Source organism: Lutra lutra, chromosome 7 (genome assembly GCF_902655055.1).
Source record: "Lutra lutra chromosome 7, mLutLut1.2, whole genome shotgun sequence".
Classification (NCBI taxonomy): Eukaryota; Metazoa; Chordata; class Mammalia; order Carnivora; family Mustelidae; genus Lutra; species Lutra lutra.
In genome coordinates this window covers 74738285-75891717 of record NC_062284.1, presented here as the reverse complement: position 1 = coordinate 75891717, position 1153433 = coordinate 74738285, and the positions used below count along the sequence as shown (strand labels likewise).

The 1153433-nt window shown below is 41.4% G+C and overlaps 11 protein-coding genes, 2 long non-coding RNA genes, 2 other non-coding genes and 2 pseudogenes across 41 annotated transcripts; 10 read left to right on the top strand and 7 right to left on the bottom strand.

Moving 5' to 3' along the window:
• Positions 1-84911: 84911 nt before the first annotated feature.
• LOC125104719 (uncharacterized) lies at positions 84912-87272 on the bottom strand. The gene is made up of 3 exons (XR_007128715.1): positions 87217-87272; positions 85216-85303; positions 84912-85127 (listed from the first exon to the last, which is right to left on the bottom strand). It is a non-coding gene; the product is annotated as an uncharacterized LOC125104719 (long non-coding RNA).
• A 216043-nt stretch (positions 87273-303315) lies between these two features.
• LOC125104717 (uncharacterized) lies at positions 303316-586190 on the bottom strand. 5 transcript variants are annotated; one of them, XR_007128713.1, is made up of 7 exons: positions 585940-586190; positions 584122-584194; positions 529262-529360; positions 527322-527499; positions 476286-476947; positions 373977-374053; positions 348367-348471 (listed from the first exon to the last, which is right to left on the bottom strand). It is a non-coding gene; the product is annotated as an uncharacterized LOC125104717 (long non-coding RNA). The 5 variants fall into 5 exon arrangements; XR_007128714.1 differs by lacking the exons at positions 527322-527499; positions 529262-529360 and adding an exon at positions 558288-558395 and having other exon boundaries at positions 585940-586156; XR_007128712.1 differs by lacking the exon at positions 527322-527499 and having other exon boundaries at positions 585940-586154.
• Positions 577536-577654, bottom strand: LOC125105690 (5S ribosomal RNA). The gene has a single exon (XR_007128989.1). It is a non-coding gene; the product is annotated as a 5S ribosomal RNA (ribosomal RNA).
• STXBP6 (syntaxin binding protein 6) lies at positions 586160-835126 on the top strand. The gene is made up of 6 exons (XM_047737498.1): positions 586160-586491; positions 666482-666670; positions 785260-785390; positions 786325-786490; positions 828478-828635; positions 834317-835126. The coding sequence occupies exons 2-6, from the start codon at positions 666517-666519 to the stop codon at positions 834338-834340; spliced, it is 633 nt and encodes a 210-aa protein (XP_047593454.1). The 5' UTR covers positions 586160-586491; positions 666482-666516; the 3' UTR covers positions 834341-835126.
• A 70494-nt stretch (positions 835127-905620) lies between these two features.
• LOC125105768 (U6 spliceosomal RNA) lies at positions 905621-905722 on the bottom strand. The gene has a single exon (XR_007129034.1). It is a non-coding gene; the product is annotated as a U6 spliceosomal RNA (small nuclear RNA).
• Positions 905723-940571: 34849 nt separating this feature from the next.
• LOC125105536 (60S ribosomal protein L31-like) lies at positions 940572-940943 on the top strand (annotated as a pseudogene).
• Positions 940944-981028: 40085 nt separating this feature from the next.
• Positions 981029-984304, top strand: LOC125104667 (granzyme B-like). The gene is made up of 5 exons (XM_047737348.1): positions 981029-981232; positions 982240-982387; positions 982836-982971; positions 983182-983442; positions 984022-984304. The coding sequence occupies exons 1-5, from the start codon at positions 981172-981174 to the stop codon at positions 984190-984192; spliced, it is 777 nt and encodes a 258-aa protein (XP_047593304.1). The 5' UTR covers positions 981029-981171; the 3' UTR covers positions 984193-984304.
• A 15600-nt stretch (positions 984305-999904) lies between these two features.
• LOC125104493 (mast cell protease 1A-like) lies at positions 999905-1003883 on the top strand. The gene is made up of 5 exons (XM_047737080.1): positions 999905-999928; positions 1000511-1000690; positions 1002095-1002174; positions 1002419-1002554; positions 1003381-1003883. Exons 1-5 carry the CDS (start codon positions 999905-999907, stop codon positions 1003537-1003539), a joined length of 579 nt encoding a protein of 192 aa, XP_047593036.1. The 3' UTR covers positions 1003540-1003883.
• On the top strand, positions 1000556-1008398 carry LOC125105522 (granzyme H-like). 9 transcript variants are annotated; one of them, XM_047739085.1, is made up of 7 exons: positions 1000675-1000690; positions 1002095-1002174; positions 1005002-1005117; positions 1006441-1006588; positions 1007109-1007241; positions 1007443-1007700; positions 1008131-1008398. In XM_047739085.1, exons 3-7 carry the CDS (start codon positions 1005063-1005065, stop codon positions 1008272-1008274), a joined length of 738 nt encoding a protein of 245 aa, XP_047595041.1. In that variant the 5' UTR covers positions 1000675-1000690; positions 1002095-1002174; positions 1005002-1005062; the 3' UTR covers positions 1008275-1008398. The 9 variants fall into 9 exon arrangements, with proteins under 9 accessions (XP_047595035.1, XP_047595037.1, XP_047595039.1 ...); XM_047739078.1 differs by lacking the exon at positions 1000675-1000690 and adding an exon at positions 1002782-1003009 and having other exon boundaries at positions 1002098-1002174; positions 1004849-1005117; XM_047739079.1 differs by lacking the exon at positions 1002095-1002174 and having other exon boundaries at positions 1000556-1000690; positions 1004852-1005117.
• A 9844-nt stretch (positions 1008399-1018242) lies between these two features.
• On the top strand, positions 1018243-1021015 carry LOC125104802 (cathepsin G-like). The gene is made up of 5 exons (XM_047737618.1): positions 1018243-1018325; positions 1019206-1019344; positions 1019830-1019965; positions 1020138-1020392; positions 1020791-1021015. Exons 1-5 carry the CDS (start codon positions 1018271-1018273, stop codon positions 1020977-1020979), a joined length of 774 nt encoding a protein of 257 aa, XP_047593574.1. The 5' UTR covers positions 1018243-1018270; the 3' UTR covers positions 1020980-1021015.
• A 20911-nt stretch (positions 1021016-1041926) lies between these two features.
• LOC125104492 (U1 small nuclear ribonucleoprotein C-like) lies at positions 1041927-1044735 on the bottom strand (annotated as a pseudogene).
• A 5362-nt stretch (positions 1044736-1050097) lies between these two features.
• Positions 1050098-1052799, top strand: LOC125105063 (mast cell protease 1-like). The gene is given in 7 exon segments (XM_047738100.1): positions 1050098-1050152; positions 1050907-1050987; positions 1050990-1051056; positions 1051489-1051624; positions 1051847-1051984; positions 1051986-1052102; positions 1052545-1052799. Coding segments are annotated over 7 exon segments (738 nt in total). The 3' UTR covers positions 1052689-1052799.
• Positions 1052800-1070677: 17878 nt separating this feature from the next.
• On the top strand, positions 1070678-1073626 carry LOC125104843 (chymase). 3 transcript variants are annotated; one of them, XM_047737696.1, is made up of 5 exons: positions 1070678-1070768; positions 1071415-1071565; positions 1072294-1072429; positions 1072657-1072911; positions 1073307-1073626. In XM_047737696.1, exons 1-5 carry the CDS (start codon positions 1070714-1070716, stop codon positions 1073448-1073450), a joined length of 741 nt encoding a protein of 246 aa, XP_047593652.1. In that variant the 5' UTR covers positions 1070678-1070713; the 3' UTR covers positions 1073451-1073626. The 3 variants fall into 3 exon arrangements, with proteins under 3 accessions (XP_047593652.1, XP_047593653.1, XP_047593654.1); XM_047737697.1 differs by having other exon boundaries at positions 1070697-1070768; positions 1071392-1071565; XM_047737698.1 differs by lacking the exons at positions 1070678-1070768; positions 1071415-1071565 and adding an exon at positions 1071622-1071735.
• A 26293-nt stretch (positions 1073627-1099919) lies between these two features.
• Positions 1099920-1103048, top strand: SDR39U1 (short chain dehydrogenase/reductase family 39U member 1). Of its 5 annotated transcripts, none has more exons than XM_047737313.1 (6): positions 1099920-1100028; positions 1100364-1100470; positions 1100568-1100650; positions 1101026-1101147; positions 1101901-1102044; positions 1102297-1103048. In XM_047737313.1, exons 1-6 carry the CDS (start codon positions 1099935-1099937, stop codon positions 1102707-1102709), a joined length of 963 nt encoding a protein of 320 aa, XP_047593269.1. In that variant the 5' UTR covers positions 1099920-1099934; the 3' UTR covers positions 1102710-1103048. The 5 variants fall into 5 exon arrangements, with proteins under 5 accessions (XP_047593269.1, XP_047593268.1, XP_047593271.1 ...); XM_047737312.1 differs by having other exon boundaries at positions 1099920-1100040; XM_047737315.1 differs by having other exon boundaries at positions 1099945-1100050.
• A 1378-nt stretch (positions 1103049-1104426) lies between these two features.
• Positions 1104427-1113228, bottom strand: KHNYN (KH and NYN domain containing). 6 transcript variants are annotated; one of them, XM_047737309.1, is made up of 9 exons: positions 1113023-1113228; positions 1112477-1112629; positions 1112166-1112386; positions 1109972-1111098; positions 1109706-1109836; positions 1109524-1109620; positions 1106606-1106713; positions 1106297-1106398; positions 1104427-1105772 (listed from the first exon to the last, which is right to left on the bottom strand). In XM_047737309.1, exons 3-9 carry the CDS (start codon positions 1112364-1112366, stop codon positions 1105523-1105525), a joined length of 2016 nt encoding a protein of 671 aa, XP_047593265.1. In that variant the 5' UTR covers positions 1112367-1112386; positions 1112477-1112629; positions 1113023-1113228; the 3' UTR covers positions 1104427-1105522. The 6 variants fall into 6 exon arrangements, with proteins under 6 accessions (XP_047593265.1, XP_047593266.1, XP_047593263.1 ...); XM_047737310.1 differs by having other exon boundaries at positions 1112477-1112510; XM_047737307.1 differs by lacking the exon at positions 1112477-1112629.
• Positions 1113229-1113404: 176 nt separating this feature from the next.
• Positions 1113405-1116565, top strand: CBLN3 (cerebellin 3 precursor). The gene is made up of 3 exons (XM_047737318.1): positions 1113405-1114481; positions 1114782-1114901; positions 1115248-1116565. Exons 1-3 carry the CDS (start codon positions 1114182-1114184, stop codon positions 1115443-1115445), a joined length of 618 nt encoding a protein of 205 aa, XP_047593274.1. The 5' UTR covers positions 1113405-1114181; the 3' UTR covers positions 1115446-1116565.
• Positions 1116566-1126546: 9981 nt separating this feature from the next.
• On the bottom strand, positions 1126547-1149313 carry NYNRIN (NYN domain and retroviral integrase containing). Of its 4 annotated transcripts, XM_047738150.1 has the most exons (9): positions 1148824-1149313; positions 1148468-1148682; positions 1137662-1138329; positions 1136007-1137539; positions 1135012-1135142; positions 1134824-1134920; positions 1132995-1133096; positions 1132667-1132768; positions 1126547-1131130 (listed from the first exon to the last, which is right to left on the bottom strand). In XM_047738150.1, the coding sequence occupies exons 2-9, from the start codon at positions 1148663-1148665 to the stop codon at positions 1128280-1128282; spliced, it is 5682 nt and encodes a 1893-aa protein (XP_047594106.1). In that variant the 5' UTR covers positions 1148666-1148682; positions 1148824-1149313; the 3' UTR covers positions 1126547-1128279. The 4 variants fall into 4 exon arrangements, with proteins under 4 accessions (XP_047594106.1, XP_047594105.1, XP_047594107.1 ...); XM_047738149.1 differs by having other exon boundaries at positions 1148468-1149313; XM_047738151.1 differs by having other exon boundaries at positions 1137662-1137846; positions 1148468-1149313.
• Positions 1149314-1153433: the final 4120 nt, after the last annotated feature.

Below are 1153433 nucleotides of genomic sequence, written 5' to 3'. Positions count from 1 at the left end.
AAGGTTCTCCAGATCATCCATTGCAATCCTTTTATAGGAGAGAGGGAATTGACATAGTGGGAGACCTCCTATGGCTCACTCAAGGTCACACAGTCAGCCAGGGAGAGTCAGGCTTTAACCTACGGCTTTTGACATCCACCCACAGGTCAGTGATCTTCCTGCCCATGCCCTGAAGCAGTGCCAGAGAGCCTACTCTGGACACCAATAGTTTCACCCATTTTCTCAAAATCGATTTATTACATTTGGAAATTCAGAAAAACACTTGATAGTGTTGTACTGTATCTACATGGACAGCCCTGGGTACTGAAAAAGTAGTTTTACAAGTGAAAGTCTGTTTGTGGGAGGGGAATCCAGAGTGGTTGCTGTATCTAACCTGGCAACTGGACTTTAAAATGTTTTGAGGAAAAGAGATCTGTTTTTATGAAGAGAAAAGTCATCCCAGCAAAAAGTCCTACATTCAGTCCTACATTCAGTCCTACATATACTACAAGATGAATGTAGTTGAAAAATATTATCTGTTGAAGATGTTATAAGTTGAAGATGTTACAAAGAAAGCTACATTAGCCCAGAGTTACCTTGCTGTTTTTCTATTTCTCCCAAGAGTCTTTGCAAGGAGACCTGTTCTATCTTAAACATGTGCCAGTAATGTTAATGAAGAAAAACTAGAGAAAGGGAAAGAAAACTGCAGTGGTGTGTTTTAAGTTGCAACAGGTTCTGTAATACTGTAAGTGCTTTGTTAGAAGCAAAGGGGAGGGATGCCTGAGTGGCTCAGTTGGTTAAGGGGCTGCCTTCGGCTCAGGTCATGATCCCAGCATCCTGTTATCGAGTCCCACATCGGGCTCCTTGCTCAGCAGGAAGCCTGCTTCTCCCTCTGCCTCTGCCTGCCACTGTGTCTTCTGCCTGTGCTCACTCTCTCTGACCAAAAAAAAAAAAAAAAAATTAAAAGGAAAGGGGACTTCTCAGACACACTTGGAGGGAGTTTTACAGTCTGGTAACAGATGAGGACTGCTAATATAAGAAAATACAATTGTACTTCAAAAATTACTTGTAAAATCTCAAACTGTTAGGTGTAACATTTGGCTAAAGTTTTGACCACATAGATCATGAACTATCATTCAGTTGCTGCTGTACGGTCCTCTGCGTAATCCAGTAAACCACTGAGTGTGGACACATTTGTGCAACAATATGGGTAGAAATCAAAGTTTCCTAACAACTTCACACAGCAAAATGCCATTTCAAAGTAATTTAATAACTATCAGTTACCTTTATAGCTAGGAAATGTGGTTCATTAACTGTTATCAATGATTAATTGAAAGATGAATCATATTTAAGGAAAAAATGGGCATGAAAACAATGTTAATAGAAGTCACACTTCACTAAAATGATAGAATGCGATAAAATATATGATATACCAACCTCTAGTTACACTGTGTCAGTCTAATTGGTGATGAAATCCTATCTTTAAATTCCAGGATCTGGTATTATTTAGGTTGTTTAACCATTTGTTGAAAAATATTATCTGTTATGTGCCTAGCGATGTGCCTGGCTCTGGGGGACAAATGATGCATCAGGGTGGTCCCTACACCCAGGAGCATCATTCATTCTCTTTCTACAGTTCGTCCTCATGATCCTTTTGCGACTGACTCTAGCTGGCCAAGGCCCAATGATAAAGGCTTAGGATGACAGGCAAAGGGACTGGGCAAGAAGTGTGTGGCACCCATCTGCTGCTCAGGTGGCTAACCGTCACTCTACAGAAGAGATGCTCTCAATTCAAGTGAGCCAGCCAAAAGTTCTATTCTCTATAAAGTAGATTATTTACATAATTTTATATTTCCCTATGAATTACAGCTTATCTGTCTTATTTTATAGTGAATGCTTAGCGATGGATTTCCTTACTTAAAAAACTAGATTAAAATTTTGGTGCCAAATAGATTAGTATGCACTGCACAGTATAGCAGGAAAATCACTAGTCAGGGAAAAGGGGGACTTGGCCGCTGCTCAAGGTGATTCTATAATGAGCAGTCCATCCCAGGACACCAGTGAGGGCGAAGGGGGTGCAATGAGTAAATATGCCAGGACATTATGTGCAAACCAGGACTAGGCAGACATTCATGTGAGTTCTCCCAACTCTGCCATTTAAAAACCGTATCTACAGATGAGTAGTCCCATCAAGACACTCCCCTTCCTAAAATGCTCTGGTGACTTTCCACCATCCTTAGAATGAAATCTCAAGTCCTTACCAAGCCTGCATGACCCTAGAGGATGAGACCCTGGCTACCACTCTTCCTTTCACTCCCTATCTGCCTTTGTGTTTTTCAACCCCTGAATATGTTCAGGCTCAGTGGTGCTGAATGTGGTCCTTAGCCTTGAACATGCTTCCCAGAGAGCTTCACGGTTCCATCCTTTTTCAAATCTCCCTTCACAGATGAGCTCTCAGAAGCACATTCCTGGACATCCTGTCTAAAACAGCACCTCTTCTCACATATTTGTCTTACTTCTATTACTTCATTTCATTTTTCCTTGTGACAATTTCACTACTTATACTATGTATCTATTTGTGTTATTGTTTGTTTCTACCCTAGAAGGTTAGACATGTGGGGTCAAGGACCACCGCTTCTTCAATATTATATGATATCTCCAGGGCCTACAAGAACACCTGACATGTTAGTGGCACTTGATAAATATTTGTTAAATTTTTAATGCATCGAAGTACCTACCAAGCTCTGATCCTAATTCCTTATGTTATATACACATGTTATATATATGTGTGTATATATAAAGGAGGTTGAAATACACATTATTTAATTTATAGTCTGTGAATCTTTACATTAAAATGTTGGCACTAAATTAGGCATATTATTTACAACATTCCTAAGAGCCTGCCAAGAATTACCTATCTTTTCTCAGCTTCTCCACGTAGTCATTCAGCAACTTCTCTGTACTCATATCCTGATATGTACCTCCTTAGAGCCCCTATCACACTGACCATCACCAATCAGAGAAGTATGTATCAGGCCAAGAGAGCAAGGTGTACTTTGGGAATGAAATAGAAAGTCTGATATGGGCAGAATGTGGTAAACTGACAGTGGAAATGCAGGCAGAAGTCAGATCTTGGAGACCAAGTTTTGTAAGACCTATTAAGCAATTTATATTTTATCCTAAGGTGATAGATGGTCATTCAAGAATTTTAAATGGAGGAATAACATGATCAGAGTTGCATTTCTAAAGGTTAAATCTTACTGGTTTGTAAGGTGCAGGGTAACAAGACTTCAGGGAGGTCCTAAAGCATTCATTACAGTGTCTTACCCAGAAATGATGATGGCCTGACTAAGGGTGGTGGCCATGGAGGTGGGGTGAGGAGAGAGAGAAAAAGAAAAAAACAAAACAAAACAAAACTGGATGGATCAACCTCTCTGTGTCTCTTAGACTTTTAATTGAATGATTTCATTTCCTCTCTAGGTTGAGATTCAGCTATATTTCTATGAAAGGGAACAAAAAATACATTGCAGCTCTCTGTGGTAGATAAACCATACCATGTGACTGTTTGAATTGGTTTCTCTAAGTTCTTTCTTCTCTGATTGTTCCAAGTTACCTTTAAAAAAAAAAAAAAGATAAAATAAAATTCTTAGTGAAGAAGATTGACATATTTAAGGTAGGAGATAAAACAATGCTGGTACATCCCAAACTTATTAGTTAACCTTTAATTTTAGTAGTTGGAATATTTTGATGCCTTATGGACCTTTTAAGGGGATCCAGAGAATCCTGTTTAAGAACCTCTGCTCCTAGACAAAATAGAAATGACTAAATGCCTGATTCCTAGAAAGGTATGTTTAACTTAACAGGTTGTCATGATAGGAATCATATAAGATTTGTGCTTCAGTGTTTATGTGAGCAGTACTGCTTTCTGATACCCTCTAGTTCCTAGTTTGCAACCCAGTGGGCCCCATCTGCACACATTTTGAGAGAGAATGAGTGTGTGCGTGTGTGTGTGTGTATCTCCAAACAGAGAGATGGTACAAGAAAATAGGGAATGAGTCAGGAGGTCTATTCTATTTCCTAAAAGCTCCTGGTATGTCTACCATTTCCATAGTTTGTTCTTTTGTCAAGACAGTAAAGGTACTGGTAAAAATGCAAAAGATGTTGTAGGGCTAAGCCACAAGAATAGTTGATTATAGTCTACAGGTCAAGGGCTTTTAAGGATAAGTGATGTACCAGAGAAAATTTCTTAATATAATAATACATATTTGCCTAGAGAATACTTAGTGAACTTGGGTAAGTAATAAGAAGAAAACTTAAATCATTCATAGTTATATTACCAAGATAAAAACACTTAATATTTTAATATATTCTATATTTTATATGTGGTCTTTAAAAACTATCTTAAATGACTGAAGAATATTCTACTTTCTGGAATAAATAGTAGGTGATAAATAAGTAGGTAATAAATCCCCAAGTGTTAAAACTCGAAGTTGCTTTCAGTTTTTAATTATCATAAATAAAACAACAGTAGATATTTTTGTGGTTAAATGTAATGTAGGGAGAATTTATGAAAGAATTTATGGGCTACAAGATTTTTTATACATATTTCAAAATAGACGGTACCTCCCTAGACCTCACTAGCACTCTTGAAAAAAAAAATCTATTTTATCAAACCTTTGTTAAATTTGGGAACCTTTATTTTAAAATACTGCTTGCCAGTGTGGTAGATGAAAATGGCACTTTGTTATTTATTTATTTATTTTTTTACTGCCAGTGAAGCCAAACATGTTTTTATAATATGCCAAGATGGCGAAGTAGCCTTTCTCCTTTAAGATCAAGTTAAGGGGGACACCTGGGTGGCTCAGTTAAGTGTCTGACTTTAGCTCAGGTTATGTCTCAGAGTCCTGGGATCCAGCCTTGCATTGGGCTCCAAACTCAGCAGAGTCTGCTTATCCCTCTCCCTCTGCCCTGCTCCCCCCCACCGCCACAACTTGTGCTCTCTGTGTCTTTCTCTCAAATAAATAAAATCTTAAAAAAAAAAAATTAAAATGAGGAACATACCACTGCGGGAAATCCATAGGGTGGAAAAGGGGCTGTTATGAATTGGTATGGAAGGGATACAGCTCTGACCTGAGGCAAGAGGCAAATGTGTGGGGGGATAATAAGAATTGTTGGGATTCATCTACTGCTTCTTCTTTATCCTTAAGACAAAGAAGTACTTGTGTAAGTAAGTACTTGTGTGAGTTCAGACCTCTAGTCTAGATCCCTGAAGATTAAAATCAGGGTAGAGTGTGAGGGCATAAGAAAATAAGTAGGGGTTAGCCAACTCAGGCATCCAAACAAAAAGGTTGATTGTTATGTAAATTACAATAAATATCAGTGAGTTAAATTTACCTGATACAGCTGTTTACATGAGCGTATTTAAAGTCTAAGGACACACAAAAACCACGAAGAAAAGAATAAAAAATAACACGTAATGGCAGATAAATGCTTAAATTATTCTGATTTATTTATAATTAATATCAGATGCAGTGAGTTTAGAATAAAAAATTATGCTTACATGGTTATGGCTTCATGATAAAATTTCAGTTTACCAAAAAGATATTATAAATGTGTTTATGGCCAAAAAAATAGCCTTAAATACATTTGAAGAAATGGATAAATTTGCACCATCCTAGTGATAGCAACATACTTCTCCAAAAAGTACTAAGAATATAGACCAAAAAGTACTAAGAATATAGATGATCACAGCAGCACATTCAAAAATTGATATAAATGATGTATACAGAGTTCTGGCAGAGTGTGGGGAGAGGGGGATAATCTTACGATTCTATATATGGTCAGCAATTAACTTGTAACTTAATATGAAAATTATAAGCAGAAACAAAAAAAGATGCTGTTACTTTTTCCATGTGTTAATCTGTGGAATGCAATAAGAGGTATTTTGGGACACCTAGGTGGCCCATTGGTTAAGCATCTGCCTTTAGTTCAGGTCATGATCTCACTTGGGGCCCTCTAATCAAGTCCCAAGTCAGGCCCCCATTCTGCAATCAGTTTATCCAGGTTTTTCCAATTTTCTTAAAACTTTTTTTTTCCCCAAATTATGATCTAAATTGTACCCATACCTTACATTTAGGGAGCTCTTAAATCTTTTTCAATCTAGATCTATTACCACCTCACTTTTGTTTATCACACCAATTTTACAGAAATTGAGTCAGTGCCCTGTAGAATTTCTCACATTTGGAATTAATTTCCCTTTTTTATGGTGTCCTTTAAATTGATACTCTGTCTCTTCCTTCCCTTGAGTAGAGGCTAACTCTAAAGACCTGCTTAGATTCTAGTTAAAAATTTGGGGGGAAGAATAGAAAAAAAATGGTATATTTTATCTTATAACTAGGCATATGATCTCAGGTTCATGTGGTGACAGCCTAATCCCTACATTTTAAACATTTGTCTTGAATTTTAAAGGTTTCATCCACCACTGAAGTTCTCTTAAAACAGTTATGTCATGAGGGACAACCAGTATATTGTATCTGTTTACTACTCTATTATTCCTTCCACATATAGCAAATGAAAATCTGTGGTAAAAATGTTCTCTCAAAAAAAAAAAATGTTCTCTCATCATGTAGGGTCATCTGTTTCTACTGAAATATAGTTCTTATATAAAGTTAAAACTAAGATGAAATAGATTTCCAGAAAAATATAATTTACTGAAACTAAAGAAGAAATAACATCCTCACAAGCATCTCATGACTATCAGACACTTGAAACAAGGGTTTAACCACTTTCTAGACAGAAAAAATATCAAGCTTAGATGATGTTGGAGAAGAGTTTCCAAGCTTTCTGTGAAAAGATTACCCCAATTTTTTTATAATCTTGCCAATAACAAATGAAAGGCTTCCTAATTATTTCTATAAGGACAGTATAACTTTGGTATTAAAACCAAAAAAAACCCATACCAGATGAGAAAATCATAGATCAGTTTTATTAATGAATACAGGTATCAAAATCCCTAACAAAATTTTAGCCAATAAAATGAAGCAGTAAATTTATTATTCTTCAACCAAGTTGGATACATCCAGGATATGCAAGGCTAGTTTGATATTAGAAACAAATGCAAGATCATCTCAAACGATGCGAGAGAGACATTTTGCATACTTAACACAATTCAAAATAAATAGACCTCTTACTAAATTATAAAGATCAAGGAAATTCCTTTAACTTGATTATTTAAAGAAAAGAAGAACAAACCTTTTCAAGTATCATCTTAAATGATGAAATATTAGAAGAGTTGCCTTTATAACAGGAATGAGGCAAAGAGGTCCATTTTCATTCAAGACCATAATAAAATTCCATTTAACCCTATGTAATTAGAAAACATTTTTATTTGGTCATTGAACCTGTAAATTGGTCAAACCACTTTGGAAAATAGAATAATCCTATATCCCAAAGGTATGTGTTCTATCATACACCTTACATGTTATTTACTTCATATACCTTAGAATCTAGCAACCATACCCCTACATATAAAGCTAATGCCCTTCCCACTTGCCACAAGAGGTACAAGAATACTCATAGCAGCACTGTTCACACTAGCAAGAACCTGGAAACAACACAGATGTCTATCAGTAGAAGCTGCCAGAGAATGAACTACCATAACAAAAGACAATACCTTTTATATAAAGTTAAAAATAACTAAAATAATCTGCTTTTATTTTTTTTTAAAGATTTTATTTATTTATTTGACAGAGAGAGATCACAAGTAGACGGAGAGGCAGGCAGAGAGAGAGAGGGAAGCAGGCTTCTTGCTGAGCAGAGAGCCTGTGTGGGACTCGATCCCAGGACCCTGAGATCATGACCTGAGCCGAAGGCAGCGACTTAACCCACTGAGCCACCCAGGCGCCCTAAAATAATCTGCTTTTAGAGCTACATCTAAATGCCATGAAATAAAATATTATGTAAAAGGGAAATCAGGGAAATAAGGCCAAGATTCAAAATGACCATTCCTTCAGGTGGGGGTGAAGTGTTAGGGGAATAGGACTGGAGGGAACTAACCCGGTGACATATAGGTTATTGTCCGCTCCTGCTTTTGTTTTATGCTGTGGGTACATGGATGTTTATTACATTATTAAAAAAAAAAAATCCTATCTAAATAACTGAAAACATATATGGGTCCATGATGAGAGTATGTCATAACCCTGTGATTAGCCCAATTCTACATACCTGAAATTCAAGGAAAGAAATGGAAATTTTTCAGCTAATTGAGTGCCAGAAAATGGTAAGGTAGCAAAAGGACACAGAGAACTGGAGGGATACTAAAAATAAACTTTATCTTTTCGTGTGTTTGCCTAGTACTTGTCCTACCTAGAGCAGCCAGGACATTAATGAACACAGCAGGCAAAATACGTACCACTGACTATCAATGTGGTAAGAAAAGAACTAGGTCAGTCTCTCCAACCCTTAGTCCTCATCTCAAGTGGTACCTAAAGAAATACATGTGAAACATTTTGGAAGAATATCAGAGACTTAAAAGGTGCAATAAATAATTATACACACATCTATTCACCAAAGTATCCAACAAACCTACTAAACCAGATCTCTGTATACTGATATTTCTGAGGCACCTGGTAATACAAAGATGGAGGGAAATAGTCCATGTTCTCTAGGAGCTCCATTAGGAGCTCGAAGGAGACAAAATGATGACCAGAGTTGTGGAACCAAAAACAATGACTCCTGGGTTAGAGTGTTAAAAATTAGAATTTCCAGAAAATCCAGATACACACATCCTCACTGTAGTTACACCAGAGGTAAACTATGTCAGAGCATAAAAGAAGGAATGACTGGGGCGCCTGGGTGGCTCAGTGGGTTAAGCCTCTGCCTTCAGCTCAGGTCATGATCCCAGGGTCCTGGGATCGAGCCCCGCATCGGGCTCTCCGCTCCATGGGGAGCCTGCCTCCCCCTCTCTCTCTCTGCCTGCCTCTCTGCCTACTTGTGATCTCTCTCTATCAAATAAATAAATAAAATTAAAAAAAAAAAAGAAGGAATGACTACCTGGATTAACCAGGAATTACTTTGTGAAGTGGTCATAGTGGTCATGGTTCTTTGGAATTACATTTTAGTTCATATTTTAGGTCATTACATTGAATTTAGTAAGATACATTCTAAAGAGTAAGTAGAGCTGGTCGATCAAATAAGAGAAGAAAGAATATGTATCAAATCATGGAGGTTCAGTATCAGGTGGCATATCCTGGGAATCTTAACTCTCTGCTAAAGCCTAGGTTTTGTGGGGAAGGTGAGTAGTGCAAGTAAGTTAGTTACGTTGGCCCTCTGACAATCTGGCCCACCCTGTCATGTTATTTCAAAATAGTTTTACTCTTGGGGCACCTGGGTGGCTCAGTGGGTTAAGCCTCCACCTTTGGCTCAGGTCATGATCCCAGGGTCCTGGGATTGAGCCCCGCATCGGTCTCTCTGCTCGGCGGGGAGCCTGCTTCTCCCAGATCTATCTGCCTGCCTCTTTGCCTACTTCTGCCTACTTGTGATTTCTCTCTCTGTCAAATAAATAAATAAATAAAATAGTTTTAGTAACATGAAGATGGACAGTATAATACACAATCTTACTCTCAGCTTGGCCTTTGCTATTAAAATATTTTTCACCAATTAAACTATTACTGAGCATCCAACTCTTAGTTTGCCTTAGGAATGCCATGGATGGAGTTGCTTAACCTTTTTCATGCTCACTTCCCAATCTTTTCTTTTTTAAAAAAATACATCTTATTATTTGATAAATGAAAAATCATTTCTCACTATTGCTTTAAATTCAGCACTCAACTTTAGTTTCATCCAACGAAAGACTTTGTGTAAAAGCAACTTTTGATGTTCTCAAAGTCAGCTCATATCTGAAAGCGTGGGTGAGTGTAATCAAATGGGGACCTTTAACGAACCTATTCTCCTCACCTCTGCAATAACAAAACAGGAGCTGCTGGAATACACTCCATAGGTCATGGGGGAGCTGCACATCGTTCATTGCCATTACCATGTGACTGGAGGCTGCTCATTCACTCCCAGAGCTGACCTGAACTTGCCTAGCAACAGGATGTTGTTGCTAATGGTAACCATTCCATGGGGAAATATTTCTTCTGGGTGTTTGGGGTCTTTGTCTTTATAGTTTGATAGACTTTATGAGTATGAGCAGCAAGGTCTCAATCCATTCCATTCTTTTGCCTCCTATTCATTTACAAATTTAGAAATTTCCTCAGTAGGAGTGCAGTTTACTTTTTTTTTTTTTTTAAGATTTTAGTTATTTATTTGACAGAGATCACAAGTAGGCAGAGAGGCAGGCAGAGAGAGAGAGGAGGAAGCAGGCTCCCCGCCAAGCAGAGAGCCCAATGCGGGGCTCGATCCCAGGACTTTGGGATCATGACCTGAGCCGAAGGCAGAGGCTTTAACCCACTGAGCCACCAAGGTGCCCCGCACAGTTTACTTTTGAGGACTGGCCTCACTCTTGGTTCAATATCTACACTTTTTTTTTTAACTTAAGCTGAAAAATGGATATGAGTTCTGCCACATCTTACTGAGACTGGCTATAGTTTCCTGCTTTCCCTCATGGGTCCCACCTGTGAGTTCTCCAGTGTGGGCAGCTTATGTTATATGGAACCTGAACTCTAAACAATTTTTTAAAAATAATTCCAGAAGTAGTAAAATTACCTGTAAAGTTATTTAACTTACCAATATGTTGAAGTGACATTGGAAGATCTTCAGCTTGAACCAGTTTGCTTTAACTTGTTGTAAATCTTAATTCCAGTATAGTTAACATATAGTGTTTCCAGGGGTACAGTACCATGATTCAACAGCTCTATACATTATTCAGTTTTTCTCATACTAAGTGTCTCTTCAACCCCTTTACCTCTTGTACTCATCCTTCTACCCACCTCTCCTCCAGTAACCATCAGTTCTTCATAGTTAAGAGTCTTTTTCAGGGCACCTGGGTGGCTCAGTGGGTTAAAGCCTCCGCTTTCGGCTCAGGTCATGATCTCAGGGTCCTGGAATGGAGCCCAACATAGGGCTCTCTGCTCAGCGGGGAGCCTGCTTCCCCCTCTGCCTGCTGCTCTGCCTACTCGTATTCTCTTCTCTCTCTTTCTGTTAAATAAATAAATAAGTAAAATCTTTAAAAAAGGTCTGTTTTTCGACTTGTCTCTTTTTTTTTTCTTTGTTCCTTTGTTTTGGTTTTTAAATTCCACCTAGGAGTGAGATCACATGGTATTTGACTTTCTTTGACAGACTTATTTCACGTAGCATTTCATTCTCTAGATCCAATCATGTTGTTGTAAAAGGTAAAATTTCGGTCTTTTTTATGGCTGAGTAATATTCTGCATATATATGCATATATATATATATGTATATATATATATATATAAAATATTCTGCTGCTGCATATATATATGCAGCAGCGGAATATTACTGACAAATATTACTGACAAATGGCTAAAGATGTGGTATGTATATACCACATCTTTAGCCATTTGTCTATCAGCAGATGCTTGGACCGCTTCCATAAGCTTGGCTATTGTAAATAATGCTGCAGTAAACATAGAGGTACATTTGTCTTTTCAAATTAGTGTTTCCATTTTCTTTGGGTAAATACCTAGTAGTGGAATTACTGGATCATATGGTAATTCAGTTTTTTTATTTTTTGAGTAACATCCATACTGTTTTCTGCAGTGGCTGCACCAATTTGCAATCCTACCAGTAGTGCAAGAGGATTTCTTTTTCTCCACATCCTCGCCAATATTTGTAGTTTCTTGGGGTTTTTTTTGTTTTGTTTTTTTGTTTTTTTAAATTTGTTAGCCATTCTGACAGGTGTGAGGTGATACACCATGGTACTGTTGATTTTCATTTCCTTGATGATTAATTTTAAGCATCTTTTCATGTCTCTGTTGCCCATCCCTATGTCATCTTTGGAGAAATTTCTGTTCATATCTTCTTCCCATTTTATTTGGCTTATGGGGGGTGCTTAGTGTTGAACTTTATAAATTGTTTATATATTTTGGATGTATATGAGTATCAAATATGCCATTTCCAAAATCTTTTTTCCATTCAGTAGGTTTTTAGGTTTTTTGTTTCCTTTGCTGTGAACACTTTTTATTTTGCTGTAGTCCCAATAGTTTATTTTTGCTTTTATTTCCCTTGCCTCAGGAGACCTATCTAGAAAAGTGTTGCTACAGCTGATGTCAGAGAAATTACTGCCTTTGCTCTCTTCTAGGATTTTTATAGTTCTGGTCTCACATTTATGTCTTTAATCCATATTGAATATGTTTTGTGCATGTTGTGAGGAAGTGGTCCAATTTCATTCTTCTGCATATAGCTGTCCAGTTTTGCCAAAACCATTGCTGAAGAAACTGTCTTTTTCCTGTTGTATATTCTTAACTACTTTATCATAGGTTAATTAGCCATATAATCATGGGTTTAATTCTGGGCACTCTATTTTGTTCCATTGATCTATGTGTCTGGTTTTTATGCCAGTACCATATGGTTTTGATTACTATAGTTTTGTACTTTATCTTAAAATCTGGGATTGTGATACCTCCAGTTTTCTTTTTCAAGGTTGCTCTGGCTATTCTTAGTCTTTCCTGGTTCCATACAAATTTTGAGATTACTTGTTCAAGTTCTGTGAAAAATGTTGTTGATATTTTGATAGGGATGGCGTTAAATCTGTAGACTGCTTTGAGTAGTATAGAGATTTTAACAATATTGGTTCTTCCAATCATAAGCATGGAATATCTTGCCATTTGTTTTTATTCCCTTCAAATTCTTTGTTTTATTTTTAGATGGTGGGGAGAGTAGTCTGAATTGGGTTATGAGGATCCCAGGCAGTGTACCTCACCTCAACCACTGAATTCACTTCACTCATTCAAGCTCCAGCTAAGTAAGCATCTGCCAGGCCACTCCCCTGGGGTGGGGCTTATGACATCTCCTGCCCAGTCTGCCCTCCTACAGAACCCTGCTTTCTGGGAACTCGCCTCGGGGACCCTGTGAGGGCTGCTTTTAGCCCTAGTCTCAGACCTCATTTTCACTTTCTTTCATCAGTGCTTTCTAGTTTTCAGAGTACAGGTCTTTCACCTCCTTGGTTAAGTTTTTTCCTACATATTTCATTATTTGGGGGGTACAATTATAAACATAACTGTTTTCTTAATTTCTCTTTTTGCTACTTCATTATTAGAGTATAGATATGCAGTGGGTGTCTTTATATTGATTTTGTATCCTGTGACCTTTCTAAATTCATTGACCACTTCTAGTAATTTTTTGGTGGAGTTGTTATGGTTTTCTATATATAGTATCTGCAGATAGTGAAAGTTTTACTACTTTCTTTCCAACTTGGATGCTCTTTATTTCTTTTTGTTGTCTGATTCCTATGGCCAGGTCTTCCAGTATTATGCTAAATAAGAGTGGTGAAAAGAGGACACCCTTACCTGGTTTCTGATCTTAGGGGGAAAGCTCTCCGTTTTTCACTGTTGAGTATGATGTTAGCTGTGGGTCTTCCATGTGCAGCCTTTATTATGTTGAGGCATGTTCCCTCTAAACCTACTTGGTTGAGGGATTTTTATCATGAATAGATATTGTACTTTGTCAAAGACTTTTTTTGCATTTATGGAAATGATCATAGGGTTTTTATCCTTTCTCTTGTTTATATGATGTATCACATTGATTTGCAAATATTAAGCCACCCTTGCATCTCTGAAATAAAATCCACTTAATTGTGTTGAATGATTTTTTTTTAATGTATTATTGAATTTGAACCACTTTGCTTTAGAGCAAGGTTTCTCAAACTTCGCAGTGGACATTGTAGGCTGGATAACTCTGTTGTAGAGAACTTTTCTGAGCATGAAAGATGTCTAGCAGCATCCCTGGTCTCTACCTACTAGAAGCAAGTAACAACTCTCTTCCCAGTTATGACAACCAAAAATGTCTTCGGACAATGCCAAATGTCTGGAAACCCTTGGGAAGAAAATAATCCTCAGTTTAGAACTATTAATTTAAAGAACTTGATTTAAAGACAAAATTTTTAAATGCAGGGTCAATGAGAATCTTAAATTCTTTAAAGTCTAAGAAAATGACCGAAAACCCAACTAAAACTTCTATAGTGCTTACAAAGTACTAAGAAATGACTTATCTATGGGAGGCCAATGCCTAGAACCATGTTGACATTTTTCTTTTATATTTAGACCAATTTATTTTTCACTAGATACCGTGGAATCATTTTTCATCCCTTGCCTAAATCTTGTTTGTGGTTCCACCTATGATGAATTCTGATGATTCTTATTACTGACTGGTCAGTAGGTTTCTGTATCTTGCTCCAATTTAGGTTTCTGGGCAGGAATTATAGATAATTGACCATATGAGGAAACTGATAACTTCAGAGACAAAGCGATGCTGCTACCATAATTTCCTAATATTGAGTCCATATTATAATTACATAGGAGAATGCCTTGTTTTGTAGGAAACACACATAAGCATTAGCATGACAGGATGACATGTGGGCAACTTACTCTAAATCAGAAAAAAAAAAAATCTTTGTACCATGTTTGCAACTCCTCTATAAGTATGAGATTGTGTGGGAGTTTTTTGTTAGAACACACATGCACCTGTGTGAGCTGGGGTGGGGTGCAGAGGAAGAAAGAATCTTAAGCAGGCTCCATGCTCAGTGTAGAGCCTGACAAAATGAAGAGACAGACACTTAAGTGACTGAACCACCCAGGTGCCCTGAGATAGTTTTAAATATTATAAAAAATTTTTTAAATTCCACTTTGTACATAGTCCCCCCCCCCCAGAAAAGAGGAAGAACAATAATGTAAATAATATATGTGATTACATGAAATAGACAGTCTTGACCAACCATGAGCTGAAAGACACGGTTATTCTCTCAGGAGGTTTCAATTCCTACATGTGTCTCAGAGTGTGAACATCTTGACACATTTACATTTCATTGACAATTTCAGTACTTATCAGCAATAACTCTTTATGCAAGTTTTTTTTTTATGTGTTACTTTTAGAAGTCAACCCATAATGAGATACAAATGGGGAAGAATGAAGAAAACCAAACTAAAAGACGTCAATGAAAGCTAAGGGAGGAGAGCGTTTTGAGAAGGACAAATGTGTATTAAATGCTCCAGTGGTTAAAATGAAGACTGACCTACGCAGAGTCAGCATAGTATTAGGGCAGAGCTGATCTAAAACTAGGGCTGATTTGCACAATGAGCTGTTTAGAGAAGTCCATCTGTCCAGAGACCCTAGTGTATCTTGTCAGGTCTCCTTTTGTTAGGGGCTGCTGACCACCCTCAGGAGTGGTGAGGAGGCTCATAAATGCACCAGCAGTGGCATCAATGTAAGGTTGCTGAAAAGGTGTTGGTGACTCTGGCCAGAACAATTCCAGTGGAGGATGGCAGTGAGCTCAAGAGACAAGAATGTAGAGACCTGGCATGTAGCTGAGTCTTCTATGACACCAGGTCAGAGAGGGGAGAAACATATAGACAGTACTTGTGGAGGGACATATGATTGACAGAGGAATTTTTTTTTTTTTTTTTTGCTGTGTTTGTTGAGATGAGAGAAGCTTTAACAGGTTTGAACATGGTGGATGAAAAAATCCACAGAGAGTGAGTTACTTTGCAAGGCAAGTGGTTTGGAACAAAAGCAAGAGTCAAAGGAATCGAGTCTGTGATAAAGGAAGTAAGGACTAAATGAAATGGGCATTATGGTTTCAGGGGTGAAGCACTTCTGGGTGAAGAAATGGCTTTGTGGAAATCGATTTCAAGTTAGAAGAAAGGAGCCATGGTATGGCCAAGGAAGTGAATGACTGAAGAGGGGCATGGAACTGAAAATATGAGAGTTGGGGTGGGTCACCTGCAAGGCCATTGATTGTAACTCCTAGTGTGACTTACCTGTCTGAGGTATGATAAAGGGAAACCTGTGCTAATTTAATTTTCCCGTAGGAATTTTGTATATAGAGAGAGTCTCTACCACATCCTACTCCCTTTTTATAAATTATGACCACTTCTGGAATCTACAGACCACTCGCAGGAAGCCACTTAGTTCTACATGTAACAGTGTGGAGAGCTATACATCAAGACATAACCCAGCTACCACATTTCTGGAAACTACTAAATATTCATGTTCAAACAACACTCCTTATTTTACACCTTACATTTTCATACTTGTGGAAGTCCCTTTCCATTTTGGTTGGGGGAGCCTTAATCAGGCTGACCTGCAAAGCTGGGGAAATAACTTTCCAAACTAGTGATCCTTGAGAGGGGGCTATTTTGAGGGAATTGTTTTTAAAATAGAGTTTTTGTGATACTGCTGACTCCAGTGTTTTAAAATTTGTTCTTGTGCCCTTCAGCAAAAAGTGCACAGGGGGTCCTTTTATTGATCTAAATAATAAATATGAAAAGTCCATTTGCTTTGGATTAAATAAATGTGCCATTTCTGCTTGAACATAGATCTCAAATTCAAGTGAACAAATCAAATATGAAGGGAGATCAACTGAAGACAAACAGCAGTAAAAATGTCCAAAGTGGCTAACGATGAGCAATGAGTAGACGGTCTTTGAATCTTTTCAAGACTATTAAACACCCTCATTCTTATGATTAGACTCTATCCATACACTGTTTAGTGAAGTTGGATGTTGTGCCATTATCTGGGGCAGTCAAATTTGGACTTGCCTGGAATTAAATTTGTTCTTCAGGTCCCTGACATTTATCAATACAGAACGTGTTCCTTAGAAAGCCGATGTCAGCAATTCAAGACCCAGCAGCTCTGAATAGTTCTACTTTCCTCTGAAGCACTTGTTCATTATGGCTGATGGACGAGGCATGATGTTGGTGTGCACCCACACACCACAGAGGTGACTGATGGCAGGTCAGAAAAATATAGTTTGAAAAACCCAAGGACTGTTGGAGTAAAGAAGGAACCTTTACTGCTACCTTCTATAGGTGTGAGCCAGTCCCCTCTTCCTAGCGCTTATTGTGTTGTTTGTCTTATTTAAATTGCTAGCCCACTGGGTAGAGATTGTAGCTTCTTAATATTCCATTCAGAGACTACTTCACAGTGGGTATTCAATAAATGTTAAATAACAATAATAACACCATATAGAGACGCTAATTTCAAAAGGTGAGGTAGAAATTGGTGTTTTGAATCTCCATCTGAATGGCATTGGCTCTTGATGCCTTTTTTCCCCTCCCAACATTTTCTGGCTCCCGCCAGCCTTTAGGCATCGTACACCCCACAAAGCAGCATCAACCAGCTACCCATCCTAAGCAGTTGCCGCAAGGGTCAGGAGCTGTCCAGCTCTGGGAGAGGAGAGACTGCACACATGCGTACTAGCATGCCAACACAAAGGGCAACAGCAGAAAGCCATAGCCCTCAGAGGTCAGGCTCTCATCCAGCTGCCTGCCACACATGATTGCCTCTGCCATGTGTGCCACCCACTTGAGCACAAAAGTATGCCCAGAGAGTGCTGGAAAGGAAAGACCGTGGTGTCTTTTATAGCCCCTTCTGGTCACTAACAATGACCAGGGAGCTAGCCATGGTTCAGCCTAGTGACCAGCGTTTGAAGTGGAAATGGATATTTAATGCCTTCCCCCGCCCCCACCTAAAGCGGGTAACTTTGTTTCCTAAGAGACTTCTTTTATTCAAAGTGCCACTTGGCAACTGAGAGAGAGCAGTTTAGCTTCAAATTAAAATAGTTGCTGTCAATTGCAAGAAACTGACTACAGGTCCATTGGGCATTTTTTTTTAATTGAAGATATTAATAGATTTTCTTTAACTAGGTATAAGAAAGGGAGAGGAAATGAAGGAGTCTTGGGGACAGGGCAGAGGAGGAATGAAGGGGGAAGGGTGGGATGTGACCTGGGTTGTGGGGGACATATGCAGAAGGCAGGGTAAGAGAAAGAAAACCAAGACTTCTTTTTGACTACTTCTTTGTCTATTATATGAGCCGTGCTTAAACTGACTTTGTGTTTGGAAGAATAGAATTCATCCCAGAAGGTTCTCTAAAGGGCAAAACAATATCTTTGTTTATGTTAAATGTGGTGGAGATAGATAAATGTTCTAATTTATATTTATAATGGACTCTTCACAATGGCAAATTTTAATTCCATTAGCACGGGGTGACCATGTTAGTGGTGTGGGTACTGTAGCTGTTCTTGCCTTAACTTAGAGGAGGGCTAGGGAGGTGGGTACAGCACAGAGTCTCACAAAGCAAAAGTAGGACTGTCTAATAAAAATCAAAATACTGAATATTTACCACATGCCAAGTGCTATTCTATCTAAATGCTTCCCATAAAATGATTTCCTCAAATTCTCGCAACAAATCACTGAGAAGAGGAACTATAATTCCCATCTCACAGAGAAGGAAATTAAGACACAGAGAGATTAAGTAACTTACCCAAGGTCACACTGAGAAAGTCATGGTACCAGAATTTTAACTCCTTCATTTTGGTTCCAGGAGCCGTGGTCTCAACAGAACACTCAGTGTTTTTTAAAGGAGGATCAGACACTTAACATACTTAGATATAATTCTATTAGTTATACTGATGCTAGTGACATAACTAGAACTTAGAACCTCATGTGGCTTTTTGTTAATCTGCAAGATAAATTCTTCTCTTTAGCAGGTACATGACATATTTAAAGTCCTTGGCAATCTGGCCACACCTTCCATTTTCTGCCCTAGCTTCAGCTCCTCTTCACAGCTGAGCCTCTAGCTAAGCCATCTTAATTTTCTTATAGTTGTCTTTTCCCCTTACAGCTCGTCATCTTCTGCCAATATTTGTTCCCTTCTTATAATTCCCACATCCTTCACTGTCTCTCTTCCCTATTCATCTGATAGATTTGCCTTCCAATACTTGGCTCAGACTTTGCCTGCCCTAGGAAGACCTCTCTGAACTCTCCAAGCACCTTTAATAATTTCTTTCTAGGTAATCCCACAGCACCTATATACTCATGCTTTGGAGCACTTACCACATTGCCTTCTTGTTTTTCTTTTATATATTCCCTCTGTTATTTGAATACAAACATTCGAAGACAAATACAACACCTTATTCATGCTTATGTATCTCTTGTCTTTAAAAGTGCCTCTTGAATGAGAGGTATACAATAATCATGGATGAATGAATGTTAAATGAGCCTTATCCTTAGGGTCCTTTTAATCCATCAGGTCTCAACCTAAATGCCAACTCCTCAAAGAGTTCTTTTCTGACCATTCCCTCCAGTTACCCTCTGAGAAGATTAAAGATTAAATTACTTTCCATTCCTCCCATGAAGAAGTGGGTCTAAAACCGTGCCCTTGGGCCTGAGCAGACTAGTGACTATATAACCTAAGGAACACAGCACAAATGACGCTTTTCTAGGTTTCAGGTTCAGGCCATCAGTGACTGGAAACTTCCTCATCCTGCCTCTTGAGACATATGCTCATAGATTCCCAGATGCCATTCTGTGAGGAAGCCAAAGCAATGCTATGAAGAGACCCACATGGAGCAAAACAGTCAACAGTTATTACCAAATCGCCATCCATGAGAGTAAAAGCTTGTTAACTGACATCATTTAGAATAGCTATGAGGTGTCCCAACTAAGTCCTGGGACCAAAGTGCAATTTGTCAGTAAAATAAATGATTATTGTTATTTTAACCCAGTAAGTGTTGGGCAGTAATAGAAAACTAAAGCATCCTCTAATACATCCTCCTGTTTATTTCGCTTTATATAACATATCTTTACCTGCAAGATGCTTTTCATCACTCTCCTCCAAGTCACCACCCTCGGTTAAATGTGAGCTCCATGTCTGTCTTATCTACTTCCATGAATGGAATCTGGTATAGACTAAATGCTAAGTAAGTACTTATGGGATAATTGAATGTTTTTAGACCTATGTTAAGGAGTTGCCTCATAGATGCAATCAAGGACTTTTGGACATTTTGATGCAGTAACCTGTCTTATGTGGAAAGTTTCAGTGTATTTCCTAAGATAACTGCACTTCAGGTTTCATGTTATAGGCCATTAGTTACTACGTTGGATTGATTTATTAGCATAGAGTCGAATTTCTTGTGTTAATACATATTTCTTAAACTAGATATGTTCTAATACGGAAAGAATGGGAGGAGAGGAAGGTGGTGATGCCATGGAAGAAGAGAATGGGTGTGTCTCTAGGGAAGTAATTTACAAGAAAACCTGGAAGCTTTAGATTTCAAGTTTTTCTTAGTCGTTCTAGAGATTCAGTGCATAGAAGTTCTCTGAAATACAATTTCTAAACTAAATGATCTTACTGTGTTCTTTTAAAATTCCAGTACTGTCTTAATTTGAAGTCCTTCAAAGTACACATCAGAAAACTTAAGAAAAACTCACTTTCTTAGATGTCATTGAAATAAAAAAGCAAAAAGTATAAAAATTATAATGGTATTTTTCCCCATAACTGGACACTTTCGTATATACTAAAAGGAGAATTTTGGTCTCTGTATGCTCGTTCCCAGCTCTGTAAGCAAATGGGGCACTTTAAGTCCATGTGGGAAATAAAGTATCAAATAATCAGCAAGAAGCTGAACTTTAAATTTACAAGTGCACTTTCAATTCCCATGGAAATTGCACATTTTGTGGAAATGTGCTTAGATTGTCATTGTCTAGTCAAATACAGTGAAAATGCAAGTTGAAGGAGCAAAATTAAGGTTAAAAAAAATGATACAAGGAGAATGGCTGTCTTTCATGAAGCCTAATCAGCACCTTGGATGTATCTCTGGGCACGGAATGGTCAGACATATGCTACTGAACCACTGGGCCTCAATTATCATTATCTGTGGCTTGTTATGTAAGTGTATGCACCATTTCCGTGTCCCTGCTTAGGTAATCTGGGTGCTTGTTTGAATAGAAATTTTCTTTGAGTGTGCTTCTTCAAACCCCATTGCCTCATTCTATTTCTTTGATTTCATGCATCTTGTCAAGTTATCAATAAAGTAGGAATACTTATTTTTTTTTTGAGAGTCAGAACTTTTTTGGCAATACAGTCAGTGAATTTTAATGTTAAGTTGAAAGGGAAATTATAAAAATAACCAAATACGTAGTTATATTTTCTGTGAATCCACCAAGATAGGAATGAGAGGCACTGATAGAAGAATGAGCTTCACACTCAGCTAAAACTCCAAATATCAAATCTTTCCTACAGAACATGAAATACAATTAAACTTGAACCATAAGGATTTATTATTTATTGAACATCTATACTGAAGACCTTGTCCTGTGTTCTGTAAAGGACATACTGAAAATGAACCTATAGTCCTGAGCAGCAAGTACATTTCAAAGTATTTTTAATATTATGCCACTTAAGAAAATAAACATAATTTCATAAAAATGGATTCAATGATTATAAAAATGTGCCCAGAAACCGAGGAGTGCACTTGGATCCTCAAATTCAAATCCCCTGTGGCCTTACTGTATTTGGATTAGCAGAAGTGGTTAAACAACAGTCTATTAAGAAGTATTAGGTCCAGGCTCATAAAAATAAAGATTTAAAAATGAATTTTTGTCTTATATCTTTTATTGAAGTATTGCTAATGTTCTCTAATGGTCAAAATTTTTGGTGTAATTTTAATAGTGTAAAATGATTATAAACTTCCAAATGCAGTCACCCTGTCTTGTCTATAGGACATGCTACTGGCTCACTTTTTTATTTGAAGGCTTTTCATGAATTTGAGTCAGAACACATCCTAGAGGAGGAAGTAGTATTCAAAAGAAGGTATTTGGAGTTTCAAAATTCACCTATGCCATAAAGAGGACTGGGAGGATACCTCAATTGTATCTTCCCGCTCCTCCCCACTGTCTGGTTTTTACTACAGAAGTATGTAGCTATCTATTTTCTTTTATAAAAATGATTTGAAAGGTTTTTTTCTTTCTTATCTATAGAATCAAGTTCACAAAATTAAATTCCAAGAGATTGGTAAGTTTGCATTCATTGTGCTATGTTTCATCTCCTGTTCCTAGAATATAGTTTTGATTATTTCAGAAACTCATTGACTGTAGGATATAAATGGTCTGTGTACTTTTCACGTTTATTTCAAGGGCAAGTTTTCTTGCAGACAAATGAAGACAATTAATTATCTTTAAAAACTCCCAACAGAACTCAGACCTCAGTAGAAACCTGTTTCAAATCATTGCATTCAAATCCAAGTACACAAGAGTATTATTGGAGTTGAGTGTAAGATTGTCAGGGATGAGATGATAAAGCATTGTGCAGGAGGTGGCAGAAAGTTCTTGTGTTTTGTTTAGGTAATGGGAACCTGTTGAAGAATTTTAAGCAGGGGAATGGCATGATAATATTTTCAGTCCAAAAGATCACTGGAAACAATATAAAGAATGATTGGAAGGAAACAAGATTAGAGACCAAGAAATGGTATCAAAGTATAATCAATAGGATTTGGTGAGCAACTTGGTATGAGAACAAGGGAGAGGCCATAGATATGATTTTCATGGCTTCTGGCTTTGGAAGTTGGGCAGGAATGGCTGCCATCTGACAGAAGAAAAGGGAAAAAAAAATCAAGAAGTAGCAGTTTGGAGGTGACAAGGATGAATTGGAGAATTTGGGAAGCATCCTTCCAACAAGAGGCTTAAAATAGTTGAGCTATTTAGGTCTGGAAGTCAGGAGGCAATGGTCTGTAATTTTTTTTTATTAACTTAATTGCCACATCGTTGCAAACTGGTGCCAGGGTACTGTTCACTGGTATATGCAAAACTTGAAGATCATTGGTATAAAGGTGGGAGTTGATAAGATCACTCAGGGAGGGGTAGGTAAAGTGAGAAAAATAGGAGGTTGAGAGTGAAATCATTATTTAAGGGTGGACAAAGTGGAAATCTGCAAAGTATATGAAGGAAGTAAAAAAGACTCAAGGGGGAAACTTGTCCTAAAAGCCAAGGAAAGAAAACGTTTCAAGTATGACAGTTATCAGTAGTATCAAATGTGATATGAAAGTGAAATATAAATAATGTATTCACATACAGACACTTTGTGTATTTGACAACCAACAAAACCTTTTTCCATGGAGGAAGGACACTCTTCACCCAGTTTTGTCTTCACCCACCCCCATGCTTGAGTGCTCTCGTCATCCTGTTTGGGTTCTAACTTACCATGATAAGTCATCACCCCTCCAGCCCTGCCCCTGTGTCAGGCTCTTGGGACTCTGACACTGCACATTGTGCTGCCTTCCTGTGACAACATCCTCCTCTCTTTGATCAGGCACCATTACCACACTCTGGTCTACCAGGACTCCTCCCTATCCCAGCAAGGAAAACCACATGCTTTGCCGCACTTAATGCAGTGAATTATCCATGTAAGGAAATTATCCATGTAGGGAAAGAAAAAGGAAGAGAAAGAACAAGTTTGTATACATAATTAAAATCTGTCTATGATATGAATCTGTTGGCCTCACACTTCAATGTGCAGCACCTGCTTCTCTTTTATAGGGAGCTCTGAATTCATCCAGATGTGGCAAGTGTGATAGACCAGTTTGACCAGCCAAGAACTTGAAAACATTTGTTAAATCTGTCTATAGGATGGTGTCAATGATCTTGGCTAGAACAATTTTACTGTCATTTCCCTGGTTACCCTATTTCATAATTTTCTAAACATCTGGTAATCCCCATTAAATTCTCCATAGACAACTAAGAAGGTCCAAAATTTAACTGCTATCTTTCCCCTCAAAAACCAACTGATCCTGATTTATTTGTTTTATCATAAATGATTTCTCAATTCTACCAGTCACCCACAGAAAATTTCTAGTGCCATTCCATACTCTTTTTTTTTCCCCTGCTTCTTCAAAGCTCATGTCTAACCCCTGTTGCTTCTACTTCCTAAATAAATCTAAAATACATCATCCGTTTTTATTTCCACTGTTACTACCTTAGTTGGATGATGTGGTTCACGGCTCTGATCGCTCAGAATCAAGGAAACCATTCCCTCTAACTACTAGGATGTTGCCTGCTGGTGGCTCATAGTGGAATTCCCTCCAACCAGGAATTTCCTTCAGTCAAAGGGAGCTGCCTTGTCTGAGGTTATATTCTCTTTCCAGAGGCAATTCATATCCAGTGAGTACTGGTTGGTGCAGGGGTGCAAAGGCCTGGTCCTCTTTCCGCAGGCTGAGAGGACTATGAATAGCCATCACAGTGCCTAAGATCCCCCATGGGACAAGCTGAGGATTTGTATAATTCCACTGTAGTTCAGCTTCTCCTAATCCTGACTTTCCTCACAGGTGTTGCCAAAAGCACACTCAAATAAACTTGCCGTATGTAACTCTCCATCTCACAGTTTGTTTTCTGGAAAACCACACTGAAGATGTAAAGACCGTTAATTCCAAGAGTATAGACCAAGGAAACAGAACTTTGAAACTGATCACCTACCAATCAACTGGCAAGTCTAGCAAAAAGTCTTAATCATCTCTGACATGCTGTACCGAATCAATTACTAAAACTTTTCCCAGTGGTAAATTCAAAGCGTGTAGTTAATGGAAGGGAATGCACTAGAAAGTGTAATGGCTCAGGTACTTGAAAGATTGAGAATAAATAATCATAATAAGAATAATGGAATTGTGTGCCTATTTCTGGTGCCATTTATTCACTGGAGAAAAAGCCTGCAAGTGATTAATCACTAAGACAAATGTTAAAATCAGAGGGTCTCCTTGGCAGCCAATAAAGGGACTCTTACCTTTATAACTTAAGGGCAAATAATCTTTGGACAGGTTAGAATCAATTATAGAGACAGTGATGCTCCAGGGAAAATTGAATTCCTAGCCATGGCAAGTCTGCTATACCAATATCAAAACAGTGGTTGGAAACTAATGGAGCCATGAGACTAAACATCTAATCAATGCACTCATGAATCTTGAATCTTCAGATCCTCCTTAATCCCCTGACTTTGCAAAGTAGCTCACTCCTCTGTAAAGACTAGAATTCTCCTTCTCTGCCTTGAAAATGATGCAGAGACCTCTGTTTCTAATGAAAACATGAACACACATACACTCCAGTCCAAGATCTATTTCCATCTGCCTCATCACTCCTCAAACCAATAACCAGGTTTAAGTCACAATACTTCACCAGAGAAGCCACTAGTCTGGCTAAAGCAAGAGAAGGATTATAATCGGAATAAATTGCAGGACCTAAGCAAAAAGTATCAACAATAGGTAAGGAAGCATACAATGGAATTGAATTCTGAGAGTGCTAGGTCAAAAAAGGGCACAACATAAAATTGGATAAGATAGAGTTCATCAAGACTCTTCCACCGTGTAGGATTTAATACCACCATGGAAGAGGCATGAAACAGTCAAACTGTCAGAAGAATACCTTGACCAGTTGATGTGCACCAGCATCTGCTGTCTGCTACTCCAGCGCTGACAAACTGGATGTGTGATGAATGTTCTATGGGTCAGAAGCATGGACTCCCACTCACCAAAGATGGTTTCGCTATTGCAACTGCCAAATGTCCAAAATGCCAACCACAGAATCTGATACTGCTCTTCCAATAGGGCACCAATCTTTGAGGAGACCAGCCACTTCTTAGAAGTTGATTATATTATACCTCTTCTATGGTACATCTTGAATTGGTACACATTCCGGGTATGAGTTTGCTCATCCTGGCCACAGGCCTAAGCTAATACCACATCAGTAACAAAGGAGATAAAGACCTCTACCCTCAAAAAGCTCACATGACAACAGGGTGGGAAGATTAGTTGCCGATCCTTACCCTGGGACCAACATGAGGAGGGAGAAAATTACAGAAAGTAGGAGATGGCAGAAGAGGGAGGGGTGGAGAATGGAGAAGAAGTAACATGGTCAATATTTTTGTACATATTCTAATCACATTTCCTAGTTTATAATTACTAATGGAGAATTCTTATCTGTGGTATGCTATAAGTTAGCATGTACCTGGCATGTCTCGCTTTGCTAATGAGAAATCTAGGGATTTATTAGGCATGTCCCTCTATGAAGTATTGGTGCCAGCTGTGTAATTTTTACAACATCAAATGGAAAACTTGAATAACCAAGACAGTCCTCTTGTGTATATCAGAGGTCAGCAAACTATAGGCTATGGACCAAATTCTTCATGCCCCTTCTCTTGCATATTGTGCATGGCTGATTTCACTCTACCTCTGTAGAATTGGATACTTGTTACAGAGACCATCTAGCCTGCAAAGCTAAAATACTTTCTATCTTGACTTGTAGGAGGAAAACATTGCTGATTCCTGCTGTAAAAGATGCTCCACAAGCCTCCCTTAGAAAATCCCCATCTTAAACCAGTGTCATGGCTCATCCTAATGTAGTAAAGAGGGATAAAAGCCAACATGGAATAGTTCTTGTAAATCAAAGAAAGAAAACGTTTCCAGATGGAGGGAGCTTTGTTCTCTCAAGTTTCTCTGTGTTAACAGAGCTAAAATCAAGCCCTTTTATGATTTAATTTGGGTAAATGCCCCCCATCGATCCCTCAGTCAGAAAGTTATGGAGATCTGGCCAATCAGGATCCTTCTCTCTCACCTCTTTATTGTTCCCTGACTTAAGTGGACAAGTGGTTCTCTCTTGCCTGAAGCAGAGTAATATTTGCAATGTTTTAATATTGAATAATGTTTGGCATGTTCCACAAAGTCCCTCAAGGTCTTCTACAGCTCCTTGTGTACGATTCGTCCTCTAGTTTCTTGGTAGTTAAGCTGGTCATTCTCCAATGAAGATCTTCTGAATTTCTTTTAAAAAATACTTCAATGTTTCAAATAGATGTTATAATTTAAGTTTGAACATGTCTGTTGAAGCACAGTGTTGTTAGGAGCCTAGAACCCCATCCATTCCTTCCCCACGGTCCCTCCCACAGTGGCCGTGGAGTAAATTTCTTAGAACCCCTTGAGCTCAGTGGATCAAATTGAAAAGTCACTGAACAGATGATATTAAGGTCTCTTTCAAGATTGATTTACAATGACTTTTAAGTCTCCTCTCTTGGGCTCATAGATTCTTTTCTCTGCTTTATCAGTTCCTCTATGTTCTTTGATAGAAATACTTATTACATGTTCAAGTGTTCCAGCCGTTTCATTACATTTCAAAATGGATGCCCTGGCTTTCCACAATAGTGAGCCAGAAAATTCTTCTTTCTTCTACTTTTCATCCTAGCCCATAGAGGAGAAAGACTGCTAACATATCGACCCTTACAGGCTTCCCATAGGAAGAGTGACTGGTCAGACTGACTGAAATCCAAGATTGTCTCAAAAATCATTTTCCTGCCAGTGCTAACGTTTTCTGCTCTAAAGGCCAGTGGGAGCACTTTCCTTCTTTCACCTCCTATACCCAAGTACATACAACCACCTCTGTCCCCCTGAATTTGCATGCCCAGACAGGGCCCAGTGTTGGCCTTCTAGAGGTCTGTAGTGTATATTATTATACATTGCAATGTTAAGTGGACACTTAGAGTTTTAATATTAAAGTCAAGACCCTGTGATAACCTTGGGTCTAAGCATCTCGGTACAAAAATATTTAATACTAGCATAGCATTTAGGGAGTTATTAGGCATTCACCAGATTATGAATAAAACCTTTGATACCCTAATGGTCAGGACTCTGAAAGGGAGATGAAAAGTATCCTCATTTCTTATATTCTTATCAGCCTTTATGAGCCAAGTGTCTCAGGGGAAGCAAAGCCCCTGGGACCATTATGGTGGTTGGTGTCAGTAGGTTCTGAAATGGATTTGTAGGCATGATTTGACAGGGCTGGTTTTCAAGCCATCTGTGGCTGGGTCATCTACAGATGAGCTTGGCCAAAACACAAAGTTATTTTAAGAGTTAGAAGTCCAAGCTTATTTGCCAGAATCACAAGCAAAGTTCAAGGGTGAAGGGGCTCGGGCTTGGGGCAGAGAGAGATTTCTTTCCTGGAAACAGGATATCAGAATAAAGGCAAAGAAGTTCTTCTTGGGAATACTCTGCAAACAGATACTTTAATCAACGTTGCCGTAAGACACAAGACCTAAAGCAGTTTTCTCAACTCTGGGGCACATTGGAATCACAGAGGGAGTTTTAGAAAAAATATATGTCTGATTCCTAAGCTTTACAACAGACCAATTAATAACAAAATCTCCCGCGGAAGGGTCCAAGCATCTGCAGTTTTAAAAGTTCCCCGGGTGACTCTCATATTCGTATAGCCAGGTTCGGGACGGGATAGGCAGCATAAGTTACTATAGAAATGTGCAAGGAAAGATTTTTGCTGCACTGAATTTTGTAAGGCAGAAATCTAACCGGTTTTGCTATTTTTATTCTCACTCCTGTATTTCCGCCAGCGCTGAGGGACTAGTAGGAGGAAAGGTCTGCTTTGGTTGCACCAGAAAGACAGGTAGAGGAAAATCATTTTTGTGCCGACAGAGAGGTGAAGGTTTCAATTTAAAAAGCCAAGGAGAGGCAAGGTTTTGGAGAAGGGGGAGTAGGTCTCATTTGGGTTTTAAAGAACTGGAAGTAGTTTTGAAGGTTAAATTACACAGGAGAAGCTAACAAGAATTATAGTAACCTTCCTATTTATTTAGATTACCCTTATGACTAGCATTACTGTAGGTGGGCTAATGAGCTAAAGACTGTTTTGAAACTCTCCCACTTTTTTTTTTTTTCCTTTGTTCAGACAGTTCAGAGTACCACCAGGAAATCTCCATTTTTAAATTTCAGGTCCAGCCAAATCATTAAAATAGCGAGGATGGCTTAGTGGCTTCATAAAAATTAAATCAGGCACACATTCTGAGTAAGCTCATTATGGAAATAAGAATCCACAGAGCCGTTTTAAGGTTGATGCCCAATCCAAGATCTTACCATTATCTTCCGTGCGTATGTCTATGTGTGCTGGGATGTCCAGTATGTGCCTATATAAAAATGCCTGATGGCAGCCCCTCTGCTTTCCCCAATGGATATTTTGATTTATACTGCTTCCAGCTTTATTCTACTTCCACTGATTAGTCTACATTTACATTTTCATAGCATCCAGCTGCTCGGCATTCGTGATTTACATTCATCCAATGTAATTAAAGTATTTGTTGTGGGTTTATAAGCTTTTTAATGGTCTATATTTCTGCATTTTGTGTCTCTCCTTTTCCAAATTTATTTTATTCATCAAGCTGTGTCCTAAAAAGCAGTAGAAACAATTACCTCTAAAGTATGTTAGTATACAGCATGAATAACACTCACGCTGGATTTAAAACTACCCTCGCTCGAATTACCAATTCAGTGCTGAAAATAAATGTCTCTCTCTCCAGAAATTAGAATCTAATTATGTACAATAAACCATGTTAAATAATATCAAGGGTCTAGCCTAAACCAACAAAGACTCAAACATCCCAAAGAAAGCTGAAATGTTCCGGCTCACATTTCCTCTTCAGGGCCAAGGTTATTTTCAGATGCCTCTGGCACTGTTGAGAGCCTATCCAGGTTTCAACACCATAGAGTTCAAGTGCCCATGAAGGAAGAAGGAGCCCATTTTTCTTGCCTGGTGCTCAGCACAATCCGATTTGGTAACTACTTTGATGTCAGTCCTCTGTAATTAATAGTAAGCGGTGACTGGGAAGTAACAACAAAATGACAAACTATTTACACTTTTACTACAGATGGAAATTGTCTGATGTAGTCAATATTTCAGCGTAGTTTCAGAAACTGAAATAATCTCTAGGATTTAAACTCCCCTTGACCGCTAAGTCCTGACTTCTCACTTTGAAGTCTCATTTGTCATTAACCTCACTCCGTATCTGATTTCATCTTTGGATGTATGTCTATAAAATCCTAGAATCAGCAAACTTTGTCTTCTAAACTCAATTCTTTGAGATGTTTTTGTTTTGTTTTTAAGACCAATATAAATATCACCAGTTTATATTAGATGCTAGGGCACACTTTTCATCTGTTTTAAGCCACAGGTTAAGGCTCACATTTTAAAGAAAACCCTGCTCAATTCATACCAAGAATTCACTCTCCACATCAGTCATTACACATTGTTCACACATTGCCACAATTATTTTACCCTTGAGTCTATTTATCTTTTTAGTATTTGTGCTGCTTTGACTATCAGCTCTTCCCTGTGTTGTTGAAAATGAAGGGTAAGAGATTACCCTTTGTTTTAATTGGTTCTGAAGAGGACAACTTTAAATAATTGTCAAAAAAAAAAAAAGAGTTGCGAGGAGAGAGGAGAAATTTGGTAAGAACAAAATGGAACTTCATGCCAACTGACTTCCATTTTTAGAGAAATAGGAAATGTGTAATGGGACCGTTATAAATACCTCTGCTATGCTAATTAGAATGATAACCTGTGGTGCACAGTCCTTGGCATGCTAGCTTTTATTAAAATAATTAAATAGTTATAGAATATGCTCCGTGGCACATGGCAATGCAGACTTTCACTGAGTAGCCTACTGAGATTCTGGTGTAATTATTTTTATATTTTTATGGCTGTTTCATGATTTTTAACTGAAATCCCACCTCTGATCATTTAAACTACAGCTTCTAAGAGATGACTCTCCCTTTGGAAGAAATAGCTACCAGAAACTTTTTTTAAAAGACTTTATTTTTTAAATAATTCCAGACTTACAGGAAAGTCCTAAGACTAGGATGGTAGGGGCGCCTGGGTGGCATAGTCATTTAGGTATCTGACTCTCGGTTTCCGCTCAGGTCATGATCTCAGGGACATGAAGTTGAGCCCAGTGTCACTGGGTGTTCAATGTGGAGTTTGCTTGAGATTCTCTCTCCCTCTCCCCTTCCCCCTCCCACTCATGCCCTCTTTCTAAATAAATAAATAAGTCTTTAAAAAAAAATAGGATCATGGTTTCCTAATGTTGTTGTGAAAAAGAACCACAAATTTAGTCTGACTGGACTAAAATCAAGACACCAGCAGGGCTGTGTGTTCCTCCTGGAGGCTCTGAAAGAGACTTTTTCCTTACCTTTCCCAGCTTTGAGAAGTTCCCTGCATTGGCTCATGGTTCTCTGCTTACATCTTCAAAACCAGCAGTGGAGCACCCTCAAATCTCTCAGACTCTCCTGCCTTCCTCTGTCATTTTCAAGGATGTTTGTGATTATATTGGGCCTACCTGAATAATTCAGCATAATCTTCCCATCTCAAGATCCTTAATTTATTCACATTTGCAAAGTCCCTTTTGCCATGTCAGTTAACATACTTATAGGTTAGGGCTAGGACAGGGATATCTTCTGGGAGGAGGGGGCACTATTCTATTATCACAAAGAGTTTAAAGAATTTTTGTATGTTCTTCATCTGTAGTCTCTAAATGTTAACATTTTACCACATTTGCCCTATAGAGTTTTCTTCCTTTCTCTTTCTGCTTATACACATTATTTCTTTCTTAGCCTTTTGAGAGTATGTTGCAGACATTATGTCCTTTTATCCTGAAATACTCAGTGTATATTTCCTAAAAACTCATTCTCTTACATAATTACCATAAGATTTATCCAAATCAGAAAATTAACACTGGTAAAATACAATTATCTAATCTACAGACCTGTTTCAGATTTTGCCAGTTGCACAATAATGTCCTTTAGAGCAAAAGAAAATCCCAGAACATATGCTGCCTTTTCTTGCTATCATGTCTCCTTAGGCTCCTTAATCTGAAGCTGTTTCTCATTCTCTCTTTAACGACAGGCATAATTTTTAAGAGGACAGGTCAGTTATTTTGGAAAATCACCTCAATTTGGGTTTGGTATTTTCTTGGGATTAGATTCGGGTTATACATCTTAGGCAGAAATATCTCAGAGATGAACTTGTGTTCTTTTCAGTGTATCATGTCAGGAGACACCAGAAATCTTTGCTGGACCTGAATTCCAGTCTCACTAATAGGAAGGCGCAACATGAACTGAATTCTCACTCTGTCTGAATCTGTGCTAAACACTGTTATGTATATTATCTCATTTAATTGACCATATTTGTTTTCCCTACAACTGAATGAGAGACCACACCACTGATCCAGTAAAGATCCAGACTTTAAACCCTTGGTCTTTTTACTCCAAATGTCATGCTCTTTCCACTTTATTTATAATAGCATTACTAAATTTTCATATCTAAGACTGACCAAGACAGCATTAATATGCCATCGGTTTAACTAAATTTCAGATGGGTTCTTCCCAAATGTGGGCCCCTGACCTTTCTTTTCTTAGACCATCTGTTTTAAAAAGCTTGCAGTTGTGAATTCTTTCTCTGATCCTTTGAGATGTAAATCTTGTCCCAGCCTCTTGGCAGTTACACAATCCAAATATGTTTTTCTCAAGGACCTGGAAGCCATCTCTTTGAAATGTCATCATCAGGAAAGAATGCTCTAGTCTCTGGGCCTCTGTAGGAAGGTAGGAGCCTAACTTTCTAAGTGCCAGTTAGCAAACACACTGACTAACCTCCCTCATTCATATCTTTTAGTACTTTCTCAGTAATTCACCCAAGCCCATACGTGATCTACCTGCCTTCTGTTTTAGTGGAGGTAAATCCAATCTCTTCTCCCCACCGCAAGAATCTTAATAAAGTCTTCTTGTCTGGTGTAATATTTCTTTTAAAGGTTTATATGAAAAAAAAAATTTTAATGTATAAAAGCCATGTTTCCGCCATCAAATATAAATAATGACAGGTATAGCAGTTTTAGTAATTTTTCAATGACTCTTGAATCACATACTATTTTAAAGCTCTCAAGTTAACATAGCCATGGTCTTATTATACCTTCCTGTTTTGTCATTGAAACAAACACCTAACATTGTCTACTACCCACTTCCAAGAAGGGCTATGCACGTGAGCTGATGGGAGCTGTCAGGTTAGCACCATGCCATCTCTCCTTGCTTAATCCCTAAAACATTCCTTTCTTTGCTTAAGGAGTTGGGTTTCTGTCTTTTGCGAAGGAAGGAGTTCTGTTAATATTCTCATCACTTAAGATGTACTTCTATCACTGCCTTGGTATCCGAGCCCTTTGTCTGGAGGTATGTGTAAGAGCAGTTTTGACTCTCCAGAAACTTTAGGGCAGATGGCAGGACTTAGATTTCTGCATCCTCACTTTTCTGGCTCTGTGCACGAGGGTTAAGGAGAAGGAAAGGGTGTACCTTTTCCTGTGTGAAAGACAGTGACTTTTTTTTTTTTTAAGTCCCAAGAGGAGGTACCAGCTGAAAATATTTACTACCAATCCTCAGATTCCAACTTCAAAATTGCCTTATTTCACATATGATTTTTTGTTTTCTCTTTGAGGTACCCAGCTCCCACTGTGACTTTTTCACAAATACTTTTTCTCCTTATCCTGAGAATATTTATACTTTCTTTAAGATTTGCTCTCCCTTTTGCATTGGCCCTATGATATCTAAGTTTTTATATTCTGGCTGTCTCAGATATTGTAGAGATTTTCTTCAACCCAACTGGTGAAACCTGGCCCCCTACTTGTATTTAAACGTAAAGTACTGAAAAGTTAATGGAAGCTCTCTGTCTGCGTCCCTTCCCACCTACTGGACTTGCCAATTTCCTTGAAGTACTTCTCTGAACAGCATTACCTTCCATTCCATCTTATCAGTCAGGAATCCTACAGCTTCCTGCCTGTGGGTAGAAGCAAAGCAGCAGGATGGCAGATGCTAAGGGTAAGATGAAGTGTAGGGAGCTAGGAAGTTCATGATTCAATAGGAAGATTGATAGAGCCATGTTCCTGGTTTTCATTTCACTGCTTGATAACTTATTTCATGCTGTGAAGTCCACAGCCTCTCTGCCTCCATTTTGCCTTTTCAGCATGTGTGTGTGTCCTAAGAGCAAGTAGAAGGGGGGAAATGCTAGCCACCTGTTTGCAAGAATTGGCGAGGAGGGAAGGGGAGTTCCTATGCTTTTTATGCACACTTTTTAGGGGGTAGGGGTCTGGAACTTCAAAGGGAAGACATGTAATTCACAGGAATATGAAAAAGTAAATGTTTGGTAAATGAGTGTTTGCTGAGCTACTTAGAAACAGTGGGACATAAAGGACTTTGATCCCATGGGTCTTGCTAGGTTCCTCCCTATCTACCATACCTAGTTCAGATGGTGATGTAATTATCTACAGACATAGTTCTCTTCTTGGAGCAGGTCCTCTGAACTCTTCTGGGGAAGTTGTATGTGGGTGGGGGAGGGGGTAAAGAGCTTTTCCTGAATCTGCTGGCTTTCGATTGCTTTGCAGTTATTTTTTCAAAATAATCTTCATACTAAAGTGGTCCATCTTGGGGCAGCCTGCCCGGGACCCCTATAGCGCCTATATGGATACCTTGTCTCTTCCTTTGTCCTGGTTCCTTTCTTCCTTATTCCATTCTTTGTCTTTGTCGGTTCATAATTTTAATGGATTTGAGGAAGGTACAGAAGTAGTTGCAAGAGTCCAGTCCACCGTGTTTAACTGTGGGTGCTATCCATTTTTTAATTTAGATTTCCCTTCTTTAGTGCCTATCTCTTTACAGCATGTCTTTTCTAACTAGATTTAACCGCCTGGAAAATAGACACGTCTTCATACATGCTTTTGTGTATGGCATGCGTGCGTGTCATCTTTGTGTACGTGTATGGTATTTGTTTTGGGCCTTAGGACTCCCGTATCAGCTGCTTCTCATGGAGCACTCACAATTGCCAGACGCTTCCAGTGGATTCATTCCTTTATGCCTTATATCACTCTTGGATCCTAAATATTACTATTATTAGATGATTTATAGAGGAGAAAACTGAGATTTTCAAAGGTTAAGTAACTTGCCCAAGATCCGCTATGAAACGGTAGAGCTGGGATTCAAACACAGGCAGTTTGGCTCAGGTCTGTGCCCTGAACCACAGTGGCCCATTGCCTGTCCGCTATATAGATTTTTTTTCCTTTTATTGGTAGGATTATTACAGTAACTGGGAACAATGTTTGCCTAAGAATAGAGATTTGTATCCTTAGGGGAACAGATGGCCAGGGACACTGCGCTGCACCCTCTTATCCCAGCCTAGTGGCGTGCCTCGTCCATAGAAAAATCTCAACGAATGTTTATTCTCTCGCTTTATTTTGATACCCAAACGCAGGAAATTTTATCCGTAATTTGGGCTTTGTACAACTTCTTTAATCTGAAAATATTCTTGCATCTAAAATGTAAGTTGTTTTAAGCGGGGAGGGGAAGGGAGTAGAGGGACCCGTTCTTACGGAGCATTTACGGAGGAATTGTTTACTTCTGGCTTGAAATGGAGAATCTATTATACAAGTCGATTGTTGTATTCCTGTAACCACTTTGCATTTAGATGTACTCTCTTTAGAGTCCACTGTACATGATTTAAGCCATTTAAGTTTAGCTGAGTCCTGGACTGCATCTGATTAAGACAAAACCGCCTCTTTTGAAAAGACTGCCTTAAACTTCTGGATGCGTTTCAGGAATGAAAATTGTTGTGGCTTTTTTTTCTTTCTTTTTTTTTTTTTTCCCTCACAAAAGATAGAACCCTAAGTCCTTGACTCAAAAAGGGCTAAATGTATATCCCCTTTCCTCCCTTGCAAACACACAGCACACACACCTTGTTATCAGGTTTAAAGTCATAGTCAAGGCTATTTTTTCTGCGTGTAGAATGATAACAAAGGGGAATGAATGCCTTTTCATTGTTGGATCAGGCCATATCTTCCTGCTATCTTTCTCCTTCACTCTGCTAGAAAAGAGCCACATTTTTTATTTATTTATTTATTTATTTATTTATTTATTATTTTTTTTAATTGAAGTACAGTTGACACACAATGTTACCTTAGTTTCAGGTATACAGCGTGGGGATCTGACAATTTATATGTGATACTAGGCTCACCAGGAGTGTAGCTCCCATCTGTCCCCACACAACACCACTACAACACCACTACAATACCCTCCATCATATTCCCTGCTTGGTACCTTTCTTCCTGTGACTTCTTCATTCCACCACCAAAGGCCTGTACCTCCCATTCCCCTTCAAGCATTTTGCCCAGTCCCTCCCACCACTCCCCTCTGGCAACTGTTTTTTAAATAAGAAAGCAGTGAGATTCTTAACATACATTTTGACAAGAGACTCAATTAGTATCAGATTTTATAATGACTGATGATTTGCATTCACTTCAAAATAGCCTCAAGCCAGGAACTTCTTTCACAAAGCTCACCTGAGGGCTCCCAGTAGGCAGTGACTTTGCCATCATTACTGATCTTTCTGATTCAAAATAGAAATGATATTTTATATCTTATTTCCCAGCTCCTCAACAAAAATTTCCTGTATATGATTTCGAGCTATCTATGTGTACTCCTCTCAGAGAGGATTAGAGAAATTAGAACCGGTGACCTTTCAGGGTAAAACATGCAAACATAGACGTGATTTACTCTTTATCTGGACTTTGAGGGTATATTTGTGCCTATGTAGTATGTCTGTGGTTTTTTCCACAGATAGGGCGTTAGAACTAGATAATAGGGCAAACTGTAAGGGCCTATTTAGCCAGAGTAGCTCCACTTCCGTTGAACAGCCATTTTGTTGTTTATGCAGTAAAACTTAAACTGACCCTGCCCCCCTCTCCCCCACTTACTTAAAAGCAAGTCCGGGGAAAGCAGGGAAATATGGTCGACCAGTCCCTGATAGCAGAGCCCAAATACAAGGGCGGGTTAGGTCAGATGGAGATAATAGCCCAAATGCAGGGATGAGTCGGGCCAGGTGGAGACATCCAATCAGTGGGGGCGCATACTGTCTCCCTAGCTACCAAGGAGTGTGGGCCCTGCCTTTTGGGCGCCCATTCTGACCAAGGAGATAGGCTAGTTCAAATAGCTACTATGGGGTGAATTGTAATTCAATTGGCACCCGTGTGTGACCTAGCATGACTGTGCAGCTTTCTCTGTGTGTTGCAATCTCATTGGCCACCTGTGTGTGGCCAGGCTCAACCACATGGCCTTTGCTCTATAAAAGTTAGTCCGTGAGGCTGGAAGGGGTCGCGCCTCTCTGTAAGAGGCAGCCCAGAACGGTCAGTTTGATTCTCGATGCTTGGCACGAAATAAAGCTTTGCTTGACCTTTGCTTTGTATCAGTCTCGCTCCTTTGACCACGGACCTAACAAAACCTATTTTCCAGTTCTAATAAAATGAAAATGAATAAGACAGACCTTCCTTAAATTTAGCAGGTGATGTCTCATATTTCATAGCAGTATTCAAAACGAGTGGTCATAGGCATATTTAAATTTAGCTTCTGTTTTCGCTTTCTTGCTGTCTCTCAGCGATCTATGAAACTGTTCTCCTTTTATTATTTTCTCAGAGCATTGGTATTATCTCCTTTATGTCCCTCTTGGTTCTTTTTTTTTTTTTTCTTCTGGTATATAATTAAATTTCATGAAATAAATATGGATTCATTCTGTTGAATGTTAATATGTTGAACTCTGCTATTAGTTCTGGCCATTTGGGGAATGTTGTAAAAGTCTTTTGGAATTTTCCCAGAACTAATAGGATTCTAAAAAGAAAAATCCATCAATTTACTTCCCAAGTTTGATCGTTGTTGGTTTCTTAATGAAAGAATGTGACCTTTTCTTGATGAACTTGGCATTGATCAGACTCGGACTTGAGAGGTTTGCCCAGAAATTCTGGGGCCACAGGACAAGTGGACGTGCAGCAAGAATCTGGTTTTCCTTCTCGGAATCCATTGCACTGTTCTAACTCTACAAAGTTCTTCTTCACCTTCTTGTCCTCCCCTGTCATTAGCAGGGGAACTACCTCAACACCTGTGTGATTATTTGTGGCACTAGAAAGTACTGTACTTTTAATACAGCCATGCCATTTACATAATGTTCTTTCACACTCAGGAAGTTTTCTCTTCCTCTCAGCGAAATTTGCATCTCAATCTTTCTTCGTGGTAAGAGCCTCCAAAAACCCTTAAATCACAGCTTTTCTGAAAACATGAAAGTTATGATTTGACTTTCCCATTGCCTGTTTATCCATTGGATTAGTGATTTTCATTAACCTCAGGAATTTAAGGAGGCAGAGCTCCTGACTGAGAATAGATCTTTATCATGAAATCAAATTATCAGATGAAACCTTAATTAGGATTTGCACTGCTGATCAAAGGAACAGCCAAGGGATTATGTGGCAAAAAAGGAAACACAGAGTCTGCCCAGTGCCAATGGACGAATTTTCTCTGTGATGCTTTATACATGCTGAAGCAAGTTTTTGGATACATGGCCCACTAGTAAACTAGAAATATGAATCTGTTCTGTTGAAGTGAACTTACTAATTCATTATTTGAGAGTCCTTTCAAAGAGAAATATGAAAGGTGTTGAACTAAAATAAATCTTGGATCTGTAAACTTACTTAATTTGATCACATACCACCATCTCTGCCTTTATTTCAGCCTATGAAATCATTCATTACAAATGGGGCTTATAAAGGATGAGACCGCCAAGGGAAGGTAGTCCAAGCAAGCTCATAAGATTTAGCATGGACCAGGGCCCAAAGAAGGAGCAAGTCTTTGTGTTAGTCTTTTTAGGGATAAGTACAAAGGAATAAAAGTCTGAAGCTAGGTCAGAGGAACCAGCTTGCAGTCTAAAATCAGCTTACGTGCCTGTGCAGCTTTGGCCAGCTACTGGTACAGGACATCTTCTAGCTACAAATTCAGTCTCTAAGGTCCTGAGCCAGTGGGAGCCACGCCTTATCATTAGACTCCTCATCCCCCTACCCTCAGTGAGTTTAGACTTGACCTGTGTTCTTCAAGCTAGTGTGATCCCCCTGGAATTCCTCTCATGCACTCAGCTGATGTTAGCTGATCACCTTTATGCACCAACCGAACAACAGTGAAAAACACACCATTCCCCCCCTTTTTTTTTAATTGAAGTGTAAGTGACAAACAATATTAGTATCAGGCATATAGCATAGTGAGTTGGTATTTATATACATTACAAAATGATCACTATGGTAAGTCCAGTTACCATTTGTCACTATACACAGTTTTTAGGTATACAGTTCACTGAACAGATAAAAAATTTAAACAATTTTAATAAAAATGGCAGGTGCTATGTTAGAGTAAATATGACAAAGGATACAAGAGAAATATAGAAGACACTTATCAGATCTACCTGAGGGAGAGGGGGTCATGGATGACTTTAAGGGACTTTAAAATGTCTCACGGGAACATAAAGGGTATGGATAGCTTTGTGGTGGGGAAGTAAGCCGTGAGGTTAGAAAGGTTAGAAGAGGCCAAGTCAGGAAGATTCTTGTATTTCACACCAAAGAGGTCAGAGTTCATTCTTTGGGCAACAAGGGATAAACGGAAGGTTTCTGAGCACAGGGAAGATATGACCCATTGGGCAAATTAGAAATAACCCTGAGGCCACTGGGGAGCACAGTGTGGAGATGAGTAAGGCTGGAGGCAATCATGTAGTCTAGGCATAGCAAAACCTGAGCTCTGAGAGTTGCAGAGGAGATGAGGCAGCTTCAGGAGCTGTTAAGGAGATAGGATCATAAAATTTGGGGATTGACTGGGTAAGGGTGGGGGTGGGGGATAGTTAATGAGGTGGAGAAGTAAAGGATACCACTCAAGTTTCTTGCCTGGGCAGATGGATAAATGGTGTTCTGGTTGACTGATACAGGGACTACACGAAAAACAGATTTTCCAGAAGGCAGTATATGGTAAATTCAACTCTGTATACATTTGGTGAGGGGCGGCTGCTGGCAACCACATGGAAATGTCCATCGGGCAGTGCACTGTTACGGAACTCAGGAGACAGATCTGAACTGTAGACATTTGGGGTTATCGTTCTAGAGATGATGAGTGAAGTCATGAGGACTGAGAGTAAGGAGAAGAAAACTTACAAGATGTGTGGAGAAAGAGGAGCCCATCTCAGGAAGATGAGCAGAGTCTTCCTCCACTCTGCTGCCTGAGGTGACTTTGCTGTGGGATTCGTTTTCTGTCTTGGTTTCTGCTTCCCATCCCAGCTTCCTCCCTGCTGGGATGGTATCTCTGCTTGAAACCCTTGGATCACTGTGTGGGCATCCAGAAAGCCCTTACTTACCAAGCCCGTTTTTAGAGTCGATGAGGCATTGTTCCTGTACCACCAGCTGGGGACTGAAATCCAGCTCCAATCCAGTCATATTCTCTTGGGACAAAACTACTTTCCAGCTCTTTCAAAAACTCCTTGTGTTTAATGCCTTCCACACATACCAGACCAGACTCGTTGGATATCAATACCATTCCAGATTAGACTCAAGACTGTCATGCGTCCTTGGCCTGCTGGGCCCCTCCTTTTTGTATTACGTATATTTGAACTTTGGAGTTAGACAAACCTCAGTCTAAAATCCGACTCTACCATTAATAACTTTGCCACCTTTGACAACTTACCCTTTCTGAACTTGATTTTCTGTATTTACAAAATGGATTAATAATTCCTACCTGCCAGCACTGTTTTGAGGATTGAATGCTTTGAAGAACCTACACATAAAGTTCCTGGCACTTCTCTGTAAATTAATACATTTTACTTCTTTCTATATTTTTTCCCAACTTGATTGTAAGTAATGTGAGAGCAGTATGATACAGTGGAAATAACAACTGCATATAGTCAGTGCTAGAATGTTTATATTTTTAGAGTCCTAAAATGGGTTTCAAATTACCTTACTTCTGTGTGAGTGATTTTATGTCTGCCAGTTCTTTCTGAGCTTCAGTTTTCTCATTTGTAAAATGAGGATAATAATACCTGTGTTATTTACTTCACAGTTGTCATGAGCCTCAAAGATAATGCAGGTGACAGCACTTAGAAAACTAGAAACTTCTTTAAAAATATCAAATATTATCTCAAGCACCCTGCTTTTCTCACAGAAGATGGGAACAAACTTCTATTTTGGATATTCAAATGTGGACACAGTCGACACTCCAGACTTGGCCAGAAAATATTTATTTATTGCTATTTAATTATTTGAATTGCTTACAAGAGAAGTCTCAACTGCAAAGAGACTCAAGAAGATTTTTATTGCTAGGAGTCTCAATTAGTCTACAAACATTTAGTGGAACACTCAGTGAAAGGTAGTTGGGCTTGGCCCTAGGAATACAGAGAAGCAATCTCCAAGACCTGCCTTTCAGGAGCTTGTGTCCTAGAATGAAGAGAATCAAATAAGTAATTATTCTCAGTCTGATAAGCTTGTTAGACTTCATAGACAGGGAGGTGCCTAGTCAAGGCTGATGCGGATCAGGGAAATCTTCGAGGAGGTGATAACATTGTGGGTTCTGGAAGATGACCAGGAAGAGTTAGCCAGGTGACACTTAGGAGTAGAAGTGGAGGCCGTTGGAGAGATTTCAGGCAGGAGAAGCAGCAACAACAAAGCAAAGTCATCCATACATTTGAGGAACCCGGATTCTAAATGCACTGCATCCATTTGGGGAATAGAGAATGGTTGAGGAGAAGGGAGAAAGAAGCAAACGTGTCCCTACAGGGATCTGGTAAGGATTCAGTGAGAGCACGTACCTGGCATATTCAGCACGCATTTGCACCACGCTTACTACGTGCTGTCAAGGTTCTCAGCACTCGTCATATAGGAGCTCATTTCATCCTCCCAACAAGCTCATGAGGTAGGTGCTGTTTTTATCATCATCCCCATTTTACAGTTAAGGAAACTGAGGCACTGAGGAAATGAAATAACCTGTCCAAAGGCACGCAGGTAGTAAACAGGGCAGCTTTGGCCAGTCTGACTCCGAAGCCTCTGTTCTCCAGGGCCGCGTTTGCTGCCACACTGTGTGGAGCCCACAGACAGGTGTCTCAAGACTATTTCTCTTCCTGCCTAAGAGGGTGTTGTGCTTTTTATGTGCAAAGTGATTTCATTTTCCTCTTCTGATAGGATAGGAATAGCCCCTGGAACTCTATAGATAACAGCTTAATAAGAAAAAATAATCTGTGAAAAGGAAAGAATAACAGATGTTAAAGGGAAGCTATGAATGGAAGGGTCTCCCCTCCTCAATAATTAACTGAAAGCCATCCGTCTCCATTTTGTCTTCCTGATTAAAGTGGCAGCGGTGACCCAATCCACTGATCTTAGGCCGTTATTATTTCAAAGAGTCATTTACCCAAAATAAACCTGTTTTTCTTTTTTTCCCCATCTATATGTTAGTATCTAGCTCATGTAATAAAACTCTGTATAAGAAAAAGGTCACACTCAGTTTTCTTTAGGTGCTAGGTTGGATAGCCTACTGATATAAAATCACCCAGGAATGAGGTCTGACCTCCTCTTTCTGACTATGTGATTTTGGCCCACCAGTCAGTTTACCTCCATTGTGTCCACCCCCAGGGCTGCTGTATGGAGTGGCGATAATATTCTGAAATCCCCAAAACCAGGTCTGTCCCAGAATGAGCTCTCAGTAAATGGTGGTGGTTGTCATTATTCAAAAAGTCACTCAACTTTCTTAGAAAAATTGAATCCGTAAGACTTCTTTGCCTGTCCATATTTATCATTGATCTTTCTATTTTAAAGCCAATGATCATATTCTATTTTGAAGTCTAACAAATTCTAATCTCTCGGAAAGGTTCAAACAATATTATCATTCACTATGAATTTGAGCAGTCCTTCTTTCTACTTTGCTGACATTTGAGTTTGAATTAATTTCATTACAGCTGCACATCTCTCCTCTCATGGCGGTTATCTACACAATTGAGAATTATGGGCCACGCAAATCAGGTCGATAGTTCTAATAGTGCTCAGCTATCTTTCCCACACACCTTTCTTTATGCTGCCATTGCTCCAGATGTGACTTTAGTCACCATGTCAGGACCGCTGGGTGACTCCAGCTTCTCTTTCACTGTTCACATGGCTCAAGGGTGAATCTTCTCAGGATGTTCCTTTGTCTCTAAAACTAAGTTGTTTAAGAGCTTTCCTAAGTAAAAGCCCATAGTACATTATGTACTGTGTATTTCAGGCAAATAAAATGTTTAAATCCACAGACTGAAAATGATCTTCACACATAAAATGAAATCTGATCAGTTTACAGCCCGACATGAACAGAACTCCCAAATTAGGCACTTCCAAATTCAGCACGGCAAACACTGCCAGCCGCCAAAGGAATTGGAGAAATCAAAGCCCTTCTAAATCTTCCTTCCATGACATATAAAAGATTCAGCAGAGTAGAGGTCAGAGAATATGAGGGGGAAAAATGTATAAAAGAAAAGAAAGATAGCTGATTTTTTTTTCCAATATGAAGGGATAGAACCTAATTATTCTTTTATGCAGAAAATCCCTTTGGCTGTACACATGAATAAGAACACTTAAGGCAGCAACATTTTTCTTATAATTAGAAGAAATTATGATGTCTCTCTTGAAAGGCAGAATTTTCCTTATCATGAAAAACAGTGTTCTTTATCATCCTTACTTTTTATTAGAACCTTCAAAATGAGGTTTTCTTGAGCCTCTTGAAATAAATCCATTCCACTTTGAACTGCCGGAACTAACTATTAAAATGGGGCCTGATTCATCCTGAGAAATGGCCACATGCTCACTTGCCTGAGATAATAGTGACTTCTAGGTAAATGATAAAGAACACTGAATTCCTTCATCCCACCACCTGAACTGTCCAAGATGGGGAATGTATTGATCACCCTTTTTAATAGGCTGCCATGTCTCATTTTCACACGCATTTATTTATTTTTTTTTCCCAAGTATTTATTAAGTGACTCTGTGAACAAGGTACTGGGGCAAGGGGCTCCGTTGGCTGTGGCTGCTATGGAAATTAAATTAAACAAAACATGACACCTAAAAGATGATACTCCTCAAAGAAATGAAAAGAACGGTTTTTACACAGAACTTGAAAACATTGGAATGTAACAGTGTTTTAATTTCACGTCAGCTCTTCATGGTGCACAGACTCTGTGACCCGACTCAGAATTGTTATTGGCATCTGATGAAGTATTCACTTCAGGGGGAGGACATCACAGTGTGGTAGCTGCTCTGCTCACCTGTCCTTGCTGGGTTCGGAGACAAGAGCTTCCTCCTAGGGCACTTCCCACAGAATGTGGCTGAGCCATTCACCTCTCATTACTTGGGGTTCGCCTGCCCATGTACACACTCCACATGTATGCAAGTCTCTCCCGGGTCATTTTAGCTCACTCATTCTCTTTTAATGTTCCCCATATTTTCTTTGACTTTTTGTATAGTTCTTTTCCACTTCTGTTTCTCACACGCCTAAGGCACCTTTAGAAGGTCTGGAAAGAAGAGGGAAGTAAATGAAAAACCCTTCCCTTAGATGTAGCTCTAATAGTTTCCATGAAAGACCTTGTTGATTCCTAGTATCTTAATATTGACACTGAATTGGTATTGCCTACAATTATCAGCCTGCCTTTCTATTAGATAGGAAGTTACTGGAGGGGAGAAGCTATGTTCTATGTGCTTCTGAACCTAATCACCACTGTGGATGCTTGGCAGGTAATTTGTAAATGAAGAACTGGATGTATTCTTTGTGTTACCTTAATGTTCCATATAGACTGTATTCAATTTATTTAAATTCAAATCTTTTAGCACCTGGCCATGTACAAGGCTTTGTCTGTGCTACATGGTCCAGAAGGAGCAAAGCTGAGAAAACCGGAGTGTCTGTCCTCAGAAAGGCTTAAAGGGAAAAATAAAATGAATGTAAACTAACCATAATAAAGGCAAAAATTTAACTTTTGGGGTATTTGTAAACCCAGAGTTAGAATTCACCCATCAATAGGCATAAAAAGATCACAATGCACCCTTCTCTTCCCTATCTGTATAAGTACAGACAAATATTTAAAAGACAACATTGACAATCATCATCGAAAGGAATGAACACCTCCCATGACTACCACAGGCCCATGCACATAAGCTGTAAGCATGGGATGCAATCTTTTTTAGAGCACAAAGTAAGGGATAGAACACATTGGGTGGGGTGGCAGGAATGGCATTCTTAGAGATTACTTGAAATGGGCCTACAAGGGTGGTAGAATGTCATCAAGAAAAGAGAGGAGCGTGATAGTACATGTGGAAAAGAACAAATAGCACCATGGAAGCATAGAGAAGAATGAGGGAGTGGGGAAGGCTCAGTTCTCTGAAATGTTAGTTTGGCCAGGAAATTGGGTTGGAAGATCGACAGGGCTCTCTTAGAGTCTCAGAGGCTGAGCCACCACTCAACCTCAAGAAATAAACATTTCTACCTAGATTTCTATGGAAGCATCTATGGGACACCACTGGAATTCTTGAGACCCAGATGGTTCTCTTTACAAGGAAAGTGCTTGAAGTCCATTATCTCATGTCTCCTGCATTCTTCATTAATTGGGAAACTTAGGTTGTAGACTAAATGCTCAATAATTATACATTGACAGACTATTGAGGCTTATAAAACATCCAAAACTGGAGCTGTGAACTAAAAATAACAAGTACATAGCTTTTTCCGATATTTGAGCATTAGTCCACAGTAACTGAGCTTTTTAACTCCTAGCAACCATATCAGGTGGGAGTCTGATCAAAGTGTATGCAAATGATTTTGGAAAAGAGTAATGTTTTTTTTTTTTTTTTCTCCCAAATTGCTTTTGGTGTAAAGAGATCTAGAAATGCGTTACTCTGTAAGTAAAAGAACTGGCGTATTTTAGGAATACATCCTATATTATCTCAGCTATTCATTATATGTTCTTGTATTTATGTGTGCCTTTATTCAAAAACATATCAATTGCCAGATCTGAGGCTCTAAATAAGGTTGAGGTGATTGTGAAGATAATGGAGGTAGGATTTGTGATCATAAGGGTTCACAATTTAGGATGCAAAAAGGATAAAGAACAGTGGAAAAGGTTTCTGTCACTCAGGAGATCTCAATTCCTTCCTCAAATACTGCCACTGATAGCACTGACAATAGGTAATCACTTATTTTTAACAATCATTATTTCTGACAGATCAAATTTTTTTGGATAAATTACATATTTAGCCTTTTAGCATTTTATTAAAACATCTATTGCTTTCTGTGATAAGAAAAACAGCAGCAATATTTAAAAATTATAATCATTGGCTCTAAAAGATAAAAATAATTAAAACTATCCAAAGAAATATTTTAATAAGATAGTCCTTAGAAATATGTGGAGAGACAAATAATTTAGAAACCCAGTGCCTTGTCTCTCAATGTTATGATTGAACATAATGTATTATTGTTAGTGGGAATAATTATGAGAAAAGGCACACTTATGTTGTATTTATTTTACAGTAATTCGAAATGAACACAGCCCATAACTTACTTTTAGATCTAGATCAGAAGATTTAAGGAAGATCACTCTGATTAACTGTATCCTCGTGACTGCCAAGAACACAGATGTCTTTAGAATCACTAAATTACTGTCTCATATAGTCTCGTCTCACCTTTAATGGTTCAAGTTCTTCATGTAGCTATCCCTTATAAGCTACCTATGTGCCTAGTTTCTTTAATACTGTTTTTCAAAATGCCTGTCCGGTCCGATGCAGAATAAATGCTGTTGACTTTTTCCAGGGTAAGCTTTTTCCATCCTAATTTTGGTTCCTCGTGAGAAGAGGGTTTGAGAATGTGGTTGTTTCTTGTGATCGATCCTCACACATTCACGACTTAGATTTCTCAACAAAGGGTCTTTCTGGTCCGCCCTTTCGGACAAATGGCTGGATCCTAAGGAGTTAACATAGTTTAAGACTTGAAAGAGAAAAATGTTCCTAGCAAAAAAAGGCTTACAGCAAAATAATGAGTGCCAAGGTTGAAGCTGCTCTTTCTTTGCTTTAGTGCTAGAGCTGCATTATTCACAACTGCCAATCAGCTAATCTGAAAAGAATTTGTTCTTTACTGCATTTCTCCTTTATTGCTCCCACCCCACTGGTCTGGTGTACATTGCCTCCAGCTAGGAGGGTTTAGAAATAGCTCCTAAACAGACAACAAATGCTAGTCTGTGAATCGAAGGGCAGTGGACACTGTGGAGAGAAAGGGCTTTTGCTCACCCCCATTTCCTTTTCACATTTAGCCTTTGCTACTGCCGTCCTGAAAAGCTTGGGCTACTGCAAAAAGGAGAAATTGCCTGTCAATTTCTGAAAATTCAACTCTGAGCTTTTACTGAAGTTTCCGAGTATGGGACTGGTTGCAGCTCCCTGAGAAACTGGTGATTTAAAAAAAGAGAGAGAGAGAGGGAGAAAAGAGAAAGAAAAAGAGAAAATGAGAAAGAAAGAGAAAAGAAAACCCTTTTAAGTCTATAGGAAATGAATTTTGACAAATTCTGTGGCTACTGCCTAACCTAACACCATTAGGTGTAAAACGAGGGAATGAGACCTCATGATTTACAGTTGAAAACAAGAGCCCTACAGATGAGGGTGAGACCCGCATTCTGCAATTACCCCTACATTGACATTTAGTGTCCTTACAAAGGCTTGCTGTGTTACTATGCCAAATGTGTGTGTGCATGCGTGAGTGAGCAGTGTTAGTAGACGTATAAAAATAGATCTATGTATAAATAATTGGAGGGGTAGCTTTTAACCAAGCAAGGAGTAGTATCTTGGCCAATTTGATTAAGGCCCCAGGGTACTTTTTTCCCCTTTGGTGTATATTCATGAAGCACCAGTTAAGAATGTTGGAATTTATGTAGGTCTACTGGGGAGTAATTATCACAGTGAGTTAGCAGTGAAAAATCAGGCATCATTGCCAGCTTTCCTCACTTCCAAAGCAAAGCTAAACATTCTCCAGGATGAAGTTAACTGGCTTTAGTTAATTTCTTGCACCAGCTCACCAAGTGTCAGTACAAGAGTGACACTGGTTCCCAGGGCAGGTATTGCCAATCTGAGGAAAACAGGACACTGAGAGGCTCTTGGTTCTAAACCCAGAATTGCTGCGTGCTCCAGATGGGCACACACCCAGGGGGTGTCTCGCTGGCTGGCTCACGGGGTGTGGACTGGGTCTGAGCTGGTGTGGTTTGCTGCTGCTGTTCGTTCCTGAGCTGAAGTACACAGCCCCGGTTGGAGTGTCTGGCAGGCTGAGGCGGATGTGCGGTACACCTGACTCAGATGCAGGTGCTAGTTCTACTCCCAACCTCACCTCCGTCCAAGCAGACGCCAGAGCTTCCTTGTCAGCCCCAGGCTCGCCGTCAGCCCTCCGTGACAGGCCCAGCACCCCATCTCTCACCACAACCCTCTATGCAGCCAACCCAACCCCGTGTTCACCACTGCCCCTCTGGGCCCTGTCCATGTCCCCCCACCCAGCTCCCTCCCGCCTCAAACCCACTGATCTGCCTCTTGCCACTCCACTGATTCCTTGTCAATCCAGAGCCTCTCAGCCTCCTAGGGAGCAGTGGGAGCACGAGGCCATCGGGCAGGCAGCGGCACTGCAGACAGGGACCGTGGGGACCACGTGTCAGATACGACTCGGCTTCAAGTCACCCAAGTCCCAGCGTGTCTCGGAGCCATGGGGCAAGAGTCAACCTGGCTGCGGTATCCAGTTATCCCTACAAGGATATATAATCGAATCACTGAACAGACCCAGTGGCTCCTAAAACAGTGAAGTCATTTTGTTTTTTGGTCAGAGACAGTTCATTTGTTAAGACATACGACTGAGAATCTAATGAATGCATCATTTTATCATCTTGAGAGAACTGGCTTCCGCTGCCGCCATGACCGGCTGTGTATATAATAGCATTTAAATGTGATTTTGTTACGAATGAACTGCATCCACGTGACTTAAGTGCACACGCCTAGGTGTGTGTCAATAAATACTATGCCTAGAGAGGTCGAGGGTGAGAAGGGGCAGGGGCGGGGAGAGAGGGGGTGCGGAGCGTGAGAGCGCAGGCGCGGCAGGGGACTGAAAGGGGGAAAAAAAAATCCAAAGGACTCACTGCAGTGCAGTTTTACATACAGGCCTGTAGGAGCAACCGGAATGTTATTAGACCATAAAAGCACATCAGGCTGATTTATGGTTTCTGATCAAGGTTTCTGTGAAAATTACTCTGCATCACCGGCTCAAGGTGACTGCTACCATTAATGTGTGGAAAATAAATGAGATGGGGAGGCTGATAGCACAGGAAGGAAGGGAAGCGCTGAGGCAGTTTATACAGCACAGGTTCCCCATTTTGTTTTACAGTGCAGAGAAGCCTGTCATCAAAATGATTGCTGTGGGGCAGGAGAGGCAATTCTTGGTAATTAGATCTTATGGCATGTAGCGGATGCTTTCTTAGAGCGAATAGATCAGGATGGTAGGACGAATGCCTGGCTTGCTGCCTGCCTTCTTTTCTGTTTTGTGCTCATATTCAGATAGAGTTTAAATTGAGGAGGAAAAACATTGCAATACTGTTTTCCTAACTCCATTTGTTTTGACTCGTATTCATTCCCACTCTCCTATGTTTCTGTTTCTCATCTCCCCCCAAATAGATAATCTTCTAAATTTGAGACTTTCCAAAAGAAGTGATGGCTGGAAATAGTTTCTGTATTATCTGATCGCCACAGAAGAGTTGCACTGGCCTTTCCATGCCTGCCCTGTTTAGAATTTATCACCAAAGCATTTCATAGATGGAATGCCCAGCTGCTTGTTTAACTGTAAACAAACACCACATATCCCAAGATTTTCATGTGAGATTGTTGCTGAATGCATGAAAGCTGTTTGCTTGAAAAATGCCCTTCCTTCTTTTTTTCTTTGCTCTTGTGGTCACTATAAACCTCTGGTTGAGCATTTGCTTATATCGGGTATCTCCAAATTGACTTAGACTTGGGAAATAGAATCTATTGCAGGAGTTTGATTCTATATGCAGAGAACCCTGCATTTTTGGAATGCTTGAGATGAAACCGAGTAGATTAAAGATTTTTAAATCTTTTTACTGCACCCCTTTCCTCAGCTCTTAAAACTTGCCCTCTGGTGCTTCCGTGTAGCATTCCACATCTGGAATGGCTTGGTGTCTGCTCTCACAGCTGGTTTCTGCTGCGGTGCTGGCCATTAAGAGACACAGCTTCAAGGAAACCCACAGGCCAGAAAAGACTCAGCCAAGCGAGCCAGGAAAGAATGGAGACCTGTATTTCTCTTCCTGTGTAGTTTTGAGTAAAGTTTTCAATGACACATTCCACTCTAAATGCCCACCTTTAGATTACAGCAAGGCTAGACTGAGACTATCATCCCTACACATGCAACACACACACACACACACACACACACACACACACACACCCTGGAATATTAATTGAGACAAATATTCAACATTGGTACTTCTTATACATATTGTCAAGGATTCTGTTTTAAAAGCTCAAATCTAGTGGCCACCTCCCCCCCAAAATAAAAACTACAAAAAGATTTAAATGAGGCAAAGGACTCCAGTATCCATATAGCACTTAAAATTCTTAAAAAGCTTTCACTGACATCATGTCATTTGATCATCATGGCAGTGCCAAGAGATCACTATGATCACTAAGTGATCACTAAAATCACTAAGATTTTCATTATGGTTTTGTTACAGATGGAGATGCAAGCTCAGAGAAACTAGGTGTTTGGCTTGATATCATTTCATTCACAGTAGTATAGCCAGTCCTCATTTTCTTTATCTTTATCTAGCTATTATTGTGTTTTGTGTTTTATTTTGTTTTTGTTTTTTAAGTCATTGTTCTGGGAGAAAACAGACTGCTGTTTCTATGGTGATTCTCCTATGATTGAGAGACAAGATAGTAGGGGAGACTCCTCTTTTGGTTTCTTTGGTTTGCTCAGCTGTAGATGGACTAGAAAGTTTCTATAGAACCTTCTAGAACTATTTTTTTTCCTCAAAATCTTGCTCATGAACCACACTGTTCAGATATGAATAACCAGTTATGACCAACATCTTGGAAACAGAAAGGAACTCCCTTCCCATCTTCCATCTCCAAATCTTACCACCAACAGACATGTGTGTGTGCCTGTTACCACACACACGCAACCATTCTGTTTGAAAGAGAAATTTTCAAGAGAGGAGACAGCAATTTTTAGGACTATATGGACACCCTAAATATAAGATTTAATTAAAATCCAGGAGATCCTACATTTTCAGGCTAACATTTAGCTCTGAAAATACTTGCTAAACACGATAAAGAGGCAAAGGCACAACTAGAGGTTCTAGACAGACATGTGCCAAAATAGAGCAGCATCTGAGATGTTGCCAGATTGCTTTTGCTTGATGGCCTGGCACAAGCTGAATGGATCTAATATATCTCCCTTCATATAGGGTCATCCCCTCATCATTCAGCTTCATTTAATTTGGCAGAAGCTACCTTGTACAGTAAAAGATTCTACAATTTGCTAATTTCTTCAGCTTCAAAAGAATTATTGATCTTTGGAAAGGTCTATTTGTGAACTCAAGGATAATGGTAGGGTATCAGGAATTCAGGCACCTTTGAGGGGATGGAAATGTTAGGGAGAAAAAGGGACGTTCTTCCCTTATAAGAAATAATTCTTTGCTTGAGAGATGGAGAGTTGATTGATCACAGATCTCCTTCTTTCCAAAACACTCTTTTTCCAAAATCTGTCCCCTTCATGATCTTAGTGTAGTTTATTGGATTCGTTTAGTCTGTTCCAGCTATAAAATGTGATCAGTGTTTCGGTAACTGTACTAGGCTTGCTGGAGAATTTTCAGTTCCAGATGTGGCAAAATCTCTTCCTCACTTCTGTCTTCCCTGTCTAAAACCTCAACATCAACTCCTTCTTTCCCTCTCCCTCCTAGAAGATGAAATACTTCAGGATCAAAAAGAAACCAGAACCGCTGAGAAAAAAGACTGACTTTCAGTTGCACAGAAAATATTTAGAAAGGCCTCGGGGTGGGACCATGCTATCAGTCACAACAAGGTGGAAGGAAAAATACAGTGTTGCACTGATGTCTGAGCCCAGTGACCAGTGCTCTGAAGTCAGACACCCACAGGGTGCTCTGTGTGGATTAGAAGTTTTTTTTTTTCTTTTTCCTTTTTTTTTTTGCTAATAATAATAAACACTGTATATCTGACTTCCTACAAAAGGTCACTAAAACCTAATACATGGCCAAGAGAAAGACACAGATGTCCTGGTGGACATATGTGTGTGTTTTAGAGGATCTAGTAAGTCAGAGGGAGAATGGCTGGAGATTGGTACCCGCTTTCCTTTCAACAAGATTTAGCTGTCTACTCTCCTTTGCCCCAAGACAATAAGCAGAGTAGCTAAACTGCTTAAATCTTCATTCTTCATAACGCACAGAGCAGACATCGTCTTCCTTCAGAGAAACCCTGCCTTTTCTTTTCCATAATTGGCTAGAAATAAAGTGCTACACTTTCTCTCCTCTAAGGAAACACACCATAGTAGGTGTGTTTAAATTTAGGGCAATGGATAGAACTGATTTGCCTCTCAGTCCTTAAAGCCCAAAGCCCTAAGCCCATACATTTCCTTGAAGAATCAATGCTTACACAATGGCCTTATGTTTTGTCACTTTTGCTATAAAAATACCCAATTGTTTTAAGTACTGTAATTTGGAAAATTTCCATTTATTCCAGAAGACATCATCTAGTGGCCAATCAGACAGAAGAAGCCAGCAGAATGACAGAGCCCTTCAGTAAGCTGACCAGAATCTTTCCAGACTTTACATGATGAACACAGTTTACCTCAAGGAAGATTTCATTTTCCTTGTGAACCTTACTCAGTAAACTTGTACAGAAGACTTTTCTAGCTATGAAGCTCTTGTGTATGCAAGAGAAACCACCTCAAAACTTACCCTCTTTCATAGAGTGGAAAGACAACCCACTGCTGTTAATCATTTTTAGGACAATCAGTCGTGGCAGGGTATGAATGTGAAAGGCTGTTTTGATATAGAAAGTTAACTTTTCGTTCCTTCCTGTGTTGCAGAAGTTTAAAATTAAGCATCCCTTGTCTTCAAGAGAAGAAAGTCCATTTTTTGGTTAATTACCTTTGGTTATAAAGGCTCAACACAAAGTGTTGCAAAAGAACCTAAAGAATAGTGAGGTGTTGGGGTGCCTGAGTGGCTCAGTGGGTTAAAGCCTCTGCCTTCAGCTTGGGTCATGATCCCAGGGTCCTGAGATCGAGCCCCACGTCGGGCTCTCTACTACACAGAGAGCCTGCTTCCTCCTCTCTCTCCCCGCCTGCTTCTCTGACTACTTGTGATATTTGTCAAATAAAAAAAAAAAAATTTAAAAAAAAGAATAGTGAGGTGTTATGGAGAACACAAAAGAGAAAGGATCCAGGTACTTACTAAATATCTGAGACAAAAGCACAGAGGAAAGTACCTTGGGCCTTTCTTGTCAACCCAGAAAGATATGCTTTCTCTTCTCACCAGAGAGAGGGGAAGGGTGAGAGGTGTGTAGCTAGGCAAATAGGCATCCTTGGTCAATGCCGATTTCACAAGCATGACAATATGATCCACAGGGAGCATGGCATCTTCCTAACAGACATCTTTTGAGCATCCAGAAGCTTGGGAACTGACTCAACACAGCAGATCATAAAACCATCATGTATACCAGGTGTCAAACTGGTGTTCTTTCTACTTTTTCTGGAGAGGACTTCCCTTTACTTCCAAACAACCGCTTGCCTGGCAATGACCCAGCTGGAGTGATGTTTGTTAGTTCATAAATAAGCTGGGCTCCATTAGACTTATCCTTTGCAAATCCTACCATTCTTATACCACTAGGACCCTGACCCTATGGCTCAAGACCAGAAGCCTGGCATCATGACTTAAAGGTAGCAATGAACAGAAAGAGATAGAAACCCACTTGAGCTGAGATAGTACTTTTACTTTTGAAGGAAATGAAATTCTTAGAATTCACAGGTAATGCAGTCCAGTTATCAGGGTGGAAGAACCTGTTGAGAACCAAGAATAGTCACTTGCCTAGAGAGTCCGCTGTGCATATCTCCACTGACAACCCACTGACAGGTTGAACCATAAAAAATGTCCAATTTTCAAATGTTCAACCATTTGGGGTCTATTAAAATGGAAATTTTGTATGATCTAACATAATCACAGACTATCTGGGGACCTGAGATGCCAGCCAGTGATGGCTACAACATTTGTATGGAAGAACTAAACATTATTCTGGTGGAGGAGGGAGGAGACCAAAGAGGAACTTACAGTGCCACTTCACTTGCTTAGCAAACACACTGCTTTTACTTGATCCCTTTCCTCCTGTCTTCACCTCACTATCCTTATTACTGACACTGATCCACACTACTATTCTAGCTATTTCCATCACATACATGACTTAAAGCATATGTGTGGACTTTTATTTTTTAAACTTTGTCTTCAGGCTCTTTATTTTCTTTCTATACACTTCCTCTTGTATCACAAAGGCTTTAACTATCACACCAGGATCTGAGATTCCCAAATCAACATTCAAGCTTCCTCTCTTCCTCAAACATACCCACATTCCTTTAGGCTTTTTTTTTTTTTTTTAATAATTTCATCTTTAAGTTCAGCATGTCCCATTTTAAACTCTCCAGTTTCTTACTTTATTTGAGCAGAGAGTAGTTCAATCCAAGCCCCATTACTTGGCTCTCAAATGTCTTTTTCCTGAGCTAGATATTGCTGATTGAACGGAGCTGTGACCTGATTGCTCACATCACTCCTCTTAGTCACCCACGTGTGGAACTTCAAGTCAGTTGTGATTTCTCCCTATCATCCTTTGTACCTGGTTACCAAGTCCTAAATTACCCTCCATCCACACATCTTGCATGTCTTTTTATTAATTCAGCAGTAGTAAGTGCTTTTTAGGTGCCATTCTTGTTACCAGCTCTTCCTTTCCATCTTTTCTTTCCCCTGGATGCTGCTGCACTTCAGGCCCTTATGGTCTTGGTTTTCTGTATTTCCTTCCCAACTGTTTATCTTATTTTATTTTTCTTTCCCTCCTTCTATGTTCATCAGTTTTGTTTCTTAAATTCCACATAAAAGTGAAATCATATGGGATTTGTCTTTCTCTGACTAACTTACTTCACTTAGCATAATATACTCTAGTATACCCCAGCTGTTCATATCAAACCACTGCTTTATAGCTGCCAAATTAATGGTTTTTATCATTTGACAAATTTTACAATTTTACAAAGATGAATGGTCATTTACTAAATAAAATGGAAAAAAAGGAAAAAGAAGAAGGAAAATAAAAACCGGTATGAGGCTAGTCACCGAAGCAGGACAGAACACCACAGTTATTGGGAAAATCACAATGTCCATAGTGTTCCAAGGGAATGGCAGGCTCCGACAGAATTCAGGCATAAACAGCACAAGAACTTCCAAGAGAACAAATCAGGTTTTCAATCTGATGCATTAGAAATAGAAATGAGAATGATGGGTAACTCCAGAGGTCATGGAGGGGTAGCCAATACAAGCTCCACAGGATATAGGGGTGATGATGCTAAGTCTGATGAAATATTTTATGCTTTTTACTTAGTCTAGTATGAGAACTTGGCAGGGTTCTTTTGAGGGAGGAAGTTAAATAGGTCAAGACTTGTGGAACTAGGGAAATAATGCAGAGGCTGATAATCCTATTATTTCTCTGTTCAAAAACACTGGCTCTTTACTGCCTTTAATTGTCATTGAAATCTTCACCTGTCCCTCAACCCATCTTCCTGGTCTTGCTTTCATCAACTCCCCTACATACTCCTTGTTATCCACCCAACCTTCAAAATGCCCCCCTTTTCCACTTTATGCCTTAATGGTTCCCTCTCCCTTATTTGCTCTTACTTCCTCAGCAATGTGATTCAGAATACTATCTACCATTCAATCTCTGCCTTAGATCCCACCTCCTTCAAAAGTATCCCTGAATCCGATAGATAGGTAAAACTGCTTCCTCCTTGGGACTCTCCATTTCTCAGATGCATGCCACCTGAAACCAAATTCTAAGGATATAACCAAATGCTTCCACATAGTATTCAGAAAAATATATTGATGTCTTTTTGTACTTGATGTTATACAGTACACATTTTGTACTCCTCTAGTCCCTTCTATGAAATTATAAGCATTTTTTCCAAGCAGAGGCCATTCATCAACTAACTAGTCCTTTATGGGATCTATCATAATGCCTCATACAAAATAGTCCTCAATCAAGATTAATTTATTAAATTGTCTAATTGCAGTTGACCCTTAACACGTGCTTGAACTACATAGGTCTGCTTATACATAGATTTTTTTCAATAACTATATTGGAAAATATTCTTGAGATTTTCAGTAATTTGAAAAAACTCAGACTTATGTAGTCTACATATAAAAAAATTAAGAAAGGTATGTCATGAATGTATAAATGTAGGCAGATACTAGTCTATTTTATCATTTACTACCATAAATACAAATCTATCTTAAAAAGCTGAAATTGATTAAGTCTTACACATTTACAGACCATACATGATGCCATTGGCAGTTGAAAGAAATGTAAATAAATGTAAAGATGTGGTATTAAATCATAACTGCATAAAATAGTAATGCATACTGTATTACTAGAATTTGTAGCCATGCCCTGTTGCTATTGAGATAAGTTCAAGTGTTACAGATATAAGCTTAAAATGCCTTAGGACACTAATCATGTCCCCATGAATAGTTCATATCTTAAGTCGCATATCATGGTAAAAAGTCCTCTCTCACAGTTCTCAGGTATTTTTCAACCTATTTAGTACAATTGCCATAAACCTTGAATAACACCATGAGACCCCATCTAGAGAGTACCACTTGTAATGCTGGAAGATCTCCCAAAAAGCAGAGGAACATCAAGACACTGCAAAAAGATTGATCCATATAAAAACATTTTTAGAGAAATAAAAAAGCTAAAGAGTGAGAAATGATGACATATTTCTGTGAAGTTACACTGAAGGTGGTTGCCCCGCCTGCCTCCCCTTCCACCTCTGCCACCCCTGAGACAGCAAGACCAATTCCTCCTCTTTCTTTTCCTCCTGAGTCTACTCAATATGAAGACAAGGATAAAGACCTTTATGACGATCCACTTCCACTTAATGAGTAGGAAATAATCATCGTGCTATACAGTTAACAAACATCTGTTGTTTATGTGTGTGAGTACCTTCATATGAATATCTAATAACTGTATAGCAAAAACTGTGAGATATTTTCGTATCATTATTAGCATTGCCTAAGCAGTCATTATGTACAATACCTATAAGATTTGTATGGAAGTGGATATCCTTACATAAGTATAAGATAACATTTAATATAATATTAATAATGTGTTTGTTTTCTTACATTTTATAACTTTACTTTCAAAGAATTATATTACCACGTAGTATGTCTCTTTCTCATAAATGGAGAAACTAGATATGAGCCTATCATCACGGGTAAATAGTTTTTAAAAAGTGTAGCAATGTTTCTAATTTTATAGTGATTCATTTTATAAATTTTATAGTGATTCTTTTTTATAAATGATTCATTTTTATAAATTTTTATAAAATTTTATAATGATACATTCATTAATGTAACCTAGGCCACTGTGAAGCAATCATATCAATTATACCAGACTACCATAAAGTAATCACGTTGTTACTTCATTATCAATGCATGAATCATTATACCTGTAAGAATTTTTTTCACATTATCTTTTCATTCTTAGATGTATAACATTGGTAATACATATAACATTTACAGTGTTTTATGTCATATAATATTGATGTAGGAACTGAAAGATTATTCCTCTTATAAACAGATGATGTAAACTTAAGAGTATTGATAAATGTATAAAATATGTGTTAATCAACTGTTTATGTTATCGCTCGGGCTTTTGGTCAATAGTAGGCTATTAGTGGTTAAGTTTTGGGGGAGTCAAAATTTATACTCAGATTTTTGACTGTGGCAGGTCAGTGTCCCTAACCCCCACACTGTTCAAGGGTTAACCGTATATATTGTATAGCTCAAGTACTGAGATTTTTCTACCTAGCAAATATGGATGTATCACCATTAGTATTTTCATTCAAATATCAATGCCCCAATCCCCACCTGTTGAAGGAGGTATGGGTCTTTTACAGAGTTCCCTTACACCAGTATTTCTGAGAGTCTCAAAAGCAGTGCCAACATGTGTCCATGAATTTTGATGGTCACTGAGTGCAACTGCTTCCCAATAAGAATCATGCAGCCCAGACATCTCAGTCCTACCAAGGAGCTATTCAAGGCTTAAATTTCACTCCTAACTCTATCACTGCCACTATTGTAACTGGAGATCAGAAATCCTCATCATTGTTTTTTGAAGTGATAAAGAGAAACCTTTTCTGTATTATGCTTAACTGAAGAGAGTGGAGATATGGGGGGTGGGAGTGAGCCCTTTCATAAGGCCATAGAACTATAAAGCTTTATAGCAGCTATCAATAACTTTCACTCACTGTTCACAGCTAGCAATACCACGGCTTCAGCTCAGGCTTTGTTAATCCCATAGACAGGTTACTCATGTCTAGCCATCTGGTCTTGCTGTTGCTTTCAGGTGCCTGATTGCCCTATGCCTTAACACCATTGCTGCTGTCACCATGTCTCGTTTAGTGCTATTGCCCACTACTGCCACCACAATAGTGATTGGACCTGGCAAGACAATGACACCACCAGCATTGCTATAGCTTTGCTGTAGAATGTATGGTCCCAGGGTCCATTTACATGAAAAAGTGTTACTTGACCAAGCTGCCTACTGTACCATTGCAATGTAGCTCTTCACTCTTTCATCTGGACAAAGGCAGTATGGTAAAAAGTCTTTTAACTCTTCTTTTATATTCTCTTAGATTGCATCCCAGCACAGTTGTCTGAGCTCCATTCAGTTCTTTCATTTTGTATGTGCACATAGCTACAGTCTCCCCATTTTCTCTGCCCGCCCCCCACCCCATCCTCCCTCTGGCACAATTGGGATGAGTTCTGGCATCAGCCACCCAGCTAAACTAAAATCAATATTCCATTTCTCCCTTTGGTCTACTTTGGTGGTTCACTATTTCAGTCTTCTTTTATCATTAAATTTCTCTCAGGGGCCCTATTTCCTTTCCTGAAAAGGCCTCCATATGTGAGTATATCCTGGAATCTCATTGGTATCCAGGTCTGAGTCTTTTACTTATTCCCATGAGATCTTCCATCCCAATACAAATCAGTGAATGTAAGTGATGTTAGGTATGGGGAGTGGATTTGAACCCTTCATCCTGACCATCAAAGATACCTGTAATTACTGCCTCTCAGAAACTATTTTAAAAGTCTTCTCAGTTCCCTGAAGAAGAACAAGGAACTTTAAAATTGACCATTGCTATGCTTCGCTATTCATCAGAGTTCTGGTTGGTACATATATAGGAGTTAACTACCTGGGGTAGGCAAAGAACCACCCAAATGTAGAGGAAACAATGCAGGGTACTTTTGCAAAGATGTAAAGACAACAAAGCAAAAACAAAACAAAGGAACACAGCCCCTACAGAAGAGAATACTCAGTCAAAAGAAATAGACACAGAAGTAATATATATGTTAGAATTGAAAGAGAACATTGGAATGGTTATTATAACTACATTTCATATGTTCAAAAGTTAATTATAAATATGAAAGTTATGAAAAAGATTCAAACAAAACTTCTCATAGATGAAAATTGTAATATCAGAGACAAAAATTACACTGAATGGTATTATGGAAGATCAGATTTTGAAAAAGGGAAGATTGAAAGATTAATGACCTTGAACAAATAGCAATAGAACTGACTGATAAAACACAGATAACCAATTCAAAATGAATGATGAGCTATGGGAAAAGTTCAAGTGCCCTAATATATATGTGATTACGATTTCCAAAAGAGAGAGGAAGAAATATTAAAAGAAATAATACTTGATTGTTTCCCATTTTTGAGGGAAATTGTAAACACACATATCCACGAAACTCAATGAATCTCAAGCACAAGAAACACAAACTACACCAAGACACATCATAGTCAAATAGCTCAAGACCAGTACTTAGTAGCAAACTTTAATAACAGCAGGGGGAAAAGACACATTATATGAAGAAAACCCTAGAAATAGATGACAGCAAATTTCTAACTGAAAACAATACAAGTAAAGAGAAAGTGAGTAATAACTTTAAAGAACTAATATTAAGAAATAATAATTGATAATCCTATACCCAGCAAAAATATCTTTCAAACTGAAAGTGAAGTATTTTTTAGGAAATACCGATGTTGAGAAAATTTATCACCAGAGAACTGTTTTTTTTTTTTTAAGATTTAATTTATTTATTTGACAGAGATCACAAGTAGGCAGAGAGGCAGGCAAAGAGAGAGGAAGGGAAGTAGGCTTCCTGCTGGGCAGAGAGCACGATGTGGGGCTCAGTCCCAGGACCCTGAGATCAGGACCCAAGCCGAAGGCAGAGGCTTAACCCACTGAGCCACCCAGGTGCCCCTATCACCAGAGGACTATTTAAAAAAAAAAAATCTTGGGACGCCTGGGTGGCTCAGTTGGTTGGGTGGCTGCCTTTGGCTCAGGTCATGATCCCAGCATCCTGGGATCGAGTCCCACATCGGGCTCCTTGCTCGGCAGGGAGCCTGCTTCTCCCTCTGCCTCTCCCTACCACTCTGTCTGCTTGTGCTCACTCTCGCTCCTCTCTCTCTCTCTGACAAATAAATAAATAAAATCTTTAAAAAAAAAAATCTAAAGGCTTGAGACTAATAGAACATTGCATTATTGTATGTTAACTATACCTCAATTTTAAAAAAAAAGTCTTCAGGCAGAAGTAAACTGATAGCAGAAGGACATATGGGCCTACACAAAGAATGAAAAGACTGGAAATAATAGGACTGGCAAATTTATAAGATTTACTTTTAATTAAGTGTTGTTAAAAGATAATTGACTATTTAGACAACACATGAAAAAATTCATCCTGATGAAAGTACCATAGAGGCTTAAGGGGAGAAATTGAAATATACTACCATTAGGATCTTACACTGAATGAAAAGTTGTGTAACACTACATGAAGGTAATCTGTGATGAGTTAAAATTATCTGCTATAAATTCTAAAAGCTTTTTAGTTTGATGAAATCCCATTTGTTTGTTTTAGCTTCTGTTGCCCTTGTCTGAGGAGTCTGGTCAAAAAAAAAAAAAAAATGTGCTAAAACGGAAGTCAAAGAGATTACTGCTTATATTTTTCTTCTAGGGGTTTTTGGTTTCATGTCTTAAATTCAATTCTTTAACCCATTTTGAATTTTTTTTTTTTTTTTTTTGGTATATGACAGAAGACAGTGGTCCAATTTCTTGGTTTGTGATTGTTATTGTTTTGCATGTACTTGTCCAGTTTTCCCAGCACCATTTATTAGAAGGTCTTTTCCCCATTGTATATTCTTGCCTTCTATGTCATAGATTAATTGACCATGTAAGTGTGGATTTATTTTTGGACTCCCTATTCTATTTCATCCATCTATGTGTCTTTTTTGTGTGTGTGTCAGTACTATACTGTTTTAATTTATAGTATAGTTTAGAATCAGGAAGCATAATGGAGCTGACAATATACTTTCTTCTTAAGATTGCTTTGGCTATTCTTTTGTGGTTTCATGCAAATTTTAGAGTTATTCTAGTTCTGTGAAAAAAAAAACATTGGTGTTTTGATGGAGGTTACATTGAATCTCTAGATTGGTTTGGGTAGTATGGACATCTCATAATATTAATTCTTCTAATCCAGGAGCACAGAATATCTTCCATTTATTTGTGTTGTCTTCAACTTCTTCCCTTGGTGTTTCATAGTTTTTAGAGCACAGGTCTTTAAACTCATTCCTGAGTATTTCATTCTTTTTGATACCATTGTAAGGAGAATGTTTTCTTAATTTCCCTGATAGGTCATTATTATTGAATAGAAATGCAAGTGATTTCTGTATGTTAATTTTGTATCATGTAACTTCACTGAATTCACTTATTCTTTTTTTAAATTCATTTATTCTAATAGACTTTTTTCATGGAGTCTTTAGAGTTTTCTATATATAGTATCATATCATCTGCAAACAATGAAAATTTTATTTTTCCTTTCCAGTTTGAATGCCCTTTTATTTCTTTTTCTTTCCTAATTGCTGCAGCTGGGACTGCCTGTACTATGTTGAATAAAAGTGAAGAGAGGACACAGCCTTGTCTTATTCCTGATATTAGAGGAAAAGTTTTCATCTTTTCAATGTTGAATATGATGTTAGCTGTAATTTTGTTATACATGGCCTTTAATACGCAGAGGTATATTTTTTCCTATACCTACTGTATTGAAAGTTTTTTTATCATAAATAGATGCTGAATATGGTCAAATGATTTTTCTTTATTAATATGATCATATGATTTATATTCTTTGTTAACATGGTGTATAACATTGAATGATTTGCAAATTATTGTTGATTTGTTGAACCATCCTTGCATCCCTGGAATAAATCTCACTTGATTGTAGTGTATGATACCTTTAATATATTGTTGAATTCCATTTACTAACATTTGGTGAGGATTTTGTATATGTGTTCAACAAAGATATTGGCCTCTTAATTCTTTTTTTCTGTCATATTTTTGTCTGGTTTTGGCATCAGGATAATGCTGGCCTTGTAAAATGAGTTTGGAAGTGTTTCTTCCACTTCAGTTTTTTGGAATAACTTTAAAAGGATAGGTATTAACTCTTTTTTAAATGTTTGTTAGAATTCACCAGTGAATCTGTCATATTGGACTTCAGTTTTTTGGAAGTTATTACAGATTCAATTTCATTACTTGTAGTCTATATATTAAGATTTTCTAGTTCTTCATGACACAGTCCTGGAAGGTTGTGCGTTACCAGGAATTTATTCATTTTTTTCTAGGTTTTCCAACTTGTTGATGTATAATTGTGCATTATTTTCTCTTAAGAAACTTTGTATTCCTTATTGTCAGTTGCTGCCTCTTAATTTTATTTAGGCCCTCTTCTTTTTTTCTTGATGTATCCAACTAGAGGTTTATCAATTTTGTTTATCTTTTCAAAGAACAAGACTTTAGTTTCATGGATGATTTGTTCTGTTAGTCTCCATTTCCATTCTCATCTATATTGTTTCCCTCTTTGTACTTTCAGTTTTGTTTTCCTATTTTCCTAGTTCCTTAGTGTATAAAGTTCAATTGTTTACTTGGGATTTTCTTTGTTTATTGAGGTTAGCCAATATCACTATGAACTTCCCCCTGGAACTGCTTTTGCTGCATTCCATAGATTTTGGAACATGAGTTTCTATTTTCACTTGTTTCAGGTATTTTCTTTTATTTCCTCTTTGATTTCTTTCTTGACCATTGGTTGTCTAATAGCATTTGTTTAGTCTCCACATACCTGTGTTTTGTCCAATTCTTGTAACTGATTTAGTTTCATACCATTGTTGTCAGAAAAGACATGCTTGATATAATTTCAATCTTCTTAAATTTATTGACATGTTTAATATATATGTGAAATAATTTGTTGCCTAACCTGTGATTTATCTTGGAAAATGTTGCATGTGTACTTGAAAAGAATGTTTTCTCTACAGTTTTGGGATGAAATCATCTGTATCTGTTAAGTCAATCTGGTCTATGTGTGGTCCAATATTTTCTTATTGATTTTCTGTCCAGGTGATCTATCCATTGAAGTAAGTGTGGCATTAAAATCTTCTGCTATTATTGTATTATTGTCAATTTCTCCCCTTGTATAAGTTAATATTCATGTTATATATGTAAGTGCTCCTAGGTTGGGTGCATAAATATTTACAAATAAATAAATATTTGTAAATAAATGTTTACATGTTAAATTCTTTTTGGATGGACACTTCTATCATTATATAATGTCCTACTTTCTGTTACTGTCTTTCTTTCAAAGTCTATTTCTTCTGATGAGTATTGCTGCTCCAGCTTTCTTTTCATTTCCATTTGCATTTAACTTTTATTTTCATTCTTTCACTTTCATTCTGCATGTTGTTAGGTCTGAAATGAGTCTCTTATAGAAATCATATAGACAGGTGTGACTTTTTTATCCATTCTGTGAACTTATACCTTTTGATTAGAGCATTTATACCACATTTAAAATAATTATTGATAGCTGTGTACTTACTGTTATTTTGTGATTTTCTCATTGTTTTTGTACTTCTCTATTCTTTCTTCTTCTCTTCATCTCATCCCTTGTGGTTTAATGATTTTTTTTAATTGAAGTATAATTGATATGCAGTGTTACTTTTGTTTCAACTACATTACAGTAATTTCAGTAACTACAACATAGTTATTTGGCAACTGTCGCATTTATACCACATTTAAAATAATTATTGATAGCTGTGTACTTACTGTTATTTTGTGATTTTCTCATTGTTTTTGTACTTCTCTATTCTTTCTTCTTCTCTTCATCTCATCCCTTGTGGTTTAATGATTTTTTTTAATTGAAGTATAATTGATATGCAGTGTTACTTTTGTTTCAACTACATTACAGTAATTTCAGTAACTACAACATAGTTATTTGGCAACTGTTATGTTCACCACATGAAAGATACCATCAGTCACCATACAGTGCTATTAAAATACCATTGAAATATACTCCCTTTACTGTGACTTTTCCCCCATGATTTACTGATTTCCTAATAGAAACCTGTATCTTGCACTCTCTTTTAACCCATCTCCCTGCTTCCCTCCCCTCTGGCAACTGCAGTTTGTTCTCTCTGTATCTATGAGTCTATTTCTGTTTTATTTGCTTTTTAGATTCTACATATAAGTGAAATCATATGGTGTTTGTATTTCTCTGACTTACTTTACTTGACATAATACCCTCTAGGTACATCCATGTTGTTCAAAGGACAAGATCTCATCTTCCTTTGTGGTTGAGTAATATTCCAGTGTGTGTGTGTGTGTGTGTGTGTATTCTACTTCTCTAGCCATTCATCTGTCAATGGATATTCCAGCAGCTTTCATATCTTAGTTATTGTAAATAATGCTGTGATAAACATAGGGGTGCTTATATCTGTTCAAATTAATGTTTTCATTTTCTTTGGGTAAATACTCAGTAGTGAAATTACTGGATTGCGTGGTATTTAAATTTTTAATTTTTGGAGGAGCCTCCATATTGTTTTCCACAGTGTCTATACCGATTTACATGCCCACCAACAGTGCACAAGGGCTCCGTTTTCTCCACATCCGTGCCAATATTTGTTATTTCTTATCTTTTTGATTCTAGACATTCTGATTGGTGTTATGTAATACCTCATGGTTTTGATTTGCATTTCCCTGATGATCAGTGGTGCTGAGCATCTTTTCATGTGTGTGTTGGCCATCTGTATGTCTTCTTTGGAAAAATGTCTATCCTCTGTCCAGTTTGTAATTGGATTATTTGGTTTTAGGTGTCCAGTTGTATAAATTCTTTATATATATTGGGTATTAACTCCTTATGTGATATATCTTTTGAAAATAACTTATCTGATTCTGTTGTGTGCCTTTTATTTTGTTGGTGCTTTCCTTTCTTAAGCAAAACTTCACTTTGGTGTAATCCCAATTGTTTATTTTTGCTTTTATTCCCCTTGTCTGAGGAAACTTATCCAGAGAAACATTGTTATAGCCTATGTCAAAGAAATTACTGCCTATGTTTTCTTCTAGGAGTTTTATGGTTTCATGTCTCACATTTAAGTCTTTAAATTATTTTGAATTTATTTTCATGTATAGTTGAGAAAGTTGTCCAGTTTCATTCTTCAGCATGTAGTTGTCACATGTTTCCAGCACCATCTATTGAAGAGGGCATCTTTTCCCCATTGTATATTCTTACCTACATGTTGTAAATTGACCATGTTAAGTGTGCGTTTCTTTCTGAGCTCTCTATCCAGTTCCATTGATCTATAGGTCTATTTTTGTAACAAGATCTGTATGTCTGTGGTTGTGCCAGCACCATACTGTTTTGATTACTATAACTTTCTAGTTATATCTTGAAATCTGGGATTGTGATACCCCCAGCTTTGTTGTTCTTTCTCAAGAGTGTTTTGGCTATTAAGGGTTCTTTGTGTTTCCATAGAAACTTTAGAATTATTTGTTCTAGTTCTGTGAAGAATGCTATTGGTATTTTGATAGGGATGGCAGTCAAATCTATAGATTGCTTTGAGTAATGTGGGCAGTTTAACCATATTAATTTTTCCAATCCATAAGCATAGAGTATGTTTCCATTTGTTTTGTCTTCAATTTATTGCACCATTATTTTAAAGTTTTCAGAGTACATGTCTTTCACCTCCTTGATTATGTTTATTCCTGGGTGTATTATATTTATTTTATTCTTGGTACAATTGATAATGGAATTGTTTCTGACTCTTCTTTCTGCTACTTTGTTATTAACATATAGAAACACAACCATTTCTGTGTATTTTCTATCCTGAGCTTCACCAAAAACTGTTAGAATCAATGAATTTAGTAGAATCTTTAGGGTTTTCTATAGATAGTATGTTATCTGCAAATATATAAATTTGGGTGCCTTTTATTTCTTGATTGATTGCTCTTGCCAGAACTTCTACTACTATGTTAAATAAAAGTGGTGAGAGAGAACATCCTTGTCTTGCTCCTGATCTAGAGGGAAAAGCTCTTAGTTTTTCCCCATTGATGTTAGCTGTAGATTTTTTTTTAATTTTTTTCAAAGATTTTATTTATTTGTCAGAGAGAGAGAGTACACACAAGCAGGCAGAGAGGCAGGCAGAGAGAGAGGAGGAAGCAGGCTCCCTGCCAAGCAATGAGCCTGATGCGGGACTTGATCCCAGGACCCCAGGATCATGACCTGAGCTGAAGGCAGCGGCTTAACCAACTGAGCCACCCAGGCATCCCTAGCTGTAGATTTTTAAATGTATCACCTTTATTATGTTGAGTTATATTCCCTCTAAACCCAATTTTTTGAGAGTTTTTATGAATGGATGTTGAGTTTTGTCAAATGCTTTTTTTGTATCTGTTGGTATCTTTCATGTGGTGAGCATAACAGTTGCCAAATAACTATGTTGTAGTTACTGAAACTACTGTAATGTAGTTGAAACGAAAGTAACACTGCATGTCAATTATACTTCAATTTTAAAAATATCATTAAACCACAGGGGAAGAGACCAAGAGAAGAAGAAAGGAATAGAGAAATACAAAAACAACCAGATGATCATATGATTTTATCTTTTACCTTGTTAATGTATTACATTGATTGATTTACAAATATTCACCCACCCTTGCATTCCCAAAATAACCCCATTTTCTAATGGTGAATGATCCTTTTAATGTATTGTTAAATGTGCTTTTCTAAAATTTTGTTCACGAGTTTTGTATCTGTGTATATAGTTTTCTTTTTTTGTAGTGTCCTTGTGTGGTTTTGGTATCAAGGTAATGCTGATCTTAGAGAAGTCATTTGGAACTTTTCTTTCCTCTACTAATTTTTTTAAATAGTTTGAGGGAAACAAGTATTAACTCTTCCTTAAATTTTGGTCGGATTCACTTCTGAATAATCCATCTGGTCTTGGACTTTTGTTTCTTGGAAGGTTTTTTTGTTTGTTTTTGGTTTATTTGTTTATTTATTTATTTTAGTTACAAATTCAATCTTGTTACCAGTAATTGGTCTGCTCAAATTTTCTATTCTTTATATTTTGGAAGACTGTATGTTCCTTTTGTTCAGGATCATCCTATTTTTTGGCCTATAATTTTTCATTTATTCTAATTCTTTGTATATCTGTGGTATCTGTTGTTACTTCTCTTTCATTTTAGATTTTATTTATCTGTGTCCTATCTCCTTTTTTTCTTGATGAGTCTGGCTAAAGGTTATCAATTTTGTTTCCAAAGACCAGCTCTTGGTTTCATTGATCTTTTCTATTGTTTTTGCTTTGTTTTGTTTTTTAATCTCTGTTTATTTCTGCTCTAATCTTCATTACTGCCACCTTCTACTATCCCTGGATGTTGTTTATTCTTTTTCTAGTTACTTAAGGTGTAAGGTTAGATTATTTACCTGAGGTTTTTCTTATTTCTTGAGGTAGACCTTTATTGCTGTGTAAATTTCCCTCTTAGAACTGCTTCTGCTACATCCCAAAGATTTTTGGACCATTCTGTTTTCAGTTTCTTTTGTCTCCACATATTTTTTTTCCTTTGATCTTTTAATTCACCAGTTAGCTGTTTAGTAGCATGTTACTTAGCCTCCACATGTTTGTGTTTTTTCCAGTTTTTTCTCCCCCCTTGGGATTGATATTAAGTTTAATACTATGTGATTGGAAAAAAATATAAAAATACAAGATTCAATTTATTGAGACATGTTTTGGGGCCTACTGTGTGATGTATCCTGAAAAATATTCCATGGGCACTGCAAAAGAATGTGTGTTTTGTTTTATGATGAAATGTTCTGTATAGATCTGTGAAGTCCATATGGTCTAATGTGTCATTCAAAGAGTATTTCCTTCTGAGCTTTCTGCCTAGATGATCTATCCATTGATGTAAATGGGGTGTTACTATTATTGTATTACTATCAATTTTTCAATTTTTCCCTTTTGTCTGTTAATATTTGCTCTATATACTTAGGTGCTCTAATGTTGGGTGCATAGATATTTACAATTGTTATATCCCCGTGTTGGGTTGACTTATCATTATGTAATTGTCCATTTTTTATTATTATTATTATAGCTTTTGTTTTAAAGTCTATATTGTCTGATATAAGTATTGTCGCCCCAGATTTTTTTTCTTCTATTTGCATGGTATATCTTTTTCACACTTTTGTTTTCAGTCTGTGTCTTCAGGTCTGAAACAAGCCTATCATGGGCATAATATAGATGAATCTTTTTTTTTTTTTAATCCATTCTGCCACTGAAGTCTTTTGATTGGAATACTTAGACCACCTACATTTAAATAATTATTGATAAGTATGTATTTACTGCCGTTTTGTTGTTTTCTAGTGGTTTTTGTAGTTCTTCTTTGTACCTTTCTTTTGTTTTCTTTTCTTGTGACTGCTGACTTTCTATGGTGTTATGCTTGGCTACCATTCTCTTTACATTTTGTGTATCCTAGGTTTTGGGTTTGTGTTTACCATGAAGTTCATATGTAGGATCCAGATTATCTAACACTATATACTAAGTTGATAGTCATTTAAAGTTGAACACTTTCTAAAAACTTTTTACTCTTTTCTCATTTTATGTATATATTGTCATATTTTACATCTTTTTTATTCATAACTTTCTTCTAATTACAGCCTTTTCTTTCCACTTAAAGGATTTCCTTTAACGTTTCTTCTAAGGGTAGTTTAGTAGTAATGAACTCCTTTAACTTTTGTTTGTCTGGAAAACTCTTTACCTCCCTTATTTTAAATGATGACCTTGCTGGGTAGAGTATTCTTAGTTGTAGCGCATTTTTTTATTTTCAGGTCTTTGAATATTTCATGCCAGTCCCTTCTTACCTGCAGTTTCTACTGAGAAATCAAATGATTGGGGCGCCTGGGTGGCTCAGTAGGTTAAAGCCTCTGCCTTCGGCTCAGGTCATGATCCCAGAGTCCTGGGATCGAGCCTCACGTCCGGCTCTCTGCTCAGCGGGGAGCATGCTTCCTCCTCTCTCTCTCTCTCTGCCTGCCTCTCTGCCTACTTGTGATCTTTGTCTGTCAAATAAATAAATAAAATCTTTAAAAAAAAAAAGACTTCTGGGGTTTCCCCCTATATAACATTTTGCTTCTTTCTTGTTGCTTTTAAAATTCCTTATCTTTAAACTTTGACATTGTAATTTTTGTGTGTCTTATTGGTGGGCTTCCTCCGGTTCAACTTGTTTGGAACTCTGTGCTTCCTAAACCTGAATGTCTCTTTCTGTTCTCAGGTTAGGGAAGTTTTAAGCTACTTTTTTTCAAATAAATTTTCTGTGCCTTTCTCTTTTCCTTCTGGGTACCCTATAATGTAAATGTTTATTTGCTTGATCATGTTCAGAGGATCCCTTAGCCTTTCTTCATATTTTTTAAATTCTTTTTTTTTCCTTTCTGTTACAGTGTCTTTCAGATCACTGACCTGTTCTTCTACATTTGCTAATCTATTGTTGATTCCGTCTAGTGTATTTTTCATTTCTACTGTTGTATTCTTTTAAGATTTTGTCAGAGACAGACAGAGTGCACAAGCAGGGGGAGCAGCAAGCTCCCTGATGAGCAAGGAGCCTAATGTGGGACTTGATCCCCAAACCCTGGGATCATGACCTGAGCTGAAGGCAGATGCTTAACTGACTGAGCCACCCAGGCATCCATCTATCATTGTATTTTTCAACTTCGATTGATTGTTTTTTATATGTTCTATCTCTTAAAGTTTTCACTGAGTTCTACTCTTACCTCAAGTTTGGTGAGAATCTTTATGGCCATTATTTTAAATTCTTTATCAGGTTATTGTTTATCTCTGTTTCATTTACTTCTTTTCCTGGGTTTTTGTCTTGTTCTTTCATTTGTATCATGTTCTTCTGTCTCTTCATTCTGCTTGACTTACTGTATTAGTTTCTATGAATTAGGCAGAACAGCTAAACTTGAAGGAGTGCTCTTGGGTATGGTCATTCCCTGTGTAGACTTTGTGTCTGGTGACTTTGGCTGGCTGGTTGGCTCGAGCTGTATGTGGCATGGACTGGGGGTCCTGTCCTGCTCTGTGCTGGGGCTTCTCTGGTTAAATGACCAAAGCTGAAGTGGGTGTGGGCTGGGACAGCCCCAGGTCTCCCTGTGCAGAAGGTACCCTGGGAAGGTACCCAGCTAAAGCTAAAGTAGGGATAAGTAGTGGGGTTCTGGGTCTCTGTATGCAGACAGCATCTTGGTGGGATGGTTGAAGATGAGGTGGATTTGGGCCTGCAAATCCTGGGATGCTTGGCATAGGGGGCACCCTGGCAATATAGCTGTAACTAAAGTGGGTATTTTGGAGTTATTTTTTGAGTTTTGGTTGTTTTGTTTGTTTTGTTTTCCTTTTTTGTTTTTGCCATTGAGGTGTATAAATGCTTTATTTATTTTGGATATTAACCACTTATTGGATATAACATTTGCAAATATCTACTCTCATTCAGTAAGTTGCCTTTTTGTTTTGTTGATGGTTTCCTTTGCTGTGCAAAGGCTTATTTTGATGTAATCCCAATAGCTTATATTTCTTTTATTTCCCTTGCCTGAGAAGACATAACCAGAAATATGTTACTAAGGACAATGTCCAAGAGATTATTGTTATATTTTCTTTTAGGAATTATATGGTTTCATGTCTCACATGTAGGTATTTAATCAGTTTTGAGTTTATTTTTGGTGTAAGAAAGTGGTCCAGTTTTCCCAATACAATTTATTGAAAGACTGTCTTTTCCTTATTGTGTTTTCTTGTCTCTTTTATCATAGATTTGAGGATTTACTTCTGGGCTCTTGATCTTGTTGCATGATCTGTATGTCTGTGGCTGTGCCAGTAGTATACTGTTTTGATTACTATAGGTTTGTAGTATATCTTGAAATCTGAGATTGTGATACCTGTAGCTTTGTTCTTTCTCAAGATTGGTTTGGCTATTCATGTTCTTTTGTGGTTCTACACAAATGTTTGGTTTGTATGTTATATTTCTATGGAATATGTTAGTGATATTTTGATAGGGATTGCATTGAATCTACAAACTGCTTTAGGTAATCAGGACATTTTAATAATTCTTCTGTTTTTTCCATTTGTGTCATTTTAAATTTCTTTCATCAATGTCTTAAATTTTAGAATATAGGTCTTTTAAATTCCTACATTTTTTCCTAGGTCTTTAAATTCTTTTCAGCACAATTATAAATGGGATGGTTTTCTTAATTTCTCTTTCCACTACTTATTAGTGTATAGAAACAAAACAGATTTTGGTACATTAATTTTTGTATCCTACAATTTTATTCAATTCATTTATTCTCATAATTTATTGGTAGAGTCTCTAAAGTTTTCTATATATGCTATCATGTTACTGCAAATAGGGAGAGCTTTACTACTTTTTACCAATTCAGATGCCTTTTATGCCTTGTCTGGCTGCTCTGGCTAAAACTTCCAGTATTGTTTTTGAATAAAAGTGGCAAGAATGGACATCCTGCTTTTTTCCTGATGTTAGAGGAAAAACTCTTGTTTCTCACCGTGGACTATTATGTTAGCTGTGAATTTTTTCATGTATGGCCTTTATCATGTTGAGGTGTGTTCCCCTTAAACCCAATTTGTTGAGTTTTTTTTATCATGAATGGATGATGAATTTAGTCAAATGCTTTTTCTGCATCTGTTGAGATAATCAAATGGTTTTCAATCTTTCCTCTTGTTAATGTGATGTACCACATTGATTTGCAAATATTGAACCATGTTTGTATCCCTGGAAAAAAATCCCACTTAATTGTGATAATTTTTTAAATGTATTGTTGAATTTGGTTTGCTTGTACTTTTTTTTTTTTAGTTTTTTTATTTTTTCAGCATAACAGTATTCATTATTTTTGCACCACACCCAGTGCTCCATGCAATCCGTGCCCTCTACAATACCCACAACCTGGTGCCCCCAACCTCCCACCCCCCACCCCTTCAAAATTCTCAGATCGTTTTTCAGAGTCCATAGTCTCTCATGGTTCACCTCCCCTTCCAATTTCCCTCAACTCCCTTCTCCTCTTCATCTCCCCTTGTCCTCCATGCTATTTGTTATGCTCCACAAATAAGTGAAACCATATGATAATTGACTCTCTCTGCTTGACTTATTTCACTCAGCATAATCTCTTCCAGTCCCGTCCATGTTGCTACAAAACTTGGGTATTCATCCTTTCTTTTTTCTTTTCTTTTTTTTTTTTACAGCTTTATAAACATATCTTTTTATCCCCAGGGGTACAGGTCTGTGAATCGCCAGGTTTACACACTTCACAGCACTCACCATAGCTCATACCCTCCCCAATATCCATAACCCCACCCCCTCTCCCAACCCCCTCCCCCCTTCAACCCTCAGTTTGTTTTGTGAGATTAAGAGTCACTTATGGTTTGTCTTCCTCCCAATCCCATCTTGTTTCATTTACTCTTCTCCTACCCCCTCAACCCCCCATGTTGCATCTCCTCTCCCTCATATCAGGGAGATCATATGATAGTTGTCTTTCTCCGATTGACTTATTTCGCTAAGCATGATACCCTCTAGTTCCATCCACGTCGTCGCAAATGGCAAGATTTCATTTCTTTTGATGGCTGCATAGTATTCCATTGTGTATATATACCACATCTTCTTTATCCATTCGTCTGTAGATGGACATCTAGGTTCTTTCCATAGTTTGGCTATTGTAGACATTGCTGCTATAAACATTTGGGTGCACGTGCCCCTTCGGATCACTACGTTTGTATCTTTAGGGTAAATACCCAGCAGTGCAATTGCAGGGTCATAGGGTAGTTCTATTTTCAACATTTTGAGGAACCTCCATGCTGTTTTCCAGAGTGGTTGCACCAGCTTGCATTCCCACCAACAGTGTAGGAGGGTTCCCCTTTCTCCGCATCCTCGCCAGCATCTGTCATTTCCTGACTTGTTCATTTTAGCCATTCTGACTGCTGTGAGGTGATATCTCATGGTGGTTTTGATTTGTATTTCCCTGATGCCGAGTGATATGGAGCACTTTTTCATGTGTCTGTTGGCCATCTGGATGTCTTCTTTGCAGAAATGTCTGTTCATGTCCTCTGCCCATTTCTTGATTGGATTATTTGTTCTTAGGGTGTTGAGTTTGCTAAGTTCTTTATAGATTTTGGACACTAGCCCTTTATCTGATATGTCATTTGCAAATATCTTCTCCCATTCTGTCAGTTGTCTTTTGGTTTTGTTCACTGTTTCCTTTGCTGTGCAAAAGCTTTTGATCTTGATAAAATCCCAAAAGTTCATTTTTGCCCTTGCTTCCCTTGCCTTTGGTGATGTTCCTAGGAAGATGTTGCTGCGGCTGACGTCGAAGAAGTTGCTGCCTGTGTTCTCCTCGAGGATTTTGATGGATTCCTTTCTCACATTGAGATCCTTCATCCATTTTGAGTCTATTTTCGTGTGTGGTGTAAGGAAATGATCCAATTTCATTTTTCTGCATGTGGCTGTCCAATTTTCCCAACACCATTTATTGAAGAGGCTGTCTTTGTTCCATTGGACATTCTTTCCTGCTTTGTCGAAGATGAGTTGACCATAGAGTTGAGGGTCCATTTCTGGGCTCTCTATTCTGTTCCATTGATCTATGTGTCTGTTTTTATGCCAGTACCATGCTGTCTTGATGATGACAGCTTTGTAATAGAGCTTGAAGTCCGGAATTGTGATGCCACCAACTTTGGCTTTCTTTTTCAATATTCCTTTGGCTATTCGAGGTCTTTTCTGGTTCCATATAAATTTTAGGATTATTTGTTCCATTTCTTTGAAAAAAATGGATGGTACTTTGATAGGAATTGCATTAAATGTGTAGATTGCTTTAGGTAGCATAGACATTTTCACACTATTTATTCTTCCAATCCAGGAGCATGGAACATTTTTCCATTTCTTTGTGTCTTCCTCAATTTCTTTCATGAGTACTTTATAGTTTTCTGAGTATAGATTCTTAGTCTCTTTGGTTAGGTTTGTTCCTAGGTATCTTATAGTTTTGGGTGCAATTGTAAATGGGATGGACTCCTTAATTTCTCTTTCTTCTGTCTTGTTGTTGGTGTAGAGAAATGCAACTGATTTCTGTGCATTGATTTTATATCCTGACACTTTACTGAATTCCTGTACAAGTTCTAGCAGTTTTGGAGTGGAGTCTTTTGGGTTTTCCACATATAGTATCATATCATCTGCAAAGAGTGATAGTTTGACTTCTTCTTTGCCGATTTGGATGCCTTTAATTTCCTTTTGTTGTCTGATTGCTGAGGCTAGGACTTCTAGTACTATGTTGAATAGCAGTGGTGATAACGGACATCCCTGCCGTGTTCCTGACCTTAGCGGAAAAGCTTTCAGTTTTTCTCCATTGAGAATGATATTTGCGGTGGGTTTTTCATAGATGGCTTTGATAATATTGAGGTATGTGCCCTCTATCCCTACACTTTGAAGAGTTTTGATCAGGAAGGGATGCTGTACTTTGTCAAATGCTTTTTCAGCATCTATGGAGAGTATCATATGGTTCTTGTTCTTTCTTTTATTAATGTGTTGTATCACATTGATTGATTTGCGGATGTTGAACCAACCTTGCAGCCCTGGAATAAATCCCACTTGGTCGTGGTGAATAATCCTTTTAATGTACTGTTGAATCCTATTGGCTAGTATTTTGGCGAGAATTTTTGCATCTGTGTTCATCAAGGATATTGGTCTGTAGTTCTCTTTTTTGTTGGGATCCTTGTCTGGTTTTGGGATCAAGGTGATGCTGGCCTCATAAAATGAGTTTGGAAGTTTTCCTTCTATTTCTATTTTTTGGAACAGTTTCAGGAAAATAGGAATTAGTTCTTCTTTAAATGTTTGGTAGAATTCCCGCGGGAAGCCGTCTGGCCCTGGGCTTTTGTTTGTTTGGAGATTTTTGACGACTGTTTCGATCTCCTTACTGGTTATGGGTCTGTTGAGGCTTTCTATTTCTTCCTGGTTCAGTTGTGGTAGTTTATATGTCTCTAGGATTGCATCCATTTCTTCCAGATTGTCAAATTTGTTGGCGTAGAGTTGCTCATAGTATGTTCTTATAATTGTCTGTATTTCTTTGGTGTTCGTTGTGATCTCTCCTCTTTCATTCATGATTTTATTTATTTGGGTCCTCTCTCTTTTCTTTTTGATAAGTCTGGCCAGGGGGTTATCAATCTTATTAATTCTTTCAAAGAACCAGCTCCTAGTTTCATTGATTTGTTCTATTGTTTTTTTTTTTTTTTTTTTTTTGGTTTCTATTTCATTGATTTCTGCTCTGATCTTTATGATTTCTCTTCTCCTGCTGGGTTTAGGGTTTCTTTCTTGTTCTTTCTCCAGCTCCTTTAGGTGTAGGGTTAGGTTGTGTACCTGAGACCTTTCTTGTTTCTTGAGAAAGGCTTGTACCACTATATATTTTCCTCTCAGGACTGCCTTTGTTGTGTCCCACAGATTCTGAACCGTTGTGTTTTCATTATCATTTGTTTCCATGAATTTTTTCAATTCTTCTTTAATTTCCTGGTTGACCCATTCATTCTTTAGAAGGATGCTGTTTAGTCTCCATGTATTTGGGTTCTTTCCAAATTTCCTCTTGTGATTGAGTTCTAGCTTTAGAGCATTGTGGTCTGAAAATATGCAGGGAATGATCCCAATCTTTTGATACCGGTTGAGACTTGATTTAGGACCAAGAATGTGATCTATTCTGGAGAATGTTCCATGTGCACTAGAGAAGAATGTGTATTCTGTTGCTTTGGGATGAAAAGTTCTGAATATATCTGTGATGTCCATCTGATCCAGTGTGTCATTTAAGGCCTTGATTTCCTTGTTGATCTTTTGCTTGGATGATCTGTCCATTTCAGTGAGGGGAGTGTTAAAATCCCCTACTATTATTGTATTCTTGTCGATGTGTTTCTTTGATTTTGTTATTAATTGGTTTATATAGTTGGCTGCTCCCAGGTTAGGGGCATAGATATTTAAAATTGTTAGATCTTCTTGTTGGACAGTTCCTTTGAGTATGATATAGTGTCCTTCCTCATCCCTTATTATAGTCTTTGGCTTAAAATCTAATTGATCTGATATAAGGATTGCCACTCCTGCTTTCTTCTGATGTCCATTAGCATGGTAAATTCTTTTCCACCCCCTCACTTTAAACCTGGAGGTGTCTTCGGGTTTAAGATGAGTTTCTTGTAGGCAACATATAGATGGGTTTTGTTTTTTTATCCATTCTGATACCCTGTGTCTTTTGATTGGGGCATTTAGCCCATTAACATTCAGGGTAAGTATTGAGAGATATGAATTTAGTGTCATTGTATTGCCTGTAAGGTGACTGTTATTGTATATTGTCTCTGTTTCTTTCTGATCTACTACTTTGAGGGTCTCTCTTTGCTTAGAGGACCCTTTTCAATATTTCCTGTAGCACTGGTTTGGTATTTGCAAATTCTTTCAGTTTTTGTTTGTCCTGGAAGCTTTTAATCTCTCCTTCTATTTTCAATGATAGCCTAGCTGGATATAGTATTCTTGGCTACATATTTTTCTCATTTAGTACTCTGAATATATCATGCCAGCTCTTTCTGGCCTGCCAGGTCTCTGTGGCTAAGTCTGCTGCCAATCTAATATTTTTACCATTGTACGTTACAGACTTCTTTTCCAGGGCTGCTTTCAGGATCTTTTCTTTGTCACTAAGACTTGTAAATTTTACTATTAGGTGACGGGGTGTGGACCTATTCTTATTGATTTTGAGGGGGGTTCTCTGAACCTCCTGAATTTTGATGCTTGTTCCCTTTGCCATATTGGGGAAATTCTCTCCAATAATTCTCTCCAATATACCTTCTGCTCCCCTCTCTGTTTCCTCTTCTTCTGGAATCCCAATTATTCTAATGTTGTTTCGTCTTATGGTGTCACTTATCTCTCGAATTCTCCCCTCGTGGTCCAGTAGCTGTTTGTCCCTCTTTTGCTCAGCTTCGTTATTCTCTGTCATTTGGTCTTCTATATCGCTAATTCTTTCTTCTGCCTCATTTATCCTAGCAGTGAGAGCCTCCATTTTTGATTGTACCTCATTAATAGCTTTTTTGATTTCAACTTGGTTCGATTTTAGTTCTTTTATTTCTCCAGAAAGGGCTTTTATATCTCCCGAGAGGGTTGCTTTAATATCTTCCATGCCTTTTTCAAGCCCGGCTAGAACCTTGAGAATCGTCATTCTGAACTCTATATCTGACATATTACCAATGTCTGTATTGATTAGGTCCCTAGCCTTTGGTACTGCCTCTTGTTCTTTTTTTTGTTGTGAATTTTTCCACCTTGTCATTTTGTCCAGATAAGAGTTTATGAAGGAGCAAGTAAAATACTAAAAGGGTGGCAACAACCCCAGGAAAATATGCTTTAGCCAAATCAGAAGAGATCCCGAATTATGAGGGGGGAGAAAGGGGATAAAAAGGGGTTCAGAAAGAAAAAAAAAAAAAAAAGAAACTATTAAAAAAAAAGAAAGCCGATAAAGAAAAAATATAAAAAGAGGAAAAATATATATATATATTAGATAAACTTTTTAAAAAACGTTAAAAAAGAAAACATTAAAAGTTAAAAAAATTTAGCAGGAGAAGAAAAAAAGAAAAAAAATTGAAAAAGAAAAAAAAATTAAATTAACTGCAAGGCTAAAAAATCATGGGGAGAAAGCCATGAGTTCCGTGCTTTGCTTTCTTCTCCTCTGGAATTCCGCCGCTCTCCTTGGTATTGAAACTGCACTCCTTGGTAGGTGAACTTGGTCCTGGCTGGGTTTCCCGTTGATCTTCTGGGGGAGGGGCCTGTTGTAGTGATTCTCAAGCGTCTTTGCCCCAGGCGGAGTTGCATCGCCCTTACCCGGGGCCGCGCTGAGTAATCGGCTCGGGTTTGCTGGGTTTGCTTTCAGGAGCTTTTGTTCCCTGAGCGTTTTCCGTAGAGTTCCGGAGGACGGGAATGAAGATGGCCGCCTCCCGGTCTCCGGCCCGGAGGAGCCGAGAGCCCGGGGCCCCACTCCTCAGTGCGCCCTCAGAGAACAGCGCCCAATGACTCCCGTCACCCTGGCCTCCGGCCGCGCTCCGAGCTGACCGAGCCTGCCACCAGTTCAAGGCAACCCCGAGCTGAGAGTCACTCCTCGGCTCTGTCTCTGTAGCTGGCTTCCCCGTTCTAATACCGGTAAGCTCTGTGACACTCAGACACCCCCGGTCCTTCTGCGACCCTGCAGGACCTGAGGCCGCGCTGACCCCGCCTGGGCTTCACCCCAGTTAAGCCTCTGGAGCGATGTCCCTCAGAGGAACAGACTTTTAAAAGTCCTGATTTTGCTCCGTTGCTCCGCCGCTCGCCGGGAGCCGGCCCCTCCCCCCGCGGTCTATCTTCCCGTCGCTTTGGATTCACTTCTCCGCCAGTCCTACCTTTCAGATAGTGGTTGATTTTCTGTTTCTAGAATTGCTGTTCTTCTTCTCTTCAATCTCCCGTTGGATTTGTAGGTGTTTGCAATCTTTAGATAAGCTATTTAGCTGATCTCCCGCTACCCGAAGTAGTCTCAGCCTGCTACTTCTCCGCCATCTTGACTCCTCCCCCCGGTTTGCTTGTACTTTTATTGAGATTTTTGCATCTATGTTCATCAGTGGTGTCAACCTGTAGTTTTCTTTGCTCTTTCTTTCGTGTGTGTGTGTGTGTGTGTGTGTGTGTGTGTGTGTGTGTGATTTTGGTGTCAGGGTATTTCTGGTCTCATAAAATAAATTTGAAAGCTTTCCTTCCTTTTCTGGTTTGTTTTTTTTTTTTTTAAATAATTTGAGGAGAACAGGCACTAACTCCTCTTTAAATGTTTGCTAGAAATCACCTGTGAAGTCATCTAGCTCTGGACTGTAGTTTGTTAGGAGTTTGATTACTGATTCAATTTCATTACTAGTAATCAGCTTGCTCTAATTTTCTATTCTCCCTCCCTGATTCATTTTTAGAAGATTGTATGTTTCTAGGAATTGATCCATTTCTTGTAGGTTGTCTAATTTGTTCATAATATTTGTTTCATAATATTCTACATTTGTAGAATAATTTGCAGAATAAATATTCTATATTTGTAGAATGTTTCATAATATTCTATTTCTGTCATGTCAGTTATTATTTCTTCTTTGTTTTTTTTTTTATTCATCTCTTTTATCTTGATGAGTTTGGTTGCAAGTTTATCGAATTTTTTATCTTTTTTTTTTTTTTAAGATTTTATTTACTTATTTGACAGAGAGAAAACACAAGCAGGGGGCGTGGAAGGCACAGGCAGAGGGAGAAGGAGGCTTCCCACTGAGCAGGGATTTCCCCATGTGGGGCTCAATCCCAGGACCCTGGGATCATGACCGGAGCCACCTAGACACCATTTGTTTATTTTTTTTTTTTAAGACCAGATTTAGTTTCATTGGTCTTTTGTACTTTTTTTTAATTTCTGTTTTTATTTATTTCCATTTTCATCTGTATTGTTTCTTTCCTTCTTCTAACTTTGAGCTATGTTTTTTCTTTTTCTAGTTCCTTAAGCTGTAAAATTGGATTATTTGGGATTTTTCTTATTAAGTTGACCTGTATTACCATAAACTTATCTCTCCGAACTGTTTTTGCTGCATTTCATAGATTTTTGGATGTGGGTTTCCATTTTAATTTGTCTCAGGGTAATTTTTTATTTCTTTTTTAGTTTTTTTCATTGATCCGTTGGTTGTTCAGTAGCATGTGGTTTAGTCTCCATCTACTTATGTTTTGTCCAATTCTTGTAACTGATATATAATTTCACAGCAGTGTGGTCAGAAAAGATGCTTGGTATGATTTCAGTCTGCTTAAATTTATTAAGACTTGTTTTGTGGCCTAACTCTCCTACCCTAAAGAATGTTCCATGTGCACTTGAACAGAGAGGCTATCTCACTATTCTGTTTATCTGTTCAGTCAATCTGGTCTAATGTGCTATTCAAAGCCACTGTTTAGTTATTGATTTTCTACATTCTTTTGTTGGATTGGATCCTTTAATCAATATATAATGTGCTTCTCTGTTTCTTACTACAGTATTTGTTTTAAAGTATTTTTTGTCTGAAATAAGAATTGCTACCCCAGCTTTTTGTTTTTGCCTCCATTTGAATGGAATATATTTTTCTACCCTTTACTTTCAAACTGTATATTTATTTTGATCTGTAGAGAGTTTCTTGTAAGCTGCATAAAAATGATAGTTTCTTCTTCATCCATTCAGTCACCATACAGTCACCCTACATCACTGGATTAAAGCATTTAGTCCATTTATGCTTAAAGTAATTATTGATAGGTATGTAACTTATTGCCACTCTGTTACTCGTTTTAGTTTTTATAGTTCTGCTCTAGCTCTCTTCCCTTGTGGTTTGCTGGTTTTCTTTAGTGTTATGCTTAGATTCCTTTGTCTTCATTTTCTGTGTATCTGTTACACATTCTGGGTTTTCTTTTTTTTAAGATTTTATTTATTTATTTGATAGAAACTGAGAGACACAGAGAGATCGAGCATGAGCAAGGGGAAGGGGAGGGGCAGAGGGAGATTCAGACTCTCTGTTGAGCAAGGAGTCTGACAGGGGGCCCGGTCCCAGGACCCTGGGATCATGACCTGAGCTAACATCAGTTGCTTAACCAACTGAGCCATCCAGGTGCCCATGTTACACATTTTGATTAATACCCTATGCATATGACAGTTTATTAAATTTTTATTCCCACTTCAATATTTTATGTATACATCATATTTTATATATTTTGTGTATCCCTTGACTTATTTTTTTTAGATATAACTGACTGTACTATTTTTATGTTTAACCTCCATACTGGCTTTATAATTGATTAATCTACTACATTTACTATATGTTTCTCTTTACCATTAAAATTTGTTTTTGTCTTATAATTTCTAATTTTTAGTTATGATGGGTTTATTTCCCCCCACTTAAAGAAGTCCCTTATTTCTGATAAGACTGGCTTAGTGGTGATGTGCTTTAGTTTTTGCTTATCTGGGAAACTCTTTATACCTCCTGTATTCTGAATAGAATACTTGGCAGAGTGTTCTTGGTTGTAGGTTTTTTCCATTCAGAAGTATGAATATATCATGCTATTCCCTTCTGGCCTGCAACGATTCTGCAGAAAAATTACCTGATAGAATTACATGGTTTCCCTCTATGTCACTATAGTCTTTCTCTCACTGCTTTAAAAATTCTTTATCATTACTCTTAATATTTTAATTATTGTGTGTCTTAGTATGGCTCTCCTTGTATTCATCTTGTTAGGAGCTCTCTGCATCCTGGCCCTGTATATCTGTTTTCTTGCCAAGCTTAGGGAAGTTTTCTGCCCCCCCGCCCCCCTCTTTATCTGGGATCCCTATAATGCAAATGTTATGCTTGATGAGGTCATGAGGTCACTGAAGCTATTATTATTATTATTGCTTTTCAACTTGGTTGCTTTCCATTATCCTGTCTTCCAGATGGCTGATTCATTCTTCTACACCCTATAATCTGCTATTGATTCTCTAGTGGATTTTTTATTTTATTTCATTTTTAAAATATTTATTTGACACAGAGAGAGAGAGCCTGAGTTGGGAGAGAGGCAGATGAAGGAGTAGAGGCAGACTCCCCACTGAGCAGGGAGCCTGATCCGAGGACTGTGGGATCGTGACCTGAGACAGAGGCAGATGCTCAACTGACTGAGCCACCCAGGCACCCTGGATTTTTCATTTTAGTTATTGAATTCTTCAGCTCTGACTGGTTCTTTTTTATATTTTGTATCCTTTTGTTAAAGTTCAGACTGAGTTCATCCATTTTTGCTCTCAGGGCTGGTGAATATCTTTATGATGATTACTTTGAATTCTTTATGAGGCATATTGCTCACTTCAATTTCTTTTAGCTTTTGTGTAATTATGTCTTATTCTTTCATTTGAGACATATTCCTCTGTCTACTCATTTCGTCTCTGTTTCTATGTATTATGTAGATCAGCTATATGGCCTATCTGCAAAGAAGTGACCTTGTATAGAAAAGATCTTGTGGTGCCCTATAATGAAATCTCCCTGGTCACATACCAGAAGTGTCCCTTATGCTGTGAGCTGTGTGCACCTTCCTATTGTGTCAGAGCCCCTATTTCATCAAGCCCAGCTGGCTATAATGACCCCTTTCCTTTCTTGGGTACACTGGGCAGGGGTTTGTTCCCCACACTGTTAAGAGGCTGGTGGCAGCCACAAGCTCTTTGGTGCGCTGGCACAGTCTAGCTGTCTGCAATTAGCCTTTCTGCCACAGCTGCAAGCATACAAAAGGGTGGGCTTGCTCCCTGCATAACCAGCTAAGAGGGTAGGCTGCAGGTGCACTGATGTGGGGACTTATTTGCCCCTTTCCCCAGGGCAAGAGTTGCTTTGGAGTGGCACTGGTCCAAGCCTGGGCTGCCTACCAGCTGTGGTGGAGCAGGAGCCACTTTGGAGGGATGCCTGTGGAGGCAGGCAGGTTAGATACCCAGGTCCACAAAGGAAAGTCAGGGTAGCAACTGTGGTGCCTGCAAGGTAGGTGGAAAGTGTTGGCACTGCTTCCCACAAGTATATGGCTATGTAGGCCTGGAGAGAGGAAGGGAAATGGCTCTACCTTGCACTTTTGTTTCCAGAGGAATCTCCTGCAGATCTTTGCCACTCCTGCTTGCATTCTAAGAGTATTCCATAAATCTCTTTCATGTATACCCCGGACACTTTTCAGATCTGCTTTCTGTGCTGGATCTTGGGTTGAATTATTTAGTGCACTGGATATTTAAGTGTAGGAACTGAGTTTCATTTCACCCTCCAGCTTTCCCATTTAACTCTGCTGGTTTCCGAAGCCAAATGTGATAGGAACTGGTCCTCCCAGTGCAGGTCCCCAGTGCCTAGTGTGTGGTCTGATCTTCTTACTCTTCTCAACTTATAATGTCCCTCCTATTTGCAGTCAGTCCCATCCAGAGATTTGGTTCCCAACTATGTCTCTGCCCTTCTTACCCTTTATGATGTGACCTGTTCTCTATAGTTGCCTATGGAAGGTCTGTTCTGCCTGTCTTCAGGTCATTTCAGAGTTAGTCTCATAGATGTAGCTATGATCTTGATGTGGCTGCTAGAGGACCTGAGCTCAGGATTCTCCTATTCCACCATCTTCCTCTGTCTAGTTGCCCTTTAAACCACTATTGTTACTGTTTTTTACTATGCCTTGGGGTGGGCAAGTCTGTGCATAGGCTTCTTGATGATATCCCTCCCTACTGTATGTCATCATGGTTAGGGTGGGTGTTTAGTAGTTGTTCTATATGTAGATATAGATTCATTGCTGTACATGGAAGGAGGTAAGTTTAGGAATCTTTTTAAACCGTCATCTAGGACTGCCCTGCAGAGACTGTCAGATTTAAAAAAAAAAAAAGATATGGCATACAAACTAAAAAGTTCAGAGTGGCCATATTAATAAACTAATTAGAATTCAGAACAAAAAATATTTTAAGAGGAGGAACATTTCTTAATGATGAAAGTGTCAATTCATCAAGCATAATCATCTTTTTATGTAACTAATAACAAGGTTGAAAAGACAAACTCATCTAAAGAGTTTTTGTTTTTTAAGAATTGGCTCCCACAGTATGGGAGCTGGCTGGTGAAAACTGTAGGCAGGTCAGCAAGCTATAAACTCAGGCAGAAGTTGATGCTGCAGTCTTGATTGCAATGGCTCACAGATTTTCTAGGATGGCGGAAAATTTTATATTTTGATTACAGTGAGATTACACAGGTGAAAATATTCATTAAAGAGCATTAATCTATTTACTTAGAGTATATTTTATTGTATGTAAATTATACTCTAGTAAAATAAGAGTGTGTTTTGTAATAATACATACTCATTGTAAAAATTTAAATAGACATGTATAAAAAAAAGTGTGATAATCCATCCCACCCAAAATCCACTTCCCTGAAGTCAACAGTGGCTAAAAGATAGCTTTTTGTTAAATTCCTTGACACAGCTCCTTTCTTGTTATTTGCCAGGCTTCTCCATAGCAATTCTGAATCTTCTGGATCCTAGAGTTTTCCACTATTCTTACTGAAACTATCATTGACAGTCTGTTCCTAAATGCTTAAGAGTCTCTCTTCCTAAACCTCCCACAGGAATCCTAGTGAACATGTTGTCACACCTCAAAAATCTGCTCCTTGCTTATGTTCACTTCCTTGTTGAATGATACCATTATTCACTTAACCTATTTGCCAGAAACTAGGAAGTACACCTAGAATATAATGGGCAAAGAACAATCTTACACTACTTGCTTTACAATCTTCTTCTAGTAAATGTTTCTGTGACCCAAAGGAAAATGATCTAGTTAATTTAGCCTGTAATGACCGACCTCACATGTCACCCGCATAGTCTGTGAAGGGGATAAAAAAAAAAAAAAAAAAAAAAAAAGACAATTGCCATATTCTTTTTTTTTTTTTTTAAGATTTTATTTATTTATTTGACAGAGAGGATCACAAGTAGGCAGAGAGAAACAGAGGGAAGCAGGCTCCCCACTGAGCAGAGAGCCCGATGAGGGACTCGATCCCATGACCCCAGCCGAAGGCAGAGGCTTAACCCACTGAGCCACCCAGGCGCCCCCAATTGTCATATTCTTGAATGGTCATCAGGGAATTCCATTAGCTCACAGTCCAAGACAGGTTCCCTTGAGCCCCATCATTTCTTACCAGTTTGGTAAAATAGTTTCCTAATTGCCTGCTGGCTCTAGTGTCCAAATATTGAATTCAGATATCTCTCCTCACATTGCTTCTAAGTATTTTTCTAGGAAAAAAAAAAAAAACAGTGATTAGAATTTTGTGTGAAGCTCTCCATATAGGATTTTTGATAGGTGCTCATCCCATATTTTTACCTGATAGTATTCTTTAAATTTGATATGTTGGTTTGCACTCCAGATTTTGCTTCATTCACTTCTTGACTACTTATACTTCACTGCATTCCTACATAACAAGAGAAGTTCCCATTTTTCAAGTTTGAAAGTATTATCTTGTCAATAAAAATTTGACATGCCTACCCACTCCAGCCCTAGTATAACTCATTTTATACCCATTGTATCCTAACCAGTCTTGTTTTATGCTATGGCACCTATAAGATGTTTTTACCTTAAATGTCATGCTTTTATACAACTTCTATATTCAGGGCCCCTGTGCAGGAGGATATCTCAAACTGGGCATTTTAGACCAGACAATTCTTTGTTATGGGGAACTCTCCAGTGCAATGTTGGATTTTTTTTTTTAAGATTTTTTTTTAATTTATTTATTTGACAGAGAGATCACAAGTAGGCAGAGAGGCAGGCAGAGAGAGAGGAGGAAGCAGGCTCCCTGCCGAGCAGAGAGCCAGATGTGGGGCTCGATCCCAGGACTCTGAGATCATGACCTGAGCCGAAGGCAGCGGCTTAACCCACTGAGCCACCCAGGCACCCCGCAATGTTGGATATTGAGTAGCATCCCTGTCTTCTGCCATGATGTAGTACTTTCTACCACCTCAGTCATGGCAATCAAAAATGCTTCCAGCCATTGCCAAGTTCCCTTTGTGAGGGAACAAATAAATCTGTCTGAGAACTGGTGGCCTGACATATATCTGGGCTTATAAAATCATGTGAAATAAGAATATATATCACATTTTAGGGGTGACAAGCAATGACAGGAGAGGGTAGAACTTAATATAACATCTAATAATTTTTCTTGAGAATAAAAGGATGAGGTATAGAAAGTGGGCCAAGGCAGAGGCTAGCTACAATGTTGGTGGCTATGGGGGAAAAGAAAAAAGGTCTATATGAAATCCAAGAAAGCACAAAACATGAACTTGTGTTTTTTCCCATTCTCTTTACAAAAGAAGTCCAAGGTAGTAGCTGTAGAGCCCAACTTTGAACTCTAGCCTTTATCCTTAAGAAGACAAATATGTAGAATCTCTCACATAATCATGACTGGAGGTGGCCAAAGTATATATAAAATGTGGCAAGAATGTGTTCTAGCATTCTCACATGAAGTAATAAATAATAAACAGTGGTGCCTTTCATGAACCACAGATAAATATTTCCCCCAAATTGATTATTTTCCTCCTGGAAACCTGAGAAGGAATAAAGAATATTCCATTTCAATGGAATAGAAGTGAGGTGGGAATTCCCTTCTACAATTCTGGATTTGGTCATCAAGATTTAAGACATAGGCAGAAACAACTACAGAAAGATTGGTTTTAAATAAGTTTTTTAGGACAGGTTAAATATATTTTTGTACTGAAATAAAGAACATGTGAGAGTCATAATAAGAATGCAGAATCATAAATAGCAAAGCTAATGCCAACACAGCAGCAATCAAAAGATCAGCAAAGAGGCATGACTGAATGTTAAAATAGGTTCTGAAACAGACACAGTGAATATAAGAATTTTTTGTTTTGTTTTTTAAAGTCACTGTAACAAATGATGGTAATAGTAACTTTGGCAGGCCGCTAAAAAAGCTAGGTATCTCAAGAAATTATTCTCTCTTCTGTAGCAAAAATAAAATAAAACTAGGATATTTATTTTCCCCTTTAACACAGCAGGGATCACTTATAGCAAATAAGCTTAACAATGCTCCCATGTGGGAACCACTATTCCTGTTAAGAACTGACCACTGTCATTATCCACACAGTGCAGTAAATACCTAAACCCTGTCTCACATCAGTCTTCTACCTCTGCCTTCTGCCTTCAGAATGCTGTTTCTTTTTCCCCAAGAAAACCTTAGAAGAGGTTATTAAACAGAAAAGAAGGTCCTCAACTATTCTCTCACCCCCTGCTGACCCCCAATACCAGACACAGAGTAAACAAACCCAAAATGTAGGATAAAGATTAGGCTACAGGTATGGAAGAACTTACCAGTTGGCATTTTTATTCATCACCTCCATTGTATCAAGAATTTTTATTAGATTCTGTGAAAGTAACAAAAAAAAATTCAAATAAACTTTTTTTTTTTGAGCTTGAGGATTTTTAAAAAGAACAGGCTCATGAAATAACTATGTTTACAAAGCAGGCTGCTTAGATCAAAGAGCAGGGGCAAAGGAAGTCCCAGAGTCTTCAAGGGGACTCAATCAATGAAGGCTTTCAAGAAGAATGTTTAATTGTTAAAGGGTGCATGACAGACACTTAAAAGCAGAATGGACCCTTACCAATCTGAGAGAAAATTCGATTTAATAGCACTTGAAATCAGAGGGGTGAATTAAAGGGCATTAATATGGCTGCACTTACAGCCTCGGGAAAATGGCTCAATCTCTGAGCCTCATTTGTAAAATGCTACATTGCTAATGCCTTCTTCACAGGTTGGTTGTGAAGTTTAAATGAGATAATGCATCTAGTATGTGCATAAGCAATTTAGTTGTTATTACTGTTAGTGCAAGGACTTCCAGAACCATCCACTTATATTATGGGACAGGAGAAAATGTACCTAATTGATCAAAAGCAATTATCTGTTGATACTGGGATTGGGTGAACTGTTTTTCTTCTACTTTTCTGCATTTTCTACATTTTCTATCATAAGCATATATTATTTTATAATCAGTAAAACTCAGCATTTAAAACAAATTTTAAATTTAAATTTATTGAATGAGTTATTTGGCAGGATGATAAATGTTAATCCAACTCACATAATCAAGTGGCTTTTGAATGTACAAATTCTTGATTATACTGAATACTTAAGTCGTGCCCAACCTCGTGCTAAGTCACATACAGATATGGGAAAACATGCAGGGAGATTATTGGTCTTGTGAATAAATGCATCCTACAAAAGCAGTCCAAATAAATTGCTACTAAGTACCTAGATCTGCATGATGAGGTAGTACTGCCCAACCGTTGAAGGTTCAGGATAGGAAATCAGAGGCTGTGAGTTCAAAATCTGATTAATATTCAACAAGTAGTAACTGCCTCTTTTGTGCTGGGCATTTTCTACTTATAAGCAGTGAACAACAAGTAAACAAGTATATAGCCAAAGAGAAGTTTAACCTTTTCCTTTTTTTTTTTTTTTTTAAATCCACCAGTATAAAGAAAGCACACAGAATCCCTCCGTACTGAATCATTCCCATCAGTATTTCGACAAAATGGTAAAGCTCTCATTTTCAAAATAGTACAAATAAAATTTTTGATTCCCTATTTCCCTCCAGGTATCAACTCCTTTTTCTTCCAGTTTATTGGCTACTCTGAAGGTATTCGGTGTCTCTAGTTCCTCCCCTTTTCTTCTTTTTTGAATCTGCTCCAAAAAGGAAGTGGCCCAGACACTGATTTTGTCAATAGGGTCTCAGCTAGCAAACACTATGTCTATACAAATTAGAAAATGGTGCCCCTCTGGATCATGAATTGTAAATATCTGTGCCCTCCATGTGGGTAGAGCACAACGCAGGAGTATTTTACAACCACTCAACCTATCAGATGGGCACCTTTGAACAATGCATAAGCAGCACATCCATGATGGCTGTCCTTCTTGTGATGGCCAATGGCATCCAGGTGGTTAAAGCTGATTAATTTTTAGTCCTTATTCTACCTGCATTATCAGCAACCTATGCCAGAGTTAACTACTCCCTTCTATTTGAAGCACTTTCTTCACAACATACTCCCTTTTTAATTCCTTTTCTCTAATCTGCTTCCTCCCTCCCACCCCTCTTTATTGAGATATATAGTGTTCTATTTCAATTATAAGTTTAAGGTACACAATGTGATGATTTCATATATGTATATATTGTAAAAAGATTCCCTCAATAAGTTTAACACCTCACCTAATTGTATGTGTGGTGAGTACACTGAAAATCTACTCTCCCAGCAACTGGGTATATAATACACTACTATTGACTATGAACACCGTGCCATATAAGTTCCCCAGAACTTATAACTTAAGTTTATACCCTTTGATTAACATCTCCTATTTCCTCCAACCCCTGGCAACCACCATTCTATTTCTATGAGTAATATACCTTATGGTCTCACTTATATGTAGAATAAAACAAAACAAAACAAAAAAAGTCAAACTCGTAGAAATAGAGTAGAAAAGTTATTGCCAGGGGTGGGGAGGTAGGAGAAAAAGGGAGATTGGTAAAAGTGTACAAACTTGCAACTATAAAATGAGTAAGGCCTGAGAATCTAATGTAAAACATGGTGAGTATAGTTGGTGAGTATAGTTGATAGTACTGTATTATATACTCCAATGTTTCCAACAACAACAAAAAGGTATGTCTTTCTCTGACTTATTTCATTGAGCATAATGCCCTAAGGTCCATCTATGTTGTTGCAAATAGCACTATTTCCTTCTTTATGGCCAAATGGCTTTCCATTATGTTTATCATATCTATCTGTATGTGTGTCTGTGTCTATATATAATTACATTTTCTTTATCCATTCCTCTGTCAATGGACACTTGCATAAAGGTTCCCTTTCCTCCACATCTTTACCCAACACTTGTTACTTCTTGTCTTTTTGATACTACCCATTCTAACAGATATGAAGTAGTATTTCATTGGGGGTTTGATTTGCATTTTCTTCAAGATTAGTAATGTTCAGCACCTTCTCATGAACCTGCTGGTCATTTGTGTGTCTTCTGTGGGTTTGTTATTTGATTTGCTACTGATGCTCATGAGTTCTTTCTGTATTTTGGATATCAACTCCTTATCAACCATATGATTTGCAGATATTTTCTCCCATTCTATGGGTTACCTTTTCATTTTTCTGATTCTTTTGTTCTACAGAACTTTTTAATTTGATGTAGTCCCAACTGGTTCATTTCACTTCCTTTGCTTGGGCTTTGGTGTCCTATCCAAAAAAATGCTGCTGAGACCATTGTCAAGATATGGTTTTCAGGAATGTCCTGTTTAATTTCTACATATTTGTGAATTTTCTATTTTCTTCCTTCAGATAATAGTGGTCAGAAAAGACACTTGGTAAGATTTTGACTTAGTATATGCTCTGTCCTTGAAAGTGTACCATGTGCACTTGAGAAGAATGTGTATTCTGCTGTTGAATGGAATGTTCTCTATAGAGCTTAGGTCCATTTGGTCTAAAGTATATTTCAAGTCCAATTTTCCTTATTGATTTTCTGTCTGAATGATCTATCCATTATTGTAAGTTTGGTATTAAAGTTCCCTATTATCGTATATTCGTCAATTTCTCCCTTTATATCTATGTGTATTTCCTTAATATATTTAGGTGCTCTGATGTTGGGTGCATATATTTTTATGATTATTATATCCTCTTGTAAGTTAATCCCTTTACCATGATATGGTGACCTTTGTCTCTTGTTACATTTTTTTTTACTTAACATCTATTGGGTCTGATATAAATATATTCACCCTTGGTCTCTTTTGTTTTCCATTTGCATATAATATCTTTTTATGTCTCTTATAGGTATCATATAGTTGGATCCTGTCTTTTAACCATTCAGCCACTTTGCCTTTTGATTGTAGAATTTAATCTATTTACTTTAAAATTAATTATTGATAGGTTAGGCCTTATTAATGCTATCTTATTGTTTTCTGGCCGCTTCCTTGTAATTCTCTTGTTCATTTCTTCCTCTCTTGCATTTTCCTGTGTGAATTGATGATTTTATGTATGGTTTGTGTATCAACTGTAGGGTTTTGCTTTATGGTTACCATGAAGTTTATATAAAACATCTTATAATAATCTATTTGACATTGATAACTTAGTGTCCCTCTCATTAAAAAAAAAAAAAACTAGCCTTTTACTTTCACTAATTGTTTTTTTATTTTTTTTTTTAAGATTTTATTTATTTATTTGACAGAGATCACAAGTAGGCAGAGAGGCAGGCAGAGAGAGAGGGGGAAGCAGGCTCCCAGCTGAGCAGAGAGCCCGATGCGGGGCCTGATCCCAGGACTCTGAGATCATGACCTGAGCCGAAGGCAGAGGCTTTTACCCACTGAGCCACTGAGGCGCCCTTCACTAATTGTTTTTAATGTCACAATTTACTTTTGATATTGTGTCCATTAACAAATTATTATAGATGTAGTTATTTTTAATGTTTTGTCCTTTAACCTTTATATTAGTGGCTTATACTAGTTCAGTAGTTAAATACACCATCATTTTACAATATTCAAGTATTCTGAATTTGATTATAGTTCCCAGTGTATGTTTTCATGTTACTCATTAGCATTCTTTTATGAAACCTGAAGAACTCCTTTCAGCATTTCTTAAAAGCCACCCCCTACCACACACACACCAATTCAAACTCCTGTATCCAACTGCCTCTCTGACACCTGAGAGGTGTCTGTTAACTGGCAGTTTGTTAACTGCCATTTGAGTTGGCAGTTAACAAATCCGAGATTAAGTTTCCAATCTCTTCCTTATTTATCATGGTATTTCCTCATTTTAATTATTCAGCCAAAAACCTTAGAGTTACACAATTCCCTCTTTCTCTCATACCCACACCTATCTCTATAAGCACATTCATTACCACAATCTTCAAATATTGAAGGAAATCAACATTGCCAATGTCCACTATTCCTACTTTGTCCACACCACCACCCTCGTTCATTATTTCAATTGTTTCCTACCTGTTGAATCCACTTCTGTTTTGGTTCCTTTTCAATCTAGTTTCCACATAAGTCAGAGTAATCTTGTTAAAATTTAATTCAGATTATGTCACCTGTATTAAATCTTTTAATGGGTTCCAATATAACCCGGAACAAAAAACCAGTAATTTCAATATCACACCAGCCTCACCAACCCCACCAACCCCACCCCCACCCCAGTGCCTGGCTTGCATTGCCTCTCTGACCTCACCTCCAATACCCCCTCTTTCCCAGCACATCCTGTTCCTTCCCCTACTGTCACATTTGCTGATTTATTCTTTTTTGAGCACATCAAACACACATGTACCTACTGCAGGGATTTTCAACCTGCCATCTCTGCAACCTCAAATTTTTTTTCCTCCTCAAAAAGCTTCCTTGTTTACTCCCTACTATCTTCAGATGTCACCTTCTTAGTGATGTTTCCATGGCTTCCATTTTTAAACCACAACCCTCCATTTTCCCTTCCAGGCTTATTACCCAATAATATATATTTTACTTATTTTTTAAATTGTCTCCCTCCCAAATAACATAAAATTCACAATAACTTTGTCTCTGGAACCTAACCCAGAGCATGACAATTAATAGGTGACAAATAATTGAAATAATATATAGTAATTAGCAACACTGGCATAGCCTTTTACTTCACTATTTCCAAATGGCAGCACCATAGAAAATTCAGAAAGGGGAGAAGGTGAGTCCAAGGATTCTGGCAATGACTGACTGAATACCTCAGTGACCTAGCAGAAGACAAGTGCTTGAAAAGTAAAGGCTACAACAATTCATCTTTTTGAAATTTACCAAATTCATATTTAATTCCTAAACACACAAATCAAATATAGGTGACTATAAAAAAGATTCCAAAAGGGACAGATTCAGTGAGATTAAAACTGTACAGTAAAATGCACGTGGAGGTTCATTGTTGTCACCAATATTTTATCATCCTTTCCTTTCTTAAACACTTGCTTTGATGTGTGTTCATTTGACCAGTTCTGGCTGATGAAGTGTAAACTGCACATCACCTTCCATTACCTGTGCTTAGCAGTTTTCTTTGTATTTGGTGCTCTGTTTTTTGTGATTCTTGAATATGTGGGTTTGTGTCTTGTATCTATTGTAGAAACATCTTAGTTACCTTTCAAAATATTGCTTCTGTGCCATGCTGTAGCTCATCTTTTTTTTTTTGATACTCCAGTTATAAACCTATTAAACCACTTGTCTGTATCCCTGTATTATGTTGCATATGTTTTGTTGTTTAGTTATTTTCTCTTTGTGCTTCAGTTTCTTTTATTGACCTGCCCTTGAGTTCCATAAGCAGGTCTTTTGTCTTATTCAAGCTAATGTTGAAACACATTTAAAATCTTAAATATTTTAGTTATAAAATATTTGCTTTTTTGTCAATCTTTTCTCCTATTTCTTTGTCAATCAAGTATGAGAATATATGTGTATCTGCTTTTATTGATATTTTCCCAAATTATGAAATACACTTTCTTGCCTCTTCACAAGTCTTTTGATTTTTATATTATGTAGTAGACATCATACGTATTAAAAAAAAAAAATGTCTAAAAGTGATCCTGGGAAGCCTAGGTAGCTCAGTCAGTTAAAGGTCTGCCTTCAGCTCATGTCATGATCCCAGAATCCTTGCTCAGTGGGGAGCCTCCTTCTCCCTCTGCCTGAAGCTCCCTGACAAATAAATAAATAAAATATTTTTTAAAAAGGAAAGTGGTTTACTTTTTCCAGGAAAGGTAAACCCTTTTTTGTTCTGAGCAGATGAGTTAAGAGGCTAACCTTAACTATCCTAATAGAAATTGAGCTTAGGCAAAGCTGGGTTTATAGAAAGATCCTGAACTCATCCCCTCCCATAAACACACCAAATCTCCAGCTACAAATGGATTATTTCCCTCTGAAAAAAATCTCCACAACAAAAGATAAAAGGGCCACATCAAATGGATAAAAGAGGCTGAGACATGGTCTTACAAAAACAAAACAAAAAAAAACACCATCCCTGATGTGATAGGGAGGGATCTCACCAGACAGGTGCTTCTCCCAGAGGAGGCCCTACACAGGCACCCCATTCCCTGAGACTATAATAGAGAGCTAAGTCTCCAGAGTATCTGGCTTAGAAAACAAAGGGGCCTGATGTCTAGGGGTTCCAAAGTGCTAAAGGAAACTGAGATTCACCTCTCGGAGGCCTCACAGGCAATGTTGCTAACCCTGAGATCCAGTGAAAAAAATAGCAGTTTGAAAAGTGTCTAGTGGAAACCCACTAGCAGATGGGATATCATAAGAATAAAAAGTCCCCCTGAGGAATGAGGGATTCAAGCTCCACATTGGGAACCTCTGAACTGGGAATCTATACCAGGAAAAAGAGCCCCAATAACAAGTAGCTTTGAAAATCATCAGAGTTTATGGTAATGTAGGAAGACCATGAACTCACCTTCTCCACAGATATAACAAATCTATGCATCTTTATACAATTTCTCCTGAAGAAAGGCTGAGGGCTGACTAAACTGCTTCTGCACAAAAGAGAGAGACCACACAGAGAATAACAAAAAAGAGGAGACCTGGCAACAAAAGGAATTCCCCCCACCCCCATCACCAATGCTGCAAACTGCAGTACAGAAGAATAATACTGAGGAACCATAAGCAGATTCATTTGTGCCGGGGCATAGAAAAGTCATGGTTTAAAAGACGAAGATATAAAATATCCAGCCCTAGTACACCCAATGACAGGAGAGCTGTTTAAACTCTCCCCAGGTCAAAAGGGCTGGAGAGCATATGGTTTAGTCTACCCTCCACCTTCATAGTGCACACAAGGGCAGTGTTCCAGGTGCTTTGTCTGGCGGGTCATCTCAGTGAGCACCAGACCTGTAGCCCACGTCAGCCCTGAATGGGGAGTGGAGGATAGCTGTTATTTAAAAATACAACTACAGTATAAAGGAACTAGCCTTAGAACTTTGCCACAGAGGAGCTGCTGAAACTCACTCCAGGTTGCCAGAGTTCCTCCTCCACTGATAGCCTAAACAGGAAGAGCATCCAGAGCCCTAGCCAGCCTACTGTCTCTATGAACTCATCACCCTTAGCACAGCACACTAGACACCCCTGGTCAGCACTCACCATATCTCTAGCCATCATGCCAAGTTGACACAGACACAGAGTATCTCAAAGCACTCCAGGCTCACCACTCTGGCTTCAGATGGCTTGCTAAGGGACCTCCAGGGCAAAGTGCTCTGGAAGACCCAAGCCCATATTTGTCTTGGCCCCAATTACCCCACTAGTGCATCCCTGTGCTAAGCACCCTGGGATATCTCTGCTCATACCAACTTCAGCTTCAGCTGTTATGCCAGGACACCCTGTTTGGAGAGCCCCAGGGGAGTACTTGTGTGGAAAGCCCTAGGTCCTCCCAGCTTGTACCCACTTCAGCTTTCCTGCAAGAGCACCCTCAGTGCAGAGAGCCCTGGGACAGCTCTGGCCATCCCACCAAGGCAGTCTCAGCAAGGAGTGCCCTGGGACCCTGTCCATACTACACAGATCCAGGTAGCCAGCCTCTTCACCAGGCACAGTCTACACTGGAAATGACCACACACAAGAACATTCAAGTTAAGAAGGAGCAGTTCTGCCCAATTCATAGAAAAACACAGAAAGCCAAGTAAAGTAAATAGAGGAATATGCTCCATATGACAGAAGATAAAAATCTCTGACCAAGAACTAAATAAAATAGAGATAAGCAATACACCTGATAGCATTTAATAATCATAAAATACTTACTAAACTTGAGACAAGAATGGAAAAACTAAATGACAACTTTAACAGATATAAAACAGACAAAAAGGACCAAATTTAAAGAATACAATAACTGAAATTTTAAAATACACTAGATAAGAGGATGCAGAAGAATGGATCAGGGATCTGAAAGAGAGTTATGGAAAGAACCAAGCTGAACAACAAAAAGAAAAAGAATTTTTTAAAATGAAGATAGTTTAAGGCATCTCTTGGACAACATGAAGCAAACAAACATTTGCATTATAGGGGTCACCAAAGTAAAAAAGAAGGGAGTAGAAAACTTATTGGAATAAATAATAGCTGAAAGCTTTCTTAACCTGGAGAAGGAAACAGACATCCAGTTTCAAGAAGCACAGAAAGTTTTAAACAAGATGAACCCAAGAGGTCCACACCAAAGACACATAATAACTAAAATGTCAAAGGTTAAAGATGAAAGAATTTTAAAAGCAACGAGAGAAGCAAAAATTACATACAAGAGAAACCCAATAAGTCCATCTGATTTTTCAGCAGAAATTTTATAGACCAGAAAGGATATATTTAAAATGCTGAAAGAAAAATTCCTACCCCAAGAATACCTCTCCTTCTATTCTGAAAGATAATTTTTCTTTGGGAAACTCTTTACCTGGCAAAGTTAAGAGAGGTCATCACCACTAAAACGACCTTATAAGAAATGTTAAAGGGAGTTGCATAAAGTGAAAAAGGCCATAACTAGGATAAACTATAAATAAAAGATGTAAAATACAACTATAGGGTGGGTAAAAAAGTTATTTTATAATCTGTTCAAACTTCAGCAACTGCCAAGTTAATACAGACTGCTGAATATTTATTCCAGGAAAAAAGGATGGGACAGTATCTGCAAATCAATCAATATGATACATCACATTAAGAAAATGAAGGATAAAAATCACATGATCATCTGAATAGAGGCAGAAAAAGCATTTTAAAAAATTCAACAGCTACTCGTAATAAAAACTCTCAACAAAGTGTGTTCAAAGGGAATACACCTCAATATAATTAAGGCCATATATGAGAAATTCACATTATACTCAGTGGTCAAAAACTAAGAGCTTTTCCTTTAAGGCCAAAAACAAGGATGTCCACTCTTTCCACTTTTATTCAACACAGTACTGGGAGACCTAACCACAACACTAACACAAGAAAGAGAAATAAATTGGTAAGGAAGAAATAAAATTTTCACTATTTGCAGACAACATGATACCATATATAGAAAACCTGAAAACACCCTTGAAAAACTATTTAAAGTAATAAAGAATTCAGTAAATTTACAGAATACAAAATAACATACAGAAATCTGCTGCATTTCTACACAAACAATGAAGTAGCAGAAAGAGGATTAGAAAAACAATTCCATTTTCAATTGCATCAAGAATAAAATGTCCAGAAACAAACTTAACCACAGAGGTGAAAGTCCTGTACTCTGAAATTTTTTATAACATTGGTGAAAGAAATTGAAGACAACACAAATCAAAACTTATTCCATGTTCATGGACAGAAGAATATTGTTAAAATATTCAGACTACCCAAGGCTATCTACAGATTCAATGTAATCTCTATCAAAACACCAATAACATTTTTCATAGAACTAGAACAAATAATCCTGAAGTGTCTATGGAAATACAAAGAACCCTTAATAACCAAAACACTCTGAGAAATAACAGCAAAGCTGGACATATCACAATCCCAGATTTCAGAATCCACTACAAGTTATAATTATCAAAATAGTATGGTATTTGCACAAAAACATATCCACGGATTAATGGAACAGGATAGCCCAGAAATAAACCCATACCTATATGGTCAATTAATCTGTGACAAAAGAGCCAAGAATATACAATGGGGAAAAGACAGTCTTTAATAAATGGTTTTGAGAAAACTGGACAGCTACATGCAAAAGAATGAGACTGAACCACTTATACTATACAGAAAAATAAACTGAAAACAAAGACCTAAATGTGAGACTTGAAACCAGAACACTCCTAAAAGAAAACATAGGCAGTGATCTCTTAGATACCATCTTTAGTAACATTTTTATGGATAGCTCTCCTTAGGTCAGGAAAACAAGAGCGAAAATAAATTATTGGGACTACATCAAAATAAAGAGCTTTTTCACAGCAAAGGAATCCAACAACAAAACAATAAGGCAACCTACTGAGTGGGAGAAGATAGTTGCAAATGATATAACCAATAAAGGGTTAATATCCAAAATGTACAAAGATTGTATCCAATACTTAAAAATTAAAAAGTGAGCAGAAGGCCTGAATAGACATTTTTCCAAAGAAGACATACCAGGTGGTCAGTAGACACATGAAAAGATGCTCAATATCGCTAATTGTCAGAGAAATGCAAATCAATACCACAATGAGATACCACTTCACACAAGTCAGAATGGCTAGTATCAAAAATTAAGAGAAAACAAGTGTTGGCAAAAATATAGAGAAAGAGGAACCCTTACTCACTGTTAGTGAGAATGTAAATTGGTAGAGCCACTGTGGAGAACAGTATAGAAATTACTCAAAAAATTAAAAATGAAAATGCTATACAATCTAGTAATTCCACCACTGGATATTTACCCCTCCCCCCCCAAAAAAACCCACTAATTTGAAAAGATATATCCACCCCTATGTTTACTGTAGCATTATTTACAATAGCCATGATATGGAAGCAACCCTAAGTATCCATCAATAGATGAATGGACAGAGGATGTGGGATATGTGTGTATGTGACAAAATATTGATCAGCCATAAAAAATGAAATCATGCCACTTGTGGTAACATGGATGGACCTAAAGGGTATGATGCTAAGTGAAATAAGTCAGACAATGATAAATGGATATTATTGGAGCTTTATGTAGCATCTTTTAAAAAAGAATGAACAAAGTGGAAACAGATCCATAAATCCAAAGAAGTAACTGGTGGTCACCAGAGAGCAGAGCTGGAGGGGAATTGGGCAAAGTAGGTGAAGGGGAGTAAGAGGTAAAGGCTTCCTGTTATGGAGTAAGTAAGTCACGGGTATGAATTGTACAGCATAGGTAATATAGTCAATCAGGTTGTAATAGTGTTGTATGGTGACAGATGGTAGCAACACTTGTGGTAAACATAGTAATGATGAGTAGATTAGTTGAATCACTATGTTGTACACCTGAAGCCAATGTAACTATGTGTCAACTATGCTTCAATAAAGAAAAAACTAAAAAATCAGCCAGACTTACTTCCAGGAGAGCCTGAGTCCTATAGGAAATAGAGATTCTACTCTTATCTACAATCTTACTTCCTCAGAACCAGCACAGAGGCAGTTTGAAAAGCACCTGGCCCATAGGTTAAGATTTACTGAGTAATTGTAGGTCATATGACAAAGGGTCAGGGATTGGTAGGAAATTTATCAGGGAACAGACTCAGGTGGAAGCCATTTTTCTTTCTGTCCTTCAGCCTAGATGGCTCAATGCTGGCAGGCACCAGTTCTGACACTTCTTATCTACATTGTTAGCACTGCTTACCTCACCCTAGCATTCTCCATTGAACCTGCTTGCCTAGGTAGGTGCCTCCCTCCAACAGGAGGTTCTGCTGGAGAAGGGGCACCTCTGCACACTATCATGCCTCCAACAGTGACAACTGGCACTTATAGCCAGCCACCCTGAATGCTAATGTTACCCACCAGTGTGCTCACATCAACCATAGCCAGATCTCTCAGCCAGCCATGGGGTGGTGGGAAGCCCTGTCCCCCTGTACACCTATAGTAGTTATAGCCAAGTTACAATAGGAGGCACATGAAGCCTACACAGAAGATAGCCTTGGAACACTGGATTCTCATGACCAGAAGGGATGGCACTTTGGGGCCCCACAGGATGCCTTCTACATAAAACCACTATCTTTAAGACCAAGAGTCATAGCTGAACTACCTAATATAGAAACAGACAAATTAAGGAGACTGAAGAATATGTTCAAAACAAAAGAACAAGACAAAACCTAAAAAAAAAGAACAAATCAGTGATAACTTACCTACCTGATAAAGACATCAAGGTAATGATTATAAAGATGCTCACTGAACACGAAAGAAGAGTGGATGAACACAGTGAGAACTTCAAAAAAGAGAATAAAAATAACCAGAGCCAAAGAATAAAATAACTGATGTTTAAAAAAAAAGCCCCTAGATGGAATACACAGCAGGTTAGAGAATGCAGAAAAACATCCGAAATTTGGAAGATAAAATACCAGAAATTTCCCAATTAGAACAGCAAAAAATTATTTTGTTTAATGAAGATAGGTTAAGGGAACTCTGGGATGACATCAACCATATTAACATTCATATTATAGGAGTACCAAAAGGGAAGAGAGTGAGAGAGAAAGGAGCATAGTTGAAATAGAGAAAACACATTAGAAGGAATAATAGCTGAAAATTTGCCTAACCTGGAGAAGGAAATAGGCATCCAGGTCTAGAACACAGATATACACCAAGACACATAATAATTAAAATGTCAAAAATTAACAATAAAGAGAAAATCTTAAAAGCAGCAAAATGAAAGCAAACAGGTTCACACTAGGAAACACCCATAAGACTATTAGCAAATTTTTCAGCAGAAACTTTGGCTAGATGGAAGTGGCAGGATATGTTTAAGGTGCTGAAAGGAGAAAAAAAAAACTAAAATCAAGAATATTTTATCTGGAAGTTATTCAGAATTGAAGAAGAGACAAAGAGCTCATCACCACTAAGTGGACCTCACAAGAAATGTTAAAAAGATTATTTTAAACAGGAAAGAAAAGGACATAAGTAAAGGAAAATTATGGGGAAAAAATTTCACTGGTAAAAGCAAACATATAGTAAAGGTAGTACATCAACCCCTTATAGAGCTAGTATGAAGGTTAAAAGACAAAAGTAGTAAAATCAATTATATCTACAACAATTAGTTAAGGGATACAAAATAAAAGATATAAAATATGACATCAATAATGCAGAAGATAAAAAGATGTGGAGATTTCAAAATGTGTTCAAACTTAAGTAACCATCTACTTAAAATAGACTGCTATACCTTTCTGTGGAGAGCAAGAATAATTATGTACAAAGTAGAGAAGCATCCAAATATGTGACAACCTCTGTGTAATAAAAATCTGTGTAAAGTTAAAAAAAAATAGACTGCTATACACATAGGGTGTTATATGTAAACTTTGGTACCACAAACCAAAAACCTATAATAGGTACAAAAAATTATCTGATCACACGGAAAGAGAACAAGAGAAAAGGGGAACTGAGAACTATAAAAACAACTAGAAAACACTTAACAAAATGCAGTAAGTATACGCCTATCAATATTTACTTCAAATGTAAATAGATTAAATAATCAAAAGACATGGTATGAATGAATGGATAATAAAATAAGACCAATCTGCATATGCCTACAAGAATACATACAGACTGAAGCGATGGGAAAAAAGAGAATAACAGCAAGTAGAAAAGAAAAGAAAGCTAAGGTAGCAATATTCATATCAGAAAAAATACATTTTAAAACAAAGACTGTAATAAGAGACAAGGAAGGGCATTACATAGAGGTGCCTGAGTGGCTCAGTGGGTTAAACCTCTGCCTTCAGCTCAGGTCATGACTCCAGGGTCCTGGGATCGAGCCCCGTATCAGGCTCTCTGATCAGCGGGGAACCTGCTTTCTCCCCCTCTCTCCCTGCCTGCCTCTCTGCCTACTTGTGATCTCTCTCTCTCTGTGTTAAATAAATAAATACATCTTTACCAAAAAAAAGGGCATTACATAATGATAAAGGGTCAATCCAACATGAGAATATAACAGTTGTAAGTATCTATGCACCCAAAATAGGAGCACTACAAAGCAAATATTAACATATTAAGGAAGAGGATGACAACAATACAATAATATTAGGGGAACTTAACACCCTACTTTCACTAATGAATACATCATCCAGACAGAAAATGAATAAGGAAACATTAGATCAGATTTACTTAATAGATATACGGAACATTCCAACCTAAAGCAGCAGAATACACATTCTTTTCAAGTATATATAGAACATTCTTATTTATGGCTGAGAAATATTCTCTAGAATAGATCACATTCTAAACCACAAAAAAGTCTCAATAAATTTATAAGTAAATAAATTTATGTAGATTGAAATCTTATCAAGCATATTTTCCTACTACAATGTTACAAAACTAGAAATAAATCAATTACAAGAAACTTGAAACTAAGCAGCATGCTATTAACAACCAATGAGTCAATAAAGAAATCAAACAAAATCAAAAAATACCTTGAGACAAATGAAGAGGGTAATACAATGTTCCAAGTTCTTTGGGACAGAGCACAAGCAGTTCCAAGAGAGAAGTTTATAGCAATACAGGCTTACCTCAGGAAACAAGAAAAAACATGATAAATAATCTTATCTTACACCTAATAGAACAAGAAAAAGAAAGCCTAAAGTTAGTAGAAGGAAGGAAATAAAAAAGAGTGAAAATAAGTAAAATGAAGACTGAAAAAAATAGAAAAAAATGAATGAAACAAAAAACTTGTTTTGAAAAGATAAAATTGGGGCGCCTGAGTGGCTCAGTGGTAAAAGCCTCTGCCTTCGGCTCAGGTCATGATCCCAGGTCCTGGGTTCAAGCCCCACATCGGGCTTTCTGCTCAGCAGGGAGTCTACTTCCTCCTCTCTCTTTGCCTGCCTCTCTGACTACTTGTGATTTCTCTCTGTCAAATAAATAAATAAAATCTTTAAAAAAAAAAAAGAAAAAAAAGAAAAGATAAAATTGATGAACCTTTAGGTAGACTAATCAAGAAAAAATGACAGAGTACTCAAATAACCTAAGAAATGAAAGTTAAAACTGACATCACAGAAATACCAAGGATTGTAAGAGGACACAATTTATACCAAAAAAAGTAAATAACCTAAAAGAAATGGGTAAATTCCTAGAAAAACTCAATCTTCCAAGACTGAATTAGAAAGTAGAAAACATGAACAGACCTATTACTAGTAATGAAATTAGTAATCAAAAAACTATTAACAAAGTTCCAAGACCAATCGTTTCACAGATAAATTCTACCAAACATTCAAAGTGCCTATTGTCAACTATTACCAAAAAAATAAAATAAGGAAGGAACACTTCCAAATTCACCTTGCCAAGCCAGCATTATCCTGATACTAAGAGCAGACAAAAGCACTACAATAAGAGAATTAAAAGCCAATTTCCCTGATGAACACTGAGGCAAAAATCACAAAACTTAGCAAATCCAGTTTAATACATTAAAAGGATCATTCATCATAATCAAGGGGGATTTATTCTAGGGATGTAAGGAGGATTCAACATCTGCAAATCAACATGATATATCACATTTACAAAATCAGAGATAAAAATCATATAACCATCTCAATAGGCACAGAAAAATAATGTTACAAAATTCAGTCATTCGTGATAAAAACTTTCAATGAAGTGGGTTGAAAGGGAGACATACCTCAACATAATAAAGGCTATGTGTGAAAAACCCACCAGTTAGCTTACTTAGTGGTGAAAGCTTTTCCTCTAGGATCAGGAAAAGTAAAGTTTGGCCACTCTCGTCACTCTTATTCAGCAGAGTCCTGGAAGTCCTAGCCACAGCAATCACGTAAGAACACACAAGAAAAAGAAATAATAGTCATCCAAATTAGTAAGAAAGAAGTAAAACTGTCACTATTTACAGATGACATAATACTATACATAGAAAACCCTAAAGACTCTACCAAAAACCTATTAGAATTAATAAATCCAGTAAAGTTGTAGGATAAAAAAATATGCAGAAATCTATTGCATTTCTACACACTAATAACAAAATATTAGAAAGAGAAATTAAGGAACAATCTCATTTACAATTGCAGCAAAAATAATAAAATACCTAGGAATAAATTAAGCCAAAGAGGTGAAAGTTCTCTACTTTCAAAACTATAAGACATTTGATAAAGGAAATTCATGATGACACAATAAATGGGGGGGGACCACCATGCTTATGGATTGGAAGAATTGATATTGTTAAATGCTCACACTGCCCAAAGTAACCTATGAATTCTGTGTAATCCCTATCAAAATAACATAGCATCATTGACATAACTATAACAATCCTAAAATTTGTATAGCCAAAGCACTCTTGAGAAAAAGGAACAAAGCTGGATGTATCACACTCCCAGATTTCAAACTCTATTACAAAGCTATAGTAATCAAAACAGTACAGTTCTACTAGAAAAGACACACATAGATTAACAGAACAGGATAGAGAACCCAGAAATAAACCCACGCTTGCATGGTGAATTGATCTATGGCAAAGGAGGCAAGAATATAACATGGGGAAAAGTGAGTGGTATTAGGAATACTGGGCAGCTACGAACAAGAGCCTGAAACTCAACCACTTTCTCATACCACATACAAAAACAAACTCAAAATGTATTAAACCTAAATGTAAGACCTGAAATCCTAAAACTCCTAAGCAAAAATATAGGCAATTATACTATTGGATATTGGTCTTAAGAATATTTTTGTGATCTGTCTCCTCAGGCAAGGGCAATAAAAGCAAAACTATGTAATTGGGACTACATCAAACTAAAAAGATTTTTCACAGTAAAAGAAACCACTGGAAAACAAAAAGGAAACCTACTGAATGAGAGAAGATATTTGCAAATGATATATCCACTCAGGAGTTATTATCCAAAATATCTAAAAACTTAGAACTCAATGCACACAAACATATGCACACAAAATCCAACTGATAAATGGGCAGAGGACCTGAATAGACATTTTTCCAAAGAAAAGTTACATATAGCCAACAGACCCATGGGGGAAAAAAAAAAAAAATGCCCGGCGCGCCTGAGTGGCTCAGTGGGTTAAAGCCTCTGCCTTCGGCTCAGGTCATGATCCCAGGTCCTGGGATTGAGCCCCGCCATCAGGCTCTCTGCTCAGCGGGGAGCCTGTTGCCTTCCTCTCTCTCTGTCTGCCTCTCTGCCTACTTGTGATCTCTGTCAAATAAAAAAATCTTAAAAAAAAAAAATGCTCAACCTCATTAATCATCAGAGAGATGCAAATCAAAACCATAATGAAGTATCGCCTGAGTCAGAATAACTGGTATCAAAAGAACAAGAAATAATAAATGTTAGCAAGGATGTGGAGAAAAAGGAATCCTTGTGCGCTCTTCTTGGGAATGTAAGTTGGTGCAGCCAATATGGAAAAAGATAAGGAAGTTCTTCAAAAAATTAAAAATAGAAATACCATACTCCAACAATTCCACTGCTGGGTATTCACCTGAAGAAAACAAAACATTAATTTGAAAAGATATATACACACCTACATTCACTGAAGATTATTAGCAAGATATGGAGGCATCCTAAGTGTTCATTCATGGGTAGATAATATATTGTGAATATATACACATTTTACACACACACACACACACACACACACACACACGAATATTTCTCAGCCATAAATAAGAATAAAATCATTCCATTTGCAGCAACACAGACATACCTAGAGGGTACCATTCTAAGTGTAATGTCAGACAGAGAAAGATAAATGCTGTATAATTTCACTCAGATGTGGAATCTGAAAAAAAGAAATGAACAAACAAAACAGGAAAAGACTCATAAATTCAGAGGACAAACCACTGATTGCCAGAGGGGCTGGAGCTATAGGGATGGGTGATATAGGTGAAAGGGATCAAGAGGTATAAACTTCCAGTTATAAAATAAGTAAGTCATGGGAATGTGAAGTACAGCATAGGAAAAATAGTAAGAAGTATTTGATAACATTGTATGATGATCGATATTAACTACTTTTCTCGCGGTAAGCATTTTGTAATGTATATAAATGTCGAATCACTATGTGGTACACTTGAAATTAATGTAATATTGTATGTCCACTATATTTAAATTAAAATTGAATAAAAAGCTGGAGTTTAGCTTTAATTAAAATCATTCTACCTCTAGTTTCAAGTGTCTCCAGGAGGAGTTTTGTCATCTCTATATTGTTGCAGACCTCTCCCTCTAGATGGAGCTTTTTTTTAAAGTACCATGAGTTTGTGAGGGCTCTTACTCTCTCTAATCCAGCCCCCCAGTGTCCCAGTTATCTAGTCATTCAAATGCCTCATAGAAAAAGCATCATAGGAGTTTGGGTTTCCTCTAGATTTCAGTCTTTCACATCAGCTTGCAACCATCAAAACCTCTGCTGGTTTCTGTTTCCCCTAGTTGAATGTTCCTCCCTATGGTAACCACATCTTCAGCCCATCTCTGGACAAGGTAAATATCCCATGGAAGATAATACCTTGTGAGCTAAATTTGCCAAGGAAATTTTATACATTGGTAGAATTTTAGTTTACTTGTTTTTCTTCTAAAGCTCTCCTATGTCTGTGGAAATATAAATTTTATCAGTACTTGGATAAAGTACAGAGTACTGATAAAATACATTTTATGATTTTCCTTTTCTTAAGTGTTACAACAGGAGTTATAGCTTGCCACTACCTGTTATAGCATAACCAGCAGTGAAATCAAATTCTGTAGTGAGGCTTTTCATTGGTTAAACCTATGATTGTATCACTGTTAAGCTTTATATCCATTGCTCACACTTGAAATATTATGTTATTCAAAACTTTAAAAATTATTGCCAGTTCTGTCTCATCTAGTACTTTGATTAGCATATCATCTATATCTTTGATCAATAAATTAACTGGGAATAAGTTACTCTGACTAGAACAACTATAAATCTTTCTAGTGAAATAGGAAAATTTTGCTTGAATTGATAACTCCATCAATTAACATTCCTTAAGCAATTATTTAACCAGATGTTAGATAATTCCTCATCAATGCTCTGGCCATTTATTTACCAACAAAAGAGATTGTCAATGGGAGTTAAAGAAGGGAATATACTCTAGAGTAATTGTGGGAGGTTTGCTTAATTTTCCTAGAATATCTAAAGTAGTGACAGTCATTTGCTTTAAAGTTGATCATTACAAGTTAAATTTATAATTTTAATGTTGTGACAGTAGCTTAGAAGACATCTTTAGAATATTTATAATCATTGAAAGCTGAACAGATAAGGTTCCACCTTAAATTTAAAAACATAAGTCACCAAAGAAAATAAAAGCTTCAGATTTGAACCATGACAGAAATTCTAAGAAAAAAAAAATAATAAAGAAGTTCCAGAAGCAGTATTTGTGAGAAAATGGTAAGAAAATAGTTTTCTTTTGTACAAATATATTTCCTTTAGTTCCAGTAAATTATACACTATTTTTAAATTCTTGATTTATTTTAAAATAAATACTTTTTAACTGTACTTTTACACTATATATGCAGGGATTTCAACATTCATTTTATACTAGGATCACTAGAGTGCTTTTGTCTTCATAACCATGTGAGGCCTCAGCATTAGTATTTTTTAAAGCACTACTATCAGACCTCTGGAAAGATTACTTTTAAGATCATTTTAGTTTTACAATAAAATAAAGATACAGAGATGTCCCATATATCCACAGCCCCCGTATATCTATATCCTTCCCTATTATCAGAGTCACTCACCAGCATCTTACTTTGGTGACCAGAAGGGATTGCTTTACAGGGTACCACAGGACCTCTTCTAAACAAGGCCACTACATTTAAGACTAGGATACATAGCTGACCTACCTAAAACACAGAAACACACACAGAGAGTTAGATAAAACCCAGAGACAGAGGAATATGACCCAAATGAAAAAACAAAACCAAAACAAAACAAAAATTACAGAAAAGGAGCAAAACAAAATAGAAATGAGCAACATGCCTGATAAAGAATTCAAAATAGTGGTCTTAAGAATACTCACTGCACTTAACAAAAGAGTAGATGAGCCAGTGAGAACTTCAAAGAGATAGAAAATATAAAAAATAATCAGAGTAGAAAAATACAACAACTGAAATGAAATATAAACTAGAGGGTATTAACAGCAAACTAGAAGATGCAAAAGAACGGATCAGCAAACAAGAAGGGTAATGGAAAGTAACCAAGCCTCATAGAAAGAAAACACAATAAAAAATGAGAATAGGTTAAGAAATCTCTGTGGCACCATAGAGTATAATAACATTTCCCTTATAATGATCCCAGAAGGAGAAGACAGAGAAGGGAGCAGATAATTTATTTGAATAAATAACAGCTAAAAAATAAAACATGGAGGCCATCAAAAAAAAAGATAAACATAGGAGGTCCATACCAAGACTCCTAATTAAATGGCAAAAATTAAAGATAAGGAGAATCTTGAAAGCAACAAGAGAAAAGCAAACATTTATATATAAGGGAAACTACATTGGGCTATTAGCTGATTTTTCAGCAGGAACTGATGTGATGTATTCAATATGATGAAAAGGAAAATAATCTACAACCAAAAATACCCTACCTGAAAAGGTTATCATTCAGAATATAAGGAGAAATGAAAAGTTTGCCAAACAAAAAAAGTTAGAGTTCATCACCACTAAACAAACCTTACAAAATGTTAAAGGAAATTCTTTAAGTTGAAAAAATGCTGTAACAAGAAGCAAGGAAATTACAAAAGGAAAAGTATTCACTAGTAAAGGCAAATATATAATGATGGTAGTAGGTTAATCACTTAAAAACCCAGTATGGAGGTTAAGCACAAAAGTAGTAAAATCAATTCTATCTACAAAATTTAGTCAAAGGATATACAAAATAGAAGCATGTAACATATGACTTCATATACATATAATATGGAATATGGAATAAAAATGTCCTCTTGGAATGTGTTCAACCTTTAGCAACCATCAAATTAGTATATACTACTATACACATAGAATGTTATATATAAACCCCATGATAACCACAAATCAGAACTATCATAGACACACAAACAGAAAAAAATCAAAGTGTAACATTAACAGAAGCCAACAAACCACAGACAAAGAGAGCAAGAGAAGGACTAAATGTGCCAACTGAAAAACACAAGGTGACTGAATGGGTAAAAAACAAGAGCTATCTACATGCAGCCTACAGAAGACTCACTTCAAACCTAAAAACACATACAGATTAAAAGTGAAGGGATCAAATAAGCTATTCCATGCAAATAAAGTCGGCGGGGGGGGGGGGGGGGGGGGCTAGGGTAGCAATACTTACATCACAAAAAATTGACTTTTAAAAAAAAGCAGTAACAAGAGCGAAGGGTATTACATTATGATAAAAGGATCTGTCCAACCAGAGGATAGAACAATTATAAATATCAATGCAACAACCATAGAATCACCTAACTATTGAAAGCAAGTATTAACATACAGGAAGGAAGAAGTTGACAATAATATTAAGGGACTTTAACACTCTGCTTACATCAATGGATAGAGCATCCAGACAGAAAATAAGGAAGCAGTGGCTGGGAACATGTTAGACCAAATGGACTTAACAGATATATATATATATATATATATATATATATATATATATATATATAGAACATTCCATCCAAAAGCATCAGAATACACGTTCTTTTCAAGTGCACATGGAACATTCTCTAGGCTAGATCACATTTTAGGCCACAAAACAAGCATCGATTAATTTTTAAAAACTGAAATCTTACCTAGTATCTTTTCCAACCACAATGGTATAAAATTAGAATTATAAGAAAAAAAAAACTGAAAAAACACAAGCACATGGAGGCTAAAAAATATGCTACTGAACAACCAAGGGTCAATGAACAAGTCAAAGAGGAAATCAAAAAAATACATAGAGATGAATGAAAATGGAAACATAATTGTCCAAAATCTTTAGGAAGCAGCAAAAGCAGTTTGAAGAGAGTAGTTTAGAGTGATGTAGGTCTATCTCAAGAAACAAGAAAAATCCCAAATAGTCTAAACTTAAAGGAACTAGAAAAAGAATAAACAAAGCCTAAAGTTAGTAGAAGGAAGATAATAATAAAGACTACAGCAGAAATAAAGACTAAAAAAGTAGAAAGGAAAAATGAGGTCAAAAACTGGTTATTTGAAAACATAAATAAAATTGATAAACCTTTAGCTAGATTCATCAAGAAAAAAAGAGTACTTTTAAAAAATCAGAAATGAAATAGAAAAAATGACACCAGAGAAACACCATGGAAAGGATTAAAAGTGACTACTATGAAAAATTATATGCCAACAATCTGAACAACCTAGAACAAGTGGATAAGCTGCTAGAAACACAATTGTACAAAACTGAAACAGGATGAAATAGAAAACTGAATAGATTAATTATTAGTAGTGAAATTGAATTGGTAGTCAAAAAACTCCCAACAAACAAAAGTTCAGGACCAGAGGGCTTCACAGTTGAATTCTACCAATATTTTAAAAAGAGTAATACCTATTCTCAAACTATACCAAACAATTGAAGGGGAAGGAAAATTTCCTAATTCATTCTATAAGGCATTAACCTAATACCAAAATTAGATAAAAGCACTTCAAAAAAAAAAATGAAAATTAAAGGCCAAAATCCCTGATAAACATCAATGCAAAAATCCAAAATATTAGCAAACTGAATTCAACAATACATTAAAACAATTATTACCATGAGCAAGTTGAATTTATTCCAAAGACACAAGCAGGGTTCAATATTTGCAAATTAATCAATGTGATACATCACTTTAACAAGAGGAAAGATAAAAACCATTATGATTATCTCAATAGGTGCTTAAAAAGCATTTGACAAAATGCAACATTGATAATAAAAACTCTCAACAAAGTAGGTTTGTAGGAAACATACCTCAACATAAGAAAGGTTATATGTGATATAGCACTACTACATCCTTCTCAATGGTAAAAAACTAAAATTTTTTCCTCTCAGATCAGAACAAGATAAAAATGTCCACTTTCATCACTTTTCTTTAATATCGGACTAGAAGTTCTAGGCACAGCAATCACAGAAGAAAAAAAATAAAAATTCTAAATTGGTATAGAAGTAAAACCGTGACTACTTGCAACTGTATATAGAAAATCTTAAATACTCCACCAATTAACCTTTAGAATAAATGAATGCAGTAAAGTTTCAAGATGCACAATTAATATACAGAAATCCATTCCATTTCTATAAATATAATGAAGTAGCAGAAAAAAAAATATAAAAAGCAATCTACTTATAATTGCAACAACAGCAAAAAATACTGGGAATAAATTTAACCAAGGAGGTCAAAGACCTATAGTCTGAAAATTATAAGATATTGATAAAAGAAATTGATGATGACACAAACAAATGAAAGGATATACCATACTTATGGATTAGAAAAATTAGTCTTGTTAAAGTGTCTGTTCTATCCAAAGCAATCTACAGATCCAGTGCAATCCTTATCAAAATACCAATAGTATTTTTCATAGAACTAGATAAAATAATCTTAAAGTTTCTATGGAAACGAAGATCCCCAATAGCCAAAGCAATCCTGAGAAAGAACAGCTGGATATATCACACTCCCAGATTTCAAGATACACTACAAAGCTAATATAATCTAAACAGTATGGTCCCGGCATAAAAACAGACACATAGATCCATGAAACAGGATAAAGAACCAGGAAATAAACCCACACCTATAAGCAGTTGAGGAGGCAAGAATTACAATGGGGAAAAGACAGTCTCTTCAATAAATGGTGTTGGTAAACTAGACAGCTAACGCTCAAAAGAATGAAACTGGACCACTTTCTTACACCATGTACAAAAAATAAACTCAAAATAGATTGGAAGACCTTACCATGAGACCTGGAGCCACAAAATTCCTAAAAGAAAACAGATGGTAATCTCTTAGAAATCAGCGTTAGCTACATGTGTACAGTTATTTCTTCTTAGGTAAGGGAAACAAAAGCAAAAATACACACTAGCACTACACCAAAATACAAAGCTTTTGCATAGCAAAAGGAACCATCAACCATCCAAAAAGGCACCTACTGAATGGAAGAAGATATTTGCAAATGACATATCCAATAAGGAGTTAATATTCAAAATGTGTAAAATATACACACACATAGACTCAACACTGAGGGAAAATAATCCTATTAAAACACTGGATAGAGGACCTGGATAAACATTTTTCCAAAGGAGACATACAGATAGCCAGGAGACATGTGAAAAGATGCTTAAAATCACTAATCATCAGGAAAATGTAAATCAAAATCAAAATGAGTTATCACCTTATACCAGGAGAATGGCTAGTAGCAGAAAGGCAAGAATTAACAAGTATTTCTGAGCATGCCAAAAAAAGGGAACCCTCACACACTGTCAATGGAAATGCAAATTTGTACCCAATGTGGAAAACAGTATTGGGGTCCTCTAAAAATTAATAATTGAAGTATCCTACAATCCAGGATTTCTACCCCTGGGCATTTACCTCAAGAAAAGAAACACTAATATGTAGTCATTGAGACATTATTTCCAATGGTCAAGACATAGAGGCAACTTAAATGTCCACTGACAGATGAATGGATGCAATGGAATATTACTCACCATAAAAAGAATGAAATCTTGGGGTGCCTGGGTGGCTCAGTGGGTTAAAGCCTCTGCCTTCAGCTCAGGTCATGGTCCCAGGGTCCTGGGATTGAGCCCCACGTGGGGCTCTCTGCTCAGCGGGGAGCCTGCTTCCTCCTCTCTCTGCCTGCCTCTCTGCCTATTTGTGATTTCTCTCTGTCAAATAAATAAATAAAATCTTTAAAAAAAAAAAAAAAAAAGAATGAAATCTTGCTATTTGTGACAACCTGAATTGACATAGAGGGTATTGTGCTAAGTGAAATAAATCAGATGGAGAAAGACAAATACCACATGATTTCATCTATATGTGGAATCTAAAAAATTAAACAGAAACGGACTTATATATTTAGAGAACAAACTGATAGTTGTCAGAGGGAAGTGGGTTAGGGGAGTGCGCAAAATAAGTAAAGGTGATTAAGAGGTACAAACTTCCAGTTGAAAAATAAATAAGGAACAGAGATGAAAAGTGCAACATAGGAAATATAGTCAATAACATAATAATGTATGTTGACAGATGGTGACCATACTCAGTGTGCAGTGAGTAATGTATAGAATTGTCAGATCACTATGTTGTACACCTGAAATTAATATAACACTGTATGTCAACTATACTTTAATAATAAAGTAATAAAAAATTTGTCTCAGAGTTATTTTTTAAAAAAGAATGTGCTCTCACATTTTATTAAGACTTTACTTATTTATTTATTTGATGGGGGTGGGGAGAGCACAAGCAAGGGGAGCAGCAGAAAAAGAGGGAGAAGCAGGCTCCCATTAAGCAGAGCCTGAGGTGGGACTCAATCCCAGGACTCTGGGATCATAACCTAAACTGAACCGAATGAGCCATCCAGGCCCCCAGTGCTCTCAAATTTTAAACGTTAGTAGTGAGAGACATTAATCAGCTAGAAATTGGATAGTCTGTATGAGCTACAAGTTGATGAATAAACAAAAAATTTGTAATGACTAAAACAATTTTTCAAAAAAAAATATTCCCCACCAGAATGGTACATTTTTTACCAAGGATATACCTGCACTAACATATCATCCAAAGTCTATAATATGCAGATTAAACCATAAGGTTTGCTCTCAGTATTATACATTCTATGGGTTTGGACAAGTGTATAATAACACATATCCATCATTATAATATCATCAAGAATATTTTTACTATCCTAAAAAATCTTCTGTGATCTGCCTATTCATCTCTCCCCCATCCCACCCTAGCAACCACTGATCTTGTTCTCTCTCTAGTTTTTCCTTTTCCAAAACGTCATAAAGTTGAAATCATACAGTTTGCAGCCTTCTCAAACTGGCTGTTTTTACGTAACAAAATACACTTAAGGTTCTCCCATGTCTTTTCGTGCCTTGATAGCTCATTTCCTTTTAGTACTGAGTAATATTCCATTGTATGGATATACTATTTATTTACCCATTTACCTACAGAAGGACATCATGATTGCTTCCATGTTTTGGCAATTATTTATAAAGCTGCCACCTACCCATTTACCTACAGAAGGACATCGTGATTGCTTCCATGTTTTGGGATTTATAAAGCTGCTAGAAACATCTATCTATAGTTCCCCCACCACCACCTCTGTGGACACAAGTTTTCAACTCCCTTGAGTAAATGCCAAGGAAAGCAATTGCTGGATTGTGTGGTAACAATATGTTTAGATTTTTTTTTTTAATTTTATTTTTTATAAACATATATTTTTATCCCCAGGGGTACAGGTCTGTGAATCGCCAGGTTTACACACTTCACAGCACTCACCAAAGCACATACCCTCCCCAGTGTCCATAACCCCACCCCCCCAACCCCCCTCCCCCCATCAACCCTCAGTTTGTTTTGTGAAATTAAGAGTCACTTATGGTTTGCCTCCCTCCCAATCCCATCTTGTTTCATTTACTCTTCTCCTACCCCCTGAACCCCCCATGTTGCATCTCCTCTCCCTCATATCAGGGAGATCATATGATAGTTGTCTTTCTCCGATTGACTTATTTCGCTAAGCATGATACCCTCTAGTTCCATCCACGTCATCGCAAATGGCAAGATTTCATCTCTTTTGATGGCTGCATAGTATTCCATTCTGTATATATACCACATCTTCTTTATCCATTCGTCTGTTGATGGACATCTAGGTTCTTTCCATAGTTTGGCTATTGTAGACATTGCTGCTATAAACATTCGGGTGCACGTGCCCCTTCGGATCACTACGTTTGTATCTTTAGGGTAAATACCCAGCAGTGCAATTGCTGGGTCATAGGGTAGTTCTATTTTCAACACTTTGAGGAACCTCCATGCTGTTTTCCAGAGTGGTTGCACCAGCTTGCATTCCCACCAACAGTGTAGGAGGGTTCCCCTTTCTCCACAAACTCGCCAGCATCTGTCATTTCCTGACTTGTTAATTTTAGCCATTCTGACTGGTGTGAGGTGATATCTCATTATGGTGTTGATTTGTATTTCCCTGATGCCGAGTGATATGGAGTACTTTTTCATGTGTCTGTTGGCCATCTGGATGTCTACTTTGCAGAAATGTCTGTTCATGTTTTCCGCCCATTTCTTGATTGGATTATTTGTTCTTAGGGTGTTGAGTTTGCTAAGTTCTTTATAGATTTTGGACACTAGCCCCTTATCTGATATGTCGTTTGCAAATATCTTCTCCCATTCTGTCAGTTCCTTCCTAATCTACTACTTTTAGGGTCTCTCTTTGCTTAGAGGACCCCTTTCAATATTTCCTGTAGAGCTGGTTTGGTGTTTGCAAATTCTTTCAGTTTTTGTTTGTCCTGGAAGCTTTTCATCTCTCCTTCTATTTTCAGTGATAGCCTAGCTGGATATAGTATTCTTGGCTGCATGTTTTTCTCTGCATGTTATAGTGCTCTGAATATATCATGCCAGCTCTTTCTGGCCTGCCAGGTCTCTGTGGATAAGTCTGCTGCCAATCTAATATTTTTACCATTGTACATTACAAACTTCTTTTCCCGGGCTGCTTTCAGGATCTTCTCTTTCTCACTAAGACTTGTAAATTTTACTATTAGGTGACGGGGTGTGGACCTATTCTTATTGATTTTGAGGAGGGTTCTCTGAACCTCCTGGATTTTGATGCTTGTTCCCTTTGCCATATTGGGGAAATTCTCTCCAATAATTCTCTCCAATATACCTTCTGCTCCCCTCTCTGTTTCCTCTTCTTCTGGAATCCCAATTATTCTAATGTTGTTTCGTCTTATGGTGTCACTTATCTCTCGAATTCTCCCCTCGTGGTCCAGTAGCTGTTTGTCCCTCTTTTGCTCAGCTTCTTTATTCTCTGTCATTTGGTCTTCTATATCGCTAATTCTTTCTTCTGCCTCATTTATCCTAGCAGTGAGAGCCTCCATTTTTGATTGCACCTCATTAATAGCTTTTTTGATTTCAACTTGGTTAGATTTTAGTTCTCTTATTTCTCCAGAAAGGGCTTTTATATCTCTGGAGAGCGTTTCTCTAATATCTTCCATGCCTTTTTTTAAGCCCGGCTAGAACCTTGAGAATCGTCATTCTGAACTCTAGATCTGACATATTACCAATGTCTGTATTGATTAGGTCCCTAGCCTTTGGTACTGCCTCTTGTTCTTTTTTTTGTTGTGAATTTTTCCGCCTTGTCATTTTGTCCAGATAAGAGTATATGAAGGAGCTAGTAAAATACTAAAAGGGTGGCAGCAACCCCAGGAAAATATGCTTTAACCAAATCAGAAGAGATCCCAAATCGTGAGGGGGGAGAAAGGGGATAAAAAGAGTTCAGGAAAAAAAAAAGAAGAAACAATTAAAAAAAGAAAACGAATAATGAAAAAATATAAAAAGGAACTAGTTAAAAAAACGTTAAAAAAGAAAAGAGTAAAAGTTAAAAAAAATTTAGCAGAAGAAGAGAAAAAAATTGAAAAAGAAAAAAAATTAAATTAACTGCAAGGCTAAAGAATAATGGAGAGAAAGCCATGAGTTCTGTGCTTTGCTTTCTCCTCCTCCGGAATTCTGCTGCTCTCCTTGGTGTTGAAACCGCACTCCTTGGTAGGTGAACTTGGTCCTGGCTGGGTTTCTTGTTGATCTTCTGGGGGAGGGGCCTGTTGTAGTTATTCTCAAGTGTCTTTGCCCCAGGTGTAGTTGCACCGCCCTTACCCGGGGCCTTGCTGAGTAATCTGTCTGGGTTTGCTTTTGGGAGCTTTTGTTCCCTGAGCACTTTCCGTAGAGTTCTGGAGGACGGGAATGAAGATGGCGGCTCCCGGTCTCTGGCCCGGAGGAGCCGAGAGCTCGGGGTCCCTCTCCTCAGTGCGCCATCAGAGAACAGCGCCCAATTACTCCCATCACCCTGCCTCCGGCCACGCTCCGAGCTCACCGAGCCTGCAACCGGTTCAAGGTAACCCCAAGTTTAGAGTTCACTCCTCCGCTCTGTCTCTGTAGCCGGCTTCCCCGTTCTAATACCTGTAAGCTCTGCAACCCTCAGACACCCCCAATCCTTCTGTGACCCTGCGGGACCTGAGGTCACGCTGACCCCGCATGGGCTTCACCCCGGTTAAGCCTCTGGAGCAATGTCCCTCAGCAGAACAGACTTTTAAAAGTCCTGATTTTGTGCTCCGTTGCTCTGCCGCTTGCCGGGAGCCGGCCCCTCCCCCCGTGGTCTATCTTCCCGTTGCTTTGGATTCACTTCTCCACCAGTCCTACCTTTCAGAAAGTGGTTGATTTTCTGTTTCTAGAATTGCTGTTCTTCTCTTCGATCTCCCATTGGATTTGTAGGTGTTTGCAATCTTTAGATAAGCTATCTAGCTGATCTCCCGCTACCTGAAGTAGTCTCAGCCTGCTACTTCTCTGCCATCTTGACTCCTCTTCTATGTTTAGTTTTGTAAGAAACTGCCTAACTGTCTTACAGAGTAGCTGTGCTATTCTACCTTTCCATGAGCCATGTTTGAGAGTTTCTTTTGTTGCATATCTATGTCAGGATTCGATATCAGTATTCTAGATTTTGACCATTTGAGTGGGTGTATAGTGGTATCTCGTTGTTTTGATTTGCATCTCCCTAATGATATAGGATGCAGAGAATCTTTTCATATACTTATTTGCCATCTGCATATGTTCTTGGGTGAGTTTTTGAAGATTTTGGACCATTTTTTTAAATTGGGTTATTTTCTTGTTGAATTTTTTGAGTTCTGCATATATTTTGGGTAAGAGTCCTTTATCTGGTATGTCTTTTGCAAATATTTTCAAAATATTGAAGACTGTGGCTTGTCTTCTAATTCTCTTGATACTATCTTTCACCGAGAAAGTTTTAATTTCAATGAAGTATAGCTTTATTATTTCTTTCACAGATCCTGTCTACAGTAGTGGTTTTTTTTTTTTTTTTTTAAGGATTTTATTTATTTGAGAGAGAGACAGTGAGAGAGAGCATGAGCGAGGAGAAGGTCAGAGGGAGAAGCAGACTCCCCATGGAGCTGGAAGCCTGATGTGGGACTTGATCCCGGGACCCCAGGATCATGACCTGAGCCGAAGGCAGTCGTCCAACCAACTGAGCCACCCAGGCGTCCCTACAGTAGTGTTTTTTAAACTACAGATTGTTTCACACTTGTAGATATTGAAACCGTTTGTTAAATCACCATCAGAATTTCTAAAAAGAAAAACATTAGATATATCAAAGAATTTCTTGTAAAAATGCTAAGTACTATTTTGGAAAACTTGCTTTTATTATATATGGAGATATAGGTATAGATATAGATACACACACACACACACACACAACCACAGAGAGGTGTGATAAGGTATAGATAATATATTGAATATTATGGCATTGAAAACCTACCTCAACATTCACAGGAAAGCATAGCTATTTACTCACAGCAAGGCATACTATGCAATGCATACTGGCATTGAATTCATGCACTAAGTTGGTAGGCAGGTAATGATAGGCAGATAAAACTAGGTAGGAAGACTGGCATTTCCTAGTATATTCTTTATTTATTTATTTATTTTTTTAAAATAAACATATAATGTATTTTTATCCCCAGGGTACAGGTCTGTGAATCACCATGTTTTACACACTTCACAGCACTCACCATAGCATATACCCTCCCCAGTGTCCATAACCCCTAGTATATTCTTAAGTACTATGCATACACATCCATCCATGACCACTGGAGGTCCTTTACTGTCTACTAATTGGGCTCTGAAAAAGTCCTTCTTCCCACATGAGCTTAATCAGTTACAGTCTCCATTCATATACTATCTTGGTTTCCCTTTACATTCTGACTTTATATCTAAATGTCACTTACTTTATTTGACTCCCTTGGATCTGACAACCTGAATTTTTATTGCTGGTTCATACTTGGCTTTATCTCTTCTTGACCCACTCTGGATTTATTAATTATAACATAGTCATTTCCTCAGTTCTGACCCAAGTCTCTTAAGAATTCAATATCCATCAATGTCCTCCCATTGACCCATATGGCCTATAGCTAGGAAAAATTTTACTCTCACCCACTGTTGACAACTGCTGCCCTACAGAGCTGTGCTCTCAATTATGATACATTATGAAGCATAACTTTCTAGGATTATGGCCAATTTCATTCATAGTGTGGGCAAGTAGAATGGAGGTTTAATATAAAATAGCACAACTTTCCTGGTAAGTGAGTGTATGTTAGAACACTAAAAGTCAGCACCTAGAGAAGACTAGAAAAGGCAAAGCAAGGCAAGTAAAGTGTGTGTGTGTTGGGTAGTGAGAAAAGAGGTAAAATATGTCGGCTTCTGGAACTCAGTTAGAAAGGGCCAAAAACAGAATTTTAGTACAGTGAGTTAAACCAGACTGCCATATGATGGTACAGGTGGTAAGGCTGATGGTACCTGGGTTCAGAAGTTCTGGACATGGTGTCTTCTTATATGAATGGATCCCTCTAGGAATATTCTGTGACTCAAAGTCTAAAAATTGTAGATCAATTTAATAAGTCATCACTTGAATTAAAATTATAGATCAGACAAACAGGAAGCATGGCTCCATACCAAAGATTAATGAACACTAGATTAGAACTCCCTACCACTTCCTGCTTCTGCTTAAATGACACCTATTTAAACCAAGAAGAGACACTGATGTAGATCATAGATTATGCAATTAAAAGACCCAATTATGTTAGAACTGAACTGGTCAGAGTGACAATAGTAGGTAGAAAGATAGCATGAACCAGGTGAACAAGTCAGGGACCAGTGACACAGGGAAAAGACACCTCTGAAATGAACTGCCAAGAGGCTAGGTAGGTAGAAGAAAGTTTTAGTGTCGCCTCAAATCTGGGAGGTAAAGAAGAAAGGAGAGTCTGTACTCAGTGTCTAGTTGCTCTAGGACCAAGAAGTGCTTATGAGCAACACACTGGGTCCAATATCACCTTGTTTTAACATCTTGAGTGGGCCACTTATCTTATCAGGCCACTAATCATGCATTGAATGCAAAAGGAAGTTGGTAACTGAACTAATTAATAAGTCAAAGATCAATAAAGATAAGAGCCATCCAGTGCAAAGTGGAGGCTGATAATTTTAGAGAGTAGAAAAAGCAGATGCTGATATATTACAGAGCATAGCCTTCCACTCAGAACTGTGGATTCTCAGGGAGCCCATAAACTGTTGTTAGAAGTATTCAAATCCAGAGATGCCTGGATGGGTCTGTCGGTTGAGCATCCCACTCTTGGTTTGGGCCGAGTCAGGCAGGCTTTGCTCTTAGTGGAGTCTGCTCGTCTCTCTCCCTCCTCCTCTACGCCCCTGCCCTTCTGCCTGTGCATGCTCTCTTTCTAAAATAAATAAAGGGACGCCGGGGTGGCTCAGCCAGTTAAGCCACTGCCTTCGGCTCGGGTCATGATCTCAGGGTCCTGGGATCGAGTCCTGCATTGGGCTCCTTGCTCAGTGGGGAGCCTGCTTCTCCCTCTGCCTGCCTCTCTGCCTACTTATTCTCTCTCTCTCTCTCTCTCTCTCTCTGACAAATAAATAAATAAAATCTTCTAAAAAATTTTAAAATAAATAAAATCTTAAAAACATATATATTCAAATCCATATATAGGCATTTTCAAATGATGAGATAATATGCCTGAATATATTTATGTTCACTACTCTCTTCAAATATCTGTAGGTACTATAAGATTAATCAAATATGAATTAATTTACAAGATACATTGTTTTATTCAATTCATACAAGTTTATTGTCATTAGCTATTTTCTCAGTAATTATAAATACTAGAACACAACTACTATCAGATATTGGTCTGAGAAAATGTTTGCTGTTAGAAATATTCCCCACAGTCACATAGGCTGAGAATTACTGCTTTAAAAGAAAAAACAGGCATCATCACCCCAAAGAGAAAGCAACTAGAACTGGGGGCAGGGAATATGTTGAAGGCAGTGTGCTCAAGTGGAGAGAACAGAAGGCCTTGTCATCAGTTCAGATCCCCTCTGCACCATTTCCTAGCTCTGGGATCCTGAGCAAATTATGCATCTTTCTATGGCTAGTTTCATCAATAAGTTACAATATTATCCACATTTAGAGTGTTGTTGCAAGGATTAATGGCAACATATGGGAAGAATCTGGAACATAACAGCTACTCGATAAATTATAGCCATTTGTAGCTACTTTGAAAGAGAAGGTAATTAATTCTGAGAAACAAATGAAGTTCAAAATAAGGGAAACTAAAAAAAAAAAAAAAAGAAAGAAAGAAATTTGACCAAAGGATCATAAATAGAGTCAAAGCAGAGACAGGATCTGCCACAAAGGAGGTGAACATAAAGGACATGTAGCCTGTGGACTCCAGATGCTTCCTCAGTAAAATAAAGCAGCTGGACTCAGTCTTAAATCCTATAATTTTTCTTAAATTACTTTTAAGGAGAATAAGACGGTCAATCCCAGATACAAACTCTGGTTGAACTACTGAGGAACTGCTGCACACTCTTTGCAGCTCTTTGATCTCTGCTCCTGCTGCACACCCCAGGGCCTCAAAGAGCCTAGAAGGACCAAGCCTATGGCAAGCCTGTTGGCAACTACATAAAGTTCCAAGAGTTGAAAGTCACATAAGTGGATTCAGAATGAATTTCCCAGCTGTTATTGGTGACTAGTTTACCATGTTATAATAAACCCAGGGAAAATTACAAAATACCATGCCTCTTAAATAGTATGTTGTATCCTAAGTACTCTGAGATCACGCTCAAACTCCCACTGATTCCACTGTGTCTGCTTGCTTACTTCCCTTGCATGTCCTCTCTCCTTCTGTACCCACTTCTTGTTACTTCATAGTACATATAATTCTTGCTTACTCATAGGTGTAAAAATAATTCTGTACAATTGTGCTATGACAATACTGTAAAAATATACCATGATTCGTGTAATCTCCTACTTACTGACCTTTATCAGATGTCCAGTTTTTTATCTATGAATAACACTCCCCTAAAAAAAAAAAAATCAATTTACATACACGTTTATGTATGCCTGCTTTTATTTCTATAGAATTGAGTCTCATTGTACAGTATTTCTAGTTGGAAGAGGAGTTTTTAAGTTTAACAACTACTGCCCAATCAATTTCCACAAGAGCCTCCAACAATGCATACTTCTACCACTAAAATCTGAAAATTGTTTTTTTCTATGATCTCTGCCAACAGGTGTTATAATTCATTTGGTAATTTTTGCCCATATGGTGAGCGTAAAGCAAGTTTTCAATTTTACTTTACTGTGATTTTTCTGAAAATTTGGTATGGAGGGGCTGTTTATTTTCATATGTTTATTTATTATTTGAATTTGCTCTTTTCTGAAATGCCTGTTTATGACTTGTGTTTATTTTCCTACTGGATGTTTCATTTACTGTCAATTTTAATAATTTTTTCTATGTATATTGCCATATACTTTGAAAATATTTTCCCAAAATGTTTACTGATTTGGCTTTTGCCACACAGAAAAATATTCAAATTTCATAGAGTTAAATATGGCTACATTTCTCTTAATGGTGCAGTTTACTTTTTATTTTACAAGTTCTACCCCCAATTCCCTAAATTTCTTGAAATATAATCTTTTTTTTAACATTTATATTATAATGTTGCTAAAATTGCTTTGAATATAGTGCAAAATTGGGAATCAAATGTGTTTCTTTCACATTAATTAAATTCATTACCATTAATCAAATGGTTAACCATTTGGGCCAGAGCCATTTATACCCTGGACCATTATCTTCCTACCAAACTGATTGTCTAACTTTGTAGTATATTAAGTTTGCATGATGACTGAAAAGCTAATCTAATACTATATTGTTTTTACTATAGTGACTGGAGGCAGTTTGTTTTATTCAGTTCTCCACTCTCTCTTGCCATGTGATCCCACAGCACACTGGAATGGGTAGAGCATATTTCCTACGTCCCACTGATGTTGGACCTGGTTGTGTGACATGCTTTAATAGAAGATGGACAGAAGTGAAAGTGTGCTAGTTTCAAGCCAAGCCTTTTGTCCTTCTGTGAATCACCATGAGAAGAACATGTCCCACATGGTCTAGGGATGGGAAGACATATGGAGTAGAGATGAAACCAATTTAAAACCTGGATTCCAGTCTCACCACTATAAAGCATGAAGTAAAGCCATCCCAGACAACCCACAGACACATGAGAAGAAATGCTTGTTGTTATAAGGCACTGACTGCTAAGCTGTCATATATCACCAGGGCAATAACATACGATTGGTACAGTATGAGCATAGTAGGACTTAATATCTAGCATACCTATTAATATCATCCATACCTATTCATTTTTATGTATATTTAGCTATAGTCAACTATATATTCTTTCATAGGAACATTCATATAAATGTTCATTTTAAACTTTATCACATACAATCCAAAGATGAGGAAAACAACCCACAAACTTAAGTCACTATAATTACATCCCATGTCTTTTCATTTTATTCAGATCTTTTTTTTTTTAATCATGTTCTGTAATGTAGCTTAATAGTTTTCTTGGAATCCTTTATCACATAGTTTGTCTCTATTAGAAATGGATTATTTCTCCAAGTCTGTTTCTAGCTTATTACTGCCAGTGAAGATGAAGCTAATAATTTCTGCATATTTACCTTATTTCCAACTACACTGTCAAATTCCCATATTAAATCCACTAGTTTTCTTCACTAGATTTTCTAAGGCATACAGCCTTACCAGTAAGATAAACCATAACTGTATCCCTCTTTTTGTAGTATTTAAATTTACTTTCACTTTATTGCCTTATTGTGGTCAATGTAATGCAAAGTCTTGGTGAACAACATTATAGAAGGCAGCCTAACACCAACCCACATAAGGACCTAAGATATAAATAGCAATATAAATATGTTCTTATATTAGAATTGAATGTAACAGGATTTAGCAATGCTAAACTATGTATCATTATAGACAACAACAACAAAAAAAAACTTTAAAAAAAAAAGGTATTTCATGGTTCCTCACTAAGTGTTCAGCCAGGGGAGTTATATCACTTACAAAATATCCATGTGAATCAAGCTCCTTTGTTCCTCTAGCATTTAGATTTCAATCCTGATAATACTTTCATTAGAAGCAACCCCCGCTCTTTGGGGCAGGGAAAAGATCAAGATAGGCCAGGAAAATGTTGCTGCCAGAAAACAAGGATGCTTTATAAATGCACGAACCAGTGCTGAAGACACAAAGGAGTGTCTAAAGGGTTTTGCAGCAGCCAAGTAGAACAATATCAGCATCAAAAGGAAAATGAAGATTCTAATTGGCTGGAATGGGCTGAGTTTGGAAAAAGCCACCCATTCATAATGACACTCAAAAAGAAAAATGGAAAAGTAAAGGTAAAAATAATTGATGAATTTATGTAGTTTAAATGAGAGAAGTGTGTTGATTTATGCAGATATTCTGTTTAAGTATATACTTATTTATTTTTTAAAAGTCTCTATTTATTTGACAGAGAGACAGTGAGCATGAGCAGAGAGCCTGATATGGGGCTTGATCCCAGGACCCTGGGATAATGACCTGAGCCGAAAACAGATGCTTAACTGACTGACCCACTCAGGTGCCCCTGAATATATATTTTTTATAGACACATACCTATACCTAACTATACATTTTCTCTACCAGTTTAAGTGCAGTGGATCACAAAAACTGGAAATAGATTGAATATCAGATAATTTTGCCCCCACAAAGGGCATTATACACACAGGCATACCTCAAAGACATTGTGGGTTTGCTTCTAAACCACAATAAAGTAAGTCAAATGATTTTTTTTTTTTTTTGGTTTCTCGGTGCATATAAAAGTTATGTGTGTACTATACTGAACTCTATTCCGTGTGCAATAGTATGACATCTAAAAAAGTACATATCTTCATTACAAAATATTTTACTGTTAAAAGAATCCTAGTCCTCCACTGAGCTTTCAATGAATTGTAATCATTTTTGTTGGTGGAGGGTCTAGGTTCAGTCTTGATGGCTGCCGACTGATCAGGGTGGTGGCTGCGGCAAGTTCTTAAAATAAGACAAGAGTGAAGTTTGCTGCATCGATTGACTTTTCCTTTCATAAACAATTTCTCTGTAGCATGTGATGCTGTTTGATAGCATTTTACCCACAGAATGTCTTTCAGAATTGGAGTCCATCCTCCCAAACCCTGGTGCTGCCCTATCAACTAAGTTTATGTCCTATTCTAAATTCTTTGTTGTCATTCCAACAATCTTTACAACATCTTCACCAGGAGTAGATTCCATCTCAAGAAACCACTTTCTTTGCTCACCCAGAAAAAGCAACTCTTCATCTGTTCAAGTTCTATCAGGAGATTGCAGCCATCCAGCCACATCTTCAGGCTTCACTTCTAATTATCTTACGATTTCTACCATATCTTTAGTTACTTCCTCCACAGAAGTTGAACCCTTCAAAGTCATCCATGAGGGTTGGAACTGACTTCTTCTAGACTCATGTTAATGTTATTTTGGCCTCTTCCCATAAATAATGTTCTTAATAGCCAAACTATGGAAAGAGCCTAGATGTCCATCAACAGATGAATGGATAAAGAAGGTGAGGATATACATATACAGTGGAATACTATGCAGCCATCAAAAAGATCTTGCCATTTGCAACAACGAGGATAGAACTACAGGGTATTATGCTGAGTGAAATAAGTCAATCAGAGAAAGACAATTATCACATGATCTCTCTGATATGAAGAACTTGAGAAGCAGGGAGGAGGGGTTGTGGGGGGAAGGGAGGGAAGAATGAAACAAGATGGGACCAGGAAGGGAGAAAAGCCATAAGAAACTCAATCTCAGGACACAAACTGAGGGTTCCTGGAGGGGAGGAGGGTGGGAGGGATGGCGTGGCTGGGTGATGGACATGAAGGAAGGTATGTGCTACCATGAGCGCTATGAAATGTGTAAGACTGATGATTCATAGACCTGTACCCCTGAAACAAATAATACATTATATGTTAATAAAAATTTTTTTTAAAAAATTGAATGTAAAAAAAATAAAAATAAATAAATATAATGACTGTTCTTAATGGCATCCAGAATGGTGAATCCTTTCCAGAAGGTTTTCAACGTACTTTGCCCAGATCAAAGAACCAACTGCCTGTGGCAGCTATAGCCTTATAAAATGTATTTCTTAAATAATAAAACTTGAAAGTCAAAATTACCCCCTGATCCATGAACCATGGAATAGATACAGTGTTAACGAGACTGAAAACATTAACCTTGTTTTACATCACCATCAGAGCTCTTTTTTTTTTAAGATTTTATTTATTTATTTGACAGACAGCAATCACAAGTAGGCAGAGAGGCAGGTGGGGGGGGGGGGGGCCTGGGGAAGCAGGATCCCCACTGAGCAGAGAGCCCCATGTGGGGCTTGATCGCAGGACCGTGGGATCATGACCTGAGCTAAATGCAGAGGCTTTAACCCACCGAACCACCCAGGCGCCCCGCCATCAGAGCTCTTGGGTGACCAGGCACACTGTCAATTAGTGATAATATTTGAAAGGAATCTTTTTTTTTTTTTCTGAGAAATTGGTCTCAACTATGAGCTTAAAATATTCAGTAAACCACCTGATATACAGATATGCTGTCATCCAGGCTTTGTTGTTCCATTTATGCAGAAGAGGCAAACAGATTTAGCATAATTCTTAAGGACCTTAGGGATTCTGGGGACAGTAAATGAGCACTGGCTTCAATTTTTAAGTTACCAGCTGCATTAGCCCCCAGCAAGAGAGTCAGTCTGTCTCCTGAAGCTTGAAGCAGGCATTGGCTTTTCTCCTCTAGCTATGAAAGTCCTACATGGTATCTTCTTTGAATAGAAGACTCTTTTGTCTACATTGAAAATCTGTGGTTTAGGGGCACCTGGGAATCTCAGTCATTAAGTGTCTGCCTTTGGCTCAGGTCATGATCCCCGGTCCTGGTATTGAGCCCCGCGTTGGGCTCTCAGCAAGAAGCCTGCTTTTCTCTCTCCCACTCCTCCCCCACTCCACCTGCTTGTGTTCCCTCTCTTGTGTCTATCAAATAAATAAATAGAATCTTTAAAAAAAAAAAAAAGAAACTTTGTGTTTTAGTGAAGCCACCTTCATTCATTATCTTGGTTAAATCTTCTGGATAAATTGCTGCAGTTTCCGTATTAGTACTTGCTGCTTCACTGTGCACATTTATGTTAGGGAGATGGCTTCTTTCCTCTGACCACATGAACCCACCTCTGCTAGCTTCAGACTTTTTTTTCTGGAGCTTCCTCACCTCTTTCAGCCTTCACAGAATTAAGGAGAGTTAGGGCCTTTTCCTGGCTTAGGCTTTGGCTTATGGGATTGTTGTGGCTGGTTTGATCTTCTGTTCAGACCACTAATATTTTCCTCATATCAGCAATAGCTGGTTTTTTGGTTTGTCTTACTTATGTGCTCACCGGAGTAGCACTTTGAATTTCCTTTAAGATCTTTCCCTTTGCATTCACAACTTGGTAACCATTCAGCACAAGAGGCATAGCTTTTAGCTTATCTCAGCTTTTGACATGCCTTCCTCACTAAACTTAATCATTTCGAACGTTTGATTTAAAATGAGAGATGTGAGACTCTCCTTTCACTTGAACACCTAGAGGGCATTGCAGGGTTATTAACTGGCCTAATTTCAATATTGTTGGAGCAATGAGCACACACACATTTATCAAGTTTGCTGTCTTACACGGGCATGGTTTGTGATGCCCCCAAAACAACTACAATAATAACATTAAAAATCACTGATCATAGGTCACCATGATAAATATAATAATAATGAAAAAGTTTAAGATACGGAGAGAATTACCAGACTATGACTCGGGGACAGGAAGTGAGCCAATGCTGTTGGAAAAAAGGGCACCAGTAGACTTGCTCAACACAGGGTTACCACAAATTTCTCCAATTTGTGAAGAAAACAAGTAATAGCTGCTAAGTGCAGTAAAGAATAGTAAAATGAGGCATGCTTGTATGAAGAAAATTTTACATTGCCTCTGAGGAAAAAAAAAAACCAAATAAAGAAGCAGGCCATATTCTTTGATAGGAGGACTCAATGTCATAAAAGTATCAGTTTTTCCTCTTTTAGACCCCAATAACAACAAAGGTGGTTTTATTTTTTTGTTGAACTGGGCAATCTAATTCTAAAGTTTGTAGGGAAATTTCCTTTAAAAAAACGAAGAATTTTAGGGCACCTGGTTGACTCAGAGGGTTAAGCTTTTGCCTTCAGCTCAGGTCATGATCTCAGGGTCCTGCGATCAAGCCCCACATTGGGTTCTCTGCTCAGCGGGGAGCCTGCTTCCCCATTTCTATCTGCCTGACTCTCTGCCTACTTGTGATCTCTCTGTCAAATAAATAAAAAATCTTAAAAAAAAAAAAAATGAAGAATTTTGGAAGTAGATTTCTAAGATACATCCAAACTGTTAACAAACAATAAGTTTGAAGGTTTAGAAAGTGCCAGAGAAATATGCAAATTATAGAGATTTCACAGATGATAAAGAAAGAATTCAAATTAGTGGAGGAAATTATTCATAAAAGCAATTACAGGACAGGGAAATATTCAGAAAAATATAAAACTTTGATCCCAAATGCACCAATTATATTTAAATAAAGTTTTTAGCATTAAGACAAATCATAAAATTATTAGATATCTTACAAATATCCTTTCTCAGGTTAAAGAAATCCTTTTTTTCCCTGGTTTTCTGGGGCTTTCATTTGTTTGGTTTTTGTTGTTGTTTTTTAATAGACACTGAATAATTTTGCTTTTGTTTTGCTTGAGATCGAGCAAGTTGACTTTTGCTTTAATATATATTAATATGGTAAATGATATTTCTAGATTTTATCTAAACCATTCTTTCATTTCTGGGATAAATAAAACTTGTTCATGGTTTACTAACATTTTAATATATTTTGTTGTTTGTACATATTTTCCTTGGAAATATATCTATGATCATGAGAGGCATTTTTCTACAATTTTTGTTTTTCCTTTTTTTCTTTTTAAGATTTTATTTATTTATTTATTTATTTGTCAGAGAGAGAGCGAGCGAGTGAGCACATGCAGGCAGAGTGGCAAGGAAAGGCAGAGAAGCAGGCTCCCTGCTGAGCAAGGAGCCTGATACAGGACACCATCCCAGGATCCTGGGATTATAAACTGAGCAGAAGGCAGCCGCTTAACCCACTGAGTCACCCAGGCGTCCCTATGATTTTTGTTTTTCATAGTGAGTTTGGCTTAGTGTCAAAGTCACGCTGACCTACTAAAATAAGTAACAAAAAATTCTATTCTCTGGGAGAGTTTGTATGAAATAGGAATCATCTGCCCACTATTTGGTGAAGGGCATCAGTGTAACATCAGGATTTTATTTGCTCTTTATGGGAAAATTTTAACTTTTGATTTAATAACATTGGGACTATTCTGTCTTTCTACTTTATCTTGAGTAAATTTTGGAAAATTATATTTTTCTATGTAATTGTCAATTTCATTGAGTTCTTTATGTAGTCTTCCATAACTGCTGTGAAACAAACCATCCCAAACCAAGTGGATTAAAACAACACAGTAATTTATTATGCTTGCTAATCTCCAATTTGGGTAGGGTTTAGTTGGATGGCTTCTTCACATGGCACTATCTGGGGAGGCTAACTGAAGCTAAATGGTTCACTTCCAAGATGGCTCACTCACATGGCTGCTAAGTTCTCTGTTGGGGCCTGAGTTGGGACTGTTGGACTGATGCCTCCCTTATTCTTCATGTGGGTATCTCACAGAATTGCTTGGATTCAATAAAGCAAGATGGATTGGCTCCAAACATGAGCATTCCAAGAGACAGGAAATGGTAGTTGCCAGTCTCCTAAACTCTAAGTCTGATATAAGGAGAATAGCATCGTTCTCCATAATCAGTTGGTCAAATTATCAGAGAACCTATCCAGAATTAAGGACAACAGACATAGATTTTTTGATAGGAATGTCAAGAAATCTTTATTCCCTCACAATTTACTCACATAAGATTACTCTTATAATATTATTATCCTTTAAGTAGTCTATCTGTAGTAACATCATACTTTCATTTTTATTAATGTTTATTTATTCTCCCCCCCACCTTTTTCTCATTCGTTCCAGTTAATTTTTATCTTATACTCTTTTCGTGGAATCAAGTTTTAGTTTGGTTGATTCTATTATAGTTCTGCTATTTTATTAATCTCTATCTTTTTAATTGTTTTATTCCATGTATTTTTCTGAGGTTAATTCTGCCACTATTCTGATTTCCACTTTTGGATGATTTGTAACACAAGCATTTAAAGTGATATATTTTCCCACATTTAAAGTAAATGTAGAAAAAATACACCATAGCAAGCTTGTCTGCTATCTTTTGAAATGCCTCTTAAAAGGCTGGGCCTTGGCTGGTATATAAGAACTTGTATTTTGGGAGGGTTCCCATCTTTAACTGGTAAGAGTGTCTCACTGTGCCTAAACTGTACCAACAATATGGTTTATGCCGAACAGTTTGCTTTCACTATTTGGGAGCCTGCCAGGCAAGGGTTACCTATATAACCAGTTCATAATAAAAACCCTGGTCACTGGGTCTCAAATGAAATTCCCTGATGGGCAACATTTTATATGCATTGTCAAAAGTCTTTGCTGGGTGAATTAAGCATGTCCTATGTGATTCCTCTGAGAAAAGGCACTTGGAAACTTGCTCTTGGTTTCTCCTGCCCCAACTTTGCTGATTATACTTGGTACAACTTTGTTATAATAAATCATAGCTGTAAGTACAACTATATGCTGAGTCCTGTGAATCCTTCTAATTATTGAAACAGAAGGTCATCTTGGTGACCCCAAAATGGTAATGCTTCAACTTCGTCCCACATACTTTGTTTGATATATAGCTTATTCATCACCACTGATTACTTTCTAATTTCTACTATGGTTTTTCTCTTGGACCCATATTTATTTGGAAAGAGATTTTAAATATGTAGCTAAAATCTTTTTTCAAATATCTTTACTATCAATTTCTAACCTAGTTGCATTGTGGTCACAGAGCGGATATAAGATATTATCTCTCTGATATTTTGGAGACTTTCTTTGAGACCTACTATCTGTTCAGTTTTCATAAACAATGCATATGTACTTGAGAAAAAAAGGATATGTTGTCAAATCATTATTCGCAGTTTTATATATATGCAAATCATAAAATGCGAATTTCAGAGAAGGTAAATTACTGAAGGAGTCTCTATTCTGGATCAGTTAGGGGAAAAGGTGCTTCTCTTACTAATTTCTAGAAACACTAAGCAGGAAGTAATCTAATACAGGAAATTAGTTACCTTCAAATCACAATTAGGAGTCCTAAGAGATCAAATGTCAAAGACAATCACTGCAAGTTTTTAAGAAATCTGGGCATTGTAAGGATGACTGAAAACTGTCATGATAGTTTCATCTTCCTGTGTCCTTGAGATGGATGATTCACAGGAGAACCAGGTGCATGTGATGGTATTATAAGAAGAAATATACATTTGGTCTTCATTATACTTTTATATTTCCTGGCACAGAGTTCCTAAAACCCTTGGAATTTTCTAATAAGAGTAATAAAGTTATCTTCTATTAGTAGTAACAAGCCCCTCCCAACCACATCTGAATTTATGTCATAGAGATGAACTTTGGAAAGCCCATAAGCCAGAGGAACAAACCATGTGATTAGAGGGTTGCAAACTTCTGCCCTACTTCTGACCTGTAGGAAAGGGAGAGGGTCTGAAGACTAAGTTTGATCACCAAGGGCCAAATGATTTGATCAATTGAGCCTACATAATAAGAACCTCATATGAGCTACTATTTCCCCATTTACAGTGCTCTGTGCATCTCTTTAATCTGCCTATTCCCAACTTAAATCCTTTATATTAAACCAGTAATCTAGTAGGCAAACAGAGGCATTTTCCCAGATATAAATCTTTTCCCTTTATCACTTCTGTTATCTGCCAAAGCCCACACACCACCCTCATCTCCAGAGTAGTAAAAAGCTTCTGCACCAACTATCCTCAAAGTATCACAAGACACTTACATGGTGGAATCTAAGCTAGAAATCTTACGGCAAAGAATTTTAAAAATAGATTTGCCACACTTTCTGTGCCTGAAAACCAGGATAAAACATAAAAGAGCAGAGTTGACTCCAACGTGGCCCTGGGAAACCCCTGGCCATAGCTCCGACCATCCCACCAGGATGGGCTCAATGTAAAGAACCATAGGACACCCCAGCCCATGCCCATTTCAATGCCAGCTGTCCCACTGAGTGGCCTCAGTGCAGAGTGCTTAGGAAACCCTGCCCATGCTCGCTTTAGCTCCAACTGTCCTACAATGTGGCCCCAATGCAGCACACCCCAGAAACCTGGGATATCACATTCATCAGCTCTTAATGTCCTACTAAGGCATTCCTGATGAAACATACCCCAGAAATTCCTGGCCTACACGTGCTTCAGCTCTAGCTATCCTGTCAAGGTGACCACATTTGATGTACCGCAGAACTCCTGAGACCTTGTCCACTCTAGTCCCAGACAAAGTTTGGCCCCAAAACAATAAAATGTAGCATGCTCCCCCCACATCTGTGCCCTCTCCAGCTGCAGCCAGGCACCTAGCAAAGCTTCCAGGCACACTGTCTACACACGGGACACTTGTACACAAGGCTACCCCATTAAGCCCAGCAGAGGTAATTCATAGAAACATAGAGAGACAGTCAAACAAAATGAGACAGAGGAACGTGTTCCAAAAGAAACATAAGCTAAAACCCCACTAAGAAAAATAAATACAACTAATGAAATTGAGGTAAGAAATTTGCCTAATAAAGAGTTCAAAGTAATGGTCATCAAGATGCTTACTGAATTCAAAAGACTAAAGAAAGACAGTGACAACTTCAGCAAAGAGTTAGAATATATATGAAAGAATACATCAGAGTTAAAGAATACAATAACTAAAATGAAAAATACACTCCAGGGAATACAAGCATTAGATGACAAATAAGAATGGACCAGCAATCTGGAGCACAGAATGGTATAAATCACCCAATTAGAACAATAGAATTTAAAACATGAAGATAGTTTAAAGGACCTCTAGGACATTAAGCATACTAACTTCCCATTACAGGGGCCCCAGGAGAAGAGAGAAAGAGGGGCAGAAAACTTATTTGAAGATGCAATGGCTGAAAACTTTCCCAACCTGGAGAAGAAAACTGATATCCAGGTCTAGGAAGCACAGAGCATCGGGGCTTCATGTTGGCCATGTAACCTGCTTGGGATTCTCTCTGCCCCTTCCTCTCTTCACCCCCCCTTTCTAAAAATATTTTTAATGGAATAAATGAAAAAATATATAAATATTTAAGTACCCAAAATAAGAGTACCTAATGCCAATGAACAATCAATAAGTCAACAAAGAAATGAAAGAGGAAATTAAAAAATAAATTGAGGTAAATGAAATGGAAACACAACACTCCAAAATCTATGGGATGCAGAAGCCATTCTAAGAGAGAAGTTCATAGCAATACAGGCCAACTTCAAGAAACAAGATAAATCCCATATAAGCAATCTAACTTTATACCTCAAAGAACTAGAAAAAGAACAAACAAAGAGCCAGAGTTAGTATAAGGAAGGAAATAATCAGGATGAAAATGGAAAAATAGATAGCATTTGACAAAAGTCAGCATCTATTCATGATTAAAAAAAACTCTCAACAAAGTGAGTACAGAAGGAATGTACCTCAACATAATAAAGGTCATATATGACACATCCACAACTAACTTCATACTCACTGCTAAAAATCTGAAGCTTTCTAAGGTCAGGAACAAGGCAAGGTTGCCCACTCTCACCACTTTTATTCTAAATAGTATTGGAAATCTTAGCTATAGCAAGAAGGTAAGAAAAAGGAGGGAAAAAATATCCAAATTGGAAAGGAAGAAGTAACACTGTCACTATTTGCAGATGACATGATACAACATATAGAAAACACTAGGAGGAAGCAAGATGGCAGAGGAGTGGGAAACTGAAATAGCATTAGGTCCCAGGAGTTCAGCTAGATAGTTATCAAACCATTCTGAACACCTACAAACTCAACAGGTGATAGAAGAGAAGAAGAGAAGCAATTCTAGGGACAGAAAATTGACCACTTTTGGGAAGGTAGGACCTGTGGAGAAGTGAATCTGAAGCGACAGGAAGATAGACCACTCAGCAAGTGAGAAAGCAGCGAAGGACAAAATCAGAACTTTTAGAAGTCTGTTCCACTGAGGGACATTGCTCCAGATGCCAAGCCTGGGGTGGAGCCCTTGTGGGGACAGTGTGGTCTCAGGACCCGTGGTGTCACAGAAAGACCCGGGCTGTCTGAGTGCAGCAGAGCTGCCAGGTATCGGAGTGGGGAGGCCAGCTACAGAGAGGAAGCTGAGCAGTGGGCTCTCAGCTCAGGGTTACCTTAACCATGATCCAAGGCAAAGTCAAGCCACTGCTCTTCGAGCAGGTACCCCACAAGTGGCAGATCTGGGGAGACTTACCTTCCTCCTCTGGGAGGAGTGGTGAGGGAGTACTTGGCAGGAATCTTCTGGGTTTGGAGACTCCAAAAGGGGCCATGACAGAGATAGAAATGCTCAGTCACAAGATGGGTGAGCACAGAGTGCGCCCAAAGACCAGGGAGATGGGAGGGACTGACTGCTTTTCTCTGAGGGCACACTGAGGAGTGGGGCCCTGAGCTCTTAGCTCCTCCTGGCCAGAGACTGGGAGGCCACCATCTTCATTCCCATACTCCAAGACTCTACAGAAAGTGTTCAGGGAATAAGAGCCACCGAGAGCAAACCCAAGCAGATAACTTAGCCTGGCCCCTGGCAAGGGTGGTGCAATTCCACCTTGGGCAAAGACATTTGAGAATCACTGCAACAGGCCCCTCCCCAAGAAGATCAGTAAGAACATCCAGCCAAGACCAAGTTCACTAATCAATGAGAACTGTAAAACTCCAGAGCTAGGGGAAAGCAACACATAGAATTCATGGCCTTTTTCCCATGATCCTTTAGTCTTACAAAAATTAAATATTTTTATATTATTTTTTCTTATTCTACTTTTTTTATTTTCCTCATTCTTATTTTAACACTTTTAACTATTTTGTCTTATCAATACCTTTTTAAAAATCTTTTTTTTTAATTTTTTTATATTTTTTTTAATTTTTAATCTTCATTGTTACAGTCATATTTTATCCCTTCATTATATTTAACCTTATTTTTGTATATATATAGATTTTTTTCTTTAAAATTGGTATATAATTTCTTCTAATAGATAAAAATAGAGTCTAAATCTAGCTCCAGCCTGATCACATTCTCTCCTTTTTTTTTCCTCTTTTTTTTCCAACCATCAATTCCTTTTTCGGAATCTTTTATTTTTTATCTTAACAGTCATATCCAATCACTTCATTGTGTTTACCCTTATTTTTGTACATATATTTTTCTTTCTTTAAAATTTTGGGAGCTTGTTTCTTCTAAGAGACAGAATACACCCAATATCAAGTGGGGACTCTGTTCTATTCACCAGTCTCTCTCTCTCTGTCTCTCTCTCTCTGTCTCTCTCTCTCTATATATATATATATATATGCACACATATATATTCATATAGTCATATATGCATATATAGTTATATAGTCATATATATATATATATATATATATATATATATATGTTATTATACACAAAGTATATATATATATATTTCCCCTTTTCTTCTCCCCCCAGTTTTGGGTCTCTTCTGATTTGGTTAGCACAGATTTTTCTGGGGTCTTTGCCACCCTTTTAATATTTTACTCTCATTCATATATTCTTATCTGAATAAAATGACAACATGGAAGAACTCACCACAAAAGAAAAAACAAGAGGCAGTACCAATGGCTAGGGACCTAATCAATACAGACATTGATAATATGTCAGAACTAGAGTTCAGAATGATGATTATCAAGGTGCTAGTTGGGCTCAAAAAAAGCATGGAAGATACTAGAGAATCCCTTTCTGGAGATATAAAAGAATTAAAATCTAACCAAGTTGAAATCAAAAAAGCTATTAATGAGGTACAATAAGAAATGGAGGCTCTTACTGCTAGAATAAATGAGGCAGAAGAGAGAATTAGTGATATAGAAGACCAAATGACAGAGAATAAAGAAGTCAAGCAAAAGAAAGAAGAAAGATAAACAACTACTAGACCACAAGGGGAGAATTTGAGAGATAAGTGACAGACTAAGATGAAACAATACTAGAATAACTGGGATCCCAGAAGAAAAAGAAAGAGAGAGAGGGGCAGAAGGTATATTGGAGCAAATTATAATAGAGAATTTCCCTAATATGGCAAGGGGAACAAGCATCAAAATCCAGGAGGCACAGAGAAACCCCATCAAAATCAATAAAAATAGTCCCACACCCCATCATCTAATAGTAAAACTTACAAGTCTCAGTAACAAAGAGAAAATCCTGAAAGCAGCTCAGGACAACAGGTTCGTAACATACAATGGTCAAAATATTAGACTGACAGCAGACTTATCTGCAGAGACCTGGCAGGCCAGGAAGGACTGGCATGATATATATATTCAAAGCACTAAATGAGAAAAATATGTAGCCAAGAATACTATATCAAGCTAGGCTGTAATTGAAAATAGAAGGAGAGATGAAACTTCCAGGACAAACAAAAATTAAAAGAATTTGCAAACAACAAACCAACCCTACAGGAAATATTGAAAGGGTCCTCTAAGCAAAGAGAGAGCCTAAAAGTAATAGACCACAAAGGAACAGAGACAATATACAGTAACAGTCACCCTACAGGCAATACAGTGGCACTAAATTCTTATCTTTGAATAGTTATCCTGAATGTAAATGGGCTAAATGTCCCAATCAAAAGACACAGGGTATCAGAATGGACAAAAAACCAAGACCCATTGATATGTTATCTACAGAAACTCATTTTAGACCCAAAGGCACCTCCAGATTTAAAGTGAGGGGGTGGAAAACAATTTATCTTGCTAATGGACATCAAAAGAAAACTGGGGTGGCAATCCTTATATCAGATAAATTAGATTTTAAGCCAAAGACTACAATAAGAGATGAGGAAGGACACTATATCATACTCAAAGGGTCTGTCCAACAAGAAGATCTAATAATTTTAAATATCTATGCCCCTAACATGGGAGCAACCAATTATATCAACCAATTGATAACAAAATCAAAGAAACACATCAACAATAATACAATAATAGTAGAGGACTTTAACACCCCCCTCATTGAAATGGGCAGATCATTTAAGCGAAAGATTAACAAGGAAATAAAGGCTTTAAATGACACACTGGACCATTTATATTCAGAACATTCCATCCCAAAGCAACAGAATATACAGTCTTCTCTAGTGCACATGGAACATTCTCCAGAATAGATCACATCCTGGGTCACAAATCAGGTCTTGACTGGTACCAAAAGATTGGGATTATTCCCTGCATATTTTCAGATCACAATGCTCTCAAACTAGAACTCAATCACAAGAAGAAAGTTGGAAAGAACTCAAATACATGGAGGCTAAAGAGCATCCTTCTAAAGAATGAATGGGTCAACCAGGAAATTAAAGAAGAATTGAAAAATTCATGGAAACAAATGATAATGAAAACACAACGGTTCAAAATCTGTGGGACACAACAAAGGCAGTCCTGAGAGGAAAATATATAGTGGTACGAGCCTTTTTCAAGAAACAAGAAAGGTCTCAACTACACAATCTAACCCTATACCTAAAGGATCTGGAGAAAGAACAACAAAGAAAGCCTAAACCAGCAGCAGGAGAAGAGAAATAATAAAGATCAGAGGAGAAATCAATGAAATAGAAACCAAAAGAACAGTAGAAAAAAATCAACAAAACCAGAAGCTGGTTCTTTGAAAGAATTAATAAGATTGATAAACCCCTGGCCAGACTTATCAAAAAAGAAAAAAGAAAGGACCCAAATTAATAAACTCATGAATGAAAGAGGAGAGATCACAACCAACACCAAAGAAATACAAACAATTATAAGAACATATTATAAGTAACTATATAACCAGCAAATTTGACAATCTGGAAGAAATGGATGCATTCCTAGAGACATATAAATGACCAAAACTGAACCAGGAAGAAATAGAAAACCTGAACAGACCTTTAACCAGTAAGAGATTGAAGCAGTCATCAAAAGTCTCCCAGCAAACAAGAGCCCAGGGCCAGACAGCTTCCCAGGGAATTCTACCAAACACTTAAAGAAGAATTAATACCTATTCTTCTGAAACTGTTCCAAAAAAATAGAAATGGAAGGAAAACTTCCAAACTCATTATCTTGATCCCAAAACCAGACAAAGACCCCATCAAAAAGGAAATTACAGACCAATATCCTTGATGAATATGGATTCAAATTCTCACCAAAATACTAGCTAATAGGATCCAACAGCACATTTAAAGGATTATTCGGCATGACCAAATGGGATTTATTCCTGGGCTGCAGGGTTGGTTCAACATCTAAAAACTAATCAATGTGATATAATACACTAATAAAAGAAAGAACAAGAACATATGATACTCTCAATAGATGCAGAAAAAGCATTTGACAAAGAATAGCATCCTTTCTTGATCAAAACTCTTCACAGTGTAGGCATCAAGGGTACATACCTCAATATCATAAAAGCCATCTATGAAAAACCCAGAGCCAAGTATCATTCTCAATGAGGAAAAACTGAGAACTTTTCCCCCAAGATCAGGAACATGGCAGGGCTGTCCACTATCACCACAGCTATTCAACATAGTACTAGAAGTTCCAGCCTCAGCAATCAGACAACAAAAAGAAATTAAAGGTGTCTGAATCAGCAAAGAAGTCAAACTCTCACTCTTTACAGATGATATGATACTTATTGTGGAAAACCCGAAAGACTCCACTCCAAAACTGCAAGAACTCATATAGGAATTCAGTAAAGGGTCAGGATATAAAATCAATGTATAGAAATCAGTTGCAGGGTGCCTGGGTGGTTCAGTGGGTTAAGCCTTGGCCTTCAGCTCAGGTCATGATCTCAGGGTCCTGGAATTGAGCCCCGCATCAGGCTCTCTGCTCAGCAGGGAGCCTGCTTCCCCCCCTCTCTCTCTGCCTGTCTCTCTGCCTAATTGTGATCTCTGTCTGTCAAATAAATAAAATCTTTTAAAAAGTAAATAGAAAATAAGTGAATTCAGTAAAGTTGCAGGATAAAAAATTAACATACAGAAGTCAATAGCATTTCTGTATACTAATGACTGATCAGAAAGAGAAGAAAACAATCCTATTTACAATTGCACCAAAAACAAATATCCCAAATAAATTTAACTGAGGAGATGAAAGCCTTGTACTTTGAAAAGTGTAAGAAATGAATGAAAAAAATTTGAAAATAATGCAAAAAGAAAAAAAAGAAGAAAAAAGAAAAGAAAGAAAGAAAGCTGTTCCATACTGATGGATTGGAAGAATTATTATCGTTAAAATGTCCAATGTTTATAGCAGCAATGGCCACAGTCACCAAACTGTGGAAAGAACCAAGATGCCCTTCAACAGACAAATGGATAAGGAAGATGTGGTCCATATACACTATGGATTATTATGCCTCCATCAGAAAAGATGAATACCCTACTTTTGTATCAACATTGACAGGACTGGAAGAGATTATGCTGAGTGAAATAAGTCAAGGAGAGATAGTCAATTATCATATGGTTTCACTTATTTGTGGAGCATAACAAATAACATGGAGGACATGGGGAGATGGAGAGGAGAAGGGAGTTGAGGGAAATTGGAAGGAGAGATGAACCATGAGAGTCTATGGACTCTGAAAAACAATCTGAAGGTTTTGAAGGGGTGGGGAGTGGGAGGTTGGGGGAGCCAGGTGGTGGGTATTGCATGGAGCCCTAGGTGTGGTGCATAAACAATGAATTCTGTTACACTGAAAAGAAATAAATAAAAAAAATAAAATAAAAAATGTCCATACTACCCAGAGCAATCTAAAGATTCAGTGCAATCTCCATCAAAATACCAATGGCATTTTTCACAGAATTAGACCAATCCTAAAATTTGTGTGGAACCACAAAAGAGCCTGAATAGTCTAAGCAATTTTGAGAAAGAAGAACAATGCTGGAGGCTTCATGCTCCTTGATTTCAAACTATACTACAAAGTGATAGTAATCAAAATGCTATGGCACTGGCGTATAAAAAAATACATAGCAGGGGCGCCTGGGTGGCTCAGTGGGTTAGGCCGCTGCCTTCAGCTCAGGTCATGATCCCAGGTCCTGGGTTCAAGCCCCACATCAGGCTGTCTGCTCAGTGGGGAGCCTGCTTCCTCCTCTCTCTCTGCCTGCCTCTCTGCCTACTTGTGATTTCTCTCTGTCAAATAAAAAAAAAAAAAAATACATAGCACCTAGATCAATGGAATAGAATAAAGAGCCCAGGATTAAATCCCCACCAATTTGATCAGTTAATCTGTGGCCAAAGGAGGCCTGAATATACAATGGGGGAAAAGACAGTCTCTCTAGTAAATGTTGTTAAGATAAATGGACAGCCAAATGCGAAAGAATGAAACTGGACCCCTATATTGTACCATACACAAAAATAAATTCAAAATGAAATAAAGATTTGAATTTAAGGCCTGAAACTATAAAATAGAAGACAGTGAGTTCTTTGATATTGGTCTTGGCATTATGTTTCACAACAATTCCTCAGCCAAGGACAATAAAAGCTAAAATAAACAAATGGGATCACGTCAAACTAAAAAGCTTTTGCACAGTCAAGGAAATCAATAAAAGGAAAAGGCAACTACAAATGGGAGAAGATATCTGCAAATCATACACTTGATAAGGGGCTAATATCCAAAATACATAAGGAACTTACACACCTGAATATTAAAAAAACAGCCCAATTAAAAAATGGACAGAGGACTTCTCTAGGCATTTTTCCAAAGACCTATAGATGGCCTACCGGTACATGGAAAGATATTCAGTGTTACTAATTATCAGGGAAGTGCCAATCAAAATCACAATGAGCGATCACTTTCCACCTTTCAGATCATCTCTCACCAAAACAAAAAATACTAAGTGTTTGTGAGGATATAGAGAAAAGGGAATCCTCTTGCATTGTTGGTGGGAGTGTAAATTGATGTAGCCAATGCAGAAAACACTATGGAGTTTCCTTGAAAAAATAAAAAGTAGAGCTACAATATGATCTAGCAATTCCACTTCTGAGTATTTATCCAAAGAAAATGAAAACACCAATTTGAAGGGATGGGTGCACTGCTATGGACTGTTCCAACATTACTTACAACAGCCAAGATGTGAAAGCAAACTAAGTGTCCATCTGTAGATGAAGGGATAAAGAGAATGTGGTTAAGGGGTGCCTGGGTGGCTCAGTGGGTTAAGCTGCTGCCTTCAGCTTGGGTCATGATCTAAGGGTCCTGGGATCAAGCCCCGCATCGGGCTCTTTGCTCAGCGGGGAGCCTGCTTCTCTCTCTCTCTCTCTCTCTCTCTCTCTCTATGCCTGCCTCTCTGCCTACTTGTGATCTTTCTCTGTCAAATAAATAAATAAAATCTTAAAAAAAAAAAAGAATGTGGTTAAGTACACACGCACACACACGCACACACACAGGAATATTACTCAGCCATAAAAAAACAATGAAATCTTGCCATTTGCAACAACATGGATGGACCTCTAGGGTACTATGCTAAGTGAAATAAGTCAGAGAAAGACAAATACCATATGATTTTACTTATATGCAGAATGTGAAAAACAAGACAAACATGAACAGAAACAGGCTCACAGATACAGGGAACAAACTGTTGGTTACCACAGTAGGGAGAAGTTGGGGAGAAAGTGTAAAGTGGATGAAGGAGATTAAGAGATATAAACTTCTAGTTATAAAAAAAGGCATGAGGATATGATGCACAGCATGGGGTATATAGTCAATGTTATTGTAATAATTGCACACTACATCAACTAAAAGATAGGAAGCCCCTCCTACAGGCTTCAGAGCCACTGAGGGTATAGAGCTTAGAGAGCTCAGTTTGGGTCCCACTGGAACCTTTTCATCAAGTTTATATAGGATACAACACCAGTAGGTGTCAGTGCCAGTAGGTAAAGCTTTTTAATTCTGTAGTTTAAGTAATCTCCACTTTTACTGATTTGGGGCTGCCTTATACATCAGTTAATGAGAGAGAATAGTTATAATCATTTACTAAGATGGTAGATTTATCATTTTCTTATAATTTTGTTAAATTTATATATTTTAAACTCATCAGTTACATACAATTTTAGATTCACTCTATCTTCCTGGTAAATGAAAATTTCATCAATATGTAGTGATCTTATTTATGTCTCAATATTTTTTTTTTTTTGCCCTTGTGTCTATTTTATCTTATCTAAGACTAATGTGGGTATACTGGCTTTCTTAGAATAGTATTAGTCTGGCATATTTTCATTCCATCTCATAAATTTCAATCTTTCTGTGCTCTTATTTAAGTTGATGCTTTATAAACAGAACATAGCTAGATTTTGCAGGATTTTTATTCAGTCTGAAAATTCTTTTCTTTTACCTAGAAAGTTGCTACATTTGCCAGGATGACCTATTTGCTTAGATTAATTTCTATCATATTATTTGTCTTATTTTTTTCTTTATTTATTTTCTCCCTCATTTCTTGCATACTTTTAAATAGGCTGAATTTCTTTGGTGTTGTTTTCACCTTAAAATATTCCTATACTAATTTGGAAGTTAAACATTTACTTCTATTCTTTTGGTATTTCCCTTGACATATCATCAGGCCATCTTACCTTCCAAATTTAAACAATTTGTTATCCCCTCCCAAATAATGTGATTAGATCATACAATTATAACAGTGACTGCTTTTACAAATTACATGCTATTTTTTTTCTAATATGTTAATTCTATCTTTTCTAAGTAGCAAAATTAGATACTACTACTGCTGGTGTTTGGCACTGTACTCTTGTTTTCTCTAATAAAAAAAAAAACCTGATAAATAGCACATCGCCTACCTGTCCAAGTTTTGAACTAATTAAAAGATAAGCAAGTGTATGGAAAAAAATATGACTGGTATTTGAGAATGTGATTTAAATCTGTGCACCGGAAAACTTCACAATACTGGGCCACAGACGAGACAAAGTTACCCACAGGCAGTGGTGAGTACATGGGCCTCTGTTTGGGGGACCACTTCCAGGTAAGCATGGCAAAGGAGCAGAATGGAACATGGGCTTTGTGCAAATAATTCAGCATCTGATCTCGAACATTATGAAGCCAATAAAGAAATCGATCAGTCTACAGTACCGCTGCTTTTGTTACATGTTGAATCCTTTAATTTCAAGTTTGCGATTAATGTAAAAATCCTCCATTCCATCCACTTTTCAAGGATTTGAAGCACTTCTATGAAGTTGGAATTTCTAGTCTTTAAAATATTTGGGAAAAGTTGATTAGCAAGCTTTTATCGTTTCTAAATTTTGACAGTACACAAGTACTGTGTACACTTTTAGATGCATTTTGTTAAATAAATGTATAATAAATGCAGCATTAAATGAAGTGGTAATAGTAGTATGTGATTTTTCACATACCAAGTCCCTGGGACATTTAAAGATCTTGGCAAAAATTCTGTTTGTCAAACATGCCAAATAGTATTGAGTAACCGTGACAAGAACAGGCATCACTATCATATGCATGTTTTTAATGGAATGACATCAGAGTGTTTTAGAAGGATTTTGCTGTTTATTCGGTGTTTGGTAAGTTACTATTACTACGTTTAATTTATAAAAGGGTTTCAAGACAACTTCACTTAGAGTTTATTTTAGGTCTTTCTGCAGAATTTTACCAAAATGCCCTTTTATCTATTTAAGTTACTATATGATTTCTTCCTTTAATATACTGACATAATGAATTATCTCAGCATATTTCCTAATATTAAACTACCTTTGTGTTACTCAAATTATCCTTATTTGTTCATATTGTATTTTATATTGATATGCTGATGAGTTCTACTTGATCATTTTCATAGAGAATTTTTCGTCTATATTCATAGGTGTACTCTGCCTATAGGTTTGTGGATCTTTACCAGTTTCTGTAGTAAGAGTCTGCTCAGTTTATAAAATAAATTTGAGGAGTTTCAGATTTAGTTAACATCAGAAGTATCTGATCTTTCAAGAACTGGTAGACAGTTACAAAACCATTTTTCCTTGTGTCTGGTGTTTATTTTTAAATTTACTTTTCCAATCTCTTCTAAGATCTCTACCTTTCCAATCTCTTCAGTTTCTACTTCTTGAGTCAATTTGAGTATATATCTTCTGGTTTTTCAAATTCCACACCAGTGAATTGCTTGTAATATTCCTTTAACTCTTGTCATCTCTGATACAATTATTTATTGTTCCTAATTTTTATTTTCTAATATATACTTCATTCTTTTTTGCTAACCAAACTCACAGGGGCTTTTCAAATTTTTCTTTAATTTCGGATACTTTTCTTTTGTTCTAAAGGCATTTAACACTATCCATTTTCCTCTGATCTTTTGCTACATCCCTGATGTTTTGCCATAATGTGTTTTCATTTCATTGCTGTGTAAATGGTTCAGAATTGTAGTTTTGAAACTTCTTTGATCAAAAGCTGGATATGAGACTTGATTTTTTAAACAGCTTTTTGGTAATATTTTTAATTTTATTTTTCTGATTTTTATTTTTATTTGGACTATTATCAAAAATACAGCCTGCTTTGTGTCTCTTTTTTAAATTAAGTTCTTTTATGTGTGTGCCAAATACACTGTACATTCTTTTTATGTACCATAAGGGCATATAACATAATTACATTATCTTTTTAAAGCATGTTAAGATGTATGTGTATCTCTAAAAATAGTTTTGAGGACTATATTACTTAATTCTGTGATTACTTTTTCCTAATGAGTTTTATTATTATCTGAAAGACTTCAGTTAAAATGTCCCACTAAAACAGTTTATTTTTGTATATGTTTTTGTGTTTCTAATCCTTTCTCCTTTATATATGTAGATGCACTGTTTGGCCATGAAAGATTTATGACTGTCATACCTTGCTTATAAATTATAGCTCTAGGGATCACAAAATTTTCTCTTTATCCTGTTTAGTCTTTTTATTCTTAGATTTCACCCTGTTTAATATTCATACTAAACCCCAGTTCCCTTTTTATTTGCATTTCTTAGTATCTCTTAGCCCATTCCATTATTTTTCAGCCTGTCTTTATAGTTCCTGTGAACGATATATAACTGGATTTTGACTTGCAATGCAGTGTTACAGTGATGATTTTTTTTTTTTTTTGGAGAACCATCAATATTTTTTGCATTTTTCCTAGTAAAATTGTAATATAACTGACATATAATATTGCATAAGATTAAAGTGTACATCATGATTTTATATATATACATATTGTGAAACGATTACACATGTATCACCTCCCATATTTACAATTTTTTTCTTGTGAAGAGAATTTTTAAGGTACACTCAGCAACTTTCACATGCACGGTACAGTATTTTTAACTATAGTCACCATGCCTCATCTTATAACCAGAAGTTTCTACTGTTTGACCATCTTCACCCATTTCTCCCATTCCTCACCCTCACTTCTAGCAACCCCCAATTTGTTCCATTTCTGTAAATTCCATCTTTTAGTAGCTAAAATCAGGTCCCTCACATTTAGCATATCCACTGATAGACTTTCCTTACTTCCATCTTCTTTTGTATTTATTTTACTATTTTCTCTTCTTGACCAGCTTTTTTCAAATTTTAACTTTTCCCCATTCTCTTCCACAATTTGTGAGCTCTTATTTTTTCTTTTCACTAGTGTTTACCTTATTTCCAAATTCTAAGGAATTCATATACGTATTTTTTGTTATTAATAATATACCAACTATTCATCTATTTCTTCTCACCAAGGTACTCTGCCTGCCCCCCTCAGTTTTCCACATTTGCACCAATAAAAGAAGACCTTAAACACATCTTATCACCTATTTCCTCCAATATCCTGGGTTATGATAAAATAGTTTCGTATTTGTAGCTCAATTCTATTCCCTTGTAGTGTATGTGACTGAAATATATCTTATCACTTATTAGGAGAGAGATCCTAGATATCGTTCTTTTACTACTTCATCTTTTCCAATCCTGAGGACTCTGATTTGAATCAGGTATTATTTAGAATATTTTCTTCAGTATTTTCATCAGATTGTTTGTGTACCCAGGTGACATATTCTCTGTTCATAACTATTTGTCTTTTGTCATAGTGGATAAATATCTTGGCTGGGTATAGGAGTCTCAGGTTATAATCCATTGATCTATTTTCTTAGTATAACTTAACCGTTTAACTGACTTTCAGTGGTAAAGAAGTCCAAATCAGCTGAATACTATTTTTTTCTTAATTAATCTAAATCTTCCATCTTGAAGCTTATAAAGCTATCTTTGGATTTTACCAAGGTATGTCTATATGTATCTATTTTCTTTTACATCTTGCCTAGAACTTGGTGAGCTATTTCAATATACATATTCAATTTTTTATTTAGCTCAGGGAAATTTTCTTCGATAACTGTTTAATTATTGCATTTCCTTCAACTGTTCCCCCGTTTTGTGTCATTCTGGGACTCCTATTATTGATATATTAATTTTATGGATCTCTTTTCTAAATACCTTATTTTCTCCACAAGATTTATATTTCTTTAATCTTTTCTCCTGGTTTGTTATCACTTGATTTTTCAGACCACTAATTCAAACCACTTTCTTTAACTACAATCCATTTGTAATGTTTTTTAAATAAATTTAAAAAAAAAATCCAGGAAGGACAAGATTTCTTATCAGAGGGTTGGTACAGGAGCACATAACACTGTGGGATTTAAAATACATAGCAAACAGCATTGCAAAGTGTTTTCAGCTAATTCTACAGGTTCAATGTCAGAATTCCAATTTTTTGGAACTGGAATACGAGGGAAAATACTAAGAAATGAGCTTATGTGAGGAGTATATAGTGAGAAAGCGATAGTCAAAGCTGGAGGAAAACAATAGCATATTGAAAATTTGGCTGAGAACCTTCATTAATATGGGGGCCAAAGTTCAAAATTAGGTAACCAGGAAACTTAACTTGTTGCTCTACCTAAACGACATACTAGCGCTCACTCCATAATGCCTGCTCTATTTGGAGAATGAGATGATGACAAGCGCCTGAAGACCCAGGGATACCGGAGTGTGAGAATTAAACCAGCCCCCTCTACTTCTAGGATAAAATTGCTCTCTAAAACCCACAGACTAATGGATTTAGGGTTCGGAGGGCAGATGAGCATAGGCAGCCCTTATTTGCACTATCAAGCACACCGGTTCTTTGCAAGCGAGGGGATGGGATATCACCCATACAGAAGGGGGGATAACTCTTGCCCAACAATTCCAGTCTTCCCTGCACACTCTATTTTACAGCAAGTACAGGCTGAAATATAGTGTACCATCTCTATGAATAGATGGAGTAAGATGATGGGTCAAGATCGGACATAGAAAGTCAAAGATCATGAGGAGAGTATAGTTCACAGAACTTTTCATGCTGCAGCTGCTATTCAATGTAACGAGAGGAAGTAAACCACCTCATGGTGGGAACAGAGAATGCACCTGTCCAGAACAAGAGATAAATTGCCTGTGTGGGGAAAGTTGGTTGGAGAAGCATTTGATAAGTGTCATCAGTATTAGCAGAAAGGTCAAGGAAAATGAGGGTAGAAAGAGAAACCTGAGAAACAATTTGGAAAATAATCAATATCCTAGATATTTAGAAAAATTCTGAAGTCATGAATACCAAGCCAGCAGGCATGTTTTTGCAGAGAATCAGCCGGAGAAAACAGAAGGTCAATGTACTGACAGAGGAAAGATGGATTTTCTCATCCATTTGACAAGTTTATGCTTCATGTGTTGTGATCTGTGGCTGTCTCTGGGGTTTTTATCAGTTATGAATATTATTTCATTATATGCAAGACCTGTGGGGGAAAAAATCCTATATAAATGATTGGGATTACTGCAACGTGCCCCTCACAGCTGCATCCAGTTTGTAAATAATTGAACAAGATTTTTCTTGCCATGGCCTACCTCCCAGGTGAATTTAATATAGGATACATCAAAATAAAATAAAAAGTTAGATCAATGTAGTTCTATCTGAGCTTGTTACCACGTGAATGCCATCTTGCAGTGAAGAATACTCGAGAATGACATCTGAAACAATAGTTCCTCAGGTTGATGAGCTCAGTAATGAATCGCTCTGTTATTTCCTTCCCAGAGTGATTAAAATAGCGCTTGAGTTCTTGAACATACTGAAGTGCTTGTAAATGAAGCAAACAGATGTCTGGTAAAAACAAGGCAGGGCACACTCACTCAGGGGTCAGTGTCTTTATGGTGAAATCAAACCCCCTCAGCAAACTCATGAATGAAAGTATTCCTTTCATACTGAAGAATTCTGAGTTTGTGAGAGAACTTTCTTTCCAGGTAGGTTGATTCTAACTCCCATCTAATGTAACTGGACCAATTTTAAGAATGTCTATTATATGTATATTATTTGCATTCTCATGAATAGAGTCTGTCAGGGCATATATCTTATCTAATCATTTATTCATTCAAGAATTAATTAAACACTGTGTGAAAGTTTTAGTCTCAGTGGATGAAATAAAGCTGAAGGAGATCTAGCCTTGAGGAGCACTAAACAAGATAATTAATATCCATTACTCACCAGAATATTCTATATTGTGATATGGTTTATAACTATAAGGTACTATAAAAGTTCATTTTTTAAATTTGTTTTGTTTTTAAGCCAGAGGGGGATTAGAATAGACTACTTTGAGGATGTGATCATTGAACCGGACTTTTTAAGAAAAGTTAACATCTATTTATGTGAGAATAGGTATTACAGGGAGAAAACCCAGGGATCAAAGGAATGGAGAAATAAGTAATAGTAAAATTATAAAACTTGAAGAAACCACAAGGGAACATTTGATTCAGGTGATATGTAAAATATCTTGACCCCAAATAATCTCTCTTCTCTGAATTTTTGTAGTAATTAATACTGATATATTGCCTAATTTTTAATTTACTCGTGTGTCCTAGTGGGCCCTTGAGGACAGGAATAATGTTTATCTTTCATTCCCACAGAAAGTGCTTAGTAAGTGGTTAGACAGCAAAAACGTTTATCAGGTCAAAATAAATATATGGCAGAGAATGGTCTTAGAATGGCGGGTGGGAAACACTTCCTCTTATTATATTTTGTTCTTTATGCACATTGTAATAAGATCTGATTCTGCATCTCTTCATTCTCCTTCATTTCTTTTATCCATTTTATTATAGTCCTTAAAAATGCACATCTCATTACTTTCTTCCATTTTCATGTGACATGACATCATTTCCTTCATGCCCCTCATTAGATTATTTAACGCGCTCATCTCATTACACCTTTCCCATCTTGCATCTCATTACACCCCTTAAACATGCACATCTCATTACACAGTCCTTACATATCTCATTACACGATTCCATTTTTGTATCTCATTGTCATTTCATTTCTGCATTTTATTACATTAAAACCTAGTTCCCATTATAACTTACATATTTTGAAAATTTATATACTCTCTCTGCCTTCTTTTATGCATCTAATTATACTGCTTCTCCTTTATGTGACCAGCTCATTACACTTTTCCTTTCACCCATCTCATTTCAGCCCCGAAGGATGCCCATCTTACAGGACACTTCCTGAGACAGCTCATTAAACCACCTCACGTATTCACCTCATTACAGCTTTTTAACATATACGTCTTATTACATAGAACTGTTCATGAATCTCATTAAAATCTCGGAAGGTACATATCTCACTATTCTCTTCTAACTTATGCATCCTGTCACCACATCACAACTACACATCTCATTAAAATGTCCTTTTATTATTTTAATATGCCCCTTTATTATAAATGTCCTATTTACTACTATTTCAGTACTTCGTGTTTATATTTTTATGTATAATGAAAATGACACATATCTTTCAAGAAGCGGTTTTCTTAAATAGTACTTCCTATGCCTTTAAATTATTATGTTATTACATTGGTGCTTCTCAAACTGGTGCCTCAGAATGTTAATAGAGATGCAATAAAAATAAATTTAAATAACTTCGGGTTAGTAATAAGTTTATAAGTTTGCACGGGTTAATAGAAAATTAACTAATTAAATTTAAAACTTTCATTCTTAATTCAGGACTTCTTGGAGCTTTTTATGTACTATTGAGAACCATGAATATTCATGAAGGAGCTCTGGCCTGTAGGATTTCTCAAATGAATCAGCCACACAGTCCAGCCACTGGCTGTGTATATTAGCTGCTTCCAGAACTTGTGTCCTGTAGAGCACAAATCAAGAATGTGTTACAGTGTTTCATACACATGCACATTTATATTCTCATCGACATATAGTTTTATATCTACCACTATTTATTTTACTTGCAGCCCTGCATTGCTTTCTAGAACTAATGACACTTGCACAAGTGATTCCTTGATGAATGCTTCATCACAGTGGTTCCTAAACTGGTGGGTAGTAAAGTTACCTGAAGAATTTGGTAAAATTACAAAGACCCTGGACCCATCTTATTTCAGAAAAACCAAGGCTTTTGTGTTTCTTAGTAGCTCTCCAGGTGATTCTGATACACACCAAAGTTTGGGAAGTACAGGCTTTTTGAGTGTGTACTGTGTCATGTTCTATGTGAGAATACATAAGCGGGTTAGAAGACATGAGCCCTCACCAGAGACTTGTAACAGTTCAACTTTGGCGGTTGTTTGCTCTCTCCTGAGTCCCTACGCAGAGCTACACAGGTATTTCCTCCCAGTGAACTGGCCTGCTTATCCATCTAACTGCTAGCAATACACTGAAGCAAGAGGAGGACCCCCTTATCCGCAGGGAAGACATTCAAGACCCCCAGTGGATACCTGAAACCGTGGATAGTAACCAACCCTACATACGCTATGATTTTCTACACATACATATACCTCGGATGAAATTTCATCTATAAATTAGGCATCATTGTAAGAGATTAATCACAACACCTAAGAAAAAAAAAAACAATTTTAACAGGACACTGTGATAAATTACGGGAATGTGCTCTCTCTCACTCACTGCAAACAACTTATTGTGCTCTACTCACCCTACCTGCTGAGATGATGCTAGGCAAAGGACGCAGGTGCCTTGGAGAAGCGTTGGGTTACTATTTACCTTCTGAGGATTCATCAGAAGGAGGATCACCTGCTTCCAGACCACAGTTGACCTTTGGTAACCGAAGCTGCAGAAAGCGAAATTGCAGGTAAGTGGGGGACTGCTGTGTTTACTCAGTCGGAGGACAAGTCTTGGCATAAGATGGACCTGAATCTCCTCCCCACCAATATCTGTTGACCTTGGGTAGAACACACTACCTCTCTGAGCATCCGTTTCCTCAACTGTAAAATGGAGTAATACTTTCTTATATCATTGCTGTTAAGGATAAATGAGTGGGGCACCTGGATGGTTCAGTCTGCTAAAGTGTCTGACTCTTGGTTTGGCTCAGGTCAAGATCTCAGAGTCCTGGGATCCAGCCATGCCAGGCTCTGTACTCATCGGGGAGTCTGCTTAAGGATTCTCTCTCTCTTCCTCTGCCCCCACCCCACCAGGGCACATTGCGCTCTCTCTCGCTCTCTCTCAAATAAATAAATAGATCTTTAAGAAAAAAAGAATAAATGAGCTTAATACATAGAAAATTCTCATCACAATTCCTTGCACAGAATGACTTCTCAAGAAATAATAACTATTATCCATAACTTTATTTGACGCTCATATGTCACCTTAACTTTATTGCCTTTTTTTAAGGTCTTTATTTATTTGGTTAGTTAGTTGACAGAGAGAGCGAGAGAACACAAACGGGGAGCAGGAGAGGGAGAGAGAGAAGCAGCCCTGCAGCCCTCCTCCCCCGCTGAGCGGGGAGCCCCAGGTGGGCTTGATCTGATGGCCACTTGCCTGAGACCATGACCTGAGCCAAAGGCAGACGATTAACCTATTGAGCCACCGAAGCATCCCAACTTTACTGCCTTTTGAAACCACTACAGTGTATCAACTGATCCTCAGGTAACAGAAGAATTAAATAAAGACATAAGTTCCCTATACGATCACTAAGGGAGATCGTACCTGAATACCCCAAGTCTGCCTGCTTGCTAGGCAGACCTTAGCAGATATGATAACTTACCATCCTATCAGATGATAGAAATCCAGAAGTTACACATTCCTACATGCATAAAAATGGGGTGAAAGTGACAAGGATACTTTGGAAAAACAACCTCTCTCCACCCCCAAGTTGATGGGTTAACGCTGATAAAGAACCCTAGCAGAGCGGTTCTCAAACATGCCTGCTCATTGAAATCACCTGAGAACTTAACTGCCGCCTGGGTCCCACTAACAGATTGAAAATTAATTGATTTGTGATGAGGTCTGGGCATTTCTCAATTTGGGTTTGAAATCTGTTTGTAAAGAAAATAAGCCACAGCTTTGCTTTGTTTCTGATTCTTGTAGAATTAGCACGTAGGCTAATTCTGATTTGTATACTTAATTAAAAATCTGATCTTGGCAATATTCGTGGCCAGGATTTAGAGTGTCAGTCAACAATTACTCAGGTCTGTGTGGCAGTAGAGTGCTGGGTGCTGGGTAGGAATAGAGAGGCCAGTGAAACAAAGTTGCTCTTTACTCCAAATTGTAAAATTACCCAATAAAAGGACCAGATAACTTCTGAGAAAGAACAGGGGCTGGTGCCAAAATTGTAAAAGGGCTCTAGAGTAATTAGGAAGAAAGCTACAACATTTGTTCGGGGGGGGGGGGGGGGAATAGAAAAAATGCTGCAACACCCATTTTGGAGAAATGCTGGCAATGTTTTCATTAAAATTGTGAAGAAGGTAAGTATGTTTAGTAGTTGATCTTCATTTAACATAGTTTTGGAAATTCTAGCCAATGTAATAAGCTGAAACAAAAATAGTATACATACCAAAAAGTAGGTTTTTAAAATGATTACCATTTGCAAATAATGTAATTTCCATGGTGAAAACCTAAGACATAAAACTTTGTATCTCATGATTGGACTGCTACAGTATAAATATACAAAAATAAACATGCTCACTGGCTATTGGCACCATTCAATCCAAAGAAATAATACCAAAAAATAAAATTCATTTTCTATGATAGCTTAAAATATAAAGTATTGGAAATAATTTTAACAGGAAATGTGAAGTATCTTTATATTTGCTGGTTATAAAGCTGCTAAGACATTGGGTTTCTGTCTTATCTATTTACTCCTCTCAGACCATAGGAATTCGCTCTTTTTCTTATGGAATTTCCAAGAACAAAAAGAATAACCCAAGAGTCTGGTGCCTAAACAGTAGGAATTACCTTAATTTAATGGAAAATGTGAGATAATTGCCTCTGTATTTTTTTGGACTGAGAATCAGCTCGCTCTTGAAACGGTGTGGCTACTCTGTCTTCCTGGAGCAGCTGGGAGAGATGTTTGTCAGACGTGGAGAGGCAAATAGCAAGGACACGATGGACAGCAGGAGACAAGGGAAGAGGAGAAATAGGAAATGTATGCATACTATAACCTCTTGAATTTTTCCTAGAAGAACAAAGAATGATTTAAATTTAATAAAGAGAGAAAAATAGGGACAAAACAAGAGGCAAAGACAGAATAAATGGGGGTGAGGAAAAACTACAAGATAAAAGGATCATTAAGAAGAAACAAAAAACAAACTAACTGGGAGAAAATTAAAGAAATAGTGGAAAGCTTGCATGGTTTTCTAAGTACCGTAATGATTATTTTTTCTCTAACGAGATGAACACAACTGCTATAATGCCATTCATAAATAACCAGATCACTTTCTGTAGGGCAAATTGCATTTTCAGCTGACTAGTTTATAATAAATAAATATGCACCAAAGTGCATGATTCTTGAGATTGGGTCATTTAGAAACTTCCATTCCATTAAAAGTAAGTTTTATTTCCTTGACAAAGGCTACTAGCTGAAACGTCAATTGCCTGTCCTAAGGGATGGCACCTGTAAGTAAAATAAACATATTTTTAATAGAAGAGATGGTCAAAGTGACCTTATCTCAAGATAGCATGCACTTTGGTGAATATTTATTGTTGAATTAAAGAGATCCTAATACAAAAGGACAGTATTTCCTCTTCATTACCTTTCCTTGCTACATACAGGCGAAAAATTTTTAAATGCTCAAATTGCTTTCAGAATTTACCAATCATTGAGTAAAAGATCACACACATAATAAACACTGTGAATAATTTGAAATAAATCTGCCGGTTCAGATTATAAATATTAATATGATGCTGAAATTAATCATACATCTTTCCAGCCAAAAATTCTTATTCTATTTATCACTGATACCTTTATTTGTTACTCTACAACATTCAATTGGTTTGCAATATATTTTCAAACAGTAACAACTAAAATCGAAGGCCATTACTGATGTGAAACTGAAATGTCAAGCTATATTTTTTAAATTAAAAATAAATTCAGTGATATGTTGTATTTTTAAATCTTAACAAAAATAAATCTACACTTATATTGGATCTAGGTGGAAGGATTCAACTGATGACAGATGAAGAAATGACATAAGATGGGATAGTTCATTCAAGTTAGTGAAAATTATACCAAATCCTCAAGGGGGAAAAATGCCAGAAATATTCCAAGATGCTTTTAGATGTTGAAGTAGATTTACAAAATCTAGTATTTTCAAGTATGAAGGATCTTTTGATATCATGTAACTAATGTCCTTTATTGGGGCACCTGGGTGGCTTAGTCAGTTAAGCGACTGCCTTAGGCTAAGGTCCAGCTTCCTGCTCAGCAAGGAGTCTGCTTTCACCTTCCCCCAACCCCCGGGCTCCTTCTCTCTCACTCATTCTCTCTCTTTCAAGTAAATAAATCAAATCTTTAAAAACAAAAACAAACAAAAAACTAATGTCTTTTATTTTCAAGAGTAATACACTAAGTCCCAGAAAGTTCAAGAGAGTTCACAAGATTCATACTCCTTGATTTTTGTAGAACTGGAACTAGAGCCTTGATTCTTTGCTGAGGAAAAAATAAGATACTCCCTTCAAGTTCTAGGCCACTCTGCCTAAATCACAAACACTGCCATCAATATTCCTACTTCATGTTCAATGTTACACAAAAAAGACTTCCTGTATATCCTATGTATAAATTACCTACTGTTACATTTAAAAGTCATACCAAAACTTAATGTCTTGAAAGAACAATAATTATTATCTTCCAGAAATTTGGGAGCAGCTCAGCTTGGGGAGTGGGGTGTTGTAGTTCTGGCTCCAGTTATCTTGTGAGGTTCAGTCAGATGTTGGCTTAAGCTGGAGGATCCACTTTTCTCTACTACTTTTCCCTCAGGGCTGACAGGTTGCTGTTGGCTATTACCCAGAACCTCAGTTCCTCTGTACATAGGCCTGGTCACAGGGTGGCTGGCTTCACCCAGAATGAGAAATCCTAGAGACCAAAGCTAAAGTGTCAATTCCCCTCATAGCCTAGCCTCAGAAGAAGTACTATCTCTCTCACCATATTCCATTTGTCACACAGGACCAATTCACATTAAATATGAGAAGAGATTACACAAAAGCATGAAGACCAATAGGCAAGGAGTACTGGAAGCAAATTTGGAGTCTACCACTGTCTACCATGTCTTAAATGATCAGTATCATTCCCACATGCAAAATATACAAATTCAACCAAAAGGCCAACAAAAACCTTAATCCATTCTAGCAAAGAGTTCTTAATCTCAAGACCAACGAACTAGAGAAGATATCTGCCTCTTACACACACCATCAGTGGTGTGAGAGAGGGAGAGAAGATGACTGCTATAAATCCATTCAAAAATAAGAAAAGAACAGGAGATATATAGGACTCACTGGTTTAAAAATTCTGAAATCCAGGCTGATTTCAAGCTATACTACAAAGCTGTGATCACCAAGACAGCATGGTACTGGCACAAAAACAGACACATAGACCAGTGGAACAGAGTAGAGAGCCCAGATATGGGTCCTCAACTCTATGGTCAATCTTTGACAAAGCAGGAAAAAATGTACAGGGGGAAAAAAGAGTCTCTTCAATAAATGGTGCTGGGAAAATTGGACAGCTATGTGTAGAAGAATGAAACTCAACCATTCTCTTACATCATACACAAAGATAAACTTGAAATGGATAAAACACCTCAATGTGAAGCAGGAATCTATCAAAATCCTAGAGAAGAACATAGGCAGTAATCTCTTTGACATCAGCCACAGCAACTTCTTTCAAGATATGTCTCCAAAGGCAGAGGAAGCAAAAGCAAAAATGAACTTTTGGGACTTCATCAAGATCAAAAGCTTCTGCAGAGCAAAGGAAATAGTCAACAAAACAAAGAGGCAACCCGTGGAATGGGAGAAGATATTCACAAATGATGCTACAGACAAAGGGCTGATATCCAACATCTATAAAGAACTCCTCAAACTCAACACATACAAAACAGATAATCACGTCAAAAAATGGGCAGAAGACATGAACAGACACTTCTCCAAAGAAAACATACAAATGGCTAGCAGACACAAGAAAAAATGTTCATCATCATAGGCCATCAGGGAGATTCAAATCAAAACCACACTAAGATACCACCTTACACCAGTTAGAATGGCCAAAATTAACAAGACAGTAAACAACATGTGTTGGAGAAGTTGTAGAGAAAGGGGGAACCCTCTTACACTGTTGGTGGGAATGCAAGTTGGTGCAGCCATTTTGGAAAACAGTGTGGAGATTCCTTAAGAAATTAAAAATAGAGCTTCCCTATGACCCTGCAATTGCACTACTGGGTATTTACCCCAAAGATACTTATGTAGTGAAAAGAAGGGCCATCTGTACCCCAATGCTCATAGCAGCAATGGCCACAGTTGCCAAACTGTGGAAAGAACCAAGATGCCCTTCAACAGACGAATGGATAAAGAAGACATGGTCCATATTTACAATGGAATATTATGCCTCCATCGGAAAGAATGAAAACCCAACTTTGTATCAACATGGATGGGACTGGAAGAGATTTCTCTGAGTGAAATAAGTCAAGCAGAGAGAGTCAAGTATCATATGGTTTCACTTACTTGTAGAGCATAAGGAATAACATGGAGGACATTGAGAGATGGAGTGGAGAAGTGAGTTGGGGGAAATTGGAGGGGGAGACAAACCATGAGAGACTATGGACTCTGAGTAACAAACTGAGGGTTTTGGAGGGGAGAAGGGTGGGCGTTTGGGTGAGCCTGGTTGTGGGTATTATGGAGGGTGTGTATTGCATGGGTGTGGTGTATAAACAATGAATGCTGGAACACTGAAAAGAAATAAAATAAAATAAAATGGAAAAAAAAAACCCAGCCAGGTATGTGATGGCACTTTGATTAGGCCTGGGCCCTGTTCTCTGGGAAAGATCTTCACAGCTCTTGGCTCTGTCCTCTGGGCTCTTTCTCCCACCCTCTCTTATCCCTCTTTTTCCATGATAAATGGCTAGTGTTTTCAGATGAATACTTTTCTCAACTTGCTTCCTGACTATAGCAGTTCAGAGGTCTAGAGGACTCTTTTCATTTTGTATTCATTTTGTATTCTAATTCAAGGAGACAGTGTTTACCATAGTAAAATTATCTTAAAAACCTATGGGCTTCAAGAAATGGGCAAAAGACATGAACAGACATTTCTCCAAAGAAGACTTACAAATAGCCAACAGACACATGAAAAAAATGTTCAACATCACTCAGCATCAGGGAACTACAAATCAAAACCACAATTAGATACCACCTCACACCTGTCAGAATGACTAAAATAAACAAATCAGGAAACAACAAAAGTTGGAAAGGATGCAGAAAAAAGGGAACCCTCTTATACTTTTGGTGGGAATGCAAGTGGGCACAGCCACTCTTGAAAACAGTATGGAGGTTCCTCAAAATTTGAAAATAGTGCTACCCTGTGACCCAGCAATTGCACTATTGGGTATTTACCCCAAAGATACAAATGTAGTGATCCGAAGGGGCATCTGTACCCCAATATTAATAGCAGCAATGTCCACAATAGCCAAACTATAGAAAGAGCCCAGATGTCCAACAACAGACGAATGGATAAAGAAGATGTGAGATAGATAGATAGATAGATAGATAGATCTAGATCTAGATAGATCTATCTCACATCTTCTTTATATATATATGTACACACATACATACATATGCACACACATACACACACACACACAGTGGAAAACTACCCAGCCATAAAAAAAAAAAAAAAAAAAAAAGAAATCTTGCCATTTGCAATGACAGGAATGGAACTAGAGGGTATTATGTTAAGCAAAATAAGTTAATCAGAGAAAGACAATTGTCATATGATCTCCCTGATATGTGGAATTTACGAAACAAGGCAGAAGATCATAGGGGAAGAGAGGAAAAAATAAAACAAGATGAAATCAGAGAGGGAGACAAACCGTAAGAGACTCTTAATCATAGGAAACAAACTGAGGGTTGCTGGAAGGGAGAGGAGTAGAGGGAATGGGGTAACTAGGTGATTTATATTAAGGAGGTACGTTATGTAATGAGTACTGAGTATTACACAAGACTGATGAATCACTGACCTCTACCTCTGAAACCAATAATACAGTATATATTAAATAATTGAATTTAAATTTAAAAAACCCTATGGACTTTCTATGAAGCTATTGGCTTCATTCCCCTAGACAAAATCTACACCCACACATTAAGTTCTTCTCTATCTTGAGATTCTTGGGAAGCTCCTGTAGCCCTACATACTTGATACTCATAGGCATCCTATAGTTTAACGAGAGGGTTGGTGAAGTACATTTGTAAGATTCTTAAAGGAATATTTTTCCACTTTAAATCTGCTTGAGGTTTTAATAGAGTTTTTTGGTCTCACTCTTAGTTTCACCTTCAGACCAGGAGTTCTCAAAGTGTGCTCCAAGGACACTTGGGGGGGGGTGGTCCCCAAGACAGAGTCTACAAGGTCAAAATTATTTCCATAATAATATAAGACAAGGGTGCCTGGGTGGCTCAGATGATTAAACATCTGACTTTGGCTCAGGTCATGATCTCGGGGTCCTGGGATGGAACCCGCGTTAGACTCCTAGCTCAGCAGAGAGACTGATTATCTCTCTGCCCCTCCCCCAACTCATGTGTGAGCATTCTCTGTCTTTCAAATAAATAAGATCTTTAAAAAATAATAATATTATAAGGCATAATTTTAGTTTTCTGTTATTTTCTCACTATTCTACATGTAGTAGAATTTTCCAGAGGCTATATGACATATGATATCTTCCAGCTACCTTCTATCAAGTTAGGTGTTAAAGAAATTTATAAACATGTAAAACAATGACACTCTTCCCACTATTTCTTTTGAAAAATACATTTTTAAATAAAACCATATATTATTTTGTTAACATATAATGATTGTTATTGTTTTAAATTCCTCAATTTTGATTTCTAAAATCAATATATATCACACATGTACCAAAAGCATCTCAGGGTCGTCAGTCACTGTAACACTGCAAAAGGCCCTAAGATTGATAAGTCTCAGAAATATCACTTTTTTTATTGTTTTTGTTTAAAAAAGAACATGTTTGTTCAATGTATTGACTATATTAGCTATTACAAAACCTCTCTGCAAATAATACAAACAACAATAAAATTATATTTTTTTCTGTAGAAATGTGTAGCCCACAAAGACCCAGGGATGAATCTCTCACATTGGACCCAGCCAACAATAGGCTATTTCTATCTGATTTTCTCTTCTTCTGGTGTTACCAGTAAGCTAAGTGCAAGCAAGCTCTCACTTGTTTATAGTAAATACTGAAAGATCCTCATACATAAGTCCAACCAACAAATCAGATTAAAAAGAAAGAGCCAATGCAATACAAACTTATTCATCATCTGTTTACTGTAGGAAACATATTCCTGGGGCAGTTGAACAAGTAGTTTAAATCATCTTCATATCTGAATCAGAACAATTCACTGTTCAGTCTTCTCTAACCAGCCAAAAGCCAGCAACAACAACAAAAATAACCAGACTCTTGTTATTAATATGATATCATATTCTATTTTAAAGTTATTTCCAAAGAAAGACTTCCTTTTTGTTCAAGTTTCAAATCAGATTTTAAATAAAGTTGATTCTCAAGTACGATTTCAATACTGTTAGGTGAAACCTTGACTATCTTAGCTTTCAGATCATTTTGTGCATTCAAGAAATGTCTGTCACTTCACTTTAGTCCCATGCTCAATCATTTAGAACAAAACACAACACAACAAAAATCCCAATCCATTCTGCCAGCTCAACAAAAGGCTTTGTGTGGGTGTGTGTTAGAAAGTAATTATGAGGTTTTTATTTCACTAATTATTCTTCAGCCTTTGAAATGTCAGTGTAGGTCAAAGTAGCAGCCAATGTTTTGAACCAGATCTGAATTCAAATAAGGAGGCCACTGCAGGAATAACAAGAAAAAGAATCAACAGTAAAGTAATTTGACATTATGAGTGACGGAAAATGAAAGTCAAGGTCACAGGAATTTAAAGTTTCCATCCAGAGGACCTACCTCAAAAACCCCAAAGTATCATGCGAAATTTATAATTTATATTTTAGATATGACATGATTGACTGGGCCTTCCAATCCACACTGCAATGATGTTTTAACAAGGTCTAAATTGAGACTTATGTAATGAGTTCATTTTTTTTTTTTATTTTTTAAAATTACAAAATCATAGAGGACTTTTTCTTCTAAGTAGCCATTTGGGGAGCTTGTAAACTCATACCAAATATTGTATAACTACTGCAAACATTTTTCCTTTAATTCTCATTTTAGAAATTATTTTTGAGCTGATTTCCTAAATTAATTTGAGACTTGATCTCATTATAACAAAATTTCATTTTTACAAATATTAAATTGTGACACTTTAACTTCAACAGAAAGTAAGCACATCTTCTGAGAAGAGAACATAAGTAAGGCAGGCAAATTGATTGATTGTCCCATATAATAACTAATATGCATGAGTATGCTGATTTTTTGCTAATCAATTATCTCAGGGAGGTTAGTAGACTTAGGTGTAGTGCTGATTTCCCTGACCCCGAGCCCTCAGGAGCAGCTAAGTTTACACAATGAAAGCAGACCAGATTGGAGTAAAGTGATTCCATTCATTTCAGTCATGCTCATGACTGATACCCAGTGTCATGACCAAATTGATCACACAATGGTCTCCATCAATCTTTGCAACAGTAGAATTGAGCAGATTAGTTGTGCTGTGGCCTGTTCATTTCACCTTCTATAGAGACAGCTCAATCTGAGAGGAGAAAGAAAAGTAGTAAGTTAATTGAGGATAGAGGGTTCACTCTGATGGTTTATGACAATCACCCCACTTTTCTCCTTTGTTCCCATATTTTGATGTCTGGTGTATCTACTGTGCTCTAGGCTCTTGCTTCTTCATGTGTGGTCCCAGATCTGCAGCCTTGACATTATCTTAGGTCTCTTCCAAGACCTAGTAACAGACCCTACTCTTAAGAAGACCTCCTCGCACCGCCGTGATTTCCATACACTTTAAATTTAAGAAGCACTGGTCTGCCCATAGCTACTTTGAGAGTTGATAGATCCCTCAATATTAAGCAAGTACATTGTTTATAAGATCTGAGATCATCTGTGCTGGTGAAGACCAGGAGGGATGCTCAAAAAATAGACCAAAAGACTAAAGGAGGATTTCAGAAAAATCTCTTCAAAACTGACTCAAAGAATCACCTTCACTAGAATCTGAACTGTCTCTGGAACAGAAACACTCTCTGTTGGTTGCTCTGGCTTGCTTAATTTCTGACACTCTAGCCCTGCACTGTCTAACAGAAATATAATGTGAACCACAGATGTAATTTTAAAATTTCTACTAGCTACATTTAAGAGATAAAACTAAGCAGGTAAAATTAATAGCGCATTTTACTTAACCCACTATATACAAAATACCAATCAATATTTAGTCAATGCTAATGATAGTTTACATTTTTGTACTAAGTCTTCAAAATCTGGTGTGCATTTAACACTTACAACACATCTCAGAATAAGACATTTCAAGTGCTCAATGGACACACGTAGCAGTGGTTACTTTATTGGATAGGATCGTCTAGTTAAAAACCAGAACTGTAACTACAGCCATCTTTCTTTGATCATTTATGTAGTATTTTGAGACCCATACTTTTTTAACTGCTTGTATTCTGGTACATAATTTAGATATTTCTGTTCTGTCTTAATTTGTTGCTTGTGTGTCTGTGTGTGTGTGTGTGTGTGAGAGAGAGAGAGAGAGGGAGAGAGGGAGAGAGAGAGATTTGTCCAATTTGAAGCATGCCCAAATAATGTACTATGGCTTTACTAATATATTCACTATTCCCAGTGAGTTCTGCTCTTTTCAAGCTTACTAAGTTAAATTGTAATCTAGGTTAATTAATTAAGTTAGTAAGTACTTTCTCTTTACATATTCTCCTTGCTTATCCCCAGATAATTCACAAAAAGGAAAACTCAACTTTCCAGATATCCTATTGTAGATTTGATAGCATGGAAGTTGGACTTCTCTGATTCTCAACCTCTTTATCTATAAAGAGGGAAAATAATGGCGTTTCCAATGCAAAGTTGTTGTGAGGATTAATTGAGGGAACGCATGGATGGCAGGCCAGTGCCTGGCACATAGTAAGAGCTCAATAAATGCTATTTATCATCATTTTAAGTCTCCCTTGAACCTCAATAATAGCTAAGGAATAAAAATAATAATATGACCCAAGAACATAAGAAGAATTATAAACTCTCATGTCAGAGCCACTGACCTTCCAACACAAAATCCATGCCTCATGTTTTAGGTTTTTATTTTAGCCACCACTCTTTTTTGGTACTAATTTCAATATTAGTCAAATACAATAGGTTATGCTGTTGTTAACAAATAAATCATGAAGTAAAACAGCAATCTCAATGGCTTAATACAACAAAGGGTCAATTTTCACCTAAGTCACAGCCTGATGTGTGTCAGGTGGCTTTCTGGTGTGACTGCCCCCCACCCCCTGAAATGGTGACTCAGAGATCTAGTCTATTTCTATATTGTTTGACTGACATCTTAAATACCTGGCCTCCAGGATTTCTGGAAAATGGACACATGCACACCATGGATAGCTCAGCAAGGTTTATGAACAGGCCGAGAAATGGCATGCATTATTTCTGTTCCCATCCTTATTGACCAAAACATAATCAAATAACCACAACCCAACTGCAAGTCTTCCTCTATGCCCAGAAAGGGATCCATGAAACAGAATTTGGAAAACACACACAGGTTGGTATTTTGTGCATTTGGAGTACAGAAAGCAGTATTTTAAAAAAGCATGCCTCCCAAATATCAGGGTGCATACGGTAGGTTAGGCATGGGATGGAAGGAACTGATTCAAAGACATATGGAAGGAGAGAAAAATGACAGCCCTGGCTTGTGTGTGTATAACAGTCAAAATGTGAAATCAAGGGAAAATTACAAATTTATCTTCATTTAATGAAGTCTGATATTTATTTAGCACAGTACACTTTAAAACATCATAACATGCTTTTAAATTTCTGTAAATTATCATTCTCCAGCCACAGAACCTGGTGACACAGTTGGTATTTTTTCCCATTTTACAGATGAGTAGGAGCTGAGTCTGGCTCAATGACTGCCCTCCAAGGAGTCGAATGCCAAGGGCAGCATTCTGCCTGTTTGCCACAGGGTCTAGAATCCAGTCTCTCATCTAGACCCAAACAACTCCTAAAGCAATGGCAGATGTTCCCTCAGACTCTGAGCAAACACCAATGAAAGAAGTTCACTGTGTTACAAGGTTTCTCTTCCCTCCTCAGACAATGCCAGCTACTCCCTTTGACATGGATTATTCTTTATTCTGCTTTGGGGACCATAGAAAAGATGCCTCTTTCTTTGACATCACGATTATTCTCATAGTTGGAGATAATTGCACCCATTCCCCAACCCAAATTCATTACATCCTATCTTTCCAGACATTCCTCAATGAGATGACCAAATTTTACTGTCCCTGTCATGCCCGAGTTTTCACGTCCTAGAGACCACCAAGGAGCCAAGCACCGATGCAATCACACGAGGGTTTATTTGACAAGCTTAAGCTTGGGCCCAAGTATACCTGACACAGCGGAGTAGGGACTTGGATCCTGAGCCAGATTACAGTCAGAGTTTTTAAAGGCAGAGTAGGGGTGGACTTGGGTGAGGACAAAGGGGGTTATGGATGATGTAAGTCTCTAAGGAATTTTGGAAGCGAGGTCTCCAGGATCTTGAGGGGCTAACTGTTGTCTGAGGAAAAGGTTATTCATTACCAATAATAAAATCTTCTTGTGAGACCCTTTAGATGTATATCAGTGGGTCATATACTTTGGAATGATTCTCGACACTATCTTGGAGGTTTAGAGATAAAGTTTCCTAAAGGAATTGTTAAAGTAGACTTACAGGATTCTGGTCGGTAGGGGGTTGGTCAGGCTAGGATTGTCCTTAGCAAAATCTCAAGGTGAGGGCAGTTAAGTCCCCAGGGGAGAGCCACTCTGTCTGTTTCAAGGGCTTGTCAATAGGTGAGGAATTTTAATGATTTTCTTCTCCCTCTGTTTCCCACATCAGCTAAACTTGAGGTGGGATGGCCTTAATTTTCTCGGCCTCCACATTTCCCCCTGAACAATTTTGACCCTTAAATCTTTAAGGTTGTTGAAGGTGGAAGGTCTCCTCTTCTGTAACTTCTTCCTGCTGAGTAGGGGCGTAGAGTTGTCCCTATCTACTTGGGTCAACATTGATTAGTTAAGGAATGTGTAGGGGAGTTACAAAAGATGGAGGCAGCTGAATCCAGGGGTTAAAATCAATCATTAAAGGAGAGAGAGACTGTTTAAAGTGCTAACCTGAGTAGGTCAGAACCCAAGAAATATTTTGTGATAATCTGGAACATCAAGATGGCTGCACTTATGTCAGGGCTAGACTTGGGATGGGTACAGCCTTGTTTTTCTTGGCCTCCACAGTCCCCCAGTCACACTCTAGGTTGTCAACCTCCCTTTTAAAGCTTGACATCCACAGTTAAAAACAGCATGCACATATGATCTGAGACGGCCATCTCTCTTCAGCAAGAGTGACGTGCCTCATGTCACGCCCTAGAGTTCATGCCTCCTCTTCTGAATGACTCTCTCTTCCTCCTGCACTCTGCTTCTTAGAACCAACCCACTGTCCTGAAGGGCTCTATATATTGTGAACTGCCTGAAAATTTGAAATAGAAATCAGTAAATGTTGTTTCTTTTTTTTTTCTTTTTTTTTTTTTTTATAAAGGGAAGGACTAACAGATTTTGACTATTTTTTTTTTAAAGATTTTATTTATTTGTCAGAGAGAGAGGAGAGCGAGCGAGCACAGGCAGACAGAATGGCAGGCAGAGGCAGAGGGAGAAGCAGGCTCCCCGCCAAGCAAGGAGCCCGATGTGGGACTCGATCCCAGGACGCTGGGATCATGACCTGAGCCGAAGGCAGCCGCTTAACCAACTGAGCCACCCAGGCGTCCCAGTAAATGTTGTTTCTTTGTGGGAATCTTCAACCCTGAAAAAGTCTAAAAGACTCAATAGTCACTAATGTTTGTTTGAAAATATTTTACCAGATAGTCTTTACTGCATACTGCCTTGTAAGTTACAGAAAGTTTGAATGGTAATAGAAATATTTATAAATGTCATTTTACCTTTTTTGTTTTCATTTTATTTTATTTTACATTTACTATGTGCCAGAGTCTGTGAGGTTAGAATGGCAAACCAATCATAGTGTTTGCTTTTGTGGTGCCAAGAGTCTACCAGGAAAGAGACATTGCTCAAATAATCATGCAAGTAAATATCAAGTTGCAAATATAAATGCTTTGAAGGAAAATACCAAGTACTTTGAGAAAACAGAAAAGGGACTGATTATAAATTTTGGAGACATCTCTGAAGATGTAGAGATTTACAATCTGGGGGCGCCTGGGTGGCTCAGTGGGTTAAAGCCTCTGCCTTCAGCTCAGGTCATGATCTCAGGGTCCTGGGATCGAGCCCGGCATCAGGCTCTCTGCTCAGTGGGGAGCCTGCCTCCTCCTCTCTCTGCCTGCCTCTCTGCCTACTTGTGAGCTGTCAAATGAATAAATAAATAAAACTAAAAAAAAAAAAAAAAAAGAATCAGGTCGAGTCATTTAGGAAGATGAGTTTCGAGCTGGTTTTTTAAAGAGATTTACAATCTGAATAATGACAAAAAAGTTGAACCTGGATGATTGGAACACAAACCTCATTCTCTATCCATTATGTATTTGTGCCTTGCTAATGGTAAGTAAAGACACATCCTGGAAAAACCTATATATGATGGAATTTCCAGCACAAACATAATGATAAATACATAAGGGACAACACAATGCATGTTTACCCTTTGAGAAAAGAATCCAACAGATAATTAAAAAAAAAAAAACCCACATGCTAAGAAATCAGGGAAATATGAAAGGCTGGAAAGGGGAGGTGACATAATTTGAACCATAGCTTGGAAAGGGTAATTATTAGGACACTGAAAGAACCAAAATAAGGTTTGAGTAAATGGAAGATAGATAATCCAAATGGAGTGATGGCATGCAAGGTGCCTCAAAGGAAGGAGAGAGAAAGGATGTGTCCCGACCCCTAGTTCCCAGAAAGGTTGATCGGCTCATGAGAAACCGACCTGCCTTTTTCATTATAAGAAACCAGGTATAATGGACTTGGGAACGCCAATGGCAATGTGGACTCTGCCTCACTACAGTTCTGTGCTCCCCCGATCAGATCTTTATGTCACATTAGTTTCATCTAAGTCAAGCAAGGTTCTGAAATGTGGCTTTTGCCTGTTAAAGAAATTAAGGGAGATGGTTTTCCAACGTACTTTAAAAATTGGATTAATGCATTGTAAAAAAATACCCTGGTTTGTTGCCTCTGAAAGGTCTTCCCTTGTCAACATATAGCTTGGAGCACGTTAACATTCTAAAAGTCTTTAGAGAGGCGCCTGGGTGGCTCAGTGGGTTAAGCCTCTGCCTTCAGCTCAGGTCATGTTCTCAGGGTCCTGGGATCGAGCCTCGCGTCGGGCTCTCTGCTCAGTAGGGAGCCTGCTTACCCCTCTCTCTCTGCCTGCCTCTCTGCCTACTTGTGATCTCTCTGTGTCTATCATATAAATAAATAAAAATCTTAAATAAAATATACTTTAAAAGTCTTTAGAAAAAAACATAAACTGCTCTCATGAAAGTTTATATCTGATCTCTTTGCTCAGACAGCAACATTCTTTTTTTTTTTTTTTAAACAAAGCAAAGTAATAAAATTCAAATCTCCTGTTGTTTAACCATTCTGGATTTTCGAAGGGCAGTGTTAATAAGTGAGTACCTTAAATGGTACTGATAACAACATACAAGTCTCTTAAAGATGGTAGAAACCTCAGAAAGGTGTCTCACAAGAGTTTAGTGATGAAATCGACTTGTTAAAAAGCAGGCTCTTCTCTACCTTGAAATTCCAGCCATCCTCCATATTATTTTTCAAAGTCTGAGGGCAATTCAGTTTTACATGGCATTTTCAATGGAATTTTAAAATGTACTTCTTGAGTAAAACTATTTCTGTATTATAAAATCATTATGTAGCATTTTCTTTTCTGTCCTTTGGTGTCTGGATTTATTTCTCTTTTTCTCAATTCCATGATTAGGCAGAATTTCTATCTTTTCTATCAAGGACATTTAAACAGGGTATAGATTTCAGGTTTATTTTGTCTATGGTTCTAAAAATGCAAAGAGCTTTGTTTTAATGTATTTGATTTTCTTTAGAGTCAACATTCCTTCTTGCATTTAAATGTGATGATGTAAATCAGAGCTGACACCATGAGCTCTGTCTGCAGCTTTTGCTTGGCCCCAGTATTAGGCACCTCCTCTGCAGATTCCAGCACATTCTATATTGTTTCTCCTAATCACTATTACACTAGGTGAATAAACATGGTTAGAGTTTACATATAAAGCAGCTTCCTCACAGAAAAGATTCATGATGAGTCATGATAATAGAAAAACCACACAACTCTGGATGTGCAGATACATCTCATAACGGACTTGTCTGTTACGTTCAATTCTGAACATAACAAAATTGAAAATTGAACAACCCTTAGAGTGCACACAAATCAGTTCACAAGACCAGCAGTGTCTTTCAAAGTCCAACAGTTTGTCCTCCAGCTCAGGAACACAATCACCGTTTCTTTCATTAAACACCCAATGATGTTGTTAGTTTGCATATTAGATCACGTCGCATGAAAAATAGGTCTCTTTGCGTACCTGACTCACAGTCAGCACTGTGAGATGTTCTCACTTGGGAAGACTTCCGGACACAGCAGGTTCTCCTTTCCTGGCTCATCTGCACTCTGAAGTGCACATTGTCTCCACAGCATATGCTCCTGGAGCGGGAGAGCACTGGAATCCTCTGCCCTCGGTTAATTTCCCTTTTCATTCTCTTGCCCTCCCTTCCACTGACCTCCTGACTCCCCTTTTCCTCCTCTTTACTTCCTCTTCCATCCTTCTACCCAGACCCTCTCCCTCTGTCTTTTACATTAAAAAAGTGTAAAATTGAATGTTTATACAAAGATTATGTAAGGCATTTCCATTGTGCTTCTGAGAGAGGTGTTTTGTCGGGCCAATATTATCATGCAGCTCACAGAACCACAGACATTTTTCTCAGCTCAGAGAGAATTAGAGATAACCACATGAAGTGGTTTCCAAATTATATTTTAGCAGAGGGATCTTGGGTTTAAAGACAATTCTACATGTGATCACAATATACAAAATTGATGAAGGTGGAACTGCTCTTCAAAACAAAGAAGGAAGGCACAGAGTCCCTGGTCCTCAGCCTCCTCCGCCTTCAAGGAGCCCCATCTCCTCAGGAAGCAATAGGAAAACCTTGATATCATGCTCTACCTATCTGAGGAACAGAAAGATCAAATATTCTATCCCAGATAACAAACCCTTTAAGTGACAAGGACACAGCCACAACCCACCTTTCTGCATCTGGGAATTATAGTTGATTCTGCTCTCATTTTAATAAAACAGGAGTTCAGAGCTGATGAAAACACAGAATGACCTCGAGTGAAAGATGAGATCGTTATGTAACTTTAATAAACATTTATTTAACATTTACACCATGCTAGGGAGTGAGCAGGTATTACAAATATAAAAAGATTCATTCCTTCAAGATGCTTAGAGTCCAGTAGCTGGAAGGATGCACAAAACAAAACAGCAAGCTCAGAGTTTTGGAAGAACAGAATACAGAAAGAGCCTTCAGTCTTCTCTGTGGAGTCCTGGAAAGCTTGACAGGTGAGATAGATTCTTATCCAGGACATGGAAGAACAGGAGCTGGCCAAGGAAAGGACATTTAGGCAGAGGATTCAGCGTGTACGGAGGCACGGAGGAACGAAAGGTTATGGCAGCATCTGGGGACTGCTCATAACTTGGGGGAGTACACAGTGTGGGAGGGGGAATGGTGGACAAGGAGGTTGGAAAAGTACAAGGGACCAAAGAGCTTATCTGACAGGAAACCAGGGAGAATACAAGATGTCTGAGCAGGAAACTGGCACGCAAATTAGAAAAATTATCTGACAGTGAGGAGGATGCAAATCAGGGCTTTGACGGTGAAGGTGACAATGAACTACAGAGTCAAGAGGACTCACCCTGGATGATGAGTGAGAATAAAGAGAAAAGATAGGGCCAGATTTGTAGCTTGAGCAATTGGGTAGATGGTTGTCAGACTCTGGCCAGGGAATACAGAAAGGAGATCACATTTTAGACTCAGAGAAAAAGAGGATTGTTTTGGTTTTGAACATAATGGGTTAGAGGAGAAGAACCGGGGTCCTGATGGAAAAAAATCTCATGCTTTTAGACAAAATGCTAAGAAGAGAGTCAAAGATTTTTTTAAGGGAGGGGGGAGGCCAGCGGGTAATGTGTATAACTAAAGGTTATGTATAAAGATGGTATGTGGTAACTAAAACCTAGAATAAGAGACCATCCAAAAGACCATGATGATGAAAAAGATAAGAGACCAGAAGAGAGAGCCCTCAAGAATTCCAACATCTAAGTGATAGATATAGAATGAACATCCCACAAATAAGGTTAAGAAGGGGCCACCAGAAATGTAAGAAAGCCGTCCTAGCAAGAGAGCTGTCATGGAAACCAATCCAAATGAGGAAAGAACATCATGGGACAAGGAGGGACAACCGTGGTCAATTCTATAGAGAAGCCAGGTCAGATGAGAACTGAACATCGCTGCCTGTGTTTGGCTAATGATGCTGTCTGTGGTCTTTGATGGGCAGTTTAGTGGAGTGACGGGGACAGAGACGGTAGTCTAGCCCTATTGTTTGAGAAACAAAGATAAAGTGAGAAGCAGAGAGATTCATCATAGGTTGTTATTTCAAGAAACTTTCCTATGAAGGGAAAGGGAAATAGAGGTTTTTGAATAAGGAAAATGGGAGCTACATTTACTACTCCTTTCAGAGAACCTCCAGAGGTATCAGTGAACCTGGCAAGTTTGAAGATCCAGGAGAGGGAGAAATGGCAAATGGGGCACAGTCCAAAGGAGCTAATAGAAGATTCCCAAACCCTGGAGACAGTAGTAGTCTTGAACAGGTGGAAGATGAATACATGATGAGATGTTTCTAAGCCATGGAGTAGAATCCGAGTGCTTTTTCTAGAAAGTTAAATGCTGGAGATGAGAGAGGATGTAGCCAGGACTGAGTTTGGAGACACAGGGAAATGTAGCAGAGTCCCTGAATACAAAGGCTGAGGGCAGGAAATGCACCAAGAGGGACATGTACAAAAATTGTTCATTGCTATTGAAATACTACTGAGCTCAGAGACATGAGTTTCTGATTCCAGTCTAGGCAGATGTCCATTCTTAATCCTAGCCCTGGGGCTTGGGACATGTGGCCACAGTATTATGAGATAGAATGACATTATACCCACGTGTCAAGGGGACACCAGAGGAGCATGTAGGAAGGAAAATGTGCATTCTGACAACTCTCAAAGTTACCAAGACGCTCAACTTCCCTCACTACAAATTTCCGTTTGTAGATGTAATCATCTTACCTAAATTCCATCCCAACTTCCTATGGCCTTTGGGCAGGGACAAGCTGCCTTTTTTCCTCCTCCTTCCAGCAGCGTACCCCCTACCACTTTGTGTTCACTTTCAACCTCACTTTCCACTACTCGGCATCATTAGGACAAGCAACAGCAACGGGCGACCCTTCTGTCTGCAGGATGATTGTGTCTATAGAAGCCATTCGTAGGCCTTCAGAGGGCAGGTATGTTATCTCCAGCCCTCGAAGTTTATACCCTTATACATAATCACCAGCACTCCCTATCTCGATACGGTTGGTTAATAACAACCTCTCTTTCCAAAGACCTCAACGAATTCAGGAGCAGTTGCCTTGCAGAGTATTTTCACCACTAAAACTGCTCTTAGAGATAGTGGGGGGGGCGGGGAATCAAATTAAGTTGTTTCCCTCCTACCCTTTTGCTACCTACTTGGAAATCATTAGTAGAAATGATAGTTAGCCTAGCAATAGCAAAGGCAATCAAAACAAGCACATCCGTCTCAGCGAACCATGTCGCTGGCTTGGGTATTCCATTGGCTGCTAATTAACAGTGACACACATTAATGGCCCCAGCAGCAGGGTCAGCCCAGCATTAGCAGCGCTGTAACATGGGCAGAAATGATAGATAAAGTCTTTCCTCCAGCTCCAAAGAAGAAGGAGGGAAATGAAAGTCACTTGACAGCAGATCTCCCAGGGAAGCTGGTCTAAAGCAGCTGCCTTCCTAAACAGAAGAAGAAAAGGCTGAAGGAAAACAAGTTCCTGCTTCCGGGTCCCTGAGCAATTTTCTGTTGATTTCAATGGAATGTGACCTTAGTCCTGCACAAGGTAAAGGTCACCACCACGTAGAGTGTGGAGGTGGAATGGTAGGCGCGGGACAGAGCTAAACTTTTATTCTGAAGCCTTTCCTCCAGTCCCTAGGTTGGTTCTTACTGAACAACACAATGAAAATGAAAATTAAAAAAAAAAAAATGAAAAAACAAAACAAAACAAAAAACACCCACCCATGGCTTTCCACCACATCACAGCTGTAGCCTGAGCTGTATGACCTTAGAATCTGCAGCTGTCTGAAAGGGGCTTTAAGACCTCTCTTAAAAGAAATCACCCTTAGACTTCTAGAGAGTCCCAAATGGATTCTTCGGGAGCCTCTAGAGAGGAACAGTTGCATTCCTTGGCCTAGTGCCGTCTGGCTTTGCGGGGTTCTGAGCCAGCAGCAGGGGCTCAGGAAATATTGGCCGACCAAATGAAGACATCTACCCCCCATTTTTATCCACATAGCCCTGACTAGTCTATCAGATTACAGTGTATGCCTATCCTTGAGCCATGTCCAGAGAAGCAAAAACGAATTTGTGATGGGGCTGGCGGTGAGAGGACACGGAGTTCAGGGAACAGCTGGGGAAGGAGGAGAGGACGGTTTAGGGTAACGAAGTGCAGCTTAAGGGCCTCGGGCTCCTGTCAGGAGAGAAAAATGGAATGACAAGGAGGTGATAGCAAAGACAAAGGTGTCTGCCTGGAAACCTCAGAAGGCAACCTGGGGGCCCCCCTCTCTTCTAGGGAGGAACAAGAATCCAGCCCTGGACTCTGATGTCTCTCTTTTCTGTTGCCTCTTCCCCGAATCTCCAAGGGAAGCAGACTGTGTTTGTTTGTTGTGAACAGCACTGCAATATACAGACAGATTGACAGAAATTTATGCCAGCCCTTCTTGTTTAAAAACATGAATTATTCAAGAAATATTACAATATTAATTAGAAATCATTAAAATACGAGTGTTGGGGGAGGAAGGAACGAGATGGTGCATTAGCAAAATCGCATTTAGCCCAAACATAAAGTGTGCCAAAGCCGCTTAATCATTGTTTTGATAGTCAAAATACCATAACACCCGTTTCACAGAACGGGGGAAAGGAAGGCTCTTGGAAGCCTCTGCTTCCCATTATTATTGGTGAGATTAATTATTTATGGAGCTCCGGCAGTGTACGGGGTGCTCCAGAAGACACAAATAAGGAGAGGTTTCTGCCCGAAGGGCATAGGAGAGAAATCAGAGCGGTACCAAGTTCTGACACACACACCCAGCCGGTGATTAATGATCAAGAGGATGAGAGGCTTTTGCTTTGACTTTTCAGTTTGCTCAGTGTTTTGAGCTTTCAGCTTTCAGAGGAATCACAAAGTGAATGTTGTTACTTAAAGAATGCCACGGAAGACGGAAGCTATCGGGAGCCCTGTAAGTGAGAGAGTTAGATAAACCAGGAAGGTCAGTGTCACATTTACAAACTATAGAGGGCGGCACCCAAGAACCAGGATATTGAAAGGCAGTCGCTGTATTGAGTAATCTGGTCCGGAGGATTCCCAGGTGATGATGATGATTTCATACGCAGCATGGGTCCACAACCTACAGATGTGACACCAAACACACTCGCGATGGAACACCCGCAAACTGTAAAGGTTATGACACTGGTGACTGTGTATTTTCCTATATCCGAATACGACACTGACACTGACATATGGCAATCATTTAAAAAGGGACCTCTGTGATGGATACGACAGTGCATGTGAAAGGAAAAGACCAGGGAACACAATGAGTCAGTTCGTCTCCATCTTAAGAGAGGCCATCACGACAGCTGAATTAACTGTTTCCTGATGGTAGGGTATCATTCCGAGGCTGTGGTGGTGGGACACAAATAGAATCCTCATGACCTTAATTGATTACAGTAGCTTCCACTCATCACCAAAAGAGGTTGAATCAATGAGCGAGTGATTATCACACCCTGCAGGAGGCGGGCAGGAAAGACTGAAAGCAGGCTTGCAGAGAGCCAGAATTGGAAACTAGTTCATCCTCTTGCCCCATTTAGCCGAGGTCATGCCTAGCAACGGTTCGCGGTCATGCCCCAGCATCACCAGCACCGACTGTAAGGTGTAGAGAGGGGCATGACCGAAGGAGCCACGGAATCTTCCAGTCACACCCAAATTGACAAGACCATAGAACCTGCCAAGGACATTCAGGCTATGCTGTCTCCCCCTTGTTTAGAATAAGAGCCTGTTCTGTTGCATGATAAAGAGCACCTAGTGTCGGGCTCCTGGATCCCGGGTGGGAACTTGGTCTTATTCCCTCCCCATCCCATTCCAGGTCAATTTCCACATATTAAAACAAGAAGAGTTGGAAGGTAAGTCTTGAGCTCTTATGGCTGGAATACAGAGTCGGGAAATGAAACAGGTCTAAATAGAAACACGCTGTAGCTGAAGGAGGAGGGGTGATCCAGAAACCAGGAAAGGCAAGACAAACCTGGAGAAGCCAGTCACAAATACAAGTTGGGAATCTAGACGCACAGAGGTTCAAAGTCTTGGGAGCGGTAATAATCACAAAGGAAGAGACGAGTGAATTCTCCAGGGCCTGCTCCAACTGGCTTTTTATTTCTTTTCGAAATTCTCGTGGGTGTTTCCTCTCACAGAGTGCCCTTCGTTGCTGAGGGAGCCTTCTGACAGACTGCACAGGCCCCGGGATGCTCAATAAATATTTGTGGGGTGAATGACTCAATGATTTTAATTTCGGTTCAAGTCCATCTAAGCACCAGCAGATGTTCAGGGAATCTAAATTAATGTACTTCCCACTCGACATATATAAATTGACCGATATTACTAACAGGATGTGGAGACAGGGGTTGGAACAAATGTGACTATTTATAAAAATCAAAGCTAAGTGAGGCAGTTATAGAACCTTAGAAGTTGGGTCGTTTTCCAGACTCATTAGGCAGCTTCCAAACAACAATTGGCTTGTAGCATTTGCATCGGTTCCTTGCATATTGGCCACTATTGCCATATGTCCCTTCTGGTACTGACCCTGTTCTTTTTCTTGTGCATCTGAACCCTCTTTCTCTCTATCCATTCTGCTAAGACAAGAGAACATGTCTTCAATCACTCTGGGTTCAGGTACAAATATTATTAACTAACTCTTTTTGTCTCTCTCAAAATACGCACACACACAAACATGTACACCTATACATACCTCGTATTCAAAAGAGGAGGTTAGTATATAAACTTTTTCATTAGATCCGCTTTATTTATTTATTTATTTATTTATTAGGAATGTCGCTTTTAACTTCTGGGAGTGGGAATAGGAGCTATTTTTAAGGCTGCAATAATAACTGTAATAATAGGCCAGAAAAACAACCAGCAGAATAAAATAAAGTTACAAATCCATTTGGAAGGGAATATAAGTATAATGGGATACTTGACCCCACAAACATGACCTCAATAGCTGATCAAAAGCATTGTGCTTTCCAAATAATCAGGATGCAATTTAATATGGTGGTAACTGCCCAGGTTACAAGATCAACTGTCACAGTCTGAATGTCCCTGAGTTCATGTTTACAAGCTCTGAATATCTCCGCAGAATAGAAAGCTCAAAAAAAGCCTACCTCCACTTGAAGAAAAGAACTTGCCAAATGCTTCTCGATTCATTTATTAACTCATCGGGCATCCTGGTTGAATTTAAGTTCACCCTTCTAAAAGCTCTGTTTCTGCTACCAAAGCAAAGTACAGGGGAGAAGCAGTAACAATAATGACAAAACTTGACTCAGACGGTCATGCCCCAGTTAACATTATGGAATAAAACTCTCGTCCCCTACCTATATCCTCTGGGATGTAATGTAGGCCAAAGAGTAGTGCAACAACTCTCAAAAGGGAAAAGTGAAGATGAGTAGAAATATGCTTTTCTGCCACACAGACACACTGTCAGTGCCACGTTCTTCATGAATATAAAACACTCTTAAAAGTTAGGGTTTACTTGAAACTATCTAGGCACGCTCCAGACTGATTCATTAGAATCCTCTGGAATCCAGTGGGATTTTCTGGGGAAAGGAAACACATCCCAAAGCAGCCTGACCATCTGCTAAAGTAGGGGTCAGCCTCCCTGATCTTGAGAATCCTCAGAGCCACCCTCACGGCACACCTCTGAGAAGACAGGTGGGGGCTCTCTTGGGCCCTGCAGATCCCAGAGCAGCAGGGCTGCTGTCTGTGGGCCAGAAGGCCCGTGCTATGCTGTGTACCTCTTATTGTCTTATTAAAAACAAAACAAAACACTCTTCAACAAGTAGGCCAGCTGGTTTGGTGGCAGTGGCCTTCTGACCATCTCAGAGATACAGATCTCTGTGAAGACCCTGATGGGAAATGCACCCTAAGAAGGTGAAATTAGGCTCTTTCTGGCCTGTAGGGTGGCCTCTGGCCTGAGCCCCAAGACCCTGGGGGATCCACTGAGTTTCACCTTTCCTTAAAATCAACCAACCAACCAACCAACCAACCTCAGGAAATCACATGTTGCCTGCTGCAGAGGCTCTCACGAGTAGCACAGAGCTTCAGTCAGCCTGGACTCCATACAAACCCACAGCATCCTATCCAAGTCCAGACAATGACACCAAGAGGATCTCCCATCATTTTCCTCTAGCCATTCTTTTACTCTCCCGCAACATTCTCAATACCTAGACTTCTAAATGTAAAGAGTCTGGATAAGGCTAATTAGAAATAGCGTACCCTATAACATAAACTGACATAGTCAAAAGTCAACAGGATGCCTGTATTTAAATTGTAGCAAGAGGTGGTTCTTTCCACCCTGTCATCCTATGGGAAAAAAAAAAAAAGCTCCAGAGTGACCACCCACAGATGTTTTTAGATGTTTTATCATCCTCAATTCTTCCCTTTGGAAGTCCAGCATGATGGGAACTTCTCCAACCTTCTGGATCAAGATTGGGAGACTTTATAAACTGCCTGGCATCACAAGTCAGGTAGAACCCCTGCAGCAGGAAGAAAATAACCAGGAGTCTCAAAATGAAACCCTCATTCCAGTGTTTCATACTACTTATTTAAAAAAAAAAAAAAAAAAAAAGGCCTCAGGGAATCTGCATCCTGCCCATTGCAAAGGCTCACGGAGAATATGATTGCACGAATATCAGTGCCAGGTTTGAGTGGCCTCTGCAAGCAAAGGAGCAAAGGCCACATAGAGTCCTAATCTTTCCGCACCGAAAAGCTACACCTCTCTAAAATTAAAGCCAAGAAGCCAGAGCAGAGGAGACAAGGAAATATCCCCTTTCCCCGTGGCACCTCCTGCCTAATGGGAATCGTAGTTAATGATCTGAATCGAAAGCGAAGTCTTGTTTTATGGAATGCTCACTCTTTGTTAAGCAAAGCTGTTTGGGAAAAGGACCATTCTATTGATTTAAAAATTGATTTCTTTTTTTCTCCCTTCATATAACTAAAACATGGCTCACAAATCACAGCTCTTTTATTCTCCTGGCTACAACCTAGGCTGAATCTCTCCCAACCTACTCACCGAGGGACGTCTGATGGAGGAAGTGGGAACATTTGGACAGAGATTGTTCAAGATTCTATTAAAGGTTTCAAGTGGCTTCCTTTGAACATTTGGTAATTTATATTTCGAGTCCCTTGGTGTAATTATTGTAATTATCATTAATCATCAACTTCCAGACCCAATCGAAATACAGAACATTGGAAAGGTCAAAGCAATGGAGAATTCTACTATTCTTCACAGAAGATATGAGGCATTAACATTCTGATGCTCCACTTGTGTGACAAAGATTGTAATGAAAACAGAAAATAGCACAAGATTAATGTGTTCTCATGATAAGAATCATCATAAGGAAAAGAAAAAGTGGAACAAACTTAACCCACTCCTGTCACAGAGGCAGGGTGATGAGATGGGTTGAGACTAAGGGACAGGCTGTGGCAGGTTGGCCCAACCCTGATGAAGAGGATCATGGCTTCCTTCTTCTGTGGAGTCACAAGAGATAAGAAACCAACTTCAGAGCATAGCAGGTCACATTTTGGACAATTTGATGGACTCCTGGTTGTCTCTCTGGCGCTCCTTCCCTAGATAGCTAACCCCAGATCAAATCATTCACTTGACCTTCAAAGCTACCATTCTCATGGTAGTTGTTTGCCTCAGGCAAGAAGACACAGAGCCTATCCTCCTCTGGATAGGATCACAACTACCTGTTAGAAATCCACCTACATGTCCAAAACAGGACTCCTCATCTCTTCCCTGAACCAAATCCATCCACTGTGGACAAAATAGGATTGTGTTGGAATGTCAGATTCTGGAGGTGCCCACACCTGTATTCAGATCCCAGTCTGGCCACTTACTACATGATGCTGGGGAAGATGCTGGCCTTTTCCTATTTGTAAAATGTGCTTAATAAGATCTGCTTCATGGTGTTATTTTAAAGATAAAGTGAGGCAATATACCTAAACTACTTAGCACATAGAAAGTGCTCGATAAATGTCAGCTATTTTTTTTTATAGCTCAAGTCCTTTATTATTATGAAGTCCATCTAGTTACTTAAGCAGAAAAAGTAAGTCTGGGAATTATTATCTATTTCTTCATTTCTGTCAGAATTGGACCAAATTCTGTCAATTGCACTCCCTTAATGTCCCTCAAATCATTTCGTTCAATTTTCATTGCTTCTGCCTTGACTCAGACCCTTACAAACTCTTCCCAGTATAAATTTAATTCTCATCTTCCTGCCTCTATACTTGTCCCATTCTAAACCATCAGCCACATTGGAGCCAAAACTCTCTTCAAAAGCACATTACATAATGCCTTTCTCCTGCTTAAATTCACCAGTGGCTCTCCAGCCCTGGAGCCATAGCTCTGATTCCGTAGAAGGGCACCAGAGGTCCCTGAGATCTGGCCCCAAACTCTGTCCTTCCCACTTTTCTCTGACACCTCCACATTCCCCATGTTCCAGATATGCCACATTTCCTACAATCCCAGCACACTCCCCTCAAGCTCTCTTGCCTCCTATGTCAGTGCTGTTCCTGGCATCTGAAATCACTGTGTTCCTATGTCCGGTCAGCCCCTTCAAGTCCTTGTATGACTCAGCACAGGCACAGACCTCTCAGAAGTTCTCCCTGAGCCTCTTCGCCCTCGTGAATGTTAAATGTCGTCACAGTACTTAAAATACTCTTCTGTCAATATTTCTGTTGGACTTTGTTTTATGTAGGTCCCTATCCCCCACTGGGCTCTCAACTCCCAGAAAACGGACACTGTTCTTTCATCTCTGTGAAGCCACTTCTTAGCCTTATGTCTAGCACGTAGGAGAGGCACAATAAATTTTCTTGAATAAATTCACACATCTTTCTGGTTTCTCTTGCTATCCACAATTATGAATGAGAAGGGAAGTAAAATACAATTCAAGTACTTCCTTTTTGTTTCTTGCTAACCATTAAAATGGGAAATGACTTGAAAAAAAAAATCCTGAAGTTAAAGGGAAAAAAAGGATTATGGATTGTCTATGTATTTCCAAGATTATTCAGGTTCTTTGCATTGGGCTGCTGACAGAAGACAGTGTAGGTAGGGCCTGCTGAAATATACCAGCAGGCTAAGGATAATTGTAATAATTTGCTGAAATTTGTCCCCCTAAATTGCCCCTGTATAATAGAGAAAGGAATGAGAGACATTATGAAGAAAAATTTTTTAGAAGCTAACTTTTTTATCTCAGCAGAGATGCAGGGGAACTGTACTATAAAACTAGTTTTCTGGAAGTCCATTAAGGGAGACAGCAGGAAAAACCATACCCAACAACACAAAGGTGTGGAAGCCAAAGGAGGATAGGCTATGTGTCTTCCTGCCGAGGCAAACAACTACCATAAGAATGGAAAAGGCTATAGCTGATGATCCCTCTGTTTTGGGGTTTTTTTTTGGGGGGGGTAGATTTTTTTATTTACTTGTTTGAGAGAGAAAGCATGCACAAGCAGAGAGAGAGAGGCAGGTAGACAGATGAGCAGGGAGCCCGACGTGGGGCTCAATCCCAGGACCCTAGGATCATGACCCGAATCGAAGGCAGACGTTTAACCAACTGAGCCACTTAGGCGCCCCAATCCCTCTGTTTGAAGAGTCCCTCTCTATACTCCTACTAATGAGAGAGGAAGCCGTATTTTGCAGTAAGAGAGAGATGGCACATTCCCCTCAGAGGACTCCTGAGCATCCCCTGGGTCCAGAGACCACTGGAGCTTTGCCCACAGACAACCTCTGGGGCTGGGCTGACCAGCTTGGCTATTGACTACTGGAGGCAGTGACAACCAAGAAAAACTACATCATCGTCAAGGAAAGCAAAAAAGTTCCCAGCTAGAAAGATAGTACTGAGGTCTGAGGGGAGAAACAAGGTCAGAAAATGAAACAGTAGCAATTTCAGAAGGGGAGTGAGTGTGAAATTGACAAGGGCAGGGGATTCAGGGTGAAGGCTGTGGACCAAGCAGGAGAGCCCCCTGCAGGCTGTGTTGAGTGGGGGTGGTTTGGGTACTTAAAGGAGCTGGTCAGGATGAAGCAGCAGGAACTCTTCCACAGAAAAAGAAAAGTTTTTAAGTTACTTCAAGTGAACCATGTTCCATGGCACCAAAACTAGGAAATGGAGGGAAATCCATCATAAGGCTGGAGAGTAGAAGGACATGGCCACACAAAGGGGAAAACTCAGCACCCCAGAAGCTCTATAATGAGTGTCCACACTGGCTCAACAGCTTTAGCAGCCACCATCCTGTCTCTTCTCAAGTGTAGGCTCCTGATAAAAACCCCTGTTGGGCTTGGACAATTCCTCCCACCTTCTGCTTAATCCTATCTCAGCTGTGATCTGGCCTTCCCTCCTCTGACTATCCTATCCCCCTCATTCTGACGTATCTGTCTGATGGTCTCACTTGCCTTTCACTTCATCTCCATAAGAGGCTGCTTCTCAGCTCCCCTTCTCTGAGCTACATGCTCCCCAGCCCTCGTGCTGGGATAGGTCTTCCAGATGCTGCACCCTGACCAAGTCCAGGGAAGAGAGCAGGGTCTCCCCAAGCATGAGCACATGTGTTGGAGAAGATGCTTAATAAAATTCTCAAGTGCAATGAGATAAAACTACTACTCACAGCTCTAGAAGGAAATGATGTATGTCATTGTTAACGAAAACCTAGTTTCGAGGAACTGGATGCTATGCTGAGTGCCTGTACATGCATCCAATATGTAACAAAGAGTTCCCTGAAATACATTCCATTGTGTATTTGGTACCAAATCCTGCCTGGAAACAAAGTACGACTTCCAGGAAATGGAAGAAAGGTGAATTCTGGGACTGTGAAAGTCCTGGACATGAAAATGAAAAGTCTTAGAGGAATGGGATATTCAGCCCTGATTCTCAATGATGAGAGGGGTTTTGGCTAAAGCAAGAACACACACATTAGAAGTAATAGGATTGGGGATTGGGAGGAAAACCTGTCAGATGGAAATTTCCAGTTGAGCTCATCAAGACAATTTAAAAATAAATAGAAGCACACTCCCAGATTTAACTGTGTAGCTACTTACTGTGGAAGGATGTTGCCCCCAAAAGACCAGTGGAGTTAAAAAGTCCAAATATTTTAAATGAAAAGTACTCGAAAAGGAGTCACAACCAATATTGAAAACCTAATTAATGATAAGTAAAACAAAGTTGAAATTATAAAAATGATTAAAAAATAAACAATATCACTAAGAGTTGATGATCTAATAATCATGATTAAAATGTCACTTGAAATGTATACCTTATCAATCAATTATGAATAAACCCCTTAGAAGGAAGTATTAGTAAGTCTCATTCTCTGTAGTCTAAAAGGGGATATCCACCCCAATCCCAATTCCCCCCGAAGCTATAAGAGGAGTCAACAGGGTAAATACTAGTGGCTCCTGGGATGCAGTCTGCTATCCCAGCAAACTCAGTGCTGGCCCCTGAGTTTTAATGGAACCAGAAATATTCAAAAGATACTGTGTGAATACAAAGACTAACAGAGCCAATTTGGAGTGCAAGGACTAAAGCCATAGTCACTCACACAGTAATTAAGAATGTGGACTCTGGAGGTGCCTGGGTGGCTCAATCCTTAAGCGTCTGCCTTGAGCTCAAGTCATGATCCCTGGATCCTGGGATTGAGCATCGGGTTGGGCTCCCTGCTCAGTGGGGAGTCTGATTCTCCCTCCCCCACTCCCCCTGCTTCTGTTCCTTCTCTTGCTATCTCTGTCAAACAAATAAATAAAGTCTTAAAAAAAAAAAAAAAAGAATGTGGACTCTGAAGCTAGGTCCAAATCCCAGCCCCATGAATTACTGGCTGTACTCTTTGGGGCAATTTAGTAACTTCTGTTTGCCTTGCAAATTTCCTTGTAAAGTAGTGATAGTAATAATACATATTCCTTATGCTATTGTGGATTAAGTTCAACCGTGGAAAACACTTTGGAAAATATGGGGCACAAGGCAAGCTAAATCTTTGTTATCACTCTTACCCAGCAAAGATTATACATCCTAGAAATCCAAACATGAAGCAGAAGCTAACATGGAACTCAGGGGCTCCTTAACAGGTCATGACAACGTTAATTGAATCAATAGCCACTTTTAAGTGCACACAATATGGTAGGCACTTTGCTAGGTACTTGAAAGAGTACAGTAAATGATGAGACCATATAAAGGAGCTAGAGAAATTATGTACCCACCAGGCTGGAAGTGAGGTAAGCAGCATTTGAAAATGAAAGGTTTTCTTTCCTTTTTCTTCTTTCCTGGAAAACAGAATTCTGAAGCCACTAGGAGAGACTAATGGAGGATAGTGAGGAGAAAGGCAGGCAGGGTCAAAGGGCCCCATCCTAAGAGGAAACTACCCTTAAAGGGAAAAAGACCCCATCCTCTTATTCTACACCACCCTAGAACCTACAGAACCTAGAATCTACACCACCCTACACCACCCTACACCCTTTCCTGTGTAAACAACTACCTGATATGTAGATGAGTGTGTAGACAAAAATCTGATTGGGTGACAGGTGCATGGAGGGTTAATCAGATTAAAACAGCCTGCCAATATTCTCATAAAAACCCCTAGGCTTAGAAACTCCAATGGCAGCCTTCTTGGGTCCCCTCCCTCTTTGGGAGCTTTGTACGATCACCCAATAAACTTTGCTTTGCTGCCCACCACTCTGTCTGGTCTGCCTCTTCATTCTTCCAAGAGGCGGGACCAATAACCACGGGCATTAAAGGAAAAGACATCCTAAAACAAGACAATCTCAGCTAGCAGCTGGAGAGAGCCAGGATTTCCCAGAGTAAGGTGTTAGAGTCCTTGAGAATAAGAAAGGAAAGGTACAAAGGGCTGGTCGTCATGGGGTGTCAGAGCCTTGCTGTGGTGAGGAAGGCATTGGGGGTGGGGGGATGCGTGGTGTGGACCACAGCAGGATGTCACCTCAGAACAGGAAAGGCAGGGCATTACACAAAGGGACTGATCAAAGCAGGGAGGATATTAAGGCTGACGGGAACCAGGTTTCTCATTGATGAAGAAGAAAGTTAAAAATAGAGAACACTAGAATAAACCCTTTGATGTTGGCTTGGAATTGGGTGCATCCATGTGAACTCAGATTTCCCATGTATATAGATAAATGTAGAAATAAATTACAGGTCAATTGCCAACAAAATACACCACCACTGGGTAATACTTTGGTGCATATTTCCTACAAACAAGGATATTCTACATAATCCAATCAAGAAGGACAGGTTTTTCTTCAGGTTTTAAGTGCTACCAAGCAATGTAGATCTGTACCTGTAGCTGGCCTTGAATCAGAGCAAGGAGTGGAAAAAAAGAGGAAAAAACAGACCTCCCGCACTCTCTCAGTCTCATGGGACAGGAGACCCTTGTTCCCGTTCTTGGGTCAGAAAGACTGGTTTCTCCCAGAGATTGTGCTTCCTGTACCTACAGCAAAGTTGGCTGATTTGGCCTGCTCTTGGGCCCAAGGTGGGTGAGAAAGGGCAACTCTGTGGGGAGGGGCAACTCATTGCTACCTTACCAGTTGTTCTTGGATTAACTTTCCTCCTCATTCCACCTACTACGGTTTCATTTCTGCCCTTACGTAGTTGTGTTTTCTGTATTTTCACCAGTCTTTCCTTGTTACCACTGGAAGACATAGACTTTATAGGTCCTACTCCATCTTGGCAGAAATCCCAGCATCTTTTCTACATCTGTCCTCCAGGAAGTCCGGCTTCATGAGTGTGCAATCTGTGTGGTCCGTGGTGCCTAGTGCTTAGAACAGCCCTATGCTTGCTTTTATGCTCTGTTGTTGCCATCTTGAAATTCTTAACAATTTTATCTTTGAACTTGAGTGGGTGAAGTTCAATGGAATAACAGAGCATGTGTATAGATGACTCAGTATGCAGGCACTACTATTTTTTTTTTTTTTTTTTGGCGCTATCACAAAATGGCGGCATTCGTGAGCTGTCATGAATACAAAATTCCAGTAGACTCTCAACACGTGGGACTTCAGTGGGACTCAAAGCAAGTACAAGATCAGTGTATTAGATCTATAACTGAGTAAACAGGGGCACTGGCATCCCCAAGAAGCCATCCTTTCTGTTAGAAGCAGAACTTCCTTTGAACACAGAAAGATGACAATGGTGTTTTAGGAAACCCAAATGACCAAAGAAACCTGTTCTGTCCTTCTAACCCACATTATTGCCCTATGTTAGCCAACAAAGGACACTGAAAATGACGGCCTTTGAAAGAGAAAGACAATAGTTCTTTTATAAGATAGTGCCTTTTCTTTCAGTCCGTTCTGACTCATCAGTAGGGCAAAGTACAGAGTATGAGGATGTGAACAAAGAAGGAAGTGAAATAAAAACAGTTGTGTTCATTTTGTGCAGAATGCTCACTATTGTGATAAGAACAAATATGTACACATGCACAAATGGTGTCATTTCGGTGACGCTACATAAGAGTTAAATGCTACATAAGAGTTAAATATTTGCATTTAAAACTGGCATTGCCCTGGGGCACCTGGGATCCAACTAGATCTCAGCTTGGATCTTGATCTCAGGGTTGTAAGTTCAAGCCTTGTCTTGGGCTCTCTGCTGGGCATGGAGCTTACTTAAAAACAATAACAACAACAACAAACAAAACAAACAAAAAAGCTGGTATTGCCCAATAAAAAGATAAATGGTAAAATTTATGCTAATAATTTAACATTTTAATTTTTTTAACTTAGAATAATGCTAAATAGCAGATAAAAAATACTATGACAAGCTGAGAGTTCACAGAAGAAAGGAAAAATCTTCATATTTAGGGTTTTTTTTTTAAGATTTTATTTATTTATTTGAGTTAGAGAGGTAGAGCACGAGTAGGCAGAGAGGCAGGCAAAGGCAGAGGGAGAAGCAGACTCCCCACTGAGCAGGAATCAGAACACAGGGCTGGATCCCAGGACCGTGGGATCATGACCTGAGCTGAAGGCAGCCGCTTAACTGACTGAGCTACCCAGGCACCCCCATATTTAGTTTTTTTAATGGTACTTCTTTCCTGACTCTTGAACAATGAAGGGGTCCTGTATTTTCATTTTGCACTGGGCCCTGGAAAGTATGTAACTATCCCTATCTGTCCATTTTGGCCGGAATCCAAATCCAGTTTTGGATTCTCCTAAGGAGCTCTCAGTTTATCTGATGTCTGTTCCTCCTCCTCCTAGCCAATAACCCCTCTCCCCACCTCAAATCCCGGGAGAACGTCAGCCTGCAGGCTGAAATTCAGAACACCCGAGGTGAGAGTAAGCACTGGACCCCGTCAAAATCCTCTGGGGCAGGCGGTTTGACTTGTTAGCCATTTTGTTTGTTTGTTTTAGATCTTTGCAAAAACATGGCCAGTCCTGTTTGCCTATGTAGGAGTAAAATGCCTAAATAATCCTATCGGTGCTAAATTAAATGGACTTTCAATCAATGCCAGAATTTGCCATCATGGATCCTGTGGAATGAGCCTCAGATGCAGAATCAGGAAGAACTAGGCTTGGCATCCTATTTAAGATTGCGTGTTTACGCTGCAGTAGAAGCACCAACTTCCAAGAACTGTACTTGGGGTTAAATGACACGGCACACAGCAGCACACAGAAGTTGCTCAATAACTCATCTATGTATTTGAACTTGGCTATTGGTCAGTTTTAAATCATTGTCCAAATAGCTCATGAGGTATATATTACAGTTCTGTCACTCTTCCCAACCTGGACACCCTTTTAAAACCAATATAGCCCTTGTAAAGTGCCTGGTGAAATAATGCATACTAGGGCCTGAAACTATATAGGTAGTTTATTAGAATCATCAGACTTGAAGAGTTCAAGATGTATCTTGAATTAATAAGTGTCCGTGTCCTTCTCTTCTTAACCTTTACCATTTTTTCTCAAGACTTCAAATCTGAGCATTTCCTTTGTTCTTATAAAACCATGGGAACTGATCAAATTCTGCCACACTCTTTTCAAAATTCTTCCGTCGGTTCACTGTTATGCTTTTTTCCCACCTGACCAAATCAACTTATGGAATGTCTTGACTTGTAAAATTCATAGAAAGAAATGGACTCACCCGCTGCTAAAATGATGAGAACACTACAGATGGCCATGATGAGAAAGAGCACTGTGGTTTTAATCTGAGCAAAGTAATCTTTCAGTGGCATAAAATTAAATGCTAACATTATACTGGTCCCTGGTTTGTTGTAACATAAACTTAAAAAAAAAAAAAAAAACACGGGGGAGTGTTTCGGTTTTAGATTTTGTTGTTGTTGTTGTTGTTCTGTTTTGTTTTTAAGATTTTATTTATTTATTTGACAGTGAGAGAGGGAACACAAGTAGCAAGGGTGGGAGAGGGAGAAGCAGGCTTCCTGCTGAGCAGGGAGCCTGATGTGGGGCTCCATCCTAGGACTCTGGGATCATGACCCATGCTGAAGGCAGATGCTCAATGACTGAGCCACCCAGATGCCCAACTTTTTTTTTTAAAGAAAGATATTTTCTAGCACCTTAGGCTTATCCTTTATCCATATCAATTCTATTTAGTTCTATTAGATGCAATTAGGGTACCAAAAAATAAATACAGATATTTAAAAGTTTGAATCCCTTGCAGTTACAACTTTGATGGGTTTACCTGTCTTAGCTTGTGTTTCCTATAATTTTCTCTAGGACAGAAGAAAGACACACTAAGTGATGTGAACTGAAAAAAAGGAAGGACAATTCTTACCCAAAGAAGTGGATGATTTACATTTGCCATGTAAATGCAGTTTTTGGCAGTTATGTCCCCATTATTTATGGCATTAAGGGACAGGGCTAGCAGAGATGGAAGAATCATAGCATCTCAGGGTTGGAAGTGCTTAAAGGTCCTGTAGCTCCATCACTCATAAGATGGTTAATTTAATTCCATAGCTTCCTTCCTATACCACGTAGACTTCCAGCATGTGCTTGAATATCTTTAGTGATGGCGAAAGGCTAGCTCATTTCATCCTTGAATAATTCCATTAGATTTTGGCTCAATCTAAAGGACATATCTTTCTATCCCTCTGTAACTTCCACACCTATTCTTCGATAATGGAAGGCAAGGACCATATTTTTCAATCTTTGTCTCTCTAGTGCTTATGATAGTGCCCAACTGACATCCAGTAGGATTTCATTCCATGTTTATTTTATAGAACTGAAATACAGATCTAAAAATAGTGTCTCCCAGGACATCTCCTCTCCAGCTCTTTGAGACTTCCTCCTTGTCATGACTTCTAACTCCCTTATCATCCTGGTGCCTTCTCACTAAATGACTTTTATTTGCATTCCCTTTCTAATTATGTTGTCTCCAAAATAAAACAGAATATTGTAAGTTTGTTCTTTCAAACACAGAGCATAATTTACTGTCAACTTCATCAACCTAGAGACTACTTTTCAAATAAGACCGCCCAGTATCCTGTGTCAGCAGCCACCTCCTACAGAAGGACGTCCACATTAAACCAAATCCTTTACCAAAGGCAAGGGCCACTGCTGCAGAACTCTGTTTTCCTGAATTATATTCACAGGTTTTTAATCTGCTTTTATTTTTGTGGACAAAAGCATAAAACTTCAATATAACTTTATTAAAGACTAGAAACATCTGGAGACAGGGGGCATCAGATCAATGTAGGTTTAATCCTGACACCATTTATTACTGGCTGTAGGTTCTAGACAGAGAATGTCCACTTCTCTGAGTCTCATTTTCCTTTGTTAATAGGGGATGGAATGTCTTTTATTTTAAAACTTTTTTTTGAAGGACAACTGAAAGGACAGAGGTGCCATTTAGTGAATTAGGAGGACTACAAAAGGAGAGATTTGTTAAGTGGAGGCTTGGCATCCAGGCTCTGGAATGCCCACCAGGCAATGGAGTAGTGGTATCAAGTACACAATGGAAAACACATGCCAGGATTCAGGAGAAGGGTCTAGACAGGAGACCTAGATTTGGAAGCTTGAAGCTATAGATTTGTATGAGTCATGAGACTTGGTAAGTTTCCTAGAAATGGGAATTTTAAAAAGTGCCCTGGTCCTTCTAATACTGGGAATAAATAGCAATGGAGACCAAAAAAGAGAGATCAATGAGGTGGGAGGGAAACCGGGAGAAAGTGATGTTCTGGGAGAGAAGCTGATTACTACTGCCTTCTCTTGTCCTGCTGAGAGCTTGGATAATTCAAGGAGTCACACATTAGTTCCAACCTCTAGCTCCTAGAACGCTGCCTGATATATTGCAGGCCTAATGAAATGCTAAGTGTTATTCTTTTATTTTTTAAAGATTTATTTATTTACTTGAGAGAGACAGAGAGAGAGCAAGAGGGAAAGACAGAGGGAGAGGATTAGAAAGAGCTCCAAGCAGACTCTGCATTAGGCATGTAGCCTATCACGGAGCTTGATCTCACGACCCTGAGATCATGACCTGAGTGAAACCAAGAGTCTGTCACTTAACTGACTAAGCCACCCAGGTGCCCCAGTGTCATTCTTTTAGATCTTGACTTGATCATCCAAATATTTATCATGTTTTTGGGCTTCAATACTTTCACCCAATCATGGATTTAGAACAGAAATCATGACAGATGCATAAGAAAGAATTTTCTAGGGCTGAAATTGACAGACTAACAAACACTCCTTTGGTACAGTTGCCAAAACAGTTATGATACATTTAATGGTGGTTATATTCACTCCAAATTTCTCCCTTTTGCTAAAAGGAATAACATGGAAGATCTCACCTATTGCCCTGCTACTGAAAAATGTTACTGGTAATCAATTTTCCAATTCTACAGCCTAATAAGTTTATCTAAAAGAAAAAAGAAATTGAGTTTTACCTGATAAGATTTTTCTAGAGTGAATTCATGCTGACTCCTGATGATCCTTTAAATTCTGAACATAACATTTTCATAATAACACATTTTAAAAACTCATAAAGGACTGAAGATGAGGGGCACCTGGATGCAGTCAGCTGAGTCTCCAACTCTTGGTTTCCGCTCAAGTCATAATCTCAGGGTCATGAGATTGACCCCCATTTTGGGCTCTGTGCTCCGTGCAGAGTCTGCTTAAAATTTTCTCTCTCCCACTGTCCCTCCCGCTCATGTGCTCTCTCTCTCTCTCAAATAATTAAAAAAAAAAAATATATATATATATATAGACAAATTCTTTGGCTGGTTCATGTACTTTTATCCTACCCCTACATTTTAGAAATTAAAAACTATACTTTCCCATCTTCATCTGCTTCATCATACTTTCCAATCTTTCATCTGCAGCCATTTTTACAATTTGGTATTGGGAATATACTAGGGCTTTCTCTCTCTGACAGGGAAGCGTATAGTAGTTATAAAAGTAGTGTTACCTAGTGAATTATAGGAGATAAATTGCTGACGGAACTTACGAATTCAAGAAGCTCCATGAATCCCAAGCAGGATAAACACAAAGAAAATCATGCTCAGACATATCATGACCAAACTGAAGAAAACCAAACATAAAGAAAAAAATCCTGAAAGCAGACAGAAAAAAACAACACATTACATACAAGGAAACAACAGAAATTGCCACAAGTTTTTTGACAGAATTCATGGGGCCTAAACGGTGGAAACATCTTCGAACCCTGGGAACAAAAACCAAACAACTGCACAAATAAGCAAACAAACAAAGCAAACTACAAATTCCCAATTCTATATCCAGTGGAAATATTGTTCAGGAATGAAGTTGAAATAAAAACATTGTCAGATAAAGGAAAACTAAGAGAATTTGTCACCATCAGATCTACTCTAAAAGAAATGCTAAAGGGAGTTTTTCAAGTTGAAGAAAAATAGTATCAGAGGGGGAACTTGAAACTTTAGGAATGAAGAAAGAGGGACAGAAATGGCAAACACTTAAGTAAAAAACATAGCCTAGTTTTCTCCCTTTTTTTTTCCTTAAGATTTTATTTATTTATTTGACAGAGAGAGAGAGAGAGCCAGAGAGCACAAGTAGAAGGGGAATGGCAGAGGAAGAGGAAGAAGCAGGCTCCTGCTGAGCAGGGAGCCCCACATGGGGCTCAGTCCCAGGACCCTGGGATCATGACCTGAGCAAAAGGCAGACATTTAACTAAGTGAGCTACCCAAGTGCCTCAAGTTTTCTCCTTTTATGTTCCTCGTAATATGTGTGATTCTTGAAAGGAAAAACTAATAACATTATCTGGGGCCAGGGTGCATTGCATATATACAGATATGTATAAAAACTATTACACAAAGAAGGATAAATAGGACATGTTCATAAGGTTCTTACATTTTACTTGAAGTGGTAAAATAGTCATTATAAATACCAGATTGCTAGGTGTCTACATTAAAATCCCTAGAGCAACAACTAAAACTTAATACCAAAAGATACACTTCTAACATTAATGGATGAATTAAATGTTGTACTAAAAATATTCAAGTAACCTAGAAGAATGCAAAAAAGAGAGAACAGAGAAAGAAACAACAACAAAAAAATTCAAAGGGAACACACAGAAAAATAATAAAAGGGTAGACTCAATATTAACATATCAATAACTACTTTAAATGCAGATGATCAAAATGCCCCAATTAAGACAGATTGTCAGATTGGATTAAAAAATTAGATCAAGCCATAAGCTATCTACAAAAACCCACTTTAATTAGAATGACATAGTGAAACTAAAAGTATATAAAAAGACACGGTACAAACAGCCAAAAAAAGCTGCATTCGCTCTATTAACATGAGAAAACACAGATTTCCAAATGAAGACAACTGAGATAAAGAGGGATGAGGAGGTGTACGATGTAATGATATAAGGGTCAGTTTCCTAAGAAGATATAACAAATGTAAATTTGTATGCACCTACCAGTGGAGAGCTCAGAATATGTGACGCAGAGATTGACAAAACAGAGGAAGAGCAGGCAAGTCTGCATGTACACTTAGAGACCCAAACACTCCTCTTGTGGTAACTGACGGTACAAGTAGATCAATAATCACCAACGGCATGGGAGACTTGAGAAGCACTCTCCAACAAATTACCCTAATGACCTCTCTGGAACCTTCCATCCACAAAAACAAAGTATGCACTCTTTTCAAGTGTGTATGGCACATCAGTAAGATCTGCCATGTTTGGGGCCATATTGGAAGTTAAGCCATTCATTTCCTGTTTCCTTGACCACCTGTTTGGCAGGTTTCAGGCACATGATGTGGGACAGAGGTTGAGCCCAGCTGCATAAAGAAGCTGTTCAGAGTGACTAATTTGTAACTTGAAAGATTCAACCTCGTGTATGCTCTGAACTGTCTAACCTAGGTAACACGTCCTAGCGTATCACTCTTACGGATACCGATTAATATGAAAAATAGATGAGCTAAAGTCAGAGTAAGAAGCAAAACTTTGGAATTAAAGTGTATATCACTTTTAAGCAAGTAGTACTGATAATTATAGATGAGTACTGCTCATTCAGCTTGCCCCTTCTTTTCAGAAATACAATGGACTCTTGAACGGCATAGGTTTGAACTATGCAGGTTCACTTACATAGATTTGTTACAGCATAGTACCAGAAATGTATTTTCTCTTCCTTACGATTTCCTTTTTTTAAAAAGATTTATTTATTTGAGAGAGAGTGAGTGTGTGTGTGTGTGTGTGTGTGTGAGTGTGCATGTGGGGGCAGAAAGAGAGAGGGAGAGAGAATCCTCAAGCAGCCCAATGTGGGGCTCAATCTCACACCCCTGAGATCATGACCTGAGCTGAAATCAAGAGTTAGACGCTCCACTGACTGAGCCACCCAGGTGCCCCCCTTATAATTTTCTTAATACCATTTTATTTCCTCTAGATATGGCAAGAATACGGTATATAATACAGATAACATACACAATATGTGTGGATTGACCATTTAAGTTATCAGTAAGGCTTCCAGTCAAGAGCAGGCTATTAGCGGTTTAGTTTTTAGGGAGTCAAAAGTTATCCATAGATTTTCAATTGCACAGAGAGGCAGGGGGTCGGGGTGGTGCATTCAGCCCCCCAACTGCCATGTTGTTCAAGGGTCAATGTACTGTTGGCTATAACGCAAGTTATGTTTGGTGCTTGGAAGTCATTACAATCTTGGTACTTAGAAACTACCCTTTAATCTAAGTGGCTTCAAATGAGAGAATTTTGTAAGAGCCATCCAGGCCACAGGTACCGTTCACCGGCTCTCACATACCGTCTTGCACGGATTCTTCCCCATGCAATACCTCAGACCGCCATTAACACAGTACCCCCTCTTGATTAATAAGAAAAGGAGCTTAGAATGTGTTTTATCATCTTCAGCTTCCTGGTGTTTGTCAAATACTCTTGTTTTACAAGAAGTAGTTTTCTTATAGGGCTGTGAGTGTGTCTGCATAATTTTTCATCAAGGCAATAATGTAGGATCCTAAATCACAAGCATTCTTTGCAAGTCCCTTAAGTGTAGTGTAATTTGGAACCTGCAATCCATTTCAAATTCGGTAAATTAAAGGGGAAATAGCCAAGCACGAGTTAGAGAAGCAGGCCTGACTCCCACACCTGCAATTTCAACCAAATGACATAAAATGCCAAGCCATTATTCTTCCAATTTAGCTTCCTCAGCTTTCATGTTCAAAACCAAATTCATTCTAAAAGTAATCAAATCAGATAAGGACCCGGGCTGGGGAGGGGTGGAATGCTTAACGACGTAGCCAGAGGAGACGGTCTGAAGGTTCTGGTGTTTTAACATTCAGGTTATTTTATGGAGCATATTTGAAAATGATTTTTTTTCAGGTTCGTTTAATTGGAGTATCAGAAATCCTTTCATCTGTTTTGACAATTGAAATGATGATGTGCAGCCTGCACTGTGTTTATACCGTTAGAGATAGGAATATCCATATGGATGCCCGAGCTTCTGAGAATTTAAAAGGACAGGAGCAGCTAAAGGCCGATTAGCCATGGAGAACATTAGCTTCGATGCCTTCTCATACAGAGCCAGACATTACGTCAAGCATGACAAGCCACTCTAGCATAAAAGTATTAGCGGCCTCCAAGTCTCGGGCTTACCCTGAAGTTATTTCATTAAAATACAAAATCATGTTGACCTAATTTTTTGACAGGTTTCGAAGAGAGCAAAGATCTGCCTGACCGCACCTACCCCTTCTCCCTCTTCATCCTGCCACGACTCTGGGGACTTGGCCAGTTTCAAGGCTTTGCCGGGTGCCAATCCCTTTTATTTTAATCAAGGTGGAAAGCCTGGCTCTAAATGCTTTCTCCCCCTCATCTCCAAACAAGTATGCCGAGACTCTTCCCTGGCAGGAGAACTTCTTTCGATAGCGGGAACTCTTAATGTCCTTGGGGGAAGAAAGCTACTCAGCATTCAGCGGAGAAGCTGGAACCGCCTGGATCGGTCTCATTATGTAGGCCATATGCAATAAGCCCTGGTACCTAACAGCTGCTGGTGGTAGGATTAAGAGGAAAATATTTAATTTGATGCAGAAGCACGTGTGCGTGATTTCAGCTGTAGCTCTTACCTGCTCCCTGGGGTGTGTGTGAGATATATGGTAGAACGCAGAAATCATTTAATTGTATCAACACAATGTTAGGATGTTTGTTTAAAGTAAAAATTAGTTTTTGCAGCATAAATTGATTAGTTGACAGGCTATTCGACTGTCACGGAGGCTACTGGATACAAAGAAAAAAAACTGGCTTGGTTAATCTGAGCAAAGGGGAACAAGTCCTTTGAGATCTGGGGAAATACAAGCAATGTAAATTCGGATTAGTCTTTGTGTTCTGTAAATCAATAAAACAACAGGGAAGTGTGAAGAATAGGCTAGATCATCTATCAAACTGGTTTTTATTGTGTTTCTATTTCTATCCCTAGTAAACATGTGCCTTCAGTTTCCCGTGAATAAAAGCATTTGACAAAGGAATAAAAATGGACTGGAGTTCACTGTAGACGCTGTGCCAATGACAAAAGGGGGGGGGGGTGTTGAGAAAAGATGAGAATCAGAAAGGCTGCTTCCTGCAATCTCAGAGCTAGATCATCTTAAAATTCTCAGGTGACAGGTGGTGAAAGTGAAGATAGATTTTATGTATCTACTGCAATGAAGACTGTACCTTATGCAGAATACTAATCAGTAATTTTTTTTTAAGGCAACGGCATTGTCTTAAGAGGCTTTAAAAGAAATAGAGGTGCACGCATGCACACCCACAAAAGAAATCCGTTTAGAAGGCTTCTGTTGCATCTGAGATTTCTCCCCCATCACCACTTTTAATCACAGAAGATATAACGAATGTGCCAAAATAAGAGAACACTAATTTTGTGGCCCAGTGAAGGGCCCCGTTCTTTCCAAATGGTCCTTGTGTTCTCTTAGGCCCTCCTTCAAGGCGTGTATTTCACCTGATTGAGTTAATTGAGGGGCCTCTTTTATTTATGTTGACAGTTTGCATCGTCATTGTGTTTTACCTTTCGGTGCAGGCAGCCTCTCGCTCTCAGCCCTGAGCCCCACGCCACGCGGTGCACTGAGCTACTGCAGAGAATGCGGAGGGGAGAGGAAATGCAGGCTTCGGAAGTGAGGAGCCGCACGTTTGCTGGCAGTGGTCGAGGCGAGCGAGGCAGAGCGGTACAGATCTTTCCTTCCGAGTGTTTGAAAGATGGGGGCGTCTTTGTGGCATTATCTTCCCAGGTGCCCCAGATGGCACAGTGTACTTCTAATGGAAAACCATTCATCTGGCCCTGGGACTGTACGTGTTGTACATCACGATGGTTCATGGAGGAAACGAGCTCAGACAGCTTAAGCAGAAGGCACGAAGGCATAATGGAAGAGAGGCACAAAAGGGCAGGCGAGTGAGTCAGAGGCTGGGGAAGGGGAGAAGAAGGCTGTTATTTCTGTGTAATTCCCCAGGATCCACTCCTGCTTGGGTTGGCCGTGAGAAAAAAACCAATTCAATTTGAAGGTGGTTCAGGGTAAATGAACCAGGGAATTGAGCTGCTGGAATCTAATTAGGGACCCCCCAAATTACTACTACCTGCCCAGCAGAAAAGTCAAATGGCTATAGCAGCCAGAAGAGTTAAGGGAAGTTGGCAGAATAAGCAGTCCAGAAGGAGAAGGTTTGCAACCCTTCCAGATTCTATCTCTAAAACTCTTAGAAGTGATTTTTTCTTAATGCTAATGCCATAGGCAGAGAAGACTGCAAAGCAGAAACTGTGGCCACAGAAAAGGCAGACGTAGGATCCCCAAAATGTGAAAGGCCGGCACAGTCTCAGTCCCTCTGGGGAAAGGTGAGACCGTATCCCCTAAAGGGAAGCTTTGTGAGAACGGGGACCTGTCCTCTACTGTGTTGGGAAAGCACATTACCCTCCCCATAAGGAGGAATGACAAATGCTACGGGGATTCTGGCAGGAGTGATGGAAAGGTGGGAGCTGTGCCTCAAGGTCAGCCCTGGGAGTTCTTCCCCATGATGCTCATCAACCTGGCATCACAGGTTTTTTTTTAGGTTCCCTTCAGCCTGGGCATATCTGCTTTATCAAAGGCGAGCCACTTTGGGGCCTTGTGTATTTCTCCTGGTGAAGAAACTAACAGGATATCTGAAAGGCTGCGGGAAAGAGTACTGGACTCAGCGTCAAGACCTCCGATGTGGTCCTGACACTCTCACTAGTCTATGTAACTTGGGGAAATGATTTTGAGGGTTATTTAGGCTCATTTGTAGATTAAGGTGTTGGCTTAGACAATCAAGATCTATGATGGCTTCTAAACCTGAGGATCCTCCCCTCAAAAAGTTCACATACTTGTAACGTTATCGCAATTACCTACAAAACCCACTTTGTTACAAAAGACATGAAATTAACCCCCAGAACAATAAAAGAGCCAGCAGCTGCTGTGGCCTTTGAAATTGATTTCCATCCTTACCCTTCAAACCTTCATTCACAAGCAACAAATCAAAATTTACATACAAGAGGCAAATTGTACTTTTATTTACTGTAGGACTATCACCACCACAACTGCTGATTTCTCCCCAAAGCCTTATAATAACTACAGTCCCCTCAATTTCATGTGGACCCCTGAGGGCAGAAAGGAGCCCATCAATCCAAAGGAAATAGTGAAATGGAATATGTTGCCCTTCTCCACTCCAGCCAGGAAAGTAAAATTTATGTTTCAAGATGTCAATTAAATGAGCAGCTAGTCCCCCCCCCCACTGAGAAAAGAAGGTTCTCACGCTGAACATCCTATAGAAACACAACAATAGAACACATTAGCAGAAAAAATATATATATATATAGCTAGCCATGGCATCCTTGTAAAGAAAACACACACATACACAAAAGCAACTTCCTACCTTTTAATAGGGGACTGTCATATTATGTTAACATGGGCTGGTTCCCTGTTGTCTGGCACATGCTCAGAGCCCCTCCATCAGTGGGGGTGAGCTCAGGTAATGCAGTTTGTCACCAGACTTAGCCAAGCATACTTAAGCAGAAACACTCTCATTGGAAAAAGGTATGATTCATCCCCCAAGCAAACAAAAATGTTTGAAATGTATCCATTCTTTGGATGAATAATTGAGTTTGTCATCTAAAATATTTTGTGCTGACACTTTGGGAGATGACAGTGTGACTTCACATTTATAAAGATGGTTTATTTTTCCCCCTAATTTGAAACAACCAATGGGTGGGGGCAGGTGGAGGAGTCACTAATGGTTCAATTAAACTTGAAGGATCTGGAAGATGGTAACTGACGCATACCACTGTTTCTCATCCTATTAACTAATAAGTTAGTCTCTCCCTCTGTGCAACTCCTGCAGTTAATAAAGTGGCTCATTTAGATGTCACCAGAATAATATAAGTGAAAAGACTAAATTTAGAGAGTTAGGGCATGAACAAATACAAGACTCAGGAGCACAACCCCAGTATCCCCACCCAGTCCCAGGGTGGATAGATCAAAGCTGCCCCTTTAGCGTTCCTGCTGATTCATATGTTTACCTTGTTATCGATTCAAATTTCTTTTTTTGGCCAAAATCTTCTCCCGTGCTCCTTCCAGTCACAGGTTAGCAGACATCTAGGACCATGGCAAAGTTTCTAGTTTTTCTGCCCCTATACCTTTCTTTTCCACCCCTTCCCATGCAGTAAGCCCTCTTTAAAAAAAAAAAAAATAATAGGGGGGCGCCTGCGTGGCTCAGTGGGTTAAAGCCTCTGCCTTTGGCTTAGGTCATGATCCCAGGGTCATACGATCGAGCCCCGCATCAGGCTCTCTGCTCAGTGGGGAGCTTGCTTCCTCCTCTCTCTCTCTCTCTGCCTGCCTCTCTGCCTACTTGTGATCTCTGTCTGTCAAATAAATAAAATCTTTAAAAAAATAGGAAATTACAAATAAGTCTAGAACTGTGTCTACACAGATCCAGAAACACAGTTTATCTCAGTTTGAAGTCATGTGATGCCACAGTATTTGTATGTTATGTACACATAACGGATTGCCTCAGCTCTTCCAAGATTGTGAGAAAGGGATTGCTCACTTAAGAAGTGGTCATTCAATCCAATTAGCTTAATCATTTGACCTTAACCAGCATGATTCAGTTATTTGAATCATGAAGCAGCCAAATTGGATTGAGCATTTGCAAATTGATCTTTTTCTCTGTGATTAACTTTAATGATGACAAGAAATAACAAAGGTGATGCAAAAATGCACAAACTGATGACTTTCTGAAGAATTCTTGCTTTTCAGGATGACCAAGGATTACCCCGAGTAATAAATCCAATCGAAATATTTATTGAGCATTTCTCAGCTCAAGATGCCAAGTAAGAGACACTACAGAAGCACTCACAATGACTCAGACCTAGTTCCTGGCCTTAGAGGTTTTTTGTCTCAAGCAGAAAACAAGTATGTAAACAGGTATTCATGCTGCAAAGAAAAATGTAATGTACTAAGTAAAGCCGCAAAATAAGTAATGAGAGCAATTAATTTTGAGAGGAAGAAAGTCAGAAAAAGCTTGCACTGAACCTGGGAGGGTAAGCAAAACAATTAAGGGTAGCAAAAAGGAATGCCTTCAGGACCAGCTGGGTAACATCAATATGAGAAGCACTAGAGAGCTGGAGCCTAAGGCAAGCTGTACCATCAAGGCCCCACTGAAAGGATTTCAAAGCTGATTTTAAAACTTTTTTTTGGCAAACTAGACTACAGCTGTGAATCTGATCAGCCTTCCTCGGTCAAATGCACTTTATTTAGTGAGAAACAGAATGATCAACAAAGCATTCCATGGTAAAGCTGCAGAGCAAGGCATGTGGCAGGGACTTGGTGGTCCCCTGACCACCTTTCTTCTTCTTCTGGCCCACTTTCATGTCAATCCTGTAACCTCTGGGATGGAAGACAAAGGCATTTAGAAGAACAGAGCCTCCCATGCCGGGACCCATCATTCAAATTTCTTTCCAGTTGGTTCTGGTCTTGCTCCTCTAGAGATGATAACAGAACTTTACCCTGAACTTGTCTCCCCTCCAGGTATCCCAGACTTAGAACAGAATTGCTAATGTATTCCTAGTGCTTAGGTTTGTAATCAGCCAGTCATCCATCCCAGACCACCCAGTTCTCCAGACCCTTCACTATTCGTATTTTCTGCCTTCTACTTGCCTCTGCACCCAGAGCGGGAGGGTCTGTGCAAGCCCCAGCCTAAAGAAGGGAATGCTGCCACCTGCCGGCAGACTCCCGGGATGCAGGCTGACGATGCGTCTCTCCAATCTTGTACTGCCTCTGCTCTGCTTCACCAAACTTGGTGAGGCCCCTGTCCTCAGGGCTCCAGGCAGCCACTTGCCAGCACCACCCCATTGTTTCTTGGCATATACTTGGTGACAGAATCCAGTCCATCAGACTCAACCTCCTCAGCACCTACAGCCAGTTTATCCCAGCAGACTAGACCAGCCCTGATGGGGACTTCTGGAGCCAAGACTCAGCCCTTCCCTCTTTAGACCCCTCATTCTTTGGTTCACAGAGCCATGCTGAGGTGTGACTTGTGGTACAAGGAAACCTGATGTATCCAAAACATCAAGCTCGCCGCGTGCCAGGCCCTTTTCTGGGAACACAACCATGAACAAAACAGGCTCAGCACCCTGTCCTTAAGGAGCTGACATTTTTAAGGGAGAGACAGACAGCAAGTCAGATTAATAAGTAAAATGCATCGTGTAACAGTGGTAAAGCACTATGGAGAAAAACACAAACAGAGGAGAACATAGACTGTCAGGGGGGATGGGGTATTGAAATTTTAAATATGGCAGCCAGGGAGATGGTGAAGTTGGGAGTAAAGACCTTCAGGACATGAGGAAGTTCCTTGGGGGCATCTTGGGAAAATCAATGTAGGTGATAAAAGAGTAAGTGAGAAGGCCCGCAAGCCAGGACCGTCCCCTGTACATCTCGTGAGTTCTCTGGAGGTCAGGGTGTTGGAGCAGAGGGAACTAAGGCGTCATGGAGGAGTAGGAGCTGGGAGGTCATAAAAAGTACTGCAGCTTCCCTCTGAGGGAGAGGAGAAACCACTGGAAGTCTCAAATAGAGGAGAAGGGCGGTCTGAGTTAATGTCTCACACAATAGGAGGCCAGTTAGGAGGTAATCGTGATGCAGGTTCAAGGTGAGGGTAGCTTAGACCAGGAGAGCCTGATTCATACAGTTATTGGAAAGGAAGCCTAAAAACGGAGAGCTCCAGATGAAGATGGAAAGATCCAGATGAAGAAGGCCTTGAATGATATGCTACCAGGTTGAGACTTTATTTGCTTAAGAACAGGAAAACAAAACAAAACAAAAACCTCTGATCTCTATTTTTCTGCAGAGTTTTCTGCAGAGTTTAATATTTTTTAAAAAAATAACTGGCAGAAACATTTAAGGTGATGTGAAGAGAAGAAAAGGAAAATGGAGATGTTAGCAGTCTCCTATATTGTATGAGGCAAAAGACAATTCAGAGCTCAACCAGGAGAGAGGCCATGTAAGAGAAAGACTTTGAAGATGTTAGACAGTGAGATCTTTAATGACAAGCAAGTAGGTTTCAATAATCTTCCTACTCTCCACATGCACCACAGTGCCTGGAACACAGAGACATTCGAGAAATGCATTCATTCATTCATTCATTCAACAGATATTTTTGAAGAGCTTTAAAAAGCAAAATAGACTGGTCTGTTCATTTCCTAGGGCTACCGTAACAAGTTATCACAAACTTGGTGACTTAAAATAACTGAAATTTATTCTCTCACAGTTATGGAGGCTAGACAGCTGAAAATCAAGGTGTTGGTGGGGCCGTGCTCCCTCGGAAGCCTCTAGGGGAGAATCTTTGCTTTTCCAGCTTCTGGTACTTCCTGGCATTGCTTGGTTTGTGCTGTCTAACTCTGGTCTCTGTCAGTCTTCACATGGCCTTCTTTCTTCTAGCTCTCAATGTCTTCATTTCTGTCCTTATAGGACATCCATCATTAGGTTTATGGCTTACTGTAATCCAGGATGGTAACGGCAATCCAGGATGGTCTCAGATCCTTAACATTAATTATATCTGCAAAGACCCTATTTCCAAAGAAGGTCACATTCTCAGGAACCAAGGTTAAGAATTGGGCATATCTTTTGGGGCCTAGTTTGCCCACTACACTTAGATTTAATAAAGGTGTGACTCTAAACTGCCCAATTTAAACCTCAGTTCTGCCACTTAATAGCAGTGTTTCCTTGGGTAAATTACTTATTCCCTGTGGGCCTCAGTTTCCCCACTTGTAAAATGGGGTTAATAATAACATGTGTTTTCGTCGTGATGAGCACAGGGTGACATATGGAAGTGCTGAATCACTATAACTGTACACTTGAAACTAATGTAATACCTCATGTTAACTAACTGGAATTAAAACAAACCTTTTAAAAAACAGTATGTGTTTCGTAGCGCTACCGTGAGGCTTACATAAACCAACCTATCTAAAGTGCCTGATCCACGGTAAATAATAAATGCATTATTATTGTTGTAAAATACTAATATATGCAGCCACGTTTCCAGAAGTACAGAGACAAAGCACATGTATGGTTTCCCCAAGGAATCTGCAGTCTAGTGAGGCAGGAACACCGGCAATGGGCGTTATCCTCTCAAGCGTGGCAGGTACCACGATGGAGTCAGAACAAGCAGGTTGGGACACACGTTGAGGAACATGTCAAAGTTAATCAGATAAAGAGACTCGAGGTGTGAGGGAAGAAGGAGTGGCGAGGTACAGAGGTGAGATCCTGGCCAAGTGAGCAACATTCACAAAACTGTGGAGACAGTAGCAATAGGAGAATACCGTTCATCTAAGGAACTACAGTTTAGCATATCTGGAAGAAAGATATAGAGAGAACACAGCCAAAGGAAACAGTGGAAAAATTAAGCAAAAGTCAGACCATGAAAGTCTCCATGTGTCTCATGAAGGAGTTGTCATTGATCATGGAAGTGGTGGAGAGTCGTAAAGGAGTAGAAGGAATAAGAAAGTGACATGGAGAGAATGTGCTTACATTTCAGGGTAGTCTGTCCCGCTAATGAAGAACCTGGGTCTACAAACATTTTCTTAGTATGTACCACGTCCATGAAAATTAAGAACACACCCCAATGTTTGCAGTAAATTTATTTATTAGTATATTTATTTCATCTATGAATGACTGTACTAATAAACACCAAAGCAAAACACATAAAAGAGCTTCCAAAAAATGATATATGGTTAACCTAATCATAATTTCAAATAACTTATTTCATTATCAGTTAAAAAGCCTTTTGCAGCCACTTAAGGATTGCCATTAATAATAATATTTTTGGTAAAAAAAAGTTATTTAATATTTTATGAATTTGAAAATATTAGGTTAACCTTTTGGGAGACAGGGACTCAAAGGTCTGATTCCAAATTCACTCTCTTTGGAAACTTAGTTATAATGGCTCTCTTAGCTGAAAAAGGTGTCTCACAGACACATGGAACCAAGATGGAAGCCACTTTTGGCCGTGAGCCTCTGACACTCACTATTCAATTCCAATCACCAATTTTGTATTTGTGAAATTCAGCTGGTAAACCTTCCTCTACGTAGCTCTCTCAGTTGTAAGTGGAAAACTAGTTGGAAGACACAACATTTGTATATTTTTAACAAAGGTGTTGAGTAGACACACACATTTCTTTGGATGATTTCCAGAATCAATAAGAAAATTCCATTTCTAAAATATTTCAATGAACAGATATGAGAATTATGATATATGGCCTGTGTATTGCTTTTGATAAAATATTATATAACATGAATATAAAATATGAATAAAAACATAAATTTAAATATTCATATTCAGAGTGTTCTTTCCACAGCATCGATTTTTTTCAAACACGGTCATTTCTTACTAATTGTTAACATTTTTCACCTTTAACATGAAAAGACACATTGTCTGTTTATTTTTTCAAAAATATCTGCTGGGTAATAAATTACTGAGATATTTTCATAGACCGTTGCTAACATAGCACACTTGCATTTTTGTAACAAAAAACTGCCAGTATACTTGTTAACACACATTTGCTATAATATAAAGCGTGCTAAATATTAGTACAAAATATTTTTATAGTCATCCTCCCATCCCATTAACAAAGAGTTAACTTATCAAAATAGTATTCATTAATCTAAGAGGGAAAAAGGAAACCATATAGGGAATGTTAAATGCAATGTCTTTTTTGTTGTACTCTTCAGGTCCCAAAGACCAAGAACAATAAAACATATTCCAAATAAACCCCCATCGTAAATTGAGCTCACCTATGAAACATGTGCTGAGAGATTTGAAACTGTAACCATTAGTGCTACATAACAGAAGATATGGAGTTTTAGAGAGCGGCTAAAAGCCCACTAAGAGATTTCTGTGAAAAGAACTGTTTCATGAGGCCCTGTCCCCTACTGTGGGGCAAGATAAAGGGGTGCTCTTAAGCCAAGTGAAGGATATTTCAAGAGAACTACTCAGAGCCCTTTACGTGGTTCCTCTGGGCTTATGGGGAACACAGGAATTGCACTGATGCTTTCAATATGGTCAGAGGTTAGCACAAAGAGAGATGGCTACTTCAGGAAGGTACTCTGTTCCCCAGGGTTGTCAAGGCAAAAGATGGTGAATTTTTCATGGCTCATATTGGGTCAACTTAAGAGAACAGCAGACCTCCCAAACACCCCAACTCAATGGGACCATAGGAAGTAGAAGAGCAGGTGAGAGTGGTGAGACATTTGCATGGGATGAAGGCTTAGAGTTTCAGCATTTGACTGAATTGGGCATTTAATATCCTAGAGTGACCAAGAAGATAAGGATCCACCCACATTTTCTCCCAGAGTAAGGAAAAAAAAAACAAACCAAAGCAGGATTGCTGGGACAGTCCTATCAAGGAAGCCCCCATATGCTCCAGAATGTCAGAACGAGTGCCCTATGACAACAAGGCTGGTAAACGTGTGTTTCTTGAAATTAGAAGTTCTAGGCACATAGCGTCTACTCGACAAATGCTCATTATTTGATTGAGGACTGTAAACACTGCCATGGTCTTTCTTTATTCATTTAGTGTGTTACCAGCAGATCCACACCTCCAACTTTTATTGAATACACTGGATCACATAGCTTCTGTCCTTTATGGCTTATTTTCCATTGGAGAAAACTTGTTTTCCTCAGCACACACCAAATAATGAGGACCATAAAGCTTGCTCTTTTTAAAGCATTTATAGTAAAATAATTTAGTTCTCTGAGTTTGTACATTTCCCCCTACAGAACCAAGTTTTCTTTGGTAGGTTGTTCAACTAAATAATGTAATGAATAATGAATAACAACAATCTACCACATGGAGTAGATTTTCTCAGACAGTTGCATATGGTAGGAAAGTGTTTTCCGAAAGAGGAGGCCTGGGGAATATTCACAGTGTTCAATAATGCAAGAGCAGAAAGATTGAAACTTTCTTTTGATTCAATATTGTTTGGAGCCTGATGTGGCTGGACAGAGAATGCATATGAACTTTTAAAGAACTGCAAATCGTATTTGGATGGAAGAGTCTACAAGGACAAACCCTAACTTCATCTTTTGCCTTAATTAGATCATTCTCATGTAAACCCCACTCTTCTCCAGGACCCAGCAGAAGCCCCTCTTCCTCTGAGAGGCTTTCCCTGGCCTCAGTGCCCCTGGGTAAAAACGCAGTGGCCCTCCTCTGAGCAGAGCCCACCCATACCTCAGCTGTACCACACAGCTGGCATTTTGTAGCTTTATCTCAAATTGCTGCTTTCTGTTCTTCTGCTGACAGGACTGTTTCTCCAACTACTTTTGTTTGTTTGGATATATTTTAGCAGGAAAAGACCACACATACATGCTTCTGTAGTCTCCATGGTATCTAACACCCTACTTTTGAATAAGCCTAGGGTTGGTTTGCCCATTAGATGTTTCCCAAATCTTTTTTGTTAGTTGCTGTCTTTGGATGGGCACTTTGGATTGACATAGAGACAATGAAAAATAGGAGGGAAAAGGCTGTATGTGCCCGTGTCTAAACAATGTGGTTGAAAGCCCGAGGTCTGAATAAACATTGTTCCACTGGTCAATAGCCAAATGGTATCTTATAATGATTTCCTAAATGTGCTATGTACTTAACAAATTGGAAAGCTTACTAATGCCTACCTAAACATCACAGGGTTGCAGATAAAATGGGGTAATTTATAGAAAAATTCCAAGATAAAAATAAAATACACAAAAAAGCCAATATTTAACTTCATCCTCAGTTTATCTGAACTACTTAAATTAAATATTCCCTAATTTACACTCTGTATCAGCCAAAGTTCAGAGAATGACAATTTCTCAACTATGAGATTAATAAAGTTTAAAAACTAAATATGATGATCCAATTGTTATGATATTTTTCCAAAAACTGATTTGTCCTCCATCTGCAGTTATAATAATGTGTCTGCAATGCCCTGAGCAACTCAGTGAAAACAACATATATACATAGAGACACATATATGTGCCTATCTATGTATATGCATATCTAGGCATACCTGTCCTACCTAAATCTGTGAATTTAATTTCCTGTCGAGATGGTTATTTGTTTTACAAACTAAAATTATGGGAGATATTCTGAATTTTTTATATTTCAATTAGTTAACTATCACATAAACAGTGTTAGTCTGTAAACCCTCTATGACAGAGTCCACATTTCTTATGTATATCTATAAAGGCCAAGTTGAGTGCTCGTCATACAAAAGGCCCTTTCTAATTGTTGTAGCCTGAATGGAGAGCAGGACAATAATGGATGGGGGAGGAAACGTGTCCTTATTTTGAATTACTTTATGAAGCCTCTCTGGGTACGCTTCTTCAGTGCCTTACCTTGTGAAATCAACAGGAAAAAAACAAGAGGCTTCTATTCTTAAAGCAAACAAAGAAACAGATGTGTTCAGCCTTCATAATTTTTTTTCGTTTTAATCTTTGCCATCCTGCACTGGGTAACAATTCTTTCTTCAGTGTAGAAAGAAACAGGTTTTCTTAGTAATTAACCATCTTCCGGTTCCTTTTTTTTCCTTAGATATTCTCCAAGTCACATGTGTTGCTATTGTAGGCAAATCACTAGAAACTCAGCTAACAAAAAAGAAAACACCGAAGTGAAAATATTCCTTGACCTCACCTACTGGAAGCATATTGGTTTTTTTTGAAATGATCACGGTAGAAACAGAAAATCACTGCTGGTTGAAAGCTTGAGAGGATGCTGTAGAGGTAAAGGTTACAGACATTTGGAATCATAAAAGCATTTGTATAAAATATTGTGGCGTGACAGCTGGGTCCCTCTCATTTGTATGTGCGACTCTTTTTGAAAGGCAAAGATGCTCCTTAATGAAAGAGGTTCCTAAACAACTCTGGTTGAAGCTGTGATCCTACCATTCCTCTGAGAATTACTTCGTGTTCTATAAAGGCACACACATATGTCTAGGTTGTGATTGTCTAAGTGTTTGTTATTCTTTTTAGAGACAAGGAGTTTGTTCCAATCAAGACAATGAATCAAATCTCTTGACCAGTGACAGTTCACCAAGGGCAGATACAGACTGCTGGGCTCACAGGTTCACTCACATTTGTTGGGTAACACCATGCATGGATAAAGCCCGTGGGTAGAGAAGTGTGGGCTCAGGAGCCCTATCACCTGGGAAGTATTTGTAGTTCTGTTATCAACTACTAGGTTCCCCGGGGCAAGATACTTGCTCCCTTCTGACCTCAGACTTCTCATCTGACAGGGACGAAATAATACTGCCCATGCCATACAGGACTGTCAAGGTCAAATTAGTCAATGAATGAAGTGCTTAGAAAAATACTGGACATGTTAAAAAGTCCTTACAACCTCTTAGTTATTATCACAGACACTGGAGTCACTGCCAACCCAACTTTTGTGACTATATACCAAGCAATATTTGCCTCAGCGGCTCCTAACCCAAACAGAACTTTTTTGAGATTTCTAGAATCCTACTTGTCCTTCTGTCCAGTTGTCTAATTTAAAGAGCAATTTCAGGGTTATTCATGTAAATAAGCATCAGAACAATGATACAGAAGAATAAAGCGTTAGTTGCACACAGAGCTCCAGAGTCAGACTGCCTAAGATCCAATCCCAGTTTTGCTATTTTTCTGCCATATGTCTTTGAGAAAGGCATATGAATTTTCTTCAGCTCAGTTTCCTTATCCATCAAATGGATGTAATCATGCCCACTTCTCAGAGGATTATTGTGAAAAGAACATTGGTTAGTCATGTAAAGCATTTGGCCTCATAGTCAAGTGCCTAGCTCAATGTCAATGGTCAAAAACCTTAGATGGGGGAGGGAAAGCAAATAAAAAATGCAGCAATTGCTGTGAAACCCCATGAATTCCCAGATGAGCCAACTGCCTCGGAGACCCTCTTTCCCAAAACTGGCACAAACCACAGAGATAGAAAATGTCTTGTCACTTCCAGAAGTTCTGTGGTAGTTGCAGGACTGTACGAGGCCAAACAGGAAGAGGACTTCTGGCAACATGAAGTACAGAAAGAAACTACAGAAAGAAAGCCATACAAAACTGTCAGGGATCCCAGACTCTACAGTGGGCCCTTAGAATCCTGTGCCGCAGAAAGTCTAAACTCAGACAAAGCAGGCCCTTGGCCACAAGTTTTCATGAAAATTCTTTCACTCAACCACCCATTTGCTTTCCAGTATGTTGGATGTGATGGATAATGCCCCAAATAAAAACCCCAATCCACGTCCTCAAAAGAAATACCTAGGGGCAAAGTGTGGGAAACTAACAGCAGTTCCAGTAGGAGCACAATGGAAGCTTAGACGGAAACCTCCCACTTCCCTTTGGCAATCATCCACAAAAACAAGGAGAATGGAGAAAACCAAGCATTTTCAGCAGAGTTGGACCAGATAACACCCACAAATGCAACTTGGCATTGCCCTAATTTTATCTCACACCAGAAGTCATGAGTATGCTCTAGGGAAAACACCAGGGAGTTTAGAGGGGTTCTAGGGATGGTTGAGCTCAGCACGTTGCAGCAAATGACCTTCTTCCAAATGGAGAGGGTCTTCCCTGAGAAGGGGCCGCTGTGAGCAAATCTGTGGTGGCACGGAGCATTGTCAATGTGGGAAAGAGAGAAGATTCTGAAGTCTGAAGTTATCTTGGCGGGCATGGAGTAGGGGACATTGGGAACATACCTCTGACAGAATCTTCAAAAATACTTTTTTTTTTTTAAAGATTTTATTTATTCATCTGTCAGAGAGAGAGAGAGTACAAGCAGGGGGAGCAGCAGGATAGGGAGAAGCAGGCTTCCCATTGAGCAAGGAGCCTGATGCGGGGCTCGATCCCAGGACCCTGCATTCCTGACCTGAGCTGAAGGCAGATGCTTAAGTGACTGAGCCACCCAGGCATCCCCAAAAATATCTTTTAAAGCGTGTGCTTCCTGTGATGAACAAGTGCTACATAAGGCGGCAGTGTGAAGAAGGAAGTCCAGGCTTCTCTTGAACCAAACAGAGATGCTGTGGTCAGGGAGAGCAAACGCAGGGCAAATGGAAACCACCAGGCTCATTTGCATTTCCTCATCATGGCAGAGCAAAAGTGAACACTGTATGCTGAGCACTTATATATATTAGCTCATTTCATCTCAACCCTAAGATATAGGTTCTCTATCCCCATTTTACTGATGAGGAGACACAGGCACACATTTGCTCAAGGTCATCAACTAGTAAGGAACAGGGACAGTATTCAACTCAGAAAGTCTGACTCCAGAGTCTGCACACAGATCTCTATCCAATATAATCTGCAAAAAGTGAGGAGGCGGTGGGTAGCACTTATTCATAGATTAAAAGGAGCCCTTCCCTTTACTCTGGAGCAACAGAGGTGGAGTCCTTCAGGGGTCAACCCTCAAGGACCTGAACACTCCCACACAGCAGAATCCTTCTCTTGGTTATCCAGGTAAACAATGAGCATTAGGCAAGGAATATATTCTATATAAATAAAAACATGGAAAAGAACAAGGCAAGATCCCTACAGATGAAAACCAGCTAGGAAAATGTTGCCAAGGAGAAGATGAAAGTTGTGAATATGAATTAAGACAAATCTCCAGGAAGTCACTGGAATTGTGAAGAGATCAGGAAATAAACCTCCTGCTAACAGGAGGAAAGGAAATAAACAAACAGACCTATGATAGAAATAGAAAGAGAAAAAAAAAAGATTAGCTAAGAAATTAAGAATAAATTAGGAGGAGTAAGGACAAGGAAAATATGTTAAATATGTCTCAAAATCCAGAAATCATAAAAGAAAAGATTGATAAAAACCTTTGAACATGGAAATTAGATCCTTCTGCTTGGGAAGACAAATGAATGGAAAATCATTGTAAGCAAAAACAAATGTCAAATGATAAATGTGAAGAATGCTAATAACTCATATCACAGCAAAAAGGGCAATAATCCCAATATTTAAAGGAATCTTAGAAAACAATAAGAAAAGGACCATAACCAGCAATCCAACAGAAAAATGGGCAAAGGCCATGAACAGTCAACAAAAAATGACAATATAAATTCACTTTATGTATATGAAAAGATCCCCAACCTCATTCATAATTAGAAGATACAAATTTAAAATATTCCAGCATAACATTTTACCTACCAATCTTGCAAAACCATATTTGGACAAGATACGCCATTGGCAAAACTATAAGGCGAAGGGTATTTTCATGCATTGCCATTAGGTGTGCCCAGAACAAGGCAATCTTTGGTATATTTAACAAAATAATAAAGGTATTTGACATTAGACCTGGCAATTCTAATCCTAGGAATTTCTCCTATAGATACACCACCACACGTTATCAATAATGCATATACAAACCTGTTCATTGGAAAGTTGATTGTAATCTCCAACATTTGGAAATTGCCCAAGTGTTTTTCAGTATGGAGCTAGTTAAATTAACAATGTTCTATGCACATGAACAAATACAAGCTATTGATTCTCTCTAGGGCATGTGGGGAGAAAAATGAGACAGAGGGGCATAGATGAGAATAAGATTTCCCAGTATATCTCGTTACATTAATTTGTTTGTTTCTTTGGTATTGTGTGCTTGGGTGTTTTTGTTTTTGTTTGAGAGTCTTGAGACCTTTTGCAGATTTTATTTCTTATAATATTGACTTCTGGAGTCTAGGCCAGCTTTTTTTTTTTTAATTCTGCAAATGTAATACTTTTTCAAAACTAAAAACATAAAATGCATAAACTGAAATATCTAAAAACAGATTCTAAACAATAAACAATCTAGTGGTATTTCAGATTATATTTAAAAATCAAGAGATTCTAAAATCAACATGCCATGGTGGAGAGAGTATATACAGGTGACCCCTGAACAATGCAAAGGCTTGGGGTCCTGACCCCCACAAAGCCAGAAACCAGCACATAACTTTTGACTCCCCCAAAACTGAACTACTAATAGTTTATTGTTGACTGGAAGCCTTACTGATAACATAAAGAGAACATTCACACATATTTTGTATCTTGTGTGTATTATATACTGTATTGTGTATATTATATATTGTATTATGTGTATTATATACTCTTTATTTATACTGTATACTGTATTATATACTGTCTTTATTTATTTATACTATACTATTATATTATACTATTTATACTATAATATTGTATATTATATACTGTATTGTGTATATTATATACTGTCCTTTTTTTTTTCTTTTTTGACAGAGAGTGAGAGAGAGAGAGAACACGAGCATGGGAGTAGGTGCAGAGGGAGAGGAAGAAGCTGGCTCCACGCTAAGCAGATAGCCAGATGTGGAGCCCGATGTGGGGCTCAATCCCAGGACCCTGGGATCATGATCTGAGCTGCAGGCAACCCCTCAACCGACTGAGCCACCCAGGAGCCACTATGTACTATATCCTTACAATAAAATAAGCTTAAGAATAGAAAATGTTACTAGGAAAATCATAAGGAAGAGAAAATACATTTATGGAACTGGAGTGTTTATCAAAAAACATCTGCGTATAAGTGGACCCTCACAGATCCAACCCTCCTTTTCAAGACTCTCTGTAGTTTCAAAAATCTCCTCTGGGGGCGCCTGGGTGGCTCAGTGGGTTAAGCCTCTGCCTTTGGCTCAGGTCATGATCTCAGGGTCCTGGAATCAAGACCCGCATGGGGTTTTCTGCTCAGCAGGGAGCCTGCTTCCCCTCTCTCTCTGCCTGCCTCTCTGCCTACTTGTGATCTCTCTCTCTCTGTCAAATGAATAAGTAAAATATTTTAAAATCAATCAATCAATCAATCAATCAATCTCCTGTGGAAACTGGAGAACATTTGGGGCAGTTAGTATAGTACTACATGTTAAAGCGACAGCAAGCTGACAGGCAAACTCAGCTTTGTGAGGGGAAGCAGAGCCCGTAGATGAAATGGCATGGGCTTGCCTCCTACCTGTGATCGTGGACATCGGGCACTCAGGCTTCTTCTGCCTCACCCAAGTGTCCCAGACAGGCTGCTGGGAGCAGAGATCCCCAAACCCGCTCAGTCTCTCACCACGACTCTCCAGTTTGGTCACTCCCATGCCTCCAAGAACTGCTACTCTCGTTTTCTCTGACAACTATGCACAAATATGCAGCACTTCACCCTAGGTTCTCAGAACCAGAGGATTCCCCCTTTCATTTTGAAAAAAGAGTCCCGAGCAGCTCTAGGCTGGGCCTCCATAGACCATCACTTGCAGTGTGAAGAATGTAACCTTTCCTCTGTGAACATCATCTGAAGGATGCAAGGGGAAAGACAATTAATATGAAAATGAATGCATTATGCTCTTAGAAAAGAAAGATTTTGCAATATGAGACTCATTAAATTCTCATTATTTACAGATGAAGCAGTTTGAATTACCTTATAGGTTTTTTTGGTTTTTATTTTTGTTTTTTTTTTTTAGATTTTTTTGTTTCTTGCATTCCATTACATGCAATGGTTTTGTCATTTTTAAGGGCCCAAATTTATAACAAACATTTAATTATTTTGGCAGTATATAGCAGAATATGCATCTCACATAAGGGAGAAGCACTGGTTTTACAAAACCCTTCCTGAACTGTCCAAGACAAATCTTAAAATCTAAGTCTAGTTGGTAAATAATGCCAAGGGCATTAGAAAATAAAAAGGATATGTAGAATTCAGTCATTCTTTTATAGTTCCCATTAACAGTCAATGTGGTAACAAAATATAATACTGTAAATCCTTCTGAGTTAAGCGAATAAAAAGGCCATAATAAAGGTCAATTTTACTACCATCAATTTGCAATGATGGGACATTTGGTTGCCAAAGGAAGCAACAAAAGCAACCCAGAATTATGGCATCTCTGAAAAAAAAAATGTTGCTATTATAGCAAGAAGTGCTTTGAGGAGATTTACACTGAAACCAACACTCAGCTCTGCTCCAAAATAATAATGTGAATTCTTTATAAATTGTTCTAACCCTGTGCAGGGCAGTGCAAAAGACAAACGCATTGTCATATTGTAATGAAACCAGTTCACTATACAGAAGATGGAGAAGTTATAATGGGTATTTGAAATATATGCAAAAATAAAGAGGAGAAATGGTAGTTTTGTGAACAATTAATGCTATCCATAATTACAATGTGCAAACAAAGAAACCACGGGGGGACGATTGCACAATAATGAGATTGGGGGGGTATTAATCCTTCTCTGAAATGGCGAGAATGCAATTTTTAAAAAAACAACAACAGTCCAAACAATAGCACAAAATAGAAACGGGGAGACTCTTGTTATTGTTTTAGGAAAGTTGAAAATTAAAACCTCAAGGAATCACTAAATACCTGAGAGATGCCATGAATCCCTAATCTCCCTCTCCTCCCTGCCTTCCCTTGTTTTCTCTCCCAGTTCTGATTGTGCTCTTCAGCAGGAGAACCATATGCTCTACTCTAATTTATGTTTACATTCAGACCCCCTTGTAAATGAGAGAGACTTCAGAGCAGATCCTCATTTCTACAGCTGGCTTCGGGTACCTACATACCAGCCCACCAAGGAAAGACAAGTCCTACATCGGATTAAAAATGACCACCAAGTCAGAGCATGGAAGGAACCTCCCATCAAGACAGTCGTAGGATGCTATTAAACACCTTGTGTTTCTAATTATTTTTTCCCAGATTAAAAAATGCACATGCATGGAAGAAATTCAGAAAGTACAGATATCACCTGTAGCGCTACTACCAAGAAAGAAATACTGCAATATTTTAATGTAATTATAACTTCCTAGGTTCTTTTTCTGCTCACATGTATGGATACATTAACATGTTGGAGATCATATTGTAAATACCTTTCTTTTTTTTTTTTTAAGATTTTATTTATTTATTTGACAGAGATCACAAGTAGGCAGAGAGGCAGGCAGAGAGAGAGAGGAGGAAGCAGGCTCCCTGCTGAGCAGAGAGCCCGATGTGGGCCTCGATCCCAGGACCCTGGAACCATGACCCGAGCCGAAGGCAGAGGCTTTAACCCACTGAGCCACCCAGGCGCCCCTGTAAATACCTTTCTATAGATACTGCAGTCATCACTTAATATTTTATCAGAAATATTTCCCACATCATTTCTAATACCTGTGGCGTTTTCTGTTGATGGTCAGGCCATAATATATTTAGTGACTCCTTTGTGTAGTCATTCAACCAATACCCACTGAGCATCTACCATGTGATCCACTGTCATAGGTGCTAATGTGGCAAAGATGATTAAGGAGTAGTCCCTGACTTTGAAGAGTAAAGTGATCACTGGGATGCCTTAATAATTTGTATGTGCCACACTATGTAATTGGTTGCTGGTCCCAGAGGAGAGTGGCTGCTACTTTCTGGGGAGTTTGGGAAGGGCCTGTGAACAGAAGAAGTAAGCATTGATACGGGTTTTGCAGAATGAATAGAACAGACAATCAAATGAGAGTGAGAACTTCTGACAGAGGGAAGAGCATATATAAAGGTACAGAGACAGGATGTGATGATGGTGACACCCCATAAGCAATATTAAGTCTTGGGGCACCTGGGTGGCTCAGTGAGTTAAAGCATCTGCCTTCGGCTCAGGTCATGATCTCAGGGTCCTGGGATAGAGCCCCACATCGGGCTCTTTGCTCAGCAGGGAGCCTGCTTCTCTCTCTCTCTGCCTGCCTCTCTCTTGTGATCTCTCTGTCAAATAAATAAATAAAATCTTAAAAAAAAGGAAATATTAAGTCTTCTTCAACTTTTAAAAATGGTTCATTGTACTACTGCTGCAAAAGTGACACGACCAGTCTTTCTCTGATTGACGCACATCTCCCTTCCTCACATCCGACTTTATAAACACAGGTTTTGTTTAGGCTTTTCTTTCCTTCTGGGTATGGCCATACCATCTGGTTAGGGAAGAAAGACTATGATGTCAAAAAGAAGGAAAAAAATCACTGGAAATAAGTGGATTCTGAACATTTTAAACAAATATTGTATATCAATTGAGAAGAGAGATATAATTTAGCAAACTGACTTTTATTCTAAAATATACAGGTTCTGGGGCACCTGGGTGGCTTGGTGGGTTGAATGACCAGCTCTTGATTTCGGCTCAGGTCATGATCTCAGGGTCCTAGGATCAAGCCCCACGTTGGGCTTCGCACTCAGTGGGGAGCCTGCTTGAGATTCTCGCCTTCCTTCTGCCTCTTTCCCTCCCCCACTTGTGTGTGTACACTCTTGCTCTCTCAAATAAATATATAAATAATTTTTTAAAAATGAAATACATGGGTTCTAATTATCAAAAAGAAAGAAAGACAAATTCTAAAAACACAACACTGGTGGAAGTACAAATATTCTAAATACATAGCGTGTCCAGGGTTGTGCAAAGAGCATTATCAACTCTTGAAATTCATAGACTATAGCATAACAGACAATAATGAATCTGGAACGGCTGTGTAGGATGAGTGGGAAGAATTCTTCTGAGTCTCCAAAACCTTCCAATCAAAGCCATAGAGAACATCTCTGTTCTCTGTGTCTCCTTGGAGCTATTTGGATTCATCCTTTGATTACCTGTTTATAGATCATTCCCCTGACTTTGAAGCTATTACCGACATCCAGTAGCTTCAGTCCATTTCAACACGTGATATTTTGACCCCTAGGTTTCCTCTTACCACAATATGGTTCGGTTCCTTCTAGAGCTGGCAACCAGCCTGCTGTTCCATAAACACTTGATCCTTTAACTGGAGCCCTCTGAAGATTTTTCAATGATATATTTAGCATAAAGCAGACCCAAAGACCAGAGCAGAGCATTTCCGCCAACAACACATGACAAATGAACTATCTTCCCAGGAAGGAGGAAATATGAAGCCCCCACAAATGACACATGGTGTTACCACAGTTCCAACGGTAAGTGCACACCTCTGTCCTGAGACCAGCGCCAAGCCATCCTTCGGGCTTACAGGAAAGCGGTACCAGCAACGTGCTACAAGATAAGGACCCGTGCATATGCCTCCCCATGAAGAGTGTGTGGCTCCTGACTGATAAAGAGCTCTATCCCTGTATCCAACGGAATGCACTCATAGAGCAAAGCAGTCCGAGTCTGACAACGAAACGAAAGCAAGATGATGCTCTCCTCTGATAAGAGGCACCCACTACCGCATTTGTCAATTTAATGGGAATCATTTTAAGCTTTTAGTGTCTGATAAGGGAATTAAATTTTACTTAGTTATTTCCATAGAAACTAAAGAGTTTGCGGAGATATTCGACATTTGATTTCTTAATCACATCTTCCTAAATGTTACTTTCACAAAACAGCATTGGTTTTCAAAGACTGGGAATGGGAAGTGGGAAGAGCCTGATAGAAAGAAATGAGTTACTATAACTCCTAGAGTGTATTGATATAGTATATTAATCAACTGGTATTTTTTAAAAATTAAATTAATAAGCTGATTATAAACCAGGTTCAAAAAAGAGAAGTGCCAGTATGTATGTATACATAAATTGCTTCTAGATTCCCACTTGTGGTAAACATGCCTAAATATTTTTCAAGCTATAAAAGGAAACCCAAATAAATACCAGCTGTGCAGGTTTATCTAGGAACAGAAAAAATATGGAAAGAAGAAAAAGAAGGCACTGCTACATCATTAGTTTAAAATGAATCCAAAGACTGCAAAGTGGGGGCAGGGGGTGGTGCGTTCAGAACAACAGAGAGGTAACTCGTTGGTTCTGTCCTGGAATCTTGCCCTGGTCATCACACACAGTTGCCAAACAGAGTCAAATAGGATCTGTATTGGTGAAAAGGTCATTTCTACAGCTTGGCTCTCTCCATTTCTTTCTCTGTGGCTTTTTCTCTCTATCCCTCGCTCCATCTCAACCTCTCTGTGCCTCCGTGTTCATGTGAGTCTCCCTGTGTCTCTCTCTTCCTTTTCTGTGACTTTCCACGTGTGTGAATTTGCGTGTCCATGTCCCTGTCTTTCTCTTTTTGCTTCTGTCTTCACAAGACTCCATCTCTCCCTTTCTTCCCTGTCCCTACCTCAGACTGACTATTCTGCTTCCAAATGCACACAAGCAAACAAGAAAGCCCTAGGCCTTATTTACATTACTTCCCAGAGAACAAAGGATAATTAAATTGAGTCCAGGTTTTAGGCTCCCAAGAGAGAGAATCTAATGGGTCCAGGTTGGATCAGGTAAAACACTTAAACAACTGAGGTCACAGAGAGCGCGTTACAAACATGGTCTCTCACGTTGTGGGGGAGGGGCAGAGGCAGTTCTCAGACCAAGGGGCATGAAAACAAAATGTCTGGATGCCAGCGGCACCTCATTCATCAAGACTTTCCCAATTAAACCAGCTCAGTCAGATGTCCCACTTGGCACTTACTTAAATATACTTACAATATACTTAAATATATGCCACTTACTTCGATATGTGCTAGTTACATGACCTTGAGAAAGTGATTTGTCCCTCTGATCTTTAGTAATACAAACTACCTCACTGAACCAAAGACTGAATATGTGAATATAGGTGACAGTATTTATGATTAAGGTTGACACAGGGTCATTGCTCAATAAGGGCATCACTGCCCTCACCTACAACATTACTGACTGTTGCCTCTTTTAGGGTTCTGATCTTGTCATCTGTGCTTGATCTCCTAAACTTTTTACCAACTCAATGCCCCTCCCTCCCCCATATAGCTAGCACAATGCCTGACACAGAGCAAGGTGCTCAGAAAATTCCTGTTGACTGATCAATGATGTTAATACTCTTAGGGACTTGAAAACTAAAACCCAAAAGAAGATGTTGTATTTCTCATCCTATGCTGAGAAAAGATTCCTGATGAAAGAGAAAAACTATGATCATACATCCAATGTGTAAGTAAGTATAGGTAGATAGGCTCAAAAGACTAGAAATGGTGTGGGATTTTTTTTTTTTTTTTTTTGCTCCTAGGATGACAGATTTCTAGGATGCCTGTAGAGGAATAAGGCTGGAAGAGACAGTATTATTCACATACATAATAACACCATAAATATTTGACCCTGTGTTGCTTCCAACAGTCTCAAGACTTCTAAAATATGATTTGAGAGTGTTTGGAGAAAGACTGTAACCCCATCATCAAATCCTCCCAATATCTACAACCACATACAAGAAACACAAATTCCTAAGAACAGGGCACTTGTCAGTTTTGTTCCTCCCATATCCCCACCACTGATCATAAAGGCATAACACAGTAGATGCTAAATATATGCCAGCAAAATGAGTGAATTAATGAAATGAATGAACAAACCCTAACTCCATCCCTTGTAGGGCCAGCTTTATGGGCATTTGGTCCATGCAGCTGCACAGAGCTCTACACTTAGGACCCCACACTTGGTTTAATGCTCTGTGGTCATTGTCTTCAAATCTTGAATTATTTCTGAATAAGGGGCTCCATTTTCATTTTACACTGGGCCCATCAATTATTTAACCAATCTTGATTCTCAATGGTGGTGAATAATACTGGTGACAGTTAGCCCATCACTCTACTCTATACAGCAGTAAACCCAAGTGCCTTATTCAGTTCAGGCCATTATAATGAAATGTCACAGACTGGGCAGCTGGTAAGTAACAGAAATTTGTTCCTCACAGTTCTGGAGGCTGGGAGTCTGAGAGCAGGATGCCAGCATGGTCAGAGGAGGACCCTCTTCCAGATGGCAGTCTTATTCTTACATGGTGAAAGGGGTGAGAGATCTCTATGGGATCTCTTATATAAAGTCACTAATCCCATTCATAAGGGTTCCACCCCTATGACCTAAGCACCTCCCGAATACTATCACACTGGGCATTAGGATTTCAACATATGAATTTGGTGGGCATAGCAGACCCTCTGAACAAACATTCAGAGCACTGCACCATGGAAATAGCACCAGGAATAGAGATGCTTGTTCTGAAATAGTTGTGAAGCCCCCTTGGATATAGAGGCCCACTGAGTCACAGATATTCCAGTCCAACCACCCAATGCCTCCTGGAGTTTCTCAGAAGCTTCTTTACTCTCCCACTTGGCTCTGGCTCTGCCTCTCAAAGAAGATACCAACATTATGGACAAATGTCTCCTGGGTGCTAGCTATACTATTAATTATTTGTTTACTCAGTTCCAGAGGCCAGTAGTGGTATCTCTTATCCACTCACTTCTCGTACTGTAGCTTAATAGAGTGGTTATTACCTGTGTATTTCAATTAGGGTTCGTAGTTTGGGGTATTTAATTGTTAGAAGGAAATCAATACACTTCTTATCAAAGGCTTCAAATCAAAGCAAGCCAAATTACTTGTAATTCCAAGACAGGTCGCCTAGTAAGCTATGACACACACTTCAGGGGTAAATGTTGACATATTAAATCCCTAGTAGCATGAAGAGTTAACAGAAAAAATGTTTAAAATTAATCTATACTTTATAGCATTCCTCCGCTTGACATGTTTTTCTTTTCAAATATCATTTTCATTATTTTTTATTTTAATAGAGTGGTAATCTTTGATTCAAGTCCCTGTCTCTGATCATAATATATGTTCTCACTGTCGTTGAAAATTTGTTCCTGTCACATACGAATCCACTGCTATTAGATTCTATTGCAATAATTTATTAATATTAAGTCCATTAGATGATGACATCCTAGGCATAGAAAAATATTCTATACTGAAGAAATAATTTGGTTCAGAGTTTTTTAGTTCTCTTAAAATTATCTGGAAGCATTCATGATTATTTTAAAAGATTTGTCACAGAAAAGAATAGTGCAAACATTTAAGAATAACAAAGACCATCAATATGTCTACTTTACCAATTCTGAATTTACATACTAGTTCCAATCTTCCTCTGGCCCATTACATTCCCAATGTCCCTATTAAAATTATATGATGACCCAAAGGTACTAAAAAATCAAGTTAATAAGTAAGAATGGGATTTCTCTTAGTCCATTAAATTATGTGGAACAGTTCCCCTCCAAATTCCATCCCCAGCCCATTCTTAACACTTTTAAGACTTTTTTAGTCTTTCTTGATCCAATGTAACATTTCCAGAGAAAACAAAGGCATTAATCCTTCTGGACATTCACTGACCATATATCCTTGTTCTGCTCGGTTTCTGACATGACTTGCTCTCTTTTCCTTCCCTTTGTTCTTGTAATTCATCTGTCTGGTATAGAAAATGCACAGCCTAACCTGGGCAGTTAGCACCCTGCACAGAGAATGCTCAGCTCAATTTTCTAAAACAATTAAACTAAAAATAGCTTCAATTTACAAATAGAAGGACAAATGCTGAATTGGGAAGAGACTTTCTGTATATACATCAGTGAGTCAGCAGTGGATCTCCCCTCAGTAAAAGCAAATGAAATACTATATCGTCCCTAATAGCTCCAAAACATAAGAATAAGCCACTGTTAGGCCAAGTTTTAGCATCCTAGTGATGACCATTTAAGAACACACAGAACACTTGTTACTACGACCAAATCATTCTGAAGACGGAGTACTAGGTAAGTTTCTACCAGAACTGAGAACATACTATGCTATTAAGCCAGGAACGGTGCTGTATATTAATTCTTCCATCTACCATTGGGTGGTTTCCATGGCCTACAGAATAAAGTCCCGCCCCTCCATGGGTATGAAACTACAAAACCAGCCTAGTTTTCAAAACGTAACTTATACACTAGACATACCGAAGGTGCCAGTTACCACACTTTTACCTCTCAGCTCCAAACTTGCCCTTCTATAAACTTGGCCTTGTGATGCTGAGGCTGGGACTTTACAAATAGCATTTCTGCATTACCAGTGTCTCCCCGAGTTCCAACAATAGAGACGATAGCTGGAGGATGCAAGAGGAGACAAGGAAGAAGAGAATTAGTAGTCCTTCCCGTTTGCTTCCTGTGTGCTTTCTGTTTACTTACTGTTTGCTTTTTTGCTGTGACAATCCAACTAGCAATGCTTCTTTGACCCAGAAGGGGTAGTTTCTTCCTATAAAGGCAGCTAATTCTGTTTGCTATTTTCCTACCATTTACAGAACCAGCCTCAGAGTGGACCCCTCAGAGACACCACTCCAAGCCACCCAGCTCCCCGCCTCAGGCCTGAGGCCCAACCCCACAGAGCCCTTTCTGCAGACTTCTGGGTTTGAATAATTCCAATTTCTTCCCAATGTTCCCCTAGCCTTGACAATGTAATGAGTACCCCTGTAATTAGTTACTATTGTGGTGGTTCTGGTTGTTTTGCCTTTTGTTACCTAGTTAATCTTGTGCCTAGTTAAAATTCTTTACATCAGATGAAGATTGACACCCTGAATCAGTAGCCACATTTAGTCAGCTTTGACACCTTGGTGTTTTTATACACTTTCCTGAAATAACTCTCATTTTTTCCTCTGGAGACAGATGCTTAAATATTCTTTACTATCCTTGTTAAATATCACTTCTTCTGTGACGCTTTTCTTGGCCTCTTGAAGCAGAATCATCACTCCCTTATGATGAGTACAGTTTCCGTTTGTACACCCTGTTATGTGCCAGTTAATGCTATGATTACTTACTTAGATGTCTTTGTGCTCTGCTGGATCATGAGCTCTGTAGAAACAAGACCTAATGCTGATTCATCTCTGTACCCATGCTACCCAGGACATTATCCAGCACATGATAGGAATATCATAAGTTCTCATTTATTTTTTGTGGGGTTAATGAATTATAAGTTTCTCTGGGAAGATGTAGAAACAGGCTGTCTTTGGCTCAGGTTCTATAATGTGAGAGGACTTAAAAACATGCTAATTCAAGGAAAACCTCCAACTAGCCAGTCAACTTTACTTCAAATTCCATCCTTAGATAATATATACCACAGTACCTAATAAGTAATAAGTAGGAAATAAATGTCAGTTTGTTTGTTTTTAATTCTTCTCACTCAGTAACTAACAAACAATGGCTTAGGCACAAATTCTTCACCAGTATTCTCAATACACCTAGCAATATGGCCCAAATTATTTTCTCTCCCACTGACACATATCTTGAGGCTTTATTTTTTATTTATTTATTTTTTTAAAGATTTTATTTATTTATTTGACAGAGATTACAACTAGGCAGAGAGGCAGGCAGGGGAGGGAGGGGGAGGGCAGAAGTAGGCTTCCTGCTGAGCAGAGAGCCTGATGTGGGACTCAATCTCAGGACCCTGGGATCATGACCTGAGCCGAAGGTAGCGCTTAACCGACTGAGCCACCCAGGTGCCCCTATCTTGAGGCTTTAAACTAGACCTTGGCCAACTACAGCCTAGCCTATAGGCCAAATCCAGACTGCCACCATTTCCTGTAAATAGAGTTTTATTGGAACACAGACAAACTCATTTACATATTGTTAGCTCTAAACTCACCCTTCTCTCCTCTTTTCTATACTCTACTATACCATACTTGACAGGCTGAGTAATTATGACAGAGATCATATGCCCCACAAATCCCAAAATATTTACTATCTGACCCATCATTGAAAATGTTCGCTGATGCTTGCTCAAGACTATTGCCAAACCAGAATTATCATTTTTTCCTCACATATGATCCACATCACTTTGACTATTGTTAATGTCATTTAATTTCTGCCTGTCATAGCCTCCTAGTCCCTGAAATTTTTCTGACCTGTCCAACTAAAAGGTATCAGTCATCCCTTCCTTTGAACTCTAGTTTCATATTTTATCATTCTACAGAATTGGCTATTTTTACTTGTAATTATATATATGATGAATGTGTATGTATATATGTGTGTGTATACATAATAACATATATATATATGTTGGGTGTATATATAATATATATGAGTATACACACACACACACACACATATACTCATCACATCCCTTCAAACTGATTATACATTCTTAGATGATATGTTCTAGAATTTATGTATCTTCTTATCTCTTACAGTCCTGGAAACCAGTAGAAACTTATAAGTATTTGCCAGATTGACTCAAATAGAACTGAATTGTCTACCAGCAGGTTGCCTATGCTCTTCTCTCAAAAGCCTGAGCCCCTGGATGGTAACACACCACATCACAAACCATTTAGTGGGTCAACGCCATGGGTTATGACTAGTTTCTTTCTTTGATCTTAATAACACTGCTTAATCAAAAGAAATAATTCTTCATAACTATGGTTAGCAAGTTATCTAAAATAATGAACCAAATCATAGTTAAGACTGTATTTCAGGATTTATGGGAAATTCTGACTGCTTTCATGATTAGTGAGTGTATAAGGTACTGAATGCCTTAGGATCTGAATGTAGGATGGCTTTAGCTAGTGATTTGAGCTAATGAGGCTATTAGGTGATTCACCTTAAATTTCCCCCAAAGTTGTTAGCCACAGAATTATTTTCCAGAATTGTTCTATTGGTGATTATAAAGCAAATGGGAGATTTGAAATCAGGGTAAATTCAGTTTTCTTTTATAATTAAATGCTACCCTGGTCTCTATCTGTAATTAATATACTCTAATTGTTTTTATCTTTGAGATAATAAAATGTGAAATTATAAAGGTATGCAATTTAATAAACGTGTTTGGTAATATAAATACAATGGAATTATATGTACTAGAGACAAGAGTACAGAAGTGACACATTATTTCATTTTAATAAAATGAGAATTAATTGATTCTATTTACCCTGGTTAAGTTATCCTCATTACTTAAGAATCTTTTTTTTTTTTTCAGTTCTAAAATAGTAGACTCCCTAGAAATTCTCCTTAATTTAACAAAAGACCTCCATTTAAGAAAACAAAACTTCTATTCATATTAATTTTACTGGTTCCAGTAACAGTCCCTCCAAAGTTGTGTGTTAATAAGTCATGGTCCAGTCATCTGGTAAAAGATTCCCCTCTCATAAAAGAAGCCCAAGGGTCAAAGTGTAATCCTGTAAAAGGAATATATATGAGAAGTTCGACTCAACTGAGCATGCTTCTTTCTCTTTATTTTATGATGTCCTGATACCTTGGCTGATATTAATCACATCACAACCCCATCAATATTACCTATGCTGTTATTTCAACTTGGCAGATTATCTCATCCAACAGCTATCTATGATCGAGCATCTGCATGAAAAATGGAAATGTTTCAAAAATCCTGGCTTCATTCTATTCCTCAAATATGGAGTGCCGGGACGCCTGGGTGGCTCAGTTGGTTGGACAACTGCCTTCGGCTCAGGTCATGATCCTGGGAGTCCCGGGATCGAGTCCCGCACCGGGCTCCCAGCTCCATGGGGAATCTGCTTCTCTCTCTGACCTTCTCCTCGCTCATGCTCTCTCTCACTGTCTCTCTCTCAAATAAATAAATAAAATCTTTAAAAAAAAATATGGAGTGCCATTTACACATGAAAATGTGTTACTGCTGCTCAGGAGGAGACACACATAGCTGTCAAGTTCATAAGATGTACAATATGGCAACGTGACCACCTATATATGGGATATGACTCTGGGAGCAAAACAATGCTGTTTAGCTGGGAAGTGGAAAATGAGCACTTAGAATAGCAACAATACTTGGTTTGACTCTAATAGTAGCACTCAATGAGTCAATGCACAGATTTTTTTCTTTTTTAAGATAATAGGATGCAAGGGAGGTCACTCAAATGACAGCTTATCAGAATTTTAGTGTTGACTCACTATGATTTGGTACTTTAATGCCTTATAAAAGTACACATGTACTCATAGAGTGAGAACACTGGAAAGTCTTTAAGATACCAGGTAGACTCATGTTTTCCATTTTATAGATGAGGAAAATAAAACACAAAGAGTTTCCATGACTTGTCCAAAAAATTCATAGCTAATTGGCAGTAGTAGGATATGGATTAGAACCCACATCTCCTTATAATCTACTGACTATTCCTCTAAATTAGGTTGTTTATCTAGAGATACAAGCCTCACGTATCTACTGTGCATGTACTTTGTTTATGTTAAAGGAAAACTATCACTCTTAAAGAGCAGCATATAAGGAAATAGAATTTTTTTAAAAAGTCAAAACTGGCTAGAGATGACATAGAGATGACATCAGCAATTCTCTGATCAGTAGCCTCCAAGTTTCTCCATCCCTGAGAAGAGGCTGGAGTCCCCTTTCTAGTTCACTAATCCCTGGAGTATTACAGATTTGCTCATTTGAAACAAGCCAACTCTTGGTCTTTTCCCCAAGAATAAACAAATAGTTCTATGTGTACCTCTCTACGGTGTATCTAGTCTGAGATAAAGCATAAATCTTCAGGATCTCATCATAAAATATTAAGACATTTTCATCAAAACTTGCACAGGGCCATTGTTGGTGGCCAAGGAAAAGACAAAAGGAAGAAGAGCTATAAGAAAATATTTTACCTAAATAAGAGATTTGGGGAGCCATTTGGCTAATTTATCAATGGACATTTCAGAATATTATTTCATGGGGGTTTTTTGTTTTTATTTTGCTGAATATTAATAATACTGTCATTTACCTAGCTGTTTCATTTGTTTATTTTGGCTCTTCTTAATATGCTTCTCATTACTGCACATATCTTTCAAAATATACATATGAGAAATAAAGTCACTGGACTGGAACACTGTCACAAGATAATAGCTTGCTTTTGCTAGATAAATGCCAAGGTAAAGCTAGACATTTATTGAAAGTAAATGTCAAGACAAATTGAGAAACATTGATTATAAGAAAATGTTCTAATACAGTAGCTTCATTTCTGTTGTACCAAATGATGCATGTTGATGTAATCATTTTCTTTAATAGATCTTAGTGTAGTCAAGTAAAGTAGCTTATAGTACAACAGAGCAACTACCCTTGGATTGTTGAAGAGAACCAAACTTGGCATGATATGCAGCCAATCCAACAGCTGTTCATAGATAATACACCCAGTTCCTTCTCCAGCAAGTCATGTGTACCAATGATTTCTCACTAGCAGAGGCTACTCGTATTCCAACTGTAAATAAGATTGGCTATTGTACAATTTGGTTTGATATTTTTCCTTCTAAAGGGTTTATGTACTGTGTTTGAGACATGTCCTGGTATGTATACATAAATATGCATATTTTATATACACAAAAATGTATATTACATATATAAAATGTAAATCACATATATATGCATATATATATACACAAAATTTAACAAGAGATGGCCAAAGTCTTTGCCTATCCTTACAGATAACAAAATATGCCAGAACAAGTGTGTAGAAACAAAAATCTAGTCCAGATTTTGAAAATGCTATGTTTTGACCTTTCAAAAATTGGCTCCCAAAACACACATTTGCTATTTTGAAAACACTTCCAAATTTTCAGAGATGACAGCTCACTGAGCGAATTCTGTTCCAGGAGGTTCAACTTAGGATGGTGGGCCATCCAAGCTGGCCTGAGTGAAATCACAAGGGAGATCCAGAAGCAAGAGGCTTCCTTAGAATTGAAAAAAAGTATGATTCTCTAAAAGGAATTCCTCAGTGTATTGGCACCACAGGGAAAACAGACCAAGGTCATTTCACTGGAGACCAGTTTTGCTTAAAGAGAAAGAAGGTACTAAACCAAATTAATTACCTAAACTTCTTCAACATTTATAAGGCTAGAAATAGACTTTAGTTTTATAGTGTATATGGAAAATAGCTTCTCTCAAACTCCCAAGCTCTGAAAGGCAAAGACAATAAAAGAAACGGAATTTCAACTGAAGAAAAGTACATTTTGTGGATGGAAAGAACAAAGATAATGGGGAAGTTGAAAATGTGTAAAAATACAGTTTCACATACCTCTTCTGGTCATGGGGAGGGAAGCAATAAACCAAAAGACAGAAGTAGTGTAACTATGTGTGTGCAGAGGTGTGTGTGTGTGTGTGTATACGCACACACACGCATGCTATGGATCTAGGCCACCTTAACTACCAAAAAACACAATCAAGAAGTCACAACATCAGCCAAAGTTTTTTTTTTTTCCTGATTTTAAGTAGTCAGATTTCTATTTGCATGCCTGATACTTTGTAGAATGATTTAAAATAACACAGCTTCAGGCACCCAATCTACTCACCGACTGAAAGAGTTGTTTAATAACCTTGGGAAAGTTCTTTGTTCTCCTTAATGATTCACTTCTATATCTCCAAAGGGTGGGTAATAACAGCATCTATTTTGTAGGACTGCTCTAAGAGTTAAAAAGATAATGCATGAAAAAGTGCCCGGAAAAGCCCCAGCCTAGGGCACACACTAATCCCTAGGTTAACTTCCATTTCCATTGATCTGCATCAATATATTGAACCAGTTAGAAATGACCAGTAGTTGGGAAAGAGCAGCAACCCTAAGTACCTGTTAGAAGACAGAAGTGTCTGAAGAGAAAATCTGTTAGACAATGAGGCTGCAAGGCTCTGTCCTGTTCATTCAGTCCCTGAGCAATGGCTGCTGTCCTATCCCCATTTGCTTGGAAGGTAACGGCCACGCATCTTGCAAGCCTGGCCATTGGTCCCCACAACAGGGAGTTTCTGTGTGGGTAAGCACAGTTTTCTCTCTCAAAACTTTATACAATGACAATGAAGTCCCTACTCACCCACTTTTCCTTATTCCCTTCCCATATAAACTGAGATTGAAAGAAGACTCACTTAAAGTAAGCTTTTTAAATAAAAAATAAAACCAAAAAAAAGGGCAAAATTTCCTTTGGGTTTCTGGTCTTTTTTCATCTTGTGTCTTAGGCTGCTGAGAAAGAAGATTTTGTGGTTGGGTTATTTCTTTCTCCTCATGTTTCTTTAGGAAAGTTGAATAATAATGGGAGACAGCTTGCCTACCAGCCAAGGGCTACGTAGCCTACAAATCACAACTTACGAAAACTTGAAAGGGAGGAAATCTTCCTAAATTCTTCCTACAGGAAGAATTCTTCTTTTTAAAAAAAAAAAATTGTATTTATTTATTTGAGAGAGAGTGAGCCAGGGAGAGAGAGAGAGAGAGAGAGAGCAGGAGCAGGGGGGAGGGGCAGCAGGAGAGTGAGAAGCAGACTTTCTACTAATAACCAGGGAGCCCAATGCAAAACTTGATCTCAGGACCGTGAGACCACAGCTCAAGCCAAAAGCAGACACTTAAGTGACTGAGCCACCCATGGGGCCCCTATATGGGAAGAATTAAGTTGCCAGAGACACCAGACATATTTATATATGTCTCCAAGGACCTAAGCATCGGGATAAGAAAATACAACAATCAACTATCTATACATACAGACAATTGATGTCGTTTTTAATTTTTAAACCAGATGTCCAAGCAACATTGTGTATTTACACACTAAAAAATTAGAATAAGGCAATGGATACATAAGTATGTTTGAATCTAGAATCAAATACGGTATCCTTTGACGACCCACATAAAGTGTGGTTCTCAACCTTAACTAAACATTAGAATCTTCAGGGAAATGCTTTAAAATACTGATGCCTGGATCCCTCTTACCAGAGATGCAGATTTAATTCATCTTAGGTAAGACAAAGATATGAGGAGTATTTAAAAGATTCCTGAGTGATTCTAACGTGGTACCAATTTTAAAAAAATAATGACCGAAGGGAACAGAGGGTCTATGTTCATTTTAGACATCCCACAGTTTCAGCAAAAGGCAGAAGTTCACACACGGACCCACTGGCCTCCAGCAGTCTAGGTACGAAGAACTGTAATCTAATAATAAGAACAAAAAAGAGGAGAAGAGAAGGAAAGAGAAGTCATGGCTGTCTGTTTTTCATTTTGCTCCCGGGGTTGGAATTTGGATAGTTTTATGTTGAGAACAGAAGGAAAATGAATATAATAATGAACTCTATTCATTGGCAAACAGGACTAACACCTGCCACACAGGCTAATCCTGTTCTTTATTAAGATCATAGTATACTAGGGTTAGGGTATGAATCTCTGTGTTATATAAAGCTTGATGCAACAGAAATCTAAAAATCTAAAAGACCTCACTGTGAATATTCTAGCTTAATGATTTTCTTGTTTTGGTTTGTGAAAGTCACATAAAATACCCATTATTACGACTGTATAGATTTAACAGATCATGTAGATTCTTATCTTCAATGGACAATACTTTGATTGGTTTCATTGGAGTTTCGAGCCAGTCTGTTGATGTTATGAGATACAATATAAATATGGAAAACAGGGCTCTAGTTCAGTAATTGAGGTGATCGATGTAAGAATAAGTCAAGTCTCACTATATTGTTTTCCTTTAGATTAATCTCTTTATCTCTTAATATCCCACATGCTCTGATAGCAATGGGCAGGGTTTAAATCTCAAACTAAGACCTTTCACAAGATTGATACCAATTATTTTTTGTGTGTGTTTTTTCTTTTTCTGAGGGCACACACGTTACAGTAGATTTGTCACGAAAATGGCCCTTATGCTGCTTCCATCAAGAGGTGAAGTCTATTTCCTCATCCCTTGAATCTGGACTGGCCCGTGACCTGCTCTGGTCACACAGAATGTGTGAGAAGTAACCGTGTGCAAGCTGAGTCTATGTCTTAAGGGGCTCTGCAAACCAGCTCCTGCAGGGAAACAGCCTGCTGGAGGATGTGAGATGTGGATGAGAACTCAGCCATCCCATTCTAGAACAACCTGCAGCCAGCACACTTGCATCCAACTTCAGACACAGGAAAAGAGCCCCGCTGAGGTGAGTCAAAGCTAGCTGAGACCTGAAGACCCACCCAGCAGCCCTGCATATTCCTGAGATCAACAGATACTCCTTGTTTAAACCACTGGGTTTTGTTGGTACATAGCATTCACATGATAATAGACAGCTAATACAGAGACCATCTGATTTGTAAATATCCAAAATATAAGACAAAACCCTTTCCAATTTCCACACATTTTTGAATCACCAAAGGAAATCCAAGAGTGTTTATTCTGGTCATTCCCAATCATACACTTCCACAATTATAAAAGATATTAAACTCCATGTGAATTTCAGCAACCCCTCCCCCCTCCAGCCCCCCAGGGATGCAGCAGTCTTTCTCAAACGGATCAGGAAAAGAAAGACAATTGGCTTTGAACACAGGAGAGTCGCCTACACAATTCAGACTGGCTGCAAAAGCAGGATTGTTTTGTATCCCACGGCCCTTCCCCATGTGTGCTCTCATGTTCCCTGCATCTCGTTGTAAAACCCAAGCAGCTCCAAAGAGTAGAGTAGATTGCTTAGTGTCCCGATGGCACAGGAAGGTACCAGAACACTCTGCCCCTGACATTCTGAACCGTTTTGCAGCCTACCAAGGATAACTGTCAACCAAAACAGCTTGGGATGAGACAAGGAGAATGATTAAAGAAGGAGCCTGAAATCAATACTGTTGAACTCCTTCTGCCTTTTGTCCAGAGCATGTGATTCCTAACCCTAACCACGGAGCTGTGGCATGAATTAATTAAAACCTAATAATAATGATAGTTATGATGGAAAAAGAAATGGTTATTTCAGGTTTATGGATGAGACAAGGCTCTCTCAAATGGCTTTTTCTCCTTTAGTGCTGTTTGTTCAACTCATGATTTCAGAGTGTGTACAAAGGGTCTATCTTGCAAAATGATGAATGCTGGAAGCATATTTTTAAAGGAAAATTATCAGTAGTCCATTTCAGAGAGGATTCTAACTGCAATCAGGCTCACTGCATTTTCATCTAACAACTGCAAAGCTCTTCTGTGTGATTTTGGCAGGTTTAGAGCACCACTATGTGGTTTGTGGGTGAGTATGTGAGTGCATGTATATATTTTTCAAATATATATATGTATGTGTATGTGTATATATACATACATATACATATACACATAAATGACAAAACCAAAAATGACTGTGATATGTCTCTTCCAAAAACAAGAGTATGGAATACAAGTCACCTTTAAAAAGAGTAAATGAGACCTCTGCATTTAATTGTGCAAAAACAAAAATAATTTGGTAGCTAATTTTAACAAATGGAAAAACACCCGGGCCATTTTTTTTTCCAAAGGTTTCTATCTTAATGCATTTTGCTATTGTGTTTCAACTGCATGTGGTACATTACATTTAATGGAAATCACACAGTCCAATTATCTCTCCTAGGGGAAGAGGAGAAAGGAAAGAGGAGGTAGGGGAATCTATTGTCAGCACAGGGAGATGCCTTTGGCAACTTAATAGGAGAAGGAAAAACAGCCCGCGCTTTTCAGAAGAACACATAAATCCCTCACATTTGGTGACTCTCCAGATAGAAACCCCCAGAAGGGGCATTGCTCGGCCTCTCCAGAAGCAGAACCAAGAATTTACTTGCTCCTGGTGTGGATTCTGAAGAGGCTGCAATTTTGTTGTTAGTAAAACTGCTAAACATGTCTTCTTTCCTAGCAGCTGTATTAACTGGGGGACATGGGTGAGCCCATTCTCTCCTGGCACTCAGTCCAGAAAGCCAACTGTCAAGCTCCTTTCCGCTGAAAGATGCTTCTAGTTGCCTGAAAGTATAATTCAGCCTCTAGAAGTTTTCATCTTAAAATGAATGGCAAAGGATGTTACAGTGGCTTCAATGCAAACGAGGAAAATATTCTGGATTCTTCATATAAAACCAGTGCTCTAGGCTGCACTGGCCAATCCTGTAGACACCAGCCACATGTGGCTATTTAAACTTTAATTAAAATCAAACTGAATTAGAGCTAGCTCCTTAGTTGCCCTAGCCACATTTCAAAGTCAGTAGCTACTTATGGCTACTGTTTGGACAGCAGAGCTAGAGAACATTTCCATCATGGCAAAGAGTTCTGTTGGACAGTCCTGGTCTACACGAACACCTGAGTTCCTGCCTGCATTTCATATCTGTGAAATGGAGATACTGGGGGATAGCCTGAGTTCTAGCATTGTCTTAATGCTTTTTCTCTTTTGCCTACTCTTTTTTTTTTTTTCCCCTACGTGGGATCTATGTGATTCTGGTTATTTGTACCCACTGATCCTAAATCTGGGAGCAGTCCCATGTTCCAGGGTAGGTGATAAAAACAGATATCTTCGGTACTTAGGACAGATGGCAGGAAGTCACGAAGATGGAGAGAACTTCCAGAAGAAAAGGGCAGAGATTACAATACTGAGCTAATACATCCCATCTTTACCCATCATGCATCTCATTCCCTTTTAGCCACAAGAATGTGATGTTCAGAGAGGGATGAAATTGCAAGGCAATTGTACATGCTATGCCTAGGACAGAGGTTTCTTGTGCCTACATAAATCTTAAAAATGCATCTTTAAGACACACATTATCTTTTTTTTTTTTTAAGATTTTATTTATTTATTTGACAGAGAGAGATCACAGGTAGGCAGAGGCAGACAGAGAGAGAGAGAGGGAGAAGCAGGCTCCCTGCTGAGCAGAGAGCCCAATGCGGGGCTGGATCCCAGGACCCTGAGATCATGACCTGAGCCGAAGGCAGAGGCCTAACCCACTGAGCCACCCAGGCGCCCCCACACATTATCTTTTGAAAGGGACCCATGAGATTTTAAATTGCAAATTTCCCCAACTTCTCCCTTTGACACGTGGAGTCCAACTCTCCTCCTGTTCAGATGTAAAGTCCAGAATATATAGATTTTTGTCCTTATGGTCCTCTGATCTAACCAAGCACTTAGAAAAGTGGTAAAGAAAGGTGGTAAACTCTTAATAAATATTTACCCAAAGTAAATGCATTGCTCATCTGTCTGCCTTGGATAATAATACCTCCCCAGTCACTTATGCCAGGCTAGAGTTTGCTGGCTTCTAAGTTACCCCAAGTTTCCAAAAGAACACAGCTATTAACCTTGACTCTCTGATTCCTGTATCACACTATGTACTTAGAGAATCTTATGCAACATCTCCTGCTCTCCACCTGTTTATCTCAGTTCTTCTTGATCTTACCTATACTTTGAAACTCCATTTCTTTCTTCCTGGACTTTTGTAGTAGCTCGAGAGGTCTCCCAGTACCCAATGTGTTAACTCACAGACCCAGCCTTCATAATGGGGCAAGGGTTATCAAATCTCCATGTAAGGGTTCTTTAGGTTCTGTCTGTGGGAAGAAAACAAAGACCCCCTTAATTTGTACCACCAAATATCTCTTGAGTCCTATAAGCTTCTCAATAATAGGTGTAATATTAATCAGGATTCTCTTGGTTGCAAAGGACAGGCTACTTTTGGCTAGCAGTCCAAAGGGACTTGACTGGCACAGGGTCTCGAAGAACTGGCTGAACAATCCAGCTCTGTGAGCCTCAGAAGTGCCGCCCAGCCTCAGAAACCATTGAAGTCATGGATCTAGAAATTTCTAAGACTCTGTCTCTCGTCTTTGCCCCTCTCAGTGTGTTGGGGTTAGTTTCTGTCACTGCAGAAGGTCTCTCCCCACATGGTGGAAATCCTACCACTACTAACTCCCAAAGATTCTATCTTGTACCTTCATCCCCAGGAGATGGAAAACACAGGCTCTCCAGAATCCTGAGATTTAAACTCCTCAGTGGCAGACTCATTGTCCTGGCCTGGGACAGGAGCTTCTAGGAGGGCAAGGTAAGCTGTACTAATACTCGGGTTCCTTTATTAAAGACAAGGTTGGGGGAAGGGAGGGATTGCCAAAGACAGGTGCTGGTAAACTCTCTGGTAACCCCTGCAGGAACCAGACTTTCTCAATTATTTAAAATATTTATAGCACAGTGTCTCATATCTTTAGATGCTCAATAAATGTTTGTTTAATTGCAACAAAAAGACATTATTTTGACACCAGAAGTAAATAGAAAACTCAAGGAACTTTAACATATCCATGTCATTATTTGACTAGTAAAGTGTTTTCATCAAGCCTCTAACTAGATATAGGCAAGGCATGGAAATTATTCTTTCTAGAACCCAACTAATAGCCTCTTCATTGGGGATGCCTGGGTGGCTCAGTGGGTTAAGCCTCTGCCTTCAGCTCAGGTCATGATCTCAGGGTCCAGGGATCAAGCTGCTCTCTGCTCAGCAGGGAGCCTGCTTCCTCCTCTCTCCCTCTTTGCCTGCCTCTCTGCCTACTTGTGAGCTCTCTCTGTTAAATAAATAAATAAAATCTTAAAAAAAAAAATAGCCTCTTCATTATCCCAAAATAAAAATAAGAATCTACCTTGGAAATAATAATTGTGGTTGAAAATCTGAATCTTGGCTTTACCATTTTTGGTGGTGTGACTTGTGCAAATTACCTAACCTTTCTATACCTCAGTTACTGCATCTACAAAATGGGAATTAAAATAGGACCTATTATGGGGCGCCTGGGTGGCTCAGTGGGTTAAGCCTCTGCCTTCGGCTCAGGTCATGATCCTAGGGCCCTGAGATCGAGCCCTGCATCGGGCTCCCTGGGGAGCCTGCTTCCTCCTCTCTCTCTGCCTGCCTCTCTGCCTACTTGTGATCTCTCTGTCTAATAAATAAATAAAATCTTTAAAAATAAATAAATAAAATCAAAACAAATAAAATAGGGCCTATTAAATGGATAACATATTATAAGACTCTGGGAATAGTTCCTGGGATATAGTAAAGCAGTGTTCCTCAACCGAGTGTGACCCTGTCCCTCCACAGTACAACTGGCAATGTCAAAGAGATCTTGGGTTGTCACAACAGGATGGGGGTGGGGCACCAGACATGTAATGAGTAGAAGCCAGGGATCCTGCTAAATATCCTGCCATCCACATGACAGCCCCCCACAATAAGGGATTATCCATCCCCAAATGTCAGTAGAGCCAGGCTGAGAAACTCCGTATTAAGGAAGCATTAAATGTTAGTTACTATTATTATTAGAAATAACAGTCACAACACAAACTCTTATACAATACTTACAATGTACCAGGTATTATTCTAATCACTTTACATATATTAACCAACTTTAATCTATACCCAAACAACAACAACTACATAGTAGATACTGTTTATATACCTGTCTCACCAACATGACGGTATGATGTCAAGGATTCCATCTCTGTTTCTCCTGGATGGAATCAGAACTCATTAGTCAGGGTACAGTAAACCTTGGCGAAAAATTGTTCTCATCGGGAGTTACATCTATTTTAAGAAGATTGTATAGATTTTGAACACTCTTCCCTTCCACCTCTACCTACTCGCATGCTCTAATCCACATTTTAAGATTGGTAGAATACTCATACTTGTTTGTTTTTAATCAGATATTCAAATCTAGTGATTTCCCTTCCTCTTCATTTCCCGGCCCCTCCCCTCACTATTAGAGGTTACTTTGCAAAGATTAGAGCAAAAAACTAATATGAAAAGATAGGAGATTTGGGTATTTATTCCAAAGCTTAAGTTGGCTTTCCTGCACTTTGATGTATAAGCCTCTTTCTGAATTTTCTCCAAATACATTGAGCGATACTGTGAAAGTAACTTCCAAGGCAAAGGGCTGCAAGATGGTGACAGAATGTTGAGCATCCTCTGTCCTTTGGGGGCATTAGGGATGAAAAAACTTCTTTCTTGGATTAATGCAGTTGTTTGAAAACTGATTAGTTATTGAGCCTTTAGCTTATATTTTAAAGATCCCATTTTACTTAGAAACAATGCTCTGCCGGCTTTATAATTTTAGGTGTGTGTGTGTGTGTGTGTGTGTGTGTGTGTGTGTGTGTGTGTGTGTGAGTGAATCAGAGCTAACAGAAACTGAATTAAATGTAATTCAGTTTCTGTTAGCTCTGATTCACACACATACACACACACAGTTTACATGTAATCAAATAGTTGTTCTTCAAATATAGTACAGTGAAAAATGGAAGCATTCAGCCAAATCTTTGTTCTTCCATACAAAAATACCTCCTACTTCTCAGGTAATACAAGTAACTTTAAAAATGAAAGGATGTTCATTTATCACCAAGATTCCAAACGCCACACTTTTTCTGTATCTACTGACCTTTATTCACTCTCTATGACCTAGCATTTCCATGATGAAATGTAACACTACAAAAACATCTGAACATTGCTCATCAAGATGGCAAGGGACTCAAATTTTCATCAAATCAAACTAAGTGTATCAATAGGGGTATAGCCTGCTTAGATTGAGGAAACAGAACTTGGGGCTTCCTGAGAGAACATTCTGCAGGTGCCCATAGCCAGCAGATTTTATGAAACATATGTATGATTTGCCTATTTTATAAGTATCTTCTCTGATACTATACACTACAACTGAAAATCACAAAACAAAACAAAACAAAAATAATCAAGCCTCCTTAACTCTGAGGAAAATAAAAAGCAGGAGTTTACCACCATCAGTTGGGCAAACAGGTGCTCAGTAAGAAGGTGCTCTATCCCGGACCCGGGACCCTGCATCCTCAAGGTGACCTCTGGCTTCACGGCTGCAACTTCCCTTAACACAGCACTTCCTCCCCAGGCCCCTCAGCTTTTCTCTCTGTCAAGTCCACTATGAAACTCTCTCTCTCTCTCTCTCTCATCGAGTTTCAGTAAGAAAATTAAATAGGTAATGTGACATTAAGGAAATGATCTTACCAGGGGCGCCTGGGTGGCTCAGTGGGCTAAGTCTCTGCCTTTGGCTCAGGTCATGTTCTCAGGGTCCTGGGATCAAGCCCCACATTGGGCTCTCTGCTCAGCGGGGAGCCTGCTTCCCCCTCTCTCTCTCTGCCTCTCTGCCTACTTGTGATCTCTCTCTCTGTGTGTCAAATAAATAAATAAAATCTTAAAAAAATAATAATCTTATGGGACACCTGGATGCCTCAGTTTGTTAAGTGTCTGTCTTCAACTCAGGTCACCATCCTGGGGTCCTTGGATGGAGCCCACATCAGGCTTCTTACTAACCCTCTCCCTGTGCCCCTCCCCCTTCCCCTGCTCATGTACTCTCTTGCTGGCTCACCCTCTGTCTTTCAAACACATAAAATAAAATCTTTTTAAAAAAAGAAAGAAAGAAAATGATCTTACAACAGTGTTCTGACATACATGCACTGCTTCCTGTGCAAAGGACTGATGTCATTTATGATGGTCACATATAAAAGATCCTCAAGGATGTCATCTGCAGGGCTAGCCTTTGTGTTGAGTTTGGTGGGTGGTTGAAGATAATTAGGATATTGGACATGTCCATGGATGAGCAGAATTGCAGGAGAAATACACATGTCTCTACTTTGGACCAACTGCTCCTGAAAATGAGTTTGTTTTCCAGAATGCTTTCTGATGAGGTTTTTTCATAAACAGTTTAGTTAATAGATACAGAATGATTTTGAATTATTTACATCAGCAGTAAATCTGTCAGGTGTGTCTAAGCACAGAGTTAATGAACGATGAATACTGTATCTTTAGAGATGTCCCTAAAAGTTTCATTCCTACTCTAAAAGGTGGGCCCTTGGATGGAATATTCAGAAGTGTTCTAAGCAGTAATAGGTTTTTTTTTCTACCTTATTCTTGAGTCAAGATTAAGATTGGTCTGTTTAATCACCAGCCTGCAATAATAATATTTGATTAGGGAAACACCAGTTTATTCAAATGTGAGAAGACTAGACCTAGAAGATAAGGTCATGGGAGACAAAGTTGGGCTGTTCCTCCTCTGTTGCCTTCCTTCCAAATCACAAAATGATTTCTGTGGGTATGTGCTTATGTGCACGCATCCATACTTACATTTGTATTATGGGTGCCTATGTGTGTGTATTTCTGTAGATAGGAATTCTTCCTGGCTCAAGGTCACAAAGACACAAGCTCAGGGACAGAGCTCAGGTCTCTCCTCCTAGAACAGTGTTCCTACTACCACACTGAAATATCACTGCTCCTTTTACCCCCCCTAGAACATATCCACCCAGAACAGCCAAGCAAATACACACCACACCATCTTCCCAGAGTCTAAAACAAGATGCGACAAACAGTGACAAGGGGGCAGCAGGACTGAAGGTCAACTAGGCACTACTTTAGCCTCTTTCCCCTGTGTTTTCTCTAACATCTGTCTTGGTCTGACCATTGGTAAATTTGCTGCTATAAAATCTTACGGTCCTCCCCTCCCAAGTTGAAAAAGGTTAAAAAGAGAGGTACATTAGGAAAGTTGGATGAAATAAGGCAGATTTGAGAGCCTATAGAGAAAATTTTAGGCCTACTGGGCTTTGGGGAGTATTTGCAAAACTGAACTAGACATTGGCCTGGTTGTCATGGAAACCAGCAGTGCTGAGAGGCAGGGATGAGCACTCCAGTGAGGAAGGATCTCCCTGAAGTTCTGGGGGATCATACGAACTCCCAAACCACCTTTGGGCTTGAAATCAGCCTGTACTGCTCCATTGCAAATCTACAACATGGTGCTAAGAGCATTTCTGCAGTTAAAAGTGTTCTGTAGCTTCCTTTGTTGTGTTAGCCGGGGTAAAAAAAGGAAAGAAAGGAAAAAAATCCATATATTGTGTTCTGGGCTCCTCCTATCTCTTATCTACTACAGAACAGGAGCAAAGGAGAGAAAGACAGGGCATGAGCAAAGAACTCATTTGGCAACGTCCTATCGATTTCCACTTCTGCTTCATCAAATTACAGCAAAAAAAAAAAAAATGTTTTTCACAGACGGTGCTCATGGGGTGTCAATTGTCAAAATGTGTTTGCTGAAAAACTCCTTTCACAAAAGACCTGATTTTGCCAAGGAAGTAATTTTTGGCATGTGAGTCCTGCTCACTACTTTTCACCTTTTAAATCCTAAAAATTCAGGTTATGGGATTTTTTTTTTTTTTGTACTTGTTCTTCATCTTAATTTAAAATGATTTCTGTGGGTATGTGCTTATGTGCACGCATCCACACTTATATTTGTATTATGGGTGTCTATGTGTATGTATGTCTGTAGATAGGAATTCTTTGTTATTATCTCACGTTTTCATTTTAATGCTTGCTACTGTTTTACAGTCAGTATACATTATTTCTTCTGCTTTGGAAATTTTCATGTAACTATGCTTTTTAAAGGTACTTAATATTTTGTTTTTACTGATAAGGGAATATTTAACATGTGTTATCACTGATCAGGTCCATGTAGAGTCCCATCTCTATATTCTTCTCCCAATACACTGAGAACACAGTTACATTGCTTTTATAATAATCATACAAACCTCACTATATGTCAAAGTATATGTAAGAGTTTGCATCCTAAATAAAGCACTGCAGAAAAGAGGAGGGATAGGTATAGTGACAGGTACCAAGTTCTTCTGGCCAGTAGGGGGAGTGAATGGGGGAGCAGAGAGGTTCTGAGGGTCAGGTGGAACCTGGGACTTGGTGTCCAGATTGCTTTGCTCTCTGCCTTCCCCCCTTCCAGTCCCTCTACCTGCAGGCTCAGACCTGCCCAAATTTAGGTGAGTTAAGGCTCTGGACAAACTAGGCACCAGAAGCCCACAGCTCCACAAACAGCAGGCTTTGGTCAGTTCCCATGTTTATTGTGAGGCCTACACATCTTTTACTCTTCCCCAGGCTTGAATGATGACACCTTTTGGCTGTACTCTTTACCTAGGCTCACAGCCTTCTGCCACCCAGTTTTCCACAGCTGATTTTTTTATCCCTCTTGATGGAGTCCCTCTGGATCCCTGCTGACCACTGTATATATTTAGCTGAGGAACAACTTGAACCCAGTCTGTGGTCTGCCCAAATTTTCCATCTTCCCTTCGGCTGCTAGCTCATTACCTTATGGAGTTACTTCAGTGTGCCTTCCTATACTGCAGAGACAGAAAAGCTCAAATGTGAACTCCCCAGTTTCCCATGCGACCAAGGTGTTGGATGCAAATTAGATTCTACATACCAGGTGCACTTGAATGAGATCTGAAAGACAGAAGCAAGTCGTTTGAGGCAACAAGTCCAGGGAAAGGTCAGGTTTTTGTGCAATATTGTTCCAGTCTCCATTCTCTAGCTTTCTGGCTGTGGGGAGGCATTTGCAGGGGAGACAGTAGCCTGACTCCATTGCTGGTTTATTGAGAGGCCATTCACTGACCGCTATGCTGACAGCAGTAGAAGCTGCTCCCTCCCTAGATTGTGAGCCATCTCACTAATGTCTTCTGAAATTGGTTCATCTAGTCGAAGCCATGGAGTCAACAGAAGCCTTGGAGTCAATACAAGAGTTCTGGGAGTCATCCCTGGAGATCAAGATTAGAATCCCTTCCCCCAGGCCTCCAAAGGTTTGGAATTCTAATTATATTAACTCTCTGATTCCTTAAAATACCTACAGTGGTTTCTGTTTTCCAAATGCAACTCTGACTGATACGTAGCGGGGAGGGGGGTGAACGACTCTGAGAAGATATGGATGCCAAGAGATGACAAAGCTAAAGAATTTAGCAGGTGAGAAGCTAACCCCAGAAAGGACAGACAAATCAGGAGGAAACAAAACATCCCTGGTCTCATCAGGCAAAGTCCAGAGTCTGAGCCCTCAGAGTCACAAACACAAGGTATGAGGCCTCATCTCAGAGAAGCAGCTCCTTTCTGTTTATCTGGTTTTATAGGTGGGTTTAAGCCACGCTGACCCCACAAGTATTGTTAATAGGACAGGAAAACCGATCATTCCTGGGCCTCCCTCAGTAGATTGAGCTAGGTAGATCTGCCTGGGCTTATTTATTGTACCTTTATTAGTCAGGGTCTCCAGAGAAACAGAACCAATAGGATATATAGAGATAGAAAGAAAGAGGTTTATTATGAGGGATTGACTTGCATAATTATGGAGGCTGAAAGGCCTCACAATCTGCCATCAGCAAACTGGAGGCTCAAGAACGCTGGTGGTAGAATTCAAGTCCAAAGCCAAAGGCCAGAGAACCAGGGAATTCAATGGTGTAAGTCCTGGTCTGAGTTTGAAGTGGGACATGAAGGGTCAATGCAGTTAACTGTTGGTCTAAGCCTAAGGGCCCGGAACCAGGAGGACAGAAGTCCCAGAATGTGAGAAGATGGCTGTCCTGACTCAGGCAGAGAGAATGGATTTACCTTTCCTCTGCCTTTCTGTATTATCCAGACCCTCAGTGGAATAGATGGTGTCTACCCTCACTGATCTTCTTTACTCAATCTACTAATTCAAATGTAAATCTCTTCTAGAAACACCCTTACAGACACACCCAGAAATCACTCACCCCCTATCTGGGCATTCCTTAGCCCAGTCAAGTTGACACATAACACTAACAACCATCACATCCCCTAAGAATCCATAGCCCTGAAATATATTCTGGGGTCAACTTCTCATCTGCTATCACCTTAAATCAAAACTCTTGCCTGACTCCCTCAGTATCTGTTTGAGCTTTTAAAGGCTCCTACCTCATGCTAGGAGCTCCTTTGAGCCCCAGAAAATTCTCCATATGATACTATAAGGTAGATACTATTACCATCACCCTTTTAAAGACTGTAACTATGAAACATTAAGAAACATGCCCAAGATCACATGGCTACTAAGAGGCACAATATAGATTTGAACCCACGCCATTGCAAGCCAAATACTGTTTAACCTTCTTTGGAATCTGCCTCCCTAGAGGCTCTCCTATTCTATAGGCCCTGACTATACAGAACAACTCTCAATGATCATGGATTTATTTTTAATTTCTTATTTCCACTGTACTCCCTGAGACAAGCACAAAATAAACTTCCAAACAAAATGTGTTCTATGATATTCCTGATGTTTCCTGGAATGAGGCAGTGACACAAGGATTTCTGACCACCCTCCCTATACCCAGCCAGGGCAAATGCCTTCCCCCTTCTTCAGGGTTCCTGAGCCTTGGGTCAGGGGTGGGGGAAGGACTTCTCAGTAGCCCTCAGTCTTCCTCCCTCCATCTGGCCAGCCATGGAGGTCCTCCTTGCTGCAATTCTCCAATACCTGAAGGGAGAGAGCTATCCTGCCAGGGAAGAGTCTGCCCAGATAGAGTTTAAGGAAGAGAATGGAACACAAAATAACTTAATTGTGTGTGGGAGAGCACATTTGAAGGTAATAGGGAAAATCACAGAATAATGAGAAAAAGTTTTAGATATAATGAAATGTCCCCATTGTCTCTATTTATGTGTATCTCTTGTATGTGTGTTAGGCTTGTTTTGCAGTATCCTGTTATTTTCCTGCTGAGGCCACCCTCTCTTCTCCCACACCAGCAGGGACCTACCTGTTCTCAGAGGGCCAGTCAGTTCTAATTTTTTATTCTCTGGCAAGAGGTGGTTTCTCAGTCAGAAAAAAAATAAAACCAGGAGGCGGAGTCTTAGGGAGAAGGGAGAAGAAAATCCTGCCTTGTACTGGCCCCACACCCTTGGGGCTAGGCCCAGGCTTCTAGATGCTGAGTCCTAGGAGGATAGCCGACTCACAGAGGTACCCCAGGAGTGAGAATGGGTTGAATCCTGGAAGGCCAGGAAGTAAGCCATCTCTTAGAAACCCAATTATCTGGATTTATGTTCGTGTTTTTCTCTTTCTTTTGCTATCTGCCGACCTGTAGTAGCATTTTGTCATAAAAATTTCTAACATCTGGGGCGCCTGAGTGGCTCAATGGGTTAATCCTCTGCCTTCAGCTCTGGTCATGATCTCAGGGTCCTGAGATAGAGCCCCACATCGGGCTCTCTGCACAGTGGGGATCCTGCTTCCCCCTCTCTCTCTGCCTGCCTCTCTGCCTACTTGTGATCTCCCTCTCTGTCAAATAAATAAAAAAATAAAATCTTTAAAAAATTTTTTTTCTAACATCTAATGAGCACTTACTTTGTGCCTGGGACTATGCTAAATTTTCCTACAATTATCTAATTCGATGCTCCCAGTGGCCCCAGGTCATGAGTATTATAGGCATCCCTATTCCACAGATGAAAAAAAGTGAGACTCAGAGGGGTAAAGTGACTAGCCCAGGGTCATACCATCAAAAAATTGGCAGACAGTGACTGAATCTAAGCCTGTCTGATACCAGGAACACTCTTACCACTTGCCTTATTGCACAAGAGAAAACAACCCCTTCCCTATTGGCCTGATCTCAGCTCTCTTATGGAATAGTAAGGAATCAGGTATCAACATTGGCCAGAATGTTACAGAAGTGGAACTATGTAAAAGGTCTATGCGTAGGTGGCAGGCATAAGTAAGGTGAAATCCTTATCAGTCAGGTGAATTCAGGAGACAAAAATTAGACACTCAAAGATCTTTGCCATTTCCCTCTCTTACCAACCATTGAGAATCTGTCTAGGTTTTATTAATAACAAAATGTTATTTTCCTCATATAAAGCACTGTGACCAAGTTTTATGGCGAGACTTCCATAGAAAAGCAGTATTTCATCTGAGGTCAGCAGCATACCTGGACTTTCTTATCCTGTTTGGTACTTTTTATTTGCAAGGTGTGAAATTAATGACAGAGGCCACATGCAAGTCTTCTTGCTTGATGGGGAAAAAAAATAGCATGTATATATCAGAGAGCTTCAAGACAATGGGGAACTTGAATAAACTATAGATATTATTCACAATACCCAGTTATTATGTTCCGCAGGAAGAAACCAGGGTGCTGAATGGGTTATATTTTCTTTTTTTTTTTTTTTTAAAGATTTTATTTATTTGACAGAGAGAGATCACAAGTGGGCAGAGAGGCAGGCAGAGGCAGGGAGAGAGGAGGAAGCAGGCTCCCCGCAGAGCAGAGAGCCCGATGCGGGACTCGATCCCAGGACCCTGAGATGGTGACCCGAGCCGAAGGCAGAGGCTTAAGAACTGAGCCACCCAGGTGCCCCCTGGGTTATATTTTCTAAAAGTCAGCCATAAAGAAAGGTAAAGCAAGCACAATATTATATTCAGGTGGCCTTTCACACTAACCATCCAAGAGTTTTAACAGGGACCCAAGGTGATTCATTAATTCATTTATTGACTCTACAATGATCAAATGAATGTATTCCCTGAGCCAGGCTTTGTGCTACACACTGGGGTAGAACAGTGAAAGTACCTAGCCTCACATCACCAAGACGTGCTCAGAGCTCTCCAATGCAGACATGCCATCTCCTTCCATTAGGAGCTGGCACCCATGCATGGTGCCAACGAAATCAAAACAGCAAATCAGAAAGGCCAAGAATGATTACAAAAGCCGGGCCAATTGCCCACCCAAATGGAGCCCCAACTGCCCATAGGAGCAGTTTGGAGATCCTTACTCATCTACCTCTAACTTTGAAATGAATTTCATTCACCCAGTTGTAGCCACAAGTAGCAGGAAGGTAAGAAAATGACCATGTACTGGTCTTCCAACTGAGAAGCAGTAACAAAAGCAGAAGTTTTTCAAACCTTGAACACCCTGACTGATAAATAACAAGAGAGTGTGCACACACGTGCATGCACACCACGTGCCCCTCCACACACACACCCCCAGGGTATGCACACAACCCTTACTGACACCACACTTCCATCCAGACTTTGTTCCAGACCTTCAATTCCTTCTCATAAATATGTGTTTGACTGATTTGCTTTTTGTCATTATCTTTCCAGGTCTGTGTTTAGAAGCATTTTCTTTCTTTCTTTCTTTCTTTCTTTCTTTCTTTCTTTCTTTCTTTCTTTCTTTCTTTCTTTTTAATGTTAACTTTGTTCTCTCCTGTTAGCTTCCTTTCAATTAGCTTATTTGAAGAGTTCTTTGAAGATGCAAAGTCCGATGTTAAATGTGAAGCATTAACTTTACTTACTCTGTAAACAAATAATGTGAAGGTCATGGAAAGCTAGCATATTAAAACAGAAGCGAACAGGGAAAAGGTAATTTCCAAAAGAAGATCGAATTTAGTAACAACAATACCACCAATACGTGGTGGTTTAGGATCTCCTTTTCATTTGCACTCTTGGAACTCTTGACTCATTTATCATCAGAAAGTCTCACAAAGCTAATGCTCTAAGAAGAAATAGCTACAGTCTGTTTCTGGTAACCAAAAAGAAAGCGAATTTCAGTGCTTGCCCCAGACCCTCCGGAACAGAAGGAACAAGAGAGAAGCTAGGCCTTTTGAAGTGATTTGCATATTTCCTAGATTGCCTTCCCTGAAGATGCAGCCTTAGAGAAAGGCAAATGAGTGGTAAAAGAGCAATTGGCTAGCAAGCAGAGAAGCAGAAGCCGAGAGCTTAGTTTGAAAGCCCTGAGTGCCTCTCTCTGCTCCTTTCTCTGCTTATTCTAATCAGTGGAGGTTTAGAAGTATTTTGGAGGCAATTTCCAGATCATCTCATTTGCCTTCCAGAAGGAGCCTTGATGCAGGGTGCACCTGTCTTAACCATGAGATTTCAAGAACAGGAGTACTAGGGAACAATTCGTAAGCCCTTTTCTGGACATCGATGAAATCTTCTCCCCTAATGAGGGACTCAGAGATACCTCGTCAATGCAGGTGGGGAGCCTGAGGAGGGCTGTGTAATCCATTAAGGAGCTGCTTAAGAGACCAACAACTCACATTGCCTGGCACCAAGGAGCTGCTTCCAGCTCTGCAGCTCTCAGGGAAAGGGCTGTACTCACTTAAGTAGGAAGAAATTCAGAAACGGATAATGAAATGACTCTTCACCCCATGAATTTATACTTCAGACTGGGGAGAATAACAGCTTGAAATATCCTGGAGAAATATCTTTATAGCGCATCCATTTTTAAAATTTTAATTCTGGTACAGTTGACATACAGTGTTGTTATTAGCGGTGGGTGCACCATATACTGATTTAGTAATTCCATACACCACCCAGCGCTCATCACAAGTGCCTCCCTTATTCCGCATCACCTATTTCCCCCATCCCCCACCCACCTCCCATCTGGTAACCTGGTAACCATCAGTTTGTTCTCTAGAGTTAAGTCTGTTTCTTGTCTCCCTTTCTCCCTCTCTCTCTCAATCTCTCTTGCTTTGCTCCAGCCCATCACTTTTTTTTTTTTTTTTGCTTTGGGGCATTTCCCTGTTGGCCCAATCAGTGTTTGGGAGCATGCTGTAGCATAGGGAAAGAGATTCTAAACTGTTTCTGTCCCCTCATCTTCTAAAAATCTCCATTAACAAGAAATTCCTGTTAAACTAAATATACTAACTACTTTGTTCAGGTTAGAAATGTCAAACGTTTTGAAGTTCTCAAATTTGCTCCATATCAGTAAAACTGATCTATTTTCATCATGAATTCTAAATCGTTGACTAAAACAAAAATACCTGATATCTAGTTTTCTCTTGGTAGCTGTAAATAGAAGATGTGCTAGGATTGTGTTTTCTTTTTTCTTTTCTTTTTTTTTTTTTTTAATTTGAACTTGAACCAAATTCACCTGGCTCAAGTTAAGCAAACCTTGGGGGGCTTGCTAAAATGCAGATTTCTAAGCTCCATTCCTAGAGTTTCTGATTCTCTAGATAAGGGGTGGGGCCCTAAACTTTGCATTTCTAATGAGTTCCCAGGTGAGGTTGTTGCTGCTCAAGGACCACACTTTGAGAACTACTGAACTGAAAGACCTTTAAGTTATATTTCAACATTAAGTATTTGGTTTTTATGGTGATAATTTGATGGAGGAATGGCAGAGGCTTCAGTACAATGTTGAAAACCTTTATGAACATACACATTTACAGTCACCTGATTTATGACAAAGGCAACACTATGCTGCCGTGAGGGAAGGGCTTCTCAAAAACTGGCACTGGGTCAATTGAATAGCCACAAAGGCAAAAAATATATGCATCTGTGGATTCATACCACACACACACACACACACACACACACACACACACACACTCCAATTCTGAATGCAAAAGACATCTAAATGTGAAAAGTAAATAAAAAAAACCTTTTAGAGGAAAATTTATGAGAAAAATATTTGTGATCTTGGAGTAGACAAAGGTTTTTTAATAAGACATTTAAAAAAATTAACCACCAAAAATAAAACCTGACTATACTAATATTAATCATTTCTATTTATCCCAAGACACCTTTTGTTTTTTATTTAAGACTTATTTACTTATTTTAAAGAGTGAGTGCACATGCTCATGCAGGTGAGCTGGGGGAGAGGCAGAAGGAAAGGGAGGGAGAAAGAATCTCCAGCAGATTTTTAGCTGAGCATGGATATTTATACAACACATGACAAAACACTCGTAAAATATATAAAGTACTCTTACAATCCTCTATGAAAAAGATAGGAAATCCATTGGAAAAATTACCCAAAGGCTTGAAATAATGCTTCACAAAAGAGAATACCCAAGTGAGCAATAAAACATGAAAATGTGTTCAAATTGATTGGCCACCAAGGAAATGCAAATTAAAACTATGTGGTACCACTTAGACACCAATCAAAATTGTTGAAATGAAAAAGACCAACAAAGCCAAGTGTAGTCAAGGACTTGGAACAACATTAATTTTTATACACTGCTAATACGACCGTAAATTACTCCAACCACTCTGGAAAATGTTTGGCAGGATCTACTAAGGCTGAACGTTGGCACATACTATGAAAGCGCAATTCCACAGTTAGCTATGTATCCAGCAGAAATACGTGTGCATGTTCATCAAACATATAGACTAGAATGGTCAGAATGGCATTACTCATCTTTGTCAAAAAACCAGAAACTGGCCAAATGTCCATCAATAGTAGAATGGATAAATAAACTATATCTTCACATGATGGGGAATATTATTCATCAGAGAGTGCACATGCAACAATAGGAAAAAAATTCACAAACCTGATGGTGAGTAAAAATAGACACAAAACATATACTGTATGATTCCATTCATACAAAGTTTTAAAAGAGGCAGTATTAATCTACACTATCAGAAGTCACATTTCTAATTGTGAGAAGCACAAGTAGGTTTCCGTGATATTGGTGAGGTTGTTTCTTGCTCTGGATGCTGGTTATGTAGATATTTTCATTTTGTGAAAATTAAGTAAGTTATATACACATGACATGTGCATTTAGCTATGTATTCACATGTAGTTTAAAAAAACATGATGAAATTCATTCCAGTTCCCCTCACCTATTCAATTTGATTCATGTGTCTGTTTAGTTTCAATAAATCCCTTCTGCTTTGGGTTAAGTCCATTTTTCCTTTTCTTGCTCTTCTGTACAACAGAAACATTAAGTCACTTCTTGGAATCCTCTTTCTTAAGAAATCACTTTTTTACCCCATCTTTGGATTTTTCTTTGTAATACTTTAATTGAAGAACTATTTGCATCTGTCTGATGAATTTAGACCCTATGTGTAAACTGACAATTACCAAATCTGTCCTTTCCCCTTGGACTCCAAATACAAGGATCCATTTCTTTCAAATTTGCTTCCTCTTTGCTCTTACCCATCAAATTATTCAGTTGCTCAAGATGAAAACTTAGAAGATATCCTTGACCTTACTCTCTCTCTGCCATTCCCTATTTAAATCCATCAAGGCCCATCCATTCCTAGTAGGACTATACCCCTTGTGCACTTTTCCAGCATCCCTTACCTGGAAAATGGTTTTAGCCTTGTAGCTGGTACCTTGGCCCAGCCATAGCCCCAACATAAATTCATACCATCTTCTTGCTTAGAACCCTCCAATGGCTTAGCGTAACTATTATGGACATAATCTGTTCCCCTCACCCTGGCCTTTAAAGAACTTTTTGGAAACCTCTCTACGTCATTTCACTTTACCTCTGCCCATGTACTCTTCTTGGGAATCCTTCTCTCCTTACAACCTTGACACAGTTCATCTATGTAGAATGTTCTTTCTCCCAAATCTTTGTCTGGCTAGTCTTTCTCATTATTCAGGTCTCTATTCCCTTAGAGATGATCATGAGATCATGACCTGAGCCAAAATCAAGAACTGTACCCTTAATTGACTGAGCTACCCAGGCACCCCAGCACCTTGCACATATTAACCACTCAATAAATATGTGTTGAATGAATTAATGAACTGTAGACCTCAACAGAATGTAGAGCACTATTTTATCTAATCCCTGGCTTTGTGGAGAAAGACACTGATTCTGTTCCTTATTACTTCGGTTAAAATGTGTTCCTGAATATCTTCATGCTAAGCAAATATCATCCAAAAACCGAACAACGTTCAGTGGTTGTATCTCTGGGTGTCGCACTGGGACATAAGAGGTAATGAGGTTATGAACTCACAGAAAGGAGGGCAAAGAGAAGAGCGCTGGGTAGGCTTCCCTTGCCAGTATAGGACCAAGGACTGAAATTATGAAGGGAGTCTGTGTAGCTGTGATCCAGGAATGGGAGGGGTCCTAATGTACATGAGAAGGGCCTTGATGTTGGGCCAATATTTGGTAATGCCAGAGACTTTTACTATCTTCTCTGTTGAGGGCAGGAAACGATCTCCAAACATAGGTAGACTGGGGGCTTGGTATGATGTGAGAACAAATGGATAGATTAGGAAGCAATGGGTAAATAGGAGGGTTCTTGCTTACAAAGGCAAAGTCTGATCCTTAGATGATGCCGCCCACATATCATAGAGAAAACACTGGCAAATATGTCTCCCTGACAGCAAGGAAACTTCAAAATAATTAATTAAACTACCCTGTATGTTACAGCTCTGAGTTTTCTGCCCAGCCCATTTACTCTTTTTTTTTTTTTTTTTTAACCTAAACAGCAGGAGGGCTTCTTCTAAAGTAGGGCAAAAAAGGGAGATTTAACTCACCACATCCAATTTTCACTGTCTCATTAGGCCAAATCCTGTGGTCCGGGTTGCCATCCCCTTGCAAAATGCAGCGGAGCTCAGCACTGCAGATCTCTTCTACAACTTCACTCCTTCCCCACCCCACTGCTGCATGTGGGTCTCTGACAGGCTGCACGGAGCAAAGTCACAAAGAGCCATCAGCACCCCAGAGCAATTGATGCAAATACACCCTAGGCCATTGTGATGTTATTGGGACATGAACCAACAAATCTCACATTCATACCCTTCTGGAACCGTAAATGTGGTCTAATTAAGGCAGGCACAACAGCTCTGCAGATGTAGCCAGACAGCAAAGTCCGGGCTGCCTGCCTGACTCCTCACTTCCAGGTTAGGACCATGCTACTTGAATTACATAAACTCATTTGTAACCCAGTGTTCTCTACTCGAAATAATTGGGGTTTTGCGTATTTAGCTTATTTAGCCTCTAAAAGATGTATGGAAAAGGAGTATAGACTCTTAGAGGACATTCCCCCCAAGGAAGGAATTCTACAGAGCATTTCTTGCAGCCTGCTTACCAGGGGTGCTGACCAAAGGCTGAACGTAGCATGAGGTCACAGAAGGTGAATCCAGCAATCCACGAAGAGGTCACAGATTCAGCCTGTCATCCTAGAGAGTCACAGGCCAGCAGCCAAGGTCAATCTTACAACTCCCAGCATAGAAAATTTAAATGGAGTCTGGGGACCGTGTAGCATCCTCTCTTCCCAGCTAAGTTAGAGTTTGTCTTCAAGTAAATGAACATACAGTGAAATTGAGAGTGTATGTATTTGATGAATAACAAATATAAAGATAGTAACTCAGTATAATATTAAAATGAAAAATTCTCCAAATGGCTCTTTTGAAATGCCCTCTAAGCAGGATGAGATCATGTGATCCCCCTTCAACGAACTCCCACTCCCACTCCCAACTATTCTTCCGTCTTTGGAACAAATCAGAGTAGAGTCACACAGGGGAGGAGCCACGAAATACGAACCACAGGGAGAAGAGGAGGCAGGGAAACAGAAAACGTGCGTTGGCAAGTGTGGCAATTTTTTAAAAAATGGTCTCAAATGTTTTTCTACTCCTTGCAATAAGAGACCTGGTGTATATTCCCTCTTCTTGAACCTGGGGGGCCTTGCGACTGCTTTGACCAACAGAGCACGACAGAAGGGATGTTGTGTGACTTGCAAGCCTAAATGAGAAAAGACCATTCAGCTTCCACATGCTTCCCTTGGAATATCTGCTCGGGGGTCACCAGGTGTCATGTAAGAATTCTGGCTTCCCTGAGACCACCGTGCTTGAGAGACCACATGTAGGAGCTTAGGTCAACAGTCCTCCCTGAGCTCCCAGCCAACAGCCAGCATCCACTGACAGCCACGTGAGGGAGCCATCTAGAACATCCAGCCCAGAGGAGGCTTCAGAGGATCCACCCCAGCCAGCCGCTGACTCCAACCTTGGGAGAGATTCCAAGACAAAATTAACCCTAATTCCGGACCCACAAAATCATGAGCAAAATAAAACAGTTGTTTTAAGTGCCTCGTCTGAGGATAATAAATAGTAACTAAAATAACGAGGTTCAAACTGTTTAACTGAAAGACACTGTTCTCACAAGGATACGATACCTGCCCATTAACTCTCATCACAAAGCATGCTAAAACAGGCATCTCTTTGAGCAAAGCCACACACAGCATCTGAGAAAAGACTTAGGCTGGAAGGTCAGAACAATGACTTTCAGGCACCATTGTCCTCCCTACTTTGAGCTGAGTTCTGTCTCTGTGTACCTTTCACCCATCTGTCCTAGTTCTGCCTTCTGATGCCATAATAAGTTTTCTCTTTTCCTCTGTGTGACATCAGAAAAGATTATGCAAATATAATAGGTCAATAAAAAAAGAAAAACCTTCTTTGTTCGCAGGTCCTTTGAAGCATTAAGACATTAAAGAAGTGTTCTCTCTTGAGATCTCCCTGGGGGTCATAACATTTACAAATTCTTTGCATAGGTACTTCTATGCAGAAATGGAGGAAATGACTGTATGTGAAAAACTGTTTTTATTACAGATTTCTTTTCTTTAAATGTGTTTTAAATGCCCAGATGATAAAAACAACAACAACAAAAAAAATCAAGAAGAAAATTGCACACCAAAATATTCTGTCTGGGTTAAGAGTTAAATGCAAACAGCTCAATTCGTTCATTAAAAACAAGAGAAGAAAAATACAGATAAGTATTTATATTTTACAAATAAAGGAAGGTCTTTCTCAGCATAACTTCAAAGCCTAGGAACAAAAATTGATATAATTAATTATATACACACTCAGATCTTTTGCATAATAAATATATTCACAAATAAAATTAAAAAGCTAATGACAAACTAGAAAAAAATTATTCCTGGCATGGAATAAAACAAAAGATTAAGAATCTTAAGATATATATTTTTAATTGCAGTTAATAAGAAAATTAACATTTCAATGGGAAAGAATTTATTCAAGGAAAAAAGAAAAATGACAATTGACTATAGAAAAAGTAGAAAAGATATATAAATACATGACAAATTTTTGACTTTCCTTTCATGACCAGGGAAATTAAAATTAAATAACCTGTGTTATTGGTTTTTTGGTTTGTTTTTTTTTTTTTTTTAAGTTGCCAATAGCCATGGTTGAGAAAGGTATAGGAAAGGTGTCCTTCCATACACTGCTTATCAGCCCTTTACTGGCCTCGTCTTTCTACAGAAAGCTTTAGGAGCACAAATCAATAATCTTTCAAACAAGCTCCCTCTACAATTCAGTAATTCACATCTACCCTTTAAATATGGAAACAGTTGGGATGCCTGGGTGGCCAGTGGCTTAAAGCCTTTGTCTTTGGCTCAGGTCAGGATCCCAGAGTCCTGGGATCAAGCCCTGCATCAGCAGGGAGCCTGCTTCCCCTCTCTCTCTGCCTGCCTCTCTGACTACTTGTGATGTCTGTCTGTCAAATAAATAAATAAAATATTTTTAAAAAAATAAAAATAGGGGCACCTGGGTGGTTCAGTGGGTTAAAGCCTCTGCCTTTGGCTCGGGTCATGATCCCGGGGTCCTGGGATCGAGCCCTGCGTCAGGCTCTCTGCTGGGCGGGGAGCCTGCTTCCCTTCCTCTCTCTCTGCCTCTCTCTCTCTGCCTACTTGTGATCTCTCTCTTTCTCTGTCAAATAAATAAACAAAATCTTAAAATAAATAAATAAATAAATATGGAAACAATTGGTAAACTTGCAAGGTTTTATGTATAATAATGTTTGTCAGAATATCAATTACTACCAGGAGAAAAAATAAAGTCAAGTTATTTCAATAGGAAGTGACTGAATAAAGCCCAGTATATTCATGTAATAAAGCCCTATCCTGTGGTAGAAAATATTAGTAACAAGAAAATACATAGGATACTGTCAATTTACATAAGCAAGTTATAAAATATATAGATAGATTTTTATATATATATCAGAAATATTTAAAGTATAGAATAAGTTATGAATATATAAAATATGTTATGATGTATAAATTAAAATATATCAAAAACTTAATTAAATTAAAATAAATGTAAGTTAAATATAAAATATAATAGGTAATGTATATTTTATATAACCTTAATAAATATAAATATATATAGGTTATAATTATATATACACTTTTACACCTCAATTTTGTTTTGTTTTTGATAGTAAAATAAGGATCCCATCAAAAGGACTATAGTGGCTATCTTTATCTGTGGAAAATTATGGATAATTTTTATTTTCTTCTGTGTATTATTTTAGACTTCCTGATTTTTCTACAATTAGGTATTTTAATCTTGAAAATACTAATATAGATATACGGACCCAAGAAGACACACTTAATATAATGTGACATCTATTAACTACCCAGATTATGTGTCAACAAATATGTCATTTCACGATGAAGACCAATTTGATAGGAAAAATAGAAAGAAGAGGAGGCAAAGGAAACTGAAAAGAATAGTGCTACACTGTTGAGACACAGTTCTGAGATTCACTAGCTCCATGACCCAGAGCAAGACACTTGCCACCCTCATGTAAAAATAAACATGTTGGACTAAGGAATCTCAAATTCCCATCTAACCTTCAAAAACTAGTCTTTCTAATGAATTAAGACATGACCTGTGTTTCAATAGATTGTCTTTAAGCCAATAATACCATAACTAGAGTTGCCAGAAAAAATACAGAACACGCAATTAGATTTGAATTTCACGTAAATACCAAATAATTTGTAGTATATCTCATGCAGTATTTGGGATATATTCATGCTAAAATAATTTTCTTTTTCTTCACCCAGTACAGGACTCTTTTAATAGGCAATCTCTTGTGGCACTCCCATTTGAGAAACACTTATGCTAAGGAAAAGACATACACTAAAAGATTTGTTGTTTATCTGAAAGTCAAATTTAACTGGGTATCCTTGATTTTCATTTGTTAAATCTGGCAACTCTAGCCATATAGCCTCTTTAGCTTATGCAATGGAATATGCCTAATCAAGTAAAATTGTATTTCACTATCCTGAAATTATTTTAGTATCTTTTTTTTTTCCTTTTTTGCTCATCTCCTATGTCCAGTCCAATCCTACATTGTAAGTAAAGCTGCTTATCCCGGGATAACCCATTTGACACGTGTCATGTTCAGACATTGGCTGAGGTTGCTATAGGGGAGGGAAAAAAAACATTCTTCCTCTGCCCATCTTAGGTTCTCCAGCTGAGGCCTGTGAATTAGACTGGCAAAAGACAGGCTAACGAGAGAAAAACAGTTTATTAACAGGGATGTCATACATGTATGCATGGGAGAATCCCATGATGAGTAACCCAAAGAGATGGTTAGAACTTGGGCTTATTTGCCTTCTGAGGCTAAACAAAGGAAAAGGGCAGTTTTGGACTCTGGACAGGAAAGACAAGTTATAGGAAGGTGTCCAGGAAAATATGATAAATGAATGTTGTTTAGTAAGTTTTATTAAACAGATTTAAGTTGACACTTTCCTCATTGAAAGAGTTAAGAGTCCTCCTCTTTCGGGTACAGGTCAGGGAGACACTTTCAACAAATGTAAATTTTCTTAATAAATGGAAGTTTCTTTTACAAAAGGAAAATGTGTGCTCTGATTCTAGAGTTTTTCCTGCATTTGCTGGCCTTCAGTAGCCTTTAGCTCAAAATAATCCATATGCCAGAGACATATTTTGGGGTGGAATTTTCTGGGACCCATTACCGCCCAGGAAGAGCATGGCCTCCACCCCAAAGCTAAGGCAGATCCTGGAGGAGTCACAGAAAGAATTCTCTGGGAGTGATCCCTGAGTGGTGTACCTCGTTGGCTCCCACAGCCCCTTGGCTGGTGGGAAACATGTACCCAGGACTCACATGGCCTTTCTCTCTTCTCCTTAAAAATCTGCCCGTCCCTAAGAAAATTAACCAGTCATTATCATTTAATGCAGAAGTCAACATTTTCAAGGGCAAGATAGTAAATATGAACTGTTACTTTTTTTAAACAATCTTTTAGAAATTAAAAAAAAAAATCCTTAGCTCTTGCAAGCTATACAAAACCAGGTTGGAGTCCAAATTTTGCCCATGGGTCATTATTTGCCAACTCCTGCTTTAAAAGGTTACTGTTCTTGGAGTGCACTTACTGACATAATAGAGTCCACGATTCTTAGGTAAAGGAATGAAACTCCCACAGTGGAACTCAGGGAGTGAGTAATAATAAGGACATATTATTATCAAAGAATATTCTAAACACAAGAAATAGACAAAAAGAATCCCTGACCTAACCCAGCCTTTGTTAACTTCATTGCCAGAAAGCAGTGTTGGTTGGTTACCTACTAATGCAGCTAATGCTTGATTAGCCTGGTTTATGAAAGATACACATTTTTAAAAAATTTATATTTCAGATATTTGAGATCTGAATAATGAAAACTTTAGCATTACCTATGCCTATGAGTATCTTGGAATCATCCAGATGATGTTAGGGCTTCATTGATCTACACTTAGCTGGTTTTCCAAAATCAGGATAGACTCACACTACATCTATTAAAAGGAACATATCCCATCGCTCAGCACCAGACAGGTACATTGCTCAATTTAATCTTTAGTCCAGCCCTTTAGTTGCCTCTCTGGTCCTCCCTGGGGGCTGCTTTCCTCTCTTACTTTGTAACATCCATTAAGTCAGACAGACCAAACTCTGTGACCTAGCTGAGACCTACAAAGTACATGATCCTGGCCAAGTTACGTAAGATTTCTGAGCCCAAGCACCCCTTCAGGAAATGGGTTTAAAATTCCTACCTCATACTGTGGTTGGGAAGCTTAAAAATGATGAGTCATGAAAAGTTCTGACACTGGGCCTAGCACCTAGCATGTGTTCACCAAAGGAGATCTGTTATAATACCACTCTTTGGAGCACATTTCCTTGTGAGGTCTTCTCTTACTAGACTGTTCACTCCCTCGGGTCTAGGGTGGACATTTCCCACCTCTGTATCCCTGAGGTTTGTGCCACAGCAGGCCCCAGTTGAGATCGGTTGAACTAAACAAAATCACCCCCAGGCCTGCATCCTTTAATAATGCTCCTGCTAGCTTTAATGATACATGCTCCGGACCCATACTTTTGAGAGGCAAGACTGCAGACTCGTTGATATTGGAATTGTCCTCAAAAATTCTGCATTGCTCTACTTATATCAAGAATAAGAAAACTTGCAAATAACCATAGGGCACCTGAAATTGGGTCACTGCTTGGAGAATGCTTTATTACTGGTGGATTAAAGAGGAAGCAGACCTCTAATTGCAGCTTTAACTTCCATCTGTCAGTGTCAGCACTACTCAGGGATAAACTTCTAAAATGATAATACTTTGATTTGGTATTAGACTTTTACCATTCAGTGCACTTTGCCACCATTATTTTCCTTTATCCTCACAACAAACCCAAAAGGGAGAGCAATTTTACAGATGAGCATATAGCAGCACCGCAGGTTAAGTGACCGGCAGAGGGTCACTGAATGATTTGAATAGCAGAGCCAGTGCTCCCAGACAGTGGCAGTCTCCCAGCTCCATTCTTACTTCCTGGGACCCCAGGGTATCTCTCCACACTCACAGGATGGGGCTCCTCCAGGAACCCAGGCCCGCACAGTGCTGTTCAAGGCCCACTTGGCCTTCAGTAAGTGTCTGGGGAAGGAAAGAAGAAAGAAAGAAAGGTGGGGAGAAAGGAAATGAGGGAGGGAGGGAGGAAGGGGGGAAAGAGAGAGAAAGGAACAAGAGAGGAAGGAAATTTTCAGTATAGTAAATGTTTGTGTCTCAAGAGCTTACGATAAAAAGCTATTCCGAGGGGCACCTGGGTGGCTCAGTGGGTTAAGCCTCTGCCTTCGGGGAGGAGTCAAGATGGCGGAGAAGTAGCAGGCTGAGACTACTTCAGGTAGCGGGAGATCAGCTAGATAACTTATCTAAAGATTGCAAACACCTACAAATCCAACGGGAGATCTAAGAGAAGTAGAATAGCAATTCTAGAAACAGAAAATCAACCACTTTCTGAAACGATAAATGAGGCAGAAGAAAGAATTAGCGATATAGAAGACCAAATGACAGAGAATAAAGAAGCTGAGCAAAAGAGGGACAAACAGCTACTGGACCACGAGGGGAGAATTCGAGAGATAAGTGACACCATAAGACGAAACAACATTAGAATAATTGGGATTCCAGAAGAAGAAGAAAGAGAGAGGGGAGCAGAAAGTATATTGGAGAGAATTATTGGAGAGAATTTCCCCAATATGGCAAAGGGAACAAGCATCAAAATCCAGGAGGTTCAGAGAACCCCCCTCAAAATCAATAAGAATAGGTCCACACCCCGTCACCTAATAGTAAAATTTACAAGTCTTAGTGACAAAGAGAAGATCCTGAAAGCAGCCCGGGAAAAGAAGTTTGTAACGTACAATGGTAAAAATATTAGATTGGCAGCAGACTTATCCACAGAGACCTGGCAGGCCAGAAAGAGCTGGCATGATATATTCAGAGCACTAAACGAGAAAAACATGCAGCCAAGAATACTATATCCAGCTAGGCTATCACTGAAAATAGAAGGAGAGATGAAAAGCTTCCAGGACAAACAAAAACTGAAAGAATTTGCAAACACCAAACCAGCTCTACAGGAAATATTGAAAGGGGTCCTCTAAGCAAAGAGAGACCCTAAAAGTAGTAGATCAGAAAGGAACAGAGACAATATACAGTAACAGTCACCTTACAGGCAATACAATGGCACTAAATTCATATCTCTCAATAGTTACCCTGAATGTTAATGGGCTAAATGCCCCAATCAAAAGACACAGGGTATCAGAATGGATAAAAAAACAAAACCCATCTATATGTTGCCTACAAGAAACTCATTTTAAACCCGAAGACACCTCCAGATTTAAAGTGAGGGGGTGGAAAAGAATTTACCATGCTAATGGACATCAGAAGAAAGCAGGAGTGGCAATCCTTATATCAGATCAATTAGATTTTAAGCCAAAGACTATAATAAGAGATGAGGAAGGACACTATATCATACTCAAAGGATCTGTCCAACAAGAAGGTCTAACAATTTTAAATATCTATGCCCCTAACGTGGGAGCAGCCAACTATATAAACCAATTAATAACAAAATCAAAGAAACACATCGACAATAATACAATAATAGTAGGGGACTTTAACACTCCCCTCACTGAAATGGACAGATCATCCAAGCAAAAGATCAACAAGGAAATAAAGGCCTTAAATGACACACTGGACCAGACGGACATCACAGATATATTCAGAACATTTCATCCCAAAGCAACAGAATACACATTCTTCTCTAGTGCACATGGAACATTCTCCAGAATTGATCACATCCTCGGTCCTAAATCAGGTCTCAACCGGTATCAAAAGACTGGGATCATTCCCTGCATATTTTCAGACCACAATGCTCTGAAGCTAGAACTCAATCACAAGCCTCTGCCTTCGGCTCAGGTCATGATCCCAAAGTCCTGGGATCGAGCCCTGCATTGGGCTCTCTGCTGAGCAGAGAGCCTGCTTCCCCCTCTCTCTCTGCCTGCCTCTCTGCCTGCTTGTGATCTCTGTCTGTTAAATAAATAAAAAATATTAAAAAAAAAAAGCTATTCCGATATTTTAATAGTAGTTCCCATACCAGCTTCCAAACTTCATTGTCTTCATTGTCATGCTCTAGATTGGAGCAGTAACTTGATTGTTAAAACATATATGCTGGATAATTTTCGGTGAAGCCATGATTCCCGATCTTGGTAATTGCAATTGGTAATTTTGTATGTCCAAATCTTGGACATACAAAGCTATTGATTCACTATTGGTTTTTAAAGGCCAAAGCCACAATTGCGTTGTAAAGAGTCTTTGTCCCCACATACCACAGGGTCATCAAGAATGATTTAAGGAACCCAGTAGATGGTACCTTTATGTGAATAGTATGTTATAGTTTACAAAGTACCACTACCAGCAGCTCTTGATCCCTCTTGGGTCATAAAAACTATGGACTCTTGGACTCTCTTAGCAGAAAAAAGAAAAAGTGCCTTATGCCCATACACAAACACATTTTACATACAATTCAGGAGAGACGGGAGTTTCCCTACATCTTTTCAGGCAATAGCCTTGTGAGGTATGTAGGCAAGTATTATTTTTCCATTTGACACAGAAAGAGATTAAATAACTCAGAAACAGAAATGACTTATCTAAGGGGAAAAGTTATCAGGCAGAACGAATGTCAGCTCTTTCAACTCCTGGCCTGACGCTCTTTCCCTATTTCTATCTTTATATCAACATACCCACGCTAGCAGTGAATATACAAAAATTGGCTTAAGCAATAATTTGACCTCTCGGCGTATGAGCCCATTCGAGAAAGGACCATCTTTTGTGTCGCAGATGTTATTTAACATGTTGCTCTGTAAGCCTGCAGAGCTTTTCAACTATCACCAAAATAATACCTTGCCCCAAAGGCCTAACTGAGATGCTGATGGTGTATACCCATGATGGCCTTGAATTCATAACCACTTAATTCTGTATGAGTGATGGAAGCATTTTCCAAAGGTCAGATAAAAGTGCCAAAACAAGTAAGTGCTGTCACAGGCGTAGGTAGGAGACAGGCGATGGGAGTACAGAGGAGCCAAGTGGCTAAGCATCCAGGCAGAAGGTGTAGTGGTTTGGGCTGCGTGGTGGCAGTGCAGTATGGAGGTCATGGTCAGATTCTGCTTATTCTTTAGATGGAGAACCAATAATTTGTCAATGAATGAGTGTAGGGGTGAGCAAAAGGGACAAGCCAAGGAGGTCTCCAAAGTTTTGGTCTAAGGAATTAGAAGGCTAGAGTTGGCGTTAACTGAGATGAGAAAGAAGGGGATCTGAAGTTCACTCTTGGACGTGTTAAGTTTTATGGGTCTATTAAACACCCAAGTGGAAACATCTAAGAGGTAATGGATGTATGAATAAGTCCAGGGTTTCGAGAAGAGGTCTGGGCTGGATATACACATTTGGGGGTTTCGATCTATCAACAGCCTTTAAAGCCATGAGACCAGATGATGTCTCCAGGTAAGCGAGTACTGATAGAGAAGAGGCCCAAAGATTGAGCTCGAGCACTCCAATATTAAGCAGTTAGCAGCCTCTAATGAAAGCATCTTGGGTCATATGCTCATCACGAGTAAACCTAGCACTGTGACTTAGGAAATGCTGTGTTGTAATGAATGGAGGCCTTACATATCTGAAGCAGTCACTATGGCAAGAATGATGGGATTAATCAGGTTCAGGCCAATCAGGGGTCACCCCTGTGGTTGGGGAAGAGAGCCGAGGCTAAACCCGTCCAAACCACATGATGGACACAGAGAAGTAGATCAGATGTTGAGGAGAGAACCACAGTTCCTGCCCCACTAACCATACAACTTTAAGGTTTTTGTTGTTGCTGTGACAGTTTGGACATTAAATGAACCTGGATTTAAATGTCAGCACCGTCACCAATAGTATGATGTTGGACCAGTCACGGAATGTTTAAACCCATTTCTTTATTTGTAAAATGAGAATAATCATATTGCCTCCCAGCTTCAGAGATATCTGGGAAGAATCTTCTCAGCTATTGCATAAAGAGTGATCAATGCGATGTTTGATACGGAGTAAATACCATTAGTCTCCTCAGCCTGGGTTCTCCTGAAAGCATAGCCGAAAGCAAAGGCCCGCACCCTGTCTAAGAAGCCAGCCCAGCAAGCAGTACTAGAGAAAGGCTGGAAAGCAAAGGCAGAAGTGGTTACCCTTGCAAATAACAGGATGGATTGCACACAACCTCCTAGAGAACCTTATTAACTGTGCCCCCCTAGATGACAGCAGGGGAAGCATTTATCTATGGTTCCTGTTCCTGCCTGATGGAAATCATCCCTCATCCCAAAACCCCACTAAACTCTCCCACATTTCCAGGTTCTGAATGCACAGGTTCGTGGTTTCATGAAGGCGTCCCACCCCGCTGCTGCAGGTAAGACCCAGGGCAGGAAGCAAGGGGCACCGGCCAAGGTGAGGCACAGCCAGGCTGCCCTCGTGCGGAGCCCACTGAACTGGTCCTTGCCAAAGTGGCTGGGAAGAGGGATCGCTGAGGAGATAGCAGATGAGCGCAAAAGGTACGTGTGATAATGACTTCAGTGGCATAATTATTACTAGGCATCTTTGTTAAATCCTTCTATTGGAGACTCTTACCTATAATTCCTGCTCCATGAGTCCACTTCAGAAATGCAGGGCTAATAACTTTTCCTCTTTCTGCACCTGTAACTCAGCATTTTGCAAATAGAACACGGTCAATATTTATTAAATTAAAGTGAATTAATAGGACATAAAAAAATAAAAGAGTACATGCGAAGTTTTATCTTTTGAAATGTATGTATTTGGGGTATGTGTGTGCGGGCTCCTTTGTCTACACTTTATTTCCTCCTCTAGCAGTTTTCAAAGCAGAAATGTGACGGCAAAGTCTTGGACTGCTTTATTTCTTTTGGGTCTGTGATGGAAAAACAACCACAGGAGCAACAAAACCCTGATTTTGTACAAAAGGCAATAAGACTCTGAAAATTTTTTGCTCTTCTCTAATTGCTTCCCCAGCTACCTTTTCTAGATTTGCAGGAATTAATGGTGGGAGAGACACAGCTCAATTGGCTGTGCAGAGCTGAGCTCCTCTGAGCTTCATTACGGCCTGAGTAAGAAGAGGGCTGAGGGCAGAAGCCTGTCTATCTCCCTGGCTTCTGCGGGAGCTTCTCATCTATGCGAAGGTCGGCCTACTTCCTTCCTCCCCTATGTTGACTGAGCAGGTCACACGCTCTCACTTTTCACCCTAGTTAAGCAGAATCCCATTAGCTGGATAAATAAGACTGGGTTACACTCTATCTTTGCTCCATCTGGCCAGTATTTTCCCATGTGCGAACAGGTTTTTTTATTGTTTTGAGTACCCATATGAACCGTACACAAAGATAATGTAAAGATAATGGGCAAGGTCAGCCTTATGCATAAGCAACTAAGCCACTACCCACTCTGCATAATTAGAGGGCAAGTTCTTCCCCCCAGTTATGGCTTGAAAGCCCATTATTAGCACTTGGTTTCTCTCTGCTAACAGTTTCGTTCCCAATCCATCTTCTTGGAGGAAGATCCTATAGTCCTGGGGGAAAGAGATTTCACACACTCAGTCTCTAACAGTACAACAAGCTGGTCTGCTCAGGTGTTGGGACAGGGGGGCTCTCTAACTGAGGAGGCAGAGTCCAGGGAGGGCTGCAGGTCAAAGGGTGTGAGGGTGACCTGGAAAGCCTTAGGCATGAAGACCCTACAAACCTGTATGGGGTGCAGTGTTTTGACTAGCCAGCCCCTCAAATGAGGCGTGGCCAGGCCTTTCTAAGCCCCCCAAACTGTAGTGCAGGCCTTTCCTTTTTCTGTGGTCCCAAATGGCAAGTAGGTATTGTCTTTGGCCACAGAAGGCAGCATGATCCAGGGACCAGCAAGCGACCCAGCCAGAGGAGCATCACAGAAGGGACACCAGTGTCCCCTCTGCATTCAATAACCCTCTCCCAGTTTTGTTCTCCCAACCAAAAATTCCATTAGACTTATCTGTTCTTATCACCTTTTTTCTAAAATGGCACTAACTCCTTGCCAGGTCTATCACCTTTTACAGAAACAAAGCCCTTAGCAATTTTAAGGACAATTTACAAATGAAATGATCCCCCCCTCCACTTCTAAAGGCCTCTCTCAGATCATCCTTCAGAGAAGGGAATTTACTACACAGAGGCCCAGCTCTTCCTGTGCTTGTCCTTAGCCTCCCTTTTCTATGGGATTTCCACTCTGCAGATCCCCTGGCTTCCCTCTGCCTTTCTGGCTCAAGTTTTGAGGGGAGGGACATTTGGCCTTTGCTTTCAGTCTCATCCACCTACCACCACCATAATTATTCCGTCTGGGGGATATACATTCCCAGCATCATTTCTAATTTTGGAATGATGGGCTTCCATGACTGCTAAAAGCATTGCAGATTCTAGCTAGTTAACTGTGCAATCAACAATATTTCCCGATCACCAAGAAAGTGTCCTACTTAAGGGCTACAGAGATAAAAATACAAAATTCTGTCTGGAAGGAGCTCACAGTCCAGGCAAAACTGTAAAATTCTTTAAGCAAAGAGGCCATTGGGCTGAGGTGGCTCTAATGCCAGTGACAGCCTGTGTAAGCAAACCAAAACCTAAGCCCATACATGCCTCAAGGTGACGAACCTGAAACCCAAGGACAACAATCACAAATAGCCAACTAGGCTTTTTGCTACAGCCAATCAATAATTTCCTTACCTTGCTTCTGTCTCTTCTCGAAAAAAATCTCTCGCCAAGTTCCTGCAGGTGGAACACTCCCAACCAGTTTCAGTTTGGTGCTGCCTGATTGGAATCGATTTTTCTCCAACTCAGGACATTTAGTATGCCTCACTTTATCTTTCAACAAAACTGCTAATATGTAATGAATATGCAATATAATAAACATTTCCATACAGTTGTGAGTAGAGTCTCTTTGTCAAGAGTACTGATATAGGCTCAGGGACCCTGCCTGAGAGGTAGTTTTCCAGGGAAGAGGATGGACGAAACACAGAAGAATTTAGAGCCAACCAAGCCTGGTCAGCTTGGGAATGACACGACCATATCTATTGTGAGAGGACTGCCACGGAGGGAAAATGAGGATATGCAGAGCTGGAAAACACTGGTTTCTGGCATACCAGTGTGCAGGGAGCAAGGAGCGAAATCAGGGAGAGAGAGCCTGAATGACCCTTTTGAACAAAAATGGCAGGAGGAAAAACTTCCCTCGTGTGGCTCAGCTGGGGTTCAAGGCGACACCCAAAGCTGCCCCAGAGTGCCTTGCTGACAAAACACTGTGTGAATGTGGTGTGTGTGTGTGTGTGTGTGTGTGCGTGCGCGCGCGCCCAATTGCCTTCAAGTCTGAACCAATATTTGAGATTTGAACTTTGTCCTAATTTGCTTCCCACTTGGGTTTTTGAAGTTTTCTTCTACTTTATCTACTCAGCCAATACTTGCTCCCGGCATCTCAAAAACCAGCTGGCTATATTTTAACCAGAAAATATTTTCCTTACCTAACAGCAACTGATTTTTTTAGGGCTGCCATTACTGATAACAGATGCTGAAACATTTCGACTTTTTTTTTTTTCCTCAAGATTTTAAAATGGGTTTTAAAAACATTTTATATAGTTTTTTAGCCTCAATATGTTTTTCCTAACATTATTACTCCTTTTCTTCCAATGTATAATAAAAAAAATTAACAGCTCCTGTTACTGTTTATTTCCCATCTGTTGGAGATGGTATAAAATTTCAGATGTGCTTATAAAATACCTACCAAACATGCCAAATATAATCTATACTATACTAAACATTATGTTCATTGTAGATATTTTATGCTCCACTTCTGGCTAAACTGTGTATTCTTATAGCATGAGTCATCCTGTTTAACCTATTGTAATTTTACCAGACTCAACAGTGGCTCTGAAATTGAATTAGGATACCTTATGTGCTTACTACGAAGAGTTTGAACTTTTTCTATGCTGATATGGCAGACTATATTCTTTTTTAAGAGCATCAAAACTGTGGTTGCTAAGCGAGTTACGTTCACGTGTAACAGAAGTTCAAAAAACTTTCAGCCTGTGAAACAGCGAAGGCACTGTGGTGAATTTATTGAAAACGTTTTCTTGATAAAGCGCAAGCCCTGATTATTTGAAGTGGTAGGTAGAAGGATAAATGACCATTGCCTTAAATCTGTCTGCAGACTGCCTAGACATAAAGCAAATGCTGGCAAAAGGTGCCTTTGCCCCATCATGTCCTCTGCACTTCACATCATCCCTGGTGACTGAAAATAAGCTTCCAGAAGGTTAAAGGAGCTGTCATTTTCTTGCCCAAAGATTGGCTCCTAAATAAAACTTGTTAGAATAGATCTACTTGACTATTAGTAAGCTTAGAAATTTCTTAGTACACTGTTCAATAAGAGACAGCAATACTAAACTTCTACACATCTCCTGATGCAAGAGGATGTTGTAGACACAATGTATTTTCCAGACATGCTGAAACATTTATGAAAAGTGAGTATATACACACATACCACACACAGAGAATCCTATTTTTTGCCATGGAAACTCACCTATCCTCTTTCTCATTATCTTATTTCTGCTCTATTTCCATTGATGCCGCAAATGGTTTTATTCAGCTGTCAAAGTTAATAATGATAAGCTGAGCACAGTAAAGTTTGCTCCTGTTTTGCAATTGTGCTATATTATTGTGTGTCTTACTCTTTGGGGTTCCTGGCATGGTGCCATGGAAATGATTTCACTCTGGTTAATTCTTAGTTGATAAGCCCAGGGCCCAATCATTGCTAACTAAGAGGAAAGACAAAGGTTTAGAGTGGGAATATTCTGGATCAACTGTGCACTGCCATCCAGCTATTAACTAGCCTGGAGAGTTCTCCAAGTATGACCCCGTGACCCTTGGCAGGCTCAAGATCCTTCCAGGGGAAATGTGAGATCAAAACTACTTGTATAATAATACTCAGAAATTCTAATAACACTCAGAAAACTATTTGCATAGTAATATGAAGTTATTTAAAATAATGCTAAGAAATTATAATAGCAAATTATTTACTAATTTTTATAATACTGACAAATACGAATACTTAATATTAAATATTTCTTATTCTAAGAAGTTAATAATTATTTAATTCATACTAAGAAATAATTCTTATAATCCTAAGAAAAATAAGAAAATACTTAGTATTTTAAATAATGCTAAGAAATTATTTATCTTACAAGTGTACAGGGGAGGGACACCTGGGTGGCTCAGTGGGTTAAGCCTCTGCCTTTGACTCAGGTCATGATCTCAGGGTCCTGGGATCCTGCGAACCCCGCATCGAGCTCTCTGCGCATCAGGGAGCCTGCTTCCCCGCCCCCTCTCTGCCTGCATCTCTGCCTACTTGTGATCTCTCTCTCTCTGTGTCAAATAAATAAGTAAAATCTTTAAAAAAACAAACAGGGGCACCTGGGTGGCTCAGTGGTTAAAGCCTCTGCCTTCGGCTCAGGTCATGATCCCAGGGTCCTGGGATCAAGTCCCGCATTCGGGCTCTCTGCTCAGCAGGGAGCCTGCCTCCTCCTCCTCTCTCTCTGCCTGCCTCTCTGCCTACTTGTGATCTGTCTGTCAAATAAAATAAAATAAAATAAAATAAAAAAACAAACAAACAAACAAGTGTACAGGAGAGTTTTCCAGAGGCTACCTGACATGCGATATTGTAACAGATTGAATGCAAAAGCAGATATGAGAATCTAGTTGTATTCCATTAAACCAGACATTAAAGAGATCTGTAATAATTTAGAAAATACTACTCTTCTCACTATGTTTTTCCTTTGGAAACATGGTTATTTTCCATTACAAGATGTTATTTATGTTAACACATAACAATTATTTTTAAATAAGTTAAATATTTTAACAATTTCTATTTTAATTTCTAAAACATTTATTGATAAAACCCATATAAACAAAACTACTTTGGAGTTTACAATAGTTTGTTAGAATGTAAAGGGGCCCTAGAGCCAACAGTTTTGAAAACCACTGACCCAGTTTCCAGTTAATTCTTCCATGGTAAACCCACAAAGCTGAGAGAAGAAAGAGAGAAAAGGTCAAGATCTCAGAGATTTTCATACTGGTTCCCTCAAATGCTCCAATATTACTCATATTACAAGAATTAATACAAATCTCCACTGATTTTGTCTTCAATTTACATTCAACTGAAGTTAGTTTTTTCCTACTAATATAACCAGACTGAACCAGCACTGAAAGATGTCTCCGTAGCTAATTTTAATGGCATCCCAGGAGGATGAAGTAGGAAAGAGAATTAACATGTATTAGGTCCCTACTATGTGCCAGGTACCTTATAAACAGCAGGTGGTTAAGAGTAGAGGCTCTGGATACTGAGAGACTCAAATCTGTCTCCAGCACTTTCCAGTTATATGAGCTTGAGCAAGTTAGTTAGCCTCTTGCTGCCTTCATTTCCTCATTTGGAAAATGACATGTCTCACCAGGTTGTCATGAGAAGACAATGAGTCATTACAACTAAAGCCCTTTGAACACTACTTGATACACAACTAAGTACTAAATAAATATTAACTTTTCTAGCTGTATAGGAAGGATGCATTATTATCACCTCTCATTGACGAGAAGACAAAGGCTCCAGGAAGTTGTGCAATCTCCACAGGCCATGTAATGTGTGAGCAGTGTGAAGATACCAAGTGATAGAGGCGCTATTTGCACCCAGGTCCACATGATACAGAAGTGCTTGCAGTGGTTCTCAAACTTGAGTTCACATTGGAAATACTCTACCCGCACCCCCCACTGGAGTTTCTGAGTCATGAGGTCTGTGGTGGGAATATTTGTTTTATTTATTTATTTTTAAAGATTTTATTTATTTATTTGACAGAGAGAGATCACAAGCAGGCAGAGAGGCAGGCAGAGAGAGAGGAGGAAGCAGGCTCCCTGCTGAGCAGAGAGCCCAATGCGGGACTCGATCTGAGGACTCCGAGATCACAACCTGAGCCGAAGGCAGAGGCTTAACCCACTGAGCCACCCAGGCGCCCCGGGAATATTTGTTTTAAACAATTTTCCTGGAGTTGCTGATACTGCTGGCCCAGGAGATACACTTGGAGAACCTCTGCCCTCGAGACCAGACTTGGTCTCAAGAATATACCCATCCATAGCATAGTACCACCCCAAAACAGTCCAGGATATCCTCCCCTTGCCATATCATTGTTGTTTTTCTAGAACTCCTTTGCTGGACCTTTCTCATATTCCCATTGTAATATAAGGAAAAGCAATGTTTATGACTACTTCTGTAAGTTTGGAACAAAAGGGTGATCTTACCAAATAATTGTTCAAACTCATGCCTTCTAGACGGGAGGAAACAAGAAGACCCAGTTAACTGATAGCTAAGCAAGAGCTTATTTTCCCCCAAAACCTTATTTTCTTATCATTTCCTTTATGTAATTCCTACCCACTTAGCCAAAACAAAAACAAACAAACAAACAAACAAACAAAAAGCACCTTAAACTAGCCAGTGAAGCATCTTACCCAGGCCCTAACTTCCATTCTTTCAATTGTGATCTAAACATAGCTATCAAGTCTAAGCAAAAGTTTAAAAAAAAAAAAAAAGTTGGCTTTCTCATGGGAACCAGCTTGGACTGAGCAAATTCTATTTCTCAGTTGGCTGAAATTCTGAGATCACCCTGGCAAAAAGGTGGAAGGGAGCAAAAAATTAATTTTCTGAATCAAATCGAAGAAGGGTCACCTTTGTCTACAAGCTTCACTCTCTGATGAGAAGTTGGTAATGTGATTGGAAATTGTCAAGGTAATACATGGAGAGAAGTCAGTGGGTCAAGATGTATATGTGGTATAATGTAGAAGTAACACCTATTGTACTCAGACCTCCTTCAGATCATTTAGCTAAGATGTGCAGAACGCAGCATTGGTCAAGAGGAAAGCAATGACAATGCTGGAATTTAAGGAAGGAATGATACTCTGCTACCTCTGAAACAAAGACCGGGCAGTTAGGACAATCACCACTCTTAACAAGAAACACAGAGCCAAAGAAAGAGAGCAGAGAGGCTCCCTAATATTCATAGGCCAAGTGAGGTACCTGAATCTATGAGTTCCTGTTCATGTCATTCTAGGGAGAAAAAGTCATCTGGAAGCCATGATTTCTCTTCTCTTCTCTTCTCTTCTCTTCTCTTCTCTTCTCTTCTCTTCTCTTCTCTTCTCTTCTCTTCTCTTCTCTTCCTCTTTCCCGACTGCATTTCTAATTATCCCCTCTTCCACTTTTTGATTGTGTTGTTCTCCAAGAAGTGGGGAGACCAGTGAGAAGGCTTTTAGACAGTTTATTTTCTAGCTAAGGAATTTTACAGGTGTTATATTTGAAAGAACTGATTTTCCACGGAGGGAAAGAAAAAACAGGAAAGAATAACTCTCTATTGGCAGATTTGGATTAGTTATTTGGAATAACCATTGAACTATTAGATATATTTACTGCTGCTGAAGGATGCAATACAGATAAGCTTTTTATGACTACAACGGGCAACTTTATTCTGTGTTGATAGAAGAATACTGATACCCAAACAGAGAGGGTCAAGAAATCTTCTAACCATATAATGCTATAAAAATAGAAATGGAACAATGAACCAACATGCCTAGTTTTAACAGTATTTGTCCCAGGCCTTGCTCAGTCCAGTAATAGGTTATGGAGAACCTTCCACATGCCAATCACCATGCTAAGAATTAGCGATACAGAAATGAATAGGACAAGACCCCTGCCCTCAAGTTGCTTTTGGTCAGTCTAGGGATCATTTCCAGATATTCTATTTCCCCTTAGATATATACCACCTGGCTAAGCATATTTTTCTCATAGGAAGCCTCTTGAGGTCTCTGCCCTCCTCAAACACAAGAAAAGGACAACTAGAACACACCCCAGTAGAAATATGCTCCCCTGTTCTTCCCTAACTCTTCTCAGTTCTGGCCAGAACATTTTGAAAAGGGTACCCTGTATCATAAATTCATAAATCCATCTATAGGGGCAGAGCTAGGCAGGAGAGCTGCTGTTCGATTGATATAATAATCCTCCAGGAACAAGCTTGAGTGCCCGACTGTTAGAGTCGTCAGCAAAATCCACAGATTTAATTATATCCAAGTAATTGCAGAAAAGATCATCCATTATTCTAACTACTCTGAGAGAGAAGAGCCCATACCCTGAAATGACTTTGTAGTAGCATAAATGGAGATCTATTCATTAGGACCATGAAATAAAATGGAAATCTGTTTTCTTTTCAGAGCAATGTGATTACCATCACCAGTAATGATATTATGGGGAGAAAAACATACTGTCTGTGAGGACACACATTTTCCTTTCTGCCTTAGCGTTCTTTCTTCCTTTGAAGTGATCATGGTAAGTAAAGACACAGATAACTTGAGCTCATCCCGAACATTCCACCCTGGTGCCCAGATCTGGTACTTTTTAAACAAAAAGATTCAGAATCCTCAATGTACAGTCACTTCTCTCTACCAATTCTAAAAGCTCTTTGACTTTTTTTTTTAATTCCTTTGGTTATAGTTACAGTATGCAGATTAAAAGGCCAGTGCAGCATTATTCTTATAGAAAGACTGATTTAAATTGGAAATGGAACTATGTATTGAGCAGTTACAGAAGCTAAAAAAAAACAAAAAAAAAAACTAGAAATAAGGTCTTAGAAGGAGGAGGCATAGGGTTTTGTTTTTGTTTTTGTAATATAAAAAGCAGGATTTGGAGCAAGGATTAGAGAACGGGAGTAAGCAGTTTGAGAAGAGGAAGAAAGAATAAGGTGATATATGGCAAACCCCAAAGAAGCTTGTATTTTACTTCTTTTTAATTAAGGATTAAATGTATTTGTGAATACTGAAATTATAATGAAGCAGGATGGGACAGAACAGAGTAGGAGCCAAGATTTAGAAATTTTAAAATAGTTTTTTTCTAATAGCAATATGACAGCTGACTGGGGATAAGCAATTAAAAGATGGGCTTCAGATCTCTTGGATGACGCTCAAGGAAAAACCAGGTAAAGGAGACTGGATGAATAGAATGTAGTTAAGACAGAGCAAGGCCAGAGAAAACAACTGAGTTGTTATCAGGCACCAGAAAAGTAGCAGGACAGATAATGCAGACCATTGACCAAGGGCAAAGGTTTTCTTCTGGTTTTTCTCTGAAGTCTTAAGTGTGTGTGATTACAAAATATGTGACTTTAAAGCAGACGCTTAATATTTACTCTCTTAACACATTCCAATAACATTCTTTCGAAGAGAGTAGGAGAAATGCCCTGAGTCTCATTTTACAGATGGTAAAGCTGAGGCACAGGTCAGGCACAAATCACATTTAAAGAAAGAAGTATAAGTAATTTGCAAGCCCGCTGATTTAAGTCCAACTGTCTTACTACTATGTTTCTCCATGGGAGTTGCATGCCCCCGCCCTGGACCTATCTTCTAGACCAGGCAAAGGGAAGAGATCTGTGGTCCATACTGAAATACTCAACTTAAAAAAAAAAAAAAATGGATTTGGATTGTCACTGTTAAGAGCTAAAGAACTATCGTGTAAAAGAAACGCTAAACTTACTCTATCTTCCCCTCAAAGAAAAAACCAAGAGTAGACGTTGAAAGCTACGAAGGGGAGGGGGTAATTTCCATTCAGCATTGAGGAAAGGTTTTTGTTGTTGTTGTTGTTGTTGTTTTTGTTTTGTTTTGTTTTGTTTTTAATTTATTTTTCTTTTTTATTATGTTCAGTTAGTATACAGTACACCAGTAGTTCTTGATGTAGTGTTGAGCGATTCATTAGTTGTGTATAATACCCAGTGCTCATCACAACACCCCTCCTTAATATCCACTCTCTGGTTACCCCATCCCCCCATCCTCACCCTTCAGAAACCCTCAATTTGTTTTTCAGAGTCTAGAGACTCTCATGGTTTGTCTCCCTCTCTGATTTCTTCCCATTTAGTTTCCCTCCCTTTCCCTATGGTCCTCTGTGCTATTCCTTATGTTCCACATATGAGTGAAATCATATGATAATTGCCTTTCTCTGCTTGATTTATTTCCCTTAGCATAATCCCCTCCAGTTCCACCCATGTCGATGCAAACGGTGGGTACTCATCTTTCTGATGGCTGAGTAATATTCCATTGTATATATGTAATCAGTTGATTGATAACTGTTTCTCTCACTACACTGTAATCTCCAAGAAAGAAGGGTCTGAGCTGGCTTTTCTATTTTCTGCCCAGGACCTTGCACAGTGTTGGGCACAGGTTAAGAACTCTGGAAAAGCTGAATATATGACTAAATAAATGCTGTTGAACATTTCATAAACTTCAGATTCTCCAGAATATTTTCCTGAACTTCCATCTGTGCTCTTGCTGAGTTTTCTCTAGTCTCTCACTCAGGTCCAAGTTGTCATCCCAAATACCATCACACTAGCTCATGCCTTGGCCATCTCATGTCTGTCCCATTGTGACAGCCTTTCCACTCCTCCTTCTACAGAAGTGCTGGTTTTCTGGACATGAATACATCCTAGTATGGGCATAGTTTTTCTAACTCACATAATTCCTTTTTAAAAATTTCGGTCTGTGGTGCCTGGGTGGCTCAGTCGGTTAAGTGTCTGCCTTCAGCTCAAGTCATGATCTCAGGTCCTGGGATCGAGCTCCACATCTGGCTCCCCGCTCAGTGGGGAGTCTGCTTCTCCCTCTGCTCCTCCCCACTGCTCATGCTCTCTCTCTCTTGAACCGGTCACAGGCTGGGTGAGCTCGGAGCATGGCCAGAGGCCACGGGAGATGGAAGCGACCGGGCGCTTTTCTCCAAGTGCGACCGATTGAGTGCTTTCCTATAAGCGCGACCAGAGGCCAGGGAGACGGCGGCGGTTGGGTGCTTTTCTCTGAGGGTGCACTGAGGAGCGGACCCCGAGCTCTCGGTTCCTCCCTGCCGGAGATTGGGAGACCGCTATCTTCATTCCCGTCCTCTTGAGGAGAGGTTTTTATACTTAGAACTTCCTAAAAATAGAGTCGTTCCTTTACTATGAGTAAGTTCCCTGTTACCTGTAACATGAGATATTCAGGTAAAGATTGGATGGACATGTGCCAAGGATATCACAGAGAGACTCACAACATTCTTTGAGAAAATTGGACTTAGTGACATCTAAGTATTCTTCTAAAGATTAGATGGCTCTTTGGCTTCTGTTCTCCAGTCTCAGACTCATTCTATCTTCCATCTCCTGTTCACTAGAACAGAGAAATCATCTACTGAGTATGGAGAAAATGAGCAGAGAAAAAAAATTAAATTAACTAAAGATGGGAATCCCCCTACTCCTTTTGAAATGTGAAGACTGATAATAGGAATCTTTCTCTAACTGAAAACACTTCTTCCTATTAATCTTAGAAGTCTTCTGACAAACTTCCCATGGGTCAGAGGGATTTTCAGATTCCATCTGTCTGTTCTCTCTTAATGGATGGGTACTTCCTCAGGACATAGTAGTTCTGATAGAGATGTTTATATCCCTGGTTGTTTGAGACACAGCTTTTCAATATCCAGAGAATAGATGAACACTTCCTTGGAATTATTTAAAAGTAGTTGTAATATCAGCTTCCTATGTGTTTAATTTCCTCTTGAACCAAAGCCTGTAAAGTGCAAAATTTTAGTAGTCAGTTGAACAATCCTTGAAAACCCAAAACTTCAGGCAATATTTAATCCATAATCAATAAATTTTACTGAGTCTTCACTACATTTCACTCTCCATAAAGTTTCTGTAGAGTAACAGCTACTGGACTCAATTTAGGTTTATTATCAACAAGTTATGGCCAATGGATCTAATTTCTTTATTTGAAAGGATTATTAAATTAGAGAGGCTTACCATGCAGGAAGCATAGCAAACATGAACACAGTGTGCCTGGACTTTAGCAGGGGATTTAATGAGGTCAGTCACCATGGTCTTAACAAAAGCCAGGAGCACTGGACTAGAAACAAGAACATTTTAGGTGGAGGATTACAATTTTTAGATATCCAGACCCAAATGGTACTAAGCAGTGGATACAGATAAGTAAGAAGAAGTAAATCTTCTTCTCTTTAGCACTGGTATTAATTCTTAAAATTGTTTCTTAAGTCTGAGGTGGTTAACTCATCGCATTTTCAGATAATACAAAGCTCACGATGGATACTAAGAATGCTAAATATTAGAATCCAGCTCTAAAATATTTGTTAGACTTGACCAAGAAATTAGGCTTTGTAAGATGAAGTTCAACTGAGATAAATGTGTGTGCATTTTACACTAGAAAAGCAACCAAGCCTGAAAAACTGAGGTAATGATATGATACAGCAGTGATGTAGGAATTTTAACTCACAATAGCCTAGGTTTGAGTAAAGAGAGGAATATGACCCTTCAAAAAAAACAAAAAACATGAAACCTTGTGTGTGATACTGTGATTTACAAGAAGAAGTATATATTTGATTTTTGTCCTGGTTCTTGGCATAGAGCTCTGGAAGTCCTCATAATTTCTGAAATTATAAGAGTAGCAGGAGCATCTTTTATTTCAGTGAGGTGACTGGGGGTGGGTTCCTGGATGGGGGCTAGTCTCCAGAAAGACCAAGCCATGAAAAGAAGTTTGGGATTTTCAGTCCCATGTCCCATTCTCCAGAGAGGGGAGAGGGGCTGGAAATGGGGTCACTCATTGGTCATTGACTGAAGGATATCTGAGGAAGCTTCCATAAAATCTCAATAGTGTGGGGTTTGGAGAGCTTGTAGGTCAGTGAACACATGTGCACTAGAAGGGTAGCACACCCCAACTCCACAGGGACAGAGCTCCTGTGCTCATGACCTTGCCAGACCTCTTCATCTGGCTATTCATCTGGCACTTTTCTAAACAGATTTTAGTTAAAAAAGAACTTGCTTTGGAAGGTGAGACAGGGTAAGCATCAAGTGCAAACCGACTGAGGCAACACTGAAGGGCACAGGACACTGTAACCCAAAGAAAATATGATTACCATCTTCCATAATCTGATGACTTGGATGTGACACAGATACCTAATTTGTGGCTCCAAAGAGTAGAACTACTAGAACTACTGAAAGGAGGATAAACAGATTTTAGTTAATCCAAAGGCGAATTTCTCATAAGTAAAAATAGGCAAAGATGCCCCCACTGGAGGTTGTTGGTCATTGACCAGATGTCCCAGGGAGAATGTGATAAAAACCCATGCATTCAAGGACATCGGGACAGTGTAAACACAAACAACAACAAAGCAACAGCAGAACAAAATCTTCCCATGCTGGAAGTTGACTATTCTAGAATAGATAAATGAATGCCAAGAGACTAAAGCTCAATTTCCTCCCTTTCGAATTTGCCAAAATCATTTCTTCCCTCTCTACCTCCATTTTCTTGCCTGTGAAATGAAGGTAATTCTTTTTGCCATCTCAGGCCAGATGGGAAAGTCTGTAATGAGCTTGGAGCCTAGAGTATTCTTCACTATAAATTCTCCATGTGCTTCTGTTACTGGTTTTTTAGAAGGAAATTCAAAGTTTTCTGCTTAAATCAGAATTGAGTTCAAAGTTTGGGAAAGGGTTCTCAAATTATTTCTTTTTCTCTTTTGAAAATAAAAGTGGGATGTGATTTGGGCCAATCAGTTTTCTTGATGGTACAAATAGCAATACAGCTGCTGGCTGTTCCCTGGGCTTTACAGGAATTGTGTTCTGCGAACCCAGGAACTCCCAGGTTTTACTTAAACACATTGGCCTGATACCAGCTCATCCATCATTCCAGCCTCTAAACAAACAAAAGCCAACCTGCCGAGACACTGCCGAATAGGACGCACCAACTGGGGGATTAAGACCAATTCCAAATTGTGTTCTCAATACCTTTCAAATATTAACTCAGTTTTTAACAATATTTTTTTCCTTGGATTTAATATTTCTTGTCTCAGGCCCTTTCATTTCTCAGACCCATTTACACAGAAGAAGAGCAAATCGGTTTTTGGTGGGGAGGAAAGGCTGTGGAAGGGAATGCATGATAACACAGAGAATTCTTCCATGAGTCAAACACAAAAGGGAAGAAGACACAGTGGGAAATATCAAGGCAAATGTGACCTACACAAAATGCTGAAATTTTCCATTTCAAAATATCTAACTTCTAAATTAAACACCCTTCTGTGTTGCCATAATGATTACAAATATCAGAAAGCTTTTATTTTTGACGTCCTACTTACTTTGGTTGACAAGTTAGGGTTTTTTTCCATCCTTTTTCTTTGCTGTTTGTTTAAATTAAAGGGCACTCAATTCTGCCACGATAGACAGAAATGTGAAGAATATAAGGCTACGTGTTTGGGTAGGCCCACTGATAGAAAATGTTCAATTTTTAGTAGGCGGTGATGGAGGATACACTGCATAATTTATAAAGTGTGATAGAAGAAGAATCATAATGCATAATCATATGGGTATGTTGTCAGAATCCAATGGAAATAACTACCATGCTTTCTCAAAGATATACAAATTACACATCTGAGTAAAAGTCTGTAAATAGCTCCCAAAGCTTCTGCCAAGAAAGACAACTCAAAGCAGACATTTGCTGTTTGACTACGGACTTATAATTTTCGTTGAATTGATATCATTGATTGCTGGTATAACGATCAACTATTTTCCCAGCCATCAGATATTCTTATTGTTCCTCTATATTCTTTACACTTATTTTAATGTGGGTAAGAGGCACAATTGATATTCTCATACCTTAATATCTAATAATGAAAGGATCCCCCAGTTTTGGGGGATAGTCCATGCATAATGCTAAAATTACACAGGAGTCAAGAATGTAGTAAGGTAATGACTCTCATGCATGATAGGAGAGATAAGAAGACTTTTAAGTTCACTCTTAATGTTAAGGAACATTATTATTGGATCTTCAAGTTTAACAAAAAAGAAAATAAGCTTTTTTCATGGCTTCCCAAAGCCATTTGCATATCAGTACCCAGATAGAAATATAAAGTCCAATTGAAAGAAAGTTCAATTGTCAAAGATGCTGAGGTATTCAGTATTATGTAGATAAAACATTCAGGTTTTTAAAATTAATTTTATTTTGTATTATTACAGTTAGTTTCAGTTGTGGACTCAAGGGAAAATGTATAAAAAGTGGGTAATTTGGCAACTATCTTAGTCTGTTTGAGGTGTTATAACAAAATACCATAGACTGAGTGGCTTATAAACCAGAGAAATGTACTTCTTACAGTTCCAGAGGTGGGGGAGTCCCAGATCAAGGCACTCAAAATTCTAATAAGGCAGTGTCCGATGGGAGCCTACTTCCTGGGTTCATTGACACCTGTCTTGTAACTTCACAGGGCAAAAAGGGTACAGAAGGGTTCTGAGTCCTCTTATAAGGACACGAATCATTTTGGAAGGACAGGTCCTTCGTGACCTAATAACTTTTAAGGGTCTTACCTTTTAATGCTCTCACATCAGGGACTCAGTTTTAACATGATTTTGATGCAGGTGGTAGAGCACAAACATTCAGTCTCTGGCAGCAACTATTTGCTCCATGCCTTTGATCAGTATAGCTCAGTAAAGATGGGATGTGATCAGAGGTGGGTCAACTTTTTTTGCAAGGAGTCAGAGAGTAAATATTTTAGTCTTTGTGGGCCACACTGTTTCTGGGTCTCTGTGGTAACTACTTAACTTTGCCATTGAAAGCAGCCACAGGCAATATATAAAGGAGAGTGGCTCTGTTCCAATAAAACTAAATTTGTAAAAAAACAAAAAAAAATAAGTTGATGGTCCAAATTTAGCTTTCTGGCTGTACTTGGCTGATCCTTAATGTAAATAATCAAGGTAGCGGAATCAAATATTTAGAACTAAATGGAACCTGAGTGAGTCATTTGGTTCAGGCAGTTATAGAGGCATATATAATCTCCAGGTTTGTACATAATACAAAATAGTTTCAAAGTGATTAAAGGATTTTTCCACAGCCATACAGAATGAACAGCTTTCCTATGTGTTTACACAATGACAGACCTCTCTAAGTTCACCAAATCGAATACCCTGATCACCAACAAACCCGCATATAATAACCTAAAAATAGATCAAGTCGAAGTGGATTTAGTCTCAATAACAGGTGTGAATTGGTCCAACTAAGTCCAGGATTGTCATTAAAATTTTTTGAATTGATCCATCACAATTAAATTCCTTATGAACTAGTCAAATAAATTTTGCATCATGGAAACTCAATTTAGAGATTTCTATCAGTATGGTTTGCAGTTTGGAATAGAAGAAAAAAAGAGAGAAATTGTAAAATCTATCCAAAAGCATTTGCTGAATAATGAAACTATACCTAGTACAGCAAGTGCTAAGAACTAAGTCATGAAGACCATGATCTCTGAAAGTACTTACCTTCTGCTTGGAGTAGACTGTAGTTCATTTCAACACATATTTATTAAGCAGTTATTACTTACCAGGGAAAAATACATAAGGTACTGTTCACCTTTAAGAAGCTCACAAACCATTAGGACTGGGAAGCCTAGCATGCCGATGTTTGCACCACAATTTCCTGCATGTTTCCTTTCCAGTTCATAGCACAAAACATGCTTATTGTCATGCTGACGTTTAGCTCAGGCTTTCTTCCTTTTCTCTGGAGCAGTTTCTCCCACTAACTCTCCATTATACACAGTGCACAGAGAGGGAGACCTGGCAAACTTGAGATAAGATTCATGGAGAACTTGAAGAATGAGTTGTGATTATTCAGGAGAAATGGGAGACCCTGAACTACTTAAAAAGGAAAGCACAGGAGAGAAGCACTCTAGTGTCATGAAACATCCTGATAGGCATGCGGCCATTTATAAACAGTTCAAGTCATGAAGATTGGTGCCCATTTGATATGCAACTTATATCTGCCAGCCACCAATGCCATGCTATACCCAGATGAAGATTCTGATGTGCCCCTCTTCTTGGAGGGTACAGACGACAAGTCTGATAGAAAGGAATAAGAAGGAAAAAACTAAAGGTTTTTAATCAAGTTATTAGTGACTTCATGTTTGATGTAAAGCCCTAGTGCTCTGTCTCCCCCGAAATCTTTAATAAAATTTTTTATTACAGCTAATGCTCTCTGAAGTTAGATTTGTTTTCTGAAGATTTCAAGACTGTCCTCAGAATTTGTCCTCAGAGCTGATGTGAGCTGAAGAGCAGAGGTTCTTCACAGAGACCCAGTCATATCCTGGTTATATCAAGTGTTTCCTGTTTGTCAGGAATGGTCCTTGATGATATAGATAGAAAGATGAATCCACCTAGGAAGCTGAACATGAACAAATAATAATCATAGCACTCTGATAAGTGCAAATAAATAAATAAATAGAGGCATGGGGAGCCTGGGTGGCTGAGTCAGCTGAAGCGTCCAACTCTTGATTTTAGCTTAGGTCATGATCTCAAGGTCCTGGGATCAAGCCCCACATCCAGCTCCATGCTCAATGGGGAATCTGTTTGATATTCTCTGTCTGCTTCTCCCCCCACTCATGCCCTCTCTCTCAATCTCAAATAAATAAATAAGTAAAATCTTCAAAAAAATAAATAAATAAAATCTTCAAAAAAATAGAAGCATATACCAGTGATATGGAAGCACCAATGAGGAAATGATTCATTTGACCTAGGGAGGTCCTAAGAAGGCTTTCCAGATGGGATCACATTTGAACCAACCTTTAAAACATGACTGAAAGTTTACCAAAAAGAGAAGGAAGTTAGGAATGTCATGTAAGAGGAAGAAAAAAAAAATACTTTGAGAAAACATTGTGTTTTAGAAGACTGTATATAGATCTGTAAATCTGAAGCATAGGTTGTGTCTGGTTGATGAGGCAGGAGCCACACCATCAAGTCATTGAGAGGAGGTATGTGAGCAAAAACTGTTGGACCAAAGTCCAGGAAGAAGAAGTAGAATCAGTGGGACCCATGCATATGACTTGAACTAAGCCCTGAAGAATGGGTCACATTAATGTTAATAACCACAAAAAGTTCAACCAAGAGAGTCCTAATCATGTTTTTATCATTTCTAGATCCCCTTCAACACTTAATAACTCCAGAATAAGATGGCTGCATACATGCCACTTGATTTACTGATTGACTAGTTGCCACAAATACCACTAGAAACCTCTTAGATCTTCAGATGTCCTTCCAACTCTCTAACTGCAAGATTTGTAGAAGAAAAGATATTCCAAGTAATTATCAATATGAGGGAATGTTGACGGATGCTTCAAAGATCATATATAGCACACAGGTTAGAATGATATATAACTCATACATATATAGAGAAATCTGTTTCTAAAAGTTCCTAAAAGGATTATATATCAGGGGCTTCTGGGTGGCTCAATCAGTTAAGCGTCTGCCTTTGGCTCAGGTCATGAGGCAAGTGTCCTAGGATCGAGTCCCGCATTGGGCTCCCTGCTCAGTGGAAGCCTGCTTCTCCCTCTACTCTCTGCTTGTGCTCTCTTTCACTATCTTTGTCACTGTCTGTCTGTCTCTCAAATAAATTAATAAAAACTTTTAAAAAATAAGAAATAAAAGGAATATATATATGTACATATATATATGTACATATACATATATATATACATATACATATATATCTAGAAATATATATATATATATATATATATATATATATATATAACATATATATATATATATCTAGAAAGAGAGAAAACAGGTTTCTAGAATATTGGAGGTCACATATTCCACCCCCATCCTTGCTTTTATTTTAAGGTATAATAATGCCTAAACCATGCAGCCCACTGAAATATATATCCTGCCTTTTACAGCCATTAAAAACTTATTTAAGTGGCGCCTGGGTGGCTCAGTGGGTTAAAGCCTCTGCCTTCAGCTCAGGTCATGATCCCAGGACCTGGGATCGAGCCCCGCATCAGGCTCTCTGCTCGGCAGGGAGCCTGCTTCCTCCTCTCTCTGTCTCTGCCTGCCTTTCTGCCTACTTGTGATCTCTATCTGTCAAATAAATAAATTTTAAAAAAACTTATTTAAAAAATATTCATTGAGTATCTGCTATGTAACAGGGAAAATTGATATAGTATTCTATTTACTGATACATGAAGATCGCATAAGATAATAAAATCAGATCCCAAAATACCATGTAAATGTGATTCTATTTTATTAAATTATCTGTTAATGTGTATGATATATGTGTATGTGTTCATACACACACATTAAGCCAAACTTTGGGTCCATACAAATCTTTCATTGTGTCCACCCTGTTTTTCATACTTTGTAGCTCAAAATCATTTCTTAAAATGAAGAGGAAAATCAAAAATGACTAAGCATTAATTACCTTTCTTTATATGCTCCCCAAGTACCAGAAATATAATAGTGCATTAAATCTCAAAACTTCAGCAACATAAGAAACAATAAATGGTTAATGTCGAATGTCCCCACCCTCAAAACACAGGAGACGTTTCTCTTAAAGGGCTATATATGCCACTCACCTCCTCCATGCGGTGAAATTGGCCCACTTCCTCTCAGAGTTTAGGGCCAGACTTCCAGACTCCATGTTGAAATGATAGAAGTTTGTCTTCAAGAGGAAAGAAATCTCTGTCCTGCTGGCTGCTATTATACCAGCTTCAAACCCCATTTCAGTTTATCCATTTTAATCGAAACATTTATGTTGTTTATCTTTGCCAAGAAGGTTTGTAATCCCTCTCATTAAGATTTTTAATAGATATTGCAAGTCTTAGAGCAAGAGCCACTAAGAAGCAATTTAAAATAACAACCATACCAACCGTATGGGTTGTGTTGGACTGGAGGGAAGAGATAAGAACGTAATATCAATAAACAAGAAAATTTCCACTTCTGTTTTGCCACTATTTTAATCCATGTGTTTAACATCCTTTTGTACAAAAACTGTATTAAGGATCTTCAGTATAGTTCAATAAGGTTACATGATTCTGAATAATGTTAAAGAAAAAATATTTTTAAATGTTTATAGTTTTTACGTATGTCGTAGTTCAGATTAACACAATATCTGAACCATTTCTCAATAGTATCAGCATCAAACTTGTCATTTTTGTGTAGCATAGCCTGAAGAGACTTGAATTAGAGGACCAGAAGCAGTAAAGATGATAGAGAAGTATAATCTGCAGGAAAAATCACAAGGTATGTTACATATGGATAAACTCCTTTTAAAAGAGAAAAAGTTGGAAATTTCTTGGAGACTTTTGGAAGACTCTAAAGAATCTTTTGAATCAATTCTAAGCCACTTAATTCAGTGAGGGGCCCTAATGGTAAATTCCATATCAGTATATTATCTCATTTGTAATGAAGGGGCTAATGCTACCTGAAATGGTAGTGATAGTCCAGAGATAGATGGCTACAATTAACAATAATGCATTCACTCTTATTCTTTAAACTTATATTGTTTTGTCTTCTCTTAGAAAGAAAGAAAGAGGGAGGGAGGGAAGGAAGGAAAGAAGGGAAAGAAGGGAGGAAGGAGGAAGGGATAGGAAGAAAGATTTCAATTCCTATTTCCCACTATTTTAACCCAAACTATACCTATCTATGGGTCACTTAAATGATTGATCCAAATGTTTACAGGTAAATGATTGATATATACATACATACAGACAGAAACACACACACACACACACATTTTCTTTTGTTTGGCCCGACAAACACAAGGCCTTTTTCTCAACCCAACTCCTTGGGTAAGAATGCTTGTATGAGTGAATTACACACATTACATAAGACCTGACATAACTATCCCTCCTGTCACATTTCTGTTTATTCCTACCACCATATTCTATCCACAGTCTTGTCATTTATTTATAGTCTTTTATCCAAACTCAGCTGTTCTCAATTTCATAAGATGTACAATCATAAGTCAAGTCAATATCTTTAGCAAAAAGATTCGAGAAGAAACATTGTTGGCTTAGAAGGTGGAACACTGGGAGATTGGGATCATACAGAATCAAGGAAATGAGTGCCCCTTAGAGAATGAGTGCTGTCCCACCTCAGGAAGGAAGCTCCTGAATGAGACACGGTTTCCTCTACTGTCATGATGCCACCACTAGACCAGGGCATGCTGATCCATATACGCTTTCTTACTCGAGTCCTGGCCTCTCATTGCTAGGCAGTTGGCCCAACCTAAAAAAGGCTTTCTGTGTTTTCCACCATGGCACTCCTTTGGATTTGCAGAGCTAGACAGTTTTGCAAGAGCTGACACTTTCTCTGAGTTCTACATGTGCCCCCTAAAGTGTGCTGCCACCAGTGGAGGCATATTTAACAATAACCACAGCAAAAATCATCACAGAAATACAATTGTGGACTTTTGCAAGGAAATTGTAAATGACCTGACCCAAAGGTTTCCAAACATGATTTTTCTGTTTAGCTGTAGTATGCTTTCAATAGAGAAAAGTTTATTCAGAGGATTAATGACATCAGAGAAAGATGGAGCTACTCTAGTGAGCCAAGGGGCCAGTGTCTCTCCCCCAGGTGAGTCCAGCCAGGGGGTGCAACGGAGATCGATGGAAACCTCCCAGGTAGCCCTGCTCCTGCCTCATAGCCGGAGTTCACTGGCTGACATGTCCTCTCATTTGATTTAACAAATGAAGGAACTAATGTCCTTGGAAGTGAAGCAACAAGACCACAGACAGGGTAAAAGAGCTGTGAATCTATTTTTTAATCAATTTTTTCAAAATAAAAACCTTGAATTTTTTATAGTGATTTCTAATTTCCCAAGCACTTCTAAATGAATTTGACTATATTTCGTTTAACTATCACAATAACCTTGCGGTCTAGGCAAGGCAGAATTTTTTCCTGATCCCAGGTTTACACATTAGAAACTGGGGCTCGGAGAGGTGAAAGATCTCCCCCCAGTAACTTTTCTTGTAAGGAGCAGAGGTGAGGTCAGAATGGGGGTTCTCTGGCTCACTGCTGTTTTAACCACTGTGCAACGTCTTCATGATTCATATAAATAATTTGTCCATAAGTATCAAATAACTAAAACTAAACAGGTTATCATATGCTTTGCAACTAACTTAAGCCTTTAAAATAAAAACAGGAGTAATTAATATAACAAGAATTAAGATCAAGGAGTACTAGGGTTAAATAGTATATAACGATGCAAACACGTAAATTGGGTAACTCAGCAAATCTCAATCAATGATGGCTTAGTTCAAAATAAACAGCCTTCGGATTTATGCCGAATCTTTTTTGGCGTGTATGGAACTCATTCAAATATCTAAGCCCTAAAGAACTTTCTCAAGTGTCCAGCTCCCACAGTTTTTCATTGCCCCTGGTTTCCATTGTCCTTAACTATGAGAGAAAACAAGTATTGAGTTAGAATTAATCTTCCCTGTCTTCAAGCAGTACTTCTAGAAACAGCCTGGCCAGGAGGGCTGGTGATGGGAAACCCCCCACTTCCCTGCAGCCCCATTCTCTCTCTTCCCCACCTCTGCAACTCGGCTCTCACCTAATTTCACACAGAACCTTGAACGTGGCTCCCCGTGCTGTCAGGCCAAAATCCAAACAGCTCTCTTCACAATGGTGGATAGAACCCACCTCAGTCTCTCCATCCCTTAGAATCTGAAACCATTCTCTTGAGGGTACAGCTCATCTCTCAGAGATTTAAACTTTTTCTTACACAGCTTGACAGAAACCACAAGAGAGAAAAGATTACAGCCACACCATATGTCTGTTTCTCCACAACTGTGTGTATGTGTATGTGTGTGTGTGTGTGTGTGTGTGTGTGTGTGTGTGTGTGTGTGTATGTGTTTTCCCAATGAGAGGGGAGTATATTTTCTCTTTTCAAGGAGAAAGATTGTCTCCTCCCCTTAGGTTTCTAGCTGCTGGATGCTTGCTGATTAATTTAAATCTACACATAACTGGTTCCCTTATTAATGATTCTGCCAGGTTTCCAGAACATAGCAGGATTAACCTGCTCTGAATACAGACTGTTCTTTTTTAAAGGGGCCATTACCTTTTAATAAGAACATATGAGTATAGCGTGGCAATACTGTCATTTATTCATGGGGAATATCAAGACTTTCTCCAACATCTTCAAAATACAGCTGCCACTGAAAGTTAAAGGTAGCAAAATCCCTGTATCATGGTAACAATCAGCCATCAATGGGAACAGACTTGGAAATTTCCTAAATGTGGGGCAGTGAATTGGGAGTGTCCAAAACTCCAGCTAAGGTGACTGGGGAGAATCTCAAGGAGGTAAAGTGAGTCGGAAATGAGACTATAATTGCGTTAAGTGCAAATCTAAGCAATTCCATTAAACCATGTTTGGAGAAAGATCATGTAAACAGCAGGTGGTTTGTAAGTACAGCAGAAATTAAAAAGAGAGTAACAGGGACAGTGGTAGCTCTCAGCCAAGCACCATCATAGAGAAGGGTTTGGCTAGGCACACAGCATGCTGGATCAGAGCACCCAAAGCCTCCGGAAAATTTTGACATCATCAAGCTCTCTCTGGATCCCATTGCAGACTCACCTGCCTTAGCTTACCACAAAGCTCACTTGGAAGAAGATGATAGGTGGGGCAGGTGGAAACAAAGGATCATTGCATCGGGCATCGTGTGTGCCTGTGCAAGTACGTGCCCCCAAGTCTAGATGATGGGAGTCGGCCTCAGATCTCCTCCTCTCACTGGATTCCCTGTCCTAGATGGTAAGGCCGGCAGATTGGAGGAGCTGGATCCCAGCAGATTCTCTAAGTAATGACACCCTATGAGCACCTGAGGAGCTAGCCGTTCTTCTATATGCTAGAGAGATTTACTCTTTCCTAGCATATGCTTTCCGGGCACCACCACCAAAGCAATACTGTCTTGGCATACTCACCTCGCAGAAGCATGGGGAGAATTCAAGGGAACTGTGTGGGCTCCGAGCCCGCTCTCACCAACTCTCTGTTATGGTCTTACATTGGGTCTTCCCTCTCACCCCTTACGTGGCTGAAGACCCTCAAGAAGCCTTCTATTTCATTGATATGCTAGTTTCTGAAACTTCAAATAAATGACATTTGGTGGACACACGTTATGACAAGAAAAGTGTTCTGGCTTTTCTAACTCATCTGACAGCCACGAATAAAGTCGCATGTCTACAAGACGCCGCCGAGACGCAATCCATGCGACCATCTCTACACTTCATACGAGGTAAGCTAGTTCTCTCGCAAAGATGAAATAAGACTGTTTCCAGCTTCAAGGAGCTTACAATATACAGCAGGGAAATACACACACAAGCGGTGATGACTCTTTGCCCTCTGGGATCTCTATAGGACGAGTTGGATTGCAATTCGATTGTGCTGGGAATTGCAAAAGGGTAGTGGATTCAATTTTTTAAAGGGACAGTACATAAGATCAGTTGTTCTAGCATGCATCTGATGCAGTCTAATGTGATAACTAAACCTTCCAGGTCTTGAAAGAGAGGGAGACAGGAAAGACAAAGCAAGGGAATTTTATATATATTTTTTAAAGATTTTATTTATTTATTTGACAGACAGAGATCACAAGTAGGCAGAAAGGCAGGCAGAGAAGGCGGTGGGCGGGGGGGGGGCAGGCTCCCTGCTGAGCAGAGAGCCTGATGCGGGGCTCGATTCCAGGACCCTGGAATCATGACCTGAGCCGAAGGCAGAAGCTTTAACCCACTGAGCCACCCAGGTGCTCCTATATTTTGTTTTAAGGAAGGGAAAAGATGAGGGATTAAATATTTCCCCTCCGTTGCTAGATATTCTCTCTGTTCCTATTCTGGAGCTAAAAACCCCAACCAAAGAAACTGCAGACGATAAAATGCTACATAGACAGCAGATTTGGGAGCTGTCCAATTCAATCTGTTCCCACCAAATACCATACAGTCCCCAGAGCTGGGATTTCCTCTAAATCCAGGATTTAGCCATGTGTTTCCATGGCAAGCCTGAGGTTCAATTCCAGGAATCAGGATTGGCCTTCCTCCTAGTACATTAACAAGACCTAGTAAGAACCATAGCCTGTCAGCAAGACAAACTCAAAGAAAGACCAGCATGACTATAGTATCTTCTAGCAAAGCAAAACTGCTCAGGAAAAGATATTTTGGACTTCATAAAAAAGCTAAAAATTTAATAAAAAATGAAAAGACTAAAGGGGAAAAATAAGATTAGAAATACAAAATAGTTTTTAAGAGTCTTCATTTTTACTAAGCATATATTTAAATAAAATGGAAAAAAAAAACCCTGGAAAACATGGTTCCAACACATTTCATTGTCCAGTTTTTCTAAATCATGCTTTTATGTGACCTCTGTTCATGCAAATGACAGATTTTGCTTAGTGTTTGTCTAGACAAAGTCACTGACCCTCTCTCAAACTACCTCTCCAAATAAGAAACTTGTTCAACTTTATAGGATTCTGTACATCTTCGAAATACCACTGGATTCTTTGTTCCTGTGAATCTTCGGTATCTCCAGCAAATTAAATTTCTGATGTATTTCCACCAGAGGGCAGTAAACAAACAAACAAACAAATAACCTGGTCACTGAACATAACTGCTTCTAAAACTGGATAGAAACAAATGTTATATTGCCATTAACCTGCATTGCTGGTTCCGAGGTTTTCAGCATGGAAATGTTTATTTGATGACTGCTAGACTTCTTTAACATTCTTATTCTCTCACCAAAAGCATGACCTATGGACACATCCCAGAATGAAACTGGGGAGGCTGCTTTTGTAAAACGAACAACCTGCCTTCCCCTGTTCTGCCATTCACCCGGGGTCTGTCTAGGTCCGACACCCCAGCCCCACAGGCCAAGGAGGGTGGTGGGCATCAGTCACCATCGTGCAGTGTCGGCAGGGGAAGGACAGACACTGGCAAGAGGCCCCCAGGAGCACTCTAAGGAGAGTTGTGAATGCTAAACAGGAATCCTGCAAGAAAAGGAAGAACAGGGATGCCATCCAGTGGTCAGCCTGCGGCCTTGCCGTCTGTATGATCCTCAGCGCTACCTCCATGGAAAGTGCTAGAATGCACTTTGCAGGCTCTGAATCTTAAAGGGAACAGGGCCGAAAGAAATCATTATTCTGGTCTGTGCAAACCTCCATCCCACAGCCTACTTTTCTAACTTGCGAAATGAGAAGAAGGTAGTGTAACTGAGCCAGGGACCTGGAAGCTAACATGGAAAGCCACCTGGCCGAGAAGCTCTCGGCTGCTTCCTAGAAGATTTTTAAATCCTTGACTCCTGGACCCACCAAGACCTTCTGAGTTACAGCCTCCAGGGACAAGGCTTGAGAAATGGTGTTGTCTAAAAAAAGATGAGTCTAGGCAGAGGGTCTCACCTGGTCCAAAGACGGGCATGAACATGTTGATTTCATGCATTCTTCTGTCTTTAGGCAGGGTTGTGCGTCAGCTTTCCCAGCAATATGTGTAAAATCTTTAACACCTATTCTAGTCATGTATTCCAGTGTCCAAAATCCCGAACCGTCAGGGAATTCTCCTTCCCCATCCGAGTCCAAGCTCTGCTGCTTGTTGGCTGCATAATCAAGCCTTCAGATGCCTCAGTTTCGTAGGAAGGAACAGGTTTTGTAAAGGGCTGAGAGCGTAGCTGTCACTTAGCATGCGCTATAGTGGTTGTTATTTGTATCATTTATGTCATTTATTATTACTCTGGTCTGGCTGCTCCTTGGGCTTATATTCATTTGCTTAACCCCAAAAGATCTGGGAATCATGCAGAGCCTAGCTGTCTTACCTGTCTACCCCATCCATCCCCAGGCCCATGCAGCCCTTGTTGAGACTGATGACTCGCCTATAGGCTAAGTCTAACCCTTTTTCTGAGCTAATACTGATCACAGCAGGAGCTTCAGTGTCCCATCAGCAGATACATGGAATGAATAGAAACATTTCTTGGGGACCTACTATGTGCCCGGTGTTAAAGCGTATTATGTACATTATCTCATTTAATGTTTTCAACAATACTCCAAAGCAGGCATTAAGCTCTCTAATTTACAGAGAAGAAAACAGAGTATTAAAGAAGTAACAGCAAGTGTCACACTTCCCTAGGTGCCTCCATGGGCTAGGAAATGAGCAACTCTCTGTGAAGAGCTCTGGGCACATCTCACCAGCTCTGGGCACATCTAACTGTGGCTGATGGCCCTGTTTGTGTATCCAGGGGTTCTGTCCAGCATCCAGGTCCTCATGAGCACAACGGAATGGCCTCCTTATCTGGGCTGTCTTGTCTCACACCTGCAAACCCTTCCCAAGGAAGCTGAATTCTGTTACCTACCTCCCTTACTCCTGGCACGTGCATGGCTCTGATTGTTGGAAAACCTGACTGACCTCAAGAATCACTCACTGCTGCTGCCCCTTCAGCAATGCATCTCCCTCAAATGCATCTGAGCTAGTGGAAGGAAGCCATTTGCCAAGGCTCATTGACACCACATACTCAACTACTGGCAGCCTTTCTCATGAAGAGCAGGCCTACAATCTGCTCTTTCCTGCTCCCATTTTTCTTATTTCCCACCACATGAAGTTGCTGAGGCCCCAGCATCCCTTACACCTGAACCTGCATAGTCATGGCATTACCAGCATGCTGGATGAAGAAAGGCACCCACCAAAATACATGCAAACCCACCAGCATTACAGAATGGAAGATTCTGGAGTCAGGATAACAAATACAAAGTACAATAAAACCAGAGAAATAGTAAATCCTCTTACTACATTTGTACAAAGTACTTGAGCTCACTGATAGTCAGCAAATATTTCTAAATTTGCCTATAAACATAGGAATCAAGCTCCCAGGTTAGATGTCATATCAGCTAGGAAGACAATCAAGAGATAACCCTTGCTCTTAAGGAACTGTATTTTGAGATAAAAGCACACAGTTTAAAGTGTGACTATCAATGCATGGCAATATATGTTAAGGACCATATGAATAACATGTTCAGTGTGTGCTGTAGAATTTGATAAGATTTTGCACAGCCTGTGGAGATTACAGGCAGCTGCTCAGAAAAAAGTAGCCCTCTCCTGGGCAATATATGGTGAATAGAAATGATTTAAGCAGTGAACCTGTGGGATGTCTCAGCAAGGTTTACTAGAGAAAGGATGAGTATATATGCGGTGGAGCTGGAGGCCACTGAGAGCACCTGGGCTACCAGGTTCCATGTGGATTGCATGGAAGGTTGAGGCTGGCCTGTGGACACATTTGAAGGTTGAAGAGTTCAGCATTAATCTTATAGAGGAAAGGATCCCCATGTGACTTTTGAGAAGGGAATGATATGGCAAAAGTGTGTTTGGGAAAATTCATGTGGCAACAGTTAGTAAAGAGGCTTGGAGGATGTCCTGGTGGTGCAGGCGGTCTAGTTCAGCATTTCCTAACATGTGTCTTGGCATGTTCATTGGAATGTAAGCAGGAAATAAATTAACCAAAGGTACTTCAAAGTCAAAGGAAAACCATACTATATCAAACAAAGTAAAATGGGTGTCTTTTTTTTTTTGCAGATCTTCTCAGAGCCTTTATGTTAAGACTCTGAAGGAGATATAAAATATAACATTTCCCAAACTTACTTAGTTGCCTACTGAACCGCTTTCCACAGTGAAGCTTCTAAGAATAGCATTCTGAGATACAAACTCTGGATGGTGGAGGGTAACCTGAAGCAAGTTACAGATGCTGTCATTCTAAAGAAGACATCTTCAGATCTCTGGTGTAAGTGGTGGGGATTAAAGGAGAAGGTAGAAATGGGGAGATTACTATATCCTTCCATTCCTTGACTGCACACATCTTGGTGTCATCCTTGACTCCTGTCTTTCTCTCAAATTATACATCCAACCCATCAGCAACACCTGTTGGATCTACCTTCAAAGTTATATCCAGAACCTCACAACTTTCCACCACCTTCTTGGCAACTTTTCTGCAGAAAACCACTGTCATCTTTCTAACTAGTCTCTTCTTTCTACACCTGTACTCCAGTGGTTTGTTCTTTAACAAAGTCAGACTGATTGTTTTAAACATTAATCAGATCATGTGACTCCTCTGTTTCAAACCCTGTAATGGCTCGCATCTCACTCAGAGTAATAGCTGAAGTCCTGACAATGGCTTTAAAACCCAGCATGTCCTCTTCCCCAACCATGTCACCTCTAGCCTCACTTCTGCTACTCTTTCCCTCTTAATTCCCCTTCAGGTACTCTGGGTCCCTTTCTGTTCCTCAATCACTCCAGAAACACCCCTAAAGCAGAGATGTGTGCTTACTCGTCCCTCCACCTGAATCCTAACCTTTTCCTTTCACTTGTTATTTTTTAACTGTCTGTCCACTGCTAGTAGAAATATATGTCTCAATAGGATAGGGATCTCCCCTATTTTGTTTTATCCTGATTGCCAAGCATATAAGAGAAGCTATATGTGTTGAACTAGTTAATTAAATTCCATCAGCAAGGCTGTGTGTTTGAGAAGGTATTATCTATATTTCGTAGATAAAGAAAAATTGAGAGTCAGTGACGATTTGTAATTTGTGCAAGAGTGCAAGTTAACACGTGGTCAATTTACCATTTTCTAATTTTCAGATTAGGATCTAGGTCTCTTGACTTTTCAACCATACAATAATCTCCTAGAGCTGTGGAAACAGAAATATAGTTTTCAGCACATCAAAAGTGGCTAAATTCACAGATTACAATAGGATTTTGCTTTTTTTGAAAAAAAAATTTTTTTAAAAAGAATGTGGGCTAAATATCATCTACTTCCTTTAGCTCTTTAGGACTGTTCAGTATAGAACCTTCCTTTATATTCTATATAATATGTCAAGCAAAGAAGCAAAATGAGACTAAACACACAGAAAAATATAATCATGTCTTTATGAAACCTCATTTTACAGAAATCTACCACAAGTGTGTGCTCGTCTAGAGCACTGCTACTTACATTATAGACATCTTACGGGGCTTTTTCTGACCCAAAAAAGGGATGGTTTCTACATTGGCAAGACCTCTAAGATGGCAAAAAATGACAATTGTTGGAAACAACAAAGTAACAATTTTTACATTTTTCATCATGTATTTATGAAAAACAACCACCAAGCAGCCCAGCATTCCAGGGCATCCAACTGGTTTAAGGTGTGAGCAAGTTCTGGGAGAGAGGGGAACTGTAGTCTTTTCTACCAAAGGACGCAAAAATTCTTGTCTAAACTGGACTTGTTCCCTCCCCAACCTGTGGGGATCACTGCAGGAATTCTGTACACATTAGGCTAGGAATGACTGGAGTTACTTTTATATTGATCTGAAATGCTTTGCTATACTACTCTGGTCCCAGAGATATTGCAAGAACTGATAAACAGGGGTTGGAGAATGGGAGGAAGAATTGTGGAAACAAAGACATTTAAATCAGAAGAACGAGATGGAGTTTCTGTTTCAGAAAAGATAGTTGTTCCAGATCAGTGGTTCTCAGGAATTCAGTATATATGGGAATCACCTGGAGGGCTTATTAAAAAACAAAAGACACACACACACACACACAATGCCGAGCTCCACCCCAGAGTTTCTGACTTAGTATGTCTAGGAATTAGCATTTCTAATAATCTCCCAAGTGATGCTGACGTTGCTGGCAGGGAATCACATTATGACAATCACTGTTTTAGATGGCAATCACTGTTTTAGATGTACCATTTGCCTAAATTGGACTCCATTTGGGGGAAAAATGTAACAAGAAACCCGTAATTCTCTAGAATGAAATCCCACAGAACCTTAAAATGTTAGAACTTAATAGACCCCTATAGGGCCCTCAAGTTCTGAGGAGGAAATAGAGGTCCAGACAAAGTTACTCAATGCGCCCAAGGTCATGTTTTTCAAACTGAAGATTAATACCCTCTCATAGATTATAAAATCAATATAGAATAGCATGACCAAGAAAACAAAGAGAGAAGATCAAATTACAAAAACGAGGAATGTGTGGATGTCACCTCTGACATTTTGGAAATAAAAATGATCAAAAGCAAATACTATGAATAATTGTATGCCAGTAAATGAGATGACCTCAATGAAACAGACAAATTCCTAAAAAATTACCAACCACTGACCTTGACTCAAGACAAGACAGTAAATCGGAATCTACTATCACAAATGAGATTGAATTAATCAAAAACTTTCTCAAAAAACTAGGTCCAAATGGCTTTACTAGTGAACTCTACCAAATGTTTAAAGAAGAAATAACACCAATACACAAACACTTCCAAAAAATAAGAGAGAACACTTCTCAATGTTTCTCTTCTTTCACTTCTCAAACACTTCTATGAGGCTAGTATTACTCTGATACCGAAATCAAAGATATCGCTAGGGAAAAAAAAAAAAACTGCAGACAAATATCCCTCAAATATAGACTTGTAATCCTCAACAGAATACTAGCAAAACCATACCCAACAACATATAAAAAAGATTATACATCCTGATCAAATGAGATTTATTTCAGGAATACAAGTTTGGTTTAACATATGAAAATCAATAAGTTCAATAAATCACAGTAATAATCGACAAAAAAATGCATGATCATTTCAAAAGACTCAGAAAAAGTTTGACAAAAATCTATATTTTAATTTTACCATTTCATGATTTAAAAAAAAAAAACACTCAACAAAGCAGTAATGGAAAGGAATTTCTTCAACCTGGTAAAAGGTCCCTATGAAAAACCCACAGCTGGCATCATACTTAATGGTGAAAGACTGAATGCTTTCCTCTAAGATCAGGAAGAAGACAAGCCTGTCTTCTCCTGCCATTTATAGTCAACATTATACTGGAGGTTTTAGCCAGGGAAATTAGACGAGAAAAGGAAATAAAAGGCATCCACAGTGGAAAGAAAAAAGTAAAACTATCATTATTAATATATGACATAGTTTTGTATATGGAAAATTCTAAGGAGTACACATGTGCATATCCACACACAATAAAAACAATTAGGACAAATATATATACACAAACATATACACAAAAATCAATTGTATTTCTAGTCAATCTATCAGTTTTACTTCTAATACAAGTATATTTCTTTTTTTAAAGATTCATTTGTTTATTTTAGAGAGAGGGTGCACATGTGGGCAGGAGGAGAGGTGGTGGGAAAAGAGAGAAGGAGAAAAAGAGAGAGAGAGAAGCAGACTGCTGCTGAGTGTGAATCTCAATGTGGGGCTGGATCTTACTACCCTGAAATCATGACCTGAGCTGAAATCAAGATTCAGCTATTCAACCAAATGAGCCACCCAGGTACCCCTACATTTGTATATCCATACACTATACAGTAGCAATGAACAATCCAAAAAATGAAATTAAGAAAGCAACGGCATCTAAAAGAATACTTAGGTATAAAATTAACAAAAGTAAAAGTCTTATACACTGAAAACAGCAAATCTTTGCTGAAAGAAATTAAAGAATGTCTAAATAAATGGGAAGACATTCAGTGTTTGTGGACTGAAAAACTTAGTATTACCAAGAAGATAGTATTTCCCAAGTTGATCTACAGGTTCACTGAAACCCTTGTCAAAATCCAGGGGGATTTTTTTTTTTTTTTTTTTGCAGTAACTGATAAACTGATCCTAAAATGTATGTTCAAAAATGTTGCCATCCAAAACAAAACAAAAACTCTATCACCAAAATTTCTTCTCATCAAACCCATGAATTTATTAAGATAGTGGGTATAGCCTGAAATTCTTAGTGAATCTTCCTAAGATCTGGGCATCAGACAGATATCAGATATATTTTCTTTGACGTTAGAAACATAGAGTTAGGATCACAGTGAAGTATTGGTACCATGATGGCAGAATAAAGCACGAGCAAAAGATGAAGATAAAAACTTTATTCATGGGGCGCCTGGGTGGCTCAGTGGGTTAAGCCGCTGCCTTCGGCTCAGGTCATGATCCCAGGTCCTGGGTTCGAGCCCCACATCGGGCTTTCTGCTCAGCAGGGAGCCTGCTTCCTCCTCTCTCTCTGCCTGCCTCTCTGCTTACTTGTGATTTCTCTCTGTCAAATAAATAAATAAAAATCTTAAAAAAAAAAAAAACTTTATTCATACAATTGTGGAGAAGGAAGCCCTTCCCATTCAAAGGGGGGGAAAAAAGGCCTTTGAAAATGAAGGCTTCTTCAGAGCACATGTGTGACCTAAAGATTTGCAGGAAAGAGAAAAAGACAAAACCCTTTCCATCTACATGTGGCTATAACTACAGAGCAAATCTGCATGGTAGACAAACTTTAAACCACCCAGCTCCAACTGGAAGGTCCCAGACAGATCTGCTCACTATCAGAGGATTCAGGTGTGTGAGTCTACTGGCAAAGCTCAAAGTCAAGTCTTGACTTGATTTTATCTTCCCCAAAAAGAAAGAAAATAAAACTGTTCCAGGTTTACTCCCCCCTGTCATCTCAGTCAGGAATCAAAAGTTTCTGTAGGTGGCTAAGTGGATTCAACTTTTAATTCTGTCACTGAGTAATTTTTTAATCTCTTAAATGAAAATGATAGTATTTGTAGATTGGGGTGATCCAATTAAAATGTAATGTTCTCAGTTGCTCCTCGGAGCATTTTGCATGCTGGGCAACATTATTCTAATTTTTTAAATGAAAAACTAATCAGATGCATGTATCACTTGAAGATTTATATACGTTCTTATTTATAAGAATGCTTTGGGATGTGGGGATAACCCTGTGAGGATTCAGAGCAAATTCTTCTACCATTTTGGGTTTCTCCTTCATTTGTAAAGGAAGGAAGGAACAAAGAGGAAAGCAGTTAATATTAGAAAGTTGCTTTCCTTTATCTTCAGCTGACGGTGCAATTATTCTCTTCTTTGAAAGCTTTACCCAGCTTCCTCGCTAACCTTGAATTTAATAGGAAAGTGAATGGCACAAATGATGGCAGTGCCTATTTCTACTGATTCCACATACTAACCTAACACTCTTTGAGCAAAACTGACACCAAAGGATTTACCCCGGTGTTTCAATCATTTGAAATGCTATATTTCTGAAATTAATGTTTTGCTTCTTGCTTTTCTCTTCCTCCACCCCCATGAATTACGTTATTCTCCTCATTATATTGATCAGTAAGCAAAGAAATTCATTCATTTATTTCTTCAATGAATTGGAAATATCAAGAGCTCAGTTCATAACTCTGTAAAATTCCAAAAGTTTCTACCTTCTCTGTGTAATAGCTAGAATGATAGTAGAATTTTAACTTATATTTGGCTCCTCTCACTGCAGTTTTCCTAATCTTTTCTATATATCATACTTTAAAAAGGAAACCATCATTTGGGAGGGAAGATTTTCCTTTTCAGTGGGGAAAAAAGTAGGGGAAATAAGTCCCAATCAGGCGACTCCACTCATTTTCCTAGATGAAGATAACTAAAAATACATAAAACTTCTTTATTTTCTAATTAACAGCTATGACGCTGATCTTAGGAAGCTATGCATAAGGAGTCCATAAAAAGGCAGAGGTCCAACAACACCATGCAAAGATAGTAATTAAAACAGAAGGAGAAAGGCCTATTATAAATTACACTACACTTGAGGCTATAAAAAAATCTTTTTAATTAACTGAGAGAATGAGGCAAACAACCTCTGAGCTTTTATAACTGGCTACTGAAGTTTGGAGACAAACAGCACAATGATTTTTTTTTTTAAATGTGTCATTGGTAAGTCGAATACCACTAATCACTATCTCAAGGGGTGTGGATTATCCTGTACAAATTACTAAAAATATTATTGCTTAAGATTTTGGAGTTTGCATTGTTTCTCTGTAGCTCACCTATTACAGCAGAATCCAGAAACATCTACTGTAAGAGCCAGACTTTTCCTAAAGAACAAAATAGTTTGTCCAAACTTATGTGAAAGTCACAATAGAAAAATCCAATACTATAGACATTAAACTCAAACATGTATATGCCTATTTTCTCCAAAATAGGAGAAGGAACTTATTCTAGAAATAGTTTCTTAGTCAGAGATTATAGACTCCAAGGTCTGTTGCCATCTTCATTTCTGTTTTGGCGGGGGGCGGGGGGGAATTTCCACCTTGGTCACTCTCTCAGGTGTTCCTACCTATCGCATTATCAAGATGATGATGAAATCGGGCGCCTGGGTGGCTCAGTGGGTTAAGCCGCTGCCTTCGGCTCAGGTCATGATCTCAGGGTCCTGGAATCGAGGCCCGCATCGGGCTCTCTGCTCAGCAGGGAGCCTGCTTCCCTCTCTCTCTCTCTCTCTCTGCCTGCCTCTCTGTCTACTTGTGATCTCTCTCTCTGTCAAATAAATAAATAAAATCTTTTAAAAAAAAAAAAAGATGATGATGAAATCATTACCAATATGTTCTTAGGTTTCCTAAGAAAATTATGCCTGTAGCATGATAATGGTGATGTGTTGAGTTCAGACCTCCTTTCAAAATCTATGGTTCATTGTGGGCTTGATATTAGAGAGTGAACATCAGTGCTAAGTTGGGAAATAATTTGTTTGATGCTACTAAATAGAATGATTCAAGATGGGGGCAAAGAAACTAATCCTCAGGAACATAGCCTTTAAATTAATCCAGTTATGTATGTTGAGCAAATTTAGAGATCGTTATTGACCTCTCTTTTTGCTCTTCATTGTCACTATTTCTCCCCTTAGGGCTTTTTTTTTTTAATGACATGTATCATCTCAACAATTTACTTTTCCTAACACAAAAGGATAAATATGATTTCTAAGCCTTTCATTCTATTAAAGAAAAAGAAACTTAAAAGCCTAAAGCCTAGGAGCAAACCACTGGAGTATGAAAGCTCTCAACGGAAGAGAAGCATCCCTGGAAAGACAAAGGGCATCATTTAGTAATTAATGAGGTCTGGGTCTTCACTCTATGTCAACACAACTCATCCCTCATAATACCTGACTCCATTACCATGTGGCTATGCCCACTGCTCCCTTCCCCTTATTATCAATCATGAGCCCCACAATCACAGAGCAAGACAACTCAAGGTCATATTGAAGGATGATTCTCGAGACTGAAGTGGAGTTCTAAGCAGAGCCTCTAGATGGCACTCTTTCTTATCAGTAGTCATCGAGAACAGCTTTCTTTTTGATCTTCACAACAATCAAAAGGACTAAAATTGATCCTCTTGCCTTATATTTAGATACGATTGCCTTTTGCCAGCTTAGTAGAAAGCTGTATGGTTACATAATACATTAATTTACCAATAGCAATTTGTGTTCTTAAGAAAAAAATTCCTGGGGCGCCTGGGTGGCTCAGTGGGTTGAGCCGCTGCCTTCGGCTCAGGTCATGATCTCAGGGTCCTCGGGTCGAGTCCCACATCGGGTTCTCTGCTCAGCGGAGATCCTGCTTCCCTCTCTCTCTTTCTGCCTGCCTCTCCATCTACTTGTGGTCTCTCTCTGTCAAATAAATAAATAAAATCTTTAAAAAAAAAAAAAAAGAAAAGAAAAAAATTCCTGTATCATCAGAGGATTTCAGTTCCTGCTGCTGTGTCCTCATTGAACCTTGCATAACCAGTATTCCACCTGGTAGGAACTGTTTGTTTCAAATCAATGCAGTCCCTACACTCCACTTCGGACCCGACTTGAAATATTGTGAAGGTAACAAAAGAAGAGGGAAGTCAGCATCTCCAGTCTTCACTAAGGCCAGCCTTTCACAACTCCTTACCACCCAGCGATAGCTATGTGGAGGCAGCGGTCATGGTATCTGTGACGAGAAGCAGAAGAAGCTGTATATGGGCGGGAGGGAGCTGGCTTTCCCATCAACCCAAGACTGTCTCTGTGTTGGCTCAGTCGTCTCCTGTCACCAACAGCATTAGGGATGCTTCTAGAAAGTTCACGACTATCCTTAACGTCGAGGCAGCTCCTCCACCGCACCCAGTATTCCCTGGCTAACCAGGCTATGTACCCCAGTTCTACTCCTCCCTCCACCCCCAACACACACACACAGAGTTCTCAGGAAACCAGGCATTTTGTCCACGATTTACAGGGGAACACATTTCAGCCCTGTTGATCTGGACACAATCAGGATGTGATTATGATAACCAAGAAATATAGAAGATTTGAGGGTAAGCTGTAGGGTAGAAATCTGAAGAGTTTACAGAATGCCTTTCTTTCATGCTTCAGGTGATATTTAGCAAACACGCTTTTTAATGTCTGGGGATTTTCAAGAATTCAGAGTTAGGCATAACTGTAGATATTTCAGAGAGTGACAAAGAATAAAAACCAGTGTTCCATTCAAATTTTTTCCTTTCATTTTATCTTGTTCCAGCTCCAACTCTCTGGTCCTGCCTCTGGGCTTTCCATTTTCCAAAGATGGACCTAGTCATGGGTTTGCAGACTGACCCCTATAAGACCAGGGGGCTCTGGCAAATACAATGTGCACTGACTCTTAAGACTCTTAAGAAAACACAGAAAAATCTCTCATTAACCCTTTGTCCTCAACCAAAGACCTTGTGCTTCTTTACAATTATGAATTATAATGAACATTCAGTTTTCACTGAGTTATTTTTTCTAATAGCTTATCTGACTGAGACATAAAGCAGTGAAGGTCATAGGTGCCATACATAAAAATTTAGTTATGTAAGTTGTAGCAAATAATTTGAACAGGCCATTTAACTAATCCTGGATTTTGTCCACAAAGCCAAAGGTCTTACTTTGATTGTTCAGTTCTTATCTCCTTCCTTTTTTCACTCCGAAAACTCTTCCTTAGGATTCAGGAGTGGGAGGAGAACAACTATAGCTTCAAGTTTACTCAGAAACATTTTAACCCTGCCATTTTCCCAAATACTGCTTAAATGTTTAGAGCTCCATAAAACTCAAGCTGCATTGGATGAATTCTGTAAACATCACCAAATGCAGTTTTTCTAGAAAGAAAGCTGCCAAATTTTTAAGACACAAGATTAAGCCTCCAGATGGCCTTCTCTGAAGTGTGAGTACTAATTGGGTTTCCATGTCCTTGTCTGACACTCTAGTCCATCCGGAGTGTCTCTTTCTAGAGCTGAGTCTAGGAAACCAAAGTTCACACAAGGGCCCAAGAGAAGGCCTGAAAGATAAAATAGACCATGTGGGACTGATTTATGGGAACTTGGCACCCCCTTACTACTAGGCCATTTCTTTCCAAAAAAACTTCTTCCTCTCTGACAAAATGCCTAAAACTCTACTTCTAGGAGATTTCTTCTCTTGGCTCTGAAAGACCAATTTGTCTAGTTCTCCAACCATATCCGAATGTCCTTGGGAAAGGTACAATATCCAGGATTTATTAGCAACACCTTATCTACCTTAGATGAAGTTTCAAAGAAAGAAGCAGCAGTGCAGAGAAGTTATGAGGCTTGTCTAAGATTATACAGGTTGTAAGTGGCTAAATCCATGTAGCGCTGAGGAGTGAGGTTTTGGAAGGAAACCAGCTCTGCTCCCATTCTTCTCTCTTCTCCGGGCTGTGGACAGGCAGAGAGGCACAAAGCTCAAAGAGCTACTGGTAGTTTCTTAGGGCAACAGCTCCAGAAGGGGGAACGGGGAAGAAAGACATCTCACTTCTGTGGTTAGGAAAGTGCTGGGGACCTGGTTTACAGGAGAAAAACCCGGGATGGTGTGTCAGGAATGCCCAATTCCAACTCACGAGAGAGAGAGAGAGAGAGAGAGAGAGAGCGAGCTCAAGGTCAAATCAGTTTGGAAAAGCCTTCTTAAAACATATCTGTTGGAAGATCTTTGATGAATATTAGCCTATTAGTACAGTTCTAAATTCCACGTGTAACTTTTTTTAACCTATTTCCTAAACTACTTGATCGAAGGATGTTCTTTTTCCTCACATGTATCAACATCTCTCTAGAAGAGTTTGGGAAATTCTGCTTTAGTGGAAGTTGTCAGGATTTTGTTTCCTTGTGATGCCCTGCAGCTGTCAGGCAAACCAGAACCGAACTTTCTAAAACCCTTCCTCCTGGCAGAAATTATTTGCATGTGTTTTCTACCAGAAGGCACAACCAAAAAAGGTCCTGAAGCTTTCATCACTTGGAACACCTTTTCATTAAGGCCGTTAACAATTATAGAGAAAAATCTGTTGAGGCGCAAATGGAAATAAAACCCAATACTCTCTCTTTTCCACCTGCAGCTCTTTCCTTATTTAAAGACTCCCCTGAGTTCCCTCTTTGCTAGGGAACTTTTCTTACCACCCCCAGGCAGAGTTAATTCTTCATCCCCTTTTCTCTCACAGCCAAAGTTCCCGTTTGTATGACAGTACTTGATATTCTTGCATTGGAGTATCTGCTCACAAGCCCGATGCTCTCCATGACCTTAAAGGCAGTTCAAGGTCATGGAAGATGAAGTAGGTACCTTCTTAGCTCCACCATCTGCAGCCCCTGGGATTTGGCAATTGTCCTAAGGTTCTGTGATAGGCATAACATTCTGAGGTCACAAATTTGAGAGGCCAAATACAAGCACCATATATAAATTTAAACTAAATTGATTTAAAATTTTAAGGTATGGAAAATCATACCCCATTGAATAAAGAATAATGTGTTGATTATGGCCATTTAATTTTTCAAGTGGAGAAAGACAGGGGGAAAGGAGGAGGAATGAGGTAGAGAATCAGAGGAAAGCTGTAACAACCAACAGTAAGAAAAAAAAAAGTAGGGAGGAAAATTAGAAAAGAGAAAGAAAAACTATACAAATGGCAGGTAAAGTTACAGGTGGAAAGAAATAAAAGAAAAGCTAGAGTGGAAAATTTTGGGGGGAAAAACCACAAATGAAGGAAGGAAATTCAACACTTTTGAGATGTTGGTGCAAGAGTTTATGTCTTCATTTTACTGTTCAATTTACTGTTCAATTTACTGTTATTTCGTAGCATAGACTGGCCATGACTAAGTAAACCATTATTCACGGGTCTACAAATGTTTTTTTACCCTCTGACCTGCTGATTTTTCACTTTGAAGGTCCAGTCAGCCCATAACCGCTGTCATTGGAACTATTATGCCATGGAAGAGAATTTACGTCTGAGTTTTTGTTCCCTTTCATCTACTGGGTAAGACCAGCCTATTCCAACAGAAAGTATCATGCTTTGCCAGTTTTTCAAACCCTTCAAATAGAAATTTACTAATAAGCTTTTTTTTTTTTTTTTTTAAAGGAGGTCAACTCGGCAGAGTTATCCATATTTTCTCGAGGGGGTTTCTTTTTTTTTTTTTTTTTAAAGATTTTATTTATTTATTTATTTGACAGAGAGAAATCACAAGTAAGCAGAGAGGCAGGCAGAGAGAGAGGAGGAGGCAGGCTCCCTGCTGAGCAGAAAGCCCGATGTGGGGCTCGAACCCAGGACCTGGGATCATGACCTGAGCCAAAGGCAGCAGCTTAACCCACTGAGCCACCCAGGCGCCCCACTAATAAGCTTTTTGAATTGAAACAAATGGAACTGAAATAAATGTTTGAATTGCAAACAAATAAAGATTTTACTTGCTTTCACTGTTTCCACTGACTTCTAAGCATAGGCTTTTTAAAAAATATCAGAATTTTTTTTTTTTTTTTTTTTTTTTTTGGCCAGGTTTTCTTTTCTGTGAGATCTTCCCTCCCATCTCATCTTATCTTCCTAAAGTGCCTTCAGGTTCCATGGCAATTACCCAGTTTCCTTTGTGGGCCTTACCTATTTTTGTTACTTAGCAATAGTCAGTTTCCCTCAAGCAGGGCTGTGGTAATTAACTGGAATAACAGGGAATGACTCAGATCCCTGATCCAAAGTTCTCTTCCAGCTCTAAGTTCCAAAAATAGTCCTCTATTAGTCAAAAGGCTCATTTCAATAATATTCATTGTTTAGAGGGTCTGTGAGTACATTCTTTATACTCGGGAGCCTGTAAGAGGCGTTGTGTTTTGGCTTCCCAGCAGGAGATTTCCCTGGGCTAATGTAAAACATCAAGTCTTACAAACCTTTTCAAGCTTTCAAGTCCAAAATATCATCAGGAACCTCTAACTAGCTCCAGGACATCAGGAAAGCAGAGAGTTCTTTGGCCTTCGGTTTTGTGATCCATAAAATGAACCCCTGAACAAGTGAAACACTAAATATTAGCTCTAAAGTATTCTCTTTCTAAGGGACTTGCTCTTCAAGTTCTACCCAAAGTTTTACAAAATAGGATATGAGATAGCAATTCTGCTCAGAATTCGACAGAAAGACTTCTTGCAAGATTTTTTTAAAAGTTACTTCCCTAAATCAGTCAACCAACCACTCTCTACTGAGTCATGATTATAGCCAAATATATATCCAGCTAGAATTCAGAGGAAGAGGTGTCTGGCCCTTGCCTGTCAAATTTCGAGAGGGCATACAATAAGGAAAAAAATGACAATCCTGCAGATACAATGTGAGCCCCAAATGAACAATAAAACAGTTAAAAATTCCTATCAGGAATCTGAAAAAGCTTCAATGGAAAAGTAGAATTTCAGTGAAGTCTATAATAAAACTCAGGTATGCTTCAAATGGGGATGAGGTGGGAATGAGTATCAGGGTGGCATTTGTTTAAAAGAAAAACAATGTTTCACTTGCCACTCCTCTGTGTCCTTCAGGTCTGCCCTGCCTGGCAACATGCCGCAGTCCTTCCATCTGGAATGCTCTTTTTGCGTGAACGCAAATCCCCAGCTCCCCACCCCCCCTCCCAAAAATCTAAGCACAAAAAAACTCTTCCTTCCTGAAGCAGTCTCTGATCCTACCATTGAAAGTTACCTTTCTCTCTCTCTCTCTTTTTTTTTTTTCAAATATTTTATTTATTTATTTGACAGACACAACTTGTTGTGGTTTTTGTTTTAAGATTTTATTTATTTATTTGACAGAGAGAGACATAGCAAGAGAGGGAACACAAGCAGAGGGAGTGGGAGAGGGAAAAGCAGGCTTCCCGCTGAGCAGAGAGCCTGAGATGGGGCTCAATCCCAGGATCATGACCTGAGCTGAAGGCAGATACTTAACAACTGAGCCAACCAGGCACCCCTACCTTTTTCTCACTTAACCTTCCACAGAACCTTCTCTTTCTCACTTTTACAGCATCTGTCACTGATTCCCCTCTCCTGGGTTTTCATAGACTCTCCCTCATCTGTAGCTAGACTTCATGATCCTTAGGGGCAGGAGCTAGTAAAATTTCTTTACTCATGATACTTAGGTCAAGGTCTTATATTAGAAACTCATTCAAGGTTAGTTTTTCTTATTTTTTATCCACTCATTCATTCAACACAAATTTATTGAACAACTGACTATGTTTCAGTTACATTCTAAGAGCTATATAGCCATTTCCCTTACAGATTGAATTCTGGTGGAGGAAAACAATTAATCAATAAGCAAACTAATAAATATACAATGTGTCCAGTGCTTATAAGTCCTATGGTTAGGGGGAAACTAAGAAGTAGCTGGAAATAGTTTAGATTCAGTGGCCAGAATTTATCATATTATATAAGTGATATATCATTCTTTATAAATGAAGAGACTCTTTTGAGGCATTGGATAAAATAAATTATGCAGTGATGAAGTTCTCAAATTATCCCACTGCAAGTAGGAGTAATAAAGATAATTGATACTAAGAATCATTAATTTTGTCATGTGTAATATATTAGCATACATGTATTGCATGTCTACTATTTTCTAGGCAATGTAGTAGATAATCCATTCAACAACTAGAGGGGTATTATTATTGTTCCCATTCTACAGATGAAGAAATTGAGGCTCAGATGGATTAATCTGCTTCAGATCATTAGGTAATAACGGAAGAGGTATGAATGGAATTTGGATCTCTCAAACACAAATGCTAATGCTGTTTGTCCCCAACACCTCTCTTCTAAGATGACATGGATGAAAGAATGATTTTTCCTCTGCCTGCTTCCTGGAGCTTCTCCTCTGGTCTCTCCCCTCTGCTTTGTTTCTGGTTCTATATCTTTTCCAGGAGGAATGGACCAGAGGTTTCTGCATCCAGATCTTGGAGGGGAACAGAGAAGAAAGCACGCACATTCTAGTTTCCCACAAAAGGAATTTGGCCCTGGGTAAAAGGAGGTCTTCTGAGTCACATGGACCACAGAAAAGGTGGAGCCAATCCAGAGAGGAAAAGTGAGGCCCACAGGCTCCCACCCCTGAGCAGCAAGAAGATACAAGGAAGAAGCCCAGCTCAAATAGAATTCCAAGCTTCAGGATCCAAAAGCACAAGTTCTAGGCTGAGTTTTGGTAATAAGGCACTGATTCTCTGCACCTCTGATTTCTGTAATGTGATGGGAATATCACTGCCCTGAAGAAGGAATCAGGTTTCTAGGGTCTACACAAATGCAGTGCAAGAGGAAGGTACGTGCAGAGAGAGGACACTGGCATCTGTTTTCCGCAGGCCATTCCCTCCTCTGCGTAGCGGACTTTCAGGCTCTCTGTCACATGCCCACCTCAAGCTGGCATCCCTGGTAGCCCTAGATGAGCAGTGCCTCAGCCCTCCACCCAATCAGGGCCATGCTAGACTGCTGAGCAGAAATGTACAATTAAAATTTATTTGCATTAGGGTATCAAAATATACTAAATAGGTAAGGCACAAGGGGAAATCTCTTAATTACTTCCACAATCAAACCACTGAAGCTTTGGGAGGAAGGAGTGTTTGTTCCCAGGATGGAGTTAGGACGCTGTGGGGATGAGCAGGAAGTCACTTCACAGCCGCTTCCTGGGAAGCATCCGTAGATGATCTGAGCAGATGCTCAACAAAGAGGGAGGCTCCCCTCCTCAGTGACCATCTCCCTCCAGCATCCAGAAGCCACTCCCGCCAATGTCTAATGGCTAAACCTAAATACAAGGAAATACCACAGTGAGTTCTAGAATGTTCTGAGGACATGCCACAGTCACAACTGCTGCTGAGAACATGACACAGGGCCTGGCACACAGTAATTCTGAGCAGTGAGTACCACTGCTGTGAAGGCCAGGAGGGATGAATGTGTGGTTTCTCCAGCATAGCCCACCCTCTGACTTGGAGGGCAGGACCAGGGATGAATGCCTGACCCAGAGACAGGGGCTTCTAGGCAGCTGTGAGGCTGTGAGGGCCTCTGGCAGGATCGCTTGCCCAGCATTTCATACTAGAGGGTGAAGAAGAGATTCAGCAGAAGGAGCAGAAGAACAAAGACAGGAGGAGAGAAAAGAGACAGTGGAGGCAAATGGTTCATAGGAAACCCTCTGTAAGAGTAGAAATAAACAATCTGTCTTCACTTGATTTAAAAGATAAAGTGACTGCACATTGGCCTTGACAGAGAAGCTGGATGACCATAAGGTAACAGGCAGAAGGAGTTCAGACGTGGGTTTTGAGAGGAGGTATCCCCGGCTCTAGGTGTTTCGTGTCTTGGATGACATACTATCCATGAGGCCTGATGGTGCAGTCACTACTGAGCTCCAAACCATGACCTGATCCCTGTGAGGCAGGTGGGACCAACTTTCCCTCGATTCCTTAAAATAAACCCACAGTAACTGAGATTCTCTGCGATGATCCCAGAAAACATGAGAAACACAGGAAAGGGAACGAAGGCTAGCTGAGATCACCGAGCTGGCTCCTGGGAGTTTCCCAAACCCCATTGGTGACTGCCTGTGGCAGAGCCGCCTGGAGAATCTGATAAACAAGGAAGCTAAGATTCTGTGTGTTTATCAAGCACCCAGGTTATCCCGTATTCATGCCAGCTGGGACTTTTCTTTCAAACTCTCCTTTGAGGTAGGCCTGCTGAGGTGACGCGTTTGTCCTTCTCACTGTGCCTGTATTCCTCTGCTAATGCTCTTGTTAAAACTCTAACGTTTCTGGAGGAAAATAATGCATGCCTGTTGTAAAGATCTTAGAGAAATCAGACAAGAAAACAAAAACCTTTAAAAAGCAACTGCAATTTTATTTCACAATGATACGGCTAAATACTAGTGTATTTTCCCAATGTTTTCTTCAGTACAGGCGCTGCACACATACTATTTTGTACCTGCTCTTCTCACTTTATAATCTATCTGGAACACTTTCTTGTGTCAGTAGGCATTTTGCTGTATCATCTCTAATAGTTGTGCATCATTGTAAAGAGAATTGATAGCAAACTTAATGTAACCAATCCTCTATTGTCAGACTTTTAAATTGTTTCCAGTTCATCTCTGTCATAGAAACACTCTGAAGAACAATCTTGTATAAAATTTTATCCATATACCTGATGGGGTTTTTTGTTTGTCTGTTTTTCCTTTTGTTTTTTTAGCATAGACACCCATGAGTGGAGTTGCCGAGGGGGAAAAAGTATTCACAACCTTAAAATGTTTGAAATAGATTATCAAATGGCCTTCCAGAAAATGCATAGTGACTTAAACTCTCCACAGCAATGTGTGAGAGTATCCATTTCCTATGTCCTTGCCAACACTGGACGTTACCAGTCTTTAAAGTCCCGTTAATGTTTTCTCAGTGGATTTAGAAGCTCTCGATTCTGGCTTCTCATTAAAATCACTCAAGGAGCTTTTGAAAAGCGCCAATGTCTAGTCCCCATACACTGAAATTATTGAGAACCTCAGAAGTAGGGCCTGACCATTTACCTAAAAGAACTATACACTTAAAACAGTCACAGTTAAAAAGTCCTGATTCAGACAGCTGTTACCCTCAGTAGGCAGGATCCACACAGAGAATTCTAGGTAAGATTTTCTTGCGATGGCTGAAGTCCTCAGCCCTGTGAAATCACCATTATCATGGAGAATATCTGAGCATTTTCTCCAAACAACCATAACCAAATCAATTTTATATACCACCTTAATGTATGTAGGAAGCACTTACTCTTCACTCTCTCTCTCTGCCTCATTTCCTGCCATCCTTCCCGCAGACCCCGGCCCTGGCATCTCTTCCTCAGGAAGCCTCTCCTCCTCCCCAACCACATTGCATCCCCCCTCGTGCTTCTAACACATCAAGTGACTCTCTGTGGGGGTACTCACACTGTGAGTGTGTGTGTACCCCACTCTGTGGGGGTGTCTTTTGTGGACATTCTGCCATGGGAGTACCTGGGAGCCAGCATAGTTGGGAAAGGTTCATGAACAATGAGATTTGATTTCAGATACTGGTAGGATTTGGACAGGCAGAAAGAAGTGCCTAGGAGTAGGAAAGCCAGAATCATTAACCTTTCTTAAGTTTGTGGACACATATGGAAAAACACTGAAAGCTAAAACCTCTCCAGAAAAATCCAAACATGCCCATGCATGGAAATGACGAACATGCTTTCAGGGAGTTAGAACTCCAAGCACAACCATGGATCCCTGATCCCAAATGGGCCACATTCAGCTTTTTAGGAGGACGCAGCATAATGATTAATTTCTTTCTTCTAGCCAAACAACACTGGCTCAGGAACACCCCCAAACTCAATCACTGTCCTAAGTAAATGGCAGAAATACCAGACTGCCAGCTACCTCTGTGTCCAAATTCATGGACCTATCTATGATTTACTTTTGCCTTAGTAAAATGGGGTAAGTTGGGGTCAGAAGAAGGAAAGAAAGGGACACGGAGGGTCCTGAAGTCTAGGACCCAGTTATGGAGCCAACAGAGCAATGATTCTGTTCTCTGTTATGCAGGTAATATGAGTACCTATCCTAAGACAAGAGAAGCCAAGAAATCCAGAGTTGAAGGTAAAATTCTCTCCTTATATCACCTTGTATCTTTATATTCCCCATCAAGTGTTTTACCTTTAATGAGCACAGGGCAAGCTGGTGTTTGTTCTATCCCCTGTGGTCCCCTTCTGGAGCACTGGTGCCTCAGGGCAGGAACTTTGTCCTCTGGCATAACGCCATCTGTGGCATCACTCTGCAGTGCTATATAAAAAACCACCACACCTCAGCTGACCCCATTGTGTCTAGACAACTTCATTACTATGCAGGACATGACAGACAGACAGGCAGCCCCACATGCCCCAGAGCCAATCTCCACCAGGAGCAGCATCATCCCGGCCCTACCTACTATCCAGTCCCCATATTCCGTCTCCCGTGGCACCTGAGAAATGTTTAGAATCCCAATAGAGAGTTCAACAGAATACCATTTACAACAGAGCATTTTTTGTTTGTTTAAATTCTAAAGCTCCTTGCTTGAGACCTTCCTAAAGTGAGCCAAATAGAGGTGCCTGGGTGGCTCAGAGGGTTAAGCCTCTGCCTTTGGCTTAGGTCATGATCTCAGGGTCCTGGGATAGAGCCCAGCATCAGGTTCTCTGCTCAACAGGGAGCCTGCTTTCCCCTCTCTTTCAGTCTGCCTGCTGGTGTTCTCACTCTCTCTTTCTCTGTATCAAATAAATAATAAAACCTTTTTTAAAAAATGAGCCAAATACCATGTGTGATATTCATTGATTTCCACCAAACTGCTGTATGCTAAAGTTAGCTTTACTGCTTCATTTACACACTAAAGAGGGTATGATTTTACTACTCCAAACTTTGAAGTAAAAATAATTTCCCTTTGAAAGGACAAAAGTGGCCTGGGCATCCGGGTGGTTCAGTCAGTTAAGCATCTGACTCTTGATTTTGGCTCAGGTCACCATCTCAGGGTCATGAGGTCGAACATAACATGGGGCTCCATGCTTGGTGTGGAACCTGCTTAAGATTCTCTCTCTCCTTCTTCCCCTAACCTCCAAAAAAGAAAGGAAAAGAAAAAATAGAATTTAAAAAGACAAAAGTGGCTTTGGAGGTAGTGGTTAGTTACTTACTACAGCTATAATTTGTGATTTATAGCTTACCATCTAGAAAAAGATCTACTGGGCTTTTCCAGTCAGGATCCCCATGGGGAAGAGCCCTGCTCAGAGCCAGGTTACTCCTTGACAGTACATCAGCCTTCACTTCCTGCCTTCCTCCTCCCCTTTCCCTCACCTCTGCTCACTCACTCATTACAGATTTGGTTTTTTTGTTTGTTTTTTTTTTATTTATTTGACAGACAGAGATCGCAAGTAGGCAGAGGCAGGCAGAGAGAGAGAGGAGGAAGCAGGCTCCCTGCTGAGCAGAGAGCCCGATGTGGGGCTCGATCCCAGGACCCTGGGATCATGACCTGAGCTGAAGGCAGAGGCTTTAACCCACTGAGCCATCCAGGTGCCCCTCATTACAGATTTGTAAGACAGTTAATGAGACAGGCTTCTGAGAAGCACCAGGAGGGTCATAGTTACACAATCACATATAAAATCGATGAGAATATTCACATTGCATTCATTCCTTCCGCGTTACTGTCGCACCATATTGACTTCCCATTCGTAACTGTATAAAGCCAAAGGACAGAACTTCGCCTTTTCTCTATGGACAACATTTACAGTATGTTCACTGGTTTTGAAATGATAAGCCCTTCATCCCAAGTTTAAAGTAAGGTGATTGACTTTTGCTCAATTTTATTGCCTAACACATCTGGCTCCTTTTCCCACTAACCTATTCTTCACACTAATCCTTAGTCCTTGGAAAATACCATCATCCAAAAATGTGCAGTACAGAGTTAATTTTGGAAAGAAATGGCTGATAAAAGGGGAAGTCCTATTGAAGTGAAAAAAAACAAAGAAAAATGGGGAGGACATGAAGTCTGCACAGAAGACATAAAAAGGAGTAAGATACAACGGGGCCTTTTGAAAACACTATGAATATTCACAGTCAGATATACAGCCAGGAGACAAAAGAAGAGGAAGAACTCTGACTTTTGAGCACTATGTCCGCCATACCCTTTATGAACATAATTATATTGAAAAGTCACAACAAACCTGTGAGGATAATATTATGATTCCCAAGTTGCAGAAGAAATAGAGGCAGAGAGAAATTAAGTCATTTTCCCTAAGTCATTCAGCTAGAAAATAGCTCCACTAAGATTCAAACTAAGGTCTCGCTGGCTCCAAAGCCCAGGCTTTTCATTACTCTGCCAGCCTGCTTCCCAAGTCATACACACCTCAATATTAATTTACAAAGTCACAGCCATATAGAGGTACCTCTCGCTATGCTATGTATGACTGCATGTATGAAAATCTACATATTTTTACATAACATTTAACCCTCACAACTACACTGAAGCACTGACACTACCAGTATCAATCTGCCCAATTTGCAAATTTGGAAAACTAGTTGCTTTCATGAATTTATTCAACAAATATTTAGAGCCTATGCTTTTTATTTTGCCAAACGATATTCTAGGATCCGATGACACGCACGTCAGAAAAAATGCCTGTATCTTGGAACTTGTAGTCTAATGAGAGAAACAGATTAAAAACAACACATAGAAAAGTAATAAGATCAATGAGTAAACAAAACCTGGGTAAAGTGGTTAAGAGCAAGGTGGTTTGCCTACTGACGTCATCCCCTGAATGTTTGCTAATTGTGCCCCAAACTGAATTCCCAATTTCCACTCACACCCATTTGGCAAAAACTTGGCATTAACATGGCATCTCTTTTTTCTTACATTATCCATCCAGTTTATTGGTAAAATCCTATTCATCCTACAATCAAAATATTTCTAGAACCCAGTCTCTTCTTACCACCTCCTCTGCTACCATCCTGGTTAGAGCCAGGATCATTTGACTAGCCTCTAGTTAGTCTATTTTTTTCCCAGTCTTGTTTCCTACCATCAGTTCTTAATAGCAGCCAGAATGATCCTTCTTAAAACATAGGTTCTTTTGCACTGGTTGGCTCCTTATCATTCACTCCCTCTCTCAACTCCTTCAAGCCTCTGCTCAAATGTCCCTCTCTTGAGGAGGCCTGGCTTGCTACAGTCTCCCTGCTCAATTTTTTCCCACAGTACCTAACATCTTCTAAAATACTACATAGTAAACTTATTCGCTATATTTTTTGTTTATAGTCTATCTCCCTCCACAAGAAGGTAAGTTTCACAAGGGTAAGATTTTGGGGTTTTGTTCACTAATGCACCAACAGTGCACAAGATAGTACTGACAGCTACAGTTTCCTTAATATTTACTCCTTTCAGAAAAAGCCTCCTTTCCATCAAATTGAATACAGCTGAAGAAAATATCAGTAAACTGGACATACAGATTGAAGCACATAGCGAAAGGGGAGTAGAAATTATGGAAAGAGATTAAGAGTCCTAACGGGCACAATGAAAAGTTGATATGTGAACATAATTCAAGTCCCAGGAGGCACAGATACCAAAGAGGGGCAGAAGCAATATTGGAGGAGACAGTATCTAAGAACTTTTTAAAAATGAGGAAGACTTCAAGCCACAGATTCAAAAAGCATCATACAATTCAATCAGGGTAAATATAACAAAAAGCACACTGTGGCACATCATGGTAAAAATGCCATGAGCCAAAATTACAGAGAAGAATTCTTTTTTTTTTTTTTAAGCATTTATTTATTTGAGAGAGAGAACGAGAGGGAGCATGAGAGGAGAGAAGGTCAGAGGGAGAAGCAGACTCCCCATGAAGCTGGGAGCCCGACGTGGGACTCGATCCTGGGACTCTGGGATCATGACCTGAGCTGAAGGCAGTCGCTTAACCAACTGAGCCACCCAGGCACCCACAGAGAAGAATTCTTTAATCATTCTATTACTGCCTTGCAAAGACAGTGGCTAAGTATGGTTACCTTCCACTCAATCTTGAACCCCTTCTTTCACCTTCTGCATTTTCAGAAATGAAATTTCTGAAATTTCAGAATTTCAGTGAAATGGAATTTCACTGTGTAATTTTCAGAAAACCATGTGCCTGAGACATGCAAGTACGGGGATAGAGCTCTAGAGCTCCTCCCAGGATAAAACCAGATTCCCAAAACATTAGGGACTTTGAGCACCATTTCTCATACTATTAACCCAAAATGGAGGTAAGCGCTTTTTTAAATGAATAAATGTCATTCACTTATAAAAGTCTTGCTTTTTTTTTCCATAAAGGTTCCACCATAAATCCCATTAATCTTGCTCTGTGAAATTCTGCATAAGTAGTGGAGCCATCATAACCTAGTTCTTCGTTATTAGAGGACACTGAGCCAGAGACAAGGGCAATAGCATCCAGATGCCTGGCTTCTCTATGAAGCATCAATGAAATAATGGAGGAAACACTTGAAAAGAAAAATTCCAAGTAAGTGGGTCTATTATGTTTATCCTAATCTTAGGAGTATCTTTTAAATACTCAAGTAAATTTTTAAATGCATGTTTCTGTCAGCTCAAGTTGAAGGGGAATAGTAGCTTAAAGGCATTTTCTCAGATGTTTAAGAAAAAGACGAACCATCCCATTCATTAACCATCAGATACTCTTTTGTAAAGATTTTTTATTTATTTATTTGACAGAGATCACAAGTAGGCAGAGAGGCAGGCAGAGAGAGAGAGGGGAGGAAGCAGGCTCCCCGCTGAGCAGAGAGCCCCATACGGGGCTCAATGCGGGGCTCGATGCAGGGCTCGATCCCAGGACCCTGAGACCATGACCTGAGCTGAAGGCAGAGGCTTTAACCCACTGAGCCACCCAGGCACCCCTTTCAGATACTCTTTTAATATAAAAATGAGCTCCTCTGCCATACCACTGAACTAAATATAGGGTGGCCCAATTTAGTGTCAACAGATGTTCACGCTTGATTATCTGGAGATGAGAAACTAATACACTCCCTGGCCCAAAATGTGTGTTAAAGACGTAGAATAGTGAAAATCTTTGGAGAAAGAATGCAAAATGCTCATTTGGGGGGGGGTTTGATAATCTTACAAAATAGCAATTCTCCAGAGAAAGTGATTACATTCTCTCCTTAATGCCTGCCATCCTTTCCTTGAAGATTAGAAACAACATGGTGGCAAGAATGCCACTGTCATTTGATAGTTGTCAGAAGTCATTTTGAAGACTTTCATCTGGCTCTGGGAAAGCCATCTTGAAACGGAACTAAAGAGAGCATTCAGGATTTAATGACAAAATTGCTTTGTGCTTTAGAAAGAGCATTATGGAAACATGTAAAATTTTTTCTCCAAGTGACAAAGCTGTCATCTTAGTCAAATCAATGTGGCATCGTATTAGACAGTGAGATAGAATGCAAAGAAGCAGAGTGGAAAAGTTATCCAAGGTCATTTTAGCATTAAGGTTGAAAAGGAAATTATATGGATTACAGCCCCCGCGGTTAGGAGGGGGGTGTAGACTCCTACAGTATGTTGTGTCCACATGGAGAGTATGGTCTTGAGATAACAAACCAGTCCTCAGATTCAGCCTGAGCCAACTCCCAGCCGGGCTGAAAACTGGATGGAATTTCACTGTGTCATAGGAAATACAGGTGACAGGGCTGGAAAAGTATATGAGCAAAGGATGACTTTCAGAGGCAAAGAGCCTTGAGGATATTACTTGAAACAGCTTTAACATTGCAAAGCCATGTAGGTATGATTACATTATTTTCGTAATATTAATTGGCCTATTACCATGCCACATGCAAGACATTGTTCTAACTTCTTTACATTAATTATCTCATTTAATCTTTACAACAGCCTATAAGACAGGTACTGTTATTGTCCCAATTTTGCAGATGAGAAAACCTGAGGTTGATTTACTTGCCCCAACTTATGACTGGCAAAAGAAATAAGACATAAATCCTGGCTTATCTGGGTTCTAATGTATGTCCTTTAAACATTGAGTATCCCACCTCCTACTGGCTTCCTAAGCATTGTCAAAGTGCTGCTCCTTTCAATTCCTATGTAATACAAAGTGTGCTCCACCATTTCCTGAAATCAGTGAAACAATAGGTCAGCAAGTTAGTGTCTTCCAAGACACAACCATCCTGACATGCCAAAGTCAGGTGTCAGGCCAAAATGCAGAATATACAAGGAAATATTCAACAAATATTTCCCTCAATTCCTCTACCATCTGAGGATCCCTTGGCTAGATCAAGAAACTAAAAAGTAGTTAGAATGTGGAGAGGAATTTTCTAAGAAGAGATCACTGAGAAATCTAAGCTTTGAAACTGAACCCCTGAGATAGGGAAGCCTAGAAGCTGCCTGCCTCCCCATTTCGAGCCTACTGAATACCAAGATTTAACTGAGCTACACTGAGAACCTGATATAGGTTCCATTTTGGGAGGGAGGGAAGACACTGGAGATAGGCTTCTGCTTGCTAAATAACTATACTACCACCCATGCTGAAGTCAGTTGTGTAGGGTCTTTCACATGGACCAAATGGAGGCCACATGGAGAGTTGGACTGGCCCAAAAGGACATCTAGGAAGTTAAGGGGACTCTACCATTAAGAGCCCATGTAGGAGGTGGCAGGGAAAAAATTACCCTCTCTGAATACATTTTTAAGAAACTAATGAAGAGGGGCACCTGGTTGGCTCAGTGGGTTAAGCCTCTGCCTTCAGCTCAGGTCATGATCTCAGGGTCCTGAGATCGAGCCCCAAGTCGGGCTCTCTGCTCAGTGGGGAGCCTGCTTCCTCCCTTCTCTCTCTCTGCCTGCCTCTCTGCCTACTTCTGATCTCTCTCTCTGTCAAATAAGTAAATAAAATCTTAAAAAAAAAAAACTAATGAAGACAAAAATAAATTGGTTTTGATTCATCTCCCATGAATTGTGCATTTGTCATACCTTTTTTCCCTAGTATCACATTCCAATGGAGCATGTTGGGAATGGGGAATACAGTTGTGTATTCAAGAATATGAGCTCTGAGACTTTTAAGGTTCTCTAAGGAGGACATAAACCCTTTTTATAAAAGGGTTTTAAGGTTTTAAGTTTCTTTAAGAAGGACATAAACGCTTTTTATAAAAAAAACTTTTTTTCAGCCCCTTACATTCTTCCAATCTCATTGGCTTAGCCTTAGCTTCCCATTACAGACAATGGGATTCACATGCAAGAGATGACAGCCTTCCAAGGGCAATGAAAATAAGTGATTATCCTAAAATCATCCTGCCATTCAACCTCTGTCACCCTAAAAAAGATATTCACTTCTAAAAATTTCCAAAAAATAAAATAGGATCACGAAACAGCATTTACTGAGTAGTTACTATATATAAGACATTGTACTAATTGCTTTACATGAATTATCTCTTTTGATCCAAATAATGCATAGGTATTTTTTATTGTTTAAGAGAAGATATTTATAGGCAAAAATAATATCATTAAATAGCATGTATTCAGAGAGAAAAGAATATTAAGTTTTGCCTAGGTAAATTAGGGGTGACATTAGAAAGAAATATTTAAATAACACTTTTATTTCTGAATATAAAAGAGATGCATGACTATTATATAAGCCTTGGAAAATGTACAAAACTGTAAAAAGGAAATGTACATTTCATTCATTTTCTTTTTACAGAGATGCAATCATATGGTATATATGATTTGGTAAAGTGTTTTTTTGATTAACCTATCATGTATATTGCCTCCATAATTAAATATTCAAACATAATTTTTAATGAATTTAAAAATTATGTTTGAATATTTAATTTGATGAATAAGTTATTTTTTAAATTTCATTCTACTATTTATTTTCAAATTCCTTGTTAACCACATCCTTTTCTCACTCTCATAAAGTAGCATAAAAATTCTTGAAGGAAAATCTTTGTGTGTCTGTCTCATTATGGAGAAAGTAGAAGAGCTCAGCTCAAGTTATGCTGGGTAATAACCACAAAATTTGGTGATTTACATAAAAAACAAGGTTGTAGGGCTTAGTTGGTTTACTTGTTTTATCACTGACATTTCATGCCAACAATCAGCTTATGGAGATCAAATAGAGGTTGGCTCTATCACCTGAAGCAAGGCAGGAGGAGGACCTCTGTCAAAGTCATTATTATTTTTACATCAGAGGGAAAGGAAAGATGGCAGAACATGCAATGGTTCTTAAAACTCCTGATATGAAAATTGTAGGCATTACTTCCACTCATATGCGGGGGGGCGGTGTGGAGAGGGGCAGAGGAAAAGAGAAAGAGAGACTCTTAAGCAGGCTCCACACCCCACGTGGAGTCCAACATTGGGCTCAATGTCACAACCCTAAGATTATGACCTGAGCTGGGAAATCAAGTCAGATACTTAACTCACTGAGCTACCCAGGACCCCCTTCTACTCATATTCTAGCAAGTCACACAGACAAGACTGATATCAGTAAGAGGGGAAGAATAGTCCTCTATCAGGAGTAAGACCTATAGGGATCTTCCTGGATGGAGCGGCAGCAATTACTTTAACAATAATACCAGCTGCCATAGAGAGGTAATGGCTGATCTTAGTCTAAAAGGGTGAGAGGGAGTTCTTCAGGTAGGGAAAAAATAAGGGAGGAAGAAGGAAGAAGAACATTCTAGGGAGTGGGAGAATCATGTGAAAAGGCAATGAATTCTGAATAACACTTGTCTCCGGAACAGCATATCCCAGCATGGCTGGATATGTGAATAGCGGTTAATCAAAGGTTAGTAAGGAATGTAGACGAGAAATGAGATCAGAAGTAGAGGGCTTTTTTTGACTCACGGAATCAGTCAGGGTCATTCAGATGGACCAATTAAATGGTATTATTGATGAGAGTTAAATAAAGGAACTATTCACAAATGTGTAAGAGAAAGTTTAAGGGGAGACCAAAAAGATGGTGGAATAATCTGAGAAAAGGGATTGCTGAGACGTCTCACCACCTCTAGGACTAAAAGGCAAGGGAAGAGAGTCATTCAAAGAGGCCAGAAGAGTGGCTGTTTGAAGTAGAGTGCCACCTCTCAGAGTAACTGCCTATAAGAAATTCACCACCCAGCAGGAGCTTTGGTCTTCAGGAGAGGGCTACAGGCACCTGTGAAAGTCCTGAGGGAAAGAACAGGATAATAACCTGCCTTCACTATCCTCCTATGCCCTCATCTTCTGCCAGGGCCTCCCTTTGGCTAAGCCTCATAGAGATCAGAGAAGTAACAGCCTATGGGTGCAGGCCTTAAAGTTCAGATTCCTGGGCAGAGACAGCACAGTGGAACTGCAGAGAAAGAAAGAGAGGTTCTGTGGGGCAAAGAGAAAAATGGACACACAATAGAGTCAATCTATGATGAGCAGTATACAGAAAGCTAAATGAAGGAATTGACAGCTAAAATGAATCAAAGGGGAAAATTCAAAAAATATTTGAGTGTAAACAATGTAGAAACAACTGTACCTGGAGGGTAGTGAGCAAGTTGGCAATATAGGAAGAGAGCAGATTACAAGTGAGGAAAGTAAGATGGGGAGAAAGCAAGAAAGTCAGGTTGAGGACTGCCTGGAACTCGAGAAGGAAAAGTCCAGAAGGTAGTTAGAAACATGGGTCTGGCACTCAGAAGAGAGAGGGAGATGGATTAGATTTGAGTATCACTGACAGCTGGCTGTTATAATGACTGGATAAAAATTTCCAAGGAGAGTATATGGAATGAAAAGAGGGCAGATGAAGCCATTGGGATAGGAGTGAACCAGAACCAAATATCCTGTGCTCCATCAGAGACTCCCAGGAGACAGCTGTGTCACTAACACAGTAAGAAGATAATAATCTCGGAGAAACAGTGTCAAAGCCCAAACTTCACACAGGTTTTCAGCTCAATGACACGTATTCTTTTTGGGCAAGGAACTCCAAACTGTGCACCTGGTATAAAGTGGTTCCTGACTGGTAGGAGCCAACCCACATTCTGTCCATAGAAAGACACCATCATCCTAGGTCTTGGAGGGTCACCAAAAGCTATTTTCCAAGGACACTGAGCAAAATATGGTGAATGAAAATGAGACACAAAAGGAAGCAAGATAGCATATAAGAACCAGCAGAAAAAAGGACAAATAGAAACAGACACAGAAGTCAGAAAATTGGAATTATCAGTTATAAAACAACTGTATTTACTACAATTAAAGAATTACAAGGCAAACTGACATGCTTAGAAATGCAAAGTCAAATGGAAGACACATCTAGGCTTCCAGACAAGCCTCCAGTGTCCACTGGGCATTTACTGAGAGCCTCTCTGCTGGGGAGAGAGCCTCCCCAGCCCACTACTGGGATCTCTGATTCATTGATCCAACCAGAATGCAATCAAAATCATATTTCCAGTAAGGAATAAATAACTTCCAAACTTCCTTTCGGGTTCACAGGCTGCTTCAATTTAGAGGTTGCAGCAGGTGTAGTCCAGTAAGTGTTTTTCTGCATGCAACTTTATTGTCCTTCCAAACAAGAGAAATCCTTTCATTTTCTGTCCATAATTGACTCTCAGAGTGGTGGTATAAATTTTATCTTTTTTAATTTGGATGAGAATCACAGAGCCATGGTATAGGTCAGGCACTCAGTAAGTATTTATTGAATGAATAAAAAAAAAATGTTAATGGATAGAGGCATTTCCAAGAAAGTAAGGAAATTGCATCAATAGTTGGTAGCCAGACACTGTTTTAAATCAACCTATTTTCTGAGCCATTTTAAGTTGTTACCCAAAACTTTAGTCAATGCCATGAGAAAATATTTTGCCAATAACTGTACTTTTGAGAATTTCATGTAAGCATGGGCTCATGCAGGAAACAAATGTAGGCAGCATTTTGGTCCCAAATATCACCCACATTTGTGTTTGCTTACTCTATGTATATTAAAATCTTACTGGGAAACATAAACATTAGACATCTGCCTCTGAAAAGAATGTCAACAAAAAACACTGAAGTTTTTTTCCTGGCCTGTGATGTTCCATTCAGGACCCAACAAAAGGCTGACATATCAAAACATAAAATTGCTTTGAAATGTTGTGGAAAATAAATAAGAACTGTCTTTTCATCATTTTTTCTGTTGACACAGATTATACAAAATGAAGTCTACATGGACAGCCTATTTCGTCTTTTTTTTTAAATCTTCAACAATGTTTGATTATAAGAAAACTCTAAACTCTTGTCCCATACCCACCCCACCCCCCCACCACCAAAAAATTTACTAAAATAAAATCTGGAAGGTTTTTGAATGAACAGTATTTAGTATCAGTTATCTTAGATGGTAAACAGTTCACGCAGAGAGTGAAAAAGAGTCAAAACAGCAGGTCCTCTCAGAAGAAAACATTTCTGGAATAGTCCCTGGAGATTCTGCTAGACAGTGACCCCAGGAACATGGCTACCAAAAAATTAGAAAACCTTACTGAGGTCATATTAAAGGGTGAGGGGACAAGCATACATGTTTCTCTTTCTCAGAGAGAAATCCAAAACTAATAAAAGAGAGCATGGTAGTGAGACAGTGTAAAAAAGTGGCTAAGTGGGGATGCCTGGGTGGCTCAGTTGGTTAAGCAGCTGCCTTCGGCTCAGGTCATGATCCCAGAGTCCTGGGATCGAGTCCCACATCGGGCTCCTTGTTCTGTGGGGAGCCTGCTTCTCCCTCTGCCTCTGCCTGCCACTCTGTCTGCCTGTGCTCGCTCTCTCTCTCTGACAAATAAATAAATAAAATCTTTAAAAAAAAAAAAGTGGCTAAGTGGAAGTATCAACATCCATACAGAAAATGTAAAATGAGGGGCAATGGTTTAAGATTTGCTGTGAGATGGGAAAACCAACAGCAACATTAGGGGTAAATAAAGCCAAATTTTAAATAATGCATTGGTTGAAGGTATAAAGAAGTGTGTAAAAAGATATATTATCTGGAAAGATACAAATACCTACAAACAAATGGTTAGTAATTAATTCAGGAGATAAATAGAATGGTATGTGCTTCTTCACTGAATTTGATACTCACGTAAATCTACTGATCAGACCTTTATGGCATGTTCCACAATTTGAGAACTATTGAAAACTTTGAGGTCACATGGACAATTAAAGGGATGGAGGATAAAATCTTTACAAAAATGCTAAAGAAATCTGATGATATTTTCTTTGTTCATGAAGGACTGTTGTTTAACTAGAGCAATTGAATTCAACATCCTCTAAGAAGAAAGCAAAAGATGGCTTCAGCTGCATTATAAATACTTCAGATTTACCCTAAAGATTCATGTCCTGGGGAGATGAAGAGGCTGAATTGTTAAAACGGAGAACAATGTGTAAATCTAACAAATTGCAATAAAACACACAGTTTTAGCAGAATAATAATAACCAGTGATCCACTTATCTGGCAGTGAAAAAAAAATCACGGCAAATAAGCAAGACTTTACCAGATTAGGATTCATTGTAGATTTTGTTGTGAAAGGTCCCATGGGATATCCCATAAGAACATAGTTTTCCCCCCATGATATCATCCTTTACTTCACCAACACTTAACTATTTATGACTTTGTCATCATTTCCCCAGAATCTTTTATAACAGTACTACTTAAAATAATTAATCCCATAGATTACCCTTTACACACAAAAGTCATCCTCTTTATTATGGAAGTATAGTTGACACACCATGTGTGAGTTTCAGGTGAACAACGTAGTGATAAGACAACTCTACACATGTTGCTATGCTCACCACAAGCATAGCTGCCATCTGTCACCACACAGCACTATTACAGTATCACTGACTACATTCCCTATGCTGTACCTTTCATCCCTGTGGAAGGCATCCTTTTAATTTTCTCAAATTTACTTTCTTAAAATTTCAACAAGTGCCTCCTTCTTCCTTCTTTCGGGAACTTGGGTAGCACAGAGTGGTTTTTTTTTTAGCCCTCTGTTGATGCTGCTAATATAAGATCCCAGTCAATCTCCCTCTAGGTATTCACATTTCTAAAAGAAATTAAATTTAAATCTATCTTCAAAGACTATTTCCCCACCCCTACTCCATCTTCTCTGTCATTTTATTTTCTCTAGTCTGAAGCTTGTAAATTAAGATGCATTTATTGCCTTCCTCTTCTGTGGGGCAAGTTACTGAGCAATGGGGTCTGGAAGAAATGCAGTGGGCTCTGCAGAACTCTTCCAATTAGTGTCCTGTGTGGTATTTTCTAGATATTTTCTGCATGGAGAGAATCTAAGAGGTGTTCTCCTAGCCTAGTTTCCTTCCCAGAGAACAATAAGATACAAAGGAAGACAGACGGAACCTGTGACTTGTAATCATCTTTTTGTCCCCAGAGCCTGCATACATATTTCCTGCTAATAATATCTCACCTTTATGGAAAGAGTCTGTGTGCCAGGAACTTAGCTGAAAGCTTTATACTCATCATCTATTTAATCCTCATAACAACCTTATGGGGTAATTATAAGAGTGGCTGACATTTATTGAGCCATTTATATATGGCAGGTACTCTTTTAAGTGCCTTACTCATACCATCTCACTTAATCATTAAAACTAATACGTGAAACAGGCATTTCATTAGCCCCATCTCAAAGATGAGGTCACTGAAGCTTATAGAGTAAGGTCACACAGTTAATAATGGAGCTACCAGGATTGTAACGTGAGTGCACGCTATTAACCACTACACTACAATACACTGTCTCATCTATCAAATGATAAGTAAACAAACAAACAAAGGAATGAGCCATGAGTGAATGACTGAGTAAATAACTAGAACAGACAACTTGAGCCATAGAGAATTTGTGGGCAGGCATTGTAATGTGTGAAAGTTGGATTATACCATCAAAGCTGGATTATACTACAATTCAGGGTCCTTTTAGTTCTAGATTTCTGTGAAATTAACAGCCCAAATACATCAACTCAAAAGCATTTGCTACTTTTCAGATTTACAAGACCTAATCAAATTCCTGATTTTTTTTTTTTGCAACACTAACCATCATCAGAACTCTCTACAAACACCAGTTAATAAGCTTTGTTAGTCTTTGTCTTCCTGATGAAAGGAAACAACCGGTCCTAATCAAGCAATACAATAGTGAAATTCTCAGCAAAGCAATGTTTGCTTATCTGTTCCTTCAGCTTGTATGATCCTGCTAGGAAGAATTTCAAAACACAACAGAAATCAGAGGGGAAGTGTGTGTGGACAGAAATAAACGTTTAAGAAAAATATGGGAGTCATTATCAGATCAATGTCTAATAAGCATTCCTTTTACTCACATTTATTTGTTAACTCCCTAAGTGTCAGTTTATTTCAAAAATACACTGTAGAAGTAATTTTATTATCTAGCTCCATGTGAAAAGAAAACAAAAAATCAATGTGACCTTGAGATGATCTAAGGTAGCGACTTGAAGATGTAAAGGAGAATGTCAAGCACGGCTAACTTTCTTAATCCCCATTTTGAGCACAATCGCTGGATTTCTGAACCACCATCTCGGCATAAGCCTAAACTTCACTGAAAAGCCTTGAGAACCTCTCATCAAGCTAAGTTTACTGTGTAGTATTTTGAGAAACTAAACTTTCAGTCATATTTTAAACAACCATCTTCAGTTTTAAGCAGCTAATTTGTTCTAGATTCACCCAACCTTCCTGCAGGTACAAAGAATTGGAATGTGGAAGGAAACTTCAGATTCTTTTGTCCAATACACATGAGAAAACAGTGGACATTCTTGAGGTCTCTGGCCAGTTAACGGCAGACACAGAGTAAGAACTACGGTTTTCTGTTCTTGGAATCCCCTGCACACTCTATGGAACTACACTGACTGTATTAGTCAGGGTTCTGGATTACAGAAACAGAACGAAAAAATATATATCTGCTGTTCTTCAGGGGAAGGGCTCCAGGGACAGGCAGCAATGGTCTGGGACAACATCTTGACAGCTCACTACTGCCAGGAGGAACAATGGGCCCTGAGGATGTGTGTGGAACAGTGTGTTCAAGTTGCTATAGGCTTGTACCTTGGCAGACATCAGATCGGGACACCAGGGGACCCTGCCCTAAGCCCCTGGCCTCAGCCTCTTAGAAGGTAATAAACTAGGCAGCTGGCCTGCACCTGCACAGTTCACTCTCACAGTCTGGCTTCAGTCAATCCTGCCGTTGGTTCAGAGCTTGGTCCTCCACACCTTGCTGGGCCCCTGGGGGGGGGGGGCAGAGGGGCATCAGTGCACTGTGACCAACTATGGCCTCTGCGGAAGCACAGAGGAGGACTATGCTTGATCTGTGCCCTGCAAGCTGGACTCCTTACGAGGAGACTGGGGGAGGAGCCTGTAGCACCTAGGCACCCAGGAGTTTCTCATCCCAGCACTCTTCCATCAGCCCACAGTAGAAGTCCCCCAATATCAGGCTTCCTCTGAAGCCTAGAAGAGTGGCTGCAGTGGCAAAGCCCCAGGCCTGATCCTGGGGTCTTCCAAGCTGCACCCTCGTGCTCAGCATTTCCAGCCCATCTTCTCCCTTCCCTCTCATCTGGCCCCACACTTAGTCCCCACCACCACCACTGGAAGCCACAAAGCACACCCTGCAGGCCTCAACTGTACCCTGTTTCCATTTCTGGGAAGCCCCACACTCCCTGGCCTGCAGGTATCACTCATCATACTCAAAAAAAAGAGGATATTCCCTGATGAAGGGTCTTGGGTAAAGGGGCCAGCTCCCCCATCACAGGGTGCTGGCTTTTGGGTGGGGGCAGGCAGGAAATATATATACACATATATATTTATGTATATATATAGGCAGGAAATATATATATACATATATGTATGTATACATATATGTATATATATTTTTACAAAGAAGATTTATTATGAGGGATTGGTTCATATGACTATGGAGGCTAAGAAGTACTCTAATCTGCTGTTTGCAAGCTGGAAACCCAGAGATTAAAACCAGAGAAGCTGGTAGTATAATCCTGTCCAGGTCAAAAGGCCTGAGAATGTGCAGGGGCAATGCTGTGACTCACAGTCTGGGGGCTGGAGAAGAGGAGATGAGATGTCCCAGCTCATTCAGTGGGGCAGGGAAAAAAACAGGTGAATTCCCCCTTACTCAGCCTTTTGATCTTTTGTTTTACTCAGGTCATCAGTGAATTGAATGATGCCCACCCACACTGGGGAGGGCAATCTACTTCCCTGAGTCCACCAATTCAAATGTCAGGCTAACACATAAAATTAACTGTAACACTGACCCTCCCCTTCAGTTCTTCAGGACTTCAGGTCAACCTGCACCTCCAGAGAACAGAATCACTGGCAATAAGCCAATAATTTGGCACTTGAAGTTGCCGGAAGAGAGTTAAAAATGTGCAGAACTAGCTCATCCATGCACCTATCCCATAAATATTTGAGAAACAACCATGTGTGAAGCCAAGCAAGGCCCATAGAGACAGGAGTGGATGCGCCTCGGCCAAGATCCCTAAGAAACTTATGCTGATTGGGAGACAGACTTTTTAAAAGAAGGGGGAGTAGTCCAACAGTGTGACCAAGTGAGCAGGCATGCATTTATAGAGCGTCCTATCTGAATCACTCACTGGGTTAAGCACCTACGGACACATCAATGACCAAGAGACATAATCCTTGGTCTCAGGAAGTTTATAGTCTAGTTGGAAAATCATACTTACAGTAGTCTTGACCTAGGCTTTATGATTTGAACTGCATTTCGATTTAATTTTTTTTTTGGTAATCCTATGTATTTTGTGTATTTATAAAAACATTACCCTGAGATGTGGTCCCTGAGGTGTTTCCCTAGACTGCCAAAGATGTCCTTGATACCAACTTTGGGTCTGTAACTCTGCAACGTGAAATAGAGAAGGCACCCTTAAATGATTCACGCCTTGTCCATGGTAACAGATACATTCTCACAATTAAATGCTGGAATTTTAGATAGATAGATATTATAAATATGTAATATATATATATATATATATAATTTGAGAAGGGTCTCCAGGTAACAAACATCAGGCCATAGGCATCAATATATAATCACATACACAGAAGGTCACTGGAGTCCAATGTCAGATCCCCTATGAATGATCAAGAGCATGAGGACCGTGAGCTAATGGATGACAGGAAGGCACCCAGAGCACTGAGAACAGTCAGCCTGTGCCCCCTTGCAGCAATCTCGGCTGCACCCCTTCCTCTTACCCAAGTTTCTGTCACTTCTCATGCCAATTAGGCAGAAATGGTGAGGATTAATCCACTGTGTCATAGCAGCAGCTCATTGCTCCTCCAAATTAGTAAAAATGAGAGCTGACAGTCCAATATCATTTTCGAGATGGAAGGGACTTTCAAAATCATGTGGTCCAACTTCATTTCATAGATGAGAAAACTGAAGATTAATAAAATTATGTGACTTACTCAAGGTCACGGAGCTTATTAGGGAAGGAGCTGGACCTAGAATTTAGGATTCCTAACATCCAAGAAAATGTTCTTATCACTTTCCTTAGTCCTTCATCATGGAAAGGTCACAAATATCAGTACAGATATTGTCAGTATAGATACATTTTAATTGACTTCAGATACACCAATGTGGACAACACAAGGTTGGAAGAAAAAACAGGGTAAACAGATAATAATTCATTGTAAAACAGAAGCTGAAGCCTATAAAACTGACTTCAGATGCATGAATGCACACATATAAACCACTGTTTTTGTCTGACACTTTATTTTAAAACCTGTTTTTTTGAATTAAATCATTAAGTGCTTACTAAAATTATCTTCACCTCTAAAAAGCATCCCATTAGTGGGCCCAGCACCTCTGCATAACTCTCTCACAATAGACTCCACTCCTGCAGCTCAGTTTTGATGGTATAATTTCCATTTTCATCTTCCAAACAAATGTATTGCTGTCATTCTCCAAGGTTCTCCTGGCTCTTCTCCAAGAACTACTGAACTCTGACACCAGCAGAATCTGAATAGATCCCAATACAGTAGACAAGAGGGAAGTGGTATTCGAGACTCCTATAAATTGCTTCTCCTCCTGTCCTTTAAAAATGAATAAAGATGAATTGGATTCTTTATCTCCTCCAGACAAATTTTCAAAGCCAAAGAAATTTTGATTTATGATATTCCTCTGAACGTCAACTTTCAGAGCCTCCTACTCATTCATGTTTATAACTTACTGGCGTAACACCAAGTTCTCTCTATTTATCCCTATGCTGTCCTGTATTGTACTTCAGGACGGGTATGTGAGTGGTTCCCAGCATGGTGCATGTCACCATGCATCTGCCACGTGTAGCAAAGGTAAGTAATGCTGCCCAAAGTGGTGTCCTCAAACCAGCACGGTCATCGGGCCCTCCCTCAGTACACAGCATGCTCAAGCAAAACACTTGCAGACATTTACCTCCTTTTGCTCAACAGCCATATGTTTTAGTTGTGGAGATCTAAGTGACAAAAATGAAGATCTTTATCTTTTGGATAGCTTCCCCCAAACATCCTGTCATTTCTAAAGTAATATTTGTGAAGGGTTGCAAACCACGTCAGGCCTTTTATATACCTTATGGATCCTAGTTGTTATTATTGCTATCAGGGTAGCTTAAGCATCTCTTAGAAATGGGCAGGCATAGGGATGCCTGGGTGGCTCAGTTGGTTAAGTGACTGCCTTCAGCTCAGGTCATGACCCTAGAGTCCCGGGATCGCATCCCACATTGGGCTCCCTGCTTGGCAGGAAGTCTACTTCTCCCTCTGACCCTTCCCCTGCTTGTACTCTCTCTCTCTCTCTGTCTCTCATGTTCTCTCTCTCAAATAAATAAATAGAATCTTAAAAAAAAAAAAGAAGAAGAAGAAGAAATGGGCATGCATGACAGTGCATGAGTCATTTGTAAGCACAAACTTCAGAAAATCTCACTTTGAGTCTTTCATTCAGCCATCTATCTCTTGCTGTCCAAATGTTTTGTAACGCACCATGAACACAGGCCCATAAACGAATTTCTTATCTAGACTCCTGTCTGGCACCCAACATGGTATTTGGTGTTCATGTATTTTGTTAAATGGGAGAAAAAATGCTGGAAAAGAAGGGGTGGGGAGCCTCATGAAAAATCTATGTTTGGCTAAGGCTAAGAAAAACAGAGAAAATCCAATACCTCGTCTACAAAATCTTTTTAAAATCCTTTTCTCCCAAAAGAGGTAAAATTGACCCTCTTTTCGGTGTGGCACCTATCTCCATTCCGTACACTTCAGGTACAGTGCAAATCTCTTCCTATGTCAATTCTTTGTTCACACTTCTGTCTTCCTCTAACAGATGAAGAGGATGTTGGCTTCACAGCTGTGACCACCACACCCAGCACATTGTGTAGCATATAATAGGCACTCAATAAAGTTTACAAGTTTGAAGTTGAATGAATGAATTTGCAAAAGCTGGGAAAAGGAATAATGAAAAGAGTAAAGGAGACATAGATAAGTATTAAAGTAAAGACAGAAGGTGATGGATAGAATAAAGAAATGTGAGTTAAAAAAACATGGGAAGAGGAAAACTGATGGTCATTCAGCATTACCTGACTCTGTGTCAAGTGGCTTCGGTGAAAAGAATGTCACAGGTCCGGGCTAGAGGTGAGCAGACTGACAGAGAAGTAAGCCTCCCTAAATTTCTAGTGCTGCACATTTGTTGTCATCAGAATGGTCTGAAAATGGATGCTTCTCCACTCCCACCCCTCCCCCACCCAAGACTAGGGCACAAAACTCCCAAAACTGCATTTGTTCTCTGCGTCAGTCACATATCCAAAATTATTTGGTGCACCACCTTCCCTCTGAAGCTACAGTACAAGATCTATGGCCTTTGTAATGACAGGGAAGTTAAAGCTGGGTGGGAGAGACCAGCATTGATAAGATAATCAGAGAAATACAGTAAATCTGTCACTATGTTAAGAGTTACCAAGATTAAAACATGGTTCAAGGGGAAAACAAAAGAGAATCGGACCCAGTCGGCAAAGGAAGGTTTCCACAGAGAAACGAAGCTGGGTCTGAGTGAGGAATAAACCAGAAGGTTTTGGGGGGAGAAGAGCATTCCAAGAAGGGGGTACCAGGACCACAGTGTGCAGACCCCATGGAGGAAGTGAGTGTGAAAGCAGGTTAAATTGCCTTATAGACAAGATTTTAAGAAGGTCTTCCTCTTCCATTTGCAGTATTAACTTCAACAAACTGCAAATATATATAGTCTCCCACTGTGTTGACGGGATGCCTCAGAAAAGATGAGACATGAGTGGATTTCACAGACCTTTAGAGGAAGACCGTCAGCAACATTGTCCAGTGCCTGATTTCCTATTTCATCTGGCTGACTCGCCATGCATCTATGGTCTGGAGTTTTTTTGTTTGTTACCTTTTTCCACACAAAATAGAAACTCTACAGCTGTTTAAACCTGTTCTGCTTTTTTCTTTTTAAGTTAATGTTGTATAGTGAATATCTGCAAGTCAAATGTGGGTTGTCAACATGCCTTTGAAGTGTTAAAAATTATCTCGTCATAGAATCATAACACAGATTCTTCAACAAGACCTCAGCTGTTGGACGTGTATAGTGCTTCCAATTTTTTTTAATAAAAACAACACTGAAAGGACGTGTTTTTGTAACTGTCCTTAACCATTTTTTGTAAATGGTACTGGGATACAGTATCCGGAGTCAAGCAAACCTGGTCCAACGTCTGGTTACACCACTTAACAGATGTGTGACCCGAGCGACTCAGTAAAATTCAGTTTCCTCACCCATAAAATGAGGATTCTAACAGGACCTATCTTACCAGATTGCTTGGAGACTAAGCTGAGATAATTCAAGAAAAGCACACAGCAATATGTCTGACTATAACAAGCACTTAATAAATAACACCTATTATTTTGATGAGAAAAGTTTTATGGTTAAGACTTTTGATATATACTGCCAAATGGCCCTCCAAAAAAAAAAAAAAAAAGGCATGTGAATTAGTTTGTTATCGGCCACATGTGAGACAACCCAAGGAAATACATTCTTTATGGAGGAGAGATTCACTACACCTTCACTTCTTCAGAGAATTTCTTACAGAAAAGGTCTAATTTAAAAGAAGTAGCAGACACAGTTGGTGCTCTGCTGGTCTCATTGGATTCCTTTACCATGGTCATGTACATTGGCTACCAATGTGCTTTTCAACCCCAACGGCCAGCTGTGAGTTTGCTAGGCTTCCTTTAGGCTGCTGGAATGTGCTTTGCTCTGTGCCTAAGGACAGCAAAAAATGCTCTGGGACTCATTCCCCATACCCCAGCAATAGCCCTTAACCAAAGGCCAACGTGTAAGTGTATATTAATACTCAGAGTCCTTGCTCCCTCCTGGGGACAACTCTGAGCTACAATCTCCACTGTCTTCAAAATGCTCCCATGGGCCTGAACAGACCCCTCTCTGTGGGCCTCGTTGCATGGCCTCCTTCCTTTCCCTGACCCATTCTCCATGACTTCCGCCATCTTTTTCTGGGAGCGTTTCCTAATAAGTAACATTCACAGAAATCCCCATGTTGCAGTTTGCTTCTGAGAAATACAAAAGTCAACTTTTGTCCTCTTCGGTTTAAGAGTTTCAATATAAAATCTTTGACAAACTGTTTTCTAACAGAAAACAGCATGTAATTTATTTATTTTGGGGGCTTTTGCTTAGAGTAGCATTGTTTCAATTTTATCAGGAAAGGAAAAACTGGCCAGCAGAGTAGAAGAAGCAATGCATTCTGTGTTGTAATGGAAAGTGTGCTGAGGTAGTGAGTGCTCAGGTACCCTGGACTCTAATCTTAGTCTGATGACTAGCTGTGGGATCCTGAGCAAGTCACTCACCATTGTTAGGTCTCTGGATATCTACCGATATTCTCTAGGCCTGCAGAGTATCTACTGAATATGTCTGGGCTCTCTCATGTCTTTGAAAATATTGCTACCTGGAACGGCAGACATCAGATTGGAGCTCACGTACGCCTTTAATCCTTACCTTTCAAATTTCTTTGAAGATACCCACCCTTCTATCATGGGCTTCCTCATTCCAAGCTCATTTCTCTTCTGTCATGGCCTCTTAGGGAGGCCTGCTTTCCAGCCTTTGATGAGCCACTGAGTCTATCCCTGCTGCTATAGAAAATCCATCACTTGTGCCTCCCCCGCCCCCCATGAATTTCTGACTCTTTCACTCAATATATTATCAACCACGCAGCTTTGAAGCTTTAATATTCTCAGCAGAGCAGGCATGTTTGCAGTAGATCAAAAAGGAGAGAAACTGGATCTACATCACTTATCCTCTCATTTGTACAATCTGAGTAAGCAGGGTCCTCTGAGTTCAGAGAGCCCAGAGTGGGAGAAGGGACAGTCCTGAGACTCAGGACTAGTGTCCTCTTCCTGTGCACAGAAGAAGGCACAATGTATTAATGAGGAACCAAAAGGCCTGGGACAGTTCAAAGTTTTCTCTGAAAGGCAGCAGGCTCCATAGTTTTCTCTCACAGTGAAGCAGGCTCCAATTATTCTGTGAACAAATGGATTGGGAGGGTTGGCAACTTCTGGCTGAGAACAAGGTCTTTAAAAAGAAATGAAGCTTATACCAATTTAAGCAAAGACTTAAATCTCAAGACAAAACACTATATACACCTTAAAAGACCAGAAAAAAATTTTGATATGATGATATCAAAAAGATGGTAAGGATGTTGATCAACAGGAACTCTTTTACACTATTAGTAAAAGCGTCAATTGAACAACCACTTTGGAAAATATTATGCCATTACCTGCTGAAGTTGAATATGCATATTATGTGGCTGTGCTCTTAGACGAACAGGAAAAGAAACCCCTGCTCATAGATGTGAGAAACAGGGAACAACACAAATGTCCAAATGTCCTCTGACAAGGATATGGATAGACAAATGAATAAATTAGTACATTGCACAAGTGTCTATTCCTCAGTAATGAAAATTAATGAACTGCTTCAAATGAAGCATCAGAAATAAATCTTTAAGCATAATACTTAATAAAAAAAAATCATAGACTAGTGACCATGAAACCATTTTTGTAAAGAGCCAAACCAGACATTGAAAACTAAACAATGTATTTTTTCTCTTTTAAGTAGGCTCCATGCACAGCATGGAGCCCAACCCGGGGTTTGAACTCACGACCCTGAGATCAAGACCTGAGCTGAGATCAAGAGTCAGACATTCAACTGACTGAGCCACCCAGGGACACCTAAACAATGTATTATTGAAGAATACCAACACATGTGACCTAAAAAAAAAGTTAAAAAAAAAAAAGCCAAAAAATTTTAAAATAATCATTATCTCTAGGTGGGAGGTGGGCAGAGGCTAGAGAGCAGCATGTGTTGTTCTAGTTTTTCTATGGGGTCCAGGGTTCATAACTGTTCCCTTTATTATTATGCCTTATCATCCTATTATTTTGGAAGTATCAAATGTTATGAAAAAATAAATTTTAAGTCATATAAAGTTGCAGTGAGAATGTAAGTCAAAAAGGAGAAGAAAGGAGAGCAAACGGCAAAATGGACTCCCTTCTTAGAAACCCGAAGACATTTGTGAGCATCCGTTCATGTGCTACTCTCCAAAGTTATCACCACAGTCTGATCCATATGGGACAGTCAATATCACACTTCCATTCTTTCATATTTAGATGCGGAACAATCATTCCTAGCCTCTCAAATTGACAGACTTCCTGGAAGATTTAGTGGGATGGTAATACGAATTGGCAAACCAAGACGTGTCACAAATATTGTGCAGAATTTTGCTCATCTTTCCAAATCTACTCATGGGATGTGAAATGACAAAGCACTAGAAACATGTACTGGTATTTGCTATCACACTGGCTTAGCACGTCACAGAGATTTCACAGACTGAGGTTTGCTCTTTTTTTCTAGGACTTCGTCATTCACATCTGTGAAAGCATACACCCACTCACCTTTATGATCTTTTTAAAAGTAAAATTCTGTGAGGTAAAATCAAATGATAGAGGTAAATTGGAAATTCATGGTTTTATAATTCCTATTATCAGGTACCAGGGGCAAATATATAACTTCCTCAGGGTATTCGTTTATAACATCAAGAGGTAAGATTCAAAAAATATCAAAATACATTTTGAAATACTTTCCAAAAATTTTGCTTGATGCAAAAAAATTTAAATTAAATTAAATTAAAATTAAAGTTTTAAAAATTTAAAGACAAGCTAAAGAACTTTGAGACATATTGATCTATATGACAGTAAGTCAGTCAACTGTTTTCCTTTCCCCACTAAATGAATTAAATTATTTTACACGACTGACCAACTGAATAACAACACAGTCTCCATCTCTTTGCTTCTAGTAACAGCCCTGCATGACAACAACACCCTAACCAGGGCTACCAGAACGATCCGTTCTGAGTTCACCCCAAACTTACTTATCATTTTATTATTTATAAAATGATTGGGCTACTAAATAATCACACCAAATATCTCATTTAGGAAAATGAGAATGAATAATCACATGATGAAGAAGCAGGGCCATGGAGGAGTTTCGTGACTTCCTTAAAGTCACATGAGGACAAAATAGATTTTGAAAGAGAAAAATAGATTTCCTAACCATCAGTAAAATGAGCTATATTTCCAAGGTTACCTTGACTTCTTAGGTCATAGAAAAAAAGAAACCCAGTTACCATTAGTGTATTATTTTGTACTGAATTTCTTCTGTTGTATCACCTCATGACCAGTGTAGGGAGCAACTCTCTCTCTCTCTCTCTCTCTCTGCTCTAGTCCGTGTGCTGACTCACCAGAAGAAAATAACTTCATCCAAGCCCCATCTCCCGACACAGCCTAGTACAGAAGGTAGACATCTCCTTCCATTCCATCTATGAGAAGTAATGAGCAGGCCTGCTGTTAGCAGCCTGAAGCTGGTTGGCAAAATGTATTGGCATCTCTTAGTCAACCTAATTTTAACTATCTGACATTCTAAGTAATAGGTCCCAGCGTGTAAGCTCTAGGTTTTAAAGTAAATACGAGAAAAAGAGGACTCCTGGGACCTTAGCACAAGCCATGTTCTCCAACTCAGTTTACCAGAGGCCTTGTATTTTCAGGAGCGTGTAGCTATAATATAAGGGAGATGTTAATCACTTGCCAATGTCAAGGGTGTCCAAGTTTTAATTCGGGACCTTCTCCCCCAGTTACAAGTACAACATCCTATTTTTCTTAGACATTAACAACAGGAGTATCCGCACTGGGCAATATAATGAGAACTGAGCATATTCTTATGGGACAGACTGGTATTTGTCCTGCTGGCCCACCAACAAGCAAAGTCCTACAGCTGAATGCAGTCTTACCAGATACTATGAGAGCAACAGCTGAAAGAAGTCTTGGGTACAGAGAATAAGAGGTATATCAAATGAAGACTGAGGGATCTGCAAGTGAAGATCTAGCTTCCATATGGTCTTAGGCATTTGTCTGATGTCCCTCACTGCCATCTTTCCCAATCCTTCCACTTGACTCCCTCTACACACCCCCCACCACCGCCCCCTGCCACAAAAAGGCTTTCTCTCTTCCCATAATAGATTCTGTTGCTGCCTCAACAAAATCCCCTCTCCTAGGGATCTGGGATGTGGGTGTTGGAGGCTAATGGCTCACTCCTGAATCCTGCCTCTCTTAGAGCTCCCTGGGAAGTAACACAACACCCTCACAGACAATGATTGATGCACTGTTGCTGGACACAGTAAACTCAAGTTCATCTCTACCAGGTTCATTTCCATCAGAGAGTTTCCATCAACTCTAAAGTTCATTGCCATCATTTCCTTCTGAGACCATACTTTATCTGAACCCACATCTCTGCCTATCTTCTCCTGCCCTATTCTGCTTCCCTCACTTTCTTGTAAATTTCTCCTGAGAGCATTCTCTCATTAAAATCATTTGTATAAAAACTCCCTTCCTGCGCTCTGCCTCCAGAGGACTCAATCTTAAGACACTTCTCAAGCAAACTTCCCTGTATCAGCTCCAAGGCCACCAGGGTATCTCACTAGTAATCATCTTTCTTCTTTTCTAAAGGTAAAAATGGTTTTGCCCCCTCCCCCGCTTTGTCTTGCCTTCTTCTCTCTTGTCCATAAGGCCCATTTCCCCCGTATTCCCTCTCTAATATTATTCATCTCTATTCTATTATTTTCTTGTTCTTCCAATGGTCAATATACCTATAGAGCAATTCATTAGCAATAAAGGATCTAGTTCCATTTTCCTGAGGACAGGAAGGGCTTTATCTTCAAATCTGCCAATGAACTAATGAAACATCTTTCAGTATCATCATGAGAGTTCGAATTTAAATAAGTTGTTTTGTTTTAATCAGTTGAACATAAATAATACTGGCTGGTAACTTTTTCATAAATAAGTACAAATCAAGTTCAGTAATGAACATGAAAAAAACACTCACAGATGAAGAACATTTAGAAAAGAAAATAAGGTTACTTGCAAAAATTTTACAGTGGAGTTTGAGCTTTAGAAAAACTAGCTGACCATATTTAAATCAATAAACAGACATTTAAAGGGGAAAATTTATAACATTATCAAATCTTTTTTTTTTAAGATTTTGTTTATTTATTTGACAGACAGAGATCACAAGTAGGCAGAGAGGCATGCGGTGGGGGGCGGGGAGGAGCAGGCTTCCTGCTGAGCAGAGAGCCTGATGCGGGGCTCGATCCCAAGACCTGAGATCATGACCTTAGCAGAAGGCAGAGGCTTAACCCACTGAGCCACCCAGGTGCCCCAATATTATCAAATCCTATAAGAGTTAGTCTTTTCATGATAGAACTGTTCCCTCACATGACCATCAAATCAGTAAAGGTAATGACCTGTCAATATTATAAAAGCCACAAAGAAAGTTGGTTTCATCGGGAAGCCAGTAATTTATTGTAAATGGACTTTTATTTATTTATTAGTTTATTTATTTATTTATGGGGGTAGAGCAAGAGAGGTGACCCTGGTTTACTGCTGTTGCTATTGTTGGATGTGACAGTGTGCACTTATTCACAACGAGGCAGTGAAAGCTGGTTAGCTGTGTTTCACACGGGCTGTTCTTTGTATTTCATAGAGATGAATTTGCAAACTCCAAAAAGAGTGGGATATTAATCTTCTTCTTCCAAAGACCCTGTTTTTAATAGTTTTTCACTTTTTCTTGTGCAGTTTTCTGCAAAGACTTTCATTTATTTGGTTTTAGAGAAAGATTTATTTTAAGAAGTTTGCTTATATAATTATGGAGGCATGATAAATCCAAAATAGGCTAGCAGGCTAGAAACCCATGGAGGAGTTGCAGACTGAGTCCAAAGTCTGCTGGCAGAATTCCCTCTTGCTCAGGGGAGGTCAGTCTTTGTTCTATGAAGATCTCCAGTTGACTGGATGAAGCCCACCCACGTTATGGAAGGTGGTCTGCTTTACTCAAAGCTCACTGATTTAAATGTTGATCTCAGAAGAGGAAAAAAAAAGAAAAACCACCACCACTAAAACAAAATGAAAACAAACAAGCAACACCTTCAAGAAACATCCAAGATAATGTTTGATCAAATATCAAGCACTGTGGTTCAACCAAGTTGACATAAGATTAACCATCAAAATTACATTGGCAAATTCTAAGTTCCAAGGATTTTGCCCATTATTTAGGTTTTCAGAAAAGAAGATATAACCTATATATAACTAGAGCAGATCAGACCCAACATGTCTCAATGCATTTCTTCATAACCAGGGAATCACAATCCCTTAATTTAGTTAATTTAGTAATTTTTTAATGGAAAGTTTCTCTTCTCATTGGTTGGTATGGCTTTAACTTCTGTAAAAGATATTCTCTTCTCCAGTATCAGAGTTCCTATTCAGTGAAGGTGGAAGAGTTAGCTTTATGACAAAACTCTTAAAGAAATTAAACTAGTTACTGGACAGGTTTTCAGAGAGTGCCAGATACTGACTCAGAAACCATATGCAACATTGTTAAGGGAAAGATGGATACTCATGTTAGTGGATGCCAACAAGAGCCCAAAGACAGATTTGTCAAGACAAGTGACTTGGGGGAGGGGGAGGGCTGTGTGGCTCAGTGGGTTAACCCTTTGCCTTCGGCTCAGGTCATAGTCTCAGGGTCTTGGGATGGAGCCCCGCATCGAGCTCTCTGTTCAGCAAGGAGCCTGCTTCCCCCTCTCCCTCTGCCTGCCTGTCTCCTTGTGATCTCATTCTCTCTCTCTCTCTCTGTCAAATAAATAAAATATATAAAAAAAAAAAAAAGACAAGCGACAGGGAAGCATGATTTCAAAGTAAAGCCCTAAAGATCCTTGTTACTAGGGAAAGGAAAGAGACACTCTTTGTAGGGGTAATGTATAGAAGGGTGAGTTTGGAACAAAGTGATGACAGATGACTAGGTGTAAAGTCTGGAAAAAGAATATATTAAAGAAATACCAGGAAATACGTTGCCTACTGCTAAGGGTGAGCTTTTTCATAGTCTCTCACTTGTGAGCTTGGATCACTAAGAACTTCAGCATCTGTTCATGGGCAGTAAAGAATCCAAACATAAGAGTCTTTCTTTCAACAAAATATGTGATACATCAGTAGTTTTCAACCTTGCTTACACATTAAAACCAACAGGAGCAACTTAAACATCTTTGCACTTAGGCTACAGCTCAGTCCAATTAAATAGAATCTGTGGTGAGACACAGATATCAACATTTTTAAAACTCCCTAGATGATGCCAGTATGAAGCCAAAGTTGAGAACCGTTTACAGGTATCTAATGAAATGTGCATAAACAGATCAGGAGATACATAAAGCTATATGGGCAATAGACATGAATTCTGGAAAAGTTTGAGGATTTTAAGTATAAAAGGGGGGAGTTACACATTTTTCCAGAATGCCTGGGTCACAGAGAAGAAATAAAAAAGGCTCTACAGCTGTGATAGGACTCAGTCATGCAGTGATCGCAACATAGGTAGGATCCCGGAATACAGCCTCCATCTACTAAAGACATACCAAAAGAGCAGTATTTGGATATAAAACACTGACAGGACTCAAAGCCATGGGCTACAAAAATTACTTAACAAAGAGGCAGGATTTCAGGTTCTAGACATTCGGTTTTGCTGTCTTTCCCAATTTATACTCCTAAAAAGGATGGCACAGGTAAAGAGATTCTGCTGGTGGGCTTTCACAGGGCACCCTTGATGTCCCCTTTCCTCAGGCTATAGATGAAGTGACTCAGCATGGGAGTACTCATAGTACATACCACCAAGGCCACTGTACCCTTCCTGGCGGGAAGCTGAGACAGGCAAACTAAGGCAGCTCCAAGGCCTGTTCCATAAAATAAGCAAACGGACAGGGGAGAACCTCAGACGGAGAAGGCTCCATATTTCCCACTTGCTGATGGTACTCTCAATACTGGAGGAAACTATTTAAGGTAAAAGAGTTAAGAACCGGGGCGCCTGGGTGGCTCAGTGGGTTAAGCCGCTGCCTTCGGCTCAGGTCATGATCTCAGGGTCCTGGGATCGAGCCCCGCATCGGGCTCTCTGCTCAGCAGGGAGCCTGCTTCCTCCTCTCTCTCTGCCTGTCTCTCTGCCTGCTTGTGATCTCTCTCTGTCAAATAAATGAATAAAAAATTCTTTAAAAAAAAAAAAGAGTTAAGAACCACTTGCTGATGGTATTTCCCACTTGCTGATGGTATTCTCAATACTGGAGGAAATTATTTAAGGTGTAAGAGAATAGAACACTACTAACTACAGCACCAATAAATACAACAATATGTTGATGGTGAAGATGCGAGAAGAGACAAGGTCAAGAAGGCAAGAAGGGTCACAAGGGAAATGAGGAATTTCTACATCGTTGCAGAATGTAAATTGTGATACCATCCAACTGTGCTGCTGGGATCCCAAAACGCAGATTGAAAAAAAGACACCAGAACCCCTACGGGACCACAAAGGTGGGAATTCATGATGACTACATGGTGCACGTGGTGCTATATGGCCACAAAGTGGTTAAAAGCAGATTGTCCAAACATCCAAAGAGAATCTTAAAAGACATTTGCATCAGGGAGCCTGCATGCGAGATGGCTCTGTGGTGAGTTTGGATGTCTGCAATCATCTTCGGGATTGGGTTGGAGGTGAAACCAATGTCAGCCAAGGACACATTAGAAAGTGTACAGAGATGAGGTAGGAGTCTGGACTGACAAAATGATGAGTGGGTTTCCAAGCACAGTCACCAAGGACATGGTCTGGAACAGCCAAAAGAGGAGGGGCTGCGGTTCCAGATCATGGGAGAGGCTTAAAGGAGAAATTTTAAGACATGTGTTAGATTCTCTGGTCCCAAGTGGCTGGGATATTTTCCTCACTTACTCATTCTCCACTATTCTTCCTTTCTTTATAATAGATCAAAGTTTCTGACCTAAATCATTTTTCTTCTCTCTAAAGAAATTCATTTAATATTTTTTGCAAGGCAGATCTACTTGCCACAAATTCAATTTTTGTTTGTCTGAGAAAGTCATTATTTTTCATTCACTTTTGAAGGATAACTTTACAAGATACAGGATTCTAGCTTGGTGGTTTTCTTCTCCCAATCCTTTAATTATTTCACTGCACTCTCTTTTTGCCTGCTTGGTTTATGAAGAAGTCAGATGTTATTTTTACCTTTGCTCCTCTAGAAGCAAAGTGTTTTTTTCCCTCTGTCTTTAGATTTTTTTTTTTTTCTTTATCTTTGACTTTATGAAGTTTGAATACAATACGCCTAGGGGTTGTGTTTTTTGTTTCTATTTTGCTTTTGGGGTTTTTTGGCCACTTATCCTGTTGGTGTTTTCTGAGCTTCCTGGATCTGTGGTTTGGAGTTTGACACCAATTTGTGGAAATTTTCTGTCATTATTGCTTCAAATATTGCTTCTCTTTCTTTCTTTCTTCTTATGCTATTCCACATATGTATATGTTCAATCTTCTTTAACCGCCCCGAAATCTTTGGCTATTCTGCTGTGTGTGCATTTGTGTGTGTGTGTGTGTGTGTGTCTTTTTCTTTGCTTCTCAGTTTTGGAAGTTTCTATGGTCATATATTCAAGCCCAGAGATTCTTTTCTCAGCTATCTCTAGATCACAAATAAGACACCAAAGGCATTCATAATTTCTGTCATAGTGTTTTTAATCTCTGGCATTTCTTTTTTATTTTTTCTTAAAATATCCATCTCTCTGCTTACATTATCCATCTGTTCTTGCATGCTGTCTACTTTCTCCAGTAGAGCCTTTAGCAAATTAATCATATTCATTTTATTTATTTATTTTTGAACAGGTAAGGTTCTCTGTATTAGTTTATTTAAAATACTTAATGGCTTCTCTTTTTTAAATGTGTATATTTAAGGTACAATTTAAAATATAAACTCCTTGGGTGCCTGGGTGGCTCAGTGGGTTAAGCCGCTGCCTTTGGCTCAGGTCATGATCTCGGGGTCCTGGGATCGAGTCCCGCATCGGGCTCTCTGCTCAGCAGGGAGCCTGCTTCCCTTCCTCTCTCTGCCTGCCTCTCTGCCTACTTGTGATCTCTCTGTGTCAAATAAATAAATAAAATCTTTAAAAATAATAATAATAAAATAAAATAAAATATAAACTCCACTATAATACATATTTGCCTTATTATATACTTTCAAACTTAATTCCATATAAATAAAAAAATAGTTGATTAGCAGTTGGTGCTTTAAAAAAGACCACAGTCATTTTAAATTCCTTGATCAATAATTCTAATATTCCTACCATATATGACTCTGAATCTGATGCTTCTTCAGTCTCTTCAAACTGAGTGTTTTGCCTTCTAGGATGCCTTGTAATTTTTATTGAAATCTAGACATGATGTACTAGGTAAAAGAACCTCTTGTAAATATGGGATGCCTGGGTGGCTCAGATGGTAAGCATTAGTCTTCAGCTCAGGTCATGATCTGAGGGTCCTCAGATCAAGTCTTGTAGCCGGCTCCATGCTCAGCAGGGAGCCTCTTCTCCCTCTGCCTCTTCAGCTCACCTGCTCCTCCCCCAGCTGTGAGCTCTCTCACTTTCCCTCTCACTGACAAATGAATAAAATCTTTAAAGGAAAATTTAAAAAAAAGAAACTCTAGTGAATAGACATTTAGTGGCATGAAGGTAAAGGATAGGAGGAGGGGAAGTATTCTATTGTCCTATGACTAAGTCTCAGTCTTTTGGTGATCTGTGTTTCTGTAAAGTTCACCAGTGATTGTCTTTTCTCCTCCCTTAGATGGGACAGAATGACTGAATGGGCTGGAGTTGGGTATTTCACTTCTCTCAAGTAGGTTAGACTCAGATAAAACCCACGTAGGTTAGGCTGTGGAAAAATAATTGCTCCTAAGGGCAGGCCTTATTAAGAACAACAGAATGCTCTGGAGAATTTCAAAATTGTTATTTTTCCCCTCCCCCTGCTCGCAGCTTGAGGGGATTTCTCTCCAATATTCACTCCAAGGAACTGTTAGAGTTCCTGGATGTAAAACTCACAAAAGCATGGGGTCCTCCTCTAGAATTTTTATTTCTCAGACTGTCCACACTAAGCCCCCAGCAATTCATCAATTACAGTTTAGGTTTTCCTACTTCTGCCTGCACTTATTCCCACAAATGTTGTTGCTTATAGGTTTCTGATCCAGTAAGTTGTGATTTTTTTATCAATCTGCCTATCTCTCCAATTTGGGGATGAGCAGTTTCCCCTGTGACCTCACTTCTCTGACGGATATAAGAAGAGGTAATTTTTCAGTTTTTTCAGCTTTTTATTTGTTGTTAGGAGGGAATGGCAATTTCTAGGCTCCTTATATGTTGGACTGGAAATACCTCAAAGACTTTTCTAACACATAAATCCCCACAAGGGTCCACTAGTTCATTACCTTCCCACAAAATGGAACATCTTTTGTAAAACCTATCTCAATAGGATATTACAGCCAGTCATATTAACACAAACTCATATTGGAAAAAAATATATATTTTAGGTAGACACTCTCATGACAATTGACAAGTTTCTTTCTTTTCTTTTTTCTTTCTTTTTTTTTTTTGGGTGGGGGGAGAGAGAGAGAGAGAGTACTCTCAAGTCGGGAGGAGGCAGGGGTAAAGGAGAGGCATACAGAATCTTAAACAGGCTCCACGCTCAACACAGAGCAAGACATGGGTCTTGATCTCACAACCCGGAGATCATGACCCAAGCTGAAATCAAGAGGTGGACACTCAACCAACTGAGACACTCAGGCGTCCTGACTAGCTTTATTAAGTTCATCTCTTTCCAGTCTGAGCTTGCCTCTTTGGAAAGAGTATAATCACTTACAAAATAAGTAATTTAAAAGTCAACAGTGAGTATTTTATAGTTTTTCTTTTATTACCTAACTAAAATAGATTTGTCTATTAACAGAGAATTATTCTAAGGATGCTGTCCAACCCAGACCCACCCCTAAAAAACATGCTGCCCTAATCAACATGACCCACAGTATCTGTATGCATAGAGATAATTGACCTCACTTCCCCATGTCCTCGGTCTAAGATTTGAAGACAAAGAGGCCATCCCCTTCCCCTAAAGAATTCATATTTTTCTTGGATCATTTCATATTTTTCCACAATGCAAAGTCAAAAGTTTAAAATCTATTCTCCATCCCAGCTAGTTTTACCCTAAAATATTACAGAAAAAAAAATGTTTAAAGTTAAATCCACATGAGGTTAACATTTAGCATTCACCTTGAGCCCTGCACAAGAATTCTATTTCTGCTTGCAAAGAAAAAAAAAAAAGTGGGAAATTGAAAGACTTTTCTCTCTAATTCAAGCTTGAAGCCTACTTTTACAAAAACTTTCTACCCAATTGAGGCAAGCATAGCTTTTAAAGATAAATCAGTATTGGCCTGACCTAATATACCACCATAAAGTGCATTGGGGAGATGTCAAGGCAGCAGATGTTTGGTCTATTTAATCCTGAGTCTGGCTCAGCAGTGGGTAATGCTATCATTAATCCATTGAGAGCACACCCCTCAGATGATAATTAGGAAGGAACTTTTTTTAAAGTAACCATAATTACGGTGACACTCTCAACAGCCCTAATTATGGAAATGAGTTTCACATTAAATTCACCTGCCTGATAATATACAGTAAAAGTCTATTTCAGCTGAACTATGTTGTTTGTTAAAGCAGCCGTGCCTGAAGTTCAGGTATTCAACATGTGAATAATAGAGCCATCATCTCTAGAGTTTCAACTTAGATTAAAAGCTAGTATTAATTTGCCTAGAATTAGTGTTGTATGCTCAGCATGAAAAGTACATCTCTAGGCAAAAAGCTGGAAGATTCCAAACAACAGTCTAGTTCAGGCTTATCTCCTATTTTTATCTGATGCCCACTGTTTTATTCTACTCAGATGCCATAGACACTAAGCAAGGAAGGCAGCTTTCTGCTTTTTCCTATGCTTAAAAAAAAAAAAAAATCCATGAGTTTGATGCTGATTGCTGCTACTCCTACTTATCTGTTTACGTTTTAAGTAACCCCTATATGCCATGTGGGACTTGAACTCATGACCCCAAGATCAAGAGTTGCTCGCTCCTCAAACTGATCCAGCCAGGCACCCAGTCCTATTCATTTTTCATCCTGAGAAAAGTGATGGCCTTTGTAAAAATGTACTTGGAAACCATGAACACATACATGCACACAGACTCGCACACACAAGCACATACACACGCACACACTCACATGATGGTTATAATAACCTAATTCTCTTTATGTAGCCATCTCTATTCCCCAGGGGAAGAATGTGGAGTCATATATTTGTCTTTCAGAGACCCTAGGTGTACCAGAGTAATACATTAATCTTCTCAAATTCAATAAATGGTAACGATGCTGAAAAATTGCAAACAATCTATTATTTACAAGGAAGGATAAAGAGAGAGATCTAAGAAAGAACTATGTGGCCCCTTGCCTTCTCATTATTCACCAAACATTCAGGGAGACCAAGAGTTCTAAATTTACCCTTCTAGCATCCACAAAGCAAACCACTCAACTTAACTTTGCAAACTACTGAAAAGATCTCCTCTCCTTTTTCTCAGCTTTGTTACTCTGAAGTTTGGAAAGGCTCTCGGACTCTGCAAGGTAAAAGGAGAAAGAGGACAGAGTGATTTATTTTCCTTTATTTTCCCTCAAAATTCCAACTAAAAATGGCAAATGAGGACAAAAATCCTGCCACAAGTCATTGTTATGAAGGTGACTTCATTTTGATGAAAGTTGCAAATAGACAGAATATATTAACTCTGTTTTGAACCTTAAGACAACTCTTTCTCTCATCAACTGCAGTCCCAGTGGTAGAGTTGAATGGGGGGAAATATCAGTCATTTCAGTCCTCATTAAATTTTTGGCCACGAGCCATTGAACTAAATTCAATAAGCTGAAGCTCTGGAATTTACATTCATTCTTTAAACAAAGGCTTCATTTCTGGACAATGAAGTTTTGAGTACAATTTGCTCTCCTAACAGTAGGTTCACAGGGAAGAAATTAATTGGACGTATTGTTCTTTTCTCTCCTTTCCCGCTCCAAATGTGTTAAACACTTCTACAGACCTCAAATGCAACTGTCCTTCATTTGCTGAAATTTAATTCAATTAAAATTACAAAACAGACACAGGGTAGATCATATTAGGAGTCAAATCTTAAAGGAAAGCCATCAAGCTGTAAATTGCTCATTGATCCTTGCCATCTAGTAGCTTTTAATCTTAGTCATGCCAATTTCAGAGAGATCCCTGCACTTGGTCTCTGCTGGGGCTTAAAAAGTAATCTAGCCAATCGGATTCCATATCTTACGGGGGTTCATTTCCTAGTATGAAGAAGAGCATGGCAGATAAGATTCTGACAGAGATAACCCCAACGTAGCGGAAAAGAAATCAATTTGTGGCTTTTCCAGATATCAACATGCTATATCGAGGTTACTAATAATTCATGTCAAGCACTAAAGGAAGGAACTGTTATAGAGAGGGAGGAGACCAAGAGTGGGGAGACTGGGGGCTGCGGCCCAACTCAGAATACGGAAGAAATCAGCACTAATATAAAGGCTAGTTCATGAAAACATACATCGTATTGGTGCCTGTGGTACTTTAAGAAGAGATGTAACCTACAGAAATCTTCACTATAGCAATAGTATTAACTTGTCTCATGTGTTTTAAGAGAGTAAAATGTGAACTTTCCCTACCCACTCACTGCCTCCTTTATAGAAGATGTACACAGAACATAATTTACACCATTTGGATGATGTTCCTGCATTCTGGCTTGTACTATTTCAGGACTATTTTATTATAGTGAGATGGAAAGAGTTACAGAATGCCAGTGAGAAAAAAAAGTGGGTTCTAACCCTAATTCAACCATTTACTACCCTCAATGTCTTGAACGAGCATCCTAATTTTTTGAGGTTTAACTTTCTCTTCTACAAAATATCCTGAGCTGGCTATTTGAATAATACATGTGATGATGCTTTACAAAACTATCTCTCTGTATGAAGGCAGGAATGATCATGGGTGATGACAAGGCTGTTCATTAGCATTTTATAAAGAGATCGGGTCTTTAAGAACAGAGATAGGACTAGATCTTTCTGCAAATCTGCCATATTACAGAAGAAGTGAATAGCTATTGAGAATACACTAAGTAACTCAAAAAGCTCTTTTGATTCATAGGTAGGCAAGCTGGAAGGGACCTGAGACATCATTTAGTCCAACCCAATTAGAAGACTGAGCTCAAAGCTAATTTGCTCAAATAACCCATGAAAGTGATGCAGACATAGACCCAGACAGACCACAGTCTTCCTAAACTGGGCCCTGTACCATCCACACCAGACTAGGGTAGGTTTCATTCAGGGAAAAGAGACTGCAAAAACCCATGTATGTTTGTGATGAAAGGGTGAAGGCCCAGTCTCCATGGGTAGCCAAATGAATATATGAATATTTTGACGGAGTAGCTCTTTTTTCAAAAGGCCGTCATCCTAGACATTCATCACTTGTTGGAAGAAGCAAGGTAAAGCATAAACGGTGAACAGTGAACAGTGAGTGCTCCCAACTACTAACTAGAATTCTAGAGCAGTGGGATTGGGATTGCCAAAAGAACAAGGGAGAAGTGGCCCAGTAGGTTTTATCCCACCTCAAAACTCTGCCTAGAAAGCTGCATTTAAGGAACTACATACTAGGCATTCAAGTAAAAGAGAGAACCCGGAATGGAGTATAAACGTCACTGTCTATCAAGTACTGAGGCACATTTTAGACTCTTCAGCTCAACCTCTGAAAATGAGGTACTAATGATCTTTCTGGTTTTCCCTATAATTCTACCCTCAAGGAGGTCATTAGAGGCAGGCCTCTAGGACACTACCTTCTCTCTTTTTCAATGCATTATTTCTGGGAGAGTTTCAAGGTCAAGAATGATGAGAGGCAGGGTCAGGAGTACTTTGTCTGGCTCAGCTAGCCACAGTTGCTGAAAACAAGCAGTCAAACCCTGGGTTGGAGGTATGATGTCCTTCCCCTCTTGCATCCCTCTCAAGTCTTCACACATACATATACCAGCAGCTTAGCTCTCCCCCAACCCTCAGCAGCTTGGTTAAAGCCAAGAGACAGTAGGGGAGAGATCCACATATGTTCTGCTATTAATATCTAATTAATTGACATAAGGACTACCCAAGGTGCATAACTTCTAGATGCAGAGAAGGCAGCTCAACAGTGACAGCAAAGTGTGGCCCCTGACCATGGCCTCATCAGTCTAGAGAATCTCCAGGGGCATCCTACAAGTATTTTGAAAGGAGCCTGTGGCTTTCTGGGTTGCATCTGCTATATATTTGCAGAAGCAAAGACTTTCAGATTCTCTCTCAGAATTATATCCCATTTCTGAAAACTCACAAAAGAAAACCAACAGTCCCAATAAAACAGGAGCTCCCAGTACCATTTGATCTGTTTCATAATTCATGTCGTTATCCTACAGCAGAATCGAACCCTCAAAGTGGCCCGACATTATTGGAGTTGTTCTATCCAAATTTGATAGTCCAGCTTAAGGTAGAAGAAAGCAGGGTGGACCGGTGCAAACTTAAGGCAAATTAACAAATTCTGATTTGCTATGCAGTCATATGCTGAACTGGATTTTCAAGTTGTTGTTCAGAAACATTCTCAATAAATTATTACATTCTGCAAGGCAGAAGTAGCAGATTGCTTATGGGTATTCAGGGAGATTGGAGGGGGAGAGTGCATTGGAAGGGAATAAGAATGACTCAGTCCGCCCACATGTCTCTGATGTACTGGAAATAGGATCTTCTGAAACCAAGGGTCAGACTCTAACTGACGCTGCAAAAAAAGTCCTAAGCCTTTTTAAAGTTGCCCAGTTTCCTCGGGTTCATACATTTCCAGATCATACTTTAGCAGCCTGAAACTCAAAGGCAACCACTTCTGTTTATTTGGTTCTTGCATGACTTCTGCAGAGAGTCAACCTCATTTTGGCTCATTGCACTGGTTATTTTATAGAAGCAATGGGTGACCAAGACTGGCCGAGCGGCAACTCTTATACTGACTGCGTTCTTTGAATTTGTATTAAATTTTACCTGCTGCTCCTCTAAAAGAAAAGTATTCCTTTGGTTTTTTACAAACCAGAGACCTTCGCTATTACATTGGTATCACATTTACAGGAACATCTCATCAAGATCTGCCTTTTCCTTTAAACAGGGCAGGGAGGTTACTCAATGGCACAAATATTTTTCCCTAACAACAATGGTCCTAGGAAAGACATTTACGAAATATAATGATTTCCTCAGAAACTGACACTGCAGGTGAGGAGAGGCCCTGTCGAGCATTCCATGTAAGGAGGAGGAGAAGCTCAGGTAGTGGATAAGAAAAGGACAAGGACCAATGCTGCCCACCCACTCTCCGGGAATGATGGAAAGATGTTAAAAGCATTCTGACCTGAGACATGTTCCAAAGTAAACTTTCCTAAGGTCAATTTTTTTTAACCTGGTATTTGTGGCAGACTGCAAAATTCCTGAGGCAAGATGATTGAAGAAGAGTGTTTTTTATCTACACAAAATAGGACCAATGCTGCCCACCCATGCTTCCAAGAATGATGGAAACATGCTAAAGGCATTCTGACCTGAGATACATTCCAAAGTAAACTTTCTAAGGTTAATTTTTTTTTCTTTAACCTGGTATTTGTGGCAGATTACAAAATTCCTGAGGGAAGATGATTGAAGAAAAGTATTTTTTATCTACACTAAATAGATATTTTCATATCACATAAATAGTAGAGAGTATTTCTGATGATTTCTTTAGAAAGGAAAATAAAAAGCAAGGCAGCTGCTACTTAAATTAACAAAGAAACAGAGCTACAGCCTTTTAAGAGTTCTTTCTAACATAATAGAGATACTTTTCCTTAATCTCTTTCAAAGCTATCATGAGAAAGTAAGGGTCATCATGAATTTTAAAGACTAGAGCACCCTAATAAAAATATGAAAAGTTGTGAAAAATTAGCCAAATACAAACCATGGGGGGGGTTCTTATCGTTCTGAGTTAGATTTATTCTTACAGTCTTCCACAGAAAACAAAGATTTTTAAATGTAACTAAGATAAATTCAAAACAAGTCTCTATTTATAGAGCACATCTTTGATCTCCACAAAGGAAGAGACCTATAAATAAGCTTCAAAGCATTATTTAATTTAGCACTTCTTGACCCTAGATGAATATTTGAATCACCTGGGAGCTTTCAAAGAATGTGCTCATATTTCCCTTCAGATTAATTAGTATTTTTTAAAGCCCCTCAAATGATGCTAATGCACAGTCAGGTCTAAAATATACTAATTTACTTTCTTATTCTTTTTTTTTTAAAGATTTTATTTATTTGACAAAGAGAGATCACAAGTAGAGAGAGAGAGAGAGGAGGAAGCAGGCTCCCCGCCTAGCAGAGAGCCTGATGTGAGACTTGATCCCAGGACCCTGAGATCATGATCTGAGCTGAAGGCAAAGGCTTAACCCACTGAGCCACCCAGGCAGCCCCTACTTTCTTATTATTTGGCAGTTATTTTATTTCTGTGGCTTTGTGTTTTTTAAGTGCTTTTCCAAAGATGTTCTGTTTGATCCCTACTTTCATATCCTTATAATCTTCTAGATAATTCTATACCATATTCTATCCCCTAATCTTCTGGTTGGCTTCTTTTCAATTTTTTCTTATAGTCCTTAGTCTAGGACCATGTTTTCTCTCTTTATTCCAAAACTCTAATGTACCCATACTGCTACATTTATGTTGCCTTACAAATTACTCTCACCCAAACATTACGGCAAGGCACACAATAAAAAGCGAGTGACAGTCTCTCAAAAAGTAATTGGTTCCATAAATTCCTAGATGATACTGATGGTGGAAGTGTCTTACTAAATAATAGACTCTTGATAGATTTATCAAGAGTGGACTTAGATGGAATGTCCATTTCAGAAGTGTTAGGCATATTGATTCCAATAATAAATTCTGATCTTAGCCTGAACCAGATACAGCAATTTGCTGTTAAATATCAGACAAATGAAGAATTTTGGTAAAACAGAGAAGCTTCTTGTGGGTTACCTAGTTCTACTGATGGTGTGGCTCATAATCCTTGCAGTCAGAATAAAAATTTTCTACTTAAATAAGATTTTATGTTTCTCTAAGCCTAGAAGAGGCAGTGAGTTCCATTGACATTTGCCAAATGCTTCTGGTGGTTTTGTGTTTATCACTGCAGCTCCATGATGAGCAGATCCTATTTCAGTAAATTCCTTTGCAAAAGAAAGAAACTAGAGCTTCATAGATGTCGCCCATATATGACAGATAAAACTATGGCCATGTCTGAAATGCGCTACGTTTTTTGCTTCAGATTCCTTTATGGAAAATGAGATTCTAATCCAATAGCTGTTCTTAGAATGACATGAGGGTCAAGTTTAAACAAAACCATGTGAGCAGGTCAATGACTGACACAAGGTAAACCTTAACCTTTCTAAAGACATGGAATTCAGGTAGAGCTTTTATCTACCTAAAAAAAGGCCTAACAAATATTAGGATCCAGAAAATCAACTAAAGTTCAGAGAATAGGCATTGGAGTCACTCAGCCCACTTAACATAGTTTATCCCAGGCAAACTATTTAATCAGTCTCCCAGTTTCCTTATCTTTAAAGTGGATATAACAAGCCACCTTACCTGGCTGGTAGGGAGGACATAACAGAACATACACATACCAGCATTTGAGGTAGTGTCTTGTTTATAAATGCACAAGAACACACAAAAATTATCTCTTATAATGTCAATACACAAAGCTCTCTATCTCTGTATTAAGCCACATGTGGCCACACAAATACACAAAGAAAGAAACACTCACACAAGAGAAAAAAAAATTCATCCCATGTCTCTTCTTTCTAAAAACAGGGTCACACATATTTTCAAAACAGGAGGGGGAAAAGCAACAAGACTCTTACCATCAGTCATAGCCCCTCCCCCAGCTTTTCCAAAAAATGCTTTGGAAGATGAATGAAGAGGAAACAGCTCTTGCCAGTTAGGCCAGTGATGATAAACTATTGATTTGATCTGAGGACCACAAAATTCTTTATTAGAGTCTAGGTTAGCTGGGCTCTCCAATTTACAATGATTATTTCTCTTCCATGAATTAGCTAAATTAGTCCCAACTTAAGACATATTTCTGAGCTCCAAAGGATCCAACTTGTCTGTTGGTACTGATAAAATTTACGAACAAATGCCAAAGTTCCCCTCCCACTGATTTTGGAATGTATTGAAATGTTGAAAATATCACTCTATTGTATTTCTCTAACTTAAGAGGAAATGGTTAAAATTTGGGAGAAATGCCCAAAACATCCATGTGGTTTATATAGTGCTTCTTAATTTCCTCCAAGTTACAGTGTTCAGTAGCACAACTATATCCTAAAGTGAAAGACTTTCACTTAGTATGTGTTCAATGGTTATTTATTATATACTTGATAAACTTATCAAAAATTTTATGAAAATTCTTTGGGATCAATCTGAGAATAAATAATTGAAGGATTTGAGACTCTCAGGAGGAAGAAGATAGAATCACAGAGTACAGCATTAGAGTTATAAAGTTTAAAGTTATACTGCAATTCAGAGGAGAACATAGGAGTAGAATTCGAGTCATATAAAACCCAGACAGGGGCACCTGGGTGGCTCAGTGGGTTAAGCCGCTGCCTTCAGCTCGGGTCATGATCTCAGGGTCCTGGGATCGAGGTCCGCATCGGGCTCTCTGCTCAGCAGGGAGCCTGCTTCCCTCTCTCTCTCTCTGCCTGCCTCTCTGTCTACGTGTGATCTCGCTCTATCAAATAAACAAATAAAATCTTTAAAAAAAAAATAAAAATAAAAAAAATAAAACCCAGACAGATGTTCCAAAAAACCAGATGAGATGGATAGGAGAGCAAGGCTCCAGGTGAAGGTTCTCAGGGGAAGAAACTTAGACCAGAGTTGGGGGGGGGACTCAAAGTACATATCACCATGCCTTCTTCCTCTTCATCATCTGAAAAGAGACTTGAGATTAAGTGACCTAAGAAAGGAATATATTGACCATGTTTCCTGAGTTGATTTTGAACAAAAAAATTTGATTTCTTTTGAATTAATCTGGTGAGAACATTTCAGAGTGTGCAAGATGTAGATAATTTAATTCCCCAAGTAATTTAATTCCCCAAGTAAAACACTTGAGCTGTTTAATAACTTGGTGTTATATTTGATTTTATAAAAATGAGTTCAGGTCAGGCATACTTGTTCTAACAATGAAAATCAATACTATGCATACTAACATACATTTTACTAGAAAAAATTCAGCTCAACTCATTTGCCAAATTGTAACTAAGCATGTAGCAAGTGTGAGGCACAAGAGATTTTTAAATACTTTATTGTGCATCTTTAATACAGATATTTTATATAATATCTCATTAACGCATACAAAAAGACTAAGTTAAAACAAGGTGACAAACAGATTAAGTAACTTCCATACAGAAATTATGAAGCTCTATTCAGCTCTCACTTCATGTTCTATGCTCTCAACCAGGTCCTAAGTAAGACCAAATCCCTTAAGTATCTTTTTTTTTTAATCGTAAGTATCTTATACTCAAAAGAATAGAGAAGACAAGCATTCAAATGACTACATATCTAGTGTAATAAGGTAGGTAAATACAAATTAAGTCATATCAGATGATCATGACTTGACTTCAGAAGAATATAGTATTTAAAGAATGAGCAACTGATATTTAAAAACAACCTATGCTGTGAGTTTTAAGCCAGCAGAATTCTAAAATTATATTCAGTGTTTTAAAACCAGAGGTAGTTTGCTGGTAAAATAATTGATACTAAGAAATTAAAAGGACCCTCATTAGTCACTGAATCCAGTCTCACTCCAAAATAAAAATTGTTCCTAAAGAAGTCCCGAAAAAGTGTCAGATCTTGGCACATTATACTTCCAAATTCTAATTATGTCTTGATACCCGCCACATATTAAACAGAGAGAGGCCAACCCAGCTGGGCCTAAGTGAGTCCAAATTCTTTCCATTCTTTTGTAATTAAATGTTTCCTTAACAATATATTCCATTAACACCCAATCTACATATCAAATTCCTTTTTATCCCCCAAAATTGCTTTACTATAAATAAAATTGCTTTATTAAACTCTTAAGAAACTGCAAGTTTGTTTGCTTGTTTTATTTCATATTCTCTATTCTCATAAGGAAGCATTTATTGAGCACCAACTAAATCAGAACCTCACACATTTGAGAGTGTCTAAAGTTATGATCCCTTTATGTATGGGCCCATTGGGAGCTCACAGTTTAGAGAGGCTAAAATAAATAAATAAATTCCAATAACCATGGAAAGTACCAAAGATTCCAATAATCATATAAAATTTTCTTAAGAGTTTAAAAAAAAAAGGTTCTAGAGAAGAAGCCCTTTTTTATAGCTTTGCAGGATAAGAAAAACTTAGATTACCTGATAAATTACCATTTTAATCCTTAATTAACTATTTAATTTAAATGAATATTTCTTTTTCTAACTCCTATGGGCTCTGAAACAAAAGATGCAAAAGGAAATTGAAATACAATTTAGGGAGAACCAATTAAACCAATTTGTTTCATATATGCCCCCCCATGTTTCCCCTATTCCACGTCATTTCATTTTCTTGTAGATTTCCTGTAAGCTCTTATTTCTAATAAGCTAAGGAAACTAGATATCATATCATGCTCAAAGTCTTTATTCTATATTTTCAAGAATTCTGTAAAAGTTGGGTTCAGAACCACAGTTAGTTAAACAATACTCTCTACTTGACAAGCATGAGGATCAAGCCTGAAGCAAGTGGTTTAGAAAAGTTTATCAGGTAGAATGAGTCCAGCTTGACGCGTAAGAAACAGTCTCTAAATAGTAGTCCCATTTGCAGGACATTATGCTGGAGCCAATGTCAATTTCCCCTCAATACAGAGATAGAAGCAGAGAGAATGATAATGGAAAAAGCCTTTCAGGCAATGTCAACATACACACACATGCACTAAACAATATTTCATTCAGAATCTGCAAATCGCTGGAGCCAGACCAGGCAGATGAGAAAAGATTGCTTTATTTCTTACCACCTGGTCCAGAAACGCCAGATATTTACAACAATTTATAGCTCAGACAAGAAGAGCAAAGTGAATACAAACTTTTCCAGCAAAAAGCTGGTAAATCTCACAGGCTTTTACAAAAATGAGCTCAGCCTTCACTGAGCAGCAATATCTCAGAGGAGAGCCGGGAAGGAAGGGTTGGGCTGCAGGCACTAGGAATTTTACCAATCATAAGAAAGCTGAACTGAAGCAGAAGCAGTTGCAATACAAGGAAGTAAATTGTTCAGGGAGCAACTGTTCTGGTAATCCCATTTAAACACGGGAATTGTGTTTGCAAAATACCTGAAAGAAATCAGTATTCAGCATGCTTGTCCTGGGGGGTATGGAAATGCCCAGGACCACTGAAGGCACAGAAGTACCAAAGGACTAAAAAGATCATAAACGAGAGAACAAAATTCCTACAATGACTGCAAAGCATACTAGTGAGAAACTGCATAGGATAATGCGGAAAAGTGGTGGAAGGTTCTTTTCTTCCAGGTCTCACATTTGTAAAATTAAGACACTGGCTTAGCTGATCCCTAAAATATTTTTCAGTATTAAGATTCTATGAGTTCTGTGAAGTGCCACAACGGAAACTATAGAAAATAAACTTGATAGTATCAGCAGCAGCAATACTACTCAACCGCAGAGACAGGCATGGCTGAGGACCTTTTAGGCTACACAGAGGACCCAACATTCAAGCAAGGTTGGTGCAACCCTATACTCACTCCAAATGACATGTTGTATTAAACTCTTAAGAAATTTACCATGTCCTATGTCGTATAACACATTGATGAATACCATGACTTCACAGCATTTATTACCCTAAGTCTTCACTAAAATCCTCCATGACTTCCATTGCCTCAAATGAGATCCCAAACTCCTGACCATATCCTAGAAGGCCCAATATGATCTGGCCCTTGGCTTTCTCTTCAACCTCACCTCCCCACAATCTCCCTCCGATTCACCTCATCTGGAATTACGGACCCTATATTTGTAGTTTGAGTGTGTCAAGCTCATCCCAACCTCAATACCCTTTTCCTGGCTATTCCACCTGCTTGCATAGTCTTCTCCCTGCCCAACAAGAAGCCGGCTCCTTTACTTCATTTGTTTCACTCCAAATGTCACTTAACTAAGAAGCCATCCCTGATTCTCCCATTAGTCACTTCATCACATTGCTCTTGTTTTTTTTTTCCAGAGTACTTAATCATTCTCTGAAATTATTTGCTTACACATTTATATTCTGTCTTCCCCAAATAGAACATAAGCAGAATGAAGTCACAGATGTGATCTGTTTAATGTACTCCTCGACATCATAGATGCTCAAAAATTGTTGGTTGACTAATTAAAAAACAATTTAAGTATTAGCATCATTGTGGCACTTTCTAAGAAATCTCAGCTCAAAGGGTTTAAAGATCTGCTCAAGTTAACACCTCTCATAAGTAATGTAAGATCAGTGTCTGGGACTTTGTTTTTTTGTTTAATGATTTTTTTTTTTTTAATTTACTTAAGGGCGAGAGCAAGAGAGAGGAAGCTCGCAGCCAGTGGGGAGAGGGGCAGAAGGAGGGGAGAAGCAGACTCCCTACTTAGCAGGGAGCCCAATGTGGGGCTCACTCCCAGGACCCTGAGATCATGACCTGAGCCAAAGGCAGAGGCTTAACGAACTGAGCCACGTAGGTACCCCTAGTGCCTGGGACTTAAAATAACCTTTTTACGTGAGGTTGTTCCTGCTTTTCTGGAGTTTTCCATCCAATTGATCCCAGAAGCCACCTTCATCATTCTTTGTAATTAGAGTGAACTACCTCAGTGTATTGGTAACCCTACTCTGTGCATAAAAGTGTCTATTTTCAAGTATATGTTGGAGTAGAGATGAGATTCCAGGGAGGATATCTAATGATAAGACTAGGGATGAAATTTGATAATAATAATTAAAAATCATACTTTTCTATTGTGTGGAGAAAGAAAGGGACCAAGAGGTAATTGGGAAATGTCATTAATTTGAGACTCGGGCATATTTCAGTACTGACAGTCATTGGAATAATAGTCATGGATTTGAGATTCTACATTCCATATATACTGAAATGTTTCAAAGGATGGGTTTCAAAGCCAGGATGTGGACCTTTTCTGCCATCTCTGTATGACCTCTGGCCTGTCCGTGCTTGAGCTGTAAACAGGGGTTACTTCCAGTACACCTGATGAAGAGTAAATGAATTTACAGATATAGAACTCTTAGGTTAGAGCCTGGCACAGAGTACCAACCAAATATGTTAGCTATTGTTACAACCTCAGTTTACACTTTTCACCATGAAACCTCATTTGCAAAAGACACTGGTCATTTAATTTTTAGATGAACCTTTTTATATCACAACAATATCTATAGTGGCTGTGGCTCTTTCACTCACATATCGCTGTATACCACCCAAAACTTTCTAAAATTCACTGTCAACTATACTCACATGGCTCAGGGAATTTCAGTGGGCTCTTACCCTCCATTCTAAATCTTTGGTCTCTGCCAGTGGCTTCAAGCTTTTGGTTTACTTTTAGTCTATCTCCTGTGAACGAACTTGTAGGTTATACTCTCTACAAGGCTTTCTCTTTAGGTGTGCCCCCTGGCAACCCTCTCAGTTTGTTCTTACTCCTTGCTGAGCATCTTGAAGGCTACCCTGTGGACAGGGGCATGATATCATAAATACTACAATAGGGCACCCTCAACATGGTATATTTTAGTAAAATTGAGCCTGTATTCAACTTCAATGGGACTGAGTCAAGATGTCTAACTTAGAAAAGAACGGACATCACTTCAGAATGTGCTGTGAATTCATATCCTTTTCTTTATATCAGATTCATAAGCAATATCTTCCTTTCTCACTTTTTAGTATTATCACCCTTTAGCTAGAATACATTTTCCAACAAGTTCTTCTTCCATGTTTCTCCTCTGCTTCCTCAAAGAACTGTGTGCTCAAAACGACTTTAAATATACTTGAAGGCTATAGAGGTCCACCCTATTTCCTGGATCTTCATCAAAATTCTTGGCTAGAGAGTATACTGCTCTCTCTATACTTTCAAACATTTCTATATTTTCTAACTCAGAATCTTTCACAAAATCACTTCCAAAGGTAAATTTTATCTAGGTGTTTCTAGGAAGCAAGAATACGTGAACTGAAATATCAGCATATGCTCTATAGTCTTGTTCTACAGTCTTGCTTTTATTAAGAAAGTCTTCGGTGGAACAAATTATTCTGCTTTGAAAACTAGTCATCTAGGAAGCATAAACCTTAAAAAAAATAAAATAAAACTCTAGATTCCCACAACTGTGCTTGCTAAGGGTGTTGTATACTCTGTTCAGAGGGTGGTTATCCAAACCAGGTAGCATCAGTTTATCAATCCAAGTGTTCCATCTTGCAAAATGAGGAAATACCTTTAATGAGCGCATACATTAGAGCTAAAAGGAAAATAGCTCCATTTCAAAATACACCCTTCCTATATAAGTATCTCATGAAAATGATGCTATGGTCCACGGAGAGCAGCCCCTTCTGCTTGTCAAGTCAGATACACTCAAATCAGAAAAAGCACAGGAAAAAGCAGAGCCAACATATTACACAAAAACCTTTACCCAGTTACCTTAGCCATTCTTTGAAAAAGCATTATCAAATTAAATTTGAGAAGCACGTAAGCTTAGTCACAATGAGCTACAATGCTGACATCACTGATATTTAATGGTAAAATTAACACAACCAGTGGGACTAAAAAATATATGGCAAAACCTTTCCACCAAAACTAAAATCAACCTTGGGTGAAGGGTTAGAAAGGGGGTTCTATATATACTATTAGTTCTGGTACTGTCTTCTATCTACAGGGCTCACATTTTCTCTAGTTAAACACAAGAGTTCTCCCTCCCTCAGCAGAAATCAGGACCAACAACAAAATATCATTTCCCTAAATGAGAGCAGAATGAGATTCATGACCAGAAATTCCTCAAAACAGGGGCACCTGGGTGGCTCAGTGGGTGAAGCCTCTGCCTTCAGCTCAGGTCATGATCCCAGGGTCCTGGGATCAATCGAGCCCTGCATCGGGCTCTCTGCTCAGCAGGGAGCCTGCTTCCCCCTCTTTCTCTACTTGCCTCTCTGTCTACCTGTGATCTCTGTCTGTCAAATAAATAAATAAATAAAATCTTTAAAAAAAGAAAAGAAATTCCTCAAAACAGTCATTAGTCAATAACCATAAAGACAGTTAGGACGATGATCAGTGAAAGGATTTTGGTTTCGAGGGGTTCACTTTGTAAGACCTCTGTTGTCCATTAATGTATGTTATTTACACCATGGAGTAAATCGCAGCCTGGGACTGCCTGTTATGGAAGCAGGGTGCCATCTGTCTCAAGGGAGCATAGTGGACTCAACACAGATGACACAACGTTCAGGGTAGAGAAACACCAACAGGATCTGCTAACGTCAACCTCCTGTAACCAAATATTCAGGTATGTATGCACTCATCCCTCATGAAACCCTTCTGAATGCCAAGTACGGAGCTGGCTGCTAAGGGAACAGAAATGCATGAAATGTGATCTCAACCTCAACAAATCCACAATCCAGTAGATGACACACTTGTAAACAAATGGCCTCAGGTATCACAACAAGGATATGCATACGGGACCATGGTGGGTTAGATATTAACTAGGCTGTGCTTAAGTTCTCATGAGGTGTGGGTCAGCAAATTCTTCAGAGAGAAGGGAGTACTTAAACTTGTTCTTAAAGTATAAGCAAAAACTCCATCAACTGTTTGGAAAAGCACTCGAAGCAGAAGGCAAAACAGGTGTGAAGGCACAGAAGCATAAATGTGCACACTGTGTTTGAGAAATTGGAATTGTCTGATATGAGTGGAAAGGCAGCGAGTTAAGGATCACCACATAATATTGAATCAGGGAGGGCCTAATACGTAAAGTAAAGTTGAGTGGTTGTTTGTTTTTTTTGAAGATTTTATTTATGTATTTGTCAGAGACAGGGAGAAAGAGAGAAAACACAAGCAGGGGGAGCTGCAGACATAGGGAGAAGCTGGCTCCCTGCTGAGCAAGGACCTGGATGTGGGACTCAATCCCAGGACCCTAGGATCATGACCTGAGCTGAAGGAAGATGCTTAACCAACTGAGCCACCCAGGCATCCCAGAGCCATTTGAGTTTTACTCGGGGGTGGAGCAGTACTATCAGATCTGGGCTTTGATCACTGACATCATGTATGATCATTTAGGTTGGGTCAACACCAGAAATAGGAAAATCAGGAGAATTCTGACATAATTTTGAAGAGAATACAAATTAAAGAGAGGACCCATATGAAATGTTTACGAGGCAGAAATTGAAAACTTAGTAACCAATTGGATATGGGAAAGAATGAAGAAGAAGAAAGAAATATGTGGCTTGGGTGGCTGTGTGGGTGGCATTAATTAGGACAGGAGGAATAAAAATTATGAGCAAGTGAGTGTCCCTGTGTGAAAGGGGGGGGGTGATGGGGAAAGGGAAAGAGAGAGAGAGACAGAGATAGAGAGAGAGTTTGGGACAGAGAGGAACTGAAAATCATCCCTGCTTTGGACATGCTGAGTTTGCAGGGCTGCAAGACTCCCAGAGGACATGTTCAGTAGGCCACTGGGCACACGAATCTGGAACATCAGACCACAGTGATGGTTACAGTTGCATAGACCTGGAAGGCATCCATATGCAGACGGCCCCAGAAGCTTGGGCAGGAATGGGGCATCTCTTCCCTGAGCTTCCACTAAATTATTGGGTCCATTGTCCATTTCTTCTTCTTCTTCTCCTCACTATTTTCTACCCTTTGTGTTTTTACCAAAAATATATTCTGTTAGCTGGTTCTCCTCTTACCCCTTAATTCCTTTCCAGCATCAAGTATGACTCTCGAGCATGACTCTTACTTTTGATCTTACTTTCATCTTTATCACTCTTCCATTTTTCAGTTTTTTTCTGACTTGTTTCCTATAATTTTTCCCCTGTAATAAAAGCCTTCTCCCTTAACACTACTCCAAATATGGAATAACTAAATGAGGAACTTTTTTTTCTTAATTTTAACATTTTATCATGTAGAAGTCATACATAAGCAACAATATACAGAGTATTCTAACAAACGCCCATAGGCTTCAACAAACAGCTCTATTTTTAAAAACAAAACAAAATCAGCACATGAGTACCACAATCACATGTACCTCATTCTTTTCCTGTACCAGAAAATAGCAAGGATGACTCTTGTCCACGGATGTTCACCTTGTTTTCATTCTTGATCTCCTGCCCTGTGTCATGCACTATTCAGGCAAACTTTCCACTTCTTTTATCCTTCTAACTACCTTGTGGGTAGTCAGGCGCTTTTACTCTACTCATCTGACATGAACAAAAACTGAAGACTCAGATTTAATCATTTGTCCAATGTCATACACAACCAATCAGTGTCTGAGCCAAACAATTTTGATGTATTCCTTCAAACCTGCCTCAGTGCTTTAAATTCACTGGAAACTCTGTGAACATTAGTTGATGATAATTATATTATCCTTCTATAATGACATCCTTCGCCTTCCTCATATTCAAACGATTCCTTGAGTCAGCATTTTCTGAATCCTTAGAAGAGCTGCTGGTGAATTTAACATACCCAGTTATTTAAAAGCCAATTAGTTGCAGGTAAGAACAAATCTTCCTTGACAATCCTAGTGGAGTCAGCCTTTTAGAGTTCGGCTCAAAAGATTTCAGTGTCACTATTAATCTAGGTGATCATCTGGAACCTCAAAAACTCTAAAACTTCCTTCCCAAGATCCTGGGATGCCCAAACGAATTCAGAGACCCAGGGTCCCCAGCCAGGAAAAGGAAGAAGCTGCTGAGTCAGGATAAGAGCTCTTCTTCTGCATGTAGTCTTGATCCTAGCTCTCCAGTCTCACCTAAAAGGAGACGTCTTTCCTTCTCCAGGCCCAGGCCAACCCTTATGGCCCCTGGACCAAAAAGCAGAGTCAGAGTTCATTGTGCTCTGGGGGACGAGTGGGAAGTGTGATTAGGGAAGGAAGAACTTATACTCCAAAGGAACTGCAAGGTTATGCCAATTCACACTGGCAGAAACCTGAGTAATATAGATGTAAATGGATTCTCAGGGTGTTAAACCAAGGAGGATGGAATTTAATATTGGATCGGGTTGAATTTACTGATATGGGTGCGCTGCCAGACATTCTGGATTTCACGTGTTACCTCTAGCAGTGGGAAGTGCCTATCGCAGTTTGCTTGGTGGGGTTGAGAGACCAGAACTTCCTTAGCATAATGTAAAGGAAGGAAACAAAAAGTGAAGAATATAGGAATGTTGCAGTGAATTTATCATATGTGACTTGAACAGCTCCCAAACCACTCTTTCTGGCAGGACCAAAAAATACTTTCTTCATTAAAATATTGGCAATCATTGATGGGAGTACTAATATCTTAGAAAAGCTCTGTGGGACCTGATCTGTATAGGGCAGGAGGAAGGTAGGATATGCCACTATTGAGATGTCCTCCCTGATTTTAGAAGAGATAAGGGGATCTTGGAGAGGCAAAGGCCAAGTGGCAATGGTTAACTATGAGAACTAAGATAAATATAATTTCCATAATGAGCAGCAGAAAACAGAGACCACATGATAGCCTGAATGTTTTGACCCTCATGGATCTGACAGTGGCTCACTGATTATGGCTTTCCTAGGAATGAAAGAGATGAACATGGTATTTCTAAAATATTTCCTGATCTGTATAACAGAAATCTCAAGTGCAGGAACTGAACTTAAAGTTCCACTATGGAGAGTTGAGACTTCTTGTCTAGTTTCCACCATGAAGCAAGTTCACGGATTTTGAGCTTCTTGATTGAGAAAAATGTTGGGCCTCCTTGAGGAAGGGCAATGTAATATTGCACAATTATGTACTGAAAATCTTTTCCAAGTCTTTCCATAAAGTAACTGCAGGCCATTTTCTAAAGTGACCATGTACCAGAAAAAAGGGAAATGCCAAGATCTTTCAGGGGTTTCTAGACACAGGCTCTGAACTAATGCTATTTCCTGGGGATCCAAAGCACTATTACAGTCTGCTAGTAGAAGAGGGGAAAACAGTGGTGATACCTGGAGCTTTGTCTCAAGTTTTTCCTGCTCTGAGCCTGGTAGGTCCACAGATGACCTTGTAGTCGCATACATGGTTCCTGAGAAAGTAACTGAAATTAAGTTGCCTAGCTCTTGGCAGAATCCTCACACTGGCTTCCAGCATTCATATACTTACAAATGGAGAGACAGAGGGTAAAAATGGGAATGGATCCTATACAAGAAAATTTCGTTTTCACCAAAATATCACTGGCTTATAAACAGTACATCATGCTACAGCATTGCCTAAGTCAATTATGTTTTAAAATACAAAATCTAGAAATTACTCCCTGACACTAGAACCAATGAAATAGATTTTCTCATTTCTGTACATTAAAAACTCTGCCAGCGTTTGATCACTACATTGACAATGACAGTTTCAATATGATCTCTGCTTCCATCCCCCAAGGACGGCTAATATTTCTGATTTTTGTTCTTCTGTCTCTGTTAGACACTCTATATTTTAAGTCAGTCTTGTAGCCCTTAGAAGCAGGTTCACTGATTAAACCATGACAATTTACTTTCTATGTCAAAATATATTACTTTCAACCGAGACCATAAGTCAAATTGATTGCGTCCCCTCCCTTAATAAAAGAGTAGATAATACATACTTGCTCACTATCCCTCTCAGCAATTTTTTGAGTTACCACATAAGAATTTTGACTTAAAGAATCAGAATATTTCCAGTGGCACTATATGAGAACAATTCATAGGTTTTCAGTAGAATCTTTTTGTGCATGCAAATACAAAGTAAAATTTGGTACATTGAAAACCATATAGAATCAAACCCCTAAGGGGAAAATTTACTGCACTGAATTATAATGATAATTTCCTTTAAAACATTCCATCTTTATCCCTCAGGAAGATAAAAGCAAATTGAGAAATAGTTAAACAAATTTTTAAAAACTTCAGAAAGCCTTCCATTATGTAAAATACAGAATTTCAAAAAAATAAACCACGCTCTAGGGTTATACAAAAGAGGGTCTTCTATACAGCTTCATCTGGAAGAGAAGCCAATAAATAATAAGACAGAGTCACATTAATAACTACTCTTTCAGATTTTTGTTAAGAAATCATATTTTCACATGTTATCTCCATCTCTTGTACAGTCAAAGCTAATAGCAACAGAATCTGATAGTAGAGCGTAGTCATGGCTTAAAAATGAAAATTTGTAATAAGAGTTTACTAGACCAGACTCGTCCTTATTTTCATATATTATATATCTTAAAAATACGGAAAAAAATTCATTGTGAAAACACTTTCAGGGATGCCTGGGTGGCTCAGTTGGTTAAGCATCTGCTTTCAGCTCAGGTCATGATCCCAGGGTCCTGGGATCGAGCCCCTCATTGGGCTCCTTGCTCAGCAGGGAGCCTGCTTCTCCTCTCCCTATGTCGGCTGCTCTCTGTCAAATAAATAAGCAAAATCTTGGAAAAAAAATATTTTCATAAGGAAAGAATTTTTATCCTGAGAGCTAAAGGATTATAAAATCACAAACTATATGTTATCTTTCAAAAACTGTCTTTAACAATATACCCTCAATATTTCATACATGTTCTCTATTGCTGTGATTTTTCTTTACACATGAACACAGTGTATGTGAGATTGAAACTGGGTTCAAAGCATGTGAGATTGTGGCTAAAGACTTTTACTTCAAGCCTCCAGCTAATAATTTCCAGCTTTGTCTACATTAGTTTAATTTTGTGAGACTAGGCATTTTAGCAATAATAGGAACATCTTAACTTTCGTTAGTCCTCATGTTCCCTAAAAAATAAGGGCAAATTAGGGACGCCTGGGTGGCTCAGTTGGTTAAGCAGCTGCCTTCGGCTCAGGTCATGATCCCAGCGTCCTGGGATCAAGTCCCACATTGTGCTCCTTGCTTGGCAGCGAGCCTGCTTCTCCCTCTGCCTCTGCCTGCCACTCTGTCTGCCTGTGCTCACTCTCGCTTCTCTCTCTATGACAAATAAATAAATAAAATCTTTAAAAAAAAAAATAAGGGCAAATTAAAAGAAAATTCCCAAATAATCATGACCTTTGCTAGTGCTAATAATTAATACTCAGAATATTATATTTTTATGAGCACTTATTTTATGTTAGAACTGTATAAAACCTCTTTGCATGCATTAATCCATTCAATACTGAAATATAGTGAGATGCTATAATTCCCCAATTTGAAACTGAAGCTTAGCAGAGTAAATTGCATACGATTTCAACAGCAAGTAAGCAGAGGAACCATTAGAAAAATAGCATAAATGCTGGTCACATCTGTGTAGTATTTTAAAAAATGGATTGTCCAGATGATATATTGAAAGTATGAATTTAGCATAGGTAAGGAAGTTTAGGGGTAATATATTGATTGGATTAAAATCAAGTATACAAATGTTGAATGTATAAAAGTTGAGAACTGTATCTTTTTTTAAATAATTGTAACACATTACAAAGAGATATTTATTATCAGTCTGAATATTAGTTTTGGTAGAATTTCACATAGTAATTCAGCTCTTAAATTTCAGAATCTATTTGTCCTACCCAGTTATCCAATACCTGAGTCTTCCAGGAGAGTAAAGCATGTGTTGAGACTATTAGTTAATTCAACGAAGAAAAATCTTATACAAGGAATAGAGATTTTATGCTAAATACCCTAAATCTATTGTCTAAATCTATTGTCTAACCTAATATATATTGTTCTACATGTAACAAAAATAATAATATATATAAGGCATCTAAGTCATGAAGTCGTGACTTAACTTGGATAATCTGACTAAAAAGACTGGCACTAGCTGGTCTTTGGTGTGTATGTGATAATTGTATCAATTAAAATACTTTAAATGCAGGGTGCCTGGGTGGCTCAGTTGATTAAGTGACTGCCTTTGGCTCAGGTCATGATGTCGGGGTCCCAGGATGGAGTCCAGCATCGGGTTCCCTGCTCAGTGGGAAGCCTGCTTCTCCCTCTTCCACTCTCTGTGCTTATACTCTCTCTCTTTCTCTCTCTCTCTCTCTCAAATAAATAAATAAATTTAAAAAAAAAAAACAAAAATAAAATAACTTCAAGTTTTCACTAATATATTTCTGAGATAAATATTAACATTTCCAAAATGTACATTATAGTTTAAACACCAATTTTTTAATTTTTTATAAACATATATTTTTATACCCAGGGGTACAGGTCTGTGAATCGCCAGGTTTACACATTTCACAGCACTCACCATAGCACATACCCTCCCCAATGTCCATAACCACACCCCCCCCTCCCACTCCCCCTCCCCCCATCAACCCTCAGTTTGTTTTGTGAGATTAAGAGTCACTTATGATTTGTCTCCCTCCCAATCCCATCTTGTTTCATTTACTCTTCTCCTACCCCCTTAACCCATGTTGCATCTCCTCTCCCTCATATCAGGGAGATCATATGATAGTTGTCTTTCTCTGATTGACTTATTTCGCTAAGCATGATACCCTCTAGTTCCATCCACGTCGTCGCAAATGGCAAGATTTCATTTCTTTTGATGGCTGCATAGTATTCCATTGTGTATATATACCACATCTTCTTTATCCATTTGTCTGTTGATGGACATCTAGGTTCTTTCCATAGTTTGGCTATTGTAGACTTTGCTGCTATGAACATTCGGGTGCACGTGCCCCTTCGGATCACTACGTTTGTATCTTTAGGGTAAATACCCAGTAGTGCAATTGCTGGGTCATAGGGTAGTTCTGTTTTCAACATTTTGAGGAACCTCCATGCTGTTTTCCAGAGTGGTTGCACCAGCTTGCATTCCCACCAACAGTGTAGGAGGGTTCCCCTTTCTCCGCATCCTCGCCAGCATCTGTCATTTCCTGACTTGTTCATTTTAGCCATTCTGACTGGTGTGAGGTGATATCTCATGGTGGTTTTGATTTGTATTTCCCTGATGCCGAGTGATATGGAGCACTTTTACATGTGTCTGTTGGCCATCTGGATGTCTTCGTTGCAGAAATGTCTGTTCATATCTTCTGCCCATTTCTTGATTGGATTATTTGTTCTTTGGGTGTTGAGTGTGCTAAGTTCTTTATAGATTTTGGACACTAGCCCTTTATCTGATATGTCGTTTGCAAATATCTTCTCCCATTCTGTCAGTTTTCTTTTGGTTTTGTTAACTGTTTCCTTTGCTGTGCAAAAGCTTTTGATCTTGATGAAATCCCAATAGTTCATTTTTGCCCTTGCTTCCCTTGCCTTTGGCGATGTTCCTAGGAAGATGTTGCTGCCTCTGAGGTCGAAGAGGTTGCTGCCTGTTTTCTCCTCAAGGATTTGGATGGATTCCTTTCTCACATTGAGGTCCTTCATCCCTTTTGAGTCTATTTTCATGTGTGGTGTTAAGGAAATGATCCAATTTCATTTTTCTGCATATGGCTGTCCAATTTTCCCAACACCATTTATTGAAGAGGCTGTCTTTTTTCCATTGGACATTCTTTCCTGCTTTATCGAAGATTAGTTGACCACAGAGTTGAGGGTCTATTTCTGGGCTCTCTATTCTGTTCCATTGATCTATGTGTCTGTTTTTGTGCCAGTACCATGCTGTCTTGATGATGACAGCTTTGTAATAGAGCTTGAAGTCCGGAATTGTGATGCCAACAACTTTGGCTTTCTTTTTCAATATTCCTTTGGCTATTCGAGGTCTTTTCTGGTTCCATATAAATTTTAGGATTATTTGTTCCATTTCTTTGAAAAAAATGGATGGTACTTTGATAGGAATTGCATTAAATGTGTAGATTGCTTGAGGTAGCATAGACATTTTCACAATATTTATTCTTCCAATCCAGGCGCATGGAATATTTTTCCATTTCTTTGTGTCTTCCTCAATTTCTTTCATGAGTACTTTATAGTTTTCTGTGTATAGATTCTTAGTCTCTTTGGTTAGGTTTATTCGTAGGTATCTTATAGTTTTGGGTGCAATTTAAATGGGATGGACTCCTTAATTTCTCTTTCTTCTGTCTTGTTGTTGGTGTAGAGAAATGCAACTGATTTCTGTGCATTGATTTTATATCCTGACATTTTACTGAATTCCTGTATAAGTTCTAGCAGTTTTGGAGTGGAGTCTTTTGGGTTTTCCACATATAGTATCATATCATCTGCGAAGAGTAATAGTTTGACTTCTTCTTTGCCGATTTGGATGCCTTTAATTTCCTTTTGTTGTCTGATTGCTGAGGCTAGGACTTCTAGTACTATGTTGAATAGCAGTGGTGATAACGGACATCCCTGCTGTGTTCCTGACCTTAGCAGAAAATCTTTCAGTTTTTCTCCATTGAGAATGATATTTGCAGTGGGTTTTTCATAGATGGCTTTGATAATATTGAGGTATGTGCCGTCTATCCCTACACTTTGAAGACTTGATCAGGAAGGGATGCTGTACTTTGTCAAATGCTTTTTCAGCATCTATGGAGAGTATCATATGGTTCTTGTTCTTTCTTTGATTAATGCGTTGTATCACATTGATTGATTTGCAGATGTTGAACCAACCTTGCAGCCCTGGAATAAACCTCACTTGGTCGTGGTGAATAATCCCTTTAATGTACTGTTGAATCCTATTGGCTAGTATTTTGGTGAGAATTTTTGCATCTGTGTTCATCGAGGATATTGGTCTGTAGTTCTCTTTTTTGATGGGATCCTTGTCTGGTTTTGGGATCAAGGTGATGCTGGCCTCATAAAATGAGTTTGGAAGTTTTCCTTCTATTTCTATTTTTTGGAACAGTTTCAGGAGACTAGGAATTAGTTCTTCTTTAAATGTTTGGTAGAATTCCCCCCGGGAAGCCGTCTGGCCCTGGGCTTTTGTTTGTTTGGAGATTTTTGATGACTGTTTCAATCTCCTTACTGGATATGGGTCTGTTCAGGCTTTCTATTTCTTCCTGGTTCAGTTGTGGTAGTTTATATGTCTCTAGGAATGCCTCCATTTCTTCCAGATTGTCAAATTTGTTGGCATAGAGTTGCTCATAGTATGTTCTTATAATTGTCTGTATATCTTTGGTGTTCGTTGTGATCTCTCCTCTTTCATTCATGATTTTATTTATTTGGGTCCTTTCTCTTTTCTTTTTGATAAGTCTGGCCAGGGGTTTATCAATCTTATTAATTCTTTCAAAGAACCAGCTCCTAGTTTCGTTGATTTGTTCTATTGTTTTTTTGGTTTCTATTTCATTGATTTCTGCTCTGATCTTTATGATTTCTCTTCTTCTGCTGGGTTGGGTTTCTTTCTTGTTCATTCTCCAGCTCCTTTAGGTGTAGGGTTAGGTTGTGTACCTGAGACCTTTCTTGTTTCTTGAGAAAGGCTTGTACCGCTATATATTTTCCTCTCAGGACTGCCTTTGTTGTGTCCCACAGATTTTGAACTGTTGTGTTTTCATTATCATTTGTTTCCATGAATTTTTTTAATTCTTCTTTAATTTCCTGGTTGACCCATTCATTCTTTAGAAGGATGCTGTTTAGTCTCCATGTATTTGGGTTCTTTCCAAATTTCCTCTTGTGATTGAGTTCTAGCTTCAGAGCATTGTGGTCTGAAAATATGCAGGGAATGATCCCATTCTTTTGATACTGGTTGAGACCTGATTTAGGACCGAGGATGTGATCTATTCTGGAGAATGTTCCATGTGCACTAGAGAAGAATGTGTATTCTGTTGCTTTGGGATAAAATGTTCTGAATATATCTGTGATGTCCATCTGGTCCAGTGTGTCATTTAAGGCCTTGATTTCCTTGTTGATCTTTTGCTTGGATGATCTGTCCATTTCAGTGAGGGGGGTGTTACAGTCCCCTACTATTATTATATTATTGTTGATGTGTTTCTTTGATTTTGTTATTAATTGGTTTATATAGTTGGCTGCTCCCATGTTAGGTGCATAGATATTTAAAATTGTTACATCTTCTTGTTGGAAAGTTCCTTTGAGTATGATATAGTGTCCTTCCTCATCTCTTATTATAGTCTTTGGCTTAAAATCTAATTGATCTGATACAAGGATTGCCACTCCTGCTTTCTTCTGATGTCCATTAGCATGGTAAATCCTTTTCCACCCCCTCACTTTAAATCTGGAGGTGTCTTCGGGTTTAAAATGAGTTTCTTGTAGGCAACATATAGATGGGTTTTGTTTTTTTATCCATTCTGATACCCTGTGTCTTTTGATTGGGGCATTTAGCCCATTAACATTCAGGGTAACTATTGAGAGAGATGAATTTAGTGCCATCATATTGCCTGTAGGGTGACTGTTATTGTATATTGTCTCTGTTTCTTTCTGATCTACTACTTTTAGGGTCTCTCTTTGCTTAGAGGACCCTCAATATTTCCTGTAGAGCTGGTTTGGTGTTTGCAAATTCTTTCAGTTTTTGTTTGTCTTGGAAGCTTTTCATCTCTCCTTCTATTTTCAATGATAGCCTAGCTGGATATAGTATTCTTGGCTGCATGTTTTTCTCATTTAGTACTCTGAATATATCATGCCAGCTCTTTCTGGCCTGCCAGGTCTCTGTGGATAAGTCTGCTGCCAATCTAATATTTTTATCATTGTACGTTACAGACTTCTTTTCCCGGGCTGCTTTCAGGATTTTCTCTTTGTTGCTAAGACTTGTAAATTTTACTATTAGGTGACGGGGTGTGGACCTATTCTTATTGATTTTGAGCGGGGTTCTCTGAACCTCCTGGATTTTAATGCTTGTTCCCTTTGCCATATTGGGGAAATTCTCTCCAATAATTCTCTCCAATATACCTTCTGCTCCCCTCTCTCTTTCTTCTTCTTCTGGAATCCCAATTATTCTAATGTTGTTTCATCTTATGGTGTCACTTATCTCTCGAATTCTCCCCTCATGGTCCAGTAGCTGTTTGTCCCTCTTTTGCTCAGCTTCTTTATTCTCTGTCATTTGGTCTTCTATATCGCTAATTCTTTCTTCTGCCTCATTTATCCTAGCAGTGAGAGCCTCCATTTTTGATTGCACCTCATTAATAGCTTTTTTGATTTCAACTTGGTTCGATTTTAGTTCTTTTATTTCTCCAGAAAGGGCTTTTATATCTCCCGAGAGGGTTTCTCTAATATCTTCCATGCCTTTTTCGAGCCCGGCTAGAACCTTGAGAATCGTCATTCTGAACTCTAGATCTGACATATTACCAATGTCTGTATTGATTAGGTCCCTAGCCTTTGGTACTGCTTCTTGTTCTTTTTTTGTGGTGAATTTTTCTGCCTTGTCATTTTGTCCAGATAAGAGTATATGAAGGAGTAAGTAAAATACTAAAAGGGTGGCAACAACCCCAGGAAAATATGCTTTAGCCAAATCAGAAGAGATCCCAAATCGTGAGGGGGGAGAAAGGGGATAAAAAGGGGTTCAGAAAGAAAAAAAAAATTAATAAAAGAAAACAAATAATGAAAAAATATAAAAAGGAAAAAATATATATATTATATATATATATATATTAGATAAACATTAAAAAAGAAAAGGGCAAAAGTTAAAAAAAATTTTAGCAGAAGAAGAGAAAAAAAAATTGAAAAAGAAAAAAAAATTAAATTAACTGCAAGGCTAAAGAATCATGGGGAGAAAGCCATGAGTTCTGTGCTTTGCTTTCTCCTCCTCTGGGATTCTGCTGCTCTTCTTGGTGTTGAAACTGCACTCCTTGGTAGGTGAACTTGGTCCTGGCTGGGTTTCTTGTTGATCTTCTGGGGGAGGGGCCTGTTGTAGTGATTCTCAAGTGTCTTTGCCCCAGGTGGAGTTGCACCGCCCTTACCAGGGGCTGGGCTGAGTAATCAGCTCGGGTTTGCTTTCGGTAGCTTTGGTTCCCTGAGCGCTTTCCGTAGAGTTCCGGAGGGCGGAAATGAAGATGGCGGCCTCCCAGTCTCCGGCCCGGAGGAGCCGAGAGCCCGGGGCCCCACTCCTCAGTGCGCCCTCAGAGAACAGCGCCCAATTACTCCCGTCACCCTGCCTCCGGCCGCGCTCTGAGCTGACCGAGCCTGCGACCAGTTCAAGGTAACCCCGAGCTTAGAGCTCACTCCTCGGCTCTGTCTCTGTAGCCGGCTTCCCCGTTCTAATACCTGTAAGCTCTGAGACACTCAGACACCCCCAATCCTTCTGTGACCCTGCGGGACCTGAGGCCACGTTGACCCCTCGTGGGCTTCACCCCGGTTAAGCCTCTGGAGCGATGTCCCTCAGCGGAACAGACTTTTAAAAGTCCTGATTTTGTGCTCCGTTGCTCTGCTGCTTGCCGGGAGCCGGCCCCTCCCCCCGCGGTCTATCTTCCCATCGCTTTGGATTCACTTCTCCGCCAGTCCTACCTTTCAGAAAGTGGTTGATTTTCTGTTTCTAGAATTGCTGTTCTTCTTCTCTTCAATCTCCCATTGGATTTGTAGGTGTTTGCAATCTTTAGATAAGCTATCTAGCTGATCTCCCGCTACCTGAAGTAGTCTCAGCCTGCTACTTCTCCGCCATCTTGACTCCTCTCCCTAAACACCAATTTTTAAAAATTAGTTTCATTTTGACTCTAGATAAATTGTTTTAAAAATAAGCCAGAGAAAAGTGTGCAAACTGAATTTATATACGGTATCTACTTAATGGTAGAAACTTGAGTGCCTTTATTTAAAAATATTTATAGACTTATGCAGGGTCACCTCGGTGGCTCAGTAGGTTAAGCACTGGACTCTCGGTTTTAGCTCAGGTCCTGACCTTGGATCCTAAGATCTAGCCCCCAACAGCCTCTGCGCTCCGCAGGGAGTCAGCTTGAAGATTCTTCTCCTCTGCCCCTCCCCCTGCTCCAACCTGCACATGCTCACTCTCGCTCTCTCAAAAGAAAGAAATCTCTTAAAAAATATTTATAGACTTACGCATCACTTTCTAAATATTTTCTCACCTTTAAAATACTGTGATGTGTGCATTTATGGTAAAATGTAAACTTTGGTAATATTTCTGACTTAACATGCTTTTTCAACCCAACACTCCTAGTCAAATCTCATGTATTTGTTTATGTTGTCTATAACCTAATCCTCAACTACAATGGGTTCAAATGTCTCTTCTTGGCATTTTAAAATTTATAGAATTCACATATGTGCTTGAGTGAGGTTCAAACTCCATTAGTCCTATTGGACCTAACACTTCCCTTTCATAATATAAATTTTTGTAATGAATACTCATAAATAATATGACTTATCTATACCCATATTTACTAAATATATAATAAATAAATGGAAAACAATGTATAAGGTACTGGTATAAACTGGTATTTTGAGATAGAAGTTCTCAGACATAGCTACACTGTAATACTGCAACTACCTGTGAAGACATAATGAAGAAGTCAGATTCTTGCACCTTTACATAGAATCCCCATGAATGGGGCATGAGTGGTAAATGCACACTGATGAACTGGAGTGTGCTGCTCAGATGTATCCAGTACAAAAAGCAGGTGTTCCGTTGATGGCATGACATATCAAAGTGGAGATCACTTCTTTGTAAAATTAAAAATAAGGCAATATACAATTCTTCAGTATACATTACAGTAGTATTTCTGGAAAATTCAGTTTATATAAAAGCTCGGAAAACAAAAACATCAAACTTTGTTGCTATGTAAAATTGAGTTACATTCTAGGCTCATATCATTATAAAGGGGATTCTCACCTATGTGAATGACCAATAGACTAGTCCATACATGAACAGTGCAGATAGGGGAGAGTCTATGTTTAAACAGCTGTACTGGACTTGGCAGGACAGCTAGTATCTCACTCCATCCATCAAACACCAGTAAGTTGCCCCAGTTGCAGTGATAACCCTATCTCTAGGGGGTCATGATGGCATTGTTGAGAACCACTGGCTAAATCATCTTGCTTATCTGTATGATCTAAATTCAATAAAAAGCTACCGAGACCATGTTTTTGATGAGTTGTAAAGTTCTAACAATGAATGTAATCAAGAGTTAGAAAACCACTGTCCATGTGTGTTTCACAGTTCATGATAATTTGCTGTCTCAAGAACAGAGCATAAAAGCAAAATCAAATTTATGGGTTTAAGTACCGTTATTAACACTTTTATGCAAGTGAACCAAGAGTGAAGTCTAATTAAAAATGGCTTCTAGTGGGGCAGTACTTTTATTTCAGAATCTCACTTTGAAATACATTTAGTATCCTGTTTATCACCTGAAACCTCTATTCCAATCTACTTGCTTGAACGGCTCAATTGTATTTCATGGCACTTTTAAAGCTTAATTAAATTTTTGCAACAAGGCAGGTCTGCCCTTTAAGGCAAGGCATTTCTTTCCATCAATCTTAATTTCATACCAAAAAGAGCTTGCAAGACTTTCTCATTTCTGGAAAGCAAATACCACTTGCCTATAAATAAATAAATAAATGTTAGCTTCTTGTGGCTATTTTTGAGGGAAAAAATCGTTTGTGGCAGTATGAATGCATTTGAACTTAGAGGAAAAGGAACAGAACATCTCATCCCTCGAGACACCATTTACTCCTAGAACCCTCTATTTCATCAAAGTCTAGATGATGAAAAGGTCTGACTAATATTTGAATCAAAATGGCTTGACTTTAGCTTTACAGGTTCTTCTCCCGTTTAGGTTATGTTGCCAAGACCAGAAAATCTAATGTATCTAGAAATAAACCTGAGTTTAATAAAGTGATTCTTGTCTCTATATCTAATTTTATCGACCAGAAGAAGCCAATTTCTTCTTCCATTTGTATTTGCTTCTGTATTTTTGCGGCAAATGATACCACCAGTATTGTCTATTTTTGTGGCAATGTCAACTATGAAGCTGCAGCAGTAGGAGGAAAAGCCATAGGCAAGCAACAAGCTCCCTGCTACAGTCACCCCAGACTGCTAATCATTTCTCCTTATCCCGATCTCCACACATGGCAGAGCTAACCTTGCCCCAGTCCCCAAAATAATCCATCAAGCAGGCCCATCCTTGGTGCCAGGTGTCCAGCTGTTTATGCCAGGTACAAGAAGTCATTCTTAATACCTTCTTTCCCCTTACACTATCCCTCTGATATTCAGTTCATAGAGTCCATGCAATTTTACCTGTTAGAAAGTTTAGATCCACCCATCTTTTGCAGCTGCCCATATTTTGCAATATAAGCCTTTCCTAAACTCCCATCATTTCTTGGTTGACAGATCACACTAGCCACCAAATTGGTCCACGGATGTTCCTCCATGCCCTCTCCACAGTATTGCCATAATGCATGTCTAAAAATATGATTTCACTGCTTAAAAGGCATTGATATATTAAAATTGCTTCACCAAAAAGTCCTTTATATGCACTACGAAGCCCTGCCTCAGTGGTCTCTATCTACCATTTCCATATCACTCCATTGCTGGCTACTTCTGCTTGTTCACATGGTCTCATTTCAGTCCCTCACTCCTAACCTGCCTCCCTCCAGAGCCTTGAACATGCCATTTGTTCTTCCTTATCTGGGGAGATGGCAAATGAGAAGAGAAAGAACTGGACTGGAACAGTTGTCCGGGTTCATATGTCTGGGGCAGCTTTACAAGCTGTATAATTTTAAACCTCTGTGAGCTCAAGTTGCAGGATCTGTTATATGGAGATAAATAACAGAGCCTAGATCATAAAGTTATTCTCAAAAGAAACAGATTTCATACCTGTAAAGCATTTAGGAATCATCTGGCATGTGGTGAGTAGTCGGTATTGTCGAATGTCATCCCTCCTCCCTTCATCTAGTTAGCCCCCGACTAACCCTTCAGATCTCTGCTTCTGTGTTGCTGCCTAATGGAAAGATTTCCTGATTGTCCTAACCTAACCAGGGCATGCTCCTTGCAAAGAGTCCATCAGCTCTGTGTAGCTCTCTTTAACAAGGCTTGTTACTATTAGAGTTTTGAATTTGATTATGTTAATGTCTAATTAATGTCTAAATCTTCACTAGATATAAACTCCTCAATGACAGGAAATGTTTTTAGTTTTGTCCAAAAGTACATCCCCAGTAACTAACACAGTGCCTAGAACCTAATAGCACTCAAGTGTTCCTGAATAAATGAATGTTCTACCTTCTTCCTTGCTTGCCTTGCCTCTCCCATCATGTGATTTCAATGTATCTAATTTAGTGGTCTTCCCAGAACCTCCCACATGGGATTAATCTCTCTATTTTCCACTTGCTCATTGCTATATTTCTCCTTTAGAATAATAATTATTGTCAAGGCACCTGGGTGGCTCAGTCAGTCAAGAGTCTGCCTTCAACTTAGGTCATAATCTTGGGCTTTTGGGGTCGAGTCCCCACATTAGGCTCCCTCCTCAGCAAGAAGTCTGCTTCTCCCTCTCCCTCTCCCTCTGCCCCTCCCGACCTCCTGTACAATCTCTCTCTCAAATATTTTTTTAAAAGAATAATAATCATTGTCTACCTTGTATCAAGTTACATTTGGTGTATATTTATGTATCTCTCCCCTTTAAATTGTCATTAGAATTGGTTTCTACAATTTTTTTTTAAGATTTTATTTATTTAATTGACAGATACCGCAAGTAGGCAGAGAGGCAGGCAGAGAGAGAGAGGAGAAAGCAGGTTCCCTGCGGAGCAGAGAGCCTGATGTGGGGCTCGATCCCAGGACCCTGGGATCATGACACGAGCCGAAGGCAGAGGCTTTAACCCACTGAGCCACCCAGGCGCCCCTGGTTTCTAAAATTTAACTTGGTTTCTAATATTGAAATCTAATGTAGTTAAAGCTTTCTGATGATTTCCTCAGACAGTAAAGGCAGCCTCTTCAGCCTGTTAGGCACACAATTCACAACCTGACCCCAGCCAGTTTTTTTTTTTTCCAGCCTATATTACATTTTACAACCTCTAACCCTCATTCCATATTTAGACAGGAGTTCTTTATATGTTACCTTTATGGATAATCATGTGTATCACATCTCACAGTAAAAATAATAAACAGATAGATAGATAGATAAACAACCCCCCCAAAAAAAAACCCCACATTTTTTATAAAAGGGTTTCCTCGTCTAGTTCTAGACTCCAGAATAAATGAAACCTGGAGCCTTTCCCATGAGATGCTGACTCACTGACAAACGTGGTGTTCCTCCTTTTATAACACTGGACGTCTGAAACTTGTGTGTGCGTAAACACATCACAACATTTGTGAACTCAGAAATCACGTGGAAAAAAAATGCTGTTTTCCATGAATGGTCAGTGTGGTAAAATGTATTACTGTTTTTCATTTCTTCTATTCTCTCTGGTTTGCATTTCTACCACTGAAGATGAGGGTACTCCCTCCCGCACCCTGATGTCTGGCACAGCCCCATAGCTTGCTCTGACCAATGAGTTGGAACGGACAGCTTGTGAGCTTAGATGCCAGTCCTTAGCAGACATCACTGCTATTCACTCACCTCTGAACTTCTGTCATCACCTGACTCAGCATGTCCCGACAGGTCTACTGGCCCCAAGAAGACAGGGTGGGAGACACCTGCAACAGATGAGCCCTTATTGAAGCTCGGAGTCACCAGCCAAACCCAAACTAGAACTACAAAGCCCCAGGTGACCCGCTTATTTGCTTGTGAAGCCACTAGATTTTGTAGTAGTCACATAGCATATTGACAAGAGCTAATAAACATGGTTATCTCAGTAATCTTGGGGAATTTTTTTTTCTTTAAATACTTGCTATGTTTTTAAGTTTATGAACCGGTCCTTTGAAAGCCTGGATTTGCGATCTTAACAGGTAAGGTTTGTTTGTTTGTTTTCCTTCGAAAGCTTCATCCCTGAGTCATCCTTGACAAGAGCAATCCATGAAACTGCATTCAAAATCAGTTTTTAATCACTGTAGAGAGTTGTTTATTCCTGAACAAAGTTTGTCTCTCGGATGTTCTCCCCTTGGAATGACTTCTCTCCTAGGAGATGCCTGAATCCCTTGTTTAAACAGACTTCTGGCAGGCTGTTGTCCTTGAAGTTAAATTTAAATTCTTCCTCCACTGGCTCAAACCACACGATACAGATAACATTTGTTGTCCAGTTTCTGGTCCTTATTTAGAAGTTCTTTTATGTGATGAGTTTATTTTCCCAAAATGTCTGCAACAATATTTCCAGTTCTACATACTCTTATCGACCCTTGTCGCTCTCCCATCAAGAGATATAAGCTATAGCCCAGCCTCCGGAACCTTGACAGAACTTTGTGACCGCCTTGCCAAATAGAATGAAACAGAATGTCTGACTTCCATAAGAGGTAATACACTTTCTGCCTGCATCTCTCTCTCTCTCTCTCTCAGAGCCCAGTCACCATGTCACATGTCAGCCTACATGCTGGTGTTCCAGCCAACAGTCCCGGCTAAGGGACCAGCTGACAACCAGCATCAGCCATCATACATATGAGTGAGTGAGTCTTTAAATGATTCCAGTCCCCAGTATTTGCTTTCATCAACTTCTCAACTAGCAGAGCTTGTATCTGCCCTTCTATTCAACTAGGGGCCGGGGTACCCGTGTCTGTGTCAGCCACAGACTCCAGTGAAGAGTAGCTCTGGGCTCAAGGAAAAGCAGGGAAAGGAAAAAGAGAACAAAAGAAGCTTCCCCTCCCTCATCTGGCTCCTGCTTTCTGCCGCCCTTCATCCTTGGAAGCTCTCCCCACTTTTACCAGCTCAGTGCAAACAGTAGGTTCCCCAAAGGTTTATCCTATTTGTTCTCTTTGTTCCTGAACTCTCCATTTTCCTCTGACTTCTGCGGATTTCTCAGTGTTCATTTTAATGCAGAGACAGCAGCTCATGCTCATTCACAATCTGGGCAATAGATACATGTTAAAAGAAAAAAAAAAACAGATAAAAGAAACATCCCTTTATCCACTAAACAGTTTACACTTTGGATACCTATTCAGAGTTGATCAATTTTCCAAATATTGCCTTGACAAGATAAACCTAGTCAGTGTGCACATAGATTCCCAGAGCTGTCTTTGCAGTCCCAGTTTAAGCGGGGTTCCTGGTTGGGAGAACTACTATCTCTTGGTCACTGATGGAACTTCAGATGTAGAGTTGGTGCCACCCAAGTTTACATTTCTGAAGTCCAACTCTATTCAAATAGACCCCTTTCAGTGGAGTTTGATACACAAACCAAACCCCACCTTAGATAAACCAGTGACAAATGCATCAAACAGTTACATATTTCCAATGTTCTCCTACTTCTTTGGGAATCAACTCCTAGTGACGCTGACTCAAGCTCCCAGTACTGCCCTAGTTTCTAGCTTTTCTTCTGTGTCTCCATGTCTACTTTCTTGGCAACTTTGTGGAGGAGAGTTTTACCGGTCTTCCAGAATATATCTTGCCTCATGATGCAAAATCTGTCTCGTCTGAATCAGAAAAGAATTTCTTCTGATTTTCTCCACACGAGCTGCAGTCCCTTTATACCCTAGCTTCCTCTGGCTGTGTTTACTGCTGTGGTCCTACCATGACCCAGGGTCTAGCCTCACAGATGAAACCTGACAACCAGGACCACACCATTTATGATGGCTACGGGGCCGCTTTGATTCTTTACGTATTTTAAGAAACTTTATCCCTGTAGTTTGGGGAGAAGAAAAAGTAAACACCTGACTGATATTCATGGTTAGCACATGGGGCGGGGGAGAGTCTAAAATGATTCTTAAAATAATTGGTCAACGTTCTGGAGTAAAAGGATTAGAAGTTTAAAAAAAAAAAAAAAAAGATCAAGTCTACAGAGGCTAGCAGAATCAGATTCATTCATCCGTACAGATGGGAGAAACTTTTGTGACCATCTGCTCCCACTCTCTTATTTTGCAGATAAGGAAAGCAAGGCTAAAGAAAGTGGCTGAAGTCGTGCAGTAGTCACCAAAAGTCAGAGCATGGTGTGATCTGGCCCAGTGTGTCTCTGCTTCGGATAGCAGTCCTGGTTGCCCACCTCAGGGTGGCTGGCATCTCTGTTTGCTCCACTACCAAAACGGGAGCCCAGGTGCAGGGTGACCTGTCTGGCCACAGACACAGAAGTTTTGAGGGACATCTGCTAGAGCACAGAAATACATCTTGGGCTCCACGAGATACCTTAAAATAGCTCCCATGTGGCAGCCCCGCTTGGATGGCTTTGCAAAGACAGTCACTGAGCCAACAACCCAGAGGAAGTTTTCAGTTCAAGGTTGAAGAAAATTTCAGCCCAAAGTCAAGGGGCTGGAACCTCAGTAACGTTCTAATAATCCAGAAAGTTATGCAGCCCTGCGGGTACTGAGGACTGTTTAAGGGGAAGTGTTGTCAAAGTTAAAAACAAAGGATTCTCTTTTATTTAAAGCTCTTGTTTCTGATTCATTCTGGGTGGTGAGGAATATATCTTTAGGTGGGAGAGTGATTGACACGCAATTGTGGATGCCTGGCAAAGGTCTTCCGGCTTGCACCTGCCTATCAGAGGATAGTGTGTGGCAAAACTGAGGTGGAAAAAATAAGCAAGGGAAATTTCAAAGTCTCTTGAATCCCAAGGTGACCAAAGTAGTAATTAATATCTCCACATACTGGTCACTGAGTAACAACTTTTCAAAATAAATGTAGTAATTCACTAGCTATTAGCTTGGTAATTCACAGGGCATATGGCTGGATAAAGTGCTTTTATTTTCCCCTAATGCCATGCCATATGAAAGCAGGCATTTAACACATGCCTTTGACCATCCCAGAGATATCTTTTAGGAGTTAGAGAGTTGAAGTAACATCAGTCAGAAATAAGGAAGCATTCTATCTCCTTATACAAAGATCTGCAGAATTGTTATAAGAATTGGTCTTCTTAGGGGCACCTGGGTGGCTCAGTGGGTTAAGCCTCTGCCTTCAGCTCAGGTCATGATCTCAGGGTCCTGGGATCGAGCCCCACATTGGGCTCTCTGCTCAGCAGTGAGCCTGCTTCCTCCTCTCTCTGCCTGCCTCTCTGCCTACTTGTGATCTCTCTCTCTCTCTGTCAAATAAATAAATTTTAAAAAATCTTTAAAAAAAAAAAAAGAATTGGTCTTCTTACTTAAAAAAAAAAAAAAAGAATTCCAAGAACTGTTAATGATCAGATAAAATGTACAAGGATATTTTTTCCACATTTTAACAGAGACTATAACTTTTCAAAAAAGAAATATAAGCAGATAATAAACATATATAAAAATGTTCAATCTAAGTAATGACCCAAAATGCAAATTAAAAGAAAAACAACTAAATTAGCACAGATTAAAAAAAGAAGACAATGCCTAATGCTGATAAGGGTACAGTGAAGTGGGCAATTCTCTTTTGATGATAGAAGTGTAAATTAATTTACTCTTTCTGGGGAAAAAAAAATAACAATATTCATCAAAAGCCTGAAACTGCTTATAGCCTTTAAACCAATGATCCTATTTATAATTCTCTTGCCTGAAGAAATCATTTTAATACAGATAAAGCTTTATGCAAAATGTTGCTTACGCCAGCACATTTATAATATCCAAAAAGTCAAAACCAACTTATATGTCTACGTATGGTAAGATTTAAAGAATAATTAATAAAATCTATAAAATACCTACACATAGACATACAAGAACAAATTTTTAATACTAGAGAAACAATTTTCATATCTGGATGATGAGATTCTCCAAATTCTGTAATACTCATCACAACGTAAAATCCTAAAAATGGATTATTTTTTTAAAAATCAATAAAAGTTACCGACTAAAATCACTTTACAAAGGTTTAGAGTTTTATTCCACTACGATGACCTCTTCAGTTCAAATGAGATCAAATGCATCAAAGTCTCTTGTTACAAAGTAGCTGCCAGACCCTGAAAAGGGTTCTAGTCAACCACATGGAAATTTTATTCTGAACCCAGTATTTGTGATGTGTACCTGCTACTCAGCCTCTCTGGTTAACAGAGCCAGATACCCCAGAGTCAAAAGCCCTGCACCGCTGTATCTCTTCATCGCCTCATTTGGACTTCTTTACTTATTTCCTGCCAGATCCCCAGTCATCACTGGCTTCACTGTCTGCACAGAAAATATTACCATCATTCCTATAAATCTTCCACTTCACTGGAAGCCTCTATCTAACGACGCTAACTGGCCTCATTCTATTACTAGGCTACTCTCTTCTTTTCCTATCTGTTGGAATTAAACCCCTTTTGATAGACGGCCCATAACATGCATGGAGATTTCCCACTTCTAGTACACTTCAGCATGTACTCTGAGGCATGGGAACTCCATCGCTTGGTAACAGTTTACTAATTTGTATATATATATAATTTAAAAATATAGTTGGCAATGCCAAGAGGCATATGTAGGGATATTAAGCTTGCCAACTTCTCTGAAGAATTCCTGTGGAAATAATGAAGGAAAGTTTCCTTCCTTCTCAAGCGTCACTGATCATGCTTGGGAAGACTCCCATGTGTCACTGGATATCAGCACAGCCCATAGAAAAGGCCCTGAAGAACAAGGCCAGAGAAAGCCAACTCTGAAACAATGGAATCCATGACTCTTCCTAAATATCTCTGTATAATGAATCCTAATGGGGAACAATTAACAGCCAGGCCTATGACATCAGCTTTCTATGATTTGAGATTGATTCGTTTTAGGCAGGTGTTTTGGAGTGTATCATAGCCAAATTTCATGTGATAATAAGCAAGTCATGAAGGGATTCTACCATCGTGGAAAGTGAAGTAACCTTACCCCCAGGTGAAACTTACTCACTTATTCATGGGAGAAAAGTGACCTGATTAAAGAAGAAACTGGTTTCACGAATTCGTTTTTTTAGCACAGCCATTCAAAACGAATTTCCCCAAAGCACCAATACATTTTAAAACCATTGAAGGCTTAGAGCGCTTGACAAAAATACAGTGCATTGCACAGCAAAATAATCTCTTTTCCAGAGACTGGACTGGAGTGTCTATCATTATTTTTGATGGTTTGAAAAGACATTCAGCCTTAAGAGTTAAGTACCCTCTCTCCTCCTTCCTTCAGTGTCATTTGTCACAAATTGGGAACTTGCTTCAAAATGACTGCAGGTTTTTCAGAATATCTTGTGCCCTGCCTTCCTGATCACCAACTTAAACAGCTCTCTCCTGTTAATTTCCCGAATGTTTTGAAGTCACAGGCTTTTCTTTACAGACCCTATTCATATTCGCACAGGGAGATGTTTTTCTAAGGGAATCAGGGAAGCTGCAAAGAAGAAAGTGTTTCCATTATTGATTCAGGCTACAGTATGAAAAAAAAAAAAAGAGAAAAAGAAATCAGAGCAACAAAAGACCAACTGAAGCAAGAGGGAAACCAAAAACCGAAAATGTCCCCAGGATGATGGAAAGATGAAATAGTCCTAAGAGCAGCAGACCTTTGAATAAACACTAGGGATCTGGAGGAAAGTTAATTAGAATGAAAATAAAATTTTTATGAGAAAATAGGAGAGAGAAGAGAATTGAAAAGGGCATGCAAATTAAAAAAAAAAAAAAAGCCAGAATATTCACGTTAAAAACAGGGATTGAATAAAAAGTAGCAAACAACAGAGAAGGGCCAGGCTCACCTTCACCAGGGTTTCATCATCAGAGACAACTTTTAAGACTGGAGAAGCCATAGATCTCTGTCTAATCCCTGTTATCTCTTGCCTCATGTAACCATCTCCGAAAATCTAGTATCTGTCATTAAATAAACGTTAGGGGGCGCCTGGGTGGCTCAGTGGGTTAAGCCTCTGCCTTCGGCTCAGGTCATGGTCCCAGGGTCCTGGGATCGAGCCCCGCATCGGGCTCTCTGCTCGGAGGGGAGCCTGCTTCTTCCTCTCTCTCTGCCTTCCTCTCTGCCTCTTTGTGATCTCTCTCTCTGTCAAGTAAATAAATAAAATCTTTAAAAAAAAAAGATAAATAAACATTAGGCCTGTGACTGTATATCCATGGTCATCTTTCTGAAAGTCAGTGACCCAATGAGACAGCTGCCTAGAAGGCAATCGTGTGTGGAAACACAGACACAAGAGAGTGTATGTGAATCACTGCCCGTGGCTTAAATTTTCCGCGTAGCAAAATAAGCACAATTTGGATATGTCTCTCAGTGACATTAATTAAACAAACTTGTAAGCAAGTACCATGGGCATGGTCTATGCTAGGAATGCAAAGTGATAGACAAATACCTCTGTTTCCAAGTAATTTACAATTTAATGGGGAGAGAAGAATAAACAACAGAGAGCAATAGGTACTACTAGGGAGAAAAATATAAAACATCTCAGAAGTTCAAAAAAGAGAGAGATTAATTCCTACTAAGGGTCTTAGAAAAACTTCTTGAACTGGATATTGTTTGACTGGGGGGAAGGGGAGTTAACCAAACAGAAGGAAATAGAGTATTTGAAAAGAAAGGTATTTTGAGCAGAGAAAAACGTGAGTCAAGCCACAGAGTTGAGAAATCTTAAGCTGTGTCCATGAAGTACACCTGAGCCAGGTTGACTAAAGCACAGGGCATATGGAAGAATAGAGCTTGGGTCTTCCATTCTTTAACAAGGCTAAATGGAGAGAGGTCAATAGAAGAGTTTCTAGAGCCATTCTGCTTGGATTCCAATCTGTTCTCCACCACATCCTTGCTGTGTGATCTGGGGCAAGCAAGTGAATTTTCTTGGCCTCCATTTCCTGTCTGTGAAATGGGAATTATCTGGACATGTATTTCATAGAGTTGTCATGGGAAACAGGGGCCTTAGAAGAGTCCATGGCATACGATGAGCACTCAATGAATACGAGTTTTTAGCACCCTTATCTAGAGAGCCTGCATACATAGGAAGGCCATAAGGAAAATTATCTAGCTACACCAAACTTATCTTAGCTACATCAAACTAGCTTCTTTAACTTAAACATGGACATCTTGGGCCATTGGAAGTGGGAGAGAAGTTGTTAAAGACTAACAGGTAAGTAATGGGATATTCTTGCATTCCTGATCTTACAATGGGCATAGGAAAAACAGCTTCTCTGAGAATTCTGTTCATCTACAAGCATAAGGGGCTCATTGTCCTTGCTCAGCCTGTCTGTGAGACAAGGCAAGTCAAAGAATGGCTAGTTTTGCAGAAAATGGTTTAAAGTTGGGCATTCTTTTTCTGTGTTTTTTTTTTTTTTATTTGCTTTCCTCCTTAGCCAGAAACTCTGGCATCTGTGAAGGTCCAAGTGTGCCCTGACTCAAAGATCCATTTACGGGGGAGGGTAAAGTTTTCCTGAACCCTCTTAGGGTCCCTGGCTGGGTCTGAAAATTAAACTGGAAAAGACAGATGAACGGGAGAAAGGCATATATACTTAGTTGACATGATTCACATTCATGAGAGCCTTCATAAGGAAATGAAGACCTGAAGAGACAGTTAAACCTGAGGATTTTTTTGCCAAGTTTGACAGAGAGTAGACAGTCATATAGGTAGGTACAATAGAGAATGTGAGGTAAGTGTAGTGAACTGGAGGAAACTTAGCGAGGTTTATTTATTCAAATTCTTCTTGGTGTCCCTCTATCTTGGAGATAAGGATGCTCCTTTCTTCCAGGCATGGAGTAGGCACCTCTCACATGAGGGTTTATGACCCATTTCAGGAGGAAATGGTGGCTTCTGCCATTTTCTCAAACTCCTTCAGCTTAATAATATTCAATGTGCCAAGGTGCTCTATTTTGGAGATCATGTGTCCTGTATCCTATCACACCCCACTTCTAAGCACAGTTCCACCATGTAACTCTATTTCCACGAAGAAGTCCAAATCAGCACTAGTTTCTACCTGTGTCTATACAGAGAGTAAAAACAAGATTTCGGTAAATTTATTTTCCTTCCTCTCTCAGCAGATTAATATTCTCTTCTTCTCAACTATTAAGTAAGAAAAGGGTAGGCTACAGTTAAACAAAAAAGCAGAGTCAGGTCTTAATTTAAATATAAATAAATGTGAACCTTAGAATCATGTATAGTACTAATCCTTTCTGGAATATGACAGGAGTTGGGTGACTAATGGTAATCTCTGGCCATATCTAAGGAATATATGCTTAGCAAGACACTAAAATAACTTAGCTCAGAAGAACTCTCGTACTTTCTTCTTCCCCGCCATGAATGATTAGCTGTGCTATGAATTGTGACCTCCTCTAGCAGGAAATAGGTTTAGAGAATGTGAGAATGCTCATCGAGAAGGGAAAGGAAGAGGGAATAAACCTCTTTTTGAGAATGAATCACTATCACTAATTAAGACAGCGATGTTGACTTGCAAAGCCAAAGGTTTACAAATTAATGAACTATTTTCCACTCATAGAGATACCTTCAATAGTTGCCTCTCCATGCCCCCCCACCCCATCTTCCCCTACTCTCTCCTTCTCACCCCTTCTCTCCCTCCCCCTGTCCCCTTTCTCTCCCTCTAGGCCTAAGATATGAGAACTACTTCTATGTTTGGCTCCATTTCCCATTTTTGTACAAATCTCTAGACAAATAAAGACACAAGTTTCATTTTTCTCACTTTCTAGAAAGGCTAAAATGCACACAGTACAGAGGAAACCTGGTTAGCATTCTTAGTATAGGATTCTATATCCCCTTACCAATTATAATTGCATTGTCTGCCTGGAAATTCTATTTTAGACACCAAAATGAATAGATGCCTAGGAATACTTTATTGTTCCTTTCCTTATTTATGGCTTACTTTCTCTCCGGTGAAGACTTAGTTTATTTACTGAATTATGGAACAGAGAATTTGGTCAATCCTGGGCTTGAAAACGTAGAACACAGTATACTGAATAATGTTCTAGTAATTGATCAAATTGAATTCCAAGTTACTTCTTGTCCATACCTAGTTCACATTTTCTGACTATTTTCCAACTGAGCATTGAGAGGATATTGCCAGCATTGGCTAAGTAACACTGTGCTTCTCCTATTTCTATAGAGGCACTGGAAGCCTTTCAAAGAAACTTTGATCTATTAACTCTCACAATGGTTCTGTGAGACACGGGCGACATTCATGTCTTTGAAATTATAACAAAAAAGTCAGCTCTAAAAATCTCCTGATTAGGAAAACAATACCCTAAATCTATCACGAGGAACTAATGTGGTTTTCTGTGCTAATTCCACTTTGAAATTCCATTTTCTTTATATTACTAGAATTGTTTCTGTTCTTAAACAAAGGTTCGTTTCTGCCACTAATTGTCTTTATAACTTTGGGCAAGACATGTAATTTCGCTGCATCTGAGATCTCTTATCTATAAAGTAGATGACGATTTCCAGCTAAAAACAGAAGTTTGACACACCTCAAAAATGACAGAAGATTGTAAAAGGTACGAACCCATAAAAACAGAGAATGGAAGATGAAATGACCACAGGCAAGACACGTCCACGGTGATACAGAAGATGAAAAGCAGATAGAGGAGTGGCAATTGTCTGCAGAGAAGCAAGAAGGCAACCAAACTGGCTGTAGAGGAGAAAGTCCGGGGATGCCTGGGTGGCTCCATCAGTTAAGTGTCTGACTCTTGATTTCAGCTCAGGTCATGATCACAGCATAGTGAGATCGAGCCCCACATACAGGCTCCACACTGAGCATGGAGCCTGCGTAAGATACTCTCTCTACTTCTCACTCCGCCCCTCCCCTGCCTGCTCTCTTTCTAAAATAAAGGATAATTTCCATAGAATGTTTGAGAAATAAATTTTAAATATTCTCTCAGACAGAATAAGATAAAAACATGAGCAACATAGGGAGAAAAAGTCAGAAAAATCATGAATCAATCAGATGAGACCCACCATTGCTCCACCCACAGATTCATAGATTTACTAAGGTACGAATCCACTCTACACGTCTGTATATTAATTTTTTTCCATGGCTATTTTCCAGTCATGAAGCACATCTGCCAAGTGGTAATGATATTTTAGGAAAGAAAATTCTGTACGTTGAACCACAACTGCATAATCTGCAAATAAACTACATATGACACCAGAAGCCAAGTATGTTGTTTCCATTCCTTTTCCTGATTCCTACCTCCTTTAAGCTTTATCAAAAAATAATTAAGAACTACATCTTTATCTTATACATTCAATCTAACTCATTTTGGGGAGTTAGCCTCAAACCAACATTTCATTCCTATTTAATTGCCACAATAAATGTGAAAAAGAAGGTCAACAGGAAAAAGATAAAGTAATAAAATCACAGTTTCCCTAAACTATATAATTTGTGTCCAGATTTGTCAATTCTTTATCATTCCTTTATATGCTGTGTGGTCTGTGTATTTCTAAACCTATTTGTCCTTTCTGCATCTCAGCGTTACCTGCACTCTCAGAACCTGCTTTAAATACCTTTTAGCTAATTGGTCACTCACTAGCTGCATTGCTTATGACCCCACAAAGAATATGATGGTGGAAAAAAAGTAAAAATAGTAAAATTTTTAGGGGTACCTGGGTGGCTCAGTGGGTTAACCCTCTGTCTTCGGCTCAGGTCATGATCTCAGGGTTCTGGGATGGAGCCCTACATTAGGCTCTCGGCTCAGCAGGGAGCCTGCTTCCCCCACCTCTCTCTGCCTGCCTCTCTGCCTACTTGTGATCTCTTTCTTTGTCAAATAAATAAATAAAATCTTAAGAAAAAAAGTAAAATTTTTAAATTGTTGAGATTCAGAGAATTCCATTATTCTGCATGGAACATATTGTAATCAACTTCTATAAAACAGAGCCTCAGCCACGCCTTTTTTACACAGAGATTGAGTCCTTTCAGAGACCATGTATAGATTTATATACATTTAACATAAGCTACAGTTAAGTACATCCATATTTAACCAGATGAAAATTGGTAAAAAATGATCAAGAACTGCCTTAAAATGTGCTTTTTTTTTTTTTTTTCTAATAAGGAGCTGTTCAAAAGAGAGAGAAAGAGAGACCCATAAAAATAGTTAACAGTTGGGTTCCCAACCCCGAGGTATTTCTTTTACTTTAAGGATGTAACCGTCAGGTCATATTTAGCACGAGCTAGCAGCATTGCTTTTTTTTTTTTCCCCTTCACCTGCTATGTTTTGCAGTTATTGGGTAATTCAAGAGCTACCTGGTATCCATAGCAGAAATAGATAAAATGTTAAGAAAGAAAAAAAACTCACTTTCACCAGGGAGAGTTTAGAACTGGGGGTGGATTTTACCAGTTTTTTCTCCCGCATTCATTATCACCATGATTATCAAAAGTAAGCTCTCTCAAAGCATTTAATAGAGTTCCTGCTGAATATATCATTTAAATAAACTTGACCCCTTTACCTTCAAGGCGAAATCTCGGAGTAGCTGATACAAGCAACAACTGAAAAATGCCACCAAAATTCATTCTTATCTTGAATGGACAAAGTATATCAAATGAAAGCATGCCAAACTTATATAAAGACCACACGTAGAAAGGTTGTGGATGGAGAATGCCCTCAATCCTTTCACGCCTCAAAACAGCACCTTACCTCCCCGAAACCCAAACCACAACCAAGCTGACCTTGGCCAATAGCGCCATCTAGTGGTTGCTATAAAAGTTGGTCCCTCCAATCGTTTCTTCCTCAGCTCACAATGATCATGTAATAACTCCACTCTTTCATTACATGTAACTCTGTTCACTTTACTTTGAGTAATTTTCATTTGGGGAAGCAAGAATTTTTTTTATAATTTTCAAAATAGTTATTGGATTGTGTTTTGTTTTCCACCAAAGTAAGACACTAATAAGCATTAAAAAGTTATAACATAGATATGCAAATGAAAATCAAACATAAACCCACCATGCAAAATACCCACTAATGGGTTTCCCCATTAAGATGGAAGGTTTAATACAGCACATAATTTCCTTTCTTTATCCAACCCCATTCAATTACAACAAAGGGATTTTTTTTTTTTTTAAGACATAAATCAACCAGGATGGGAGTTACTGGAGAAACACAGTTTTAGAAGATGAAAACAGATCATGAAGAGAAATTGGCTTCCAGACCCAAGGCAGGAGAATCTGAAGTCAACAGTGGGGAAAGCTAATCAGTACCCTAATTTACACTGTAAATTCCAGCTACCTCTAGAACTATGAGTGAGCAGTAGAGCCAGAGAAGTTAAAATAAGGAAAAAATGTATTATGGTTGTTTAAGTTGCAGTTAGACCCTTTTCCCCACAGCATGCTCCTAGATGACTGGCTTTTCCCAATACCAGCAGCATCCTAGAGTTTCATCTTGGATGAGTCAAACCAGATTTCAGACAACTGAGGAACCATGTACCACATATAAAGGGTAATTAAGGTACCAAATGCATTTAAAATGTTTTGTTCTAAGTGTTAAAACCTTCAGCCCTTGGCCCTACTTTTCCACAACCCTGGGAGCCAGACCTCCATTTCCCTAGCAGAAAACAAGCTGGGAAAAATCCAGGTAACCTCAGAAACAAGGTAACAAGGACATAAGCATCAAATCACCCTACAGTGAGACTCAAAGGTCCACAAAGTCGATAAGAGCTTTAGGCTCACTTTTAATTTCTAGCAGACAACCAAAGATCAATGAACGTTTGAAGAAACCAGTTAACAAGAAAGATAAAGACAAAAACTGGGAAAAAATAACTTTAAAAAAGGCTTAGAGAAAAAAGCTTAAAAACAATCTATAGTTACTATCCCCAGAGCATTAAGAGGAGATATTACATCCATGAAGTATGGTGCTTATTAATAAGAAAGCTCTTAGAAATTAAAAACGTAACAACAGAATTTTTTTTTAAATCAATAGGATGTATGGAAGATACACTTGAGAAAATCATGAAGAAAGTACAGAGATGGAAAAATGAATGATAAAGAGATGGAAAATAGAAAAGAAAAAAAAAGAAAAATATTGAGTAACATATAAGTAAAGTAGCATCCGAATATTAAGATAATCTGAATAAGTATTCCAGAGAGAAAAAACAGAGGGAAGGATATCATAAATTAAATCATTCAAGAAAATTCCCAGGACAAATAGACCTAAGTTTCTAGCTTGAAAGGAGTTATAAAGTGCTCAACACAACAGATCGAAATAGACCTACACCTAAGGCACATCACTGTAAAATTTCAAAACACTGAGGACACAGAAAGGTTCTAAATGCATCCTGGAATTAAAAAATAAAATAAAATAAACAAAAAAAGAAACAGGTCACAAGACACCTGTGTGGCTCAGCTGGTTGATCATCTGACTCTTGGTCTGAGCTCAGGTCATAGTCTCAAGGTTATGAGATCAAGCCCCACATGGGACTATACACTCAGTGGGGCATTTGCTTGAAATTCTCTCCCTCTTCCTCTTCCCTTCCCCAACTCACATGCATGCACTCTCTCTCAAATAAATAAAAAATTCTTTAATTAAAAAAAAAAAAAACGGGTTACATACAAAAAAAAAAAAGGCATCAGAATAGCTTCTGACTTACCAGAAACACTGGAATATAAAAGAAAATGGAACAATATCTTCAAAATTCTGAAGGACAAAGACTTGTAACATAGAACTCTACGCTTAATGGGTAGAAAATTTAATAAAGAAGTATAGAGATACATATCTCAAATTTATCTATCATCTAATCCCTTCTCTGGAAATCACTGGTAGTTGTGTTCTACCAAAATGAGGAAGTAAACTAAGAAAAGAGAAACTAAGAAAGAGGAATACATAAAACGTAAAAAATAATGTTCCAACCTAAAAGAATGGTGAAGAGACTCTCCAAGGTGATGAGGAAGCAGGAACCCCAGGAAAACTGTTGAGCCACAAGGATAGAGGCAAACTGGTTTATATCAAAACATATTAGAAAGTGTGTGACTAAGAATAGCATAAGTGGGGCTCCTGGGTGACTCAGTTGGCTAAGTGTCTGCCTTTGGCTCAGGTCATGATCTCAGGGTCCTGGGATGGAGCCCCATGTCTGGTTCTCTGCTCATGAGGGAGTCTGCTTCTCCCTCTTCCTCTGCCTGCCACTCCCCCCACTTGTGCTCTCCCAATCTTTCTGACAAATAAATAAAAATAAAATCTTCAAAAAAAAAAAAAAAAAAAAGAAAGAAAGAAAAAGAAAAGAACAGCATAAGGTCCCATGTCAGTAGGCATCTGTCCCTCCAGAGGGAACAGTCAGACATAATTAAGACCAACCAAACCAACATTTTATTAATGTTATCTACAATAATGATGGCATACATTTGGGACTCAAACATGAAACTCCAAAGAAATATTTCTAACAAGATTTACCAAAAAAGCCTGACATCACTTTTTCACTAAATATCCTGAGAACCTTTTGGTCCTTAGAGACAATAATACTAATTAAATATGAACCCATCCATATATTTCATTCATGTGTGTATGTTAAGGCATACACACATATAAATGGTGGCAAACGTATAGAATTTCTCTAGAAAGATACATGAGAAATCTATAATATTTGTTGTTTCTGGGGAAGGCAACTTAGTGGAGCTAGAAAGGTATATGGGAGACTCACCTTTCACTATTTACTTTTTGTCTTTTTGGATTTCTATGACACAGGCATACACTGAGTAAAACAAAATGTTTCCTCCCCAAAATGAGAAGAAGAAGAACATTTAGGTGCATTATCTGCTACTCTCATGTCCCATCAAGCTCTTACAGTTTTGTTTACTCACACATACACATTTATTTTTAATGATTGCCCTCTTTCCACTTGCGATTCCTTTTTTCCCCCCAACAATCCTAGAGGGGGAAAAAATCTCTCTTTTTATTTCATTTGTGAAGCAAAAAAAATTATCCTCATTATGGATGATCAGTCTAAGAGTACTGCTAATGATATTTCCATATCAAGGAAGAGTAAATCTGTAAGTTCTGAAGGGAAATTAACCATAATAGTCATTGCCATCAGTTTCTGAAAACTTTGCCTCAAAGGCTCAGATCATTCAGATTTTTAAAATAATTTTCATGTATCTCCTCTTTTCCTCTAATTAAGACTACTTTAAGCACCAGCTTTAAAGATTAAGCAACTATTTCTTATGCAATTTGTTTTCAGATGTGTTTAATTACTGTCCTGCTGCCTGCCTTCCCCGTTTATAACAGGCAGGCTCCCAATTTCAGCTGCATCAAGCTTGGTACACAGGCAAGGCTGTCTTAGAACAAGGAGGAGTTGGGGACCTGCCCCAGCAAGGACGTAACTGAAATAGAACCTAAAAACAATCTTTAGGAACAAATAGCAATTAGCAGGTAGACATGGCATATTAGAACTGGAAATAAGGGATAACCAAGATGTCCAGGTGTAGCCGACAGCCAAAAGGTTCCACGATGAGCAGCAAACAAATGGCGCCACGGGCCAGTGGGAAGAAGCTTCAGAAGACTGGCAAGGGCAGCTGATGGAGAACTAAGGCAGGATAGAAAGCATAGGAGGGCCAGATAGGGATCATATCAGTAACTGGGATGCAAAATAGGAGCTAAGTCACTGGGGAAGAGCCAGTAACATGTTCCAGTTAGGTTAAAAGCTGGTCCTAAGTCAACAGACTCCTGAAATGTAACTCCTTAAAGTCTCCTTAAGCAAAAGGACTTTTAGAAGAACCTAACTTGGCAACCTAATTTAGGAAGAGAATTAAATGTTAGGAAGAGATTTAAATGTTAGAATTAAATTGCTTAATCTAAGAACTTGGAGTAGAAACTATAGATAGCGGTCAAGGACACCAGGCGGGGTGTCAGCAGCCTAGGGACACAGTCATCATTTATATCCCCCATGATACCAAAAAGCATGTTCTACATTCCAACCTTTCAAAGTCACCTTTGTAAACAAAAACTTTACAAATTAGAAATATTTCATATTTAGGAAGTGTTTACTCTTTTGCCATCTGCAATGAATTATATCTTAAGCATTGTTTGGATAACTACATTGGAATGGTTGACTCTGGGTTGATCCTGAAGGTCCTACAATAAACTAGACAGGCTTGTGCATGAGTGCACACAGACACACACAGACACACACACACACAACATCCCACTCAAAGTGCCATGAGTACTGCCATTGATACACACCAGTTGTTCCCAATTCACCAGTGTGCTTCCCATAAATGCAGCCCTGTGGGATTTCAAAGCTTCCATGAGAGATCTTAAAAGTTTTATTCTCAATACTTCTTTACCTGAATCCATTTATTAGTGGTTTCAAAACATGGTGGGAACTTCAGTTAGATCTTATAAATACGTCTTTCATGGACATTTCATCTAATCACGATAAACACAGTAGAATCAATTCAAAGTTATTCCATAAAGGACTAGCGAAGAGAATTCTCTGGCCGATGTGTGTTCTTAATAGTGCAGGAAGCATATGGGTGAGAGAATCTCAGCCATTCTCAAGGTAATAAACTCATGCAAAGGAACAAGAATCAATTAAAGCAAATCTGCCATGGATGTTGGACTTGACAAATCACCTCTCAGCTTTGCAACAGGTAGCGCCTCAGGTTAGCTTTCGATCGATGCGCTGAAGGAAACGTCTTCGAAATCACTCCTTATGTCATTACCCTCCAGAGAGGCTTGTTTATCAGAAAGGCACCTTGGGTTTCTAAAACAAGAGAAGGACATATGTTCTATGATTCCAGGGACTACAGGAGTCCCAGGCACCAGCAGATTAGAGTGAACTGTTCACCTACTTCAGCTCATTAAATTCGACAGAGGTGCTATCTACACAGCAGGATAACGACGCTCATAAATCTGCAGTTGGCTGTGGATCTACCACACTCGACACGTTCACGCACAGAACCTCTCCACAAACTGTCTTACTAAAAAGCACAGCGTCACGGCCACTGTGTTATGTCTAAGCATCATTTAGACAAGAGTGTTTCTCCCAAACTGTCTTCAGCACACTTCCTTCACACCTAGAAAGCATGGACAGTTCATCAAACCCGTCTCACACACCGAACTTTCACATGTTGAGAGAATATATTTTCTGAGGGGAAAATGCTATTCAGTTTTATAGAATTTGACAGGCCAAATTTAGAGAAAAGAATTTTTGATGTTCTGATATATCCAGTGAGAAATAGTCAGTCTGGTTGCCCTCCCCACCCATCCCCCACCCACCCCATGTAAGTCCTATCCACCTCATTGGTCCATGCAAAATTCAAGATATCTCTCTCCTTTCCTAGGTCCAATGGTTCCTATTATCACTAACAAACACTTAGCATATGCTATTCCATCTTACTTTTTATTTCTCTTAAGATTTTATTTATTTGGGCACCTGGGTGGCTCAGTTGGTTAAGCCGCTGCCTTCAGCTCAGGTCATGATCCCAGGGTCCTGGGATCGAGTCCCGCACGGGCTCTCTGCTCAGTGGGGAGCCTGCTTCTCTCTCTGCCTCTGCCTGCCACTCTGCCTGCCTGTGCTCTCCCTCTCTCTCTCTCTGACAAATAAATAAATAAAATCTTTTTAAAAAAAAAAAGATTTTATTTATTTACTTATTGAGAGAGGGAGTGTGAGTGTGTGAGCTGGGAGAGAGGCAGCAGGGGAGGGAGAAACAATCCCAAGCAGATTCTGCGATGAGCACATGAAGCCCGACTCGGGGTTTGATCCCATAACCTTGAGATCATGGTTATGATCTGAATCTACTCCATGGTTATGAGCTGAAACCAAGAGTCGGACACTAATCCCACTGAGCCACCCAGGCACCAGCCCCCTCCCTCCCCAGATTTTTCTTTAAAAACCAAGTTTCAGGGGCACCTAGGTAGTTCAGTCAGTTAGGTGTCTGCCTTCAGCTCAGGGTCATGATCCCAGGGGCCTGGGATCAAGCCCCCCATTGGGCTCCTTACTCAACAAGGAGTCTGCTTCTCCTTCTCCTTTTGCAGCTCCCTCTGCTTGTGCACTCTCTCTGTGGGTCAAATAAATAATTAAAATATTTTTAAAATTAAAAAAATAAAAAGCAAGTCTCATATATTCATTGCTCATATATAAGCTATGTACATGTTATGCACACAGCATAACCCAGTGTGCAGCGTAAGCACATAGGTACTTGCTGACGGGGCATACTGTTATCAACTTAAACTAAAAAGCAATTTCCTTGAAATAATTGCAGTAGTATTTAGGTCAGTGATTATTTTCGCTGGGTTGCTCAGATGCTGCCTAGGCAGGGGGATTTGAAGTGACCAGAAGACCTTACCTGGATCAAAATATCTCCCTCAGGTTGCTGGTTTTCTCCTTTTCAGTCTGAATTTTCCCACTAATGGGTTAAAATACAAAAATAAGGGCATAATTCGCACGAATCTCAGATAACAAATGTACTTTATTTCCTTGCATATAAGCAAGCCATGCATCCAGCCTCTCTTACTCAATAGAAGCACACGAATGCTACAAGAAGGAAGAAGGTCCCCTGGGAAGAGATCTTTGGTGAGGATCAGCCAGAGGCCGGAAATACAGGAGTTAGGATACCTTTGCTTCCTGGTCTGCCCAGGCCAGTCCCCGTGTACTCCAGCACTTTAGAACAAATATTCACGAAGCCCCCTTTCTCCCTCAGAAGGGTCCCATTCCGGGCAGCAAATCACAGATGTGTGAGGTCTTGGGTTTCAACGGAGGCCCACTGGCCTCTGGAAGTAACTGAAAAGGATTATTCTAAGAGCTGGAACTGGAACTGACTCCTTCAGATGCCTGATTTGGTACCTTTTTTATTTTTTCTGGCCAACGTCTTAAAATAATGCAATTATTATTCTTAAATTGTCTCCTCTCAATTACTTTTGCCCCCTCCCCATATGAAGCCTATTGATGATTGCGGCAATCACTGGTCATTCTTTCCATGACATGGAAAAACCATGGTAAAACCAGGACCATGATAAAACCAAAATTAGCAGCTCCCTATTATGCTTACTAGTCTTCTCAGCTAACAGAGAAAATTACATGCAACCATTTTATGTTCTGAAGAGCAAGTTCTTGACATTTGTGAGGGATGAAACCTTCACCACCTGCCAAACTCATTTTTTACAATTTTTTACTCCGACTGATTCACTTCCTCTTCTCTTCCTCCCTAGTGCCAACAATTGGGTTTCTTTTTAGATCTACTTTCACAATTGCTTCCTGAGTGTGTCTACATATATAACAAGTCACGAGATGTGGTCGTGGGAGGCTGAGCAAGGCAGCTTCACCAGCTAAAGGATTCTCCTCAGCACACTTCTGTCCCAACCGTCCCTTGGCACACAGTTACATCAGAGAGACGAGGCTTTAGAATGGAGACCTCCGCGGCACAATTCTGGGTTGCCATTCACGTTAGATGTGCAACACAGCTGTCCCACTCTTGCTTTCTGCTGGCCAAAAATCACAAATGTCAATCTGTGAATTTCAGGCATCCACTAAATATTTAAAAAATACAAGTTATTTTATTTTAAACATTTTAAAAATTTATTTTATTTAAAATTAACATTTAAACATTTTATTTAAAAATGTGTAGGGTTTTTCCCCTAGGTGAGTTTTGGTTCTGTCTGAAAGAAATCTGAATTCAGACTTAGGAGATCTTCTTTCTCACCATAATTTCATTTATTTCATTTACCCATGATCGAGCTCCATGCAAACTTTGATATCAAATTTGCGATGGAGAAAACAAAAGAAAATCATCTGGGATGGGGCCACATCTCTTGATCTAGTTTTGTCACCTATCTAAGGACAGGCAGGTTTTGATGGATCTGTTTACACATATCTAGTCACAGAACATAATGATCACATTATCCTAAGCTGACACTCTGCATCCTTACTGCCGAGAACTGATACAGACCTCCCTGGCATTTATCACAGCCAGGTTTCTAAAAGGAGGATGAAAATGGAAAATTTTTTTGAACAAAGTTTAATCTCCCATTATGCCTAATTTCATGATTCAGAAATATTGTTTTTGGTGAATATGACCCCCAAAAGGGCTTTTAAGCACATATTTAGGGCTTAATGCGGAAATGAGTTAAAAAATGCAGCTTTCAGAGTTCCCCACTGACCCAGTGATTCACATGAGAAACACCCTTCGCTTCAGGCAGAACAGGAAGTTACCATATAACACCTTGGTGATAGCTGATGCCTCCTGGCATGTGGTAAGCCATCTTTTAAAAAGTTTCTGCATCAAAATCTTTCACAGAAGCTCACGGAGAAAAAAATACATCCAGCTGTTCTTAAAATGCAAAATGCTTAACTGACAGCATGATTATCAGTTGAAGCCCACAGAACTCTTAGTTGTCAGGGGTTCTCAAGGGCATGTTTTGCAGCTTTGCAGAATTCTTACTCATTAAATGCTTGGTTCATAAATAAGGCTTGCATCTTTAGGAGGTGGGGTTTAGCTCTTAAGTGCTTGTCATCCCATCGGCAACAGAAAAAGTTATGTTCTGAGAGTTGCTAATAGAAAACTAATTACAAAAGACAAGGAACCCCCCATTTAATCCTCTGAAGAAACAGAGCTAGATTTACTGGCAATGCCAAGTGGCATCTTGAAGTAATTAGATAATTCTATACAAACAAACAAACAAACAAAAACCTCTCTAAATGGGGGGGTGGACATAGTTACAAATAGGCTCTCTACACTGTTGAGAAAATCTCAGTTGACTTTTCCTTTTCCTGTGTAGAAATCACTTCTCTATACGCATACTTCTACAGACCATGATCCTTTAGGGATTTTCTCATTGGGTCCTATAAAAAAGATTCTGCCCGCAGGAGCCAGAATTTAGTCCACTTGAGTTGCTTTGTTTCTTTATTTTTCAACTTTCTTTTAAAAAAATTTTAGGCTTACCGAAAGTTACAAAAATAGTACAGAGTATTCCCATACACCCTTCATCCAGCTTTCCCTAACGTTAACATCTCAAACACTGGTACCATTGTGAAAATGAAGAAATACTGGCACAAAACTATTAACAAAACCACAGACGTGACTTGTATTTCCTGTTTTCCACTAGTGTTGTTTGTCTGGTCCAGGGTCCAATCTGAGACACCACAGTGCATGTAGTCGCCATGCCTCCTTAGTCTCCTCCGGACAATGACAATTTCTCAGTCTTTCCTTGTTTTTCAGGAGCTTGACACTTTTTAAGGAGTGAACAGGCATTTTATAGAACATTTCTCAGTTTGGGCTCTCTGATGTTTTCTCGGGATTAGACTGAGGTTATGAGTTTTGGGGGGAAATACCACAGAGGTGAGGTGCCCTTTTCATAACCATCCCTGAGATGGTTTTGAGCAAGAAATAAAATGGTAAAAAGTTCTTATCCTCCAGCACAAAGTTGTAACATCTTACAAATAAGTGAAAAGTTGTTTAAATATGAAAAACAATTGTTAGCATGGAGTTCCAGATTCTAAACCTGGGTCTGTTTGCTTTAAAGCCTTTGCAAGTCTGTTAAGACAGAGATTTCAGGGGTGCCTGGGTGGCTCAGTGGGTTAAAGCCTCTGCCTTAGGCTCAGGTCATGATCCCAAGGTCCTGGGATCAGAGTCCCACCCACATCAGGTTCCCTGCTCAACAGGAGTATGCTTCTCCCTCTCCCTCTCCCCCTCCCTTCCCCCTGCTCATGATCTCTCTCTCAAATAAAAAAAAAAAAAGAATATCCCCATAAGAACCATTCTCTGACTTGCATCTAATATGCTTCCTTGAGTGGGAGGAAAAGGGGGTAGAGTTACAGGTAATGCCCACGAAATAGGCACACATCCACAGAAGTGTAGCACATACACAACCATCAGACTACCCTCCAATAGGTTCATTTCTTTAAAAAACTGATAATGCTTTAGACCAATAATCTCCAAAATGTTTACCTTACATCCTTTTATAAAGATGTTTTAGCATGCACCCTACTTAGGAAGGATTCTTTCCCCCAGAAGAGACTAAGACAAGAGCATCTGTGCAAGGAGTTTATTTTCAGAAATGATTCCACCAAGAGGAACAGGAGCGGATTCTGGAAAAAGGAAAACAGGCAAAGGTCGAAGGTCAATCCAAAGTTGCATAATGGAGCTGGTTATTACTAGGGGTCACTGAGGTCAGAGTCATGCTGTGATGAGGCATATGCAGAATGCATTTCAAAATTGCCCATCTGGGACTTGGGAAGGGCAAGGAATTATCCACCGGCTGCTGGCTTACATTGAGTCAAGTTCCTTACACTTCTAGTCGGTGCCTGCTTGAGAATAACGGCACCAGGATGGAGGAAGGCCCCAAATAGTAAGTGAGCGGGAACAGCTGAAGCCTGAAGCTGATGGGTTACACCTGTGCACAGCTGGTCACCACAGAACAGCTAGAGTACAAAGACGGAAGAAGGGTGTGTGAGCCTGGGCACGGGGGACCCTATACCCACACTAAAACATGTCTTTGTACACAAATTCATGTGTTACTCTCAACCCATACTAAATATTAGTAAAGTTTATTTTGTTCTTATTTTCAGATAAAAATAGAAATGTTCTTCCTACCACCCTGTGAATGGCCTCGTGAACCCCTGGACTGCACATAGCCCACTTTGGAGACCAGTGATTTAGATTACACAATGTTCTCCCCAAATGATATTAAAGAAGTTTTTCCTGGCTACTTCTACGAAGAAAATTGACAACGTTCATTGGAAACAAAGTCCAGTGGAGAAGCTCAATTAGACCACTGACTTTCTTTCCCCTATAAAAGCTGCAATTAGTTCCACTTCTCTGGTTAAAAATAATAAAGGTCTTTTTAAGGAAGCACGGCATAGTCTGATGGGTCTCAGATTCGAGCATGTATCAAAATTACCTAGGAAGAGTCCTTCCTAAGACCTGTGAAGACACAGATTGCTGGACCCCAACCTCAGAGTTTCTGATTCAGTTGGTCTACAGCACAGCTGGAGAATTTAGATTTCCAGCAAGTTCCCAAGAGATGCACACCCTGTTGGTCAGGAGGTGGGGGCAGTCGGGGGCGGGGGGGGGGGGCTACAATTTGAAATCACTAGCCTGGGAGAAGAGCATGGGCTTTGGCATCAGACTGAAAGGTATGTGTTTAAACCCAACCTCTACCAAAAGCCACCATAAACTTCTCCGCATATCAGCTGTAAAATGGGAATTATTCTGACTGCCTAGAGCCACTGTAGGAAGTAAAGAAGATTAGCAAAGTGCCCAATGTAGCATTGGGCACATTATACATCTCAATAAACTATCACTACTAAAATATAAAAGCACTATTATTATCGATTATTTCAGCAAATATCTAAGAATAATAAAAAGTAACAGATTTAACAATAATTTGACAGAAAAAAACAGCTTTCGATGACAGGTTTTTTTTTGAAACACAGGACTCCCACTGAAATTTTGGTTTTCATAACCAGTTAAGGATTGTCCTGTTATTATTCATGTCTCTAGTTTTTCCTTCTCACTTCCCTATTTGCCCTAGCTGTTGTGTTGCTACCAGGTCTTTCATGGAAGTGCGTGAGGGAGAGACAGCAATGACCCCATGTGCCCAAATACTAACATTCAGAGTGGGGTTCCAGGGCATTGAGCCACCAAGTAGTTTCCAAGAAGTGGGAAACCTCTGATGATCTCTCTTTTTCTTTTACAAAGATGGGATAATTAAAACTACTGAGTGTCCTGTGGAGATCTAGGTAAATGTTTTGGATTTTAAGTACAAAATATTTTAGGTTGTCCGGTCTGTCAGCAACATTTTCACCTCGACATTTTCTTTACAATGTCTGTATTCATCTTAAAAATTATTTTTACCATGTTGATTTGCTCATCTACAAATGTATGCTGCTTAAGTAGTAGTTTAAATGTAAATTTTAATGAATGCTATGAATCAGTGCCTAATTTGCACATTTTGTTAATTACCTGTGGTTTAGGATAATCCATCCAAGATGTTCCCTATTACCCTGGATAATTAAGAGTTGACCTATTTTCAAATTTTTGCAGCTCAAATAGAATGAATTCTAGTCAATTTTCTTTCCTAATAGAAAAAACATCATATATTTAAATAGTCTATCAGACATAATTGGAATGTAAAATCTTGGGAAGAAAATTGACTTTCAAAGGTCATGGAATCTATCCTCCTACTCTTGGGTAGACTGTCAAATCAGCTAGAAAAGAATATATTCCATCTTTTACAGCATATTTGTAAAATGTAGCCAAGAATGCACCAGCATGAGAGATTGGTTTCTCCCTCTTCAACAGCGGAGTCCTTGACTTAAACAAAGGTCAGTCATAACAGTTGCCAATATTTGCATATGTAAAGTTGCCGAAACTCATGGGTACAAACACATACAAATACATCCAGACACGGCATAGACACATGCTCATACACAGAGGCTTGCCAATGAAGATTCATACAGCGTAGAGTACAAACACTTATCTGCCTCAGACAGCCTTTGACTTAATATTAAGCTGCATGTTGAGTTCTGATGCATTGAGCCTACCCTTCAGTTTCTTTGCCTGGATCTTGCTCTTCTCACCCCAAACTTAACCTACCCACAGCCTTTCCCATCTCAGTTATAGCAACTCTCCTTTCCTGTTGATTAAATTAAAAATCCCAGAGTCATCTTTAATTCCTCTCTTTCTCTCACATCACATATCCAACCTATACTTGTAAAATACTAAATACTTTTCGGTGGATTGAAAATATGAATACAGGGGCGCCTGGGTGGCTCAGTGGGTTAGAGCCCCTGCCTCCAGCTCAGGTCATGATCTCAGGGTCCTGGGATCGAGCCGTGCATCGGGCTCTCTGCTCGCTGGGGATCCTGCTTCCTCCTCTCTCTCTCTGCCTGCCTCTCTGCCTCCTCGTGATTTCTGTCAAATAAATAAATAAAATCTTAAAAAAAGAAAAAAGAAAGAAAATATAAATACAATTTCCTCCTATCCTACTATGCAGATTCCTTTGCAATGTGACTTTGCTACTCCTCCCATCGAGAGAGAATATATTTCTCATGGGTTATATCTGGATTGCCTGTGTGACTGGTTCTGAAAAACAGAATGTGGCAGAAGCAATATTATGTGACTTTGAGATAGGTACTTTGCAATATCCACATTCTCTCTCCTGAAATACTGTCCTGAAGCCACCACATAAGGAGGCTGGTTTAATCCTAGAGGAAGAGAGGCTGGCTACAGGAAAGCCAAAGATTCCTACCATATGAAGGAACCCATCCTGGACCTTTAAACCAGACAGCCTTCCAGGAAATGCAGCCACGTAAGTATAGAGGAAATCCCAGAGGAAGCATCTGGTCAACCCACAGATTTATGATAAATAATAAATTGTTGTAAGTCACTAAGTTTTGCGAATGTGTTGTCCACTTCTCACCACCTGCACTGCTACCATTTTGAATGAAACCACCACCAGAATTACTTCATGGCTTCTTACATGGTCTCCCTACCCTTGCCTTTGGACCCTAAAGTCTGTTCTCAACAGAGCATCCCATGTGATCTCTCCAAACTACAAGCCAGATCATGTCCCTTCTCTGCTCCAAACCTACCAAAGGCTCTTCTTATTCCCCTCAGAATGAGAGTCCAGATACTTAACAATGTTCTATATGGCCCAACCTTGTTTAGCCCCCTCCCTTCTCTGATGCTTATCCCTTAGCGTACTCTTTCACCCCACTCAGCTTCAACCACATCGGCCCCTATCTGTCCCTAAACATGCCAGACATGTTCCTTCTGCCTGCAGTGCTCCTCTCCCAGGTTTGTCCATATTTCACTCACTCCCCTTCTTCAAATCTTTATTCAAATATCACCTTCTCAATGAAGCCTACTGTCACCACCTTATTTAAAAAAAAAAAAAAAATGCACTTTACAAATGTATCCTGCCAGGACTTCTAATTGCCCATACCTTTTCTGTATCTCTTATCACCTTCTATTATTCAATACAATTAACTTATTTATTATGTTTATTGATTGTCTTCCCCCATGAAGGCAGAGATGCATGTTTATTTTGTTCATTGATTCCTGGCATATGGAAGGCACTCAATGAATGTTACTTGAATGAATATTCATTATTTCCAGGATAGGTCATCAAGGTCTTTGATAATCCATTTTAAAGTTCAACAAATATTAGTGATTTTCAGAAACTTCATGAATGTTTTAGTTGAATTTCCTATTTCAAATATGCTTTCATCATTAAAAAAAAATAGTATGGGAAACACACACACTCAAATATGGTATTGATGGAATTTTGTATTAATTAAAATAGCATCATAGTCATGAATTGAAGCATGGCAACTGTATCTTTCCCTTTTTTCCCTCCACACTTTCTGTCCTAAAGCCCCTCAATTCAGCTGAGCCTCAGCTGTCTTCCGCAAGGCTCCCATAGATCTGCCTTGCTGCCCCCCACCCCCTCCAATATGCAGTGAGCTCAGGTGCCTGCAGGCAACTGCCGAAGTGGTTCTCCATGGAAACAAAAGAAAGAATGAGAGCATATGCATAAAACATAGAGGAGGGAGTAAAAATAATTTTTTTAAGAATGTGTTTGAACTTAAACGACCATCAACTTAATATAGACTACTATATACTTAGGATGTTATATATGAATGAATTATCATGGTAACCACAAACCCAAAACCTGTAATAGACATATAAAAAATAAAGAAAGCCAAACATAACACTACAGAAACTCATCAATGACAAAGAAAGAGAGCAAGAGAAGAATAAAGGAACACAGAACTAGAAAAACAACAAGAAAACAATGAACAAAATGGCAGTAAGTGCATACCTATCAATAATCACTTTAAATATAAATGACCTAAGTGCTTCGAATAAATGACTTAGAGCGGTAGAATGGAAAAAACAATATCCATCTATACACTGCCTACAAGAGACTCCCTTCAGACCTAAAGACCCATACAGACTGAAATAAAGGGATGGAAACACATTTATCATGCAAATGGATGTGGAAAAAAAAACTGGGATAGTGATTCTTATATCAGACAAATACATTTTAAAACAGACTGTAACAAGAGACAAAGAAGGGTATTACATAATGATAAAAGGATCAATCCAACAAGAAGATATAACAATTGTAAATATCTATGCATTCAACATTGGAGCACCTAAGTATATAAAGCAAATACTAATGGGCATAAAGAGAGAAACTGATGGTAATATAATAGCAGGAGACTTTGACACCCCATGTATACCAACGAATGGATCATCAAGGCAAATTTTTAAAAAAAATCAGTGTCTTTGAATGACACATTAAACCTGATGGACTTCACAGAGGTATACAGAACATTTGACCCAAAAACAATAGAATACACATTCTTTTGCAGTGTACATTCTCAAGGAGAGATCACATGTTAGTCCACAAAACAAGTCTCAATAAATTTAAGAAGACTGAAATCATACCAAGCATCTTTTCTGACCACAATGGTAGGAAACTAGAAATCATTCACAAGGAAAAAAACTGGAAAAATACCCACAAATACGCAGAGGCTAACAAACATGATACTAATTACCAATGGGTCAACAACAACAAATCAAAGAAGAAAAAAAATAGAAAGAGACAAGTGAAAATGGGAACACAATGGTCCAAAATCTTTGGCAAACAGTATAAACATTTCTAAGAAGAAAATATTTAACAACATAGGACTACCTAGAGAAACAAGAAAAAGCTCAAATAAACAACCTAACCTTATACCTAAAGGAAGGAGAAAAAGAATACCAAATAATGCCCAATGTGAGTAAAAGAATAAAATAATAAATATCAGAGCATAAATAAATGATAGAGATTTAAAAAGAAAAATAGAAAAAAATACATATAACCAAGAGTTTGTTCTTTAAAAAGATAAACAAAATGAGTAAACACTTAGCCAGACCAATTAAGAAAAAAAGAGAAAGGGCCCAGACAAAATCAGAAATGAAAGAAGTAACTGACACCACAGAAATACAATTATAAGAGACTACTATGAAAAATTATATGCCAAAAAATTAGACAACCTTGGAGAGATGGATAACTTCCTAGAAACATATGATCGTCCAAAACTGAATCAGGAAGAAATAGAAAATCTGAACAGACCAATTACTATTAGCAAAACTGAACTGGCAATCAAAAACTACCAAAAAATAAAAGTCTAGGACCAGATGGATTCACAGGTAAATTCTACTAAACATGTAAAGAAGAGTTAATACTTATCCTCCTCAAACTATTCTAGAAAATCAAAGAGGAAGGAAAGCTTCCAAATACATTCTACAAGACCAGCCTTATCCTGATACCAAAATCAGACAATGACATCGCACACACATACAAACTACAGATCAGTATGTCTAATGAATATAAATGTAAAAATCCTTAATATTAGCAAACTGCATTCAACAATACCTTGAAAAGATCATTCATTATGATCAAGTGGGTTTTAGTCCGGGGTTCCAAGGATGGTTTAATAATCACAAATCAATGACTATGAAACACCACAGGGCGCCTGGGTGGCTCAGTGGGTTAAGCTGCTGCCTTCGGCTCAGGTCATGATCTCAGGGTCCTGGGATCGAGTCCCACATCGGGCTCTCTGCTCAGCAGGAAGCCTGCTTCCCTCTCTCTCTCTCTCTGCCTGCCTCTCCGTCTACTTGTGATCTCTCTCTGTCAAATAAATAAATAAAATCTTTAAAAAAAAAAAAACCACATAAACAAAATAAAAAACATAGGATCATCTCAATAGATACAGAAAAGCATTTGACAAAATTCAACTTCTGTTCACAATAAAAACTCTAAACAAAGTGGGTTTAGAGGAAACATATCTCAACATAATAAAAGTCATATATGAGAAACCCATAGCTATTCTACTCAATGATGAAAACCTGAGAACTTTTTCTCTAAGATCAGGAAAAAGACAAGGATGTCCATTTTCACCACTTTAATTCAGCATAATACTGGAAGTCCTAACAACAGCAGTCACATAAGAAAAAGAAATAAGATGCTTCCATATTGGTAAGGAAGAAGCTAAACTGTTACTATTTGCAAGTGACATGATACTAAACATAGGAAATCATAAAGACTCCACTGAAAAGCTATTAGAAGTAATGAATTAAGTAAAATATCAAGCTACAAAATTAATACCCAGAAAACGGTAGCATTTCTGTACATTAATAATAAAGTAGCAGGAAGAGAAATTAAGAAAACAATCCCATTTACAAAAATCTTTTTGTACCAAACAAAAAATAAAATACCTAGAAATAAACTTAACCAAGGAAGAAAAAGACCTATATTCTCATGACTATAAAATATTGATGAAAGAAACTAAAGACAATACAAAGGGAAAAATATTCTATGCTTATGAATTGGAAAAATATTAAAATGTCCAAGCTTCCCCAAAACAATCTACAGATTCAATGTAATCCCTATCAAAATGTCAACAGTGTTTTTCACAGTACTAGAACAAAGAACACTAACATTTTTATAGAATCTCAAAAGACCCCAAATAGCCAAAGCCATCTTGAGAAAAAACAAACTCAGAGATATCACAATTCTGGATTTCAAGTTATACTACAAAGCTATAGTAATCAAAACAGCATGGTACTGGCACAAAAATAGACACATAGATCAACAGAACAGAAAATAGCCAAGAAATAAACCCATGCTTATAGTTGATTAATCAATGGCAAAGGAGGCACTATCTTGTGAGAAAAATGTCTCTTCAACAAATGGTGCTGGGAAAACCGGGAGAGCCACATGCAAAAGAATGAAACTGGACCATTTTTTAACACCACATACAAAAATAAATTCCAAATGGATTAAAGACCTAAGTGTGAGACCTGAAACCGTAAAAATCCTAGAAGAGAACACAAGTAGTAATTTTTCTGACACTGGCCATAGCAACATTTTTCTAGATATGTCTCCTAAGGCAAGGGAAACAAAAGCAGAAATAAACTACTGGGACTACATCAAAATAAAAAGATTTTGCACAGCAAAGGAAACTCTCAACAAAACAAAAAGGCAACCTACTGTATGGAAGAAGATATTTACAAATAATACATCCAGTAAGAGGTTAATATCCAAAATAGATGAAGAACTTATACAACTCAACACTAGAAAAACAAAATTTTTAAAAATGGGCAGAGGACCTGAATAAACATTTTTCCAAAGAGGACATATACAGATGGCCAAGAGACATGTGAAAAGATGCTCAACATCATTCATCATCAGGGAAATGCAAATCAAAACCACAGTGGGATATCACCTTCCCCCTGCCAGAATGGTTAAAATCAACAATACAACAAACAACAAGTGTTGAAGAGGATGTGGAGAAAAAGGAACCCTTGTGCACTGTTGTTGAGAATGCAAATTAGTTATAGCCACTGTGGAAAATAGTAGAGAAGTTCTTGAAAAACTTAAAAATAGAAATACCATATGATCCAATAATCCCACTACTGAGTATTTACCCAAAGTTAACTAAAACACTAATTTGAAAAGATATATGCACCCATGTGTTTATTGTGGAATTATTTATAATAGTCAAGATATGGAAGCAGCCTAAGTGAACCTCAACAGATGAATGGATAAAGATGTGGTATGGGAGTGTGTGTGTGTACACTCACACACAGGAATTTTTTATAGCCATAAAGAAGAATGAAATCTTACCATTTGCAACATCATGGAAGACCTAAGGATATTATACTACAGTGATATAAGTCAGAGAAAGACAAACACCATATGATTTCACTTTTTTTTTAAAGATTTTATTTATTTATTTGACAGGCAGATATCATAAGTAGGCAGAGAGGCAAGCAGAGAGAGAGGGAAGAAGCAGGTTCCCCACTGAGCAGAGAGCCTGATGCAGGGTTTGATCCTAGGACCCTGAAATCATGACCTGAGCCAAAGCCAGAGGCTTTAACGCACTGAGCCACCCAGGTGCCCCTGATTTCACTCTTAAGGAAAACAAAACAAACAAAAAACAAAACAAGTGAATAAACAAAGAGCAAAATCAGATCCATAAACATAGAGAGCAAACTAAGAGTTGCTAGAGGAAAACCAGGGGTGGGAAAGATGTGGAAAATGGATGAAGGAGAGAAGGAGATACAGGTTTCCAATTATGGAATGAATAAATCAGGGAATAAAAGGCACATCATATGAAATACAGTTAATGATATTCTAATAGTGTAGTATGGTGACAGAAGGTAGCTACGTGTGTGGTGAGCATAGCAAGAGGCACAGAGAACTTGAATCACTATGCTGCACACCTGAAACTAATGTAACATTGTGTACCAACTATACTCAAATTTTAAAAATTAAGAAAAAAGAAAAAGGAGAAAGTCAAAAAGAAAGAAAAATCAGGGAGCTAGACACAGCATCTGGAAACCAGAAGAAGGCAACTGGAATTTCCTGAATAATGATGAAGGGATGTTCCAGAAGTACAACAGGAATGCAGTCTAGGGGAGCCTGGGTGGCTCAGTTGTTAAGCGTCTGCCTTCAGCTCAGGTCATGATCCCAGCGACCTGGGATTGAGCCCCGCATCAGGCTCCCTGCTCAGTGGGAAACCTGCTTTCCCTATCCCACTCCCCCTGTTCATATTCCTGCTCTTGCTGTCTCTCTTTCACAGTAATAAATAAATAAAATCTTTAAAAAAAAAAAAAAAGGAATGCATTTTATATGCCTCCGGAAAAAAAAAAAATGATTCACTGATGGATTTGACTATGCATAAAATTATATTGAGAGGCATTTTAAAAACTGTAGGGAAGTCTGGGAGGACACCATCTTAGATTGAAGAAAAACAGACTAAAGAAAAAAATGAAATAATTATTAATTACAGAAAAAAATGATAATGTTGCATACTTGAAATAAATATAACAAAACTCATTCTCTTATCTATAAAACTCCTTCCAGCAAACATCATACTTAATGGCAAAACATTAAAATCATTCTGGAAATCAACCATGAGATAAAGATGTTTACTATTACCTCATCTATTTAATTTTTTTGTTGTTTGTTTTTGGTTTTGGTTTTGTTTTGAGAGAGAGAGAGTGAAATATTGAATGCGAGCATGGGGAGGGGAGGGACTGAGTGAGAGTGAAAGAAAGAATCCCAAGAAAACTCCTAGCCCAGTGTGGAGCCTGACAGGGGGATCAATCTCATGACCCTGAGATCATGACCTGAGCTGAAATCGAGTCAGATTTTAACAGACTGAGCCACCCAGGTGTCCCCACATCTATTTAGTTTTGAACTGGGGATCCTAACTAGTGTGATAATGCAAGGAAAAGAAATAAAAGGTAGAAGATTAGTAGGGAAAAAATATTATTGTCCTTATTTGTAAACAATATAGTTTTGTACATAGAAAACCCAAAGAGTCTATAGGCAAAATACTAAAATTCATAAGGAAATTTAGGAAGATATCTAGATACAACATCAACATACCAAAAAATTTTGTTCCTATATACAAGCAACAACAACCAGAAAATAAAATGTTTAAAATTCTACCCTCTGTAATAACATCAAAAAAATATAAAATACTAGGAATAAATCTAATAAAAATTATACAAGGCTTCTACCTAGAAAATATGGGAGAATTAAAGCTACTTATATGAATAGTAACCTATACTATGTTTGTGGATTGGAAAGCTCAATATGGTAAAGTTTCAGATCTCCTCAAATTGCTCTATAAATTAAATGCAATTCCAAGTAAAATTCCAGCAGGGTTTTATTGTCATTCTTGAAATTGACAAGCTGATCCAAAAATGTGTATGGACATAAGAAGGTATAAGAATACTCAAAATAATCTTGGAAAAATATTAAGTCAGAGGACTTTCAGAAAACAAGGATTAATATTAAATCACAGTAATTATGGCAGCATAGCATAGATACAGGGATAGAGAAATAGAAAGATGAAACACGACAGAGCCCAGACATAGACCCACAAATACACTGTAAGCTAACATACAATAAAGTGTCCCTATAGTATAGTGGGTATTTAGTGTGTGTATGTATGTATGTATGTGTGTGTGTGTATACACACACACACACACACATATATATATATGGTGTATTTTCAATAAATGATACTGAAATAAAACAATTTTTTTTAAGAATCCCACAGGATAAACAGACAATTGAAAATGTAACAGAGACAAAGAAACAGTGTTTTAGTGTTTGGGGATCTGCTGTGGACAATTGCTTTCATCAACTACCAAGGAAGTGTGGCTTTTGACCCTAAGAAAAAGACTCATTGCATTTGCTTCTCTTTTAAGCCCATCTTTGAAAAAGTACCAACCAACAGGTATATAAAATATTTTCAGGTAAGGAGGACTCTGGAGGAATTTAGGTAAACATATTTTGCTGAATTTTGATACATCTCGTGGCAAGTTCGAGCAGTTCTAAAACTCACTCCATTCTTCTTCTAAAGCTTATTCCTGATTTCCCGGTGATATAGAAGAAATACTCCTTATTCTTTTATTTTTTAGAATGGTAAATATGTTCCTTATTCTATTATTTTTTAGAAAGGATAAATATGTTCCAAATCTGAACTGTTAACTTTGGTGTATAGCAGGAATTTTCGTACTTTATTTTCTTTCTTAAAAAACAAACAAACAAAAAAACTATCATTTGCTCATTTTATTTTTTAAATGTATGTTTAAATAATAGAAACATACATTTATTGAAGTAATATGAAAAATTCCTTTCTCCCAAACTTAAGGCCAAAAAAAAAAAAAAAAAAAAAGAAGAGAGACAGAGAGAGATTTCTGCTCTCCTCACCCCATTCCCATGGAGTTCCCAACCAAATCTGGGAATTTATCAAAGGAAATGTAGGCTTCAAAAAGAATACCGTGTAAATGACTCTGATTTTTCTCTATCCAAAATTTATAAAATTAACTTTGAAAACTCTTGAACTTCTGCATATTTCAAATTCTAGTACCTAGTACAGTGCCATGCTCTCTGCAGGCATTCAATAAATGTTAACTAAATTGAATTTAATTTGAAGACTTTGAGGGAACTAAATTTACCACTTTTTTGTAGCTTTTCACTTTACACCAAGGAGTCTTTTCCCTGGATTTATTGTAAATTAATTTCAGAACTTAATGTTTAAATGAAGGCAAAGCAACTCAATACACAGCTTGACAAAGTTGAAAATAAAAAGTCTCCCTGTGATAATCAAACTGCTTGGTTACCTTTGCAATAATTCTCCTCACAGAAAATCAAATGGATACTAGTTGATGTGTTTAGCATATTCTAGTCATCACAATAATAGCTCTTTTTAAATGGGTTCCAGAGGGAAATGCTATTGAGTATTTCATTGAATCACAGTACCAGTTTTGATAAAGAATATTCATGCCAAGGAGTGCCTTTGTAAAAGCCAATAACCACTCAAACTCTCTTCGAGGAACACCGAAATAGTAATGACAGAGCTTCAGCCCTTTTCACAATGGTACCAAGCCTATTTCCTCTACCTTTGTCTTCACTTGATTTTATTTTTGCCCATAGCTCATTCATTCACTAGGACAAATCATCTTCCCACTAAACAGAAGATGAACTGAACTGGAAGAGCAAGTTCTGCCTAGCCCGAGGACTTGTGGGGAAGATATTTCCTCCTTGCATCTTCCTACCTCTTGCTCCAGGTCCTCAGTTCTTGTGTTTCTCTTCCTGAAGGTGCCGGGGGTGGGTGGGGTTGTGAATATGGCTAAAATGGGGCTACACAGAATTTCCTCACACTGGTTTCCTGGGTCCACGTATTCGAGGTCAAATATGAAGGAAAGTCTTTCCACCCTTGTGCACATTGCCCAGGAGAAAGAAAAGAACTAGGTGTTCTCCCTTTAATCTTAGGTAACACAATGAGAGCAGTCTGGGACTTGGAAGAAGACCAGAGGACTTAGATACTCCTCCCACTTGTATAGAGGTTCTCACAAATAAAATTCAGAGACTCATCACTTCATAAGGAAAAAAGGTCAAAATAAATATGTAACTGAGATGTGTCCAAAACTGCAGGCAGCCTCTCTTCTTACATTAAGCCCATGTAAAGCAGGTCTCCAATGCAAATCCAACTCTACAAACCATTAGTGAGTACCTGAGATTTACTGGAAACTGAATAAGGAGTCTGGGAAAAGGTTACAGGACACACTATATGTAAAAATATTATTTAAAGCCCTATTCATTATCTCTGCGGTACCCTGTGGCAGCCGGTGTCTAAGAGGGCCCCCAAGGATCTACATTCCCCGGCATCTGCACCCTCGTGTAGTCCCTGCCTGCTCTGAATTGGAGCTGATCTGAGTTATAAGCAGTGAAACGAATGGCATGCTACTTCTGAGGCTATCAGAAAAGGCATTACAGTTCCAACTTGGTCTCTTAGATGGCTTCCTCTGGGGAAAGCCAGATAGCACATCCTGTGGACACTCCAGTGGCTCCATGCAGCAGCCCACATAAAGAAAAACAGGGGCTTTAAACCAATGATTTACTGGCTATGCTAGTAGAGTACTCCAGCCCAGTCGAACTCTCAGATGACCATAGCCCCAGCCAGCATAGGACTGCAACCTGAACCAAACCTGACTCCCCAAACTCCTGACTCACAGAATCTGCAAGCATAAGAAAGTATGATTTTAGATCCCTGAATTTGGGGGTAATTTGCACAAAACATTCGATAACTGGAACACCTCCCTCTCCAACTTTCCTCCCTGGCTGCCACGAACTTCCTTTTATACCTTTTCCCCCACATGACTTTTAAGTATCTTTTTCTGCTTCCTAAATCTTCAGAAGTAATGTCATTCCTCCTCCCTACCCACTCCCCTCTCTCTGCCTTTCTGGACATCTCACTTTAAAAGTACTTGTAGAGAGAAGAGGAGGAATTTCTATTTAAACAGCCCATAAACAATTAATTTGCATTCTAGCCTTACATTTTTAAGATACTAGTTCCTAGATTTAATTCCATGACCCAAAATACCTAACCCTAGAAATGGAGAGCACCTTCAGCTTCTCTTCTTTCTCCCATTTCCTCATGAAGCCTGCCCAGCGTACAGTCTCCCATGGCAGCCTTTGCATCCCACAGCCAGTCCCCCTCTGGCTGATTCCCTGAGCCCTGTCATTTCCCTTCTTTCCCACTGCTTGATACTGTTATTTGTTTCACTCTGCTCCAAAGAAAGAAGAATTGACTGCCTTGGTTGAAAATGCATTTTCACAAGTTAAAAGCAGAAAATGTATCATTTTTGGGGCGCCTGGGTGGCTCAGTGGGTTAAAGCCTCTGCCTTCGGCTTGGGTCATGATCCCAGAGTCCTGGGATCGAGCCCCTGCATCGGGCTCTTTGCTTGGTGGGGAGCCTGCTTCCTCCTCTCTCTCTCTCTGCTTGCCTCTCTGCCTACTTGTAATCTCTGCCTGTCAAATAAATAAATAAAATCTTTAAAAAAAAATTATCATTTTTTTTCCAAATCTCTCTTATTCAGGGGAAAAAATGCTTATTTTGTAGGAAATGACCGTTTTCTGTTTGTTAACAGATAACATATAATTAAAATCAAATAATGATCCTATGAGCTTTTATTACACCTACATAAACTCAAAGATACATTTTAGAATTGTTTTTTTGTTTTGCTTTTTTTTTGGGGGGGGTTTCCCGTTTTATTTTCTTTTCAATGTTTCAAAATTCATTGTTTATGCACCACACCCAGTGCTCTGTGCAATACAAGCTCTCCATAATACCCACCACCAGGCTCACCCAACCCCCCCCAAGCCCCCCTCCCCTCCAAAACCCTCAGTTTGTTTCTCAGAGTCCACAGTCTGTCATGGTTTGTCTCTCCCTGCAATTTCCCCCAACTCACTTCTACGCTCCATCTCCCCATGTCCTGTGTGTTATTCCTTATGCTCCACAAGTAAGTGAAACCATATGATAATTGACTCTCTCTCTGCTTGACTTATTTCACTCAGCATAATCTCCAGTCCTGTCCATGTTGATATAAAAGCTGGGTGTTCATCCTTTCTGATGGAGGCATAATACTCCATTGTATATATGGACCATATCTTCTTTATCCATTTGTCCGTTGAACAGCATCATGATTCTTTCCACAGTTTGGTGACTGTGGCCACAGCTGCTATGAACATTGGGGTACAGATGGCCTTTCTTTTCACTACATCTGTATCTTTGGGGCAAATACCCAGTAGTGCAATTGCAGGGTCATAAAGTAACTCTATTTTTAATTTCTTAAGGAATCTCCACACTGTTTTCTGAAGTGGCTGCACCAACTTGCATTCCCACCAACAGTGTAAGAGAGTTATCCTTTCTCCACATCCTCTCCAACACTTTTCGTTCACTTTCTTATTAATTTGGCCATTCTAACTGGTGTAAGGTGGTATGTCAATGTGGTTTTGATTTGAATCTCCCTGATGACTAATGATGATGAACATTTTTTCATGTGCTTATTAGCCATTTGTATGTCTTCTTTGGAGAAGTGTCTGTTCTGTCTTCTGCCCATTTTTTGACATGATTATCTGTTTTGTGTGTGTTGAGCTTGAGGAGTTCTTTATAGATCTTGGATATCAGCCCTCTCTCTGTAGTGTCATTTGTGAATATCTTCTCTGATTCCATGGGTTGCCTCTTTGTTTTGTTGACTGTTTCCTTTGCTGTGCAGAAGATTTTGATCTTGATGAAGTCCTAAAAGTTCATTTTTGCTTTTGTTTCTTTTGCCTTTGAAGACATATCTTGAAAGAAGTTGCTGTGGCTGACGTCGAAGAGGTTATTCCCTGTGTTCTCCTCTAGGATTTTGATAGATTCCTGCCTCACACTGAGGTCTTTTAACCATTTCAAGTTTATCTTTGTGTATGGTATAAGAGAATGGTCGAGTTTCATTCTTCTACACATAGCTGTCCAATTTTCCCAGCACCATTTATTGAAGAGACTGTCTTTTTTCCAATGTATATTTTTTCCTGCTTTGTCAAAGATTATTTGACCATAGAGTTGAGGGTCCATATCTGGGCTCTCTACTCTGTTGCACTGGTCTATGTGTGTTTTTGTGCCAGTACCATGCTGCCCTGGTGATCACAGCTTTGTAATAAAGCCTGAAATCAGGCAACGTTCTAATTCATTCTCTGTGCTCTCATTAATTTTGATAATTTCACCTAAATTTCACATCTGTGTAATAGGCAAGAGTAAGAACTATTCCACTAGTATTTCAGAAAGAGAAGAAATGGGTTGCCATGGAAGATTCTTTCCTAATTACATGCATTTTGTGGTTATTCCCTTTCTCTAACAAATTCTGTCTAGTATGTGGGTTTTGGGGTTCTCTAGAGAAACAGAAGCAGTGAAATATACAGAGATACAGAAAGATTTATTAAGAGGGATTGTTTCATGAAAATAGACTGAGAGGTCCCATGATCTGCCATCTGCAAGCTGGAGGCCTGGGGAAGCAGGTAGTGCAGTTTTGGTCCAGATCTCAATGCCCGAGAACCTGGGAACCAATGGTCTAAGACCCAGGACAAGGCTGATGATCTGAGAACTAGGAGCTCTGATGTCTGAGGACAGGAGAAGATGGATGGCCCAGCTCAGGCAGATGGCTTGAGCCTTCCCTTCCTCTACCTTTTTGTTCTCTTCAGGGTCTCAACAGGTTGAAGGATGCCCACTAGCACTAGTGAGCAGGTAACCTTCTTTATTCAGTCTACCAATTCAAATGCTAATCTCTCCAGGAAATACCCTCACAGACACATTGAGAAATAATGTTTTACCAATTATCTGGGTATCCCCTTAGTCCAGTCGAATTTATACATAAAAATAACCAATACAATGTGTTTTATGAAAATTCAAGAGCTATAATAGTAAATTCAAAAGTCATAACCACCCTGGTGTTACTCTCAGCATTGTTTAAAAAAAAACACAGAAAACAAACAAACAAACAAACAAAAAACAGTAATGCTTAAGATAAATGCCCTATGTTTTTTTTTTTTTTTAAGTTTTACATCTTTGGGGTTTGTACTTCCCATATTCCAGAAAAGAAATAAAATACTATGGATCTTGAATAACAGTCCCTTTGTTTTTCCAGCGGATCAGACACAGGGATATCTCACTGATTTCAGAAGATATGAAGTTAAAAATTAAATTTATTGCAGAAAGACAAGTCCAACTTGAATGGCCTGTCTACTGACACATTCTGGTTTGGGTCTGCTCACTTCCACTTTCCACCTAATGGACCTACAGCTCCACAGCTTCCTGTTTTCATTTTCCTTCTCTCTCTCTCTTTTTTCCCCTCTCTGGTAAGGATTCTTGCCAGGAAATAATGAAACCTGCTTCAGTCTGTTTTCTTGGCCCAATGCTGATTTTTTTCCCCCTAGCTCTGTAGGTTCTGATACAGCATTGCATCATTCCTGTGTTTCCTTTCTCCTATTACATTTAAGATAAGAATTCAATAGAATGTTATTTATCTTTAATGTTCCAGTATATTCCTGTAAGAACCACCGGTTGAAAAGGGGCCATCCTTATATTTGCATGTATTCTTCCAGATTTATACTTGAACATCACAGACAAAAATGGGGGCAATCCTAATTTTAAAATAATTGCTTATAAAGCCAAACTGTCTTTCATTACTTTTAAGATAGAATAATGAAATCCATGTATCCATTTAAATGATATGGGCAATACTTAAAATTTTTCATTGCTTGAAAAGGAGACTTTAATATCTGATATGCACAATAATTCCAAGGGATATTCAGCCTAAAAAGGCACCCCAAATATTAAGTTTATCCAATGTGAGGATAGCATCACACCATATTTTTAAAAATTCTCCCCCAGCAAATGAAGTGAAAGTGTACCATAAAATTTCTATTTTTCTATTTTCTGTGTATTTCTATCTTTCTGCCTTCATAAAAAAAAATGGTGTCCAGATATTAAAAAATGTCACACTTCAGTTAACAACAACTCTTTACAAAGAAAATATCAACATTGGTAGAATAATAATAATCAAAATCATAAAAGACCTCAAGTGAACAATGCATATTTAAAATATTCAATATTTTAGAGGCACCTGCATGACTCAGTCAGTTAAGTGTCCAATTCTTGGTTTCGGCTCAGGTCATGATCTCAGGGTTGTGGGCCCGCTTATCCCTCCCCCTCTATTTCTTCCCTGACTCAAGCTCCTATTCTCTCTCAAATGAATGAGTGAATGAATGAATGAAAGAACAAATGAAATATTCACTATTTTACCCTAAATGTCACAACTAAAGTGAAAATGTCATGCAGCATCAGAAACTGTAAAAATATGATGATTATATAAATATAAAAATATAATTATTTTGAACTTCTAGCAAATTGCCCATTTTAACCAGCTCCAAATATCCTTAAAACTACTTTATTCAGGGGCACCTGGGTGGTTCAGTGGGTTAAGCTTCTGCTTCTGCTCAGGTCATGATCTTAGGGTCCTGGGATTGAGCCCCGCATCGGGCTCTCTGCTCAGTGGGGAGCCTGCTTCCCCCTCTCTCTCTTTCTGCCTGCCTCTCTGCCTACTTGTGATCTCTCTCTCTCTCTGTCAAATAAATAAATAAACAAAATCTTTAAAAAAAAACTACTTAATTCATAATTTTTCTAAGTTTCAACCATTATATCTGATATTTTGCCATTTTCACTAGCTTTACCATCCCAGTTGCTTTTCACCAGCTGACTCCTCATCAATTTTTCACAACATCCAAATACATAAGAGAAACCCAACCATCTACCAAACTGTGGAATAAATAATAGGAATGATTAGATAAACACAGCAGGGTCCTTTCATTACAGAGTTGTATGGGAGGAGATCAAGAGAACAAATCACAGTAAGTCCTATCTAGAGGTATATAACCATCAGCAAAAAAAATACCAGGCACAGCTTTTGACTGACAGGCTAACCTTCTTTCCCCACATATGCACAAATACAAGACTGATTGGTATGTGGAAAAAATACATTCGACGTTACTCAGAATTAAGGAAATGCAAATTTAAAAAATTAGACATAATTTCTTTAACCTTCAAACTGGCACAAATCAAAAAGTTTTAAAGTAGAAAAGGTTAGCAAAAGTTAATGGAAGTAGGCAGTCTCCTATCCTTCTGTTCAGAGTATAATTATGGCAGTTTCCTTTTTAACTGCAAATACTCCTTGTCTCAGAAATTCCACTATTAGGCATCTGCCTTGCAGATATACTCACAAAATTATGTCACGGTATATTTACAGATAACTTCATCTTGTTATCTGTATAAGAGCACAAATAGATAGATGTAAGAGCATAAATAAATAAATAAAACCTAGACACAAACTATCACTAATGTCTGATTAACTAATTATTAAACACACACAAATAGAATACTATGCAACCATTGAAGAAGAACTAAGTATATCTGTTTGTGCTTTAAAAATATTCTAAATATACCATTAAGTGAAATCTGATGTGAAACAGGAAGATCCTGTCTGTGACATTTTTAAGTATATGCACATGTGTGTATAGAGAATATATATATATGTATATATATATATATATATACACACACATATATACACACACACACATATATATATAATAGCTACATACTATGTATAGCATATAGTCTGAATATAATATATATAATATATAGTATCTACACATTAAATTTATACTGTACATAACATATACTACCTGTGGTATATATCTATAGTGTATACATAAATATATATAACCATATATATGTGTTGTTACTATATATAGCTGGGATATATATATATACACACACACACATATATGTATATATATATGTGTATGTGTGTGTGTGTGTGTGTGTGTGTGTGGGTGTGTGTGTGTGTATTTGTGGGCCATGCATAAAATGCATCTGGAAAGTGACTTTGGGTAAAGAAACTAATTCTAACTTTTTACCTTTTTTGTGCCATTTAAATATTTAGCATTATGTATAATTTATATTTAAGAATGAAAGCTCAGAAACAATTCTAGAAGTAACAATGGAACACCAGGGAGATGGAGGACCCACTCGTCCCACTCACTCATTCACTCTAAGATAGAAGCCCCCTAATTATTAAGAGCTGAGTTATCCAATCTCCTTAGTAATAGAGGCTTCCCCAGTGTTTCCTAGGCCATGGAGTTGTCTGGCAATTAACTAATGTCCAATAATGATCTGTAAATTAGTAGATTCATCACATGTGCAGCTTCTGCCACCAAACTAATGGTTTGTTTAACAAATGGCTGATGTCTCCATTAGAGAGACTCCTTTGTTTCTAACCAGCATTTGTTGCATTTGGCAAGTGCCCCAGCCTGGGTATTTGCTGGCTATCTCTGCTTGATTCCTACAATAGCAAAACCATGCTCTACAGCGGAGGGCAGCGGCAGGGAACTGTACAAGAAGAACTCCAAATTCTGAAGGTTTTGGGGGGCAGGGGTTCCAACCTAGATCAGATCTGTGGCTTAACTTGCTTCCCCTGCTGGCTTGCCCTTCATTCATTCATTCATTCATTCAGCAGGCATTGACTGAGCAAATACTATGTGCAGACAATGTTCAAAGTATTAGAAATGACTAAAACCAAGGAAACCCTTACCTTCTGGAGCTTATATCCTAGTAGATTGGTGGATAAAATAAGAAATTAGAAAATAGTTAATTATACCATGTTTGGTAAGTGTGTGAAGAAATTAAGGTAGGAAAGGGGATAAATTTAACAGCCCTCTCTGAGAAGGTGATCTTCAAGTGAAGATCTAAAGGAGGTGATGAAGCAACCCTCAAGATACCTGAGAAGAAGAATGTTCTAGATGAAGCAAAGAGCGAGGGAGCAAGCCCTTCTATGAGGGTGTGCCTGGAACGTTTGGGGTATAGCAGGAATAGCTAGGAAGTGAGTGAGCTAGAAGACAAGGTGAAAAAAGATACCTGGTTGGAATTCATGAGCCTACACTGGGTAAGGCCTTAGAGATCACTGGAGGAACTTGGGCTTTTTCTCTAGACAAGATGAAAAGATACTAAAAGGTTTGAGCCAAGAGGCAGCTTAACACGACTTACATTTTTAAAGAATCACTATAGCTCAGTGATTCTAAACTGAGGGTAATTCCCCCTCTGCCACCAATCAGGGGACATTTGACAATGTCTGGGGATACTTTGGATTGGATGCCTTGGGGCAGGAAGGTGTGCTACTAGCACATGAGTAAAGTTCAGGGATGTCGCAAAGCATCCTGCAACTGCCCACGACAAAAAATTATATGGCCCAGAATGTCAGCATGAGTCCTGGTTGAGAAAACCTGCACTGGGCTGTGAGTATAACACAAGGCCAGAAGGGCAGCAAACAGGAAGCAAAACAGTCAATAACATAAACCGTTGAGACAGTATGGCTTGGACCAGCTGGTAGAGGTGACAGGAAATAGTTCCTTTCTATGCGACTTCTGAACATAGATTCCATATGGCTTGTAAGTGACCGGATGTGAGGTATAACAGAGAGGAGTCAACAGTGAAGGCGAGATTTTTGGTCTAGCTCTGCCTTCGGAACCTTGTCTTCTAACTCTGACGTCTTCTCTGAGTACATGTCCTCCACCTCCCTATCCTCCCCATTAATGCCACCACACTGCATGCCACATCTGGTTCCACACCATGGCGTCTAGCTTTTATCCCCCGTGTCACACTGCATTTCACACCCTTCCTGGTCCTCCAGTGCTATGCTAGATAGAGCACGCATGCTCGGTCCACACCCAGACTACTCCAACAGCATTTTTCATGACATCACCCTGTTGATCCAGAGTGCTCTGCTCAAATCCCCAAACAATGCCACAGTGAAGACTTGCCAATTTAATTTCTAAACCTACTTTTCCATTCACCATCCATTCCAAACATGCTGACTTTGTCGTCTTCCACATGGACCTCATTTAATTTCCTCCCGCTGGAATTTCCTCTTTCTCCCTACCTCTAAAATGGTTTGAGAATCTCACCTATTACAAAATCTGACTCAATCAATACCCATCTTTTTAAGAAGGCTTCCACAATTAAGCCTCAGTAATTCTGTTCACACCTCTACCAGGAAGTTGGCTAGATGACTGCTTGGTGGGTTGCTTTGAAAATTACTGTTCTGTTGATTTCTCTGCATATGCCAGAATATTCTGTAAGTTTCATAAAGAAAAACATATATTATGTTCTCTTTTTCTTCCCTAAGATTCTGTGTAGCACAGTCCATACAGGAGAAATGAATTAAATGCCTTGATTTACTGACTAATGAAGGAAATGCTAACCTATATTTATATCATTGACATAACATTTTGCATCGGATATGTAGATCATCCCACCAATAGCCTGGTCTCCTCTCCTCCAGTTACGTTGTCCTCCCCTAGATTCTGCCACCCACTCTCAAGGCCACTCCTCACTATTGTCATTGTCAACAAACAGCACTCAACTATCCTATGATAGCCTCTTAATCAGTCTCCCTGTTTCGCCTACACCTTGCTCCTCTATAGTCTATTCTAAATGCAGCAGCCAGAGGGATAGCACAGGTCACGTCACTTCTGCTCAACACCTGCCAGCAGCTCCCATCTCAGAATACAAGACAAAGTCCTTACAATCACATCCAAGATCTTGTAAGATTTTGACCCCTGTTATTTCTCTGGTCTCATTTCTTACTGCTCCCCTTCACTCTGCTCCAACAAGCCTGACCTTCTTGTGTTTCCCCTTGTGCTAGGTGTTCCCCAGCACGCCCAGCATGTTCAGCCTCCATGCTTCTGTAATGCCGTTCCCTCTGTTAAAATGCTCTCCCCGCAAATAACTTATTTCCGTATGTGTCACTTCAACCACCCATGCTCATTCTAATTCATGAAATTGTACCTCCCCAATACCCCATTTCCTCTGCCCTTGTTTTATTTTTCTTCATAGAACCTATCAGCATCTGATATCCACACATACTTGTCATTTTTGTTATTTCCTGTTTTTTCTCCCTCCACTACAGCAGAGGCTCCATAGGGCAGGGATTTTGAATGTTTTCTTCACTATACCCTTGTCATCCAGAGTAAGGTCTGGAAGGTACTCAATGAATAGTTGTTGAACAGATGTTGCCTGTAGTGCCAGGCCCAGTGCCCAAGGTTATATTTTTGCACACACACTTACATGCATGCACCCACATTCGTGCACACACACACATGCACACATATAAAGTGGGACGACAGCTACATCAATGGAAAGATTAGAGCCCGCAGAAACCTCCCTTTATCTCCTTCTCTTGGCTTTGCACTGAGTTCGCTCCTTAATTCAAAGGCTACAGAAATCATACCTGCACAAGGGACTGAATGACCAAGTCACACTCTCTCTCTGTTGATTCGCTTCTTTAGACAAAGTCCACTCCAGAAATGCCAGAGTTTTCTACACACTCACATCACTAACATCACAAAGCCTGAAGTTTCAAACCTTTGCAACCAGAGATCCAAATAGCATCCTCATCTCCTTGATAAAAAGAAATAACTGGTTTTATCTCTGATAGGATATGGAATTGACTTTCATGCATTAGTCATTCAACCTTGAATTGAATTTTGACAGGCTCTGCAGTGTATTAAATTGCTCCCGCAAGGATGAGAAGTGTACATTCCTTATTAAATGTGTAACAGAACTCAATAATGCCTGTCATTTTCCACTGCAGAGATGAACTTGAATTAAAGCAGAATTAATTCAGCTAACTTAAGCAGAAGTCTAATACCAAGTTTATTTCAGTTAAGGTATAAGACAAATAAATCAAATTCCTATGCAAAGTTCTCCAGTAGTTCAAACAATAATCTCTGATTCAAAATGATAGCTAGAAATATGTCAAAAATCAAGAATTTTATGAATCCTTTACAGTCTACAGAAATGCTTAGATGAATGGCACATGTTAAAAAGAAATGAACTACATTTTTAGAAAGGACATATAGTTGCAGAAATTAGCCTGTCCCTAAAGACAACTTAGCTATACATTCACAGTCAACTGGGTAGACAACTAAGGCATATGTGGAGCAGGTGTCTAACATTTATTGAGCACCTACTATGTGCCAGGTACTGTCTTAGTCACTTGACATTTATTATCAAAAAAATAACGAAGTACTCCATTTCACAAACAATTTAGCAGACTCGCATTTCATTATTTGCAACAAATGTTTGAACCCAGGTCTATGGAGTCCAGAGCTATATTACCTTCCAACTGTCTCCATAATCACACACTTAGTGGAATGTGTCAGAGAGAGGAGGCATCTGACAATAATGGTAGAAGTGAGTGACTACACAGCTGAGCAGGAAGAAATCAGGGCTAGAAGTCAGGGCATAGTTTGCTAAGTGACTTTGGACATCTTCTTCCTTTTTCTTCCCATTTATAAATTAAGAAAACAATTCTTCACTGTATATAATGAGGTGTTATAAAAATAACGCTAAGACAATATGTAATAAATTTGCTTGTGATGGACCTCCTGCCTTGGTAAGAGCTTGGATAAGGTTTCCCCTATGGTCCTGCCCATTCTAAGACATGAGGCTCCTAAGATTGCATGATTAATGCTGAGAAGAATCACTTTCTAAAGTAACCAATCACCCCCTAGGGGCGCCTGGGTGGCTCAGTCTGTTAAGAATTTAGGCTCAGGTCATGATCTCAGGGTCCTGGGCCTGAGCCCTGTACCCAGCCCTGCTTTGGACTCTGGACTCAGTGGAGAGTCTGTGGAGTCTGCTTCTCTCCTTCTCCTTCTTCCTCTCCTTGTGTTCTCATGCATGAACTTTCTCTCCAATAAATAAATAACTCTTTAAAAAAAATTAAGAAACCAATCACCCCAATCTGTTTATATATACACATATATATGCTTCCATAATCCTATTTCTTGAAACAGTGTACACTTCTACTTGGTTCATAAAGAACCAAATAGCAATGGTATGGGTTCAATGCTGAACAAGCTCAAAGGTTTTAAACAAGCCCTTTGCTGCTACATTTTTTTAAGTTTATAGCAACATATACTGAATCCATAAGTATTGAACATCTCCTCAGTCCTCTTTCAAGTTCTCCTTAGGTCACTCATTACAACCCTTTAATGACCACCTCACTACATATTTAAATATATGAATCCCTTTACTTGTCCCTCTTGTCTCCCTTTTTAGGTCTAATCTTGCCTTTCTTATGTGTAGGATGTGCAATACCCCGACCCAAACAGCCATTCTACCCCTTAGTACACTGCAGTGTTCACTATGCCCTCGCCTTTGTAGATTTCTAGTCTAATTTCATCAGTTGTCTATTTGCCACATGCCATAATACCACACACACATACACACACACACAGAGTCATGACTTGACCTTCCTCCATTAGCAAACCTCATTTAACCTGATGAATTATTATTGTACAGAACTGCTCTCGGGCAACGTCATAAAGTAGCTGCATTTTGCTTTTACCAAATCCCTGCTTTCCTTCATTTGAATTTTTCCCACTCCTCCATAGCACCAGCAGCCTTCATAACTCCCCAGACCTATGATCTGCAGATACCAACCTAAGCCTCTGATCCTTGTCTTTCTCTTCTTCTGAGCCTTCTTAGAAGATCTCTCTGTCTCTTATTCGCTCTGTGCCTGGGTCTCTGATAAACCAAAATATGTCAACATTGAACTTCTAGGACTTTTTTATCCAAACAAATATCTATTCTTTACAGGTAATCATCTAAGTAGTGAATGAACCCTTAAGGAAAACAAAAAACAAAAAACAAAACAAAAAAAAACAATAACAACAACAAAAAACACAAGTTTGAAAACACCAAGAGAGACAGAGGCCAATCAAGAACCATTTCAGAAGAGATGAGCCTTCCATCCATCACTGAGCACCACTTCTAGATGACTCCTACTCCATCTCCCTACACTTAGGGCCAGCAGTGGCAAACTTTCATCCGTGCTCTGTGGTAGTGCCATTTGAAGGCATTTCACTGTCTATAGTTCACCTCTAGGTCCCTCACCTCCCCTCTGCATCCCTGCTACCTAATTAACAAGTCAGATCTGCAGAAGCGCAGATAGTAAATGCCTGATGCTAAGTGAATGTCATCGTCAAATTCATTCTAACTTTAATGCTACTCAGCTCTGGTAAGGAGAGACTGGAATCCTAAGCTCATCATTTCTCCCTAACTGTCCTACTAGACTTCTGAGAGAGACTTACCTTTGAATTCCCAATTCCTGGGCTGTGACCCACTGCTAGGACCACCATGGCCTCTTTCTAGGCCCGTAATGCAACTGCTCACCAGATTCAATCCACCCTTTGGATACCAAGTTCCACTGGGACCTTCTAACCTCACCAAGATAGTTGCCTTACCCAAACCATTCCAGAACTTGTCCTTCGCTTAATAGAGAAGTCTGCTTATAGTTTTTCATTGCTCTAAATCTGTCCAGCTTATTGTAATTAAGTAGGCTCTACATCCTGCTGGTCCCCAGACAGAACAGTCTTATCTTCCATGTTAGGGTTCCATTACCATCTAATCAAAGACCATGACATCTGGATCCACATAACACCTTCTTCTACTCTGTCCATCTCATTTCCCTAGGATTGTTCCCAAATGCTCTACTATGAATTACTTTGAGAACATAAATCAGTCCTTTTCTTCTGAAATCAGTGAATTTGAAGATTATTCTAATGGCCTGGGCACTTGGCCACAGTGATATTAATCCTTATGTATAATTCATATCTAATTGGTCAATAATAGACGATTGTCACGAAGTGATAAAGAAGGGGAAAATCCTATGAATTTGTTAATTTTTAAAAAGTGATCTTAAAGTATCGGGCTAGATATGCCTAATTACCTACCCATCCAAGGCAAAAACCTATAAATCATATATGCTTTATAACCTCTGTATCTGTACACTCTTCAAGGTGTGTTCACATAAAACTCTAATAAAATGTATTTCCCCCACTCAAAGATCTAGAATATATCCACAATATGACCTTGGAAAACAACATCACAACATAGGACCCTTCCCGACACATTCCATCTCACACAGCTAAGCCCCATAAGGATGTTTTCTCCTCTGGGTTTGCTGCCTCCCAAGAAGTACAGGTGATCGCGAGCTATTCATCTTCATTTCCAAAGCACTCTGGGAGATCAGAAGAGATGAGAATTGATTAATGTTCTCTACGGAAAGTTCAATAACTGTTTAATCACAGCTTGGAAATAAAGCAATGCTTCTGATCTTTTACAAATTAATTTAACGTTGCATTAAAAATAAAATAGGCCGTAAATTGTGCTGTGCAGGGATAATCAATGGCTCATTATCTTTGCTTCTAGCAAAATGCACTGATTCTTTTAAAGCCATTAATGAGCAATATTGAGCAGTACATAGCTGCAAATGTGTTCAACTATTATTGATCCTACATCTATAAAACTAATCTCATCTGGGCAGAATTTATGAAGAATAATAATGCAAACGGTTCTACAGTCCATACTAAAGAAATAAAGAAGAAAATTCACGTGCATAAGGCAAGATTATAAGATCACTAGGGAGAAACAATTTCTGAAGCCTTATTATATTCTGCTACCAGCATATCATGGCACTTAATCACTGTTAAATATAAATCTAATAAAAGGATATCATCAATGGTGACCAATGAAATGTTAACAAAGTCTTTCCATATAACCAAACCATTATGACAATTCTATAATTTGGATTGATATTACCACTCTCCTTAGGCATTACTAGAACATTATGCACAAATTATTTGTAAGGTTACTCCTATATTATTTCATATTTTATGACATAATACTTAGAAATATTTTGCTACTTAAACAGAAACATCAAGTAAATAGATTGCTTTCATTTTCCAACTTTGTAAAAATACATGTGTCATCCATGGGTCCAACTGCACATTAGATCTCTCTCCCTTGAATGTCCATGAACCCCCTCAAACCAATCATGTCCAAAAATCTTGGGCTAGCCCTTGGGGAGTTGGGGTAGCACTGGAGCCTTGGAACCTCCAAGACTGGCCCTTACAGCTTCTTTAGAGGAAGAATGGTGGGAAAATGGAAACTTCCCCATGAATGGGAAAGGAGAAGGGAAAATGGGAATTTAACCACTTCCATATGTATCCCATTTTTATGTCCCATTTTATCCTCATTGCTGCAAAATAAATACAGCTGAATTACTCTCAGGCAACACAAAAGACTACCTGACAAAGAAACTAGAAGTAATCACTAAAATGCATCATAACAAAGAGATCATATTTTGCCAAAAGCTTCCACACTAGTTCTCTTCCCTGCTTTTATGGGACGGCCCCGGATTTGTAGGGCTGAGAGTTGAAATGCAAGTATTTAACATTTTCCTTCTACTACCTACTCTCATCTCAAATAGCAGAAATGAGAAAGAACAACAATCTAGATAATATAAATAAATGTGTAGGAATTCCCAAAATTCACTAAATCTTCTTAAAAACCCTCTCTCAAAATTGTAAACAACTAATCATATGGCCCCTTCAGGGGTTTAGGATCACTGCTGTTAACAATGGCAGCCTGATGGCCAGAAAGCTCAGAGCCAGATAGCAGAACCTAAAATGCTAAATTTTAAGGTCCCAGTATACAGGTTAGTGACACTTCCCAATCCAGCCATGGTAGGAAGAGACATAAGTGACATATGGAATCCAGTTTCCTTACACAGTGCCTAATTCTAAAAGACTGTTCTTGCCTATTTATTTTTTTAAAAAATCATTATTTTATTATAGAAATACAAGCAAAATTTCACTCCCAGCAGTTCCTCAAAAAGATTGTCAAACTTGTTATTTGTCAAACTGTCAAGCAGCATTTCGGAGCTGGGTTAGGTCAACACTCAATCACACCTGGAGAGTGTCAGTCTAAGAACAGCTGAATTTCTTGGAATGGACAAAAGGGGAGGTAACTTCAGACGTTAAATAAAGCCAGAGGCAGGACCTGAGGCCTACCAGGCAAGACATAAATTCCCTACTGGGAAATGCTAAACTTCTCTTGGAAGCAGAGGCATCCTCTGGCTCATCCATGAGGGGGCAGCAGAGGGACAGTCTTGACTCTAGTGTTACCCAGGAGCACACCCAGGAGATTGAAGAAGGAGGCTTCCCCTTTCTCACCTACTGTGAGACAAAGCCCACTTTGCCCCTTCCTGCTCTGGACAGCAGTTGGATGTCGCAGTCCCACAGGCTAGGAGACAAGCAGGTGGGAGTGTCTGAGGTCACATAAACATGAAGACCATTTGGCCTCATGCTAAATTTTGTTTTAATCATAAAATCTTTCATTATTCTTTGCCATAGGCCAGTTAATTTGGATAACTAAGGTACCAGAGCAAGGACTCAAGGTGAGTAACAACTTTGAATTACAATACTTCTACAACTCTTCTTAAGCTTTTTCTGAGTGAAAATTCCTCCTGAATCTTGTTTTTAAAGCTCAAGTATATATGGGAAAAATGCTCAGTCATTAAGGAAACTCGAAACCAAGCCGCAATGAGATACAACTTCATACCCATTAAGATAGCTATAATAGTTAAACAAACAGACAGACAAACAATAACAAGGATTGACAAGGATGTAGAGAAATTGGATTGTAAGAAATGTCAGGCATTTTGAGATTTTATTTATTTGATAGAGATCACAAGTAGATGGAGAGGCAGACAGAGAGAGAGGGGGGAAGCAGGCTCCCCGCTGAGCAGAAAGCCCGATGTGGGGCTCGATCCCAGGACCCTGGGATCATGACCTGAGCCGAAGGCAGAGGCTTTAACCCACTGAGCCACCCAGGTGCCCCAGAAATGTCAGGCATTTTGGAAAACAGTGCGGCCGTTCCTTAAAATGTTAGACATAGTTACCATATGACCAAGCAACACCATTTTTAGCCACACACCTCTATTAGTCTGCTAGAGCTGCCATACAAAATAGCACACACTGGGTGGCTTAAAGAGTGTAAATTTATTTTCTCACAGTTCTGAAGTCTGGAAGTTCAAAATCCGGGTGCTGGCAGGGCTGATTCCTCCTGAGGCCTCTCTTGTTGACATACGATGGCCACCTTCTTTCTCCCTCTTCACATGGTTGTCGCTCTGAGCACCTATACCCCTGGCATCACTTTGTAGGTCCTAATCTCTTGTTCTCATAGGGATACCAGCCAGACTGGATTAGGGCTCACCCTGATGGCTTTATTTTAACTTAATCATTTCTGTAAAGGCCTGATCTATAAATACAGGTACATTTTGAGGTACTGGGGATTAGGGCTTCAACATATGAATTGGGGGAGGGGGCACAAATCAGCCCATGATGATACCCAGGAGAACTGAAAACATATGTCCACACAAAACCTGTACATGAGTGTTCAGAGCAGCATTATTCATAATAGACAAAAGTGGAAGCAAACCAAATATCCATCAGCTGACGAAGGAATAAATAAAGTATGCTATATCCATACAAAGAGTTATTATTGGGCAATAAAAAGGAATGAAGTACTGATTTATGCGGCAACATAGATGAACCTTGCAAGTATTAAGCTAAGTGAACAAAAGCAATCACAAAAGGCCACATATTATACTATTCCATTTATACGAAATGTCCAAAATAGCAAATCCATAGAAACAAAAAGTAGATTACTGGTCTCCAGGAGCTGGATGAGGTAGGTATGACGAGTGACTGTTTATGGGTTCAGGGTTTCTTTTGTGGGTGATAAAAGCATTCTGAAATTATTTACTGGTGATGGCTTGCACAACTTTCTGAATATACTGAAAACAACTGAATTGTATACTTTAAAAGGGTGAATTTTATATTATGAGAATTAAATTTTAATGAATCTGTTATTTAATTTTAAAACCATAGGTATATTCTAGGCCCCAATTCCAGAAATTCTAATTCAGAATATCTAGGGAGGGTCCAGAAATCTGCCTTTTTAACTAGCATTTCCACACCATGAAAGATTCGTTTAAACTTTGAGAAATAACACGCTAAAAGTTTGGCGATGTGGGCTCTGGAAGCTACTTCAAATGAGAGACCCAGAAGATTTTTTAAGTGGCTGACAATAGAATCTCTGGGTTGTTTTCTAGTTCTGGAGAGATAACTGTTACCCTGAGAAAGGAAAGAGCTGATATATACAAACTTGCACCTTGAGCAGGTGGGAGGGAGAAGCTACAGCTCCCTCCACAGTGACACAGGTGGACTTCCTTGGATGCCCTGGGAAGATAAAGCCTAATTCAGAGAGAGTCAACTCAAGGGTTCGTTCCCTGGAACTTATGTATAAAACCAAATGCATACAGTCTAAATAGTATTTTGCACTGGGGAAGAATATGCAATCTTCCTTTTCCAGCTTCAACTCTGAGACAAGTGAAGATCAAAGAAAAGGGAGCACAGTTAAGGAATAATAGAAAAGTTTATAATAGCAAGATGGCCCTGAAGTTTTTTCAACTATTATTGGATTCTTTTAACCATTACTGAGACAAATTGCAGTCACAGGACGCCAAGGTTTGGAAGTATGGTTAGAGTTAAAAATAAGATACAGGATGCAGAATTCTGTCCTTCCTTCTATTAAAAGAGGAAGCATTTAAGGCCTGGGTAGCTCTATGAAAGTAATTATCAAGTTTCTTCCCAATGCATGTACCTGAGACAAAGCTGAGGAGATAATGTCAAATTAAGCAACCTACAAGTATTATCATGAAAGAAGCAGGCACACGGTGCCACCAAAATCAATTTATGGAAGACTTTTCTGACTCTCAGACAAAAGCAAAAGACTAAGTTGCAGGAAGGGTGATAGTCAATCTGCAAGAAGGCTTTTCATTAGCCTCCCGGTATTCACACTGCTGCGTAGCCCCTCCGAGAATGACCAACAGAATGTAGCAGAAGTGGTACTACATCATTTCCAAAATTAGGTTGCAAAAGATGCTACAGCTTTCAGCTTGGTCACTCTCTTTCTCTCTTGTATCACACAGTTTGAGAGAAGGCAGATGTCATGTCATGAGTAACCCTAAGGAGAGACTCACATGCTAAGGAACTGGGACTTCCTGCTGGCAGCCATCTTGGAAGCAGATCCTGCCCCGGACAAGCTCTTAGATGACTGCAGCTCCAGTCAACAGCTTGAATGCATCCTTATCAGAGAACCTGAGCCAGAATAACCCAACCAAGTTGCTCTCGGATTCCTGACTCTCAGAAACTACATGAGATAAATACTCACTGTCTTCCCCTGCTAAGTTTTGGAGTAATTAAGTTTTAGGACACGTTTACATAGCAACAGATAACTTATACAGCAAGCCAATACTATTTTTTTGAATAGTATAGTATTTTAATCAGTTGCACCTAATACCAATTATCTGCTGAAGAGATAACAAAATAAATAAGCAAGCAACTAATGATATTAATTGTATTAGTGGTGAAGAAAGGTTTGGAGTCCAAAAGGCCTGGCTTCAATTTAAGCTCCACCATTTTCTTGTGCAACTCTAGGCAAGTTTCTTAAACTCTCCTAACCAATAGTTAGGGATGATGCCTCCTTTGTGGGGCTTTTGTGAAGTTTAAATAAGTAACCATGTATGCGAAGCACTCGATGCATAAAAGGTGCCCAAGAAATGTTGATTTCTCTCCCCCATTCTTTTTGATAGTTAATTGCAATTTTGGATTAAAGTGACTACATAATAGTCATATTTTCTTCTAGCAAATGTATTCCCATTTAGATACCATGAAATAAAACATATTAATCTTTCCTAACATTTTATGGAAAGAAAAACTTCACTTCTAGCTACACCATTTGAATTAGATGAGAGAATAACTAGATCCCATGACTTACATAGAATGTATAATCATTCATTAGCCATATGCACATGGCTGGAATAAATAACATATTATTAAAATGACCCCTTTAGAATACCAACTTCCTTCCCTATTTCCATCTTTAGAGATGACTAAACTCAAAGTGACATTGTATTTTATATGCTGAAGGACAGAGAGCACCTTTGGGTAACATTCAAGGAAATTACATCCTGATCCCATAATCAAGAAGACTTCAGAACAGAATTCAATAGGAATTTAGAAAGAGTAAAGTCATACCTGAGCCAGTCAAAGAGAGCAAAAAATTGTTTCCTTAGAGGAATGTTTTTGGAGAAGTTACCTCTCAAAGCCTGTTTCTTAGGTTGTAAAACTCTGAAGAGCCTCATTAGGATGGAGAAAGAAATAGCATGATCAACCTTCCAAGTTTTCTGCCAGGAGAGGATATTCCCAGTGGAAATTCTCTGGGTAGTCGGTTTCCTCCCACCCACCAACTGGCACCGACTGCTTGCTCTTCCATATGTATGCATAAGATGCTGTCTTATCCAACCGGAACAGGTGCCATCCGCCTCATCCAGCTCCGTGACTCACCTGTGACACATCTCACACTGCCTAAATGATGAAGAGTCCAATGGCACAACAGGAGTCAAGCTTATTAACAGCCCATCTGCTCAGCCAGACGTTCCTCTCTACTGGATGTGAGAACAGGATGGGAGAGGCCTAGCAGTTCAGACCCATGGACTACTAAGCAGGCTGATTTTAGAGTACTGATCCTGGTTTCAAGACTGCTGATTTCTTAAAATGATACATGCTTCTTTTGAAATTACCTTAGAGTTTAGAAATACAAATAATCTACCCAATCTGAAGTTTTTCTATAAACCATGAACTCTTGTGATGTCATCACTTGCACCCTACCTCGTCTTTACTCAATGATTTTCTCACTGTAGTTTTTCCAGATCACCCTGTTTAAAATCATAGGACTTCACCCCCTTGAACTCCTGTTCTTCTCCCCTCTTTTATTTTAATCATGATTCTTATTACTAATACTATACCATCTAATCTACCCATGCCTCCTGTTTAATATTTAGCTCCCTCCATTCAAATGTAAAGTTCATAAGGATTTATCCCCAAGATCTGAAACAATTAACTAATACAAGAGGTAGTTACTAAATACTTGTTGAATGACTACCACCTTGTTCTCTAATCTTCATGTATAAATGCAGTCTTAACATTTTGTTTCCATCTCCTTACTAACTCTATTGCCTTTTCTCATTCATAATTGACCTAACCCAGTGCTAATCAGAGTGAAAGGCAATAAATATTAAGAACATAAATCAATCAATTAATCAATTCCACGAGGGAGACACAACAGAACAGGAGGAAAAGGAAAGAAATCAATCACCTGGATTGAAATATAATATTTGTTATGCATCTGCTTACTGGATGAACATTTATTAAGAGCCTTCCATGCTATCTTGCTTTCACAAATGGATTTGCCCCAGTGAAAGACTGAACAGTGAAAATACCTGCACTCAACATAGTCACTTCTGTATGCTGTTGGAATTTGTGATTTTGCTTTAATACATTTTTCCTGAAGCAATAAATTATAAGCTTAACCATATAATGAGCTGTCTAAGGGTCTGGCACAATTATACATCCTATTCTCTTAAATCAGTTGCTTAGCAAATGCAGATAAACTCTGATTTACAGAAGGAATTTTCAGGACTCTATTTGAAATGCAGAAATGGCTAAAAAGCTTGATAGCATGGAACAGGCTGGTTGCTTATAGAAGGAAGAGAGAGATAAGAAAGACGTAGAGCTTAATTTTAAAACTGGACCCAGCAAAGAAGACTAGGGATGAGCTAACAAGGAGAGGAGGGTCCTTGGGATCAAGATCAATGGGACTTGGTATCTCCATGAAACACCACAGAAATACTGCCATTCTGATAGTTGTTGAGATGACATCTAGTTAATCTCGTTGTTAGTGTACAAAGGGTCATTATTAACTTGCAAGAATGAGCCCAGATTTCAGAGGACGCCCAACTCATCCAAAGAACAGTGTCTTGTGTACGGGAGGAATATGGCTCAGTGTGAAAATGGACGATTTTTAAAGTGCTCTCATGATCAAACATATGTAATAGGTATGTTCTTTGGAATTAAGGACATCCCACAGCTACAAGAGTTCTTTCACTCATGGATTTCAGGATCATTAATTGAGCACCCACTCCACTAACCCCCAGGGACATAGTGGCGATGAAGCAATCAAGTTTCTTGATGTCAGAGAGCAGACATTTGCAGTGGAGAGGTAGTCAGGAAGAGAAGAAGAAGAAGAAGAAGAAGAAGAAGGAGAAGAAGAAATAAAAATTAAGATAGCTATAGAGTGAGAGAAATATAGAGAGTAATGAGAAAGAGGACAACTGAAAGGACACTCTGAGTAGTTGACATTGAAGCTGGGACTTGGAAGTATAAACCAGCCATGCAAAGAACTACAGAAAAAGGACACCAAGTGGAGAAGCAGTCTGGGGTCAGGACATGAACTTGTCATGCTCTACAGCAGAAAGCAGGCCAGTGGTGCTTGAATGAGGGAGGAGTCACAGGGGATGAGGTTTGGGGGTGCACCAGAGCCAATTCATAGAACAATATGGGCCAGGTCTAAGGAGTTGGGATTTTATTTGGGGTGCAATGGGCATGACCTTTTACTGTGACTTCCAGGTAGGCCATATGTTAAGTAGGATAAAGAAAAAACTTCCAGCTACAAACACCTAGAAATGCTGTATAAAATGACAATTTTTTGTTCGCAAAAACTAAACACAGATCTGAACTTGTGATCTCTAAAGAGAGAGTTCCAGGTGCCAAGGAGAAAAGGGGTGGATATTGACAGAGAAGGGGCATAAGGAAACATTGTGGATTACTGGAAATGTTTTAAATTTTGATGTGAGGAATAGCTAAATGAGTGTGCATTTATATAAAAATTAACTGGGGCACATGGGTGGCTCAGTTGTTTAGTGTCTGCCTATGGCTCAGGTCATGATCCCAGGGTCCTGGAATCAAACCCCACATCGAGCTCCCTACCATCAGGCTCCCTGCTCATAGGGAAGCCTGCTTCTCCCTCTCCCACTTCCCCTGCTTGTATTCTCCTTGCTAACTCTCTCTCTATCTCTGTCAAATAAATAAATAAAATCTTTTTAAAAAATTAACTGAGCTGTGCACTTATGATTTGTACATTATGTATATTTTATGTAACAATAAAATTTTAAAACTAAATATAAGCAAGGAGAGACAAAATAGAACAGCAATTAGAATGCCAATAGATTTCTCAATTGCAACAATGGGCTAGCATCCAAAGAAATATTTCAATGTGCTCAAAGAAAGTATCTCCATTTAGAACTCTATATTCTATTAAACCATCTTTCCAAAGAATGTAGACAAAATAAAGACATATTTAGACAAAGAATAACAATGTTACCAACCACAGATCTTCATTGTGCATAGACTTGAGTAAAAAGGAAATTCAACTTAGCAGAAAAGAGTAAGAAGCAAGAAACAATGATCAATGGAAAATATATTCTAAACATCACTAATCTCCAGGCCAGTATTTAGGGATGACCAAACTAGACAATGACTGAGGTTGTTGGGCTGGGTTTTTAAATGCCAATTCTCCTTTTAAAAAAATTTAAAAATACAAAATACAGATTCCCTATGCTTTTGTTTTCTCAATTATAATATGGAGAGAGCAGTGTCTTCTGCACATAGTAATTGTAAAGATTGAGTGTGTTTGTACACAGGTACACACGTGTATGCCTCTGGAGCAGTGGCTGGCAATGGTGAGCTATTATCATTACATATTATACATCTCAACCCTGGACATAAAGCCTGGCTCTCTTGCCTGAGAAATTTCTTTCAGGAATGTCATGACTCTGTTTCCTTATATATCACAAAGAGCTTATTTAGTATTTACAGTCTTTGAGATATTCACTGAACTATTTTCAAAAGAATATTGGGAATCCATTAAAGGGTTTCAAGCAGAAGAGTAGAAGACTCTGGTTTTTATTTTTTAAAGGTCCCTGAGGCTATTGTATGGGAAATGGGCAAGAAAGCAAGAAGGAAAACAAGGAAGCCAGCTACAATGTATTTCAGTAGGAAACATCAGAACTGATAGTGCCGGAGTCTGAGCACAAATTATTTGAACAAGAAATCTAGAAAAAAATAACAAAAACAGAAGTATATATTAGAATATAAAATCTGTTACTAAAGGACTACTGAGAACATCAGAGTACAGTTACTAATGATTGAGTCTCAAAAGCAGAAAATGCAACTCTGAAAATGGTCTCTTACTGTATTCTAGTATTATCTTTTGTTTATGCAGTACTTTTAATAATATTAGATTTCCACCCAAATTTATTTCCAGCTGCAGACTATACCATTCTCACTGCCTTGCCTTTGATCATGCAATTGCATCTGCTCTAATTGTTCCCCTCTCCCTCCTCTGCCCGCTCAAAGAGGTCTTAGCATACTTCAAAGACTTGCTCACAGTTCATCTTCTGCACCCCAGATTTTCTGCAAAGGGAACCAATATTTCTTTCTCTTGTTTTCCAAATAGGCTACCTCCATGATATTAATGGACTTTTCCTTATTCCAGTCTACCTTGTCTTACAGTTACTGGCATTATCACTCTCCTTGGATTATAAAACTCTAAAAATTAAGAAAAACGTTATATTCAATCTGCATTCTTTACGTCTTCCAGCAGAGCATCTTAAAAATGTTAAAGGAATTGAAGCAGAAAGGGAGTCATTGTCATTGAACTACTTGAACAATGAGGCCTCTGAAAAAAGGTGAATTTTTTTGAGTGAGGGGACTTCAGACCCAGCAGTAGCAGAGGTCTCAAACAGCATTATCTCAAAAAGTTTGCCTCTGGATATCAGTCCTGATTTCTAGAATACTACTTACTCATCAGAAACATATTCCTACTTCCTAGTAACAGAGAAGCAGTGAGGTGGGTGGGGGGAGCTGAAAGCAATAAATATTTCTTTGCCCTTTGGAGGTGTTATTTTATTTAACAGAAAAAAAAAACATATTTTCATTCATCAGCATCTTCCTAGTTTGGATTCTATTCCTACACTTTTGTGATTGACAAAGTTTCACCCCAGGAGGCGTTTCATGGAAACTAGCATTAGGGATCAGAAAGCTTCCATGGAGTAAATCAAGAGTCTACTCAGAGGCAAAATAATATAAAATGTAAGTGGAGGGGTGCCTGGGTGGCTCAGTGGGTTAAGCCACTGCCTTCGGCTCAGGTCATGATCCCAGGTCCTGGGTTCAAGCCCCGCATTGGGCTTTCTGCTCGGCAGGGAGCCTGCTCCCTCCTCTCTCTCTGCCTGCCTCTCTGCCTACTTGTGATTTCTCTCTGTCAAATAAATAAATAAAATCTTTTAAAAAAATGTAAGTGGAAATCAGCCTTCCTACAGAGTCAAGCAGATTGATGGGCTCTTGGAATTGTTGGGATAATATGGCAATTTTCAAAGTTCACCTGAGGACAACAGAGATCAGAGCATCTTAGATGGATTATGGTAAAACTTGTCAGCCACGTGTTCCTGCAGTTGTACAATGGCTGCTTTGAGACTCTACTATAGAACTGTATACATGCCTTCTGCCAAAGAACTTGAGGCTTAATTAAAAACATCAGCTACTAAATCATGAAGTTAGAGGTAAGAGAGGCTTTTCCCAAATGGCATGACTGTAATTTTGCAAATTCCCAAGTTGGCAGGTTTGGGAAGCCCCTCTGCTCTACTAGAGCAGATTCCTAATCTGTAAAAACACATTTTGATCCTTATCCTCTGTCCAGCTGCCTGTGTCTCAGGCCAACCCTTAGCCACTAAGCATGAAAGTTTAGCTCTCCTACCCTGTGAAGAGTCTAAAAGAAGCAACACAAAAAGACAGAACAAAACAGTTTTCTTTTGGGGGGGCTGACAACTGGCAGAGGGCTCTGCACTGGCCAGTGCTTCCTGGGTGCTGGGTGGGGCAGTGGCAGGAGCATAACCAGAGCCCCCAGACCTCAGCCCCTCTACTATGCGTTACAGTAGTTAACCTCTGGTCCTTGCTTTTCCCATCTGCAAAATGGGAATAATAATACTTGACTCACAGTATACTTGATGAAATAATGTTAAACAAAGCAACCACATGGCCAGGTGTGGAAGGCAAGCATGTACCAGAGGTTTTCGTCCTTTTAAATGCCTCTCAAACCCACACCCCTCAGCCCTGCGATAGCAGTTCTCCCCTTGGAAGAAGGAAGAGTTGTGGTAGACCCACATTAAACAGCAGGCCATCTGCACAGCTGCACCAGGACATGAACTCTAAACCTGATCTATCCTCAGGAAAAAAATAGACATAGTTGCGAACACAGCTGGCAAAATGTAAAGGGCTCTCATTCATATATGTATTACAAAGATGCACATGTTTTTGATTTTTAATATCCATAGTTAAACAGTATTTGTTACATGTGATCTCTTGGAGACTTCACAAGAGAATGAGTTTTGGTAGCACAAGAATTTTCTTTTCCTGATAACAATTAAAATTTTCATCCTTCTGGGGCACCTGGGTGGCTCAGTGGGTTAAGCCTCTGCCTTTAGCTCAGGTCATGATCTCAGGGCCCTAGGATATCGAGTCCCGAATCGGGTTCTCTGCTCAGCAGGTAGCCTGCTCCCCCCGCCCCGCCGCCTGCCTCTCTGCCTGCTTGTGGTCTCTGTCTGTCAAATAAATAAATAAAATCTTTTAAAAAAGAAAGAAAGAAAGAAAGAAAGAAAGAAAGAAAGAAAGAAAGAAAGAAAGAAAGAAAGAAAGAAAGGAAGGGAAAAGAAGTGGACGGTGGTATAAAAGCTTGGAGACAGAAACCAGAAAGAGAAAAATGCTCTGAGTAAAAAAAAGGTACATAGAAGAGACAGGGAAAGATTTAGGAAAAGTAAATCAGAAATGCCAGCTGTTGGAGAGGGTAGAGAGAACACATAAGGCTGTGGGGGCAAGAAGAGAGATTGGTAAGAAATGAAAAATCCAATGGGAATTTCTGCAAATGTTATATACGCCAAGATGTAAACATCCCCCCTTTTCCTCTCCTATGAAATTTTTATTAAATTCCTCATTGTTCACTGCTGCACTTAGACAGGTGCATGCTTGTTTGAAGGGAGTTCACAGAGAAACGGAAGTCAAACAATAAAAATAGAGAGGCATACTACATTTGTATTAATAGAAAAGTTGTTTCAGTCCACTCTCCACTAAATAGATGCTGAACGCAGACTTACATTTATAAGTTTGCAGGGGTCCACACTCCCTGGAGACTACCCTGTTTCCTCAGTTCAGCTGGTGTTTGGGGGATCAGAATAAGAAAGCGCAGAGGGATGCTCGGAGGTTAGACAAGGGTCAAGACAGAAGAGAGCCGAAGAAGCTGAGGATGTGTGTGTTTGCTGGGCTTGGTCTGAGAGCGCTAGCCCATTCCTACAGGGTGCCACAACAAAGGGGCTTTCACAAAAGCAGCAAGAAAGAGGGAGCAGCCGAATGTGGAAAGAGGAGGGAATTTCAGAAGGGAGAGAGAGGGACTCCTGATAAATGCCACAGCGAGGTCCAGTGAGATGGGAAGAAACCTTCCTGTTTGGTGGCAAAAAGCCATCTCCATGGGAAAAAATGAGACCTCAAGTGATATCCCAGTTAACCAAGAGACCAACCTCCAAAGAAACTTATGAGACTCATAGAAGAGCTCCATCTGAGGCTCTCTTCTCGAATCCTGCATGCTGTCCTGAGGCCAGCACCCATTTCTGTGACGTCAGTGACCTTCTAAATGACCATCCACCTCAAGTCATTCAGCCTAGCCCAGACACCGCTGCCCTCCCCACTCCTCCTCTTGCTCTTCCTCTCTCCCCACGGCAACACACTCCTCCCCCTCCTCCACCCCACTTTGGGCCACTCACTCTATTCCAACAGCCTATCTGGCACTTCTGCCTGCTTGCTCCATGGCAATTTCAATTGCACTGAATGCAAACGGAACTGATCATTATCCTTCCAAACTATGCCACCCATTAATTTCTCTTGGTGACCAGTGTCTACATGAACACCTGAGAACCGCCTAGGTTCCTCCCTTTTTCCTTACTTCCCACAGAAACTACCAACCAAATGCTAAGGATACCAGTAACCCTTTGATATCTCTTTATCCATCATCTCCCTTCCTTTCTCACTAAGTTGGTTTTTTTAGGTCTTCATCATTTCCTGCCTGGGTTATTACACCAACTTCCTCATGGATCTGCCTGTCCAGCCTGGCATTTGCCTTTATCACGGCCAGAGTGAGCTTCCTGAAACACAAAGGTAATCACATCAATATCTTAGATTCAAATTCCTCCCTTAGCATCAATAATTAACTATGGGTATAAGATACAAGAAAATCACTTCACCAATGTGCTTTCACTTTCCTTCTCTACAAAAAGAATTATGCTGAATTTCTCTACCTCCAGCAGAAGGATTTCTATGATGATTAATTCAACACTGCTTCCTAAAAACGAAGTTTTAAGGATTGTAAATGTCAAAAAACAATGATATAAAGCGAAGTTTTAAAGTTTTAACTAGAAAAATACTAATTTTATTTTAGAGCATGATCCCATCAATGTGAAATGCATAGTAAAACCCTAGAAGAAAATGACCTAAAATTTTAATGGTGAATTTAATGATGTGATTATGGACAACTATTACTTTTTTATAACACATTTTTTTTTGCATCTCCCACAAAGAGCATAAAATTCTTCCATAATAGAAGCAAAATATTCAACTTTTTAAACCCTAAGCTGTCTGAAAGAGGCACTAATACAAAAGAGAATTCCCAATATTTAAAACACCTGTCACAGTTCTGAGGAGGACTGTTCAACTTGATTACTCACTGAACTTTTACAAGGAATTGTCCTCTCTTTGTGCTTCTCCCAGGGTTTTTTGTCTAAAAGACGTGACCAAGGACAATTCGGAACCATCCTCACACTCCCTGGCTAAGGAGGGTGGAAGAATACAGAAAGTGACAGTTAATTAAAGGAGATTCCATGTGGCTGGCAGGTCCAGACTGTGGTGGGTAACAACTGTAGCTCTTCTGGGGCCTCGGAATAAAATTCCAAATACTAAGGCAGGCACTAAGTAAAGTGAAATTTATATTTGGACTTTAACACAATTGCTAAGTGAAAAAAAAAGCAGCCAATAATATTCCCTACCAATTTTACACATACCATCCAGGGAAGCTAAAGAATAACCCCAAAAGGAATCATTTATATATTCTTTCTTGGCAGCTGGATTTTCATTAAAGGACTATTTTTCTACCTGTCTGTATTTTCAGCTTCTTGGCTTATCTCTTTCAAAGAGGAAGTTCTTTTTACATTTTTCTGCCAAGTAGGAGAGTAGAACAAGTCTAATTACCGGGGCACAGGAAGATTTCTAGAGTTTCATTCTCACTTCATCCACAACGATCTGCAGAACAATGCTTTAATAAAACAGACTTTGTAAAAGTGGTTGCTAGAAAAACTCAGGAGCTCTAAATCAGTGATTCTCAACAGCGGTGATTTTGACCCCCAAGACCCATTTTTCGTTATTGTAACAGGAGCTTATACTGGCATCTAATGGGTCAAGGCCAAGGATACTATTAAACATCACAAAATGCACAGGAAAGCCCCCACTACAAAAAATGATCCAGCCCATATGTCAAAGTATTAAGGTTGAGAAAGCCTTAAACAATCAAAAAGAAGAAAATTGTCATTCAAAGTAACCAGCTTTCAAGAGTGAAAGACAAATTTATCTCATTCTTTGTTAGACCCAAAGTCACCTACTTTCCTAAGGGCCTGCCCAGTAGAAGTCAGGACTCTCTCCAGAAATAGATTAGTCATCTAGTCTTCTCCAACCTCTTTAATACCCACACAGCAAGTCTCTCCTTATCAGTAGAAATCAGAAAGAGTTCCTTCTAGATTTCATACATACCTGGTCATCACATTAACTATCCTTTTTCATCATATTAAATTGTCACCTGATACTTGACAGAGACTAGTTTACAATCTGAGAGCAGAGAGCAAGCACGGGCAAATTAGGCTCTGGGTTATACAGAGGCCCAGAGTGGAAGGGAAGGGATGAGGAAGATGATCAACTCAAAATCCAACGTCCTCAAATTCTACCTAAATTCATCATGCCAGACAAAATATGTACTTTGGCCTAAGACCTGGCTTTGAATTCCAGCTCCACCATTTAACAGTCATGCAATATTTGACAAGTAATTACCTTCCCTGAGTATCAATTTCACCCTGTCCTAAGTGGAAACAATTATATCTACCTCCCAATAATTTTTTTATCCCTCCAAATGGTAAGTGATAAATAAACTATTACTTTCTCTCTTCTGTATTCAACACTGTAATAGTGACTAGATCACATTGATTTTCTGATGCTTTTCCTCAATGGAAAAGCATTTAGGATCTGAGAGTCTTGGTTTCCACATCATAAAGTATATTCATAAAGTGAGTATCAAATGAAACATTATCATCTAGCATTGTGCCTGCTATTCAGAAAGCACACTGAGATAGTAGCGACTGCTACTCCCCAGAAAGGTCTCATGACTGTTCGTCATCCCAAAGAAGACTTCCTTGATCCATGGTATGTTCTGATTGAAAGGTCTCTGACATCTGTCTGTTCCTGAGTCAAGTAGTTCACTTCTCTGAGCATCACTCCCTTAGAATGTCTGAGCATTCCACTCACTACCAGGGAGTCACCTGTGCCCCAGTGAGAAGGAAGTCCAACATCCCTCAAATGTATTCTAATTGTTCCCCATCCTGAGACTCACCAGCATGAGAATTTTAAGTTTCAGATATCAAGGTTTATGTTCAGCATTGTACCTAGACCTTGGTGGACAGCTAAATAAATCACTAACAATGCCGGATAGGATCCTTGTGTCTGGGGCTTTGGATGAGAGAATGGGGACCTTCAGACCTTCTATATCCTTGCTGCCTTTACAGAAAATGATCTCTGAAATTTTGCCTACCTCTCTACTTGGGAATTTCCTTTTTTTTTTTTTTTTTCTATTTTGACTTTTGTAACATGGGAGATGGCATCTAACTATACTCTGCTCTGTATCTTTTTACAGCTTCTGACCCAGAGCAATCAAAGTCAGCCTCTCAAAGCCATTGTGTGTGCTCTGCTGTCTGGTCAAGTAGACTGGGAGCTTCATTTTTCCTCTAGATTTGTCCTCCTTCCACCCTCCACTGAAACAGCATTGATGTAGCAAAGATTCACAAATACAGGCAATCTTTGGTCCCAGCAAAAAATTCCATGATCAGTCCTATCTTTCTATTGCAGCGGATTTTTGCTATAATAGATAAGATTATATAATCTGTAAGGAAGTCTTCCACGAACTAATTTCCAAATAATCCTTCTATATTCTGACCCAAGACACTAATAACACCTTATCCTTCTTTACCCTGTTCTTCTTTACATACAGCTCGATGAGCATTTTATTCTCTTAAACCTGCTCACCTATCTTCTTCCTACACAGACATCAAGCAGATGCTAAGCAGGGCTGGCTCATTTTTTCCCATAAACTAATACAGCATAGAGCATGACCAGTAAAAGGTAAACAATACACGTTTGTTTAAATAATTGCACCTAGGGGCTCCTGGGTGGCTCAGTTGTTTAGGCAACTGGCTCTTGATTTCGGCACAGGTCATGATCTCAGGGTTGTAGGATCAAGCCCCATGTCCAGCTCCATACTCAGCATGGAGTCTGCTTGAGATTCTCTCTCTCCCCCTGCTCCTCACCCTGCTCACACTCAAATAAATAAATAAATAAATAGGATAAATAAATAATTGCACCTAAAACATTCATTTGCATATACAATATGACATAGGGAAACCTTGTATACAGAAAACATGAACAAAGATGCTTTACAACTGATATAATGGTACTATTTAGGTATCAAATGGACAGCCACCTGAACTGATGGTAGAAAGAAAAGTCATTTTGGTCTTTGAGAAATGCAAGATGGTGATGCCAACTAGTAAACTGAGCTCACAATAAGGAATCCTAATGCCTATGAGGAGTGGCATTGGAGGATCTCCCTTTCTTTCAGGCAGACCAATTCAAATTAAGCCCAGGCCTCACTTGAGGGTACAATCCTCTGGTTCCATTCCCATGGAACCATGAATCCTGGATCATCCCTCAGTGGAAGAGCTTCTTCTTTGGAGCTTGGGCACTGATACATTTGAGACCCACTTACCAATGAGTAGCTCTTTGAAATGAGTCCTGACCATGAAACACATGTGTAGTAATAAAGCAAAAGGCAAGTGTCTTTTGAAATTGTTGCAAATGAGCTGGACTTCAGTAAGAGGAGGAAAAGAGAGTGAGATAAATGCCCTCGCTTTTACCATAATACAATCCTGTATACCATATTGTAATGAAGAGTATATTTGACAAGAGCAGTTCATAGGCCATTCTCAGTAATAGGGATGTTCTAGATAATCAAAAATTCCATGAGCAAAGAGATGGTGGCTGATGGTTAGTCAGTTTTAGATACTTGAAATGTTGTCTGTGATAACTCAAAGTTGAAAACATTTTTAATTTTTTTAAAAAGAGGAACTGTGCGAGCTTTAGAAAAATCTTGAGTGTATCTCATTCAAACCTCTCATTTTGCAGATGAAGTACCAAAGCCTAGTAGATTCATCTGTCTAAAGACATTAGTGGCATAGTCTTAAACTTGTATTTATTTATTTACACTCCAACTTGTTTCAGAAAATTTTTAAGCTAACCAAAACTACATTCAGTTCAGCAAGAGGAAATAAGTAATTAAATAAGATTAAAGAGGGATGAGCAGGTAAGAGATTTGTACATCATAAAGCCCTATATAACAGTTAGAAGTGGGCAATAAAACTGGTTCCAAGTTTTATAACAGCCAGCCACGTAAAGAAAGGACCTCAATCTGTTTCATAGTTTGGAGGCTATAAAATTAAGAACGAGTTGTTCAGAAAGTTGCCAATCTTGCGCCAAGATCACAGAATCATTTCTCCCATACATTCTCATAGAGAAGGCCCCAGTCTTCACAGAGAAGAATAAAATGATGACATCACCCAAAGAGCAGTGACTCTTTGGAGAACTAAGATGTTTGAGGTATATGGCTCAATACTGAGAATCTAGAGACTAGGGAGGACTAGAAGGACTGCACACCTTGAGGCAAGGGTCAATAAGCAATATTTGCCTCAAACACAATTGTGACAGATATTGAGAGGCAGTGACTCGTCAATACTTAACCTGCCCCATTCTCACTGTCTCCTTGCTCACCATGGGCCTTCCACTCATCCACTCAGTGTTCCAGAGAGATCCAAGAACATTCTTCAACATCTTCCCCTTTCTCTCATTCAGTCAGCAATTTTTATTAATTTTGCCTCCTAAATATCTCACAACCAAACATTTACTTCAATCCTGAATTTCTATACCACCCCTTCATCATTTCATCTATAACAATTCTCTGCATTGACTTTTGTGACCCCGCCAGTCATGATCCCCACAGAGACTACGCGACCCTTCCAAACACAACTCTGATGATATCCCGCCCCTGCTTAAGGCCTTTCAGGATTTCTCTGGTGCCTTCCGAGTTAAATTCCATGTCCTTAACACAGCAGAGCAGGTACTGCATTGTCCGGTCCCTGATTGTCTCCAGCCTTTTCCACAGTCACTCTCCTCACTCTCTTCACGCAGGTCTGTGGGCAGGTCCCGTACATCCTTTAGACTTTCTTCCATTAGAACCTTGAAGTTTCCAAGTATTCACTTTTGAAGTGCCTTATTTGCATTTGTCACATTGTAACCAGTTGTTTACTGGGATAATCACATTATTAAAATCTCTCTAGCCCACACATGTAAACCTCACAAGGTAAGGAAATTCATCTTTCTAGCTCACTGTTGTATTTCTTATATCCCAGAGTACCAGACACAGTAAAGTGAAATATTTGAATGAATAATTAGATGATTAAATGGGTAAAAAGTGAATGTTAGAGTCTAGCCATCCTATTTTTCCAGATAGATAAACAATTTTATGTGATGTGGAGAGCCATGTGTTGGCAGACATCCTCCACAGGTCTCTTGGTTTCTGCTTGTCTTCCAAGAAAAAGGCATTGATGGCTTTGTTCTGGATTATCTTTGCAAGAATGTCTACACAGCAAACAACCTTGGAAGACAGAGGTGATAGCTCTCTCCAAAGCAGAGGGCCTATTTGTTTCCTGACCATAAAACTAATGTCTCCCTCTGAAACAATGGTTTTAGAAGACTGCTAGCAGCCCTCTTACACAACTGAGGGTTTCTTAAATTCAGGGTTTCTATGACAAAAACCTACTGTGTTCACAGCATCCTGTTGGGCTGTTCTCCATTGCCTCTGTGGGACTTAGCAAGCCAAGCGAACCAATATAAACATGAAGCTCATGTTATTTTCTGTACTGTGAGTAAAAAAGTTCTTTGTCTCTGATCCAAGAGTCTCATGTCTTCTGCCAGCATCTATGAAACTATGGCAGGCTAATTTGATAGCTTACAAATAGGATAAAATCTTAGACTCTTCACAGTTCTTGACACCATGGGCTTTAACAATTGGCAGAGCTGGGGGTGGGGGGTAAATGTTGAGAGCCTTTTGTGAAAATTGGGAAATCTACAAAAGACAATATTTCAATTGGCTACGAATCTGGAATCTTCTTCAAAAGGTAATTTTGTGGTGACTCAAAAATATGTTAACTTTTGGCCTCAGCTTTCATAAATGTCATTAATATATTATAATATGGTATTAATAAAAGTGTGATTTTGGAGCATTTGCAATGGAAATGCTCAACTCCTGTACCCTATCCCGAGTCTATTAAATTAAAACTATACTCGCAAAATTATTTTTATAATTGAAAAAGCATGTTAGCACTGATCCATTAATATTTTTCCCCATACATCCTAGAAACCAAAAGCATACATCCTCCCTCAGACAAATACATACATATTGTTCAACCCCAGGATCTTAAGAGTTATAGCTATGCCCACACTGTAATCTCATCCCACCCTTCCTGTTTCTAATAATCCCACCTATGTTCTTCAATTCAATACATCACCATCTTATATATATTTTATGGATAATGAATAGATGGTAGATGATGATAACAGATAATGAGAGGTAGCATATCCTACAAACAAGATAAACCAAATATACTAAAACCTCTCCATTTGGAATAGGGCAAGTATCTTAGTCAGATAAAAAAGAATTTAATAAATTTTTCCTTTAACAGAAACTGAACTGATAGTCTTCTCTTTAAATCTATACATGCAAAACTAAATGACATTTCTAGTAAATAAAGAAGCTGAGCATTTAGTAGTCTTTATTGGTACAGCAAGGTCTGAATTTTCTGCTTCCCTTTATTTCACAAATAAGCTCTAAACCTTGCAGTGTCCTATATGAAAAGCACTGCTTGCTCAAATGCCATGAATGAAAGATCTAATTATTGATGGAAACCCACCTGTGAGCACAGCCCAGCAAGAGCTGCTAGCCGGGCTCATTTAGAGTCTCTTAATGGTTTTGATTCAAAGAACTCCCTGAAGACTGAACTGATTACATCAGGATTTTTGGCTGCAGTGGTCAAAGTAATATCCACAGGATATGACAGGAATTATGATGGATATCAAAAACTCTGCAAATCGGAGAATAAAGTCACTTTTCTACCTGAGAGTTCTGTTCCATACAAAACTTAGAATATATCAACAGTGAAAAGGTAATCTCCTCCCAGTGGAAGTAATGAAGATATACAACACACAACTCTGCCAGAGAAAAGGAAAAGAATTTTTTCTGTGAGAAGATTTTCTCCTCATATAACCTAATTGGAAATTGTGATAACTAAATAATCCATTGGATTATTTTTTATTCAAATTCAATTAGCCAACTTATAGTACATCATTAGTTTCAGACATAGTGACATTTGCATTAACACCCAGTGTTCATCACATCATGTGCCCTCCTTAACGCCCATCACCCAGTTACCTCATCCCTCCACCCACCTTTCCTCCAGCAACCCTCAGTTTGTTTCCTATAGTTAGGAGTCCCTCATGTTTTTTCTATCTCTCTGATAATTTCCCATTTGGTTTTCCCTCCTTTTCCCAAAGGTCCTCTACCCTGTTTCTTATGTTCGACATCCAAGAGAAACCGTATAATTGTCTTTCTCTGATTGACTTATTTCACTCAGCTTAATAGCCTCCAGTTCCATCCACAACAATGTAAATGGTAAGATTTCATCCTTCCTGGTGGTTGAGTAATATTCCACTGTATACACATACCACATCTTCTTTATCTATTCATCCATCAGTGGACATCTTGGCTCTTTGCACAGTTTGGCTATTGTGGACATTCTGCTATGAACCCTGGGGTGCAGATGCTCCTTCAGACCACTACATTTGTATCTTTTGGTTAAATCCCTAGTAGAGCAATTGCTGGGTCATAGGGTAGCTCTATTTTTAACTTCTTGAGGAACATCCATACTGTTTTCAGAGTGGCTGTATTCAGCTTGTATTATTGAATATTCACTAGATTAACATAGAAAAAATGATCAGCCTTTACAGTATATATAAATTTACTATGTAAACCTTTCTCTTTTCAAATCAATTTCTTTCAGATACTAAGATGTCTTTCAATGTGACCTAAGGTTTGGTGCTATGACAAAAAGTTTCCATTTAACTTTTTTTTTAAAAGATTTTATTTATTTATTTATTTGACAGAGATCACAAGTAGACAGAGAGGCAGGCAGAGAGAGGTAAGGGGAAGCAGGCTCCCTGCCGAGCAGAGAGCCTGATGTGGGGCTTGATCCCAGGACCCTGAGATCATGACCTGAGCCAAAGGTAGAGGCTTAACCCACTGAACCACCCAGTCACCCCTCCATTTAACTTTTTAAAAATGCTTGTAGGGGATTATTCTTTTCTTCATTTTTGAATTATATGTTTGAGAGCCAAACATATAATTTTTAAATATGTATATATGTACATGTACACACACAATTTAAAATGAAAACTAGTTAAAGCCCAAATGATTTATGTAGATACTCTGCCCTCAAGAGAGTAGAGCATAACTCCCCACTTCTAACATGTGGGCCTAGTGACTTCCTTCAAAAAAGCAGAGGATGGAGGGATCAAGGGACAAACTAAAATGGAAAAAACTGACAAACATGACCTCAGTGAAGAGTTCAAGGATTACATCACCAGTGACAACTCATGCTTTCTTGATACAATATGATGAGAATGGCACATTTACCTCTGTAGTTCTCCTCCCCAAAACTTCCAACCCAAGTCTAATCAGAAAGAAAACATCAGACAAATCCCAGTTGAGGGACATCTACAAAGTACCTGACCAGAACTCCTCAGAACCGTCCAAGTCATCAAAAGCAAAGAAAATTTAGAGGCTGGTAAAAGGATATAAACTTTGAGTTCTAAGATAAATAAGTTCTGAGGTCTAATGTATAACATGGTGACTATAGTTGATAACACTATACTGTATATTTGAAATTTGCTAAGGGAGTAGAATTTCAGTGTTCTCATCAAAAGAAGAGATAATTTTTTTAAAAAAGAAGTTTCCCATTTTTCTTATCCTTTATATTAAAAGTGAAAGCAAAATGAGTTATATTGTCTAGTGGATAGCAATTGTTATCATATAGTGTTCACAGAATGATCATTAGAGGTGCTCTGATTTGCATGTGAATGGGTAAATTAAACTATACTCTTGAAAGACCAAAAAGAAAAAAAAAATAAAACAAAGGAGAGTCTGAGAAACTGTCATAGCCCAAAGGAGCCTTGAGACATGATGAGTAAATATAATGTGATATCCTGGATAGGATCCTGGATGAGATCCCAGGTGGATACCAAGGAAACCTGAATAAAATATGACCTTTAGTTGATAATAATGTATCAATATTAATTCGTATGTTATGACAAATGTACCATACTATAAGATGTCAATAACAGGCAAAACTAAGAGTAGGGTATATAAGGACTCTAATGTCTTCACAATTTTCCTGTAAATTTTAAAATACAAAATTGGCTTTTAAAGCTTTTTTTTTAAAGATTTTATTCATTTATTTGACAGACAGAGATCACAAGCAGGCAGAGAGGCAGGCAGAGAGAAAAGAAGGGAAGCAGTCTCCCTGCTGAGCAGAAAGACCGAAGCAGGGCTCGATCCTAGGACCCCAGGATCATGACCTGAGCCGAAGGCAGAGGCTTTAACCCACTGAGCCACCCAGGTGCCCCTCTTTTAAAGTTTTTTAATGAGTCAATAAATTATTTTCTGAAAAACAAATTAAAGCTACAAATTCAGAAGCCAGGTCTGATGCTAAGTCAGTAGTGATTATCTGATTATATCCATGTAGGCTAATTATAACATAGTTATAGTTTTTTAAGGTTTTTGTTTAAAGATTGATTGATTGATTGATTTGACAGGGAAAGAGAGAGTGTAAGCACAAGCAGGGGAAGTGGCAGGCAGAGGGAGAGGGAGAAGCAGGCTTCCCGCTGAGCAGGAAGTCTGACATGGGGCTTGATCTCAGGGCCCTGGGATTATGACCTGAGCCGAAAGCAGAAGCTTAACTGACCGAGCCAAACAGGTGCCAAACAGGTGCCCCATAACATAGTTATATTTTAACAGAACTACACAGCATCCAAAAGCAAGATGAAGAATTACACATTAACAAACCAAAGAAGAATGCACTTATGCTTACAAGAGCTTGCGTGTCACTTCTGAATTGCATCTTCTAAATGTCAATTCCTCTAGCAAATGCTTTCAGAACAGAAGGCACCATTTTACTCCTCCTGGTAAATACAAGGCACTGACCTCAGCCAATAGCAAAAACAAAGTATGCAGTGCTAATAAGAATTCAGGATAAAAAGTGACATTCTCAAAAAAAAAAAAAAATCCTCCTGTACTCAATGCCTGAAAGTCCTTTTCCAGGGTATAAGATAGTTCACCATCACAAAGATTTAGTTACAAATTCTTCCTAATTCATAATGAACCAAAATTTCCACTCAAGTCTAAATGACTAGCAAGGGTTGTTTTGGCTCCATGGGTTGGCAATGGCCTTTACAAAGAAATGGATTGAGTTAAGAAAGAGAGAGAAGGGGAGAGAAATGTACTATTCATACGCTAACTCATCAGTTCAGCTCAATTTGTATTTATATAGATTTCATATATACTGAAGTGATGTTCTAATTGGTATTTAGGTTCCCAATATATCTCATGAGCTAAATGAAGTCTCATGACATATACTGGGAACCTAAATACCAATTAGAACATCACTTCAGTACAAAAATAAGTACTGATTTCCAAACACTGAATTATAAACAACTGACTATGGAAATCAAACCACGTGTAAAACATTCCCTACTCACATACATTCATATCAGGAATTTCACGTGTTGTGTCCACTTACTTAGAGCATTTGAGTAATGCTACACCTATTTTCCTCTTCATCCAATTAAAGTACCAACACTGTCTGTCCTAGGGGAAAAATTAAGGACATAAACTAAACCCTAATTGCAGAGTTGTTCCATACTAATATTTATAATAGGGAAGAGCTCATTTCTAACGAAAAGGAGACTGCTTAAATGAACATGCATGTCTTTATAGTGGTATATTATGCAATCATTAAAATGGTTATAGGAAAACATTTAATGTCAGGAAAATTTTTCTATGATATGCTGGGATGGAGTCAATTAACCTGTTCATTCTCAAATCAACCTCCATCATTCTCTGCTCTGTCCCATCTCTTAGGGAACTATTTTCTTACCTTGTGGCATCCAGTAGTTCCAGACAATGAAAAGCACCAGCAGAACCTAAAGTGTGGATGTAGCCAACAATGTCACAATGCATGCGGGTCACCTAGAACCTGTTTATTTATGGTTTCTATGTGTCCCTCACACAACTCCCCCCAGGCTTCCATGTGGTTTCATTTCAAGGGAGCCCCTGCAATTATTTTTTGGAGAACTGTTTTCAGGTTACTAGAGCTCGCTTTGCTTAGCAAAGACCTGGAAATGCCTGGGTACTTTGGAGGAGAGGGTCCCATCACAAATGCTGGAGATGGGTGGGAATTAAAAAAAGAAAACAACAACAATGACCAAAAAAAAAACAGCTCCTTTGCTTCCGGATCAAAGAACACAGGTGCAGCTTACACTGTAGGAGTCAGCTACAGCCGCCCTCTGAGGAGCTCTGCCTGGCTTTCACTCCTCTCTGATCCTGCCTCTCCACTCCTCCCTAGGTCTCCCTTAGGAGCACTTCTGCAGTAATTCCTTACACACAAATCCTTGTGCTAGGATAACTCCCTCTCCCTCTGCTCCTGTGCTACCCCTGGCAGGGGATGCACCTCCTCCATGGCTCCAGGTCCTGCCAGCTAACTTCCACCTGCTTGACCAATACAAGCACACTCAAGTCTCTTATGTGAAGGTTGGGACATTATTCAGAAGAGTGGGACTGTGAGATTTGGGATGGGAGGTATTTGGACATTTCAGATAAAACTAAACAATCTTGAGTTGCCCAAACATCCTGGGCCTCCGTTGTCTCCCACTCCCTCATCTCATGCAGCCCAACATCAAGAAGCAGCTAGGCCAACAGGAAGAATGGTTTGCTGAAGATTCACTGAAGTTGATGTGCTGTTCCAAGATGGCAGTGCCTGTTCAAGCTAGAGACCAATATAAGGTGCTATATCCCCCACTGTCACTATACACAGGCCGGACATTAAGAGATAGAAGTAGAGGAAGCCCTTTTCACCATTAGACATAATATTCCATCATTGCAACCTTGCAGCCCTGAGTTCAGATGGCTTATGGATCTTCGTTCCCAAGGGAGGAAGGTTCTATAATCATCCCATTAAGTGATAAGTTACAACTGTCATGTGGTCACTTTAGGCTTCTCATACCATTGATTTAACATGCAGAGGAATTACTGTACTAACTGTGATGATATATACAATCTATCAAAGGAAAACACATCGAGGCTACACAACAGGGGCAGAAGACTGACTACGTCAGAACCCAGAAGATGCCCCGTGGCACCTTGCAGGACTTTCATGTCCACAGTAAAAGTCTCTAGAAGATTACAACAACTCAACCAAGGCAGGACCCCTAATGACCCATGTGCTTCAGGAAGAAAGATTCAGATCACTCCACCAAGAACAGAACCCAGGTACGGCGTGCCTCAGTGTAAGAGAACACAGAGTGGACAGTTAAAAAAAAAAATGATGTGTCCATGATATGACCTCATGACCAACCAGAAAAATGAGGGCTGTAGCACCTCTGCACATTCTCTTCACACATGTGCCCATATATGTTAAAAAAAAATACCTAGTTTTACCTTTCCCCTTCCTGTACTATTTTGTTTGAGGGGGGCATGGGTGAGTCCCAGCTTTGTCATTTAGTCCTCAGAAACCCTAACTGCAACCAGGAGAACCCGGAACTAATGGAGGGGCAGCATATCACCTAGAGAAACTAGCTTGACTAACACAGTTACTTCATGCCTCCATTTGGGGAGGAAAGGAGGAAAATGTTTCTCTGTCTAAATGACAACTTCCCCCTGCTAGGCAGATACGTGAAGTTGTTGCATGGACATTAAACATGGGGAGAAGGGGGAAAGGATACTGGGTAACAAAAAAGAGACCCCGTAAAAGCCACCCTCCTGTTGGCTCTCAGACCCACTTCCTGCTCTTCTTCTCCCTGTTGCATTGCACAGGCAACTACACTTCGCCAGCCCAGAGGGTTTAACCAGAAGACCAAAGGAATCATCAGCAAATAGAAACCACCATATATGTTTCAAATGAGGGTAAAATAAAGAGGATTTATTACACAGCTGATGCAAGCATTTAGAAGCCAAACAAGATGGCGAGGCAACCTAGAAATTACCAAGCGTAGGAAAATGCTTCACTGCTAGACATGAGGGATGAAGGGAAGAAGCAGTGCTAAGAGAACACAGACCCCAGGACCATCGAGCTGGAGGGAGATCCATGGAGAGGCTACAGAGCTAGCGCTGAGGAGTTCTGACCGATAACATTCTGAAGCATAAATATAGAATACCACAGAGTCTGTGCAATATGTTCTCAATTAAAGAAAACACACATATACATAAAAATGTTTTGGAAAGCTATACTTTCAATTTGTTAACAGTGGCCAAAAACTCCGGTATATAGGGATATCCCCCTTATCTGTGGAGGACACATTCCAAGACCCCCAGTGCCTAAAACTGAGGATAGTACTGAACCCTATATTACATATCCTATGTTTTTCCTATATAGACAGACCTATGACAAAGTTTAATTTACAAATTAGACACCGTAAGAGATAATAACGAATAATGAAATACAATAATTAAAACAATGTATGTTTAAAAAAGTTGTGTGAATGTGATCTCTCTCTCAAAGTATCTTATTGTACTGCACTCACCCTTCATCCTGTGATGAACTGAGATGATAAAATGCCTCCATGGTGAGGTGAATGGCACAGTCATTGTGACCTAGAGTTCAGCTACTATTGACCTTCAGCAACATGTCAGAAAAGGACCGTCTGCTTCCAGATGGTGCTTGACTACAGGTATCTGAAACCCCAGAAAGTGAAAGCAGCTGAAAGGTCTGCTCTTCATTCCACATAATTCCTTTTGGAGGTCCCGAAGGGAAATACATTCATAGACCACAATGTCCAGCAAACAAATTCTCTTTCTTACATGAAGTGTGGCCCCAGATCCTAATAGGTACCTCTGGTGAGCAAGATTAGACTATGATTTCTTCTGACCCCTACTTATGGTGTCTTGCTCCTCCTCTCCCTTGCTCTCCATTAGACATACTCTGATTCTAGGTCCCAGGCTGCCTCCTGGCTAGGAGGAAAAGGGGAGCGTGGAAGAGCTAAGGGAAACTTCTCCAAGGCACTCTAGCATTTAGGAAGTAGGTAGCAGCAGCATCTATAGCTGAGGGAGGGAGAGAGCCCAACTGAGGCACAGGGGCGTGGGGCCATGAGAAGGCTGGGGGGCTGGATAGAAACACTGAGAAAACAACTCCAAGGAACACTGGCAGCACGATGTGGCAACCACAGTGACTGGGGAAGAGAAAAACAGCTGAAAGAGATCTTCTATGGGGCACTTACAGGTGAAAGCTGCTGAGGAAAAAAGGGAGGGTGGGACTGAGTGCTCACTTTTTACATAAAGTTCACACGCTCTCTTTGAGAAGCAAATAATCCCTCCAGGAGAGGGGCCAAGAACACAGTCCTTTCTTTATACTTACAATCTTGAATCTCTCGCAATGACCAAATCTTTGTCACTAGCTTAATCTCACTGTGCCCAGGTCCTACTTTTCAAGATGAGGTCTCTCATGCGAAATAACAGCAGATGCTGCTGGGTGCCTTCCCACACTGACTCCCAGCCCATTTTACATAAAAGGACTCTCCCACTTTGTGCAGAGAGCCACCCTTCTCTGAGCATCCAGGTGCTTTAGGGAAGGCTAATACCATGTGTAGCCCCAGGGGCAAATGCTGATCAATCACAGAGGTCCCATTCTCATTGCTGATGATTGGTTTAGGCAGGAGTATATGAGGCACTTGAGTTTGATGAAACAGGAGAAGGTATCTGCTATCAGGCTTCTGGGAAAGAATTCTTCACCCTTAAGACACACATGAGAGGCACCTGGGTGGCTTGGTCAGTTGAGCCACCAACACTTGGTTTCAGCTCAGGTCATGATCTCTTGGGTTGTGGGATGGAGCCCCTTCAGTCTCGGTGGTCAGCGGGAAGTCTGCTTCCTCCCTCTCCTCCCCATCCCCCCAACAGCACGTGTACGTGTGCGCATGCTCTCTCTCCCCACCCCAAATTAATAAATAAACCTAGAAAAAAAGAAGAAGAAGAAGATGATGACACACATGAGAAAAGGACACACATGAGAAAAGGAGTTCTTCCAGATGATCATATCTGGTTAGGACCCTTGAAAGTGTTGCAGCCTTCTCGCATTAGGAGGGGAAAATGCCTAAGGACAAATCCAAAACGATGACAATTGCAGAGCAGAAAGACAGAACATGGAGTCTAATGATGTAATTTATGCATTAAATTAGCCAATGCTGGCACTGCCTTATCCTTGGCTTGTGAGATACTTCATATCTTTGTTTAAAGGTATTAGACTTGGAGTTTTCTGTTGCATGTAGTCTAAAACATTCTAATTGGTATAGACAATATCTCAGATCTTCTGATGAGTGGGGTTTTGGTTGGAGTTATTAATGCTAGTTATCCTAATGAACAACCCCCAAATCTCAGTGATTGAACACAATAAAAGTCCATGGCTGGCTCATGATCAGGTATGTTTGACAGCTGACCTTTTCTGTGTTTCAGAGATTCTTGCTTCTTTTGTCTTATGTTTCTAGCATCCTTTGGTGTTTCCCTCACATCCTCTTTGGATCCTCTGCATTCAACTCACTGACAAGGAACTGGCAGACTATAAAAGGGGCCAGATCTGCCCAGAGAGTTGATTCCTTCACATGTTTTCTAGGCATGTCCAGTGTATTTGTCAAGTTTACATTTGTCTACACATTACAGAAACCCAACTGCACTAGCACTAACAAACTCATTTTTATACACACAAATACAAAATCCAAACAAGACAGCTTAACATTAGTACAACTATACCAAGATCCCACCTAGGACCTAGGATCCTTCTGTCTTTCCCCTCTACCACCCTTATTATGAACCTTTCTTCCTTATGCTCCCAAATGGTGCAACACTTCTAGGGATAAGAGTATTATACTCAATTCCAGGCAGGAAGGAGGAGAAAGGGCTAAAAGCATGTTTCAGCTGTCTCCTTTTGGTCTAGGAAGAAAAAAAAAAAGCTTTTCTGGAAAGCTTACCCAGAAGATTTCTGCCTATTTTTCATTGGCCAGAACTGTATTTCCTAACAAGGGAGATTGGTGTAATGAGCACTGAGCTAGCTCCATTGCCATACTGAATAAGCAGGCTTCTGTAACGAAGGGGGGAGGATGAGTACCAGGTGCCTACCTATGAGAGTCTGCCTCACCTAGATGTGCCAGTCATCCAGAGCTTCAGAGGGGACCTCCAGTACCCTGGTTCTTTTCTCTGCCTCCACTGAGGCCTTTAAATCGGGAGTCCAACCAATGAAAACAAATACCTTCACTTTCTTTAATGTCCATGTATTGAAAGAGTTGAAGATTTCAGATTTGCTACCTCTAGGGCACACACTGGATAGCTAGTTTGTGCAAGCATACTTTGAATGCCCTTGTTAAACACTATCTTGAAAATGGAGAGATCCTGCCCTCCCTCAATATTCCCATCAAGCAGAATGTGCAGCAGAATGTGTCGTTCTGTGTTCAAGGTCAAGGGCTCTGGGAGTGGCCAACCCAGAATGTCTCCATTGTAAGGAAGAGTGTCCAGGTGGCAGGGCTTGATCTCCTTGGAAACACTGGCTATAATTGCTATAATAGAAAACTTGCTGCATGTAGATCCCAGCAGTAGGTTCTCTGTTCGCTCAGCCATTCCTGGACTCCCTGTATGTAAGCCCTCCCAACAAACCTGTCTTGATTGCTGTCTTTGAGTCTTTCCTTTGGCCTCACCAGTCCATCACCCACCCTATGCTTAGAGTCTGGTGGGTGGGGCTGCACACTACCTCAGACAAATTAAAACACTAGTTTCTTGTTTGAGTCAGACGCAAGTTTGTCCTCAGATAGAATAACAGAGGGCGGGGTCCCAGTGTCATTTATTTTCAACCAAGACACTTCCTGTGGTGTGCCAGCTTTAGTCATGTTTTCCTGAACTAGGAATGTGATTCAATCATTGTGTCTATAACTCTGGTTAGCAAGAATGAGAATCAGCAGTTCAATCTCCCTGAGAACTCAAACGTAAAATTGAAGAGAGGTTTCTGGGGCATGAATTTAAGGCACAGCCTATGATGCAACTTTGCCTGGGATGGGAAGGGGCCAAGAGCACCACTGTGCATTCACTGGGCTGTTTTTAGTTCACCTACCTAACACATATTTTTAAAAAACATTTTCTATTATATGTAAAATCAATAATAAGTAATGGGAAGGTACCAATACATAATAGGAACAAACCCACCTTCAAGGATCTTATAAGTCAATAGACAGTCTATGACATGCACCAGAATAAACACAATGCAAATTAGATTATAATAAGCACAATGTGTGTACTAAAAAGCAAAGACAGAAAATCACATTCCATGTGGGTATTTAGAAAAGTGGTTATGGCATGAATCTGGGTCCTGAGCATGGGTAGAGTTTTGATAGACTTGAATACAAGGAAGAAGAAGTTAAAATGGGGGGAAAACGTAAGTATGTAAGCTTAGCAAAAAAAAAAAAGTGGAGAACTCTGTTTATAAAATCTAGAAGATACTTGAAAAATAAAGTTGCCAACATGGATTGAGACCAAGTTAGAAGACCATGGAAGCCTATATCTTAGCTGACTTGAATATATCCACTTTTCTGGGTTGTAAAGCTGGCAAGAAATCTTCTTTTAAGGGGCAGAGGAAGAATTTACAATGACAAGTTTTCCAAAGGGAGGTCTGGAGTCAGGAAGAAGTCTGTCTAAAGTTTCATCAAGCAAAATGGAATGGTAAGGCTCTCTTGGTCAGTCCTGAAAGTGAGTGACAGCATAGTTACATAGTTACAGCATATCTGAAAAACGAAAGTGGGGTCTATGGGCCATGTTTGTTTCAAGGAATATGGAATGAACCATAATACTGAGCTCAAACACAGTTGCCAAGTTGTCTCATTTTAATAATCATACTTAGGAAATTGAACATTTTTTAAATTAAATATATAATAGTTTTTACTAACAAAGGATTTATTTTTAAAATTGAAAAGCATCATGGGATGCCTGAGTGGCTCAGTCAGTTAAGTGTCTGCCTTCCACTCAGGTCATGATCCCGAGGTCCTAGGATCAAGCCCCACATCGGATTCCAGCCCCACATCGGGCTCCCTGCTCAGCTGGGGTCTGCTTCTCCCTCTCCCTCTGTCTGCTGCTCTGCCTACTTGTGCTTGCCTACTCTGTCAAATAAATAAATAAATAATCTTAAAAAAAATGAAAAGGATCTCTGTTCTCAAAATTTATTAAATCAATGCACATCCCTAACTGCATCCCAACCAGCTTGCAGTGCTGGTAGTACAAAGACAGGACCAAAAGCAGCATCTTGCTTCATTCCACCTGTTCCTAAACAAAGAATTGTGTGTTTATTTGGTTCCAGCATGGCTATGTCTTGCTGTCATTCATCAATAAGAAATTCATAGCATTAGTATAGAACAAGTGCTGCCTTCCTACAGTGTAATCCTGAGTCACTGGGGTCATTAATGTGAAAGTGGGAAGCTGAAGATTATTTTCATAATTGCCACCGACTCGGATGGAAACACACAGTGAACTGCTTTCTTCAAGTGTCAATGAAAATATCGTCTCAAACATATAATTTGAATGATTCTTAAAACATATTGAAAGTTTGCCTTTGCTCAAAGGCAAAGAGAAAAATTTTAAGGAGTAGTTAATAGGTAGAAGTAAGGAATAGAAAGAGGTTCACAAACAAAATACTGGGTGGCAATAGGTGATGGTAAGAGATATTTCCTCTTAAATAATTCAGCTTTTCTTCAGGGTCACTCGATTTATCTGAAATTTTTCATTTACTTTCTGCTTCTTCCAACTGTACAAATGGAAGGCACAGTAAGATTTAGTGTAGGTGGGGTATTTCCAAGAGATACTTACATAAATGTCACTTATAGAAAGATGCTGTATTCCCAGTGTCAGAAAACCAACCTCCAACCTTACTGAATGCTTAGTCTATAATTACCCTTCAAAATTAGGTATTAGAAGAACATATTGGATTTAATTCCAAGGAAGTATTTTTAATAGCCTATTTAAATCATCTCTTATTCCTCCTATATGTGTTAAGAATTTTCTCAGTTAATTTTATGAATGAATCTAACAAACCTCAGGGATTATTTATAAGGAATTTTCAGGCCACAGGTCAAGAAGACAAAAGAAGTATTACATTGCTTTTTGGAGTGATTTTCTCTCTAAGTGGATGGGGAGGAAGAACCAAATGTTTGGATTTCAGTGTTTTATCTATAGGAAATGTCCCATTAAGCCAAATTATTTAGGAATTCAAATTTAAGTCCAAAATAACTCCAGCTTTGGGTTTGATTTAGTGCCATCTGAAAGACAGATGGGGCCAGTTTTCAGATGGAAGCCACATGCTACTTTGTTTTGTTTTATTTTGTTGCCGAAAATAAATTAACAGTAGCAACAACAACAAAAAAGGAATATTCAGAAGACTAAAATAAAGTAAGAAAGCAGAGAGGTAAGTGATCTAAACTGGCTTTGCAAGAGAGTTTCTGCTGAACTCCGGAGGCTGTGTTCTCCTACTTTGCAGTCTGCATAAGTTTCAGGAGATAAAGGCAAAGCCTAGAGCAAGTGCAAGGCAAGGAATCTTATAAGAGATCCTCCTTCATAAAACTGAAAGTCCAGTGAGTTTTATCACCAGCGTAAAGACAAAAAAGAAATAGCCCAGGCATAAAAGTACAATGGCACTGAAAAACAGGGGGGGAAAGTTCCCCTGAGAAATTACAACCACAATCCTCACTTTATACAAGTTTGCAAACCCAAACCATGCACCCTGTGTGATCTATAAAACCCAAATTGAGAATTCAAACTCCTCCTGCATCAGTAGTTACCTAAGGGAACTGGCAGCAGCAAACACAATTATCTCTGGAGACTTCAAAAATATTCCTACAGATATAATTCAAAGAAATATAAGCAGAGTGAATAAAAAAAATCACAAAGCATACAAGAAAACAACACTACAGGCAAATAAAAAAAATAACAAATTTTAGAAGCAGATCTACAAAGAATCTGAGATTTTGAAATTATCCCAATAGTCTGCACAGAATATTAAGTAACTATCACAAAATACACACAGAAATAAAAGGGAAAGCTGAGCCAAGAAATTATAGGGAATAGCAAAGTATTTATGAAAATTACAATAGAATTCCTAGAAATCAAAATAATTACAATTAAAAACCCAATGGGTAAATTAAACAGCACCCAAGGTACAACTAGAGAGAGAAATAATGAACTGAAGGATGAATCCAAACAAATTATTCAGAACATGGCATGAAAGACAAAGAAATGAACATTCACCGAATCATTGTTCTACACTCAAAACTAAGACACTATGTCAACTATTTCTCAATTAAAAAAAGAAAAAAACTACAAACTTCTGTATATTAAGTCATTACACACAAGGTTAAAAGATGAACTGAAGACATATACATGTGTTAAAATCCCTAACACATAAAGAAATCATGCAATTTATTTAGAAAAAGATAAACACCCACTTAGAGAGATGGGCAAAGGGCACGCAAAGGTCACTCAACAAAGGAAAAGTACAAAGAGCCAAAACATATAAGAAAAGGTGTCGGGTTTCATCCTCACCTGAACTATACAAAATCAAATGAAACAGCCGCACAGTGTTATTCTATACCCATCAACCAGAAAAAATGAAAACAAGATCTCAAGGAGGATATAGACAAAGGGGCACTCAGGTGCATTTTGGGGTAGAGTGGAATTTGTACTGCCCTTCAGGGATCAATTTGGGAGTATGTATCACCATTTTAACTTTTCACATAGCAACACTACACTGAGGGATTTACCAACCTTAAGGGAAATCACTGAATAACTATATATACAAAAAAAATTTATATATATGTATATATATTTGCTGCTGTGGCTTACAAAACAAGAAATTAGAAATTACTTGTAGTTTATTTCTTAAATATATTACAGTACCTCCATATGTGGCAATAACATACTACCTTTAAAAGGGTAGGGAAAAAAAGAAACATTCTTCTAAAAAAGAAATTAAGGAAAGAGAGAAAAGATTTTATTTGTTTTTTGAATATTTTATTTTGTCAGAGAGAGAGAGAGAGAACAAGCAGGGGGAGCAGCAGGCAGAGGGAAAGTGAGATGCAGGCTCTCCCTGCTGAACAAGGAGCCCGATGCTGGACTCAGTCTCAGGACCCCTGGACCATGACCTGAGCAGAAGGCGGACACTTAACTGACTGAGTCACTCAGGTGTCCCAAGATTTTAAAAATCTAACATGTATCTAATGAAATTTCCAGAAAAATAGAAGGGAGAATTTAGAATATCAAAGCAGATACTGGATAAGAATTTTCTAGAACTTTCTAAAGTTTCCAAACACCAGATTTAGGAGTCCAACAAATAGCAAGTATGATAAAGAAAATGTATATTGCTATAAATGAATATATATATCCCCACAATCAGATATATCATTTTACCAGACACCAATAATTAAAAGATCTTAAAATCAGTCAAGGATATGAAATAGATCACTGACTTTTTCACCACAGTGGAAGCTAGAAACCAAATAGGTTCAACATGCTAGAAAAAAAAACCAGCAACAGACCAGCAATCAAGACTTCCATAAGCAATGATAAAACCCTCAATACTGAAGGCAAAATAAATACATTTCAAGAGGAATTAACAACTGAATTTTCTTCTGCAGACCTTCACTGAAGAAAATTTTAAAGGATGTATACTTTAAACAGAAAACTATCTCATATCAAATGTATAAGATGCAAGAAGTAATGAAGAACAAAGACAGTGCTGAATCTGAAGGCAAATCTAGATGAACGTTGTACAAAGCACAAGTGACAAAGCCTTCTAGGAGCCTTTTAATATAGAATTTAAACATATATAATTAAGAGGGGAATAAATTGGTTTAGAGCAATTTATGGACCTTGTATTGTCCTGGAGGAGGGTGAAGGCTTTGATTAGCAATAAAATTTTATTAATTGTGGATTCCTGTTGTAATTTGTATGGAAATCAGTAAGATGAATAAACAGGTTGCATAAAATCTAATCTAGTGGGGAAGGACGTAAGCTAGTAAAAAACATAATCAATGCCCCCAAAAAGAGAGGGAAAAAGAAACCATATGGCCCAGAAAACATATTTAGAGGGAAACATATATAAATAAATAAATACATATATAAGTTAAATATGCATACTCTATTAAAATATACAAACATTGAAAAATCTAGGACAAGTTGGACAATATATAGTACAAAATAAGATAATAAATTTAATCCAAATATGCTAATTATTACATTAAATGTCAACAGACTAAATTGTACAGTTAAAAGACAAAAATTATTTTTTAAATGGGCATTAAAATTATATGTGTGTGTATATGTTTAATCAAAAATATAAGCATACAGAAAGATTCTGTATGTTAAGATAAAAAAGAGGAACACCAGGGGAAAAAAAGCTATTGGCAATATCAAGCAAAATAAGAAAATTTTAAATTACTAGAGATATATTGACAAAAGTTTTAAATCACCAGGATTTACAACAATCTTATATTTGTATGCATCTAATAAAATGACCTCAAAATTTAAAAGGCAAAAATTGACAACACAAGGAGAAATAGAAAATTTGACCATCATAAGGGAATATTTTAATACATCTTTCTTGCTGATTAGAAGAGAAATAAGAATAGCCCCTAAACAAAAGATTCTCAAGTTAACTGGTAATTGGGGGAAATACTGGGTAAAGTTATATAGCGAGATATAATTTCACCCTCACCAGTTTGGCAGAGATTAAAACACTGGGCACTAGGACATGGAGCAAGAAGAACTCTCGTCCACTGACAACAACTTGCAAAAAAAAATATAGCAGAGGCACCTGGCTGGCTCAGTCAGGGGGGCCTTCCACTCTTAATCTCAGGGTCATGAGTTCAAGCCCCATACTGGGTGTAGATATTACTTATAATAAAAATCTTTTAAAAAAATGGCATGTGCATCCTACAACTACACTCCTGGAAATAGACCTTAAAGCACCTCTTAGGCATGTGTGTCAAAAGACTCATTCATAAATATGAATTTCAGCATTTTTTAAAGTCCTAAGTAGAAATAGTAGAAAGGATAAACTGTGGTACAAACAAAGGAAAATTATAAAGCAGTGAAAATAAACACAACAATAACCAGACAACGAAGGAACCTCAAAAATAAAACATTTGAGCGAAAGATGCAGATCTCAGAAGAGTACATGGATTATGATTTCAATGAAAGTTTAAAGCAGGCAAAACTAAAGAATATGAGAAATGTGTATATGTACATGTGGCCTAAGGAACAAAATCTGTGCAGTATTAGAAAAAAAAAACACTATTCATCATATTCTCTCCCTCAAATCCTCTAATTACTCCTCATGATTAATACCAGTTCCTTAGCATCCTGAACTCAATCCCTCTTAGCTAAACAAAACAGTCCACTGTCACTCCCCAACTCCATGCTTTCTCTAGTCCTTGATTTTTGTACTATTCTTGCCTCTAAAATTCTATTTTGCTGCATCTCATGACATCACAATTCTATTATTCACTCAAGGTACAAATTCAATGTTGCTCTATGAAGCTTGGCCTCACTCGTCCCATTAAAAGTAACCTCTGAATCTCCAAAACCAGTAGTCACCCTTATTATGATATATGTAGCATATTCTTTTGTTTTAAATGAACAGAAATCTGGGGTAGAGAGCCTGGTCTCCAAGAGGGACAGATAGAGTTCCAGTCATTCTATTTGCATGAACACCTATTACACCTACTGGCAGTCATGGCAGTCAAGTCTTTAGTAATGACAAGTGCAAGGATTCATGCTCCTGAAAAGGGGGGAAATAAAGATGAGCCCACCTGATGCCCACATTCTGGGAAAGTGCCAGGTGAGAAGAGGGTATATTCTGAGCAGGAGGGTCAAAGTGCACGGGCTGCTTGACTCTAAGACGCAATGGCTCCACCACCCCCCAGACCTCCTACACTGAAAATCAAATATCCCCGTCAATGGGTTTATGACTTTAATGAAAGAGGTAGAAATGCTAATGACCTTCTAGATGCCAGAAAGGAGAAGCAGGGATGCAAATGACCTGAAACAACCCCAAAGTCACCAGCCACAGCAATGTCAGAAATGTGGATGTAGGGCACCAGGGTGCAGAGAGTGGTGGCACTTTTCTCAGCAAAGGCAAATTAGACTTTAAGACCTATGTCTATTAATAGTCATCAGATACTTAGGCAAACAATGCTGAGAAATTCAGAGAAGGTAGGCTTACTTTTGCAACTCTGAATACACCAGCTAGATGTGAGTCTGTCAAGAATGAAATGGAGTTTCGAGACCTTAACCCGAGGATACTCTATTGTTTCAAATCCCCAATTCTGCTTCATTAGAGACTGCTCATCAGAGAGCAACTGCGACACAGCTGTGCTGTTAAGATGTAACCTCAAGTCTGACCCTGCTCCATCTTTTTGCAGGGACTGAAAAGTCATCTATGACCTTACAATCTAGCTCTCTCAAGTTTGGTGGGCCCAGTGAACGGGAAGAGTCTCTCGGGAACAGGAGTATTAAGGGATGGGCATCAGTCTAGAGCACAGATATAATAAAGGACACAAACTTGGCATCGTGCGGTATACTACTTGGCAACAACCCTGCGAGCTCTCTCCAAACAATAAAAGCTGAGCACATTCATCTCACTCCCCAATCATAGTCATCCATCAAGCCCACATTAGTTCACAGTGATGACATATTAAATTACAACAGTACAACCGCCAGATTATGAGGACCAGTCATTGCCATATCCCAGCTGATCCAAACACTGCTAGGGTGTTGGCTGCAACACGTCTATTGGTTGCAACTGAATTCTCTTTGGGAACTCTCCTGCAGCAGGGATGTGTGGAAGATTCAGTGTGTCATTATAGTTAATGAAACTGATCTTTGAATATGAAATTGCTCCAAGTGCTATATTCAAATATATTACTTTCATTTGTGTTATTCACCTGCTCTAAAAACAGCTCAAAAGAAATTATCGAACTTCACATTTTTTATTCACAGGCCATATGTTTCAATAGCAACTAATGGAAAATTTAAGCAAAGAACTGTTAAAAGAAGTGTTTTTAAGAATGTAAAGAAGTAGATTACAAATTACTTTTGTAGAAAATGAAAAATAAAGGGGAGTATTAGTGGTGTGTGCATATTAATTGCTATAAAATTTAAGTGAAAGTCATGCTTATTCAGTATCTTGTAACCATAAAATTGATTTTGACTACATCTATTTACTAAAGGGAAAAAAATTGAAATATTTCCTTTAGCAGCTACAGGAACTGTTGTCTTACAACCTTAAGAACGTTTGTTATCAGAAACTATACTTGTTAAAAGAACTTAATTTACTTTTTTTGTTCAAACAATGTCTTTGGAAGCTGATTTTTCTCACCAACCCTGAGATAATGAACCCACTAGCCATGATTTCACTGATACAGCTCTCATTTACTTCATCAGTGTAAAAGACTAGAAAGATGGTAATTACAAAGGAGATCGACTTCTTTTTAAAAGTGATAGTATGAGGAGTGTGGACCCCTCTCTTCAGTGATATATACGTTTGGCTGCTAAAATTTTAAACTCAGGAAATTGTCCTAAAGGCACACAGCAAATGGAAAACATCTACTCAAGAAAATCTACTCAATCTCAGTAAGCACATCAAGAACCTGAGGCATGTGAGTCATGACTTATTCACATCTCCACCATCTCTGGCCTCCAGAGCAGTGTGATGGTAGCTCTACTGTAGACATGTGCAATCAAGAAAACCAGGACCATTCTCTACTTAGCTTCCGATCAAGGATGGATAGAACTGACAGATACAAGTATAGAACACTTACCCAATAAAAGCAAAATAATATTCCTCTCTACTGAATGTGGAACATTCTCCAGGAGCGCCTATATGCGAGGCCATAAGCATGCCTCAGTAAATTTAAAAGATTGAAATTATACAAAATATATTCTCTAATTACAGCAGAATAAACTTAGAACTCAATAACAGAAGGAAATTTGGAAAATCTACAAAAACATGGAAATTAAACACACTGTGAAATTACCAATGGGTCAAAAAAGGCCACAAGAGAAATGGAAAAAAAAAATACTTTGAGGCAAATAAAAACAAAAACACCACAGGGCAAAACTTATGGGATACAATTAAAGCAATGCTTAGATAGAACTTTAGAGCTACTGATGCTTATATTAAAAAAGAAGAAATAGTACAAATCAATAACCTAACCTCCACCTTAAGGAAACTGGTAAAAATAGAGCAAACTGAACTGTAAGCAAACTGGGGAAAGAAATAATAATGATAATGAGCAATTATTAAAGTAAATAATAAACATAGGAGGGAAATAGAAAAACAGTACAGAAAAAGATGAAAGCAACCACTGATTCTTTGAAATGGTCAACAAATCTTTGGTTAGACAGACTGACAAAAAAAGAGAGAAGACTCAAATTATAAAATCAGGAATGAAAGACAAGCCATTGCTACCAACCTTAAAAAAGCAAACAAGAAAGGTTATAAGGAATTAATGTGAATAATGTGTGACAATATATTAGATAATTTAGATGAAATGAGTAGATTTCTAGAAAACACTAACTACCAAAATTAGCTCAAGGAATAGCCATCTGAATAGATGTATAACAACTAAAGAGATTGCAATAGTAATTTTCAAATCTCCCACAAAGATAATACCAGGCTCAGATTACTTCGCTGGTGGATTCTACCAGGTGTTTAAAGAAGAATTATCACCAATTCTTCCAAAAATAGAAGGCAAGGGAACACTTTCCAATTCACTCTATGAGGTCAATATTACTGATACAGAAACCAAAGACATCCCAAGAAAAGAAATGACAGACCAACATCTCTTTTGAACACAGATGCCAAAAACCTCAACAAAATACAATCAAACTGAGTCCAACAACATAAAAAAGGCCTGTATACCATAACTAAGTAGGATTTATCCAAGGAATGCAAGGTTGTTGCAACATACGAAAATCAATCACTGTGAAGCGCCACATTAATAAAGGACACAAACCATATGGTCATCTCAATAGAGAAAGAGCAGCTGCCCAAATCCAACACCCTATCCTAACAAAAACAACTAAAACACCACCACCCAATAAACTAGGAATAGAAAGGAATAAGACAAATTTCCTCAAAGTGATAATGGCCATTGACAAAACCCCATAGCTAACATAATACTTAATGGTGAAAGACTGGATGCTTTCTCTCTACGGCCAGGAACAAGATGAGGATTTCAGTTCTCGTATCTCCACGCTGATAAACCATTGCTCATGCTACTCCTTCCATATAGAATACCCTCCTAAGCCAATCATCCTCCAAGTTCCATCCTCTTGTGATAACTTGCTCTCATTTCCTGGACCAAACGGATTTCTCTCCCCTCCAAAATCATGGCACATAGTAGCAGGGTCAATTAATTACATGCTGCCTTATGATATTATTTGATTTGTTTTCTAGTATCATAATGTAGTTCATTCATTGTCAATACAACTTCAGGATATATGTCCTACCTCTCCATCTAGACGATAAGTTCCTTGAGAAAATGGCTTTTTTTTTTCCACTACAGCTCATATGTTCTACACCAGTGTAAGAGGAAAAGAAGTTTCAAAATAAATATTTTCTGAACAGAATTACTTCGAGAGCACTTACCTAAGACCAGGGACTCACTGTTGGGAGAATTCTGCTACTGTTCTGGCTCTTCTGCCATAACATAGAAGAGTAATATACAAAGCTACCAACCTCCCCAAACTCAGGAATCTTCTCTAAATACACCCACCCCCTCACTCTCTCTCTAAAAAACAGAGGCCACATGATGGAAACCCTATGTGGAAGAGTCTTGAGATTGCACGGGTGCTGATTTTCTGATGCAAAGGGAGGACATGCCCCTATGACTTAGCATGAAATTGTGCACTTGTCAGTAGAGCCTTGTTCTTCTACTACTATCCTACATTGTCGGTAGAACCCTGGCTTTTGTGAAATCAGTTTACCTGACTCATGGGACAGAGATATCAGCAAGAAACACTGGACAACCCCTGGGCTTTTTGCTCAGGGCCCATTTAGCAATGCATGGTTAATGCAAAGGTTGTAATGACCTCTTCTTGCAGCCACTGATGGAGTCATCCATGAACACTTTCAAACAGCTGCAGGAGGAAATCATGACTGCCACATGTGTCATCCTAAGGGTGAAACTAACTTGTAAGTAAGCAAGTCAAAGGAATTAGATGAGATTTGCTCACATGTCAAATTAGTCGCTCTGTAGGATAAAAAAAAAAAAGAAAGAAAAGAAAAGAAAGAAAGGACATTTGGACACAGATAAAGATTTCACGTTGCCTTCAGCAATAGTTGCTTCGAGGCGAAACCCAGTAAGCCATGGCCATTAGGTCCTCAAGGTGCCTGGGAGACGGCCAGAGGACCGTAGAGGACCAACCTGAATTGCCATGTTTTTCCAGGACACTGTCAACTCCCATCTGGGTGCCCTGCAGAAAGGAATGGCTTCTAGAGTCATCTGCCAATTCACGGGGCAAGAGCTTGAATGGATAAGAAAAAGTCTTTCCTGGATAGACAGTCAGATAAGGCTATCTCTGATGGATGAGCTAGAAGGAGGGTAAATTTCTCAGTGTGAAAAGGAGATTCGAGTCTGTTTCTCTGGAAGATACCCTATGGTAACCAACATAATCTTCATTGTCATTGTACTTTGCCCACCTCCCTGTTAAAGGCTCCAGGAGCTAAAGGCTTCACCCTGGCTCTGTTCTAGATAGCCAAGTGTAAAGGAAAGCCTTCTGGAATATAGAAAGGGGTTTTTTTCTTAATAAAAAAATCAACCATGGCTGGTACCACCCACCGCTCCCTCCTCCATTGAAAGGGGGTGTTCCCACACAAAAAAGGTCTGGAATATTGTAAAGAAAGTAACTCTGACATCATTGAGCCACTGAACCCACCCCAGCAGCCACCTACTTCCAGACTTCTTGTTCTGAGACAAAAATAGATGTCTTTTTATTAAGCCACCATTGGTCAGGATTTCTATTTGTTGTAGCTGAAGGCACTCATAACTAATTCTATTGCCATGCCAGAGTGAGAAGATGATGCCTACAGTTTTGACAAGAGGCTCCAACACTTCACACAGAAGAATGTATAAAGTCCATGTGGAATTCATGTCACAGGTTTTTTTGCTTCTCACACATACCATTCTATTAGGTACCATATTAGAAGTCACTGGTACAATGCTGCCCACAATTTACTTATTACTATGCATAGCCCTGAAATCTAGCAGCCCAGTTATCCATTCTAATGATCGCTCAGAGTCTCAGAGTAATGTATAACAACCACTAATCCTCTCTGTTTGTCTTTGAGATTCTCAACTTGTAGTTTAAAGCCTTAGATAATGGTCTAAAAATCATTTTCAGTGGAGTCAACAAACTGAGAAAAGTTGGAGCCTACACCAGAAAGCTGTAACTGTCTTTTTTCCCATAAACAGGGTAAATTTAAACCCCTGATAGCAGTGAATATCAAAGTGTGGTCCTAAGAGCTGCTGCATCAACATCATCTGGAAACTTGTTAGAAATGCAAATTCTACGGTCTCTGCAGACAAATTGAAAACACTAGAAGTTTAAGAACACTGCCCTCCAGTACTAGGGCATATTAGGTGATGTGCTCTCTCTCCTCTCATTCTCAAGTTTTCTCTTTGCCCCACTTTCTCCCACTCTCCATTTTCTTCCCTTTTCTATTAATGTTAAATCTTCGGGTGGTATCCATGACGTGGTCACATTAACTATCAAGACAATCACCGACTCACACCAAGGCTCATGGGAAACTTTCTGCCCATAGATCAGAAATGCATAACCTAATGCATAACCCACCCTGCCAAGTATTCAACTACAGACTGTCAGACCCACGTAGGAAACAGGAAAGGTCCCAGTCCATGTCTGTGCTCACCTCCAACAAGACAAAGAATCTTTGCTATTGCGGCCCAAGTGGATTATGACAGGGAAAGAATGGGCAATGAGAGGAAAGGTCCAGGGTTTGGGACTGGATGGCTTAAACAACAAACATTTATTTATTACAGCTCTAGAAGCTGGGAAGTTCAAGATCAAGGTACTGGGAGATTCAGTGTCTGGTGAGAGCCAGATTCCTGGTTCATAGACAACCATCTCCTCACTGTGTCTTCACGTGGCAAAAGGAGCAAGAGAGCTCTCCAGAGTCTCTTTTATAAGGGCACTAATCCAATTCAGGAAGTCTCCTGCCTTCATGACCCAATCAATCTCCCAAAGCCCCCACCTCTCAATACTACCAACTTGCAGGTTAGGATTTCAACATATGAATTTGGGGAGACAGAAACACTCAGCCCATAGCACTCCCCTCTTTCTCTTTACCCAGTCGTCAATCTGCTCCCACTTTTTTTTTCAAAGTAGCTCTTACCATCAACCTTACCTCATTTCCATCTCAAATTATTATCTTTGCTCCTGCCTAAACCTCACACTATCTATTTTCATTTCCTTCAGCGAGGAGAGGGAAGGCTGATCTTTGATGAGCTGTAGGATATATCCTAGAGATTCCATCTATCTTGCAGTAAAGACAAGGTAGTCTTGCTCCATCCGTTTTTAATTGGCTGTCACTGCATGACAGAACGTCCTGTTTGAAGAAGTGAGCTCAGCATGAACCAACCGCCTCCACCCCTCGTTTCCTTTCACCAACCTCTAATTTATGTAAATGTTCACAAGGTTGTGTTGATATGCTCCCCACTGCGCATCCCCTAGCAGATTTTTCAAACAGATATTCCTCATGTATTTTCCTTATCTCTGAAAGACTTCTGAAAATGGGATTTGGGTTGCAGGTTCGTTAGAATGTCATCTAACAATGTATCTCCACCTAGAGATGCAAAAGGGCATGCAGGACAAAACAAAGCCAGGAGACCCCTGATCTGGGTGTCTAGCACAGTTCTCCCCAGCTATGATCAAGTGGCCTCATTTAAGCATCTGAAAAGCAGTTTTTAAAAGCGCTGGAGGACAGACATCCCCTCATGCAGCAGCTGTTTGATGGAACATTGAAGGGTATAATGGAAATAATGCCTTTATAAGTCTATATGTGCTATTCTATGAACAAAGCGACACTCTGCCAACCTTTAGATTCTCCTTTTTTCTTTGGCCCTGATATTTCTCTACTTCTATTTTATTATGCTCTTTGAAGCCACCGCAGATTCTTTTTTGGGGGGGGGGGGACATAAAATCAATGATTTATTGTGAAAAAAAACAGTGGCAATTGCATATCTATTACTTTTAGGAATAATTATAATAATAATGCTAGCATAATTAATATAATGATTTCAACTTTTCTAAGCATTCCATTCTTTGTTTTTTGAAGGATTCTTGTAGAATCCTTCAAATCCAGCAGGAGAATTTTTTTTTTTAATGGATGAGGAATAAAATCTAGAGACATGACTCCCAAGGTCATGCATTCAGTTATTATTAACAATAACAAACAAAAGCAACAGCAGCAGCAGCTTTTTATAGTCAATGACTACTCACCAGAACTTAAACTCAGGTCCCCTGCCTCTAAATTCCACACTATTTCTCTATACATAACATACCTTGCTAGTATCCCTAAGGGAAAGTGACTAAGTTAATGGATTACCAGGATGGAGAAATAATTAAAGCCTGAGCCTGTGATACACATCGTTAGTCACTAGCATATGACAGAATATTCACTTGGTTGCTCAATTCGGTGTTAAGGAAGTGTGGCCAAGGGAGAGGTAGGACAAAATAATGTCAAATCAGTGGTCTGGAATCCATTTGGTGGCAGAACCATAACTAATTACTGCTCTTATGCACTGAAGATACCTAATTACTCCCTGTTAAACCTATTTCTCTGTCTGCCACTGTAACATGTGACCTTGGACAAGGTCATTGAGCTCTGTGAACCTTGATGGCATTGCCCATACAATATTGGACTAGATGATATCTAGGGTCCCAGTATTCTAAACATCCCTGCTTCAGTGAATGGAAGTGGGTAGGTTTTTCACCAGTAACAGTTGAGAAAGCAATGCTCAGTGATTATCAGCTGGGGTTTGACCAACCACAGTTCAGTGATTCCAACACTTTAGTGCAGAGTAGAATCAACTGCAGTATATATTTGCATATTTCTTAGGTCTCACATCAAGAAATTCTGATTCATGGGCCACACTTGGAGAAATGCTTATCCTTCCCTTGAAAGGCTGATCTTGAATTCAGTGAGTCACCTGAGTAATTTACACCAGCTTCCAGTGATCATAATTGGAGCCATTAGTCGCTTTAGTTCTCAATGAAAATATTAATTTCTTGGTTCAGACCTTTTAACATTTTTATTTACCAATGAAGTAGACGAACTTTCTAACAGTGACTTTTGTGGAAAATATATTAAATAATAAACTATCTGAAGAGAATAAATTGGCTACTAAAGGAATAGAAAGAGAATAGAATAGTACATACTTTAAATGGATTTTTAGGATCTTCACAAATATTAAAAGGTACTTTATTACACTAGCTATTTCCTTTTAGGTAAAGATTCTCAATGTCAACTTCAGTGTCAATTCATTATAAAAATAATAAAGTTAACTAATTTTGAATAATCTTAACACTGAAATAAAGGTTTGATGCCTCTGTATATGAAGTGAAAACATCTTCTGATAAGTGCAAACTAACTCAGTTGATCATTATAAATGTGTAAGAAAAAGGAGAAAATTGAGAACACAATTTTGAACACTAATGGTTTGGAGACAGGGGAATCCCAAAAGCAGGATAAGTCCATATGGATTGATGGGGTCTGTGAAGTTCAGTAAAATATGGTGAATAATGAAAAATTAAAAATCAACTGACAATTGTCTAATATAAGTCATTGGAGAGAATATTAAAGAGACATTTATTCCATGTTCATGGATATTTCATCATAAATATATCAACCTTCTTGGGGCACCTGGGTGGTTCAGTGGGTTAAAGCCTCTGCCTTCGGCTCAGGTCATGATCCCAGATCCTGGGATCGAGCCCCACATTGGGCTCTCTGCTTGGCAGGGAGCCTACTTCCCTCTCTCTCTCTCTGCCTGCCTCTCTGCCTACTTGTGATCTCTCTGTCAAATAAATAAAATATTAAAAAAAAAATAGGGGACGCCTGGGTGGCTCAGTTGGTTAAGCAGCTGCCTTCGGCTCAGGTCATGATCCCAGCGTCCTGGGATCGAGTCCCACATCGGGCTCCTTGCTCAGCAGGGAGCCTGCTTCTCCCTCTGCCTCTGCCTGCCACTCTGTCTGCCTGTGCTCGCTCTCTCTCCCTCTCTCTCTCTGACAAATAAATAAATAAAATCTTTAAAAAAAAAAAATAGGGCGCCTGGGTGGCTCAGTGGGTTAAGCCGCTGGCTTCGGCTCAGGTCATGATCTCAGGGTCCTGGGATCGAGTCCCGCATCGAGCTCTCTGCTCAGCAGGGAGCCTGCTTCCCTTCCTCTCTCTCTGCCTGCCTCTCTGCCTACTTGTGATCTCTGTCTGTCAAATAAATAAATAAAATCTTTAAAATATATATATATATATATATATATATATCAACCTTCTTAAATTAATATAAATAAAAGTAAATAAACTTCTAAATTTAAAGTAAGGTCAAAGAAAAAGAAAAATGTCCATTTTGACTGGCCTGAGGTAGGAGCGGGTCACAGCTTGGCAGGTCCAGAACCTCTGGTTGGGGGGCTTCAGAGGGGAACGCCTCTGGGTATGACAGAATGGCTTTGGCACAGAGAGCTCCAACCTAGGGGACCCAGGGAAACTCTGGCTGAGAGAGCAGAGTCACCCGTGGACCATGCCCACCCCAGCCAGCCCTGGACCTGCTTCACCATAGATTCCACTGTCTGGGGCTGAGCCCCCCGGAGAGACAGAGAAGAGATACCCAACAGCACAAGAGCGGGAGCAAGCAACAGCAACCCGGGGTGTGGGGGAGGATTCCACACTTGAAAGTGGAACTCTCTGTAGACTCAAGATACCCCTCTGTGTTCTCAATGCAGGAAAAAGGGGCAAGAGAGCAATAATGTCCACCCTGTGATCTACTGGGAGGGCTTAAGGCAGCTTTTTCTTTTTGTTTACTATTTTTTAAAGATTTTACTTATTTATCTGTCAGAGAAAGAGAGAGCACAAGCACAAGTAGGCTCTCCTGCTGAGCAGGGAACAGGGACTTGATCCCAGGAGCCTGGGATCATGACCTGAGCCGAAGGCAGACACTTAATTGACTGAGCCACCCAGGCGTCTCAGCTTAAGGCAGTTTTAATCAGTTTAAACAATAATTATTTTAACCAGTTTTAACACAGGATTGGCAACTGAGGGGAGGATGAGACATGACCACTGCCTTAGTCTGATTTCCCTGGAGAAACAAAATCTCAGAGCATAGCTGTTTCACTGCAGAGTCTTCTAGGAATACCACCAGTGGAGGACTGAAGGAGAGCAGCCAAAGTGGGCAGGGGAAGAAGGTGAACAGGGATATGAATCCCATGGAAATTTGGGAGCTAGGGTGGCCCTGCAGAGTTGTTCAAAGTGAGCCAAGGGGAGCCATGTGTTTGGACCTTCTAACTGACCAGTTACTGGGGTGGGCTGTGTGCCATTGGGCAAGGCAGCTCCCTTCTGCCGGCAGAGGCTGAGGTTCAGAGAGGGGCTCAGGTGAGAGCCACCCACAGCCAACATACCAGGTGCCTGGGAGAAGGAACGGCTTGTTCCTGAAGGTGGACCCCGCTGGTGGCTGGCGTACAAAGCATCCTTTCCATCCACACCCTCGCTGTAAATTGTTTTGGAGTTGTTCATGCTACTTAGATGTGTCTGTCCAATTTCATCAAAATTCTGAAATCCAGTGTGTCTGTACATCCCTGTAACCTCCACACATTTTAACCTGGTGATCTACACATATTAGATACTCAACAATTGCATGCTGATACAGAGTTTCTGAGACTGGAGACCAATAGAATAATCAGATCATGAACAGTGGTGGGGAGCTGGCAACAGAAGCCAGTTCGAGAAGAAATGAGGGAGGCTGGACATGTGTGAGGACAGGGGTTATAAGAGAAATCTATGTACCTTCCCTTTAATTTTCTTATGACCCTAGAGCTGCTCTAAAAATAATAATAATAATAATAATAATAATAATAATAATAAAGACTTTCTTTAAAAAATGGGGGGGAAAAAGGCAGGGCAGTGAATGTGGTCCATTTTGGACAGATCTAATTTAAAGTGACAATGGTACAGGTAGGTAAAGAGGTTCAACAGGTTAAGAAGGTAGGATCATAGTTTGGGGGCTACTTCAGTGGTACAGAACAGAATGTATGACCTCATCTTCTCAGTTCTCAAGTGTAAGAAAAAGGATCTGGGGGTGGAAGGTGGAGTAGTAGGTAAATATCTCCCTTTAATATTTTTTATAGAAGGTCTAATATAGTTTAAATGTCTAGGAATTTCCTTGCATGGAAAAGCAAAGGAACAGTGGTGACCAGAAGGGCTAATGGGTCTTGAGATTCGGGCTGCATAAACAGGGAGTTTACAAAAATAACCGTGTACAAAAATAACCCCAATCTCAACGCTCCAACTCCTCACCTATGTAATGAGCAGATCTTGGCTTTTTTATATGGGACCTCCTCTCCCTAAATAGTCTAGGAATTTCCAGAAGTGCTCACATGTGTCATTGAAATGGCTCCTAAGCTTCACCAGGATTGGGCCCTTGAGGTGTAAGAGCCTGTTTAGCCAGAGCGATTCCATCCAGTTAAACAGTGATTTTGTTGTTTATGCAGTAAAACTTAAACTGACCCCCCCCCAGGGGAACTTATTTAAAAACAAGTCTGGGAAACCAGTAAAATATGGTCGACCAGTCCCTGATAACAGAGCTGAAATACAAGGCCAGGGCAGGTCTGGTGGAGATAACAGAGCCAGAATGCAGGGATGAGTGGGGCCAGGTGGAGACATCCAATGAGTGGGGGCGCATACTGTCTCCCTAGCTACCGAGGATTGTGGGCCCCACCTTTTGGGCGCCAAATCTGACCAAGGTGATAGGCTAGTTCAAATAGCTACTATGGGGTGAATTGTAATTCAATTGGCCACCCGTGTGTGACCTAGCATGACTGTGCAGCTTTCTCTGTGTGTTGCAATCTCATTGGCCACCTGTGTGTGGCCAGGCTCAACCACATGGCCTTTGCTCTATAAAAGTTAGTCTGTGAGGCTGGGAGTCGCTCGCTCTCTCTGTAAGAGGTAGCCACGAACAGTGGGTTTGATTCTCGATGCTTGGCTCGAAATAAAGCTTTGCTTGACCTTTGCTTTGTATCAGTCTCGCTCCTTTGATCATGGACCTAACAGAGGAAATCACTTTGTCAGTCTCGGAGGGTGGAGGGGGCCGTCAGACACCTTAGAGCCATTCCTCGAATCTCAGGACTCCTCCTGCTAAGATGGTGTCTTGGCCCTTCTGAGGTGCTCATTCAGGACCATCAGCCCACAGATGTCTGTGGTTTATCATTCTCTCCAGTTAGCTGAGAAATTCTTTCCCTTTCTTCTTCACTTCTTCAAAGATTATCCCGGAGTAGAGCTGTTTTGAAGCCAGACAATAGTTGTTTTTCTTTCCTGGAGCTGATAAGCATTGCACAGTTAAGTTACTCTTCCTTAAGCACCTAGAGAACATGGGTGGTAGCAGGAGGGGAGGTGGTGGCCTCATGGGGTCCCAGCCAGGGCGACTCCTTTTTTATAATATGTTAATGAGCCATTCATTGTTCTATTTGTCATTACTTGTCTCAGTTCCCATTTTCTTCTCCTTCTGGTTCCCTGGCTTCCTTTGGTCCTTGAGGGCATCCAAAGTGCCCCAAAGTATGAATCTCACAGTAATATCTCCAAGTTGATACACCAAGACTGACTCTGGTAGTTTCCACGCACTAGGCAATTTCAGCTTAAAACAAAAAGTGCAATCTATTTTCAATACGAAGAGATAATGTTGTCTAAAAGCCTGGGGATAACAGTTAAGCCCACTGAAAACCAATAAAAAGCCTTTTAAAGGCCACCATTCTCTTTCATGACATTTTTCTTAATGCTGGATGTCCCGTACCACCAGGCAGTCAGGTAATAGGATTGATTTTTATATAGCTCAGTTTCAAGAACATGCAACCATTATAGGGAAGGTGGAAGGGCTGAGGAGAAAAGAGAAAATGGGTTTCTATACCTTCTCCCCTAGCACAGTTCCACTTTTCCTTTGTAGGAAGTAATTTCCCACACACACAGCACTAGGGAGCAGGGCTGTTCAACCATTATTTTCTAGTGCTGGAAACCCAACCTGTATATTCCAGGAACCTACCAGATTTCCCAACTCTGCCACTAAAGGGTGCCCTCACTTAACCTCTTGGTGGGTATATAATGAAGAGGAAGAGGGATGCCTGGGTGTCATAGTCGGTTAGGCATCTGACTCTTGGTTTCAGCTCAGGTCCTGATCTCCAGGTCATGGGATAGAGGCCTGCATTGTGCTCTGTGCTCAGCATAAACTCTGCTTGGGATTCTCTCTCTCCCTCTCCCTCTGCCTCTCCTCCTTATGCTCTCTCCCTCTCTCTCAACTAAATAAATACATTTTAAAAAATGAAGAGGAAGATACTTGCCCATTTTAAGTCTGTACCATGTTCCAGGCATATCTACCAGGAATATAACTAGTACAACTAATGATATAGGTAGGCACTTCAAAAAAATCTAGAAAAATTTAAAGGAATTTTTAATTTTTAAGAATTCTCAAAGGAATTTTTGAAATCACCAAAAATTTCCCAAAAAACAACCCTATTTTAATCTTATCCAAGGAGATGCATAATAAGGCATTTTCTGGGGTCAAGCAGAAAGCCAGGAAAGGACGAGCAGCTCACCTTGCTCCTGAGAGACTGGTCCTGGGCCACTTCTACTGACTGTGATTCCGGGTATGGCATGTCCACAGCTGGCCAAGGAGTTTTGCAAAGACTTCCTTTTCTGCTTCTGCTCAGTTTCCACCTTTGACAGGGACTCTCTGACCTTCAACACCATGATCCAGATCCCATCTTTATCATGCTACCTCTGATATCTGATAACTGACACCATCTGGCCTTAAGACCTCACTCTCATAAAGAAGTAGTCAAAATTCATTGTATTCTGACCTCCGTTCCCATAGGTCGTGATAGAAACATTCATTAGAACAAACATGGGAGTGTCAGAGACTTTTTTAGGAAGGCAGGAGTCTGGGAGAACTAGTGAATGAAGGTGGCTACTCAAAACTAGGGTGAGTTATTCTAAGAATAAAACCCAGTAGCTGTGAGCATGCAATCCAATTGTTCCTCCAAAAACCAGCTGTGAAAAATGCTTGAAAATAAAAGACACTGAAAAATAAATAAATATTTGAGTGAGTACCCACTGCTGCTAGTCCATGCAGAGTCTGGGTATTTTGCCTCACTTACCAGTCAAATGAAACCCTCTGGGACTAGTGCATGATTTCTGCATCTTCTTTCTAGGAGAACTTTGTAGACAATCCTCAGCTTGCAAAGAAATCAACACTTCCCCCTGTTTGCCCTTCTTTTTCCCCTTTTCCTTGCTGCTGGAGCTCCCCTCCACCTGCTGACTTCCTGAACTCTGACCCTGATGCTGCTGCTGGGGGAGAATTCTCAGTTGTGCAGTGTTCTTGTTTCAGAAGCAAGGAAAGGAGTTTAAGAAGTTTCAAGAGCTATGTATTTCCATTAGAAATGTTCGCTTCTCATTAAACCACAAACCTCAGTAGCAGAAGATACTTTTTTCCTTAAGAAATCAAAAATTAAGTGGCCTTAAGTTTGGTCCAACAACTCAGCAAATTCACCAAGGATCCAGGTTTTCCCTTTAGATTCTGCTGGAACTTTGAGGGGTTCTCTCAAAATACTCCCTCACCATTGTATCCAACCAGCATTTCAGATCAAGTCTGTGCATATACGGTGACTCTCCCAACACAGAGGTGACCTCTTCTCCAGTCAGGACACTGAGGGGACAAACGGTGGCCATTGATTTCTTATTCTTCAGGCCTCTGACAGTCAGGTGTGAAGAGCAGTGAACTTCCAATCATTCATAGTATCCCAAGAAGGCGAATTACCACCTGAAAGTAATGATGAAGAAAGGAATAGAATAGAAATAAGAGGCTGGATTAGATCAGATCAGATCAGATGGACTCAAATGTCCCATTTGCTCTAACTTCCTACTAAATGTAATGGGGGGGGGATGGGTATTGAAGGCAGATCCTTCTAGAGATAGAAGGAAGAGTGAGACCATCTAGAAGTAGAGCCAGTGTGAATACACTAATTACTCTAGAACAAGACATAAGAGGAGAGCTGCTAGAGGGGCTTCAGAGGACAGAGAGCAAAGCTGAATGAGGAAATCAGGAGCACAACTGCAAGAAGTGGGAAGGTCATCAAGGTGGTGGTACAACAGAGATGTAAGCTGAGGAGGGAGAGGCATGATGAAGACCGTTGGACATGAGACTGTGGAAGTAATATTTAACAAATGCAAAGAGTGAGAGAAAAAGAGAGAGAGAAGGCATTAATATGCTGATGATGAGAGACATCATGGTAGTTATGCCCCAAAAATATTTGGAATTGACATAAACAATGGATGGAGGAAATGAAGTTCAGAAAGTCCAGTTAGGAGGAGAGAGTGACAAACCAGAGAGGGGAGTGAGGAGCTGAGACCAGACAATGAAGAGACAGAATCTTCAGCTCTGGCAGCTGAAAGAATGCACAGGAAACAGAAAGGGGGGACCCGCTGACTTTGACTTTGGTGATGATGACTGGCCCAGCAGTGTGGTAAACAAGGACAGCTAGGTCAGGAGGAACATAATTTTAGGCAGCTGGAGTGAAATGTGGAGAGAATTTTTATCTTGAAACTGTTGACTTCTAATGGGTTTTCTGGCATGGATACTGGCATAGATACTTGTAATGGGTTATCGGGCAGGTGTTTGAAAATGTGAGCCTGGAGTTTGGGAGAAAAGTAATCGGGGGTGAGGAGTTGGCACCTATACACAGAGGGTAGTTGAAGCCTAAGAAAATGGATTAAGTAACCAGAGAGAGAACCAAGAGGAATAAAGGGAAGGGAAGGGAAGGGAAGGGAAGGGAAGGGAAGTGGAAACTAAGCTTAGAGACCTAGAGAATGTCCATATTTAGAAGGAAGATTGTGTTCTCCCCACATTTATAACACTGTGTGGAGGTTGTTTGAGGGCAGACTGAGTAAACCCCAGTGTCTCCCATAGTGCAAAATTATTTGACAGAATGATTCATTTCCACCTATGTACCCTCTAAAAAGAGTGTTAGGTAGATAAAATTTGGAAAATATAGTTTAAGAAAAGGGGAGACAATTTTATAAGACAAAGAAAATAGTTTAAAAAGGAGAGATTAAGGAAGCATTAGATAATGGATACGTGATGGGAGAAGGTCCCAGAAATTCTCAGAAGGGACAGGACAGGAGTGAACAGATGTAGGAGGAAAGACACTCCTTCCTCAGCTGCCTGAGACACATGAGGAGAGGGGAAGGGTAAAATGTATCAGGGAAGTTTGCAGGGAGAAAGAAAAGTGAGACAATGTGTAGCAGAAGGAGTCATTCTTTCCAGAAAAGAAAAGGTTAAGTGAGCAGAAAAGACACAGTGTAGGGCTGACTAAGTAGAAGAGTAATACAAAGCCAGGGGCCTGGGAAGCGAAAGCTGGGAACAAGGGAAATGTGAAGAAAAAGAGGAGGGGCAATGCCAGTTTCAAAAGTGTTTTTATACTCAGACATAAGCTTTGGCCTAAAATTTCACTTTCATGGAATTTACCCCACAGGATACACTTGCATAAGTCTGTAGTTACATGTACAAGGATGTTCATTACAGCATTGTTTACAGCAATTAATTGAAGGCAGTTAATAAATTAGGCCACCTCTTATATCAAATTACTAAGTAGTCAGGGAAGCCTGAGTCGCTCAGTCAGTTAAGCGTCCCACTCTTGGTTTTGGCTCAGGTCATGATCTCAGGGTCCTGAGATTGAGACCCACATCTTGCTCCACACTCAGCTGGGAGTCTGCTTGAGATTCTCCCTCTTCCTCTGTCCCTCCCCCTGGCCCTGTGCACACATACACTCTCTCTCTCTCTTTCTCTTAAATAAATAAAATCTTTAAAAAAAAAAAGAATGTATTATCTTTTATCCAAGATATTTTATTAAATATCCAAGATATTTTATTAAATGATTATATCAAGGTACAGAATAATATATATAGTATGAACACATGTGAAAATAGTATTCTTTCTGTGTGTCTGTGCAATAAAAAAATTGATATTTGCACATCAAAGTAGGTTCCTGTAAGATGTAGCTTTGAAAGAACCCAATCTGGTAAAGAAAGAGGAGTTTTTGCTTTTCACTTAATGCCCTTCTTTTGGATTTTTATAGTTTGTTCCTTCCCCACCTGGAGCTTGACATTGCCCCCCTACCTCCCAAAAATCAGTCTGGAACCTCTCTCCTGCTGTGATCAGACCTTCCTAGATCTGAGGGTCTCATGAATGATAGAGTACACTTCCATTTGTTGACAATTCATTTTATGGCTTTGGGAAAGTCACCAACCTTTTCTGGATCTCTGATCTTCAGTAGATTATCACAAAAATCTCTTTCAGCTCTAGGCTTGATTCCAATTCTATAGCAAAAACTAGAAGGGGCTATGCTGGGATGATAAGACTTTAATTTCAGAGGCAAAACAAGTTTCGGTTTCCAATAAATAACATAAAATGGATTCCTGAAACATAAGTGTGTTTATAAGTGAAGCCTGATCACACGTGATCAAAAACCAGTAAAAATACAGATTTGGAAAATTTTTGCACAAAAAACACAATTTTGACTGAATTTTGCTTTTGTTGTTAATCTTCTATGAATTCATAATTTATCTTTCATTTTATTTTACTTATTTTCAAGGAGGACTTCACTGCCTCATCTTCACTTCTCAGAAAATCTGATCAAAATTTGCTGCTACCATCCGGGTGCAGATGCGTCTTACACCCACTAGGGGTCAGACTACTACATTAATACAAACCAATCCCAACTTGAAAAGTGGTAATAATTGGTTGAGAGCTATCCCAACTTATTTTCCTGCACAAGGACAGAAGACTGGCCGTTTAAATTAAACATTACATAAAGAAGATAATGAGAAAGAATACATTTGACAAGAAAGATTAGGAAAGTTGAAACTATCATATATAATAAATATAATATATTAAAGAAGTTTCATCCTTAATAAAAATTTCAATTATTCAACTTGCTCATTCTGGTTGGCAAGATATTGCTCCGGTCTAAGTGGGCTCAGATTGGGGGATTAATCATTGAACCGGGCAAATGCTACGAGAGCAGAAACAACTGAAATTATTAAACTGTCAGAAAAAAAAGAAGAAATCCTCATTTTTAAAGGATGAACTGCATGATTAGCAGAGGATTGAGACAGATGGGAGAAACATTTTTCTAATAGATTTCATCCATGACAATAATAAATCTGAGTCATCCTACAGCAGTGAACGCACTCAGAGAGATGGGCAGAGGCCTGACTGGGCCCCTGCTCAGTCTCAGCTCTGCCACCGCCTGGCCCTCTGTCTTGAGCAAGCAACTCATCTTCCCTTGGTCTCACTAAGGCATCTTCAGAATAGAGAAGTAAGAGTGCATGACTTATAGGGAAGGTTCAAGCCCTAAATTAAACAGATTATTAACCATATTGCCAAACAGAAGATAAGGAAGTAAGAGGGAAATGTACCAAAGTCTAAAAATGGAAGGTGTTAACTGTCAAGATAGATTACTATCCATTGTCATCATTAAAAACATAGAACGAACTGAGATTTCTAGGTCATATTCATTGTCGGAGCTAACGTAAGAAACAAAAAGTCAAATTCCACTTCATTTACATTTTGAGTGACAGTATCCTAAAGTAAGGGGTAACAGTGTGTATGGGAAAATCTATGCAGATCACTGTCTGGAATGATAAACAGGCAATTAAAAAGTACAAACATGTTGGAGTGTGGTAGAACTGGATGGCTATGGGGGAGTGCTATAAGAATATAAGGTAAATTTCTTCATATGTTGTTGTATCTTTACCCATGTGAATATATCATCTGTTAACATTTTTTAATTTAAGAACTTCATGGATAGGACAAAAATGTGTGTCAATATAAAAACAAACATAACTGAAAGTTAAAATCCCCCATGATTTGAATGGAGATTAAGAATGATATTATAAGGGGCGCCTGGGTGGCTCAGTGGGTTAAAGCCTCTGCCTTTGGCTCGGGTCATGATCCCAGGGTCCTGGGATCGAGCCCCACATCGGGCTCTTTGCTCAGCACGGAACCTGCTTCCTCCTCTCTCTCTGCCTGCCTCTCTGCCTACTTGTGATCTGTCTGTCAAATAAATAAATAAATCTTAAAAAAAAAGAATGATATTATAAGTTGGCAACATAAGTTGGCAATAAAAGAATGATACTGTGTTCTAAAGGGGCTTCATTAAATTGGCCACATCGAAATGGCTGTGTCCAAAGGTTCTGTCCGGCAGTTGGGTCACCTGGGTCCCGAACCCTTACTGAGCTATTTGTCCCTTACCTTGTCTCTCCAGGGAGACTCTGAATCAGGACAAGTAACATTCCATTTCCCTTCTTTCTTTACACAGCACACACTTACAGACACACATTTCTTAGCAAAGTTTTAATGTATATTAACCTACACAAATAAACAATGGAGAGGGTCACAAATGAGTTAAAGAGCTAAACCCTGAATCCCAGACTTCTTAATATACAGGTTTAATGCAATTCCAATAAAAATTCCAGCAAGATAACTTACAAATATAGACAAGATTATTCTAAAATTTATATGGAAAGGCAAAGGAGCTACAATAGCTAAAGCAATTTTGAATATAAAGAAGAATGTAGGAGAAATCAGTCTACTTGATTTCAACTTCTATATAACTACAGTGATCAAGAGTATACGGTATGATGTAGAAACAGACACACCAGCCACTGGAATAGAATGGGGAACCCAGAAATAGGATCACACAAATATTTCCAATTTATTTCTGACAAAGGTACAAAAGCAAATCAGTAGAGGAAAGATCACCTTTTCAAAAAAACAATGCTGAACAACTAGACTCTCATAGACCAAAAAGATGAACCTTAACCCGAACACATTAAACAAAAAGGAGCTCAAAATGTATAAATGGCTTAAACGAATATATAAAACCCAAAACTTCTAGAAAAAAAAAAAAAACACAAGAGAAACTCTTCGGGATCGAGGACTAAGCAAAGAGTTCTTAAGGTCAATACCAAAAGCTCAATCCATAAAATAAAAGCACTGATATTGGATTTCATCAAAATTCAAATGATCGCCTCGTGGAAGACACTTTTAAAAGGATTAAGAGACAAGCTATAGAGTGAGATAAAATACTCGCAAACCATGTATTTGACAAAGGACTAGTGTCTACAATAAATAAACAACTCTCAAAACTAAACAAGAAAACAACCCGATCAGACAGCAGGTGTAGATATGAACAGTCATGTTACTGAAGAGACTACATGAATGGCAAATAAGCACACAAGACGATATTTCACATCACCACCCATTACGGAAATGCAAATTAAAACCTCGATAAGATACCATTACTCACCCATCAGAAAGGCTGAAACAAAAAATTGTGACAACACCAAATGCAGACAAGAATGTGGAGGGATCAGATCACTCAGACATTGCCGGTGAGAATGTAAAATGCGAAAACCACTCTGGAGAACAGTTTGGCCGTTTCTTAAAACAAACACACAATTACCATACAGTCCAAAAATTGTACTCTCAGGCTGTTAGCCCAAAGTAAAGAAAACTTATATTCACACAAAAGCCTGTACAAGAATGTTCTTAGCTACTTTATTTGTAATAGCCTAAAACTAAGCACAGCCCAGACATCCTTCATTTAATGGATTGTTCTACAAACTCTGGTACATTCATCTCATGCAATACCACTCAGTAATAAAAAGGAATGTTACAGAAATAAATAAATAGATAGATAGATAGATAGATAGATAGATAGATAGATAAATGTAACAGTTTGGATGCACCTTCAGAGAATTGTGCCCAGACAAAAAAAGCCTGTCCCAAAGGTTACATAGAATAGGGTAGGGATGGTGGGGGAAGAAAGCAAGCCTGTCCATAAAAGGGCAACACAAGAATCCTGTGGTGATGAGAACCTTCCCTACCTTGACTATATTGATGTCAATATCCTGGTTGTCACATGGTACCACAGTTCTGCAATTGTTGTGGGTTAGTTACCATTGAGAGCAAATGGATAAAAGGTATATAGGATTTGCTGCCTTATTTCTTGCACCTGTATGTGAACCTACAATAATCTCAAAATGGTAAGTTCAGATTAATAAATAAATATGTATACATATATGTGTGTGTGTTTACATACACACATACAAACCATGGCCATTACAGAAATACCATTACAGAAATAAGGACTTTAGCAGCTATGTATGTTTTTTCCTTACAGGTTATGGATGAATTATTCAGCTATTATCTATAATTTCAAAATTTATACTCTCTCTGCTTTGTGTTTTCAGGACTGGGAATCTACAGACCACATTTCTGCTTTTTTAGCTTCTTCCCTCTGAAGGCACCAAAAGGAGACAACACAAGGAGACCAAACGCTATAGAAGGAAGAGATGTGTTCCTTCCCATGTGCCTCCTGTGGGCTTCCTCCCCCTGTCATGTCCCTCCAAGCATCATACAAGGACATGTCTTCCTCCCCTGAGTGGAGAAGTCCTTCCAGCACTTGAATCTAATTGCCTTTTTCCACACTTGCAAACCAGTGGCACAGAACAAATGTCAGCAAACGTTTGATTTTAAGTCTTGTCAGACAGTGAATATTTGACATTTTGCTGGGCGCGCAGTCTCTGTAGCCACTATCCAGCTTGGCCATTGTTGCATGACACTATCTACAGACAATACATAAACGAATGAGTGTGGCAAGTGTCGCTTTACTCGTGGACACTGAAATTTGCATACCACATCATTTTCATGGGTCACGAAATAGTATCACTGTTCTAAGTTGAATTGTGTACCCATAAAGATAGGCAGAAGTCCTAACCACCCCACCCCACTCCTGTACCTGTGCATGTGATCTCATCCGGAAGTAAGGTCTTTGCAGATGTGATCAAGTTAAGGTAAGGTCACGAGTTTGGGCTTTAATCTAACAGGACTGTCATTCTTCTAAAAAGAGGCAAACATCTTGTAAAGATGCAGACACAGAGAAAGAATAGTATGTTACATAACCACCAACCAAGGAGGCCAAGGGTTGTTGGGCACCGTGGGAGGCTAGGAAGAAAAGAGAACCATCCCAACCAGACTCTCAGAGGGAGCACAGACCTGCTGACAATTTGATTTTGGATTTCTGGGCTCCAGAACTGCATAAGCATACATTTCTATGGTTTTAAGCCACCTAGTTTGTCATACCTTATTACGGTGGCCTTGGGAAAACAGTACAATTATTCTTTTCATTTTTATTTTTTTTCAACCATTTAAACATGTACGAACCATTCTTAACTTGAGAGCCATACAAAAAACAGACTGTGGGCTGAATTTGGCCTATGAGCTATAGTTGGCAGACCTCTGTCATGGAGTCTTCCTCACCCCCCAGATCTCAGAGCCAGCCAAGCAGTGCCCCCTACGGGTATGTTTCAGCTCCACACTACTAAATTTTTTTTTTTTAAGGATTTTTATTTATTTATTTCAGAGAGAGAGAGAGACACAGCGAGAGAGGGAATACAAGCAGGGGAAATGGGGAAGAGAGAGGCAGGTTTCCCGTCTAGCAGGGAGCCCGATGCGGGGCTTGATCCGAGAACTCTGGGATCATGACCTGAGCAGAAGACAGACGCTTAACGACTGGGCCACCCAGGCACCCCACACACTACTAAATTTTAATTAACTCCAACCTCATTCCTTTCTCCTCTGCTCTTAAGGGAGGGTAGCTGTTTTCTGTAATTGCTGGCACAATACCTCGCTCTTCTCCTTTCCCTCTTCAGTTATCTAACTAGATAATTTTTTAAATAATTTTTTTAAATAATTTTTTTAAAGATTTTATTTATTTGAGAGAGAGAGAGAACACAAGTAAGAGGAGCAGCAGGCAGAGGGAGAGGGAGAAGCAGATCCCTGCTGAGGATGGAGATTGAGGCTCCATCCCAGGACTCCAGGACCATGATGTGAGCTGAAGGCAGACATTTAACTGACTGAGTCACCCGGGTGCCCCTCTAGTTAATAATTTTACTTCTAGTTAATAATTATTTATATTAGGCTCTCTCTGTTAGGATAACTGTATGATTTCTATCTCTTGACTGGACGCTGACTGCTAGAATTTCCTTTTTAAGAAATGCTTTGAGATTTTGTGTGAAGTGTATTGACCTTCAAGGTTTTTTGGATGTCTTGGTAATTATTAAATTTAATTTTAGGTAATTAAGGCAACTCTTTGCAGGGGTGGAGTTTCTGACATAAAAATTGCATACCTTATTTGTCATAAACTTTAATTAATAATCATTTTTGCTTAATAGACATTCTTGTGAGGATCCCTCAAGTGCTTCAGAAAAACTAAGGAAATGATACTATGTTACACTAAAGAAAGAATGAAGCAGCCAATGTCCCATAAAGTCTAGTATGCACCTGCCGTTGGCCCCCAGCAATCCCATCTTACATATTTACCCAAGAGAAACAAAAGCACATGTTAATGAAAAGGCTTATAAAATGTTCACAGAAGCCTATTCATAACAACCAAAATCTGGCAACAACCCAAGTGTCCACTAACAGGATAATGGATAAATAAATTGAGGCATATCTATATAAAGAACTAATGTATGCAGAAAAACATGGATAAATCCCAAAAAACATTATGTTAAACAAAAGAGACAAGACACAAAAGGGTATTTGTGATCTCATTTATAAATCTAAGAACAGTCAAGACTAAGGAAGGAAGGCAGGGAGGGAAGGGAGATCTAAAAACAGTTAAGACTAACCTATGATGATAGAAATCAGAAGAATGGTGCCTTGCAGCAGAAGTATGTTGACTAGAAAGAGGCAGGAGGAAGAAATCAGAGAGGGAGACAACCCATGAGAGACTCTGGACTCCAGGAAACAAACTGAGGGTTACAAAAGGGAGGGGACTTGAGGGAAGGGGTAGCCTGGCGATGGGTATGAAGGAGGGCACATGTTGTGATGAGCACTGGGTGTTATATGTTACTAATGAATCGTTGAACAATACATCAAAAAACTAATGATGTACTATATGTTGGCTAACGGAACATAATAATAAAAAAAAAGAGACAGGAGGGAATTGGGGGAGTGATAGAAATAGGTCTTGATCGGGGTCAAAGTTACAGAGGCTGATACATTTGTCAAAGCCCATTGATCAGCACCCTTAATGTACATTCTACTTTATGGAAATTTTACTTAAAATTTTCAAGAATAAATAAAAGAAAAAATTAGTCTCCAATTTTCAAACCTGAAATCCATAGAATAACCTTGAAAATCATAGTCTATAAACTTTTAGAAGGCAAGCACAAAAATGATCATGTTTATTTTACATATATTTTAACATGATATGACACATATCTTGACCTACTAAACATTAATGCTAGAAGAGTGAGCATTTTCAAACATATGAGGAAGGCATAGATTTCAAATGAAATCTGTGTATGTAATTCAGGTTTGACCTCCCAACCCTCCCTCTCTCCCTTCCTTCTGTCTTTTCTCCCCTTCCTCTCTCTCTCTCTCACTTTGAGTCTTCAGAAGCAAATTTATTCTAAAATTAATGAAATCTGTACCTCATTGCTCATGCTCCCATAAAGCTCAGGAAGGAGCCCTTACAATGTGTGGCCATAGTCGTATGTCTTTGTAAAATTTTATGAAAATTAAAAAATTAATCATAATGGGTTAAAACCTGTCTCTTTTCATTTTGCCTTTTCCCTGGGTCACATATCCCTCTATATCAAGTTTGTGGGAGTGGCTGCTGACATTCTGGGGATTCATTTGAGTTGGGAATATATATATATATATATATATATATATATATATATATATATATGAGTTGGGAATATATTAAATTAGGATTTCGTGTGACATTGTAAGGACCTATTTAGCCAGAGCAATCCCATCTGGTTAAACAATGACTTTGTTGTTTATACAGTAAAACTTAAACTGTCCCTGTGCCCCCTTCCCCCCAGGGGACTTACTTAAAAACAAGTCCCGGAAACCAGTCCCAGGTAACAAAGCCCAAATACAAGGGTGGGTCAGGCCAGGTGGAGGTATTCAATCAGTGGGGGCACATACTGTCTCCCTAGCAACCAAGGAGTATGGGTCCCGCCCTTTGGGCGCCTTTTGGGCGCCAATTCTGACCAAGGTGATAGGCTAGTTCAAATATCTACTAGGGTAAATTGTAATTCAATTGGTCACTTATGTGTGACCTAGCATGACTGTGCAGCTTTCTCTGTGTGTTACAATCTCATTGGTCACCTGTGCGTGGCCAGGCCCAACCACATGGCCTTTGCCCTTAAAGGCTAGTCTGTAAAGCAGAAAGAGGTCGCCTCTTTGCAAGAGATGGCCCTGGTTGGTCAGTTTGATTCTCAATGCTTGGCACGAAATAAAGCTTTGCTTGACCTTCGCTTTGTATCAGTCTCGCTCCTTTGACCATGGACCCAACAACATATATATTTATGTTGTTTACAGTCACTTCTTTGTATAATTAGTTGCCAACCATCTCATATAGGAACGACTTCCTGGAGCATGTCTACTACTCACCTTGCCAGTTTGCTCTGAAATCAGAGATTTAGGCGCAAAGGTCATAGTGCAGTATGAATGCGTTCTGAGGCAGCCAACACTAGTGAATAGTAGAAAAGAGTGAAATACGCCAAAGTGGAGGCTGGTCTATGAAAATTCTTTCAATCCTCATACATATAAATCTGGCAATAAAAGAACTGTTACCAACAACTAGTCAAAACAGAAGCCTTTCTTGTTGGGAATGTATTTGATAATGCAGCGTATACAATTATATGATTTATACAATTTTGTTCTTTCTGGTGGAAATCACTTGACCTGTTATTTAATTGAATTTGTGTATTTGTAAAATGCAAGGCTATAAAAGCGTTAAAATATTGAATGTATTTGCATGTGCAGTTCATATTTTGTGCATTCTAACTATCAATAATAAGTTTTTTTTAAGATTTTATTTATTTATTTGAGAGAGAGACAGTGAGAGAGAGCATGAGCGAGGAGAAGGTCAGAGAGAGAAGCAGACTCCCCGCGGAGCCGGGAGCCCGATGCGGGACTCGATCCCGGGACTCCAGGATCATGACCTGAGCCGAAGGCAGTCATCCAACCAATTGAGCCACCCCAGGCGTCCCGTCAATAATAAGTTTTAACTTTTAAATTATCCAGGTAGAAGAAAGTCTTATTTCTTATTTAGGAAATAATTCTTATTCTTATGAGAATTACAAAGTTATCCTATAAAGAGATGATCAAAAATATACAGCCAAGAAAATGTAGAAGAAAGTTTTTTTTTTTCAGGCTATTAACTAATCAAATTGGACTTTGTGATGTTTGTGGTATTTGTCTACATTTTAAAAATTGGAACGTCTTATTTCTTTTCTCATTTTAAATAAACATGCATTTTTAAAAATTTAGATATTTTATTTTATTTAAGATTTTGTTTATTTATTTATTTGACAGACAGAGATCACAAGTACGCAGAGAGGCAGGCAGAGAGAGAGAGGAGGAAGCAGACTCCCCTGCTGAGCAGAGAGCGAGATGCGGGGCTCAATCCCAGGACCCTGGGATCATGACCTGAGACGAAGGCAGAGGCTTTAACTCACTGAGCCACCCAGGCGCCCCCAAAATTTAGATATTTTAAAGCAGGCCGCCAAATTTTATAAGCTTCAGGCCCCACCTTAGTTTACCCCCAGATGGGGTGACCAAAAAAATGTCAACCTTCTAAAAAGAAAAAAAATAATTAAATAAAACCAAGCAAACAAGGAAATAAAGATGTAGAGGAATAAACAATCAATGAACTACAGCCCTAAGGGCAATCAGGAACTGAAGCATTCCACACCCCTCTTCCAAGTAGTATTTGCTTTCTCTTTTTACCCTGTTACTTAGCCATAATTCCTTCCTTTATGATCTCAAACCCCGGTAACAAAAAAAACCTTAAAAACTTAAATATGCTACAAAAGATGTTAAAGGATTTTTTTTTTTTTTTTGTCTCACCCAATTTTGGTTCCCAACAATCATCAGCTACATAAAATAATTCAATGAAAGAAAGTATTCTCTTGAGGAAAAAAAGTCAATTTTAACATTTTTCATCAACCTGAAAATTATCTAAATGGTATCAATAATGTAATTTAACTTGCTCATAAAATACTGCCTATCTCAGAAAGCGTGGGGTCATATGTTCAGACTGACCCAATTTAAGAATTTTTAGACCCCACGTAGTCAATTTCAAGTTGAAATGTGGCCCAAACTGGATGGCTACTTTCTTAAATCTAGCCCGCAGATATCAAGAGTAAACTTCTCCTGGGTCCAGTGGTGCAACATTTGTTTTTTGTTATGTATGGCTGGGGGTTTTGGCAGTGGAGATGCAGGGCCTCCGATGAGCCTGAAGCCCGCCCAGGCTCCATCCCAGGATTGCTGGGATCATGCCCTGAGCCAAAGAAAGACGCTTAACCAACTGAGCTACCCAGGGGCCCCTCCTCCCGTTTTAAAATTCCAACCTTAATACTATTAATTACATAAATAACACATTGTTCTAGTTGTATTTATTAAAAAAACTCAGAATAAATTTAAAATAATCTAAGTGCTCATTAATAAAAGAGTTGATGACACAATTATGGAAACATGCAGCTCTTCTTATTTTAATGAGGTACATTTAAATAATGGCAGGAAAATTTTTTCTAGGTATATTATTAAAGTTACAATAATAACTTATGTAATAAATTATATATTATATAAAATACTGTAATAATGTAATGTGTAATATGGTGTATTGTATATTATATTACATACACATATATGTAAATGTAACATAATATATAAAATATAAATTATAATAAGAGTAGTATAGAAGTCACATAAAGGCAGAATATGATCACAAATTTCAAAAATCCATAAATATGTGTAAGAAAATTGAAATTACATAAATATTATCAAATGAATAGAGAAAAGATCCAGAAAGATCCATCTAAATTATTGAAGTGGTTAACTGGAAAGGAATGTTAAAAAGAGGGTATATGTAAGAGGATTTGTGTTTGAATTTTATAATCATAATCCTTATTTTTAGAACAATGCTTGATAGAACAAAGATACTCAATAAATAGTTGATGAATGAATTAACAACTAATTAATGAATTAATGGATTCTATAACTTTAAAACAAAAAAATAAAATGTAGGAAAACACAAATAAGTAAAAACAAATGGAAACCACCTCTATTCCATCTTGATAGGTATTTATATACCAATATATTCATCTTTCTTTTAAAATAGTATATGAAGGGATGCCTGGGTCACTCAGTTGGTTAAGTCACTGCCTTCAGCTTAGGTCAGGATCCCAGAGTCCTGGGATTGAGTCCTGCATCAGGCTCCTTGCTCAGCAGGGAACCTGCTTCTCTCTCTGCCTCTGCCTGCCACTCCACCTGCTTGCATTCTCTCTCTCTCTCTCTCTGACAAATAAATAAATAAATAAAATCTTAAAAAAAAATAGTATGTGAAAACAATACAAAGCATTTTTAAATTTTTTTTCAATAAAAAATACCCAGGCATCTTTCCATACCAATAAATATATACCTAAATAATTTCTAATGGCTACATTCTATTCAAACATTCATAGTTTTTATCACAAAATTACTTTAGTTCCTTAATTTAAATGCCAGTGATGTTCATTCATTTATTCAATGCATAGTTACTGAGAATCTATGATATTTCAGGCAGGCAGGAACCCAACCAGGCACAGGGGATATGATAGTGGGAAAAACCGTCCTCATGGCAACTTGAGTCTGTGGAGGGGGAAAGAAGCATATGAATAAATACAAAGATAAATACATGGTCTTAAGATATAAGACATTCTGTAGAAAAAAGATGCTGTGCATACAAACAGAATGGGAGAATTAAGTTGAGATCGAAGAATCCAGTGATTTCTCTTCAGGAGTATGCACTTAAAGCTAAGCTTGCAGAATGGGTTGAGGTTAGCCCAGCAAGGAGAGCAGAGAGCATCGCAGGCCATGAGGGAAAGAATCAGGCAAGAGTATTCCAGAACTGAAGGGACCTCATAATTAGGGGAGCGGGGGTTACTGGGTTAGACTTCGGTGTAGAACTCTGAATTTGTGTTCAAAGTGCAAAGGCGAGACCCTCAAAAAGGTTTGCTTTTAGGTTTGGGGGTTTCGTTTGGCTACCCCTCCTCCCATTGATGCATCTAGATCAAGAGTTTCTCTGAAGTTCATTAACCACTAAGAGGAGAATGAATTGGAGGAACAAGAGTGAAAGTACACAGAAAAAAAAGCACAACATGAGGTTCACCAGGCCTGGAATCAGATGTTCAAGGAGCAAGAACAGCAGTTGTTGCCGAGTGATTTGACAAAGGAAGATGGCGGGCAAAGAGAGCAGAAAGTGTCTTGAAACAGCAGAGTCCACACGTTTCATGCGTGTTTTCAGGGTCTCTGTAGAACCCCCAGGTTGAAAACCACAGCGTAGGCCAGGTCACCCTCCCCAGCTGTTGCTTTCTTCCAGAAGCAATGTTGGGGAGCCTCCAACCATTTACCACAGCTTCTGTAACCCACTCTTGTTCTTACTGTTCCTCTTGTCCCCACTCCCATCCCCTCAGAAGACACAGGGACCCCAGGAGCCATGGGAAAGAGAACCCTTCAATACTATAATCTGCTTTCTCTGTGCATCTACGTACTCATAAAAAAAGAGGAGGGCTGGGGACAAGACAGTCTAGACCTCGGCACAGTTTACATGATTATTAGATCATCCTGGTACATTTGTATTCTGAGCCCAGAACGAGTCCTGGGAGCTGAAAGAAGCCAAGGAAGTGCTGTTTCCTTACCAGGAACCCTTCAGAATGAACTGGTACAGGCTGGCGAGCGATGGAATGCGTGCCTCCCCATTCCCCTCGGGTTGACTTTCCCTGTCTGGCCCTTTACTGTGGCACTTCTCTAGAGCTAAAAATAGGTGAGCAAACATGCCAACAATAATTGAGTCTGCTTTCCTCCATCTCCAGGGGATGGGAGCCTGATAGGAAGCCAAAAGTATTAACTTCTGAACAGAGAGAGTTTTGTGGCTTATTTTTGAATAGATTCCCCACCGGTCTTTTATGTATTTTTTTTTTCAGTCTTTGAAACTAAAGACAGAAATGTCATTTCTCTGACCCAGGTAAATATTTTACCATATGTGTTTACAACATCCTATACATATCAGAAAAGAGGACACATCTTTTGCCTGAAGGAACAAGGGAAATACCAGCGCAGTTTCTAGCGACCTAAAGCATTGGATCTCTGTGTAATTTTCTGCCATGAAGTTTAAAGGAAAGGGTTCTACCACAAATCCAAAAGTCTCTCCTTCACGGAAATGAAGTGCTCTCCCTTTGGCTGTTCTAAGACTTCGCCTTCTCTGAGCTCATTCAGCCTTCATACGCTCCCTATGATATTAGGTATCCTGAATCATGTTATGTGGGAGGCCCTGCCTTTGCAAGATCCTGGAGGGCAGAAATCACCTCTTACACTTATCTCTGTTCCCCAAAAGACCTGTGCAGTGCTTGACAGATCATAAAACTCCTCAAATTGAGGGGAGGCAGGGCAGATAGGAGGGTAGATTCTTAAAAAAAAAAAAAAAAGAGGATGGAGGGAGCTCCAGAAAAACAAGAACACTTTACATGTTTATTAGATCATCCTTATACATTTGTATTCGGAGGTCGAAAACCTAAGTGTGGTGTAATCATTAATATTTGTCAGGAACCCCTTGGCCAAACTCTGGCTCTGGATTTGTCTGGATGAGAGATAATGAAGCCTCCATCCCCAAGGACGGTACAGCACCTGAGAAGTCATTTGAATCCCTTATCCCACCAAGCCCTGCCTGGGGTGGATAAAGATACAGACACCCTGAGGAACTCCGGGTCCCACAGAGGGCCTGGCCTTCCCTCAGAAGCTGACACAGAAAACCAGAGCTGTTGTGCCTGGTTCACTCCATCTAACTTCACTAAGTTCATCTTAACTGGTCAGACCACAACAACCCAGTCAGCTTCTCCTCACAGGAGTAGGCCCAGATCTGGACAGCCGTGTTCGTGGTGCGGTAACACCCAAGGTCAAACAAACGAGAACCCCATGAGCTCAGCCCCACACCAGCCTCGCCTGGAAGGGCACCAGAGGAACCACAATTTTAGGAAGACACGTTACAGTGAGATGTGAGGAATGTGAAATACCCAGCAGCTTCATGTTGAGGAATCGTGAAGGAACTGAGGGTGTTTAGCCAAGAAGGGAGAAGCCATGGTAGCTGTCTTGTACAATTTGAAGGAAGGAGTTATATGAATGAAATCAACCATTCTGAAGCCAACCAGATGGCAGGATTAGAAGCCGTGAGTAAAGCTCATATAAGGCAGATGTCTTCGTCTGGGTTCCTTACAGAGCAGACTTAAGGAAAAGCTTAGGTATTGCTGATTTAGGGGTACAATCTCAGAGGGGAAAAAAAAGTAAAGGAAAAGATGCATGAGGGAGAACAAATACAAGTAGTCTGTTACTAAGCTGCACACAACTTCCCCCCAGACACAGCTGGTCACACAGGACGTTTCTGGTGAGGTGGCAGGAGAAGGCAAGGTACTATGGAGCTTAGTACAGCAGGAAGAGCTAGCAATGTAGCTTCTGGATCCTTCCTGGCTCTTGTCTCTCCCCACATGGTATAAATGCCCCTACACCTCTTAGTTATCATCCTCTGCCCCCTCAAGGGGACACCAGAGAGTTAGACTCCCCAAGAGTGCGGTGAGATGTGTTCAGGGCCCTAGAGCAGCTGCAGCTTTGACACAGGAAGTGTGAGAGAGGCTGCGCCACTGGCCAGGCCTCACTTGGGGGAGGTCAGAGATTGCTGGAGTGAGCAGCCCAGGGCTAGGGACAGGCAGGCTGGCCCAAAGTCCACACCAGAGCAGCAGAGTTTTGTCCCATGTTATTTTCGGACACCCACGACCATCCAATAATGGAAAAGCCCAGGGCTTCTCAAACATCAACTGGTTATGATTACCTCCAGATTTTGTCAAATGAAGGTTCTCATTCAGCAAGCCTGGTGTGAGGCCTCGGATTTATTTATTTATTTTGAGAGCGAGTGCACGCAAGTGGGGGGAGGGGCAGAGGGAGAGACTCTCCAGCAGGTTCCCAGCTGTGCACAGAGCTCCAGGTGGGGCTCCATCTCACAACTCTGAGATCATGACCTGACCAGAAACCAAGAGCTGAATGCTCCCCTGAAGGTGTCACCCAGGTCCCCATCTGGCATTTCTAGCTAACTTACAGCCCACACCCTGCTGCTGCTCCTGAGACTGTGCTCTGAATATTAAGTGGAGGGCCTGTACCACGCAGTAGTGTTTCCCATCTCCAGGTGTGTTTCAGCAGACCCTGCCCTGATTAGTCTCCTGTCACAAAAGTCAGGGATTTTGCAGAAAGTTCTGTCTGGGGTGAAAGATGGAAGCACGTGACCACTCCAGAACCTTCCAAGTGTAAGTACTGACTTACCTTCCAAAACCTGATAAATACCAAACTGATGAGGAAGGATAAAAGAATTAACAAAGAAGTGCCTCACTCTGACCTTACTCCCTGCTCACTTTTCAGCGACTCCTTCTCAGACCCAGAGCACAATGAGGCCAGACCCTGTCAGAAGGTTCGAGCTTTGCCTAATGACAACTGACCAGGAACAGCTGTGATTCAGTCCGCAGTAACATGACTGCTGCTGTTTTCAATGCCTCCTTTCCAATATCCATCTTCACACACAAGAAACTCTAGGAGTAAATGCAGAGATGTTAAAAGGTATAGACAGGACATCTAGAATCATTAGAGACTCTCTCCTCCAGAGATCCCTGGAAACAGAATTAAATTTTAAGGGGCACCTGGGTGGCTCAGTGGGTTAAAGCCTCTGCCTTCAGCTCAGGTCATGATCCCAGGTCCTGGGATCAAGCCCCACATCGGGCTCTCTGCTCAGCGGGGAGCCTGCTTCCTTTTCTCTCTCTGCCTGTTTCTCTGCCTACTTGTGATCTCTGTCTGTCAAATAAATAAATAATTAAAATCTTAAAAAAAATTAAATCTCAAGCAGAAATGCAATCATTTCACTTCATTCCCTGATGAATAAAAACAGAAACAAAATCTCCTCAATCCAGAAATGTAGGGAATGGGAGTTTCTAGACAACTGAGTTTTCTAGAGAGACAAAATCGACTTTTAAGAATTACCTACTTTTTTATTCTAAGTGTTCATAACCACTTAGAACTGCTTTACAAATTTGAATTACAGATAGTTACTTCTCATTACTTTTCAATTTCTCAAATTCTTTTATTGTCTCCTACCAGGATGCAGGGCATCAGCCTCTTTAAGCCTCTCCACGTACACACCGTCCCCAAGTGCTAGGGCTTCCAAGTCTGGAGAGATCTTGCCACTCAGCTTTCTCGGCTCACACAAGACTGGAGTCTGATCAGACCATAACTGCCATTACTCCTCTCTGCCACATGATGGCACTGTTGAAGACGGGTTCCACCCAGTGAGCCTGTCCACTGCTGCAAAGAGCCTTTGCTGGCAGAGACCCCTATAAAGATTTCCGTGGTTCCCTAAGGAAGGAGCTCTCCAGCTCCTGGTGCTAAGCTCAGCTACATAGTCGCAGCCCTTTGCTCCTTGCTCTTTCTCATGACACACACCCACTTCCCAGGATGCTAGGCAGAGCCCAGGGATGCTGTTACAGGGACAAATTCCAACATCCACTACCTTGCAAATCCAGAATCCTTTCCTCTCCCCTGCAAAGAGGGATGTACAGTTACCATTTAAGTTCTCACAAGACAAAAGGTCTTATTCCACCCCCTCTCTCTGGCACAATCTACACCAACCTTTCTTAGGGAATCAAAGTCTCTTATTCACTTCCCTGACTTCTTAGACAAGATATACTGAATGAGATTTAACTCCGTATTCATGTCTCAAGGCCACCATAATGAACATCATGATTTGGTTTGACTTGGGTTAGTATTTTTTTTTTTTTAGGTGAGTATACAAGTGCCTTTTACAAGAGAAAAATTAGAGGTTTGCAGAGCTTCATTTGACTTAACTTGTATCACGGAGTAGTATCTGGGAGAGACTGTCTCTAACTCAGAGCCATGTTCTTTTCTCACCACATGGCTTCCCTGCCTCCCCACCCAGGGCTCTCTGACACTGGCCATCATGCTTCTCCTCAACCTTAGTCTCCTAAATTTTTTTGACATGCATATCTTTTTTTTTTTTTAAGATTTTATTTATTTATTTGTCATAGAGAGAGAAGCGAGAGTGAGCACAGGCAGACAGAGTGGCAGGCAGAGGCAGAGGGAGAAGCAGGCTCCCTGCCAAGCAAGGAGCCCGATGTGGGACTCGATCCCAGGACGCTGGGATCATGACCTGAGCCGAAGGCAGCTGCTTAACCAACTGAGCCACCCAGGCGTCCCTTGACATGCATATCTTTCTGCTCCGGCCAAATTTACTACCTTTTCTCCCAAGTGAGTTATACTTTCCCATCTCTATGTCTTTGCTCATGTTTCCATTTTCCTGAATTGCTTTTTAGTTCAGCTCTGCCTTTTGAAACTGCGACCATTCTTTAAGAGCCAACCCACACATTAACCCCTTCTTTGAGTCTTTTAAAATCCTTCCCACCAAATGTGATCCTTCATTTGCACCCCTAGAGCATCTTATGTGTATTTTCCTTTAGTAATTCCATTCCTACATTGCAGGACATCTAAATGTATCTCTTTCATTTTTTTCTTGCAGCATGTAGAATGGCCTCTTATATTTGTAAGCATTTAATAAATTCATGTTGAATGGAATTTCATTCCCAAAAGCATCCCTAAATTTTTAGTAAAATTCTCCCTCCAACATGAACTTGTTCCCATGCAGTGTCAATTCTCAGGAATATTCACTATAAAAAAGGAAATACAAAACAGGAAGTACAGGATAATACTGAGGGCATTTTTTATAGCTTGCAAATTTCCAAATGGTGCAAGGACTAGGAACTTCTGCTGACACACATGTTCAGTGACCTCACAGCATAGAGGAAAGTCATCCATTCCCATAACTGAGAAGGACAAGTGGGCAAATGTAGAAGCGGAGAATAGGGATGTCATTGTATAGAGCTGGTCACACTCTCTCCCTTGGGTACCATGATGTCATGCTCACTTTGCTCTCCTGATATCTCACTGATCCCAGCCCTCCACCCCAAATATCCTAGTGCCTGAGCCCCAGGACTTGGTCTCACCTCTTCTATTATTCTCTTTATACACCTTCTCCCTTGGAGGCTGACTTTTGCCACTTGAGCAATTTACAATCCACTGGAACTGACTAATGAGGGCGGTGGGGGAGACAGGGACTGGCAATGCCATTCTTCCATCATAACATATTTTCAGCTTTTAACATTGGCAGTGACTTGCAGACTGTGAGTAACAAACAGCCGTGAGTGGATAGAACCAGAACTTTGTATTTAGGTGCCTCCTGGGACATGTGATAATTTGCAAGACTGGTAGATAAAATCAAGCACATGCTTGCTTGAGTGGTATTTAAAAAAAAAAAAAAATCCAACTACCCTGAACCAATGTCTCTCTTTCTGCTTTTCTTGATGGTAATCAGAAAACTCTTAGGCTTAGACCTCACAAGGCAAGTCACTGTTTGCTTACACAACCTAAATGTTTTGTCCTTTGGGCCCCTTTTGAACATGAAGAGATTCAAAAATGCAATAGGCCTTAGTACTCATTTATTGTACCACTGCAAATTTGAACCCTGCCACTCAAAACACAAGGACCATTGATGGCTGTGTATTCTTCTACTGTGGAAGGAGTGGCTAAGTCTCTGGTAAAAAGCCAGGAAAGTTTCCCCTAGGATACATAAATGCTGGTATGCATGTGTGTTTGAGTGTGTGTGTGTGTGTGTGTGAGGGCGTATGTGCCTGTATGTATGTGTGTGAATGTGTACATACATGATGTGTATGAAGCTCTCTCCTTACCCAGTTCATCCCCTGAGTCTTTGGCTGCATTCAACTGCATTCTCCAGGGGTAGCTACTAAATCAGCTAACTTTCTTCTATGCAATGTACCCAAAAAGCCTGTGAATACATAGGTTGGTGAGGACCTTTCCCAATTTTTAGGTCTGTGAGCGGATTTTCTGGTCATTCTGAGAATTTTTTAAGTGCTACTGAATAGAAGACAAATGTTGAGGGGAAAAAAACCAACAACAAAAATTAGTTTCTATATAGAAGCATATTTAAGTCATTTTAGAAACTGTCTTTAAAACCTGAAACCCAGAAGGAGCAAGATGGCAGAGGAATAGAGACCAAAATATCATTAGGTCCCAGGAGTTCGGCTAGATAGTTATCAAACTATTCTAAACACCTACAAACTCAACAGGATATCAAACAGAAGAAGAGCAGCAAGTCTAGGAACAGAAAATCAACCAATTTCCAAAAGGTAGGACATGCAGCGAAGCAAATCTGAAGCAATGGGAAGATAGACCATGGAGGGAAGGGCCGGCTCCTGGCAAGTGAGAGAGCAGCAGAACACAAAATCAGAACTTTTAAAAGTCTGCTCCACTGAGGGACGTCGCTCCAGAGGCTAAGAAGGGGGGTGGAGCCCTCACAGGGACACTGGTGTCTTAGGACCTGTGGGGACACAAAAAGACCAGGGGGTATCTGAGTGTGGCAGAGGTCCCAGGTATCAGAGCAGGGAAGCTGGCTTCAGAGAGAGAGCCAACGCATGAGCTCTCAGCTCAGGGTTACCTTAAACGATGATCCAAGGCACAGTTGGGCCACTGCTCTTCAAGCAGGGACCCCACAAGTGGCAGATCCAGAAAGACCCCTTCCTTCCTCCTCTGGGAAGAGCAGCATGGGAGAACATTGTAGGAATCTACTAGGCTTAGAGACTCAAACAGGGCTGTGTGCCAGAGATAGAAACTGCCGGTCACAGGTCAGGTGAGCTTAGAGTGCAGCCAGAGACCAGGGAGACAGGAAGGATTGACTGCTTTTTCTCTGAGGGTGCACTGAGGAGTAGGGCCCTGAGCTCTCAGCTCCTCTGAGCTGGAGATTGGGAGGCCGCCATTTTCATTCCCGTCCTCCAGAGCTGTATGGAAAGCGTTCAGGGAACAAAAGCTCCTGAGAGTGGAGCCCAAGCAGATTTCTCAGCCTGGCCCCTGCCAAGGGCAGTGCAATTCTGCCTGGGGCAAAGACATTTGAGAGTCACCACAACAGGCACCTCTCCCAGAAGATCAGCAAGAACATCCAGCCAAGACCAGGCTGACCAAGCTCCCCAATCAAGGAGAACAGCATAAATCCAGAGCTAGGGGAAAGCAACACATAGAATTCATGACTTTTTTCCCATGATTCTTTAGTCTTCCAAAGTTAAATTTCTTTAATTTTATTTTTTATTCTATTTTTTATTTTCCTCTTTCCTATTTTAACATTTTTAACTATTTTATCTTATCAATGCCTCTTTAAAAATCTTTTTAAATTTTCATTGTTATAGTCATATTTTATCACTTCATTGTATTTAACCTTATTTTTTGTACACATATAGGTTTTTCTTTAAAATTTTGGAATACAATTTCTTCTAAAAGATCAAAATACACCCTAAATCTAGTGCATGGCTCTGTTCTAGTCTCCAGCCTGATCACAGTCTTTTTTTTTCTTTTTTCAACCAACTTCTTATATTATCAATTCCCTTTTTAGAATCTTTTTTAATTTTCACCTTTACAGGCGTATTCCATCCCTTCATCATGTTTACATATATATATATATATATATACATATATATATGGTTTTCTTTCTTTAAAATTTTGGGAGGTAGTTTCATCTAATACACCAAAATACACCCAAAATCAAGTGTGTGGCTCTATTTTATTCACCAGTCTAATATATATATATTTTTTTTTCTCCCCCCCCCGCCCCAGTTCTGGGTCTCTCCTGATTTGTTTGGTGTATATTTTTCCGGGGTCACTGCTACCATTTCAGAATTTTATTCTCTCATTCATCTATTCTTACCTGGATAAAATGCCCAAGGCAGAAAAACTCACCACAAAAAAAGAAAAAAAAAAAGAGAGAGAGAGAGAACTAGAGGCAGTACCAATGGCTAGGGACCTAATCAGTATGGATATTAGTAATACATCAGAACTAGAGTTCAGAATGATGGTTATCAAGGTGCTAGCTGGGGTCAAAAAAAGCATGGAAGATATTAGATAATTTCTTTCTGGAGAAATAAAATCCCTTTCTGGAGAAAAAAAGAACTAAAACCTAACCAAGTTGAAATTTAAAAAGCTGTTAATGAGGTGCAATCAAAGATAGAGGTTCTTAAGGCTAGGATAAATGAGGCAGAAGAGAGATTCAGTTATATAGAAGACCAAATGATGGGAATAAAGAAGCTGAGCAAAAGAGAGACAAACAACTACTGGACCATGAGGGGAGAATGAGATAAGTGCTACCATAAGACAAAACAATATTAGAATAATTGAGGTCCCAGAAGAAGAAGAAAGCGGGGGGAGGAAGTATACTGGAGCAAATTATAGCAGAGAATTTCCCTAATCTGGCAAAGGGAACAAGCATCAAAATCCAGGAGGTACAGAGAACTCCTCTCGCAATCAATAAAATAGGTCCGCACCCCATCATCTAATAGTAAAACTTACAAGTCTCAGTGACAAAGAGAAAATCCCGAAAGCAGCTTGGAACAAGAGGTCTGTAACATACAATGGTAGAAATACTAGATTGGCAGCAGACTTATCCACAGAGACCTGGCAGGCCAGAAAGGACTGACAGAATATATTCAGACCACTAATTGAGAAAAATATGCAGACAAGAATACTACACCCAGCTACACTGTCATTGAAAATAGAAGGAGAGATCAAAAAGATTCCAGGACAAAAACTAAAAGAATTTGCAAACACCAAACCAGCCCTACAGGAAATATTGAAAGGGGTCCTCTAAGCAAAGAGAGAGCCTAAAAGGAACAGACCAGAAAGGAACAGAGAAAATATACAGTAATAGTCACCTTACAGGCAATAATGGCACTAAATTCATATCTTTCAGTACTTACCCTGAATGTAAATGAGTTAAATGCCCCAGTCAAAAGTCACAGGGTAGGGTGCCTGGGTGGCTCAGTGGGTTAAGCCGCTGCCTTCGGCTCAGGTCATGATCTCAGGGTCCTGGGATCGAGTCCCGCATCGGGCTCTCTGCTCAGCAGGGAGCCTGCTTCCCTTCCTCTCTCTCTGCCTTCCTCTCTGCCTACTTGTGATCTCTGTCAAATGAATAAATAAAATCTTAAAAAAAAAGACACAGGGTATCTGAATGGATAAAAAATAAGACCTATAGATATGCTGTCTACAAGACACTCATTTTAGACCCAAAGACACCTCCAGATTCAAAGTGAGGGAGTGGAACACAATTTACCATGCTAATGGACATCAATAGAAAGCCGGGGTGGCAATCCTTATATCAGATAAATTAGATTTTAAGCCAAAGACCATAATAAGAGATGAGGAAGGATACTACATCATACTTAAAGGGTCTGTCCAAGAAGAAGATCTAACAACTGTAAATGTAAATGCCCCTAATGTGGGAGCAGCCAATTATCTCCACCAATTAATAACAAAATCAAGATAATCAAAAATAATACAATAATAGCAGGGGATTTTAACACCCCTTCACTGAAATGGACAGATCATCTAAGCAAAAGATCAACAAGTAAATAAAGGCTTTAAATGACACACTGTACCAGATGGACATCACAGATATATTTAGAACATTCCATATCAAAGCAACAGAATACGCATTCTTGTCTAGTGCACATGGAACATTCTCCAGAATAGATCACATCCTGGGTGACAAATTGGGTCTCAACTGGTACCAAAAGACTGGGATCATTCCCTGCATATTTTCAGACCAAAATGCTCTGAAAATAGAACTCAATCACAAGAGGAAAGTTGGAAAGACCTCAAATACATGGAGGCTAAAGAGCATCCTACTAAAGAATGAATGGGCCAACCAGGAAGTTAAAGAAGAATTTAAAAAATTTGTGGAAACAAAACTGCTCAAAATCCTTGGGACACAACAAAGGTGGTCCTGAGAGGAAAGTATGTAAAAATACAAGACTTTTTTAAGAAACAAGAAAGGTGCCAAGTACACAACCTAACCCTACACCTAAAAGAGCCACAGAAAGAACAGCAAAGAAAGCCTAAACCCCCTGGGAGAAGAGAAATAATAAAGATCAGAGCAGAAATCAATGAAATAGAAACCAAAAGAACAGTAGAACAAATCAGCAAAACCATGAGCTGGTTCTTTGAAACAATTAATGAGATTGATAAGCCCCTGGACAGACTTATCCAAAAGAAAAGAGAAAGGATCCAAAGTAATAAAATCCTGAATGAAAGAGGAGAGATCACAACCAACACCAAAGAAATACAAACAAATATAAGAAAATATTGTGAGCAACTATACACCAGAAAATTTGACATTCTGGAAGAAATGGACGCATTCCTAGAGACATATAAACTACCAAAATGGAACCAGGAGGAAATAGAAAACCTGAACAGACTCATAACCAGTAAGGAGATTGAAGCAGTCATCAAAAATCTTCCAACAGCGTTTGCGGAGGGGAGGAGTCAAGATGGCGGAGAAGTAGCAATTCTAGAAACAGAAAATCAACCACTATCCGAAAGGTAGGAATGGCGGAGAAGTGAATCCAAAGCGACGGGAAGATAGACCGCGGGGGGAGGGGCCGGCTCCCGGCGAGCGGCCGAGCAACGGAGCAACGGAGCAAAATCAGGACTTTTAAAAGTCTGTTCCGCTGAGGGACATTGCTCCAGAGGCTTAACTGGGGTGAAGCCCAGGCGGGGTCAGCGCGGCCTCAGCTCCCGCAGGGTCGCAGAAGGATCGGGGGTGTCTGAGTGTCGCAGAGCTTACCGGTATTGGAGTGGGGAAGCCGGCTACAGAGACAGAGCTGAGGAGTGACTCTCAGCTTGGGGTTGCCTTGAACCGGTCGCAGGCTCGGTCAGCTCGGAGCGCGGCCGGAGGCCAGGGTGACGGGAGTCATTGGGCGCTGTTCTCTGAGGGCGCACTGAGGAGTGGGGCCCCGGGCTCTCGGCTCCTCCGGGCCGGAGACCGGGAGGCCGCCATCTTCATTCCCGTCCTCCGGAACTCTACGGAAAGCGCTCAGGGAACAAAAGCTCCCAAAAGCAAACCCGAGCAGATTACTCAGCGCGGCCCCGGGTAAGGGCGGTGCAACTCCGCCTGGGGCAAAGACGCTTGAGAATCACTACAACAGGCCCCTCCCCCAGAAGATCAACGGGAAACCCAACCAGGACCAAGTTCACCTACCGAGGAGTGCAGTTTCAATACCATGGAGAGCGGCAGAATTCCAGAGGAGAAGAAAGCAAAGCACGGAACTCATGGCTTTCTCCCCATGATTTTTTAGCCTTGCAGTTAATTTAATTTTTTTTTCTTTTTCAATTTTTTTTTCTTTTTCTCTTCTTCTGCTAAATTTTTTTAACTTTTACCGTTTTCTTTTTTAACGTTTTTTAAATAGTTTATCTAATATATATATATATATATTTTCCTCTTTTTATATTTTTTCTTTATCGGCTTTCTTTTTTTAAATAGTTTCTTTTTTTTTTTTCTTTTTGAACCCCTTTTTATCCTCTTCCTCCCCCCGCACGATTTGGGATCTCTTCTGATTTGGCTAAAGCATATTTTCCTGGGGTTGTTGCCACTCTTTTAGTATTTTACTTGCTCCTTCATAAACTCTTATCTGGACAAAATGACAAGGCGGAAAAATTCACAACAAAAAAAAGAACAAGAGGCAGTACCAAAGGCTAGGGACCTAATCAATACAGACATTGGTAATATGTCAGATATAGAGTTCAGAATGACGATTCTCAAGTTTCTAGCCAGGCTTGAAAAAGGCATGGAAGATATTAAAGCAACCCTCTCGGGAGATATAAAAGCCCTTTCTGGAGAAATAAAAGAACTAAAATCGAACCAAGTTGAAATCAAAAAAGCTATTAATGAGGTGCAATCAAAATGGAGGCTCTCACTGCTAGGATAAATGAGGCAGAAGAAGAATTAGCGATATAGAAGACCAAATGACAGAGAATAAAGAAGCTGAGCAAAAGAGGGACAAACAGCTACTGGACCACGAGGGGAGAATTCGAGAGATAAGTGACACCATAAGACGAAACAACATTAGAATAATTGGGATTCCAGAAAAAGAGGAAACAGAGAGGGGAGCAGAAGGTATATTGGAGAGAATTATTGGAGAGAATTTCCCCAATATGGCAAAGGGAACAAGAATCAAAATCCAGGAGGTTCAGAGAACCCCCCTCAAAATCAATAAGAATAGGTCCACACCCCATCACCTAATAGTAAAATTTACAAGTCTTAGTGACAAAGAAAAGATCCTGAAAGCAGCCCGGGAAAAGAGGTCTGTAACGTACAATGGTAAAAATATTAGATTGGCAGCAGACTTATCCACAGAGACCTGGCAGGCCAGAAAGAGCTGGCATGATATATTCAGAGTACTAAATGAGAAAAACATGCAGCCAAGAATACTATATCCAGCTAGGCTATCATTGAAAATAGAAGGAGAGATTAAAAGCTTCCAGGACAAACAAAAACTGAAAGAATTTGCAAATACCAAACCAGCTCTAGAGGAAATATTGAAAGGGGTCCTCTAAGCAAAGAGAGACCCTAAAAGTAGCAGATCAGAAAGAAACAGAGACAATATACAATAACAGTCACCTTACAGGCAATACAATGGCACTAAATTCATATCTCTCAATACTTACCCTGAATGTTAATGGGCTAAATGCCCCTATCAAAAGACACAAGGTATCAGGATGGATAAAAAAACAAAACCCATCTATATGTTGCCTACAAGAAACTCATCTTAAACCCGAAGACACCTCCAGGTTTAAAGTGAGGGGGTGGAAAAGAATTTACCATGCTAATGGACATCAGAAGAAAGCAGGAGTGGCAATCCTTATAGCAGATCAATTAGATTTTAAGCCAAAGACTATAATAAGAGATGAGGAAGGACACTATATCATACTCAAAGGAACTGTCCAACAAGAAGATCTAACAATTTTAAATATCTATGCCCCTAACGTGGAGCAGCCAACTATATAAACCAATTAATAACAAAATCAAAGAAACACATCGACAAGAATACAATAATAGTAGGGGATTTTAACACTCCCCTCACTGAAATGGACAGATCATCCAAGCAAAAGATCAACAAGGAAATCAAGGCCTTAAATGACACACTGGACTAGATGGACATCACAGATATATTCAGAACATTTCATCCCAAAGCAACAGAATACACATTCTTCTCTAGTGCACATGGAACATTCTCCAGAATAGATCACATTCTTGGTCCTAAATCAAGTCTCAACCGGTATCAAAAGACTGGGATCATTCCCTGCATGTTTTCAGACCACAATGCTCTAAAGCTAGAACTCAATAACAAGAGGAAATTTGGAAAGAACCCAAATACATGGAGACTAAACAGCATCCTTCTAAAGAATGAATGGGTCAACCAGGAAATTAAAGAAGAATTGAAAAAATTCATGGAAACAAATGTAATGAAAACACAACGGTTCAGAATCTGTGGGACACAACAAAGGCAGTCCTGAGAGGAAAATATATAGCGGTACAAGCCTTTCTCAAGAAACAAGAAAGGTCTCAGGTACACAACCTAACCCTACACCTAAAGGAGCTGGAGAAAGAACAAGAAAGAAACCCTAAAACCCAGCAGGAGAAGAGAAATCATAAAGATCAGAGCAGAAATCAATGAAATAGAAACCAAAACACAATAGAACAAATCAACGAAACTAGGAGCTGGTTCTTTGAAAGAATTAATAAGATCGATAAACCCCTGGCCAGACTTATCAAAAAGAAAGAGAAAGGACCCAAATAAATAAAATCATGAATGAAAGAGGAGAGATCACAACGAACACCAAAGAAATACAGACAATTATAAGAACATACTATGAGCAACTCTACGCCAACAAATTTGACAATCTGGAAGAAATGGATGCATTCCTACAGACATATAAACTACCACAACTGAACCAAGAAGAAATAGAAAGCCTGAACAGACCCATAACCAGTAAGGAGATTGAAACTGTCATCAAAAATCTCCAAACAAACAAAAGCCCGGGGCCAGACGGCTTCCCGGGGGTATTCTACCAAACATTTAAAGAAGAACTAATTCGTATTCTCCTGAAACTGTTCCAAAAAATAGAAATAGAAGGAAAACTTCCAAACTCATTTTATGAGGCCAGCATCACCTTGATCCCAAAACCAGACAAGGATCCCATCAAAAAAGAGAACTACAGACCAATATCCTTGATGAACACAGATGCAAAAATTCTCGCCAAAATACTAGTCAATAGGATTCAACAGTACATTAAAAGGATTATTCACCACGACCAACTGGGATTTATTCCAGGCCTGCAAGGTTGGTTCAACATCCGCAAATCAATCAATGTGATACAACACATTAATAAAAGAAAGAACAAGAACCATATGATACTCTCCATAGATGCTGAAAAAGCATTTGACAAAGTACAGCATCCCTTCCTGATCAAAACTCTTCAAAGTGTAGGGATAGACGGCACATACCTCAATATTATCAAAGTCATCTATGAAAAACCCACCGCAAATATCATTCTCAATGGAGAAAAACTGAAAGCTTTTCCGCTAAGGTCAGGAACACGGCAGGGATGTCCGTTATCACCACTGCTATTCAACATAGTACTACAAGTCCTAGCCTCAGCAATCAGACAACAAAAGGAAATTAAAGGCATCCAAATCGGCAAAGAAGAAGTCAAACTATCACTCTTCGCAGATGATATGATACTATATGTGGAAAACCCAAAAGACTCCACTCCAAAACTGCTAGAACTTGTACAGGAATTCAGTCAAGTGTCAGGATATAAAATCAATGCACAGAAATCAGTTGCATTTCTCTACACCAACAACAAGACAGAAGAAAGAGAAATTAAGGAGTCCATCCCATTTACAATTGCACCCAAAACTATAAGATACCTAGGAATAAACCTAACCAAAGAGACTAAGAATCTATACTCAGAAAACTATAAAGTACTCATGAAAGAATTTGAGGAAGACACAAAGAAATGGAAAAATGTTCCATGCTCCTGGATTGGAAGAATGAATATTGTGAAAATGTCTATGCTACCTAAAGCAATCTACACATTTAATGCAATTCCTATCAAAGTACCATCCATTTTTTTTCAAAGAAATGGAACAAATAATCCTAAAATTTATATGGAACCAGAAAAGACCTCGAATAGCCAAAGGAATATTGAAAAAGAAAACCAAAGTTGGTGGCATCACAATTCCGGACTTCAAGCTCTATTACAAAGCTGTCATCATCAAGACAGCATGGTACTGGCACAAAAACAGACACATAGATCAATGGAACAGAATAGAGAGCCCAGAAATGGACCCTCAACTCTATGGTCAACTCATCTTCGACAAAGCAGGAAAGAATGTCCAATGGAAAAAAGACAGCCTCTTCAATAAATGGTGTTGGGAAAATTGGACAGCCACATGCAGAAAAATGAAATTGGATCATTTCCTTACACCACACACGAAAATAGACTCAAAATGGATGAAGGATCTCAATGTGAGAAAGGAATCCATCAAAATCCTCGAGGAGAACACAGGCAGCAACCTCTTCGACCTCAGCCGCAGCAACATCTTCCTAGGAACATCACCAAAGGCAAGGGAAGCAAGGGCAAAAATGAACTATAAGGATTTTATCAAGATCAAAAGCTTTTGCACAGCAAAGGAAACAGTGAACAAAACCAAAAGACAACTGACAGAATGGGAGAAGATATTTGCAAATGACATATCAGATAAAGGGCTAGTGTCCAAAATCTATAAAGAACTTAGCAAACTCAACACCCAAAGAACAAATAATCCAATCAAGAAATGGGCAGAGGACATGAACAGACATTTCTGCAAAGAAGGCATCCAGATGGCCAACAGACACATGAAAAAGTGCTCCATATCACTCGGCATCAGGGAAATACAAATCAAAACCACCATGAGATATCACCTCACACCAGTCAGAATGGCTAAAATGAACAAGTCAGGAAATGACAGATGCTGGCGAGGATGCGGAGAAAGGGGAACCCTCCTACACTGTTGGTGGGAATGCAAGCTGGTGCAACCACTCTGGAAAACAGCATGGAGGTTCCTCAAAAGGTTGAAAATAGAACTACCCTATGACCCAGCAATTGCACTGCTGGGTATTTACCCTAAAGATACAAACGTAGTGATCCGAAGGGGCATGTGCACCCGAATGTTTATAGCAGCAATGTCTACAATAGCCAAACTATGGAAAGAACCTAGATGTCCATCTACAGACGAATGGATAAAGAAGATGTGGTATATATACACAATGGAATACTATGCAGCCATCAAAAGAAATGAAATCTTGCCATTTGCGACGACGTGGATGGAACTAGAGGGTATCATGCTTAGCGAAATAAGTCAATCAGAGAAAGACAACTATCATATGATCTCCCTGATATGAGGGAGAGGAGATGCAACATGGGGGGTTGAGGGGGTAGGAGAAGAGTAAATGAAACAAGATGGGATTGGGAGGGAGACAAACCATAAGTGACTCTTAATCTCACAAAACAAACTGAGGGTTGATGGGGGGAGGGGGGTTGGGAGAGGGGGGGTGGGGTTATGGATATTGGGGAGGGTATGTGCTATGGTGAGTGCTGTGAAGTGTGTAAACCTGGCGATTCGCAGACCTGTACCCCTGGGGATAAAAATATATGTTTATAAAATAAAAATAAATAAATAAATAAATAAATAATTTAAAAAAATTTAAAAAATTAAGAAAAACAACTATGTAGTCTATTGTCACTAAATCCCACCCACACTCAAGAAAAAAGAAATTAGGCTCCACCCCTTGAAGGGAGGAATATTAAAGAATTTGTGGATACATTTTAAAAACACCATAATAGTAATAATTAATTTTTTTCTTATTTTTACTATTGCTAGATAATAACTTACTTAATAAAATAATGTAGGCAGTATTTTTACACACATTTTATAGATCAGGAAACCCAAAGCACAGAGAAATTAAGTAATTTGTCCAAGGTCACAGGTGGTAGTTGGTTGTGTTGGAGACCAATCACAAATCTTCACTCCAGGGCCTGAGTTCCTAGTCACTATGCTCATTTTAGCAATGCAGTTAAAAGTATGCCTCCTAATAAAATCCATGAACAAAATAATAAAATCTTGGTCAATGAAAATAAAAATAAAATTAGCTGAATTCATAATTAGTTCAATGACTGTTTCTAGAGATGACCAATTAATGACTAATTCAAAGTCTGCCTGAAAGGGAAATTATAGCTGTTTGTTTAAAATTATATCATCTACAATTTCCTCTAAAATATTTTATTTAGCCTTGAATACCAACATCAAAGCCATGCTTACATGAATGGCAAGAAGAACTGTGGAGTCTTAGAAAATATGTCATAAGAGAAATATTTGAACAATTAAAGGGCCCGGAAAGGAGAAGATAAAGAACATATATCCTGACTTGAATACTGAAGATCTGATATGGGAAAAAAAAATTATTTATTGTGGTTTCAAAGGAAGAACTAAAATAAATAGATAGAAATTGTGGGCAGGGGCACCTGGGTGGCTCAGTTGGTTAAGCGTCTGCTTTCAGCTCAGGTCATGACCCCAGAGTCCTCAGATAGAGCCCCCTCTAGGACTCCTCATTCAGCAGAGTTGGCTTCTCCCTCTGCCCGTCCTCCTGCTTGTACTCTCTCTCTTATTCTCTCCCTTAAATAAATGAAATCTTCAAACAAACAAACAAACAAACAATATGATCCATTTAGCAGGTGAAAAGTTGGGGATAAGAAGTATTTCTTTGAATCATCTTCAAACTCTAAATGTCTTCAATCCTTTCCTATGTGTCCTTGAGTCTTCCCCAAACTTCACTACCATTGTTTGGCCTGTTAAACTATGCCCTCCAGCCAAGCCAGCTACTGGCATTCCCCAGTACCTTGCATTTCTTGGCTCCGTGCTTTTCCCTATCTTCTTCCCTTCACCCAGGCCAGCTGTTAGCATCGACTGTGACTGGCAAAATCAGACCCGCCCTTGAAGACCAAGTATAAAGCTACCACATCCCTGATGCTTTCCCCAAGAATTAATCTAAATATCCCCTTTGTTTCCTTGGCACTGTGTTCAGCTCTCTTGTATGGCTTGGCATTCTGTCTTGCATGAGACATTTTTTATAGTTACATTAATTCCCTATAAAATCGAAAGCTTCTTGAAGACAAGGACCATCTACTACTTATTTCCCCACTCCTGTTCAGTTTTAAGTATGACTGCCTATCACTGCCCTCATAATACATGCTTATTAAATCGGACTGGCACAGTAACTGCGTGAAATCAATAGCGATATTGGGAGGATAATTTAAACACAATTTCTTATCAAACATTACTTCTGTAGTGGAGTATTTGTGCCTCTCTTTCATTCACTAGTTCTTTTTTTTTTCCTGCCTAATTTTTTTTTTTAAGGCATGGTAAAATATATGGCATTCACCACTGTACCCATTTAAAAGTGTACAGGAGCATTTAGTACATTCACAGTATTGTACAACCATCACCACAAAAATTCCAGAATTTTTCTTCATCCATAAACTCCATACCCATTAAAGAGTCCTCTCCCCGTCCCCCCAGCCCCTGACACTCACTAATCTGCTGTCTCTATCCTTAGTTCTTCGAAATTCTGACACAAAGTCTTGTACTAAGTGGTTATTCAGTAAATACTTGTGAACTTAATTTGAATAAAAAGGCACACCCAGAAATATATATCCTACCAGAGAAATAAACAGCAGGAAAGATTTATTTTTGAAAATATAAATTATCTCTATAGGATGCTATCTCTGAATATAACATTCTGTAGAATAATGTTAATGATTTTATCCAACAAGCGCTTTGAAATATAGTGTTCTGTGTTAATGTTTTTAAAAAAAAAACCCAAAAAACAAAAACAAAACATTTAATGTGCTAGAAAAACATACCAGACATTAGTTGTATGAAAGTATTTTGGAAGAAGGTCTTTCAAAGTCTAATTTTGTGATGGGAACTCCTAACTCCCTCCAAAATACACAGGAATGATTAAGATGACAAAAAGACATCTTAGGAGCTGGTCTTTTTTAAAGATTTCTATTGATTTATTTGAGAGAGAGAGAGAGCAGGAGCAGGGAGGAGGGGCAGAGGGAGAGAGAGAAGCAGACTCCCTGCTGAGCAGGGAGCTGGACACAGGACTCAGTCCCAGGACCCTGAGATCATGACCTGAGCAAAAGGCAGACAATTAGCCGACTGAGCCACCCAGGTGGAAATTGGAAGGGGAGGTGAACCATGAGAGACTATGGACTCTGAAAAACGATCTGAGAATTTTGAAGGGGTGGGGGGTGGGAGGTTGGGGGCACCAGGTGGTGGGTATTGTAGAGGGCATGGATTGCATGGAGCACTGGGTGTGGTGCAAAAATAATGAATACTGTTATGCTGAAAAAATAAAATTAAAAAAAATGCAAAAAAAAAAAAAAAAAAAACCTTCCAACAAACAAGAGCCCAGGGCCAGACAGCTTCCCAGGGGAATTCTACCAAACATTTAATGAAGAACTAATACCTATTCTCCTGAAACTTCCAAAAAATAGAAATGGAAGGAAAACTTCCAAACTCATTTTATGAGGCCAGCATTACCTGTATTCCAAAACCAGACAGAGACTCCATCAAAAAGGAGAATTACAGACCAATATCCTTGATGAACACAGATGCAAAAATTCTCACCAAAATATTAACCAATAGGATCCAACAGTGCATTAAAAGAATTATTCACCACGAGCAAGTGGGATTTATCCATGGGCTGCAAGGTTGGTTCAACATCTGCACATCAATCAACATGATACAATATATGAATAAAAGAAAGAACAAGAAACATATGATATTCTCAATAGATGCTGAAAAGGCATTTGACAAAGTACAGCATCCTTCTTGATCAAAACTCTTCAAAGTGTAGGGATAGAGGGTACATACCTCAATATCATCAAAGCCATCTATGAAAAACCCACAGCGAGTATCATTCTCAATGGGGAAAAACTGAGAGCTTTTCCCCTAAGGTCAGGAACATGACAGGGCTGTCCACCATCACCAGTGCTATTCAACATATTACTAGAAGTCCTAGCCTCAGCAATCAGACAACAAAAAAGAAATTAAAGGCATCCAAATCGGCAAAGAAGAAGTCAAACTCTCACTCTTTACAGATGATATGATACTTTATGTGGAAAACCCAAAGACTCCACTCCAAATCTGCTAGAACTTATACAGGAATTCAGTAAAGAGTCAGGATATAAAATCAATGTACAGAAATCAGTTGCATTCTATACCACCAACAGCAAGACAGAAGAAATAAAAATTAAGGAGTTGATCCCATTTATAATTGCAGCCAAAACTGTAAGATACCTAGGAATAAACCTAACCAAGAGGCAAAGAATCTGTACTCAGAAAACTATAAAGTACTCATGAAAGAAACTGAGCAAGACACCAAGAAATGGAAAAATGTTCCATACTCATTGATTGGAAGAACAAATATTGTGAAAATGTCTATGCTACCTAAAACAATCTACACATTTAATGCAATCCTTATCAAAATACCATCAATGTTTTTAAAAAAATATATGGAATAAATAATCCTAAAATTTATACGGAACCAGAAAAGGCCCTGAATAGCTAGAGAAATGTTGAAAAAGAAAACCAAAGTTGGCGGCATCACAATTCCTGACTTCAATCTCTATTACAAAGCTATAATCATCAAGCGAGGATGATACTGGCACAAAAACAGACACATAGATCAATGGAACAGAATTGAAAGCCCAGAAATGGACCCTCAACTCTATGGTCAACTTAGCTTTGACAAAGCAGGAAAGAATGTCCGATGGAAAAAAAGACAGTCTCTTCAACAAATGGTGCTGGGAAAATTGGACAGTCACATGCACAAGAATGAACCTGGACCATTTCCTTACACTGCACACAAAAATAGACTCAAAATGGATGAAAGACCTTAATGTGAGACAGGAATCCATCAAAATCCTTGAGGAGAACACAGGTAGCAACCTCTTCGATCTCAGCCCCAGCAACTTCTTCTTACAAATATTGTCAAAAGGGAAGGAGGGGCAAAAATGAGCTATTGGGACTTCATCATGAGCAAAAGCTTTTGCACAGCCAAGAAAACAGTTAACAAAACCAAAAGACAACTGACAGAATGGGAGAAGATATTTGCAAATGACACATCAGATAAAGGGCTAGTACCCAAAATCTATAAAGAACTTATCAAACTCAACACCTAAAGAACAAATAATCCAATCAAGAAATGGGCAGAAGACATGAACAGATACTTCTGCAAAGAAGACATCCAAATGGCCAACGGACACATGAAAAAGTGCTCAACACCACTCACCATCAGGGAAATACAAATCAAAACTACAGTGAGATATGGTTTTGAGCCACAGTCAGAATGGCTGAAGGTAACAAGTCAGGAAATGACAGATGTTGGCAAGGATGTGGAGAAACTAAAACTCTCTTACACTGTTGGTGGGAATGCAAGCTGCTGCAGCCACTCTGGAAAACAGTATGGAGGTTCGTCAAAATGTTGAAAATAGAGCTACCCTATGATCCAGCAATTGCACTACTGGGTATTTACCCCAAAGATACAAATATAGGGATCCAAAGGGGCAAGTGCACCCCAATGTTTATAGCAGCAATGTCCACAATAGCCAAACTATGGAAAGAACCTAGATGTCCATCAGCAGATGAATGGATAAAGAAGATGTGGTATATATATACAATGAAATACTCAGTAGTCATCAAAAGAAACAAAATCTTGCCATTTGCAATGACGTAGATGGAACTAGAGGGTATTATGCTAAGTGAAATAAGACAATCAGAAAAAGGCAATTATTGCATGATCTCTCTGATATGAGGAATTTGAGAAGCAGGGCGGGGGTTCGTGGGAGGTAGGGAGGGAAAAAAATGAAACAAGATGGGATCGAGGGGGAGACAAACCATAAGAGACTCTTAATCTCAGGAAACAAACTGAGGGTTGCTGCGGGGAGAGGGTTGTGGAGAGAGTGGTTAGGTTATGGACATTGGGGAGGGTATGTGCTATGGTGAGTGCTGTGAAATGTGTAAGCCTGATGATTCAGACCTGTACCCCTGGGGCAAATAATACATTATATGTTAATTTAAAAAAAAAAACCTGAAACCCATCAAGAAATTCTTTTTATTTAAATCTTCATAGGAAAGAATGAGTCTTACAAGGCATAAGCATTTTCCTCTCTGAATGAAACTTTGGTTACTGAAGGACCTCTATAGTCTTGAAAAATTGTTTTATCATGTTGTGAATCTGAAGGACCTCAAGGATTCAGGTTTAGAAGGAAGGAATCGAAGCCACATTATCACGGCCAATGGTTCCCTAAACATTTTTAATTACATACCCCATCAAAAATATATCTGAACACTCATGCATATTTATGTATATTTATTTATAAATTATGTACATATATACTACTGTAAGACTATCATATTAACTATATAATAAAATAGAGATATGAGTTAATCTCCAAAATAGTTAGAGAATGAAATAAACATCATGATTTATTTTACTTATTAAGGGTACAAAAAACCTTTCTGCCCCTCCTAGAATCTCATAGTAGTATTGTTGGTGATAGCCATGATTGAACACATTTCATTGTTGGTGAACTTTTGGGTTGTATTCCTGTGCTGATGCTCAGTTTCAAAGGTCTTTCTAGTGTTAATACCTTCTCAGTGTCATTAACTCATACCTCAAGGCATCATACCTAATGACAGAAGCCCACTGCTAACTGAAACTGGATGTGAATCTGTTAGCTCAGGCTGCCACAATGAAGTACCACAGACTGGGAGCCTTCAACCCAGGAATTTATTTTCTCACAGTTCTGGAGGCTGGAAGTCCGAGATTGATGAAGGTGTTGGCAGGATTGGCTCCCTCTCAGAGCTGTGAAGGAAGAATCTTTTCTGGGCCTCTCTCCTTGGCTGGTAAGGGGCCATATTCTTCCTGTGTCTTCATGTGGTCCTCCCTCTGTGCATATTTCTGTATCCAAATTTCCTCTTTTTATAAGAACACCAGTCATACTGAATAGAGCCCACCCCAATGACCTCATTTTAACTTAATTAACTCTGTAAAGATCTTATCTCCAGCTAAGGTTATGTTGTGAGGTATTGGGGGTTAGGAGGTCAACCAAATGAACTGGGAGATGGGGGAAGATGCTGAAGTCACAATCAGCCCATAGCAAAAACCATATTTCAAGTAGTTTTGTTCATAATTTTGAAGTTATAGATCAACTTCATGTCAGAGGGATCTGCTCTGTGATTGGCCTTGAATTATTGCCTAATACTACCTTTATTACAAGGTTTTACAACATAAATCTTTTAAGACACTTGTTCACTTAATCAAGCCCACAGAAACTGCAAGTCATCACAAGATGCTGGAAAAAAAACTAATGAATGGTACCCACGCTATGCGACCAGTACCCTTCCCTCATGATACCCTTACCAGCTGATAGCTAGACCAGTTAAAGTCATTCCTAATTTCTTTATTGCCTGGAGTAGAACTCCAACTCATTCATTTCAATATATCAAGTAAATATCTGATTCTTTTTTTTAAGATTTTATTTATTTATTGGACAGAGAGAGAGCACAAGCAGGGGAAAGGGGCAGAGGGAGAGGGTAAAGCAAGGTCCCTACTGAGCAAGGAGCCCAAGGTAAGACTCAATCCCAGGACCCTGGGATCATGACCTGAGCTGAAGGCAGACACTTAACCAACTGGGCTACCCAGACGCCTCAAATATCTAGGTTCTAATATCTTTTTCCAGTGTGCCAATGCATTGTCTTGTAGTTATGCTCACTCTCCAAGGGAGAACTCTGATCTGGACCACACTTTGGAAAAACTACCCACCTATATTCAAATTCAGACTGGCAAAGTAATTTGTAAGAAGGGCCCCTGACTATGAAGTAGGCTGTAAAATCACACTCACTCCAAAGGGCCCATAGATAAAAGGGGTGCCTGGGTGTCTCAGTGGGTTAAAGCCTCTGCCTTCGGCTCAGGTCATGGTCTCAGGGTCCTGGGATGGAGCCCCGCGTCGGGCTCTCTGCTCAGCAGGGAGCCTGCTTCCCCCCTCTCTCTGCCTGCCTCTCTGCCTACTTGTGATCTCTCTCTGTCAAATAAATAAATAAAATCTTAAAAAAAAAAAAAAAGATCAAAGGGCCCATAGAATTCATGGCCGGAATCCTCTTCTCATCATCTCGGATACAGGTATTTAATTTTTCCTCAAGGTTCCAGCCAGCGGCCTGAGAGTAACACAACAGCACCATGCCAGCCCCAAGGATGGTGCTGGGCCATCCACACAGTTAGGAACATTTGTTGAAAATGTCATTCAGCAGCTATGAACACCGCCTGAGTCACAGTCTGATGGAATTCATAGAATAACATAATAGGAACTGTGTTTTCCACAAAAGTCATGAGGCAATAACAACAGGAGTTGGGGATGAAAGACACCAAATATTCTGTCCAGTTCGATGAGGCAAACAGACAGGTTAATGCACCTGGTCCACAGGCATTGACCTCAGTGGGGGGAACATAATGGTACCCAATTCCTGAAGAACGGTAGGGGTCACATCTATCATTTATGCCCAGTGTGGCCAAGGGTACTCTAGCCCTGGGGGCCTAAGTGGGCCATCGAAAGAGCAACAAGGCAGAGGCCAAATAATCTATGCAGAGGAAATCAAAGGCCTGCCAAAGGTAAAGGAGCCCTCTCCAGGAGAGCAAGTGTCAAGGTGCCCCTGGAGCTCTCGGAGCTGGTCATGCAGCCCGAGTGCAAAAACAGCAGGAAAAGCCAATTAAATGGAGATTGTGTTTGATGTTTTTCATCCTCAGAGTACATTCTAAACTGGCACAAAGTAATTACTTTCTGCCATTCTGGGGAGTAAGGAAATGGCATGGGTGGGCATTATAATGGTATCTAATCAGGATATGACAAAAGCAGAGGAGTCTGGAGCCTGGGGTCTCTGGGCCCCAGTGATACTGACCTCATGTGGGCTCCACTTCACTGACCTAATTCCCAAGCACACCATGCTGCCTTGTGTTTTTACAATTTTAATGGATAGTCAAAGGATAAGCCCCTGTCTCTGCTCTGCAAAACTTAAGCCATCTCTTAAGGTACTTCAACTACTGCCTCTCTTGCATATCACAGATTTCTACGACTTTGCACAACGAAGTATAGCAGGATGTTTTTTTAAATGCCAGCCTCCCTCACTAGACTCTGAATTCATTAAGATCAGGGACCATGTCTAATTTTCATATTTCCAGTGCCAGCACACGTCTTGACACTTACTAGGAACTCTGTAAGTGTTGGGGGTGGCTGGGGGCACATAATGAATACCGACCTGGTCTGCTGTTGAAAATGGCTCACAGTATAACACTGTTGTACAAAGGGCCTCATGGACCTCTCATAACACGCCTGTGAATTACCAATATTCTCATTTTTTAAAAGACTTTATTTATTATTTATTTGACTTATAGGGGTGAGGGTACCAAGAGATCTCAAGGAGAGAGACTTTGGAGACAGATGGATTGGAATGGGATCCTGGTTCCTCTCTCACTGCCTATATTTGTGCTGGGCAAATTCCTGAACCCTGTCACAGCCCAGAGCCTCGTCTGTGAAGTCAGGTTGATGCTAGCTTCTACCTCGTAGGGTTTTTGTGAGAATGAAATGAGGTAAAACCTAATTAGGTGGTGACTCAACCGCTGTTTCTCAACTTGGAGAAACAACTTAGGGCCTCTGAAGGTTCTCAGATTTTCCCCAAATCCAAAATGCTTATGAGAATGTAATTGTGTGTTTTCATTTTGATGGTAATCTAAAGATAAATATTAATGTAAAATAGTCCGTGTCATCTGGATGAATATGAGTTTCCAATGAATGCCTCTGTGCTCACGTTTAAAATTGAGGGTATGCCAAGCCAAGGACAAAGGGTGTTACCACACATTGTGCAAGAATTTCGTAGCTACTTGAACAGAGTGATGGGAGCCTGAATCATTACATGGCACAGGACTGTTGGAAAGAAAGGCATCCAAATTCCTTGGCTGTGGCAGTCAAGTGCTCTGTTTATGTCACCAATAAATAAACAATTAGCCTTCTTTTGTTAAAGAATACTGTTTTCTTCAGTGTGGAGAGTGTATTTTCTAAGTGAGCCAACCTTTCAGTTTAACATGACTTTATTGTCAAAGTAGCAAAATAATAATGATGAAAATGACTACAACTTATATAATGTCTGGCAATGACTAAACAGAAAACAGTCATAAGTAAAACAGTTATGACAACACTTTTTGCATTAATACATCCAGCTTTGGCAATTTAAGTTCAACCAGTATCTGCTCTTCAAAGTTATTTATTTGAAATTATCAGTTGTACTTTTGTCTCTATTTAATTTGCAAGGAATGAGGGGGAGGGGGAGTTCATGACTGTATAACACACATATTTGCATACTAGTTTTATATTTTTTTACCTATCTAAGGAATTTTATAATAAAAAGTGTTAAGAGGTATTGCTGGAAATCTGCAAGAATGCATTTCCTTTCAAAGGATTCTGTATATGCCCTGAAATACTCAAGTCAGACATTGAACCAGACAGCATTTCCGGGTCCAAAAACCTTCTGATCAGAACGCTGATGACTGCAGGGTGCAGGTGGGAGGGAGAGGAACCGTGGGGGGGAACCTCAGATCATTAGAAGACTTCTCATTATAATTACTCTATGGCTTTTCTCTCTGCTTTCCTACGCGGAGAAAGAAAAGAAGCAGAAAGATTCTAGATGATCAAAAATGGAATGCTAACATGCAAATTCAAAAACTATAAAGGGAAGCATCTCACACTTGGCACGGCTGGATCTCATCACTCCAAAATCAGTAAATAGGGAAGGAGCTAGTAGTTACTGCTTAGTCCAATAAGCACGGTTTTGTCTGTGGAGCATTCATCACAAAACTCCCTTTACTCTCTGGGAACCGCAGAATCCACACATCTGAGCACATTAACATAGCAACTCTGTTGCCGGAAACTAGCCCCACAGTGCTTCTAAGTGACCCATATCAGCTCCTTTTTCTCCAAGCCTAAACAATCACAATGGCATTTATTTTAAAAGTTCCAGGGAGGATGGGGAGGAAATGACTTTTTAAATGAGTAATGTTTAGTCAGAGGTTGGCACCCTCTGCCTCTGTCAGTGAACAGCATGTCTTCCTCCTGCTGACCTTCCCTGCTTCAGAGATCCTACAGCTCCAGACGGAGGGGCCAGAAGGGACAGTCATCATGTGGCATTGTCTCCACTTCTGTAACCCACTCGCTATATTCAAATGTGATCCATTCATGTAAAAATAGGTTTCCAAATTGTTTGCAAAAATAGGTTTCTAATTGACTCAGACACAAAATGCCATCAGATGGTTAGGCGGTTGGGGCCAACCTAAGAGAATTCGTCCCCTGGAGGTTCCCAGGGTCTGGGACTACCCGAGTGTCCTGCTGGTACTCATGAAGTTGGAAGAAACTTCAGTTGGAAGAAAGGCAGGCAGGGATGAGCGGCGCCCATCCTAAGAGGATACCACCCTTAAAAGGATTTTACACCACCCTGGAAGGAGCCCTCTACCCTTTCCCACGTGATAGAGAAAAGACAAAAACCTGATGGGGTGACAGGTGCATGGAGGGTTCATCAATCAAAACAGCCCACCAAAAAGCCCATAAAAACTCCTAGATCTAAAAGCCAAATCGGCAACCCTCTTGGGTCCCATCCGTCTTTGAGAGCTTAGTACTATCACTTAATAGACTTTGCTCGGCAGCCCACCACTCTTTGTCTGGTCTACCTCTTCATTCTTTGAAGCAGTGTGACCAAGAACTGCAGGCACCAAAGGAACAGAAATCTTGCAACAGTACAATACCATGCACACTCTCTTCCTCTCTTTGGTTATAGCGTGAAGGGATCTTCTGAGTGAGTGAGGTATCATGGACCAGAGGAGAGCATCTAAGCCCCAAAGAGCAAATATACAGGATGCCCACAGATACTTGGTGGGAGAGCTTGGCCCAGGAACACCACAGTGACTCACCGCAGCAATCTGGGTATCTTTCTCAAATACATGAACTCAGGGTGTAGACTGAGAGTCAGTTGTGGTAGATGCATCTAGAAGCAGGAGGGCACACCAAGGCAATAACCCCGACTTTGGTGTGTGAGCAGTTATAAATCTATAGGGTAGATACAATTAGTATTCCTACCTTTCAGACAAGAACACTGAGGCCAATAGAAGTGAGACAAAGCAACCCAGGTCATACAGATAATGAGGCAGAATGCTAACTCCAGCAGCCTTCTTCCAGAACTGCAGCTAAGCCACTTGCCACAGGCAGAGGAAGAGATCAGAGTCAGGTTGATAGTACGGCACTGGTGGAAGAAACCAGGAATTTCTGCAGCTGGGCAAACAAAGAGTCAGCATGGGCAGTCATTGCAGATCCTGAATTCCACACCATGCTCTAGACTACCACCCCAGGTCCTGGGATGCCTTGCGGTGACCCAGCAGCTAATCTCAACCATCCCGCTGGGCCCCTTTTCCTGGGTTCCTATGAAGCCTGCTCTCTTATTTACCCCAATATCCTTGTAACTAGCCCTCTGTTGCCTTAGATATAAGCTGGGGTATCTTGCCTCTCCAAAGCCCAACACCGAAGTAAGAGTGAAACTGTTACCTAGCAGTGGTTCTCAAACTTCAGTTCCATCCAGACCACCTGGAGGGCTTGTTAAACCTGATAGCTGGTATCCACCCTCTGAGTTACTGATCTACAGGACAGGGATTGGGCCCAAGAATTTGCATGCCTGAAAACTCCTTGATACCGCAGATCCAGAGACCACACAGTGAGAACCACTGATCTAGAGCCTTGCTCCCCAAAATGCGGAGAGCAGTGGAAGCTGCTAGAAATGAGACTTTCAGCACCAACACAATCTTACGGCATCAGAGTCTGCATTCTAACAAGAGCTCAGGCGCTTTCTAAGCTTGTGAAGTTGGAGAACCTTGGCTGGAGCAGCAGTTCTCAAGGGGCCACGTGCCCTGGAAAGCAGCCTGCCACTCTCAAACACCCTGAAGCCCCATCCATGCCCAGAGATGCTGATGTAGCAGGTTGGGCTTGGGCCGCCCCATGCTGGGATTCTCATGAGCATCCAAGGTTGCGAGCCATTGATCCAGAGATGCTGACGTTGGCCAACCTACGGGCATTTTGTCTTGCCCACAACTCATTTACAAAGTCTGTGCTTCCAGAAGGAAAAAGAGTGCTCACTATAATATTTCTTAAACAGACAGAAGAGGAGAGAATGTGGAGATACCTTCATGTCTGAAAGCTGCATTTTGGTTAAGACAGGCCTCAGATTGTAAAGGGTGGAAGAATAAAATGAGACCAACAGGGGCGCCTGGGTGGCTCAGTGGGTTAAGCCGCTGCCTTCGGCTCAGGTCATGATCTCAGGGTCCTGGGATCAAGCCCCGCATCGGGCTCTCTGCTCAGCAGGGAGCCTGCTTCCTCCTCTCTCTCTGCCTGCCTCTCTGCCTGCTTGTGATCTCTCTCTGTCAAATAAATAAATAAAAAATCTTTAAAAAAAAAATGAGACCAACAAAATAAAATCAATTCTAAACCCTGCACTGCCACTGCAGCCCTGATCAGCTGACCCAGCAGTAGGAAAACACTTCCCAAATGAGTATTTGTTCTCAAGAGAAGGTACCTCGCCACTGTCTCTTTTCCCTTTAAAGCACTTTTTCTCCTCTACCTTTTTGGTTTAGTTTTGTTTTAATAAGATGTGTGACATTTGGGGCCCCTGAGTGCTCAGTCAGTTAAGGATCTGCCATCAGCTCAGGTCATGGTCCCAAGGTCCTGGGATAGAGCCCTACATTGGGCTCCCCGCTCAGTGGAGAGCCTGCTTCCCCCCTCTCTGCCTGCTGCTCTGCCAACTTGTGCTCTCTCTCTGTCAAATAAATAAATAAAATCTTTTTTTTTTTAAGTTAAAATTAAAATAAAATTAAAAAACTGTGGGACTTTAGACAAATTATTTCCAATCCCCTCAAGTTTTTCAACTGAAAAATCGAGGCTGGTCCTTAGCTGATAGAGTGTGAACACTGAGTTGGGTTCCATACGATACACCCTGCCTAGCCCTATAGTGAAAGCACAATAAATCGTCTACCCTGGAGAACTCCCCAGTTAGGAACGTTGATGTTAGGTAGCTAATGTCCTGTACCACCCTCTTAAGCACCTGCTAATCTCCCTTTAAGAAGAACGTGTCCAGCTTTGCAAGGGAAGCCACGGACACTGCAGAGGGGAGGCTGGTGGGCAGGGGCCGGAAAGCCAGGCACCGAAACAGTGAATCAGAAAGGTTTTCTGAAGCTTCCATGGCCTGTGAGGATGAGCAATGGGCATCTTGCTATAGTCAAAGTATTCAGGACATGAACCCACTCAGAAAGGGTGAGGTGCAGCCTTTTAAGGATTATTTTATCACCAGGAGAGTGGCGTAGATTTTGAGAAGGCAAATACTTCTACAAAATCTCATGAGAGATCATTTTGGATAGGAAATATGGCAGGGAGAGGGGTTGCAGTGAAAAGGGCAACCCCTTTTTCCAAAGGGTTTCCTCCTAGCTTCTCCCTTATCCTCCTTTGGAGCTCTTGGATGGCTGGTATTTAAGAAGGCATGGGTTCCAACAGAAATTTTGTAATGCCTCTGAGCTGACTTGGAGTCAATATACATTGTATACTGATGAGATACCTCGGTAAGTAATTAGCTGTGCACAACTAGTTAATTAAGAGAGACTGCAGTACCTTGGCCTCAGGCATTAAACAAGTCTACCTGATAAGCTAGAGACTGGCAAATGAGAGAATTGACAAGACCCAAGGGGATAATGTGTCACTCACTCAGGAATTTGTTTTTCCAATGGGTACATGGACATAGCCTAGAGGAGGTCAGATGGGTGGGCTCTTCTTTTTTTTTTTTTTTTTTTTTTAAGATTTTATTTATTTATCTGACAGAGAGAGATCACAAGCAGGCAGAGAGGCAGACAGAGAGTGAGGAGGAAGCAGGCTCCCTGCTGAGCAGAGAGCCCGATGCGGGGCTCGATCCCAGGATCCTGAGATCATGACCTGAGCCGAAGGCAGCGGCTTAACCCACTGAGCCACCCAGGCGCCCCGGGTGGGCTCTTCTTGAGGCTTAAATATCATCAGGAAAGCAGAGATTTCCCGCTCTTGGAAGATGCAGCAGTAAACAGAGTTCTTCCTAAGTTTCATTCTGTTTTCTCTTCCTGTCAACCTAATACCCAGTTCAGGGACATCAAAAAGGGCATTAAGACTGAGAGAAGCTTAGGGGTGCCATCTGGCAGGGTCACAACTAGCAGAGAGCTTGTGTGGATTTTTTTTTTTAAGATTTTATTTATTTATTTGAGAGAGAGAGTACAGAAGAAGAGTGAGAGGGAGAAGTAGACTCCCCACTGAGCAGAGAGCCTGAAGTGGGACTTGAACCCAGGACCCTAGGATCATAACCTGATGCCTAGCCGACTGAGCCTGCCAGGTGCACGAGCTTGTGTGGATTTTTAAAAGGTCACACTTCCTCAGGACAGGCACAGCCGTTATCCTTGCCCCACCATCCAGCTGGGCAGTGGGACCTGCCCTGGATTCCAGTCACACTTGCCCTTTCGGAACAAACGCACAAACTGCACAGCCACAGGCAGAGCCCCGACCTTCTAGCCCCAGCCCAGATGAATGGAAGACTACACTTTGGAGAGCAATGCCTCATGGAGAAGGGACTAGGTCATCTTTCACTAGCTTCAACAGGAAGGAAACTGCCCAACTAGCAAAAGTCACGTTTGCTAGTTGCCCAAAGTGCAAGAAGCACGGTACCCTGAATGTTAGCAAGTTTCCTCATACCTAGAGACTCCCCACTAAGAGACACTTGTTTCTCTCCAAGCTAAGAATCACCTGCTGGTCAGTGGAGTGGGGAATAGAGGAAATATCAAAATCCGGAAGAGTGCCCCACATGCCCATGTGGAGACTCTGGTAAGTGAGCCCCTACACTGCCACCCTAGGACCCCATACTCTCCCAGCCCCTCCCCATATAACTTTCAAGTTCCTATGTAGCGAGGTAGCAGTGAAAGAATATATAAATGTGAAATGTAGGAAAAAATGTTTGGAAGTTACAGCTAACCCTCCATGTCAAAACACCAGAACATATGAGTGGTGTCTCTCTCTGACCCCAGTAGCTTCTAGGCTCTTCCATTAGAGTGGGCTCCATGGACTGCCTGCAGAAGAATCACTTGGGGCACATGTCAAAAATACATCCCCGCTCTACTCCATCAGAATTACCAGGAGCAGAGCTGGAAATCTGCAATTTTTAACAAGATCCCCAGATGGCTTTTATGTATTCTCAAGTTTGTGAGTGACTAATCTGCTAGGACAGGGAGCTTATATAGGGAGTATTTATTCATCTAATTTGTCTGCTCATGACTTCTTTCACATTTAGAGAGTGGAGAGCGAGTCCCTGTTGTCATTTACACAGTGATCTATTAGCCTAAGCCTAGCATAATACAGTTCTAGTTGGCTATGAGGATAGAACAAGCCATCCAGCTTCCAATGGCTGTAAACCACCAATCAAACTCATAAGGTGTCACGCGGCCAGTTCTGAGGCTGCCCTAAAACCAATCATGTCTCAAGCACATGTCTTGTCTTACGTGTCACCACAGCCGTTCTCTTTCCTGCTCTTGAGATGGAGCTGAGAAGGAACTGTTGTTGAAAAGAAGAGGGAGTTGAAGGGGGAACCAATGAGTTGGTCAAATGGTCTCAATTGCCTGGACAGTCCTCTTTCTGGCTACATTCAGAACCACCTTTCGGTGCTCAGTGGGACCACATGAAGCTACAAGGTTCTAAGGGCCTTGGGTCCCACCAGGAAGGACACCTCAAGTAAAGCAGCCAGGGTATACTAGCGTCCTGTTACTGTTGTACCCAATCACCTCAAATTCGATTTCCTCCCTGTCTTCCTTTTAACCCTTACCTTTTTTTCAAAGCTAAATGAAAGGAAATCAACTACACATACAATGGGAAGAAAATTAACCTCCCTGTCACTATTTTCTGAGTTTAATTTCATCCATATACTACACGCCAATGACAACTCCTTCGGTGGCATTCATCAAGGAAAAACCTCACGAAAGTTTTGCACGTATTTCAGCACCTATTATAGAGAATCTTACAGTGTCATGAACCCACTAAGCATTAAAATGTAAATTGAGGGGAAGAGAAAATATTAAAAAAATAGCTTCAGGGGGAGAAACAGGAGGTCATTCTGAAGTTCAGATTCAAAGGAATTGCTGGGGAATAGGAAATAACGCTACCAGGAGCTTGGGCTAGAATAACTGGTAGGTGGGAGAAATTAGACGCCTGCTCTGCCAGCTGCAGCCCTGCCTGGAGCGGTTTTTTTTGGCTTCCCTAAGTGGAGCAGATTTTAGCCTGTGTCTGTATTTCTGTGGTAGGCGCTGGTACAGAATCACGCATGACCTCAAGTCGCTGTCCTCGGCCTCCGGTTTAGAAAGATAATTGCCTACCATTGACTGTTCCTTACTTTTATTTTATGAATTTATTTTAAATTATAACAGCAATAAATGTTTAATAGATCATCTCAAATTCAAACCACGAAGAAACATGTGAAGAGTGAGGGTCACCTTCAACCGTCCCTGCCCCCTTCTACCTTTCTCTCCTTTAAAATAACCACTGTGTGGTATATGGATCCTTGCTGATCTTTCTTCACTCACTCACACACACTCACTCACTCAACTTTTTTGTTGTTTTATTTTTTGTTGTTTTATTATTTTGTTGTTTTATTAGTTTGCTTTTGCATTCCTTATATCCTGGATACCCTTTCATGTAAGCATAGACCATTCAACCACGTTTTTAATTGGCTTCATCATACTCATTAGGAGCAAATCTGCTGTAATTTAACTTTTTTTATGGATGGATATTTACTTGGTTTCAGTTTTTAATTTTTTTAAGATAGTATTTATTTATTTGTGTGAGAGAGAATGAGAGAACAAGTGGTGAGGAAGGGCAGAGGGAGAGAGAGAGACTGAGAAGCAGACTCCTCACTGAGCAGACAGCCTGATGCTCAGGCTCGATCCCAGGACCCCAAGATCATGACCTGAGCCAAAGGCAGACACTTAACTGACTGAGACACCCAGGCACCCCTCAGTTTTTAATTTTTAAACAGTTCTGGAACAAATGCCATTGTACACATATCCTTGCATACTTACATGGTTATTTCTATAAGGTGAAATTTCTGGGTCAATTTTTAAAAAGGCTGCTAGCTTCCATGCTTACCAACAGCATGGAATGGAACTGGAGTTCCATTTTGTCTATACTTTCAAAGACACTGGATATTAAAATATTTCTAATTTATCTCTATCTGATGGCATGAAAATAGCATCTAAAGGTTCATTTGATTTGCTTTTACCTGATCAGTTACAAGATTAAGCATCTTTTCATATTTTACCATAACATTTCCTTTAAGGGTCCTATTAGGGTCCTGAGGACTCTTTGGAAAATGGCTATGGGCACAAGAGAAAGCTCAAGGCTGCCAGGAATTAACCCAGAACGTAGCATGCTAAGTTCCTGGGAATATGGGACAGGACAACCTTCAGACTCCTCATTAGGCAGCGTCCTATCTACCCCCAGGCTTCCTCCTCTCTCTGTGAATTAACAAGAGGCCTATGCAGTACACATCAATCATTCTCATCCTGCAAGCCCTCAAGGTTGGGTCATAGACTTCTCTAACACTCGCCTACTGGAAGTATAATAGGCAACAATCCCTGAAAAGCCCCCAAAATGGTAGGAAAGAAATCATACGGATTTTAGAGAGTCAGAACTACATCCTCCACTTAAATTAATGATCTTGGATCAAATCATTAAAACTTCTGCAAAGAGTACTCCCAGGTTTGCTTCAAAAATTAAACAAAGTATATGGAATATTAAATGCTCAGCGAATGTGAGAATCCCTTACCTGTTCTCATCTCCTCTGTCTAGGCCTCTTGAATGCCTGGGGTCTCTCTTCTCACAGGGCACCCAAAGCCAGCTAGCAATCTTGCCCTCTGCTTCGGTCACGGACCGATGCTTGCTTCTTAGTCTCTGTCTGGCCAGCTGATGCCTCTGAAGGCTGGGTTTTATCCTTGCTCTTCTTCCTAATATTTCAAGAGGTTTTTTCTTAAAAAACACTGCTATTCTTCATAGTTCCATCATCACATCCCTAGAGTTTAATAGACACATCCCCTTCCTCTGGATTTCAAAGCCTGTGTGAAACTAGAACAGAATTGCCTCTCCCAAGCTTGGATGTGGACTTGACCTTCTATTACGCACCCTCTCCCCCTCATAATTCAGTTTCCACTCACATGTCTGTGTCCCCACCCTCCGATCTCAGCTCTTGCTTCCACCCTACCAAAGGTTTCCTTTGCTAGAGCAAAAACACATCCCACCGCAGTTGAACAGGTCCCCAGGAGTCCATGCTGATGGCTTATCCAGGTTCTAGCAAATGATGCTATAGAAGAGAAGGAAATAAATTTGCCCCAAGAGAAGGGCATGACTCTCATTCCTATTTCTCCTTCCCACCAACTGACTTTTATACAGCCCCTCATGGTGCAAGAAGCTCTGCCTTCTCCCCAAACTAGGACAATTGATCGATCTCTACAGAAAATTCTCTGACAAAGCCAACCCAATAACATGGCGCATAATATCCCATTCTGGAAACAATGCACGGGAGTGGAAAACAAAACAATTGCCACCAACACTTCACAGGTTTGGGATCAAGTTAAAACCTTAAAGAACTAATCAAAGCTCTCACCTTTTTTATAATTGCGTCTGGTCCCAATTGTTTAAATTAATTTATTTATTTAAGAGAGAGAAAATGAGTACAATAGCACAAGTTGGGAGAGAGAGAAGCAGATTCCCCGTTGAACAGGGAGCCCCATGCAGGACTTGATCTCAGAACCCTGGGATCATGACCTGAGCTGAAGGTAGATGCTTAACCAACTGAGCCACCCAGGGGCCCCTGATCCTGCTTTTTTTTTTTTTTTTCAAGTTATACCTAAGTATTTTTGTGAAACACAAACATCTGATTGCCAAACTCACAGAGAGTTGATGTTAAGCATTCAGTTTTTATACAAATCTTCTGTGGAGATTTGCTACTTAGTTTTATCATTAAGACCATCAGTATGTGTATTAAATAACTGTAAAAATAAGGAATGAAAATTTTTATATATTTTACCCAATTGCTGTCTGTATGGGTTAGTATATTAGTTCAGCTGTTGCAAAGGAGGCCAAATCATGATGGCTGAAGACAAGACAGAAGGTTCTATCTCCAGTTAAAGTTACATCTGATAGGTGCAGCAGGGAGAAGCTGTACTCCACAAGGTTATCCTGGGACCAAGGTTCCTTCGATCTTATTGTTCTGTTATTACTTAGAGTTTTGTTCTTGTCCTCATGGTCATAACCAGTTCACCCACTGCTGTATCCAGACACTAGCCTTTGGAAAGGAGGAAAGAGGACATGGAGGGCAAACCGCTTTCTTTTAGGAACATAATCTGAAAGTGGCATACATCATTTTTGCTCACATGCCAGGCCAGAGCTTGCTTCTGTGGCCACACCTTGCCAAGGGAAAAGGGGAAATGTAATTGCAAGAAATACTACTGAAATTAACATCTAGTATATTAATCTTTATTTGCTTTTCTGGTAATTTCCTTGGGACTTAGTTCTACAGGTAGGATTGTTTTACTTAGAAGATATACCAATTAACTATTTCCTCAGCAGCAAATGAGAAAGGTCAAATTTATGCCACTATCACTAGCAATAATTTGGCCTTTTTTAATCTTTGCAAATTTGATTGATTGAAAATGGTATGTAATTGCGATTTTAAATTTCATTTTATTATTAGTGTGTTTATTTCATTACCTGTGAATTTTAACAAGCTCCAAATGTCTATCAACTGCTTGTATGTCTTCTCATAAGAATTTTTCTTTGCTCATATATTGTCTCAGGTTATTTTTTTAACTGTAAAACAAGATGATAATATCTGCATAACAGAGTGTGGTAAGGATCAAACTCTGTTTCTCCTACCCCACCTCTTCTTGTTTCTTCCAGACAAATCCTGCGGCACTGGGCCCAGTCTATGTTGGGGTCACAGTGGATTGGTCTGAGGAGTCCCATGCATTCTGCCTCACCACCCCATCTTATTTTGTTCACAGCACTGATGATTATCAAAAATGACACTTTTCAGTAGTTTGCTTATTCTTTTTTTTTTTTAATCTATTTGACAGAGAGAGAGATCACAAGTAGGCAGGGAGGCAGGCAGAGAGAGAGGGGGGACCAGGCTCCCCACTGAGTAAAGAGCCCAATGTGGGGCTCGATCCCAGGACCCTGAGATCATGACCTGAGCCGAAGGCAGAGGCTTAACCCGCTGAGCCACCCAGGCACCCCAAGTTTGCTTATTCTTGTCCTTCTCCCTCCACTTACTCCCCAAGCTTCCCTAGTAAAACCAGACCCTAGTTTCTCTTTCTCACTGGTATTTCTCTACCACCAAAACAGCATCCGGCATATAGAGTAGATAATAAATCCTCGCTGGTTAATGAACCTTCTTGTCTCACTGCCAGGGTCTTTGACTATGTTCAATACTTAGGCACAGTTTATAATAAACTCTTTTCCAAAGACAAATAAGTCATAGAGCCCCTGCCTGCCCCCTCCTGCCTTCATACACACTGTCATGCTTCCAGCTCTTTCATCTGCCTCAGTCTGTCGTGTTTACGATCCCAGCAGAGTGCACCACCACCGATCACACCCTAACATGTCACTGTGCTGACACATCTGGCACAGTTTCTACCAAGACCTCTAGTCTCTCTAATCAAGAACGAAGAGGAAAGGAAGAAAAGAGGGGGAGAGCCCTGATCAAGCCGCCTAAAAATTACTGTCCTTGGGCAGAAAGAAATGTGGTTGCCTGACTTTCTGGTTGGAATGTCTGAGCTGTAGGGTAACAGAGAGCTTTTTGCTATCTTCCGCCAGCTGATGTGCACTTTTCCAAGGCAGAGGTTGGAGCAAATAGAGTCCACAGCTGTGGTTCTCAATCCAACACCACTGACATGGTGGTTTGTGAAAATCCTCCCAGAATCCTGCATATTGTTTTCCTGTACCCTACTCATAAGGAATATATAATTTTTTAATTTGTTTAAAGATTTTATTTATTTCTTTGAGAGAGAGAGAAGACAAGTGGGGTGGAGGGGCAGAGGGAGAGGGAGAAGCAGACTCCTTGATGAACAGGGAGCCTGATGCAGGGCTTGATCCCAGGACCCCAAGATGATGACCTGAGCTGAAGGCAGATGCTTAACTGACTGAGTCACCCAGGCACTGCTGTACAATTTTTTTTTAACGTACTTGTATATTTTCAAAGGGACTTTCATAGAATGTTGGGGGAGGACAGATAATGTACCTCTAGCATGCCTCTATCTCCATGTTATTTTTTTTAAGATTGTGTTTATTTATTTGACAGAGAGAGAGAGATCACAAGTAGGCAGAGAGAGAGGCAGAGAGAGAGGAAGGGAAGCAGGCTCCCCGCTGAGCAGAGAGTCCGATGTGGGGCTCGATCCCAGGACTCTGGGATCATGACCCGAGCCGAAGGCAGAGGCTTTAACCCACTGAGCCACCCAGCTGCCCCTCTATCTCCATATTAAACCAAAAATCTAGCTAATGTCAAATTTTAAATTCATTTTTCTTTCACATGAAGTAAAAGACAGGTATTGGACATTTTGGGGGACATCTTATCCTATTTTACTTTTGTTGTCTCAGAATTAATACAAGTGGCTTCAAATATATTCTAATATTTTAGAATTAATTTCACTTTAATTAACATACTATTATGGTGTATGGTTACAAGAGTAACCATTTTTGAGACCAAATAATTAAGTAATTAAATTTCAGAATTTATTTGGCAAATTAAAAAGCAGGGAGGACATATAAACTGTATCTAGAACTTGGACTGAATGTTCTCTAATGACAACAGGAGCTGTATTTCTCAGGGAAAGCATAGCCCCAGCTCTCCAATCGCTTAGCCTCTCTCAACCTCTGACTCTTCCTGCATCCCATTAGCATCCTTTGTGAATTGACTGCAAGTCCACTGCAGTAAACCTACTTCAGAATTATATCCTGACCACCCTCAAGCCCAGATCTTCCTATCTGGAAACAAGGGGGAAATGCTCTTTCTCCTGTGGCCTTTAAAAGACTCTACTGATGCATGAAAACACCTGTGTGTTACTTTAGAGTTACACGAGCTAGATTTTCCCTGGTTTGGGGATTCACTGGTAAGAGCATGAGAATGAGCCAGATAACCAAATCCCCTCCTGCATCCCGTCACAGTACCCCGTCCTAAACACCTGCTCGAGGGGGCTGTCTGTTGTGGCTGACATCAGCACGCCTGGAAGTGAAGCTCCTTCAGTCGCCTCCAGATCCAGCCTGGGCTCAACATCTGGGAAACAGGAATATCGCAGCTGAAAATAACGAGGTGGGGAGAGAGATTCACGATGATAAAAAGGTACTGACTTGGCAAGCTAACCAAAATAACCACGGTCAGGGATATGATGAGAAACTGTGGCTCTCTCCAAGTCCTCTTGTCCTCTTCCTGTCTGAGGGCTGGCCTCTCATTCTACCTCCATGACGTTCCTAACCTTAACTCCTTCACGTTCTTCACAGACTGATGAGCTCATACTTCATGCCAGGATATTCTTGGCTAGGAAAACATTAGGAGCTTATAGAAATTAGAACTTATAAAACCTAACTTGTTCAGGGAGCATGCTGACTTGGTCCCTAACAAAACCATTCTTTATTACCACAGTACCCCAACGGTACACAGATACAGTTGCTTGAAAGGAATAAAACCATAAACATTGATACCCAGCACCCGCGGCATACGTAAAAGTGAAAGAAAATGACATACAAATACACAAAGTGCTAAAGAACCTCTATGGGAAGATGTTTAACAGTTTCCAAAGTCCTCAGTTTATAAAAACCAATTTTTAGAAAGCCTTAGTGCATCCACAAAAGTTTCCGTACCTCAGTAAGACCCAACCTGGTAACTAATGAATGTGGAAGATTCAATATAGACAGAACTCTCTTTTGTATTTTTCACAGTATTTTAAAAGACATTAAATCTTAGATGTTCCCAGATTATTCTTCAGAAGAGTTCAAAGAAATGGCTTTGATAAAGACAGCTTTGAATGTGAGCAGATTGTCATTGCTAAGAGGAAACTTGAAACTAGGTTGAGGCAGTGACGGCAAGGAGCCTGTAAGCAAGGTCAGGCTTCAAACGTGGCAAGGAGCCTGCCTCAGAGGTGCCTTAGAATGAGAACACATTGGAAATGTTAAGCTGGCTGCAGAAGCAAGGGCGCTTCCAAGTTATCCTGCAGGACTTGTAGTGCCTACGTAGAGATCGATAAGACGGGTTCCTCCAGAGGAGATATGGAGGGGAGATTAAATGATTTTTTTTCTCTTGAAGAAGCAGTTTTAGAAACCCCTAGGAAAGGACGTATACTGACCTGAATTTCATTCATAATACTGACCTAACTGTGAGCAAACCACAGATGCACTCTAACAGGCCTTAGAGGCCATGTAGTCAAAGAACCTGTATCAGTGTTTTCCAAAAGCCAGCCTGTGAAAGAGCTCTATCAAGATTAACCAGGGAAGACATTTTTAAATATATAGATTCCTGGGCCACACCATGGAGGCTTCTGATTCCATGGGGCTTCTGACTCAGTTGGTCTAGAATGAAGCCCAAGCATCTCTATTTTATTTTATTTTTTTTTAAAGATTTTATTTATTTATTTGTCATAGAGAGAGAAGCGAGAGTGAGCACAGGCAGACAGAGTGGCAGGCAGAGGCAGAGGGAGAAGCAGGCTTGCTGCCAAGCAAGGAGCCCGATGTGGGACTCGATCCCAGGACGCTGGGATCATGACCTGAGCCGAAGGCAGCTGCTTAACCAACTGAGCCACCCAGGCGTCCCAAGCATCTCTATTTTAAATGAGCTCCACTGCTGGAAAAGCAGCTTGGAAAGAGAGGGACAGATCAGACTGACAGAGCTCAGGACCTAGGGATCTGGCTCACCGACACAGGACGCAGGTACTTGGTGGGCAGTGGTGGAGTTGCCAGTGAGGAAGTCACACCAAAGGGCTATTGGACAGGGTGTCCCAGTGAGAGGCTTGGGCATGGTGACATGTAGACAGGTAGGTCAGCAGAGGCCAGCAGTTCCATCTAAAAGTCTGAAAGAAGGAGCGGTCACAGCCACAGGCTGGGTTCAAAGAAAGATCCTCAGTTCAGAAAGTTGTCAAGCCCCAAGGACATTATCCATGCAGGGATATAGGCACAGAAGGACCAAAGAGGTACCCAGAGGTGCTCGCTTCAGCAGCACATATACAAAGAGGTACCCAGAGGTGGGCAACTCTGAGGTTTGGTAATGAGAATTGAGTAGAATCCCAGTCTCTAGAACTAAGCCAGGAGCAAAGGGAGTTAGTACTTGTCAAATGCCTTCCCTCTGGAAAGTATTTTTCACAGGCTGGCTCATTTCCCTTGCATTTTCCTCATACACACAGACTTAACCCAGACCTGATAGTGAGGTACACTTAAAAAGTGACCATGGGTCAATCTTTATCTCCCTGGGCCACAACATCATCTTTAAAATGGGTGAAACCATTCTTACTCCACAAAATTTGGAAAGGATAAAATACATCAGTATGGTCTTAAAGGAATTTTGCAGTTTCTAAAAGGAAATCCTAAACTTCCGTTGCACTATTTTGCAAGATGACACGTTCAAAAACCCACCAAGACTTTCTGTATCTGGCTAACTTCCCTTTTAAAGTTCTTCATTAATGAATCACACCCTCTGCGCCATCCACATTTCTCTTGGCTTGTCTAAGCCCTGCACTCCATACCAGCCCACCTAGAGGGGCACTGGGCTCCTTCCTCATCCTCACCAGCATCTAGATTGTTGTTCTCACCCGTATGTCCATCCCTTCCTCCTTCCTTATATAAACAACTAAACTGCACTGAGCACATACACTGTGCTAAGCATGGTATTGAGTATTTTATTGGTATTCATTCTTTCATCAGCTATGATAACTCTATTAGGTAGGTACTATCGTTTTAACCCTCTCACCAATGAGTAAACTGAGGCTTTAAAGTAGAGAAGTAGGGACGCCTGGGTGGCTCAGTTGGTTAAGCAGCTGCCTTCGGCTCGGGTCATGATTCCAGCGTCCTGGGATCGAGTCCCGCATCGGGCTCCTTGCTCAGCAGGAGCCTGCTTCTCCCTCTGCCTCTGCCTGCCATTCTGTCTGCCTGTGCTTGCTCTCTCTCCCTCTCTCTCTGACAAATAAATAAAATCTTTAAAAAAAAAAAAAAAAAAAATAAAGTAGAGAAGTAGTGTGCAGAAAATCACATGTAGTAGATGACAGAGCCATGACTTGGACCCAGGTTCCTCTGTGGCCAAAGCCTTTGTATGCTCTTTGCTGTTGACAGAGCCGTCTGTCACTCAAGGCTGATCTCAAATCCCACTTTCTCCATAGAGCAGAGGGCAGCTCTAGGCTTCACTGGATCAAAGGCAACACCAAAAACTTTATTTAAGTACATCACAGTCTAGAAAATCAGTGAGACCCTTCATTATCCCTTGCAAAAGGTGTCTTCCGGGCAAACAGGAAAATGTGATACTCATAGCATACTTAGCTGGAGTCTTCCCAGTAAGACATCAGCTGAGTCTCATTTATTTTTTTTAAACAGTTAGTCAGAAGCATGAAAACAAATAGTGATACATGCTTTAGGAAAATCACTCTAAACTTTGGTTTTCACAACATTTAAGTGGAGATGGTAACTTAGGACAAGCAAGTCAGTCTGATGAGTACTCATCTGTCTCTGAATCTTCTCTCTCTCTTTCTCTCTCTCTTTCTCTCATATGTCAGGGCCTCCCCCCAAGAGGGTTTGAAGAGCCCTGGCCTCACATTCTCTGACTGAGGACTGTCACCACTTATGTATGCTACTCAGGCCCTGATCTTGTACTCAGTTTCAAAAACTAAGAGACAATAGATAAATGGTTAGATAAATGTAGAGATAAGTTTATACAATTATACAATTATGCATAGATCTATGTATCTATATCTATAGAGATCAATTTAGCTATCTATATAAATACATCTGATGCCAGTCACCTGATAGGTGACTTGGCACAGTTTAACAAACATTTATAAAGGGCCTACTACGTGCCAGCTTCTACATTAAACACTAGGGAAAAAGTCAGAGTAAGATCTGGTTCCTGCCCTCAAATAGTTTATAGTCAATATCACGAATCTAGATGTTACCTCATTTAGTCATTAAAGTAACTCTGTGATTCTGTTATTATTTTAAAAGGAATAAAGAGAGACCAGGGACACACTTAGAAATTAAACAATTTGTTGAAGGTTATGCAGATGTAAATAAGTAATAGAAGTCTCTGCCCCCAAAACAAACACGTCTACCCTCAGTCTACTGCCTGAGTCTTTTCCAAGATCTGATCTCCCACTTTGATCCTGTGTCTAGCAGTTCAATCAACCTGTCCACCGTCTTGCCTGATTCCTTTTCCAATAACCCTTACCCTTATCTCTGAACTCCCACACTCAAGTAAGGGGAGCTTTTCCAGGGACTGAAATTCTTCTCCTAAACTCCAGGTGGCTCTTTGCCACTTGTGGTTGTGCTTGCTGGCTGTGGGGCCCTCCACGTCAGCTGTACTCTTTGTTCAAGAGGGAGAGGCATAATACTCCATAGTGTATATGGACCACATCTTCCTTATCCATTCATCTGTTGAAAGGCATCTTGGTTCTTTCCACAGTTTGGCGACCGTGGCCATTGCTGCTATAAACATTGGGGTACAGATGGCCCTTCTTTTCACTACATCTCTATCTTTGGGGTAAATACCCAGTAGTGCAATGGCAGGGTCATAGGGAAGCTCTATTTTTAATTTCTTGAGGAATCTCCACACTGTTTTCCAAAGTGGCTGCACCAACTTGCATTCCCATCAACAGTGTAAGAGGGTTCCCCTTTCTCCACATCCCCTCCAACACATGTTGTTTCCTGTCTTACTAATTTTGGCCATTCTAACTGGTGTAAGGTGGTATCTCAATGTGGTTTTAATTTGAATCTCCCTGATGGCTAGTGAGGATGAACATTTTTTTCATGTGTCTGATAGCCATTTGTATGTCTTCATTGGAGAAGTGTCTGTTTATATCTTCTGCCCATTTTTTATATGATTGTGGTGAACCATGAGAGATTATGGACTCTGAAAAACAATCTGAGGGTTTTGAAGGTGCTGGGGGTGGGAGGTTGGGGGAACTAGGTGGTGGGTATTAGAGAGAGCACGGATTGCATGGAGCACTGGGTGTGGTGCAAAAACAATGAATACTATTACACTGAAAAGAAATTAAAAAAAAAAAAAAAAAGAGGGAGAGGGTCCCACTGGCCCATCAGGATCCCTCTTATTCCAGTAGTGACCACCCTATGCTCCTAGCTTCAGTTACCTATTGACTCCAGTTGTCCATCTCTCTGCCCTCTGGATATCATGCCCTGTCCTGGGGCCTCATAGCCCTGCCTGGGTGTGCCATAGATAGGCCTTTAGCTCCCCATGTGTGCCCCAGCCCAAGGTGGTTAATCAGCTTATGCCTGGCCACACCCCAAGATATAACAGGAAGTGCCATAAATGCATTCAGTTTTCCTGCAGCAAAGTTTGTCAATAAGTAACAGTGGATATAAAATGCCAGAAAGGAAAAGGGTTCCATTTCAGAGGAGAGAGGACTGGCAGGCCGGAGGGAATAGTCTGAATCAATCTCACTCCTACCCACACACACACCACACACACACACACACACACACACACACACACACACACACTCTGCCTCTCTCTCTTTCACATACACAAATACAGTTGCACTATCTCACACACACATACATACCCTCTCTGTCTCTCTCTGTCTCTTTTTCTGTTTTTCTCTCTGTCTCTTTTTCTCAGGATTGCAGTTCTCTGGAACTAAAGGCCAGAGCACAGAGCTCTCACCCAGAGTCACAGGGAAGGGATCAGAGTGACCTTACTCTGAATCTGTTGATACTTAGTGATACTGAAGCCTCAGGGTCCTCACATGCACTGGTCTCCATGAGCACAGAGAGTTGTCAAGGCTTCTGAGAGGTACAAGGAAGTCAGACTACAACAGAAAGCATTTCATAGAAGCTTTTCTGATAAATTGCCCTCTGAAACCAGGAATATGAATCTCTAAGGAGCCATGTCCTGACTTTTTTTCCCCACTCTAAATATTTATGTAATTTATAGAATTTTTAACAAGTATTTTTATTTGTACGTGTTAATTTCGATACTTTTGTGTTATACTAGGAAACGTCCCCAAATTGAATAAACTATGGGCTCTCAGAGCCTAGATCTCCTCCTGGGGAGGAGAATGCTGGTACTGAAGAAGCAAGGAAACTCAAAAATTGTGCGGAGACCCAAAACGTCAGAAGGGGAGTCTAAGGTGTCAGTCTACCAGAAGGAACAAAGGCAGTTAGGATAGTTCATGTGTGGGGTCTGGGATCCAGAAGTCTAATCACAAGCAGACAAAGTGAGGATTCAGAGAACTGCCTGAGTAATTGTAGCTTGCTGTGAAGATCCCCCAGTCAGAGCAGAGGCCAATAGGAGCTGACATGGATAGAATGGTCAGGCAAAGCAGGGTGTCAGGGACCCAATCGAGAGCACTAGAGTTGGTGGTGAGGCTGCAGTCCAAGCAGGAGAGACCAGGACATGAGGGCATGTGCGCCATTAGGCAGACAAGGTGGGGGACGGTGGGGAAAAACTGTTGACCAATGGGCACACAGGCTCCGTCGGCTCACCTTAAGACCCTGTACCCCAATAGTGGAGCTGGGCACCTTACACTCTTTTAGGCTGCATCAGGCATCCCTCAGCAAGAATGCAGTGCTAAATTAGCAGGACTGGGGAAGAGAAGCAATGACAGGCAAGCAAGATGAGCAGTAGAATTTCACTATAGAATGGGGCCTAGACTATGACTCATCTCATAACATTGTTGGGATGATTCGATCAATGCTGTAGTAAAGCATGTAACCTTATTCAATGCCGGAGAAGACTCAAACTCTCTTGAATATGATGCTACCTTGCATGTAGTCAGCAGAAAAGAAGTTAAAAGTCTCCTGGTATGAGAGTTGCAAATTCATTCGAGGAAAGAGCCCCGAATTTACTTTAAAAAGAAATCTGCAAAATAATGCAAAAATGCAGTTTATGTTTTTCCTTCCTGATTTAATGAATTTCTTGGTAAATTTTTATCTGCTTCCTTGGTTAATGATTGGTTAGTTGTCCCTTATAGTACCACAAGTAGTTTCAGTTTTCCTTAGGGTAATGATTACCATTATTGTATTTTCTAAGTTGATATTATACTCTAATATCACTCTGTTATGTTTCCTAGTGGGAAAAATTAGAAATTTCCTTCCATTTCAAAGCTCACAAGATGTTTGTGAACCTCCCCCCACTGCCCTTCTCCTCAGAATGTGGAATGTCCTGTGAGTTGACTGCTCAGAGATAATGTCTCCAGCCTCTGGTCCGTCACCTAGAGATCCCGTCCTCAGTAGGGCACATTCATCCCCAGCACTGACACCTGTCTGCTAAGGCCTTTGAAAGTGATCTTATCCTCATCTGAAATGTGAGATTCTAATCCTATCTAATCACAAAAGGTCAGGGCTCAGTCTTCCAACAGAGATGCTTACACCAAAGCAAGAGATATATGGGTAAACTGCCAAAGTATGTTAGAAGGTCAGAATCTGGGATTTTTTATTCTGTTCAGATGCAGACCCTCTTCTTCTGAGGAGAAAACATATTTAATATTATTAAGAAAAATTTCTAGTAACCTGAGTCATGTTCAAACACAGAAAATACTTTTAACCACAAGGTTGCTCTCAGAGAAGAATATTCATCATTGCAGAGGGGGAAAAGGAGTGGGTCATACATTTTTTTCCCACCCACCCTAGGATCCAGCAATTAAGGGAATTAATGTGGTTTGCCTAACCTCCATGACGAAGCAATCCTTGCCTGACCTCTCAAATTACTCTCAGTCTAGAGATTGTAAAACCAGACAGAATGGTAGTAAATTCTCAAGAGACAGCAAAGGTGCCAATGGGCTCAAGTCTGGAGTCAGCAGTCACTACCTACACTTGCCAGTTCTTGGAGTTATCCTCAGCTGTATCCATGAGCCACAGCAAGATGTTTAAATCTCTCCCATGTTTTTTATTCCACTACTGATAAATTGTATTTCTTTTGAAAAGACAGGAAACATCTCCCCTCACTCTTACTTATTTAAATGAGAGATATTTGTTACATGGAGAAAAAAACTGCAGGTGAAAACCTGGCTAACCTACCAACACTATATATTGTTTCCTAATATGATTTATAGCATAATACTCAGCATAAATCACAGTCAAAATCAAAAGAGAATCCTAAAGTGCAAAATGAATCCAACTCAATAAAATCAAAGCCAAAGCATTATTCTTTAGTAAGTATTTACTAAACCCCCCCAAAATGTACATGAAGTGAAAAACTTCAGGAATAAAACAACTGCATTCAGAATTCAGTTTGGTGCTCCATATTCAGTATATGACAAATTGATCTTTACCAAATTTTTCATCAACAACTGTGATGACCAATGCACGTACAGATGATCTCAGGTGAAGTCTACAAGGCTTAATATAACTCAGTTAATTCAGTATTATAAATGCCACCACTAATGTCCCAAAATTATACTGTGCATTCCTCCTTTTTCTAGAAAAACAGGAAATAATAAAAAGAGATTAAATAGTTCTCATAATCCTGACTTCTAGAAATGGTCCTCTACACTTAGCTCTTTGGTGGTATCACAAGTAACTCAGATCATACTGTGTAGGTTCTGAAATATGCTTTTTCCCCCTCCAATGTTCTAACGTAGGAGAATTGGGATTATTTCTCCAGGTAATGTTAATGACTGTAGAATATTTTAAGGACCAATTATAAATCACCTAACCATTCTATTACGTGATATTGAGTCCATTTGTAAGTTTCACCAATGTAATGTCACTGTGGACGGATTTTTGTATGCGTCCGTGATTCTGTTCTTAAAGGAAATTTCTATAAGTTGATACATCAGAGTTTTCATATTTTTAAAACATCTGCCAAATTTCCTTTCAGGAAGGTAATTCCAGCTAGCTGTGTGTGAGTGCCCCCTTTTCTGCAACAGTGCTGACTTTTATTTTTTTTATGTTTATTATGGGGCTATAGTTGACACAGTGGTCTATTAGTTCTAGGTGTACAAAGTTTATTCTATTACTATTAATTACTCAGTGCTCACCATGATAAATGTAGTTGCCATACATCATAATTAAAATTTTACTATATTCCCTGCACTATACTTTCATCTCCATAACTGACTTATTTCGTAGCTGGAAGTTTGTCCCCCTTTATCCACATCACCTATTCCACCCAACTCCCCCCATCCCTACTTCCCCTCTGGCAACCATCAATTTGTTCTCTGTATTTAAAAGTCTGGTTTTTGTTTGTTTGTTTTGTTTTGTTTTTTAGATTCCACATGTAAGTGAAATCATGTGGTATTGTGTCTTTCTCAGTCCGACTCATTTTATTTAGCATCCTACTCATGAAGTCCATCCTTGCTGCTGCAAATGGCAAGATTTCATTCTTTTGGATGGCTCAGTAATCTTCTATTGTGTGAATACCCCACTACTTTGTCCATTCATGTCTTGATTGCCACTTGACTTGCTTCCATATTTGCTTATCATAAATAAAGCTATAGTACACAGAGGCATGCCCTCCTTCTCTTTCTAACTGATGTGCCATCCTACATCCCATTTTATATCTGATCTCAGGATGACATACAAACATAATGAAAGTGAAAACTGAGAACACTGGCAGATGTGTTTCAAAATCTAAATCCAACAGTGTGGGCAACAAGAACAGAAGAACCTATGCCAGCTGCTCCCCAGGGATCAAGGGGTCAAGAGGTTGTCCTGTCAGCCAGGCCTCCACGTTTGGAGGAGGAAACCAACAGACTGCCATGCCTCCAGGCAACCTGTGCTCTGCTGTGGAGGAAATCCAATCAGGACGTTACCTGATTGGGCACATCGATTTCTGCCTTAATAAGTATAGATTATCTGCCAGGCCAAGGCCTCCTTCTAGGTGCACTACAGAGAAGCCAACAAATGTTCTTCTCACACCAGGCTAGTCACTTAATAATCAGTGGCCAGAGCAGCCTCTGATTAATACAGTTCAGCCAGTCTGGGCATCTGGTTGGAGAGGCAGGTAAAACTGTTGGAAGTTCTTCACCAACGATTGACTCTGAGATACCAGGGGGAAAAAAGACGTGCTTTTAAAAAAAGAAAAAAAAAATAGGTACAGATAAAATTGTTGGTAGAGGTGACTATCTCTAAGTGTTCATAAAATAGGCAGACCTCCCCTCCTATCCCCTTTGAGACCTTTCAGTAGTTGGCTTTGAAATTGGCCCAATTTTTATCTTGGGTTTCTTAGACCTCCATCAGTGAGAATGAATGCTTTTACAAGAACTGGTCCTGCAAGCTTTGGGTAGTTTCAGCCGTAATTTTAGGCAACAAGGAACACATTCCACAATGCCTTGTAGGCGGGAGAGCGCCTGACTGTGAGTCACAAGACCCAGGTCTGGCCCCGCCCCCACCAGCCACAATCTTCACCCCACGGTCAATGCCCCTATCTTCAAAATGGGATTGATGGGCTACTCTCTGCCTCATCCAAAGGGAGTATTGAGGGCAAGTATTAAAAGAGAGTTCAAATAATTTATAATTCTTGGGAAGTGAGACAAGCACACACTGTTAAGATAGCCAGGGAGCATAGGCTGTTTGCACAGAGAGGCAGAGAATGAAGGCAATTAGTCAAACAATTACTGCAAAATCCATACCCCCATCCCACAAAGAAAACAATGCACACACACACCATTACCAAAACTTATCTCACTAATCTGAGTATTTCAGATAAAAGGGAATTTTTGGCTGCCTGAATTACAAGACAGTTCCCTTAAAAATCTCAATTTCACTGGGGCGCCTGGGTGGCTCCGTTGGTTAAGCATCCGATTCTTGACTTTAGATCAGGTCAGAACCCCTGCGTTATGAGATTGAGCCCTACATTGGATGGAGTCTGCTTGAGATGCTCTCTCTCTCCCTCTGCCCCTCTTCCTGCTCACTCTCTCTCTAAAATAAATAAATAAAATCTTTTTAAAAAAATCTCAATTTCACATGTGCAGTGATAACGTCAATAAAGACAGTATTTTCCTCCTTAGGGAATGAGGTGGCTAGACATATACCCACTTCGTTCCCTTTGAATTTAATTTCTAAGGAAGACAAATTATGAAATGTTCACCAATGGAACCTGAAGACTTCAGAAGACCATAAGGACAATCTGGAGTTTGGCTATGGGGTTAAGATTCAGAGTCTTCCAGAAAGTGTCTCTTCAAGGCATCTCTCTAGGGTGACAGACCGAACCTCGGGGATTTCTGGGTGACTCTTGCAAAGCATTATAATTTTGTCCCTGTGGCTGTGCTGCCAGGAGACATACATCAAGATTGCAAAAAATTGCAATGCCTCGGGCTTAGATAAGCTTTGGGGGTTTTATTGTGGTCATTAGTTTAATTTCTGGAAAGAGTTTCTGAAAGTCCTTCTCAAACCAACAGATAGGATGAGAGAATGATGCACCAGTTTTGCACATTCAATTTAATATTATTTAAAGGGGAAACAGTAGGTAATTCGTTCCCTATGTGCAGAAATGAATCTACATTCCTAATTTTTCAAAGATATTTGTTACATGTATCTGGAATCCCATATTCAATTGTTTCTATAACTCGGATATGACATTTAGCATGACAACTTCCTTGTCTTTGTAAAGTAGGTCATTTTAATAATGCATAATAGCTATTGAGAATTTTAATTCAAAACCCTTTATTTATGTTTCACCTTTACAGTAGCCTTGAGTGGAAGACAGCCAGCATTCTATATTTATGACTATAAGATGTTATATGTAACTTCCTGAGTATAACCTAGTTGCCTAGTGAAAAAAAAAATTGCTGCTTCTAGACGCACCTTCTGTTAAAGTATCTTATGTTCAGGAGAAATTGACTGAACAAATGTGGCAATACAAACTTCATACCTACTTACCTACTTGTGCTACTACTTTATAAGACTTGGGCTCTGAGTGTCACTTTCCATTGCTCCTAGAAGCTGTCACATTCACCACCAAGTGCCATAAAGTTGGGAATCCAAACTAGCTTATAACTTGCTGTGTAAGTCTTACCCCAAACCTGAGTCCAGGTAAGGGATCCCCCTTTTCCCTCAATGTTCTACTCTTACATCCAAGCAGTGGCTATACCCTTGTCCTGAGAGAAAGACTCCCCTTTCACCTGCTATCTCAGGTCACCCCAGGTAACTAACCCTACATCCACCGCTCCTGCCTTCAGCAGAACCACAATCCCTCTGGGTACTTCCTGGATCCTGATTCAGAGTAAGAGCAACACAATATTACACAGGAAACTATAGCAGCAAGAGAAAAAAATTTGGTCCCCTAGCCTACAGTACCCTGATCTTGCTCAGTAAGGTTTTCTCTAAGATATAACTTGAAGCATATGAAGAACCCAGTATTGTAATTATGCCCAGAATTCCAGACCAACAACACTGATTTGTTTTAGAGAGTCAAGGAAAAACATGATGCAGGAAGATAGGTCAAAATCAAGGATCTTTTTCAAAAATATAATGTTCTGGGGCACCTGCATGATTCAGTTGTTAAGATCTGCCTTCGGCTCAGGTCATGATCTCAGGGTCCTGGGATCAAGCCTCACACTGGGCTCCCTGCTCAGCAGGGAACCTGCTTCTCCTTCTCCCTCTGCTGCTCCCTGCTTGTGTTCTCTCACTTTCTCTGTCAAATAAATAAATAAAGTCTTTTAAATATATATCTTTTTATATATATATCTATATATATCTTTTATATCTATATATATCTATATATATATCTATATATCTATATATATTTATATCTATATATATCTTTTATAGATATCTATATATCTTATATATATAAATAATATATATATAAATAAAAAATAAATATATATATATAAATATATATCTTTTAAATATATATATCTATATATTTTAAATATATATCAGGTATCTATCTATCTATAATGTTCTGACTCAGAAAGTAAGTCAAAGCAGTATGACTACATATCAGATTCCAACATTTTAAATATTTGTAGGAGACTACCTTCCTGGACCTATGCAAGTCTCCAAATTAAATGTGTAAGTATATATGTAAATAGGGATGTATATGTATATCTTGACCTCTTATCATTGAATAGCAGGTTTAAAAGAGGTCTTAGCACACTGAAGCTTAAATGCTGAACTACATGCCTATTACATCACTATTGGTATTTGCAAGATCTGAGCAAAAGGTGAGGAAAAATTTAATGTGTGTGTGTGTATGTGTGTGTGTGTGTGTGTGTGTGTGTGTGTGTATTATTATAAGATTACTACTGGCCTTACCCAAAAAGATCTATTCTTTTTCTATGTCCTTCCTACCTTTTTTTTTTGTAAAATTATCCTTTTTTTAAAAAAGATTTTATTTATTTGACAGACAGAGATCACAAGTAGGCAGAGAGGCAGGCAGAGAGAGAGAGAAGGAAGCAGACTCCCTGCTAAGCAGAGAGCCCCACGTGGGGCTTGATCCCAGGACCCTGGAATCATGGCCCAAGCCGAAGGCAGAGGCTTTAACCCACACAGCCACCTAGGCACCCCTAAAATTATCCTTTTTTAAATGAAATAATGATCACAATAGAAAGTTGCTTTGCTCTTTTGTTGTTGCTTGGTTTGTCTGTTTTTTTTTTTTTTAAGATTGATTTATTTATTTTAGAGAGAGAGAGCACACATGCATGCAAGCAGGGGAGGGACAGAAGGAGAGGGAGACTCTCCAGCAGATTCCCCACTGAGTGTGGAGACTGAGGGAGGGCTGGATCCCATAACCCTGAGAACGTGACCTGAGCTGAAATCAAGAATCAGACACTCAGTCAACTGAGCCACCCAGGAGCCCCTCTGAGTTTTTGTTTTTGTTTTTTTATTTGGCAAAATGAAACGTTGAAAACCCAACATGAGTCTCAAATCTGGGGAGTGACATGGGATGTTACTGATCTTGAAATCCTTAAATCTGGATTGTAAGATCTAGGCAACATATACCAAACTCTGTCTGATGTTTGAATGCCTCTTACTAACTTTCACCCACTAGCCCTTCTTCTAAATTCTGCTGCCATGGAATCTCACTTGTCCTTCTTCCATGTGAAAGCTCTTTTTAGAGTTGAAGACTGTTCTTCTTCCCCAAGTCCTTTTTCTTCATAAGAAATCTTTTACTGTCTTCAACTATCCTTTTGAGCCAGGCCTCTAAAAAGAGCCTGTGAAAAGGAAGAAAAAACTTGAAAGATATGTGTATATACTGTTATCATTAATATGACTATTACCATTGAAGGTAGGAAATCACATCTCTCCTATGTTTTATACATGAGGCAACTGAACCCAATAAGTTAAGAGGCTTAACCAATTAAACAGCTTGTAAAAGACATTCAGTACTCAGCCAATCAAACTGTCTTGCCCTTGATAAATATATGCATTAAGACAAAGGACAGACATCGTAGCAGGTATATATAAATGGATTTGACAAACATCTCCACTGTGTAAGCTCTGCCATGCATTACTGTAGCAAAGAAGGTTACAGAAAACATGGTAGAGTCATGTCACAGTCATGACACAGTATATAAAGGAGCAAAGTATGAAAAAGTTTCATGAGAAAATAGAAACAGAAACAACTGACTTCACATGGGAGAGCTGGAAAGGCACAAGAGAGGCCATGACATTAGGACAGGCCTGAAGGATAAGCAGGAGTTTGCCAAGGAGAGTGAACCATTATCTAAGATAATTTACTGCAGTGGGAAGAACGTATTTGGAGGGAAGGTATAATGAGTCCAGTTCCAGAGCTGAAGTGTGGGTAACTTTGAGACATCCAGTGAAGACAGCCAGGAGGCAACTATCCCACGTAAGCAAAATGAAAAAGCGGACCTATGAGGTACATGCACACAGAAAGCTGAACTGGAAAATCTTTTTCACTCTCTACCAAATTGGAAATGCTTTGTATAGATGCTTAGGATGAGTTACTTTTAACTCTGTGATTCCAGAGGGTTTTCTTTTCTTAATCATGGTGCAGAAACTATTATTTATTATTATTTATAAATTATTATTTACTAATAATAATGGAATGAGAAAGAGAATAAGAAAAATATCCTCCAAAGAGGTGAGTTTCAACAATGTGAGAATAAAGTTATTCAACGTCAAACTATATTCAACTTAGAGATGCACCGTTAATCTACAGCCAATAGACTCTCAAGTTTAAAGAATATTTACTTAGTTTGCCATAAGAACAGAACTAAAGGGGTAGGCTTAGCTTGAAATTGCTGTTTAAGATTATTTTCATATATGGAAATGACTACTTGATAAGCACACTTATTCAGTTCATCCTAGCAGAGATCGGGGGTTTAGTTTGGAAGCTAACAGATTCAAAGCATGTGTCAGGGATACTGAGATAGGGACTGGCCACATTAACCATGGCTGTAAAGGCATATGGCTGGTGGACTCAGAAGACTGCTAAGCAGCGTCTCTCTGATAACTGTTCTGTTCAAGCAAAAGGAGCTTATATCAGGGTTCCTCAGTGGTGAGAGCATCTGCATACAACAGGCTGCACTTGCATGAGACAATTCTGGCATGATCTCCTCAACCATGTGGTCACGAAGCCTACCTCTCCCATGAGCCACACACACCCCCCACCCCGTCATCATTCACAGATTCCATTCCTGGCATCTCATGGAATGGGAGTTTGGATCTCACCATCTTAGCTTCCAGCTACTCTTAACCACAATGCCAAGCACATAGTAGTAGCTCAATAATCATTTCTTGTTTGATGGAGGCAGCCCAAAACAAGTACAAATTAAAAAAAAAAATTGAATCAACACTGCCTAGCAACACAGTGTGCTCCCATGTTACAATACATATTCGGAGGTCTTCAGCGGGCATTGCCCCAGGAAACTTCCTGTAGGCTTTGTTGGCTCCTTCCTTTGTATTTATCTCCTGAAAGTTTCCACTTGGAATTTTGAACAATAAGCTGGGTAATCAATTTGGTGTATTTAACCTCTAATACTACATTTAAACTTACTGAACAAAATCATCTCTTTCTGTCCTGAGGCTTCTATTTTGAGTTCTCTCTTGGCACCATTATAGCATGCACTTAAAACTGGGATTTTTTTTTTTTTTGAGCTTGGATGAGATGCAGAATAATTTTCTGTTATGCATGACTGAGAGGCAAGAAAAATATTTCAGAGAGAGAAAGCTATCTCTAAGGGGTTATATTAAGAATAATCTGGGATAGGACTGATAGAGAATTTAATTTTAGCAGCATTAATATATGAAACAAAATACTAAAATCTCACTCTCATACTTTACGGTGTATTGCTAATCACCCATAACAGTTCTGATTAATACATATTTTGGTTGCATCTAAAGAATTCTCATCTATGTACCTGCATTATTCTACAAATACAAATTGAATAAGAGTATTTCAGTATGCTGCTGTTCCTAATCTATCCCTCAATCATAGATAGAGCCCAGGAGAAGAGTTCTTTGTAAATACATTCTAATAATGACCATAAAACACTTAATTTAATCACAAAAGTTGATATAATTATTTCTGTTGATGGTTTTTTTCACACATTGATGGCAAGAAAATTAAGGGTCTCCATTAAAAATATAGTGCTTCAAAATAAAAAACCAAGACTTAGATATAACATTCAAGGATATTGTTCTCTTGGGCTATCGTTGGTCATCCTCTCTCCAGTTTAATCTGTCTCTCAGCAAAAATGCCAAGATAGTTTCAGAGAATATTACACTCAGAAATATTGCTTCTATATATATTGGCAAAAAGCATTGTCTGAGAAGGAAAATCATCTTGTCCCAGAAGCTTGCAGAAATTGTCCAGTGAAAAATAATGAAGTAAATCCAATGTGGTAAACCAAAACAATGAAAGTAAAGACACGTTTTACAAAGGCTTTAGAAATAAATTTGAAGTTTTCCTTTGAAAAATTTTGAGTCCTGCACAGACCCTACTCATCAAAGCAGGGGGAGGGGAGGTAGGAATGCTTCCTCTTGGAATGAAACCTTCTATGTAAAATCTGAGCAATAATTTGTGGTACTGTAGGATAATCCATTCAAAAGCTAATTGTAAAAGCAAGACCATAATTTAAAGAAAATCAGTGGAGAGTTTCCCAATTAGCTAATCATGGAGTTGATGTATTCCTTATTCTTTGTACCACTAAATACAATTGAAAATCTTTGCCTCCTTAGCCTCTGGTCATAGAACTTGCCTTGTTCTTTTCCTTTCTTTCCAATCATGTCTTAGTTCCCTCATCTCTGTGTTGCCTATTAACCTCCTCTAATCATTAACTCATTTCAAGGCCTCGCTAATATACAGTTACAAGAATCACTCTCTTTAATTTTATAATTCTCCACATCAAATCTAATGCCTAAAATCATATAAATCATCTTGTTTTCCTAAAATCTCTCCTGACTGTTGTGGTTCTGGCAAAGGCACATGTACCCTTCTAATCACTCAGACTCCCAACCCCAGGCAAATAATCTTCTCACACTTATACTCATATGCAGTTAGATGCACCCCCCCAACCCCACCAAGATTCTCTCACTGTAATATCATCTAACAACCTTTATCTCTGGGAGAGGGAATTTCATGATCAATACATGTATATATATGAATCATTGAAACACACACATACTGCATCTCTAACACACATGTAGACAATACATTTGCCTCTCTATATCTTGTACCTGCCTCTTTATCTTGTTGCTAAGCTCTGTATTAATCTTTACATAATTCCTAAGCTCATCTCACCTGTCCTTAACCTCCCACTTCTCTCTGGCCCATCTGAAGCAGAGAACCTCACTTCCCACTTGACTAAGAAGATTGAAGGCTTCCAGTGTGTGTTCTCCCCCACTTTCATTCTTAAAACCCTCAAAATTCCCCAGAGTCCACAAATTCCTCCTTCATGTTCTGCCATTGGCCTTGATTTTTGGTCTTTATGCCTGTTCTTGGATCTTGGCCCATCAATTGATTATTTCTTATTGCTTTCTGGCAGGCTCTACCTCTTTCTATGAGGAAAAAAAAAAAAATCTTCACTTCTAGCTCCAACATTTTCAAGAACTTCATCTGAGAAAACAAACAAACAAACAAAAAGCCTTCTTTAGCTTTGCTAATCTCCCAAACTACCAGACCAAGTCTCCCCTGCCCTCCCATCAGCCTTTACCTCATACCTTCCCCCTGATTCCACAGTACTAGTTTTAGTCTTCGGCATACTAGTGAAGTTCCTATCTTGAAGATAATCAGGTAAATCCTAAAAACAAAACTCAATAATCTTATTATTGTTCTTGGCCTTCTTGGCTTCTTGGATAAATTTGCCATTGCCCAAAACCCCAATTCTCAAAATTTTCTCTTCCCCTGACCTGTCACTCTCCAGTCTTCCTATTTTCTTGACATCTATCAGGTTTTCCTTTTTGGCATGTCTTCCTCTTTCTGTCCCTTAAATATAGATTTTTTTTCTCCCCAAGGTCCCACAGTTAATCCCTTCCCTTCTCTGTCCCTATTCTTTTCCAGGTCAATTTATTGGCTCACATGGACTGGCTAGCAAACTTGTGTATCTTCTCTCTTGAAATAAGCCAGATTTCTAACCACTTCCCTGACAGCTCTACTTGGTTTTTTTGCAGGCATCTCAAACTCAACACAGCCAAAATGTAGCATACCATCTTCTCTACAAATTTCCTTTCTTTGCCTGGATTTCCTGTCTTATCAGTTTTCTTCCATACTTAAAAAAAAAAAAAAATAGTGAGATTGTTCTATTTACCCAACCCTTTCTTTCTTGATATTTTAAGTGATTCTCACTATGGAACTATCTTTTCTTCTTTCTTTCTTTCTTTTCTTCTTTCTTTCCAGCCATCCAAATGCTGTGCAACTTCTCAGACCTAGATGTCAAGTCCCTACTGTACCACAGCCTGACCACCCCCTCCTTTGACTCCTGCATCACTTATGATGGTCCATTCTTTGATTGAACATTTAATAACTTATAATTTGCAATTCATTTAGTTCTGCATCATATATTCATTTAACTTTTCATGCATTTATTTCATTTACTCAATTATATTAGAATTTATTTCAAAAGCATGGCTATTTATTACATTTTCTCAATCTGTCTCCCTCATTCATGTATTCAAGATATATTCATGGGGTATGTCCTATATACCAAATACAATTAGATACTGGGAAAAGATAAATATGATGTGTTCCCAGCCATAGAGGTATTTGCCATCTAATGGGAGAGTCAGAAATAGAATAAGTGGGCGCCTGGGTGGCTCAGTGGATTAAGCCGCTGCCTTCGGCTCAGGTCATGATCTCAGGGTCCTGGGATCGAGTCCCGCATCGGGCTCTCTGCTCAGCAGGGTGCCTGCTTCCCTCTCTCTCTCTCTCTCTCTGCCTGCCTCTCTGTCTACTTGTGATCTCTCTCTGTCAAATAAATAAATAAAATCTTAAAAAAAAAAGAAATAGAATAAGTAAGTACAGCAATGTGATGAGTGTTATGTTAGATGTGTGTGCAGTATACTTTGCGCACCCAAGAAAGAAATGCCTTATAGGATTAAAAATTGTTTCAGATAATGCCACACACATTTATTCTTAAAGGAAGACTAACAGTTAAGAAGGTGGACAATGATGAAAGGGCACTCCAGGCAGAGTAAAGGTAAATACTTAAGTAAATACTTAAGAAAACATATAATTTATTGGTAGGTCACAGGCAACTAGGTATGGGTAGACTGGGGTAGTGACAGGAATTTGGAAAGACAGGAATCACAAAAGGTTGTAAATATCAAGCTAAGGATTTTGACTCAATCCTGGGGACAATGGGAAGCCATGGAGAGATTTTTAAGTATAACCTTTTAATTCAATCATATATACAGAAAAGTGCATGACTCATATGTTTACAGTTCAATGAATTTTCACAAAGCAAACACACCTGTGTAGACAACACCTAGAGTGAGAAAGAAAACACACCCCAGAACCCATGGAAAGATTTTAAGCAGTGGAAACATAGTATCAGACTTGCATTTTTAAAGATCATTCTGGTGCACTGGAGGAAGAAACTGGCAGAGAGATCATTTAAATGGTAAAAGTAAAAAATTATAGGCTTTGAAGTAATGGCATTGTAAATGGGGAGGAAGGAACATGTTTAAGGGATATTTGAGAGGCACAGTCAGTAAGTTAAGAGGCAGTCTTTTAATAGACCGTTATGTCCATATGGTGCTTACTTTCTGGTTCTTTGGTAAAGACCTTGTTTCGTCCAAAGAGACAGAACTGACAGGATGTGTGCCTTGTGTGTGTAGAAGATATGCATATATAAGATACAGAGAGAGAAAGAGAGATTATAGGGAGTTGGCTCATACAGTCATGTGATTATGGAGTCTGAAAAGTCCCAAGATCTGTAGTCAGCAAGCTGGAGACCCAGAGAACCAATAGTGTAAGTTCTAGTCCAAGTCCAAAGTCCTGAGACCTGGAGAGCCAGATGGTCTAAGTTCCAGTCTCAGAGCAGGCAGGCTGAAGACCCAGGAGACCTAATGTTCCAGATTGAGTCAAAAGGCAGGAAAATACTGATGCTCAGCTCAACAAGTCAGATGGGAGGACTTGCCTTTTACCCAAGGAAGGGTGTTGTTTTGTTCTGCTCATGCCTTCCACCGCATGAGGTCTACCCACATTAGAGGTGACAATCTGCTTGACCCTGTCCCAATTTAAATGTTAATCTCATTCAAAAACACCCTCCCGGACACACCTAGAATGAGGTTTGACCAACTATTTGATACCCTGGACCCTTGAAAGGGCCACATAAGCCTCACCAGCCCAATTCCCTCTCTGCTAGTTGTTCCTTGAATGAACACTAGTACTGGACTCTGTGACTTTCTTCTTGCACAGACTCTATTCTGACTTCCTTTCTTTGACATACTCTTTTCTTAGATGGTCTAGCAGCCCTTTCTTCTCTTCAAAGTAATTTTCAATAACTCTTTTCTTGTCCATGTCACATAGATTTATTCTTTTTTTAGCTTAATTATTTCTACATCAGTTCCCATACCTCCCATACTACTTCTATCTGGTATATTTGCCAAATAATATAATAACAATAATATTTATATTTATATTATATAATAAGGGAAAGGCTAGATAGAAAATGCAATAATATAAGGATGAAAGCAGAAGTGGTTTTCATAAGCTATAAATCAGTTTTTAACAACATTTATTTCTATGAATCTGAACACATGAAAATATATTCTATTGCTTCTACTTTATTATTTTTTAATCACTTAAAGCAAACATGCTGTGTTGTACATATAGTGTTCTTTTACATTTTCCCCTCCAGCTTTATCGAAATATACTTGATATATAGCATTATCTAAGTTTAAGGTGTACAAAGTAAAGATTTGATATATGTACCTACTGTGATAGTACTACTTTAATTGTCTGTTTGTCCTTAAATATTGAATTCTTTTAAGCCAAATAAATAGTACATGACCTCAGTTGCTCTCTTTTTATTCATCTAGTTTCAGGAGACTTCTTATTTCTTCCTGGTAAATTTTTACTTTCATGGTGCCTAGAAAAAAGTTCTGGAATGAAACAATCAGTGATGGCCCATTCTGGAACACCATTGTCCTTGGTTGTCTGGCTGCTTATCTGATCACCTTTTAGCTTTCTTCCTCACCTCCACCCCCACCCACTCTCCCACTCCCTAAATATTTATGCTCTGTACTCATCTCTCTTTGGTATTACCTGTTCTCATTCTTTGGCTCTCCTCAAATAACTAATTGACTCCCATGGCTTCAATCATGTGTTAGTCTGAGAAGCAGAAGCCAAGACTAGAGACAAAGTGAGAAAGGAGCCGGTAGGGGCTGGGAGAGCCACAAGACTACCACACCATTCTGACCCTAAGTGAGAGACCAAAGGAGAGTAAGTCTTAGGCTGCTGTGTGATTGTAAAGAGTATTTGAGAAAGTCACCAGAGAATCCTCAAACCAAAATCACTTATCAGAGGAGACCCCCATCTCCCTCTGCACAGTGACATGATCGGGTCGTGGCCCATGGGAGTACTGGCCACCATGCAAATACCAGAAGGATTTCATGTATGGCACCTGGAGCCATTGGCCAATTATGCCACCTACAGTGACTTTCCTCCACCACCTCTCAATTCCCAAGCCCTAATAACCAGCCCTAGCTTCTATTCAAAGTTATTATTGATTTTTTTGAATTTTATTATTTTTATTACATTTATTTTATTATATTTTATATAGTTTATTATATATAATCGATATCATATAATATATAATATATGGTAAAAATATGATTTTTATATTATATTTATTTCATTATTGAATTTATTATTAAATCATTAGAATAATAATTTGATTGACACTAATTACTTTCAACTGAGCCCCCATATGAACCTCATTCATGTGTACCGTAAATCTGAGTTCCTATTATAAGCCAGACTCTGTTTTGTTTGAAGAAACTCATAGGACAGGGAGATAAACATGTAATAAATAATTACAAGTCATTTGTTTTTTCAGCAGCACTGAATGTGTGCCTATTGTATACCAGGCACTGGGACAAGGGCTGGAGAGACATAACAGTCCATAAAACATGGCCTGTGCCCTAAGGAGCTTACAGTCCAGTTGGATAAGTTGAACATATAACCACATAATTACCATACAGTATAGGAGGAAATGGGAAAGGTAAAAATTGACATCTTAAGGTATAACTAGGAGGTATCCAAACCACACAAATAAGGGGAAGAAAGGGTTTTCTAGGCTCTCAGAACAGTGTAAGCAAAGACACATTAACAAGTATAACAACATGGTGCGGGAGAAACTACATGGTCTTATTGTTGTAATTGGCTACTTCAGTAATTTAAGTGAGAAATAATAAATATCTGAGCTAAATGTTTGTCAGATGAATGAAGGTTTATGAAGTGGAGAAAGGAGGTATGGGGAAGATGTTTAAGAGACACAGTTGTGGGAATGTGGCGACAGACTGGATATTGGAGGGAAGAAAGTAGTATTCTCGATCTCAATGAGTCCAACACCTGTCATACTTCAGTACTTCACCTCTCTCTGACATCACCGTTCACAAAAGTGCTCTATCTGGAAAGCTCGGCCAGATCCTCACGCAGAGCCAGCTAAGCATACAATAAATGCATCCTGAGTAAACTAATTAATATCTGTAATTCCAGAACACGAACTGGCATCACTGCCTGTCTTATCAGCATTCTTAGCTTTGACCACAAAATCCATTCTGGCTAATTTAAGCAGAAAAAGGATTTATTAAACAGTATTACATAGCTCACCAAAAACAAACAAACAAATGGGAGAGCTAGAGAAAGGCGAGAGGCTAAGTTTCCAGGAAGAATGTTCAAGACCAAGTCACAGAACTAGTCTGAGGAGCACATGGCGGCTGCCGTGTCCAGTGCTAAGTGTTAAGTGACAAATCTTGACCAGAATGGCTCTTGCAGCCAGCACCAGGGCCGTGTATCAGGCAAGTGGCCTTGCCAACACTGCTGCCACTGCCACCGTGAAAAGTGGCACCACCCACATGGAGCCTGTTTCCTAGCTGCTCACTACTGGCATCAAGTCTCCGGAAGGTGGAGCCCACTGGGGGAGCCTGGGTCACTCACATGAGCTGTGGCTGTAAGAGAGACTGTGGATTAGGGGGTTCACCTTCAAAGTCAGAATCTCTATGCTAGAAAAGTGGGGCTTTTAATGTGGAAAATTCCTCAAACATACAAAGTAGTCAAGCTATAAAGGGCAGCCATCCCCACGACGCTCATAGTTCCACTTACCTTGTGATTTTACTTAAGAATTAATTTAGGGGTGCCAGGTTGGCTCAGTTGGTTAAGCATCTGCCTTTGGCTCAGGTCATGACTTTAGGGTCCGGGGATCGAGTCCCACTTTGTAGGGCTCCCCGCTCCATGGGAAGTCTACCCTCTGCCCTTCCCCCTCCTCTTGCTTGCTTTCTTTCTCTCTCTCAGAAATAGATTTAAGAAAAAGAATTAATTCATGGGGCGCCTGGGTGGCTCAGTGGGTTAAGCCTTTGCCTCAGGTCATGATCTTAGGGTCCTGGGATCCAGGCCCACATCATGCTCTCTGCTCAGCAGGGGGCCTGCTTCTCCCCCTCTGCCTGCTTCTCTGCCTACTTGTGATCTCTCTGTCAAATAAACAAAATTTTAAAAAAAGAAAGAAAGAAAGAAAGAAAGTGCATTAATTCAGATCCCTGTTTAGGAAAGGCACCAAGCGGACTGTCCAAAGTGAAAAAGCAACAGTCCCTGTCTTAAAGCACACATTTCAGAAGCTGAGAGCCTCTGAAAGAGGGCGGGACTCTTTTCAGCCACAAACAAAGGCAGCCTCACAAGTGTTGGTTGCAACTGCTTTGTGATACCGCTTTAAATAAACAGTGAGGCAGGCCCTTCTGCAAAATACATTCTCCTTTTCCAGGCTCACCAAGCTGGCTGACAATTGCTTCCATTTAGTGGGTTCCAGTTTTATCTTGGATTGGATAATCGTTTGTTTTCTTCTGCCTTCTTCAAATTGAACCATTTGGGAGTGCTGTGTATCATTCTGTCAGCTACCGCTGCTAGTTTTTGAATAAAATTTGCTCAGATGTTTTATAGTCTAAACGAGTGCTTCTAGTAGAGCCCTCTGTGAAGATCGAAATGGTCTGTATCAGTGTTGTCTAATCAGAAGCCACTAACCACAGGAGACTCCGGAGCCCCTGAAATGGGGCTAGTACCACTATCAGACCGGAATTCTCCTTTTATTTCATTTTAATTCCTCTAAATTGAAATTTGAATAGCCACATATGACTAGTAGCTAGCAAATTGGACAGTATAGGCATAAATCTCAAGTGTTCAAAAAATGACTTTAAATATTTAAAAATGATCCTAGGATCTTCCATCCCCAATATTCTTTCCTTTACTTCTCCTTTTGCAAAGTATCACTATTCCTCCTATTGGGGATTGGGTCATTTTCCTTTTTTAAAAATGTCATTGACTGTCTTGACACAGACTTACATAACTGTCTTCTTTATTGGAGTCTGTCAGAACTGGACACAATCCAAGTATATAAAATCAGGATGATCTAGACAACTGGGTAAAAGCCTCCCTGATCAATCCCAGTCTCCACCAGAAAAAGAATTTAGTGATTAACAGTGAGGTGTGATTAACAAGCAAATTTTAGGAAAGGACATATATATATCCTTTCCTAAATTACATATATATATATATATATATGTATATATATATATGTTATAACAATAGAAACAGATAATACGTATAAATTACACATGTGTCTTTAAAGTCTAGTTACAGGCAAAATGGACACAATGCTATTACTGCAAATATGTAGCAATTGTAGGATTAGCCAAGAGATCTTAATGAAAATAAATGGATAAAATTAAATCAAACTAATAATAATATATGTTTAAAAGAAAATTGAGGGGCGCCTGTGTCACTCAGTTGGTTAAAGGCTGAAGGCTGACTGCCTTCAGCTCAGGTCATGATCCTGGAGTCTCGGGATCGACTCCCGCATCAGGCTCCCAGTTCCACAGGAAGTCTGCTTCTCCCTCTGACCTTCTCCTGGCTCATGCTCTCTCTCATTGTCTCTCTCTCAAATAAATAAATAAAATTTAAAAAAAAAATAATAAAAGAAAATTGAAATCCACACCAGTGCAAGTCAACACCTCATCAGTATTGAAGCAACTATCCTACAAAGTGACTCTCACTCACACACACGCTCAGCAGGAACCTGCTATATTGCCAAACAATGAACAGCAACCTGACTTCTTAACAGAACACAGATATTATTCATTTAAAATAACAAAATTTGGGGGCACCTGGGGGGCTCAACCCATTGAGCGTCCAACTCTTGGTTTCAGTTCAGGTCATGATCTCATAGAGATCACGCTAGATCAAGACCAGGGTCAGGCTCTGTCCTCAGTGGGGAGTGTGCTTGGAGATTCTCTCCCTCTGCCCTTCCCTCAACTCATGCTCTCTCTCTCTCTCTCTCTCTCTCTCAAATAAGTAAATAAATCTTTAAAAATTTAAGAGATAAAATTACAAAGCATTAGAACTCATTTGAGAGGACAGTCAAATCGAATACAAATATACCATCCGCATAAACTGTTCATCATTCACTCAGAAAAAAGGAAGGGCATGCTTTGCTTTAGATTAGCCCACAGCTCAAAGGACTCTCACACTTTGAGGATCCCTGCCCTAAAGAGGAACATCACTGAATTTACAGTCTTTGTTCTCTGACACCACGTTCCCCCATTTGGGCCATGATCTCCTGAATTTAAATGGGTAAACAAGCAGATGAGTTACATAAATGAAAGGCAGAAATCTAACTTCTCCTAGTCAACAATATGGACTACTTATAGGCATTCCCCCAGCAAGTCTTTCCAGTCTTGGAAATAGAGAAGAGTAAACCAATAAATTAATTTTAATGCATCACATTATCTTTGTGAAAATCCTCAGAAAATTTTTGGTGACACATTCCTGACAGATTCTAAGATATGCTGTTCATATAGTATAAAAACATTTATATAAGTAGATTGTAACCTAACACGATATCTATATACAAAAATATGGATATCCACATGTCCAGAGGGACCACTCCTTATACATTCACATGTAACATACCTTCCAGCTTTGGAAGTAGACACAAGCAAATCTTTTGAGCTCCTTTCCCATCTACATTCAGATTCTATCAGTAATCTCCAACAAGAGGTGCATATATGCCTGAAGACTCTGCAGAAATTCAATGGAATTTGGGAACAAGATATCAGAACATGTGCTTACATATTTATGAAAAATAAATAGTTTAAGGGTACTAATATTGTCCACACTAGAGCCCTTGCATGCCCTATACATGAGGTGGTCACATGGGTGGGAAGCCGGGAACTCCTGATAATGAAGAACTGGTATTGACAACTTCGCCCAATCTCTGCTTCTAAAATCCTCCAATCAGTTGTAGCTCACATATGTTAAGTGGAATTAAAAGTTATTCTATCTTCATTAGTAGACTCTAAAGCACCAGAGTCTATTCGTAAAAAGCAGCCTCTAAAGCCAAAATGGCTAGTTTCAAATCCTGCCTTTGAACATTTTTTCAACTTGTCTCTGCCATAGTTATCTGTAAAATGGGAATGAAACCTAACTCTGAATGCTGATATGAGATGAACTGAGGTAATATTTGCAAAGGGCTTAAAACAGTTCATGTAAATGCTAAGCACCATATGAATCTCTATTAGATAAATATGTGCTCAGGAGATGAGGAGAGTTCATGAAAATATTGTGTACTGCGGAGAGGTTCACTGGTTATCTTATGGCAAAACACTTCAAGTTCTCTGGGGCACTTGGGTGGCTCAGTGGGTTAAAGCCTCTGCCTTCAGCTCTCTCTGCTCAGCAGGGAGCTGATTCCCCTTCTCTCTCTACCTACTTGTGATCTCTCTGTCAAATAAATAAAGTCTTAAGAAAAAAAAAAAACACTTCAAATTCTCGTCAAACTTAAAGAAGAATTTCATAATTTTTTTAACAGAAAATATATGATCTAAATTTTCTGATCTTTTCTGCAATGTCAAGTATCTATCAACAGTAAGCCTCACACAGATATTAAAAGAAAACACACCACCCAAAAACTGATATGCCCCATCAAGATAAAGGTGGTATTTTAGCATTGAGTAAGAAACCAACTCTTTCTTTCTTAGTGCTACAAAAACACTTTTGAGGGGCACCTGGGTGGCTCAGTGGGTTAAAGCCTCTGCCTTTGGCTCAGGTCATGATCTCAGGGTCCTGGGATTGAGCCCCACATCGGGCTCTCTGCTCAGTGGGGAGCCTGCTTCCCTTCCTCTCTCTCTGCCTCTCTGCCTACCTGTGATCTTTGTCAAATAAATAAATATCTTTTAAAAAAAAACAACTTCTGAAAATGGGTGTTTAGAAATGTTTGTATCATTGTGTGACTGTGTGAAAACGATATGTCATCCATTAACATTTTTATCTCTTCACACAAAAAACCCTCAGAAACAGAATTTTCTAACTCCTTTAAAAAAATCTAGAGTTGCATTGCAATTGGGAATTGTTTGAAAAATTATAAATGCAATGAATGTCTATTTGTACTTTATATTTTTATTCATTTTTAGGTTGTACTTACTTCATCTTTGTCACATTCTTTCAAATTTTACTTTTATGTTCATTTTATGCTGTTATATTAGGAAGCACATGTATGTAATTTAAAAATAAAGGCTATAGGATGAAAATATTTCTACTGATATGGGTGCATGATAAAGAAAAAAGACTACCATTTCATTCTCTGGAAATGGTTATTGTGACAAAAATTTGTATTGATTGATCTTAATCCTCACAATAACTCTAAGAGATAGGTATATATATCATTCCTATTCTACAGTATAGGAACCTAAAAGTAAACATTAAATAATTTCCTCAGAGCCATAGAGCATGCAAGTGATTGAATCAGGACTGGAAGGCAGTTTGATCTGGCTCCAAGGGCATAATGATGGCCATGCTGCATTGCCATCTTCCTAAATACAGAGCAGAGGGATTACAGTGATATTTTGCACAGCAAAATAACTTGAGAAGAATAATTGCAGAAAATTCAGATTGGTTAACTTAAAGAAAAGGTTTTATTTTTTTTTTAAGAATTTATTTATTTATTTGACACAGAGAGAGAGAGAGAGAGATCACAGGTAGGCAGAGAGGCAGGCAGAGAGAGAAGGGAAGCAGACTCCCTGCTGAGCAGAGAGCCTGATGCGGGGCTTGATCCCAGGACCCTGAGACCATGACCTGAGCCGAAGGCAGAGGTTTAACCCTCTCAGCCCACCCAGGCACCCCAAGAAAAGATATTTAACCATATTTTGATTACTTATGTATAAGCAGTGTTCAAATTTCGAATGGCTTTTGCTCTAAAGTTGGAAATACAGACTTGCTGGGAATGTAGAAAGCATTTTCTTCTAGAAACAGGATTCAAGACAGTGGCTGAATTTCTGGACTATACAGAATCCTATTTGCTCATAATAGATCTAAATTACTAGACACTAGCAATGAAAAATAAAACCAAACTTCTACAATGTCAGCAATAAGACACACACCCCCCCACACACACACAGAATCAGAATATTGCCATTTAAAAAAAAATATGTTCTAAAGGACTGTAATACTACATAAGGAGATTTTGTGCATGTTTTCAAAGGAGCAGTTCCCCACTTTCATAGACTTCAGAAATTAATATCAATTCTTCACAACACTTAGTTTAACTTCAAGTATATAAATTTAATTTTATTGATAGAGGTGAATAATTAGTGTTCTCTTTCTTTTTTAAGATTATTTATTTATTTATTTGTCAGAGAGGCAGAGCACTAGCATAGGGAGTAGCACGCAGAGGGAGTAGCAGGCAGAGGGAGAAGCAGGCTCCCCACTGAACGGGAAGACTGATGTGGGGCTCCGTCCCAGGACCCTGGGATCATGACCTGAGCCGAAGGCAGATGCTTAACCACTGAGCCACCCAGGTTCCCCTTTAAAAATTTTTTTTTAAAGAATCTATTTATTTATTTAAGAGAGCATGAGAAAGCACAAGCCAGGAGAGGGGCAGAGGGTGACACAACAGGTTTCCTGCTGAGCAGGGAGCCTGAGGTGGGGCTCCAACCCAGAAACTCAGGATGATGACAGGAGCCCAAGGCAGATGCTTAACCCACTGAGCCACCCAGGTGCCCCCTTGTGTTCTCTTATTTTTATCAGAATTGATTATGAGCTTACCAGTAACATCTGTATACCTGTGAAAAAACATTGCCTTCATTAAAATTGGCCGGGGCATGGGATGGAGAAAAGATAGGAGCAGGGCAAGTGCTTATTCAAACCTAGTCCCTGTGGTTCTGTTAAAGAGGCGCGTTGCAGTTCTATATTATAATCTTGTTTAGTATTTTTGATGATGTTGACTCTCCTTCCCCAAAAGTTGCCAGAAGCTCAGGTTGGCCCAGGGCAATTTGGTTAATGGTTGGTAGTGAGTGGGAAGGATGGACATCAGGTATCATGATGGATGGAAATCAGATATTTCCTGATTTCTGCAAGAACAGCCTCAAGGTGGCTTTAAGAGCAGTGAATGGGCAACACCCAAATTATGAGTCCAGAGTTTTTAATTCAGGAAGCACTTAGGATGCAACATTGTTCTTTTTTTGGCAATGAGTTAAATGAGTAACCTCCACTGAGAGAAGTACTTAACTAATCATTCCTTGAAATCTCCCAGGATTCTCTAGCTCCAAGAGGAAGAACATTAGAATTGGGATAGTTTTTCAGGGACCAGGTCACTCTCTTCATCTTGAAGAGAAACATATTTATTTTCTGTCAGCTTCCCTAGATTGCTGCACTTAGAAAGGCACTGGCTGCATCCTCTTCTTTCTTACAACGCACTTTTAAATTCACTGTCATTTAACTTCTTGGTCTTCATCTTCCCTAACCTTAAGAAAGGGCATTCATTGATATTACTTACCTCCTTCCTTCCTGAAATCCTCATCTCCCACTTAACGCTTCTCATTCTCCTCCTACCTTTTAAAATGTTCCATTTCTGTCTTTCTCTCTCTGACTTTCTACTTGCCACACTTCTAAATTTAAGTATCCCCTAACATTATTCTTTCAGCTCTATTTTTTTTTACACCCTCCCACGGCATGTCACCCACACACAACTTGAACAATTACCACCATTGAATAAGCCCCACAATGTATATTTCTTCATTCCCATTTGTATGTCTTGACCACTCAAGTCCCAGGACTCCATCAAAGCCTGATAGTAATTCAACCTACTAAATTCAGTAGATTCTAGTTCCTCAATGATTTTCCCTTCCAATCTCTTTGTCTAGTCCCATTGTCACCTCAGCAATTTGGGAGCAAACTTTATTTCTATCGGGAGCTGTTAGCAACCCAAATACTCTCCCTACTTCCAGTTTTCTTCTCTGAATTCCTTTTGTTTGTATTTTTTTTGCCTTCTGCAAGCATACTCTGATATATAATGTCCTTGTTCAAATACACTGTATAGACCTAGTCATGCTGTGTTGAAAACCTGAGCTAATAAATGTGCTATTTTAAGTTGCTACATTTTCAGTGGCTTGTTACAGAGTAGAAAACCAACATGGCAGCTTATATTCCCCAGAGTAAGCAAACCAAGAAATTAGGTAGCCATGATGCTTTTTTTGTTAAAAAAAAAAAAAAAAACAAACGGAGGAGGAGTCAAGATGGCGGAGAAGTAGCAGGCTGAGACTACTTCAGGTAGCGGGAGATCAGCTAAATAGCTTATCTAAAGATTGCAAACACCTACAAATCCAACGGGAGATCGAAGAGAAGAAGAACAGCAATTCTAGAAACAGAAAATCAACCACTATCTGAAAGGTAGGACTGGCGGAGAAGTGAATCCAAAGCGACTGGAAGATAGACCGCGGCGGGAGGGGCCAGCTCCCGGCGAGCGGCGGAGCAACGGAGCACAAAATCAGGACTTTTAAAAGTCTGTTCCGCTGAGGGACATCACTCCAGAGGCTTAACTGAGGTGAAGCCCGGGCGGGGTCAGCGCGGCCTCAGGTCCCGCAGGGTCGCAGAAGGATCGGGGGTGTCTGAGTGTCGCAGAGCTTACCAGTATTAGAACGGGGAAGCCGGCTACAGAGACAGAGCCGAGGAGTGACTCTCAGCTCGGGGTTGCCTTGAACCGGTCGCAGGTTTGGTCAGCTCGGAGCACGGCCGGAGGCCAGGGTGGCGGGAGTCATTGGGCACTGTTCTCTGAGGGCGCACTGAGGAGTGGGGCCCTGGGCTCTCAGCTCTCCGGGGCGGAGACCGGGAGGCCGACATCTTCATTCCGGTCTTCCGGAACTCTATGGAAAGCGCTCAGGGAACAAAAGCTCCCGAAAGCAAACCCAGCAAACCCGAGCGGATTACTCAGCGCGGCCCCGGCTAAGGGCGGTGCAACTCCGCCTGGGGCAAAGATGCTTGAGAATCACTACAACAGGCCCCTCCCCCAGAAGATCAACGGGAAACCCAGCCAGGACCAAGTTCACCTACCAAGGAGTGCAGTTTCAATACCAAGGAGAGCGGCGGAATTCCAGAGGAGAAGAAAGCAAAGCACGGAACTCATGGCTTTCTCCCCATGATTTTTTAGCCTTGCAGTTAATTTAATTTTTTTTTCTTTTTCAATTTTTTTTTCTTTTTCTCTTCTTCTGCTAAATTTTTTTTAACTTTTACCGTTTTCTTTTTTAACGTTTTTTAAATAGTTTATCTAATATATATATATATTTTTTTTTCCTCTTTTTATATTTTTTCTTTATCGGCTTTCTTTTTTTAATACTTTCTTTTTTTTTTCTCTTTTTTCTTTCTGAACCCCTTTTTATCCCCTTTCTCCCCCCCGCACGATTTGGGATGTCTTCTGATTTGGCTAAAGCATATTTTCCTGGGGTGGTTGCCACCCTTTTAGTATTTTACTTGCTCCTTCATAAACTCTTATCTGGACAAAATGACAAGGCGGAAAAATTCACAACAAAAAAAAGAACAAGAGGCAGTACCAAAGGCTAGGGACCTAATCAATACAGACATTGGTAATATGTCAGATCTAGAGTTCAGAATGACGATTCTCAAGGTTCTAGCCGGGCTTGAAAAAGGCATGGAAGATATTAAAGCAACCCTCTCGGGAGATATAAAAGCCCTTTCTGGAGAAATAAAAGAACTAAAATCGAACCAAGTTGAAATCAAAAAAGCTATTAATGAGGTGCAATCAAAAATGGAGGCTCTCGGGGCACCTGGGTGGCTCAGTGGGTTAAAGCCTCTGCCTTCGGCTCAGGTCATGATCCCAGGGTCCTGGGATCGAGCCCCGCGTCGGGCTCTCTGCTCCACAGGGAGCCTGCTTCCTCTTCTCTCTCTCTCTCTGCCTGCCTCTCTGCCTACTTGTGATCTCTGTCTGTCAAATAAGTAAATAAAAAAAAATGGAGGCTCTCACTGCTAGGATAAATGAGGCAGAAGAAAGAATTAGTGATATAGAAGACCAAATGACAGAGAATAAAGAAGCTGAGCAAAAGAGGGACAAACAGCTACTGGACCACGAGGGGAGAATTTGAGAGATAAGTGACACCATAAGACGAAACAACATTAGAATAATTGGGATTCCAGAAGAAGAGGAAACAGAGAGGGGAGCAGAAGGTATGTTGGAGAGAATTATTGGAGAGAATTTCCCCAATATGGCAAAGGGAACAAGCATCAAAATCCAGGAGGTTCAGAGAACCCCCCTCAAAATCAATAAGAATAGGTCCACACCCCGTCACCTAATAGTAAAATTTACAAGTCTTAGTGACAAAGAAAAGATCCTGAAAGCAGCCCGGGAAAAGAAGTCTGTAACGTACAATGGTAAAAATATTAGATTGGCAGCAGACTTATCCACAGAGACCTGGCAGGCCAGAAAGAGCTGGCATGATATATTCAGAGTACTAAATGAGAAAAACATGCAGCCAAGAATACTATATCCAGCTAGGCTATCATTGAAAATAGAAGGAGAGATTAAAAGCTTCCAGGACAAACAAAAAGTGAAAGAATTTGCAAATACCAAACCAGCTCTAGAGGAAATATTGAAAGGGGTCCTCTAAGCAAAGAGAGACCCTAAAAGTAGCAGATCAGAAAGAAACAGAGACAATATACAATAACAGTCATCTTACAGGCAATACAATGGCACTAAATTCATATCTCTCAATACTTACCCTGAATGTTAATGGGCTAAATGCCCCTATCAAAAGACACAAGGTATCAGGATGGATAAAAAAACAAAACCCATCTATATGTTGCCTACAAGAAACTCATCTTAAACCCGAAGACACCTCCAGATTTAAAGTGAGGGGGTGGAAAAGAATTTACCATGCTAATGGACATCAGAAGAAAGCAGGAGTGGCAATCCTTATAGCAGATCAATTAGATTTTAAGCCAAAGACTATAATAAGAGATGAGGAAGGACACTATATCATACTCAAAGGAACTGTCCAACAAGAAGATCTAACAATTTTAAATATCTATGCCCCTAACCTGGGAGCAGCCAACTATATAAACCAATTAATAACAAAATCAAAGAAACACATCGACAAGAATACAATAATAGTAGGGGATTTTAACACTCCCCTCACTGAAATGGACAGATCATCCAAGCAAAAGATGAACAAGGAAATCAAGGCCTTAAATGACACACTGGACCCGATGGACATCACAGATATATTCAGAACATTTCATCCCAAAGCAACAGAATACACATTCTTCTCTAGTGCACATGGAACATTCTCCAGAATAGATCACATTCTTGGTCCTAAATCAAGTCTCAACCGGTATCAAAAGACTGGGATCATTCCCTGCATATTTTCAGACCACAATGCTCTGAAGCTAGAACTCAATCACAAGAGGAAATTTGGAAAGAACCCAAATACATGGAGACTAAACAGCATCCTTCTAAAGAATGAATGGGTCAACCAGGAAATTAAAGAAGAATTGAAAAAATTCATGGAAACAAATGATAATGAAAACACAACGGTTCAGAATCTGTGGGACACAACAAAGGCAGTCCTGAGAGGAAAATATATAGAGGTACAAGCCTTTCTCAAGAAACAAGAAAGGTCTCAGGTACACAACCTAACCCTACACCTAAAGGAGCTGGAGAAAGAACAAGAAAGAAACCCTAAACCCAGCAGGAGAAGAGAAATCATAAAGATCAGAGCAGAAATCAATGAAATAGAAACCAAAAACACAATAGAACAAATCAACGAAACTAGGAGCTGGTTCTTTGAAAGAATTAATAAGATTGATAAACCCCTGGCCAGACTTATCAAAAAGAAAAGAGAAAGGACCCAAATAAGTAAAATCATGAATGAAAGAGGAGAGATCACAACGAACACCAAAGAAATACAGACAATTATAAGAACATACTATGAGCAACTCTACGCCAACAAATTTGACAATCTGGAAGAAATGGATGCATTCCTACAGACATATAAACTACCACAACTGAACCAAGAAGAAATAGAAAGCCTGAACAGACCCATAACCAGTAAGGAGATTGAAACAGTCATCAAAAATCTCCAAACAAACAAAAGCCCGGGGCCAGACGGCTTCCCGGGGGTATTCTACCAAACATTTAAAGAAGAACTAATTCCTATTCTCCTGAAACTGTTCCAAAAAATAGAAATAGAAGGAAAACTTCCAAACTCATTTTATGAGGCCAGCATCACCTTGATCCCAAAACCCGACAAGGATCCCATCAAAAAAGAGAACTACAGACCAATATCCTTGATGAACACAGATGCAAAAATGCTCGCCAAAATACTAGTCAATAGGATTCAACAGTACATTAAAAGGATTATTCACCACGACCAAGTGGGATTTATTCCAGGCCTGCAAGGTTGGTTCAACATCCGCAAATCAATCAATGTGATACAACACATTAATAAAAGAAAGAACAAGAACCATATGATACTCTCCATAGATGCTGAAAAAGCATTTGACAAAGTACAGCATCCCTTCCTAATCAAAACTCTTCAAAGTGTAGGGATAGACAGCACATACCTCAATATTATCAAAGCCATCTATGAAAAACCCACCGCAAATATCATTCTCAATGGAGAAAAACTGAAAGCTTTTCCGCTAAGGTCAGGAACACGGCAGGGATGTCCGTTATCACCACTGCTATTCAACATAGTACTACAAGTCCTAGCCTCAGCAATCAGACAACAAAAGGAAATTAAAGGCATCCAAATCGGCAAAGAAGAAGTCAAACTATCACTCTTTGCAGATGATATGATACTATATGTGGAAAACCCAAAAGACTCCACTCCAAAACTGCTAGAACTTGTACAGGAATTCAGTCAAGTGTCAGGATATAAAATCAATGCACAGAAATCAGTTGCATTTCTCTACACCAACAACAAGACAGAAGAAAGAGAAATTAAGGAGTCCATCCCATTTACAATTGCACCCAAAACTATAAGATACCTAGGAATAAACCTAACCAAAGAGACTAAGAATCTATACTCAGAAAACTATAAAGTACTCATGAAAGGAATTGAGGAAGACACAAAGAAATGGAAAAATGTTCCATGCTCCTGGATTGGAAGAATGAATATTGTGAAAATGTCTATGCTACCTAAAGCAATCTACACATTTAATGCAATTCCTATCAAAGTACCATCCATTTTTTTTCAAAGAAATGGAACAAATAATCCTAAAATTTATATGGAACCAGAAAAGACCTCGAATAGCCAAAGGAATATTGAAAAAGAAAGCCAAAGTTGGTGGCATCACAATTCCGGACTTCAAGCTCTATTACAAAGCTGTCATCATCAAGACAGCATGGTACTGGCACAAAAAAAGACACATAGATCAATGGAACAGAATAGAGAGCCCAGAAATGGACCCTCAACTCTATGGTCAACTCATCTTCGACAAAGCAGGAAAGAATGTCCAATGGAAAAAAGACAGCCTCTTCAATAAATGGTGTTGGGAAAATTGGACAGCCACATGCAGAAAAATGAAATTGGATCATTTCCTTACACCACACACGAAAATAGACTCAAAATGGATGAAGGATCTCAATGTGAGAAAGGAATCCATCAAAATCCTCGAGGAGAACACAGGCAACAACCTCTTCGACCTCAGCCGCAGCAACATCTTCCTAGGAACATCACCAAAGGCAAGGGAAGCAAGGGCAAAAATGAAATATTGGGATTTTATCAAGATCAAAAGCTTTTGCACAGCAAAGGAAACAGTGAACAAAACCAAAAGACAACTGACAGAATGGGAGAAGATATTTGCAAATGACATATCAGATAAAGGGCTAGTGTCCAAAATCTATAAAGAACTTAGCAAACTCAACACCCAAAGAACAAATAATCCAATCAAGAAATGGGCAGAGGACATGAACAGACATTTCTGCAAAGAAGGCATCCAGATGGCCAACAGACACATGAAAAAGTGCTCCATATCACTCGGCATCAGGGAAATACAAATCAAAACCACCATGAGATATCACCTCACACCAGTCAGAATGGCTAAAATGAACAAGTCAGGAAATGACAGATGCTGGCGAGGATGCGGAGAAAGGGGAACCCTCCTACACTGTTGGTGGGAATGCAAGCTGGTGCAACCACTCTGGAAAACAGCATGGAGGTTCCTCAAAATGTTGAAAATAGAACTACCCTATGACCCAGCAATTGCACTGCTGGGTATTTACCCTAAAGATACAAACGTAGTGATCCGAAGGGGCACGTGCACCTGAATGTTTATAGCAGCAATGTCTACAATAGCCAAACTATGGGAAGAACCTAGATGTCCATCTACAGACGAATGGATAAAGAAGGTGTGGTATATATACACAATGGAATACTATGCAGCCATCAAAAGAAATGAAATCTTGCCATTTGCGACGACGTGGATGGAACTAGAGGGTATCATGCTTAGCGAAATAAGTCAATCGGAGAAAGACAACTATCATATGATCTCCCTGATATGAGGGAGAGGAGATGCAACATGGGGGGTTCAGGGGGTAGGAGAAGAGTAAATGAAACAAGATGGGATTGGGAGGGAGACAAACCATAAGTGACTCTTAATCTCACAAAACAAACTGAGGGTTGATGGGGGGAGGGGGTTGGGAGAGGGGGGTGTGGTTATGGATATTGGGGAGGGTATGTGCTATGGTGAGCGCTGTGAAGTGTGTAAACCTGGCGATTCGCAGACCTGTACCCCTGGGGATAAAAATATATGTTTATAAAATAAAAATAAATAAATAAATAAAAAATTAAAAAAATTAAAAAAATTTAAAAAAACAACAACTATGTAGTCTATTGTCACTAAATCCCACCCACACTCAAGAAAAAAGAAATTAGGCTCCACCCCTTGAAGGGAGGAATATTAAAGAATTTGTGGATACATTTTAAAAACACCATAATAGTAATAATTAATTTTTTTCTTATTTTTACTATTGCTAGATAATAACTTACTTAATAAAATAATGTAGGCAGTATTTTTACACACATTTTATAGATCAGGAAACCCAAAGCACAGAGAAATTAAGTAATTTGTCCAAGGTCACAGGTGGTAGTTGGTTGTGTTGGAGACCAATCACAAAATCTTCACTCCAGGGCCTGAGTTCCTAGTCACTATGCTCATTTCAGCAATGCAGTTAAAAGTATGCCTCCTAATAAAATCCATGAACAAAATAATAAAATCTTGGTCAATGAAAATAAAAATAAAATTAGCTGAATTCATAATTAGTTCAATGACTGTTTCTAGAGATGACCAATTAATGACTAATTCAAAGTCTGCCTGAAAGGGAAATTATAGCTGTTTGTTTAAAATTATATCATCTACAATTTCCTCTAAAATATTTTATTTAGCCTTGAATACCAACATCAAAGCCATGCTTACATGAATGGCAAGAAGAACTGTGGAGTCTTAGAAAATATGTCATAAGAGAAATATTTGAACAATTAAAGGGCCCGGAAAGGAGAAGATAAAAGAACATATATCCTGACTTGAATACTGAAGATCTGATATGGGAAAAAAAAAATTATTTATTGTGGTTTCAAAGGAAGAACTAAAATAAATAGATAGAAATTGTGGGCAGGGGCACCTGGGTGGCTCAGTTGGTTAAGCGTCTGCTTTCAGCTCAGGTCATGACCCCAGAGTCCTCAGATAGAGCCCCCTCTAGGACTCCTCATTCAGCAGAGTTGGCTTCTCCCTCTGCCCGTCCTCCTGCTTGTACTCTCTCTCTTATTCTCTCCCTTAAATAAATGAAATCTTCAAACAAACAAACAAACAAACAATATGATCCATTTAGCAGGTGAAAAGTTGGGGATAAGAAGTATTTCTTTGAATCATCTTCAAACTCTAAATGTCTTCAATCCTTTCCTATGTGTCCTTGAGTCTTCCCCAAACTTCACTACCATTGTTTGGCCTGTTAAACTATGCCCTCCAGCCAAGCCAGCTACTGGCATTCCCCAGTACCTTGCATTTCTTGGCTCCGTGCTTTTCCCTATCTTCTTCCCTTCACCCAGGCCAGCTGTTAGCATCGACTGTGACTGGCAAAATCAGACCCGCCCTTGAAGACCAAGTATAAAGCTACCACATCCCTGATGCTTTCCCCAAGAATTAATCTAAATATCCCCTTTGTTTCCTTGGCACTGTGTTCAGCTCTCTTGTATGGCTTGGCATTCTGTCTTGCATGAGACATTTTTTATAGTTACGTTAATTCCCTATAAAATCGAAAGCTTCTTGAAGACAAGGACCATCTACTACTTATTTCCCCACTCCTGTTCAGTTTTAAGTATGACTGCCTATCACTGCCCTCATAATACATGCTTATTAAATCGGACTGGCACAGTAACTGCGTGAAATCAATAGCGATATTGGGAGGATAATTTAAACACAATTTCTTATCAAACATTACTTCTGTAGTGGAGTATTTGTGCCTCTCTTTCATTCACTAGTTCTTTTTCTTTCCTGCCTGATTTTTTTTTTTTAAGGCATGGTAAAATATATGGCATTCACCACTGTACCCATTTAAAAGTGTACAGGAGCATTTAGTACATTCACAGTATTGTACAACCATCACCACAAAAATTCCAGAATTTTTCTTCATCCATAAACTCCATACCCATTAAAGAGTCCTCTCCCCGTCCCCCCAGCCCCTGACACTCACTAATCTGCTGTCTCTATCCTTAGTTCTTCGAAATTCTGACACAAAGTCTTGTACTAAGTGGTTATTCAGTAAATACTTGTGAACTTAATTTGAATAAAAAGGCACACCCAGAAAATATATATCCTACCAGAGAAATAAACAGCAGGAAAGATTTATTTTTGAAAATATAAATTATCTCTATAGGATGCTATCTCTGAATATAACATTCTGTAGAATAATGTTAATGGTTTTATCCAACAAGCGCTTTGAAATATAGTGTTCTGTGTTAATGTTTTAAAAAAAAACCCAAAAAACAAAAACAAAACATTTAATGTGCTAGAAAAACATACCAGACATTAGTTGTATGAAAGTATTTTGGAAGAAGGTCTTTCAAAGTCTAATTTTGTGATGGGAACTTCCTAACTCCCTCCAAAATACACAGGAATGATTAAGATGACAAAAAGACATCTTAGGAGCTGGTCTTTTTTAAAGATTTCTATTGATTTATTTGAGAGAGAGAGAGAGCAGGAGCAGGGAGGAGGGGCAGAGGGAGAGAGAGAAGCAGACTCCCTGCTGAGCAGGGAGCTGGACACAGGACTCAGTCCCAGGACCCTGAGATCATGACCTGAGCAAAAGGCAGACAATTAGCCGACTGAGCCACCCAGGTGCCCTTAGGAGTTGGTCTTTAAGAGATTTTGGGTTTTCCATAAGTTCTTCACTTCAATGGCTTTATCTGTAATATTCAAAATATTATCATTTTTTTTGCCTTCTTAAAACCGTTTTGAAGGATTTCTTTTTGATGTGTTTGTGTGACTTCTGGGAGTTGGAGGAAGCATGGGTGAGGTCCCAGGCCATCTGTCACTTCCAAGCAATAATCCTACTGAAAATTCTGGCATTAGTTTGTAATCTCATCTATTAGTGATTACAATAGACTGAGTTTGGCCCATGAAAATGTTCCTTTATCTTAATATTTCTCTTTGTTCTTAGTAGCAGGCTTACCTTTATAATTTTATGATACTTTCATACTCCTGCTGCTGGAGAATCCACTGCTTTATGACTTGGTTTCTTCACCTAATAAATTAGTCACATAGATCTTATAACTTCTGAGAGGAACTGTGCGCTTTTGGTCGTGGTGTTGTTCAGTGCTAAAAGCTCACTGACTGAGGAGGGTTTGCCACAGTATAATGATGTGCAAATGACAATTTAAATTAATTAAATTCAGTGACATTAAATTCACGATAAAACTCCCAATGTGTACAAAATGACTCATTTCCAACAAGCCCTATTAAATATCATGAAATTGTAAAGGTTATGATTTAGTTAGATATTATTCCAAAGAATCTTGAGGCCATAATTAAGAGTAATTTTTTTTTTTCCTGTAAAACAAGACTACTTTGCTGTGATGATTGTTCTTAGTTATGCATTCAGGACTTTTTTTAAGTCATGTTTTATTCTTTATATGTCACAGGGAGAAAAGGGAAAGAAGGAATTTCTCAAATTACCCGAAGTGGAAATAGAGTAAAGAGTAGACACATAAAAGAAAACAGATGAGGGAGAAACATCTTTCAAAAAGCAGTACTGAGTGTCGATTGGAAGATACAGCAGAAGTCTTTTAGCTGGAGGGAATGTAAATGGGTACTGCCTTTCTGGGACTTGTCTTGACAAGGGTTTTAAACATTTACATTTCCTTTGCATTAGCAATATCCCTTCTAGGAATTGATCCTACAGAAATAATTTGAAAAGTGAGAAAAATATATGAACAAGAAAGTTCATGCAATTGTTATTTATAATGGATATTTTAAAAGAAAACTAACTCACAAACAAAATAAACATCCAAAGATAGGGGACTAGTTGATAAGTTATAGAGCGTGTATTTTATTAACTACCAGCCAGTCATTACAAATGATTATGTAGCTCTATATTTTCTTCATGGAGAGAAGTTACAACATAATGATGATAAAAGCAGTTGGCAGAACAGTATGCACAGTATGAATCCACTGTAATTAAATATATATAAAAATACACACAGGCACACATAGAAAAGAAGTTTTGTAAAAATAAACAATGCAATTTTAATAAAGGTTATCTCTAGGTGGTGCATTTATGTAGGGCTTTTTTTCTTGTTTGTTTATATGCAATTTTGAGTTTTGCTACAATAATCATGGATTTCTTACATAATTTGAATGCAGAAAATGGGGCGCCTGGGTGGCTCAGTGGGTTAAATCCTCTGCCTTCAGCTCAGGTCATGATCCCAGGGTCCTGGGATCGAGCCCCACATCCGGCTCTCCGCTTGGTGGGGAGTCTGCTTCCCCCTCTCTCTCTCTGCCTGCCTCTCTGCCTACTTGTGATCTCTCTGTCAAATAAATAATAAAATCTTTAAAAAAAAAATGAATGCAGAAAATATAAGAAATTTTTCTGATTCTAAATTCTAATATGAATTACCTAAAACCTACTGCATTGTTCCTGAATGACTATATAAACTGCAAAAAATAATGAAGATGGATAGGTGGATGGATGGGTGGATGGATGGATGGAGAACTGATCGCATATATGAGCGTTGTTTCAGTTCTGATATTGCTCACACAAAACCACTTTATTCAAGAACATTTGTGCTGGAAAGTTCTCCTGCTAAAAAATATTTGAAAATAAAATGGCTTTTTAATTTTGAATGGTTTTATTTATTTTCAAATTCAATGTATTTTTATATAAGTTCCATTTTATAAAGAAATGTACAATGATGCCAATTCATTTCATACTCAATGACATGAGTAAGTGATTTTGATGCTGCCCTTTCCAAGGGTTGGACTAGAAGATGGTTAAGCTAGATAAGTAGCTCTTCTGCACTCATGTTTATGTCATAATTCCTCTAAGTATATGTATTAGTCAGCTATTGCCACAATACTGCTGCATAACAAACTACCCTAAAACTTGATTGCTACAAGAACACACATTAAATGCTCATGGATCTACATGTGACTATGGCTTAGCTAATCAAGTCTAGTTTGGCTGGGAATGAAAGATGGCTGGACTTGGCTCTAGGTTTTGGATTGGGTTCAGGTCTCGTCCATTGGCGCTTGTTTTGAGGTTCAGGACAAAGTAGTAGCAGCTACCTGGGGAATGCTCTTCTCGTGGCAGATCACTGGAGCATGAAAATCAACCAAAATTACAATAGAGCATTCCACAGTATTAAAAATATCTGTTCATTTAATTGGTTAACTTCATAGCAAGTCTATCCCCAAGAACAACCAAAACCAGTTGAAACGTTCTCCAAAAAGAGAAGCTGGTTTACGATAAAAGAGAAGCAAGTCATAGAAAGGTATGCTTTCCCTCTTTGATATGGGGGGTTCCTCTAGTAGATAAAAGGAGAAATGCAAGTTACACATGCTGTATTTAAGTCTCTTTGAGCAAAAATTAAGAGTCAAGGATGTTACTAGAAAAATCCAATTATCCTTCCCTAAGAGCTCGTCTCAGACACCATAGCACCTGCCATTATAAAAGCCTTAAATACACCCTCATTTACATTCTCCCATACAGCCTCCAGAGTTTTCCAACCATCCCGTATACCTCTTTAATCCCCAAGGCTGCACAGATTATATTGTGTCATCCATAACACAGATAGAAAGGATGACATATTTTCTTGAGACTTATCTGAATATGCCTGATGATATAGATAAGAGGTGGACAAGTCAGAATATAAGTGAGTAACATGGAGACCTATCCTGTCTCATGAGACATGCAGCATGGAAGTGACCTTGGACTAATTCTGGCAAGCATAACAGAGTTGTAGAGGGTTACAGAAGGTAATGTGCATGAATGTGATGTCTTGCCAAGAAGAATCTGTGCTTGAGGTGAGACTACTATCTAACAGTGTAATTAGAGCCTTTAGGTGGAACATTGGGGGAAGTGAATGGAGTCCTGCCAATTTTGCTGAGACCTGTCTTTTTTAGAGGCTCCTTCCTCTTTCTGTTTTCCTGTGCATGAGCACCACAGGTTGATGACTCTCGAGTCACTGTGAAGAAAATGAATAGTCAAGGTATTTAAGTGGAGGGTGGGGGTTTGTCCCCATCCAACCCCTCTGGGCCCCAAACTGGAAAGATACTAGTTCCTCTCCAAATCATCTCACTTCCTTTCTTTAGTTCCTGAATATAATACCATAATGTAAAGAGGGAAAAAAAGCAAAAAAAAAAAAAAAAAAAAAAAAAAGGACCATCTTGTTCGGATACTTTCTGTCATCTTTGCCTCATTGCATAGATGCCAAATTAAGACCAGAACTTACCTGAGTAAGGTGGTTTTGGGGTTTTTTGTTTTATTTTTTAGGAAAGGGATACTGTGGGCAAAATTCTATAAATAAACTTAAAGGAAGAAATAGATAATTTGTTATAGGCCATGCAATACTCATATGAAGCAAACAATACATTAGATGTAATGTTTGTAAGGCAGGGTCTTTGTTCATTTAGCAGTTGTGCTGTTAGTGGGGAGGGCTAATCAGGTTTTAAAACTTCTGAAGTTTTAATCCTAGACTGGAGATATGAGAGTTATCAGGTTAATATTTAAGATGACAATAAATAGATGCAAAAACAGAAGACGATTAACAAAGAGCTGGGGATCATCATAGGTACTATCCTGCTGAAATTAAGTCAACAAAATGATCTATTGTTAACTAGGCTTTCATTGTGAAATAAAGTTAAACATTATAACAAGAGATATACTTCTAAAACCACCACCTGAATAAGACAACTCTTTTTTTATCCATGGGAGCACACCATCCTGCATGACCTCTCAGAAGTATTCAACACAGCTGATCACACCTTCCTTCTTGAAATACTATTTTCTTTGTTCCAGAATTACCCAACAAATCCCCAGCTTGGAAGTCACCTGTGATAGCTCTTCCTCCTCAACAAGACCTCTTAATGCTGTAGCGCCTTGGGAGTAAAAGTGGGTTTTCCCCCCAGACATTTTACGCTCTTTCTGTATACCAGTGTCAAATACCATCTGAACGTCAATGGCTCCCAAATACCTAATTTCCAACCAGATCTATTTTCTGATCTATTTTTTCAAACCTGTACCTATTTGACTATTCCACTTGGTTCTCTGACAAGATCTCAATCTCATGTCCAAAATGGATTTTTTAGGGGCGCCTGGGTGGCTCAGTAGCTCAGGGTCCTGGGATCGAGCCCCACATCGGGCTCTCTGCTCAGCACGGAGCCTGCTTCCCCCTCTCTCTGTGCCTGCCTCTCTGCCTACTTGTGATCTCTGTCTGTCAAATAAATAAATAAATCTTTTAAAAAGAACAAAATGGATTTTTTAGTTTTCTTTCCTAAATTTCCAACTATATGAAATATGTGACTGACATTTCCATTTACCCAGGGATTTAAAAAAGCAAATGAAGACTGTAGTTAGTTTCCATCCCTACTCCCAATCCATTAGTAACATTTTTCTCCAGAATATAGTTTAATCTGTCCCCTTTTCCTCATCTTCCCAGTTTTAAATCTTATCGAAGCCACTTTCATCTCTCTCACTCAGACTGCTACGATAGTCTTCAGAGTGCTTTCCTTCCTTCTACTCTTGATTCATTTCCACCCATTTCCCACATAGTGCAAAGTGGTCTTAAAATATAAACAGGTCCCTGACACCCTTCCACTTGAGGAAATATAATGGGATTAATAAGACAAATCCTGAAGGCATTGCATGAACCTGTTCCTCAGGGCACACCACTTGCTTCTCAAGAAGTATGGTCCAATCAGTCTGGTCCTTCTTCCACTACAGTAATGGCATCAAACCCTTTCCCACATTTGGGTTTCTGCTCCTCTATTCCTTCTATTCTACCTAGAACACTCTCCCCAGTCTTTCCTCACAAACTCTTCTTCCTTAACTTCCCCAGAGTTTCCATGACAAATATAACCTTTTCCCTAAACCAGCTTAGGTTCCTGTATTGTATACTAACCTCTTACTTGATGGCATGAGTCACAATTTGTAACTATATGTCAACTTGTTAGTATCTTTATAACTTCAGTTGTTTTTTTTTTAAGATTTTATTTATTTATTTGACAGAGAGAAATCACAAGTAGGCAGAGAGGCAGGCAGAGAGAGAGGAGGAAGCAGGCTCCCTGCTGAGCAGAAAGCCTGACGTGGGGCTCGAACCCAGGACCTGGGATCATGACCTGAGCCGAAGGCAGAGGCTTAACCCACTGAGCCACCCAGGCGCCCCAAGCCTACAGCACCCGGTATTCCCAGGCGGTCTCCCATCCAAGTACTAACCAGGCCCGACCCTGCTTAGCTTCCGAGATCAGACGAGATCAGGCGCGTTCAGGGTGGTATGGCCGTAGACTCAACTTGTTAGTATCTTTTCCTGCATCAGACTCTGAGATCACTATATTAGGAATCATATTTGTCATTTTCACTGATGCATCCCCAGTGTCCAGTACAATACCTGGGCATATGATTAGTTTCAATAAAATTTAGACAATTTCATGTATTAAATTTTTTTAAAAACCAAGCTGGTTTCATAAACAGTCTCCAGAGAGTTATCCCATTTATTGTTTATAAAAGGTACACAATATTTCATCAAATATGACCAATTATTAAATATGACCAAATCAATGTGATTAATATGACCAATGTAATTATTAAATTCTGACCAAATTATTATCAAATATGACAAAATTAGTTCCTTTTTCCTGAGAAATATTACCAATTTTTGCTAGTACAAGTAATACTGCTAACTAGCATAGCTGTTTACTTAAAAGAAATTCACAGAGGTAGAAACCACAGGGCTATTGTTTCTGAATATCCCCCCCACAGGAACATCAATTTTTCTGGGAAAACATTATAACATAGGACAGTACCCCCAAAATGATTGATCTTGAATAATGTAGTCATACTTTTTAATGCTTATCAAAGAAAACATACCTACTCTGTGTAAACTCCAGTCCTACAACAAAGTCTCCCGTGCAGGTCATATACTCATTTTATTAGTCACAGCAGTATTGACACTAATAAAGTCTAATTTCTTATAAGACCTAGGAGCATTTCCCATTATATTTTATGTGTGGTAAGATTATGACACCAAGATGTCTCTCAGGAAGACATATTTATTCTGAATATGACATCATAAATCTCATCAAGAGTCAAGGTTTTTAATTGACTCTGCTATCAATTAAGAGTAATAAAATGACTTGTTCTTTTAATTTGTAACTTGCAGCCAGAAACTCATTGCCTTTGTTCAAGGATGCATTAGGAAAACTTGAATTAAAAACACTAAATTTTTTCTGTAAGATTTCTTTCTAAAGAAAAAAACGAACCTGAAAGATTTTTGAAAATACATTTTTTCTTTAGAAAAAATTAATGTATTAACTATCAAGTGGGAATAGACACAGGACAAAAAAGTGGGCAAAGAATTAGTCTGTTCAGAACCCAGAACATAGTTAAAGCCAGGGACCAAGGCTCTAGCAAACAGAGTTGCGATTTTATTCTAGAAAGAGCTCTGCTTTGGACCAGGTCTAAATGAGGAGTGCTGTGATGGGGTGTGTCTGAATCTGATCTGATCCAGTTAACTTCTGGAAAACTGGGACATTTCCATGTCTGGTGTATTGGGGCTCTTTAAAGATGAATGTAACATGGTTCCCAGGTTCCTGTTTCAAACAGGCTCAAGCACATCCCTGGGGCTGCACTCAGTTTTTCAGGGACAATTATTTTATGAATGTAGCTGTTTCTTTTTTCTTTCCCTTCCCTTGTTTCAATAAATAAATAGGCTTTTACCCCCAGGGCCCGCCATGCTAGACTCTAGAGGATAATAAAGATTCAGGTAAGTCCCAAGCCTTGAACAGGATGGATTAGACCTGTGCAAAGATACTTGCACGGTGGGAACATACTGTGGTAAGATACAGGTTAGTGAGTGGAAGACACCTCTGGCAGTCGGTGGAGCTTTCCAGAGAAGGCACTGGGGACAGCTCAAGAAAGACAGACAGGGTAGGATTTAGGTACACAGAGATGAAGCCTGGAGACTGGAGGAAGAAAAGGCATCCAGGGCAAAGGAAATGCATTTCACTTTTATTTAAAATGCTTTTTGTTTTTTCCCCTGTCTTTCTTGGCTGGGTGGCCAGGGACCAACAGTGCTTCTGAAACTTTAATGTACCAATGAATTACCTGGCAGTCTTGTTAAAAGGCAGATTCTGATTCTCAGGGTCTGGGGTGAGGAGGAATCTTTATTTCTATAAGCTCCCCAGTAATGTTGAGGCTGCTGGGCTGAGAAGGGCAGGTGTGTTTGTTTGTTTGTTTAAGATTTACTTATTAGAGGGGCGCCTGGGTGGCTCAGTGGGTTAAGCTGCTGCCTTCGGCTCGGGTCATGGTCTCGGAGTCCTGGGATTGAGTCCCGCATCGGGCTCTCTGCTCAGCAGGGAGCCTGCTTCCCTTCCTCTCTCTCTGCCTGCCTCTCTGCCTACTTGTGATCTCTGTCTGTCAAATAAATAAATAAAATCTTTAAAAAAAAAGATTTACTTATTAGAGAGAGAGAGCACACAGGAGCAGGAGGGGCAGAAGGAAAGGGACAGAGAATCTCAAGCACCCCACGGTGAGGGCAGAGCCCCACGTGGGGCTCAGCCTCATGACCCTGAGATCAGGGCCTGGGCAAAAACCAAGAGTCTGACATCCAATGGACTGCACCACGCAGGCGCCCTGGGAAACGCAGCGTTAAGTAGTAAAGCTCTGGGCCTATGTTTCTACAATGAGGCAGCAACAGCAGAAGGGTCTGGGCAGGTCCTTTGGGCCTGAAGAGCCTCTGGGGAGAGAGCAGAAGGAGCTTCTTTCCGTGTGACTGTCTTGGGAGGGCCAGGGGACCAGAACATACAGAACAGGAGGAAGAGCATGTGTCACAGAGGAACCCCTTCCATCAGAGAGAGGGATGGAGTGCAACATTCTCTCCTCTAAGCTAGCAGCACAGAAGCTGAGAGAGAGATAGCAACTCTCCGTGGTCACTGTCTTGCTTATGTTCTGGCAGAATAAAGGACTCTCTGTTAGCTCTGAGCCTAGCTGCTTTTCTGGATCTTGGTGGAGACAGTCACTTTAAACCAAAAACAGGGCTTTCAAAAACATTGCTGAAATAAAGGAAGGAGGATGTTCAGTCTGACAAACTCCAGACTTAGTACAACAGACCAAGTTTGAGTTAAGGGGGAGTCCCTATTGCAGCAGAGTGTGATCAAAACAATCTTTGTGTGTGTGTGTGTGTGTGTGTGTATACATATATATGTGTTGTTTTGTTTTGTTTTGTTTTTCTGCTGAAGACTACTCTTCAAGACTTTTAATTCATGCAAGTCAAGAGAAAAGAGAAGAGTCATATTTGGCTATTTGTGATAGAAATTCAGAACTAGTCTCTGTTTAAATGTGTCTATGTAATGGCTTAGTAAATCTCAAGTCCTAACTTCATAAATACAAATGCTAAAATCTTTAAAGTATTAATCTATCCCTCCCTCACCACCTTTTCTTTGGAAATATAGTAATAGGTGGAAACACTAGGATATATAGACAGGAGAAGGTAAAACAATTTTAAAACATTTTCTATGTATATTAAATCTTTTTTTTTTTTTTTTGGGTGAAGACAGGAATGCTATACTGGATCTGGGGAGGTAAAATATAAATCCTTGTAGCAGAGGCCCTGCTTCTAAGAAAGAGCTCAGACTGGAAACTCAAAACACATTCTGGGTTTTCCCCTCCCATTTTTCTGGCAGTTACCAAGATGGGTGGTCAGGAGATGAAAGCAGTCTTTCAGCAGCACTCGCTGTGGGTCAGGTACTGTGCTATGTACATTACACGTATGCCCTTTTAATCTTTCAGTGAATACCATAGATGGTAATACGAGACAAGAAATCTAGTATCTAGAGAAGCTGTACACTTGGTCCGAGGTTATATAGCAAGAATGTGATGAAACAGAGGTTCAAACCCAAATCTGTCTAAAATCAAACCCTTGCCCTTTCTACCATGGCATGCTGCTAAACACCATATTGTTTTACGTTTCTCGCTGAGGGCAGTTTGCTTCCTCATGGAAGCTGTTCTTTCTAAATGTTGAGTTATATCAAAAGTCCATGGGGTTAGTGACTGGTTAAAGACCTCTAAGATTGCTCTTACCACCGTGCCTTTGCACGTGCAGTTTTTAAAATTCTGCCTGAAATTCTCTTTTCCTTTCTTTTTTTTTTTTTTTTTTTTTTGGCCAATTAATTACTTCAGGTTTCTCCTGCAGACCTCAGTTTGGACATTATTTCTTCAACAAAGTCTTCCTTTCCTTTGCCCACTATTTCTTTTTCTTTTTTATTGCACTTTATTGTGCTCCACAGGTAATGTAGTTTTTACAAATTGAAGGTTTGGGAAAATAGCAAGAAAACTAGAATTCGAAGTGGAACCTGAAGATGTGACTGAATTGCTATAATCTCATGATAAAACTTTAACGGATGAGGAGCTGCTTCTTCTGGATGAGCAAGAAAAGCGGTTTCTTGAGATGGAATCTTCTCCCAGTGAAGATATGCCTTGTATGATATCACACTCCAGATCAATTAATTGCTACTTTGCATATTTCATCAAGCAGGCGTTGGGCAGTCATCACTGAGCATCTCCTATAGCTGCTGCATTGTCAAATAGCCTTTCTGTGTCTGGGCAGTCATAACTTAGCCCATATTCTATGGAGTGTGGATGAACATCATCTCCGTCCTGGCTGAACTTCTGGAGATGTTGCAGCCAGGCATTAGCATGGCAGGTGGTCATCTCATCCACGGAGGCTGCTTTGAGCAGCTTATGCAGTGCATATCCATCAATCAAAGAATGGACCGTACTGGCCTATTTGGGGACTTTGGCCAGGGAGTCGCACATGCTGACAGACTTGGGACTGTTGATATACAAGGCAGCGACTGCCCACTGTCCACCGGTTGGTTCCTCCATCTTCCAGTTAGAGCTGTTCTGGAGCCGCTGTCTGGATCCAGCTCTTTTCAGACTCAACCCAGCCTCTGGTTCCTGTTCTTCTCCCCACTACTTCTATTATATACTTTTAATAGCCCATACCTTTGATTGTGCAAGTTATCACAGATCCAATTTGATACTTATGCATGTGTTCAGAATAGATTCCTTTTTTTTTAGAGGTCAATTATTAGTCTCCTGTCCCCGATGACGCACCTGAACGGTGTCAGCTGGTAATTCTCATTTGTTGATGGGCTCCTGCTTCGGAGCTAGCATTGGATGAGGGAAACTGAAGATTTTTAAGACCCGTTCCCTGCCCACAAGGAACTAACAATCTGATTGGAAACACATGGCAAACATATATTAATTAGTAAATTAGGGTCAGAATGTATACCATGGCAACTCAGTGAAAAAAGGTGGACTCCATTTATAAACCAGCCAGAAACCTGGAAAAGTAAAACCCTACACCAATACTAATTGTGTGCAAAACAGAATAGAGTCCCTAGCATAAGCACTCAAAGCCCATTTCAGTGCTGTGGGTCTCCCAGACCCACGTATCATGTCACTAGAAGTGACAGGTTTCATTCCCAATTGATACATACATGCAACAGCCACAGACTTATCTCTAGCCCAAGGGTGATTCTGTTATTGCCAGGGGAACCACTGGGAATCACAAACTAATACTGCCAATATTCCAGGGACTATGGCCAAGAAAAATGGCAGTTTCCTATGAATCAACCTAAAAGTTGAGACTTCTTCAATTTCTTATCTGAAAACACATTATCAGAACAAAGAACTGGAAAAGATGTTAGCTACATTGTGTAGTAGGATTTAGAAAAAAAAATACAGACCTTATTAGTCTGGAAGACATTGATTGATGATGCTAAAAGTGATGCTTTAAAAATAGTTACAATGCACAATTTCCTAGATCAAGCTGTCTTTGTCCATATCAGTTCATTCCATTTGTTATTTAGACAGCCTTTCCTTCTACACTCCTGAGCAACCTAGAGCATCTAAATCTGTAGGTGTTTTAAGTTGATGTTGACACGAGGCATTATAGGTTTCAGGAGAACTCTAGGCAAACTCAGTTTTTTTCTCACATGACCTAATGGTCAGAACCAGGGTTTTGCCATGTGACCTGCTGTCCCTATGACCATGAGTATACTTGTGCCACAAGAGAAAACTGCTTTCATGTTTCCCTTTTCTACTGCAGAACATAACTGTAATTTAAAAGTCTGTAATTTGGCATTTTTCAGTTTTATGGTTTCTTGATTAGACATCAAGAGGAAAAAAAAATTCTTGCTCTCATGGGAGTGGGATATTTTTGTAACCAGATGCAAAAAAAAAAAAAACTGATAACAATGCTTCTTGGAAAGGGAAACTTTCTCTTTACTGAGACTTTTGGACTGAGTTTCCTTATAATATTATGTATTATTTACTACCAATAATAAAAATTACTTTAAAAACAATTTAAAATATAAGTAGACAAAGCATTTTACTCAGAAAAGAACATGTTTCTATCCTGTTTATATCCTTTAGAAATGTTTATGTGTTGTTCTTGTTCTTCTTTACAATTTTATCATTAGTGTGACTTTTTAGAAATAATTCTTAGGATCTGTGGGTGGTAGAACAGAAGATTTGGATGATATAAATTGCTATATATTCTGCAAATATTTGTAACTACCTGTTATGTCATAGGTCAGGGCTAGGTATTGCCACCTTTCCATAACTTCTGGAAGGCTTCTTGTGTAAACACCCAAGCATTTTTTTTTCTTTGAGATTTCTGTATGCTTAAAATGCTTTCCCGTAGACTAGTGGTCGTTTGTTCTCCATGAATGCAGCAACCAAGGAACTCACCTGCTGTGACAGTGATCCAGGGCAGAGAGGTAAGTCCCAGGTGTCTCATTAAGGCAAAGACTGCATTGTTGACCTGCAGGTGAGAGAGAGGGTAGCCGTACAAAGGGTGGGGGTCATTTTGAGTGACTTGCTGTAGAGACGAGTACAGAGACACCTTAATTCACAAAATTGTCGAATTACCCAAAAGCTGATTCTAAATTTCTGTCAACAGAATCCCACACACACAAAAAGAGTTTGTTAAATCAAAGAAGCTTCCTGCTTAAGACAATTTTTGTAAAGCCGCAGAACTTCTTCATTTAAATTCTATTTCATATAGATATATAGGTAAGAACAATGCCTTATATTTGCTTAAACTATTAGTTTTCAAAGCCCTTAGGCATACTTTATTTCTCTGAATCCTCACAAAAACGTTCTAAGAATCGCCCAACAATTTAATACACAAGGAAAAGGCAGCTTAGAACTGGAACCTCTTGCCCATGGAAACCTGGTAGGAAATGGCTGAGGTTTAAACCAGGACCTGGGAGTCCTACCCTCAAGCACTCAGCTAGCCCCACCACATGCCTCTCCAATTATAAGCAAGCTACATGTGACTTTGTTAGGGAAATGGGTCGGATTTTCATAAGACCACAACCATGAATGTGCCCCAACTACTCCATTTCTCCTATTTTTCCCCTCCAAACAACCTTCCTGGATCTGTAGCAGCCCATCTTCCCAGAGTTGGGTCCGGATTACGTCACTGTCTTCCCCCAGTATCTTTGCTAACAACTGGCTGAAGTTCAGGCTCCACAAACTGGCAGTCAAATGCTCTGCCCCATTGCGCCAACCCCCTTTCCCATTTCAGTATGCTATTTATTGCCCCTTACACTCCAACTAAGCAGACCAGTGTACCACCACGTAGCACCCCAGCAAGGCACAGGCTAGGGTGAGGTGTGCCGCAAAACTCAAGGGGATGGCAAGGAACTCAGAAACCAATACAAATATTTTGATGCAATATTTTTAAAATTAATGCAAACAATGCATGATGATAAATATCAAAATTTCAAAGAAAGGGTCAGCATTACTGGTTTTTCCTTTTCCTTCAGACTCCAAAATGCCTCTGCTGTGCACTGTTAACTGATCTTGCAGTGACTTCTTCCTTGGCTACTTTTATTAATGATGTTTCCCAAAAGTTAGTTCTCATTACCCCTTTCCACACCAGTAACTTCTATTCTTCAATGCCCCAGCATTTATCTGTAGCCCTCTTCTGTTTTGAAAACCCATTTCCCTTAGTAACTGGTAGGACTTTGATAGCCATCTGAATCATCTTGGATCCCTTCCAGTGCCTTCTAAACCACAGCCGGCACTCGGCACCTCTTTGCTTAAAAAAAAAAAAAAAAGCAGAAATCACAATCCTCACATTAGTTTTCTGTGGGGCCAAACAGGGAAGGTCCTGTTTGGTCCAGTGTTAAAAACAAACAAAAAACTGCACTTATTATCAAGATGTAAAAATCAGGATGTTTTCCATGAGAAAAAAATCGAACTCTCTGCCATTTCTTGAAGAATCGGAAAATTTAGCAAAGGTGGGCCTGAATTCTTCCATTACCGCACTGGGCGTTTGTATCAGAGTGCGCCTTTAGAGCCCCCTCCACTGCTTCGCGTCCTAGGCGGCTCACTTATTTGCATTACCTGCCAGGCCCCGTCGTTAGCCCTTTGGGTTAGCGACCCCAGGCTTGAGTGCACTGGATAAAACCCATGTGCTGGGCCCACTCTACTGTTAGAATAAATACTTCCTTGTCGTCCTTTCAGAGTCTCGCAGAGAGACTCACAGAAGCAGCTTACCTTTCCAGCCCACAAACTTCTCACAACCCGTGAAACTTGGCGTTGCCTTCCGCACACCGTTTATTTTATCCCCCCTTGGCCCTTTGCTCTAGGGCCCCCTCCGCGGCACTTGCTCGTCCCTCCCTACCCTAGCCCCACTTCTGCAGTCCCCAGCCCGGGGCGGGTCTCCGGCCCCCCGCAGCAGCTCTCTGCCCCGGGCCAGGGCGCTCGGGCTCGCCCACGGCGGCACTGGGCATGCTCAGAGGCGGCCGCGGGGGCAGGTTTGCTTCGCAGGCGCTCGCACTCGGCGGCAGGCGGGCGCGCGGCTGCAGCTGGAGCTCCAGCGCCCGGAGTTGGAGTTGCCGGGAGTTTCCCCCCCCTCAACCCCTCCCTCTTGGCGCGCGGCAGCGGGAGCCGGCGCGGGAGCCGCGAGCGGCGGCGAGCCAGCGCCCGGGCCGGCCGAGCCTTGTCCGGAGCCCGGAGCCCCGTGCGGGGCAGCCCCCGGGGAGGAGCCTCGCCGGCTGGGACGCGTGCCGCACACTGGCACTGCCCCGGCACTAGCCGGGCTGCACGGTAGGGCCGGGGCGTGGGGGACCGGGCGGGAGAGGCAGAGGCCAGGCCGGGTTTGGGGCGGGTGAGGGGATGCGGCTGCAGTAGCCGCGGCGGTCGGGGCACCCCGAGCTCGGTCCGATGCGGTCGGCCGGGGCAGGGACCCCACTGCGGGGCCCTGGGAGTAGGGAGGCGCCCAGAGAGATGCGTTCAACTTGGCGGGCGGCGGGAGAGGGGGCTTCGCGCCCAGGCGCAGCTGCTTTGTGCGCGCAGTGAGGGACTCGGTCCCTGGTTCTCCCCAGACCTGGGACCCAGTGTGCGGGGAGGATTAGGCAAGCCGCGGAGCGGAGCAGTTTCCTCCGAGAAAGTTGAGGATGGAGCCCTTCTTTCCGCGCTGTCCCCGCGGTAGGATGAGTCCCGAGGGTGCCGCCCCGAGACCCTGGTGTGGAGGAGCCGAGTGGGTCGCTGCGCCCCTGGCCTGAGTTCCTTCACCCCTGGCTGAAATCCGCGATTCACCAGATCTCTTCCGTGGGGTCTTCTAGGAAAATCATTCCTGCCAAAAGTGAGATAGCCTGTCCGGGCGGCACTGCTCCCTACCTCCAGATCGTGTAGCTGGGCGCTGCCCCCTCCCCAACCTCCGACGTGGTCAGGGGCGCCCGGTTCCGAGTTAGCGCGGGTAGCGCGGGACGGAATCGAGCCCCACACACATGGGGCGATATGGCTGGGGTAGGCGGATGGTACAGTTTTTCCTCCAGCCTTTCCTCAGGTTTACAGCACCCCGCCAACCCCACCCTGCTCATCTTCGCAGAGGACAGGACTTAAAGGGAAGGACCAGATGGAGGGTTTGAGTTGACATTCTGATCCTTAGGAGAGGGTGCCTGGATTTATCTGCCTTGGGCTCTGGCCCCAGGACTTCATAACGAATCCTCCCTTTAATTATTCTTCCTTGGGGACTGGGTGGGAAAGAACAGGGCCAGTGGGTCCAACAGAATGTCCGCCTCATTCCACAGGCTCCTAACATCGCGTTGCAGGCCATCCCAAGACCCTGGAACTGGCATTGTGCAGGTTGCCGGGGTGTGGAGGATGCTGCCGGTTTCTTCTAGCTCCACTTTTTTCACTTCTTGTTTTGAGTTTTGGGGTTTTGCCCGCACACGAGTCAGAGCAGTGCTGTCATAACCCCCGGGGTGGGAAGAGGGGAGTGGTGGTGGAGGAGCTTCAGCCAGGCAATGAGACGCTTTTCGCCTCAGAGGCTGCTAGTGGGAATTGGTACAGAAATGATTCTGCGGGCTAGAAATATGCCTCTCTCTCTCTCTCTCCCTCCTTTTTTTTCTTTTTTGGCTGAACACCTTGGCTGTTGGATTTGTGTGTTAGGTTCTTAAAGGGGCACCCACACACTGCTCGGGTGCTGTGCTTTAGGGGCTCATCGTTTCTGCTGCATGTTTTTCTTTTTGCTTTTTCCCTGGGGTTAATCTGCTTTGGGGTGGATTTCCAGCTGTGGGACTCACATGGCATGGGTATACAGGTTCTAGAGTCCGACCTGAGGTCAAGTTTTGGCTTGACAGCTGATGACTGTGCTGATAGACAAGTAGCCACTCTGACCTTCAGTTTCCTCTTCTATCAAATGGGGCCTTCTCTCCTTTCATTGCAGGATTGTTGTGAGACTTGGGTGAGATAATAGAAATGAAAGTTCTAAGAAAACTTGAAAGCACCATTCAGATCTTACTGTGCCTGTGCTCTTTACTCAGTTTTTTCTGAATTAATGAATACTTTTAATTATAATAAGACACCTAAGCCTTCTCCCCTCTACCCACTCCTCACTGAGATGCTTAGTTGCTCAGGTCTTTGGAAATAGCTGTTTATCCTTTTTTTTTTTTTTTTTTCTTTTCCTAAAATCCACCTCTCTTGATTTTAAGGGTTGAGGTTGAGCCCTCATATTTATCTGAGGAAAGGAGCCTGGTGTAGATTAGGAGATCTCCAGGGTTGTCTTATCAATGTTCAGAGTCCTGGGCCCCAAAATTGGCATATCTGCTAGACCCCTATGAAGACAATTAAGGTTGATGAGTCAGCAGACCCTGGGCTGGAGCTCTGACTTGGCCTCCAACAGTGACCTTGAACTAAGGATTTAACCCCTCATCAGTCTGAGATTAAGAGCCACTAGTCACCAAAACCAAGAAAGGGTGGGATTTCCTCTCACTGGGCTAATAAGGGTTTAATCCAGCTCCTGGGCCTCCCAGGTGCTGCATCTTCCCTAATCCTAGAGCAGGGGTTCTCAATCCTGAGCATCAGAGTCAGCTGGAGGGCTTGTTAAAACAAAGTGCTAGGCTGCACTGCCAGAGTCTCTGATTCTCTAGGTCTAGGGTGGAGGAAAGGGGGCCCAAGAATTTGTATCTCCGACTAATTCCAGATGATGCCAGTGCTGCTAGTCCAAGGACCATGCCAACAGAATCACTGACTTATGGCAGGGAGGTGTGTGTGCGTGAGAGAGAAAAAGAGAGAGGTGAGGTTTGTTCTGAAATGCAATTATTTTAATACTTCCATACAGAGCTAGGGTGTTTTAGGAACTTACCTAAAGCATTTTGTATTTCCAGTACCTGTGTCACTTACGATGGTCTTCAAATGAATGAATCTTACCCACATAGGAAGATAGGATCCCCCCATCTCTTTCACACTGTAAAATACTCAGCCTCTGGTTTCTAGGTGACTCCTGAGTGGACTGAGATTGGTGACCCTGCTATTGATAAGTCCTTTCTTTGGGGATCTCGGACATTTATGCAGGGAGTGGGGTGCATAAAGTTATGGCAGCTTGAACCTTAAGATTGGAAACCAGGTCGAATAGCTATAAGCAAGTGTTTAAAACAAAACAAAACAAAAAAACCCCTGGCAATGTGCTGCCTTCTCTGAATGGACAGCTTACCCAGAACTGGGGGGTGGGGTGAGAAGGTGAAGTATACTTCGTGACAGATTTTCTGTGGTGGTCAGACCTGGCAAAGGCCTTCCATTCCTCTGTCGATGGCAGTGTCGGAGGTGAATGAGATCCTCTCTCTCTTTGAGGGGAAGGAAGGCTGACTTCCGGGGGCAGCCGTGCAGTATATCAGCCTCTCTGTATCATTTTGCTAATAATCAAGGACTGTTTGCGCACAACCCAATCTTAAGCTCTTCTTGCCCCCCAAGCTAGGGTGCTGGGCTGAGAACCCACCATGACTAGTTGCGGCCTTGAACTTAACTGCTTTGTATCAGAGAGGCCTTGGGAGGGTGCCTGCTGGAGTTGGGCGGGCCCCTAAGATGACATCCTAAAGAAAGAATAAGGTTTATGTAGCACCCAAATGACTAGTTGTAAGAGGAGATCAGAACTTTAATAAGTTCTTGTGTTGCCTTGCCAAATGGAATCCCAGCTGACCACAGGCTTTATCTTAGCCTTCCATTTGTGCTTTGTTTTCGTTTTAAGATGATTAGCACTAGAGAGACCTATCAGTAAAATCAGAAACCTATTCAAAAACTCAAGTGTACCATTTAGTGTTTTAGTAGATAAAACTGCAAGGCCCATGCCTGTCTTCCTGATGGTAATCAGCACACAGTGAAGAAATACCTTCCGGTTGTAATTCTTCAGATTCACTAGCTAATTTAAATGGTTTCTCCTACTTAACATGAGTAGGGAACATTTCTATTTTAAAATTCTTTCCCATAACTTGATGTTTATATTTTGGGTGTTACCCCTACTTTTCACTGCTAGGATGTTTTTTTTCAGTGTGGGGGAGGCTTCTTTCCTTATCTCTGTCGTTAGTTTTTCTTAGCACATGACCACTTTGTATCTTCACTCCCTTGGATAAGTCTGTTGTGAGACTGTGGTTATGAGACCTTAGTTCTCTTTGGTCTTTGGACTGTTCTGGGTTGTAGAGAGTCACAGCCCATTCCTGGAACACTGTTCTCCGCAACCCTCCTAGAGTGTGCTTAAACGAAAACCCGGGTTGCCTGATACTAGCTCAATTCTAAAATACACCCCCCCACACACATTATATCATTTTTCAATTTCAGAAATCTGGATGGGTCTTCAAAACTATGAACACTTTTAATATATGTTTTTTTTCTTTTTCTGTAAACCTACATGGAAATAGAGGGACTTCCAATTGACAATATTATAAAACAAAGCAAATTTGGTTCCTTACACGGGTAGAAAATATGGTTTCTACTCCGTGCTGTCCAGATGATAGAATTCAGCAGCAATTGAATTAGCTCAGCAGTTTCTGGAGTACATCAGAAAAATCCTATTGGGGTGGCCATTAATAGGTATGTTCTTGAAAAGGGCAGGTCAATTTGGAAGTGCTGCCTGTTATTTTTCCCTCTTAGAGATTCTCAACATGTGCATCATCTTATCAAAGTCTCTGAAAAGTACCAGAGTTAACAGTCTCAACAACATCTTGGTTGTATTTATTCAATTAAACATTTCCCAAAATGCGATGTTTTTGAGGTTATGTGTGGATCTTCTAATACTCCATTACCACATTAGTACATTCCAACAATTCTAATATGCTAATTAACATCAGCTATGGGTGGGCTGGTTTCACCTAGTTTCCATGGTGGGGATAAACTGTGAAAATGTAAATGATGGGTGGTTGTACTTCTTTAGAGAAGAGAAGGGGCGTTTTAGGTTGGTGGCATAATGGAGCAGGAGTATGAAGGTTTGTACTTGTGCCTGCATGTCAGTAATTTTCAGAGCACACAGGAAAAGGATGATGCCTCGCACAGGGTAAGACTGAGTGAGTCTGTGTTGGTGGTCAAAGAACCTACTGTTCTTTCTCGATTCTTTGAATTCACTGAAGTAGCCATGAGTTCTGGTGACCACAGAAGAGCTACTTGTGGAGAAAGAGGAGGGGGGCCCAACACTCAGGTTAAAAACAAGGAAGGGCACATGAGACACAAAGAGAATCAGGTTTCTAGGCCTTTAGAGGACAGTGGGTCCAAGTACAGAGGGAAGTCCAGCTGAAGAGTCTTGGGTATTTGGAGGAAGAGCTTTCCAGGAAGAGAGGGTGTGCCCAGAGTTTCGAAAAATAGCATGAAGGAAGAAGTCTTACCACTCAGCGATAAAAAGGCAACCCAATTTTAAATAAACATTAAAATAGACATTTTTTAAAGATTTTATTTATTCATTTGACAGAGATACAGAGACAGAGATGGTGAGAGAAAGCACAAGCAGGGGGAGGGGCAGAGGGAGAGGGAGAAGCAGACTTCCCACTGAGTTAGGAGCCCAACATGGGGCTCAATCCCAGGATCTACAGATCATGACCTGAGCTGAAAGCAGATGCTTAACCATCTGAGCCACCCAGGCGTCCCTTAAATAGACATTTCTTTAAAGAAGATACACAAATGGCAATAAGTGAATGAAAAGATGCCCAAAACCATTAGTCGCTAGGGAAATAGAAATCGAAACCATGTAATATCTCACACCCATCAGGATAGCTGTTATTAAAAGGATGTAGAAGACCAATTGTTGGTGAGGATGTGGAGAAATGGGCACCCTTGTACTTTCCATTGGTGCTGGGAATGTAGAATAGTGTACCACTTTAAAACAGGCAGTTCCTCAACCCAGTACACAGAGGTGCCCAAGCACCAGTTTCATTCCTGGTCATATACCCAAGAGAACAGAAAACATGTTCACATAAACACCTGGACAGAAATGTTCATAACAGCATTATTCATAACAGCCAAAAAGTGGAAACAGCCCAAATGCCCACCAGCTGATGAATGGATAAACAAAGTGTGGGGTATCCATACGATGGAATATGGTTCAGCTATACAAAGGAATGCAGTTTGATTCGGGCTACAGGGATGAACCTTGAAAACATGCTATGTGAAAGAAGCCAGACCCAAACGGCCCTATGGTATATGATTCCATTTGTATGAAATGTCCAGAATAGGCAAATCCGTAGTGACAGAAGGAGCATTAGTGGTCGCCAGGGGCTAGGGAGATGGGGAGAATGGGGAGTGATTATTGATGGGTACAGGTTTCTTTTTGGGGTGATGAAAAATGTTCTGGAATCAGTGGTGATGATTACATAACTTTGTGAATACAAACTATTGAATTGGAGTCTCTAAAACAGTGAATTTTATGAGGTATGAATTCTATCAGGATAAAAAGGCAAGAAGGCTGGAACAAAAATAGTAAGAAAAAAAATGGTCAGAGAGCTGTAGAACTCTAGCGTATTCATTTCAGGCCAGATTTTCTTTTTGGGGAAAAGAAAATATCTAGATGATTCCTTTGTCCTTGCTGTCTTTGGGTCTTCTAGGGTTTTCCTGTTACTTTATGATCCAGATCCTTCTCCTGAATTAAAGGTGCTTTGCTCCAAGTGGCTCCTGAGTCAGTGAGATAGGTTTTGTGGCATGAGCCTTGGGATCACCAGATCGGAGTATGTTTCTGGACTTCCCTCCAGAGACAAATTCCATATGCGGGCTTCCTTGCTGTGACCCACCAAAGGGCAATAGGCTCTTCTGACTGGCAGCTTATGTTTAGCTCCTCCCTTAAGATTTGACTGTGACAGATGTCTTAGTGTCATCTTCCAATTTGTTTATGGAGGCCTGTCAAGACTGCCCTTCAAAAAAATCTGTCTGAAGCAGAGTTCAGGTGCCATTTGGCATTACACAAGCATCAGTGTGTTTGGACCCAAGAGTCATGATACTACAGGAGTTTTTAACTCCACTGGAGCTGAGGCTTCCATCCCCCTTCAGCGCTGTAGCATAGCTGGGCTTCTTAAACTCATGGGCAGAAACACCCTGGGGATCTTGTTAAAGTGCTGAGTTTGATTCAGTAGGCGGGGGCTTGGGGCCTGAGATCCTGCCATTAGAACAAGCTCCCACTACGTGCTTGCTGCTGGTCCGCGATCACTCTGAGTAGAAGCCAGTGCAGTGTGGAGCAGATGGCCTTGGACCAAAGCAGAGCTGAGTAGCTCTGAGTAGTGGCTCTGCCGCTAATTTACTTGGGGAACTTGGGCGAGGTAGGTCACATCTGAGCTACAACTTTCTTCTTTGTAACATCAGAGTAAGACCTAACTCACAGAAAAGTGCCTAACCTAGTGGGCCTGGAATGCTGCCTCTTTGCCTCCTCCTTCTGTAAAGGGCTAAGAATTCCGCGGTCAGGACTAAGGGAAAGAAACATGTGGAAGAAAGCCAAGGGCTTCACAGGGGTTTTTGATTTGCATGGATAGGGTTAGGGTGAGGAGAGGATTTAGTAGATGAAGCATGAAACCTGGTCCTCACGATTTGAAACCTGATTGATTTTCAAAATTACCATAGCTTTGGTAAAGTCACTGTGCTAGTCTCAGCTGAGTCCGGATAACTTAGGTGTCGGGTCTTTACTTGGCTTTGATGGGTTGATTTTTCCTTTTTTTTTTTTTTAAAGATTTTCTTTCTTTGAGAGAGAGCACACAAGTATTTTATTTTTTTAAATATTTTATTTATTTGAGAGAGTGAGCACAAGTAGGGGAAGTGGCAGAGGGAGCTAAGCAGGGAGCCCAACACAGGGCTTGATCCCAGGACCCTGAGATCATGACCTGAGCCGAAAGCAGATGCTTAACCAACTGAGCCACCCAGGGATCCCAGAGTTGGTTTCTTTTTGACCAGAAGGTCATCTCTGAGCTGTTCAGTTGGTGGTCTCTGCCCATCCCTGCCTAGCTGTCTACTCCCTCCCTTAGTGACCTTTATCTCTTTCCCAGACAGGAAATAAAGGAAGCTAAAATGCAAACCGCTGGACTTCATTAACAGCATGGATGAAAGTTTCTGGGGATGAGGGTGAAAGTATTTGTGTCATTATCGACTTTAGAAAATCTGGGCGTTTTGTTAATTTGCTTTCCATGGATCTATTAACTCTGGGAAGGTTGGATTGAATTAGGTTAATGGGGAAAAAGGGATGAGGAAGAAGTGGGAACTAAATCTTGGCACTGGCTGTAATTTTCCAACCTGGAGCCTGTGTTGTTTGCCCACCGTGTCTTCATTTCCCTGCCAGCCTGGCTCGTGGGGCTGGTTTTGAGGCTGGCGTGAATGGCCCCTGTGAGAGTGGTTTGGGCTCTAAGAGGGCGCACCAGCACTCCCCAGGGCTGGCTGAGGTAGCGGCATCTGTGTAGGGTTACACAAGGTGAGTCAACGTTTGTTAACTTTTGTCTCTATCTCCTTTATCTTCATTTGAAGGGAGAGGAAATAAGAGATTGTGTTTACACTTCAGTGAAGTGGACAGATCCTTTTCACTTTCTGCTGGGGACAAAAAATAGACACGAGTAGTTCCTAAGGTTTTAACAAATCCCTAAGTGCAGTAAGTCAAACTAGTTTCCAAGCCTTCACAGCCCGAAATTACTTGCTTTCCTAAGGACGGCGATGTCACCCTGTGAGGCCCAGTTTCACCCTCTTGTTTGACTGTTTGGTGGATTGGCCCGCGTGGCTCTTTCATGCCCGATTTTGAAGAGAATGAGATTATTCACTTAGTTATGGTGCTGGGGCTGGGCATTTAACCTGATGTTGCGCCAACGTCAAGCAATCAAAGATAAGATTCCGGCTGAAGCCCAACACACTAGGCCTCACTGGCACTTCCTCCAGAAGGTGGAGGAGGAGTGTTGCTCAGAAGTGGGAAAGATCTGATTTCGGAGGCAAGTGAGCATGTGTGCTTTAATCTCCTTGCCGCTCATGACCACTGTGCATAAAGAAGCTTGGCCAGAGAGGGTCTGCCTCACCCAGCTCTTTATTTTGAGACTGCCGGGAAAAATGTCGCCTCACACAGGGTCAGGTGAAAGCCAGCGATATCTAGTGGTTGAGAAGTTAATATTATTCTTGAAGTGATTAATCTACCCTATCGTTAAGTCGCAATAAAGAAGCGGTCCTGCTGCTGAGGAGGAACGAGGTATATAAAGCTGGGGGTTCCTGAAGGAAGGCCTTTTCAAATTAAATCCTTGTGCAACTATAACAGTAGTTAAAAACAAACATCTGGCCCTGCAGGTAAAAATTTGGTGCTTATCAGAAGAGCTCAGTGGTCATAAAATGGACATACTTCCAAGTTCATCCACATTGCCAACCACACAACCACTGATTTTTAAAAATAGGACAGCGAGTCCTGAATTTAGGCACCTGTTTTGGAATAGCCCTTGTTCTCCAGCCCCGCTGGGCTGTGAACGCCTCCCAAGGCTGGGATCTTCATTTTTGTGTCCCCGAGGCCTAGCATGTCTGACATATAGGGGAGAATCAATAAAAATAGACTGAGCTGGGCAGCTGCTTTCTTCTGGGATTTCCCTCCACTGTGCCGTCCATTAGTTTTTCTGTCTCTTCTTTTTCGTATTTAACATTTCCCTGGAGATTGTGATGTGCTAACATAAAACACAGTTCTAAGCACTTCACAAATACTGATTCCTCTTGTCTGCATGACCCACCCTCAGACGCAGGTAGTGCTGGGTACTTCCCCTTACTTTCCAGTTGGAGGGTTTGTAGCATTTCCGATGTGAGCTGAAAAGCACTGTTTATGATGGAAAACTTATTAAGAGCAGTTCATGATACAGCTGTGCAAACGGAAAGTCTACTAACTCAAGTTGGCATTGAAAGGTAATTTCATAAATAACCTACGCTACCACCCTAAAACTCTTGAAAGGAAGCCCCGCCACCCAGAGCTCCTCAAAATTTCCCTGATTCTCCTCAGATTCTCCTGCTTCTCAATGGTGTCCACTGTAGGACGTGATGATGTCCTGCCAGTTTGTGGTTTGCAGAGTGTCCTCACTAGATTTTATCTGAGACTCATCATTACCTAGCTGATTTCTCTAAATGAGAGCATTGAGGCCCAGGGAGTCAAACTCCCTCTGAGTTCTGGGCTCCCCCTGGTCAGGGCAGGGAGCAGGCACAGGTGGGAGCAGGACCCAGTGCCTCTTGCTGTTCTCACTAGGCTCGAGTGCTGACATACATTTACACTAAGGGAAGTTGAATGGCTTTGCCCTGTTTGGCATTGCACAGGAGGAGGCATTTAGATGAGTTTGCTTTAAAAAAAATTTTTTTTTTAAACTTAACATAAACACAGAAACAAGGGCAGGTTACACGGGTCCAGTGTAGGGAATTTCCACTCCATGAGCACATCCATTTAGTCTTAACACACATGAAGAAAGAGAGCCACTCGCACCCCAGAATCTCTCCTTGGGCTGGCTGGTAACCTCCTTCTCTGTGGTAGCCACTGTCCTGACTTCTAACACTGGGGATCGCTTTTGCCAGTTTTTGAGTTTCATCTGAGTACAGTCCTCCTTTTGTATTCTTTCATGTCTGACTCCTTTTAGTGTTGTGAGATTCATCGCTATTGCTCATGGAGCAGAATCTTGACTGTCTTCTGTTGTCTCAATATACCACAATTCTTAATTACAGACGTTTGAGCTGTTTCCAGTTAGGGGCTGTTATAAAGCTGCAGTGAGCATTCATGAACATAGGTCTTTTGGGACATACGAGTATGCGTTGCTGGTGTGTGTGTGTGTGTAGCCATTCTTGCTGGATCTTGTGACGTGAATGCATTTAGCTCTAGTAGATAGAGCCAAGCAGTTTTCCAGTATGTCACTCAAATTTATAGCCCCATCTGGTGCGAACGAGAGTTCCCTTTTTCCACGTTCTTGCCAATACTTAGAGAAGTCATTTTCATTTTAGCTATTTCAGATGTTTGTGTAGAGGTCTCTTCTTATGGTTTTTAGTTCATATTTCCCTTATTACCACGTGAAGCTTAGTGTCTTGCATGTGTATGTTGGCATTTAGGTACCCTCTTTTGTGAGGTCTCTTGCCTGGTTTTCAATTGTGTGATTTGTTTTACTTTTTATTTATTTATTTTTAATATTTTATTTATTTATTTGACAGATCACAAGTAGGCAGATAGGCAGGCAGAGAGGGAGGAGGAAGCAGGCTCCCTGCAGAGCAGAGAGCTGGATGTGGGGCTCCATCCTAGGACCCTGGGATCATGACCTGAGCCGAAGGCAGAGGCTTTAACCCACTGAGCCACCCAGGTGCCCCATTTATTTTTTTAAATTTTATTAATTTATTTGACAGAGCGAGAGAGAGAAAGAGAGAACATAAGCAGGGGGCGAAGGAGAGGGAGAAGCAGGCTCCCCACTGAGCAAGGAGCCCCATGTGGGACTTGATCCCAGGACCCTGTGATCATGAACTGAGCTGAAGGCAGACACTTAACCAACTGAGCCACCCAGGCACCTGTTTTACTTTTTAAAAGAAAATGAGAGTTCCATGGAAACATCTATGAGAAGTCCTTGAAACCTATAGTAATGGGGGTCACCTGTCAGTGGTGTCTGATTGTTTTCTCAAACATAATTTCTGGAGAGTCCCCACTGTGGGAGTCACAGCTCGATGAGGTGGGATGAGGATATGAAGAGGCATAAAGCCCTTAGTGGGGAACTTGCTGAAAAGTTGGGGAGTCCCAGGGTATGTGACTCATCGCAATTGTAAATTGTGAGGTCACCTGAAAGCTTCAAAGTACCTACCCTATAAGTGAATTTGCCTTTTGTGGCAGTCTGGATGATTGTACATCCAGCTCCAAAAGTGTTGCTGAAAACATTTTGGAATTTGAGTACATTGTTTTGTCTATTTTTAGCTTGTTTCCAAAATGCCTTTTGAGCTTGTATTTGATTTTGGGAAATAGCAGAAGACCTCCAAGAACCCAGTCAGTGAATTGGGAGGGTGTTTCATGGCTGACTTAAAAACAAAACCTTATTTTTGAGGCTACACCTATAAGGGAGGAACTTCCCTGCAGGGGTAAAGAGGGTAGATTTAGCAGGAGACAGCATGGTTCTGAGTGCCTGCCTCACTTTCACAATCTCTTATCCTTACGGTAACCTAGGAGCTGTTACTGCTCTTGAGGGTCCCAGATTAGAGATGGAAAGTCAGAAATTTAGAAGGAGACAGAGAGCATGATTAGGAGTCAAAACTGGCTCTGCCTTATCTGAGGGCCACTAGCTTTGCTTTTCCCCACCTTACCTCCCTCTGACAAAGTGCTGAAGGAACTTTGGACTGCGAAGATCTAGTTGTCTCCTGTCCTGTTATAGACCCCCAGAAACTGCCCCAGGGGACAGAAGTCAGTCAGGCTTCAGGGCACTTGTCCTTCCCAAACACAGTCCCTGAGGCCCTGCTATTCAAGAGAGCAGCTTCAGGCTTTACAACGTCCTGACCGGACTAGTCTGACCTGTAGGCCTTACCCTGCCTGCTCTTCTTCCTGGCTGGCAAGCAGCCACCCAGAAAACCCTCTTATAAAGACAAGACGTGTTGATGAATATTGTCACTATTGGAAGCTATATTCTGCAGAGAATGTAATCTTTCTCGAGATGGGTACTTATATAAGATATAAGTGTGTATATGTGTGTGTGTGTGTGTGTGTGTGTGTGTGTGTATATATATATATATGCTTATATGAGCTTATATAAAATATGACCTCTGACCAACAGAGGCAAAATACTGCTGAGCTCTTTAATAGTCATTTGTTCCTAATCTTAAAGTCATCTATTAGTTTTGTCTGAAACTGAGTGGGTTAATACCTTTGGCATGTGGTACAGATATTCCAAAATAATCCCTGAAAGGAATACCCTGGGTAGACTGTTTTCTGATAGATCCTGGGGCATCCAGCTGCCTCTGAGATGTGGGAGTCCTAGGAGAGCTGTGGAATAAATACACTAAACCATCCCAGAGGCTTATTCTCACCCTTTTTGGCTCATGGACCTCAACAAGCTGGCCTTCTTCCATCAAGATCAGGAAATGTTGGGTGCCTGGGTGGCTCAGTGGTTAAAGCCTCTGCCTTTGGCTCAGGTCATGATCCCAGGGTCCTGGGATCGAGCCTTACGTCGGGCTCTCTGCTCAGCAGGGAGCCTGCCTCCTCCTCCTCTCTCTCTTTCTCTGCCTGCCTCTCTGCCTACTTGTGATCTGTCAAATAAAAATCTTAAAAAAAAAAAAGATCAGGAAATGTTATCTAAAAGCTGAGTACATGGGGGGCACCTGGGTGGCACGGTCAGCTGAGCATCTGACTCTTTGCTTTGGCTCAGGTCATGTCTCAGGGTTGTGAGATCGAGCCCCAGGTCGGCTCCAGACTCATCACAGGATCTGCTTGAGATCCTCTACCTCTGCCCCTCCCACCACTTGCACGCTCACACGTGCTCACTCTCTCTCTAAAATAAGTAAATACATCTTTAAAAAAAAAAACCTGAGTACATAGAAAGCAGAAGCTACACCAATTATTATGGCTCAAAGCAGGGGCAAAGAAGCCTCTGGACTTCTCTTACAATGGCACAGTAGAGTGGTTTCTTTGTTTGGTGGCTTTCTTTAGACTTAGCACCTATATCCTACACAGCCTCAGTTTTCAGGGCACAGCTCTGGGTGATGGGTAACCAGATAACCAAATCATTTCCTGTGCAGATTAAAAATTTATTTTATTTCTCTTCACACAATTTTCCTGGATAAAATGAGGTGCGTGAGGGGGGGAAATGTGCAGCTCTTTTAATGAAAACCTTCCTGGTGAAATATTCATTTTCCTTGCACATTTAATTCCTGTAGAGAATTTCAGGGCAGGTGTGAAGAGCCAGGTGTTACTAAGGAGCAGTTGTCCCCAGTGGCTGTGAAGATCTACCTGCTGGGGCTGCCTTCCCTGTTTTCTTAGCAGATTACATTATCCTATATACATGTGTAACTTGTACGTCTCAGATTTGGACTTGGCAGGTGGATGTCTGAACTTACTCACCTCCTGCCAAAAAAAAGAAGTTTATAAATAGTACTTTGTATTCTGAGTTTACAGTACACTGAGTAAACACAAGATATACATTGTGATGGGGGGGGAGAACCACCCACATCCTTATTTTTTGAGTGGGTGTGACTAATGACCAGTTCCTGGATGTGTAACTAGGATGTAGGTCATGGTTCCACTGTCGTTTGGCAGAGCTACAGCAAACACTGTCTCCCTATAGGTCACTGTGATATCTTACAAGTACAAGTGTCTAGAGTTTTTCTACCCTGAGAATTTTTCTAAACAGATTTTTAAATATAATCCTCTTGGTTTGGGGATAAGGAGCTCATTTCAGTGAATACCTGAGGCTTCCTTAATATATTAATCATACTAATAGTTAATCATCACACATGTAGTGTGTCAGGCACTGTGCTAGAAGTGTTTGGTGGAGGAGCGCCTCCCTTCTTGTGAGAGAGTATACTGCCCAGTTCATGAATCATTTAATAAAGCCAGTTAGATCTTCCAAAAGGTGTTTCGTGGATTCTGACAACTCTGTTAGTGAGGTGCTGTCATTCACCCCATTTTATGGAAAGCAGGGCCACAGTTCCTTGGGCCTGGGGTCCACAGCCCAGCATTGTGACCCTGAGTCAGGCTCTTGACCACCATTCTGTGTTGTCCTGAGGCAGTGAGCAACTGGAGGGGCCAGGCAGAGCCAAGGGCCACTCCTGAGACATTGGGTATTAGAAGAGGGACAAGCAAACATTTCTTAATAAGAGGTGTATCAATGTGGGCCGCTTCTGCATTTTAAATATGTTTAGTTTAGATGGGTGATGGAGAAATTAATTGCAGCAGATTTTCAAGAAGAAATAGATTGTTGAGGAAGGAGAAAGAATTCTGTCATCATTTCAAGGAGGGACAGTGGTACTCAGTCCGTGTAAGGTGGCTGACCTACACCCTGGAAAGGCTTCCAGAGAGATGATGGATTTGTCAGGGGTTCTTAGGAGCAGTTTCACCCAGAACAACTGTTTCAGTAGGTTTGGGGGTGTTACCTCCTTGCCCTACTTTTATTAAAGGCAAATATAGACAGGGCCACTCTCCTTCTATATGGGAGCCCTACTTCTTCCCTTGCTTCCTTGATCTCTGGACTTGGGAGAGGAAGGGACAGCAAAAGATATGATAGTTCCCCTTCTCTTCCCTTCCTCATGTGGACACCATGTCACAGTGCCATGTCAGGATGAAGAGACCTTGAGAAATTCCCAGAAAGGATGGCTTGTGAAAGGCAAGAAGTCTGGTTTAAACCCAGCAGGAGTCATTTGCATCTTTCTCTGGGCACCTTTTCCATTTTGGTTCATATTGATCTTATCTCTGTCTTTTCACTCAACAAAGTACCTACGGAACCCAGACACAGTTTCTGCTTTTATAACAATTTTTAAAAGAAACTGTGTACAAAAATAATTGCATAAAATGTTAAATGACAGCTATCCCAAGGGTTCTACAGGAGAGGTATGTGTTTGAGGGGACCTGGCATAGTCGGGGCACCTGGGTGGCTCAGTGGGTTAAAGCCTCTGCTTTCATCTCAGGTCATGATCTCAGGGTCCTGGGATCGAGCCCCACATCGGGATCTCTGCTCAGCGGGGAGCCTGCTTCCCCTTCTCTCTCTCTCTCTCTGCCTGCCTCTCTGCCTACTTGTGATCTCTGCTTGTCAAAGAAATAAATAAAATCTTTAAAAAAAAAAAAAAAAAAAAAAAAAAAAGAAACCACAGGGCTATGGTAAGAGCAAGGATGCTGGGAGGGGTGTTGGGAAGAGGTGTCCAGGCTCTCTTGGTGAGTTGATGAGAACCTTGGCTTCCTTTGGGCAATCAGCAGCCCCATGTCCTCCCTTTTCCCCTTCCCTTAGGACAGGGTACTGTCCTAGGTGCTGTGGTCCGACAGACACAGAAGACTAAACTTTGGGGACTGGATCTTGTTGACCTTTGTGTCAACAAGATCCAGTGGCCTGTGGCCCATCCCTCTTTCCCAGCTTCATCTCCCCATTGTCATTTTTCACTGTCTTGAAGGACATGGAGCACTCAGATAGTATCATTCATCACTCTTTTGGCCTAAAATGCCCTTCTCTTCCTTGTCTGTTTTGCATCTTTGCAATCATTCTTCAGAGCCAGTCAATGGTTACCACCTCTTTGAAGACTTCTGTGACCATTGAACTTGCATCCTGAGCCAGAAATGATCAGTGCTGCTCCTGTGCCATAGGTAACTTATGCTAAGGTATGATTATTTGCTTGCATGAGGAAGAGGACCGTGACTTAAACATTTTGTACCTTCATTGCTTGGTATATGATAGGTACCCAAAAGGGAATGGATGAATGGAGGGATGGATGGCTGGACAGATGGGTCACAGTCAAGGAGAACTTCTGAAAAATGGAGCAAGAGAGAGAGACAGAGGGAGAGGTGGAGGGAGGGAAGAAGGGAGGGAACACATTTTCATCTGAGATGCATGGGAAAGGGTTTAGGTGTGGACAAGAGAGATTTCTGCTACATGCTTACTGAAATGGTGTCTAGGAGGGGATGAAATGTGAGCTACTGCAAATGAGCTATGCCACTTTTATCAGAGCAGAAACCAAGTAATTGGCAAGAGATAACATCATCATCATTTGGTTTTCCTTCTTAAAAGTTCTGGGATCTTTCCTGAAGGATCTAGTTTCTTATGTGTAAAATGGGTTGATAACCCTATAAGGTAGGATCTATTATTAACATGAGGATTAATGGAAACCTTCAAAAACTCAGCACCGTACCTCGTATGTAGTGGAGGATCAGTAGGGTACATGGTGGCTACTGCTGTTAGTATTGGCCTCTGGTATGCGATGGAATCCAGAAGTACCTGTTAGAAATGTTGAGGCAGCATTCTCCTTCTCCCTGAAATGAAACCTTTTAGATTCATAGGTAACCACAAATGGGTGTTCCAGTGTTAGAATACATTGGAAGTGGGATTATGCTTTCTCCTTCCTCTTTCTTGTTATTTTGTACTTCTTTTTAGAAAGGAAAGCACTTCCCTGTTTCTTAGAAAAAGTTTTATTATTCCTGTTAGCATTTGGTTCTAAAAGAAGTTTTTCATTTGAGGCATTACATGGGGATCTTTCTGGTTGTTTAGAAGAATATATGTATTTATCTGTATATATTTATTTGCAAAAGGTGTTATTCCGTTCCTTTCTGCAGCCCTAGAGAGCAGGTGGCATGCACTGCTGTTTCTTTTTTCACATGGAAACAAGTCAGGTTGGTCTGGAACAGCTCAGTTTTGGCTTACGAATGCCACTGTTTGTGTGAGCACATCTCTGTGCTCACGGTTGGAAAGCCCTTTAGAAATCAGTGATAGGACTTCTAACAATATTATTTATTTGCTTACAAAATCATTCATACCTTCATTTCCTGCTCTGTGGACTACCACTTTTTCTACCTGGTCCTCCAGTGCTGGATTTAGCAATTTTTGTAGTTGTTGTTTTTGTTTCTGTTTTGCTGTCGTTGTCAGTGATGATGACCATGTGTAGGTGCCTCTGAACCCCTTTGAGAATATTTTATGGCCTGCCTGTTGATGTTTGGGTGTATGGCCACTTTTACTTGTTGCCTGAACATAGGTCAGTCCTGCTGTAGTGTATTTCTGAGCAAACAAGAAAATGAATTTGAAAGAGCTATGTATACAAATCAGGTGGTATGGATCCACTGTCCCTTCTCTCTAATTCCAAAATCCAAAAGGCTCTGACCCATTTGGTGGTGAGATCTGACTTGAACGAATGATCCTGTGTATTAATTTATCTCCTTTAGCATGGTTATTTGTAAGTTCCCCTGCAGAAGTATTACTGTGTGTGCGTACGGAGTGCTGACCTACACTTCACTGAGAACAGAAGGTACATTTTTTACCTCCCTAAAACATCAAAAATTTTGAATTCCAAAACACATGTGGCCTTAGGGCATTTGGATAAGCGATGTGGACCTGTAGGGGTTTTATTAGGGCCTCTAAGCCTTTTTTCAGTTGACAACCTTCCCTTGAGATTCTCTCCTTGGCACCATTTTTTGTGGTATGCAAATAAGTATCTCCCTTGCTGTCACTGAAGGAATATTTACTAAGCTGCTGTAAGATGGGTTTTGTACAAGGTATGGGGAAGGAGAAGGCGTTGCCCCACCCCTCACCCCCTTTCTTGCCCTGGACAATGTCCGAACCTCATGATAATGTGGAAAGTACTGTAATAGCAGTCTGTGGAGTCCTGGATGTGATAAGATAATCACATCCAAGAACTTCACCAAAATTGCAAAGGCAAAGAAGTGTGTAAGAGAATGTGATCAGTCAGCCATTGTTGCTCGTTGCGGTCTTTGAGAGGTAAAACCAGGGATGGGCTTGCCAAGGAGCCAGTTCTTGAAGATCTTTATCTACCAAGCCAAAGAGTTGAGAATCTATCCTTTGACCACAAGGCATCTTTAAACCAGGACATGAATGATCAGGTTTGCATTTTTGAAAAAGCCCTCTGCCTTCGTCTTTGAAGGGACCTCAAAAAGAAAACCCTGCAATATTTTTGGGCAATAGGACATTTTACTACTACCCCTAATAATGCTTTACTTTGTATCATGCTTTAGAATTTGCAAAAGCCTTTCTCTTACCTTAATTTATTTTGCATCAGCCCTGAGGGATGAGTAGGTAATAACTAAGGAAACAGATTCAGAGAACTGACCCTTTCAAGGTCATGTCTAGCAATGAGCTGGTGTTGCTCCTAACTAGCTGCTGCTCTCCTAATTCTACATCCATTGTGGGTTGGACATGATATTAAAGCATTTGAGTATATTGCTCAGTTACAAGCATACCCAAAGATAATCTGCTACCTGCATATCTCTTATGTTTGTACTCACTAGACTGTCAGCTCCTTGAGGACTTGCGGTATTAAATTTGATGTGCCTTTTGTACAAAGATAGGCTCATAGTAGGCACCTCCAAGAATTCACTAGACTGTTTCTCTGCCAGAGCCAGAACAGACCTAGGAAGAAGGAACATATCTCCTTTTTCTTACTGCTTATTTTCTCATGTGTACTTAGTAGGCAGTTCGTGTTTAAGACCCTGTTCTAGGGGCGCCTGGGTGACTCAGTGGTTAAAGCCTCTGCCTTCGGCTCAGGTCATGATCTCAGGGTCCTGGGATCGAGTCCCGCATCGGGCTCTCTGCTCAGAAGGGAGCCTGCCTCCTCCTGTCTCTCTCTGCCTGCCTCTCTGCCTACTTGTGATCTGTCAAATAAAAAAAATTTAAAAAAAAATCTTTAAAAAAAAAAGACACTGTTCTAGGTGCTGTGGGGAATACAAAATGTAAAAACAATTACATTTCAATAAACTTGGTCATCAATTCAGCCTTTTCTTTTTTTTTTTTTTAAAGATTTTATTTATTTATTTGACAGAGATCACAAGTAGACAAAGAGGCAGGCGGAGAGGGAGAGAGGGAAGCAGGCTCCCTGCTGAGCAGAGAGCCCGATGCGGGACTCGATCCCAGGACCCTGAGATCATGACCTGAGCCGAAGGCAGTGGCTTAACCCACTGAGCCACCCAGGCGGCCTCAATTCAGCCTTTTCTATCTTACCTAGATCCCACACACCATATCCCTTGGCTTTTGCAACAGTTGTTTCCAACAGTTTTTGTTGTTGTTGTTTTGTTTTGTGGGATTTTGTTTGTTTGTTTGTTTTTTGTTTTTTACTTTTTAAAATGAATATCGGATATTCTAAAGGCTTTTTGTACAGACTGATTAAAACTCTTAGGCTTACTCATTTGCTTTGCAATAGTGTATGCAGTAATTAGCTAAAAACATGGCCCCTTTCCAAATGGGTATTTTTTGAAACAAAGAAACAAAATCATTAAATGGGCATATTTCATTACAAGGAATGAAAGTTTTGCTTGACCAAGTGCCCAGTAATATCCCTTCACAAGTGAAAATTGCCTTGTGAATTATACTTAAAATTTATAGTCAACCATAAGTTTCTGTGCCAGTCCTATTGAATTAGCGGTGAAATTGATGATGTAATCCTTTTCCTTTCTTTCTTTCTTTCTTTCTTTCTTTCTTTCTTTATTTTTTTGAAGATTTTATTTATTTATTTGAGAGAGAGACAGAGCATGAGCAAGGAGAAGGTCAGAGGGAGAAGCAGACTCCCCATGGAGCTGGGAGCCCGATGCGGGACTCGATCCCGGGACTCCGGGATCATGACCTGAGCCGAAGGCAGTCGTCCAACCAACTGAGCCACCCAGGCGTCCCTGTAATCCTTTTTCTTACACACCTGGCACATACTGCTATTTATGCTAGCAGTATTTCCCAGGCAGTCTAGGAGCAAGAGAAAAGTTCTCAGTTATCCGCAGTCTTAGAATCCATGTCAATTTTAAAAGCACGTATTGAGTTGACTCTGTTCTGATTTTCCTTCACCAACTTTGTATCGGAAAACCTTTGGGGCTCCAGAAGAAACTCTAGAGATCATTCAGACTAGAGACTGGACTGGGATGGGGGAAAGAGGAAACTGCTTCCCATAGGTGCAAGTCCATTCTTCAACTTACCAATTATCACTTTGAGCAAGTCTCAGAGCCTCTAGTTCCTTATCTGAAAAGTGAGGATTATGATAATGTTTTTCCAGAGATTCTAAGACATACATTTTTGTTTATTTTACATTTTAATATATCTGAAAACATGGTATGTTTCACTATGCATGATAGGTTTTAATTTAATTTGTGGTGTTCTTCTAATATAGTGGTACATAAAATAATGTTGCATCTTAAAATAAGTGATTGCTTAGATTGATGAAATGTGGAAATATGCCTTACCAACCTCCTGGGTTGTTAAGGATCAACTCTAATAATACGTTTGCTAGAACATTACAGTTGTGCTAACAAACAAGCAAGCAAAAGCACCTTTGGATGATCTTGACAATCTTTCTCCCTTTGGTATGAAACTCTATTTCTAAAGTGTCTTTAAATTGGGAAGAGGTGGAAAATGGAAATTGCAAATTTAGATGAATTAAGATATCAGATACCTTTCTTGAATATTTGAAGTAACAAAAGAATTTCAATGGAGTCTTACATTTGACTTCCTGATTGTTTTTTCTTTTAACAATACCTCAGTCACGTTGGTCTTGTCTCCCCTTACCCACCCCCGCCCCTTGCAATAAGAACTCCTGTTTTGGGTGGGAGGGTGTAGAGGGTCAGAAGGTCATTAATTTCGTTTTGGACAAATTGAATTGGAGATGAGTTTGAGGCATCCAAGTGAAGATGGTGAGTAGGCAGTTGAATTTATGAGTCAGAGATGAAAATGTGGCATTTTTGGTATAGAGATGGTAAATGAAGGCTCAATCTTGGATGAGATCACCTAGGAAACAAATGGAGAAAGGAGAATTGGAACTGGAGGTTGACAAGCCACCTTCAGCCAGCAAACCTGCTTTATTTGGCCTGTGTAGTGTTTTTAAAATATTTGAACAAGTTGCTGTTGCATGTTTATGGTTTTTTGGCTGCCTAGAATATATTTTTCTCTTTTGATGGCAGGCCCTAATTTCCCTTTAAGAAATGTCGTATCCTGGGGCACCTGGGTGGCTCAGTGGGTTAAGCCGCTGCCTTCAGCTCAGGTCATGATCTCAGGGTCCTGGGATTGAGTCCCGCATCGGGCGCTCTGCTCAGCGGGGAGCCTGCTTCCCTCTCTCTCTCTCTCTCTGCCTGCCTCTCTGCCTACTTGTGATCTGTCCCTGTCAAATAAATAAATAAAATCTTTAAAAAAAGAAAAGAAAAGAAAAGAAATGTCGTATCCTCCGATCTCAGACCTTGTGCTTTAGATTGAGTTCCACCCCTGACTCCCAATGAAGTGTGTGACCCAGGGCTGGCCAATCACTCCTGAAGTAGCCTGACCCCATGGTTGGTCCAAGAATGTCCTTGTCATCTAAGTTGGCGCAATCATAGGGAATGTTGAGACTGGGCGAGATCCAAGAAGAGAGTTGTTCTTACATTCTGCTTAAACCTGGCAGGATATAGTCCGGAGGTCTGGAGGTCTAACAACTGCTGTACTATCATCAGGGAGAGCTTCTCTGAGAACAGGGATACTAAAGAAGTGAAATCTTAATTAATGCAGCTGCCAAGATTTAAAGAACAGGAGTTCTCCTATAGAACTCAACACTTCCGGCTAATTGTTGTTCTGGTAGGAACATCTGCTCTCCCTTTTTCGTAGTCTGTATCTCTCCCTATTGTTATCTTGCCCTGAAGCCTGGGGTCTGTTGCCAGGTATCCTGCTTGTTCTACAGTGTCTCAAAGTAGAGTTGAGAAGGAAATGAAAGTCAACTTGCCTTCACTTCATTGTTTCACTTGCTTACCCTCATGGGTATTTGGGCTTTTGATCACTAATGTAGAGTGAAGAGAAAAGGAGGCCCCAGGTTCAAGCTTTGGGGAGTTTCAACCCTAAAGAACAGGTAAAGTAGGGTGACCTGGTGAAGAGAAACGAGTGAGAGCAATGGGAAGGAAAGCATTGGTTGTGAAGGCCAAGGTAAGGAATATTTCAAGGAGAGAGTAATGAACATTGCCAAACACTGTCAAGATGTCAAATAAGATGCATGAAAAGATTCTCATTTGAATTTGGCAACAGAGGTCATTATTGACCTAGACTGGAGCTTTTTCAGGGAGAGCTAGAGCCAAGCCACATTGGAATGGGTTGAAAAATGAAGGGGAGATGCCCTCAAGGAGGGCAGTTTTTATTTTTCCGTGAAGGAATTAAAGCAATAAGACACTAGCCTAGAGACAGGGAGGTTGAGGTAGAGTGTTTTAAAAGGTAGGACCTGAGATGTTGAAGTGTTGATGGGAAGGATCTTGTTGAAAGGAAGAAGTTGACTGAATAAATAGGAGAGAACAGAGGTAAGTGAGTATATGAGGCTGAGCAGGTAGAATGGGGTGGGATCTAAGCCCAAGTGGAGTGGTTGACCTTGGATGAAAGGAGGGAATAAGAAGCAACAGGAGGGAAGAAGCTGAAGGCTGGTGGAGATGAAGGTTGGTCTGATATCAGGAAGTTGCTGAGTGATGGGTTCCATTTCTCTGTTAGGAGAATCGGGGAGGAAGAGTGTGGGTATTTAGAAACAGAGTTTGAAAGTGATGAGAGGGAAAGAGTGAGTCTGGGGGAGATATGTGGTGGGATCGTGGAGCGTCGCAGAGGACTCATTTGTAGTTGGTGTTCACATAGTGAGACACCATCTGGCCATGTGCACTTTTTCTCCTGTGCCCAGGTGCTCAGTGGTGGGCACAGACACAGCTACGCTGGGTGTCCTCTGAGGCTGGGGTTTGGCAGAAGGCTTAGCAAGGTAAGCTTAGAGCATTTGGCAAGGCTGTTATGGAGAGTGTGTTATGGGAATGATGGCCTTAGAAAGGGCAGCTGAGTAAGAAGGGGATATGAAATGACACTTTTGAGGGGGCCCTAATGGTCAATCCCAGTGAATGGGATTTTAATAAGGAAACCAAAGCAGAGGCTATTTTCGTCAAAGGGCGGGATGTTCGACTGGGCCGTGGGTGATTTACGCGTGGCGTAGAGGAAAGTGTCATTGGAGGTGAGGCAGTGGAGGGAACAGAGACAAGATGTCTATGGGTTTGGATATTCAGGCCACCCATGCTGGCTGCAGGATTAAGGGAGGAGAGAGGCTTTCGTCGGGGTTCAGATGAGGTAATGGGCTTGACTGTTTCTTAACAGTTTAGCCATTTCCTCTAAACCTCCTCACCTTTGGTTTCAGTGGACATGCAGCTGGGAGAGAATATTTAAATGACACGGGGCCCACCTCCCTTTTGGTAGTATGTCCTGACAGTCATGAATTTATCAGGAAAAAATGTGTCTTCTATCACTTTGTGTTCCTACAGAGAACATAAATCACTTAAAGCTCTTGAGTTTGTAGCATCTTTAGTTGCTGGAATGATTTGGTGCTCCTTTGCCTTACATGGTCATGTTGCTTCTGAAGGTGACTGACAGAGCAATCCAGACAGACCTTCCAAAGGAGGCCAGGTTCGACTGAGTCCCCTGTGGCTCCCACTGTGATGAGCTTGGAAGGGAGGGTAAGTCGGGAGCAATGTTAGAGGCATCTGTTGCCGTTGGTAATGTGTGTCGTGCTTTGGCAGGAACTAAAGCCGAGCAGGCCCACCAGTCTGTAGCTTAGAAGCAGTAATCCGAGAGCCCAAAAAATACTTCTCTGAATGGTAAGGTATCAGAGCCAGCATTCCTTATCCTGGTGAGGGAAAAAGAGTTTGAAAGGCTCACCAAGAGAAAAACAGCACTTGGATTTTATAATAAGATGCTAAATCAGATAATCTCAAAACATCCAAAGTTCGTGATAAAAATCCTCACCAAGTAATCAAGATGCACAAGCTTAAACTCTCTTAAAAGAGAGAGAGAGAGAATTTGAGCATGCAGCCTTTCAGATTTTGCATCTATTTATTACTGATTCTGGAAAGATTAGGTAAACGACCGGCCAGTGTCCATGTCTTCAGGCTGAGCACAATGAGGAGCGATAATGAGAGAAGTCCCTCGGTGCTCAAAATACCAGCCACAGAATGAAATGTTTTGCAGCCTGGAGGGCTCTGCTGCCAGCCAGCCACTCACTGTGCTCTGTGTAGGTCAGTCTCCGTGTTCTTCCCCAAGGACCTAATTATTCACCCCTACTCTGCCCCACCACTCTCTCCCTGTCTCCTTCATTTTTCTCTGCCCAATGAGGCCAAAACCAAGTCCAGGATGATGCTAGATCTTCCCTGCCTCTGACTCTTTTGTGTTTATTGTTTGTGGAGTTTGGTAAGTTAGCTCTGTGATGGGTTTATAGGTGATTCAGGTTGTAAGAAACCTTGGATTTTTTTTCCCGCTGCTCAAACTAGTCCCAAAGCAAGAATTACTTTACCCAACACAAGTTCCTTCAGGCCCTGGAGCATTCAAGACTTAAGACTTGGGTTCTCTTATCTAGGCCTTTAAGGATTGCGTCATTTTTCTCCCATAAAGGGAACAGAGTTGCTGATGAGTGTTGCATGTCCTTGACATCTGCTGTTTTATACTATTGTACCCAAGCAATAGTTTTGGCCCTGCCTTGATCATTTTTTCTTGGTCTCAAAATAACTAAACCACCTGCTTTGCTCTTAGCAATTTTTTTTGAAAGCCTTAGTTCATTCTACAGATGAGTCTCCTTGTAACTGATACATTTCTCCTGTGCTTTTGTGTACATCTTTAGGAGGTTTTGTAAGGCTTATGAAGTGGAAGATAAGGTGTAGGTCCACCAAGCATTGCTCTCAGGCTTGACAGAGCAGAAGGGGGCTGGGTTAAATTGCAGCCAAGGAGACCTAGCCTCCAAAAGATTCTTGAGGAAGTCTCTGTTGCATTTGTGAACTGCTAAGAACAGTGCCTGGCATGTAGTAGGCCAGCAATGGTAGCTATTCTTATGGGGCCTGGGAAGCTGGTCAGAAAGATCCCAGCCTGAACAAGTTTATAAATTGAGAACTTATCTCTTGCATCAATTGAACTTCAGCATTTTCATATCTCAGTAGTTGCCTACACTTAGGCCAGCCAAAAATAAAAATGGGGACCTGAGACTCAGCGTGTTCCAGCTGGCAGGAAACAGAGCTCAGCATCCAAAACATGATATAGAGGGAAGCCAAGGCTTAGAGGCATTGGGTGACCGTCCTCAGGCCACATTGTTTATATTGGCAGATTGGACCAGAATGTAACTCTCTGGGCTCTAGAACTGGGATTTTCCTGCCACAGAGTGTGCGACTCTGAAAAGTCACTCTTGAAAAAGGAGTGTGGAAAGATAGGAGGACAGGGATAGTGTCCAGAGGGTGCCCTGATGCTGGCCATTAATGTCAAAGAAGAACATAAAATAAAGAGGTTTGATCCCCTGATGTTTTATCAAATCACTGATGGCTGGCTTCTACATCTGTTCTTTTTAAATTAAATTCTGGGTCAGTACTTTGAAAAACCAGGAGAGCTAGGGATGCTAGGAATAGTGATAGCCTCCCCTGGTATTAAAGGTCACTGCTTTGAGAATGCATCTGGCAAAGAGTAAGAGGGAAGAAGAGCCTGGGCTCAGAGAGGCCCCTAGGCCTCACGGGAAGTCTGTGGTTCTGGTGCATTGCTGCCTGGGCCTGGGTTAGGCACTCAGTTCATAGTTGTGTAAGGCATGAGCTTCATGCCAGTGAGAAAACACTGGCATTGGCAGAGGTGTGAGATATATCCAGAATGTCTGGGAGTCCCGTTTGTGTATACCACAGAAAAGATGGGAAAATAAAGAAGTTGTACCGGGCCCTGATGATAGAACAGAAAGGCATACTTACAAAGATTAGGCTCACAATGGGTTTTCTGAGTTTGCTGAGATGGGGCACAGTGTATAATTGTGCTGTATGGTGCAGGGAGGCCTATAGTTCCTCCCTTGAGGAGAAGGCCTGTTAGTGACCTGCCACCAAAAACATTTGGACAGAGGGAAAATTGAGAGATGGATGATTGAGCAGACAGAACAAGTACTGAATTGGAGGTTGCAGATAGCAAGCTGAGGATCAAAGCCAGGCGCTTGAGCTTCCCAGTTGGAGATCTCAACACTGTGCCCTCTGTCCCTGCTGAGCTGCCTGCTGTAATCTCAGCCCTTGGAAGGCTCCACCCTCAACCAGGAAGTCCTGTTCTCTGGTGGGTGTCCCTCAGAGATTCCATAGAGCCCAGTGAATCATTGGGATGCGTTATGGTCTAGGGCCACCCTTAGTCAAATGACCATGATATCTAGGTTTTCCTAGAATTCCGATGTTCAAAGACTTTTGCAAACTTCTCTTTTGCAGCAACTTTTTTTTTTTCAAAGATTTTATTTATCCATTCGACAGACAGAGATCACATGTAGGCAGAGAGGCAGGCAGAGAGAGAGAGAGAGGAGGAAGCAGGCTCTCCACTGAGCAGAGAGCCCGATGCGGGGCTCGATCCCAGGACCCTGAGATCATGACCTGAGCCGAAGGCAGAGGCTTTAACCCACTGAGCCACCCAGGTGCCCCTTGCAGCAACTTTTTATCTTGGTAGCTAAGAATCCATGGGCTTTCCCTGCCCTCCGGAGATTTTCTAGTTAAACTGTGCTCAACTCAAAGCCTCCTGGTGATCCTACGTGTCCCTGTGCCTTCCCTCCTCATGGCTCCCCCTGCTTCTGAGCCTCTGAGTCCTTAAAGAGGACTGTGAATGCACCTCTTCTATCCACCCGAGCTTCTAGGACCCATCTCGTCCCTTCAGGTAGGTGTTAGTGAAGACTTGAAGAGTCACAGCTCGACTCACCAGATCTTCCACCAGCTTTATTGGTTCTGTCCCCACTACTTCCTCTTCTTTCTTACTCAGATATCAAAGTTCTACCCATTCTGGGGCAGTGGTGGGACAGGAACTCCTCACTTAATGCCCTAACAACCAGCCACATAAATAATGGTTATTTTCCAAAAAGTTCAGTGAGTCAGTTACATGAACTTCAGCTTGGGTGCAAATATACAAAATCAGAGACACTGCTTTATACCTAACGTCCAACTGACTACACCACTAATTATGCAATTGCTGGAGTATTGGTATTCCTAATAAATGTTTTTCTGCTGACTCAGCTCTGTACATTGTACATCTAGACAGCGTGCACTTTAAATTTTTTTATCTCCTTCATCTGCCAAACTCATTTCTTCACTGTAAGACTTAGAACTTTGCTTTTACCTCTTACCCCAATTACCATGTTTTTAGAGCCTGAAGCATGTGTGAAATCCATTCTCTCTCTCCTTTCTTACTCCTTGTACCCTGGAATATATTGATTTAGGGGGGGTTTCAATTTTGTGGCTTCCTAGGATTATTTTATGATTTCATCAGTCCTTTTCATGTCCTCTTAGTTAAGTTCAGAACCCAGGGATCCCCTTGATAGTACAAACATCTACCATTTTTTAAAAATTAACATATAATGTATTATTTGCCTCAGGGGTACAAGTCTGGGAATCATCAGGCTTACACATTTTACAGCACTCACCATAGCACATACCTTCCCCAATGCCCATAACCCAAACACACTCTCCACACCCTCCTCCCCCTAGCAACCCTCCGCTTGTTTTCTGAGATAAGAGATTCTTATGGTTTGTCTCCTTCCTGATCCCATCTTGTTTCATTTTTTTCCTCTCTACCCCCACAACCCCCCACCCTGCCTCTCAAATTCCTCATATCAGAGAGATCATATGATAATTGTCTTTCTCTGATTGACTTATTTCACTTAGCATATTACCCTCTAGTTCCATCCATGTCATTGCAAATGGCAAGATTTTGTGCTTTTTGATGGCTGCATAGTATTCCATTGTATATATGTACCACATCTTCTTTATCCATTCATTTGTTGATGGACATGTAGATTCTTTCCATAGTTTGGCTATTGTGGACATTGCTTCTATAAATACTGGGGTGCACGTACCCCTTCATATCCCTACATTTGTATCTTTGGGGTAAATACCCCAAAGTGCGATTGCTGGGTCATAGGATAGCTCTATTTTCAACATTTTGAGGAACCCCCATACTGTTTTGGAGTGGCTGCACCAGCTTTCATTCCCACTAACAGTGTAGGACAGTTCCCCTTTCTCTGCATCCTTGCCACATCTGTCGTTTCCTGACTTGTTACTTTTAGCCATTCTGATTGTGGCTCAAAACCATATCTCATTGTGGTTTTGATTTGTATTTCCCTGATGGCGAGTGATGTTGAGCACTTTTTCATGTGTCTTTTGGCCATTTGGATGTCTTTTTTGCAGAAATGTCTGTTCATGTCTTCTGCCCATTTCTTGATTGAATTATTTGTTCCTTGGGTGTTGAGTTTGATAAGTTCTTTATAGACTTTGGGTACTAGCCCTTCATCTGGTATGTCATTTGCAAATATCTTCTCCCATTCTGTCAGTTGTGTTTTTGTCTTGTTGACTGTTTCCTTTGCTGTGCAAAATCTTTTGATCATGATGAAGTCCCAATAGTTCATTTTTGCCCTTGCTTCCCTTGCTTTTGGCAATATTTGTAGGAAGAAGTTGCTGGGGCTGAGGTCGAAGAGGTTGCTACCTGTGTTCTCCTCAAGGATTTTGATGGATTCCTGTCTCATATTGAGGTCTTTCATCCATTTTGAGTCTATTTTTGTGTGTGGTGTAAGGAAATGGTCCAGGTTCATTCTTGTGCATGTGACTGTCCAAGTTTCCCAACACCATTTGTTGAAGAGACTGTCTTTTTTCCATCGGACATTCTTTCCTGCTTTGTCAAAGCTAAGTTGACCATAGAGTTGAGGGTCCATTTCTGGGCTCTCTATTCTGTTCCATTGATCTACGTGTCTGTTTTTTTGCCAGTACTATACCGTCTTGATGATTATAGCTTTGTAATAGAGGTTGAAGTCTGGAATTGTGATGCCACCAACTATTGTTTTCTTTTTCAACCTTCCTTTGGCTACTCAGGGTCTTTCCTGCTTCCATATAAATTTTAGGATTATTCCATTTTTTTAAAAAAAAATGGTAGTATTTTGATAGGGAATGTGTTAAATGTGTAGATTGCTTTAGGTAGCATAGACATTTTCACAATATTCTTCCAATCCATGAGCATGGAACGTCTTTCCATTTCTTGGTGTCTTGCTCAATTTCTTTCATGAGTACTTTATAGTTTTCTGAGTACAGATTCTTTGCCTCTTTGGTTCTGTTTATTTCTAGGTGTCTTATGGTTTTGACTGAAATTGTAAATGGGATCAACTCCTTAATTTCTCTTTCCTCTGTCTTGCTGTTGGTGTATAGAAATGCAACTGATTTCTGTACATTGATTTTATATTCTGACCCTTCACTGAATTCCTGAATGAGTTCTAGCAGTTCTGGAGTGGGGTCTTTTGGATTTTCCACATAAAGTATCATATCATCTGTAAAGGGTGGGAATTTGACTTCTTCTTTGCCAATTCAGATGCCTTTTATTTCTTTTTGTTTTCTGATTTCTGAGGCTAGGACTTATAGTACTATGTTGAATACCAGTGGTGATAGCAGACAGCCCTGTCGTGTTCCTGACCTTAGGGGAAAAGCTCTCAGTTTTTCCCCTTTGAGAATGATATTCACTGTGGGTTTTTCATAGATGGCTTTGATGATGTTGAAGTGTGTACCCTTTATGCCTACACTGTAAAAAGTTTTGATCAAGAAAGGATGCTGTACTTTGTCAAATGCTTTTTCAGCATCTATTGAGAGTATCATATGGTTCTTGTTCTTTCTTTTATTCATGTATTATATCATGTTGATTGATGTGCAGATGTTGAACCAACCTTGCAACCCATGGATAAATCCCACTTGGTCATCGTGAATAATCCTTTCAATGTACTGTTGGATCCCATTGGCTGGTATTTTGGTGAGAATTTTTGCATCTGTGTTCATCAAGGATATTGGTCTGTAATTCTCCTTTATGATGGGGTCTCTGTCTGTTTTGGGGATGCAGGTAATGCTGGCCTCATAAAATGAGTTTGGAAGTTTTCTGTCCATTTCTATTTTTTGGAACAGTTTTAGGAGAGTAGGTATTAATTCTTCATTAAATGTTTGGTAGAAATCCCCTGGGAAACCATGTGGCCCTGGACTCTTGTTTGTTGGGAGATTTTGATGACTGCTTCAATTTTTTTACTGTTTATGGGTCTGTTCAGGTTTTCTGTTTCTTCCTGCTTGCATTTTGGTAGTTTTCGTTTGTTTGTTTGTTTTTTTAAAAGATTTTATTTATTTATTTGACAGAGATCACAGGTAGGCAGAGAGGGGGTGGAGGGTGGGAAGCAGGCTCCCCACCAAGCAGAGAGCCCGATGCGGGGCTTGATCCCAGGACCCTGAGATCACTACCTGAGCCAAAGGCAGAGGCTTTAACCCACTGAGCCACCCAGGCGCCCCCCCCCCCATTTTGGTAGTTTATATGTCTCTAGGAATGCATCCATTTCTTCCAGAATGTCAAATTTTCTGGTGTATAGTTGCTCATAATATGTTTTAATAATTGTTTGTTTTCTTTGGTGTTGGCTGTGATCTGTCCTCTTTCATTCATGATTTTATTAGTTTGGGTCCTTTCTCTTTTCTTTCAGATAAGTCTGGCCAGGATAAGTCTGGCCAGGGCTTTATCAATCTTATTAATTGTTTCAAAGAACCAGCTCCTAGTTTCACTGATTTGTTCTACTGTTCTTTTGGTTTCTATTTCATTGATTTCTGCTCTGATCTTTATTTCTCTTCTCCTGCTCTGTTTAGGCTTTCTTTGCTGTTCTTTCTCCAGCTCCTTTAGGTATAGGGTTAGGTTGTGTACTTGAGACCCTTCTTGTTTCTTGAGAAAGGCTTGTATGGCTATATACTTTTCCTCTTAGGACCGCCTTTCCTATGTCCCAAAGATTTTGAACAGTTGTATTTTTATTTTCATTTGTTTCCATGAATATTTAAAATTCTTCTTTAATTGCCTGGTTCACCCATTCATTCTTTAGTAGGATGCTCTTTAGCCTCCATGTATTTGGGTTCTTTCCAACTTTCCTCTTGTGGTTGAGTTCTAGTTTCAAAGCATTGTGGTCTGAAAATATGCAGGGAATGATCCCAATCTTTTGGTACCGGTTGAGACCTGATTTGTGACCCTGGATGTGATCTATTCTGGAGAATGTCCCATGTGCACTAGAAAAGAATGTGTATTCTGTTGCTTTGGGATGGAATGTTCTAAATATATCTGTGATGTCAATCAGGTCCAATGTGTCATTTAAAGCCTTTATTTCCTTGTTGATCTTTTGCTTAGATAATCTGTCCATTTCAGTGAGTGGGATGTAAAAGTCCCGTGCTATTTTTGTATTACTTTTGAAGCGTTTCTTTGATTTTATTAATTGGTTTACATAATTTGCTGCTCCCATGTTAGGGGCATAGATATTTAAATTTGTTAGATCTTCTTGTTGGATAGACCCTTTAAGTCTGATACAGTGTCCTTCCTCACGTCTTCTTATGATCTTTGGCTTAAAATCTAATTGATCTGATATAAGGATTGCCACCCCAGCTTTCTTTTGATGTCCATTAGCATGGCAAATTGTGTTCCACCCCCTCATTTTAAATCTGGAGGTGTCTTTGGGTCCAAAATAAGTTTCTTGCAGACGGCATATCTGTGGGTCTTTTTTTTTTTATCCATTCGGATACCCCGTGTCTTTTAATTGGGACATTTGGGTAACTATTCAGGGTAACTGTTGAAAGATATGAATTTAGTGCTATCGTGTTGCCTGTAAGGTGCCTTACACTTTACTGTGTATTGTCTCCGTTCCTCTCTGGTCTACTACTTTTTGGCTCTCTCTTTGCTTAGAGGACCCCTTTGATATTTCCTATAGGGCTGGTTTGGTGTTTGCAAGTTCTTTTAATTTTTGTTTGTCCTGGAAGCTTTTTATCTTTCCTTCTATTTTCAATGACAGCCGAGCTGGATGTAGTATTCCTGGCTGCATATTTTTCTTGTTTAGTGCTCTGCGTATATCATGCCAGTCTTTTCAGTCCTGTGGAGTCTCTGCAGATAGTTCTGCTGCCAATCTAATACTTCTACTTTTGTATGTTACAGACCTCATGTCCCGAGCTGCTTGCAGGATTTTTTCTTTGTCACTGAGACTTGTATGTTTTACTATTAGATGATGGGGTGTAGACCTATTTTTATTGATTTTGAGGGGGTGCTCTGTGCCTCCTGGATTTTGATGTTTGTTCCCTTCACCAAATTAGGGATATTCTCTGCTGTAAATTGCTCCAATATATTTTCGGCCCTTTCTCTCCCTTTTTCCTCCTCCTCCTCCTCCTCCTTCTACTGGGATTCCAATTATTCTGATATTGTTTCGTCTTATGGTATCACTTATCTCTCAGATTCTCCTCTCATGGTACAGTAGTTGTTCTTTCTCTTTTGCTCAGCTTCTTTATTCTCCATTATTTGGTCTTCTATATCACTAATTCTCTCTTCTGCCTCATTTATGCTAGCAGTAAGAGCCTCCATTTTTGTTGCACCTCATTAATAGCTTTTTTGATTTCAACTTCGTTAGATTTTAGTTCTTTCATTTCTCCAGAAATGGATTCTTTAATATATTGCATGCTTTTTTCAAGCCTAGCTTGCGCCTCGATAATCGTCATTCTGAACTCTAGTTCTGATGTATTACTAATGTCCATATTGATTATGTCCCTAGCCATCGGTACTGCCTCTTGTTCTTTTTTTTTTGTGTGTGGTGAGTTTTTTTGCCTTGGCATTTTATCCAGATAAGAATAGATGAATGAGAGAACAAAATACTAAAAGGGTAGCAATGACCCCAGAAAAATATACACTAACCAAATCAGAAGAGACCCGAAACCAGGGGGAAAAGAAAGAGGGAAAAAGAAGGAAAAAATATATATATGTATGTATATTTATGTGTATTTATTAGACTGGTGAATAGAACAGAGCCACACACTTGATTTTGGGTGTATTTCGGTCTGTTAGAAGAAACTACCTCCCAATATTTAAAAAAAAAGAAAAACTTACATACATACATACATACAAAAAACTTACATACATACAAAAAATTTTATATGTATACATACATATAAAAAACATACATACACACATATGAGTGTAAAGATGAAAATGTATAAAGATTCTGAAAAGAGAATTTATAAGAAGTTGTTTGAAAAAAGAAAAGGAAAAGAAAAAGAGGAAAGAATGTGATCAGGCTGGAGACTAGAACAAAGCCATGTGCTAGATTTAGGGTATATTATGATCTATTAGAAGAAATTGCATTCCAGAATTTTAAAGAAAAAAACCTATACATATACAAAAAATAAGGTTAAATACAATGAAGGGATGAAATATGACTTTAACAATGAAAATTAAAAATATTTTTTAAAAGGTGTTGATAAGACAAAATAGTTAAAAAACAGAAAAATAGGAAAGAGGAAATTTTTTTTAAATAGAGTAAGAAAAAAATTTTAAGAATTTAACTTTGAAAGACTAAAGGATCATGGGGGAAAAGCCATGGATCTATGTGTTGCTTTCCCCTAGCTCTCGAGTTCTGCATTTCTCACTGACAGATGAACTTGGTCTTGGCTGGATGTTCTTGCTGATCTTCTGGGAGAGGGGCCTGTTGCAATGACTCTCAAATGTCTTTGCCCAAGGCCCTTGCCAAGAGCCAGACTAAGTAATCTGCTTGGGTTTGCTCTCCATAGCTTTTGTTTCCTGAGTGCTTTCCGTATAGTTATAGAGGACAGGAATGAAAATGGCGGCCTCCCAATCTCTGATCCTGGAGTAACCAAGAGCCTCACTCCTTGGTGCGCCCTCAGAGAAAAGCTGTTAATCCCTCCCGTCTCCCTGGTCTCCAGCCACACCCTGAGCTCACCTGGACTGTGATCATGCATTTCTATCTCAGGTACTTGGCCCCGTTTGGAGTCTTCAAACCCAGGAGATTCCTACAACACACCCATGCCCCTCCTTTTGGAGGAGGAAGGTGAGTCTCCCTGGATCTGCTGCTTGTGTGGTCCCTACTTGAAGAGCAATGGTTCCACTGTGCCTCATATCATGGTTTAAGGTAACCCTGAGCTGAGAGCCCAGTGCTCGACTCTGTCTCTGTAGCAATCTTCCCTGCTTGATAACCTGGGAGCTGTGCTGCCCTCAGGCACCCCCGGTCTTCCTGAAACCTCACTGTCCCCGCACTCCACCCCTCACTTAGCCTCTGGAGCAACATTCCTCAGTGGAGCAGACTTTTAAAAGTTCCGATTTTGTGTTCCACTGCTTTCTCACTTGCCGGAGCCAGCCCCTCCCCCTGCGGTCTATCTTTGGATTCACTTCTGCGCATGTCTTACCTTTGGAAAGTGGTCGATTTTCTGTTCCTAGAATTGCTGCTCTTCTTTTTTCCTGTTGAGTTTGTAGGTGTTCAGAATGGTTTGATAACTATCTAGCTGAACTCCTGGGACCTGATGATATTTTGGTCTCCACGTCTCCACCATCTTGCTCCTCCCTTCCATTTTCTTTTAAGTAGAAGTTGTTTTAAGACTTGTGTTCCTTTCTCTAGAAAGGAATTTTTCCGATTGTGAATTTTGTGAATTCACAAAATTGTGAAAAATTGTGAATTTTCCCCAAACACTCTTTTTTTTTAAAAAAATATTTTATTTATTTATTTGAGAGAGAAAGAGAGCGCAATAGTGAGGGAGAGCACAAGCACGTGGGAGGAGCACATGCCCTCCTGAGCAGGGAGCCCATTGTCACTCTCAATCTGAGGACCTTGGGATCATGACCTGAGCCAAAGGCAGATAGATGCTTATCTGACTGAGCCATCCAAGCACCCCTCCCAATCACTCTTATTGGCATGGATTATCTGAATGTTTGGGTTTTTTTCCTTCTCAAAAGAGCCATGAGAGATTTGGCATCATTGGAAACTCATTCCCCAGTACAAATTTTGGTAGGATCAGAAAGTTATTCCCTCTATTTCTGAGAATTGACTAGGACTGTAGCAAGTGGGATTCTTTGTAGGTTCTAGGAGTTAGGACTCTGCTACCATTCATTATTGGCACAAAGTGAAGGGTAATCTAATTCCATCCTTGTTTTTCTTTTCCTAGAGAAAAAAGTTAATTTCTGTTCTGGGGAAAATAGAAAGTCAAGATTTCATAGATTATAGTATTCACTGATGAGACTGAAGAAGTAGAAGTTTGTGAAATCTTTGTGTCTTGGTGGGAAAAAGGGGAAAGAGTAGAACAAAAGTATGTTAGATTATAAAAATAGTAGGTAACATAGTAGGTAACATTTGTAGAGCATGTATGTGGTAGATATCATACTCAACATTTTCCATTTTTTATCTTAGTTACTACAACAGCCCTATGACATTCCCACTCTCATCTTTATTTTGGAGGTGAGAACCTCTGACACTCAGAGAGGCTAGACAGCTTGTCCAAGGTCACACAGCTAATAAATGGCAGATCAGTGATTTTTAACCTTGGTAATATAGTCCAAGGCTCATACTCCTAGCTACAAGGTTACACTGCCATACATTGAGTCATTTTGACTTTGACTCTGAGTTTAGCCTCCCACAATATATATAAAGCACAGGAGAAGTGGCAGTTTCAGCTTTTTTCCCTTGGCATTTGTTTATTTAATAGCAAGGTTAAAAAACAAAAAACAAAAAACGGCAGTATGCAGTCTAAATCAAGTTTAATTAGACCCGTGTGGAAAACATAACAGTTATCCATGCCAAATTTCTGACATTTTTCTTTTTCTCATGTTCAATTTTTAACAGTCACTGGTGTACATATTCTTCCGCTTGTTTTGTAAGTGAAATAACTAGAGCTAGCATAGAGTTCTCAGCTGTTGTCTACTTCTGAAGAATCTTTACCTAAGTGGAACATTTTCTCTGAAAAGGAAAATCCATTCTTTTGTTTGTGGGACACATCTTTGGAGAATATGGTGTTAGCAGACATAGGATCTTGGGGTTAAACTTGGGGTTAAACTTGGGGTTAAACCCTTCTCCTTCCTTGAGCTGCTAAAGGACATAGATCAAGATGGTAGGCAGAGCCTCTGGACAAAGCCTCTTGGGTGCCAGACATTCTGTTTGCCCCACCTTCCGGAAGTTGAGGTTTTTAGAAGGAACTGAAGAGATCTCCTTGAGCTGGGTTTTCCACTGGTAATTTTTTTTTTTTATAAAATACGAGTTCTCCTTTATTTTGTAGAGGAAAAATAGAAGGAAGAATATCTACCCCTTTCCAAATATAGAAAGGGTATTCTATTGCTTTCATAATTCAATTTAAAAATTCCTCACTGATCATTTTCAATATTTTCTTCATTATTATAATATTCTTTCTTACCCCAGCCACAGAAAGGGTCATAGAAATATAACAAATAAAATACTGTTACTTATAAATAGCTATCTAGGGCGCATGGGTGGCTCAGGGGTTAAGCCTCTGCCTTCAACTTAGGTCATGATCCCAGGGTCCTGGGATCGAGCCCCACATCAGACTCCCTACTCAACAGGGAACCTGCTTCTCCCTCTCCCTCTGCCTGCTGCTCCCCCGCTGCTCCTCTCTGTCTGTCTCTGTCGAATAAATAAATAAAATTTTAAAAAACAAATTAAAAAATAGCTATCTATAGAGCCTTGATATTATAAGTGATTTTAAAAATAAAGTTTATTTGGTTTCCTCCCACATTTAAAATAACTACAGAAAATTTGGAGAATTCAGAGAGTAGAAGCAAAGAAAAGCTAACTCCCATTGTTCCTGTACTCAAGAAAACCTTACTATTTTCATGTATTTTCTTCTTCTGTGTCAAGCTTTTGTTTGTATTTCTTGGTTATGATCATATTGAAAACACAATTTTGGTTCCTGCTCTTTTGGAAAGATGTCTCCAGTTCAGAGACACCTGGCTCAGGACTTCTTTGCCGACTCTGCCCCGTCCCAGGTCAGCTTTGCAGATCTTTGGCATGCTCCCTGAATAGTACATACTTCGTGTTCTGTGACACTGGGCGCTGGGAGGCAGAGTGCCCAAGTCCTGCCTCTGGGCATCTCACAAAATCGCTGAAGAAGAAACATTTTAGTGGCTACTTTTGTTTTATTATTTTGGTATGGAAAACTTAAAACATATACAGAAGTAGAAAGAATATTATAATGAACCCCATATGCCTTCCTCCTAACATCAGTAATCATCTGTTTGTGGTCTTGCTTCACCTAGACCCCCACTTCCAACCCCCAACCCTGGATTATTTTGAAGCAAATCCCTGACATTCTATAATTTCATAGTAAGTATTTCTGTACACCTCTCTGAGGTAGACTCTTTTTTTTCTTTTAATACTGTAATATAATCATACTTTAAAGAACTTTGATATAAGTGAATATTTAATATCTAGTCAGTGGTCAAATTTATCTGTTTTCCTTATTATTTTTCTTCTCAATTTGTTTGTATCAGGATTCAAGTAAGGGCCATACATTGCAGTTGGTTGACATGCCTCTTCAATCCCTTTTAATCTGTGGGTTTACCTTCCACGGTCTTTCCTCGCAATTTATTTTTTGCCAAACCAGACCATTTATTCTGTGAAGTTTACCACAGCCTGGATTTGGCTGATTACATCCCATGGAGTTAAATGTTAAATGTTCCTTTATTTAACATATTACCCTCGACACCGTATTTCTTGTGAACTGGTAGATATATCTAGAGGCTGGATCAAATTCTGTTCCCATATTTTGTCAAGAATACTATAATGAGTGTGTTGTGTCCTTCCCATCAGGTGGCACTTAAATTAACATAAGTTCCTTGTTTGTGTGTGTGCATGCGTGTGTGCGTGTGATACATTGATATGTTCAAAGTTGGTGGCGATTGTTTCTGCCTAAATCCACCAATTCATTATGGGTTTCAAAGTCTTATTTTATTTCAGTCATTTCTTCATTTATCACCTAGAATACTTCTATAAAGAGAAACTCCTACTAGTCAGCTCTTTGGTTATCCCAAGGTACAGCTGGCTCCGTTAGCCAGCTAATGAGTAATATTCTCTAAAGGTAAGCATTGAGAGAGACAGAGATAGACAGAGACCTAGAGATTGGGGGTGAGGAAGGAAGGAGAGTATGTGATTCCTTAAGAATTCATGAATTCAAAAATATCAGTGTTTCATCTATTGCATTTATTCCTACTGATACTAAAATTGTCTCATCTTTGGCCAGTGGGAGCCCCTCTGTGCTGACTCCTGAATTTTTTTTTTTTAATATGACTCAGCTTCTTTGACAGCTTCCTGATTTCTGTATGTTAAAGTATTCTAGGCTAGCAAGTCTTAAAGTGTGATCTGAGGCTGCCTGGGCATTTCTGAGGCCCTATTAAGGGTCTGTGAAGCCAAAAACAATTTTCATTATAGTACAAACTATTATTTACCTCTTTTATTCTCATTTTCTCACGTGTGTATAGTAGAATTTTCTGGAGACCACGTTTCCGCATGGGAATATGTGTATTTTGTGTTTTCTAGAATTTTCTAAGATAAATTCTTTGGAGTTTTCAATAATTTTTTGTTTAAGATTTTAACCATTTATTTGAGAAAGGGAGAGAAAGAGAGCAAGAGTGAGAGCACATGAGTGGGGGTGGAGGGCAGGAAGAGGGACCAGCAGACTTGGAACAGGGAGCCCGATGTGGGACTCCATCCCTGACCCTGAAATCACGACCGGAGCTGAAATCAAGAATCAGCTGCCACCGACTCAGCCACCCTGGCGCCCCTGGAGTCTTCAGTAATTATAAGAATGTAAAGGAGTTCTAAGACCAGAAAACTTGATAACTGCTGTCCTAGGATTATCTTTTACATTTTTTACCGTGTATGTGTGTGTGTATAGTCACTGGTGATCCTATAAATTAGCTGCCTCCCCCCCCCAGTTTTATTTTTATGTGGGAGTGGTCTGCTCCCAGTCTCACAGCTAATAAGTAAAAAAACCAGAATCTGGATCTGGATGTTTGTGCAGTATTTTTCCCCCATAAAATAGAATCCCTATGTCCAAAATTTATGATTAATGAAAGCTTTAGAAGCTGTAAACACTGCCTGCTATGCTAGACATGTACATTTTAGAGGCCACCAAGTAAAATTAGCAGTTCTTTTCCTCAAATGGAATGGCTCTCTGAAAGGGAACAGCAGATGTAGAGGCTGGATGAGTGGTTGCTATAGCTCCATGGTATAATGAAAAACAATGCACTGAATATGTTGTTTTTCTGGTCACAGTGGAGAAATTCAAGACGCAGCAGTAACTCATTAGAGTGTTAACTTTTGAAGATTTCAGCCATCCGGAGAAAAGCCAGCATGGCATGTGGAGTTCTGTAGCTCATGCATTTCTCACTTCTTTCTGAACCCAAGATCCAGATGACTGCTTGACCATGTAGAATAGAGTTGTTTTTTTCATCTTGTAGTTAGTTGAACCAAATCCTGCAACAAAGGCTCCTGCAGTTTTTCAAAGCTGAGTAACAGTGCCTTAAGCCTGGGACTCTAATTTTCTCCACACTGAATAGTATACAAATATCTGAAAGATGGCTAGTTAAAACCATTGGATTTCACGGTTCTTGGTCCTCAGGGAAATCTTTATTTTGTTTCACTCTGTTGAGCTGAACTTGGTAACTGGTCTTTTGTTTACCATTGCCGGTAGGTGTAGCTTCTCTTTGTTGATGAACACCATTAACGCATTTCCTGGGCACAGGGAAGAGTTTCCATCATAAGAAAAGGACATGTGCTTTCAAACCTGAAAAAGCTTTCAGCTGGCCTTGGCTTTCTGAAGTCAGCAGCCTTACATAATGGACATGAGTATTTACACATCTAAGAGGCATCTGACAGCCTCAGGTGCCATCTGGAAAAGTGTCATCATATAGGAAGCTTAGATCTGAGCCCACATCACCATTCAGGTGCTTCCTGATTACCTTGTGGTTCAATGTGGGAATGAGGCAAAGAATATGTGTCAAGGGTTTCAGAGGTCCTAGGAAAATACAGATTTCTTTGTTGGCGTAGCATTAAATACTAAATAAGCTTTTGTGTTTATGAGCAAATTCATTTTTCACTAGAGCCTTGTTTGTTATTTTTCTCAACATTAAATATGTCACAGTGAACTGATTTCAATACCTGCTTTAGGTGACCTGTTGCATTTAGATTTAAGTACTTGGAAACTCAGATGCCTGGGCTTTTCTAGCAAGTCATCTTCACCGCTGAAGATAGTTTTCGAATACGTGGAAGTCAGTATGAGGCGGAAAGGTAGTCTTTCATGGGAATGGCATTACAATTGGTCATGGCAAAATTTTATTTTCTTTTGTATTTGTCACTGACCAAATTGCAAAAAAAAAATTTTTTTTCTTTTGGTTCTCATTAAGTTCATTAAACAGACCATTGTCCATGTGGAAAGCATGCGGTGTTTAATGATGTGGGCCTCGAACTTATGACTGGGGAATGCCAGGAACTTGGGGTTCTGGTGTCACTAAGGAAAATGACCCTGCCTCTGTGTGCCTTGGTTTCCTGTTTAGAAAATTCTGCTGTTCATAAGGGCCCTGAAATACTAGGAGGAAAGGTGCTTTGCATGTGGAATTTTTCATGAAGTACAGTTCTAACTAAAAGCCTGGGTTAAAGGTAGGTGAATGCTTTATAAAACATATTTTACATATGTATGAACTATTTATAAGTTTATGTCTCACTTATTTACTTAGATATGAAGTAGCCCCAGGCAATTTGAATTCTGATTTAAAATTTAGGTTTTGTCCATATAATTGCCTTCTTTCTCTTCAGGGCAAAGAATATAAAGGCTTGGGAAGTAGACATTGGAATTGATTTTAATTGAATGAATTTACTAAAGAAAAAGTTCTATTGAAGTGAAAATGAGGGCTAGATTATTTTTGTCCTTCCTCTGTCTACTAATAGGCAATTTTGGAGTAGTCCGTCAGTCTCTTAAAAGTCTAACTAAGGGTATCTGTCATGAAGTGAGCCATGACTTAACTCTTTGTGACAATTGCCTTGGATAAAAATCTCTATGGTGAGAACCCACAATTCCAGGAATACATTTGGAGGTGGAATCAATTATACAGATGATTCCCAAAACGATATGAGCCTATTTCAGAATATCTCAGAAACTCTGAAGACCTCCTCCCAGCTTTGCCAGATATCAGTGAGCCACTGCTAGGAGTTGTGTTTTGTACCTATCAGATCCCTTAGAATTCATACCTAGCTGCAGTTAGGCTGATCTGGAGATTAGGAATAGCCTGTCAGAATAGCATTTCTCTTTGGAGAGTGCCACTCTTTCTAGAAAAGATAAATAATGGCATTGCATGATTTGCAGCTCAAACGGTAGCACTCACTGTTGCTAGATTTAGGACTGTGTCATGTACAAATTTCTGGTATTTTACTTTGGTTTTTAATGCGTGTGTGTGTGTGTGTGTGCGTGCACGCACGTGGTGTCATTTTGGCTAAGGAGGCTACATACAGGTGCTTTGGATCCCAGAAACAAACCAGTGGAACTGGAAGATGGCACTGCTTAGCTGAGGGTCAGACCCAAGTAGGAGTGAGTTCTCAAAGAGTAAGTGAGGCTGTGCCATGCCCTGTTCCTCAATTGGTGGGAGCGGACTTGTTGGGTTTCTGCTCCTCCAAGGGAAGAGAGCTTTTCTCCACATTTGATTATGCTACATGATTCTGTGGAATCTGACATTCAGGGACTTAGGTCTGGGAAGGAAATGTGTTTTGATCATTTATTATATAGTTTTGTGTAACTTGTATGATTCTTTTTTTACTTTGAGAGGCAAGTAGGAAAATGGAAAAGCGAAGAACCCAGGTGATCTGCAAATGAGATTAAGAGAAAAACCTCTAGGAAATCAAATAAGATCTGAAGATGTAAGTTGCAGTTTTAGAACTTCAAATATTGAAACCCAGGGATCAGGAGTTCTCTACTTATCGAACAACTTCGAAATTTTATTTTTTCATTGCTGCTTGCCTTAACTTGATGTGTTGTAAAATTTTACAGTTGTGTGGGGTTATTCTGAAATCAAAACAAGTTAACTAGAAAGGATCTTAACTGTCATCCTGTCCATCCTTAGTACATTGCTGCTGAATCTAGTAACTTGCCATGAAAATTCTAAGTCTCAGAATTTTCCATGCCCAGCATTGGCTTTAATGCATAATACATACTGGCTGGCTCGTGCACTGACTGGGGTAATACTTAATAAAAATAAACAAAAAACCTTGAAGCAAACCTTTTGGCCAGAGTAAATTTGCAGAAAGTCTTCAGGGAAAGATAGAAAAGTATGGTGGAGAGTGTGAGAACAGCTCTTCTTTTTGTGATTTAAAAACTTTGCTATTCTTCCGTGGGTGGTTAAAACCTAATGTCTACTACTTTTTTTTTTTTTAAGATTTTATTTATTTGACAGAGAGACAGTGAGAGAGGGAACACAAGCAGGGGGTGTGGGAGAGGGAGAAGTGGGCTTCCTGCCAAGCAGGGAGCCCAATGCCAGGTACATCGATCCCAATCTGAGCTGAAGATAGACGCTTAAGGATCCAGCCACCCAGGCGCCCCTATTCTAAAAACTTATGTGTAAAATGTTCTGTATGTATAAAAACTTTTGATGTGTAAAATATCTTTTGTTACACATTCTCAAGGCTGGGAGTATCTTTTACCATTACTTTAGGAGTGTTATTTAATTACTGTTTGAGAGTCAACAGAAGAATGAATGAGTAGGATCAGTATGGCCATTTAGAGACTATTCTCCAAAAGCCAAAAATTAAATAGAACATGGATTTTAAAGTTTCATCAAGAGGTAGCTTAGCAAATTAATAACGTTTCAGTGATTTCTTTTGGCTTTCCATTTACTTGGATTAACATCTTTCAATAGAATTTTAAAGAGCTCTTTGTTATATTAACTACATATGTACTTATATATAATATATACTATATAATATATATACTATATATATAGTATATATACTATATAATATATACTATATAATTATTATATAGTTAATACAAGTGGCTTGTGAGATCTCTTTTTGAGATATTCTGTTTCAAAGGATTATATGTTGGGGCACCTGGGTGGCTCAGTGGGTTAAAGCCTCTGCCTTCAGCTCAGGTCATGATTCCAGAGTCCTGGGATCAAGCCCTGCATCGGGCTCTCTGCTCAGCAGGGAGCCTGATTCCTCCTCTCTCTCTGCCTGCCTCTCTGCCTACTTGTGATCTCTGTCCAATAAGTAAATAAAATTTTTTAAAAAGATTATATGTTATATTATTTCATTATTATGAAGGAATAATTGACATATAAGAAATATGCAATATAGAGGGGCACCGGGGTGGCTCAGTCAGTTAACCATCCACCTTTGGCTCAGGTCCTGATCCCAGGGTCCCAGGATGGAACCCCATGTCAGGCTTCTTGCTCAGTGGGGAGTCTGTTTCTCCCTCTCCCTCTGCCTGCTACTCTGCCTACTTGTACTGTCTCTCTCTGTGGCAAACAAATAAAATCTTAAAAAAATAAAACAAATATGCAATACAGTATTATTAACTGTTGTCACCATGCTGTATATTACAGCTCCCATAACTTATTTATTTTCTAACCGGAAGTTGTACCCTTTGACCCCCTTCACTCATTTTATACCCCTCAACCCTATTCCCCACCCTCCCCCAAGCAAGCACCAGTCTGCTCTCTCTATGAGCTTAGATTTTTTGTTTGTTTGTTTGTTTGTTTGTTTGTTTTTTTAGATTCCACATATAAGTGAGATCATATGGTATTTGTCTTTCTCTGTCTGCTTGTTTTACTTAGCATAATGCCCTCAAGGTCCATTCACATTGTCACAAGTGGAAAGATTTCTTTCTTTTTATGGCTTAATAGTATACCATTGTATATATTACCACATTTTCTTTATTAATTTATTCATTGATGGACACTTAGGTTGTTTCCATATTTTGGGCTGTTGTAAAGAATTTTTGCTATTGTAAACAGGGGGTGGAAGTTGCAGATATCTTTTTGGATTAGTGTTTCCATTTTCTTCAGAATAAATACCCAGAAGTAGAATTGCTGGATCATATCGGAGTTCTATTTTTAATTTTTGGAGGAACTCCCATATTGTTTTCCATAGCAGTCAGTGGTTTCTTAACAACCTAAAGTAATTTATCAGAAAATTGAGTATTTTAACTTGAACACCTTTTTTTTTTTAAATTTTTAAATGAATTGTGGCTATTACCCATGAGTAGAGCTGTGTCCAGGGTCTGATCATTTTGTTCCTGTGGCACTCGGGCAAATTTCTTTCTGAAACAGAAGGAATTTCCCATCCCCCTGTCTGGCTTCACATCTTGGGTGCAAATGCTAGCTCCATGGGCAAGACTCTGGAATGGTTTTTGTTTGGTGAATAGCTGCCAAAAAGGAGTCCAATCCTGAAGATTTCTTTCTTTATTTGGGGACTTATGATGGCATGACTACTACTTGAGTTTCTGAAATCCTGCTCTATGACATAAAAAGTAATTTATCAAGGAGACCTCTTTTTGAGATGTTCTCACTACTAAAAAGAATGTGAATATTCTGAAGCACTGCAGGGATAATTTATTTTGTGGCTAAAATCTTCATATTTAAAGGAATGAATCCAAGTATCTTTATTTCATCCATTCCCTCCACAGGTATCTACGGAGCACCTCTAATGTAGCAGGCAGTGTTGGGGGTGGGGGACAGCATACCCTCACAGAGCTTCCACAAATAAGCTAAACACATCAGGTGGAGATATGAACTGTGAAGGAAATCCAAACAGGGATGGGAGGTAGGAAGAGTCCCAAGGGGTAAGGGACCCGTATGAGGACCAAGGGTCTTGTACTCCTTATGGTGAACTGATGGGACCCACCGGCATGAAATAGCACAGTGCTTTACACATTGTGGCTGATTGTGCTGCCAGAAGCACCACCAGCACTGTCGCTATCTCAGCCACATGGCATTTACCACACCTGTTAGCAAGGGTGTGTATGGCATGAGTCAGACAGCTGGGTGTCCTTAGGTAGACACATGTTATTGACTAATGAAAACATAAAATGACTGTATTCATTCAGCAAATGTTTATGGAATGATTCTGTATCCAAGGCATTGTGGAGGACAGCAAGGTAAATCACAAATACCTTTCCAGAAGAGCATATGACCTCACGTTCTTGTGTGTGGTAGGTCATTTGCACGTTGGTGATTTAACATTTGAAGTGAACTCTGAAAGGTCCACTGGTTTGTCACTTTGCCGAGGTGTGGTTTTTAGTCAGGTCTGTGGGAGGCAGGTGTGCTGTGCTAACCAGAGAGTGTGTTAGCCAAGTGCACAGTGTCCACATTCCAGCAGAGCGTAGTTTCTATGCATTGCTTAATGTGTAAAATGCCGTCAAAGTGAAATATGCTTTCTTTGGGAAGGACTGATCTCCGAAGGAAGCCAGTTTTAGGTGCTGGTGTGATAAAAGTGCAGAGTATGACATCATGCTTCCTAACCAGAAATGGAATCAGTTAGGGTCTCAAGGAAATACTTAGCATTTTCCAACCTTCATATGAGAATTCATATGCTGTACTAGCATTTGTCAGCTTGGACATGAACCCAGTGTGAGGGTAGTATTTGGGTGAATCCTGATAAGGGCCCTAATGGCAGTGTGGACCCAGGAGGACTTCTCTCCTTCGTCTGGAGGCGACTGTCTAAGAGGAAGCTAAGCAAAGCTTCTTCAAGAGCTGCATCATCTGGGCCTTAATATGAGGTTTCAGTCATCTTTGTTTGAAGATACTGGGCATTTATTATTTAGATAGCACCAAAGTTTACAATGTAAAAGTATATATACTATATATATATATATATATATGTTTATAAATAAATATATATGTATAAAATACTATATAGAAACACATTTAATTCCGTGTGTGTGTATATTATATATATATATATATATATACATATATATATAATACATTATATATGTATAGCAAGGGAGAGCTTAGAAGAGGAAGGAAAAGCCACATAATACAATGGCAGAGGCTGTTGGCTACCCACCAGAATCCACGATTTCTCCTTCCTGAGCCCACAACAAGGATATATCTTCCAGCCTTCCTTGCACTTAGGTATAGCCTTATGACAGAGTTCTAGCCCACAGTATGACCTTGATGAAGATAGCTGAGCCCGTCAGCCTCAATCCCTATTTCAGCAGGAGGAAGAGGAACACCTCATCCTTTCCCCCAGTTCTGAGGTGTTTGAGCCATTATACGTTTTGGGGTCTATTTGAGCAGTGAGTTTTCTTCCCTAACTAATACCAGCACTATGTGTGGTAAATGAGAGACACAAGGACGACAGTTTCGGTGCCTTAGTTCTGTTTCACTGGGGATATTGGACCCAGTTGTTTCCACCTGAATGGCAGAATCCACACTCCTGGATGATGGTGGTTATTGTGCTTGTAGGTTCCTGCTGTGAGTTTATTACTGCACCCACAGTGCATTGCTTACAGATATCTGTGCCTTTTCTGTACCCCCAACGGCTGAGGGCGGAGTCCAAGGAGTGCTAGCTGATCCCTGGTTTTTCTTCCTTCTTCTCCTCAGATATTTTAGTCCTGCCTTGTGCTAGGTGTTACAAGGCATACCTAGAAAGGAAAGAAACATGAACTGTAAAAGAGCTAACAAGTCTAGGTGACCAGACTGTTTCAAATGGGACTACCAGGGCACCTGGGTTAAGCATCTGCCTTCAGCTCAGGTCATGGCTCCAGGGTCAGGATCGAGCCTCATATGGGGCTCCCTACTCTGCGGGGAGCCTGCTTCTCCCTCTCCCTTTGTCTGCTGCTCCCCTGCTTGTGCTCTCTCTCTCTCTCTCTCAAAACAAATAAAATCTTCCAAAAAAATATGAATTGTTGTTTAAAACAACAACAAAAACAAATGGGACTGTCAGCTGGAGGTAACAAAAAATATAAGTCAACTTGCTTAAACAATAAGTGATTTTTTCAAGAGCTGAGAAGAACACAGGCTTTAAGTATTGTTTCTCTATGATTCTTAATCCAGTAGGATTTACCCCTTAAATTTATTTTAGGTAGTCAGCCACAAAAGTCCAGCATGCAGTCCTACCTAGTATTGCCTTCCTTCTCCTCATGTCTGTAATTCTAACATGGAACATTTAGCAGGTATTGCTGATTGTCCAGAGCAAATTGAATGGATGCCCTTTTCCCCTTGAATTCCATTGAGCCAGGCCCACAGTGGAAGAGTTGTCAAAGTAGTTACTTTACCAAGTATTGCGAATGGTAGATAGTGAGAAGAGGGAATTAGTGTGTGTAACCTGAGAAAATCTTGTTCACTGAATTTTAGTTTCAACAGATTACATGGCTCACTTCATTTGGCCGATCACTACATTTCAAGTTGGAATTGGAAGATCAGCTGCATTCTTCTTTAGCTCATTACCAATCTCCCTCTTCAATTTTCTCTATTTTTCCCATCTGTCCTTGTTACTGCTGGCTTGTCCTTGTTACTGCTGGCTTGTCCTTTTTACTGTCTTCTGAGATGTTGTACTCCTTAGAGGTACGTACCACACTTCGGTTATCTTTGTATTCTTTCCCCAAGTCCCTTACCCAAGAGCATAGCACAGTGCTTTATATATTATGTATGTCTCAATAAATGTTTGATCAATTAATTCCTTAAATTTCTTACACTGGAAGAGCTTCTTGAGCTAGTTTCATGCTTGGGGAATAGCTCTTTCCATGGCTAACATCACTTCCTGCTGCCATTATGTTGCTCTTAATTCTTGTGATGTTTCATTTCGTTTAACTTTGTGACACTGGCCTGGCTTTGGCCAGTAACAGAAGTCACCCAGCATGAGGCTGAAGAGGGAAAGTGCTGGCATGGTAAATGCTTGTTGTGTGAGTGTAGCAGGGTGTGTCTTGACCTGGTCCAAAAAGTACTTATAGCGCTTATGTCTGGTCCATGATACTGAACCACATGCCTATGGTTTCTTGACAACTGTCATCTCCCGTGATATGTAGTGTATGGCTCAACTTAACAAAAGAACAAGAGATTAATCTTTTTCTGCCTGATAGCTAGATTTGTATCTGAGGTCTTATTTGACTCACTGAAGGCTCTGGAAAATTCTTTGAAAAGAGACTCAGGGCACCTGGGTGGCTCAGTTGGTTAAGTGACTGCCTTTGGCTCAGGTCATGATCCCGGAGTCCTAGGATTGAGTCTGCTTCTCCTTCTGACCTTCTCCCTTATCATGTTCTCTCTCACAGTCTCTCAAATAAATAAAATCTTAAAAAAAGAAAGAAAGAAAAGAGACTCATATATATCCATAATTAGGCTTATTTCTCCTAAAAAAATTAGAGCTGAAATCTTTCCCTTGGAGATTTGTTATATTCCCTCATAAAAGCACATGTTAATAGTGGTAACAGAATAGACAGGTGACTTAACAGGATTTAGAACACTGAAGGCTAAGGAAGAAGATATTTTACAGGAAGAGTGCTCCACTCTTCTTTGTGATTGTGGACATATATATTCCTTTGAGCAACAGTAGGATTATATTAGTGTTTTCCTTCATTTTTAAAGTTAACAACTGGTCTTTCCTTCTGCCATCTGAGAGGTGACTTTGAAAAAACTGGCCAGAACTTTTCTCTGAGCTTGCTCTTCTCATTTCTTGTCAGTTTATAAATCTTTTGCCAAAAGTCAGTGAAATAGAGGATCATCTTCACACTTTGATTGGCCTTTACACTTAAGAATCTATATGAACATTTTGGTGCTGACTTGTTACTTAACTTTGACTGCCTCTGTGAAGAACTGTTATTTCTTTAACAGGGCTTAGAAAACTGGAAGAACTCAACTGTAGAGATTTCCTTGTCATGAATTAAATTAAAAAATTTTTAAGTTTTTATGTTAGAAATATGGAGTTGATTATCTTCTCCCGAAATAGGCTGTGATGATTTATAGTGAAGGTGTTAAGTTTTTCTGCATTTCACTTCACTGGACTAAATTACATTATAGTGGCCCAAAAGTATTGGCCCAGTTTCATCTGCTTACAGGATATAGTTTTAGAGAATATCCTCACCAAGTAACAGTATTTTGGGTTACAAGAAAAGCAGCTAGTGTGTAATGTGAATAGTTTACTGCTCTCTGTAACTTTGACTGGTGGTGTGAGCCCACCTTTCATGGTAGCTTTAATGATACTATTGCAAGTGGTAGCCTGGGAAAATAACTGAGTGACTCTACATGTTTGTTTTAGACCCAGCAAGGTGGATCTTCAAATAGGGTCTAATGATGATTAAGTTCAAGAATATGCTTTATTATGAAAGATAATACTACCTTCTGCCTATGTTATAGTCACTATGGTGGAAAAAGAACATAAATCATTATTCTAAAGGCCTACTTCCCTCACTTCCTGTCAACTGATATAGCATCTCCCACATTGACAAAAAATTACCAGGTATGTCAAAAGGCAAGAAAAAGCACAGTCTAGAGAAACAAAGTAACAAGCAAAAACCATATTCTGATATAACAGAGATTTTAAAATTATCAGATAAGGAATTTAAAAGAACTATGTTAAGGGCTCTAGTGGAAAAAGTGTAAAACCTGCAAGAACAGATGGGCAAGTTAACAGATGAAAACTCTTAAGAATCAAAATAAAATGCTAGAAATCAAAAACATAGTAAGGGAAATGAAGGATGCCTTTGATGGACTCTTAAATAGACTTGACACTGCCAAAGAAGGAATCAGTGAACTTGAAAATCAATCATTAGAAACTTTCCAAAGTGAAATGCAAAGAGAAAAAATAATAATAGACAGAACATCCAGAGTCTGTAGGACAGTATACTAAGTTGTAGCATATGTGTAGTTGGAATGCCAGAAGAGGAAGAGAGGAAAAGAAATATTTGAAGTAATAATGGTTGAAAATGTTGCAAAACTAATGACAGACACTGAACCACAGATCCAGGAGGCTTAGAGATAAATACCTGAGGGTTTTTCGCCTGGTGCCAAATATGTGATTCCACTCCCATCCCCCCACACCATACCAATTCTCTAGTTCTCTGATACCAACTGGGTAGCCAGTAATTAAATTCAATTCTGACACCAGTTCCTGGTGTTAGCTTAAACCTCACAGGTTAAGAGCTCAATCCCACAAGACTATCCCCACTTCAGATGGTGGCCACAAATAGGGTACTCAGGCCATTCACATTTCTGCCCAGTCAACTATATATTTGGAGGTTCCCATGACCCCTCCCCCTAAGTTGTATAATTTTCTAGAATAATTTAAAAGAACTTGGGAAATAAAGTACTTATAATTTCCAGTTTATTATAAAGGATGCAACTCAGGATCAGCAAAATGAAGAGATGCACAGGGCAGACAGGGGCACCTACCACAAAGCTTCCATGCCCTTTCCACGAGTGCCACCTTCCTAGCACCTCCACCCGCTCACTAATCCATTGTTTAGGAGTTTTTATGGAGATTTCATTACATAGTCATGATTGGCTAAATCACTGGCCACTGGTGATTCAACTTAGTTTCTAACCTTTCTCATCCCTGGAGGTGAGGGGGTGGAGTGCTGAAAGTTACAACCTTCTGATCATGCCTTGGTCTTTCTGGCAACCAACCCAAATCCTGGACCTCTCTAGGGAACCACAAGAGTCACCTCATTAGCATAAGCTCAGATATTGTTGAAAGGGGCTTGTTATGAATTACAAGACACTCCTATCACTCAGGAAATTCCAAGGATTTTTGGAGTTCTGTGCTAAGAACCAGGACAAAGATGAAATATATATTTCCCATTTTACCACAGTACTCCTCCCCACCCCCCAAACACAATTAGGCATAACTTATTCATACTGCAGAAAACCAAAGAAGAAAATCATGAGGGAAGTCAGAAGAGAAAAAGAATACCTTAACTATAGAGGAACAAGTAAAATAATTACTGTGGCTTGTTCATCAGAAACCATGCAAGCAAGAAGAGAAGGGCATGGAATCCTTAATTTATTGAAAGAAAAGAACTTTTTCATTATAACCAACAATATTTATTGAATATCTGTGCTTTCTTCTGGGATATAAAAAGGACTAAAACATGAATACTTCCCCAGAGGAGCTCACAAGTGGGCTAAGAAAGAAACTAATGGGATGTACAAGATACAGTATGTAGTAGATAAGAATAAAGTGTTATAGGAATCCAAAGGGTGTAGATAAGACTCATGGGTAGACTGCTCAAAGGACGGGATATGTAAAAAAAAAATTTTTTTTAAAGATTTATTTATTTATTTATTTGAGAGAGAGAGAGCAAGCGTACAAGTGGGAGGGGCATAAAGGAGGAGAAAGAATCTCAAGCAGACTCCACACTGAGCAAAGAGATCATGATGCAAGCCAAAAACCAAGAGTCAGAAGCTCAACCAGCTGCACCTCCCAGGTGCCCAAGAGGTGACATTTTTAGATTAGACAGAATTCCTTCTTTCTCCACACCCTAGCACTACCCAACAAGACTCTAGTTTAGTAACAGCAGATTGTTGCTAAGAGACTTGCAAGACACAGACAGTCTCCTAGGAGTAGTACCTAGGAGAGCTCGAAGCTGAGGGGAGACAAAAACAGTACACTAGAGGAATTTGAAACCTCTGGTACAGCTGGTACAGCTAGAACAAATCGTAAACACAGCCCAACTTCTAGCAGAGAGAACCCTGTTCTGTGATTGGATCTGTGTAGATGACAGTGACTTAGGTGTTAGGACAAACATGCTAATATGTTAGCCTGTTTTAGGTACAACTTACAAATGTTTTTCCTGCTTATTAATGTTTGGGGATGTCACCATATAACCCTGATAGAATTGCTTTAAAGTTTGTAGAATATACTTAACAACTATTTTTTTTTTAAAACATTCAGATAGGTTAGGCCCTGGCAGTTTATGGCCTATGATTTGGTAAGGATGTGAATCCAGAGGCAGAGGCTCTTGTTCTGTCCTGTAACAACAGACTATTTGAATGTCTGTCTCTCTACATCTGCCTGTGTGGATTAGATTCTTCCCACCAAGGACTTCAGTGATTAATGGCCTGGATAGAATGCCAGAAGACTTAAGGTCCCTGTCTCAAAATAACATAGGAGATGAATAATAATAATAATCCATTCATAAAGGATATTCTGATTGTATGATTTTAAGAGTTACTAATTATGAAGAGAACCAAGCTACCTTTCATATATTATGTGACTTAAAGGGGTATGTATTCATAGTGTAAGAACAAGGAGCATGCAGAACCAGGTGTATAACATTTTTGGTTTCTCCCATAGGCAGTAATGTTTTTGCCAATTTTTAGAAGTGACCAAAGATGAGCTTCTTATCTCTTGAATATTGAAGGCCGTCATTTCAAGGATCATTCTTTGAATTTTTAGCTAAGATAACATAATATTACCACAAACCATAAAGAGGCAACTCTTCGAGGTCAGGGCCTTAGCAATATTTACATCCTTAGTATCTGCTGTGCCTGGAATAGATATTTATTAAATTCGAGTTGTTCAGCACAATTTTGTAAGTCCTGACACCCCAGAGTAGCCAAGCTTTGTCTATACGTAGAGTTTTATCAAGAGGTCACGATCTCGGGGCGCCTGGGTGGCTCGGTGGGTTAAAGCTCTGCCTTCGGCTCAGGTCATGATCCCAGGGTCCTGGGATCGAGCCCCGCATCGGGCTCTGTTCAGCAGGGAGTCTGCTTCCCCCTCTGTCTGCCTGCTTCTCTGCCTACTTGTGATTTCTGTCAAATAAATAAATAAAATCTTTAAAAAAAAAAAAAAAAGCGGTCATGGTCTCTACCCCAGTAGTAGTTATTCTTCACTAACATCCAACTTGATTGAAAGAGCTTCTGTTTTTCTTAGGTTAGTTGGAGCTGAGAGATTTTTTACAGCTATCAAGAAACAATTTTCCCTTTATTCCCAATATTCCTGCAATTTTTAAGTCAACCACTAAAAAAACATTTAAGGGCTTACTTCTCATCTCCAACTCCTGCATAAGAACATATTATTTTGACATTATTGAAAGAAATTCAGTTTTGCTTAAAAGAGCCTCCCCCACTTCCTTGACAACCTTATACAAGATTATGAACCTCATTAGTAACCTATGAAATGCACATTTTAATAACATGCCATTTTCACTTATCAGATTGGCAAAGACTATTAAGACTGATAATACCCAATATTGGACAGGGAAAAGGTAATCTCATACACTCAGGGTGGAGGATTAATTACCACTAATACAATACTATGGAGGGGTATTGCATGTACCTATCAACATCCTAAATATGTATTAGTTTCTAGGAATTTCTTCATAAGTATTTGTGCTGATGCACAATGGATGTCTGTTGTTTTTTTTTTTAACCATTGGAAAGTTGGAAAGAGTGTGAATATCCATTAATAGGATGGTGGTCAAATATGACATATTTGTATAAAGAAATAACATATTACATTAGAAGTGCAGTACTTATAACAACTCAATATAATTGAAATTATTTTTTTCTTTGTGTGAATTTTATATTCATAGGAAGAAGTCTAGAATGTACAACATATGATTAATAGTTATCTCCCAAGGGTGGGTTTATAGGAACCTTTTATTTTCAACTCTGTGCATTTTTATGTTGCTTTTGTAATTAAAAGAATTATAACTATTTAAAAATATATGTGTAATGCTTCTTAGGCATGGTACATTCCATTCTGGATTGGGGATACAAAGATGTCTCATAATGAGATTTGATACTCATCTCAAGGAGTTTATGGTCTAGTCAGTGAACATAGGAAAACAAATACATCCCATAACATCTTGTGGGTACTCTGATAGAAGCTGCAAAATATTTAGTAGGATTAAGGGTTAGTTTGATTGGATGGAGAAGGAAGAATTGGGTATAGAAGGAAGAAAGTGTCCATAGAGGGGGTTTGAGTTGAATTGTGAAAGATTGGCTGTTTAATCTGGAATTTGAGAGGTGAGTAGATGGCAGAGGGAACAAGGGAGAGTAAAGATGTGGGTGACTGTGTCAGATATGCATTTGGGAAGTACCAGGAGGTGTACTGGCTGCAGCTGGTGAGCACCTGGAGAGGAGAGTGGTGTTATTGCGGGGGCAGGGGAGGGGGTGGTGAGAATCATGCACATGGGGAAGAGGGGAAAGGAATCTGGCCTGTGAGTCAGGAAGTTGCTCCTTCTGGCTTCTGTCCCAGAGATGCTATGCGAGTTCAGACAAAGTCTCTTCTGCTCTCTGGGCCTCAGATTCCTAATCTGTTCATTGAGAGTGTTGGACTAGATCAGTGACCTCCTGTCCTTTTATTTTTTCCTCTTTTTCTTTAGAAATAGAACATTTTAGTTGAAGAAATCATATTTTACATTAAGAGCAACTAGAGCAGATAAAAGTGGAGCTGTGAGCTATTGTAGCTGGCAGGTGGGAAGCAGTGATGAGGCTTCCCTCTGTGCATCTTCAGAACAGCTTCCATGGGGGGCCAGGAGGAGCGCCAGTGGAAGACCCTGGCCAAGCAGGACACTAGAGCCCTTTCAGGTGTGAAGACTCTATGATTGCATCACTAAGCTCTTTTGAAGTCCCTGCTTCCTTCCCCCTTAAATTTGTTTCCATCTTGGCCTAATTTCTTCTTACCCCTGGTTCGTCTGCGCATCTGTGTTCAGTGTCCTTTCTCATCAGACCTAAGTGCTTCTCTCCTTCATGCCCATCTTCTTGCCATTTTTCTTCTTTCATAGCTCTGATTCCTTTTTCAATTTTCTTTAATTTGTGTGAACAGGCTAACGTTTTCAGGACACAGTGGAAATGATAATAGGTTTAACACTTACTGAATCATCCACTGTGGGTACTGTTCTAAACATTTTGCATAAATTAATGTCATTTGCTCCTCATGACTAGCAGTAATTATGAGGCAGGTACTAATATCAATATTATTTTATATGTTATATAAAATATAAACTTTTATATTTTAAATATATCTAATATTTTAAGTAAATATTTATTAAATAGATTTTAACATTTTATTAATATTTATTTATTTATTTTAAAAGATATTTATTTATTTATTTGACAGAGAAAGAGATCACAAGTAGACAGAGAGGCAGGCAGAGAGAGAGAGAGAGAGAAGCAGGCTCCCTGCTGAGCAGAGAGCCCGATGCGGGACTCGATCCCAGGACCCTGAGATCATGACCTGAGCTGAAGGCAGCGGCTTAACCCACTGAGCCACCCAGGCTCCCTATTAATATTTATTTTAAATATTTTTAATATTTAGATAAATTTAAACATTAAATTTATATTTTATATGAATATATGTGTATATATATCATTATATTATTTTACAGATGAGATCAAGGCAGGCACCAGGAGGCAAATCACATGATAAGGTCAAAGAGAAATAGTAGTCAGAACTGTGACTCACACCACAGGCAAGCTGGCTTCAGAGCACTACCACGGAATTATGGCCTAAACTTTTTTACTTTGTACTTTGACATCTTTAGCTCTGTTCTCTGAAAGGATGTATTCCCATTCGTTCCGATGTCTGTGTGTGTGCTGGGGCTGTCTCTGCTCCCTTTCTCTCCCCGTCCCTTCCCTCCCCTTTTTTGGAAAGAGAGAAACAAGGGAGCTAGCTCTATGTGATGCCAAGAACAAGACAGTTGAGATTTAACTGAAACTCAGAACAGAAGGGATTTGGGGACTTGTTTTAAATGGATTTCTTGGGATGTGACCAGGGAAACTCAGCTGAGAGATTCAGGTAGCACAAGCCCACTGAGGCTGACAATTGCATGTTTACCAAGGAATTTGGTGGGAGTCAGGAAGACAGGGAGAAAAGGGGCAGGGCCAGGTATTTGATCTACTGTCAAAATCAAGAGAATATTCCCATTTTTTTTGAAGATTTTATATATTTGACCGAGAGAGACACAGGGAGAGATGGAACACTAGCAGGGGGAGTGGGAGAGGGGGAAGTAGGCTCCCCGCCAAGCAGGGAGCCCAATTTGGGGCTCGATCCCAGCACCCCGGGATCATGACCTGAGCCGAAGGCAGACACTTAACAACTGAGCCACCCAGGCGCCCCGAATAGTCCCTTTTTTTTTTTTTTTAATCATTACTTTTCTACCCTGTAAAGCTAAACCACTTTAAAGAATGATTTCTTCTTAGGGCACCTGGGTGGCTCAGTGGGTTAAGCCTCTGCCTTTGGCTCAGGTCCTGATCTCAGGGTCCTGGGATTAAGCCCTGCATGGGGCTCTCTGCTCAGCGGGGAACCTGCTTCCTCCTCTCTCTCTACCTGCCTCTCTATCTACTTGTGATCTCTGTCAAATAAATAAATAAAATCTTTAAAAAAAAAAAAGCAAAAAACGATTTCTTCTTTTGTGTTGCTGTGCTGCTTTAACCTCATGCCAGGGTAGTCCTAATATAATCACCTGAAAATAAATAAGAAGAAATCTGTGCCATCATTGACTTGTGCTAAGTATATTTTTGTCACCAAGAGATCAAGAGGAAAAAATAGTAAATGATTAACAAATTTCTAAGGACTAAAACCTTTGAACTGCAAAATATTGCTATGTTTACTTAGCAGAAACAAGTCTGGTCGCTGGCCAGGAAGCATTAAAAAACATTAACCTGGAAGTTTTTGGCCGATGTTTGATGTATTTCATTATAAATACATTTCAAGTATTGAAGATATGTTTTGAGAATTACAATTCATATAGATATGGTACTGTGACCCATGAAGTTAAAAAACTGTAGGAAAACTTAGTTAGCTCTTTCTCTCTTTGGAGAGGGAGAATGGGTTCCAAATATGGAAACACATCTCTAATTTATAGAGTAAATCTATATAGAGATCAATATAAAGATTTTTATCTCATCGAAGCACTTTCCTTTCTACTTACTGTGTTCTGAAAATAATGTTCAGGTTCATAACTTACTTGGTTTAAAGCAGTTTCTAAAATCTGGTGTGTGTGAGATTTTTGAAAGGAAAGCAATATAGTAAGTTTACTGGGGTCTCAGTATACATTTTATTTTAGAACAGATGTTGGAAGCAGGCTAGGCCTTTTAAAAGGGGAGAATATGAGCTGATAAACATCCAAGCGAGTTTAGTTGCTATATTTCTAAGTTAGCTTTATCTAGGCGGTTGGCTTATGGATAAATCCCAAAGATAGAAGTTTTATTCCCAAGAAGCTTATTTTCCAAGAGCTACTTGAGAATGTGGATATCCCTAAAAGAAAAATAAATCTTTTTATCTGTTTTGTTAGGGAGTCCATGGAAGTTCAGGAAAATATTTTCTATAAAATTTCTAAGTGCCAGAAATTGGGTCTAATGGCCCAGTACAAAATTCTGTCTTTTTAAAGAAGCATTTCCAGATCTCCATAATGGGAATTAATGTGTACTTTCTCATTCATGATTCATGCATTCATTCAACAAACAATTACTAAACACTATGTGAGACTAAAACTGTGAACAAGTTAAACGTAGTGCTCGTCTTCCCAGAAATCATGGTTTTGTGGGGAATACACAGTAAATACTCAGAGTTAATAAGCAGCATCATTACTGCTACACTGGGTGCATGCAGATCTGGGAAGACTTTTTAGAGAAAATGCTTTCGAAGCTAAGCAGTAGTTAACTAGGTGAACTGAGAAGATTAGGGACACGATATACAAAACTGGAGAAAGAGTCTCCTGAAGGGAGTGAAAGAGGCACAGTGGTTCTCAAATGGAAAGGAGCTCCGAAGGGGTGGGGCTTGGAGCATGAAGTGGGGAGGAAGTAATGGTCAGAAGGGAACCTGGAGAGAGAAATAGTAGCTCTAGAATCCTGAGACCCTCATCAAACCCACTTTCCTGATGGCAGGAGTGAGCCATTGAGGTGATGGCAGATGTTCTATAAAAATCACAGTAGTTATTATATACAGAATGTACCAGAGGGAGGCATGAGGTCATCGTCATCCGAGGTCATCGTCATCCAAGGTCAAAGGGGTAAGTGACCCAATCCCAGAATACCATTTTTAGGGTTTATCTCCTGGGTAGCAAATTCTGTCTCCATCAGGGTGCAGTCAGAAAATAGACACGATGCTAGTATTTCAGATTGGACACATAGGGTTTTAGAGGGCTGAGTGAGTAGCGGAAGCAGAGGTAACCTAGAGATTAGTGACTTCAGGAAGCAGCTGCCATCCCTAGGGCTTGGGAGAACAAAAGGCAATGAGTGTGGCTAATTAACTAAACTCAGAAGCTCCAAGTGGAGACCACCATAGAACTGCTGGGGAGGTGCTTGGGCCCCTGGGGAGGCATAGCCTTATGGCTGGTGTTAGTCATCAAGAAGGGTTCGTGGTTAGTACCCAGAATGCTAAAAGCAAGGGGGAACTAGAGATGTAGGCTGCTGCTGAGTCCAAAAGGAGCTGGAAGGGAGTTCTTCTCCCCACCTCTGTCTTCCAGTCTCCTGACTGTGGCTCCCATTAGCAGAATTTAACAAGAAGCCAGTTGCAAGGAAGTCTGGGACGTGTGGTTGGCCGATCTAGCTCCAGCATCACAGAGCAGAATACAAAAGGGGTGGCTTTGGGCCGGGAGGCCACTGATAGGTTATCTGCCCTAGGCATTTCAGGAAAGGAGCTCTAGCTTCACTGTAGGAAGTGAATTGCAGTCCTGGGTACCAGGTGATCAGTTCAGAGATTGCCATCCAGACGAGGTGATGGCAGCCTTCCTTAGGGCCAGAACAAGAGAGAAAGAGAAATGGGTAGATGTGGAGAGATTCAGAGCCTAGAATTAGAATTTGGGGAGGGAAGAGGGGATAGGTCAGAGGGAATCAGGAGGGGGAAGAATTAAGGGAGAAGCTTGCATTTCTGACGCAGGTGGTTGGTGGTGCCATTTACCAAGATAGTAACATAGAACTGAAACCATTTAGGGGAAGATGATCCACTCAGTTTGGGGCTTATTGAGTTCAAGGTGCCTGTGGCTCATCCAGGTGGAAATTCACTGCAAATATATGGTCAGAAGATGTAGACACGGTATGTCTTCAGCCTATTGGTGGTTCTTGAGGTTTAAGAATGAATGAGGCTAGCAAGGGAGACTATAGAATTCAGAGAGAGGAGCACATTGGGTAGAACCCAGAGGAATAAATAGCCACCTTTCAGGAAAGAACAAAAGTAGTGGAGAAGTTTGTGAAGGAGACTGAAAGCTGGTGGGAGAAGCTGGAGGAAAGCCAGAGTGCATCATGATTCCCTTTGAAGTGCTAAGCCCGGTGACAAAGCTGTGCACACGTGGTATAAAAGGGGAAACCTAACACAGCTTGGAGAGAAGCAGTGGGTGGTGAAAGAGGAACCATATTGGGAGGAAGCCGCCAGGTGCCTTGGGCACCACTGTGCCACTTGGGAGCTGGGAGTGGATGTAGAGGTCATGTGGTGAGGTGGGGGTGGTCTGCCAGCTCCCCAGCCAGAAGCCCTGTGCGAGGAGGAGGGCCCTTGAGGCTGTGCAGTCATGGAGAAAAGGCAGTTCTGAGAGATCTACTTGTCTGTTACCAAGGTTTGTCTTCCAGGCATTCTTCTTCTTTTTTTTTTTTTTAGATGACATATTTAGTGTGGTTTGATTTTATGGGAATCATAACCTTGAATTGGTTGATTTTCCCCTTACATAAAGTACAGAAGTCATTTTGCATTAATATGTCTCTTGACTGGATTTGTCTTGCCTTTAGGGGCAATAAAAGCTCAGTGAGGGGAGTGTCTAGCGCAGGCAAGGCAAGTTCTCTGTTTATTTAAAACTCTGAACTTGCTGTCATTTTACTATCCACTCCCCTCAGAAACAACGAATTACACATTGACGTTGATCTGACGGTGCTCTCCTGGTGACCTGGGGGAACAGATTTGGGCAGGTATTAGGCCTAATATCTGAATAAAAAAAGCAAGACACATACTTGCAGATCTTAATTATTTGCCAGTGTTCATTGCTTTCAGTTTTTTGTTACCAAATTACAACAATTCATTTCATGTAGAGAAAATAGTTTTTCATAACCCTGTGTAGAAATTGGAAACAGGTAAACCCAGTCACCTCAGGATGCTTCCTTCCCTCTCTCTCTCTCTCTGTCTCCCTCTCATGCGAGTGCTCTATCTGCCCCATCCTTTACTCAATCTACAGATCCATTTTGTCTGTAACTTTTGCTTCTGTGTGATCTGTCTTCTCCTCTCAGCCTCTCTCTACATCATGATTGACCCTTAAAGCTTCAGCTCCCACTGCTGTTTGGGGCATGAGCTCAGTTTTCTTTCACAATCTGGTCAAGGGCCCTCCCCTGTTCTACCCAGCTTGGACTGGGGATGTGTACCCATATAGTTCATAAAAGCTGGAGACTGGCCAGCTCCCCTCTGAAGTATAAAGTGAGAAACGAGGAATCCTGTATTGGGACCTATCCAGTATATCCCTTCTGTGCCTGGCCCATAACTCATTTCCTATACGCAGTACCAAAGATTCTCTCTTCTAATGCAATCTGTTTCTCATACGTAAAAGCACACATTCACTTACTCTTTCCCCAACAGGAAGCATCCCAGACCACAGCTGCTACACTGAGGAGCAGTCAAGAGGCCACTTAAGAAGCATCATCCAGTCTGAATCCACAATTCTCAGTGATGTCCATTTCAATTTGAGTCCTCTCACCATCAGTCTAGCCTTTCCCCAATCTGTGGATTACATATTACATACAACACCAACATAGCCTGTGTGCAGTAGTGAACACTCCTAATGTCATGTTTTTAAAAGGGGGAAAAAAATTGCCACCTCTTAATCTAACCGTAAGAAAGCCACATCATACATGGGTGTCACTGGCTCAGCCTACACTCTGTCTAGTAGAATAGAGCCCAAATCTGGTGATGGGACGCCTCCTTGCTGGCATTCTAGGCAACATGCTTGGAACTAGGAAGGTTTCTTGGAGGAGCCCTGACTCCTAAATCCTTTGCTTGTCTCCTCTACTCTTTTACCATGAAATGAGTTCCTTGATCTTCAACAACTACTCTCAAGCTGTCTGTTGGGTGTAGCTTCTGTTTTCTTCCTGTGCCTTTCCTTGTTAAAATCTGGTTTGGAGGGGGTTTTGTTTTTGTTGGGTTTTTTATTGTTGTTGTTGTTGTTTTTAATGAGTCCTTCAGTAGTTAATCATGTGACATAGAACAGAAATATCAGCTCAGTGGATACATCTCAAACCAGAATTTTTTCAAATTTTTTTCCCTTCTACTCTTGTTAAGAATTTAGAGCACTCTAATTTTGTAATAGAGTAGGTATCTATAGGGCTTGGATTCTGTAATCAAGCTTGTTTATTTCTGAGCTTGCTTTCTTGGCTAATTTCCATGTGGTTTCTAAGTTAATTGCATAGGGAAAAAAAAAACCCTAAAATTTAGTTTTCTGCACTGTATTGACATGACTTTAGCATTTGCATTTAATCATTTGCACTTCTTCTATCTCCGTGAGTACAGTGAGCTGTCTTTATATTTACATACCACTGAGAACTATAAGATAAATTAGGAGTAGAATTAGAATACAGGAAATCAGCATAGTCATTTCGTAAATAAGCATCAAGGAGTGCTGTAGACATCAACCAATACCATCTAACTTCCAACTAAAGCATTGAAGTGTTGGTTGTTTTTTTGTTTGTTTGTTTGTTTTTAACATAGGTTATTTGTTTAGTCTTAATTTAGCTAGGAAAAGTTCCTAATTCCCAACTCTGCCCTCTTTCTCTTTAGGGTGTCCCAGCTTTTGCTGGATTGGTTGAGCTTACCCAATGAGAAACCATTCCATTAGCCATCACATTGACACAACTGTCCAGAACTAGGGGTGCTTAGGAGAGCAGTAGTCACTGGGCCACGTAGTGGTCCAGCACTGCTTCCAGCACGGTCTCCTGACCATGCCCGCCCTGCCATAGCTCCATGTGCAATGATTATCTTGAGTTCCAGTGCAGACGTGGAACATGGTAGATAGTCATTGAAATGCCTGGTTGAAAGGATGAAAACATGAATAGGTGATATTTCAGTTCTCATGTTTCTGTGGAACACTGATTCTTGAAGGTTATATATAGAGATTAAATAGGACATCAAGGAAAGAAAACTACTAAGCTGCTGTTTTAAGAATACCAAAAGAAGGGGCGCCTGGGTGGCTCAGTTGGTTGAGCATCTGCCTTTGACTCAGATCGTGATCCCAAGGTCCTGGGATTGAGCCCTGCGTTTGGGCTCCCTGCTCAGCAGAGAGTCTGCTTCTCCCTCTGCCACTCTCCCTGCTTGTGCTTGCTCTCTCTCTCAAATAAATAAATAAAATCTTAAAAAAAAAAAAAAAGAACACCAAAAGAGTAGATGAGTATGTGTCTTTGCCCTTGTGTTCCATTTTCTTAGGATAAGTTCTTAGGAGTAGAATTGCTTTTGTGCCTATTTTCAGAACTTCGGTAAGTTTAACTGGAGTGGCCTCCAGAAGGCTGTTCCAGTTGGCTGTGTAGGAGACTGGTCGAGTCCCCACCCTCCCCAGCTTACCTTACTTTGTACTTGTGCCTGTAGAGCCTGTTCCTTGGCACTTCCTCGGAGCAGTTGGCTTGGCAGGGGTCGAGGTGTATGTGTGAGAATATAAAATGTTTATTAAAACTTCTGAGATGACTATGTGATGAAGAATATTTGGCTTATTTTTGTTTATTTTGATGCCCTTGGTTTAATTCCTCAAAATTCATGTGATGCTTTCTCGATCTCTGTTTCACTCTCCCTTTGAACAGGACCTTTTTTTTTTTAAACTGTTCTCTTCCTTCCTTATACATTTTTACAACTTTCCCAAGCATGCTAATAAATCTACACCAGATTCTTTATAGTCAATAACCAGAGAGGAATAAATTAATGAAAAGGCCAGATATAAGAAAAAACAAGGGCATTTTAGATGAAGATCAATTGACATTATTAAGTCTTAGTTTGGACAAAAAAAATGGGAGTAGAGTGGACTGATAAATTTGGGGATTGTAGAGATGGTGATAGCTTGGGATGGGGGGTGTGCAGGCTGAGTGTTGCCAGATCCAGTTTTTAAGAGAAACTGGAAGTTTGTTTTACCTCAAATACATATTTGTTAAATGTGCATGGGCCAGGAAAACTCACTTTTGCAAACTACCCATTTATAACCTCAGGGTCTATCCAGACCTCCTGCTTCTGTTAACAGGTGAGGGGTTGAACATTTTAAAAGTAGTTTTTCTTTCATCTCCCACCCCACCCCCTTACGCTGCACCTCCCCATCCCCCGCCAACCGTGGACAGTTGAGTTTATATTGTTTCGGACACCTTTTTCCTGTGGCAGCTTTCCTGTGACCAGTTCTTTTTTCCCATGCTCATACCCCATGCTCGTACCCAAAGTTTCCTCTCGCTGTTCAGCGAAGATATAGGGTCTGTTCAGAAATGTGTCCCTGCGGCATCCTCCACACTCACCTCAGGTCAGGTGTGTATGTCTCCTAGCTGCAGCAGTCCAGGCCATAGCCCTCGTGCAGATCACAGGTGGAAGCTGAGGCATATGTGCTAGGTCATTCGCTCAAAGCCAACAGCTTCTGTGGCTTTCTGTGACAGCAGATCGCCCTGTGTAATCCATGCAGGCAGACCTAATTAAATTCTTTAATTACATTTTGAGGGTAAGCTTAACAGAGTTAAGTATCTCCTGATCACCAGCCTCTGAAGGATTAAAGTACCTCCCCCTCCTGCGGCTGTGGAATGGAGGTTTTACCTTCCCATGTAGTCCGCTGCCTGCCTGTGTTCCTTGTCTCTCTTCTTGACTCTTTTTACTGCGAATATATTTCATTTGCCTGTAATCTCCATGTCTTGTGTGGATCCCAGGTCATAGTAATTACTCACTGAATGTGTGTTGAATGAAGGAAGGCAGGGACTGTCCCTAGGTAGAGTTTCTTTGTCACCTGTGATGACACAGGACAATATGTGCCAGAACAGAAATATTTATCAGAATCAGATAAACATCTGCTTAGAAGGTTTGAAGAGCTTTGGCTCCACAGTGTTTGATCTCCTTGTCTGATAGCTGATGGAGAATGATAGTGACTACTCTTCTTTATCCCTTGGTTTACTTGCTGAACCCCCAGGACCTGTCTAAATTGATTTTCTATTCAACTGTCACATTGGTCTGTTTACTTGTGGATTGTCCTTGCCCACTAGAATGGAAGCTCCCTGAGGGGAAGGATTGTGTTGACCGTGCTCCCTTTGGTGTCTGGGACAGTACTGCAAATTGAGTGAGTGAGGAATCCTGTATCTTATCCCAGCTCTGCTCTTTGTGTCTTTTTTTGCTCTTTTCTTTTTATGTCTACAGAGTTCCTCATCTCTCCCAAGTCACAATACTCCCGTCCATATTGGGGCATAAATTGGCTCTGTCATTAGTTTCTTGCATAAGCTGGTAGGCAGTTCCATATGGCAGGAGGGGCACAGTGGACCCAGGACAGGATTGCAGGAGGAAAACTCCTCTCCTTCCTGGCCAAGTCCAGCAGAGTCATCAAGGTAGGTCCCATCTCTGAGCCTTATTCGCTTTACCTGTCGAGGAGAGATAGGACCTCTCTGCTTCCCTCACAAGGTGGGAAGGTATCATTCGAGGGGAGCATTGTAGGATGCACTGTGACGTGCATATGCTTTTGCAGATCTAAACTGACATGCTTACATGCTTGTCTGCCTTTCAAGGACCAGGACACCCTGGGTGGGAGCAGGCTGACACAGAGAACTGACTTTCTAACCTCCTCCTTCAACACAACAGTCTTGCGAAGTGGGTGATGCTATCCCATTTTAAAGATGAAGATAACAAGGGCACTCGGGTCTCTGTCGTGGAAGCATCCGACTCTTGGTTTCAGCTCAGGTGGTGATCTCAGGGTCCTGATATCAAACCCCATGTGGGGCTCCACACTCAACATGGAATCTGCTTGAGATTCTCTCCCTCTCCCTCTGCTCATGTTCTCTCTCTCTCTCTAAAATAAATAAATAAAATAAAATAAGTAAATCTAAAAAAAAGATGAAGATAACAATTCTTAGAGATACAGAATTTTACTCCTAATTATTCACAAAGTAAAGGCAAAGGCAGAGCTTAGACATAGATCATCTGATGGCAAATCTAGCCTTTTTTTTTTAAGACTTTATTTATTTTTTTGACAGAGATCACAAGCAGGCAGAGAGGCAGGCAGAGAAAGAGAGGAGGAAGCAGGCTCCCCGCTGAGCAGAGAGCCCGATGTGGGGCTCGATCCCAGAACCCTGGGATCATGACCTGAGCTGAAGGCAGAGGCTTTAACCCACTGAGCCACCCAGGCGCCCCAAATCTAGCCTTCTTTTCACCATCCAGCATCTGTAAGGTCAGAGCATGGGTGAAATGGCCATTAAACCTTGGCCCCAGTCGTGGATGGTGAGCCTGATCACGTGTGTTTTAAATATCTCTGTAATTTGATAATGTGTGACACCATAAATTTGTACTAGTGTTAACGCAAGTTAGTATTAGAGTCATATTCAATTGGTAGATTCTTCTTCCCTGTCAAACACAGCACAACTAGTTAGGTCAGAAGTTAGTTATTATTTGGAACATGCTGATTCAAAAAGGGGTTAACACTGACAGAAGAGCTGATTGAATGAGGTAGAGCCTACATTTGCGTATGGACATTGAGTCTGCCTGAGATTTGCAGGCTCTCCTCTGGCATCTGGGTGTCCAGAGCAGGACGCCTGCCTGCCTACCCATTCCTCCCACATGAAGTTTGCCTACCCATTCCTCCCACATGAGGTTTGCCTACCCATTCCTCCCACATGAAGTTTGCCTACCCATTCCTCCCACATGAGGTTTGCCCACCCATTCCTCCCACATGAGGTTTGCCTACCCATTCCTCCCACATGAGGTTTGCCTACCCATTCCTCCCACCATTGATTGGGTGCTGGATCCTCACCAAGGAGATCTATGTTACTGCTTCCAGGGAGTCTCGAGTGAACCTGTAAAGACTCTTCAGTTACCCAACAGGACCTTGTGCAGCTGCATGTGGAAATCAGGATAATTCTGGCATTTCTGAGAGCATTTTAATAGAGCACTGATTACAGATTGCAGGCACCTGGTGGTGTTTTTGTACTGAGGCTGAAGGGTGCAGTTCCACAGACCGGAACTGGGCTTGACAGATTCCTGTTTTCCTATTCTATTGTCTCCCAGAGCCTAGAACAAGGTACTAAGAAACTCTTAACAGCAGTTGATCTAGGCACTTGGCATGGTTAGCATGTATTTTCAGGAGACCACCACAACTAGAGCATTAATTCCCAGGCTGACAATGGACATGTGACTTTGCCCAGGCGGTGTTCTCCTTGCAGTGGCTCAAAGCGCTGAGACTGGAGAAGGGGCTCCTGTGAGTCGGGGTCAGCACAGAGCCCTGCAGGTTGGGTCTTGGCCAAAACTGTTCTGTGCTTCTTGGACCGTCTCGAGCTGCTTCACTTGGGCTGGCCATCATTGCTTTTGGCCTTGGCAGCCAAATGAGAAAGCATAAACTGTGAAAAGTCAAGAGAATAAAAGGTGATAGCCAGAAGTTGAGGTTCTGAAATCAATGCGTAGAGAGCTATTCTAGTCCAATCCTTAATTTCTTGCCAATTCATAAGAAAAAGAATGAATCTGAGAAGAATCCTCACTGCGATATATCAGGTTTTCTCTCTCTTTCTCTCCACCTCCGTTGTGACATTCCATGTGCTCTCACCTTCCACAAACTTAGGACGGCTCCAATAACTTTGCTGGGAAAAGCACTGTAGCCAAACGGAAAGCAGTGGCCAGCCCTAGTTTTGGCCTTGCTGTGATTTGGGAATTTCCCTTTGGACTTCAGCTTTCTAATGATTCAAGTGAGAGAATCGGTGTGCTAGACCACCATCAACTTCAGCAGTGACTCATCTGGAAGGTCTTGCTGAGATCCTTCTCAGTAAAGTCAAGTGGATGGAATTCTCCTTTGCCAGCCTGTCAGTTTGGTGAAGGCCATGGCATTGCTGTTAGGGAAGCCACTCAGGTTCCTTGAAGCACTGGCCATAATAGATAGGAGGCACAGAGAGAGTATGAGGAAGGAGGCAGCAAGGAGAGTCCAAGTTGTGCTTCTAAGATACCAGAGGAGGGTAATACAGCAGAGGAAGTGGAAAGAGGTTTCCCTTGAAAACCAGCAGAAACCTTTGAAATACGTGCCTTTCGTATTTAAGCCTTTTCCGGTTTGGGAAATAGCCTACAAGGTTCATAAAACTGCCTTATGGCAGCCATCCAAGACCCTCCCAGGAGTGGACTCCTATTGTACATTGCTGGTCTCCCAAGGAGTGAGCAGCTGTGGCGAGACTTCAGTGGACATTGTCCTGTTTACAGAGACAGACCTATTGTAGACTCTCTGCTGCCGTTTTACCAGCTCCCCAGGTTTTTATTTGTGGAATCAAAACAAGCTCTATTCTAACTAGATTACGTGATCCTCTCTGCCAGCTACACAGCATGACGTGCATAGCCGAGATGAACAGATATCCAGAAAGAATGACTTTAGACTACAGCCTGATACATTATCTTCGTAGGGGCTGGGCAGAGATGATAACAGTGTTTTGTCCACTAGAAAGCAGGGCTGATCAGAGGTTAAACTGTGAAGGAGATGAATTTATTTTGATTTACCTAGAATGCATTCTGCCTCACTTTTCCCAACCCTTCTCATTTCTTCAATGAGGTAGTGAGGAAGAGCCAAGACTCCTGGAATCAGCGCTTCCTGAGTTCAGATCCCTGCTCTGCCCTTTTAAAGCTGTGTGAATTAGAGCAACTTACTTAACTACTTACTCTGAGCCTTAGTTTCCTTTTCTGTAAAATGGAATCTTGCCCTCCACCCCAGTACAAACATGTTAGTGAGGATTTTCAAATTCCAAAGCCCCATATCTAAGTGTTGGTATCTCACTTCAGAATTGGAGGCAGCTGATAGGGAAAATATTTGGAGGTTCAGTGGGAATGTTTCCAGCACTGGTCACATTATACTGCACAGGCATATAATGAAGTGGGCCATCGGGGAGACCGATTAAAGTTAAAATTACAGTCCTTGGCGGATCCTTGTGAGCTGAAAGAGTTTGATGACCTTCTTGAAAATCTTCTATGTGAAACTGAGACATTGAATTCAGGACAGAATGCCTTACCTTTTAAATTGACATGATAAATATGTACAATGGGTACAGATGGGCTACATTTCTTCTGTTCTCAGTTACTGTGAAGGACTTCTTGTCAGAGTGAAACACTGATAAAATAGCAATTACAGAAAGCTTAGGGACACTCTTAAATTCTGAAGTGATGATTTTCTTCAAATCAGGGATTTCAGTAGGAAATACTGTTTTAAAATTAATGTTGGATATGGAGAGTATTTTTGAGGAGATTTCCTCAGAGTTTTAGCAAATATTATGTAAACTTATTTCAGCCATATTTTAGGTTTTTATAGGTCACTTAAAAAATGGAGGGTCTTTTTAAAGGGCTTGTTATCTTTTTAATGTTTTATTCCAGGTCTGTTCTAAAATAGAAGTAGCTGAATCAAAAGAATTTAAAATTTACCTGAGATTTGAGTCAACAAATATCTGATAGAAAAGGCTCAACTTGTATTTACTGGAGAGTGTATTCATTTGTTTCTTTGTTTTGAATGGTTGATCTGTTTGGTCTTTTTTTTTTTTTTTTTAATCTTAATCCATATAACTTCTGTATAAACTTCAGTGTGAATCAAGCCCCTCCTGTGAAAGGAAAGCACTTGAACTATGACCTAAGTCATTGTTAAATGACAGAATTTCAACTGAATGAATCTAAAGATCCAGTTGGCTTGATTCAGTGATCATGAATTAGCCAGCATCCCATCTAGCTATAGAAAGATCCATCCACACGCCTGGGTGGCTCGGTTAGCTGAGTGGCCAGCTCTTGATTTCGGCTCAGGTCGTGAGCTCATGGTCCTAGTATTGAGCTCCCTAGTTGGGCTCACGCTCAGTGGGGAGTTTGTTTCAGGATTGTCTCCCTTTGCCCCTCTAGCACTCCCCCTACTCACATTGACTCCCTCTCTCTCTCTCAAATAAATAAGTTATTTAAAAAAGAAAGAAAGTAGTCCCATCAGGCTGTCAAGCAGAAAGAAGGCTAAAAGAGGAAATCATTAGCAAAGAATGCATTGTTTCAGGGCTCCTGGGTGGCTCAGTGGGTTAATCCTCTGCCTTCAGCTCAGGTCATGATCTCAGGGTCCTGGGATCCAGCCCTGCATCAGACTCTCTGCTCAGCGGGGAGCCTGCTTCCCCCCTCCTCTCTGCCTGCCTCTCTGCCTACTTGTGATCTCTCTCTCTCTGTCAAATAAATAAAATCTTAAAAAAAAAAAAAGAAAAAAGAAAAGAAAAAGAATGTGTTGTTTCAGGCAGATAGTCCCCATGAAGAGCCAGGGGTGCTGACCAGGTAATTCCTGGTTGCCTTGTTAAGGTTACATTCCTGGGGGATCGAGACAGCAATTAAGGTTAGATACTAACTCTTGGTTTCCTGAAGTGGGGGTTTAGCTCAAGTGACTCTGTTGGGGGGGCTGCTGTCCCTTTTAAAATCTTTCACTCTCTATCATGGATGGGCTTAGTGTTTGCCTTGGTCTTCTATGTTCAGTGCAAGTAAAAGAAACCTACTAATTTAGCAAGCAGTGCAGAACATAGCACATGATTAAAATGTTTATTTTCACGTTGTCTATCCTCATGCGGCTTTGTCCCTATTTGGATGAAATAGATTTGTCAATTGCCAGTGTGGTCTGCTATAAACAATGCTCTCCGGGCCAGTATATTGTTTTCTTAGCTTGCCAACTAGCTGTTGGACACCACGGGAATGAGTGCTCAAAAACTGAGACATGCCAACAATTTGAGCTCCTTTTGCTTGTTTTCTTTCCCAGCCCTTTGTTCTTCTTTGATACGATTAAATTCGTTGTGGATTGACAGTCCTGTCATAATCCAGTGAGTGCACCCCAGCCCACCCTTCCCTGGTGCTTTATTTCTACCCGTTACTGTGGCGTCGGCATATAGGGACTGAAGAACCAATTTAAACTAGCCCTTGGGGTTTAAATTTGTGAATGTTGTGGTTCTAATATAGACTGAATCCCTCAGAGTGGGTGAAACTCGTGAACTCTTCACAACACCTTGAAAAATCCTCCAAATGGCATGTTTCTGGCAGGGTGGTTGTTGTTGGTGGTGGTTTTGGCTTCATTATTTGTTAAAGTTGGGATATAGTGATTGACAAGAAGGTTAACAAGTCCACCCACAATCTAAATAAACTTGTGTAAACATAGGTCTTGGGGTCTGGGTGTAGAGCAGGGTTTGTTTTCTGAATATTAAACCAGCAAGAATAATGTGCTCACTGAACATATAAACACGGAAAGAGGAGATGAATCTAATCTAGATTTATAACTGAAGCAGACATGAGTCACTGGCTTTGGAGGAGCCTGTGAACATGATGTCTCCTACACAAGAAGGGTTAGTATATACAGGAAAAGAAAGCCAACCAAGTCTCATAGTATTTGGTAGGCTAATGGTGGGGGAAAAAAAAAATCTCCCTCTTCCCTTTTCTTAAGGCGTTAAACTGTATTTTAGGGTTTTTAAAGGTTTTGTACACTTGAAAAGTGTAAGGAAGCCATGACCAAGGCTTCTGTGTATGGTTGTGCTGTTTTGTGCACTGCTCCAAAGATGTGTGTGCAGAGGAGCAAACGCAAGCTAACATGTGGCTGGTATTCTGTTCACCAGGCCACGGGCCCTAGCATGGAGCTGCACTATCTCAGAGGAAAAGGGCCATTTTCTTCTCACAAAAATGCCTTCTGGGCCTTGTCAACCTTCACAGCATTTGCTCCTTTTCCTCACAGCTCTTTGGAAGTGGGAATTTACCCAGTCTCACCTTTGGGATTCCCAGCACCATGTCTGGACTAGAGCCAAAAAGAAAGTCAGACCAATAATTAGGTCTCAATAAAATATATTTTGGTATGTCTTCCAATTTGAGGAGAAAGCATTACCTCAAAAACAAAATGTTTAAAGGAACACTCTAGTCAGATTATGGTGGAATAAGAAAACTCCCCTGCAGAATTAATTTCTGACCTATTTTCTGGTTTTGAAATCCAGAGATATTCATATTAACATTTTGGCAAGCTTTTTTCTAGACATTTCTTTATGCATATAAATATACGCCTATAATTCATGAGCTCATTTTTGTTTTGTAACTTCTTTGTTTTCATTCTGTTCTGGTCATTTTTCTCAGATCTATGCCATGAATTTTGAGAACTGTGTAATATTCTATTCAGTGGTGGCTATACTATATTTAACCAATGAAGATTGGCTATTAATGGATATTTAGGTTATTTTATAATGTTTTGCTCTTAAAAATGAATCTGAAGTGAGCATGCATTTATAATACACACAGATATACATGCTTTTGTCATTTTCCCTAGTAGTAGAGTTGCTGGCTCAAGGAGTTCTAATTCAAATATTAATTTCTGTGAGAAAAAATTTGTATACAAAAAATTGTATCCCTGGACCAATAGGAGTGGGTTAAAAAAATAGCATAGTTTACCATTCATAAAAACACATGCCTAAAAGTCCTAATTTACAATCTTACAGCAAACTTTGGGAGATACATTTAGTGGCTATCTTGATCCCACACTTGGAATTGAGTGAGGAAATGTTTTGTAAATCATGTAATGCCACGCAAACCTCAGTGACTCATTACTAGGGCTTCAGAGAGTATCTGCCATGTACTCTCAAAAAGTGTTTATGGAGTCTTATTTTATAAATAATTCATTAAATACAGAGGGAAAACCCCAAAGACATTGGTTCTGAACTCGTGGTACAGCAGAATAAGGAGATCATAAAGAAAACAAGTCCAGGCAGGCCCTTGCCCCCTAAAGCCTTCTGTGAGCAGGTCCTGGGCACTTCAGATGACATTGATGTACAGTCTTTGTTCAGAATTTGTCCTTTGTGGTATTTCTGTGTCTATCTACAAGTATTTTTCTAACAGAATAGAGGATTTTTTTTAAATATTTTATTTATTTATTTGACAGACAGAGATCACAAGTAGGCAGAGAGGCAGGCAGGTGGGGGGCGGGGAGTGGGGGCGAGGAAGCAGGCTCCTTGCTGAGCAGAGAGCCCGATGCAGGGCTCCATCCCAGGACTCTGGGATCATGACCTGAGCTGAAGGCAGAGGCTTTAACCCACTGAGCCACCCAGGTACCCCAGAATAGAGGATATTTTTTAACGTTTATTCCTATCATTTTTATTTTCCTATTTGGAATTTCTAGCTCCTTCCAGGATACTTTTAGGGGATTTTATGTTTTGTGGGGGTTTTTTGTTCTGTGGGGTTTTGGTTGTTGTTGTTGTTGTTGTTTTGGGGGGGTTGGTATGACTTATTGATTTAGTTCTGATCTTTGTCAGAGTTCATAAGATGTTGTTTCTTGGTCTTCCATTCCCATATGGTTTCACACCACACAGCCCATTCCACAGACCTTGTTTCTGTCTTGAAAGATGAAGAGTGATAGACTTACAGTGATTGCAATTTCCCACTTTGAATGTTATCACAAAATTAAAGTTAACTCTTTTTTTTTAATTTCTTTTCAGTGTAACAGTATTCATTGTTTTTGCACCACACCCAGTGCTCCATGCAATACGTGCCCTCCCTAATACCCACCACCTGGTTCCCCCAACATCCCACCCCCCCACCCCTTCAAAACCCTCAGGTTGTTTTCCAGAGTCCATAGTCTCTCATGGTTCACCTCCCCTTCCAGTTTCCCTCAACTCCCTTCTCCTCTCCATCTCCCCATGTCCTCCATGTTATTTGTTATGCTCCACAATTAAGTGAAACCATATGATAATTGACTCTCTCTGCTTGACTTATTTCACTCAGCACAATCTCTTCCAGTCCCGTCCATGTTGCTACTAAAGTCGGGTATTCATCCTTTTTGATGGAGGCATAATACTCCATAGTGCATATGGACCACATCTTCCTTATCCACTCGTCCGTTGAAGGGCATCTTGGTTCTTTCCACAGTTTGGCGACCGTGGCCATTGCTGCTATAAACGTTGGGGTACAGATGGCCCTTCTTTTCACTACATATGTATTTTGGGGTAAATACCCAGTAGTGCAATTGCAGGGGAGATTCAAATTAAAACCACATTGAGATACCACCTTATACCAGTTAAAGTTAACTCTTTTAGTGGTATATCAGACTCCATCTTTAGATTCCACTAATACAAATTTTAGTTTAGAGTAGTAATTGAACTACATGGAAAAATTGCCTGATGGACTGAAATTTTGTCCAACTTGTTTAAATTTTCTGCATGTTTACAAGCGAAAGAGCAAAATTTCCATCTTGAACTATCTTATCAAGGAGTGACATTGTCTAAGTAGAAATTTTGCATATTTAGAATCAGTAACTCTTACCTGAGTAAACTTTTATAAAGGAGCTAACTTGACCTCCAGTTATCTCATTGGCTTTAATATATGAAACCGTAAAAAAATAGATTTTCACTGCATAACACATTGTGTGTTTTCTAACTACCAGGTGAAGTTTTTGGATTTGGGAACAAAATGAACATTTTTAGATCATTTTTAGGTTTAATGATTGCATAATAACATCTGACTTGTAACACTTAGTGTTCGTATACTGTGGAGTTTACAGAAAGCAATTTAACATTTCTCCACTTTGGTTTCAGTACTTAAAACGTTGACCCATTTCTTATTGAGGTAATTGTGTTTTTCTGTCAAGACCCAAAGCATAGAGAAGAAACAAATACAGTTAAGTGTGAATCATATTTTTCCTTTAGAATCTTATACTAGGCAGTGTTGAGGGACATTTGTGAGCAAGATGGGAGCAGTGCTGGGGCTCTTTTAGGAGGCATCAGGATCATTCTGGCTAGTGATGATGAGACTCCTAACCAGAGGATGTGAGAATGAGAGGGAACTGGGGGAGTCCAGAAAGATTACATCAAATCCACGGGACTTGGTGTTCGGTTACTTATTATGGCGGGGAGTGGGAGATTGTGATTGGAGGGTTTGAAGGAAAATGCAGAGTCTAGGTTAACTCTCAGTGGAAATGCTCCATTGGCAGCTAGGTAAATGAATTCAAAGCCAGGAAAGCAGAGGGAGCTGGATGCATGATTACTGTCATCAGGTTGAAGTTGTGTGTGTAGCATTTCAAACATGAAGTGGCGGTGAGGAGGAGAACATTAGTTCTCGCATTTCTTTTTTTTCTTTCTTTTTTTTAATATTTTATTTATTTATTTGACAGAGAGAGAGACCACAAGTAAGCAGAGAGCCAGGCAGAGAGAGAGGGAGGAAGCAGGTTCCCCGCCGAGCAGAGAGCCTGATGCAGGCTCGATCCCAGGACCCTGAGATCATGACCTGAGCCGAAGGCGGAGGCTTAACCCACTGAGCCACCTAGGCGCCCCAGGTTCTAAGTTATTGGAAGTCACCTCACCAGAGTTCCTATGTACTAGAGAAAACCAGCTGATTCTCTCCCAAAGTCTCCTAGGCAGGCATCGCTTTCATTGGAGAATCCTGAAACTTGCTATCAGCTTGCTTTGAGTTCATCCACCTTAGAGTCAAGTCATATTCACTGGTTAAAGAAGGTGATGTCTAAAACCAGGGATTCTGGTTACTCGTTGGCATTGGGAACACAACTGCTGTCCAGTGCAGAATACTTCTATATCGGCACAGCCAGCACCAAAAATGTGATCAGAAGATTGCATGCTACACATGGCACCCAGACAGGGACATTCCTGAGCTTAGAGCAGTCAGTTTGCCTTGATCATATTAAGCTAAACAGATGACTGTATTTCACCAAAGGGGCTCTTGCAACTCAGGTGAGAAATATTTGAAGCCTGTGGGCTATACCCCCAGCCTGCATGATAGCTGCAAAGGGCAACTATGATTAAGGGCATCTGCAGTTTTTACTTGCTGGAGTCCCTCGCACCCATCCTTATCTCCTGACCACAGAGGACAAGTGCCCATTCCTCTCCTGGAAGAAAAGAACATCTTCCATCTGTACCCTTTACTTATATACTTCATCTGCTGAATTCTGAGATCATAGGATTTTAAAGTTCCTTCTTTGAAAGTTAATCCCATTTCCTGGTTACTTGTGGGGGTGGAGGGCCCCCACAACAGTAGCCACATACTAACAAAAGTGGATATGGATTAGGTGGCTTACAGCAAGAAGATAGATAGATAGAAACGCCCTGGGAAATATTAAACTAACTGAGATTAGTTTCTACAATTACCACTTAAGGCAGCCAGATGCTTTGACTTGCAAATCATATTGTAGGTTGGTTTCTTGGATGGAAAAGCTTTGTAATTATAGCCTATAGAAGCTATAGACCAGGAAGAGAAAAAACTTCCATGGGGTTGTGGGGAAGGAAAACTAATATTCTTTCTACCCTTCTGAGTTCTTAGCTGAGACCCCTATAATAAAAGACAATAATAAGAGAAAAACAAAAGTTTATTAGCACATATGCCTCATGGATACCTGGGAGAGCACATATCCTCATGGATACCAGGAAAGAACGAGTAACTCTCTGAAAATCCTTGGAATTCAGGGTTAAAGACCATCCCAATAGGGAAAGGGGAACAGGGATGTAGGACTCTTAGGGGACTAGAGTAAATGATTTTTAGGAAAGATTGAGGGCACCCTTAGAAGAACCAATGGGGAATGTGATAGTCTGTGAGAAAATCTGTCCTGGGTGTGGTGTCCTCTTCTAGTCTCCTCTCCTGTGACAAGCGACCATCTTCTCTGGTTGATGAAACTCTTGGGTAGGGAATTTACTGAGTTCCTTTTAGAGGATCTGTCTTCAGGTAGATGAGAGGAGTTCAGACAAAGTTTCTGCTCACATTCACTTTTTCCAGATGCCTTCAGTTCAAAATTATCAAAATACTGAAGTGGCATTATTTTGGGGTGGCCTATATTGGGGTGGCACATCCTGCTACCTTCAGCACGATGTAGATTAGAGTACCTTTGGTCAGTGGCATACCACTGATGCTGTATTCATCGTGTCTCCTTATAGTGGGGTTCCCAGCCTTGGGCTGGACATTGATTTACCAAGAGGTAGGTTCTGATAAAGCCACTTGCTTGAATCAAGAGAGAAAATCCTGTACATCTCTTCCTGTATTCTTTCCCAAGAATACATTCCTTTCTATCCCCTAGCTCCTCATTAGGTGGTTGGCTTCAAATTAGGTGTCAGGGTGGCTGCATGAGAATCAGTTAGAGAATTGTTTAAAACACAAATTTTGGGCGCCTGGGTGGCTCAGTAGGTTAAAGAGTCTGCCTTCGGCTCAGGTCATAATCTCAGGGTCCTGGGATCAAGCCTTGCATAGGGCTCTCTGCTCAGCAGGGAGCCTGCTTCCCTTCCTCTCTCTCTTCCTGCCTCTCTGCCTACTTGTGATCTCTGTCAAATGAATAAATAAAATCTTAAAACACACACACACACACACACACAAACAAATTCCTGGGAGGTTGGGTGAGCCTGGTGGTGGGTATTGTGAATGGAGCACTGGGTGTGTTGTATAAACAATGAATTCTGGAATAGTGAAAAGAAATTTAAAAAATAAATAAAAATAAAAAAAAAACACAAATTCCACTGTACAGTCCCGTTCCCAGGGTGGTGTTAAAAACATACACACGTGTGCAGTCGCATAGGGCTGCTAATATTATTGTCCTGGACAAAAACTTTTGACAATTTCCCATAGAATGCATTTAGTAATCTCCTACTAGTGAGTTTCCTGAGGGTGAAGTCTATAAATTCCTCATCCTGAAAACAATACTGAGCCTTTCATAAAATAGACCATGTATCCATATTTAGAGAGTTTCATACCATGAATGAGGAAGAAGCTTTGGTAAAGTTGAGTTTCTCTTTTACAAATCCCTGCTGGTATGGATGGCTACATTTACTCAGTTTCTGCAAGCTCAGAGGGTCTTTTATTTTTCATACTATAGTAGAATTAATTAAAATTTTCCATTTTTAAGAGTTTATTATGATTCATGCACTAGAATAAGAGATTTGCATACACTATTCCATTTAATTCTTTCAATAGTTCCATGAGGTAGGTGAAGATCTCTCCAAGTTGCAGTTAGTAAACCAAGGATCTGGAATTTTAAGAGATTTTACCCAGTCTCATGTAGCTCTTCAGTATTGGAGCTGGAATTTGAATCCGGGTTTGTTTTGATTCCAAAACCTGTGCTCAGTGAAGTTACTGGTTTTATTTTTCCTGTTTTTTCGTCGTGCTTTGTTTGTTACTTTTGTGCTTGGCTATTAAATATCAGTATATGGGGGGGGGGGGCGCACCTGGGTGTCACAGTCGGTTAAGCATCCAACTTTTGGTTTTGGCTCAGGTTGTGGTCTCAGGGTCCTGAGATTGAGCCCCCTGTCAGGCTCCACGCTTCCTGCAGAATTTACCTGAGATTCTCTCTCCTTCTCTCACTGCCTCTCTCCCAGTGCACTCACACATGTGAACGTGTGTGCACTCTCTCTCTAAAATAAATAAGTAAATCTTAAAAACAAAAAATAGTAAAAGGTCATTTCCATTTCTTAGCAGTTTCTCAAAAGAAGAAGAGAATTTTCTAAGAGTTTGGTAAAACATGCGTGCTCCTTCTTTTTTTCCCCCTGGCAAATTTGACACAATCGCAATCAAATGACAGCTTTTTCTTTAACCACAATTTTAGAAAAATGTGAATCTAGGATAGGAAAGCAAAAGCCATACCACAGTTAGAAAGGCATTGGTCAGAGAATGCCTAGTGAGTTTGGGGATATGACGTGTTGTCTGCATTGCTTATAGAGTGTTGGAAACTGCTGTGCTCCCGCTGGCTTTCTTTCTCACATGTCCCCAAAGGGTGAGAAGTGTGAGAGAGGCCTTGCTTTGCTCTCCTTTTAAAAATGTCCCTATAAATTATAACACCCTCACCCTGCCTAGGAAAGTCACCGGATAAATCATAGTGGGGAGAGTTCTGTTTGCTAACATCTGGAAAATCACAGGGTATCAGTTAGTGGTGAGCACACTGAAAGCCGGGCCCCCTACAGTGTTGTCATAATGTTCTCAGCCAGTATGAAGAACCTGGTAGTTTTGATAAAATGTCACGATCAGAGCACAAATACATCTGGCTGTAGACCTCTATAATATGCGGTGGAGATATTGGCAGATATAATAAAAAGCAGCACTTTGTATTCTTTATTCTTGGTGCCAATAAGAAAACCTGTCTGTTACAGAATTGAAACTAGGAGAAATTTTTTTATTTTTATTTACTTATTTATTTATTTTTAGCCAGAGGAATGCTCTTTTTAAATATATATCTTTCCTACGACAAAGTTCCTAATGGATAGTTATGTTGGGATCATTTGTGAATCTTGCATTAGGAGGGATGATCTTCTGGTTTTCCCCACTAAAGCAAAACCATTGATGTAGTGGCTTAAGCCTCTGCCTCCAGCTCAAGTTGTGATCCCGGGGTCCTGGGATCGAGCCCCACATTGGGCTCTCTGCTCCGTGGGGATCCTGCTTCCTCCTCTCTCTCTGCCTGCCTCTCTACCTACTTGTGATCTCTGTCTGTCAAATAAATAAATAAAATCTTAAAAAAAAAAAAAAAACTTAGATGTAGTCAGCAGTCAACTCCTGGAGAACAGGGACTGTGTCCTAAATAATTCTTGTATCTCTAATACTGAGCCTAGAAATGGCACGTAGTAGGTGTTTGCCAGTGGCTCAATTTTGCAGCAGGCTGCCCAACTCTTTGAGCTGCTGTTACCATGTAGCGCTGTGCTACTGATCCATTTGCGGGCTTTCTGAATATTCGGTATGATCTGCATGGCCAACCCAAGCACCTGTCTGCCCCTCTAGTTCTGATTTGTTAGTTAAACAAATGTTGGTTACCGATTAAGGCACAGACTGTGACCAGGATGATGGGACAGAAAACGTTTACTTGAGTCGCTGCTGAGGTTTTTGAATGAGAAGGTTAAAATTCAGACTGATCTTGAATATAATAGACACGAAGAAGCAGAATTAAGACCATTAGGAAAGTATAACTTCTGAAAAACTAAATATAACATGGGGACTGGATGTATGTGAGTTTGGTAGTGGGGAGAGGAGGGACTCATTGTGAGTCAGAAACATACTGCTTTATCTTCTTAATTATTGGGCACACATTGCCAGTTATCCACAAGAGCATGACATGTGGGAACTGCTGGGAAACATTTCCAAAATACTTAGCCTTAGTCAGATATTTTTTTTTAGAATTCTGTGTCCACTCTGGCTGAAGAAAAATGTGGAGAATTTGTCAATGGTCCGGAGCATGGCAGCTATATGCGGAGGAGCATTGGAAAATAGGACCCACTAAAAAAAGGCTAATAAATAAGGATTAATTATTTAGCATGATCCAGAGCAGCTAACGGGTGATTAAATTAATGGTCTTCTGTTGCATGTAGGGTTATTATGTAGAAGATGATATAATTATTTCCACTGTGAATAGAATTAGGGAAATGGATTTACATTAGAGTTAACAGAGATTTTGAAGGAGTGTAAAGAACTTCGTGACTTTAAGGATTGTTGGGTAGTGGAAAGACTTCTCAACTGGAAATGTGAAACCATGTTTCTTACGGCATAGGAGGCATAGGAATGGGGCAGAGTGTGGGTACTGCTCGCCAGTTACAGTTAGGTACAAATGGGATAGAGATTGACGAACGTGCTAGGTAAAACATTTTGAGCTGTTTATCTCTGTAGTATTTGGCATTTTCAGTGAGTACATCAGCATTCCTTTCTTTTTTTATATTTTTCACAGCACAAATGGGAAGACCTTACTTTTCAAGATTCTGCAGTGCATTTCAAGCAAGGGAATGAGTTTAAACAACAAATTGGAAATTACTTCACCTGAAAATCAACTTGCCGCTTACTCTGATAGGATCCTCACCATATTGTCAATTCAACTTGTCTTTTCTTTTTTCTTCTTTAGAAAACTCACTGTGTGCCCTCTTCAGTTGTTCTACAATGAGTGCCAAGTCTGCCATCAGCAAGGAAATTTTTGCACCTCTTGATGAAAGAATGCTGGGAGCTGTCCAAGTCAAGAGGAGGACAAAGAAGAAGATTCCTTTCTTGGCAACCGGGGGTCAAGGAGAATATTTAACATATATCTGCCTGTCAGGTAATGAAAGCCAGACATTGATATTATTAAAACAGCTTCATTTTAAAACATTTAATTCTCAGGTGTCCAAGAGGGTCATATACCCAGCTTTTGTATACATCTGCTCTCCCAACTCCTGTTTCCGGTTTCTCTGTTTTCTTCCCTGGTCCTTATTTACTAGTGGCACCTCTATTTTGAGGTTGCTTTGTATGGGAAAGGTTAATGAAGTTCAATTTTAAATGTATTTTCCAGTTCATTGCTAAGGGTTTGACAGACACATTTGTTCGTCCAGACTTTCCTTCAGGAAGACATTGACAGAAAGTGGGTTCTCCTCTAGGATTTCTTGTCTTAGAATAATTCTTTGTATTTGGGTAATTGTCATTACTAGCAGCCTGAGTTTCATTGGCTTTCTTTTTCTTAACAGTTGCCAGTACTCAGTAATAGTTTGTCTCAAGATAAATATCGACACCTTATGGAATGTGAGAAAGTAGACTCAGCTCCCAAATCATTGCTTTGCCTGACAGCTGTTCCTTGTCAGGAAGAGGCATCTGTTCTATTAAGCTTAGAATTTTGTTGGATTATTTTTTCTCTTTCTGCTTGTGATTATAGATGTGTGGGATTTACTGTGGGTTCATACCAAGTTTTTGAGATAAAATTTGGAGAAGTTTTCCATGGAGTTGTGGTGATACTAATCTGAATACTTACCTGGGGCATTTGTAACAAATCGAATATTATGTCTTGTAACTGGCCAATGGAAGAATTAAGCTTACCTTAATTCATCTTTCCTTCCTTCAGTTGTGGCTTGGGAATAAAACTTAATTTTTTTCACCCATTTTTAAATTAAAAAAAAAAAAAGCATCTGATCTTTATCAGAATTCAGTGTGTAGATAGGTTTGTTCCAGAAAGAATATGTAAACATTAAAAAAAAAAAAAGAAGACTATATAGAGATAATGATAAGACTGTATTTTAGTTTATCTCCTTTTTAAGATTTATTTCTTTATTTGACAGAGGGAGAGAGCACAAGCAGGGGGAGCAGCAGAAAGAGGGGGAGAAGCAGGGGGCCTGACAGGGGGTTTGATCCCAGGGTGCTGGGATCATGACCTGAGCCGAAGGCATACGCTTAACCAACTGAGTCACCCAGGTGCCCCTGTATCTCAGTTTATAATAAAATGATAACATAACCTTTTGGTAAGAATGTTTCTTCAGTGGTTAGGATAAAGCTTTCATTTAAATGAGTGTGAGAGAATTGACCTTGCAATATTGGTCTTCCTTTCTGAATTCCAAATAAGGATTAGATTAGTAAAATTGGGTTATAATTGGACGGCGTTTGCATTTCCTTAGCATGCTGGGCAGTGCTTGGCATATAATAGGCCCTCGGTTAATATCTACCGACTAAGTGAAAGAAAGAAGTAGCCTTTCCTGATTACCTTCCTAGTATTTTGTTAATGAGATTCAGGTCTTCAAAACATCTTCGTAGTCTTAAATTTCAATTCTAGAGTTTTGCTTGCACTGATAATGAATAGATGCATTACAGTAAATTCATGTGTATGTTTGGGCTGAGCCGAACATGAGCTGAGTAGGGACCCATAGTGATTGTAATTTTTTTTAATTTCTATTTGGTCTGTGTTTCATGGAGATTTCTTGAAGATGGGTAGTTGAAGAAAAGATGGATGATCTAAGAGTCCCTAGAGTGTTGCCTGGTATGTACCTCTCTAACTGGAAAAGCCGGCGGTCTGTTTGCATGTGAGGCATATGCTGCTGTCAGCCTATTTCTGATTATGAAGTCTGCAAGAGGGAAACGGAGACTCTGCCTGCTTGTCTCAAGAAACAGCAGAACTATATCCCCCTGCCACGGGAGATCCTGACTTGGACTCCTCCAGTAACGGCATTTCCCTTGCTGATTACCCAGACTTTACATTTAAATTTGAAGCTATGAGACTTGCTTTTTCAGAATTCAATTCTGACAGAGGAAAACAGTTTATTCTGATAGCCTTTCTCCTTTTCATGGATCTGAATTGGGAGATGATAGTTGGTAAAGTAGAGCTCACGTTTAAGCAGATGGTTTAATGGAAGCTGCGTCAGGAGAAGACCAGGCCAACTTTGACTCCCAAGTTTTTTGCAGTTTGATTTTTCTTCTCATTGAGAAGGGAACAGTCTTCTTTATCTTCTCACTTACGTGAAGCTTAGAGGTGTATCGCTCACATCTCTGATGAGGTGATGTTTTAATCAACAAGTAATTAATTACTCAGATATTTATTAAGTACTTTTTATGTGCCGAGTGCTCTAGGCATGGGCGTATATACGGTTAGGAGAAAAATCCACGAAGCTGACTTTGTTTGAGGGGAACGGAGCAGCAGGCATTAATCAACTAGTCACTAAAATAAATATGATTATTAACTGCAAAAAGGCTAAAAAGGAAAAAAAAATGCAGTAATGGGAATGCATATGTGAGGAGAATTTGGCCCAGCTCGAAGAAGCCAGAGCTGCAAGAAAAGTAGAGTCTCCCTGGTTCTGAAAAGAGATGGTGTATGTGCCACAAACATTCCCGGCAGAGGGAAGGGCAGCCTCATTAAAAGACTATGCTGGATTTTGAGTTGCTCCTTTTCTAACTTCTCGGTCTAAGGACGACTTCTTTGTAGATCCACTCACATAGGTGGGTGCAAAGTGGAAGCAGAGCCCTGGAATGGGAGCATCCTTCCTGCTATTAGTGTGAACCACCAAGCTTTCTGGGAGGTCAGGCTCTTCCGCTCTTGCAGTTTGCCTGATGAAAACCAGCTCTCCATTCTGAACGGGCAGAATGTGCTCAAATTAGGGCAACGTCTGCAAATAGTATTTAACCACTTTTCAAACAACAGAAAGAGTTACATTTTTTTAAGGGAAGACTATTGCAGCTTTCAAAGCTTGCCAACATATGCATATAAGCATGGGTGTTTTCTATATCCCATGTCTTACTGATTTTTGTATGTGTGAACTCTACCCACCCCCCACCCCCGCAGTGTCTGGCAGAATTTAAAATCTGTAAGGTTGAGGCCTGTGATCCCAAGAGTTATTATTTTTGGAGAGAATTGCATATCCTCTGGAGGAATCCAGAATGATGATAGAGCAGGGGAAATAAGATGATCTTTCTTGGGTTATTTAGCTGTGATTGTGTTAGGAGAGAAATAATCTCTCCAGTTCATTCACGGGACAGAATTTTAGTGTTTCTCACTGGACTTCCCAGATGGCATCTTGAATAGTGTGCAGATGCTTATGTACTGATGTGCTTCGGTTGATTTGCATTCTTAAAGCCTGGTTTCTGCTTTTCTTTTAGGCAGTGGCTAACATTAGAAAGACTGACAATACCAAGTGTTAGCAAGCACGTGGAGCAATTTGCGTTCTTACCCTTTGCTGGTGGGAGTGTAAAAATGCTATAACCGCTTTGGTCAACCATTTGGCAGTTCTTTGTAAATTCAAACATGCACTTTTGACTCAGAGACTCTATTCCTAGGCATTTACCCAAGAGAGATTAAAAAACATGTCCACAGGGGTGCCTGGGTGGCTCAGTGGGTCAAGCCTCTGCCTTCGGCTCAGGTCATGATCTCAGGGTCCTGGGATCGAGCCTCGCATCGGGCTCTCTGCTCAGCATGGAGCCTGCTTCCTCCTCTCTCTCTGCCTGCCTCTCCGCCAACCTGTGATCTCTCTCCGTCAAATAAATTTAAAAAAATCTTAAAAAAGGGCACCTGGGTGGCTCAGTTGGTTAAGCGACTGCCTTCAGCTCAGGTCATGATCCTGGAGTCCCGGGATCGAGTCCTGCATCGGGCTCCCGGCTCCACGGGGAGTCTGCTTCTCCCTCTGACCTTCTCCTTGCTCATGCTCTCTCTCACTGTCTCTCTCTTCTCTCAAATAAAATGTTTAAAAAAAAATCTTAAAAAAAAAAAACCAACAATCATGTCCACATAATGACATGTCCACAGAGGTTGATAACAGTCTTATTTATAATAGTCAGTAAAAGGAATTCAAATGTCCATCGACATGTGACTGAATAAACAAATTATATTCTATCTCTGCTGTGGAATGTTCCCTAAGGAGTGAATTGTCAGTGTACGCAGCAATGTGGATTACCCAAAAACCTTATGTTGTATGAAAAAAAACAGAAAGAGAAGAATGCATGCTGTATGATCCTATTTAAATGAAATTCTAGAATGGACAGAACTTAAGCAGTAGTGACAGAAAGCCCATTGGTGGTTGATAGGCTTGGGGTAGGGGACTGACTCTAAGGAGGAAGAGGGAGTTTTTTGCAGTGGTGGAAGTATTCTAGATGTTGCTTGTGGTGGTGGTTACTTGGGTGGATACGTTTTTCACAGTTTCTCAAACTGCACACTAAAAATGGGTACATTTTATTATATGCAAATATATCCACAAAATCGATTAAAAAAAGAAAAGAAAACCTCTTGCAGAGTCACTAGTTGGATGATTGTAAGAGTTTATTGACCTTATCTTTCATCTGCTCTGTGAGAAAGATAGAAGCTAACCCTCACCTTTATACAAATGAGAAGTTCTCCCAGGTGGCCTTTTTGAGCCCTCAGACAGAAGCAGGTAGGTATCATGTAAACCTGTGTATGCATCGATTGGATCTAAATGTCAGTGCCTCCTAAGGGCCTTATGGCACCTGGCACATTGCCAAGTACAGATACACTATCCACTGTGCTTAAACAGAAGATGCTATTTAAATTTGTAGCTTACTACTTATCTGATTATATACTTTAGACTTTGAAACTTAGGACTGTTAACTCAAAGTATAAAGTGAGCCCCACCTACAATAATTTCTACAGGTGGCTGCTCCCTCCGTGATATTTGGCTCTATAAAACTAAACTGGAAATGTGCTCAGAAGTTAAAAATCAGTTTATTATTAGAGGCCAGTTATCTACTGAACATTCCATAATTTTATACTACGTATTTTCCTGATCCTGTTTTAATTCAGTATATGAAGTGTCTGATGCTAGCCTTCACATTCATGAGAGGATGAAAATCTCTCCTTGGCTTTTCTTCGTTGTCCCCATAAAAAGAAGCATTAAGAAATTTTAATTTTTGTGATTAATACCTTCTTTTACATGTTTTGTTGAAACAAAATCTTAATCTTTTGGAAAATGATTTTAGATGGTTAGAGAGCAAAATTTTTTTATTTAAAAAAAGGTTCTGAATGGTCTTTGATGAAATAATTTATATAAATGAATCCCCGCTGAAGGTAATGATGTGGGATGGGAGCCTAGAACCTGGCAGTACTGCTCTTTATCTCCGTGGCTGCCAATCCTAGGTATTCCTCAGAATCACCCTGAGAACTTTCCAAAATCCAGATCTAGGTGTGCTACTACTGCAGCCCCAGGGGGAGTGGTAAAACTTACTGTGTTTGAAAAGTTATTATGCTGAAGATTCTGAAGCTGAGGTTGAAAAGCTTCACTATGTTGGGGAGTTAACACTCTGGGGTGTCTTCTTGGTCCACCTGACATCACGATACATTCTCAGTACGACATTCTATTCAAAAAATACTTGTTGGTCTCTTTTGTGTTGACTGGCCATGGTCCAAGCTCTGAATTTTTCTGGGCTTCACTTTATTCAGCTGACAAGTTCAACGGTTTCTTTGGGTTCTGAGTTTGAGGATTCTGAACTTCTTGGAAGTTTTATGCCAGATCTTATTCTTATTCCACACATGTCATGGGGGGAGAAGTTCAGGCTGTTAAGTAATAGGAAATGGACACTTAAAGCATTTATGAGGGGTTGAGAGCATTCCTTGTAGGCTGTTATTGGAATCGGGGTAAGCAAAGTTAATAGCGATCTGGCATAGAAAGAAGTTTTCTTTTTTTTTTTTAATATTTATTTATTTATTTGTTTGTTTGTTTATTTTAGAAAGAGTGAGTGGTGGGTGGGGGGGAGAGAGAGAGAGAATCTCAAGCAGACTCCACACTAAGTGCAGAGCCTGACACAGGGCTCGATCTCGCAACCCTGAGATCATGACCTGAGCTGAAATCAAGAGTCTGATGTTTACCCAGCTGAATCACCCAGGGGCTCCTAGAAAGAAATTCTTTTTTATCCACTTTCTAATTCTGACTGGACCTTTTTGCAAGGTCTCTAAATATTAGAAGAGCAAGAGAAGAGAAGAATACAAGACAAATGAAATTTGATGTTGATAGGAATGGTTTATTTAGGAACAGTGAATTAACTTTCCAAAAGTTCTTATCCAGGAAGATGAAAAAATCCACACCAAACTCAGAGGTATACAAATGTATTCACAGGGAAAGAAGAAACATAAAACAACTATAATAACGATATGTATTTATTTTTCTTTATTTATAGAAGTAGTCCATATTACTGGAACTATGAATCTTTCAGGAAATTATGTAGAAAAAAATAAAAATCCTTTCTTTATATTATTTGTTATAATTCCAGTTAATCCTTGCAACATTCCCATCTGTGAGGTGGTATGTTTTTCATTTCACAGGTGAAGGGGCCAGTGCTCATCAAAGGTCATGACATCCCAGAGTCGCCATTTTGGGAATGACAAACTGGGAAATCCAGCCAGTCCTTATTACCCGACTGGCCGTGCTCGCACTGCCACAGTGCCTCATTTCTTCTGACTTAAGTCATGAAGGGGGTGTGGTATAGAGAGGGCCGTGTTTTAACAAGTAGATTCCTCCCTAACCCTTCAAAACTGATAAGACATTGAACAGTTTTGACTTACACTGTATCTTACCATTTCTGAGGTTATTGACTAATAGACTCTCCTACATTTGTAATATGCATCAGAGTAAGCCTTTTCTCTCTTTATTAGAGAGATTGGCATATAAATCCAGCCTTAAAACTTTAAGCCACTCTAGAAGACGATGCAATAAAAAGTTATTTCTACTGCCTTGATGATAATTCTTTCTAGATCCTCTCTTATTTTATAAAAATGCAGTATCCTGTTACACTTAGATGGAGAATTTGGCTCTTTTGTGTATGTGGATAGACACATTTGATGAAAACATTTGTAACAACAATAATCCTTGGTTAGATGGAGGTAAAAGAAGAGAGAGTGTTTTCTGAAGTGTCTTCTGGCCCAGTAGATCCTGTCACCAGGTGTCATTCATAAATGACCTTCAGTGTAGCTCCTGCCACGCCCCTATCACTGGATTCATTGCGCAATACAGTTAGGTTGGCACCGAGCCCACCTTCAAATTAGTGATAGTAATAATACTAGTAGTAGTAATGGTATTTATTGAGTTCCTATATCAGGCATGGTTCCTTCTGCTGTATATATATTAACTCATTTAGTCCTTACAGCAGTATTATGGGGTAGATAACAGTACTGTCTTCACTTTGTAGAAGAGGAAACTGAACATACAGGACTACATTAATTATCTTGCTCAAGATCATCAGCTTATGAGTTACCAAACAGGGATTTGAACACAGGTAGTTTGATTGTAGGTCTGTATCCCCTTAACCACTGTGCTCCCCTCCCACAGAAGAATTTTATGAGCAAGAATTTCCCAAACTAAATCTCTTTTCTGTCCCTCCTTACACAACTTGAGAGAGAATCATGTCTTGGTAATACTCTGACTTCCTACACGTTTACGCCTTGGCTGGTTTCGGCTGGATGGTGACCATCCTGTGCACCAATGACTGGACTGTTAAGAAAGCATATCAGAATGATAATGGATGTGTTTGACTCTTAGAGAAAATTCGGAGAGGCTCCTGACAGGAACACTGCCATGTGAACTTGTTTTGTTCAGTTATGTAACAGAAAAAAAGTGGATGTCTGAACATTTTTTTTTAGAGCCTCTTTGGTGGTTCTAGAGCTCTTCCTGTGAAAACCGGTGGTAATAATATTTATGTCTCCTAAAGCCTTGTGAATAGGACATTCCAAAAATGGATAACTAAGCCCTTAACAGGTATTATCTCATGTAATCCTCACAACGGTCTTGTGATGTGGCTTCTGCAGACAAACCAGCCAAGGCTTCAAGTGGGTGAGTGCATGATGGTGCAAGGGGCCCTGCTGCTGGAGAGCAACAGGGCAGGACAGGGCGGGACGCACGGCTGGGCCCATCTTCATCCCAAATGTGCAGCTTTTTCATTTGTTTTCTAGGACAGGGCTCGGTCTGAGAAACAAAACTCTCCCCTTCCTTAAAAACAATGTGGCAGCATTCCTTGAGCAGAGCGTTTTAATCTCTGAAGGTTTAGAGGATATGCTGTCAACCACTTGAGCTTTTCTAGTGGTTTAGCACGCCAACGGAGTTTTCTTTTTCCATTCTCTCATGTATGCGCTCCAGTACTAAAGCCAGATGGAAACAAGGGAAAACTCTTGACAGAGGCTGGTGCCAAAACATTTCATTTAAAAAGGAAACTCCATCTGTGTGCTCTTCTACCACACAGTCCACTGTTAAGAGCAGCCATCTCACAGCGGATTCACTTATGTTCGCTTTGATTAACTTTGACTTGATGGCAAAGGTAAGAGCAAGCATCGGGTAGGGCGATCGCAGACTGAGGCAGCTCTCCTCCTGGAACATGGCCAGCAAGCTGCTTTGTACCTGGCAGCAGCTGCCGACCAGGAGGTCAGGGTCTAAATCCATGCACCCGCACTCTTCGGTGGTGGTGGTCGTCTAAGTTGCCATGTGTAGGAGTTGGTGCTCTTGGCGGATTCCGTTTGTCAGTCGTGTAGTCGGAGGCGCTCAAGGATGCTGGCGGTCACTGCTGCTCCCTGCTTTCTTCTAGCCCAGCTGTACAGAACACAGACTTCAGGGTAAGACTGACTTAGGGGGAAATCCTGACTATAGTAACTCTTTGAGACTCAGTTTTCTCTCATCTGTAAAATGGAAATAATATCTGTATCCCCCAAGGACTTCTTAAAGATGAACTGAACTCTGTCTGTGTGTAAGTAAGGCCTGATACATAAGAGGTCTCCAGCTTTATGAGCAACATAAATATTATCTTGTCACTAAATGGGACACCCACTGGTTCCTGCCATACAAAAGTAATTCATCTGCAGTTTTTTTAGAAAACACATTAATATACGTCTATGAGAGGTTTCTGTGACACACAGAAGACAGAACCACAGGAAAGCCCAGGTTTGTCTTGGCAGTTTCCCGCTTCCCCTTCCATACTTTTTTTTTCCCCCTTCCCTTTGAAGCTTGCTTCCCCTCCCCTCTTTGTCCCATCCCTGCCAGGGAGCTCACGGTCATTCTGGCTCCCAATTTCTAAACCAAGCTCCTCTTAATTCTCAATGTTCCAAAATGATTCTGCACCAGCCCCCGTCAAACTAGAAATGGAGTGGGTGTGGTGGGGGGGATGCACATCACACTTGTAGTTCTGAAAGCCTGAAGACTTCCTGTCTGATTTCATGGGTGTTTGTGCCTTACTGGGTACACTGAAGGCTGAAGTTGTTGTGTTAAGGCCTCTTTATCCAATTTCGTGGGGAGTTAGAACTGGCTTGGTTGGTGGAGTTCCTGTCCCTGAAATGGGAGATGTTATTTTCCTACACCTATCTTCATGGGATCAAAAGAAAAAATGGAAACAAAATAAATCAAAACATTCTCTGGGGTCAGTCAAGTGCACTTTAAGCAAACAGCAGAAGTGGGAGAGGCTGGTACAAACGCCTGTGGACCCAGCTTTTCAGCCCAGATCAGGTTCTTATTTGCCCAAGTCTTTCCTGTTACCCTTTCTTTAAAGAGAGAACAAATATGAATGATATTCATCTCCCAGAATCCATCCCAGTTACAGTCATGCTGCATCATATGCAGAATTTTCCACAAGAAACTATAAATAACCCCAGGGACAGTGAGTTTTCCAGGTTGTCCAGTACCGTGAAGAATAAATGACCAGTTGGTTACCATGCTCTGAGCTTGAGTACATCTCTCCCTGGCCTCCCATGTCGTATTTGTAATAGTACTTAGCCCTGCTGGATGTTTGTCAGTTTGCTTTCTGTTTATGTCCCCAGACTGCCAGCCCCTGGAGGGTCAGAACCGGGTTGTAGATGCCTCTCTGTCCCCGGTGGAATGGTTGAAGTGCCTGGCAGGGGACAGGGAGGGAATCAGGCAATATTCCACTCTTCTGAGACTGCACCATGGACACACTTTCTGGGGCGGAGCTCTAGGCTGTGAGCTCACACATTCGTTCTGCGTTCTACCAACAGGAGCTGGTGTGGCCCTTTTTGTTTTTTTCTTGCTTTTGTTCATGCTAAGATGCTGCCAAGTGATCTTGTTTCCTCTTGGAATTCATCAGGTTACTTAGCAGTTATTATTCTGCCTATCAGCCCAGTTACTAGGCAGAAAAGCACGGATTTCCCTGATTTATTCAGGCTTTTACAATCATCCAAAATGAGCAATTTATAAATGCTTCCGTTGTAACATACGGTGGGGAAGCTGTTATCTCAATTTGTGAAGTACCTGACTGTTTCTCCTGAAGAAATTCATATTATGGAGGAATAAATGACCATTTAATAGCATTGAATATATCAAAACTTTTCCTGAATACTCTTTCCCCATAGGAATCGATTTCAGTTCTATATTTCCTTAAAAAGGGCTTTCAGGGGAAAAATGGAAACTCCGGTTTTATTGAAACTCTCTCTGAGAATATTCATACTGCCCTCCCCACACACATACACTTTTAACTCAAATTGTTTTTCATCCACCACATGTGGATCCCACGTGGCTTAGGTTATAGACCCTATGCCCAACTGCATTTTGATGTCTGTATTCAGTTTCACAAATTATGCTGCTCTCAGAAGTCTAACAGGGTTGGGTGGGGAGCACGCCTGGCAGGTGGGTCAGAGATGGCAAGCCTTGATGCCTTGAGACCTGAGTTCTCATTTTGTAAAAGGAAGCAATAGAGTTGAGAATGGTCTTCTCTGCTTTCCAGCTAAGACAAGCAAGCAGCAGTTATGTAAGTGTGTTTCTCTGGTCAGAATCCTTTCCATCTTGCAGGTAAGTAGGAATCAACTGTGTTTGGGGACCCATGACTGTTTAAGTATATTTCTCCCAGTATATGTACATGTGTCATCAGTAACATAGAAAGTGTCACTGACAGAAAGAACGAACAACAGTAGGAAAAATCATCTAAAAGTCTGATTTGGCTTTTCAGTTTCTTGTTTTTTAGTACTCTTCCCCTATCTAATAGTCTGTTTTGTCCTCTCTTTTTCATTTAACATAGTAACAAAATTTTTTATTATCTACTCTTTGTAAAGGTAATTTTAATGGATTTTTGAGTACCATAGAGCATTTATCCACTTACCTGTTGCTGGATGTTGGTTTTGTTTTTTTTTTTTCATTGTTCACAGTGAGAAACCAGGAACTTGGTCTCCCCACACCCCGCCTTTTTGTTGTTGTTGTTAATACCCATCTTACAGTTGAGAACCATACAGATTACTTGTTACAGGAAACATGCACACTTGCCAGTGAATGGTGGGTGAGAGGGGAACCTCAGCACCATGCTCTCTGTGCAGGGCTCTGCCGTGGACAAGTGGGAGCTTATTTCAAAACCCAGAACTGTTTAGAAGTAAAATATCCTATTGCGCTTCGTGTGCTTCATGGCCAGTTAACCATCCCCACGACTCTTAACAACATTCTAGATCAAGTTCTCTTTGAGGTACATGTGATGCCTGCTTCCATTAGGGTTAGGGCAGTATTTCATTTCCCTATGCATTTGCAGATGTGCACGTGTGTAAGACACAGACCTTCTTCCTCTCTTTTTCTGCGTGCGCGCAGAGAAAGAGAGAAAGAAGGTCTGTGTCTTACCTAGAGTCAACCCTTATGCTCCTCAAAAAAGAGACAGTTCTTCATCTTTTCAGTCTGTTCACTTACAGATTCGTTAGGTGTCTTCTATTATATTGTTGTCAGATGAGGAATGCGGAAAGTGGTAAATGTCAACCAAACATATGCATAGTGTTTTTCTAGGTCAGTGCATTTAATTAATGATTCACATCTGGCATTTTATCAGATCCAACATTTGGACCTACCGAGCAAATAGGCTGAGGGAAATTAACTTCTAAGGAAGTTCCTGTTAGAACTCTGGAATTTTATATCTAGAAGAATCTTCAGTCATTCCCAAACCAAACACCAATGTTCATGTGAAAACATGAGGCCCACAGCAGGTGGATGGGTTGCTTGATGTCATAGAGCAGCTACAGTAGGGCAAAGGAAGGAAAACAACATGTTCAAATCTTCTTGCCAGTTTGGTTTTTGACCTTGGGACCAACTTTGATTGAAGTGGGTTAGATGAGAGAGATGGGATTAGTGGTTAAGCTGAATTTGAGGCTAGATCTCCATGCTCTTCCTTTTCATGTGTCTCTGTAGGAGCGATTTGTACCACTCACTCCTGGGAAGAGCTTGGCTGCTAATCATGCAAGTGACTATGTGTCTCCTAGGGTTTGAATGTTCCAAGAAACTGGGCATGGGCTCCGCTGTATAGGCTAAGTGTTTACTCATATGCCCCTTCTCTGTTACTTCCTATGGGCATGCAGATCCATAAAGTGGAGAGTGCCTAGTAAGAGTGTTTGAGAGGAAAGGCCAAAGTGCCATTGTCTCTAAATACACTGTGCCCCCTGATCCACTGGGTTAAGAGACAAAAACAATAGAATTCTTATTGAAAATGTAATTGTTTTCTAATTTATATATTCATGCATGCTTTTTAATCACCGTAATATTTTAGACCAGTAGTCCAAGTGTTTAATTTACAAATATGTGTATATTGGCAGTTCATACTCATAAATTTTTTATGGAGAGGATGCATAGTTAAAAATGGTTGGCGAGCTCTAGCTAGAGTCCTAGGGGATGGAAACCTTTGCTACAGTAATAATAACTTCTCACCAATGTACTGTAATCTGTTCTACAATCTCTGGCTTTTAGAGGTGGTTGCCCAAAGTTGGGAGCATACAACTGCCCTTGGGAATTGACCCTCAGCCCACACTCCTTACCCCCACCCACCCCTCAAGATACTGTGGCTTTCTGCAAGGTCAAGAGCTAGCCAGCTGCTATGTGAACTAAATGTCCTAATAGCCAAGGGGCCTGTCACAGTGCTTAGCACTTGGTAGTTGCAAGTGATGAGCTCTCCTTTTGGAACCTGAAATCTGGTTGAAATAGTTGTTTCAGTTTTAATACTAGGTTTGATTTGGACTGGATGTAAACATCTGTGACTTGCTTTTAGTCCACTATTATCAGGTCAGGTCTCGTTTATTTAGTTCTGAAGATTCTTGGCCTTTTGTACTGTTTAAAACAGGGAAACTTACATTTCCTTTCTGGACCTGACATTTATTGATTCATCCAGGGGAGTCTAATTCTTTGCTGACATAGCAAAGTCCCTGGTTCCCCTATGAGCAGTTCTGTTGAAGCTAGTGCATTTCCTTTTTTTGTACATAAGTACTTTTCTTTGTCAGGGGTTGTATTTCATATGTCAGAGTCCTATAGACCATTTACTTATAGCTTGGCTATGCCAACCTTTTTTGGGAATGAAATTTTTTGAACTTAAATTCAAATGCTGTACTAGATCTACAAAAAAAAACATTCAAAAGGGCCACGTTTACATAAAGATAAAACAGAAGTCCCGATACACCCTTTTCCATGGAATTTGGAGCTATTAAAAAAGATCACTTTTGTTTTCAGAAATAACCTAACTCTGAGTTTGGACTTGATTTTCTGTATGTGTTACAGAGATGATCTTTACCTCTTTCTGCATTGCTCTGCACTTCCCATGTCCTGTTCAACTACTATTAAGTACTAATCTCCTTGGGTCTCTTGCGACCCGTCATGGTTGGCCACTGTCCCTCATTCTGAAATCATTTTCTCTTCTTCTACCAAAGCAATGAAAAACACAGTTCCTCCAGGGTAACTGATCAGTTAGGAGAGAGATGATATTGTTTACGAAAACTTTTAAAGACTGATACGTAATTTGAATATCTTCCCTGAGGACATTTACAATTGCAGAAAGTGGCATCCCCTCTAAAGCCAGTGGTGGTGGTGATAGTAACACTAAGAGAATTTCTTTAGGAACTGCTACCACCCAGTATACACCTTCTCAGATCATTGGATCCAGGGTTGAGACACACACTGTGATAAATGGTAAACATTTGTGTATCCTGTTTTGATCATTACTATAGTACCCTGTGGTCCTTATTTCCTTGTGTATCCGTTGGAAGCCTTCATTTGTTCAGCGTTGATACTTAAGGACTCTTGCTTGGAAATTTTTGTATGGTGACAGTTTTTACCTCGAATTTTAGAGGTCAGCCTATTAAATGGACTTTGGGTTCATGTAATTAGCTGATGTTGGTTTTGTGTTTTTACAAAAAGTGTTACAGGAAAAAATACAACCTGACACTGAGGAAACCTGCATCACTCATTTTCATAAATCAACGTACTAACCGAGGGCACTTCGGGTCATCAATGCCTCCTTCATTTTCAAAAAGTGTGTTTGTGGTGTTTTCTTAAATCACCGTTAGCCAGCCTTCCAGATAAAATTCACTGGCTTTAAGACTGTGACATGTTAGGGATCTTATTGCCAAGATTTTTCTACATAATATTTCAAACTCGCTTCCTTCCAAAATCTAATTTTATTTTGAGTTACAGTACAACTCTGTGAATGTTGAAATTGGAAGAAGAAAGATGGCTTCTTCCCCATAAAATGAGTTCTCTGAGTCTGGACTGGAAACACTTTGCAGGTCATAAGCAAGGAGAGAACTTTGTGGAAATGAGTTTAAATTTCCTGCGACCAGTTTAATTTTTGCCTAGAGGTAAGCATAGGATGGTAGTACTTGAAGTCTTTTGAGGATACAGCACTTGGCATTATACAATGTGGTTAGTGTCATAAATACTTTGGTCTGTGCAGTCTTAAACATGAGATTTGGATTGGAATGATTTACTTAGATTGGTGACTTGGATTACTCTAATTTTAGCCTAATCTCATGAGCCCACTTAGAACTTTCCAGTTTTGCTTTTAGGAGAGATGCTTTGGAGAGCATCATTTTCCTAAATATCTAATGGGTCTTAAAAAGATGAGAGTTCTGCATGTGTGCTGAGAGGTCAGGTACACCGTGTTGGTGAGAAGTTGCAGAAGCCCTTCTGACACGCGGCTGTCTTCTGGCATGCATAGAGTAACACATGGGGGAAGACCTAGGCCCAGAAATGGCTAATCAAGTGAGAGTTCTGTGTGTGTCATCTCTGCAACTTCCATTTCCAGCATCAAAGCTATCAGAAGCAACTCAGCATAAGGGCAAAGGCTTTGGAGACAGAAAAAATGTGGGTTTGAGTCTGGGTTCTCCTGACTAGGGGTGGAAGCTGTGTAAGCTAGAGCATCTCTTGGCCTTTGTGAGCCTCAGTTTTCTCACTTGTGCGAAATGATGATTACAAATATCTGTCTTGGAGAACTATTGTGAGGGTGTGAGAAGATGTGTGTAAACAGCCTTGCTTGGCCCCAGAATATAACGAATGCTTAATAAATGCTAGATTCCTCATCCTCCTCTGACATTTGGAAGCCTCCTTCTATTGGTGACAAGGAGTGAGAGTCATCAGTTGTCTGTCAGAGACCAAGCTGGAAAAGGCAAGAAAGCAACTGGTGACTTTCAAACAGGAATCGAAATTTTCTGGAGGGGCCAAAGATGACGTCCAGTCCAAGGAGCTCAACACATCTTAGGAGCCTGATTACAAATTTCGGTGCTGCCATATTGGCATGTATGAAATTATCCCTTCTAGTGATAGAGATTCCCCAACTTTTCTGAAGAGCAAAAGAGCAACAAGCTAATGGAGTTTCAGCTGAAAGACAGAAGGCTGGGTATCTAATGTCATTAAATGCAAAAAGGTTTGGGTGTGGAGAAAAGCAGGACTGGCGTCAGACACAGCTCTCTTTGGATCTCAGCCGTATATCCCTTTCTAGCTGTGGCCACAGTAGGTAGCTGCCCTCCGTGAACCCCTTTCCTCACCCACACAACGGGGGCAACTCCTACTTCACGGGCTCGGTGTGGAAATTAAATAAAGTCACCCCGTAAAGAGCCTGGCATACCATAGGCCTCAGCGAACGCTGGCTGACAGTTACGCACCGAGCTGGTCTGAGTATGCTCTGTCCGTGCCATACTCAGATTGCTTAAGAGCCCAGAGAATATTCTGAATGCTTAAGCAGCGGTACATTCAGGGAAAGAATACAATGGGAACCACATCTGACGGCTTTAGAGTAACACACAAAGTGCCACAGCCCTGACCTCAGCATGAACAGCTGGACCTGTTAAGAGCTAAGTTCCAGCATTTTCTTTTGAAGGCCCGATAGATCAGTGTACTAAAAAACACAGCACACAAACACTCGCCCGGTGGCTAGTGTGAGCGTTTGTTTTGTTTTTAAAGTGATATCCTGGGGCGCCTGGGTGGCTCAGTGGGTTAAGCCACTGCCTTCGGCTCGGGTCGTGATCTCAGGGTCCTGGGATCGAGCCCCTCATCGGGCTCTCTGCTCGGCAGGGAGCCTGCTTCCTCCTCTCTCTCTGCTTGCCTCTCTGCTTGCTTGTGCTCTCTCTCTGTCAAATAAATAAATAAAAATCTTAAAGTGATATCCTGTCAACTTTTATTTTCTTCTTAAAATGTCTTTGGTTGGAGAGCTTTGGTTTCCAGTAGGCACCAGTCAGCTTTCACAGGTCTGTGCCCAGCTCCCAAAGAGCTTGGATTCCGAGCAGTCCGATAACACACTTTAAGGATACAAAAGAAACTTTAGAAAACCAATTTCTGCTGTATCATTTTATTTTCTTCACATTCATTTTTATGCAAACTAATGCCATTCATTTTGGATTTTCCTCCACAAGTAAAAGCTGTAAGAGCCAAAGCCTGCATCTGAGGCCTTAGTCTGTAGCATTTTAACCGTGTCCCTCACTAGGTATCTGTCCCTTCATCCCCGCAGGTGGTGGCAGAGCCCCCTGTTGCCAGTAGGCCAGCCTCTGTAACTTGGCCATGGACGCCTTCCTGAGATCTTAGTCTTTTTTGCGTAAGTCCAGTCTTCTCTAGGGTGCAGTGATTTGCTTTTCTTAATTCCGAGGACCGATGTGACCAAACACCTAGTAGGCAGTGTCTTCATGTTCAATTACCCAGTTATTTGGCAGCTGGAAATGAAAATCTCTTGTGCTCTTGGTTATGCCTGCAGGTCAGCAGCCCATAGCTGCATGATAGAGTGGGAAATAGCGCTCGGGCTCTGGGGTCAGATAGACTCGGGTATGGGTCTTGCCCTGATACCAGCTATGTGGTTTTTCCCTCTGTGCCTCGGTTTCTTCGGCGGTAAAGTGGAGAGTTCTGGGTGGCGGTAATATGATGATACGTGTGAAGCACGTGGCCTGTTTCCTAGCACGGAGTAGGTGCTGGGGCATGGGAGCTACTGTGTCTCTGCTTGTCGTCTCCTGCTGACTCACCCGGTTGGTTTAGAGCCCCGGCACCAACTCTGTAGAGGAGGGCTTTCTCAGAGCGGAGGGCAAGGTCCTCAGACCCCCTGTGGGTTGAGGGGTGCCGTGCCTCGGGGAGCACCATCCCTCCCTCCCCATGCTCATCAGAAGCCTGCTGCCCAGCTTGCTTCCACTGAGGGCCTGAACTCCAGTTTCACTTGGCCACCTGGGTCTGAATGACCCTCACATTTCCTGGGTATGAGAATTCTGTGCTACCGGTTCACCCTGCAGTTGTGCCCAAAGTGGCCAGGGCACCGACATTCCAGCCTGTTCGTCTTTATCAGCAAAGGAGGCAACCGGGACCCCAGGGGTCGGTCGGATCAAAAAGGAGGTGATCAGCCCGAAGCCTTCTCCTTCTACCAGTGTGGTGAAGGTCAGGAGCCATAGCAGGTTCAGCAGCTGCTGTGACCACTGGAGCAAAAGAATTTGGATGCATGGCTTGTGGAAGCTTTGGCATCAGGCTTGGGACTCCTTGGTCAGGTGGACAGTGGCCACAAGAAGGTTGATCACTTGAACATCTGTCTACAAGGTATCCCCCTAAGGATGTTACCCTCCCTGCCTGCCACGTTCAGCATAATTTCTGCAGGCCAGTAGCAGAGCATTAAAGGAGCTTTTGGATGGAAACAACAGTACAAATAGCTAACATTATTGGAACACTAATTATATCCCGGTTACCGAACTAAACAGCTTACATGTACGTTCTCATTTCTTCCCTTTTTGCCAACCCTTCCAGAGAGACATGAGTGCTTGCTAACCCCTTTCCTCAGATGAGGAAAGTGAGGAGTTCAGGGGTTTCACCAACTTGCTGAATGTCACAGGGCCAGTAAATCCTAGTACAGGGATTCAAGCCCAGTCCTCTGTCTCTAGAGCCTGAACGCTTAACCTCCAGGCAGGGACAGAAGGGCTTCCTGAAGCCACTTCTTTCTGTGTAGGGCCTTGTCCCTCTCCTCAGAGAATATTCCTCTGTCACCAGAAGCAAAGGGGACATTACTGATCATTTAGTTTAGTACCGCGGTTGCGCTGCCTTGTAGCAACCTCACTGTATAGGAAAGATGGTCCGTGCTCTCCCTGGTGGTGGATTGCTGTGGGAACCAGACGTCATTGGCCTCTTGCCATCCGGATCTTGTACGTACCCATTTCTGTGACTGTGGTCGCACCGGGGGGCAACTCACACGCAGGTCTTCGTGCTTCTTTAACTTAGCACAAGGCGGTGGAGAGCAAAGGGGACACGAGTGTCTCTTTGTGGAGGTGGGAGTCTTTGCATCATTTGTACCAGCAGAGAATGCAGTATTCTCTGCTCCCCAGAGCCCAGGCTGCACTGCCTCAGGGGAATTTTTGCTTTTTTATTAAGCATGTAGGGCTCTGCTCGGATGAGCCTGCTCTCCCCTCCATCACGCAGCACGGTTCACGATTTCTTCAGCCACTGCTCTTGTCTTGCTTAACCATATCCTTTTTAAGATAAAATAGGAATAAAGCAACCCTACCCCTTAGGACCCGCCCTCCTTAGAATGCAATAACTTTATGTCCCCTCTTGTCACTTTAGCTAAAGAGCTGCAATAATCTTTCAGGCCTGGGTTTCATAATCTCTCACACACGTGCCAGAGATGATAGGTGGGCTGTTTTCCATAGAAAAGTATTGTTCACTTTAATCTCTGATGGTGGGTGACCAGCTCCCTGTCCCCTTTCTTCTTGTGAGTTGGCAGCCTAACCCCAGGAGCTCACTCTTCTTCCACCCCCTGTGACTGCCACCACCACTCTGCCCAGGAACAGCAAATAGTACTTAATTACTCCATATCTGCACATCCTAGTCTTATCTCCATCCATTTGAAGAAGTTGCTGACCTCTGCCGTTATATCAGCCACTCTAAGCCTTATGGCCTCCACTGAGCTCGAGTTAGACTCATCCATTCAGTAAATATTTATTGAGATCTTACATGGATAGAAACATAACAGCTTTTGTGGCATTTAGATGGAGAGAGGCACAAATTAAATAATCAGCTATGAAATACTGAGCCGATTTCTCTGAAGGAGAACACAAAGCAGAGCTTAATGTCTTCAGCAGGAAGTGAGAAACTCAGATGTGCTGGTTTGAAAGAGTATACTAGGGCTATTGGGAAGGGGGTGGGAATAACAGGGCCTACAGGCAAACACTGTTCCCTGGGGCAGAAGGGAGCAGGCCAGTTTGAGAAACCGAAAACCCGTGTGACAATGGCAAAACAAACAAAGGGACGGTGAGGGACATCGGGGTGGGCCAAAGATACTTAGAAGTCCTCATGCCGGGAATGTGTGAATTTTACCTTATTTGGGAAAAGGGTCTTTGCAGATGGAATTAAATGAAGTATTTTTGAGACGAGATTACCCTAGATTATCCCAGTGGGGCTTAAATAACCACACACATGTCTTTATGAGAGCAGCCAAGGAAGAGCAGACACACAGAGGAGAAGACTGTATGAAGACAGAGACAGAGATTGGGTGATGTGGCCACCAGTCAAGGAGTGTTGGCAGCCACCAGGAGCTGGGAGAGGCAAGGAACGGATTTTCCCCAAGAGCCTCCGGCAAGGACATGGCCTACAAACATAGCGGTTATGGACCTGTGGCCTCCAGAACTGTGAGAAAATAAATTTAAGTCATTTTAACCCCCCACCCCAACTCCCATTTGTGGTAACTTGTTAAGACAGCCACAGACCATTTCCCTCTAACATTCCTTGTTAGTGGTACTCAGGATTTTTGAGATTCAGACAAGGCCCATTCCTTTATTCTCAAAGGAATGCTATAAGACGTACAGAAGACGTTATTCCTACCTTCATGCTGTCAGAAATTTAATAGAAGTTCAAGCAGGAGCGTGTTTGTATATTGAATACTTGGTGTATGCTCACAAATATATGAAGAAATAAAGTGTGTTTGAAAGGATGTCTTTTTTAACTCTTAGAAGCCTCATAATAGGGTTTCTTCCTCTGAGCTGGAAGACACTATGGTCACATCTTTTCTGGTTTTGCTTGTTGGAAAAAAATATGTTGAGAGCATGAAGCAAACCAAGAGGGAAAATATACCTTTTTCTGCCTATGCTTAGTGGCACTTACTTGGTTTCTAATGTAATTTTTTCCCCTTGAATAACAGTACTTTAAAATCGCTCAACCTAGGATTTTTTTCTAGTGATAAAAGAGAGTTTTAATTATGGGGTTGGGGTTAAGTTGTCATGATTCAGAACATTAAACTCTGCTTGGAGAGCATGAACAGTCACAATTCTGCCACTTAGGAAATTCAGTTTTGTCTAGAATAACTCAAAAAGAAATGCAAAATGACATTCGGTTTAACATCCTTCAGATTTTCATTTGGTTGTGCAAAATACTAGAAATGAACTTTATGGAAGTTTAGAAAGGGTTTGTGGAAAAAAATCAGTACTAATAACAGGTGTCTATAATATATAATAACTATTTTTATACTGACATATATTAATTATGTTACTTAAATAGGCCACTTGGCCTAGAAGCTTGAGATAAGTTTATTTGTCTTATGGGATTTTTCAAGTATTTATTGTTTTTTAAATCTTACTATGGAAAATTACAAATATGCCACAGTAGAGAGAATTGCATACTGAATACCATGGACCCATTGTCTGCTTTTAATAATTGACTCACCATAGTCATATTGCCTTTATTTCCCATCTACTTCCTCTCACTCAATTATTTTTATGCAAATTCTCTCATTTCATCATTGAATATTTCCATATGTATATATTTAAAAGATAGACACTTTGGGGGCACCTGGGTGGCTCAGCGGGTTACGCCTCTGCCTTCGGCTCAGGTCATGATCTCAGGGTCCTGGGATAGAGCCCCACATCGGGCTCTCTGCTCAGTAGTGAGCCTGCTTCTCCCTCTCTCTCTCTCTGCCTGCCTCTCTGCCTCCTTGTGATCTCTGTCTGTCAGATAGATAAATAAAATCTTTAAAAAAAAAAAAAAGACACTTTTAAAATGCACAATGAAAATACCAGTATCACAGCAACAAATTCCTTAATATTATCAGATCAAGTCAGTATTCAGCTTTCCCATTTGCCCCATGTATATTTATCTCTCATATGTAAAAATTCAAATAGTGTAAAAATTTGAATAAAATGTAAAATATGCATATATGTAAGATAATATTCATGACATCTCATACATATAAATGTGTTTATGTACAATTCTAATTAGAACCCAGATAATGCCTGAACAGCATAATTTTTTAAATTTTTTTAAATTTATTTTCAGTTAACATATAATGTATTATTAGTTTCAGAGGTAGAAGTCAGTGATTCATCAGTCTTATATAATACTAAATGCTTATTACATCACATGCCCTCCTCAATGTCCATCACCCAGTTATCCCATCCACCCACCCACCTCCCCTCCAGCAACCCTCAGTTTGTTTCCTATGATTAAGAGTCTTTTGTGGTTTGTCTCCCTCTCTGATTTCATCTTGTTTTATTTTTTTCCTCTCTTCCCCTATAATGCTCTGTTTTATTTCTCAGATTCCACATATGAATGAGATCATTTAATAATTTTCTCTGATTTGACTTATTTCACTTAGTGTAACACCCTCTAGTTCCACCCACATCATTGCAAAAGATTTCTTTTTTTTGATGCCTGACTACTATTTCATTGTGTATATATACCACATCTTCTTTAGCCATTCATCTGTTGATGGATATCTGAGCTCTTTCCATAGTTTGGCTATTGTGGACATTGCTACTATGAACATTGGGATTCAGGTCCCTTTGAATCACTACATTTGTATCTTTGGGGTAAATCCCACAGTGAAATCCTGGGTCCTAGGATAACTATATTTTCAGCTTTTTTTTTTTTAAAGATTTTATTTATTTTATTTGACAGAGATCACAAGTAGGCAGAGAGGCAGGCAGAGAGAGAGAGGAGGAAGCAGGCTCCCTGCCGAGCAGAGAGTCCGATGCGGGGTTCGATCCCAGGACTCTGGGATCATGACCTGAGCCGAAAGCAGAGGCCTTAACCCACTGAGCCACCCAGGCGCCCCTATATTTTCAGCTTTTTGAGGAAACTCCATACTGTTTTCCAGAGTGGCTGCACCAGCTTGCATTCCCACAAACATGTAAGAGGGTTGGTTCCCTTTTATCCACATCTTCGCCAACATTTGTTGTTTCCTGACTTACTAATTTTAGCCAGTCTGACTGGTGTGAGGTGAGGTGGTATATCTTATTGTGATTTTTACTTGTATTTCCCTGATGCCAAATGATGTTGAGCATTTTTTCATGTGTCTGTTGGCCATTTGGGTGTCTTCTTTGGAGAAATGTCTGTTCATGTCTTCTGCCCATTTCTTGATTGGATCATCTGTTGTTTGGGTATTGAGTTTGATAAGTTCTTTATAGATTTTGTTGTATATTATCCCTTTATTTGATATGTCACTTGCAAATATCTTCTCCATCAGGGATATTGGTCTATAATTCTTTTTGGTGTGGTCTTTGATTTTCGGATCAAGTAAATGCTGACTTCTATTTTTTTGAAACCGCTTCAGAAAAATAGGACTTAATTCTTCTTTAAATATTTGGTAGAATTACACTGGGAAGCCATCCAGCCCTGGACTCTTGTTTGTTGGGAGATTTTTGATTACTGCTTTAATTTTTTTGCTGGTTTTAGGACTTTTCAAGTTTTTGGTTTCTTCCTGTTTCCCTTTTGATAGTTTATATGTCTCTAGAAATGCGCCCATTTCTTCCAGATTGCCTAATTTGTTCTTGGCATATAGTTGCTCATAATATGTTCTTATAATTGTTTGTATTTCTTTGGTGTTGGTTGTGATCTCTCCTGTTTCATTCATGATTTTAATTATTTGGGTGCTTTCTCTTTACTTTTTGGTAAGTCTGGCCACGGGTTTATCAATCTTACTAACTTCAAAGAACCAGCTTCTAGTTTCATCCATCTGTTCTACTATTCTTTTGGTTTCTATTTCATTGATTTCTGCTCTAATCTTTATTATTTCTCTTCTTCTGCTGGGTGTAGGCTTTATTTGCTGTTCTTTCTCCAGTTCCTTTAGGTGTAGGGTTAGGTTGTGTACTTGAGACCTTCCTTGTTTCTTGAGAAAGGCATGTATTACTATACCCTTCCCTCTTAGGACCACCTTTGCTGCATCCCGAAGGTTTTGAACAGTTGTATTTTCATTTTCATTTGTTTCCATGAATTTTTTAAGATTCTTCTTTAATTTCCTGGTTGACCCATTCATTCTTTAGTAGGATGTTCTTTAGACTCCATGTATTTGAGCTCTTTCCAGATTTCCTCTTATGATTGAGCTCCAGTTTCAAAGCATTGTGATCTGAAAATATGCAGGTAATGATCCCAGTCTTTTGGTACTGGTTGAGACCTGATTTTTGATCCAGGATGTGATCTGTTCTGGAGAATGTTCCATGTGTACTCGAGAAGAATGTGTGTTCTGTTGCTTTAGGGTAGAATGTTCTGAATATATCCATGAAGTCCATCTGGTCCAGCATGTCATTCAAAGCCCTTGTTTCCTGGTTGATCTTCTGCGTAGATGATCTGTCCATTGCAGTGAGGGGGGTGTTAAAGACCTCTACTATTAATCTATTAATGTATTATTATCAATGTGTTTCTTTTTTTTTTTAACTTTGAAATCTGAGTTGCCAATTTAATTAATAGATTTGAGCTTCTGATTTTCCTTTACTTTTTTTTTTTTTAAGATTATTTATTTATTTATTTGTCAGACAGAGATCACAAGTAGGCAGAGAGGCAGGCAGAGAGACAGGAGGAAGCAGACTCCCTTCTGAGCAGAGAGCCCAATGCGGGGCTCAATCCCAGGACCCCGAGATCATGACCTGAGCCGAAGGCAGAGGCTAACCCTCTGAGCCACCCAGGTGCCCCCCAGTGTGTTTCTTTAATTTTGTTATTAATTGATTTCTGTAACTGACTGCTCCCATGTTAGGGCATAAATATTTGCAGTTGTTTGATCTTGTTGGATAGACCCATTAACTATAATATAGTGTCATTCTTCATCTTTTATTACAATCTTTGGTTTAAAGTCCAATTTGCCTGATACAAAGATTGCCACCCCAGCTTTCTTTAGATGTCCATTAACATAATGAATGGTTTTCCATCCCCTCACTTTAAATATGGAGGGATCTAAAATGAATCTCTTGCAGACAGCATATCAATGGGTCTTCCTTTTTTATCCAACCTGGTACCCTGTGTCTTTTGATTGGGGCATTTAGCCCATTTACATTCAGAGTAACTATTGAAAAATATGAATTTCATGCTATGTTTGCCTGTTAAGTCACTGTTTCTGTATATTGTCTCTGTTCCTTTCTGGTCTATTCTACTTTTGGCCTCTCTCCTCACTTAAAGGATCCCTTTTAATATTTCTTATAGGGCTGGTTTGGTAATCACAAATTCTTTTTGTTTCTGTTTGTCCTGGAAGCTTTTTATCACTCCTATTTTGAATGACATTCTAGCTGGATAAAGTATTTTTTTTTAATTTTTATTATTTTTTAATTAACATATAATGTATTATTAGCCCCAGGGTGAATAAAGTATTCTTGACTGCATGCTTTTCTCATTTAGTGCCCTGAATATATCATGCCATTCCTTTCTGGCCTGCCAGGTTTCTGTAGATAGGTCTGCTTCCATAGACAACACAATTGATTGCTAATCTCTTTATTTCTTTGTATTTACATACAGAAAAGTATATAGATTATGTGTACAGCCCAGTTAATTTTCACAATTTTCACAATGGGAACACTTCTGTGTAACCAGCAACCAGATCAAGAAACTGAGTATTAACCAACTCCTGACAAGCTCCCACTTCTTTCCCACAATACTCCCTGCCCCAAGGATAACCATTATTTTGATTTCTAGCACCATGGTTTAGATTTGCCTGTCTTTGAAGTTTATGCAAATGGAATCTTAGAGTATGTACTCTAAGTTTATACAAATAATATCTTAGAGTATGTACTGTTTGTACAAATGGAATCTTAGAGTATGTACTGTTTAGTGCTTGGATTCTTTGCCTTGATATTGTTTGTGAGACTGATTCACCCACATTGTTGCTGTAGTTTGTCAGTCTCATTACTGAATAGGATTCTGTCATAAAAATTGTTCTACAATTATTATACTTTTTGATCAACATCTGGACTTTTTCTGGGTTTTGGTTATTACAAATAGTGCTACTAGGAACATTTTTGTACATGTCTTTTGGTGACTATACCTACATATTGCTGAGACTATATCTCTTCGGCTTCAGTGTGTAATGCCAAACAGATATCTGAGGGGTATTACCAATTTACACTTTCACCAGTAATGTAAAGAGTGATAAGTGCTCTACACATGTGGTCATTATTAATTGTAAATTACTTAGTGGGCAGGGAATGTTGCTGAATGAATTTTTGTGGTTGAAAATTGATGGGTGTAAGAAATTCATTTCTTCTACATCTTCTATAGAGAGAGTTTAGAAAACATAATGCTGTTTATTAATCTGAAATTTTAAGGCAGTGGATTTTGGCCAGAGTAAAGACAATTTTATCATTCATTCTGCATCTGAGAAATATTTCCCATTTGTAAAGTAGCCAACTCTTTATTTATAACCATCTTCTGTGTGTGGATATCTCTCTTACTGTGATGAACACAGAGAACTGTTTGCCATGATTCCCTTGGGAAGAACTCTTAGAAATCTGGAGCAGTAACATTAAGGTGGCTCTCAGTCTATTTTTTTCAAAGCCAACTGGTGCTTAACCCAAGTACCCACTTCCCATCTTTTTTTAGTTGTCTGTTGGTCTTCTGTGGAATCTTCTTTGGCTTCTGCATTTCTCTGAAACTGTGAACATTAAAGACAACTTTAAACCTGGAAGAGATACTCACTACTAAGCTTAGAGAAAAATCCTACCTTCTGGCCCATACATTTTATACTTCTCTGAACATTTTTAAGTAGAAGATATTAGATGTCACAAATGGCATTGTGTGGTAAGGTGTCCAGCTATAACCAGCTTTTGCCTGTAGCTAAAATATGTTCCCTCTAATGCTTATTCTATGCTCTTTCCTTTTGAATTTATCCAAATTCAAATAGAGTCATGCTTTTTCCCATATGATTACTTTTTATTCTTTCCTCATCTTTCCAGTTGATCTTTGTGTACTCTTCTTCCCCAAAGATGTCATCAGCTCTGCACGCTTGATCTCAAGACACACACCAAGGTATCAGGAGGAAATCAGGATCAGTTTTAGGATGCCTTACTACATCTTGTTCTCTACTTTATGCTGTAGAATGCATTTCTGTAGCATAGGAAAGACCCATCTCCTTCAGGACCTGGGAGTCTGTGTGATATTTTTGAGTAACAACCAAATCGTGTTAACTCTGTCTTAATTGTTAGGTGTGATGGAATTGTTTTTTTATTTTTTTTTTTTTGTTTTTTTTATTACACTCAGAGACAGGGCATCCTTTTTCTCTGTATAACCTTTTATTAATTTATGAAAGTCTTGTTGAGGATTTACTCTATACCTTATTGGTCCCTGGTTAACCTAGGAGAGCCCTTACTGAGGTGACAAAGAGGAAAAACTAGTAGTTAAGCATCATTAGAGGTGCCTCATCAGAGCTGATGATCAGAAGACAGTTCTCACTTATTTTTGTTTTTGTTTTTTTCCTATTCGAAGAGAGTTCCCTAAGCTCAGAAAAATCGGCCACGTGGGAATAACGTCAAGTGGTCTATCTCAGGGGCAATAACATAGAGTCTGTTACTGAATGTGAACCGCTTCAATGCCATAGGGCTTTCTGAGTGCCTGCCTCACAGCCTGAGCTGCAGGCACTTCCCAGAGAGTCTTTGTGTAAAGCATCTGATCCCCAGACTTGGAGAGGTAGGTGCAAAGTTTCTTTAAAGGGCATGAAGTCCAGGCTTGCCATAATCATGATAGTTCCCCTCAGAGGTTCTTCGGGTACGGGTGTTGGACTACACTATTGCTCAGAAGTCTCAACAAAGCCCTACCTTTTTATCTTGCCCTACCATGGGTTCAAAAATGGATCTTCACAAATATTAGGGCATTTTTCAAAGAGTCCTTTTCGAACATTTCTGATATCTGACTCTTTCTCAGTCCCACTTTCCAGGTTTGTAGTGCTTTGTGCCTTCTGTGTAAGACTAGGGCAAAGGATAGTGACTACAGAGACTTATTTTTCATATGAAACTGTTTGTTTTCAGATTGGAAAGTGATCTGACCTGAGAACCTATTAGTCATTAGCGAAAATCTGAGTGATCTTTTGGAAGGCAGAATCTGTATACAAACATGAGTTTATAAAACAAGTTATGTAATGTGGATCCTTATATAATGTGGATCCCGAATGTGGATCCTTATAAATCAAAAGTGCATCTTGGAGAGTGGCATGTAAAGAGAGAGTATTCAATTTCACAAAGCCTGTTTGGAGATAGTGATATCATCCTCTAATCAGGTAATGTGTGCATTTGGACCTTTCTTTGGTCATTAAACTTTGCTATAATACGCATTCTTATCCAGTCACTGCCTATTTACTATTATGGTCAATAGCCCACTCCCAAGTCTTCATAGTCAGTTTTCAAACACACACACACACACACACACACACACACACACACACACACGCCTGGTAGAAAGAATGCTTAGTGTCTAAGAATAGAAGTTTGGTTTGTGGAAACATCTCTGTTTTGTGTAGCTGGTATATAAATATATTCTTCCTCCCATTCCTGGCTTCTTCCCACTGTAGTTGGCAGTGACTTCTCTTGTTGGTAATTGGTCTTAGTGTGTCATTCTTGGGCATGTGCATACCATGCTCCTTGGCATTCTATTGGAATTGTTCTGGATTTTCTCATTTACTTCTCCATCACTGTTTCTTTCACTTTGCCATGCTCCTCAGTCCTGATTTTCTTCAAAGACCTGTCTGTGTTTCCTTCTGTGAGCTGTTGCCCTCATGGCTGTCACTACTGTCTGAGCATAGCTACAGCTTCTTGTTTAAATTAGTTTGGTCTCAGAAAGTCAGAAAATGGTGAATTCTTTTGCTTTCCCTTATATGTGGAGGAGCTCTGTATTATTAATATTACTTTCTCTTTTATTTTCGATGCCAAAGACCTGTTTCACCTTGTTCATCAAGACTCAATTATTTGGGGGACACTTTTACTAAATAGATGGGGCCAATCTTGATTTGTTGATAAGCACTTGAATTTGATAGCAGTCTGCTATGACTTTTGTATTCTCTTAGGTTGTTACCTCTGAGCAATTTCTCAGTCAGTCATATTATGTAACTTCTTATCATAAGTTACAAGGCTCTAATCTCTTGATCCAACTGCTGGAAGTCCTGGCCCCATTCATCTTGATCTTGTTGCCTCCTTTCAGAGGCTTGTCCCTTCACATGTCCTCTATATCCCATACCCTCTTACTTTCTCAAAGACTATCATAACTTTTCTTTTTTCTTCATTTATCTTCTCTCCATCCAGCTGTAGGAAATTCTTCTGATAAGTATACCTACATGCTTTCATAACTTCCATTTTAAAATAATCCTTTTAAGACTCCAGACCCCCTGCCACCCTCTCCTTAGCTTGCCTTCCCTGGAGAGATGTCTGCACTTGTTTTGGGTACTTACTAATCCCTCCTTTATCCTTGAGCCCACTTCAGTCTGGCCAAGACTCACCCCACTTGACTCTGGTCCTGAGAAGATTATGGGGATCCCCTCCCTATGCTACATAATCCAATGGACATATTTTCCCTCCTCTTCACCCTACTTCTCAAGAGCATTCAACATAGTCACCTACTCTTTGTCTGAAAATCATTTCTCTCTTGGCATCAAACATACCATACTCTCTCTTAGCTACCCTCCCTCCCCATTACTTACTTACGTTTTGGTCTCTATTACAGATCTCTTCTACCTTAAATCTTAAATTTGGAGACTCTTGGACTCTGTCCTGGAAGCCTCTTCTTTTATATTTTCTCTCTTTCTCTACATTCTTGGTGCTCTCATCAATAAGTTTCAGGGACTGTTATTTCTAATACTATTATATTTATGTTTTAGGGTATTTGTGACAAAATAAGAATTCACATAAACTAGCTAGAATACAGAAAATATACCATAAAGGGTGCTACTGGTATGTATTTTTTTCATCTTTCTCTCATAAATGTGAATAAAGTATATAGGCTCAAATATTTATAAAAAAAAGAATAGTTGAATTTGCTTTCTTTGGTTTTGGACTTTCAGTGTGTTGCTTTTCTGTTCAGTGTCAATTGCTATATACTTCCTCGAAGAAGGCATATATCTCAGTCCATAAGATATTGGGACAAACATTTTAAGATCTTTTTCTTTGACCCACCCACTTTTTATTGGTCTACTCTCTTGACGTCACCCATCTTGATTGTTCCTAAATCCAGTGTGTGTCCAGAGGAATTACCTAATTACTAACTCTAAGGGAAAATTATTAAATTATGTTTCTAATTAAGCTGCTTTGGAGAAGGATTCAGTGAATTAGAATATGTTTATAACATACAGAAAGCCTGTAGAACAATACCTGGCACCTAGTCAATGTTTGGTAAATGTCAACTATTATCATTATTTTTTTTTTAATTCTTTTTATTCTGCAACATGGGAAACCCCTTCACAGAAGGATGCATTCATCTGTTTATGGACATGGTGGCCACAATGATCTGCATTTCCCCCTCTGTAGGGAGGTGTTTTCAGGTCTTATCCAGAGTCTGACCAGTTCAGGACAATGTGAGGTACTCAGAAATTAGCAGATGTCTAGGCTCCACTACAGTAGACTTACCAGACAAACTAGGAGTGGGAACCAGAACTCTGCTTTTTAAAACAAATTTTCCTGGTTTGTTCTTATACATGTACACGTTTGAGAATTTTTTGTACCCAAATGAATTGTGAGCCCTTGGAGGTACAATAACTTTCAAGACAGCATCATGCAGTTCTCTAGTGGTTTGTGGAATTGTAGACCTAAAAGAACATTGGGTCCATTGCCCTTGTGTTAACAATAGGAAATAGAAGCCTAGCAAGAAGAATCTCCTTCTCCAAAGTCAGATTATTTGCTAGTGATGGAATCAGGACTGAGATTCAGGCTTCCTGACTCCCAGTTCTATTCCCTTTCTACATTCCACACAAGCTCCCCATGCCCACATAATAGCACAGAAGGTTTTCCAGTCTGCTTTCCATAAAGCAGTGGAGAGGACTGTCGCAGGGGAAAATAGATGGAGGAGAAGAGGAAGGTGAAAGGAGACAAAGCGTGATCTAAAGGAGGGGAAAAAAGAGAACTCAAGAAGACTATTGAGATTTTGTGAGAAGAGGACCATCACGTTTGATGACAAGAACGTTTGGGGAAACAAGATTGAGGTAGTTATAAAAACAGGAGAGTAAAGGAAGGAAAAACGAGGATAAGACTGTAATGGGTATGCCTTTATGTTTCCTGTACTAAATGTTCATAGCCCAGTATAGTGATAAGAGCCGGACTGGATACCCTCGTTTAACTCTTCAGAGTCTTTGACAAGATCTCAAAGCTCCTTCTAGTTCCAGCATTTCCAGCTTACCTTTGACCATGACAGAAATGCCCAGTGCATTGCTGTCCATCTAAGGCACCCTTGGTGTTCACTGGGGAAAACAATAGGCTTCCAAGGAAACCTTCCCCAACATTCTGAGCTCTCCCCTCACATGCCCATGGCGCTGTGATGGTCATGCCATCATGATGCGTTTAAAAATAACTTTAATTAGAACTTTTTCCTTGGAGGTTTTTAAAAGCAAGAAGACTAACAGCTGTGTTTATCTACCTCTGCTTGCCCCCACTGGTCAAAGGTGGTTGGTTGTTTGCTTCTCCAGGTGGTGGTCAGTATGGCCAAGTGTGAGGAAGTGATGAGACCTTCTGTGTGATGGCAGAACTCCATAGGGTTCCTCCCAGTTTTACTGTTAATCATCTTCAAATATGGTAAACATGAATCGTCAGGCTGCTTTCACTCAGTAGTTGCTTGAATTGGCAGGTTTTTTGTTGCACACTCTGAGCCTCATCTTGGGGAAGAAGCTGTATTTGACTATCTAAAGAAAGATGGAGGAAGGCAGGGGGGAATAAAACCCTAATTTCTGTTTAGAATTTGTTTGGAGGGAAAATGAAGCATTTAAGGAATTCAGGTTGCTTAACATAAACAACAAATGAACTCCGTGAGGGTATCAATAAGTAACTGTTTTGAATGTGCAAATCACAGATTTTTAAAAATATGTGTGCATTGCAATCAGTGGTACTTTAGAATCAAAGCTATAACACCTACTGTTCACAATATTTAGTTGTTGAAAAGTTAAGATATAGATATTTTACTAACCAGTGAAACCGATTTGTATCCCTTTCTGAATATAATAATCCAATTATATGGCAATACATTTTATTATGTGTATTCAGCTAAGGACTGAAGAAAAACCAGTTTTTATTATCCAGAGTAAAAAAGTTTCAAATGTCCTTCTCTACTTACAGAATTAAACCTGGCAGTTTTCTTGAGTTTACCTTTTTAACAGAGAATGTAGAATTTAATGACTGAATATGGTAAGGTACATAAAACTGAAAGACATGAAAATGTAAGGTTTTGATGGGTACAGGTGGCTCAGTTAAGTGTCTCACTCTTGAAGACTCTTGATTTCAGCTCAGGTCATGATCTTGGGGTCATGAGATCAAGCCCTGCATTGGGCTCCACACTGGGCATGGAGCCTGCCTAAGATTCTTTCCTTCTGTCTCTGCCCCTTGCCCCCATCTCTTTCCCTCACTTAAAAAAAAAAAAAAAAAAAAAAAAAAGTTAAGGTTTTGATTCTGTTAGAATATTTAGACTGAATCACTTTCAGGATTCTGTTCAGCTACACATAATGAAAAACCTAATAAACCATGGCTTCAAAAAGTCAGGAATATATATTTTTTGCATAGGAGTCCATGTGGATGTTGTTGCTTCTCTGCCTCTCAGCTTTGCCTGCCTTTCCTAGCTCCGATTGCTTTGTGGTTGCAAGAGGGGTGGGCCTCCTGTAGGGCTATACCTGCCTTTCCCAAAGGAAGAGGGGCCAAGTCAGGAGCAAAGGGAGCAGGCCAGCTTCCAGTGAGATCTCCCAGAATCCCAGGTGACTTCCAGGTGTGTTTCATTAGCCAGGACTCAGCTGTAAGAGAGGGTGAAGACACAGTGCTACCTTTAAACAAAATCAGGGTTCTAGAAAGAAGAGCACAGGGACGGGGTAAGCTATTAACCTTGTCAGGCCCCAAAGAAGAAACATACGCATTTTGTGAAGGGGCTTTCACCTTAAAGAACTGATTGTAATTGAGTTAAGATTCTCCTTGGACCCCTCTTTCACTTGTTTTCCTTCTGGGCTGTGTCACTTTTATCTTTCCCAGTAAGTGCTGCTTTCTGGAGTTTGCTGCTACATAGCAATCAGTTTGAAAACAATTAATATGCACTTAGGGATTGGTTTGTGGAATTGGGAAGAAGCCGGGAGGGCACAGGTCAACCCATTCTCTCTCGTGGAGACACATGCCATTTGTGAGTAATTAACTTGTCCTTTTGGTGCATGGTCTTCACAGCACTGCCTGCTCTCAGATCAGAGGTGGTTGTGTTCAGAACGTGCTGAATAAAAATTCATATGGCACTGCGTGTGGTGAGTGCCACTGCACCCATGGGGGAGTCTTTCACACATTCACCTCCTCCTTCCCACCTTCACCCCCTGCATGTGAACATTTCCAGATAGTCGCCAAGCTCACCGCTCTGCCTCCTCTGGATGGCATCGGCAAGGTGTATTTGGTTATCCAGTTTGCTTTGAAATACGGTTCTGTCGTTCCCCTCTAAAAATGAGGCTTGGATGGTACCACTTACACATGCCATTGGTCTCCTTTTTACTTTTAAAGACCTCCACAGGTGGGATCAAACCTGGTTCAGGACCTAGTTGAAAGAAAGGAAATTTCTGCTTTTCTTCTCTTGATTCTCTTTGCCTCCATTTCCTTTTAGGAATTCTGTCAAATTCCATCCTGCAGTTTTATTGAATCACTGCTCTTTACACGTTGACTGTGTTCCCAACACCAGATTTTCATTCTCTTTTCTTCTCAGCACTTAGTCACTCTATAGTCTGAAGTTTCTCAAGCACAGGGAGAGTTGAAGTAAACCCTTCAGCCAGTCGGTGCTGTCAAGGAGGAACGTGTGTGGAGGCATGTCATGGCAACCTGTTGGCCTTCAGCCAGTAGCTCTTGTACTTGTTCTCATGGGTGCTCACAAGCTGGTGGAAGCACCCCCTGATTCACTAATTTGTACCAGTCTCTGGGTTGCTTTCACCCTGGTGGTTCCTGAGTTAAGTACATACAATGGCGTTCTCTCAAGCAGAAGAAGGAGCCAAGGAAGAGGAAGAACTGAGGCAAAGAAGGGCAGACACCCAGGAGTATGGGGGTGCACCAGGTGGAGGGCATCTGGCCTAACCCTGAGAGGAGAGGGAGAACAGATTGCTGAGCTATGTATTCATGGCAGTGAACCTTAATATATCTAACAGATACAGGGTCTGCTCCCTCTTGGCACCAGGACAAAAGTTAAAGGTCTCCTTAGAACCGTTAATGGTTTTTCCTTATTTCTTTATTATTCATAATACCCCCCCAACTCATATATAGCTTCTCATTTCTTTTCCCACCCCCACCCATAACCTTCATGACCATGGCCGCTATACTGATTAATGTGATAAACTTTTATATTATTGGGTCTTCTTCTGATTGCATTCTTTCTTCATCCAGCCAAATTTGATGGGTCCTCTCAACTTCCCCTCACATGCTCTCTGTCTCAGATGCTTTCTTGAGACCCCCACTCCAACTAGACGCCTTTCCTCTGTATTCCCTCTGTGTCCTTGTGCGTCCTTATTATGGCTCTTCTCATGCTGTCCTACAGTTATGTTTGCTTGTCTTCTCCCCTACTGGATGGCAGGACATTGAGGTCAGTGGCCATATGTTATTCAGCTTCATAAATGGTGTCTAACATGGTGTCTGACAGAATGTAGTTGCTCAGTCCTATTAGCTGAATTAATGGATAAAACCCAAAGAAACTGGCTCTATTGTCAGATTTGATGGCTGCATTTTTTTTTTCATCTCTCCAATTGACATAATAGACCCTACTTGCCAAGTCCTAGTACAATGATTTAGTTTGAAGTTCTGGTCAGGGGGTGGGGGTGGGGTGCAGTGGAATGGGGGAAGTTGCTGCGGCAAAAGAGAGGAAGATTGATTTCAGAAAAGGTTTGCATGCAGGTCACCAGGTCTCTCTGACATGCACCAGCATAAAAATAGACCTGTAGTTCTTATCAGTCTGCAGTCAGCCTGTTGACTAAAAGGTCAAAAAAGAGGCACCCAGCATCAAGCCAGCAGAGCACTAATGAAAAGCAGCTGATGTTAGATTCAGGATAAAGGGAAGATGAGCGTCATCTTAACCACAGACTGTACCTATACTTCATGGCTCTCTCAGCCCTGGAAATACCTTCTGGCTGAATGCCTTCCATAGGAATGTTGATTTTACACAGCCACAAGTCTGTGCTGTGATTTATTTGCCTGGTCCCCTTTAGCAGCCACATTTCCCACTAGGGTTACCCGTGCCTACATGAAGAATAGGAGTTTAGGGACTCAAACCATCCTTCTCCATTTCTTCTAAACACCAGATCCTGTCATTATATCTAATACTAGGAACCACCCCAGTAAATGTCATCCCCAGCTGGGGGTTTTGCTGTAGGTACCAATTAGACAGATAGTTCACTCCCAGAGTTAGGCTGTAGGGTTTCCATCACTCTTTCAGCCTTATAAAAACATGGCTTTATCAGATATATCAAAAAGAAAATGGTATTTGGAGATTTGAAGGCAGGAGGTCAGTAATGATAAGGCTTTTTAAGATACTGGACAAACAGGTAACAGAACCCCACTTTCTAAAGAATGTGGATAGGGCCTCAGTTTTCTGTATTCCATGAAGACTTAGAGATGTGCTGTCTAGTACAGCAACCACTATGTATGTATCTAGAACACTTGTCATGGAAATTGGTCCCAATTAAGTTGTGTTGTAAGTCTAAAATATATACCAGATTTTGAAGATTTAGTATAAAGAAATGTAAAATGACTCAACAGCCTTTTTATATTTATAATAGGTTGGGTTAAATAAAATGTCATTAATGTCATCTGGGTTTGTTTTTTTTTTTTTAATCTTTTTAAACTAGCTCTTAGGAAGTGAATGTTGTCCACATTTTATTTCTGTTGGGCAATGCCGGCCTAGTGTTGCAGGCTCTTCATACAGTGTACATGCAGTATATGTTGTAAGAATTCAATGAACATACCTTGATGGCTTTTACTTAAAGATAATGACCATCCCTAACAGCAGAACAGAAAATCACTAATTTTCGTGTCTCAGATTAGCCCAACAAAGCTGTAACTCCAAGGGTAGAAAAGCTTGCCTTGTGTAACCTCTTCCAATTGTACCTTTTGCTAAAATCTCTCATTTATCTTTGTTGCTTCGAGAGGAACCCATTGCCTTTCAGTTGCCTAACTGAGCCTCTAGAGTTGGAATCAAGAGTTCCCAAACTAGAATAGAAGTCAGGAAGATACTCAGACACCATCAGCCAGAATTACATCTGTCCACAGGGTCTGCTAATGCTGAATCTCTGTTGCTTTCGCCACCAGGTCACTACAAGGGGATGTAAATATTACTAAGTATATGCAGCAAAACATCTTGAGATTTACCTCGATCTAAACCAGTTATACCTTTTTAGACAAAGGCAAATAAATGCAACATGGTTAATTTCTTTTCACGTAATGTTGAGATATAATTTAATTTCTGCTTTTCAATCCCTTGAACGGACATTTTTTTTTTTTAATTCTGGGTTATAAACCCTTCCTAGCTGCCCAGAGCTGACCACTTACGTGCTCTTTTTCCACCTGGACATCAATATTTCCCTTTGTTATTTCACCAACATGGCTCATTTGAACATGTTGAACAAAGCGTTTTGTGTAGAAACGAGGCTAGACAGACAACATCTTAAACTAGCCAGTGACTGCTCTACTAGGAACATCTGGCCAATGGGAGTGGGACTTGATGTTTAAGGGCCTTGTGTAAACCTTAGGGTGTGGGTCACCACGGAGATCCTTCTGCCCTATTTCCAGGAAGGCCAAGATGAGTCATTGTGCCCATGAGAATAAACAGTATAAACAAGATAAACAGTATTTAAAAATTCATTGACATTTCCTCTAATGGAGTTTCACACGGGTATAATGAGCTACCATTATATTTTTTGTTTTCCTTTTCTTATTAAAATTTGAAAGAATAACTGGGAATCTGTAAAGAGATTTGGTATAGATAATGACTTTTACATGCCTTAGAAATGACTGGAGGAGCAGTAAGTATCTAACATAAAACAAAGGAGGTGGTGGAGGTAGTGTTGTTTAAGCAGGGATAAAGTAAGAATGTAGTTAAGAATTACAATCAACATCAAAGAAGAGAGAAGCGGAATGTTTTGAAAACCTAAATCTTTGCATGACTGAGGGAGCTGTTACTGGAATAGTAGGAGATAAGCAAGCCTTAGCTTAGGTGGGCAAGGCGTAATACCCGATGCTACAGCTTGCCTGTTTACACATTTATGGTTAATATTATCCCTGTATTTAAAAGAAAAAAAAAAAAAACGGGGGCGCCTGGGTGGCTTAGGCAGTTAAGCGTCTGAATTCTGCTTAGGTCGTGAGAGCCCCGCATCGGGCTCCTTACTCAGCAGGGAGCCTCCTTCTCCCTCTCCCTTTGCCTGCTGTTCCCCCTGCTGCTTCTCTCTCTGTGTCAAATAAATAAATAAAATCTTTTTTTAAAAAGCAGGGGGAGTTAAGAAAGGGGGGGGTTGAGATTGCCCAGCATATTCTGTTTTCAGTTCAAATGGCCAAATACAAGTATCTTGTCCTGACTTTTTCCTATATGAAATTTTATGTAATTTCCATTGTCTTATACAATGTGTGCACCTTGATAAGCAAAATTGTTTTCTTCCCCACATAAAGCCAGGCAGAATTTTTGTGTATAATTTTGTGCCTAATTAACACATTACTGCATTTCTAGAGTATTAAGTGATTTCTGTTTGGCAGTTCTAAAATGCCTCCGATCCATAAGGTCCAGAATCCTGGGAGCAGAATGATTACCCAAATCTCTGAAAACCTGAATGTGCATAGGCAAGTTTCTTTTATCTCAGCCAAATGCTGTGCACATATCCATGCATTAGCACGCGTGCACACACACACACACACACACACACACAACAAAGCTTACTGTCAAACAGTATTATTTAAAGACAAAACTTACAGCCAAGAAAATAATTGCTTAAGATTCTTTTATTGTGTTTCTTTGGTGCACATGTTGAGAACATATCAGCTATGATCTGAAACAGTAATATAAATTACTTTATTCCAAATATTTCTGAGATGTAGGTTTTTTTTCACATTTTACTACCTCTGAAGTTGGGATGTCTCTTAGAATCTGTGTCATCTTTAGATATGTTTAGTTATCAGTTGGGCAGGAGTCATGACATAATTATGATTGCTGTGCAGAGTGGGCATAACTGCTCATATTGTCATCATTTCAGTTAAGATAGATTGAGTATAATTGCCCCATCAGCCTTCAGAGGATTACGATGTTCAGCATATATATAAAGGCATGGGAACAGAGCAAAGTGATGTATAAATCTAAGTCTAAAAGAGCTCTTTGAGTAAGTATGAAATAAAAGTTTGCAATCAAAAAGCATTGTATCATGGTTCATTTGGTAGCTTTATTTAATTGATGTTATGTTAATAACAGTACATCTTAATCATCAATAGTGACTTGGATATGATGAAAACCAATATATAAGATCAAGACCCTTGCGAAGTGAACGTGGATTTTTTTTTCCTTTATATTCTTCCCATAGGTATGTTTTCCACTTCTCTACCTTACTGGAAACGAATGATATCTGCTGCCTGAAGGTGACATTGCTGCGTAGCATCCAAAGAGGATACCATTCTGGTTTTGGTGCTGGTGTATTCCCTTAGTACCCTAAGTAACAATCCGTCCTTGTTCTTTTTGCCCTTGATCCACATATGTGTGTGTGTGAGAGAGAAAGAGAGAGAGAACAAAAGTGTTGAAAAGACGGATGGCCAGTTTTCGAGGAGAGTCTGGGACTAACAGAACAATATAAGCCAGTTATATCAGTTTTGATGGTGAGCAAACAAAGATCTCTGTCCAGCAGAGCTGATCATTTACAGACATAAAAACTAAGTTAAGTTCAAAGACATCTGGTCCTAGCCAACCTAAAGTTACATTTTTAAACTAAGGAAGCTTCATGTTGTTTTGTGGTTCTACACACATTCTCCTGTTTCTCCCATCTTGGAACTTTGGACTCAATGTCTCCTATAGATGTAGATGTGAGTAAGAGTTACCACATTACTTGTCTGGTCTTTGCTTTTTATCTGTTATCCATTGTTGTTTTGTTTTTGTTTTGTCGACATTTTATCTTTAGTTCATTCTCAACTTTATTTTCTACCTTTTCTACATCTGCTTCCTTTTTCTCCGTTGCCCAGAATTCATTTATTTCCTTGATGTGGAGATCCCCAATTTATAAATGTTGCCCAGCAAAATCAATCTCCAATGAAGAGGCTCTCCAGGATACTTTATGGTAAAATGGTTTATTGCTATGAATGGAGGGTGCCTAATCATCCTACATTTACCCTTTCCACTTTTTCATAGTTGCTAAATGATTTTAATTCAGTGCTGTATTGGAATATCAATTTTCACAAAATACAGCTCTAGGTTGCACAAAATTGCCCTCCAGGAAAATGAGTCTACTAGAGAGATTTCCATCCCCTCCTTTTGCATCCTCCTCTCCCATCCATCTCTTTGTCCTTCTCACCATACTCCAATGCCTGAAATATAACAGTGCTCCCTAAATAATGAGTAAATGAATAAATGAATGAGTCTATCTTTAAAGATGTATTTTTTCAAAAAAAATAAATAAATAAAAGTAAAGATGTATCTTTTCTTTTCAAAGAAAGCATTTTAACTCTACCAGGAAAAGTTTTATGGCAGCACTGAGGGATGAAGGAGAAAACTGGTAAATAACTTTTTTTTTTAAAAGATTTTATTTATTTATTTGTCAGAGAGAGAGAGGGAGAGAGAGCAAGCACAGGCAGACAGAATGGCAGGCAGAGGCAGAGGGAGAAGCAGGCTCCCTGATGAGCAAGGAGCCCGATGTGGGACTCGATCCCAGGACTCTGGGATCATGACCTGAGCCGAAGGCAGCTGCTTAACCAACTGAGCCACCCAGGCGTCCCTGGTAAATAACTCTTAACACTTAACTTTTTCATCCTGGGAGTCTTGAACAATGACTTGCTTGGGATGCATAATATACTTGAAAAGATGATACTAATTTTTACACATCACAGTGATTTCTTTTCATTACCTTAATTAAAATAGCAATGTAATAACCATTTAAAATTTTTTGTTTGAAAGAACCAAAATCCTTAATCCTGTTACTGACTTTTCAGCCCTTGTCCATGTTGTTTGACACAGTCATAATTTTAATAAACCAGCCACTCTTTATATCTGAGTAGGATATCTCAAGAAATGTTTTCTTTAGTATTACTGGCTAATGGTGATAGAAGCTACTCTGGGTATGATCACCAGAATAATGAAGCAATGTATTTAGTTATAGAGAATGAGGCACTTCTCTCCCTAACCCCCCTAGCAGGTGACCATGAATTTTTTTTTTCAGGTATGCTATGTGCAGGTAAAATTTTGTCTATAAAATTTAAGATACAACTTGCCCAGTGCCACAGTCTCAAAAATGTGTGGTAAAGATTTCATCATAAAGGATATGATTTATTTTTCTAAGGAAATGTGGCTTTTCTTCAAAAACTAAAAGTTCAGTGGACAGACTAAAAATACATTAAAATACTTCCCACATTTTTTTTTTTTAGGAGAACGCAGATACAGTGTAATCTGCGAGAAGCCCAGGATGCGTTCTCTGTCTCTGATTTGTCTTGGTCATGCCCTTAGAATGGTGTGATTAGCCATTTAGTGGAATATGGCACAGCTTAAGGTGGGTTTGCTTCTAAGAGCAGATTTGTTCTGTACTAACAGAAACACAGCAGGTCTTGGAGAAATCTAACAAAATATTTCTGTACCTATGGCCTGGGGAATATCTGTAAGCTCAAGTGCCTATAAAAGTTTCAGACCTCCACCTAGAAGACACAGCCATGTCCTTTTGTGTAGTAATCAAGTGCTGCTTTGTGATTAAGAAGCTGTGTCATTTCTCGATTCTCTAGAAGCCTGTTTGGTATAATCCTGCTACCATTTCTGCCCAATTCCACTTTTCAAAGGGCTGGGATCTGGGGGGAGGAAGGGAAAAGCTAAGTGGAATATTGCATTCCTGAGAGTAGTCATTCCAGTTTCTTGAACTCTACCCAACGTGAAATAGAGGTCATTTGCTCATCCTTTTTAGAACATTATTTCTCCTCGGAAGCTTTTTAAAGCTGGTACAGTCTATAAAATTTTGTTGCAGATATTAATAGCTAATTTGAAGAAATTCCGCTTGTGCTGTGTATTCTTCTGGTCCTGAAAATCTAAATGGGAGACCAGACAAATGTTTATTAGCTTCCTTGGAAGTTCAACAATAAAATTTCCTGAAACCGCTGATGTGGGCACAAATGCTTCTTCGAACTGCCAGCTACTATGTTAAATCTCTGCAGTCTCAAATAAAAGACAAAATAATTTGCTCTTCCAGAAGGGGAATGGTTTGGCCTGTATGTTGTCCCAAGCATACAGAGACAGTCAGAAATCCAGCCTTTTGCCAGAGTGTTTCACACCTTGAAGTGATTTATGGGGGAATGGCCTCAGGTGTGTGTAGTAGGGGCGGTGGGGGGCGGGGGGGATAGGGGAGATGGGACAGTCGTTTGCCATGGCCCCTGTTACCTGGCTCCATGGAACTGAAAGACCAAAAGGTCTCTGAGCACTCTGACTTTGGAGCAACATTTTCTGAAATGCCTGGGATTTTTCAAAGAGAATCATTTTCTACAAACTTAGAGATTTTACTCAGAGAAACAGTATGTACTTGAAGAGGAAATCTGTGGAGAGTGGATCTTTTGGGAGGCTGTGTTCACCCTCTTTGTGAGCATACCCTTCTGCTGTGTTTCCGTGCAAGGCTTGAAAACCTGCAGGGTGTGTTTCCCTTTGTTGTTCTGCTGAACTTTTACCTAATATCATCTCACATCTGTTGGCCTTGTGGAATGTCACACTTTTTTTTTTTTTAATCTATTGCCTGTGTTGGGTTTTAATGGAAATTTCCAACCCCAGGGAACTACTTGGAGTCATATTCAGAGTGCTTTTATTTTTCAGTAAATTTAAAGAGCAGGAGCAAATGTATTTTCTTCTTAATAGCCATGTACCAGAATACTAGAAATGTTTAAGTACCTGGGAGTGCATGGTCTCTGGTACCTTTGGAGTGAATGAATCCAAATAAATAGTGATCAGATATGACAGCTACAAGGCTGACTGGGAAGCTCCAAGCTGGTGATTGCATGTTTTTGCTATAATCACTAAGATGCTAAATTATTTCAGCTATACGTTTCTCATTTCTATATATAGGTTTATCAGTATCTGAAGTGATTGCTGAAGAGCTGAAGAGTGGTGTCAGAAGCTGGGTGGGAGACCCAATTCTAATTTGTTTTCACAGTGTGAGGTTGTTAATACACTAATAAGCTAGTTGGAGAAGAAATAATGAGCTTATGAGCTAGAGACACTGTTAAAATTATAAATGAACAACTTAGCATATGGCTGTGATGAGAATAAAAACAAAAATTGGGAAGAATAAAAAAACCCACAAAATAAAATCTAAGGATGCCTAGTTTGTTTAGAAACATGGAGAGGGAACAGGATTAATGAGGAGTGAATTGGGAACTATATTCCAGAACATTCTCTCCCAGCTTTCCAGCTCTTTCCATCCTAGTGCTTGCTGGGGCCTGAATTCTCTTGTTTCTCCCCTATGCGGTTGTACACAGTTTGAAATTTTCTACTTGTTAATGGTGTGCATTTGTATAGATGTGGCCTGGTTTCCTAAGGAAGGTGAGAAGTCTATAGGGCTCTGACAGACCCATCCAATTAGGGATCCATTATTTGAAATTCAGGAGGACCATTTTGCAAGAGGCAGGGCATCTCAGGGCACCTCTGATTTCAATTTTCTGCTCTCTCATCCCTCCCTCCACTCAATTGTGTCTGTGTGCAGAGGTGTTAACAACAAACCCACCTTAATTTAAAGGCTGTCTGTGCAGTAAACTAAGATTAATGAGAATTAAACCCCTGAATGATTGTATGCTCTCCAGAACCAGAGAAAAAAGACTTTTTGTTAAAGTCGCAAGTATAAAGATTTGGGAATATTTCATTTTAAATGTTAACACAACCCACTGAAGGGAGGGAAACTATAATAAGGAAAAATAAGCACCAAACATATCGGTTGACATTTCTGCTAATGTCACCCGAAGGAAGACTACTGCAATCCATCCCTTGGACCAAGAGGGACTGTGGGTCTGTCGCAACACAAAAACAGGGAAAGGACAGTGTCAGAAGTGATTTAGGAAATAAACTCTTCCTTGAAGATATCTTCAGAGAAAAGGTTATTGCAAAGTATGATAGTTACAAAAACTCTCTCAGCAAACCAAGATTTGAATGATATCACTCCTAGGGTTTTTAAAGGATTTTGAGCATAAAGCACTTTGCCTTTGGCAATTACAGATAACACAAAAAATATTCCTGCTTGTTCCACCCGACTTCATTTCAGAAGGATGTCAACACAGACCAGAGGCCAAGGAGGAGACAGCCTTGGCCGCTGAGAACCAAAGATGAGCATTGGAGGGAAGGTGGATGATTCAGCCAGGAGGGTGGGTTCAGAAGGACCCTCTGGAGGCTGAGGCCAGGGAATGGGGCCAGGCATGGAAGTGTGGAAGCCCATGAGGAAGGCCCCATCACTCACAACACATCAGTCCTGCACTCGCAAACATTCTTCTTTAATCATGAGTCACAAGTGCGTAATTTTTCATGTGTTACCTGAATATCACACTCTTAGCAAGAACAGAACCCTAGAAGCTCATCCGTTAGGAATTCCTTACATCCCCAGCTTTCAGTTACAGTACTCTACACACAAGGTTTTACTTATTTCCACTAAAAAGCTTTGAATTTTACCCGATTATTTTTTAATTAAGGAGCCAGCCTGAGCTATGAGCAGTTGGAAACTTTATTAAAAAAAAATATAGATATAAATATAGATATAGATATATATAGAAGGACTAACACACAGTACTCATTCCCTCTTCTCCTGCTGGTATTCCAGAGTGCTGGGAGTGTGTTAACTCTTTTGATCCCCACCACGCCCCTGTGACAAGAGTTCAGATTTTTACCTTCCTTTAACAGACAAGGAGCCAGGCAGGGAAAGGTGAAGTAACCTGACTAACGTATGCATCTCACTAGTTGGCTCGGAGCTAGAACATGTACTGAGCACCCTGGCTTCCCAGTCTGTCCTTAACCTTGAGGCATCCTATTCTCTTTTTTTTTTTTTTTTTTTAAGATTTATTTATTTGACAGAGATCTCCAGTTGGGGGAGAGGCAAGTAGAGAGAGAGAGGAGGAAGCAGGCTCCCCACTGAGCAGAGAGCCTGATGCGGGGCTCAATCCCAGGACCCTGAGATCATGACCTGAGCTGAAGGCAGAGGCTTAACCCCCTGAGCCACCCAGGCACCCCAAGGCATCCTATTTTAAGTGACAAATGATGAGGCTCTGCGTTGGAAATAGTTTTTATTAAGTCATAGCTTATTTATTTATTTATAAATGTACTCTCCAGCTAGGGGTAGAACTCTTACTGAGGGGCACCTGGGTGGCTCAGTTTTGGCCCAGGTCATGGTCTCAGGGTCAAATGAGATTGAACCCCACATCAGGCTCTATGCTCAGTGTGGAGCCTGCTTGAGATTCTCTCTCTCCCTCTCCTTCTGCGTTTCACCCTGCTCATGCTCTCTAAGATAAATAAATAAATCTTTAAAAAAAGAAGAAGAAGAAATTTTACAGAGCACAGCAAAATTTTAGGAGTTCCTTAGCCTATATGTTTTTCTCCATAATCACAGTGAGTAAAACATATAAAATCTCAGTTCTAACTTACCTAGCTTACATTGTTCCTTGCCCCAAATAAAATGTCCTGAGCTAGACTAACCTGTGGCGTTCCTACGTCGTGGAAAGAGTATCCATGTGACTAGTCAGGGAAATATTTTGAACCCAAGGACACCTAGAGAAGCAATTTTAGAAAGTGTGTTTAATCCCTCCATTAGTCCACATCTGTCCTCATTTTCACCACCTACTCGTGATTCCTATTGTGTTTTGCTCCCTTTAGCAAGAATTTTTCCCTCCTCTTTTCATTAGGACTTTGCAGACTGGTGGGAAGTCAAATAAATGCTTGCTTGTTTGTTTATAAAAAGAAGAAAAATGGAAAGAAATAAGCATAAAAGGTCCTTGCCAAAAATTAAATAAAACGACAGGCAGCAGCTAGAAATATGTGAGAATGTGTCAGAGCCCTCCCTATGTAAATATTTCCATTGTAACAGTACTGTTCTGTCTTTGTTTTATACCCAAGCCACTCTGAAACACTTATCCCTTAACAGTTTCATAGCTAATACATTTCAGGGGACTTCTGGCATGGGGGAAGTGAGCTGCTTCTTTCTTTGTGTTGTGAGGTAGCTTCCCAACAAATTAAAACATTTTTTTTAGTTGGATTCATCTCCCTTTCCCTCTTTAATGTAGGAGACAGATGGAGATTATAAAATGTATTTCTGGGAGGTATTTGCAGACTATAAGATAATTTAAAAACCTGTTGTGCAAGCTTATTCAGTATTTCTAAAGTCAATTAAGCAATTACTACTGTTTTGTTTGATCCATATGTAAGTGCTTGTTAATCTTTCAAACTGGCAGTTTCAGAGAAATGACTCAAAAATCCTGTGGAGTTGAGAAGTGTCAGACTGGAGAAATGCCAAGTCTCCTCTGCTAGTGTCTCCTCTGGGACAGGACCATTCCTGGCCTAAACCAGTGGCTTCCTTTCCCTTGAGGAGTTTCGCGTGTATGGAGACAAATCCCAGAGTAGCTGTGACATCACCTTATGGTGTGATTTCTGGCCATCGTTACTCTCATTTTGCCTCTGTCATTGCTCGTGCCTGGAAGGGAATCAGTTTTATTGTCAGTAGTAATGGCAGGAAACATCCTGATCTTTGGGGTATGTAGGATCTTTGTGTTCAGCGGTCTGCAATGTGTTCCGGGTGATGCTGACACATCAAGGGCCATGTTCTTCGTCCAGGTGTGTCTTGTCATGGGCAGAAGGACTCTGAAGAGGTTAATGGCTAAACCACATCTTATAAATAATTAAATGAAATGCATTTAGGGGAATTTACCATTTTGTGAAGTTCTCTGGGAATTCACTTTTAAGGTGAAGTCTCACTGCCGTGTAATTCCTTGTCTTTACATGTCATGTAAACATAAAGAAATGTTATGAACATTTCTGACTCTGAATAGTTTTTCAGATTGAGTATAATACCCTGAATGCAAAACTGAAACCTCCTAATTGTATGAGCCAAAGCGTATCTTGGTACAATATCATATTTCCCTTTTCATCATAGCTATTCTTAGCTCTAACTTTTCTGGGGAAATGTATAAAATCAAAGGAGTTCAGTAGGTATAGCTTCCTTGTGATAATCCCCTGAACTTTCCTTTGCAGAATCATTTCTTCCTATCAGTGTGTACCACTACCTCATCCCTTGTCATAATCTGACATTTTAAACTCAGCCATGTTCCTGGCTGGTCCCCACCAAGTGAGAGTGCTCCCAGGACCTAGGGACTGTAGCTTGTCATCCAGGTATCCCCTAGCATCGGCATGAGAGTGAGTGAATGTCATAGGAAGTAAACACATGCTTGACTTAACTGTATTCTTTGAAGGAATATACAGGTGAAGAGATGGTTAGTGAGAATATAGAAACCCTGACTAGGGCATGGAGTTAATGAATAAGAATTGAAAGTGGGTCATGACCATTGCCACATATATTTTTTTTATTACTCCCTTGGAGTTTAAGATGTTATCTATTTTTTTTTAAAGTTTATTCACTTATTTTAGAGCATGGTGGGGGGTGGGGGGGAGGAGCAGAGAGAGAGGGAGAGAGAATCCCAAGCCGACTCTGCACAGAGCCCAAAGCAGGGCTTAATCTCATGACCCTGAGATCAGAGTCAGACGCTTAACTGACTACACCATCCAGGCACCCCAAGATTTTACATATTTCTCACTGAACTCAGAGGTCTGTGTCATCTTTTTAAGGAATAATTGCTTTGCTGGGGTAGAAATGAGCCGAGCCACTTAACTCATTGTGAGTACCCATCAACTACCAGCATCTCCATGTTGCACAGTTTTGGTCTCTGTTTATTCTAGAATGAGAAGAACTTTTCTGGGCCATGTCCACAAAAATTAAAAATTGTTAATGTAGCAAAGCAAAGACATAAAATAATTGATGGCCCAGGCATAGATGGAAACTTGATATTGGACAGGTGGCATTGCAGGTCACTGGGACAAGGATTGGCCCAACTACTCAGTAATTAGAGCCATGACATTTGATTATTCATAATGAGAAGAAAGTAGGCTTCTAGCTCACACCAAATGCAAAAATCAATTTTAGGTAGACTAAAGATGGAAATGTAAAAAAGCAAAGCTTTACAGCTTTTAATGGAAAATAGTAGTAGTCTGTTCTTTCTCAGGATAAAGAGAGATTTCTTAAACAACAGCAGAAAATACAGACAAATCATAAAAGAAAACATTGTTCTTTGGACTACAGTAATACGAAAATCGTTTCTACACTAAAATCATTAACCAAGTGAAAAGATCGCCACATCCAAGGAGAAGATATTTACATCTGTGTGTAACTGACAAAGGATAAGAATGTAAGAATGTTTATGAATCAGTAAGAACAACCAAGCAGAAAATGGGCAAAGGCTAGGAGCAGGTAACTCAAAGAAGAGGAAATGACCAATAAATATGGAAGATGTTCGGCCTCAGTAGTAATTAAGAAAATGTGAATTAAAGTGAAACGCCATTTCACATTCATCAGATTGGGAAAGGGTTTTGAAATTTGGTAACACAAGCATTGGTGAAGATGTGGAGCAATAAGACCTCGAATACATTGTGAGCAGAAATGTAAATCCATATAACCACTTTAGAGAACCATTTGGCAACAACCCCTAGGGTGTAAGATGAGCTTATAGGGCTTGGCTAAGTTACACCCTAGAGAAACTGGCATGTCCATAAGGAAACATGAAAAAAAATTCTAAGACAGACTTGTTAGTAATACTGAGAAATGGAACTAACTAGCCATAAATAGGAAAATCGATGAAAAAATTGTGCGAGTTTAATAAAATGGAATACTACACAGCCATGAAAATAACTAAAGCTCTATGAAGCAACATGAATAAATTTCACAACTGTTATGTCGAACAAAAATAGCTAGTTATAGAAGGGAGTATTTCCTGCCATTTATATGAAGTTTAACAAATATAGAAGTATTATATATTGTCTAGGGCCAATAATATATATAATGATATGCATGAGCATTAATTCAATTTTTTGGCCACCTTTGTGCAAGCGGGGAATTGTGAATAGGAATGGATACACGAAGACATCAGTGGTCCTTCCTCTGTGTTACTTCTTATACTAGGCTTGTGGATCCTTGAGGGTTTGTTATTTGCCTTTTTGAATGTCAGAAATATTTCATACTAAGTTGTAAGCAAAAGGAAGCGATACTTCTTACCTACAAAATTTAAATGAAACATTAGAATACTGAATCCAACGTGGCTCAAATCTGTGGTATACCTAAGTCCATCATCGAACTGGATTTGTCATTCTTTCATCAGAATTCATTAATGGCCTGAATCTTCTCTAACTATAGTACATGTTTATTAGTCAAATATGCTTCTCAACCATCTGAGCTATCAGTGACATTATTTTTCCTTTTCTTTAGAATAGAGCGCCATGGGGCTCCTGGGTACCTCAGTTGGTTAAGTGTCTGCCTTCAGCTCAGGTCATGATCCCAGGGTCCTCGGATCCAGTCCCATGTCAGGCTCCTTGCTCAGGGGGGAGCCTGCTTCTCCCTCTCCTCTTACTACTCCCACTGCTTCTGCTCTCTCTTAAATAAATAAAATTTCTAAAAAAAAATAGACAAGGACCATTTTCCTCTTGCCCCAGCAAGGCTGTCATCTCTGAAAAACTAATCTCTTTCTCTTCTTATCTCTCTCAGTATACTCACCTTCCCTTTACTAAATCTTAGTGTCTGGAAGTCTCCTTGTTTTCAAAATTCCTCCAAGAATACATTTTTTTCTACAGTCTTCTAATTTCCTATCAGTACACAGGAATGTGGCTCTTTCTAATAGCAGCTTGGACCCCAGATAAAATGCATCCTTCCACTTGGCATATTTTCTTTTATGTCTGTCTGTCTGTCTGTCTGTCTGTCTGTCTAAAAGCACAGTGGCTGGGAATGATCCAAATATGGTAATGTCTGCCCTCAGCTCCCCCTCGCACTGACCATGTGGCTTTGCAGAGGTCACCCAGTCCCTCTCAGCCTCATTTTTTTTTTTTCATTTGTAAAGTTAGGGATTAGTTTTGATGATTTCTAAGACCTAAGATCCCTCCCCTCTCCCCCACAACCCCAGGTCTGAAATTCTTTGCTGATTTCCCATCAAGGGAGGAGTTAGGGGAAGAAGGCAGGAGATGAATCAGGACTAAAGACCTTACAGAAGGGTTGGAGGTTGACTCCTCCTGAGGAGAAATCTGCTGGCAGAAGAGAAAAACAAACTTAGGAAATTGATTATGAAAAGGAAGACCCAGGTAAATGACTGAAGGATAAGAGGAGTCCTGGAACATGATGCTTGGTTTTTATGAAAAGCGGCTGAGGATGGAGGAATGTGGAGTCCACTGGGTGGGGTGTCTTTCCAAGTCAGAGTGATGGAAGAGGGGGCAGCAGAAAGGAGTATAGGGACCCAGCCACAGACAGAGGCAATGTGGGTTTGACTTGGAAACAAGAAATAGCTGAGAGGCAAAAGGAAGGGTTGGGGCTTTTGTGCCATGTTCTTATTTAAAAATAGGAAGGGCAGTAGTCAATAAAATAGGTTAAAATAAGCAGATGGGGGCGATCTCCTTCCTATGAGAAAATGACTGTAATTTACTGCCTCGTGTTTCTGAGCTGCTGGGGACTCTGCAAGTGCCCTTGCGACGTGGATCTTCCCAGTGGAGTAACAGGGACAGGCCTTCAGCTGGTTTTAAAAAGGGTAACCAGGCTCCTATTATTTTAATGCCACTCAGTTTTAACTCTTGAATTGGCTGAGCCTCCTACCCCCTTACAATAAAATTGTATTTAAACAAAAAGGAAGAATTCACCATTCGACAAGATACCACTTGATCCCCAGAAAGGATATTGTATAGATTAACTTAAATGAATGCTTTTTGATATGTGTTTGCCAGTGTTGGAAAATTTTAGTGAAAGTACATTTCTTTGGTCTAACTATAAATTCTTCTGTAGAGATCACAGTCGGTGCTCGTCACCTCATTAAACTGTTGGAGGACCATCATGTGGATTCCTGATGCAGGCGGGAATTATGGAGCTCATACCAGGCTAGCTTTATCCAATGGAATGACAGCAGTAGTGATTGTTTCCCTTCATGGATATCTTCCATGTGCAGCATGTATTGAGTACTTTCCAAATATTTCTTTGACTCTTTACCCCATCCCCATTTTACAGATAAGAAAAATGAGGCTTAAAAAGATTATGCGACTTGCCTAAGTAGCAGCAACTCAAAGGTAGAGCCTGTTTGAAACTGGGTCTGTCTGACTCAAAAGCCAGGTTTATTAAGTTCTAAACCCTCTGGCGCCTTGTGCCTGTTGTACAGTCGGCAACACATCGCACAGGCCAGATTTCTTGATCTGGTGTTTGTTTGTTTTATCTCTATGGTTACGGCATGTGCTGTTCCACTGATAATCAAGCTTGTTTTCCCATTTCCCAGAACTAAGTGAAACAGATAACAGTTTGGGGGGAAAAAAATCTCCAGTTACCAATAGGAATTGCTTGCAAAGCCTTCATTATATTAAAAGTCAGATGTCTTAGCACAATTGGTGAGAGGCTTTGAGGTGGTTGGGACTTAAAAGGCTCTGACATTGAGCGAGGCATTGGGGATTGATTGGCCGGTGAGGAAGACTGAGACTAGGCTTGGTTGGCATGGTCCTCAGGGAACAGGAGGACTCCCCTGGGGCAGAGACCTTAAGGGTTAACAGAATTTTTCCAATTCAAGTAAGATATGGTATGTTCATCACGGTTCTCCAGAGAAACAGAACCTATGGGATACGTATGATAAATTGAAGGAGATTTACTGTGAGGGATTGGCTCACACAATTATGGAACAAGAGGTTTCATGATTTGTTAATCTGTGAGCCAGAGGCCCAGGAACACTGGTGATAGAATTCTAGTCCAAACCCAACGGCCTCAGAATCGGGGGAGCCAATGTGTAAGACCCAAGCCAAGTCTGCAGGCCTGGTTCTTGAATGAGGAGCCATAGATGCGGGAGGACAGGAAAAGATGGCTGTCCCAGCTCGGGCAATTGGAAAATTCGTCCCTCCTCCACCTTTTTGTCCTAGTCAGGCCCTCAACAGATTGAATTAGATGGTGCCCACCCTCACTGGTGAGGGTGATCTTCATTAGTGCACCCAGCAAATGCTATCTCTTCCCAAGATGCCCTCACAGACACACCCAGAAATAATGTTTTACCAGCTATCTGAGCATCCTTGAGCCCAGTCAAGTTGACACATAAAATTAACCATTACATATGGTGAGTGTTTTATTAAAAATGGGCAAAACGAGAAGAGCTAGAAGTGTGCATTTACTCAAGGGCCTTGAATCACCTTCTCATCAAACTAGAAAAACCAGCAAGGAATGCTACCACAACTCCTGAGGAATTACCCCATCTCTTGGAAACAAGAAAGACAAAATGTAAAGTAGTGTTAATCAAACATTAAAAATAGCTAGTGATTTTAATGAGCAAATGTTTTCAACTGTTAAAATGGAAGCACTACAAATGAATTTTGATAGCCTCATTATTTTTTAAAATGGCCACATTTACGGGGCACCTGGGTGGCTCAGTGGGTTAAAGCCTCTCTGCCTTTGGCTCAGGTCATGGTCTCAGGGTCCTGGGATTGAGGCCCGCATGGGGCTCTCTGCTCAGCAGGGAGCCTCTGCCTGCCTCTCTGCCTACTTGTGATCTCTGTCTGTCAAATAAATAAAATCTTTAAAAATAAAATAAAACAGCCACATTTAACAGACCTCCTTTAAAAAAAATAATTCAGTGTACAAACACGAGACACATACCTCTCTCTAAGTGAGTTTTGGGCACCGAGTACCTAATACTTGGCCTTCCTTGCTTTCTGAATACCATAAGTACACTGGTAAGCTTCAAGATTGGTTTGTGTTGCTTTTTGATAACCTACCTGCTGTATCATGTCCTGTTCCTTTAAATTGGGAAGAGCCAAAGCTATGTTAAAGAATCGCAATGAAATTTTAAAGTATCTATATATCAAAATCCCTGGAAGGATGAACTTGTTTGAAAGTTTCTCTCCTTTTATTTTACTTTACCTTCTTTACATAAATGAAGCTTCTGTGATGTTCAGTTTGACAACTAACTTGTCTCCCCTTGATCCTGTCATCTGAGTAGCTATTTTTCTCCTTATTACTAGCAATTTTAAAGTTTCACTTGGAGGACACCTATGTGGCTCAGTCAGTTAAATGGCTGTCTTCAGCTCGGGTCATATCCCAGGGTCTTGGGATGGAGCCCTGCATCAGGGTCTCTGCTCAGCAGGAAGCCTGCCCCTCCCCCTGCTGGTGTTCTCTCTCGCGCTCGCTCGCGCTCTCTCTCTCTGACAAATAAATAAAAATCTTGAAAGTTTCACTTGGGCACTATAAGCAGGTGAAGATTTTATAAGACATTAACCTGGCTATCATCCACCCACCCCATCCTTAAGAAAGGACTTGTGTGCTCAGGAAACACCTATATGTGTACCCCTCACTTCCTTCCACTGTTTTTTTGCTAACAAGTATACATTTATTTGATTAACTAAATCACTATTTTACACAAAGAAAATGAAGGGTATGAGGTGGAGTCACAGATGTGAAGCTTATTCACAGGTTTGTTAAAATCATCGTAGATTGAACAAAATCACTTCTAGTTCCCAAGTGGGAGCAGAATTTAATGTACTCAGCTCCCGGAGGGCAATTTGGTTGAAAAGAAAAAATCCTACAGAATCTTTCCAAAGAGAAATAATTCTTCTCTAAAGGAATCTGATGAACCCTAAAGGTAACTTAAATCTTGGGTTTGAGATTTTTTTCGTTTTGTTGTGCTTTTGCATCTATTCAGCAGTTACTAAAATATCCGAAATGCTTTTGTGAAGAATGCGGAAGTGAAACACAACACCTTTCTACCGGAGTATTTGTTCTAGGGTAATTTTTCTTCTCCTAGAAACCTTCCTTTCTTCTCTTCAATCTGATCTCCTAGGGACTGTATCAGGTACCCCTGTCGGAATGAGATTTGAAAATGAGGTTCTCTTAAGCATCTTAGAAATTGCCCTGAAAGCCCTTGATGTGAGGGTGCTGAGCCCCACAATGTGCCTGTTGCATAAGTCAAAGGCAGACAACTGGGGCACCTCTGACACACATCACCCGGAGCGCAGCGTGCCTGGGAAAGGAGGGAGGGTGACAGGACCCCTGTGACAACAGCAGGACTTCAATTTTGAGAGCACGCTTTGATTCAAAGCACCTGCTTCTCCCCTCCCCGAACCCAGTGTAGGAACCTGAGCTAGCGGCAGCCTTGAGATCGGAAACAACTCCTTACTTCATCGTGCACTTGGGCAAAGAGTTCCTTTCTTTCAGACTCTTGTTCAGAATAAATTGAAATCTTATAGTTAGGCCAAATATTTGCCGATTAATACTCAAACATGAGATGTTCTGACGTGGCTCTCCCGCAGTTCATCTGTCAACAGTCAGCTGTGTGTCCAGGTGCAAAGGTACCAGCCACAGGTGAACTGCTCTTGGAGAGAATGTGGCCCCAGACTGACGCTTACTTAAGACTCGTGTTATAGGGGCACCTGGGTGGCTCAGTGGGTTAAGCCTCTGCCTTCGGCTCAGGTCATGATCTCAGGGTCCTGGGATCGAGTCCCGCATCGGGCTCTCCGCTCAGCGGAGAACCTGCTTCCTCCTCTATCTCTCTCTCTGCCTGCCTCTCTGCCTGCTTGTGATCTCTCTCTCTCTGAAATAAATAAATTAAAAAAAAAATCTTAAAAAAAAAAAAAAGACTCGTGTTATAGTAGAGCATTCATATGGAATAGAACATCTTGTAGGATATCTGTTCAAACCCTTTGTCCATTTTAAAAATTGGGTTGTCTTTTTACTGTGGAGTTATTTCTACATTCTGGATACAGCTCCCCTTTCAGATATGCAGGGAAATATTTGTTCCCGTTCCATGGGTTGTCCTCTCACTTTATTGGTGGTGTCCTTTTCAGCACAAAAAGGTTTGTGGTTTTTTTTTTAAAGCACAAAAAGATTTTAATTTTGATGGGTAGAGTCCAATTGATTTTTTTCCTTTTTTCTTTATGCTTTCAGTGTCAAATAAGAAACCATTGCCTAATCCAAGGACACAAAGATTGAGACCAAGAATTTTGAAATTTTACCTCTTACATTTAGGTCTGTCACCCATTTGGGGTTTGTTTTTGTGTTTAGTGTGTGGCAGGGAACCAACATCATTCTTTTGTATGTATATATCCGGTTTTGTCAGGACTTAGATGTAATTAATTTTTAATTCAAAGTGTGTCACCCTCTGTGGATTCGTTCTTGGGTGTCCCGGTGCTGCTGGTGCTTGGGGAAGGCTGCTGCTGATACTGGGCCCCATGTCTGTAACTTGCGGGGCAGGTGACAGCCTTTCCTCACTGTGCTCCTCAGTGAAGAACGGGTATTGAGCCACCTGTGCCCGGAGGGTTTGCCCTTGTCAAAAAGTGCGAAATAGAGGACATCAAACACACTTTTCACTGCCTCATCCTTTCACCTTTTCCTCTTGTCTTTGTTTCATTCCTGATAGTATTGGGGTTTTTTTTCCTACAAAATTATTACATGAGTTGCCATGAACAGGAGAGACATTGAAAAGGGCTTTTAGTATTACTTTCCCTCACTCATTTGGAGTCGCTCAACTTCTTAGCCCCCTGGAAATTACCACATGCACCAGGGGCTCAATGGCATTTTCGTCCTCCTTCTCAACTTTCCTTAAACTGTGCTTGCCATGCAGAGAGATTTTTCTCAGCTCTTCCTAAATCGTAGGACCGCTCTATGCCATCCCTAGCTTACCCATGACAGGATGACCCTGGGAAGTAACTATGATCTAGAAATGGTCAATATTTGTGGCCATTTACCTCTGATTTCTAAGCTGGAGAACTCCATACTCCAGGAAGGACTAGTTTCTTAAAGCAATACTTCTCAAACTTGAGGGATTTTACTGAAATGAAGATTACAACTTATTATGTCCGGGTGCAACCTGAGATTCTGCATTTCTGATCATTTCCCAGGGATGCTGATTGTGTTGGTCCATGGACCACACTTTGAGAAATAATCTCCCCAGGGATCTTGGAGTCTAGGGGGAATTCAAGAGCTGGTAATCTTTGGAGACATTCTGATCCAGACCCAGTGTTCTCCCTAAAATTTTCTGGAGACCAAAATAATTTTTTTAAGTTATTTTTTTATGTGGGCTCCATGCTGGAAGAAGGAAGAAAATGCGATTCAAGCCCAACGCAGGGCTTGAACTTACAACCCTGAGATCCAGAGTCAGACGCTTAACCAACCGAGCCCATAAAAAAATTTTTTTTAATAAGACACAACACTCTCTCTACACACTGCAAAACAGACCTATTCCAGATATACTGTAGCAACTGCAATTAGGTAGAAGTTAAACTTCTTGAAGAAATGAAAATCTGCCCTTAAAAAAAATCTGCAGAAATTTTGCTGTGGCAGATTACATGGATGCAAACCTGGGACTTATATGCCCCTGGTGATATCTTCTGAATCTGTGGTGTATTGTCTACATCATGCCTCAGAAGGGTGTTACATAGTTTGTACTTTGAGAACAGTGTCCAAGGGGCTGTTTTAGTTACAAATTCTCTCAGGTGACTTAAGAATCAAATGGGATAAGAGTTAGGCCCCTTTACCTGGTCAGTCTTTCTTTTCTCTAAGCTCAGATAAGCTTTCATGCAATTTAAGCAGGTATCACCTGATTCCCTTACTACGAAACTGCTATCTCCCCGAAATCCAGGGCTGGTGGACTTTTTACGTCTTAGGAGTGATTTTTACCTTAAATTTTACAGTGAAAGGCTGGTCACTCTCTGGTCAGGGCTTACGTCTACCTGTTAGAGTCTTTCTGTTTTTCCTAGTAGTTACTTCAAAATCAGAGTTATAACCACATTAATTATCATAGTTAAAAGGACTATTATTTTAAAAAGACATGTGTCTGTCCGCTAAACCCAGTTAAGAAACTGTTTTAAAAATCAGTGAATTTCTTAAAGTATAAACTGCATTTTTTGGTTCTTTATGATCATTGTAGTTTTAGGTTCATGTTTTAATCTATTTTGTTCTGTAAAACTTAGCCCAGGAGAGGTAGATTAATTGGTTGATTCACTGATTTATTTATTCCACCTTCACCTGATAAAAATTATTTGTCTTGGAGCTGGATTAGGACAGTTGAATAGGGTTGTGAGTATACACATTGGTTGAAAAGGGGGAGAGAAAAAAGAGGAAGACTTTGTTTAAATATACTATGACTTCATAATTTATGGTAATTTCATTTTTAAAAGAAGTCTTTATAATGTAGCTTCTTCACCAGAAGAAGGATGAAACAAACATTTGTATTTCCCTTTACTCAGTGATACTTAAAAGTCTAAATGAGGGGTGGTATGGGTGGCTCAATCCATTGAGTGTCTAACTTCAGTTCAGGTCACCATCTCGGGGGTCCTGGGATCGAGCCCCCCCTCAGCCCCAAGTCAGGCTGGGGATTCAACAGGGAAACTGCTTCTCGCTCCCTCTCTGACCACCCCCAGCACTTGTGTTCTGTCTCTCTCTCAAAAAAGTAAATAAAATCTTAAAAAAAAAAAAAAAAGCCTAAATGATTTCCCTAATGTGTTTTTAGTAAAAACCAATGACTTCTGATGGCTAGCTTAGGACAAAATATAGCTATAATAGCAATGGTAATCCTAATAAGAACAGTAATGACAATGATAACAGTAATCATTGTTGCCTGTTTTAGTCGTGAAAGAACCTGAGCCCCATGCCATGTGTGTGATGACCCGGTAACTCAGGACCACCTGCTTGGCTGCGTCTACCTTCTACGGCTGGCTGAAGGAATTGTTTCAGAGTATGATCTGAATTGTAGTTGAAAGAATTTACAAAGCCTTCTCATTTCTGCTCTTAACTCAGTGCAGTCATTTTTGTTGTTCATCTCTGTGCTGAGGTATTTACAGGAATGCTGGGAGTGCCAAGCCGACCTCTGCAGACAGACAGTGACGTGAAGCGCCATTGTATAGTTTTGTTAAGCTCTGAGAAACATGACAAATGGTCCTTATCCCTGATTCCTCTCTGTCTCTTCCTTGAAAAAGACAGTGTTGACCCAAGCGTTGTGATAAATAACTTCTGGTGATAGTGGCAAGAGCTGAGGGAAACTAATGGTTTGTTTTGTAGCAATTCTGCTGCCTGCTACTTAGGTTTGAAACAGTTGAGGAAATGATTTTCTGAAAATGAGCAAAAACCGTTAGGAGCCACATCCTTTGGAAATGTGTGCGTGAAATGCTGAAATGTAAGAGCAAATGTGGAAATAAGCAAAAGCAAGCTCATAAATCTTGATCTGTCATTGCACTTCTCCATCAGAGAGTTAGACAGAAGCCATCCTTCCAACATGCATTTTAAATGCAAAAGCTATGAAAGGGAAAGTCTTCCTGACAAGTGATACAAGATTATGGAAGAGAGAGATGTGTGCGGAGGGCCAGCAGGGTGCATGCCAGGGCTGGGAGGGGCTGCCGCCCTCCACATAGGGTAGTCTCTTTTAAATAAGAAAACAAAGTGATTGATACTATCTTTGGGAAGGGGGAGGACAATGCAGCCAGCCTGTCTTTGAATAGTTTGGAATTTGGGTGCCTCGGTGGCTCAGTCATTAAGCCTCTGCTTTTAGCTAAGGTCGTGATCTCCAGGATCCTGGGTCGGAGCCCTCCATCAGGGCTCCCTGCTCAGTGGGAGGCCTGCTTCTCCCACTCCCACTCCCCCTGCCTATATTCCTTCTCTCACTATCTCTCTCTCTGTGTGTCAAATCAATAAATAAAAGCTTAAAAAGAAAAAAGAATGTGAAATGGTCCTAAGTTTGTAGCTTTTTCTTCCAGGTACTTATTAAGAACAATACAAGACCTCCTTGCATTAGCTGGTATTTTGAAGGTCAATTAAAAACCAAAGCAAAACAAAAAGCTGACCATTTAACTCTCCATTTAAGATGCAAACTCTAGACTCAGTCTCCTGATTGAGAGTCTCTGAACTGCTGCCCTGCACGTATGTAATGAAGTGGTAACTGATCTACCATACTAGAGCTCAAGAACAACTTTTAAAATCTATCTTGTGACCAAAACTTGGAAGGTAGCATTGGAATGACAGCTGATTGGTAAGAAAAATACTGACTTCAGCCACCAGAAATGAAGGAACCTGTAGGATAAAATCTCGACAAGTGAATTTTAGGCATCTTCATTTCATTCATCGCAGTGGCATATTTTCTGATACCAGCTTTAGTGACTCTTACCAAGTGACAGTGAAAGATGACGCATAATTTGTTTCAGGCTCCGTACCCTGAGCAGTTACAGAGGGACGTGTTGACATGAGAAACAAGACATGGCCGATGGGGACTGCAGAGTCTTGAATCCCTACCTGCACCCTCAAACCCCTTCTGTGGAGAAGAGACCATATAATTTTTCATGTCCTGGTGACCTCTTTATTCCGTTTCCACTGCCTTGGTGGTGCTTTTTGAGATTGGCAAGATGAGAACCGAGGCAGAAGTTTTTCCAAAGACTGAAAAGATTTCATCACTCATTGGTTTTAGTTGAAGACTTTAAAACACAAGTTTAGGGGTACCTGGGTAGCTCGGTTGGTTAACCCTCTGCCTTTAGCCCAGGTCATCATGATCCCAGGGTCTTGGGATGGAGTCCGGCATCAAGCTCCCTGCTCAGCGGGGGAGCCTGCTTCTCTCTCTCCCCTTGCCACTCCGCCTACACTTGCTCTCCCTCTCCCACCCCCCACCATCAAATAAATAAATAAAATCTTAAAAAAAAAAGAGACACAAGGTTAAACATGGAAATTCTAGACTACAGCAAAGCAATTTATTTTTCATATTGACTGTTTAAAATTTTCCCATGAAGATTAACAGTCTTAAAGACTTTCTTCCCCTTGCTCTCATCATACCCAAGAGCCCCAGTTATAAATGGGGTTATAGTCATTTAACCCAGGACACACACACAGATGATCCATTCCTATTCGGTGGTCCTCTCCTTCCATTGCTGGGACTGTGGCCCCTTAGCAAAAGGGACTAATTCCCCTTTGGCCGGTGAAGGAATGAGTGACTGTAACAGTTGAGCTACTTCTTTTTGTTGGAATCCACTTAATGGAAAGTTCTCCTGCTCAGCGTCTTTTGATAGTTTGAGTTTCCATACCATTGAGCAATTCTGTGAATTATTCCCTCATTACACACCTCTCCTGGCAGTGTAGGTGCCACAGCATTAAGATTGGGCACATAACTCAGGATTGCAAAGAATTCATTAAATAAAAGAACAAGAGCTCAGACTCCAATCTAGCACTGACTTCTAAAAGCAGCTGTGTGTCGAAGGACCCATTTTTTAATCACTAGTCTGCTTGGACCGATGCTTTCATAAAAATAGATGCTAGAAAAAATTTTTTTAAAAGTAAGTCCACATTTTAAAAAAAAAAGTATTATTAGATCCGATAGTCATGAAATTACTCTGTCCAAGTTCTGTAAGTTCCTGAATGCTGTATCTCCATCCCTGCTCTTAGTGCAGAGCAGAGCCAGATGGCACAGTTTGGAGCCCACACTCGGAAGAGTGCTGATCCCGTGTACTCACATTTCCGCCCTCACACCCATTGCCATTCCAAGTCTTCTTACTCTTTTTGTCAGTTGTTTAAACCTTTAGGGTAAGTATGTACTTCAGACAAGCCTGTGTGATTTTTATAAGGCTTTTTTTTTTTTTTTTTTGTCAGAGAGAGAGGGAGAGAGAGCGAGCACAGGCGGACAGAATGGCAGGCAGAGGCAGAGGGAGAAGCAGGCTCCCCACCAAGCAAGGAGCCCGATGTGGGACTCGATCCCAGGACGCTGGGATCATGACCTGAGCCGAAGGCAGCTGCTTAACCAACTGAGCCACCCAGGCATCCCAAGCCTGTGTGATTTTTAAATAGATTGGAAATCCACCTAAATTGCAAAGTCCTACACATGGTTAAGCAGTTATGGAAACTTTTAGCCACTGCTTGGCAAATGCTAGTTGCTGCATTGCACCTTTCTTTAACTTCTCTTGCCATCACTCGATTATATATCTCGCCTGGACACTTCTCCCAGTTAAAATACCAAATGGTGCTAGTGATTTTCAACAACATCCATCTAGATACTTTTCATATCTTAACATAGTTTTTTAAATCTTGAATTAATTAAAAAAAAGCTTATCTGCAGCTTTGATTTTATTTAAAATGGCTTTTAAGACTGCAAGGAAATAATGATAATAAATTCTAATCTCACTCGTCTCAAGGAGATAGAAAACAATGTTTGAGTTTCATTAATTCCTTCTTAAGATTGGGTACATAGAAATATTACACTTCTTATGCAGAATACCAGACTGATGGACCTCCCATACCAAACAGATTCTGCCTGCCATTGGTGGCTAGGTGAGCTGCTTTCTTCCCATCACACAAGTTGAATGAGGTGGTAGTGTTTAACATGGACAGAACCCAGGGGGCTACACTTGCTGAATTATAAATATTTGGAGGGTTGCCATGTGGATAAGAGGGTTAACGAGATCTCCATGACTGGAGAGCACACAGACCAATGGATGGCAGTCAACAGAAAGGCTGATTTTAGTTCCCTGAAGGATTTCCAAGCATGCACACACACATTTAAAGAAAGACAAGGAGGCAATGAAGGACACTTCTGGTCTTTCTCGGCCATGCATGGTCTACTCCTGCAAAAGAGGCTGCTGGACTGAGGATGGTAATAAAATAGAAGTCTAGAATACTCCTAGGAAAAGGAAAAGGCCTTAGCAGTGAAAGAAAGAGACTGCCAAGCAGCACTGCCAGGCACTTGGCTGACTGTTGGGCTAGTAGAGAAGGGTGCTCATGCTTTGGATTCAGATAGGTCCCCATGGCTGCAAAGGTGCTTTCCATCTTTGAGAAACTGAGCTAACAGATTCTGGTTTCTACAAGGTAGACATCCTGTGTCTTGGTTTCTTTCTTTTTTTTTTAAGTTGTGAACTAGCTGTAGGAAAGTACTGGATTTTATATTTTGCCATATTTGTTTCATCTCTTTCTTTTTTTTTTTAATTTTAAGTTTTTATTTAAATTCCAGTTAGTTAAGTACAGTGTAATATTAATATCAGGTATACAATTTAGTGATTCAGCACTTCCATATGACACCCCATGTTCTTCATGACAGGCGCTGTCCTTAATGCCCATCACCCATTTCTCCCATCCCCCCACCCACCTCCCATCGTCTGGTCTTTTTTAATATTCTGGATACAGCTGATGCCTTATCACTACCATTCTGCTCTTTTCCCTTCTTTCCCTCCTAGGAGGTAGCCACTAAATTGTTCGGAAGCTGTTGTGACTTTCTGACTTTTTTACAGCCTTAGAAGTTCTGAGTGCTGATGGTTTCTTAACATCTCTGGTATTCACAATAGAGATAGAAGCAGAAGGTTTGAGGGCTTTCCTAGGACTTGTGTTGTTGAACTTGGGCTCTACTATATATGTGTTTTCTGGTCCTGTGATCTACTAGCTAATGTAAAATTGTGAGTTGTAAACTGTACCCTAATTAAAGACACAGGTTTTAATACCAAGAATGCTATGCGCAGCCTGTCTTAGGGTAGACAGACCCAGAAGGGACCAGAGGTTGATAATCATAATACATTCATTCATGCAGTTAGTTTATTCAATGCTTTCACCCATTTATTAGGTCAGTGTTTAAAGGATGTATTGTGTGCCAGCCGCTGTCCTAGACTCCAGGGATATAGACACTGAACAATATAGACAAAAATCCCTGCTTTCACATAGTTGGTAATCTAGTTATGAGAAGGCAGACAAATATGTCAGATGCAGAAGAAATATGTTCTGTGGAGAATTAGAAAACAGCATAAGTGAAACAGGAGTGTGGGTCAGGGGCAGGAGTCACTGTTTTATTTTGGGTAGTCCATGAAAGCCTCTCTCATGGGGACGTGTGAGCAGTAGCCTCAAGGAAATGAGGACAAGCTGCGGGCATCAAGAGAAGCACATTCTAGGGACGTGCAAGTGGAGAGATCTTTAAGTGGGCGTGTGCTTTGTGTGGGGCAGCCGCAAGGCTACAGGACAAGTGAACTGGGGACCAGCAATAGGAGATATAATCAGAGATCATACTTGCTCCTCAAAACAGACCTGTGGGGGGGCACCTGGGTGGCTCAGTGGGTTAAGCCGCTGCCTTCAGCTCGGGTCATGATCTCGGGGTCCTGGGATCGAGTCCCACATCAGGCTCTCTGCTCAGCAGGGAGCCAGCTTCCTCCTCTCTCTCCGCCTGCCTCTCTGTCTACTTGTGATCTCTCTCTGTCAAATAAATAAAATCTTTAAAAAAAAAAAAAAAACAGACCTGTGAGAAAACTGAAGCAGTTGTTACACCATTTTTACACATGAGAAAGCTGAGGACTAAATACGGTGACTCAGGTTCACACTTGCTAATTGACAGGGCCAGTCCTACCTCGGTAAGACATGGTCCAGTGTTACGTTTACAACAAATTTTTGGTCAAATTACATAAAATCCCAGGACATCAGTTTCCACATCTGTAAAATGATGGAAGTAAAATTCAGGGTTGTTGTGAGATCCAAATAGGACAGTGGAGATCATGCCCTCTGAGCTGCCAGGTCCCCAGCAGGACTGGCTGCTAAAGCTGGCCGGCTCCCAGGCTGGGGCTTCTTGTGTGCAAGCCTGAAGTTTGTAAATTTGCCTCACTTGAGGCCAAAACTGCATAACCAGCATATAGCACCATTGGTTTATAGATGCCCCATATTCTGATTTTTCAGGAATCATAGAAGTGAAGTAAAATGCAGATTCTAACAAATTTAGAAATACTTCAGTGACTCTGCACTTCCTTTCCTACTTGTCCCTAAAGATAACACAGAAATGGAAATATGGTTTGATGTATTTAGCTGGCACAAATTCTACTACTGTGTATTTCACCTATTTCTATTTTAATTGCATTTTCCTTTGTAATTTCTTGTTTCCTTTTATGTTCTGCCAAATCCCATTACCTTGTCCTTGAGCTGTGTAATCTAGAGTTTAGCTACTGTGAGTGGGGTTTGCCTGAAGCAAAATCTGATGCAGGGCCTGTGTCTTCTCTAGGGCTGTTGGATCTCCTGAAAGCAGCTGCTGGCCTGGTGGTCTTGGCACCGTCTAAGACTTATGATGACATCAAGAGTTGGCAAATTTCAAGACAGCTTTGGTCTGAGTAGTAGGGGAAGGACCATTTATGGAAGCAGATCTGGGAAAGAGCTTTCTAGGCAGAAGGGACACAAAGTTCAATGCAATTCAGGGACCAAAGAAAGGTCTTTGTGGCCGGAACACAGTGAAAGGCAAGAAATGAGACTGAGGTGGTAGGTGGGTCCAGATGCCATAAGATACTGTCCGCCTAACATGGAGTTTATAGATTTTATCATATGAATGATGGGATATGGCAGACAGTTTTTAAGCAAAGACATGACATGCTTCACATTCTTTCTACCACGAAGACAAATGGGGTCTTTGTCTTAACCACCTAAGTGGTTTATGCCACTTAGGTGGCTGATGCTGAAGTCAGGTTGAGATCTAATTGACTGTGGCAGAGTGGAAGGCACAAAAGTGGCAGGAAGTTTTGGATGTATATGGCAGGAAGGCACAGAAGTGGCAGGAATCAGGATGTACGTCCGGATGGCACTAACACATCTTGGTAACGGATTGAGTTGGGTGAGGCGGTTAGGAAAAGAATGGAATCAAGGATAACTCCTAGTTTTTTGGTGTAAGCAACTAAGTAAATTAAACACACTATTTACTGAAAAAATGGAAGACTCAAGATCTGGAATAAAGAAAGCCTGAGCAAAGAAGGAAGGAGCAAATCAATGATGCGGTTTGGCCATGTTACATTTGAAAGACCAGCCATCCACACATTCGTGGGGTTGTTGGGAGGGGGTTGCAATCTGGAGCCCAGCGAGGAGATCAGGGCTGGGTAAACAGAAACGATATGGCTTAGCATTGACAATACCTTGGATGGTTGAGATCACATAGAGAACAGAACCAAGAGAGAGACATGAGATGCTCCAACATTTAGAGATTTGACAGGGAAGGAATAAGTGTCAGAAGAAGGAGCAGAAAAAAAAATCATACTCTGAAAGAAAGAGGGAAAAATGATTTGATAAATTATTTTAAAAGAGGGAATACCAGTTTCTTTTTTATGGAAGGAATGCTATCAGTATAATTTCTACAGGACAAGAACAATTCAGGATGACTCCCTTGTTTTAGTTTAGTAATGATGAAAAACGAATACGTTTTCATTCTTACAAAATTAAAAATAAGAAGTATAGAGAAGAAGGGAAATCAGTTAGATGAGGAATTTGAGAAACAAGACAGGATTATAGGGGAAGGGAGGAAAAAAAATGAAACAAGACGAAACCAGAGAGGGAGACAAACCATAAGAGACTCAGTCTCAGGAAACAAACTGAGGGTTACTGGAGTAGAAGAGGGTGGGAGGGATGGGGTGGCTGGGTTATGGACACTGCGGAGGCTATGTGCTCTGGTAAGCGCTGTGAATTGTGTAAGACTGATGAACCACAGACCTGTATCCCTGAAACAAATAATACGTTATATGTGAATAAAAAATTATTTTAAAAAAGAAGAGAAATCAGTTAATTCGAAGACTCAAAAATTCCAATTTCAAAATGCTAATATTTTGGTGTATTTCTCTAATCATCCTTAATGCTTCCAAGATATTTTTATATAATTGAGGTGAGATTGCATTGATATAGATAACTGTGAATAATGCTCTTTCTATTCAACATTGTAATGGAAGCAATTCTTCATGTTATAAACTTTTAAATAGAACTTTAATGCCTAGTGTGTATTTTGTTTTTAATTTATTTTTTAAGATGCTTCCAAATCTGTATCTTTGCTTTTCTTGAGCAGATCCTGCTTTCTTCATTTTTCCTCTTGGGGAATAGTGAAGTAAACAGCTCATCTCCTTGACCTGATATTTCCCTACTATATCAATTTTACTACACAGAGAAAGTTAAAAGTCAAACTGCCTACTTAGAAATTTGACTTAGCAAGATTCCCTCTAGTGAGGGAGCCATTGATATGTAATTCAGCATTATTCTTTATTTTTCTGTGGCCCTTAAACTAAAATTTGTCATGAGTGCTCTATTCTCTGGTTAGATTTCATAACAAAACAGTTCTGTAAAATATCTAAATCCAGTGACTTAAAAAGTAAGATGGCAGATTTTAAAAAGGAAGTATTGTTGAAATATATAGGCTCTGAATTTGGAATTCTTCAAGCTAAAAAGCTAAATATACTTTATGCACACAGAAAATCATGATCAATGTCAGTTGAGACAATGGTTGTTTTTTTGACCTGTTGTTTGGATTGTAACAGTCATTAAAATGGTCTCATTAGAAAAAAAAAAAAAAACTAAGTATAATGTATACCATATACCTGCCTGACTTTGAAATTTTCATGCATTGTGGAATATCATTAATGTCTCTAACCCTGAATGTTTTTACTCAAAGGGGACAATTTATATGCAAATTGAAAGGTGGCATTGTATCATTCATTTTAGAGTAGTAAGGCTTGGATTGGAAGAATGGAGACCATTCTCAGACCCTCTAAAAAAAGGGATAGAATTATCCATAGGCTTTTTAAAGAAAATCTGATTTCTTAGGACAATGGAAATACATCTGTAATCAAGATGCATTCATCTTCTAGAGAAATTCTGTGATTAAGAAGTGATCATTAGAAGTAGTTGACAAGTATTTCGTGTGTATGTGTGCATAACTTTTTTCTCCCTAAGGTTTTTACTATCAGGTTTTTATCACTACTAATTACAGTGGGTAAAAGAATTTCTGTGGCCCCCAGTTTATCTCCCATTTCACCTTGGCATCATATCCTACAAAGGGTCAGGGTGTGTGTGTGCAAAAAGCTAAGTGAGCTTTAACTACAGGCAGACCCTGTGTCATTTCTACACTTGTATCCTCTGAGGGTTCGTTTAGGAACTGGCACATAGACCATCTTAAGTATTCATTTGTTGCAGTAAATGAAAAACAGTATTCTAGAAACAAAAGTGATTCTAGCTCGGAGGGGATTGTTCATATGTGGAACTGGATCCGGACAACTAGCCCTATGGGTTGCCTGCCTTCTTTGGCAGTCTTGCTCCATAGGTCCCAGAGCTACGCATCGGTTCCGTCTTGTTTGTAGACTGGAACAGCGTACTTGTGGAGGGGTTCTCAAGGTTTTCTGCGTCAGATTGGGACAGGAGAGCAAAGGACCAGAATCTTGGGGTGGGGAGTCCACAGCAAGATTCAGATTTAAGAACCATGTATTGGCAGCTCAACTCTAGGAGCTTTTGATCACTTTCTCATGCTTCTAATAATGTAAGATAACACTCCTATAAATAGACATCACCAGCCCATTTTACTGGTGAGCAAGTTAAAGTTTAAAAAACATGAATAACTTCAGCTAAGCCTGCCTTATGTAAAGGCAGGCATGAAATTTGAATTCCAGCCTCCTGATATTGAAGCCACCATAGGTGTTTCAAACAAATAGCCCAAAAGAGTAGATGGTAAGTCTGAATCCTGTTTGAGATGATTTCTCATCTGCCCCTTTTCTGATAGCCCATAAAAATTTACACAAAGCGCGGCAGATTCAAATAAATCAAAGAATATCCTATTTAGAAACAAACCTTGATAAATGGGTGACTGAGCCAGAGAGAGATTGAACGATTCACCCACAGCCACAGTGCTACAAGTGGCAAAGCCAAGACTCAAAGCCTCAAACTGGAGGCTTTTAATATGCTCTTTAACCCCCATAATTCAAATGGGATGGTAGCTTTCCAAGAACTAGCCATAGACAAGTAGATCTGCTTTAGACACATAAAAAGCATAGTAGAGGACAGGGCCCTTGTCAACTTAGATAGCATATTTGACCTAACCATGTGGTGGTAAAAGGTAATCACCTAGATTATTCACATTAAAACAGTACAATGACTTTGGGTTGTGTTTGGATTGGAGATATGGGATTTGAGGAACATATTTTATTTCTAAGTGTGGTAAAGAGTTGGTTCTAAGAGTGATGCGTCTGATACTAAACTTCTGGCATCCTATTGCCTATGCCCTGAAGCCAGCTCTTGAGTTGTATGGCGGAATGTCATTGTTCTTGCTCCATAGAGACCATACCAAAACCTGTCTACGGGGGCGCCTGGGTGGCTCAGTGGGTTAAGCCTCTGCCTTCGGCTCAGGTCATGATCTCGGGGTCCTGGGATCGAGCCCCGCATTGGGCTGTAAGCTCAGCAGGGAACCTACTTCCCCCTCTCTCTCTGCCTGCTGCTCTGCCTACCTGTGATCTCTCTCTCACTCTGTCAAATAAATAAAAATCTAAAAACAAAACAAAACCTATCTACATTTTGTCAGCAAAGCTACCCTAATGCTGCAAAAAGAACAAGATACGGTTGTGATGAGCAGAAGACAGAGTCAGAAAGAGAACACTGGTGTATCCCCACATTTTTCAGTGTAGTTGTTGGCTATCTTTCATAGATATACCAAAGCTCAAAGTAAATGTGAAATCTTACCCAAAGATAAATATAACAAAATATTTTGCATAATTCAGTGTGATTCTTGGTGACATTCTAGGATGGATCACCAGGTTGAATTCGGACCCATCAGAACCTTGGGAGTTCTGAGAGCCCATGAAACTACCTACAAACAGAAAAAAAGTCTGAATGAAGTACTAATCTCTAGAAACTGCTATATTGCATCTCCTCCCCCTCCCTCACCTTAAGAGATCTGTTTCTTGATTAACTTTCTCATATTTTTCTCTCTTGTTTGGAAGAAGCCTCAGTGAACTTAACCAAGCTTCCTACAAAGCTAGTGGGAGGGGAGATAAGAAGGGCATGTAATTCAATCCATCACCACACTGTGTTAACGAATATTTAATAATCAGTTGTCGGCTACTTGTGTATAGCACTGGAGGGTGACCCAGAGATAACCAAGCAGGCCTCACTCTTGAGATGCTTAGGGAAGCACTTATGGTAGCAAGACTAATGCCCACACGAAAAATGGCCAGAATGTTCTAGTCCCTAGAACCTCAGTGTTACCTTACATAGCAAAAGGGACTTGGCAAATGTGATTTAGGCTAAGGACCTTGAGATGAGGAGATTGTTCTGGATTATCCAGGTGGGTCCAACCTAATTACATTCCCTAAAAGGGAAAAGCCTTTTTCTGGCTTTGAAACTGGAGGAAAAGGGGCACAGGAGCCAAGGATTGTGGGTCACCTCTTGAAGCTGGAGAAGGCAAGGCAACAAATCCTCCAGAAGGAATGCAAACACATTGATCTTAGCCTAGTGAGACCCATGTCAGATTTTTAACAGACAGCCATAAGGTAATAAATTTGTGTTGTGTTCAGATATTAAGTTACTGATGATTTATAATAGCAGCAGTAGATAGCTAACTGAGAATCTTTAAAAGTGATTGAACCAAGTAAATAGTACAGAGTGGAGGTATTTCTGGAAAGTGTCCACCACCTTGGTGTTACTCGGGAAGATATCGGAGAGGATGTGGAAATCTAGCTGAGCCTGCAAGAATGAGCAGTACCACAATAAAGGAGGAGCGCTGGAGCATTGCAGGATGAAGGGAGACTCAGGATGTACAGGGCATCTTTGGGAATAGTAATGAGGCCAGTCTGGCAAGAAAAAAAAAAAATTAGATCGTATTCAAAGGTAAGGAAGGAAAGATACCTTCAAATTAGATGTAGGATGTGAAACCTTTAACACTTGAAGTTTGAAATTTGAAATCCTAGGATGCTGGTTTTCAAACTGTGTCCTTTGAGTCTTGGAGCCATGTCGGGATAGTGAAGCAGAATTCCCCGTACTCATACATCCTTTCCCTCCTAGCAAAGCACGTCTGTTCTTACCTGGTTTGTGCATAGGAGATCAGTTTAAGATTTTGTTCAAAAAAGGAGTCTGCTTCTTTAAGTGAAGAAAGGGACAGTGGGGCAACCAGAGCAATGTCTCCTCCCCTGGCCTCGGCTGCTATTTCTTCCTTGTTTTCCTCAGGACTGTTTATATTTAATCCTTTATGCTTCTGACTGTAAAATTAGACATTTATTTCTTTTAAGAACACTTTTATAGTCACTCATGCAAACTATGTCTTGATTTCTGATCTAAAAAGAAAGATGTCTTCTAAAAATAAAATCTGTTGCATTTTAAAATGGCATATTCAACAGTGAATTTTTCTGCCTGTGTATTTTTATTTAGTTCAGGTATGATGTTCTAACACAAGTAGGCCCACAACCAGCCCCCTGTCGTTGGACATTTAAATTTGTTTTTCTGATTTTTATTTGTAAAATAATTTTACAATGAACATTCTGACAGCTAAAATGTTGTGCTCATCCTCTCATGAGCAAAAAGAGAGGTATTTCTTAATAATTCTTACTTATAAACATACTTCCAGCTGTCTTTCAGATGCACAGATATCAAATATTTAATGTTAAAAAATTTAAGAAGAAAAATTAATGTCTTCACTGTTATTTAATTAATTGAGGTGTAATATATGTACAGTGAAATGCACACATCTTAAATGTACCACTTGATGACCTCCTACATATATGAACATCTCGCTGATGTCACCCAGATTCAGATACAGACCATCTCTGGCAACTCAGAAAGCTCCCTGGTGTTTCCCTTCTCTGTCAGTGGTCCCCATCCCCAGAGGGAAAAAGTATTCTGATTCTTGTCACCTTGGTTTTTGTTTTGCCTGCTCTTGAACTTCATATAAGTGGAATCAAACAAGGTGTATTAACTCTTCGAGGTCTGTTTCTGTCCTACAATATGCTTTTGACATTCCTCCATGGTGTTGCTTATGTATGTGTAAATAGTGTCTTTTCATTGCTGGGAGGTATTCTGTTGTATAGACAGGCTACAATTTGTTGAACCTTTTTCCTGTTGATACACATTTGGGTTTCTTCCAGTTTGGGGTTATTATGAATAAGGTGACTTCATACATTCTTGTCTCTTCGTGGACACTATGCATGCATTTCTCCTGGGTACACAGATTAGAATGGAATTACTGGGTCATAGGAATGTTATGCTTAATTTTATCAGAAACTGCCAACGCATTTCCAAGTGGTTGTAACATTTTACACTGCACTTGGCAATGTGTAGGTGTTCTGGTCGTTCCAAGTCCTAGACTTCATTTGGTACTATGAGTCTATTTATTTATTTAATTTTTTTAAATCCAGCCATCTTGGTATGTCTTTGTAATTCATTCATTAAAAAGAAAATCTCAAAAAAAGCGTGTGTCTAAAATGACCCTACATAGCTGGATTTGAGGACATTTTGATTTTATAGAATGAACAAAAATGTTACTATACTCTGTGCTTAGTCCTGTTTCTTAAAATAGGTTAAAAAAGCCAAAACACATACCCAAAAACCTGTCCGTAAGTCCAAATTAATAATATCTCTTTTATTTAGCAAAGACTAGTAATCAGAAAGACTAGTAATCAAATTCTTAGTTTTGAATTTTTGACTTTTAAATAGAAGTTTCTTGCTTTCAGTTGTAAATTTCAAGACTCCAGTCTGTCCCAGGATAATACAGTTTATGCTACTTTAAGCAGAATTGCTGCTCCTCCTTTCGGTTACACAGACATCCCAGTTTTTATTGCCTTCACCTCTGCTTTATTTTAGATTTTGCTGGTCATCATTTCTGTCTGGTGTTTAGTCAGAGGCTGGCCATTGGGAGTCTTGGTTCCTTTAGAGAAGACAGATAACCTACTTGCCTTATAGGACAGGCTGATGCTTCAGTACCGGAAAGGAGATAATTCAGCCTCATGATTTTTATGACAATATTGGGTCCTATCATTTTCACAATCTGATATAGACCTCATTGCTTTCTCTTTTGATCACATGAAGACAAGTCCAGAAACCTCAAAATAGCACACTGAAAAAAATTTAGGCATGACTAAGCCACAGTAGCTCAAGGGAACAATTTTGTAAAACTTTCTCTTGTCATTTAGCCCAGTTATTTGGGGTAGGGCCCTCCCAACATCACTCTCCCAGCAGAGGTCTGACTCTCTTAATCTACATCAGATGCAGCGAGGAAGCCTGGAGTTTATTTTGGACTTCATGATCGATTAGAAAATAAGCGTACACCGAGCTTCTTTCTTGCTGTTGGCAAATGGTTATGTTTTGTTTTGACTCTTCTCCTGCTCTCCTGTAGCTCAGAGTTCTGTTGGAGTCTGATGCTCTATAAAGCCTGGGATAGTGCCACACCCAGCAGGTACCCTGATATGAAGTATTTCTGTGATCATGTTATCCTGCCTGTGTTGAAATGTAGCTCCCTGATAGAACTGAGAGGAAGAAATTCCAGATGTGCTAGCCCTATGAGTTCTCCTTACAGACTACAGTAATGTGCCTTTCCTTTTAATACAGGTTCTAAGAAGATGGAAACAAAAATTGTATATTAACAACAAAGTTGAGCAGATGACATAAGATTGTTTGCACTCATGTTAATCTTAGTGCTTATAAATTATAATCTGTAAAACAAAATAGTCTGTTTACCTATTGGATAATTTGCTGTGTGGCATTTAGCAAGTCATTTAACTTCTCTGTGTTTCTCTCTCTCTCTCTTTAAACGAGAGTTGATATTATTGATATCTGAAGATCCTCTGACTTCAAGAGGGGAACAGGCAGATGCATAGTCTGGTGTTTGAGAACACCACTTTGGAGCCAAACAGCTGAGGTTTGAATTCTTAGTAGATGCGGGCATGTTATCCGAACAAGTTATTCACTTGTCTAGTGTCCTGTATAAAATGGTGGTAATTATAGTGCCCACCTCACAGGATTGTTAACATGATTCCATGAGCTAGAAAAGCACTTCAAATTCCTCCTGGCACAGAGTGGTTTCTCTAAACGATTTATTAAGAAAGATATCCCTGTAATATCTGTGCTAATTTGAACTTTCTTATCATCATTTCCTGAGAAGTATCTTTTGACATTCTTACTAAAAAGGAGGAACAAATTTCATTGAAATGAATTTCCAAATCAAATAATATACAATATCTAAAGATACTTTGGAAAATATAAACTAGTGTGAAGAAAAAAATTAATGAAATGACTTACGTGCTCATCACTCAGATATAATCATTTTGCTTTATTCCCAATCAGCCTTTGGTTTTTCCCCCTCCTCTTCATAGATTAATTTATTTACCAAGTTATAATCATTCTGTATGAACCATTTTGATTCCTAATCTGTTCATTACAATTCAGTCATAAGCATTTTCCTCTTATTACCTAGGATTAATTAAACTTCACCTCACTGGTTGCATAATATTATTTTGAACAGCTACTTTCTGATTTATTTCTCTTTCACCAGATTGTTGAATAGGGTGGTTGTTTATGATTTTTAGTGCTATAAATACTGATGCAGTAAATAACCATGTTCAAACTCAAGTTTATAGGGCTCATCATTTCTTTAGGGGAGGTTTCCAGAAGCAGAAATACTAGGTCGAGGGATATGAATATTTTGAAGAACTTGAATTTGCCAAGTAACTTTCCAAAACTGTCGCTCCTAGTAATGTATCAGAGAGTCTGTTTCATCCTAGCCCACCAGCTTCGATCGTTGTCATTTTTCTAATCTGTGCCAACTTATAGGCAACCTCTGGTACTGCTGATGTTTCCTTTCGTTTTGCACTGTGCGGTGCCTAAACATTTTGCCATGGATTTGCTTACTAATGGTATTTCTTCTTTTGGCAAATGTCGTTTCGTGTCCTTAACCTGGTTATTTAAGAGTTTGGGTGTTTTTCTCACTACTTTGTGTGAGTTCTTTCTAGAGAACAGAACACGGCCTGTATGTGAAATATTTGCTAAGAATATTTCCCCTTATGTCTTTGCCTCTTATTTTGGTTATGATCTTTTAAATCATGCAAAAATAAATGAGAGTGTACGGTTAAATCTGTAGATCTTTTCCACTGTCATTTCTTCTGTGGTTTCTAAGCTTAAAGTTCTCCACTGTGGAGAGGATGGTAAGCAGTTCTGTGTTCCTCAGGTTTTTCTAAGGGATCACATATGCGTAGGCTTATATCTATATAACTTAAGGCCTTTATATAAACTTACAACCCTTTAAAGGAAAACAACATTTTTATTATTTTATTTTTATTTTTATTATCTCCTTAGTTTTTCTTCATATGAATCATTGGTATAGCCTGAACTCAAACCTAAATCTCTTGCCATGTCAATACTTGGTTAGAAAAGCATGCAGTTCTAGTGGGCTTCAGTGTAATTCCCTGCAGTGCAGTTATGCTTATGAAATCCACTCTCCAGCAGTGTTTGTTAATGCTCCCTGTACAAGTCAGCCTCTAGTCACCATACATGAACTCCTTGTTCTGTAAGTGATTGTACAGTCCGAGGTGGGAACTTGGGGGTGCTCAGTAAATGTTGACTGTGCAAGCCTCCGATGTGAGCTCTCTAACAAAGACTGCCCTCCTTTGCCCTCGGATTCCTCATCTGCAGAATCAATGAGTTGAACCAAATGATTTCTGAGAAGCTCTGCAGCTTGTAGGACCTGGTGTCCAGAGACCCATACACACACAGACAGCTGTGCAAAGATGAAACAGGCATTGTCTACATCAGTCCACCGTATATTTTTCAATTTGCAACACCATAGGTTTTGCTTATTTATGCCTGGGGATATAGGGAAGCAGGACCAATAATAACGATGAAGAGGAATTATAAGAGCCAAACCACTTACACAGTCCAAAGGCAACTTCCCTTTTGGACAAACCTCCACAGCAATGAAGTGGTCCTAGAAAATTGGCCACTAGGCAAGATGGCTCTGATTACCCATCTTTCTGTGTCATCTCTTAAAAGGTTTCCTTGGTCTCTTAAAGCATTTAGGCTATAAAGTGTCTCCCATTGCTTGTTAAGGTCCACTGTTCCTGATCAAAACCTTAGTCCCAGATGTGTTTTAGAATTCAGAATTTTTCTGAGTTCACAAATGTTATTTAGGACGTGAACTAAATTCTGTAACATCCCCAAGTGGGGCTCGAGGTAGCATCTCTAATCAAACAAAACATTTTTGCAACAGAATGCATGAAGATTCATGATAAATTGGACAAATCATGACTATAATTAATCCCACTACATTTCATGGCAGATTTTGCCACCAAATGAGATGCAAAAAAAGGTGGGGGTGGGGGATTGTTTCTGCAGCTTTTTGGATTTGGGAAAGCATATAAGGAGTTGTGGGCCTGAGTAACCATTTCCAGAGACTTATCCTGTCAAAGCCTAGATATAATTCTGCACCCCTCTTGCAACAACCCTTCTACAGCAACTCATGGCAAGAAGTACTAGCACCTAGACTCCAAATGGCATTAAAGGCCTTCTGTCCTGTATCTCATCCAGCTGTACAGTCTGGTCTCCCTTTATGTAAAATCCTAACTCCCTCCCTACAAGCCCACTCTCTTGAATGTAAGCCATATTTATCTGCTCCAACATATTTCAGTCTTGCTTACTCTCCTGGTGTTTTGTTTAGCCAGTTCCCTCTACCAGTAACTCTCAAGTCCTGCTGTTCCTGGTTCCTAGCCCAGCTTTTTTTGTGCTCGTAATCCCAACTTCCTTCCAGATTCCCACTCAGGAGCTTCTCTTAGATTTGCCTGTGTGGATTGACTCATTTTTCAGCTGCTGTATTCCATGTCTTTATGATGGCACCTGTAGAGACTGTTTCATCTTAGAAGAGCTTGTATATACATATCCTCTACTAAATTATGAGCCCCAAGAGTAGTGGTGCTTGAACCATCGTATCAATGAAATGCTGCTGCTCATTAGAATAGTTTTCTGGGTCTTTCCTCCCTCCTAGGAGATTCTTTTTTAGTGGGTCCGAGTGGGACCCAGGTAACTGCATATCAACAAGTCTCTTTAAACTCTTCTGTTTTATTTCCTGGACAGCAGATTCTCTTCTTGAAATTAAAAAATTAAATTTTTTTTTTTAAAAAGCCACCTCAGGGCTCCAGAATTTAAACCTAAAACTGAGCTGTGGCCTCAACAACAATCCACACATTCATGTGCCACCTTTGTTTTTCTTGTCTTATTTCTTCTCCTTTGTATGATTCTGTTAGAAATTAAATCCATAACAGATAATAGTGATTCCAGGATTGTCTCCAGTACCATGTTCGTAGGAGGTTTCTTGGTGGAGCTAAACTTGAGTCCATTATGTGCCTAGTAATGTTGACATGTGGGGAGCAGCCATGGCCAGTGCAGAATTAGCCAGGTGCCAGCAGCCTGACAGGTTGGTGAACATCTTGAGAATGCTGGTAGTAGATGTCATGGACTAAAGAATCCTTGTGTGGCATCTCTGCCCAAGACCTTCGTTTCAGAAGTGGTACCACCTCTCCTGCATTGAAATTTCTGAGGGTGGAGAGAGCCTGGCTGTAGCCCATACTTCAGCCCTGCCAAAAATATCCCACACTCTTTTAGTTTCTAGTAAGAGTGATGTTGATGGACATAATAATTAATGTAGCTGATGTTTAGGGAGCTTTGTGTGCTAGGGAACACGTTAATCACTTCACTTAAATTATTTCATTTCATCCTCAAGACATCCCAAAGAGGAAGTGTACTTACTGCTTTCTTTGCAACTGAGGACTCAAATGCCCAGAGAGGTTAGGCACTGTGTCTGCAGTAACACAGCTAAGGAGAGGTGGGGCTGGCAGTCAGCTTACTGTCTCCAGTGCTCATGCTCCAGTAATTGCTACTTTTGAAGTTCTCATTATCCTCATTTACATTACAGTTGAAACTGCTTTGGGGCACCTGGATGGGCTCAGTTAGTTTGGCATCCATCCGTCCATCCACCTTCCTTTCAGGTGTGATCCCAGAGGCATGGGATGGAGTCCCAAGTAGGGCTTCGTGCCAGCTCCACCCCGCCGCTCATTGTCTCTCTTGCTTGCTCTATCTCAAATAAATAAATTAAATCTTTAAAAAAAAAAAATTGTAACTGCTTTTACCTCTTAGGTATTTAAGAGAATTTTTTAAATGGTATCTTTGATCATGTTGTGTGTGAGTGGGTGTATTTCTGTGTATATCTGGACCTCTACAAGGCATCACTTGGCATATGGGCAACTTGCTCAACACAAGGACACAGCTGGGGAGTGGCTGATGCTACCACAGCTCTTAGGAGAAATTAAGTACCACTCCTAGAACCTTCTTCCTTTCACGGGGCATGCATTCCAGTAAGCTAAAGCCTGTGGTTTCAAGTCTAAGCAGACCAGCGACGCTTGAGATGGAATGCAAGCACATTACATTTAAATCACTTCATCTCCCCCCACCCACATCCCTCCATCAGTCCTGAGTCAAAGTGCTCTTCTGTAGAGGAGCAAATAGAAAGGGATAAATAGCCTAAGGTGGGCATTTCTGTGACTTTGAATTTGTTTCCTAGATATAGTCAGTCAAGTGATCCTTTTCAAAATGAAAGAACCTGGACTCTTATATTCTGTACTGTGCTCCTTCGCTGTTGATGCTGAAATAACCCATCAGTTTAGCCAGCTGTAACCTAGACTGGTTTCAGTAAGGAAAGGTCTGCTGGAAACATTTAAATGCTTAACACGTCCATCATTGGTGATTGAAATGTGAATAGATGTTGACCCGGTGTTATTTACTTAGAATCTTATTTCAGAGGTCAGAACTAATTCACGAGAGGTAGAGGAAAACAGCCAGATAGGCTCAAGGCAAATACCATAAAGCCACTGGGATAGGAGATAGAAGGAGCTGGGGAATTTTTCCTGACCATTAAAGGAAAAAAAAGAAGAAGAAATAAAAAGAATTAGAATAGAAAACTCTAATGTTTCAAAGAACTTATACAAAGAGGAAGCCACTCAGCTTTTCATCTGCTTGGTAACTGCCACGCTGTGGGCAACACAAGAGTTTCTGAGTCCAGGTAAAGAGAGGCACGTGTCCCTGCCCCACTTGCCTATGGGGAAGAGTCACTGGGCAGGAGCAGAGTTGTGCCATGTAAGTTCCCCGAAAAGCAAAATGAGCATATGAGCAAAGCCAACTCTCAGATTCTGAATACAGTCAGAAGAGAGCACAGTGCCTTCTGCAGCTTTGGGGACCTGGGATCCGTATAGAGCCCTTCTAAGCAGCATTAACGTCCCTGTTCCTGGGAGACCTGCCTGTCCTGGTTCTCCTTCAGGGAGCTAGACTTCCCCTGGTCTTCTGCCCACTCTACTCTGCCCAGCTACCTGTTACGTAGTCCCACCTGACCTGAATCGAGGCGCCACACTGCACCTCCCGGCCTTCTTGTCTTGAATGACTAACTACATCACCTTCTATCCTTTTCCCTGAGCCTGAAACTTTAGAATTGGACTTGGCCTTCCAATTTCTTACCTTTGAAATTTAAATCAGTTACCGAAGCACACTGGTTTGTTTTAGACCTGCATCTTCTCTTACAGAACACTGACATACTTTCCCAAATTGATCTGTGTCTTTTCTGTCCTTTTCCATTTGGAAAATACTCAACTCGACCAGGATGTTTTTATTTCTCAAATGCAAACCTAATTATAATATTCCTGCTTGATTTCTAAAACAGAGACTAAATTCTCTAATGTGACTTCATCTGGTCCCATGCTCCTTTACGAGAGAGCCTAACATAGCATGCGGTTTTTTTTTTCCTTTTCTTTGTTTTAATGCTGTATGCATATTTTTATGACACTTGGCTGTGATTTTTTTATTCCTATTTATATCTTATCATTATTTTATATTTTATGGTCTTTTTGTAGAATGCCACTTGTCCAAAAGAGAAATGACTGGACTAAAGTTCAAACTCAGATTTTATTGAAAGCTAGCTGTTTCCGAAATGTTTTGAGATTTGTGATCTTAAACTTGAATGTTACTAAGGAAGTCTATTTTCTAGCTCTGTAATTTCTGGAAAATGTTAGCAGAAGGGGGGGAGTATATTTTATTCCCATTTGAACACAGGAAAATGAAGTACATGATATAAAGTATCTCTCGTACCACTCATTCTTGAGATTAATCCCCACAAAATTTTGGTCATAATTGGAAAACATAGATCCCTCTTTAATACCCTACATTTCTCACAGTCAGGGTTTTATTGTTGTTGTTGTTATTAATGTGTGTGTGTGTGTGTGTGTGTGTGTGTGTGTGTGTATTATTACCTGACACTCTAAATGCTTGGGGTTCCCACTCTAGCTAGGCAGCTGGCGGATCAGAACGCAGATTCTGACGGCCCGATGGCTAGGTTCTAATCTCACTTCTGCCGCCTACTAGCTGTGTCACCATGGGCACATTCCTTAACTCTGCACACCTTTGTTTCTCAATCTGTAAAATGGATTTAAGAATGGTAAATTCTTTAGATTTGCAATGAAGATTAAATATGAATATATACAAACACTCAGAACAAGACTTGGTACATAATAAGCTCTCTGTGTTTTAGCTATTGTTTTTCTGTTGTTATAACTGTATTTAATCACATGAAAGGCCAGGATTTTTTTGTCCTCTGTTAATAAACTGAGGACAAAGTCTAGACATCTGAGTGGGCACGCTGCACTGTGCCTTAACCCAGGAGAGCTAAGCACACGATGCCCCCTTGCAGCTCGGCTACTGAAAGTGCCATTCTTGGGCTCTCTTTGCTGAACGCTCCCCAAAGAGCTCTTCAGAGCAGCAGAGTGTGGAAAATGAGGCTCACTCTGCTCCCTGTCTGGGAATGTGGGACTTCCATTTACAGTAATTGATAGTTGAGAACATGCAGGGTCCACTCAGCTCTCTCCTGGTTCTCTCCAAGCCCCTGTTTCATGACATCTTGGCAGCGGTGCACCTCACATTTGATATTCTCCCCAGTGGCTTGTCATGGCTCAGCAGCCCTGCAGCCTGTGGGCCAGATGGAGCCAGTGTGGGAGCCGCATCGCCCAGAGGATTGTGACATGAGTGCTGTCAGTGAGACACCTGGGCACAAGTACCAGGGGCAGACCCCCGCTCAGGTGGTCTGCTTCAGATGCTCACAGAAGACAACCTAGAGAGGTACCCTGCCCTTTGCATAACTCTTCTGGAAAGAGACACTCTCAGTCCAAAGGGTGTGGTTGGCCCAGAATCAAGATTGCCTTCTGTGGATACAACTCCATGTTTTCTTCCCTGTGAGAATTATTTTCCTGTTAGAAGGCTATAGACACATCTGGCTCATTTTCCAAGTCCTCCAGCAACGTCTGAAATTTTCAGAGCAAAAGAGATGGATGGATGGATGAGCAGAGAAACAAATAAGTAATGAAAGTTAAATTTAAAAATAAATACTACTATCTAAACTCAAGATCTGTACCTAGAACTTTCCTTTCCTTCCCCTCCCTTCCGTCCTTCCATCTTCCCTCCCTCCATCACTTCTTGCTTTCCTTCCCTTTCTATCACACCTCTTTCCTACTTTTTATTAACTCATTTATGTATGAAAGTATTCATTGGCTGCATTATGTTAGACATTGCAAATATGTGGGTGAGCATAAAGACCTATGTATGGAGAAGGGGGGCATACAGTCAAATAGCTTCAGAATACATAATTACACACCAATGTAGGTACCTGGAAAGAAAAGTACTAAGAGTCATGAGCATTTATAAAGGGATCCTGATCTGGCTAGGGAGTCGTGCAAAGGCATGTGACTTTTAAGCTATCCTCAGAAGGATCAATTGGTTAATAAAGAAGTAAAGGGACAAGAAGACCATTCTAGAAGGAAGAAAATTCATACTCAAAGATTATGAGATGGAAATAGCATTGCATATTTAAGACATTAGAAGTTTGATGATGGAAATGTCAGAATAGAAGGAACATTGTTCCATGAGAGTTATCTTTCAATGTGGTATGAAGATTTTATGTATATATATCTATTGAACAAATCAAAGTTTTTCCTAATTTTTTTTTTTAAGACACTGTTCATCTACTTGACAGAGATCACAAGTAGGCATAGAGAGAGAGAGAGGAGGAAGCAGGCTCCCTGCTGATCAGAGACCCTGACAACAGGGCTTGATCCCAGGACCCTGAGATTACAACCTGAGCCGAAGGCAGAGGCCCCAACCCACTGAGCTATCCTGGTGCCCCATTCCTAAATATTTTTTGAGACAACTTTTCCTTAATTATCAAGGAGGTATGGGTGCCCTCAAGTCTAAGACCAGTGATAGGTGAAAAGAATATCATTTTTCTTCTATTTAGATAAATGATACAGATTACAGTATTCAAAAAGATTCTAAGTAAATTTCCAAAGCTCTCACTCCTGACACTATCCTTTATTGACAGGTATTGGAGTGGCAGGGAGAGGGGGGAAAATGAATGAATGGTGACGTTTCACTGTAAAATTAGGTTGTGATCTTTTACTAACCTCAACATTTTCTTTGTCTTCTGACACAGACTAAATATAACAGGAAAGAAACGGTATTTGAGGTATAATTAGACCCCATTTATCCTTCAGAGACAACAGCACTGTGAGAGATGGAATCAAACTCCCAACTGATTGTCCTTTCCTTTTTAAAAATAGGGCATATTTTTTTGGAAGCAGTCTCTTCTCTGGACTTGTTTTTTGGCCTTACACAGACCCCTAAATAACACACTGCCCAAAGGTGTCTGTGTACAGAAGGTATTGTGGGCTCTATTACGAGTGCCCTAAGGAAACTGCAGGAGAACAGGGAAACTTATTGAGCAAGATGAAAACATGAGATACAGAAAGAAGGTTTCAACACAGGAGAGAGGTAAAGAGAGGTCCCAGGATGAGGTTCAAATTAGAGCATAGTATGACAAGAGTACACTAGGCATAAGCAACTTGCCTGCCTGCAAGTGTTGTCATTCTACCCTGTTACTTGATTGATAGCTTGGCTGGGTATAAAATTCTAATTTGGGATGATTTTCCTTTGAAATTCTGAAGGTAGAGTTCTATTGCATTCTAGCTTCCCCTATTGCTATTAAAAAAGCCCTAAAGCATTCAAATATCTGATATTTTCTATGTGATGATGTTTATTTTCTGCCTTTCAAGAAGCTTGTAAGATGTTCTTTTAACCCTCATTGTTTTGAAGTTTTACAGGAATATATCTAGGTGTGGCCTCTTTTCATCCGTTGTACTTGGTCTCAGTAGGCCCCTTCAGGGTTGAAATTCATTTCTTCCAATTTTCTTGAATTATTTCTTGCATGACCCTCTTTCACCCAGCACCATGTCTCTCTGTCTCTGTCTGTCTGTCTATATCTCTTTCTGAGATTTTGTTATTCAGATGTTGAGAACATTGTGATAGATATGGTGCATTATCTCACATCCATTCCAACTTCCTTCTAGTTCACCTTTGGATACTGCAGAGCTGAAAGGCTAAATGCTGTATTTTCCCAACTCTTACAGGTAGTGTTCTGAATGAGCTTTAGATTCAAGCATACTTCTTCCCATCCTGTTGGCTAGCATGGGCATGGAAGCTTTTTACCCTGGGACAACATTAATAGGCATTCCAGTGTTTGGTCACTAACTCTGTGAGGGTTAAGAAGCAGGATACTTGCCATCCATTTCTTCCACATGGATTATGACAGGCACAGCCTGGTTTTGGAGCCAATATTAATAGCTATGACTCCCTGATCTGAGCAGCAATAAACATGCCTCTGGATTTGGCAGCTCTATGTAGCAGTTTGCCACTTTGGGAGGAAGTCTCCTTATCTTACAGGTGGTAACAGCTCTCTCGGTGGCTTACATCTCTGTTTGGTTTAGGTTTTGGTTTAGGAATTGTACCCAAAGCTCAACTCCAAATCTGTGTCTTTAGTACTCCAGTGATGATGTCATTCAGTATATTGTAAGAAATAATTTCTGCTTTAACTACATGGATTCTATTCTCTGCAAAGGACCCAGATCAGTATGACACTCCTGAATTTATTTCTCTAATTTCTTTTTACTTCTTTCTTGTCTTCCAGTTTTACTTGCAGGGGAAGGGAATGGATTTCCTTAACTTTAGCTTTTAACTCTACAATTGAATAACTGAGTTTTTTTTAATTCATACACAAACACACACTATCCACATACACTTTTTTCTCTTCTATGAATGTTCCTATCTTTATAGTCTCCTGTTCTTGTTTTATCAAAAGATCATCTTCTTTGACCCTTCTGAGAGTATTAATGATAGTTTTGTCTTTGTTTTAAGTTTTCTTCCTGCATAGTCTCTGTTTTCTTCAAATTGCTTCTGACTGTCTGTTTGGGTCCCTAATTTGCTTACTAAAGATTTGACTCAATGATCCTTGGTTGTCTGCTCATATTTAAGAGTCAGGCCTTAAAAGCCAATGAGAAGCCCTGAGCATGTGGTTGCACATTACTACATGTGGGCTTCCCTGTAGGGTTGTCTCTCTGTGCTGTTTTGTTGGGACAACCCCTGATATGAGCATCTTTACTGCTTTCTTATCTAGGTGCAATTCCCCAAAGAAGGATTTTCTGGTCTTCTGCCTATAAAATATGGGCTGACTGCCAGGGTCCTGGATGCTAAGTATGAAAAGAGGAATGAGGGTCCTAGCATAAGTATATAAATGTTCTCCTTTTTTGTTTCCTTTTAAGATTTATTTATTTATTTGAGAGAGAGAGAGAGCACCAAGCAGAAGGGGCAGAGGGAGAGGGAGAGAAAGTCTCAAGACTGGTTTTGAATGAGGAGCCAGATTCAGGGTTCAATTCCTGGACCCTGAGATCATGACCTGAGCTGAAACCAAGAGCCAGATATTTAACCACCTCTACCACCCAGGTGCCCTGTGAATGTTCTCTTTGAAGAAAAAAGAAATAGCAACTATTTTTTTACATTTCCCTCACCCTAAACTGTCTGGTACAAAGAATGTTGGGAAAAGTCAGGCATCAGTCTGTAAGAGGAGAGAAGGGGATAGGGCCTTTAAATGCTGCCTAGTCTTTCGCCATTCCTTCTATTTTAACTCCGTCTTCACCCCTAATTTCAAAGGTATCTGATCCCTTGAAATCCTTAGCTTTGAGAAGAATCTGTACTGTAAATTGGGCTTCTTTTTCCCTACTGCTGCCTTAGGTTTCAGCTTTCTTGGGCCTGCTTGGGTCACTAACCACCTATCCACTTGCTCTCTAACTAGCAAAGTTGTGTTGGTGTATATTCCCTCCCACTCCCCTTAAACCTATGGGTTTATGCTTTTATTTTGTTTTATTCTTTTATAGATTTTTTAATATTTATTCATTTGACAAAGATACAGAGACAGAGACCACAAGCAGGGGGAAAGGCAGACAGAGAGGGGGAAGCAGACTCCCCACTGAGCAGGAAGCCCGATGTGGGGCTTGATCCCAGGTCTCCAGGATCATGACCTGAGCCAAAGGCAAATGCTTAACCATCTGAGCCATCCAGGTGCCCCTGGGTTTATGCTTTTAAAACAAAATCCCCCTGCTGTCATTTCAGTCAGGCTAAAGAGAAATTATACGTAAAAGTGTGTGTGCAGACCCATGGTTTTGATCTGGAAGTTGGTTAACCTTTCTGTGACTCATGAGGAATAAAAAGATATTTATTTTGCTTTCCATATCTTCGCTTGCTTGGTATTAAACTTAGTTGTGTATTGTGTCTTTAAACATTGTGTTAATAAACAGTGTGTTAATAAGTGTGTGTGTGTATCTAAGCTTACAATAGAATAGAGAATTGCTAAAAGAAAAAAAAATGCTCTGTGTCCTAAAACATACACCAGTTTCTTTCCTTTGTTTCTGGTAGTCCTTGCTTCAAGCCACACTACCACCAACATTTGTTCTTCACAAGGATGTGAATATACTTAATGGAAAGAATCTGCAGTCAGCATCTCTGCCTTAAACCCTGAGTGTAGGGAGAGGAGTGGGCTTGGTTTTCTTTTATTATGTTTTATGTGATGGGATTTATATTTGCCATCCAAACAGCATGCTTTTTTTGGCATTTACTGCTAAAGAGTTGTGGCAAATCAGAAATGATTTGCTTGAGTTCAGTGAAACCTTTCACACTGGCACACTCTCACTGTTCTTCATTCCTGGTGCCTTCAGCAAAGATTTAATAAGCCCTGTTTGCAAAACAGAAAGAGAAAAGGGGTAATGGCTCAATGGAAAGCCCATTAATGTTTCAGACCACTGACTGTTGAATCCAAATATAGGTTCTAGGGAGGAGGGCTAAATTCAGAAGAGGAGAGTGAATTCCTCTTAAAGCATAATCCTTTTCATTTAAGCTATGAAGAGAGAGTTTAAAATTGAACAATGGAAGGCAAAAATTAATAGTGGTGAGGTGTTCCAAGTGTAATGTTGGTTTTGGTTTGGAGTTTCTTAATTTCCAGCAGTAATTTATGAACAGGTTCCACATTTTGCTGATTTTGAGGAAAAAATCCAGGTGGATACATAAGTTAACTGTTTTTGTTTTTGTTTTTTTTAAGATTTTATTTATTTATTTACTTAAGAGAGAGACAGAGATAGTGAGAGAGTGCACAAGCAGGGAGGAGAGGGAGAAGCGAGCTCGGAGCCCGATGTGGGGCTCGATCCCAGGATCATGACCTGAGCTCAAGGTAGACACTTAACCAACCAAGCCACCCAGGTGTCCCATAACTTAACCTTTTAATAAAAGGTACACTTAAAAAAAAAAAAAAAGAAACTGTAATGAAACAACACACCAGAGGGTCAAGAAAAGGGCACATGGAACCTAATAGTTTAAATAGGCTTTTCACTGAGGCCTTGACTGTCAAGAGCTTGTAAATTTGTGGATGCAAAATCCCATTTCTGCCAGAATTTCTTCTCGTTCATGCTTTGAGACCTGACGTACCATCACATGGGTGGGGCAGAAACTAGTTGAAATTCTGTAGCTCCAGCATAAGAGATTTCACATCGTTGCTGTACATGTTTGGCTGCCTCTTCGGGAAGGAGCAGAGGATATAGCTCAGTACCTATTTGGATTCAAGAAAGAGCGTGACTTTTTTTTTTTTTTTCCAGCATAACAGTATTCATTATTTTTGCACCACACCCAGTGCTCCATGCAATCTGTGCCCTCTACAATACCCACCACCTGGTGCCCCCAACCTCCCACCCCCCACCCCTTCAAAATTCTCAGATCGTTTTTCAGAGTCCATAGTCTCTCATGGTTCACCTCCCCTTCCAATTTCCCTCAACTCCCGTCTCCTCTCCATCTCCCCTTGTCCTCCATGGTATTTGTTATGCTCCACAAATAAGTGTAACCATATGATAATTGACTCTCTCTGCTTGACTTATTTCACTCAGCATAATCTCTTCCAGTCCCGTCCATGTTGCTACAAAACTTGGGTATTCATCCTTTCTTTCTTTCTTTTTTTTTTTTTTTACAGCTTTATAAACATATATTTTTATCCCCAGGGGTACAGGTCTGTGAATCGCCAGGTTTACACACTTCACAACACTCATCATAGCACATACCCTCCCCAATATCCATAACCCCACCCCCTCTCCCAACAGAGCGTGACATTTTTGACGAAGACTTGGGGAACTTGGATTTTTTTTTTATTAATTGTTTTTTATTAACATATCATGTATTATTTTTCCCCAGGGGTACAGGTCTGTGAGGGAACTTGGATTTTAATCCATATTTATCTACTAACTAATTGCATGACCTGAAGCAAGTCCTTGCAAGTTGTTTATTGGTAATTTTTTTTTAACTTGGAGTTAGCAAAGATGCATGTGGCAAGGAATAAAATGATGTAGTCATGATAAAGTTACTTTGAAAGTCAGATGTAAGTTCAGTCTGCTTGAAGTGCTAGACAAAGCCTCCATATTTCAAGGTTAAAGTTAAATGACAAATCATAAAGGTGAACTGAATTATTGGCATTCCACAGGACAGTACCACCAAGATTCCAAAATAAAATAGCAAGAATATCTATTCTTGGGGGCGCCTGGGTGGCTCAGTCATTAAGCGTCTGCCTTCAGCTCAGGTCATGATCCCAGGATCCTGGGATTGAGCCCTGCATCAGGCTCCCTGCTCAACGGGAAGCCTGCTTCTCCCTCTCCCACTCCCCCTGCTTGTGTTTCTTCTCTCACTGTGTCTCTCTCTGTCAAATAAATAAAATCTTAAAAAAAAAAAAAAAAAAAGAATACTTAATCTGAATGGTTGATGAATTCTAGATATCAAAGATTTCCCAGAGATGAGTATTATGATAACCAATCTTAATGAGTCCTTAATATATGTCAGACCCTGTACTAAAGGTCATTAAATGCATTATCTTATTTATGATCTTAAAGCAGTTCAGATTTATAGTCTATTATCATTTTTATTTTGTAAAGTATCTCAACCAAAGTTGTATAGACAAGAGGTGGCAGATCAGGGACTTGGAGCTGAATCTGTCTCCAAAGCAAAGTGTTTTTAACCTTGATGCTGTATGTCAAAAACTGGCACCAACTGAAGATTATTTTAGAGTAAAATAACAGAAATAAACACTCTTCCTCCTTTTGATGAATTTTAAGCTATTGAAAGAAGTAAAAGACTCAGCAAGTGATATACAAAAGATGTTAAGACTGTCCTAACCTATAGGAGATTCTGGTTTAGCTGAAGAGGTCAGAGATTGGAGCAATTAAGTTAGGAGACAAGGCAATGTGTCATCCCAGTTCGAGAAGCTAGGCATATTTACCCTGAATAAGAGCAAATTCATGAAGACTAAGTTCAAATACCTGGGAGTAGTAAATAGAACAAAACCAGATTTACTTTCTGGGACTTGAGCCCAATGTTCATTTATTTCTGTCCACGGAATGAGTGAATAGGCCTCTGTCTGCAAGAGAGAGTGAATTTTTTTTCACAAGTGACATGGATGTCATAGATGGAACTCAGTGCTCCTTAGAGTCCTCTCACCCTGAAGATACTTAAAGGTCAAAGATATTTTTTTTTAATTTTTATTTTATTTATTTATTTATTGCTGCTTTAACCATTTTAAAATTTTTTTTAAGATTTTACTTATTTATTTGACAGAGATCACAAGTAGTCAGAGAGGCAGGCAGAGAGAGAGGAGGAAGCAGGCTCCCTGCTGAGCAGAGGGCCTGATGTGGGGCTCGATCCCAGGACCCTAGGATCATGACCTGAGCCGAAGGCAGAGGCTTTAACTCACTGAGCCACCCAGGCGCCCCTGCTTTAACCATTTTATTTTAAGTAATCTCTACCCATAACGTGGGACTCAAACTCACAATCTAGAGATCAAAAGTCATTCATGTGCTCTACTGACTGAGCCAGCCAGGTGCCCCAAAGGTGAAAGATGTTTAGAAAAGATCAGTTTTATACTAAACTGAATAGGGAGGATTTTTTAGGGAGAAGGCAAACCTCGAGATAGTATCTGAGAGAACAAATGTCATGCATTTGTAGGTTAACAGGTCAAACTACTCTAATGAGTAGAAAAACCAGGAGAACCAGAGCTGGACTAGAATTCCAGGTCTTAGGCAACTGGTCTGTTCTCTGACCCTTGGTTCAGGAAGTTTTCAGCCATGATTGCTTTTTTTTTTTTCTTTAGATTTTATTTATTCGACAGACAGAGATCACAAGTAGGCAGAGAGAGTGGGGGTGGTGGGGAGGGAAGCAGACTCCCTGTTGAGCAGGCCCAATGTAGGGCTTGATCCCAGGACCCTGAGATCATGACCTGAGCCGAAGGCAGAGGCTTAACCCACTGAGCCACCCAGGCACCCCGATTGCTTTAAATATACTGTCTGTCCTTGTCTCTTCTCTTCTCTTTCTAGAATTCCCATAATGCAAATATTGTTTCTTTTTATTGTGTCTCATAATCCTACAGATTTTCTTCACCCTCCTTTATTGTTTTTTTCTTTTTGTTCCTTTGACTGGGTAATTTCCAGTGTCTCATCCTCTAGGTCCCTGATCCTTCTACATGGTCGAGTCTACTTTTGAAACTCTCTATTGGAATTCTATTTTTTTTACTACATTTTCAACTCTAGGATTTCTCTGTGTTGATTAGTTGGTTGGTTTTGATGGTGGATATTTCTTTGTTGAACTTATTTTTTTTATGCATCTCTTTTTTAATTCTTTTTTAATTTAGTTGTCTGACTGCCTTTTCTAGTAATTCACTAAACTTCCTTAAGAAGATTATCCTAAGTTCTTTTGACATCGTCCTCTAAGGTCAGTTTTGGAACTTTATTAGTTTCCCTTAATGGTGCCATATTTACCTGATTTTTCATTATTCTCGATGCCTTGCCCATTGCTATCTGCACATTTGAGGTGCCTCTTCCAAACTTTGCAGGTTTGCTCTGGCAAAGAGTTCTTTAAGAGTCACCGAAGTTTGGGTTTCGGGCGTGTCTGATGGTAATGTCTGTGGGCAGTTGGGGCCTGATATTATGGTCTATGGAGGGGGCCTGACAGCTGTTCAAGCTCTGAGAATGGGGGTGGGGATTGTGGCAGGGGCTGAGAATGGTTGGATAGGACTGCTGACTTGGTTCCCTACCCGAGTGAGTCTGGAGCATGTGCTCCCCCATTGCCTGGATTCTCTTGTCGAGCTTGCTAGACGGTTGGGACTGTGTACTGTATTCAGTAGGAAATGGAGCTATGAATTAGCTTCCCTGTCTCAGCAGGACAGCAGGATGGGTTGCAGGGCCAGCACAGCCCTGTTTGGGGACCTTAATCAGCCCAGAGTGTGCACGGGATTCCCTGGTCAGGTGAGGACAGTGTGCAGAGCTGGGGGAAGACCCAGGCTGTGCTCTTCTGTTTAGTGCCACCATACGTAGGGCTTAGAATGAGCTCTGCAGCTCTGTGGGTCCTCTGGTCACGTTCCCTGGTCAGACAGGTTGAAATTGTATTCAGCAATGAGCAGGGCTATGAATTAGATTCCCTGTCTGGGTGTAGCAGGAGAAGCATCTCTAATTCTGGTAAAAGTCTTTGTTTTCTTAACTCAGGCCAACCTGCACCCCAAGCTCCCCAACCCATCATGGCCTTTGCTCTGCAAACTGATGGCTCTGCCCACATGTCAACTTGAGTGCCACTGAGCTGCACAATGTCAGGGAGTCATCTCCAGCCCCTCAGGCTGGGAGACGGCTGTTGGGGCTGTGTCAGCTGCCTTGCTTAGATGGGGGGGGGGGGGGTCTCCCTAAGCTCCTCTCAGTTTCCCAAACAGGCTCTCAGATTGAGAGGGATCAGGAGCTATCCTCAGCTTTGGCTGTGAATTAATCCCCTTGACTGTTCCTAACCCAGGAACACTCTACACCTAGTAATGGCTTTGCCATTCACCTCTTGGCTTCAGTGCCCTTGGGACACACAGTTTCCAGGAGCTATCACCAGCCCTCCTGGTCTGGAAGATACTCTTCACAGTGGATGGGGATGGGATTCAGCTCCTTGCCTGGACATGAGCAAACCAGGCTTTCGGGCCAGCAAAACTCCTCTTTTGAGGATCCAAATCAGGCAGATTTATTATTTCCTCCAAGTTGCCTGGTCAGAGTTGGTTCTTCAGATGAGTAAAACCAGGGTTTGGGATTATTACTGGGGCCGTGTGGGTAAGAACTCAGTCTGCTGAGATCTGTGTGCTGATTGTTACAAGCTCCTCCCCACTTTCCATCACGATCAGATTCCCAGTGGTTGAGCCCCGCAGCTTGCCCTGCGAGGTCAGAGTAGGGGGTCCAGCAAAGCAACCCACAGTGCTAAGAGAGATGGTTGTTACCCCTGTGTGTTCTCTTTTCCCACTGGAGGAATCAGAGGATCAGGGAGACCTCTGTGTGTGGTGCTGCATTGGCCTGAGAGTGGGCAGTATGGTCAAAGTGCATCCACTTCTCTTACAGTTCTACTGCAGTCTGTCTCGATCTCTGGAGGGGGTGCTTGTTCTTGCTCTGTGGTCTGTCAGTGGTTTCTTGTTTTGAACAGTTGTTAATTGTGCCTGTAAGGAGGAACCAAGTCAGGAACAACTTATGTCACCATCTTGGTGACACATTCCACTAGGCTTTGGGGAGTTTTTTATTGCTTTTCGAAAGGGGAACTCTGTTAGAATCCCTGTCCCTTGGGAAACAAGTCAGACTAGGATTCCTTCAGCATGTCACTGAAATTTTAAAATGAAAATTTTAAAATTTGTTGATTCAGACATCAAGATATTTGTACGTTCTGTTCCTGAAATTCCATTATGAATGGAAATGGATATCATGAGCTGTTTGCAGCATTCCTTCATGTCTTTTTAACCAAAAATTTTCAAAATTAGGTTTGAAGATACATATTTTTGACATGAGGTAATTGTTGAGTTTTATCTACTCTACCTTTCATAAGGAGTAAATTCATCAGCAGCAAGCCTCGCTCCACAGAATCAAAGTGGCTGTTGGATCCGTTGGATTTCAGAGGTTTACTGAAACCTTCCCTTTCTTTTTCTTCTGTAGACAACACACCCTTTTAGCAGAGATAGTTAGTCAGTTACATGCCAAAAAGTGACTATTTCTTAATAAGGGAAGACAGTCTTTAATAAGACAGGTTTTCTGTTTTGTTTTCATTGTCCCCCCCCACTTTAAAACACAGCTATACACAATGGAATATTACTCAGCCATCAGAAAGGATGAATACCCAGCCTTTGCATCAACATGGGTGGGACTGGAGGAGATTATGCTGAGTGAAATGAGTCAAACAGAGGAAGTCAATTATCATATGTTTTCCCTTATTTATGGAACATAAGGAATAGCATGGAGGACATTAGGAAAAGGAAGGGAAAAATTAAGGGGGGGAATTGGAGGGGGAGACAATCTATGAGAGACTATGGACTCTGGGAAACAAACTGAGGGTTTTGTGGAGGTAGAGTAGAGAGATGGGTTAGACTGGTGGTGGGTATTTAAGGGGGCATGGATTGCATGGAGCACTGGGTGTTATATGCAAACAATGATTCATGGAACACTACATCAAAAACTAATGATGTACTGTATGGGGACTAACATAACATTATAACAAAAATTAAAAATTAAATTAAAATTAAAAAAAAATAAAATAAAACATAGCTTGTTGATTTGTTCTTTTATTTGCCACTTATTTAAGAGCTTGTGTTGTGGGAAAGTTCCAATTCAAAATATTTTAAAAAGGCATTCTTCTTGAGGAGGATAGTCTGACATTTCCATTAGCTTTTACAGAAGAATCCCAGGGGCATTTAGACACTATGGAAGAATAAATAACTGGTCAGTGAGTCAACTCCCCAAACCAAAACAGCACAGTGGAGATTTCGTGGACCGATTCCAGGCCAGCGATTGCGATGGGTCAGTTTTCTGTAATAAACTCAGTGTTTTGGAATTTTTATCTAATATTTAATTGCAGCCTTTAAAAGCACTTACCATAAAGACTTGAGGGAGTGGGGAGTTCCCATGTCTAAGTGGTTCACTTAAAGCAGATCCCTCATGGCCCATGACATAAATTTTTGTGGTATCCTGAGACCTGTGGTATCCTTTCTCCTGGAAAAAAAAAGGACATGAGGCAAAAACTAAGGAAATCTGAGTTAAGAATGGGCTTAATAGGGGCGCCTGGGTGGCTCAGTGGGTTAAGACCTCTGCCTTCTGCTCAGATCATGGTCCCAGGGTCCTGGGATCAAGCCCCGCATCGGGCTCTCTGCTCCGTGGAGAGCCTGCTTCCTCCTCTCTCTCTGCCTGGCTCTCTGCCTACTTATGATCTCTCTCTGTCAAATAAATAAATAAAATGTTTACCAAAAAAAAAAAAAAAAAGAATGGGCTTAATAATAATTTATCAATGAGGATTCATTAGTTTCAACAAATGTACCTCCCTTACATAAGATGTGAACAACAGGAGAAACTGAGTATGCCTGCAGAGGAGTTCTGTATTCTCCTCACAACTCTTTGGTAAATCTAAACCTGTTCTAGAATAAAAACTTTATTAAAAAATAATAGATGCCTATAGAAAATTAGGGAAGTACAGAGAAAGAAAAAAATTTTGGCCTGCAGTTCTAACACTAACAGGAACACTGAATTTTTATATACTTTCATATATAGTGAAATATGTACATTGTTATAAGTATGAGATATACCCATATATAATTTCATAATTTACTTTTCTAATGAACATCTTTTTATGTCATGAAATATGTTATAGAATTATACTTGTTGCATGATATTCAATAAGTGAAAATATGTCATAACATATTTAATCCATCCCTTCTTATTGGAAATTGAAGTTATTAGCCATGTTTCATCATTATAACCAATGCCATGACTTAGCCATGTAATTAAAACTTTGTTCACATTCACTATTATTTCCCCAAGAGCAGTTTCTAGAAATGGCATTACTGGCTCAAAAAATATGCAGGTTTCAAAAATGCTGATAACTTTTCAGTGCATAAATTTGAATTATCTATCAGGTGGAGTTGATTATGTATAAGAGAGCATATGAACAATTAAATTTATGGTGAGAGGCAGTGGGCAAGAACTGTTAGGTCAGAAGTTGAGGGTCTGGCAGAAGGATTCTCTTTATTTATTTTTGAAACTTTACTGGAAACAACTGTGAGTGAGATAGGGAACTGGAAGAGAATGACTAAATCAAGCCCATTGAAGCCTATGAAAGAGCTGAATAGATGCAGGTCGGTGTAGGCAAGAGTAGAGCTCGAGAAACAGGTGGGGCAGGTCTATGGTGTGGGTACTCATCTTCTGCTGGATCCAGTGGGGAGACAAAGGCACAAGGTTCAGGCAGCTCAAGGTTAGTTAAGTTGGGGCCAGGTCTAATAGGTATGAGAGCCTCCTCCCCTTATCACCCAGAAGAGAGAAGAAGGATAGGCATTGGTGGGCAGTGACCACTGTAGGTAGGAACCTATCTGGAGATAGGTTAAGATGTATCAGACAGTGAGAAGACCCCACCAAGGTATGGAAAGGATCTGATTTGTACCTTTCCATCTAGAGGCCACTAGCAGCCAATTTGGGGCAAATTGGAATGAACCTTTCCTATTAATAGAGATACTGGTGATACTACACTGTGTAATAAATTCCCTCCAGCTGACCGCTAGCCCCAGCAGGTACCATCCTTCCTCTTTCCCACTCATTTGGTAGCTGAACTCCAGGGTGGTGACCGAACTCTACCTACTCCTAACATGGCAGTTACCTTGTCTGAACTCTCCAGCCCAGATTATTAGCTTTTCAAAATCTATCCATGTCAGTACTAGGAACTGCCTTCAGGGAGCTCAGGTCGACTCCCATATAAGCCAGATGCCTTCATGTCATAAGTAGCTGTAAGTGGGCAGCAGTAGTGAGTTGTTTCTCTATTCAGATGTGCTCAATTTGTGAATGTCACTCTGTTGTTTGACTTGTCCTTTGTTCTTATTTCGAGCATTTTCTTGCTAAAAGTTTAGATGCCTTTACTCACGGTATTTTGAATGGAGGCTCGAATCCTGACTTGCGTTCTTTTCTGAGGTCCGCTCCCTCAACAGGGATTTGCTTTCCTGCATAACTGAAGAGTATTCCAATGTAAACTGCATCTGCTGGCGGGAGCTCTGGCCACCCACCAGAGCTGGAGGAAAATGAGGAGGTTCTAGAAGACATAGATCCCCAAGGAAGGTATAGAGAGTGCTGCCTCTGAGTTTTACTGTTGAATTAGCGACTCCCAAACCTGAATACAGCCTGAGCCTTCCCCGCAGAAGGCCCACTCTTCTGTTCAGATTTGCAGAAAAATCCAGAAGATCAAATCTCTGGACTGCTCTCTGGTGGTTACCTTACCTGCAAAGTGTAGGGGGTGCAAGTAGGTGATAGGAGAGGGGAAAGTGTGAAAATAGTGATCTCAAAACAATAGGACAGTATCTATACAGTATCCTCAGTTTGGGAATTCTCAGAGCTATGAGAAAACACCATTTCAGTGGATACATGTGGAAAAGCTTATGAAATGTGACTCAGCTAACCTCTCAAAAACTGGAATTTCCCACAATACTGCGTCCTTTTTCTGCCCTCTAGCTGTCCCTGCTCTTTTCTTATTAGGACTGGGTTCATCATAATCTGTTGGCTCATGACGTGTCCTCATCATTGATTCATACGTGAGCCACTTCTATGTGTTTGGCCATTTTTAATAACTTTCTTCTATCAATGGGAACTGGACCGCTTCCAGATTCTTGCTCTCCTGTCTGCTTTGACCTCTCATTTTCACACACAGTGCCCCAGTCCCCAGCAGCACATGACAGGAGAGCAGTGCATCACACACCTAGCCCGCAGGTCCCGGCATTAGGGACGTGGCCCTCTTACTTCCTGCACATGGCCCAGCTATGACCTTCAGAAGTTCCACTGTCCTTCAGAAGTGCTCCTTCCTTCTCTGTGTACATGGAGCACAAAGCCTTCGCCAGGACAAACCACAGGCTCACCCCTGGCAGAGCAAATGTGTGGAAGTGAACTAAGAATTATTATACCCCTCGGGGGTTGGGACTTGGTTTTACATTCTTTAGGAAATTCTCTCTATGATCATGTTTCTAGCCACTGCTTTTTTTTTTTTCCTTTCAATGTCAGAAGCAAATTCCTAGTTGAAGCCTAGCTCAGGAAGCTTTCCATTAGTTTCCCTAGAGAACCCTCTAAACAATACAGTGACTTAGTAAGTCTGGGTGTTGTTTTGTTTGGGGTTGGGTTTTGAATGTTTTCCCAGCATCCTTTAGCATAAGACAGTTTGGAACATGAGGAGGAGAGAAGATAAATATCAGTTCAGTAATGTCATTTCTTGGTCCCTCACTCACAGAGGCAGCCAGACCCTTCCTTCTCAGAGTTCATAGTCGTCAGGCCTCATGGTAGAAAGAGTCCGCAGTCAGTGCGTGAAGAGAGAGAGAGAGCGTATGCCCCCACAGGATAAAAAGGACGAAGAAACCAGTCATGCAAGTGTTGCTCCCAGGTCAGTAGCAGGCCGGGAGCAGGGCCGCAGACAGCCCCAGCGGGGAGCTTGCTGCCTCAGTGACCCCTCAGGAGTTGCCCTGCGGCTGCTTGGGAATCATTCTCTCCGCTGGGCTTTTCATTGTTCACAGGCACAGCTCCTGTCGGCCAAGATCCTGTTTCTGTTTTGTAAAAAGGGTGCCTGAGGCTCAGGGGAAGGAAGGCTGTGTGGAGAGGCAAGAAACATTAAAAGCAGGGGAAGAAAATGGATTCTGTCAAGTTGTTTGTACAGTTCCTCTCCTTTTTTCCTCATCTCTTCTTAAAATAATTGCTTTAGGGCTATAATAGAATTGCCATCAAACCAACGCTGAGAGTTGGTTATCGTGGACAGAGACAAGTAAGTAAAAGTACACCGAATGAGCCCACGGCAGGCAAATGAAAAGAAATATTGATCTGGAGCTGAGAGCCAGTTGGGAACCAGAAGAGGGTGAAAGATTTTGTTGTCGCTGATCAATAATATCTTGATGCCAAGTATTTATTCCAGTATCAAATGGATTAAAGGAGGGGCCTAGGTAGCTCAGTCCTTAAGCCTCTGCCTTCGCCTCAGGTCATGATCCCAGGGGCCTGGGATCAAGTCCCACGTTGGGCTCCTTGCTTAGTGGGGAGCCTGCTTCTCCCTCTGCCTGCTGCTCCCCCTTCTTGTTCTTTCTCATGCTGTCTCCCTCTGACAAATAAACAAAATCTTAAAAAAAAAAAAATGGATTACAGGAAAAGCATTAGGATGCAGAGCACCTCACTCTTACCGCACCATCATCCTCCCGTCCCTCTCCTCCCCTTCTAAGAAGAAAGACTTCTGTTCATGTTAGGCATAAAGGGGCGCCTGGGTGGCTCAGTGGGTTAAAGCCTCTGCCTTCTGCTCAGGTCATGATCCCAGGGTCCTGGGATCGAGCCCCACATCTGGCTCTCTGCTCAGCAGGGAGTCTGCTTTCTCCTCTCTCTCTGCCTGCCTCTCTGCCAACTTGTGATCTCTGTCTGTCAAATAAATAAATAAAATCTAAAAAAAAAAAAAAAACATGTTAGGCATAAAGGCCGTACAGAAGATAACAACGGCCCTAATGAAAACAATCTTACATATTATTTTCCATGTAATATTTTATTACTAATTATTTCTTAGGCATGATGGACTGAATATATGGAAATTTCCCTCTTCTTTTTTTCCAAAGAGGTTATTTTCTAACCTACTTCAGTGAGATGGCTCCCGGGGCATCATTGGTTTGGCCACTAGATTTTTATTGTTCGTTTTCTCTTTTTTTAGCGTTCACATTCTTTTACTCCTTTACGAACTCTCAGGAGCCTTTCTCATGTTTACTCATTGAAACGCTGAGGCCTGTGGTGGTTCTGACCAAAGGGGGCATAGTGAGAAGTTTAGGAAACGGGCACTTCTGTCATCCTTCCTTGCTCGCTGTTTCCTTTCAGGAAGAATGGGCATAGGCGTGATGGTTCCCTTACCGGTTTATAGGGCTCACATAAATCTGTTCAGGCAGATCTCAAGCCACCTCCAGAGGAGAGAGCAAATACCAAATTTGATTCAGACAAGAGGGCAGAGCCGGTGGGAAGGAAGGTGACAGGTGGAAGTGAGATGTCTCACTGTATTACTTTTGAGTCATGTGAATGTTATTATCTATTGAGAATAGAAGAAGTAAAATGAAATTGAGAGAAGAATGAGGAGTCAGCAGGCACGGGCAGTCATTATAAATGACTTTGAGGTCTGTGGTTATAGATCACTGTAAAAAGGCCATTCTGTTCAATTGACAGACATCCAGCTAACTGTCTAGATGCCCCAGTGAGTGGCCAGGTTCTCATATGCTCTCTGCTGTTTAACTACATCATGTGCATATTGCTCAGGCTTGTTGGCATTCCTTCTAGGCTCCAGCAACATGGATTACGTATTATGCCAAATATATATGTACTGAATTGAATCAAACACTCTTTTAAGGTGGAGTTTTGTGAGAGGGGAAGCCAAGCTTAAAAAGTAAAATATTTTTATAATCCCTGGCATATAAGAAAATTGAAGAAAACCAACCAAGCTCAACATGTTCAGCTCAAAACACTAGTCAGCGATGTGTTAAATTACAGTGCCAAAATTCATTCACTTTCCATTTGCATCTGGTTCATCATTGCTGTAATTTTTAATGTTCTTAAACATTACCTGTTGAAGTTGTTCAAAATCCAGTAAGTGCCTTCACATACCCAATTAAATGCCCAATTACCAATTTTAGGCTCTTGACTTACATTTTAAAATGAGATGAACCTCGCCCTGCAGCTGAATTGTTAATGGATGGCAGATCTCAAGGGAAGTGAGATTTTAAGTGTTCTCACTCAGAAACCATGTTCCCACAGTTCCCACATCCTTAACTCCTTCTCCATCAAGCCCTACGTGCTGTCCCGAACCAGTGTGAGTTATAACTGTGGGTGTCCTTTCAAGAAGAGGAAGAAAATTGAGGGCAAACAGGAGTCAGTGGAGTCTGGGCAGGGGCACTGGAATAATTTCCTCTTGAAGAAAATAATAGTGCCTTTTGTCGAGGCCAGGAAACAAGACCAGGAAGCTGGGAGTTATGCTTTTGAATATAAATATGTATTTAACAAAATTACTTCCTAAACATTGAGTTTGAGCATAGAGGAGTATCCAAGATTCTTGGCCAGGAAATGGGTTGTCTTGAGATTCATCCCAGGTCAAGGTAATCTGAAAGAAATCAGCTGCTCTCTGGGTGGTCTTATTGCTGGACTTGTAAACTGGCCCATTCCCATCAGTAAGGGCTCGTCTTTTTAGTTTCTTCTGAAGTGCAGTGGATGGTTTGAGGCATAAATCAGATCGGCTTCTTGCTTTGATCCTCATATGCCCTACCCATCCTTCCAGCTAGAGTTCAGCTGGCACTTTTCATAAGGAAGCCGTCTGGAGTCCCCTGAAAACCCACCTTGCACCCGACTTCCCTACTCTACTGAGTATGTGTTCCTTGCCTCCTCCAGCCGCCTAATGAGACACCTCCTCCTGGTAAGAAGCATACGTTGTGGCATTTATCATATCCTACCTTGCATTTTAGCACTTAGGAACTTGTCGTTTCTGTACTAAAATGAGAACTTCCTGAAGAGTAGGGCTCTACTTGACTCCCTTTGTCCTTATTTCCACCCTCAACTCATCTCCCTTCCCTCCACCCTCACCCCTTGTATATCATTTTTTCCTTCATTGTGTGTGCAATAAGTATTTGTTGAATGGATGTTATCTGTGCCTTCAGATTTTTCCAGAAGAATAGAATAGTCACACTGCTTTATGATCCAAGTGTTGGCAGTTTAAATTCTTAAGCAAAACAAAATTTACATAAACGTCTCATATTCAGCTATGATTCCCTCCAGGGGAATTTAGGAAAGTTATGAGCATAACATTTTGCCACTCCCAAAAGAATGGTTTTCTTCTATCTTGAAGCTCTCTTCCTGTCAAGAGACCTCCCCTTGCCACTCCTCACCCCAACCGTTCATCAGCCCTGCAGTCCCCTGTCACCGGGGCTGTGACAGTCTCTTGGATTCAGAATCCTAGAAGAGTCGAGGACAATGACTGGGAAGAAGTTGTTAAAGATAGCATTTGTGGGTTCGACATTTTATTATTTTTTTAAGATTTTATTTATTTATTTGACAGACAGAGATCACAAGTAGGCAGAGAGGCAGGCAGAGAGAGAGGAAGGGAAGCAGGCTGCCCGCTGAGCAGAGAGCCTGATGTGGGGCTCAATCCCAGGACCCTGAGACCATGACTTGAGCCAAAGGCAGACGCTTTAACCCACTGAGCCACCCAGGTACCCGGGTTCGACATTTTAAAGTGAATAGGTATCTTTTATTTGGAAAGACAGACCTTACTATTTTTATCAATATAATGGTTTTCTGGGTGGGTTTGTTGTTAGAGACATCTAGACATCGTAATGCATAGCATACGTTCATGTCACACGCAGAACGGTAGAATGGGAAAACTGGGACTCGTGACTTTCTTCTGGTCCAGCTTCCTCCTAGAAATGGTGAAATAAACAGTAAAAGTCCTGCGTCGAAAACACAGACAGGTAGGCAGAGTGGGCACAAGAGCCAGAGCTCCCTGACTCCAGTCCCAGGCTTGCTGCCGCTCTTTCTGAAGCTTCTTCCTCTCAGTCAGTGCTGTGATTCAGCAAGCTCCTTTCCAGGGCTAATGGACACACAGGTTCCTTCCCCACGCAGAGCAGCTTTCTCCACAGAGAACATGGCTTAGTTTCTAGGCCATGTCAGGCGTCCATGACGCTGTTGTGTTCCACGATAGAGCAAGTCAGGAACTACAGGGTGATTCAATACCAGGAACGTCAATCTCTGCTGGAGAACCATTTTAATGAGCATGTCCTGACAGGTGTCAGGAAGGAGCATTTCCTCCCTCTCAGGAAATGGCAGGTTGAGCTATGATTCTTTGAAAGGGAACTTTTTAAGGCTCCAGCAAGAAACACATTATGTATTCTTACATAAGCTTCCTTTTACTTTGTTGTCTCAGCAAACAACTTTTTTTCCTCATGTCAGAAAAATAGCCATTTAATTAGCTTTACTTTTTCAATTAAGATGACCTTCCACCCATGACAGTGCATGGACTCTACTAGCTTTCTGCTTGGTTTACGTTTTGATGAACAAAGCTTGTTTACACTAGGAAATAATTTGGGTTCCGGCTGTTTTTCTCCAAAGCCTTTCAAGCATGGCGGCCAAGATGACATGGATGGGATAGAGACTGTGGCACAGTGTGGTATGTACCTATGGGTGGAAGAGCAAGGACTTTTGACGATCCTCTTTTGAATGTGCCTTTCTTTGAACCAGAAATGGAAGCCAGGAGTATAATGAATTCCATTATAACACAAATCATAATCACTGGACACCAGAATCTGAGTAACTAATCCTCACATCCCCGCTGGCATTGGTATGCAGCCTGGAGCCTGCTAGACACACACACACACACACACACACACACACTGCAAATGGGAATTTTACATCTTAAGTAATGGCAATTTGTAAAAAAGAGAGGGGAAACCCACCCCCCACTTTGTCCTTGGTAAAATGCTCACTCCTTCTCTCCTCCTTTTGAGGATGCGAGGAAAACTGGCATGTGCACTCTGCTCAGTTCAGGCCCCTTGACAGCCAGTTTTTCTTGCGTCCTCAAAAGGATTTGTTCATGTCGTTAGACTCTCAAACCAGTCACATTGTGGCTGTTTCCATCTATGCTCTCTCCCCTCTGGAAACATGGATCTTTCCTTTTTTTTTTCTTGTGTTATGTTGGTCACCATAAAATACATCATTAGTTTGGTTTTTTTTTTTGTTGTTGTTTTGTTTTTTTTTTTTTTTCAGCATAACAGTATTCATTATTTTTGCACCACACCCAGTGCTCCATGCAATCTGTGCCATCTACAATACCCACCACCTGGTGCCCCCAACCTCCCACCCACATCATTAGTTTTTGATGCAGTGTTCCAAGATTCATTATTTACGTACAATACCCAGTGCTCCATGCAATATGTACCTGGGACTGGTGGAAACATGTGGAAAGCTTTTTCACCTTTTATTCTTGTACTTGAGAGAGTGACTGTCCTCAGGATGGAGTCCTCCTCCTCTCTGAGGGATCCGTTTCTTCTCTTTCTTCAGCTCTCTCTTTAGAACTTGCCTCTCCTGAAAACTGGCCTGCCTCTTTAGGCCTGCTGAACCCTCCCTTTGCACTGAAATATAATTACCATTTCTCACTTGCTTTTTTTTTTTTTTCCCCATCTAAGTGTAACCTGAAAACCCTTGAGAAGCAGGAACTATGTCCTATTTTGCCTAGAGTGCCAAAAAATTAATTAATAAACCACAAGAGTCTGCTATAATATTATCAGGGAATACATTTTCATTTGAGGGCGTTCTGAATTTAGAATATTTGATAATTCATCACAAGTTTGGCTGAAGCTCCCTTCACACTTCCTGTGGGGAAAAAATTTTTCCTAAGCAAATGGAAGAGAATACTAAAATAGGTACAAAAAAAGGTTTAACCTATTAAACTAAACAAATATAAAAAACCCTTGCAGTTTAGGAGTGATCATTGGCTTGTAAACAGTGTATTTCCTTTGTGTTCCTGAATTAGATTCAGTGTAACAGAGTGCTAAAATGAGTGTTAGAGAGAAATACCATAGACCTCTTAAGGAAAGGGTGGGAACGTGGGCTAGACAGCCAAGGAAATTCTTGTGGCAGAGGAAGGGTCTGGAATTGGCCTGTGAAGGATGGGCACAATTCAGATTTGCAGGAGGCAGTTGTGAAGGCATCCCAGTCTGAGCAGTATCAGGGAGCAGAGGCATGCAGCCAGTCAGGCTAGGACATGTGCCAGGCCCTGGTACTTTGGGATGCCAAGTGTCTGGTGGAGTCAGTCTGGGAAGGATGGGGTATAAAGTTAGGTTGGCTAGGTGGGGACCAGCCAAGCATCCAGCACCCAGGGACACTTATGATCCATTGCATTGTAAGTTACTTAAGGAATCACATTTATTTTTCTATTAAAAATAAGTTTATAATTTAGACTTGAATTCTCAGGGCTTCTGAGTGCTTCTACCCATCAGGTTAACCTCTTCTACATATTACAAGATGATTGACAGCAATAGGAGGGACTTGTACCCAGAGCCATTTGCACAGATTTCTTTCGAACTGAGGATCTATAGACGATGGCCTGGCGTCAGGAGGGCAACCTTTGTGACATATCTGGGGTGGACTCTGGCTTCTCACGTAGAACTCTCGGTGATGTCATTGACCTTCTTAGAAGAGGAAACCCATAGGAAAGAAACATTAATTCTGTCCTTGTAATAATGTCATACCCTAAAGTGGCCTTTGTGATGTGTGTTACTCACTTCCTCAGAGTCGGCTTAGAATTGGCACCGTTTTGCCAGTCTAGTTTTGTGACGGCTTGTGTGATGTGTGCTGTACAAGTATCTTGGAACTCCAAAATGTGCGTGCTCGGTATCGTATATGACCAGTGACCACACATAAAACATCACAGCAGCAAAGAGTTCCCGGAATCTATGGTTTTGTTGATAGACTAAAATTTGAGTTCGAAGAAGTGAATCTTTATGGGAATCTTGGCATAGTTTAGCTTCTCTGTTTATTTGATATTGCTAGTTCCCAGAGAGATTTCCTCCTTCACACAGGTGCCAGCTTCCCTTGATGCTAAGGTCAACTAAAGGCTCAGCAAAGTCTCATTAAGGAATGGATCTGTTGGCCACAGGGATCTTGGCCTATGGAATCTGGTGGGGAAAAAACTGGTATGAATTTGTACCTGATCTAAGAAATCCTCTCTAAGGATGATCAGGAAGTTGGTTTCCTTTAGCCATTAGTGGGACAAGGAAGAGGTAGCAGGTACAAGACCTGTATTACCTCTCTGTTCCAGAGAGGCAGGTTCTTAGGAAGTTACAGCCTCCTGTGGGCAAAGTGCTTCTTTCGAGTCCATGGTCCTTGGCAGGGAGATTTGAGTGGACTAGAACTTGGGTTATGGGAAGCTATCCACATCTCGGAGTTAACGATATTAACATTTGTGAAATGTGACCCATCCTCATTACAAACCCGCAGGGCCTCACCCAGCAGTGAGCCTTGGCTGGAAAGCAGCTGCACAGTACAGCCGCCCACCCACTGAAGATGAGATCTTTTATCATTTGCTTCTGCAGGTAGTAAATATTCAGCTGGTTGCCGCACTGTGAGGCTTCGGGAGACCTCTGGACCCCTCACATCATCATCTGGCACATTCCTGATACACAGTCTTGACAGAGCAAGACCTCCAGCACATACTCATCCTCTCCATAGCAGTTCCTCAAACTATGGCAAACTGCCAAATACACCTACGCTGTTTGATAGACTTCATGCCAAGCCTTTCATTTTGTATCATTTTCTTTCCAGTGGCATCCTCCCACCTTCTACCACCCCCTTCCCGGGTATTCACAACATTCATGCAACAGATAATATTGATGCTCACTGCATACAAGGAATGCTGCTAGATACTTCACTGTACTTTGATTAGGAGTAGAGGCTGCAGAAGGTGACCAGCGGTGTACAATTCTTTAGTGAGAATAGGAAATAGCTTCTCCCATTCAAGGTGCTCAAAAGGGGCTTATATACCTGGCATATGGAAATAGTGGCAAAAAAAGAACATAATAAGTAGGCAAAATATTGGTGTGGCTTGTGGAAAAAATATAAGGTTAGAATGTCAATTAAAAGTTTAATCTCTTCGAGAATGTGGCCAGTGGCTTCCTAAGTACTTACAGTAGATGACCATAGCATGCAGCATCACAGCCTTCAAAAATACTGGCATGCCCAAATAGGAATCCAGATAGTCCAGTGCTGAATGGGAACTTCTTGCATTGTGTTCTCCTTTTCAAAGTGTTCTATTTAGATCTAGCTCTTTGTCCTAAAGGGAACATGAAGAACTCAGCTGGGTCCGTGGAGGTGGTCATTGAAAAAGAAGACCCATCTGGGTAGGCTGAAGGGAGTGGAAAGGCTTTAACTAGGTGAAAACTGGAGACCAATTATGCAAGAATATGACTTGCAAGAATATGAAATGCAAATGGCTTTAATCATAACCTCAAAGGAGTTTCTCATCACAAAGCTCTTTATTCGGGTGAGTTATAAGTTATTATTATGGAGCTAAAAAGAGGTTGGGAAAAGAATCTGTATAAAGTAGCTGAGAAGGTAGCATGCTCAAGATATGGTGGAGAGTAGACCTCTTGAGACATCTTCCAACTCTGTAATTCTGTATTGCCCAATTCTGTACTGACTGCAGGGGCAGAAGTGCAAACCACACATGTAGAATCCATTAAGGGAGCTTTAGTTATGTCAGACTGGTATAACATCTCAAACAGCTTTAACTTACACGTTGAAGCAAAACATTGCTTTTGAATGTGCCAATGAAGTTAGAAGTTTTAGTAATTCGTTGGTCTAAGGAATTTACATTTTTCCCCCCTGGTTATAAGTGCTAAGTTTAGCTTTAAAGCTAGTTTAAGTTACCTTGCAATGCAAAATTGGTGATTTCTGCCCCAAATTAAAGTCAGAATAGACTGAAGTTCTGAAGTTTTGGTACCAGCTCAATCTCACGCAAAGGGCTTGAGAATTCAGTTAGTAGGTCCACTTACTAGCTTGCATGATTCTGCGATAATGTATTCTCTGCCTAACGTAAACTGTGGCTATCTATAATGCTTGCTCTTGCTGTTAAAGGAAATATAATACCTTCTTTACTCCCACAGTGGAGGGCACACAGTGGCATTCAGTAAAAATGAGAAAGTGTACTCCATAGGGTGTACACCAGAAGGTGGGGTAAGCGCTCAGCTCTGTCCCTGAGCTGCACGGGAACAGATTTTAGTGACCACAGTCAGTGTTGGCTGAGAGCAGCAGCTCCTGTCCTTGGACCAGTATGGTGACTGCTCTCTGACTTACACTAGCCTGCTCAGAAGAGCCTCTGGTCTAGGCTCCAAGTCTAAAGGAGAAGCAAGATACCGTGGGGCAAGCAGGTGGAGGCCTGCCGATATGGCCAGCCGAGTTTTGAGAAGAGCTAACGTATCCATAGTTAGTTGTGCCTCATCTCCTTAAGACAGTTTGTCCTCCAGGGGCGCCTGGGTGGCTCAGTAGGTTAAACCTCTGCCTTCAGCTCAGGTCATGATCCCAGGGTCCTGGGATCAAGCCTCACATTGGGCTCTCTGCTCAGCAGGGAGCCTGCTTCCCCCCACACTCTCTCTGCCTGCCTCTCTGCCTACTTGTGATCTCTGTTAATAAATAAATAAAATCTTAAAAAAAAAAAAAAAAAAAACACAGTTTGTCCTCCAGTTATGCTCCAGTTTATGGGGAAATTGCCAGTGGGGAATCGGGTACAGAAAGCCAAGCCTGTCTCCACTCATTCAGCATCCCAGGGTCAGGTGTTTTGCTCCTTTTGTTCTGACTCTTCATCAAGGGGTGCTGTTGAAAGATTCCCAGGGATTTTTCTTCAGAAGGAATCATTTAACACAAGTGCCATCATTTATTTCAGAAACGATTCCTCAGCTGTCCATAAATGCTAATGATGTGCATACCAGTGCATTCCACTCAGCCTCTGCGGCGGGAGGCACGAAGGTACTGGCTCTCTGCACGCCAAGTGGCTCTTTACCACATGTCAGAATCTACAGTCAGATGTGCCTGGCTCTTCCTTTTTTTTTTTCCCTTCCCCCATATTGCCTTAAATGACCCCAGACAGAAAGAAAAACACACATGGCCGAAAAGCGAGTAGGGTGGGTGAGATATTGCTAACCACACTCATCAGTACATACGGCAAGTCCTTGATCATTCCTGATGAGAATAGAGATACTTCATGTGATGCATATTTGAGGTAGGACTCTGAGTAGGGCACCCTGCCAGGTTCCCTGAGGTAGACATAATCTCTTATTCTCAGATTACTGATAATCTGGTAGCTGAGATTGCACATATAATAAATACAAATATCTTTATTCTGACACATGTACAAAGTGTGATGTTTGATGGACAACGGCCTACAGTACACCAGGCCTTAGGGTGTGAAGCTAACTGGCTGGGCCTTGGTGACTGACCTTGAGGATGCCCTCTGGGAGGGAAGTCAACAGCTATGGAGAGTAGGACAGACTGCCCCTTTTCCATGTGTCCCCGACCACCATCAGTCTAACCACCATTCCCTCTCCTGGACTCCTGCGGTAGATGTTCCCTTGTGATTTCCCTGCCTTCCCACACACTCCTGCATTCCCTCTTTGCCCATAGCAGTTGGCTAACATTTTTCAAATGTAATCAATATCCTGTTGCAGTGCTCCCTCATGGTTACCTAGCCTTGGACACTGGGACCTTTGTGAGCCTACACTTGCTGTCCTCCATGAACTCACTCATTCTTTCCTTTCCTCAGTCTTCTTTCTCTCCCTTGAACATGTCAAGCTCTTTTCCACCTTGAGTTTTGCCATTAACTGTTGTGCCCAATGAAACTTCTGTGCCCAGAAGGCAAAGCCATTGAGTTTTACCATTAGGCATTTTCATGTTCATGGGGCAGTTTCTGGAGCACACATAACTTTCCTCTCACTGCCACATGTTTCAAAAGAATGGGTAGGGCTGGAGGGCTGGCCTTGTCAATAGAGAATTCTCATGGGAAAGGAAAACGTTAAGCATGTTCTTGGGAAGAATAAAAGAAGTCTGAAAAGATAAAGATAGAAAGCTTCATCCCAGAGGAGGGATAACTGGAGGGTTTCCAGAAAAGACAGGCAGGGAGAGGACCATGAACCCAATGGGAGAATTTTATAAATAGGATATGCTTTTCAAATACCAAGGTAGATTTTTATAAAAGCCAGTGTCAGAATTGCAGTGAATAAATTCACTTCTATTATGGACTAAATGTGACTGCCCAAAATTCGTACGTTGAAATCCTAAACCCCAGTGTGATAGTATCAGGAGGTAGAGCCTTTGAGAGATGATTAGATCATGAGTGTGGAAGCCTCTTGAATGAGTGCTCTTATATTTAAAAAAAAAAAAAAAAGAAAGACCCCAGAAAGCTCCTTTGCCCCTTCTGCCATGTGGACACAGTGAGAAGAGAGCTATGAAGCAGAAAGTGGGATCTCACCAGACACTAACTCTGCCGGCACCTTGATCTTAGACTCCCCAACCTCCAGAACCATGAAAAGTGAATTTCTGATATTTATAAGCCCTCCTGTATGTGGTACTCCATTTTAGTAGCCAAAACAGATGAAGATAACTTCCAACTTTGCACATTCTTTCTGTGTAGAGAATATACTGGGTGCTGTGATTCTGTTACCAACAGTAGCCTTGCAATGAACTGACTGGGGCAGGTGCTGAGACATGCCTACCAGGGCTGATGACTTCAAATGGGTACCAATTCTTAAACCCTGTCGTCGTCGTCGTCGTCGTCGTCGTCGTCGTCATCGTCATCATTGCTACCGGTTTACATTTTGTTAAGGTATAACTTATATATTGTAAGTTATAGAAATCTTAAGAGTATGATTCAGTGAGTTTTTTATATATAGAAAAACCCATGTCCTCATCATCCATATCGACATATAGAACTTTTCCTAACATCCCAGGAGGGTCCTATCTACCTCCATCAAAGGCAATCTCTATTTTGACCACAACTGCCATAGATCAGTTTGTGACATTTTTAACAGCTTTATTTTCTTGAGGTATAATTAACATGCAGGAAACTACGTATCTGAATGGTACAGTTGGTGAGTTTTTACATATATATATATATATATATATATATATATATATATATATATATATTTCATGGAGATATATATCTCCATGAAATTACCACAGTCGAAAAGACAAACCTATCATCCCCAAAAGTTCCCTCATACCCCTTTGTAAATCTTTCTCTGGCCCCCAACATTCCCGTACTCCATGTCTGTGTGTAACCATCCATTTGCTTTCTATCCTAGACATGAGTTTGCATCTCCTAAAATGTTATACAAATGGAAGCATATGTAGCGTGTTTACTCTTTTCTGGTCTGTGCTTCACTGCATAATTGTGTTGAGATGGACCTTTAGGTTGTTTCCAGTTTTTGCCTATTACAGATGAAGCTGCTGTGACTGTGCACGAGCAAACACATGGTGGGGCCAGTCTTTTCCATTTTAGCCATTCTAAGAGGCGTATCCCAGAACCTCATAATGGTTTCAGTGTCCCATTTCCCTGATGACTAATAATGTTGAGCATCTTTTCCTGTGCTTTTTTTCCCATCCACATCTTTTTATGAAGTATTTGTTCAAATCTTCTACACATTTTTTTAAAAGTAGGCTGTTTTCTTTTTATTGAGTTTCAAGAGTTTTTAAAGTATAAAGTTATAACAACAGAAGTCCTTTATCAGAGATTTGCAAATTTTTTTCCCAGTTTGTGCGTTGTCTCTTCATCCTCCTGAAGGGCAGAAGTTTTATTTTGGTCCTACCTAGTTTCTCTTGTGAATTGTGCTTTTAGTGCCAAATCTAAGAAGCCTTGCCTCGCCCAAGGTCACAGAGATTTTCCTCTGTGTTTTTTTCTAAAAGTTATCATAGTTTTAGGCTTTCACATGTAGGTCTCTGATCCATTTTAATGTAATTTTTGTATATGGTACAAAGTAGGAGCTGAAGTTCCATTTTTTAGCAGGTGGATGTCCAGTTGTTCCAGTATCATCTGTCCAAAAAAACTACCCTGTCCATAGTGCCTCGCCTTTGCACTTTCTTTGAATACCAACTTCCCATATATATGTAGGTCTTTTTCTGGACCATTCCACTGACCTGTGTGCCCGTCTTGACACCAGTGCTACAGTGTCTTGTTTAATCAAATAACAAGTCTTGTGAATAGGTAATAAAAGTTTTCCACAGCTTTGTTCTCTTTTTCCCCTCAGGGTCATTTTTGTGCTTTAATGGGTCACTTCTGGTGGCTCCCTCCCCCTTTTTTTATCTTCTGATATCAGTCCGACGTTCCCACTCCGCTTTACCTGCCCACTGGCATCTTCTGCCCCTGTAGAGATCCAGACGTGTATAATTCTAATGTCAGGCTGATTTCATGGGTGAGCGGAGTTCTTTGGTAGGTAATCAGCTCACTTTAGGGTACAGGTTGAAACGGCGCCTCCTCCTACTTCCCCGCCATCTTGTCCTCCCTCTATTTTTGCTCTTTAAGATCAGTTTTCTAGTCTGCCTGATGGAAACTCTTCCCAAAGCCTATTTGAGCTTGGGGTACTCTTTCCTCTATTCATTTTGAGTGGTTCTTTCTTTGGCCTCAGGTAATTTCCTCACACACCTGTGGTGAGAAACATGCAGCTAGCTGTTCATGGGTGAATATCTGTCGATCTCCAGCATTTTTTCTGCGTGTAGTTTTCTCTTCTTCATGACTCTGATGTGAGGATAATGACCCTTGGGTCTCCCCAGACTCTCTGCTCTGTCCCTTCAACTCACACACTAGTCTCTGCCTGGGCTCCTCCTTGCACCACAGCCTGGAAGAAACTCTCAAAGCAGCAAATAAATGATCATAGGACTCGCCTCATTCATTTCCCGTGTCTCAAGGGTCCCTTTCCTTTATTGTTCCACATAGTTTGTCCATTTGGGGTTGCTTCAGGCAGAAGGGTGGACACAGCACCACTCATTTCTGCTGTGTAGACACAGGAGTAGAATTCCTGGGCCATAGAATATCACATATTTAGCATTAGGAGATACTGCCTAGAGTTAACCAAAATAAATTCAGTTAATTTTAATTATAGATCCTTTTCACTCATGTAAATGACATTCATTCTACCCAGAACACGTCCCTAGATTTTATTCCTCCATTTAACACAGTAATGAGTGAAGGTGTCATGTTCTTAGTGACATCATTTACTTTTTTTAGATGTTCAGTCAGTGATGTACACCCTCACCTAACATGTATTACTGAAAGGATTAAGTAGTGGTGGAGGCGAAGAAGAAGGAAACCAGAGAGAACAGACAGGTAAGGTCTGTCTTTTCTTGACTGATAGTCATAATTATATCTGACAGCCTGTGTTTTCTAAGTAATAACAGCTTTGATTTTTCCAGAAACCTAGTGATATTATATGTTTACTACCCAGTCCATTAGAGAATTCTCCGCTGCTCTGCCTCCTTCAAGGCAGGAAAAATTCTCCTTTTGGAGGGAGTAGTCTTCTCACATTGAAGGCAATCCTCATCCTTTTAACACCCTCCCATGGTTCTCTTAGACTGACTACTCATAGATTATATGCTCACCAGTGGGTGCATAGTGTCAGGGAGCACCGCACCAGGCCTCCTTCCCCCACATGAGGGACAAGGAAGCAGAGGCTGCAGAAATGACTCACTCTCTTCTCACTGTTAGGGCTATTTGAGCTCAGGAAGGCTCTGGCTCTTTAGCTACCCTTCCAGACAAAATACATAGTGAATTTCTACCAAGTATGACATTTCTCTGCAGAGAGTCACTCCTTGGCCTGGATAGAATGGAAAACAGCAAGGAAAGCATAATATTAAAAAAATCTCTTTTTCAAGTTTTGAGCTTCTTGCGGAATAATTTAATTCATTCTTGAGTCAGGTACTGCTGCTTTGATGCCTTTGTCTTTAGATCCTCTGTTTGTAAATCTCCCCTAAGAATAGATCAAAAATGATGTTTACATCTGTTTCCAGAACTGAGGAAGCAAGGACAGAATAAGACTCTGTGACTACAGTTAACCCCTTCGGTTATTGCGCTGCATGTTACAGGGCTTGGGACTGGATTTAATCTCCTCAGTAGCCACCATGGCTCTCACCGCTCTAAGCCTCTGTGTCCTTAGCTTGGGCCTGTTCGCTCATTTGGCAGTTACATCACATCCGTCAGATGTGTTACACCCTCTCTGTATAAGGTGTGAAGTTGCAGTAGCTAGCGCCAGCAGGGGTTTATAATTCATTGTATGTTTACCCTTTACCGAAAATGCATGCAAATTGATTTTCTCCTCAAATCCGTGGAGAAAAGTCTCAGGAAGCTAAAAAATCACGCACAATGGGAAATCTCGGATTGCTGAATCTCAAGCCCAAAATTGTGTTTTCAGGGAGGCTGAAGCAGACAGAATTGCTTACAAGAGAAGCTGCTAGAATAAGGATTGCAGGAAAGAGATTTCTTAAGAAGTTTTAACTCAAAATTTATCTCCTTCTAGTGTCCTGATATTTCTCTAAGTTCTTGGTTTTTGCCATTTTCTCCGCTCTCCCTAGTTCTCAGGATACTCTTCTTTTCTAGTAAGAAGATAGTTCAAATCCCTTACAACTGTGGTTTGACCGTGAAACTGAACACTTGAACCTGAAATAAATTTTTGTTTGATCTGTGATTTCCGGTGGGCTTAGGAGCTGTTCTTCCTCCCGTTGAGGAGCTGTTCGTTTGTTCACTCCTTCGTGTACACATGCAGACATAAACCAGCGCTTTGTATGTCAATGTATAACACACAAGACAGCGTGGAACGTGACGGGGACACTGTTGGTCTTGCAGTGGGGAGCACAAACCCTCTGGTGATTAAGCTTTCTGGTTCCCAGCTAAAGATATAATAGCCCAAGACCACCCATGGTGCACCTGAACCCCTCATAGTCATTGACTTGAAAAGTAGAATAGCCTGTAAAAAATTAAATATAATAAAAAATAAAAACTACATGTTTTACAATTTTTAAAAAAGAAAGAAAGAAAGAACCAGGCAAAGAAGCTTAAAATTAGAAAGGATTACGTTTTAGAAATACCAATTAGATGTCATATTGACATGTGACATTGAAGTTGCATGTTCTGAAAGTAATGCCGTTTCCTTGTTGGTAATTTGCAAACATTGGAAACCTGGTAGAACTTTCTGCAAAGTTGATGCAGTTGGGGGTGGGGGTTGGTCGCTGGCTCTATTGATATATAAGCTGTTAATACTCTCCATATAGTGCTCTACCTTCATGCTTGGGCTTTTAAGCAGCCTTCTTAAGGAATGCTTGATGGGGGATGTTCTTATTCCCCTCCTTCTCCTGAAGGATTTCTCCAAATTTCTGTGCAAGAAGTTTCACATACAAATAGTCCCTTTTTCAGTATCCCTCTGAAAAAATTTCATGGGCTTTTGATCTCTTGGTCCTCCTTTTCCTTCTCCAGTTTGGAGGGGAGAATGTGTTGTAAGGTACAGGCCCTGGAATTGATGATACCAAATAAGAAATCTTTGTGTGGAAACTTTCTTTGTGATTTTCCCTACTGTAGACTAAGGGAGTCTGCCTTTAAGAATAAACCTCACAGTCCTTGTGCACTGATTCTCCCCTGTCTTCCCCTTTAGGGTTAGTAGAGCAGGGACTGTTAAAGGCCATCCTACCTTCTTCCCCAGGGCTTGGTGCTCAAGACTGAATGTAACTGTTTTTGCTGTGATGGTGGTTTATTTGGATGAAAAATGCCTTCCTAGAAGCAGGCGGATTCAAGAATACTTTTTCAGGCCTGTTTGGGTCCTGTCAGGAATCTGGCCAGAGAGCCCTCAGGACCTTAGATAAGGAGGAGAGGAATCGGGCCCCAAAGACCAGCTTGGCCATTTCATGAATTGGTCTGGTTGGAGCCTGTGGAGTCTGAACATTTACCATGTCCTAAACGGGAACACACTCTGGGAAGTCAATGATCAACCCTGTGTAGAGCGCACCATGCTCCATTTCCCACTAACTATAGCAATGATGGCGTTCCCTTGTTCTGAAAATATTTGAGGGAACGATCTCTATATTCTTGCTTCTCAGCTTTGTAAACATTCCGCTGTCTCACCAGATAATACTACAGATGCAGCCTCAGACCTGATACTCATTTCTCTGTAGGTACTGTGAAATCCACCTAAAACAATCATATATTAGAGTTTTGGAAGAACATTAAGGAAACCAGTTCCAGATAATCATTTCTCACATTGGTCTGTGAGCCCAGTTCTTTACCACATCAGCATCCAGGAGGTGTGCTCAATTTTGCTTTTACTTCTGGAACCACATTTCAGAGGATTTCTCTCTCTCTCTCTCTCTTTTTTTCCTTCATGTCAGCCACCTCTGACAAAGAGCTGCCCTGATAAAATTCTGTGTGGACATTGCTTTTATTCCTTGCTTCAAATTGTTTCTCACCAACAGTTTTGTTGAAATCCACATGTCTGGCCATTGGACCCCAGCAGAGCAGAGAACTAAAGCATACCACGAGACACCAACTTTGACCTAACCATAAGGTCATGGTAAGAATATGATGAAGTTTTAAGGTATTTTTGGTATCAAGTTGTGGTAAGCTCTGCATTTTAACTACCTAGCCTCAATATCAAGCTATATTGTAGATACGATTTGTTCTTCAGCACCCTTTTTTTAAAAATAGTAATGATCACATAAAAATGTGAGATGATTCAGTTGGAATTTAATTTCTTTAATAAGAAATGTGTGTACGCATTGGGGAAGGTATGTGCTGTGGTGAGTGCTGTGAAGTGTAAACCTGGCGATTCACAGATCTGTACCCCTTGGGCTAATAATACATTATATATTAATTTTTTTTTAAATTTTAAAATTTTTAAAAATTAAAAAAAATTAAAAAAAATTAAAAAAATAAAAAAGAAGAAATGTGTGTGCGAATGTTAGTGAATATACGAAAATACCTAGGAAAAATGAAATGGTAGACGATATTGGTGATGAGGAATAATTTTGTTTATATGATGATTCTTTGTTTCTTTTAAAATAAAATTTTAAGACTGAAATTAGGTATTTTTTATCTTAAGCAAAATTGATTTTCCTGTTTGGAAAGACTGACAAGTGATGCTGTGTGAATAATGAGATTGCAGGGGAAGGCTGTAACTCCTTAAAAAGTCTTTCAACCATTAGACCTTGAAATGGAAGATCAGCCTGTTAATCACTGGCAGACCAGGTACCTTCTGCTGGTTTGCATAATATGCAAGCAACTTGCATTTCTGTCTTTCTTTCCTTATCAGGATTTGTCCCTTCCTCCACCAATTCCAGACTTACCATAAGACTAGGTTGGATCTAAGAAAGTGCTTTGCTGTTGTCTGGCTTGTTGGTTTCCAGTTAAATAGAATTTTCTGATTGGGAAGAAGCAAGGCTGGTGGTCTCTACCCTTTGACTGTTCTTATTTTGTATTTGAACAATCTTTCATGGAGGTCCCTCTTTTTTCTTCAAAAGACCTTTTTTATGTCGTTCGTTCATGAGGGAAAGATACTTTACCACCTGAATAATGATGGTAATGATAATCTAGACATGGTAATTCCTATCACTGCTTCTTAACTATAGCTGAGAGGTAAACAAAGTCTACTCTAAGGCTAATGAGGAGGTGCGCCCCCATGAGAACCACACTTTTTTTTTTTATCAGAGTTGGTAGCAAAAGGATCTGGGTTTGGTTGGCCCCATGCTACTGTTTTCCTCTGATACCAACAGAAAACAATGGGTAACGGGATAAATGAAAAAGCGGTATTAGACCCGGATAGCTCCAAGACATGCCTTACTCAGTGAGTCCCAATGCCTATGACACAGTGCTCTTAGAGAAGCCATTCCCAGGTAAGTTTTATAATTATATCTAGGGAACATCTGTATTGTGATTGGCTTTAGCACCTGTCCACACTTGCTTATCACTACTTTACCTTCAAGTGGACCTCATATGCCAGACTTTCCGCTGACAACTCTCTAATTTGGAATTCGTAGCATTTATGTGTTAATTGTATATTTTCTATTACTTTCTTTTTAATGTAGGCAGAGCCATGTATCTATTTATGGCTTTAATATGCTCTGTTCCTCATTAACTTCAGTGAAAAACCAAGTTTATTTAAAGGGAAATACTAAGGGAATAACAGTTCATGATATTGTCAAAATCACAACAGCAGTATCATTATTAGAACAAAAAATTCAGTTAGCCCTTATTTAATGAGCTTCCCACATGCAATAAAACGTGGCATTTGACATTGCAGCAAAGAGCTGCAGTGAAAAGAGCAGTTTTGCAAGTTGCATTTTTCTCATTTATGAACAGTATTACTTTGGCAAGTCTATGCTTTCCATGCCTCAGTTTGCTTGTCTGTAAGTACAGTGATGATAACAGTAATGCTGCCTCTGTCACAGACCTGTGGTCAAGTACAAGAGAAAAAAATCAGAAACTGTATTTTTAAAAGGTTTTCAAGAAATTTAATTGCCAGAGGGCACCTAAAAGGCTGGGTCGGTTAAGCATCAGACTATTGATTTTAGCTTAGGTCATGATCTAGACCAAGCTCCATGATGGACTCTGTGCTCAGTGGGGAGTCTGCTTGGGACTCTCTCTCTCCTTCTGTCCCTTCCCCCACTCGCACATTTGTGCACATTCCCTCTCTCTCTTTCTGTAAAATAAATCTTAAAAAAAAAAAAAACTTTAATTGCTGGGGAAAATGTCACTTGTTATTATGTCAATTTCTAGGATCCTACCTCACAAACTGGTAGGAGGGAGCTTGCAAGATCCACGTGGGGATTTATCTACCTCTTACATGTTTTAGGACTCGATAGTCATGATAGCAATTTGGGTTTTATTCTTTTCAAATATTCCAGAGAAGCAAATTTTGAGTATTTTATCCAGGTTTGAAATGAACATGTTTTGCAAGGAGCAAAGTTCAGTGAAAGAAATAACATGGTGAGGGAAGTTTCTGCAGAAAAACAATCGCCCAAGTTTTTTTCTATGAGGTTTTGACATGCAAACTGAAATCTGAATGGTGGATAAGAGACAATCATAAAAAGGAAGAAAAAAAAAAAGGAAGGAGTATTTATGTAAAGGAACAGCATTTGCGAAGGGTAGAAGGGGGTTGCTATTTCCTGGAGCAAAAGATGGCAGGAGCCTGGTAGACAGAAGGGAGAATGGAATGGGATGGGAACGGGGAGGTACTCAAGAGCCAGATCATCTAGGGCTTTGCAGGTCATGGTAAGGGCCTTGGGTTTTATTCTAAGCATTGGGATGCCATTAAGAAGGTTTTAAAAGATGGTTCATGGAGCACTGGGTGTGGTGCATAAACAATGGATTCTGGTACACTGAAAAGAAATTTAAAAAATAAAAAATTTAAAAAAAAAATAAAAGATGGTTCAGTCTTCGGTATTAACTTTGAATGGCTGGGCTGCTCAGAAAAAGCAGTGTGGGAGATATCATAGAAGTCTGGGCGAGGGCGCATGGTCTGTCAGCTGGAATGTGGCTGCTCCATGAAGCCTGCCTGACTTCCCCCAACTCTGCCCTGGTCCTCAAAGCTCCCTCCTTCCCCAACACCTCACTCAGATGACTCCTGCCATGCATGAGCACTGTTCTGGATCATTCTGAATAGCCCCACCCCCCACCGCCCAAGTTCTTGACTTAGAACCATATCTTATTCAGTCTTTGAATTGCCCACAAAACTGACTTTCGTGTTTCCCATCTAATAAATGTCCCAGAAATATTTTTGAAATAAGTTAATACACTAGCAGTGATTTCAGTAGTCCCTGCGTTCTAGAATCACCTAGGGAAGATGAAAATGTGGATGCCAGGCCACACCTCCAGAGATTCTGACTCATGTGGTTTGGAGTATTTGTTGTAAAAAACTCCCAGATGATTCTGGTGTGCGGTTGGAGGGGAGACCCAGGGAACCAGGCTGGTTCTGAGTGGTCTTAGCTGGGAGTACCATGCTTACCCTGCCTCCTTTAAATGCCTGTATGTTTCCCTTGGCATCGTGAACATTAAAGGCATGACAGAAATGCCCTGGTTATCTGCCCTTTAAAGTTATTCAAAATAGTGACTACAGAGTCTTGTATTGACAGAGTTGGACAGAGAGCACTCCAATATTACCGATGTAGGGTATGCTATCAATCAGCTGGCCTTTGGAGGGAGAAGAAAGATTCCTGATTTTCACTGAACGCCCAGAATTTGAGTGACATATTTTTTTTTATCAGCTTTGGACCCCAGAAGCACCAAAACAACAAAGGGGATAAAACAGGGCTCCTTCAAGCACAGAACTCAGAAAGTCTGGCAATGGTGTGTTTCTGCGGTTGTTTTGATTTCAAGAAGGGGAAAGTCTTTATTTAACTCTATATAATGTGTATATAATAATATAATTTTAAGGCACCTGCTTCAAAATAGAAACTGGGATGTTGGAGATAATAACAATAAACAAAAATTAAACCAAACCGGGCTCAGTGCCCAGGAAAACTACCGAGATTCCAAGAACTGGGCAAAGAATAAGCACGCAGAGAGAATGAGTTGGGCATGTCTGAGCTGTAAGTGCCTCGTGGAAAATGACCACTGACCGCTCTGCGGCGCGGTTCTTGTTAACAGTTCTGTGGGGCATTTGCATGTGGGTGAGGTTCCTGCCCTTCTCGTTTCAGTGACAGACTTCCAGGGAACTTGCTTTGCTAAAATGTCAATCCTAAACATGCCAGTAATTACAGTGATCCTGCATTGTGTTCGAGTTTTTATAATGCTATGAACCACTTGGAAATAAGTGGACCAGAAGTAAAAATAGGTGTTCATAACGACTTTAAAGCTAAAAGGAAAGCCTTCATGTTTCCCAGGATGCCTCAGTGTCATGTAATTTACATAAACAAAGGAGGAAATCCTCTTTGTGTGTTTAGGGGTGTGTGTCTAATACAGGAACCCATGTTTTCCTGTTATTGAAAAGAATTCTTTAATCTTTTCAGCACATTTTAGGACCTGCCTGTATTCCAGGTATGTTGTTTCCTCTACCATGAAAACAGAAGAGCAGGGCATGGGTGTCAGAGAAACCTATTAGATCTCCTAAGAGACACCTGAAGTAAATGCATTAAGTTAAATGGCTAGACAGAGCCCTGTGCAGACTGATACTGTTGCCTGAATTTAGTTCGGAGAATGGTTATTCCTAAGAGGACTTAACGGACTTACACACGGAGCCGTGAGCCAGACAGGCTGCATGTGAATAGGAGACTATAAAATTTCCACTGATCGCGGGTGTTAAGGAGATGATGACTTTTTAACCATGAAAGTAAACACAATTGGTATGAGATGTTCAGAAGCTTTTAGCCAAATATAGCTGACATAATAAGTAATAAACCTAAGCATTATTTGAAATTATGTTTTAAATGTTTGCTAAATTCTGGTTTGGAGCAAAGGGAGAAAAGTGTCATAAAAAGAGGTCTTTAGTCTTGGAAGCACAGGGCTCTCAGTGGAGGCAAAGGCAAGGCACCCACATCTCATTCCGCTCTCGGTCCCTGCGTTCCTGCTCTAATGACCTGAAACTGCCCTAAATTCTCCTGTGTGTGAGGGAGAGTCTTCTTACCAGCAACCATGACTGGAGTAGATAGATGCTTTCTGTCCTTCATCCCTCAAGGATTCTTTTTGCCATCTGTTGAACATCACATGGTTATCTGGAAATGTAGGACCTGCGGGGTTTCTGGAAACAAAGAATGTGCCACTGACACACAAGCTCATTGGGATCACATTCAACAAGTAGTACTCCACTTTTTCTAATTCCCTTGGTAGCATCCTTTCTGGGAAGTTTTACAACTCCTACAGCCGGGCCTCAGGAGGTTTCAGGAAAGCCCTTTGAAAACCCTTACTTACCGCCCCGCCCTGGAGGCTCTAAGTCACGAAGTAAGCAGACATAGAAACATCCAGAGTGACTCTCTCCTAGTGGCTGGCGCTTGGCCTCTGTCAGAGGCGACAGTGTCCATCCTCAGCAAAGGAAGAACTGAGTAAGGCTGGGAGAAGGAGCTGTCTCAGCCCTGCAGGTGTGGGGACCTCAGAAATTTGGGAGGGGGGCGATGTGGGAATGCCAAATATAGTCAGAAACAGAGGCACACTAGATTGAAACTGGACCATAGCTTAAAGCCAAATCATCATTTTTAAGTGAGGCGTTATTCCGTATCTTACCAGTGAAGCCTGATACATTTACACTGGCCTATCCCCTTCGAAATACGCGTTGCAGTTTTCGAGGGCAGCCAGTAACCTCTGCTTCCTTTCAAATGCAGCTTTCCCCAGTACCTCTACCCGATGCCCACCAACCCGGCGTGTTGCTTTCCCTGCAGCTGGTCATCGTGCCCTTGTGGCCTCCTTTAAAAGTGCTTGGTGTTCCTCGGTTGAGTTGGGTTTAGTCTGAAGGAATGAGGACATAAATGAAGCAGCCTTCGCAGTTATAATTATACTGTAACTGCGTGAGAGTGGAGAATATCACTATTTCTTTTGCATTCACCCCTCATCAAAGGCACACATGTTCATATTCTGTGTGTGTGTGTGTGTGTGTGTGTACACACGTAGGTGTAATGAGAAAACCAATCTGCACGCCCACTAATGGGAGTGGTCTTTTCTTGGCAGTGACCAATAAGAAACCCACCCAGGCATCCATCACGAAGGTCAAACAGTTTGAAGGCTCCACGTCGTTCGTGCGGAGGTCCCAGTGGATGCTCGAGCAGCTTCGCCAGGTTAATGGCATCGATCCTAATCGGGTGAGTGAATGCCCCCCATGTTGAGCGAAGGTGTTCTCACACAGTGACTCTCGCTGGCCGTGGCAGTGGTGGTGGTTGTCTGAGTCATCTCTAACAAAGCTGTTTCTCTGTTCGGTGATGTGGCTAAGACTTTCTGATTTCTGTGTCCTCGTGGGGCACTACAAGTCTTTTCATCATGTTTGATGCAGAAACGTAAGGGGACGCATACTGAAGAAATAAATGCTGTCTGCTGGATGCTTATCAGCCAAGTGCAAAGGGCAGAGTTCAGATACCACGTCCATGGTTATTAATATGAAAAACCATGTTCATCAAAGCTTCATTTATCTCCTCATAACACCAGTAATGAGGTTTGTTTTTTTTTTCCCCAAAACAACAAATAGATGGCACCTTACAAATTAGGTATTTGGATTTAACATGAGAAACACTTTAAGGTAGAATTATTTATTTAAGTATTTTGCCTTTTGCTCACACACACTCACTATACAAAACCTCAATAATGGGGAAAAATAAAATGTAAATTGTAACTATATGCTAAAATAATAATAACAAGGGAGAATCTTTTCCTTACCGAGGGGTAGGAGCGAGATCAATTGATAGGGCTGAGAACCTGGAGGAATCCTTTTGCAGGTCATTGGGAAGGCAGCATGTAGTCTAAATTCTGCCAGATGCATGTGTGGTACGCGGCGGGGGCTTTTGTGATACTAGCCTGGGGACATCTTTAAATACTCTTAAGATTTGGGGGTTTGCTTGATAAACAGAGGAAAGGAAGATGGACCTTCTTTCCACACATCTAGGCGCAAATAAAGACGAGCCTTGTGATTAAGAGCCAAGTTTTGAAAGGTGTTTTTGCCTTTACGAGTCTTTTGTCAGGAGTGAGCTGAAGGCAGCCGTTTTTATGGATTGAGATCAGTAGTTACCTCTCTGTCTTTTCCAGGATTCTGCAGAGTTTGACTTGTTGTTTGAAAATGCATTTGACCAGTGGGTAGCCAGCACAGCCTCTGAAAAGTGCACCTTCTTCCAGATCCTCCACCACACCTGCCAGAGGTACCTCACGGACAGGAAGCCGGAGTTCATTAACTGCCAGTCCAAAATCATGGGAGGTGAGTGGGCACGTGTAGGGCTCTGCTCAGCCTGTCTCCTCAGACTCACTTTTACATAAAAAGTTAGGTGTTCTACAGCATAATTAAGGACCGAAAAAAATAATCAGGATGCTCCGAGCTAGGCAGCATGAGAACCATTCTAGGGAGCTCTTCGCGTGCTAAACCCAGACACAGTGGTGTGTTTCACTCTTCACCAAAAGCCAGTCTTTTTAGAAGAATCAGCCACTTAGCTAAGATGACTTATACTAGGAGAACTAACCTGCCCCTTTATTGGGAAAACCTTTCAGTTTGGTTTCTTTACCCACCATTCCTGTGATTTCATTGCAGAACACTGTTTTCTAGGCTGTTTTTTTCCTATGAGTTCTCAAGGTATTTTACAAATATTAACCCACAAACTCTTACAGATGTAGTCCCCTTTCTTTCAAATAGCAGCTAGCATTCCGTTTATCCCTCGGATGGCGTACAGAGCAGAGTGAGGCTGAGCGCTCTAAGCCAGCCTTGAGGGGTGAGGACCAGTGTTGGCAACTTAAGGAGAAACATTTAGAGGGTGCTTAACACATTTCTTTTAGGTGGCATTTCTTTTTAGGGAATCGAAACTGAGCTAAAAATGTTTTTAAGAAGCCTTGCCAATCACTCTGTGAGTTGAGGAAGAGCATTTCTATGATTGCTCTTTTCACTGACCTATTCTCCTGGTTTGAGGGGGAAAAAAAAATTATGCACCAACTTGGTTTTAATCAAATGTCAAATGAAGGTCACATTATAGACATTTCATCTTCTCTTTGGCCTGTACGTGTCTTTCGTATGAACATGGCACGGAACCCATTGTTCCATGCTAGCCCCTGACGTACATGGTGCCATTTTGCCACTAGTCTGCTAGATGTCTTTAGAGAAGACACTAGCCAGTGCTTTGTTGTTATCTCCCAATGTGTTGGTGTTCCTCTTGAATGGGGGGTTGCTTGCATCCTAAGAACCTAGAAAGGTCTTCCTTAGGTGTCGATGCAGTATTTTATTACAGCTTCTCCATTTATCCTCAAAAAATGTTGATGAGTAGTGCATATTGTGTTCCAGTGACCACATCCTGCACACAAAAGTAAAAACTATTAGACGAGGGCGCCTGGGTGGCTCAGTGGGTTAAAGCCTCTGCCTTTGGCTCAGGTCATGATCCCAGGATCCTGGAATCGAGCCCTGCATCGGGTTCTCTGCTCAGCAGCAAGCATGCTTCCCCTTCTCTCTCTGCCTGCCTCTCTTCCTGCTTGTGATCTCTCTCTCTTTGTCAAATAAATAAATAAAATCTTTAAAAAAAAAACTATTAGATGTAGATGTTGAAAGGAATGAGATCATCTAACACTGACCTCCTACTGTTGAGAAAATAGAGTGAGCTACTGCTCGCTATCCTGTCTGTGCCCCTGGCGTGCTTCACACGGACCCCACATGCGAAGCCCAGCTGTAGCAGACCTGGCAGGTCAGCGCGCACCAGGCTCAGGACCACAGAGGACGGAGTATTTCAGTGACTGCAAAATGGGCCAGGAAATCCCAGCTTTCCCTCATTCTTCATTAGGTTAAGTTTGTCTCTGCTATCCTAGAATCAGACTTGCTTCTTGATCTCAGGGTCCTCCCAAAATGTTTTTCCACTGGTGTCCGTATGGTCTGTAGCCTCCACCGAGAGCACGTAAGCAGAGTCTCATCTTAAAGTAAGGTAACATTATGGGTTTGAAATGTCTGTTGCCCTTGGAGAGGGACTCCCCTCATGCCTTCCCCTTCTGCGTGTGCCATCCTGAGAGCAGAGTGGCCAGAAACAGAAGCAGTGTCATGGGAATTGGCACATTTCCTCAGAAGGGGAATGTGAGGCAGAAGCAGGAGGACCACAGCCTCACTCCCTCCACTCTTCTTGAAAGAGAAAGAAGCAAGTCTTGACTTTCCTACTAAGGTTGAGGCCAGCTTTGGTAATTCCTCCCTCTCTCCTCTCACTGGGCGGTCCCTCTTCTTCTGGCCTCTGAAGCTCACTGCCTTTCCTGGATTCATTCATTCAGTCCTGCTGCATCATCTGATTATGCAACAAAGAAGTGCTAAGTACCTGCTGTGTGCTGATCACCGTCCTACGGCCTGGATATGGGGAATCATTCTGTGTTTGGTTCCTTAATAGACTCCGGTTTCACTACCCTTGTTCCAGACTGTTGGGTCCCTAACAGCCTTACTCTGTGCTCTTGGTTCCCTTCTTGAACGTCCTCAGACCTTCCCACAAAGCAGCCCAGCTGCTGCTTTCAGTCCCTGACCCAGCCCTTCAGAGGTTTTCCAGTGCCGTACGTAAATTATGCAGAGCGGAGACAGGAATCTGTATACCCAATGTTAAATTGCTACTATGTGTATTAGACAAAGCTAAAGACTGATTTCCTATAGTAAGAAAAAGAGTAAGTTAATGAGACTAAGTCCCAGAATGGGCCCTACCTTTTGTGATCGCACGCATGTCTCTCGTGTTCCCCAGACCTCACTTTTCGCTGGTGTGACATGTGGAGATTGGCTTAGAGATCTGAAATCCGCTTCAGCTTTAATATTTTGAGAATCTCTAATGCCTAAGTTGGGTAGATGAATCACTTCCTAATTTAAGAGTCAACTAAAAGAATTAGCACAATTAAATATAGGTTGGCCTCGGACTCCTCCAAAAGGCAAAAAAGTTTGAACTAAGCACGCTGTAATTTGTTGGTGGCATATGTCCTTAATGAGCACAGCCTGTCTATTTAAACAGTTGCTGATCCTTGATAACAGTTGTACAAACACACCCTAATTCATTAGCGTGCTGATCGGTCTTCCTTTTTGCTGCTTACCACAATTCAGTCTTCAAATTGGGTAGTGCTTGGGTCACAACATTCTGACCCCTTCAACTTTGGGGGCACCTGCCCCATCTTCAGCAGATGAAAGCTGTTTCACATTTCACAGTATCTTTTGGTCTGTCCTCAGAATCTGGGCTACACATCCTGGACATGAATTTTCTCTGAACTGAGAAATGTCATAGATTTTGTGGTTTTAAAGAACTAATGTTCATGTTGGTATGCTTCCTGAAGAACAGATTCTTTACATATGTTGTTTCATTTAACCTTTACTACAGCCCTTGGAAATACAATATATTATCTCCATTTTACAGGGAAGGAAGTAGGATTAGAGAGATCATTAAATAGCTTGCCAGGCAGCTAGCAAGTGGCAGAGATGAGATTCAAACACGGGCCCCCTCCACTCTGAAAGCATCTTCGTCAGGGCCACTGAGCGCCTGCCAGTGTCTTTGCTATAAATGGTGCCCCCTGAGGTTGTGCAGAAATTTGGGGGAAAAACTGGCCAGCAGGTCCCTAGGTTTTAAAATAGGGAAATAGGGGGACGCCTGGGTGGTTCAGTGGGTTAAGCCGCTGCCTTCGGCTCAGGTCATGATCTCAGGGTCCTGGGATTGAGTCCCGCGTCGGGCTCTCTGCTCGGTGGGGAGCCTGCTTTCCTCTCTCTCTCTCTCTCTCTGCGTGCCTCTCTGCCTACTTGTGATCTCTCTCTGTCAAATAAATAAATAAAATCTTAAAAATAAAATAAAATAGGGAAATAGGGCACCTGGGTGGCTCAGTGGGTTAAAGCCTCTGCCTTTGGCTCAGGTCATGATCCCAGGGTCCTGGGATCGAGCCCGGAATCGGGCTCTCTGCTCAGCGGGGAGCCTGGTTCCCTTCCTCTCTCTCTGCCTGCTTCTCTGCCTACTTGTGATCTCTGTCTGTCAAATAAATAAATCTTTAAAAAACAAACAAACAAAAAAAAGGGGGGGGGGGAGTAAGGGAGGAGGCCAGAGACTATAGGGACTTTTGATTTTTTTCCCTGGTCTTATTGTAGGTATGTTATTAAGACAGTAAGTCTTAAGCATTGGGCAGGGCAAAGGGGTAGTCCTAAGAATGATGGAGTGATCAGGGACCTTTAAAATTATCTTGCTCTTTATTGTTTTTGTTTTTGTTCATCTGAATTTCAACATATTAAAGAGATGAACTACTTTGGTGGCTGGGGGAGATGATGGAGACCTGGCCATGCCCTGGGCCTCCCATGTCTGCATCGGGCCCAACCCTGTCATCAGGAAAACTAAGGCCCAATGATTTTTAATAACTTTACCAAGATCCGAGTCCTGGAAGCAAGTCTCCCTGACTTCCACCGAACCACACTTTCTTTAATACCAGTTCAGACAGGATCATCACTTAAATACCTACAATTCCAGGCAGTTCTCCCCTTGTATTCATTGACTGTATATATACCCCCATGACCATGCTTTTCTTTCTTTGGCGCGCTTGAGTTCCCTCCTGCAAACATGGTATTCTATCTCCAGAGGACAGACTGGGAAGCTTTGATCTTCTGATGCTGGTTACAGAATTCAGGAGACACACGTACGATCTATAGGGCCAAGGAAAGGCCCTCATAACCAGAAAGAGGTTGGGAGTCTCTAAGCAAGGGGAGGCATGGTTTCCTCTCCAGCCTCTGTCAGTGTCTTAGCAGCCATCTTCTCTTCCCTTGGATGGTAGGAAGACCAGGAAGCTAGAGCCAAGTCCTCCTGCCTTGGTCATTCCTAACTTCCACTCCTCCTCTCATTTATATCATTAAAGGTCATTCACCTTTCAAAAATACGAAGCCATCCATTTAGTTGCTGGGTCTGTAAGGTACCGAGCAATGTAGAATTAACCAGACTGAAGGCCGAGGCAAGGAGCCAGTCTGTCTACTGAAAAGTGGTGTGGCATCATGAATGACAGGAGCCCTGAAAGGGAATTCTCAGGTTCATCTCTGAGAGGGTAGATGTCTGTTTACTGTAAGCAGAGGTGATGATAAACTGTTGTATGTGTGATGACACATTTGCACTTCAAAGATGCCTCCAAGGAGTTAATCATACGTGTAGAACTTGAGACTCCAGAAGAGAGACTTGCTTTCAACCAGTTCGTTTTGGAGAAACACAGTCTGCCCCCAAATAGTAGCATCAGTTTAGCCAAAAGGCATGTCATATGAAGTCACAGCCCCAAGGGGAACTTTTTTGCATTGCTTTCTTCGTTTTTCTTCATAAAATGTGAGCAAATCCCACATGGCTGTCCACGGCTAGCTTATTGACACTGACTTTTCATAGTGATTACTGTTGGCCCATTATTCTTAGCACAGTGCTGTGGACTATGGGACTCACCAATGGTACTGACAACTTCTGTGTTAGAACCACAGCATAGGTTCTTTGCAAACCTGTTTTCTTCTTCAATAAGTTTTGTAAATTATTTTGCAGGAAAACAAATGATTTCTTCTTCAAGGCAAGTTTCTGTACAAACTGAAGCAGGTCCTAGCATTTTTTTTAACTCGGCCCAAACACCCTTGGCTAACTCGTTGAATTACGTCTTGCTCTTTTACCTGTTTTATCTGGGTCCTCCTTGCGTGGACCCACCTGTACTGTTTGCAGCCCACCCATGTATATGTCCTCATTGATTGCAGAAGCATCAATGGCACCGTCTACATGTCAGACACTGAGCTAGCTGCAGAGCTCCAACAACAAAGGAGATATCTTTGCTGACTTGGCTTACTTTTCTGGGGAGACAACAGGTGTAAACAGACATAAAGCAATTCAGTAACACCAAGGTGATTGCTAAGCTGTGTTGTAAAGGATGGTTAGCACTGGCCAGACAGGGGCAGGGCGAAATGAGCTCCTTTATTGCCATAGTTAATCCACACAGCTTCATTCCAGTGCTAGCTATATTCAGAATTCGGAATGTGGCAGATTGTTTTTCCACAAAACAGGCTATTTTGGAGTGCCATATATTTTCATCACTACCAAAGGAAATTTTTTAAGTGTTGCCATTCTACTCACAACCCTTCAAGTGATGGTATCGAGCCTAGACTTCTGAGCTCTGTTAGAATTACAAGGACACGGATGTCTCTGACGTGTCCTTCGTAACAGACTGGCCCTCCTTTGCCCCTGCTGATTGGTATGCTAAAGGAGAGACTAATGGCTTTACACTGGATTCCCCTGGGATGGAATAGAATCTCAGGGTTTGAAGCGTGACCTTGCTTTGGACTTTTCTTCTAAGCAATTCAGGGTCATCCCTGGGTGAAGTGTGCAAATATTTCACCTTGTGAGTGCTCCAGGCATGAGCACGAGTAAGGTGAAGTAGCAACTTCTAAAAAGAGGAAGTATGTGTGTCCTAACAGGGTTCTAATGGTGGGGGAGGGAGCGGAAAGGTGATCAGTATGGCTGTTCTTAATCCCAATATATTAATATACTACTTTAAGGGTATCTACAACATCTGCCGAATTTTTTTATTTCTTCTCTGTATTGTCTTGTTTTCTGTCAGTGAATAATGGCTTTGTGGGATGCGAACCTTACACTCTGACCCATGCTCCAGCCAGGGGTGCATGACAATGAACTGCTTATTCCTCAAGAATAGATTCATGTGTAATTTTGCCCCACTGCTCAAACTGTTATATATTTGGGGATGCACACATATACACGCATGTATTAGAGATTATAATTCACGGACCACATTAACTTGTGTTAAAACCACCATATGGCTGCTGCTTGATGCCCACACCTACCTAGATGTGGGACAGAGAAGACAGCCAGGCTGCTTAGCTGACCCACTATTGTGGGAGAGCTGTCAAGTGTTCCTTACAGTCCTTTAAATCAGGTGGAATCCATGTCGTGGGTCCTCTAGTGGCTCTTCTTGTCACTCTTGAAGAAATACAGAAGAACAAACTTCCATTATCTTCCACCATGGCACAGACAAGGATAATGATGTGTAGGAAGCGTGCCCAAGATGCCACAGCTAATAAGGGATGGAACTAGCCCTGCAGTCAAGGCCTGGCCCTTGCTCCCCATCCACTCAGTGAAGGCCAGGACTTCCAAGTTCACTTAATAAGCACATCTTTTCCCTACATTGATTCCGCTAAGCAGAAGAGGAGATAGCACTAATTTAACAAGATATTCATAAGGATGAAATTGATAATACTGTTTGAAAGTTCTCTATAAATGACTGTTAATTATATATCAATCCTGTACAAACACAGATTTATCATCCAGTCTCCCATTACTCTAGCCTCTTCATTTTCCTAGACAAGTGATAGTTCATGAAACACTTGGCTTATAGAAACTCTTGGAGAGAGTAAGAAGCTGAGAATAGAAACAAACAAACAAAAAAATGCATCAATAAAAATAACAGTACAAGTGTTTAACTTAAATAGTTGGGAAAGCCCAGCTAGGGTTTTCTGTTTGTTTTCATTCTGAGGATCCTACCACTGTAGCTACTGCATCAGGCAGGTCTGGTGCTTATGGTGCTGCAGGAATTACCGACATAACCGTCTGACACTGGCCAACTACCATCAGGAGCAGGACATTCTAACAGAAGCTCTGAGAGGCTTCTGGATCTGAATCTCATGTAGTTACTGTTTCAATTTAGGACAACATTACCCGTTGTTATGTTGGGTGGTTTATGTGCTTTCTCGTATTTTCCAAGTGGGTCATTCAACCTCATCTTGTTCCCAGGAGGTAAATGAAATGCAGTTGCTTTTATTTTAAGTGAGAACATTGGAGTAACCAAGGACTACTGCTTTAGGTTCCATCCAATCTGTGCATGATACAAATGACTAGTAACTAAAGAAAAACTGGGTCACAGATGTGATTTTCTCATTTTCATTGCTCTTTGGCTGTAAGCTACACTGAAGCATGCAGTGAACCAGCTGGTGGGCTGGGGTCCGCTATCCTGAGCCAGGAGTGACTTCATGCATTCGATGCTTTTGAATCATGCATCTCCATCAAAACCTTGAAACAAACCAAGGGCACATATGGGTACTTCCAAGGTATCTTTTATTGGCTTGACAAGGATCGTGAATGTATTTTGTCTATCCCATGGTTAAATAACCTGTAATGGATGAGAGCCATTCCTACTTTCAGAATCAACCAGAGGACGTAACTGCGCAACTTGACCCAGTGACACAGTGATAGAGATCAGACTCCATTCACTTATCCCTGGCTTTGGTGGCTTCACTCGGCCCTGTAACTTCCTCTAAGCTACCTACCTTACATTCAGCCTCTGTATGCTTTCCTGTATCATAGAGATTAACACAGACCTTGACGGAATGGTGTGAGGATTAGAGTGAATTTTAAAATATTCAGTCAGGGATGCCTGGGTGGCTCAGTCAGTTAAGCGTCCGACTCTTGATTTTGGCTTGCGGGTCATGATCTCAGGGTCATGGAATCCAGCCCCGCTTTGGGCTCCATGCTGAGTGTGGAGCCTGCTTAAGATTCTCTCCCTCTGTCCCCACCCCCACCCCCGCCACTCTTGCATGCTCTTTCTCAAAAGTAAATGAACAATATACTCAATCAAATGGGATTTTTTGCAAAGAGCCAGTACATGTCCAAATATTCTATTTGAAAAAAAACTTGGAAATTATAATTTTTGTGTTCATAATATTACATGATTTCTCTCATCATATTTATCAAAAGAGCTTTCTGGGGTGCCTGGGTGGCTCAGTTGGTTAAGCAGCTGACTCTTGCTTTCAGCTCAGGTCATGATCTCAGGGTCATGGGATCGAGCCCCACATTGGGCTCTGTGCTCAGCAAGGGGTCTGCTTGAGATTCTCTCCCTCTGCCCCTCTCCCTACTTGCATGTGCACAAGCGTGCACCCTCTCTTTCTCTCTCAAATCTTTTCTTTAAAAAGCACTTTATTATGAAAGAAGCAAGAAAATTTCCTCGAGCTTTCCTAATCCATGTTGGCCATAAGAATTGCCAAAAAATAGTAATTTCTTTGTTTCAAGTGGGAATGAACTGAGCTCTATTATAGACATTTCAAATGACTGGAATGCTGAGTTGTTTGCTATGGCTTATTGAATGCTGAACGTGCTGCATTTCATGTTTGACATTTATAGAGCATGTATGTTACTGCTGACTTACCAAAACAACAATGCTTAAAATAGCAAGTGAGGCTGTGCCAGAGATCAGGGCAAGTAGTTGACATCTTCTTGAAGGAAAGAAAAAAAACCTGTGTTTTCTGAACTTTATAAGAGAATAGAAATATTCTTTTTCCACCAACAGATCTTCAGCCTAAAATATTTCTTTGAGTCCAGTTCTCTTTCCCCTGCCAAAAATGGGGATACATGAATCAGAAGTAAAAGTGTTTAATAGTGTTAGACATGAAGTGGTATTTCTGACACAGACCTAAAAAATGTGCTGTGTGATGCCCATATTTCAGATTTACAGACAAGTCCAGTTTTAAGAGAATTTGGGAGACATAAGTTTGCCAGTCAGTTTTCTATGTAAGGACATTTTTTTTCAATTTTCATATCCATTATCACCATAATTTCATTTTTAAAAAGTTTAACACTAAAGGACTAAAGGGACATAATCTCCAGAAATAAAGGGCTGTTCCTTAAATTGGAAACATTTACCTTGATGAAAAACTTAGCACATTGTTCTTATTTATCTTAGTTCATGTAGACCAATAAAAACTCCATCAGCTGGCATTTAACAGTTGTTGCCCTGCTGGAACATAGAAATATCGAGAACTAAAACTAACATGGAATTTTAGCAAAGAGAAGCTGAAGAGCAGTAACTGGCCCTAAGAATGATCGTTTCTTGTTTTGTCAAATTTACCCCTGCTTCTGGGGAAACCACTCAGAGCACATACCTTGTGGACAGGACTCAGAACGTCATCTTCAGGGTTGAAGGCCAGGGTCCTATTCCTTTCCTGGAATGGAGGTAAAGAACTTGTGCATAGTACCTGAGAGAAAACTGCACAGGAGTGTGACCTTTCTCAAACCTTCAGTGAAGAGGTAAATGAAATGGCTTTCTTTTCCCCTACACTGTATCCTAAGCTTCTAAGAAATTCTGCCTTGTATCTGATCCTTCTGGTAAAACTAAATCACTAGATTTAGCGAAGGTAGTTATTTGAAGTGTGGACACTGATGTAGAGCTGAAGTTAGAGATTTAAGACCATACATTCCTCACTCTTCCATTTGGAATATGCCTACCCAGGATTGGAGTCCTTAGATGTTCACTGCAGCAGGTAAGAACCTTAGCGTTCCCTGATTAGGAAACAAAAATAGAAGATGCTCAGTCAAGTTTGAATTTCAGATAAATAATGGATAATTTCTTAGTAGAAGTATGTCCCAAATATTGCATGGTGTCCTATATTTTATCTGGCAACCTTCATGGGTATATACCCTCCCAGTTTCTGGCCACCATAACAAATATGGAAAACAGAATACGTTTATTTCTGTGAAACACATAAACTTGATAATGGCCAAATAACTATTTACAACTTCAAGATAGTTTGAGCCAGAGATCTCTCTCAAAGGCATTATGTTAGGCTAGCCATCCAAAGATACAAACAGAGAAAAATCTGAGCAGACTGCTAAAGAAGGACTGTTAGAAAAACTTAGAGATCTGTGATTTACTGTGGCTATTCTTCATAGAATAAATGCTATAGTAAGCATAGAAATTCCACTAAAGCACTCTTATCACAGAACATGCATTCCTGGTTAATTTTGCCTAGGGAAGAAAGCTCAGTCATCAGTGTGCATGTCTTTGGCTTGGTTTTGAGGAGTTAGTTTACTGCCAAGAATAAAAGGAGGCTGCCATAGACTCTTGGAGGCACCCAACAGAACAAAGGCTCCCATTTATGGAGGAAGATTTGAGAAGCTCTACTGTCTCAAGAGTTAGAAGTAGAATAAAGAAGTGTAACAGGGCGCCTGGATGGCATAGTCGGTTAAGCATCCAACTCTTGGTTTCAACTGAGGTCATGATTCAGGGTCCTGAGATAGAGCCTATGGTCAGCTCCAAGTCTGCCTGGGATTCTTGGCATTGTGACTCCCTATCTCCCTGTCCCTCCTCCACCCCTTCCCTCAGTCACTCACATGTGTTCCCTTTCTCTCTTGTTCTTGCTCTTTCAAATAATTTTTTTTTTTTAATTTTGAAAAGGAAGTATAACAGGAAGCTGCCACTTCAGAGATTTGGCCTCCTCTCTGACTGGCCTATGGTTTTCTTAGTAATAATGGACATGACCGCTCTGAGATCCCCTGACAAACCCTGTGGCTTGCCTCCAAGCTCTGCCTCACCTTTATCCATCGTGCTGACCATCTGCAACCCCTCTCTTGTTGTCAGTTAAACAAGCATGCAAAGTAACCCTGGCTTAGCTGTTGGTTGGTTTGGTTTTTGTTCTAGCTCTACAGGAGTATGGCCTCCAGAGGTGATGCTGCTGCAGGTTCAGTGAACCATTCAGTGGGTGATACCTATGAACATGGAAAACAGTCTGTTTCAATATTTCCTCACTCTGAGAGCACATAAAGCATAAACATTTCAGTTGCAACATATGAGTGACAGTAAAGCAAGAAAATAAGTATGTCATTACTTGGGGGCAAAGATACATGTTTTAAGAAAAAGAAAAATGAGGGCAAGTCTTTATTGGCTTAGGGATTTATTCCCTTTAACAAATTTTGGAGTGGTTAAATTGTGAGATAACACATTTTGTGTGTGTGTGTGTGTGTGTGTGTGTGCACATGAATGCACATATGCACACATGCTTTTCAGATTTGATGGATACCATCAGTCGGAAAGCAACTATTTGTTTTTCTTTTATTTAAATTAGTGGCCCGTACCAAAAAAGGCAGTAGTAAGAAGGACTTAGACTATTTTTGAGTTTAGATGTCTGAGCAGAAACTGATTTTTTTAATACTTTGAGAAAATCTAAATGTAATTATCATAATTACTTGTAGTGCTCTGCCCCATAGGAAAGAACTTTCAAATGGAATCAGTATCTTCCTCATTGAACCTGACTGAGAACATTCAAAGCCAGGATCATCTCTACCCTCTTGTAACAAGGAGGATTAAACTGGACAGAATATGATGGATGAAAGTCAGGGGCATTCTGTGAGTCACATATAAATACTGCACAAGATCTAATCTCCTTGTGATTGTTTATATATTATATATTATCTCTCCATCAGTGTTTCACTCTGTCCTATGGACCTTATTTTCACAGTTGGTTGATTTTATTGATCATCTTCCCAGTTCCCATTATAAGAGGTTGAGACTTACGGGGGGCAGGGGGGGGGGAATGTGTTTTTCACAAGGTCAGAGTAGATCACACATCTGTGATAAAAGCCAACGGCTTATCCTGCTAGTGGTTTCTACAAATGTTAAGGTTTTTTAGACATTAGGTAAAGGGGGAGAAAAACGACTTTTATAATTATTTTATGTGTCAGTATACTATCTTGTGTATTTTCTCTAAGCCTTTGACTTGTAAACTTGAATGAGATAGAATATATCATAATTTTTTAAAGGCCTACATCATTTAAAAGCAAATGTTTATCTCAGAGTTCATGTGTATTTTAATTTTTCTAGCCGCAGTGTGTTTACCCTCTTGGTCATTTGTATTCGTTTCCCACCGATGCTGTTAGCAAATGACCACAAACTTAGTGACTTAAAACAACACAAGTGTATTACCTTCTAATTCTGGAAGTCAGAAGCCTAGAATGGGTCCGTAGTGCTGTGTTCCTTCTGGAGGCCCTAGGGAAGAATTTTCTTGCCTTTCTCCCCCTTCTAGAGGGTGATTCTATGCCATGGTGTGTAGCCCTTCTCTCATCTTCAAAACCCCCAGCATAGCATCTTCATGCCACTCTCTAGCTCTTACACTCTCACCTCAGGCTTATAAGAACCCTGGTGGTTTTATTGGGTCCACCCAGATAACCCAGGATAATCATCGCATCTAAAAATCCTTAACTCAATCATATTTGCAAAGTCTCTTTCACTATGTAAGGTGACACATTCACAATTCCCAGGAATTCGGATGTAGGCATCTTCAAGAAGCCATTGTTCTACCTGCCACATCGTTTTCCTAAACAATTCTAAAAGCTCTGATGTACACTCTTATGTAATACTGTCCTATCTTTCATTTTTTTCCTTCCTTGATACAGTTTTCAATACTTCCTATCAACTGTATTGTACTAACCTATTATGATTTGAGACATTAAATGTCTTATAATTTAAAATTTAGAACACCTGAACATTTTATGAAGACCCAGGCCATAAGTGGCTGTAAGGGCTTTCCAGGCGCTACATTACCAAGAAGTTTCTCACTTTACCAGCTGGGATATTTATACCTTAGCCCTTTCTCTTTACTTAAGGAATTTGTTTATCCTTAGTAGTTACATGGGTTCTTTACAAGTTTCTAGGAAGTCTTACTATTTAAAGCCTTTGCTGATGAAGATACTGTAGGTCATTTGATTTTGTTTAAAATCTTGCTTTTCCTCAATATTTTCCTTCCTGTCTCCTCAGAAAAAAATGATTCTGATGCCCTACCTGTAAATAACTTTGTGGTCATCCTCTTAAGAGACTGACAGTTCCTTTTTTAGCTTTGATGTAAAATGTCAAGGTCGGGTTTATTCAACATGTACTCATTACAGACAAGTTCAAATTACCTGATCGGATTTCTTTCTTTAATTCAGCATACATTTAGGAGTGATTCAACATGAGCTCCTGAAATATAACTACCATGTTGATTCAACACTTTTCCTGTGTTTCTTAGGGAATATATACTTCTTTTCCTATTGTGGTGTTTCTTCAGCCTTGGTATGATACACACTAAAACACACTAAACAGAAAATGACTGCACAGGTCTGGGTTTGAATTTCTGGTCTGTGGACAAGTCCTTAAACTGTAAACTTGACTTCCTCTTCTTAAACAGAATTATGGAGTAATGCTTACTCCATAGGGTTGTTGTAAAGATTAAATAAAGTCACACGAAATATCTAACGTGGTGTATAGGGAGCAGTGTGGGATTTAGCAGTAGCTGTTACAATTAACAATTATATTAATATAGTATAATTAATATTTTCTTTTAATCCCACCTTCCTGTTGTCCTGCCTTCCATCCTATTAAGGGAAATTCTTATGGGATCTGCATTTTAGTCAGACACGAGAAGGGAGTGAAAATACAGAGTATCCCTTACATCAGGTGTGGAGAGGTGCAGTTCTCTGTTTTGTGTTTGCATTTTTCTTATCTTGGGGGTGGGCAGGGAAGCCAGCTAATGATGATAACATTGATAGTCCCCATATTGGGTTCCTACTATATGCCAGGCAATTTATTTCATTCACATTACCCCTAAAGAGTAATTATTGTTATCCTCATTTTACAAATGAAGAAACTAGATGTCAGAGAGGTTACAGAGAGGCAAGGAAACTTGCCCAAAGCCCCATATGTAACAAAGGGGAATCAAGATTTGAATCTAGGGGCTAGCTCTCAAATCATATCCCATTAGAAAGAGAAAAGTAGAAAATCTCTTCAAAGCAGCTATCACTGATGCGTTGTTTTTTGTTTTTTTTTTTCTCTAAAAGTTCCAAGTGTTCCTCCAACAAAATTAGATTCTGTTTTCACTTTTTGGCAATTACTGTAATTTTTGACATTGGGCAATGTTGTATTTTCAGCATAACATTTCAATTAGGTATTTGTTGCTCTATCGCCGTTAAGTTATTTTCCAGTCAAGTGTTTGACTGTTAAGTTCACTCTCACAGTGTTATCCTTTTGTATATAGTGTTTCAGATTGTATTTTCTTTTCCTCTAGGAATATATCTTTGAAATTATACTTCAAAAGGAAAATGCAGTATGATTTGTTGAGACTTAAGTTATACATAAGTGTTCAGAAATACATATGTTATATAAAGTGTGACACACTTATAATCAACTCTTATTCATAACAAATACTTGTTCTTCAACTCTTGCATGATAAACACTTACAGGCCAGCAACCTGCATGGGTAATTAAGATGGAGTCCTGGGTAAGGCAGTCTTCAACGATAAAATATGTATAAATCTTCTTTGGGAAATAAAAGACTTGGAAGTAGGTGGTAAAGCTTTTCTTCAATGATGATTAAGAAAATAATTCCAGAATTATGACTCCCTTCTTTTAAATATCTCATACTTCTTAGCTTCATCCCTTAAAAGCTGAAATGCACGTATAAACAAATAGCTGTATTTCTCTCTGATTAAGATTAGATTTAAAAACGGCAGAAGTTTTAAGTTCAAATACAGATACTAATAGATGGCACCACTGAATTGCTGCTGCTTCTCAACCCATTTTTTTCCCTGTTTAAAAAAAAAAATTGGAACTAATCATTTGAGGCCATTTACTTTCAATTAGCCAGGCGTAGGTAAATAAGAGAATCTGTCAGTAAAACATAATCAGCTTTTTCTTTGCTTGCTGGTGAAAACAAAGGGAAAGATAAATATTATCACTGCTGAACATTGTAGAATTTTTGGATTGTTACACTGATAAAAATGAATGTTTTAAAAATAGAATATTGGCACAGTTTGACATTTTAAGTTCACATTTTGAGGCTCCTTTGGCACCATCATATACAAAATAGAAGAGATTAAAAAGAAATAGCCACTTTCAGAAAAAAAAAGAAGATAAGTATATGCATAAACCAGAAATAAACAGAATCACAAAGTTAGCAGGAACGAAGCTGCTGGTGTGCTGGGCTACAAGTCAGGAGAGAGATAGTTTGGATTCGATGCTGTAATTGTGACTAACTACCCCACACAAAGTAGGAGATCAGAGCCACATTCACAGCTTGGAACTGAGGCTTCTCTGCCCAAGCAAGAAGTCTACAAATAAGGTGTGACCAACTGCTCCCTGGAACAGAGGGTATTAGGATCTGCATTCCTGGAGAGGCAAGAGAGAGCAGATGGTAGTCTCCCACCCGGGACCTGCAGCCAGCTGCTCACTAGCTTGGGACTGGCTCCATGATATCCAGAATAGCACCCAGGACAGGAGCTTCAGACCATCGTATTAAGTCCTGGTTGCCTCAGGGGTCATTTGGGGAAGCAGTAAAACTGTATGTGGGGAGTAGGGGCCAAGGCAGTGAGATGAGAAGAAATTAAAATTTCCCACGTGAGAAGAATATACACACCAAAGTTCTACAGTATATGATAAGACCAAAAAAAACAAAGTAGTTGGGAGTTGAATTCATTCTGAATGAAATGAAAATAACAGAACAATTCAAAAATGACTTTAAAAATAACTATATTTATGATAGTCAAAAGAAAAAGGAAAGAATCAGAAAAAAAACAAGATGTTATAAGACAAAACCAAAACTATATGAAAAGATGAGGTAATAGGGGAAAAATACCTTTGGAAATGAAAAAAAAGTCTTTAAAATACATTCAGTTGATAGAATAAACTCTAGACTGAGCATAGTCAAGGACAGAATTAATGAATTGGAAGATAATGAGAAATTCACCCATATTACAGTACAGAGAGAGGAAGAATATAAAGGAGCAGTTGTACATGGAAAATAGACTGAAAGGCTTGAAGACTCAGATTGAGAAGGCTACCAAGTACCTGAAAATTAAAGCTATAACTAGACAAAAATGTGATGAAGCAGCAAAAATGTGGGGACAAAGAGAAAATCTTAAAAGATACTAACAGTAAAGTCTCCTATAAAGGAAGGACAAAACGACAACTTGTCATCAGCAACAAGAGATGCCAGAAGTCAACAAATGAATTTCCAGAAATAATGGTCAATCTAGAATTCCGTATCCAGCTAGACTATAACACAGTAGCAAGAGAAAAAGAGATTTTTTTCAAACAAAGATTATTGGCCACCTCCCAGCCATTGCTGAAAGTGCTACCAAATGCTACATTGCAACATGAAGCAAAAGGACCCCAAAGGGGAAGAGTAGGTTATAAGAAACACCAGCAATCACAAATGGGATAAAAATACATTGCCACACTTAACTGCCTAATGATTATTTTAAGATTACCTTGGGTGTTTCCTTAATTTGGAGCTAAAATTCTAGACATAATTAACTACATGCTGTGTGTTCAGTGGGTAGTTATACTGTTGTCTGTTCTGTGAATGAACTAATTCAGCTTTGTTAGGGGGAAAACATCATAGTTGTACCTGTTAGACTTCTGGTTTTAATTTGATAGAATACAAATTGGATTTCCTCCCTTCTTGTGATTATAATTCAAAATCTAACAGCAGAATGTAGGAACACAAACTATCTCTGATGAGATGAGTAGCTATCTCTAATAACAAACCCCTGTATGTGGGAAAGGGCTGACAAACACTGTAAACGTCAAGGTAGATCCGGAGAGAGTTCTCATAGCTGTAGTCTCAGACAAAGCCTGTAGCCAGCAGAATGAAATGATCCAAAATGTATACCAATAATCCCTTCTTGAAGCAATGAGCAAATGCCAAGAAAGCTCTGGGAGTTTGATGGATTCAGTTTGGCATTATGCCTAGAAAAACAAGCAGAGAGTTGAACAAAGAATCACACAGTCAAAGCCATGTTTGCAGGAATCAATCTGTTGATGGGAGAAGAAAGAAACAGATTCTTCACAACCCTGTGGTACAGATCTTGATTGGGAGAAGCAACGGCTTAAGAGGCCTCTGTCACACACATAGCCCTGGATCATAAAAAGAATGCATGCCACCCACTAGTCTGGAATATAAGCCTGTTCCCTCCTCAGTAAGGTGAACCTCCCACAAATGTCTGCTCAGCAAGTGATCACCTTGTTTTCCAAAAGGTAATCTCAACCGACCAGCACAGGTCATTGCTTTACTTACTAGGTATGTGTCCTTGCCCAATTCATAAACTTCCTAAGCCATGGTTTTCATTTTTGTAAAATAACATAATAGTTTTCCCCATATAACTCTATGGGTAGAATTAAGTAACCATACAGTTAAAATGCCACCATGCTATTCAGCACATGGTAAAGAGCCTAGCATATATCTGGGAGGTGGAATTCCCAGGGCTGAGCATTGACTTGCCTTCCTTTTCCTCTTCCTCTCTGAAGAGTGATGATTAAGATCATGGATTTAAGAGCAAGAATGCCTGGGTTTGAATCCTATGTCTTTCGCCTACTAGCCTTGCGATCTTGACCAAATTGTTTATCTGGCCCTCAGGTTTCCCTTCTGTGAAGTGTGGATAATAATAGTACCTACCTCACAAAGTTCTTATGAGTATTAAATCTGTTAGTTCTTGTAGAACATTTTGAATATTCTGGCACAGAGGAAATACTCAGTATGCATTAACTATTAGCACTTTCATTTTTCAAGAATTACAAGTCGCACCATAGATATGGTTGTACTTCTTAAGTTTTTAAGAATAGTCGCCTTCTCAGGAAATAGGATTCTTTAAACATAGGATCAAACATTGACTTTGGTGGGGGGCAGTGGGGAGCAGAGTTTAAACCCTATTGCTGGATTGTGTATTCCAAATTGTGGCTTATTTAGATCATGAAGAAAATTTTTTGCCCATGGTTATTATTTAAAGTAGACCAACACCATGGTTGAATAAATTTGTTGTGTGCAGGTACCAGCTAGTTGTGATAACTTATTAGTTATGACCCTAGAGCAGAGGTCCACAAACTGCAGCCCTCAGGCCATATCCATTTTTTTAAATAAAGTTTTATTGAAACACAACCACTCTCATTCTTTTATACTTTGCCTAAGGCTGCTTTTGTGCTACAAAGTCAGAGTTGAGTAGCTTTGTCACAGACATTATGGCTCAAAAAGCCTAAAATATTTATTATTTGCTCCTTTCCAGAAACAGTTTGCTGACTCCTGCCCTAGAGTGATAGTTTCCTGTAAGTCTTTAACTGATCAGAAACAGCATTTTTAGGTACATTTAATATAGGCTTTCATGTACTTTAAAAATATACAGTGTAATATAATTGGAAATGAGTAATGATTTGCTGCCCATCTTGCATTAATGTTGTGATTATATAAAAAGCTATTAACCTACAATGAGATGATGAGGAATCCCACTCCTTTCCCTTAGTGTAGGAAATGGCAGATTTAGGGCTTGCTGCTGATTCTTTTGTGAAGAGATGCTGTCTAGGCCAAGGGGTCTAAAATTAGAGAACAGAACAGAAGGAGGGCCGACAGGGATAGACAATGCAACTTTCCCTCATAATCACAGAGCTCAAGTCCCTGGGGGGGGTTGCTTGGCCAGGTGCCCAGTTGAGAAGAGAGATATCTGTAATGTTTTCAGTCTTTATTTTCGAGGCCTGTTGGACTTGGATGATCAGGACTATCTTTTTCTTTTCTTGTTAGTTTTTTTTGTTGTTTCATCTTCTTTGGACTGACTTTTCACCTCAGCCTATAGAAAGCATCAGTTCTTAAATCTGTTGGGAATGTTAAAATGGGAAAGAAGTAGTAGGAACTAAGGGAGGGCATGTGAGTTGTTCATGCATGTGTTTATGCTCAAACTCACTTATTCCCCCTCAGTACACTTCTAGGAGGAATTAGATGCTAGGTACTTAATAATAAGACATAGAGGGGCCCTCAAGGATGCTGGCCTTTTTGTTTTACCTTCAGTTTTTAGTAACTTTACTTTCTAAAAATCCATCCTACAGATAAGTTTTGTTTCTTACATCTTCACATCTTTAAAAATGATGACACAGGGGCGCCTGGGTGGCTCAGTGGGTTAAGCAGCTGCCTTCGGCTCAGGTCATGATCTCGGAGTCCTGGGATCGAGCCCCACATCGGGCTCTCTGCTCGGCAGGGAGCCTGCTTCCTCCTCTCTCTGCCTGCCTCTCTGCCTGCTTGTGATCTCTCTGTCAAATAAATAAATAAATAAATAATCTTTAAAAAATAAAATAAAATAAAAATAAAAATGATGACACAAAGACAAAAGCTTTTCCTGATACAGGTTTAGTCAGGCAAATTCAGCTTTTATCTTTTTCTTTTAATATTTTACTTATTTATTTGAAAGACAGAGATAGCGAGAGAGAGCCTGAATAGGGAGGAGAGGGAGAAGAAAACTCCCCGCTGAACAAGGAAACCAACACAGGGCTCAATCCCAGGACCTCGAGATCATGACTTGAGCCAAAGGCAGACACTTAACCAACTCAGGCACCCAGGTGCCCCACCAAATTCAGCTTTTAAAGAGTTAAGGTCAAGCAGGACAGGTTGGTACTTGGCCACTGCCAAGCAGCAGTGCTGCTGACCTCCAGCAGCATTTGGTGATCTTCTCAAGTCTTCTCCCAAGGATGGAGTCCATGAGGACAGCCACTGAGAGAGACGGATGAAGATGACAGACCACTACAACATGGAGCGCCTAGTGACACTCCCTGAGAAAGGCACCTCCTTGGTTGTCATTTGCCAGAGAGTGATGGCAAAAGAATAGATGTCCTCTGGGCATTAGGATCTCTGTTTTCAGGAGTTGTGGGGCTCAATGGGTGTGTTTGCCATGTGAGTGGTAAGGCGGAGTCTGGAAACACAGCAGATTTCCAGTTTCTTGGAGCAGCCAAACTCACCAGTTTTGCAAACATCCAGCTCAATTCCATGACTACAAACCACAACAAATATGTGTGATCCTCATTTAAAAGCCAGTGAAGCTCTCAGCTAGGAAATTGAATCCAGATCTTTGGTCAGAATTTAACAAGAAAGAAAAGATTATTTTTGGTTGCCAAACTCCAAGAGATATTAGCTGTTGCTCTTCCTCCCTAGTTCCTATTTCCAGACACTCTAAATCCACTGGCTCATCTCTAACACCTGCACTCCTTAGAGATAACCCAGTCTTTCTGGCAGACCCTACTGAGGGTAGGGTAGTCCAGGGTAAAGATGCTAATGGACAGCTGGTCACATTAGAGCAGTAGCCTAGACCTCTTCAATTAATAGCAATATGTTTCCTACTTATTTGTTAGTACTTAATTTTACAGATAATTTCTGTACTAGCCCTCCCTGAGATGAGCACAAGTCCCGGTGGAGAGCTCTGGGTGACTGTGCTGGTAGGGACTCTACTTGGACTCAGCCCCGAAGTCCTGGGGACTGACACTTGGAATCTGTTCACACAGCAACTCCTGCCCACCACTCCCAAAACCACGGAATAACCTTGGGCTGCCTCTTGTTCTTGCTTTTAACTAACATATATGTGTGAGATAATTCACATGTGATTACGCCATTAGAAGGTATAGTTAGTGATAAAATGTCAGACTTGACGTAATGGATATGCATCTGTTCCTGAACTTAAACTAAGAAAGGTAGTAGTCTAGTTTCCTAGAAAAGCATAAATTTCAATAATTTTTTGCATAAAACTTTTTAATTATTCAAATTTATAAGGGTCTGGTGACTCTCAGATTTAGGTAGTTCTCAGGCTGCTTTTTATCTTTAGGAATACTAAATTTATGGTGGGGGCCATCTGGGTAGCTCAGTCAGTTAAGTATCCAACTTTTGATTTCAGCTCAGGTCATGATCTCAGGGTCCTGGGATTGAGCTCCGCATCTGGCTCCATGCTGGGTGTGGAACTGCTTAAGATTCTTTCTTGCCCTCTCCCTGCCCCACTCATGTGTACTCTCTCTCTCTCTCTCTCTCAAAAAAATTTAAAAAAAAAAAAAGAAAAAGTACCAATTTTTTTTTTTTATGTTCTCCAGAGCTTTAGGATTTTTTTCCTATTTTACAGCTTCCCTGCTGTTTCAACTCCTTGTTTTAGATCATTTGTGTCAAGAGACTTTTATTCAAAGTAAGCAAAGCATCAATTACCTAAAAAGGGATAGAAAAAATTGCAATGCCATATATTCCCTGTAACCTTTAATAATTATGTCCATATCAGCTAACATATGAATTAAAATATGCATGTTCTTGATATCTTCTAATCCACAAGAGGAAATGATTACTACATTTTGTCAAACTAATGCCAATATGATGACATGTTAAAACATTCAGCTTTGCAGCTGCAAGTCAGTAAGCCATATAAGGTAAAGCTTTAATTATAGCTTCTTCCTGCAGTGAAAGTGCTTAATTAGACTCGTAAGATTTGACTTGAAGCTAGATATTTTTTTTCTGAAGATTTAAAGAATTAAGAAAACTACTTTTCTCCATTCATCTTTCCTTTTCACTTATTGACCTTTCTCCATACTTCCCACCCTACTTCCCTATTGCAGAAATTAATATAAGGAAACCTTAGTGTGTCTGTCAACAGATACCCTTTTGACTGGGTATTGATTTTCACTTCTGAGTTGTGAGTTTTCAGATGTTATTGATCTTTGGTATTTTGAGCACATCTTCAGTGCAAAATAAATATTTCAAGTTTACAGAGCCACTTTCTGTATTGAATTGAATAGTACCAATATTAAAGACATGTTACCAATAATCTTATTAAAGATTATTAAGGATCAAAGTCTAGATATGACTTCGTACATATATTCAAGGATGTCACTCACTAAAGGGTATGCAAGGGCATTGCTGCGGGCTTTCTCGGGTGACAGTGAAGAGAGGAGTGACAGTCAGTGTCCCACTTCTCTGCTCATGTTTCTAGACCCCCTAAAGGTCAGGGTGATTGCAATATACGGTCTCACTTGTGCAATACAATATTTCTTACCTAACTGCCATTTTTTATAACTTAACAGCAGGTACACTTTTAATTAGGAGGCAAGTAGAAAATGGGTATTTGCATCCACGCTGTACAAGAGAGAAAATGACACTAGGGATAACGTTACTGAGAGCAGCTACAGTTACATGTTCAAAGCAGAAAATGAGATTTTAATAACAGTATTTATGTTAGTATATTAATCTGTAAAGTCTTTGCTTTTACATTTTAAACCATAAGTTAGGTTTGTTAATGCTTATTTTTCAATAGCATCCCCTTTTTTGTTCTTAGTGTAGAACTGGCAATAAAAGAACTTTCTAAAAATAGAAGTTAGTGTTTTTTAATTAGATAATGGTATGGACTGCATGCTGGTATCCCCCATGACTCATGCTGAAACCTCAAACTCCAGTGGGATTAGCTGAGGAAGCGGGGACTTTGGGAGGTTATTAGATCATAAGAATAGAGACTTTGTGATGGGAGTAGTGTCCCTCTCAGAAAAGAGTTTTCTTCCTCTCTCTGCTCTCTGCCATGTGAGGACATAGCAAAAGAAGACCATTTGCTTCCCAAGGAGCAAACTCTCACCAGAACCCAACCAGACCGACACCCTGATTCAGGATTCCCAACCTCCAGAACTCTGAGAAATCAATTTCTGTTGTTTAGCCACCCAGTTTATGGTATTGTTGTCATAGCCCCCTGAGCTAAGATAAATACCCTGTTTATCTTTCTTCTAAAACAGTATTGAAAACTCTTAAAGTGGCTGACTTCATTCAGTATGTGCTTATGAAATGCATTTATGAATTCCACTCCTCCCACCTTCATACACAAAAATAATATAATTGATTTGATTATTTTAGTTTAATAAAACACTTTCAAGGACTTCTAAATCTGGGTACTTTCCTCAGAATGGGTTGCATATGTGAACATCACCCCTTTTATTAATCAGAACAACACTCAGTTTTGCTGCAAAAACAAAAATACCTCAATCTCAGTGGCTTAACAAATAAGACACTATTTCTCCAGCAAAGTCTGTGAATTCAGTGCTTCTCTAGGGCAGTTTCTAACTGGTGACTCAGGGACCCAATTTGCTTGTATTTTGTTGATCCACCATCTCAAAAGGCACCTTCTGGAGTCAAATTCCATAGGGGAAAAGAGAGCTGAAAGGCCACCCAGGGGCTTCTCATTAATTCAGCCCAGAAGTGACACTCATTGCTTCTGCTTATAGCCCACTGGCCCTATTACCAAACTAACTACAAGGAAGGCTGGAAGATAGATACTTTCTATGTATCCAGGAAGAAGAAAAATGAAACACGGTTTTGTGAACACCTATCATTACTTCTGCTAGACCCTTTGTTCATATCACGGAAGAAAACTCTCAAGAATCATTTTTTGAATTTCATAATTTCAAACCAGGTACATTGAACTTGATCTTTGATCAAGACGGCTTTTTCTCTTTAGAAATCCATGGTACGTTTTCTGCAAATAAGCGATCTTGGGCCCTTTCCCCTTATCCTAAGCTAAGATGCTCCCTTAGCTTTTTTATTCCAATCTTTATCATTGCAGCTGGGATGTTTGTCAACTTTTCCTGGAATATTTACAATAGTCTAATCACTGGTCACCTTCCTTTCATCAGTCCCACCTCAACCTCATCATCATTTCTTTAGCACCATGTTGTTTCTTCCCCCCTATAAATTCCAAGGAGCATTAGCATCTGTATTACTCACTTACATAAGAGTCACATACCTTAAAAGTGTCCGGATTATTCATTTCTTAATAAATAAGGTCCTGCAGTGCCTGGGTGGCTCAGATGGTTAAATGCCTGCCTTCAGCTCAGGTCATGATCGTGGGGTCCTGGGATCAAGCCCCACATCAGGCTCATGGCTCAGTGGGGAGCCTCCTTCTCCCTCTCCCTCTGCCTCTCCCCCAGTTCATTCTCTCTCTATCTCTCTCTCTCAAATGAATAAATAAAATCTTTTAAAAATATAATATTGTTGATAAGACTTTAACTTTTGGCTTCCCTAATAGAACTATAAGGACTTCTCTTCTTAAAGCCTTCTCAAGAAGTCTATTATTTTGAGATTTGCTATGTGGGAATAAAATGTGGTTTTGAGGGGAAAAAATTAATTAATTTAAAAAAAAAATATATATATATATGGATCCTTCCATAACAAGGATTGTATATGGCTTATAATGCTAGTTGAAAAACCCAACGAATAAAATACAGAATATTTTTAAACTGACAGAACTCTTCATATTTTATATGTGATTCTGTTAACGTTTCTAGGGATGAAATATACTAAAAGTTTATTCTTCTATAAGAGTTTTCAATGCTTAATCCCTTTTAAAAGTGTGGTATTTAAACAGAGGAGGTGTGGAAAACATGCCTTCCTTCATATCCTAAATAGAGTAAACACAGGAAGAAGCAAAATCTGTTTTGGTTATCACTCACTTCATGTGTCATCTCTTTCCCACCAGAATCATCAAAATAATTTTGGAAATAGTGCTATTTCTATAGAAAGTATATTTTTCCACATTAATTAAACATCCTGAACTTGCATTTTAGGCATGTTTATGTCTTTGACAGAATTTTTTTTAATCCCCAACAATTTAGAAAGATACTGTGTAATTGAAATTTTATTTCAATATGTCCAGAAGTTGATCCTTTCCATGTGCTAATCAGAATAGCACAACCCAAGATGAATGCCAGTGCAAATAAGGTTTTAGGCATAAATCATGACTTCATCACATCTTTATAAAATTAAAAACATCTTCCATTCTTTATCAATTTACTATTCCTTCAGCAAGCATCTATTGAACACCCACTATCATGCCTGGAGATGCTGAAAAATACAGGAACTTCCCCTGTGATCAAAAAGCTCCCAGTTTAGTGAGGTACACAAATAAGTAGACAAATAACTTTGGTGCCTTACAATAAATGCTTCATTAGAGAAATGCAAATGGTGCTATGGGAAGCATAGAGTGAATACCTCATCCAGCCTCAGGGCATCATTACCCAGTTACCGGAGGAGAAACTCTGGCTTAGTTATCAAGCTGTTGGATAGGAGAGACATCAAGTAGAAGAAAACAGCGTGTGAATGCCATTCTCATATCCTGTGTATAATGTAGCAACATGAGGCTGGGACAAATGCAAATCCACTCTTGGTACACTTCACCTCACAAGGTGTACCATTCAGAAACTCTCATGATACTGAAAAGAATAGTGATTTTGTAGTCCACTAGACTTGAATTTCAAATTAAAATTCTGTAATGGACTAGCAGTATAATCCTAGGTGAGTTTCTGGATTTCATCAGTTTTAGGAGAGGAATAATAGTATGTATCTTAAGGGTATACATTAGGATGGATAGAAGAGTAGATATAAAGCATTTAGCACAGTTCCTGGCACATAGTAGGCTCTTAGCAAATTATAGCCCCTGATGATAATAGTTGCATTTATAACCTTGATAATGGACATCCAGGCCTACAGTTGATTGAGCATTCTTTCCTTCTGTTTGTATCTGGTTAATATGAATTAAAGATGTTTGTGTTTCATAATATCGTTGCATGGTAATGGATGGGGACCATATTATTGTGGTGAGTGTTGAGTAATATATAGAACTGTCAAATCACTGTGTTGTATACCTGAAACTACGATAACATTTGTGTTTCAAATATACTTCAGTAAAAAAAAAAGATGCAGTGTGGATCAACTCCTCTCTATGTAATTGGTAGTAATTTGATTTGGTTGATGATAATTGTAGTGGATTTTAATGACCAAGTGGCACTTCTCAGGTTATCCTTCTTAGAAAGTAAAATATGTCATAGGAATTCATTAGTAATCAACCAAATTACATTAAGATTATAGAGTGACTAATGAATAGTCAGGAAACCCATTGGGACTTCACGTCAATTTCAGAATTATGTGTGATACCACAGAGATGGTAAAAAATTCTGCTATGACTATCAGCCTGCACAGAAATTTCACTTGACATGAGTTACCATAGCTGCTCATTCATCACCAGTCTGTCTGTGAGGTGAGAGTCTCAGTTTTGCATTCACCAAATTAAGACAAATTACATGACTCTCAAGTCTGAGCAGGTACCATCATGGGACAGAACCAGAAAGAAAAGCTGTAGTCCAATGAACTGTGTGCTGAATTCTGTTGCTTTTGATGACAGTGTCTGAAGCGTAACTGACACTGACTTTATTCTCTTTATTATCTCCTAAATAATAGGATTTAACTATAGCAATAATGACCGAGTCTAAAGTGACCTCGGTGACTATAACAGATTTTTGTTATATTTAGCATATTTCACCTGGAATTTAGCAGCAATATTATCTTTTTCTGTGGAAGTTCATCTGTCTCATTTCTCCTGCTCAAGACAAGAAGTCTCCTGCACCTCTCTGGGTGCTAGTCACATTGCCACTTCATAGACGAAACTGTCAAGACAGAAGAGCATTCAGTAATTGAAAGTCTTCTTCGCAATCCTTTAGTCTTTTTACACCCCATCAGTTGGCCATGTAAGATATCCCTGGTAGTATATATACACTTTTCTGTGAAGACTATGATTTTTCCCTTGGATTTTATTATTGTGAACTAATAAAAGTTGAGAAATATCATGTGCTGAAGTGACAGACTGGTGTATGTGTGCATACTCGCTGTAGTGAATTTCTCCAGAATATAAGGGTAACGCTTTCCAAAGGGGACAGTGTGGATTGTTTTAAAGAGATCAGTTACGAGATTCTTAGTTTCTACATGTGTTTCTTAAACGGTAAAGACAGTTAAAACCTCACTGAGCTTCAAGTCCACAAAAGTGACTTCCAGGGCCAGCTGTGCTATCACTGGGATGTAACATTAGGCAATTCCTTTCACTTGACCCTCGGACCACACTTTTCTTTCCAGGGAATTAGATGATCCCTAAGTTGTTTTCCAATATAAGGCAGTGGGATATTTGCATGTTTTATGTGAGGAAGTTATGCTAAATTCCCAAAGAGCCTAATCACTTAACAATAGGTTTGAGACGCAGTTTGAATTAGAAGTAAAACATCTCTAAGGACCAATTTGGGCTGGACACACACTAATGTAGCATATATATTTTCTTAAAGAGCACTATAAATTCATTTTTGCTAACTGTGAAGGATATTCAAACTCAGACCTCATTCTTTACTCTTAGAGCCTCAAAACATTCTTTTATTGTCTTAACTCAAAATCATTTAATTTTCCATCCCATGTTAATAAATTAACCTTGGTGCACTCTTTCTCCTTGATGAGTTTTCTCCATATTTTCCACCTTTTATATTCTTATTTCCTATTTATAACAATGTGTTTGTTTTCATACAGTAGCTCTATCTAGCCACATAATACATATGGTATATGGGTCTGGTACTCTCCTCAGCACCAAGTATAGAAATGGGGAGGAGACAGTCAAGGATATGTAAGAAATTAAAATTCTGCTTGATTAAACAGACCATTAAGTCAGTAATTATAATGTGTTAATATAGGAATAGAGACATGAACAAAGTGCTAGGGAAGCATGGAGTAGGGAGCACAACCTTCTTTTGAATCTTAATGAAGTCCAACTTATCTACTCTTGTTGCTTGTGATTTCAGTGTTACATCTAAGAAACCATTGCCTAATCTAAGGTCGTAATTTATGCCTGTGTTTTCTCTAAGAGATTTTTAGTTTAGCTCTTGTGTTTAGGTCTTTGATCCATTTTGAATTTAAATTGTATGGTGTGAGGTAGGGTCTAACGTCATTCTTTCACATGTGGACATCCAGTTGTCCCAGTCCCCACAGACGAAGACTCTTCTTTTCCCAGTGAATAATCTTGGGATCCTTGGAGCCACCTTTCTGATGTATTGGCCTGACTTAATTTCCACTGTGCCAAATTCACCTTGGTTTTTCTGCTCTCGGGCCATCTCACCTCAGTGTCCTTTGTAGGCACCTTTATGTTTAGTTTAGGCTATAGGTAGAATCTGCAAACCCTTTTCCTCTCTCTCTTTAACACTGCTTCTAAGGTAAGCTTACCCATTGCCATTCTCTTTCTATGCCGATGACTTAGAAATTTTATCTCCATCCCAGACTTCTCTGCAGAACTTCATGCTGAAATACCTGTTTGCCTTATTGACTTCCCTTGGATGTCTCACAGGCCACTTAAGCATAACACTCTCCAAAATGAAATACTTGATTCTCATGTCTGCCCACCCTCAAATGAAGTTTGTTCTTCTGACAGATTTTTCTGTCTTGTAAATTGCACCGCTGTTTGCCCTTGTGCTCAAGTCAAAAGCCTGGGATTAGCTCACTCTTCTTCTTTTTCCTTCGTCTCCTATATTCAGGCATCAGTATAGATCTTAAATCTTTCCACTTCTCTCATCTCTGCTGACATCATTCTAGTACAAGCCACCATTATCTTTTACTTGGGTTACTGCAATAGCTTCTCAACTGCTCATTCTCTTTTCCCTCTTGCTTCTGTTCCCAAACAATAGCCAGAGTAAGAATTTCAAAAATGATCTCAGTCCAGGTGACTCTTATTTAAAAATGCTGCAGTGGTGGGGCATCTGGCTGGCTAGTTGGTGAAGCATCCAACTCTTGGGTTTGGCTCAGGTCATGATCTCAGGGTCTTAGGATGGAGCCCCATGTTAGGCTCCATATTCATCATGGAATCTGTTTATCCCTCTCCCTCTGCTCCTCCCCTCCTCTTTGAGAGCTCTCTCTCAAATAAGTAAATAAAATCGTCAAAAAAATTTTAAAAATATGCTTCAGTGACTTCTAGTTGCACCTGCTTCTCCCTCTAGTCTCTTCTCACTCTACCCTCCCCCTTCTGTAGTCACACATTTGATTCCCAGGGACAGAAGTTTTTTCCTCTTTCCTTTTTTCCTTTTTCCTCTTTCCTTTCCTCTTTCCTCTTTCCAAAGAAGGCTTTGCACATGGACTTTGCCCCAGCTTGTCTCTTCACACCCCAGCTTAAACATTGCCTCCTTAGACAGATCTCCCCCCTGATGCTGAGTCAGTCCCCCTCCCCTTGATTTCACTAGCATAGCACATCATTTGGTAACTGCCCAGAAATTTTTAAATTGTGTGTGTGTGCACGTAAAATAGATACCTTATATACATATTGTTTGAACCTATACAGAACCTATACATAATCTGCCTCTTGTTTCTAGATGATAAGCTCTTTGCCTGGCATAGGGTCAGGATCGGGTAGGTGGCCACATGGGGGACAGAACATGTCTGCTACTCTGTTCCCTGCCTGCTGCTATGCCTGTTGCAAAAAAAATAGGTGGCAAGAAAACATTTCAGTGAATAAACAAAGCAGCAGAAAATCTGGGAAAGGTGGAGTGATCTCTGATGAGTATGAATTACTAGTTGGTTAGGGAGGAAAAAGGTATCACAGGTTGAGTAACCAGAGGGTACAAAGGCCTATGCCTATTCCTGGAATCAGAACCATAAATTAAGCATCCAACTACATTTTTTTGTATTTCAACTTCATTTTTATACATTTTATATGAATATTAATAAGTTATGGTTTCCACAAAGTTATATGAAAGTATTATATCATCCTCATTGTTAAAAGTTTCATTACTGTTGATGTTCCAAATGTCACAACTTGTCCAGTAGGACCTGCTTTATTTATTTATTTATATTTTTTCAGGACCTGCTCTGAACTTTTTTTTTTTTTTTTTTTTTTTTAGCGCTAACCCTACCATCTTTGAAGGTATCCTTGTTATCTGGCAATGCTTCAAGCCTATCCAGGTTTTCTTTGCCCCAAGGCATGAAATCCACTATATTGCAAATAACTTGGATTTCTTCTACAAGAAAACAGTGTTAGACACAAAAATCTAAGTGCTGGGTTTGCATTTGAGTACAAATGTTGCATGCTAGTGTTTGGACACCCTTATGGACAGAGCTAGACATGATGTTCCTTAGTAAGCTTTTTATTCACATTGATTTTTTTTTCCAAACTCATTTATGATATATTCTACTTTACCTATAGTAAAAAACTGATAACACTTTAATGAATTTCTAAAATCTGTCAAGAAACAACGAGGCAATGGATAGAAATTGGACTCTGGGAGTGGCAGATGCCAAGTGAATGGCTTGGCACAGGATCAGGAGGGCCCCTCTTGAGTTGATAGTATTGTACTATGAGTTGTACTATCAATCTTGTACTATCAACTTGAGTTGATAGTATTGTACTATGGATGAGCCCACAAAGCATCACAGCAAGGAGGGGGTGTGATCAGGTCAGTAACAAGCAAAGAGGATGATGTGTTAGAAAACTGACAGACCAGTGGTCGCAAAACCACCTAGGCTACTGCATGGTCCAATAAGGCCTGGTGGGGACTGGAATAGAGTGGAGAGCTGAGTGGAGAGCCCTTGCTGAGGTAAACGCCCTGGGCTGCGTGGACACTTGTGTGTGGGATGAGACAGAAGGTTCGACTTAAAGGTGATTGAGCATAGGATACTGGGTGGACAGAAGGGCCAGGAACTAATACAGTGAATTCAGGAGGAGAAGGTCAGATGGAGTGTGGGAAGGCAAAGAATGGGCTGATTTAAGGTAGAATTTGAGAAGCAGCATGTATAGACAGTATCTGGCCCTTGTTTATTCAACATTAAATATGTTGAGTGAATCAGATATTACCAATAACAGTGTGTGTTAAGCTCATACTGCATTACTAACACTATGCTAAGTATATATTAAATTTTCACAACAGTCTAGGAAAAATAAGCACTCTTTGTATCACCACTGTGCCAATGAGAAAAGATAGGCCCATTGAGACTAAGTAATTTACCTGAGGCCACAGAGCTAGTACCTTCTTCCCTCATACCCCTAACCAAGCAAGGAACACAAGTCACAGGGAGTAATTGGTGTGGGGGCTGGGGGGCATTAAGAAAGAGTCTGGTATAGAAGCCCAGAGAAAGAGCAGCTTGTAAAAAGAAGTAGTCAGTCACCTTGTGGTGTAGTGGCCAAGTGGAGGAAACTTAAAATAAGCAATGGACTTGGTAGGCTACTGAACAAGTGAGCGGTGTTAGGACAGTTAGCTGGAAGCTACTTTTCTGGAAGTCCTTGGTGATTGGGAAGTACAAGGCTGACAGTAGGCTAGATTGTTCCTTTAAGTATGTTCATGGTGGACGAATAGTGGAAGAAAGGCAAGCTAGAGACCCTTTAGTGCCAGATACCTGAAGTTTCTCTCTTCAGTAGTGGTTAAAGTTCGCTGTCTACTACATGCCAGACACAGTTCTAAGTGCTCCCTTTGTACATGACCTCATTTATTCCTCACAGCAACCCTATAAGGTAGATAATAGACCAACCCCCATGACAGGTAAGGAAACAGACTGAAGCACAGAGGGTAAGTTATTAGTTCAAGGTCACCCAGGAAGTAAGCAGCAGATTCCACATGTTGAAAAGAATTAGTTTCACCAGTAGCACTGTAGAGGGTTTTCAGATTGTGTCTATCAGGACTTGAAATTGTAGTTATCCAAGTAAAAGACACTGGCTTCCAACTCTAACAAAAGCAGTCCGCTATAGATCCTAGCTGGTTTATTGCCATAAGTAGCAAAGACAGAATGAACATAATCCATTTTATCAAATTTAGAGCCACCTTAGGTTTTTTTTAACCTCAGAACAAGGATTCCCTCTTTGAAGTTACATTCCAGCCACTTTTCTGAGAGTCCAATATTCTCTGAACAAAACCTAACCAAAAGAATTTGTTCTTAAAATCATTCTCCTGATGCCCTATAACTCTTATAAGGACATGTTCATAAGGACCAAATTTATTTTGTCGTTGTTTCAAGTTTTTATTTAAATTCTGGTTAGTTAACATATAGTGTAAGAGTAGTTTCAGGAGTTAGAATTTAGTGATTCATTACTTACATACAACACACAGCAAGTGCCCTCCTTAATCCCTATAAGGACCACGTTTGAATGAATATTTAAAGGACTGGTGAATTTCTCTACATATCTTGAGTTTAAGGGCTAAAAGGAACTTGAATAAAACCCTAGGTATTTGACTCTTGCCATTGGGAATGTTGGAATAAAGCACTGGGAGGAGACTGTGAGCTTCTAGCCATCACTCCAAAGGACAGGGAGAGGGCATTGGGCTTTCTCCTGGGTCCTTAGCTATGGGGCATGACTGTGACTTGGGCACAGGCCAGGGTTCTACTAAATGACCTTTACATCTCCAACAGAAGAAATTCACCTGATAAAAGGATCCATTCTTGTTCCTTTAGTAATGCCAGTAATAGATAACTCCAAGGTCTCCTTCAGGTAGGCTTTTGAGTTTATGGGTTTACAAAGTATTCTTGAGCACTGAGTCCATTTTTCTTTGTCATCCAGCTGCAGGCAACAAACAAGTTTCATGGTCCCTGAAATTAGCCACCAACTTGAGACAAAAGATAATTCTGGAACTGCCATTCAGCGTGCTATATCTGTTCTGCTCTCTCTATAAAGCACGCCTTTTTAACGTAATTACATGACTTGTCTATCTGTTACGGAATTGATGAAGACAGCCTGGATTTATTTTTCCTCCTTTAACTTAGGAGTCAATATAGTTTATCATTGCATTTCCCAAAGCAGATTCTGCAGAAATCCACCCTACTAAAATAATCCATGCAAAAGGACCCTGTGAATAAGTATCTTTCAGAAATTCTGCTGGCAGATCTCTTCTGCTCCCTCCCTACCTCCTCCTGATTCACAATTTACATTAGCATATTAAAGGTTTTCCAAAGTTCTGCAATAAAGGAACCAGCTAGATCGGCACTTCATAAAGTCATTTTTACCATAGAGTGGAGTTTTCTATGTGCATTCTTTTAAACCACAGAACCACTTTGGGAAATGCTGACATAGTCATCAAAAGCTTTGGGATCAACTCTCTACTTCTACGTATTTGACTTTTTTAGCTTCCTATATAAGCGAGCTCATGCAGTTTGTTTCTTTCTGTGTCTCACTTGCCCAGGCCGGGAGGTGAGGGAAACAGAGAGATATTGGTCCCCGGATACAAAAGTGAAGCTCTATAGGATAGATAAGTCTAGAGAGCTAATGCACAGCATGATGACCATAGTTAATAATGCTGTATTGAACACTAGAAATTTGCTAAAAGTGGATTGCAGGTGCTCTCACCAAAAAAGAAGAAAAAAATCTGAGGTGGATATGTTAATTAGCTTGACTGTAGTGATCATTTCATTGTGTATATCAGATTGTCATATTGTATACTTGAAATATATATACAATTCTTTAAAATATTTTTTTTTTCAAGTTTTGGGGTCGAGATCTGGGTGATCTTGGGTAAGCTACTCCACCTCCCTGAGCTGTAAAATAGAAAATATTCTGTTGAGGACCTTGACAATTAACCACAGCACCCACACATAGGAGACATTCAGTGAATGGTAGCTGTTGCTGTGAGTGACTGATAGGCCCTTGCATCTTTGCCCAGCATGCGTTAAGGACTCTTCCTTTTAGCAAGGTTTTACATAAAGTAGCCTGAATTTGTAACAGAACTTGTCTGATTAGTCGTTTCCACAAAATACAAATGAAATTTAACCTTTGGAAAAATCTCCATTAGGGGATCCTAGAAGGTGGCCCAACATTGAGATGCAGCAGTGTGGTTAGTATTGATTAGTCGATGTAAAGAGAAGGAGCTTCGTAATTTACCCGAGCTCACAGATAATTAATGGAGTCTGTGAATTAAGAACCAACTTGTTTCACTGGGTAGGCCTTTGCATTTAATTACTCTGTTTGGAGAAGTTAATATTATCATTATTATTTAAATTATGTTCATTTCTAAACCGTTTAGCGCCAGTCACAATCCTAAGCTGAAGCTCCTAGGAAGCATCACCGTCAGGTAAGGTCAATTACTGCAAGTGGGGATGGAGGTGCACCCTCCTCTCAGGAAGGAGAGTCCCTCAGTGGTTCAAGGTGGCTTTAGATCTGAGAAGGGACCTGGCAACCTAGTTTCCACGTGACTTTTCTTTTGCTGATACGTCCTCTAGTGGTAAAGACCCTGAGCTGTGAAGACTGGAAACAAAACAAAGGAAAGGAAAAGTCATCTTGGGTGAATCCCATAGAATTGTGACCATGAGAGTTCATTTGAATGTCACTAATACTGGACCAGACTTAAGTGTTCTTTATGTCCAGTCATGAAAATAGCTTTGCTAAAAAATAATTATACCATAGCAAGAATAGAATAGGGACTATTTAAGCTACTCAGTGAATAAATTATTACTAAACACTGTGGACAGACACTATGAGGGTAACCAGTGTTCCTTGCCTATTAACAGATTTAATATAATAGAGCTCCCTGACAATTTTTGTGAGTTTATTGTATCCATGTTATTTTTTTTTTCTATAATTGGTTTTCCTTTAAGTTAGTTTGGGTCCATGGTGCATTATTGTACAGTTCTTCCTCCCTAGGTAAATTGACTATAGAGTAGAAGTAGTCCAAGCAAAATTATTAAAATTATTCCTTTAAAAAAAAAGATTTTATTTACTTTTATTTTAGAGAGAGAGTGGGAGGCAGGGCAGAGAGAGAGGGAGACAAGCAGAATCCATGCTGAGTAGGGAGCCTGACATGGGGCTTGATCCCAGGATCCTGAGATCATGACCTGAGCTGAAACTAAGAGTTGGATGCTCAACTGACTGAGCCACCCAGGCACCCCCAAAACAATTCAGTTTTGAAACAGTGCTTTGAGATGAGCAAGTTTACTCGGAACTGAGTATAGATTGGCATATATTTATTGATAACTTGTTTTTTTAGGTGATTTTCCTGCTTTTTTCCAAATAAGATGAGTATTTTACATTTCAAATATACATATCTATATATATCATCTTTACAGATACAGATATAAAAATATAGATAGATATGGATATGGATATAGATATTTGGTAGAGGAGGTAGCTGGTGAAAATTCTTGAAGTTGCCGCTTTCCTAGCTATTGAATGAGGAATTTTGATTATCAAGATACAACATGAATTTTAGGAAATTAGGTTGATATTTGAGCTGTTGGTGTGTTCTGTGTGCTTTTGAAAATCTTTCCCCTCCTCTTTCTCTTCTGTTGTTGCTTTTCAATACACCTTATTTTTTCCCCTTGTTTTCCTATACACTGAAATTCATTTTAATTATGTTTTCAAACAGTGACTGAATGCAGTGTTACTGCTTTATCTCAAAGTTACAGCTTTTAAAGTCTACTCAATCACTTCACATAGAAGATGCCAACATAAAAAAAAGAGAGAGATGCCAGCATATATCTATTTTTTAAAAGCACATATCGAGTGGAACTGATGTAAATGCAACAACAATAAAGTAAGACTGGTCTCTACTCTCCAGAGACTATAATTCAAAAGGCGGTTGACTTTCTTTGCTGGGGTTGACAGGCTCTTCTCAGACTACTTGAATACATTTGGGTATTAATACACTTCCTGTCTATTTAGAGAGAATTATTGTTCTATCTGCCTTGGGAGACTGTTGTATTTCCAGATTTAACTCAACACAACATGATGGGCCCCAACTTTTGAGTAAAGCATGCCTTGATACAGTGAGTTTGTGCTCAGCTGCCTCTCTGAGCAATACTCTGAGCTAGGTACCGCAGGTATACAAAGATATCTAAGAAGTGTCTTCTGTAAGCCTCAAGACACTTAGCCCAAGAGGATAGACAAGAGAGAGACACGCAATAGAATTGGGTGGGATTGTGCCATTTTTCCAAAGTTCCTAGAGGGCAGATGTGGTCTGAGGGAGGTGGAGAGGCTCACGTCCACTGACCACCTACAGGACTTGGCATATCTCTTCACCTTCATTTCCACAACAGCCACACCAGCTGGATGGCATGACCCTCATTTGACCGATGAGAAAACTGAAGATCAGAGAAGTTAAATCTCTCCCTCAAAGTCATTCTGCCATTTTTGTCAATATAACCGTGCCTGGTGCATAGTGTGCTCTTCTGTGAATGATGTTGAAAGTTGAGTGAATCTTTCAGGGAAGCAATTTTCCTCATGCATCGAGAGCCTCAAAAAAGTGTATGTTCTTTGAATCAACAATTTCATTTCTAGGAATTGTCAGAGATGTGGATAAAGATTGTGTCTTTATGTGTGTATGTCTGTAAATGCAATAAGGTAACTGCCACCTCATTTCAAAAAGCAAAACTTTCGGAAACACCCAGTATTCACAGGGAAAGAGTCAAATAAATTACAGAATACAACAGTATTTTTGAAGAAGTTTTTTTATGACATGGTGTGGTGTCCACAATACAATGTGGACTAAATGTATATGGTGTGGTCTCCGCCATGTTTTAGAAAAGCATATACAGAAAAATTACTAGAATAAAATGTACCATAAATATCAATTGTTCTTATCTCTAAGCAATTGACTATTACAGATTTTATCACTTTTTTATAGTAACATATATTCTTTTTTTTTTTTTTTTTTTTTTTTTGACAGATAGAGATCACAGGTAGGCAGCAAGGCAGGCAGAGAGAGAGAGAGGAGGAAGCGGGCTCCCTGCCGAGCAGAGAGCCCGATGCGGGGCTCGATCCCAGGACCCTGGAATCATGACCTGAGCTGAAGGCAGAGGCTTTAACCCACTGAGCCACCCAGGCACCCCAATAGTAACATATATTCTAAATTTTCTACAGTAAGTTTTTTTAACTTCTAATGAGAGGATATTTTGTTTTGTATTGTGATTTTTAAGGGATGACTGAGGAACTACTGCCCTGAGGTCTTCTTCCACACAGTTAATACAGATTGTGTCATTAATCTCATATAAGAAAATTCCTATGGAGAACCCATTTAACACAATGAGGAAGAGAACTGGCTCTGGAGGTGGGCTTCCTGGGTTCAAAATTTAGCTGTGCTATTTCTTTACTGCATGATCCTTGGCACATTGCTAAGCCTCTCTCTTGATGTTGGTGCTCCCATTGATAGAAGTGGGACCGTGTAATGCCCATCACGTAAGGTGGTTGTGAGAGGCAGGCTTAGTAAGTGCCTAAAACATAGCAACTGTTCAGGAAACTGTTATTTTTACATTGGATTTATTTATTAAGCTATTTAATGTCGGTTATTTTTATAACTTACAGTTTGTTTTAAGGCTAGTAACAACATTCTTTATCAACTTCTCCCCTTGCCTTTTACTATAGCAAATGCATTCCCCTTTTTACATTTTGGGGTTTTTTTGTTTTGTTTTTGTTTTTTAAGATTTATTTATTTACTTAAGGGAGAGAGAGAGAGAAAGAGCACGAGCAGGAGGGGCAGAGGGAGAGGGAGAAAGAATTTGAAGCAGACTCCAAGCAGAGCACAGAGCCTGACGTGGGGCCCAGTCTCACAACCCTGAGATCATGACCTGAACCAAAACTAAGAGTCTGTCACTTAACCAGCTGTGCCACCCAGGCGCCCCTACATTTTGTTTTTTATTTAACTCCACTGAATTCCTGGCACAATTGCTAAACGAGATAGTTAACTCCATTAGACACAAACTAATCCCTTAGTCACTTGGCAAGTTTAGAATTTTAGTAACTTGTCAGATCTTGTGACAGCATCAGTTATATGTCCAACCCACTGCCAAGCCATGAAGAAATCATAGAAAGGATGATACATACCTCCTACCTCTCAACCAACATTTATGATCTGCTTTGTGCCATGGATCAGGAATACAGAAATGAAAAAGACATGGTCCCTGCCCTCAAGAAGCTTACCCTAGATAGCCAACATTACATGCATGAAGTCAATGCACCATTGTAAGATTTTTTTTTTTAGATTTTTATTTATTTTAGAGTGTATGTGCATGGGGAGGGGCAGAAGGAGAAGAAGGGAGAGACCTCAAGCAGATTTCCCACGGAGCATGGAGCCCAGTGAGGGACTCATTCTCATAACCCCAAGCTCATGACCTAGGCCAAAATCAAGAATCAGTTGCTTAACCAACTGTGCCACCCAGGTGCCCTGTAGGTGCACCATTTGAAATAGACACAAGATAATGTGTGTGTTAGCAGCAGCCAGGCTATAGGGTGGGCTAGACATGACAAGGTTCCCTAAGAGGGAGTTTGAAGGATACTGATGGAGCCACTTTAGGAAGGCTAAGATGAGAAGCAGGGTTCCAGGCAGAGATAACAATGTAAAGGCATATAAGTAAAAGAAACCTGACACATCTGTACAAATATAGGTAATTTGACAAGGCATAAGAGATGAGCTGAGAGAAAAGCAAGGCAGAAGTCTCAATTAAAAAAAAAAAGTCTCAATTTTATCTTTTGAGTGGGGAGATGGTAACAGATTCACCTTTTTCAAAGTTTAGTATGAAAGTGTGGAAGATGAACCCCAAAAAAGGTATGGAGACAGCTAGACAAAAGGCTATTGCTAGAACTCTGAGAGCAGGAGGAACTAGGTCAATGCAGAAACAGTGAAGATGGTGAAGAGAACAAAGTAGAGAGCTATGTAAAAGAAGAGCTTTAGCTCTACGGGGTAAAAGGGAGGATATAGACTGGACCACCAGATTTCTGAATTGAGGAACTGGGCAGATAGTGTGGGTTGTTCACTGAGCTGGGGACCCCAAAGGAAAAGCAGGCATGAAGGGAAAGACAGTGGGGTCAGGTTTAGACATAATGAATTCCAGATGACCTTGGGTCACTGGAGTTGTCAAGTAAGAAAACATACAGGTCCAGACCTTAGCAGCACAACCTAGTGAAAGATGGAATTCAGTCATGCCAGGAGTTGAGTAAATTGATCTATGGAGAGTCTATAGATGAGAGAGAGAAGAGTGTCAAGGATAGAAGCCCGGAACTGCAGCTTTAGCAAGATCTCAGAGAGAAGGAAGTAAGCAAGCAAGAGACCTGAGTAAAGAGGAGGAAGATTCAAGATTTAGGGAATGGCCAATATAATGAAATGGTGACCTTGGGGAATTTATCATCTACCGGTGAAGAAATGAGGTAGAAAAGTTGCCTATGAATGTCCTTGAGTAAGTGCCTACGAAGGATATAGACAGGTCTTACAGAGTTGAGGGGAAGGAGGGTGTGGAGTTGACCTGAAGCTTGACAAAGATGATAAGACTTTATTCACTGAGCCTGAAATTGGTTAGAATTGAAACCAAGAGAGAGAGGTCATTTCAACCAAGGCCCTGGGATTTGTTCAAATCCATGCTCATGTCTGAAAATAACTGGAGGTGGGTTTTCTATTGATTGTGGTAATCAGTGTCATCTTCGAATACTGAAGACAGCATTTGGTTCTCTCTTAGTAATAATACCCATTGGCTAAACAGTATCATATAAAACTGGATGCAGTGTTACCTGATATCTTGTACAAGATTCAGGAAGTCATGACAAGAAACAATATGGCTTATTCCAAAAACACAGAGGTATCTAACTTGGAGGACATGAGGGTCAATTTCGATGGGAAAAGACAAGTCCTAGTTACATACCCTTCTAATTTTATGGTAGCTTATTCTAAAATCCCTTCGTTTAATACAGCTATTCCTGGCTGTGAAGTCGCAAATTCCCTGCCCCATATTTTCCCTAGCCTCTGGTGGCTAAGCTGTGGGTATGTGAAAGGAAGCATGAAAGGGAGAAAATTTTAGTGTGTTCCGCCCACTCCTTTGCCCCTTCCAGTCCTTTCCATCTTCCCATTCCATCCCACTGGCCTCTTTCTTCCCAAGACCACTTGACTTACAATATGGCATGGGCACTAACTCTTCATTGACCAAGAGGAATACCTTAAGGACAGAAATAGTCAGGCATTACCTTGGGAAACAACCTGTCAAATCTGTCTCCGCTAGTCTGCTCACAATTCTGTCTTCTTGTCTTGCTTCCCACAACCTACACCATACCTGCAAAGAGAAAGCTACAGAATAAAGAAAAGTCATTGGAAAATCAGGTTCCAGGGCTGCCCATGCCACTTCCTTAGGGATATGATCTTGTGCAAGCCACTTAACCTTAACTAGTCTCAGTCTTCTCAGAAGAATTTGTGTGACGGTCAAATGAGATATTTGTCAAGGTGCTTAAGATTGCAAAATGCTATTCACATCTTAGGGAATGGTCTAACATGGGCTATCATCATAGTCATGAATATGATGTGAAAAAAGAGTGGGGCCAAGATTTCTCCTCCTCCTCCATCTGTTCTAAAGACCTAGACCTTCCATTCCAATCCTTATATTCAACCAGTTTCCTCCAGAGCCTCATCTCTGTTAGTTCCCATTAATCTGTGTTGATTTATCTTGGCTCATGCAGTGCTTAATACAACTGAGTAATACTAAGTTACCCCCATTCTCCTCCCCTTAGCACATAGTAGAAGCCCTTAAAATCTATTCCTAGGGGCGCCTGGGTGGCTCAGTGGGTTAAGCCGCTGCCTTCGGCTCAGGTCATGATCTCAGGATCCTGGGATCTAGCCCCGCATCGCATCGGGCTCTCTGCTCAGCAGGGAGCCTGCTTCCTCCTCTCTCTCTGCCTGCCTCTCTGCCTGCTTGTGATCTTTCTCTGTCAGATAAATAAATAAAATCTTTAAAAAAAAAAATCTATTCCTAAAGAAGAAAAATGGGAAACAATTTACAAGTCCTTTGTAGGCACCAGGCACTTTCTTTGCCTGAGATTCTGTTCCACAAACCACAGACTTTTCCCACAGAGGAGAAATTAAGAAACCTTTACAAGCTGAAACCAAGGGAAATTACATTTCTATTAAAAGCTGTCTATGGCTGGATACATCCATCTCAAGTACAAAGTTAAATGATGTAATAAACTTATTCAAAGACGTAAGGCTATTACCTAAAATGCTATTAACTATCTTTCACTCAATGTTAACAAAATAGAGCTATAAATTTTCTTGGGTTATAATTTTGCAAGTTGCTTGTTCTCAGTGGGTTATGCCTCTACTGTTGAATTCTGTATTTCCATCCTGGCAAATGGGATCTCAGGGATACACAATCCTTTGAAATGTGGTGGTTTTCAATATTCTCATGAATCTGGAAATGCTCGGTTCCTTCTAAGGCTGGTTTCTGTCACCATTTTCTACCTCCTGGCTAAGTGCAGTTTTGAGGCCCCATATTTCATAAACTGGAGATCAGAGCCAAGAAGGCCCAGCCAACCAAGCCATGGCTCAAGATTCAAGGTTGGGGGCTGGCACATCTCCTCTGAACTCTGAGACCGATTCACAGCTTCTCATAAGAAGCCATGCTTCTAAGGATGACAGGGTAAAATGGAAGGGAGGAGTTAAAAGAAATACAGAGCATTCTCTCAGAAAAAGTTCTGCTCCCCTTTTCTGGTGGGATTTCACTTAAACCTCAGGTGAAGAGGATATCTCCGTAAGACCCAAATATATCTCATTGAACTTGCCTAATTGTATAAATTTGTCAGGATTTCCATTTGCTTTTGCAAGCCCAGTCCTAAATCCAAATAGCCCGTCCCTTGGACCCTCCCCAGACACAATGGCAGGAGAATGGTCGTGAGGGCTACGTTAATGAAAGGGATGTGAGAGAGCCATCAGCATTTGCCCGAGTCCTGCAGGCCGTGGGTCCTCTTCCTACACATGCCCAGTTAAACAAGCTCCCAAGAAATGTTGACAGATTCCTAGGTACCCGAGGCTAATCTGGAGGGAACCCCCTTGCCCTTGCAGGTGCCCAGCCCTCACAGGCTCTGTTGCCAGAGGTCAGCCCCAGCAGCCTCTCATGCTCTTGCTATGCTTCTTCAGGAAACAGCATCCTCCATTCGGCGGCCGACAGCGTGACCAGCGCCGTACAGAAAGCCAGCCAGGCCTTGAACGAGCGCGGGGAGCGGTTAGGCCGAGCAGAGGAGAAGACGGAAGACATGAAGAACAGCGCCCAGCAGTTCGCGGAGACTGCACACAAGGTGGGTCCCACAGGGGCGCGGAGGTCTCCACTCTGGAAGCTCAGGGAGCTTTGGCTCCAAGAAACTTTTTTCGGTGCATTTCCCATAGTGGAAGATATAAAATCAAGCCCTCCCCTCCCCCCAATACATCCTGCTGCTTAGTAAGTACCAGAGTCATAAAATATTTCTTCATGTACCCATTTCTTCATTTCTTTCCTTGCAAATGTCTCTCTCTGACCATGGATCTGGATCTTTGGGAAATGCCGACCATCCTTAGTTCCTGCCCAGAATTTTAGGGCTCAAGTTTCAGGGAAGAGAATGGGGGTGGAAGAAGTCAGATCCACGAATATCCCTCCCGCTGTGGCCAATGCTTGAAAAAGGACTTGGGTCTGTCGTTGTGTACTTTTCCTTGCCATCCTTTTCCGGTCATGGTCATGAGCCCAGCATCCTGTGTTCTTATCTCTTCGCTGTATAAAAAGCAAGTTCTAGTCCCCCACACCCAGGGTACCTCAGGGCTGCTTGCCCCTCTGCAAGAGGGCTTGGATCTTGAAGGCTGCCCTGACTCGTGCAGAGCTGCCCACAGGGCTCCTACCTGCTCTGAATCCGGGTCATGGCATTTCCCACGTGACCACAGGCACACACGTGCACTTTCACACGCTCCTGAAGAATGTGCCTTTCAGCAGGGGAAAGGGTAGTTTTTATTGGCAGCCAGCTCTCTGAGGCAGTTGCAAACCAAAGGAAAGAGCGGCCCTGTTAGGTGATAAAGACGATTTACGACTGATCTTGTGCTTCAGGTCAGAGGGCAGTTGTCTGGCTAGGGACTGGAATTTAGGTTTCCAGGAACAACCCCTGCTGATAACTGTTGGCATCTCTGACTCACAATCCGGCCTTCCAGATAGGCTTTTCAGGTGACCTTTGGGGAAAAAGTTAACTTACTTCAACAGAAAATCCCAGCTCTGCTGAAGAAGCGAGAATAGAACCACCTGAAAAGTGACAAGAAAGGTCCCCCTAGCTGAGTCTAGCTGGCCTCTCCCAGGGGTTCATTCCCAGGGCGAACTGTGGATCCGAACCCCCAGGGGATGCTTCCTGCCTTCCTGTCCTGCCCCTGTTACCCAGATCTGTCTCCTTGTGTCATCAGCTCTCTGTCCTCTTGGGGTCTTATCATACCCCTGCCTCCAGGGCCCATGTGGGCTTCCCTGGAGAAGACCTGGCCAGATCTGGCTGAAAACACAGTTGGCCCTGCTCGAGGGCAGACCCTTGCTCACCGCATGTCATGGAAAGAGGGAGCTCAGACTTAAGATTTCATAAGGTACATATTTAAGGTTCCTTCTCCAGCCTTTGTGAGACAGAAATAAGGATGAGATGGGAACACTAGAATTCCCACCCTGGCTTCATTTATAACCACAGCAAATGTTGTGATTGGCGGAGTGGCGGTAGTGGAAGTCTGGAGAAACATTCGAAGTGTTGATTTGGGGAAGGGAAGGCTAAAGGGAGTTATTTTTTAATTATCTTCAAGTCTTGGGGGGTGGGTAATAGTACAGGCAGTTTGAACCTTGCCATACAAAATAGAGCATTCAGCAGTGCACTGATAAGATTCTGCTAAAACCAGACTTTAGGTGAATGATGAGATCATGAGCTGGGTTACCAAGGAAGTCTGTGAAATCGTTCTTCCTAAGGCGGAGTAGACAATACCTGGAGGTCACCCATGTGGGCGTCCCCCTCGGAGGCGGTTGTACAAACACTGGGGTGGATAACCTGACCAGATGACCATGATTCTTGGCCCCAGTTGCCCTATTTCCCTGATGTTGTGGCCAAGTGTGCTGGGTGCGTGGGAAGGCAGTCTGGTGTGGTTAGCATCTTGTGTTTGATTTACCATCCCAGTGACCTTGGGCAAGTGCCTAATTTCTCTAAGCCCCAGTTTCCTCATCAGTAAAATAAGGATAATTAATAACAGTTGGCGTCTCCTAGGGCATTGAGAGAATTGAATGAATTCAAACCTATAAATCTATGATCACAATACCTGACATATACAAGTCTGAATTAATACTGGCGATAATAATTTCCATGAAAATGATTCTGTTGAACCTGCCTTATACCATCCTACAACGAGCACTGTAGGGGGGTGGAGAAATGTGATTGAGGACCCCAACAAAGGGATGGGGAGGGCTTGGAGATGAAGATTTTATGCCCCCCAAAGTGGGGTGGGCAGGGCTTCTATTAATTCAATACTTTCTAAACACAGAACAACCCTTGAAACAGGGCCTGTCAGAGCAGAAACTGATTAGGCCACCAGAGGCAAGGGGCCTCTGGCCTTGACCTCTGGGAGGATTGGTGCCAGCCAGCAGCCTATTTCCAGGAGAGATGGAGGGTAGAGGGGGGCAGTCTGCCCTGGTTTTGGCTTCCCTGCCTGTGGGTGTTCTAAGAGGGAGGTGAAGGGGTTGCTGGTGTCTATTAGTGCATGTGAGGGAGCAGGAGCTAGACACTGTCCTGGCCAGACGTGGTTTTCTAAAATTGGGATGTATGCTTGTGAAGCACCAGCATTGGCAGCATTCTCACAAGGAGAGTGACCTCTTTAGTTAAGGTGTGGCTTTTTCCCAGGGACTATAGGACTCCAGATCTAAACCCACTGGCATGGCCTGACCGTGAAGGTGTCATTTCCCCAGCCAAGCCTCCACCAGACCTGCTGGTGAGGACAGCGTTCAGAGGCAGAAGCCAGCTTTCCACCCCTGCCCCAGACAAGCAGCTGTGTTGATTCATAGTGGGCTGTGTTTCCGGGCTGAGACAGCGGGTATGTGCCAGCACCCTTCGCAGACCACAGCAAAACCAGGGGATGGCTCCTCCGTGTTCCCCGATTGACTATGGCACACTTTCCTACACTGCAGTCAAAAGGATCTTTCTGACTTTTCCCAGGACTCCTGCAATGACCCAGGTACATCAGTGAGTGGACCACCTTCACACAGCCCCACCACCAAGATACCTGGGTGCTCATCTCCAGGAGAGCAGACAGAAAATGTTCCTGCACTGGGGGTGTTCCTGCACCCCCAGCTCTATTCGGCCTCCTTGAGGAAGCGTGGTTCCTTCCTGAGCTGTGGGCTTGGCCCGGTCTCAGCCCTTAGGGAAGTACAGCGCAGCCCCAGAATGGGCCTGCTCACTCTCCACTGCCCCAGAAAGCTAAACGCTGCCATGTATGCCGTGCTCGGACACCCGCCCCAGGCAGTGAGCCCACAGGCGAAGGCAGCACCCACACCCAGGCAGCCTCAGATGACAGTTCTCAGAGGAAGGAGCACTGAGCTGCCCTGTTCTGTACAAGCTCGTGCTTGCAGGGGGAGAGGGGAGTAAGTGGCATTTCTCTCACCAGCAGGGAGTGGCTGCCTCTGTCCCTACTATAGTCACCCGCTTCCTTTGGGTCCCTGAACCAGAAGGGACCTCAAGAGTCCAGGCCTCTTAAAATTCCCCCCATATGAGTAATAATTTATTACTGTTTAGAGGGAGTCATTTACACAGCTTTGAAAGAGAAAGCTTTCCATGAGATAGTAAGAAAACAAAATACACCCAAAGGAAATTTTTATCTCCTCTTCTGTAAGAACTCTGACATCTAAACTGATCCATAAGCATTTGAGTTAGAGAGGATATTTATAAACATGACAAGATGGAGGTATGGAGCAGTTCTGAGTTTAGGGCTCAAGGTCATGCAGCAAATTTGGAGAAGAGGAGCAGCAACACCCTGCCTTCCATATTCCAAAACTTCTCACTCCCAGAGAATTTTAAAAAACAACAGCAAGAACAAAAACACCTTAGGTAGCGTGGAAATGATGCCACTTTCTGCAAAGATACTTTAAATATTAAGGATCCAGTCCCATCATACTTCTGCGATGCTGAGCTGGCCACGGCCCCACCTGGCAGGGGCTCCGTTCAGGGCAATCCAAGACCCACGGTAGCAGTAACCAGGGCCTGGTGCGAGCAGTGGTACAGTTGTTGTTGAAAATTAATGACTGTGGGTGAATTGGCATGAGCCCATTAGCTGAAGGTTAACAGCTCCATGAATAACAGGACAGCAGCGCTGATCAAATATTTATGTTGGGTATTCATTATGCACAACACTTAACAGCTCTGTGTTGATTGGAATGGTCCACGTTGCTGAATAATGTATTAAAACTGGAGACGGAGCAAGAAGTGGAGTCCCTACAGCGGAGGGACTGCGGGGGACAGGGCCCTGGAACAGGCCAGACACCCCACATGTCTGTGGACCATAAACTCTCCGGGGTCAGGAGTCCTTAGCCACTCCACCTTTCTGAGCAAAAACACACAGCGCTTAGCCCGGCAGCATCGGGAGCACGCTCACACACACCGTCCGACAGTCCTGGTGTCCGCCCCGCAGAGGGTCTGCAGAGGTCTCACTGAGGCTGCCTTCCCCAGGCAGAGGCATGGGGAGCTCTTCCAGGAGAGCTGAGTTTAGCAGCCCGAGGGCTAGGTCCACACATCCCCCCTCCATCCCATCCTGACCTGGCTTGGTGCCGCAGCTGCAGAGGAAGTGTCTGCTGCTCTCGCAGGTGGTCTGAGGTGGCAGCCACCGGGTTATGACTTTGTTCTTGAAGACATCAAGGAAAGGGAAGGTGGACCCGAAGGCCCTGGGTTATACAGGAGAGATGAGTCATTGACACTGCCCAGAAGATGGCCACTGCCACTGTGTGGAATCAGAGGGCTCTCTGGAGCATTCTTTAAGGACCAAGAACTTGGTCGTGAAGCAGACAAGGCTTTCTACAGAGCTGTTGCCCATAGAGAACCACCGGCTACTTGCTCCAAACCATTCTGAGTGACAGAACCTGTCTCCTACTCCCAGTCCCAATCCCCTCCCTAATGCCAGAGGCTGGACACGTCAGGAATTACAGTTCAGGCTCAGCTCTGCCTTCAGGGTCATCTCAGGGTATGGGCTCCTTGGAAAGGATCTAAGAAAAGCAAAGTCAGATTTAACTTAATGTTCCATACCTGCCTGTGTTGCCTTCAGTATATCATCATGGGCTCTAGCTGGGCTTGGGAAGTTACTGAATGACACAGTGGTATTAGCGTTCCCATCATGAAGGTCAAACATTTCAGCAAGCCAACTATTTCTCGAATACCAGCAGGAGGAGTGGTAAATGGAGGTCTGGTTTCGGTCTCTTGTTCAGCATCTCGTCAGTAACACTACTTCATCGTCAAGAGCTTTCGAACTTGGTTGGAGGTCCAGGCTGGATTAATGAGTGGATTAATGCCAATTGTTTTTCTACAGTTGATTTTTAATACTTAATAAGATACCAGTAAATACTTATATTTGAGGAGTGTTGGTCTTTCTGAATAACTAGTAACCCAGCAGCACAGAGACCTGGGTTCTACTCCTACCTGTTCCTAGGTCAGTCCCTCCTTCTGCCTGTGCCCTTGGCTGCCCCTTCAGTGGAGGGTGGGAAAGCCGCATAGTGCACTCCCCCTGCAGGACACGGAACACCAAGGAAACCACTGTTAAGGAGGAATAACAGAGGCAGTGCTCTGTGGGCTCTTCGAGAAAATGTTGCACATCCACTAGATGCCACTGGGAATAATATGGCAATCCGCCACAGCGAGTAAAACCTCGGTGCTGCCTCTCATCATGGATTTGGGGAGGGGAGCAGCGCGGTGAGTTCTCCCCAGTGCTAACAATGCTTAACTTTGCCATCCCTCTTTCTCCTTAGCTTGCCATGAAGCACAAGTGTTGAGATACTCCCTATCGCAGCAATGACCCTCTCGAGAGAAATGGAAGAGTTTGCTCAGCAGTTTTTACAAGAATTCCGGACCTCTGCTTTTTTTTTTTTTTTCTCCAGTATATGGACATTTAGGTTTTTTTGCTTTTCCTTTTCAGACGTTAATATGAAAGAAAAGACGTAGTGTTTATACATTTCACTAAGGATTGTGCTAAGAAATGCTGCAGTGGCATCAGCTTCGTTTGGTTTTTTTATTTTCTTTAACTGTATAGACATAAGTCTTCATATGTGTCTTCTCTAATTTTTTTTTTCAGTAGTTTGGATATGGAATTTGGACCAAATGTTGTGCTGAGCTGGGTCTAAACTGGCAACATATTGTTGTCTTTTTTTCGTGATATTAAACCAGAGAGGCGCCTGGCTGGCTCAGTCAGTAGAGGACACCATTTTTGATCTTGGGGTCGTGAGTTCAAGCCCCACTTTGGGTGTAGAGATTTACTTTGAAAAAAAAAAAAAAAATGTGATATTAAGCCAGAAGACCTTTTCATGTGGTGACATCAGATGTTCTTGTTCCTGGTTGGAAATCAAGCAGTGACTTTGTCACTTTGTCATTGCTTCTCTCAGTCTCCAAGCCACTCTTAATTTGAAGGTTAAGATTCCGTATCTTGAAACACCAGTCTGTATTATGGCAAACAATTGAATTTATCAGGGGAAACAGCAGTCTTAGATTTTGCTTTTTATGTCATAATCTTTTGCATGAGCCATCACCAGCATTCCAAAAAAAAAAAAAAAATCAGAATGACAGATAGAAATCTACTTTCTGAGCTGCAGTTTAAATACTTCCAGTACTTGTTTCTATGCTGATTATTTGCAGTTATCATTGGAAGGGGAAAAACTTGAGATCAAAGACATAAGGAAAAGCCTATTTAAAAACCTCTGTGCATTCATGAATGTCTCTTTCTTTTGTCATTGCCCCAATTTATGGCAGCCAATATTGAAAAGAGCTTGGATTTTTTTTTTTAAGAGCTTGGATTTTTATCAAGAATTGATTTGTCCAGATAAAGGTCTGTGTAAATGATAATGTGAAAAGATACTACAGTTAAAATATTTTCTATTTGCAAAGTCATGCCTATTTTAGAAACACCCTCACCATATCCTTGGGAAATGGCCTTCAGTTTCTCAGTATCTGATTTTTGGAGGCTCTGATGTTGTTACTTGCTATTTATTTAATGTAATTTAAAGTGCAGGTGTCTTGACAAATTATATTTCATGGCCATTGCAACTTGCAAGGGCTGACATGAAACATGGCCATGAAGCCTTTACATAACTGTAGTCAGATTGAATAAAGTTGGTACCCATACCTCCTGATTCTGAGTTATTCCAGAGAATGCCAGGTTCAGAGTCTGGGAGTTTTCTTTGAGGGTTAAATGCTAAACATAAAAGCTGTGCTTTGTCTTTGTGAAACAAGGAGGCAAGGCGCATATCCCAGACACAGTCCCAGCCTCCCACTGTAGTGCATTGATTTTTAAGCTTCGTGAATCTTCAGGACCCCTTTCTGATCCTCCTACCCATTGAGCCGACTGAGTCCGTGCATTGTAGCCTCTTACAGAGCAGCACAAGATGACTTGGGGATTATTTATGCTGATTTAGATAGCTTAATTTCTCCTGATAAAGCATTCCCTGGGAGACAAAGTTGGGCTATAGGGAAAAAAATTATCTTAGTACCTATCAAAAGGGAGATGCGGTTTGCTGGAGACAAATTTCTGAATCCTCTTAGGAAGATGGTCCAGTTCAAGAAAATGCTCTGTGAAATTAATATGGTGAACTATGTAAGTTTACTATAATATTTTGAACTTTTCTTTCAATGTCTAAAAAGGTCAAGGAACCAAGGAACTTGCTATCTGATGAGTACCATTAGAAGCATTTCTAATTTCTAAGAAAATCCCAAAATATCACTTGAAATGGGTTTTGTTTGTAGACCTCCATTCAGAAAACACACATGCCCAGAAGATATTCATCTTCTGAAATTGGATTCCAGCTTCAGAGAGCGATAGTTGGTATGAATAATTGGAAGGGTAAATCTTAAGCCTCCCAATAATCGGCCAAACTCAGAAATAAAATTGTTGCCAACTATCTAACAAGGGTGTTTGCAGGGCTGTTTCTAAAGTAGCAGAGGAGGAGGTCATAAGCATACTGTGAAATATGAGCTCCTTGCTCCCTGGTAGAATTGTGATAGCTACTCTTCATGAAATGTAAGCATTCTACGTCATGCCCTCTTGCTTCCCTCTCTGTTTATCCTTTTAGACTTCAGTCTTAGTGGAAATAGCTTGGTTTAGAAGGACACCTCTATTAGCTCATTCTCTTGATTCGCTTCCAGGGCCCAGCAATGCCCTTGACCTCCCTGGGGTCAACACCCTAGCGAGGCCAGAACAGCAAGCCCCCCCTGCCTTTCCTCTACCTCCTGACCTCTTGCAGAGCTGCCCCGTGATGACACATGTGAAGTTCGTTGCTATCCTTTCGTAGAAGGTGCTGCGATACAAAACATTAATACAGTCTAACCTAGAGCAAATTGCTAAAATGTCACATTCTTTGGGACCAATTCGTTGGGTGAAACTGCTAGAAGACAGTAAATTTGTTTCACTTCTGCACTTCATTATGAGTTTTTGGGATACTCTATCTCTGTGAAGGACTTCCTCAATTGTACCAACAACACATAGAGAAAAGAAGCTTCCCAGTATTACCATTTATTCCTGGAACATAGCTGTAGTAGTCCTCACCTAGTATTAGATAATCTGCATACAGGATGTATACAGTTATTCAGGTTAATGTTTCATATTAAAGAATGTATTTGTAAAATGTAACAAGATCAGTAGTTAACTTTTTTTAAGCTCTGAAAAAATATTGTGTTAGACTTACAGTGAAATCTGTCTTAATACTACTACTTTTGTGGCTAACAAAGGTTGTGTATTTATGTAAAAATATTTACAGAATGCCCTCAATAAGGGATAATAAAGATAGGTTTTGCTTTTCATTTTTAGAATCGTAACACCGCTGCTGTCTGTTGTACAGTTATTAATTCTTCAGAAGTTTCTCTAGGATGTCAAATATAATTTTTGCTTCTTTCAGAGACAAGTAATACCTGCTTTATGATTCGTGATTACAGTTAACTCTAATTTTGTCATTAAATATTTTAACTCTGTGATGAAAGTTTGTTTCTTGTAATTATTTGTCAAGTCTGTAACACACAACCCAAAAGGCAGGCATCCTCATGCTTTTTTTTTTTTTTTAGACTTTATTTATTTATTTGACGGAGAGAGAGAGATCACAAGTAGGCAGAGAGGCAGGCAGAGAGAGAGGAGGGAAGCAAGCTCCCTGCTGAGCAGAGAGCCCGATGCGGGGCTCGATCCCAGGACCCTGAGATCATGACCTGAGCTGAAGGCAGAGGCTTAACCCACTGAGCCACCCAGGTGCCCCCTGTCCTCATGCTTTTGATGCTGGTGGGAAGATCTTCTGAGCCTCCGGAAGACCGAAGGGCCTAATGACAGCATTTCCATATATGTGTTCTAATGGGAAAACTTGAAACATAAAAAAGACAAATGAGCTAACCTTCATTTAGACAATGAGCTGCTATCCAGCAAGAAAGATCTTTTTGTTTTTTGGTTTTGGTTTTTCTTCTTCTCATGGGCAAAGGACTTAAGCCGATGAACAATTCCCTTTCTGCTGATACTGCTGATGCGCTCAACTCAAATACTCATGACACCATGTGCCCTCATTCAACAGACTAGTTTCATGCCCTGTTAAGTTGGAAAGAAGACTTGATGAAATTATGTCGATTTACTTTTATGGAAGTAACTACTGCATCACCCGTTTGTTTTCAAGGGTAGTGACTTGGGTGATACAGTACAGAGCAGCCCCGGATTGGCGGGAACATGTGCTTTTAAGGCAGGCAGGACCCTGATGTGTTTCCTGGGTGGAAGGGCAAGACTGCAGTCTCTAGTTTTCAGAGAAGAGAGAACAGAGAGATGGCCAGAGGAAGAAAGCAGCCTGAAGTTAATTATGTAGGGAAAGGCACCCGTTTTTGCAAACTAATTATAAACCCATTGCCTTCCAGAGATGACTTTTTTTTTTCTTAAAAATTTGTATTTGTTAGCAATCATACCACAACTAATTCTCAATTTGAGGGCAAGGATTAATATGCTAAGTGTTTAAAAAAAAAAATCAGTCGTGCCTTCCCCTCTTGCTGTCAGCAAGGATGTGCTTAAGAAAGCTATTGACCCATCGTAATCACCATTTGCCTAAACAAAGAGATTGAGAGTGGAGAGAAAATACCAGAAATAAATTCAAACAGAAATGCAAGTGTTTGAGTGTTATTTCTGTTGATACCCATTCAGTGTGCCTCTTCCTCTGGCACAGGTAAGCCTGGGTGGCAGCTGGACAGATGTCCACACACGCACAGACGTCCGCGCACACGCACACTCATACACACAACTGGCAGCAGGAAGAGAGCCGAGCTGTGCTCCTAGATGCCCCTGAAGTCGCTTCATGACACCTTCTTGCCTTTCTGGACATGGCTAGGCAGGTCACAGTATTAACAGGGGTCATTAAAACCAGAAATGCCTCAGGTGGGCCATTATCAGAGTATGAGAAATGTAAAGACTTAAGACACATGGGAGAAGAAGACATCCTACCCACAGGGCAAATCAAAAAAGTAGAAATGGGGGGCGCCTGGGTGGTTCAGTGGGTTAATAAACCTCTGCCTTCAGCTCAGGTCATGATCTCAGGGTCCTGGGATTGAGTCCCGCATCGGGCTCTCTGCTTGGCAGGGAGCCTGCTTTCTCCTCTCTCTCTGTCTGCCTCTCTGCCTACTTGTGATCTCTCTCTGTCAAATAAATAAAATATTAAAAAAAAAAGTAGAAATGGGAATGCACTAACAGCCCTCTTGTACCAAGGTGGTACAGAAGATTTTTCTTTGATTTACTTTTTTGAATATCCAGGACTTAAATATAAAATGATTTTGCATAGCCAGAGTCAGCCTGATGCAAAATTAATCTTCATTTTTACCTCCCCACCAACCTTTCTCCCCTCTGTGCCCTTCCACCTTGCTGTCCAACCCTGTTTAAAGCCTGCTTCAGCTAACGGCTCCTACATTGTTACAGACCATAAAGGGCTGGTTCCCAGTGGCTTCCAGCAGCCTCCTTCCTGGCTGCATGATAGTTATTGGGGAGTTCTTAGAAATGCACACATTATTCCCCCAAACTCAACTTCTTGGTAACCCTGGTCATCCTATCTTTTGCAAAGAAAAAAAGTTAACTTCAGCAAGCTCTGGATGGTAGGACATCTGGCTTCCCCAGATGCTTACTAGGTTTAAACCAGCCAATTAAAGCTGTCAAGGAAATTAAATATACTATGCATTTCAGCTCAATAACTGTTGTAATGTAACCTCCAGCCTTGACCCCCATTATATTTTCTCCCTGGAGCCCCATCTGGAACCTCAAGATTTCCTGAGTCATGTGTTCACTTCCCACCCCTGAAGTTTTATGTCATACTTTTTCTTTTTGCTGATGAGTCATGGTCCTGGGGGCGGGGGGCGCATTTGTGGCCCATCCCACCATGCACTGGTGGATGTAGGCTAGGGAGGCAAAGCTCTCTTGCCTCCCTTGGTTCCACAGGAACCAGTGGACAGAACTAAGGGATTCTGAGTCAGTGGCTGCTGTGTACCACCATTGTTCTCACGTTGTCTTAGACATTTCATCTGCTAATGATTCTCAGGTGAAGTGATTTTTTTTTTTTTTTAAAGATCATTTTTTTCCCCTTATCTTTCTTTATGTGTTCAACTAGCCCAAAGATGGCCACTTAAATGGAGTCTGGCCCCATCACACATCCATATTTAGATGTGTCAGAGGCTGGACAAGAATCACCAGTCCTGCGAATCCCTGGTGTCACTTGTCAACATTAGATATGAGCCTTTGTCCTATGACATTGTATCCCAATTGCTTTGCCACTCATTATTTGTCAGACGACATAGAAGAAAAATGAGGCCCATAAATTCTCAGTTTTATCCAGAGATCTTAAACATGGCTTGAACGATCCACAATTTCTAAAGAAAGCTCCTGGTCTATGCTCTGACCATGTGCACCAAATACTCTGTGTCCTTGTTTTAATACCACATCCTCCGTGAGTAAAGCCTGAAGCTTCCTGTTGGTTTTCCTTAAAACTAATCCTTTTTTTTACTACCCTGGGAAGGCAAATCTGGTTCCTACCTTTTTTTTTTTTTTTAAAGATTTTATTTATTTGACAGAGAGAAAGAGATCACAAGTAGGCAGAGAGGCAGGCAGAGAGAAAGGGGGGAAGCAGGCTCCCTGCTGAGCAGAGAGCCTGATTCGGGGCTCCATCTCAGAATGCTGGGATCATAACCTGAGCTGAAGGCAGAGGCTTAACTCCCTGAGCCGCCCAGGCGCCCCTGGTTCCTACTTTTGAACATGCTTTTTTCATAGTGCAGTGGCGACCTTCAGGGAGTGTTCCAGACCTGCAATTACAGTGGCCAGTCCTGGTCGCCGCATTTACATTGGCCTGAAACTGTCCACTATTGGGCGGGGTCTCGGCTTTTGGACAGAAACTGTGGGGAAAAAGAATACGTGACTCCTATCCACCCCACACCCCAAGGAGGAAAAAGAAAGCACAGCTTTTACTGGTGCGGACATGGGCAGGGCGCCCCCTTGTGGTGGTTTCCTAGAGGCAGCATTGCATTGTGGTTATGAAGTGATCCCAGGAAGGCCTGCCCTGTTTTCAAATTCCAACTCCAGTCCTAGTACGTGGGTGGTCTCAGGCAAGATCCTGATTCTTTCTGCACCCGTTTTCTTAGCTTTAAAATGGAAGGGACGGTCTACTTCCCAGGTTATTACAAGGATTAAATGAAATCACAAATGTAAAGCCTTTAGCCCCATACCTGGCCCATAAGGGCACCAGGTGTGCCAGTCAGCTGGGCGGCGGGCTTCTTCTCTGTGATGGATCCAAAATCAAGTAGTAAAACTTACAGGCTTGTCATGCCTGTCAGACTGCACTGCTGGCTAGAAGAATGGATAAGTTTTCCTTAAGTCTATGTTGACAGGACACACAGGCCCGCATTTTCTAGGACTCTTTGGCCATTTTATGATCCATGGACATAGAACCCTTGACATTTCATATACCCAGCTGAGGCTCATGGCCCAAATGCAAACTCCATTTTCTGGAGAAAATTTCCAAAAAGACTAAATTCATAAGAGAAAAGAGTGAGATAAATTGGCCCTATAGTCTATGCCCTCAACTATAGGAATGGAAATTGTTTCGTGGCCTCAGAGATTATGGGATGTGTCCTTGGGACACATTCATGCTCCTTTTTAAAAAAACTTTTAAAAAAATTCATGCTCCTTTTTAAAAAAACTTCAAGAACTCAAACTATTCCTAAATGACTTAAATTAAGAGTATCTTAAAGAGGGGCGCCTGGGTGGCTCAGTGGGTTAAGCCGCTGCCTTCGGCTCAGGTCATGATCTCGGAGTCCTGGGATCGAGCCCCGCATCGGGCTCTCTGCTCTCTCGGGGAGCCTGCTTCCTCCTCTCTCTCTCTGCCTGCCTCTCTGCCTGCTTGTGATCTCTCTGTCAAATTAAAAAAAAAAAAAAAAAAAAAAAAAAAAAAGAGTATCTTAAAGAGAACCATTTACTCCACAAATGGAACCTGGGCCTAGAGTGAAAATAGCCCTAAGAGAGAAAAGGAAGTAATTCATACCTCAGTGTAGCATGCCTTTTTGGGAAGCATTTTTAGGCACTCAGATGAAAGAAGAAGAACCCAGAAAAACTGATGTCAGCATACTGTTGTCACAGTGCTGTTACTTATGAGGTCCAAGTAAATCTAACCCTATTGGGAACTAAGCCATTGGTAAAGGACCATCCAGACAAGAAGGACCTGGCTGGATACAACAGCCAGGAAATCCCTCAACCAAATCCCAAACTCTACCCCTGTAACAACTGCACTAGGAATTATTTTTTAACAAACTGCAAGCCACAGAAATTTCTTTTTTAAAAGTAAATTAGAATCCTTCCTGGCAGAGAGCCTCTTGGCTTTGTCATTAGCTCTTCGTCCTCAGGCAAATTACATCATTTTTCTGTATCTAGTTCTTCATGTTTCAAAGGAAAATAATCTACATCCTGCCCGCCTCACAGTGCTGGTGAGTGAAGTGAGGTGTGAAATGTGAAGGAGTTCTGTGAAATACAGAGGCTAAAGAGGTATGTGTCACTCATTAACACACTGGTCTGCAACTGTCCCCACCCAACACCTAAGGGATTGCTTTCTCTACCACCTCCTCTTCCCCTATAGGTCTGACTCTGCATGCTAGATGGTATTATCATGCCCTCTCCCTGCTCTCCCAGGAAAAGGAATCCCCCCAGATAGTTTGATGCCACTTGCCATCATGGGAAGTAAATCAAAGACCATGGTAAGAGATAGTTCCTGACTGCTCAGGGCAAGGGACACCTGGGCTTCAAAGCAACCCCCAAGGGGAAAGACCCAGGGCATTCCAGGGGCTGAGGGAGAACACTGTGTTGGATAGGTTGGCCTGGAAACCGCTCACCCCAGGACCACAGCTAACACCTGAGTGTTCTGACATCCTGATGACCAACCTGTTCTCCATCCACCTGGGAAGTCTTGTTGACAATGAACAAAACAAAATTTCAGGAACCATTCAGGTCCCTACTGTGTCTGGTTGTCCTAATATAAGATTAACATGGAGAAAGTCACAGAAATAGCTGAGATCTTGGGAATTCAGTGAGTAGATGTGAAGGGAATGGTAATTAGTTATTCAAGAGACAGGACACTGATCTGATAGAAGAATGCGAACTGAGGACATTCTTTTAGACACAAGGAAGACTTGACACTCCTCAGCTCCACTCACTGGGAGCAGCATTATTATCCTGACTGGGGGTTGCCAGGAAGCGAGCTCAGTATTTCCCTCTGAGGGTACCACTCCTGGGCAACAGCAGGAGGAAGGCCAGGAAGAAGGCACACCTGACTCTCCTCAAGCCTAATGCTCAGCTGGTCTAAGCCACCTACTCAAGCTTGTGTTTCCCTGGACCGGCCACATTCTCCTTGGTGGGTGAGCCACCACACACTCACACTGAGAGAGAGAGAGAGAGAGAGAGAAGCCAGCCTTCAGGCACATACTAGTCCCCAGTGATGTTGGAGGAGAGAGCTCGAAGACCCACAGGAGGAAGGGAGTGTGCACCACTGTTTTTCTAGGGTCCTCATTCTGGGAGGAATGGTCCACCCCACTGGGACCCCATTCTGTGTTCCCCCTTATTCACTTCCTCCTCCCTGAGGTGGAGTGAGGGCAAATTAAAAGGCAGAAGGAGGCTACTGTGGCAGCATGAGGGCTAGCCATTAACTCCAAAGAATATTACCCTTACAAAATATGAGTGACAGGAAGGGACAATTAGGGGAAAGCACTGTATCTGCTCAAGCTATTCAAACCGGTCTGCTGTTGGGAGAAATGATCCATAGTTGTCCTGCTTTGCCACAGATGAGGGCTTCTCAAAGTCCACACAAGACTAATCCCACAAGCACGGCCACAAAAGACATTGGCCCAAAGATTCATTGTAGGCTTTATAACTAAGAGAAGAAAGCCTTGAATGTAGGGCCCAGGTCTGCCCCCGAATTTAGTCAGGACCCAGAATAAACCCACCTCATTTCTAACTGCGCTGTCATTGGCCCAGGCATCTTCCTGTTCCCCCAACATGCCAGGTCCTGGTGCACCTGAAAATCCTCACCTGCTCTGATGGTTCAGATTACTTCCTTCGCCAGCTCTCCACATAGTGCATAATTTCTATCAACTCTCCGTTTGCATGTCTCCTCAGAAAGACCTTCCCTGACCACCGCCTCTAGAGGAGAACCCCCCGAATGTGTACTCAGGCCTGTGTTTCCATCTTTACTGTCTGGCCCACATTCATCTCTGGACCATGCTATTTCATTCACCAGATTGCACCAGGACCCACGATTTATTAGGCACACAGGACACTCTCACTACATAAGTAAACCTTTCTTTCCTCAGGTTAAAATCCCTGTGCAAGACACCAAAGGGAGCTCATGGGGGGGCGGGGGGGGAGGAAAAATCCAAAAATCCAAGTAGCTAAACATGAAAAGATAGCCTCAATCTTTGAGCAATGCAAATTTTGTAAAAAGTAGCATTCAAAAGCTGATGACGGTCAATAAGCAAATACTATTGAATGGGCATATAAACTGAGACCACATTTTTGTAGGCAAATTGTCCCCATCTATCAAGATTCAAATGGCTGTGCTTCCCTCCCACGGAGCCCCCTAGGTCCTCTCTCTGTAGCCACCAGCCTCAAGCACCCACCCCACACCCTCCTAGCTATCCCCATTAGGGCAGTTCAATTACAGGAAGTTTCTCCAGCCTCTGGAAGGCAGCAGACAGTAGTCAGGGGCCACTTACATTCCCTCAAGCAAACGAATGCAATAAACAGTCACTGCCTTTTCTTTGCCTATCTTACATTTGATACTGGTGGGCGTTCCCACTGCCCCATCCAGCTCTGGCAGCAGTGTGTTTTCCTGAACTCTTCGGTCCTTTCCTTCTCTATGGATTCTGAATCTGGAAAGGAAAGAAGGGATCATTGTTTTCTAAACTACAAAATTCTTTATCTGCCGTATTGGGCCACACTTTTATTCATCTATGCTATGGATTTATTGCGCCTGGTTCTAAATCCCCCCTTTCCCCCCACCCCCTGCTTTGTGACGCTGGAGCTGGACCCTCACCATTGCACCTGCTGCTTCTGGATCCCTTAGCAGTTGACTCCTGCTTACTAATTAACAATGATCTATGTTAAATTTCTCCCATTCCAATAACTGGCATGGTCTCTTCCTCTGCCTGAACCCTGCCTGACATATCATCTCAGGCATCTTGGCACACGGCTCCCAGACCTTCGCCACTCTCCCCAAGTCTCTTGGCAAAATCCTTTACTTCCAGCAAAGGATCTAATTTCCTACTTTGCTAAAGTCAGAATTCTGATGGGGAGATTATCCTGGATTATCCAATGAGCCCAATGTAATCGTAAGGGTCTTTATAAGAAAGAGGTAGGCGGGTTAGAGTCAGGAAAAGCTGGGTGAGAGGAAAGCAGAGAGATAGCAAGATGTTTGACTACTGGCCTCCAAGGTAGAGGAAGGGGCCACAAATCCAGGAACACAGCTGGCCCCCAGAAGTTAGAAAAAGCAAGGAGACAGATTCTGCCCTAGAGCTTCCAGAAGGAATGCAGCTTTGCCAACACCTTGGTTTGAGGACTTCTGACCTCTAAAACTGTAAAATAATAAATTTGTATTGGTTCAAGCTGCTAAGTCTGTGGTCATTTGTTACAGAAGCCACAGGAAACCAAAATAGTCCTTAACCCCCAAGGTGAGCATTGAAGCTCTGGGGAGGGATCTCCCCCAAGGTGCGGGGTGGCTGTGTCCCTCTGAAACCAGGGACAGTCAATAGATCCTCTCATGCCAAACTTGATCTTGATCAACAGCATTTACTGAGACCTGTGGATCTCTCCTGGGGGATAGAAAGAGGAATCCAGACCCCAATCTCAAAGACAGATTCATTAAAGGAGATATAAAATTTCAAGGCAGAATCCACTAGATGCCCAATGGGTGACAAATTCAGCTAGGGCTTTAGACACTCCAGAAGAGGTCCTCATCCTTGCTTGCAATGAAATACTTCCCCCTCCTATTCGGCCTTTCTATGACAGGCAGGGGACTGTGCCCCCAGTTTGTCCAGGACAGCCAGGTTCATATCTGCTGTCCTGCTTTGACCATAAATCGGGATTCCTCTCATTCCAGAGCACTCAGATTCGTGAACAACCACACCGTCACTTGAATGGCAGGGCTTCAGCCAGAAAACCCACTGGACATGCTGCACCATGTTACGACAGCTTTGAGCCTGAATCTCAACACAAAATAAAAAATGATCGCCAACTTTTTATGCCACCAAAATCCCAGTAGAGAACACTTTCAGTTGATTGACTGTGAGCAAAACAGACATCTCAGTAATCCTTGATATACAGTTCCCAGATTCTCTTCCTGGCACAAAGTCAGGAAACTTAGATTACATTGTCTAATGAGATACAGCGATTTTAATGTATGGCACCTCCTGCAGCTGGAGCAGCCCAGAAGGGTTTTGTTGTTTTTTCAGCCTTGCTTGTGAGCAGGATGGAAGTAGTGGGTGGAGAGCTGAGGGAGGGGAGAGAGGGAGGAGCTGGAGAGGAGAATGGAGAATGTAAGTGAGGTTGAACGGGGAAAACAGTAAATTCTGGGCTGCTTTTGCCATATTTACCAGGCTTACTGAGCAGTCATTTGATTCTGCCCTTGAACCTGATGCTCAAGGTGCTATCCTCTCAAAGACATCTGGGGCTCCAGGGAGGGGTTGGACAGTGGGACTCTACTCAACTCTGTGAGGGACCGTGCTTTGGAGTGCGGAGGTGAGCAAGGTGTGTGGGGACTCCGAATCCATCTGTCATGTCAATCCCAGTGTGGGCTGAATCATGTCACTCAAATTGGTCCATAACGGGGTAAAAATTCAAATGTTGTTAAATGAGATCATCAAATCACAGGGAGCTATTGAGTGTGCTCAAGTTCACGCCTGCCTTTGGGGGATTGTTGAGGAGATTTCGCATCTTCTGACTGGCTTATCTTCCAGCCACCTTATTAGCCAGGATTGACACAATATTTAATGCTGTATGTCTTTTGTTGGCTTCTCTGCTCTGTGTTTTTTTTAAGCTCCCCTTTGCATCCCTCCTTTCCTGGGGTCATGTCACCAGGGATTCCAGAGCTGGCCTCAGGGGGCAAGTGCAGTGACTTCACTCCTGTCTCCCTGGCACATTCTACCCCAACACTTCCATCCCTTCATGCTGGAAGGGCCACCCAGAGGCAACAAAGCTTTTTCTCCCCAGATATTTGTGTAGTTTGGAGAGAGGAAGAGGAAAAAGGAGAAAGGAGGAGAAACATCGTGGGGAGAGGAGGCTTGGGGTGAGGAGAACAGGGAGGAGCAGGAGGGACATATATGGGGAGTGGGATAGAGTGACCCCAGTGAGAAGAAAGCCCACTAGAAGTTCCTCTTCAGCCACAGCCCCTGTGTCCTGTGTCCCCTCCATGTTTTAAGGTCTCACATCAGCTAAAAACAGGTCTGTGGGAAGTCGTAACACTAACCAAACTCTTGACAGCCGCTATTCTTCACAGAGGCTGTGAACAATTGCCCGCCTGCCAGTGTCTGACTGAAATAATAGCTGTACCTACAGGATCATTTGGAAGACAGATGGCGGAGGCAATCCCCATTCATCTGCCGGCGGCCATTTCATAATTCTCACTGGCCTGTCAGACCCAGGATGGGAAGGCAGAATGCAGCCTTGCTAATTATTAAAGCTTGTTAGAGAGTTGTTGAATTAAAGCCAGTACCTCTGTCCTGCCCCTGTCCTATGCCACCCCAGCCCCACTGTGCCAGCCCTACTCCAAGGTGCTTTTGAGAATGCCTTTCCACCCTTGGGAAAAGCAGGTCCCCAAAGCCTAGAAGCTCTCATATTTGCTAGGTGGGCTTTACTTTTTCACTCCACCCAACTTCCTAAGGAAGTACTGCATCTCCAAAAAAGAAGTCTCTCACCTTCCCTACTGTGTGACCCTTCCATGATCTTACCCATTAGGATTCCATATTTCAGAGTCAGGATGATGTTTCCTATACTAAGCTGCCATTTTCTGCTTAAGGTACCAAACATGTCTGTTAGCATTTTTATACCATGCATTAAGCCCAAGACTTACTTCAATGCAATGACTACAGATGTAGAGAATTTTCGAGCATGGCCTATCATGCCAGCCCATTTGAAATCTTTGGCTGTCATTCACAGCGATTTTTGAGAATCTACCATGTGGATGTACGCAGGACTGAGGAAAAATGGGAGGGCCTTCAAGTGAGGGCAGCTTAGTGAGCATGGACCTGTGCCATGACACAGTGGCCATGCTCGCTTCCATGCTCTGCAGCCGCCATGTTGGAATTCATCATATCTGAACAAGAGCCCCACATTTTCACATTTGCATGGGGCCCCCTCTGATTGGATTGGCAGCTGGTTCTTCTACAATTGCTGGAAAGGGAAAGCATTCACAAGGGCTCAGGAAGCAGTCCTCCCTGAGCCAAAGCTGAGAGGCTGGAAACTCCAGATTTAACAGAGATTAGCCAGTGGAGGAGGGGGAAAGAGGAGTATACACAGCAAGGCAAACACAAATGGCAAATATTATTGGTGCCTGTTTGAGCACTACTCCGGGCATGGTCTGCTTTCGAGGTGTTCAAGACTGGAGATAGACCACACACTGCTGTAAATTCAGCACCACCTGTTGGGAACAATTGGCCAGCATCGATCCTCCACTATGTTACCAATTTCACTACATCCCAATTCTACTGAAATGTCAGCATGAGAAGATGTGTGAGAAATAAGGCTGGAATATACACGGGAGCCTGTAAAGGGAAGCCTTTGAATGCCAGACTGAGGAATATGGGGAAGCTTTTGAAAAAATTGGTCAGAAGATTGACTATTGCAGCTCTGGCTGCCCCAAGAAAAGAAACATTCTTTCTACACCCATTGGGCCATCTGTTCATAAGGCTTATATCATAACAAATAACTTTTCAGCACCTTCCCCTCATTGCACAGCTCCCTCCCACTATCCCCCTTCCTCACACTGCCTCTCCCATCCCACAAACACACAACACAAAAAGTCCAGCTGTCATCTCTAATTTGGGCTCTGCTGCTGCCTTGACCTCCCTTAGACTGAGGTCACTGACCACGCTTCGGTCCATTGCACTATGTCCAAATTCACACATCTGACCTCTCCCAAAATGCTTAGGGGAGCAATCCCACCCATGACCCTGTCTGTGGTAGGCAGAATGTGCAAAATGACCATGGTGAGCTCAGCCTTGTATAATCTCTCCACCTGAGTGTGGGTGGAACCTGGGAAATATGAGGAGATGCCATTCCCACGATTATGCCAGGTTATAGGGAACAAGGGATCCTGCAGATATGATCAACATTACTCCTGAGAAAGGGTAGGTCTAACCTGATCACTTGAGCCCTCTAAAAGCAGAATTTTCTCCAGCTGATGGCAGAAGGGCGAGGGATTAAAGCATGAGAAGGACTCAAAAGCCCCAGTAATGCATGGAAGATGGAGAAGCCATGTGAGAGGGGATGTGGGTGGCCTCTAGGAGCAGAATGACCTCCAGCTGACAGCCAGCAAGGAAATGGAGAATGCAGGCCTAAAACTACAAGGAGCTGGAGTCTGCCCACAACCTCGAAGGCATATGAGATTCATTCCAGAGCCTCCAGGTAAGAACCTAGTCTAGCCAACACCTTGATTTTGGGCTTCAGAGACACTGAGCAAAAAACCCAGGCAAGCTGGCCTGACTTACTACCTACAGAACAGCGAAATTATAAACAATTATTGCGGGACAGCTGGGTGGTTCAGTTGGTAAAGCGTCTGCCTTTGGCTCACGCCATGATCCCAGGGTCCTGGGATCGAGTCCTGCATCAGGCTCCTTGTTCAATGACGAGGCTGCTTCTCTCTCTCTCTCTACTGCTCCCCACTGCTTACGCTCTCTCGCTCTCTCCCGCCTCAATAAATAAAAAATATTTTAAAAAATAAACAGGTGTTGCTTAAGCTGCTAAATGTCTAGTAATTTGTTATATAGGAATAGAAAAGTACTATACTGTTTTAGCCCCTTCCAGACACTCTCCTGCTCAGCTGTTCAGATCCTGCCACTTTAACATTAGGCAGAATCGTAAAGAAAGCCACATCTGAAGGGACAATGAATTAAAAATGAGAAATGAATGTAGAGATAACCAGTTGGGAGACTATTCCAAATGACCAGCATGAAGAAAGAAGATCCTAAATTTAGTGGCATCATTTATAGATAAGAGCAATGGATTTGAGAGTCCTGCTGAAAGAAAAACTGTCCTGATTAAGCAACTGATTGGATGGGAGAGATAGAGACAGCTATTCTGCTGGTTTCTGGAGGGAGTTGGAGGGTACACTGGTCCTCTGTGATAGCATATTCATTAAACTAAATGGAAAGGAAATGTGTCCAACTTTTCCTAAGATAAGAAGGAACCGTGTTAGTTAAAATTGTTGGTGGCATGGGGCACCTGGGTGGCTTAGTCAGTTAGGCGTCTGCCTTCGGCTCGGGTCATGATCCCAGGGTCCTGGGATCGAGCCCCATGTTAGGCTCCTTGCTCAGCAAGTAGCCTGCTTCTTCCTCTCCTCCCTGCTTGTACTCTTTCACTATCTCTCTCTCTCAAATAAATAAAATCTTAAAAAAAAATGTTGGTGGCAACTAACAGCACTAATTCAATTCAAACAAGTTTTAGGGGGTAAAAGAAGAGGGTGCTTTGTACTGAGATGTCCCCTAGGGACAGGAGAGCCACCAAGCCTCTGGCAAGACTAGACTAGATATGGAAGTCCCTGGGGACCTGAGAGGGCACTCTCTACATCTGCAGCTCTTCTTCCCCAAGATCATCCTCCTGTACCAGTTAGCCCACACAGCAGGTGGGAGATGGGCAAAGCTCTAGGCTTGAAGGTGAGACCAGGCTGGACTGGAATTGCTCATTCTGATTCCCAGTCTCCAGGGGAAATGATCTGGTTGGCCTCAGTGGCTGCCCCACCTCCCATGCCACCATCCTGCTGCTGCTCTCAAGAAAAGTAGGGGAAAGGATTCTTGAGCAGGGCAGACACTCCCCCAAAGTTTACCAAAAAAGCATATATGATTTTTCAAATCTTAATTTCCGCAGACGCAAGTATATACTCTTGTTTGTAGCCAGAGAGTGTGGTATTATACCCAAGCAGCTGGATCCCCATCCCAGTGCTCCCTCTTAACAGTGTGAATGACCGTGATGAACTAACTAAACTTCTCTAGGTCTCAGTACTTCTAGGTATAAAATAAGGCACTCGCTCCAGATGACATTGAGGGCTCCGGCTTTAATGCCCTGTGATACTAAGTCCTTCTGAGCAGAAGGATGTTCTATTGATCCAGTTCTCATGTTTAATGTTCTCATGTCTTTCCCTTGCCCTCTCAAAGACCCAAACTAAAGCTTCGCTGCATTAATCCTCTCATTGGCTCACAAGAGAAAGAAGGGCAGTCTTTCTTTACAATAGATTGTATTCCAGGAGAGCGGGACCACCTGAAAATCTACTTAGTGGTCAAAAAAACACTACCCCAACCCAGTGTTAACTGGCTTTTAGTCTCTGCCTTGACAGAAGCAGGGATTCTGCACTCCTGCCAACAAGAATGTCTCAGATCACCAGGGGTCCCGGCTGCCACCATGCTGGCTCTCTCCTGCAGCTTTCTTTAGAATCACAGAAGGTCGGAACTTTAGAAACTTTAATCCAATTCCTTGATTTTCTGTAGGACAAAGCAGAAGCTGAAGGAGAAGAGACTTGCCCAGGGTCGTGTGGATCTTTGGGAACAGAGCAAGGAGTAGAACCAAATGCCCTGACCCATGTTCTCCTGCTGTCCCTTCTTTGAGCAGATTAAGACATGTGATCTGAGGCTGGAGCCCCAAGGATAAGCCAGCAGACTTGACTGATGGCATCTGTTATTTACGAGTTGAATTGTGACCCCATCCCACCAAAATACATATTTTGAAGTCCTACCACCACCCTCCTTCTCACTAACTCAGAAGGGGATCTGATTTAGAGATAGGCCTTTATAGCGGTAATCAAAATGAAGTCCTTAGAGTGGTCCTCAGTGTTCTACCAGATATCGCCTTCTGTGCCCAGCCATGGAGGTCCCTCCCTTCCCACAGCCTAAGACTGCAATGCCTTTCTCCTGCTCTCCAAACTCAGGTTAGAGTCTCCCTTCTGTTCTGTGATTTTTTTTTAAGACTCTGATACCTTTATTCCTTGCAGCTCCCATCTACTTCCTCTGCACAGAGGCCAAAGCCTCTCGGGCAGCCAGGAGTATAAAGGGCCTGGTGGAAAAGTGAGGTCTCTTTCCCATACTAGAGCTGTGGACCTGGGATCAGAACAAGAGATGCCACAGCAGGAATGAGGTCTCCTAAGTCCTCACTCTCAAGGGAGAGTAAAATGGAGTCTGAGTCTGACACCTTGAGATGAAAAAGCATCTACTTTGAGTGCTGGTGGCATTTTTTAAAGTTCTGAGATAAGCCCAGGAAATAATCCAAAAGAAAGATGATGACAGACTCTTAAATTTTGGGAAGTGCCATTTTATTTATTTATTTATTTTTATTTCTTTTCAGTGTAACAGTATTCATTGTTTTTGTACCACACCCAGTGCTCCATGCAATCCGTGCCCTCTCTAATACCCACCACCTGGTTCCCCCAACCTCCCACCGCCCGCCTCTTCAAAACCCTCAGATTGTTTTTCAGAGTCCACAGTCCCTCATGGTTCACCTCCCCTTCCAATTTCCCTCAACTCCCTTCTCCTCTCCATCTCCCCTTGTCCTCCATGCTATTTGTTATGCTCCACAAATAAGAAGCAACATGGACGGGACTGGAAGAGATTATGCTGAGTGAAATAAGTCAAGCAGAGAGAGTCAATTATCATATGGAAAGTGCCATTTTAAAATAGTTGTCATGCATGACTTAGAAATTGTCTCCATACAAAATGTTGCTCAATCTCTGAGTCCTTATCCATACAATTTGTTAACACAGAGACTTGTATGGCATGCTAGCTAATATAGCAAGAGGTTAAAATGGGATACTGTCCCAATGTCAGTAGAGTCTTTCACACTACAGGTACTAGCTAGACCACTTAAGCAAAACTGGAAGTGGAGGTATATGAAAGCCAGTTTTGTGACTCAGACCATTGCTCATCTCCAGCCTATCAAGAGGTTGAGGAGAACAAAAGCAAAGATGGGAATTGGAGAGAGGATATTCCTTGGAAGTAAGTGGTCAGGGAGCCTCTTTACCTCAACCACAAAGAAGGCACATGTCTTACCTCAAGCCTACTGATAAAGACATCAAGGGGGCCTGCAGAGGGCTTCAGATGAGCCCTTGAGAAAGCAATCTTGGGTGTTTGGCTCAGAGACAAGAAATCTGAAGGGTCTGGAGGCTAGCTGAAGCATCATGAGACAACAATGTAGAGGCCCAAGTCTGGGAGAGGTTTCATTCCCTCTACTAGATTTAAGATGAAGATACCTTCTGTGCACCAGAGGTAAGCAGAAAGAAGGGGAGAGAGCAAACCATCTCAGAGGGGCTTTGCTCATGAGGCCACGTGAAAAAGCAGCAGGAAAACAACAAGGGAGGGTCTGTGTATAGAGGTGGTCACAGAGAATCAAATTTGTTATGTCTCCTAAAATTCAGGTGTTGAAGCTCAACACGACAATATTTGGAGATAGAGACTTGAAAAGGTAATTATGGTTCAATGAGGTCATAGCACAGGGCCCCCAATCTGATAGGACTGGTATCCTTATAAGAAGGGGAGGAGGGGCGCCTGGGTGGCTCAGTGGGTTAAGCCTCTGCTTTCGGCTCGGGTCATGATCTCAGGGTCCTGGGATCGAGCCTCGCATAGAGCTTTCTGCTCAGCAGGGAACTGCTTCCCCCTCTCTCTGCCTGCCTCTCTGCCTACTTGTGATCTCTCTCTCTGTCAAATAAATAAATAAAATCTTAAAAAAAAAAAAAAGAAGAAGAAGGGGAGGAGACCAGAGCTCCCTCCCTCTTTCCCCCTTTGCATGCACAGAGGAAAGACCATTTGAGGACAGAGTGAGAAGGTGGTTGTCTGTAAGCAAGAAAGAGAGCCCTCACCAGAAGCCAATCCCGCTGGCACCTTGATCTTGGATGTCCGGACTCCAGAACTGTGATAACATAATTATCTGTCATTTAGGCCAGTCAGTCTATGATGTTTTGTTATGGCAGTCAACGCAGAGTACTTCAGGAGTCTTAGGCAGCCAATCAGAGTGCATCCCTTACAGCAGAGATTCATAGGTGAATTGTTCCCAGTGATGGAGGGATCTCCAAAGAACCCACAGTACAATCCAAAAGAAATAAATTCACCCCACAAAGAAATCTCGAGTGTTAATGTTTTCACTGGTCAAGACTACCAAGCATTTAAAGAAGAAACAACACCAATCTTACATAAACTCTTCCAGAGAATAGAAAAAGTATGTGCTTCAAGTCGTTTTATGAGGACAACATGATCAAGATAGTAAAACCTGATAGAGACATTGTAAAAAATAAAAATGGCAAGTCAGTGTTCCTCAAAACAATAGATGCAGAATCCTACACATAATATTGAAATCCAATGATTTGGGAAAGGATAATATATCATAACTAAGTGCAGTTTAATCCAGAGATGCACGTGTTAACATTTGAAAAGTTAGTCCATGTGATTCACACAAAAACAGAAGAAAAAAGATCATTTGATGGTCATAATGGACACAGAAAAAATTTATGAAATTCAACAGTCATTCATGGTAAAAACTCTTAGCATACTATGATAAATCTGATTGTCTACAACAAAACAAACCAAAACAAAAAAAGACCTGAGATCAGAAATGATTGATACTGTACTTACTAGAGATTTTCATCAGAGTATGTCATCAATAAGGCAAGAGAGTGCTGAATGCCTTCCAAACCCAGACCACAGTACCAGTTCATGACAGCACCTGTCAGATAAGAACCACCCTTACCTCCTGTCCCTCATCACCACTCCAGCACTGGAGGGGAATAGAAGTCACACCTAGCAAACTGAAAGTGGGTGGGGAGAGGGCAGAATCAAGAAGAAAGTAGCCACCCACCCTCTCCTACCCCATGTTTCTTTCCACTGAAGCCATGCCCAGCTGGGAGAGGGAGATGTTTTATATTATTGTTTAATGAATTGGATTTTTTACTCTTACACAGCCTGGAAATTTTAGTTACTGAGAGAGTGTTATTTTGTAATATTCAGAGGCCACAGGACTTTTCCTTCCTTGCAAATGACCTGAAACCCATAGAGTGTGCCCCAGATTTCATCTAAGGGATAAGGATAAACTGTATCCCGGCAAGTACGCATGGGAATAAAGGAGTTTTCTATTCCATTCAATGATTAACACTCTTTTAAAATCCTGGTTTGCTTAACACACTACTCTCAGCAATAGAGAGATCATCTAGGCAGAAAATCAGCAAAGAAGCAAGAGCTTTGAATGACACATTGAACCACACGGACCTCATAGATACATATAAAACATTTCACCCTTGAACAACAGAATACTCATTCTTCTCAAGCACACGTGGAGCTTTCTCTAGAATAGACCACATACTGGGTCACAAATCAGGTCTCAGACAATACCAAAAGACAGATTACTCCCTGCATATTCTCAGACCACAGTGCTTTGAAACTGGAACCCGCCACAAGAAAAAGTTTGGAAGGAATTCAGACACTTGGAAGCTAAAGACCATCCTGCTCAAGAATGTTTGTATCAGCCAGGAAATCAAAGAATTTAAACAATTCATGGAAACCAATGAGAATGAAGACACATCGGTCCAAACCCTATGGGATATGGGGGGGTGGTCATAAGGGGGAAATACATAGCCATCCAAGCCTCACTCAAAAAAATTGAAAAATCCCCAATACACCAACTCTCTTTATACCTTAAAGAACTGGAAAAACAACAAATTAAGCCAGCTCCACACACAAGAAGGGAAATAAGATTAGAGCAGAGATCAAGGAGTTAGAAACTAGAGATACAGTAGAACACATCAATGAAACTAGAAGCTGGTTCTTCAAAAGAATAAATAAGATCCTAAACAACTGGCCAAACTAATCCAAAAGAAAAGAGAGAGGATCCAAATTAATAAAATTATGAATGAAAGGGGAGAGATCACTACTAACACCAAGGAAATATAAACAATCATCAGAAATTATTATCAACAGTTATATGCAAATAAGTTAAGCAACCTAGACGAAATGGAGGCATTCCTGGAAATCCATAAACTTCCAAGACTGAAACAGGAAGATATTGACAACTTGAATAGACCAATATCTAGTAATGAGATTGAAGCAGTTATCAAAAACCTCGCATAAAACAAGAGCCCAGTACCTGATGTATTCCCTGGGGAATTCTACCAAACATTCAAAGAAGAACTAATACCTATTCTCCTGAAGCTCTTTCAAAAAATAGAAACAGAAGGGAAACATCCAGACACTTTCTATGAAGCCAACATTACCTTAATGCCCAAACCAGGCAAAGACCCCATCAAAAAGGAGAATTTTATTTATTTATTTTTAAAGATTTTATTTATTTATTTATTTGACAGAGAGAGATCACAAGTAGGCAGAGAGGCAGGATGAGAGAGAGGAGGAAGCAGGCTCCATGCTGAGCAGAGAGCCCCATGGAGGGCTCAATCCCAGGATCCCGAGATCATGACCTGAGCCAAAGGCAGAGGCTTAACCCATTGAACCACCCAGGCACCCCCAAAAAGGAGAATTTTAGACCAATAGCCCTGATGAATATAGATGCCTAAATTCTCAACAAGATCCTACCTAATAGGATCCAACAATACATTAAAAAGATTATCCACCATGACCAGATGGGATTTATCCCTGGGATGCAAGAGTGGTTCAACATTCACAAATCAATCAATGTGATAGAACAAATCAATAAGAGAAGAGAGAAGAACCACATGGTCCTCTCAATTGTTGCAGAAAAAGCATTTAACAAAATACAGCATCCTTTCCTGATTAAAACTCTTCAGAGTACAGGAATAGAGGGACCATTCCTCAACTTCATAAAATCCATCTATGAAAAACCCACAGCTAATATCATTGTCAATGAGCAAAAGCTGAGAGCCTTCCCATTGAGATCAGGAACACAAGGATGCCCACTCTTGCCACTGTTGTTCAACATAGTACTAGAAGTCCTAACAATAGCAATCAGACAACAAAAAGAAATAAAAGATATTCAAATTGGCAAAGAAGAAGTCAAACTCTCTCTCTTTGCAGATTACATGATACTTTATGTGGAAAACCCAAAAGACTCCACCCCCAGATTACTAAAACTCATATAGCAATTCAGTAATGTAGGAGGATTAAAAAAAAAAAATCAATGCACATAAATCAGTTGCTTTCTTATACACTAATAATGAAACTATAGAAAGGGAAATTAGAGAATCGATTCCATTTACTATAGCACCAAGAACCATAGGATACCTTGGAATAAACCTAATCAAAGAGGTAAGGGATCTGCACTCAAGGAACTACAGAACACTCATGAAAGAAATTGAAGACACAAAAAGATGGAAAAACATTCCATGCTCATGGATCAGAAGAACAAACATTGTTAAAAATGTCTATACTACCCAGAGTGACCTATACTTTCAATATCATCCCTATCAAAATTCCACCCTCATTTTTCAAAGTGCTGGAACAAACAATCCGAAAATTTGTTGGAACCAGAAAAGATCCCGAATCGCTAAAGAAATGTTGAAAAAGAAAAAGCCTGGGGCATCTCATTGCCTGATTTCAAACTCTACTACAAAGCTGTGATCACCAAGACAGCATGGTACTGGCACAAAAGCAGACGGATAGATCAATGGAACAGAGTAGAGAGCCCAGATATGGGCCCTCAACTCTATGGTCAAATAATCTTCAACAAAGCAGGAAAAAAAATCCAGTGGAATAAAGACAGTCTCTTCAATAAATGGTGCTGGGAAAATTGGACAGCTATATATAGAAGAATGAAATTTGACCATTCTCTTACACCATACACAAAGATAAACTCAAAAGGATGGAAGACCTCAGCATAAGACAGGAATCCATCAAAATCCTAGAGAACATAGGCAGTAACCTTTTTGACACTGGCCACAGCAACTTCTTTCAAGACACATCTCCAGAGGCAAAGGAAACAAAAGTGAAAATGAATTTTAGGAACTTCATCAAGATCAAAAGCTCTGCATAGCAAAGGAAACCGTCAACAAAACAAAGAGGCAACCCATGGAATGGGAGAAGATATTTGCAAATGACACTGTATTTGCAAATGCAGACAAAGGGCCGATGTCTGAGATCTGTAAAGAACTCCTCAAACTCAACAGCCAAAAAACAGATAATCACGTCCAAAAAATGGACAGAAGACAAGAACAGGCACTTCTCCAAAGAAAACATACAAATGGCTAGCAGACACATGAAAAAAATGTTCATCGTCATTAGCCATCATGGAAATTCAAACCAAAACCACATTGAGATACCACCTTATACCAGTTAGAATGGCGAATATTAACAAGACAAGAAACAACAAATGTTGGAGAGGATGTGGAGAAAGGGGGACCCTCTTACATGGTTGGTAGGAATGCAAGTTGGTACAGCCACTTTGGAAAACAGTGTGCAGATTTCTGAAAAAATTAAAATAAAATTGATTTAATTAAATTTAATAAAATTAAATTGATCCTGCAATTGTACTACTGGGTATTTACCCCAAAGATACTGATGTAGTGAAAAGAAGGGCCATATGTACCCTAATGTTCATATCAGCAATGTCCACAATTGCCAAACTGTGGAAAGAGCCAAGATGCCCTTCAACAGACAAATGGATAAAGAAGATATGGTCCATATATACAATGGAATATTACTCAGCCATCAGAAAGGATGAATACCCAACTTTCGTATCAACATGGATGAGACTGAGGAGATTATGCTGAGTGAAATAAGTCAAGCAGAGAAAGTCAATTATCATATGGTTTTATTTACTTGTGGAGCATAAGGAATAACATGGAGGGTATTAGGAGAAGGAAAGGAAAAGCGAATTGGGGGAAATCAGATGGGGAGATGAACCATGAGAGACTGTTGACTCTGAGAAACAAACTGAGGGTTTTAGAGAGGAGGGTGGTGGGGGAATGGGTGAGCCTGGTGGTGGGTATTAAGGAGGGCACATGCTCCATGGAGCACTGGGCGTGGTACATAAAAAATGAATTTTGGAACACTGAAAAAAAAAATTTTTTTAAATCCTGGTTTGTGGTCATTAATGTTAATGTGCTCACTGTTACCAAAAGGTAAGCACGTCTCCTGGACCAGACTCTTCTACCTTTGTTGGAAAGAGAACCTTCCTCTGATGTTTTTGAGAACTCAACATTTGACCTGGATTGTTCCTAAGCAGGCAATTGCACACATTCATTGCTGACTGAGAAAGCAGCCGATTTCACAGGGCTCACATATGGGGGTTTCTATGTTGGGCATGAGCAGAACATTGCCTTGTGCTCTTACCATCCCACCCTTACAACCCCATTCCCTTACTCAGAAGCAAATGTAAGCGAGAGCAAAACAGAGGGACTATGGAGAATTTGTCACATCAGGATAGAGGGATGGTCCTGAAGGGGTCACTCTGCAAGGCTGAGACAGTCACCAGTATATGCAACTCAATCTTAGAACAAATTCATTATGCAAGAAGCACTCAACATATTTATTATTAGAAGGACTTAATAGAGATGGCACCTATGCTCAAAGAATTAACCACTGAAAGCCAAAGATGGCAATAACATACCAAAAAAAAGGATTATAAAATACATGCAAGGGGCACCTGGGTGGCTCAGTGGGTTAAAGCCTCTGCCATCGACTCAGGTGAGGATCTCAGAATCCTGGGATCGAGTTCCGCATCGGGCTCTCGGCTCAGCAGGGAGCCTGCTTTCCCCTCTCTCTCTCTGCCTGCCTCTCTGCTTACTTCTGATCTCTGTCAAATGAATAAATAAATAAAATCTTAAAAAAAAAATACATGCAAAATGAACATGCATGTTTATGAAATATTGCCTAGGGACTGGTAGGTCATTTCAGCCAGGGGAAGAGTCCAAAGTCATTAAAAACAAAGCTATCAATTAAAGGTAATTTTCTCAATATCTGACTCCAGTCCATGCTAGATTTTAGCAGAACATTTGGCCCATTGTGCTATCTTTTCTGACGTTAGTTTCTGGTCTTTTTCCTGTCTTGGAAATGGACTGCATTGCTGAGGCTGTTCTGAGTTTATCTTGTGTTCACTTCTAATGTGTGCTAAATGATTAGAAATGGGAAGCAGATGGACACTTGGCCCAGAGATTAAACTCCATCTCCTTAATTAGATGGTGTTGATTAAGGCTTCCATGGGGTCCTTCTCCTCACTGCCAAGGAAAAGAGCTCTCCAGTGGGGCTCCTCAAAGCATTTGGGAACTAATGGTTTATTCAGTTCCTCCTTCACATTTATTCACGGATACTGAACAAACAGGATCCAAACTGTCTTTGTCTCTTTGGTTTTTCTCTAGCAGTCTCACCATGTGACTTTCCTCTCTGGCAAGAGTTAAAACAGAATAAAGGGAATTCTGGTTAGCCTCTGCCTGAACTTTGCTTCCTATCTTGAGTTAGCAAAATTTGGTTGGGGACAGGAAGAGGGGTGGTCTTCAGAACAGAGAGCTTCTGAGCTTTAGGAAAGTGCTAGGTACTGACATCAGCCTGGAGCTTCTCTATCAAAGGGGAACAGAGCAGGAGTTTGGAGACTAACAGATCAGAATTCGAATCATGGCTCAGCTGGTTAGTAGCTGAAACTGTGGCATGTCGGTAAATGTTGAACCACAGACTCTTAAATAAGGCCCTGATTTGTAAACATTACCAATTTTTGTGGTGTAAATACTCTCACCATGGCCAATTTTCAGCAACCAACGGGTTGTCACTGAATGTAAAATGAGGAAGAGATTCTCACTGTTGGCTCTGGCTAGCCTGTCTGAGCTGACCCCAGCACACCAGTAAGCAATACAAGCCCCCGTTTTATCATCTGTACAAAAGGAGAGATACTTTGCAGGGACACTACAAAGATAAAAGTAATGGCCAAAACAGAGGCTGACACACACAAGGAGCTCAAAAAATATATCATCATTTTAAGCCGGGCTTAAGGAAGTGACTTCACACTGCTGAGCACTCCAAGAAGTCGGAGCCTCAGCCTTGAAAACTTAGCAAGTAAATGTCATCACCCAGGAGTCCAGAGAATTAATTCACACAAATTAAATGTATAAAGGGCAGTTTATAAATCACAATACCAATTTACTACCTTGATTTAGTGCATATACAGAATAATAATTGTTCCAAACCCAAACTAGCTCATGGGATCTAAAAAAGAATTTCTTTTTGTGGGTTAGCAATTTGTTCATACATAAAGTGCTACAAAAGCTAAGTGTTAATGGTACTTATATTTTTTTAATTTTATTTATTTATCAGAGAGAGAGAGTACAAGCAGGGAGAGCAGCAGGCAGAGGGAGAAGCAGGCTCCCCACTGAGCAGGGAGCCCAGTGTGGGGCTCTGCCCCAGAACCCTGATATCATGACCTGAGTTGAAGGCAGATGCTTAACCAAATGAGCCACCCAGGTGTCCCAGGGTTAATGGTATTTAAATGTTTATTTAATCATCTAGATTAAAAAGTTAAGCTGGGGCTACCCCAACAAATCCCTGGCCCACGCGGACATCAGCATAGCCCTGGTCTGAGAACCAAGACTAGTGTTCTACTCCTGTCTCCTTGCAGACAGCCGGCTCTCCTGCAGAAATTCAGAAGCCTGGGCAGATAGACATTGTTAAGAGGACAGTATATTTAATCACCCCTGAGCACTCCTGCCTGGAGTTTCCCCAACCATAGCTATACTGATAAATTTTAAACACTTTGGGGAGGGGTGCCTGGGTGGCTCAGTCAGTTAAGCATCTCCCTTCAGCTAAGGTCATGATCCCAGCATCCTAGATGGAGCCCCACAGCAGCCTCCTTGCTCAGCAGGGAGCCTGCTTCTCCCTCTGCCTGCCACTGCCACTCCCCCTGCTTGTGCTCTCTCTGTCATATAAATAAGTAAAATCTTTAAAAAAAATAAAATAAGCCCTTTGGGTAAGGGAGGAACAGTGAAGAGTACCAGTTCCATTTTACTCTATGCAAACTGAGACACAGAGGTAAAGGCACACAGAAGATAACTAGGGAGTGGAGACTGGAATTCAGATCTGAGGCATAGTTTAGTGCTCTTCTCTCTGCCCCTTGGATGAGCAGTTGGGCAGCACAAAAAGCATATATGGTCCAGTGCTGGAGAAAACCACAGTGCAGATCAATTGAGAGAGGGTTTCTACCAGTGGAGGATGCAGGATGTTCTAGGGAAAGTCTCCCATTTGGGAAGGGGGTATGGGTATGGTGGGGGAGGTTCTAGGTGTGGGGACCTCTGGTCCGAGTTCTTAAAGGATGAATAGAATTACCTCGGAATAGAGGAAAATTGCAGATTGGGTTTACCCGAAAGATTTTTTTAAGATGGGGATTAGCACATGAGACTTTTGTTAGAGAATGCTTTTGGGAAGGGAAAGACACGGGATTGGGAAGAGGAAGTTGAGCCATGATACAATCCAAACAAAGGCCTCCGCCAACCCCATAAGAGCTCTGGAACTAAAGTGGACCATTCAGGGGCGCCTGGGTGGCTAAGTGGGTTAAGCCGATGCCTTCGGCTCAGGTCATGATCCCAGGTCCTGGGTTCGAGCCCCACATCGGGCTTTCTGCTCAGCAGGGAGCCTGCTTCCTCCTCTCTCTCTCTGCCTGCCTCTCTGCCTACTTGTGATTTCTCTCTGTCAAATAAATAAATAAATAAAATCTTTAAAGTGGACCATTCAGAGTTTTTCCAAGTAGGAGTGAGGGAGCCAGGCCATTTTCACCATCAGGTGAATCCGTCCTAGGTGTTGCAGACTGTCCCTAAACAAAGGTGTGGCTCAGGAGGAGTTTTTTTTTTTTTTTTTTCAAAGAGGACTGGTCCCCAGCAGCGATGCCAGGTGCTGGGGAAATAAGTCTTCCATTTCTCAGGTTGGATCTGGGCAGAAGATCACAGCATCCACCACAAGGGGGAAAGCGTTTTTGACACTGAGGAAGGAAGGAAGGAAGGAAGGAAGGAAGGAAGGAAGGAAGGAAGGAAAGAAGGAAGGGCAAGTTGGTGCCATGTGAGTAGTCCAGAGTTTGTCTGGGAAAGGATTTCATGGGAATCAGATCCTGAGACAGTCAGAGATATGCATACAGATGGGTCACTGGGGAGTGGTCACTCTCAGGAACAACATCTTTAAGGGAGTGGGAGAAGCAGGACTGGGCAAAAGGAGCAGCTAAACTGTAATACAGGTACAGCAGAGAGCTAGCTAGTCCCACAGGGATGGCCCATCAGAGATCTCCCGGATCGAAGTAAATGAGATGAGCCTTGTACTACTGCATTGACCCGTCACTGGAAATGGGCTGACCCCAAGGAAGAGTGCATAACCTTTTCCACAGGAGTTCCCTTCAGGGAAGGGCAAGTCCTTGGAGGGACTCAGCTGTGAGCCATCAGCCTTCAACACTCTTAAAAGCTGGGGGAGTGAGTGCCTTGGTCCTGAAGGGCCATGAATGTATACTATTGTCCATCTCATGAATGTGAACAGTTTCTAGTTCCCCTCGATTAGAACAGAAAACAACACATTGGCCAAACCGATGGCCACATAACATGTATTTAAAGATGTGTTAACCTGCTATTTAGATAGCAAAGGTACCACATCTAGCATGATGGTAGTGACTGAGGCTCCCCTGGATTGGGCTGGCAGTGCTCAGTTATCATCCATCAAGATCTGCCTGACTTCCACCCAGACCACACTGGCAAATTAAATGGGGACTATTAGCCCCACGTCCTTTAGTTCTTTAAGAGCATATTAATCTCTGTCATTCATGTAAGGGGGAAAATTTTTTTATAGTTTATCTGTGGTTTATGTGTTTGTTTTGTATTTCGTAAATTTTAGGGTCATGGTGATCTTAAAATAGTTTAGTATATCTTAAAATCCTTTAGTGACAGGGCTGAAGAAGGTTAAGTCAGATTGCAGTAAAATGAGGAACTTTCAGGAGAGAGAATTCATGGAGTTGGGTGCAGAAATGACTGCAGCTGTGCCAAGGGTGGGTAAATGGAGGTGGACGGGATGCTCTTTCACTTTTACCATTAACACTCACCTTTTCACTTTACTCCAGTATCAACATCATAGAGGGAAAAAATTATGGAAGTCCCCTACCCTCCCTCCCAATGGAATCCAGGGAAAAGCTCATTATTGCTTCTGAATGAGAAAGTATCTCCCTCCACAATGAACACATTTAATGTTCTGTTAATCGAGCATCTGTGGGCACTTTATCTTGGTTAATGGGGATATTTCAAAGAGCCCAGCTCAGGAAAATCTTCTGACTGGGCAAGTTTTATTCCCTGGCATGTTTCCTAACTCCTTCTCTATTAGGTTTCTTTCCTGCCCATTCCCCTCTGCCCACATCACCCCTTACTCCACGCCCCGGGCTGCTGGAAAATACTGTGGTTTGTCTGGATCCAAACATATGGGTTTACAGGCTTGTCTATTTTCAAGTTTGTGTATTCACTGTTCTTACATACATACAGATTTGTTGGTTATTAATTTTGTCTATAATCAACTTGTGGCTTAATGAGGATCTTGGAAAGGGGGGAGGGCTGGTGGTGTCTTCCAGGGGAAAGGGAAGTGCAGACAAGATATTGGTTGGGAGCTGGTGGTTCCCATGAACCGGAATCACGGAAGAGCTCTCCCGGCCAGAGACTGTAGCGTCACTCACCTTTCCTCTCTGGTGTTCAGCAGGACGGCTCAGCACGGGAACCAAGAGGTCAGTTTGCTGATGACAGTGCCGCCGCCACCACCAAGACGACCACCGATGGTGCGGAGGACTCGACTGAAGGAGGCACTTCTGCAGGCTTGTTGGACTTCTGCTGGCTTCATGCAGTTCCCTGCCTCTCTTAACGATCAGCTTTTCCAGGGCTGCAATTATCTCCAACTAGTCTCAGGTGTCAGGGACCTGGGAGCACTTGATTGGTCTTAAGCAGGCAGCAGATCCACATCCCTCCAAGTGTCCCAAAGAAAGCTGTTTATCTTGAAAGATCCCGCTTGCGGGGTGGGGAGACATTTCTCCTGGCAGACACTCCCATAAACCTCCCGTCCATAGACTCTCCTGCAGCTCTCCTCCTCTCTCTATTCTCTCACTCACTCGTCTAGTCACTGAGTTAACAAATATTTATCGAGTAGCCACTACTCTCCAGGCACTAGGAACTACGGTCTTGGAGATGCAGCCCAAATAAGATCAAGACTGGCCCAGGCTTCGTGAAGATCACCCCAACTTTGCTTCATCTCATGGTACCCCCTACTCACAAGTACCCCTTGATTAAGAGAGAGAACGCAGTGTTCTAGAGAGGTTGGGGTTTGTTTAAGATTATTATTTATTTATTTGAGAGAGAGAGACAGAGAGAAGGAGCACAAGTAGAGAGGAGAGGGAGAGAGAAGGAGACTCCCCGCTGAGCAGGGAGCCCAATGCTGGGCTCGATCTCAGGACCCTAAGATCATGACCTGAGCTGAAGGCAGAAGCTTAACTCTCCAAGCCACCCAGGTGCCCCTCTAGAGAGCTTTGATTTGAAATGGCCGTGTTCGAAACTTGGGGATAATTCTTCCCATTGGCTGAACACCAGTGGAAGAAGCAAAGATGCTGGAGTTCAGAAGGGATGGTGGCATTGAGATGGTAGGGAGATATGCACAGTGTCAGAGCATGAGGGAAACTGAGAAGCCTATGCTTACATGCCAGTCAAGTGGATTTTAGAAGAACATGATAAAAGAACAGAAGATGAGTTACATTTAGAACTTAAAACTACAAAATTGCTCTCATAATTTCTCCTTGTATTTCTTTTCTATCTTCATGAAGATGTGATTTATTTATACTGTCATAGAATAAATAGACCTTGATTTTTATTTCACACATCATCTGATTTTAGGTACCTTTGCTGCATCAGGATTTCAGCAGAACATTCTTCCGGGAGACTGGGGCACCATTTCTGCCCCTCTCCCCAACCCCATTCACCTGTCTCAACTCTGACGCCACACACAAGCAAGAATACATTCACTGGGGGGTCGTCAGTCCCTGATCTGAACCACGTCTGCTCTGATTAGCCACCACAGATCCAGAGCCACCCCTCAGCTGCCAGTTTCCTTGGATCTTCTGACCTGTTTTACGAGGCCTCTCTCTCCCATGCCTAACACAGACACACAAGATGCACAATAAGTAGTTATTGAAAGAGTACATTTTGTTTCCACTTTCATACTCTTGCTCACGTAAGAGATGGCTTATTACTTTCATGGAAAGAGCACTCAAATAAATGAAAAGAAAGAGCACTTCAAAGTCTCCATTCGAATATTCCCAGCTAGGAGTGGGGGGGAGTTGATTTTTCATTCTTATTCCCTTATTCTAGGTGATGACTGGTTCCTAATCTAAAAAGGCACATTGACTCGTGGGCTTGGGTTGACTTCAGCACACCCGGAGAGAAAAGCAGATGGCTTGCTAGGTCCAGGAATTCCCCAGAGCTCATCTCTGTTACTCAACAGATCATTAACCTGGAGCTTCAAAACCACAATGAAGCACTAAGACAGCTAAACCAAGAGCTGCTGGGTCTTTTGCCTTCGAAGACATGGGCAATGATTAGGTTTCTCACCATCCGTAAACTTAAACAATGAAAGCACAAGAAAAAAAGTTGCCTTTCATTATTCCAGAGATCCCCAATAATAGAATGCATGTAGAGTGATGAGATGAGGATACCCCCCCACCCCCACACTCCTAGAGGGTAAGATACAAGGAAACCTCGCTCACCCAGGCCTGTTCTTCTCAGATGCCAGGTCGGATTTACAATCCCAGTCGGAGGGTGGTGCAGTGGGTAGCATCCTATTGGCTGGGATGAATTCTAGCTGATCATCTCAGCAATTTCATTCTCCAGAAATCTGCGATTTTAAAACTACTGAACAAATCACACAAAACTCCTGAAAATACAGCATAAAATATAGCAAATATTTTTTATAATTTTTTTTATTTTTTATAAACATATATTTTTATCCCAAGGGGTACGGGTCTGCGAATCGCCAGGTTTACACACTTCACAGCACTCACCATAGAACATACCCTCCCCAATATCCATAACCCCACCCCCCTCTCCCAACCCCCTCCCCCCATCAACCCTCAGTTTGTTTTGGGGGATTAAGAGTCATTTATGGTTTGTCTCCCTCCCAATCCCATCTTCTTTCATTTACTCTTCTCCTACCCCCTCAACCCCCCATGTTGCATCTCCTCTCACTCATATCAGGGAGATCATAGGATAGTTGTCTTTCTCCGATTGACTTATTTCACTAAGCAAGATACCCTCTAGTTCCATTCACGTCGTCGCAAATGGCAAGATTTCATTTCTTTTGATGGCTGCATAGTATTCCATTGTGTATATATACCACATCTTTATCCATTCGTCTGTAGATGGACATCTAGGTTCTTTCCATAGTTTGGCTATTGTAGACATTGCTGCTATAAACATTCGGGTGCACGTGCCCCTTCGGATCACTACATTTGTATCTTTAGGGTAAATACCCAGCAGTGCAATTGCAGGGTCATAAGGTAGTTCTATTTTCAACATTTTGAGGAACCTCCATGCTGTTTTCCAGAGTGGTTGCACCAGCTTGCATTACCACCAACAGTGTAGGAGGGTTCCCCTTTCTCTGCATCCTCGCCAGCATCTGTCATTTCCTGACTTGTTAATTTTAGCCATTCTGACACAGAGGAGTCAAGATGGCGGAGAAGTAGCAGGCTGAGACTACTTCGGGTAGCGGGAGATCAGCTAAATAGCTTATCTAAAGATTGCAAACACCTACAAATCCAACGGGAGATTGAAGAGAAGAAGAACAGCAATTCCAGAAACAGAAAATCAACCACTTTCTGCAAGGTAGGACTGGCGGAAAAGTGAATCCAAAGCGACGGGAAGATAGACCGCGGGGGGAGGGGCCGGCTCCCCGCGAGCGGCGGAGCAACGGAGCACAAAATCAGGACTTTTAAAAGTCTGTTCCGCTGAGGGACATCGCTCCAGAGGCTTAACTGGGGTGAAGCCCAGGCGGGGTCAGCGCGGCCTCAGGTCCCGCAGGGTCGCAGAAGGATCGGGGGTGTCTGAGTGTCGCAGAGCTTACCGGTATTAGAACGGGGAAGCCGGCTACAGAGACAGAGCCGAGGAGTGACTCTCAGCTTGGGGTTGCCTTGAACCGGTCGCAGGCTCGGTCAGCTCGGAGTGCGGCCAGAGGCCAGGGTGACGGGAGTCATTGGGCGCTGTTCTCTGAGGGCGCACTGAGGAGTGGGGCCCCGGGCCCTTGGCTCCTCCGGGCCGGAGACCGGGAGGCCGCCATCTTTATTCCCGTCCTTCGGACTCTACGGAGAGCTCTCAGCGAACAAAAGCTCCTGAAAGCAAACCCAGCAAACCCGAGCGGATTACTCAGCGTGGCCCCGGGTAAGGGCGGTGCAACTCCATCTGGGGCAAAGACGCTTGAGAATCACTACAACAGGCCCCTCCCCCAGAAGATCAACGGGAAACCCAGCCAGGACCAAGTTCACCTACCAAGGAGAGCGGCAGAATTCCAGAGGAGAAGAAAGCAAAGCATGGAACTCATGGCTTTCTCCCCATGATTTTTTAGCCTTGCAGTTAATTTAATTTTTTTTCTCTTTTTCAACTTTTTTTTCTTTTTCTCTTCTTCTGCTAAATTTTTTTTAACTTTTACCGTTTTCTTTTTTTAACGTTTTTTAAATAGTTCATCTAATATATATATATTTTTCCTCTTTTTATATTTTTTCTTTATCGGCTTTCTTTTTTTTAATAGTTTCTTTTTTTTTCTTTTCTTTTTTTTTTCTTTCTTTCTGAACCCCTTTTTATCCCCTTTCTCCCCCCTCACAATTCGGGATCTCTTCTGATTTGGCTAAAGCATATTTTCCTGGGGTTGTTGCCACCCTTTTAGTATTTTACTTGCTCCTTCATAAACTCTTATCTGGACAAAATGACAAGGCGGAAAAATTCACAACAAAAAAAAAGAACAAGAGGCAGTACCAAAGGCTAGGGACCTAATCAATACAGACATTGGTAATATGTCAGATATAGAGTTCAGAATGACGATTCTCAAGGTTCTAGCCGGGCTTGAAAAAGGCATGGAAGATATTAAAGCAACCCTCTCGGGAGATATAAAAGCCCTTTCTGGAGAAATAAAAGAACTAAAATCGAACCAAGTTGAAATCAAAAAAGCTATTAATGAGGTGCAATCAAAAATGGAGGCTCTCACTGCTAGGATAAATGAGGCAGAAGAAAGAATTAGCGATATAGAAGACCAAATGACAGAGAATAAAAAAGCTGAGCAAAAGAGGGACAAACAGCTACTGGACCACGAGGGGAGAATTTGAGAGATAAGTGACACCATAAGACGAAACAACATTAGAATAATTGGGATTCCAGAAGAAGAGGAAACAGAGAGGGGAGCAGAAGGTATATTGGAGAGAATTATTGGAGAGAATTTCCCCAATATGGCAAAGGGAACAAGCATCAAAATTCAGGAGGTTCAGAGAACCCCCCTCAAAATCAATAAGAATAGGTCCACACCCCATCACCTAATAGTAAAATTTACAAGTCTTAGTGACAAAGAAAAGATCCTGAAGGCAGCCCGGGAAAAGAAGTCTGTAACGTACAATGGTAAAAATATTAGATTGGCAGCAGACTTATCCACAGAGACCTGGCAGGCCAGAAAGAGCTGGCATGATATATTCAGAGTACTAAATGAGAAAAACATGCAGCCAAGAATACTATATCCAGCTAGGCTATCATTGAAAATAGAAGGAGAGATTAAAAGCTTCCAGGACAAACAAAAAGTGAAAGAATTTGCAACTACCAAACCAGCTCTACAGGAAATATTGAAAGGGGTCCTCTAAGCAAAGAGAGACCCCAAAAGTAGTAGATCAGAAAGAAACAGAGACAATATACAATAACAGTCACCTTACAGGCAATACAATGGCACTAAATTCATTTCTCTCAATACTTACCCTGAATGTTAATGGGCTAAATGCCCCAATCAAAAGACACAGGGTATCAGAATGGATAAAAAAACAAAACCCATCTATATGTTGCCTACAAGAAACTCATCTTAAGCCCAAAGACACCTCCAGGTTTAAAGTGAGGGGGTGGAAAAGAATTTACCATGCTAATGGACATCAGAAGAAAGCAGGAGTGGCAATCCTTATATCAGATCAATTAGATTTTAAGCCAAAGACTATAATAAGAGATGAGGAAGGACACTATATCATACTCAAAGGAACTGTCCAACAAGAAGATCTAACAATTTTAAATATCTATGCCCCTAACCTGGGAGCAGCCAACTATATAAACCAATTAATAACAAAATCAAAGAAACACATCGACAAGAATACAATAACAGTAGGGGATGTTAACACTCCCCTCACTGAAATGGACAGATCATCCAAGCAAAAGATCAACAAGGAAATCAAGGCCTTAAATGACACACTGGACCAGATGGACATCACAGATATATTCAGAACATTTCATCCCAAAGCAACAGAATACACATTCTTCTCTAGTGCACATGGAACATTCTCCAGAATAGATCACATTCTTGGTCCTAAATCAAGTCTCAACCGGTATCAAAAGATTGGGATCATTCCCTGCATATTTTCAGACCACAATGCTCTAAAGCTAGAACTCAATAACAAGAGGAAATTTGGAAAGAACCCAAATACTTGGAGACTGAACAGCATCCTTCTAAAGAATGAATGGGTCAACCAGGAAATTAAAGAAGAATTGAAAAAATTTATGGAAACAAATGATAATGAAAACACAACGGTTCAGAATCTGTGGGACACAACAAAGGCAGTCCTGAGAGGAAAATATATAGCGGTACAAGACTTTCTCAAGAAACAAGAAAGGTCTCAGGTACACAACCTAACCCTACACCTAAAGGAGCTGGAGAAAGAACAAGAAAGAAACCCTAAACCCAGCAGGAGAAGAGAAATCATAAAGATCAGAGCAGAAATCAATGAAATAGAAACCAAAAAAACAATAGAACAAATCAACGAAACTAGGAGCTGGTTCTTTGAAAGAATTAATAAGATTGATAAACCCCTGGCCAGACTTATCAAAAAGAAAAGAGAAAGGACCCAAATAAATAAAATCATTAATGAAAGAGGAGAGATCACAACGAACACCAAAGAAATACAGACAATTGTAAGAACATACTATGAGCAACTCTACGCCAACAAATTTGACAATCTGGAAGAAATGGATGCATTCCTAGAGACATATAAACTACCACAACTGAACCAGGAAGAAATAGAAAGCCTGAACAGACCCATAACCAGTAAGGAGATTGAAACAGTCATCAAAAATCTCCAGACAAACAAAAGCCCAGGGCCAGACGGCTTGCCGGGGGAATTCTACCAAACATTTAAAGAAGAACTAATTCCTATTCTCCTGAAACTGTTCCAAAAAATAGAAATAGAAGGAAAACTTCCAAACTCATTTTATGAGGCCAGCATCACCTCGATCCCAAAACCAGACAAGGATCCCATCAAAAAAGAGAACTACAGACCAATATCCTTGATGAACACAGATGCAAAAATTCTCGCCAAAATACTAGCCAATAGGATTCAACAGTACATTAAAAGGATTCTTCACCACGACCAAGTGGGATTTATTCCAGGGCTGCAAGGTTGGTTCAACATCCGCAAATCAATCAGTGTGATACAACACATCAATAAAAGAAAGAACAAGAATCATATGATACTCTCCATAGATGCTGAAAAAGCATTTGACAAAGTACAGCATCCCTTCCTGATCAAAACTCTTCAAAGTGTAGGGATAGACGGCATACCTCAATATTATCAAAGCCATCTATGAAAAACCCACCGCAAATATCATTCTCAATGGAGAAAAACTGAAAGCTTTTCCGCTAAGGTCAGGAACACGGCAGGGATGTCCGTTATCACCACTGCTATTCAACATAGTACTAGAAGTCCTAGCCTCAGCAATCAGACAACAAAAGGAAATTAAAGGCATCCAAATCGGCAAAGAAGAAGTCAAACTATCACTCTTTGCAGATGATATGATACTCTATGTGGAAAACCCAAAAGACTCCACTCCAAAACTGCTAGAACTTGTACAGGAATTCAGTAAAGTGTCAGGATATAAAATCAATGCACAGAAATCAGTTGCATTTCTCTACACCAACAACAAGACAGAAGAAAGAGAAATTAAGGAGTCCATCCCATTTACAATTGCACCCAAAACTATAAGATACCTAGGAATAAACCTAACCAAAGAGACTAAGAATCTATTCACAGAAAACTATAAAGTACTCATGAAAGAAATTGAGGAAGACACAAAGAAATGGAAAAATGTTCCATGCTCCTGGATTGGAAGAATGAATATTGTGAAAATGTCTATGCTACCTAAAGCAATCTACACATTTAATGCAATTCCTATCAAAGTACCATCCATTTTTTTCAAAGAAATGGAACAAATAATCCTAAAATTTATATGGAACCAGAAAAGACCTCGAATAGCCAAAGGAATATTGAAAAAGAAAGCCAAAGTTGGTGGCATCACAATTCCGGACTTCAAGCTCTATTACAAAGCTGTCATCATCAAGACAGCATGGTACTGGCACAAAAACAGACACATAGATCAATGGAACAGAACAGAGAGCCCAGAAATGGACCCTCAACTCTATGGTCAACTCATCTTCGACAAAGCAGGAAAGAATGTCCAATGGAAAAAAGACAGCCTCTTCAACAAACGGTGTTGGGAAAACTGGACAGCCACATGCAGAGAAATGAAATTGGATCATTTCCTTACACCACACACGAAAATAGACTCAAAATGGATGAAGGATCTCAATGTGAGAAAGGAATCCATCAAAATCCTTGAGGAGAACACAGGCAGCAACCTCTTCGACCTCAGCCGCAGCAACATCTTCCTAGGAACATCACCAAAGGCAAGGGAAGCAAGGGCAAAAATGAAATATTGGGATTTTATCAAGATCAAAAGCTTTTGCACAGTAAAAGAAACAGTGAACAAAACCAAAAGACAACTGACAGAATGGGAGAAGATATTTGCAAATGACATATCAGATAAAGGGCTAGTGTCCAAAATCTATAAAGAACTTAGCAAACTCAACACCCAAAGAACAAATAATCCAATCAAGAAATGGGCAGAGGACATGAACAGACATTTCTGCAAAGAAGACATCCAGATGGCCAATAGACACATGAAAAAGTGCTCCATATCACTCGGCATCAGGGAAATACAAATCAAAACCACCATGAGATATCACCTCACACCAGGCAGAATGGCTAAAATTTTTTTTTTTATCTTTCTATTTATTTATTTATTTATTTTTAAAAAAAATTTTTAAATTTTTTTATTTTTTCAGCATAACAATATTCATTATTTTTGCACCACACCCAGTGCTCCATGCAATCCGTGCCCTCTACAATACCCACCACCTGGTGCCCCCAACCTCCCACCCCCCACCCCTTCAAAATTCTCAGATCGTTTTTCATAGTCCATAGTCTCTCATGGTTCACCTCCCCTTCCAATTTCCCTCAACTCCCTTCTCCTCTCCATCTCCCCTTGTCCTCCATGCTTATTGTTATGCTCCACAAATAAGTGAAACCATATGATAATTGACTCTCTCTGCTTGACTTATTTCACTCAGCATAATCTCTTCCAGTCCCATCCATGTTGCTACAAAACTTGGGTATTCATCCTTTCTTTTTTCTTTTTTCTTTTTTTTTTTACAGCTTTATAAACATATATTTTTATCCCCAGGGGTACAGGTCTGCGAATCGCCAGGTTTACACACTTCACAACACTCACCATAGCACATACCCTCCCCAATATCCATAACCCCACCCCCTCTCCCAACCCCCTCCCCCCATCAACCCTCAGTTTGTTTTGTGAGATTAAGAGTCACTTATGGTTTGTCTCCCTCCCAATCCAATCTTGTTTCATTTACTCTTCTCCTACCCCCTCAACCCCCCATGTTGCATCTCCTCTCCCTCATATCAGGGAGATCATATGATAGTTGTCTTTCTCCGATTGACTTATTTCGCTAAGCATGATACCCTCTAGTTCCATCCACGTCGTCGCAAATGGCAAGATTTCATTTCTTTTGATGGCTGCATAGTATTCCATTGTGTATATATACCACATCTTCTTTATCCATTCGTCTGTAGATGGACATCTAGGTTCTTTCCATAGTTTGGCTATTGTAGACATTGCTGCTATAAACTTTCGGGTGCACGTGCCCCTTCGGATCACTACGTTTGTATCTTTAGGGTAAATACCCAGCAGTGCAATTGCTGGGTCATAGGGTAGTTCTATTTTCAACATTTTGAGGAACCTCCATGCTGTTTTCCAGAGTGGTTGCACCAACTGGCATTCCCACCAACAGTGTAGGAGGGTTCCCCTTTCTCCGCATCCTCGCCAGCATCTGTCATTTCCTGACTTGTTCATTTTAGCCATTCTGACTGGTGTGAGGTGATATCTCATGGTGGTTTTGATTTGTATTTCCCTGATGCCGAGTGATATGGAGCACTTTTTCATGTATCTGTTGGCCATCTGGATGTCTTCTTTGCAGAAATGTCTGTTCATGTCTCTGCCCATATCTTGATTGGATTATTTGTTCTTTGGGTGTTGAGTTTGCTAAGTTCTTTATAGATTTTGGACACTAGCCCTTTATCTGATATGTCATTTGCAAATATCTTCTCCCATTCTGTCAGTTGTCTTTTGGTTTTGTTCACTGTTTCCTTTGCTGTGCAAAAGCTTTTGATCTTGATAAAATCCCAATAGTTTATTTTTGCCCTTGCTTCCCTTGCCTTTGGTGATGTTCCTAGGAAGATGTTGCTGCGGCTGAGGTCGAAGAGGTTGCTGCCTGTGTTCTCCTCAAGGATTTTGATGGATTCCTTTCTCACATTGAGATCCTTCATCCATTTTGAGTCTATTTTCGTGTGTGGTGTAAGGAAATGATCCAATTTCATTTCTCTGCATGTGGCTGTCCAGTTTTCCCAACACCGTTTGTTGAAGAGGCTGTCTTTTTTCCATTGGACATTCTTTCCTGCTTTGTCGAAGATGAGTTGACCATAGAGTTGAGGGTCCATTTCTGGGCTCTCTGTTCTGTTCCATTGATCTATGTGTCTGTTTTTGTGCCAGTACCATGCTGTCTTGATGATGACAGCTTTGTAATAGAGCTTGAAGTCCGGAATTGTGATGCCACCAACTTTGGCTTTCTTTTTCAATATTCCTTTGGCTATTCGAGGTCTTTTCTGGTTCCATATAAATTTTAGGATTATTTGTTCCATTTCTTTGAAAAAAATGGATGGTACTTTGATAGGAATTGCATTAAATGTGTAGATTGCTTTAGGTAGCATAGACATTTTCACAATATTCATTCTTCCAATCCAGGAGCATGGAACATTTTTCCATTTCTTTGTGTCTTCCTCAATTTCTTTCATGAGTACTTTATAGTTTTCTGAGTATAGATTCTTAGTCTCTTTGGTTAGGTTTATTCCTAGGTATCTTATAGTTTTGGGTGCAATTGTAAATGGGATGGACTCCTTAATTTCTCTTTCTTCTGTCTTGTTGTTGGTGTAGAGAAATGCAACTGATTTCTGTGCATTGATTTTATATCCTGACACTTTACTGAATTCCTGTACAAGTTCTAGCAGTTTTGGAGTGGAGTCTTTTGGGTTTTCCACATAGAGTATCATATCATCTGCAAAGAGTGATAGTTTGACTTCTTCTTTGCCGATTTGGATGCCTTTAATTTCCTTTTGTTGTCTGATTGCTGAGGCTAGGACTTCTAGTACTATGTTGAATAGCAGTGGTGATAACGGACATCCCTGCCGTGTTCCTGACCTTAGCGGAAAAGCTTTCAGTTTTTCTCCATTGAGAATGATATTTGCGGTGGGTTTTTCATAGATGGCTTTGATAATATTGAGGTATGCCGTCTATCCCTACACTTTGAAGAGTTTTGATCAGGAAGGGATGCTGTACTTTGTCAAATGCTTTTTCAGCATCTATGGAGAGTATCATATGATTCTTGTTCTTTCTTTTATTGATGTGTTGTATCACACTGATTGATTTGCGGATGTTGAACCAACCTTGCAGCCCTGGAATAAATCCCACTTGGTCGTGGTGAAGAATCCTTTTAATGTACTGTTGAATCCTATTGGCTAGTATTTTGGCGAGAATTTTTGCATCTGTGTTCATCAAGGATATTGGTCTGTAGTTCTCTTTTTTGATGGGATCCTTGTCTGGTTTTGGGATCGAGGTGATGCTGGCCTCATAAAATGAGTTTGGAAGTTTTCCTTCTATTTCTATTTTTTGGAACAGTTTCAGGAGAATAGGAATTAGTTCTTCTTTAAATGTTTGGTAGAATTCCCCCGGCAAGCCGTCTGGCCCTGGGCTTTTGTTTGTCTGGAGATTTTTGATGACTGTTTCAATCTCCTTACTGGTTATGGGTCTGTTCAGGCTTTCTATTTCTTCCTGGTTCAGTTGTGGTAGTTTATATGTCTCTAGGAATGCATCCATTTCTTCCAGATTGTCAAATTTGTTGGCGTAGAGTTGCTCATAGTATGTTCTTACAATTGTCTGTATTTCTTTGGTGTTCGTTGTGATCTCTCCTCTTTCATTAATGATTTTATTTATTTGGGTCCTTTCTCTTTTCTTTTTGATAAGTCTGGCCAGGGGTTTATCAATCTTATTAATTCTTTCAAAGAACCAGCTCCTAGTTTCGTTGATTTGTTCTATTGTTTTTTTTGGTTTCTATTTCATTGATTTCTGCTCTGATCTTTATGATTTCTCTTCTCCTGCTGGGTTTAGGGTTTCTTTCTTGTTCTTTCTCCAGCTCCTTTAGGTGTAGGGTTAGGTTGTGTACCTGAGACCTTTCTTGTTTCTTGAGAAAGTCTTGTACCGCTATATATTTTCCTCTCAGGACTGCCTTTGTTGTGTCCCACAGATTCTGAACCGTTGTGTTTTCATTATCATTTGTTTCCATAAATTTTTTCAATTCTTCTTTAATTTCCTGGTTGACCCATTCATTCTTTAGAAGGATGCTGTTCAGTCTCCAAGTATTTGGGTTCTTTCCAAATTTCCTCTTGTTATTGAGTTCTAGCTTTAGAGCATTGTGGTCTGAAAATATGCAGGGAATGATCCCAATCTTTTGATACCGGTTGAGACTTGATTTAGGACCAAGAATGTGATCTATTCTGGAGAATGTTCCATGTGCACTAGAGAAGAATGTGTATTCTGTTGCTTTGGGATGAAATGTTCTGAATATATCTGTGATGTCCATCTGGTCCAGTGTGTCATTTAAGGCCTTGATTTCCTTGTTGATCTTTTGCTTGGATGATCTGTCCATTTCAGTGAGGGGAGTGTTAACATCCCCTACTGTTATTGTATTCTTGTCGATGTGTTTCTTTGATTTTGTTATTAATTGGTTTATATAGTTGGCTGCTCCCAGGTTAGGGGCATAGATATTTAAAATTGTTAGATCTTCTTGTTGGACAGTTCCTTTGAGTATGATATAGTGTCCTTCCTCATCTCTTATTATAGTCTTTGGCTTAAAATCTAATTGATCTGATATAAGGATTGCCACTCCTGCTTTCTTCTGATGTCCATTAGCATGGTAAATTCTTTTCCACCCCCTCACTTTAAACCTGGAGGTGTCTTTGGGCTTAAGATGAGTTTCTTGTAGGCAACATATAGATGGGTTTTGTTTTTTTATCCATTCTGATACCCTGTGTCTTTTGATTGGGGCATTTAGCCCATTAACATTCAGGGTAAGTATTGAGAGAAATGAATTTAGTGCCATTGTATTGCCTGTAAGGTGACTGTTATTGTATATTGTCTCTGTTTCTTTCTGATCTACTACTTTTGGGGTCTCTCTTTGCTTAGAGGACCCCTTTCAATATTTCCTGTAGAGCTGGTTTGGTAGTTGCAAATTCTTTCACTTTTTGTTTGTCCTGGAAGCTTTTAATCTCTCCTTCTATTTTCAATGATAGCCTAGCTGGATATAGTATTCTTGGCTGCATGTTTTTCTCATTTAGTACTCTGAATATATCATGCCAGCTCTTTCTGGCCTGCCAGGTCTCTGTGGATAAGTCTGCTGCCAATCTAATATTTTTACCATTGTACGTTACAGACTTCTTTTCCCGGGCTGCCTTCAGGATCTTTTCTTTGTCACTAAGACTTGTAAATTTTACTATTAGGTGATGGGGTGTGGACCTATTCTTATTGATTTTGAGGGGGGTTCTCTGAACCTCCTGAATTTTGATGCTTGTTCCCTTTGCCATATTGGGGAAATTCTCTCCAATAATTCTCTCCAATATACCTTCTGCTCCCCTCTCTGTTTCCTCTTCTTCTGGAATCCCAATTATTCTAATGTTGTTTCGTCTTATGGTGTCACTTATCTCTCAAATTCTCCCCTCGTGGTCCAGTAGCTGTTTGTCCCTCTTTTGCTCAGCTTTTTTATTCTCTGTCATTTGGTCTTCTATATCGCTAATTCTTTCTTCTGCCTCATTTATCCTAGCAGTGAGAGCCTCCATTTTTGATTGCACCTCATTAATAGCTTTTTTGATTTCAACTTGGTTCGATTTTAGTTCTTTTATTTCTCCAGAAAGGGCTTTTATATCTCCCGAGAGGGTTGCTTTAATATCTTCCATGCCTTTTTCAAGCCCGGCTAGAACCTTGAGAATCGTCATTCTGAACTCTATATCTGACATATTACCAATGTCTGTATTGATTAGGTCCCTAGCCTTTGGTACTGCCTCTTGTTCTTTTTTTTTGTTGTGAATTTTTCCGCCTTGTCATTTTGTCCAGATAAGAGTTTATGAAGGAGCAAGTAAAATACTAAAAGGGTGGCAACAACCCCAGGAAAATATGCTTTAGCCAAATCAGAAGAGATCCCGAATTGTGAGGGGGGAGAAAGGGGATAAAAAGGGGTTCAGAAAGAAAAAAAAAGAGAAACTATTAAAAAAAGAAAGCCGATAAAGAAAAAATGTAAAAAGAGGAAGAAAATATATATATATTAGATAAACTATTTTAAAAACGTTAAAAAAGATAACGGTAAAAGTTAAAAAAATTTAGCAGAAGAAGAGAAAAAGAAAAAAAATTGAAAAAGAAAAAAAAAATAAATTAACTGCAAGGCTAAAAAATCATGGGGAGAAAACCATGAGTTCCGTGCTTTGCTTTCTTCTCCTCTGGAATTTCGCCGCTCTCCTTGGTATTGAAACTGCACTCCTTGGTAGGTGAACTTGGTCCTGGCTGGGTTTCCCGTTGATCTTCTGGGGGAGGGGCCTGTTGTAGTGATTCTCAAGTGTCTTTGCCCCAGGCGGAGTTGCACCGCCCTTACCCGGGGCCACGCTGAGTAATCCGCTCGGGTTCGCTTTCGGATGCTTTTGTTCCCTGAGCGCTTTCCGTAGAGTTCCGGAGGATGGGAATGAAGATGGCGGCCTCCCGGTCTCCGGCCCGGAGGAGCCGAGAGCCCGGGGCCCCACTCCTCAGTGCGCCCTCAGAGAACAGCGCCCAATGACTCCCATCACCCTGCCTCCGGCCGTGCTCCGAGCTGACCGAGCCTACGACTGGTTCAAGGTAACCCCGAGGTGAGAGTCACTCCTCGGCTCTGTCTCTGTAGCCGGCTTCCCCGTTCTAATACCGGTAAGCTCTGCGACACTCAGACACCCCCGATCCTTCTGCGACCCTGCGGGACCTGAGGCCACGCTGACCCCGCCTGGGCTTCACCCCAGTTAAGCCTCTGGAGCGATGTCCCTCAGCGGAACAGACTTTTAAAAGTCCTGATTTTGTGCTCCGTTGCTCCGCCGCTGGCCGGGAGCCGGCCCCTCCCCCCGCAGTCTATCTTCCCGTCGCTTTGGATTCACTTCTCCGCCAGTCCTGCCTTTCAGATAGTGGTTTATTTTCTGTTTCTAGAATTGCTGTTCATCTTCTCTTCAATCTCCCGTTGGATTTGTAGGTGTTTGCAATCTTTAGATAAGCTATTTAGCTGATCTCCCGCTACCCGAAGTAGTCTCAGCCTGCTACTTCTCCGCCATCTTGACTCCTCCCTCCAAATATAGCAAATATTTTTTAAATGCATGTTCAAATTCAGAAGAAAGCAGCAAGAGCATGCTGCCGGCAGAGCTAGACGCCAAAACAGGACCCCCATTTCAGGAACCAAGAGGTTCAGGTGTGAATGGCTATGCTGGGGGCAGGAGACCACCCTGTCCACCCCATCGATCCACACAAAGCAGAGAGTGGCAGCCTCCATAAATATTTAGGTCCCTCAAAGGCCTACCCCAGAGAACAGGAACAACAGAAAAGGGAGTCAGCTCACCTGCAAAGGGAAATAAGGAAGCCGGCCCATCATGACATGGATTCTGGTCAGAAATTTTACAAAAGGCATCCTATGAAGATTTGTAACTTAAGCCTGTCCTTGTGCGGGTTTGGCATCCTAATTTACTACCAGCAAGCTCCAGGCAGCCCCTCCAAAAACATTTCTGTATCCATTTTGGAGCAAGTGTATACTCATACCCGAGTTAGTATAATGACTTGAGTTTGTGATGAATGCTTGGGTTAGAGAGAAATGGTAGTCGATGAACACATTGTAATTTTATTTGTAGAGAGCTTTCTCATGTATCTGTGAGTCTTGATCTATCTACTTACTTAAGCAGGCTTGTGCAAAAAGTATCCATAATATAACAGCACCTTCTCTTATTGTCATTTTAAAGCCTGATAAAGAAAAAATTTCTGTGATTGAGAGATACTCGAGTCGGGTGGCAGAGGCCAATTCGGTAAGCTGGTCCCTGTCGTGACACTTTGACAGGGAGGAGTCCTGATTATACAGACCAGGTTACAAGACATCCTAGCAAGTAAGAACCCTTTCAACAGCTAGGAACCACATGCCCCTGCTTCACACCAACAAAACTGAGTGCTTCCAATGAGCATTGCTTCAGCCCTCATGGTGAAATAAAGCCAGTTTTACATTCCCGGAAACATACTTATTCAGATCACCCAACCTGTCTACGACCTCCCCTTCCATATCTTGACCTGGCTCTCAGTCCCCCTTTCCTGCTCCCTTCTCCCCCTACCCTCTCCCACCCTGCAGGCTCACCTAAAATCTCAGCTCCAAACCAGGTCGTTCTAGTCATCACTACTCTATGCCACCTCCACTTCTTTATCTCCTAAAAATCCCATTCTTAAAATAGTTCTGGTTGCGAGTTGGCCACAAGAGGAACGTGCATGGAATCTGAAAGATGGAAGTGAAGCCCCGTCTGTTACCTGCTGAAGATCATCAGGATCGGATGGGGCACCAGTGGGCGCCAGCTCATGCTGGCTCTCCTGCCCTCTGCACCCCGCTCTTCCTCCTGACTGAGGATTCTGTCAACCAAGGATCGGTCCAGGTCCCTCCCCATGTACTTGCTGGCAGACCCGCAGAGGCACAGCTGCCCACGGACCTCCCATGATCTCCTCCTTTGCTAAAGCTCCGTTTTCAAGGCCAGATGTGCTTGGCGTCTCATACAGACTGGATACGGACTCCTCTGATCCTCCGGCTTCGTTCCTGGACCTTCCCTCCCTCAGCTCCTCCCAGAAGTAAGTTAGGTCTCCTTTCCATAGTAAACCCTTTCTCTGGGGACGGACAGTGGTTCTGTCTCTGCGCTTGAACCCTGACTGATTCGCCCTGTTACCTGGTGCCCAAGAGAGGCCCCAATACAGAACGGGGCGAGAAGTATTTGATGTATCAGGATATCACCTGAGCACCTTTATCCTCCACTCTGGAGTGATGCAATCAGACGGGAAAGATGGCATGCACTTCCCCAAAAGGAAGAGTATTGCCTTCTAGAGTCTGTGCAGCTCCTTACCGGCTCGTTTTACTGGCTCTAAACATCACCTTCATCTGCCACTGCTTCTGTCCCATTCCTCCCACCAGGGCATGTTCAGGCCCAGCAGACCGCCGGACTCCACAGTCTTCAGTACTTGTCCTGCCGTCGTCCATAAGCTCGGCCCAGCCCAGCCCAGCCCAGCCCCATCTAAGCGCATGCGCTCTGCGTGCCTTCCTCTCCCCTGCGCCGCTCTGGCATGCTCTGAAAAGAACTGGTTTTGAGCTTTGTTCTTCTTTCTTTTTTTTTTTTTTTTTTTAATTTTTTATTTATTTGTCAGAGAGAGGGGGAGAGAGAGCAAGCACAGGCAGACAGAATGGCAGGCAGATGCAGAGGGAGAAGCAGGCTCCCCACCAAGCAAGGAGCCCGATGTGGGACTCGATCCGAGGACGCTGGGATTATGACCTGAGCGGAAGGCAGCTGCTTAACCAACTGAGCCACCCAGGCGTCCCTAGCTGTTGTTTTTCTAAAGATGCCTCCCTCCCTGGCATTACAGAGCAGCACACCCGCTAGAAGACGGGTAACCTTCATCTTGGCACACGTTTCTCTCTCACTGAGTGCAGCCCGGCAATTCCCATTTAGACTTTTCTACAGAACAGTTTTGTAGCATTTCCATTTATTACACATTTAATTGCCTTTTAATTGGTGCAGCTGTTTTCAGCATGTTGGAGGCATATTGGAACTCTCTGCCTTCGCACCCATTTCAGGCTTCCTTCCTGCCCTGGATTACGTTACTGTTGGCCAAAACTTCACGCTTGAGCCTTCAAGTTTAATCAAAGACTTACTGTCTAATATCAAGGCTTGTGATAGCCATAATCCCTTCGGGCAGGGGGCAGAGAACAATACAAAATTTCAGGGGTAATTTCAGGAGCTAAAATTAGCATTGCAATACACCAAGTTCATGGTCCCATAAGTATCAGTGGGTCCAGGCACTTAAATTTAAGTTCCAAATCCATTAGTTTCGATTCTATGCCTGGGCCAGAGGTGGGGCTTTCCTGGAGTAGGGAGGTTAAATTATAAAGTCCTATGTGCATTTAATATTCTGTTGGGTCTGATTGTAACTTGACAGAAGACACTTATGATTTGTACCAGTGAAACATTTTTTAAACAGTTTTTAAATTTTGTGTTTGGATTATTTTAATCTTCGGTTCAAATAGGCTCTCCAGCTGCTTGCTTTCTTGCTTGCTTTTTTTCTTCAATTTAGTTATTTAACTTACTCATTTCTTTATTTACATTAAGGAATATGGTGAGAGGGCAGGTTCTGAAGAGCAAGTTTAGGAGTTCTTGGCTGGGAGAGTCTCTGAGCCTGAGTTTTTACACTTGTGACCTTGGAGTAACTGTATCTACCGTGCAGGGCTGTAGTGAGGGTTAAAATGAAAATAATGATGGTGGCAGTTCTTCATAACCTGAAAGCTGCTGTAGAAATACAATCATTATTTTCACAAGAAATCTATCCCCAGGTCATGAGCCAGGTCCTTTCTGGAAAAGTCTAGACAGATTACATCAAAACCTGTTATTCCAGGATTCCTTACTTGGCTGCTATCTAGGTTTTTGTATTTTGTTTTGTTTTTGTCTCTGAACTCTTTCTCTGCTCATTAGTATCATTATGCAGAGTGGAAATAAAATGAGAAAATCTAACCCACTCAGCTTGCTATGTAAGGGGAACTCCAGTTAATGCTTTGGTGTGGACATACACAAAGCCCTGGAACTACATGTCCCAGAATCCTCTTCCCACTATGGTTCCTGGCTAGGGTCAACCCCTGAGGGGCTCTCATCTGAGACAGCAGGTGGGAGAGAAGGTGAGGTCTGACTCTCTGCAGGCAACAAGACGTGGTGTGGCAGCAAGCTCTTGATGTGTTACACTTTGATCATGACTTAGATCATTAGTGGGGATGCCCCAGGATTGTTGAGAATTGCTATGATTTCTGGTGAGCTCACGAGAAGTACCCACTTGAGTTTTTCAGGTTGAGATTTGGGGGATGGCTTTTCTGACCAATTGTTTATGGTTGTATAGGACCAAATTCTTTATATTAAGACTTAAAATTCCCAAAACATATAGCATGACTTCTGTTTTCCCAGTCTGAACCTGTCTGACACAAACCACTCCCTTTTCACTAACGTCATGTGTGACAAAAATTTATTAAGCCCTTACTGTAACCTACCATGAGCCAGTCACTTTGCTAGGTGCTTTACATGTATTGTCTCATTGAATCCTCATTATAACTGTTCAAAATCAATCCAATTATTTCCTCCACTTTATAGACAAGATAACTAACTGAGGCTTGAAGGGGTTAAGGAATTTGCCCAAGATCACACAATATGATATACAGAGTCCCAGACTTTCAGAGCCACAGTGTCCTTATGAAAGTGTCCAGCTGGGGGACGCCTGGGTGGCTCAGTTGGTTAAGCAGCTGCCTTCGGCTCAGGTCATGATCCCAGCGTCCTGGGATCGAGTCCCACATCTGGCTCCTTGCTTGGTGGGGAGCCTGCTTCTCCCTCTGCCTCTGCCTGCCATTCTGTCTGCCTGTGCTCGCTCACTCTCCTCTCTCTCTGACAAATAAATAAAATCTAAAAAAAAAAAAAAAAGAAAGAAAGTGTCCAGCTGGGTAGCATTTTTCTATGATAATACATTTTAAAGGTCCACTGGGATATTAGAGTGAGTCAGTATTGCCCAAATAACATGGCTATTGTGACTGAACAAGACGCTAAAAATCCACTGTCAGATTTCGACCCATCAGAGATCTAGTGATTGGTGAAATAAGGAATGCAGCAGAATATTTGGTGCTGACGGGCATTGTGAAAAAATCAAAGCTGGTTTTTGAATCAGACACAGAGCCAGAAGAATGGCGTCAGTGATGGTGGTAATGACGGTCACCTGTTCAAGAAGGTCTGTAAGAGGATCTTGAGTTCTGATCAGCATCCCTTTTCTACTGAATTGAGACTTAACATATCCTCTTATCCGACTTCCAGGCTAAGCTTCAGAAAGATCTCTTCTAGCTTGAGCCTCGTACTAGCTGAGCAGGACCCATGAGGATGCTGCTGGGATTTAAAGGTCCAGCTACAGTCACAGGTGTTTTGAATAATTAACACCATTTCCTGAATCCAGTCAAAATAGTATTCATCCCCACAGGTGACTTCAAATATGGTGATTACAGGGTTGGGTTAAAGGAAGACAAAGGAATGTCAAAGGAACAGGGACACTAAAGAATTGCTTTTGTATTCAACACCTGAATACTGCTGCACAGACTAGAGCCGGGAGACACGTCACGTTTCCTTTAATGAAGCTGAATTTGAGGCTCCCGTGGCCCTCACCTGGTGGGCACTTCAATTTAAGTTATCCTTAGGGTGCGGTCTCCTCCTGCGCTCCCCTCAGGGATGTGTGAAGGTCCTGAAGTTCCTCTGCAGAGCAGGCTATTCAGGAAAGCCCCTCTGGCAACTGGTCCCGGGTCACAGCTGATTGTCCTCTTTCAGGCTCACACATGGCTCCTTGAAAATCACAAGCTCGGCTGTGACTGTACCGCACACAGGCTCAGGAAACTTGGTGCCTTTGGATCCTCCTTCTGGGGCTATACCTCCCTGGAGAACATGAGTCAGTACTCACCGATGATCTGCCCCTCCTCGGAATGTGGGAATGGAGCTCTCCCCCGGCTACTTTGTTTGCATCGTGGTCCTCATATCATTTGAGTTATTTTTTTGTTATTTTTTTTAACTAACTCATGAGTAAGGTGGGGGGGAAGGGCAGAGGGAGAGGGAAAAGCAGATTCCCAGCTGAGCAGGGAGCCTGATGCCGGACTTGATCCCTGGACTCAGGAATCATGACCTGAGCTGAAGGTGGAGGCTTAACCGACTGAGCCACCCAGGCGCCCCATCATTCAAGTTATTTTCTTCAAAGTGCTTATTGCTGTCTAAATTAATGTGCTTCATTTGGTCCATTTATTTTAATTGTCTGTTTCCCATTTCCCTTTAGCCTCCTCCCCATATTAATAACAACATCAAACATTTATTGAAAACTTACTATAAGCCAGGTACAAATCCAAGGGTTTCAAAAGTAGTTCTTTAATTCTCAAAATAATCCTTTCATATGGATTCTGTTTTATCAATCCTAGTTTACAACTGAGGCCCAGGGAGATTAAGGAACTCATCTAAGGTCACAGAGCTGGAATGGCCAAGGCAGGATTTAGACCCAAAGAATCTGGCTCAAGAGTCGTACTGCTTAATCCAGATGACATTCAGTCTTTTTCCTGTTGCTATCCTCCACACTATTACTTCTGGATTATTAAAAATATGCCTACTCTTCCATCTCTCCTTTCCTTCTTTCCTTCTTTCCTTCCTTCCTTCCATTCTTTCTTCCTTTCAGACAAAACTTAAATTTACTGATTTATTTTCTCACTTTTATATCCATAGCCTTTGGTTTTAATCTCTCTTCTTGCTGAAAGAATTCTTTTAATGATTTTCTCAGGCAGTTCTTGTTATGTTAAATCTCTGAGGCCCAGTATGGTGGAGAATATCTTTATTTTAACCACCATATTTAAATGACTGAGTAGATCTAAAATTCTGGATAGGAAGTTCTATTTTTCTAATACTTCAAAAATACTATCCATTTCGTTATATTCAGGATTGTTGAGAATTCTGGTACCTTATCTGATTCCTTTTCCTTTGGTCTGCTTTTTTCTCTCCAAAAGATTTTAGAATTTTCCCTTTGCCTTTTATGTTCCTGTTCTAGGTGTGTGCATGTGTGTGTGTGTGTGTGTGTATAAATCTGTCCTTCTAACCCACTATGAGCTTTTCAGTCTGAGTTATTGAACACTCCAAATTAGCATTCTGTTGCTGTGTAATAAACACACCAAAATGTAGTAGCTTAAAACCTACCTTTCTCAACCTGTATTCCACAGACTGACAATTTGGGAATTGGGGCTGGGTTTTGCTGGTGGTTCCTCTGTAGTCAGCTGCTAACCAGCTAAATCATTGAGCTTCTGGGTGTTAGTGGGATGCCAGCTGGAAGAGTGGGTGAGCTGGGCCTTCGATCATTCAGCTGGCTGGCTTGGGCTTGGGAGACCAGGGGTATTTTTTTTTAAAGATTTTATTTATTTATTTATTTGACAGAGAAAGAGAGATCACAAGTAGGCATAGAGGCAGGCAGAGAGAGGGGGAAGCAGACTCACCGCTGAGCAGAGAGCCCGATGCAGGGTTTGATCCCAGGACCCTGAGATCATGACCTGAGCCGAAGGCAGAGGCTTAACCCACTGAGCCACCCAGGCGCCCCCAGGGGTATGTTTTTCACACACAGTCTGTTCCCTGAACTCACCAGGAGAGGCACAGGGAGGATCTAAGCTTCACCCTTTCTTCCAGGTGTCCACTATCAGCCAAGGCTACTGAAACTCCCAGGGTAAAAGGAGTTACAGAGGAAAGGTGACAGTGTATCTGTGCTCTCAAAGAAAAGTGGCAAAGGACATGTGTATGGCCAAGGATCCAGCCTTAACAGACCAGACAGATTTTTAAAAAGCATTGGAAAAAAACCCTTCAATAGCATAAGGGGAGCTTTTGGAAACATGAACTAGTAACAATCAAAGAAGAACTGACTAAAGATGCTGGGAATGAAAAAAATAATTGATAAAACGAAGAACTCAGCAGGTCATTTGGAAGCCAAATGGGTATAGCTGCAAAGATGAACAAATGAAATGAAAGATCAGGTCAAGAACTCTCTGGGAGGATTTCAAGAAAGATGAAAACATTGGAACTATAAAAGTGATGGCTAGGAGAGATGGAGGACAAATAAAGAAGTTAACATCTGTATGTGAGGAATCTCAGAGGGAAAGAGCAAAAATAAGTGAAGGAGAGGAAATGCTTGGAAAAAAGCAATCAAGAATTTTCCAGAATTAAAGGAGAATGTGGTAGATTTAATGGTAATGGCCCCCAAATTGTTTCTTCTCCCTCCACATTGATTCTCGGCTCGGCCAAGTGACTTGTGTCTGCTGATAGGACAAGAGAAGGACTGATGCAAGCAGGGACTGTAAAAGTGTCATCCTATGCTGCTTTTGTTTTATTTATTTACTTTTTAAAGATTTTATTTACTTAGAGAGAGAGAGAAAATGAGCTGGGCCAGGAGGAGCAGAGGGAGAGGGAGAAGCAGGCTCAAGACCTGAGCTGAAGGCAGATGCTTAACCAGCTGAGCCACCCAGGCACCCCGTGTTGCTTTTAGAAGCCTGGGCTACAGTACGAGCAATCCCAGGCCAGCCAGATGAATGATGAAAGACAAATGGCCCAGTTTTGACTCTTTCTTCCAGCTAACACCCAGAAGCTCAACCACTTAGCAATTAGCAGCTGACTACAGGGGAACCACCAGCAGAACCCAGCCCCAATTCCCAAATTGTCAGCCTGTGGAATACAGGTTGAGAAAGGAAGGCCTTAAACCACTATTAAACACCATTTTGGAGCAAGAGAAAGCCGGTATAGAGTATTGAATAACTCAGACTGAAAAAGCTCATAGTGGGTTAGACAGGACAGAATTACACACACACTCTCCTAGAACATACCATTCCATAAATACTACCCAACTCCCAAAACAGCAACACTGCCCCTCGAGACAACTTCCTCTAGTTTTCAAAATAAACAATCAACATATCTTAAGTGCTTAATATCTATCCACCCAGTTTTAAGTACTTTTACATGTATTGCATCATTTTAACCCACCCTAAGGGTCAGGTAATATTATGTCCATTTTAAAGATGAGAAAACCAAGAGACAAAGCACATAACTTTCCCAAAGCGACAGAGCAGTAAGGGGTGGAGGCAGAATTAAAATCTGGCCTATTTGGCTTTAGAATCGTCACTCTTAACTTTCATACTATGGGCCGGAAAGACCTGGAAAAGAGGGAGCGCCAGGAACCAGGCTTTCAGCCGCAAATCACTGTCTGTTCTCGGCCCCGGGTGGGTTCCAGTGTTTCCCTGATGCCATCCTGATGCTTCTAGCTGGTACTGGGCCAGCGAGCCTGTTTTTCTGCCTGGCAAGCAAATTTCTGCCCTGGCAATGTCAGTGAATGAGCAGGATACAACTAGAAAACTCTCGTGTATTCTGTTCCTGGGTTTGCCCCAGATCCTCTCTGGAGAAGTGGAAATTCTCTCCACACTCAATTCCCCACACCTTCCTAGGACCCAATCACATTCTGCCTCCCCAGGATCTCCTTTTTTTCTTTTTTCTTTTTTTTTTTTTTTTTTGCCATGTTATTAGACACATCAAACTTGTTTATGTGACATCTTTGGGGTTGGTTCACAGGAGGCAGCCAGCATCTCATATTAGGTCATGTTAGGCAGGAAACATCTGTGTATGTGATTTCCTAAGTCATTTATTCACTAACCCAAGCCCTAAAGAAAATCTAGCTCTGGGAGTGCTAACCTCTGTTCTTTACCAGGTATTTCCTTCCAGCTCATATTCAGTCCCCAGAATCAACACAGGAATTCTATTATTATATCATTCTTTAAAATGTCTTGGTCTCCTACAGAAAGACATCTCAATACACAGTTGCCTACCTAGAAACACTCAGAGTCAGGGCAAAACTGAACTTCTTAACAGGCCACCTTTGTGAATCCTTCCACCACCGCCTCGGATTACTGACTTCCTCATTGTCGATCCTGATTATTTAACCCCTGATGCTTTGAGCCCCTCTAATGATTTTTGTGAATCATGCAGGCCTGAGCTCTCTCTCCACCCACATTGAACAGGGCACCAAAGTTCATACCAACTACTGTTCAGAACTGCAACTTTTGGGCCTGGCCAGGCCAGCAGCTCCTACTCTTGCTCTTAATTCTGCACAGCAGTCATCCTTCAAAGTTCAGCTCAAATGTTCTACCTCCAGGAAGCCTGCCCTCCCTGCTCAGCCCAAAGCGATCTCTCTGAACTTACACGGCAAAGAGGTTGTAAAGACCACACACGTGTAGGGCCCACTCTCCTTTCCTGAGAGTGTCTGCATTCGGGTCCTCCAGACTGTCCACAGCCCTTCACAAGGCAAACTGCAGAGATTAGAGCTCGAGATATTTGAGTCCCGACCTTCCTCCTACCATCGAACCCCCCTCCTTTTCCAGCTGATTCTAGCATGCATGCCTAGTTTCGGTTTGCATAGTGAATATAATTACGGATAGGAGTCCTATGTTGGATGCCTCCTGACTTGTTCACTACTTTGTAACAAAGTCAACCAGTCACTTTACTTATCTGATTCTTATTTTCCTCATCTGCATGAAGAAGAGGCTGGGCTAGATGATTTCTGAGGTTCAGTCTATGATTCAGGCTGTCTACAACTCTAGGTCGGGGATCTCGGGTCCTGATGGCTTTTTTTTCTCCTACAACACTGTGAGCAAATATTGATGTTTAATATTGTCAGGTGACATTGGGGAGGGTATGTGCTATGTGCTATGGTGAGTGCTGTGAAGTGTGTAAGCCTGACGATTCAGACCTGTACCCCTGGGGCAAATAATACATTATATGTTAATAAAAAATAGTTAATAAATTTTTAAAAATAAAATAAAATAATATTGTCAGATGAATCAAGAAGTCAGTGATTATCTCAGGCGCCTTTGTAGTCCTAATTCTTTAGTCAAAGGCCCTCAGCTAGTGGGTTGCCATCATGGGCATATTTTCAGAAATGGTCTCTGCAAAACAGATCAGCTGGTCCTGATTTTCAGGGCAGTCTAAATTTCTTATGACTCTCATTCTGAGGAACTGCCCTGGGAAAATGCCCTCTAGGTAGCGTAGAGAGATTGAGATGTGCTAAAGGTGGCTTATTCCCATACTGAAATGATTCAGTCCCCATCACTCCAGAAATGGAAGTCAAGACCTACAGGAAAACCCAATTCCACCCAAGACATCTTATGTCTTATGGCAGGGAACTTCCTGGGAGTCACCGTAGGCTAGGATATGGTCTGAGGATGGCGGAGAACAAGTGGCTCCTTCCTGAGGTCCAATCATGGTTTCCAGAAGACTGCCTCCCACTGGGGACGGCAGAGAAGAGAGATCAGGCTTTAGAAGAACAGAAGCCCAGCCTCCCATGGGGATTTCTGGAACTACAAGGAATAGATCATCCTCTAGCATCCGCCCAGGAAAAGAAGGCTGGAGCCTATATGGCCACGCCAACCGGTAACTGTGGATCATCCCCGAGCATGGGTTTCAGAGAGGAGCTTAACAGGCCAGCCTTCACACTAGCTCCCCACGCAGGCACGCGGGGTGGGGGCTGGCTCTCTGCTGTCATATCAGTTAAAACCCAGCCAAGCAGTGGGAATTCTCTGTGTTTTGTTCTATTATTAGAATCCAATTACCATCTGGTGGTATGCTATAGGGAAGTGCTCTTCCTCTGCGTCAGCAAACACAAAATGCAGCAGTTTGGTGAGCAAGTTGGCAGCTTCCAGAGCTTGGAGCAGAAAGGTAGAGAAATCATTTTATTTCTGCCCAAAGAATCTCATGCCCATTGGGATTCCCCTAGCTTTGGGGTATAGTGAGTTGAGCTCAGCCCCATAAAGGCAGAGACCTCACTCTGGTGTCATGCTGGCCTTTAAGATGGAAAACCCTTTGCCCCAGCCTGAGCCTGTGTGTTCTGGTCTTTCTTATTTACTGTGCCCACCTGTTTCCATCCCTCCTGAATGCAGCCCCAGCAACCACTAGGTATCTTTCCTCATGGGGTAAGAAGCTGATGATCCTTCGTGAACGGCTGTCTGGAGGACAAAATAGCCCTTGACCCGGATGCTCGTCCTTCTTCCCTTTTCCTGACTAAGGTCCTCCTGGTGAGGGAAGCTACAGGCTGCTTCACGGCAAATGGTCTGATGGATGTGGAAAGAGTCTGATGCATTTTTGATGGCTATAAATGGTCTGATGGAGATTCAACCCCAAAGGCTCTCTTGGTAAATTCCCAAGATGATTCGTTCCACCAAGGTCAGAAAGTTATGTCTCAGATCTCTCTTAGGCAACCTGAAACTTCCTTTGATGTATGAAGGAAGTAGAATAAAGGGAAGTGTTGCTAGAGTGATGGAAAAGGAGGAGCCAGGAGGAAGAGCCAGGGCAGAGTGTCTTCAACAACGGGACAGCACAAATTGATCTCCCTTTCTGGATGCCTCTGAATTAAAAGACTTCATTTCTGCTCCTTTCAGCCATTGAAATTCCTAATTTGACACTTCGATTCACTCCTTTCTGTCTTTTCCTTCACACAGGTGCACCAGATGTTGTAAATGGAAAGACAGGGAACAAGGGGGAAAAGTCAGCATACAGGCTGCTATGCTCCATGGGCTGCCTCCAAGCTGTCCCTCTGTGGCCAAAGAATTCCTTTTTCTAGATTTGAGACAGACTTAAGGCCCCAAACAAAGCAGTACAAGGGGCTACCTCTTCCTCTCCCCCAAAGCCTGTATCCAGATCTCAGCCCCCTTTACCCTACCTCTCCTGCCCCGAACAAGGAGCAAAGGCAGGAGGGAAAGAGCACAGAGCTTCTGTCCCAGTGTCAGGCAGAGACCATAGCAGACCACCCACACAGGTGTCCCAGACCAGGGCAGTAGTCTTAGGCCACCTAATTTCACCTTGGACTTTACAAATTATCCTTGAAAGCTCTTGATTTTCTTCCTTTTACTTGTAGCCAAATAGCCAGGAATTGCAGGAAGCCAAAACATGTTTCAAAAGAATCATAAATTCTCTTTTATCTGAAAGTTATGGCTGGGCCAAGCAAAACTCGGTAAAATTTTTCCTTGTAACCCTCTATCCTCTTGTTTCTGTTTTTACCTACTTTTCCAAGTCACCGGCTTTCTTTGGGTGCATAGGATCTTCTGTAACATTTTCTTTCGATGTTAAATCCTGCTCCCTGAAAATATGAACAACCCATAATGCTGTGTGTGTGGTTTTTTTTTAAAGATTTTATGTATTTATTTCAGAGAGAGAGAAAGAGAAAGCATGAACGGGGTTGCGGGGGCAGGGAGGAGAGCAAACTCCCTGCTGAGCAGGAACCCAATGCAGGGTTCTATCCAAGGACCCCAGGATAATGACCTGAGCCAAAAGCAGACACTTAACCAACTAAGACACCCACATAATGCTATGTTTTATAATCTACAATCTCTTATAATCAATGAAATAAAGTATTAACCTTGGGCTCTGTATTAGCAATATCACATATTATCAATCATCACAAAATTCTACAAAGTTGGTAATATTCCTATTTAAGAGATTTGAGAAGCAAGGGCCATAAACATAAATCAGATTATTCAAAGTCATGTCAGGTAAGCAACAGAACTGAGATTTGAACTTGGCTCTTTCCCTGATTCCAAATTCCATGCTCCTTACAAAGCAGCATGCTCCTTCTTGAAAACAAGTTAACACTTGCCCCCATGCAGAGAGTTAGCTCAAAATGAACCACAGGATTACAGCGACAGTTCTTCTGCAAAGGCACACACAAAAGCGGCCTTGGGGTCAGAGTGGGGAGCTGCACAACACAGAGCACCCTGCACAAGTTCAAGGCAGAAAGTGAAAGTGAGGGAAAGTCAGCTTGGGTAGTACAACGTGGGTGGGGGGACTGGGAGGCAGGCATAGCCTTATGAGAATTTGTAGCAAGCGTAACAAATCTCCCTTAACCAGAATGTTATACAATGAATACTTTGAGAAAGGAAACTTCTGAGTCCCCTGCAAAGTAAATTTTAAAAGGACAATGTATTAACACATAACAACAGAGAGGTAGGACAGGGACCCTTTACCAGACACTTTTTGATAAAGGGCTACCATCAGCTCTCTGCAGGGAGGAATTGGTAGTCAAAATTAAGCTCCAAATTGTTGAAATGCTGATTTAAGGAGTCCAGCAAATCCATTTAAGATTATCCGGTTTTGGGGGCACCTGGGTGGCTCAGTCATTAAGTGTCTGCCTTCAGCTCAGGCCATGATCCCAGAGTCCTGGGATCAAGCCCCACATCGGGCTCCCTGCTCAGAGGGAAGCCTGCTTCTCCCTCTCCCACCACCCACCCCCAACCCCCACTTGTGTTCCTGCTCTCGCTGTCTCTCTCTCTGTCACATAAATAAGTAAAATCTTAAAAAAAAAAAAATTATCCGTTGTGGGTTTTTTAAGATTTTATTTATTTACTTGACAGAGAGAGAGAGAGAGATCACAAGTAGGCAGAGCAGCAGGCAGAGAGAAAGGGGGAAGCGGGCTCCCTGCTGAGCAGAGAGCCCAATGTAGGGCTCAATCCCAGGCCCCTGAGATCATGACCTGAGCTGAAGGCAGTGGCTTAACCCACTGAGCCACCCAGGAGCCCCAAGATTATCCGTTTTAATATTTCACTCTTGAAAAACCCTCTGGGTTATCAGTATATTTTAAGAAGCCCAACACAACGGAGTTAGTGTTGTGAACACGCGTCCTGGGAGAGTTTACCAATCCAGCGTGGTCCTGGGCTGATGCTCAAGCCAGGAAAGATGTCCTCTGCACTCCCACACACCTCGGAGGGAAGGCCATTAGGAGGTGGGACAGGGAAGAAGACCTACAGGACATTTGCCCTAATTTGGGCCTATGTTAAAAGAATAATGATGACCCCTTCTTCTGTTCTTGACAGCGATATTGTGAGGACAAAAGGAATAAGGCCTATGCCTTCCTGGTTGTGGATTAGCATTCTCTAGAACAAGGGAATTAGTCAAGACAATTCCTTTATAGTCAACCCATGGGTATTTATTTTGGGGAAAAAAAGGTATAAATATGATGTAGATCACCCAAGTTAAATGACTGGGGCCGTAAAGGATTTGTTAAATACTTTTCTCTGCTGGGCACTATCCTAGGTGCTGTTTTTATTAAAGACTAATTGGGCATTTAGTTGGCTGGGGAATAGTAATTGCTCTGAAATGTGAGCTGTTTTGAATAATAGCTATCAGTTTAATAAGGATTTACTCTGCAGACCTTATGGACACAGGGGGGGAAAGATTTCAGAAAAGGACTTGAGCTTTTAGGGCTCACGCAATTCCATTAAACACTGTTTTCCCACGAGTCCCTGAAAACGGATACTGCTTTTCCCTATGCACTCATAGGGCCTGGGCTTGTTATAAACCAGGAATAAATAAAATGCTCTGAAAACCCAACAGTTGGCTAATCTGAGCCTTCCAGGATGGAGGTAGCTTAAGATCTGGCCTCTCGGATTTGCCGTGGAAGAGAAGCTAGTTTGCAAGGAAACAGAACTAAAGCAAGTACCCGTTTTCCGTAGAGAAGAAGGAATGTTTTTGCTCATCCTTTACTCTCATCTCTGCTTCTTATAAATTGCTAGTTAGATCTGGATGCTCGATCAAATTCGCATTCATTATTTTGCAAAGACCACGTCATCAGTGTCCTATCTATTTCCACTGAGGAGGCGAATAATGCCTGTTTGTCTCTCTTTTGTGATGTGAGCCGCCACTGATTATCAGTACCCAGATTCACTATACCACTGGGGCTTGCAGAAGGTGATATTCAGATTCTATCATTCCTTTTCTACTTATTAGATGAAATACTTCCACAAATAAAATCTCCCCTCAGTAACCACTTGGTTACCCTGAGGATCCTGAGTTTGTAAGAGAAAGGCAGGATTCAAACTTTAGAAGTCATAATGAAAATATTGATGAATTCAACTGTGTGCACCCACTGGAAACACACACCTGATGACACAAACATCTGCATGACCAAGAGCACCATAAGCAAGTTTAAAATGCAAATGATAAGGCAGACAAGTAGCTGCAGTAAGTAGCACATAGGGCTGATCTCCCTAATATGGAAAGAAGTCCTGGAAACGGAGAAGGCAGAAGCAGCAGCTGATAGAAAAATGAACAAAGCAAATGCACAGAGAGTTCACAGAAAGAGAAGGAGAATGAAATGTCACTTTAAAAAATGAAATGGCACCTGGGTCGCTCAGTCATTGGGCATCTGCCTTCGGTTCGGGTCATGATCCCAGAGTCCTGGAATCGAGCCCCCCTTCAGACTCCCTGCTCCGCCGGAAGCCTGCTTCTCCCTCTCCCACTCCCTCTGCTTCTGTTCCCTCTTTCTCTGTGTCTCTGTCGAATAAATATATACAATCTTTATTTTTTTTTAAAGATTTTATTTATTTATTTGACAGAGAGATCACAAGTAGGCAGAGAGGCAGGCAGAGAGAGAGAGGAGGAAGCAGGCTTCCTGCTGAGCAGAGAGCCTGACGCGGGACTCGATCCCAGGACCCTGAGATCATGACCCGAGCCGAAGGCAGCGGCTTAACCCACTGAGCCACCCAGGCGCCCCATATACAATCTTTAAACAAAAAAAAAAAAAAAAAAAAAAAGGAGGGGGTATGGAAACGCTTTTAAAAAAAAAAAGGAAAGAAATTGGTCTGCTTTTTTTTAAAAATAATCATGTGCCAATAATTCTCAACAGCATAGGCCAATTCTCCTTCCTCCAAACTCTTATATGGGTGTTAAGTCCTAGACAATTGCTGACATTGATGTTATATCTAAGGGGGACCCTCAACCGCCCTGCTTTTGACCTGCCTGTGGTACCACCCACCAGTGTTTGGTGTGTGTGCTTTTGGGTAAAAATAAAACTATATATTGGGATAAGCTTGAATCTGAAGAAAGATAGGCTGGATTGATAAATAAGCAATTAATAATAGTGATGCCATTACTGGTACAGACCTAAGCAGATGGGGCACAGAGGTTGGAGAGAGACATTTCACCATATGCGTGCGCACACACACACACACACACACACACACACACACATGGGCACACATGGAAACACATGTACACATTTATATATGAATTTTTACCATGTGGATGTATTACCTATTAAAACAATAATGAAAAAAGAAGTGGGACAAATATGGGTAGCTCAAGGGCAACCCATCCCCTGTTTGGGGGATGCTCGCCAATTTTCTTAACTATTTTTATAAATTTGTGAGTTTCCTTATATTTAAAAAAGGGAGAAATAAAAATACATGAACTCAAACATCAGCACATAGGGTTATCTAAAAGTACTTTATTCACATGTGCTCAGGATTGAAAAAAATCACATGTGCGTTAGTTGCACTTTATCGTTATAGATTCTGATGATTCTGAATAGAGCATCTATTTGCCTCATTTGTCTCAGTTCCAGTCAGACTACATGCTGCATAATGCATCAAAGTTATATTTATTTATAGCCTATTAGTCACACAAGCTCTTTACAGAGATGCTGGAAGAACTTTTTTGAAAATTGGGAAATAGATTTTATGGTCTAATTTTCATCCCCTCTGTATATGCCTATGACAGTGGGATGTTTCAAGGTCATTTTCAACCATTGTGTCTATAATCAAAACTCTGAATGTCCTAGTTCTAAGAGCAGAAGCCTAATGGTGATATTTTACATAAAAATCTGTTGGGAAAGAGGGGCTGAGCAATCCCCAGCCAGAGACCAGGAGTCTTCCTGAGGCACCCATCTCTAAATCCACCACCTCTATTCTAGGGCAGAAATGTCTGAGGACCAGGAAGCAGCTGCTCAATCACAATGGAAAATGCTATATATAAACTATATCAAGAAAAAGGATCAAATCAAAGCAAGTTATAGAAGTAATCACCTAAGCCACCACCCCCTCCCAAATAGAGTGTGGAGTGGCCTTGAGTATTCCAGAATGATAAATAATCACACAACACTGCAGGTTGTGGGACCAACACCTACCTCCTGAATTCCAGGAGAGAGAGAGTTATGCCTGAGCCTGCTTTGGTTCAGAGGAGGTAGAGGGAATTCAAGGGGGGAGGGGAGGAAAGGTGGCCTTGCTAAGGTCCTGGGAGGGACAGAGGCCAACAGAATACCTGTGTTAATCTCATCCAGTAATTTTTTTCAACATTTGAGATGCCATACTTTTCATCTCTAAAAGTGTCGTTTGGTTTTCTTTTCTTTCCCAGAATTTCCCTGTTTCTCCTCATTATATTCAGGTTTTCTTTAAAAATCCTTGAGGATCTGTGATAGCTAAGTCCTTGTCTGCTTACTGAATCACCTTTATTATCTCTGGGTCTGTTTCTATTGACTGATTCTTCTACTGGTTAGGCAGTACATTTCCTCCCTTCTTTGGATAGCTAATAAGTTTGTTTGTTTGTTTGTTTGTTTGTTTGTTTGTTTTTTAAAAGATTTTATTTACTTATTTGCGAGAAAAGAGAGAGCATCAGCAGGATGAGGGGTAGAGGGAGAAGAAGCAAACTCCTCGCTGAGCAGGGAGCCTGACGCAGGACTCGATCCCAGGATTCCAGGATCAGGACCTGAGCCAAAGGCAGACACTTAACCAGCTGGGCCACCCAGGCACTCCTGGATAGCAAATAAGTTCTCACTGGCTGCTGAACACTGGGAAGATTTATGTCATCGAGCATGGGATTGCTTGCAGTCCTTTAAAGAGTGTTTGCCTTTTTCTGGCAGACAGTTAAATGAAACTGTCTTAATTCACAGATGACACTATCACTACAGAAAATACTATAGAAGCTATGAAAAAACTACTAGAACTACTAAATAAGTCTAACAAAGTTATAGGACACAAATTCTACATAAAAAATAAATTACTCCAGCTAATATTAGATGCAGCTTATTTTGTGTAATGGCTATGACCAAAACTTGGACAGAAATGACATCATTTAGATAATCTTTGTGTTGTTTGGTTGAATGTATAGTACACAAAACACACAGTAAATACCACAAGCTAAGAGGATGCTGTCTTTCAACATGAAGTGCTGAAAATCTAGTCCCCCTTTTCCCCTAGAGCCAAGAGGATAATTTGAAATGAGTTTGTATTTTTTTTTGTTTGGGGGATCATCTGTTCAGTCAAATCTCTATTCCTGTGTTTCCATTCTTACCTCCTGACAGGGATGGACCCTTGCGGTCCTTGGTTATCCATAATCCCTTCTTTGGTGTAACTGATCAAATCTGGGTGACCATCTGCAGTGAGCTCCTGCATCCTGATGATTTGGAATTGGGGCACAAACACCATTACTACTCTTTGTTGGGGACTTTTAAAGCTAGGGTTGGGGGCCAGACTTAGCCTGAGTTCAATTGAAATGGAGAAAGCAGGTAGCAAAGAAAGGGATGAAAGGAGCATTTGCCCAGAGGCACGCAGATGTGAGAGCTGAGGTGGCTCAAAGGAACAAAGATGACAGCCACTGGCCAGCTAGCTGGTCCTGCTCTGGATCCTTTGAGAGCCCTGGCTATACTTCCAACCCATGGGTTCTGTAACTCTCCCTTTATCTTCCCAACAATCCTCCTGTTGTTGTTCTTGTTGTTTTTAATTTGTTTGTTTAAATTAGTTGATTGGGGTTTTTTCCCCACAAATATTCTCTAAGATATGATAGTTCAACCTTCTGGCTAATGTGATTTTCAAGTAATTTCTGTTACCTCCCAATGACTAATCAATCTGAGAATTCAGGCTTAAACACAGGATAAATGCCAGAGAAAATCCTACTCAAGAGAATTTAGCTGATGTCTATGCAAATAAAAACCTATGGTATGTTTGTGTCTTACTCCACTATCCCCAACCCCCACCAGAATTCGTGTGTTAAAACCCTCACTTTCAGTAGGATGGTATTAGGAGGTAGGGCCTTAGGGAGGTACTGGGTTTAAAAGAGGTCATGAATATGGAGTCCCCATGATGGGACCAGTGTCCTTATAAGAAGAGAAAGAGAAAGGTCTCCTCATTTGAAGACACATCTGCAAACCAAGAAGAAACTCAGCAAGAAACTGACCATGTGGGCACCCTCACCTTAGATTTCCAGCCTCTAGAACTGTGCAAAATAGATGTTTGTTGTTTAAGCCAGCCAGTCAATGGTCCTTTGTTATAGCAACTGGAGCTGACTACAATGCAGGATGTCACGTCTGTATCACTTGAGAGGAGAACACAGACCCAACTCAGGTGGGTCTGGAGGGACCGCAGACCAAGTTGTAAGCACAGACCTGTCCCAAGGGGCTAGGATTTATTGGGAAAATTCTAAACTCTTGTGAGCTTTATACTTTTCCACCTTACAAATGGTGAGGCTCAAAATCAAATAATACTATCTTACAGTGTTATTTGATTTCTCATGCTTACAATCAGTAATCTATTAGCTTTCTGCAAGAAAATACTTCCTTATTATTTTTAAATGGAAAACCTAGCAGTCTATCTGAAACCAAAATGCCCATTCGTTTTCCTTAAGCAGAACTAAAACACCCATATCGTAACAAACTCTCACATTAGAATGGAAAATGCTTAAAACATCACCCCCCATCACCAAACAATTAATAATGTTGCTGACAAGTTGTGGTTTTATATGGCTGATAGCCTGGCCTCTCGATGACAACAAGGCTACTCCAAAATATCTATACACAGAATTCTGGTGTTCTATCAATTACATTCGGAATGTTACCTCCAGACTTCTCCTTCATGACATTTTATTAAGCATGATGTACTGATTTAGTGGGGGTGTAATATAAATGTTTAAAATGTAAGCCTCTGAAAATGTTTTAAGAAATGTGTGTGTTTTGTGAAGTTTGGGTTATTTGAGCCAGGAGGGAAATTTCTCCTTGGAGATCGGTAACGGGGCAGACAGGGTGGGATTTTGTATAGGATTGTGAAATTACTGTTAAATGAAAGAGCTCACCGATGTTCTCTTTACCTTGTATCTAAAGATCAGCTCAGGCATATGAAAGAAGGAAAGGCAGGCAATGCAAACACAAGCCAAGAATATTAATGGAAGAATAAGAGCAATAGTCTCCAATATCTGATTAGTGATTTTCAATTTACAAAGCACTTCCAGGCACATTATCTCCTGATTGCCATAAAATTTAAGTGAGTCAGAAAGGATGATTTTCTAATCTTTATTTATGAGGAAGCCAAGCTTTAGCCAGGCTAAGGGACTAGCCCAAAGTCACACACCTGGCATCCACAGCTGGAATGGAATGTTTGGACCCCCAGACTCTTGATACTATTCTGAAGTCATACTCGGAAGGTGACCCCTCTCTCCCTGACTCTGGGCCAGGCTAGAAACTGCACCCTTATCCATCTCTAGTTGATGGCCTTTTTCTGGCACGTGGTATCCTGCTGAACATGGTCTGTAGTCTCAAGTTCATAAAGAGATATCTGACCATAACTTTCCTGAGATAACAAAATTTCCTTGTCAACCCACAGGCCTGGGCCAATCCCAACGGCAAGAACCTTCAATCTGTCTTCACCTTCCTCTCTGAAGTGTTCCCTGTGGCCTGGCAAAACAAAACCAATTTCTCACTCCCACAACATGCCTAACACATGTCTGCAGAGGACCCTGATCCCTGGCGTCACTCAGGGCCTCAGGCTAACAGAAGCAACACCTCAATATTGCTCCTATGATGACTAAAGCAGTGGGAATTGGCTTGGAGGTGACCCACATCACTTCTGCTCACCCTTCTTTGGCCAAAACCAATCATACATCAGTGCGTCTGATGAGAGAGGGGGAACACTGGGGGTCAGCACTACAACCACACAGTCCAGTCCTCATCTGATGCTGAGTCTCCCAGTAATAGCCCCACAGGATTCAATCCAGCCTTTACCTAACTTCCCCCATAACCAGAAGCACCCTATCTCATAAACAGCTGATTTAATTTGAAGAGAGTTCTGTTTGTTAAAAACAAAAATCCTTGGGGCACCTGGGTGGCTCAGTGGGTTAAGCCTCTGCCTTCAGCTCAGGTCATGATCTCAGGGTCCTCGGTCCGAGTCCCTCATTGGTCTCTCTGCTCAGCAGGGAGCCTCCTTCCCACCCCCTCTCTGCCTGCCTCTCTGCCTGCTTGTCATCTCTGTCAAATAAATAAATAAAATCTTTAAAAACAAAACAAAATTCTTAAATATAACCAAAAATTGGTCTCCCTGTAACTTTGGTTCCTCAGTATTTATTCTTTCCTCGGAGTCTAAGGATAAATCATTACATATTTAAATTAACCATGCCAGATCCCTATCCTCCAAGAAATCTTGGCTGTAAGATGGGTGACCAAGATCACGGCATCTTATGGCACTGGATATGGCATAGATGATCCCCTAATGTCACTGAAGGGGAAACCAGGGTCTCAAAATCAAGGGAGTTGGATCAAAGGGAGGCTGCAGAGAAGACAATTGATTATGTTGTTAGCACACCAAGGGAGGAGCTAGCTTAGAAGATAAGACTAATACAACACCAGGCAGAAAGAGGAAACGATCCATATTAGGATGACCTGATGATCCATATAGGTGACCCGATGGGCAAACTGCATGATGCATTCAGGGAAATATAGAAATGAATGAACACAGGATGTCCTCTGGGGGCGGTCTTGAGGTGAGGTAAGCATCCAATCATGGAGGACCCTGGGGCTAACTGACAGTCTGGAATCCTAGAAGCTATTGAAAGTTTAAGCATAACATTGACCTTCGCTAATTCTCACTTTAGCAACGTTATCCTGGCAGCCGGGGGCAGAATGGAGCATAGAGACCCCTGCTGAGTCAGGGAGCTATTGCTGTGATCCCAGGTGGGCCAATGGGGCCAGAGGTAAGGCTGTGATTCCACAAAGAAGGAGGCAGACTAGAGAAAAGAAGATGAGATGAGATAAGCAGCAGCTGGAGGTTAATTCCAAAAGGCGAAGCAGGATATGACAGAGGTATAGGGTGCTTCTCACGCTCCTGGCTTGAGTGACCACAAGGTATAATCCCCTGAAATAGAGACATTCCTAGCGATGGGTGGGGAAACGTTTTTGTGAAGTTCACCCTGGGGCAGGTTGAGTTTAAGTTGCGTGTGTGATGTAGTGATGATGCGTTGGGCACTGTGCTGTCTCTATAAAAAGAGGGGGCTAGCCAGACATCATAGACTAGGGAGGCAGCAGTCCATATTATTATATCTGTATAGTCTGTATAGTTATTATTATTATTATTATATCTGTATAGTTATATATATAACTATATATCATATAGTTACTGAAGCCATGCGTGTGGCTGCCATGCAAACCATCATTTTTCTACATATGAAGGAAAGTGAAAATACATTAACTCACCAATTTGACCTTTCCTTCTCCAGGGGCCAAATGATCCACATTGGTCCATGGTGTCTTTTTCTTAGAATTAAGGAATCTAAACAATGGCTCACAATCAGTGCCTTGCTTGGGAAGCATGGAAGCAGACCAAAGAGAAACGGAGACTCATGAGAAAGATTTCATCCAACCAGACAGAGGTCTGAGGAGTCGTCCCTGCTCCACAATGGAGAACACCTCTAGGGTAATTCAAATGTTCATTTCAGATCCAGATTTTTTTCTCTCCTGTACCTATGCTGAACAAACTCACCCACACACACACACATATGCCTTTTGTCTCATAGGATTACTATATTCATTCTTTTTAAGCAAGGCTCTTTTTTGTTTTTTTTTTTTTTTTTTCAATCTGGTCACATACATTGATAAGTTTACAGCTTTAGGCCAGCAATTGTTAATATATATTCCACAGACCAAACCCAGGTTAACATTTTTCAAGCTCAAGTGCCTGGAAACTACCCATCATACATTCCCAGACTATTCCTTATAGGTTGGGATCCAATCTGATTCACTGCATCTTAGCTTTCCTAATTTCATTCTCAAAGTAAAACTTAATGTCAAGATTGCAGGCTACCTTGCTGTCATTCTGCAGTGTAATGAAACATACATTGGGTATTTGTCCCTGGTTCTTGATACAGAACTCCTAAACCCTTCGAATTTCCTGAGTGATACATGAGTGTCTTTTGTTATTTACAACGACTCCCTTTTCATCACACCTGAGTTCATACTAATGCAGTGACTCAGGGTTGGGGCCCGCAGATAGTTTCAGGATGGGGACTGGTCACCAGAAAGCCCAAACAGAGTGATCAGAGCACGGGAACTTTTAGTTCCAGCCCCAACCCACCCCAATCTCTGGGGAGTGATAGGAAGATGGAGACTGGGTTATAACAACTCTTAAACAGAGATTCAGAGAGCTTCAGGGTTGGCAAACACATTAATGTGCTGGGAGGTAGGTGTGCCCAGAGAGGGCTTAGAAGCTCAGCACCCTTCCACCCCCCACATTTTGCCCTTCTATTTGGCTGTTCTCCAGCTATATCCTCCATAATAAACTGGCAAACAACAAGTAAGGTATGTTCCTGAGTTCTATGAGTTAATATAGCAAATTAGCAAAACTGGGGAGCAGTTATGACAACCCTAAATTTGTAGTTAGCCAGACAGAAGGGTGGGTAATCTGGACACCCCACTTAGAGCTGATGTCTGAAGTGGGGCAGTCTTGGGCTGAGCCCTAGACCTCAAGGTCTGTGCTAATTCTGGATAGTGGTGAAATTGGATTGAACTGTTGGACACCCAGCTGGTGTCAGAGAGCTGGAGAATTGGCATGGGAAAACCCCACACATTTGGTATCAGGAGCGGCGTCAGCAAAACTACCATGAACACCCCTCTGTGTGACAGAAGAAAAGCCACAAAATCTTTACTGAGCTCAACAAATACCTCACCATAAAAAGCAAACCTTTATCACCAGCTGCCGATCATTAAGGAATCATCAGCAACTACTTTAGAAGATGCACTCAGTTGGAGCTAAGAATGGCTGGTCACATCCCCATGGATACAGTGAATGAAACCACTAGATGCATAGAGCCCTTGCCTTGTCCTGTGGTGATGCAACAGCGGCTGTTCCAGAGCCTCAGGGAGCCCTTAGGCTGCCCTGAACCCACTTCTGAGCTGGTTTCTTACCTCTTGGCCCAGTTACATTAGATTCAGATGCTGTGCTTGAATTATAGTTTGGCCTTGGATCCCAGCCGTGCCTGAGGTCACTGACTTCTGGCTTTCTCTTGACTGCAAACCCTGCAGCCCCATGATCATTCCAGACTCACCTCCATACCAGACTAAGTTTGTGAATCCCCAAGAAACTGGGCATTTTCTCTTCTAGTAGAGGAATATGGACAGAATTTATTTTACAAGCTGCTGACAAACAACTTACTCATGATGATAAAGGAGGGGAAAAAACTTCATGCATTATTAAAAATCTTGAGATGTTGAGCCTTCAGGAAAAAGAAAATTAGAAAGAAGACTGGATAGTAGTTTTCAAATATTTGGACAATGGAGAGGCAGAACTTGCATCTATGATGAATTGTTGGACAATTCAAAGGAGCAGATTTCTGTTTAATACTGTGTGACCAGAAATTCTTCCCTGGGAGTTACAGCACCCTCCCCCAGCCCATCATTGGAAGTATTCACATGTGAGGAAGATTGCTATGGTTAGGGATGCCATAGAAGGAGTTACAGACTACCTCCAAGGGGCTCGCCTACTCTCGTTCTTATGTTGACTCAGAACTCTAGGGTTACTATTCCAGTCACAGAGCACTTATTTTAAAAAGTCACATTTTTTTGGACACTGGCTGAAAAAGAACTTTTTATTACTGTTAGGTGCAGAAACTTCAACAGTGCTCACTCAACCCAGTTTGGTGACCAGTTCTTTAGCCTTTGCTTTTTCCAACTTGGCAATGCAAGTCACTGACTTTGGACCCAGAACATTGCCTCCCCAGGGGCGGCAGATCTCACAAAAATATGGAATGCTTCACAAATTTGCATATCATCCTTGCACAGGGGCCACGCTAATCTCTGTATCATTCCAATTTTAGTATCTGTGTTGCCAAAGCAAGCCCAAAAGTTGCACTTTTTAAAAGTTCAAATAAATATATCAGTTTGGAAGTCAAGTACCCAGCTGGAGTAAACAAATTCGAACACTGTAGGAACATCTAAAATGTGAAGAAATGATGAGTATGAGAATTCTTATAATTAATCAGGTTAAGTGCCCTGAAAAAACTCAGTGTGAATATGTAGAATAGTAATCAGTAGAATGTGGAGTTATAAAAAGCAGTGAGACGAGATGACCCATTCTAGTGCCTCGAGAAAGAGATAATCAGTCACGTAAAGGAAATGGAACAATGGAGTCCAGACTACCCTGACCACACTGTTCTCTGCAGTAGTCTCCTTCAGGATGGGAGAGCAGGTGGAACCTTCCTTCTACGTTGTGGGCAGGAAGTAGTGGGAGATGTATGAGCCCCAACCAAAAAGAAACTCCCTTTCCTACTTATTAGTGCCTGAAATAATTCCTTCAGTGTCACCCTTAGAGGAAGAATAAGGAGAGAAGGAGGAGGAACATAGACCAGAAATGCCAAGACAACTTCACCGTTTTAACATGTTCAGACCTCTGCTCCCTTTGATGACAATGACAATTCAGGAGGTCAGAGGTGGGCTTATCCATTGAGCTCTGCCCTAGATGGACAGACACTGGGGGTGGTCTGTATCTTAACAATTGTGGGCAAATGTAGACCATAGTAAAAACAGAACTGCCTCCAAAATACTGTTCTTTCCTCCTTGCGTGTTACGTCTCCTATGCCTGAAAAGTTCTCCCATGAAATGGACCTGCCATCCCCAGGTGGTCAGTCTCCCATCTGCAGAGGTCCTCCTCCTCTGTCCTGGTCCTGGCCTTCCTCTCCTTTGTTAGCTTGTGCCCTTGAAGCAAGAACGGCTCCAGGGACTAATTTAATTCCAGCGCCCTCTGCTGGCCCTGTGAAAGGGCAAGACCCCTTAAACTAGATCAGTAGTTGCCAACTTTCTCACTACCAGGAAGACATTTTGTTTTTTTATTATTTTATTAACCTCAGGGATGCCCCACCACTACACACACACACACACACACACACACACACACACACACACACACAAATTTTGAAGCTGATCTTTCAGGAAAACTCCACCTGCTTAATAATTATTAATTTGTTTACCAAGTTTCATGTATCAAAGTCATGGGAAACTGCCAATCAAAACCTGTAGTCAATATGCAATCACTAAGTATACGACACAAATGTTATTTATTTCTAATCACACATAAGCATTCACCTTTTACCTAGCCTGTAACCCTTATTGAGGCTGAGTGTGCAGGCTTGTTAACATATCTCTGTGAGGCTTGTTAACATACTGCAAATAACTTGAGACCTGGTTCCTACCTGGAGATCCAAGGGCCCCAGGCTTGGAACCACCGAGTTAGAATACCTCAGCATCTAAACAATAGGCATATTTCTGAGAAATTCTTAATTTACTAGTGAGCACTTCTGGATGACGGCTGAATGTTTTCTGCCACTTGGATATAATTCTTCAAATTACTTCAGTCTGTTAACTGGTCATATAGTGAGCTAAAAGGTTAATAGAGCACCCAGAGTTGTACATATCCAAGCTGAGCTTTCGGGTACCAGTTAGTGTTAGCAATGAGTAGCTGGACAGGAGTAGCAATGATGGAGATCCATACATCTGGGAGATGGGAGGGGTGTGTGACTAGGGACATCTGAAATCCAGTTCTCAGCTGTCTTCTTGTCTCAGTATCCCAGCAATCTCAACCCCATCAAACTATGATGAGTAGAAGTCCATGAGTAGAGAAAGCTGGTATATTCACAGGAGAAAAGAGAGGAAGATAGAGAAACATGTGGACTCCACACGGTGTGTGGAATGCAGCCTGAGTGGAGAAAGGTAGGAGAGTAGAGAAGTCCAGAAGAGAATAGCCAAGGGGTACTTTGAGGGCAGGGCTGGATTTTGTCCATTGTTTTAACCCTCATAACTGACACAATGCCTGGCCAACAAGATGGTCTCAAATATATATTGAATTTGTGTAGGTTTTACACTTAACAATTCTAGAAATGTTTTTAGCTAGGTGGAAAGCCCCACCAGTGACTAAGGTAATTACCCAAGGGTAGCTGTTTCCGTGGTAGAACTGAGCTTGCTGTTTTGTTGCAAAATTTTGTACAGAAAAGATTGCATCTTTAAAAAAACATGAGTGTATCTCAGAATGATTTTCAGTGTTTGATTTTTTCTTTTAAAGTAAAAGGTATTTTATTGTAATATAACACACAAATAGAAAAGTATACAACATGAACACAACTTTATAACCAGCACTTAGATCAAGAAATGGACCATCTTTGTATCTTAGACGCCCTGGTGCTGTCTCCTTCCTGTCAGCATCTGACCCCCACTCCTCCTATCTGGCCCCCATTCCTTGTCCTGACTTCTAACACCATAAATTAGTTTTGCCTATTTTTGATGGTAGCTATCCTCTCATGTGCGGATTCTTTGGCTCAACATTATTTTTGTGAAGTTAATTCACCTTCTTAGCAGCAGTCTGTTCATTCTCATTGCTGTATTTTATTTATAAATATGCTACCATTTTTAATTGACTACTTATGACGGGTTACTTCTGGGTTTTTACTACTCTGAAGAGAGCGGACACGAGGTCTTACATGAGTTTCCTCAGTGCACGCACACGCGTTTCGCTTGGGCGCACATGCGTGGTAGACCTGCTGGGTCACGAGGTGTGTGTATGACTAGCTTTTGCAGGTACTTCCAAAGAGTTTCACAAAGTGTGCCGATTTTGTGTTAGTTCTTGTACAAAGCTAGATGCCAGGGATGTTCAGAGGGGAGAAAGGATGAGGAGCAGGGAGATTATCCCTAGGCCTATTATTTGAAACCTAAAGGGACTTGGTGGGAAGGAAGAAGACAAAATAATCCTTGAAAGGACAGTTCCCATCAGTCATCAGCTCATCATCGGAGTGACTGGAAGCCTGCTTCCCCAGAATAATAATACAAAAGGTAGAGGAAAAGAAGAAAAGGAAAAAGATCAAGTTCAGAATGGACGCTCACCCTGAATGCCAAGGCACTGCTAATGATTTTTACCTTCATAAAAATGACACTGTAGTGCCCCAAAGCCCTGACTCTGATAGGGCAGATTGGACCCAAAATGCAGCAAAATTTGCTCTAGATTATACATTTGTGTTTATCACAAAATTTCCTGAACTTGCTTGGGGCTTTTTAAGTACATAAGGTTATTAATCAGGACAGTTCCTCTTTATTAATTTAGGGATAAGACCTCTTACCTTTGCTTATATTCAAAGGAATAAATATAAGACCTTACTGTTGAGTTTTTCCAGAAGATTTTTGTAGAAAGTTTTATTTGCAAGTAAGTAAGCCAAAGTAGAAATGCAAGATGCTATCAGACAGGAGGATCCAATTTTCCACTTAAATGTGTTTGTCCCTCTTTCAGCTGGATTTGGGGCTTTCCTCTGAAAGTCTCAGGAAGCTCAATTGAGTGACTCAGAACCAACCCAGTCTGTGAGACTTGGCTAGCAAAAGGCAAAGCATCGCAAAGAGGAATGTAGTGTTCTATTTACAAAAGGAATTTGATTGCTAATTATGAATTCCTATAAGCTCTTTGAATTTCATATTTCTCTTTTTGCAATTCAGAAATGAATCCTATGGTAGTTCTGGTCTCTTGCCAGCTGAGGTTCTCTCTGACACCTTGTGATGACAGACAGTTCCCACCTGAGTGCTGACCCCTCCATATCTACCTTCTCTCAAATTGATTTTCAGCTCCAGGACGATTTGCTCCGCAGCAGATGTTGTCATAGAGCAGATAGGGACTGCCTGTCCTCGCAAAGAGCAGTCAGGTTTACACTTGCATTCATTTCCTTGGGGCTATTTTGTGAATTAAACTTGGCACAGCCCTGCCTGTTTCCTTTTGATCTGACTGCTGGACAAGGAGTTCAGTTCATTTACTGCCTCTCCAGCAACCATGTCCAAGAGTATTATCCAGTAGGAGGTCTAAGGAAGCTGCCACTATCAGTGGCCAACAGGCACACTTGAAAATTCATGAACAATTTGTAAAAAGGCAGGAGTACTCTCCCCAGCGCTTTAACTGCCCTGCCACTGAGATGCTGGCTGAGCCCATACAAAGAGGGGAAATTCAGGCCAAAATTTCAGTAGTGGCTGCAAGGCACCATGAAGATCTAGAAGCTTCTGATTAGCCTCCAAATAATACCCAAGGGCACAAAGAACTGGCATTACTAAAACTTAGCTGGTCTAACTGATACCTAAATCAATTTGTTTGCATCCTCTTAGTTATGAACATTCACCTTATGGACTGTCATATGCATTAATGGGCATTTGCAAAGCACCTTCTACCCTGCCCCTTGGAAACTTCTAGAGTTGTCCCCCTAATCAAGAAGTGACACGGTTCTAAGTAAACACCATCTAGGGGCAATTTAAGAAATTATGTATCTAGAGGTAACTGGGTGGCTCAGTTGGTTAGGCCTCTGCCTTCAGCTTGGGTCATGGACCTGGGGTTCTGGGACCAAGTCCTGTGTCGGGCTCCCTGCTCAGCAGGGAGTCTGATTCTCCCTATCCCTCTGCCCCTCCCCCTGCTTGTGTGTGCTTTAATTATCTGTTTGTGAAAATAACCACCTCACTGAATGCTCTTCGTTTTCAATAATTTCTCTGTTATATTATGATTTGTGGTTCAAAATTGTATCATCTAAAAATTAAAAAAAAAAGAAAAAAAATGACTTTCAAGATTTTTAAGTTCTCAACAACTGAGAATAAAGGAAGTTTTGGAAATCTATCAGTGTAACGTGTTTATAAATTAACAATAGACTGTAAAAAGTTTCTTTTTTTTTGGACTGTAAAAAATTTCTGATCTGGATTTCTTCTAGGTGTCAACCTTGATGAATCTTGCCATGACTTTTGGCCTCCTTACTTAGCTTCATCCATCTTGAAGGTGGGCCTCAGTGCTGGGCCAGCTCACACAGAATCCTGTAGGCAGTCCTGCTAGATGACTTCTGTTTCTAGGTTGTCCATGCTAATGACTATAATGCCTGACTCTGACCCAGTCTCATGTTAGGGGAAAAGTTAGGGGACCAATCCACTGGAAAAAGATTCAATGATACACAAAAGCCTGCACTTAACTACCCTTGTATTTTACCTTCTTCCCTAGGGCTGTGTCCTCGTCTGAACTCCAACAATTAATCTCAGGAAGTGGCACGGTTTGGCTGAAATAATGAGAATAAAGAATTTATTGACATGTAGAGAATTTAATCTTAGAGACCCAAAGGCTATAAAAAGAAAAGAAATTGTGTAGTTAATCACAAAAATATGGTCATAGAAGGGGAGATGTACATCTTTGCAATCACAAAATTTAGAAATCAGGTTGAAGATGCTTTCTAGATGTTTGCTTCTATCAAGTTGGGAAAATGCCTTCCATTTGAGATCTCTCCCAAGCGAGGCTGACTCTTGATTATCTGTGATCATGAATGGGTAGTAGGATAGTCCATATATTTGCCATAGAGAATCCAAACGTTGATATGAGCCACTACTTTTGGAAGCACATTTGGTTGTAACAGACATTGTCAGGAACTAACCTGAATCTTTGTCGCTTCTTGCTCTTGACTCATTTCTGATGGAGAGCCTCCAGCTTATAACGTGAATAATATTCTTTTCCTTGACTCTATTTCAACAAATGAATTCATGGCAGTGGAGCCGTATAGGAACACAGTGACAACATCCAGACAGCAGAACCTCAGAAATAATTTATTGGCCGGACCTAGAAGACCACCTATCCTATGATCCATTTATATCAAACTCTAGAAGACAGAGAGCATATCCGTGAGTCCTGTGGACTGTGGGTGAAGAGGATTTCAAAGACACACAAGGGAAAGGTGTTTTGCTTTGCTTTGTTTTAAGATTTCATTCATTTACTTGAGATAGTGGGAGAGAACAGAAGCAGGTCTGGCTTTTGAGATTCATCTAGGTTGTGGCACACAGCAGCTTATTTTTATACCTCAGTAATATTATTGTATGAATGAACCAAAATTTGTCCAACTACCAGTAGTTAATGGCTATTTGGGTAGTAGTTTCAAGTTGGGACAATTTTAAATATATACATATAAGTCTTCCTATGAACACATTTTTTTTTAATTCTCTTAGATAAACACCTAGAAGTGGAATTTCTTGCCCATATTGTAAGGATATATTTAACTATTTAAGAAACTGCCTGACTGTTTTTTAAAGAGGCTGTGAGATTTTCCAGTTTCTAGAAGCTGCCTGCATTCTTTGGCCCATGACTCCTCCCTGCACGTCGCACCATCTTGTTTCTACCACCATTAGTCTAACCCTGACCCTTCTGTCCCCTCTACTTAGGATGCTTGTGATTACAATGGGCTCATCCCAATATTCCAAGATAATCTCTCCAGTTCAAGAGCCTTAAAAAGTCACACCTGTGAAGTCCCTCTTACCCTGCATAATAACAGATTCCCAGGTCATGGGCATCTTTGGACAACCAGTATTCAACCTACTGCAGCAAAATTCAATTTCATTGTTTTTTTCATTGTTTTTCCCTATTGTTTGTTCATTTCCTATTTTATAGATTTCCAGTGTTCTCTCTAGGGTTTCTTCCTTCTTTATGCAGGTTTATTTTGCTCTCTTTTTCTAGTTCCTTAAGGTAGAAGTTTAGATTTATTTGAAATAGTTCTTCTTTTATATTAAAAGAATTATTATATTTAATGCCATAAAGTTCCCTCAAAATACTGCTTTAAATTCACCCCCAAATTTTTCATATGTTGTCCTTTCAATTTCATTCGCTTCAAAAACATTCATTTTCTGTGACATCTTCTTTAGCCCATATGTTATTTTTAAAAATATGCTTTTAACTTGGAATTTTTAAGATATATTTCTCTTGTTGGTTTCTTTTTTTCTCCTTCTCTCATTGATTTCTAATTAATTCCTAATTAGAAATGTATCTGCTAATTTACTTCTCTTGTGTAAATTTGAGCCTTTAAATTTATGGAGACTTATGACTCAGAATCTTGATGACTATTTCATGTTTGAAAACATGTGTTTTGAAAAGGGTGAGTGTATTCTGCTGTTTTGGAATGATGTAGTCTATAAACATCAATTAGGTCAACTTGACTGATAATGTTTAAGATTTCTACATCTTCACTCATTTTCTGTCTATTTTTCTATTAGTGGAAAAAGTGTGTGAAATCTGCAACTATAATTGTGAATTTGTATCTTCTTTTAGCTGCGTGTGTGTGCTTCATGGATTTTGAATCTCTGTTGTTAGGTTCCTACCCATTTAGAATAGATACATCCTCTTGGTGAACTGGCCACTTTATGATTGTATAATGCCCCTCTCTCTCCCAGGAAATGGTCCTCGTTGAGTTGTCTAAATAGTGTAAGAGAGGACCTGAGGTTGTGTGGTTGATCTAACACTCCCTGGTTATGCCTGGCACATCATCTTAAAGCTAGAACCTCACGCATAAATGATCTTTAAAGCACATGAAATGAGCTTCTTCTTCTTTCTAAAGTCTTGTACTGTAGATTTGCAGCCAAGCAATAAAGAAACAATTCCATTCCCCATATCTAAAAACTGACATAAGAAAACAGTCTCTTATCCTTCTAATCAAAAGCTTGCCTCTACTCCTTACGTTCATTGAACCTAATGCAATGCTTGCATGTTTGTAAGGGCAGAACTTGGTGCCTTGCCTGTGGAAAACCAGCTGCTTGCCAGTAGATAAAGCTGCCATTAGCTGCTAGGTTGAAATCCCCTTGGACTATGCTTCCTGAAAATTGAAGGCCTAAAACTGCCAGCCCAACCCCACCCAGCAGAGGACAATTGCGTAACTTTGGTGCAGTGCACCAAAGCCCTGTGAATCCCCCAAATTAAAGAAAAAAAAAAATCACGTGGCCAGCGTTTATCCCACCAATGCCCTGAAGTCACTCAGTCAAAGCTTCATGTTTTAGGCTCCCCAAATTTGTACTGCTTCTCTGTCTCTCACAGTTCCTGAATTGTGCTCCAAATGCTGGGGGAAAGGATGCTCTGTATTGGACTCCCTCCAATGCAATCACCCTCCCGTGCTGATGCTAATCATAACTGGTTACATAAAGTATGTAATAAGATTCCTTTTTCCTCACTGTCCAAAAACACACTGGTCTCAGTTTTTTTTTGTTTGTTTGTTTTTTTTACAAGTAGATGGAGAGGCAGGCAGAGAGAGAGAGAGAGAGAGAGGGAAGCAGGCTCCCCGCCGAGCAGAGAGCCCGATGTGGGACTCGATCCCAGGACCCCGAGATCATGACCTGAGCCGAAGGCAGCGGCTTAACCCACTGAGCCACCCAGGCGCCCCTGGTCTCAGTTTTGAGTGGGGTTTTCTTGGGGTGGTGCTCTGCCTCTGTCATCACTACTCTCATTCATGTCCCACCCCCAGCCAAGTCAGTCTCTCTTTCATGTAGCTTCTGGCTGCCTCCACAATTGTGTCTAGGATCACCTTCTGCTTCCCATATCCCCCCACCCCAGATGACCCTCCTACTCATTCCTGTGAAGGAAGGCATGGTGTCCACTTCTCCCCCAGTTCTTATTTATCTTTATGATGCCACGTACTATGTTTTGCTCCCCTCAGGGTCTTCCTTTTTAATTCCTAATTACCTAGTTTGGAAATCAGACAATAGAAAACAAAAACAAATATTAACCATTTCCTTCTCTTTCCATCTGGATGTTCTAACAACCAGGGAGAAGAGCGCAGACATATAAAGGAGTAGGAAGAGCACAGAGATTAAGATTCAGAACTCAAGTTCAGCACCCAGGTTTGCCCACACTGCACAAGAGAGGTCTCACAATCCTTCCAAACACCAATCCCGGGACAGCACTCACACATGAGGAGGACCATTAGCCATCTGCATCTAGTCCAATGATAGTGCTGGCAGTTAACTAAGTCAGGAGGTTTTACAAGTGAATGCCCTATGGCTGGAAGAGGTTAAGCTGCAGGTCCAAGACACACTGCTTGTCAGAAGCATGGCTGGGACTCAACTCCTGGCTGCTGAACCTGCTGCCCCCACCACCTTAGGGGCCACCTGGAAGGACTGGTGGGCAACCAGCTCAGAGCAACATGGGGACACAGGGCAAAGGCAAAAGCAAGGGGGACACTTATGTCTAAAATGAAACTGCAGGAGGAACAAGATAGCGGAGAAATGGAGACCTAAATATCATCAGGTCCCAGGAGTTCAGCTAGTTATCAAACCATCCTGAACCTACAAACTCAACAGGAGATTGAAGAGAAGAAGAGCAGCAATTCTAGGAACAGAAAATCGACCACTTTCCAGAAGGTAGGACATGTGGAGAAGTGAATCTGAAGCAATGGGAAGATACACCATGGAGGTAAGGGCCAGCTCCCAGCAAGTGAGACAGCAGTGAAGCACAAAATCAGAACTTTTAGAGGTCTCCTCAACTAGGGACATTACTCCAGAGGCTAAGCAGGGGTAGAGCCCTCATGGGGACAGTGTGATCTCAGGACCCACAGGGTCATAAAAAGACCAGGGGGGCCTGAGTGTGGCAGAGCTCCCAGGTATTGGAGTGGGGAAGCTGGCTGCAGAGACCAGGCCAAGGAGTGAGCTCTCAGCTTGGGGTAACCTTAAACCATGATTGGTGGCATAGCTGGGCCACTGCTCTTTGAGCACAGACCCCACAACTGGCAGATCCAGGGAGACTCACCTTCCACCTCTGGGAGGAGCAACACGGGAGCGCTGCAGGCATATGCTGGATTTGGAGACTCCAAAAGGGTTGTGCACCAGAGATAGAAACACCTGGTCACAGGCCAGGTGAGCATGGAGTGCGGCCAGAGACCAAGGAGATGGGAGGGATTGACCACATTTCTCTGAGGGTGCACTGAGGAGTGGGACCCTGAGCTCTCGGCTCCTCCAGGCTGCAGACTGGGAGGCTGCCATCTTCATTCTTGTCCTCCAAAGCTGTACGGAAAGCATTTGGGGGAGAAAAGCTCCTGAGACCAAAACCACACAGATTACTTACCCTGGCCCCTGGCAAGGTCAGTGCAATTCCACCTCGGGCACAGACATTTGACAGTCACTGCGACAGGCCCCTCCCCAAGAAGATCAGCAAGAACATCCAGCCAAGACCAAGTCAACTATCATTGAGAACTGCAGAACTCCAGAGCTAGGGGAAAGCAACACAGAATTCATGGATTTTTCTGATAATCCTTTAGTCTCTCAAAGTTAAATTTTTTTAATTTTATTTTTTTCTTATACTATTTTTTAAATTTTTCCTTTCCTATTTTAACATTTTTAACTATTTTATCTTATCAATACCTTTATAAAAATCTTTTTAAATTTTCATTGTTATAGGCACGTTCTCTCCCTTCATTATATTTAACCTTATTTTTTGTATACACACAGGTTTTTCTTTCTTTAAAATTTTGGGATACAATTTCTTCTAACAGATCAAAATCTAGTACATGGCTTTGTTCTAGTCTCCAACCTGATCACATTCTTTCCTCTTTTTTTTTCTTTTTTCAACCAAATTATCTTATCAATTCCTTTTTTAGAATCTTTTTTAATTTTCATCTTTACAGTCATATTCCATCCCTTCATCGTGTTTACCCTTATTTTTGTATATATATAAGTTTTTCTTTCCTTAAAATTTTGGGAGGTAGTTTCTTTTAACAGACCAAAATACACCCAAAATCAAGTGTGTGGCTTTGTTCTATTCAACAATCTAATCTATATATAATTTCATTTCTTTTTTTCCTCCATTCTTCTCCCTCTGGTTTCGGGTCTTTTCTGATTTGTTTAGTGTATATCTTCCTGGGGTCGTTCCTACTCTTTTGGTATTTTGTTCTCTCATTCATCTATTCTTATCTGGATAAAATGACAAGGTAGAAAAACTCACCACGGGGGGGGGGGGCGGGGGGTTGAGAAGAAGAACAAGAGGCAGTGCCAATGGCTAGGGACCTAATACATATGGAAATTAGTAATATGAGCAGGGTGGTGCAGTGGAAGCATGCTGGGACCATGGATATTAGTAATATGTCAGAACTAGAGTTCAGAATGATGATAGGTGCTAGCTGGGCTTGAAAAAAGCATGGAAGATACTAGAGAATCCCTTTTTGGAGAAATAAAATCCCTTTCTGGATAAATAAAAGAACTAAAATCTAACCAAGTTGAAATAAAAAAAGCTATTAATGAGCTGCAATCAAAGACAGAGGCTTACTGCTAGGATAAATAAGGAAGAAGAGAGAATAAGTGATACAGAAGACCAAATGATGGAGAATAAAGAAGCAAAGCAAAAGAAAGACAAACAACAACAGGACCACAAGGGGAGAATTTGAGAGATAAGTGATACCATGAGATGTAACAATATTAGAATAATTGGGATCCCAGAAGAAGAAGAAAGAGGTGGGTGGCAGAAGGTTTATTGGAGCAAATTATAGCAGAGAATTTCCCTAATTTGGTGAAGGGAACAAGCATCAAAATCCAGGAGACACAGAGAACTTCCCTCAAAATCAATAAAAATAGGTCCACACCTTGTCATCTAATAGTAAAACACACAGTCTCAGTGATAAAGAGAAAATCCTGAAAGCATTTCAGGACAAGGGGTCTATAACATACAATGGTAGAAATGTTATATTGGCAACAGACCTATCCACAGAGACCTGGCAGGCCAGAAAGGACTGGCATGATATAGTCAGAGCACTAAACAAGAAAAATATACAGCCAAGAATACTATATCCACCTAGGCTGTCATTGAAAATAGAAGGAGAGATAAAAATCTTCCAGGACAAACAAAAACAAAAAGAATTTGCAAACACCAAACCAGCCCTACAGGAAATATTGAAAAGGGTCTTCTAGGCAAAGAGACACCCTAAAAGTAATAGACCAGAAAGGAACAGAGACAATATACCATAACAGTCACCTTACAGGCAATACAATGGCACTAAATTCATATCTCTCAATAGTTACCCTGAATGTAAATGGTTTAAATGCTCCAATCAAAAGACCTAGGGTATCTGAATGGATTAAAAAAATAAGACCCATCGATATGATGTCTACAAGAAACTCATCTTAGACCCAAAGACACTTCCAGATTTTTTTTTAATTTTTTTATTTTTTTATAAACGTATAATGTATTATTAGCCCCAGGGGTATAGGTCTGTGAATCATCAGATTTACACACTTCACAGCACTCACCATAGCACATACCCTCCCCAATATCCATAACCCCACCACCCTCTCCCGACCCCCCTCCCCCCAGCAACCCTCACTTGTTTTGTGAGATTAAGAGTCTCTTACAGTTTGTCTCCCTCCCGATCCCACCTTGTTTCATTTATTCTTTTCCTACCCCCCAAGCCCCCCACGTTGCATCTCCACTTCCTCATATCAGGGAGATCATATGTCTTTCTCTGATTGACTTATTTTGCTAAGCATAATACCCTCTAGTTCTATCCACATCATCACAAATGGCAAGATTTCATTTCTTTTGATGGCTGCATAGTATTCCAGTGTGTGTGTGTGTGTGTGTGTGTGTGTGTGTGTGTGTCTACCACATCTTCTTTTTTTTTTTAAAGATTTTTATTTATTTACTTGACAGAGAGATCACAAGCAGGCAGAGAGGCAGGCAGAGAGAGAGGAGGAAGCAGGCTCCCTGCTGAGCAGAGAGCCCGATGGGGGGCTCGATCCCAGGACTCTGAGATCATGACCTGAGCCGAAGGCAGCGGCTTGACCCACTGAGCCACCCAGGCGCCCCTACCACATCTTCTTTATCCGTTCATCTGTTGATGGACATCTAGGTTCTTTCCATAGTTTGGCTATTGTGGACATTTCTGCTATAAACTTTCAGGTGCACGTGCGACACTTCCAGATTTAAAGTGAGGGGGTGGGAAACAATTTACCATGCTAATGGATAACAAAAGAAAGCTGGGGTAGCAATCTTTATACCAGATAAATTAGATTTTAAGCCAAAGACCATAATAAGAGATGACAAAGGATACTACAACATATTTAAAGGGCCTGTCCAACAAGAATATCTAATAATTTTAAATATCTATGCCCCTAACATGGGAACAGCCAATTATATCAACCAATTAATAACAAAATCAAAGAAACACATCAACAATAATACAAAAATGTAGAAGTCTTTAATACCCCCTCACTGAAATGGATAGATCATCTAAGCAAAAGATCAACAAGGAAATAAAGGCTTTAAGTGACACACTGGACCAGATGGACATCCACAGATATATTTAGAACATTCCATCCCTAAACAACAGAATACACATTCTTCTCTAGTGCACATGGAACATTCTCCAGAAGAGATCACATCCTGGGTCACAAATCAGGTCTCAACTGGTACCAAAAGATTGGGATTATTCCCTGAATATTTTCAGACCAAATGCTCTGAAACTAGAACTCAATCACAAGAGGATAGATGGAATGACCTCAAATACACGGAGGCTAAAGAGCATCCTACTAAAGAATGATTGAGTCAACCAGGAAATTAAAGAAGAATTTAAAAAATTCATGGAAACAAATGAAAATGAAAACACAACTATTCAAAATCCTTGGGACACAGCAAAGGCGGTCCTGAGAGGAAAGTATACAGCAATGCAAGCCTTTCTCAAGAAACAGGAAAGGTCTCAAGCACACAACCTAACCCTACACCTAAAGGATCTAGACAAAGAACAACAAAGAAAGCCTAAACCCATCAGAAGAAGAAACATAATAAAAAATCAGAGCAGAAATCAATGAAATAGAAACCAAAAGAACAGTAGAACAAATCAGCGAAACTAGGAGTTGGTTCTTTGAAGGAATTAAGATTGATAAACCCCTGGCCAGACTTATCCAGAAAAAAAGAGAAAGGACCCAAACTAATAAAATCATGAATGAAAGAGGAGAGATCACAACCAACACTAAAGAAATATGAATAATTATAAGAACATATTATGAGCAACTATACACCAACAAATTTGACAATCTGGAAGAAATGGACGCATTCCTAGAGACATATATACTACCAAAATGGAACCAGGAAGAAATATAAAACCTGAACAGACCCATAACCAGTAAGGAGATTGAAGCAGTCATCAAAATCTCCCAACAAACAAGAGCCCAGGGCCAGACACCTTCCTAGGGGTATTCTACCAAACATTTAAAGAAGAATTAATACCTATTCTTCTGAAACTGTTCCAAAAAATAGAAATGGAAGGAAAACTTCCAAACTCATTTTATGAGGCCAGAATTACCTGCATCCCAAAACCAGACAAAGACTCCATCAAAAAGGAGAATTACAGACCAATGTCCTTGGTGAACACGGATGCAAAAATTCTCACCAAAACACTAGCCAATAGGATCCAACAGTACATTAAAAGGATTATTTACCCCATGACCAAGTGGGATTTATTCCTGGGCTCCAAGTTTGGTTCAACATCTGCACATCAATCAATGTGATACTACATGAATAAAAGAAAGAACAAGAACCATATGATACTCTCAATAGATGCTGGAAAAGTATTTGACAAAGTACAGCATCCTTTCTTGATCAAAACTCTTCAATATTGATATTGATATTGATATTGATATAGAGGGTACATACCTCAATATCATCAAAGCCATCTATGAAAAACCCACAGTGAATATCATTCTCAAAGGGGAAAAACTGAGAGCTTTTCCCCTAAGGTCAGGAACACACCAGGGCTGTCCACTATCACCACTGCTATTCAACATAGTACTAGAAGTCCTAGCCTCAGCAATCAGACAACAAAAAGAAATTAAAAGTATCTGAATCAGCAAGGAGAAGTCAAACTCTGGCTCTTTGCAGATGATACAATACTTTATGTGGAAAACCCAAAAGACTCCACCCCAAAACTCCTAGAATTCAGTAAAGGGTCAGGATATAAAACCAATGCACTGAAATCAGTTGCATTTCTATACACCAACAGCAAGACAGGAGAAAGAGAAATTAAGGAGTTGATCCCATTTAGAATTGCACCCAAAACTGTAAGATTCATAGGAATAAACCTAACCAAAGAGGCAAAGAATCTGTACTCAGAAAACTATAAAGTACTCAAGAAAGAAATTGAGGAAGACACAAAGAAATGGAAAAACGTTCCATGCTCATGGATTGGAAGAACAAATATTGTGAAAATGTCTATGCTACCTAAAGCAATCTACACATTTAACACAATCCCTATCAAAATACCATCAGTTTTTTCCATCAGTTTTAATATTCATAAGGAACCAGAAAAGACCCCAAAGCCAGAGGAATGTTGAAAAAGAAAATCAAAGTTGGCGGCATCACAATTCCAGACTTCAAGCTCTATTACAAAGCTGTAATCATCAAAACAGTATGGTACTGGTGCAAAAACAGACACATAGATCAATGGAACAGAATAGAAAGCCCAGAAATGGACCTTCAACTCTATGGTCAACTAATCTTCGACAAAGAAGGAAAGAATGTCCAGTGGAAGAAAGACAGTCTCTTCAACAAATGGTGTTGGGAAAATTGGACAGCCCCAAGCAGAAGAATGAAACTGGACCATTTCCTTACACAACACATAAAAATAGACCCAGAATGGATGAAAGACCTCACTATGAGACAGGAATCCATCAAAATTCTTGAGGAGAACAAAGGCATCAACCTCTTTGACCTCAGCTGCAGCAATTTCTTCTACCAATATCACCAAAGCAAGGGAAGCAAGGTCAAAAATGAACTACTGGGACTTCATCAAGATCAAAAGCTTTTGCATAGCAGAGGAAATGGTCAATAAAACCAAAAGTACCCAAAAGAATGGGAGAAGATATTTGCAAATGACATATCAGATAAAGGACTAGTATCCAAAATCTATAAAGAACTTATCAAACTCAACACCTAAAAAACAAAGAATCCAATCAAGAAATGGGAAGAAGATAGGAACAAACACTTCTGCAAAGAAGACATCCAAATGGCCAACAGACACATGAAAAAGTACTACATCACTCACCATCAGGGAAATACAAATCAAAACCACAGTGAGATACCACCTCACACCAGTCAGAATAGCTAAAATTAACCAGTCACGAAATGACAGATGCTGGCGAGGATGCAGAGAAAGGGGAACCCTCCTACACTGTTGATGGAAATGCAAGCTGGTGCAGCCACTCTGGAAAATAGCATGGAGATTCCTCAAAAAGTTGAAAATAAAGCTACCCTATGACCCAGCAATCACACTACTGGGTGTTTACCCTAAAGATACAAATATAGTGATCCGAAGGGGCACGTGCACCCCAATGTTTATAGCAGCAATGTCCACAATAGCCAAACTATGGAAAGAACCTAGACATCCATCAACAGATGAGTAAAGATGTGAATAAAGATGTGGTATATATATATACAATGGGATACTTTGCAGCCATCTTAAAAAAAAAAAGCAAAATTTTGCCATTTGCAATGATGTGGCTGGAACTAGAGGGTATTATGCTAAGCAAAATAAGTCAATCAGAGAAAAACAATTATCATATGATCTCTCTGATATGAGGAATTTGAGAGGCAGGGTGTAAGGGTGTAAGGAAGGAAAAAATGAAATAAGATGGGACCAGGGAGGGAGACAAAGCCTAAGAGACTCTTAATCTCACAAAACAAACTGAGGGTTGGTGGGGGGAGGGATAGGGTGGTTGGACATTGGGGAGGGTATGTGCTATGGTGAGTGCTATGAATTGTGTAAAACTGATGAATCACAGACCTGTACCTCTGGGGCAAATAATATATTATACATTAAAAAAGAGAAAAAGAAAGAAAGAAAAATAAAATAAAATAGAAACTGCCACCATGGAAGATAGGAGAGGAAAGGCAGGAGTAGTCTGGGGCTGATTTTGCTACACATACAGGTGAGCTGGCCACTGCTGTCTGGAGACCCTTCTTTTGAAGCACCAGCCCCAGTGGGACTCTCCTTAGATGTCTTCTGATTGTTTCCATTCACAGCTAGCTCCCAAAACTCAGAATTTTCCTGGGCGCGAGGGGGAGCGGGGGGAGGGGGGGGCGTAGCTGTATATGGTGGAGTTTGAGCCTATTCCAGGTACTAACATCCCATGCATCAATATCATTCCCCTTCTGCACTCTTCTTGAGTTATACATGTAATATCATTATGCACGTAATAACATGATGCTTTAAAATTGTTCAGATAGGGGTGCCTGGTGGCTCAGTGGTTAAGGGTCTGACTTCGGCTCCAGTCATGATCCCAGAATCCTGGGATCAAACCCCGCATCAGGCTCCCTGCTCAGCGGAGAGCCCTCTTCTTCCTCTCCCACTCCCCCTACTTGTATTCCATTTCTCGCTCTCTCACTCTTGCTCTCTGTCAAATAAATAAATAATCTTTCAAAACATAAAAAAATAAAATTGTTTAGATCAGCAAAGAGTGCTGTTCTGATGAGACTCTGAGAAAAACCTTTATATGGGTTTCAGAGATATAATGGGAAAAATCCGTGGTGGCCTTGCATTACAATCCTTGAGGGGTCTTTGAAGCTAATGAAGGACTAGAGTGCCCCCCCGCGGCACCCCCCTCCCGCCAACTGACTTTTCAGATTCAAGATTACCATGGGAGGGATCCTTCTGAGGGAACATGGAGATTCCTGCCAACAGTAATTATGGCTGGATCCTCACGGTGCCCTGAAAGGTTGACATTAAGCAGTAGGTTAAGCAGCTGTGGCTGTCCAGAAATGCCCTTCCCCCATAGGACTGGGGCTGGGTCTACACAAGCCACAAGGAGTCAAGATTCAACCACTGTCCCTCTGACCTCGACTCACACCACAATCTTCCGCACACACCACTCAACAGCCCCACCAGTCTTCTTCATGTTTCTCAAGCACACCAAGCTTTTCTCCTTTCAGTCTCGGAACCTGCTATTTCCCAGGCCTGGAACGTTCTTGCCCAGACTTGTGCCTGGCTGGCTTCTTGGCATCGCTCAGGCCAGGAGGCCTCCCTCAACAGCGATTCTAAAGAAGTACAGAACCTCACTTTCCCACCTTCGTGTTTTATTTTCTTCACAGCCATTATGACTGGTACTTCTTAATGTATTCATCCCAAGCTCCTTGCCTGGCACCTAGCAGACACTTAAGAAAGACTAGTTAAACTGGTGAAGGAGAGGGTGATGATACTGCTGTATGTGGGGCCAGTTGCTCCCCTCATCCAGAAATGACCACCAACTGGCAGGGGTCTGCAGGCCTCCGGGGAGTGTGTCACTGTGTGTCATCCTCCCCATGCCCTTGCTACAGGGATGGCATTTGGGCTCACGGTGGAAAGAAAGAATTATAGGATTTGAGCTGATAAAATGGCATCTGTCATGTACCAGCTGGTTTTCAAGATAGTAAAAAAAGCCATAGAGCTTTCTAGTTTTAGGAACAGCTACTGTGTCCTAACCCATTTCTCTCAGCAGTGCCCCATTTTGGATGATTGTAGTTTTCTCTCTATTTTCTTTGAAGTATTTATGCACGGCCTGTGGCCTGTTCTGGTTTGCAGGAGTTGCAAAACAGGTCTGGGGAAGGTTGCTGAGCCCCCCACTGACACAGCGGAGGAGGTCACCCACTGGTCACTGGTCCTGGCTCTTCGCAAGACAATATGGGGAACTTTATTAAGATTAAAGGCAATCACCATGTGTGTGCTTCATTTACAAGGATTTTGTAAGGAGTCTGTGGAGCCTTCCCCAGGGGGTCCTCTGGTCCAACTTTCCACCAAATGCAACACCTTCCATGACATGGCTAAAATAATTGTCCAACCTTTGTGTTAACAGTCAGCTACATCACGAAGCAGGCAGCCCATGTTTCCCCCCGCAAAACTTTTCCGAGGAAATTTCCCAATAAAATCGATAATTTTTCTTTTAAAATTCTTTTCTATGGGCAGTTGGTAGATATTTTTAAGTTTGGGATTTGGGCCGTATGGAGTGAAATATTTAGAAATGTTTAGAGCTATTTTGCTCCTTAGGAAAATGAGATTGAGAATAACCTAACAGAAAATATAACACCATTGGCTTTCCCATTCATAAACACGTTCTGCTTGGTACTTACTTCTCTGACATTCATGAGGTGAGGGAGCCTGGAGTCAAAATTTCATTTGCATGTTATCCCACTGTGATAGGAAATTATTTCTCCTTGGCCAACTCGTATCATGCAGATTGCTCAAAAATCAGATTACAGATGTTTGTTTTGATTGATTAGTTAGTGCTGCCTCTAAAAAAAAAAATCACTCATACCTTATCAGTGAGAATAAAGCTGAGAAAGCAATTACAAGACCTACTAGTGGGTTTCTAAGATTGTTTTAACAAGAAGCTCCTCAGAAATAACTCCTAGATAAAGGTGAGACAGAAACAAACTTCTTTAAAATCATGAGTAAATCTGTCAAATCTGTCAAATAACCCGAGGGGCCACGAATTTAATTAAATCCAATTAAGTTGTCCTGTGCAGCAATGAGCACCCATGAAATGCCAGGTTATTCCAGGAGCTGTGCAGGATAGAGGATAAATAGAACTTCAAGTTCACCCTCCAGGTGCCCAGAGGAACCTGACCCTCTGCTCCTCCTTGCCCCCCTATCCTCCCCTCATCCCCCCAAACCACTCAGAAGTCTTCTAATGTGTCCACTTCATGTTCTGGCCAAGTGTCATGAGATTCTTACAGGGATAAAAGAAATGGGGCTTTGCTTTGGGGAGATGCTATGTACATACTCCAGGCTTTGGGACCAGACATTCTGGTGTGAGTCCCAACTCAGCACCTCCTAGTTTCATGACCTTGGGCAGGTTTTTTAACCTCCCTGTTTCCTCATCTACCACATGACAGTACAGTTTCTCATGCAAGGCTGTTGGGAATCACAGATAATCTATGTAAAGCTCCTAGAACAGGGAGTCGTCCTCGGCAACCTGTGCCAGCTGCGGACTCTGAGCTTATATATTTCGTCCAGCTGCAGACCCGGGGGCTGGGCTCGCAACTTTCAGAGGGTCCTAAGTTGATCTTGCTGGAAGGTGACCTTGGAGGATCTGTGCCAAGGCAAGCGGCGGAGGCCTTTTCTGGCCCTCGGGTTTTTTTAGCCAGGGCTGCTGCTCTGCAGAGGGGCTGATCCAGGGCCCGGGGCTGGGGCCCACGCAGCGCAAACAGACGCCGCACAGAAGGCGGGTGAGAGCAAGCGAGGGAAGAAAATCCGGGATAATGTGTTTAATTTGATCCGTTCCCTGGAGTCATTAAAATGCATCCTCCCCTGGACTCGCAAATTCTTGAGCTGAAATAATCAGTCCAACAGGCTTTTTGCTGGAGATAACGCAAGCACACCTCGCGAGGCGCGGGAAAGCTCAGGCCTGTTGAAATACTGCCCTCTTGTGTCGCGGGATAGGAACCGCGTCTTCAGGAGCCCGCTCAGCCCGCCAGCCTCTCAGCGGGGAGCGTCCCGGCCAAAGCTAAACTCAAGGCAGACCCGCAAATGAGCGGGTTAATGCGCGGGGTAGGAATGGGGTGCCAGGAGTCCAGATCCTTCTCCACGTAATGGAGAATGTCTGCCGTTCATGTTCAAGGGGTCCCCAAACGAATTCTGAGGGGAATTACCGACCTCTACTACATCATTTTAACAAGGGAGAAAAAAATACAGAGCCGACCGAACTCCACCCAGGACCTCCCGGTTTTCCTCCCTCTCCGCCTCTCTCCTCCTCTTGTTTCATTCCTCCCTTCCATTTACTGAGTGGCTTCTAAAACAGTAGAACCTTAAGGTTCTCACCCAAAAGAAAAAGGGTAAGAAAACAAAGTTGTTGTGGTTTTCGTTTTGGGTTTTTTGTTTGCTTGCTTTTTTTTTTTTTTTTAAGTGAACTCCACGATGGGCGAACTCACTCAAGCCAGGGGCTTGAACTCACAACGCTGAGATCAAGACCTGAGCTGAGATCAAGAGTCAGATGCTCAACCAACTCAGTCACCCAGGCACCCCCCAAAACAAACTATTTAGAACAAGAGTTGTGACATTGTAAACCCTTAATAGCAGTAGCTATGCTTAGTCATTATTTCTTTTTCTAAGTCTCAGGCTTTGCCCAAAGTCCTAGAAATGCAGCTGGGGAACAAAAAATTGGCTCCTGCCCCCATGAAGGGTACATCCACAAATTCTGGGTTTCAAGTTATTTAGGGTTTTAGCCACACCGGAGAGCAAAAAAAAAGAGTAATGTTGCCAATGTCTAATAAAAAATTCCAAAACAAAACAATTCCTGATTGCTCAGGACCCACTAGGAATTATTAGCGCCATTTTCTCTCAAACAGAGCCCGAATTTTTACAGGTGAGTGTCTGGATGCCTTGGGGAGGGAGCTCTTTTTCTTTTCTCAAACAGCTCCATGAAATATAACTCCCCTCCTTCCAATTCCAATGCTTATCCACATTTTTAGCTAAAGAGAAAATTATCTTCAGGTCGGTAGAATACAGAGCTGCTTGGTTTGAATGGTGTTTTTCTCACTCTGGTTGAAATTATATTCCTCTGTCTTATAGAATTAGAGTCTCCAGGAGCCCTGTGCTAAAATCCACACATCCCTGCACATGTTGCCTCATTCATTATTAGTCATTAACAGTCACAATGAGAGATTGATTTGTTAAATGCTTCCCAACTTGATGGCTACAGCCAGGGAGGCTCAGAATGAGTACACTTTTCAAAATACTATTTTCTGATTTTAAAAATCATAAATGCTCATTGTAGAAAACTCTAAAGAGGAAAATTACCCCCAGCATGAGATTCTCCTTTCCAGCTAAATCACTATAGATCTCAAGATCTAGATAAAAGGGGGTAAATCCCATTCCATGACTTGAAGAAGTCCCCCCAAATTTCTGCAGACAGATGAGGAGTCTACTTGTTCAGAGTCAGTCCTTAGTTCCAGATTGTACCTCCATAAAGGCTTTGTCCACTCTTTACCAGATCTACCCCCTACCCCTAACATACACCTGCACACATACAACACCACACCCATAAAACATTCATGCCTATGGTAAGCTAAAGACTGGGAATGGAGATATGCGCTGTGGCAAGCAAGTCCGAATAAGATATTTTCCAGGCCTTTCTTACAATGTCCTTTGGCCATTCCCTCAGCCAGAGGATTTCCACCAGCCACTATTCACTCTGCTGTCCTTGGTCTGGTATATTCTTTCCCTGATCCTGGCTAGCCTCATGCAGGGCACCAAAGCCGCTTCCTACTCTTGTTCAGGCTCCCACCTGCTCTCCTATGCTTGGGCCTTCCCTTCTAAATCAAGGGCTTACATCAAGTTATTTTCTGAAGCAAGAATAATTTGTCCCCCAAAGAGAAACATTAGGGCCAGTCATTAAAATAACGAAATGTCCACCCCTATTACATTTTTAAAATACTGTGGCTGCTGTATGGTTTTGTAGTCTTTTTAAAGTCAATGATGTTGTGAGCATTTCACCATGCTAATAAAAATTCCTCCAAAATGTATATCCAACATCCCTTGTCACCATGAGGATGAGTCAGTGTTTGTGAGGAAGGGGTTGCATCGGGAGCGTGAAGGATCTGAGAGGGAGCTTGCCTCATTGGGCACAGGAGGGCTGGTACTAGTTCTCACGGGCTGTGATGTTCCTGTTTCCTTTGGGGAAAGGAGCAACACATTATCAAAAGGGGTGCAGATACAGGAAATGCCCTTGGAACATTCCACCATTTAGCTCAGGCTTGGCTCTGTGAAGGAATGAGGCAGACATCCTCAGCATAGCCTTTGCCAAGACACTAGAAATGTACCACATTCCTAAGGAATACAGCAATGCCCAACAGGTGATATTTAAACATGGGTAACTGTGTGATTGCAGCAAGAGGTGGGTAGAATAAGAAATCCAACTGCTTTAAGTATTAGCTAGGCTAATGTACCACATAACACACACAGCTGGAAATAAACACAATTAAGATAAACTTCTGAAAAAGCCTACCTGGCTTTTTACAAATTTTGAGTATTAGAAACCACCTGAGCAGGGTGCCTCCTGGGTATGTATTTATGTAATAGTAACTCGAGGTGGCCTTTAAGTTAGATCTTTAGGAAGAGAACACAAAGATTGCATGAGAATATCCGGGCCCTTGCAAGAAATTTGACCCACTTATAATTTAGTGTATAAACAGCTCACTACAGTGTGTCCTGATCATCCGTTCTACCTCTTTCATTATGACTTCTTGGGAACCCTACCCAGCATGGGCAAAGCTGTACAGACACTGACCTTTCTTTGTTGTAGTTCAGACTGCTCTTGCCCCCACCACTGAGGCTGGAGAAGTACACTTGCTTCAAGGCTCTGGTAGAATCACAGATATTTCAGAAATGTTTGCTTTTGTACTTGCTTTAGTTGTATTCTTTGAACAATTTCTATGAGAGGGTCAAAAAAAAAAAAAACGCCCTTAAAAATTCTTAGTCTTTAAAAAAAAAAAACCCAGACTTGCTTCATTCCCCATTCTCAGGCATCCTTTCCTTGGGCTACCCTCTGTTCTTCCATTTTGTCTAATTTCTTTCTTTTTTTTTTTTTTTAAGATTTACTTATTTATTGGAGGGGGAGGGGGAGAGGCAGAGGGAGAGAGAGAGAATTCTAAAACAGACTTCCTGCTGAGTCCAGAGCCTGAAGCAGAGTTCAATCTCAGGACCCTGAGAGATCATGACCTGAGCTGAAATCTCAAGAGTCGGTTGCTTAACCAAATGAGCCACCTAGGTGCCCCCCACTTTGCCTAATTTCTGATGCAGACTCTCCATTCAGGATCTGATTTGTGTCTCTTGGCCACCCCCTTTTGAATTCTATCCCTGAATTCCTAAGCCTTTGCCCTGGAACTTGCTTTTAGACCTCCTTGCTCCACATCCTCAAGCCACAGGCTGGCCCTCTGCCTTTCCCCTACTATTTTGTTTACTTATCTCCACATAACATGCCACCTCAAAACTCCATGGCCTAAGACAGCACTACCATTTCTTTGTTCAAGATTCTGCAATTTGAGCAGATTGTACAGGCAGAGCTCACCTCCATTCCATGGGGAGCCAGTTGGGGGTAGCTTGGCTGGATCTGGAGTGTCCACTCCCAAGATGGCCTTATTCATGTAGTTGGCAAGTTGGTCTCAGTGGGCAGCTGGGACTCAGCTGGTACCGTCAACCAGGGACTTGAGTTGTCCTCCATGTGGCCTCTCCAGATGACAAGGTTGAGCTTCTCAATCCATGGCCATCCTAGGGTAGTTGGACTTCTTTTATGGAAGTTGGTTTCCTCCAGAAAGCAAAGTGGAAGCTACACCATGAGATGCCTGGAGGCAGCACTTTGGAGCTGAGAGAGCACTGGACTGAAGAGTCACCATCCAACGCACCCCAACCCATGAGCTTGGTTACCCTAGGCAACTCACAACTATTGCTGTTTTCTCATTTACACAATACTGGGGAGTGGGTTTGGGAGAGGAGATAAAACTATCTTCAGCATCTATTCTAATGTTCCTAGGTCTAATCTGCATTAAGGAGTAAATGGATAGACACAAAAGATCACTATTGCACCCCACTAAAAATATTTACTTAGCATCTATCTTGGACAATTCTGGGTCACTACAAAAGAAAGGAGTTTGAATGTTCATTGGCAGGCACAAATAGGTTAAAAAGTTAGCAAAAATATTCAGAATGGATGGCTGATCATCCATGCATTGCAAATAAATAGTCTAGGAAATAGATTGAGTTCCTTCAGGAATGCGATAGTTCACTGAATGTTAAGATGGTTTCGGAGGTGGGTGCTTGGGTGGCTCAGTTGGTTAAGGATCTGCCTTCAGCTCAGGTCCTGATCCTGGGGCCTGGATGGAGCCCCACGTCAGACTTCCTGCTGAGGCTGAGCAGGAAGTCTGCTTCTCCCTCTCCCTTTGCCCCTACTCCTTGCTTATGCTCTCTCTCAGAATCTTCCTCTTTCTCTCTCTCTCTCTCAAATAAATAAAATCTTTTTATTTTTTAAAGATGGTTTTGGAGATGAGACTCATTCTAACAGCATTTTTTTCCAATATCTAAGACAAGGAAGGAACTATAGGAGGATTTGATGTTCAGTGTCAGGCACAGCAAGAGACATATTCTGGCCTATGAAGTATAAACTCCCACAAATGACATCACACATTGCACCTATCACCATGTACCTTGGGAAAGGCCATATTAAATGCAGATATCAGAGAAAGAAACTTCCCAGGAATATTCTACTCTTCTCCTTTCATCCGGAAGTCACAGAAGATAAAGCTTGTGTTTTGTGGATGGTATATGGACACCTGCTTCTTTTGCTCTGTCTGTATTGGCTTCGGACACCAAACAACAGAGGGATCTACAATGGGCAGGGTAGCTGGAGGTTTACCTGTCAGAATCCCCCACCACTTCTTCTATTACCTGAGCACCGAAATCATGTCAGTGGGAGAGGACAGCCCCAATCTCCAATCTGTTGAAAGGATTGACTAGGCATCCTAAGTTTCATCTAAGAAGGAATGTCTAGAGGGCCACCTGGGCTGGAGTTTTCTCGAAAGTGAGTGACCTGCAGTGATTTTGATAAAGCTCACATGAGAAAGCACATCATTAGGTCATCAGGCCTAACCCAGTACCTAGCCCATAAGCAAATGCTCAGCGATGGTTTTGCAACCATGTGCTGAAGTTCCACACTTTTTCAGATGGCTCTGTGTGACCCAACTTCAGTTAGATAAAAATGGGGTGAGAGAAAGCCAAACCTAAGCTGAGTCTAGAGAGTCAAGCTATTAAGGAACTAGTGTCACTGCCCAGAGTCAGGTCTGCTGGAGAAACACCAATCTCTTAGGGTTGCTCTGACTGCCCAACTTCCAACTGTCCACTCCTACTGCCAGCTCATATGGCCCTGAGGCCCCATGGGGCAGTGATGGACCTTTGCTGGCTCTGGGACAAGGCAGCACATTAGGAGAATCTTGGGTTCTCCCACAAGGACTTAGTCACATGGGAGGGGACTAGACACCACAGAAGGGACATGGAGCCCGGCTCTGACATCACCTACCTACCTGCATCACATTCCTGCTACCTCTTTGGGCCTCATTTCCCACACCTCTAACAGTGCAGCTGGAGATGAAGGAGGAGGATGGTGTTGGACTGAATGTTCTCTAGGGACCCTTCAGTTGTATCCATCCTCTAAGAAAATTAAGTAGACTCCAGGTTTCCAAACTTTTCAGTTTCAGTTTGGCCTAAATGCCAAGTGAATGTCAGTCATGCTTCTCCATTTGAAATAAAAGACACACCTGTGTCTTCATTCTCATGGACCAATGCCTGGTTGACAAATTTGATGTTGTCATCTTTTTAAGTGAAAGATTAAAAATCTTGACTAGGGGGGCCTGGGTGGCTCAGTGGGTTAAAGCCTCTGCCTTCAGCTCAGGTCACGATCCCAGGGTCCTGGGATCAAGCCCTGCATCGGGCTCTCTGCTCAGCAGAGAGCCTGCTTCCTCCTCTCTCTCTCTCTCTGCCTGCCTCTCTGCCTACTTGTGATCTGTCAAATAAATAAATAAAAATCTTTTTAAAAAATCTTGACTAAAGTCACACCAAAAGCAGGAGAGAGAATCTAGGTTTTTCTTGACTACAGGTGTTCTTTCTAATCTTACTTCTAGGATTTCTATAATCCAAGGGGGCAATATTAGAAGGACTCATGAAACTGAATGTGGAAAGGTAAAGTACTGAAGAATGCTGAATAAAGTCTCTGATGCCTTCTGATCTCCCATCTTAATTTTAACAGAACCTAAGGAAGATGGAGGAGCCCCCACCTCACTGACTATCTTCCACAACACAAACACAGGAGCAGACCAAGTGAAGAGATGGGGTGGTGGACAGGAAGAGTAGGCTGACCCTTCAAAAGACACCCACCACAGGGTTCTTAGAGTAATGACCCCAGAAGTGTCTTTCTTTTCTTTTCTTTTAAGATTTTTATTTATTTATTTGGCATAGGAAGAGCATAAGAAGGGGAGCAGCAGGCAGAGGGAGAGGGAGAAGCAGACTCTCCACTGAACAAGGAGCCTGATGCAGGACTCAATCCTAAGACCCTGGGATCAAGACCTGATCCAAAGGCAGCAGCTTAACTAAATGAGCCACCCAGGCGTCCTAGAAGTGTCTTTCTTATTGTGACCCTTTTCTCACTGTCATGTCTCCAAAGCAAACATGAGCACTTCCAGCCAAGGTTCTGGTTTTTCTTTTGTTCCTGTTTAAGATCCTTTTGAACATTTCCCCAGCACCACTAGCTCATGTGTGTGCTTTCTCCCCAAAACTTGCAGTGGCGACATGGTTAGCTCACTAGCGCTTATCCTTCAAATCTCTGTATTTCAAGTGTTTGGCTGCCAAAATCTATTATGTGGATAATCTGCTTTGTTCCTGTTTTGTTCTTCCTTTTCTAGTAATTTCAGGGGTTATTGATGTGTAAAAGGATGAAGGGCTTAAAAGAATAAAACAAACTTTAAGGAATACTTTTTAAGTGGTTTCTATCTTTTTGTTTACAAGTTATACATGCTTATTGTAGAAGATTTAGAAAATATAATAAAGCATATGGAAAAGAATTGCTTGACCATCAACCCCACGACCATGAGAGACAACACTATTGACACTGTGATTTTTTTCAATCGGTACTCTTTGGGAACATAATTTTTTTCCCATCAGCTGCATATGATGAAGCATATTCTCTGGCAAAACTAAATGTGTATCTTGCTCTCAGACCTGAGTCAGAATGCCACCTTTAGGGGCACTTTTTTTTTTTTTATTCTTTTTGCATAGCAGACAATTCTAAAAGAAACAACCCAGGGATGCCTGGGTTAGTCAGTTAAGTGTCTGCCTTTTGTCAGGTCATGATCTCAGGGTCCTGGTCTCAGGGTCCTGGGATTGAGTCCCATGTTGGGCTCTCCACTCAGCAGAGAGTCTCCTTCCTCTCACTCTGCCTCTGTGTGCTTTCTCTCTCTCTCTCTCTCTCAAATAAATAAATAAAATCTTAAAAAAAGAAACAACGCAGCAATATAATAATTTTTTGTCAAGTTAAGTATGGCTTGTACATTTTGTTAATAAAATTTATTGTTATTAAACAAGGCTTTTGAATGATTTGGGTGTGAACATGTTTGTTATCTTTACATTTTTTGCATTCAAATGGTTCCAGTTGACCAGTTTGTAAGTAAACATAATTAAAGCTAATTTTTACAATATTCCCCAAATCTCTGCTCAACATAATGAAAACTTATTCTTGCTCATGCAACATTCAGTAAAGTTTAGGCAACTCCCTTCCTTGGCTCTATTACAAGCAGTGACTCAGGGATACGTGTTCTTTCCATTTAATAGTTTTGCCATCTGGAACATGTGACCATGAAAAAAGAATAAAGTGGAGAGAGAAGCGAATCACTCAAGCAAATTTTAGTTCAGCCTGGAAGTGGAGTACATCCTCCTTCCCACATCTTATTGGCCAGAAACCTGTCACATGATCTGGACCTCCCTGTGAGGGAGTCTGGGAAATGTAGTCTTCCTTTGTGCCTAGAGAAAACAACCGGGAAACCCCTAACGACTTACAGGACCACTTACAAATGAGTTGTTTCTTGTGTTTCCACATTAAAATCATTTGTTGTATGGCCACTTAAAGAACTATTCATCATACAACCAACTGGATTCCATAATCCTGCTCTTTCCTTGGTGGCTAAAATAGCAGAGCACAGTATATGGAAACACACACACGTTCTCTCTCTCTGTCGTTGCTATCGGCAACTGTGCTTTTATAATAAGCATAGCTCTATGTCAGACACTGTGCCGTGTGCTTTACTTTCATGCATTATCTCAACTGATCTTCACAAAATTATATGAAGCAGTTACTAATTATTATTTTCATTTTACAGATAAAGAAATGAAATTTACAAGTGAGATAATTTGCTCAAAGTCATACCACGACAAGGTGGCAGGGCAGGGCGACCCCCACCCCCGTCAGAAAGACACTGAGGGAGTGAGGAGGAAGGAAGCCCTGAGCGAAAGGAGCCTCAGGCTTTCCCGACCTTACTGTCCCCATGGTTCTAAGCTGGATGACCTGTCCTCAGATCCTGCACCCGTTCTGCCATACACGACCTAGACTAAAGCTGTGTATGGCCAGGATGATGCTCTCACCATTCTGCTCTGCCTCACTCCTCCTCCATTTCCAACCTGACCTACAGGCGGTAAAGCACAGCCTGTTACTTTAATCTGGGTCACACTTGCTCACATTTGATATATTACCATATGCTATCTTTAAATGTTTACACCTGCCAGCTTTCACTCCGCAGCTAGAGGATAAGCCTGAAACCAAAGCCACATATTTTCCCAGCACCTGGCCCAGTACAAGGCACAGCAGAGACATCTGAGGAACTTGGGCTGATTTGGGAAGGGCACCCCTAATACCACCTCTGTACCTCAGGTCTTCCTCTACAACATCAGGGGCTTAGGCAGGAAAAGATCTAAGGTCTCCCTCCACTCTATTGTTCTCCCTATCCCTGGGTACTTCTCTTCAAGGGCACACCATCAGAAAGTTTTGTAAATTTTTCCTGCAAAGCCAAAGTCACCAAATGGTGAGTCACATACTCACCAGCTAACCTTTCCAAACACAAATGACCATAACTGAGTTATAAAGAAAATTGCATTTTAAAGTGACAAAAAGCCATTATTACAAAATGACTAATAATGCAGCAAAGAGCCGTGAAGTGATTCTTGCCCAAGTCATTAATCAACTGATGCACTTTGAAAAGAAGCTTCCTTATGCATGCTGCTAGTCATTTATCCAAATCAAGTAAATATTGTCCACATTGTCCACTGAAAAAGTACAGGGTGATTTATTAAGAAATGGAGCAGATGAAATTTCTTGAAGAAGCTTCACAATGAAGGATTCTTTCAAAAAAGTGTTTTCAGGGGGCACCTGGGTGGCTCGATCTGGTTAAGTGTTTGACTCTTGGTTTCAGCTCAGGTCATGATCTCGAAGTCCTGGGATAGAGCCTGGTGTCAGTCTCTGCACTGGGCATGGAATCTGCTTGAGATTCTCTCTCTCTCTCTCTCTCTGCCCCTCCCCGCTTAAAAAGTGTTTTCAGGGCATCAGGTGGGTTCTAAAGGCTTCACGCTGTATTTGCTCATCTTTGGGCCTCACTGGGTTCTACCTGATGTTATAATGCAGTGAAGGTCAAGGCAACCTTCAGCTGTCTCATGGGTTAGTTGCTCTCAGGTATGGGAACAATGTCATTCAAGAGGCAAGAGGTTGGTGACAAAGACCCTGATACCCATTGTTCCTGTCTTTTAAGTCAAACGACTTGCCTCGATTTCTGGTTTGTCAAATAAGTAGTTACTTTCCAGAATCAAAGGCCTCAAACTTGGGTGGGTTTTGTGGAACATGGTGGCATCTCCTAGCAGAGTATACTACTTCGGGCTTATTCTACAGCTGTTACTGCTGCTGCAGGGACAAGGAAGAGGGGAAGGAGAGTTCTAGGATCTACAACCAATCATCTTTTACCCCTCAGAAGGAAATGCTCAAAACCACCACAAACATGAAGCCATGGGAAAATTCAACATAATGACCCCCTTTATCATTAGCCAGGTTATAATTACAGCTGGAGGGCAGAGCATCCGTGGGTGCCAGGGTGGGACAAAATTTAGACCAGGTTTTAGCCACCCAATGGCAAGACATCTAGTAAATTCAGGTAAATTTTTTAAAGCTCATCCTTTGAGTTCAAGGAAACATTTTTTTTTTTCCTTTCATATGGACTATTCATCCTAGAAACCCTGTCTGGGACTTCCTCCCACACGAGTTTTGCAATCCGGTTTTGCAAAGTGGCTTCAAACACACACTTGGAAACGCACACACCAACACACAGTTAGACATCTCTCACTTTTCTGCTGCACCCTGCAAACACCTACAGGATCCCCTGGCCCCTCAGGAGGGACATTTATAAGGCCTCGACAAGCGTGGAAGAATTTGTCTCCTTCCTTTGGAATAAATGACAGCAACTAGAAAGGAGCATCCCATGGGCAATATCTCACCCCATTCTACTTTCATTCCATCATAATTTAATATTGTTCTCAAATAAAAAATGAATGACTTGAGAATTGGATTCATTGTTGAAGGAGTGCTTTGTATAAATGTTCCAGTGAAATCTGTCCTTCTTGCTGACATTCAGAGAGAGTCTGAGTGTACATCAGCACAAACTCTGTCTCCTAAAGGTCACCTGGCCCACCCATTTCTCCCCCTCTCCACTCCTTCCCCCACAGGACTGTAATAGTCTCCGACGCACGGTCCCCACCCTGCGTTCTCCCTTCATCCTCCCGTGCCCAGCCCCGGTCTGTTCTGATAAGCCCATCTCCCCCCTTCCACTCGTTCCCAGTGCTCTTGGACCAAGTCCAGTCCTCACTGTGGACTACAAAGTCCTCCCTCTGCCAATCTCTTCCACCCCATCTCTCTCCGCTGCCTCACGCTCCTTACTCCAAAAAAAAAAAAACAGGCTCTGCCCAGTCCTCAGAAGCAGGTCCTGGCCTCCCCTGGGCCTTTGCCTACAGGTTCTCTTCATCTGGCCTCTCTCCCACCCTCACCCCACCCCCACCTTGCCCCTACTCCTGCTTTGGGCCTTCCTTCCTTACTCCCCACACCAAATCGGGAGCTCTATTTTATGTTCTCGTGGCCCCTGGTAGTTCTCCCTCATGGCCTTTCTCAACTGTGACTGAGTGATGGTTTGCTCGTGTACTGAACAGACTGCTCATCAATGCAGCTGAACAGCCCAGGGCCTGGGTTCTGGAGGCACACTGCATAACTCAGACCTTAGCTCTGCCGTTCGCTAATGCCCTGGGGAAGTCACATTGCCTCTCTGGGCTTCCACTGCGGCATCTGCCAGATAGGGTTAGTGACAGCCGCTGTGTCACAAGGGGGCTTTGGACAGCAGGTAGATTAGACAGCAGGTAGCCTGTGCCTGGCATACAGCGAGCACTCAGTAAATGGTAAGAAGAAAAACTTAATAAGTACCCAAAACTTGTTTGCTGAGAGAATGAGGTTTTTCTTATCAAATGGGGATAACAGCATTTGTCCTGCCAACCGCTCAGGATGGATTCGCGATGAAGTGAAGGACTGAGTGCCAAAAGGCCTTTTCACTTGTGTTCAGCTTGCTCCTTCAGACTCTAGCTTGACCGGGGAACCCTTTCCACCAGAGGAAGGGCAGCTCAGAGCCGTGGGATTTTTTGTGAAGACATAAAGCATTTGTAAATGTTGCCATTACAACTCTTAGAAAGAAGAAAACCTTCTGAGTTCAACTCCTTGGTTGCTTAAAAATAGTTCCCAAGAGTCTGAGAAGCTATCTCTATTTTTCAGAGTCATTTTTTGTAATTTTTGTAAAACAAAAGAACCTGTTTTGTAAATAAAAATCATCCTAAGTTTGGGGCTTTTAAAAAAAAGCACGTGTCCAGTCCAGCCACTGCCATATACACTTTCCAGTCTTAAGCCTTATCTTGCTTAACCAAAAAAAATCTCAGTGACCTGATTTTTTTTTTTTAACAAGAGTAAGGTTGAAGTAGAGCTGGATTTCCCCTTGTCTTCCACATAAAAAATTTTCCCCAGAAAAGCCATGCCCATCTCACCTCCATTCCCACCAAAGAGAGACAGCTTTGGGAGCACAAGACATCTCCCTGTGGGACACAGGGAAGGCAGGGGCACGGGAACCTCCCTAGGCTTGTCATGTGTAAACACAGGCTCCCCAGGTCTGGGGGCTCACAGTCTAGCTCTTCATTCTCTGTGGAAAATATTAGCCCCGTGAATCAACGGACCTTGAAGTTTCCCTTCAGGGGACTGGGTACTATTTAAAGCTCACCCCAGCTGACTGCTAAGGCCAAGCCATAGGAGGAGCTGTGAAGTAGGCCACGGGGTGTGAGCCAGGCTCTGGTGAATCAAGCTACTCCCAACCCTGTGCAGAGTCAGTGCATTTTCTCTGACTTAGCTCAGTGCCACATGGCAGTGTATGTATATTCCTACTATGAATAGAGTTCCAGAGGTAGATGGCTTCTGAGGGTGGAAAGCATCTGAGGACCACCGAACCCCAAAGCCTGTTCTGTGAACATCCATGATTTTCTCCTTGAGGCATGGCCCTGCTGCAGGCCCCAACCTTCCTGGATGGGTCCCTGAGCACAAGGATGGGTAGGCCCCCGGCTGTGCCAACCAGGGGTGGCTCCTGGTTGATCCGCCCAGTGGGGTTCTGCAGCCAGGGAGGACCGCCCAGTAGAAAAGCAGCGATGCGGCCAAGGTTCATGGTTGGAATGGAGAAAGGACACTGGGGCTGAGGAGAAACAGGTGAGGAGTCTAACAAGGAGCAAAAAGGGATCGAGATGAGGTGACATGTGGTATAGTCAGAGTCCTCCCACCACATCGGTCACCCACGTGTCCTGCGGTGAAGTCGCAAGGCAGGTTGAAGTCTTCAGTGGAGCAAACCACCCCCAAACAACGAGGATGAAATATCGTCCAGAGATACGGAATGACACCTGCATTGGGAGGCAGGAGCTCTGCTTTCCAGTCTGACCCTGCCCCTTGAGCACTTGGGTAAATGACACGATCAGAATGAAGTGATTTCATAGTTCTCACAACACTCTCAACATATTAGGCACTTGGTAGAAATGATGCGAGGGATCTTCTGCAAAGGCTGGTGTGGTTGCAACTTCCCATCCTGATCAAGAAGTTTCCCACACAGCTGCCCCCAGACCCCAGGCATCTTAGAAGATGGGCAGCAGCCCAGCCAGCTATGATAAGTCTGTGCTCCCCAGCATGAACGTCCAGGGGAGAGGACCTGTAACAGGAAACGACAATAGACCCTCCTAGCGAAGTGTGTTTCTCACAAATCTCCAAGGAATCATTCTACGTGTGAGCACACAGAAACCCTCTCAATCCTTTCACTGGAACTGTGCCTCTCAGAGCCCCAACCACAGCCCAGCTGCAGCTCCGTGACCCTTCACTGTGCTGAAGCCATACCTGCCCCGGGCTGCCCACGGCCAAGGACGGTGCAGGGACGCTGAGGCAGGCCGGTTCCAGGGAGATGCAGACCCCTCTGACAGCCAACTTTGACCGAGAACTCCCAACAGCCTTACCAGACCTCCTTCCGCAGCGCAGGGTTCTAGGACACTTCTACTCGATTTTCCTTCCCCTCCCTCCCTGGGGCAAGAACTGTGCCTCTCGCTGACTCTCACAGCCTCCCCTCGCTCCCCTCCCACCTTCCCTCGGCCAGACCCCTAACAAATCATGCTCATTTCATCCCATCTCTGTGTCTGCTTCTTGGAGGGCCACGACTAACACCACTAGAGACCATCTCCTAACTAGCTGAAGGAGTGATTGTTTCTCACTGAATTGTTCTGCCTATTCAGTTAGAGCCATCAGGCCAATCTGCGTGAAAATGTTTTTAAAAGGTTTTCCCAGCTGAACCCAGGGAGAGATTAGTGTGCAGAGCTAGCAATGGGTCTCCTTTTCAAGAGTCTGTGTTGATCAATCATTTGCATGAAGGTTTATGAAATGTCTGGGACCAGAACTCAAACAGTATCAGTGACTGGGGGTCGGGCATAAATAGGCACAATCAGCAGACCGGACACGAAGGCTAAACAGAAGCCAGATTAGAATGGTGCTCTGGGCTCCTCCAGGCAGCCACCCGAGAAGCAAGCAAGCCCCTGTGGACTAGAGACTGTCATCTGAAGTTGCCTTCTCCAGGCAGGCTTATCAGCGTTTGCCTGGTTTATGGGGAGAGCAACAGGGATTTACTCTCTGTATGAAAGTTAAAACATTGGCATTCATGCATTGCTAATGCGAATGTCCCATGGCACAGCCTGTGGGGAACTGTGCCACTGAGTCATATGTTTTAAAATCGCTGAAGTGAGATTTCCAACCAGAGCCCTGCAGAATGGCTCCTGCAAGGAAGAGTGGCGGGAAGAAGGGCTGTTCTGCCATCAACGAGGTAGCGTCCAGAGAACACACCATCGACATTCACAAGTGCATCCATGGAGTGGGTTTCAAGAAGTGTGCCCCTTGGGCCCTCTGAGAGACCTGGAAATCTGTCGTGAAGGAGACAGGAACTCCAGACAGGCGCACTGACAACAGGCTCAACAAAGCTGTCTGGGCCAAAGGAGTAAGGAACCCTCCATCATCTCCATGTGCGGCTGTCCAGAAAACAGAACAAGCATGAAAATTCACCAGACAAGCTCTATACGTTGGTTACCTAGGTAACCGTCACATTCTCCAAAACCTACAGACAGTAAATGTGGACAAGAACTAACCGCTGAGTGTCAAAGAGGAAACCATCGAACTTGAAGAAAGGGAATGTTGACAAAAGACATGGGCCAGGGTAACCCCAACCACACGTCCTGTCAGTACTCTACTAAGCCAGCAGCCACTGTGGTGACTGCAAGGAAATGTGCCAGCACCAATGTATGCAGGATCCAGACAGCCTCTGACTAGTTTATGGGGAGAGCAACTCTCTGTTTAGAAGTCCCTGCAGTGCTAAGGGTGGTGAAGTGCCCAACTCTTGGCTTCAGTTCAGGTTGTGATCTCAGGGTCATGAGATCAAGCCCCACATCAGGCTCCACGTTCAGCAAAAAAAAACTTCTTGAGATTCTCTCTCCCTCTCTCTCTCTGCCCCTCACACTCTCTCTCTCAAATAAATACGTTAATTTAAAAAAAAAACACAAAAACAAAACAAAACAAAACAAAAACAGAACTATCTGAAGTGTTGCTTATTACGGTTTCCATCAGTCTGACCATCTGAGTTCAGAAGTGACAGCTGCTCAGAGTCCCCACCAGGAAGAGCTCTGGCAGCCAGACTCCTCATCGCCAGACCTGCTTCATGCAACGGTTCTCTCTCCCCCTTCACCGCCAGGGTATCAGGAGAGGCTCAGTGTGCCTGCCTCTCTCCCCCATTTTTAGTCACTGTTTTGAGCAAGAATGTTTCTAGCAGGCCACTTGAAAATTTTCTTTACAGGGTGATTCAAGTAGCCAGGCCAGGGAGTCCAACTAAATAACCAAATATTAGAAATATGGTTTAGTATATTAATAAGATGGGTAATTACATTATTTAAAAATGAGTAAGAATATGTGACAACAGGGGAGCCTGGGTGGCTCAGTGGGTTAAAGCCTCTGCCTTCGGCTCAGGTCGTGATCCCAGGGTCCTGGGATCAAGCCCCGCATCGGGCTCTCTACTCAGTGGGGAGCCTGCTTCCTCCTCCTCTCTCTCTCTCTCTGCCTGCCTCTCTGCCTACTTGTGATCTCTCTCTCTGTATCAAATAAAATCTTAAAAAAAAAAGAATATGTGACAACATAGAAAGGTATTATTAACAGTATCAAGGGAAAATAGAATATAAGTAGCCCACTGACAAGCCCCACAAATTTAAAAATAGTATACATGAAAATTGAAGTGAAAACTGTTATATATATTTTATTATTTAAAAAATTAATGATGTAACATACCAAAAAAAAAAAAAAAGAATCGTACACTTTAAGTGGGTGAACCATATGGTCTCTGGGTTATATCTCCATAAAGTAAAAGCACAGTGGTAGCTCTGGGTCTATCCCACTCTGCTATGGGACCCGAGGAAGGGAGGCAAATACAAGCAAGAGGGTGGCTCTTTCCCCCTCCATTGACCGTGTGACAGAGCAGCAAGGACCCACGCACCGGGCAGGCTATGTTACCCGAGTCAGATGGGAAGCACCAGCAGTACCTGTGACAGCCTGGGGGCGGTTCTGGGCAGAGGCTTGGAAGTGAATGAGCACTCTGCTGTCTCCTGGACTGGTTCCTAAGTGAACAGTGACCCCCTGAGGCTCCTTAACCGGGAGATGTAGGTGGAAGCTTGCAAGGGGGCAGAGAGACAGCCGTTTCAGATCCCACTGGTCGGCACTAGTGAGCTGTCTTTGTTGATGGGACCACAATTACCAGTATAAGATGCATATTGATGGGACACTAATTACACCATGGTACCCGCGGTTAGTCCAAGGATACTCAGTATATAAGCAAAGTTGGGAATTGATATAACTATTCAGATAACTTAAAAAACAAGAAAGACAATCCTGTCTGATTTATCTGAATTTCCTATCTTTGTGTGTATGGTGTTGAGGCTCTGGAGTATATGTGTTATCATCTGACTTTGCCATTTCTAGTGTAAGTGGTTACACCATGGAGTGCAAAGAAATGTGTTAAACAAGCTGATTTTTATCAATGCAGAGAGGTATCTGGACAGGCTAAAAGACAGACCCCCCTTACTAATCTGTGAGCCCATCGCTCTCTCATCATTTGCAGCAAATGACAGCATTCCTATGTTCAGATTCTAGGAGGAGGACGCAAAATGGTTGAGGTAAGTGTGACAATGTTAACATAGATTTCCAAATTCTCGGTGTTGGCCATGCTCTCTCACATCAAATTCCCATGTTAAAGTAATGATCAATGGACAGACAGTCATCCCACGTCTGAAACCCTGTGTGGCTCCTGTGGCAAAGCATTGGAATTAGCTGTTTGGATTTACATAAAAATAGAAGCTCTCTATGCAGCACATCTAACAGGCTTCTGTATTGGGGGAAACTGGTTATTTGGGATTATGGTTACTGACAAGTGTTTTTGTTTTTAATTTTTGGAAAAGATTATAAATGCAGTTAAACACATGTAAGTGGGTATTCTAGAAAGAAGTCTCCCTCTCAGTGCCCTGCCTTGACAGCAACCACTGCTATCTGTTCCTTCCGGAGACTCAATAGGACTTTGAATAATGCTAAAAGTCTCTCGGTACTGGGCATGGATCAATAACCATCCACAGGGAGACACACCTCTTTCCAGATGGGTATTTTGTCCCCAAACACAAATATGTATATTTCCAAACACATAAACACACGCGGGTTAGTCAAAAGTCTCTAACGGATTGGAAGAAAAACAAAAACAGTGGATATATCCCTGTTTATAAATAGAAAAAAAAATCTCAAAGTTTATGGGACTTAAAACACTTAAACAATTTATGCTTGAGTATTAATAATTGAAGGGATTTTTCGGACTGAGTTCCATTTTTAAAAAGTAGAATCGTCCTACAGAAATAAATGCGCTAATCTAGTGACTTGGACTCCACATTCTCTGCGTTTGTATAAAAATGCAAAATAGCTACACCTTTTAAACCATTTTTCTCTTGGTCCATTACTCTGCAGGAGTAATTTGAGTAGGCATTGATGATGATAAACACCACAGTTTAGAAGATGTTAAACCAAGCTTATCAGAGCTCACATAGAGAAAGAAATTAGGCAAACTGAAGTAATTTGAGCTAATGAAGTTTGATTCCAAACATCCAGATCAATTAAGCTTCTAGTACTTGCTTGGGTTCCTGCTCTGGAAGGCAGCAAGGAGCTGTCATCTGGAGAGCCGGGCAGGGAGAACTGACGAGAAGGTATGGAAGTAAAGGCCACAGAGCCATTCGCACTTCGGGACATACTGCACACATCGGAGGATCGCATCATATTGAAATGAAGGAAAGTGGGCAATGTAACCACAGGGACCCTGCCTACTGAGGGTCTCGGGGGTTCCAACCTTCCAAAGACCCAGTATTGTGAGAATGGGACCAGCCTTCAAGGTAAAAGCTGTCCTGTAAGAAAAGGCACATAAGTGAGGCTTCCCCGGAAGGCTGGGAAGTCCAGGGGCTAGAAATCAGATCAGGAGGACCTAGTCCCCGTCCTGCCACAAACGAGCTGTGTTTCCCAGCTCTAACCTACAGAATGGAAGAACTAGGCTAAATCATTTCTTTAATCTCTCACATTCTGAAAGTGTGGCAGTGTGTGTCTGTGTGGGTGTGTGTGTACTCCCACGTGTGCAAGTGTGCATGAAAGATCAAGGGTAAGAGGGAGGAACTAGGAAGTCATTCCCAGACTGGCCCTCTCCTGAATTTGGAGGAGAAGCACTTCCTTAGAGGATTTTGTTTCCATCGGTTATGTGTCCAATGCCGTTCAGAAGCTAATTCAAAAAGTCATATTTGCTGTGGGGATGGCGAGTGGGGCTGTCTCGCCAGGCACATAGCTGAAGAAACTGACCCTCCGTGTGAGCCCCAACCCCAGACTCCAGCTGCAGGTGCCAAGAGCTAATACCCTTCCCCTTCCTTCCGTGTTCCTCACCACTGCTGACACCCAGTGCCCCATCCTGATCAGCACCTTCCCAAAATGGACAGCAACTTAGTTAAGTGGCCTCCAAACATTTTTGGAGCATGCATGCCATATCTGTGAATATTTATTTAGTAACAAAATATGTGTGGAACCAGCGGTACCCTCATAACTGAATACATTACAAAACCAACACAAAACAACTTAAAATCACATAAGTTTATAAAAGAGCAGAAATAGGCATTTAAATGTTCCTGCCAGACCCCAAAGTTTCATCTCATCCTCCCCTGGGAGACACAGACCCCCATTTCAGAAACCACTGCTTTAGTATACTGGAGGCAACATGACCAGGCTTTAATGGGTGGCCTTGACATGGACTTCTTTGAGTCTGAGCCTTGACTCTGACCCCTATCAACTATAGACACTATACCTAAACTCTCTACACCTCAGTTTCCTTGTCTGTAAAATGATAACATATTTCTTTGTGCTATTATCATAATTATCATCTAGACACTCTCCTTATCCCTCTCATAGCTTATTTGTTGTGTGTCTCATTCAATCCCTCATGCATTAAATGATTCATTCTACTGGCTCGGTCAGGGGATAGCGCAACTCTTTATCTTGGGGTCGTGAGTTCAAGTCCCATGTTGGGTATAGAGATTACTTAAATAAACTTCTAAAAAAATATTAAAAGGCAATATAAAATGATGTGAATTGGAGTAGAGGCTATTTTAGATTGGATGCTAAAACATCCTCACTAAGGAGTGACATTTGGAAGGGTACCCAAATGAAATGAGAGTATCTGAGGAATTAGGAAAAGAGCATCCAGTCAGAGGGATGATACACTACAGGTTCTGAGACAGACATGAGCTCAGAGCGTTCTAGGACCAGTAAGAAGCCAGTGTGACCTGAGTAGGAGAGACCACTTAATCAGGGCCAGAGCATGTTGAGTCTTGAGACCACTTTCAGAACTTTGCATTTTATTTGGAGGATGATGGGGGACTGCAGGAGAGGACTCAGAACCACATTGAAGGCCATGAAGTTCAGGAGTCACTTGGATCAGGCTGTGTTAACTGCGGGGAGGTTGGTGGTTCTATGTGAGCACTGTATTTATGCCTGAATGTATGGTATTTACTGCTCTTTGCGGTGATCTTGTATATTAAATGACCTTGAGTGTACCTGGTTGGGCTCGCCCACAATCTAGACCAGCAGATACTCTTCCAGCCTTGTAGGGTAGATCTGGAAAGAGAGGAGCTTCCAAAAACTCTGATGTGACCACCACTCACTCAGACATTGCTTGCCACAAATGTTGGCTGGTTGATGAGGCACTTTGGGGTCTAAAAGCTTGCAATTGCCACCTGTCCAGGAAAATACTGCTGATACTTTTGCCATATGGCCTGAGTGTAAGGACTGCCTTCCTGTAACTTTTTTAGATAAGTAAATGTCGTTTAATTTACACATGTGTCTAAGTATCTGAGATTGATCTTCCTATCAATCTGAGCTGACTATTGACTTGGCCATGTAGAAAGCTGGTAGCTGTGTAGAAACCAGGGCCCTGGAGGGTTTGGGGTAGGGGACTAACAAGATATAATTTGTATTCTTCAAAGATCTCTCTGCCTACTGTGGGAGGAGTTTACTGTAGGAAGGCAAGAAGAAGCAGGGAAACCAGCTGGGAGACTGTTGGGATGATAGTGATGGTGGCAATTATAAGTTGGGATATATTGAAGGTAGAACCAGCAGAACCTGCTCTTGCATAGCTTATGCGGGGTGGGGGGGGGCAGGAATCAAAGCAAACTTGTAGGTTAGGATCTGATCACCTGAGAGAATAGTGATGGTGTTTACTGAGAGGACAACACATCCAGGCTGGGGTGACTGGAAGACCCAGGAGTATTGTTTGAGATATAATAAATCTGACATGCTTAGTGGATATCTCTATGGCAATGTTGACCAGATAGTTCACTAATTTTCTGTCATATGAGTCATCTGTGCACCCTTTGAAGGGAAAATATGTGTCCATTTCACATATTTACATAAGGATAGGATTTGGTCAATGAGATGGGAAGGCAAGTGCGTGGCTTAGCAAAAGCCTTAAATGGGATTTCATGTTTTGTGTTTCGCCCTCTTGCTCTGCCCTCCGCCATGGGCACAACATGTCCAGAAAAGGGCTACTGAGTCTAGAATGAGAAGTCACACTAATCCCACCAAGTTAGGCAGAGCCACAGCTGACTCGTGTCATTTATATACCATTAACAAGAAACAGATGTTTATTGTAAGGCATTGGGAAATTTGAGTAAAATTGAGTAATTTGCTACTGCAGCAGGAATTGACAGTACAAGGGTCATCAGTATGCAGGCAGTGTATTTAAGACCATAGTACACAATGACATCACTTAGGGAATAACCATAGATAAAGAAAAAGAGTCCTGGGAAGAGGAGAGTCCAGGAAAACAGACTGAAAATCCATGGACAAAGATATCAGAGGAGGGATGCCTGGGTGGCTCAGTGGGTTAAGCCTCTGCCTTCGGCTCAGGTCATGATCTCAGGGTCCTAGGATCTAGCCCTGCATCAGGCTCTCTGCTCAGTAGGGAGCCTGCTCCCCCCCCCCCCCGCCCCACCACCTGCCTTTCTGCCTACTTGTGATCTCTCTCTGTCAAATAAATAAAATCTTTTAAAAAAAAAAAAAAAAAAGAGGGGCGCCTGGGTGGCTCAGTGGGTTAAGCCGCTGCCTTCGGCTCAGGTCATGATCTCAGGGTCCTGGGATCGAGTCCCGCGTCGGGCTCTCTGCTCAGCAAGAAGCCTGCTTCCCTCTCTCTCTCTGCCTGCCTCTCTGTCTACTTGTGATCTCTCTCTGTCAAATAAATAAATAAAATCTTTAAAAAAAAAAAAAGATATCAGAGGAAAATCAGGAGAGAGCTAGCCTAAACAACTAATAGTTGTTTGAGTGCTTAATGCTCCAGTTTGAAGTCCTAATAATGGTTGACTAAGACTCTAGGGCTCGGGCTTCTCCTTCAAGTCTTGAATCCAATTCTTAGGATCTTAACTTCTCTAGAAAACTTTAGGAAGAAAGTCAGCTGAAGAGAGTGGTCTTGAATCCACTTACACATCCCCACAGAATGGAAGAGAGAGAGAGAGGGTTGAAGGGGCTCTGTTTGTGCCTCTTATGTTGCTATGTTCCAACGATTACCTATTAAGTTCCAGTTAGTGTCTCCAGTTCCAATAGTTCACAATAGTGACTCTTCCTCCCTTAAAGGGGCAGCTAGCAAGGGTGCAGCAGGCCGGTCACAGAATGGCAAGTTCTCTTCCATTGCACCAGTGGATCACCATATTTTCTCCAAGGGCAGCTCATTCATATTTAACTGGGAACCTCTGAAGACGGTGTCCTAATCAAAAGGCATGCCCTTTGGAGTGGACATTTCAGACACTGAGGTACAAGACTGGCAGGAAGACTTGGGGTAATGCTCTTACGCCTTCCATCTTCCCTCATGGTAAAGCTGGCTCACACCAAGTTCAGTCTCCTTTAGGACTCTTACACGTGCATCATGTGCAGGTTCTTCACTATAAAACCTCCAGAAAGCCCTCTTATGTTGGCACTCTCCCTTCCCAGGATGCTCAAATGAACATTCTCTTTTCAAACAGCCTATAATTATCAAATCGCTTGATTTTTATTGCAAAGAAAGAATAATTGCACTGAAATCCAGTGACCATGCTTTTTGGGAAGCTCAAAGGGAATTTCATAATTCAGAATTAATTAGGCAATGAGAGAGAACAGGAGGCATATTTTAGTATATTAATTCATGCCAAGTTTAAACTCATTCCATCTCAGTTGCCCAGTGTGAATAATTATGCCATTAATCCAAGGCTGGAGGAGAGCTATGGTGACTGTAATGCATTTCAAAGCAAGTAAAGAAAAATGTCACTTCTCCCCTTCAACTAATGCTCTGAATAGAGCTACATAATAATAATACCTTTATTTATTTATAGGGCATAAATTCTCCAGGGCGCAAAAAACTATAAGATAAGCAAAATGCTAGTTAAAGAGGAAAAAAAAGAGTCTTCCAGCTAATTCTGAAACAAAACATTAGAGAGGAAGAACAGCCAAGGAGAGAAGCTGAAATTTTTAAAAGAGCTTGGGAAAGTGCTACGAGGAAGAGGTAATGATGTAGCTTTTTCATCTCCCTCTCCTGTTCTATCGAACACTCTTCGGGTGACAGGGTGACTCAGAGGGCTAGCAGTCTGGGGGAGGAGAGTTTCACACAGATTTCATCAGCTCTGAACACATTTCATCAGCTCTGACCCCTAGTGCCATCATATTTTGCTGTCAAGATGCAGGACAGCCTGCTCCCTTCCCCACATCCAGATGCCCTTCCAGTTCATGCACAGTTCATTAAGAGTAGAAGTACTGTGTGGATCAGATCCCAGGATCCCTGATTTATGAATTAAGGGAGAGAGAAAGGCAAGGAAATTTGGGAACTCTCTATTGTTACCTTTTTGTTTTCCTGCAGGCACATACTGTCTGTATGGCGCCCTCTGGTGTCCTGACTGGGTTCTCTTAAAGTCCCTGAAAAGCTGTCCAGAGCAATTTTATTCTTCCCCCACAGGAGGGAGCAATACAGGGAAAATAAAATTACTAGTAGAAGACATAATTTGGGGGGCACCTGGGTGGCTCAGGGGGTTAAAGCCTCTGCCTTCGGCTCAGGTCATGATCCCAGAGTACTGGGATTGAGCCCCACATGGGGCTCTCTGATGGGGAGCCAGCTTCCTCCTCTCCATCTGCCTGCCTCTCTGCCTACTTGTGATCTCTCTCTGTCAAATAAATAAATAAAATCTTTAAAAAAATTTTTTTTAAAAAGAAGACATAATTTTGTTTTAAAATAATAGTTTTACTGAATTTCAATTTTAGGGATGTAAATTCTTAAAACTTGGATTATGCAACTTATTGAACAGAAGATCAATTAGAATATGGGAAGAGAGTTTTAGTTACTAAAATTTTAACAAGCATATTTGGTACAGCAACCAAGAGGAAGCATCTAGTCATTTACCCCTTGTGCACACACAGCCCTTTAGAAAGCCCCAAGTGAAGTTCGTGTGTCTTATCTCATTTCAGCCCCAAATAGCTGGAGATGGCCATCTTGAGCCTGACCCTTTCTCAGTGCTCCAACCTGCCCACCCAAACTCTCCATATATGTCCAATAGACATAACACATGCGACTGTGTGCAAAACAGAACTTTTGATTCATCTTCTCCCCGCTGTACTTGTTCCTTCCTCCACTCTCCCCCTTCAGCACCACCACTCAGATCCAAAGCCTGGGAATCACTCTTGACCCCTCCCTTCCCCACGTTTTACTTCCAATTCATTGGTATTTCCTGTTAGGTTCATCCTCACAATAACGCTGATAGGTAAGAACTCTCCCTACTAGTAGGTGAACATTTAAGGAGGAACAGAATATTATGTACTTTCAAAGGGTCTCTCCACAGATACTTATTAATTACAGTAGAATTACTTATTAATTAAAATAGTAAAGTTACTATTTTATTTTGGCAGGTATGACTTTAACCAAAAGATCAATGTGACATTACCAGTAATGGGACTGATTGACAGCAAGTGCCTCCTGATGTGACAGAAATCAGCATCTCTTCTGTGATCTCCCTGTCCAAAGTTCATCACATGGATCTGATCATGATGAATCATCAAACCCAAATTGGGGAACAGTATACCAAATAACTGGCCTATACTCTTAAAAATGTCAAGGTCATGAAATATAAAGAAAGACTCAGAAGTTATTCCGGATTAAAGGAAATTAGGGGCGGGCACCTGGGTGGTTCGGTTGGTTAAGAATCTGATTTGGTCTCAGCTCAGGTCTTGATCTTAGGATCCTGAGTTCAAGCCCTGCATTGGGCTCCATGTTGGGTGTGGAGCCTACTTAAATAAATAAATAAATAAATAAATAAAGGGAATTAAAGAGTGACAGGACAGGAATGCCTGGGTGGCTCAGTTGTTAAGCTGCTGCCTTTGGCTCAGGTCATGATCCCAGGGTCCTGAGATCAAGTCCCGCATCAGGCTCCTTGCTCGGCAGGGAGCTTGCTTCTCTCACTGCCTCTGCCTGCTACTCTGCCTGTTTGTGTGTACTCTGTCTCTCTCTCTCTGACAAATAAATAAATAAAATCTTAAAAAAAAAAGAGTGACAAGAGAAAAATGCTACACACGATCTTGGTTAGCTATAAACAAGAAATATAAATAAGTTCTGTAGATTATATAACAGCATCATAGTCATATTAACTTTTGGTTTTAATAATGGTACCGTGTCCTTAAAAGAGAATGTCTTCCTTTGGGAAAACACACTGAAACATTTAGGTGTAAGAAGGCAATATATCTGCAAGTTTCCCTTAAATGAGAGGGGCAGAGAGAAGAAAATACAGTAACATGTTGACATGTGGAACCTTGGTGAAGGCTATTCAGTAATTCTTTGTATCATTCTTTTTTTTTTTAAGATTTTATTTATTTATTTGACAGAGAGACAGCAACAGAGGGAACACAAGCAGGGGGAGTGGGAGAGGGAGAAGCAGGCTTCCCGCTGAGCAGGGAGCCCAATGTGTGGCTCAGTCCCAGGGATCATGACTGAGCTGAAGGCAGACGCTTAACGACTGCGCCACCCAGGTGCCCCTCATTGTATCATTCTTTCAACTTTTCTGAAATCTTGAAATGATGTCAAAATAAAATATTTCTTTTTGAAATTGGATCCTTCCCCTTTCTCAGCCTACAAGAGCAGTCAATCGGCAGGTGCTTTTGACGCTATTTCTTAAACATCATCTAGTCAGTTGTGTTCCTCTCTACAGCCACTATCCTAATATGAAGCATCCCTCTGGTGTGCACCAACAGCTAAGAAGAAAACAGCAAATATCTTACTGGTACAATCTTACCTCTCCAGTGTCTATTTAAAATCAACATTGTGTGTATGTTGCCAGTCCTAACCTAGCAATAAGTTAGGAAAAAGGAATAAATGTTATAAGGATTGGAGAAGCAGATGAAATAGTCAATTCTCACAGATGATGTGACTATCTCTGTCAATACAGACGACCCAAGAGAATCTACAAAGTATTATAACTCATGAGACTCAATAAGATCAATACACAAAAAATCAATTCCTATACAGCAAATCAGAATTGTATTTTTAAAGTGATAACAGCAAGAAAAGTATAGGGCTCCTAAGAACAAATCTAACATGTTAAATATGTGCACATGAACATAATAAACGTTTATGAGGAACATAAAGGAAGACTGAATAAATTCAAGAAATAATGTTGATGGATGGTGTAGCAGATCTATGAGTTACCTTTATGAAATCTATTTGCCACCTTCTTGTTTTGCTAACAAAACAAAACAAAAAAATTTGCAGAGAGGATGGAAATGTGTTTTGCTAAGTTTTCTTGCAGAAAGGCAAAATTTTCTTTCTCTTTTTTTTAATGTTGTATTTATTTAATTATTTATTTCATTTATTTATTTGACACAGAGTGAGAGAGCACAAGCAGGAGAAGCAGCAGGCACAGGGAGAGAGAGAAGCAGGCTTTCTGCGGAGCAGGGAGCCAGATGTGGAGCTCCATCCCAGGAACCCAGAATCACGACTGGAGCCAAAAGCAGACACTTAACCAACTGAGCCACTTTGGCATCTCAGAAAGGCCTAATTTTGAGGAAGTTCTGGCCAACAAGAGGTAAACAAGTGTCTGGGATAGTTGTTTGTTTGTTTGGCTTTCCCCTCTTCATTTTCTTTCTTCCTGAAGGAAAACAGATGTGATGCCAGGAGTAGCTACAGCTGTTTTGTAACAAGGAAGCAATAAGCATAAGGCTGAAAGCTCGACGCCGACAGACAGAAGTCAAAGACACTCATTTAATGAGAAGCACTGGGCAGTCACCACAGCAGCCCTGGACCACTCCCCTCCAGACCTCTCAGTACAGGGAAACAGAAGCCTTCACTGTCTGCACTGCTCTAAGTCAGTTTTCTCTTCCTTGAACACAAAAATACTGCTCAAAGTTGCAGCTCGGAACCCAGTGTTTGAAGATGGCGGTACTCCCCCAGTTGATTTACAAATTAATGAACAGCCGATACTTGTGGCAGTCTTAACCTGGCTGGTAAACACAGCTGCTCTTTGCAGAGCTGTGTGAGATGTCAAACAGGAAGCCACCATATCCGGTTCTGGACTCTCTTGGGCTTTTTCTGGGACCAACCCAGATGCTTAGAAGCTGTTCACTTTCCTCATTGCACCTGTCCCCCTCCTTCCACCCCAAGTCACTCTATATGCTCATAAGCCCTTTTTACATTTCTTTGTACTACAGGGACACCCACCCCCTCAGCACTGCCCTCAGCCTCCGATTCCCCTCCACTCCCCCACTTTGACACTCTGACCTGAAGCAGAAGCTCTAGTGAGTGGGCTTCACTAGAACTGACTCAAAAGCAGGGGCAAGAATCCACCTTCAGTGTGCCCAGTGTGGGGAGCAGTGGGAATGGGGATGAAGGGGGAAATCAGCTTCCTTCACCTCAAAATGAGATAAGAGACTGCCTCTTCCTAAAAATAACTTCCATATTCTGGTCACTTATGGGGGCTTCTGATAAGTGATTTGGCAGGTGCCCTCTCCCCCACCCACTTCCGTGGTCACACACACCACACAGAGATGAGCAATCCTTTCCACGCACAGGCTCTACTCCCCAGCCTCAGAGCTGGGCCCAGCCCATGTAGCTCTGGCCCATGAGTTACCTGTGTCTGGCTGGCTTCTGACATAGAACTTTCAGGTTCCGGGTACCTGGCTCACATCCTCACCCTTCCCCTCCTGCCACATAATTTTGAGGAAGCCCCTAAAAGGAAGTGTGTCACAAACGCTCACAAACAAGTCCTTTGCCAATCCGCGGCGCTCCGATGGTCCTCTTTCCTGGCGTTGACCTCCTCTTCCCTGTGGAGCTGACACAGCCTGCGAAACTACACCAAGACAACACAGCACCTTCCGTAGGGTTACCTCTGAGCCATCACCTAACATCCCATGAATGAATGCAGGCCACTGAGACCAAAGGACACTGTTTCCTTTGAAGTTCCAAGAACACCCAACCTGACGTCACACACCTCAGTGGTGCCAATGCCTCTTCTCTCTTTCCTCGGTACTAGTCTTAGGATTTGACATCCCAGCAGCACGGCAGTTCTGCCTGTGCCTCAGTGTCTCTCCGAGAGTTTTAGGGAAAAGAATGCTTTCATTCTGTGCTCTTGATCTCTCTCTTCCACAAGGTGAACTAGGGCAAGCACACTGTGCTGTCTCCCTGTCGTCTCTCTCCTTGCATTACCCCTTCTCCTTTGACCCAAGACTGATGGGTCACTTGAAGCATTCACTAGGAGGGATGGCTTTCGTTCCTCTTTTGGTTTCTAGAGGAGTAGAACACCTTCTTGGCTGGGCCCAGGTGTATGACCCTGTTTGACTTCTAGCCTCCAGTAGATGGAAGCTGAATCTCACTCCCTCACACTCTCAGCTGCCTGAGTAGGAGACCCTACCTCCCCTCAACCGTCTCTCTCGGGCCCCAGTATGGCTTCTTGAGAGGCCCTCTCTATGCTTTCAGTCTTCCATTCTAAGAGCTTTTATCAAGCACCATCACTTTTACACCACCCAGTTTCAGTACAATCAAGAAACACTCAGTCATGCATGAGGACAAAACTGTAGGGATAAGGATATTTATAGCAGGTGTTAATAAAACTGGAAAAAAATGCAAAATAAATAATTGGTTGAATAACTAATGGTATATTCCCACAATGGAAAATTAGGCAAGAGTTACAGTCATTGGTATAGGAAGGTGATTCTCAAACTGTCAAGGAACAGCCTGCATCAGAATTAGCCAGGGGCTTGTTAAAAATACAGATTTCTGGGCACAGGTCCAGATTACAGAATCAGAATCTCTGGGAATAGGACTTGGAATCTTTATTTTAACAGGCTACTCCAGTGACACATAATGCACATAATATTTAAAAACTTACATCCATGGAAGTCTAGTTGACTGTGAAAGAAAATGGTCATGATATATTGTTAGATGAAAATTATAGGTTATAGAAAAGATTTACAATATAATCCCATTTTTTTAAAGCAAATAGTGCAGACAGATAGATAAAACTGAAAAGATACTTGACAAAATATTAGCAGGACTGGTAAGTTTATAAGCTATTTTTATTTTACTCTTTACATGTTTGCTCAATGTGAGCCATTGTTACATTTCCATAAGCACGTATTTCATGAGTGCTTAGCATATGATAAAAGTTGGGTTGTTTTTACAGAATAATATAGGAGTTAGACTGCGTTAAGACTTGTTTTAACTTTTACTTTCACCTTGGATTCAAGAAAGCCAATGAGAGGCAGATCGCAAAATTCTGTGCCACATGACAAAATTCTTAAATGAAGAACTAGAAATAAAGGGGAAATACAGGTATTAGTGTAAAATGAAGCCAGGATTAAGGTCAGTTTCCAAGACTACGTCGCCATAAACTTCAGTATTGTTTCCAAAGTTGAGCTGTGTATTTGGCTCTTGCTGATAATGGAAGAGCCACAGTCACTGAAGCCAGGGGAGGGGAGGAGGGAAGGATCACAGTGAAGTTTTTTGTTTTGTTTTGTTTTTTTAAGATTTTTTTTATTTATTTGACAGACAGAGATCACAAGTAGGCAGAGAGGCAGGCAGAGAGAGAGAGAGAAGGAAGCAGGCTCCCCTCTGAGCAGAGATCCCGATGCAGGGCTCAATCCCAGGACCCTGAAATCATGACCTGAGCTGAAGGCAGAAGCTTAACCCACTGAGCCACCCAGGTGCCCCCACAACGAAGTTTTAACTTGGATGACTGTGTGGATTATAGAGCCCTTAACCAAGACAAAAGGTTCACGAGAGCCCTGATCGGTTTTCTGTATAACTCCCCACTGGAAAAAAGTATAAGAAAACAAGTATGGAAGAGACAGCTTCCCCCTGCTCCAGTTATTGGGCACCCAACAGAGAGACTGCCCCACACACCAGGCTTGCAGCCTGACATTCAAACCCCAGTCTTAGTAAAAAGTCAGGGACATTATAAAAAATGAACAGAGAAGGAGAATAAACATGTCTCCAAAGAGGATGTACAAATGGCAAGCAAGCACCTGAAAAGATGTTTCACATCATGAGTCATGAGGGAAACTCAAACCAAAACCACACTGAGATACTACTTCACACCCACTAAGATGGCTACCATTTTTTAAAAGGTGGGCAGGGGGAGGGTCGGTAAGGATATAGTGAGATCAAAACTTTGTACGTTGCTATGGGAATCCAAAGGATAAAGTGTAAATATCAAATGGCATGGCCCCCTGCAGGAAACCATTTTGCAGTTGCTCAACAAGTCATAGAGAATGACTCTTTGGCCCAGCAATTTGGCCCAGTACTAGGTATGTATCAGGAAGTTGAAAACAAGAATTCAAATAAATACTGGTACATGAATGTTCACGGCAGCACTACACACAATAGTCAAAAAGTGGAAGCAACCCAAATGCCCATCAACTGATGAATGGATAAACAAAATGTGGTCGATCCATACAGTGGAACATTATTCAGCCACAAAAAGGCACTGATGCTACAACATGGGTGAACCCTGAAAACGTTCTGTTGAAATAAAGAAGCCAGACACAGACTGCAGGACTCCATTTACATTCAACATATGGAATAGGCTAATCCAGAGAGAAAAAAAGGAGACAAGTATTTTCCAAGGCCTGGGGGGAGGAGAGATGGAAAGCGACGGCTTAATGGGTGTATTTCTTTTTGCGGGTGATGGAAATGTCTTGGAACTAGACAGAAGTGATGGTCACACAACACTGTGAATGTACTAAGTGCCATTAAGTAGTACACTTTAAAATAGTTCATGGTTACTGTTAAGTGAATTTTGCCGCAATTTAAAAAAAAACAAAAAACAAAAAAACAGGGAATTTCAGGGTCATTTAGGAGTAGTTTGTGAAGTTAAACCTAAGAGACAAGACCTGAGAGTACTGGGGTTTTCAAAAAGATTCTGGAGAGGAAGTGGAAATAATTAGCCAGTTTTGGACCCCTCAGTTTGATATTATGTGTCCATAGGAAAGTTCTAGAAATCAGTTAGGATTACCAGTCTCAAGCTGGGGAGAGAAGTCTGGGCTGGAGGTAGAAGTTGAATCTATACATGTGGGTTCTCCTCAGGGCCCCTTGCGTGAATGGTGTGGAATATAGGCCCCCAGGAAGAAATTCCATCCTTATCCCTGGATGGTTCTTTGAAGGTTTCCACATTGCTGTGGGCTTTGTATTCATTCATTGCTTTTAATGAAGGTGGAGGGTCGTATGTAAACTTTCACCATGCAGAAAAGCCTTGGCTCTGATGGGGTGGATTTCTCTGATACGCCAAAATAATTTTTAAAATGTGACCTCTGTTTGACACATTACCAGAACGAGCGACCACAGGCCCCTCCTTCTTAGCTTCTTTCTGTCTGTACCCAGCCAAGTGTGAGAGCCCTCCCTAGCCCTTCGCAGCATGTGGTCCCAGGTGTTTGTGGTGGGCTTATGGGCAACCCACTGATGGGTCACAAGTAGAGACATGTTACTGTGACTGGAAAAGCAAGGTTATACTTTCTTCCAAGTCTTTTCTTGTGTTTGAATTGGAACAAATTCAATTACCCTGTGCTCATCATGACGAGTGCACTCTTTTTTTTTTAAGATTTTATTTATTTATTTGAGACAGAGAGCGCACATGCAAGAGAACACATGAGTGGGGGCAGGAGCAGCAGTGGGAGAGGGAGAAGCAGGCTTCCCAAGGAGCAGGGAGCCAAACATGGGGCTCCATCCCAGGACCCTGGGATCATGACCTGAGCCGAAGGCAGACACTTAACCGACTGAGCCACCCAGGCGCCCCATCGAGTGCACTCCTTACTCCCCATCTCCTGCTTCACCCATTCCCCCATTCCACACGCTGGGAAGGGCAAGGGAGGACGCTCACACTTGGCTGGGTATGGACAGCAAGACGCTGAGAAAGAGGGCCTGTGGCTCCTGGTTGTTCTGGTAATGTGTCAAACAGAAGTCACATTTTTAAAATTATTTTGCAATAATTAGGGGCTAGGGCACACCTTCTCTTGTCACGTGCCATCAGTGTAGTTGGTTTGCAACAGCCTCACTGGTTCTGTCTGCAGCTCCCATCCTGCAGCTCTCTGAGGCATTCGCGCTTGTGAGGGGATTCCCTCTGGAAGGCCAAAAAGGAGGGTGAATCCAAGCAAATACTTCATCGGAGCATCAGCAGTTATTTCCCAGGCAGAAAAGGCACACTGGAAAAAAGCCACCATGCTGGAGAGAAAAGGAGAGAGCACACCAGTAAAAGGGAAATGGGTAGGCAGGGAAGAGAAGTCCTCATTCACACCATCTCACCATTGTTAAGACCTAAATGATACTCCCTCTCCAGGCATGAAAAGAGGGGACAAGGAATACAGAGAAGACGCCCCTTTAAAACCTCTCTTAGAAGGGACACATGGGTGGCTCAGTCAGTTAAGCGTCTGCCTTCGGCTCAGGTCATGATCCCAGGGTCCCAGGATCCAGCCCTGCATGGGGCTCCCTGCTTCTCCCTCTGCCCCTTCCCCTGCTCCCTGCTAGTGCTCTCTTGCTTGCTGTCTCTCAAATAAATAAAATCTAAAACCTCTCCTAGAAATCCTGCTCAGTGACTTCCGTGGGCTGGAACCATATCCCACGTAAACCTCTGTGTGCAAAGGAGTCTGAGAAGGTGGGTATATTTAACTGAGTGCCATCATCACCCTGAGCAAAACGGGGGTTCTTTAGTGAGGAAGAAGAGGAGACAGCCCCTGGACAAGTGACTAGCAATGTCAGCCTCCATTTTAAGAAGGAGGACACTAGGCTTTTGAGCCTTCTTCACAAAGGTGAGCCAGGAAATTTCGGGGGCTGTTTGAAGAGATCTTAATAAAATTCATCAGCTAAGGCAGACGAGTATGGACTCCGTAGTGACACCGTGTGCCTCAGATTTGCCCCCTGTATATAACGGGACACGGCTAGAACGTGGAGCTCTAAGAGACGTTTATTTTGATGGTGTTGCTTTGTCTCCGGGGAGGAGACTCCCGCAACTAGAGCTGAGCTTGTGCACAGGAAGAAATCTACCCACCCCACCCCACCAAGTCCTCGGGTGGTAGAAGCTTAAGAGTTAGAGGGAAAAGCCACAAGCCCGTCCTTTTACTTCACCTTAACATTCTGAACATCTATGGTCTTACAGGGTCTCCCCAGCCAGTGACAGGGAGCCTGCTCTGGGACCGTCAGGATTTGTTTTATTCGGTTAAGGGCGTGGGTTTTATTTTTATTCGGTTAAGGGCGTGGAGCAGAGGTCTCCCTGGACAACCCGCCTAGGCAGAGTTGTCTGAGCTTGGACCACAGCAGGAGGATTCTGTCCGAGCATCTCAGGACACAGGTTCAAGCAGCAGCAGACTTCCATGACCCACCACCCTCAGCACTTCCTCCTTTACTCCCTCACCTGATGCTTCTCCTTCCTAGGCTGGCCTGGCCACCTGCGGGGGTCCAGGTGAAATACAAACCTTTCTTTTGGAGACTTTTCTCTCCCAATTTAACTCAGAAAGTTGTTCAAGGACACTCCTAACACTGCAAAATCACCTAAGACTACTCCCACTTGGGACGCCTGGGTGGCTCAGTGGGTTAAGCTGCTGCCTTCGGCTCAGGCATTGATCCCAGGGTCCTGGGATCGAGTCCCGCATCAGGCTCCTTGCTCAGCAGGGAGCCTGCTTCTCTCTCTGCCTCTCTGCCTGCTTGTGTGTGTGTGTGTGTGTCTCTCTCTTCCTCTCTGACAAATAAATAAATAAAATCTTTAAAAAAAAAAAAGACTCCTCCCCCTCACCACCAGTCCTAGGAGTGGTGCAAATTCTGAGACTTTTCTATTGCCTGAGCTGATGAAGCCAAATCTCAGAACACAAGAGAAACGGTACCCGCAGGAAGGATTTTTATTTAATACAGATGGAGGTGTAATGGCCAGGTCTAGGCGATTCTTTCACTCAAAGAGAATGTGTTTTTTTTAGATTTTATTTATTTATTTATTTATTTATCTGACAGAGAGAGAGAGAGAGATCACAAGTAGGAATAGAGGCAAGCAGAGAGAGAGAGGATGGGAAGCAGGCTCCCTGCTAAGCAGAGAGCCCGATTCGGGGCTCAATCCCAGGACCCTGAGATCATGACCTGAGCCGAAGGCAGAGGCTTAACCCACTGAGCCACCCAGGCGCCCCTCAAAGAGAATGTATTAAGTACTTCTCTGCATGTGACATTGTACAAAGCACCGAGAATCAGTGCAAAGAAGAGGGACTTAATGAAAGAAGAGGCTGAGCTAGTGATCCAAGACCCTGTCAACTAAGCACTAAAGCTTAGGCCTTCTTACAAACTATAAGAGACTCTTAATCTCACAAAACAAACTGAGGGTTGCTAGGGGGTGGGGGGCATGGAGAAGGTGTAGGGACACTGGGGAGGGTATGTGCTATGGTGAGTGCTGGGAAGTGTGTAAGCCTGATGATTCACAGACCTGTACCCCTGGGGCTAATAATACATTATATGTTAATTTAAAAAAAAAAACAAACAAACAAACAACTTAGGCCTTCTCTTCTAGTTGGAAGGGCCCAAGGGAAGAGTCAGTTCTCCCTAACAAGAGTGGAATGCAGACACACCAGGACTTAGAAATCTGAGCCGGTCTAGGAAGGAAGGAAGGAAAGAAAGAAGGAAGGAATGAATTAAGAAAGAAAGAAAGAAAGAAAGAAAGAAAGAAAGAAAGAAAGAAAGAAAGAAAGGAAGAAAGAGGAAGGAAGGAAAGGAAGGAAAAAGGGAATGGGGAAAGAAGGGATAGGAAAGGGAAGGGAAGGGAAGGAAAATAGAAATGAAAGGAAAATGGAAAGGAAAAGAATCTGATTAGAGAGAGATCTGTCTACACTGTAGACATCAGCTAGTTCATATACTTATCATGACAATGTATACAACAGATTTCAGCAAAATGCCTTGCTCTAACTCAGCCAGCACATTGTGATAAGTTTCTGAAGGAAGTAAACAATCTTCAGAAAGGAAGGAGAACAGCTACCAAGATGATCATCCAGAGAAGCTGGGCTTTCCAAAAAGGCTGCCCAGGGCAGGGTTCACTCTGCATACCAGCTGCTTGCCCTCAGAGTTGGAAGGAGCATGAGCACTCAGCGGCCCCAGCCTCTCCCTTGTGTAGGTTCCAATATTTTACTGGTTCTTGACATACTTTTCTTCCCCTGGTGTCTCCAACTGTCAGAAGCAAATAATGGAAGAAAATCAAGAGTTTTGGTTCCCAGCCAATGCAGTGGTTCAGGTTTGGAAATCATAGGGGAAGTCTGAGTTAAACTGTGAGCAGTCTGAGCTGTTGAAACCATGTGGGAAACAGAAGTGAGCTGGCTATTCTTCATTTTGTCTGTTTTTTAACCTCTTAAAGATGGTCGATCCTATCTATACCAGTCTCCACAACCTTAAAATTATTCAACATTTTTAAAAAACTAATCGTATTTTTTAAAGATTTTTATTTATTTATTTATTTGAGAGAGAGAGAGAGCATGAGCAGGGGGAGGGGCAAAGGGAGAGGGAGAAGCAGACTCCCTGCTGAAGAAGGAACCCCCTCCGACTCAGGGCTCGATCACAGGACTCTGAGATCATGACCTGAGCTGAAGGCAGACGCTTAACCAAATGAGCCACCCAGGTGCCCCTAAAAATTAACTGTATTTTAGGGGCACCTGGGAGGCACAATCAGCTAAGCGTCCAGCTCTTGGTTTTGGCTTAGGTCATAATCTCATGGTCATGGGATCAAGTCCGGCATCCAGATGAAGATCTTGAGATCAAGCCCTGTGTCAGGATACACACTCAGCAGGGAGTCTGCTTGGGATTCTCTCTCCCTCTCCCTCTACCCTTCCTGCTTATGCTCTCTCTCTTTAAAAAAGTAAATCTTTAAAAAAAAATTAATTGTATTTTTTAAAGAAATGTGTTTACCTGGCACAAAATCTAGGTTCCAAAAGAATGAAAACACTCCTCTCACCTCACTGCTAGTCATCCTGTATCCCTTCCTGAAAGAAACAATCAATGATATATTTTGGGGATTTATCCATGTTGATACATGTAAATATAGGCCATTCATAACAATGGATTCACAGTAATGCAGTTTATTTATGCATTCCTAGGAAATTTAGGTTGCTTCCAATTTTTGCTTTAAAAAAAGTTCTCAGGGGTGCCTGGATGGCTCAGTGGATTAAAGCATCTGCCTTCAGCTCGGGTCATGATCCCAGGGTTCTGGGATCGAGCCCTGCATTGGTCTCTCTGCTCAACAGGGAGCCTGCTTCCCTTCCTCTCTCTCTGCCTAATCATGATCTCTGTCTGTCAAATAAAAAATAAAAAATAAGAAGTTCTCCGTGAACACCATTAAGATGCATCTATATTCACATGTGCAAGACTTTCTCCAGGGTATATCCACTTAGGGATATACCCTGTGTATTTGGCTGGGTCATAGAATATATGTACCTTCACTTGTCTTTAGTATTGCCCAATCGCTTCACAAAGTTATTGTTCCAGTTAATACAACAATACTTAGTATTGTAAAGCTTAATAATTTTTATCATTCTATTCGGTGTGAAATGGGAAACCATGATAGTTTTTATTACCACTTCCCTGATTATTAGTGAGCCTCATTATCTTTCAAATATTTACTAGCCATCTCAGTTAGCTCTTCTATGAATTGTGTCATACATATCCTTTGCACATTTATATTTGAGTTGCTTTCCTTAAGAATTTTAAAAATTTATTTGTATGTTCTAGATGCCTTTTTCAACAGATAATTTGAGTATCATCGCCCAGTCTAGAGTTGTTTTCTATACTATCATGATACCTTTGATTAAAACAGAAGATTTAGGTTTTCAAAGACTCCAATTCATTAATTTCTGCCTATTGTCTTTGAATTCTATGCATTTTCTAGAAAATAGAAGAATTAATTTTTTTAAGATTTTATTTATTTGTTTGACAGTGAGAGCGAGAGCATAAGCAGGGGGAGCAGTAGAGGGAGAGGGAGAAGTAGGCTTACTGCTGAGCAGGGAGCCCAATGCAGGGCTCGATCCCAGGACCTTGGGAATATGACCTGAGCCGAAGGCAGATGCCCAACCATCTGAGCCACTCAGGTGCCTCGAAGACATTAATTTTTGGCAAAATTCTTCACTATTTCTCAAAATGTTTGGATACTCCAGAACCTCTGGCTATGTGATCACCCCAAGAGAACTACTTAAACATATTAGAGAACACTTTCCATCTTCAACTTCATATTTGCAGGATTGGCAAATATTACCTCCTTACCTCCTTAAGAAGGTCTTTCCTGACCCTTACAAAAGGTCAGTTTAACCTGTCATATTCCCTTTTTTTTCCCTTCGGAGTACTTGCCACCATTCATAATTACACTACATGCACATTTATTTGGCCGATGTATGTTTCACTCCTCAAAGTTAGAAACTGACTTGGTATTGCCCACCATCTGATTCCCAGTGCTTTGTAAAATGCCACACACAGAGAAAGTACTTAATACATTCTTTTTGACTGAAAGAAGTGCCTAGACCTGGATGTTCTACCCCCCATTTGTATTATATAAAAACCCTTCCCACAGAGACTATTCCTCACGTGTTCTGAGATTTGGCTTCCCCATATCAACTCAAGTAATAGAAAGTCTCAAAATTTGCGGGAGGCAGCATTTTTTTTTACAGCATCTTTATCTTTGATCTAAAGCCCACAGTGATCTCTTTATGAGGTTCCCACTGTGGCTACAATGACCTTAAAGACTCAACGGCTCTTGCAACACAGTAAACCCTAAAAGACTGATCTGTGGTGACAGCAGTTAATTGCAATTTTGTGGTTATTGACTAATCAAAATGAGCTCTCAGCCTTAACTCAGCTCCAACACATTTAGCAGTTTTTCTATGACACATTTTCAAGGGATTACTTTATTTTTATTAAGTCTGGGGCAATGAAAGGGGTATCAAGGTTATACTATGAGCAATTAGGCAATTTTGGAATGTCTGCCTTCCATCTGGATGCCATAGCACAGGTTTATGACATACAGATCTCAGCCATAATGCTGCCACTGTCTGCCTGTAACAGGTTTCCTGAGTATATCATCTGTACTCCTCCTCTCCTCATCCTGGCTAGAGTTTGGGTTGGAAGCAAGATGACAGATGAAAACACTAACGTGGTGTATCAGTATGTGGTATACAGCCATTTTATAAAATGAAGGGAAAAGGAGGGTGAAAATCACATATGAAACAGGGAGTCCAGTGGAGTTCCTAAAGATGAAAATTTATTCTTCAATGACACAAAGAAATAAAAAGACATTCCATACTCCTGGACTGAAAGAACAAATAACATTAAAATAGCAACACTACCCAAAGCAATTTAATGTTTATTGTAATCCCTATCAGAATAAAAATAGCATTTTTCACAGAGCTAGAACAAATAATTCTAAAATTTGTATGGAAGCACAAGATACGCCAAATAACCAAACCAATCTTGAAAAAGAAAAACAGAGCTGGAGGCATCACAATTCCAGACTTTAAGCTATATTACAAACCTGTCATAACCAAAACAGTATGGTACTGGCACAAAAACAGACACATAGATAAACAGACCAGAATAGGAGACCCAGGAAAAAACCCATAGGTATATGGTCAATTAAACTTTGACAACACAGGGAAGAATACCCAATGGGAAAAAGACTCTCTCTTCAACAAATGGTGCTGGGAAAACCGGACAGCACTGTGCAAAAGAATGAAACTGGACCACTTTTTTACACCATACACAAAAATAAATTTAAAATGGTTTAAAATGGGCTCTCTGCTCAGCAGGGAGCCTGCTTCCCTCTCCCTCTCTCTGCCTGCCTCTCTGTCTACTTGTGATCTCTCTCTGTCAAATAAATAAATAAAATCTTTTTAATAAATAAATAAATAAATAAAATGGTTTAAAAACCTAAATGTGAGATCTGAAACCACAAAAATCCTGAAAGAGAACACAGGCAGTAACTTCTTTGACACCAGCCATAGGAACTTTTTTCTATATATGTCTCCTGGGGCAGGGGAACCAAAAGCAAAAATAAACTATTAGGACTACATCAAAATAAAAAGCTTCTTCACAGCAAAGGAAACAATCAACAAAACTAAAAGACAAACTACTGAATGGGAAAAGATATTTGCAAATGGCATGTCTGATAAAGGGTCAGTATCCAAAATATATAAAAACCTTATAAAACTCAAAGAGCTAAAATCAATAACACAAGAAACAACCAGTGTTGGCAAGGATGTAGAGAAAAAGGAACCCTCTTGCACTGTTGGTGGGAATGCAAACTGGTGCAGCCACTGTGGAAAGCAGTATGGACGTTCCTCAAAAAGTAACAAATAGAACTACCTATGACCCAGCAATCACACTACTAGGTATTTATTCAAAAATTGTAAAAATACTAATTAAAAGGGCTACGTGCACCCTGATGTTTACAGTAGCATTACCTTCACTGGCCAAATTATGGAAACAGCCCAAGTGTCGATCACTTGATAAATGGATAAAGAAGATGTGGTATATATACACAATGGAATATTACTCAGCCATAAAAAAGAATGAAATCTTGCCATTTGCAAGGACATGGATGGAGCTAGAGAGTATTAAGCTAAGTGAAATATGTTAGTCAGAGAAAGACAAATACCATAGGATTTCACTCATATGTGGAATTTAAGCAACAAAACAAATAAGCAAAAGGGGAAAAAAGCCAAACTAAGAAACATACTCTTAACTATACAGAACAAACATGGTTACCAGAGAGGACGTGGGTAGGGGGATGGGTGAAATAGGTGAAGGGGATTACAGAGTGCCCTTGTTGTGATGAGCTCCAGGTGTTGTATGGAAGTGCCAAATCACTATATTATGGTGACTATATTATACTCCTGAAACTAGTATTACACTGTACAAAACTAACTGGAATTTAAATAAAAACTTAAATTCTTTCAATCTATTCTTCATATAAAAAGGCAAGACCGAAGTTACACAATTGGCCTCCACTTTTCGAATGTCATGTTCCTAGAAAGAAAACTTCATAGTAGAAGGTAATGGCATGCAGGAAGAGGGCTACATGTCACCCCACATGAAAGTAACCCCAAAATTTTAGAGGACCAGATCAAATGACAGAAATGAAATCATCTGTAGAAAGACAGAGAAAGTAAAAGATTAAGTCTTTGTCTCATGGGTTAAGAAAAATGCAAAAATGCAATTGAAGACAACTATCAGTTCTAAAAGACCCTTCCTGCCTGATTTCCTGGAAATCCCAAGAAGCTCCTGGGATTTCTCTTTTCTACCACTAGGAAAGGCATTCTCTTTTCTACCACTGATTGCTCAGCAATCTTTTGATGATCTCCTAAGTAATTTATCAACTCTCAGTTTATTTCTCATTACTCTTTTCCTTATTACTCCACATTGATCCCCTGCCTTAAAGTCCACAGCTTTGTATTTTGCATCATTTTTTATCATCCCCATGAATACTGACAGCATTAAATAAATATCCACATGTGCATTGTCCTCATAATGCACATTCAGTTATTTTTTGGCTGTTTTTTTTTTTTTTTCATCCTCTGGTTGGATAATCACACAGCTGTAAAACAGGAAGAATAAAGTATTGGAAGAGTAAGGGAAAATACAACCAATTTTGAGACCATCAGGGGTTTTTGGTGACTTTGTGAGACTGAGCCCCAGCTCTTTCTCAATTAATAAAGTATTTACCAATACAGGCATCTCATTTCCCAATGAGATGTTTTGCCTTCGTAAGGCACAGGATAAACTTCCTTCCTTCAGTGGAGCTGAGACTCTCGGGATGCTCTTTATAAGGCTACAACACTGCCTCTTTACTCTACCAAGAGAAAGTATTTAGGTGACATTCCTGCTCCCCAGAAACTTATTGTGAAAGGGGATAAGTAAAGACCTTCCTTCCTAAACTTTGGGTATAAAGAGGGGAGAAATATCCAAAGTCTGCCAGGAGGAGATGCCATAAGGAGGCAAGACATTAATGGAAGGATATTCCAAGAGATTATCTTGTTTGTAATTTATGAGAAGATTCCCTTTGAGCTTCAACTTCTGACCTGAAATATAAGGAAGAAATGCCAAAAATTGGGCTTTCCCACTTTGTCCTATCCTGACTCCTATAGGAAACAGAGCCTGAAGCAAGGATTATGGTGGTAAGGATTTATTTGGGAGGTGCAAGCCTAGGTCAATCAGAGTGAGAAAAAAGAATGGAGTCAAGGAAAGACGCAAAGCTATGTGACCTGTGATATTACCACAGTTGGCCATATTTCCCAAGTTTCTAAGGCAAGTGGCTCAGCAAGCTCAGACACTCAGTGTCAGGGGTTTCTCCAGAACAACTGCAAGGAGTGTCTCAGAGAGTCTGGCCCTGGACAGTAAGGACTAAGACACGAACTTTTCCAGAAGAGAGGCTCAAGAAGAAGTTATTCACAGGGAATAATATCCCAGATATTATTATAATATATAGAATATATATTATTATATTATTATGCTGTTCCAATAATTTATTTATTCTGGTTGTCCAAAACATGGAGAAGAAGCCAAAGCTTTTTCTCTGTCCAGCCCCGTGATGGACTGTCACAACAACCCTGTTCACTGGCACTTATCACACCTGGACCTACTACCTAGTAGTGATTTGCAGGTGCACCCTGCCTGGCAGGAGTGGAGCTTGGCCTCTGTGCCCTGATGATCTCCCCTGAACAAGAGAACCCCAGACCCCAAACATGGGAGCATACATCAGCGTCAGAGCACCAGGTCCAGAGAACTGGAATGAAAAGCTAGAAACAGAGTCCATATGGCTGCAAACCCTCCTCTTCTCTGGTCCAGCCTTGCTTTCTCTCTCAGATGTACTTTCACATTCTCCCCCTCCAATCTCTATTGATTACCCTGTAAGGATCTCACTTGGGTTCTTTTCCAAATTCGGGCCTCCCAAGAGAAAGAGCTGGGAGGAGAACACCAGGATCACATACTGTGTGCAATACAGCCTAGAGAGAAGGGCTTTCTTGCATTCTTGTGGGAAAGACTGAAGCATGAATTTTCTTACTAGATGAGGAGTTGGTTAAATGGTTTCTGAGGGTTTTACACATACTGTTTATTAGACTAAGGAAGTTTCTTCCCACTTTGGTCTGCTAAAAGGGTATCTTTGTTATCACGAGTGGATGTTGAATTTTATTAACTGCTTTTCTGTTTATTAAGACACTGATAAGATTTTTCTCTTAGATCTGTTTGTGTGGCAAATTACATCAACTGATCTTCCTAAGGTTCAGTGAGATCTGCATTCTCAGTGTAAACCTAATTTGTTGGACTAATTTCAAGAATTGATACTTTGTGCAGAGTTTTTGCATCTATGAATCATGCATGAGATTGACCTATAAAATTCCTTATTCGGTTATTTATATCAGGGCTATGTCAGCCTTATAAAGTGAAATGGATAATATTCCTTCTTTATCTCTTTCCTAGAAGACTTTGCAGATGAAAATTTTCCTTCCTTGAATTTTAATAGAAATTAATAGTAAAGCCATCTAGGCCATTCTCTATGTGGAAAATTGCTGATTGCTAATGCAATTTCTTTGCTTGTTCCAGGATCATCTAAGTTTGCAATTGCTTCTTCAATAGGGGTGAGGCAGTGATAGTTATATTTTGTTTGAAATTTAAAATTTGTTAGCATCAACTTGTTCTATAATATTCTTGGCTTATCTTTTAATGGCCTGCAGCTTTTGTAAAAATCCTCCCTTTTTAGTTCATAATATTAAATATTTGCTCCTTCTCTCTTTTATCCTTGACTAGTTTCTCCAGAGGTTTGTCAATTTTATTAGCTTCTTCAAATAATCCATCTGTGCTTTATTAGACATCTCTATTATATGTTTCCCTATTATTTCATTAACTTCTGCTAACCCCTACTTCTTCCTCCTACTTCACTGAATTTACTCACTTATTAATTTCTAACTTCTTAAGATATATAATTTCAGTTTTTTGTAATATGTGAGGTTTAAGACTATAAATTTTCCTCCACTTGCTTTAGCTGAATTCCACCATTTATAATAAGAACAGTACTGGTGTTATTCAATTCAAAATATTTTCTGTTTCTTTTTAAACTTCATTTTGACTTGTGGGTTATTTCAAAGAATGTTTCTTTTTTTCTAATATTGTAAGGATTTTTCTAGTTACCATTTTATTGATTTTTAGCTTAATTATGTTACAGCCAGTAAACAGTCCAAAGATCTATATATTGGGAATTTCTCAAGATATTCTTTGTGGCCAGTATAGGATCAATTTTGACAAATGTGTTCTGCACTTATAAAAATATATATTCTGGGGCACCTGGATGGCTCAGTGGGTTAAAGCCTCTGCCTTCAGCTCAGGTCATGATCCCAGAGTCCTGGGATGGAGCCCCACATCGGATTCTCTCACATCGGAGCCTGCTTCCCTTCCTCTCTCTCTGCCTGCCTCTTTGCATACTTGTGATCTCTCTCTCTCTGCCTGCCTCTCTACCTACTTGTGATCTCTCTCTCTCTGTCAAATAAATAAATAAAATCTTTAAAAAAAAAAAAAAAAAATATATATATATATATATATATATATATATATATATATTCTGGGGGTGCCTGGGTGGCTCAGTGGGTTGGGGCCTCTGACTTCGGCTCAGGTCATGATCCTGGGGTCCTGGGATCGAGCCCCGCATCAGGCTCTCTGCTCGGCGGTAAGTCTGCTTCCTCCTCTCTCTGCCTGCCTCTGCCTGCTTGTGATTTCTGTCTGTCAAATAAATTAAAAATACCTTTAAAAAAATATATATATATATATATTGGCGATTCACAGACCTGTACCCCTGGGGATAAAAATATATTATATGTTTATAAAAAATAAAATAAAAATAAATAAATTAATTAAATATATATATATATATATATATATATATATATATATATATTCTGCACTGAATGGGTGCAGTGCTATAAATGTGTCTGTCATGAACAATTTGGTCATTGTTTTGTTTAAATCATCCTTACTGATTTTTTTTTTTTTGGTGGGGGGGATCTACTTACAGTACCAATTCTTGAGATTTTTTTTTCTCCTTGGAGTTCTTTCAATTTTTGTTTTACATATTTTCTAGTCATAGAACGGGGTGCATTAAAATTTTAAATCATTTTATCTTTCTGATGAATTTAACCTTTTTATTGATGAACTTGTTCATAAAATGGCCCTGTTTACTTTTACAGATGCTTTTGACTTAAGTCGGTTTTTTCGGGTACAAATACACCTATAATGGTTTCCTATGGTTAACTGTAAATGGTGTATCTATTTCCTTTCTTTTCCTTTCAACTTTTAAAACCTGTCTGTTGCACAGAATACTATTTATGTTTCATTTTCATAGTTGATCCAATGTTCTTTTGACTTCACTGAAGCATTCCATATGTTTACATTTAATATAGTTACTGATATATTGCTTTTAAATATACTCTTACTTATGCTTTTTATTTGTCCCCAATTATTCTATGATTTTTTTTTCCCTCGTCTTTCTTACCTTTTCTAGGATGGATTACTTTTTACCCTTCCTTTTTCCCTTCTACTGATTTGAAAGACATTGTTTATATCATTTTAGTGGTTACACAACAGTACAGCATGGTTCCTTAATTTATCAAAGACAAGCTTAATCAGGTCAACCTTCCTCCCTGAAAACAAAAGAAATTCAGGACCTTTAATCTCATTTACCTTCTCCCAACATTTCTGCATTTTTATTCTACCCTATTTCTTTTTTTTTTTTTAAGGATTTTATTTATTTACTTGACAGAGAGAGTGTGTGTGTGCACAAGCAGGGGGAGCAGCAGCAGGAGAGGGAGAAGCAGATTCCCCACTGAACAGAGAGCCTGATGCAGGACTCAATCCCAGGATCCTGAGATCATAACCTGAGCCCAAGGCAGACACCTAAATGACTGAGTCACCCAGGCACCCCCATTCTACCCTATTTTTTCAGCATTATTAGAAATTGTAATTATCATTTTACATAAACAATGTTCATTTTCCTTTAAGAGTTTCTAGTAACTAGATTAGTTTGGGGTTTTTCTGTATTGTACTCTAATAACATATAGAAAGCACTTAATGGATACCCTGGTCTTATTTAGTTGTGTAAAGGTTAAGACCCTAGAGATGAGAGACACAATGATGAAACTGTACTGCACTGGTAACGACTATGGCAAGACAAGAAGCAGGGAGTGCTTGGGGCACCTGGGTGGCTCAGTGGGTTAAACCTCTGCCTTCGGCTCAGGTCATGATCCCGGGGTCCTGGGGTCGAGCCCCGCATCTGGCTCTCTGCTTGGTAGGGAGCCTGCTTCCTCCTCTCTCTCTGCCTGCCTCTCTGTCTACTTGTGATCTCTCTTTCTCTGTCAAATAAATAAATAAAATAAATAAAATCTTTTAAAAAAAGTAAAAAAAAAAAAAAAAAAAAGAACCAGGGAGTGCTTGACAAGCCAGGATCCTGGATGTCATCTTTCTTAGTAGGTTTCCCAGCAACAAAGAGAAGCTGTTCAGCATTTTTGTATCATTTTTTAGAATGTTTATGTTCTATGACATAATCATTCTACCACTGGGAATATATCCTAAAAAACAGAACGCAAAATACACACACACACACACTCACACAGGCTGCAGTAAACAATAAACTTTCAGCATAAAGATGTTCATCTCAGTTTTACTTACTATTGCCAGAAATTAGAAATGGCCTGAAAAACTAAGTGGGGAAGCATTAACTATGGGTATATCCACATAATGGAGTATGATATAAACATAAATAGGATTTTTAAGAACCCTATAGAAAACCAGGCTAAAAATATTGAGTGGCTATTTGCATGCTCTCACTCTCAAAAAGAAAAGCATTAAAATGTCAAGATAACACTCTAGTCTTTTTGACTGGCAGGGATTTAGAAGACTGATGATAATATGCAGTATAGGCATAAGTTTAGAGAACTGCCATAGAGATTTCTTGATATTGAGTATATAAATCACCACAATCTGGGGGACCTGGATGATTCAGTGTGTTAAGCATCTGCCTTTGGCTCAGATCATGATTTCAGGGTTTTGGGATTGAGCCCTGCATCAGGCTCCCTGCTCAGTGGGGAACCTGCTTCTCCTTCTCCCTTTGCCCCTTCCCCTCTGCTTGTGCACTCCCACTCTCTCTATATATATATCTCTCTCAAATAAATAAATAAAATCTTTTTTTAAGTAAAATAAACTGGCGCAATCTTTTTAGATAGCAATTGCTAACGTGTACAAAAAGTTAAAAAGGGGCGCCTGGGTGGCTCAGTGGGTTAAAGCCTCTGCTTTCGGCTTGGGTCATGATCCCAGGATCCTGGGATCGAGACCCCCATCAGGCTCTCTATTCAGCAGGGAGTCTGCTTCCCCCCCACCCCTGCCTGCCTCTCTGCCTACTTGTGATCTCTGTCAAATAAATAAATAACATTTTTTTTTTAAGTTTAAAAATACGACTAAACTTTGAACAAGCAAATCCATCCTTGGAAAATGGGACATGTACATAAAGGTTGTTCATTACTGTGTTGTATATACTAGCAAATAAGAAAAAATGAGAGAAATCTTGCCACAGAACAAAAGGAAAAACATTAAGTAAATTATTGTAAGTTCGTATGTCACATACAAATGACAAAATAAAATAAAATGATGATTAATATTTCCTGATAGTTACATATGACTAAGTAACAAAAACAGATTACAAAATCTTATGTGTAGGAGAATGATGTCACCAAGATGGCGACAGAGGTTGTTCCTGACTTGGCTTCCCCTCACAAGAAGAACAATCAATAACTATTCATGGCCAAGACACCAGTGAGAAAATCCTAGAACACAAAGCACCTCTCTGTACTACAGAGACCAAGACAGTTTGCATCAGAAGGATAATGTACATTAGCTAGACTTATTTTTGGTAATCATTTCACAATATATGTAAGTCAAGTCATTATGCTATTCACCTTAAACTTATATAGTGCAGTATGTCAATTATACCTCAATAAAACTGGAGGGAAATCTTATGTGTAGCATTATCCCTTTTTCATTTTGCTAAGTATACCTATTTGCATAGGAAAAAAACTATTAAAATATACACCAAATCATTGGTGGTTATAACTAGGGGGTGAATGTCATGTGGTATTTTTTTCCTAACTTGACTTATTTGTAGCTCTTGTAATTATATTTCTACACGTTTTGAAGATGAAGAAAAGGGTCATGAACAAAGGAATATACTCTTGAAACTGGAAGAAGGAAGAAATAGATGCCCCTGGGCCTTCCAGAGGGGACACAACCCTGCTGACACCTTGACATCAGCCCCACAAAATTGATGTTTCTGGGGTCATGGCCTCCATAACTGTGAGAGAATATGTTTCTGTTGTTTTAAGCCATAAAATTGGTGATCATTTGTTGCAGTGCCATAGGAAAATAATACAGCACCTTATCTGGAAGTGTGCATTTAAAAACCACATGCCCTGAGCTAGATGCATCAGGAAAAGCCAGCTCCTCTGAGAGGAGTAAATAGAGACAGACACCTTAGTAGGATTGTAACTAGTGTGGCTACACAGGTGTGCCATTTCTCCAGGGCTTTGCAACCCCCAGCCAGGAGAGCCAATTTCGGGCTCTGGGAGAGCACAACCCACGAAAGCCTAGGCAACTGTTCTGGAGTTTTTGCCACAGAAAAAGCTCTGTGGGCAGAGGTTAGGCCCGGATCAAGCTGGGAGAACATACAAGGCCAGGGCTGGGCCCCAGGGCTGGTCCTGATCCCCCACACAGCCCCCTAACAGAGACAACCCACCACAGGGTAGCTGGGAGGGCAGGACTAGGAGAAAGCCAGCTCAATCCTTCCTCTCTCTGCCCACAAGAGGCTCCAGAGGCCCCTCCATATAACAACACAGCCCAGGACATTGTCTCCTTTGGATGAAAAATGGACCACCTCCAGGTCTTGAAGATCCTGAGCTTCCTGCACTGGAAGAAGAGATCAGCTGGGTCCCCGCTGAAAAAAAGAGTCTCAACTGAAAGCTGGGACTCACCAAAGGCCTCTCTATGACTGACCGTTGTCCCTAGGGAAGAGTCCAGACCTCCCTGTATGGAGGCCTTCATAAACATCCATTTCTCAAATGCAATGATTGATTTGTCCTTTATTTATTCAACGATCACTGAGTAGGAGCTATAGCCCAACCTCTGCTCACATCTCTCTCATCTCCTGCATCTTTCTCTCTTCAACTCCTTACCACCTCCTTGCAAAGCCTTGCCAAATTATGACCTGCTTGTCTCTTTTCCACACCTCTTGTGTGGCTGAGCCCCTCACATCCAGTCCCATCCTCCAAGGGGTCAGAGTTCACTCATAGGCCATTCACTCCCAGCTTTGGACCCTTTCAGATGTCTATTGGTCACCCATGGTAACCTGGCTTCTGGTCTAAGACCCTGGCTGCCCACCTATTGAACAAATGAGAGCGTCTCCTCAGTAGAAATGGACAGCACTACTTTTGCTATCAATCAGCAAATAACAGATACTGAATACCTGTTATGTGCCAGACACTGGAGGCTCAGAAGTGAGCATGGCAGGCTCTGTCCAGGCCCTCATGAAACTTAAGTTCATAGGACATTCACCAGAATTTCCCCAAGTCTCCTTCCTTGTTCAGATTGGTCAGATTGGTCTGAATCTGTGTGGGAAATCCATCCAAATGAAAAATCATCTTGTTCAAGATATTCATTTATCTTACAACTTGCAGTTTTGTGTATGTTATCACATTTGACCCTGGAAGTGAAGTTTACAATTCTGGTGTCAATGGAGACCTACTTCCAGATGAAGGAGAGATGTAGGAAGGAAAAAATATAACCAAGTCAGCCATTTCTTCATGGTTTACATATAAGGTTTACATATATGGTTTACATACATATATTGAACTTTGTACCTATGGGGTACAAAGTTCAATATAAACTCTGCCATGGAAGAGATACCACACTTCCCTTAACTTCTTTAAATCAGATTAGAGAGGCACACATGGGGCCAGAAAAATGGAGAACAGCTTCCAAACCTCAAACCATCATGGTCACTGCAACTCACTGAGTTTCCAAGCTCACAGTGACCCTTCAAAGTCATTTAGCTCTTAGCTTGGAGACCACACATGTGGTATGAGACTCTTTTATGACCGTGTGCTGGGTCAGTCTAGCCAGGCATGCCCAGCAGCCATCCCTTCCCAGGTCTTGATGCAATTGGAGATGCTGCTTTGGGGTTAACTTTAGTCACAACCATGGGTGACAATTTTTCAACCAAATAACACATACCACTAATACCATACTCATTTTCACATAGAGGAAATATCTCCTCTGGGTTCCCATCACCCTCAGAGTCATGTCTTTTCATATCTGCTTGCCCACAAAGATCTCTGTAGCAGAATATCTTAATGATCTTGACCACTTTCATAATGAGGGGAAAATAGCTGACTTCAAACAGTTTCTGTTTGAATGCTGAAGATCCTGCCTCCTGAAACAAATATGTACCAAAATCATGCCCAGAAAGAAAAAAAATGAAACAAAAACATACAGTATATATATATATATATATATATATATATATATATATATATACACATATATATACACAACTGTATACACAGGCACATATAAATATATCCTAAGCACTAGACCAACAGGGAAATGTAAGCATACATAAATGCTTATGTCCATACATATACATATATGATGACATTTATAGAGCTCTGGATAAGATCACAGACTTTGGAATCAGATCCCAGCTATGTTAATGAGCACACATGTATAGAGGTGTAATTTGTGACAATAACAACATAGGGTGGGTGTTGAGCTGAATAGAAGTTAATAAAATGAATTCAACAAATTGCAGTGTATAAGATCAGTTGTCTCTTTTTTGTATTTTCAAATTTTGTAAAAAACAATCTTTTTACTTTGAGGTAATTGTGGATTCACATGTAATTCACATGGAAAAAATAATACAGCAATATTTCATAGACACTTGATCTGGTTAAGCCAAGGGTAATATCTTGCACAACTATGGTACAATATCTTAACTGGGTTACTAATATGTAACACTAATGCAGGCAAAGCACAGAACAGTTCTATCATCACAAGGACTCCTCCAGTTGTATTTTTATAGCTACACCCACCTCCCTCCTCACCCTCACATCCCTGACAAAGAGCAATCACTAAAATGTTCTCCATCACGATCATATTGATATTTCAAGAATGCCAAAACAATTCAGTTATGTTCATCTTAAACAGAAAGTAAGTCCATACAGGTTTTGAGAGATTTATATCACAGTATTTCTCTTTTCTTGAACAGTTATAAGTGGCATTATATATTTTTTTTAAGATTGATTTATTTAAGAGAAAGAGAGAGAGTTGGGGCACAGAGGCAGAGGAAGAGGGAGAGGGAGTCTCAAGCAGATTCCCAACTGAACACAGAGCCTGGCATGGGGCTCAATCTCAGGACCCTGAGATCATGACCTGAGCAAAAATCAAAAGTTAGACACTTAATCAACTGAGCCACTCAGGTGCCCCAGTGGTATTGTATTTTAAACTTCAGTGCCAACATGTTCATTGAGACATAGCCTAAGAAAACTTGAGAAAGAAGAAAAATTTGTTTCTATACACCAGCAATGAATAATCAATAAGGAAATTCTAAAAACAGTTCCACTTACAATAGAATCCAAAAGAATAAAATACCTAGGACTACACTGAATTTAACCAAGGAGGTGAACAAATTACACACTGAAAACTACAAAGTGCCATTGAAAGTAGTTAAAGAAAAACTACTTAATGGAAAGACATCCCATGTTCCTGGATTGGAAGGCCTATATTGTTAAGATAGCAATACTCCCCAGAGTCATCTACAGAGTCAAAGCAATCTTTGTCCAAATCCCAGAGACATTTTCTGCTGAAATGGAAGAGCCAATTCTAGAATTCACATGGAATTGCAAGGGGTCCCATATAGCTAAAACAACATTTAAAAAGAAAAACTAAGTGGGAGGATCAGACTTCTTGTTTTCAGGACATATTATGAAGCTATAGCAATCAAAACTAGTGTGGTTCCAGCTTAAGGACAGACATATAGATGAATGGAATAGAACTGAGAGCCCAGAAATAAACCCAGCCATCCATGGCCAATTGATTTTTGACAAGGGTGCCAAGACCACTCGGTGGAGAAAGAATGATATTTTCAATGAATGTTGCTGGGACAACCAGATAATGACATAAAAAGCATGTAGTTAAACCCCTACCTCATTCCATATATATACAAAATGGATCAACAGCCTAAATATAAGAGCTAAACCATAAAACTCTTAGAAGAAAACAGATGGCAAATCCTCATGACCTCTGATCTGACACTGGATTCTTACATTTGACACCAAAAACACCAACAACAAAAGATAAAATAGATAAATTGGATTTCATAAAAATTTTAAAATTCATACACTAAAGAATAGTATCAAGAAAGTGAAAATACAATTTACAGAATGGGAGAAAGTATTTGTAAATTATGTATCTGGTAGAAGTATAGTATCTGGGATAGACAAAGAACTCTTATAACTCAACAACAAAAAGACAAACAACTAGGGCACGTGGGTGGCTCTGTTGGTTAAGCATCTGCCTTCAGCTCAGGTCATGATCCCAGAGTCCTGTAATCAAGTCCCACATTGGGCTCCCTTCTCAGTAGGAAGCATAAAATCTTAAAAAAAAAAAAAAAAAAAAAAAAAAAAAGACAACTCAAGAAATGGCAAAGGACTTGAATTGACATTCCTCCAAGGAAGAGATACAAATGACCAGCAAACATAGGTAAAGATGTTAAACATAGGGGCGCCTGGGTGGCTCAGTGGGTTAAAGCCTCTGTCTTCTGCTCAGGTCATGATCCCAGGGTCCTGGGATCGAGCCTCACATTGGGCTCTTTGCTCAGCCAGGAGCCTGCTTCCCTTCCTCTCTCTCTGCCTGCCTCTCTGCCTACTTATGATCTCTGTCTGTCAAATAAATAAAATCTTTAAAAAATGTTTTAAAAGATGTTAAACATAATTAGTCATTAAAGAAATATAAATCAAAACCATAAGATACCTCTCCACACACTAGAATGGCTATAATAAAAAAATGAAAAATAACAAGTATTAACAAGGATGTACAGGGGTGCCTGGGTGGCGCAGTGGGTTAAAGCCTCTGCCTTCAGCTCAGGTCATGATCTCAGGGTCCTGGGATCGAGCCCCACATCGGGCTCTCTGCTGAGCAGGGAGCCTGCTTCCCCCTCTCTCTCACTGCCTGCTTCTCTGCCTACTTGTGATCTCTGTCTGTCAAATAAATAAATAAAATCTTAAACAAACAAACAAACAAACAAGGATGTGCAGAAATAGGAACCCTTGTATAGAAACCAGACACAACAGGTCACATATCTCATGATCCTTTTATATAAAATATTCAGAATGCAAATCCATGGAGATAGAAATAAGATTACTGGTTGCCAGTGGACCGGGCAGGGTTGGGGAATGGAGAAGTGAAAGTTATTAAGTACCCATTAAGTTGTGGATGGAATGGATGGATGTCCTGGTGTAATGAAAAAGATTTGTAACTAGAAAGAGGGGGTAGTCCCACAACATTTGGAATGTACAAAATGCCACTGGGCTGTACGCTTTAATGAATTTTGAGTTATGTGAAATTTGCCTCAATTGTTATGTGGGTCATAGTCTTATGTTTAACATAATCCTCTTTTAATTTTAATAAATGCAGTTATATGTGAGAGAAAAATATTTTAGATCACACTTCAAGTCATTAAAGATGACTATCAATGAATGATGATAAATCATTTTTTTTTAGTAGGTTCCACACCCAGAGTGGAGCCCAATGTGGGGCTTAAACTCACAACCTTGAGATCAAGACCTTAGCTGACATTAAGCCACCTTAACTAATTGAGCCACCCAGGTGCCCCAGAAATCAGATAATTGTAGGGGCACTTGGGTGGCACAGTCAGTTAAGCATTGGATTCTTGGTTTGGGCTCAGGTAGTGACCTGAGGGTTGTAAGATCAAGCCCCATACAGCTCGCACACAGCATGGAGTCTCTTTCCCTCTCCCTCTGCCCCTCCCCTCTGCTCTCTCTCTAAAATAAAAATGAAATAAATCTTTTAAAAAAGAGAAATCAGGTAATTTTAATTTTCTCTTTGCTTAAATTGTTTTTCTAATGTCCCAACAATTTTAGAAAATAATTGCTTGCTAAATTTTTTAATAACTAGGAAAGAGAAACTAATACTCATTAATGGCATGACAAAAATACTTCAGTTATGGGATGAAGTGAGGATAAAACAAAACTATGTTGTATGTACAGTATGATTCCAGGTATTTAAAATGCATTGCTGGAGGTGCCTGGGTGGCTCAGTGGGTTAAGTCTCCGCCTTCAGCTCAGGTCATGGTCTCAGGGTCCTGGGATTGAGCCCCACATCAGGCTCCCTGCTCAGCAGGGAGCCTGCCTCCCCCCTTCTCTCTGCCTGCCTCTCTGCCTACTTGTGATCTCTCTCTGTCAAATTAAAAAAAACAAACAAACAAAAAACGTTTAAAATGCATTGCTGGGACTCATGGGTGGCTCAGTTGGTTGAGCACTGGACTCTTAGTTTCAGCTCAAGTTGTAACCTTGGGGTCTTAGGATCAAGACCCACCATGGGCTCCATGCTCAGCTTGGAGACTGCTTGGGGTTCTTTCTCCCTCCCCATCTACTCCTCCCCCTGCTTGGGTGCTCTCTCTCCCTTTCTCTCTCTCACTCTCTGTCTCATAAATAAATAAATCTTTTTAAAAATAAATACATTGCTTAGGTAACAGTTTGTAGGAGATAGGCAAATAAATGACATTTTTCCTTCCTACTTTCCAAATTTTCTCAATGGACATATATTACCACTATAATCAGAAAGATACCTTATTTTTTAAATGTCCACAACTGGGCAAGCTAGTTTCAAAAAATTAGAGGTTTGATAAATATACTTGATTTGAGAAGGAGGATATTTACACCAGAATTATATATTCTGATAGATAATATTCCTCATAGAAAAACTGTAAAGGACAGAAAATGTAGAGATGGAAACTTGTATCACCAGACTCTACCTACTTAGAGATACTTAGTTGTTCTTTAAACAGAACTGAGCTTAGCTGTTTAGAAACAATGGCCCCTCATATCCAATGGTAGTGAGATCAACAGCAGTTTGCTTAGTAAAAGTTGAGTCTATTATGTGACAAACCTGCTATCTCAGAAGTGTGGCTCTCTGGGCAGAGGCCAGAGAATGCTAAAAGGACAACTCTTGGTCTTTGCTTGCCCAGTGTACTTTCCCACTTCACATGGTATTGACAATCTAGTAATTTGAACTTCTTTTGGAAACCAACCCTTCCCCAGTCATAGTTCATGTGTTTTAGGTGGTTTAGACAGGACTGAGCCCAGTCTACCCAAAGGAGGAATGACCTAGGCTTCAGTCAACCAGTGGATTCGATGTCTAGGGTCAAGATGGTTCATTAACATAAGCTAAGTGTCAAATACAAGGCATTTGTTAAAAGCATTGACAAAAGACGTGGACTCAATGACTCTGAGCATTTGTAATTTAAAAACAGATGTTAAAATCCCTAGAAAAGAAGCCAGGGTGATGAAGGGGTTGCCCTATGGATTTAGTAAATAGTGGTCACGCTCTCTTACTGTCTTGTGCCTCCCTCTACCATGGCCCTGACCATGCTGGACCCTGGTTGTTGCTATTTCTGTCTCCCCCACCGGACATGCTCTCTGAGGGACAGAGACACATCTCTGGTATGTTGGATCATTCAGATAAGGAGCCTAAATACACAGCTGCTAAAGAAATCATCCTGATGGACTCAGCACGGAGCTGAGGCAGTGGTGGCCCTATCACTGGAGACTCAGGTTTCTGGGCTCTAGAAACCCTCCAGGCTGATACCACATCCTCCAGTCCCCACCTTGTACACTCGCTGTCCTGTTCTGGGCTGGAACAAGTGGTCTGCTCTGAGTCAACTTGTGTGGGTTCTGATGTGGTCACAGCACAATTCTCACACAACCACCCCAAGAACGTCATCAGACAGAGGGGTGGGGGCAGGGAAGCTTTCATAGAAAGCCTTCTAGGATAAAGCACCACAAACCAGAGAGGAGTTCAATGTCAGTGAGCCCATCTGCACCCCCCTTCCTTTCCTGGGAGCTAAAAGCACAGAGGAAGCGCCAGTAGCCCCGACCTGGGCAGCCTCCTGGGAAAGATGCAGCCACTCCTGCTCCTGCTCCTGCTGGCCTTTCGCCTGCCTTCCGGGGCCCAGGCAGGTAAGTGACCACCCCACCCTCCAAGGCCCGACCCCATCCCACAGTGGGCACAGCCCTCCTGGCCCTTCTGCACACCCCTGATCCACCTATCCACCAGGAACATTCTGCACCCTGTTGTCATCTTGCCTCCCACTCTCAAGTAGGGTGCTAGGTAAGCCACCAGCAGAAATGGCAGAGCAGAAGGCTGGTCTCTAGAAGAGCCAGTGGGTACTGTCCCCTCCCCAGGCTCTGCCTTTTACATCTGGAAATGGAGCTTTCCTAGAAGTACATAGCAGAGGGTGAGAAACTGGAAAAGAGAACATCATAAATCCCCCTGCAGAGGACAGAGCAGACCAGGCTTCCCTGTGGGGTGAGCCAGGTGCTTCCCTCAGCATCTGCTTGGGAGAGAAGCCCAGGCTCAGCAGACCCCAATGGGGGACGGACCATGGTCCCCAGAAGACTGCTGTTACCTTGGCTCTATCCCAAGCCTCCTCATCCCTCTCTCCAACTCTGCTTTTCTTCCCAGGCTGTTAGCAGCTCCCCTCTTTCAAACAGGACCTTGGCAGACCTAAACTCTGCTTTCCAGAATCCTAGCAGCACTGGCTCTATCAGCCTTCATCTGGAGGCTCCCTGGGGAGGCTTGCCCTCATGCAGCCAAACAATAGTTACCTAGGTATTTACTACATGACCCATGGAAACAGGCCTTGTGAGACAATACCTATATAACTAAACTTAGGCCCTAAACACTGGAGAAGACTTCACAGGATGATAGGGGCCTTAGAAACTTGCTAGAAACAAAGCAAAGTCAAGAAAGGGACTGCTCAGGATCCCCTAGGATGTCTCTGTCCCTACGACAGGTATGCTCCCCTCTGTTCATGTGTAGAAGAAAGATTCACAGACCAAGACACTGTCTTTTTCCAACTCCCAGGGGAGGGAGTGGAGGCCCCTCCCACGCCCTCCCAAATTCGGGCTGTGCCTGTCCAGTGCATTCAGTGGGTACACAGGAACAGAACAGAATTTTCCCTTAGGAGAGATCATCGGAGGACATGAGGCCAAGCCCCACTCCCGGCCTTACATGGCATATCTTAGTATCGAGAATCAGAATAATGCGAAAAAGTGTGGTGGGTTCCTGGTACACAAGAAGTTCGTGCTGACGGCCGCTCACTGCTATGGGAGGTAAGGAGTGACCATGAGCCTACACCGCCCTGAAAACCCTGGCACGGAGCCCTGCCTTCTGCCCTGGGTGCTCTGAGGAACGCATGAGCCGGGAGACTCCTGAAAGGGGGTGAGGGAGGTCAGGTAGGTGGTGGGGAGAGGGGAGGCCGGAACCAGGTGCATTGCTGGAGTAAGAGAAGAGCTGGGACCTGCTTTGGCATCAGAATGCAATCTCATCTCATTCACATGTTTCTCTGGGTAAATGACCCCAGTCACCTATGGCTCCAGAAACCTACCTCAGCCACTGAGAAGCAGAAGGCACAGACAGCTCAAACCTGGGAATCTCCTGTTGCCTCAGTTTCCCCATCAACTCCAGCCCTGCCCACCCCAACTGCCACCTGCCCTTCACAGCCCCTGGGCTGTATCCTATGATTCCACACCCCCACACCCCACTCTGCCCTCTGTGTAGCTCCATCCAGGTCACCCTGGGGGCCCACAACATCATGAAACCAGAGACAACCCAGCAGGTCATCCCCGTGAAAACATCCATCCCTCACCCAGACTATGATCCCAATAACTACTCCAACGACATCATGTTACTGATGGTAAGGAAACCTCCTTGCTGCCCTTGTTTTCCTGGGTCCACACTGGTTCTTCCTCCCACTGGGACCTGTCCCCTCCCTCCTTCCATCCTGGCTTCCTGGCCAGTGTCCCTAGCTCAAGCTCAGGGCAGAGAGAAGACAGTGCAGCCTCATCGGGGTGTCCAGGCCCCGAGGCCACTGGCTGAGCTAGACTCTCTTGCCTCTTCCCAACAGCTGGAGAGAGAGGCCAAGCAGACTGCAGCTGTGAAGCCCCTCCGCCTGCCCAGGGACAAGAACCGGGTAAGGCCAAGACAGGTGTGCACTGTGGCCGGCTGGGGGAAGATGGCCAAGATAAGCAGGTACCCAGACACTCTGCAGGAGGTGAGGCTGGAAGTGCAGGACGATGGCAAGTGCAAATCCCGCTATCCCAAGCATTACAACCGCACCATTGAGCTGTGCGTGGGGAACCCAGAGGAAAAGAAGTCTTCCTTTCAGGTGAGATTGGGTGTCTGCTTAGCATAGGTCTGGGGACAGGGGTGTTTAGGGAAGACCTGGGATCTGGAGACCCAAGCAATGATCTTTCTCGTGAGGAAAGGAGGGGGAACAGTCAGAGATGGGGGCACCCAGACCCTCTGCGAGCCTGCTGAGGGTGTAGGATGTATTCAAATGAGGTGCTCCTACAAGATGAATTTGCCGCACTCTGCCCCGTGCCAGGCCACCGATGCTAGAAATCTCTGCTCCCTGGGCATGCAGGAGTGAAAACCAGGTGGCACCTCAGAGCTGGTCCCCACCTGGGTTACCGGGCTTGGCCTCTATGCTGAGTGTCAGCCCTGCCCACCCACTTCTGGGTACCTAAACAGGGGAGTGGAGCCTGCAGTCCTTCAGCACAGGACCTGGGACCCAGGGAAGGAGAGGGAGCTGCCACCTGGGGTGAAGTGAAGCACTGACAAGGTCCGGCCCTGTCCTGTCCTCCCACCTCCCATGGTGGTCACACAAGGCAATCTTCTCAGAGGGGCTGGGGAGGATGGGGGCAGCAGGAGAACTGATTCACTCCTTCCCTATCTCTGTCCACAGGGGGACTCTGGAGGCCCTCTCATGTGTAACAATGTGGCCCAGGGCATTGTGTCCTATGGACAAAATGATGGGACACCTCCCCGGGTCTACACCAAAATCTCACCTTTCCTGCCTTGGATAAAGAAAACCATGAAAAGCCTCTACTTACAGGAGCCAGACTATTTGCTCTAGAGGTGATCCAGAATCACACTGGAAAGGGTGGCAGGGAAGGCAACAGTAATCGAATAAATGTGTCTTACCTGAATGTCAGCCATCAAATAAATGTCTCTTAACTGAATGTGAAGGGCTGGTTTCTTGTTTATTCATTGGCCTTCATTCCCTGGCATCAAATCTGTTCTTACAAGGCCAATGGCACAATTCTGCTATTTTCTGCTTCCTCTTCTTCGTCCTCCACCCCTTTCCCCCAACCCCCATGCAAAGTTCTTTCCAGCTCCTGCTTACCTACACCTGTCTCTCAGACCCTGCCTTCTGCCAGGGCCAAAGCTGAGTACCACCAGGAGAAACCATGAACCTCTCTGTGCCTGGGGCTCAGGGTGAACTTCTTACATCCTCCCCCTGTGTTCTCTGGCAAGGAGGAAGGAAACACTGTGGGCCTTGGACACCAAGCTGGCCCAGTCTAGGGCAACAGCTCAAGGATGTAGCCCTACCCCACTGGGAAGTGACAGGGACCTTCTCAAGCTGGACATCCGTCCAAGGAAGCTGGCATGGATTAGAGCTGAGTCTCTTGAGTAGCTCTGGAATTTCACCTCAACTGAGTTGAGTTCCTTCTGCTGACCTCTTCTGAGCTCAGGGACCAACTTGGCCTTGAGTCTCCTGCATCCCTGCTTACCACTGAGAGTGTTCAGTGCCCACCAACACCTGTGTCTTCCAGACAACACTTTTCTGACCTGGACCTGCCTCCTATCCTTTCCACCTACAAGATCCAAGTTTGAGCATCTCACCTCTGAGATGCCAGCCCAGTTCATGATCCAACAGAGAGGGGTATTACAGTCACAAGGCCTGAGAGCACCAGACAGCATCCATGGAGAACAGGGTTGGTAGGTGGCTCTACAGAACTCTTGGCCCCATCTATCACCTGGCCAGGCCAGCTCAACCCCTTCCATGTGTCAGGGTCCACTAGCTGCCAGGTCACTCAGTAGCTTGAGTCCCTCTCAACCTGTCCCTCTTGTCACTGCCAACCTCTAGGCTGAGACTCCCTGTTGGTCACCTTGGGCTAAATCAGCCTTTGACTGAAAAAGGGCTCCTCTGTTCAGTAGGACTGAAAAGGACAAATTTTTTCCATCAACCAACCAGCAAATGCTAACTAAGCACCTGCTAAGTGCCAGGTATTGAGTGGACAGAATGCAGGCTCTATCACCTGAGTCCAGGTGAACCTGACACTGTTGAATTTCACCTAAACCAACTAAACCCTTCTCCCTCCTCCACACAAGTCCATGTGACCTACATCTCTGTGGGAAATGCACAGGAATCAAGTATTTATAGTTATTTTTATTACTAGTTACAGGCTGCATGAATGTTATCGCATATGACTCTAGAACAGCAATGTATGGGATTTGGAAATAGCGGTGTATGGGACTTTAGTCATTTAGTTCCTAGATGTGAAGTTACTAAACTCGGTTTCCTGGGGCATGCTCTTCACCTTATTTATAATAATATATATATATATATAAAATAAGGGCAGCCTTATTTTCATTTGCTTCAAAAGTAACAGGTATAAGGGGCACCTAGGTGGTTCAGTCTGTTAAGCATCTGCCTTCTGCTTAAGTCTTGATCTCCAGATCCTGGGATCAAGCCAGTGGGGAGTCTAGTTCTCCCTCTCCCTCTGCCCCTATTCCCCCACCCCCGTTCACTCACAAGTGTGACTCTCTCACACACACACAAATAAATACATAAAACTTTTTTTAATAAAAATAAATAAGCTAGAGAAAGGAGCAAGATGGCGGACAGTAGGAGGCCTAAATATCATCATGTCCCAAGAGCTCATCTAGATAGTTACCAAAACATTTTGAACAGCTACAAACCAAAGAGGAAAGAGAAGAGAGGAAGAGCTGCAATTCTAGGAACAAAAAATTGATCACTTTCCGGAAAGTGGGATGCACAGAGAAGTGAATCCAAAGCAACAGAAAGATAGACCGCAGGGGAGGGGCCAGCTCCAGGGAAGTGAGAGAGCAGTGGAGCACAAACTTGGAACTTTTAGAAGTCTGCTCCACTGCGGGATGTCACTCCAGAGGCTAAGCAGGATGTGGAGCCCTCGTGGAGACAGTGTGGTTTCAGGACCTGCAGGGTCACAAAAAGACTAGGGGTGTCTGAGTAGCAGAGCTCCCAGGTATCAGAGTAGGGAAGCCAGCTGCAAAGACAGAGCTAAGGAGTGAGCCCTCAGCTCAGGGTTACCTTACACCATGATCCAAGTCACAGCCAGGCCACTACTCTTCAAACAATGACCCCATGAGTGGAAGAACCTGGGAGACTCATCTTCCACCCCAGGGAGGAGCAGCACAGGAGCGAGGCAGGAATCTGCTAAGTTTGGAGACTCCAAACGGGGCTGTGCACCATAAATAGAAACAATTGGTCACAGGCCAGGTGAGCTCGGAGCACAGCTGGAGACCAGGGAGACTGGGAGTGATTGACCTCTTTTCTCTAAGGAGTGGGGCCTCAAGCTCTTGTCTCCTCTGGGCTGGAGACTGGGAGGCTTCCATTTTCATCCCATTCTCCAGAGCTCTACGGAAAGAATTCAGGGAACAAAAGCTCCCAAGCACAAAACCAAGCAGACTGCTTAGCCTGACCCCTGGCGAGGGTAGTGCAATTCTGCCTCAGGCAAATACATTTAAAAGTCACTGCAACAGGCCTCTCCCCGAGGAGATCAGCAACAACATCAAGTCAAGACCAACTTCACCAATCAATGAGAACTGTGAAACTCCACAGCTAGGGGAAAGCAATGCATAGAATTCATGGCTTTTTCCCCATGATCCTTTAGTCTTGCAAAATTAAATCTTTTTAATTTTTTTCTTATTTTTTTATTTTCCTCTTTCCTATTATAACATTTTTTTTAAGATTTTTTATTTATTTGACAGACAGAGATCACCAGTAGCTAGAGAGGCAGTCAGAGAGAGAGGAGGAAGCAAGCACCCTGCCGAGAAGAGAGCCCAGTGCGGGGCTCAATCCCAGGACCCTGGGTCATGACCTGAGCTGAAGGCAGAGCCTTTAACCCACTGAGCCACCCAGGCACTCCCTTATTATAACATTTTTAAACTATTTTATCTTATCAATACTTTTTAAAAATCTTTTTAAATTTTCACTGTCATAGTCCTTTTTGTTTTTCTTTTCTTTTTTCAAACAACTTATCAATTCCCTTTTTAGAATCTTATTTAAGTTTCATCTTTACAGTCATATTCAATCCCTTCATCATGTTTACCTTTATTTTTGTACATATAAGTTTTTCTTTCTTTAAAATTTTGGGAGGTAGTTTTTTCTAACACACCAAAATATACATAAAATCGAGTGTGTGTTTCTGTTCTATACACCACTCTAATATACATATATATTTTTCTCTTTCCCCCCTTTCTTGTCCCTTTGGTTTCAGGTCTTTTCTGATTTAGTTAGTGTATATTTTTCTGGGGTCACTGCTACCCTTTAAGTATTTTGCTCTCTCATTCATCTATTCCTATCTGGATAAAATGACAAGGCAGAAAAATTCACCACAAAAAAAAAAAAAAAAAAAGAACAAGAAGCAGTACCGATAGCTAGGGACCTAATCAATATGTACATTAGTTATATGTCAGAACTAGAGTTCAGAATGATGATTATCAAGATGCTAGCTGGGCTTGGAAAAAGCATGGAAGATACTAGAGAATCACTTTCTGGAGAAATAAAAATCCCTTTCTGGGGAAATAAAAGAACTAAAATCTAATCAAGTTGAAATAAATAAAAGCTATTAATGAGGTGCAATAAAAAATGGAGGTTCTTACTGCTAGCATAAATGAGGCAGAAGAGAAAATTAGTGATATAGAAGATCAAATGATGGAGAATAAAGAAGCTGAGCAAAGGAGAAACAAACAACTATTGGACCACAAGGGGAGAATTCGAGAGATAAGTGATAGCATAAGACAAAACAATATAGATTAACTGGGATCCTGGAAGAAGAAGAAGAAAGAGAGGGGGCAGAAGGTATACTGGAGCAAATTATAGCCAAGAATTTCCCTAACTTGGCAAGAGGAACAAGCATCAAAATCGAGGAGGCACAGAGAACCCATTCTCAAAATCAATAAAAATAGGTCCACACCCCATCATCTAATAGTAAAACATACAAGTCTCAGTGACAAAGAGAAAATCCTGAAAGCAGCTCAGGACAAGAGGTCTGTAACATACAACAGTAGAAATATTAGACTGGCAGCAGACATAGCCACAGAGACCTTGCAGACTAGAAAGGACTGGTATGATATACTCAGATCACTAAACAAGAAAAATATGCAGCCAAGAATACTATATCCAACTACACTGTCATTGAAAATAGAAGGAGAGAGGGGCCTGGGTGGTTCAGTGGGTTAAAGCCTCTGACTTTGGCTCAGGTCATGATCCCAGGGTCCCGGGATCAAGCCCCACATCGGGCTCTCTGCTCAGCAGGGAGCCTGCTTCCTCCTCTCTCTCTGCCTGCCTCTCTGCCTACTTGTGATCTCTGTCTGTCAAATAAATAAATAAAATCTTTTTAAAAAAAAGAAAATAGAAGAAGATATAGAAAGCTTCCAAGACAAACAAAAAGTAAAAGAATTGCAAACACTTAACCAGCCCTACAGGAAATATTAAAAGGGGTCCTCTAAGAAAAGAGAGAGCCTAAAAGGAACAGACCAGAAAGGAACAGAGACAATATACAACAATAGTCACCTTATAGGCAATCTGATGGCACTAAATTCATATCTTCCAATAGCTACCCTGAATGTAAATGGGTTAAGTGCCCCAATCAAAAGACACAGGGTATCAGAATGGATTAAAAAAAAAAAAAAAAAGAAGACCCAATGATATGCTGTCTACAAGAAACTGATTTTAGACCCAAAAACACCTCCAGATTTAAAGTAAGGGGATGAAAAACAATTTATCCTGTTAATGGACATCAAAAGAAAGCTATGGTGGGGATCCTTATACCAGATAAATTAGATTTTAAGCCAAAGACCATAAGAGATGAGGAAGGACACTGTGTCAGAATTAAAGGGTCTATCCAACAAGATCTAAAAATTTTAAATATCTATGGCCCTAACACATGAGCAGCCAATTATATAAACCAATTAATAAAAAAATCAAAGAAACACATCAAAAATAATACAATAATAGTAGGGAACTTTAACATCCCACTCAATGAAATGGACAGATCATCTAACCAAAAGATCAAAAAGGAAATAAAGGCTTTAAATGACATACTGGACCAGATGGACATCACAGATATATTTAGAACACTCCATCCCCAAACAACAGAATACACATTCTTCTCTAGTGCACGTGGAACATTCTCCAAAATAGATCACATCCTGGGTCAAAAATCAGGTCTCAACTGGTCCCAAAAGATTGGGATCATTCCCCGCATATTTTCAGACCACAGTGCTTTAAAACTAGAACTCAACCACAAGTAGAAAGTTGGAAAGAACTCAAATACATGGAGGCTAAAGAGCATCCTACTAAAGAATGAGTGGGTCAACCAGGAAATTAAAGAAGAATTTTAAAAATTCATGGAAACAAATGATAATGAAAACACAACTGTTCAAAATCTTTGGGACATAATAAAGGCAGTCCTGAGAGGAAAGTATATAGCAATGAAAGCCTTTCTCAAGAAACAAGAAAGGTCACAAGTACATAACCCAACCCTATACCTAAAGGAGCTGGAGAAAAAAATGCAAAGAAAACCTAAACCCAGAAGGAGAAGAGAAATAATAAAGATCAGAGCAGAAATCAATGATACAGAAACCAAAAGAACAGCAGAACAAATCAACGAAACTGGGAGCTGGTTCATTGAAAGAATTAAAAGATTGAGAAATCCCTGGCCAGACTTAAGAAAAGAGAAAGGACCCAAATTAATAAAATCATGAATGAAAAAGCAATCACAATCAACACCAAAGAAATACAAACAATTATAAGAACATATTATGAGCAACTATACACCAGAAAATTTGACAATCTGTAAGAAATGGATGCATTCCTAGAGACATATAAACTACCACAACTGAACCAGGAAGAAATATAAAACCTGAACAGACCCATAACCAGTAAGGAGATTGAAAAGTCATCAAAATCTCCCAATAAACAAGAGCCCAGGGCTAGACAGCTTCCCAGGGGAATTCTACCAATATTTAAGAGGAATTAGTACCTATTCTCCTGAAACTGTTCCAAAAAATAGAAATGGAAGGAAAACTTCCAAACTCATTTTATGAGGCCAGCATTACCTTGATCCCAAAACCAGACAAAGACCCCATCAAAAGGAGAATTACAGACCAATATTCTTGATGAACATGGATGCAAAAATTCTCACCAAATATTAGCCAATAGGATCCAACAATAATTAAAAGGATTATTCACCACGACCAAGAATGATTTATTCCCGGGCTGCAAGTTTGGTTCAACATTGGCAAATCAATCAATGTGATACAATACATTAATAAAGGAAAGAACAAGAACCATATGATACTGAATGTTGAAAAAGCATTTGACAAAGCACAGCATCTTTCTTGATCAAAACTCTTCACAGTGTAGGCATTGAGGAAACATCTCAATATCATCAAAGCCATCTATGAAAAGCCCACAGCGAATATCATCCTCAAAGGGGAAAAACTGACAGCTGTTCCCCTAAGGTCAGGAACACACCAGGCCTGTCCACTGTCACCACTGCTATTCAACATAGTACTATAAATCCTAGCCTCAGCAATCAGACTACAAAAAGAAATTAAAAGCATCTGAATCAGCAAAGAAGTCAAATCTGACTCTTTGCAGATGATGTGATATTTTATGTGGAAAACCCAAAAGACTCCACCCCAAAACTCCTAGAACTCATACAGGAATTCAGTAAAGGGTCAGGATATAAAATCAATGCACAGAAATCAGTTTCATTTATATACACCAACAGCAAGACAGAAGAAAGAGAAATTAAGGAGTTGATCCCATTTACAATTGCAGCCAAAACCATAAGATACCTAGGAATAAACCTAACCAAAGAGGCAAAGAATCTATACTCAGAAAACTACAAAGTAGTCATGAAAGAAATTGAGGAAGACACAAAGAAATGGAAAAAAAACGTTCCATGCTCATGGATTGGAAGAACAAACACTGTGAAAATGTCTATGCTACCTAAAGCAATCTATCCACTTAACACAATCTCTATCAAAATACCATCCATTTTTTTTCCAAAGAAGTGAACAAATAATCCTAAAATTTATATGGAACCAGGAAAGACCCTGAATAGCCAGAGGAATGTTGAAAAAGAAAAACAAAGTTGGAGGCACTAAAATTCCAGACTTCAAGCTCTATTACAAAGCTGTAATCATCAAAACAGTGCAGTACTGGCACAAAAACAGACACGTAGATAAATGGAACAAAATACAAAGTCCGGAAATGGACCCCCAATTCTATGGTCAACTAATCTTTGACAAAGCAGGAAAGAATGTCCAGCGGGTAAAAGTCTCTTCAATAAATGGTGTTGGGAAAATTGGACAGCCTCATGCAGAAGAATGAAACTGGACCATTTCCTTACACCACACATAAAAATAGACTCAAAGTGGATGAAAGACCTCACTGTGAGACAGGAATCCATCAAAATCCTTGAGGGGAACACAGGCAGCAACCTCTTCAACCTCAGCTGCAGCAACTTCTTCCTACAAATATTGCCAAAAGCAAGGAAATCAAGGGCAAAAATGTACTATTGGGATTTCATCAAGATCAAAAGCTTCTGCACAGCAAAGGAAACAGTAAACAAAACCAAAAGACACCCACAAGAATGGGAGAAGATATTGGCAAATGACATACCAGATGAAAGGCTAGTACCCAAAATCTATAAAGAACTTATCAAACTCAACACCCAAACAAAAAACAATCCTATCAAGAAATGGGAAGAAGACACGAACAGATATTTCTGCAAGGAAGATATCCAAATGGCCAACAGACACAGGAAAAAGTGCTCAACATCACTCGGCATCAGGGAAATACAAATCAAGACCACAGTGAGATACCACCTCACACCAGTCAGAATGGCTAAAATTAACAAGTCATGAAATGACAGATATTGGCAAGGATGTGGAGAAAGAGGAACCCTCCTACACTATTGGTAGGAATGCAAGCAGGTGCAACCACTCTGGAAAACAGCATGGAGATTCCTCAAAAAATTGAAAACAGAGTTACCCTATGACCCAGCAATCACACTCCTGGGTATTTACCCTAAAGATACAAATCTAATGATCCAAAGGGGCACATGCACCCCAATGTTTATAGCAGCAATGTCTACAATACCCAATCTATGGAAAGAAACTAGATGTCCATCAACAGATGAATGGATAAAGAAGATGTGATATATAGACATATATATAGATATACCTATAGATATAGATATATAGACATATATATGTCTCTCTCTCTCTCTCTCTCTCTCTATATATATATATATATGGGATATGTATATGTATGTATGTATATATATATATGTATGTATGTATATGTATATATGTATATATGGGATACTATGCAGCCATCAAAAAACCAAAATCTTGCTGTTTGCAATGACATGGATGGAACTAAAGGGTATCATGCTAATCAAAATAAGACAATCAGAGAAAGATAATTATCATATGATCTCTCTGATATAAGGAATTTGAGAGGCAGGGTAGGGGGTCATGGGAGGTAGGGAGGGAAAAAATGAAACAAAATGGGACCAGGAGGGAGACAAACCATGAGAGAATCTTAATCACATGAAACAAACTGAGGGTTGCTGGTGGGTTGGGGGTAGGGATAGGGTGGCTGGGTTATGGACAATGGGGAGGGTATGTGCTATGGTGAGTGCTGTGATATGTGTGAGCCTGATGATTCACAACTGCACCTCTGGGGCAAATAATACATTATATGTTAATATTTTAAATTTTTTAAACAAATAAATAAATAAATAGAACATATTTTAAGAAGTAGCAGATCAGAATGTCATTGCACAGATTCTAATGGTATGAATAACCACAATATTCAATTGCCCAAATGCAATGGGTGACTCTAAACACACACCCAGTTCTACAAGCCAGAGACAATCTCTGTCATGACTGCAAGCTCCCACCTATGCAGACTCAAAGTAGAACCAGAGAGGCTCACATCGTCTGGAAAAATGGAGAATCACCTCTTCTCTTCAGGCCACCATGGTTCCTGCTGCATCCACAAAGCCCAAGACTTTCTAGACTCTTCAACATTCAGAAGTTGCTGGCTTGGAGGCCACACATAGAAGATGTGATTTCTTGCTAAACAAGGATTTCCTTGTGTTGAGCTTGCCTCACAAGATGCTTCCAGCAGCCATACCTCCAAGGTTTTGCCATTAGTGTGGGCACTGCCTGAAAGCTGAGCCTAAGTTCCAGCCCTGGACTAATGCCCCACTGCACCAAATACACACAACACCACCCCCTTCTGTGACATGGGGTAAATACTCCGCGGTCATGTAACCCTCAAAGCCATGCCCCTTCACATATTGTGAGCAAACCCTGAAGAAACACCATCTCTTAAAGGCCTTGGGCACTTTTACAAGGGAAGAGCAATGAGGACCCCCTAACTTCTGAGCTGGAGCTGAAAAAACAAAATCTGGGTATTTAAGGCATACTAAATTCCTTAGTTAAAAAAGTTCTTTTTCCCTTGATTAAAAGTTTTTTTGATCAAAAAAGACAAAAAGTAAAATGCAGAAAACAAAATTTAAAATACTATTTTTTAAAGTTACCCAGCCTTATCCATTCATCCGTTGAAGGGCATCTTGGTTCTTTCCACAGTTTGGCGACCGTGGCCATTGCTGCTATAAACATTGGGGTACAGATGGCCCTTCTTTTCACTACATCTGTATCTTTGGGGTAAATGCCCAGTAGTGCAATTGCAGGGTCATAGGGAAGCTCTATTTTTAATTTCTTGAGGAGTCTCCACACTGTTCTCCAAAGAGGCTGCACCAACTTGCATTCCCACCAACAGTGTAAGAGGGTTCCCCTTTCTCCACATCCCCTCCAACACATGTTGTTTCCTGTCTTGCTAATTTTGGCCATTCTAACTGGTGTAAGGTGATATCTCAATGTGGTTTTAATTTGAATCTCCCTGATGGCTAGTGATGATGAACATTTTTTCATGTGTCTGATAGCCATTTGTATGTCTTCATTGGAGAAATGTCTGTTCATATCTTCTGCCCATTTTTTGATATGATTATCTGTTTTGTGTGTGTTGAGTTTGAGGAGTTCTTTATAGATCCTGGATATCAATCTTTTGTCTGTACTGTCATTTGCAAATATCTTCTCCCATTCCGTGGATTGCCTCTTTGTTTTCTTGACTGTTTCCTTTGCTGTGCAGAAGCTTTTGATTTTGATGAAGTCCCAGAACTTTATTTTGGCTTTTGTTTCCTTTGCCTTTGGAGACATATCTTGAAAGAAGTTGCTGTGGCTGATATCGAAGAGATTACTGCCTATGTTCTCCTCTGATGGATTCTGATGGATTCCTGTCTCACGTTGAGGTCTTTTATCCATTTTGAGTTTATCTTTGTGTACGGTGTAAGAGAATGGTCGAATTTCATTCTTCTACATATAGCTGCCCAGTTTTCCCAGCACCATTTATTGAAGAGACTGTCTTTTTTCCACTGTATATTTTTTCCTGTTTTGTCAAAGATTAACTGACCATAGAGTTGAAGGTCCATATCTGGGCTCTCTACTCTGTTCCACTGGTCTATGTGTCTGTTTTTATGCCAGTACCATGCTGTCTTGGTGATCACAGCTTTGTAAAAAAGCTTGAAATCAGGTAACGTGATGCCCCCAGTTTTATTTTTGTTTTTCAACATTTCCTTAGCGATTCAGGGTCTCTTCTGGTTCCATACAAATTTTTGGATTATTTGCTCCAGCTCTTTGAAGAATACTGGTGGAATTTTGATCGGAATGGCATTAAAAGTATAGATTGCTCTAGGCAGTATAGACATTTTAACAATGTTTATTCTTCCGATCCAAGGGCATGGAATGGTCTTCCATCTTTTTGTGTCTTCTTCAATTTCTTTCATGAGTGTTCTGTAGTTCCTCGAGTACAGATCCTTTACCTCTTTGGTTAGGTTTATTCCCAGGTATCTTATGGTTCTTGGTGCTATAGTAAATGGAATCGATTCTCTAATTTCTCTTTCTGTATTTTCATTGTTAGTGTATAAGAAAGCCACTGATTTCTGTACATTGACTTTGTATCCTGCCACGTTACTGAATTGCTGTATAAGTTCTAGTAGTTTGGGGGTGGAGTCTTTTGGGTTTTCCATATAAAGAATCATGTCATCTGCGAAGAGAGAGAGTTTGACTTCTTCATTGCCAATTTGGATACCTTTTATTTCTCTTTGTTGTCTGATTGCTGTTGCTAGGACTTCTAATACTATGTTGAACAAGAGTGGTGAGAGTGGGCATCCTTGTCGTGTTCCTGATCTCAACGGGAAGGCTGCAAGCTTTTTCCCATTGAGGATGATATTTGCTGTGGGTTTCTCATAGATAGATTTGATGAAGTTCAGAAATGTTCCCTCTATCCCTATACTTTGAAGCGTTTTAATCAGGAACGGATGCTGGATTTTGTCAAATGCTTTTTCTGCATCAATTGAGAGGACCATGTGGTTCTTCTCTCTTTTCTTATTAATTTGTTCTATCACACTGATTGATTTACAAATGTTGAACCATCCCTGTAGCCCAGGAATGAATCCCACCTGGTCATGGTGGATAATCTTTTCAATGTGCTGGATAAGGAAGATGTGGTCCATATACACTATGGAGTATTATGCCTCCATCAGAAAGGATGAATACCCAACTTTTGTAGCAACATGGACGGGACTGGAAGAGATTATGCTGAGTGAAATAAGTCAAGCAGAGAGAGTCAATTATCATATGGTTTCACTTATTTGTGGAGCATAACAAATAGTATGGAGGACATGGGGAGTTAGGAGAAGGGAGTTGGGGGAAATTGGAAGGGGAGGTGAACAATGAGAGACTATGGACTCTGAAAAACAATATGAAGGGTTTGAAGAGGTGAGGGGTAAGAGGTTGGGGGAACCAGGTGGTGGGTATTAGAGAGGGCATGGATTGCATGGAGCACTGGGTGTGGTACAAAAACAATGAATACTGTTATGCTGAAAATAAATTTTAAAAAATGATTAAAAAAATAAATAAATAAAGTTACCCAGCCACACTCATATTTAGTTTACATATAACCTTTACTTCAAGGAAATTGTTCTGTGGTTTAAAACAAGTTTGAGAACACTCGCCACAGTCTCTTATCCTCCTTGGAGAGATGGGAGATAGACAAAGTCCCAGGAAAGCATAGAAACTGACTTAAGGTACCAGAGTCAGGACAGAGCCTGGACTGAGACCAGATCTCTTTGACAGCCAGGCCAGCAAGAATCCTTACATATTTTCTAACGCCACTCTGTGATGAGCTTCTGCTCAGACACCTCCCTGGAGGGAAAGCCTCTAGGCTCCTGTGACAGTGCTTCTGTGACAAGTATTCAAAATATCTTCCTTGTTGAGCCGAAATCTACTCGTGGGCACAACTGGATGGGGGTAGGGAGCACCTTAAACATGACAATTTCTTCAAATCTCCTTTGTCTGGGGAAATATCCCCCTACGCCGAGCTTTGAGGAAACAATTCTTCTCTTGCTTAACAACCTCTGTCATGAAAATTAAGAAATGAAACAAAATAAAATAGTTCAGTAGTGACCCCAAGGAAATGGTTCTCTCCTCCTCCCAAGATCTGCTGCCACGATACCGCCTTCCCCACAGACTCACTGGAAGAGTCAGGTCACAGTGTGACTGGAGAGAGAAATGCAAAGCCAGCTTCTGGTGGGGATAGACCTGAAGGAAGTCCACATCTTCCTCATTTGTTTCAGGAACATGTTTTGGGATGGCTCTGCCTTCCAGTACCAAACTTCATGGACTTAGAGAACTGTCAGGGTTTATTACCTATCTGTATCCCACATGACACTGCTTTGACCATGAAAGATGTACAGCTCTACGTTCCTTTTTTTCATAGGCTTATTGCTAGATGACGTTTCTTATCCCCAATGAGTGAGCCTCGGGTAGGACAAGGAAAGCCACATCTAAACACATAAGAGTCAAACTGGTATTTGATAAAGACAAAAAGGTGAAAGTAGAGGAAAAAGAAGAGACATTACTTTAGGGGAAACAGCAATAAGAGTAACAACAACAACAAAAAAGAATAACAATGGGGGGAAAAGTGTTTGACTATTAAAAAAATAATAATAACAACAAGCTTCCCACCAGAAACAACAAAATTCAGAAGACAGTCAAATGACATTTTCATTTTTTAAAAAGATATGTTTATTTATTTTAGAGAGAGAGAGAGCACACAAGAAAGGGGAGGAGCAGAGGGAGAGAGAGAATCTTCAAGCAGACTCCCTGGTGAGCACAAAGCCCCATGCAGTGCTCAATCCCAGGACCCAGAGATCATGACCTGAGCCCTTAACTGACTGAGCCAGCCAAGTGCCCCTTAAATGACATTTTTAAACAGTTGAAAGAAAAACAGGAATAGGCAACCTATTTCTGGTATTCAGCCTAGAATTCTCTATCCAGTGAAAATATTGTTTAAAAGGAAGGCAAAATGAAGACATTTTCAGAAAAACCAAGATAAGAGAATTGTTGCCATCAGAACTGCATTGCAAAAAATACTAAATGCAGTTCTTTAGTCTAAAGATAAATGATCCCTGTTGAAAGCAGGAAGGGAAAAGGAGAAATAAATGTATAAAATGTGACTAAATATAAAAGATTTTATATGTAAATTTTGTTCAAAGATTACTGATTATTTAGGGCAAAAAAATGCTTTAGGAATAATGGTATACAGTAAAGTGTATGACAAAAATAATTCAAAAGGTGGGGGGGAAGTTATATGGAAAGACATCATGACAAGTTTCCTATGGGAAGTGGTATAACATTAATTCAAAGTACACTGCGATATGTGAAGAATCATACTGCAATCCTAGAGTGAATGCTAAGATAATATATACAGGTATAATAAAAAGCCAATAAAGAGACAAAATGGGTGCCTGGGGGGTTCAGTCACTAAGTGTCTGCCTTCAGCTCAGGTCATGATGCCAGGATCCTGGAATCAAATCCTGTGTCCAGCTCCCTGCTCAGCAGGAAGCCTGTTTCTCCCTCTCCCACTCCCCCTGCTTGTGTTCCCTGTCTCACTGTGTCTCTGTTAAGTATATAAATGAAATATTTTTTTAAAGACAAAATGGAACACAACAAAATAGGGCAGGAAAAGAAGGACCAAGGAACAAAGAAGAAATCACACAAATACAAATCAAATCCCAATAAGACATTCTTCAATCAATCCTATCAGCAGCTCCATTAAATGTAAACAGATTAAACACTCTAATTAAAGGGCAGAGATTATTAGTCTAGATAAGAAATGCAAGACTGAATTTTGTGCTGTTTACAAGAGAGACATCTTAAATTTAAAGACATAGATAAGATGTAAGTAAAATTATAATGGAAAATAAATATATCCTGCAACACCAATCCAAAAAAAAAAAAAAAAGCCTTGCCCATGGAGAATTCTGTTTAAATTTAAAAGCAGTCTTTTTGTGCCAATGTCTACCTCATCCTCCTCAACCTGCTCTGATGAATTGCACCAGACTGCCATCTCAGTGGAGGCCCTATCTCCCTGCTTGAGCTCCAATACCAGCTACTAGCCCAGCCCCTGATATGAACATCCTCCTCACACCACTTGGGTGTCTGCTTCCTGAACTGGGCTGCCCTCCTCACCTCACATTTATTCTGCCATCCTAAACTGGGCTGCCCAGTGCAGGGCATCCAAGCCCATGTTGGATAAGAAGAGTGTCCACATAGGAGGCCTGCTGTGGGCACCTTCCTCACCTCACACAGGTTTGTGTCGCCACCCTCCAGTTCACTGTGGCTCCCCACCCTGCCAGAGTCGATACTGGCTTCATTGTTTCTTAAGACAGTGGGGATCAAGATGTTCAGAAGTGATAATATTTTCACATGACTCCCGTCTTTATCCATTACGGGGAGACTATCAGAATAACTTATTTAGCAAATGGTACAGGGATATGAGAAATATAGTTCCCCAGACAGTGGTGTGAGGATATTGTTCTAGCTCCCTGGCCTCCATTCCCACTTCACATGGTATCTGTAGCTCATTAATGAGAGTAACTTTTGAGAGACAGTTAAACCTCTTCCATTCTCAACATGTTTGGTCATAACAGAGCACATCTCACCCTATCCACAGGCTATGACCTCAGTTTAAACCAGTCACTGGTTTCAAGTCCTCTGACCAACTCTACCTACAGCTAAAGCAGTATGGCAGATTGTCCTCTGCTGTGGTTGCCACTGTATGTCTCCCATCCCACAGGCTCTTCTCACAAGACTGAAACACTCCTCTCACTCAGAAGTGGGGTCAAGGCCCCTTCCTTTTTAAACTGGATGGAGGTTTCTGATTGCTCCAAGCAGGGGAATATAATAGAATGCAATGCCATATGACTTCAAAGGCTAGGTAATAAAAAGAACACAGCTTCTGTCTGGCTCGATTTGGGGGAGACACTCACTCTGGGGAAGCCAACCATCATGTTATGAGGAAGATTGAACAATCCCATGCAGGGACTACATGAGAGGACCTCACAGAGAAGAACTGATGGGCCCAGAAGATGAGCACCAACCACTGGGCATGGGTGAGTGAGACTTCAGGTGATTCCAGTCTCCAGGCTTCAAGTCTTCCCTGACACCGAGGGAGCAGAGGAGAGCTATCCACAACTTACAGATTCGTGGGAAAGATAAATGGTGGTGGTGGTGGTGGTGGTGGTGGTGGTGGTGGTAGTATCATTGCTGTTGTTTTAAACCACTCAATTCTTCAGTAAGTGAAGCAAGCCCTCTTCAACATTACTCCCACACCATTCATTCAATCCATCCCTCTAACTGTGGCCCTCACCATCCTTATCAGATCACTGGTGATTTTGACTCCTCCACCAGAAGCAAAGGATCTCACCTCCAATATCCCCGAGTCTCAAGAAAAGGCAGCTCAATGAAGGATCATCCTGATAGTCTAAAGAGAGCCCAGGAATAGAAAATGTTCTTGGATGTATCATCAAGAGGCTCAGATTACTGCAACTCAGGGCCCTACTACTCACAGATGCAACATCTTTAACCACCCCACCCATAGTCTGTGGTTCCTATTCTCTGCTGGTGTGGTCAAAAGCTGCCAGTGCTGATGTGGTGACTGATAAATTATTTCACTTGGGCCTGGACTTGATCAGACAGCGATAGGAGGCACTCAGACAGAGCCTTATGTGATAAAGACTACAACACCAGAGAGGAACACAGTGGTTAGAGGACTAGGAGGAAGTACTGCAGCTCCAACCTGGGCAGCCTTCCTGGGAAAATGCAGCTGCTCCTATTCCTTGTGGCCTTTCTTCTGGCTCCCAAGGTTGAGGCAGGTGAGTGACTGTCTGCCCCCCGCCCCCCTCAACAGAGGCCCAACCTCATCCAAATGTGGTACAGCCCTGCTCAGATGCTCCACTCAGGCACATCCTGGTCCTGCTGAGTTTTGATCCCACATCAGATCTGCCAACCTCCCTCCAAGATGGGCAAATCTGAAGCAGGATAAACACTCAGCATGAATGACAGGGCAGAAGTCTATTCCCCGGAGGGTGGGGGCGGGGGAGCTGTAGGTCCTACCCTTGTCATCTGGAAATTGGGTTCTTATACAAAGGCATCTAGAAGAGTTGGAAGGTAGGAATGAGAAATAATTAATCCCCCAGGAACAGGTAGTTTGGAGAAAGGGGTTGGCTTCTGTAATCAAAGCTAGGCCCACTAACTTTCTTTTTTGTTTTGTTTTGTTTTGTTTTGTTTTGTTTTGTTTGAGAGAGAGAGCATGTTCATGGGAGCGAGGGGCAGAGGAGAGAAAAACTTAATCAGACTCCACACTGAGCACAGGGCCCCATATGGGCCTTGATGTCACCACCCTGAGATCATGACCTGAGCTGAAACCAAGGGTCCAAACCAAGAGTCCTTTGCTTAAGTAGGTCCACTAACTTTCTAACTCAATGTCTTAAAATCTATCCTCAATCTGCACCCAGTTCTCCAAGTTTTGTCACTCTTATGCTGCCCAAGGAAGGAGCCAAGGACCCAGCTGGTCTCAGAGGTGGTGGCATCCTGGTCCCCTTAATACTTAGGTTTGGTAATTTTTCAGCCACAGTGGGTACAATGGCTTTGGCAGGCCCCATATTTACTGGTACTTGGAACCACAACCAGCACTCTCTCAGAGGTTGATTGGGAGCCATTCCTTCATGCAGCTAAGACACTTCCTGGGCAGCTAATATGTGTCAGGCTCTCAAAAAGATCAAACACAACTCAAAACATAAACATGAGCATTTTGAGTTCATGTTCCAATCATTACAAATAAGGAACAGCTCAGTAAAGTCTGGGAAACAAAAGGGGATAGTGGACCCAGATATCAGGGAAAGGATTTTCCGGGATCTGTGGGGACTTCACTGTTTCTTCCAAATGCAAATTCCTTCTGCCACCATATGTGTCCACTGTAGGAATTAAGAAACAAGAACTGCTCTTCTCTTTGTTAGAGGGAGAATCTGAGTCTTGTGGGTCATTTGGTAAGCCAGGAATGCTGCCTGAGGAACCCTTCTCGGTTGCTGTTGCCTACTACAGACCCTACTCTCTGCCACCCCAACTCCTTCCCACCTGTTTTAGTTCATCCCCATCTCTCCTTCTCCAGCCTTTGGCTCCATGAGCACAGTGGGCAGGGTAAACGATTTCTTTCAGGGAAAATAATCAGAGGCCATGAAGCCAAACCTCATTCTCGTCCCTTTGTGGCATTTCTCCAGATCCAGAATCCAAATAAATCCTGTGGGGGGTTCCTGGGACATGAGAACTTTGTGCTAACAGTAGTTCACTGCAAGGGGAGGTAAGAAGCAGCGCCTGGAAGCCCACCCTTTTGTTAACTCCATATAAGGATCCCTCTTCCAAGAACTGCCACCCAGCCTAGGCTGTCAAGAAGCAGGGGGTTCACAGATGCTCAGCCCTGGGGCCCCATCCCCTAGAATTCCTCTCCATCCCAGTCTTGCCCTGCCCTGAGCTGTCCCGTTTCATCCATGGCCTTTGGGCTATACCTCCTGTGACCCCCCACTTCCCACTCACTCTCTGTACAGCTCCATCAGGGTCATCCTGGGGACCCACAACATCAAGGAGCAGGAGAGGACCCAACAGGTCATTCCAGTGAGAAAAGCCATCCACCACTCAGACTATAATCCTAAATATGTCTTCAACAACATCATGTTACTGCAGGTGGGGCCCTTGATCCGCTGGTTCTTGCACACATTATTTCTGGGGATTTTGCATCCCCTGTGATGTCATTCCTGTCCCTCATTCCTAGTATGACATTTTTACTTGTCCTGGGGCTATGAGGAGGGCTGCCCCATGACTGTCCCTGGAGTCTTTGTGAGCCATTGGTAGATTAGAATTCCTTTCCTCTGCATTCAGCTGGAAAAGGCCCACTTGACTCCCCATGTTAGCCCCCTCAGGCTGCCCAAGAGGAGTGCACAGGTGTGGCCAGGGATGGTGTGCAGTGTGGCTGGCTGGGGACGCCTCAGCATGAACAGCACCTCTGGGGCCTGGAAACTGCATGAGGTAGAGCTTGAAGTCCAGAGGAACAAGCAATACATCTCATGCTATAAAAACTCTACAACAGCACAACCCAAATGTGTGTGGGGAACCTGAAAAAGAAGAAGTCTTCTTTTAAGGTGAGATCCCCAGCACTACCATGCCCAGCCCTGGGACAGCCAAGTTTTGAGAAGGCACAGTGAGAATTAGCCTTATTTCTATGTCCTCAGCATTTCTATCCAATCCAGTCTCTGGTCCTATCTCCCTAGGGGGGTAGGGAGGTGGTGAGAGATAGTCCCACAGCTACTTATGGGCAGAGGCTTTCTGAGGGAGAAAAGGGAGGGGAGTATCGGGGCCAGGCTGGAGCCCAAGGACCAAGGGAGGCCACAAGGCCTCCCCTGGCCCTGATTTCACCCACTGTCCCCTAACAGAAACCACCTACCTCCAGGGGTGGCAGGGAGGACAGGACCTAGAGAAAGTCCAACTCAGTCCTTCCTCCCTCTCCCTGCAGGGAGACTCTGGGGGCCCCCTCGTGTGTAACATGGCCCAGGGCATTGTCTCCTTTAGAAAAACAGATGGGGAACCTCCACATGTCTACACCAGGATCTCAAGCTTTTTGCACTGGATAGAAAGAACAATGAGATGCTTCAGCCTGCAGGGACCAGACTGAGATGCCCCCAGGATCAATCTGTCCATCTTCTCTGGGACAGAGGCCAGAACTGCACTGGGAAAGGGGGTGGAGAGGAGGTTGCCAAGGCTTCATAAACTTCCAGCTTTTGAGTGGAAATTAGATCCTCTTCTTTTATTCACCATAACATTTGTTAGTTACCTACTGCGTGTCCAGCCACCATCTGTTCACATTTCTCTAGAACAAAAAGTCATGTTGCTTTGGTACCCAGCTCCTTCCAAATACACCTCCCTGCACCACCTCCCCCTGCCAGGCTGAATGTAAGCTCCATCAGGAAAAAGGAGACACTGCCCCAAGAAAAATGACCCTCTCCTAGAGGATGCTCTTATCTCATCCATATTGCCTTCCTACCTTATCCCACACCTACACCCCCACCCCATCCTACCCCAATATGGCAACATAAAGGAATCCACATCTGGAAGGACCACCTAAGAAGCTCTGGGATAGGGGGCCACTTCATCCTAATAGAAATGGGTGGGAAGATTCTGGAAAGCTGTAACTCACCCCATGCAGCACTCCCTCCCCCAATCAGAGTGGCAGCTTGGGAGCTTGGAAGAGTTTTGGGAGGGTCTTTCAGTACTCCCAAGCCTAGCCCAAGTGCCAGTCACAGCCTTGCCGTGGTCCCAGAGTCCAGCACAGCATCTGGTGTTCTGACGCCCATCTTCCCACAGTCCCAAACGACATTGAAAGTACTCTTCCATCTTGGTCTGATCCAGCCTCTTCCCACCCCATGCTCTTTCTGTGTGTGTGTGTGTGTGTGTGTGTGTGTGTGTGTGTGTGTGAATGTGTGTGTTCATTATAATAAAAAGTTGTGTTTAAAAGGTATCTTATGGTTTCAAAGGTGTCCTATAGCCTATAGTTAATTGAGTAAATTTTTTCTTCCATTTTTCAACAACCTCTAAGTCTCTTCCATAAGAATGTATTCAGAAAAAATAATCTCATTTTTCTAAAACATCCACCTCAGAAAAGGCAGGCTGAAAAGAAAAAGTGGTTGGCTGAATGCCTGCCATTGATGAGTGTGTTTCGACTGTGGGAAAATGTACACTTACCACAGATTCTTAGTCTGCTCCAAACAACCATCAGTATCTCAAGCTCTCTGGTATCCCTGGACCTAGCTAGCTCAGTAATTATTCCTGATTTCCTCAGAAATGGAAAAAGGGCCAAGAGACAAGAAATGGAGACATTCTTGAGTCAGTCACTGAGGGGCTTCTGAGGTACCAGCCCTCCTGCTGGCAGGAGCCACAGCCTTCACTTTCTTGTTCTTTCTTCTTGCTTTCACCTTATGACTCAGCAGTGGCAGTGCAAGTGTGATAGCTGCACCATTCTCACTTAACCCAAGCCAGAGAACTTCGACAAACCACCTTAAATGATGACACCCAGCCGTAGAGACACAGAGGTTGAAGAGGCCTAAATCAGTGAGCCACCCTTCTATCACTCCCCTAAGGGCTCTGTATCTGGAAGGAAGAAAGATCAACAGCTCTGAGGTGGGCAGACCTTCAGGGAAGATGCAGCTTCTCCTGCTTTTGTTGGCCCTTCTTCTGCCCCTTGGGGCTGGGACAGGTGAGTGACCATACCCATTCCAGAGACCTGAGCCCATCCCACAAAACCCCCTGTACTCTTGACCCTTCTGCCCAGCACAGTCAGGGATTGTCCTCAATTTGAGTCTAGAACCTTTCTGAACCCCAGCTCCTACCCCGAACTCAGACCTACAGGTCCGATGCTAGACAGATGCTCAACAAAGATGGCCGGCAGGAAGGGTGCTCACTAAAAGGGTTAGTAGGGGTTAGCCTCCTTATCACTTGGAAAGTGAATTGTTTAGAGAAAGGCATTTGGCAGAAGATATGAAGCTACAAAAGACAGGCAATTAAAAGCCCTGAATCTAAGCCAGGAAAGGTAAGCTCACACAAACCAGCTGCAGTAGTGGGAGGTGTCACTGGACCCAGCTTAAAGAACCAGTTAAATTTCCCAGTGCTCTCCGCCCTCTCACTCCTGCCTGGGACAAGGGCCCGGGTACAGTCGATCTCAGCAGCAGCTAGATAACTATACCCAAAGCTCTATCCCAGGCCTGTGGAGCCCACTGTCAGCACCACCTCCCCCTGCCTGCGCAGGGCCCTCGGCTACTTCACTGTCTTTGGCAGTGCCCTCCCTGACTCCTGTGGTCTTGAGTTCCACCAGCACTAACTCCACCCAACTTCAGCCAAAAGCTCACTGATGGCCATTCCCTTGTGCAACCTAAAAATGTCTACTGAGACCATGTGCTAGCCCCTAGGATATGAGGATTTTAGAAAATCCAACTCCACAAACTCATAGGTAGTTTATTAGAAAATGACACCCTGGGATATTAGCAGAGGCTCAGAAGGACCCGGGAGATTCACTGAGAAGCAAGGTATCAGGGGAATCCTGTCCATGATCTTTTGGGACTCCATCATCTTGAAGATAGATTTTTTTTTAAGATTTTATTTATTTATTTGACAGAGAGACAGAGAGAGAGCATGAGAGGAGAGAAGGTCAGAGGGAGAAAAAGACTCCCTGCTGAGCAGGGAGCCCGAGGCGGGACTCCATCCTGGGACTCCAGGATCATGACCTGAGCCGAAGGCAGTTGCTTAACCAACTGAGCCACCCAGGTGCCCCTTGAAGACAGATATTATCTCCTCCATACATGTGTTGGAAGTGGAATGTGGAGAACAAGTAATGCTCCCTTCTCACAGGTGTTCTGAGGCTCAAGGTTTAAGAAAGAACATCCTGTTACATGAACCCGGGAGGACTGCCCATCCTGGGGTCCACAGGGTGCTGTAGACCCCACCCTCGATCACTACCTTCCTAAACCTTCCCTCCTGACCAGAGCCACCCCCAGACACCACATCTTCCAGCCTTTTCTTTCAGAGGAGATCATCGGGGGCCATGAGGTTAAGCCCCACTCCCGGCCCTACATGGCATTTCTTCAGTTTCTGTATAACGGCAAGATGAAGAGGTGTGGCAGTGTCCTCGTGCACAAGTACTTTGTTCTAACGGCTGCTCACTGCCAGGGAAGGTGAGGGGCAGCAGCCAGCCTACACATCTGAGACCCCAACAGGGACCCCTGTCCTATCCCCAGTGGTTGCAGCCCAGGGAAGCACCGGGGCTCCTGGTAACTCAAGCCCATGAGAGCTCATCAGAGGAGCCGGCTGAAAGCATGGCTGGGGTGATAAAAGCCTGAGAAGTAGGACAGGTAAGCTTTGGGGTCAGAGGGTCCAATGTGAGAGTAAGTGGCACAGCTGAGAAGAGAGGGACCACACCAGGCAAAAAAAAGCAGCCGTGGGGGATGGAAATATCCATTAGAGCCAAAATGCAAACTCAGTGTAATTTCATGATATTGCCTGAAGGCAAAAGAAACCTCGAAGAAGCCCTACCTTCAGTGTCGTTGAAAAAAAGTGGATCCAGGACCCATTTGTCACCTCGATTTCCCCCTTGGCTGTAGCCCTGCCTTGCCCTGGCTGCCACCTGCCCTTCACAGCCCCTGGTCTGTATCCTATGACTCCACACCCCCAAACCCCACTCTGCTGTCTGTGCAGCTCCATGACAGTCATTCTGGGGGCCCACAACATCAAGAAACAGGAGAGGACCCAGCAGGTCATCCCCGTGAAAACAGCCATCCCCCACCCAGACTATAAGCAGAACTTCTCCAATGACATCATGTTACTGAAAGTAAGGAAACCTCCCTGCTACCCTTGCTCTCCTGGGTCCACTGTTCCTCCTCCCACTGGGACCTGTCCCCTCCCTCCTTCTATCCTGGCCACCTGACCAGTCCCTGTGGCTCAGGGCAGAGAGAAGACAGTGCAGCCTCATCAGGGCATCCAGACCCCAAGGCCATTTTCTAAGCTGGACTGTCTCACCTCTTCCCATCAGCTGGAGAGAAAGGCCAAGCAGACTGCAGCTGTGAAGCCCCTCTGCCTGCCTAAGAGCAAGAACCCGGTGAGGCCTGGACAGATGTGCAGTGTGTCCGGCTGGGGGCGGGTCTCAATGACCACCCTAGCAACCACTCTGCAGGAGGTGTCACTGGAAGTGCAGAAGGATGCAACATGTGCATCCCTCTTCCCTCACTATTACAGTGGGGCCACCCAGATTTGTGTAGGAGACCCAGAGGAGATGAAGACCGCCTTCAAGGTCAGGCTTCCAGCATCTACCTAGACAAGCCCCAGGAGAGAGGAATTTGGGGCAGACTGGGGTGCGGGAGTGGCCCTATCTTCCTGCCTCAGCCTGAGAGCACGGGCAGCAGGGTCCACAAATCCAGTCTTCGGTTCCCCCCTAAGTGGGTCAGGATGGAGGGGAGGAAGAATTCATCATCCAACAGTAGAATTACCCCCCCACCACACACACACACACATTCAAGGTTCCCTTAGGATTAGAGAGAAAAGTTTGGCCCTGGAAAGAACAGTCAGTACCAGGCTAGAGCCCAAGAACTGAGAGAGGAGACAAGGCCTGCCCTGGGTCCAATATCCCATGCAGCCCCTAACACAGAGCCCCCATCCCCAGGGCATCAAGGAGGACAGGACCACTGGGAGGCCAGCTCAGTCTTTCCTCTCTCTGCCCACAGGGGGACTCCGGGGGCCCCCTCGTGTGTAACAACATGGTCCAGGGGATTTTCTCCTATGGAAAACACAACGGGACCCCTCCAGGGGTCTTCATGAAGGTCTCCCACTTCCTGCCTTGGATAAAGAGAACAATGAAGCGCCTCTAACAGCAAGCATGAGATTGACTCCCCTCTGTGCTCGGCCATCTTTTCTGGGGCAGAGGAAAGAATCCCTTGGGACTGGGGGAGAGGGGGAGGAGGGATGGCAGGCCCATAATAAATGGATCTCTAGAGTGAATACGACTGAGGTCTTACTTATTCACTGAACCACTTCGGGTACGAAGCAACACTGCCCAGGCTATCTTCTGCTGCCAACTCCAGGCTTTGCTGCCTTCTTTCTCCCCCCACCCCCACCCTCCCTAACCCCTATGCTGCTTAGTTTCTCATCAATTTCCCAATAAGACCTCTTTGGTGCTAAGCCCTCTGCGAAGGTTCAGCCTAAACTCTATTATAGAAAAATTTCTGTCCCCGAAAAGTATCCTCTCTGGGCCTTAGAAATTTCTTAAATTCTCTAAGCCAACCACCATCACCAACCCAACAATTTGGTCAGTAGAAAGAGAGTAACTCCGGGGACCCAGGAGGCCAGGGAGCCATGCCATGGGCACCCTGTTTCCTGTTTCAAGGGGCTCTCTCTCTCTCTCTGTGGGGGAGGGAAGTGGGGGACAGGGAAGCAGGTTTCTCCTGATCCTGGTGCAGCTCCCCCAGCCTCACCCTGGTTCCCTTCCATGCCTTGCCCAGCACTGAATTTAGTCAACCTTCCTCCCTGGTTGCCCATCCCACACAGCCTCTGTTTTCCATCCTGGCACCTGAGTTGCCAGCCCACTGGATGCCCATCAGAGGGACCAGTACCCACCTTCCAAATGGTAGGACCGGCTGAGTCCCTCCTTCCAAACCAGCATCCTATCCCCCAGGCTTAGCCTCTCTGGCCAATGGGAGTCACTCTACAACCTCAGCCCCTTTCAGCCTGGCCTGGTCTCAGAACCCCAGCTCCCCCTACTGGCAACCTGGGTTATGGCAGCTTTGTGAGCCAGAGGACTCCAGGCTGCAGACCATCAGTAGATCAAAAGTTGATCTCAATGAAGACATACAAATGGCTATCAAACACATGAAAAGATGTTCATCATCACTAGCCATCAGGGAAATTCAAATTAAAACAACATTGAGATACCACCTTACACCACTTAGAATGGCCAAAATTAGCAAGACAGGAAACAACACGTGTTGGAGGGGATGTGGAGAAAGGGGAACCCTCTTACACTGTTGGGAATGCAAGTTAGTGCAGCCACTTTGGAAAACAGTGTGGAGATTCCTCAAGAAATTAAAAATAGAGCTTCCCTGTGACCCTGCAATTGCACTACTGGGTATTTACCCCAAAGACACAGATGTAGTGAAAAGAAGGGCCATCTGTACCCCAATGTTTATAGCAGCAATGGCCACGGTCGCCAAACTGTGGAAAGAACCAAGATGCCCTTCAATGGGTGAATGGATAAGGAAGATGTGGTCCATATACACTATGGAGTATTATGCCTCCATCAGAAAGGATGAATACCCAACTTTTGTAGCAACATGGACGGGACTGGAAGAGATTATGCTGAGTGAAATAAGTCAAGCAGAGAGAGTCAATTATCATATGGTTTCACTTATTTGTGGACCATAACAAATAGTATGGAGGACAAGGGGAGTTAGAGAGGAGAAGGGAGTTGGGGAAAATTGGAAGGGGAGGTGAACCATGAGAGACTATGGACTCTGAAAAACAATCTGAGGGTTTTGAAGGGGCGGGGGGTGGGAGGTTGGGGGAACCAGGTGGTGGGTATTAGAGAGGGCATGGATTGCATGGAGCACTGGGTGTGGTGCAAAAACAAGGAATACTGTTATGCTGAAAATAAAAATAAATAAAAATAAAATAAAATACAAAGTTGATCTCTCTGTTTGTGCCAGGCACTTGACGGGCTCTGTCCCTGCCATGGGGAAACATAGTGAGAAATGTCTCCTAAATTACTCTTCCACTTCCTTCCACCAAGCAGTTCAGTTTTGGCACAAATGGATCTGTATTTAGAATTCGTTAGATGTACTATATGTTGGCTAACTGAACATAATAGAAGGGAAGGGGAGGGGAGGGGAGGAAAGGGAAGGGAAGAAGAGGGAATGGAAGGGAAGGGAAGGAAGGGAAAGCAAGGAAAAGAAGGGAACGGAAGTATCCATGAGAAAGCCAGTCTTGAAAATAACTGAAATCCCTGAATTTTATCTGTAATGCACATTACACTTTCACATGCATGACTTTGGTTCCAGAAGGGCAATCTTAAATGGGAAGAAGTTTCTAATCTATGCATGGTAGAGACCACGTCCTGAGGTGAAGAAGGGAGGGACAGCCTTATTTTTATTTCCCATGTAGAAGATATGAACTGCAGTCCACAAACCCATGAAATGCCACATTTCAGGGGCGACATAGTTAACTGTCACCAGATAAAATTTGAGGGTCCTGTATCCTTTTTTTTTTTTTTAAATAATTATGAGTGGGGCAGTGGTGGGGCCGGGAGGACAGAGAGAGAGAGAGAGAGGGAGAGAATCTCAAGCAGACTCCCTGTGGAGCTCAGAGCCTGACCCTGGGATCATGACCTGAGCCAAAATCAGGAGTCGGATGCTTAAATGATTGAGGCCCCCAGGCACCTGGAGTCCTATATCCTTCAAACGACACCAGTAGTGAGTTGGACGTGACAGAACACAGTAAATTCACAATAGCTGGACAACCGGTCAAACACTGATTCAAGTGGGACCACCATCAAAAAGGGAAAGAATTTCACTGAAAAGGATAACAAATAAATCACATGGATGTGAAAAAGCAAAATCCAGTCCCTTGAAAAATAAGGTGAAAAGCACATAAAAGCCAATTTTTCTCACATGACTGTGTGTCCATCCATCTGCCAAGTCTTTCCTGGAGCTCAGAGCACAAACAGTAGCACAGGGGAGATTAAGACTGAATGCACGTGTGGAGGTGAGCAAGCAAAGAGTTGGGGAAGCATGAGCCAGGGGACAACTTCGGGCCCAGCAGCAAAAACAGCACCTTTAGGAGAACCCAGCACACCAAAGAATTGTAGAGACCTCCAAAAGGCACCTTGAAGAGCTCCATGGAACTCCAGGGTATGTGCCTAAGCCAGTGGCAGAGTGGCCAAGGACATCCACACCAGAGGCAGAGGTGTGTAGCCTTGAAGGACAGAGCCTGATGGGTCAGTGTTTGCCTCACACCTGATACATGCACTTGATGGAGTATAATACACACTAGGAAGGAAAACTACCACCTTACAATGACCGTAGGAGCGTCATGAAGACTGGGCTGCTGTGGATATTTCCTCAAAATGATTTCCAAGTCAGTTCAAGCCTGTTTCTGTCTCTTGATTTTGTGAGTTTTATTTTCCAGAACTTCATCCTATATAAGGTTTAAAGTGTGTGTGTGTGTGTGTGTGTACGGGGAAGTTATTCAAAAGGTGTTCATTCATCACACCATTCTTTACAATAAACCTCCGACTGGAATCAGTATGAATGGCCAAAATAGGAAAATTGTGAGGGATGCCTGGGTGGTTCAGTGGTTAAGCATCTGCCTTCAGCTCAGGTCGTGATCCCAGGGTCCTGGAATCAAGTCCCACAGCAGGCTCGAGTCCCACTGCTGAGCAGGGAGCCTGCTTCTCTCTGCCTGTTGCTCCCCTTGCGTACACTCTCTCTGCCTCTCCCTCTCTCTCTCTCTCTGACAAATAAATAAATAAAATCTTTAAGAAATGAAGGAGGGGCACCTGGGTGTCTCAGTGGGTTAAGCCTCTGCCTTCAGCTCAGGTCATGGTCTCAGGATTCTGGGATCGAGCCCCACATCGGGCTCTCTGCTTGGCAGGGAGTCTGCTTCCCCCCCACCCGCCTGCCTCTCTGCCTACTTGTGATCTCTCTCTCTCTCTGTCAAATAAATAAATCTTTAAAAAAATTTTAAAAATATAGGGGCGCCTGGGTGGCTCAGTGGGTTAAAGCCTCTGCCTTCGGCTCAGGTCATGATCCCAGGATCCTGGGATCGAGCCCCGCATCGTGATCCCAGGATCCTGGGATCGAGCCCCGCATCGGGCTCTCTGCTCAGCGGGGAGCCTGCTTCCTTCTCTCTCTCTCTCTGCCTGCCTCTCTGCTTACTTGTTATCTCTGTCTATCAAATAAATAAATAAAATCTTTAAAAAAAATTTAAAAAATATAAAAAGAAAAAAAATTTTTAAATAAAATTAAAAACGAGGGAAATGGTAAAGTATGGCACATTTACATGAATGTGCTATGCAACTGTTGACATCTACATTATCCATTGCTCTAGAAAACTAGGCTAAGGAGATGAAAGAAAGCAAACTAAGCTTAGAATATTAATAGGCAAGTTATAAAAAACTAATAATTATTTGGAAAAAAGTAAAAGCTCACTAATTAGTACAAATCAAAAGAATAATTTTTTGCTTCTATGAGAAAAATTCACAACAACTGAGATTCTGTATGGACATGGAGAAGATGGCATTTTCACACCTTATACACAAAGTTTCTTGAAAAAAACAAAAAGAAGAACAAAGGAGTCCTTGACCTACCCATCAACTGCATGGAGAAAACTGGGCAAGGTCAATCCTTATAGATATATTACAAGTCAAATCTTAGAAACAACACCAATGTCCAGGACTAATGTGGGTATTTGTCATTTTTTTAATTATTTTTATTAACATATAATGTATTACTTGCCCCAGAGGTATAGGTCTGTGAATCATCAGGCTTACACATTTCACAGCACTCACCATAGCCCATACCCTCCCAGGGATTCGTTTTTTTTTAATTATGTACTACTGTACACTATGGAAACTTGAAAGTTATGAAGTAGAATTATATTTCACCCCATGGAAGAATGTTCCCAGGTATACCTAAATCAGAAGCACGAGAGCAGTATATGCTATTCTCAAAAAAAAAAAAAAAAAAATCAAATTTTTGCTTACACATATATTTTCCTTTTAGGCTTTAATTGTTCTTCCTATATATCCATTTTCCTAATTTTTCTGCAACTTTATATATTATTTAAATAACTTAGGGGCACCTGGGTGGCTCAGTGGGTTAAAGCCTCTGCCTTCGGCTCAGGTCATGATCCCAGGGTCCTGGGATCTGGCCCTGCGTCGGGCTCTCTGCTTGGCGGAGGCCTGCTTCCTCCTCTCTCTCTGCCTGCCTCTCTGCCTACTTGTAATCTCTGTCAAATAAATAAATAAAATCTTTTAAAAAAATCACTTAAAAACCTGTTTATTAAATAGAAATGAGATTTTAAAACAATATTCATTAACAGATATTTAATTAATTCATTAACAGATATTCACTAACAGAGGGAGATGTCTATGTTGGATAAAAACTACAGGATTCAAAATTAAATATATTATAATCACACCTCCACAAATATTGAAAAAATACAGGTGGAACTACATCTGTTAACAGTGGTCAACTGGGGGAAGGGGGGCGGGGGGGCTGGGTGAGCCTGGTGGTGGGTATTATGGAGGGCACGTATTGCATGGAGCACTGGTGTGGTGCATAAATAATGAATTCTGGAACACTGAAAAGAAATTTAAAAAATAAATAAAATTTTTTAAAAAACAGTGGTCAATTGGGTGGTAGGATTAAAGCTGACTTTTTTTCCTTCCTATTTTGTAATGTATTCAATTATTAAATTTTATAATTAATAAAATAATTTTGGGGTACCTGGGTGGCTCAGTCAATTAAGCAAGTCATGATCCCGGAGCCCCAGGATGGAGCCCCATGTTGGGCTCCCTGCTCAGCGGGTGTCTACTTCTCCCTCTGACCCTCCCTTCTCTCATGCTCTCTCTCTCTCACACACTCTCTCTCTCAAATGTCAGGAAAAGGTAGGCTTAAGCAAGTTGGTACATGTGTTAGTTAAGATAACCTTAACTGTTCCACCACATAAACTAGCAGTTCAGTGACTCACAAACAACAGAAACCTATTTCTTGCTCACAAATAGTCCAAAATGGATGTTCCTGGTGAGTAGTGCCTCCTTTTACTCTCAAGTGTCCCAGATGGGACAATAAATTAAATGTGTGCCCATAATTGAGGAGTCCAGACTCAGGCTCCTAAAGATGGCTTCCAAGCTCCCTGCATTTATCTGCATCAAATCTAGGTAGGGGAAGAACCTGAATGGTCAGACATGGGAGCACGTGATAGGCCACGTCTGGAAAGTACCCACAACATCTCCACTCATATCCCGTTTGCTACAACAGTCACATAGTCACACCTTCCATCAAGTAAGCCTGCACAACGATGTACACCCAGGTCCTCCGGAAGAAAAGGAAATTCTTTTGCTAAACCGCTAGCTTGCCTCTACCACAATTCCTTACAGTGCTTGCTGTTTGTACAGATCACGGACCCAAAATTTTGTTCTGCGTATAAAACTAATGCAAGGCCATTGTAGAAAAAAAAAATGGCTAATATAAAAGGGAAAATAAGGGGCGCCTGGGTGGCTCAGAGGGTTAAGCCTCTGCCTTCGGCTCAGGTCATGGTCCTGAGGTCCTGGGATCAAGCCCCACATCAGGCTCTCTGCTCAGCAGGGAGCCTGCTTCCCCCTCTCTCTCTGCCTGCCTCTCTGCCTACTTGTGATCTCTGTCTGTGTCAAATGGATAAATGAAATCTTTAAGAAAATAAAAATTTTAAAAAATAAAAGGGAATATAAGAGTCATAAAATGATTGCTATGGCTGTTGCTCCTTTTTTTTTTAAGATTTTATTTATTTATTTGACAGAGAGAGAGATCACAAGCAGGCAGAGAGGCAGGCAGAGAGAGAGGAGGAAGCAGGCTCCCCGCTGAGCAGAGAGCCCGATGCGGGCCTCGATCCCAGGACCCTGGGACCATGACCTGAGCCGAAGGCAGAGGCTTTAACCCACTGAGCCACCCAGGTGCCCAATGTTGCTCTTTTTTAACAGAATCAGTATCAAACTGTATACACCATTTCAGATACTACTTTTTCCACTTAATATCAGATGATGCAAAGTGCTCCGTGCCACCAAGCAGTCTTTAAAACAGGATGCTATTTAATGTCTGGATAGCATCTCACCCCGTGAATATATCAGAACCAGCATTACTGATCTCCTGTTGTTGAAGAGTTGGAGGGTCTGAGCATTAGGGGAAGAGAGTCTCAGGGGACATGTCCACCTAGAATTTCCTTTGTCACTTGTTCTTTCCTGCTGGAGCGCGGACAGGCCAATTCTTGGCAAGAAAGGGTCTCACTCCCAGCAGACATGTGCACGTGGGAAGACAACAATGCAGACATCACTTCCCCTCACACTGGCACTCCATAAAACAATCACAAGTTCATCAGCAGAAACTTCCCAAGGAGCTTCCACTCTGTCCTTCTCCACAAGATACTAAGGGGGCCCTGAGAATGTCCAGAATGCCTCAGTAATACAATAGTCTCCGACAATGCCAAGAGCAACCAGATTGGTTTCTGACCAGAGCGGCATCAAAGGGATGGAGAGGGAAGTGGCCTGGTCTCAGTGGGCAACTGCTGGCCCAAAGGTTTTGCATTTGGGTGGAATACGGGGCCTGGGAGGAGGTGGGAAACATCCTACTTTAATGTCCCAACATCCCAGAGGAGAAGACTATTGTAACTGACGGAAATGTAATAAAACAGCCAAAAGTAGATGTAACCAGCTATGAATATTGTGAAATGTATCGCAGTCTTCCTTGTTCCAATATCACAGTTTGTATTAAAATTGAAAATAAAAACATTAAAAACATATGTGCCCCTGTTTGTTCTCCCACATTCCATTCCCATCTCCCACAGAGACTGTCCAAGTGCTCTCTCTAATCCCCAGCCCTGGCAAACAGACTTTTAAAAAATTTTTATTGCAAAATAGACACACGTGAAAAGTACACAAAACTTAAACAAGGCCAAATTTCAGAAACCCCACATGTGTCTCTTCCCTGTAAAAATGCCCTCTCTGCCCTCCAACCCCAGAATTAACTTACCACTGTGACTTTTTTTTTTTAAGTTTTATTTATTTTTGAGAGAGAAAACCTATACAGGTGCTGCAGGGAGAGACAGAGAGAGGGAGAGAAAAATTTTAGCAGACTCTGTACTGAGCACCTCCATCCCGCCCTCCCCCCACCCCTACTTACACTGTCTCTCAAATAAATAAAATCTTTAAAAAAAAAAAAGTTAGGGGGTGCCTGGGTGGCTCAGTGGGTTAAGCCACTGCCTTCAGCTCAGGTCATGATCTCAGGGTCCTGGGATCGAGTCCCGCATTGGGCTCTCTGCTCAGCAGGGAGCCTGCTTCCCTCTCTCTCTCTCTGCCTGCCTCTCTGCCTACTTGTGATCTCTCTCTGTCAAATAAATAAAATCTTTAAAAAAAAAAGTTAGACTAATGGTTTTAAAACAAAGTGTTGAAAAAGTTAAGTAACAATAAATTAAAATTACCCCAATGCTAAGGCACTAGTAAAACCATTATATTATTTTCTTTTTTCTACATATTACCTTTCAGACGCATAAAGAAATTTCATGAGGTTGCCATCATTAAACATGTATCAGAGAAGGGATTAAGTTCTTTGCAGCTGTGAAAATCATGCATCTCTCTATACAAGGAGAGGGGCCTTCATTTCCATAAGATTTTCAAGTGGGGCTCTCACAGCCATAAAAGTTTAAGAATTGTATTACTTTTTAATTCTGACATTCTTGAAAAAATTACACCATATTACAATGTTTTTTCTGTGCACCCACAGAGTCTTCTAAGTATTTCTGAGGGTGTCTGTGTTACTCTACAGTGATCTGTGATGCCTTATTCTCCACGTGGTGTGCATGTCCTTTATGTATTATAGGTGGTTCTTTATAGATTATAGATAGCCCAGCAAGCATGCATTTCCTTCTCAGAAGCCCCTGGGGCAGAGAATGGGGATTGGACTCATATCATGGATAAAAAGGATCTTAGCTGCTTTTCTTTTAGCCATGGTCTTTTCTGTGCACAGGGAACCTTATGGGACACAAAAGCCCTCATCTTGAGTAGCAAGCAGGAAAATAGGGCCGCCTGGGTGGCTCAGTTGTTAAGCGCCTACCTTCGGATCCAGTCATGATCCCAAGACAGGTCATGATCCTAGGGTCCCGGGATCGAGCCCCATATCGGGCTCCCCGCTCAGCGGGAAGCCTGCTTCTCCCTCTCCCACTCCCCCTGCTTGTGTTCCCTCTCACTGTGTCTCTCTCTGTCAAATAAATAAATAAAATCTTTTAAATTAAAAAAAAAGAAGCAGGAAAATAGAAATCTTCAACTGTGTCATAATTTTCACTGAGTGTTTGTTGGGGGCTCAATTGTCCTATGAAAGTAATTATCAGCAGCAGAATCTTGTTCTTCCCTTTTCCTTCCCTGGCAATACCCTGCACTCACTCAGAAGAGCTACTCAATCTGCCTTCACAACTTCTAGAAAGAACTGGGAGCAGCTAAGGTATCAGCAGGGTGTCCAGGGGCCAGAGGGTCAAGACAGGCAGGTTTCTTCCTCCCTCTTTTGCCTCCTCCGATGTATTCCTGGTGTCCTCAACACATCCCACCCTCACCGCACAACTGTCTTTCATTCACCCATGTCCATACCTCACTAAGGTATAAATTAAATAAGGAATCTAGGAAACGTGCCTTTATTTAGAGGAACTCTGAAGTTCCAAAGGACTGAAGCTCTACCCTGGAGAAGTTGGAAATCGGGGAGACAGGCAGCTACCAGCTTTCACGCATTGTTGGGGTATTATCAAATTTGGTGGGTTTAGGGTTCTGGGACCGGGCACCCCAAGCCCCCTTCCCAATTGCCCCAGGTTCCCACTTAGGCTGCCAACACCGACTCAGCTGCTGTGCAGGAGACTACGGCGTTGGCTCAGACTACTCTCTTCCCCCCAGATCACTGGCAGTTGGTGGGCAAGCCTCCTGGGCAGTCTTGGGTGATGAAACCTATCATGCCAGCAGAAGCATGGAACTGTTCTCGAGCCCTCCTCCCGCCCCCCAGACTTCCTTCCTCTCTCGGGGGCTACAAGTCAGGCAGGAGGGAGCACCCGCAGCACCTGCCTGGGGCAGCCTTCCCAAGAAGATGCCACTGCTCCTGCTCCTGATGGCCTTTCTCCTACCCCCTGGGGCTGGGGCAGGTGAGTGACTGTCCCCTTTCCTAGGACCCTGGAGCCAGACCGCCTAGACACCTCCTCACTCTGTATCGTTGGGCAAGTTATTTGAATTCACAGCTGACCAGATTCCTCGTTTATAAATTAGGAATGATACCAATGCATACCTCCTAGAGTTCTACAAGACTTAAGTTAGTATACTTTCTAAAACTCTTGGGGGACGCCTGGGTGGCTCAGTGGGTTAAAGCCTCTACAGGTTATGATCTCAGGGTCCTGGGATTGAGTCCTGCATCCGGCTTTCTGCTCAGCAGGGAAACTGCTTCCCCCTCTCTCTCTGCCTGCCTCTCTGCCTACTTGCAATATCTGTCTGTCAAATAAATAAATAAAATAATTTTTTAAAAAGTTCTTTAAAATATATAAATAAATAAAACTCTTGGAATTGCCCCAGCACATAGTACATGCGAGATCAACGTGCTCTCTAAATTCATCCTGCTGCCCACCACTCTGAGCCTAGCCAATAGCGCAGGAACTACCATCAGCTCTTGTCTAGATTCTGGAAAAACAGACCCATGCTGGTCATGAGGGGGCCCTGAGCAGGCCTTGGAAGAACCTGAGACTCTTCCTGAGGAAAAAAGTCTCAGGGAACTTTGGAAGAGAGTGGTGCTGCTCTCTGGGGATCTGGGAGGGTGCTAAGGTCTGGGATAGGAAGCCAGCAGTGCTTCCTGCAGAATGCGAGAGGCTTCTCCAAAGTGTGGTGCCCTGGAGACCAAGCTCTCACCCCCAGCTCCTCCTTCCCCTGCATCATCTCTCCCCCTTCCCATCAGCCAGCCTTTCTGTAGCTACCACCCTGGTGCCCATAATATGGGTTCCGCAAGTGCAGAGGTAAGTGCCAAATGCTTCCTTCCAGGGGAGATCATTGGAGGCCGAGAGGCCAGGCCTCATTCCCACCCCTACATGGCATATCTCCAAATCGATGGGCTCAAAACTTGCGGGGGTTTCCTGGTGAGAAATGACTACGTGCTGACAGCAGCTCACTGCTGGGGAAGGTGAGCAGCTGGGGGCTGGGGCGGGGGGTAGGGGGGGCAGACAGCCAGGACTGTGAACCCATGGGAGCCGCAGGCCAGCCATGGGAAAGCAGGGCTACAGCCATGAAGGAGTGAAAAAGAGACCAGTGGGACTTTGGGGGCAGAGAACAGGCCAGGGAGAATGGGGAGAAAAGGGGGACATGATCAAAAAGACCAGGAGGAGATAAAGGCACATGCTGGGGTTCAAAATAGTTATTTCGGCTATTTCTCAACTTATTCCAGGGGAAGCAAAATGCAGTCACTGGGTGCTCCCACCACCCCAAGCTCAGGGCTGAGGAGAAGCTACAGAGGGCTGGGGCCCTGAAAACCGCGCCCCCCCCCATCCCCGTCCACTCAACTCCCTCAGCTGCAGTTTTACCACCTTGGGCGGTCTACCTGCCATGCAGAGCCTGGGGTCCAGAGCTCCTGAGGCTCACACCTACCTCTAGGCTACCTCTCCTTTGCAGAACTATCACTGTCACCCTGGGGGCCCATAACATCCAGAGACAGGAACGGACCCAGCAGCGCACTAGGACTCTCAGGGCCATCCGCCACCCTAACTATGATCCCCAGACCAACAGGAATGACATCATGTTACTGCAGGTACCGCCCACCCCACCCTCTGGTTCTCCTGCCCAGCCAGTCGGCACCCAGTGCTGGGAGCTTCGCCATCCTGGGATTCTGGGGAGGAAGCAGGGGCTGAGTCCCAGGATGGGGATAGACTGTGGGCCTAGGGGCACAGACAGTCCCTGAGCGGCTTCCCTCCTCCCCGCAGCTGGCAAAGAGAATGAGACGGACGTCTGCTGTGCAGTCAGTGACTCTGCCTCGTGCGAGGGCCAGGGTGAGACCCGGGGCCAGGTGCACTGTGGCAGGCTGGGGCCTGCTGGGCCTGAACAGGAGAACAAACAGACTTCACGAGGTGCAGCTAACCGTGCAGAGCAATTCGAGGTGCTCCAATCGCTTCACTTTCTACGACAGCCAAACACAAATTTGTGTGGGCAACCCAAGGCAGAGGAAGTCCGCCTTCCTGGTAAGGCCATGGGCATCTGCCAACACTGCCTGACACTGGGGTCTGGGCAGGCTGGGCAGTAGGAACAAGCTACAGCCCCACTAACCCCCCACCCCCTGCCCCATCTGGTGGGGTCAGAGCAGAGTGAGGCAGGGGCTTCTCCCATCAATCAGGTTGCGGGGGGTGGGTGGCGACGGGAGGAGCACCGGGTACACAACATATGTATGTGCAGGGTTTTCCTGCAGAAGGGGAAGGTATGTTGACATGGGCTGAGTGAGAGGCAGTAACTGCAGCCAGGCCTGAAGCCCAGCCATGGAATGATCCAGGAGGATAACTTCCATACCTCCACTGCCCTCCCTCTGAGAGCCAGGGGGAGCAGCAGGGGGTCTCTTAGGGTCTCTTTCTCTCTGTGCCCACAGGGGGACTCCGGAGGCCCCCTGGTGTGTAATGGTGTGGCCCAGGGCATTGTCTCCTATGGAGATAGGAGGGGGTCTCCTCCAGCTGTCTTCACCAGGATTGGAAGCTTCATGCCCTGGGTTAACAGAACAATGAGACGCTTCAAACAGCAGTGCCAGACCAGCCCCTCAGACCAGCCCCCCACGCTTTAAGTGACTCTGCCCTGGGGCGGCTCCAGGGAGGGTGTCAGAGCCTTAATAAATGTCCATGTCTAGAGTGGAAGGAACTGATTTCTCTTGTGTTCATTGAGCATCCTTCGGAGCACAAAAAACACATGCCAGAACAGAGTCTGAGCTGCTCCAGGAAAATGAGGTTCTTCCCCAGGACCAATTAACCCCTTCCACAACATCATGGGGACCCAAGGAGCTTCTTCCCTTCTCCAAGCCATCCAGTCCCCCATTTCTCCTCCCCGCACTGCCTTGGAGAAGGATGGAAAGACATCTCTCTGCCCTGGGCAAAACTCTCTACCCTCCACCCTAACGAAGAGTCCCCTACTAGATATTAAAACAGACTCTGAAATCATATCCCGGTGCTCTGTACAGGACAGGCAGACCAAAGGGACAGAATTGAAGTTGTATACAAAGCTCAACTTAATATTTGATAAAGGTGGCAATTCGCTGGGAAACAATGAACTTTAAATAGATGGTATTAGACCAACTAGATAGTTACAGGGCGGGGGGGGTGCGGTTAGAGATAAAATTGGACTTATGCCTCACACTAAAAGCCAAAACAAACCTCAAATACATAAGATACCTACATTCAAAAAAATGGGCGCCTTGGTGGCTCAGTCGGTAGTTAAATGGCTGCCTTCAGCTTGGGTCATGATCTCGAAGTGTTAGGATAGAGCCCCTGGCCCTGAACCCCTGCGTTCCTGCTCAGCGGAGAATCTGCTTCTCCCTCTCCCTCTGGCCATCCCCCTGTTCCATCTCTCTCTCTCCCTCTCAAATAAATAAAATCTTTTTATAAATAAATAAATAAATGCAAAAAATGAAACTATACATGTAAAAAAATTAAGATTTGCTTGCTTAAAAATAGCTACCAAACACTCACATTCATGGCATCACTATTTACAATGGCCAAGAGATGCAGGCAAGCCAAGCGCTTATCCATAGCCAGTGTTTTCTCTTAAACCCTGAAGCCACACCAACCCCCACCAGCGTACAGACCACTGCTCTCATTTTCTTATTTTTTGATTAGACTCTAAAGTTATACAAAACTCCACACAAAATGTTGACTAAAATGACTTGTACCCTAAAAATTAGCCCATGACTATTATATCAATATTATACTCAAATAAAAGATTATACTAAAGTCACAAAATTTAAACCATACTTTAAACACCTTCTTAAGATAACTGTACAGAATCAGCTGGGAGATTTTTTTACATCCATCAAAATGCTAATTACTTCTTATAGTGTGATGTATACCATCTGAAACTTTTGCAGTTTCCATAATCTTAAATGGAATAATCACTGAACACATATTTTTACCAAATCTAACTGGCTATATATAAAAACACTTTGGTAAATTTAATCATTATTGTATGGCTATTTTTTTTTGTGATACGAATTTCTTTAAATTTTATTTTTTATAAACATATATTTTTATCCCCAGGGGTACAGGTCTGCGAATCGCCAGGTTTACACACTTCACAGCACTCACCATAGCACATACCCTCCCCAATATCCATAACCCCAGCCCCCCTCTCCCAACCCCCCTCCCCCCATCAACCCTCAGTTTGTTTTGTGAGATTAAGAGTCACTTATGGTTTGTCTCCCTCCCAATCCCATCTTGTTTCATTTACTCTTCTCCTACCCACTCAACCCCCCATGTTGCATCTCCTCTCACTCATATCAGGGAGATCATATGATAGTTGTCTTTCTCCGATTGACTTATTTCGCTAAGCATGATACCCTCTACTTCCATCCACGTCGTCGCAAATGGCAAGATTTCATTTCTTTTGATGGCTGCATAGTATTCCATTGTGTATATATACCACTTCTTCTTTATCCATTCGTCTGTTGATGGACATCTAGGTTCTTTCCATAGTTTGGCTATTGTAGACATTGCTGCTATAAACATTCGGGTGCACGTGCCCCTTCGGATCACTACGTTTGTATCTTTAGGGTAAATACCCAGCAGTGCAATTGCTGGGTCATAGGGTAGTTCTATTTTCAACTTTTTGAGGAACCTCCATGCTGTTTTCCAGAGTGGTTGCACCAGCTTGCATTCCCACCAACAGTGTAGGAGGGTTCCCCTTTCTCTGCATCCTCGCCAGCATCTGTCATTTCCTGACTTGTTAATTTTAGCCATTCTGACTGGTGTGAGGTGATATCTCATGGTGGTTTTGATTTGTATTTCCCTGATGCCGAGTGATATGGAGCACTTTTTCATGTGTCTGTTGGCCATCTGGATGTCTTCTTTGCAGAAATGTCTGTTCATGTCCTCTGCCCATTTCTTGATTGGATTATTTGTTCTTTGGGTGTTGAGTTTGCTAAGTTCTTTATAGATTTTGGACACTAGCCCTTTATCTGATATGTCATTTGCAAATATCTTCTCCCATTCTGTCAGTTGTCTTTTGGTTTTGTTAACTGTTTCCTTTGCTGTGCAAAAGCTTTTGATCTTGATAAAATCCCAATAGTTCATTTTGCCCTTGCTTCCCTTGCCTTTGGTGATGTTCCTAGGAAGATGTTGCTGCGGCTGAGGTCGAAGAGGTTGCTGCCTGTGTTCTCCTCAAGGATTTTGATGGATTCCTTTCTCACATTGAGATCCTTCATCCATTTTGAGTCTATTTTCGTGTGTGGTGTAAGGAAATGATCCAATTTTATTTTTCTGCATGTGGCTGTCCAATTTTCCCAACACCATTTATTGAAGAGGCTGTCTTTTTTCCATTGGACATTCTTTCCTGCTTTGTCGAAGATGAGTTGACCATAGAGTTGAGGGTCTATTTCTGGGCTCTCTATTCTGTTCCATTGATCTATGTGTCTGTTTTTGTGCCAGTACCATGCTGTCTTGATGATGACAGCTTTGTAATAGAGCTTGAAGTCCGGAATTGTGATGCCACCAACTTTGGCTTTCTTTTTCAATATTCCTTTGGCTATTCGAGGTCTTTTCTGGTTCCATATAAATTTTAGGATTATTTGTTCCATTTCTTTGAAAAAAATGGATGGTACTTTGATAGGAATTGCATTAAGTGTGTAAATTGCTTTAGGTAGCATAGACATTTTCACAATATTTATTCTTCCAATCCAGGAGCATGGAACATTTTTCCATTTCTTTGTGTCTTCCTCAATTTCTTTCATGAGTACTTTATAGTTTTCTGTGTATAGATTCTTAGTCTCTTTGGTTAGGTTTATTCCTAGGTATCTTATAGTTTTGGGTGCAATTGTAAATGGGATGGACTCCTTAATTTCTCTTTCTTCTGTCTTGTTGTTGGTGTAGAGAAATGCAACTGATTTCTGTGCATTGATTTTATATCCTGACACTTTACTGAATTCCTGTACAAGTTCTAGCAGTTTTGGAGTGGAGTCTTTTGGGTTTTCCACATATAGTATCATATCATCTGCAAAGAGTGATAGTTTGACTTCTTCTTTGCCGATTTGGATGCCTTTAATTTCCTTTTGTTGTCTGATTGCTGAGGCTAGGACTTCTAGTACTATGTTGAATAGCAGTGGTGATAACGGACATCCCTGCCGTGTTCCTGACCTTAGCGGAAAAGCTTTCAGTTTTTCTCCATTGAGAATGATATTTGCGGTGGGTTTTTCATAGATGGCTTTGATAATATTGAGGTATGTGCCGTCTATCCCTACACTTTGAAGAGTTTTGATCAGGAAGGGATGCTGTACTTTGTCAAATGCTTTTTCAGCATCTATGGAGAGTATCATATGATTCTTGTTCTTTCTTTTATTGATGTGTTGTATCACATTGATTGATTTGCGGATGTTGAACCAACCTTGCAGCCCTGGAATAAATCCCACTTGGTCGTGGTGAAGAATCCTTTTAATGTACTGTTGAATCCTATTGGCTAGTATTTTGGCGAGAATTTTTGCATCTGTGTTCATCAAGGATATTGGTCTGTAGTTCTCTTTTTTGATGGGATCCTTGTCTGGTTTTGGGATCGAGGTGATGCTGGCCTCATAAAATGAGTTTGGAAGTTTTCCTTCTATTTCTATTTTTTGGAACAGTTTCAGGAGAATAGGAATTAGTTCTTCTTTAAATGTTTGGTAGAATTCCCCTGGGAAGCCGTCTGGCCCTGGGCTTTTGTTTGTTTGGAGATTTTTGATGACTGTTTCAATCTCCTTACTGGTTATGGGTCTGTTCAGGCTTTCCATTTCTTCCTGGTTCAGTTGTGGTAGTTTATATGTCTCTAGGAATGCATCCATTTCTTCCAGATTGTCAAATTTGTTGGCATAGAGTTGCTCATAGTATGTTCTTATAATTGTCTGTATTTCTTTGGTGTTCGTTGTGATCTCTCCTCTTTCATTCATGATTTTATTTATTTGGGTCCTTTCTCTTTTCTTTTTGATAAGTCTGGCCAGGGGTTTATCAATCTTATTAATTCTTTCAAAGAACCAGCTCCTAGTCTCGTTGATTTGTTCTATTGTTTTTTTGGTTTCTATTTCATTGATTTCTGCTCTGATCTTTATGATTTCTCTTCTCCTGCTGGGTTTAGGGTTTCTTTCTTGTTCTTTCTCCAGCTCCTTTAGGTGTAGGGTTAGGTTGTGTACCTGAGATCTTTCTTGTTTCTTGAGAAAGGCTTGTACCGCTATATATTTTCCTCGCAGGATTGCCTTTATTGTGTCCCACAGATTCTGAACCGTTGTGTTTTCATTATCATTTGTTTCCATAAATTTTTTCAATTCTTCTTTAATTTCCTGGTTGACCCATTCATTCTTTAGAAGGATGCTGTTTAGTCTCCATGTATTGTGGTCTGAAAATATGCAGGGAATGATTCCAATCTTTTGATAATGGTTGAGACCTGATTTAGGACCGATGATGTGATCTATTCTGGAGAATGTTCCATGTGCACTAGAGAAGAATGCGTATTCTGTTGCTTTGGGATGAAATGTTCTGAATATATCTGTGATGTCCATCGTGTCCAGTGTGTCATTTAAGGCCTTGATTTCCTTGTTGATCTTTTGCTTGGATGATCTGTCCATTTCAGTGAGGGGAGTGTTAAAAATCCCCTACTATTATTGTATTATTGTCGATGTGTTTCTTTGATTTTGTTATTAATTGGTTTATATAGTTGGCTGCTCCCACGTTAGGGGCATAGATATTTAAAATTGTTAGATCTTCTTGTTGGACAGTTCCTTTGAGTATGATATAGTGTCCTTCCTCATCTCTTATTATAGTCTTTGGCTTAAAATCTAATTGATCTGCTATAAGGATTGCCACTCCTGCTTTCTTCTGATGTCCATTAGCATGGTAAATTCTTTTCCACCCCCTCACTTTAAACCTGGAGGTGTCTTCGGGTTTAAGATGAGTTTCTTGTAGGCAACATAGATGGGTTTTGTTTTTTTATCCATTCTGATACCCTGTGTCTTTTGATTGGGGCATTTAGCCCATTAACATTCAGGGTAAGTATTGAGAGATATGAATTTAGTGCCATTGTATTGCCTGTAAGGTGACTGTTATTGTATATTGTCTCTGTTTCTTTCTGATCTACTACTTTTAGGGTCTCTCTTTGCTTAGAGGACCCCTTTCAATATTTCCTGTAGAGCTGGTTTGGTATTTGCAAATTCTTTCAGTTTTTGTTTGTCCTGGAAGCTTTTAATCTCTCCTTCTATTTTCATTTTTTTTTAAAGATTTTATTTATTTATTTGACAGAGAGATCACAAGCAGGCAGAGAGGCAGGCAGAGAGAGAGGAGGAAGCAGGCTCCCTGCTGAGCAGAGAGCCCGATGCGAGGCTCGATCCCAGGACTCTGAGATCATGACCTGAGCCGAAGGCAGCGGCTTAACCCACTGAGCCACCCAGGCGCCCCGTCTCCTTCTATTTTCAATGATAGCCTAGCTGGATATAGTATTCTTGGCTGCATGTTTTTCTCATTTAGTACTCTGAATATATCATGCCAGCTCTTTCTGGCCTGCCAGGTCTCTGTGGATAAGTCTGCTGCCAATCTAATATTTTTACCATTGTACGTTACAGACTTCTTTTCCCGGGCTGCTTTCAGGATCTTTTCTTTGTCACTAAGACTTGTAAATTTTACTATTAGGTGATGGGGTGTGGACCTATTCTTATTGATTTTGAGGGGGGTTCTCTGAACCTCCTGGATTTTGATGCTTGTTCCCTTTGCCATATTGGGGAAATTCTCTCCAATAATTCTCTCCAATATACCTTCTGCTCCCCTCTCTGTTTCCTCTTCTTCTGGAATCCCAATTATTCTAATGTTGTTTCGTCTTATGGTGTCACTTATCTCTCAAATTCTCCCCTCGTGGTCCAGTAGATGTTTGTCCCTCTTTTGCTCAGCTTCTTTATTCTCTGTCATTTGGTCTTCTATATCGCTAATTCTTTCTTCTGCCTCATTTATCCTAGCAGTGAGAGCCTCCATTTTTTATTGCACCTCATTAATAGCTTTTTTGATTTCAACTTGGTTAGATTTTAGTTCTTTTATTTCTCCAGAAAGGGCTTTTATATCTCCCGAGAGGGTTGCTTTAATATCTTCCATGCCTTTTTCAAGCCCGGCTAGAAACTTGAGAATCATCATTCTGAACTCTATATCTGACATATTACCAATGTCTGTATTGATTAGGTCCCTAGCCTTTGGTTCTGCTTCTTGTTTTTTTTTTTTGTTGTTGTGAATTTTTCCACCTTGTCATTTTGTCCAGATAAGAGTATATGAAGGAGCAAGTAAAATACTAAAAGGGTGGCAACAACCCCAGGAAAATATGCTTTAGCCAAATCAGAAGAGATCCCAAATTGTGAGGGGGGGAGAAAGGGGATAAAAAGGGGCTCAGAAAGAAAAAAAAAAGAAACTATTAAAAAAAGAAAGCCGATAAAAAATATAAAAAGGAAAATATATATATATATATATATATATATATATATATATATATATATTAGATAAACTAGTTAAAAAACATTAAAAAAGAAAACGGTAAAAGTTAAAAAAATTTAGCAGAAGAAGAGAAAAAAAAATTGAAAAAGAAAAAAAAATTAAATTAACTGCAAGGCTAAAGAATCATGGGGAGAAAGCCATGAGTTCCATGCTTTGCTTTCTTCTCCTCTGGAATTCCGCCACTCTCCTTGGTATTGAAACTGCACTCCTTGGTAGGTGAACTTGGTCCTGGCTGGGTTTCTCATTGATCTTCTGGGGGAGGGGCCTGTTGTAGTGATTCTCAAGCGTCTTTGCCCCAGGCGGAGTTGCACTGCCCTTACCCGGGGCCGCGCTGAGTAATCCGCTCGGGTTTGCTTTCGGGAGCTTTTGTTCCCTGAGCGCTTTCCATAGAGTTCTGGAAGACAGGAATGAAGATGGCGGCCTCCCGGTCTCCGGCCCAGAGGAGCCGCGAGCCCGGGGCCCCACTCCTCAGTGCGCCCTCAGAGAACAGCGCCCAATTACTCCCGTCACCCTGGCCTCCGGCCGCACTCCAAGCTGACCGAGCCTGCGACCGGTTCAAGGTAACCCCGAGTTTAGAGCTCACTCCTCGGCTCTGTCTCTGTAGCCAGCTTCCCTGTTCTAATACCTGTGAGCTCTGCAACACTCAGACACCCCCGATCCTTCTGTGACCCTGTGGGACCTGAGGCCGCGCTGACCCCGCCTGGGCTTCACCCCAGTTAAGCCTCTGGAGCGATGTCCCTCAGCGGAACAGACTTTTAAAAGTCCTGATTTTGTGCTCCGTTGCTCCGCCGCTCGCTGGGAGCCGGCCCCTCCCCCCACGGTCTATCTTCCCGTCGCTTTGGATTCACTTCTCCGCCAGTCCATCTTTCAGATAGTGGTTGATTTTCTGTTTCTAGAATTGCTGTTCTTCTTCTCTTCAATCTCCCGTTGGATTTGTAGGTGTTTGCAATCTTTAGATAAGCTATTTAGCTGATCTCCCGCTACCTGAAGTAGTCTCAGCCTGCTACTTCTCCGCCATCTTGACGCCTCCCCCTGATACCTGTATGGCTATTTTTTTATCAGAAAGTCATTTGCCTATGATATTCCATGTAAGCCGTGTATCAACAAACTTTTAATCAATGTTACATCTTTGACAATACTTAGGCACTCCCTACACTTGCTACCATCTACCCATAGAAATTACCTATTATTTGCCTGCTCTGGGTATAACAGTCTTATTATTAAGTGTTTGAGTTGGCAAATAGGAAGAATACTTGGTGGTGGAGAAGGGGGAGGGGAGAACTATGGAAGAGTCCATTCAGCCCTTCCTCTCTGTGACATTTACTTAGAGCCCCACAGCATCACTCTGGACTCAGTGCCAAGGAAACATCAGGGCAGACCCATCTCACCTCCAGGTCTTTTTCACCAGTCAGCACTTCCAAGGTAGCCCTTCACTTTGCCTCCAGCTGCCCTGCTGGGAAGATTTCTACAGACCTCACAGTGTTCACCTCCAGAAGACAATTCCCATGATCATCCCAGAAGCCAAGCCCATCCCCCACACCTCCATATGTCCATACTCTTCCCTATTAAGTAAACCTCAGCAGCAAAACTTTGGTAAGAAAGTATTTTTCACAGTGAAAACTAGTGCAAAAGGACTCAGTTCCTCCCATTTTCCTTCTCCAGGTGCAGACTCAGTATTACAGGCCCTCCTGACTTAACCAAAAAGCCATAAAATGATGAGGAGCTCATACAGAAACCTCATCAGAAACTTCTCTCCCAAACCAATAGCTCCTGCAAACTTGCTGCCTACAGAGACCTGTTGCCTCCACTCCCGAGGCAGAACATCAGAGTCAGGAGAAACTAGACCCTGGCAATTCACTAACTATAACTGGACACTAACTACAGCAGAGTTGCAGAGGTGAGGGCTGGTGACTTTGATAATGACATCTGAGTGCATTTGGGGAAAGGAGGATGCCCCAAGAGTAAGTTGGACAGGTACAGAAAGTTAGACAGAGAATAGGGATGTTGAGAGCTGGGGTTCTTCGAGAAGCGACTTCTCTCACCGCTGCAGTCAACAGGGATGCTGAAGAAACGGGATCAGAATGCAAAGAACCTGGGACCTCCCAGCCTGGACAGAAAGTGCAACTCACCTCCAGACAGCTGGTCCAAAGAGCACGGGTGCTGAGAGGGAGAGGACACTGAAGATGTGGGCACTATGGTCACCCCATCTCTGTCCACCTAAACCACGCTATTTGCACTTACACTTCTTCCCTCCCAGGACAATGAGCTCTGCATCCATCCCTGTCAACACAATCTTGGGATAAACACTATGCTGCCCCTGCAAACAAGTTCAGAAGGTCAAAATTCACCCCAGTGTATTTCTCCTGTACCAGGACACTAATTTGTAGAATGCTACCTGGGTACTTAGCCAAAATAGATTATAAAAGGTAAAACATGATAATATAATGTGTAACAAATAATCACACATATCTAAGTTTTTCTTTAAGACTGTTTACCTAGGTGTTTTGAAAATTTATTTTATTCTTTATTATTTAATTTTATCTTATTGTATGCTATTTTTAAACTATTCCACAATAAGATTATTTACTGTGGTCATTAGTAACTAACTGTAAGACTAATTAAACAATTAACATGTATGGAAAGAGTATACTATCTTATGTTTCTGCCACTTAAACAGCAATTTTTTTCATCTTTTTTTAGAGAGTTACATTTTGTTGGCTATCTTACTGTGTTGTTTTAGTATACAAAAAAACTGTATGTCATTATGTACGTTATTATTTCAAAGGACAATATCAAATACATGAAGTTTAAGTAGACAGTGTCCACATAAAATTAATATAGCAATGCCATGTTATTTCTGCCTTATGACAGAGTAAAATCTTGTTGCATTTCTTTTTTCCTCTTAAAATGATATTAGGTGATCTGCTCACCTCTAGAGAACACCGTTCTCTCTTTTGGATAGGAACAGAATGAGCTACATTCAGGGGCGCCTGGGTGGCTCAGTGGGTTAAGCCTCTGCCTTCGGCTCAGGTCATGATCTCAGGGTCCTGGGATCAAGCCCCGCATCGGGCTCTCTGCTCAGTGGGGAGCCTGCTTCCCCCTCTCTCTCTGCCTGCCTCTCTGCCTACTCGTGATCTCCATCTGTCGAATAAAAAAAAAAAAAAAAAAAAGAATGAGCTACATTCAAACATCATAATCACTTTGACTTGGAGCTCTGCTCTTACCAAGTCCACATTACACTGATTCCCAGTCTCATCAACCTAAACATCCTCTCAACAAACACACGTGAGCATGCAGTCCTGAGGAGTTTACTTCTTAGCAACAACAGGCAACTTGACTTGCAGGAGTAGTTTCCAGTTCTCCCAATAGAGCTCAACCACTCCATCTGCAGGATTGCTCTGGTGGACAACCTGCCAGTCAATCAGAGTCCATCATGTCACGTGATGTTCAAAGTACCCTCCCGTATGAAAGGGGAGGAGAAGAAAGGGACCAGGCCCTGCCCCACAACACTTAATCAGAGCTACTCATTGGTGTGTTCATTTTTTTTTAAGATTTTATTTTATTTGTTTGAGAGAGAGAGGGAGAGAGAGAGAGAGAACATGAGTGTGACTGGGGAGGGGGCAGAGGGAGAGGAAGAGCAAGAAGCAGACTCCCCAGTGAGCAGGGAGCCCCTCACAGGGCTGATCCCAGGATGTGAAACTGTGACCTGAGCTGAAGGCAGATGCTTAACTGACAGACACTCAGGCATCCCTGCTCATTGGTTTTAAACATTTGAATACTAAGCATGGGTGCAAATTTTACTTAGGGAAAATATTCATGTCTTAAGAAAGTCACAGTCTCAAAGTACACTGATAGGTATTAACCAGCTCCATTAAAATAGGAGACCTAGAAAGGAAAGGGGCCAGCACAGCCCTGGGGTGAGTTCTCTTAAATCTTTGAGATGTCAGGAAGAGAACAATGTTAGCTTTATCAGGACAACCTGGGACCAGACCAAGAACTCAGGTGTGTTGGTCTGTCAAAACCTCCTCTCAAACTCTCCTACTCTGTCATTACCTTATCTTCTCCCTACTCTTGTCAACACCCCATCTCCACTTCATCCCCATCCTCAGCCCCAGCCCCAACACTTAGCAGTTTTGCCTGAAACTACCCAGAAGTTGATGGACAACTAGGCTCTTGCCTAGTATGTTTTAGGAGAGAGAGACTGGTGCTTGGTACTCTTGCATTTATACCAAAAACAAACAAACAAAAACAACTCCAACTTTCAAAAAATAAAGTTCTACAAAGAGTAGGTTTGAGTAGATGTATGCTATGTTGGGAAGTATACACCTACCTACTCACAAATCCAAGGCATGAGATGTCAAACTGATCCTCCCTCTTAAAGGATCTGACTTAGGGAAAGGGATACCATTTCTGGCTAATAACAAAGCCCCCTCCTCCACTCAGAGTCTCCTGGTGAATGTGGTCATGCTATCAACAGAAAATGTGGTTCCTGCAAAAACCTCACCACAAAGACCTTTCTGTAAAGGTTCATCTCTGGAGAATCAATAGAACCAGGAAGAAATTGTTGATCATTGAGCCTGCCCCTTCTACTTCACTTCTAGGATTGAAAAGCCTGGAAAGAGAAAACACACACCATTTCAGAGCCATTCAGCCTTTTGAGAAGATGCTGCTGCTCCTGCTCTTGTTGGCCGATCCTGTTCTCATAACCCTCTAAGAGGTAAGTGACCATCCTGTTAAAAAGAAAACCATAGGGGCACCTGGGTGGCTCAGTGGGTTAAAGCCTCTACCTTCAGCTCGGGTCATGATCCCAGGGTCCTGGGATCGAGCCCCACATTGAGCCCCACATCAAGCCCCACACTGAGCCCCACATTCGGCTCTCTGCTCAGCCGGGAGCCCGCTTCCTCCTCTCTCTCTCTGCCTGCCTCTCTGCCTACTTGTGATCTCTGTCTGTCAAATAAATAAATAAAATCTTTAAAAAGAAAAGAAAACCATAAGCTCAAAATGTCTTCACCTAGATCAAGTCCCCAAACCAGGGCTTGATACCTAATCTAACTGTAATTTCAAACTTACCCAAAAAAAAGTAGTCTTAAATAGTCAGTCAGGAATTTTTTAGTCAGTGCCAATTAATCTGCTACGTGGGCCCTCTCCATGCCCCTAAGGAAGACGAGGTAACCTGGATGATAAGACCCTTTGCTCTTTCTGTAAGAAAAAGCCACACTGCCTGAAACAATCCTCTTCTTTTGCTTTCTTGCCCTATTCTCCTTCTAAAAAAAACCCTCCATTTTGTGCACTTCCTCAGAGTGACCCTCTGTTTTCTAGATGGGATGCTGCCTGATTCATGTATCATTTAGTCAAGCCAATTAGATCTTTAAAATGTATTCAGCTGAATGTTATGTAACATCCTCAGAGGCCTGGCTTATTCCAGCACTGACATTTCCACAGCGTCCCAGTGAGGCTATCTTGTACGATTCTTCTTTGCCTCAGTCTACCCCCCAAAACACCCCAAACCCCAGATGCATTGCTGGATATACAGAGTGCAGAAATTACAGAGCAGAAAAGTGCTCCCAAAGTGACCTGATGGGTCCTCTCCTTCCCATGGAGCATACCCTGTCACCAAAAAGTGACTTATTATAAGGCTGCCACAGGATCCTGGTGGCAGAGAAAGCTGAAAATTAGGGCTGGACTTCCCATTCTCCAAAGCTAAAGTGGTTATCTATCCCAGAATTATCAGAAAGCCCTTGAATTGGAAATAAATAACCCGAAAACATCATAAAATCTTGGAAACAAAAATGGTTTTGGCAATATGAAAGTGGTCAAATAAGGATCATTTGGATATAGGGCCACAAAACCCTAGGGTCTACCAGCATTGATCTGGCAACATCTAATCAAACTAATCACAACGAGCCTAAAGTTAAGAGTCCCTGAGAAGATCCTCCCAGAGTGAGGATCTCTGCCCCGGCTACACATCGTAACTACCTGAGAAGCTTATAAAACTCCCCATATTGGGACTTCCAGCTGCCAGTCCTGCATGTAAGGAGTGTGGAAGCTGACAAACAATCCAAACGACAAGTAAAAAGCTGAACAGACTAAAAAAATCAACTCTTCTTGGGACCATAAGAGATAGAGGGACACAGGGCAAACCACTGCCCCATGACTGGGGAGACTGACAGACAAATACAGGGAGTCATGACTTCCTGGAACAGAGCAGAAACCACTGTGGGAACCAGTGCTGGTGTAGGTAAACCCGAGCTATAATTGACAAATTGCTGGAGGCTCAGTGTAGACAGTCTGAGAATTTAAAACTCCAGAAGACTGGTCATAGGGGGACCCCACACTTTGTGAGTTATTTCTAGAGCTTAACCAAGTTTTCACAGTAAATACTGAAGAAAAATCTCCTCATGCTTCTGGCAGAGAGAGGAGGAAAAGGACCCATTCTAAAATAAAACAGAACACTCTGGGGGTGCCTGGGTGGATCAGTGGGTTAAAGCCTCTGCCTTTGGCTCAGGTCGTGATCCCAGGGTTCTGGGATTGAACCCCGCATCAGGCTCTCTGCTCATCAGGGAGCCTGCTTCCCCCCTCTCTCTTTCTGCCTGCCTCTCTGCCTACTTGTGATCTTTGTCTGTCAAATAAATAAATAAAATCTTTAAAAAAAAAAAAAAGAACACTCTGTTCCTCTTTTCTTTTTTTTTTTTTAATCCTACCCCTAAATGTGATGGTATTAGGAGATGGGATTTTTTTTAATTTCTTATTTATTTGACAGAGAGAGAAATCACAAGTAGGCAGAGAGAGAAGGGGAAGCAGGCTCACCACCGAGCAGAGAGCCGGATGTGGGGCTAGATCCCAGGACCCTGGGATCATGACCTGAGCAGAAGGCAGAGGCTTTAACCCACTGAGCCACCCAGGCGCCCCCACTCTGTTCTTCTTAAGAAAGTCTGCTCTCTGTGAGGGTGCCTGGGCAGCTCAGTCTGTTAAGCATCTGCCTTTCGCTCAGAGCTTGATCTCAGAGTCCTGGGATCAAGTCACCATTTTGGGCTCCCTGCTCAGAGGGGAGTCTGCTTTTCCCTCTTCCTCTGCCCCTCCCCCTGCTTGTGTGCTTGCTCACTCGCTCTCTCTCTGTCTCAAATAAATAAATAAAATCTTAAAAAATAAATAATAAAAGTAAACAGATGGAGGAAAATATACTACAGTAATACTAATCAAAAGAAATACTAATCTTATATTAATTTCAGGAGACCAGACTGCAAAGCAAGGAAAGTTATCAGGGATAATGAAGGGGATTACATAATGATAAACGGGTTAATTCTTCATGAAGATACAATAGTCCTTAAGATGCATGTGCCTGTCCATGGAAGCATCACACTTATGAGGCAAAAACTAATAGAATTGCAAAAAGAAAGAGGTGAATCCACCATCATAGCTGTTCACCTCAATACCTCTCAGAAATGGACAGATCCAGAGGTGGAAAATCAGTAAGGACACAGCTGAACTAAGCAACACCATCAGTCAACTTGATACAATAAAATCTTTAGTCTCCTTCATTCAACAGCAGCAGAATGCATATTCTTCTCATGATCACATGGAACATTCACCAACATAAACCACATTCTGGGCATAAAACACACCTTAGCAAGTTTGGAAGAATAGGAATCACACAGTATCTGCTGTTGCACCACAATAGAATTCAACTAGAAATCAATAATACAAAGTAAATGAAAAAAATTATAAAATATATGGAGATTAATTAATACATGGGTCAAAGAAGAAATCTTGAGAAATTTTTAAAAATACTTTGAACTAAATAAAAACATGACTTATCTAAAATTAGTGAGATGCAACAAAAGCAGTGCTTAAAGGGAAGTTTATAGCAGTCAATGCCTGTATTATTAGAAAAGAAGCTATTTCTAAAATCAATCATCTAAGTTCCCAACTTAGGAAACTAGGAAAAGAAGAAAAATTTAATCCAAAGTAAGCAGAGGAAAAGAAATAATAGAATTAGAGCAAAGAGAGGAAATTGAAAACAGGAAATCAATAGAGAAAAGTCAATTAAACCAAAAGCTGGCTCTTTGAAAATACCAATAAAATTAATAAGCATCCAGCTAACTAGGGAAAAAAAAGAGGACATAGGTCATGAATACCAAAATTAAAAGAGGGGCATCACTACAAATCTCACGGACATTAAAAGAATAATCAAGAAATTCTTTGAGAGACATTTGGGTGACTCAGTGGCTGGCTCCTGATTTCATCTCAGGGTTGTAAAACTGAGCCCCTTGGCAGGCTCCACACTCAACTTGGAGTCTGCTTAAGATTCTCTCTCTCTGTCTCCTTTTGTTCCTCCCCCTACTCCTCTCTCCACACTCTCTCTAATTAAATAAATAAAATCTTTATTTTTAAAAAGGAATTCTTTGGGGCACCTGGGTGGCTCAGTTGGTTAAGTGACTCCCTTCAGCTCAGGTCATGATCCCAGGGTCCTGGGACAGAGCCCCGCATTGGGCTCCCTGATCAGTGGGAAGCCTGTTTCTCCTTTTCCCACTCCTCTGCTTGTGTTCCCTCACTCACTGTCTATTCTCTCTCTCTCTGTCAAATAAATAAACAAATAAATAAATCTTTTAAATAAATAAATAAATAAAAATAAAAAAGAATTCTTTGAGTAACTCTTTGCCCACAAATTTGACAACCTAGATGAATGGACCAACTCCTTGAAAGACACAATTTGCCAGCCCAACACAAGAAATAGATAAGCTGAATTGGTCTGTATCTAGTAGAGAAATTACCAATAAATGAATAATCTTCTGAAATAGCAAGCACCAAGCCAGACGGGTTTGCTAATAATTCTACTAAACATTTTAAGGAAGAAATTACATCAATTCTCTGCAATCTCTTTCCGAGGATAGAAGCAGAATACTTCCTAACTCATTCTATGGGGCCAGCTATACCCAAACACCAAAACCAAAGACAGACAAGAAGAGAAACTACAGACCAGTAACTCTCATGAACAAAGATGCAAAAATCCTCAACAAAACATCATCAGATCAAATGCAGTAATGTTTTAAAAATAATTATACACCCCAACCAAGTGGGATTTACCCAGGTGTGCAAAGCTGGTTCAACCATTGAAAGTCACTTAACGTAATCCATCACACCAACAAGCTAAAAATAAAAATCACACAATCTATCAATAGATGTAGAAAGAGCATCTGATAAACTCTAACACCAGGAAACTAGAAACACAAGAGGAACTTCCTCAACTTGATAAAGAATATCTACAAAAAAATCTACAGCTTAAAAAAAAAACCTACAGTTATTATCATATCTAATGGTGCAAAACTAGAACTCTTCCAATTAAGATCAGGAACAAGGCAACAATGTCTCACCACTCCTTTTCAACATCATACTGGAAGTTCTAGGAGATGAAATGCTATAAGAAAGGGCAGGGAAAATGTATATGGCTTGAGAAGAAAGAAAAAAAAAATCTGTGCTTATTTGCAGATGATGTGATTGCCTATATAGAAAATCTAAAAAGAATGAACAATAACAAAAAGAGCCCCAATTGAAACTAAGGTTTCAGGCCACAGGTTTAGGAAACAAAAATCAATCACTTTCTATATACCAGCAATGAACAAGTGGGAATTTGAAATTAAAAACACAGTATCATTTACATTAGCAGCCCGAAAAAACGAAATACTTAAGTATAAACTTGGCAAAATATGTGTATGATCTAAATAAGTAAACCTACAAAGGTGATGAGTGACAGCAAAGAAAAACTAAACAAATGAAAAAGGTATTCCATGTTCATGGAATAGAAAGACTCAAAATTATCACAATTTCAGTTCTTTAGCTCATTGGTCCTAGAAATGCGTTCTACTGACACTAGAATGGAAGGCTGTCTGTGTATTTATCGTCTTGTTCCATGGCTTTTAAACTGCTCTGCGAAGCCCCTGGATATGGAAAGGAAGGTAATCTATGAAACAATCTCAGGTCCCCAGTCCCTGACTTTAACCAGAAGAACATATCTCCAAAACTCTTTTGGTTACAGACATAGTATAAAATTTTCCTTCATAAAAGATATACCTGGCCTTAAAAAATTAAAATTTGGGGGGCTCCTGGGTGGCTCAGTGGGTTGAGTGGCTGCCTTTGGCTCAGGTCATGATCCTGGAGTCCAGGGATCGAGTCCCGTAGCAGGCTCCCTGCTCGGCAGAGAGTCTGCTTCTCCCTCTGACCCTCCCCCTTCTCATGTTCTCTCTCTCTCTCATTCTCTCTCTCTGTGAAATAAATAAAATCTTTTAAGAAATAAAATAAAATAAAATTTTTGAAACCCACCAATGTAGAACAACTTCCTCCTATGGAATATGAAGAAACTGAGGCACAGAAAGGGGAGTGACTACCTGAGGCCATTCAGGGATTTATCCCCAGAGCCAGGATGGAAAGCTTGGTATCTCAACTGCCAGGCCAGTACTCCCCAAGATGTAACCACTTTGAGCAGCAAGAGGGCTTTAGCTCTCCTAGTCACCTCCTTCCTCACCAGCCTGCATCCCAGCCTCCCCATCTGCCTACTCAGACAGACAACAACCTGGTCAGAAAGTATCTGGAATTCAAACTCTACCCTGTTCCATCCTATGTATGAAACCATAGGTACAAACAAAACACATACCATATGACAGTCCGTATAATGCTTCCAGACACCTGCCCCACACACCTGCCCCACCCCAACCCAGGCAAGTCCACTCTGTTCTGAGTTAAACACCCTCACCCTATAACCCCATCAGTTCTTCTTTGTTCCCCAAGAGATGGCAGGATCGCATTAACCACACAAGGACCCTCTCTATAAAATATCTCAAAGCCTAGGGCTGGGATGTTCCCAGGACCAAATTCTCTTGAATTCCATCCAGCGGATACTAAGATATCCTTGACAGGCAAAGCAAAAAAGCTCAATGGGAGAAGGGCCCATCCTCTCTCCCAGAGGGAAGCTTAAGTTAGTCCCAGGCCCCTGAGTGAGCATTTCCTAAAGCAGTCACCATTTTCCATAAGCTGTAACCTTGGGAAAAAAAGGTAGATGAAAGAGTCACAGGCCTAGGGTATCACCCTTATCTTAAGACTGCTTAATGTTTCCTTTGGGGAAAAAAATGTGACTTCCTTTATCAGCTTCCTGAAAAGCGGTAGATAGGATAGAGAAATAAATGCCTTCATGCAAGATCAGAATTTCCCATGATCTTGATGAGGCTCATGATGAGAAAGTGATGAACTTGAGAACACCAACATCTTAACCTGGCTTTCATTTCATTCTGTTACTCCCAGGATTCTCCTCAATTCAAAGAAGCAGTCTGGGGAAAGCTGGTCACTCCACCCTGCATTTGTTAGAGGCAAATCATGACACTGGTTAGGACTTCCCCAATCTCCACTAGACTAGCAATTCCCACAAACTTTGCAATAAATTAAAAATGCTCACACACTCACTTCCTCTTCCCGGGCTACTCTCCCCAGCAGAAAAGTCTTAAAGGACATTTCATTTTCCTGCTGAGGGCCCAAAAGCAAAAAAGAGAGAGGGGAGAAGGAGAAAGAAGTTAAATTATCCCCCATCCAACTTGACTTAGGTGAGAAGACCTCTTTTTCCTGAGTCCTGGTATGCTCAGGGCCCCTGAAGGATAGGACCCCTGCCTCTTTCTTAGCATATTGTCATCTGTCCACCTTCTCTAACAGATTCTGAACACTCTTTAGAGCACCAGGGCCTGGTTTCTAAAACCTTGCTGTATCTCTACTGTCTTACCCTGTCTTCCCACCCTAATGCTATTTCAGTTTCTTCCTAAGTTTGACATTACTCCACATTTTGCAGACTTAAAAATATTTTTAATTATAATAACTTTATGACAATTAATTTGAAAATCTTGATTAGAAAACTAACTGATTCTTAGAAAAACATAACCCACCAAAATTTGAAAATAGGGGCGCCTGGGTGGCTCAGTCATTAAGCGTCTGCCTTTGGCTCAGGTCATGATCCCCGGGGTCCTGGAATGGAGCCTGCATCAGGCTCCCTGCTCAGCAAAGAGTCTACTTCTCCCTCTCCCTCAGCCCCTTCCCCTCAACTCATTCTGGTGCTCTTATTATCTTTCTCTCTCTCACTGTCAAATAAACAAATAAAATCTTTTATTTTTTTAAAGATTTTATTTATTTGACAGCCAGAGATCACAAGCAGGCAGAGAGGCAGGCAGAGAGAGAGGAGGAAGCAGGCTCCCCGCTGAGTAGAGAGCCTGATGCGGGGCTCGATCCCAGGACACTGGGATCATGACCTGAGCCGAAGGCAGAGGCTTTAACCCACTGAGCCACCCAGGCGCCCCAACAAATAAAATCTTTTAAAAGTAAAATAAAATAAACTCATCTCCCAAAGGAAACTTCAGAAGTTAATATAGAAGACTACCTTCACAACCTCCAGGTGGGTAGAATTTTCTTAAACAAGGCATGAAAAACACTAATCATAAAGGAAAAGATCTTTAAAAGAATTTTGTTCATGAAAAGATGAGGGGGTGAAAAGGCAAACCACAAAGTGGAAGAAAATATTTGTGATGCATATATTTGACAAAGGACTCGTATCCAGAACCTATAAGGACACATAACTTCCACAAATCACTGAAATAAATACAGGCAATGTAATTTTTTTTAAGATTTTATTTTTAAGTAATCTCTACACCATGGGGCTCAAACTCACAACCCCAAGATCATGAGTTGCCTACTCCTCCTACTGAGCCAGCCAGCCAGCCAGGCACCCCTGGACAATGTAATTTTTTTTTTTAAGATTTATTTGACAGAGACAGAGACAGACAGAGAGAGAGAGAGAGAACACAAGCAGAGGAAGCAGCAGGCAGAGGGAGAAGCAGGCTCCCCGCTGAGCAGGGAGCCCGATGGGGGACTTGATCCCAGGAGCCCGGGGGCGTGACCTGAGCTCAAGGAAGGCACTTAACCGATGAGCCACCCAGGCATCCCAGCAATGTAATTTTTTAAATGAGCAAAATATCACACATTTTGCAAATCAAAGTCTCAAAGTGGCCAATAAGTATGTAAAAAAAAAACAACATTTTTCAGCAGTATTAATCTTCAGAGAAATATAAATTAAGAACTACAATAAGACACTGATACATACTGTTCATGGCAGATCTATTGCCAATAGCACAAACCCTGGAAATTCCAATATCCCGCAGAATGGATATACAAATTGTAGAATAATCATAATAGAACACAAATCATACAGGAGAATGAAGGAACACCATTCCAAAAAACCTATATGGATGAGTCTTCAAAAGCATAACACTGAATAAAAGAAGCCACACACAAAAGAATACATACTGGTCGATTCTAATTACATAAAGTTTAAAAACATATAGGCAAAATTAATCTAAGGTGATGAAAGTCAGGATAGAGGTTACGTTTAGGGAAAAGAAAAACAGTGACTGGGAAGAGCAGAGATGAGCTTCTAGGCTGCTGGCAATGGTCTCTTTTCAGATCTAGGTTGTAGTGCTCGCTTTGGCAGCACATATACTAAACTTGGATCAGATAGATCTAGGTTGTAGGTTCATGAGTACATCACTTTATGACAGTTAATTGGGATTTTTAACTAAAATAGTTGACATTTTATTTTCACATTTCACAATATAAATAAAAATGGATTTTTTTTTTCATCCCACTACATCCCCGCCAAAACTATTCTTGATAGGAAGGGGAAGCAAATCTTCCTTGTCCTGCTATTTGAAAACACCCAGAATCACATCACAGCCCCATGATCCCCTGGGGAAGTACTACAAGTAATATAAAATGGACGTAAAGGGTGGCTCAGAGAGCTGAGAAAGTGACTCTTGATTTTGGCTCAGGTCATGATCATGTTATGATCATGGGACAGAGCCCTGCCTCGGCCTCAGCGCTCAGTACAGAGTCTGCTTCAACCCTCCTTTGCTCCCCCTGATTGCCCACCATGCTTGCACTCACTCTCTCTCTCTCAAAAAAACAAATGGAATCTTTAAAAATGAAATAAAATGGATATAAAGAGGCTCCCCTCTCTTATTTGTCTGGTGGGGTCATTCCTGGCTGAGAGGGCACCATCATGGGGCAGGCGGGAGACATCACCACTGGGGACCCAGACAGCACTGGCATGTGGCCTTCCACAGGCACCCTCATTCCAGGAACAGCTCCTGCTGGCATCGTCCCAGGAGGAGGAAAGCCCCCCACATATGGGGTGCTGGCAATCATACCAGGGCAAGGAGGACCTGGGAGACAAGGAGGAGGTGGGATCATTGCCCCTGCAAGAGGAGGAGCAAAGAATGGAGTAGGAGGTATCTTTCCTTGTCAAAATGGAGCGGTTATTCTGTCGACCAGGCTCTGAGCCTGCTTTTCCAACCATTTCTTTTTTTTTTTTAAGATTTTATTTATTTATTTGATAGAGATCACAAGTAGGCCGGGGAGGGGAGGGAAGCAGTCTCCCTGCTGAGCAGAGAGCCCGATGCGGGGCTCGATCCTAGGACCCTGAGATCATAACCTGAGCTGAAGGCAGAGACTTAACCCACTGAGCCACCCAGGAGCCCCTTTTCCAACCATTTATGATAAATATCTTTCACATTCTCTTTGTGTTTCCTGCCACTGCAGTGTGTCCATCTCACAGATGAAGACTCAAGGGTGAAGTATGGTCACAGTAGTCACAATAAATTTGAGCATTTTGCTCTGCAGGCTGTTTATTGGGGGTATATTTAAGATTTGTGTACTTATGGGGTTTTGTGAGGGGTTTTTTTGCTGAGATATAATTTACATGTAACATTGTGTGACTTTAAAGTGTATAAGGTATTGTCTTGATATATTTACATACTGAATACAATTACCATTATAGCTTTGGATAAAATCTCTATCACATCACATAATTATCATTTTTTATGGTAAGAACATTTAAGATTTAGTGTCTTAGCAATTTTGAAGTATATAATATAATGTTATTAACTGTAGTCACTGTGCTATGCATTAGATCTCTAGAACTTATTTATCTTTTAGTTGCAAGTTTGTACTCCTTCACAACATCTGCCCAATTCAGGAAGGAGTTGAGCAACTTCAAGAATCCGCAGAAATATGGTCTTCACAGTGTGATCTTGCATTTAAATGAGAGACATTTACCCTAGGAAATGCACTCCTTTCTTCTCCTTATGACAATCCTGGCTGAGTGGGCACCAAAAACTCAGTCCTTCACCGGAGATGTTGGTGCTTAGGTCCACCCACCATGACAGTATCAATATACCAGCCAAATGTTCAAAATTATATCAATCACAGAGGGCACCTAAGGGAGGAACAAAGCTATTCCTGGATGGTTCTGTAAAGAGATAAGGAAATGCAAGAAGGAGCAACCGAAAAGAAGAATGATTGCATAGAAAAACACCCTGGAAGGTTAAATCAAGAGTCCTGAGGGGCGCCTGGGTGGCTCAGTGGGTTAAAGCCTCTGCCTTCGGCTCAGGTCATGATCCCAGGGTCCTGGGATCGAGCCCCACATCGGGCTCTCTGCTCGGCGGGGAGCCTGCTTCCTCCTCTCTCTCTCTCTCTCTGCCTGCCTCTCTGCCTACTTGTGATCTCTGTCTGTCAAATAAACAACTAAATAAAATCTTTTTTAAAAAAATTTAAAAAAAGAGTCCTGAGAAGCACCCCTTCAGTTAATCGAACCCATGGATGGGAAAGCATAAAAGATACCTTGAGGCTATGCCTCTGTCCCTGGTTGCTGTGCTGGCTCAGAGCAGTTGCCCTACCCCATTCTTGGCAACAACCACAAATCAAACAAACTTCAAGTAGGCACGTGAAAAGAACAGTTGGTACAAACAGGCCTCCTCCAACAGCCCACCAGATAAGAAAAGATCACAGCTGATAGATCTGATTCTAAGATGCAGAGCACTATCTCTTGCCAGCCTGGCCAGTGCTGATTGCTGATAGACTGGCAGCATCGCAAGGTTTATGAAAGAAGCATCCCAGATTTAAGGGACTACCTAAATCCTTAGGAAGGGGAAGGCTCAAGGACTGCCTAGCATGACTACTGGATAAATTTAGAGGGTATGGAAAGGAGATGAGACAGAGCAGAAAGCAACACAAAGCCAACTGTTCTCAGGTCTGCAGTGAGCCTACAACAGAAGTGAGAAAGTAAAACAAGAGGCTCTCCTGCCATCTCTCACCCTAGAGGGAGTTCTTCCCCTGAGACCTTAGAATCCACCTCCCCCTCAACCTTTGTCTCCCCGACCACTTTGCCCTCTAACACCTTCAAGCACCAGCACAATTTAAAAAAAAAAAAAATCAAGAGTTCTTCAGGCATAAGACAGAGAGCCCGGAAGTCCTATAACTAAAGACTAAATGGACCAAACAGGTGATCTGAATGGAGATGTGGTAGGAATCATCACTCCTGCATCCTTCTGTAATTTGGTGACTACACTAATACCTGAATGTCTCTATGAATATCACATTGCTCTTAGTTTACTATTTTTGTATGTAGAGGCAGTTCTGGTGGCTCCACTTGGTCTTCTCTACCATAACAGCCCTCACGCCATGAGTCAGGCAACCATTATGGAGATTCTGCTACTTTTTAGGATATCCATTCTACCTCCGCATTCTGGAGTTTGGGAAATGGTCAAAGATTGATTTGGGAACCACTGGGCCGTCAGTGAGATGGATGCTTGCCAAAACTTTGTGAATCAGTCCATAAGCCCCTCCTCTTGACTGGTGAGTCACATGGACATTTTGGGTGTTTGGGAGTTCATATCAGTTTAGAGCCAGGGCCTCATAATAAAAAAACAAAGGCATGATTATGTCTCAGATTTTTTCTCTAATTCATAGTCACTTGGTAAATGGCCATGGGTACCTTTGAAGGAGGCAAAGAGGAAGATGTATAGCACAAATTTTTGGCTACATAGCAAGGGCCTTCCTCAAAGGCACTTCACCCTTTTCATTCAAGGAGCTCTGGGTCAGTGAGCTGGCTCAAGGCTGGGAAATAGTTGATGTGCCTTGTGATATTTAAGACCTCTGTTCACCAGACCCAGAATGTTTCTACTTATACAAATCAACTAAGATCTTTGTAATCTGTCTATTTCAGTTCAGGGACCCCATGATCAACTAGCCAAAGTGACGGATCTCTATTTGACATCTGCCCCAACTGTGATACTCATTAGAGTAACCAAGCCCACTACACCTCTGGTAGCCTGGCTTCTCCCACCCTGAAATGCCATCACCACCTTGGAACTCAGATCCAGATCCAGCAGCAGGAGTTCCCATAGTCATTCCGCACCATAGAAAATAGCCACTATAGCACTCCCTAAAAATGTCAGTGCTCCCCCTCCCTAATCTATCTTTCACAGCTTTGGTGGAAAGAATGTTCTCTGTGCTCTCCTAGGACACACTTAAGAGGGGTGAGTAAACCAGTCTCACAATAATAAATTTTCTCTATCCTCTGATTTCCCCAAAGCTTAGAATACCTTTCTCTATATCAAAGAAGTCTGGCATCTCAACTTCACTTAGTGTAGGCCACCTTTGGATCCATATTTCAATCCAACCAACTAGCCAAATAGTTAGAGCCACATGGACATGCTTGATCTAATATGCCAATATTGGCATCTGTTTTTAGTTCATCCCATCAACAAAGTCAGCCTGGCCCAACACCTGCACCAATGCTTTAAGACCTATTCCATTCATGTTTCTCTTGATATAAATTAGCAAAAATCTTGTTTTGGTGTATACTACAATTCCTTATGGGTCACATATCTGGTATCTACTGGGAGTTGAATCTGGCTATAAGTCCAGAAGCAATAAAGGTTAGGGGGCAGCCAGCAGTCTGCTGCAAAGTAACTACCTCAGGGAATCTCATTACAGATTCTTCAAGCAAGGGAAGACTAACCTCCTCATACCGGAAAAGATGGGCTGCTGTTATAGACAAAGGAGGAATTGGAGGAATTTAGGGGTTCAAGATTCCAGTTTCATCAGAATATGCCTACATATATTCCCATTCCAATTTTCAGAGTCTCAATTAATGCTTTTACTTCATCTATGCGGGGAGGGGTGCCTGGATTGCTCAGTGAGTTAAAGCCTCTGCCTTTGGCTCAGATCATGATCGCAGGGTCCTAGGATCGAGCCCCGAATCTGGCTCTCTGTTCAGCAGGGAGCCTGCTTGCCCCTCTCTCTCTGCCTGCCTATCTGCCTACTTGTCATCTCTGTCAATTAAATTAAAAAATAAATAAAAAATAAAAAATCTTTAACTTCATCTGAGAGACCCTGCCAGTTTGGTCAGTCAAGGTATGTTCAAACCACCCACAGGATAATACATTGGTTTGATTTTTAGGAAACTTACACAGGAGGTTACATGAGAGAAGGGTTTCTTTTATGGCAGAGAAGATTTCTGGACCCTTACTTAGACCATAAGCTGGAAGTGAAAGCCCAAAGCTCATCATTTATTTTTCTTAGGTTCTTTAGTGCACCTAGAAGCAACCATCAAACCCATAATACTCCTTATTTCCACTAATATGTTCTATGTCACCAAATACTTAATCACCTAAAGTCTGCTTTTGATTACAGATATCTACAAATGATAATTTAATAGGTTTGTTCTGTATGCCGTAATGGTTACTTACAACTTACAACCAACATGCTTTACCACTTACAACAGGGTAAGTCATGTCTTTAAATATATTCAGATTATGGGCACCTGGGTGGCTCAGTTGGTTGGGCAACTGCCTTCTGCTCGGGTCATGATCCCAGGGTCCTGGGATCGAGTCCCGCATCGGGCTCCCTGCTCCATGGGGAGTCTGCTCCCTCTGACCTTCTCCCCTCTCATGCTCTCTCTCATTGTCTCTCTCTCAAATAAATAAATAAAATCTTTAAAATACATATGTGTGTGTGTGTGTGTGTATAGATAGATAGATAGATAGATAACACAAGCCGAGTTACAGAACCTAAGTGCACGTTCTTCTGAACTCACTTCCAGTGCCAATATCTCTATTATGTAGAGTTCAATCAAGGAGAGCAGAACCACTATGAGTAATGTAAAATAAGGGATTTCTTATAAGGACTGCATCTATAAAATTTTTGTGGGAATGGTAGAGAAATCATCTCTAGATCCTTCTTTTTGTTGTTGTTTTGTTTTTACAGATTAGGAAAACAGAGTGATATAGGGAAATATCATGTGATTGAAGTCAAACAGGTATGTGCTCGACACCTAGTTCTCATATTTATTGACTTGTCAAGTGACTCAAATTCTGTGAGACTCAGTTTCCTTGGCTGTAAAATGAAAACAATAATATATCTCAGGGTTGATAGGGGTGAATGAGTTACTTATAATTTATCATATTTCATTGATTCCAAGATGCACAACATTTTACATTTTAACCCCTTTACAATAAGAATGAGTTTTGTGATCAATGGCATGTTATAGTTTAATCAAGAACAACTTTTTCCTGGGGCACCAGGGTGACTTAAGTGTCTGCCTTCAGCTCAGGTCATGATCCCAGCACCCTCAGGAGGGAGCCTGCTTATCCCTCTACTACTCTGCCCCTCCCACTGCTCATGTGCTCCCTCACTCTTAAATAAATGAAATAAAATCTTTTAAAAAAAAAAAGAACAACTTTTTCCTTTCTTAACGCACATGAACAAAGGAGAGCCCTGAGTACTGTCTCAAGTAATGAGAAGTGCAGATATCACTTGGTTATCAAACAACGTGTGACTCTCAATGCACTAGTGGAAAACCCCAACATCCTCTACAGAACACCGATTGTTCTCCTTTATATGTCCCATTCCTTTCTCTGTTTATTGGACTAACCCTTCATCCCACATCCCTTGTTAGTCAGATTACTGGAATGGAAAAAGCGTAAGTTTCAGAATCGGATATATTAAATTTTGGATCTTGTTGCTATGTGACATCCTGAGCTTGAGTGCTCCGTAATTGTGTATAATACTTACCCAGAAGGACTATTACAAATGAGATGATGCATATGCAAAGTTTTATCAGCACCAAACATATTGTGGGTAGTCAATAAATTCCCCATTTTTCCTTCTATCTCTCACTGCCACATTCTGTTGTTCTACTGATTATTTGGATTCAAGGGCAGATCTTCTAGATCAGGGGTTGGCAAACTATGGCCCTCAAGCCATATTGGCCCACCACCTGTTTTTAAAATAAAGTTTTATTGGAACACAGTCACACCCATTTGTTTACATCTTCTTTATAGCTTTTGTACTATAACAGAGTTGAATAAGTTACCACAGAGACAGTATGACTTACAAAGCCAATAACACTCACTATGTGGCTATTTACCGAAAAAGTGTGCTGATCCCTGTTCTAGATTCCTATGTCACCTAAACCAAATCCCCCTCTATTGGCAAGGATATGGAGAAAAAGGAACCCTCATGTATGGTGGTGGGAATGTAAACCACTGTGGAGAAACATATAGAGTTTCCTCAGAAAATTAAAAACAGAAATACCATATTATCCAGTAATTCCACCACTGGGTATTTACCCAAAGAAAATGAAAACACTAATTCAAAAAGATGTAAGTGCCCCTATGTTTACTGCAGCATTATTTACCATAGCTGATATGGAAGCAACTCAGGTGTCCACTGATAGATGAATGGATAAAGAAGATACCATACACACACACACAGACACACACACACATTCACACATGTGCATGGGCAATGAAATATTACACATTCATTAAAAAAGAATGACATCAGAACGCCTGGATGGCTCAGTGGGTTAAAGCCTCAGCCTTCAGCTCAGGTCCTAGGATCGAGCCCCACATCCAGCTCTCTGCTCAGTGGGGCACCTGCTTCCCCCTTCTCTATCTACCTGCCTCTCTGCCCACTTGTGATCTCGGTCTGTCAAATAAGTAAATAAAATCTTTAAAAAAAAAGAGAGAGAAGAATAACATCTTGACATTTACAACAACACAGATGAACCTAGAGAGTGTTATGCTAAGTGAAATAAGTAATACAGATATAGACAAATATACAATCTCACTTATGTGTGAAATCTAAAAAGAAAAAAATGGACAGACAAATAAATAAACAAAAACCAGACTCTTAAATACAGAGAACAAACTGTTGGTTGCCAGAAGGGCAGAGGGTGGGGGAATGGGCAAAACAGGTGAAGGGGATTAAGAAGCACAAACTTCCTTAGTTATAAAATTTATATTTATCTTTTATAGATATATTTTACTTATACATCCTTACATTTTATAAATATATTCTATTTATACATCGTTATAATTCACAAATATTTTGTGTATATCTGTATATTCTTATTCATATTTTATAAATAAGTCACAGAAACAGAAAGTACAACATAGGGAATATAGTCAATAATATTGTAATTACTTATATGGTGATGGATTGTGAGTACCTTGATCATGGAGAACACTGAGTAATATATAGAATTGTTAAGTCACTACGTTGTACACCTGAAACTAATAGAAGGTATGTCAACTATACTTCAACAATAAAAAATAAAGGGGCACCTGGGTGGCTCAGTTGGTTGAGTGCCTGACTCTTGATTTTGACTCAGGTCATGATGTCAGGGCCCTGGAATCAAGCTTGCCTCAGGCTCTGCACTCAGCAGGGAGTCTACTTAAAATTCTCTTTCATTCCCTCTCCCTCTGCCACTCCCCCTGCTCATGTGTTTGCTTGCTCTCTCTTTCTCAAATAAAGAAATCTTTTTAAAAAAATAAAAAATAGGGCGCCTGGGTGGCTCAGTGGGTTAAGCCGCTGCCTTCGGCTCAGGTCATGATCCCAGGTCCTGGGTTCGAGCCCCACATCGGGCTTTCTGCTCAGCAGAGAGCCTGCTTCCTCCTCTCTCTCTGCCTGCCTCTCTGCCTACTTGTGATTTCTCTGTCAAATAAATAAATAAAATCTTAAAAAAAATAAAAAATAAAATTTTAACCTACCCTTCCCCATCTGTGTTACTATTCTGCCTCAAGAGAGCTACATTATTTGAGAAAGGTGCATGCCAGAACTCTTGGAATCTGACCACAGCCTCAACACCAGCAGAGAAGAGAAGAGGGTTCTAAGAATTTCTGATGAGGAAGATAGCCAGGCCAAAGTGAAAAACAAAAATGTGACTAGGTTGTTTCTGTGGTTTCCAGCCCTCCCCTTTCTTCTACTGCTGGGATTATAAAAGCAGGAGCAAGGGAGGGCAGGGACAGAAGCAGCTCACCATGGATAGCATCACTGGGAAAATGCAGGCTCTATTTCTTTTGTTGGCCTTTCTCTTGCCTCCTGAAGCTGGAGCTGGTGCGTCTAGGGTATAACCACCTGTTAAAGAAGACCTCAAATGAGGCTACAAGATCCCACCGCAAGTATTCTAGGGGGAAACTTCCAGCTGGAAGAGTTAGATTCTTTCCCTGAGTTGATAACAGTTTCCCTGGGATGAGAAGTCTTGGGTGGAGAGAGAATCAGAAAACTGTCTTTGAAAGCTCCTCCTAGCCTGCTTTCTTCACAATAGCCACCATTCTCATTCACAGTTCTTCTTGGTGCTTGCTGTCATGCAGAGGAGGTCAGGATAGAGACAGGAAGAAATGTTTAGGGGCATCTTGGTGGCTCAGTCAGTTAAGCATCTGTCTGCCTTTGGCTCAGGTCATGATCTCAGGGTCCTGGGATGAGCCCCAAGTCCTTTCGGCTCCCCACTCAGCAAGGAGTCTGCTTGTTCCTCTCCCTCTGCCCCTCTCCCTGCTCATTCATGGCTCTCTCTCACTCTCTCACTCTCTCTCTCAAATAAATTCTTCAAAAAAAAAAAAAGGCAAAGGAACTGAAGTTTAAATGACAGCTCAGAATCAAGACTAACCATAAGTTCTGAAAGTGGGCTGAGAGATGGTTGATGGGGTGGACTGGATTCAAGAAAATGAACAATAAGGACACATGGAGGGCTGAGCTCCATTAGAAGATAGCAGCTCTGTGGGCCCTCAGCTTCCATCTCCTTTTCCTCACCCAGTGCTCTGTCTGCAGGCAAGTGAGCCTCTGTTTAGGGACTTGGGGTTCTCTGTTTCAGAGGAAATTATCGGTGGTGTTGAGTCCAAGTCACACTCCCACCCTTACATGGCCCATCTGGAAATTGTCACTGACAGGGGTTATGGCACAGCTGTGGAGAATTTCTCATAAGTCAAGATTTCATGATGACAGCTGCTCATTGTAAAGGAAGGTAAGAAAACTTTGACTTACTCTCTTTTTGTGCAAGGAGCTGTAGGAACCAGAGTTACATGCAGCTTTGAAGTGGCCTGGGGAGAGATTCTGGTGCCCTGCTCATTTCAAGATAGTCAGTGACATATATTGCAAGGACCCAGCCCATTTTCATTTGCCATCTCCACCTCCAGAGGCCTCCATCATTCAGGGCAGCCAGGCCACAGCAGGCCAACACTGGCCCTCTTGTTCTGTGGCCAGCTGAGCTCCTCCGTCCCCTGTAGCTGCCAGGGCCTGGCCCTTCCTGAACTGGCTAGGATCCCAGAGGGGGAGCTTCTGTTCCAAATAAGACCTGAATTCCTCAGGTAGCCCTGCCCTGGGGAAGAAGTTGCTCAGGATAGACCCTTTCTAGGAGACCAGCACGTTCTCTTGCTTCTCTCCTCCTTCCCAACAGGAAAATTACGGTAATCCTGGGAGCTCATAACATGAAAAAGGAAAAATCCACATGGCAGAAGATAGAAGTCTCAAAACAAATCAGTCACCCAAAATACAGCTCAGTCACCAGATTCAATGACATCATGTTACTGAAGGTGCCATTAGATTTTCAGCTCATCTCTATCCCTCTTCTTGAACCTTTCTCCTGACCTGTGCATTTCTCATTCTCTCTTCTAAACCATTTCCTTGGGGCCCACCCTCTCACTCTACGTCACCACCACCCCACTGGGGAGCAACTCTTGACCCTGCCCGGGGAGCCCCTGCCACAACATTCCCTGGGACCAAAGATCCATCTACTCTTCCTCCCTCTCTCACAGCTAAAAACAAGAGCCAGGTGGGCCCACGCCGTGAAGCCAATCTACCTGCCCACCTGGTCTACCTTTATTCCACCTCAGACAGTATGCACGGTGGCTGGCTGGGGAAGAACTGGAGTGAGGGAGCCGGTGTCAGACACTTCTGAGGGACGTGCAGCTGAGAATCATGGATGCCAGCACCTGCGGGGGCTATCTGTTTTATAACAGTAACTTACAAATCTGTGTAGGTGATCCGAGGAAGACAAAATCAGCATACGAGGTGACTGCACACCAACACTTCCTCCTCACAAAGCAGTCCCTGGGAGACAGCGTCCTCCTGGGAGCGGGTGGGTCGGGAAGTCCCCTAGTACAGTGACTGGTGTCTGAGTCTGCAGGTTTCTAGCAACACGGGAACTGGAATCCTCCCTTTGGTTCCATCCTCACATACTCAGGCCCTGTCTCTAATCCTCCCTTCTAGTTGGCTGAACAGGGCTCCAGGACAGAAAGGAAGAAATGGAAGGGACAGGATCTAGAGTTGTGGTTCCATGCCAGAGAAGAATAAGACATTAATCTCCTAATTTAGGACTCCATGAGGAGCCAAGATTCCTGGTCTGACTTAGAGGTATCTTGGAGCTGGCTGGGGTGCTTATAGAAGCAGGATAAGGTGACAGCAGAGAGAGAAGGATATTCTCTGCTCACGATCTGCTTTCTCTAACCCACAGGAGGATTCTGGGGGCCCCCTGGTGTGTGCAGGGGTGGCCTACAGTATTGTGTCTTATGGATATATGGATGCAAAGCCTCCGAATCTCTTCACTCGAATCTCCCCATATGTCCCCTGGATTAATAATATCTTAAAGAACATATAGTCACGGAAGCCTGGCCAGCCTGTGGGAGAATCCCAAAGCCAGAGGCCTCCCTGGGCTGACCCATGTTCCACAGAGCTGGCCCCAGCCTGAGCCCCAGGGAGGCTCTCAGCAGCACACAAAGCCCCTGCTGATTGTACCCCCCAGAAAACGTCAATAAACATGCCACTTTCAGCATGTGCGTGTCAGACTCCTCTCTTCCACGGAGCTGGTCTTCTCTGATGTGAATAAATTGTTCTGGGCTCCTTTCTTGCCAGATTAATAATCTTGCCCCATAATTACCCTGTACATTGTATGGCATTTTGGATTATTGAAGGAAATACTTTGATCTGCAAGTAGGATTTAATATCTGGGGTAATGTTGGCACTAATTTACCTTCTTCCCTGTTTCCTCTTCCTCCTCCTCTCAATTTTCCTCTTTCCTCAAAATCTGTGTCTCAGCCACTGCGGTTCAGGGCATAGAGGCACCATAGCAAACTCCCCATGACTGTTTCTACAAATGGCCCCAGGCAGGCCTTAGCTGTTGTTATCTTGAGTCCTTACACTGACTTCTACCTCATCATTATCGTCCCCCTCAACGCTGGCTCCGCAGCTGGGGGAGCCTCTGTCAAAAGGGAGGGAAGGAAACGGCCCCAACACAAGAGCTCAGGAGGGAGAGGGGAGAGATGTCCCCTAGGAGTCCTCAGGATGGGTCTGTCTGGTGCAGTGGTCAGAACAGAGCTGTATATGGGGCAGGGCCATTCTAGCTGAGGAGGAAGCCCCAAGAACATCAGTGTCAACCTAGTCTGTGAACTCCATCAGAGCCACCCAAATTCAACTGTCATCTTCCTCCAGAAATGACACACGGTCTCAGGTCTTCCAGAAGAAGAATATCTGAATTAGGCCAAGTTCTCCAAAGTTGCCTCCTCCGAGTGACCTGGAACGCTTTGAACCCTATACTCACCAGCATCCGAGCTGGCAAAGTACACCACAGCCACACCTGCCCGAACATGGGGAAACAGGGCATGACTCCAACCCGCTCTCGGGAGACTGAAATTCAAGGTCCATAAAAAAGAATGAGATCTTGCCAGCTGAGACAACATGGATGGACTGAGAGTATATTATGCTAAGTGTAGTAAGTCAGAGAAAAACAAATACCTATGATTTCACTTATATGTAGAATTTAAAAAACAAAATGAACAAACAAACAAAAAAATTAGACACAGACCCATAAATACAGAAACCAAACTGACAGTTGTCAGAGGAAAGTTTGGCGGGGGGGATGAGCAAAATGGGGGAAGGCGAGAAGAGAGACAGGCTCTCAGTCATGGAATGAGTAAGTCGTGAGGATGAAAGGCACAGCAGAGGGAATAAGGGTATTGAAATCACTTCGCATGGTGAGAGATGGCAGCTATGCTTGTGAACTTAGCATAATGTAGAGACTTGCCAGTTGACTCTGTTGTATATCGGAAATTAATGTAGCATTATGTGTCAACTATACTTTAATTTTTTTTTAAATCTATAAATACAAAAAAAAAGAAAGAAAGAAAAGCTATTTGGAGCCCTTCAGGCTGAACCGAAAGGACAACAGACAGAAACTTGAAGACGTAAAATGAAATTTAAAAGAAAGGTGAAAGATGGGGCACCTGGGTGGCTCAGTGGGTTAGGCCGCTGCCTTCGGCTCGGGTCGTGATCTCGGGGTCCTGGGATCGAGTCCCACGTCGGGCTCTCTGCTCAGCAGGGAGCCTGCTTCCCTCTCTCTCTCTCTGCCTGCCTCTCTGTCTACTTGTGATCTCTCTCTCTGTCAAATAAATAAATAAAAAATATTTTTAAAAAAGAAAGGTGAAAGCACTCTAAATACGTAAAAATAAAAGCAATAGTAAATATTAGTTTTTATGATTTAAAAGAAAAATTCATAAAAAATAATAATAGATCTATGTTAACGGTCACATGATATATAAAATATAATTTGTGATATATATGTGGTATGAATAAAACATGACTGTGGAAAAAACTTTAATTACCTTGTAAAAAAGAAAAAACAGGGGCACCCAGGTGGCTCGGTCGATTAAGGGGACGACTCTTGGTTTCAGCTCAAATCATGGACTCAGGGTCTTGAGATCAAGCCCCACATTAGGTTCCTAGAAGAGTCTGCTTGAGATCCTCTTTCTCCTTCTGCCCTTCCTCAAGGACACACTCTCTCTCTCTTTCAAATAAATAAATAAAGCCTTAAAAAAAAGAAAAGAGAAAACCTGGGAAGATCTCAAAAATAAAAGAACCTATGCTAGAAAGGGTGATTAAAAGATTTTTTTTTCAGGGCACCTGGATGGCTCAGTCAGTTAAGTCTGACTCTTGATTTGGGCACAGGCCAGGATCTCAAGATCATGAGATCCAGCCCCCACCACTTCCTACCCCAGCCCCCGTGGCCCTTGTTGGTCTCCGCACAGAGTCTACTTGAGTCTGCCCTCCCCACAGCTAGTGCGCTCTCTCTCTATAAATAAGAAAATAAAATATTTTTTTTAAATGTGGTTTTTTCTCTTTTAGCCCCAAACCTCCTTTTATATTTGTATTATTAAATAATATTTTTAAAATACTAAAGACAAAGGTGCCTGGGTGGCTCAGTGGGTTAAGCCGCTGCCTTCGGCTCAGGTCATGATCTCAGGGTCCTGGGATCGAGTCCCGCATCGGGCTCTCTGCTCGGCAGGGAGCCTGCTTCCCTCTCTCTCTCTCTCTCTGCCTGCCTCTCTGTCTACTTGTGATCTCTCTCTGTCAAATAAATAAATAAAATCTTTAAAAAATAAAATAAAATAAAATACTAAAGACAAGAACAGGGACATCATGCGTCATGTTTGTTTAGGAGACCAGAGCATGCACTGAATTACTGCTATGGCATCAGCAGCTCCTGACCCCTTGGGACAACATGTTTTCAGGGCAGCTTTCCTTTCCAGGAAGCTGGACAACTGGAGACGTGGAGAGAGTGGTCAGGCTACCCTGCCACCTGTGGAGACCACAGGGAGCTAGACAGAGTCCACAGGCTGAACTGGACCCCAAGGGGTTGACGGGCACTGACTCCAAGCATGGCCACCAATGCCAACCAAAGAAGCGTGCCACAGACCCCTACTGTGGAAAGAGCACTTCCTGGCCCAGCCACACAGAGAGATTAAGCACCTCATCATCCCTACAGCATTAGTTCCACACCATGGACAGCACGGCTCAAGAAATGAACCTGCCTGTCTGGCACTGAGAGCAATAGGAGAGTCTCAGCACCACAGGGTCAACAGGAACCATCCGGATAAAATGGCTTTGCCCCAGGTCATGGAAAGAGGGCCTCTGGACAGCGGAGGGTGGCACACAGTGCAAGGCTGAGGAACCAGCTCTTCCAGAGCCAGAGTTGTGGGGGGCCCAACAGGAAAATATTTGCCCCTCTGACCTCAATGTGAGGTCTTCCCGAGAACCTGGGAATTGTCCCTCCTGCACCCATAGTTCCTCCAGCACCTCCCCCCACACACACAGTCATGAGCTGTGTAGGGGGCTGGCATGGGCCAACAGGGAAGGAGCTGTCACCCTGCAGGGGCAATTCATGAAGATGAGGTCATGCAGAAGTCAGGTGAGCCCTCAATCCAATATTGTCCGAGTTCTCATAGTGGGAAAGACACAGGACAAAGGCTGTGTGAAAACACAGACTGAATGATGCATCTGGGGGCTAAGGAATGCCAAGAGGTGCCAGCTCTCACTGAAGCTAGGGAGAGGCATGGGGCAGATTGCTCCTCACAGCCCTCACAAGAAATCCACACTGCCCACACTTTCATCTCATGCTTCTGGCCTCCAGAACTATGAGTGGAGACATTTCTATCTTTTTAAGCCACCTACTTTGTGGTACTTTGTTACAGTAACTCTAGAATTCAGGGGCTAAGGCAGTTTTAGGAATTTAAAATTTTCTCCAAAAATCACTATTTACTTTATTTTTTAAATTTTTTATTTAAATTCAATTTAATTATCATATAGTATATTACTAGTTTAGGGCTAGAATTTAGGGATCCATCAGTTGCGTATAACACCCAGTGCTCGTTACTTCAAGTGACCCCCTTAATATCCATCACCCAGTTACCTCATCCCCCCTCACCCCCAACTATTTACATTAATAAATCTTTTATATTAGGAGTGGGCATTAAATTCATAAAAAGCTTTGCCATTTCAACATATCAAGGAAAGAATCTGCAGTGAGTGAGATAAAGAGCTTGTTAAAACAATTTACAGAGTGTAGCTCCAGCCTGGTGCAGAAAATTCTTCTGTTTTGTTTGTTTGTTTGTTTGTTTGTTTTTGTTTTTGCTTGTTTTTTACAGTCATTAGAATAACAGGTCCAGCCAGGGCTTCACTCCCACCTTGTCCTCACAATCTACCCAGTACTCTGCTCCTAAGCCCTACCTCATGGGCTGCTCTATCTTTTAAGCCTCCACCCCTCAGAAGACATGTCTAGTGGGAGGCAAGAAATCCACCTGGGTGCAAAATTTAAGAAGAGAGTCTCTTAGAGAAACACTTGCAGGACCCTGAGAGAGAGCATCTCCTCAATGGCGTGCCCTATATGCCTCTCTTGTTGTGCCTGAGTCCCAACTCTGGCTACCACATTTGAGAGTGGTCATGGCTCATGGCTGGCCTCCTCTTGGCCTCTAGATAATTCAAATGAATTTTTACCCAAGGTCACTGTCATAAAGGACATTTCTTTTTTTTTTTAAGATTTTATTTATTTATTTGACAGAAAGGAAGAGAGCAAGATTAGGGCAAGGGGCAGAGGGACAAGCAGACTCCCTGCTGAGTGGGGAGTCCAATACGGGACACAATCCCAGGACCCTGGGATCATGACCTGAGCCAAAGTCTCATGCTTAACTGAGCCCCCCAGGCGCCCCAAGGACACTTCCCTTCTGAGTGAGAGCCACAGTTACAGATGGAGGAAAATTTAGATCCCAAAGAAATACACATATAAAAAGGCGGCAATGGGTGAAGTTGCCCATCATTCTATGGACTTGTAATTCACCCAGAAGATCCAAAAGAAATGTAAGGCGAGCTGTACCTCTGCCCTTGTAGGTCTGCAGTCTCTGAGTCGGCACCATATCCATGAAGAGGTCATTTACCCCAAGACCATACAAAATTCAAGAGCAAAAACTAACTTCTATCAGGGGTCCACATAGTACTGTTTTACCTGCTTTGCCTCATTTAATTCTCATGACACCATATGGGGGGAAAACAAAAGAGAAAGAAAAACTGTCTCGATCTAAATACTATATCTTATACAAAAATTAACTGAAAATGGATCATAAAACTAAATAAACTTATGAAATTTTGAGAAAATCTTCATGATCTGGAGGTAAGCAAAAAATTCTTAGACATGACACCAAAAGCACAATCCATAAAAGAATATCAATGTCTTTTTGACTCATCAAAATGTAAAAACCTTTACACTACAGAAGGTATCTATCGTTAAGGGAATGAAAGGACAAGCTACAGACTGAAAGAAAATATTTGGAAATCACAAGCCTGAAAAATGATTTGTATCCAGAATGTATAAAGTACTGACAAAACTCACCAGGAGGAAAACAAAAACCCAGTTAAAATATAGGCAAAAGGCATGAGCACACTTCACCCAAAAGGATTTATGGGTGGAGTATGAACACATGAAAAAGTTCACTTTTATTAGCCATTAGGAAAATGCAAATTAAAAATAAATGAAACACTACCACTCACCTATTAGAATGGCTAAAATTAAAAATACTGGGTGGAGAGGAGCAAGATGGTGGAAGAATGGAGACCTATGCGGCTGGAGATTGGGAGGCCACCATTTTCATTCCTGTCCTCCAGAGCTCTACGAAAAGCATTCAGGGAACAAAAGCTCCCGAGACCAAAACCGCACAGATTACTTAGTCTGGCCCCTGGCGAGGGCGGTGCAATTCTGCCTTGGACAAAGACATTTGATAGTCACCACAACAAGTCCCTCCCCCAGAAGATTAGCAAGAACATCCAGCCAAGACCAAGTTCACTAATCAATGAGAAAGAACTCCACAGCTAAGGGAAACCAACACATAGAATTCATGGCTTTTTTTCTATGATCCTTTAGTCTTTCAAAGTTAAATTTTCTTAATTTTATTTTTTTATTCTATTTTTTTTAATTTTTCTCTTTCCTATTTTAACTTTTTTTGCAATTTTATCTTATTAATACTTTTAAATTTTTTTAAATTTTCATTGTTATAGTCATATTCTATCCCTTCATTGTATTTAACATTATTTTTTGTATACTTATAGTTTTTTTTTCTTTAAAATTCTGGGATACAATTTCTTCTAACAGATCAGAATATACCCTAAATCTACCTCATGGCTTTGTTCTAGTCTCCAGCCTGATCACATTTTTTCCTTTTATTTTTTTTTCAACCAACTGCTTATCAATTCCTTCTTTAGAATCTTTTTATTTTTTTTTATTTTAAAAAAATCTATGGAGTTTATTCAGATTTTCAGGGTTTTTTTTCTTTTCAGTGTTCCAGAATTAATTGTTTATGCACCACATCCAGTGCTCCATGCAATATGTGCCCTCCATAATACCCAATACCATAAAATTTTCATCCTTACAGTCATATTCCATCCCTTCATCATGTTTACCCTTATTTTTGTATATATATTAGTTTTTCCTTCTTTAAAATTTTGGGAGGTAGTTTCTTTTAACCAACCAAAATACACCCAAAATCAAGTGTGTGGCTCTGTTCTATTCACCAGTCTAATAATTTTTTTCTTTTTTCCTCCTTTCTTATCCCCCTGGTTTTGGGTCTCCTCTGATTTGGTTAGGGTGTATTTTTCTGGGGTCATTGTTACCCTTTTAGTATTTTGTTCTCTCATTCATCTATTCTTATCTGGATAAAATGACGAGGCAGAGAAACTCACCCCCCAAAAAAGAACAAAGGCAATACCAATGGCTAGGGACTTAATCAATATAGACATTAATAATATGTCAGAACTAGAGTTCAGAATGATTATCAAGGTGCTAGCTGGGCTTGAAAAAAGCATGGAAGACACTAAAAAATCCCTTTCTGGAGAAATAAAAGAACTAAAATCTAATCAAGTTGAAATTTTTAAAAAGCTATTAATGAGTTGCAATAAAAAATGGAGGCACTTACTGCTAGGATAAATGAGGCAGAAGAGAGAATCAGTGATATAGAAGACCAAATGATGGAGAATAAAGCTGCACAAAAGAGAAACAAATAACTATTGGACCAAAGGGGAGAATCTGAGAGATAAGTGATACCATAAGATGAAACAATGTTAGAATAATTAGGACCCCAGAAGAAGAAGAAGAGAGAGAGAGAGAGAGAGGGGGGGGGGTAGAAGATATATTGGAGCAAATTTCCCTAATTTGCCAAAGGAAATAAGCATCAAAATCCAAGAGGCACAGAGAACCCCCTCAAAATCAATAAAAATATGTCCACACCCCGTCTTCTAATAGTAAAACATACAAGTCTCAGTGACAAAGAGAAAATCCTGAAAGCAGCTCAGGACAAGTGGTCTTGTAACATACAATGGTAGAAATATTAGACTAGCAGCAGACATATCCACAGAGACCTGGCAGGCAAGAAAGGACTGGTATGATATATTCAGAGCACTAAACAAGAAAAATATGCAGCCAAGAATACTATATCCAAATACACTGTCATTGAAAATAGAAGAAGAGTTAAAAGCTGCTAAGACAAACAAAAAGTAAAAGAATTTGCAAACACTTAACCAGCCCTACAGGAAATATTGAAAGGGTCCTTTAAGCAAAGAAAGAGCCTGAAAGGAACAGACCAGAAAGGAACAGAGACAATATACAGTAACAGGCACCTTACAGGCAATACAATGGCACTAAATTCATATCTCTCAATAGTTACCCTAAATGCAAATGGGCTAAATGCCCCAATCAAAAGACTCAGGGTATCTTAATGGATAAAAAAAATAAGACCCATCAATATGCATTCTACAAGAAACACATTTCAGACCCAAAGACACCTCCAGATCTAAAGTGAGGGGATGTAAAACAATTTACCATACTAATGGACATCAAAAGGAAGCTGGGGTGGCAATCCTTATATCAAATAAATTAGATTTTAAGCCAAAGGCCATAATAAGAAATGATGAAGGACACTATATCAGACTTAAAGAGTCTGTCCAACAAGAATATCTAACAGATTTAAATATCTATACCCCAAACATGGGAGCAGCCAATTGTATAAACCAATTAATAACAAAATCAAAGAAACACATCAAAAATAATACAATAATAGTAGAGGACTTTAACACCCCACACACTGAAATGGACAGATCATCTAAACAAACTATCAACAAGGAAATAAAAGCTTTAAATGACACACTGGACCAGAGGGACATCCACAGATATATTTAGAACATTCCATCCCAAAGCAACAGAATACACATTCTTCTCTAGTGCACATGGAACATTCTCCAGAAGAGATCACATTCTGGGTCACAAATCAGGTCTCAAATGGTACCAAAAGACTGGGATCATTCCCTGCATATTTTCAGACCATGATGCTTTGAAACTAGAACTCAACCATAAAAGGAAAGTTGGAAAGAACTCAAATACATGGAGGTTAAGGGGCATCCTACTAAAGAATGAATGGGTCAACTGGGAAATTAAAGATGAATTTTAAAAATTCATGGAAACAAATAAAAATGAAAACACAACTGTTCAAAATCTCTGGGACACAGCAAAGGCGGTCCTGAGAAGAAAGTATATAGCGATACAAGCCTTTCTCAAGAAACAAGAAAGGTCTCAAGCACACAACCTAACCCTACACCTAAAGGAGCTGGAGAAAGAACAGCAAAGAAAGCCTAAACCCACCAGAGAAGAAACATAATAAAACCAGAGCAGAAATCAGTGAAATAGAAACAGAAAGAAGAGTAAAACAAATCAACGAAACTGGGAGCTGATTCATTGAAAGAATTAATAAGATTGATAAACCCCTGGCCAGACTTATCCAGAAGAAAAGAGAAAGGACCCAAATAAAATCATGTATGAAAGAGGAGAGATCACAACCATCACCAAAGAAATACGAACAATTATAAGAACATATTATGAGCAACTATACACCAGAAAATTTGACAATCTGGAAGAAATGGATGCATTCCTAGAGTGCATCCACAACTGAACCAGGAAGAAACAGAAAACCTGAACAGACCCATAACCAGTAAGGAGACTGAAGCAGTCATCAAAATCTCCCAACAAACAAGAGCCCAGGGCTAGACAGCTTCCCAGGGGAATTCTACCAAACATTTAAAGAAAAACTAATACCTATTCTCCTGAAACTGTTCCAAAAAATAGAAACAGGAGGAAAACTTCCAAACTCATTTTATAAGGCCAGCATTACCTCGATCCCAAAACCAGACAAAGACTCCATCAAAAAGGAGAATTACAGACCAATGTCCTTGGTGAACACAAAAATTCTCACCAAAACACTAGTCAGTAGGATCCAACAGTACATTAAAAGGATTATTCACCACGACTAAGCATGATTTACTCCTGGGCTGCAAGGTTGGTTCAACACTGGCAAATCAATCAATGTGATACAATACATTAATAAAAAAACAAGAACCATATGATACTCTCAATAGATGCTGAAAAAGCATTTGACAAAGTACAGCATCCTTTCTTGATCAAAACTCTTCAATATTGATATTGATATTGATATAGAGGGTACATACCTCAATATCATCAAAGCCATCTATGAAAAACCCACAGCGAATATCATTCTCAATGGGGAAAAACTGAGAGCTTTTCCCCTAAGGTTAGGAACACAGCAGGGCTGTCCACTATCACCACTGCTATTCAAAAGTACTAGAAGTCCTAGCCTCAGCAATCAGACATCAAAAATAAATTTAAGGCATCTGAATTGGCAAAGAAGAAGTCAAACTCTGACTCTTTGCAGATGATATGATACTTTATGTGGAAAACCCAGAAGACTCCAACCAAAACCACTAGAACTCATACAGGAATTCAGTAAAGGGTCAGGATATAAAATCAATGCACAGAAATCAGTTGCATTTCTATACACCAACAGCAAGACAGAAGAAAGAGAAATTAAGGAATTGATCCCATTTACAACTGCAAATGGAAAAACATCCCATGCTCATGGATTAGAAGAACAAATACTGTGAAAATGTCTACACTACCTAAAGCAATCTACACATTTAATGCAATCCCCCTCAAAATACCTCAATGTTTTCAAAGAAATGGAACAAATAATCCTAAAATTTATATGGAACCAGAAAAGACCCCAAATAGCCGGAGGAATGTTGAAAAGAAAAACAAAGTTGGTGCTATCACTATTCCAGACTTCAAGCTCTATTACAAAGCTATAATCATCAAGACAATATAGTACTGGCACAAAAACAGACATATAGATCAATGGAACAGAATAGAGAGTCCAGAAATGGACCCTCAACCCTATGGTCAACTAATCTTTGACAAAGTAGGAAAGAATGTCCAATGGAAAAAAAGACAGTCTCTTCAACAAATGGTGTTGGAAAAATTGGACAGCCCCATGCAGAAGAATGAAACTGGACCATTTCTTTACACCACACACAAAGTAGACTCAAAATGGATGAAAGACCTCAATGTGAGACAGGAATCCATCAAAATCCTTGAGGGAACACAGGCAGCAACTTCTTTGACCTCTGCTGCAACAACTTCTTCCTAGAAACATTGCCAAAGGCAAGGAAATCAAGGGCAAAAATGAACTATTGGGACTTGATCAAGATCAAAAGCTTTTGCACAGCAAAGGAAACAGTCAACAAAACCAAAAGACAACTAATAGAATGGGAAAATATATTTGCAAGTGACATATCAGATAAAGGGCTAGTATCCAAAATCTATAAAGAACTTACCAAACTCAACACCCAAAGAATAATCCAATCAAGAAATGGGCAGAAGACATGAACAGATATTTCTGCAAGGAAGACATCCAAATGGCCAACAGACATATGAAAAAGTGCTCCACATCACTCAGCATCAGGGAAATACAAATCAAGACCACAATGAGATACCACCTCAAACCAGTCAGAATGGCTAAAATTAACAAGTCAGGAAATGACAGATGTTGGCGAGGATGAGGAGAAAGGAGAACCCTCCTGCACTGTTGGTGGGAAAGCAAGCTAGCACAGGCACTCTGGAAAAAGGTATGGAGGTTCCTCAAAAAGTTGAAAATAGAGCTACCCAACCACCCAGCAATTGCACTACTGAGTAGTTACCCTAAAGATACAAATGTAGTGATCAGAAGGGGCACGTGCACCCCAATGTTTATAGCAGCAATGTCCACAATAGCCAAACTATGGAAAGAACCTAGATGTCCATCAACAGATGAATGGATAAAGAAGATAAGGTTTATATATACAATGGACTACTATGCAGCCATCAAAAAATGACATCTTGCCATTTGCAATGATGTGGCTGTAACTGGAAGTTATCATGCTAAGTGAAATAACTCAATCAGAGAAAGACAATTATCATATGATCTCTCTGATATGAGGAATTTGGGAAGCAGGGTGAGGGTCATGGTGGGTAAGGAGGGAAAAAAGTGAAACAAGATGGGATCAGGAGGGAGACAAACCATAAGAGACTCAATCTCATGAAACAAACTGAGGGTTGCTGGGGTGTGGGGAGGTGGGGGATAAAATGGCTGGGTTATGGACAATGGGAAGGGTATGTGCTATGGTGAGTGCTGTGAAATGTGTAAGCCTGATGATTCACAGACCTGTACCCCCGGGGATAATACATTATATGTTAATATAAAAAATATAGGTCATAGTAAAAAAAATAATAATACTGAAGGATGCCTGGGTGGCTCATTGGTTAAGTGTCTGCCTTTAGTCTGGTTATGAGGCCAGGGTCCTGGGATCGAGCCCCCCACCCCCACTCGTCCCCCTACCCTCCCACTCTCTCTCCCCAACCCCCGCCGCCACTCTTCACAGGTTCCTTGCTCAGCAAGGAGTCTGCTTCTTTCTCTCCCCTGACTTGTCCCTACTCCCTGCTCCTGCTCCCTCTCTCTCTGTAATCAATCAGTAAATAATATTTTTTGAAAATACTGGGGTGCCTGGGTAGCTCAGTCATTGGGTATCTGCCTCCAGCTCGGGTCTTGGTCCTAGAGCCTGGGATCAAGCCCCGCATCTCTCATGGGCAACACCCATTGATTAAATGAGCAACCACTTGAACGGAAATACCAATTGTTGCCTCTCCTGTCTCTCCCGGACCCCACCCGGAAAAGATAAGGCCACCCAGGCCACAATGTTAATTCCAAGATGCCGAAGACATTGGCCTGCCTGACCAATGCTGAGAGCGGTGGGGGTATGGTAGCATCCCAGGGGCCAGAGGAGAAACAGCCAGGGAAAAGAGCTTGCCCAAACTCATGAAAAGGGGTTCCCTAAGACTTTCCCTTCTCAAACACCAGCCTGTTGCAGGAAAGTAGAGGTCAGGGTACAGTAAACTCAACCAGCTTACATCCTTGCAAATTACTTTGCAAATACTGAAGGTAAACTAGTAGCAGTTAAATTAAGAAAACCAAGGTTGAGGAGGTAGTGGGGGAATAGGGTAACTGGGTGACCGGCATTAAGGAGGACACGTGATATGATGAGCACTGGGTGTTATACACAACTGATGAATTATTGAACTCTACCTCTGAAACTAATGGTGTAAGGGCCTATTTAGCCAGAGCAATTCCATCCAGTTAAACAGTAATTTTGTTGTTTTTGCAGAAAAACTTAAACTGACCCTGCCCCCCTACCAGGGGACTTACTTAAAAGCAAGTCCAGGAAACCAGTCCCAGGTAACAAAGCCCAAATACAAGGGTGGGTCAGGCCAGGTGGAGGCATCCAATCAGTGGGGCGCACATACTGTCTCTCCCTAGCTACCAAGGAGTGTGGGCCCCGCCTTTTGGGCGCCAATTCTGACCAAGGTGATAGGCTAGTTCAAATATCTACTATATGGTAAATTATGATTCAATTGGTCACTTGCATGTGACCTAGCATGACTATGCAGCTTTCTCTGTATGTTGCAATTGTATTGCACACACACCTGTGTGTGGTCAGGCTCAACCACATGGCCCTTGCCCTTTAAAAGTTAGTCGGTAAGGCAGGGAGGGGTCGCCCTCTCTGTAAGAGTGGGGCCTGACCGGTCTGTTTGATTCTCGATGCTTGGCGCGAAATAAAGCTTTGCTTGACCTTCGCTTTGTATCAGTCTCGCTCCTTTGATTACAGACCCATCAATGGTGTACTATATGTTGGCTAATTGGATTCAAATTTTTTTAATTTTTTACTTAAAAAGAAAGAAAACTAGAGTGCCTGGATGGCTCAGTCATTAAGCAACTGCCTTCGGCTCAGGTCATGATCTCAGGGCCCTGGGATGGAGTCCCACATCCGGCTCCCAGCTCAGCAAGAAGCCTGCCTCTCCCTCTCCCACTCCCCCTGCTTATGTTCCCTCTCTTGCTGTGTCTCTCTTTGTCAAATAAATAAAATCCTTTTTAAAATTTAAAAAAAGAAAGAAAGAAAACTTGGTTATTCAAGAACATCACCTACAGAAGGAGGCAAGCCCAGCGAGCTCCAGCTTGCTTCAGGAAAATACAGCCCATGCTGCAAAGGATGTACAATGTGCCTGCTCCGTGACACTGCTGTGTCAGTCAGATGCAAGATGGCACAAGCCCAGACCATCAGCTGTCCCTCTCCACAGCAGTTCTCACAACAGACATCAACAGGTGCGGAAGTTTACAGCCGCCATAAAACCTACATGGCAACTGAAGGGTTAAAACCACTCTCTGTCACGTGCTCGGTCAAGAAACCCACAGCTATCACTCAGAGAAAGTTGTTAAGAAACATCCAGGCAGCTCAAAGTTCAAAGAATAAAACAAGACTGTACAAAGCAGAACATGACTGGAGTCTGGTACATCTGCTTCCTCTATAGCAGGTTTAAGGGGATTTAGAGGAAAAGATAAGTAGCCCCCATGAGGACCTGGTCACCACTTACCCACCTAATGGTTACATGGCAGCACAAGAGATAACACAAAGGGACAAAATCAGTATTTCTTAAGGACCGACCCTGTGGTATTTTTCATCTCACAACATATTTAATTCTCCAAAAGCCCTGTTTCACCTCATTCTTTGTATTTCACTGAAGTCGTAACTAAGGCTGAGAGGTTAAGGGACTTTTCTAAGGTCAGACAGCTCGTTAAGTGGCAGAAGCAGGATTCAAGCCTCCCCATAGAACTGCAAAGCCAGCTGTATGCCTTGAACGTCAAAGTGAACGATAGCACAGATGATCAATGTTTCAGGAACACGGAGAAGAGATGATCCCTCGGCCTTACCGTAGCTAAGGAACAACACCGTCATCAAATGCCAGTGCTTTTTTATCAGGTGCAACCCTTTCCTACCCACTAACTGTGAATCTTAAAGAAGACTGTCCAACCTCTGCTTTATCATCTTCAGCAATGGGGAAATCACTTAACTACCCTCCCCACACATTCATGTTGTAACAACAGATTAGTAGTAAAATCTTCCTTATACAGAGTCAGTATCTTCTTCAGACATGTAGAATCAGATATGGAGGCCATGTAGACAGAAACAATGGCGAACTACACAGCAGGATTGTTCCACAAAGGCCTCATAGCCCATGGGCGTGGCCCAGACCCTGTGGGCAGCACCAGACATCTGAACCATAAATAATTTTTCCCCCAAAACCAGACCCCTCAGCCACTCACCCTCACTAGAAAAACTAATTCCACATGGTGCCTGCTCCCTTGGGTAACACCTTTCTAAATCAAACTGTACACCTACCTATCTGATTGGCAGAGTCTCAGTGACAAGACCGGAGCCTAGATGCAAGAGAATCTGAGAAAGGAAGTTCACGGATGCCACCTTAGGAAAGCAAGAATCTCGGTTGGGAATTTCCCTAATATAGGACATTCCCCTATGTCCACTACAGTCCATCACTCAGCTGCCCAAAGTGAACACACACTCCTTCTCCACAGGTGACTTTCCTAAAACAAAACTGCCCTCATTGAAAGTAATCTTCACTATCTCTTGTACAAAGGAAAATGAGGTTCTACTGTCCCCAGAACTGAAATAAGCCTGTCTCCGCACTTACTGCTTTTAGCTCCAAGGAGAGGATCTCCAGGTGATACCCATTCGAGCTCTAATTTACTCAGACCCCCAAACTGTGGACTCAGCTGAAGGTTGACCACCAACAGCATCCTATATATAAAATAACAGAAGGAAGGCAGAAAGCAGAGGAAAAGGAAATCAGTTCAAATACGCAAATACACACATGACAGAGCAAGGAGGAAAATATGGACAGAGTACCCTCTTTCGTTCTGAAATTGGCCCCTGACTGGAGCAGTACCTATTTCATTCTCTTGCCACCAGTACAGGTGAAGCAAAATTGAATGTTGGTAAACCTGAGCCTTAATGATGCTGTGGGATGATCCCACTAGCCCTGGACTACCTACCTCTCAACTTCTCGTTACATGAGTGAAAACTAGAAATGCTTCATTTGTTTACTCCTCTGATTTTGGGTGCAACAGGAGCAAGCCCACAGGACAGGACTTCTCCAGGTCCAGATTCTCCTCTGTTCTGCTGATGGTAGAAGGCTCAGAGGAAAGTTGCCATTTTTAGCAAATAAATGTAGGACTCCCAGATAAATTTGAATTTCAGATAGGCAATTTATTTCACTATGTCTCATTTAACACTGAAGCATACTTATACTAAAAAAAAAAAAAGATTTGTTGTTCATCTGAAATGCAAATTTAACTGGGCATTCTGTATTTTTTTAATATTTATTTATTTATCTGAGAGAGCGAGCTCATGAGCAGGGGGAAGGGCAGGGAGAGAGGGAGAATCCTCAAGCAGACTCCCCACTGAGCACAGAGCCTGATTCGAGGCTAAATCCCAGGCCCCCAAAAGCATGACCCGAGCCAAAAACAAGACTCCACCCCTCAACCAACTGAGCCACCCAGGCACCCCTGGGCATTCCATATTTTATCTGTCAGACAAAGAAAAATGAGTACAGGGACTCATCAGACATTACAAATATGTGTAAATATAATTATTCCAGAAAGGGTGAGAGTTTAGGACAACTGAGGACCTAACAATACTAAGGAACAGATCACTCCAGTCACAAGCCCAAGCTGAGACCAAGGGTACGGTAGAATGATTTGGGGAAGGTGTTTTTTTCCCTGCGCTTCCCCATCTCTGAATTAAATGGCTTCTAAATCTCCAAGAGAGGGGTACCAGGTGGCTCAGTTGGTTAAGCATCTGCCTTTGGCTCTGGTCATGATCCCAGCATCCTTGGATCAAGTCCCATGTCAGGCTTCCTTAGCTCAGCAGGGAGTCTGCTCCTCCTTCATCTGTGGCTCTCCCTGATTGTGTGCTCGTGCGCTCTCTCTCTGTCAAATAAATAAATAAAATCTTTAAATGAATAAATAAACCTCCAAAAGAAATGACACTCTACCTGTTACCAATCTCTTCCCTGGACCCCCTGCTCCCCCAAGTCTGGGGAAAACAACAGATATGAAGCTTGAAACCCAGTCATAATAGTTATGAGTTCTATGATCATATTCATGTTCATGTGTCTGAGCCTCAATCCTACATTCGTAAAATGAGAGTAATGGTACTTTCTGAGTTTGTTGTGGAGTAAAACCTCTGGTACCAACATCTGTGTACATTCTATTTCAGCAAAATAAGTTTGAATGTGAGAGTAGGAACACCAGGCTCCCAGAACAAACCGCTCTTCTCCATCTACATCCCCATTAGTGGGGCTCTATTTCTCTGTTTTTCTGTGGTGGTAGAGCAGAGAAGGCCCTTGATTTGGAATCAGGAAAATCTATTTCTGAACCATAAGCCTCAACAGCCAATCTATAAAACTGAGCTAAGAATATTTACTTCACAGGGTCATTATGCAAATGTATCTAAGAGCTGGGACACTAAATGATCCATAGGCTCTCAAAAAATGCAAATTCTGGGTAACTGGGTGGCTCAGTGGGTTAAAGCCTCTGCCTTTGGCTCAGGTCATGATCTCGGGGTTCTGGGATCGAGCCCCACGTTAGGTTCTCTGCTCCGTGGGGAGCCTGCTTCCTCCTCTCTCTCTGCCTGCCTCTCTGCCTGCTTGTGATCTCTCTGTCAAAGAAATGAATAAAATCTTTTAAAAAAAAAGATGTGGGGCTCGATCCCAGGACTCCGGGATCATGACCTGAGCCGAAGGCAGCGGCTTAACCCACTGAGCCACCCAGGCGCCCCAATAAATAAAATCTTTTTAAAAAAATCTGAATTCCAATCCTATTTGCTATTGTGATAATATATGTAAAGTCCTACGGTAGAGTCTGTTCCCTTCCCACATCTACTCTCCATGGATCTTCTGCCAATGAACATTTGGTTCAAAGGAAGTGAGAGATCCAGTGCAGTGGTTTTCAAATTGCAGGTAATCATCCATTAAGTGGGGTGCTGTTCATATTTTAATATGGAGTGGAACAGGGTGGAATGGAAAATGAAAGCACTGCACATGACAAGGATAACTATTGTTTCCCGAAATTTCTAATTTGTATGTGTATATTTGTGCTCATGTACTCACGCACATGTATATGTGCATTGGGTCCTTCTGCAAAATGCATTTCCTACTATGGGCCATAAAAGTGCATATGTTTCTGGATGCTCCACATAAGGACTCTCCCCACCCATGTTTCTGAAGACCCTTTAACTGCCCTACCTGGGAAAGACATGATCCCTTCAGCCCTGCTCCCCAGATAAGGCACCGTGGTTGAAAGCTCATCCTGGAAACCAGAACTTGGGGGTCAGGCCTCCACCTCACCTCCAGCAAAACAGAGGGTAACTTGGAGAGAACTTCTGATCTTAGGATGGGAGAAGAAACCATGACGCTGCAGTTCCTGTGGTTACCAGCCCAGCCCTTTGCTCACTGCTGGAGTTATAAAACCCAAGACCAGAAAACAGAAGCAGCATCTGCGTGGGGCACCCTCTCTGAAAAGATGCATTTTCTTCCCCTCCCGCTGCTGCTCCTTCTATGCTGCAGAGCTGAAGCTGGTGAGTCTTGGGGTTCTTCCTTCTGGAAGCGGCAGGATCAGCCGCCAAAACAAAGTTTAGTCTGAAGATAGCTGACTCTTAAACAAGGTTGCAGGATCTCGCAGCAGGAGTCTGGACCAAAGTTCCACTTGGGGTATGCCCAGCCTGGAGTAGTTCCCAGGGACAAGGAACCCCATTGGCCAAGGAAAGCCCGCAACAGGTGGGAGGAAGAGGGGCATCTCCTCGTGCTAGAATGTGAGATACTGTACAGAAGGTACTATGTTCTCTTTATCCTCTGACTACATTTTACCTTGTAATGTGGCCATTCTGTGATGCTGCTCATGACCTACGGAGAGAAGGTCAAGGAACCTGGAGAGCTGCCTGCGCAGGGACGGAGGAGCATTAAGGCACAGGCAGCATGGGAGCGGGGGAAATCTGAGGTGAAAAATGCCTGAATGGCATCTGCGGCCAGATTGGCTGTTATACCTGCAAGAAGGAATGAGAATTTATATAAGGCTGTGGATGGGGAGACCAGATACCAGTGGGGTTCCTGAGGGGGACGACGGGCAGGGTACAGGGTAAGGAGGAGATTCAAGAGAAGCCTTTCCCAACTTCCACCCAGCCTATGCATTCTCTGTGTTCAGGCCCTGGGGGCTCTCTGTTCCAGGGGAGATCATCGGGGGCACAGAGTGCAAGCCACACTCCCGCCCTTACATGGCCTACCTGAAAATCACCACTCCCCAGAATCACCTGATGTCCTGTGGTGGTTTCCTGATAAGACGGAACTTCGTGCTGACAGCCGCTCACTGTGCAGGAAGGTGACACAACAGGGTTCTGTTTATCTCCAGAGGGAGATAAACAGCCAGGGTAACAGCCAGCGATGCACACTTGGGCAGCCTGAGGAGGGGGTCCCTGGACTGGGAGAGGCAAGACTCGAATTTAAGGAAACTGTTCCCATGATTGATGGATGCCCTGATCTTTGATCACTGTGAGCTCAGCAACCCTACAAAGGAAAAAGGAGGCTCTAGCCAAGTGTCCTTCCTCCAAAAGTAGTTCCCATCTCCCTGACCCCAACAAATGAGATATGTGACCTTCAGGGGCCCACCCCGTTTTCCAGGCCACTTTCTCCCTGCCCTTTCCAAGAACACTGGCCTTTAGTTGTCAGGGACTTGACCCATCTTTTCCAAGGGAGGCCGAGAACAAGACCTACCAGGGACTCCACCACCTCCCTCTTTCCTCTGGCATCTCTTGCTCCGGAGGACTGGCTCTCATAAAGAGCTCCCTGAACTAGCAAGTGCTAACCCTGTCCCTTGGATCCTCCATGGCCAGCTCAGTCCCCAGCAATTCCTGAAGGTCCTGGAAATTGTCCCTGTTCCCTGAGTGAAATCTGAGCCCCCCAAATGCCACAAGTGGCCCAGGAAAAGGGGGGGTGGGTAGAGTCCAATAACTGTGATAGACTCCAATTCCCTTTCCTCAGAGTGGGCACATCCCAGGAGAAACTGGAGACCATCACTGTCTCTTCTTCCTTTCTTCTCCCTCACCACAGTTCCATAATGGTCATCCTCGGAGCCCATAACATACGAAAGAAAGAAGACACACGGCAGGAGCTTAACGTCATAAAACAATTCCCTCACCCAAAATACGATGACCTTACTATTCGCCATGACATCATGCTACTGAAGGTGATAATTTCTTTCTCCCCCGTCTCCACTTCCTGTTCTCTTAGTTTTCTCCTTCAGGTACCCATTGCCCTGAGATATCCCCAGCCTGCCTCTGGACTCCAACCCCACCAAGTCACCCCCACTGGGTGTAGTTCTAATGGGAAACAATTTGCCCTGTCCTCCCCTGATTTCCTCCAACTACCCTGTCACCCCTTTCTAGCACTGACAACCCTTCGTGCCCTTCACAGTTGAAGGAGAAAGCCAACCTGACCCTGGCCGTGGGGACGCTCCCCCTTACGCCCCAGTTCAACTCCATCCTACCCGGGAGAATGTGCCGGGTGGCTGGCTGGGGCAGAAGACAAGTGAACGGAACAGGCTCCGACACTCTGCAGGAGGTGAAGCAGAGGCTTATGGATCCCCAGGCCTGCAGACAGTACAGAGATTTTGACCACAACCTCCAGCTCTGTGTTGGCAATCCCAGGAAGACAAAAACTGCATTTAAGGTAACCATCTGACATGGGTTCTTTCCCACAGATCACTGTTTGGGGTCCAGAACGTCTCCTGGAAGGAGATGGGGTGGGAAGACTGTCAGCCAGTGACAGAGTCTCAGATCATATGGGCCTAAGGAACTGGAATTGCTCCTCTGCAGATCTACCCCCCACCCTGCCATGCAGGCTCTGACCATCCGTCCCAGGCTGCTGCACAGCACACATGGGGTGGCAAGAAGGAAAAGGAAAAGGGCCATCAAACCAAGATGTATAATCCCATGAGAAGCCAGGGTTGCTGGGTCTGACCCGAGGTCTCACTGTTACTCAGGACTGGGACCCACAGGCAGGAATGGATGAATTCCCTGCTCACCTTCTGTGTGCTCTCTCTCCCCCACCCCTCTGTCCCACAGGGAGATTCAGGGGGCCCTCTTCTCTGTGCTGGGGTGGCCCAGGGCATTGTCTCCTATGGACAGTTGGATGCAAAGCCCCCTGCTGTCTTCACCCGAATCTCCTACTACCGGCCCTGGATCAATGAGGTCCTGAAGCAGAATTAAGCCTGGAGGGAGCCCGAGCCAGCCCAAGGGGAAATCTGGAACCAGACCTGAGCAGGCTTTCTGTACCACCTACTCCAGAGCTGCCTCTGGTCTCTGCTGAGACCCCTCCACATCCCTCAGACCCAAAAGGGCTCCTCCAGGTCACAGAGTCCTCAGTAAACCTCAATAAAGACCCAGCTTCATGACGTAAGTATGTCTCCTCTCTCTGGCGCTCCTTCTCCCGACACAGGGCAACCAGCCCCCAGCATGGGCAGCCTACAAGCTTTGGAAGGAATGGGGTGTGGGAGGGGGGGCATAAGTGTGAGAGAGACAGGGAAGAAATAATGAAGAAAAATTAGGGAAAGAAAGAAGAGAGAGAGAATCCCTGGAAAGGCAGGATCGGTATTTCCGACTTAAACAAGAAGTTGCACCAGATTCTTGCTGTAATCATCAACTCTACACCAACTTGGATTTACCTCTAGGTATTCGGAATCACTAAGAACAGTGTGAATCACAAGCAAAAATGTCAGATGTTTAGAGCATCCCTGACCTCTCCCCACTAGTTACCAAGAGTAGCACCCCTCCCCACTAAGTTAGCCAAGCAGAAGTTTCTCAGGGCATTTCCCAGTGGTCCCCAAGGGGGCAGGGGAGTGGGAATCATCCTCAGTGAGAACCGCTGGCTTAAATATGTGATCTAGGAAAGGCAGTTGGTGCCACATAAGGCTCTCCTATAGTCCACCTCGATAATATCTACCATCTGTGGAGCTTCAATGTGAGATGGAAAGAAGATTGTCTCTCACTCCGTGCTGCAAAACAGAGAGCTAGAACAGATAAGAGGAGGGATAGCTTCTCAAGTTCTGCATGGGCAACACCCAGCCACAAGGGCTGCACCCAAACCGGTAGGAAGTCAAAAGCCTAGTGTCTACCCAACACAAGGTCTTGCCCGTTGAGGGACTGGCTGGGGGACAGAAGCCAGGGCAGGAGGATGGGGAGTACAAGGGGAGCCTCAGGCTGATAGCTCTCCTAGCTTCTGAGGGTATAGCGAGTCCCTGCAACTCTTTCTAGCAATTGTCTTTAAGACATTATCAGAGATAATGTCTTACACAAAGATTCATGGATAAAGATTTTAATCTCCTCATCGTTAATAATTGAAAAATTGGAGGGGCACCTGGGTGGCTCAGTGGGTTGAGCCTCTGCCTTCGGCTCAGGTCATGATCCCAGTGTCCTAGGATCAAGCCCCGAATCTGGCCCTCTGCTCAGCAGGGAGCCTGCTTCCCCCTCTCTCTCTCTGCCTGCCTCTCTGCCTACTTGTGATCTCTGTCTGTCAAATAAATAAATAAAATCTTTTTTAAAAAATTGGAATCCTAGCCACAGAACAAAGTTTAGATGGTAAATTCCTATGAATGAATATTTCAAATTCATTAAAAATTTGTTTTCAAAAACATTCAATCACGTGGGAAAATTCAAAATGTGAGTGCAATACAGGATTGTTGTTCCTGGGAAGACCTGGTACTTCTCCTCTCACTGTAAACTATCCCTTGACTGAACAAACATCTCTCCACCAGGCCATAAGAGATTTAGAAGCTAACAGATCTCTGCCCAGATTATGCAATTTGTGACTGGGGCCATTATTTACTGAGTCTATGTTTTGTTTGTTTGTCTGTTTAAGATTTATTTATTAGAGAAAGAGAGAAAATGAGCAGGGGAGAGGCAGAGGGAGAGGGAGAGAGAGAACCTCAAGCAGACTCTCTGCTGAGTGTGGACCCAATGTAGGACTCGATCTCAGGACCCTGATATCATGACCTGAGCCCAAACCAAGAGTGACATGTTTAACTGGCTGAGCCACCCAGGGGCCCCTACTGAGTCTATGTTTTTGATTAAATGATGAAACGTTTCTGTCCTTACTCAAACTTAAGAGTACTTTCAACTTACCTGGATATTTGAAGTATTTGAAATTTTGTGTTTTTGTTTCTGTCACTTGGCTTTAGGGCTATGAAACACCATGGCTCCCCAGAAGAGGAGTTGGGTGCACTACTTCAAGTTCATGTCCTCATCAATTAGGAAAAGATTGCATTATTGGGCGGGGGTAGCCAGGAAACTGAGATCTTTGCTAATTTTCGTGATGGTTTTCCTGATGACAATCTTCTCTGATTTTCATCTCACACATGACCTTATCTGCATTGGGCTTGCAGGCTCTGAAAATGCAGCATGACCAACTGCAAGTTTTCCATCGTCAGCCCCACCTCTGGGCCGTGAAACAGTCATATCAATGTGTTCTTTGGGCCTTTATCTCAAAGGGTCTGTCTGTCAGGTCCCAGCAGGGACAGAGGGCATAATTTAGAAAAAGTCCAGTGGAGGATCTATGTGCAAAGAGAACAGGAATTTAGGTATTTTAGGAAAATTTAGGAAAAGTCCAATGGAGGATCTATGTGCAAAGGAAACAGGAAACCAATAGGTGGTGGTCATGTACCCCAGAACTGGCAACAGTATGAAGCCACCACTGTCCCTTTGGCATGAAGAGGGCTGGATAAGGAGTGGTTACAGAAACACAGAAGGAGGGCTGAAGCTCTGCCTCCACTAGCTCGAGCTGTAGCAGCAGGATGGGAGCTGTGGGACCATGGGTCCGTGGAAGGACCCTAACAGACACTGAGTATCTGATCTTGGGACATCAAGTGACTGTGATCACACCTACTGAATTAAAAGCCCTAGTTCCAGGGTGCCTGGGTGGCTCAGTGGGTTAAGCCTCTGCCTTCAACTCAGGTCATGATCCCAGGGTCCTGGGATTGAGCCCAGAATCAGGCTCTCTGCTCAGCGGGGAGCCTGCTTCCCTCCCTCCCACCCACCTGCTACTCTCCCTAATTGTGATCTCTCTCTCTCTCTCTCTGTCAAATAAATAAATAAAATCTTAAAAAAAAAAAGTCCTGGTTCCCAGGCATAGCCTGGGAGATTTGCTTCCACCAGAACTGAGGATATCTTAAAAGTTCCACAAAATCTAAAGTTATGGCTGCCAGCTGTCATGTCAAGTCTGTCTTATTGGGAGCAAATCCGTAGGCAACAATGAACTTACCCCACTGGCATGGATAACTCACCCTTATTATTATACCAAGATAGAGGTGTTGCCACATAATAAGGGCAGGGAGAAGTGTGAGGCACACCTTGGGGCTTCTGTCCAGTAACAACTAAAACATGTAGCTGTAGCAACCCTAAACCCCCCCCCCCCAAAAAAAAACCCAGGAACCGCAGAGATAAAGGTCTGGGTTACCCTAGTGGGTAAACAATTTAAACCAACAGAAGAGTTTGCCAAAGAGTAGACCAGGAAGGTAATGGGGGATAGATGCCAGGGGAGAGAGACAACTACTCATGGTGGCCCTAGGACCAGCTGCCACTGGACGACTGTAGCCTATCCTTACAATCCTTACAAAGAGACGAACATTTAAGTCAGTAGACTTTGCGAGGCACCTGGGTGGTTTAGTGGGTTAAGCGTCGGACTCCTGGTTTCCACTCAGGTCATGGGATCAAGCCCTGCCTTGGGCTCCCTGCTCAGCACAGAGTCTATTTGTCCTCTGTTCCTCCCCCTGTTCCTGCACTCTCTCTCTCTCAACTAAATAAATAAAAGCTTTTTTAAAAAATCTTTTAAATCAGTAGACTTTAAGTAAGACTCCATAATGCAGGGGGCTTCGTCCCATCAGGTGAAGGCCTTGAGAGCAAAGACAGGTTCCCTACAAAGGAATTCTCAAGACTGTGACAGAGAAAACCTGTCTGTTTCTAGACGGCTGCCCTGAGGAATTCAGATTCAAGACTGCAACTTCAACTCTTATCTGAGCTTCCAGCCTGCTGGCATGGCCTACAGATTTCAAACTTGTCAGCTCCCACGGTGGTGTGAGCCAATTCTTTAAAATAATATCTTTTATATGGGGTGCCTGGGTGATACAGTCAGTTTAGCAGCGGACTCTTTTTTTCCACTCAGGTCGTGATCTAGGAGTCATGGGGTCGGGCCCCGCATCTTTCTCCACACTCAGTGCAGAGTCTGCTTGGGATTCTCTGTCTCCCTCTCCCTCTGCCCCTCCTGCTCGCTCTCTTTCTCTCTCTCTCTCTCTCTCAAATAAATAAATACAATCTTTTAAAAAATAATCATATCTCTTACAGATAGATAGGTAGACACCCAAAAATATTTATGTGTACTTTTTATATAAATGGAAATGACTGCTACCTTGAAGATTCAATGAAAAGGTGAAATGAACTCAACGTGGAGCAGGAGGGGACCTGACCTGACAGTGTCCCTACTCCATCAATGCTCAGGGACGGGCACTTCCACAGAAGGCTTCTTACTTTGGTCATCCACAACTTCTTCCCTAAAAGCTTTCTCTGGTGTAGGAACATGGTCAGCCAGTGCACACAGCAGATGAGAAGTGGCCCCTCAAGTGGCCTCACCCCATAAGGGATGGAAATGGATGGGTAATGAACCCCAAGTCATCACTCTGCTGGTGAGACAACTCTGAGACCTGTCTTACAACATCTCCCAAAAGTCCCAGGTGAGATGAAGCTTAAGGTGTCCACAGCAGTCACCTGCTCAGAAACATCCCCTCTATTTTCTTCCCCTCTTTCCCTCCCTACTCTATTTCTCCTCTCCACTCCTCTCTTAATGCTTCCAGGAGTCACATCACAAGTAAACTACTTGCACTCAAATCTTTGTATCAGGGTCTGTTCTGGCAAAAACCCAAACTAAAATATTCCCAGAAATCATGATTTATTAAATCTATGGTGATTAGGGGGCACCTGGGTGGCTCAATGGGTTAAAGCCTCTGCCTTTGGCTCAGGTCATCATCTCAGGATCCTGGGATCGAGCCCCGCATCAGGCTCTCTGCTCAGCGGGAAGCCTGCTTCCTCCTTTCTCTCTCTGCCTGCCTCTCTGCCTACTTGTGATCTCTGTCTGTCAAATAAATAAATAAAATCTTTAAAAAATAAATAAACAGGGGCACCTGGGTGGCTCAGTGGGTTAAAGCCTCTGCCTTCGGCTCAGGTCATGATCCCAGGATCCTGGGATCGAGCCCCACATTGGGCTCTCTGCTCGGCGGGGAGCCTGCTTCCTCCTCTCTCTCTGCCTGCCTCTCTGTCTACTTGTGATCTCTCTCTGTCAAATAAATAAATAAAATCTTTAAATAAATAAATAAATAAACAAAACTTCTAGACGATGTGACAAGTGAGTACCTTTTTACCTTGGGGTTCGGAACAATTTCTTCAAGGCACGCAAAAGCCACTAACTTAAAAGCAAGTTTCTTCACCTTGCACTACTGACATTTTGAACTGGATACAATTTTGTTAACGGGGGCTGTTCTGTGCAATTGGCCTGGCCTGTGCTCTGGCCTCCCACTAGATGCAGCCACTGCCAATACTATCCCAGTTACGAGAACCAAAAGTGTCCCCAAGGCACTGTTAGATGTCCCCTGGAGGTACAGTTGCCAGATTTAAGGGGGAAAAACAGAACACCCAGTTAAACTTGAATCTCGGAGCAACAACAGCAAAATAGTATGTGTCCCAAATGTTATCCGGGAAATGCTTACATTAAATTTGTTTCATTGTTTATCTGATATTCAGATTTAACCAGATGTCCTTTATTTTATCTGAAAATTACCTCCAGTTAAGAACTACTATCTCAGGGGTGCCTGGGTGGCTCAGTGGGTTAAGCCTCTGCCTTCGGCTCAGGTCATGATTTCAGGGTCCTGGGATCGAGCCCTGCATCAGGTTCTCTGCTCAGCAGGGATTCTGCTTCTCCCTCTCTCTCTGCCTGCCTCTCTGCCTACTTGGGATCTCTCTCTCTGTCCAAAAAATAAATAAAATCTTTGGGGCGCCTGGGTGGCTCAGTGGGTTAAGCCTCTGCCTTCGGCTCAGGTCATGATCCCAGGTCCTGGGTTCAAGCCCCACATCGGGCTTTCTGCTCAGCAGGGAGCCTGCTTCCTCCTCTCTCTCTGCCTGCCTCTCTGCCTACTTGTGATTTCTCTCTGTCAAATAAATAAATAAAATCTTTAAATAAATAAATAAATAAATAAAATCTTTTAAAAAAAAAAAAGAATTACTGTCTCCAAGGAAAAGTGATCTTATCATCTTTAAGAGAATGAAAAAGCAAGACATCAGGTGGAGGAAGATCCTTGTATCACACAAGCAGAATTTATGAATAATGCCTATTGAGCAATAAGAAAAGAATCAGACCATCCAATAAAAACACAGACAAGAGACTTGAACAGGAAATTCACAAAACAAGATATCCAAATGGCCAATAAACATATGAAAGGCACCCAACCTCATTTACAGTCAGGAAAATACAAATTAAAACCACAATGCGGGGCGCCTGGGTGGCTCAATGGGTTAGGCCTCTGCCTTCGGCTCAGGTCATGATCTCAGGGTCCTGGGATGGAGCCCCGCGTTGGGCTCTCTGCTCGGCAGGGAGCCTGCTTCCCTCTCTCTCTCTCTCTCTGCCTGCCTCTCTGCCTACTTGTGATCTCTGTCTGTCAAATAAATAAATAAAATCTTTAAAACACACACACACACAATGCAATACCACTACACACCCACCAGAATGGCTACAAATAAGGACTGATAACATCAGTGCTGCGAAGGAGGGCAACAGGACTGCTCCAACAGGGCTGGAGGGCTGTAAACCCACGCAGCCACTTCGACAGCATCCTCTGAGAAACTGAAAACATGCACATCCTCTGACCTATCAATTCCACTTCTAGGAATATACCCATTAGAAAACCCTGCCTCATAAGGCATGAACAAGAATGCTCATAACAGCAGGATACTTGGGAACAATCCAAACATCCATCTGCAATAGAATGCATTATGGTACTGGTAATAGTACATGGGGTATCACCCCTCGATAAAACATAACCGCTGTTAGACACAATATCGTGGATGAATCTCACAAGCGTATTATTGAGAAGGAGACAAAAAGCAAGACTCAAAAGAAGATCTATTGTTAGTTAGTTAGTTAGTTAGTTAGTCCATTTCAGAAACTGACAAAACCAATGTATGTGTTCAAAGTCAAGATAGCGATTACCGTTGCTGAGGATGGAGAAGGCAGGAATTAGGACAAGGCACACAACTGGGGAACGAAGGCATTCTGGGGAGCTGGTAAGGTTCCATTCCTGACTGGGGGAGCAGTTACAGGGATGTGCTCCCTCGGTGATAACTCACTGAATGATATTCGTGTTACACACAGCAATTAAAAATTGGAATTTTTGTTGTTGTTGTTGTTGTTGTTAAGCTGCTCACAGTCCCTCTCAGGGTTTTGGTGACCTTATTTCTAGTTGATATCTAACTCTTGCCATCCAGTATCCTCTCTTTTTCCTCACTCAGCCAATTTGACCATACTTTTCTTAAAGATTTATTTGAGAGAGAAAGAGAGAGAGAGAGCACGAGCAGGAGGGGCAGAGGGAGAGAATCTTGAGCAAACTCCATGCTGAGCATGGAGCCCACACCAGGCTCGATCCCACGACCCTGAGACCACTTACAACCCAAGATGAAACCAAGAGTCAGGTGCCCAACCAACTGCACCACCTAGGTGCCCTGACCGTATTTTTTAAAGACATATTTTTACCTATAGCAGCCTCTTTGACTATGTTGGTTAATCACCAATGAGGATATTTTTTTAAGACCTGGAAGCATTAATCCAGACATTTTCTTTCTTAATTTACAGGGTTGTTGCCTTTCAATATTTTACTTTATAATTTTCCATTAATTGATTTTCCTACTCTATATGTGATCTCCCTTCTCCCACAAGGATGATGGATTTAATTGGGCATAAACACTGTTAGTAAAGGAAGTGCAGCTCACACCTGGCCTGGTCTATGCTGCAGCCTAGTTCCAAACCTGAGGTAAAAACATCAGCTCTAACTCCACTCTAACGAAGTATGGTCCACCCGTTCCTCAAGAGGCACAGTTTCCATGAAAGTTACAGCTGCTCTGTCTTTACTCTCCGGACCGGTCAGGTGATCCATGGTCGAGAGAGCTCTGCTGTTTTTTATTTTGGGTGGTTTTTTTTTTTTAAGTTCATTTATTTGACACAGACAGAGAGGGAGAGAGAGAGCAAGCACAAGCAGGGGGAGCGGCAGGCAAGTGAGAAGCAGGCTCCCCCAATGCAGGGCTCGATCCCAAGACCCTGGGATCATGACCTGAGCGAAAGGCAGCCTCTTAACCTTCTGAGCCACCCAGGCCCCCCGAGAGCTCTGCTGTGTTAGATTCATCCTCCTTTTACCCATTCAATCTGGAATAATAAAAGCATGCTTCAGCTTCTCACCACCTCACCCCCTCACTCAAGAATTCCCCAAACAGGTGCCAAACGGTACTAGCAGGCCAATGAAAAAACTGGTATTCATCTGGCAATGTTCGGTCTTCTAAAGCAATTGCAAGAGTCTGCTGTATCATAAAATCAGCAAACATGTTATTGTCCGTGACCGTGATTCTGAGGATCCCATGAGCATTTGGCTTCTTCCTGTAGACATTGTGTAAGCTTCCACTTGAAGATTATTCCTGTCTTCCTCATATACTGGACCACGTCTCTCTCAGCTACCTACCCACCTCCTCCTTCTTCTCTGGAATTACGTCCCATAGATCATCTTCCCATGAAATCCCTGCTCATCAGACAAACCTTCCCAAGTTCTTCATACTCCACTAAGAGTTGTGAATTTCGTGTTTAGTAATCCATGACCCAGCAATGAAATAGGAGGACCATTCTGTCCCCTGACTTGGCGTGGCCTTCCCACCTGTATCTGTTTACTCTACTGTGGGCCATAGGGGAAACGAACCCAGGAAAAGCCCCTGATGGCTGTTTCACAGCACAGAGCCAGAACACTGACCACAGTCTGCAGACTGTGGCCCTTCCTCTGAAAGGGAGGAGATGGAATTTCTGGGCTAGTGAGGCCTCTGGTGGTGTAAGACAAGCTGCTATTCATGCTGAACATTTTTCCCTTCAGCCTGACAAAAGGCTGATTTCTGTGGGTGTGTGTCTCTCTCTGCCTCTCTCTTATACACACTCTCTCACACACACATACACACAAACACAGGCATACACACTCCAGCACTGGCAGAGCCCATAGGAGGGTAATCCTTAGCTCATTTCATTTCTTACTCGCTGCTCTGGAAAGTAGACTCAGAGAGATCTCAGGGTCCCTTGGTTTTCACGGCAAGTCCAGACCAAGAACAGAAGAAGTTGGGGCTGATGCTGGAGGTGAGAAGGTATCAACTCCTGAGTAAGGCTCCACTGGGAACAGATGTCTGGACAGAGTCTGACTGGAGAGTGTGGCATCTGGAATTCTGCATGGAGAGAAGGGAAGGGAAGGGAAGGGAAAGGAAAGGGATGGGATGTAGGATGGAGCCCCAGGAGAAAAGCTGGCATTTCCACAGAGCGCAAGCCTCTGGGAACACTGCTTTTTTCACCACAAAGTCTGGGATCAGAAGAGACTATCATTAAAGGGAGGAAGGGGGTTCTAGGATCCTTAATCTGCTGTATCTCCAGTATTAAGATCTCAGTTGGATGGCTGATTGGTTGGTTCTGCCTTATTTTAATAAGAAACTATGTGAAATGATGATGTGAATCACATTTAGCAAGTAACATCCCAGAGCCTGAGAGAAGTTGCAGAAAACTGCCCAAACAAAATGAAGCAGGGGACATTCACACAGTTAGAGGTGGCACAGGGGTAGGGCAGAAGTGCCTGTCATGAGCAAAACCCCCCTACCCTGTGCCCAAGCTGAGGGGAGCAGCCAGGACATCCCTCCCTGAAGTCTCAGCTTCCTGTTGTGCCCTGTGGTGACGGCCACCCAGAGGAACCACCATGCTCAGCACCTTTTGCTGTTTCAGGAAGCAGCTGTGGGGGAAACAGTCCCATTTCAATGAATGAGATCAATGAGATCAATGAGATAATGAATGACTCTACAGACTCAGAAGAGACCCTTGTCTTCCTGAAGGGCAAAGCAGCTGCATTTGCGCCAACACTCAGATGCAGACAGAAATTTCTCATGTCTTGTCTGGCTCAGATTTGAATGTTTTAACTTCTCAAGTGTCAGACGGACCATGAGAGCTGCAAACAGCTTAACTTAACTAGTTCAATTGTAAAAGGAGAGGCTAAGAAGGAAGAAGAAGTCAACCCACTCATCCCCAGGACTCAGAAAAAGAAAGACTATGAAGCTTGAGGGGAGTCTGAGAATACTCAGACAGGACCTACTCCCCATCAGCTTCCAGGAGAGAAGTGGCTGCTGGGAGCTAGCACTGTCCCTATGTATATCCTCTCTCACGCAGGGCACAAAGCTCTGGAAGGAACTCCTGCCTCACCTCCATGAGGATATGGACAGAACCCCACCCTCCTTGAATCCATCATCTAAAGGCATCTGATTTAGCAGAACTTCCTCTCTCTTTGCCCAGTCCCCAGCTCACTGTAAGCAGAGACAAAGCCATAAGAGAAAGAAGTGGCTGTCAAAAACTAGGTTGTGGGAGGGGTGCCTGGGTGGCTCAGTGGGTTAAAGCCTCGGCCTTCCGCTCAGGTCATGATCCCGGGGTCCTGGGATCAAGCCCTGCATCGGGCTCTCCATTCAGCGGGAAGCCTCCTTGTCTTACTCTCTCTCTCTGCCTGCCTCTCTGCCTACTTGTGATCTCTGGCTGTCAAATAAATAAATAAAATCTTTAAAAAAAAAAAAAGAAGAAGAAGAAAAAGAAGAAGAACTAGATTGTGGGGAGGAGTCCCTTGATACCTCAGCAACCTGGCTGGGGTTCCACACTGGAAGATGGTAAACACATGTCCCAGGCAGGCCTAGCCAGTCAGAACACTACATACTTGACCACAATGGTTGGTTCAGAGATGGGCACACAAACCAAATCAGTCCAATGAGAGTCAATTCTAGGATTTTTTTTCTAAAGACTTTATTTAGTTGAGACAGAGACAGAGATAGCGACAGAAAGCACAAGCAGGGAAGAAAGGGAGAAGCAGGCTCCCTGATCAGCGGGAGCAGGGGACCTGACATGGGGCTCCATCCCAGGACCCTGGGATCATGGTTAACTGACTGAGCTACCCAGGTGCCCCTAATTCTGAGATGTTTGCTGGGATTAGAAGCCAAGAAGCCATCCTTGCCATAAAAGGGATAAATCTTCCTGAAAATAAAGCCAAATTACAATAGAGAAAAGCCTGGAATAGTCTGAAAAGTAGAAGATTCACTTGCAAGAGCAAAGTTTTGTTCAGATCAAATCAGATCTTGGAAGATTGAGCAAAGAATTTGTTCTGTAAATCAAAGAATAGAAAAGAAACAGGATATGACATAAGAGCAGTTGCCCAAAACATGGCTTTTCCTGGGCTTGGGGGTGGAGCTCAAAGAGTTTTGGCGAGGTCAAAACTAGATTATAAATGCTGCCTGGCTTCTCTGAGAAGGAACTCAGCTAGGGAGCAGAAGGAGATACCAGACCCAGAGAGGTAGACACATCTGAATCAGCAAGATTGTGCCCCAGTGCCCAAGCAGAGCCAAGAGACTTCAAGCTTCTCAGAGAAGCCCTAATTACACCGCAGAGCCTGTAGTGTTTCTAAAATAATTCCACAAATTCTTTGACACCCCTCCTTTCAAAAGTTGGAGCCAAATTCCCCTCCACTTGGACTTGGTCATTCACTTGTAACAAACAGATCATGGTCTGAGCAGCTGTATGGATCCTCCAAGTCTAGGTGGGTCATTAAAGGCATTGAGGTTTCAATCTTACTCTCTTTAGATCACTAGCTCCAAGGAAGCCAGCTGCCATGTCATAAGGACACTCAAAGGGCCCTACAGAGACATCCACATGGCAAGAAATTGAGGTTTTCTATCAATGACCAATAAGAAATGAAGGCCCCCTGCCAAGGGCCAAGTGAGTGAGCCACCTTGGGAAAGGATCCTCCATGTCCTCCTGACCATTATCTTGGCCATAACCTCTTGAGAGATCCTGAGCCAGAACCACCCAATTAAGCTGCCCCTAGATTTCTATCCCACAGAAACTGTATGAGATAATAAATATTATTATTATTGTTTCAAACCACTAAGTACTTTTTTTAAGATTTTATTTTTTTATGTCATCTCTCCACCCAACGTGGACTCAAACTTACAACCCTGACATCAAGAGTCGCACATTCTACCAAATGAGCCAGCCAGGCACCCCTCAAACCACCAACTTCTGAGATAATTTGTTAACAGCAGTACAGAACTAACAGTGCTAGCCTACAGCGAGGTGCCTGGGCAGTAATAACTATGGCAGATAACCAAGAGATGAGCCTAAGGGGAGAGTTACCAAGTCCTGTACATTCCATGCTGTTGGCCAGAAGAGAAGCCAAGTGTTCCTCACTCTCCTAGGGGACATTCTGGAACACTGAGATCAAGGTAAGGACCATGAGTATCCTAGGCAGAAGATATCGCACCCAGAAGCTTGGGAGTTCGTATCCAAACACCATCCGCAGAGGCCTGGCCTAACCAGCCATGTCTCGGCCAATAGTATGCAACATGCAAAGGCCAAATGAGAAGACATTCTTCCGCAGAGGATGACAGTGCCTGGACCAGAGATCTCCTACCCCCAGGTGTCCAGCAGGGAGAAGGGAGAAGACAGAGGAGGTACTCTGAAAGACTAAGAATTTACTCACAGGAAACTGAGTGAACTGAGAACTTTTAAACTAGAAATGAGAAAGTCACTTTGGTTGGGTGAGTTCAAGTTTACTCCACTGCCAAAGAGAAATGTTCATGAGCAAGTTGAGTTCAGTTATAAAAAAGTTCTGTGGGGCGCCTGGGTGGCTCAGTGGGTTAAAGCCTCTGCCTTTGGCTCAGGTCATGATCCCAGGGTCCTGGGATCGAGCCCCGCATCGGGCTCTCTGTTCTGTGGAGAGCCTGCTTCCTCCTCTCTCTCTCTCCTGCCTCTCTGCCTACTTGTGATCTCTGTCTTCAAATAAATAAATAAAATGTTTAAAAAAAAAAAAAAAGTTCTGGGACACCTGAGTGGCTCAGTCGATTAAGTGCCTGACTCCAACTCGGGTCATGATCTCAGGGTCCTGGGATCAAGCCCCATGTCAGCCCCAAGACAGCGGCAGGCTCTGCACTCAGCAGGGAATTGCCTTCTCCTTCTCCCTCTTCCTCTGCTCCTCCCCCTACTATGTTCATGCTTGCAAGCTCTCTCTCCCTCCCTCAAATAAATAACTAAAATATTTCTTTAAATTAAATTTTTTAAAAAGTTATTTGTGCACATCTGAGGACTATACATTTTCAAACCGATACATATTCTTATTTCAGACATCTAAAAATTAGAAAGGAAAACAAAACGAATGTCCATGTATCCACCACCTCACCTAAGAAGTCAGTCCCCCCCAGTACTCCTCCCTGACTGCTTCCCCACTCACCCCCACAGGTAAATGCTATCCTCAGGTTTTTTCATTTTCACTTCCATGCATTCCTTTTTTACTTTAACTGCAAATCTGTCTCCTCAATAAAAAGTGCATTATTTTGCCTATATATAATCTTAAAATAAATAGTATCATATTATAATTACTTTCCTGCAACTTCCTTTTCACTTTAACATTATAGTTCTAAGATTCACTCATGGTGAAATCTGTAATTCCAGAGTATCTAGTTAATTCGATTTCTTTTTTTTTTTAAGATTTTTTAAAGAGATTTTATTTATTTATTTGACAGAGAGAGAGAGTGAGAGAGGGAACACAAGCGGGGGCTGGGGGAGCCCGGAGACAGAGAAGCAGGCTTCCCGCAAGAAGGGAGCCCAACATGGGGCTAGATCCCAGGACCCTGGAATCATGACCTGAGCTAAAGGCAGATGCTTACAACTGAGCCACCCAGGTACCCCTGTTTTTGTAGTTTAATTGTGGTATGACTATGTATGAATTTTTTTTTATTTTTTCTACTTGAGATTCATTTTGCTTATTGAATCTGAGTATTTGTATTTTTCATTAATTTGGAAAAATAATCAGCTATTATCTCTATGAATATTTTCTGTGTCCCCTCCTCTGTCTCCTCTCTTCTGACACTCCCAATAGAAGAGTTTGAATCAAGGTGGTAGCTCAGTTGGTTAAGCATCTGCCTTAGGCTCAGATCATTATCTTGGGGTCCCAGGGGAATCCTGGAGGGCTCCTGGGATTGAGCCCTATGTTGGGCTCTCTGCTCACCAGGAAACCTCCTTCTCCCTCTCCCTCTGCCTGCCACTCCCCTTGTCTGTGCTCCCTCCTTCTCTCTCGGTCAAATAAATAAATAAAATCTTTTAAAAATATATTTCCCTTTTTTAAAAAAAAGAAGAGGAAGAGTTTGAATCTCTCACTTTATCTTCCTGTCTCTTACCCCCCCTTTTATATTTTCTACCTTTTTGTCTATCTGTGCTGCATTCTGGGTAATGTCTTCAAATCTAGTTAGTTATCTCTTAACTAAATCTATTCCCTGCTGTCTAAACTCACTCACCACATTTTTAAATTTCAATAATTTTATTTTTAATTTTTGGAAATTCAATTTGTTTTTTTATCAATTCTGCTGGAATAGTATCTTGTCTCGGGGTACCTGGATTGTAGGTAGACATCTGCCTTTGGCTCAGGACATGATCCCAGGGTCCTGTGATCAAGCCCCCATCAGGGCAGCAGAGAGCCTGCTTCTCCTTCTCCCCCTGCCTGCCACTCCACCTGCTTGTGCTCTCTCTCTCTAATAAATAAATAAAATCTTTAAAAAATAGTATCTTGTCTCTTTCTCATGTTTTTAATGTCTTCTCTTGAAACATTTTAGACTTCATAGTTCAAAATTCTGTATCTCATAATTCTAATATCTGAAATCCTTTTTGGTCTAACTCTACTATGTGTTGTTTCAGCTGACCCCTCCTCAGAGTGGCTTGTTTCCTAGCGCATTTTATTATTTTGGATTGTGTGCTCATGATTGGCAGAATTTTATCAGTTAGGATCCTGTGAAAACTAGGGATGATTTATACTACTTCCTATCTGGAACACCTAACTTAAAGTTTTGGCCTAGGGCTTCCCAGGCCAAGTGGGCAACAATTAATTCAAACTCCATATCTATAGGAAGGCCAGACAATAAACACAACATCTCAGAGAAGACAATTTTTTTTTAACAACCAATTCTAGCAGAGATCCAAGCCTATACAAACAAATTTCCTGGTCACATTCTTTGATACTAAGTGGGCTTCTTTAATAAAAGTTTTATTTATTTATTTGACAGACAGAGATCACAAGCAGGCAGAGAGGCAGGCAGAGAGAGAAGGGGATGCAGGCTCACTGCTGAGCAGAGAGCCTGACTCTTGGCTCCATCCCAGGACTCTGAGATCATGACCCGAGCCGAAGGCAGAGGCCCAACCCACTGAGCCACCCAGGTGCCCCTAAGTGGGCTTTTTAAAATTCACTTTTTCCCTCAGGCCATAGCCCACCAAGAGCTTTATGCAGGACTCCCAGATATCATCTGCTGTCACCCAAGCATCTGGGTTGCTGAGACTTACAAACAACCAGAAGGTAGCCTCAGTTCAAAGACATGTGTTGTTTTTGGTCTCTGAGGATTTCTCTTATTTTCTAGCTACCTTCAACATGCATTTAAATGGAGATATGTTAAACTTTATCCTGCATATCCAGGAAATTTGCAATGGGTTTTTTTAGAGATATATGCCACCAGAGTGTCCTGCCCCCATTTTTTAAATCATTCAGTTTGCAATGTGTGGAACAGTTTGGAGATGAGAAACATGCAGAAGCTGGGAGACCTACAAGGGGCCTACTGCAGAAATTTATACAAAAGAGGATAATAACTTAAAGAAGATTGGTTGTAGCAGAGATAAACAGAAATAGATGGATCTGGGAGATATTTAGTAAGTAAAATCAACAAGGTTTCAGACATCCAAAAAGAAATGTCTAGTGGGAAGTTTTAATGGGGGTTAGGAGGTCAGAAGAGAGATTCCAGCTTCATAGGGTATCAGGAAGTCTGAAAAACTGGTAACTAAATTTGTTACCCAAACTCAGACTACTCAGTGCACCAAAGCCAATGTCTGAGACACCAGTTTTGAAGCAAAGAAAGTTTTATTATCAGAAGAACAGCCATTTCCAAAGCCATCTTGTCCTGATGAGCCTAGGGACTCCTTACACACCCTTGGGGAAGGAGGTGAATATGTGAGAGGAGGGTGAGGGGTTTCTTGAAACCCTGAATGGGGGAAATCTGGAGGTATGCATTTTTCCAGAGAATGAGGAGTCAATCAGGACCTGATACATCAGGTACATCAGATCATTTCAAGACAAATGTTACTGTCCAATCCTCATTAGTTTTCTACAATCAGAGGGTAAACAGAGAGTAGGGGTGGAAAAGGCAAATTTATGACTGATAATGTTATGGAACCTGGACTGAACCCTGATGGGAGAACCAAGTGGCACTCGGAGACTTTGGAGGATTGGAGGTTTATTTAACACTGGTGAGCTTAGAGGAGACTGTTCTCCAAAGGTCTGAGCCCTGAGCACGAGTAGGGAGGGTAATTTATACCCTTCTACCTCCACATACTTGGTACTTTTGGTGCACTCAGGAAACGAGGTAGGAAAGAAGCAGCAGGAAGGGTTTTGAGACAGGGACTGGAACTCCCTTGCTAGTTTGGTCGGCCATCTTAGAATACAGTTTTTCCCTTATCATTCTCTCCTTTGATGCCCTTTTTTTTTTAAGATTTTATTTATTTGACAGACAGAGATCACAAGTAGGCAGAGAGGCAGGCAGGTGGTGGGGGGGAGCAGGCTCACCACTGAGCAGAGAGCCCAACGTGGGGCTCAATCCCAGGACCCTGGGATCATGACCTGAGCCAAAGGCAGAGGCTTAACTCACTGAGCCACCCAGGCACCCCTTTGATGCCCCTTTAAACACCTAATTTCGAGGGCATCATTATCATCTACTATAGTCCAATACTGCAAGGCTAGTATCTGGGCAGTGGCTCACCTGGTAACAGTGTTTTCTATGAACTTAGCAATCCATCTTAAGGTTTCCTAAGGCTGCCCAATAAGCAGTAACAATAACAAGTTTCTGAGAGAAAGTCCAAACAGAAGGGGAGGCAACATCAATTCCAACTCCTGAAATGAGGAATATTGCATGGATGATAGGGACTACGGCAAACAGATGCCCATCGTTGGTGGGGTCTCACGAAGGTGGAGCCAGAGGGGTCCATAGGGTCTGGTTGGGCTTTCCACTAGTGTGATTCACCTGACTGGTGAGCCTTCTTTACTCTAAAGCGGTGGGCCCATTGGGTGACACCTGAGACCTTGAGGGCAGTAGGGGTGCTTAGAACAACAGTGTGGAACCCTGTCCACTGTGGCTTGAGGAGGTCCTTTTTAAAGCTTCTTGAGAGATGCACCTTAGAGTTTCCCCTGGGGCTTGGAGGTGTTGGGACACTTCTAAGTCTCCAATCTGATCAAGGTCTCCTCTAAGCCTGCTTATTACGGGAGATGGACTGCCATAGAGCCTCTGAGGTGATATACCTGCAGGAATCTTTTAAATGCAGTTGACTAAAATAAACAAGATCAATGACCTCCAACAGTCATGCTCCATAGAAGTATAATGCTCAGGTCCAGGCATAAGAGTAGATGGGTTTAAAGTCTGACAGGTTTGGGGCACCTGGGTGGCTCAATGGGTTAAAGCCTCTGCCTTCAGCTCAGCTCATGGTCTCAGGGTCCTGGGATCGAGCCCTGCATCGGGCTCTTTGCTCAGGGGGGAGCCTGCTTCCTCCTCTCTCCCTGCCTGCCTCTCTGACTACTTGTAATCTCAGTCTATCAAATAAATAAATAAAATCTTTTAAAAAAGTAAATAAAATAAAGTCTGACAGGTTTTCAAGTGTAGTCTGGTATTTAGTAAGTTGGCCTCCATCATCCATTGGTGGTGGCCTTTGGTTTTTAAGACTCTGGACCAGGGGCACCTGGGTGGCTCCATCAGTTAAGCAGCTGCCTTCGGCTCAGGTCATGATCCCAGGGTCCTGGGATCAAGCCCCACATCGGGCTCCTTGCTCAGCAGAGAGCCTGCTTCTCCCTTTCCCTCTGCCTGCCGCTCTGCCTACTTGCGCTCTCTCTCTGTCAAATGAATAAATAAAATCTTAAAGAAAAAAAAAAGTGGGGTCAGGGGCACCTGGGTGGCTCAGTGGGTTAAAGCCTCTGCCTTCGGCTCAGGTCATGGTCTCAGGGTCCTGGGATCAAGCCCCGCATCGGGCTCTCTGCTCAGCAGGGAGCCTGCTTCCCCCTCTCTCTCTGCCTGCTTCTCTGCCTACTTGTAATCTCTCTCTCTGTCAAATAAATAAATAAAATCTTAGAAAGAAAGAAAGAAAGAAAGAAAGAAAGAAAGAAAGAAAGAAAGAAAGAGGGGTCAGGGGCACCTGGGTGGCTCAGTGGGTTAAAGCCTCTGCCTTCGGCTCAGGTTGTGGTCCTGGGGTCCTGGGATCGAGCCCCACATTGGGCTCTCTGCTCGGCCAGGAGCCTGCTTCCCCCTCTCTCTCTGTGGGCCTCTCTGCCTACGTGTGATCTCTGTCTGTCGAATAAATGAATAAAATCTTTAAAAAAGAAAAGAAAAGAAAAGAAAGTGGGGTCATCCGTTATCCCCACAAGTGCATATTTAACCCTATTGAGTGGGGTATGCTCTGGCTTTTAGGGAATGATTTCATTTCACATAGAATTGGTCAAGGTGATAAGTTACACAATTTCTGGGGAATCAATCCCTTTTTCCAATTACTTAATCATGTGCCATGGGGTCGTGTTATTATTATCCCCACAAAACAAAAACAAGAAGATTGTCTAAATAAGCCATCGTGCAACTTCTCTGAAGTTTACCCCAAGCTGTCTAGCTTAGGTAAACAAAAAACATTTAAAGACAGTCAAATTTAGAATTTACATCCACAAAGGTGGGTTATTTAAACATAATTTTTCTCTCTAAAATAACCCTCATTTCCAGAGATAGCCAAATCAGGTCTAATTTATTTGAGAAACAAGTCCAGTTTTAACAAACTTGGCCTAATTATATACATAAGCTCAGCCAGAACAGTGAGTGATCATATAGATCTTTTAGAATCTGCTTTGCTGGAACTTTATAAGGAATCTCTAGGTTGAACTTTTAGTAGCCTCTCCAGGCCAGAAATAAAGCCAAGTACTTGCCATCAGATATCCCTGCAATACCTGTAAGATTTGGAAAGATTCCTCTTCCTGAGGTCCCCAAAGTATCCTGAGGTTCCTGCACCTGCCAGGAAGTGACATTCTTTACTCACCTGGTGAAGTTGCTGAGAACTCTGTAAGTAAACTATCAGGTCAAGAGTTCCAAGGTACAAAAAAAAAAAAAAAAAAGAGTTCCAAGGTACTTTATGGCTCCAGGTTTCCTAAAGTCAACCTTAGCTCCTTAAAGCTGTCTGGTCATATCTGAGCCTATGCAGGTCTTTCTCAAATAGGACATTCCAGTCAAAGCTTTGGTAAAACAACCAATGTTTCTAATGGTGTCCTGTTACAAGGAGAACAGATTCTTTTTTTTTCTTTTTTTTTTTTTTTTAAGGAGAACAGATTCTTACTGAACTTATGCAAATGACCAGGACTGCCATGGAAGAAGTTATACTTACTTACTGAGACCTTTTGAGTTTCAGAAGCTTCAGATAGAGAGAAAAGTTGAATGCCTTAATTTGCTTACAAATGATTATTTATCATGTTTCCGTAAGTCATAGAAATCTTAAGTTTCATTAATCAGGAAGAGTGAGCATTAGGGAACCAGCAAGGTTTTTCAAACAAGGATCACAAAATTATAATTGTCTTTTTAGTACATTTAGTCCCATATTATTGACTCTTATTCAGTTTGAATGCAGCTTTTACTCAGTTCTGGAAGATTTTACTCATTTGAGTTCTGATCTTAAAGATACTGAATACCTGTATTGTCCTAAAAGTCCTTTATATAATCCTCCTTGAAGAAGAAATTCATTTTACAAGAGAATTAGAACAATTATAAATGACAAAAACTCGGAACAGACATGGTTACTGATCTGACAGGAGAGTTCACTATGATACGATTGACAAGGAAACTCAGTTATTCTGTGACACATAACACTTCAATAGCCAGAACCAGAACATTACATACCAAACAACCAAGCCTAATTAGTCAACAAAATTGTGTTCTGATTTAAATCTTGGGGAAGTTTGTTAAAACCTTAGAAAGTTTTAAAGCACATCCCTAAATAGGATTAGGGATGTTAAAGACCTTTTAAAGGCAAGACATAGAAACTAGTTTTTCTCAGCAAGCAGAGAGAAAACAACTATTTGCATTTTCTTATCAAAACAGACCAACAGGGACGCCTGGGCGGCTCAGTTGGTTAAGCAGCTGCCTTCGGCTCAGGTCATGATCCCAGCGTCCTGGGATCGAGTCCCACATCGGGCTCCTTGCTTGGCGGGGAGCCTGCTTCTCCCTCTGCCTCTGCCTGCCATTCTGTCTGCCTGTGCTCGCTCACTCTCCTCTCTCTCTGACAAATAAATAAAATCTTAAAAAAAAAAAAAAAAAAACAGACCAACAATTGGAGAATACGTTGTCTTTTTGAACAGAGAGAAAGCTGACTTACAATCTTATACCAGTGTCTTTAAAATTCATTCATTTCAATCTTAGTCCATCCTGACCACATCTAAAATTCATTTCCAAAGATTTCCCTTCACAAACCTTCTACAACTTTCCTTTGCATTCACATTTTGTCCCAAGCCATTTCATTCCAAATAATCATCTCATTTAAAACAAAATTACCTTCGGGGCACCTGGGTGGCTCAGTGGGTTAGGCCTCTGCCTTCAGCTCGGGTCATGATCTCAGGGTCCTGGGATCGAGCCCCACATTGGGCTGTCTACTCAGCGGGGAGCCTGCTCCCCACCCCCCGACCACCTGCCTCTCTGCCTACTTGTGATTTCTCTCTGTGACAAATAAATAAATAAAATCTTAAAAAAAAAAAAATACCTTCTGGGGCGCCTGGGTGGCTCAGTGGGTTAAGCCGCTGCCTTCGGCTCAGGTCATGGTCTCAGGGTCCTGGGATCAAGCCCCGCATCGGGCTCTCTGCTCAGCAGGGAGCCTGCTTCCCCCTCTCTCTCTGCCTGCCTCTCTGCCTGCTTGTGCTCTCTCTCTGTCAAATAAATAAATAAAAAATCTTTAAAAAAAAAAATACCTTCTTTTACCCCCAACAAATTCATTCCCATTCCTTATCTTTCTTACATATCTCCTACTTTTCCACATACAGAGTGGTTTCCCTTATTTCCATCAGTTTTAGTTACAGTTAACAGAATTTTTCACTCTTTAGAAACCTTAATCTCCAATGAAGACTAAGGAGTAACCAATTGTTAACTGTTACACCAGAATTCTTCAGATGGCAAATTTGTGACTCAGTTAAGCACAAAACATGTTAGCAACAGATTTAAATATCCTCGGTTTCTTTTCTTTTATTTCTTTTCAGTGTTCCAGAACTCATTGTTTATGCACCACAGCCAGTGCTCCATGTAATACCTGCCCTCCATAGTAAATATCCTTAGTTTCTTTGCAGTAAGAACTCAAAAGCACAGACCTATGTCCAGTAATTAATGACTTAGCACTTTATCCTATTTGGAAAAGACCTAGATGTCTAATGAATTCAATTCCATTTATCATCCAAGCAAAACTTGAAAGTTTTAGTTTACCAAAGACTTTGAAAGCTATCTTAACAATTACCCAAGAAAACTTTGAGACAGCTATCCATCAGTGTAGTCATCTTTTTGCTAACAAATTGCCACAGATAACACGAGGTTATTTAACCTTCAGTAAACCTTGATAGAGTAAAAGTTTCACATTTCCTGCTGATAACTAAAAGACATGTCCATCTTAATTAAACCAACTGGGCGCCTGGGTGGCTCAGTCATTAAGTGGCTGCCTTCGGCTCAGGTCATGATCCCAGGGTCCTGAGATTGAGGCCCACATCAGGCTCCCTGCTTGGTGGGAAGCCTGCTTCTCCCTCTCCTGCTCCCCCCTGCTTGTTTTCCTTTTCTATGTCAAATAAATAAATAAAATCTTTAAAAAATAAAACCAACAAACTTAGTTTAAATACTGAATTATGTTCCACCCGGATCCTCCCCAGGGTCAATTTTCACCTGAGACACGTGGGGAAATCTGGAGTGGCTGGTGTTAGGTACAAGGGGTGCTCTTCTTGCTCCTTTTCAGTGAAGGGAGAAGGAGCCATGGTGCCTAAGACCCCAAGGATGGTCCAGAAGCCAGTAATAGAGGCTGCACCCAAGGTGGTGCAGAAACAGGAGAAAGGGGATGGGGAGGCAGAAGAGACAAAGTGCTGCCAGAGGGCAGAGAAAGGGCTCCTGGTTCAGGAGCTCATCAGCTCCAACAGAGGAGCAGACGCCATGTTCTCCCACCAGCAAGGGGGTATATGTAGTCCATGTCGGGCCAGAGAAGACAGGGAATTTCCTGGTAACAAATGGAGTTTCGGCAGCTGCTTGGAAATATTCCTTAAAGTCCCTGTCCTGGGGGTGCCTGGGTGGCTCAGTCATTAAGCATCTGCCTTCGGCTCAGGTCATGGTCCCAGGGTCCTGGGATCAAGCCCCACATCCGGCTCCCTGCTCAGCGGGAGGCCTGTTTCTTCCTCTCCCACTCCCCCTGCTTGCATCCCCTCTCTGGCTGTGTCTCTCTGTCAAAAAAAATGAAGAAAAATCTAAAAAAAAAGAAAAATCCCTATCCTGAAGGACGCCTGGGATCATGACCTGAGTGGTAAGCAGATGCTTAACCAAGTGAGCCACTCAGATGCCCCCCTCCACACCCCCCGTCCCCACAAAACCTAAGTATGAGAGATCCTGTTATTTTACATCCTGTTTCTGTCTGGATCAAGTTTCCTGTGCACTTTCAGAGCTGCTAAATCAGATATCTCCCCACACAAGCCACTTAGAAAAAGCAGGAGCACTATCTTCCTGCAGCTCAGCTTTAGGCCCTAGGTCAGAGGAGGACTGTGGTCCTGCGCTTCTCCCCTCATCCCCTCACCTCCCCCCCATCGACGCCCATGTTTCTTTTTTTTTTTTTTTTAAAGATTTTTTTATTTATTTGACAGAGAGAGAGCACAAGCAGGCAGAGAGGCAGGCAGAGAGAGAGGAGGAAGCAGGCTCCCCGCTGAGCAGAAAGCCCGATGCGGGGCTCGATCCCAGGACCCTGAGATCATGACCTGAGCCGAAGGCAGCGGCTTAACCCACTGAGCCACCCAGGCGCCCCGACCCCCATGTTTCTTGACGGGCTCCTCCTTATCCAGAGCCCATCCCCATTGCTGCCACTGATGCCCCCTGGGCAGGGTCTCCCTGATAGGTTTTGCTTCCCTACCGCCTTTGGGCTTTTTTACTTGGGTTACAAATATCCTACTCTGGTCCTTCCTATTAGCATAGAATTGGACCCATGGGGGCAGAGTTTGGGCTATCTGAAGCCAAGAATCAATATATGGGAATTGGTCAGTGTGTCCGAGAGTCCTGACCATAATTTTTTTTCATCTTTATTTTTTATTTTTTTATAAACATATAATGTATTTTTATCCCCAGGGGTACAGGTCTGTGAATCGCCAGGTTTACACACTTCACAGCACTCACCATAGCACATACCCTCCCCAATGTCCATAACCCCATCCCCCCTCTCCCCACCCCCCTCCCCCCAGCAACCCTCAGTTTGTTTTGTGAGATTAAGAGTCACTTATGGGGGCGCCTGGGTGGCTCAGTGGGTTAAAGCCTCTGCCTTCAGCTCAGGTCATGATCTCAGGGTCCTGGGATCGAGGCCCGCATCAGGCTCTCTGCTCAGCGGGGAGCCTCCTTCCTCCTCTCTCTGCCTACTTGTGATCTCTCTCTCTCTCTCTCTGTCAAATAAATAAATAAAATCCCTCCCGATCCCATCTTGTTTCATTTATTCTTCTCCTACCCCCCCAACCCCCCACATTGCATCTCTACTTCCTCATATCAGGGAGATCACATGATAGTTGCCTTTCTCCGATTGACTTATTTCACTAAGCATGATACCCTCTAGTTCCATCCACGTCGTCGCAAATGGCAAGATTTCATTTCTTTTGATGGCTGCATAGTATTCCATTGTATATATATATACATATATATACCACATTTTATCTATTCATCTGTTGATCTGACCATAATTTTTTAAATGACCTGGACAGTGGGTAGGTCTTACGGCACCCTCAGAGAGCCAGTTGACCCCAAAGGTGACCCATTCCAGTTCACATAATGTGCTTAATTTTCCAGGAGACATTTTTATTCCATTGTCTCCCGAGAATCCCTTCTTAAAATTTTCGAGCATATAGTCTAAGACTGTAGGCTTTGAAGAGCTTCCACCCATGAAGAGCAGGGACTCTCTTGTCCACCCTGTGTGTCCCCTCCCTGTGTCATTGGCTATAAAGACAAACAAAGGATGGGTGTCCCTCCAAAGGAGAGACCAGTCAGATGCCCGCCTGTCCGCCCTCCCGGAGGAGACCTGGGTGCCTCTTGGCTGTAGGGAGTCCATATAAATCCCGGACTGGTGCCCCAAAGAGGCTCGCCTTAGAACTTATGAGGTCACCATGGAAGCAGATTTGGGCCCACTAAGACTCCATAGGCTTCTGGGGACCCTAAGTGTGCCTACGGGTGGAGCCACAGAATCAGTCCGCCTGACTAGCCAGCTCAAACTGCACATTCACTCACGCATTCACACAGAAGTTATTGCAGTTCCTTCCACCCTGGGAGGCCCCGACCTGTGGAACTCCTTTCAGAAATTCCTTCCTGTCCCCCCTTTGTGGGGGGAGGTTCCTGACCTGAAGGACTCCCCCACCCCCCGCCTGGAGGCCCCACCTGTGAAACCTCTAAGAGTTCTCTGGGAAGTGATCAGTTTCCCCTTCCACCCTGACGGGTGGGCCTGACTGGATACTGGTGCCCCAGGCCTTACCAGAATCCGAGGTCGAGACCGACCAAATCTCCTTTGAGTACAGGTGGAAAAGCAGGGCAGGCCAGTTGGCCTGAGGTGACTGGGCTGGAGGCTGCCTAAAATTAGGCTGGGTGTGCCTTCTCCCTTAGGATCCCTCGCTCTGTCACCAGTCCACAGTTGCCCCAAACCAATAGCAAAAACGGGACAGCACGATGGGATTTCCCAGTCAAGGAACCAAATGTTACCGAACCTGGACTGGATCGTGACGGAAGATCCAAGCAGCACTCGGAGACTTTGGAGAACCCGAGGTTTATGTAACACCTGCAGGCTCAAAGGAGACTGGTCTCCAAAGGTCTGAGCCCTGAGCATGAGCAGAGAGGGCAATTTATACCCTTCTACTTCCGCATACTTGGTACTTTTGTGCCTGTGGTGTAGGAAAGAAGAACCTGGAAGGGCTTTGAGACAGGGACTGGAATTCCCTTGTTGGCTTGGTCAGCCATCTTAGAGTACAGTTTTTCCCTTATCAGTAAGAGGTGGTAAAACACAATAAAGTCAGAAACAAAACAGAAGGTAGAGGTAAGTTAATAATGTAACTAATACAACTATGGTTCCGCTTATACTTTCAAAGCAAGCCCAGGAACCAGGTGTCCAGACTCAAATTCACCAACACAGAAACTTGGGGAAAAATGCAGAGGGAAAAGAGGAAGGTTTTAGGACCCAGCTTTGAGAAATACCAACATTTTAATCCCAGCATCTTAAGAAGCAAGAGAAACTGAAAAGACGGTGAAAGACCCAGAAGAGAGCTGTGGCCCTTCACTGAGGCCAAGAGATGAAAATTTCCAAGGGGAGGAAGTGTCCAGCAAGTGTTTCAAGAAAAATTATTGAAAACCGGGCATTCATTTTAGTGACACTGGAAATTGGTGATATTGCCGTCAGAGTTAATGAATGATACAAGCAAAAGAAGTGGTGCTCGCTTTGGCGGCACATATACTAAAGTTGGAACTTTACGCGTCCCCTACGCAAGGATGATACGCAAATTCGCAAAGCCATTCCATATTTAAAAAAAAAAAAAGACTGCCGTGAATTAGGAGTAGAAAATGGACACCATCCCTCCAAGAAGGTTGGTTATGCAGACCAAGACAGAGAGAGGGTATTAGCATTCCAAGAAAAGGACTGGAGATGTTATTTTAAGAAGAGGGGAACTTTATTCAAAAGAAGACAGGAAGGAACCGGAAGAGGGAGAAGAAAAGAGGCCGGGTGGAAAGAAATCCATAGTAGTGGTAGACGAATTCTCTTGCATTACTACTGATCCACCCGGCTGAATGTTTCCGCGGTTTGAATACCTAATAGGCTTTCGGCCAAGGGGTTTTGGGGGGTTGGTATTTGCTTTGGATTGTTTCCGCACTAAACCCTTCCCTCCTCTACCCTCTTCCGTTCTTTCCCCGCCCACTCGGTCTCCGTCTACAGCCCCGGCCAGTCCCCGCCACTCCTAGCAAAAGAAATATACTGCCTGCCCTATGAATTCTGCCAGGCAGGGTCACGCCTAGTCTCAATCTTGCCCGGCCGCCCATTGGAGCGCGCTTCCCTAAAGACGCATGCGCGCAGAGGACGTAGTCGCTTCCAAGATTGGGCACCCTCCACCCACCACCACTACGGCCACCAAATCTTGCGCAAGCGCGTTAAGTCCTGGTCGCTATGCGGGTGCTTGTGGGTGAGGGAGGGCGGAAAAGGAGAGTCGGGGGCGGGCTTATAGAAAGGTTGAAACAAAACATGAGAAGCGGGAGGCCGTTTCTGAGGGAGGGCACTAAGCCGTGCACAGGTAATCGTGCAGCAGCCTTGGCCTCCTAACCCAAGGAAGCCGAATCTCCCCAGTCTCTGTGACCTGTGTCACCTCTGCATCACGGGGAGGGGACGAGAAGGAGAGGAGAAGTCTGGAATCAGATAGGATGGCAGCAGAGGGAGGGAGCCGCATGTGGGGACGGAAGGCGACCCCGAGAGGATAAATTCCTCTATTTTCTGGTCAGGTGGCGGGACGGGCTTCATTGGGACAGCGCTAACCCAGCTGCTGAAAGCCAGGGGCCACGAAGTGACGTTGGTCTCCCGAAAGCCGGGCCCCGATCGAATCACGTGGGTATGTACATCCTCTGGAAGCTGTAGGGGAAGGTCTGGTTTGGAGGCGCAGGACGAGCCCCCACGCCCACTCCCCAGCACTGTGTTTTCCCTGACAGGATGAACTTGATACGTCGGGGCTGCCCCACTGCGATGCCGCTGTCAACCTGGCGGGAGAAAACATCCTCAACCCTTTCCGAAGGTCAGCCAGGGCCCTGAAGGTGATATCCTTATGAGCAGAGGGAGGACGGTGTGACCCTGATGAGAACCTGTGAGCTGTGGAGAATGGAGATGTCAGATTGAGAACTAAACTCCAATCCCAAACTCCTCATCCCACCCCACCTCCCTGCACACCCACCTGCCCTTCTGCCCTCTCAGCGATTGACTTTGGTCCTCACTGATAACCAAGGATGCCCAAAATATATGCCTTTTCTTTCTCCAGGAGAGATGGACCATCTCTCTAAAGCACAACGCGGGGTTTTGCTAGAAATAGGTCTGGATGAGCCCCAGGGAAAGAGGAAGGGATATGTGTGTGTTATGTATTTAGTGGCTCATTTCCCTTTTGTTTCTCCTGCAGGTGGAATGAACGCTTCCAAAAAGAGGTTCTCAACAGCCGCTTGGAGACCACCCAGATACTGGCTAGAGCCATCAACAAGGCCCCACAACCCCCCCAGGCCTGGGTCTTAGTCACTGGTGTAGGTATGTCCCACATCACCCCCCCCCCCCATATTAGCCAGAGGAAGAGAGGTCGCACAGTAAGGGGCTAGCTCAAGCCCTTGTAGCTCCACTTGCCCCAGAGTACTGGTCTTTTCCAAGCACAGGAACTTCCTAGGCCCTCCACCCATGCATATTTCTCCTGACCTTTGTGTACTTTCATTGAGATATGGGGATCCCTAGAGGAAGAGGGGATAGTGGTACTGCTCCTGATGCTGGAAACAGCCCCACCTACTCCCAAGTCCCTTGCTTGTCACAGTAAAGTTCTTTAGGAACAGAATTCCTGATTCTTATATTTCATCACTGGGACCGGACAGAACATGTATCAGCCACTACTCTGTTTTGCTGTATTACAGCCTTTAATCCTTATAGGAACCCTAAAGGTAGGTGTTATGATTCCCATTTTAAGGATGCCAACAGAGAGCTTATATACCTTGCCTGAAGTCACAGGCTTAATAGCTGAGCTAAGAGTAGATCTCAGGTAACAGATCCCTAAGTCTTTGCTCTTAACCACTACATTCTAGCAGCCCTTCAGCTTTGCCCTGCAACTAAAGATAAGTTACCCCAGCACAGGAATGGGTCAACCCATGGAGCAGCTCAAAGGGAAAATATCTATGGCTTTGTCTTCCCATGGGAATATCCCAGGGGCCAAGGAGGGTGAGACCAAGAGGAACATTGGGTGCCAAGGGCCAGGCAGGACTGGGGACTCGGGGCAAACCAGTGCTGTTCCACTGGCAGCTTACTACCAGCCCAGCCTGACTGCAGAGTATGATGAGGACAGCCCAGGAGGGGACTTTGACTTTTTCTCCAACCTGGTAACCAAATGGGAAGCTGCAGCCAAGCTTCCTGGAGAGTCTACACGCCAGGTGGTGGTGCGCTCCGGTGAGAACCAGGGGCTTGGGCATCAGACAGGTTTGGAATGTCTTCCCTGGGCTGGGGGCATGGGGGAGTCAGGGGAGCTGAGCTTCCAGAGAGTGAGAGGAGGCTGCCATTTCCGCCCAGCCTGCAGGTGGGAGGACGGGAGGCCCCAGAGAGAGCTAAGGTAGGTGGCATGGGGAAGGGGAGACTGGGAAGAACAGCGGAACTGCCTGGAGACCGAGGAGCCTCCTGTCTTGTCCCTCTTGCCTGCTCTAGGGGTTGTGCTGGGCCGTGGGGGTGGTGCCATCGGTCACATGCTGCTGCCCTTCCACCTGGGCCTGGGGGGCCCCATCGGCCCAGGCCATCAGTTCTTCCCCTGGATTCACATCAGGGACCTGGCAGGGATCCTGGCCCATGCTGTTGAAGCAAGTCACGTGCAAGGAGTCCTGAATGGAGTGGCTCCAGCCCCCACCACTACAAATGCTGAGTTTGCCAAGGCCTTCGGCGCTGCCCTAGGCCGCCCAGCCTTCATCCCTCTCCCCAGCATGGTGGTGCAAGCGGTCTTTGGACGAGAGCGTGCCATCATGCTGCTGGAGGGCCAGAAGGTGGTCCCACGGCGGACACTGGCCACAGGCTACCAGTACTCCTTCCCAGAGTTAGGGGCTGCATTGAAGGAAGTCGTAGCCTAAGTGGGGAGGCTCCTGGCCGGGCCTGAAGCCTGTCCCTCTACAGAGGCTTCCTGGTTAGAGACTGAATAGGCCCAGGTACTTGGAGACCGGAAACCATCTGGTTCTTAGGGATTCCTCTCCCTGCCCTCCTTGTTGTTCTGTTGCTCTACCTTAATTAACTGAGAGACTGTCCACTGTCTCAAGGTTGCAGGCTCATCAAGTTGGGTCCTTCACCTCTTCAACTCCCTGTAAAAGAATTTCCAAGTTTGGTTTCCCTACATGTTCCATTACTGTCCCTGGTGTCCTTTATGTTGTGTAGGATCCTCTGTGACTGAGGCAATAAAGATAAATTATCTCACAGGCTTCTGTTTGCTTCTTTGGCCTAGATTCTTCTGGAATTTACGTCCAAGAAAATGCCAGATGACTCCTCTATGTGGGATTTTGAACCTTATAATGGGCAGTATCTCCCTTCTTGGTCCCTTCATTGCCAAGAGCTGGTAACAAATCTGGGGTATGAGGTTAACGATAAAGGTGGAGACTAGAAAATGAGAAAAATGATGATCTGTTAACAGTGGGTTCTGTGGTCCCTGCATACTTGTCCACATAGTCCCATTAGGGTGCCATCAGAGGAAGAGACAAGGCCACAGTCTAGAACAGCCTTCAGTCTGTCACTGAACAGCAGTGAATTAATAAAGCAATCACATGCTAGTCCTGGGTCATCAAGCTGCAGTAGGACAAAGCCAACATCCCTGTCTATAAGAAACTGAGGACTTGCCTCTCATCTGACTGGGGCCACTTGGAACCAGCAGTTGCCCTAACACCCAGTTTGGGCCATATTAACCAGTCTCCTTTCTTCCCAGAGGACTGTGGGCTGTCTTTGAGTCACCGTCACCCCCTAACTAGTTTCCAACACAGCTGCCCCCAGCTCAGGTCAACACAGGCTAGTGGTATGAAGTAGCAATGGGGAGGAGGGGTGAAGACACTGGGACCCACAGACTCCAGCATCACCCAGCTCCCCACACTGGTTGCTGGAACAAAGAACTGAGGTGGCAGTAGTCAGCTCGCTGTGCCTGAGAAGTCACAGCCTGGAAAGGACTATGTCCAGGGACTTGTCACAGAGCCCAGACAGCACAGAATCCAGGGGCACCTGCCCTACTTCTTTATCTGGTCTTGGGCTCTTTAGGAAGTTGACAGGCTCTGTATTATTCCTGAGGGAATGACCCACCTCAAGCATAGAAGTAACAGAAAAGCATATTTGGGGGCTGCGCCCAAGGAAGGTCTACTGACCAGTGCTGTCCACAGATGACTGTGTGAACTAGGGGTAGTCAGTTTCCCTGCGCAAGACTTTAAGCAGATAAAGGACAGGAGGGGCACCTGGGTGGCTCAGTCAGTTAAGCCGCTGCCTTTGGCTTAGGTCATGATCCCTGGGTCCTGGGATCGAGCCCCATGTTGGGCTCCCTGCTCAGGGGAAGTCTGCTTCTCCCTCTACCTGCTTGTACTCTCTCTGTCAAATAAATTCTTGGGGCGGGGGGAGACAAAGGGCAGGATGTAGGCATCAGGATTGAGAGACAATGTCCTTGTGTGACAGTGGTTGATCTGGTGGCCAGTCAGGTACCTTCCTTCCGACTTGGGACTCTTCAGTTTTCATTTTCCAGATAATGGTTCATCGTGATACAGCCTCTAAAAACCCTCCCATCCCCCTACATACACAGACACACTCACACACATACACACAAAGCAGAAGTGGGGCTCACTTTATGCCACATATGTGTTCTGTAGAGAAAATGCTGGGGTCAGATCACATTAACATTGTCCTTGGAGAGCATGGCTTCATCAGTTTGGTGAACGCTCAACACTTCGGCAAGTGCATCTAACTGGGGACTTTCTGACACATTCGCTCATCTGTAAACACTTGAACGCAACAGGAGAGCTGCCGTTTATAGGAACCCTGAGAGTATTTTGGTAATGCAAAGTCACCCCTAATTAACTGTTTTGTAAATATGGATTCAGGGTGTTGCCCAAAGGGGATGCAGCCATTATAGGGCATATGGTACCGAGGACCCAGTGTTACAATCTAGGGCCTGGGCCCTGGGGACACAGGGTCCTCAGCTCTGGGAAAGTGAGGTTTTGGTTAGGCAGCCTGTGTAGCCACAGACAGACACACCTGAGACTTGATGCGGATACCTTTCCTCTGAGGAGCTTTCTCCTATGTTCTCATTTCTCTTCCCAGCCAGCATTTTTACCCCTGATTTACAGGCAGAAGTAAAGGCCAAGCAGTTCCTTTAAGGTCACAGACAGACATAGCTGAGACCCGAAACCAAGTCTCCCTCTGCCTTCTCCACCAGCTCCCTGCTCCCCCAATGTGACCCAGACCCCGTAACACTAGTCTCCCAAGGGCCCAGCATTCCCTTCGATGCACCCAGGAGCCCAGCCAGGCCTGGGAAGCAACCGGTCTCTCTGGCATCCAGAGCCACAGCCAGGGGAGGAAAAACTTTACTTCCTTGCCACCTGCTCTTCGTTCCCCACCCCCCAAACCTCCATCCCCGACTGAGTTTGAAGGAGGAGCCAGCAGTCCCCATCTCCAGGACCTGCTCTTCCCAGCAGGCCCCCACTCCCTACATGAAACCCTGTGCTATGGCAAGGTTGAGAACTTAAGGCTGAGCAGAACCTCTTGAGAGCTACCTGAGGTCCTGACTCAAGATGAGATCAAGTCCCACCAACTCAGAGTGAGTCTAGGTCAGGGTCTGAGCAGCACAAGGACCCTCACATAAACAGCTAAGCTGGGACAGGCTGAAGCTGACTGGATAGCAGGCAGTCAGTCAGGCAAGTGAGGCTCAAAAGTTGAGACTCAGCAGGGCCTCTGAGAGCTGGTTGATGTCCCGGCAGTACGGCTCCCGCTGCAGGATGAAGTCCACCTTGTGATCCTGGCCCCAAAACACCTCGAGCAGCTGGCGCCGCAGCCGCTCAGTCTCCCGGGTCTTCCGGATGCCACTGCCTTTTTCCTCCTCTTCTCTCCCCTGCTGCTGCTGACCAGGTTCTGCAAAGCCCCTGGAAGGGTTCTGAGCCTTAGAAGACCCCTGTGCCCTGGGAAGAAGCAGAGAGAGCACAAAGAGCCGATGAGCATCCTGGAGGGAAGCGAGAGTTCAGTGGGCCTATTTCTGGCTTTGGAGTGGGAATGGGACCTGAAGTTCCCCAAGCTGACCACTGAGCGGCATCATCAAGCCACTTCTGAAGGAGAGAAGCCCAGTTCCTTGAGAACCAGGAAGGTGAAGCCTGTGGCTATTATGATCTAGTTCTAGTCTCATACATTGATCACTTACTTAATGGCCCAGCAGAGGGTGTGCGGAATAAAACTGGCTATAAGCAAAAGCAACCACATTCCAAATAATCCACCAAAAATATGGGTTAGGAGAGGGGAGGAGGGGAGCTCCCCTCCCAGCCAGGAAGGCCTAAGTTAGGATTCCCCGAAACACTTAAAGGCCAAGCCCGTAGCAACCAAACCAGTAGAGAAGTAAGCTGGCCCAGATGAGGTCACACTGCCCCCAAGTCTACAAGGCCCCTGCAGAGGGCCAGGGCTGGGGGCTGCCTAGGACAATCTGGGACATTACCTGACCGGCTTCTTTAGGAACTCATCCAGCGTGGGGCCGTTTCGCCCTAACGGGTCATCAGGAACCATGAAGAGGTTTCCCACAAAAGTGAAAGGCAGCAGGCTGGGTGCGGAAAGAGAATGTATGGTCACAGAGGGGCCCTGATGAACCTCCCAGACAGCTGATACCAGCACCCCCAGAAAACTACTAGCCACCTTCCTTCAGGACCATATCAAGCCCCTTCCCAGAGTCTTCACCAGGTGGCAGAGCAGAACTGGTTTAGAGAAAGGTCTGAGTACATGCCCTGTTCCCAGGGAAGGGCTCCCTCACCGCTCCCTGATGATTGCCATCCACTTCTCAGACTCCTCCGCCAGGTCCCGGAACTGGTCATTGGAGACAATGACCCCATCAGTCTCTTCAGCCAGCTTCACCATGAACCTGTCTCAAAAATCACAGCAGCTGTTCTGGGATTCTCCAAGGGCCCCAACCCTAAAGAGTATTATCAGCTCCCATAATCCACTTCTGGGGATGGAGATCTGGTCCCCCACCTCACCTTGACCCAGCCACCAGGTGACTGCCAGATTCAGGTGCCATGGTTGGAGAGGAAAGAAAGATGAGTCCAGCGTGGTGTCCCAATAGCAACCCCTCCACCCAACACTTTGTGCCTCATTAGTGAGAAACCGTGAGATCTGGCTCCAGCCCTGTCTTCTTCCACCCTACCTCACCAGTCAGTCAGAAATCCATCATGTTCTCCTCTGAAAAGCCTTCCACTCTGCCCCTTCCTTTCCAGTGCTACCACTACCCTTAGCTATTCAGACACTAAAGCTGAGAGACTCCATAGCCTCCTGACAAGGGAGTCCCCTGACCCCAACCATTTACCACATTCCAGTCTCTCCTACCTTCCCTTAAACAAATCTCTCCCCTGCTTGCCCTTTATCTACAGAGTAAAGTCACATACCCAGGCCTGGCAGCTAGGGCCTTCTAGAACCCAGCTGGAGCCACCCTTACAGCCTTATCTCTCCTGGTATTCCTAATGAACTTTCAACTCTGCCAAAATCAATGATCAGATAACACCCCATTCTCCAAATATGACCTGTGCTGACTGTCACCAAGTTTCTCAAACTATTGCTCCATCTGGAGGTGCTTCCCTAACCTCACTGATGAACAGAATCACCAGGAAACATTTTTAAAAAGAGATGGCTGAGCCCCCAATTTAGTAATTCTGCTCCCACAAGACTAGGATGGGACTCATGAGGCAGTGGATGGAGGTCCTTTTTAACAGGTCTAGAAACCAAAAGATGCAGCCCAGCCCAGCCCCAGTCCTCAATCAACAAAAAACTGGCAAATCCCTCCCTTCCCAGAAAACCCCTACCAGAAGGGGGCTCCCTTTCCTCCAGGTTGCCACTGTGTTTGGTTTGGGGCTGGTGTGGGCTCTGAAGTCCCGATCAGGCCTTCCCTAATCCCAGCATCCCCACCTCCTTCTGCCGGCCACGTGCCTACTGCTAGGTGCTAAACAAGCAGACAGTATTTGAAAGACAGTGTGGCATACAGGAGACTAGTAGTCAGGATTCAGTGTAACAGATGTCTGGCTCTGAGTTTCTGTCTAGGAAACAAATGAAGGAGATAACATACAAAGTACATGGTATCAGAGGATAGATATGCAAAAGCCACTTGTAGGTTAAGGGTATTTTACTATGGTGTTACTTCATCTATTGCTCAGCACCCACCCATTCAGTAGGCCTGGGCCATGCACCACTGTGTCATTCACTGTAACCAGACAAAATTCCAAATTCGCATCGGGCTGTCTGCCTACTGGGACCTACGTAACTGTACAGACACGTGCCTTTAAAATTCATTACAACTGACTTGCTCTTCAGTTTCAATTCTGTGTCAATGCTGCTGTGGAAAGGTTCCATATCTTGGATAATCTGTGAAATCTAGACATAAAACAGAAGAGCATTGGGAGAAAGTGAACTGCCTTTTTATAGAATACCATTTGCTTGTTAGGGAGAAAACGTTAAGTATTTGAAAAGACAAAAGATATAATCACTAGAGTTTCAAAACTAGTTTTTTCTCTAAAACTGAAAATAAAGCACTTGTAATAAAGCACTTGTAAAATTTTTTTATTGGTTAATTAGCTTTTAAAATCTGCCCATTTCTGGACCGCCTGGGAGGCTCAGTCGGTTAAGCATCCAACTCTTGATTTTGGCTCAGGTCATGATCTCAGGGTCACGGGATGGAGCCCCACATTGGGCTCTGTGCTCCATATGGAGTCTTCTTGTCCCTCTCCCTCTGCTCCTCCCCTCCACACCCCCTACCCCTTCTCTCCCTATCTCTAAAATAAATAAATAAAATCTTTAAAATCTGCCCATTTTCCCACTGTGTGTGTCCCTTGGGAAGGGAACGTGCCCTGCATTTTTCATTTAAACAATTTGGCAGCTTTAAGATCTCACTTTTCCTTTGCCACGTAATAGCCTTGGTCGAGAGAGTTAACCTATGTCTGCGGTTCTGTGTGACAGAGATGAGACCCACTGCTACACTTGATTGGGTCCGTGAACAGTTAAGGAATATCACCGTACACTTGCCAAGCACCTTGAATGGGCAAGCATATCCCTTAGCTCCTTTTGATATTCACAAGGAGGGTGACCAAATGAAGAGGACCCTGAGACAAAGAGGTCAGACCCCTAAGAGTCTGGTCCACAGGCAGAGTCAATGAACAGTACAACTTGAAGCTCAAATTCAGATCTTCCGATTCAAAGTCCAGTGCTATTTCTGTCAGATGTGTTTTGTATACTCTGAGCAAAGAGCCTCTTGTGTCTCTTCATTTGACTCATGATTTTGAACATGTACCCTGGCACTTCCCGAATGCTGGGAATTTCTATACCTGTTTGGAAATGTGGGCTGTCAGAAGGTACCTGTCAGTTACTTACATTACCAGCTTTCCCAGCTTTCCATTAACCTAGTATTTTCTAGACAGGAAGGCACTACATAAATCCAAGGCAGCATTCAGTTTGAAGAACGAGAAATGAATGAACGGGCAAATGCAGCTGTCCACCATCTGCCTCATCGCACCTGCGGGGCAGGTCTACTGACCCGTTCGTACAGGAACACGGAGGAACGACTGGCCATCTTCCCGATACCCGGCTTAAGAGACAGCACAAGTGGCGGGGGGGGGCTTCTGTCTCTCCCTCAGTTCCCCTACTGTGTTCCTGGAATCTCAAGACGGGGGCCAGGAGAGAATTGAGTACCTATCATCATAGGAGGAGATCCTCTTGCCATCCATGACCCGGGAGGGAGTGAGGGAGAGCAGGCTGAGGGAGTACAGCTTTTGCAGGAAGTGGCCCTCTAGAGAAACACAGGCGCACAACGGGGTTATCCTTGGGCTGAAGCGGGGCCTATCCCAGGTTACAAAAGACCAGGCCCAACTCACCTCTGACCCTGGCATCCTTACTGAAGCGCCACTGAGGCACAAAGACAGTTATGTCCCGGTGGCCCCGGTCCCAGAAGTACTGCACAGCAATGGCGATGCCCCGGCTGGAGAAGTAGTGTTGGAGGCCGTGCCTACAGTGGGAAGGGGTCAGCGCTCCGGGGCCACAGAGGAGGGGCCGCTCAGCACACATCCCCGGGGTCAGGAACACCGCTCAGACCATGCCCCCAACCCCGCCCCCAGGAACCTCAGGCCCACCAGGTACTCACACCATGGCCACGTTGCTGCCATCAATGACAATGTGACGGAGGTCTGGCTGGCCGGGCACATTGGCAAGGCACAGGGTGAAAGGGTCCTGCAGGGCCTCCTGGAAACGCTGCGTGCCGGTCACCAAGTTGCCCCCACGTGTGCCTCGTTTCCATGGAGACCCACGACCTCGTGCCACGACCTGCTGCTTGTCTCCCCGGTCTCCTCGGTCTCCCCGGTCTCCACAGTGCCACGGGGGCTCGGGTGCAGGGGGAGGGCTGGGCACCCTTGGAGGCGAGGCTTTCCCGTTGTGGAGCCGCTGGAGGAGGGAGGCTCCCCGGGGCTGAGCTGTCCTCTGACAGAGGCCCTGTGCAATAGGAGGCTCACCCTGGACACAGACTGACCTTCCCCTGTCCTGAGGCACCCCCTCCTTGCCCAGGGCCTTCCCTGTCAGGAAAGGCCCTAACTGCCCTACCACTCCCCCTCCTGACTGTGATCTGAAGGCTCCTGCTTTCTCCCAGACCTCTTTCCCAGGCAGCTCCTTCCACCCCACTTCCATCTCCCTGGGACCACCCTGCTTCCCTCCCTCCTTCTCCATAATCTGTCTCTCTCCCCTTGACTCTTGCCACCCCATAGGTCCAGGGCCCAGGGACTCCCTGCCTTCACTCGAGGGAGCTCTGACGCCCTGGTACTGAGCACCCAGTGGGCCTGGGCTCCCCCTGCCGCAGGGGGGCCGTGGCTGGGGCCCCTGCCCCCTGGCTGCCTCCTGCACCAGGCTCAACAGTTCCTCCTGGACAGCCAGGGGCAACCGCAGCAGGGCCTGTGTGTGGGCATCCCCATAGGGCTGCAGCAGGGCAGAGAAGTCTCCTAGCACTCCAGCACACTGCGAGGCTCCAGGCGATCGCCCCGGATGAAAGTCCCAGCTCAGCCGCTCCACCAGCTCCTCCACTCTGCTCTGAGCCATGACGAAGGCCTCGGTCAGGCCACTGACCATCAGCGAACCGGGGGGCCCTGGCACGAGGTAGGCTGATGTGCTCCAGACCAGGCAATCAAGGAAAAAGCCCTGGGCTCCCAGGAAGATGCAGTGCAGTTTGGGAGGGTAGTGGACTTCATCCTGCAGCTCAGGGCTGCAAAGACCCTTCAGGAACTCCTGGGAGAGAAATTTAGGGCGGCGGGTGAGGGGGGGGTGAGGCAATAGAGAAAAAAGAGACTGCTGGAATTCTACATGGCCCAGTAGCTTCTTCAAGCCCATCGCACTCCACCCTGAGCTCCAAGATGCCTGGGCAGAGCAATGGAGATCCATAGATCCTGACAAAGGTGAGGATTAAAGGAATCAAGAATCTACTTCTTTCCTTTTTCAGCTGATAGTCTATGGCTAATATTTCCATTTAGAACTTGGCTCAATTTAAGATACTATTATAATTGGGACACCGGGGTGGCTCAGTGGGTTAAGCCACTGCCTTCAGCTCAGGTCATGATCCCGGGGTCAGGGGATCAAGTCCTGCATCGGGGTCCTTGCTCAACAGGGAACCTGCTTCTCTCGCTGCCTCTGCCTGCTTCTCTGCCTGCTTGTGTGTACTCGCTTGCTCTCTCTGGCAAATAAATAAAATCTTTAAAAAAATTTTTAAAAAAAAGATACTATTATAATTAACTGATTATAATTAACAAGGCTGTCTCTCTGAATATTTACACTTGCATGTGTGATAATATTTCCATCATAATGACTGTCATTGCTAACTTTTGCTGAGCTCATGCTTTATCTCATTCACAATAAGCCAATGAGGTAGACATTGCTATTATTCACATTTCATAAATAAGGAAACAGGAGACTCTGCACAGGGCTGGTAGCTGATATAGTTGTACTGCAACCGCTGACCCAAGGAAGAAATGTGGCCTGGCTTTCCCTCCCCCAGTGAATTCCTTGGTGGGGCCTGCCTGCCAAACTGGATTATCTCCAGTCTCCCAAACAGCACAACTGATTACAACACAATCACCTGTCTCTAAGTCATGGCAGAACCTGGCTCACCACGGCTGAAACGAAACCAAAACTCCACAGAAATACTATTTGCAAAGTCCCTCTAAGTTTAGAGTCACTGAGGTTGCCAGTAAGACAACCAAGGAGTGAGTGGAGATCCTCCCCAGCAGGCCCTCCACTCCTCTGCCTCCGTGTAGGGGAGGGAGTCGTTATTCCCTGAAGGGGCAGACAGGGGTGTTCACCTTGGCTCTGCTGGCGTTCTCCTTGGGGCCCTCCAGCTGCAGCCAGATGTGAGGGTTCTCAGGACAGTCCTTTGGGAGGACACTCATCCCCACGCTGAAGATGCGCTCCACGTAGGGTTGCTGCTCCCGCACCTTGTCCTCGGCCTCCGCAGACACGGCAAAGCGGTCAGGGGACGGGGAGCCAGCCCCCCAGGTAGGCATGGCTGCCTGGCCACCCAGCCCTGGAAGGAGGGAAGGCAGCTCAGAGCCTCCTCGCCCGCTCAACCTAAACTGTGGTCTCCCAGCCTACACTAGCTATCAACAGGTCGCACCTAGTTATCGATCTAGTGAACACCCTGGGTCCATCTAGGAAGGGAACGTCACATTATCCGGAACCGGGTCTTCTCTCCGAAAGAAAGTCATGGGCAAACAAGGCTGCCTGTTGGGGATGGGCATCTGGCCTCTGGAAAAGGCTGGTCACGGCCCTAAGCAGGAAGGGGGGCGGGCCTCCAGCTCGGTCTGGAGGCCAGAAGTGGATAGATGACAAAACAGTCTCTCTCCTCAAGTCTCTACAGTCTCCCGGTCCAAACTAGCCTCTTAAAGACGAATCCTCACCGAGGCTTGAACTGGGATGTCCTCCGGAGTCCCTAGTCTGCCATTTCCAAGGTTCTAGCCCCTCCCACCTCTCCCCCTCCATCCGCGGTCCGCCGTTCCTCTCCGGTCGCTCTACGGCCCCACCCGGGGACCGGCGCCAGGCCGGGTACCGCCCACAGCCGCCGGCCGCCACCGCCCACAGCCGTCCCTCCCCCCCGGCCGCGCTCTGCACTGGGGCTCGGACTTGGCTCCCCCCGCCCGGGCGCGGGGGAGAGTGCGCCTACCCGCCTCGGCCTCTCGCTTCGGCCTCAGGCCCGCCAGCGCCTCTCGGTGCCTGCCCGCCCCAGCTTCGCCCGCGCCCCAGACCCAGCGGAGAGGAGCTGGGGGCCACGGAGCCGGGGTGGGGGGGCCGAATCTGGGCGGGCCTTCTCGAAGCCCTCACCCAACTGGGACCTGTCTTCTCCACATCTCGAACAGTTTTTTGAGTCACTTCCTGGCCGGGGGTGGAGTCAGCCAGACCCCACCCCGCTCTGGGCTGGCTCCCGGCCTCAGCGCGCGCCTGCTGCCGGGCTCCTCCCTGGCCCGCCCACGGCTCCGCCTTCCGGCCCGCCCACTCGCGGGTAGGTTTCTCCCCCAGCTCCGCATCCCAGCCTGTTGGATGGGCTAGTCTCTCCCCTGGGTCTGGGTTCCCTCTCGTTCTGAGCAGCTGTTTTTAGGGAGAGAGGAGCCACTCGTTGAGAGCTGGAAGTGAAGAAGGCCTTAAAAGGGACTCATCCTTTACTTTCGGATGAAGATACGGAAGACTAAGGAGAGAAAGAGACTGGCCCACGGTCACAAGATACTGACACCGTTGGCTCAAGCACTTTCCACCAAAACAATTGTAAGGAAAAGACAGGGCTCTGGCTTTCATCCGACAGTCGGAAGGAGCCGCTGAGTGGGCTGTTGACTAGCGGGGGATTTTGAAGAGGGCAGGAATAAGGAGAAAGAGGGGGCTGTAGGGCTGTCTTGGGCACACATGCACTTACGCACCTACAGGAACTCACATTCTCACATTCTCACATTACGAACATACGAAGTTCTCCGTCGTCCCAGACGCAGCCTTTAGTGCTCTCCAGAGGGGCTGCCCTGGGTTCTGGCTGTAGCCCTCCTGTCTGGCTGTTTCATCCCTCTTCTCCCTCCTCCAGCCCAACTGCTGCTGTCACTTCATGCCCTGCCAAGGAGGAGGGAACTGCAGTGACAGCGGGAGAGAGAGGCAGGACAGAGTTGTGGGGCACAGAGAGGTATGGAGAGAGGGATGCTGAGACCAGGGAACAGTAAGACCCAGAGAGAGGGCTAAAGAACAGGGTGAGAGGTAGTGAGAGTCCACAGGAAGTGGGAACTGAAAGGAACACTGAGAGGGGGCAGAAGACAAGGAGGACCTGTGGGTCACAGAGCCAGTCAGCCATGCTGGGAGCCAAGCGACACTGGCCACCAGGTCTCCTCTCCAGCCCCGGGCTGCCCTTGGCCCTGATGCTTCTGATCCTAGGATGCGGGTGGGCCCAAGAGGGGGCAGAGCCTGTCCTCCTGGAGGGTGAGTGCCTGGTGGTCTGTGAGCCTGGCCGAGCTGCTGCAGGGGGCCCTGGGGGAGCAGCCCTAGGAGAGGCACCCCCCGGAAGAGTGGCATTTGCCGCAGTCCGAAGCCACCACCATGAGCCAGCAGGAGAGATCAGCAATGGCACCAGTGGGGCCATCTACTTTGACCAGGTAATCCCCCTACCCTTGTCCAGATGACCTGTAAGGACCTGGGATCAACTGCCCAAACCCACTTTGCTCTTAAGGAAAAACCCCCTACTGTGTGACCAGGTGCTCCTCAGCCCCACTGCCCATCTCCCTTCCCTACATTCCTACCTACATACCTCCTTGCCCTTTCTCACCATTTCCTCTGAATTCATGCCTTCCTCCTGTTCTTGTCTACTTGCCACCCCTTCTTTTCCTAACTAACTACCCCTCCCCACAACCCAGTAGTTTCTCTGATCCCCACTCAATAGAGTCTGCTTCCCACAGGTCCTGGTAAATGAGGGTGGTGGCTTTGACCGGGCCTCAGGCTCCTTCGTGGCCCCTGTCCGTGGTGTCTATAGCTTCCGATTCCATGTGGTGAAGGTGTACAACCGCCAAACTGTCCAGGTGACCTGTGTGCTAGGGTCCTGTCCTGGCTCAAGAGGGGAGGGGAGGGAAAGGGAATAAGTGGAGTCCAGCTGTGACTCCTAGGTAGACCCTCCATTGACCTGTGTGTGTCGGGGGTGGGGGGTGGTGGCAGGAGCAAGGGAGGAAAATAGCAGCCAGCAGAGAGTGTGGAGGAGGTAGAGGCCAACACTGGCCACCTCTCAGCCCTCCCACAAGAGTGCACTGAACTCCAAGTTCCCAAGATTACAGAGTCCCTTGAGGGCTGGAGGAAAGAAGAAGCCCTTGGGAAAGTGGAAGTCTTGGGACAAGGGCTGGGGAGAAATTCTAACTGGGCTCACCTCCCCAGGTAAGCCTGATGCTGAACACCTGGCCTGTCATCTCAGCCTTTGCCAACGACCCTGACGTGACTCGAGAGGCAGCCACCAGCTCTGTGTTACTGCCCCTGGACCCGGGGGACCGGGTGTCCCTACGCCTGCGCCGGGGGAACCTGCTGGGTGGCTGGAAATATTCAAGCTTCTCTGGCTTCCTCATTTTCCCACTCTAGAGGTTCAAGCTTTTCAAGGATCGGACTCTAACCCCTGCCTTCTGCCCTCTGCCCTCTGCCCTCTGCCCTCTCTTGCCCCAGAAGCAGCATCTTTGGGGGTAGAAGGGCTCCCTCTGTCTGCCTGTATTCTACTTTCTTGCATGGGACCCTGTCCCTAACGCCCAAGGTGAAGAGTGAAGAGTAGAGCTACGGTGTCTGAGGACCTGGCCCTTCGGACCTCTCCTCCCACCCCCAGTCTCCCACTGCAGCGTTTTGTGCCCGCAGGGTTTGCCAGGTAGGGAGACCTGTGCTGCTTTGCAGACTCTGCTCGTCCTGTTCCTCTACCCCCAGCTCTCCACTCAGTGCTATTTAGGGACAGGTGGCCCAGGTGAGACTGACAGGCCCCCACTGTGGCCCAGATGGACCAGCCTCAGTGTACCCTGCAGGCTTCTTCCTATGAGGTGTGCCAGCATCACGGATCTTGGCCAGCACAATCAGAAGCTGAGCCAGCACCATGTGGGCTAGGGCAGGAGGCTTAGCCCCCAGCAGAAGTGTGGGGAGGACCATAGCGTGGCCTGGAGCCTATAGCTGGTGGGGCAGGAAGGGCATGTGCCCAGCATGAAAAGAGTATATGTGTTTCATTTACATGGGGGCAGCCAGCAGGCAGTGAACCTGGGTATCCATCTGGGCCAGGTCCCGGATGGACTCTGGCCCTCCCCTCCCCATCCAAAACATGGAGTGTATATGTTCGCTCTAGCCAAGAGTCGGTGTACTGAACTTCCTTAGACGGCTGGAGGTAGGGGTAGAAAGTCACATGTGAGCAAGTGTAGATCTCCAGGCATGGAATGTGTCAATGACAAGGCCACCTCCTAGAACTGCTCTACCTTTGCGATCTGAACTTCAAGCACTGTACACTCTGACCGTCACCTCCCGGCTGTCTCAGCGACCTTCCTGCAGCTGTTCCAGACGCTCCCTCGGCCTCTCTTCTTTCTCCTGATTCGTGCTGTCTTGTCCTCCTTTCTTAAACTTCCTCTTGTCTTGGATGCTATGATTCATCCCTTCAACCACTCTCCTGCGGATATTATGAAATCTCTCTGTCTTACCATGCTGTCCCATCCTCCCAGCATGGATGAACCTATCCGTAAAGCAACTAGAGAATGATGGTCAATGAGAAACTGCAGGACCCCTGAAGAGACAAGATGCCATTACGATTTGGATCAGGGGTTACAGGCTACAAGCAGGTATGTGGCTGAGAAGATAAATGTAAGATTGTATATTCGAGTCAAATAAAAAAGGATGTTGGCAATGCTTGACTTAAATAGGAAATACCAATGTGAATTTGTGGTTTTCAAAAGAAATAACTTTTTCAAATGTTGTCATGAAAGTAGCCTAGAAACAATATCAGGAAAAATCTGATACGCATTCTTAACCCTTAGATCTTTGCCTCAAATATTATTCACCTTTAAAATAATTCACAGGGGAGGGGCACCTGGGTAGCTCAGCTGGTTAATTAAGTGGCTACCTTCTGCTCAGGTCATGATTCCAGGGTCCAGAGATCGAGCCCCACCTTAGGCTCCCTGCTTAGCAGGGAGTCTGCTTCTCCCTCTGCCCCTTCACCCACTTGTGCTGGCACCCTCTCTCTCTCTCTCTCAAATAAATAAATAAAATCTTTAAAAATTAATTAATTAATTAATTAATTAGATAAATAACTCAGGGGGCAGGGCGCCTGGCTGACTCGGTCAATGAAACATGTGAACCTTGATCTCAGGGTTGTAGGTTCAAGCCCCACATTGGGTGTAGAGATTACTTAAAAATAAAAAATCTTGGGACACCTGGGTGGTTCAGTGGGCTAAGCTGCTGCCTTCAGCTCAGGTCATGATCCCAGGGTCCTGGGATCGAGTCCCACATCAGGCTCCTTGCTCGGCAGAGAGCCTGCCTCTCTCTCTCCGCCTCTGCCTGCCTCTCTGCCTGCTTGTGCGCTGACAAATAAATAAAATATTTTTAAAAATAAATAAAAATAAAAAATCTTTAGTAAATAAATAGAACTCAGTGTTCCTTGGAAAATAAATAGTTCCATGTCTTAAATAACTCTAGGCCTGGAACATGTTGTTGTTCCTGGAACATGTTGTTAATGACAAAAAGCAAGGATACTTGTTAAACTGTATAAGGTAGAGCTGAAAAGGCAAAGGAATCGATCTTAAAATGCTCCCACCTGACATGCTCTGACAATTTGATCATCAAAAGGAAAATAATAGGCTCACCTGGGTGGCTCAATCAGTTAAGCACCTCCCTTGGGCTCAGGTCATGATCTCAGGTTCCTGGGATCGGGCTCCTCACTTGGTTGGAAGTCTGCTTCTCCCTCTTCCTAGCCCTCTGCCCCTAGCCCCACTCATGCTCTCTCTCACTCTCTCTCTCAAATAAATAAATAAAATCTTCTTTAAAAATTTTTTTAAAAAAGAATATAAGTAATCAGAACAAGGTGAATTTTTAAAATCCATGACTCTGGAGTGACATTCAAAGAGGAAAAAGTCACTATAAAATGGGCAAAAAGATAATATACCAAGTGGAAAAGAACAAATATAATGGCATATTTGTAGTTAATTCCAATAAGTAGGAAAGTATGAAAATACTAGGTATTTTATCTCCTCATAAGGTACACTCATTCCTCCTTATTTGTATAAGTAGGGAGGGGTGGACACATGGAGCGCTGAGTAATTCCAGGGAAGGTTGGAACTGTGTCAAGAATGAAGAAGGCTGATTGGCACCATCTGGTCATATATTACAACTAGGACAAAAAGGAGTCCAACAGTGTGTTGCTAGATGATGAATTAGTCAACGTCTAAAAAGATAACTGCCCACAGCTCAAACTTGATCCTTCATCTCTTGGGAAAGGGAGCCTCCATATTGCAATACTAATTACAATGAGACTGTAGTAACAGTAAACCCAAAATAATAACGGCTTACCCAAGAAAGATTATTTCTGTCTCACATGGAAGAATGCACACATGAAGAGTCTAGGGCCGGACTGCAGTTTTATGATCATCACAGCTGAGTTTCTCTTCTTGCCATTCTACCATCTTTTGCATGCCATCTCATGGCCCAACCCGGCTCCCTGCACTCCAACCATTACATCAGACTTACAGCCCCCCAGGAAGGAGAAAGGAAGAAAGGGCCACCAGTTCGCTTTATAGAAGGCTTCTGAAAGATGCACCCCACATTCCTGTTGCATGTCATCAGCTACGGTTTAGTCACACCTGCCACACCAGACCAGGGAGAGAGGCTAGGAAGTAGAGTCTTTATCCCAGTCAGCTATGCTCAGCTAAACATCAGTAGTTTTACAATGAGGAAGAAGAGGAAACAATGTTGGGGCGGGGGATGGACAACTAGATGTTTTTGAGAGTGCAAATGGGCTACAGACATTTGTGAATAATGACAGTGCAGTTGTTGTAGTTGTTTTCCATTCCTCTATAACACGTTACCATGCATTCAGCAGCTTAACACAACACCTACCCATTATCTCACAGTTTTCTGTAGGTCAGAAGTCCAGCAGAGCATGACTGGATTCTCTATTTGGCGTTTCATAAGGTTGAAAGCAAGGGCTGCCTTCCTTGCTGAAGGAGAAGAATCCACTTTCAAGCTAATTCAGAGTTCAGTTCCTTATGGCTGTAGGACTGAGGTCCACCATCTTTGAGCCAACGATGCTGGGCCAAGTCCTTCATACATTATGAACCTCCATGACCCACCCATGTCTCTGATTTCAGTGGAGAAAGTTCTCTGATTTTAAGTGACCATGTGATTAGATTGGGCCCACCCAGGTAATACGAGATAATCTCCCTATTTTAACCTTAATTACATATGAAAATGTTCATTTTACTATGAAACATAATTCAAGTTTCCAGGAATCAGGGCATGGACATTTTTGGAACATCTGCATGGAACATGGACATTTTTGGAATATCCTCATCATTAAACTTAAAGATGTCATCATCTAAAGGAAAGGCATCCAGCTACAACACTAATCACGTGGAAAAAATGTGGGCTTGAGGAACTCTCACCCTATTCAAGGTAAACACTGGCTCTGATTTTAGTCATTTTAGAAGGAGATCCACTTCCCAGATCCAAACCAAGAATTCATTGATTAGTAATACAAAACTTCATCTGCACTGAGATAATGTTCTTGTGGGGGATATGCAAACTGAGAGAATATCACTCTCTTGGGTCTGCAAGCCCATTTTTATAATAAGTGTAAGTATAGGTGTAATAGATTTCATGGTCCTTGTAAGATGTGTGTGCTTTACCAAAATCATGCTTTTAGAGAAGTTAATACATTATATTGGTGATTCTATCGAAATATGAGGATTTAAGTTTACAATCAATGTTTAAGTCATTTGATTTGTAAAATACATAGATTTTGATTTATTGGGTATATAAATTGTGTTTAAATGTGTAGACGATTTTGCTTAAGTAGGTTTACAAGGTAAATAAATTAAACAACAAATAAAGCACAGGTGGCGGTCAGTGTTCCTCTCCAGGTACAAAAAACTCCTCAGACTTTAAGGACCCAAAGACTAGAATCCAGCTGTCCCACCCCCCTATACTCACATCCTGACAGCAGATTGCAACAGAGCAAGTCTCACCACTGAAAGATGAGTTGTAGATCTATACTCATGGTATCCCGCCACCCCCGGTCCTCAAGCCTCCATGCAGGTCTCCTGTGGTTTCCTCTGCCAGGTGTTCTCCTCATCCTCCCCAGCATCCAACTGAAGCCTCTGTTCTCTCCTGAAACCTTTCACACCACCAACTCTGCCCCTACTGTCAGCAACAGACAGCCTCGCTCCCAGAAGCAGCAGAAACACCAGGCAAGAACCCTTCCAACCACCACATCTAGAAACTCACCATTGTCATCTCTGCTTCCTCCTATCTGGCTCAGTAGAAGACGGGTCCCTCTTCTTGTCAGGGCAGCCATCTCCATCCACCAGTCACGGAGCTCACTTCTTCCAGACATCCTCTTTTCTTTTCCTTGCTTCTTTCTGATAGGTGCAACCTCTCTCTCTCTACTCCTTCCCTTCAGCAGTTGACTAGACTCAAGTATCTTAAATCTCAAAGAGGAAAAGATGGGTGTGGAAATAGTTGTAGGTATAGAGTTGTCCTTGGCTCTGTATGCCCCCGAGGCCAGTTGGCATCATCTCCCCTCCTCTTTAGAGTCAAATATTTATGCTCACCAGTTTCTCACCACTTAAGTCAACTATGGCCTCACTACTCCACCTGAACTGCTCTCAGCCGGTCACTAACAACTTCCGTGTCACTAAAGTCAGTGGACACTTCCTGGTCCTTCTGGTTTTCAGGTTCTCCCTAACATTTGACCCTGTTGGCCACACCCTCCTTCTAGAAATTTCTACACCAGTTTCCCTGACTATATGCCTTCTGGGCTTGCCCTCCACTCTTTGCCTAGGCTCCAATTCCTCTTTCAGGCTCCTCTACCTCTACCATTACATCAGCCTTACAGCCCCCCAGGAAGGAGGAAGAAAGGGCCACCAGTTCGCTTTACAGAAGGCTTCTGAAAGATGCACCCCACATTCCGGTTGCATGTCATTGGCTACGGTTTAGTCACACCTGCCACACCAGACCAGGGAGAGAGGCTAGGAAGTAGAGTCTTTATCCCAGGCAGCTATGCTCAGCTAAACATCAGTAGTTTGGGCGCCTGGGTGGCTCAGTGGGTTGAGCCGCTGCCTTCGGCTCGGGTCATGATCTCAGGGTCCTGGGATCGAGTCCCGCATCGGGCTCTCTGCTCAGCAGGGAGCCTGCTTCCCTCTCTCTCTCTCTGCCTGCCTCTCTGCCTACTTGTGATCTCTCTCTGTCAAATAAATAAATAAAATCTTTAAAAAAAAATAAATAAACATCAGTAGTTTAACAATGAGGAAGAAGAGGAAACTGTATATGGGGTGAGGGGACAGCTAGATGTTTTTGAAAGTGCAAATGGACTGCAGACATTTGTGAATAATGACAGTGAAGTTGTTAACATTAAGCCCATGACTTAAATGTTGGTTTTCCTCAAAGTTCTGCCCTAGGATTCCTTCTGTCCTGACACACATTCTCAAAAGCTCAAATTCCCATCCATGTGCTGACAGCTTCCACATTTGTGCTCTCTGTTCCCAATCTCCCTCCTAAATTGCAGACTTACACATTGGATTTCCCACCTTAAAGTCAACCTCCTAAAATGATAGTCTTTCCTCCCTAAATTCGTTCTCTCTGTGTGTCTGTTCTCTGTAAATGGAACCTCCCAGTTGCCCTAATCCAGCAGTAGCCATCATCCTCAGTCTTCCCCTCTCTCTTATCCCCCATAGCCAATCACTTACACCTGTGGGTTCCATCCTCTGTTCCCCATCCATGCTGGCTCAAACTACCAATCTCCCAGACAGGGTTTCCCAAAACTTTTTTTTTTTTTTTTTAGGTGAGGGAGGGGCAGAGGGAGAGGGAGAGAGAAAATCTTAAAACCAGGCTCCACACTCAGGATGGCTGCAGGACTCGATCCCACAACCCTGAGATCATAACCTGAGCCAAAATCAAGAGTTGGATGCTTAACGGACGGTGCCACCCAGGCTTTCTAACCGATCCCTTAGCCTCCAGTTTCACTTCCTCCACCCATTCTCCACACTGGGACTGCCATAGTGATCTTAGTAAATGAGCTTCACCGTCTAAAGCCCTGTAGGGGATGGGGGGAGAGTCTCAGAATGAGACATTTCTTGGTGTGGTTTTTGAGATCCTTGGTAGTCCAGCTGCTGCAGACTCTCCTGCTTCGTTTTCACTGTCTGCAAGAACATGGAGGTTTACAAAGTAGCACCAGAGACTCTAGCTGAGGGAAAGGGGTGCCATCCTCTGTTGGGGGCCTGGAGCTGGTGTATTAAATTAAAGCTCTGCAGCTTGGGGCGCCTGGATGGCTCAGTGGGTTAAGCCTCTGCTTTTGGCTCAGGTCATTATCTCAGGTTCCTGGGATCAAGCCCCACATCGGGCTCTCTGCTCAGCAGGGAGCCTGCTTCCCTTCCTCTCTCTCTCTGTCTGCCTCTCTGCCTATTTGTGATCTCTGTCTGTCAAATAAATAAATAAAACCTAAAAAATAAAAAATAAATAAAAATAAACCTCTGCAGCTTGTGGCCCTGGAGGCACAAGCCACTCACAGGGACATAGTAGGCAGGTCGCTCCCTCCCTGGGTGAGCTCTCACCTCAGGGGAGTGAAAACCCCAGGGCCATTTTCACTGATGGTGCAGTTTCAGTACACGCACCAAAGGAAGGAAAGACACAAGATTTATTACTTACAAATCCCAGAACTGGGGGTGAGGGTGCCTGCAACAAACCAAGGAAAGGGCAGTTGTCCATCCCTGGTCACAGGTGAATGAGCCGGAGGTAGAGAGCAGGGTGACAAGCACCTATTATTCATAAGGCGGTTGGCCCAGAGGTCACTGAAATGTTCACGGGCTCAACTCTCAGTGGTTATTTTAAAAGGTGCCCCTAGGAAAAGCAAAGCGGGAACTTGGGGCGGGTTGGGGGCGGGGGGAGAGAGGCCTCCTGAACTCTGATCCTTGAAAATGGCCCGGCCACGGGGCACCTGGGTGGCTCAGTGGGTTGAGCCTCTGCCTTCGGCTCAGGTCATGATCTCAGGGTCCTGGGATCGAGCCCTGCATCGGGCTCTCTGCTCAGCAGGGAGCCTGCTTCACTCCCTCTCTCTCTCTCTCTGCCTGCTTCTCTGCCTACTTGTGATCTCTGTCAAATAAATAAATAAAATCTTTAAAAAAAAGAAAGAAAGAAAGAAAGAAAGAAAGAAAGAAAGAAAGAAAGAAAGAAAGAAAGAAAATGGCCCGGCCTCTGGGCACCAGCAGGGCTGCCAGACTGCGAAATGGCCAAGCGGCAATTCAAAATCTCACCTCAGAAAAGGAAGGACAGCTTGCAAGTCAACATTTATCAGGGCCAAGATAATCATTCTTGGACCCACCTGTTTCGGTTTGTAAAGCACCTTAACCTGAACCAGCCTGAAATGGAGAAATCTTAACTGGCACTGGACAACACCATAATGAAAGATGGAGAGCCACAGACTGAAGGCAGGTAGTGGGGAGGAGCTCTAGCAACGAAGCGAGTATGCTCCTGAGAGAAGCAGGGAGTAGCGGTTAAGATGGTGGCCCAGGAGCTTCTCACTTAGTAGCTGCACGTGACCTTCTGTGACTTAACCTCTCTGTGCCTCATTCTTCCTCTATACAATGGGAAAAAAAAAAAACTGGATCTGCTCCACAGGGTTGGAAAACACTTCGGAGGTGCCTGGACAAAGGAGGGCTCTCTATATGCAAGTGACTGTTAGCATTTGGATCAGTCAGTAAGTTAAAACTGGTGCATGTCCCAAGGATTCTTGGGCAACCTTAAAAGGCAGGTAGGATATTTTGTTTTATAGAGACCATTTACCTGTTACAAAGCTTCTTTCATTCAGTTATGTTCACTTTTACCCTGAACACAAGGGCTTAGTGACTGGTTGCTCAGAAAACATGGTAGAGCAAAGCTGAGGGGTCCTCATCTCAGCAGCTGGTTTGTGTAAGTTGTTTTTTTTTTTTTTAAGATTTTATTTATTCATTTGACAGACAGAGATCACAAGTAGGCAGAGAAGCAGGCAGAGAGAGAGGGGGAAGCAGGCTTCCTGCTGGGCAGAAAGCCGGATGCAGGACTCGATCCCAGGACCCTGGGATCATAACCTGAGCCGAAGGCAGAGGCTTTAACCCACTAAGGCACCCAGACGCCCCTGGTTTTTGTAAGTTTTAACATGGGAACGGGATACAGTGTGGAACGTTTTTTGTCTTTACAGCTTGTGTTACGTCATGGGACTAGCTGCATATGGGCTGTTTTGTAATTTCTCTGCTAGAGACTTGGGGAAGCCCACCTGCCAGTCCTCCATAGATGAAGGGAAAACGGTGGTGGGTATAAATGAGAGAAGCAGTGACTGGTAGTCTACCATGCCCCATGACGCTCAACTATAGACAAACGTTTTTTATTCACTCCCCCAAAGAGAGGAGGAATCTCAAATCCTGCTCAGACCTTGTAAGTCATTCAACAGTGAAGAAGCAAAATCTCACCATCAGAGTGCTCAGAAGCCAATGTGGATAAAATATGATTATTACTTAAAGTTATCCGGAGTAGAAATGGATTCTGAAGAACCACCTTTCTTTTTTTTTTTTTTTTCAAGATTTTATTTATTTATTTGACAGACGGTGATCAGAAGTAGGCAGAGAGGCAGGCAGAGAGAGGGGGAAGCAGGCTTCCTGCTGAGCAGAGAGCCCAATTCGATGCGGGGCTCCATCCCAGGACCCTGAGATCATGACCTGAGCCGAAGGTAGAGGCTTAACCCACTGAGCCATCCAGGCACCCCGCTGAGCCACTTTTCTGATCAGCCCTCCCCTTAGGAGCTCCGAGCCTTTCACTTGCTGACCTGTACTGAGAGCGTGTGCCCTGCTCTTGGCAAAGGGAAGACCAGGACCTCTCTGAACGGCCTGTGAGCTGAGACCACAGGCATGTGAGCCACAGACCCCTCTGCCACACTCTCTCTTACTGCCCTGCCCTGTGTTTGCTCGTTGAATCATCCTGAATCATCTCCCTCACCTGAGTGTGGATACCAAAGGGGCAGAGACCATATCACTCCCATTACCTGCTACTCACACCTAGACGGGGCCTGGCACATAGTAGGTGCACCATAAATAGAGAATGACAAGGTACACACCAACTGGGGAGTTCTCAGGAAGGACATTTCCTTCCTACCACTCCATTCCCCTGCCAGTGCTGAACAGAAGCTTGGGCAGGTGCTGGGTGTCTGGGTGGCTCTGTCAGTTAAGCTTCCAACTGTTGCTCTTGGCTCAGGTCTTGATCTCAGGGTGCTGGGACTGAGCTCTGCATTAGGCTCTGCGCTCAACATCTCAGCTTGAGATCCTCCTCTTCTGCTTCTCTCCCCTCTGTCTCTATCTCTGTTTCTCTCTCTTTCTCTCTCTAAAAATAAATAAAATCTGAAAGAACGAAAGAAAGAGAGAGAAAGAAAGAAGGAAAGATGTAAGTTTGGGTAGGTGAAAAGGGCAGCAAGGAGCAGAGGCCCAACTTTGGGAAGCTTGGCCACCATTAGGAAGGTCTCCGAGCCTGAAGAGTCCAAGGGCAGGGAGAAAAGAAATGTTAGCTGGCATGCAGTTGGCATAGTCAGCTCAGGCTACTAGAACAAAATGCCATAGACAGGGGGCTCACACCATAGGCATTGATCTCTCACGGTTCTGGAGGCTGGACATTGATGATCAAGGTGCTGACAGATCCGGTGTGTGGGGAGAGCCCGCTTCCTGGCTCGCAGATGGCCGTCTCCTCACTTTACCCCACATGTGGAGACAGAGCAACCTCTGCCTCTTTCTCCTCTTAGAAAGACACAAATCCCACCATGGAGGCTCCACCCTGACGACCTCATCTAAATCTGAATACCTCCGGAGGGCCTTTCCGATAACCTTCTAATACCTCCAATATCAAACACCTCCTAATAGCATCCTACTAGGGGTTAGGGTTTCAACATACGAATTTGGGGAGACTCAAACAGGCAGTCTATAACAGGTGAATGTTTACGCCATACTTGGAACCCCAGGAGCCTCTTTGCACAGATTATTTCATGTAACCCTCGCACCATCCCATAATTTGGGAATCGTTACCCTGCACCAGACGGATGGGGAACCCAAGGCCTCGGGAAATGGATCATACAGGTAGCGGAAACAGAGTCAACCTCCAAGCCTAAATCTATCCTGTCTCCAATCCCACAAAGCGGGGCCAGCTCTGCGGCCGTTCTCTCACGCCAGCCTTAATCCAGCTCTTCCAAGAGCTGGAAAAGAGCGACCCCAAGGAAGCGCCTGGCCCCGGCCCCCTCCCAGCCCTGCCGCAAAAACAGCTGTGGGGCCTGCCACCTGTCGCTGCTGGGTGCCGGTCTCCTCACCTGTGAAATAAGAGCGTGGGTCAGAGGAGCTTGGGTGGATGGTGCCCAGGCCTTCAGCTCTGCGTGTCAGCCTGGGACTGCCTCCCACCCTCCCCACTCCAAGAACTGAGCCCGCAGCTAAAAAGAACATGCACCAGCTCCATTTGGATCCATTTATTGACAAATCGAATGAAAAATCATATAAAAGGGTATAAGATCATAAATGTGGTTAACAGCGAGGGTGGGGGGAGGGAGACGGGATGTGGGTCCAGCATGGAGGAGCAGGAGGAGGTTGGCATACCATCGGAGGGAGGAGGCAGAGAAGCGGAAACAGGGAAAAGAGGAAAAAAGGTATCTGCTAGCAATCCCACAGCTCACCTTTCATTTCTCAGCTGTCACCCATTCTCTCCTGGACAGAATGGACAGCTGGAAATGGTTTAAGAGTAACATCGAAGCAGTTTGTCTATAAGAGCTGGGAGATGGGGACTTGGAGAGGATTCTGAGGGATTCCCTCCCTTGAACCTGTCGCCACCACTCTGTTTAAAGCGAACTGAGAGTTGGGAAGCAACTCAGCCACCAACTAGCTGTGTTGGGCACACGGCTTCCCCCTTTGGGCCTCTTGGTAAAACCAGCAGATTGGACACGACAGTAGGCAATGCCTAGCTCTAGCAGTGTCAAGTGCTTTGGCAATCTGGGCTGGGCCGGGAGACTGGCTCCACTTTGGAGAAATAGAACGACTCAGAGGCCCCCGCCAGAGTGACACGGTGCTGGCCTTCACCTGGAACTACTCTGTTGGTGGAACTGGCAGCCACTCGGAGGGGTCAGTGTTAAGCATACACACCTAGGAGAAATTCACTCTCCCTACAAGATATCTCTGCAGAGTGGCTCGGAGGGAGCTGAGGTTTGCTGTACACATAAGGCAGGTGCCGGGGACAGGTGATCCAACCAAAGCAGCCACACACGGTGCAGGGTCTGGGGGACACACAGCACAGTAGACATGGGAGGAGAGGGCTGTGGGCTTTGGGGTGCGGTTGGGAGGGAGAGCCATGCCAGCACGTCACCATGTGCCAGACTGCTCATTTCAGATGCCCTGCCCCCCTTGAAACAGAGGCCTGGGCCCCTAGGTCTAGCTGAAGTAGCTTGTCAGATAGAGATGCCACACTTGGCATCAAGATCCTTGATTTCTGTATGTTGACACCATTGAAGCAGGAAATGGGGACTTGTCTCCATTGGCTGGAGCCAACTGAGGTAGGCTGACTGTCTCCCCTTAACATTCCCCTGTGACAAGTGGGATGCTCTATGTGGCCAGCCATACTCCTACCCCAGCTCCGAGCCCCGGGCTCAGGACGGCCAGCCCCTCCTTGACAGCTGGGCAGACCTAGCCTGGCCTGAGGAAGGTGGCCATGAGACTGGGAATGGGCTGTGACAACCTCATGGATTTGTGTCAGCTGTGATAACTCAAAGGGCAAAGGGTCCCCAAATGAACAGTTCAGGGGAAGTCCACATTACAGGAGGGAATGTAGTTCCGATTCTGAGGCCCAGAATCATACCAGAAGTAAAACTCTGGGGGGCATGTATATATACATGCCCGCGTGTGACAGGATGATGGGGAAAGACATTGAGCCTGGCCTACCCTTCCCCCAGGGTGAAATCGCCAGAGGCCCATATCTCACAGCCTTTGACACATTCTCCCAATACCCCAAACTGGGGATGTTTCCATAGGGACACCTGTCCCCAGTTCAAGGCAATTCAGCAAAGCTTTGTGAATTAACTTCTCCACAAAAGGCACAACCGAGGCCCCCAGGGGGCTGTGAGACCACTCCCCGGGGCTGGGGGAGGCCTAGCAGCAAAAGCCCAGGACCTTGGAATGGGGGGCTCTCCCACCACCCCGGTCATTGCTCCAAGACCTTGAAGGACAGGGGTGTGCCGCTCTTGGCAAAGGCCTTCATCAGACTGCTAGGATAGATGCAGCCAAGCTTCTCCGGAGTTGGGAAGCCCCAGACCCTGTAGAGGGACAGGCTCAGGCGATCCCCAATATAGAAGGGGCCCACCCATTTGGCACTGCTGCCGTTCCTGGGGAGGGACAGCAAAAGGACTTGGTCACCCACATTCCACTCCTTCTCCTGACTCTCCCGCTTGAAACGCCTGTTCTCTGCCTTTTCACTAGCCTTGTCAGCCACCCGCCAGTGCAGCTCCAGCAGCTCCCCAATGAGCTGCAGCAGGAAGACATCCATCTTGAGGCCTTCGATATTGGCACTGCTCATCTCCCACCACAGGGGCTTGCCGAGCCTCACTTCGTCTCCTGTCAGGATCTGGACAGGCGTGGCCTGGGTGGAGGAGGCCCTGAAGGCCAGGTGCAGCAAGGGCAGGGAGGCTGCCCACTTCTTGCCATGCAGGAAGATGAACTCCTTGAGGGCCCTCTTGAATTCCCAGTAGGCGTCGGAGCTGGTCAGGCAGGGGAACTGGAGGTCCCGGCTCAGGGAGGCTGCCTGGGCTCCCAGCGCCAGCCCACAGCTCACCAGGACGTGCCGAGCGAACTGGGGGCCCTGGGCGGCCTCCAGCTTCACGGGGACGCCCCACCTGGCAAACACATGCTGCAGCAGCACCTGGGCCACCGCCGTGTGCGTGTAGGGCTTCAGTGGGAAGGCCTCCACCCACCTGGTGTTGGGGTCGGCCACGATCAGCACATGCTTGTGGCCCTCCTCACTGATGGTGATGGGGCCCACCACCTCGATCTGCAAGGTGGACCAGGGGGCAGTGGACCTGAGAGGCCACGGGGACTCAATGACCTTCAAGTCACTGCCGGTGAGGTTCCGTGGGATACAGAACAGGCAGCTCCGGCAGTAGTCCCTCACATGCTCCTGCATCCCGGGCCACCACCCCAGCAACCGCAACTTCTTGTAGGTCTCCTCGGGCCGCTGGTGGCCACCCAGGGGCAGGTCATGCACAGAGAAAATCAGGTCCCTCCGGAGTTGCCTCGGGACCACCCAGACCCTGGGTCTCTTATCCCCCTTGAACATGAGCAGGCCGCTCTCCTGGTCGAGGCTGAGGGAGTTAAAGACAGAACTGAAGGGGGAGGAGCCGGGCAGTTTCTGCCCGACCCGCAGTTTGGCAATGACCTCAGCCAAGGTGCTGTCACTCTGCTGCAATGCCAGCAAGTCAGGCCTCTTGCCCATGGTGTGGGGGGACACGACGGGGACCGGCATGTCCTTGGGCGGGTCCCACCACTGCCCACCCCCCTGTGCACCCTGTTTGGCCAGGGTGTCCACCGTCACGGCAAACAGGGAGCCCCTGTAGGAGGTTCGGTAGATAAATGGGAGGGAGGAGAGGCCAGAGGTGAGCGAGATGATGTATGAGAGCAGGCTTGGGTGAGGTAGCGGGGCCCCGTCTGAGGAGAGGAAGCCTCGAGCCCTCCACAGGGGCAGGAGCTCCCAGAGGAGGCTGAAAATCCAGTTGCAGTGCGTGAGGAAAACCACGGGGAGGCGGGACTGGCCGAAGCGCTCCAGGCCACAGGCCACGGCTGCCAGGTGGGCATAGGTTGGTGTGTAAGGGGAGCAAGAGAAGGAAAGGGAGACTGGGGCGCTGGTGGGAGACAGGACATAGAGACCAAAGCCGGCACACCACTCGTCCTCACGGTAAAAGCAATAGCCCGACATGTGGATGCAGACGAAAGTGGACAGGTCGGAAAAAGGAGGCAGGACCTGGAAAAAGCGAGGCATCGAGGATGCGGGCGTCAGCAGCCGGTTTTCTCCCAGCAGGCCTTGGAGAAGGGTCAATTCCAGGGCCCTCTTGCCTTTGTCCTGTACCAGGAGGGACCATCGGATCAACCATGCTTTGGAAACCCTGCGGCCCTCCCGTGCCTCGGGGCCCACGGTGGTCCGGGAGGCGTAGGAAAGGTCCAGGACCACTGGGGTGTCTCCAATGCAGCGGGAAAAATGTTTGAGGGCCCAGGCCACAGCATAGGGGCTGTCTCCCCCTGACTGGGGGCCCTCACTCTCCTCGTCAGGGAGGAGAGGTTTTGAGGTATAGGCTATGGGGTGCTTCCTCCCTGAGTGCTCCTGATAGACGACGGCCGTCAGGGCCACCTGGCTCACTGTCACCTCCAGACGGAAGGGCAGCTGGGCATTGGGGGCCGTCAGACAGAGGGCAGACACCAGGGCTCGCTTCAGAGCCAGGAAGGCCTTCTCGTGCTCCCAGTCCCACTGCCAGTCCGGCTTCTGCTTGAGGAGGCTGTGCAGGGGGCCCACGAGAGCTTCATAGTCGGGGATGACATCACGGTGGGAGTCCATGAACCCCACGAAGAAGGACAGGGCAGTGAAGTTGCTAGGGATGGTCAACTGAGCCAGCTGGGCCAGGACCTGCTGGCAGGGTGCCTTCCCGTCCCAGGGGATGCCCAGGTAAGGAGAAGCTGGCGCAGGCAGAAGATCAACGTCTAGCGCCCCGTCTGGGGGGTCGTGGAGACTGAGGCACCGGAGGATTTCCTCAGAAAGGGAAGAGCACTCAGCCCTGAACACTGAAGCCAGGGAGGAGTCTGGGGCGTCTTCTTCAGGCAGCTCCTGCGCCCCCTGCCCCTCCCTCTGCTCCTCGTCCTGCCCCTCCTCCTTCTCCTCCTGGACATCCTCTATATTCGGCAGACTCTCGGGAGGCGCAAGGTCGACACCATCGCTAGGCTCAGAGGTGCTGGCCGAGCTGGGAGGAAGGGTCTTCCACACCTTCAGGAAGTTGCCCACATCAGTGTCCAGCCTACACCAGAAGAGCAGAGCGGAGACACTAAAGGGCCTCGTGGAGGACGGAGGGGCCCCGCAGAGGAAAACCACATCTGCAGGGCCTTGCCTCATGGCCAAGTGTCCCTGAGGCCGGGCCAAGTGCCAGCCAGGGACACGGCAGAGCCTCTGTCAGGAGCCCGCCCACCGCCACCCCCTCCACCTCCAGTGTGGGCTGGGCCTCCATGTCAGAGATGCAGTTGCCCCCTGAAGCCTCAACCAACCAAATCCTCATTAACCAAGCAACATTTTCAACCAGATCTAAGCCGATGACTTGGTAAGAGTGAGGCAACTGGCACTTCCAACTGGCCCCAAGGACGAGCAAGCCAGGGGAAGATCAAGAGAGGGAACAGGGCCCAATGAGGGATCGGGAGGGGACAGCAGACAAACGCAAGGAGATGAAACTGAGCTCGCTCGCCCTGGGAACAATCAGTGTCCATAAGGTCCTGACCAGAGTTCCCTGTGGGGCCCCAGCAACTGGGAGGTGGGCAGTAAGGTAGCTCAGAGGGAGTGGATACCAGGGCATCTGAGTTACTGCAAACCTGGCCCAGGATGACGGTCATGTATGTCTAACCCCAGCTGTAAGAATCAAAAACAAGGGACCCCTGGGTGGCTCAGTTGGTTGGACGACTGCCTTCGGCTCAGGTCATGATCCTGGAGTCCCTGGATCGAGTCCCGCATCGGGCTCCCGGCTCCATGGGGAGTCCGCTTCTCTCTCTGACCTTCTCCTTGCTCATGCTCTCTCTCACTGTCTCTCTCTCAAATAAATAAATAAATAAAATCTTTAAAAAAAAAAAAAAAAAGGAATCAAAAACAATACATAGGGGGGAAAATCCATCAGAATGGACTCTAGCTCAGCTGGCCTCGTTCACCAGGAAACAAGAATGAGGCTGTCCACGGCAGCACCAGTGTGATAGCATAACATGGAAAATGTCAAATGAGCCTCAAGGAAAGATTCGCTACATCTGCTGGGTACTTGTGGAATGGAATGCCACACAGCCATTAAAATGAATCACGTGAGGGGCGCCTGGGTGGCTCAGTGGGTTAAGCTGCTGCCTTTGGCTCAGGTCATGATCTCAGGGTCCTGGGATCGAGTCCCGAATCGGGCTCTCTGCTCAGCGGGGAGCCTGCTTCCCTCTCTCTCTGCCTACCTCTCTGTCTACTTGTGATCTCTCTCTGTCAAATAAATAAATAAAATCTTTAAAAAAAAAATGAATCACGTGAATTCACGTGGCATGGATCTGGGAAAAAAAACAATAAGACGTTGAGTACAAATGCCAGCTGTGGCAGGGTGCGTGCAGTAGGAAAGCACGTGGGCAAAACTGGAAAACTGAAAACCACTCTACGGTTGGTTTATGGAGGCATCAATGCGGGAGAAGTGTGAAGACCTGAAAAATATAACTACTCTGCTCATCGTTAAGCACTAGACAAACGTTGGCTAACACTGAGGCGTTTCTGGTCGGTCCCGGGGTGGGGGAGGTAGGGGCTGGGAAGCAGCAGAGGCCCAGCCCATTACCTGTTTGGCTTCTTCAGAAACTCATCCAGGGTAGGACCATCACGGCCCAGGGGGTCATCTGGCACCATGAAGAGATTCCCCGCAAAGGTAAAGGGTAGCAGGCTGGACCCGGGAGAGAGGAGACGCGGTCATAGGGGAGGCCTTGACCCACCCATGGCCCCATTGCCCTCCCGGGTGTCCGTACAGGGGTTGAGACCCCCATCTCCTCTCACAGGCAGGTGCTGGTGGGCACAGCACCAAGGCCCCTCTCCCGGGCCCAGCACCCACTGCCACGGGCTGCCTGACATCCCCAGGCAAGGAATGGCTCCACCCCGGGGGATGACCTCACCGATCTTTGACCATCAGTTTCTTGGAATTATTCATCAGGATGTGGAGCTGCTCATTGGTAACGATGATGCCGTCTGTCTCCTCTGCCAGCTTCACCATGAACCTGCAGGGAGAGGGGCTGCTGCTCACCACCCGGAAAACCTTCCTTGCCAGGCCTTCGGGGAAAATGAACTCACAGTGCACGTGGAGGTGTGCTGACCAAAGAGGCTGCCCTGGTGGTCGGGGAGCCAGGGCTCGGGAGCCCATGCCCTTGTCTATGTGGCCATCCGGGGTCACCACTAGCCCCTGAGAGGGGGAGGTTAGATACACACCCCCAACCATACAGGGGTCTGTACATACAAGCACAGACCCCTACTGAAGAGACACACATTCACAGACACATGCACAGACACACACACGGGAACCCGCACACTCGCCCGCATTCACACATGCGTTTTTTACCGCTACCGTTTCCACATAGACAAAATGGACGAAAAATACCTACCCTGTATGGCTGTGAGGATTAAACTAAGTGAGACAGGACACTGAAGTGCCTGCCTCAGTGCCTCCCACACAGCATGCACACAAATATTCCTTTATTCCTCTTCACCAGTGCACAACATTCCCATACGTGCCAAGACAGACATACATACGTCTCTAGGTACGTATACACGCTACATATACACACCTGTATGTATGTATGTATATACATATAACCATATATAAAAACACATACCTGAATAAACAAATCCACTTTTCCAAGGATCACCTCTCCTTGAAAGAGGGCTGTGACCAGGAAAGAAAGCAAAGGCCACCTACTTCTCGGCATTCCCCGGAAGCGGCCATTCTGGTGGCCGCAAGCATGCTATTCCACAAGTGCCCAGCAGAGGGGCCTCTGCAGAAAAGCCACCTTCCCTCAAAGCCAGCCTGGAAACTGGAGGCACTTCAAGACCTTACCAAAGGGCCTAGCCCTTAAAGGAGGGATGCCTGGGCTATCATGCCCAGCCCTTCCCAGGCTGGGTAGAGGCCAGGTCTTGGGAAAAGTGGGCAGAAGCCGAACTTCTCAGTGCCCAGCACAGGAGGTGCCTAAGGGCAGCCAAGACCTGCGTGTATCCGGCATCGGCTCCAGCCTAGGACCAGTGACCAGGGCAGGACAGTCCCTACCCCCACAGAGGCAGCATCACAACCCTCCCCCACACCACCCCGCACCCCCACCCAGTGCATACTGGTCCTTCAGCCACGCTGGGGACTAGGTGTTTAGGACTGACAAGTAGGGAGGCCCTAGGGCTTTATCGAGGAGACAGGGCCAGTCAAACTCCATTTTCAGAGCCCAGCCAGGGCTCCAAGCACATACAGTCACACACATGCCTCCTCCAGGTGCCAGGGCTGGAGGGAGGAAAAGACTAAGGCAGTTCCTTGAGACATTAACTTTAACCCAAACTGGAGCCCTGAATCAGTCACTTGGGGAAGCAGCTCACTGGAAACACCAGAAATCCCCTGGGCTAATCCTACCCAAAGTGGTGGGTCTCAACTGGTAGGTCACAGAAGAAGAAAGCCTGTTGACTAAGGGAATGCAGCTGCAGAGTCCCAAAATCGGACTCACCCTTGGCCTTGGGGAGGGCCAATCTTGGAGCCCTCTCCTCATGGTGTCCCTCCCTCAGCCTCCAGAGGGCCCCACGCCCCAGGCCATCCTCTCCAACGTGCCCCTAGTGCCCCTCGGAAATGCAGGCCTCCATCTCCCCAGAGCAGGGGAGGCAGGACCCCGCCTGACACAACTGCCCAGCTCCCCCCCCGCCACGCCCCCAGCCCGCCCCCGGAGCCCTACAGAAGGCAGGCCTGGGACTAGCACACCTGTAGTCATAAGTGGTGATCTTCTTGCCGTTCTCAAGCTGGGAGGGGGTGATTGAAAGCATCTTGAGGGAGTGCAGCTTCGTCAGGAAGTGGCTCTCTGGAGGCGAAAGGCAGAAGACAGAGATGCTCAGAGGACAGGCCACCAGGCAGAGGCCATGGTCGGGATGGAGAGGCAGCAGGCAGCTCACCTCTCACCCTCCGGTTCTTCTTCAACTGCCAGGTGGGTACGAACACAGTGACCTCTCGGTGGCCCCGGTTCCAGAAATACTGCACCGCCATGGCAATGCCACGGCAGGAGAAGAAATGCTGGAGGCCATGCCTGGAGGGGCGGGGGGGGCAGGCAGGAGGTGAACAAGTTCCTCCTGAGGAACATGGCCCTGCCCCTCCGCCCTCCCTCAGAGCCAGGCAATGCCACGCACCCGCATCCGCGCCAGCAATGCCCTTGTCCCTTTCCTCCATCATCGAACATTCTGGAAAGACCCACTCTGTGTGTGTTCGCATGCTTGGGTGGGGGGTATGTTGTGCACCTGTATGTGTGTATGCGTGCACGTGCATGCGCATGAGTAGGGCCCTCCAGGGCAAGAGGAAAAAGAAGGCAACCTCTACACCCAAAGAACTCTATTCAGTGCTAGAAGCAAATGAGCAGCCATTGCCACTAAGTGTCTGCTGGGAGCACGTTCAGCACAGTAACTCCCATCCTCTGTGGGGAAAGACCACAGGCCTCCGACACACCTGGGCGAACATGTGTACAGCAGTAAGCGCTGGGCAGGCAGGACGGTCTCTAAGGGTTGGTTAGCGGAGGCAGAAAAGGCCACATAAAGGACACCTGGGCTGGCCCACCAGGCTCCGGCTCAACACTGACCGCTGGCCTGGGGTTGACAAACACCGTACCACGTGGGGCAGGCCGCAGTGGGAGCACAGGCCTTGGCAGGGGACAGATGGGAAGCCAAGGCCAGCCAGGCCCCCTACTAGGCTCTGGAATCTGGGGCAAGAATCGTCACCTCTTTGGGCCTGGCTCTGCTTCCATCAGAGGAAGAAGAGAAATCTCCCTTCGCGGGGCTGTCTTAACCTTTCCGTGCACACTGCCGTTTCCCCATTTGAACCCTGTGGCCCCACCCGCAGAGGTCAAGAGGGGATGCCACACTCTGTCCCCCTGGGCCACCCCACGCCCATGGGTACTCACACCATGGCCACACTGCTCCCATCGATGACCACTCGCCGCAGGCCCTGGTTCCCGGGTTCCCCCGACAGGTTCAGCTCAAAAGGTGTGTTCAGGGCCTCGTGGTACCTCTGGAAGCTGGTCACCGTGCTGTTTGCCTGCGGGTGGCGAGGCGGCTGCCTCGGGGGCCCCTCCCGCGCCCCCAGGAGCCCCTCCGTCTGAGCTTGGTGCTTACGACCAGGAGCCGACGTGCTGCCGGACTGGGGGCCCTGCCTTTCGGCCTCCCCCTGGCCCTTTGGAAAGGAGGTGTCACCCCTTGACGAAGACTGGCCCTCGCTCGGGAGTTTGGCTGCACCCGAGACCGGCCCCGGATCTGCGAGTGTCTTCTGAGCCGCAGGAGTTTTGGGAGCTCTGGAGGCTTTGGGGCCAGCAGACCCTGTTTTGGCTAGAGGCCCAGTTTGGGCTTTGGGATTTTTGGGCCCTGCAGGTGACGATTTCGCCGAAGGCGTTTTCTGAGCTGCGGGAGCTTTTGGATTTGCAGGTGCCCCTGGAGCTGCTGATGCCGGCGGAGCCATGGCTGTCTTCTGAGCCGAGGGCACCCCTGGAGCTGCTGGCTTCGTGGGGGCCAAAGGCACTTCGAGAGCTGCAGGTTCCGCAGGGACTGCCAGCGTCGTCTGGGCTGTAGGCACTTTGGGGACTGCAGGCAGCCCTTGATCCGCAGGTGGGGTTTGAGCTGTGGCCACTGCTGCAGCCATGGGCACTTCAAGAGTTTCAGGCACTGTTTGAGCATCAGGTACTGATGGCACGGTCGGCCCCCCTTGAGCCACAGGCCCCCCCTGAGCTGTAGACACTCCTTGCCCTGGCAGCAGCGCCGGAAAGGGCCCCTCTTCTGGCCCCTTACTGTCCCACTGCCCACTTCCTTGATCCCCCGGCTCACTTCCAGTTTGCAGCGGCGGTACAGAGGTCAAGGGTGGCCCTATCTGGGGAAGTCCGGTGCTAGTCTTGTCTTTTACACCTGAGCCCCCTGAGACCACCAATAAACTCATGACTTTCGGGGGGGTCTCCGGCCTCGGGCAGTTCTGTAGGGCTACCTCTCCTCCTGGTCCGGCGTCTGGTCTGCACTCGGGGCTTTCCATGCTGGGCAAAGGAACCAGCTCCTTCTGCTTCCACTCAAGATTCAAGGGCAAAGGATTCTGCCCTGGTAGCTTGAACTGAATGGGGCCTAGGGGCCTCTGCCAGAAGGGGAAACTGAAGCATGCCTGGGACAGGAGCCAGGCCAGGTGGAGGGAGTGCAGCTCATTGATCCTCCAGAAGGTGGCGGCGATAGCCCCTGGCCACAAGGGCCCAAAGGCTGGCCCAGGGGTCCAGGCCTTCCAGGGCGGGCACACGCCCAGGGCTGACACCGGGGGCTGGAAGGGGAGTTTGTCTTCCGCTCTCTGGCCTGGCTTCTGCTGGGACAGTGCCTGTGCATGGGGCGCAGAGTCCTGGCTGCTGGTGGCTCGCGCTGGCCCTTCCTCTCGACCACTGTCTGCACCACCGTGGCTGTTGGAATCGACCCTGGAAAAAGCCCAGGTTTATTGGAAGGGTGGATAGACCACGAAAGTCCCCCACAACTTCCTTGGGGGTGGGAGAGCAGGGAGAGGATCAGAGAAGCAGAGAGCTTCTTCAGCAGAACTTACCGTACCAGCTGGTTCGCTGTTTCCTGTTGTGTGTTCTGGCCCGGGGCACCCAAGACCAGGGCCCTGGTGGCTCCCAGGCTGGTTAACCTCTTGGAATGTTCTAGACTCCTGTTCTGGAGGGTCCCCACCTCCAGGAAGGGCCCAGGACCGTCTCCCACAGACACCATGGCCGGGCCTTCCTTCTGCTGGTGGGGAGGGCAGATCAGGACCTCGGGGTCAGAGCGTGACTCGGAAGTGCCGATGCGGCCGAGCCACTCGATGATGTCCTCCTTGCCCGCAGCGTCCCGCACCAGGCTCAGCAGCAGCTCTTGGACCGCTGGGGGCAGCTGCAGCAGATCCCCTGCGTACTGGTCACCGCGGATCCAGACCAGGGCCCCGAAGGCCCTGGTCACCTCGGCTTCCCAGATCCCCCGGGGGGTGAGCAGAGCGGCAGGGCCCCAGCGCAGCCGCCCCACCAGCTCCTCCAGCCAGTTCTGGGTCATGATGAAAGACTCAGTCAGCCCCCCCACCATCAGGGAGCCAGGGGGGCCAGGCACCAGGTAGGCCAGAGTGCTCCAGCAGAGACAGTCGAGAAAGAGGCCCTGGGCCCCAAGGAAGGCGCAGTGCAGGGCCTGAGGGTAGCGAACCTCCTTCCACAGCTCCGGGCTGCACAGGCCCTTCAGATACTCCTGAAGCCACAGTGGGGAGAGGAAGCACAAAGGAAGTCATCCTTTTATGGGCTTGCACTCACTGGCTTGCACTCCCCATCCCAAGGCCTGCCCCTCCCCAGGGACTTGTCCTACCATAATCCAATGCTGCCCCCATGGCCAGCCCCTCTCTCCTGGTCCTGCCCCCTCACACACTCATTTCTTCCCAGGGAACTCTCCGAAGAGATGAGAGAGGCACCCAGGGGAAGGGGAAAGCACCTAGGCTTGGAATCGGGGCCCTTGCTCTAGTTCCAACTCGGCTGCACCAGGTGAGGCAGATTAACTATGGAACTTTACCTGTTTCCTGAGACCTCTCTCCTGTAAGATGGCAGGTTAAGTGAGATACCCCAGTCCTACCCTGCAATTCTAGAAACAGGAGCCAGCTAGAAGGGGAATTGTACACTCCTGAGTATCCTCCCTGTGCCAGGAACCTATGTGTCCTGGGGCAAGTGATCTACCCTCCCTGTGCCTGCGATTTCTCATCTGTTAAATGGGGATAACAGTCCCCCCTCATTAGGCTAATATGAAGCTTCGATGCCTTAATACAAAGGAAGTGCTTAGCCTAGAGTCTGGCTCAACCTATTCCCATTCTGCATGCTCAGAAGGGACACCTCGCTTGCCCGATGACACACACCTACAGGCTGATGGGCCAGGAGCACAATCCACATCTGTCTGACTCTGAAACCAGGGCTCTTTCTACCTCCTCAGACTACACAGTAACCACAGGGTAATCCTGTGGGATTCTGGCTTAATCCCCCTACAGAAGGTCTCTAGCACAACCCATATCTATAACCATGGAAACTCTGTTGCCCAGAGGGAAGAGGAGGAGGAGGTAAGTCACTGGGCCAGCACCTAGGGGAGCCCCACAGATATGCATGATGGCTGAACCAGAACGAAGGCCTCTGGCTCTTGGGCAGACCATTTCCTCATGTTTACAGGCCTCACACACTCAGGCTTCAGCAGCCGCTGGGAGGGGACAGGTTGGAGCTCTCCCATGCGCGACTAAGCTATACCAGCATGGCCCCCTGAGTTCCAAGGGAGCATGGACACTTCCACTTCATCAGCCAACCTATGTCGATTACACTCGCCCTCATATCCCTCCTGTCCCTCCACATCCCCATATCCCTGACTGTCATCCCTCTTCCTCTTTTCCCCTAACAGTTCCATTAGGGAGCAAAGGCTCCATTTTAGATCTCCAGCAGCTGTTCTGAAGACCACTCCAGCCCCTTGCTCAGAACCATGCTTACCTCTTCCACCTGCGCTGGGCCACAGACCTCCAACCCCTTCCCCAAAGGGCCTAAAATACACCTAGGCACTTAGGCCCAGGTCTAACCCCTTCGAGATCAGTCCAAAACCAGCTCAAAACCTGATAGACATCCCAAGCCATCACCTCCCACCCAGAAATTCAGCCGGTCCCGGTCCCACTGCCCAGCAGGGTGAATCTGACCAGGAGCGGGATAACTGTCACAGACCTTAACCAATCCCCACCCCAGCACCCTACATTCCAATTACTTGAAAAACAATATGTAAAAATGAAGAAACATGCTAGAGAAGAAGACTGTGGGTGGTTTCTTCTCTTTGTGCAAAGAGCTTAAAATAGTTATTGTTCCATTAACTATTCAATATTTTTTAAAAGATAGATTAAAAACTAAGACCATTTTCCAAATAATAAATGTGAACTAATATTCATTGAATACTTACTGTGTATCAGGCTTAGATACACATGATCTCATTTATTCCTCTCTCAGCCCTAGAAGGAAATGGCTACCATCCCCATTTTAGATGAGCAAGGAAGGGCACAAGTCCAAGGTTACACAGATAGTGGGCTGGGATACTCAGGCACTCTGACTCCAAAGTCTGGGGCCTTAGCCACGGGGCTGTCTATACCATTCAGCAAAAAAAGGTAAAGAAACAACAGAGTTGTAAGTTCGAGCCCCACGTTGGGTATAGAGATTACTTAAAAATAAAATAAAATAAATAATAAATAAAATGTAAAAGTAAAAACAAATAAATAAAAAGGCAGACTGAGGCAAAGTTGTTTGAGGAGTAGTTAGAGCCAGGAGATCAACCAGCCCCTCACATGAAGGCTGGGCAAGTACCTCCACACACTGGGAGGTTTGCTCTCTAGACAAACTAGCAGGCGAGAAACAAGGTCACGGGATTAGAGGTTCATCACCATAGTTGAGGGTATGCCAGCAGCCAGACCGTGACCCTCCAGGACAGAGAACAGAGAAATACATTCTGGAAATCTGGCCAGCCAGAGAGACCTAAAGATCACCAAACAGGCTCCCTGATAGACAGCGCCCTCAGGTCTCTGCACAAACAAGTTCAAAACCAACAAGAGTCAGCCTCGTGCAAGGATTACCATGACACATGGGAAAAGCTTCTAATGTGAAATAAACACACAGGGGCGCCTGGGTGGCCCAGTCCATTAAGCATCCGACTCTTGATCTCAGCTCAGGTCTTGATCTCAGGGTCAAAAAAAAGGAAAGATGGAAGGAAAAAAAAAAAAGAGAGAAGAAAACATACAGAAGGGGGCAGGGGAAAATTTGAAGGAAGAGAAACAAGGCAGAGAGAAGAAAACTTCAAAACATTTACTATCATTGCTCTCAGGGAGATAATATACAACACTGGCACATTAAACAAGAATAGGATACTATTTTTTTTCAAGATTTATTTTTTTTTAAAGATTTATTTATTTATTTGACAGAGAGAGAGAGAGAGAGAGAGATCACAAGTAGGCAGAGAGGCAGGCAGAGAGAGAGGGGGGAGCAGGCTCCCTGCTGAGCAGAGAGCCCGAGGCGGGGCTCAATCCCAAGACCCTGAGATCATGACCTGAGCCGAAGGCAGAGGCTTAACCCACTGAGCCACCCAGGTGCCCCAAGATTTATTTTTTTGAGAGAGAGTGTGTGTGCAAGCTGGGAGGGCTGGCAGAAGGAGAATCCTCGGGCAGACCCTGGTGAGTGTGGAGCCCGAGGCAGGGCTTGATCCCAGGACCCTGAAACCACAACCTGAGCCATAACCAAGAGCCAGCCGTTTAACTGATTGAACCACCCAGGCACCCCTTTGAAAAGAGAATTCAGAGAAACATAAGTGACTTTTTTTTTAAGATTTTATTTTTAAGTAATCTCTATATCCAATATGGGGCTCAAACCTACAACCCGAGATCAAGAGTCACATGCTCCACCAACTGAGCCACTCAGGCACCCCCATAAATGACTTTAAGATATTAAAAAATATGATGGCAGTGGAGCACCCAACTCTTGATTTCAGCTCAGATCATGATCTCGGGGTCATGGGACGGAGCCCAGGTCAGGCTCCATACCCAGTGAGGAGTCTGCTTGAGATTCTCTCCCTCTCACTCTGCCCCTACCCTCCCAAATAAATATATAAGATCTTTTAGAAAATTAAAAAATAGGGACGCCTGGGTGGCTCAGTTGGTTAAGCAGCTGCCTTCGGCTCAGGTCATGATCCCGGCGTCCTGGGATCGAGTCCCGCATCGGGCTCCTTGCTCGTCAGGGAGCCTGCTTCTTCCTCTGCCTCTGCCTGCCATTCTGTCTGCCTGTGCTCGCTCTCTCTCCCTCTCTCTCTCTGACAAATAAATAAATAAAATCTTAAAAAAAAAAAAAAAAGAAAATTAAAAAATAAAAAGGTTGGAAGATAAACTTCAGGAAATATCCAGAAAACAGAGCAAAAAGTCAGAATTGGAGAACAGGAGAAAAAATAAAAATAAGTACACCAGGCCAGAAAGCTCAATGTCTGAAGAGGAGTTCCAGAAAGAGAGGATAGAGAAAACATGGAGGGAAGAATCATCAACAAAATAGTTTCTGAATATTTTCTAGATCTAAAGAACATGAGTGTCCAGACAGACAGGCCCACAGAGCACCACAGTAGTAACTGAAGATGGATGAGACAGACCCAAACAAAGGGTTCCTACTGAGAAACCTCAAAACAGCGGGGAAACTACAAACTTCCAGAGGAAAGACATTTCACACACAAAGGACCTGGGTCCTGAAGAGCTTCAGATGTCCCAAAAGCAAGAAGTCAATGGTGTAAGGCCTCTGCATTTCTGAAGGAAAATAATTTTCCATTTATAATTCAACAGCAACCAAACTATCAATATCAAGTGGTCTTCAGACCGCCTATGTAGATATGCAAATATGCATACCATTTTACCTCCTATAAAACCTTTGGGTTAGTTGGGGTGCCTGGGTGGCTCAGTGGGTTAAAGCCTCTGCCTTCAGCTCAGGTCATGATCCCAGACTCTCTGCTCAGCAGGGAGCCTGCTTCCTCCTCTCTCTCTGCCTACTTGTGATCTCTATCTGTTAAATAAATTAAAAAACAAAACAAAACAAAAAAACACCTTTGGGTTGGGGGAGGAGGCTTTCTCAGGAAGCTACTGGGGAATATCTTCCAGCTAATCAACAAAGGAAACCAAGAAAGGACATCGGAAGAAAGCAAAGAATCTCCAGGACAACGACAGACAAAGACAGATCTCAGAATGGATCCACCCATTCAACAAATCATCACTGAGCACCTACTAGGTGCCGGCCACTGTTCTAAGAGCACAAGCATCCGTAGGCAAGGGAGACAGCTAGTTTGGTCTAGAGGGTCAGACTCAAGAGACAAGCTTGTTGAGAGCAGTCACCAGCATACCCTTCAACACTGTACCATCTTTCTCACTTGATGACACCACCGATGGATGTGCTCCACCAACCCAAGAAAGAAAAAGATACGCAGTCCAGGAAACAAGGCATTTAACAAAGAAAAAAGGCAAATGATGCCAAGGACAGCAAACTGAAGTCTCGGATGCCAGCTGTGCAGTCCTGGCTAGACAGAAAGATGTCTTCAAGAAAAAAGCTGGAACTGAACAACACCCTGAGCGCATAGATTGACCTTCTAGAAAACTGTAATGAGAGGCTACTGAAATTGTAAGAATTGGCTACAGGTACAAAGGAAAACCAGCAAATTGAAAAACAAGGGGTTCTTAGCCTTAGTGAAGCACAAAAGTCAGAAAGAAAACATAAACTTCACGCCCAGATGTGAGTGACGCAGGTTTGACCAGAAAACTGAAATATATAATTCTATTGGGAAAAAAGAAAGGATGGCGATGTAAGGGACTAAAAAAACTAATAGTACACTATCTGTTATTTAATTGAACTTAAATTTTAAAAAGAGAAAAATACATGAAAAAAATTAAACCAATTAATCAAAATATAATAATATACATATATACATATGTGTGTGTGTATATGTATGTGTGTGTGTGTGTGTGTGTGTGTGTGTGTGTGTGTGTGTATACACTATTTTTTTTAGGAATGTGGAGATGAGGAAATGCCAAAGGGAGTACTGTCTAGGAGGAAGAGCACAGAAGAGGCAGTTGGGAGGGACACGGCAGGGAATCACAGTGTCCTATTGTCCGCTTTCTGAAAAGTACTGGACTTTTTAATTGTGCATTACCTTTATAGAAGAAAAATTAAGTTTAAAAAAAGAGAGAGAGATTAGTTGCCCAAAACACAATTAGGTGTGTTGGTAAGAGATTGACAATCAGCCCCTGGGGGCGGTGGGGTGGGGGGTGGCGCGATGATAGCCCTGATTTGTAGCATTTGACAATTTCTATGGCATAAATACTCCCACTATGGCTGATTTCAAACTACCAGTGGGGTGCCACTGGTTTGCAAACTTCCTGAAACGTTAGTAGGGATTAGTAGCACCCAGCTCCAGCATATCCCTGGCCACCAACTTCCATGTGACTTGCTTACGGAGTGGATCAAGGGACCTATCAGCTTCTGGATCAAGGGACCTATCAGCTTCCATCTGACAATCCGAGCCCAAAGTCAGCAAACCACGCCCTGCCCCACAGCTCTCTGAACCCAGTCTCTGGTTCCTCCTCCCCTCCCTCCACCATCTCCAGAAAGGAAGCATCTCCAGAAAGGAGGAAAGTGAAATGTCACCTCTCCTCTCTGTGCTCAATGCTTCCTTGCCATTGTCAGGGACAGAGCGCTGAGCAGGGCTTGTCCGTGGGAAACTCGGATCACTATTAAAACTCTCCTTTCAGGGATGCCTGGGTGCCTCAGTCAGTGAAGTGTCTGCCTTTGGCTCAGGTCATGATCCCAGGGTCCTGAGACCCAGTCCTGCATCGGACTCCCTGCTTGGTGGGAAGCCTGCTTCTCCCCCTGCCTGCCGCTTCCCCTGCTTGTGCGTGCTCTCTCGCTCTCTTTCTCTAACAAATAAATAAATAAAATCTAAATAAATAAAACCCTCCTTTCCACTTGCAGATCTCACCTCAGAGAGGCCAGGCTCCCCCAGTGTTTGTTTTTTGCCACTGGGAAGGTGATTTCTGGCAAATGACTTCATTATTTCTTAAATCCCACCACAAGATAACAATTTAAAGATACTCGAGTTCTACAGACATTTTCCTGGAAAGCCAGTGAGTATAATTCAGAAACATACCCAGGCCCTCCTCCAGATGAGCCTGTCTCCTTCACCCCTCCTCCCCTCCCCATCCAGCCACCCCCATGCTCACCCCTCTCCCATCCATCAGCCTCTGGTCTCACTAGGTCCTCTCTGCCCATTGGCCTGAGTATCACAGCACGTTATCAAAGTGCAGGCTTCGGTGTCCCTATAGCTGGGATTAGAGTCAGCCCCAGCACCTCCACATGGAAGCCACAAGACATCATTAGACTTGAGAAATTGTCACGGATCAGATTGCTTGACCCTGGGGAGCATTTCGTCTTACTTTAATTTCAGCTTTTCATTTTACAAACAAGGAGACTGAGAATCAGAGACAAAAGCACTCGTTCAAAGTTGTACAGTAATAACTGACATCTGTGGGTGGCTGGGTCGGTCGGTTCGGCGCCCGGCTCTTGGTTTCAGCTCAGGCCACCAGCTCAGGGTCCTAGGATGGAGGCACCTCCCCTACCCCATGGAGCCCTCGATGGGGAGTCTGCTTGAGGATTCTCTTCCTCTTCCTCTGCCCCTCCCCCCAAAATAAATAAGTCTTTAAAAAAGAGTAACAATAACTGACATCTATATCACATAGCTCTCCACGTTTGCGAACATTCTTTTTTTTTTTTTAAGATTTTATTTATTTATTTGACAGAGAGAGATCACAAGTAGGCAGAGAGGCAGGCAGAGAGAGAGGGGGGAAGCAGGCTCCCAGCCGAGCAGAGAGCCCGATGCGGGGCCAGATCCCAGGACCCCGGGATCATGACCGGGGCCGAAAGCAGAGGCTTTAACCCACTGAGCCACCCAGGCGCATCCCCCCCTTTTTTTTTAAGATTTTATTTATTTCTTTGACAGAGATCACAAGTAGGCAGAGAGGCAGGCAGAGAGAGAGAGAGAGAGAAGCAGGCTCCCCGCTGAGCAGAGAGCCCGATGCGGGACTCAATCCCAAGATGCTGGAATCATGACCTGAGCTGAAGGTAGAGGCTTAACCCACTGAGCCACCCAGGTGTCCCGACATTTGCGAACATTCTTAAGCCTGCATTATTTCAGCAGACTCACAACCCCTCCATGATATGGGTGTTATATTATTATTTTAAGGATGAAGAAATAGGCTCCAGAGAGAGTCAATTATTTTTTTTTTAAAGATTTCATTTATTTATTTGACAGAGAGATTACAAGCAGGCAGAGAGGCAGGCAGAGAGAGGAGGAAGCAGGCTCCCCGCTGAGCAGAGAGCCCGATGCGGGGCTCGAGAGCCCGATGTGGGGCTCGATCCCAGGACTCTGAGACCACGACCTGAGCCGAAGGCAGCGGCCCAACCCACTGAGCCACCCAGGCGCCCCGAGAGTCAATTATTCGACCCTGGTCACCCAGTTAGAGGCTAGAAAACCCTCAAGATCTCAAATTCTCTCTGCCACATTCCTCAGTCCCAGACACAGCCTGGTGACAACAGGTTGAGCCCAGATCTCCTGAGTCCTGGGACAAAGCCTTATCCTCCCAACCTCCCTGCTCTCCTGCTCCAAACCTCCAACCGTCTCTTCTCTCTGCTCATTTTGTGCAATAAGAGAGGGACTAACCTAGAAGACCCTCATGTTATATTTCCATCTTAAACAGGGCCTTTCCCTGAGGGAAGACAAAGGGGAAGGAGGTGACAGGTAGGGGAATCAAGAAAGCCACTGGTTACATTAGCAGGGCCTGGGGTGTGAGGGAGGGAGTGGCCCACGGAACCCTGAGACAGAGTAGGAGCAGGAGCAGACAGGTCTGGAGAAGCTGATCCAGGATTTAAAGCAAGGGGCAGGAGCGCTAGGCACCTCTGAAAATACAAATCAAAAGGTTGAGTTGTTCTATTTCAAATTAATAAAAAGATTAAGAATTGGGGTGCCTGAGTAGCTCAGTTGGTTAAGCATCTGCTTTTGGCTCAGGTCATTTTCCCCTGAGTCCTGGGATCGCACCCCGAGAGCCCCTAGCCCCGAGTGGGGCTTCCTGCTCTGCGGGAGCCTGCTTCTCCCTCTCCCTGCCATTCCCCCTGCTTGTACTCTCTCTGTCAAATAAATAAATACAATCTTTAAAACAAAAAATAAAATAAAATAATAAAAAGATTAAGAACGCAAAACAACCCCAAAGGCTCCTCTTGTTAGCCCACCCCATTCTAGCTACGGAAAAGTCTGAATCTCAGGGGCTCCAGCCCATCCAGTCTCTGGGCAGGCACCCCTCCCATCCCCCTGCACCTCTGTCAGAACTGGAAAAACTGCTGACCAAGCAGCTCAGTGGAGGGGCTGAGGGAGGAACTTTCCAGCCTGCCTGCCTGCCACTGGCCAGTGTATTCTGGGCTCCCCCACCCATGGCCTTGACCAATTAGGATATTGGCATGGACCCAGCTGGAGAAGGGGTGTGTGTTGGGGGGATGGGAGGGTGAGAGGTGCAAAGGAAGTGGGTGACCTGGGACCCAGGGAAGCTGCAGCATTCCTACCAGGAAAAGATAAGGGAATCTAGAGGAAGAGGGAGACCTTGGCCATGACTGGGAGTCAGAGGGAACCCGAGAGGCCCAAGTGGAGAAGCTTGAGAGAGAAGCCAGAAAGAATGCAAGAGAGGTGCACTGTGACCTACCCTGTCCAGCACCCAGCCCCACACAGCAACCCCTTTCATCTGAAAGCCCATAGCCCTCCTCCAAGATTCCCACCCATCCCCAAGGACTGCTGTCTTCCAGAGCATCTGCACACACACACACACACACACAAACACACACACACACACACACACACCAGCCCCTGCAAGAGGCTGCCTAGGGCATCAAGAGTATGGGGCAGGGAACCCAGAGCCCTGGGTTCTGATTCCAGCACTTGCCACCCTCCCCCCATCCCCACCTGACACTGTGAGGTCATGCAAGCCCCTTACCCTCTCCAATCCCCAATACCACATCTGTAAAATGCCAGCATTGTTCTAGAAGGGTCTCTAAGGGCCCCTCCTGTCCAGCACTCTGAGAGGCTCGAAGGGGGCAGCCCAGGATTTAAGGAGACTTAAAAGGAAACAGAAGGACCTGCGCCTTCCAGCTTCTTGGTAGAGAACAAAGAGGTACTGCAGAGGCCATAGAAATGCTAGACTTGGGTGCCTGGGTGGCTCAGTGGGTTAAAGCCTATGCCTTCAGCTCAGGTCATGATGACACGGTCCTGGGATCGAGCCCCGCATCAGGCTCTCTGCTCAGCGGGGTGCCTGCTTCCCCCCGCCTCTCTCTGACTGCCTCTCTGCCTACCTCTCTGCCTACTTGTGATCTGTCAAATAAATAAATAAAATCTTAAAAAAAAAGAAAGAAAGAAAGAAAGAAAGAAAGAAATGCTGGACCTTAAGTTGTTCCCCAGATGAGGGAGCAGGCTATGGATGCTGGGGTCCTGGCCATGTAAGGCTCATGGGGGAACACACACCATGGAGGCTCTCTCAGCGCACTTGAGAGACAGAAGTGACATGCAGGAGAGGGGTGAGGCCGAAAAGAAAAAGGGAACCAGAGGGAAGGAACCAAGGCTGCAGATCTGGAAAGACAGGAGACTGGCCCACTACCTGCCCGCCATAGTGCCTAATCCAGGTCGAGGGACCTCTGGGGACCCCCTCCTCCCCTGGGCAGGGGAGCGTGAGAGGAGTCTGGCTGGAAGGGGCGGGTGGGGGTAGGAACGAGCTGTTTACCTTGGCTTTGCTCATGTTCTCCTTGGGCCCCTCGAGCTGCAGCCAGAAGTAGGGGGTGTCTGGGCGGCTCTGGAAGGCGTTCAGCTTGACCCTGAAGATGCGCTGCACTTGCAGCCGCTGCCGCTGCACCCGGGGCTTTGATTTGGTCTGCACCATGAACCATTCCTGCGCCGGAGGGTCGCCCCCGGACAGGAGCATGGCTGCCCCGCCCGTCGCTGGAAGGAGGGCGCCGACAGTGTCACCGGGCTCCCAGCGCGGGAGGCGCCCCAGCCGGGTGCCGGAGGAGCCCAGGCCACGCCCCCTCTTGCGAGGGGCGCGCCCCCCCGCCGGGGCCGCGGTCCTCCCGGCTCGCGTACCCTACCGCCACCGCCCGGGTGCCGGTCCGCCCGAGCTGCGTCCCTTTTGGCGGCGGCTCCCGCGACAATCTCTTCCTGCCAGGGGCTGCAGCTGGGGGTGGGACCGCTGGGGCTCCCGCCGCCCTTCCCTCCGCCCCCAGCCTTTCCCCTTCACCACTGCGCCAGCCCCCGCAAGATGAACCCTCTCTCCGCCCCCCGTGTGGCTAGAAGGGGCGCGGAAGGCCGAGGGAGGGGGCGACGAGGTGGGGGGAAGGGACGGGAGGGTCCTCGAAACCTCCGCCTTCCACCCAAGATTTAGGCCGCGAGCCAGAATCAGGGGTCAAAGTTAATTTCCTTCCACGTTCCCCTTTCCTGGGTGGAAGGAAGAGGAAGAGGAAGGAGGGGCGTTCGGTGCGGGAGAGGGGGCTTGGTTTCTGGGACTTTCTCCCAGCTCCTCCCACCGCGCCCCTCCCAGCCCTCCCAGGAGTAGCGGACCGGTGCCACTCCTCCCCCTGCAACCCCCTCCAAGGAAAGGGTTAAGGGAGAGCAGGGTGGGGAGCGGGGGAGGCCGGGGCCTGAGGAAACTCCGGGCTGGAAACCTAGCAGGAAGCTGAGAGAAACGGCACCGCCTCCCCACCCCACCCCCAAGTCTGGGGACAGCCAGCCGGGGCTGGCAGACAGCCCAGACCCTCCTGAAGCCCCCAGGGCTGGAGGGGCGGGAGAGCCGCCCGAGTTTTCAGACGCGTTGTTTATGAAAGCCCCTTTTAGCGAATTTCAGTAATGCCGGGAGGGGAGGCTCCAGGATTGGAGTGAGGGTCTGGCCTGGAACGCCGCCTTTGAGGGTTCCCTCAACCCTTGACCCACAGCCAACCGTTTGGCATCAGCGGTCAGGGAGCAGCTCTGGGCTGGGGGAGGCCAGCCTCCAACACCCCGCGCCAGAGGCTTCACCGGCACAAAGAACACCTTATGCAGCCCTGCAGCCTGAACAACCTAGCTCTGTGGAAGGGCACAGTCTGGGTCCTGGGCTTCGGTGACCTTTATTTTACAAACCCCAAATGAGACCAGTATTCCAACAGGCACAAGTGTACCTATGGGGAAGGGCAGTGGATTTTAATTTTAGGCCGGCCCTGGAACATCTGGCCGGCCTGGGCCATGGCATGACTGTGTGCATGAAGATGAGGGGCGGAGAGCACCCCACTGCAAGGAAAGGGCCCAGCTGGGGAGAGGAGGGGGCTCATACCACTCTTAGTCTGGACTGGACACAGCCCATCCTGTCCCAGACCTCCCCGACTCCTGCTGCTTCTCCCTAGACTGGAATCCAGAAAAGGAGGAGGTGATGTGCCGCCTCTGGCTCCACAGCCTTCTGCTCAGGCCCCATCTGATGTCCCTGTCCTGCCCTTCTAGAGCACCTGGAAGCAGACCCCCAGGGTGAACGTCAGGTCCTCTCTGCTCTCTTCCTACCTCTGTCTGCTCTCCGTTGATCAGAAGAGGCTCCTGCCTCTTCTCCTCGGAAGCAAGGTGAGAGCCACCTACCCCTGGTCCTCACTAATCCCTGAATAAATACAAAACTCTTGTTGACCTTTTCCAGCTGACTGTGGACCCCACGCACAGTGTCATCTTCAAGGAAAACTCGCAGGTTTAATCCTAGGTCCAAGGGGCCATGTGGAGGATGGAAAGAGGTCAGGTTTAAGAGTCAGGTACTTGATAAATGGATCAAAGAGGGTAATTTACGTAAACTCTTGCGATTGAATTTCTTCAGCTCATAAAAATGGGGATAATAATCCCTACAGCACAGGCTGTAGATCTGACCGTACAGGGACCACACCTAGCACATTTTCTGGCACCCAGTAGATACCTGATACATTTTAATTTTCCCTCCCTAGATCTTGTCTCTTTCCCCACCTCACCTCTGGCCCATATGTCACCAGAGCTTCCCAGAGATCCCCTCTTCCCCACTGTCAGCAGCCTGGCTCCTGGATGGGGCTTTCCTCACCCTTCCTGCTAACCCATCCCCTCCTTCTGCTTCTCCTCCTGGATATAGTCAATTTAATTAAATAGCCTGGCTCCAGTCCTGACTTCACCAGTGATGAGTTGTGCACGATTAAGCAGGTAGCTGAGTCCTTGACCTCTCTGGCCTTCCTCATCTAAATTCATTCACTGGGCCAAATCCATTCACTCATTCAACAAATTCAGTACATCTTTATTGTTTACTCTAAGCCAGGTCCTGGGAGTATAGCATTGACTAAATTAACTCCTGGCACTCATGGACCAGGAGAAGAAAGAAGAAAACAGCTGTGATTTCAGGGGATGGTAAGTATTCTAGAGGAAAGAAAGTAAGTTGTGCTGATGAAGTGCCAGATGGGGCCTCTGGTGAAGAGGAGAGTTCAGCTAGAGGGAGAGCAGGAATGGGCACTGAGATGATAATGTACAAAGCTCTTAACAATTTTTGATCCAAGCCTCCCCCAGCATGAATCTTTAGTGATTCCTTGCCTCCAACATAGGTTAAGACTTGCTCGATTGTGTTAAGAGGCTTTCCTTGCCCTGGCCCAAGTCTACCTTCCCAACCTTGCATGGAAGGCTCCCAGCTCAAGTTAAGGAGAATTTGATCTGTCTGGGCATGTCTGGCAACAGGAAAGCACACCCTGCCAGGAGCCTGTTTGAAAAGGAATGAGAAGCCTCCAGAAAAAGATAGAGATTAAAGGAGGGGCGTCCCTGGGAGCCTGACAGATAGGCCTTTTCCAGTTGCTGGAGGTGGGGGTGGAGAGCCTTGGGATCCAGGCAGCCTGCTTGGGACCTTGGTGTGGGAGTAACCCAGAGCAGAGACAGGCTTCTCCCTGACTTTGCCAGAATCCTGAGCAGCTTGCCCTCTCCCACTGGAACAGAAGTGGCTTCCCAGAGGCACAAAGAATGGTCAGGACGTAAGGTTGTTCCAAATAACCAAGCAGAGGCAAGAGCCAAAGAAATGGGATTTACTCAAGGAGAGAGTGATGGCTCCCCATATTGGTCATGAAACACATGACCCCTTTCCTCAAAAGGAATGGCTGAAGGAAGTTTACAGAATGGATCTTTATGGGGATATGGGCAGGGTGAGGGAAAACCAGTAAAAGGTTCTAGGGCTAGTGTGGGGGAAGCTGTTACCACCATAGGCCTGAAAGGGAAAGGGGAAGAAGTGGTTACTGGCACCAACTATTGGACCAGAGCTGGAGCTGTAGAGGGCCACAAGACAGGAGCTGTGGCCTTAGGTAAAGACGAAGAGCCACTGACAAGCTGTGACCCAGTGTGGAGGGAGCAGACTTCTAACTTGCTGCCAGTGACTAGCATTGGCCAAACTCGGATGGAAGCCAAAGGGCAAAGAAGTAGGGTGGCGGCAAGGCCATTGAGGTCAGCCTGCTGGACACTGGGCAGGGCGTTGGAGAGCAAAGAGGAGAAATAGAAGGGACACAGAATGGCCAGCATACCCCTTTGTCTGTAACACCGTAGAATGATGAGGCCCAAGGAAATTGGGGATGCACTAATTTCTCCTGCTCTTCCCCTCACACACCCTCTCAGCAATAGGATGAATGTCCCTGCACTCCCCCTCAAAACAGGGGGCTCAGGCTCACACTCAGACTCGCCTTCAAATCCCAGCTCTGTCTCTCTATGAGCATTGCAAGCTGCCACAAACCAGGGGGGTGGCTTAAAACAATGAAAATGTATTCTCTCGCAGTTCAGGAAGCTAAAAGTCTGAAATCAAAACACAACACGTAAAGCCACCATTAGTGCATGAATAGACAAACTGTTGAGTGGAATAGACCAACAATGTAGAAAAGAAGAGCAACTGCGCACTGAAATTTAGTGTGTGACAAGGATAGCCTTTCGGTCCATGAAGATAAGATGAATTTTCCATAAAGATCTTGGGACAATGGGGTAGCCTTCTGAGCTAAAATAAAATATCCACACCTCACCTCGTCCACCAAAACAAGTTCCTGAAAAATCACCTATTTAAATATTGAAAAAGAAATCATAAAAATACTATAACCATGGGAGAATGTTTTTATTATTATATTTGGGAGAAGCATGCTTTTCTAAGAATGACACCAGATCAGAAGTCATCAAAAACGTGTTTAATACATTCGGTTACATAGGGGCACCTGGCTGGCTCAGTCCGCAGGGCAAGTGACTCTTGAACTCTAGGTTGTGAGTTTGAGTACCAAGCTGGATATAGAGAATACCTGAAAATAAAATCTTATAAAAAAAAAAAAGAAAGAAAGAAAGAAAATACATGGGCTCCTGAGTGGCTGAAGTGGTTAAGCGTCTACCTTCTGCTCAAGTCATGATCTCAGGGTGCTGGGATTGAGCCTGCATGGGGCTCCCTGCTCAGCAGGGAATCTGCTTCTCCCTCTCCCTCTTCTGCTTCCCTTGCTTGTACTCTTTGTCTGTCTGTCTCTCTCTCTCTCTCTCTCTCTGTCAAATAAATAATCTTTTAAAAAAATACATTCAGTTACATAAATGTATTTTTTTTTCCCACGGGAAAATAAACCCCATAAGCAGAGTCAACAGACAAATGAAAGCCAAGAAAACTGATTTGCCAATTATATCCAGACCAAGAGCTGATTTCCTTGATATTTCAACAGCTCCTACAAATCAATAAG

Coding starts and splice junctions, on each gene's coding strand:
- STXBP6 (XM_047737498.1), top strand. CDS start 666,517: ATGAGTGCCAAGTCTGCCATCAGCAAGGAAATTTTTGCACCTCTTGAT. Junction 666,671..785,259: donor AACATATATCTGCCTGTCAG/GTAATGAAAGCC, acceptor TTTTCTTGGCAG/TGACCAATAAGAAACCCACC. Junction 786,491..828,477: donor CCAGTCCAAAATCATGGGAG/GTGAGTGGGCAC, acceptor ATGCTTCTTCAG/GAAACAGCATCCTCCATTCG.
- LOC125104667 (XM_047737348.1), top strand. CDS start 981,172: ATGCAGCCACTCCTGCTCCTGCTCCTGCTGGCCTTTCGCCTGCCTTCC. Junction 982,388..982,835: donor GCCGCTCACTGCTATGGGAG/GTAAGGAGTGAC, acceptor CCCTCTGTGTAG/CTCCATCCAGGTCACCCTGG. Junction 983,443..984,021: donor AAAAGAAGTCTTCCTTTCAG/GTGAGATTGGGT, acceptor CTCTGTCCACAG/GGGGACTCTGGAGGCCCTCT.
- LOC125104493 (XM_047737080.1), top strand. CDS start 999,905: ATGAGCACCAACCACTGGGCATGG. Junction 999,929..1,000,510: donor GCACCAACCACTGGGCATGG/GTGAGTGAGACT, acceptor GGACTTGATCAG/ACAGCGATAGGAGGCACTCA. Junction 1,002,555..1,003,380: donor ACAACATCATGTTACTGCAG/GTGGGGCCCTTG, acceptor CTCTCCCTGCAG/GGAGACTCTGGGGGCCCCCT.
- LOC125105522 (XM_047739079.1), top strand. CDS start 1,005,063: ATGCAGCTTCTCCTGCTTTTGTTGGCCCTTCTTCTGCCCCTTGGGGCT. Junction 1,007,242..1,007,442: donor ATGACATCATGTTACTGAAA/GTAAGGAAACCT, acceptor TCTTCCCATCAG/CTGGAGAGAAAGGCCAAGCA. Junction 1,007,701..1,008,130: donor AGATGAAGACCGCCTTCAAG/GTCAGGCTTCCA, acceptor CTCTGCCCACAG/GGGGACTCCGGGGGCCCCCT.
- LOC125104802 (XM_047737618.1), top strand. CDS start 1,018,271: ATGCCACTGCTCCTGCTCCTGATGGCCTTTCTCCTACCCCCTGGGGCT. Junction 1,019,345..1,019,829: donor GCAGCTCACTGCTGGGGAAG/GTGAGCAGCTGG, acceptor TCTCCTTTGCAG/AACTATCACTGTCACCCTGG. Junction 1,019,966..1,020,137: donor ATGACATCATGTTACTGCAG/GTACCGCCCACC, acceptor TCCTCCCCGCAG/CTGGCAAAGAGAATGAGACG.
- LOC125104843 (XM_047737696.1), top strand. CDS start 1,070,714: ATGCATTTTCTTCCCCTCCCGCTGCTGCTCCTTCTATGCTGCAGAGCT. Junction 1,070,769..1,071,414: donor ATGCTGCAGAGCTGAAGCTG/GTGAGTCTTGGG, acceptor TCTCTGTTCCAG/GGGAGATCATCGGGGGCACA. Junction 1,071,566..1,072,293: donor GCCGCTCACTGTGCAGGAAG/GTGACACAACAG, acceptor CCCTCACCACAG/TTCCATAATGGTCATCCTCG.
- SDR39U1 (XM_047737312.1), top strand. CDS start 1,099,935: ATGCGCGCAGAGGACGTAGTCGCTTCCAAGATTGGGCACCCTCCACCC. Junction 1,100,471..1,100,567: donor GCCCCGATCGAATCACGTGG/GTATGTACATCC, acceptor TTTCCCTGACAG/GATGAACTTGATACGTCGGG. Junction 1,101,148..1,101,900: donor GGTCTTAGTCACTGGTGTAG/GTATGTCCCACA, acceptor TTCCACTGGCAG/CTTACTACCAGCCCAGCCTG.
- KHNYN (XM_047737306.1), bottom strand. CDS start 1,112,841: ATGGAGGGGGAGAGGTGGGAGGGGCTAGAACCTTGGAAATGGCAGACT. Junction 1,112,387..1,112,759: donor ACATCCCAGTTCAAGCCTCG/GTGAGGATTCGT, acceptor CCCTCCTTCCAG/GGCTGGGTGGCCAGGCAGCC. Junction 1,109,621..1,109,705: donor TAAGGATGCCAGGGTCAGAG/GTGAGTTGGGCC, acceptor GTGTTTCTCTAG/AGGGCCACTTCCTGCAAAAG.
- CBLN3 (XM_047737318.1), top strand. CDS start 1,114,182: ATGCTGGGAGCCAAGCGACACTGGCCACCAGGTCTCCTCTCCAGCCCC. Junction 1,114,482..1,114,781: donor GGGCCATCTACTTTGACCAG/GTAATCCCCCTA, acceptor TGCTTCCCACAG/GTCCTGGTAAATGAGGGTGG. Junction 1,114,902..1,115,247: donor ACAACCGCCAAACTGTCCAG/GTGACCTGTGTG, acceptor TCACCTCCCCAG/GTAAGCCTGATGCTGAACAC.
- NYNRIN (XM_047738149.1), bottom strand. CDS start 1,148,665: ATGCTCCTGTCCGGGGGCGACCCTCCGGCGCAGGAATGGTTCATGGTG. Junction 1,135,143..1,136,006: donor GGGAGCAGTGTGGCCATGGT/GTGAGTACCCAT, acceptor CCGCCCCTCCAG/GCATGGCCTCCAGCATTTCT. Junction 1,134,921..1,135,011: donor GAAGAACCGGAGGGTGAGAG/GTGAGCTGCCTG, acceptor TTTCGCCTCCAG/AGAGCCACTTCCTGACGAAG.